This window comes from Spodoptera frugiperda, chromosome 16 (genome assembly GCF_023101765.2).
Source record: "Spodoptera frugiperda isolate SF20-4 chromosome 16, AGI-APGP_CSIRO_Sfru_2.0, whole genome shotgun sequence".
Lineage (NCBI taxonomy): Eukaryota > Metazoa > Arthropoda > Insecta > Lepidoptera > Noctuidae > Spodoptera > Spodoptera frugiperda.
In genome coordinates this window covers 892,777-1,926,591 of record NC_064227.1, presented here as the reverse complement: position 1 = coordinate 1,926,591, position 1,033,815 = coordinate 892,777, and the positions used below count along the sequence as shown (strand labels likewise).

Genomic DNA, 1,033,815 nt, shown 5'->3' with positions numbered 1-1,033,815 from the left:
TATTTATGAAGAGAAGTTGAATTGTTTTTGCTTTAAAGAGGGGAAGGAGGGAGTTACAAATAGCAAGGAATTCTACTTTAAATATATTTAAATAACATATAAATAGCACCCACTAAAACTATAAAAAGTTTCAGCACGCTACAAGCATTTAAATAATGTAATCGAATCATTTCTTTGGTTTGAATTGTTTTGCATGGACACGTTTTTGTGAAATAGTATCTAGATAGGTAAGATTTTTCTATCAAACTTGTTTATCATTCAGTTTATATTAAAGATTTGAAAGTACGGTTTAATATTGGCACCAACGTGAATATTAAAAAATTTGGCAACCATTTTTTCTTTAAAAATGTGACTAGTGTTTTCTCTTTTGTCGTGGGTGCGTTTACAAATGTACACATCACATTAAGGATATTTTTCTACCAGAGATGTGCTATGCTGCGAGGATGTACCTAATGGCTAAGCTATGAAACTATGTGATCGTTTTGCACTGATATTAAGCTATGTAGCTGGGCGAGTAAGATGCGCATGCTCGAGTATGCGATCTATCTATTTAAAAAGTATATCTCAAATGAACCCGTTTCCACCAGTGCTAAACAATGTGTACCAATAAATATAACTGATGGAAGCCAAACGCATCCACATCAACATTGCATATCACATCTCTAATGAAAAAACATCCTAAGACGTAGAACAAAAATTTATGGATCACACAAAGAGTATAAATAAAAACATATAACTATGCAAGAAAGTTGTTCAGCTTCATGGCTACACTGTATTAGTATTAGGTATGATGGGACTGATATACGCTGTGCGTTATAAAACTCCTTAAAAATTCATAAGAACAAAAAAAAAACAACTTACCAGGCTCATCAACTTTGTAGGACACATCGCAGGAACCATCCTTCCTGTCCTTGAAATCAATCTCAGCCTTGCTGGGACCTTCAAGGGAGATGGCGAGCTGACCAGCCCCAGCTTCACGGGTCCAGACGTTGAACTCGTTGAAGCGACCAGCCTCTCCTCTCTCCAACCCTGGACCACCAGCCTTGACTAAATGGGCTCCAGAATCCCTGAGGGGACCTACTGTGAACTGGAAGGGTGATCCTGAAATGGAATGAGGGTGATTAGAGGGTGGTAGTAATAAAATACAAACTATTTATTTTCCTACTTTTTTAAGGCAGTTTCTACTATTTTTGCTCTCTATTGACTAACAAGTGATTGATGATAACAGTTTAAGCCCGCTTCTCGCGCATGAGAGTGTGGCTTCAAAACCTACCAACGGCAAGTACCAATGTGACGTTTTCCGATTTTCCGTTATAATGTACTTTCTAAAACTACTAATGAAAACATCTTGGAAAACCTTGGTTTATAATTTCTAATTACAAGATTGAAATCGCCAACCCGCATTGGGCATGCGAGGTGATTAATGCTTAAAACCTTTTTCATGCAAGAAGATACCTTTGGTCAGTAGTGGCCACTTATAGGCTGTTGTTGTGACGTATAACACAGTTTCTCATTAATCAGAAATGTTGCTACTTACCAGGAATATGAATTTCCCTGTACTTGACAGAGACAGTGTGGACTCCCAACTCCTTAGGGACGAAGTGCACGGAGTACAGGCCATCCTCCACCTCCTGGATCTCAGCGTCCTCGGAGACACCACCAGGGCTGGTGACGGTGGCGGCCAGGTCGAAGGAGGTGATGCCTGTTGGGTTAATGAAGAAGTAATAAATGTACGTATGTAACTAATAGCTTGAACTACCAGCGGCTTCGCCCACGGTCCCGTGGAATTATTCCAGACCATAGGCTACCCCTGTTCCAAATTTCATCCGGATCTCTTCAGCCATTTTGACGTGATTGAGTAACTAACATACACATACACACAAACTTACAAACATTTGCTCGCTCGGCGTTACAATATTAATCGCTTGGCGAGTGTCGCCGAGCGAGTGTTATCTTTCATAGCTCTTGTCAACTTGACAAACTAGTGAAGCGAGCACTCGCCGGCAGTGTGAACAGTCAGCGATCAACTATTTGTATATGCATCTCTTTTGTTTACACGGAAAGTATATCTATTGTACGTTTCTTGAGCGAGAAAATAGCCGATAGTTAGTCGTTCACTCGCCGTTGGTGGGACAACTGCCTTAGACCAGCTTATAAAGGAACCTGTATTTCGTAAACTTCAAGCGTCAGCAACAGATCTAATTTAAACATGTAAGTCGTGGGACTTCCAACTTACCTGGCATTTTGAAGGTCAGCTTGCAGTTGGTGCCGACCTCCGTGAGAGGAGCAGGGTCCCTCTGCCTTTGGATCTTCTCTCTTTGCCTGTTGCTGCCCTCACCAGTGACCTGAGCATAACAGAAGATAATAAATTTAGAAGAAGCACACTGAGGGCGGTATTTCTGTCAATTATTCATAACAATTGGGGCCCATAAAATATCAGCACAAGGCAATGCCTTGCATATGCTGAACTGGTGCCATTTCACCACAGATAAAATTACGTACGCATGCATGTACATGCATTGACAAATTTTTGCTGTACCTACTTGTCATTTTTTTTTTTTTTGCGTGTGAAATAAATGTTTTATCTTTCTCTTTCTATATCGACATAAAACTCAAACATCGGATCCGAGGTCTGATCATTTGCTGTTACTCATCATTCAATCGAACAAGATGAGATTCAAAAAAACAAAAAGGATTTATAAGTAACCACTCAACCAAGGCAACTGAAACAACTTTACTCTTGCAAGACCTACCTTACAAAACCTTTCGTTTGCGGGTATATGAGACAACAATAGAATACACATTGTGTCTCGCACAGATCAGTGCTTCAGTATACGACGGGTTAATCATCTAATAATCTTGGTAGACTAACCTTAACAGTGAAGGGAGATCCCTCAACGTGATGGTCAGCGAACTTCAGGTTGACGATGTAGTATCCTGGCTCCGTGGGCTTGTAGCTGATGGCCAACACGCCATCCTTGCTGTCTGCGCACTGGATCTCAGCCTTGCTGGGACCTGGATGATTAGAGGAAAATGTGATACCAGGCTCCTGTTTTATGAAGAGTTAGATGGAGTAGCAGTAGTTGGAGAGTTTTTGGAGTATGATTGAGAATTTGTACTCAAACGTCAAGAAGATTTACTGAAAAACCCAACCCGAAGTTTAAAAAAAGATCTTCAAAGAGATAACATACAACGTCACGCCTTTTATCCCCGAAGGGGTAGGCAGAGGTGCACATTACGGCTCGTAATGCCGCTATACAATGTACACCCACTTTTCACCATTTGTGCTAAATAAGTCCCATGTAATAGAGGGTGAGCCTATTGCCATATACTGGGCACAATTCCAAACTCCTTGCTACTACTGTGAAATTTTCGAAAAACCGAAAAAAGCCCAGCAATATTTTGCACGACCCGGGAATCGAAACCGAGAACCCTTGACCGGTAGTCGCACTTGCAACCACTCGGCCAACGAGGCAGTCATCTTCAAAGAGCATATGAAAAATGGGTGCTGGTTCAAATCCTGATTTAATTCTACCACCAGACGTTTTTACTTCAGTTAAAATTAATTTTCCTTACCTTCGATGGAGAGTGAGAGACCACCGTAACCAGCGTTCCTGGTGTCTACGCTGAAGGTGTTCTCGGAGTGAGTCTTGCCCTCCTTCAGAGCGTCGCCGGAAACCTACGGAAGAACCATCATGAGTAGGGCAGAACTTATTATACATTTATTGAGGAGCGAACAAATTTATGTTGATGACCTATTCCACAATGCCTGGATGGCTGCTGTGCACCTAATTTTGAATATAAAACTACTAGTAATTTGTAGGAACTTTCTGCCACAATAATTTATTTATGAAGGTGGTCTTAAAAGAGGTAATGAAAGGATCACCTTTGAATTCTATGCTTTGGCTGATGACCGTGAATCTACTTCTATGCATTTTTTAAATTGGTTAACTTTAACAACTTAAAAGTATTTTCTGTTATTACAATCAAACACATTACGCAAAAGTCTTTAATACGAAAGAAATGAAATACTTTTTATTCCCCATAATGGTAAGCGGATTGACTACGTCCACTGTATCAGCAGCGTTCAGACTCATTATCACTTGGTTTTTTGGCATCGGCATTTCATATGATATTCGGTACGCATCGCATGTAGACATTGCCGATGAGCGGTCAGTACGATGCAGATCAGAATCTGTTACGTGTGATGCGTCCGATGCGTACAATGTAGACGCTTACCTTTAAACGCCTATAACTACACCTGCTAAACGCAACGAGGTTCGTAATCACCAATAAACTAATCACCAACCTTGACTTTCTTGGCATCACCAACTTCCTGAGCCAGTACGGTGATGTTGAACGGTGAGTTCTGGATGTGGACTCCCATCTTCTTCACGGAGACAATGTGCTGACCAGCCTCGCGAGGAGTGAAGCTGATGCCAATGTTGCCAGAGGGAAGACGCTTGAGGAAGCAGGGCTCTTCTAAGCCTGATGGTGCCTGGTGGAAAGAAGTGATAAATCTTAATTTTATATAACATTATAAATCACTAACATTTTGTTTTATCAGCTGTTCTGGTATATCAAAGTATACTACAAATATTGTCCCCATATAAAATATGTATATTATACGCAACGCCGCTATACAATGTACATACGCGTATTTAATTTGTGTTATAAGTCCCATGTAATAGGGGGTGAGCCTATTGCCATATAATTATTAGACACCATTCCAGACTCCTACTGCTACGCTGCTACTGAGAAATTTTCGGAAAACCGAAAAAACCTAGCAATACTTTGCACGACCCTGGAATCAAACTCGAGACCCCTTGTCCGAAGGTCGCACTTGCTACCACTTGACCAACGAGGCAATCTATTGAATTATAATGGAAAACAATATTTCTTTGATATTTTCTTTCTTATAATGTTGTTAATCTATCTGCAAACTTTACTAAAGGTCTAAATAAATAGCCGTCCATCTTTGTCACCAAAACACCTTACCTGGATGGAAGCATTGAGGGTACGGATGTCATTGTCGTTGATCTTGCCAGGGAGAGTGACTTCACTGCAGCTGCCCACAGAGATCTGGTTCCTCTTGCGACCCTCACCGGTGACCTGAAAGATAGAGAAGAGGAGCATGTAGATTCAAAAGCATATGTCACATCTATATCTCTCAAAGAAGTAGAAAAAGATACTAATAGAATTCCTATTTAAAGAAGAATAACTTTTCCATTTGTAAGAGAAATAGCTTGCAACGTTAAAGTCAAAACGCCTTTTATCCCCTAAGAGGTAGATCAGGTGCATATTACGACACGCAATGCTGTTTCATTTACAATTACAATAACTGGACTAATAACCACCAACCCGCCTCCTTTTAACTAAGAGTGAATTAAGCCATGAAAAAGTATCCTAAACTAACTTCTTGCAGCTTTACCATTAATCAGTTATTTAAAGCAAAATATCTTATGAATGTCATTTACAAGCTTAACGAATCCTTTAATTTTAAAAGAGGACAGTAACAACATCATTATCTACTTAATTGAGTTCATAGCAATTGTTTCCGGGATAAAATCATTACTAAAGAATAATTTAAGTAATTATTAAAAGACTCTAAGTACAACAGTAAGACTCTTTAAGTCCTTGACTGCCAATAGAAAACTGTTGAAAAAAATCATCAATGATGTTTACCTTAGCGGTGTAAGGGGATCCCTTGATGTGTTTGTCTCCGAACCTGACGGAGATCTTGTACTCTCCGGGAGCGGTGGGCAGGTACGACACGGAGACTGTTCCGTCTTTGTTGTCGTGGCATGTGATCTGGAAGAAGACCATAAGAAAATCCATGAAAATATTGTTAGTTGTAATACTAAAGGGAATGATTTGGCATAAGATGAAGATTTGTATTGAAAGAAACCGCACCAGAAATATCGAAAATAATTATTAGTTTTACTCGTTCTAAATATTTGTAACACGGCCGTCTAATCTTCAAAAAAGAAAAACCACCACATATTATTAAGTCATAAAAGGTGAGGTAACAGTTGTTTTATGTATTACTGGAAAATCAGGGCCAACCCTAAACTAGCCAGGAAAAGGTCTAAGGACCAAAAATAAGGCATAAAATACTTTCTAAAACTATACTGTAATGCCAACCAGTTTTTTATAGATCAACTTATCGATCTAATGTTTAAATTCTAATGCGATTATCATGAAGTTTATTCAAAAGAAGAGAGAGCTGAAGATCGAGCTCAGTGGCGTGCCACTGGAGAAGCCTATGTCCAGCAGTGGACGAGAACAGGCTAATGATGATGATTTTGATGATGATATTCAAACCCCTCACCTCAGCTTTGCTAGGTCCCTCCACAGCCATGGACAGTCCACCGGAGCCTGCTCCCTTGGTGCTGATGGTGAACTCGCTAGGCTCTCCACTCACACCGTTCAGGAGACCAGGACCGTATGCCGTCACATATCCTGATGATATGGAGTCGACGTGGAACTTGTAGGGTGAACCTAGAAATTGAAAATTTTAATTGTTAATCAATAAGTCTTGCTATAAGTAAATTTAAGTAATCATTGTTTCAAGTGAAAAGGCGAAGATTTAATTATATTATAAATGTAAAAGTTTGTTTGTTTGGATGTTTATTCGTCAATCACGCAAAAACTACTGTACGGATATTGATGAAATTAGCTGTACAGACAGGGTATTTAGGTACCGAAGCCGAGGCTAGTATAGTTAAAAAACTATAAAAATCCTTAAAACCATTTTCGAAATGACAAAATTGAATTGTCCGTCAACCTGCCAGCATCAATAAAGTTACTTGCTCGTTCCAAAACATAAATTGGTATGGAGAAGAACGAGAAAAAAAATCTCCATCGTTACGACTCTAAAATGTGGTGTTGGAGGAAAATGCTCGGTATTCACTGGACAGAGCGTCGGACCAACGAGTCTATACTAGCCGAACTCCAATCACCCATGAGGCTCACCACCATCTGAAAGAAGATTTTTTGACTTCTTTGGTCACATTGCCAGGAAGAGAGGTGATAATCTGGAAAAGTTGCTATCACAGGAAAGGTAGATGGATCAAGACCAAGGGGCAGGAGTCCGATGCGTTGGTCGGACCAAATCCGTGGCTCTCTTTATACGTAAAAATAATCCTTAAACAACCCTTTTTGAAACAACAAAATTGCATTGTGCATCAACCTGCCAGCATCAATAAAGTTACTTGCTCGTTCCAAAACATAAATTGGTATGGAGAAGAACGAGAAAAAAAATCTCCATCGTTACTCCTTTAAACAATTTTATTGATTCTACTACTTCATCTATTCCTAGATCAGCTAATCATTTCAGGCCCACCTTGTACATGTTCACCGTTGTACTTGACGAAGAGTTCGTGGACTCCCTCCTCTCGCGGCTCGTACTTGATGCTGACTGTTCCATCTCTGTTGTCTTCGATCTGGGGCTGGTCTATGTGGCCGGACGGCATTTTGACTTCAGCTGCAAGAAGGAAAGGATTCATGGTTAATTTGTGCTTGTTTAAAGGCAAACTGCCTGTTTGGGCCGTTAAATGCAACGTCACGCCTTTTATCCCCGAAGAAGTAGGCAGAGGTCTACATTACTGTACGAAATGTCACTATACAATGTACAACCACTTTTCACCATTTGTCTTATAAGTTCCATATAATAGGGAGTGAGCCTATTGCCATTTCAGACTAAGAAATTTTCGAAAAACTGTATAAAGCCCACTAATACATTGCCCGAACCGGGAATCGAACCCGAAAGACCACTCGACCAACGAGCTAGTCTGGGGCCATTTTAAAATTTATCCAAGACACTAATTTCAAGGTTTAAATTTCTATGATAAGGAACAGACAAAAGACTCCAAAGTAATTATTTTCAGCAATCATCTTTTCCTGTCTTTGGTTCATGTAAAAAAATTAATAGATCGAAAGAATATTGGAATGATTCAAATTATCAGAATCTAGAAAAAACTCATTGTATCATACTTTAAACATAAAAATATGATAAATTAATTAAGATTTAAAAAGTTTCAAGACACGTTAGCACTTTTTAATATCCATCTTATTCTATAAACAAGGGTCTTAAATAATACCTTGGTAACAAGGCTGAAACAGTTGACGGGAATCAAAATATCTGTACCGACGGACAAACTAATAAAATATATTTATGAATATCAAAAATAATATGTTTATATATAAGAAATATTCGTGTCACAACCTTGAGTTGAAGAAATGAGATGACCTTAAGATTTGTAGGATAGTTGAGTGAGATTTTCATAAAAAATCTCGTCGTAACGTCACGTCTTTTATCCTCGAAGGGGTAGGCAGAGGTGCACATTACGGCACGTAATGCTACTGTACAATGTACCTACACACACTTTTGACCGTCTGTATGTAACTCCCATGTAATAAGGTGTGAGCCTAATGCCATATACTGGTCACAATTCCTGACACAGTGCTACTACCGAGAATATTTAAAAAATCCGAAAAAGCTTTGCCCGTTCTGGGAATCGAACCCAGGAGTGTCAGACTTTTACTGGCTAAAACCAAACCGTTCCTCCTCCTACTTTTCGAGCGGGAGCCCCAGTAAACCGCTAGGCAGTTCGCAGCTCCGGATTTTATAGAACTGGATTTTTTTTTCTTTAAATGCTCTGCAGGATTTGAACCTACAGATAGTAATATCTGGTACAAGAACCGAGAAAAATGGTCCTATAACATTTCCCTATATTAAAAAAAAAACACAAAAAATACAGCATGTTAAAAAAAATACAAACCTCTTCTCGTGTCAATGTGGTACACACTAATGAAATTGAGCGGCGTAAAATTGTAACCGAAACCGTGTCTATTGAAACCAATCTTATGACATTCGCCGAAAACTATTGGTATCGCTTCCTTATCAACTTCTGATACGGAGAAGTATTTCCGAGTACCGTCAAAGTAAAATCTTGATACTTCTCGCCAAGTTTTCTCTTCTTTCTCGTTGTTACCAACGAGTGAGTTCCAGAGGTCACTTACAAACGCCATTTAAATAAGAATAGGTGTCTTCTATCACAAAAATAGTACCTATTAGTATTGTTTAGTGTTTATGTCAAAGTGTCATTGTTTTGTACTGTATTCTGTTTGTGTTATGTCTTGGTACCTGGTTTTGGAATAAAAAGATATGAATTTTGTTTTCGTTCGGTGCTACGAAATAATGTAGTTTTTTTTTATATACGAGTAGTGATATAAATACGGGGTTAAATAAACCTTCTCCGTGTGAGAAGAGAAAGATATAAACGCGTCAAAATCCGTATATTATTTAGTGGAGCCAAATGTCATGTATTTATTTAGGAATTAAAATGAACGTCAATTTATCTCTTTAATTCTCTACTAAGGATAAACGTTTTTCTCAACACACTAGCGCTTTGTGCACGATCTTTGAGGAAAGTGTATGCAATTTTTATTTGGTATAAGCCGATAAACGAGCATACTGATCACCTGATGGCAAGCAAAAAACGTCTACTATTTGACATAAAAATCTGATGACGTCATAACGCACTATTTCATACAAAACGCATAGAAAATATCGTTTTGACGTTTCGAAAAAGTATTAAATTTTACTAGTAGGAAACTAGCCTATTATCATTAAGAAATAAATAAGAATAAGAGTACATTACTAAATTACTAAATTTTTTGGTCATATTTTAGTGCTAATTATATAATTAATCCTGCGCAAAATAAAAATAAATAAGTATTATTTAGTACCCAACAATGTGAACAAATACAAAATACATAGATAGTTTGACTCATACGAAATATTATTTTAAAAGAACTATCTTTTTAACATAACATATAAATATAATAATATAATGATTCATTGCTTCGTCAATTTTCTACAGCTGTTCCCCAGATATATTTTCGAAAAGTTTTTACGAAACCAGTTCTTCGGGCATGTAATAAAATTAAATGCATGGAATCCGATTCGTCATAGCCTACGTACGCAGATATTTCAGCATTATAACATGTTAAAATAAAAAAACAAACGTCAAAACATTGAAGATAAATGATTTTGAAACATAAGTACGTTATAATAAGATTCTGAATTGTCTAAATAGAAGTATTTCATTGAATAATAAAATGTGAATTTTAAGCTATTGTTTTATTCTTTTATTACCTTATTTTATTTCATATTTTTATATTTACATCTTTTGAGGTTATTTTTGCGTCTCTACTTAAAAATGTATGTTGTCCGAACATCATACACATTTGAACGGAGAATTTTAATGTCTGTCTGTCTGTCTAACCTACATATTTACTAGTGTCGCAGTTATTTTAATATATAATAATTTATTTCCGGGCTTAAAAAAACGCTTTGAAGTGGAAAGCGGGTGTTCGGCCTGCTTCATTTACGTGAGGCCTAATTTATCTTCAGACTAGACATCTCTTATGATATTATTTTAGAAAATTTTATCGACTACTTCTACAAAACATCAATTTGTATGGAATATCCGGGGACACGGAATCCTTTGGGTATAATAGCACACACTGTTTATAATTTTAACATCGCAACGCATCATAAAAATAGTTGGCAACCCTTGTCGAGTTTTATATTAAAGAAAAAAAACCCGGACGTCTTGCGTCATATCGAAATGTTTATGACCTCTGGCCGATGACAATTTCATCGGTGGCCAGATGTCGTCAACCGTTTAACACTATTATATTTTTATAAATGGCCAATAAAATTATTTATTTAATCGTCGCTACATGATTTTTAGATATAAGGGCGTTATTAATAGTTTCCAAATACAATATATTAACACATAATTTTTATGTCGTATTTTATTTATAACCCACCTGTAACCCTGAGTCGTAAAATTTCGTAAAAATCTCTTTGACAACAAAAGTTTAAAAAGTAGTAAAAAAAATACGTTTATTGTTGCATCAGTTTGTAACTGTCGCAAGTATAATAATTTCGAAAAAAATATGATTTTTTCAATGTTTGAATCTATTTAGCAGAGATTTATGCCAATTTTTCTTTAGCATATTAAATATTTCCAGTTATAATAACGATTGCCACTTTACTACTGGACTTTTACGATGCAGTCCGACGAACGATGAGCACAGATTGAAAATTTATTTTTTATGCGTAAATTTCGTTGACGCATAAAAATAATAGCATAAATATTATTTATTTTTAGCCAACCAGCTGTTGACTGTTGTCGTTTTTATTTAATAAACAAAATGTCATATTTTTTCGTGTTAACTAAGCACTGTTTATGACATAGAATGACAATTCGTAATATTTTCTAGTAAACGTTTTTATTTTGCAATTTATACTGCTCTAAACTAATGATACTTATATTAAAAAAATTCAAGTTATTTGATACCTAGTACAGAAAAATTAAGGAAAGGAAAACCTCTAATACTCGCACAGCTACAAAGCTAAGTGTGAGGTGGAAACAGCCATGTGGCCGTTTCAGGTAACTATGTAGTTACACAGCTTAGCTATTACATCTTCATAGCTACATAGCCCATCTCTGGTGAAAAGGCAAGGTTTCCTATCCAGTGTAACGTGCTATAAGGAACTTCGTTCCAGAATAGAATAAATAAGTTGATAACTTGAGGAAAGTACCTCAATACTATCAATTAATTAAAGAAAAAAAGCAGGCGTGGTGCTACGCAGTTATTGCAAACATCAATCAAGTGTGACGCCAAACTGATATCTACATTACAGAAAATAATTACGAAGCACACATATATTATTAAAAACATCATTTTTAATGTTTTCCTGTCCAACAAAATGATCGTTTGCAAGAATTTCTTGGCAAACGTGTTCCCAATAAATTACTATCATAAATATTATCGATATGTCAGTCAATACGTCCAAACGTTGACAAGCTCTATTTCTAATTACATTGATTTTGAAGAAAATATTATTCTAGTAGCTTTTACTAGAGATTGAAATGTCGGATGGTTGCGAAACTGAAGATAATCGTTAATACAGGTCATGGATGTTCTCTGTGCCAATTCTGATGTCTAGATTAATTGGAGGTTACCTATGAAAAAGTGGTGAGAGAGGTCAAAGTTAAAATCATAAATTATAATAATTAAACAACATACAGTGTCAGCCATGTGCAACCTAACTACTGATGAATAACTAAGACATGTCGTAATTAAGTTATTAATCATCATTACAGATTAAAATAAATAATTTGACTGCACGATTGGTACGGTGGCTGGGCACCAGGCTGTCGCATAACGTGTGGCGGGTTCAATTCCCGCACTGAACAATTCTTTGTGTGATCCACCAATTATTGTTTCGGGTCTGAGTGTCATGTGAACTTGTGTTTGTAAACGCACTTACGCCACAGGAGAAATTACCAGTGTAGGGCAATGTTTTAAAAAATATTTAAGCATTTTGGTTACTAACGATTACAAGATTACTTTTGATAACAAATTTTTTTAAGGGGAGAAAATCATCCAATTATTTCTCCCGCCTTGGGCGAGGCGAAAAGGAGTGTCAGACTCTTAGTGACTAAAAACCACACCATTCCTATTCTTGCTTTCCGAACCGCAGCCCCGGTAAACCCGCTAGATAGTCCGCAGTTCTAGATAATTTACCCATGTTCCAAGTTTTATCTCTTCCCCTTCAGCCATTATGATGTGAAGGAGTCACAAACAAACATACATACAAACTTTCACATTTATAAGACAAGTGCATCCTATAAACTTTAGATACCAAACTAAAACACTAACATCACAGAAATGTTTTAAAAATCTTTACACCTACTACAACTTCTGTCACTCATCAGTTCGCATAAAGTGTATTTTAAAACGTCTACATTATGCATATATAATGTATTATGTATTTCAAATACATATGTAATGTTGAATCACTGCTTTCGAATCAGCATTCTTCATATAAATCTTAAATTGACGTAACGATGTTTCAGGCATTTTGTGCAATGTAGGTACCTAATTCTCGTCTATATTATATAGGTATGCGAAAGTTTGTGTGTTTTTTATCAAGCCGAACAAACAAACAAGTAATACATAAAACATATTTTTTGTTTATTAAATAGTTTTTTAGTGTGTATGAAGATGCAGGTTCGAAACCTACCAACGGCAAGGTACCAATACGACGTTTTCCGAGTTATAATATGTACTTTCTAAGATTATTTAGACACCACTGACAAACGGTGAAGGAAAATATCGTGAGGATTTTAATTTCTAATTATAAGTTTCAAATCGCCAACCGAGCCTAATGCTCAATGCGAGCAACCGTGATGCTCAAACCTTCTCCGTGCGAGAAGAGGGCTTTGGTCAGCAGTGGCTTTTTTAGTAGGACAAGCCCGCCACAACCTCCCATACCGCTCCTGTAAGCCAGGATCTACAGTACATACAGCAGTGGCCACTTACAAGCTGTTGATGTGAGGTACGTTAGAATCAAAACTACAATATCTACATACATTCTTGTCATAACTAGGTCAAAACTATTAGAAAAATCAAAATAAAACGTAAAATATGACCGATCTCTTTGATTCCCGCTAAAAACGTTTGATGCTTTGATATAAGCCCACGTTATGTGTAAAATACGACCTCCATTTTACTTTGAACATCTACAAATTTTTATTTTAATAAAACACAAACGATTATGAGATTATGTATGTATTATGTATGTTTCTTCCAGTAAAATTGGACATATCTCATCATAATCATCAGCCGTAAAACGTTCACTGTTGATTAAAGGTCTCCCCAATTTAGCAAAGGCCTCCCCTGAACAAAAGCCTCCACCTTAACAAACATCGACATAATTATCTAATGTACCCAAACCTAAATCACGTCATTAAACCAGCTCCATGGTACCATAATATTATATGGTCACCTAATCCACATACAATAGCCAAGTTTCATGATGATACAACAACTAGTTCTCGTATTTCCATGGGATAAGAAGTATCCTATCACCTAAGTCAGCTCAAACCCTATCTGTATAACAAATTTCATAAAAATCCGTTCAGAAGTTTTTGCGTAATTGACGGACAAACCTTCATAATATGCATTAGTGTGATTAGAAGTGAGTGTAATTCAGATTCTTAGATTTTATTACATAGTCCGTACACTTACAGGTCAGTAACTCAGTAACGTCACGCCTTTCATCCCCAAAGGGGTAGACAGATCGCACATAACGGTACGTAATACAATCAATGTACACACACTTTTCACCACTTCCAGGTCCACCTAATAAAAGGGTGTTGAAAAGAAGCAATCGCATATAAAGAAAACACAGGTGGTTAAAAAAAAATCTATTTGTCTGTCGTACAATTAAACAGGTGTTAAATGTTGATAGATTAAACCACATTTGTAGGCAAAGTACTGTTTAAGATCGGAATCTACAATGTTTGGAAAGGTTACCGTTTAAAATAGATCATGCTGTATACCTTAATGGATTCTCTAGGCCTCTGTAAAGGTGGTCTCGATTCATATAATCATCATAAAATTCAGTGATATAATAATATTATAATAATAGGTAAGATTCGTAGCAATTAGCGTTCCGTTGTCTCTGCCTACCCCCATGTGATACAGGTGTAAGGTTAAATATGTAATAGGTATATGATTGTATTGCGTGAGTCTACTACCTTCCTCGATAAGTAAACTATCCAACTCAAAAAGTCTTAGATAATTCGAGCCAGTAGTTGCAGAGATTAGCGCGTTCAATCACACAAAATCTTAAACTTTATAATATTAAGTATAGATTTGTAATACCAATTGGTTTATATTAATAGATGTGCCAAATTAATTAATTTGATATTAAATAAAGGCACAGATGTATGACTTCTAATTATTTTTACAAATCTGTTTTTCATATGTCATCGTGGTGGAAAAATTTGATGGCTCGTTTAAAAGTAATTTGTTAGACTTGTTTTTATTTGTGCAATTAATTCTTGTTAATCATTAATTCTGATGACATTTCATGACGATGTTCTAGTACATATGTAGTGGAATTTATTGGTATTTTTTCAAAATAATTTTCCAACAACATTTGAGTATTTCTCTGCTCCGTACCCATTTTTATTTATTCTCCTTCTCGCGTCACTCATAGAGGAGTCATTTGATGACGGTCCTTTATCCCCATAAAATAGGCACAATTCTCAGTTTTTCCTAAGGTTTAAGTTTCAGAACTGGTTAAAGCATACTATATTCCTTTGAATTTTAACAAATAAGACTTCTGGAAATCGAAGCTATTATCATGATTAGCCTGTCTTTTTTTTAAGGGAGGAAAATCATCCAAGGACTTCTTCTGCCTGAAGCGAGAGGGTGTCAGACTCGTACCGACTAAAAACCACCCCGTTCCTACTCCTGCTTTTCGAGCAGGAACCCGGTAACCCGCTAGTCCGCAACACAATTAGCCTGACTATATACCTCACGTCTACGTCCACTCGAAATAAAAGCTAAACAGAGAATGTTTTGAACTGAATGAAAATATAAAGTTAAGTGGAAGATCATAGAGAACCATTAACAAAACTAACTGTTACTACTTCTTAGTAATTAGTGTAAGCACTATTTCAGTTACAATAAAGTTTCACGCCGTTGACAGTGGCTGTAAAATGCCGGCTAGATTTACTCTTATGACTACCTCTCTAGTGATGGGGTGGTGTCGATTATTATTTTTATCGATAATTTTCAGTTATCAGGTTATGAGTCCCCGTAGTAATAAGTCAATGTATCTTATACATATGTAAGTGTGAAATCAATAATATATGCATAATTAAGTATAATTCAATAAAGGGCAGGATTATTTGAACATTCGTGACTATCAATTCTCTCTGTAAATACCTTCGACAATACAACCAATATAATATGAGAATTATGTTATTGTATGGAAATACTAAGTCTGGAATTAATTATTGTTATTTTTTGCTTAGTCTTTATTTTGTTTTGTTAAAAATTAGCAACAGGTTCTTAAGATTTTTTTACCGTAACATTATTATTCTTTATAAAATACATGACGTCACACGAAAACATAACAATATGAAAACTTAGTGCTAATTATTTAATAATTTTACGTTAATTAATGTTACTCGACATCTACACAGAACGTCACTACATTACATACATAATTTCATTCAGAAATAACGCTAGAAAACATGAAAGTGAACTCAACGCACAAACTGACAAACATACGGATAAATATAATTATTATTATCTACGTTAATTTCATGAAATGCAAAGTTCAAACAAAACATGTTTATTCAAGAATATTATATTTTTGAATACATGCATATTATTACAACACTATTTCTGGGCTTATTTGCTGACTGGTTGAAATCAAGGAAAGGTGTATTTTTTACGAGTAAGTAATAAGTAGTAGACAGTAGCAACAAATTTTGTAGCCTGCCTGTAGTAAGCAGACACCTTATTCTTATTTTGAGGGGAAATTCTTCTCCTACTTTAGGTAAAGCGAGAGAGAGTGTCAAACTCTTACTGACTAAAAACCTTCTCCTGGCACGAGCCTATTATAAGCATAATAAGCTCGTGTAATTAATATAAAAAAAACTATTCTTTAGTAACGATTTTGTTCCGAAAACAATTATTGAGGACTGAGTTAAGTAACTATTAAATGACTCTGACTCTGAGTAAGTATATGAACAATCTATTAACTCATAGTAAAACTATCTAATTGTGCCTACATATATTTTTCCAGATGTTGTGGTAACGCCACTAACACACTTGTAATAAAGGTTTTAGCAGAATGTGTATTTAGGTAATAAAAAGCTAACGAATGCTCGTACTAAACTTTACAAGTTAAATGCTGATTTGAAAAATATATATTATATTCTCGAATAACTCTAGAATGATAATGTAACCAAGAATTGTATTGTGAATCGCCTGCGTGAGAAGTGGGTATCCTAAACCTACGGACCACCACGACGTCCAATACTTTATTTTATCCTCGAAGGGGTATGCAGAGGTGCATATTACCACACGTAATGCCGCTATATAATGTACACACACTTTTCACCACTCATGAAATAAGGGGTGAACCATTGCCATAAATACTCGGCACAATTCCAGACTCCTTGGTACTACTAAGAAATTTACGAAAAAACTAAATTTGCATTACTGGGCTATTTTCCGTTTTTCTTGTCGAACCCGAGACCCTTTGTCCGGTAGCCGCATTCGCGTATTATCTAACAAAATATTAACCTAACCACTAAAATTCTAAATAGCGTTAAAATTCAACGTGTTACCAACAACTTGTACAATGGTTTTTATAGACTAATCTTTATAGCCGACAAATTATGACAAAGAATTCGTACAATGCGATTTTAAGAATGTTTTCCACATAAAATACGCTGACATGTCAACATGTAGTATAATAGACATCTGTATGACATTTTATCGTAAAGAAACAAAGTGACATGTGTTAATGTCATTATAAATTGTCACAATAGAGTCGGGATTTTGTCTTTTGTTTTGTTTTTTTTTTTTATTGTGAGAATGTTTCTCAATTTGTTTTGTTATGCGTCGTTGGTGGTCGTAAATCGTAAATGCGATTAATTTTATGATTGTTATTGACATTAGATTTCGTAATAAAACTGAGCTAATGAAAAGGTCGTGGTGGCCCGGAGGTTAAGACGTCTTCTCCTCGAACAAGAGGACGCGAGTTCGAAACCTACCAACGGCAAGTACGAATGTGACTTTTTCCGAATTATACATATATTTCCTAAGATTATTTAGACACCACTGACAAACGATGAAGGAAAATATCTAGAGAAAAGCTGGGCTTATAATTTCTAAGTTTGAAATTGCCTAACCAGCAATGAGCAAACGTGATGATTAATGCTCAAACTTTCTCCGTATGAAGGCCTTTGGTTAGCAGTGGCCACTTATCTATACACTGTTAATATCCGATGATGTGGGCACAATTCTATATTGATAAGTTTTGGATTACCACAACACCTATTGCCTTAAAGTGGGCACAATTCCAGACTCCGTGCTATTGCTGATAAATGCTTCATTTTGCATAAACACTTCGTTTGAAATTAAACAAATTATCGCCGGGAGCTCATTAAAATAATATCATCATTAACTTTATATGACATTTTCATAATTACACGTCACTCTCGTATATATATTAATGTGAGATATTAAATCTGTAAGTTTGTCTGACCGTCTGACCTAGTAATGATGAGTGTTAGAGTTATTTGCCTAGTTTTTTTTTCAGAGATATGTATTTTTCTTGTAATTCTAGAATATGGTACGGTAATTTGTAGTAAAGACACAATATAGTAGATATATAAATAATTGATTATAAAGCAAAAGACAGGTCTTGCTGGCTTGCTATATTTCATTAGGTTAGGTTAGAGTAGGTACCAAAAAGGTCTAGATAGATGTTGAAATTAAAAATCAAAAAACACGTGTAAACCACTAGTCAAGTTATCAATTCACATTTTCATTGGTAAAATCATCTAACGACTCCTCCCGCCCTGTGTAAGGCGAGAGGAAATGTCAGACTTACTGACTACCAACCACCCCGTCCCTGCTCCTGCTTCGAACCCGAACCCCGGTAACCCTTGCGATTCTCCGCTGGCCCGAATTTCTTATAATTATTATTAGATAGATGCTCACCCATCTATAATATTACCTTAAAAACTTAGCTTAACCTTGAAATAAAGACGAATTTAAAATGTCTGTAAACGTTTTTCCAACCGATTGCCGAAACAATATCACTTGCACGAATCGTCACGGTAGTTTACCGGTTCGATTCCGGCCCGTGAACGATAACATTATGCACGGATCAATTGGATATTTAAATTGCAATAAGTATTTGTTTATTTGATTTAGTTTTTTGTGAGGTAAATCAGAGTTAGAGGTCAATTTTGAAAGTGTTATAATTTTATTTACAAACAAACTAAATAACTATTAAGTGAATCATTTTGACGTTTTAACCCTTGCGGTGACAGCAGAATAGTACACATTTGTCACTATCCTTCAATTTATACTCCGATTTGTCGTTTCTAATTACCGTGACCATGTGAACCTTTTTAAGTGTGGGAGAGCCATGCTTCGGCACGAATGGGCCGGCTCGGCTGGAGTGATACCACGGCCTCACAGAAAACCGCCGTGATACAACGCTTGTGTTGTGTTTCGTTGTGTGAATGAAGTTACCGGACGCCAAATTACCCCAATCTTCCCAATCTCCGATTATTCAATAACCCTTAAATTCCTAACCCCCAAAAGGCCAGCAACGCACTTGTAACGCCTCTGGTGTTTTGGGTGTCCATGGGCGACGGCTATTACTTACCCTCAGGTGACCCGTCTGCACGTTTACCGGCTTTTACCAAAAAAACTTAATAATTTTGCTTTTTTAATCCGTAGGGTATCGGCAGAATAATACGCATTTGTGACTATCCCGCCTGACCTTTTTACGTCTCGTAAGTAGCGACGAAGAAGTTTCGCGTGTACTATAACAATTATAAGCGGTTTTGTTTAAGCCTTGGTATGTCGGAACGCAGATCTACGCGAGACACAATGTGTTTTCTATTGTTTCTCATATACCGACAGACAAGAGGTTAAGTCAAAACAAAAATGGCCACGGCAATTAGAAACGTCAAACTCACATTATCAACGCTCTATCAAGCTCACAGCACATTACATATGACAAACACACGAAACATCATCCTGTATCTTAATATTACATCTGACGTATAATATTTTGCGCAAGCGCAAGTCGAGGGCGATTTTAATTCTGGAAACTGGAGCAGATTTCTAAGATATGCCGCACACATACGCACGTGTATACTTAACATATAGCTTTAGTATTTATTTAATGAAGTTTGAGTAACTGACAGCTGAGAAAAAAAAATGCATTATCACTACATAGTACAAAATAAAGTCGCTTTCTCTCTCCCTATGTCCATTTGTATGCTTCAATTTTTAAACAAACAAATAGTCACTTATAACTTTCGTTCTACAACATTAATTATTATGTTATCGGTTTATTCACGTAACTGTTTGACAAGGAACACGGCTTTACTTTTTTTTAAAAGAGTAACTTGTTTTTTAAGGATAGAGTTTCTTTCTCATTCTTCTCCATTCGAAGCTACATTTTGGAACTAGCAGTTAGCTTCACTGACAGACAGACTGTAGGAAAATTCAATTTGACGTTTCAAAAGTGCCTAATTTAGGATAAATAGAAATTAACGCTTTGACTTTGATTAAAAAAATTCACATAGCAAAACTTAAACCAAAATTTTGCTCCCCCCAAAACCCAAGGCCATTCGTAAACCAACAGCTTATACTCATACTGACCCACTTGACACTAAATCAACATAAATTAACACAACAAAAGTATACATCAGAAGTCCAATATCAACTAATCATTGCAAAAGCACTTTCCATACCAATATGACACATCCATTACCGACACAGGATTCATAACTACTGTCACACTCAACGAGACTTCAGTTCATCTAAGTGTACCATATGATAAATGGGCTAATATTTCTGGCTTGTGTCTACGTCATGACATCATGTGTTTTGACGAAGCAATTTCAAGGATACCAGTGGTTCCGCAGTCAGAATATGATTTAGGAGTACTCTTTTAAAGTGTCGAGGTAAACATAGTCATACGGTTTGGTTTTGATGTATGAGTGGTGTTGCATGTGGCTGATGTCACTATGTAGAATCATACAAAGTCGCTTTGCGCTGTCTGTCTCTATGTATGCTTAGATCTTTAAGTCTTTGACTGCCAATAGAAAACTGTTGAAGGCAAATCCTCCGCTAACGTCGGGCACCGGTGACTACCACGGCGTTCAATGTATTAAATTGCGTTACGGATTTTTATGCGGTTTTTTTTTTGTAAATTCCAGAGGATGGATTATATGTGTAATAATATCCTACACCAAGCTGCTGGTGGGTGGAGCTGCTAGTTAATAATTATAACCAATTTCAATCTGAAATCTGCGCATAAAGATAGATTTTTGACAATCGTTTCATGGAATTTCTGTTAAAATTTTAGATCGATGTAAAGATTTACAGAAGAGTTAAGATCAGTTATTCATTTCGGCCATCATCAAAATCATTCAATCACTTCTTGGGCGAGGCGAGAGAGAGTGTCAGACTCTAATTGACTAAAAACCACCCCGTTCCTACTCCTGCTTTTCGAGCTGGAGCCCCGGTAAACCCGCTAGGTAGTCAATGGTAACATGGAGTCTGGAATTGTGCCCTATTACGTGGGACTTATAACACAAATGGTGAATAGTGAGTGTGCATTATACAGTGGCATTACGTATTGTGCAGGTGCAACTTTACTTATAATTGTACAAGTGGGTAATAATTTACTAGGTTAATTCGTCTGACTAACGCCCGAATACTGAAATGCTACTCAATTTTAAGTTGTACTTAAATATCGTGCTATCTCTGTCATTTTATAAAGAATTGATAGCGACAGAACTAGTTTTGAGAGCGTCTTAAAATTGAGTAACGTTTAAATATTCGGACATAAGTTTAAGACGCCATTTTCAAAAAGCTCTAACCATAGACACACTCAACATGAATGACGAAAGATAAAAATCTACGCTTAAATTTTTATTTAGAAATAAGAATGTACAAACTTCCGGTGCGTCTTTTAGATTAAAATCGAGATGTAGGTAGTTCTAAATTGAGATCCATAATGTATTTTATACGACTGGGCAAGTTAAAATTTACTCGCGGACTGAGTGATACTTCTTTACATTATAAATAAATGTTAAAATTATATTGATTGTAAGTTACAATTTGTAATATCACTCTAAGTTGTTATTTCACCAGTTACTCACGTAATTTCATTTTTCGTCACCAATTATGTTATGAGATTCATATTCAATTCAGAATCAATTGGACAAACTAATGATAAGTAAGTTTTGGACTTAAAAAAGTGCGCTTTTATAAAGACATATATGTACCTACCCTTATGGGAAACAGGTGTAGAGATGTTGCATTATACATATACTTAATATTAATATAATAAAAGGAAAAGTATGTATGTCTGTTCGTCTTTTGCTGTAAAACGAAAGGACGAACCGACATGATTTTAAAGTGGGAGATTAGTTAAAGAAATGAAGTGTGTTAAGCTATAAAACGTAAAAAGGTGCCAAGCAGTGGGCAAAACCGCGCGACAGTAGCTAGTTATAATAATTATAATTTTGCAACATTGATATATAAACGAATGGAGCACAAATATTCAGAAATTGACTTCGTTAGAAGCAACGGCTGACCGCCAAGAATGTTGCCGCGAATTTACATATCCGCTGTACTATATTATTAATATTATCTGCAGATATAATATTATATAATGTTGGAGTCTGTCTGTCGGTTCGTCTGTTAGCTTTCACGCTTCATTTAAGAAATCGAACAAAATAAATGAGATGACATGGAAATCATCCCTTATAATTATGTGAATGAAAAGGCTTTTGCCATTAAAAATCCATAAATTCGTTTCGAAGTCGTGGTGACATGGCGCACACTTCTTATGTAAAAAGGTGGGGATCCAAATATTTATGATGATTATTTAGACGCCAATGACATACGGTGAAGGAAATTATCGTGAGGAAACTTGTGTTTCTCACTCGCACAACTACATAGTTTAATATCAGTGGTTTTACAGCTTAGCTACAACATCTCCAAAGGTGTAGGCAGAGGTGCACATTACGGCACGTAATGCCGTACGTAATACAATGTACACCCACTTTTCACCACCTGTGCTATAAGTCCCATGCTACTACTGAGAAATTTTCGAAAAACCAACAAAAGCCTTTTGAAAAACCGACTTTGCCCGAGACCTCTTGTCCAGCAGTCGCACTTGCGACCATTCGACAAACGAGGCAGTCACAATAATTTAATAAATAAAATAAAGCGAACGAACTCGCTCGCAGGAGCTAGTAATATATTATAATGTATTAGAAACTCGACGGGTAGTGACGTTGATTACATAAATCTCTAGAAGGCGACGAATAATGAAACGGTTGACGTAAACCCCTGGTATGTGAGATAAATACACAGGTCTAGACATGTTGCTACAGGTTTTGAGATAGTCATTCACTTATACCCCGTTTTTGAAATAGTAATTCAGTTATACCCCGTTTTTGAAATAGTAATTAAAATATACCCCGGTTCCAAAAAATCAAACAGCTATTAAAACCCTTGTCAAAGGCCATTTACGGGGACGCGTATTTACTTATTTACCTAATTTAATTGAAGAAGAGTAAGGTTTTTTTGAGGGTGGAAAATCAAATTCTCCCACCTTGGGTGAGGCGAGAAGGAGTGTCAAACGCTAACTGACTAAAAACCACCCCGTTCCTAGTCGTAGTCAAGTAATATCCCTAAAACCTCCTCCTAAGTCTGAAAAATCTAACTGAGAGCCTCCAAAAAAGAATACAATTTATGAGAAAAAGTATTCATGTGTAAAAAAACTAAATAAAAAAAACTAAATAAAAAAAGTTATACCTTTAGCCGCCATTTAATATTTACTTAACCCAGTTCTTAGCAATAGTCTTCGGTACAAAATCGTTATAAAGGGATAGTTTAGTAAAATCATTCATTAGATATCTCTAAGTAATCAGTAAAGTTAATCTCTCTTTTTGCTTTAATTTTCTGTTTACTTATAAATATTTAAGTCCTTAAAGGAGAGCCATGTTAAACAGATAATGACGATAAAAATTATATCATTGGACAAAACCTTAACATTAAGCAATAAATTATTTCATATTAAATGAACTTATAACCTATATTATTTTATCCAACCAGGCCAAAGACCTTGATACATTTTAACTAAAGTAATTAGAAGATCCGCTCTGATTAGTTTACCTCGCGTTAATATTTCTGGCTTCATTTTATTGGAATAGGTAGCTGTGTGTCACTTGGCAGTATAGACAGTCTATGAAATAGAACGGACAGCTACCCCGAACATTTTAAATGAAATAATATGTCATCACTGGTGGCGTAATTTGTAAAAAATATTTTTCTTTTTTTAATAATTGTTTTTTTATTTGTCATTTTATATTTAAATTAAATTAAATTATTGATTAATATAATTAATTAAAAAATCATTAAAATAATGAGACTAAAAAATTTATTTCCAAAAAATGTCAAGTTCAAAGTCTCAATAAAAATTCCGAAAATAAATCTACAATCCGAATTTTTTATTACAAAAAAATATCGGCATTGTTTTTCTTTTATCTAGTGAACAATAGGGAAATAAAATTACGTACCGAACTGTCGTAGTTGGAACATGATTGTTGTACACGACCCTCAAAGTGCACTGCGTGAATATAAGATCTCAGTGACACATTCAATCCACGGAAATCTTCATGTAGTTACCTAACTGTAACTAAAAATATACCGAGATATTTGGCTCCTCTATCTTATATAAAAAAACATAATAAATTCTAAATTATGTTCTATAAAATGACCACAACTGTTCACAGTTATGAGTGCTGGAAATAAAACAGGAATTGTGAGGCGTGCCGAGTTTTTTAGTAATATAATACTTCGACCGGGTTTTTTGGGAAAATTGCTGGAGAAATTTTCGTATTTGGTTCTGAGTATTTTTTAATTTTATTTTTTGATTTGTTGGTATTTTTTATATGAAGTTTATTCGTGAAGGTTTATTATTTTTTTTAATTGTAAAATATTTTTCTTTGATTTTTTTTTTGGGTTGAGTAAAAAATAATTTTATTAATTCCGCAAATTAAGTATAAAATATTAATTCTTAAAATGCTCTTTTCACATTTTAACAAAATCTATGTGTACGTGAAATAATATAATTATAAATTAATTAATATTAAATAATTAAATTAGTTTCTAAAATTTAACTTCAAAATTTAATTAATTAATTTAAATTAATAATTAATTTCAATTTACCAAAAAAAATGCATTCAAAATATTTTTAGTATAATAAAAATTTCCAATTACTCAAACCCAATTATAAATCCGTAGCATTAACAGCAAAAAACGTTTTCACTCATCATGAAAGAATTTCGTAGCACCGAACGAACCGCGTAGCACTTTCGTAGCACGAGCGACGATCACTAATAACCACGACAATTCATTAATTTTTTATTCCAAAATTTTATTTGTACTGTGTAGTGTAGGCTGTGTGGTAGAAAACTTGAAAATTCATACACGTTCCATGATAACACGGACCGATAAAATTTACCAGCACTTAAATTCACTTCACACTTAACACTTTAAAAAATATCTCCCGGATTGTACCGTACGGTTTAACGCGTGACTCGAGACTAGGCCGCCGACAGCGGGACGTGTACAACCGCGAAAATTACGTATTTATATTAAACACTAATTATGTACATATTCCGTTTTATTTTAGAAACGATAAATCGAAAAAAAATCGCAATTTTCATCTGACATTTTATTGCAATCGCACTTTTTATTTCGGTAATTTCGGTAAATTCGGCAATTTTTTTATACTAAATTAGGTATTGGAATTTATATGGAATGTGAATTTAACCGACTTAGATGAAAGTGGTATGCTGTGACGTAGTGATTACGTGATCTTTCGGGACAGGTCTCAATTTCGGCCGTGTTAATGTGTCGGCTCAACATAGTACATTTGTGCGTGTGGCCGTGTCATAATTTCTGGAGAAAATTTGACGTCAGCTGACGGCCATTATTTCTAGATACGTCGAGGAGATCATAGAAATAGTTTTCTGAGATGAAAAGAGACAGCATATAACATGCCCAGTGACGATATTTCTTACATTTTTTTCATGGAACAGGAGGCAGGGTGAACGATCAGCGCCGCCCAGGACAAATATATTATTATAATAAAAAAGAGACTGTGTTTAAAAAGAGATACGATGCATGTGGTTTCTTGCTCTTTCTTCTCCATTCGAAGCTATACTTTGGATCGAGCATCTTGCTTTACAGACGGACAGACTAACAGAAAATTCAATTTGACGTTTTCAAAGGTGCCTAATAATCCTTAAGGATTAATTGAAATAAATGCTTTGACTTTGACTTAGTTACGAATACCCTTTGCTTATTACTACACCTCAGTAACTAGTAGATCTCAGGTTTAATTAAAGGATAAGGTACTGCCAAGGTTATGGGTAAATTAGTTATAGAGGTGTTACAACCCCGTTGAAACGGAGTAATTTTTAGTCAATAAGAGTACACTCTCTTTTCTCTACGCGTCATTTGGAATTTTTTAACTCACAAAAAAGCGTATCGATATTTAACTGCCCAAAAATGGGCAGGTAAGGTATTAAGGCGTTTTTCTCCATACGAATCTCCATTTTGGAAGGAGTACCTAGTTTTACTGAAGAACATAGTAACGGTCAATTTAATTTTAACATTTAAACGTAACGTTGACTATTAGATCAATAAGTACTTTTTAACTTCACGCCTGTCTCCCATGGGTAGGCAGAGACTATGGAACGCCAATTGTTACGATTCTTACTTACCTCTTTCGCTTCATCAACCATGCAAGCTCATAGGTTAAGGGTACTTTTAATTTGGCCATTCTTTAATTCTGGTTTATCTTTAAATTGTTGTTCAAATGCACACAATTCGTCACCGCCTATTAAAATAGTATTAATAAGACAACTGTTAAGTAATATTTACCGACTGAGAATTGCATTATTGCGGAAATCAAACCTAACACCTAATTCTGAAATCCTAGTATCGGTACCGATTCACTATAAAACGCTTATCCCATTAAAGTAATGTACCAACCTTTAATAGATCAAGTTGTACCAATCTCTAATATTGTTGACGGATATTCTGCTTTAACACTATTTCCACAAGGTTCAAAATCGATTACAGACATAAAACAAAATGGAGTATGTAGACCTGCCTGTTAATACCTTCATAAAATATTATATACACTAAAACTGTTATAATAATCGACTCACGCGCATAAACGTATGAAATGGATCTAACTTGTTGAAAGGCTTGGATCTTTGGATGACATCTGTGTTCCACGTTCACTATGTATTATTGCGCATAAAGTGTTTATGAAATAATAACGACTTCGATTCCCGGTATGAGTCATTTTGCTTTGTACTTAGTATGACTGGTGTTTCGCATTAGACCCATTACGTGAGTTAATATAGATTTTAGTTTGAGGAGAAATATTATTTATTGAACATTATTTTTTTTTTTCTTCTTATATATTAAATACGCTCATTTTTTTAAGAGATAAGCAAAGATATTTGTTATAAAATTCATACGTCTACTTTTCCCCTGTAATGTTGCGCTATCTTCTACCAGCAGTTTTGCCCATGACATAAAAAAGTATCACATTATCCAAGTCAGCTTATACCCTGTCTGAATACCATATTTCACCAAAATTCGTTCAGGAGTTTCAGCATGATTGACAGAGAAAGCTATGTAAGATTTGTCGAAATTGGCGATCCATTGTCTCTTGTGCCCATGGGAGGCGTAATTTTATGTACTAGTCATAAAAGAAGGTAATCATATTGCTGTAAAAAAATTAGTTACATCAATAATTTTATCATCAATAATTTCGAGAAAAAATTTAAATCTTGTATAAAGCGTGAACTGTGTAAACAGGCATATTATAAACTGTCAGATTACATTGAGGATAAAAATGTGTGGCAGCATGTTGGTCCGGCTCCACTGGACACTCGCTCACACTAGACAATGCTCTAATACGATCACTAGTTACACGTTAACTTAAAGTATTAATTTATTCCAATGCAGTCTAGGGATCCTGTGGCATCAAGCAGATATTTTTTTTATGTGAAAGATTAAATTATATATTATTTTTATTATTTCTATAGAAGCATTATTTCTAATTATAAGTGTAAATAGTTATGTGGGCACTATGTTTGAAATAACCCGCTATTTTATTTTCTTTACAAATTGGTTTTATTGTCCCGTTAGTTTTGACGTATTGTAGTTACATTGTTCCTACATATGTATATATACAATAGATAAATAGTGTATCAGAGAAATTGTAAAAAACTTCTTTTATAAAAGAGTAACGATGGAGTTTCTTGCTCGTTCTTCTCCATTCGAAGCTACACTTTGGAACGAGCGCCTAGCTTCACTGACAGACAGACTGACGGACAATTCAATTTGACGTTTCAAAAGTGCCTTATTTAGGATTAATTGAAATAAATGCTTTGACTTTGACTTTGACTTTTCAAATTATGACCTTAATGCCAGACCAGAGATGGGATTAATGCCATCTCTGGTCATCCCTTAACCCAATGAAAAGCGCAATACTATATAATTAGAAAAAAAACCCCATAAACTAAATTATTTCCGAAAAAACAAAAAAAATAACTTTTTGAAAGGTCATCAAAAAATAAATATTTTCGTATGTACGAGTTATGTATTGAAAACAAAAGCTTACGAAAAGATGCGCAGGAGTCGATTGTATTTATAGTTAATTAAACAATACAATGTAAGGACGATGGTTCGTGAACCTTTCTGAATAATTATTATAAAAGTTATATCCTACTAATATTGACTGCCTCGTTGGTCGAGTGGTCGCAATTGCGACTGCCAGGCAAGGGGTCTCGGGTTCGATTCCCGTGTCGGGCAAAGTATTACTGGGCTTTTTTTCCTATAATATTTCCTTTATTCTCCTAAAAAGGTGGGCAGAGCTGCCCGTTTCACCAATTAATAGGGGCCAAGCCTTTTGCCATATACTGGGCACAATTCCAGAGTTCGTGCTACTACTGAGAAATTTTCGAAAAACCGAAATACGCCAGCAGTACTTTGCCCGACCCGGGAATCGAACCCGAAACCCCTTGCCTGACAGTCGCTCCTGCGACCACTCGACCAACGAGGCAGTCGTGAGTAAACCTGGGCTTACAATTTCTAAGTATAAGTTTAAAATCGCCAACCCGCATTGAGCAAGCGTGGTGATTAATGCTCAAACGCTCAAATGTTGATAACTTCTCAATGCAGTGTGACTCCTCACAATTTGAAAGGTTACAAAATGACATTCACGAAACATTTGAACTTGAATCGTTATTCAGAAACAATGAAATGATTCACGCATATTGTATTTCATTAATAGAGGGTAATGACCGAAAGACAAAAGAGAAAAATGTTCTTTTTTTAATAAAATTCTTGCATTTCAGTAATATGCAGTAAATTAAATGCATAAATACCGAAAATAACAGCTATAGCTGGAATATTAATCGATGTTTACTCGACTCCGGCATTTTGGGAGTTATCCAAAACGAGGGTAGATGTGTATACACCTTGACATATTTGATGATTCCGTGTGCACACTACCTACATTTCTTTTCAAATTTCTTATTTTTTATGACTCAAAGATTTTTTTTGCTCAATTTTGTCAAAGGAAAGGAAGTTTGAAAGCGCTGTCACTACATAGTATAAAACAAAGTCGCTTTCTCTGTCCCTATGTCGCTTTGTATGCTTAAATCTTTAAAACTACGCAACGGATTTTGATGCGGTTTTTTTAATAGATAGAGTAATTCAAGAGGACGTATTGAAGGATTTTATGCATAATACGTGCATTATATTTCATTGGACCCATGCGAGGCTGGGGCGGGTCGCTAGTTATATATAAGCAAAAGCTTGGGCATCCAAAACTCTGAGATAACATTTATCGCTTTGCGCTGGTAACGTTATATGAGAGGGTGTGGTACTTCCCCAGTTGGGCAGGCTCATTGAAGTTGCACATCGAGACTTAAGAGACGTAGATCTCCTTAGGGATGTAGTATAATAAGCACTGCACCATAAAGGCTCTGTGGCTCGGAGCCTTATAGGTATGTGTAGTAGCTACCAGGTAAGGTTTAGTGAGATTAGAATACCAACTCCAGTACAACGCCTGTTGAAGATTTACCAAAGGGGTAGGCAGAGATATCACGCATATTATTATATTTAATCTACGCCAATCTATATAAATATAATGATTATTTAATCTACGCCAATCTATATAAATATAATGTAGCTTAAGTTTGTTGGTTCGTTTGTTTAATCGCGCTATCTCTGGTTCGAATTGAATAATAAGATTGTTTTTGTATTAGATAATTCCATTTATCTAGGAATGCTATAGATTGTAAAACAAAACAGCGCGTCAAGCAGCGGCTGAACCCACACAGGTTTTACTAGTGCCTGCTTATTATGATAACATAATAAAAATATTTGAAATTTTTCAAAGATGATGTAAAGAGAAATTGTAATAAATTATACTGAAATTTACAAGGTTTCATAATTGAATGCTGTTTGGCCGTAAATACGTCGGCAGTCGGTAAGGTAAGGACGGGTCGTGTGAGCCAAGTGTCATCAAGTGACTCATTATATAGCAGTCCAGCTGAAAGATAATCAGCTGATTGCCACTTTATACTGGTTTCTGGACTAAATTATTCATATTTTATTGGTCTCTTTAGAAAATGTAACAAAAATGTAAACACAGGATTTTTGGTATAAGTCGGTAAACGAGCAGACGTATCACCTGATGGTAAACAATCGCCACCGCCCATGGATATCCGAAACACCAGAGACGTTACAAGTGGGTTGCCAGCCTTTTGGGGTAAGGAATTTAAGGGTTGTTGTGGGAAAATCAGGAATTGGTAAGATTAGGCAAGGGGGGCAATTGGGCCTCCGGTAAACTCACTTACACAACGAAACACAACGCAAGCGTTGTTTCACGTCGGTTTTCTGTAAGGCCGTGGTATCACTCCGGTCGAGCCGGGCTCTTCCTGCCGAAGCATGGCTTTCCAACAGGAGACTCCGCTTACAGGAGTTGCAGCAGTTTTGGGAGCAACAGTGGATTCTCACGGACAGCTAATCAGAATGCCAAAATTCAAAGAAGCACATAAAATACCAAACCCAAATAATTTCATTACACCGATAAAATTAAATAATATTGTAACTGTAAAACCGAATGAAACTACACTTTACATACGACTGTAAAGTAAATATTTACAGTACTTTCAGCCCTTTACGAACACAAACAAACTGAAATAATGTTGTTAAGAATTCATTGCTTTTAACATTCTTTAAAAGGTTTACGTTTAGAGTTATTTATGGTTTTTCGTACTTGTACCATCAACGTTTAGGTCAGGGACGTTGTTCTTGAAGAAGTGTAAGATCGCAGTATCTTAAATCATTATATCATGGCTAATAAGGCGTAGAAGAACGCGGTATATTATATCATGTTTGTTTCTTCTATTATATTCTATTCTTCTATTATAAATGACTAACTTCTGCCAGCGCGTCAAGCAGGATAAAATCTCTAATATCTCTTTCATGCAAAAACTACTAAAATAATTTATAAGCCGATAAACGCGTAGATGGATCACCTGATGGTAAGCAATCGCCACCGCCCATGGACACTTAAAACACCAGAAGCGTTACAAGTGTGTTGCCGGCCTTTTAAGGGTTCGGAATTTAAGGGTTGTTGGGGAATCGGGGATTGGGAAGATGAGGAAGTGGGGTAATTGAGCCTTAATCTCACTCACACGACGAAACACAACGTAAACGTTGTTTCACGTCGGTTTTCTGTCGATCGAGCCGGTCCATTTGTGCCGAAGCATGGCTCTCCCACACTTAAAATGTCGGGATTGGGATGAAATTTGGAATGAGAATAGTTTTATTTATTTAATCTTTAATGTACACAATACAAATATATAATGGTACATAAGGCGAACTTAATGCCATATGCCGTATGGATTATGGTCTGGAATAGCACCTCTTTATTCCTCTTACCACCACGGCAACGCGGACGAAGCCACTGGCAGAAGCTACAGTTATACTTTACAAAACAGGCATTGCAAGAGCTACCTACTTCATCCCACATTCCTGTGCCTAGTCAGTGTACCAAAAATATCACCCGTCCGCAATAAAAACGTTGTAATTTGGCGTAACTCTTGTGTATTTATATAAAAATAAGTTTATATGACGCTGTTATGTCGCTGAGTAATTTTTTGACATTAGTTCTCAGTCGTTCGGCCTTCCACTCAAGTCACTACTTTGACTAATGGCTTCAGTAAATACCTATTTAATTTGAGATGGAGTTTCGTTTATTTAAAATCATCGTGAATTATATATTTTATTAACGTAAGTGGATTATTAATTATGGCATTAATGAAGAGTGAGGTTATTATTTCAATGATTAATTGGTACATTATTCGGTCCACTTTTAATGATCAAATCAATATTATTTGCTAGAAAAGTGGTACGTTATAGATACTGATGATCATGGCTGCATAAACGTGAAAGTATTGCCAAAAATTACTAGACATTAGCAGAACTCTGTTATGGCCATTAGGCCATTAGCTAACCTCAGAAAAGACGGCACAGTGGCACATGCTGTCGTGCAAGTTGCACAGCGAGGCTTGTGGGAGACATTCCCTAGGGATGTGCCGTAACAGGCGTTGCAACTTGGGACTCCGGAGCAGCTTACAGACGCAGAGCGTAGCCACCGGCGTGGTTCTAGTGAGGTAAAAATCCCACACTCCCTAGTCGTTTATCCCCAAAAAGCTAACCGCCTTTGAAAGTCTACCTCGTCATACAAAAGGCCATTAAAAACCAGTATTCCAGATTTCTAAATACCTAAATACATCACTAACAATTTGCTTAAATGCAGGTCACTTACAACCGATTTGGAAGTCACTGGAAGAGGCCTAAGTTCAGCAGTGGACGTCTTGGCTGATATTATGATGGTGAATTTAATAAGTAATTGAAAATTTTTATGACTCTTTGTCCAACCTATTTTGACTAACGTAACAGTCATTCGGGTCAAGTAGGTAGTAATAAATAATAAAAATGGCGGATCTCTCTACAAACAGTAGTTGTAAAACCTTTAAATACATCAACAGATATTATACTGAACGGAAGCAATCAAACCAGTTTATGTTCATATATCTTTGTTTTTCAAATTCAAATAAAAGAAAACTAAAAGTAGTTGGTACTTGGATGAAAACATTTATTATTCTCAATACTTTTGTTGTTGTCCAGAATATTTTGTTTTTATTTTAGAAATCAAGCCTAGTTTTCGTTGACAGTGGAAACCTTAAAAGAACGCCTGCTTTTTGTGGAAAAAACTAGGGGAATGGGGAAAACCACTTCGGTGGCTACCATCTGCACCTAAAGGTGGCATCCAATCTTCTTAGTGGACCAAATAAATAAATAAATTAGAAATGAATCCCTGTCCCAAGTTCCAAGAAACATTTGCATGCCTGGAAAAGGTGGAATCAAAAATTTATTTAAAATCCATTATATCAGATGTTCCTACAAATAAATTTCTATTTCTAATCAAGATCTAAATCTCCTCCCGATCCCCAATCTCTAATCTCCAAATCCCAAAAAGGTGACGGTAACACATCTGATGTTGCGGGTGGTTATGGACGGCGCTAATGCTTACCATCACGAGATCCATCTACTCGTTTGCCGACGTATACAATTAAAAAAGAAAGAGTTTCTAGTTATAGGTTTGAAATCACCAACCCGCATTAAGCAAGCGTGGTGATTAATGCTTACACTTTCTCTGTGAGAAGAGGCCTTTGGTCCGCAGTGGCCACTTATAGGCTGATGATGATGATGATGATTCTTACTGTCTAGCCTATAAGCCACTCCTCTTACCATACAAAGAAATCTTGGCATACCGAAGAAACTTGATGAAGCAAACTGTTATATATATTCTCGCAACAATTTCCACGTAGTTACAAAATAATTTTCAATCTAAAACGTAAATTTTGTCAAACTAATAATTTTAATCCTCGACGAATTCACTAGATGGACGTCATCACGGACTATAAATCGCCATTATTATTGGAACTCTTTTCCCACTGAATGTCCGTATATTGCGGGGCCATTTTACATTGGAAGTTATAGTGTGAAACACAACCGCCTGCGCATAAATTATATGATTAAATTGCATCTTAATAACTCCTACAAAGTTGTGTGCGATGCCAAATTATAAAACCTATGAGATTTGGGACACCACATACCTTTAGGTGAGGGTGCGGTTCCATTAATAGCGGGCATGTCGTAAGCAAGAGCGAGTAATTGACAAATACTATCCTTTGATCAACATTTGTTTTCACAATACTCAAAAATTGATATTAAACAGTATTAGAATGTGCGATATATTTTATGTAAGAGTAAGTAAGAGAAAAGGACAATACGAAAAACGATTGGATGAAATCTTTACTTTTACTGCCAACAAAAATCTGAACACAGAAGACACGACATGAAGTATAATGAATCGTCCCTTATTACCTACTATAAGGTAAAATAAAATGCCATTCAATGCCAAATATTAATAAAAAACTCATGTTTTAAATTATCATGCATTCACATTGATACAAGAAAAAAAAGAAAGTACCAAAAAATATTGGACCTATCTACTCCAATTTATGGTCATATCACGAAATATGTATTATGTAACTACAAAAAACAGATTTGGACATGCAAAGGAATGAATAGTAATAATAGTACTGAATACATTAATTTGCCCCACAGAAAACCGACGTCAAACAAAGCTTGCGTTATGTTTAATTGTTTGAGTGAGATTACCATTAAGGCCAAAACACCGATTCATCAACAACCCACTTGTAACGCCTATGGTGTTTCAGGTGTCTTTGGGCATAGCATTAGCTAATAAAAAAAATCAAAGTACTAATTCTACCAATCGCTATCCGCTACCGCTTATCGCTCCGCCCGCTACAACTAGCACCGCAACTTTATAATTATAATATTTAATATAATAAAACGTCACCAAGTTTTTGGCAATGTGTCAGAATGTTAGAAAAAGTGTAAAAATGTTCAATTATATGTATCCACGGTGAGTCAGGCGCCGGCGACGCGTTCAGTTTGATATAGATTTGATTACATATATTTATGTTGACTGTAATCATAGTCTATTTTCTAGCCTTATTGCCAACCAGGTTGGGGTAGGCTGGGGCTTAGGTAGATACGAATAAAATTGAATTAGTTTTTGCTAGTGATGGCTGGTATTACTGAGTCACCCTGACTCATATATAAACCTGATTCGGAGCTGCGGACTACCTAGCGGGTTTACCGGGGCTCCGGTTCGAAAAGCAGCTGTAGGAACGGGGTGGTTTTTAGTCAGTAAGAGTCTGACACTCCCTCTCGCCTCGCCCAAGGCGAGAGAAGACATTGGTGTTCCCACCTCACAAAAAAGGGTATAGGTATATAAAACTCTTCCGTTACTAAGTGACTGACTGACAGACAATGCACAGCCAAAACTACTGGACCTAAGAAAGCTGAAACTTAGCATATATGTTCGTTTAGGTGTGTGGGGCGCACTAAGAGAGGGTTTCCCTAAATTTTCACGGAAACGGGAATCGAAGATTTATGCGTACGAAGTCGTTTGCAGAAGCTAATATATTTTATTCTGTTGTTAAAACAAATATTCACAATTTCAGACAAAAATAATCAAAGAATCTATTTTGCCTTAACCGAAAATCAAACCAGTAACCTCGCGACTCGCGACGATGTGCAACGAGGTCGTTCTGATCTAATATACATTAAAACATCATTCATCGGCCAATTCACATCGCTGTCATCGCACTAATTTTGTAGTTTGACAAAATATTCGTACACAGAGAGAAGCAAATATTTTCAATCTTTGTGGAATTTAGGTTGTTTAAAAAGTAGAAAATACTTAATAACATAATCTGAAGTCATAACATTGGTCTTACATGAAACTAAACACAAAAATTGTTGGAACATATTAAGAAAATGGAAGCAGGTTACCGGGGCTCCGGCTCGAAGCAGGAGTAGGAACGGGGTGGTTTTTAGTACCTGAAAAAAATGGAAGGTCGTGGTGGTCTGGAGGTTTAAGACCTCCTTTTTTATGGTATAAGCCGGTAAACGTACAGACGGATCACCTGATGGTACGCAATCGCTGCTGCTCATGGACACTTGAAACACCAAAAGCGTTACAAGTGTGTTGCCGGCCTTTTGGAAGTTAGGAATTTAAGGGTTGTTGGGGAATCGGGGATTGGGAAGGGGGTATCCTCAGACATGAGGGAACAACCAGAGATAGAGAGAGAGAGAGAATGACAATGAAGAAAATGCAAGGGAAATCTTTAACTCCCGTATCATCAAAATAGACCAAAGCTGCAGTGCAGTTGTAGTTACTAGGCATAAAATGATAAATGATATTTATTTTTGCAAGTTGGTTATAAGATAACACTTTTACACGTCAATCTTTGTGATAACCAGATGAGGTCGGCTTACTGCCGCACTCAGAGACATTCAATAATTACTTAAACTATTCCTTAGTAACGATTTTGTTCAGAAAACAATTGCTAAGGACTGGGTTTAGTAACCATTAAATGACTCTGAGTACGGCAGTCAGTCTTTTATTTTATAAAAAGCTTTACTGATTTTTTTATGGAATAAGTGACAAACCAAGCAGAAGAGTCAACTGACGGTAAGCCATCAGCGCCGCCCATGGACACCCGCAACACCAGAGGAGTCACAGGTGTGCTGCCGGCCTTTTAAAAAGGAGTATGCTCTTTTCTTGAAGGTTTGAAGGTCGTATCGGTTCGGAAATATTTAATAACATTTTTAAATTTATTTAGGTTCAAACTTTGAATATGGCTGGGATTTTTATTGTAAAAGCGTATGCATTGACATTACACAAACCAAGGATTTTAGTCGACAGATCCAGACCGGTTAGATCTGTCATCAATTAGTAATTATATGTGTATATATGTTATATATGTATATGTTATGTGTTATACGAATTAAATGAACGATATGTCATCGGCAATGATCTCTGACGACCGGACATCCGGTAAACACCGCCCTAGATTTTGAATACATTTTTAATTTTGTGCTAAAACAAAATTTATTTGCTCATAACTTTTCTTCAAACTGAAAGATGTGTTAAATAGCTTTTGACAGTAATAACTAGTACTTTGAAATACCTACAAGGTTAAATTGAACTCAGTTTATAACCGATTTCAAAAAAGGAGGTTCTCATTTTGACGTGTATGTATGTAGGTAAGTTTGTGCGCGAATATCTCGCGTTTGGCCGAACCGATTTTGATTTCGTTTGCAGCATAGTATTTTTTAAACTTAGGTGAAGGTAAAGAAAATTGAAGGCGGCTCCATTTTAAAAACAAAAATGTTTTCATACGAGTAGACGGATCACCCGGTGGTGGAAAGCAAACCGAGACTTTTTTTCCAACAGTTACTGCTACTTCACGCAAAAAAAAGGAATTGTTTATTTAAACTTTCGTAATTTCAGAAATAAACAAAATATTGGGAAGTTTAATTGATAGATACGGCGCTAGCTACGCCCGAGTCCAACGTATAGCCAATTATAATATTGCCACAGTTTTACGGCGCCTATTAGCCAAGGAAGTGTCACACTAATGTCCCGTGACGATGAAACTCAAATATAACTGATTATATTTAATATGCCGTTTATAATGAGCATCGTGATATGATGACTACTAGAGTATCTGCTGCCCTGGTTGAAGTGGGTTCAAATATATTTATACAGTATGGAGATCACTCATATGATTTAAATGAAACTACAAGTAGTACTCGTCCACAGAAGCATAAATATTTCATTTTAAAACAAAAACCGAAAATTATAAAATAGAAATTTTCAAGCAAAGTAGGAAATTATTCCTTATAGCTTAAGCGACTCGACGCATATTCAATTTGTAGTTCGATTAAATAGCTACCCATTTAATGTTTTAACTAAGTTTATCTTAAAGTTGTAAACACTAGTTATAGAGCTGTTTTCCTTTAAGGGGATCATTTTGTACCACCTTCCCTAAATAATAAAATTAATCAACTATTAAATTCCGTGGGATCAGCTTCATGTTTCTTAATAATGAAACTACATGCAGGTAAGAAAATAAAGATGTATTTAGTGGGTAAGTGACAGTGATTTAATTACTGTGTTAATATTTTTTTAAATAAACTTTCCTGACTAAGTACCCCATAGAACTTGTCTGACTATAGGTACTACTGACATTCATTTATTTGAACCTAAATTACTTATTACAGTAACGTAAGTAAGCCGATAACAGAGTATGTTCTCGTAACAGAGTACGTTACTGTTTGACGAGGAACTCGACTTGTTTCAAGCCATGCTAGAGGCATGAGCATTCATAAGCAGTATTCCGCGACACAAACAGAGTGATCGCACTGCTACTTTAGTATGTCTCACGAAAGTTATAATAAAATCATCCAATATTCAATGCATAATTTGATATTTTGAACTCAAAAACTTTAGTTAAGTATAGCACACACTGAAATTGTTCATGATGTTATACGATACCACATATTATAAAACTTACTTATAATATGACAGACAAAATATGGTCGTATTGTCCATAACCCTATATTATTACCTATCTCTTTAATAAATAATAAAATAGGCGTTATGTTATGTCTAGCAAAATTTTAGGCAAGAAAAAATTGGGATAGGGCCAAGAAAAAATTCATCATTTATTTTCCAGCAGTATACACGATACCTTATTTAAAACCATGTTGTCTAGCTAAAAGAGAAAGATTATGAATTTTCTTATTTTATTACATTTCCTAGGCATTATTAATTGGCTATACATTTTAGATTTTAGCTACAAGAATATAAATATTTGTGAATTTATCGTTAGATGTCCAATTAGTATCAACATTTTGGTATTTTGTTGCTAGGCATAGTCATTTACATGTTATTTAAAAACATTTCTTTGGAAATTTTATAAATATAACTGGACTGGAAAAATAATGTGGTGGCGCTGTCATCGGTTTGAGCTGTCAACGTTGAAACAAATTGAAATAGGAAAGGTTTATCATTTTGATGTGATTTATCACGTATTCATGATTAAATTATTCACATCAACAGCCTTCATATGTGTACATGAAGGTCTCTTTCTCCAAGAAGAAAGAATGAGTAGGTACCTATTACGCTTGCTAGGATTGGCAATTTCAAACTATCCGAAGCTGCGGACTGCTTAGCGTATTACCAGGGCTCCGGCTCGAAAATGAGGAGCAGGAACGGGGGAGTTTTTAGTCAGTAAGAGTCTGACACTCCCTCTCGCCTCGCCCAAGGCGGAAGAAGTCATTGGATGATATATAATTATATGATACTAGCGGACCCGACAGACGTTGTCCTGTCTACACGTCTTTAATTTGAATATTTTAAACTTTTTTTAATAAGCTAAAACATTCTGGACCTTTTTGATGGAAATTGTTATTCAAATGTTATGACAATATCTAACGTCATTAATATTTGACACTGCGATGGTAGCGCCGTCTGTCGGATCCAATGTAAAACATTCCAAAATCAACAACTACTAATAAATTAAAAACTAATTAAAAAAACATTGTCCAGCGGACAAAATTGTGAATCTAAACCATTCTCAGATCCCCTTGAACACACACAAAAAAGTTCATCAAAATCGGTCCACTCGTTTAAGAGAAGTTCAGTGACATACACACTTACAGAAGAATTATATATATAAAGATGTCCTACTCTAATCTGTATCACATCACGCTAATTTGACTTATGACTAATTATTATAAATGTGAAAGTTTGTATGTTTGAATGTTTGTCCGTCAATTACGCTGAAAGTACTGAACGGATTTTGATGAAATTTGATATATAGACAGCTGACTTGAGAAATGGAACACTTTTTATCCCACGGGAACGCGGGTGAAGTCGCTGGCAGAAGCTAGTTTTTTTTAAAGATTCTTTATGTCAAAGTAATAAACTTGACAATCTAAAAAATAAAGACAGAAAGGAGTAGATTAGCAGTAGGCAGTAGTTCTACTCTACTACTACTATCTACAGGTCCCTGTCTCATAGTCAATTTATTGAGGAAGGTTTACTTTACCTATTTTATAATAATGTTTCAACTGTTTTTACTAAGAAATAACATAATACAACCCTAATGATACACAAAAAAAATACTAGAAAGTGTCTTTAATTTCTTTAAAAATATATTTAACTAACTAAAATCTCAGTTACGTAGATTCAGCAGATGATGTCGTATTTTACTATAAAATCAAAGATAGTTTTACTTTTTTTAGAACTCCAGCCACGGCATCCACAGACTGTTTCGTCTAATCGAATCGTATTTCCTGTATTTTCTGACGTTCAAATCTTCGCATGAATTAAAATCAAAGTGCTCGTAAACTTACTAAATAATATGTATTACTATAAAAATATTTGGCAAGAAGAAATAAACTATCGAATAAAAATATCCATAACAACGCCATCTACTAAAAAACTGACGAAACACACAACTAACACGCGCGCCACCACCGCGGCCGCGCTGTCACGCTTTTCTTTTTAGTTCCACACAAAACCAACAGATGGCGCTTATCGCAAAACACAAAATTAAATTTCACACTCAATATTGCGCATCATTTTATAGATAATCATTAAAATAAATCACACAATCAAAGGACGGACACAAATAAAATGGACAAACACATGTCAACGTATTGGTCATGTGCATTACACAAAGTCAAGACACATATAGATGGGTTTATCATAAAAACTGGAGTAAAATTGCATTCAAAGTTATTTAGTAATCTTTGATTGCAAGACATGGGATGAGCAATGGCAAGACTAGCATACCAAATATATATCTTCTGATATCGCTTTGACGAAACCAGGGATGGTAGAAGTCTGAAAAAGCAGGTATCATTATTACACAGAGCTAAAATCATTCGTATAAGCATCTGTGTATCATTTTCTCGCTGGAGAAATATAATTTATTTTTTATTAATTTTCACATGACTTTCTCTGTTTCTCCAACTAGATATTATTATTGAACAATATTTTTTCCCATTTCATAAACCTATTTGGAATAATGATTTTTGAGAAGCACCCTGCTCCAAACAACCCTTAAAAATATCCTATTATTTACATTTTCCACACCTACCAAAGGGTTTTTGAAGAGTATATTTATATACAAATGCAATTAAAATCTGTATTTACCTTCTAAAAACTGTCTGGTGGGTAAACGTAGGGAGACTTTGAGGGATGATGCGTACGCCGAGTCGATGTACCAGTGAGGGTCACGGTGCTCACCCAGCCTACTGGAACTGCCTCTGAAATAGGGAAAAGTACACAGAATATTAGTAAAATAAAATTAGAACTCTTCTTGCCGTATTCTTTATTACTAAGCGTTGTGGTGTTCTCAAAGAGAAGTTGGATTTTTTGTCTAATATTTGGAACTAGGATAAGCAATAAATCAATTTTAATATTAGTAAATTATGAAAAGTTATGTAGAGATAGGACTTTCTATTTGACTGCCTTGTTGGTTAGACAATAAGTAATCATCAGTGCATGAACCGTATATCTGATGGACTATGGACTTCCACTCCTACATACTCCATCAAAGGACGACCATGGTGCACTGGTCCAACAGTGGACAATCATCAGTTTGTTGATGAAATGTCCTGATGTCTTCATGGTTTAAGTGATAGGGCATCATTCAAGCCATCAAGACATTTAGGGTTATATTGGTCTTTACGATTTAACCTCTTGTATGCGCCGGTATATGCGAAACAATAGAAAACACATTGTGTCACGTGTAAATCTGCGCTACCGGCATAGCGTGGGTTAAGTCTTGTGAACTATAAATACAGGTAAGATTCTTACCTAAAATTCATATTGACAAAAGGGTAGACCTCTCCTAAGCCAAGCTCTCTATATGGCTATTATTATGCACTTATACATCGATGAACCTTACAGCAAAGTTGTTATTAATAAATTGCACACAAAGAGGGTAGAGTGGTAGAGCATGCTTCACAAGTGATTGGCGAAGCTATTTCTGACGTGCATATTATAAAAAGAAAACAGTTTTTCCAGAATTAACGTAAACATACGACCTTGTAATAATAAATTCAGTGAACTGAGATAAACTCATCTTTAAGTATAGTATAAAGGTATGTGATAGAATATTAAACATAGTATATATTCATAACTATACTTATAATATGCTATAAAAATGCTTGAAGTCATACGAAGCTGTTCCATTAAAGATTACTTTCGATTCATTCCATGCCAATGCAAGAGTAGTATCTGGAGCAAAAATCCAATATAAACGTGTAAAACTCTCTAAATATAAAACAGATCCCCATTAAATGAGCGAAAAAACGCAAGAAAACACACATTGTGAGGTTATGACGAATCAAAACATTCGGGACCAACGCCTTTTGCAAAATTCATAGCAGACATGCATGAGAAGCCGGTCAGAATATTTACCCTGGATCCATTTTTACTGTCATCTAACGGGACACGGGTTTATAATACATAAAATTAAATTCGCGAGGCGATATTCAAAATAAAAACTACATGTTTCCACCATATGTCAAACTGGTAACTATTTTTGTACAGCCCCAAGTTCACGCTGGACAGGCGCAGAAATAAACGCGCCGTTCAGTTTGCCTGTGTCGAAATTTCGCGCGTCGATCTTGAAAGTTAAATCTACTAGTAGTTCGGGGTAGTGCTAAGAGATGGCGCTGTTTGTATCTATCTAATAGATCGCGATCTACTTCTTCTGCTTGACAAAAGATGGCACTAGTTACTACACTAATTTTAATAGTTGTGGGTGTTTGAATTTTACAATGCTGAGTTTTTATACAAAAATATAAACAATTAATTAGATAATAATAATTGTGTCACGTTATTATCTGTAAAATTGCTCCATAATTTATCGGAACAGTTTATTATTTTTTCGAATGAATAAAAATAACTTTTGATGGTATTCAAACAGGAAATCGGCGCCACCCATGAACATCTATTATAGTAATGAATTTACAAGTGAATCAAGATCTCTCTCTCTTCATCTCTTATAACCTCATTCATACGGTAAAACACAACACAAACGTTATTTGATGCCGGTTTTCTGTGGGGTCGAGGTATCACCCCAGTCAAAGCATTTATTTCACTTTTGAAACGTAAAATTGAATTATCCATCAGTCTGTTTGTCAGTGAAGCTAGGTGCTCGTTCCAAAGTGTAGCTTCGAATGGAGAAGAACGAGTAAGAAACTCCATAGTTAATCCATCGAGTAGTTTCATAAAATGACTTGTATCACTGAAATAAGTGCAGCCTTGAATCGTTGCAATTGTTTTAACAGCTGTGTTGCTATGTCTGGCAAAGTTTTTTTAAAAAACATGAAAATATTTTCACAGACACCGTGCGTGCAATTTTATCGTGTAAGCAAGATGTTTTATTCGTTTTACTACACGCTACAGTTACCTAATGGTTTTTACTTTTGGGTTTTTTCAGACAGACTTCATATATTTTTAAGTTTCAGCGGTTTAATCACGTAGTAGTTTGATAGTAGTTTGATGGTAGATGATGTAGTAGTTTGATGTACCTCGTCTAGTTCTTTAAATAGTTATTATACAAGATGCAAAGAGTTGCCATAACAATGTCCTTCTTTAAAGTTGGTTTAAAAAGAATGCTAAGTTGGTTTATCCGTATTAAAAAAGGCAGGTTAGTTGAAGAGTGAAGAGATTAGACTACAATCGGAATAAAAACTAAAATTACTTATTGTATTGTTAGTGTAGCATGGATTTCCCGGAGCTGCGGACTACTTAGCGGGTTTATCAGGGCTCCGGCTCGAAAAGCAGGAGTAGGAACGGGGTGGTTTTTAGTCAGTAAGAGTCTGACACTCCCTCTCGCCTTGCCCAAGGGAGAAATTATTGGATGATTATCCCATTTCAAAAAAAAAGCGTAGATTTCTGCAAAGCAACGCCTGATTCTATTCTACATAGCTGAAGAGATTTTCATAAAACCCAGTTACTATCAGAATGATAGGTGAGGTTAGGTTAAAACTGTGACCCGTTTAGAAATCTAATCACCATCAGAAACAGCTTCCAGTATTGTATAGCTAAATTATTTACAGGCTAGGCTGTTATAGCTCACCCCCTATTACACATGGGATTTATAACACAAATGGTGAAAAGTGGGTGTACATTGTATAGCGGCATTACGTGTCGTAATTAGCACCTCTGCCTACCCCTTCAGGGATAAAAGGCGTGACGTTGCTAGGCTGTTAATAAAACGGCTGATAAGCTAGTTGGCTGCGACATAGCCATTCTATAATAGTTCCTAGGTAATTATTCTCAACTAAACTCATCCAGAAGCACTAACAACGTTAATCACTAACAAATGACATTCTAAATGTCTAGCTTTGACACTAAATATAAATTAATTTAGCTCATTATGTTCTTACGGTGTTTTTCCACCAGAGATGTGCTATGCTACGTTACTGTGGATGCGTTTGGCTTCCACTTATTAAGCTAATTAAGCTATGTTTTTTATATTTAAAGATGTGTGCTATAAATGGCTTCTCTACTATCGATACATCGCATACTCGAGCTGCGCATCTTCCTCACACAGATAAATAGCTTAGTATCAGTGGAATCGGTAACATTGTTTCAAAGCTTACATCTTCGTAGCATAGCTACTTAGCACATCTCTGGTGGAAAAGCTCTCTTAGGTGATTACAAATGTACTACATCTCTAACTATCCTACCTATTGCTGTTTTAATGTGAACTTTAGTATTTGATGGCCTACTATAAATTTACGGTGCGTCATCATTAGACGAATGCATGCAACCAGCAAATTATGAAAGGCGACCTACAATTGACGCTTTGGAGACAGTTTTCATTGTTTCTAAGAAAGATGCAAGCATTTGTCATTTGTAGGTCGCCTATTGTTTGTGAAGGTTGCGTGCATTCGGCAAATGATGCGTCGTCGTAGAAAAACGGTGTTACTGTAGTTAATAATTGAAAAGCTGCCTAGTTGGTGATCAAGTCGTCGTAAATTCGAGTACCGAGCAAGAAAGAGTTTGTATGTTTGTCTATTTGACATTTTAATGATATTTTTTTTGGATAGATAATAAGCTTGGATAACATTATAACAATATACTCTACGATAAGTATAATTTGTAAACACAAAACGTCTACTTGGAATTGTGTTCAATTCCAAGTAGACGTCCAAGTAGACGAAGAAAGAAAGTTAATAATTATTAAAATAATAATTGCTAAGTATTATAATACATACAAATAGTAAGTTTACAATTTTCAACCAACATCCATAGTTTACGACGCATTCTGCACGCTGCGCGGGCGCCTCGGTCGACCAAAATCCTGTGACCCGCTATTATTAGATTTTATTATAAGCATGAACCAATAAAATAAGTAAACATTATAACATAGTTCATTTTATAACACATTTCTGGGGTTTTCGTCAAATATGCCAAGGTTTTTGTAATATTATTATTAAACTTGCCCCGTTTGTTTGTTTGTTTGGGTCTTTAGTGACTGCCTCGTTGGTCGAGTGGTCGCAAGTGCGGCTGCCGGACAAGAGATCTCGAGTTCGATTTCCGGGTAGGACAAAGTATTTCTGGACTATTTCTGATTTTCGAAAATGTCTCAGTCGTAGCACGGAGTCTGGAATTGTACCCAGTATATGGCAATAGGCTTACCCCAAAAGTATAGCGGCACCTTTCGGGGATAAAAGGCGTGACGTTGTAGAAACTGGAATTATGCCCCATTCCTGACGATATTTGGTCATGAGTAGCGAAATATCGCGGAATGCGACATGAATATGAGCCTCTAACATGGCTTGAAACTGTCGAGTTAAGCTCGTCAAACAGTTACGTGAATAAACCGAAAACATAATAATTAATTTAGTAGCGTAATGCTGCTCACGAAAGTTATGAACGTTATTTTTATTATTTTCTTGATTTAACTAAAATGTACGATGTTAAAAACTCGTCAAACAGTAACGTGAGTAAACCGATAACATAATAATTAATTTAGTATGTCTCACGAAAGCTATATTTCCGTAGATTCATTCAGAAAAAGCTTATTTATTACAACATGTTTAAGTAGAACGTTCAACTCATATAAAACGGTTATTTTATTTTGGTCAACACTATTTTGTTTGATAAAATATTTATTTTTAGATGCTCGCTAGAAACCCGTCGAAAACGTTGCCGCGATCGAATTACAACGCAACAGATTTTAGATGATTTTTCTTTCGAAATTTCATTTTGAGACGTAGTGACACTTAGCAATTTTTAACCAAAAAATAGGGTTGTACTACTGCTAATATTTAGGAGATGAAAAATAGATGTTGGCTGATTCTCAAAGATACCGGATAGGCACAAAAAAATTCATCAAAATCGGTCAAGCCATTTCTGAGGAGCATGGTAACGAAAACTGTGACGAGAGAATTTTATATATTAGATGTAAGAATAAAATCTAAGAATATGAATATAGTCCGTCAGCTGGGTAATGAAAACATATTAGACACGTATTTTTTTATTTTGTCATAAAAGAAAACCATACTGAGATAAAAACGAATCAAATTTTAGGAGTGGGAGCACAAGCGTCATTTCTTCGTATAAAATATACCTAGAAGTGACGTCACGCAATATTTCAAATTGATGTATCTTCGAAAGTATTTGTTTCCGCAAGCAAAAAAAAAAATACGTGTCTAATATTTGAAAATAATCTACAAGACTGACATTAAAATAATAATTAGTCATCTACCATATTATAACATCGTCATAAACATTTTATGTACACGTAAATCATAATTTCAAAAATGTCAGTAGATCAACAGCTACAGTACAAAGAACAAGTTTCCAATATAAATCATTACTGCTGCGCACGCGCCGGTTACAGACCATTGCGGATCTAGAAATGGCAGCGTTAATTTGATATATTATTATAAGTGGCCCATAGTCCGGCAGTGGGCTCCTAAATGTCTTTTTCATTTCTTTATAAGGGAGAAAAATCATCCAATGACTTCTCCCGCCTTGGGTGAGGCGAAAAGGAGTGTCAGAATCTTACTGACTAAAAACTAAGTTCTCTAAGGAGTAGTTCCTACTCCTGCTTCATGAGAGAGGGCTTGGGTAACCCGCCAGGTAGTCCATGACGTCATTTGATGAATGACGGCGTGAAACCTACAAACGACAAATGCTTGCATCTTGCTGGAAACAATGTAAACTGTCCATGAATCGGCAATGTTGCGTCACTCACTCTGTATTGGTATAAATTCGCCTAACTACATACGTTAAATGATGAATAGTGTCCAGAGGCCTAACGTGTGCAAAGTCGCGGGCAAAAGCTAGTATTTTATTCACAAAGTTTTGACTGCACGGTTGGTGCGGTGGCTGGGCAACTGGCTGCCGCGCAACGGGTAGCGGGTTCGATTCTCGCACGGAGCAACTCTTTGTGTGATCCACAAATTATTGTTTCGGGTCTGGGTGTCATGTGTATGTGAACTTGTATGTTTGTAAACGCACCCACGACACAGGAGAAAAGCCTAATGTGGGGCAACGTTTTAAAAAATAAAATAAAAAAAAGTCTGATTATTATTTTTATTCAAATGCTGAGAAACAGCTCGTTACCGACCCTAAAGGGGTAGGTACATCTGAGTGAAAGTGGCAACCAAACCCTTTGATTAGCGATCGCTAACCCATCATTTACATACAGAATTACCAATACATTACCCACTCGAGTTTTTCAGATCTATAACTCACCGTTGGCTATCAATTTCAGTGGTGTCGACAGGCGCTGGCGCATCGCCCAGTACCCGTCCATTGTGATTGATATGATAACAGTACGGGTTTAATAGCTAATTGAACTATAAGGGTAATTATCTATGAGTGGTCATTACTATAAACAATTCGCTCTTGTCTTGCGCTGTCCGTTCAAAAGTGCCGCTCCGGTTTATTTGAAATAAATTATTTTGATTTTGACTTTGATTTTGACTTTTAATGTCTCCATGTATGTTTAGATCTTTCATCATCAAAGTGAGATGCGGCATTTTTATGTAGTTATTTGCTATCTCAATCTACACGTTTTGTGAGAAATAATTATGATCGATTTTTTACCAGACTACAAAAAAGGAAGTTTATCAGTTTGGCTAGTATGTATGTTTATGCGCTATTATCTCCCGTTCAACTGAACCGACTTTGATGTGGTTTTCTGAATGTATTTTTCAGATTTAGGAAACGGTCTTAGATAGGTATATTACCCGACTTAAAAATCTTTAGCTTTTAAATGCGGTTTACCCTAATCCAAATGTGCTTAGGCGCATTTTCTATGCAGTATGCGAAAGTAATGGCAATACTTATTTCTTTATAAAAGTTTGTTTGGTATTGCCAGATTTATTTGACTGCAATACGTGTCTGGCACGGCTCAGGAAAGTTTTAAACATGATGTCTGTCAATTTTCAGGGCTAAGCGTGTTTATAGTATCTCACAAACTAGGTTTTCCCGTAACATCAGAAGTTAGTTTCATCTAATTTTGCTTGTGAAATTTAATAATATCAGAAAAAGTATAACTACGGGAAAATCCGTTGTTGCTTTAAACAAACAAGTAGGAACTGTTATTACGAGTATTATATAACCTAATAATAAGTGTTAAGCGTGGAAGAGTCATGCTTCGGCACAATTGGCACAAATGGCCCGCTAATCTATTATATAAAAATAAGTCGGGTTTTCCTTCCTGACGCTATAACTCCAGAACGCACGAACCGATTTCCACAGTTTTGCATTTGTTGGAAAGGTCTCGGGCTCCGTGAGGTTTATAGCAAAGAAAATTCAAAAAAAATGTCAAGAGAAAAGCTGGAAAACAGGGAAAATCATTGGTGGCGAAACGGAGTTCGCCGTGTTTGCTAGTCTATTATATAAAAATAAGTCGGGTTTTCCTTCCTGACGCTATAACTCCAGAATGCACGAACCGATTTCCACGGTTTTGCATTCGTTGGAAAGGTCTCGGGCTCCGTGAGGTTTATAGCAAAAAAAAAAAACAGGAAAAATTTAAGAAAAAAGCCAGAAGACAGGGAAATTGATGGCGAAACGGAGTTCGCCTGGTTTGCTAGTCTATTATATAAAAATAAGTCGGGTTTTCCTTCCTGACGCTATAACTCCAGAACGCACAAACCGATTTCCACGGTTTTGCATTCGTTGGAAAGGTCTTGGGCTCCGTGAGGTTTATAGCAAAGAAAATTCAGGAAAAATCACTGGAGGCGAAACGGAGTTCGCCAAGTTTGCTAGTTTAGTTTAAATATCAATTTCAAGTACATTCTCAATACAATTCGGTGAACATTAAAAAAGAATTAACACATACTTAAACGATAAAAATCTGAATGTAAGTAGCTATTAACCTGAGCTTACGGCAGCCATTTAATTTTATTTATTTGTAAACACAACGCTAATGCTAAGCGTGTGCTGTTGAAAATTTAACTATCTATCTTATAGTTCAGTTAAACAAAGGTTTATATTTAAAATAGTAGTTAGGTACTTGTATTTTTGTGTAGTTCTTATTTCATCGACAGCCTATAAGTGCCCATTGCTGAGCAAAGGCACCGAGAAGGAATGAGCATTAATCACCACGCTTGCTCAAGGTGGATTGGCGATTAAGTTGTCGGTATAGGTCAATGAACGGATCAATGGAAGATTCTAGGATATGTAGGTAAAGCCTGCATCACCTAGTAAATACATGCAGAATAGAATAGTAATTCTACTCTGCAAAAAATAGAAAATAATATAGAAATAAACATTAATTTATTTAACTTCTTTATAGATTCTTAATTATTTCTTATATTCTAAAATTGGATTAACTGGCCCAAGCCAGGTTACGAAATAACTTAACTATTGTAATCTTCAAACACGACATTACCCCTATATAAATTACCGCATCAAAATCCGTTAATACAATAAAAAAAAAAATTAAAACCTACATCTCTACCCACCCCACTTACGAATCTACATCGTAATCATCATGACGTCACAGTACAACAACCTTTACCCAAGTTACATCCGTATTTCTATCGACCTTACTCTGCCCTTCAATATTTAGGCCTTACTTTGACCTCTGATACGTTCAAGGACTGTCCTTGGAACGAGGTCGGAAGAAGGCCGTGGCCTCGCTCAAGGCCTGGCCTCCGGGAATGGCCTTGTGGCGAGGACACGAGGCTCCGAGGCCTTGAATTGAAGGCCACGGGATATAAGCTTCCCGGGGCTATGTCAAGGTGATATCGGCGGCTCGTAAAGTTTTGTTTTAGATATGTACCTATAATGTAGATGTTTTTTCGTATTTTATTTATCTTAACTTTTAACTTTGTAGTCTGATTTAAGTTATAATTTCCATAAATCGTCTATAACTGAGGTTAAATCTATTACCTATATTCATTTCTGTTAAGTATTTGTATTTATCATTCCAAAGGTGAAGCGTAAACTAAGAAACTATAATTATAACAGACATTTGACTTGGTATAATACTTATAACTAAGTAGATGTTTTGCAATTTAAAACCGAAAGTAGTTAATCTTTTTATCATTGATGTTGTTACAACCTCACTTCTTACTCTCACCGACCGATATTTTTTTATATACCTATATCTAATAATTTTGACGTATAAAAGTACTATTTTGTAGCCTATTTGCAAAAATAAATTCATTGTTTCATTGTTTCACAAACAAACAAAAACATAAAAAATATTAACGTTACAAAATAATTACGTTAAAATATAAAAATGTTTTTCCAATTCTCCATTACCTACATTTATTTTTTTCTACAAACAAAAGAGCGCGCATCACTCGCGCATGTCATCTGAATGTGTTAATTTGACAGCTAGTGACAGGCGCCATATTGTATTTTATTTTTATTTGTATTCTCTCTGTTTCCCGCTTTGTTTCTTTCAAACAATTGTCACTTTTTTATTTTAAAGTGTTGAACGATAGCTTTTAAAACGAAATAATATATTAGTGATTTTGTATAATTTTTACAAAGTATATTTTTAATGAAAATATGACGATTATTATGGTGCCCCTGTAATGCAAAACAGTCGTACAAATCATCATAGTTTTACAAGATAATTTGCACGAACGTGATTACCATCGTGAATGTTACAAATGTGCTACTGCTTTGCCGAAAAGATATTTCTCTCCAACCTCACATATATTGCTATTACAATTTTGTAAGGCGCACTATTTTTTAGAGCTTTAAAGCGTCTGATAAAAGTTTTGGTCCATGGAAAATGTCTGATTTTTTAAATATGATTTCAGAGTAATATTCTACAAAACATATATAAAAATCAGACATAAAAATGTAAGTTAAGTGAGTCTAATTTTTAGTTACCTTTCTCACCTGGTACCTGCGCAGGTGTCACTCGGCAAGCTTTACAAACATTAAGGCATTAAAAAGTATATACAAGACTATTGTAAGCCGAAGGTTAAATGCTTGTAAAAATAAGATATGTCTGACAGCTCTGGGATCTCGCTCTATTATATATGAACCTCTAATAAGAAATATTTTATCAAGAAGTTTGCGTTGTTCTCACCTCACTCACACACTCACCACCTATTTATTACATGTGACTTACAACATAAATTGTGAAAAGTAGGTGTACATTGTACAGTGGAATTACGTGCCGTAATGTGCACCTCTGCCTACCCCTTCAGGGATTAAAGGCGTGACGATACAGTTTGCGGTGCTGACGACGAAATGTGCGTGAAAATAACTATATTAGTGCTATTTTGCAAAAAACTCTGTATCGCTCGTATACTACTATAAATGAACGACTACATAAATAATAAATATTTCAGTAACATTTTATTATGAATCTAGGAACTAAAGTAAGAAATAGAATTTTCACTAAAAGCTTTTCAGAAAAGAATTGAATTCATATTTTTGTTCACAAATCTCGCTCTACAATCACGAATCATAAAATTAATGTAAAAACAAAAGCCACCTGTTTTCCTATCCACACACAAAAAAAAAACTGCAAAAAATATTACATTTCCCACTTACCCGAACAACACAAAACTAGGTCCGAAAATAGGTCACAAATAGAAGCACTAGGAACTACGATACAGGAGCACTAAGCAAGCGTCTTACACTTCACACAAAGCATGGTGCTATGTCGAATATATTCGCTAAACTAAAAATAAGACGGACTATGATGAAAATTCGTAATCGCTCGCAATAATAGCGAGTTCGGTACAAGACTATCAGATATCTGCTTTAAAAAAATAGATATTTTAGCTGTCTAACTGATACGAGATAAAAGAAAAGTATCCGTGTCAGATTTTCTGTTAAATTAAGTAGTTGTCCGCCCGCAGCTTTTCTAAATTGTACATCTCTAAAATATTCCTTACAAATTACATTCTCTTTTTTGCTGGGGGAATATTATCCATTGACTTCTCGAGGCGAGAGGGAGCGTCACACTCTTACTGACTAAAACCACCCCGTTCCTACTCCTGCTTTTCGAGCCGGAGCCACGGTAAGCCCGCTAACTAGTCCCCAGTCAGTAAAAGTCTGATCCCTCTCACCTCGCCCAAGGCGGGAGAAGCATTGGATCATTTTCTCGTCTCAAAAAAAGTCTATCTAGAAGTCATTGGGGGAGGCCTATTTTCAGCACTGAAAATCTCGTACGATGATAATAATAAAAAAGCAATTGATCTATTATAACGGTTCAGATATAATGCTAAAGCAAAAATTCCAATGCTATTTAATTTAATTTTATCAGCCCACGAACTAAAGACCTCGTGATGTGAAGCAGTCATTCTTATATGAAACAATACACCCACATAAATATCAAAACTGTTGTTAATTTTATAGCACATAATACTTATATAAATAAATAAACGCAGCATAAATAAATAAATAACACAATACTGTTTATTTACATTTTAACAAAATAGCTCATAGAAAACTAACGATAAGACTGTAATAAACTTCATAAACGAAATTATAAGAAGAAAATATTTGAGGAAACTCATCCGACAATATAATATTGTATGAATATATCAAACAAAAAAATGTGTCCGGTCTGCCAGTAAATTATTATTTTAAATTGGACGTTTTGCAATGACAGAAGTAATTGAGAAAAACGACTATTGTACTTTAGGTATGAAATATTCTGAATTTCAGCCAATTTGCTGTGTAATTGTTCTAAATAAATCATCTCAAGCCATTATTTTTGCTGTTTATCAAAAATGTCTGTCACGACATGTTTTTGTGAAATGAATTATTTTTATATTAGAATGTTTTTACTGGTGACTACATTGTGTTTGTCTGTACTTATAGGTTTCTATATTTTTATTAGGTAACGTCACGCCTTTTATCCCCAAAGGGTTAGGCAGAGATGCATATAATTACCCTCTTTTCACAATTTGTGTTATAAATCCCATGTAATAGGCTTTGTACCTATTGCCATATACTGGGCACATTTTTAAATTCTGTGCTACTACTGAGAAGTTTTCGAAAAACGGAAAAAAGCCCAACAAATCTTTGCTCGACCCGGGAATCGAACTCGAGACCCCTGGCCGTCGCACTTGCAACCACCCGACCAACGAGGCAGTCAGTCAGAGCAGAAGTATTATTTACATATCATCTGAGTACATTATATGAAATGCAATAAAGTATTGAGGATTTATTTGGGTTTTTAGTTTATCTCAGGGGACACTAAAAAGCTCAACGTACATTTTTCAAGAAAAATGTTAAAGTAGATAATTTAAAAAATTGCATAAAAATACTACATTTACAACTTCAAAGGCTATTTTCGATAATTTCAAAGCAAAACTTTAATGACAAAGAACTTAGTTCACAGTAAATTAGCAGAAACAATGATTACAAAGTGAAACCAACTATTAGTTTTTAAGGGGAAGGCGGAATTAAAACAGCAACTATGTATGTCTTACCCCCTATTACATAGGACTTATAACACAAATGGTGAAAAGTGGGTGTACATTGTATAGCGGTATTACGTGCCGTAATGTGCACCTCTGCCTAAAGGCGTGACGTTGACGAATATATATCTCCCGGTCGATTTCGATTACGTAGGTAGTCTGTCTAACACAATTCTGTGCACAAATGTGTGCGCAAACACAGGTGCAGTTGCTCGGCAGCTGGGTGCCGTACAATGGGTAATGGGTTTGGTTCCCGCGTGGAGTAACTCTTTATGTGATCCACAAATTGTTGTTCTGGGTCTGGGTATAATTTTTGCATGTGAAATTGTATGTTTGTAAACGCACCCACGACACAGGAGAAAATCTTAGTGTGGAGCAATGATTATAAAAGAAATAGTCTGCAGCTTAAATAACGCTTCTCATTATTTCACAAAGCTCTAAACTCATTTCTAAATCAATTCTCAAAGAAAACAGTTCACAAATTTAACAATGACGAACCATAAGGAATTGAACTTTGAAAGTACATTCAAAATCACAACGATGGCTTTGCACATCAGTGGGGCTCATCCCGGCGTACCCAAGGACTTAAAATGGGTCCTAAAATTTATAATCCTCCACGGAATATTCACTTTTACATTCTCTATAGTCATATACAGTATCATCAATCACGATTTAAAAGAAAAAAACTTCATCCAAATATGCAAAAATGGCGTGATGTTTGTCGTTTTCTGTGTGATATCATTCCAATACTTCGTCTTGGTGATTCACCAGAAGAATCTGGTGGAATTGATAAAAAACGTAAACGCGGACTATGAGGAGTTGCAGAATTTATCGGAGAAGGAAAAGAGGTTGATGTACAAGTATGTGGACCAAGGTATTAAGGTTTGCAGGCAATGGTTCATCCTGACGTTCGCTGGTTGTATGATCTTCATTGTGAAGAGTATCGGTCTGATGTTGTATTACCATTTGATCAATGATTTCCAATACGTACCCTTGTATGACATAAAGTATCCAGCGCTCATAGAAGATAGGAAGAATGATAATCTCTTTGTATTTATTGGCACTTATTTACTACTGTTGTCCTTTGCATGTTACTCGAGTTTGAATTACACCTCGTATGTGCCTCTTGGTCCAATATTCATGCTGCATGCGAGTGGACAACTTGAGCTGGTGAGGAATCGGATTGAGGATCTGTTTCTGGAGTGTGATGCTGAAGCGATTCGGGTGAAACTGAAGGGTATCATTATGAAGCTGCAGTATATTTATAGGTACTCATTTTTGTAATTTGTTTTTTGATTGTAATGGCCAACTTACCTACTTATTTAGTTATATCTGGTTTTTTCTTTCGTTTACCCCACACTAGCCATTTCTCCTGCGTCGTGGATGCGTTTACAAACATAAACTTGGCAAGACTTTGTTACCATTTATTTCAAGAAAATTACTTTATTAACTAAAAACACGCGGACGCGGACGTTCAATAGTCAGCGCAACGTCGCCGCGTCTGCGCACGATGCTTGTGAGGATCAATCCCTTTGCGATAGGCAGAACTTTCTTATTATTAAAAAAAAATTGCCTTGCTACGTGCCGAAGTCTATACAAGTTCACATACACATGCCACCCAGACCGAAAAATGGCTAATACTACAAATGGCTCCAAGGACTTTTCTCAACTTTTTTCTTTATTCATCGGACATTCGTTTGTTTGCTACTTCATTTTATTTATAACATAATAATCTCTCGGTTTCGACATTGATAATATAATTATTAATAGATATTCCAAAGTATTCATAAAACTTTAACCACGTGAATATAAAAAGGTCGTAAATGTCGTGTTAAAAATATATTATGAGTGGTTTGTTGGATTTATATCTTCAAAAAATGTTAGATACATATAGTAAAATAACATCATCATCATCATACGAGTAATCGTTAGCCAGAATACATCTACTGGTGAACAAAGATAGTCCTTTTAAGAGGGATTATGCCATAGTTTTTTTAAGGGGTGAAATCATCCAATTACTTCTCCTGCCTTGGGCGAGGCGAGAGGGAGTGTCAGACTTTTACTGACTAAAAACCACCCCGTCCCTACTCCTGCTTTTCGAGCCGGAGCCTCGGTAACCCGCTAGACAGTCCGCAGCACCGGGTCGGCATCAGCCCTATTGGGCCCATCTGTTGTTGTCTCATGGCACTTTGAGGCGCGCGCGGTAAGCGACGAGCTAGGTACACGCAATTATAGTCATTTGCAGGTTACAAATAAAAATCTTGTCAAGCAATAATTTCAGAAACCACTACAATATGTACGAGTATATTTGTAAGGTTCAATTTATTTTCAGCGCCGTCGATGACATGAAGAAAGTATTCAAGTTTGGCTATGAAATAACTCTGAAGGGTACAGCTGTAATACTGCCTATCACCTTTTATGCGGTGCTTGAGGTAAATGATTTAATTGGTGTATGTATGTTAGAAGATTGGAGGGGGAGGGGTTGAGAAAAATAACGAAAAATAACGAAAACCAAAGGGGGAAAGATCACGTGTTTTTATTTTTTCGTCAAACACAAGATTTCTATTAATTTTACTACCTAAAAATTTTAACCTATATATATTTTGTGTCTTTAAAAAAATACACGTGTCACAAAGAGGGAGAGAGGGAAAAAACAAGATATAAAACCTCACGTGATTATTGGATGGCCCTTTACCTACCCTTTCACGATAGACTTCAAAACGATTCTGAATAAAAATTGTAGTCTGGAATAACAAAAAGGCTTTTTATCCTAGGAACGCGGGCGGGTTTTGTATCCTAATATTTTCTCCTATGTTGTGTGTGCCTTTACAAACATACAACATCACATACACTTAGACAAAAAGTTGTTCCATGCGGGGAACCCAACAAAATAATCTTTACGTCTCCGCCTCTGCGTACACTGCTGCTCATGTCCCTGACTCGAAACTAGTAGAGCTTTTTTCCAGTGTTTTTTTTTTAACTTAGTATGTCTCACGATAGTTATTATTTTCAGACTGCCAAAAACGGAGAAATTAGCTTGGAATTCATAAGTTTTATAGTAGGAGGGATAATGATAAGTGGGGCTCCATGCTACTACAGCGACCTATTAATGGAAAAGGTAAACAAATGCAATTTAATATAACTTCAACAATAAATATGAAACTTTTCATAGAAACAAATAAAAATCTGCGACTGCCCATCGCTTATTGGCCGGTTATAGTTATTAGACAGGGATAAGTCATTTTATATTAAGTATCTCTTATATGTAAAACCGGCCAAGTCCGAGTCGGACTCGTCCATGTAGCAGGAAGTAGATGAAATAATATAAAAGTTGTAAAATAATTTGGTTTTCATAGTGTTTGTATGAACGACAAAGTTATATTTGCGTTTTTAATGATATCTCATTCAAACCAATTTTCGTTGAAAGTTTCCTTTGAAATCTACAGCATATATTTTTTTAGTTTTCTCACTGTTATTTATAAAGTTAGATTGGGAGGGGTATACTCATTTTTCCACTTTGGAAACGTCTATCTTTCAAACAATTGATTTCTCTTCATTGTTCATCATTTGGCTAATTTTGGTTTTGAATTATTTATAGAAGTCTAGGGAAGGTTTAAAATAATTAGAAATTACAAGTCCATGTTCTCACACTATGTTTTCCTTCCCCATATATGTCAATGGTGTCAACATAATTTATCTGTATATGCAATTATACAGGGTGAAGCTTTACGCATGTCCCTGTATACGTGTGGGTGGGAGCAGCACTACGATCGGCGCACGCGCACCACGCTGCAGCTAATGCTGCAACATGCACTCAGACCCATTGCTATACAAACTATATTCAGAACTTTATGCTTGGATGCCTTAACTGATGTAAGTATATTTTATGATTGCGTATGTATGTACGTTTGTGCGCGATTATCTCGCGTTTGGCTGAACCGATTTTAATGCGGTTTTCAGCATAGTATTTTTCAGACTTAGGAAAAGGTTTTAGGTATATTATCAGACTTAAAAAATGGAGGTTCGCACTTTAACTTTTGAAGGCAGTTCCCTTTTTAAAAACGGTTTTATTTAATAAAGTAACTAATGAAAAGTAAATGTACATTTTTATATAAGGCATTATTTGTGCACCTCTGCCTACCCCTTAGGAGATAAAAGCTCACGCCTTTTATAATAGGTAAAAAAAAATAAGTACCATATTCAAATACTCTACCAACATTCAGTTTTGTTTCAGTTGTATCAACAGTCATATGCAATTTTCAACCTGATGAATGCCACGTGGAATTAAAATGGATTCTGCAGCTTACCTATACATGATCACAAGAAACCATCGCTTCTAAATACAAGCTTTTATTTACATCTATACTTATAATATTATAAAGCTGAAGAGTTTGTTTGTTTGTTTGTTTGTTTGTACGCGCTAATCTACTACTGGTTCGATTTGAAAAGTTATTTTTGTGTTGACTAGACCATTTATCGAGGAAGGCTTTAGGCAGTTTAGGCTATAAAACATCACGCTATGACCAATAGGAGCCGAGCAGAGCGGGTGAAACCGCGCGAAAGTAGCTAGTATAAAATAAAAATAAGTCGGGTTTTCCTTCCTGACGCTGTAACTCCAGAACGCACGAACCGATTTCCACGGTTTTGCATTCATTGGAAAGGTCTCCGTGAATTTTATAGCAAAAAAGAAAATTTAGGAAAAATTTAAGAGAAAGGCATGAAAACAGGTTAAATCATTGGTGACGAAACGGAGTTCTTCGCTAGTTTACATATATGTATAACCTCACGCCTGTCTCCCATTGGGGGTAGACAGAGACAATGGAACGCCAATTGCTACGATTCTTACAGACTTCTTTCGCTTCATTTAATAATAACCGCTTATAATAAATAACTTGAGAATAAAAAAATGCAATTTATTTTATTGCAATTCATTCTATCAATTACCGTGGCTAGCAATTAAACAGTTAGAGTACTGAGGTAGCAATTACTTGCACATGATAATAAATTGTTAAGTAAAGATATAAGGTGAAGCTAAAAGGCAATTATGATACCTTTTTTAAACCCCCATCCCCATCGCCCCAAATCCCTTACCCCAATAAGCCTCAGCAACCCACTTGTCTCCTTTGGTGGTATCCATGATTGCTTACCATCACGTCAGTACCCTTAGTAAGAGATTACTTTATGTTAAACGAAAACGAAACTAAAGCGCGTTCGGCGCACTGATTGGCCGGCGTGAATGAACCAACCAGTCAGAACACGAGTCAGAACGCCGAACAAGTTCTCGTTTAACATAAAGGAAACTCGTACAAAGCCCTCAGATGATCCGCCTGCTCACTCGTAACCAATAATAATATTATTTTAAGTCTCTAAGAATGAAGAATGTTGATAATCGAAAATATAACGAAACTTCACCAAATGTGTGCAATAGAATAAAATGAATCATAGCCGAATCATCATAAATAATAAATGATAAATGATATTTATTTCTGCAAATAGATTATAAAATAACACTTTTACACGTCATTACTAGAAAGTCATACTCTCAACATCACAAACAACAAGGTACTACATCTTTACATTACATACCAACAATCCGATTTAAAAATAAAACCATTAGGTCAATACTTCTAGGAAATGTTTACAAATGTATCCAACGGCACTTTTTCACGATTAACAGTTTATCTCAGTCAGTTTCGTAACACAAAGTGGGAAAACAAACATTCAGTAAATCCTATCGGAATGTTAGGAATGCTATACCAACGGAACAAGCCGCTACATTCTTAAAATTATTACGACGCACTCAAAAATAGTTGCAGAACAGAATTACGCAATGAAACTAATTTCGCTTTGAATATAGACATAACATAACATAACATCATGACTAATTTTCCTCGTAGGGATCAGCTGGTGTATGTTTACATGCGATTGTTTATCTATTGGTCTCAAACATAATCTGTGGATTAAGTTAGATTTTTGACATTTGTTGTCTGGTTTTAGAACCCGAAACGGGACGTTTACCATGTTTTTCTATTTCTATGAGTTTCAGTAAAAAAAATAATTGTCTGTCAAAAGCTGAGATCAATCCAGTGATGTTGGATTCTAATCCGGCGGCTGTAAGTCAGATACAGATGAAGGATGCTTTTCCAACAGAGATGTGCTATGTAGCATGGCTGCGAGAATGTAATAGCTAAGCTGTGAAACTATGTGACCGTTTCCACTGATACTAAGCTATGCAACTGTGCGAGTAAAATGTGGTATGATGATGCAACGTTACAAAGTAGCTGCTGTATGTACTCTGCATATAGTTACGCCACTCGCCGCGCATCTTTCCATATAAAAATATATCTTAATTGAGTCCGTTTCCACCAGTGCAAAAGCTATGTGTACCAATGAATATAATTGGTGGAAGCCAAACGCATCTACAGTAACGTAGCATAGCACATCTCTGGTGGAAATGCACCCGGGTACTAACAGAGTAAAATCTCATGTAAATTATTACTAATAGGATTAAACCATGAAGACAGTATTCCACTTAACGAAAACGTCATCGATAATTACCCAGCTCTATAAAAATGATAAATAATTTTTAGTTAAGAACCAGACGTCGATCCTACTTACATCAAGACACTAGGCAATATGGCAGACAAATTCGAAAAAACCTTAAAATTGTTCCTTATCCCTATGAGACTGCTGTCAAGTCCCGAAGCTCCAATAACCTTTAAATGGTTCATTCGATACATATCAGGCTTCATCATATTCACCCTTCTAGCAATTGTTATGATCTACAACACATACATAAGTGTGAAAAACCGTGTCTTTTTCGAAGCTTGCCGAAATATGACTTTAAGTCTTACGTATTTCGGTTGCTGTTTGAATAGCATGCTCTCGTTCTGGCATAGACGGTCGTTGAAAACACTCCTGGAGACCATTAGGAATGATTATAAAATGGCCGATCAGTTGCCTCCGGAAGAACAGCTGATCTTCGAAGATTATGATCGCAAAAAGAATTTGATGTGCAAGATATGGTTTCATCTTTTCACTCTTTCTTTGTTTCTATTCGTTTTCAAAGCTCTCACTTTGATGTTTTATTACTATTTCATTGGGGAGTTTAGATTGGTGCATTTGTATGAACTGACGTACCCAGATTATATAGAGAAGAGAAAAGGAGAATTGGTCATATATTTGATCATATTTTTTTGTGTTTTTCTTTATGGTGTTATATCTGGTCTTGGCTTTGTAAGTTTTGTGCCTTATGGGACGACGTGCATGCTTCACGCGTGTGGACATCTGGAAATAGCTAGGAAGAGAATCGATGCGTTGTTCACCGGTGATCCGAGATATGTGAATGATAAATTGAAGAATATTGCGCAGTTACTGCAGTACACGTACAAGTTAGTATACCTTTAAACGTACATCTATTGTAAAATGCGATAGTTTCAATCTCTATTAGGTATATAAAAATCAATTGCTGTTCGTTAGTCTCGATAAAACTCGAGAACGGCTCGACCGATTCTGCAAATTTTGGTTATGAATTATTTGTGAGAAAACATGTTTGAAACATGAAATTTGGCGGATCAGCAATTTTTTTGATAATAAGAAGTAAGATGAAAAAGTATGAAGTTTGTAAAATTGACACAAATAGGTACTTATCGTTTGTATTTTGTTAGTAACTAACTATAATATGTATTTATTTATATTATTTCTAGCTTTAATAATTGTCCTCAAAGATAACTTAAACTCACATAATTGATTACAGTTTCATGGAGAACACGAATGGATGTTTCCGACTATTTTACGACGCCACACTCAAACTGTCTGCCATAGCTATACCCGTTACTTTTTACGCTTTATTGGAGGTAAGTATGGACAATTATGCAATGCAACGCCTTTTATCCCCGAAGGGGTATGCAGAGGTGCACATTACGACAAGTAATGCCACTGTACAATGTACACCCACTTTTCACCATTTGTCTTATAAGTCCAATGTAATAGGTGGTGAGTCTATTGCAATATACTGGGCAAAATTACAGACTCCTTGCTACTAGGTACTACTAAGAAATTGTCGAAAAACCGAAAAAAATGGGTAGTAATCCTTTGCTTGACCCGGGAATCGAACTCGAGACTTCCATAGAGCTACATAAACCAGTCCTTAGTAAAGGTTTTCAAAATTGTTAATATATACTTCATTCAGTTTCTCTAAAACTGTTTTTTTTTAAATATTTCAGGGCCTTAAACATGGAGAGTTTAGTTTGGAGTTCACGACGTTTGTACTGAATGCTATCGTTCTGACCAGTATACCTTGTTACCTAAGTGATAAACTATTAGAAAAGGTAGGTTATTTGATGTGATTATGGTATTACGACTTTATTTATTTATATTTATTTCTTATACACAGTGTAACAAAAAGGGGATATAGATATCAAGTGCACGGTTTCTAGATAACATAACAAACGATACGGGAAGGGTTTTTGAAACTCATGTTTTCTTGGAACGAAGTTATGAATTTTTCCAATATTTTTTATTTTTATTTTTCATGCGAATTAAAATTAGGTAGATAGGTACTAGGCGATCAGATTTACAGAAGAAATGTTTCGTAATTAGCGAGTTACCCCTGTAGTGTTGTGACACGTTTGTATGATTTATAAAATCAAGAACCATGCGACACGCGTCAGCAAGCACGCTGGCAGCGCGCTTACCACCTTTTTTCCAAAACAAAAAGCGCCGTGCCGGAGCTGTGCTTGTTAAGTGTGTTATGAAATTAAAACCGTTTAATAACGATGATAAAGACATTCATTCTCAGGATTGAATATACATTTACTGCATAATAAACACAGTCTGTCTCCTAGGGAGAAGAAGTGCGACTAGCGCTGTACTCGTGCGGGTGGGAGTGTGAGTACAACCGGCGCGTGCGCATCACTATACTGCTGCTACTCACGCGCTGCTCCCGGCCTATAGCCGTGCAGACTATGTTCACTACTCTCTGTCTATACGCTGTTACTGATGTAAGTGTGTCTTTTTGTTCTACGTGAGGGTAGACAGAAGGGCCATCTTTCTGATGATTAAAATTGTAATTTTGTATTAGATTTCTTTCATGCTACTAGTAATTAAATAAAATTGGTCTAGTAGAAAATATAAAAACATTGAAAAATTAAAAAAAAACTACAAATGATAAATAACTGTTGGGGGTAACTCGACTAATCTTAAGTAGCGTTGAGCAAAACGCGCGTACGTCGCTCAGCCAACCGCATAAAAGCCTCAACTTTTTTAAATTTATTAAATTACATAATTGAGGCTTATTAAATTAATAAAGCATTCATAATTCTATTTCAAATACGGTTTTTCTTTTATGTTTCAGATGTTTCAGCAGGCCTACACTATTTTAAACCTAATGAATGCTGTTTGGAACTAAACACAACGTAAAGGGGACTTCACTAATTTTAAAATGATTAATATACTATTACATACTGTCACTAATCAATTAGAACTTAATTCTGATTAGAATTTTGTAATTGTACGAAATATAAACTTGCACTACTAAAAACTGTACTTTTATTTAAACCTTCAAGAAGAAAGAGTTGCGGATTACCGATCAGGTGACTCGTCTACTCCATAAAGCAAATAAAAAAGATGAAGACGTCATAACTGGATTTTCCTTTAACACAATGCGTGACACTTTACCGGGAGCGAGTGACTCTATTTTCCAACATGCAATCCCATACTATAGACACGTCGCCAATTGCACAATCGCATTATGGCATATCGTCTTTATACTTGCTTCATAGTCTACTCCTGTACATTCAATCCCATAAAGAATTTGAAAGCTGTTTGAATGTTCTTACAGAATAGCATCCCTGATAGTATTTCTCAGGCTTTTAGGAAACTAGAGTTGGAAAATTCACTAGATTGGATCAGGATCCATCCATCAGCTTGCAAGTCTTACTTCTAAAACTTATGAAAGGTAAAATAAAACAGTATAAATGTCACACGAATTTATTCAAACAAACGGCAGTGAAGCTATCTCTTTATTCTTCTTGGCATTGTCCCAAGAAGATTAGTGCAGCAAAGTTAAAGATAAAAAGTATAAAGTCATTCCGTTAAAACAATAAAAGTTTCTGGATTCAAGACTATAAAGTTTCATTATAATCGGTTCAGTAGTTTCCGTGATTCCTAATTTGAAAGTTTGGATGGTAAAGCAGCTGCATAAATACTCTTTAAATATTCTTCTGCATGTATTTAAGAGCATCGTCATGTTATCATAAGTCCATTTAGCTCCACACTGCGTTCATGAGATTGAATATTGTGTAAGCTTGTTGAAACATCTGAAAACAGGAATTTAAATCTGCAGTCATATTTTTATTATTAAGTACTACCGGATTATATTTGTATTTACTCGGAACAAAAAAGGAGGTACAAGCACATTACTGGCCTTTAAGGGATTGACGATTGGGAGAATTGGGCGTCCAGTAAACACACACGACGAGACACAACTCAAGCGCTATTTCACGGTAGTTTTCTGTGACGCCGTGGTATAACTCTGAAGCTGGACTGCCAGCCCATATGCGCCGAGATATATGGTTCTCCCACGTGAAAAATACCGAAAACCGGTTAAAAGCAAGGGACTGTTATGTGTTCCGAAAAATGCTTTTCCCATTATACCAAATCTTTGAACCATTCTCGATTTATTGCAAAAGACACGACACTTATAATCGAATTCAAAACTCAAGCCACCGACTGATAAAAAGCTTCTATATAAACTGCATATCGTACAGTTATAGACCTCTGCCTACCCTAACAGAGAAAAAAAGACACACTTACATCTGTCAGCCTATCAAGACAGAGAGTAGTGAACATAGTCTGCACGGCTATAGGCCGGGAGCAGCGCGTGAGTAGCAGCAGTATAGTGATGCGCACGCGCCGGTTGTACTCACACTCCCAGCCGCACGAGTACAGCGCTAGTCGCACTTCTTCTCCCTGAGGATTAATTTGTTATGCCAGAAGACATCAAGTATTCTAAACGTAAAAAATATGTAAAAATACAAGTCTACTGCTGATATTTCTCAAAATATCGACAACATACTACTTACCTATCTTTTTTAATGACGAATAATTCTTATTGTTTATTTTTTAGTTTCTATAGATCATTAATCCCAAATCCTGACAAGTATATCTAGATGAAAATTTAAAATAATGATTACACTTCATCGAGAGGATGATGATCGATGATTGGTTGGTTTATTCGACCAGGCCAATCAGAGTGCCAAACGCGCTCCCATTTCGATTACTTTAAACGTAAATCAAAGTCATACTAAGGATACTGATACACGATGGTATACAAGATGATGGTAATAATAACTATCACAATTACCTTAGCCATCAACATATCGCTGAAGTAACATGGGGCACTGCTGAGCGCCATACCACTCAGGATAAATGATGCAAATTCCAAACTTAATAATCCACGTTGGAGACCCTAAAAGAGTATAATACATTTCAAAGAAGTTGGTGATTCTGCCTATATTATACAGATACCCTTCAGTTTTGTTGATTTGATTGTTTGAATGCACTAATCTACGGAACTACTGGTTCGAATAGAATATTTTAGGCAGGCTATAAAACATCACGCTGCGATACTATAGCCTGGCCAGAAGTATGAAGAATAATAAATTGTATTAAGTTTCGTTAAAATCCGTCGAGTGGTTTTTGCTTCTATAGAGAACATACACACAGACAGACAAAAAATTTACTGATTGCATTTTTGGTATCAGTCATCACTAACCACATCATGTACATAATTGAACTCTCTACAGATTTATCATCAGTATAGAAGATAGCGGGGAAAAAGAGCAGACGATCTTGGACACCATTTACAACTATTAAGTTTAGTTTAAAATACAATTACTTAGTTATTATGTATTTTATGTATTTAATTTCTTGACACTTACCTCAAGCAATGAGTAGAAGGTGACTGGAAGGGATACGGCGGATAGTTTTAATGTGGCTTCGTAAAATACTTTGAAACAATCGTTCACTATGCCAACGAATCTGTAAGTTTTGGGCAAGGTTTATCAAAGACATGTCAAGATAAACCAACAATATGACTTTTTGACTATCCTCACTTCAAACGGTCTAGAAGTCGATTTAATGCCTGAAGGTTAGAATATGATTATATCTCTGTCTTAGAGTCTTTCCATTTTTTAATGGTATAAGCCGGTATACGAGCGTATGGATCACCTGATGGTGAGCAATCGGCGCCGTCTTTGGACACCCGAAACACCAGAGGCGTTACCGGTGCGTTGTCGGCCTTTTGGGATATCTCCAGAAATACTGGTTCGAATATGAATTTGTGTATATCAAAAAAATCTTAGAAAATAGAGTGATTGATATTTGTGTTAAAAATTCTATCACCATTTCAAATAAGAATAGAAAAATACTAACTTGTATGTATACTGAAGAATTAGCACAATTTCTCTCAACCTTTCATTTATGTCTTCTTCGTCTCCATCAAAAAGAATTTCCGTGCGTCTTTTGACCATCTCCAAGTGACCGCACGCGTGCAGCATGAACACAGGCCCACAAGGAAGAAAACTCATGTATACCAACCCAGCATAAAGACCGTAAGAGAATATGAAGACTGTTATAAGTATGAACATGAAGAACTCTCCCTTCCTTCTCTCGATTACATCTGGGTAGACCAGGTCATATAAATGCACTAGTCTAGGCTCTCCAATAAGAAGATAATAGACCATCATCACAATAGCCTTGACACAGAAGAGAAGAAACGATATAATGTATACGACCAACCAGACTTTGCAAACGAGAGTCTTCTTTAAGTCATATCTTTTGAAGATCTCCTGTTCTTCTTTAGACAATTTAGCGGCCATTTTGTAGTCTTCTGCCATCAAGTCCAAGAGTCTGTTCATCGCATCCTTATGCCAAAGCATGATCATGTTGTTTAACCAGATTCCGAGGAAAGTTAGGCTGATGATGCCATTTTTGCAGGCTGCAGAAAAATTGTTGTTCTTTGCGTTCAAATAGGAGTTGTAAGTTATAATTATGTAATGAATAGTGAACGGTAAATGAAAGAAACAGTATTGAATGAACCATTTGAAGTTCTTGTCAATTTTTGGGTGGGTGCGCATTAGTTTCATGGGCGTTAGAAATATTTGAAACGATTTTTCGAAATTGAATTCCATTTTGGACTTTGAGTTTGTGTGAAATGTGCAAATTCTGATGGCAACGGGTTATTTATTGTGAAATTTTATCGTTAATTATTAGGTTAAAGGGTAATTTTCAGTTTGTGTTAAGGGGTTGGTCATTTATTTTAAACTCAGTCTAAAGCTAACATATTTTTATTTTTTATGGTATAAATAGCGAGCAGACAGATCAGGTGATCCGTGATCCGTCTGTTCGCATGGCAAGCAATCGCCGCCGACCATGGACAACCGAAACACCTTAGGCGTGACAAGTTCTTTACCGGCCGGGTTAAGAATTTAAAGGTTGTTGAGGAATCGGGAATTGGGAAGATTGGTAAGGGGAGTAATTGGGCCTCTGGAACGTCACTCACACAACGGAACACTACGCAAGCGTTGTTTCACGTCGGTTTCCTGTGAGGCTGTGTAATGTTATAAAAACTTAACCTTAAGAGTTCGCTGAAAGACGACAAAAGACTATAATAACGACTTTTTTTTTATTAATTCCTAATTTATTCGAAGGAAAAAGTAAATGATAATGTTTTCATAAAAATGTATAATAAAAAATATTTCATGACGTTTGTATGGAACAAAACATGTATCCGATGTAACTGACATTGACATTGTAAAATCTGAGATACCCACATATCAAGCGCAATAATGAACACGTATTTCTACAAACGCATGTTCGGTACTCTGATTGGCCAGTTCGAATAAACCAACCAATCAGTAAGTACCCTTAGTACGAGTTTGCTTTTCGTTTAAAGTAAACGAAACAAGAGCGCGTTCGGCGCTCTGATTGGCCGGCTCTAATAAACCAACCAATTAAAGCGCCGAACGCGAACAGGTAAAGGACACAGTCGAATTATGAGGCAATGTCAAAAGACAAGTCTAGTTTAAATAAGTACTTATTTCTTTTTAAATTGAATAATCAAACTGAATTATTAACAAGTATGTTACCAAGAAATGTTTAAAGTAGTATTTTTAATTGGACTACCAATAATTAACCGAACGTTTAAGTTATTAAAATAATTGACTACCTCGTTGGTTTTGTGAGGACTAACTATGGATGGATTAAGTTTATTTCCTTTTTAATTTTAGGGTTAAACAATTGAGAGACAAACCGTAACATGTATTGTGAAACTTCATAGTAATCATTTGTTACTTCTATTGATCATCATCATCATCATAACAGAAACAAGACGTCCACTATTGACGAATCGGAAGCGAACGACCAGCATTCAAAAGGCACCCCTTTTTTTAGGGGAGAAAATCATCCAGCAACTGTTCCCGCCTTGGGTGAGGCGAGACGGGGTATCAGACTCTTACTGTCCAAAAACCATTCCGTTGGTCTGAAGTCCCGGTAGCTAGATATTCTGTAAATTTGAAAGATCGAAGTGAATTCAATCGATGACGAGCGAGAACTCGACCGCGGTCGAATTCATAGTTGCAGGATAGCCAGAGAGAGTCCAAGTAGAAATTGCACGACGAGATGGATAAACCACATGCGATAGTATTCATAATGTATATAAGTAGGTACATAATGTACATACACTTCATAAAACAAATTAAGCCATTACATTAATACTAAATGATACATAAACGTATCGTAAATCATTTAAATTGTGACTTTGAATTAAATTTATTTTATTTACACTTACATACCTAATTTTCAACGATGATGTAGTTAAACCATCAAAAATATTGCAAGAAATGCCTGAATGCAATTATATAAGAGGAAATAATAAAATGTAATGATGTTGTAACTAGTAAATATTACATGTCATTTATTATCATTATGTGATTTATAACTCATTGCCTATACTAATATTTTAATTTCAAGTGTGGGAGAGCCATGCTTCGGCTCGACCGGAGTGAATACCACGGCCTCACAGAAAACCGACGTGAAACAACGCTTACGTTGTGTGAGTGAGGTTACCGGAGGCCCAATTCCCTTCCCAATCCCCGATTTCCCAACAACCCTTAAATTCCTACCCTCCAAAACGCCGACAACGCACTTGTAACGCCTCTCGAGTTTTGGACGTTCACCCATGTGCGGCGGCAATTGCTTACCATCAGGGGCCTTAGTCTGCTATTACAATTGTGTCAGAATGGTCGATCACTGAGCAGTGCAAGAGAGACGGAGCTATACAACCTACATAGCTCCATTGAGTTATAATGTACTACGTAGTACTAACATTGATACTCAATGGCAATAGGCAATAGTCTTACGAGCTTGCCTTCTGTTACTGGTGAAAAGTGGGTGTGTACATTATACAGGGTGTCCCTGAAATCGACGTCCAACGGGCACTAGATGATCAGCAAGGTTCTATCTGTTATCAGAAAAATATAAAAAAATTCTAAGTCCTACAGTTTTTAAATTACAGTGACTTATGTGTTATCCAAGAAAAAGTACACCCTGTGCCAGTCTTTTGACTCTTGTTGCTACAAATCTTTATTTTTTCGTCTGCAGTCTTCCTTACATTATCCTGAATAGTGCTCCAATAATATGGAATCATAAATTCTTAGCCAACTGCTTTAGATTGGAAAACATTGTTGGTTTAAGAAGAACCAAATACTCTGAATAAAATTTTCACCTTACTTTAAGTGACTGTACTGAATAAATTATGTATGGCGCTAGTAGTGGCAAATTTCACCAAAGTTGGCGCATTTAATAAGGATTATAAAATGGTATAGCACTTTGCAAATTATTTCTTAAATTCGACACAAAAAAAGATTTTTCAACGAAACTCCGTTTCGATGAATTTATTTCAACTTACTAAAAATTCTTCTAGTGTACTCAAATCATACGTTACAACTTCGTATGCACTAGACAACACTTTGCACGCGATTTGTTATCATCATGTTGAAAATCAGCGAGGATCTCTTGTCAAACAACATTGTCTGTCTACTCATGATTTCGCTTGCAGCTTTCGTCGGCAATATTACTAGACTTACTAGAGGAACTGATGTTGTTTATCATGTTTCACTAAATAATATTGAATGATTGCAATATGATGTTCACAGTGCACCTTTTGATTTTACTACACATTATCAAATGTGTAGTAAAATCAAAAGGAACGGACGCGGCAGATTCATGTACACAGCATATCGACGCGGTAGTGGTATGGTGTACCTGAGCCCTTACGCACAATTACTCGTCATATCCCAATCAAAAAAAAAAAAAAAAAAGGAATGGGTGAATCCTCCGATTAAGTTACGTGTTCATGCCTTGTGATCAAATGCGGGATGAAGCATCAAATATTCTTTAGTTTGTCGAGAAAGAGTTATTTGCACCGTTACAAGGAATTGCAGGTAAAGCAAAAAATAATTTAAAAAATAAATAATCAACACGGCGCAAAAAAGCCAGTGCTCAGCTAAAATGCCGAAGCCCGGGTACGATGGCTCTAGATGCACAACACCAGTTCGTCTAGCGATAATATTGCCGACGAAAGCTGCAAGCGAAATCATGAGTAGACAGACAATGTTGTTTGACAAGAGATCCTCGCTGATTTTCAACATGATGATAACAAATCGCGTGCAAAGTGTTGTCTAGTGCATACGAAGTTGTAACGTATGATTTGAGTACACTAGAAGAATTTTTAGTAAGTTGAAATAAATTCATCGAAACGGAGTTTCGTTGAAAAATCTTTTTTTGTGTCGAATTTAAGAAATAATTTGCAAAGTGCTATACCATTTTATAATCCTTATTAAATGCGCCAACTTTGGTGAAATTTGCCACTACTAGCGCCATACATAATTTATTCAGTACAGTCACTTAAAGTAAGGTGAACATTTTATTCAGAGTATTTGGTTCCTCTAAAACTAACAATGTTTTCCAATCTAAAGCAGTTGGCTAAGAATTTATGATTCCATATTACTGGAGCACTATTCAGGATAATGTAAGGAAGACTGCAGAGGAAAAAATAAAAATTTGTAGCAACAAGAGTCAAAAGACTAGCACAGGGTGTACTTTTTCGTGGATAACACATAAGTCACTGTAATTTAAAAACTGTAGGACTTAGATTTTTTTTTATATTTTTCTGATAACATTTGGAACCTTGCCGATCATCTGGTGCCTGTTGGACGTCGACTTCAGGGACACCCTGTATATGTGGCATTATATGCCACTATGTGCACTACATAAAGAAGCTTTATAGCTGAACCACTTAATATTATTTACCGACCGATCAAATTTCAACTCGATCCATTACAAGTTTCCATGAATTCATTCACTAGCCGTCAGTAAAACATCAAAATCTTCGATCATTGGCACCCGCCCAAATCTCAGCGTGTCGTGTCTATTATTTTCCAGTGATTCAGCGAAAAAACATGCGAACACATACCGGATGACAAAATCGTGTTGTCCGATCAAATTAATGAGATTTCATATCGATTTCAGTTTTTTTAACACATTTTTTTTAGTTGGTGGTTGGTTGAGTTACAAACATTTGAGAATGTTACTCATGCTCAGTTTAGCATTGTGATTCTGTAACACGGTCATTAGAAACACTAGATGTATTACAAAGTATGTTGCCGGCCTTTTGGGGGTTAGGAATTGAAGGGTTGTTGGAGAATCGGTGATTGGGAAGATTGGGAAGGCGGTAATCGGGCCTCCGGTAACCTCACTCACACAACGCAAGCGTTGTTTCACGTCGGTTTTCTGCGAGGCCGTGGTGTCACTCCGGTCGAGCCGGCCCATTCGTGTCGAAGCATGGCTCTCCCACAAGCATGGCACAAGAATACAAACAGACATGCAATCCAACTCGTATAATGTATAATATTACAAACTTTATACAAAGTTTTTATATACGAATGATTCATTTAGATAGTTTCGTTGGACTAAAAAAACTGGATGACTCAATTTTGTTTATAAATCATTCATTCCTTTGCGAAGTGAGTGACCTGAGGCCTTAGTACGAGTTTGTTTTACGTTTAACGACATCGAAACGGGAGCGTCATCGGCGCTCTGATTGGTTGGCTCATGTGCGTCGGCCAATAAGAGCGCCGAAGTACTCTCGTTTCGTTTTCGTTCAACGTAAAGCTAACTCGTACTAAGGGTACTGATTGACGGGGACTGGAAATCACATTTTCACAGCTGTTACACAAATATTTATCGGCTAATGTATTGCCTAGTCGATATATAAATACATACAATCTCATAGCAGTTATTTTATATACATATAGTTCGCACCTACTGTGTATCTTTGGAGTTTCTTGCACGTTCTTTTCCATTCAAAGCTACACTTTGAAACGAGAAGCTACCTAGTTTCACTGACAGACAGACTGCAAGAGAACGACTTCACAGACTGACGGACAATTCAATATGACGGTTCAAAAGTGCCTAATTAAGGATTAATTGAAAGAAATGCTTTAACTTTGACTTTTAAATAATTAGGGTAAACTACCCAATTATCAGCACTTTAAGAGTTAGTCCTAATTTAAGCCAATTTATTATTGTGAAAAAAAGGCTTTTGTCTGTTAAGGCAAATTTTATAGTATTATTAATTAATAAGGAAGAAGATAATAAAAGAAAAACATGATTGACCTCTATCCAAGATTATTTAGACAAGTAAGAATAAAAAATGGGTCTGTCACCATTTACTGGCACCATCGCCACCAATTACTAGCATAGAGTAACCCAATTATCAGCACCTAACTATCACTGTTAGGAATTGCACTCATAAAAAATATGTAGTTACATTATTAAAATCTGTTTTTAATTATTTTTTATACAGTTAGTAAGTAGGTAACAAAACAATTACCTATAATCTAGTAATACTTTTATCTGTTTAAGTCGAGCAAAAAAAAAGCGTCACGGCCGTACCATCCTTTTCTCGAAACCATTCAGGCCAATTTCGACCGCCTATAACTTCGTTGTGGATAAAACAAGAAGCCTGAATTTTCAGATATTAAGCAGGCATTGTACAAACATGGTATATTTGAATTTTCATTAAATTTTAACCATTAATTTAAGAATTATAACACGTCAAAGTTTCGAAATTTTGTCACTGACTGACAGATCATCAAAAGTATAAGGCACTTCTAACAGACATAGAAGCTTAAAATGTTTGCATAAAATTAGTATTTAGTACCTACATCAAGGGAAAAATCAAATATTTTGTAAATTCAGTCCAGTTTTTTAGATAAATCAACTGCATCAATAACTTTGTAATCCTAAATGTATGGGATTAGAAAGTTATTGATACAGTTACAATTTCATCACATCAATAACTTTGTAAACCCATATAAATGTATGAGATTACAAAGTTATTGATGCAGTTACTTTTTATTGTTTAATGGAATAATTGAATCTACAAAAAGAAGTGAGATACCATCAAAAACATTCTGTAAACAAATCCAAGTCTCGCACCTCATCAGTTTATGTACCGTAAAAAATATGAGATCCATGTAATACCAAGTCGGTTATTTTATTTAGTCCCTACTTAAGAGACCTTCTGTCTTAAGTTATAATGTAAATTGTTATCATATCAATATTACATTAATTTTACGTTTTAAATAAAATAGATTGACTTAGCCATCGCATGAAAACACAAGTATACTTTACTTAGGTACTTTTGTTGACATTTCTTGTATTAAATTGTTTATTTTTAATCTATTTCATGACAACGAATTACGATGGTCTATTGCACGATTACGTACGATGGCCAAGTCAATCTCTTTTTTTAACACCTTTTCGTTCAGATGTTTTTTCAGTAATCAAAATGTCCTGTAATCTGACTGGTGTTAGTAAATATTGTTGACTATCAAGACATACCAATTGCGCACTACTAAAATAATCTCTAAAGTTGTCGTAGCTTGCATACCATCTACAAAATCTCTGCTAATAACACTGGTAATAAAACAAAAAATAAGAAGAGAAAAAATAAATAGAAAGAAATAAGAAGAGATGATGATATTCTAGGGAAACCAATTTATCAGCATGCTTCTGATCCAATTATCAGCACCATGCTAACATTTGGATTTTGATGGTATAAACTACTTTTACAAAGCAAAATCAATTCTTTGCATAAAATAAACATAATTTACATTAAAAATATGAAATTAGTATTTATGTACTTTTTTCCATTTATCATCACCAGTGCTGATAATTTAGAATTTACAAAATATTCGATCCGTAAAATACGTAGTGCTGATAAATATCAGCACTACGTATTTTACCAATTAATCACCAGAACCTCAAATTCTATTCTTCAGATTATCATCAAATATTATCCCAAATATCAGAGAAATCAGTAGTTTCAATATTAAATTTGTAAAAGATACGATATATCATAAAATGTAAACACGTAACCTTAACGGCGATCACAAGAAACAGGCAAAAACAGAAGAAACTGCAAGACACAAATGTTTCTTTACATAATTTCCATCAATTTGAGGACTCAAAGTATGATTTTCCCAATAGCAGGATTCCAAAAACATACATTTATTTATTTATAAGTGTGGAAACCCAAATTAGTAAGTGAAAACCTTAGAATCGGTCGATTTATTCAGAGTGCTGATAATTTGGTGCAGTGCTAGCAATTGGGTAGTTGGTTTACAGTTTGGTATAACTAAATTTGTTGATTTAATAAAGCGTTTAGAGGTAAATAAATATTTTTCTGTATTCAATATTGAATTCTAGACACGGCTTTTAAAACCCAAAGAGATCTGCAGAGATGCAAATCTACACTAATATTATAAAGAGGAAAACTTTGTTTGTTTGTTTGGTTGTAATGAATAGGCTCAAAAACTACTGGACCGATTTTAAAAATTCTTTCACCATTCGAAAGCTACATTATCCACGAGTAACATAGGCTATATTTTATTTTGGAAAAAAATAGGGTTCCGTAAGATATTTTGATTTTTCGGACACAAAATGAAAAAAATCAACCAAAGAAGTTACTTATTTTGCGTACGCTGCCTAAACTACAAAAGATAGAACCATAAAATGTTATAATTAATTGTAGATATTATAAATATCTACAAAAAAGTCCGCGACACACTATACCTATCTATGTCGAGTGAGGCACAACAACCACATTTTTATTTAAAAATCTTGATTTTTTTGGACGCGTTTATTTTACTCATGCTATTAATCCTTATCAAGATAAATTATTTCATCAATAAGTACAGTTTATGTTGATAATATTTGGTCTTTGAATGATTAAAATTGGACGTTTGGTTTTGAAGTTGTGGTGAAATTAAAATATTACGATTTCTGCTGCACGGCCCGTTGCGGTCGCCAAGGCCAGGGGTGCGCGTGCGGGAGAGGGGTGTTTAGATCTATGAGTATAGCACCCGCGCGGCTCATATTTCGAAATATATCGCTCATATTTCGCTTATAAATGCGAAAGTAACTCTGTCTGTCTGTCTGTTACGCTTACGCCGTTACGCCTAAACCAGTAAACCGAACATTTTGATGAAATTTGGTACAGAGATAGAATAGACCCTGAAGAACAACATAGACTACTTTTTATTGCAAAAAAATAGGGGAGAATGGGTAAAAATAAGGGATGAATGGTCTTATGGAAATTCGTCATTTTTAAAGCTGTAACAAAGGGGAGAGTGGGTAAAAATAGGGGATGAATGGTCATATGGAAATTCGTCAGTTTTAAAGACGTAACAGCGAAACTTTGTATTTAGACACTTAATTGGGAACGAAAGAACATAGGCTACTTTTTATATAGCAAATAAAAAGGGTAGAAGGCGTTTTAATTTTGACCACCAACCACTAACACAACCACGCGAACGAAGTCGCGGGCAAAAGCTAGTATATTATAAAGCCGCTAGCAGAAGCTACTATTACTTATATTTCAAAAATAACAAATTAACGAGACAAATATCAACACTAGAAAATAAAATTTCTTCAAAAAAAAAACTCAAATAGATCTTGACAAGTGAATATTGTACGTAATTCAGATTTCAGCGACAGTAACAAGTCAGTTATAACGTAGGTGACAGATATTATACCGGCGTGATGATATGTAGAATGTTGCAAACTAGACTGATTGATATTCGGTAATTTGCAATAGTGAATATTATTTTCAAGTAGGTAAATGAGGTTATTTAAAAATCTATTTTACGAATATATAATGCTGAAGACTTTGTTTGTTTGAACGCGCTTATCTATAAAACTGCTGGTTCGAATTGGATGAATTTTTTTTTTAATATCCTCAATCTTTTCCCCCTTTCCGTTTTCAATACACAAATCCCCATCCCCCATAAGCACGGGGAACACGCGTATAGCTCCTCTGGTATTGCGTGTATCCTGTGGCAGCGTAGACTGCTTGCCATGAAGTGCAGTGGCGTAGCGTAGTGGGGGCGGCAGGGGCGGCCCGCCCCGGGCGGCACTTTTTAGGGGGCGGCAAAATTAAACAATAAATATATATATTTTTTTAAATATTTCAACCATTTTATATTTTTTTCGCAACTAGAGATCGGAGAAAGTAGTGATAGTGGGGATGGAACCTTAAACGAGTGGTCCTGCCCCGAGAACTTCTAGACAGAATCGAGCCTTGGTTCCTAAAAAAGGCGATTGAACAAATCCGATAGCCATAACTTCCCTCTTCTCGAAAATAATTAATTGAGTTCATTATCAACTGCCAGCTCTTGCGGTACCTAGAGGATCACCAGCTACTCAGTGACCAACAACACGGTTTTCGTAAAGGTCGGTCGGCTGGGGATCTTCTGGTTTACCTGACACACCGTTGGGCACAGGCGATCGAATCTAAGGGGGAAGCGTTGGTAGTTAGCTTGGACGTGGCGAAAGCCTTCGCCCGGGTTTGGCATAAAGCGTTTCTTTCGAAGCTTTCTTCCTATGGGCTTACCGAGAAATTGTGCGAATGGGTCTACTGCTTCCTTGCAAACAGAAGCATTTAGGTCGTTGTCGACGGGGACTGCTCCGACTCTCTGTCTGTAAACGCAGGTGTCCCTCAAGGCTGCATGCTATTACCTACCCTGTTCCTCATCCATATCAATGATATGTTGCAATTTTGCGGCATTCATTGTTATGCGGATGACAGTACAGGTGATGCCTATTATACCGGCCGCGCTAACATTTCTTGAGAAAAAGTCAACGAGAACCGAAACAGACTTGTGTCTGAAATCGAGACTTCTTTGCGGAGAATCTCAGATTGGGGTGAACTTAATTTGTTCCAGTTTAACCCTACTAAGAAACAGGTCTGCGTGTTTACCGTTAAGACTGCCGTTAAACTGCCGTTGGTCGTCTCACGTCAGTTTCAAAGTACCCCCCTGACTGCCTCAGCCGGTATTGGAAATCGTCCTATGACTTTTCCCGCCTTTGGCGAGGCGAGAGGGAGTGCCAGACTCTTACCTACTGACTAAAAACCACCCTGTTTCTACACCTGCTTTTCGAGCTGGATATTTGGGATACTTAGCATCAACATTTAGAGCGACGTCCAGTTCCGTGGCCATCTAGCGGATAAGGTTAAATTAGCCTCGAAAAAGCTTGGTGTGCTCATAGATCAAGGCAGTATTTCACTCCAGCCCATCGCCTGCTTCTATATAAGGCGCAGGTTCGGCCCCATATGGAATACTACTCATCTGTGGGCGGGGGCACCCCAGTGCCATCTTCATCCTCTGGACCGCGTTCAGCGGCGTGCGAATCGGATTGTTGAGTGTCAGGAAATTTAAAACCGACTTAACACTTTGGCAATGCGTAGATATGTAGCTTCGTTGTGCATTTTCTATCACCTATACCACGGGGAGTGCTCTGATTTATGACTGTTCTTGCCGAAAAGGTCTCTATTATGAATCCGTATCCGACTCCAGGAAGAGACTACGGGGCCAATCCAGTTGCGGAAGGGCGTGAGACACGGAGACGTGATATCTCCGAAACTGTTCACGAACGCACTGGAGGACGTTTTTAAGCTCTTGGACTGGAGCGGACGCGGCATCAACATTAATGGCGAATACATCACTCATCTCCGTTTCGCCGATGAGATAGTCGTAATGGCAGAGTCGCTGGAAGACCTGAACACCATGCTCAGCGACCTCAATACCGTTTCCCAACAGGTGGGCCTTAAAAGGAACATAGACAAGACAAAAATCATGTCAAATGTCCATGTTGCACCTATACCGGTTATCGTTGGGAACGATATACTCGAAGTTGTAGACCACTACACATACCTGGGTCAGATCATCCAGCTAGGTAGGTCCAACTTCGAGAAAGAGGTCGCCCGAAGAATCCAACTCGGATGGGCAGCGTTTGGGAAGTTACATGAAATTTTCTCATCAAAAATCCCGCAGTGTCTGAAGACCAGGATGTACAACCAGTGTGTGTTGCCAGTGATGACGTACGGTATCGAGACATGGTCCCTAACTGCTGGCCTTTTAGAAAGGCTCAGAGTCGCCCAGCGCGCGATGGAGAGAGCTATGCTCGGAGTATCTTTGCGCGACAAAATCCGAAATATGGAAATTCGCCAAAGAACAAGAGTTTCAGACATAGCTCTCAAAATATGCAGGCTGAAGTGGCAATGGGCAGGCCATGTCGTTCAGAGGACTGATGGCCGCTGGGCCAGGAAAGTGACTGAGTGGCGACCGCGGACCGAAAGACGCAGCGTGGGCAGACCTCCCACTAGGTGGACCGACGACATCGTCAGAGTGGTGGGGAGCCAGTGGATGCAGGTGGCGGCTTGTCGTTCTACGTGGAGGACTAAGGGCCTTTGTTCAATAGTGGACGTCTCTCGGCTGATGATGATGAATGTATAGTATACATTAAATTAAAATACCTAAATAAGGGGGCGGCAAAATTGTCTTCCGCCCCGGGCGGCCGACACTCACGCTACGCCACTGATGAAGTGATCTGACAACTAGTTTCCCACCACAAACCCCATAAAAAAATCAGCCGACACTATCCTAATCTTAGTGATTATTACACTAACTAACAACTTCCACGCGATTTCACCCAACACAAAAATAATTATTCAATTTGGCCCAGTAATTTCGCAAATTATCGCGTTTAAACAAACAAACAAACTCTTCAGCTTTATGTGTTAGAGTAGATAAACAATGCATTGATTACTTCTCTTAGATAGACATGTTTATATCTTATTGTTTACTAAATCATTCCGGGACTTCTGAAGACATGTGTGTGGGGTTCATCATGATTCCCAAGTCACTTTGATCATCGCGAATTGTTATTGAATGGTATTCGTGTAATTGGTGTTATCATTATAGTAGATTCCTGATGTTAGCGAGATGATTTCCAAATTGCTTATCACATAGTTTATCGAATAAAGGTAAACGATATAATACTCATTATAGTTGGCTATTGATGTTAGAAAGATGATTTCCAAATTGCTTATCACATAGTTTATCGAATAAAGGTATAGGATATATATAGTATTAGAGTAATAATGTTTTTGTACAGCCGTTATCTGTGACGTCACATCAACGTCTATAAAACTAGTTGTCATTCGTACAGCGCCCCTTTTTGCCGGTAGACGCTCGCGCGGACAGATCGTTGGATTTCGTCAGAGATAACAGCTAAGTGGTTATTTTGTGGTTATTTCTTTTGATTATTGTATTTTATTGTAGTTGATTGTTTCCTATAAGATAGTGTGTGATTATTTTGTAATTAATAAGCGTATGAATAAAATAGAAGGTAGATTGGTGTAACGATTGTTTTTTTTATTTAATAACCACTTCAGGTTCCTAAAATCAGAAGTGGGATTCGCCTGTGTCCACAAACATTAAAATTACATTTGGAAACAATCAGCTACTATTACTGATTTGAGTAATGCCTCGATCAAGATCGCGTAGTGTGTCATCCGACTCATCTTACACTCAAAATCGTAAAAAATCTCGTAAACAGTCTCATTCCCGGTCTCGCGGCCGGTCCCGGTCCCGTTCTCAACGCGTTTCACGTTCACGAGCTCATTACAGGTCGCGTGAGCGATCCAATCGCAGATCTCATAGCCGGGAAAGCTCTGTAAAACAAGCGTTACAGACTATCATCTCGCGTTTGAATGCAATCGAGGAGAGTTCGGCAAGCGTACCTCAAACTCCACCGCGACCCGCTGGTCACAGCACACCTCAAAATGTCGCCGCACCCTCAACAACACAAACATTAACAGAGATACTAAATACGTTAAAAACAACAAAAACACATGGTTATTACGTATCGAATTTTGATCCCGCCATCCATGACATTGAGGTGTGGTGTGAAGAGGTGGAACGCGCTAGGATATCAAACCATTGGAGCGACTATGAGTGCCTTTCGCGAGTTTCTAACTGCCTTAAAGGTGATGCGAAAACTTGGCTTAGTGAGTGGAATACTAATGACCGATCCTGGTCTAACTTTCAATTAGAATTTAAACCGTTATGTCCCCGTAAACTTGACTATGCCAACATTTTGTTCGAAGTCATGAATTCTACTTCAGATAAATACCCAACTTACGCCGAATATGCCCGACGCTCACTGTTACGGCTACGTATTGTTAAGGGTCTGAGTAACGAACTCGTAGTGCAGATTGTAGTGCGTGGTATTATGGACCCACACGTTCGTGCAGCTGCCGCGAATGCTGAACTGACAATCGAAAATCTGGTATCGTTTTTAGCAATCTATGTCAAGCCTGGCCGTGCTAAAAATGAGACGCGTGTGCCCCCTCTAATGCAATAAAAAGACGTCACGTTCCCACGAATAATAAATGCTTTTCATGTGGTCAGACTGGACACATGAGCTACAAATGTTTTAAAAATCAAAAACCATCTGAAAACGTTGCAAAACCTTCAGGAAGTTTCTCAAAATTAACGTGCTCGTTCTGTAAGAAGATCGGGCATAAGGAAGCAGACTGTTTTGCTAAACAGCGCTCAGAGGCACAAAACGGTAATCAAAGGAAAGTTAACCTATGTAGGGAACTCGCGCGTAGTTGCAGCAATAGTGACGTGTCTCCTGCTGTTGTCCAAGGCATACCGGTAGATGTTTTGATAGATAGCGGCGCGATTAACATTTCATTAGTCTCTTCGGATGTTGCCAAATTATTTTCTGGTCCGCGAAAATCAACGCTTTGCGTTATTAAGGGGGTGAGCGATAGCGAAATAGTTTCTCGAGAATACGTTACAGTCACCGTCGAGTTTGAACACGTTTCCCTCGAAGTAGACCTGGTAGTCGTACCCGCATCATGTATGAACACTCCAATTATTATCGGTACAGATGTTCTTAACAGAGACGGCATAGTTTACATTAGAACAAAAGATAGACAATACTTAAGCCGATCCTCAAACGAAGTTCTTAAAGTAAACGCGACTCGAATTGATATGCAAAGTATAGTGAACACTCCTCTACAGGGAGCTGATTTTACTGCATTAATGGTCGTTATTGATGAGTTCTCTGAGTTTTTAATATCTGGCACCGCTACTACTACCGTGAAAACAGGACAAATGCATATCAGTTTGACAAGCGAAACGCCCATAGTTTATCACCCTTATCGTCTTTCCTATAAAGAAAAACTAAAAGTTAGAGAGATTATTAAAGATTTATTAGATAAAAACATAATTAGAGAATCAGAATCAGAGTATGCTAGTCCTGTACTATTGGTCAAAAAGAGGGACGGTTCTGATAGGCTATGTGTAGATTTTCGAGCCCTTAATCGGATCACGGTTAAAGACAGATATCCCCTCCCTCTCATAGATGACCACATCGATCGCCTAGGATCCTCTAAATACTTTTCGTGTTTGGATATGGCTTCAGGGTTCCACCAGATCCCTATTCATGAGGACTCTATCCACAAAACTGGTTTCGTGACCCCTGAAGGCCATTTTGAATATTTAAAGATGCCGTTCGGTTTATGCAATTCCCCCACTGTCTATCAGAGGATAATAAACGGTACTCTTCGAAGGTTGATTGAGACTGGAAACGTTTTGGTTTACGTCGATGACGTCCTTCTCGTGAGTGAAACCATTGCTGATGGCATAAAGCTATTACACAAAGTGCTTATACGCTCACCGAAGCCGGCTTCTCAGTCAACCTCCGGAAGTGTTCATTTTTAACCAGCGAAGTAGAATACCTCGGACGCATTATATCTCATGGTCAGGTTAGGCCGAGCCAGCATAAAATTGTAGCTCTAGTCAATTCCCCGGCCCCGGGTAATGTAAAACAAGTCCGGCAGTTCTTGGGGTTGGCTGGATACTTTCGACGTTACATCAAAGGTTATGCGACGAAAACAGCAAGTATTTCACGTTTGACAAAAAAGGATGTAAGGTTTGAATGGGGTCCTGAACAGGAGACTGTTCGCCAAGATCTAATTAAACAACTAACGAGTGAACCTATACTTGCTATTTTCGACCCTAGCCTGCTTACTGAGCTCCACACTGATGCTAGCAGTGCAGGATATGGAGCCGTCCTAATGCAGGTTCATACCGATGGTACAAAACGAGTGGTTGCCTATTTCAGTAAAGTAACACAGGGCGCTGAGAGTCGGTATCACTCCTACGAGTTGGAGACGCTGGCGGTCGTCAGGGCACTGCAGCACTTTAGACATTATTTAATTGGGTTGAAATTTAAAATTATAACTGACTGCAATGCCCTGAAGTCAACCGAGCGCAAAAAGGACTTGTTACCTCGAGTAGCGCGCTGGTGGATTTATCTGCAAGATTTTGATTTCACCATCGAGTATCGAAAAGGCACACTAATGTCACATGCCGACTATTTGAGCAGGAATCCATTAGCGGCGCAAGTAAATCAGGTTGAAAGGCCTCGCAACTGGGCTCAGATTGCGCAACACGCGGATAATGAGACCCAAGGGCTCATCCAAAAGTTGAACGAGGGTAATCTGGACCCGCGGCGTTACGTCTATCAACATGATGTGTTGTACTATCGTTTTTCACCTACCGGCGAGGAATCTCGCCTATTGTGTTATATCCCCAAGGGTCACAGGTTAAGCTTATTACGAATATATCATGATGAGCATGAACATATCGGGGTAGAAAAGACACTAGACCTTATCCTTAGACATTTCTGGTTTCCTGGACTTAAAAGCTTTGTATCAAAATACGTTTCTCACTGTCTTACTTGTATATCAAAAAAACGCGTACCTCGAGCCCCACGACAACCTATAACATCATGGGAAAAATCCGATATTCCATTTAGTACTATCCACGTCGACGCTTTGGGCCCTTTGCCCGAATCTAATGGGTACAAGTTTGTCCTGATTATGATTGACCCCTTCACAAAATATTGTCTCCTTTACTCCATGTACCGCCAAGAAGCAGATGAGTTAACGCGCGTTTTTAATAACGCAATATCATTGTTCGGTGTTCCAAAATTAATAGTCTGCGACCGTGGTCGTATGTTTGAAGCATCTAGTTTTGTGACTTTGATTACCGGAATGGGCTGCAACATTCACTATATTACACCAGAGATGCATCAAGCAAACGGCCAGGTAGAGCGTTATATACGCACCGTTCTAAACATGATTCGCATTGAGACGAGTAACAAAAATAGCCTTTGGTCTGACCTGTTGTGGAAACTTCAATTAGTTCTGAATATCACTAAACATAAAACCACAAAATCATCCGCTTTAAACTTGTTAATTGGTACTGAGGCGACTACACCGGTAATCCGTTCGTTAATCCGAGACTTGGCAGTGGAAAACGCTAACCCAAATCGCGAGGCTTGGCGTGAGATATGCCGGAGCCGTGCAGGTGAGCTCCTTCGAAGGAACCAAGATCAACAAGATGCTCGCGTAAATCGACACCGTGAATCTCCAAAGGTTTTTAAATTAAATGACTTGGTGTTTGTGATTAAGTATTCACAGAGTACAGGGAAGTTGGACTCTGGAATGAGAGGCCCGTACAAAGTTACGAAAATCTTGCCAAGTGACCGATATGAGCTCCAGTTGCTGACCGGTGCTCGAGGCAAGACAACCCAGGCTGCGGCCCAATACATGGTGCCCTGGAAAGGAGAGTGGTGTCCTGAAACCTGTTCAGCGTTTTTTGAATGTGAGTAATATCTTTGAGTATGTCACAGATTGGACTGCATAAATGTAGGTGTGTGAAGCCCCTGTTACAGCTGCCCCGCGACGAGACGACGCGAGAACGGAGCTGGTAAGCTGCTGGCTGGATACGCGCCGCGGTGCGACCTTCCAGACTCATTGTCATGTGTAATGACCAGCGCTGACTGCTATTCCATCAGTTTTGGACATGCGCTGCGGTGCCTCTGTCTTGCAGACACGGCTTGTACGTGTAGTATCGGACTAGTGCTGCGGTACTCTTCCATTTGTTTTGGACATGCGCTGCGGTGCCTCTGTCTTGCAGACACGGCTTGTGTAGTATGGGATTAGTGCTGCGGTACTCTTCCATTTGTTTCGGACATGTGCTGCGGTATCATGATCCTGATAGTGTGCGTAAATGCGCTGCGGTGCATTTGGAATGGTAATGTGTGGTACCGGTCGAAAGAGTAACTCTGTGAAAGCGATAGATATCTTAGCTGGTTTGTTTCTATGAAAGAGGGCCTTGAATGTGTGATGAACGATTGAGTAGGCAAACATAAGCCTCTTTGCTCCGCACTCATATTTACTTCATAATTTCAGGCGAAGATAATGATGATGACGCGCACGCAGGTCCCTCAGCCGAGCCACCCGCGATTCAAGATTGGGATCCAGCTCAGGATACTGTCGGAGATGTGCCCGAGGACGGCGCACAGTCAGGAGAGGCCGTATTAGAGTAATAATGTTTTTGTACAGCTGTTATCTGTGACGTCACATCCACGTCTATAAAACTAGTTGTCACTCGTACAGCGCCCCTTTTTGCCGGTAGACGCTCAAGCGGACAGATCGTTGGATTTCGTCAGAGATAACAGCTAAGTGGTTATTTTGTGGTTATTTCTTTTGATTATTGTGTTTTATTGTAGTTGATTGTTTCCTATAAGATAGTGTGTGATTATTTTGTAATTAATAAGCGTATGAATAAAATTGAAGGTAGATTGGTGTAACGATTGTTTTTTTTTTATTTATTTAATAGCCACTTCTGGTTCCTAAAAATACAGTTAACGAGCACCGCTCCAACCCAGCAATTAACTAGTCATTTAAATTTGAACTTTAAATCGTATATTGTATGATATATTTCATAATGTCTAAACAAAAAGCTGACGGTGAGTGGCCAACGCGCGGTCCTCTTGAACCGTAGTTGTCGCGTCCGCGCACACTGGAAGCAGGCGGGCCATGAATAATTCCAAAAGAAGGGTTAAATAGATGAGTGAATTCTTACTAGCATTCTAAATGCGAATGTGTGTGTGTTTATGTGTAGGTATGTTTGTTACTCAATCACGTCAAAACGGCTCAAGATTACGGGATGAAATTTAGAACAGGGGTAGATTATAGTCTGGATTAACACATAGGCTACCTTTAACCTCGTAAACGCGGGAAAACTGACAGAAGCTAGTAGATTAAATTATACTAAACTCTTTATAGACACAGTTACCAGTTCCACCATTAAACGTCGTATATAGAACTACACTCTATTATAAATATGCATATTAATCAAATCTGTGTCAACGGACGGACAGACAGACAGCTTAAATGACCCATGATGACTTCCTCGTTGATATAAAGTGGATACATGTGTCGTCATCTGTATCCGCTTATGAAAGATATTATTTTAGGAATTGTCTGCCTAAAAATATTTTGTTTACGATATTTTTTTTCCTTTTTATATTGTATAGAGAACAATTAAATTAGTAAACGATATCTAGACACGAAACAAATAACAATGTTTCCTAAGAAAGTTATTCCTTATTCAATTCACTTTTATCTTACTGATATTTTTAATGCGAATGTTTGTGATCTTGTGTGTTTCTGTGTATATTTGTTACTCAATCACGTCAAAATTACTGAAGGGATCGGGATAAAATTTGGAACAGGGGTAGGTTATGGTCTGGAATAACACATAGGACACTTTTCATCCCACGAGACCGCGGGCGAAGCCGCTGACAATAGCTAGTCACATCATAAATAGTCACAACAGCATTTTTGTACTAAATAAATAAGTTTAAGTAAACAAGTAAGTTATTGTAACTCATTTGATTTTTCAGCTATCATCCGTCATCGGAATTATCCCAGAAAAATAGCAGCTTGAATGTGTGACAGCATCACATGACCAACCAGTGGGCAGACAGACTCATTTCGCTATAAAACACATTATAAATAACCTCCCTAACATTAATTAACTAACCAACTCAACAAACAGTTTTGACCCGTTCAAAATAGAAACTTCTTTTTGCAAAAAGTATAATTCATTATTATTTTTTTTCATCTGGCGACATTAATGAGTGTTTGAAAAGAGAATGCTATAAAAAAAGATGGCGGTTTTCCCGGAATCGGTGGTTGTTTTGACAATTGTTTGAGTGTTAGAAAACGTGGATTAAATAAATAACATATTAAATTAAATTAATTTGAGTCATGGAATCATACTGACAAATTATAAATTAGTAAAGATTATTAAAAGAGATTACGTTATGGCTGTCGTGCTATCAGATATAATTAAGTCATAAATGTATGTTGCTAATAAGTTTATTAGACTAATAAATAAAATCTAGACTCTATCTAGACTAATAAATAAAATCATAGTGTCTGTTTGTAATATAACCGCTGTTTACTACATGCGTATGAATATAGGTACATAATATGTAGGTACGATACATACACCAAAATAATATATTTTAAAATGTATCTCTGTATGTCTATCGGTCTGTCTGTCTGTAGGTTTGTTCTGGCTAATTTCTGAAGTGGCTGGACTGATTTTGACAGGATTTTATTGGCAGGTAGCTGATATACTAAGGAGTAACTTAAGCTACTTTTATTGGTCACAAAGTCCGCAATCCACACGAGCGAAACCGCACAGGTGGGCCCCAGCAGAGCTCTAACTAAGAGGTGCAGACTGCTTATTGGGTTACCGGAGCTCCGGCTCGAAAAGCAAGAGTAGAAACGGGGTGGTTTTTAGTCAGTAAGTGTCTGACACTCTCTCTCGCCTCGCCGAAAACAGAATAAATCATTGGACTTTCCCCTCAAAAAAAAATCTAATACAATATATGTTATAATAATATGTATATCTTGTCTAAGAATGATAGAATATTTTGGTGCAGAGCCAAAGCTTTCCGCAACCGTGAACAATGTAACGACTTAAAAAAAGAAAATGCATAACAAAAACAGGATTACATGCACAAGACATTAAACGGGTAATTAATTTTGAAAGCTTTAGAACCAATTCAATTAATGTCACGGACTAGTTTAAAAGAAATTCACATTTCACTAATACCCGGGAAAAATGCGGTAGAGCTATGCCTGAAATGCTTGTTTACCGATATTCTCAATCTGGTGCAATATTTTTGCAAGGTCACGCCTTTTATTCCCGAAGGGGTGGGCAGAAATGCACATTACTGCACGTAATGCCGATATAAGTCCCATGTAATAGGGGGTGAGCCTATTGCCATATACTGGGCACAATTCCAGACTCCATGCTACTACTTAGAAATTTTCGAAAAACCGAAAAAAGCCCAGTAATACTTTGCACGACCCGGAAATCGAACCCGAAACCCCTTGTCCGGCAGTCGCACTTGCGACCGCTCGACCAACGAGGCAGTCATTTGCGATATATTTTTTTCGTACAAATTCTCGTAGCGACATGGCAACACCAACATTAGTAAACGTCAAACTGTCAAATTTTACACGCGACTCCATTACTTTTTTTTGCGCGCCATCGACCCGTGAATGAAATGTACTGGATACTGGATGTGTCAACAACACCGTTTTGAAATTCTAAATGTTTTATTTATTATACATGTACCTACAATACTTATGACAAATTAGAGTTTTTTTTTTTGAGTCTAGTTTCTACATATTCATGTATGTATACTAAAATACGACAATAGCTACTTTTTTTAGGATTTCATGGGAAAACTGTTTCCGATGCTTGTAGAAAAGACCCTGGGACTAAGACATATAGTAGGCTGATTGTGACTTCACCGGAACGGAACTTTTCAGTTTGAACTGTGTGTATGTATGTTTGTGCCCGATTATCTCGCGATTGACTGAACCGATTTTGATGTAAATTTCAGTATTTTTTAGTATTTAACTTACGGTTCGCACAATAAGCTTTAAAGGCGGTTCCCTTTATTAAAAAAGGTTTTATTTTAATTAATTTAGTTAACTGAGACATAGAGGTTACTTTTTATGTATTTTTTTTTTCGCTTGGTAGTTTTTCTATATTTCACGTGGTAGTAACTACGGGGGAAACTATCCTAGTTAATAATGCAACTAGTTTTACCAGCGGTTTCGCCCGCGTTCCTAATCCCTTGTTTCATGGCTTACAGTACTTAAAATTTTATTGTTTCTACGAAAACTTCATAGGTGATTATGGAATTCTCTGCTTTGTATGAGTTGTGTGAAATTAGCGAGGGCATCGTGTAAAAGACAATAAGACATGACTGATCGAATTATAATGAAACAAATCTTTTGGGAAAATATTTCACCTTGTATCTGTTTTATTTAAATCTACACCTACTTATTTAGTTAACAGTGAGTTAAGTTCCCTAAGAAAAGGAGGATCCTCCGACTAGGCGAGGTGATCGTGGATTTCTGCACAATAGTTGTTGCAATTTTCACGGTTACACGTAAAGCTATACAAAACCAGTTTATCATGGTCTCGCTTTGTATTATCTTTCCGCACATTTACCGGTCAATTTATACTGGTAATGCATATCTTCATATGCAGTCTTGTGTACGAAATAGCAAACAGCAACACTCTATAAATATAATACCCGGGTAAAGCATGACATTACCCAGTAATAAATTAAACCGGGCAATGTTTACACTGGCTACCCAACGTGTGTGATTTATTCCGGTTTCTTAATACTGCGTGAAGAGTGTCGCATGCGCATCTAAAACACGTTTATTGTGCGTATGATTGGCAGATACGATGCTGTTGGTTTATATGTATTGTGAGTTTGAAATTGCCTGCCTCATTGGCCGAGTGGTTGCAAGTGCCACTGTTGGGTAAGGGGTCTCGGGTTCGGCTTTTCGCTTTTTTCGGTTTATCGAAAATTTCTCAGTCGTAGCACGGAGTCTAGAAATGTGGCCGGTACATGGGACTTACAACACACTTGTGAAAAGTGGGAGTGCATTGTACAGTGGCATTACGTTTCATAATGTGCACCACTGCCTACCCCTTCGGGGATTAAAAGCGTGACGATATATAACATAAAATGTGTTTGAAACCTTGGTCCTTTGGTACGGATGGTCGTTCTATATACTAGAAAAGTGCAATACGATCACGGATATCTGATTCAAGTCCAAAAACACATAAATAGATACTTTAAAATCTAGTCGTACAATTGCCGTATGGTTTTATGGTATAAGCTGGTAAACGAGCAGTCGGAGCACCTGATGGTAATCAATCGCCGCCGCTCTCTCTTGGACACCCGAAACACCAGAGCCGTTTCAAGTGCGTTGCCGGCCTTTTGGCGGTTAGGAATTTAAGGGTTGTTGAGGAATCGGGGATTAAGAAGATTGGGAAGATTGAATTTTAAAATATATTTACACCAGACTAACTACTCTGCTAAGATTTAACGGAACGTTTCAAAATCTTAACTAAGTACATCACGCACCAACAAGATAGATTTTTACTCAAGCGTAATTAATTTATGATGTAGTTTCTCGGTTGCTAGTGGCAACAAAATGGTGGCATCCTTGCCCTATATAACGGTGCAAATTAATTAAGGAACCAGACAGAACCGACATAAATAACTTTAGTCTACATAAATATTGTGGATGTTCTCGTGTCGGGTGAGATATATGACAGGCTGGCGACGTGGAACGAGGTGTTGCTTTGGATTTAAGGGTCAAGACATCTTTTTTTATGGGTTTAGCTACTATCTCGCCTGATGGTAAGCGATGATGCGGCCTACTATGGAGCACGTCTGCACATAAGCAAACTGTTCACTCGACACTTGAAGACACCCAGGTTATACCCATCAGGAAACATAGAATTGGGCAAAGAGTTCCACTAATTTGTTGTTTAACATTGATTTCTCCAATAGGGTAGTAGAGAGCGTATGATAATTAAAAATCGAATCAGTCCGTCAGTTAGAATACTGAAAAATATTAGACGCGTACCTATTTTTTTTTCATATAAGTACTTAAATAAACGTAGTTAAGTTTAGGAGACGAGGTCCTTACGGTTTCTAATCCAGTACTCTTAGTACGAGTTCGCTTTACGAAAACGAAACGAAAGCGCGTTTCACGATAGTTGTTCATTTGCGCCGGCAAATCAGCGCACCGAATGCGCTCTCGTTTCATTGTCGTTCGACGTAAAGCAAACTCGTGCTAAGGGTACAGCTAAGGGGTTAAATTCTTTCATCAGAATCGAGTCTGCGTCTCCTGAAGAGTAGTCCGATGGAAAATCGCACCCCATCTAGTTTAGTTTAAATTATTGACTTGTAATATTGTAGCTTATTTTCTAAAACGTAGTCCAATAAACATTTAAAGTTTTTCAATTTAAAGTTTAAAAACGTTTAGTTTGATAGGTCTAATAATTTCTAATGTCATTTCTACAATAGGTAAATATCATTTATCATCAGCGTTCTTATTATTTCATACCCAGAAACGGGGGAAATTAGGAAGATACTACGAAGGTATTGTCCTAAATTTTAATACAGTCGTTTAAAAATAGAGATTACTAGGTAATATTGAAATGCGTTATCAAAGAACTATTATCATGGTCTGGTTCTATAAACCAGACAATTGAATTGTCTTACTTGTTTACATGTACTTAGTTCTGTATATAGCATTTGAGAAGAGGTAAATTTTACAGATACTGGGCTTGTACAATCAACAAGTTCAGGTTAACTAACACTACAATTAAGTGACATATAACGTCACGCCTTTTATCCCCCGAAGGGGTAGGCAGAGGTGCACATTACGACAAGTAATGCCGCTTTATAATATACATCCACTTTTTACCATTTTTGTTATAAGTCCTATGTAATAGGGGGTGAGCCTATTAGGAAAGTGATAAAAGACTTTGAAATTTTTAAAAACTACTTAAAACCACTTATTAGATACTGTTAGAGACTTTAAAAAAACGAAAACGAACAAAAATGAAACACAACTTGACAAATGAAAAGCATAAAATTAAAATTAATTAATTACATTTCATCATCTCATTCGGAAAGAACATCATTGGATTTGCTGTCATCAGAGGCAGACAGACGTCGCCTGTCATGTCTTCTAGATAAATACTGTCATACAGTTAGCATTCGCTCTAATTTCCAGCAGAAATTAGGTCACCTAATTAACTAAATAAAATTAAATTTTTTAAGTGCTCTCATCAAAGGAGCGCCTTGGAACTATCAAGATTGTGCTCGAAAATGTCTTATGTGTAGAAGATTCACGATAGTTGTTCTTATAGTTTAAGAAAACAGAATTTGAACAATGATTAATTATTTGAATTGTTTAGAAATATACCTACCTAATTATTATTAACATGTAATCCAGAAAGTCATCATCTTTATGGATTACGGTAAAGGAGCAGACGGATCACCTAATGGTAAGCAATCGCCGCCGCCCATGGACAGTCGTTACAAATGCGTTGCCGGCCTTTAGGGGCTTTAGGAATTTAAAGGTTGTTGGGGAATCGGGGATTGGGAAGAGGGGTACCTAACTGGGCCATCGCCAAAGCAAAGTAAAAAGATAGATTTAAATCAGTTTATAATAGGGTATAATTATCATCTCCTCTAATATCTAGACGTAATTAGCAAGATAGCTTTATAATACTCGCTAAAAAATACTTTCTACACTTTCGAGAACTTTAGATAGATTATAGGGCAACATTGTAACATTAATAGAAGTCGTCCTACACAAAATCACGAATGTATCATTTAAAATAACGGTATACAACCAAATCCTAAAATAGCGGGTTCAGCTAACAGATTACATCACGACGTGACATTCTCGATCCTACCCGTTTAATATAACTCGTAATTTGTGAGAAATCCAGCATTCTGCCAAGCCCAATTTAATGTCTTTCTGCGTAATAATTAGTCCAGCTAACGCACTTGAACAATTTGGCAAAGGAAAACAACGATTTAGCAAGTTCTAAAATCGTTTCCAAACCGTTTAATAACAATGTTACTCGTATAACTATTTACTATAAAGCTCTTAACTCTACCTTACCTTAATAATGCTTAAATTAAAAAAAAATCACTCACAGTACACTCCGAAAAAGGTTGAAAGCACAAATAAATAGGCTGTTTAAACAAATTCCATTGCACTTACTTCCGGGGCGGAAAACTCGATAGCGCAAGATGGCGGTCAAAAGCGCGCGAAAAGTATCGGGCGGCAAATGATATACACGACGAGGGTGTAACAACTGCGTCGTTATATAATTATATTATTATATCAAGTTTATGAGAGTTGGGTGTTGGAATTTTTATCGCGTAGTCTGCGCCCGAGCAGCGAACACTCGTGACTAACAGTGCTTCACGTGCTTTTAATATAAAATTTAGGTGGCATGGGTGAAATGCTGGGCGGGTTACGATGTATTTTGGATCGCGTCATAAAGTCATGCGACGCGGTTGCATGGAAATATTAACTGGCCACTACATGAGCTGAGTCACGGAGATCATCGTGTTTACTCTTGAAAAATGTCCTTGTACGGAGGAAATGTCCAGTGAAAAATATGTTTGTAAAAAGTTTTTCTTGCTTTCCTAGGTTCTGCACTCATCAATAAACCTCTACGTCCAAAAAAATAAACTTCTACAATGATTTGGAATCAAGGAGCAGTGAATGTTTCAATCTACCATATACATATTATACTCAAGTACTTACCTAGTTATCTATTCAACCCATATTAAGTCTTTGACTATCAATAGGTAAGCGATGAAACCCATTATTTTCCGCTAACTAGGTATGCATAATTAGCCCTATATGCATTGGTCACTTGAAGTGTTTAAGAAAGTGTAGCGACAAATAACAAGTCACAGTTGACAAAAGTTCTACATCGCATATATGAAGTTTACATGCCAATAAACATGGATAGAAAATCACATGTTAGGGCAGAAAGCCCGCTAGCCACGATCACTTCGCCTCGTCGAAGGATCCTCCTTAAATGATTTTTCTTTGATACTTTTTTTTGAGGGGAGAAAATCATTTAATGCGTTCTCTCACCTTGGGCGAGGCGAGAGGGAGTGTCAGACTCCAACTCACTAAAGACCATCCCGTTTCTACTCCTGCTTTTCGACCGGTAAACTCGATAGGTAGTCCGCAGTTCCGAATCAGTTTCTTCGATACTTAGTGGATATATTGTATCTATTGACGTGGACGTTAGAGCAATTTAGCTGATTGACGGGATGTCTTATATTTCGATTCAGTGTTTCTGAAATTACCTAAATAGAGGGTATTTTATGTCAATCAAAAAAGGAATTTATATTGAACCTACCTAGTGTATGCGTGTGGATGCAGGTGTGTAGGTATGCACATCACCAGTGGCATTTCTTTTTTAAATCTGAATTCGATTTCTTATTTTTGCTTCTGTCACTCAAAAAAGGAATTTATATTGTACGTACCTGGTGTGTGGGTGTGGTTACGCACACCTGCGTGTGCGTACACCAATGGCATTTTTTTAAACTCAGAATTTAGATTTTTTATTTTGTGTTACTTGGCCGTTAACTTGTATCCACTAACCAGCCAGTGAGTCATATAATACATATTAAGAGAGTGTTTGTCATAATATTGTTCTCCATACTGTACCTGCTAGAATAGATTAGGGTGTTTTTCTTTTTTCGCCAATACACACACGTTTTCGTCGAGACACAAATTCAAGAGGGTGTAACTGTAAGCAGAGTTGAATATTACGGCACACCTCGTTAAGTCTTATTCACGTCTTTTCACTTGTTACAAAAGAACATTCGTGAGACGTATGTATCGTGAGACATACGATTACTACGTAAAAATGTGGTAGAGAAACACTTCATCAGGCTGCGCGACGTCACTTCATCTGCGCACGCTGCTCATGATAAAGAGTCCCTTGATGACTCGACACTAGTCAAAAACTAGTAGAACTTCGTCTCCAAATATTTTCGTGAGTAATAAATCTAGGCTCGCTAGGGACATATTTTATTGATTGAAGGACAAATAATCAAGCAATACCTAATAATAATAGATGAAAGAAAGTAATCTACTCTGCTTACACACTCCAAATAAAATGGGAGTAAGTAGGTACTTAAAATTGTCAACAGTTCTGTAAAAACAAACTAAATTTTGCCACACAATAGCGGATATTTTTAATTTTACGAGCTCTATCTGGTTCCAAAATAAATAGAATAAAAAATTATAAATTTTCAAATTGCGTATGAAAAATGTGTGTCATATTATAATAACTCAAATTCTCTTCATTGTTTTGTTAATAATAATGACTATTGACTCATAATATAACAACTCAGAGTAATAAATAAATAGCATTTTAGTAGATATTTCTAGGCATAGCTCATTGAGATATAATGGGACATTAATATATAAATTAAAGAAAAACAGCCCACAAGACACTCGTGAATGAAAAATAAAACACTTGAATTATTATTTTAATATAATCCTACCGCAGACATTTTTTCTTAAAACATTTTGAATTATGCGTTCTTTTTTTACTTAACGCTTGAACATTCTGTTTCGCTAATAGCTGTATAAAAAAAAATAAAAAAAAAACAGTGTACTTACCCGTTTTATCTGTGACAGACGAGTTTCCCGCTAAAAATTTGACATTTATGAGCACTTCAGCTGTGGCGTCGGATATTTTTAGGTGTTACCAACTAAATGAATATTTTACAAATGCGCCAACATAACAAACGCTAACATAAATTCTGTCTCAAGACTTTACTGAGTGCTGGAGCATTTTCACAATCGGATTTATTGAACGACTAGCTTTTGCCCGCGATTACGTCCGCGAAGAATAATTAATTCTGAAATAATTTGTCTTTTTTTTCTAAAATAAAATATGTTTTCTAAAATAAAAGTAGCCTAAGTTACTCCTTAGTACATCAGCTACCTGTCAATAAAAGTCCCGTCAAAATCGGTTCAGCGATTTCAGAGATTAGCTGAAACCAACAGACAGACAAACATCGTTAAAAATGCGATTTAAGTATTTGTGGCGTTATATTCATAAGCATGTGTACGCACATGCGGTACTTTCAACATGACAAACAAACACTCCAATTTTATTTATTAGATAGTCTAGACTAGATTTTCTGTTGTACACAGAATTAATTACTCTTTTGAGGACGTCATTTTAACTGTGAAAATAATCATTCATTCATTTTAATTGAACAAAATTTAGATATCGTAAGTGACCCGGTTGTGGCCACTTTAAGAATTTTGTCGACTTTGAGGCTTTCTTAAATTATAGTTTTTGTTATCACGAACATATTTCTTGTAAAAAGTCATTTAACATGTATTAACCTTGCCTAAGAAAACCCTTTTTTAAAGAACTTCCAATAGAAAAATAACTGTATAAAAAAGAAAAACAAAAGGGAGTTTGTGCCATTTTTGGCCAGATTCGTGCCATTTCTGGCCACGGTCGTGTGCCAGTTCTGGCCATCAAAAAATACAATAAAAGTAATCAAAATTTATTAATTAAATTTGACATTTTAGAAACAATGGTTTTCATTTAGTTTGGAAAATATGAACTATTATTACTTCACTTGAATTTAACTTACAAATAAAGAGATTAACATATGAACATTTATATGACGTTGGTAAAAGCTGCAAAGTAAACTGACCTCCCCTTTGTGTGAAGGCAATTTATTGCATCTCTGAAAATGAAAAATATGTATTTGTTGATATGTAAAGCCAAGGAAAAATAATAAATAAATTACGATAAATGACTAGAAGTGGGGCGTCTATGTACAAAAGTTTTGGCCAGCCATGTGGCCAAAGATGGAGAAATTCATAATTTTGTCTCCATTAGTGGCCACCTTCTAATAACCTTACTTCAGAAACATATGGCGACAAAATAACTTTAGTTCCACTTAGACAATATATTCTTCATGTAGTATTAACATAAACATCCAAACAATAAGCAAAGATTTAAAAAATAAAAACCAAATCCTCACCCGCTCGCCTTAGCCTTTTTGTTAAGATCTTAACAATTTCACCCTCAACTAAAAAGAATGACTTATTGCATCGAAGTGAAGTTTGACACATCAAAGCTGCCAACGGTATCAGTATCTCCAATATTGAATATTTTAAATACTGTACATCACAGAGTAATTTATTTGTCCATGCCTTAGTTATAAATATTTGAAAGCCCAAATGGCCACAAAGGGGTCGATGGCCACAACCGGGTCACTTGCCCTACCTATAGATAACTTACTAGTTTATTTATTTATTTATGCATCAACGACTTATTCACTAGATTTGACATATAATTTTTTTTCCTGTGAATTTTTTATGGATTTGCAAACTGACGTATCACCACCGCCCAATCACAATCGGTGGGCAATCGCCACCGCTCATGGACACTTGAAACACCAGAGGCGTTACAAGTGCGTTGCCGGCCTTTTGGGGGTTAGGAATTTAAGGGTTGTTGGAGAATCGGGGATTGAGAAGGGGGGAATTGGGCCTCTGGTAACCTCACTCACACAACGAAACGTAACGCAAGCGTTGTTTCACGTCGGTTTTCGGTGAGGCCGTGGTATCACTCCGGTCGAGCCGGCCCATTCGTGCCGAAGCATGGCTCACCCACACTTAAAAAAATTGTCACTTATAGGTGTAGGTATGCACAGCACTAAATAACTTACAATAAATCTGCCGTCCTTATAAACGGATTCGCTGAATGAAAAAGAAATATGTCTGTTATATCTGATTATCCAATGACGCACATGAATGTATTTAAAAATATACACCAAGAAATGTGTAAACGTGAAAAATGCACACAAATAAATTATCTTATTACTAAAATGTGTCGTTGACCCAAAAATGTATTTCACTGTAATATAATTTCATACAAGTTGGAATATCTATGAATGAATGTTATTAATTTACAATATAAAGTACTAGCGACCCGCCCCAGCTTCGCATGGGTGTAATGATGATATATTATGCATGTATTATACATAAAAACCTTCCTCTTAAATCACTATATCTATTAAAAAAGCCGCATCAAATCCGTTGCGTAGTTTTAAAGATTTAAGCATTACAAAGAGACATAGGGACAGAAAAAGCAACTTTGTTTTATACTATGTAGTGATACTAGCTACTCTCACGCTGCTCGGCTTCCACTGATACTAAGCTATGTATGATGGGGAAGACGCAGCTCGATTATGCAATGTATCAATAGTAGGGAAACCAGCTATAGCACACATCCATAGCACCCATCCTTGGTAGGCTTCTATATAAAAAACATCTGATGCTTGATCCAGGGCTGCGGACTACCTAGCGGGTTTACTGGGGCTCCGGCACGAAAAGCAGGAGTAGGAACGGGGTGATTTTTAGTCATTAAGAGTCTGGCACTCATTGGATGATTTTCTCCCTTTAAAAAAAGCTGAGTCCGTTTCCACCAGTAAGCTATGTGTACCAATGAATATGATTGGTGGAAGCCAGACGAATTAACAGCAACGTAGCATAGCACATCTCTGCTGGAAATGCACACAAAACATTTCAAGTTCATACTGTGGTTATAGAGTGGACATATGTCTACTAGACTAGACATTTCGAATATGAATATACGCAACGCAACATCACGCCTTTTTTATCCCCGAAAGTGTAAGCAGTGGTGCAGATTACAACACGTAATGCCGCTATACAGTGTAGGTACACCCACTTTTCACCATTTGTGTTATAAGGCCCATGTAATAGGGGGTGAGCCTATTGTCATATACTGGGCACAATTCCAGACTCCGTGCTACTACTATTGAAAAATTTTTGAAATACCGAAAAATGCCCAGTAATTTAACACCTAGCTTCACTGACAGACAGACTGACGGACAATTCAATTTGACGTTTCAAGTGTCTAATTTAGGATTAATTGAAATAAATGTTTTGACTTTGACTTTAATACTTTGCCCGACCCGGGAATCGAACCCGAGACCTCTTGTTCAGCATTCGCACTTGTGACCACTCGACCAACGGGGCAGTCCTATATGAATGTAGTCCTATATACCTATTACATAGTATATGTCTTATATGTATATACTACTACTCAGTTTCCGTACCTAACGATGTTTCTAGATATTTTCATTACGTTGACAAGAAATATCAACACGGCCGCTAGTTAACCTGGCGTCTGAATTTAGGCGCACGCGCAGGTAACAAGCAGGTAATGACCTAAAATTGTCCTAATAACCTATCTACGTCAAAAGATTTACAGTAGAACTCCAATTATCCGAATTAATGGGGACCGGGACCCATTCGGATAATCAAATATTCGGATAATCGGATTTTTTTAAAAAAATTGCCGTTGGAGAGAATAAAAGCTACGTTTTGATATTGAACTATTTTTTTATTGAATTAAATGAAAGAAACATGAAATTTTCAAGAAGACAAGTCAAGTCAAGACTTGACGCGCAAACACTGGCTTCGCGGGGGGGAGAATAATAGCGCACTTAGACTTTTTTTCTTTTTTTAGGTCATTTTTTTGTGATTTTTTTGTCATTTTTTTGTGCCGATTATCCGAATCGGCGATTCGGATAGTCGGAGTTCGGATAATTGGAGTTCTACTGTATTTACAACACTGAAAGCTGATGGAAGTGATTTTTTAGTTACTGCAACTCTAGTCAGTTCAAAATCTAGACTTTACCCTGCCTTCCAATGACTTCTTCCACCTTGGACGAGGCGAGAGGCGTGTTAGACTCTTACTGACTAAAAACCACCTCGTTCCTACTCCTGCTTTTCTAGCCAGTAAAATACTTTTGACACAGAAAGTACTAGTGAAGCAATTTATACCAAAGTCGTCGATTTTTAGTTCCAGCTGTCACCGCATCAAACTCATTTTTGCCAAGATCTACAATATTCTTATTGGAGCCCTTTTTTATTAAGTGAATCCTAAATAATTAATCAAACGTTTTTGAAGATTACGCTGCAGCAGCCCAGCCAGTACATCATTCATATTAACGTAATAAAACCTTATTTATATTGTACTTAACAACTGAAGTCTCCAGTCGCCACTGAATTGAAGCCTTGAAAGTTGTTAAATAAGTTATAATCTTGTCACAAGGCCCATAAAGCTTTATAAAACAAGTATAGGTATAACAAAATATGCTGTAATTACAGCAATATTAAAATTTATTGATACAATTACATAATTAATATGGATAATGTGTAAGTACACTCATTTTATTACGAGTTTCACCAGAAAAATACAAATACATAACAAATTTAAAATTATATTACAGTACTTACAGTAATTACAGTACAATATTATTATAAATTTAAAATTACAGCGCCATCTATTAGAATAGACTGATAACGTCATGTTAACGAACAGCAACGCTGTTAAGCAATGATATTATGAACTTACTTTTGTTTTTATTACTATTTTAGCATTACAATTTCTCCAAATAAAAAAATATATTTTACGAATAATATCAAAAAATAAACTAGTGTTTTCGGCCTTTAAAGGCAGAACAAAATCTTGTTAGAACTGAACAACTACGTGAAAAGGAACGTTTTATTAAGAGTTGCTAAGGAATTTCGTTAAATCGATTATAAAATTATCTTATTTGAATTTGAAAGCAAAAAAAAATGTAAAATTATTCAAAATATATCTCGTTAAATAGGTCATCTATCGTGTAAATTACATTTATGTGAAAACTTTATTCTGTAGGATATTTTTTTGAAAATAACTAGGTAAACGATGTTCAATCATCCGTCACGCGCGGACATATCGATAAATTCCAACAGGTGCATCTCTACTGTGACTTGTCTATGTTTAGAGTAATGTATTCGATTTCAGTAAAGTAAGTTCGTTTTAATTTTTTTCATAATAACTTGATGTTTTTATTTAAAACTGTGATCAGAAACGTATTAGAAGTGAAAACTAAAGTTATTTTAATAGATCGTGTTACTTAAATTTTTAAAACTACTGTCATTAATTCAATAAAGAGTGGAACAACCTTTAATTAGTACTGGCTGTGGCTATAAACAAACATCTGTAGATGTGTGCTGGTGCTTACACTTGTTGCACCCACTTTCAAAAATATAGAGATTCAGTTTACCTGTTTGTGAGAAAGTGAACTTATCATTAACATGTCATAGAATTCATTTTGTGACCATTTACCGTTACGGCAGTCTAGTGAATGTGAGAAATGTGATACGATATTGTTATCGTGGATGTTCGTTACGATGCACCTGTCTGCACTACATAACGTTGCATTGAGCCAAGTGCATAGCGTTTGTTAACAATCTGCCTGACGGATACTAATTAAAATCCAGTTATTTGTTACGTAGATAACTATGGCGCAGGTAAAAAAATACACGAATCGACAAGTCAGTGAGGAGTCGGTCCCAAAATGACTCATACGAATGATCGCTGGCATTCCTGTATTGTTTTGTTTTTAAAAGATGCCATATCGATGAGTAAATTGCGGAGGGCACTAACAAAAAAAGAAGGATTTATCTATCTGTGAAGATAAGGAAAACAAGCTGTGTTCTTTATTTGAATTTTAAGAAGTTTAGTGTCTTGTGTTTACGATTGGCGCGAACTCTCAGTGTTATGAGTAAAATTGAAGTGTTTTGTGGAAAATGTGTTAAAAATTGTGTAGTGTTTTAAACATTTGCAATGGCTCAGAGTTCTGTGGACTCGGACAGACTGTCCTCAGCTGGGATTTCGACCCATAGCTCAGGAACTGCAGGCACTGTTGGTGGCTCTGTAGTTGGAGTCAGACCAGGGGATGCAGTGCTTAAAAGGGAGGATGAGGATGAATATAACCTTGGACCACTGCCTCCAATGTGGGAAAAGGCATTCACACCATCAGGAGAGGTTTATTTTATTGAGTAAGTTGTTATTTTACTACTAGCACATAAGGATTTGCATTTCATGTTTCCAAGGAACTTGGACAATGATTTCTTTAGAGTTGGATTAGTAAGAGACATTTCCGTTGATTACATGTTGTGTACATTATTAGCAGCTTCACATTTAAGTTAAGATTAAAATAGAATTAAGTTGCAATGTCCAATATTACATTGGTAGTTAGAATAACTTGAATGAATATTTTGAACCTGATTTATCAGTAAATCTATATTTTATAGGTATGAACTAGATAGTTATAAAACCAGGTCTAGTTCACCAATCACTTAATCTTTGATTTAAGATAATAATATATTTCCATATATCTGAATACCTCCATGCTGCATTATAGTGTTATTTATATAGGTATAAACTACTAAAATGTACCTATTCCAATATTTTTTTCTTGCTCATTACAAGTTACCTATGTGAAATGTTCAATATTATATGCTTTTTCTAAGCAAGTTCAAGAACTAGAATATATCAAACTTCTGCGGCCATTGTTGTTTATGAGAAAACTGGCTTGCATCTCAAGCTCACAAGGTTTAGGTTTTGTAAATGCATGTTTAGAAAACCTGAGCCTACATAAACCTAGACAGTGTGAATGTAACACACTGTCTAGGTTTATGTCGACAGCTCTGACATATGATGATCGAAAGCATTGTAAAGAAACTTACTCCCATTTTCACAAGCTTCTATTAAGTTTTACGGAGCCCCTAAACTAGAATTAGCAATTGGTGGTCCATTGACTCTGGGGCCATGGGAGGCAGGCGTGAAGTTATATATTATGTATGTATAAATGTCGCCTGACAGTACAAGTAAGGGAAACCCCTTGTATGCAGCATAATGTAGCACCTAAACACATAACTTTTAATAAAGAGATTGTTTATAGTGGTTGGTGAAAACATTAATTAGATTTATTATTTCCAATTAAGTTTGAAATTGCCAATCGGGTCAAATCATATTCTCTTTGCTCAAACACAAGTGTACATAAATAATAAAACCAATTGCATGCAAGATAGCAGTTAACAGTGAATAAATAAAGATTGAGACATTTTTGCTGTACACCACAGTGACCGGCTTTTGCTCGTGGCTTCACTTGCATCAAATTATTTTTAATAGAATTTATCAAAATTGTTGCTAAGGATTACACCAAATAAAAAATTAAGTAAATGCCTATGTCATAGTAGCTTTATACATGCAAAGTCGCAGCTCAATTGATTTAAAATAGAGGTAGAATTTATCAAATCCTTCATAACAGATGCTGTAGCTATAGCATCTACCTACGATGGGGCTAAAACAGTGGTTTAGGCTATGCGTTGATAGATCATTATATCAGTCAGTCAATCAGTCACTTTTAAGTTATATATATTTAGATTGCAAACTAACAGACATGTGAAATTATATCTGCATTGACCAACAACTTGATTGATTATGGTTAATGCTCATTCTTTCTCCAAGCGAGACAACGCCTTTGCCCAGCAGTGATTAGGATGATAATAAAAAGTTTAAACATTAAACTCCAAATGTAATGAAGTTTTCCTTTCAGCCACAACACAGGCACATCGCACTGGTTGGACCCTAGACTAGCAAGAGTCCGGAAACATTCCCTCGGTGAATGTGGTGAAGATGAACTGCCATTTGGCTGGGAGAGAGTGACGGATGAACGATACGGTTCTTATTACGTAGACCATATTAATAGAAGAACACAGTATGAAAATCCTGTGCTGCAGGCTAGAAGATTGAGAGGTGGGTTATTAGTTGATAATATGCCTTGTTGTTATAGCTTTAAGGTCTACTGTTCTGTATAGGTTCTTCACAACATTAGATTAGGCCAGGTATGGCGAACCATTGGCACAGCACAATATTTTGGGCACGTCATTGATCACAAAATCTGTCATATGCCTGTCGCTATTGTCAGATAACTATTAATAAAATTAAAAATTTCAGAAAGACAAATTCAAAAGAATTTTACTCGGAAAACGGTATTTGCCGTTGGTAGGTTTTGCGAGGAGAAGCTGGAATCTTAAACCTTCGGGATCTTTTTATTACTTTACCTACTAACAACAAAATATGACGGCATGTCATCATAAAATTTATGATGACATGCCAATCAGTTTACTTTCACCGAGTTTCAAGTACCAGGTACCTACAAGCCATAAATTCATAATTCTCAATCAATAAGACAGTTATAGTCGTAAATCTTTTAGCTACATAATAGGTAATCAATCCGTCTGAAATTCAGGAAGTAATCATTCGTTTTATATTATGCTGTAAGGTTCCACTTGACTGAAAGTGATTCAGGCAGAACTTGTTTTGTAACCATTTGTACTTATAGGTAATGTTACTTAAGTTATGTGCGTGGTACACATCAAGTTATTATTAAGTGTGGAGGTCTATGCTTAGCCAATTCGACCAGAGTGATACCACCGTCTCACAGAAAACCGACGTGAAACAACGGTTGTGTTGCGTTTCATTTCATTCTAATTTTATTGGCCTCCTCGAATCAACTAGCCAATCAGAGCGCCGAACGCGCTGTTTCGATCTCGTTAAACGTAAAACGGAGAATAGGCGTAATGTTATATCCTAGTATCTAGTCTATCTAGTCCTAGTAGGGTTTCAGAGGCTGATTAGACCTTTTTTAGGTCTGGTCTTTTTAGGCGCCGACGCCTTTCTATGGGCGAATGGGCACGCGCGTCTCATACGGCGCCCCTCTTACCCTGGCGCGCTAGGCACTTGCTTAGTTTGCCTTAGTGGTAATATGGCTCTGGGCCCTATGTACGTTGGGATAGTGTAATGTATCTGCATCCCAAAAACAAATTCATCACCCCAAAACGTTGTCCACGTGGAGAAAATGAGTGCACTGTAGTATAATTAGTTAGTGAAAATGTCCACTTTGATGTTTACTCGCTTGAATGAATTTGGTGAGGGGCTAACTACACCGTTTAGTTAGATAGTTTATCTATAGGGGTAAAATAGGTGTTTTTAAACATTAATTATGAGCTGTAGATTAATAAACACCATTCAAATCCGCCGTGCACATGTTTTATATTATAACAAGCTATTCTACGCGGTTTCCCAGTTGATCATAGCGTGATGTTTTATACCAGAGGTATAAAATGATAATGACCTTTCTCGATAAATGGGCTATCCAACACAAAAAGTATTATTCAATACGAACCAGTAATTTCGGAGATTAGCGCGTTCTAACAGTCTTCAACTTTATAATCGTAGTTTAGATCGTTGTTTTGTATTCCACCATAATCAAAACGCTAGCAATTATCATCTACTAAAGTAATAACCGGTGTCTCTCTCCGAAATCGCATTCGAAACGAAGTGATTCGGCAGAGAACCAAGGTGATCGACATAGCCCACCGGATCAGCAAGCTGAAGTGGCAGTGGGCCGGCCATATTAGCCGCAGGACCGACAACCGTTGGGGTAAGCGAGTCCTGGAGTGGAGACCGCGTCTCGGTAAACGTAGTGTAGGACGCCCCCAGGCGATGTGGAGTGACGATCTGCGCAGGATGGCTGGCAGGAGCTGGATGCGAGTCGCTAGTGATAGAGCAAAGTGGCGAACAATTGGGGAGGCCTATGTCCAGCAGTGGACTGCTATAGGCTGATGATGAAAGTAATAACCATGAAAATCAGTCAATTGCATCAAAGAATCGTTAATTAGGTATGTTTAAGTAAAAGCTGTAATATACGGACTCAGTTAACCGTGGCAATAGTCATTTCTTGGAATAGGTATTTATTCAGACCAATTTCCATAATATCAATTTGTTCATCACATAACTAGATGTACGTAGTAGAAAATCGTAATTTTATTTAAATTTTACTTAATTGTGTTTGATACAAAGTTGATATTAATTTGTCACAATGCAATCGTCTTTATGATACGTTACAACATCGTTACAGTATCAAGAAAATCTTTGATGCCCATAGATACCTACGTGCTCAACTTTGTTTTTTGAGAAAGGAAAATCATCTAATTACTCCTCCCGCATTGGGCGAGACGAAAGGGAGTGTCAGACTTACAGACTTAAAACCACCCCATTCCTACTCCTGCTCCAAACCGGAGCCCCGGTAAACTATTAAGCTGTCCGCAGCTCTGAAAACCTCCGCTAATGTCAGTCAATATTATCAGATAGCGCGTTTAATACAGGAAAACATCGTGAGGAAATCTGAACCTAGAACTGCTAATTATAAGTATGAAATTACCAATCTGCCTTGAGCAAGCTTGGTGATCAATACTGATTTCGTCTGCGTGAAAAGGGGCCTTTGCTCAGCAGTTGGCACTTATAAACGAATGATGATGATAAAAGGTTTAATATACCTTTCCTAAATAACACAGAAGTGAATTAAAACCGAAATACGTTTCAAAGAAATAATCACATCAAATAATTGTGTTTCAGCGGAGAAATTGTCATCGGAGAATGGGGGCACCGGCCCATCTAACGGGCCAACGCCCACAGGAGAGCTTCGGGGCGAGAGGTTCACTCTCACTCTTACTAAAGGCACTCAGGTAAGCTAGTATGCTAGTTTTCTATGACGAATCAAGGATGTAAATGTGTTTCATTGTTATTAGCAGTGATAGGAGTAGGTAGTGCTTATTAGCCTAAACTTTGATGAGGAATAGAGAAAAGATACGGCTATAATAACACAATTTAAGTTTTGTCCGGGAAAAAAGACTATAGTAGTAAAAAAGTCTCCGTTTCTTTTCCCTGTTCTTCAAAGTTTAGGCTAATAAGCACTGCCTATTCCTATCACTAGTTATTAGAGTGGTCATTGAACTCAAGGAATGGGGGCTACCGATTTTTTGCTCACTCTCGTCTATATTTTGATTAACCCACTAAAACAATACATTTTTAATGACAACTATTATAAAGGACTTTCTTTAAAACTTGTCCCGTTTCCGGACTTCACCGGAGACGAACCGTAACGTACTGGTTGACCCTGTTTATCCCTGTGCAGCTACCATGACGAGTCCATTATTCTTCGAAATTGTAATAATGTTTTATAATAGTAGAAATTTTGCGAAATTTTTGGCTAAAATTGCAATTTATTTAATTCCTGTATTTTATTAACTAAACATCGCGGTTAACTCACGTAAATCTTCTACTACTTAAAAAAAGCTTCTATTAGTTTCGAGTCACAGAGGGACTCTTATTCATGAGTAGCATGCGTAAACACTGTGACATTTAGCTCTATTAAAAATTGCCGCATCAAAAGCCGGTGCGTAGTTTTAAATATCTAAGCAGTAAGCATACATAGGATATAACATACCCACTATACAAAAAAAAAACTAGATTTTTATACTATGTAGTGATACTCCTTACTGTACTGAAACTAACATGTACTTTAATATTTTCAGGGTTTAGGCTTCACGCTGATTGGAGCTGAAGGTATACCTGAAACGGAGGGCTACCTTCAAATCCGTAGCATCGTGCCCCATAGCCCGGCTTGGATTGATGGTAAGTTATTAAAAGTATTCATACCGAATATTTAATTCTAATATATTTTTTACTACAAGTCTTAAAAACTTACGTAATTAGAGAGATTGTTCAAGTTGGAGTTACTCAAACCCTTGTTACATAGCTAGTAAACCATGATATGGATACGGAGTACGCCTGCCCATAAGAAATTCGTACTGCAAAATATATATAATGCGCTCCTGAACTGCATAATGAGTTCCTCAGGATTTTTGCTCCTGACAATTAAAGCACCAGTTGTTCGCTATACCATCTTGCAGAACAGTCAGTAGGGCTAAGTCTCCGTTACCGCGCACTATGAAACTTTTAAACCGATTCCTGGATTCAAAGCCAGAGTGTGACGTGTTTTCGAGTGAAAGAAGATTATTTTTGTCGGAATGTTTGAAGTTTTGCGAAAAAGATGGATGAATGAATATTTAATAATTAATATTTATATTAATTTTCTGAATTTTATATTTTTAAATTTTTGTAAGGTGTTGAATAGTGTTATTGGCTTGTACCGTTCTATTCAAATAAAAATAAATAAATAAATATATACTCAAGTCTGCTAAAAAAGCTATATCCGAAATAATGCACCTGATCTTACTAATATTATAAATACGAAAGTTTGTGTCTATGTTTATTACTCAAACACGTTAAATTGGCTAAAAGGACCGGGATGAAATTTAAAACAAGTGTAGATTATGAACTGGAATAACACATAGCCTACTTTTATCCCACGGGAATGCAGGCGAAGTCGCTGGCAGAAGCTAGTATCGTGATATTAATGAATATCTTGTTCATGTTTCCAGGAGCCCTTCGTCCAGGAGACGTGGTGGTCGGAGTAGGCAACCGAGGAGTGCGAGGCCTCTCCCACGCGCATGTCGCTCAAATCTTCCAGTCTATCACACCTGGAACTGAGGTCACACTGCATCTTGTTAGAGGTAGACTACCAATGTTTATCTGATTTCTTTACAAAACACTTATTATTGACAATTGGAAATAAATTATTTCGACTTTTCAATACCATAAAATGATCAGAAATTATCACACATTAATTGTTTTTACGATATCATCAGCATCATCACCGTTAGCCTAGAAGGGCTGCGCAAACGCCTCTTCTCACATGGCTAAGTAATTAATATTAATTTGAGAAGATAAGTCCAGGTTTCCTCACTTTGTTGAGGTTTCGAGAGGCTATGAGATGATGATACATTAGGAGGAAGCCTGGTCTTATAATTAGATATAAGTTCGGAATCGAATACCCGCCTTGAGCAAGCATAGTGATGCTCAAACCTGTATGAGAAGAGGCCTTTGCTCAGCAGTGGATACTTACAAGCTGTTGATGTAATGTGACAAGAAATAAGAAGTTTTTTTTTAAATAAATGTTTGTTTAACTCCAGGTTACCCCCTGTCCTTCGACTCGGAAGACCCGAACACTCGCGTGCTGAGTACGCTGGCAGTGGACGCGACCACTCCCGCCACCTCCGACGCCGTCGCCATGCAACAACTCACCAGGGCGCTGCGGACCAGGTAAATATCATAATCTTACTATATCTATACTAATATACTTACTAATCTATACTAATATTATAAAGCTGAAGAGTTTGTTTGATTGTTTGATTGTTTGATTGTTTGTTTGTTTGTTTGAACGCGCTAATCTCCGGAACTACTGGTCCGATTTGAATAATTCTTTTTGTGTTGGATAGTCCATTTATCGAGGAAGGTTATAGGCTATAAAACATCACGCTATAACTATTAGGAGCGAAGAAATAAAGGAAAATGTGGACAAAACGGGGGAAATTATTAATTCTTGAGGGCTTCCGTTGCGTGCGCTGCGAAAATGGTTCAAGATACGAAAATTATATGTATGAAAGAATTATTCCTCTTAAAATGATCTAACAACAAGTCCGCGACAGTATATGTCTATCTTTTAGGATTAACTTACTAGAATCGTTTTTATGGTAATCAGACTGGGTCGAAATTAATGCATTATTTGTTAAGAGTTGTATTAACGAAAAAATATTAATCTTTATCGAAATAAATGTGTTGTTCATTAAGAGTATTTAATTGTGAACAAAATTGTCTTTGACATCACTAAACTTCAATAAACATCTTAGAAGATATTACAATTTTAAAATAACTCCGATATAAATTTCACGCGCGCCGCATGATGTGCGAAACACGACGCTGCCAGGAGGAGAGGCATTGTTTGCGAACGACGCGGAATGTGGTGTAACTATACTCAAAAAAATTATAGTCTTACTAACGAAGTAAAACATTTTTTGATCATTGACCATCGAAAGCGTTTGTTTACAGCGTAGAATGGCAAAAAGCGGTTTACCACACGCCCACATTTTATTGTGGCTGTCTAACAAAGTACAACCAGATTCTACGTATAGTGCAATAATATCGGCTGAAATATTTGACAAACAAAAAAATCCAATTCTTCAATTTATTGTCATAAAAATATGATAGGGTATAAAAATATGGTTCTTAAGGATTTCATAACCTTGCGTCACCATGTATGAAAGAAAACATTTGTTCTAGAAAGTACTCTTTCTTTTTTTTTGAGGGGGGAAAATCATCCGTTGGCTACTCCTGCCTTGGGTGAAGCGAGGAGTGTAAAAATCACCCCGTTGAGCCGGGGCCCCGGTAATCTTTTACGTTGTCTGTTAGACTATTGGGTCCCATCTGTAGTGGCTCTTTGAGGCGCGCACAGAACGCGACGCACGGTACGCACGGGTCTGGTTTTGATCAGGCGACGAGCTACTCTTACTCGCCGTCCGCAGACCTGCGCTTACGGTGGCCGGGGATCGTCACGCGATTCTCGACGCCCGGAGTGTCTTCTGCGGCGGCTGGGGCGTGATGAGTATCGTTCCCTCACGCGCTCCGCCTCCTCCTTAGCTAGGATGACTACTTCGCAGAAGGGGGAGACGGCGTCCCTTTCCCCCTCGCTCTGCACCTTGGCCTGAACTAGAGCCGGACGTGAGAGGTTACCGTCGCCATTCACATCCCTAAGGACATGGCGATGCTCAGCACATGCAATGCACACTGCCACTGTATGCTCCACCATATCTTCCGGGCGGTCCTCGGCCGTTTGGCCAAAACTTCCGTGTCCGGTAAGTAGGTAAGTAGGCGTCAGGCGGTAGGTGAGGACGCCGTGACGCCTCTCAAGCCACTCTTCAAAGAGGGGACTTATCACTGCTATAACGCGTACGGAGCGAGCCCATCTAAAAAGTACCCTAGGAATTTTATTTCTGAAACACAAACCGGGGTGGTGGTTACCCAACCTATAGGCGCAGGTTTCCGGAAAATAATGGAAACACATATAGTATAGAAATGAGTGTGGATTGTTCCTTATAATCATAATCCAGTACTATCACTAATTTTCAATGCACAAATTAACCGTGGGTAACAGCTAAAATTGTGAAGCTGAGAAAGTTGTTTGCAAAAATAAATATAATGCCTAAAATAACTATTCCACGCGGACGAAGTCGCGGGCACAGCTAGTAATATTATAAAGCTGAAGAGTTTGTTTGTTTGAACGCGCTAATCTCCGGAACTACTGGTCCGAATTGAATAATTATTTTTGTGTTGGATAGTGCATTTATCGAGGAAGGCTATAGGCTATAAAACATCTCGCTATGACCAATAGGAGCCGAGCAGAGCGGGTGAAACCGCGCGGAAGTAGCTAGTAATACTAAAAAAGCAAAAGTTTGTGAGTTTATGTGTTCGTGTGTATGTCTGGTACGCAATGACGTCAAAACGACTGAAAGGATCGGAATGAAATATTGAGTAGAGCATTAGCTTTAACTATACGTTTTGTAGTTTTTTTTATACATCAATAAATAAATATATAATTTCAATCATTGGATTCTGTTACAAAAAAATCAGATTTACAGTCTCGATCGAAAATGAAGTCAAACGCGTCATGCTATTTTAACCGACCTAAAAGCAATAATAATTACCTATTTAATTAATAACTATTAATAATTCATCGTTCTGAACCCAACACCCTCGTATGAAGAACAATCTAAAAAATACTCAGATCTACGCACAATTCTAGGTTCAACTTGGACTCGCCCAACCACGAGTCGTCGAACCAGGGGAGGGACAAAGTGGACGGTCCCCCTCCACACAGTCCAGGCCAGAGGCGGATGATGTCCAGGTCGTTTGACCTGGATGAACTGACCATACATGATGACAATCAGGAGCTGCCTCGGTGTCCATCCCTTGATCATGTACTGTCTTTGGCTGGTGGTAAGATTTTGTTTTACTATTTCAAATATTGATTGCATCCATAATGTACATTGGTGGTGGAAAATACAATTTTAAGTCACGATAAAGGACCCTGTCGGGCATAGCTAATTTAAAAATTAGGGGAGAGGAAGGGCTTTTATAAATAATTTAATATCATTTTAAAGTTAATAAAACTAGTTTAGTACAATCTTGTTTATTGTATTGACGATAGATTTTGTTAATTTTTTCGAGTCTTCACACTCTTCAGAAAGTGAAACATTGGGAAATAGTTGAAATATAGAAATGGCGTTTTTGTAAATTCTTAAACCGAAAAATCAACGAAATAGAGTTACTGAAAATAGTCGGAGAAAAGATTATACATAAATGTATGTATGAGATATGAAATAAAATTGACAATCATACTTATAAAGCCTATGACAATCACACATTATGTTTTGTTATAGAACACCAGTCGCGAGCGGACAGCAGTTCGTCCGCGGAGCCGGGCCGGGAGCTGGTGCTGACGCTGCGGCGGGGAGCCGCCGGCTTCGGGTTCACTATCGCTGACAGCGTACACGGACAGAAGGTCAAAAAGGTACTTATCGATTGTCTTGTCTAGACTTTTAAACGAAAAAAAAAAGTTAACTAAACCTTGCCGTGTACGCAAGATCTTAGTTATTGCAATCTAGTCAAAAGAATATATAAATTATGATAAAATGTCGCGTTATCTCCAGATTTGTTTGTGTTGGATGCTCGTCTATTAAAGGTTCTTTTATTTGGCGTTCTTCTTTTTAATATATCGCCAATCTGGTCGCTATAGGTAGTAAACACAATTTAATGCCTTTCATCTAATTTTATTTATAACGAATTCTTTTCATCCAGGTTTTGGACCGCAGTAGGTGTGCAGGTTTACGGGAAGGCGACTTACTGCTGCAGATTGGAGACACAGACGTCAGACACGCGCCACACCAACATGTTGTACAGGTTTGTACAGGATTGTGATAGAGCAGGTAGATCACCTTATGGTAAGCAATCGACGCTGTCCATGGACACCCGCAACACTATAGCAGCAAGGTTGGCGGCACAATTATACATATAATTTTATGGATTGGGCATTAGGAAGGGTTGGGCCTTCAACCTAAACGTAACTCCTTCTATGTGTCACGTTGCTGTGATAGTGTCACGACGTCTTTGTCGAAGCTGTGGTATCACTCCATGCGAACCGGCCCGTTCGTGCCGAAGCATGTCTCTCGTACAGTAAAGTAATATTTTTAGTGTAAAGTAACAGTTTGTAATGTAATACGTTGTGTGTTGTCAGGTGCTGAAGGAGTGCCCCGCGCTGCACGAGAGTCGGGTGGTGGTGTGGCGCCGCGCACAGACCCGACACCCGCGGTCGCGCTCCGCCACCAGGCACCAACCTATACCCGGTCTGGATCTACACTCACTCACTCATTCATTCACACACACTCTCACTTCCTACACACTTTTTCGAAATAATTCATTCACTCTCTCCCTCATTCACGTCCACTCCCACTTACACTCTTTTCTAAATTAATTCATTTACTCACTCATTTATACTCACACTCTTTTACGAATTCATTAATTCATTCACTCTCGCACACACATCCGAATTCATTCATTCACTCACTTTCGAATTCATTCTCTCACTCAAGACTACAATTACTCAATTACTTACTACAAATTATTCAAACATAAAAAAAATATAAAATTAACCAAATAAAAAGACGCAACTGATACACAGTTTATCAACATCAACTACTTGTTATTACAGCAACAAACAACAACGTGATTAGAAGTAAGACGCCCACGGCAGAACAGCTGCGGTCACCAAACCTTCACACTCAGGACTCGTTGAGGGACAGACTTAACGGCATGAATTCTGGTAAGAAACATGAGATTCAAGCATAAAAAGACTTTTCACATCATATCATATTATTATTAGCCTATAAGTGCCCACTACTAAGTCTGGCGTCTTCTCACATTTTGTATGAATCAATTTATCGTGTCCCGTCTGAGCCCGCTCGACGCTTTACTAGACCACGTTTGTTGTACAGTTCATACAAAATGTACGTATGTCTGTCAGCCACAGAAAAGAAGCCTAATAATCTAATAAGAATTATTCTTAACCCTTCGTGTGCTGGAACGCGGATCTAACTGAGACACAATGTGTTTTCTGTTGTTGTCTTATATGTATACATACGAGAGGTTAATCTTTAATAATTTACTATTCACTCAAGGCCTATTTAATTTTAATATTGTTTCTTTCCTTCCTTAGAAGCGACATACGCAGTGCCCGAACACAAAAACCGTGAACGAGAAAGCCTTATAGACCGCAGACGTAGAAGCAGCACTCCCGGAGGACGTCTCACTCTCCCAGTAGTCACTCCTTGGAACGAAACTCAACCAGACAACCAATGGCAAGAACGAGAAACATGGGTCGACAACTCTAACATCAGAAACTGGGCGGAAAACGCCCAGAAATGGGATGAAAACGGCCAAAAATGGGACGAAAATGGACAAAAATGGGAACAGAATGGACAAAAATGGGATGAGAATGGACAAAAATGGGATGAGAATGGACAAAAATGGGTAGAGAACGGTCAGAAGTGGGTTGAGAATGGACAGAAGTGGGTGGAGAATGGACAGAAATGGGATGAGGGTACAAATGGCAATCGGTGGGAGAATAATGAGAGGTGGGGGAATGGGAACTGGGGGGAGGTGCCCACTCCCACCGTGCATGTCGACATGAATGCTGCCTACTGGAGGGGAAACGCCAGCGTCGCTGATAGCAGTGACAATGGAGGTAAGAGAATCGTATATCCTTCATAATATTATTACATTTTCTTACTCATTCTTGTCATACACGTTTTTAACATCTACATACATACCGTATGCATTTTGTACCTTTGAGTGACATTTCATTTTCTTACTCATTCTTGTCATACACGTTTTTAACAACATCAACATACCCAAACGGTTAAAATAAATACTCCATCGTTATTTTTTTTACAAAATCATATTATCCTGGAAGACTATAAGCGTCAAGCTACGACCAATAGGAATCTAGCAATTGGTGAAATTGCGGGAGTAGTTAAAAATCATCAATCATCTAACCAATACTCAGAGTCATTAATGTTTACTTTACCTAATCCTTAGCAATTGTTTCTAAGATACAACATTGTTACTAAGGAGTAGTTTAAATTATCATTAAATATTCTGAGTGCGGCGTTAAGAAGTTTATTATAACCTCTATGAAATGTTTGAACCTAATCTTATTGTATTTGGTCTAGGGTTCCCGGAAGATGGTATGCTGCATTCGCCAACGACTGCGGCCATCGGAGGTCTGACTAGACAGTCACCTTCAAACACTAGGATACGACCGCTTTCTCCTTCTAACTCAACTGGTATGTTACAAATTACTATAGAAATAATGACAGGGTATGGAATAGTCTGATACATATGTTTTTCTTTTTGTCTAAGAAATGAAAAATAAGTGTTTAATATTGTAAAATTAGACGGACATCTATACATATAATAAAATCGTAGAAAAGTGCTGTCTGTACATTGAAAATAAAAATAAAAAAAATAGCAGGGGTTATTGTTATGTCGATGTCGAACCCAAAAATGTAATTAACTTTTTTTTTGTCTGTTTGTCTGTTTGTCTGTTCGTCTGTGCGCGCTAATCTCAGAAACGGCTGATCCGAGTTGGATGCGATTTTCACGAATATATTGTGGGATGCTTAAATTTACATTTAGTGTTTGTTTCATGTCAATCGGTTCATAAATAAAAAAGTTATGTCAAATTAAAGAATCACGTCGAACATTCTATGCTTATACCATTAATCTCCGCAACTATTTGACGGATTTGGTTGAAATTTGGTACAGATATAGTTTAGAACCTTAGAAAGGACATAGATATATTTTTATTTCAAAAATCAAAAAATAAAAATAAGAAATAAATTATTTATAAATAATTCTATGTCGATCGTTACACGACTTCGGTTCATGTTATTGTTTTAATTTATCGAAAAAAAGTAAATAAATAGTAAAAAGGTATGAAAAAAATAATATCAATATAATAAAACATTTAGTACAAAGAAAATGCTCTAACGGAATATAGATAATTCTATGTCGATCGTTACACGACTTCGGTTCATGTTATTGTTTTAATTCATCGAAAAAAAGTAAATAAATAGTAAAAAGGTATGAAAAAAATAATATCAATATAATTAAACTTTTAGTACAAAGAAAATGCCCGAACGGAGTATAAATAAATACATAATCCAAGTTGTCTTTATCCTCGATAGATGGCGTTGGGATCGAAATAGATCGCGCTATAGTTTCGTTACATTCATTTGGTTGGGTATCGGCCGAGCGCTTCGGTACTATCGTAGAAATAGTGTATTATCATTCGTATGATTATTTGTCTGTAGTGGTCCTGCTGTTTCGTATATTCTAAATTGGTTTCGTTGTATTTGTCAATTAATAAGTTTATTTGTTGGGTTTTCCTGGTTTTTTGGTTAAACTATTTAACGTAGGTTTAGTTTGATATCGATTATTAGTAGTTACTGTAGTTAGTTTTTTTAATAAAATTGTAAGTCTAATTTTTTTTTTGATTAGATTAGATTTAAGTCGTTTCTTTTAAATTATTTAGTTTAAGCTTGGTTATTATAGCATAGAGGATAGGTTGTAATATAGTTTCTTTTTTAATTGTTATAAATTCGTAATTCGTAGCTTTCTTTAGTTTTAAGTTAGTTTAAGTCCGTTTTTAAACTATTTTTTCAATGCCCTAAGTGAGTATACATCTATTAAATTCAAACGCAGAGCTCATTATGTTGATTTTTGAAGAGTTCCCTGGAATATCTTCCACATCTCAATTTTGAAGAGATCCCGCGAGATCGGGAACTATGTGGTTAAAACCAAAAATTTGCCGGAAGTCACTATTCCACGCGAACGAAGTCGCGGGCAAAAGCTAGTTTACAATAAAAAGGAAACATCCGTATTACTAAATAACAAAGCATGTTATTTATTATTATGTTATCGGCTTACTCGCGTAACTGTTTGACTAGCAACTCGACTAATTTCAAGCTATGCTAGAGGCTCATATTCATGCTGCATTCCGCGACACATGACGCGACCACTGTCGCTGCTACTGGTGACTCGAGGAATCAGAGGAGAGTAAACCGATAACATAATAATTAATTTAGTATGTCTCATGAAAGGTGTAATAAAATGTTATGCTTATGTTCCCGAAAGTTTATGTTTATATAAAATTCAAATTCAAAAAATTTAATTCAGATAAACATCCATATGTGTTAGTAGTAGTACAACTTAGCCTAATGTTAGTATTAAATTATAATTATACATACAATGTTATGTTGATGTCCCCAGGTCGTCTCCGCAGCCAGTCCCCGTCGGCCACGAGCGCAACAGACCGCCTCCTGTCGCAGTCCCCATCCACTCGCCTGCAGAGCCAGTCGCCTTCCAACAACTCTTCCAACAGCAGGATCAAGTCATCTCCGCTCAGGTATTACCAAACTATATTATACGAAATTACTGCAAGGTTGGCGTGGTGGCTGGCCAACTGGCTACCGATATATTACCCGTTTTCTTTTTTGATTCACAAGGTACAAAAAACGTTACAGTTCAAGTTATGACCAATGAAAGATATTCAATGAAAACATTGAGTTATACACTCTATGGATTTATCGCAGATGAATTTATTTTTATTTGTGACAACGTTAGAACACGTTTGCCGTTATAGAAAATAATGTGAAAATTTTATCACACCAAAAAACAAAAATATCTTCTATAACTAAACAATTTGTTTTAGGTTACGCGAATCGTCTCCATCCCGCCACATGCACTCCCCCGTGTCGCGACAGTCGCCATCTTGCTACGAGAACGATGCGCAACCCAACACTCTGTACGTCGCTAACTACCCACAGGTAAGGCTTAGAATCCATTCACATCACTATCATCACTACATAGTATAAAACAAAGTCGCTTTCTCTGTGTCTATGTCCCTTTGTATGCTTAAATCTTTAAAACTACGCAACAGACTGACGCTAGTCTGACATAATAGACAAATGTATACATACAAGTAATATGTATATTACATATTACTAAATTGTTTGTTTATTTCTTTGATCGTACTAATCTCTAGCTTTTAATTAAATCATATTTGTTGCCTTGGATAGCCCGTTATAAGTATGAGACTATAAAAATGTTGCCGATTGTCCACATTTTAATATGCTGCTTTCTGAGCTTTTATAACCTATTTACGTGTGTTTACTTAGTATATCATTATGCAGGACCAATCTTTTGTGTGACAGTACACAATGAGATTATGGCTTCTCTAGTTGGTTCATAGTCGTGTAATATAAATGCGTTTCCAAACATAGGTGGAGGCGGGCGGCGGCGTGTCGGACCCGGCGGCGGACGTACTGGTCCGCCTGGCGCGGGCCGCGGCCGGCTTCGGCTTCCGCATCGTCGGCGGCACCGAGGACGGCAGCCGGGTCGCCGTCGGGTACGTCGTGCCCGGTCAGTACACTACCACACCTACTCAAACTCAAATCATTTATTGCATTTATGTGTAGGTACATAGATGTTACATTAGCAGATTAGTTTCAACATGAAACCCAGTTAAGTTACTCTGTTGTAACTTACGTGAGCCATACTAAGTTCAATTACTTTTAACTTAATTTGTGTTTATAATATGGCAATTTAGATTTTTGTTATTCTCATTTCTATTTTTATTATGATTTCTTTTTTATGTGTAATGCTAAGCGTCTACAAATTCGCATCATACGCATCGCACGCACCGAATTTTAGAGTAATACAACTGCGACCACTTATCCGCATCATGAGCAATGCCTACATGCGACGCGTACCGATGACGTCATACGGAATGCGTGCGGTGCGCGCGATGAGCCTGTGGACGCTTACATTGAATGTGCTCTTCTGTAGACTATCTACAAATATAAATAGGTAGTTTGACTGTGTGTTTGTCTGATGCAGGCGGTCCAGCGGACGGTCTGCTGCGGCCGGGCGACCTGCTGACGTCGGTGGACGGCGTGTCCCTGGCCGGGGCCACCCACTCCCGCGCCGTGTCATACGTCTGCCAGGCCGCCGCTAGGGGACACGTACGTTATACCTACCTTTTTTACCGACTTCAAAAAAGGGAATTGAGGATTGGGAAATTTGGGAACCAACAGAAGCCCAATTACAGGGGTAACCTCACTAACACAATGCAAACGTTGTTTGTTTCGACGATATTCTGTGAGGCCGTGGTATCACTCCGCTCGACCGGAGGCGCTCGACGTTTGTGCCGAAGCATGGCTCTCCTACACTTAATGTTATCGTGAAATGTTCCTGTGTCTGGTCTAAAATAATGATTAAAAATGTCTGGTTTCCAGTGTTTTAATGCCGTAATATTAACGTTATTCACTTTTTTATTTAATATTATAATTATAATTGATGCATATACAGGTAACTCTGGGAGTAAGACACAACCGCGCCGACATCCAGCCACTCGGCCTGCCGACTATGGTGGCGCCGCATCCGCACCAACCTTTACTAACGTAAGTAAATAGCAAATAATAGCGGCTGTTCGATTCCCGTACAGAACAACTCCTTGTGTGATTCACAGATTGTTGTTCCGTGTCTGGGTATCATGTAAATTTATACATAATTATGTTTATAACGCACACACGCACTCACGAGACAGGAGAAAATCCTAGTGTGAAGCAACATAAATTACTATTTGCACGTTTACAACTCTCTTAGCTTATATTTTTTGTTCAAAAACTATGTAAATACAATTTCAGATTTTTAACTTAACAAAACTGTAGATCTACACTAATATTATAAAGAGGAAAACTTTGTTTGTTTGTTTGTTTGTTTGGTTGTAATGAATAGGCTCAAAAACTACTGGACCGATTTTAAAAATTCTTTCACCATTCGAAAGCTACATTATCCACGAGTAACATAGGCTATATTTTATTTTGGAAAAAAATAGGGTTCCGTAAGATATTTTGATTTTTCCGACACAAACTGAAAAAAATCAACCAAAGAAGTTTCTTATTTTGCGTACGCTGCCTAAACTACAAAAGATAGAACCATAAAATGTTATAATTAATTGTAGATCTTATAAATATCTACAAAAAAGTCCGCGGCACACTATACCTATCTATGTCGAGTGAGGCACAACAACCACATTTTTATTTAAAAATCTAGAATTTTTTTTAACTACATTTAAACGCGTTTCTTTTACTCATGCTATTAATCCTTATCAAAATAAATTATTTCATCAATAAGAACAGTTTATATTGATAATATTTAGTCTTTGAATGATTAAAATTGGACGTTTGGTTTTGAAGTTGTGGTGAAATTAAAATATTACGAGCTGCACGGCCCGTTGCGAAGTGGACGTCGCCAAGGCCAGGGGTGCGTGTGCGGGAGAGGGTGTTTAGATCTATGAGTAATCGGTGAATATTGTAATTGATTGATATGTGACATAAATTATTTAATGACATCATCATACCATTTCAACCTGAAGGTGCCGTAAAAGGCGACTAAGGGACTGACCTTGAGCAGACAAGAGAATTTCGGTAATCTTCGAAATTACTGATCCGATTCCAAAAATTGTTTTACTAGGAAGCTACAATAGCGACGAGTGTAATCGTATGTTAAAACAAGAATTTTTCCGCGGACGAAGTCGCGGGCAGAAGCTAGTATCTAAATAAAACGTTAAAAAAGGGAACCGTCTTCTCCTAAGTGTGAAAAATACTATGCTGAAAACCGCATCAAATTGGTTCAACCAAAAGCAAGATAATCGCGCACACACACAGATAGACGTATATACATGTCAAACTAAGAACCTTCTTTTAAATTCGCTTAGTGAATAGCGCTGTTTATCAGTTTTACATAATCAGCATTACATACATAATTATACATACGTTGTACGAAATATTTTGCTTCCACGCTGTATTGGATGTCAAGGCGGAAGGAATATAACGCCTGGTTGACTTCGCGCACACGGCGTCGGCTAAGGTAATAGGGTGACACGCTAGTACTCAATTTGATCCTACCAATACAAATAAAATATACCGCACTTAAACCCTACCGGCCAAAAAACTAATATTGCACTTGACCTTGTATCCTTTAACGAGAGAACCGAATTTCCGCCTTAGGTTGGTGTGATGCGTATCTTGGACCATGTTCCCGATACCAGTAGATTCCAATTTTTAAATATATGTGTGTGTTTTTGTACAATTTCTTGACAATCCTGCCAATGCCCAATTTTTTTCAATGTAGTTTACCTCTTTGTCCGAGTCTGTGTTTTCTAAAGGGTGCATACAACCTCGGTGTCTTCAAGACGTGCTCCATCGTAGCCCACATCATCACTTACTTAGTCAAGATACTGGACAAAAGCCGACCTATTATTTACCAATAGAAAATATTGTTGTTTTTGTTAATGTTAGTAATGTATTCCACAGCGCGGAGCCGGCCATGCACCACGGCATGCCCCCGGGCTCCTACAACATATTGCACCCGGCGCCCATGTACCCAGCTCCGGCACATGCACCTATGTGAGTATACATTTTAATATTACTATTAATTAAACTGGTAACAGTTGCGATGTGTTTATATGTGCTATCAATATTACTAACTTCTAAATTAACTAAAAATCACGGTTTACTTACGCATTATTAATGGAGTAAAGCCCGAGCTTAGTATGTTTTACGATAGTTATTCTTATTGTAAAAATATTACTAGCGTCTGCCAGCAGCCTTGCTCACGTTTCTGAAGAATAAACCCTTATGTTTTTCAAGACTATACCCCAATTGACAGTTTTAAGGTATGATTGAGTAACAAATATCCACACAAAAACTTTCGCATTTATAATATTAGTAACATTGTGTTTTATATGGCTCATTGAGGCCTGAAATATAGGTATAATAATATAAAATAATAATTATTTATTTGTATGTCTAGGTACGGCGTACAATATGACACGACGGCCGGGGGATGGTCACCCGTGCCGTATGACGTCACAGTCACTAGGAACGAGGGAGAGGGATTCGGTTTCGTGGTCATCTCCTCAGCTAACAAAGCTACTAGTACTATTGGTAAGTATATCTAAGGCTAGAGTCCTACTAGTCGAATTCAATACTTTTTTCGAAACCTCAAAATGATATTTTCTATTAATTTTGTATTAAATAGTGCGTTATGACATCATCAGATGTTTACGTCAAATAGCAGACGTATTTCTAGAAAATTCTAATGTATAAAATTAAATGGAAGCATGATTATGTTTTAATATTTTATTAGTCATTGAAACTGTCGATTGAAATCAATTTATTATACTATGTACTTGTAAGAAGTTCTACCGAAAACAATCCATAGAATGTGGATTAACAGCCTTATTTTTAGAATGACAATTAATTGATTTCAACCGTTTACCTTTTAAGTACTAAAGCCGTCGCACCAACAAAAAAATAACACCTCCAAAACCATTTCCAGGCCAACTGATCCCGAACTCGCCAGCAGCGCGCTGCGGTCTGCTGCACGTGGGCGACACCATCGTGGCCATCAACCACGTGTCCATCCGCAACCTGCCGCACCCCGAGGTGGTGGCCCTCATCAAGCACTCCGGCACCAGCGTCACCCTCACCGTGCTGCCAGACCGCGCCCACTGACGCACGGCCCTCAGTCTGCCGCTCCGACAGACTTCTTGTCACAGGTATTAATCTACCACAACGCTAAACAAGTAATACTTTAAAAACGTTAAATACGTCGGCGGTATTTCCGAACCGATAAGGTGCTCCCACACAGCAGTTATATAACGTTATACAACATTGTGTAACATTTATAATAGCATGTAACATACTCTACAACCACTGTTATAATTTGTTTAAACACAAATGTTATTGTTACATATTGTTGTATAACGTTATATAACCGCCGTGTGGGAGCACCTATACGACCTTCAAACCTTCAAGAAAAGAGTATACTCATTTTTAAAAGACCGACAACTTGTGTGACTCTTCTGGTGTTGCGGGTGTCCATGGGCGGCGCTGATCGCTGATCTGGTGACACGTCTGCTCGTTTGCCACCTATTCCATAAAAAAAAAAACATTTGTTTTTTGATGAGCTCTATTCCACCAATCAAACCGTTTGATATCCATAATGGAGGTAATTGTGGAAAAATATAGATTATAATATTGTATAGTCATCAAAATTAAGAGTGTGTACCAAATATCAGATCGATCTGTCCCCATGAAGGGGTAAAATTCCAAATACTAAAGTTGACTCAAACAAACAATTAAAACAGTTTTAAAATACGACGATAGTGACGGTATCACGATCCAAGACAGTTATTTACGTGTCTGAGTCTCACCGGACTCATGTGTTCCGGTGTTTTCATGGTTGTATCTACTGTAGATCCTGGTGCACAGAAGTTGCAACAGTTTTAGGAGGTTGTCCCATTTGTAATCTCAAGCAAAAAATCTGTATAGGTAATCTCAGTATAAAGTAGAAGGGATAAAGACAGGAATGAAACAACTAATCTCATCAAATAATATAATAATCTTAAATATTATATATATACTTTTGACTCATGTGATTAACTCGATATTTTTCATCAGTTTCCCATGATAGAACAGTTTATCGTAATGGAAGCGAAATTAATTATTTTGTGACTAAATTGAAATCTATAATTTAACCAAAAACTATTAAACAAATTGTTCCATTGAATAAAACAAAATAACTCGACTCACCATTACTTAATAAATGTCCTATTCGGTAATTCTAGTAATATGATGTAAAATTGTTTGTAATAAATTCTATACCTCCGTCGTTCTCGTAATGATAATATTTCATGTTATACGCTGCGTTCTGCGTGAGCGATCTAGAAGCGAAGGCAATGCTGTGCGGCGCGGTGCGAAATCAACAAACTGTCCAAATGTTTTGACGTGGTTTACGTGTCGAGTAGTGTCCTACATAAGCATGTAAATTATTTTGTTTTGGTACGTACAAAACGTAATGGACATAGCCGCTGCGTCATACCGCATCGCGTTGAATTCGCGTGTCACCGCACCGCTTCGATCGCTCACGCAGGACGTCGCGATAGGAATGTTACCTATCTTCCTAAATAAGGAAGATTTTAGACAAAACATTGCATTAATTTCATGTTCTTTGATATTCTTATTCTATAAAATAGACCGCAAATTAACCCAATGTCAAATCATGCCTGTCTTCATGTTGGAAATGTCTAGTTACAATATAATGTTGAGCTCAACTGAGAAATTGAATCATGTCATCTTATTATATAATATAATAAAATTAAGACAGTAAGAAGAAATAAAACGCTCATTATTTCTTATGAAATACACCCAGTCTTATTATTAAGTGAGGAAATAAAGTTTGAGTCAGTACAGATACAGTAACTATCGTTATATTAAATTATAATACTTTATATCAAAGCCAAATCTTATATAAACTTTGATTGGCTCAGTAGCCAACTTATACTAACTCCTGTACTGAATCAGCCTTTATTTTCTTGCCTGTATAGCAATTTGGCTGATTGAACTATTGACGAATATACAAGTTATATGAAATATCACAATATAATGAAATACGCAGAAAGCTCTGCACAGAGAGTAGTGAAAGGAGGATAGGGAGGCATTTGCCCTGCAGTGGGCCAAAAATAAATAAATAAAATGAAATACGCATTACATGCAAGAAATTCGCCTTTAGTAGCGAATAATATATACTTTAAACACATGGTAACCATGAAAAGTATAGCTTTAATAATGAATATCTAAATTAGGATTACATAGTTATAAATATTAGGAATAATTAATTAATTATATACATATTTCAATCTTTCTATTCTATCTTAATATTTTGCAATATACGGTAAATAAATGCATTTTTTCAAATAGAGAGAAAACCTTGTATTATATATGCTTATGTATAAAATCGGTTAAAATAAAAATCTGAAACATCCTCATAAACACATAGTATTCATAGAATTATGTAAATACTGAGATCTAATATAACGCCATTTCATTTACCGAAAGTGTAAGCAAACAGCGGCAGCTATTGAAACTCCTTGCTCAATCAATAAATTCCAAGAATTGTCATAATAATTATGTATTCTTTTTACATAAATCGTAGAGTACAGCTATTGCTATTTTTGTATTATAACTTTCGTGAGACATAATTAATTATGTTTAATCGATTGTTTACGTAACTATTGGCGAGTTAACTCGGATTAGCAATGTTGCCCCTAGCGTGGCTGGAAACTAGTCGAGTTACCTCGCCAAACAGTTAAACACAATTTCCATAATTGTTGGTAATTTTGAAAAATATAGTGTTAAATCTTGCCAACCTCAAAAGGTTTCCAAAAAAAAAGGAAATTCGCATAGACTACTGACGTTTTCATTGTGATACGTGACACGATGATTGATTATTTTCCATCATTATCATGCACGGTGACTATGTTACGTAGACAATCGAGAGAAACACGCTTAATTATGAGCTCCGTTGTAACTTGAAACTGATCGGGTACACGATTTTAAAAGTAACACGAAATATTTCTCAGTAAATCATTTCACACACACGCTCAGTATTTAATAAAGTATTTTGCTCTTTTCTATTTTATTAGATTAGATAAATAGTCTAATTAAATAAACAATTATGCTCATAAAACCCAGAATCTTCCTAACAAATCTGTTGTGAATCTCTTTAATATTATGTAAATAGTACTTTGTTAATAAGCTATGTTTAAAGTCTAAAACTTAGTCATAATTTCAGGCAGTTATTTCGATTTTAAGACTAAATTAGGCAGTTTTTATAATTTTGGGAGTACATTGTATGGTAGGTAAAGCCGAGAGTTATGATATTGTCTTTAATAATTAAATCATGAGATTTTTATATAAGGTATTTAAGGTAGGTACTTTGCAATATTTTATGATAAAAACTAGATGGGGTAAAAACTAAAAGTATTGTCCCTCTTGTAATAACTATCGTGAGACATACTAAATTAACTAAAAATCACGGTTTACTCACGTACATTAATGGAGAAAAGATCTAAGCTCGCGATGTCACATAGCCTACTGAATAGGCTGCACGATGTCGCCGCATCTGCGCACGCTTCTCATGATGTAGAGTGCCTCTGTGACTCAAAACTAGTAGAGTTTATTCTTCATTATACGTGAGTAAACCGTGATTTTTAGTTAATTTTGTATTGTCTCTCGCTGTTAATTCATACACAATAAATATCCTTCCATTAACAGGGCATAAACAATTGTTGAAAATGTTATTTGACACACTGAAAGTCTATTTTCACAGAATTTATCTATTTACATATATAAAATACTAAAATGAACGATACCCTTCCATTTGAAATGCAATAAATCCAAGTTATATTTAAGAGTTATTAACTAAAAATATAAAATAATAATAGGGATGATGACGGGGTATGAAAATTAAAAATCTATTTAGTCCATCAGTTATTTAATGAAAAAATATTAGATACTTATTTTTTTATTTGTCGTATAAGAAAAACGAAGTTTAGAAGTGGGAGCAAATACGTCATTAATACATATAAAACGTACCTATAATTGACTCCACGTGTTATTTCTAATCAATATATCGTCTAAAGTATTTGGTTCCGTAACAAAATAAAAAATACGTTTCTAATGTTTTAAAAATAATCTACAAGACGGACATTAAAATAAAAAATGAGTCATCTACCCTATTAATTATAAATATAAATTACCCATTTAGCTTCTAGATAATTATGGTGACTGATTATAAAATTATTTTACTATAACACTGATTAGGGATTGTATTTATATCAGTAATATTAAATTTGGACCACCGAGTTTGGGAAATTACCTATAGAAATAAGTCTCATAATATTATGTACCGATATGGTAGCCAATTCTTTAAGAGTTATCAATTTAATGCCGATTATTATATTGACTTAGTTATTGATTATAATTTCTTTGTATAGTATAGTTTTATATGTGTTTAGTGTGTAGATATTATAAATTGTATCCATTGTCGTCCATTGTGTCTTCTGAAAACATATATTTAACTTTCCAAACATATTATGTAAAACTATCTATATGTACTTATGTTATAAAAAAGGAAGCAAAACTAAATAGCTAGAATCCCTTTAACTACCGCACTTAAAGTCATTTAATGATTACTTAAACTATTCCTTAGTAACCATTTTGTTCCGATTGTTGTTAAGTACTGGGTTAAGTAACCATTATATGACTCTGAGACGGAGGTAAATATGCATTTCAATTTATTAAAATAATTGTCAAAAATACCTTTATTTTTCTATCCATATCTGGCTTTAAAATCGTCTAAAGCTCTCAAATTGTTTCACAAACATATTATTGTATCTAATTAAACCCGTATTGTAGTGTAATTAGTTGTAAGAAGTTGCAATAATCGATGTGCCTTGTGTGTAAACAATGTCTTGCCTTATCCAAGATTGTAAAAAAATGAATAAAAAAAATAAAATATTTGTATAAAAGTATATCCAAAGAAGGCTCCATTCCGTTCATCTGATCTGTAGATCCGAATGTATAACGATAGTTTAAGAGAGATTTACTCAATAAATATTTTTATTTAATTGTTGCTATTTTATTTTGTGTATTCCTGATTTTTTTCATTATTACCCTTTCAGAGATCAATAGGCTCACCCCTATTACATGGGACTTATAACACAAATGGTGAAAAGTGGGTGTACCTTGTATAGCGGCATTACGTGCCTTAATGTGCACCTTTGCCTACCCCTTCGGGGATAAAAAGGCATGAAATTGACAATGTGAATTTCAGAGGGCTTAGTACGAGATTGTTTTACGTTTCGAGATCTTAACGAGTGTAGGGGAAGAATTTTAATTAGAACCTTAGCGACAAAATAAAACAAAAGAATATTCTTAAAAAATATATTTTAATATTGCTTAAAAGTAAACTCGCTGCTAATACACAGCCGTCGATGAGAAAGAACAGATCACGTAATTTTGATACTTTAAAAGTAAGAATTTCCAAAATACAGTCGACTTTTTATCTGACATACGCCCGAATACTGAAATGCAACTCAATCTTAAGTTGTACTTAAATATCGTGCTATCTCTGTCATTTTATAAAGAATCGATAGCGACAGAACTAGTCTTGAGAGCGTCTTAAAATTGAGTAGCGTTTGAGTATTTAGACATTAATTGTTTAGTAGTTTTGCAAACTTTACAAGCTAGGGGCTACCCTTATGTCAGCTTTACGGCCACCAGATGTAGCCACATCTAGGATCCAGTTGGTGTATCTGTCGACCCTGGTGAAGACATCAGGGAACTCATCATCAAGGCAATCCTTGTAGAAAGAGGAGGCTCCTACGATGACGTTGTTGATCACCATGGGTGCACCAGAGTCACCCATGCACATACCCTTACCGGCCGCAGATGCGCAGATTACGGCTAGAAAAGAAAAAAAATCTAGTGAGTAAAAATATCAACTCTTTATCATGTGCATGGAAGTTTTTGGTGTTTATGCGTGTCAAGTTGATTATAAGAATGTGTTTCCCTCCATAATATACACAGGTATTGGAAAATACAGTTATTTAGTCACAATTATGGACCCTGTCGGGCAAAGCAAATTACAAAATTCGTAGGAGCCTAGCCTAAACATTGTCGAGACGCGTCGTGTTCCATGCGCGCTTCATATAGCCATCAGACCACCACAAATGGGCCCATTAGGACTGATGCCGACTCAGAGCTGCGGACTGTCCAGCGAGTTACCGGGGCTCCAGCTCGAATAGCAGGAGTAGAAACGGGATGGCTTTTAACCAGTAAGAGTCTGACACTCCCTCTCGCCTTACCCAAAGCGGTAGACGTCATTGGATGATTTTACCTCCTCAAAAAAGCCTATGTATCGTTTCATCCGTAATAACAATAATAACAGTAGTTACAAAATGTATAATTAACTCACAATCTGAGATTTCAACGCTGCTGGTGTCTCCGTACACTGCCTGGCAGTCGGCAAGGCTGAGTTTGTTCAGGAACACTGTCTTCAGGGTTTCTAGTTGATTTCCGCCCTCCTGTTACGCATAGTAGTTATTATTAAAATAAATGATTTAACAAAGAATAACATCTGAATGATGACACCGTAACTACAGTGTGGTGATAGTGGTAAAATACATTTTTCACCTCTTGTGGGTGTCATAGTTGCCGAATAAGACTGCGTGTTTCATAGAGACCAGTGGACTTACTCTTGAGTTGCAACACTAGCGCATATTGCTCGGATTGGTTGGTTTATTTGAATCGGCCAATGAGAGGCAAACTCGAACTAAGGGTACTATACATCTGCGTGTTTATTAGTTACTACCATTCTAGATAGACTTTGAGACTATATAAAATCCAGGAGAAATAACAGATATCCGTCTTATGATAGGTAAGTATTTTGTTAACATTAAAATAAATAAATATTTACTCACAGATTCGAATCCCCAGCTCACAACCTTAACAGATTGTCCGTCGGGAATGATATAGTTGGCGGGAGGCAGGAACAGGACATTGATGACGTTGCTGATGCCGAGCGGAGTCTTCAGGAAGGTGACTGCAATGTCATTGGATCGAGGAGTCTCCGTGTAGTCAGGGTGCTTCACGAAGGTGTCGATTTCCACCACAGTTCCGCCAGAGAGAGAGTTTGTAGAGCCCGCACGGATTCTCATATTGTCCAAAATGGCGCCACTGTTGAAAATTCGAGATTACTTTTTGCGTTGTAAAAGCACCGCAACTGCTCCAAGCTGAAGCACCTCCACACTAGTATTTTCTCTTGTGTCGGGGGTACACATGATGACGAGACCCGAAACAGAAAGTGGATCACACAAAGAGTTTCTCTATGCGAGAATCGAACCCCCTAAACGTTACGCGCCAAAGGATTGCCCAGCCACCGTGCACCGTGCCAACCACTGTATGTCACATAATTATGTTTGCTGTTGTGAGTAACGGACGGATTAAAAAAAAAAATATTTTCGTTGTATAGCTAATACTCCTGGACAACATAATATACGGTATAATTTGTTTTAGAAACAAACCAAAAATTATTTGTCTAAATAGTAGTGCCATAAACTAGTGTTCACTGCACGGTTGGTGCGGTGCCTGGGCAACCGGCTGCCGGGCAACGTGTAGCGGGTTCGATTCCCGCACGGAGCAACTCTTTGTGTGATCCACAAATTGTGGTTCCGGGTCTGGGTGTCATGACGTGTATGTGAATTTGTATGTTTGTAAAAGCATCCACAAAACAGGAGAAAACCCTTGGGCCCACCCTAGGATTTTCTCCGCAACGTGTTTTTAAATAAAATAGTGTTAAAAGTACTACTTACGTGAAACAGTAGGCGGACGTGAGGGCATGGAAAGAGGAGACCAAACTGCCGACACAGCGCTGCACGGTGATGCCGGGTCCAGGGTACAGGTAGGTGACCGCGACTGCGTAGGGGAACTCCTCAATGGTCACATGGTCGCCTCCCACGATGCGGCCCTCCGGTGCTGCCGCAGCTAAAATATGGATAGAAACATTAATGTTTGTGAACTTAAAGTTTATTAGCCCTTTAACTGCCCAGTTAAATATCAATTACCGTGCCTTTAGCAGAGTCCTTAGCGGAGTCGACTGCACATCTGCATCTGTCTGTACTCTATACTAATATAGATATAAAGCTGAAGTGTTAGTTTGTTTGTTTGAATGCGCTAATCTCCGGAACTATTGGTCTGATGTTAATAATACTTTATGTTGTAATAGGGATAAGTTACGCTATAATGGAGATAGGCTATAAAACATCACGCTATGACCAAAAGGAGCCGAGTAGTACGTGAAAAACTACCTAAGTATGAAAGTAATTCACGTCCCTGTCTCTTCTTCACGCCTAACCTTAACCACTGTACCGATTTGAATAATTCTTTTTGTGTTTGATAGTTCACTTATTGAAAAAGGTTATATGCTATATAACTGCACGCTATAATCAATAGGTAACGAGGAGAGCGGGTGAAACCGTGCGGAAGTAGCTACGGCCAACATAACAGGTTACCCGGCCTCCAGCTCAAAACAGGAGAAGGAACGGGGTGGTTTTTAGTCAGTAAGAGTCTGACACTCCCTCTCGCCTCATCCAAGGCGGGAGAAGACATTGGATGATTTTCCACCATCAAAAAACCTAATATTACTAAGATCCTAATATTAATAGTATACGTACCAACAGCTAAGATAGCTAGGAAGAAGTATGCAACAGAAGTCATTGCTGTGTCTTGACCCAGTGGAGTACACACCAGACTGCGGCTAGGGGAAGGCTTTATACCCATTGAACAAGTTTATCAATGAAAGGCTGCTTAACTATACAGAGTGTTTCAATAATAATTGCAATTTAATGATGTAAGTACTTTTGACTATAGATTTTGTATTTTTTTGACTATAGATTTTGTGTGTTACCTGATGCCATCAGGTGAATCATTCACTGACTGCGACGATTGCTTACCATCAGGCTGATGGTAAGCAATCATCGCTGCTCATGGACACCTGAAACACCAGGGGCGTTACAGGTGCGTTGCCGGGGGTTAGGAATTTAAGGGTTGTTGGCGAATCGGGGATTGGGAAGATTGGGAAGGGGCGTAATTAGGCCTCCGGTAACCTCACTCACATTAAACACAACGCCAGCGTTCTTTCACGCCGGTTTTCTTTGAGGCCGTGGTATCAAATAATTAGTGGAAAATCATCCAATGACTGTGTCACATTCTTACTAACTATAAACCACCCCGTTCCTACTGCTTTTCGAGCCGGAGCCCCAGTAACCCGCTAGGCAGTCCGCAACTCTGATAATAAAGTCAAAGTCAAAATTATTTATTTCAATTATAATAACGTCTATCTGTCGGTCAGTCCTCTAGTGAAGCTATTTGCTCGTTCCAAAGTGTAGATTCCTATGGAGAAGAACGAGCAAGAAACTCCATAGATTACTCTTTTTCAATCAGATTCACAATAGGTACAATTCTTGGTTACATTGTTTCGATTGTTTCAACTATGTGAGATAATAATATTTAATCACTTTAGAAGGCCTTTACCTACAAAAAATTTTTAACCCCTGTATAAAAAGTCCGTTAACGTATTTGTATCCGATAATGTGCATTGACAATCACGCACGTACGAATTATCTAATACTGCGAGATCAATTGATAACGTGAGCCAATAAGTAGGTTTGTTATTTATAGCAATTATTACTTTATTACATATTCAACGGATTAATACTTTACTTGTTGATCGCCAGATTATTACTTGTTGGGTAATATGTTTTGGTAATCAGTCACGGACTTTCTACATGCAAGCTACCTAGTAACCTACTCTTTTTGATATCGAAAGGAAATGGGGATTAGGTGGTTTAGTAATAGGTATATAAATATACTTCAAATTATATAAATAGGTATACTTCGAAAAACCGAAAAAAGCCCAGCAATACTTTGTCCGACCCGAGAATCGAACCAAAGACCCCTTGTCCGGCAGACGCATTAGCGATCACTCGACCAACGAGTAGGCTTGAGAAAGAAAGGGAATCAAACCGTTTACGAATTTCATTCAATTTTTATAAGTATGTCGGAGGAAGATGTGGGCGAGAGCCCTCTTCGTAACACATAGGTAGAGCTATGTGTTGGCAGCAATATAACAATAAAATCTTCGTTAAGAAATGATTGTTTATTTTCGTAGATTGCACTGGTATACTTTAATTTCTTCTCCATAGGAATCTACAATTTGAAACGAGCTGTGCGAGTAGATACCATAACTTTCTCATTTTGGAGACTGAATTAAACAACGTTTTTTTGAAGTCTCTTTCACATAACATTAACCCTATAGCCAACTGTGTCACTAATATGCGACAGATAATTCCATATCCCTGCCACTCATACCGTATTACTGCGACAGAGAATGTTCACTGTTACACGATCGCTCTTCCTTATTTAGTGTAGATATAATTATTTCGATTACTAGCCCCGCGCTTGGTGCATGATAATTGATATTTAACTGAGTGGTTTGGGTTAGGTTAGGTTAGGTTTTTTTTTTTTTTAACGAACAATCCGCAGACATGTCGTCCGCGCCCTTTTTCATGCATTTATTAGAAATATAATTGCGTTGGTTACAATATTATTGTGTTCGGCTCTTTTTCTTAAAATTAAACTTATTAATCTACGTGAGTCCATTTTTTTTTTTTTTTTTAATCATTATTTCATGCTTATACTACCACTAAAAATATCACTTCTTAATTCTAGAGGACAATGTCTGCGTGGCAGAGTCCGCCGTTCAGATCCTCGAATGAGTGTGATCGACAGACTGTGGCGCAGTTACAATTTGATTTTACACTAAAGAGGAGGAGAAAGGATGTCAAGTTGTTTGCCTTTTTACCAGGGACTCAGCTAGCTTTAGCAGAGGTTCTATGACGCTGGCGTCCCGATGTTGCATGGCCGTTTTTAAATTGTAGTCGACGACCGTTTTCGTCGGCGCATCCATCGCTTTCTTTGCGAAACGGCCTATGGCGTCTTAGGTTTGGGTTAGGTTTGGGTTAGGTTTGGGTTAGGTTAGGGTTAGGTTTGGTTAGGTTTAGGTTAGGCTACCAGAGGCAGACGCAAAGGACCAAAGATACGTGTCCCGCGCTCAGAGGCTGTTACGCTTACGCTACAGCCGGGGGCCGCGGAGCGTGGCGTAACGTACCAGTCCGTCATTGCCGAGGCCAAGGCCAAGATCAAACTACCCGATCTTGGCCTCGAGTCCGTCACCCTCAGGCAGGCTGCCACGGGTGCGCGGCTGTTCAAGGTGCCATGTGCTGCAAGCGACAGTGCCAAAAAGGCGGACGCTCTGGCCGCCAAAATGAGGGAGGTCCTCAATCCGGAGGACGTCCGGGTCTCCAGGCCAATGAAAACCGCAGAGCTGCGGATTGCTGGTCTGGACGACTCCGTGACCACCGAGGAGGTAGTGGCGGCCGCTGCCCGAAGTGGTGAGTGTCCGCCAGACAATGTGCGGGCCGGCGATATACGCGCTGACGCCTCTGGACTCGGCGTGGTCTGGATTCGGTGCCCCGTGGCGTCAGCGAAGAAAATCGCCGAAAGCGGCAGATTGCTGATTGGCTGGGTTGCAGCGCGGGTAAAACTGTTGCAGCCCCGGGCTCTGCAGTGCTTCCGGTGCCTGGAGAAGGGGCACGTCCGGGCAAAATGCACCGCCGAGATCGACCGTAGTGATCTTTGCTATCGCTGCGGTCAGCCCGGCCACAAAGCGACCCAGTGTTCCGCAGCGCTCAACTGCAGCCTTTGCTCGGCTGCAGGAAAACCGGCGGGACACAAAGTGGGCGGAGGGGCCTGTGGTGCACCCGCCACCAACAAGGCCCAAACGAGGAGGAAAAATAATAAGAAGAGGAGCTCTAAGCCTGCCGGGGAAACCTCGCCACCCCCGCAGGCCAGTAACTCCGCGGCCGACTCCCGGCCCAGGACTGTTGCCGAGGGAATGGACTGTCAATAATGGCACAACTCCATCTCCTCCAGGGCAACATCAACCACTGTGCCAGAGCTCAGGACCTCCTAGTCCAGAGCATTGCAGAGTGGTCGATTGACGTCGCTGTGGTCGCCGAGCCATACTTCATCCCTGCCCGTGACAACTGGTTGGGATGCGCTGATGGTTTGGTGGCCATTATTGGCGGGACTCTGATCGACCCGTCTCGTGGCCGCGGCTGGGTTGCTGCGGTCTCGGGCGGCATCGCCATTGTGGGGGCGTATTTCTCCCCCAACAAGAGTCTCGCCGACTTCGAGAGTTTCCTTGTCGAGTTGGGCGCCGTCGTAGGTCGCCATCACCCTCGTCCCGTTCTGGTACTGGGTGATCTCAACGCCAAGTCATCGGCATGGGGATCTCCAGTCACTGACCCCCGGGGCGAGGTGCTAGAAGAGTGGGCGATCACGACTGGTTTGGTCGTCCTGAATCGGGGTTCGGAATATACCTGCGTGCGGCAGCGGGGCGGGTCGATAGTGGACGTCTCGTTTGCTAGCCCCTCTGCCGCCGGCCGAGTCCGCGACTGGCGTGTCGCTGTGGAGGTGGAAACGCTATCGGACCACCGATACATCCGGTTCGACGTCTCTGCCCGGACCGCGAGCGGCCGCCAATCAACAGCCCCGATTAACGACGGCCCGCGCTGGGCGCTCAAGCGCATCGACAGGGAAATACTCGAAGAAGCTGCCTTAGTCCAGTCCTGGAACTGGGAGTCGACGACAACCGGCCCCGTCGACGTCGAGGCGATGACGCAAATTTGGGACGCGTCCATGCCCCGCGTCCGCCCACAGTCCGCAAGGCGCCAGGTGTACTGGTGGACGGACGAGATCGCGCAATTGCGCGTAGCGTGTGTCGCGGTTCGCCGCCGGTACACCCGATACCGGAGACGACGACGACGGGATCCCGTCGAGGAGGACGCGCTGTACCAAGCGTACTGCACGTCCAAGGAGACTCTGTGGCGGGCCATCGCCGACTCAAAGTCGCGTGCCAGGGAGGAGCTGCTTGGGTCCCTAGATCGGGATCCGTGGGGACGCCCCTACCGCTGGGTACGGGGCAAGTTGCGTCCATGGGCACCCCCACTAACCCAAAGCATGGAACCACAGCTGTTAGAGGCGGTGGTATCGGCTCTCTTCCCTGAGCGAGCTGAGTACGTTCCCCCGGCGATGGCTCCGCCCTCAGCCACAGACTCTCCAGCAGAGGAGAGCACCGACGTCCCCGAGGTGACGCAAGCAGAGATGAGAGCGGCCGTGTTGCGACTCCGGGCAAAGAACACGGCGCCCGGACCCGACGGAGTTCCTGGACGTGCTCTCGTCCTTGCTCTGAAGGAGCTAGAGCCCCAGCTGAGAGGGATCTTCACGGCATGTCTCGAGCAGGGTCAGTTTCCCAGTGTGTGGAAGGAGGGGAAGCTGGTTCTGCTGAGGAAGGAGGGGCGCCCAGCGGACTCGCCGTCCGCGTACCGGCCCATAGTGCTGCTCGACGAGGCGGGCAAACTTTTCGAGCGCATTATCGCGAATCGCCTCGTCAGCCACTTGTGCAGAGAGGGGCCGAACCTGGACGACAATCAGTTCGGGTTTCGTCAGGGGCGCTCCACCATAGACGCCATCATGCGCGTGAGGACCCTGGCGGAGGAGACGGTGTCCCAGGGTGGGGTGGTGCTGGCGGTGTCTCTCGACATCTCCAACGCATTTAACACCCTACCCTGGAGTTGTATTAGGGAGGCACTAAGTTACCATCGCGTGCCTTCCTACCTCCGCCGCACAGTAGGGGCTTTCCTAGAGGGTAGATGCGTCATATATCGGGGACGTGACGGTGCAGGTCGGCACCTCGTATCTTGCGGTGTTCCACAGGGATCGGTCTTGGGACCGCTCCTGTGGAACATCGGCTATGGCTGGGTGTTGCGAGGCGAACTCCCGCCGGGCGCTGACTTGACGTGCTATGCGGATGACACGCTAGTGACTGCCCGGGGAGCTCGCACAGGGAAGCGACGTTGAAAGCTACGGCTGCGGTGTCACAGGTGGTGAACCGCATCCGGCGCCTGGGCCTGGAGGTGGCCCTGAACAAGTCGGAGGCCATGGTGTTTCATGGCCCCCGGCGTGCGCCGGCGCCGGGATCGCACATCGTGGTCAGCGGGGCCCGCATAGCTGTCGAGTCTACCATGAAATACCTGGGATTGGTGCTCGACAGCCGATGGGAATTCGGGCCTCACTTCCGGCGACTGGCGCCCAAGCTGATGGGCGCCGCGGGCGCGCTTTCAACGTTGCTTCCCAACTTGGGGGGCCCGAGCGCCGCCTGTAGGCGGTTGTACGTGGGAATCGTGCGATCCATGGCCCTGTATGGGGCCCCTGTTTGGGCAATGGACTTGACGGCCAACACCCTCGCCATTCTGCGCAAACCGCAGAGGGCGATGGCCGTTAGAGTCGTCCGCGGGTATCGCACGATTTCCTACGAGGCGGCTTGCGTTCTGGCCGGATCCCCGCCCTGGGACCTAGAGGCGAAAGTACTCGCGTCATTGTATCGATGGCGCGAGGAAGAGCGCGCACGGGGCTCGACGCCGATTCAGCGGCAGATCGAGCGACGCCGAGAAGAGCTCCGTCAGGTCTTGGTGGCGGAATGGTGGCAAAGGCTTCTGCGCCCTACCGCCGGCCTCGCTACCGTCGAGGCGATCCGGCCAGTACTCGACGACTGGCTCGGGAGGAAGCACGGCTCCCTCGTTCAGGGTGACGCAGGTGCTATCGGAGCACGGATGCTTCGGCAAGTACCTGTGCCGCATAGACAGGGAGCCGGACGCTCGGTGCCACCACTGCGTCCATTGCGGGGAGGACACGGCGCAACACACGCTCGCCGAGTGTATAGCTTGGGAGGAGCAGCGCCGTGTCCTCACAAACGAAATAGGAGGCGATCTGTCGCTGCCGGCCGTCGTACGCAAGATGGTCGACAGCGCGGAGTCGTGGGACGCGGTGGTGTCCTTCTGCGAGGACGTGATGTCGCAGAAGGAAACTGCGGAGCGGGAGAGGAGATCTCGAATCCCTTCCCCGCCCGCAGTAGGCGCACCGGGCGCAGGAGAAGGGCGGACAACGCCCTCTTCCAGCCCCCATGAATGGGTCCAGGGGCGCGGGACTTGGGGAAGTCCCCGCCCCCTATTCCATAGACCCGAGGTGATGGCGTGCGCGGGTGTCGGCGCGCGCCTCCGAGACGATGCACGGGGTAGTCCCCTACCCCGAGATGAGGTCAGGGCGGACCTGGCCGGCATGTGACGTGGGGCTGCGGACGAATCTGGACTCCCGCGCCCCCCCCCCCCCCACGATCACGTGCTGAGTAGACACCGGGGGGTTTTAGCCGGTAAGAGTCCGGCATACCCCTCCGCCTTTCCCCGGGCGGAGGAAGTCCATGAGGATTTCCCCCCGACAAAAAAAAAAAAAAAAAAGGTTTAGGTTAGGTTTAGGTTAGGTTTAGGTTAGGTTTAGGTTAGGTTTAGGTTAGGTTTAGGTTAGGTTTAGGTTAGGTTTAGGTTAGGTTTAGGTTAGGTTTAGGTTAGGTTTAGGTTAGGTTTAGGTTAGGTTTAGGTTAGGTTTAGGTTAGGTTTAGGTTAGGTTTAGGTTAGGTTTAGGTTAGGTTTAGGTTAGGTTTAGGTTAGGTTTAGGTTAGGTTTAGGTTAGGTTTAGGTTAGGTTTAGGTTAGGTTTAGGTTAGGTTTAGGTTAGGTTTAGGTTAGGTTTAGGTTAGGTTTAGGTTAGGTTTAGGTTAGGTTTAGGTTAGGTTTCGGTTAGGTTTAGGTTAGGTTTAGGTTAGGTTTAGGTTAGGTTTAGGTTAGGTTTAGGTTAGGTTTAGGTTAGGTTTAGGTTAGGTTTAGGTTAGGTTTAGGTTAGGTTTAGGTTAGGTTTAGGTTAGGTTTAGGTTAGGTTTAGGTTAGGTTTAGGTTAGGTTTAGGTTAGGTTTAGGTTAGGTTTAGGTTAGGTTTAGGTTAGGTTTAGGTTAGGTTTAGGTTAGGTTTAGGTTAGGTTTAGGTTAGGTTTAGGTTAGGTTTAGGTTAGGTTTAGGTTAGGTTTAGGTTAGGTTTAGGTTAGGTTTGGGTTAGGTTTGGGTTAGGTTTGGGTTAGGTTAGGTTTGGGTTAGGTTTGGGTTAGGTTTGGGTTAGGTTTGGGTTAGGTTAGGTTAGGTTTGTGTTAGGTTTGTGTTAGGTTAGGTTAGGTTTGTGTTAGGTTAGGTTTGGTCCGAACCCAAACCTAAATTTAACCTAACCTAAGCCACACCTAACCCAAACCTAACCTAACCCAAACCTAACCTAACCCAAACCTAACCTAAACCAAACCTAACCTATCCCAAACCTAACCCAAACCTAACCTAACCCAAACCTAACCCAAACCTAACCTAACCTAAACCTAACCTAAACCAAACCTAACCTATCCCAAACCTAACCCAAACCTAACCCAAACCTAACCCAAACCTAACCCAAACCTAACCCAAACCTAACCCAAACCTAACCCAAACCTAACCCAAACCTAACCCAAACCTAACCCAAACCTAACCCAAACCTAACCCAAACCTAACCCAAACCTAACCCAAACCTAACCCAAACCTAACCCAAAGCTAACCCAAACCTAACCCAAACCTAACCCAAAGCTAACCCAAGGCTAACCCAAAGCTAACCCAAAGCTAACCCAAACCTAACCCAAACCTAACCCAAACCTAACCCAAACCTAACCCAAACCTAACCCAAACCTAACCCAAACCTAACCCAAACCTAACCCAAACCTAACCCAAACCTAACCCAAACCTAACCCAAACCTAACCCAAACCTAACCCAAACCTAACCCAAACCTAACCCAAACCTAACCCAAACCTAACCCAAACCTAACCCAAACCTAACCCAAACCTAACCCAAACCTAACCCAAACCTAACCCAAACCTAACCCAAACCTAACCCAAACCTAACCCAAACCTAACCCAAACCTAACCCAAACCTAACCCAAACCTAACCCAAACCTAACCCAAACCTAACCCAAACCTAACCCAAACCTAACCCAAACCTAACCCAAACCTAACCCAAACCTAACCCAAACCTAACCCAAACCTAACCCAAACCTAACCCAAACCTAACCCAAACCTAACCCAAACCTAACCCAAACCTAACCCAAACCTAACCCAAACCTAACCCAAACCTAACCCAAACCTAACCCAAACCTAAACCTAACCTAACCCAAACCTAAACCTAACCTAACCCAAACCTAAACCTAACCTAACGCAAACGTAACCTAACCCAACCTCGGGTCTATGGAATAGGGGGCGGGGACTTCCCCAAGTCCCGCGCCCCTGGACCCATTCATGGGGGCTGGAAGAGGGCGTTGTCCGCCCTTCTCCTGCGCCCGGTGCGCCTACTGCGGGCGGGGAAGGGATTCGAGATCTCCCTCTCCCGCTCCGCAGTTTCCTTCTGCGACATCACGTCCTCGCAGAAGGACACCACCGCGTCCCACGACTCCGCGCTGTCGACCATCTTGCGTACGACGGCCGGCAGCGACAGATCGCCTCCTATTTCGTTTGTCGGCAACAGCCGATCCCTTCAGGTTGGAGGACTTGGAGGCCACCTCCAAAATTTCCTCCTTGTCCTCCAGCGCCATTTGCGCTAGCTCAGCCACTGAGTGGTCTGCGTAGAGGACGTTGGAAGCCCCGTAGCCGGCCCTGGACCTTGCGGCACCGGTTGCGCGCTCCTTGGCGGCGACCTTCTCCTCCAGGTCCTTTTGCGCCTCCACCCGCTTGGCTTGCGCCAGAGACGCCCTCAGTTGGCGTTGAGCTTCATCAAGTCCCACATCATGGGAACTTGATTTCGCCTTCACCTTTTTTACCCTACCAATTACTGGTTCCGACGAATCGTCGGATTCTTGCCTCAGGTGCCCCTCTCGGGGCAGGACCACTCGTTAAAGGTTCCATCCCCACTATCACTACTTTCTCCGATCTCTAGTTGCGAAAAAAATATAAAATGGTTGAAATATTTACAAAATATTTTTATTATTTTTTATTGTTTAAAATTTGCCGCCCCCTAAAAAGTGCCGCCCGGGCGGGCCGCCCCTGCCGCCCCCACTACGCTACGCCACTGCCTGTGTGGTTGTATTATTTCGGAAGGTAGGTTAGTACGAGGGTGGGTCAAAAAGTTCGCGGAATGGGGGGTACGGGGGGGGGGGTGGTCACTTTTTTACCTGCTCTAGTTATGACACTCGTTAAAGGTATAAATATGAAATTTTATTAAAAACAGGTAATTTTTCACTGAGATACATTTCAATCAACAAGTCAATCCTGAAGAAAATTTGAAACTTAGTGAAAATTTAATTTCGTGCAGTCATAAAGTTCCTTAACAAGCAAGAAAAACCTCCTCAAACTTTTGGAAAGAGATGTTTTCTGTTTATGGAGACGCTTGCCCTTGTAAAACCATGATTTACAACTGGCACAACCTCTTCAAGCAAGGCAGGGATTTGATTGAAGACGATCCCAGGCCAGGACCTTCTGTCGAGTCGACCACGGTGGAAAACGTCGAAAAACTAAAAAAAAATATTGGAAGATGCCCGTTTGAAGACGAGGCAGCTTGCAGAAATGATCAGAGTATCAGCTACAACAATTTTGAACATCCTACACGATTATCTTGGCATGTAAAAGGTGTGCGCAAGAATGCTCACGCTAAACCAAAAGCAGCGGCGAGTTGAGTGTTGTCGCGAGTTTTTGAAAACCTGTGGTGAAAACAAGGACGAAGTTTTAGGCCGGAATATGACTAGAGATGAAACATGGGTTTATCATTATGAGCCTGAGTCCAAACGCGACTCGATGCAGTAGCACAAAAAGGGTACACCACCCCGAAGAAATTCAATGTGTCTTCGTCGGCTGGGATACAGAGGCAATCCTTCTTATTGACTACAAGGAAAATGGTGTCAACATAACTGGAGGTAACTACGCTACATTGCTGGAACGACTGGGACATGCTGTGAGGGAGAAAAGGTGGGGAAAATTGTCCAAAGGAGTGTTCGGTAGGTATACATAGCGGGTTTACTGGGGCTCCGGCTCGAAAAAATACGTTCATATTTGAGATTTTTCTTTACGGAAATTTCCTATTGTTTTTGCAGTTTTAGGTTGACCTTGACCATAAAAACCATTTAGGCTCTAAGATACATGGTCCTGCGGTGTTACCCTCTTTTGACAATCTATAACAGCATTGTGTACCTAGATATTATTATAGTATGATCCTGTTGTGGTGTTGCCAAAAACCCAACGAACAGGTACCCACTTTTCCTCACCCGATACCTGAGGATCCCAAGAGCTGTAGGTACTCATTTTTAAATCTGTAAGCCCAAAATTAACTGGAATAAAGTGCATTTGCAGCACCAGAGACATCGCAAGTACCTACGCACTTGTGATATCTCTGGTGCATGTCTGTCATTCTACCTTGCATAGAAAGAAAAAATACCTACCAGTAACAAATGTCATGTCTATGTTGTTCAAGGTCGAAGATGGTATGATCACCAAACAATTATTCAAGCCTGTCTGTCTATCCCGTAGAAAACTCTACTGTGATAATATCGTATTGATCTTTTAGATAACCTAATTTTAATTAATTCATGAGATAAAGTTGTAGATACTTATATTATATCTATGTATCACTCTGTTATTGTATAATATGTGGCATTAAATCATTAATTAGTATCAGTTGCCTATCAATTGACCTAGCACCAAAACTCTGCGAGAATTTATTTTTAGCTGCTTCTCCAAAGAGAATGGATCACAGTCTAAGTCTAACAAAAAGGATAAAGTTTGGTGTCCATAACACACAATAGAAGGCAATGCTGGCCAGTAAAATTTGACAAATTGAAAGCACCTACTATGAAAACGTAGTGTCAAGATAATTATGCTGTTTATTTGCAACTCTCAAAATTATTTGTCTTGAATATCCTCATACTCATAATTAAATAATATGGGAAATCAAAGTTTCAGGAGCAGGGACTTGGTTTGGGGATCTACTGATTCTGCAGGAGAAACACACACAAAATTGAATTTTAGTCCAAAATCCAAACACAAGTTTGAACAAGTTTCAAGAAAGAAGACGTACAAGAAAGCTAAAATAAAACCTGTTTCTTTGAGATCTGGAAAAACGCTACGGACCGACATTCAAAAAATTAGAGAAAAGATATTAGGAGATAAAGTACCGGTAATTATGGCATTGTTAATGGAGTATCCCTATCGATTGCGCATGGCTAAGAATCCGATTAAACATTGTTTTTCACAAATTAACAACGCGTTACCCTGCGAAGAGTTGTGTCGTCGAATTCAATTGAATCCTTGTGCATCTTATTGCCGGAAATGTGACAAAAAGTCGTCTACCGTGTCCAGAAAACCAAAACGTTGATGTTTCCTATCTGTTATTGAATATTTTGTAGTTTGTGTAAATTTGTTTTGTGTTCAGTAGAAATAAATTATTTTGGTATGGCTTGACGTTTGTTATTGGGAAAACGCAATTGTCGAGTGGCAACACCGCAGTGGCGCGCCTTCATGCGAGGTGACTTCGCTTCGCCGTGTGTCATTAGAAATCAAAGTTTTTATGTTTTTCTCGAATTATCGCATTTAAATCCATTTTTAATCTCTGAGTGATATTATTGTGATTATGTGCTGTTATCTTTTGAGTGGCGGAGGCGTACGATAAGGGTAAGATAATATTGTAAATGTTAGTTCATATCAGACGGTGGTTCGAAAAACTCAAATTCATTCATACCATGATAGCAATAATAGAATAATTATAAAATATTCATCTCTGTGTATTTTGGACGTTTTGTGACCTTTAGGGGGCGACCGTGAATATAGAATGAAGTTATTTGTAACAACTGTTGATTAGTTTGTCGATAAAATTTTCAATGTTTTTGCTTGTTTTTAATTGTGAGGGGGGTTATTTTGTGTTATTGGCTTGATAACGGCATTACGTGGTAATAGCAACTTATTGACCTTGCATACCATTACGATTCTTATTGGAACATCGAAACTTTGGTAGGTAGTTTCAAAAGAGCAAAAGTTTTTATTTCAGCGGTTTTTTCATGATATTACGTTTGTTTGTCCTTCTAAGACTTAATAATTTCTCCTAAAAATAATCTTAGCAATGTTTTAGAGGTCAACTATTCTTTTACAAACTTTTTTTTTATTAAAAAGGTTGCACTACCTTAAACTTAACTTTATACTAAGTTATCTGGAGGTTATGTACTTGGGTAACTATCAATAACTTTTTCAACCCACGGTGAAACTTATAAAACTTAAAAACTCAGATCTAACACAACCCATAATACTTGAAACTTTCTGAAAACACATAATAATATCTTCATTTGAGGGTACTTATAAAATTACAATTATTGTAATTTATATTTTACTATATCTACTATTAAGTTTACTATTACTACTACTTCATAGTAATAGTATTACTACAAAAATATAGTATAGTAAAAAACTATACTATCACCCACTACCTACATATTAAAAACTGAATTAACTACCTACTTTAAAATATAATAAAAAATATCTAAAAGAATACAATGAAACCTATTTAAATACATACAGGTTATGTTTAGTTGCTGAATAAACTGAATCCAATAAGAAATGTGTTTATTACATTCCAATTTTTTTGTAATAGGTGATTAATTTATTTTTCTGAAAATCTGTATCAAGTTCTTTTTTCAAGGCCGGTTTAATTTTTTTTATTTTATTTATTTATGAAAGATAATGATGCCATCTTACAGTTAATTCCAATATAATGCCATATTATCTTAATTAGGTAAGATGTTTGATTATGTTTGCTTACTTGATACACATCTTTTGACATATTTCTTATTGAAAATACCTATTAGAAAATCTGGTAACTTGTTACTGATTAATATTGTAAAAAAACAACCAAAAAATAAACAATATTCTAATAACAACATACCTAAATAAATAAATATCTTATAAGAAACTCGCTGGCCCAGCAAAACTTTTTATTGCATCAAACATTTTTTAATCCTTCCCTGGACTTTTACAAATAACATGACATGACCAACATTTCTTAAATCATTCCAGCCGTTCTCAAGTTTTAGCAAAACTAACAAACAGTAATTGATTTTTATGTATAAAGATTACTTATTTTGATGACTATGTAATTATTATTGTAGAATTGCGACATAAGGATTAATATTCATTTCTTATTACAATAACTAATTTCTACATCAACATAAAACTCCTATTAAGTTTAATAGTATAAAAACCTTAATATTTTCTTTTCTATCAGTAATTATTATTAACTTTTAAAGTATACAATACAGTACTTTATTTTAGTCCAAAAATGTATAACAACTACAACCGAAATCAGTACGGTAACAAATCAATCTCTCCCACACTCCAGCTAATTGGTTCTAATCAAACTAAATGCGGTACAATTTATACAGCGGAGCAAACTTAACAGATTTGTCTGGTCTTGTTACGTACCAGTAATAGATGAAAGCGACTATTGTTTTGTTATGTTTACTCATGCAAATAGGTGTTGCTAATTAGAATCTGTTTTATTTATGTATAGGATAGGTATACAGGATGTCATCTGTCTATTTCAATGGTGGTAAGATTCCCGGGTCGGTTAGTATTAAGTATTTTTCGGTTGAACTGTTTAAAAGTGTAATTGGCTACTAGCAACATGAGGTTCAGAATGGTGATTTGGTTGTTCCCATAGGAATTAGGTCCAAAAATGGTAAAAAGAGGGTGTTACATTTTCTAGCTGTCTCTTTGGTTATTACAATATATGAAATTGTGCGGGATATGATTGTGAAAATATTTGTGTTACTAATACATACCTCATTTATAAACTAGAAGGTAAAAGGTATGTAGTGTTTATTTTATGCTGAATTTGTACTATAAATAGGAAATTTATTAAAATACTTACTATTTACATATCTGCTATAACTACATAGATAATTATAACCATGAAGCAAATACAAAGAGATGTCATAACTGGATTTCCCTTTATCATAATACGTGACACTTTACTGGCAGCATGGAATATTACAAACCCTCTATTTTCTATCTACCGATCCCATACTACAAAAACATTGCCAATTATCCACATCTTAATGTGTCACTTTCTGAGCGCTTACAACCTTTTTATTTATAATATCATAGGGCAGGATTTTTTGTGTCTCAGACTGAGCTGTGCAAAATCACATTATGGCATCTCCTCTATATACTTGCTTCATAATAATATCCTTGATTTTACATAATTATGTTTGTATAATTTTATTTGTTATTTATTTTAACTTATTGCACAATATAGGTACAAAGGTAGACATAATGCCACAGGAATTCTTTCTTGTCGACCTTCAAGTGTTTTTAAGATGTTTTCTATATAAAAGCTGTAATGCCTTGTTTGCATTACGCTAGTATCTTACTCAAGTATCGAGTATTTAGTAGCTCTCTCTCACTTCGATTTTGGGACAGCAAGCAACACAGCAACAAGCTGGCCCAATATATCCGGAGCTGCGGACTACCTAGCGGGTTTACCGGGGCTCCGGTTCGAAAAGCAGGAGTAGGAACGGGGTGGTTTTTAGTAAGTCAGTAAGAGTCTGACACTACCTCTCGCCTCACCTAAGGCGAGAGAAGACATTGGATGATTTTCCCCCTCAAAAAAATAAAAATAAAAGTTGGCCCAATATCGAAGCGAGAGAGAGCTACTAAATACTCGCTACTTGACTAAAATACTACCGTAATGCGAAGAAGGCATAAGAAAAAATATTAAATGCTAGTAAATAGTTTGTATGACACAACAAGTCAATCTTGTGCACCCACTAATTGATCCGAATAGAAGGAACTCCGCGCTCTAATTAATTGACTGGGAAGCGAGAACTACTATGATTCCATCTCTACAGATCTTCCTTGTTTACGTTTCTTAAGTTAATTTGGATGTTTCCTCAGTAATTAATAACCTATTTCAACTTTTCAACTAGGTATAATCAAAATATCACACTTCTAATCGTAACGAGAGTGCGTTCGGCACTCTGATTTGCCGGCTCCAATGAAATAACCAATCACAGCGCCGAACGCTCGTTTCGATCTCGTTAAACATAAAGCAAACTCGTACTAAGGGTACTGATCCGCGGTCGGACGACACTGGCGTGACGATGCGACCTACGATGCAGCAGGCCTGCTCATAAGTCAAAGCAACCTATTTTCACTTTTGGTAGTAGACTGCACGGTTGGTGCGGTGACTCTTTGTGTGATCCACAAATTGTTGTTTCGGGTCTGGGTGTCATGTATATGTGAACTTGTATGTTTGTAAACGGACCCACGACACAGGAGAAAATCCTAATGTGGGGCAACATTCTAAAAAAAAAAACAAAAACAAAACAAAAACTTTTAGTGCCTTCCAAAAAGCATTATTTTTCTAAATTACACAACTACATATACACTTTGAGCTATACAGAACCAGTTTATCATGGTCTTGCTACGTATGATCTTTCCGCACATTCGACGGTCAGTTTATACTGGTAACGTATAGCTTGATATGAAGCCGTGTGTACTTCAATAGACGATATTATGGTAAACGACCTTCACTGTATCTGCGCAGGATTCGAGCAGTGTGATAACAACGAATCTATTAATAAATTAGCTCTAAATTGTTTGTTTTATGGGTTATGATGGGATAGTAAGCTTTTATTTTGTTTCATACTAGCTTCTGCCTGCGGCTTTGTCCGCGTTCCCGTGGGATGAAAAGTATCCTATGTGTTATTTCAGACCATAATCTACCCCTGTTCCAAATTTCATCCCGATCCCTTGAGCCGTTTTGACGTGATTGAGTAACAAACAAACATACAAACTCATAATCTTCCGCATTTTTATAATAATAGTAAGATAAAATTGTACCTACCGTTAGCATTAGCATTGAGTATCGTAGCTAAACAAAATAAATACCTAACCTCTATAATATTTCGTCCGTTTTCCTGTTTCTAAATCTAGAATTGTAACTATTAATTATAAAAATAATGAAACTGTATGATAATGTGTTTTTTTTTTTTATTTGCTCCACGTGGGTGTTTCATACGACTATACTTAAAAGCTAAATTAACTAAACTAAAAATGTAACCAAGAATTGTATTGTGAATCTGATTGAAAAAGAATAACCTATGGAATTTCTTGCTCGTTCTTCTCCATAGGAATCTACACTTTGGAACGAGCAAATAGCTTCACTAGAGGACTGACCGACAGGCAGACATTTTTAATATTATTATATTTGCTTTGACGTACTTGTGGCGACACATTGACAAGTGACAAGTGACAGATGACAGAAGTCGCACATAGACTATCGACGAGCAAATCAATGGATGACGTCACAAATATCCTGCATCGCACATATGAAGTTTGCATGCGAATTAACATGGATAGAAAATCCCAACGTACAACAGTTGGGCAGAAAGCCCGCCAGGCTGATCACCTCGCCTGGTCGGAGGATCCTCCTTTTCTTAGGGAACTTTACTCTCTGTTCCCTAAAGTGGTGACCCCCGACGTGATTGAAAGCAACCTTCACGGAGCAGATCAGCACCGTCATCCTCATTGCCACCTCCCTCACCCATCACTTCTCCGCTGAGCGGTAATCAAGTCGCAGCCAACCAGCATCCTCGGCCTCATCAGGGACCACCACACGCTACATCGAAGATATGCAGCCTGGTTCTTCCCTACGGCCTCATCAGCGCCTAGGCACAGCACTCTGCACACGGTCTGAGGACGCCTTCCTCCCGTTAAGGCAGACGCCAGCCCCTACGCACCTACCCTCGCAGCATCTATTCCCCGACTCACCGTGGGACACTGCGAGCTTCACTACTCCGACTCACTGGAGTATCACCCTGCACCGCGCACCCGACTCACTGGGCATTCAGCGGCACAGTTCCGACTCACTGGAACTAGGGACATTCAACACTGGCTCTGGCACCGCTCATCTCAAGCATCGACAGCCGTCTCAACAGGATCGACCTCCGGTCTTGGGGGGGAGTGATGTGGCGACACATTGACAAGTGACAAGTGACAGATGACAGAAGTCGCACATAGACTATCGACGAGCAAATCAATGGATGACGTCACAAATATCCTGCATCGCACATATGAAGTTTGCATGCGAATTAACATGGATAGAAAATTCCAACGTACAACAGTTGGGCAGAAAGCCCGCCAGGCTGATCACCTCGCCTGGTCGGAGGATCCTCCTTTTCTTAGGGAACTTTACTCTCTGTTCCCTAAATACTGAAGTGCTTTCCTAAATAATTTTGACTTTGACTATGCAAAACCCGTAAACTGGCGGTCGAATGTACGGAAAGATCATTTATTATTTATTTAAATTTATTGATTTGGTTAGGTATCTGGTTTTGCATAGCTGGATGTGCAAGTCCCGTGTAGAAGTGCTCAACAGACATGAAAACATTAAAGTAAGATTAATATTTAAGTTAAGATTGATTGATTTAATTAAACAGAAGATTTGAGACTAACCTAACACCCAAAAGGCCGGCAATGCACTTGTAACGCCTCTGATGTTTCCGGTACCCATGGGCGGCGGCTATTGCTTACCATCAGGTCATACGTCTGCTCGATTACCGATTTATACCAGAAAAAGCCAATTAATAACGTAATAAATAAATTAAATGGCGTTCAATTTGTTAGACAGTCAAGCTAATCTCATCTCAACATCTGATCTCTTTCAATAACACCAAAATAGTTCCAATAAAAAAGGTAAACATAAGCTGACCCATGATTCAAATTGATGGACTTAAAGCAATCGAGCCGACGATAAATGGGATTGGGATATTGAAGCGTCGGTTAAAATAGAAGATTTTTGATCTATTTTCGTTTTATATCGATAGTGTCAAGATTAAGACACTGAAAATACGTGGATTACCGCCGTATTCAGAGTAATTTAGGTAATAGTTACTTACCTTACCAGTTATTAGCAATAAAATTGTTTTCGGAATAAAATCGTTACTAAGGAATAGTTTCAAGTAATCATTAAATGTCTCATAATTCATAGCACATCTTACTCGCACAGCTACATAGCTTAGTATCGGTGGAAACGGTCACATAGTTTCACAGCTTAGCAACATCTTTGTAGCATTTTTTTTTAAGGAGGAAAATAATCTAATGACTTCTCTCACCTTGGGTGAGGCGAGAGGGAGTGTCAGACTCTTACTGACTAAAAACCACCCTGTTCCTACCCCTATCCTTAGAGCTGGAGTCTCGGTAAAACCGCTTGGTATACCGCAGCTCCGGAATCTTTGTAGCATAGCTAAATACCACATCTCTGGTGGAAAAGCACTCTAACATACCTAAGTCCCAAACCAAATCAGTCGCAACCATTCTTAAACTGTCCCTAAATACGTAATAGTACATGTACCTATATAACAATAAAAAACAACAAGCTTAATGTTATCCCAAGTGATTTTGACTTCCCGACTTTTTTCAACCAGACTATTGACTTGCAAATTGCCAAAGTAAATATTAATTTTGTGCCGACTCCCGAGTCGGCCATACATAACCACATATATTATGCATGTGGCTCTTTATTCCATCGGAATTGGGCGTAGTATTCAGATTTTATATTTAATATGTTTACGCGTAGGTACCTATATAATTTTCCTTATTCACTATTTTACATTGTGAGGTTTTTCCAAAACAAAAATGGCACTAACATTATATTAAAATCTATGTAAATACCTATTAGCTATGTACACTGTAGGTATAGGTAGAATCGGTAAGTTTTTTTATGGGCTTATGGCACCGACGTCTAAAATATTACTGGGTAGACACAGGCAGTACAATAAATATTAGTATTTCTTTTTGTTTAAGGAATTCGGGTTTTTTAAACGTATGAAAAATAAGGAAAAATAAGTCGATTGATAAACAATAGGTTTTTGATGAGAAATAAAAATTAAAGTTAAAATATTTATGAGCCTGAACACTTGGGTTCAAATATAGTCTTGATTAGTTAATGGAGTGACCACTTACATCTTCTAGGGTCGATCAGCAGCGTTTTGCGTCCATCGGCTGCTATCTCTATCTGGTCATCTATCTCGTATAGAATAACATGTTTGCAAACCTCAAAAACCTTCCGAAAATAGCATATAATATTATCTTCTTTAAGTACGCTATTTTAAAAATATAGCAGACTTATATCCCGTCGTGAACATCTCTTGGAATATAATCCACCTTTGCTCGAGTTATATTTCTCCTTCGGGACGCAGGAGGTATTGTTTTCTTTATATTCATGCTAGCTACTCGCGCGGTTTCACCCGCTCCGCTCGACTACTACATAGCGTGATGTTTTATAGGCCTTCTTCGATCAACGCACTATCCAACTCAAATAATTTTCTGATATTTAAATTTGATACTTACAAACTGTGATCGCCAAGCGTGGATATCATAGCAACGTCCTTTTAGGAGTCTAGCAGTGGACTCCTACTCTAATATATTAATGAACTATAATAGGGTAGATGACTAATTTTTATTTTAATGTCCGTCTTGTAGATTATTTTAAAATATTAGACACGTATTTTTTATTTTCTTACGGAAACAAATACTTTCGAAGATATATCCATTTGAAATATCGCGTGACGTCACTTTAGAGTACGTTTTATACTCTATAGTGACGTAGTTAGCTCCCACTCCTAAACTTTGATTCATTTTATCTAAGTATTGTTATCTTATATGACAAAATAAAAAAATACGTGTCTAATATTTTTCATTACCTAACTGACGGACTAATTACATTTTTAATTTTCATACCCCGTCATCATCCCTATTCAGCATATTTTTTAATTATTAATCCTACCCTGTTCTTGATTACAAATCTTTTTAAATAATTGCATATAAAAGTTCCTTAATCTCATTCTACAGAATCATTGAAACTTTTAACTTCTGTAATATAAGAGGAGTTAGCATGGGGTTCCCTTGCCTGAATCGTAATTCCCGAGTCCCGACGTAGATTACCAACGGAAATTAGGTTTTGTGGTGCTCGTAAACGATGAGCCCCAATCTCGACCCTACTCAACATTTTAATTATGTTTTTAGTGGATTAACTTTTCACATCTGTCAAAATTTTTCTGGCTTTTTTCGGTATATTTAAATTTGATTCTAATCTATATCTAGATCAATATATACTATTATATAAAGCTAAAGAGTTTCTTTGTTTCGAACACTTTTTGCCACTTAAACGTTTACAAAGTTCCGATATTCTGTTTGTTTGTTTGAACGCGCTTATCTCCGGAGTTACTGGTCCGATTTTAATAATTTTTGTTTATGTTGGATAGTGCATTTATCGAGGAAGGCTATAGACTATAAAACATCACGCTACGATCAATAGGAGCGGAGTCGAACGGGTAAAACCGCGTGGAAGTAGCTAGAGAACTTATAAATAAGGTGTTAAAAAAAAAAAAACTAATAAAGCTGTGTTCACGAATTTGGACGCTTTGCATTTGTGTTGTAGAGGTTTTGATTTAAAGTGTTTATTTAATGGCCGCTGCCACGCTGTGTTGAGTTTAATTAAATACTGCATAATAATATTATTCTTAGAAAACGAATTCCAAATTATTCTTGAAATGTCGATTTATTTATATCCCAAGGCAAAGACTAGATAATGTAATAAACATATTGACATTTAGGTGCCTGATGAGAGTCGAGTGTAGCTCTGTAACTTTTTTTGATCATATCGTATGCATTCAAGGGATTTTTAATACTTACGAGTATACCATTTTTACAAGTTCTTTTTTATGGTCGGTTCATATCTGACGGAACATGCGTCGCGTATTATATTATCGGTCGCGTAACGCCAGAACAGACAAATATATAGAAAAACAGTTGATCATTTACACTCAACCGATGATACGTCAGTACGACCGATGATACGGTCGACGTATTTTACCTCAAATAAACAACACAACAACGAAACACAACGCAAGCGTTGTTTCACGTCGGTTTTCTGTGAGGCCGTGGTATCACTCCGGTCGAACCGGTCCATTCGTGCCAAAGCATGGCTCTCCCACACTTTATTCACTTTAAGTTCTGGACTCCCATTTTCATTACCCAGGTAAATTGATTAACCAACAAACACCTGAAAAATTCACAGCCTTTCAGCTCTTCTACCTTGTTGCTACTAATGCGAGGCACTTGAAACATCCCTTTTTGGGGGATAAATAGTCGTTTAGTGGTTTCAAGGGTCCGCCCCTCGAGAAATGTAGGGTAAGTGATGTCAGTTATCTGACAACATGTATCTTGCCTTCATTGTGTAATTTGTAGGGTGTTTGTGTGGTCACTTGAAACTTAATTTATTTCTGTACGGTTGGCGCGGTAGCTGGGCAACTGGCTGCCGTACAACGTGTAGCGGGTTTAATTCTCGCACGGAGCAACTCTTTGTGATCCAAAAATTGTTGTTTCGGGATCGGGTTATTATGTGCATTTGAAATTGTATGTTTGTAAACGCACACACGACACAGGAGAAAGTCCTAATGTGGGGCAACGTTAAAAAAAGTAATAACTAATTCTCTTGGGATTTGTTAAACTTCATTATTTTGGCTTGTAGGCTAGTCAACTTTTACTGGGTAATAGTTATTTGTGCTTGATATATTATGGTAATGAGGTCACAGTGGCCTCTCGTGTCACCTGGTTCCATTAAATAGAATGGCAAATAACTAATTACTCATAATTATATTTTTCATTTTAACCGACTTCAAAAATGTATTCAGTTTGACCTGTTTGTACGCGAATACCTCGTGTTTGACTGAACCGATTTTAATGCAGTTTTCAGCATAGTATTTTTCAGCCTTAGGAGAAGGTTTTCGGGATATTATCCGACTAAAAAAAAAGATGGAGAAGGTAAAGCAGACTGAAGGCGGTTTCCTTTTTAATTATTAACACATTGAACGCCGTGGTGGTCACCGGTGACTGACGTTAGTGGAGGATTTGCCTTCAACAGTTTTTCTATTGGCAGTCAAAGACTTAAAGAAATGTTTTATATAAATATTTGCTTAAATGCAAATGCAAGACCAGACCAATTGAAATGTTATGTCGGATATTTCAATCATATCCTGCGAGTGTTTCCGGACGATGGTTTATCAGGAAGTATATTCGACAACCCATTAAAATTCCCAAGTGAAAACTTGTGTATGTTTGTGCTGAATTGCTGATCCATCAATCGTCAATCAGCGATCAATCCTAATACTTGTTTGTATTGAGTGCCCACTGGGCGACTAATGTTAGCTTGTAATATCCAAACATGATGGTTATGACCTACCTACTATGATTAGAGAATAGGGATGATGATTAAAAATCTATTTAGTCCGTCAGGAATGGAATGACTATTCTGTTAATAAAGCCAGTGTTTTAATATTTTCTTTCTTTAGGTCACATGAAAAATAAAAAAAATAAACGAAATCGTCGCATCGACTTCTCCCGGCTTGGGTTTAATTAAGGTTCTTGGGAGCCGGCCAATCAGAGCACCGGCTCCCATGAACCAACCAATCAGAGCGCCGAACGCGGTCTCGTTTCGATCTCGACCAACGTAAAACAAACTCGCACTAAGGATACAGACAGGTTTGAACAAAGTTCTCTTAACAACTTAAAAAATAATTTCTGGAGCTCACTCTTCGAAGTTTTCTTTCGGAGTTAGGTTATTTATTGCTAACTCCCACCTGGCTGTTTCCGTTTTTTTCTTTATTTTCTTCGGTAAGTTTTGATTTGATCTTTTCTCGAACTTCTCGTAAAGAATTTTATCCATGAGGTGAGTATGTTTCGAAACTATTTGCTTTCAATATTTAGTTGTATTTAGAGTTATTTTATAGTTTTTGGCTGAGACTCATCTGTGTTAAAGTACATTGTTGTGCTTCAATGAAATATATTATTAGAAATTATTGGCATTAGGAGCTCGGATTAGCAAACATTTGCTACCTGGTGTTTTCTATAAATAAAGCTTTATGAAAGTTATTTGGTATTAAGTAAATTCGGTTAAAGTTAAATACTTCATAATCATAGTGTTTTTAGAGAGAGAGAAATTGGGTAGTTTCCCAGGTCATAAATAAATTATTTCGACATTTCCATACAATAAACTAATCGTAGTTTCATTCATTAATTTGACGTTTGCATTGATTTTTCTAGATATATTTGCATATGTATGTTATTTGACGCTTAAATTTGATGACGTCAACGTCAAAGTAGCAATCTCCTATGAAATTCATAGAAAAGTATTGTTTTTGACATTTGGATAAAAGAATTGATTTGACTAGCTGTAAACTTTTGACTAGTTATAAAGTACCGTATTGTAAAAAAATCAGAGGACCTTTTAATGTGTAATTAAAATCTGGGACAATAGCTACAAACTTCTTCAGAGCACAGAAGAAAGTCTAGAAGTTTCCGAGCTCATTGTGTAGCTTGGCTGGAAGAAGTGTTGTATTGTATCGAGACCAGACCAACTTGTTACCACTTTGCCACCCTCAGCCATTGTGTGGACTCGAGAATGCTTTCACTGCAGTTTTTCTTTGATATTCGTAGGTACTTAAATACGTTTGAATGTAAAAGGAAATGCTTGACATTGGATTGTGACTTGATTGGTTCGAACTCCGCAGATTGGAAAATATAATCATAATCAACGAATAGGGGATGTAAACATACACCTACCATTACCTGGCTACATATCTTAATTTCTAATTATTACAGCTTGTTGATATACAATTTATCTTCAAAAACACAACAGTTAGGAATAAATAGAAAAACCGCGACGAGCAATGATGTTTCATCAAACACAACTACCTTGCTAGTGCCGTAAATAGAAGTGTTGAACACTATACATTCATCATCATCATCAGCCGAGAGACGTCCACTGCTGAACAAAGGCCTCACACTATACATTAAATATTGTGAATTAAATAAGTGTGCAAGAGCCATGTTTCGGCACGAATGGGCCAGCTCGACCGAAAACTGCTCCCAGAAAACTGACGTGAAAAAACGCTTGCGTTGTGTTTGCTGTGTGAGTGAGGTTACCGGAGGCCAAATTACCCCTTTTCCCAATCCCCGATTCCCCAACAACCCTTAAATTCCTAACCCCTAAAAGGCCGGTAACGCACACTGCTTCTTTTCCTGCTTACCATCAGGCTGTGATCCGCCATTCGTATACCTTACGGCTAATACCATAAAAAAATGTTACCATTCGTTATCCGGAATCAAGAGCGGCTAACCCGCATTATAACAAACAACCCATATTTTAATAAAAAAGTAAATAGCTTCATATACACAAATCGAAAACACGAGAACGTTACATCTTTCACCACAACACAAGCAGTTATTTACAGCGAGACCTGGTATTCCTCAAATATGTGTATTCTGTGTTCATTGGTCCAAAAGATAATGATTCATTTTCTAACATTATAAAGTGTTACTATGCCCGCATTATACGTTTCAACAGTTTTATGCCTGACAGAGAACAGTTACAGCTCCTGTGAATGTGATATAAGCTTCAGTTTATCATTGTGTTTGTAAAAAATGTTTGCATGTATGTTAGGTACGTGTCGGTGTACGAAAGAGATGTGTATCGGACGTTTTCTACTCTTATCTATGTGTGTTTGGGAGTAAAGATGGTTAGAATATTAAGTATCTGGGTGATTATGCTAGCAAAATGGTTGTCAAAGTCAAAATTATTTATTTCAAAGGCACTTTTGAACGTCAAAGCAAATATTACATTAAATAAATAAAAAAAAAAATTACAATGTCTGTCTGTCTGTCGGTCAGTCCTCTAGTAAAGCTATTTATTGATATAGGGACTAATTATTTGTAGCTGGTAGACGATCAAATTCTGGAGCATGGGAGTAAAATCTTAAATTCTATTCCCCAGTTACACTCAAAATGAGTAATAATAGATCAGCTAACAATATCAAGAAGCTTCTTCTTCAAGAAAAGAGCGTATTCCTTTTAAAAAGACTGGCAACGCACCTATGGCTCCTCTGGTGTTGCGGGTGTCCTTGAGCGGCGCTGATCGCTTACCATCAGTTGATCCGTCTGCTCGTTTGCCTTGTTCCATAAAAAAACGCAGAAAAGACAACTACAAGATTGAATTGAATTCAAGTGAAGATTGAAGTGCTTGGCTCATTTGGCTAACTATGACGCTAAAACACAGAGTAGGCAGTTAGTTTATAAGTCCAAAATAACATAACCTGGAAACCCTTGAAGCATTGAACAATGAACAAACCTAATTTCATAACTGTATGGTAGAGAAAGCATTTTCTTGACAGGCACATTAAACGTTTAAACACAAGAAGGATAGTAAGATTTATCGAGCCAGTGAATTAGATAATCTCCGGAGATTATGATCCGTGAATCTGGTAATTCTTAAGAGAATTTCGTGGAAGACTAATTAGTTTTAAGATGGATCTTATGGAACAGAAGAAAAAGTTTTGCAAAGGAATGTCTGAATTAATGAAGGAATGAAGCAATAAATTATAACGTAAATTTTGAAGCATCACAGCTGTGTGTAAATCTACTGAAGATTTTTTGCCTCGTGTGAGAATCAATGCAACGTCACGCCTTTTATCCGAGAAGGGGTAGGCAGAGGTGCACATTGTGACACGTAATGCCGCTATACAATGTACTCCCACATTTTACCGTGTACGTGTGAGAATCAAACCACCAAATAACTCAGTCTGTAATGAGGTTGTCTACCTAAACTTTGACCTTACAATAAAATGTTAAATGCAGATACGTTTTCCTGTTGTGACTTATTAGAATAATATTGAAGATGACTAGTTTTTATTTTAATGTTTTTCTTGTAGATTATTTTTAAATATTAGACACACACATTTTATTGTGGGGTCAACCCCACAATAAAATGTTAAATGCAGATACGTTTTCCTGTTGTGACTTATTAGAATAATATTGAAGATGACTAGTTTTTATTTTAATGTTTTTCTTGTAGATTATTTTTAAATATTAGACACGTATTTTTTATTTACTTACGGAAACAAATACTTTCGGAGATATATCGATTTGAAATATCGCGTGCCGTCATTCTAGGTACATTTTATACGTAGAAATGATGTATTTACTTCCTTCCTTTTTTTTCTACCTGAATGCCTAATAACTGGGCTGATTGTACTTCATAGAATTACTTCTGAAACTGAACCTGAGCTACGGACAACTTAGCGGGTTACCGGGGCTCCAGCTCAAAGCAGAAATAGGAACTGAATGGTTTTTAATCAGTAAGAATGTTCAACGTGGGAAAAGTCATTTAATGATCCTACACACCCAAAATTACGCAGAAAAGAAGATGGAAACTGATTTATAATCCGATTGAGACATAACTCGAAGGAATACTATACGTACGTATAATGAGAGCAAATAGAGGTGATACGATATGGCTAAGTAAATGCCATAATATCTCCAAAAGTAAGAAGCTCAGCTTTCTTGAAATTCTCCGTATGTAAGAATTAGTACCGCTTGTAGGAGACGTGGCACTCATTGTGTGACATGCGCCGTGCTCTTTAATATTTCGCCTAATTGGACTTATATATGTTCAAGTCACGTCCAACCATTTCGTTGTTAGATATCTCGTTAGTTTTCGACTCTCGATTTAGTTGTTATGTTTAGTTTGATTGCTAACCTGGTGGTCTTGTCGCAGGTTATTATTCCTCTTGTAAGAATGTCTTTGGAAAATGTTTGGAGAAAACAGGTACATGTCCTTTGTGTTATGTCTCTATTTTATGTTCATTTTTAGCTAATTATCTCTTCTATCTACCGAAATGACCCGTGTTTTTAGTGACCCTATTAATAATTAACCCAATATATTTGAAGCTAGTTTTTCTAAAATCCATATACAATGTGTCCCTGAAATCGATGTCTAAATGGCACCAAGTGATCGGCAAGGTTCCAACATCATCTAGTGCCATTTGGACGTCCACTTCAGGGACACCCAGTATAATAAAATGGTTACAAAATGCATTTTTTTTTCCTTGCATAATTACACGGATTTGTAAGCTAATCATCGAGATTATGTGATTGAATGACGTAGTCTACAAAATGGATTACTTATGTTATAAATCAGAAGATTTGGGTGTCCGTTCAACCGAGCTAATCTTTGAAATCGGTTGTGGGATTTGAGAAAATCGCATTTAGCGGTCTTATTTTTGTGTCTGATTTTTAACGTCCCAGATTCAGAGAGACTTTGAAGTTTCATTATACCTTACAATACTTTTTAATATACGCAAAAAACACACGATTGTGTGATTTTCCGCTCTATACCAACAATTTTCTAATTGTCACCTAAGGCAATGCAATAGAGTTCCAAATTTAGCCAAAGCAATTTCTTTATCCTTAGACCTTAGGGTCCGAATTAATTAACACTACAAGGATACGAATAACCCACATCTAAGCCACGTCTGCTTGGCCAACTGCTACCTAATCCCTTAGGATATTGCTCTAATTGGACAACAGGATAGTTTTAGCTTCAAGGTTGTAAGGAACTGCAGGATTGTGTTGAAGTTTCTCGAAGTTCGCTACAGTTCATCTATAAAGTTAAATAGCTATTTCTCATTTTGAGCTCTCGGAGAAAGAAAATATGTCCTATATTTCCTTTTCACAAAAATAGGCACACAGATATGAATGATGAACACCTATCTACATCAAACACTGAATGATGCAATACTTTACACCATCTGAGACAAAAACCTGTGATGTTAAATCCCTGTAATTACGACGCGCTTCAAACCAGAACAGGTGGACGGTTCTTAATGGTGAAAGGGCCTCTTCTGAAAACCTCACTGTAGAATGTATAGGCAAAGTAATTTGTTTGCGACCATCTTCAAAACCATTTCGATCGTGAAACCAAAAATATAAAATGAAACCTATGAGTTTTGATATTGAGTTTGAGTTGACACAAACGTTGTTTTGCCTTACAAATTATTTCGTTCAAGATTTTCAGATTTTCAGACACACAGGGTATGGAAAATAGATAGTAGCCGATTCTCAGACCTGAATACGCATATAAAATTTGGTAAAAACGGTAAAACCGTTTCAAAGGAGTACGGTAACTAAAATTGTGCTAGGAGTGTAGTTTTTTGATGACCAGATCTTATAATTATAAATTTCAATTAAGATTTCATGGAAACGAAGTAACTTGTCAGTTCAGTAAATCTTCAGCGGCAAGAATTATTGTATTTAATATTCTACGACGCTGGTTGCGATCGATGCTGGTTGGGTGCTTAGGTATTTCGAGATTGGCGAGTACTTACATCAACTGTAAAGCTGTAACTCCCGCTTGTTGTATGTACAAACATCTTGCTAATCGTTACAGCTCAAAATATCAATTGGACATCTCACAATGGCACTTGCTATAAATGTCGGACTGTTTCAATAATGGCTCTGTTCTTCAGCATTTGACAACATCACATCAAAAGCCTATAAGAGTCCACTGAAGAGCAAATGCCTCTCCTCGCACGGAGAAGGTTTGAGTATTAATCACCACGCTTGCTCAAGGCGAGTGGGCATGTGACAAGATATGAAATATTATGTTGTAGGTAAAGCTTCAGTAACTGATTAATGAGGAAACTCAGCTAATTTCAAACCATGCTAAGGACCCGCATCCATCAGCATTATCATTATATCCACAACGCAAGCGAATGTAGATACATTCGCATACTAGTGAATGATATTTTTTACTGACTTCAATAAAAATAGGAGTTACTAATTTCGGATGTTTATTTTTTATTTATCACCGTTTACTCCGCCATATAGTCGGTGCCATAAGCTCATAACAAAATAATATAATTAAATGGTCACAAAATTGTAAACAGCTTACACATTCATTAGGAATCTCTTAAGGATTTAATAAATTATTTTGTTTAGAACTTATGGCACCAATGACTTCTCCCGCCTTGGGCGAAGTGAAAGGGAGTGTCAGACTTTTGCTGACTAAAAACCACCCCGTTCCTACTTGCTTTTCGAGCCGGAGCCCCGGTAAACCCGCTGGGAAGTCCGCAGCTCTGGCTAACCAATCTGTGGATGGATAACCAGTCAATACGTAGTTATAACAGTAATTTTTGCTTTTTAGTTTTTACTTTTTGTTTGTTTTTCGTTTTTGAAGTCTGTTTTCTGTCAAGTACCCATTGCCAACATCACTAATGAAAATGTAGATGAGGCAAAATAAACATTTTTAAAGGCAAGGTCCCTTTGGACGTCCATCATTACAGACAAACAAACAGGGATATTTTTACTAATCCTTTGTACTTTGAAGGGAGACTGTGGATACTTGTATGTAACTAGTATTCATTGTTCTCTGACAAGTGTGTGGTGTTCCGCGGATTATCTACGCCTTTAAAGCATTAACTGCCGAAAGGAAACTGTTGAAGGCAAATCCTCCGCTAAGCGTCGTCGGTTGCCATTGACCGACGTGGCGGTTAACGTGTTAACTGTGATTATATCTTTTAAGAGAAGTTAATGGATAAATAAATTATTGGAAAAGTTATTCAACTTCTACTGTGTATAAAAAATCCGTGACTATATTATAAAAAATCCCCCACTTTTTATAATTTGTAAAATTATTCCTCTGACTTGATATAAGTGCTTCAAGTATTGATAAAATTACCTATCAAAGGAGTATTCTATCGTAGCGAACAACCCTGAAACAAGATTACACGGTCAAGAGAATGCAAATCCAGGTCACTTGGCTAACAAAAAAGCAGAAATATCTTCCAAAGGCTCCCCTATTTATACCTTATGGGCCCTACTTGACGCTTGATTAGGCATAATACGCACCCACTCATGCCCATGTATTGATTGGCATTATCTCCGCCCTGCGTTAGGTGTTAAATGCTAGTTCAAGATAATATTTGCTAACTGATGGCTGCTTTCACGTTTGCCTTTTCGGAAACAGATTAAACACATTGTGGTCGGATTTTGGAGACCCCTTTTTCAATGTTCATTTGTGAACGTGAACTCATTCAGTGCTGTGATCGAAATGTTACCTTCCGAAGTTCATTGTTCATTGTGTTTGTACTGTTTTGTCTATGGGTATGTTGACATTCCGGTTTCATTAGTTTAAATATCTCTGAAAATAAGACAAATTTTTACCACAGCGAATTTCTGGTGAATAATTTGTCCTAAATTCTGGTTTTCGGTGACAGAATGTCTTCCTTTTTCTTTAGCTACTGTTACGTGCAAACATTCTGAATATTTTATAGCACGAATAAAACGCGCCTAAAACCCGGGCACGTTCCAACGCTATAAGAAGCGACAAGTGCTTATAAAAATGTGGTTATGTGGCAACAGGTGGCTCTTAACAACCCTAACCTTGCCCAAACACGATAGCACTTCAAAGTAACATTGTTTAGCAATTCGATTCCTTTTATCTCAAAAACATTTCTTTGCTCAAGAATACCATCTTTTAACTCAATACTTTTCGCATGAAACTGACGATTCCTTTCATAAGACTTGACATATCCAATTTACTAGATGAAAAATGGGGTCTTCAAAAAACGAATGTGTATTTAAAGGTGACACGTTAAGGTTGATTATCGCCCAACGATTAGATCTTGAACTCAGTGCCAGCGTTTCAGATGGTCATAAGTGAAAATCGAAAGATAATATGCTCCTGTGTGATCTGTCTCTTTGCTGTAGTGATTTGTTGTTACTTCATAGACGTGAAACGCGCGTGGTATAAACTTGTGCTGCATACGTTTTATATCGTGTGTGATCTGTTGAAACTGCTTATGAAATTGGTTGAGCTTGATATGAATTGAAGATGGAATGATATTTATAGGTAAGTTTATCGTCAGAATGATGTGATTGTTGTCAATTTTGATAAGGTTGAAATACCTTTTTTGTGGGGGGAAAATCATCCAATGACTTCTCTCGCTTTAGGTGAGGCGTGAGGGAGTGTCAGACTATTTCTGACTAAAAATCACCCCGTTCCTACTCCTTCTATAAGCCGGAGCCCGGTAACCATTTACGTTATCCGCAGCAGTTAATTGGAAAAGGTATTGTTAGCATTTTTTGTAGGTCTTGTCTTACACTATTTTTACCATCCCCGATTTAGATACACCTAAATAAATAAAATTTCTCGTATTCCGTACTCCTTGTTCTACGTTGTACCCACGTTATTATAAGGGGATCGAGACTTATACCTATGTATGTAATCTGAGTAGAAATAGGTATCTACCCTACGGTCCGAAGTTCCGAACATAATATTGTCCTTAAAATCCGAATAATATCCCTTGGGAAAACTTCTACAAAAACAGCGAAAGAAATGAAATTATCTTACTAACATTATTAATGCGAAAGTTTGTAAGTTTGTGTTTGTGATAATGTTTGGTACTCAATCACGTCAAAATGGCTGAAACAACGCTTTAAAAAAGGGATCGGGCTGAAATTTGGAACAGAGGAAGAGATTGTGGTTTGAAATAACACATATGCGAATATGCATATGCTTTTTATCCCACTAGAAAGCGGTGGAAGCTGCTGGCAGAAGCTAGTCTACGTTAAATATGTCTATGAAAAACTGTTTACCTTGTCTTTAAGAAAAATGTTTTCTATCTCGGCACGACTAACTGATTCGTTGCGTAGTTTTTACTGCAGTTTAATGAGTCCACAAGAGTAAGCTACTGAACTATTGTGTTTTATGTTTCCGTTGACGCTTATTTCGAAGTTTTCGCTCAGTATTACGATAACTGGTCGAGACCGATGGATTGAAGCCGGATTCTAGTTATTTACAGGATATTTTGGATTCACTTCACTTTTAACTTTGCTTTGACGTTCTACAAAATCAATATTTGTCGTATGTCTTAAATGGATGTTTACACTACCTAGCTTTTTGACTAACAACTCGCGCAAAACGTTCTTTTTTATGGTATAAGCCGGTAAACGAGCAGACGGATCACGTAATGGTAAGCAATTGCCGCCGCCAATAGACACCGGAAACACCAGAGGCGTTACAAGTGTGTTACCGGCCTTTTGGGTGTTAGGAAATTAAGAATTGTGGAATGGGTGTAATTGGAGCTCCGGTAACCTCACTCACACAACGAAACACAACGCAAGCGTTGTTTCACGTCGGTTTTCAGTGAGGCCGTGGTATCATTCCGGTCGAGCCGGCCCATTCGTGCCGATACGTGGCTCTCCCACAGTTAATCTTTTGTAAATGTTGTTCGTATTAAAACATATGTTTGTGGTTTTACAATTGATGTTGGGATTTCTAAAGTCAGCATAAAAAGTCGGTTTTAAACCACATTTACTCTACTGTACTCTTCTCTGTTCTGTGAAGCTAACCAGAAATACGTTTGGAAACATTCGTAACTACAGTTGTAATGTTTATGTGATGGACACGAGCTACTGTTTACCTGCCAACGAGAGTGGCGAATGTTTGTCAATTAGGAAGCGCCTACAAACAGACAAACGTATTTACCTAATTGTTGATTCCTAACATCAAAGTCGTTCATGCTTTGAACTGAACGATTTAAATTGGTCTGAAGTTACAATAATAGCTCTCTTATTATTGTTTATACAAGTGGTCTATTGAGACGGTTGTGTGGAAGATTGGAAGCTTTTAAACCAACCGTTTCTACATCTTTATCTGCTGATGGATCGATACTTTTTTAACTTCTGAAGTTTTGTGATTCGGAGCACTTTTTACTATTAAGACATTGTCGCTATTTACATCTTCAAGTTGATTAATGTGTTACTCAATACAATTCTTTTAATACCTATGGGAATTTGAGTCTAAAGATGATTATTATTCTTCACATCATCATCATCACGCCTTTTATTCCCAAAGGGGTAGGCAGAGGTGCACATTATGGCACTTAATGCCACTGTACAATGTATATCCACTTTTCAGCGTTGGTTTTATGAGTCACATGTAATAGGGGGTGAACCTATTGCCATATACTGGGAAAAATTCCAGACGTCGTGCTTCTACTGACAAAATCCGAAAAAAGCCTAATAATACTTTGCCCGACCAATCTTATTCTTAACACGTAAAAGTTTTGACAAAATACCTATTGTGTCTTTTGCTGACTAGAATCCCACCTCACTAAAACCTGATTCACCTTCAAGTCAATTTATTTTACATGCCGCCCGCCCCTACCTAACTCCTTTATTACTATTCAACCCTTGTTTTACAGGGTTCTTTATTTTTCTTGTTTCTTTCGCCGTTTTACTTTGGATAGAATTTATAGGAAATCGAATGCCGTCGGTGAAGCCGTAACCCTTTCGAATGAAGTACGGTAGTGTAGAATTGATTGAATCAGTAAATTCGGAGAGTGAATAACAAGATGTTGATGTATTTGACGAATTTGAGTTGGATCTTGGATTTGTTTTCAAATTCTAAATCAAGTCTTGTGTGGTTGTGTTGGACAATCAGGGTACTTAAATACTGTTATTGGAAGTAAGGATCAAATCGAACTAGGGAATAGAGTGAGATAATGTTCTAATCTTTTGTATTTGAGGATATTGTTAATCGAATTCTTTCAGACTACCAAATTTTCATCTTGTTCAGTGATTTTCCATTTAACGCTAAGTTCAGATGGCAGCCAGGTGCTCGTTTTGATAACGCCCGTTTAAATTCACATAGATTTTTTGCACTTGTTCTCGACCTTTAGGGGTGGGCACGGGTAGGGTGGCACGTGTGTGTCCGAGTTCTACATCAGTCAGTCTCTCTACCATTCGTGGACAAAAACTAAGCAAGATAGACGTGACGGACGTGACAATCAATGTCAAAGCGACATTTGCGCAGGGTCGTGAACGAGTGTTTTTCCACCAGAGATGTGCTATGTAGCTATGCTACGAAGATGTAATAGCTAAGCTGTGAAATATGTGACCGTTTTCAAGTTGAGTATGCGATGTATCTAGTATGCGAAGTATCTATAGTATACATCCATTGCACGTATCTATCCATACAAAAACATAGTTTAACTGAGTCCGTTTCCACTAGTGCTAAGCTATGTGTGCCAATAACTATGATTGGTGGAAGTCCAAACGCGTCCACAGCGACGTAGCATAGGACATCTCTGTTGGAAAAGCACACTAAGACTCATTTGTTACCCCAGTCACAAAATTCCAATTAGTATAAATCAAGCAAAAAAGGGTATACGAATATCTTTATAAGTTACCTATTCCACATTTAGTTATCAAGTTATCTGAACCAAAAAGTTATTATCTATAGTTATTACAATTTAATATCGAATAACGTTATCACTTTCTCTGACATTTGATATCGATCCAGTCGACTGAAACTTCGCCTTTGTTGAGGTACGCAGGTTCGACCTCCTTTCCAAGTAATGATTTACGATTGTTTGCCACTCTGTATAATACAAGTGTTACCCCTATGTAGGGGTAAGTCAGTAGCGTGATGTTGTAATAGACATGTCGTGCGAGTCATTTTCAATTTGTTTTTTAGTTAACGGTCAGTCATGCTATTACACTAGTAACAAAATTGTACAACATTGATTTCATGATTGCATATTTTGACCAGTTTATTTTGTTTGATTCTGATTTTGTCATCTACACTATTGCAGATAATATCTGCAATCAGTAATTGCTTTTTATTTTAATGTCCGTCTTGTAGATTATTTTAATATATTAGACACATATTTTGTATTTTCTTCATAAACAAACACTTTCGGAGAAATATCGATTTGAAATATCGCATGATGTCATTTCTAGGTACGTTTTATACGTAAAAATGATGTAATTGCTCCCACTGCTATTATCTTTTATGACAAAATTTTCAGCCCTATTATAATTTTGCTACCATTATAATAACAGACTAACGTCCGTTTTGACTAACCACCCAAACTAAAAGGTTTTGCATGACTGTTATATTTATCAGGGAAAACCGCCAGGCATGTTCTAGCGTGTATGCGACAAAACTGTAGTTATCCTTACCTGTTCACGTCACCGAGCATTTACCAAAATTCATATTTTATTTATTCTGTTTCCGTGTCCCTGCCGGTTATGTCTTATTGCTGTGATAGTGAATTGCATGATCTTTTCGTTCTATTCACACGATTGTTCCTCTTAATTTAGTGTAGACATATATATTTTTTTATTTTATAGTCGTGTGCTATGATACTTGTCAGGGCGGTTAAATGGTTAAGCTGCTCGGTAAAAAGATTATCCAAGTCTTAAAAATCCGCAATAGCTACTTTCTTATCCAGAATTCATTATGAATTTTTCCTTCAATTTGGAACTAAAAACACGAACTTGACCTATAAATCTGCTATCTTTATTAACCTAAGTATGTGTAAACAAAACATATCAAAACATTAAACAAGAACGTTTCTATCCCATTGTATGTGTTCACGTAAACAGTTCTATTTTAGTATCTCAACTACATCATACCCATAATCTTGTTCTTAATGTTTTTCCAGAATAGACTGATGACTCGCTTCTGCCAGCGGCTTTTCCCGCATTCCTCTGAGATAAAAAGTAGTCTATAATTGTTGTTCCAGAACGTAATCTACCTCTGTTCGGAATTTCATTCCAATCCCTTCAGCCGTTTGGATGTTGTTGAGTAACAAACATACATACAAAAAAACACACAAACTTTCGCATTTATAATATTAGTAAGATACTGTAAAACGCTGGGTAAACTGTGAAATAGGGATGATGACGGGGTATGAAAATTAAAAATCTATTTAGTCCGTCAGTTAGGTAATGAAAAAATATTAGACACGTAATTTTTTATTTTGTCATATAAGATAACAATACTTAGATAAAACGAATCAAAGTTTATGAGTCACCTAAATCATTTCTACATATAGAATGCAACTAGAAGTGACATCATGCGATATTTTAAATCAATAAATATTTGAAAGTATTTGTTTCCGTAAGAAAATAAATATTACGTGTCTAATGTTTTAAAATAATCTACAAGACGGACATTAAAATAAAAATTACTCATCTACCCTATTGTTGATATAATGATCAATGGGATATTATGTAGCTACCCTATACAGCCTTTTTACGACGTGAGGGCTTTCAGTCCTCGCTTCGAAAGCTCCATTTTTTATGAGAATGAATGCCGATTGACTGAGTGAAGATTTAAAGCTTGATTGCTTAGAACCAGTAAGAGCTTCTTATAAAGAATCTCAGTTGAAAAGTTCCCTGAAGGAATAGGCATCTGCATTGTACGTGTATTTTCCCACTTTTTATGAATGCGCAAAGGCTTTTTATCGTACTCCCTCGCCGATTTCACCCGCTGCTCTGCTCTAATTGGTTGCAGCGTGATTTTTTATAGGCTATAGCTTCTCTTAATAAATAGGCGGTACTTACTTACAAGTGCGTTGCCGGCCTTTTGGGTGTTAGGAATATAAGGGTTATTGGAGAATCGGGGTCTGCGAAGATCGGGAAGGGGGATAATTGGGCCTTCTGCAACCTCACGCACACAACGCAAGCGTTGTTTCACGTCGGTTTTCAGTGAGGCCGTGTTATCACCTCGGTTGAGCCAGTCTATTCGTGCCGAAGCAAGGCTCTCCCACACTATTTTACGATAGAATACTGGACAATGGACATACATACATGCTAGTGCTATTATTCCATCATCCCGACATCCCGTTATGTAATGCCTGACCACGGTCGTATGTATTTACATTCTGCAATCAAAATAAATTGCATAGATTGCACGTTATAACCACTGTCTCGATTCGTATTTCTAGCTTCAGCTAGCTAGTACGAACAGTATTGAACATCTGTTTAGATGTAATATGTTTTACTTGGTTTTTCCACAAGCTGTAAGATTTTATTTAATTATGCGATGTGTGTACCGCCGACCGCGGTTTCACATGCGCTTTTTTATTTATTTATTTTTCTATTCTATTTTAAAGCGTCTTCTTTAATCTTTAATCGATTGAGCTGAAAGTTTGTACATGTTTAAATGTTTATTGTGTTCATTATTTGTCTCAAAGAGTGGACGAATACTAAGTATTTATCCATCTTGAATATTTATCCGAAAACCACCAGGCGAGACACCAAACTTCGACCTATCACATGTACATAAATAATTACTAAACTAGTATTCAAATGTTCTTGAACGAGTTGGAATGTTTGGACTCGTACAAGACCTTTAAAAACAATGGAAATTATTATGTGCTTCAAAAAGTACAAAAAATACGTCTAAGCCTATACTCTATATTTATTCCTTTTAAAATAAGATTTACATACTATATTTTTTCTGAAAAAAGTTGGCAACCCTAGCGTCCTGGTCGTTGATTTAATGTGGCTCTGGTCGTTCTTTTTCCTATACAAATTTCGGGGGGTTTTCCACCACTGTTTGCATCGTACATCCGAAATTTTGCATGCTATCGTTTTGACTCATCATGAAGTTTGTCGGTACGGTTTTAGAATTTTAAAATAATAAGCCGCCAAAGTCTTAGATTTCCTGGCATTTTTAGCGCAACTTTGGGTGCAAATAAATAACAATACAAGCGCAAAGTCTTATTTTACTGTAAATTTGTCATATTTCCTGGTCTCGCTTTCCCCGCGGAGAAAAATATCTTCATAATACTATTTAATGAGTATGTAATGAAATATAGAGACCAGATTGGCGATATATTAAAGAAGGGCCAAATTTAAAGTACCCTTAACCGACGAGCATGCATAAAAAGACTGATGACTGTTGATGAAGCGAAAGAGGTAAGTATGTAAGATTCGTAGCAATTGGCGGTCCATTGTCTCTGCCTAGTGCCTACCCCCATGGGAGACGGGCGTGAATTCATGTATGGATGAATTTAATGAGTATGTCTCACACACTACAGTTTTCGGGTGGAACAGCATGCATATTTGACAAACCGACAAGCAAGTTCGAGCCGCCGACTACACAGCTCTTAAAGTTTCTTACTCTATCCACATTTTATTTAGTCGATATAGTCTACAAATGCCCGGTGAATGGTAATTCCACTCAAAACATGCCATTCATAAATAAAGAAATGTATTCGCGTGTAAATGTATACCCCTGCATGTAACAGGTGGTATAATTTTAAACATGAATGTAATACCTGTGGTAATACAATGTTCAAATGGCCTTGACCTTATTCGAAGTCCATATTTACTTCGTACATGTCGATTCCTAATACCGACAAAATACACATTTTTCAAAATCACGTTCATATAGTATATCCTAGCATCGGTCTGTTCTAAGATAATATTCTTATTACTTTATGGTATAAACCGGTAAATAAGTAGACGGATCACCTGATGGTAAGCAATCGCCGCCGCCCGTGGATACCTGAAATACCAGAGGCGTTACAAGGGCGTTGCCGGCCTTTTGACAGCTAGGAATTAAAGGGCTGCTGGGGTATCACAAGATTGAGGACGGAGTAATTGGGCCTCTGGTAACCTCACTCACTATTGGTTTTCTTTAAGGCCGTAGTATCAGTAGAAGCATGACTCTCCCACACTTAAATACACAAATAACGTAGATGAGGAACAACATAGCTACACGTTGGTTAACACTGTACATGCGTTGCCAACTGATCGCAGACCGTATAAATAAACAGGCGGCTTCCGTTTTTTGAAGCAGGATTCCATGACAATATTGATAATAAACTTTGAAATATGCTAACTGACAAATATGTATTATTAATGCAAAAGATAGTGTGTCCGTATGTTTGTTACTCAATCACGTCAAAAGGGTTGGGATGAATTTGGAACAGCCTAGGTTATCGTCTGATTGGTTTGTATAAGCTACTTTTTATCCCACGGAAATGCAGGCGAAGCTGTTGGCAGAATCTAGTAACCCTATCATTTAAAAAAGTACGCTGTCTTCATTACTTTACTTATCATATGATAAGTAACGCACTTTACTATGTGAAAAAAATTACGAAGCCCAATGAGTTAAAACTCAGTACTCAAGCATGAGTTTGCGAGGTTCCGAAACTAAGGCAAGTACCAATGTGACTTTTTCAAGTTTTGATATGTACTAAGTACGTACGTAGTAAAGAAATTAGTACTTAATTTGGACGCCAGTGACAGACAGTGAAGGAAAACATCGTGAGGAAACCTGGGCTTATAATATCATTTAATCGCCAATCCGGTTTGAGTAGGGCTGGTGATTAACGCTAATTCCTTCTCCGTGTGAGAAGCGGCCTTTGCTCAGCAGTAGGATATTTAAAGGCTGATACAATTTAGAAAACGGTGACTCAACCCTTTGACTATTTTATGCTTCATTCTTTTATCGATTAACTGTCAACCTTTGTTACTGAAACAGACCCGCTACACTTCAAACTGTTTTGTCGGAAATTATACTCTAAGGTCTATGGAAAAGAGTCCAATTTATAGGTTAATAATCCTTTTGGGGAGTAGAGCCCGGGTGTCATCACTGTGAGGACCGCCCGGAGGACACGGTAGAACATACGGTGGCGGTGTGCCCTGCGTGGGCTGAGCACCGCCAAGTCCTCAGGGATGTGGTCGGCGACGGCGACCTCTCGCGCCCGGCACTGGTTCAGGCCATGGTGCGGAGCGAGAGGGACTGGGATGCCGTCTCCTCCTTCTGCGAAGCAGTCATGCTAGCTAAGGAGGAGGCGGGGCGCGTGAGAGAACAAACCTCCTCACGCCCCAGCCGTCGCGAAAGACACTCCGGGCGTAGGGGATCCCGAGACGATCTCCAAGCGAGCAAGGGTAGCTCACCGCCCGAACAGAACCAGACCCGTGCGTGCGGCGCGTCGCGTTCCGCGCGCGCCTCAAAGAGCCATCAGACCACCACAGATGGGGCCCAACAGGGCTGATGCCTGATCCGGAGCTGCGGACTACCTAGCGGGTTTACCGGGGCTCCGGCTCGAAAAGCAGGAGAAGGAACGGGGTGGTTTTTAGTCAGTAAGAGTCTGACACTCCCTCTCGCCTCGCCCAAGGCGAGAAAAGTCATTGGATGATTTTCCCCCACAAAAAAAAAAAAAAAAAAAAAAAAGGTCTATGGAAAAGGGTCCTTTTTACATAACTAATCCTTTTGAGGCATAGAGAGGGAATACTGCAAAAAGAAAATAAAAAACTGACTTCAAAAACTAAAAACAAGTAAATCTACAAAAACAAATTCGTTTGTATTTCTACATAACATACAGACGAATTGAGATGATCCTTTTTTTAAGGATGTCAAAATAAGTAAAAAATACTTATTGTAAAATATAACAAAATTTGTATCATAGCAAATATTTAAATTCCTTGCTATGATATCCCAGACTGCGTAGACCTGAACAGTTAGCATAAAACAAAAACACACGTCAAAGAGTAGATAATTATGTTGATCCGGAGCTGCGGACTACCTAGCAGGTTTACCGGGGCTCCGGCTCAAAAAGCAGGAGTAGGAACGGGGTGGTTTTTAGTCAGTAAGAGTCTGACACTCCCTATCACCTTGCTCAAGGCGGGAGAAGTCATTAGATGGGTTTCCCCCATCAAAACACAGGCTTGAACTGTAAGCTTAAAACAAAAACCTGCACGTGTAGGAGTAAGTATGTAAGTCACAAGTTAATTAAACACTCCGCATTCGTCAAAAATTGTTTCATAAAATCTTATCCAAAATGTTTTATGTAAGGTATGTGTTATTGTATATGTACCAGCATTTCATAAGAGGCTTACGTGAAACAAAGTCACGTACGCCGTACTTATATTAACTTATAATATTTATAAGTTATGAGCCTCCCACGTTACATGAAGAAATGTCTTGGGTAGGTAGTACTTTGGATCTGTCTAGTACAGGGATGACGACGTAGGAACGGGGTGGTTTTTAGTCAGTAAGAGTCTGACACTCCCTTTCGCCTCGCCATGATTTTCCACTCTTAAAAAAAAGAAGGATATTGACGTAAAGGTTCTCCATCTTTGGTCTAGTCTATTCTAAAATTATAAAAACTTTTCATAACAAAGAAACTAGTAAATAATTGTACGGAGTTTGAAATTGCTCCCGTCGTAAAACTAGCTTGGGACAAAAAGTAGCTTGTGTATGATCTGTAATAACTTCCAGACCATAATCTATCCCTGTTCCAAATTCCATCCCGACCGCTTCAGTCATTTTCATGTGATTAAATAACAAATATAGAAACAATTTAACTCACAAAGATACTACAATATATTAAAAGATTTTAAAATATAACCGAAATGTACCTAACCGGATTTTTTTGTTATCACACACACCCCTAGCAACTTCAGTGTAGTCTGTAAACTTAGTTCGGAATTTCGGAACCATCAATTTTGCAACGTTACGGGAATGTGGCGTTCGTAGACTGAAACTACGAGTAAATTCAGTTTGTTACCGAGCCCTAAGTGAGTGATTTGTTTTTACGTTATCGCGATCGAAACGTTAGCCGCGTTCTGCCCTGAATATTTTTAGCCCTGTTCACTTAGTATGAGTTTGCTTTACTCTGATTTGCCGGTTAGAATAAACCAACCAATCAGAGCACCGAACGCACTCTCGTTTCGATTACTTTAAACGTAAAGCAAACACGTACTTAGGATACTGATTGATTAGCCAATCAGAGCGCCGAACGTCATAAAGTTGTGGATCGCTTTAACGTAAAACAAACTCGCACTACGCATTCTTAATTTTGAAAGTATGGCGTATAACAGAATTTAATGACCACCACTGATTAATGGCAATATACATACATGATTATGAATCAATTCACGGTTTTGTGCCGCCGGCCGTCGCACCATGTCCATGATACATCATCTCAGCAACCGTGTCAGCAAAACTGACTCAACTACGCCCCCTTCAGCGACCTAACCGAACTATTGACTTAAGGATATTATGTCATTGTCATATTACTTATAACAGCTGGATGGCCATTGTTTCTTAGTACGATTTTTTTGTTTTTTGAGGGGGGAATATCATCCAATGACTTCTCTCGCCTTGGGCGAGGCGAGAGGGAATGTCAGACTTTTACTGACTAAAAACCACCGCGTTCCTTCTCCTGCTTTGAGCCGGAGCCCCGGTAACCTTTTACGTTGTCCGCAGCTGACCGAACTATTGACTTAAGGATATTATGTCATTGTCATATAACTTATAACTACAGTCGTTAGCCAATGGATGACAGTGTATCGTACTTAGAAACAATAGCCATCTTCCACATACATAATTATCTTATTTTGATATTCGAATAAAAAAAATAATATGTATTGATTTTTTTTTCTAAAGTTGTTTGTATTGTTGCAGGTGTTGTTGCATGGTGGGGGTAAGGAGAAGGTGCAGTCATGGGAGACAGTTTCTTGCACCTGGGGGACATTGTCTCCCTGCACGCGGAGGGCACCGTATCAGGATTCCTCAGTACCTTAGGGTAAGTCTTCATACCTATACTGTTAATCTGACGATGGAAATCAGAAATCAGAGCGATACCTATCTAATATAAATATGTACAAAATTAAGAGGCTTTTCCAGTATTTTCGGAAGAGTTTAGGTTAGACATTTTTAGGGTGATGTGTTTTGCTACGTTCCTGTGGATGCATGCGTTTAGCTTCCACCAATCATATTCATTGGCAGCTACTTTGCGGCGGCACATCTTCATAGCATAACTTACTCGCACTTAGCTTAGTATCAGTAGAAACGATCACATAGTTTCACAGCTTCGCTATTACATCTTCGCAGCATAGCTACATAGCACATCTCTGGTGGAAAAGCACTCTTATAGTTGTACTGTACTGTTTTTCGATGTCCGCGACTAATGCTATTAGCTCTTTTGGATCGAGGAAAATACCGGGAACAAACACTAAATAATGTACTGTCCAAAACAAGAATTGAAAAAAGTGAAACCTTGCCTGACATTGAGAAATTTCCGCAATATTTCATATCCATTTACTTTCTGATCCAAATTACACCCTTTTTAAACGCCACATGTCGATACCAGCTCTTTCAACCTAACAATACTAATGATATTTTAACAATAGAGGTGAAATCAACCCTGCTTTTATAATAACCACCTAAATAAGACTTTACTACATCGTAATAAAGAAGCTTTTTCGTTGCTCATTGCAGTAGATATGTCTTTTCGAATAATGCCAGTACAAGTGACTATGTAATGGATCGAAGAAATGACTATACATGTAAAAGAAACACCTATTGATAACATCAATTGTTTGTATACAAGAGCCATGCACGAATGGCTCGGCTCAACCGGAGTGATACCACTGCCTTACAGTTTTTTTTTTGATGAGCGAAAATAATCCAGTTACTCCTCCCGTCTTGGGTAAGGCGAGAGGGAGTATCAGACTCTTACTGACTAAAAACCACCCCGTTCCTACTCCTGTTTTTCGAGCCGGAGCCCCGGTAACCCGCTAGGCAGTCTGCTGCTGGCCGATTCTTGCTTTGTCTTTTACCGCATGAGTGAGGTTACCGAAGACCCTATTCCTCCCCTGTCCGATTTCTACAATCCCTAAATCCCCAATCCTAAAATACCAAACACTAAGGCCAGCACAGGCCGTACTTGCAACTCAACTCAAGGTGTGTTATGTGTTCCTAACAAATTACTTCCGAAGTATTTCTTACAAACATTGACAGAATCTAGTAGTTAAATGTAAAAGTAGCTTACGTCAGTGTCTAGTGACGTCATAACATAGTAACAATTAAAGTTTATAAATAAAATACAGGTTTGATTGTAATTAATTATACATTTAATTGGTTTTTTTTTGTTAACCCACGTCATTTGACGTAAGTGTATTACACATATGTATATGTATAATATGGGACAACAAATGTATTTATGTTAACGTCGGGCTGAATTCCCGCGCCGGCGAAATGAGTACTATTAGCCTGGAGTCCGTAAGTTCGGTGGTCTTTCAACTCCGTGGCTCGGAAACCTCGGAAGCCATTATTCCTACGCCTAACCTCTCTGGTTCTATCGGTCTGCCGTCTCATCGGGTTTAGAGAGTGAGGGAACAGAGAGTGCACCTGCATTTGCGCACACACTTGTGCACTATAATATCTCCTGCGTAGTGGGCTAGTAATAGTAGTCGCGTTAGACAGACTGGCCACCGTGATCGAAATCGATCGGGGGTTTTATTATTATGTATTTATATCGTTAGCCAATCGATGGACCAATCCAACATCATATCACTACATATAAAAATACATAATTCCAAAAATGTTTCATACACATATTTCAAAGTTTCAGGCGTGTTATCAAACATCACTTGGATCACTTACATAAAAACTTTGAGATAAACTTGTCCCTGTTTACCCAAATCAAGGGAAAGTTAAAAAGTTGGCTGGGCAGAGAAACACGACGGTCCCTTGGCTAATGATATCTCAAAGTTGTCGGAAACTTTGTTTCTTCACCTGCTCCCGAACGGAGATGGCCTAAAATTGCTCCAAGCAATAAAATTGTTGCTAAATATCATACAGGGCAAAGGAAGTTTAAGTAAAATGATTTTAAATGACATCTTGCTACCTAATATTATGTTGTTACATTAAAAAACTATAATAAGCTTTAAGAATACCTGCACACGTTCGTACTTCTTAAGCTTCTTCTTCTTGGAGTCTGTGGCTTTTCTTCTCTCTTCTCCAGTTCTTAGAATAAAAAAGACACCCGTAACACCAGAAGCGTTACAAGTGCGTGGCCGGCCTTTTCGGGGTTAGGAATATTTTCTGTGAGGCCATAGTATCACTCGGGTCGAACTGGCCCATTCGTGCCGATACATGGCTCTCCCACACCTAAGGTTACACATGTGATTTTACGTGAAATAGTTACAAATAAATCGTAGATACTTAAATACTTTACATACATTTTCGCACTTAAAGCATTTGTAAAAGTAAAGCAAGTGAAATAAGCACTCCACTAAAATTCTCTAGGTTTACTGTGAAGAACTAGAGCGTTACAGTATACTATTGTGCTTCAAACCGCAAAACCGGATCCGAGATTTGAGCCGGAAGAGAAACAGATGCGGTTACATCGACAAACCGGGGCACGGCGTTCAATTTGTACTGAACCCATTGTTTTAGTATCAAGAACTGTTTGTTTAAGATTTCTGAATGAATTGCTGAGGAATGTCTGCCGTGGTTCTTCGCCATTCGCTAAAAACCACGTATGTACTGTCATAGTGGGTAATCTTTTTTTTATGAAGTATACAAAAGAATGGAGAAAATCTCTACTAGTTTCGAGTCATACCAAGACTCTTGTTCAATGAGTAAGGAGCGCGGCGTGGCCACGTCGTGCGGTCAACTGGTGATTTTATTGACTGCCATGCAAATTATACCAAGTTATTTTATCCGCGGAGAAGTAATACATTGTTTATGGACTCATCCTCAACAGCCTATAATTATGCTCACTGCCGTGCAAAGGATGGAAAAGACATGATTCACCACGTTTGTTAAAGGCGTGTTGGCAATATAGACTTTACGTGAGTAAGGCGATAACTTAATAATTAATTATGTCTCACGAAAGTTATAATGAAATAAATGATTTGACTTTATCCCTTTGATTGTCCACAGGTTGGTAGATGACAGGTGTGTGGTTTGCCCGGAAGCGGGGGACCTGACTGATCCGCCCAAAAAGTTCCGGGGTAAGTATTTGGCCATTCAATCATTTCTCTGTGGTTATTATATCAATACACTATTCTGTCTACTACATTAAATTCACTGAGGGATGTGGAAACTATCATGTTTTCTCGTAGTGTGAATAAGTCGTATCATCGCTTTTATTTCCATTTAAATAATGGATAAAGCTAGATTGCTCCAAGTACATTTCAGACGGCATAATAAAAACCGAATCGGGAGGTTTTAGCGGTTCGTAAAAATTTTATGTGCTCGTACTGAACTTTATGTCAACATGACCCTCTTACTTGGAGATTTACGCCCGTATTTATAGACAAATAAAGATCATAATCGTCTAAATATTTTCAGATTGCCTGTTCAAAATATGCCCTATGAACCGTTACTCCGCTCAGAAGCAATTCTGGAATACAGCCAAACAGTCTGCAAACTCAAACACTGACACAGGGCTGCTTAAGAGGTTACATGTAAGTACAATCAATCTGACTGGAGTGATACCATCGACCTCATCAGAAAACCGATCATGAAACTTTTAAAAGGCCGGCAAGACGTCCACTGCTCAACATAAGCCGCTGATCGCTTACCATCAGACTTCCATAACCTCACAGAAAACCGACGTGAAACAACGCGTGCGTTGTGTTTCGACTTGAGTGAGGTTACTGGAGTCCAAATTGCACCCTCCTTAATTTCCTTAATTCCCGAATCCCCAAGTATCCTGAAATTCCTAACCCACTAAAACCCCGGAAATACGGACTTGTAAAGCCTCTGGTGTGTCGTGTGTTCATGTGCAGTGCCGATTGCTTACGAGTACCATGCTTACCATCAGGTGAATACAGATTGGACCATCGTTGAATGCGGGCTATTGCCATTATATGAAATGATAAAAAAAGAAATGCTTTATATAGGTTAATGAGTTCCTTTTCTTTGATAATGAGCCCATTTACCTGTCACCAAATACTAAATTATGGTTATTGGATGACCTAATTTTTCGGTGATTCCCTTTGAAATATGGATATGGTCGGTTATTATTCGTCAAATAAAAAAATACGATTAAAATATTTGTAATTTTTTTTTCTGGTAGATTTTGTAGATACAGTTTTCTGGGTTAGAGAGGGAGAAACTGCGGTCTCTGAATCTCTTACCAGTTGTGCAAATTATGACAAACCCTTTTATGTAAAGTAGGCTGAAATTGTAACAGTGGACTGTCATAGCTGTTGCAACGTCAAGCCTTTTATCCCCGAAGGGGTAGACAGAGGTGCACATTAATTCCGCAAAGTACAATGTACACCCACTTTTCACCATGATGCTAATAAATTAACGAACTATCCTATACAAATTATTCGATTTGAACCCTACTGGGTCCAAAGATTAGCGGTTTCACGGTTCAATCCATCGGCTCAAAAACCCTCAAATAAACAATCACTAAAACATTTATTTCACCTCAGAATAACCACTAAATCAATCCGTTTTAAGAACCCACAAATTAAAAACCATTCGTGACGTAATAAATTCAGAGATTACAACATCAAACAAGTAAATAGTATCATTATGAAGATATATCACCTGTTTATGGGCAATCAGTCTTTATGTACTATTTATTAGAGACTATTATCGTAAACTTCTGTGTGTTGATTTATGAAAACGAACGAATGTTTTTATAGAAGTCGCATCGTAGATCGTAGTTGCGGCACCCGAGCACGGGTTAAAAGTAATATAAACGTCATAACACTGCACTTCAATCATGGATCAGGCACAGCATTTTTTGTGTTGGAATGGTGGTGCGCGCGCCGCCAGCGTGCTTGCAGCCTTTTTGTAATTACTTTATGAAATATATCATATGATATACGACTATAAAAGTTCAAAACATCAATTTAATTGCTGCATTGGAGCGGTACCTAGTGTGTTATGTCCTTCAAGCTTGCTGTTTACGACACATCATCTGACGAATGCATGCAACCTACAATTGACACAAAAATGCGGCCTATAAATAACAATATTAGTAGTTTTTGTAGGTTGTATGTATTCGTCGAATGACCCACGACGGATCCGCTTGAGCGATGCGATATGACGCCTTTGTCCTGAAAAAAGTCTATGAAAATATCGGTTTTAGAACATTTCTCAGTAAACCGTGATTTTTTAGTTAATTTCGTATGCCTCACGATAGTTATTACCGCAAATATTTACTTACTTAACATTTTCTATCTCTTTCTTTCCCACAGCATGCTGCTGAGATAGAAAAAAAGCAAAATGAGTTGGAGAACAAGAAGCTACTCGGGACTGTCGTGCAGTACGGAAGCGTACTACAACTGCTGCACGTCAAGTCTAATAAATACCTTACTGTAAGTAACATCGACCTTATTGCTTTGGAAATAAAGACGTTAACAACAGTGTCGCGTCATGTGACCAATACGGCATCATTTCTCTATGACTGTTTCCTTATCATCTAGTCCGATCATTTGTCTAATAGGGTAGATGACTAGTTTGTATTTGAATATCTGTCCAGTAGATTTTTTATTTTCTTTCAAAAACAAAAGCTAAAATAACTAAATTAGGATTATTAGTTTGTTTTCATGTTTTTGGTTTTAATAGAGCATTTTTGGTTTTAATAATGAATTAATAAAAAATATTAAAATGGTGTAAACAGTTCTAAATTACGTGAAAACACAACAAAATGTTGTTCCTATTCACCCCTGATTTGTTTCTATTCACCCCGTTTTACGGTTTCTAATAATTTTTTCATTACTTATCTGACGGACTAAATAGATTTTTCATGTCCCTGTGACATGTGTTGTATCTATTGTAGATCCTGGCTTACAGGAGTTGCAGCGGTTTTGGGAGGCTGTGGTGGGCTTGACCCATTAAAAAAGCTAGTGTTTAATATAGATTAATATAAGTAAATATTATTATTTGCAGGTAAATAAAAGACTGCCCGCGTTGCTGGAAAAGAACGCCATGCGTGTACACCTTGACGCCAACGGCAACGAGGGTTCTTGGTTTTACGTTATGCCCTTCTACAAATTGCGTTCCACTGGTAAGATGGCAGTCATATTACAGTACTCTTAACGGATCTTGGCAGGTCTGAACTACGTGCAGAAGGCTGCGCAATAAGTCTTTTTAGAACCAAATGGTGGCATGAGGCGAGGTGCGGGGGCGGCGATCTAGGCTAGAGATTGACCATTTCTAAATACAATTGACCCTTTACACTTATTCTGCACGTAACTCTCTCAGTACTCTCGTTGAGAGTACTGTAACAGTAATGCACCCACGATACAGGAGAAAATTCTAGTGTAGAGTAGAGAAAAAGTGTAACGAATGTAACGTCACGCCTTTTATCCCCGAAGGGGTAGGCAGAGGTGCACATTACGGCACTTAATGCCACTATACAATGTACAATTGTACACCCACATTTCACCATTTATGTTGTAAGTTCCATGTAATAGGTGGTGAGCCTATTGCCATATACCGGGCACATTTCTAGACTCCGTGCTATCACTGAGAAATTTTCGAAAAAAGCCCAGTAATACTTCGCCCGACCCGGGAATCGAACCCGAGACCCCTTGCCCGGTAGTCGCACTTGCAACCACTCGGCCAACGAGGCAGTCACGACACAGGAGAAAACCCTAGTGTAGGACAAAAATAAAAATGTTATAAGAAATATACCAGACCATCATACCAGACCAATGTCTGATGACTCAATAAGCATCGCTAAATTAAGATACATATGTCGATGTAACAACGCCATAGAGTCTAGACTAATAAATAAAATTGGAGTGTCTGTTTGTAATATTGAAATAACCGCTATTTACTACATGCATAATATGAATATACTTACGATACATACACCAAAGTAGTATTTTTGTCGGTCTGTTTGTTCTGGCTAATCTCTGAAATGGCTGGACCAATTTTGACGGGACTTTTATTGGCAGGTAGCTGGTGTACTAAGGAGTAACTTAGGCTACTTTTATTATTTTATTTAGAATTATATGTTGTTCAAAGTGCGATGTTGTTGGGTTGCAGGTGATAACGTAGTAGTCGGAGACAAGGTAATCATGAACCCCGTTAACGCCGGCCAACAAGTCCTACACGTCTCATCCAATCACGAACTGCCTGATAACGTTGGCTGTATGGAGGTAAGCAGGCTACTGTCTAATAAACACCTCATATGTGTGTCACAATCTTGGTAATTATAGAGTAGGTAGCTGACTGCACGGTTCCCGCGAGCAACCGACTGTTACACGACGTGTAGCGGGTCCGATTCCCGCACGCAGCAACTCTTTTTGTGATCCATAAGTTGTTGTTTCGGTTCTGTTTATTACAATATGTGACAGTATTTGGCAACATGTAGGCGCGATATAGGTAATCCACCTACGGAGAAGCGCAAGGGTAACCGGGGCTAAGCATAAGTTTCAAGAAGGAACGGGGTCGTTTTTGGTCAGTAACACGATCTAGAAGCGAACGCGAAGCTGTGCGGTGACACGCGAATTGAACGCGATGCGGTGTGACCAAGTCAATTGATCGCACACCGCATCCCACGTGCGGTTGGTCACGTCAATAGATTTTGACAGTTTGTTGTTTTCGCGCCGCTCCGCACAGAATGGCCTCATGTAAAATGTCGCGTACGAATCTATATCTCGCCTCAACCGATATATATCTCCCTTCCCCCTTAAAAAGGCATCATATAATACACTGCAGGGCAAAAACCTCAATTACTGCTCTCATTCTAACAGGAGGACGTCCTGATCTCCTCCACCGTAGCTGGACAAGCCTGCTCAGTCCAGCTATATGTCTTATACACAGGAAATACAAAAGATAATGTCAGTTATATACGTTGTAGATTGCCAGGACTTCAGATTGTGTTGCATTGTACTTAAAGTCCATTTTTGCTTGACTACCTAGTACCTGACTGTATCTATTAAACGCTAGAAACGAGTATGGCAAAAAGCAAAAGTTTCATGTGTATTGAGATTTTGGAACATATACATTAGGTTCATTTTTGTTTGGCTACGAAGGTTAGAGTAGAAAGCCAGGAGTTCATAATTATGTATTTGGATTTTATTGCGCTTATTTAAAGTCAATTTTTGTTAAAAAAGGTCATTGATATTAGTGGTAGATTTGCTAGTTATTAAAATAATCTAAGCTCATTATGTGAAGGAGTATGTCTTATTATACTTTAAAGCGAAAGTTAAACGTAAAGCAAACTCTTACTAAGGGTACTGAATGATTTTAAGCTATTGCATAGCTTCTATCGCGGGCCTTGAGCGTGGAGACCGAATCCAGAAATTCCGTAACGAAAAAAACCTAACACCCCCCACTCTTAGAACAATTTGACAGTTTATAATTGAAGTGGCGCCGTCTGGCAGCTTGACAAAAAAGTTCAACCAAAACTTAACAGGTGGCGTTACTATCGCATATAATAATATATAAAAATTGTAATTGCATAAGTTGATAAAAAATGCTATGCAATAGCTTTACCGCGGCAGTCTCCGAGTGCCACACGTATTTTTTATCGTCAAGTGTTCTATAAAACCCTTAGCACGAGACAAACAAGTTTTAAAGAAAGAGAACTCAATAAACGATGTGAACATTACAGGTGAATGTGGTCAACTCTTCGACGTCATGGAAGGTGACGTTGTTCCTAGAACACAAGGAGAACCAGGAGGAGATCTTGAAGGGTGGGGACGTGGTGAGGCTGTTCCACGCTGAACAGGAGAAGTTCCTCACCATGGATGAGTACCAGAAGCGGCAGCACGTGTTCCTGAGGACCACGGGACGGTCTAGTGCTACAGCTGCGACCAGCAGTAAGGCGTTGTGGGAGATTGAGGTTAGAGATATTCCCGAAAAAAATATAATAAAGATTAACAATGTCTATCTGTCGGTCAGTTCTCTAGTGAAGCTATTTGCTCGTTCCAAAGTGTAGATTCCTATGGAGAAGAATGAGCAAGAAACTCCATAGGTGACTCTTTTTCAATCAGATTCACAATACAATTCTTGGTTACATTGTTTCGATTGCTATGGAAAGTAAATTATCCGACTAATATCGAACCCGAATCTGACTTAAAATTCGATTTGTCTCCATCAAAGGATTTAACGTAATAACAACTTGCACTCAGCACTCTGGGAGGGAATGGGAGAGGCATATGTTCAGCAGAGGACGCTTTGTGGCTGACGATGATGTGTTTTCTGAATGTACTTATTGGATGCCCTCGCTGTCCCCCAGGTGGTACAACACGACCCGTGCCGAGGTGGTGCGGGCCACTGGAACTCCATCTTCAGGTTCAAACACCTCGCCACCGGACACTATCTAGCTGCTGAAGCCTGTAATAGACCCCCGTAAGTTGTTATATTAATTAATATTTAATTTTATAAAATATTTACTAGTGTTAGAGAGCCATCGGCTCTCGGCTCGACCGAAGGTATACCACGACATCACAAAACTCGGTCGTGGAACAACTCTTGTATGTTTACCAGAGACCCAATTTCCCACAACCCCTCAAACCACCAATCCCCCAATCCCCCAATCCCCTAAACCCCCGATCCCCAAAACCCCCTATCCCCCAATCCCCTAAATCCCCAATCCACAAATTATCAACCCTAAAAAAAACTGGCAACTCACCTAGTAATTATTATGTTATTCTGGATGTCCAATAAGGTAGCCTAGTCCTGTTGGTAAGAGTGAGAAGAGGCAAAGCCTTTGACACTTATAGGTTGTTGATGATGATCTTCTATGATATGAGCAAGGTTGTTGATGATGATCTTCTATGATTCCGCTACAATATAAAAATAAGTCAGGTTTTCATTCCTGACGCTATAACTCCAGAACGCACGAACCGATTTCCATGGTTTTACATTCGATGGAAAGGTCTCGGGCTCCGTGTGGTTCATAGCAAAGAAGAAGAGAAAAAATTTGAAAAAAGAAATGCGCTATTATGAAAAAAAATAAGAAAAAGTCGTTTGTGGCGAAACGAACTTCGCCGCGTTGGCTAGTAAATATTACGTTTACCGTTACAGTGACGCGCCCGTGGACCCCTGCGAGCCCGCGTACCAGCTGGTGTCGGTCCCGCATTCCTCCGAGATCGCCACGCTGTTCGAACTCGACCCCACCACCATGACACATTCCGACGCTCCGGTTCCACAGAGCAGCTATGTCAGGTAACGTCTGTCTTTGAAAAGTTTTACTCAGACAAAAATAAAATAAATTAATTCAATCAATCAAATCAATTCAATTTTCAGAATTGCTTCCACAATTTGTGAATAACAATGATCTTAGCCTATGTTAATAATAGATTAATAACAATAAAACAAAACAATGAAAATTTAGGCACTTGCTCTCGTGTAGACATGTTAAAGCGTCGATGAAATTGTCCACATCGGAGTCGTGAGGTATGGTGCTAAAAAACTGGCAGAATTGCCACGTTGATAGCAATCATTAACCTTCGACCAAGGTAGAAGCCAGCCTTTTGGCCACCTGAAGAATCAACCATACTTTTTATAATATCTTGAATTTGACTAGTTGTAAAATACCGGGTTTTGAAAACTCCAACCTGTAAATTAATAATATATTATGTATTATTAATTGGCAGGTTGGAGTTTGGGCCACGTTTTTGATACAAGGTGTCATGATTACATTTGTTGCAGGCTCCAACACCTTTGCACGCACACGTGGGTTCATTCTACGTCTATTCCCATCGACAAGGACGAGGAGAAGCCTGTCATGTCCAAGGTGAGACTCTAATAATATTATAAATGTGAAAGTTTGTGAGAATGTATGTTTGAAAGTATTTTAAGAAAAATCTACTGAAAGAATACAGAGATAAAACTATAGTTTGAAATAACAGATGGGGAGCTAGTGGCTTCGCCCGCGTTCCCAAAATTAGCCCTACTATAAACACAACAGTCTGCCATGCCAATCACATCACATCGTCGAAGTTAGAACAAGATGGCGAACGATAGACCGCGAGAAAGTAATTAATCAACGTCACGACCCTTAGCAATGAGGACAAACAACGCAAGGGGGACCTTCTACAACTTATATGAGACTGGTGAAACAGGCCCTAACTAAAGAAGATGCGTTGATACCTATATATGTATACTGGCGACCCGCTCCAGTTCGCATGGGTGTAATGGTGATATATTACGCATGTATTATACATATAAACCTTCCTATTGAATCACTCTATCTATTTAAAAAAAAAGCATCAAAATCCGTTGCGTAGTTTTAAAAATTTAAGCATACAAATGCCCGAATACTCCAACGTTACTCAATTTTAAGACGCTATCAAATGTAGTTCTGACACTATTAATTCTTTATAAAATGACAGAGATAGCACGATATTAAATTACAACCTAAAATTGAGTAGCGTTTGAGTATTCGGGCGAATGGGACATAGGGACAGAGAAAGCGACTTTATTTTATACTATGTAGTGATATATGTGGTTTATGAACATTCCAGGTGGGCTGCTCCCTCGTGAAAGAAGACAAGGAAGCGTTTGCATTAATATCGGTGTCGCCGAGCGAGGTGCGAGACCTCGACTTCGCTAACGACGCCTGTAAAGTGCTCTCGGCCTTGTCCACCAAGCTGCAGTACGGGAATATAGAACATAATGAGAGGAAGTAAGGACGGTTTTACTGTAATCTTTAATGTCATGATATAATGAGGCTGGTGATAGGCTATGAACATTAAAAATGTAGTCCGGTTGGATGATGAAAACATATTGACTGATTTTACGATAAACTAAATATATATAAACTATAAACGCTAAATAAGTATGTCAATAACGAAAATATATGATGGGCGCTAAGAGTGTGTCTTTGAAAAATATAGCTTTTTCAACTAAAAGCCACGGTTTATTCGCGTAAATTTGTGGAGAAAAGCTTCTACTAGTTTCGAGGTCACAGAGGGACTCTTAGTAACGAGTAGCGAGCGCAGACGACGGCGACGTCGTCGCCGTGAATTTTAGTTAATTTAGTTTGTCTCACGATGGTTATTAATGTACTATATCATTTTTTTTGACTTTCTTTCTATAATATACGAAAACAATTTGGTTGCAGAGCCCTGACTTGTCTGTTGCAAGACATAGTGTACTTCATAGCGGGCTTCGAGAACGAGCCCAACAAGTCGGAGGCGCTGGAACTGGTCGTGGACGACCCCAACAGGGACCGGCAGAAGCTACTCCGGGAACAGTACATACTCAGGCAGCTCTTTAAGATATTACAGGTAATTTTATACAGGACGTCTTGCAGAAACGTACATACTCAGGCAGCTCTTTAAGATATTACAGGTAATGTTATACAGGACATCTTGTAGAAACTACACTTGGGAGTGAAGATATGAAGCCTCTAGCGTTGTTTTGTTTTCATTTCTTGATAAATATTTTTTAAATACATATACACATATTTTATTTATTGGTAACGAATTTAAATGTCTTTAAAATAAGATATTTTGTTGTATTTTTTTATGTTATAGAAGGTTCTTTAAAAAAAACCTTTGCTCCCAAGTGTAGTTTAAGTGGGGTAGAACCATGCTAAATGGCACTAATGGGCCGGCTCGACTAGAATGTTGATACCACGGTCTCACAAAAACAGCTTGCTTGCGTTATCTTTCGTCCTGTGAGTAAGAATACCGGAGACCAAACTACCCAATCTCCCCAAGCCCCGAATCTCCAATCCTCTAATTTCTAACCCCCAAAAGACACATAAAAAACGAAAAACCCCCTGATAATACACTTTTAAGTCCTCTAAAGTTGCGGTTGATGAAATAATTTTCAGATTTTTTTTAATTAAGAATATTTAATTAGCCTTACTATGAATTACTATTCCAGGGTCCGTTCCAAGAGACGACTGATGGAGAAGCGTTCTTGAAGATCGAGGAGCTGTACGACCCTCGATACGCTGCCTATAAGTACATCTTCCGTCTTTGCTATCGAATCTTAAGACTTAGTCAACAAGACTATAGGAAGAATCAGGTGCGTAATATTATTGTTTTTACCTTACACATGGTACACTGTCTTGTTCATCGTTCGGTCATATCATCACGCCTTTTATCCCCGAAGGGGTAGGCACATTACAACAATACACTTAGTATAATTTTGTTTTACGTCGAACGAAAACGAAACGAGGTCGCGTTCAGCGCTTTAATTGGCCGGCACGAATGAATCCACCTATCAGAGGTTAGGTTAGTACTAAGGGTGTTACCACACCAATCGATCGATAGTCCACCGATGCCATCGACCGACGTAGATTGATTATATTTCATCGATAGTTTCCGGCTGGAAAACTATCGATCGACATCGACAAATCCATTCCACCTTCGACAGATTGTATCTGTCGGCTATCGATCAATTTGTGTAGTAGGAACTATCGATCGACATCGATTAATCCATCCTACCATCGATCGACGATCGCTCGATTGGTGTGGTAACAGCCTAAGGGTACAGAGCGCCGAACGCGCACTCGTTTCGATCTCGTTAAACGTAAAACAAACTCGTACTAAGTCCTCAGAACAGCCTATATGGTCTTGTATGTCTGTGGTCTAACGTATACATTATATATTTACAGGAATACATAGCAAAACACTTCGGCTTCATGCAGAAGCAGATCGGCTACGACATATTGGCGGAGGACACCATCACCGCCCTGCTTCACAACAACAGGAAGCTTTTGGAGAAGCACATCACGGCCTCCGAGATAGAGACCTTTGTTGGTCAGTCCTACTTCTTTCCTTTCACTTCTTCTACTACTTTCACTTCTTAGTCGTATCATCATCATCATCATCAGCCTATAAGTGCCCACTGCCAAGCAATGGCTATTTTCTATAAGAAGGTGTGAGCATTAGTCACTACATTTGCTCAAGGCAGATTCCCAATTTCAAACTTAGTTAGAATTTGTAAGTTTATTGTAGTTTATGTAGTTTGTTATTATATTTTATTAAACTTATAAAGCTTCCTCGCGATAGAACAAACTAGGAAGGAAAATCCTCCCCCAACACCACGACCCCCCACCCCATCCCCCGTTCCAACTTAAAAAATATTATTTTTATGATGCATCACTCATTCCGCATACAAATCCGCCTATCGTCATTTGTAGGTTGCATGCATTCGTCAAATGATTCGATGTGACTTGAAACTCACATTCAACTTCGTAAGCCGTGTACATCATTCAACTAAACTATGTATATACAATATATACTTACTATACTAACTAACTATGTGTGATGTGCAGGTTTGGTCCGCAAAAACATGAAAACGTGGCAGTCTCGGTTCCTCGACTACCTGAGCGACCTCTGCATTTCCAACAAGAAGGCTATTGCCGTGACGCAGGAACTCATTTGCAAGAGTGTCCTTTGTGCCAACAACTCGGATATACTCATCGAGACCAGGTACGTGTTGTAAGGCCACTATACATGTATAAATATAGGGTCGCGGGTTAAGCGCAGTGACATACCACGGCCCGGCTCGATGCAGGAGAAGGGACGGGGCACCACCCCGTCCTTTAATAAGTATGTGTGCTATGGATGGTTTCCCTACTATCGATACATGCTATACTCGAGCTGCGCATCTTCCTCACATATCTACATGGCTTAGTATCAGTGGAAAAGTTCACATAGTTTCACAGCTTAGCTATTACATCAATGGAAAAGTACCCTTGTACTCTTTCTCGTCTCATCTAATGCGGGATGATTCAATGCAAGAGTTATGCTTCTCCAAAAAAAAAAAAACTATCCGTGCGAAACAACCGGTTGGTTAGTCACTGCGCTACAATATGATATGTTAAATTAATTAATTATTTTATTATCCGCAGATTGGTTTCAACAAAATATGAAAAAAGCAATACATTAGATCCGGATGATAGCAGATACACGGTTGAAGAGGAAGTTATGCTATTGTGGAACAATAAAAAGGTAAGAAATGTCTATTATTATAGACGTGTTATAGTCGCACGCGTGACGTAATGTTCTGTCGATATCATATGGCAGCCATTAATATATTTTCGAAATATACCTTTAGCGAGCGGCTGGATGAAGTTCTAAGTTTATTAGTTCCACAACTAGCTATTTAAAAGGGGTTTTTGAAAGTTAATAAAAGAAAAAGTTAAGGTTATCCAAGATAAGTTCATCGCTCATTACATCTACCCGACACCAGACCAGCACCGCCTGAACTCATTGTCACCGGGTGGACGACGCGCGGTCACCGAGTGAACGTCTCGTTGTCAACGAGGGATCCACTCGTGGTCACTCTTGAGAGCGTTTTAAAATCGAGTGACGTTTGAGTATTTCAGCATTAGGCTATTATAGCTATATATCACGTTGCAGTGTTCCCGCTTCCTCTCGGAGTTGGCGGCGGAGGCCCGCGCCGAGCCCGGCGGGCAGTCGGCCGCCATCCTGGACTACTACCGCCACCAGCTCGACCTGTTCTCCAACATGTGCCTCAACAGACAGTACCTCGCACTCAACACTCTGTCCCCGCAGCTGCACATACATCTTATACTCAAGTAACTAGTTCTCTATTGTATAATACATCCTGGACTACTACCGCCACCAGCTCGACCTGTTCTCCAACATGTGCCTCAACAGACAGTACCTCGCACTCAACACTCTGTCCCCGCAGCTGCACATACATCTTATACTCAAGTAACTAGTTCTCTATTGTATAATACATCCTGGACTACTACCGCCACCAGCTCGACCTGTTCTCCAACATGTGCCTCAACAGACAGTACCTCGCACTCAACACTCTGTCCCCGCAGCTGCACATACATCTTATACTCAAGTAACTAGTTCTCTATTGTATAATACATCCTGGACTACTAGAACCAACAGCTTGTCCTACAAGAAGTAATTGTGTAATTGTTAACTAACACCGTTTATAAAACCGACCTCAATTTTCTGTTTTTTAAAGTCTGTTAATATACTAAAATCTGCTCCTAAACAACCACTTTGCTCACAACCGCAACAAAATCGGTTTAACCAATCGCGAGACAGTCTCGTACAAACATACGTCATACATACATATATATGTCGCAATCGGGAGTAAAATTGGAATACCCACTCGTCGCCTCACTTCTTTATTTTCTCAAATTTTTTAACAATTACTAATTTTTATAGCGTTACACTTATGAGACTAGGGTCTGTTAGAGGTTAAGTCTGTGTTGAGCTGCACTTTGGAACGAGCACCTAGCTTCACCGACCGACAGACTGACCGACAATTCAATTTGACGTTTCAGAAGTGCTTAATTAAGGATTCATTAAAATAAATACTTGGACTGTGTTTGAAGTCGGTTAAAGAAGTGCTTTATAGAATGTATGTTGCAAGTAAGTGTTACGTTCCAGATGCATGTCGAACGCGTCCCTGTCGTACGAGGTGCGCGCGTCGTTCTGCCGCCTCATGCTGCACCTGCACGCCGACAGGGACCCGCAGGAGCCCGTCACGCCCGTCAAGTATGCCAGGCTGTGGACCGAAGTCTGCGACCGCATACATATACACGAGTCAGTACATCCTACATAATCTATTATATAAAAATAAGTCGGGTTTTCCTTCCTGACGCTATAACTCCAGAACGCACGAACCGATTTCCACGGTTTTGCATTCGTTGGAAAGGTCTCGGGCTCCGTTAAATTTATAAAATTCAACTCCATGAGGTTTATAGCAAAGAAAATTCAGGAAAAAATTAAGAGAGAAGCAGGAAAACACTGAAAATCATTAGTGGCGAAACGGAGTTCGCCGGGTTTGCTAGTACACAAGTACATACAAACTCATGAAGCTAATATTCACAGGAGATGTCATAACTAGATTTCCCTTTAACATAGTGCGTGTCACTTTACAAGGAGCGCGGGACGTTACAACCTACGACGCTCTCTATATTCGATCTAGCGGTTTTATACTACAAACACGTTGCCAAATTGTCAACATTTTAATGTGCCACTTTCTGAGCGCTTATAACCTATCTACACCTTTTTGCTTACAATATCAATAGGCAGGGCCCATTTGTTTTGTCACAGTGCACAATCACATTATGACGTCTCCTCTTTGTTCTTGTATATACATTTTTTTAACGTTACGCCACTAATCCCCGAATGGGTGAGCAGAGGTGCACAGTATGGCACATAATGCCAATGTTCACCTACATTTCACAATTGGACTTACGACATAAGTCCCATGTAATAAGTGGTGAACCTATTGCCATATACCGAGCACATTTTCAGAATCCGTGCTACTACTGAGAAATATTCCGGTAGTCGCATTTGCAAGCACTCGACCAACAAGTCTATAAAACATGTATAATATTATATACGTTTTTAAATTATTATTTCAGCTATCAATGTGTAAAAGGCGGGCCCGATGCTAACCGGGAGAAGGTTAAAGAGCAGTTTGCTTCCACCATACGCTTCGTGGAAAACTATCTCTGTAACGTGGTCACCAAGACGTGGTACTTTAGTGATCACGATCAGAACAAGTTGACCTTCGAAGTCGTTAAACTTGCCAGGGAACTCATCTACTTCGGATTCTATAGGTAAGTCTTATTAAGGCCAAACAGTTTTTTTATGGAATAAGCCGGTAAACATGCAGACGGATTACCTGATGGTAAGCAATCGCCGCTGCCCATGGACACTTGGAACATCAGATGCGTTACATTACAAGTGAGTTGCCGGCCATTTGGGAGTTAGGAATTTAAGGGTTGTTGGGGAATCCGGGATAGGGAAGGAGGGAATTGGATCTCCGTTAAAACTATTTAAATACCTATTCTATGTTGAAAAAATAGCACCTTGTACATCCTTGACAATAAAAGTGTTGCTTATGTATGTTTCAATAATTCAAGTGAGATTTGAAACTCGAGAATCGAATTGGTGTTTTAAAGAATCGCACTGTTGATAAAATTTCAGTTGATCAGCTTAAATTAAAACTGGGTTTAAGCATATTCATGCCTGTTTCCCATGGGGGTAGGAAGAGACTGTAAATTAACTGTAGCTAGCTTTAAATATTATCTTTATTTTACAGTTTCAGTGACCTTCTGCGGTTAACTAAAACACTTCTGAGTATACTTGATTGCGTTACGGCTATGGATCTTCTCAACGAGACGAACGCGCTCTCGGGAGAAGTAGAATGTAAGTATAACTGGGAGTGTGGATTCAGATCACCTGATAGTAAGCAATCTACGCCGCCCATGGACACCTGGAACACTAGAGGAGTTATAAGTGTGTTGCCGGGATGAGGTATTTGAGCATTTTGGGGATTGCGAACGGGGATGGGGGGATTATGTCTCCGGTAACGTTACTCCTGCTATGTGTCATGTTGCCGTGGTAGAGTCACGCCGGCGTACTGTGAGGCCGTGGTATCACTCCACAGGACTCGGCACAGCGGGGCCGAAGCACGGCGAGAGAACACTTAGTTAATGATCGTTCATTTCTAAATTCTCCGGTGTGATATCGCTAAGGTTGCTTTTATACATTTTCTTATCTTTTCCTTTTATACGTAACATATTGTTCAAACGTAACTTGTGTTGCACGCAGCTCAGGAAAAGGAGATAAAGAAACGTAAGTTAGAACTAACAAACCTCTTAAAATTTACCTCTGAATGTCCTGTTGCCTGGTCTTTGCCAAAAGTATCTCTTGTCGGCTCATACAACACCCAGACAGTAGACAGTAGATCTTCGGTTAAAAGCAAGATAGTTGAAGATAGCTTGTACTTTTAGACTTTGGACTACTCATCATCATTCAGAATACATCCACTGCTGTACGTGCTGGACAAAAGTCTCGTTTTAAAAAGGGTTTTTGCACTAACTCGCTTGGCGGGAGTATCACCGATTGTTTTAAGGACACTGGCGGCCATTTTCTTAATGCTGTGTATTGATTGCAGCTGAAGGCGGTGTATTGCGCAGTATCGGCGATATGGGCGCTGTTATGACATCGATCACACTTGGCTCTGTCGCTAGAAATGTAAGTTGCATAAAAACAACAAGCTTTTTTAACAAAATTTTGTCATAATGTGCTCTAGATCTCATCACTTTATTATAGTAAGGTTTTCAGTTTTGTTATCTTACGCCTCACTTACGGACACGCGGCGCGTTACGTACTTATTTCCGTCACTACCGATTTCGAATAGAATAATTCTTGTATTGGATAGTCCGTTTATCGAGAATTCTATATATAGGCTATAAAACGATCAATACGAGCCGATCAGCGGTCTAATTGCGCTGGAATAACTATACTTATGTACATTTTTTTATGAAACAAGCCGGTAATCGAGCAGACGTATTACCTGATGGTATGCAATCGCCGCCGCCCATGGACACTTGAAACACCAGAGGCGTTACAAGTGCGTTGCCGGCTTTTTGGGAGTTAGGAATTTAAGGGTTGTTGTTCGGGAATCGGGGATGGGGAAGATTAGGAAGGGGGAATTGGGCCTCCGGTAATCTCACTCACACAACTAAACACAACGCAAGTGTTGTTTCACGTCGGTTTTCTGTGAGGCCGTGGTATCACTCCGGTTGAGCCGTACATTTTGACCGGTTTATTATTGAGTGTATTGTTCGTAGGCGAGTGGCAACACGTCTACCGCAGGCCCAAGCAGCAGTGGAGGGGGGCTGCAGCGCACGGCGTCCGCGCTGCTACTGGCGCGGGAGCATCCGCTCGTCATGGACACCAAGCTCAAGATCATCGAAATACTACAGGTAAATGATTTTATTGTAACTTTCGTCAGACATACTAAATTAATTATTATGTTATCGGCTTACTCACGTAATATTTTGACGAGGAACTCGACTAGTTTCAAGCCATTCTAGAGGCTCATATTCATGAGCAGCATTCCGCGACACACGACGCGGCGATTGTCACGCTGCTACTGACGACTCGAGTTTCGCGCCCATCGCGCCCTCTGCCTGGAATCGCGCGTACTATAATATAACGAAACTAGTCGAGTTCCTCGTCAAAACATTACGTGAGTAAGCCGATAACATAATAATTAAGGTGGGTAAATGATAAATGATATTTGTTTTGCAAATAGGTTACAATGTAACTCTTTTACACGTCAGTCTCTTAAATAACTAGGTGAGGTCGGCATTTCCTATCGGACTACTCTGAGAAGATATGCCGAAACAAACTCAGAGGTCTGAACTCCTTTAAAGTCCAGACAGAATCGGATGTCGGATGGGTGAAACTACTATCGTTTTTTTTTAAGTAGATCGGCGTTTAGTCGTTATCTAGTCTGTCCATAAGCGACCTATTCACTCGGACTTTGAAAACATACAACGCACACGCAATAAATAAATTACCTTTCAAGAATTTTAAACTTAGAAAAAAATGACAATTCTTTAACGGCTCGCACATGGAATCTCGAAGCGAAACGCTTCGTGCGAGTGACCACAGAAAATGGCATTATTTTTAGGGTACTTTTCCGCCAAAAAATTGATATGTAGCTATACTGCGAGGATGTAACAGCTAAGCTGTGAAAATATGTGACCATTTCCACTGATACTAAGCTATGTGTGAGTAAGAAAACATACATCTATCTCACGTGACTCAGGAGAAGAGTAGGAAGATAATGATTTGATGATCAGTCACTACATTTAAATTCTCTGTCTCCAGTTCATTCTAGATGTAAGATTGGACTATCGCATCAGCTGCCTCCTGTCCATCTTCAAGAAGGAGTTTGAGCAGGCCGGCGAAAGGTCTGCCGACACCCTCGGCAGGGCTGATGTGGAAGCTATTGGTCTTCAGGCTGAAGGCATATTTAGCTGTCGGTAAGTCCTAGGAAGTGAGAATGAGTAGCGGAAAGGTTTTTAGTGTCAAACAAGATTATTTGGTTAGGTATTTTACATTTAATTAATTTTATATTTTAGTTCCAAGCACGAACAATCAAGTGTTTTGTTTTTGTGGGGATAATTGTGAATATTTCATTATATAAAAGTTACAATTTTCACTTTTTGACGTCTGTTAATACTAAAACCTGCTCTAAAAGGGTATCTAACACTTTTCTGAAAACCGCATCAAACTAGGTTCTGCCAATCGTGCGATAGTCGTCAAACAGAGAATCTTCTTCTTTTTTGAAGTCGGTTAAAAACAATTCATTTTATGACTGGAGACTAGAAAAAGTACCCAATAAAGTAAAAAAAAATACAAATAATCTTGTTTGATTCCTAGGGATGTAAGAAATAGTACCTATTCATTTATTTCTAAATACAATTCTTGTATATTTAACTGTTGATTAATATTCTTCTACGTAGCTCTACTGTTTCCTTCTATTGTACAACTTTTTAATAAACAGAAGTAGAGGTTTTTATTCTTTGTATAATGTTTATAAAGTTGCGTCTACGCTAGGAGAGCGGACCACGAGCCGAACACAATAGGGATGATGTCGTATTTTGACGAACACAAAGAGATTTTACTGCCTCGTTGAGTGGTCGCAAGTTCGACTGCTGGACTAGGGCTCTCGGGTTCGATTCCCGGGTCGGCCAAAGTATTACTGGGCTTTTTTCAGTTTTTCGAATATTTCTCAGTAGTAGCACGGAGTCTGGAATTGTGCCCAGTACATGCCAATAGACTCACCCCTGATTACATGGGACTTATAACACAAATGGTGAAAAGTGGGTGCAGATTGTGTTGCGGCATTATGTGTCGTAATGTGCACCTCTGCCTACCCCTTCAGGGATAAAAGGCGTGACGTTGCAAGCAAGCAAAAACTATCTATTTCAAATCAACGAAGCCGATTGAGGGTCTCCGCTTTGTTTTCGCTCGTGCTTGGTTCGTCTAGCGTAGACCCGCCTTTAGGCTATGTATACACTGTTGAGTTTCGTAAACATTGTGTAAAACAAATCTACTTGGTATAAAATAATTAATGTTACTCTTTTCTGTATCTTTCAATTTCTTTTTGGTTGAGTTTAAATTAATTTTAACTGTTTTGTATATATAAATATATCTAGTGAAGTCCCTTATGTGTGAAAGAGCCATACGTCGGCACGAATGGGCCGGCTCAACCGGAGTAATAACATGGCCTCAGAAAACCGACGTGAAACTATGCTTGCGGTGTGTTTCATTGTGAGAGTGGCGTTACCGGAGGCCCAATAACCCCCTTCCCAATCCCCGATTCCCCAAAAACCCTTAAATTGCTAACTCCCGAAATGGCCGGTAACACGCTTGTAACGCCTCTAGAGTTTCAAGTGCCCATGGGCGGCGGCGATTGCTTACCATTCTGTTTTGTCATTAAGTTATCCGTCTGCTCGTTTACTGGCTTATACCATACAAAACGGTTGATCATGGTGCTGACGATTATAAATGGGGTTGTATAATCCAAATAAGCAATGTTACTTTTATATCACAAACAAAATAATTAAATAAATTAATTCAAACTCAACTAAAAACAGTATAAGAAGCACTTATATTACTTCGAAAGTAGTTTATCTTTGTTATATATAATTGGTATCACTATTAATTAGTGACTAACGCATGCGGACTGGTGGCGGGTCGATTACATTAATGGTCATTGCATATAGACTACATAATGTACTTAGCGCCTGTTTCATTATGTTGATGATATTAGTATATACTCGATAAACTTATGTGGTAGATAGTTCATACAAAATACTTATTATTTATCTGTATCGAGTTTGTTTTACGTTTAAATTAATCGAAACAAGAACGCGTTCGGTGCTCTGAACCCTTATAACGAGTTTGCTTTACGTTGAACGGAAACGAAATGAGAGCGCGTGTGGCGCTCTGATTGGCGGGCGCGAATGAACCAACCATTTAGGGTGCCGAACGCGCTTTCGTTTCGATTTCGTAAAACGTAAAGCAAACTCATACTAAGGGTACTTGACTTGTTTGATTGACTTGTTGGTTGCGCGACTTTGCCAATGCTCATGAATATGAGTCCCGGTGTAACTTGAAACTAGTCGAGTTATTCTCTAATACTTCACATCAGTAAACCGTGTACATATTTCAATAAATTGTAAATAACCACCAGTATGTTTATTAAAACCAACTCAAACACTACTATTTCTAATTCTCTACACAAAATTTTAATCAGAAATTAATAACAATATAAACAATGGCTATTTATATTGCACCTTACACAATTTTCTTGAATTTGCTAACTTGTTATTAACTATCTATTGACTGTCAAAGTAACAACTCTACATACAACACTGTTGAAAAATGTAATTCATTATGTTATTTTTATGAACACACCATTCAACATACGCAATCACAGACACATACACACGCATACAACATATACACAAATCTATATGTGAAGACCATATAAATAAAACTTCTAATTAAACAATGTATCTTTAATAATACTGGAGATAAATATTTTATCATAATTATGATCTTAAAAAGAATATCAAGAATAGGGATGATGACGGGGTATGAAAATTAAAAATCTATTTAGTCCGTCAAAAAATATTAGACACGTATTTTTTTATTTTGTCGTCTAAGAAAACAATACTTAAAGTCCCCGTCACGAGAAGCTATAAATTTTGTAAACAAGTGTTCAGGAGTTCACAACGTAAAAGTAAAAAGTGATAACGAAACAATAACAAAATTAACAATATCAACCAGATCCGCGATATATGCAAAGCAATGAAACAAACTCGTAAGCATTCGAAACTCGAATGACTGTTTATTTCAAAATGGCGTCCCGATAGTTTACAATCCCTTCGACCGACGCGTTCCGGTACCAAGAAACACAAACGATAGCGCTTTGCGTCGTTAAAATATAATTCGACTAAATTAAATAGGTTGTTACTTTCATATAACCCGTCTATATTTCATGTCGATTGAATATGTTCAAGTTATTATTATCTCGCAGTATAAAATGTTTACTTAGTAAAAGATGTTTGTTTACATAATTTATAGCTTCTCGTGACGGTTACTTTATGTAGGTAAAACGCAACAAACTTTTTCAACGTATAAAACGTACCTAGAAGTGAAATCAAGTGACATTTCAAATCGGTATATCTTCGAAAGCACTTGTTTACGTAAGAAAATAAAAAATACGTATCTAATATTTTAAAATAATCCACAAGACGGACATTACAATAAAAACTAGTCATCTACCCTATTCTGTCTAATTTTGGGAATATAAGTCCTAGGTTTCGGGATAATAAAACTGGTACTAATTTAATATGTTTTTCAGAGCGATACAAACTGTGCCTGACTGCTGTCTGCCCAAAAATGTAGATTTGTTAGTAAGATGAAAGTATTTGCATGAAATGATTCGCATGTGGATGGTTGACTAATCAGCTTTGCTCATCTATTTGGTCTTTTATTCCTTAATTGTGGAACAGTCAAATTTTTCATGACCGCCAGTATATGGCAATGGGCTTACCACCTCTTACATGGGACTTACAACATATGTAATTGTGAAATGTGGGTGTACATTGTACAGTGGCAATCCGTGCCGTGATGTGCACCTCTGCCTACCCCTTCGGGAATAAAAGGCGTGATGTTGCCTACTCTTCACGTGGGTGGCAAGCCTAAGTGACTACACAATTAACTGAAAGTACAAGTAGTACTGATAAACATGAGTCTTTTAAACTGTCACCAGTGGATATTATAGCAACCGGCCACCGGCTGATATCCACAATGATGAGGTGGTAACATATTTTTGTAAGAAAATTTGATTATTTCATGTTCATGTGCTGCTGCGCAGGGGCACAATTCTCAAATTGGGCAGTATTTTCAAAAGGAGATGGACAAAAATGTTTAGGACCTGTGCCCCAGAATGTACAGAGATGAAGTATATGTCGTTCAATAGGGCATATCTTCAATAATTAAGAATCGTAAGTTACATATAGCTATGCAGTCGTGGAATAAAGTTATAAAGAATTGAAACTCTTGATTTTTTCAATCAGTTTTCATCATGATTTTTACAATGTTGTGTGATAGCTGTCTGAATACTATATTATTACCTATTATTATATTTATTATAATTAGTGGAGCACTCGCAAGGGGCTACGACACCATAAAATAATAATACGAATACAGCAAACACAATATAAACAACGAGTACTTCGAGTGCATAAAATGTCATGTCAGTTTTGACGTTTGACGGATTCATTGAGTGTTGTTAGTAATAATTAATTCAAGTAAAACCTTTATGTAAATAAATGATTAAAATATGATATTGTCTGTGTACTTTCAGTTTTGATCTATAAAATCATTAAAAGAAGGTTTGTTTGATGGATTACTTATCGTCAAAAATATATTTAAATAAATATTTTGTAATAAATATAAGTTATATTTTCCTTTAAGCATTGATATTATTAAATGGCAACATTAAATATACTTTTTAAAGTGAAATTGAACGGATAAAATCGCTTAAAATTCTTTTATTTTTGTACTTTATTCAGAGACTGCTATGAAATATTATTAGATATTATCAATTCTTTATTTATTTTAATTTAATTAATTGTAATACTTTTAATTATGTACAGCTTGGGGCAAAATTTGTCCATCTCCTTTATCAGTAATAGCACGGCTTCCTCTGGTGTAGCGAGTGTCAACGAACGGCGCTGATCGCTTACCATCAGGTGATCCGTCTGCTCGTTCGCTCCTGAGAAGAATTGTGCCTATTGACTCACCGCCCATTTTATTAAATGACAGTGGCAAAAAGTGGTTGTTTATAGTTAACTGCATTATAGTTAACTGTATAAAAGGTATGGAGGGATAAGTAGAGATGTTCTGCTTACTATTACAAGGATTAAATCGTTCTATTAAGCAAATGTTTAAAGGACAAAAAGACCAAACTATGAGCTCTAGAAATAACCCTGCATGTCAAGCTGTGCTTGTACTAACGAAATACTTAACATATATTGCGACTAACTCCTAAAACCTATTTGTCTTAGCGTATATCTAAAGGCGGAAACATACTTACGTGTCGTGATGCGCCAGTAGCATAACGCATTCATACGTTTATTATGGTTAGACAATCGTTAGAACTTGAGACGGGATATTTACCATGTTTATTTATGTCTATGAGTTTCCGATATTTCGGCACTGCTGCAAGCGCCATGATCGCGGATGAACTGTTCCTGCATGATACGTAAACGTGATAAATAAACATAGTAAATATCCCGTCTCAAGTTCTAATGATAGTGTTAGTGACCATGTCAGTTTAAAAACTTATGTTATGGTTAGAGATTAGAGACATAGTGTGGTGTCGTGTGCTGTTAAATGTCTGAAACTGATATGCTTGTGGCGTATGTGTGTCATGACGCGTGTATTTTTCCACCTTAAACCTTAGAGTTACCCTTAGTGTAGTATTATGTATACTGGAGATATATAGCATATATGTATATAGCAATATACTGAGCCTTATTATGCCTAAGGCAAACCTGACAAGTTCCTAGGGTGTCAGGTTATGGAGGGGCGCCACGAGCGCGTGCCCAACTGACAAAGAGAGGGGGTGGCTTCAAAAAAATTAGGGGCCAATGAGATGCCGCCTTTGGACATATATACAAGATGTTCTAAAATTATCTGCCATAGCTTTAATGAGAGGTAGTGTATGTTAGGAGATACCAATAGTGAAACCTCGTACTCCGGACCAGTTAATTAAATTTGAGAACATAAAGAAGTTAAATAAACATTGACTCTACTCTGCATAAAGTGGTCCACAAAAACGCACGAAGCGACCGAGACAGTGAAATAGACAGCTCTTTCATAAGAACTTATAAGTATATTTCTTTTGTATGAAACATAAAATTACTCATAATTATTTACTCATTTTTATTTACTATTGTAATCTTCAAACACAACACTACCTCCCATTAAAACCGTGGCAGATACTTTTAAAGCTCCTTATATGTATATTGCCCGCGCACTTGCCTGTTGCTCGCCTACTATTGTGTTAGTGATGTGAAAAAGTATGCGCAAGAGTTGATTCCAAAAGAATTATCCGTTTATATGTTTGACAAAGAAAATTATGACTAACCATTTATTTTCAAAATTGTGATATTTTTTGTAATGTTTTGTTACTAAAATGTATTTTTGTTTACGTTTGTCAATTATTTATTATTATTATGTTATTATGTGAAGATTTATTTTATTTTGTGATTTTATTGTATTTTCCTATTTTGCTTTCTTTTTTATTTTATTTTCTTTTTCTTTTACCTGCGGGAAATGCCGAATGAAACTCCTTAGAAAGCTTGTAAGAATAGTGTATAATATTGCAAAAAATGTATCTTATTTCAAACGGTTATAATTAATGTAACTTCATGTATGTAGAAATACGATTGCTGGCAATATCTGATTAATTGAGACCCGTTTTCACCAAAAGGCCATTATCATCAACCACCCTTAAATCATCTATTAAGAATTTCTTAGTGTCAGTGAGCACCTAAATAACCTCTGACTTTTAGATGTCCTTATTCATCATCATATCAGTCATAAGACGTCCACTACTGATCATAGGCCTCCCCCAATGACTTCCAGATAGGCCGGTTGGAAGCGACCTGCGTCCAGCGGCTCCCTGCGTCCTTAATCAGGTCGTCTATCCACCTTGTAAGTGGACGTCTTACGCTGCGCTTGCCGGTACGCGGTCTCCACTCGAGAACCTTTCTGCCCCAGCGGCCGTCGGTTCTCCGCGCTATGTGCCCTGCCCACTGCCACTTCAGCTTGCTAATCCGCTGGGCTATGTCGGCGACTTTTGTTCGTTTGCGGATCTCCTCATTTTTTATTCGATCTCGCAAAGAAACTCCGAGTATAGCCCTTTCCATAACTGAGCGACCTTTAGCTTCCTTATAATGGCGCATCCACACATACCGCTGGCTTATGCCACCGGGTTTTAGACCGCCTCGCTGCTGAATACAGGCCGCGGGTGAATATAAGAATATTTTTGCCGGCAACCAAAAGCCGCGCGTGCCGTAGGTAAAAGATGCAAATGCCGGCGGGCATGTGTGGATGCGCCATAAGGCCCACAGTAAGAGACCATATTTCTTATTGGTTGGTGAAAACTAAAATATAGTTAAATGTCAGTATTTAGGGATTTCTTAAAATTTTCAAGATGTTGGTAAAAACGGGCATAAACTTATTTACAGGAATTATAATCTAAAGCTAAATATTATACACTATAAACTTACATGCACACCAACACCTATGCTTTGATATACACACCATAATCTTAGTACCATTCTACCCACTACACTCGCTGTGCAGGGATGGTCTTGACCTCGATGAATGCGGCGGGCGCATGGTGCTGCGCGTGCTGCTGCAGCTGTGCTCGCAGGGCGCGTCCGCGGCCCTCGTGTCCGGGGCCCTGGCGCTCCTGTTTAGGCACTTCAGTCAGAGGCAGGAAGTACTCGCTGCGTTTAAGCAGGTAAACTTTTTACTATACGGTAGATGACTAATTTTTATTTTAATGTCCGTCTTGTAGATTATTTTAAAATATTAGACACGTATTTTTTATTTTCTTACGGAAACAAATACTTTCGAAGATATATCGATTTGAAATATCGCGTGACGTCACTTTAGAGTACGTCTTATTCTGAAAAGTGACGCAGTCAGCTCCCTCTCCTACACTTTGATTCGTTTTATCTAAGTATTGTTATCTTATATGACAAAATAAAAAAAATACGTGTCTAGTATTTTTTCATTACCTAACTGACGGACTAATTAGATTTTTAGTTTTCATACCCCGTCATCATTCCTATTTTGGCCTTGCATATAGTCATGCCCAACTCAATGGGGTAGGCAAAGGCAATAGAACGCCAAATGACATGATTTTGGCGAACCCTTTTCGCAATGTACACCTACTTTTTACCAATTGCTTTATAAGTCCCATGTAACAGGGGGTGAGCCTGTTGCTAAATACAGGACACAATTCCAGACTCCGTGCTACTGTTGAGAAATTATCGAAATACCGAAAAAAAACCGAAAATACTTTGCCCGACACGGAATTCGAACCCGCTTCCTAGCTTTATGGCATCATCTACATCCGTGAACCTCTTCATGCATGCTGGTCGGTTTAGGGTGCTTCGTACGTATAGGGTGCCTTCTACCGACAACCCTAAGCAAGATTGGTCGATAAACCGCTTTTGTAAATCTCGTACGACTGCGTATATACATTAATATTTAAAATAAACCTTACTACCTTTTGTTTTAGGTCCAACTTCTGGTGTCTGATGCGGACGTGGAGTCCTACAAGCAGATAAAAGCGGACCTGGACCTTCTGAGACAGAGTGTGGAAAAGTCAGAGCTTTGGGTGTTCAATAAGGGACGTGCGGTCCTTATTGACGAACATATCAGTAAGTAGTGACATTTACTTCGCATTAAATACATATCAGGCAGCACCCTTTTTTAAGGGGGAAATTATCCAATGACTTCTCCTGCCTTGGGTGAGGCGGGAGGGAGTGTCAGACTCTTACTGACTAAAAACCACCCCCTTCCTTTTCCTGCATTGAGCCGGAGCCCCGGTAACCTCTTACATTTTCCGCAGCTCCGGAAACAGCCAGTACCGTTAGTATGAGTTTACTTTTCGTTGAACGAAAACTAAACGAAAGCCTATTCGTCGCTCTGATTGGCCGATGCGAATGTACCAACCAATTAGAGCGCCGTACGTGTTCTCGTTTCGTTTTTGTTCAACGTAAAGCGACCGCGTACTAAGGGTACAGTTTCTAGTGAGTGACATTGTTGAGGGAGTTGTCTTAAGTTTTGGGTCAATCAATATCAGAAACATGGTTCTAGCTTCCAGTTAGTAGGGCTTCAACGACCACAATGACATCCGAGTGCACACTCCACAAGTTGAGTCTCCTTCTCCTCCTCCTTCTTCTTCTTCTTCTCCTTCGCGTTCGCCTTTCTCGTCCTCTCTCTCTCTCTCTCTCTCTCTTTCTCTTTTCACTCTCTCTCTCTCTCTCTCTCTCTCTCTCTCTCTCTCTCTTTCTCTGTCGCTCTCTCTCTCTCTCTCTCTCTCTCTCTCCCCCCCCAAACTTCCTTTTTCCTCCCTCTCGAGTTAATAGTTGTTTATGGGTAGGCGTGCTCCATCGTAGGCCGTATCATCGCTTACGGATAGGTAGTGGACAAACGTCGACCCATTTTAATATTTATTGTTTGTTTGTTCTCCATTTTGTTAATTTATTTATGGTTTGTTTGTTTGTTTGTTTCCACCAGGTGTAACAGGCACGGTTGTAGGCCCGGGCGGCGCGGTACTAGAACGAAACGTGTCGCTCGAGAATGTTCTAGATACTTCTAGAACGGCCAAACACGACCACAACGAATACAAGAAAGTTAAAGAGGTAACTCGCCATTTACTTATTATGTTAGCAAACATGTCTAAAATAATCACTATACAATGTGATAGGGGTGGGACTTCTAACCCGTTAAGGCTGAGTACTACATCTAATTTTATTGACAAAAGTCGGGGGTCGAAGGGGTCGAATCCCACCCCTATCACATTGTATATAACTATACCTTGAATTTTTATTCGTCATTGATCAAATTGAAAAGATGTCTCGTTCTTTAGTCGAATAGTGGATCAGAGTATAAGTTTGCTTTCCGTTTAACGAGATCGAGACGAAAACGTTTTCGGCGCTCTGATTGGTTGCTTCAATTGAGCCGGTCAATCAGAGCGTTGACGAGCCATGACTGTACGGTTGGCGTGGTGACTGGGCAATTGGCTGCCACGCAACGTGTAGCGTGTTCTATTTCCACCCGGAGCAACTCTTTGTGATGTCTACAAATTATTGTTTTTGGGTCTGGGTGTCATGTGCATGTGAAATTGTATGTTTGTAAACGCTCTCACAACGCAGGAGAAAATTCTATTGTAACTTAAAAAAAGCAAACTTGTACTAACCCTTTTGGTGTATATTGTGTACAAAGCAAACATTTCCTTAGATCCTCCAGCGCATGATCCGATACTGCACGCACGGGAACAGCGGCGGCGGGGACAGCGGCCGCCCGCGCAGGCACGAGCAACGCCTGCTCAGGAACATCGCCGTGCACAACATCGTGCTCGACTTGCTGCAGGTAACTACACTGTGGATCTTACCACACCCCACTTGTGGCTATAATTATTTTATCACACTTATGGTCAAATACTCAAACGTCTCTCAATTTTAAGACGCTCTCAAGAATAGTTCTGTCCCTACAAATTCTTTGTAAATGACAGAGATAGCACGATATTTAAGTACAACTTAAAATTGAGTAGCATTTCAATATTCAATGAATGTGAAAGTTTGTTTGTTTGGATGTTTGTCCTTCAATCAAGCTGAAACTACTGAACGGATTTTGATGAAGTTTAGTATACTGATAGGATATGAACTGACTTAGGTGATAGGACTACTTTTTATCTCACGGAAACGGACGGGCGAAGCTGCCGCTAGAACTAAGCATAAACCACTTGTTAAAGTACAAACCTCCATTTTTTTTAAATAAATTATTTTTTTTCTGAAAACCACATCAAAATTGGTTTAACCAAACGCGAGATAATTGCGCACAAACAAGCATTCACACATACAGATCAAACAGGACCTCCTTTTTTTAAGAATTCTTCAATTTATTTTCTACCTTCTGCCACGCAGGTGCCTCACGACGAAGACGACATGGCGATGGATGAGCTCCTGGCACTGGCCCACGAGTTCCTCCAGCACTTCTGTCACGGCAACCAGCAGAACCAGGCGATACTTCACAAGCACCTGGACCTGTTCCTCAATGCCGGAGTTAGTATTGTATTATTATTATTTAATTTTTATTTTATTTATTTATTTTTATAATATACAGTATGGAGATCACTCATATGATTTAAATGAAATTATGAGTAGTACTCGTCCTCAGAAGCATAGAAATATTTCAACGAAAACTGTATATATCTGTGATAAAAAATATCCTTTCATATTAAATAAATCAAGTATTCAATTCTGTGTGAACAGTTCCATGTACGATCACATAAGAGCTGTAATGTTGTAGGTTGTCTAGAAATGTTACGGACATGTAGCACGGCGGTAACAATGCTGTATTTGTAAAGAGTGTTCAAATTAACTCAAAGAGAAAAATGCACTTTTTGGCTTAACTACACGGCCTATTTCGCTCACTTTTCCTATATTGTCCGCCAGATGATAAACAAATATGTGGTTTAAATTAAGTCATAAGAGGTTTCTTCTATCAAAATGTTTTAGTAAGTAAGTAGTATTGCCTCCGCAACACCGAAAGGTTGACAAGAAGGAATGCCCTGTGGCATTATGTTCGCTTTTGTACCATTATTTTCCAGTAAGTTTAAATAAATAAATAAATAATTAAAAATATTTCTTTTGTCCACAGATCCGTGAAGCACAGACCGTGTGTTCAATCTTCAAGGACAACGCGGCGCTGTGCGGGCACGAGGGCAACGAGAAGGTGGTGGCCCACTTCGTGCACTGCATCGAGTCCCGCGGCCGCCGGCCCGAGTACCTGCACTTCCTGCAGACCATCGTGCACGCAGACACGCACTACATACGGAGGAGCCAGGATCTGGTTATGCAGGAGGTCCGCTCGACATTCACACTTCTTACTTAACACTTTAAGCGCCACGGGGTCACCGGTGACGACGTTAGCGGAGGATTTCCCTTCAACAGTTTTCTTTTCAATGACTTAATATGAGTATTTTAGTTTGTGTCTAACCGCCTCAGAACACCGTGTAACCGTACTCAGAGTCATTGAATAGTTACTCAACCCAGTCCTTAGCAATTGCTTTCGATACACAATCGTTACTAAAGAATAGTTTAGGTAATTATTGAATGTCTTTAAGTACGGCTGTATGTTTGTTACTCAATCATGTCAAAGTGGCTGAACGGATCGGCATGAAATTTGGAACAACATAGTATTGTGGTTAAAATGTCCCGAAGGGTGTCGTGTGTGTGTGATATAAGGACACGTGATCGACACAGGCGGTTAAAGTGCTAAAACATACAACAATACATACATAACCTCACGCCTATCTCCCATTGGGGTAGGCAGAGACATTGGAACGCCAATTGCCACAACAATAAGGGGATATTAATTTGTTACAGATGGTAAACGCCGGCGAAGACGTGTTAGTGTTTTACAATGACAAAGTATCGTTCAACAACTTCATACAGATGATGCGGCAATTCCGGAAAACTAATGAAATGCCGGAAGCGCTCAGGTAATACCCAATAACTCGATAAAATTTAATTTCAAACATAATTTAAGGTTTGATAGAGAATCAGGGATTGGGATGATTGGGAAAGGACCCCCTTTCAATTGTGCCTCCGTTAACCTCACTCACAACGAAATACAACGCATGCGTAGTTCACGTTCACGTCGGTTTTCGGTGAGGCCGTGGTATCACTCCGGTCGAGCTGGTCCATACGTGCCGAAGCTTGTCGTTATAAAAATCTGTCTAATTAATAAGTGGTGCCAGATTCTGAGTTAGATTCTTGGGTAAATCTTACGATTTCTCTATTAAAAATTCAAATGTAATGCGACTCTTAAAGATACTTTAAAAGCATTTTAATCATTTTGTTAATTATTTAAAATTAACACTGCTGTAGTTTTTGTTTGCATTGTCAATTATACATTAATAAAAAAAATATTGTTTACATATTGTTTGAATATTCATAATTTTCATATTGTTTCTAGGTATCACATACAATTAGTAAAATTGCTGACATGCTGTACGATGGGCAAAAATGTGTACACAGAGATAAAATGTCACTCCCTCCTGCCACTGGACGATATAGTATCCATGATCACGCATCCTGACTGCATACCCGAGGTAAGCTGTAGTACTTTGTTCATATTCTAAAACTTAACTTAAAAAAACAGGCTTTGATAGCGAACGAATCGCAGACAATAAGTCATAAACGTGTTAAAGTGCAAACTTCCATATTTTAAGTCGGGTAAATATACCTAAAACCTTCTCCTAAAAGTACGCGTCCACAGGCTCGCATCGTACGCATTGCACGCAACGGATTTTAGTTTGTCTTGTATAGAAACTCATACAACTGCGTCCACTGATCCACATCATACGAACCGCTCATTGGCAATGCCTACATGCGATGCGTACCGATCATGTCATACGGAATGCGTACGATGCGTGCGATGCGTACGTTGCAGGCCTGTAGACGCTTACCTTTAAAAACCTACTTCGCACGCGAACTAATCGCAGACAATACGTTAAACACGTGTCAAAGTGCGAACGTGGCAAAGTGGGAACCATTTTTTTTTAACTCGGCTAAATATTATACCTAAACCGCAATATATGAAATTGAATCAGCCAAACGCGAGATAATTGCACACAAACATACAAACATACATACATGACCGATTTATTTGGATTCCAGGTAAAAGAAGCATACGTAGGCTTCCTGAACCACTGCTACATAGACACGGAGGTGGAGATGAAGGAGATCTACTCCAGCAACTACATGTGGGACCTGTTCGAGCGGTCCTTCCTACACGATATGCAGGCGATCCTGCAGGCAGACACCGCTCAAACTACCACACGTACGTATGAACCATGGCACAATGTACCCTTAGACGAGTTTCCTTTACATTTAACGAGAGCACATACGGCGCTCTGATTAGTTAGAGTATTTTCAGTAGAGACAGAGGGTCTAGTACGAGTTGCTTTTACGTTTAACGAGATCGAAACTTGAGAGTGGGACCTTTGGCGCTCTGATTGGTTGATAAAAGCGCCGGCCAATTAGAGCATCAGTGCTCTACATTCGCGCTCTCGTTTCGTTTTCGTTCAACGTAAAGCAGAACTCGTACTAAAGGTACAGAATACTTGAATGGGATAAGCCAGCAAACGGCTCCTAGCCTAAGCTACTCACTAAACCATTCAAAATAAATGTAGTTTCCTTTAACGTCTAGAAATTTGCAGCTACACGCTAAAGCTATAGTCATGACCATTCATCATTCGACGGTTGTGTTCAACAGTCTTCCACATCATCGATCTTTAAAACATCGTCTTTATACCACAGTTAATTATGGTCTCGTTTAGTATGGGATTTTTCCGTGTCATTCAACAGATCAGCTTATACTAGTTATGTACACCCTAATGTGTAGTACATAGTATACTGAGGGTGCAAGTTCTTCTTTTATCGATATAATAATAAGTAGATGGTACGTTTCAGCTGGTCCATCGTCCGAGGTCCCGAGCACGTCCCGGCGGCCGCCGCAGGTGGGCAGCCAGAAGGCGTGGGTCAACTACGTCACCGATGTGCTCATGCACACTATATGCACCTTCTTCAATTCTCCGTTTAGTGACCAAAGTACTACAGTGCAGGTGAGGCTTGCTATACTATTTTTTTTATTAAACCTTGACAACACATTGGGATTTTCTGCATTAATATACTTGATGGGCTTGTAAAATAAATAAATATATAATAGCCATTATAAGTACAAAATCGCCCCTCAAGATCTTACAAAATTAATATGCCTGTGTCACAGGCGATAGGAGCTCTAAGAATATTCTAAAACAACTTATTTATAATATAAACAAAATATTTAACAAGTTTCAGAAGATAGGCAGGATTATTTAATATATAAAATGCATGTATGCCATTTATAATTTACGAAAATATCATACGTAGTTTATAAATGTGTTTGTATTTATTATTTAAAAACTAACCACGGATTTGATTGTTTCGCTGCTTGGAATAATTATAAACTTCGAGTAAGTATCTTCCTAATATTATAAATATGCGAAAGTTTGTATGTATGTTTGTTTGTTTGTTAATCACGTCAGAACGACGGCGACGTCGCACAGCTTAGAGATCGGTAAATCTTATCATCGGTCACAGTAACAAAGAAAACTGTTGTTTTCTATACATTTGTCTGTTCTTGCGTTACGCGACCGATGATACGCGACGCATGTTCCGTCAGATGTGAACCGACCCTAGAGCACAGTAGGCTGTAGACTGCGCGTCGTCGCCGTGATTTTTAGTTCATTTAATATGTCTCACGATAGTTATTATAAAAATAAAAATGATAGTAATAAATGTTTCGTTTTCTTCTCTTCCCCTCGCAGACTCGACAGTCGATCTTCGTGAAGCTGCTGCAGACCACGTTCAGTATATATCAGTGTCCCTGGCTGACTCCGCCACAGAAGCTCAACGTCGAGAAGTGTATACGCACTCTCAGCGAAGTTGGTCAGTATTATGTTTTAAGACAATTACATAATATAACCTCACACCTTCACCCATGAGGGTAGGCAAACATAATTACCCCTAATTGTCTGAATTGTGATGGTAAATTAATGATACGGTATGAAAATTAAAAACCTATTTAGTCCGCCAGTTAGGCAATGAAAATATTAGACCACGTAGTTTTTTATTTTGTCATATAAGATGAGAACAAGACCTAGATAAAACGAATCAAAGTTTAATAGTGAGAGCAAAAACGTCATTTCTACGTATAAAACCTATAAGTCCAGCCTGTCTCCTATGAGGGTAGGTAGAGACAATTAGGGGTGATGACGGGATATGAAAAGTAAAAATCTATGTAGTCTGCCAGTTAGGCAATGAAAAAATATTAGACAGGTATTTTTTATAATTGTCATGTAAAAAAAAAAACATCTTAGATAAAACAAATCAAAGTTTAGTAATGGGAGCAAATACGTTATTTCTACGTATAAAACCTACCTATAAGGGACGTCACGCGATATTTTAAATTAATATACCGTTGAAAGTATTTGTTTCGATTAATTGTACTCGATATTCTGGTCTCGATACACGTTCCACCTTGTATACATAACTGACAATGACATAATTTTAAACAACTATGATATCTTGCAGCAAAATCTCGAAGCATAGCCATCCCCTTGGAGCTAGAAGCCAAAATCCAGACGGTGTTTGAGAAGGCGGCAGCCCTGTCGCGCCAGACCAGCAAGTGGCTGTTAGCCTCGAAGACATCGAAGCTTGAGAAGATGGCATCGCAAGTATGTATTTTGTTTTCGCTGCCTTTTTCTGAAACATATCGCAGTCAGTACTGTATCCTTAGTACGAGTTTACTTTACGTTGAACGAAAACGAAACGAGATCCGATTGGCAGGCTCGAATAAACTAACCAATCAGTAGCCTTAGTATGAGTTTGCTTTATCGTTTACCAGTTATATATGTAGTTTGTTTTAATTGCGGTAAAGCATATAATCACCATAGTCTGTTGTAAAACACCAGTACAAAACCGCTCTGTTCGTAAATTAATCGTAACTAGGGTTCGAAAATCTGGAGCTGCGGTCTACTTAACGGGTTATCGGGTTTTCGGCTCAAAGCAGGCGAAGGAATGGGGTGGTTTTTTCATTATGAGTCTGACATTCCATCTTGACTCACCTAAGGCGAGAAAAGTCATTGGATGATTTTCCCCCTGCATCATGCTCATGCATGGGTGCCTTAACCTGTGGTCTAGAACGACGTTTCTTATTTGTTTGTATGATGTGTACCAGGCGAACCTCCAGAACGACAGATCAGTGATGGAGGGCCTGCAGGAGATAGTGGCGCTGCTGGAGGAACAGCTGCGGCCGCTGCTGCAGGCCGAGCAGTCGCTGCTGGTGGACATCCTCTACAAGCCGCACCTGCTGTTCACCGGCCACGGGGAGGCCGCCCAGGCGGACACCAGCGGGATCTTCATCTCTAGGTAACTCATTAAACGTTTCATACCTTTTTTATACTTAACAGAATATGTGGCCGACAATGGAGCATGCCTACCTATGAGCAACCTGTTCACTCGGAACCATTACTATTTACCACACTGTCTTAGTTAGTTTATGGGTTGATTCAAGAAAATGATTGTATGAAAAATTTAAGAGGTTGGTGCGGTCGCTGGGCAACCAGCTGCTGTGCAACGTGTAGCGGGTTCGATTCCCGCACGGAGCAACGCTTTGTGTGTTCTACAAATTGTTGTTTCGGGTCTGGGTGTCATGTGTATGTGAACTTGTATGTTTGTAGATGACCCTACGACACAGGAGTTAATCCTAATGTAGAGCAGCGCAAATTAAATAATTCTTAAATTTTCAACAGTGGCGCTAATTTGGACAATATGGGAATCCGCCATCGATCACTAATATTAGTGATCGAAGGAATCTGTCCAGGCTCTACAAATAGACTTAAAAAAAAGATAAATCCGACGAAAATGTCTTTTATTAAACGTTTTAATATAATCGATTACCAGCTTTTGATGTTATTACTACTATACGTTAGTACAAGATACATATTATACTTAAACCTTTTGAATCATTATATGTGTTAAACACTCGTAACTGACCGTCCATGTCTGTAAAATCGTCCTCAGATTAATCCGGCACACGGAGAAACTTCTAGAAGAGAAGGAAGAAAAGCTATGCGTCAAGGTGCTGCGGACTTTACGAGAGATGATGGCTGTCGATCCGGAGTACGGAGAGAAGGTAAACTTTATTCAACAAGTAATACATAAAAAAATATATTCTATGTTAAACAGTGTCAAACAACTTTATTTCTAAATGATAAATTATATTTATTTTTGCATACAAGATAATACCTTTACACGTCAATCTTTAAAATAACTTGATGACCCGCTAATAAGCATATTCGTTTGATATCCATAATAGGTGGTTGTGGAAATATTTAGATTATAATATTCTATGATCATCAAGATTAAAAGTGTGTACCAAAAATCAGATTGATCTATCGTCAGGAAGAGACGAACAAACGGGTCAAAGTAAAATCATTTATTCCAATTTCAACTAAACCATGAATTGGTACTTTTGAAATGTCAACAAATAAAGAAATAATAGTCTGGTAGTCTCTCCGTCAGTGAAGCAAGGTTCTAAACGCAATAAAACTGTATAATAAGAATGTTTGTTAACCTGTGTCGCGTATTTCTGTCTCCCAGGGCAACCAGCTCCGGTCGAAGCTGCTGTCTCAGTACTTCGTGAATCGTAAATCCGAGCCCAAGATCATGCCCCCTCCAAGTTCTGTTACCGTCACGCACGGACCAGGCGGTAAGTACCATAAAGGTGCTCCCACACAGCGGTTATATAACGTTATACAACAATGTGTAACAATAACATTTGTGTTTAAACAAATTATAACAGTGGTTGTAGAATATGTTACATGCTATTATAAATGTTACACAATGTTGTATAACGTTATATAACTGCTGTGTGGGAGCACCTTAAGAATAGGAACCTGAGGGCCTAGTACGAGTCTGTTTACTATAGAAACGTTATTGCGTTTAGCCCTCTGTACCCTTAGTATGAGTTTAGACGAGATCGCGTTCGGAGGTTAAAGTAAAGCGCGTTCGGCGCTCTGATTGGTTGGTGTAATCGAGCTAGCCAATCAAAGCGCCGAACGCGCTCTCGTTTCGATTATTTGAAATGTAAAGCAAACATATACTAAAGGTACTGATTGGTTGGTTCATTGGAGCAGGTCAATTGTATTGCCAAACGCAGTAACGTTTTGATCTCGTTAAGCTGAGTATAGACTACAACATTTTGTAGAGCATTTTTGTGTAATGTAACGTTCTTGCAAATGATGCGATACAGACAAAAAATCAGGGGGCCTACTCCGGTTCTCGAATGCGAAGTTTCGTTTAATCTTCGGCCGTAGGTTTTTATTGATTTACTAATAGAATTACTTGAAATAACATTTTATTTCAATTACATATCAAAATTTATTTATTTATCTTCATTTGATTCGTTCATTTTAGTTCACGAAAGTTCGCAATAAATAGAATGGTAGTATGCAATCTGCGAAGTTTTTTCGTTCGTTCGTTGAATTAGAGTAGGCCCCCAGTTTTCAAAGCATTTTAGTTCGTAAAAGGATTGATACACTAGAACATATCATAGCGCGGTTCGTTGTTCTGTTACAAGTAAATATTGTAGTCTATATTCACCTTTAAAGTTAAAACAAACTCGTATAAGCCCTCTGTTAAGGTTTTGGTAATACGGAACTGATTATAGATGCTTTAAATACGTAATCTTAAACATTACTCAAAGAGAAATATATAATTATGTAACTTCGAAATCAGTAATCGATTGCATACATACATTGTGCTTAAAAAATGTGTATTAGGTATTCAGAGTCTTCTAAAGTAATAGATATTTTTAGGTGAATAAAACTAAACGAAATCGATTATTTTAACAAGGATAGTGTCAAAACTAGCTTGCACAGTTAGCATTAGTTGAAAGCACTATTAAATTACTTACTAGTTCAACATGAAACTTATAAACTGTCTTTTTCAAAGGGAAAGATTTGGTACAAATTAAAAAACTATTCAATCCGTCAGTTAGGTAATGAAAAAATATTAGACACGTATTTATACAATGTGATAGGCGTGGGACTTCTAACCCGTTAAGGCTGAGTACTACATCTAATTTTATCGACAAAAAAAATAATATGGGGGTTGAACCCCTAATTGAAAATATAGGAAAATAGTGATTTTTTCGGTAAGAATAATTCACAAATTATTTTTTTTCTCAAAAACATTATCAAACATATGAAAAAAGTAATGAATTAGTTAGCCAAGGTTATTAGCTACCGTTTGTCGTCTTTTTTTTGTTTCTACGACGCATACAACCTTTGATATCAAAAAAAGTAAAAAAAATATTAAAATGGCCATAATTTTTAGGGGGAGGGGATTCGACCCCTTCGACCCAGGACTTTTGTCGTTAAAATTAGATGTAGTATTCAGCCTTAACGGGTTAGAAGTCTCGCCCCTATCACATTGTATAAGTTAACGATACTTATATAACTAATCAAAGAAGACCCTAGAAGTGACGTTACGCGATATTTGAAATCAAGATATCTCCGAGAATATTTAGTTCTGTAAAAAAATAAAAATAAAATATGTGTCTAATATTTTAAAAGACTCACATTAAAATAAAAGAAGGCAACTAGTAAAGTATGTCATCATGCATTAATAGTAAACACATTAATTGGTATAACGGCACATTGGCGCTCTGATTGGCCTGCTCCAATGAACCAACCAATCAGAGGGCAAGGTTTTGATCTAGTTATACGTAAACAAACTTGTTTTTAACCTTGCAACCACTTTCCCTTTGAAAAATATTGAAACTTTCTTATATTACAACACTAAACATGTTCACTGTATTGGTGATAGGATTTAGTTCATACGGATAGCAGCATATCAATTGTATTAACGACTTTATTACATTAACAATAAGGTTGCTACTGCAATGTTTAAAATACTTTAATTGATGCTCTGCTAACCGAAATTTTAGTTACATAAAAAGATGCCTTTGTTATCGAAGTGCTTAAAAATAATAAATTCTGTTAATACACTAAAACCTGCGCCTGAGTGTAACACTTTTCTGAAAACTGCTAGTCTAGATAATCGCAGACATATAGGGTGACTGGTAATTAGTGAACGATATTTAAACACGTGTTTGTACTCATGATTACAAACAACTTTCCCAAAGAAACTTTTTTTGTATACTCATTAGTTTTATTTTTATCGCAATAATAAAACAACAAAATTTCATTAGCACGCGCGCGTAAAGTTCCAATATATAAATAATAACAAAGGCATCTTAGAACCATAACACTTGATAGATTTAGATGTAGCAATCTGTACTGTTTATTTCTCACCGCATGCCACGCAGAAAGTCATCCGCTGAAGATGAAGACAGGTGGGTTTTGCCACTCGGCGGTACTTTTAGTACCATTTTATACACCGTTGTTATGTGTGTACACTGCACAGCGTCTCGCATACATTGCTTGGCATATTTAAGTCTGATTAAAATATTTAAGTGGTAACTGGATACGGTGAAAAATTAATATTATCTTACTAAAGCATTTATTAGTATTTCTGGGCTTTTTTCGGAAATTAGCCCGACCCGGGAATCGAACGTAAGACACCTTGGCCGGCAATCGTACTTGCAGCCCTCCACTAACGCAGGGCAGCCTAACATGATTCATTTAATTTATATATCACGAAAGTTATATTAGAACTGCAAAGATCTTGACGCACTGCACCGTCACATATCATACGAGTCAATTGTTTGAGAATCCTAAGTTTTGCGATTTCTATTTTCTATTTTAATTTCAGTCAAATATCTAATGATTATTACTAATCGTAAATATGCCAAGCAATACTCGATATAAATATCTATGTATAATGTATATAGCAACACTTTACGTACACACGTATTTGTAAGAATAAGTACCTACAATTATATTAAAATTATTTGAGTTCATATAATTATTGCAGATAGTTATTATGTTGTACATACGTATACATGATGATGTTTTACATAAATGATATTTTCTTACGACAATAAAGATATATATTTATATAGCTATTTATATAAAATATCGTAAGAAATTTTGTATCTAATTTGTATTCAACACATGTGTATGTACCTATGTGTATAAAAAACATCATCCTGTATACATTAGTTAGCTTATCACCCCTTGCGCACGCCCACCTACTTAGTTGCTTGAATACTGTATCCATATTTATTTCATCCTTAAGGGTGTTTTTCCACCAGAGTCCGTTTCCCTACTATCAATACATCGCATATTCGAGATGCGCATCAGTCCTCACACATTGCTACACATAGCTTAGTACTCAGTGGAAACGGTCACAGCTAGCACTGTCTCTGGTACGGCAAAGATACCCTGCGTATTGATACGTGCTATTGATGCGTGCTATAGATGCGAGCAAAGGATTTGCGCTATTTGATTTGTGTTATGACGAAAATTGCTATGGAGTTAAATCGCTGCTATCCAAACTTCATTCATTTGGGCCTTGACTAAGCCTTGATGTTAGACCTGAGGATAGGCAAGTCAAATCTAGGAGCGCCCCTTCAAGGACGAATTTTTTTATACCACCTCTACTGCCCTTTAATTGAAATATAGGCCTTCTGACCCTAATACGAATGTAGTTATAATATCTTTGTTACGGCATGAAAATCAGTACTCTTAGTACGAGTTTGCTTTACGTTGAACGAAAACAAAACGAAAGCGCGTTTGACGCACCGATTGGTCGGCCCAATAAACCAACCAATCAGAGTGTCGAACGTTTCGTTTTCGTTCAATGTAAAGCAAACTCGCTCTAAGACTACAGCGCAGTACGATATTCTCCGTAACGTAAGTTAGTTGAGTTTTGACACTCAATGACACAACGCATAATTTTAATTATTACATAAATGTTTGCGACCCCTGCAGAAAACCTAGCCAGACTTTTCATGGTGGGGGTGATTAATGTATTTTCTCTTTATTTTGTACCTATATTTAAATTTATTCATATCTACAAGTGTAGAATGTACGAGTAAGAATAAGGAAAAATATTATTTGTAGTAAAAATTAAAGAGACATAATGTGAAAATGCACGTTGCACGAGCTTGCCCCCACCACTTCCCCCACCACGATAAATCTGACCATGGTTTGTGCCGGGTATGAATAGATTTTAATTATTGTATCCCCCTGTTCCCTGGATGTGTGCCTTTAAATTGTGCCTGTATGTTTATTTCATATCCCCAAGCTTCTTTAATAACACCTTTTCGTAAATATAGTTCCGTACGATTCATTTAATTTTAAACTTGTTACTGAGTTTTCAATTCTAACTTATGTCACATAAGTCATATTGTACTATGACGGGTTGGTAAAAGAGACTTTTAATTTTAGGTATACTCAAATTGATTTTACTAAATAATGTAATTTAAGAATCAAGCTACAACGCCCACAAACTAATACCAAAAAAATTGCGATTTCTTTTGATCTAATTTTTTTCCCACAATCTCCACACACGAATATGGTTTGGAGATCACAAATTTCGATCAAATTTTAAAAGAGTGTCTGTCTAGTATGCTATTGCCCTCTCTCTGTCTAGTGTGTTACCCTTTTTTTGACTGGGGAAAATCCTCCAATGTTTTCTCCCGCCTTGGGCGAGACGAGAGTCTGACACTCCCGTCAGACTCTTACTGACTAAAAACCACCCCATTCCTACTACTACTTTTCGAGCTGGAGCCCCGGTAAACCCACTAGGCAGTCCGCAGCTCCAGAGCAGGCCTCAGCCATGCTGGGCCCCACCTGTGGTGGTCTGATGACTCTTTGGGGCCGTACGCACGGGTGTGTGTGTTACCCCCAGTTACGAAAGAGATGGCAAAATATCTACTAACCCGTCACAACAAAACCAATTGTTAAAAATAAGTTTTCAGTACAAGTTTAAAACAAATAAATCGTACGGGACGCTTGACACCGAGCTATGTTACTCACCTGCTTACGCTTACACAGCGAAAGTGCTGCTAAGAACCGGGCAGACACTGGCCCAAGTACAGGCGCACCTGGACAAGGAGGGGGCATCCGATCTCGTGGTAGACCTGGTCATCAAGAGCACCAACCGACAGGCTATCTTCCTAGAGGCTATACAACTTGGTGAGTATCATGTAGTACTTAGTTACTAGATTTTATGTTACCTTCCAAAGTTATTTTGGTATTTTTATACCATTTTGTTGGCAAACAAGATCAAATAATAAGAGCCCGCCTGACTGAAAGTATTTGTAGCCTTGTGCGTTTACACTTCAGAGTATTGCAACTATGATTTAAAAAAAGAGTTCGTTTTTGCGACCAATGAACTCATGAGGCGTTCAAAATATTACATATAAAGTATAGTTCGTCATCTTACTAATATTATATGTTTGTTACTCAATCCCGTCAAAATGGCTAAGGGATTCGGGATGAACTGTGGAAAAGGGGTAGATTATTGTCCGGAATAACACATAGGACACTTTGTATCCTGTGGGACCGCGGGCGAAGCCGCTGGCAGAAGCTAGTAGTAAAAAAAAATCTGTACATTACTTAAATTTCAACTTGTATGAAAGACCAATAGTGTGAACTATATTTTTGCACACAGGAATCGCGCTTCTCGAGGGTGGCAATCCCATAATTCAACACAGCATATTTACCAAGCTGCAAAACGGAGAAATTTCGCAAGCATTCCTAAAAGTAAGCACCGCTGTACCACTATTAACATTTGACTCACTATTCCGTTCTGTCGTCATTGTTCCGAGATTGGCTATCAGATGTGACAGCGAAATACACACTTTTTGAGATGTATAGTTTTTTTTATAAAAAGAGTATCTGTAAAAATATTGAGGTATTATTTGACGGAAAGTGGGTGACATGATTATCCAGATCGTGTTCGCTCTGATTGACCAGCTTGAATTAACCAAACAATACTAAATACTCAATTCTTTATAGATTTATACAATCAACGGGCTAGGTGCGGTATCGTTACGATCGCACTTAACGTACAAAAACCTCTCCCTACTATAAGTACTCTGACTGCTATTTGAAATAAAACCTGAAATAAACTCATTCTCAAAGCCCAGTCAAATAAAACATTTTTTAATATCCAGTCAAATAAAATAAAGCAGCAGTCTCTTGACATTAAAAAAATATAAATCGACATTCTAACAAATGAAATCACTATACCTCATCAATATCATTGTACCAGGTATTCTACGACAAGATGCGTGAAGCGCAGCAGGAGATCAGGTCGCTGGCTGCAAGCAGCACGTCTGCGGCCAGCACCGAGAAGCAGCGCTCCAGCTACTCCGAAATCAAGAAGCCTACCACTGGCGACGGTATGCCGTTGTCTACTCTATTGTTTAGTTAATAAAGTTAATTTTCGAACACAGTTGAATGTTCCAAACTGTATTTTTTAATCTTCAAACCGTATTAATTTTATATTTAAACTGTATTTATTTTATCTTCAAACTGTATTAATTTTATCTCCAAACTGTATTCATTTTATCTCCAAACTGTATTAATTTTATCTCCAAGCTGTACTTATTTTATTATTCTTAAGTTAATAATTGGTGTTTCATTGTTCTCACACAATTGAACCAATGAAACTATGTGACTAAGGATTGTATTTCGAACCTAATTGAAAAAGAAACCTATGGAGTTTCTCATTCATTCTTCTCCATAGGAATCTACACTTTGGAATCAGCAATAGCTACACAAATTTTTTTTTATTGGCGTTTAAAAGTGTCTTCCTGGTCGAATTGAAATAAATCGTATTCACTTTAAGTTTGATTTTATCAAACTAATGCTTGTTTTGAAGAAGATGTTGCTACAGTTCCTATGCCTGCAGGTACTAAGTCTCCCATGGTGCTGGTGGTAGGCGAGGAGATGGATGATGAGGTCAACAGCGCATGCGGCTCCGCTGTCCACGCGTACTCGGACATACACACCATGTCTCATGGTTAATACACTTTTTCTATTTTCTTTTATTTAAGGGGCTTTTATCCTAAGAACATGCCAGCCCCATTGATTCATACGTAGGCAATTGAACCACACCTACTTTTTCTATTCGCACATGTGACAAAACTTGCTTATTGATGACGACGATGATGCATTTACATATTAGGGACCATCCATTAATTACGTCACACGTTAAGGGGGAAGGGGGTCGATAAAGTATGACATTATGTGACAAGGGGGTGGGAGGGGTCTTAAATTTCGTGACGTCATATTTCAATTACTATAATAAAACTGTTAAAAGACTAACTTGAAACTATTATCTAAAAACTTAAAAAAATCTAGATGTAAAATTATAAAATGTGACGTGACACTAGGCAGGGGGGGGGTCTCAACAAAGACGGGGGAGGGGGTCAAAAATCATAAAATACGTGTGACGTAATTTATGGATGGCCCCTTATTTAAAAAGTTTACGTTATCACATGATTTCTTACAGGTACAACGGCTTTAGAAGAAATTATGGCGGAGAAAAAGGAGGCTGGCAACTCAGACGTGCTGCCTCCTAAGGTGGCCATCATGAAACCTATACTACGGTTCTTGCAGTTACTCTGTGAAAACCATAATCCGGACTTACAGGTATTTTTTACATAGTTTTATGACATAAATGTGTTGTGTGATACTTTGAGTGTGGCAGAATGCTTCAGCATGAATATGATCCACAAATTGTGGCTTGTGTATGAGAACTTGTATTATTATGTAAAAGCGTCCACGGATGCAGGACTCTTAATACTAATCCACAAATTGTGTCTCGTTTATAAGAACTTGTATGTTTTTGTTGTACACTCACGATGCAGGAAAAACACTAGTGAAGGGTAAGGTTAAAAAACAGTTTTGAGTGCGAGCAAAGAAATATTAAAATATATGGCTTGAACGCGCTCATCTCTGTGTATGTTCGATAGTCCATTTATGGAGGAAGGACTATATCAATAATAGCCGCGTACCAAGTGAAACCGCGCGAGAGTAGCTAGTAGTATAATAATTATAAATGTCTGTCTGTGTATAAAAGTGACGAAACTTTCTTTCATAGTTACCCAACTATTTTCAGAACTTACTACGGAATCAAAACAACAAGTCGAACTACAATCTCGTGTCGGAGACGCTGATGTTCTTGGACTGTATCTGTGGGTCCACCACAGGAGGCCTGGGGCTGCTGGGCCTGTACATCAACGAGGGTAACGTGGCCCTCATCAACCAGACCTTGGAGACACTCACTGAATACTGCCAAGGTAAGCTATTTTGGTGTCATATTTTGAAAACGGTTTCGAGTCAGAACAAGGAAAGGATATTTTTATCCGGATCCAGACACGATGCAACAATAATAATGTAAAAAAAACTACTGTACCATACTCATACTAACATCACACATCATCAATTCGGTTATATATGGCGTTTTTTACTGATCTCGACCAAAGGCCTTTTCTTCCACACGCTAGAAATTTTTTTTTTAGCATGGGAAGGTCATCAAATGACTTCACCCGCTATGGGTGGATCGGAAAGGGAGTCGTCAGACTTTTACTGACTAAAACGCACTTTCGTTCCTTCAGCTGTCAACCTTTGCGTTCCGGGGCCTACCGTATGCACGTAACGAACTTTCCCGCAGCCCCGTATCAGTTTAGCCCGCCCCCCCTGGGGGTTGACGTTTCAAAAATCCCTTCTTAGTGCTCACTTATGTTACTAAAGCGAACACTCTGTTCAAAATCTCAGACTCCTATACCGAGCGATTTCGGCTAGTGCGGTAATAAATCGGTCACCCAATCGCACCCCTAAATCGCGATTGGACGGTAGTTTGAAAAAACTTATAATGTCAAACATATTTACTTGCCTATGTACGTGTTCATGCCAAGTTTCAAGTTTATAAACGCAAGGAATTCAAGATTTTTCATAGAAACGTTTTTACCCCTGTTCCGAGGCGAGGCGATTGACGTTCCATTATTCCGATCTTAGTGCTGCGTTGCATATCCCAGGGAGTTTACATACCAAATTTCAGCTGTCTACGAACAGTAGCTTCGACTGTGCGATGTCGGTGAGTCAGATCCCTCAGTAACGGAAGAGTCCCATATGTGTAGCTGAGAATAATGTTTATTTGCGCTACGAAACTTATTACAATATATTAATAGCGGGTGTGGCTACATTTCAAACTTAATAATTAGATAATTATAAACTTCCGTAGTTTCGAACTCAGCATTGCCTGTATTTTCGCTATCAGTGCGCAACCGTTAAACGTACAGTTAGTGTTAACCTAAATAATAATGTAGAAAAGTACCGCATAAAACTCAAAAATGTCTTATTGGTACTTGCCGTTCGTACGTTTCGAACCCGTACTCTCAGTCATGAGATGCGACTTATACTAACAAAAATTACCAGTTTAAATATTGAAATCTTCCAGGCCCATGCCACGAGAACCAGAACTGTATAGCGACGCACGAAAGCAACGGTCTAGACATAATCACGGCGCTAATTCTGAACGACATCAACCCGCTCGGCAAGACACGTATGGATCTAGTCTTGGAGCTGAAGAACAACGCCTCTAAGCTGCTCCTGGCCATTATGGAGTCGCGGAACGATTCAGAGAACAACGCTGAACGTATACTCTATAATATGAACCCCAAGCAATTGGTGAGTACTTTCTATTTTTTTTTTTTTTTCTTTTTTATGGTATAAGCCGATAAGCAAGCAGACGGATCACCGCGATGGTAAGCCGCGTACAGTGTAATCGCCGCCCCCATGGACACCTGTTAGCGGCCTATTGGAGGTTAGAAAAAGGGTTGTTGGGGAATCGGGGATTGGGAAGGGGAGTATTTGGGCCTCCGGTATCACAACGCAAGCGTTGTTTCACGTCGGTTTTCTGTGAGGCCGTGATATCACTCTCGTCGGCAGACATGCGAGACGTGTATGGGGAATGGCTTAATGTTAGTTATTGCTGGGTTCAAAAAGCAATAAAATTTTGAAATGGTCATTTGGATGAGTCCTCCAATGTATGGCTTGCGAATGTTTAAGGGCTGGGTTCAACGCACCTGTGACAATTTTAAAATGTATATTTGGGTGAGTCCTCCACTGTATGCAGCCTGCGGTGAATATATCGGTTGTGTATTTAATCTATTTATTTGTGTCACAGGTGGATGTTGCATGTTCCGCTTTTCATCAGGAGCACGCAATGGACGCTGACTCCGATTCGGAAGACGATGCCATCGTCCAAGGAGTATCTCCTAAAGAAGTACGTCATTTTATATTTATTTAGTAATTATAGTAACTTATTAATATTTATTGAATACTTAAACTATTCCTTAGTAACGATTTTGTATTGAAAACAATTGTTAAGGACTAGGTTAAGTAACCATTAAATGACTCTGAGTACGGCGGTAAAAACATTGTATAAGGTTTAGTAACTGTTTGACGAGGAACTCGACTAGTTACGAACCATTCTAGAGGCTCATATTCATGAGCAGCAAACACACGACGCGGCGACAGTCACGTTTCTACTGGCTGCACGAGTTTGCGCATCCAAGGCGCCCTCTGCTGGGATTCACGCGCATTTTCTTTTATCTGTCACTGTTGGCGCGTTCACCTCGTTCGCTGGTTCTTTGTCAGACAGTTACTTAAGCCGAGAGACAATAAATAGGCTAGTTTCCTACTAGTCAAATTCAATACTTTTTTCGAAACGTCAAAAACGATATTTTCTATGAATTTTGTATGAAATAGTGCGTTATGACGTCATAAGTTTTTGACGTCAAATAGCAGACTTATTTCTAGAAATTTAGTTAGAAAAAATCGAAAATTAAGTAGTTCATCAAATTTATGAACGAGAGTGTGATTATTTTTCAGTATTTTATTGTATTGAAAAGTTGTAATAATTTATTTTTGACCGAGGATACTACCCAATTTAGGGTACGGTTTAGGTGGTACGTATAAGTGCTTATGTTGTGCAGGTGGGGCACAACATCTACATCCTGTGCCACCAGCTGGCTGCGCACAACAAAGAGCTGGCGGCGCTTGTGCGCGCTTCCCCGCACGGCTCCAACGCCGACGCGCTGCGGTACTACAGGACGCACACCGCGCAAATTGAAGTAAGTCAACTTGAAGTAAGCCCCCCACCAGGGAGCTACAGTGCACATAACGCACAGTCTAACATGACGATAGAGTTAGCAAATATAATAACTAGCTTTTGCCCGTAACTTCGTTCTCGTGGAATAATGACTTTTGGCAGAAAAGATAAGAGAGAGGTCCGGGATTTTAACGCATAGGCCCCGTGTGGGATTTTTGGGATCATTACTATCATACGTCCCTACTAGGGGTAAGAACCGTTTTGTGAAATTTTTCATATTTTAGAGTACATCTATACCGCATTTCATATAAATCAGTTCAGTGGTCCCCCTTTTCATCCCTTAAAGGGGGGATTACAGTTTATTCCTTCACCGTGTGAGAAGAGACCATTGCTCAGCAATGGGCACTTATAGGCTGATGTGATATGATGTGATGTAAATTAGTTTTCCATCCCACAGATAGTCCGTACTGATCGAAGTATGGAACAGATAGTGTTTCCCATTCCGGAAATATGTGAGTATCTACCGGCGGATAGTAAGCATCGCGTCTTGCAAAGTGCTGAGCGGGATGACCAGGGTAGCAAGGTCGCTGACTTCTTCTCAAGGCTTGATAATCTATTCCACGAGATGAAATGGCAGAAGAAACTTAGAGGTAAGTGTATACTTTGTACTTATAATTCCAAGCCGTTTGAGATAATGGCGAGTTCTCTTATGTCTTCATATAGGATGACTGGTAATTAGTGAACGATATTTAAACACGTGATTGTACTCATGATTACAAACAACTTTCTCGAAGAAACTTTTTTGTATACTCATTAGTTTTATTTTTATCACAATAACAAACACGCGCGCGTAAAATTCTAAAATACCTACTAGTCTTCCTATAACGCGGGCGCGGGCACCTCGCTGCTAACAGCTGATCATGTAAAAGCACGAACGTACAGCGCGCGCCTCAAAGAGCGATCGGACCACCACAGATAGGGGCCACGGAGAACCTTGTGGCTTACCGGGGTTCCAAGTCCCCGCAAGAGTAAGAACGAGATAGTTTTTAGTCAGTGGTGTCCGACACTCCCTCTCACCGCACCTCAAAGCGTGAGGAGTCATTTCTCCCTTAAAAAGGTGCCATTAGGCGCCTGCGTTTTGCTAAGTTAACTAATTAATAATATCATATGTTATTTTATTTACAGGGCAGAGACTGCTTTTCTGGGTTTCGTCCTACATGTCTCTGTGGAGCAACATACTGTTTAACTTCGCGGTTCTGATCAACGTCATTGTTGCTTTTTTCTATCCGTTCCAAGACGATACACCAAGTAAGTCTTCTCATATTATATGTACTTATTTATTACTTTTTCTTTGTTGTCGTTGTAGCCCGGAGGTTCGAAACCTGGCAAGCATTTAAAATTATTTAGACCACTGATATACGGTGTAGGAAAACATCGTGAAGAAACCTGAACTTATAATTTCTAATTATGTAAGTATGTTTAAATTAAAATAAAGTCAGACTATTGACAGCCATCAGATTGGATTTAAAATGGTTTTTCGGATTACATTGTTTTTAATAAATCTTTATGTTTATTATGTTCATTCTATGACTTTCTCGCGTAACCATTTGAGAAGGACCCCCATGTAGGTATTTGTTTCGGTACAAAAGCCAGTTAACCCGTGGTTGGTCCCCAGAGCTGGGCGAGCACCTGTCGCTGGTGGTGTGGGTGGTGTCGGGCGTGGCGGGCGCGCTGGTGACGTGGCTGCCGCGCGGCGGCGGGGCGCGGGCGCTCATCGCCAGCGCCGCCGTGCGCTTCATGTACTCCGCCGGACCGGAGCCCACGCTCTGGATGCTCGCCATGCTCACTGTAACTACACCGCCATTTTAAACTTTATAATACTTTATTTACTTCTTTCTTTGAATAGAACAATAGGGAGGGATTCGACCCCTTCGACCCCCGACTTTTGTCGATAAAATTAGATGTAGTACTCAGCCTTAACGGGTTAGAAGTCTCACCCCTATCACATTGTATAGTATTTTATTTATTTATTTCAATAGAACAATACAAACCAATGACATTACTCAATACCTTACAAAATTGAAAATAGAGGAAGTAAAAATATACAAAAATTACGCCCAAATACTGAAAAGCTACTCAATTTTAAGTTGTACTTAAATATCGTGCTATCTCTGTCTTTTACAAAGAATTTGTAGGGACAGAACTATTCTTGAGCGTGACTTAAAATTGAGTGACGTTTGAGTATTTGAGCATTAGACAATTAATATTAATTCATCCATCTCTTATATATAGCATAGCTTCTCTTTCGCAAAACTTCCGACAAAGGAAACGCAATACGCTCTTGTAAACGCAGCAATTACATGTATCCATTGACTAGTCAGCGTCGACCCAAAAAATAATCAGTTTGATTTGACTTACTTCAGTCATTATTCATAGTATGGGTCAGTGCTGATCTTGATCGTTTCGGAGTCAATTACTGACCCTGTGTAGACAGATCTGCCTTAATATTTACAAACAATACAGTTGAGTGAATGTTTCGTTAACCAAACTTTGAACGACTCCAAATTCAACCAACGATCATTTCGTGCTTCGATGATAATTATACAAGAATTTCTAACATCAATTCTCTTTATAATTTCACAAATACCAACTTTTTCGTTGAAGATTTTGTTAAGAATTTGCGTGATTTTGGACTTTTTTGGTGCCTTAATACTATTTTTACTGGATTTCCAGATAGTGGTGAAAGGTATCCACTTGGTGAGTATAATGGGCAACCAGGGTACACTCTCAAAATCACCAGGGAAGGTGCTCACGGACCCCGAGCTGCTGTACCACAGCGTATACCTTGTCTTCTGCTTCTGCGGGATATGTTGGCACCCATTCTTCTTTTCTGTTCTGGTGAGTTCATAGAAGATACATATGCCTTTTATTGTTTAAATTGTTGTTTAAGTAAAATACCTCCTGTTTTTTAATCACCTGCCAATTTTTATTAAAGCTTTAAATTTTTAAATAAAAAATAAATTTAAAAAGAGTGTTATACCCTATGCGCCGTAACAAGATGCGGCTGACAGATTCAGTAACGTTTCGTATCACTCTTGAAAGTTGCTGCGATTTAAAAATTATGCATTAGTATTTATGCATTATTAACTGTATCACATTCGTATTATGTTAAATCATTCGGATGCGTAGTTAATTAAATTAAAACCAACCGGAATGTTCTAGTCTTTAAATAAAATCTAATGAAATGAAAAATAAAGTAAAGTGTTATGCGTATAACGTAAAGCCATAGTCGTGTTTAGTGATGGGATGTACGGCTACGATGGATAGGCAGTCGATGTTTTTTTAGAATAAAAAACAAAAATCGTGCGTCGTTCAATTATCACTCTTAAAAAACCTCCTAGTAAATCTACTGTAGACGCGGCTCTCTCTGGCCGAAACACAGTGACTTTATCTGAGCACAAATATGTAGTAGACAATTCCGGCGCCTTTGATAATGCGTGGTGGTACTTAATCTGAAAGATCGTGGTTGCTTTAGTAACATATACAAACTAATATATACTTATATTCTTCACGGTTCTGTAAAACTGAAACTCTGAAACACCTCAGGGCTCGGTCATAAAATATTTATTTTGACAAGTATATACACATAGTTACACTGCACAACTAAATAACACACAAATTTAATAACAAAATTAAAAAGAATTAAATGTATGCTGCGAGTATCGATAGCGATACAAAAAGATTTTTCTAATGTCCATCCCTAAAGAGAGACGTCAACGTCATACAGGCATCTGTCAGCCGCACCTTGTTACGGCGCACAGGGTATAAGTATCATTCAAACATTCTATTTTAAAATGAGAAATAAACTTTTTACAAAATAACCGACTTCACTGAATAAAAGTGGTTAAAAATAACTTTGATTTCGGAGGTCGGTGTTAAACAAGAAACAAACAATAATAAACAACGACTTTTGAAATTAAAGTAATTTTAATGATTTTTTTTACCGTCTTTCTTAGTAAAGTCAGTTATACTAGTCAACTACAAATACTAGTTATTAGAGCGCAGAACTTCTGTCTTTTGCAATTGCAATTTGTGGTCCATTGTCTCTGCCTACCCCCTTGGGAGACAGGCGTGAAGTTATGTATATATGTACCTCTATCTATCCCAAACCCTTTCCCTGCAGCTGCTGGACATAGTATACCGCGAAGAGACTCTCCTCAACGTGATGCGATCTGTGACTCGCAACGGGCGGTCCATCTTATTGACGGCCGTGCTGGCGCTTGTCCTGGTCTATATGTTCTCCATCGTAGGCTACATGTTCTTCCGAGACCATTTCCTTGTCGCTGTCGACAGGCTGGACGGTGAGCGATTTGCAATCTTATTCTGAGTACGCTAAGCACATTTTTCGCTGATTGATTCAGTACAGAAGATAATAAATATACTTGGTTAAAAACTATATTTAGTATAGTAATAGTTACTGTCTCTGTAGTAAGTTTTTATTCTTTATTTTCTTACCTGCATAGTAAACACGAGTAGCTATGCTAACTGTACATTGTAAAAAAAATATATAAAAAAAATATACCTATGAAGGAAGTGTCTGATAGACATCTTGCGGTGTTACTTCTCAGAGTAGTTCGATAGGAGGTTGGTCAGATATTCGCAGAGATAAATGTAATGAACGATGGACGAATGATGTTGGCAGACGATGACGACCCCCGGTTCGAGCCGGACGCGTGCGAGGGCGCGGGCGACCCCAGCGCCAAGTACGCGGCTGGGGCCCAGTGGCGCGCGCCGCGCCTCGTGTCGGTGGGCGGCGAGCTGCGCGAGCGCAGCTGCGACTCGCTCATCATGTGCATCGTCACCACGCTCAACCAGGGCCTGCGCAACGGCGGCGGCATCGGCGACATCCTGCGCGCACCCGCCAGCTTTGTTAGTAACCAGCTTCTCTTGTCCCATCTCTACCCTCGACTGTATCTCTTTTTCCGTTCCCTTTTCCTCTCTCTTGATCGGTCATTACGATCACATCTACAGTCTATAAGTACCCACTGATAACCGAAGTCCTCTTCTCACACGAAGAATGATGAATGAGTATTAATCACCAACTTAAAATTAAAAATTACTTATAATGACTTGAACTTATAATTAAAAATTATAAGTTCAGTTATAATTAAAAATAACAAGTTCAAGTCTCCTCACTATTTTTTCTTTGCCGTATGTCAATAGTGTCTAAATACCTACGGACTCTCTGGACGTCTGGAAGTCTCTGGACTACTACGTACAATCCTGCACATTAATTTCTCAATGTCACGCATTCTGTAATTGACTAAAAATCACGGTTTATTCACGTAAATTAATTGGGCGCCACGTTTGCACATGCTACTCATTATGAGACTCGAAACTAGTAGAGCTTTTCTCCATTAATAATACGTGATTTTTAGTTAAATTAGTATGTCTTACGCCCGAATACTGAAATGCTACTCAATTTTGAGTTGTACCTACTTAAATATCGTGCTATCTCTGTCATTTTATAAAGAATTGATAGAGACAGAACTAGTTTTGAGAGCGTCTTAAAATTGAGTAGCGTTTTAATATTCGGACATTATGATAGGTATCACAAAAACCACGGCTTATTTCCCCATGTGTGGTACAGGAGCCGTTGTTCGTCGCGCGTGTGTACATTGTATAGCGGCATTACGTGCCGTAACGTGCACGTAACTTTGTCGCACGATAGTTGTTACAACAGTCACGCATTATCTGGTACAGGAGCCGTTGTTCGTCGCGCGTGTGTACATTGTATAGCGGCATTACGTGCCGTAACGTGCACGTAACTTTGTCGCACGATAGTTGTTACAACAGTCACGCATTATCTGGTACAGGAGCCGTTGTTCGTCGCGCGTGTGTACATTGTATAGCGGCATTACGTGCCGTAACGTGCACGTAACTTTGTCGCACGATAGTTGTTACAACAGTCACGCATTATCTGGTACAGGAGCCGTTGTTCGTCGCGCGTGTGTACATTGTATAGCGGCATTACGTGCCGTAACGTGCACGTAACTTTGTCGCACGATAGTTGTTACAACAGTCACGCATTATCTGGTACAGGAGCCGTTGTTCGTCGCGCGTGTGTACATTGTATAGCGGCATTACGTGCCGTAACGTGCACGTAACTTTGTCGCACGATAGTTGTTACAACAGTCACGTATCATTTGGTACAGGAGCCGTTGTTCGTCGCGCGTGTGTACATTGTATAGCGGCATTACGTGCCGTAACGTGCACGTAACTTTGTCGCACGATAGTTGTTACAAAAGTCACGCATTATCTGGTACAGGAGCCGTTGTTCGTCACATTGTATAGCGGCATTACGTGCCGTAACGTGCACGTAACTTTGACGCACGATAGTTATTACAAGAGTCACGTATCATTTGGTACAGGAGCCGTTGTTCGTCGCGCGTGTGTACATTGTATAGCGGCATTACGTAACGTGCACGTAACTTTGTGCACGATAGTTGTTACAACAGTCACGCATTAACAGGAGCCGTTGTTCGTCGCGCGTGTGTACATTGTATAGCGGCATTACGTGCCGTAACGTGCACGTAACTTTGTCGCACGATAGTTATTACAAAAGTCACGCATTATCTCAGGAGCCGTTTTCGTCGCGCGTGTGTACATTGTATAGCGGCATTACGTGCCGTAACGTGCACGTAACTTTGACGCACGATAGTTATTACGTCACGCATTATCTGGTACAGGAGCCGTCGTCGCGCGTGTGTACATTGTATATACGTGCCGTAACGTGCACGTAACTTTGTCGCACGATAGTTGTTACAACAGTCACGCATTATCTGGTACAGGAGCCGTTGTTCGTCGCGCGTGTGTACATTGTATAGCGGCATTACGTGCCGTAACGTGCACGTAACTTTGCGTCTCACGATAGTTATTATACAAGTGACGCATTATTTGGTACAGGAGCCGTTGTTCGTCGCGCGTGTGTACATTGTATAGCGGCATTACGTGCCGTAACGTGCACGTAACTTTGTCGCACGATAGTTGTTACAACAGTCACGCATTATCTGGTACAGGAGCCGTTGTTCGTCGCGCGTGTGTACATTGTATAGCGGCATTACGTGCCGTAACGTGCACGTAACTTTGACGCACGATAGTTATTACAAAAGTCACGCATTATCTGGTACAGGAGCCGTTGTTCGTCGCGCGTGTGTACATTGTATAGCGGCATTACGTGCCGTAACGTGCACGTAACTTTGACGCACGATAGTTGTTACAACAGTCACGCATTATCTGGTACAGGAGCCGTTGTTCGTCGCGCGTGTGTACATTGTATAGCGGCATTACGTGCCGTAACGTGCACGTAACTTTGTCGCACGATAGTTGTTACAACAGTCACGCATTATCTGGTACAGGAGCCGTTGTTCGTCGCGCGTGTGTACATTGTATAGCGGCATTACGTGCCGTAACGTGCACGTTGACTGCCTCGTTGGCCGAGTGGTTGCAAGTGCGACTGCCGGGCAAGGGGTCTCGGGTTCGATTCCCGGGTCGGGCGAAGTATTACTGGGCTTTTTTCGAAAATTTCTCAGTGGTAGCACGGAGTCTGGAAATGTGTCCGGTATATGGCAATAGGCTCACCACCTATTACATGGGACTTAAAACATAAATTGTGAAAAGTAAGTATACATTGGCATTATGTGCTATAATATGCACCACTGCCTACCCCTTCGGGGATAAAAGGCGTGACGTTGTGTGTGTGTTTGTGTAGTAACCATAGTTTCTAGTATGTCTCACGATAGTTATTACAAAAACCACGGCTTATTTCTTCATGTATATGTATGGTACAGGAGCCGTTGTTCGTCGCGCGTGTGGTGTACGACCTGCTGTTCTTCTTCGTGGTCATCATCATCGTCCTGAACCTCATCTTCGGTGTCATCATCGACACCTTCGCAGACCTCAGGAGTGAGAAGCAACAGAAGGAACTCATTTTGAAAAACCATTGTTTTATTTGTGGTACGTTGCTTTTTTTTATTGGACGAGCAGACGCGTCACCTTGAATGCATGCAATGCTAAGCAATCGGCACAATTAATGTATTATTGTGTTTACTATGACTGTAATATTTAAAAAAAAAATTGTAATCTAGAGTTGACTGCACGGTTGGCGCAGCAAGTTAGCGACTGGCTTCTGTCGTTCAAATGTGCCTTTGAAATAAATCATTTTGACTTTGACTTTGGCTGTCGTGCAAAGTATCGATTCGATTACCTCACGAAATAACTCTGTATGTTGTCTAAAAAAGGGTTTGTTTTAGATTTTTATAATTGTGTATTCTACACAGTCAAAAGAAATTATTTCGACATTCATAATTTTCGAATTATTCTAGCTAATTTTCAAGAAATAAGTCTGATGATGTCATTACACACTAATCTACGAAAATATCGTTATTGACGTTTCAAAACAGTTTTGAATTCGGCTAGCAGGAGAATAACCTATTACCTTAGTGTGTAAACGAATTCAATCTCGTATTTTTATTATCAAAAAAACTTTTCACCAGGTTTGAACAGGTCAGCCTTTGACAACAAGACAGTCTCATTCGAGGAGCACATAAAGAGCGAGCACAATATGTGGCACTACCTCTACTTCATGGTGCTGGTGCGGGTCAAGGACCCCACCGAGTTCACCGGGCCAGAGAGCTACGTGCACTCTATGATAAAGGTAACAGCGCCTATTTACATAATACAACCCCTTTATTAACCGACTTCCTTATGGTATAAGCCGGTAAACGCGCACACGTATCACCTGAAGGTAAAGTCACAGTCAAACCATTGTAACGGTTTTGTGGGGCTTAGTTTATAAGATTCTTGTTTGTGTGGAAGTAAAATAAATAAAAAATAAGAGCTTTTTACGTCAAAATTACTTGCGCGTCGATTTACTCCAAAAAATTACGATGTATCACCTGCAAACAGTACCATTCTTAGTTGATTTACAAATTCAAATGGCAAATCGTTAATATAGACCAGAAAGAAAAAGGGACCCAATATAGAATCTTGAGGAACGCCATATTTATCTCAGAACTTTGTGAGTTAGTACCATTTACATGAACCTTTAGCTGTCTGTCTTCTAAGTAAGATTTTAACAGACGGAGCGCAGTGTTTCCATCACATCCCATAATGATCTAATTTCAGCAAAAGTGTCAAAGTCGTGGTCAACGCAGTCAAATGCTTTTGAGAGATTTAAGCAAAAAATTAGCCTTTGTATAACAATACTCGAGACGGATATCGTATCTAATCCATAGCCATTATTTTGTATAGCTTTTATGAATGTATATGATTGTTTTTGTCGGCAGACAAGTAATTTAGACTGGTTTCCACGTCTCCGCGCTCTGTCCCTGATGGGGGGCCGCGAGGGGGAGGGCAGCGAGCTGGAGCTGCGCGCGCTGCAGGCGCAGCTCGACCGCGCGCAGCTCGCCGTGCACACGCTCACTGACCTGCTCACCGACCTTAGGGACCAGGTATACACGGCTATATACTTGTATAGCAGGGGTGGCCAACCGATCGATCGCGACCATCAGTCCAGTTGATCGTGACAAGGCAAAAAATATAAGTAAATAGTCCATATTGCGTAATTACTAACTACTACACTACTATGCTGTTTAATTTAAGATTTCAAGAAGTATGTGTAAGTGGTAGATCGCACAGGGTTTCGTTAGTAAACAGTAGATCTTATGTCTAATCAAGTTGGCCACCCCTGTTATATAGGGTGACTGGTAATTAGTGAAATATATTTAAACACGTGATTGTACTCATGATTATGAACAACTTTCCAAAAAAAAGCTATTTTGTATACTCATTACTTTTATTTTTATCACAATAACAAAACAGCAAAATATCACACGCGGGTGCGTTGTTTTGCATGATCAGCTGTTAGCAGCATCAGTTGTAATAGGTATTTAAGATCTTAACGCGCGCGTGACAATAAAATTTTATTGATTGATTTTTATAGTAAAAATCACGGTTTACTCACGTACATTGTACGGTACACTGCATGATATCGCCGCGTCTGCGCACGCTGCTCATGATCTCCCTCTGTGACTCGAAACTAGTAGAGCGTTTCTCCATTAATCTACGTGAGTAAACCATGATTTTAGTTAATTTAGTATGTCTCACGAAAGTTATTAAAAAGAATATGTTTATAGTAGTATAGGCTCACCCCCTATTACATGGGACTTATAACATAAATTGTAAAAAGTGAGTGTACATTGTACAGTGGCATTACGTGCACCTTTGTCTACCCCTTTGGGAATAAAGGGCGCGATGATGATTTGTATGTTTATAGTATTATTAATAATTACATTTTGCCCACAGATGACTGAGCAACGCAAGCAGAAGCAACGTATAGGCTTACTAAACTCAACCTCGGCGTATTTACAGAACTTGCAGATGAACCTACCGCCGTAGACAGCACGCCGTTACCCACTCGTGCCAACCCACGTATTACGTATAACAATTTAAGACATAAGTCGTTTGTTATAAGGTTTCAATTCCATTACACACATGTTCGGAAACTTATATTTCTTGTTTATAAGAAATATGTTCTAAATTCTCTCCCGGGTGACAAAATTTTCTCTATAATTGGTTATTAACCTAACCTAACCTAAATTATTGATGTTATACCTAAATACGTGTAGTATACAATTATTTACTTATTACAACTCAACACGGGTATCAAACCTAGATCATGTACCTCTTAGAAACTCGACAGTGCACAATCATTCGCGATTGATAATAATAATAAGTGAAAAAAAAAAATAGAACAAATTTTGAAAATAAGTGTCAAAGTTGTGTATTTAGTATTGTATTTGACATTTCTTAAAAGCTTTAGATTTCTTCTGACGGACTGATGCAATAATATTTAGTATTATTGTAAACGGTCTAAGGCGCTGCCTTTTAAATATTAATAATCGGTGAATTCAATGTATTATACCAGAATGACATGTACCCTTAGTATTAGTTTGCTTTACGTTTAAAATAACCGAAACGAGCGCGCGTGCAATGCTCTGATTGGTCGGCTCGAATAAACCAACCAATCAGAGTAAAGTGCGTTGCCAGCCTTCCGGGGATTAGAGATTGGGGGAAGGGGATTAGAGATTAGGGGAAGGGGATAGACCTCAGTGAAGTTGACAAACTTCACTCACACGGCGAATTAAAACTCAACCAGTGTTTCATGTCGGTCGCGCTCTCGTTTCGATTATTTTAAACGTAAAGCTAACTCATACTAATGGTATATTGTACGTGAAATAATTTCACTAAACGTTATGCGAATATACAAGACAGAAGCTGTTTTAGTTACCTCACATAAAGAATATCGTTAACATGACAAAACGCACGTAACTTTCGACATTGTCTAATGCGCGGTCGTTCCAGTATTTCAATACCTATCGTCCGGAGATAGTCCTTATACCAGGGTTGTTACGAATGCGTAAATTTAGACATCCGCGGACGCGGATGCGGATTTTATACGGATGCGGATGTGATGCGAAATCGTCAATCTACATCCGCAAAAACTCCGCATTGATTAATGCGGATGCGAATGCGAATGCAGATGTCTGAATTAATGCGAATAATCCGCATTTGCGAATGCGGATGCGAATATTCGTAACAACCCTGCCTTATACCATAAATAAAATTAAAATAAATACGTAAAAATATTTTGACAACCTTAAAGTAGTTGATAAATTTATAAAACATATCTTGTTATGATATTTGAATAGTTAAATATATAGTGTAGGTAGGATAGCGGATTCGATGCCCAGTTGTATGATCGTTGTACGTTGCGTTAGTAATATTTTGATTACCTACAGAAAATTTCTATGTGAGATGGATTTAGGTACTTAGACGACATCAAATTTGAACATTATTAAGAAATACGGTTTTCTGTATCCTTAGTATAAGTTTTCTTTACGTTTAAAGTAATCGAAACGAGAGCTCTGATTGATTGGTTTATTCGAGCCAGCCAATCAGAGCACCGAACGCGCTCTCGTTTTGTTTTCATTCAACGTAAAGCAAACTCATACTGTTCTCGTATCAATATAATCTGCGGTGATATTAAAACTATTAACTATAGATAACTAAACGAAACATTCAATTTTAACTCTTTTCTTTATTTGAATAAAGGTTTTTATAGTTAATTCTAAATAAAGAGAAAGTAATTACTTCTGGACATTGTTAAAACTATAACTGCAAAAAACAAATGAGAGAGATTTCCTATATATGCTGTCTCTTTCTGGCTTTCAAAATACATACATAATTGCTATTTTTTTCTCTAAGCTCCTTTACTATTATATTATGTCCTTCTCATTTTTTAAACACTTATTTTTCTATACAGAAAAATAAGTAATATTCTTTTTTTTCTTTATTAGATACGAATATTCGTCTTTTTTCGAATTTATTATTTCTTGTTATAATTTCTCTTACATAAATTACTTGGATTAATTTTTGTTTTGAGAATTATATACATACATATATATGATATAACTATATATGTATATAATAGTTAAAAAGTTTGGACTTGCAATACAACAGAAACAAGTTACCTACGTGTGAAATAGTTATATTTTATTTGTTACAACCATTATAACATATTATGATCTAGAAAATAAATGACATTTTGATGTCTCGAGTTTCAACATTATTCTTATTTTAATAGCAAAATAACGTCGCCTTCCAATTCTTTATAAGAAGAATTTACATATATTTGAAAATCATACGTATTCACAAATATACAGAGTCGATTTTCAAATACACATTAATTTTATTTAAAAGTAAACTGATGTAGACAAACGAATATAAAACAGCTATAAATATTAGAATTGTGCCCCAAAATCTCAATATTAAAACAATAATCTGAGAAGAGATCTAATAAATTATGTATAACATGTCTGGTTGATAATGTTTTATGTATTGTAAGTTTAAGTGAAAGTTATTTGTATTTATATTATAACGTAACTTTAATGTTTCTGAAGTTTAAAAGTCAGGCTTTATACAGTACCCTTAGTACAAGTTACTTTTACGTTGAACAGAAATTAAATGGGAGCGCGTTCGGCGCTCTGATTGGTTGGTTCATTCGCGCTGACCAATCAGTACTCTTAGTACGAGTTTTCTTTATGTCTAAAGTAATAGAAACGAGAACGCGTTCGGCGTTCTGATTAGTTGGTTCAATGAAGACGGCCAATTAGAGCACCGAACGCGCTCGTTTCGATTACAGACGTAAAGCAAACTTCGGGTACAGAACGCCGATCGCGTTCTCGTTTCGTTTTCGTTCAACTATCGTACCAAGGGTCCTTCATTTTATTATTGTCGTCAATAAACTGCGATTTGCGCTAAAATTTGCGCAATGGTATTTAGATATACCAAGTTTGCGCAAAAGTGACTTTAATGACTTTTTGACAACTATGATTGAGTGTTAAATTAACAGGAATATAGAGGACGGCAGGAATGCATTAGAAGCTCAATAAATATGCCAAAATGTTATATATAACAGATATAACATAACATAATATCCAGTCTCTGGATATTTTAATACAAAAAATTGACTTGAAATCTGACCTCTAAGTCGGATAATGAAAAGCAAGCGATGTTTTTCTATTACAGAAATACGTCCTTGATCGTGTACGGCATTTTAATCTCAATTATTAATAGGAATAGTGACTATTATTCTATGAAGCAGATTTCAAAGTATGTTTCTTAGATTCTGCTGTGAATAAAATCCTTTTTGGAATGTTATATTTAAGTATGTGAATTGATAGTTCGAAGAGTAATTATGTTATACTGTTGTAAAGTTTAAAAGATTCTTGAAGAAATGTTATTAGAATTATAAAATATTATACTTTATTTTTTACAGAGATTTAATTTTTTTTTATCGATATAAGCTGTAATTTACTATGCTTAGCAAACTTTACTTTGTCCTTTTCACTCTACTGTTTTTTAGATATGCTAGACGGAGATGGAATCAACTTTTTTTATCAGAATGAAGTTTTGTATGTATCTGTTTTTCTTTTTCTAAATCATTGTTAACATATTAACCGCCGCACTCAGAGACATTTAATGATTACTTAAACTATTCCTTAGTAACGATTGCTGAAATGCTAAGAACTGGGTTAAGTAACCATTAAATGACTCTGAGTGTGGCAGTAAGAATATAGTATATGTTACGTATATTAAATTGTACAACGCGTTGTGCCATAAGATCTGTAGTGAGAGAGCGAGAGGGAATGGTCGAGTAACATAGTATTGTGCAATAACGTATCCTATTGTCGTCCCTTTCACACTCCCTTGTTATTGTACGTGTGAAAAGAAGACAGAATATCACAACCAATTTGGTTGGCTCGACCGTGCTTTTTCGTTTCATATTGTAATATGTAAGATTCAATTCATTGTTATAAAGATACCAAATGTTTAGAAGTCTTCACAAAATTTGTACTTGGTTTTTAAAATGTTTTAAAAAGTGCAATATAATGATTTATTTCAAAGTTTTTCACAATAATCTTCATTTAACATAAAGTTCACATAGATGGCGTTTTGTCCGTGTTTTCTTGACGCTGTATTTATTTTTTTAATCTATATTTCCTTTTACTTTCAGTTTAACTGATATGCTTTTTATTTTCTCTTCTTTGAGCTTAAAAATATGATTACAAAAAAAGCATTTACATAGAGTATAAAAATTAAAATCATCTGAAATGTTGACATTTATTAGTCCCAAAAACTAAAGATTCATATTATATTAAAATAAATTTTGTCCATTTCATATTTTGAATACTAGTTTAATAACTTAGTAAAAAAACAAAAATAAATATCCCCACTCTTAATTATTATGTTATCGGCTTACTCGTAACTGTTTGACGAGGAACTCGACTAGTTTCAAGCCATCCTAGAGGCTCATATTCATGAGCAGTATTCCGCGACAATCACCGCGTCGTGTGTCGCGGAATGCTGCCGTAAGCCGATAACATAATAATTAATTTAGTATGTCTCACGAAAGTTATAATAAAATACAATTATCCCCACTCTTCTTTCTTTTATACAGTAGAATATAAAGCGAAACTTTTGACCAAATCTCACGTACGTAGCTAGTTCGAATTCCTAGAGATGTATATTTTTAAATCATCTATTAACGTTTTTATATTGAATTTATCACACGAATACATTCCTAAATGTATTTTTATATTATTTATTACGTATTGTACTACTTGTATTCCAATATAGAGATCTGTATTTTTCAATCTTGACACTATGCAAGCGGATGACAGAAGATCAACTTTATACTAAAGTAAATCAACTCTTTTCTTATTATTTTTGCTTCTCTGAAACAGAAAAATATTGTAATCATAAGGCATTTGAATTTGGATTACAAAAAAAATCTGTCCACTAAAGAGGAGCGGAGATTAACTAAAAATCACTGTTTACTCACTTATATTAATGGAGAAAAGCTCTACTAGTTTCGATTCACAGAGGGACTCTTCATCATGAGCAGCGTGCGCAGACGCGGCGAAGTTACGCACGCCTACAGTAGCCTGCGTGACGTCGACGATGCCCACACGCACGCACTCTATGACTCGAAATTAGTAGCATTTCCGAGTAAACTGTGATTTATAGTTAATTTAGTATGTCTCAAGATAGTTATTATAAACATAGGAGCGGAAATTTTGTGCAATCCTATTGGTTAATATTTCTCCGTCTCCGCTCCGCTTCTGTGGACAGGCAGCCTTAGGATAAGTACTTCTGAAGTTCGCATTGTTATATATTTTGTTTTCCAGACTATGTGGTGTAGATAATTATAGGCTCGTATTTGTATACATACTAACATAGGAGTTATTTAAGAATTAGAGATTGACTCGATTCATTGTGATGCCTGCAACCTGCAATAACGTGTTTTTGTTTCTTTTTTAAATAAAGTTACGGCACAAAGTTATAGTTTTGTTTCATTTATATAATTGAATACCTATTATAACTAAAATTCGGCTCTTCCCTTATAATTATTACCTGTCTTACCACACTTTTAAATATAAATTATTTCGACTTTTTATCAATCTTTAAAAGACATGAATATAAGTGTTTTGTGAGTATAGACTATAGAACATTGTTAAATATTAGGTAGTAGCATTAAAGTGCCAATATCTAGAATTTAATAATAACTTATATAAAGTATGTTTGGGTATAATGTAGATATTCCTTTGGTGTAAAGTTAGTAGATAAGATATCCCTTTGGTGTAATTACCCAATTACACACTAAATTACATTAGATTCGTATTAAAAATTTCAAACGCAAAAGAAAAAAAAAGTGAACATTTGCGAATACGGCTGCAAATACTCGTTACGGATATGACTAGTACGTACAGGCGCCGCAGCCCGGTACAGCTCGGGCGATAATTATATCATTACGTCGTGAGTACATTTGTAGCGATGACTATCCATAATCATTATGTCCAATTTTCCGCGTTGATAATAAGATTTATGAGTGAGCACTAGACGCAGTGAAGTGGCCACGGCCATCACATAAACAATAATCATTGCGGAATCAAGTAACGCTAAGGATATCGTCAAATAAACAATGATAAACCTGCGATTGGACGATTATTTTATCCACCTTCGATTGTAGGTACTACCTATATTGCAATTAATTCAATCTGTTTGTCTGTTATTCATTTTTTATGGGATACGCAAACAAGCAGACGGATCACCTCATGGTAAACAATCAACTTGCACGGTTCTCCGACATCTTTAATTGATTTTGTCTAGACTTTAAAAGAGACTATGACCTCTGAGTTTGTTTCGGCATTTCTTCTCAGAGTAGTCCGATAGGAAATGCCGGCCTCATCTAGCTATTTAAGAGATTGATGTGTAAAAGAGTTACATTGTAACGTATTTGCAAAAATAAATATCATTTATCAATCGGCGTCGCCCATGGACACCCGCAACACCAGAGGAGTTAGAAGTGCGCCGCCCTCCTTTTGGGGGTTAGCTATTTGAAGACTGGAAATTAGGGTGGGGGAAAAACAACGCAAGCATATTTTTTCACACCGGGATTTTCTATCGAGCCGGTCTTGGGTTTCCCCCGTCATAAAAGGAACAAAGGGCTCATTTACACGAAATTTCAAAAAACCATACTCCCGAAAGTGCCTTACTTGGGAATCGAACCATATACAACTAGAATACTTAATAAGAAAAATCGCTACGTTTCTGTCGCGTATCTGTGTAAACCCTAAAATCGCAAGAATGCTTTCTATAAAATATTTTATCAATATTGATAACGATGCTATCAGCATGTAGGGCATGTCATATCGTGCAGGACAGACAAACAGAAATGTGGTGTTTAATTTTATTATTTGTTGCGATCGCTGGCTGTAAGTTTTATTTACTTATTTTTTTATTTTCATATATTGTTTATAGGTACTAAGTACCTTTAAATAAACCTCTGATCTGTAAATGTGTGCTCCTGCATACAGTCTATGTGTTGTGCATTGTGCATATATGTACAAATTAATAAATGAAATCAGGCTTTCCCCTTTATCTCGCTGTCTGCGTATGTGAATCTATTTTTTGTTTTTAAAAAAACATTGCCCCACTCTAGGAATTTCTCCTTTGTCGTAGGTGCGTTTACAAACATACAATTTCACATACATATGACACCCAGACCCAAAGCAATAATTTGTGGATCACACAAAGAGTTGCTCCGTGCGGGAATCGAACCCGCTACACGTTGCACGGCAGCCGGTTGCCTAGCCACCGCGCCAACCGTGCAGTCACACTCAATCTGTATGTTTGTAATCGCCAAACCAAACCAAACCTATTCTCCGCAAACCAGAGTCTATTTCTACTGACTACGGTCCTACTTTCCGGCATGTAAACGTTCCAATAAGTGACCATCTCAGCTTTCTTGGCGTTACTTTGATGCCCACTCTCTACTTTGGCTCATACATTAAGTTAAAAGCGCAAATGGCTGGTAGGAACAGGAAGCTGAATGTCCTATCGAGGGTGAGAGTGCTCACTCTATACCAAGCACATGTTCAGTCGTCTATGGAGTACTGCTCCCATCTTTGGGATGGGTCGGCTAAATACCAGCTGGAAAGAGCTGGAGCCCTCCAATCGATCGAGAGGCGCGCCAAGAGGCTCATGAAGGAATAGCTTGTGGAGGCTCGACTTCAGAGCCTTTCGGTGTATTACCGGATACATTTCGGGGAATGTGCGTGGGAGTTGCACAACGTAATTCCCCCTAGTCCATTTCACCATCGTACTTCCAGAAAAAAACGCAAGGCGCCATCCGTATATCTATATCTATACTATCTATACTTAATATTATATCTATACTTAATTACTTAATAATTAATTAATATTATAAAGCTGAAGAGTTTGTTTGTTTGAACGCGCTAATCTCTGGAACTACTGGTCCGATTTGAGGAAGACTATAAACTATAAAACATCACGCTGTGACTAATAGGAGCCAAGCAGAGCGGGTGAAACCGCGCGGAAGTAGCTAGTGATTGATATTCCACCAATTTGCACGAAGCTTTTTGCTTCGAGTTTCGTTGTGCGAACCGCTAAGGACCTTGCCGGTGTCTGTGATTTTCCTACTTATTATTTAAAAAAAATCATGAAACAGAACAAACGAAATCCTTAGAAGTCAGCTTTAACACAGTACCTACCCATATTTATGGCTGCGCAACCGGATTTGATTCCTGCACGGAACAAATCTTAGTGTGATGCACAAGTTGTGATCAAAAATGCACCTACGAAATAGAAAAAAATCTTAGCACGTGTAATTAATTTTTTTAATATAAGTTTTTAAACTGACATGGTCTCTAACACTAGTATCTAATAGAACTCGAAACGGGATATTTACCATATTTTTCTATTTCTATGAGTTTCCGATATTTCGGCACTGTTGCAAGCGCCATGATCACGGATGAATGATGGTCGTAGAAATAGAAAAACATGGTAAATATCCCGTTTCGAGTTCTATTCTTTTTTTTAAATTTAAATAGGTACATTACATGCTTTGGTACACTTAAAATAATATATCAGGTATAGCCTCGATAATAAATTTAAAGTACTTACAGATATAAATGAGTAATCAAGTGCAATAAATAAGTATATAGATACGTGTATTTCTAAATAAACCGAGTGATTCACAACTAGATATTTCCACTAAATAAGTAAATACCCTATTTTAATTGCTACTTACTAATATCATACACTTAATGCTAAAGTTTGTATGTTTGTCTGTTCGTTTGTTTCTCCATCACGTCAAAACTGCTGAAGGGATCGAGATGCAATTTAGAATAGGGGTAGATTATGGTCAAATATTAGGTACACATAGGACATTTTTATCCCACGGGAACGTGAGAGAACCCGAAGGCTGAAGCTCAACATATAAAGGAAGAAACTGATTTTTTTAATGGAATAAACCGGTAAATTAGCATATGGATCACCTGATAATAAGCAATCGCCGCCGGCCATGGACACTTGAAACATTAGAGGCGTTACAAGTGCGTTGCTGGCTTTTTGGCGGTTAGGAATTTAAAGGGTTGTTGGGGTATCGTGGATTGAGACAATTGGGAAGAGACCACAAAACGAAACACAATGCAAGCGTTGTTTCACGTCGGTTTTCTGTGAGGCTGTGGTATCACTCCGATCGAACGGGCCCAGCAGTGCTAAAGCATGGCTCTGTGAACTGAATGTTTTTTACTCAACCACTGTGTATAGTACGTGCTTACCATAAACTACTTTTTAGAATATATGTTTACTATTTATTTATGTATGTAGGCCATGCAAGGGAACAGTACCACATAACGCCAGTGGCGCTGCCGGCGACTTCGGCGAGTCGCATCGTCGGAGGTTCAGCTACTACGATACAGCAATACCCTTTCGCAGTACAGGTCAGTAAAGTCAAATTATTTATTCCAATTAAACCATATAATATACAACGTGTAACAAAACGGGGGTATACATATCAAGTGCACGGCTTCTAGATAACATAAGAGTCGAGAGCGCGTTCGGCCGATTGGTTGGTTCGAGCCGGCCAATCAAAGCGCCGAACGCGCGATTTCGTTTTCGTTAAACGTTAAGCAAATCCGTACTACAGTACTTACTTAATGGTTATTAGGTACTATGTTTTTTGTTAGCTAATTGACACAAAATTAATTTCACCATTAATTTATTACTAGTACAATAACAAATATAATGACATGACACTGACTGTCGCACTCAGAAATATTTAACAATTACTTAAACTATTCCTTAGTAACGATTTTGTATCGAAAACAATCGCTAAGGACTGGGTTAAGTAACCATTAAATGACTCTGAGTAGGTACGGCAGTTAGGGAAGATATCTGTAGATCACGCAAATTGTCCGTATTTATGCAAAATGGTAACGAAAAATATAGTCAATTTTTTTTAATACTATTTTAATAATGGTCTAAATTCTGATACCGCATTATTTTTCCCTTGGAAATAAGGTATACTAAAAGCTAGAACGGAACCAACAGGTAACAACAAACATTACACTGTAAAGCAAAACCGAAATCTCAGAAGTGTAGTTTTGTAGGTTGGTTCCTTTTTGCATAAATACGGACAATTGATACTACCTATTCCCATTGTATATGATTACAGATCTATTACAATAATGGATTCAGCTGTGGCGGGTCACTCCTGACCCAGCGACACGTGTTGTCTGCAGCACACTGCTTCGTTACTACGTGAGTAGACACAGAACACTATTATACCTAAGGGAAACTAGGCAATTGTCAATAGTTAATGGCACCAGTAGGGCTACTCCAGTTCTCGAATGCGAAGTTTCGTTTAATCTTCGGCCGTAGGTTTTATTGATTTACTAATAAAATAACTTAAAATAACGTTTTAATAGCAATAAATGGAATTAGTAGTACGAAATCTGCGAAGTTTCGGACGAATTTTCGTTTTTCATTGAATTAGAGTAGGCCCCCAGGTTATAGAGGACGCCATGAGACGCGCGTGCCCATAGAGCGACGGTGGCGCCAAAAGAAATTAAGGGCGCCTTTCAGCCGCTTGCTTAAGGTACGCGTCCACAGGCCCGCATCGTACGCATCGCACGAATCGCACGCATCGTACGCATTCCGTATGACGTCATCAGCACGCATCGCATGTAGGCATGATGCGGTGCGTACGATACAGATCAGTGGACGCAGTTGTATAAGATTCAAGACAAACTATAATCCGTTGCGTACGATGCGTGGGATGTGTACAGAGGCGGATTATCCATAAGGCAAACTAGGCACGTGCCTAGGGGCGCGTAGTTACAAGGGGCGCAGGATCTCAGAATTTTTAAATAAATAAAGACAATAACATATCAACGATTAAGAATTAAATGCTGATCTGTAATAGATTATATTGCACAACACAAGCATCGATATACTCGTATTATGCAATATTGCGCGTTTGTTGCGTCGTTGCGTCGTTCTCGAGCGTCGGATGTTACTTTGCATGCAATAGATTCCGGAGATCCCTGCCGCCGGGGTAGAGGCGCGGCTAGCGCGGTGGCGGCAACTAAGTTTTGTCGTCACGTCGCGTCGTCGTCAGTCAGTTACGCGCGCTTCGACGCTCCTATTGTTTACTTTCTCGCTGTGGTATTTGTGTGTATCAATTACCTTTTAGAGTATTTCTCAAAGAATGAGTGAATTAAAAAAGAAACCTAGTGGTGCATCATATAACCACTCAAACGTCCGGCCCGCGCGACCGTTTATCTCTCTAACGTCCAGCCGCGCACGGCATCCGAACCGCGCGCGACTCGCAAGTTCATCGTAACAAAAAACCTATATAGCTACTGAACCGTAATGCCTAGAATAAAGAAAAGAATACCAAAAAAAAGATTGAAGAATACTGATCAATCTTAACGATTTTTAGTTAATCTTTAAAATACAATAAAACGGGTTAAACATGAAACACAGAAAAAAAAACAGAATTATTTCTACCTTTTTAGAATATACGGAGACCATTGCCTGCAACAGAAAAAAGCCTTTCATATGGAACAGATGTTCCAACTATGCAAAAGTATTTGTTGGCAATCGGTGTTATTGAGCCGTACAAGGAATTTCTTTGCTGATACCAATATGTGATAGGGTCTGACGTTTCGAAGTCGACGACAGGCTGTGTTAAATAATGTTTTAATTCATCTTGTAAACCGTCTCCTTGACTTTCTGATTGCAGCTGATTTCTTACCAACTTGTTGTGAAATTCCCAAATGTTAGATTCTTCTGCTTCCTTCATCTGGATTTCCAAATTTTTTCTGGATTTTCATGATTTGTATTGTTCTCTAATTGTTGTTTTGAAGTTACAATCATATTATTAATTTTATTAATAACTCTGGAGCATGCTAATTTGTCAAAGAAATGAATTTTCTTGAACCTCGGTTCCAGTAATGTCGTGGTAGCTAAAACATGTACTTGTTCCACTGTACTGAATCTCTTACTTAATTCTTCCAATAATTATAATATAAATAATTTTTGGTTGCAGAGCCAACATCCGTTTCCGTCTTTATAGCACTATATGTTTTTATAAGACAGGATACTATTGGTATAATTTTGCTTGATGTTACAAATTTTTCTACACATATTTCTTTTGTCACAGCTTCCATGGGTTTTAAAGTATTTATAAGATCTCTAATACCATCCAGTTGACTGGCGGTTAACATTGGCGGAGCTTTCGGGTGGTTAAGTAATATTGTAGCACGTAGATTTGATAACTTTACAAATCGAACTAAAATTCGACTGTGGCATCTGATCCTGAAAACTCTGGCAATTTCATGGTTTGGCAATGGCAACAGAATTGCTGAAAGTTTGCGCGGCTAATTTTACTTTCATAACCTGCTTTGTAAAGTTAACTTGCTGATTTTTGAGACGGTTAGCTAAATGAACACCTTCTCTTTCTTGCAATTCATTTAATTTTTCAATATACTGCCACGAAATGGTTCGACCCTCTGCATCTAATAATTCTTTTTTTTGACCAAATGTATTTCTAACTAATTTCAACATGTGCGCGGGGTCTGGAATTATAACAATCTCTTGTCCATTAACTTTGAAAAAGGGTGTGATATTTTCTGGTGACTCCAAATTACAACCTAAAATCTTAGCCATAGCAAAATTTGCAGGGCACCCGTCAAATGTTAAGGATGCATCTATAATATTACATTCAATTAGCAAATTGATACAATTATTTATTAAACAAATATACAAAACTTATTTTGTTTCATTTATTAATAATAATAAATTATTTAAGCTTTTACACAATCTATATCTACAAGCATTAGCGTAAGTACAAGGGTCCTGGTCTACTAAAGTCTAGGGTTTGATGATACAACGTCATCGTAATTGCAAAAACAACTAGTTAAAATTTTTAGTATTAGGATGGCCATTTATGGCTGGTACAGGGGCGCCGATAAAGTGATTGCCTAGAGCGCTCTGGACCTTTAATCCGCCACTGGATGTGTAAGATGCGAGGCTGCGCGTACCTTTAGGCTGCTTTCCAGTTTTAATCCGCCAGTGTGATGAGTGATGACCACAGAGTATAAATATGTATTTTGTTTTTATAAATATGTTCATATTTAAATATTGTGACAGCGTGCCCTAATTAGTGCCTACTACTAGTATAATGAGTGAGGGTGATATTTTTCTTGAGGGGGGAAAATCATCCAATGACTTCTCCCGCTTTGGGCGAGGTAAGCAAGAGAATTGTCATACTCTCACTAACTTAAAATCATCCCGTTTCAGTAGGAATCGGTTTCGGGGTGGCAGGATTATCTGCTTAGAGCTGGAGCCCCGGTAGCCCATTAGGATTTTTAGAAAATATTTTAAAATACCTATATCACTACATAGTATAAAACAAAGTCGCCTTCTCTGTCCCTTTGTATGATCTTTAAAACTACGCAACGGATTTTGATGCGGTTTTTTTAATAGATGGAGTGATTCAAGAGGAAGGTTTTTCAAAGTCAAAGTCAAAGCATGTATACACATGCGTAATATATAAACACTAGCTTTCCGCCCGCGGCTTCGCCCACGTGTAATTCGGTTATATATAGCGTTTTTTAATGATCTCGACAGGGCTTTTTCTTTCACAGGCTGAAGTCTTTTTTGTATGGGTAGTGTTAACACAAAATAGGGATTTAAAGGCGTGATGTTATTAATGTTATGCATGTATGTACATAATTATGTATGTTATTATGTATGTTAAAGAGACGACTGAAAGTTGTCATACAAAGTCTTTTTTTTAAGGATGGGAAATCATCAAATGACCTCTCCCGCTCTGGGTGGAACGGAAGGGAGTGTCAGACTTTTACTGACTAAAACCCACCTCGTTCCTTCAGTTGCCCTTTGCGTTCCGGGGCCACGGTATCTCGTTAGAACTTTCCCGCAGCCCCGGCTCAGTTTATCCCGTTTCCCCCCTTGGGGGTTGACATTTCAAAAATCCCTTCATAGTGCTCACTTATGTTACTAAAGGAACCTCTGTTCAAAATCTCAGACTCCTATACCGAGCGGTTTCGGCTGTGCGTTAATAAATCAGTCACCCAATCGCACCCCTAAATCACGATTGGAGGGTAGTTTGAAAAAACTTATAATGTCAAACATATTTACTTGCCTATGTACGTGTTCATGCCAAGTTTCAAGTTTATAAACCCAAGGAATAAGATTTTTCATAGAAACGTTTTTACCCCTTTTCCCCCCTTGGGGTTGAATTTCCAAAAATCCTTTCTTAGTGCTCCCCTACATATCCCAAGGAACCTACATTCCAAATTTCAGCTGTCTATGACCAGTAGTTTCGACTGTGCGTTGTCTGTCAGTCAGTCACTCAGTAACGGAAGAGTTTTATATATATAGATTGCACCCATGCGAAGCAGTATAAAGATAAATAGATAATAATGATAGCGTTGTATTCACAGGAACGGAGTAGTCATAAGTCCCTCAACGATCACGATTCGCGTCGGATCGACTTTCCTATATTCAGGTTAGTTATTATTTTATTAAAACGTTGCTCTACACTGTTTTTTCTTATGTCTAGTGTGGGTCTCTTAACGCACACACACATAATATCTAGTACAACGTACAACGTTAATTTTGTATGAGAAATTCAAGTCATCAAACTTTAGATACATATAATTTAGTCAGTTTTGATTGTACGACAAAACTAAGTATACAGATCAATTCGTTACATCGAGGGCTTCATAGTTACACACATGTCTAAAAAGGTTAACATTCTCCATTGAAAAATTGGAGGCAGTATGAAGTTTACCGGGCCAGCTAGTATTATTATAATAATAACTAATTATAATTAACAGGTGGCGCCACACATCAAGTATCAGCAATCATAGTCCACGAGAGCTATGGTAATCCAATCAGGGACAATGATATAGCAGTGTTACTGCTCAGAACAGCTGTCACCTTGAATGCAAGCGTCGCTACTGCCTTTATACCCATCCAAGGAGCTGTTGTGCCTGACAACGCCACGGTCATTGCGGTCGGCTGGGGGGTGACTATTGTAAGTACTATTTCCTAAAAAGAGGGAAGGAGCTATACAACCTACATAGCTCCGTCCCTCTTGCACTGTTCAGTGATCGACCATTCTGACACAATTGTAATAGCAGAAGGCCCCAGGACAATAATAGACGACTAGTTAGTTTTCATTTTAATGTCCGTCTTGTAGATTATTTTAAAACATTAGACACGTATTTTTTATTTTTATAAGGAAAGTAATACTTTCGAAGATATATTGATTTGAAATGTCGCGTGACGTCACTTCTACATACGTTTTAAAAGTAGAAATTACGGTTTTGCTCCCACTCCTAAACTTTGATTCGTTTTATCTAAGTATTGTTATCTTAGATGACAAAATAAAAAAATACGTGTCTAATATTTTTTCATTACGTAATTGATGGACTAAATAGATTTTTAATTTTCATACCCCGTCATCATCCCTATTACCAACTTAATTCAAGTACGATTCCCAGATCAGCCAGCCACGCGGATCCCAATTATTTCTAGATTAAGTTCCTTTGTTTGGGAGTAGACGAAGTTTCTTTCTCGCTTTTTTTGTATGATTTATATGTGTATTTTCTTTCATACATTTCTTTTATCAAAATCAGTAGCAATTTTACCATATCATTGATTGTATTCTTATCTCGTTCGAGCACGCTGCTCACGAGGAAGAGTCCCTCTGTGACTCGAAACTAGTAGAGGTTTTCTCATTGTATAATAACGATATTTTTAAGTTAATTTTGTATGTCTCACGATAGTTTTTATACATATTTAGCAAAATGGTCAAAATCCTTCACCTGTGCTCAACGAGGTGGCAATTAGGAAGATCAACCGTGGGATATGCCAGGCCAACTACTTGGAGCTACAAGCCTTGGAAGGAATTCCTTATCCTGTGACCAGCAGCATGATCTGCGCCGGCATCCTTGGAGTTGGAGGTAATTCCACAGAGACCGCACTCCTTAACCCTTTACAGAAATATCAATAGGCATGTTTCCTACTAGTCAAATTCAATACTTTTTTCGAAACGTCAAAAACGATATTTTCTATGAACTTTGTATGAAATACTCTATTATGACGTCATAAGTTTTTGATGTCAAATAGCAGACTTATTTCTAGAAATTTAGCTAGAAAAAATCGAAAATTAAGTAGTTCATCAGATTTATGAATGAGAGTGTGATTATTTTTGAATTGAAAAGTTGTAATAATTTATTTTTGACCCAGTCATCATCCCTATTACCTTGTCGCTAGCACGCGGCTACAAAACAATAAAATATTTATCGGTATCTACACTAAATACCTACCCATAAATACGGAGGAGCAATCGTGTGAATAGAACGAAAAAAATATGCTTATTTACACATATTAACACCGTGGAATGCCGCTACACAATGTACACCCACTTTTCAAAATTTGTGTATTACACTTATTACACAGGACTTCTAGTCCTGTGTAATAAGGGGTTAGTGCTACTACTGAGAAATTTTCGAATAACCGAAAAAGCCCATTAATACTTCGCCCGACCCTGGAATCGAACCCGAGTCACAGTTGTGACTACTCGACTAACGATGCTGTCGAGTAAATAAATATAGCATAAATAAGTTTATATTATTTTACTAACTGTTTAACCATTTTATAACCTGTCCTAATAGCTATCATATAAGAATTGCATTATCTGTCCAAGTAATACTAACAATCGGATCGTATCAAGATAATTAATACCAAAAAAACAAGCCGCGCTTATCAATGATATACATACATTATATTATGTTAATATATATGTACATTACCTATTATCATAATACTGATAATATGATCGGTCCTATAATGTTTACAGTACCTAAGTATATATAGGAAATTAAAACGAGGTATTCCACATTGGGCACCCAAGCTAATGGCACCGATGATGTTCCACTTACGGCACCTATAAGTATTTTTCGTGGGTGCCATTTGTGAAATAACTTTTAATTTTATATTTTATTCCACATTTGGCACCTGCGCATAAGTAGATCATAGTGTTGGGAAGTTTACCTATCTCAGCACGTTATTTTTTTATGAAACACGTCGGTAAGCGAGCAGACGTATCACCTGATGGTAAGCAATTGCCGCCGCCCATGAACACTTGAAACACCAGAGCTGCAGAGGCGTTAAAAGTGTGTTGCCGGCTTTTTGGGGGTTAGGAATTTAAGGGTTGTTGTTCGGGAATCGGGGATTGGGAAGATTGGGAATTGGGGAATTGGGCCTGGAAAAATAAAGTGGTGATCATGACATTTTATCACGATTCTTTCTTCGTAGACGAGGATATATCCAATTCGTTATTTCACTATTAAAACATGTTCGATGTGTGTTTACAGGTAAAGATGCGTGTCAAGGTGATTCCGGTGGTCCTCTGATTTACAATGGGATAGTGGTGGGGGTCACATCATGGGGATATGGATGCGCGCAGCCGCGATACCCTGGGGTGTCTGCCAGAGTCGCCAGCTACACCACATGGATCAATAACACGGTGAGAGAAGTATTCAATCGACTTCAAAATTAGTAGAGGATCCGATATAAACAAAAAGCAACGTCTCGCCTTTTATCCCAGGTAGGCAGAGGTGCTCATTACGACACGTAATGCCACCCACGGAGTCTGGAATTGTGTCCAGTAAATGGCAACACAAAAGTGGGGGATCCGATTTAATATCGACCTTAATCTGTTTAATCGATAAAAAATATTCGGTAGGTAATTTAGTTTATTAAAAATGATAAAAAACGTGGGTTGCCTGATAAAATCTTGGCTAGGCTTTAATTTATCTATAATATAAAAATAAGTCGGGTTTTCCTTCCTGACGATGACGTTATAACTCCAGAACGCACGAACCGATTTCCACGGTTTTGCATTTGTTGGAAAGGTCTCGGGCTCCGTGAGGTTTATAGCAATTTTCAAGAGAAAAGCAGGAAAACAGGGAAAATCATTGGTGGCGAAACAGAGTTCGCCGGGTTTGCTAGTAATTAAAAATGTTTCTTTTTTAAATTTCACCATTGAGTTTAACGAAAAAATGTACACTGCGGGCACAGAAAAATAAGTACACTACGGGTAACTTGACAGCCTATAGGGTATGCAAACGGAGGGTTGCCTATTATATTTCTGGCATAACGTTTGGTTGCCAGGTGTAAATATGTATTTCTCTAGTTGTTATTTTCACCTATTCGTTTAATCTATTAACCAAACATAAAAAGCGCTGCATTATTGTGAATATGATAATATAGGGTTGCCCGTAATAAGTATGTCTTAATAAGTCGTTGTACTTAATCAATATCTCTTCATCATGAGCAGCGTGCGCAGACGCGGCGACGTCGCGCAGCCTACTCTAGACTAGAGTGCCTAATGTACTAATTTTAGTTAATTTAGGAAACGGCAATTTTTAATGGGTTTTACCTAAGTCCCGGTGACGTTATCAAAGTCGGTAGATTTAGGTTTTTAGGTACATTCTGTTATCATTAGTATCGCTAAAAGCGTTTTATCGGTCAAATAAATGTATTTAAATTTATTGTCGGCTGTCACTTATCGCCTTATTGTTTACTTACCCACAATCGGGGGGTAAATCAGCTGTGAATATTAAATGTTTTTTCTAAAACAAGACGAAGTTTCGTCTATTCCAGTTCCATAAATTTCCTATACATATCTGTCTGTTATTTCGATAAAACGTTTCTTTCTAAGGAACGAAATTATTCTGTCTATTTTCCGACTAAAACATAGAAAAAGTAAACAATGCTTAGAAAATTAAAATATTGAATTAACTTTATCTACGAAACAAAATAAAAAAGCATTAAAAAATGTGTGTTATTTACGACACACTCATACTTAAATGTAGTGGTTTACCTATTTGGTTGCGTCTTATGGCGACAGGTAAATTAATCTTGTTTACAGGTGAAAAAATCTCTGTTGCAGGTTACCCGGTACAATGGCGCGAGTTCAGTCGGCGTGGCGCGAGTCACTCTGCTGATTCCCTTCTTATATCTAATACTCTCTAGAAGCTACTGAGTAAACCAATCAAAAGTGACGCTAGTGTATATTTTTTAAGATTTTCATTTTTATACTGACATTGTAATATACATAAATGCTTCTGCGGGAATTAATAAAATTGCCAACTTAACCGGTGTCTCATTTGTTTTATTGTCCCAATATCGCAATTGTGGTGTCAGAGAGCCATGCTTCGGCACGAATGGGTCGGCTTGACCAGAGTGATACCACGGCCTCAAAGAAAACCGATGTGAAACAACGCTTGCGTTGTGTGAGTGAGGTTACCGGAGGCCCAATTCCCCCCTTCCCAATCTTCCCAATCCCCGATTACCGAACAACAACCCTTAAATTCCTAACTCCCAAAAAGCCGGCAACGTACTTGTAACGCTTCTGGTGTTTCAAGTGTCCATGAGCGGCGGCGATTGCTTACCATCAGGTGATACGTCTGCTCGTTTCCATAAAAAAATTGCTGCTATTTCCCGACACGAAAATATTATTCTTTTTTCATACCTAGATATTGTTCGCACCTACCCAGCCTGCATGGTCCGCGAATTGTGTCGCTTCCCTGCAAACACAGTGGTGCTCAGACCAGGTAGGACACACCGCCACCGCATACTCTACCGTGTCCTCCGAGATTCCTCGTACCATTTTTTTTTACAAGGGAAATGTCGTCTTTTTCTTCTCGAGCCGTGGATTAGGGTGGTACAGCAAATTTTACTTAACGCATTAATGTAATATGCTGTTAAAATATGTTTTTATTAGTAAACCATTTCTCTAGATCTCCATTCTTTCACTCACACATCTGTGAAAACGTCAAAAAATTATAACTTTTTATTTTATAGAATTATTGTTGAATGGCTGATATACACACTCGCTAACTTTATATCTGAAGAACTCGGTAAAGTCAATCATATTCGGCACTGTTGCAAGCACCATGATCACTGATAATTGATAGGTAATAACTATTCTGATAATTGTTAGGTAATAACTAAGGCCTAGTTGCCTTATAAGACATTCTGTACATAGCTTATTCGATTCGAACTGATACGAATCATTCTTTTTAAGTTGGAGAGTGCATTTTTTGAAGATGATTATTATAATCAATAGGAGCCGAGCAGAGCGGGTGGAAAAGGAAGTAGGTAGTAGAAAAATAAAAGGTCCATAGTGTAGATATCACATATGAATATTTTATTTACGAGTAGTGATATAGATATATTACATTTTACAATAAATATAAGGTACAAGGTGATCCGCTACACACGTCATAACTGGGACGGCTGGACCGACACCAGCACCACCTGCCGGCACACCGCTGGAACAATACAATAATACGTTAACTAATTTTATTGTAACTTTCGTGAGTCATACTAAATTAATTATTATGTTATCGGCTTACTCACGTAATGTTTTGACGAGGAACTCGACTAGTTTCAAGCCATGCTAGAGGCGATTGTCGCGGAATGCTGCTCATGAATATGAGCCTCTAGCATGGCTTGAAACTAGTCGAGTTCTTCGTCAAAACATTACGTGAGTAAGCCGATAACATAATAATTAATACCTTAATTATTGCTGACTGGAATAACTATTTGACGTTAATGTATTTCTTAACGTCAATCTACATTGAAGCGCTACGCGAATTAAAAAGAGCAAGGGAGATATTAAAAATCAATTAATTTTCTATACGAAAGATTACTTTTCATTCTGATACTTCAGTTATGTAGCGCATCGTGGTATTGAAATAAAGTATCATGAATTCTAAACTCTGAGTTGTAGTTATTTGAAATAAAGACTGATTCCAAATAACTTGATTAGTGATAAAATCCTTCACCATTCCACGCCGCGCCGTAACTTGCCATCAGTGAGTGGCCAGCCTTAAATTACGAATGCATAAGGGTTGATTTATACTAGCGCAGAGTCGAAGCGCATCGAAGCGTCTATCCAAAACTGCACATAACAAATTCGACCTTAACTCCACAGAGTAAGGGTCAATTTATACTAGCGCAGAGTCGAAGCGTTATTCGCGCGCAGACGCGCCAATTCCGACGAACGCCGACGCCTTTTTAAAATCTCAGAAGTAATGTGTGCGGTACACTGTGGAGTTAAGGTTGAATTTGTTATGTTCAGTTTTGAAAAGACGCTTCGATGTGTTTCGACTCTGCGCTAGTATAAACTGACTCTAAGGATCAGTGTGTATCCGGAGTGCGGACTACCTAGCGGGTTTACCGGGGCTCCGGCTCGAAAAGAAGGAGAAGGAACGGGGTGGTTTTTAGTCAGTAAGAGTCTGACACTCCCTCTCGCCTCGCCCAAGGCCGGAGAAGTCATTGGATGATTTTCCCCCTCAAAAAAAAAAGTATCAGTGTGTACAATACCTTTGTCGGTGAGAGTCTCGTAGGTGACGAGCGAGGCCGCCAGCGCGGGCAGCGGCGGCGCGGGGGCCGCGGGCTCGGGCGCGGGCAGCACGGCGTCGGCGCGCGCGCCGCGCTCCCCGCCCGCGGGCCCCGCGCCGCCCGCCAGCTGCCAGCGCGCCAGCTCCGCGCGGGCAGACAGCTGCGTACTCGCCTACACACACAATACATAATTATGTAATTGATTGCACGGTTGGCGTGGTGGCCCCCGCACGGAGCAATTCTTTGGTTGATCCACTAATTGGTGTTTTGGGTCTAGGTCTCATTATTATAATATGAACTTATGTATTGTCTTCGCACTATGAACGCACCCACAGCGAGAAAGAAAATTAGAGTGTAGAGCAGTTTAAAGAAGAAACAAATATCAATTGGGTATTTTCCTCAGTTAAAACCGACGATGACAAAGTTTATGACGTGTATATATTATATATTTTATTCCAAATCTATACTAATAATAAAGTTGAAGAGTTTGTTTGTTTGTTTGTTTGAAAGCGGGACCAATCTCTAATCTCCGGGACTACTGGTCCGATTCAATAATTATTTTTGTGTTGGATAGTGCATTTATCGAGGAAGGCTACAGGTTATAAAACATCACGCTATGACTGAAACTGCACAGAAGTAGCTAGTATTATTATATTCCAAATTAACTATACAACTCACCTCGATGTTAGTAGAGACATCGGCGGCGTATTTAGCTTCGTGGAAAGGCGTGAACCCCGAGTCGGCAGTGAGCCGCAACGCTCGGTCGATGACGGCGCAGGTGAGCGAGCGCCAAGGGTCCACTATCAGGTACGCCTGGTCGGACGAGGAGCCCTGGGACCCGTCTGACGCACACCGACGTTCTTCCGGGGAGCATAGGCCCGGACAACTCTGGATAATTTAGGTGTGTAAGAAATCAAACAGATATTTTTAGAAAAATATTTAACTTCTTTGCATATAGAAAAAGTGTAAATATTTAAATATAGAAAAAGTGTACACACTACGACTGTGACTAGTACAACCCTTTTTTTATTTGGTTGGTTGATGAATTCAATGCCATAGATTTTGAATTAGATATTTTTTCCAACATTATTCAATAGGACAACGAGCCATATTATTATAGTTTTTAAAATGCATTTTACATCTAACAGGAGCGACATTAAGTGTTCGCTATACGCACTACGCACATATCCGGTATTAATTTAGAGGTCGCGCATGCGTATTAACATAAAACCAAATAAGCGTGTTGTTGGAAAGTCTTTGCCCTCAAATGCAGAGTATACAGGGTAAGAAGTCTATGGATTTGTCATTTTCTTGCACCAACCTCATGCGAAGTCCTGCCAGGGTCGATGATGGTGGCGACAGCGTCCGCCAGGGCGTCGTGCACGAGGTACGTGTGCGCACGAGTGTCCGTGATGACGTACGTCTCGCCCGCCGTCGCCTCCTCGTACGACGAGTTATTGTCCGCGCAGGATACCTCGTCCAGCGCGCCTTCGGGGTACGGATGGCTTTGAAGCAGGTCTAGCTTTTCTTTGCCTGTTGTAAACGTTTATAATTAATAATCTAATGGGGTGATAACTAGCGCAATTCAGTACTTTTTCTGAAACTTTTTTAGGCGTAAAATTGAGTTACCTACGCAATCATACGCCTGTTTCCGTATAAGTTTATTTTTGTTCCCTAATCCATATAATAATTTGGTAACGTAAGATATCTTTGTATTATATTATGCACTATAAATAAACTTAACATAAAAAATCGGACAACAACACAAGCGTACTTTCACGGCTATATTCTATGAGACCCATTCGTTCCGAAACATGCCACATTACCTGCCGATAAATCGAAGCGTGTTTGAATAATAATTATACTTAAAAAAGTGGTAGATTTAGTTTCCTCACCGTGATCATTCGGCAGCAGCCGGCAGAGCTCGTAGCCGCGACAGGGCGCCGCGCGGGACACTCGGAACCGCGTCGACCGAGACTCCCACTCCGGTCCCAGTTCTAGACAACAGAGATATGACTTAAACAAAGTAACATATGCGAAACCTTATGATTTAAAAACCAAATCGTTGCCGTTCACTTAGATTTTATCCAGTAACCTTTGTACGTGTATGGCGGTCTGATTGGTTAGTTCATTCGCGCCGACCAATTAGAGCGCCGAACGCACTCTCGTTTTGATTTGACAGAAAAAGGGGATAGGTAGGTATTGGGAAAGAGGATAAGTGGGGATTGGGGAAGGGGATAGGTGAGGATTGGGGAAGGAGACAGGGGGGATTGGGGACGGGGAAGGGTGGGGATTGGGGAAGGGGATAGGTGAGGATTGGAAAAAGGGATAGTTGGGGTGGGGTTTGTGGAAGGGAATAGGTGGGGTAGGGATTGGAGAAGAGGATAGGTGGGAATTTGGCCTCTGGTAATCTCACTCAAACGGCGAAACAAAAATCAAGCGATGTTTGACGTCGCTGGAATATTAAATCATATCGCAACATTTATTATCCGCTCCGTTCTATATGACCATAGACCGTGCTCCCGCTACTGGTCGGTTCCTGTTTTCATTTTTATATAGCATCTAGCTTCACTGACGGACTGACTGACAGACAATGTATTATTTATTTCTTATTGCTTATAAGTAGTAATTAAATATATAATTTTAGAGAATTTTTAAATAAGTATATGGAATATAGCATTGTAGTCAACATGATGTCATGTAGCTTTGTAACATGTAGTACATAGTAAGTTTCTCATATTTATGTTCTTTCGGGAAAATACATGTATTTAAACTCTATTAAGTAGGGTTGACTGTAAACTGCCTCGTTGGCCAAGTGGAGAGTAGGGTTACGCGTCACCTTCTAGATTTCATGAGAAGGGTAACCTTCCTGAATTATAAAACCTTCTATCATCATCAACATTCTATGGGTAAGTGCCCACTGCTGAGCCTTTAGTATAGAGAGACCAGGTATTGAGCATTAACCACCACGCTTGCTCATTGGGGATTGGCAATATCAAACTCATAATAAGGCTTATTTTCAACTAGGGTTTCAAATTCAATATGTCTATGAATTTATGCGAATGAATCCGATCGATCGACTCAAATGCCTGTGAATGTAAGTTGTGACGCTGTATTAAGGAAATATCGCAGCATTAATGACATTTCGGTCTTTGTAAATTACTACATTGATAACGGCTCTTTTGTATGCCTATTCAGCAAACCATTCGGTAGCGGTCTAACCTAGACCTTTAAAGGGTCAACAGATAGACATCATCCTCTAAACTTAAGGATATTACTAAAGCTTTCACGATGTTGATCATACTAACCAAAATATTGCGTAATATGTGAAAGTGTTAAATCTTGTAGTAAACTTACTGAAATGACACCCTAATTATGTAATATAGCATTTCAGCAATTTTCATTGTATTTCCATTCAAATTCGAAAGTAACAAAGCTTCACTAGTTCGACTTTAGTATTGGGTGTCATAAATAAACTTCTGAACAACACATACAAATATTTATTAAGTACATTTTAAACGGTAATCTTCGCTATGTAGTAGCATAGTCATGACGACATGATAATAATAATAATAAAATAAGTCCGCAAGGCAGCTTGTGGCGAGCTGTTGGGCAGTGGCGACCCCACGGACCTGACTCCCGAGAGAGGCCCTATTTTTTTAACTCCGGTTAGTACCCGTGACTATCCGGAGTGGCCTCTCCTGCCTCATTCTTGCCTTAATCGGCTGGTTTGAGTGGAGATTCTTCAAGACATGTTCGAGTAACCTGCAAATATAGCATTTTGGGAAGGACGTATCCCAGTAATATATTCTACTAAAATAATGTTTCCTTTGACCAGTTTTAATAGTCTTAGTACAAGTTTGTTACAGATGAGCAGGAGTGCGATTGCAATTCCCTTCAACATTTAGCAGGTCAACGGATGTTGCTTCCCTTGTCGCTACATGCTAGCGGCCGTTTCAGGGGCCCACTATTGAGTTTGCGAGTCACCCCCTGCCTGTTTATCCGTATTTCTCAATATTGGTCAGGGGCAGGGGCCATAGTCCCCATAGTTAACCGGTTAACTATTCCACAGCCACCCACACCCATATCCCTATCATTTCCTTTTACCATATCTCACAATAGTCCTGCATCAACCGGGGATTGTCCTTGTGGTGTACTTCCATAGTGCATACAGGGATAATCGCCGGCTGATGTCCCATTACATTTAGATTAAAATTGTTCAACGGGCCTCTGCGAGTTGGCTTCGGCCCCTCGTACGCCTTCCAGAAGGTCCGGGACCCTGTGGTCCCGTGATTATGTACATAGAACATACAGAATAATAAAATAATAAAATTCTTTATTACCAACTCAATGTATACATTTTCCAATTTACACAGTGACAACCGCACTAGGCACAGCCTGTATCGCGGTTGTCAATAATACGCCGTTTACCTTAGGACTAGTCTAATAGTAATTATCAAAGAAAACCTAAAATACAGAAAAAAAATAGAAAAATATATTTCTAATAAAATGAGGTAATTAAGTGAGTGTGTGAATATGAGTGTATGCGTGATGTCATGTAGCTTTGTAAGATGTAGTACATATCGAGTTTCTCATAATTAAGTTCTTTTGTGAATATAAATATATTTAAACCTCATTAAATAGGGCTGACTATAAACCGCCTCGTTGCTAGAGTGGTAAGTAGGGTCACGTGCCACCTTCCAGATTTCATGAGAAGGGAATTCTGAAGGCTTCCTGAATTATAAAACTTAGTATAAGCAATTTGTATTTTATCATTACTATCATCATCATCAACATCCTTTGAGTAAGTGCCCACTGCTACGCCTTTAGTATACAGAGAAGGTTTGAGCATTAATCACCACGCTTGTTCAGTGCGGATTTTCTATGATTTTTGTATAAATCAATCATCATCAAATGTATGAATGGAAGTGTGATTATTAAGGAAAAACCGGTTAAGACATTTCCTATTTGTATTTAAGTTATAACTCTCATGTAATAAGGGGTGTAATATAATATCACAATTTTCATTGTATTTCCATTCAAATTCGAAAGTAACAAAGCTATACTAGTGCGACTTTTGTTTGGGTATCATAAATAAATTTCTGAACAACACATACAAATGTTTATTAAGTACATTTTATACGGTAATCCTCACTATGCAGTACAAGTAGCATAGTCCTTCGGTAAACAGAAGCATTTCTTAGTAAGATAATAATAACAATTAGGTGATATAAAGTGAATATATCTTCATTTTGTTTAATGTTTAAAGCGCCGCTGCTGCTGGTCTTGTCTCCTGTTATTAATTTTGCTGTTTTACGTATTACACAATATGTACTGGGTCATAGTTCTCACGATCGTAATGGCTTTCAAAATATTCTTTAAAGGTGTACGAGTGGGAGGGTTCTAAATAGTCCTTGTTCCTTGTCTTCCCAGCGGTTGTCTCGATTCCCATTCTTTTACCATCAGAGACACCTGTATACATTTTGGAGAAATGACGATTTCCTTTTAATGATCCCACTGAAGACACTCTCGAGTAAATGCAAATTTAGCATTTTGGCACTCTACTAATTTTTGACTAAAATAATATTTTCCTTGCCATTTTCAATAGCCATAGTCCAAGTTTGTTACAGATGAGCAGGAGTGCGATTGCTATTTTTCAACATTTAGAGGTAAGAATACTGTAGATTGAACCTTTATGCCTTCATTTGCTGGCTTTTTGACGTATGTAAAGCCAAGGTGATCGTGTCTGGCGGGCTTTCTGCCCAACAGTTGTTCATTATGATTTTCTATCCATGTTAATTCGCATGCAAACTTCATAGGTGCGATGTAGGAATTTATGACGTCATCCGTTAATTTCTTCGTCGAGCGTCTATGTGACTTCTGTCATCTGTCGCCAAAGTATCTTGACTTGTACAACAAAATTGTGTGTCCTTCATACAATTTCGCTTGATTTGATACTTTTTGTGGTGTGACTTTCCTTTCCTATTTTTATTATACGGCGACGGAATTCTGTCAACCACGTATGTTCTACAATTGCAGCTTGTCTTTTTATAATGTCTAGTAGTACCAGTAGCCATTTGTCTTTTATCTTCATCTTCATCTAAAATATCTTGTGAATATGGGAACATTAATTTCAATCCCTTAATGATTAATGCGACTTCACTTTTCAAAGTGTTGATTTCTTCTAAAATGTTATTGATATCCGAGTGTGATACTTGCGGTAGTTTCGACAAATCTCTTGCTACAAACGTAGGAATGTTATCTGGGTTCGTTTCTTTAAATACTTTAATAATGTATTCTAGGTTTGTTTTGCTTCGTCCCTGGTTGCTAAGATCAACTTGATCTGTACTTTTGACTACCTTGCTAAGCTCCCTTTTAGCGTTATATATCTCCTCTTCGGTATAATTAGATGTGCATATGTTGTGTAATGATTTCTCGTCCATTTGTATGTTATTTTGTATAAAAGTTAACATTTCCTGGACTATGATAGTAGAATCTTTACTCTCCTGTATTACTTGTTGTTTATTATCTGTAATTTAATTTACCTTGTTGATCAATAATCACGTTGTTTAGGTTCTAGTCTGCATCATCATCATTACTTTAAATATAACAAGTGTAACTTTCATTTCTGATGAGGCATTGACTTATATTTTAATATTATTCCATATATTCACATGACATTCTCTAAAATTACATAATTATTTAAATACTACTTATAGCATAACATTTCAAAATATAAAAATAGGAGCCGACCAGTAGCGGTAGCATGGTTTAAGCTACCGGTGATTAATTAGGACCCAGTAGGCTTGGTCCAAGCTACCGGTGGTTAGAGCTCCAGAGACAGAAACCTCCTTACAATAAGTGCCGTTTCCAGGAGATTTGCTTTCTGTATGTCGGATGTCGAGGCTTTTAGGGATCAACCCATTGGCCGTTACGACTATCGGCACAATGATAGCTGAAACCTCTTCAGCCAATTTGTTTGTATTAGCATTTAATTAATAATAATATGTCTTGACCTCCACCAAGTTAAATTATTATTATTATGACAAATAAAGCGAAAGATCTATTAATGTTAGCTGGAGATTATACACAAAAAATTTTATTGTTCGTAGATCCTACTACTATTATTAAAATGCGAAAGTTTATATGTTTGTTACTTCTTCACATCAAAACGGCCGAAGGGATCGGGATGAAATTTGGAACGGGGGTTGATTATGGTCTGGAATAACATCTAGGCTTTTTATCGCGCAAAAATGCGGGCGAAATGGCTGGTCGAAGCTAGTTACTTTATAAATATACAGCAGATGACTAACCTTCGTATGTGTTGACTGCACTATCGTTGATGTTCGCCGCAAGCATTTCATGCTCGTCCGTGTTGTGTTCTATGAACACATCCTGTAACACAACACCTCTCATTCAAAAACTAAATATTTACTACATAAATAAATAAATACATCTTTATTTCCAGTGTATTTTGGGTTTATAGCATAACTTGTTAATGGGCAGACGTGCTACACCGTAGGCCGCATCATCACTTACCATCAGGCGAGATAGCGGCGAAACGTCAGCCCAATTAACATAAAAAAAACTTGGAAAGGTTTTTGGTAGTAGTAAGACCTTGGGCGGCGGGTGTTTGTAGTGCAGACTGATCTTGCTGAGCTCGTGGTCCAGCTCGGCCAGCTGCGCGGCGTGGCGGGTGCCGCGCGCCGCCGCGCTGCCCGCGCCGCCCGCCTCGCTCGCCTCGCCCGCCTCGCTCGCCTCGCTCGCCTCGCCCGCCTCCGTGCCCTCCGACTGGAACATGTAAGATAGCATTACATACTTGTAAACGTGGGTAATACATGTTTGTGTAATATGCATGTTTCCTACTAGTCAAATTCAATACTTTTTTCGAAACGTCAAAAACGATATTTTCTATGAACTTTGTATGAAATACTCTATTATGACGTCATAAGTTTTTGACGTCAAATAGCATATATTTCTAGAAATTTAGCTAGAAAAAATCTAAAATAAATAGTTCATCAAATTTATGAATGAGAGAGAGTGTGATTATTTTTGAATATTTTATTGTATTGAAAAGTTGTATTCATTTATTTTTGACCCAGTTGTGGCGACACTCTGACAAGTGACAAAATGACAGAAGTCGCACATATACTATCGACGAGCAAATCAATCGTCACAAATATCCTGCATCGCACATATGAAGTTTACATGCGAATTAACACGGATAGAAAATCCCAACGAACAACAGTTGGGCAGAAAGTCCGCCAGGCTGAACACCTCGCCTGGTCGGAGGATCCTCCTTTTCTTAGGGAACTTTACTCTCTGTTCTCTAAACAGTCATCATCCCTATTAGTTAGGAGTGAATATAGTAAGTGCGTACCTTGGGCATATTGTGCAGGGGCGGGCGATGGGTCGGCGACAGGGCCGGGCTGTACTCCAGCGGAGACTGCGGGGACACGGGGCCCTGCACCGAAATATAGCTTTACTAACATTGCAACTGTTACTTCTGTACTGATAACTAATAATATATTGGTTTTTCTTAATATAGAAACAAAATGTGTTATCATTAAGGCTTTTAAATCGTCTTATACCCGAATACTCAAACGCTACTCAATTTTAAGTTGTACTTAAATATCATTATATCTCTGTCATTTTATAAAGAATTGATAGGGACAGAACTAGTTTTGAGAGCTTCTTAAAATTGAGTAGCGTTTGAGTATTCGCACAATAGTGTCATAATCAATAGGTTATGTAAGTTATACGTTGTAAATACTAGGTAAAATATTCACATCTTTTTATAATAACTATTGTGAGACATATTATTGTGTCTGCAATAGACAGATGCACTCACGCTATTGGATATGGAGGCGAGCTTGTGTTGCAGCGTGAGCATGTACTCGCTGTACGACTGCGGCTTGTTGGGGGTGCTCGGCTGGGACGAACCCGTCGAGTTCACTGCAGTCATGCCTGCAATTACAAGTTTATTTTATGTTACTTTGTCGCTTTAGACCTACGATTTGTAATGGCGAATATAATAAGTGAAATAAATAATGTAGTATTATAATAATATATGTATAATAAAGTAGTGCATACAAAATTATGAGCTAGATAGGCCTGCGCATTATGAGCAAGATGGTTACCGAAATATCTGATTTATGATTTAATTTTGAAAATAATAAATTGTTTCATTTTGTGCCCCTAATAAAAAAGATAATTCACTCGATATTTTACACGATTTAATCATCACCTCATCTCTAGTGAACTTCAATTTAAATACCCGTCATCACAAAAATCAACACATCACAAAACGACTATAATAGGCTTAAGTAATGCATATATATTTCACTATATTTATTTAAAATTCTCTAAATTTACATTTTTAAATAATATTTAAAACATACAATATAAAATAATATTTAAAAATATAAAAATAGGAGCTGACCAGTAGCGGGAACATGGTCCAAGCTACCGGTGGTTAGGGCTCCAGAGACAGAAACCTCCTCACAATACGTGCCGTTTCGAGGAGTACTGCCTTCTGCATCAGGCCCTTGATCCATCCGCCCAACCCCAGCCTCCTAAGGTGATTGTCGAGGCTGTTGGGTATTAATCCGTTGGCCGACACGCCTATCGGCACAATGATAGCCGAATCCACAGTCCACATGTCGACAACCTCGTGAGCCAAGTCAAGATATTTTATTTGTTTATCTTTTTCAGCTTTCACGAGGTTCTCGTCATGAGGAATGGTGATATCGACTATCATCGCACGGCGCGCTGCCGATCTATCACCACTATATCAGGTTTATTGGCTACAATAGTCCTGTCAGTGATGATAGAATGCATATATTATTGTTACCTTTCACAATCCTGTATACTTTACTAAACTAGGTGCTAAGTTTTCTATCAATAAATAAGTATTAGTTTACCTGCCATATCCATGTCGACGGCCCTCCTGGCCAGCGCGTGGTGCACGGCGCGCTGTGCCACCAGCTGCCCCAGGTTCTGGTTGATGATGCCCAGGTTCTGCCCCCCCAGGGCCAGGTTCTGTGCACCCAGCGCCAGGTTCTGGCCGCCAATGAGATTCTGACCGCCTAATCCTAAGTTTTGACCTGCTAGACCTGAAACCAGTTAATTAAGTTAGCCTAGGTTTAATTTCTGATGGTAAGTAAATTATATTATTTTAACTGATTGGGTAACATTCATAATAAATTACAACTTAATAGAATATACTTTGTTGCATAATTATAATCATCCCAAAAATAAAAAGCTCCTTAATGGAGCTTACATGTAGATTTTATATATCGTTTACTTTTTCTTCTCCTTTAATAATATCTTCTGATTTATTTGGTGTTATCATGGGTGTATACTTTTATTTTTTTATCAATTATTTATGTTAATTAATTTTGTAATAGGTGCAAATAAACTGTCTTTCTTTCTTTCTATCCTGGCTTACAGGATTTGCAGCGGTTTTCGTAGGTTGTGGCGGGTTTGTGACATAAATGTTATAATAACGTCAATAAATTCCCAATCACCTGTATAATTCCCCAGATTCTGTCCTAGATTCTGCCCCATCAGATTCTGGTTGAGTGCTAGATTCTGTGCGATGTTCTGGTGCTGGAAGGCGATGGCCTGCGGAGCCAGTGGTGCAGCCAGCCCCATCATGCCGAGCTGGGACATCTGCTGGCTGGCCAGCTGGTTCACCGACGACTGCAGCGCTTGCTGCTGAGCTGATGATTGAAAGAGGGGATTGAGTCCTGCGTTGGTGAGAAATAAATGTTTATTATTCGATTCTGAGAAAGCCGTTTATCCGTTTTAGTACTTTTTGTACTGTGACCCTGTAAACATAGTTTTTGATTTACAGAACTAGTGAAATCAAGAATCAACATAACCGATTCTCTCAAATAATAAAAAATGTATTAAGAATCTTCGGGTCGGATATGCTCTCAGTTCAAATCAATAAAAGACTGACTTATTCTAGGACGAAATATCTAATGTAAAAATTATCTCCAATTGAGAGTTACATCATATTCAACTGGAAGTGAGAAATATTTATGAACAAACAGAATAAGTTATTTACATCTACAGCAATGGTTTAAGGATACAGCATAGACAGCATAAAATATGTAATTCAATTTTGAAACAGTAATAGCAATAAAAATTAAAAATAAAAGTGCTCTATACGCAATAAAAACGTTCATAAAAGGAAAATGCACAAATCTTCAAAAACAAATATTGTATGTATGGTCTATTTTGCCACATACAAATTCTTAAAAAAAGAAATAATTATTGAGACGAAAGTTGATATCTATTGCTATGTAGAAGGCAGGCGCGCACGTACTATGACTATGTACATGTAACACATACATACATATAAGCGCGGGAATTAATTATTTATAGAAATGATGATGGGAAATAAAACCCCTATTGAGCTAAAGCAACTCTATAGCGTCAAAGTGACAAGAACAAAGCATAAACATCAACAATCGTTTCAATATAAAAAGCATGCAAAATAAAAGAGAAATTTGAGGGATTACCAATGAAGTCGTTGGCCAGCATCGGTTGGTAGTACTTGGGCTGCTGGTACTGGGGGGGCAGGCGCGCCGCCATCATGGGTGCTGACGTCACGGGCAATACAGTTAGTCACTCCATGCGCAACACGGTTACAGTGCACACGTATGCAGTACGTATACAGGTTGGCAGATAACTTGGCAAGATTTTATTGTAACTTTCGTGAGACATACTAAATGAATTATTATGTTATCAGCTTACTCACGAGGAACTCGACTAGTTTCAAGCCATGCTAGAGGCTCATATTCATGAGCAGCAAACTAGTCGAGTTCCTCGTCAAACAATTACGTGAGTAAGCCGATAACATAATAATTAACTTGGCAAGATTTTGTTATCATTACTTTTCAAGAAAATTACTTTATTAACTAAAAATACGCGGACACGGACGTTCAATAGTCAGCGCAACGTCGCCGCGTCTGCGCACGATGCTTGTGAGGATCAATCCCTGTGCGATTGGCGGAAATTTCTTATTTAAAAAAAAATTGCCAAGCTACGTGCCGAAGACTATACATCGCTAAACATATTTATTCGCAACGAGGGAACATTTCACTCTACGCATTCATGTAATAATAAGATTTTAGATAATTTTATAATGAAAAATAGTTTCGCGTATTATGTATTTTCTCATAACATGGTATTTAGAAGAAAGTTAAAAAAGAGTAGGAATTTGTGTTAATATATAACGGAAAAAAAAACAATGCACATAATGATGGGGGTTTGAACCCATCACGACAATATCTGCCAATCATACAATACGAATAAACCAATCAATTAGAGCGCCGAACGTGCTCTCGTTTCGATTACTTTGAACGTAAAGCAAACTCATACTAAGGGTACAGAATGGTAATATTTTTATTGCTATTTTGCCCCCGTCGCTTTTCTAATTACAAGGCTGTGTTTAACTAATGTTTGCTACTGTGCGAATGAATACTCATTTGCGAATAAACTGTGCTGAGCGATGTGCGTCGTTGACAATAAAACTTGCACACATTTGTTAAATGCGTTTATTACATCTGAAATATTTTAATTTTGATTGCATTTTGCTACCGTCTTTGTAAATTCAATAATAGCTTGGGATTGTTATTATAGATTCTCATCTTTCTGCAAATGAAATACTACTATGCTAATTGACAGTATGAAAAATTTTTTTTTTTTTTTTTATATAAGCAATATGTTACATAAATTATGACTTAATCAACATCCCTATTATCTCATATTATGTCATTTCTGATATTTTATAGAATGGAATAGACGGAAATGTACCATTATTAAAATATTTCAGATGTGACATAGAAAAAAAAAATATAGCAAAAAAAACTTAAACACTCATTAGGTAACTAAAAATCACAGTTTACTCACGAGAAAAGCTCGACTAGTTTCGAGTCACGGAGGGACTCTTCACAGCCTACTGCACAGTAGAGCTTTTCTTTATTAATGTACGTGAGTAAACCGTGATTTTTTAGTTAATTTAGTATTTCTCACGATAGTTTTAATGCATGTATATAATGTTGTTTAATTTGAAAATCCGACATTGACTAACAAACAAAAGTTTACTAGAATTTTAAGTTTACAATTAATAACAAAAAACACAAAATATTAACAAAAAGGTATTGTAAACTTACCAGGTTGTGTGTTATTGAGTATAGTGTTGTGCAGGCCGATGTCTGGTTGGGGGTACGATTGCTGGTTCAGTAATCCCAGTAGGTTAGGCCCGGAGAGGTTTTGTTGTTGGCTGTACAAAAATATTAATCTTACTGCTCATACTGTTTAAGGAACAGTTGTAGACAATACTCCAATATCATTTGCATACTTAGTGGACACAATTTAATAAACATTTAATGTAAGCGTCCACAAGCCCGCATCGTGCGTATCGCACGCATCGTACGTAACGAATTTTAGTTTGGGTTGTATAGAAACTCATACAACTGCGTACACTGATCCGCATCGTACGGACCGCATCATCAGCATTGCCTACATGCGATGCGTACCGATGACGTCATACGGAATGCGTACGATGCGTACGACGCGGGCATGTGAACGCTTACCTTGCTTACTTACAACCAAAAATACACAGATAAGTTATAAAAAATATAATGAAAATGCCTTACTTCATAATATTTTGCTTCAACAGCATCCTCTGTATATTCTCAGCGTTAGGCATGGCATCGTTGGACCCCGGTGCGGGGCCCGACATGGCCAGCCCGACCCCCTGCAGCCCCATGTTCAAGCCGAGCTCCCCTCCCACGCCCATGGGGGTCCCGACCTGACTCAACCCCAATAAAGGGGTGTCTGTGGCTATTTGCAACGGAGTCGTTAGGTTAGGTTGTAGATTAGATGAGTTTAACATAGGATTAATCATATTTTGAGTCGGCACTGGTGGTACGCTCGAAATATTAGATACTATAGGGGGAAGAACCATTGTAACTGTGACTGGCACTTCTTGCTTCATTTCTATGGGCCTCTCTATGGACTGAGAGACGTCGGGCCTTAGGTCTACTGGAGGCTGAATCGCCGGTGCTACTGAATACTGGTGCGTAGGAACAAACTCCTGTGGGGGGAGGGGGGCAGGCTCTTTTTCTGGGAGACCGTTGACTTGAGGTTCTATAAGTTCCGCGGGTTCGGGTATGGGTTTTTCTTCAGGGACATTCTCCCCGCGGTCGACTACGGGGCTGACTAGAAAACGTGATATCTTTCGAGTTGGCTTCTGTTGCTTCTTCTCGCCGCTCTGCGACTCCGTGCTGCCAGAACGTTCGGGCGCCATTGACCCACCGTCCGATTGATTAGAACCTGCGATGGAATGGAAATGTTTCACTAAACAGTCATGTTGGAAATTTCTAATAAGATTGATTCAAATACTAATGATATAAGAATCATTTAACCGAGATAATAATTTCCAGCTGGGAAAGGTAACCAAGCAACAAATATTAGTTTAAATTGTTAATAAAATTTAAGTTTTTAGTGTTAATTCTTTATATAAGTTTAAAAATCCATTGTACTAAGTGATCTGAATAAATAGGCTATATTTAATTTAATAATTTCCAGCTATTTCATAATAACTCGTAGGTATATTATAGTATAATCTAACCTATAGACGACGCAGTACTAATCTTCCTGGTGACGGTGTCTCCATGCGGCACATGGGGCGGTGCAGGGGCGGGGCCCGATGCGGGGGCGGGGCCCGGCGGCACGGGGCCTGATTGTGCAGGAGCGGGGCCCGGTGGCGCGGGAGCGGGGCCCGGTGGCGCGGGCGCGAGGACGGGCTCAGGCTCGGGCTGGTCGTAGGCGAGTTCGGCCGCGATGTTGTCGTGGCTGGCCGTCGGCGTCGTACACTCCGAGTTGTCCTGGTTCGAATCCGTCAGGTTCTCCTCGCGTTCAGTCGTTTCGGAATCGTAGTCAGTCTAGAATTGATCAAAATAAGGAACTTTAATTCCATAATCACAAATAAGTCACGATAATAGTTCATGGTTTCATTGAATCCCATGCTACTGATAGGCCTGAGCGTTTACTTGTAACGTAACACTGTGCATTCACCGTTGTTAAATGTAAAGCAAATAGGGTATATGCATGTATTTTTTAAATGTTTTTAAATGGTAATTTACATCATTATATAAATGTTAAAAAAACCAGCACCAAAAAAAAAAAGGAATTCGGGTAAAAAAAGCAGTTTTAAAATAATAGATTCGTAACAGCATTTTAAACGACCGTCATTTTGGCGCGCTCGCGTGACGTCAAAGTCTATAATAACAGTTGAAACTGCAAAGTGTTTTGGGTCATAATTTGTATATATTTCGTGTTTGTTATTATAGACTTTGACGTCACAAACTACTCTGACCAATAGCAATGCGTTTCAACTAATTTGAATTTCCCGCTTATTTTGTGCATTTTGCAATAATTATTTTCTTATTCAAAACAAAATTATATTGAAAATTATTGATAGATTTATAAATCTAAAGGAAAAGAGATTGTATGAAAAAAAAATTATCGTTATTTGAATCATGCGCATATACCCTATTATTAATACGAACATTTTCTTGATCAATACAAAATATTGTCAAAGGATGATAGGATGCTCTCATGAAACATTGACAAGAATGCTGACTACAAGTGAAGAAAGCTCAAGTTAAATGTCACAAAATGATATAATTTTAACTGCATAAAGTGCAGTTTATGTAGTCCAGGTTACAGGTCTTTAAGGTTTCCAAATAAAACTTATTGTTAATTATAATAAATTCTTAATTAATAATATTTAAAATGCATTTACCTTGTCAATATTGAGCCTGAGTGCAGAGTGGTGCGCGGGGTTGAGAACGGGGGTGACTCCAGGGTTGGTGATGAGCTGGTTCACGATGTCTTTGATCAGCTCCATGAACGTAGCGCTCTGCCATTCTGGGAGCAAGTTGTTTGACACCTGTACACCGGACATTCCAATTTAAACACAGTCTAAATTTGTAGTATTGCATTAACACTTATAGGTATGATGACCACTAGTCAAATTCAATATTTCCAATTCAATTTTGTATGTGATTACTTAAATAGGACTTTATAATTATTTGCATCAAGTAGCATAACTTAATATAAAACAGATAGAAAATTACGAAAACAGTATACACAAAGGTACCAATAATCTATTATATAAAAATAAGTCAGGTTTTCTTTCCTGATGCTATAACTCCAGAACGCACGAACCGATTTCCACTGTTTTGCATTCGTTGGAAAGGTCTCGGGTTCTGTGAGGTTTATAGCTAAGAAAATTCAAGAAAAAAAATCATGGTGGCGAAACGGAGTTCGCCAGGTTTGCTAGTAATAATGTCTAAAAATAATTTTAATTATTTAAATAATTTTAGACATTTGAATAGTGACCTACGAGTCTTACAGAAAATGATGGAGAGAACTATAATATACGAGTATGTATAGCATGTGTAGGGGATACACCCTACATATAAAATCTAAAGTATACACATAAGGTATGTGTGTACACACATAATTGTAAATATGCAAATGTCTTTATACGCCAGAATGGAGGAAAACAGAGGAAAGAAGTAGTATTCGAAGTAAACACAACTAAAATTAAAGTTTGATTTGACAAATGGTGCGGAGGTAGAAATTAAAACAAAATGGCAACAGCCTATATCAGGAGTGTTTCTATCTGGGCTGAACAATATCCCCAAAGACCTGATTTCATATAAAAAAATCACAAAAACTCACAAGGTTACTAGCAATCTCCTCAGGATTAACATCAGTCACGTCAAACTTGAAGGTGACGGTCTTGGACTTGGACTCGAGCTGGCACTCCACCATGGTGGCCGCCTCGTTCACCTCCAGCACGGTCAGCTTCGGCAGCTTGTCCTTCTCCCGGGAACGCTTCTTCGAGCCGCGGGACTTCTTCTCGCTCGTGATCGGAGATGATATGGCCGTACCCGCTGGAAGATCAAGTTTTTTCTTTTCTAAAAAGCGTTACCCCACACTAGGATTTCCTCTCGTATGAACTTGTTATAAAAAATCATCTCTTTCACTATACGAAATTTCTTTAATATTGTAATCTTCAAACACAACACTACCTCCCATTAAAGCCGTGTCAGATAATTTTAGAACACCTTATATAAAGCTGAAGCGTTTGTTGAAACGCGCTACTCTCTGGAACTACTGGTTCTATTTGAATAACAATTTTTATGTTTTTTTTTTAAATGTTGCCCCATACTAGGATTTTCTCCTGTGTCGTGGGTGCGTTTACAAACATACAAGTTCACATACACATGACACCAAGACATGAAACAACAATTTGTGGATCACACAAAGAGTTGCTCCGTGCGGGAATCGAACCCGCTATACGTTGCATGCAGCCAGTTACCCAGCCACCGAGCTAACTATGTAGTCATTACAAAGCTTAGATATTTTTATGTCATCTGCTTGTAGTATAAATTCAACAGAACCAAGAATATCAAGGATTAGACAGTCATTCCAATAAACTACCGATCGGTAAATTTGCTTACGAGCTATATAATTTTGACACATTTTGTATGGAGCTTATGTCATTGGAATACGCCGTTAGACTGACATCCCATTCATAGGATCAAATAGTTTGTTTGTTTAGACAAGAAATGCTACATACATTTGATCACAATTGTTATACAAAGTAGTAAAGACAACAACTTGAATATCTCACCTTCCTGTTGCTGAACCTCTCCCTGTTTCTCCTCCACAGAGCTGAGCTCAGGCTGCTTGATAGCCTCCGCGTGGTTGTTCGGGAACTCCGTCAACGGAGTGTGGAACTGCTCCTTTTGTCCCCCGTTACTCTGGTACCCATTCTCCACCTGGTCTGCTGGAAGGTTCAACTGTTGAGGCTGCTGCACCAGGTCCGTCGGTAACTGGACTTGCTGCTGCAGAGGCTGCGTGTGAGGAACCGGCGTAGGCTGTGGCTGAGACTGAGGAACCGGTTGAGACATCTGTTGGATCTGAGGCTGTATCGTCTGGACTTGCTGCATGGGCTGTAGTTGTTGTTGAGGAACTTGCGGCTGCTGGATGGACAGCGGCACCGAGTGCAGCGGCTGCGGCACCGACATGGGCACCGCCACCGGCATCTGCTGCGGCATGGCGTCCTGCACCGACTGCATGCCGGCCGCCGCGGACGAAGGAATGGACGACTCCATCTGGTTGGACTGGTACACGTTCTGCATCATCACGGGCTGGCTCTGCGCCGGCTGGTACATTTGCAAAGGATTGGCGGAATAATTCTGCACCGGGGTGCCTTCATGACTAGATATCTGCCTCTCGTTTTGGCGTACCATGCCGAAGTTGTGGTGCGGCAGGGACTGGCCCTGCATGCGGTCCACGGACAGCTGGTGCTGCAGCTGCGGGCGCGCGTAGGGCTCGGGCTCCGAGTCCTGGCGGCGGCAGGCGCGCTGGTCCAGCTGGTCCAGCAGCGAGCGGCGCTGCAGCAGCGCGGCCCAGTCGTGCGCCAGCGCGTCCTGGCGCGCGTGCAGCTGCAGCGCCTGCTGCGCCAGGTAGTGCTGCTGCGGCTGCAGCGCGCGCGCGTGGTGCGGCGCCTGCTGCAGGTGCTGCTGCAGCGCCAGCTGTTGCTGCGCCAGCACCTGCTTCTGCACGTCCAGCTGCTGCTGCGCCGCCGCCACCTGCTGCTGCGCCGCCACTACTTGCTGCTGCTGCGCCAGGTACGCGGGGTCCATCGCCTGCTGCGACGGCTGCGAGAACTGCTGCCCGTGTTGGTAGTTCATGTTCTGTTGCTGCAGCTGCGAGTTCACCAGGTTCTGCATCTGTTGCAACGCCTCTTGTTCCTGGGTCTGTTGCATCTCGATGTTCTCTGTTTGTTGTTGTGTCATTTGTTGCTGTTGTTGCTGCTGTTGCTGAGTTTCAGATTCCGATTCCTTCCTAGATTGTAGCGTGTCGGGTCTTTGTATGATTTGTGATAGAATAGTCTGTAGGTTCTGTAAGGAGGGATCTAACATTTGACCAGTGACGAGATTCTGGGGCCCTGCAATCATATTCTCTTGCACGGTGAGTTGTTCTTCGAGTTGTTTCTGCTGTATGGCGGCGGCTTGCTGCGCTATGATAGTCTGCTGTTGCTGTATTATCTGTTGCTGCAGCGCCTGGTTCTGGTTGTTGATCTCGGCGGTCAACTGTTGGTTCAGGAGGTTCGGCTGCCACTGGGTCTGTGAAGGGACTTGTTCGAGAAGGTTTTGTTGGACCTGGCCTTGGACTGACTGTTCCAGCATTTGCTGGTTGATGAGATTCTGCTCCATCATTACCTGGGAAAAGATTTTAAGTAAAATTTGAAAAGAAGAAATCCAATCGTCGTACAGTTAGGAATTAAATGCTATATTACAGTAACATGATGCAGCGTCCAACGTAAGCAATGAATACGACGCATCGCCGTGGCACGGGATTTTATTTTAACTTCAATTCTAATCATGTGGAAGTACAGCGCACCTACAGCACACCGTTAAAATGAAGATAATAACAGTGACAAACCTGTTGTTTCAAGTTTTGTTCGAGGAACACCTTGTTCTGCAGTAGCTGCTGGTCGGCAGTCATGGAGGGGGATATCCTGGCCTGCATGAAGTTCTGCTGCAGCAGCTTCATGGCAGCGTCCTCGTTGTTCAGCTGCTGGATCTGCTGCTGCAGCAGTTGCTGCTGACACTGCAGGAGCTGCGATTGAGGGTCCAGCCTGAAGATGCAAGTCTATAAGTATATGTCGACTGCCGTGTGCACAATACGTTAGTGGGCTAAAATATACACATCATTAAAAGAAACTGGTTTTAAACTGTCACTTTATCCCAGTAAGATTATAGCATCAAAAATTAATGATCTAATAATGGTAAGTGCAAGTAAAATGTGGGAGAACCATGCTTCGGGAGTTTCGGCACGATTAGGTCGGCTTGCCCCCAACACCAATCCTCAAATCCATAACCCCAAAAGGCTGGCAACACACCTCTAGTATTGCGGATGTCCTGGGGAAACGCCGATTGCTTACCATCACGTAACCCGTCAGCTCGTTTGCCATCCTATTCTAGTACTTACTGCACGCCAGCGAGGGGCTGCGACCCGACTCCGTTGAGAAGCCCCGCCGTCACCTGGTCCACGGGTCCCGCTTGCTGCTGATTCTGTATCATCTTCATCTGCTGTATTCGTAATTAAGAAAAATAAATAATGAGTAATAATTCATTTATCTGAAACAACGATTCGTTTTTCACGCGGTATTCGAGTCTTAGTGATATTTTAGCACCGGCCGCGTTATAAATGAACACAAATAAAAAAAGGAAAATTCATTTAAAAATCGAAAAAAGGCCAGTAATACTTCGCCCGACCCGGGAATCGAACCTGAGATCACTTTTTCAGCAGTCGCACTTGCAACCACTCGGCCAACGAGGCAGTCCGATAAGTCCGATAACATAATAATGAACCATAAAATGATGTTTGGAATAGATTGTCACTGACCTGCCTTAACTGTTGCTCGTAGAGTTGCTGCCTGTTCTGTTCTATGATCAGCATCTGAGAATTCTTCTCCTTCCTCTCCCTGTAACAGCGATATAACATTATTTAGCTAAACTATTAATTTAAGTTAATGTTTCAAAAGTCTTGTAACATGATATAAAAACAAATCAACAACAAAAATTATCAGTATTTGTTATAATTCGATTGATTTAGACATTCGAAGCTACATTATTGTTTAAAACACAATTAATTATACACATACATACATTGAAGATATGTGCAAAAAACAATACCGTCCTACAGTCGGGTTAAAACTTTATCCCAAAATGCCCCATTATTGTGAGTTAAAGAGTGTTTCAGTGAGTGGTTTAAGAGATATCCCATGAATCAATTCTCGTGAGATTTCTGGAAAAACTAACATACGTCCGTTATACGAACGTCATAACGCACTATTTCATTTTCATACAAAATTCAAAGAAAATACCGTTTTTGACGTTTCGAAAAAAAATATTGAATTTGACTTATTATGAAACTAGTCTATTATTTTAATTGATTCTAGATTTTTACTCTATACATCTATCAGCTCAATCGGTTGAAGATATTTGCTTAAAATTCAGTTACAAGATTCCACATTACACATACATACATAGACACATTGCAAGTTAAATAAAAGCCTGTACCTATAAAAAACAGTCCTTACTACTACGTAATACGAGTGAATATTGATGTTGCTACGATAATCAATATCATCTTTGGGGCAAGCGTGCAGAAAGCAGAAATTATATTCATCATGTTTGGTCAAGTGTACGGTTAGTACCTACCTAGTAGGTTTTTGAGACTGTCTTTTACAAATACTATGCACCGTTTGAAGAAAGGAGAATGCCCAAAAATCATTAATGAACAATATAATAGAACATAAGTGAGTAGTCGCAAAACGGTACTAAGTTTTGGCCAAACCCCTAACCGACCGGGACAAGCGCCTGTAGCAAATATTACAATTTTGCATGATATGTGTAATTGGCTTTATTACTGTGTTTGTTACTAATGAAAGAAATTAAGAATACTGATAAGGAATTACATTTATGAGAATTACAAATAAACCTCCCAAATGTATAAGATTATCATATCACGCTGTGATTTTGTTAAATAAAACAAGTATAAACTGACTGTCAAATCTGCGGAAAGATCATACAAAGCGAGACCACGATAAACTGATCATTTTTATACTACTTGGTGACGATTTCATCGAATACAATGATTGTATTTAGTATGTACTATGTATACTCTACCTCGCTACACATTATTTTAATCGAATCTCGGTGTTTGCTAAAAACATTTTTGGCAATTGTCTTTTCCTAGATATTTCTTTAGACTACAATTTTAATCACATACCGAAAGAAACGATCAATTTCAAATTGAACGATAAGTTTATCTAGAATTTATCTAGACCAATTTATCTAGATCAGTGTTATTTAATAACACAACTTGCGAAAATAAGACGCATTGTAAACAGTTTAAAACCTTCTCAAGCTCAAGGCATTTTAAATAACAATAATGAGAAAACAGACATAAAAACTAGTCCATACACACACTAAACTGCAAATTTGAATATAAACCACACTACACTTTGACACGCATTAAACAAAAAAAGAAAATAATCGATAGTACATAATAAACAGCCATAAATTTTATTAAATAACCTCAGTCGAAGGAAACTGGCCCTATTAAGCTCAACGGAGCTGAAACTGAAGTTATAGCACGCAAGGTCAAAGCGTACTACATACTAAACTAGTACCAACTTGGATACCGTTGCCATGGATACCGGACTAACAGTTTTCGTAACGAAGTACTTTTTTTTAAGATTTGTTGAGGCTAAACACAATACTATGTAATACTATGGAAAAATAAATAATATTACGTGCCACAATGTGCACCTCTGCCTACCCCTTCGGGGATTAAAGGCGTGACGATATGTATGTATGTATGTACTATGGAAAAATGTATCAGAGAAATAATTGTAAACATACTTTTTATAGAGTAACGAATGGAGTTTCTTTACTCGTTCTTCTCCATTCGAAGCCACATTTGGAACGAGCTCCTAGCTTCACTGACGGACAGACTGACAGACTATTGTTTATTTCTTTCCTTGTTGATGTTTCAAAAGTACCTAAGTATATGGTTTAATTGGAATAAATGATTTGACTTTGACTTTATGCGCCTGTTTTACCACCTTCATATAAGTGCCCGATAAACTTATGTGACAGATAGTGCATACAAATTACGTTCTTAATACAAAGTTATCTGATACATAGCGGCTATCCAGACATTGTGAAACAAGTCCTATACCTTTTTACATAAGCCAATTAAACCAAGTTGCCTGCGTTTCTAATTATTTAAAATTATGAAGCTACCAACAAAACTTACTGGCTATAATTTAGAGTGGGCAAAGGTTTTAAATTGATTAAAGTAAAATATTTTTTCTATCGTCATATTGTCAAGATTAATATTGATAAGCTGTAATATCTACGTAATTGTCAGAAAGACAAGATTTTTTTAAGTGAACTGATTAATTATAATTTTTCTGACAAATCAATTTTAAAACAATTAAGTTTGTCAAATAATATCAATACTATATTAGTACAACTAGTATTATTGTATCTTCGCTCCTGTTGATTGACAGGGTAAGCAGAGACCACGTAAGGACACATTAAGGACTTGTTTCACAATGTCTGGATAGCCACTATGTATCAGATAACTTTGCACTATCTGTCATATAAGTTAATCGGGCACCTATATGAAGGTGGTGAAACAGGCGCTAAATACAATAAAGTAACTAATGAGGAAGTTATTATCACGAAACCACCAATTTTACACTTATTAGGTATATTTACGTACCATACCTACATACATAAAAAATAAAGCTGTATTTTTAATTTAGTTTTCCTGTATCACCAAGTTCGTGTGTCGAAAACACAGACATATAATATTTTCAATCCGATACGTTAAGAAATTATTCTGTTTAACACGTTCGTATTAAAACAGCTGAATCTCACTTTACGTAAGCGACGTACGAGTTTGACGACAAATTATAAATAAAAGAGATAGTAGATTAAATAAAAAACATCTAGAACACTCTCCTAGAGACGACTAGAACGCAATCAAACAAAATAATAAACAGAATCTCACTTTAATCCTTCATTTAATCCTTACTTTCACAAAACACACATAACTCACACAGTCACTTATCAAAGGCACTGTCACTGTATCAACAAATTTTATTACGAAACAACATTTTAATTATAATTAATATATTAAACCGATTTATAATTGGTAAAAACTACATTATCTTTGATACGAAGTCGCCAACGAGGCGTGTGTCGACGCGGATCGCGCGCGTATTCTGACGACCGACAATAAAAAAAAAAATGGCGATATTGGTATAAACAAATACACATCGCTCGCTGCACAGATAAGGGGGAACGCGTGGGATCTGAAAGACACATGATTACTGGACCGAGAGGTAAATATAATTGATAGGAACCTACATAAAAATACATATAGGCTCACCACCTATTTACATGGGACTTACATACAACATAAATTGTGAAATGTGGGTGTACATTGGCATTATATGCCATAATGTGCAACTCTGCCTAAAAAAAAAATACATACAATACAATACATCAAATAAACTAACTAGATATCGTTAGAAGCGAATCCTTTTTTTTAAAGCGAGAAAATCATCCAATGATTCTCTCGTAAAATTGATATCCGTCAATCCGTTTGTCAGTGGAGCTAGGTGCTCGTTCCAAAGCGTAGTTTCGAATGGAGAAGAACGAGCAAGAAACTCTATGAACATCACTCTGCGAGAGAGAGTCTTACTGACTAAAAACCATCCCATACCTACTCCTACTTTTCCAACCGGAGCTCCAGTAACCCGTTAGGTAGTCCACAGCTCCGGAAACCGCAAATTCTAGCACCGAATGTTTTGATATTTTATTTATTTGACATACTATCACGTATGCTTATCTGAAGGTCGATTGTAAAAATACAGGTGCGCTGAATATTCGTCCCAGTAATTAATTCAGCGTCTATTATGTCAAATGCATATGCGATATGTACATATGCATGAATATATTGACTTGATAGATTAAAACAATTTCCAAAACATGAGGCGTTCGTAAAGAATGAAGTGCGCTTTGTAGCAGGTTATACCGGTTCTGATTCACAGTGCATTGGCTTTAGTTTCGCAATAATATTTGCGGTGACGCGAGGATCACGGTAACTTTAATTAAATGATGGTTATTCATGGTATATTTAAATAGAATATTGGAGGCGGGTACAAAAAGGATGATGACGGGGTATGAAAATAAAAAATCTATTTAGTCCGTTAGTTAGACAATGAATAAATATTACGTACATATTTTTATTATTTTGTCATATAATATAATAATGGTTAAAGTACTAGTGTGACTTTTTTCGATTTATCTATAGTTTCTAAGATTATTTAGACACCACTGACTAACGTAAGGAAACCTGGGCTTATAATTTCTGATTATAAGTTTTAAATAGTCAACCTGCATTGAGCAAGCATGGTGATAATTGCTCAAACCATCTCCGTGCGAGAAGAAGCGTTTGGTCAACAGTGACCACTTACAACCTACTGATGAAACGGGCAAGCGAGCAGACGGATCTCCTGATGGTAAGCAAAACACCAGAAGAGTTTCAAGGGCCTTTGGGGGTAAGGGATTTGAGGATTGGATTTGGTAACCTCACTAACACAACGCAAGTGTTGTTTCACGTCGGTTTTCTGTTAAGCCGTACTTTAAACTTAACTTTGAAGAAGTATCTAAGACAGAATAGTGTCAATAAACATCACGCCGTAGATACAGAAGAATGATCTCTACATATTTTTCCTCTAAGCCGGGTCAATGAACCACAGCTGGAACAGCTGTTACAGCTAGAAAGCATCTTGAAATTATACAAAAAAAAAAAAAAGATTTGCATACGAATTCTTACATGACCTTCGAATTAAAAAAACAAATTGTGTTATCTTGATAACAATAATCACGGCCTTGAGCAAATATATTATCTTGTATTGGAGATTATTATTTTGAGGCCGTTTTTCATAGCTACATGATAATGCATTCACATCCCTTTGTGCCTAAGGGCCATAGTAGCTATTTGGGAGCGGCTGGGGGGGGGGGAGTGGAAGTGCAGCGAATACGTGTGATTTGGAGAATTACTTTTTCAAGTAATTAATTCAATAGTAGTGTGTAACACCTAATAAATACTAACTGTCTGTGTGTTGACTACAAAAATGAGTGAATCTCCTCCAAAGATAAGGCGATATTATTGTTTTCAAGACGAATGGCTAACCGACGTAAGTTTTTCTCAGTGGCTTAGCAAAGAAGATGATACAACGGCATATTGTAAAATGTGCAAAACCACTTTTACTATTAAACACAAAGGGGAGACAGCCATTAAACTTCATCAGAAGACTAAGAAACATGTTCAAAAGTGCCAATTACCCAGTCAGTCGCAGTTGTCGCTAACTAAATTCTTCACTAGGACACCTATCCTTCCCGATCCAGCACTACCTAGTGTAGAAGAAGACAGTGTCGCGGTTGCTGAGCTAATACTAGCTTATCATGGTGTAAAGCATCATCATGACTATGTATCGCAAGATTGTGGAAATAAGCTTTTACCACGTATATTTTCAGACTCTAAAATCGCTCCAAAAATTCAATGCGTACGAAGACCGAAGCGATCGTTGAAAATGTACTCGTACCTTACGTACTATCTTTGGTTCTCAAAGATGTAGACCAAGCGCCGTATTCGATAACATGCGACGCTTCCAACAGGGGCAACTGCAAGTTGTACCCTATTGTAATTCGGTTCTTCAATGTAGACAAAGGCACGACATCTTCTATCATCGACTTCTACGAAGATTCTGATAGGACTCCCGCTACCATATCCGATAATATAATAAAGTGCATCAAAAAAGTTGACCTCGACCTAACAAAATTTGTTTCATATGTTGCTGATTCGGTACTCATGGACCATGAGCGTGAGGTAATGTATGTATATTGTTGTCTATTTCAAGTGTGTCCCGAGGTAACTGCGTGACGACCAATTGATTACCTAATACCATAATAGGACACAAGATGCATCTCTACATATAAACAAATAAACAAAAATATGATGACACAATAATGATGCAAAATTGCATCATAGTTTTTACAAGAGGCCTTTTTGAGCATGAAACATTTTCAAATGACTCCTCCCACTCTGGGTGAGGTATGACGCATGGTCTGACTTGAAAGTCTCTAACGTAACCCGTACCATCCAAATATCTGCCCTCGTCTGTCGCTGTATGACACGCTATACGAAATACATTTTGTCTCGCCTGGTATTGCGGCCTGCGCTCTTATGTATGTATATTATATATTACGCATTCCTTATGAAAAAAGTAAATTCACCAAACTGCGAAGTGTCAAGTTGGATGATGGTTGTCCAACTTATCACACACGAGTTGAATTGAAAGAGGCGAGGGACTCACTGATGCAACTTTTTTATATAAAATAATATGATTTGGGATCCTTTTCTAGTATTTTGTCAGAGCCTTTGAGAAATGCAGCACGATCTATTGTTATGATGTTGCAACAGTGATGACCCACAGGTTTTTAATATTTTTATTCAATAGTTCATTTAAAATTGTTTTTAGATAGATAAGTTTAGGGTACAATGGGGCTAACGTAGCCTAATAGTTAAGAGCCCCCAAAATTACCGTATGTATATATGAGTGAAAAGCGCAGTACCGTGCATAGACGGTTAGACCTATCCGAGAAATCAGTTTCTACAAACATACTAATTTAAACATACATAGCCTGATTATCAACAAAACGATCACTAATTTTATTTTTACCCGACTGAAGAAACAATACCCTTTGTTGTTTTAACAGATACATGTTAGAGCTATAATAAAATGCTAACTACAGTCGAATTCTTCGGATCGCGTGACCAGCATTAGTTCGTCTTTGAACCAATGTCTGCGAATCAACCCGATTTCGATTTTCTTTAGCTACGGTGTCCTTTAATTTAAAATAGATTTTGTGTAACAAAATATATTAATTGAGTATGTCTCACGAAAGTTATAATAAATTTAAAATATATTATTTAATAATAAAACTAGAACATATTTTAATTTTGTATATTTTTATGTAGGACACATATCTATACATATACAAATTTTATGGTCAGTGCGTTTACAAACATAGAAAATCAGATGAACATCACACCGAGACCCGGAACAACGATTTGTGGACTACACAACCAGTTGTACCGCGCGGGAATCGAACCCGCGACACATTACACGGCAGCCCGCTATTACGCGTTCTGTAGTAAATTATACGAAGCATGAGAGAATATTTTACGCGTTGCGTGCTTAGTCTTCGCAACGCGCAACGTCCTTAGTTTGATTTCTATGCGTGCCGATCAATGGAATGTAGGTCGCTCGGTGTTTACCTACTTATTTTGTTTTTAACATTAACTGCGACTCGGCACCGAGGATATCTACCGAAATGTGCTATGTAGCTAAGCTACGAAGATGTAATAGCTAAGCTGTGGAAGTATGTGACCGTTTCCACTGATACTAAGCTATGTAGCTGTGTGAGGAAGATGCGCAACTCGAGTATGCGATGTATCGATAGTAGGCTATTCATAGCACACGTCCATAGCACGCATCTTTCCATATAAAAAAGTTAGCTGAGGCCGTTTCCATCAGTGGTAAGCTATGAGTACCAATGAATATAATTGACAAAGTAAATCATAAATTCTGGATGAACAGCTCCATTTACTATGACCACAGAAGAGCTGTAATGTTGTAGATTATCTACGAATGTTACGGACATGCTACTGTTGAATGCCTTTTTTGTAAAGAGTATTCAAATTAGCTGAAAAAGAATAATGCATTGTTTGGCTTAACTACTGGACCTATTTCGCTCATTTTTCGTACATTGTCAGCCAATATGATAATTAATATATATACAGTAATTTCTTATGAGACAGACAAACTTTTGTCGGTCTCATAAGAAATTACGTAGGTACGTTACTTAAGTACGATTTACATTGTCTTGTGCTTATTAGTCAGAAACTATGCCTACATATTTTGCAAATTTGTACTTTAGTGAACTACAATTAGTCACATGTATACATAAGACAGTTGATGTAATTCAATAGTTACTGCAAGAAAGTTCTAAATTAAACTATAACAGAACAACAACAGAAGTATAATCCGCACAATCAAAGTCTAAGAGGTCAACTCTGACTTTTGTCAATTTATGTACCGCTATGATTTGTTATGAACGTCCTGGGTCGTAAAAACGAAAAATCTAATATGAATTCATTACTTCGTTACTTATACACTTTCATAAAGGATATCATTTATAAGCATCAAATTAATCTTTATACTAGCTTCTGCCAGCGGCTTCTCCCGCATTCCCGTGGAATAAAAAGTAGCCTATGTGTTATTCTAGACCATAATCTACCCCTGTTCCAAATTTCATCCCGACTCCTTCAGCCATTTTGACGTGATTGAGTAACAAACATACACGCGCACAAACACACAAACACGCAAACTCACAAACATTCGCATTCATAAAATTAGTAAGATTAGTAAGTGAGATAGTAAGATTATAGAAATGCATTCAAATAGACGAATGATTCAAAGAATAATATAATAAAAGGTTGGTTACCATATTGATGTTACGTGTCAGTTGTCCGTTTTCAGATATATCGTAATTTATTCTTAAAAATCGGTTACTTTAATAGATTTTGTATACTTCTATTATGAAATATTTAAAAATATATTATCAAAATCAATCATATATATTTTTTGGTTTAATTTAATATATGATCGATCTGTAATATTAATAATTATTAAACTTGATACGGTTCTTTAAAAATAATTAAGTTCAAGCACCAGTGATTTGTCAATGATCTACGCAATCTGACGTACAATTTCGGAAATTCTTGAGATATTATTACTTTTTCTAATATGTAGCGTGATTACAAACTTTAATTATTTTACTCGATATGACTTAGGAATCGGTCATAAACAGCAAGTGATCTTATTTTCCTCTCACTAGATGACATCTGTCAGAGTTGACCTCTTAAATTGTGCTGACTATAAATCCATTTAGTTTGACTACTAGTCTCTATTTTTCTAATACTAAGTATTGAGAAATCTGTTTCCCACATGTATTACGATTTTAAATTACAAGAATAATAATGGAAACAAAGAAACTAGCCCATAGTGCAATCCACATTGTTTATTCAAGTTCTCTTGAGCGATGTTTAGGTTGCTTCCTTTAAGCCCGGTTGCGTACAAGTCTTGGCTGTTTTACAAAACAAACAAAATAAAATTAAAATTAAAACACCTCTACTTACGTCTTTAAAAGATAAATACAATTCCTTTTAATGACCGGAATGAATAATTTATGTATTTATATGCCCTTGGTAATCGCAAGACGCGTGAGCGGCTGGACTGACTTCGCTAATTTTTTATCATGTTTATTATGATCGGGAATTTTAACCGTCTCAAAGCCGCGGCGGAACATTGGGAAAGTTATCAATAAACATTTGTGCGATGCAAACGGGTCACTCATTACTAATAAAAAATCACATACAAACTGCTAACTAGCAGTTTGTCTGGTTTGTTTCAAATACTTAGCAGTGCTAAGTATTTGATATGTTGATTTTCTTTTCCGTTCTTTGCAATAAGAATTTTGACGTCAAATCTAGCTTCTTACTTTGTGAAGATACAAGCAGCGTACGCTGATGGTGGAGATGATTATAGCGAAACTGAACTTAAAAAAGGTTTTTGTATACAATATAATTCTATTTTATAACTAGCCTACCGCCCGCATAGTCAAAACATATCTATGACGTCTATAGATTATAAGAGTGTAAAAACCGGAAAAACTAAGAAAGTAACATTTATTCCCTTCTTCGAATTAGTTATTCAATTATAAGTCCAGGTTTCCTCCCGATGTTTTCCTAACAATGTTTTAAAGAGGAATGAATCAACAAAACCAAATACATACAATACATAATTCATAGACTGACCTGTTAAGGCTGATAAGCTGAGACTTGAGCAGCTTGAAGACGATCCTGGCGTCCTCTTCCATGATGAGGCCGGCCTTCGCCATCTCGTTGGCAACTTCCTCGCAGTCGTCATTCTCTATGTCGAACTCAAACTGGATCGCTTCGTTCTCCTTGTGGGTGTAGGACCTGGACAGATGAGGGTATTAACATCAGCATATAAGTGTCCACTGCTGAGCAACGACCTGTTCTCACGCGGTGAAGGTATGAGCATTAATTACCACGCTTGCTCAAGGTGGATGGGCGATTTCAAATTTTATTTGCATGTGGTAGTCCCATAAACTTAAGAAGAGCCTATCACTACGAGATAGAATGGACCTCAAGACAAAAGAAAAAGAGACAAGCCCTCTACAAGCTGGAACGCCGAAATAAAAAGTCTGGTGGCTGCACCAAAGTCGTGGCGAATAGCACAAGATAGAGACCATATTAATTAAGTGTAATGACAGTGATATACCGGTCATAAAAATAGCAAATTGAGAAGAAATTGTAGCAGGTATAAGTTATTAAACTGACATGGTCACTAACACTATCATTAGAACTTGCGACGGGATATTGACAGTTCATCCGTAATCTTGGCGCTTGCAACAGTGCCGAAATATCGGAATGTCTCATAGACATAAATAAACATGGTAAATATCTCGTCTCTCAAGTTCTAATGAAATTGTAGCAGGATCAAATAAAGCCTTTTTATTTTATCTATACTAATATTATAAAGCTGAAGAGTTTGTTTGTTTGAACACGCTAATCTTCGGAACTACTGGTCCGATTTGAATAATTCTTTTTGTGTTGGATAGCGCATTTATCGAGGAAGCGCGCCGCGCTACTCGGTTCCTATTAACGCTCGCTCGCTCGCGTTAATAGGAACCGAGTAGAGCGGGTGAAACCGCGCGGAAGTAGCTAGTGTATTATATTATTGCTCACCGTTTCTTAGGATCGATGATCTTCAGCCGGAACTGTATCTTGGTGATGTCGGACGAGGTGACCAGGTCCCTGCCGACAATCTCCAGCCGCAGCCCGATGTCCTCGCCGAAGAACTCGTGGTTCAACAGATCTTTCACTTTTGGCCTATAGGAGAAAAATATACAAGATTTAATATTTATTTAGAAATTGTAGTGAAATATATGATCGCCCTTACCAGTTGCTGGTTATTTTTTTTAAACGTTGCCCCACATTGGGATTTTCTCCTGTGTCGTGGGTGCGTTTACAAACATACAAGTTCACATGCACATGACACCCAGACCCGAAACAACAATAAAATTTGTGGATCACACAAAGAGTTGCTCCGTGCGGGAATCGAACCCGCTACACGTTGCACGGCAGCCTGTTGCCCAGCCACCGCGCCAACCGTGCAGTCAAGATAAGATATAACATTTATTTAATAATCAATCTATATCTATAAAAATTAGTTGCTGTTCGTTAGTCTCGCTAATACTCGAGAACGACTAGACCGATTTGGCAAATTTTGGTTTCAAGACCAGTTAGTTCAGTTATTTGTAGAAGTCCAGAGATGGTTTAAAAGGTGTGAAAAATATGACTGAGGCGTTATACAGGGTGACTTTGAATTCGACGTATTCCTCTCGGGAGGTGATAATACAACTTATTTCCTACAAAAATAGCCCTGAGGTCCTTGGGCGGAAAGTGGCTAGTTTCTGAGATATTCAACATTTTTGGTTTTGGTAAAAATATCCCGAATTGATTACAAAAACATCAATAAATAAAAAAATACTGGTTGGATTTTAGTTATTTTAGTTTTAATCAGTTGCCAATACATCAGTTATCATTTATAAATACTAATAATGGCAGAAATATCATTCGTTTTAAAATAGCAAGTAATTTCCTATGAAATTTTGTTTTGTTTCACTAATTTGGTCAATAGATAACTGGATTTATTTCGAAAAAAATATATGACACTAAGCGTACAAACTATTAGAAAAACTTCCTTGGTTTATTAGCTACCCATAAACGTAAAATTATTTACAATATTCCCAAAAACAAATGAATTAATTGATGATAAGTAGAGTGTAAAGAGAAAAGCGCAATTTCAAAAACATCTTAATTTGCAAAATTTTGTTCAAAATGATCGTCCCTACGACGAATACATACCCGAACACACTTCTTTATCCCTATGACGTTCACTCTTGGGCTGAATATGCGTTTTATTTCGTCACTATGTTTTGGAGAAGAATTTCGATATTCGGCCAATTTCCTTTGCATAAACAAGGAATTTCATGTAAAAATCAACCAGCGTTAGATTCTGGACACCGCGCTTGCCATGTAGTTGGACCCCCATGTCAATATAACGCCTGGGAACCAAGGTATCCAACCATTGCCCCACAGTAGTTCGATAGTGTGCTGGATAAACTATCACAATATCCATTATTAGCCACAAAAAAGTCAACAAAATCTGAAAAAAGTAAATCATCGTTAGCGCATCGCGGTTTTAATTCAAATGTTTGCAGGGGTATCATAATTAATTATTTGATTGGACCCTACTTTTCATCCAACAATTTAAATGGTGAGAATTATGAAAAAATTTAAGGAATGTGCTAGGGTCATTGTTTTAAAATTGAATTTAGAAACAAGATGAATGAACTTATTCTACTTATTGAATTAATTTATTAATTTGATTGACGAATTTATTCCACATGACGATTGTCAAGTGCATTATCGAACTACTGTGCGGCAATGGTCGACAACATTGATTCTCAAGCATTGGATTAGTAGGGTGGTCCAACTACATGGCATGCACAATGACCAGAACCTAACGCCGGTTGATTTTTACATGAAGTCCCTTGTTTATGCAGAGGAAATTGGCCGAATATCGAAATTCTTCTCCAAAACATAGTGACGAAATAAAACGCATATTCAGCCCAAGAGTGAACGTCATAGGGATAAGGAAGTGTGTTCGGGCATGTATTCGTCGTAGGGACGATCATTTTGAACAAAATTTTGCAAATTAAGATGTTTTTGAAATTGCGCTTTTCTCTTTACACTCTACTTATCATCAATTAATTCATTTGTTTTTGGGAATATTGTAAATAATTTTACGTTTATGGGTAGCTAATAAACCAAGGAAGTTTTTCTAATAGTTTGTACGCTTAGTGTCATATATTTTTTTCGAAATAAATCCAGTTATCTATTGACCAAATTAGTGAAACAAAACAAAATTTCATAGGAAATTACTTGCTATTTTAAAACGAATGATATTTCTGCCATTATTAGTATTTATAAATGATAACTGATGTATTGGCAACTGATTAAATCTAAAATAACTAAAATCCAACCAGTATTTTTTTATTTATTGATGTTTTTGTAATCAATTCGGGATATTTTTACCAAAATCAAAAATGTTGAATATCTCAGAAACTAGCCACTTTCCGCCCAAGGACCTCAGGGCTATTTTTGTAGGAAATTAGTTGTATTATCACCTCCTGAGAGGAATACGTCGAATTCAAAGTCACCCTGTATAATAAAAAAGAATGAATGCCGATCCGTTACGAAGCTTCGATGCACATACCTGTCAGCTTTGTTTGGCTTAATACACGACTCGATGATATCCCGGACCTCAGGGATGGTGACCTTCTCCAAACTCTGCGGCTTTACTCCCTGCGAATATCATTATACTATAATTTCTGTATATTTTATGAATAAGAGTGGTAAACGAGTAAACAGATCTTATGGTAAGCTATCACCACCGGCAATGAAGACCCGCAATACTAGAGGAGTTATGTGGAATAAGAGTGTGTGAGTAACACAAGGGGTTGTTCACATCTTGCGCAGCAGTTTTTTAAACCCAAAACCATCCTCAATAAGAATAAGAAGAGTTTAATTCGATACTTCTATCATAATGTCAAAACGATAATTTCGACGACATGTGACGTTAATATTATTTTGATCAAATAGCATACTTATTGTTTAAAACTACACTTGAAAAAACAATTTATCTAACACAGTGTTGCTTCATACTACCAGACACAATCAATTATAGTCGGCACAAACTAAGAGGTCAACTCTGACGTTTGACAGTCTATGTACCGCTATAGCTTGTTATGCACATCTTGGAAGGGCAACGTAAAAAAATAAAAAATCCAATCAATAATATCAAGTCATTACTTCGTTGTAGAATTAATGGTACATAGACTGACAAACGTCAGAGTTGACCTCTTAAATTATGTCAACTACAGCTAGTGTCACACCAATGGACGTTCAAACAGACAGTTGTTGTTGACAGTTGACTGTCAAATAGACAGTTGCAGTGATTGCACTAAATAACTGCTTGCTGCTTAAAGCGCAGGTGGTGACGAAAATAACTGTAGTCCCCAATGCACTCGCATCAGTGCGTGATCAAGTGAACTGCAGCGTTGCTAATTTAGTGTTCGAAATAATCATTAAAGTTACACTGTACTTTAAGTGTTTAAACAAACTATGCCGAGGATACGCGACCGAAGTTCGGCATGATTACGCCTGCAATGCTATTTGAATTTCTGGCGACACATTATGCCGAAATTACGTTGCGTTAAAGCGTACAGCCGAAATTCGGTTGGCCGTAAGTTCAGCGGCAATTCGGTGGCAACGTATTTTGTAGAACTGTTGAATGACTGCCGCGTAAGTTTGGCACTTATGGTGTGTCATATCAACCGAATACGTTGGAACGTAAAATAAGCCGCTGAACTTCGGTCGCGTACGTTCGGCATAGTGTGTTTAGACACTTAAACTGTACATCTTTATATATATAATTCTTCTGTAAGTGTGTATGTCACTGAACTTCTCTTAAACGACTGGACCGATTTTGATGAAATTTTTGTGTGTGTTCAAGGGGATCTGAGAATGGTTTAGATTCACAATTTTGTCCGCTGGACAATGTTTTTTTAAATTATTTTTTAATTTATTAGACTTTGAAATATTTTACCTTGGATCCGACAATTTTTTAAATTAAAGACGTGTAGACAAGACAACGTCTGTCGGGTCGGCTAGTATAGGTATAAAATATACATATGCCTTGTAGAATTATTCTTACTACATTAAAATAATTTAATAAACAGTTTTTTTTTACAATAACCCCGTTCGCCATTATTAATAGTAACAATATACGTACCGAGACGACTTTCTTGTATATCTGCGCGGGCCCGGAGCACTCGCTGTAGGGATACTCGCCCGTGGCCATCTCCAGCATGCACATGCCGAACGCGTACACGTCCACCGACTCGTCGTAATGCTCCTCGTACATCTCCGGAGCCATGAACTCGGGGGTGCCTGCACAGCATCCATGACCATTAAGCCAGATTACATAACAGTCAACCAGGGTTATAAGTTTTTAAACTGACATGGTCACTAATACTAGAATTGGAATTTAAAAACATGGTAAATATCCCGTTTTAATTTCCAATTCTAGTCAACCAGGAGCCTTAGTCTGCTATTACAATTGTGTCAGAATGGTCGATCATTGAGCAGTGCAAGAGGGAAAGAGCTATACAACCTACATAGCTGCGTCCCTTTTGCACTGCTCAATGATCGACCATTCTGACACAATTGTAATAGCAGACTAAGGCCCCAGATTTTTCACCTGATGGTAAGCGATCAGCGCCGCCCATGGACACCAGAGGACATTACATTACGACATTAGTGGCTTGTAGTATAGATTTAGATTACCGACTATTTATAACTATGTTTATAAATAACAATAAGATATTTTTATAATAACTATCGTGAGACATACTAAATTAACTAAGAATCACGGTTTATACACATAGGCTAAGTGACATCGCCGCGTCTGCCCACGCTGCTCATGATGAAGTCCTCTGTGACTCAAAACTAGTAGAGCTTTTATCTATTAATAATACGTAAGTAAACTATGATTCTTAGTTAACAATAGGATACTTCGTAATTTCGAGAACCTATTTCCTATTGTGATTCAAGTAATTCGGGGATTGGGGAAATTAGGGAAATGGATAATTTTGAGCCTCCGGTCCACACTCACACGACACATTTATGTAATAATCATAATAGAACGATGTACCTATAACGGACTTGGCGAAACTCCTGTTCTTGAGTGTGGCCAGTCCCAGATCTCCAATCTTGACGCTGCCAGTCGTACCCGTTATAAAGATGTTGTCACACTTCAGATCTCTGGAATGAGTAGTCAAAATATTATTACGTAATATTCACAATCGGGCAAAGTCAAAAAAATTCCCGTAATAGATTAGTCGAGAAAACGAGGAGCTTAGCGGTGCACGAATTAACCACTTTATCATGCATGTTTCTATTGAAGCGGAACGGAGATTTCGAGTATAGTGATTGGTCAATTCGCGCACCGCTAAAGATAACGAAAACGAAACGCGGCCTAAAGAAGTTAATATTAGAGCATGGGTGGCATAGTGACTTCCTGGACAAAACACTTCAACTCCGGGTCTGGATGCCATGTGTATGTGAACTTGTACGGGAGTGTGGGCCAAAATATTTATTAAAAATCTACAAACCTGTGTATAATAGGCGGAGTTCTTGAATGTAGAAAGTTTAATCCTTTTAGAATCTGACGACACCACGACTTTAGTACTTTCGGGTTTATTCGCTTAAACCGCCGGAGATACCTGCAATCAATCACAAAACATTACTATCAATATAAATGAAAATAAATCGTTGCAATGTACTTAGATAACCTCTTGTCTATGACAACTAAGCAAATACTTATTTCGAATAGTCAAAATAAATTGTACCCTTAATATGAGTTAGCTTTGCGTTGAAGGATTCTCGATGGCGTGATCTCGAGGCGCTCTGATTGGTGGGTTTATTAGCACCGTCCAATCAGATCGCCGAACGCGCTCTCGTTTCGTTTTCCTTCAACGTAAAGTAAACTCGTACTTGAAGCTTTATGGGTAAATAACAATGTGACATTTTCCTAGTAACATGCACTTTCAAAATAGGGTGTAGTAGTCTTTTTTTTTTTTTGAGGGTGAAAATCATCCAATGACTTCTCTCGCCTTGGGCAAAGCGAGAGGGAGTGTCAGACTCTTACTGACTAAAATCCACCCCGTTCCTACACCTGCCCGTCGAGCCGGAGCCCCGGTAAACCCGCTAGGTAGTCCGCAGCTCCGGAAGGGTGTAGTAGTCTAGTACTAAGTATACTGATTGGTTGGAAACGCAGAAGCTCTCTGGAGGGGTTCCGTGTCAGCATGTATAATACTCACGCCTTAAGAGTCCCGCTCAGCATGAGTTCAGTGATGAGCACGATGTTCTTCTTCTTGGCGACGGTGCCCTCCCAGTAGTTGTAGAACCGCACGATGTTCGGGTGCTGGAGCTTCTTCAGCATATCAGCTTCCTCGCGGAACCGAAGACGTTCGGTTTTGTTCAGCTTTTTCTCCTGGAATCATATAATTGAATACTGGTTTATAGAAACTGTGATTTATGTCTTGTGTCGTTTACAAACATACAAATTCATATATCACCTCCGGACAGGGCGGTCACCTGTCAGTCAAAGGTCCGTCAGTCAGTCCGTCTTTATACATTGGTGGTGACAGATACCGAACAGTGACGAAGATTTCTATGCACATTACCAGTTTTGGTGCACTGTATATATTTATCTATGACTATATACAATGTGATAGGCGTGGGACTTCTAACCCGTTAAGGCTGAGTACTACATCTAATTTTATCGACAAAAAAAATAATATGGGGGGTTGAACCCCTAATTGAAAATATTGGAAAATAGTGATTTTTTCGGTAAAAATAATTCACAAATGTTTTTTTTTCTCACCAAAACATTATCAAACATATGAAAAAAGTAATGAATTAGTTAGCCAAGGTTATTAGCTACCGTTTGTCGTTTTTTTTTTGTTTCTACGACGCATACAACCTTTGATATCAAAAAAAGTAAAAAATATATTAAAATAGCCATAACTTTTAGGGGAGGGGATTCGACCCCTTCGACCCCCGACTTTTGTCGATAAAATTTGATGTAGTACTCAGCCTTAACGGGTTAGAAGTCTCACCCCTATCACATTGTAGATCCAGGCTTACTGGTTATTACGTTTGCATAAAACTGGTCACCTTGATGATATCGTTAAGGAGATATAAATTAAAGTACTGCGGGACACTAACCAGCAGCTCACACCATGCGACCGCGACTCCAGTCTGAGTGTCGAGTCCGTGGTACACCGTCTTGAAAGAACCGCGACCCACCTCCTTGTCGTACTTGAAAAACCTGAAAATCCATACTAATATTATAAATGCGAAGCAGATGAATCTACAATTGCAGTTCAAAAGGTTCAGTTTTATCAGACAGCGCTGATGCCTGATCACTTTGTAATCTTTTAGTCGGATCATAAGACATCCACGACAAGAAGAAAAGGAGGTGAACAAAGGGGGTGAAAAGGGTGTGAAAACGAAGGGTTGAAAGGATGGGGTGAAAAAGGGGGTTAACAATTTATTCTACTATACAATCAGCACAAAAAACGAAACGCATGATACGTAGCGCAACCTAACCTACACTCATGCTTTGTTGAACGACGTTACGTTTGTATCTCAATAATGTCAGAAACTACTGGTTCGAATTGAATAATTATTTATGTCAATTTATCGAGAATAGATAAATATAAACATCACGCTGCGATCAATAAGAAACGAGCAGCGGCTTAAATCACACGGAAGAAACCAGTCATTAATCAAATAGGAGCAAAGTGGGTATCGAACCTGCCACAAGGCGAGACTCCGATGGGTTCCTCCTCATCTTCTTTGTCGTCCTTGTCCTGCTTGTCCTTCTGTTCCAACTTCTCCAGCTCATAAATAGGACCGTACACCAAGCCTGGAAATATATTGAATACTATTAAAATAACAGCGATAGGTGACACTTAACTACATAAGGGTAATCTTATTAACACACAACGCCACGGGGAGCACCGGTGACCGACGTTAGCGGAGGATTTGCCTTCAACAGTTTTCTATTGGCAGTCAAAGACTTAAATATGGTAAGGGATTTATTTAGGTGCTCCTTCACGCTATGTAAGTCTAAGTTAAGAAATAGTTTAGGTGGGATTGGTGAAAGTGAAAACATAAACGATGTCGCACGTCGACGTCATAAATCATACATCGCACATGTGAAGTTTATATGCAAATAAACATGGAAAGTAAATCTCAACGAATAACAATTGGGCAGAAAACCACCTCGTCTGGTCGGAGTCTCTGTTCCCTAAAGTCTCAAAAAAATAACGTTTCTAGTAACAATAATTAGAATTTTCTTATTTTAATAAAATAATAAGTAATAACTACCATTCTGTGGCTCCTGTGGTTGATCTTCTCCAGATGCATCAGTCTTTGATATTCGTTTTTCAGTTGCAGTTGCTATTTCGATATTTTCTTCCTGTAACGCAATTATAAACAAAATCTTTATTCATTCACTTATAGGGTAATTAGTGAATGATATTTAAACATGTTATTTTATTCATGATTACAACTTTTTCAAAGAAATTTATTTGGTATACTCATTAGTTTTATATTTAAGTATCACAATAAAAAATATCGCGTGATCAGCTGTTAGCAGCGAAGCGCCCGCATCGGAAGACTAGTAGGTAGGTATTTTGGAACTTTACTTTGTTATTGTGGTAAAAATAAACTTCTTTGGGAAAGTTGTTTGTAATAATGAGTACATCAATGTTTATAAGTAAGTTTGCTTAGAGGCAGGCGTGCTCCATGGCCGCACCATCGCTTACCACTAGGCGTGACAGCGAGCAAATAACGCCATCTATACTAATTAATATTATAAAGCTGAAGAGTTTGTTTGTTTGTTTGAACGCGCTAATCTCCAGAACTACTGGTCCGATTTGAATAAGTCTTTTTGTGTTGAATAGTGCATTTATCGAGGAAGGCTATAGGCTATAAAACATCACGCTATGACCAATAGGAGCCAAGCAGGGCGGGTGAAACCGCGCGGAAGTAGCTAGTTACATATAAAAAGTGCAAATAAACTCACCAGATCCTGCTCCGAGATGAAGGCATCATCCTCAAGCCTGGCGACCAGTTTGTTCCCGCTGTCGTCCAGTTCCGGGTCGCAGAGCGTCCCCTGGCCAGAACTCCTTCGGTGAAAGCCCCCCACCCCTACCCCCACTCCGACCACGGGCTGACTAGCCTGGAACATGATAAAACAGGATATAATAATACAATCAATATTACTTACACTTGTCTTCCATTCAGACAGAGACAAAGTATTTGAATTTAATATTTTTAATTTGGTCCTTTTTCAAAATGCCGCCTATTAATTATTATATTTCCTATTAAACCGCAGGTCTGGTGCAGTGGTGACCGGCTGCTATGCAACCTGTCAGGAGTTCAATTCAAGCCAAAAGGTGATAATGGCATTTTTTGAGTAAAATGATCATTATAATCAATATTTTAATTTGACATTTTGTACATGCACAATTGCAACTGCCTTTTGCTGATTAAAATCGATAATGTTGAAAAGACGTAAATCTTTTGAATCATGAAATCTTTCAGTTTTCTTAAAATTTTGTGACTAATATGTGTCATTCGTCAATACTGTTAGTAATGCAGTTTTATCTTAAACCTCAATGCGTAATAGTAAGGAGCGACAAATTGAAGGTATTGCACACGATATTACGATGACGCATTATTTTGTTATGGTATAAACCGGTAAACGAGCAGGCGGATCACCTGATGGTAAGCAATCGCCGCCGCCCATGGACACCCGAAACACTAGGGGCGTTACAAATGCGTTGCTGACCTTTTGGAGGTTAGGAATTTAAGGGTTGTTGGGGAATCGGGGATTGGGAAGGGGGTTAATTGGGCTTCCGGTAACCTCACTCACATAAGGAAACACAACGCAAGCGTTGTTTCACGTCGGTTTTCTGTGATGCCGTAATATCACTTCGCTCGAGCCGGCCCATTCGTGCCAAAGCATAAATATACATAGCTCAAATGCTGAACATTTTTGCATAATCGGTTTAGTTTCCATTTTTCTACGATCGTTTACTACAAGTGGCCACGTGTGGCAATAAAACGAACAGTTAAAAAGATTACAACAATGTCATCGGGGCATAAATGTAGCTATTTCTTTCAGTTAACTTCTTATGACACTATTAAGATAAACCGTTTACTGTTGTTCCACTCTTTTTTCTACAAAAATGTTATGAAAATGAGCAGTGTATCTAAATATGTAGATAACATAAAATATTGTAAAGAAAAATTATAAGTCGTTGACTAGCTCCTCTTAAATGTTTAACAAGCATTTACAAATAAAAATTTGATTCGAGTGGCATCAATATTAGAAAAGCTTTTCTAGTTTCAAGTTTACAGCTTTCTTCAGTTACTTAAGTGAAAAAACCGTTATTTAAAAAAAATAGTATGTCTCACGATGGTAATAGTAATTATCAAAGTTAAAAAAGTAGGTAAAGAAAATCTTCAAAGAATAGTTTATAGAGACAAGCAGATATGACTTAAAGTAAATATTAAAAATCACGTACAGCTGTACATCTAATAGGATACATTAAAATCGGTTCAATGGTAAACATTTTTTTAAAGAGTAATGAATTGAGTTTTTTCTCTTCTCCATTCGAAGTTACACTTTGGAATAAGCACCTAGCTTCACTGATGGACGGACTGATAGACTATAATTTTTTTTTCTTTGTTGACGTTTCAAAAGTACCTAAGCATGTATGGTTTAATTGGAATAAATGAGTTTGAAATAAATAATACTCACGACACTGGTGGTAAGCGAGTTGAGCATATCGAAGGTATTGCTCTGCTGGGTGTGGATGATGGCCAGCGCGTTATACGGCCGGGGGCCAACCAGAGGCGCCTTCATCACTTCACTACCGACCACCACCTGATGAAACAAACACGTTACATCTTTCTGTCTCATTAACAGTATACTTCTTATAAGTTTTTCAACTGACATGATAAATGGTAAATGATATTTATTTCTGTAAATAGGTCATAAAATAACACTTTTACACGTCAATATTTCAAATAGCTAGATGAGGCATGGTCACTGACACTATCTTTAGAACTTGAGACGGGATATTTACCATGTTTATTTAAGTCTATGAGTTTCCGATATTTCGGCACTGTTGCAAGCGCCAGTTAATCCGTGATTATGATCCCGCCTCAAGTTCTAATGATAGATATAGTAGAAATATAGTTCTTATTTAAATTATCACCGTAAATGGAATTCAAAGGGTGAATAGATACAGGAAAGGAGAAGGAGATATTTATTCACCCCTCGAATTGTATTCATCCCGATTTACCTTACCATGATTATATGAGTCACATATGTTTCAGAAACTTAAATTCACACTTTAATTAGTTTTAGTGACTCTAGAGTACCCAAACGATAAGAAATAAGATTTAAGATTTAGTTGGAAAAATAGGTATTTCTCTATATGTATTTATTTGTTACTATAACACTAAGGACCTGACGATAGCCGCTATGCAGATAAATTAGATTTAAGAACGTAATTTGTATGAACTATCTGTCACATAAGTTTATCTGGCACTTAAATATGAAAGTCGTGAAACAGGCGCTAAATAGTACGGTCCGTAGTGTAGTACATTTATATCGTCCTACATTTTAATTTATATCCTTTTCCGCAGCAAACCACAGACAGACAAATGGATAAAAACATACTGACGTCAAATGGCTATTGACCTAACGTATACAATGTGTATCTTAGTACATTGTATTCTATGTAAAATTGTTAATTTCCCATTAAAATGTACGTAAGTACGTTACAAGTAAAGCTTTGCATTGTATTAAGAACAAACAGACAAGTTAAACTCGGCACAAAGTATGTTATTTATGTGTGTAGAACTGTCAAGTTCAATGTAAATATTATATAGTTTATTTTGTTTGACTTCGTGCTTTTTTCGCTGATGGCGTATGCAAAAAATTATGCAACTGACTGAAAAACGTATGTGGTGAGGTGAGAGAACCTAATACGAAAAGGAAAGTCAGTTTAAAAGGTAAAGAAAGCTGGTACTAAGTGTATTTTTTCATCATTTCATTTATCATCCAATGACTTCTCCCGCCTCGGGTGAGGCGAGAGGGAGAGTCAGACTCTTACTGACTAAAAACCACCCCGTTCCTATTTCTGCCCTTCGAGGCGGAGTCCCGGTAAGTCCGCAGCTCCGGAGTACAAAGGGTACTGGAAGATAGACCTACATTTCATCAAATTCTCCGCGTGTTGTCACACTCCCGCTCTCATTCTGACTCTATTTGGAGTAAGTAGATAGAAACACAGGAAAATGCAAAAAAAAATCGTACTTTAGCATTTGTATGTTACTTCGATAGCTTAAGTAAGCCTGAGTCTGGTAAAATTCACAACAGGTCCTAATATGACACGTTTAAATCTTCTACGTTCAATATGGTTATTAGTAACAGCGTCAAAATTCCTTAAAATCATTTATCTTTATAGCTATTTGCAACTGTACATGATGATGTCAAACCTTGAAGGTCTTTTCTTTCCCGTGTATGGTCTTCTCCTTGGCAGGGAGGACGGTGGCTGAGTCCAGATGGTGTCCCGTCGGCTGCGAGATCTGGTGCCCGTGGCTGTGAAGCCCTGATGTCATCTGAAGACAAGTTATAAGAACAGTTAAATTAATTGTGTCGTGGTAACTGTGAGGGGAGCGATTTAGTGTTGAATTGTATTTATTTATTATTTATTATAAGGTACATATTAAAAACTTATAAACTAGTGTACAGTCCGACAAAACTATATATCTAGTTTATTCACATACATCTTTTCGAATAAATAAGCAATAGTATACCCCCGAAGAAGACCGGCGCGTCCCAGGGAAACCTTGTCTGTCTTGAATCCCGCAACAAAATAAATCAGATATTAATTATTAGAGGACAAGAAAAAGAAAACGACAATTTCCACTTCCCTCGGCGAATTTAATGCAGGAGACAAAATGACTTAAGCCTAATCGTACAAAAGAGACTACAAAACTGGGAGAAGCCCAGTCGCCAAGCACCACGGAAATTTGACTTAAAACTAATTGGATCAATATTGGTGGGTGGTGCATATTTTCAAAATGTGAAAGACTTGACGTCAGGAATGTATAATGTATTGTCTGTGGTCGAGTGGTGAGAAAATCCCAACAAAAAATCGTAAAAATTAACTGACGATACTTTTCCAGTTTATGTCTCATATCACCATCCTGTTTACAAATATCAACATGTCATAATTTATTCCAAAAATAGTCTGATTAACATAAAAATATTCGATTGATACCAAATGAGCTAAATATGGCATAATATAGCTCCCTTATAGAACGTATGATGTCTAGATTGTAATTTGGATGGATCACATTGGTCGTTGATACTTTGAAGATGATTAATTTAATTAGTATGTATCATAGTGTGATAAAGGACGTATTTTTCCCCCTTTTAATTTTACAAAGCACAATGTTATGGATGTATCGAAATTATAAATAAAATGCGATTATTAACGTAGCTTCTGAAAAATAAGAGTTCATAGCATCGTATTGTTTATAATTACAACTAAAATTAACTATTTGTATTTACCCTAAAGTATTGTAAAGTATTAATTCTTTTATTAAAATTAGCTCCTTCGACAGGGTTCCAGTGGGATAAAAAGTAGCCTGTGTTATTCCAGACCATAGTCTACCCCAACTCTTTATTTCATCCCGATCCCTACAGCCGTTTTGACGTGTTCGAGTATCAATCACACATACATACACCCTCACAAAATTTCGCATTTATAATATTAGAAGGATAAGTAATTACAAGAGGCAAATAAAATTGAGTTTAGTTTAAACGCCTAACTGCAGTCATTTGAACACGAAGCAAACCAGAAAACAAATAATAAATTAGAAATAATAAATCACAAAAAAATATTACCAAAAAATATAAAAAACAACACTATCACTTAAAAATCCACACACAATTTCACTATAATATAGTTCACTCAAAACAAAATATCTTAGGCACGAAAATAAAGGTAGGTAACCAAAAAAAAAAGCGCGCGTAACACAACTCTTGTCTGTCGTAGCGAACACTTGGAATCGAAACAAACAACAATGAATGAATGAGTAATAAATAAATCATTCGCTTCGGTTATACGTGCGCCTGCGTCTAGTAATACCGAGATCGGTGGATAATACTGACAACGTATTATAATCAACACAATGGGAAGTTGATAAGCTTCGGTTATCGTGTGCACTAGCTATGATGTAACAACATTCTTCATCTACGTAAAATCACTATAAACAAAGGATAGCCTCTAAGAATAACTTTTTATGTAATAAGGTGACAAATCGATGGAGATTTTGAACAAGTAAGTATGCAATATTGTATAAAAATATTTTTCATTTTTTATGGTATAAGCCGGCAAACGAGCAGACGGATCACCTGATGATAAGCAATCGCCGCCGCCCATGAACACCCGAAACACCAGAGGCGTTACAAGTGCGTTGCCTTTGGGAGTTAGGAATTTAAGGGTTGTTTGGGAAGATTAGGAGGGGTAATTGGGCTTCCGGTTACTTCACTCACACAATCATCAAGATTAAGATTGTATGGTCATCAAGATTAAGTATGTCTGACGTCAGGAAGAGGGTCCTGACGTCAGACCGATCAGATATCAGGTAGGTTAGAGTCCAATTACTAAATTGGACCCAAACTGTATTTGACACAGGTGAAGCAATACAACCGTTTAACAATGTTAGGTAACACTTTTATACAGAAGAGACCCGTAGTCCAGTGGACCTACTCACGAGTTGTTGGACCGAGACGATGAAACATGGTCAATGCAAGATGCAATTTGGGATTACTGGACACACACACAATATTGGTTTTAACACAGTAAACGCCATGGGGGCAGAAGTGACCGGCGCTAGCGGAGGATTTGCCTTCAACTGATTTTTGTTGACAGTCAATGTGTTAAACGATGGCCTTTCACTGCATATAAATATTTAATCACAAATCGATGGAGAAAAGTGTACAGAATTGTTTAATTAAACGGTTCCAGAGGATTTTATTTTATCATTTCAGCATCATTGTCGAATAGAGGTAATAAACGTAATTTAGGGTATACTAGCTTTTGCCCGCGACTTCGTTCGCGTGGAATAGTGACTTCCGGCAAATTTTTGGTTTTAACCACATAGTTCCCGATCTCGCGGGATCTCTTCAAAAATGAGATGTGGAAGATATTCCAGGGAACTCTTCAAAAATCAACATAATGAGCTCTGCGTTTGATTTTAATAGATGTATACTCACTTAGGGCATTAAAAAAATAGTTTAAAAACGGACTTAAACTAACTTAAAACTAAAGAAAGCTACGAATTACGAATTTATAATAATTAAAAAAGAAACTATATTACAACCTATCCTCTATGCTATAATAACCAAGCTTAAACTAAATAATTTAAAAGAAACGACTTAAATCTAATCTAATTAATTTATAAATTAGACTTACAATTTTATTAAAAAAACTAACTACAGTAACTACTAATAATCGATATCAAACTAAACCTACGTTAAATAGTTTAACCAAAAAACCAGGAAAACCCAACAAATAAACTTATTAATTGACAAATACAACGAAACCAATTTAGAATATACGAAACAGCAGGACCACTACAGACAAATAATCATACGACTGATAATACACTTTTTCTACGATAGTACCGAAGCGCTCGGCCGATACCCAACCAAATGAATGTAACGAAACCATAGCGCGATCTATTTCGATCCCAACGCCATCTATCGAGGATAAAGACAACTTGGATTATTTATTTATACTCCGTTCGGGCATTTTCTTTGTACTAAAAGTTTAATTTTTTTTTTTTTTTTTTAAAAACATTAGGATTTTCTCCTGTGTCGTGGGTGCGTTTACAAACATACAAGTTCACATACACATAACACCCAGACCCGAAACAACAATTTGTGGATCACACAAAGAGTTGCTCCGTGCGGGAATCGAACCCGCTACCCGTTGCGCGGCAGCCAGTTGCCCAGCCACCGCACCAACCGTGCAGCAATTATATTGATATTATTTTTTTCATACCTTTTTACTATTTATTTACTTTTTTCGATGAATTAAAACAATAACATGAACCGAAGTCGTGTAACGATCGACATAGAATTATCTATACTCCGTTAGAGCATTTTCTTTGTACTAAATGTTTTATTATATTGATATTATTTTTTTCATACCTTTTTACTATTTATTTACTTTTTTTCGATGAATTAAAACAATAACATGAACCGAAGTCGTGTAACGATCGACATATAATTATTTATAAATAATTTATTTCTTATTTTTATTTTTTGATTTTTGAAATAAAAATATATCTATGTCCTTTCTAAGATTCTAAACTATATCTGTACCAAATTTCAACCAAATCCGTCAAATAGTTGCGGAGATTAATGGTATAAGCATAGAATGTTCGACGTGATTCTTTAATTTGACATAACTTTTTTATTTATGAACCGATTGACATGAAACAAACACTAAATGTAAATTTAAGCATCCCACAATATATTCGTGAAAACCGCATCCAACTCGGATCAGCCGTTTCTGAGATTAGCGCGCACAGACGAACAGACAAACAGACAAACAGACAAAAAAAAAGTTAATTACATTTTTGGGTTCGACATCAACATAACAATAACCCCTGCTATTTTTTTTATTTTTATTTTCAATGTACAGACAGCACTTTTCTACGATTTTATTATATGTATAGATATCTGTGGCGACACATGACAAGAAGTCGCACATAGAAGATGGACGAGCAAATCAACGGATGACGACATAAATCCTACATCGCACATATGAAGTTTACATGCGAATAAACATAGATAAAAAAAATCCCAACAAACAGTTCAACAGAAAGCCCACCAGCCACGATCACCTGGGCTGGTCGGAGGATCCTCTTTTTCTTAGGAAATTTTATAGTGGTTCCTTTAATATTAACACACTCTGCGGGGACTCTCCTCCTTTTCTTAGGGCAACTTTACCGTGTATTTTTTTCATAGGTACTAAGTTGCCCAATGACATAATAAAGATGAATAAATTAAACATTCATTTTATCACGTTAAAAGCATCAAATCTAAATAAAAAATAATCCGTCCACAAACTTAGAACAAACCTAAAATACCGGTCAAAATGGTAACCATACACAAAATAACTACTAGAAAATTACACTTCAGTTCAAATAATATCCAGAAGACATAAAGAGAATCGGTAACCATTTATCACTAAACAATTTGTTAGAAAAACTAATTAACGCATAAGAAATTAAGTACACCTACCGCCGCACTCAGAGTCATCTAATGGTTACTTAAATCAGTCCTTAGCAATTATTTAACATTACAATAGATATAATTATGTATAAGCGGAATTAAAACTAAAAATCAATTGTATTGTTAGAGTAACATAAATTTACGCAAGAAACGCCTGATTCTATTCTATAAATTATTTTGGGAACAAAATGGTTACTAAGGAATAGTTTAAGGGATCAATAAATGACTCGAGTGCGGCATTTAAGGCCACACTCAGAGACGTTTAATGATTACTTAAATCATTCCCTAGTAACGATTTTGTATCGAAAACAATTGCTAAGGACTGGGTTAAATAAACATTAAATGACTCTGAATGCGGCAGTTAAACAGTAATTTAAGGGAATAGCAAAAATTCTTACGCAATTGTGATGATTTTCAAATACGACCGCCATTGCCAGTGGTCAATTGATCTCTAAACTCCAATAAAACGAGATTTGATTTTATAAGTGTTTATAAGCCAAATATGCAAATATCAAATATGTATTGGACATTGCAACGAGTTTAGTATAGTTGTTTTGTTTGGAATAGGCCAGCAAACGAGCAATCGGATCACCTGATGGTAAGCAATCAGCGCCGTCCATGGACATGACACCCGCAACGCTTTTTGAGGATTTGAAAATTTAAGATTATGGTGATAGGATAGAATTAGGACTCCAGTGACCTTAATCACGCGTCTGTAAGAGACTGAGACTCCCTCTCGCCTCGCCCAAGGCGGGAGAAGTGATTGGATGATTTCCCCCCTCAAAAAATAAGGTAATTTTCTTGTGATAGTAATAAGATTTTTTTTATAATATAGGCAATATTTATGGATACAGTTTTAGGTCTATCAGGGTCAGGCTATTGTCGAACCATAGTCATAACAGAAAAATACAATAAAAATAATTTGTCCGTAAAACAAAATGTTAATGTTCCTAAAAATATGATGCAATATGTGGCAACAGCGCTAATTTCTTCAAAAGTCTAGAAGTCTTTGAGATAAACAAGATTTGCTTCATTACATTATCTAGAATTCTAGATCAAGATAAAGATTGTCCTTTAGACAACCTGATCACTGATCTGTACAATGTCCAGTATCCATTGTAAATAAACAACGCGACTCAATACGAAATAAAAACGCTAAATAAGAAAGAAAGAAACACCATAAAACGCATATTCATACGCATTCTAGTGCCTCAAATCCGTAACGAAAGACAGATAGCTAATACTACAAAAGTTAATCCACGTTCCTAATCCGTGCAGTCTACAGCCAGGGATTGGAAAGAAATACAACTCGGGTCTTTTCTAGGTCAGAGTAAATAGGTACTTTCTAAGTCTGTGTGCTCCATCATCGGCCACATCTTCGCTTCGCCGTCCTGGTAGTAAGCGAGTTGATGGCCAAACGCAGAGTTTTCAACATTAAAAAAAGTGCGTCACTCATAAATTGACGCACTTTTCACTTCCGAGAAAGCGTTACACATTGCACTGTTCATTTTGGAAAACAGTATTAGTAAAATCTAGCTGCAATCAGGTATTTGTAAACAATATGTATCATCACAATAAGTAATAAAGTACACGTCATAACTGTTTCTCAATACGGAAAGAATTATGCACTTCTATTGACAATTTTTTTCTTGGAAATTCATGTATGACATTCGGTCATCTGATTGGCCGGCGCGAATGAACCAACCAATCAGAGCGCCGAAAGTGCTCTCTTTTCCACCTCCTCCTATCTCTCGTTGAAACGTCAATCAATCTCGTACTAAGCCCTCTGATAAAAGTGACGACAGTTCATACCAATACCATTTTCTTTCTATGTTTACGCACAACGTCACTCCTTTTATCCCCGAAGGTGTAGGCAGAGGTGTACATTACGACATTTTCTATATTTATAAGTATGTATAATTTATTTGGTATAGGTACTGGGCATCCATAAGCCGGTTAGCCATAAATAAAGTTAATATGTTTTGTCTCTCGCGAATTCAGTATGAGAAGTCCTGTAAATCCCCCACTTCACCACCTTTGATAACCTGTCCACATCTCCAGGCCACGACGTCATCAACGTGGAACAGTGCGGTGACGTGACGTGGAACGTGCCCCGGTAGGCGTTGCCAGTAGAAAAATCCTCACGGACTGAGTAGGGGCAAAACGATTTTATGACGACATTCGTGAGTAAAACTGATCTAGTTCTTGCGGTAAAATCCCAGTTTCCGCAGTTGTGCATACGTGCGACACGGCACCCCAAGATAGTTTAGTCATTAAGTGTATGACGATTCCTCTCTGACGAAGGAGTGTTGATTCAGATTATCTTAATACTAGCTGCTTCCGCGCGGTTTCACCCGCTCTGCTTGGCTCCTATTGGTCATAGCGTGATGTTTTATAGCCTATAGCCTTCCTCGATAAATGCACTACCCAACACAAAAAGAATTATTCAAATCGGACCAGTAGTTCCGGAGATAGCGCGTTCAAACAAACAAACAAACAAACTCTTCAGCTTTATAATATTAGTATAGATTTCCAATAAAATAACAAGGCATTACAATTGCCTCTCGTCACGTTTGCACTAATATTACGCGGTCCAGAATTGTATAATGTTGGTAAAAGGCAGTGTAAAAAGATAGGTAGAACTCCACTTATCCCATGAGAGAATTTATTACCAGTTTCAGAAAAAACACTTGATTTACGTAGACACCAATTATTTGGCTTACGCTTAGCGCAGTATTTGAATCATTTTTAAATATTTGATCATTTTATTCTTTCGGTTTGGTCAAACACGTGTTGTGATGATAAAAACCTTGCAATGCACACACTATCAATGGCATATATTCCATAGTACAAATATTTTTAGCTCTCCTGAACACTAAGTACATTTTGCTGAGTGTACTTCAGGACTAGAAAAAGTAGTCTGCACTTAAGGTGTTTACTGTACCGGTTTTTACTTTACATAACCCAAAATTGCTGCTTTAATTCCTCGGATCAGTAAGGGGGCGTCCATAAATTACGTGAGATATTTAAGGGGGGGAGGGGGTCGAGTCAAACCTCATCTAATCTCACGTTGGAGAGGGAGGGGGGGCCCGGCAAATATCACGTAATTTTTTTTTTATTGAAACTAAAAAAATTATACTATTTTGGCCCCTTATCTAGATTGTACATGCTTAAGATTTAATCTTAAGCGTAATTGTAAAACGATCAAGATCAATCACTAATTCGTTCGAAAGAAAATAATTTCATGAACAGTGAACGAACAATGAACAATGACAGTAATACTGTCAAACTACATTATTTGTTCTATACCAAATAACTCAATTTATACTGAAGTTACGGTACAGTGTAGCCTGTCCTTTGTTTTCGCGCCACTGTCAGCCACTGTCAGAAAATCATATGGACATGTTGATTCCAATAATCTCTCTTAAGACCGCGCATGATTCGCCATGGACTGAATTAGAGTAGATATTCTTGTTTTAACTAGTTACTAGTCTTAACTAGTCGTAAATAAAAGCACAAAGCAATTTATTTTTTTCTTTTTACAATAATCCAGCTCGTTTACATAAGAAACCCACATTTTGAAAAATCTCACGTGAGATTGGGGACGGGGGGAGGGGGTTGAAGAAAATCTCACGAAATCTCACCAGGGGGGGAGGGAGGGACAAAAAATTCGAAAAAACACCTCACGTAATTTATGGACGCCCCCTAAGCATAGGTTTACTTAAAACTTTTAAAAATACCCACTTTTGGCAGTAGTTTGATTTAAACCATTAAAACGTTAAAGGACATATTACACGAAACCAGAGTGACGAACGATATTAAAGAAGGACCAAATTAAAAGTGCCCTTAACCGACGAGGATGCATGAAAAGACTGATGACTATTGATGAAGCGAAATGTATGTATCATAGTAATCGGCGTTCTATTGTCTCTGCCTATCCTCTTGGAAGACAGGCGTGACAGGTTATGTATGTATGTATGCTATTTTAAAAACATCCTAAAATTAGATCTCAATAGCAGCTGGTTCCTCAGTAGTTTCAATAAAGGTACCTTTTTTTATTTAGGTACCAAAGACCTAGGTACCTAAATATAAGGATGCATTTGTTTTACATATTTTTTTGAGGAAAATGTGCTTATTACAGTCTCGTAAACTACCGGCTAGACGCAAACGAACCAGTCCAACGACCGCAACCCAAAACTGTGACGTCACAATATGGCCGACCACTTACTATCTAATACCTCCCCTAGGTATAGGCTAAAGCGGTGTTAACCTATTCAGAGCCTTGAACTTTACGTATTAAAATCTAGAATGAAATAGAGCATGGAAGCCTATTTTTATTTCACTATTAAATTACATGAATCGTAAAATACAGAACTTTCAGACTATCAATAAATGTAACGGTTACGAAAATAAATTTTAGGTTTTCGGCTTACCAATCAAACTTGTTAACTTCTTTTTCTTTTTTTAGTGTTATAAGTCGGTAAACGAGCAGACGGATCACCTGATGGTAAGCAATCGCCGTCGTCCATGGACACCCGCAACACCAGTGCTCTGGTACTTGTAACGCCTCTGCAGAGGCATTACAAGTGCGTTGCCCGCCTTTTGAGGGTTAGGAATTTAAAAATTATTACTGCCAAATTTCATGATGCTATGTGTACTTCAGAAAGGTGTAGATAATTTATAAGCGTTTGTCAAGTAGCACGTTAAAATGTGGCTAACTAGCCTCATTTCACCTCAGAGTCACGTTGCGCCGCGCTTCGCCGTCAACGTGCTCATGTGTGCGTTTGTGAGCCGTTTTTGAAGATCGAATCTATCCTACTTATCTATCATCATCATAATCAGCCGAGAGACGTCCACTGCTGAAATGGCTCTCAACTAGCTCCCCGCCGCTCTGACGATGTATCACCTATCTATCTATATATTTTACTTATAATATCATTGGCTACACCTTGTTTACTACATGACCTCACAAGTATTTGCATTCCCTTGCATTCAAGATTGTGGTATAGCATCACCTTTCGAACACCATTTTCCTTCAAAATAGTTTCGAATGACTGCACTTCAAGTGCTCAGAGTAACTTATAACCACTATGGCGCTACTTGACCAACAAATCTAACTTAATATCAAATAATATGTCCTTTCAAATAGGACAAATTACGTAACCACCAAAACACGAGACACGGTAAACTTTTGTGTCAACAAATACTATTAAAACTACGAGAGTTGCGAATTCCAGTGATCAGACCTAATTGACACCGAATCTATACAAATATCATGAAGCTAGAGTTTGTTGATTTGTTTGAACGTGCTAATCTCTGGAACTACTGGTTCGATTTCTATAAATATTTTTGTGTTAATTCGTATAGGCTGTAAAACATCACGTAACGATCAACAGGATAACAATATAGATAAATTTATTTGTCAGAATACAGTACATTGAGGTCATGATGGGCATTTCATGATCATCATTCGGCCTTCTTATGACGGTTCAGGAGCCGTGCAGCGTGCAGCTAGTATTTAATAAAATTGCTTCTTCTCAATGGTCATCACAAATAATAACATATATCAAAAATACAAACCGAATATTCGGTCATAACAAATGGCATCTTCAGAATTCGACCATCTGTATTTAGTATTCGACCACATCCTATTGTTCCAAAGAATTCGGATCTGAGATCACACATATTTTGGACACGGCATCCAATAAATACAGCGTCTATTATTGTCTTATCAATTTGCTATGTCCTAAATGTATTGACTATCGACACGGCGGTGTTTGGCGAACGTTGACACATGACAAACGATGATTTATTCAAGCTTTATTGGGTTTTATACAATGATTGCTCGCAAGTCCCAATTTGACAATGATTTGAAGACATTTGAGGTCACACTAATGTAGGTATACCTTTCTATATATAGGTATCTATCTTACTTCTAACTATAAACAGGAAGTTTTATAAAATGATTGCTTGCAAGTCCCAATTTAGCAATGGTTTGAAAGCATCGCGCTTGTGTCGGTATACCTTTCTATCTATTTCTATCTTATTGTGTACAGGGTGTCCCAAACTAAACGATATAACTCTTAAACAGGAAATAAGCCTTTTTATTTCGGCTCTAGAAAACTCAAGGGAGAAAAAAACTATTTTTTAATCAGACACCCCTAATTTTATACAGTGGTATAAAAACATAAACTAATTAAGTTGATATTTTAATATTACGTGTCAGTTAAACCTTTGAACTGGAAGAACCTTTCCTATCTGGCCATAGGCCTTAAAATATTATTTACAGTTCACCAGATACTTATAGGTCAACGATCATTACACGGCCGGCCTACAGAATCATTATGACATGGTCATTAATAAACCGGATAAAATCACCTTAAAATTTAAGGGTAAATTTCATACTAGCTACTCTCGCGCGGTTTTATTCGCTGCTCCTATTTAAAAAATGCTCCTAATCATCGTAGCGGTCGGTGGCTTTTGGCCAACACAAAAAGAATTATTAAATTCCGACCAGCAGTTCCCGAGATTAGTGCGTTCAAACAAACAATGTCTTCAACTTTATACAAAGTGTTTGGAGCATAAACCGGCTCATTTTTTTCAGGGATTCGGAAGGACATTACCTAGCTTCTACCAATAAACCCTGCGTCTCAAATGAAACGGTTGGTTACATATGATTATTTTTATTGAAATGAATAATATACCGGCAGTTAGATCCTTATGCGTCAACTGTAGCAATGACAAATCGTGTTGGTAATCGCACGGCCCTGTGGTATCAATTGACCCACCAAAGTTACACCTACACGCTTTTGTTTACAGCTCATTAGAGTCCATGTTGTTTCGAGGTGGAGTAAGTAGTCAACTCGGACCACATGCCTACGGCCCATTTGGGACGAGTTGGGGAAATTAAAAATAAATTAAGTTTTTAGTGGTCAACTCGTCCCACTTTTTTTTGCGGATCTTTAAACTTTATCAATGTTTGGTACAGTTAGCAACACAAGATTAAAAATATTTTTTTTCTTTACTTTCGTTTTGTTCATAGATTATTTCGTATTAAAAAATCCTGACGAAGTAAGAACCTCCTTTTTTTAGTGTCGGTTAAATAATTTATTACCTAAATTATTTTTTGCAATCGCACAAATTCATGTGTTAACCAAAATTACTAAGAATAGTACATATATGTGGCTTAAACAATGATTATGGCGGCCCTTATGAAGTAAATGATAACAAAGATAGAATTAAGTTCCTAGAAAATCTTCTGTTTTCAACAAAGTAATAGAACTTTATTATTTCCACACTAACCCTTTTGCTACTGGCTGTACTTACTAGTGACGTGGGACGAGTTGACCACTAAAAATATTATTTTATTTTATTTTCTGCAACTCGTCCCAAATGGGCCGTAGGCATGTGGTCCGAGTTGACTACTTACTCCAATTTCCAAATGTGTCTGTTTAATATAAGAGTATGATTGGTTGGTTTATTCGAGCCGGCCAATCAGAGCGCCGAACGCGTTCTCGTTTCGATTACTTTCAACGTAAAGCAAACTCGTACTAAGGGTACAGATATATTTTGCAATATAAACAGTACTGTAACTGACAAATACACTCTTGAGAAATGGAGACGTCTTGGTAAAAATAACTGAAATAACCAACATTTTTGTAACCGTTGTATTTTGACTTTCAGATAAAACAATCAAATCATCGATCTAGGAAATAATAAACGTAAAGTTCATCGATACTCACAATCATAATACCTTTTTTTAAGGGAAATCATCCTATGGCTTCTCCCGCCTTGTGCGAAGTGAGAGGAGAGCTTCAGACTTTTACTGACTAAAAACCACCCCATTCCTACTCCTGCTTTTAAACCCGCTAAGTAGTCCGCAGCATACTCACTTATCTAGTATGATTATTATAGATGATTTATCCTACTACTAAAAATTCTAATTTAAAAAGAGTGCCGAATAAGTTGTTAAATCTCAATCACAATTGTCCAGAACGACTGAACTCGGTTTAGAATGGAACAGATTTACTCCAATTGACTCGCAGACAAATTGAATATAATAGACGTATGTACGATGTCATACTAGGTATACTATATTTAGTAAAGGAGGAAGTAACAGTGCTTGCTTTATTATTGGACTGTACCTAAAATGTAGCGGACAAAAGTTATCATACAAACATCCACGACAGATTTATTGGTCAAAACGCAAGATGGCATAAAATAGAATAGAAAATTACTTAAAGGCTCAATGTCAACTACAACTTAAACCACCAAAATATAACCGTATTTCAGAATCGTAGAAATCGCAGGAATACCTATACTAGATACCTATAAAGGAACTTGGCAGGAAGGAGGTGTAAACGGAACGCTCCCGAAAATAGCTACATTTCTTTTTGTTTTCATAATTTCACTCGTTAGTTTTCGTGCCATTCATGCAACATCAGCCTTAAGCAGTTATTACAACTATTATTACGTAAGATAAACATTGCAACATGTATTATTTTTGAAATTATGGACAACAGATTTTTACCAACACTTATTTGCGGCGTTTGGGAACGTTCCGTTTACACTCCGTATATCTCTGTATAAAAGTTTGTGACTCACCTGTCCATAGCGCGACGAAGCTAAATGCACGTTCCTGTTCTTGAGTGAGAAGTCAGGCCTCTTCCCCAGCCCATAGTTGCTTTTGTTCTGTGATATGAATTTCTTTGGTCTGTCCAGTCTTTCCGTGGAGCCCGTCTCATTGTCGTCTTCGGTCGGTCTTTTCGAAGTAGACGGGATGCCTCTGTACGCCCCCCGCGTTCCCCTGATCGTCTTCTCGGGAGACTTATCCTGCTTCCTCGTTATAAGGTTATCTTTCCTTTGTTTATTGCTTCTCAAGGTCACATTCGAAGCCATATTGTCCATAATGGTCTGTCAAATGCCTTAAACTGACCTTATCGAACTCTTACTATAATAGTTGTCATTTGTGATTAATTAAATAATGAATTGATTAAATAAACGAATAAATAGATGATTTAAACTTCGGCGAAAGCGTTTAACATTAATTCATTCCGTTATTTGCGTTTATGAGAGTATATGGTAATAATATGAAAAAAACTAATAACGGTTATAATGGATTACACTAATTAATTATTAATTAATATTAAATAAATAGCTAGTTCCGTCTTTTATTTCTCTCTCGCTTGGTTGGCATCTTTCGCTAGTGACCGCTCCGAACTGTCTTTTATTACTAAGTGAAAAATAATTATATATCTAATAAAAAAATTAACAGTCTTGAGGAAGATTTTGGAAAGTTTTCTTGCAGGATTTTTTAGATGTTATCTGAAACAAAAGAAAAAAACGTTAAGAAAATCTTAAATAGGTAATGCGAATTTACGACCAATTTATTGATAACGGGGATAAGAGTGCTTTTCCACCAGAGATGAAATGCTATGCTACGTTGCTGTGGATACGTTTGGCTTCCACCAAACACATTAATTGGTACCCATAGCTATGGATGCGTGCTATGGATGTGTGCTATGGATGGCATCTGCTCATATCCCTCGCACAGCCACATAGCTTAGTATAAGTGGGAACGGTCACATAGTTTCACAGCTTAGATTATCTTCGTAGCATAGCTGCATAGCCACATCTCTGGTGGAAAAACACGCTGTCAAAATAAGTCCCTAAAACGATAGATCAAGTCTACGACCAACAACTTTCCGTCAATCGTATCAAAACGTCACAGACATCACAAACTTACTTATACCGGTGGACAAAATAGGAACTAATGCAACACTAAACAAAATAACAATACAAAACGATCTAAACGAAGAAACTAGCGACATTGCCAACTGCAAAGATATTAAATCAGAAATTAACGACTCTATTACGTAGTGTTATGACCGATATTCGTAGTTTAACAACTTACACGTGTATCACTATCGCACACATGCATACAAATGGTGACATCACGGAGCCATTATCAATTGTTCACACATGTTATCAGTAGAATCTGTGCTGTATCACATAATCAACAAAACATTGTGTAGTAACTGTTTATTTACTAGTAAAGCCGGGTATAAACATGCAAATTAATAAGGCTTTTTTTAGGGGGGGAAAATTATCCAATGACTTCTCCCGCCTTGAACGAAATGTCAAACTCTTACTGACTAAAAACCACCCCGTTCCTTCTTATGCTTTTCGAGACAGAACCCCGATAAACCCCGGTATTCGCAGCTCCGGACTATCGGATTAATAAAGCTTGGTTATTAAACCTTAGTTCACATATCGATGTCTACCCTCACCTATAGTCAAACTACAAAAAAAACTACTGATATAAAACTTCTCAAACTGTGGATATCTATTCGTAGTAAACTTTAAAATGGCTGCTTTTTATTTGACTTCCATCAGTGGATAAGACACTTTTTTTAAGGAAGGTTTCAGTATATAAGTTGTGAATAAATCAAGGGCTGACATCAATACCCTTAGTATGAGTTTGCTTTACGTTTAAAGTAATCGAAACAAGAGCGCGTTCGGCGCTCTGATTGGCCGGCTCGAACGCGCTTTTGTTACGATTCTCTCAAACTCGTACTAAGGGTACAGTTACTGACAGACAGAACACACTACATATTTCATTATATTATTATAATAAATAGTAGATAGTTAGTGTTTATCTGGAAGTTTACAAGTGGTTGACAAGATTATCTCATAAGTTGAATAGAAACTGATTAGTTGTCAACAAAAATATCAGATAGCTACAGAGTTCATTCACTTTGAGATGTTTTATCTCCAATAAGACAAATCTCATTCTGTGAATGAGTTTTTAAGATTAAAATTGAGATATATAAATTGGAGTATGAATGTATAGATAGGTCAAAATAAAACTAGAAAAAAATTAATACACCTTGGAATGGGCCACTAACTTTCTGACAGACAGACTGATGAACAATTAAATGACGTTTTAAAAGTGCCTAATTACAGATTAATTGAAATAAATGCTATGATTTTGACTTTAAATATAATAAATAAAATATAAAAATCAACAAAAAACAACAAAATTTACTCAGAACCCTGATTAGTTTTCTATTGTCTGATTTAGTCTTATCTTAGGAATGTGTTATTTTATTACCGCCTATAATAATAGCCTAATGAATTAGTGGATAATGAATTTCTAGATTATAGTACATTAGATAATACACATAAAGAATTGAAATGTTTAGTTAGAAAGTTTCATAATTTTAATACTTGAGGATGACCCAATCAAATAAGAATTGAACAATAATATTGTCAAAGTCAAAGTCGAAATTATTTATTTCAAGCAGACCAGCAAGGCACTTTTGAATGTCAAAGCAAATATAATAATATTAAAAATGTCTGTCTGTCGGTCAGTCCTCTAGTGAAGCTATTTGCTTGTTTCAAAGTGTAGATTACTATAGAGAAGAAACTTAAACATTCTATACCACCATTATAGAATTATTATGCTTTAGACCGTCCATGGATGGATAGTACATTTATCAAGGAAGATCAAGGCTAAAACATCACACTGTGATCAAAAGGAGACAAGTAGCGAGAGAAACCGAGCAGAGGTAGTAGATACTACTACAGAGCATAAACTTGTATTGATACCTCAATGCCTCAGTCCTGTAAGATGATATTAACACATTATCTTAAGTTACAAACGGACTATAAATAAGTTGATAATGAGACTATAAGAGCCATCTACTTAAAGCACTTGTGAACTAAAATGTAACATCAAATTTAAAGCAAAGTAAACCAACATTACTTTTCAAATAGGTTAATAATATTTAGTAAATATTAATTTAATAACAAATATTGGTCTGTCTCCTTGAGGTTCCAAAAGGTTAAACATTTCCACATTTGTCAGAGTAAAGTTAGAAAACTTATCAATATATAATAAATTAAGATGAAAATGAAATTATAGGAGGTAAGCAGTAATGTATCAAATGTGACCCTTGGTTTTAGTACCAGTGAGCAAGTGAGATGTGGTATGAAGAACAAATTAAGTAATACAATAATTATGTAGGTCCAACAAATTCATTACATTAATATTTAACAAACAATTCATATCTTCTTATTAATTAACCCATAAAGAACTTTGACATACAAATTGTAACACCAATTCAACAGTGCGTTGTAATTCTGTTATCTCGGTACAACTAGTCAAAAGCCTTATTAGCGGGTCAAACAAAACAAGTAAAGTGTGATCTTTAGAACAATGATTTAACAATCACAGACTAGAAGGAAACCACATACAACTTGAATCAATGTCAACCAAACATAATATCACTAACATAAATGGTATATACAAACACTTATTAGATTCTTACTTGATGCAGTTAGGTGGCCAAGACTTTCACTCAAAGACAAAGTTAATATACCAAGATGACACTGATTATGTTATTTACAAAACGGAACACGAACACGCTGTATTGTTTACTGCGCATAGATTGCATGATCAAATTATTTTAAGGCGATGTGAGAACACGGGTCGCCGGCGACAACCAGTGGGTGTTCACAGTTACCTCCCGGCTCAAACCCACCTTAATACTTCATGACGCACTAGACTACAAAAAAACTATGCAAACGACACTGGATTAATGAAAACTTGGTACCGGCATGAAAAACTAAACATGATTTTACACGAAAAAGACACACTGCGACTCCACATTCCACGCACGATTATACATACATTCCACACCTGTGCCGCGAAGAGTTTTATTACCAGTAGTACTAAAATCCGCAGACAGCGGCCGTTCTAATGCAGTAAATGGCGCATAGCTGAATCAAGCTGAATAAATAGAATAAAAAACTGAAATGACAGCACGTCAAGCTCACAAAACCAATTTCTACATGATATCAAGCGATTTATACCTCGGTATCGGCATCTTCTGACGGGTGCACGTTATAAACGACACTGAAACGTTACTTTAGCTAAATTGATATCGGATTCTATAAATACTTACAAATAAAAATCTGGAATCACACCATTGTTTTTTCTTCTGCACAATCAGTAATCGATGTTGCTATACTAGAAAAAAAATCTTACCGTGAAAAGTGGGTCATCATCGATCACTTGCATTTCTTCTTTCACTTTCACTTCAAGAAGCTTAACATAGTCGTACACTTAAATATAAGTGTTTATGCGAGAAAAACATTACTTCTTATATTGTAATAATGTTTCCTAGAATATTTGAATTTGATCTTATTCTCTTTGAGCTGCAGCATAAGTTTTTAATGATATTTAATGCGAATATACGTTTATCTATTCTATTTAGGTACGCATTTGATTAGCTAAATTTAATTAAAGCTTTGTAGTATATACATAAAATATGAAGTGAGTATAGCTTAATTCAATTAACATCAAATTAATGTGCAAAAAATTCACTGTCGCTGTGGTTGTGCGGATGAAGTAAAGTCGTATCGTTTTACCGAATATGGTGGAAATTCTTTTTTTTATTTGGTCACACTGCTTGAAGTAGGAAAATCAATTTCATTTCATGCAGTAGCAGTCGAATTAATTTTCTGATTAAGCTTTTTAATAAATATTTTTCAATAGTCACTGTCATTTTCATTGTAAATTTTACAATAATCTAAAAAAAGCATATAATAAAAAATTTATATCCTTCCAGAAAGCTAATCAATTGATTAAAAAAATATTATTTAGGAAAGAAAGCGTGAAAAGAAACGTGGAATACAGATTCGTTTAGAAATATCAAGATTAAATTGACATTTTCACGGATCTTTTTAACATAAATATATGGAAACAATGTGCACTTTTATGTTTTAAACTATTCCCAGTGTCATTTAAGTTAAAATCCTGAGAATTCGCTTTTTTATATCATTTTCATTGTAGTTGTCAATCATTCCAATCGGATTAGTGATAGAGTCTATAACTAATCAGACTTATCGTTTCCGAACTGAAAATTGTGATGTCGATTGTGTACATGGCATAAATTCAATTTCTATAATTTTTTACGTGAATTATGATGTGAATAAGTGAATTAGCAACAATAAATTAAATAATGGCGTTCGTAAGCGCTGTAACCGGCGATGACTCCACGAAGAAATTCATGGATGTCCTCCAGAATGATTTCAAGACATTGAGTTTGGAGACCAAGAAGAAATATCCTCAGATAAGAGAGGTTTTTATCATTTTACTGTTTTTTATAATCTAAAATCATAATTTAGGCTTAACTACACTCGAATAGTAACTATCGGTGTTGCTAAAATGCGTAATTGATTATGTAAATTTGTCAGAAAAAATCCTGAAACATAATGTTTAATTAAACTTATTAATAAACTATTTAATAAATTTTACAAGGTAGGTGTTGTTAAGTAAGGTCGGTAATTGTTGCCATTATCTAGATTTTTTGTATTGTCGGAGATAAATAGTTTGTTGATTACAATCTAGGCCCAACAACACAAGTATTATTGTACCTGTGTAAGGGTGGAGTGTAGTTAGTTTTATCATTTTCATAACAATTACAGACATATAAGGAATTGCCATATTATCTATTCCTAACTTGCTCAATCAACAACCTTTATTTAATACTAGCTGACCAGACCTTAATACCAAATGTTTTAAATCTTAAGCCAAATCGGTCTAACTATTCTCAAGTTTTAGTGAGAGTAATAAACAGTAATTGATTAATGCAAAAGTATCTTTGTTTTTATTTCTTCTACATTACAATGGAGTGTTCTTATGGTATAAATTAAAAATTTATATCTTGAGGCATAGTTTGTAGATCTAGAGATAGTAGTGTAAGTGGCTCATTGATGGCTGAAGAATTACTTATTTTTCAATATGACACTCATTTGAAAGGCAATCAAAATATCTTTCAATTTAAAGGGTATGTGTTACTGATTAATCTAAAACTTATAACAGAAAATATTTATCAAGAAATGGAAATATTAACAGTAGCTCAGTTTTTTTGCCCCCGAGTGTAGTTTTAACAACTTGACAGATATAAATCTAAAACTAAATATGTAGTAATAAACAGGTATAATAGGTGCATCCGTTGTTTCTACTGCCTGATTAAGTAATAGGTATAAAGATAATAATGATTGCACTGAAGTACCTACCTAACACTAAATTAACTGTACTTGATGGCTATATCGATAGCCTATTTTTGTCTGCAGAGTTTAAATTTAGGCTAAACTCCAACCTCAGAATGCCCTTGACATAGACTATCTTTCTGAGGTTTTAACTAACTAACATTCGCAAAATGCAGTGAAACTGTGAAAGTGCTCTTGATTGATTAAGAATTCTGACTGCACTTGTAACGCCTCTGGTGTTTCAAGTGTCCATGGGCGGCGGCGATTGCTTACGATCAGGTAATATGTGGTAATATAACAAATGGAGTTTTTTACTTGTTCTTCTAAATCCAAAGCTACACTTTAGAACATGCACCTAGATTCATTGACAGACAGACTGATAGACTATTTTTTATTTGTTGACATATGAAAACCACCTTTTTATGGTTTAATTGGAATAAATGATTTGACTTTGACTTTAGAGGTTTACTTACCTAAATTGATTGAGTACCTTAGTATAAGTTTGCTTTATAATAATAATAATAACTATCGTAAGACATACTAAATTAACTAAAATCACGGTTTACTTATATATAAAAATTGAGAAAAGCTCTACTAGTTTCGAGTCACAGAGGGGCTCTTCATCAAGAGCAGGCTGATGACTAATATGTAGATGCGGTGACGTCGCGTAGCCTACTGTAGGCTGTGATTTTTAGTTAACTTAAGTAATGTAATATGTGTTATAGTTATTGTAAATAAATTGTTGCTGTTTCAGGCGTGTGATGAAGCTATCGAGAAACTGTCGTTGGCCTCCAACAACCCACAGGCATCTCTGTATGGAGTAGTGAATCAAATATTGTACCCACTAGTGCAAGGCTGTGAATCAAAGGATCTGAAGATTATTAAGGCAAGTTTTGTTTACTAGCGACCCACCCCAGCTTCGCATGGGTGCAATGGTGATATATTATGCATGTGTTATACATATAAACCTTCCTCTTGAATCACTCTATCTATTAAAAAAAACCGCATCAAAATCCGTTACGTAATTATAAAGATTTAAGCATACAAAGGGACAGAGAAAGTGACTTTGTTTTATACTATAATATAGTGATTTATTTGGGAAAATTTTATATATGCTTCCATACTATACGTAAGTAGCCATACCACAGGCTATACTCCATGCTATGATATTTTCAAAACTGTCATCAGTTAGAATTTTATTAGTCATGGTGGATAAAGGTCACACGACACGTTGAACAATATCAATGTTAATAGGGATGATGACAGTACATTCAAGTATTTATTGCATCCATAATGTACACAGGTGTTGGAAAATACAGTATTTAGTCACAATTATGGACCCTGTCCTGACACTGGGTATGAAAATAAAAAATCTATTTAGTCCGACAGTGAGGTGATGAAAAAATATTAGACACGTATTTTTTTATTTGGTCGTATGATAACAATACTTAGATATGTAAAACGAATCAAAGTTAGGAAGTGGAAGTAAACACGTCATTTCTACGTATAAAATGTACCTAGAAGTGACGTCACGCGATTTCAAATCGATATATCTTCGAAAGTATTTGTTTCCGTAAGAAAATATAAAATACGTGTCTAATATTTTCAAATAATTTACAAGACGGACATTAAAATAAAAATTAGGCATCTACCCTATTATAATATACCTACAAAAATTTTCAGAAAGTTCCTTTGTTTATGTTTCCGCCTTGAACACACTTGTGTTCATACGAGTATTACATGTAGTTATGTGTGTACACATTTTCCGGTAACATTACTTTAATCGTTGTTTATCGTTTTAACACTCATTCAATAATTAATCAAAATACTAAAGAAATCTACATTTCAATGCACATTTGGTGCAGTAATGTTATGTCACGTCTCCAGATATTTAAGGTGCAGCCTTTAGTGATTTTCAGATTGAGCCATTTTTATTCTTAATAGGCCTAATGTTTACAGCAATCAAAGATATACATAGCATCCAGCAGTACATTAACGTGGACACTGAATGAAAATACAATGAGTTTAACAAGCAATATAACTAGTAGGACTTCCAAAAATAAGAGAGGAAGTGTCAGACTCCTGCTTTTCGAACCGGAGTAAATCCGCTAGGCAGTCCGCGGCTCTGGTGTTAAAACTCGGTGTGATTGTATTTTTAAATATAGTGTTTTAAAATAACTTACTTAATAAAACATAAAATAAATTTGTTTTTATTACAGTTCTGTTTAGGAACAATCCAGCGTCTAATAGCTCAGCAAGGCATAGACGCGAAGGGAGCGAGACATGTCGTCGATTGCCTGTACAACCTGGGGCAGGGCGCAGTCCTTGAACTGAAGCTGCTGCAGACCGCCGCCCTGTTGATGACCACGTCTGACCTGGTGCACGGAGACACCTTGGCTAGGGTGAGTCGAATTACATACCGTTTCTTAATTAAGGGTAGATAAAGGTCAACATTTTTACAATATAACGCCCATTTTTTAATAAAAACTGGTGAGGGGAAGCATATATTGCCACTCTTCACCCGTTATTCCAGTCTTTGGTTTGACGTTTAAAAGTGACTTCCTGGTCTAATTGAAATATGTAATTTTGACTTTGATCACATTGACATACTATCGCGAAAGTTTTTGTGGTATGTATGTGTGTTTCTTTTTTCTCTTAAAACGTAATGAACTGATAATACAGAGGTAGAATATAGCTTTTTTCTAATGGTATAAATCACGGATCACCTGATGGTAAGCAATCGTCGCCGCCCGTGGACACCCGAAACACTAGAGGCGTTACAAGTGCGATGCCTTTTGGGGGATAGGAATTTAAGGGTTGTTGGGGAAATGGGGATTGGGAAGATTAGGGAGGGGTTTAATTGGGCTTACTATATTGGGCCTTTTTGTTTCTATATTTTACACAATTTTATCTTCTTAGCCAATACCATTGTTCATGTACACTTATAAACACACATATGAACCGGAAACCGATAAATAGATATATAATTATAACTTTTATCTAAAATCAAACACGTTTTAAAGTGCAGGCATAAGTTTAAACAATTTAACGATAAGATTAGATCGTATAGATTTAGTTTACAAACAAAACGAATTATATTTTCAACTATAGCAAACTAGTGTTACATAGAAAGTGTGAATAGATAGTAGTTTTGACATGAGCGTTCCTATCATCCACAGTCGTTTTATTAAGAAAAATGAAAGGGATAGAATTATTGGGGTAATGTTTGTAATCTACATTTTTTTGTCTTACTAATATTATAAATGCGAAAGTTTGTGTGTCTGTGTGTATGTTTGTTACTCGATTACGTCGAAACGGCTGAAGGAATCGGGATGTAATTTAAAATGGGGATCATAATATAACAGCTGGAATACTTTGACATTTTGAGTCTAAAGATATTTTTGACGGTGGAAAATCATGAAATGACTCTTACTGACTAAAAACCACCCGTTCTACTCCGGCTTTTCGAGCCGGATCCCGATAACCCGCTACGTAGTCCGCAGATTATAGGTACATTCCGTGATTTTTTCTTTTCTACAGACAATGGTGATGTGCATGCGCATGGTATCGCCTTCAGAAAGCCGTGACGTCAGCACCAGCCACGCTGCAGCAGCTACAGTCCGCCAGCTGGTGGCTCTAGTCTTTGAAAGAGCCCTCGCTGAAGCTGAAGGTATGATCCTCATCATAGAACAGAGAAAAACTCATATATTTAGTAGTAGTATCTATCAAAACCACCCTACCTTTTGGATAATTATAATTAGGTCACACTAACAAAATCTTTTTATGATTGATCTGTCTCGAATAACATTAAAATTAAATATCACCATAATAATAACGTTGACTCTATTCTGCTGCATTTTAAATATGGAATCTTACTTTTCAATACAACATTGTTTCGCTAACAAGTTCCAGTACTTGACGCTAGATGTCACTATCTTAAATCCTTGCAATTACGCAGTGTAATAAAACAAATAAGTAAGAGTTAAACCCATTTTATTTTTGTTTGTCAATGAAGGTTTGATATTGTATTTCAGGTGCTCTGAAAGTGAACCCAGCTGACGTGAGACCACAGACTAACAATAAGGCCCCTAAGGATCTTAAACCATGTGCTGTCGATGCGTATCTAATATTACAGGTAAGCAAACATTTATAGTAATCCTCATTAACCGACTTCAAAAAAAGAGGGGTTCTCAGTTGGACCTTTAAGTATGTGCATACATACTTTATCTAAACCGAATTTTGATTTTATCGCTTTTAGCTAAACCGAAATTGAGAGCATTTTTTGTCTTAGGAGCGAGAGGGAGTGTCAGACTCTTAATGACAAAAACCACCCTGTTCCTACTCTTGCTTTTCCAACCGAAGCTTCAGTAAACCCGCTAGGTAGTCTGTAGAGGAGAATAGTTTAGGGATATTACCTAGCTTAAAAAAATGGAGGTGGTAAAGAAAATTGAAGGCATTTCTCTTTTTGAAAAAGTTATCTTTGTTTACAGGATATTATTCAACTGATAAACGGTGACTCAGCACACTGGCTGGTCGGTATATCGGACGTGCCAAAAACGTTTGGACTGGAGCTACTGGACACAGTACTCACTGATTTCTCACCTATTTTCTTCAAGGTATGTATAACATAATAAGTTTATAACAAGCTATTATACAATACTTTTCTCCAAAATCCAGTCGATTCTTAAAGGAGTATTCGTATTTATTAGTTGCCGATTATTTCACTAATGTAGCGTGACGTCTTGTAATGTTAGTATAAGTTTTCTTTATGTTTAAAATAATCGAAACGAGACTGTGTTGGGCGGTCTGATTGGTTGGTTTATTTGAGCCGGTCATTTACTTTAAACGTAAAGCAAAGTCGTACTAAGGGTACTGTTTGACCCATAGAAGAGTTGCTTATGTCGAATATTGAACATTACCACCATTTGGTTCGAAAAAATCTAGTAAGCTAATCTATATAGATAGAAAGCGGATATATTATTTAAACTCAGTTTTCTGGGGAGGGGGATGATCCCCTGATCGTCCAATGACTTATCCTGCCTTGGGCGAGGCTAGAGGGAGTGTCAGACTCTTACTAACTAAAAACTACCCCGTTCCTACTCCTGCTTTTCAAGCCGGTGCTCCGGTGATGAAAATCGGTGTAATTGTGTTTTAAAATTTTCTAATATTTTGTTCTCAGATAGCGGAGTTTCGGTTCCTGTTGAAGGAACACGTGTGTGCTCTCATCATCAGGCTGTTCTCCCCTAATGTCAAGTACAGGTCAGATCATTTATATACATTTATTTGTTATAAAAATATGAAGATATACTCTTAAAAACTCACAACACTCTTGAAACACCAGAGGCGTAACAAGTGCGTTGCCGGCCTTTTGGGGGTTAGGAAATTAAGAGTTGTTGGGGAATCGGGGATTGGGAAGGAGGGAATTGGGCCTACGTACCATTAACACAACGAAACCTAACCTCATTAACACAACGAAACACAACGCAAGCGTTGTTTACGTCGGTTTACGGTGAGGCCGTGGTATCACTCCGGTCGAGCCGGCCCATTTGTGCCGAAGCTCGGCTCTCCTACACTTAACGTTGGAGGCAGAAGCAATTTTTTTTATTAATTAAGCTTGTGTTACGGTGTTTTTGTTTCTATGTAGTAATACAGTAATGTTTGCAGGGCGGCGTTCACAGCGCTGCACATCCCGGGCGGCGCGGGCGGCGCGAGCGGCGCGGGCGGTGCGGGCGGCGCGGGCGGCCCGGCGGCGGAGCGCCCGCACTTCCCCGTCACCATGCGCCTGCTGCGCCTCGTCTCCGTCATCGTGCACAAGTACCACGCCGTGCTCGTACGTACATTATATCTATACTTTATATAGAAAGCTAAAGCGTTTGTTTGTTTGAACGCACTAATCGCTAATTCTAAGGGATAATACGTTCCCTAATTTTTTATGCAATAAGCCGGTAAATAAGCCGACGGATCACCTGAAGTTAAGCAACCGCCATCGATGGTAAACAACAAAATTTCATTAGCACGCGTGCATAAAGTTTTCAAAACACCTACGAATCTTCCGATAATGCAGGCGCAGGCGCTTCGCTGCTAACAGCTGATCATGTAAAAGCACGCGCGGGATAAATTTTGTTGTTTTATTATTGTGATAAAAATACAACTTATGAGTATACAAAAAATTTTCTTTGGGAAAGTTGTTAGTAACCATGAGTATAAGCACATATTTAAATATCGTTCACTAATTACCAGTCACCCTATATATTTTATAGCAGTGCTCAGACTTACATTGACTCAATCAATAAAGACGGCATACCTACTCTAAACTCTACAATATCTTGTCTTCCAGGTGACGGAGTGCGAGATATTCCTCTCCCTCACGATAAAGTTCCTGGACCCGGACAAACCAATGTGGCAGCGAGCGCTGGCGTTAGAAGTACTGCATAAGATGACCATACAACCAAGTAAGTCTCTCCTATCACACCAGACCGAATTTGTTTGCTTTTTAACCGTTTTTATTTAGTTTGTTCCGTTTTATTTACTTTGTTTTTGGTATTATATCCCCTCCATAATTTTCCCGATCCCCGATTCCCCTACAACCTTTTTCTAACCCCCAAAAGGCTGGCAGCGTACTTGTGACGTTTCTGGTGTTTCGGGTGTCCATGGGCGGCGGCGATTGCTTACCATTAGGTGATCCGTCTGCTCGTTTACCGACTTATATCTAAAAAAAGTTTTTGTTATTTGAAATTTAACCCCACCTTGACGACATATCGATCTGACATTTGGTATACTCTCTAAATCTTGATGACCATACAATATCATCATTTTTTTCGTCAAAACTACCATTATGGGATTGATTGGAACAGAGTTGTGTTGCTAAATTCCATGATGCAAGAATTAAAAGTTCGTGAAATTCTGATCGTTACATATTTTATACTGCATAGTACGTTACAGCTCGACTAAATAGCGTTGTTCTCCACAGATCTGCTGAAGGCGTTCTGCGAGTGCTACGACATGAAGCCGCACGCGACCAACATATTCCAGGACATCGTCAACGCGCTCGGCGCCTACGTGCAGAGTCTCTTCGTCGCCTCCAATGTCAATACACCAGCTGGTAAGTATCCTGAGCTGCGGACCGGGACTACCTAGCGGGTTTACCGGCTTGAAAAGCAAGAGTAGGAACGGGGTGGTTTTTAGTCAGTAAGAGCCTGACACTCCCTCTCACCTCGCCTAAGGCGAGAGAAGTCATTGGATCAGTTTCCCCCCTCAAAAAAAATGCTGGTAGTACCATGAATACTCTTCCTGTACCCTTATGGTACGAGTTTGCTTTACGTTGAACCAAAACCAAACTCGCGTTTGGCATTTTGATTGGCCAGCTATTCTATTGGTTGATAAATGAACCAATCCATCAGAGGGCTAAGTACAAGTTTGCTTTACGTTTAACGAAACGAAACGAGAATGCGTAAGGCGCTCTGATTGGCTGGCGCGAATAAACCAACCAATTAGAACGCCGAACGTGCTCTCGTTTCGGATTCTTTCAACGTAAAGCAAACTCGTACTAAGGGTACAGAGGGCTTAGTACGAGTTTAATTTACGTTTAACGTAATCAAAACGAGAGCGCGTTCGGCGCTCTGATTGGTTGGTTTATTCGAGCCGGCTAATCAAAACGCCGAATGCGTTCTCGTTTCGATTACTTTAAACGTAAAGTAAACTCGTACTAAGGGTACGGAGCGCCGAACACGCTCTCGTTTTCGTGTATACTTAATTAAAAACGAAATCACTAACTACTTTACCCAATTTATTAAAAATAACAAATATATTAATATCATTTTATTTATCACCATCGTTGCAAATCAAATTCGGACCTTATTTCCCCGGCAATATAGTCCACATCTGGCGGCATGATGTCTTCGTTGCTGCTTACATCTTTGTAGACCACGTACCTGGTGTCCTGCTGAGTGGCGTAGTAGTCACCTTCCTCCACTTCCTCGGAACTCTCGGTTTGTTCTTTAAACGAGCCCAGTTGCGTTTTGAAGTAATCTGGAAGAAAAGTTACCTATGCTAGTGGATTGTTCGAAAAATCCTGATACATATTTTTAATTGATAAAATTTATTTTTTCTTTATAGACTTTAATTTTACATATTTTTTTTAAGTTTGTTATACTTTTTTTTCTATTATTTATTAAAAGTATACCAAGGATAAAAACTATAATATAACATTTAACGTAACGACTTTAGGGTAAAAATGGTCAGTTGGGTGCTACGGAAAACGTAAAGTTTTGAGATCGGGAGGGGGTACAGAAAACGTAGCGTTACAAGGGGGAGGGGGGTTAAAAATCTTCAAAAATTTGCTTTACGCAATACTTGAACGCCCCCTAAGTGTCCATGGTCGGCACTGGTTGCTTACCATTAAGTGGTCCGTCTGCTCATTTGCCGGTTAATGCCGTAAAAATAATAATTAAAACAAAGCTTACCAGCCAATCCCTCTCTAAGGTTCTTGTCTTCGGCACCAGTTTCATTCTCCATTCTCTCATTCTCCACTTCAACCTTAGTTTCGGCTTCACTGCTAGAGCTATTCTTGCGATTTTGCAATTCGACTAGCTCCAAGTACTTATCGATTAATACTCGACATCGTTTCATACAGAGTCGATAGGTTCGAAATCGATTTGTTCGAAAATTGTTCGTGCAACCGAGACGTTCGCTGAAAATTTTGCATGTTTAACCTTTCGTCTGCGGGTGTATGAGACAACAATAGAATACACATTGTGTCTCGCACTGATCAGTGCTTCAGCATACGACGGGTTAATCCCTATATCCCTATATTGTATATATGGAAAGTTCACTAAGTATCAAAATTGTGTCGTGGTGGCGCGCTCGCTTGTCATGCATGAGAGTGTGTGTTCGAAACCTACCAACGGCAAGTACCAATGTGACTTTTCCGAGTTATATGTACGTTCTAAGATTATTTAAACTCCACTGACAAACGGTGAAGGAAAACATCGTGAGGAAACCTGGGCTTATAATTTTGTAATTATATGTTGGAAATCGCCAATCCTCATGGAGCAAGCGTGGAGATTAATGCTCAAACCTTCTCCGTGTGAGAAGAAGCCTTAGGTCAGCAGTGGCCACTTATAGGCTGTTGGTGTGATGTGATACGGATTTGGAGGTCCATCCATTTTTTTTAATAAATAAATTATACCAAATTTCAAATATTTTGATGATATTCGTTTCCCGTGGATGAAAGTCTTTGCCCTACATTGACGATGATGATGATGATGATAATTAAATGTGTAATATTTACGTGCAATTCTGTGCCATGAACACGAAGGTCCACACCGGAGCCACTTCTTCCACGCACACTCCTGGGGAGAAGCGCCGAGTGCACCTCATGTTGAGTAGGTTTGCGTGAGGGTACTCCTTTGGATCTACCTCTAACAACATACACTTTTTTATGGTATAAGCCGGTAATCGAGCAGACGGATCACCTGATGGTAAGCAATCGCCGCCGCTTATGAACACCAGAAACACCAGAGGCGTTACAAGTACGTGGCCGGCCTTTTGAAGGTTAGGAGTTTAAGGGTTGTTGGGGAATCGATGGGGGGGGGGGGGTAATTGGGCCTCCGGTAACCTAACTCACACAACGCAAGCGTTGTTTCACGTCGGTTTTCTGTGAGGCCGTGGTATCACTCCGGTTGAGCCGGCCCATTCGTGCCGAAGCATGACTCTCCCACACTTAAAACTTCTACTAGAAGCAACGTTACGCCTTTTATCACCGAAGGGGTAGGCAGAGATGCACATTACGTAGGCACGTAATACCGCTACTTCTACTAGACTAGTTGAGAAAAAACTTACCAACTCCATTTGACCCGTTACAAACAACTATATTGAAGGCAAATAAAACTATTACGGTACAAATAATTATTCTTAACATTTCTTTTATCAAGTATTAACTATATTATAATTTTATTTGTCAATAGACATGGCCTATGAGATTATTTTCAAAACTAGTTGATCTAGCTTAGGATGCTTTTCCACCAGAGATGTGCTTTGTAGGTATGCTGCGAAGATGTTATAGCTAAGCTGTGAAACTATGTTACCGTTTCCACTGATGCTATGTAGCTGTGCGAGGAAGATGCGCAGCTTGAGTATGCAATATATCGATAGTACGGAAGCCATCCATAGCACGCATATTTCCATATAAAAAACAAAACTTAGCTGAGTCCGTTTTCACCAGTACTAAGCTATGTTTACCAATTGATATAATTGGTGGAAGCCCAACGCATCCACAGTAGCATAGCATAGCGTAGCATCTCTGGTGGAAATTGATCCTTAAATCGCCAAGTTGATCTCAGCCCCGTACGCACTGACGTGATTTACATAGCGTTGCGCGATTGTATCGCGGTTGCATATTATATTAGAAATGTGGTAAACCGCAGTACACAGGCTGAATAAATATTTAAAAAAATGTATTGTTAGTGTTTTCTTTTTGTGTATTTTGTTAAAATGTTATTCAATAATCTGTCTATCATCTTTTGTCCGGGTAACGCGTAAATATTTAATAAAATTGTTTCGACATTCTGTTTCCAGGGTCTGCCGGTATACCTCAGCAGTCAGGGTTCTACTGGAAGGGAGTCTGGTTACCGCTCTGTGTCACCTTCGAACCTGGGACTGCTAAATCTGTTTAGTAAGTGGTGTTCTTTGAACCTTATCGAATAAGAGACCTTATGGAATAAGATTTTAGGTCTGTTTTTGTATCATTTTACAAAATTTTTATTCACCAACCGTCGATGAGCATCGGATTCGAGCTCGGAATTGAGTCCCAGACCAGACGAAACTCTATTGAGTTGATAAATTTTTACCTGGGTGGTGGGAAGTAATTAACAATTCTAACTTTGGATGTGTTAAAGTCCCGAGTGAATAAATTACTTATAGGTAGGCGAGCTCCATCGTCGGCCACATCATCATTTACCACTAGGCTTGATGGTGTCCAAACACCATTCTTTCTATACTAATATTATCTGAAGAGTTCATTTTATTACTTTTCTATTTTTTTTTTGTACGACGACGTTGTTTGTTCGCGAATATCTCCGCAACTACTGGTTCCAATTGAATAATATTTTTTGTGTTGGATAGTCTATTCATAGAGAAAGGTTAGGCTGTAAAACATCACGCTACGGTCAATAGGACCCAAGCAAACTGTTTGGGAATGACTAGTTAAATATAAATATAATAAATAAATATTATTAATCTTTCAGCATTGAAATGCTGGACCGCAGCGAAGCTCCCGTGATACAGGACGGGTACGGCATCTCGGTGGCGTACGCTTGTCTCATGGAGATCATACGGTCCATAGCCATCAGTGTGGAAGGCAACGAGTACTTCAGGTAAGCTTAAAAATCGACCTTACTTTAACCGACTTGCGGTGGTCGCAAATGGTCGGAAACTGCCGACCGAGAGGTCGCCTGTACCCTTTGTATTTTTATTTCATTTATGTTTAAAGTTCGAAGTTATCGAAAAGAGAGCGCGTTCGTCGCTCTGATTGGTTGGTTTATTCAAACCGGTCAATCAGAGCGGTCGAGGCTCTCGTTTCGATTGCTGTAAACGTAACGTTCGGCTCTCATTGGCCCGCTCGAAAAAACCAACCAACAAGGGTACTGAACATTAAATATGTGCCCTCAAATTCCCCTAATACTTTGTACTTTTTCAGGTTACAAGAGTTATATGAAGATATACAAAATGACACAGAGGAGAGAGAGGTCAATTCTAATAAGAATGTCAACAGCAAAGGTAAGTTTGTTTGTATTGTTAACCTCAGTCACACGGCGAAACACAACGCAAGCGTTGTTCCACGTGAGTTTTCTGTGAGGCCGTGGGATACCAGGGCCGTTCAGAGTGATAACTCCGATCGATCTGGCCCATTCGTGCCGAAGCATGGCTCTCCCACACTTATGAAAATAAATGCTGAAAATAAATGCCTATTCTTCTGTAGCATGCTTTATTGTAACCCGGTAACCTTACCCTTGTTCCATAGATACGGAGAACAAGACGGATAAAATGATAACAAACAACTCCCACAATGGAGAAGCCGACCAGAACTCTAACGTGGTGCAGAAGACAGAAGATGTGGAAGATAAAGAGAAACAACTTCGGTTGCAGGTCAGTTCCTGAGTATTTATTTAGTTACTAGCGACCCGCCTCGCTGAGGTTTTAAAACGGTTGCTGTTCATCATCATCATCATCAGCCGAGAGACGTCCTCTACCGAACAAAGTCCTCCACGTAGAACGACAAGCTGCCTGCATCCACTGGCTCCCCGCCTCTCCGAAGAGGTTGCTGTTTCCATGACAATAAAAAAATTGTCGCCATTCCCATTGTATAGAGCCGGTTTAGTGCTTTATGAATTCTCACTTGTGCAGAGATAATTTAGCTGATAAATTCATTTTAAATCAGATCTTCATACTAAGATTGTCTCCTATATCGTTTGAGTCGTTTAGTCAAACGTTGGACACAATGAATGAGTAAGCGGCTGCTGCAAAACTGTTCTGGGTATAATTCAAATACTAAATAACTCATTGTGTCATCTAAAAGTTGAAACCCCGATAACAATTTGTCTAACCACTCCAACGAAGCAATCTTGTTAATTTATTTGACATAAATCTATAAAAAATCGTGTTTGTGTCCACAGCTGCTGAAATCGTCATGGTGCGGTCTTGTGTGGGGCCTGTCGGTGCTCGCCGAGGCGAGTATAGGCGAGCTGGAGAACATACTGCGCGCCATACAGACCCTGGCCAGGGTCAGCGGGAAGGTGAGTACTCCCACTGCTACATGCCAGGAGGTCTACTTTAATTCAACGAATAACGGAGTTTGTTCCGAAACTTCACAGATTTCATACTACAATTCCATTTATTGCGACAAAATGAACGAATGAAATGAAGATAAATATAAATAGGTTTAGATTTGAAATTAAAAATAAAACGTTATTTTACGTAATTTTATTAGTATACTAGAAAACTCGGCGAACTCGGTTTCGCCATCAATGATTTTCCCTGTTGTCCGGCTTTAATTTTTCGAAATTTTTTTGAACTTGGCACGGAGCCCGAGACCTTTCCAACGAATGTAAATTTCCAATCGTGCGTTCTGAAGTTATAGCGTCAGGAAGGAAAACCCAACTTATTTTTATATATTATATTAATAAAACCAATTAACGCTTGCAGCCGAAGTTTCAACGAAACTTCGCATTCGAGAACCGGAGTAGACCTACAGGTTTTCTTAACATGACCATTTTTTAACTAGTGTGTATATCTTATACGTGTTTCCAGGTGGGTCACTCAGTAGGGCGCGACGCATGCGTGAGTGCGCTGTGTCGCTGCGCTCTGCCCGCCCAGTACGTGGTCCCGGCGCTGGGCGCGCTGGGTGCTCTGCCCTGTCCCTGGAGACGGGACCCCCCACCACCACCAGACCCTGACTACCGCCACCAGGTCGTCTGGGTCGGCACACCTCTTCCGTCAGCGTCGTTACCTACAGGTTTTAATCTAATGTTTATTCATCTTTGAAGTAGACCAAAATATAGTATACTAGCTGACCCGACAAACTTCGCACCGCCTCAAACATTTTTTTCTCATCTTTTAAACCTTCCTTGGACTTCCACAAATAATTCAAGACCAAAATTTGCCAAATCGGTTCAGCCGTTCTCAAGTTTTAGCGAGACTAACGAACCGCAATTGAATTTTATATAGATTGACTAATGATTGGTAATACATAATTAGTGATCGATATTTAAACACGTGTTTATTCTCTTGATTACTAACAACTTTCTAAAAGGAACTTTTTGTATACTCATTAGTTTTATTTTTATTACAATAACAAAACAACAAAATTTCAACAAAGTAAACATAAGGTGAAGGGAAACATCGTGAGGAAACCTGAGATTATAATTTCTAATTAAAGTTTAGAATCGCCAACCCGCATTAAGCAAGCGTAACGTTTAATGCTCAGAAGCAAGAAGAGACCTTTAGTCAGCAGTGGCCACTTATAGGCTGTAGATGACAAGTATTGGTTTGATGACCACTTACAGTGCCCTCCAAAAGTTAGTTGAAATTAGTTCACCTTATCAATGATGTTATATATTTTCCAAAATACGCAGTTTCGATGAATGAACTGTTTACTATTTATGTTTGGATACACTATTCTAATACGTACAGTAGGGAATTCCCTGAAATTCATTTTGATTTCTTTCAAAATCTATGTTTATGTGTGCACTACTTGAATTGAGCGCGTCAAAAGTCAGTTGAAATAGCAAACTTTAAACGATATCCGATACTCTCGCGGTTTTAAATTCATTTATTATTATTGTTAGGGCAGTGTGCGTAGTTTAAATTTAATAATATGATATTGTAAGGTGATTTGACTATTTTTGAATTAATAATGGCTCCGAGGCGAAAATTATCTGTCGAAGAAAGAATAAAGATTGTGTGTGAATACGAAAAAAATAAAAACTTTAGTACTGTGGGAAAATTATTTAAAGTTAGTCCAGAAGGTGTCCGAAAAATAATAAAGAAAAGTTTAGAATGTCCTAGTCTTGCAGATAGGCCACGGTCGGGGCGTCCTAGGGCTACTACTTCTGTTGATGATCGACTAATAGTGCGGCGGTGTAAAATTAATCCCAAGATTGTGGTACGAGAGATCAAAGATCAGTTACAGGAAGCAGGGACCTCGGTTTCTGAAACTACTATTAGGCGACGCCTGCATGATGCTAATTTACGAGGTCACATTGCCAGAAAGAAACCTCTTTTAACATCGATCCATAAAAAACGAAGGTTAGAGTTCGCCCGAAAGTATTCGGATAAACCAATAGAATTTTGGAAGAGAGTAGTCTTTAGCGATGAATCGAAGTTTGAATTATTTGGAAATCGCCGTCGGCAAACTGTATGGCGCACAAGCAATGATAACTCTTACGACGACAAATACTTGCAGCTCACTGTGAAACACGGCGGTGGGAGTGTGATGGTTTGGGGGTGTTTTTCTTGGCATGGTGTGGGCCGACTGCAAGTAATTGAAGGCAAGATGACAGCACAGGTCTATTGTAATATTCTCCGTGACAATTTGAAACAATCTGCTGAAACAATGGGGTTAGGTCGGATTTTCAAGTTCCAACAAGACAACGATCCGAAGCATACAGCAAGGATAACTAAACAATATTTTGAAGATAACGAAGTGGATTTACTGGAATGGCCTTCGATGTCACCCGACCTTAACCCCATTGAACATTTATGGGATGAATTAGACCGCAGGATCCCTGTTTCCATAAGACGCAACAGGAATTTGTTTAAAAATAAAATTCTTGAAACATGGTCGATTATACCGGCCGATACATTACAGAATCTTGTAGAATCAATGCCTAGACGAGTAAGTTAAAGCAGTTCTACAGAATAATGGCGGTCATACAAAATATTAAAAGTTAAAATATTTGCAAAGACACAAGCCTTAAAATATTTTTTCAACAATTTCAACTAACTTTTGGTAACGTGATTTCATTGTTAATCTACATAAATTATAATTATAAAATTTGTTATGATTCTCTTATTGACAGAAATATTCTAAATTGATTATATTTTAATAAATAATTCTTGAAGCCACGATTTTATTTGGTTTTATTATAATTTCCTCACATTTACTACATTATTGATCATTTCAACTAACTTTTGGAGGGCACTGTATATGCTGTTGATGATAAGAGTTGGTTTGCTGACCAGGTCAGCAGCAGTCGTTCGTGATGGTGACGTCCCGGCACGTGACGGCCATGAAGGCGCTGCTGTGCGCCGCCCAGCGGGACGGGGACACCATCCAGCAGGCCTGGCTGCCAGTCCTCACCACGCTGCAGCATCTGGTGAGCTTCATGTCTCTATTATGGCGCGTTTACATTAGGTCGGTCACCGAAGGCGGCGGCCGCATTTGGTTTCACAGAAACCGAATTAATACGGCCAAACCGAATACGGCCAAACGAATACCTGTTTATATTAGTTGGTAACCGAATACGGCCTGCAGCCGAATGCGGTCTAACCGACTAATGTAAATGCGCCATTAAGCCGGATTTATATTAGGAAACTAGTTTCATGACCTTAGGTTTATAATACTTACTAGCTATTTCTGCGCGGTTTCACCCGCCCTGCTCTGCTCCTATTGATCGTAGCGTGAAGTTATTAGCCTTTAACTTTTCTCAAGTGCGTTGCTGTTGTCTTTTGGGGGTTAGGAATTTAAGTTAAAGTTCCGGAGATTAGCGCGTTCAAACAAACTAACTCTTCAGCTTTATATATTAGTATAGATTTGATCAGTAATTTCACGTGTTTCAGTTTTACTATGCATACATCTAGTTTTACAATGCATGATGTAAATCCGGCTTTATTGTTTCAATTTACAATCCTTCTTATAGATAAGAAAAAAGCATTTATTTAACAATTAGATAAACTACAGGGTGTAAACGGTACGCTCCCGAACGCCGCAAACAGGTGATGGTAAAAAACGAATATGAAAGGTTTGGACTAGTCTAAATTATTGACATCTAATAAAACACGTTGCTTGGGGACTGTAAGTAAATACACATCGCGCAATACCAACATTCATTGCAATCCTTATTGTATGTATCCAGGTTTGGATCCTGGGTCTGAAACCGTCGACCGGCGGCAGTATGAAGGCAAGCCGCGCCAGCGCAGACGCCAACGCCGTCATGAGCACTTCCGCTGTCATGGCCGACCTTCCGGGTAAGTTAATAAAACCTGTATGTTTTTTTTTCTGCTATCAATGTGAGTGCACATTATTTTTAATTAGGAGTCATAATTTTTTGTTTTTTACTATTGATAATATTTTTTTAGAATGATGGTCATATTAATGTTAGTTGGCAATTGAAACTAACACTTATTACTAACATTATAATGTCCTGTTTTACTAATTCGTCGACTAATTTTACATGTACTTATTGTGAAATTACATTAAATGTTACCTTAAAAGGATTTATTTAGATTGTTGTATAATTTGTTTGTCATTTATTTTTATTTTGACATTCTGTATTACTAATGGAGGGACGAAAAGAACAAATATTATTTTGATTTTTTTTTCTTAGTTTGCCGGCTTTCGACTAGTTATACCCTTTGCGCTATAACAAGGTGCGGCTGACAGATGCCAGTATGACGTTGACGTCTCTCTTTAGGGATGGACATTAGAAAAATCTTTTTTTATCGCTATCGATACTCGCAGCATACATTTAATTCTCTTTAATTTTTTTATTAAATGTGTGTGTTATTTAGTTGTGCAGTGTAACTACGTGTATATACTTGTCAAAATAAATATTTTATGACCGAGCCCTGAGGTGTTTCAGAGTTTCAGCTTTACAGAACCGTGAAGAATATAAGTGTATATTAGTTTGAATATGTTACTAAAGCAACCACGATCTTTCAGATTAAGTACCACCACGCATTATCAAAGGCGCCGGAAATGTCTACTATATATTTGTGCTCTGATAAAGTCACTGTGGTTCGGGCAGAGAGAGCCGCGTCTACAGTAGATTTACCCACATAATTAAAGGTTTTTTAAGAGTGATAATTGAACGACGCATAATTTTCGTTTTATATTCTAAAAAAACATCGACTACCTATCCATCGTAGCAGTACATCCCATCACTAAACACGACTATGGATTTACGTTATACGCATAACACTTTACTTTATTTTTGATTTCATTAGATTTTATTTAAAGACTAGAACATTCCGGTTGGATTTAATTTAATTAACTACACTTCCGAATGATATAACATAATACGAATGTGATACAGTTAAAATACTAAGGCATAATTTTTAAATCGCAGCAACTTTCAAGAGTGATACGAAACGTTACTGAATCTGTCAGCCGCACCTTCTTACGGCGCATAAGGTATAGTTAATAAACTTTTGTTTGAAATGTCAAAATTTTTGTGTGTTTGTTCAAAGTAGTACGTAGTTACGTTATATTTGTGCATTGAATACTTATAAAGTAATTATTTTAAAATAATTCATTGTTTTTGACTAACGAAATTACTGCATTAGTCACTTTGGTACAACTTAATAATAAAAGATTTTGTTACGATACATCATTTTAAACATGCATTAGGCTAGACGCTTCGTATAGTCTAAGAGCTATTCGTCCTATAATGCTACAAATGTCTATCTAGGATGCTGATTTGTTACACGCCAATTAAGGACCAGTTTATCATGGTTATTTAAACTATAAAGCATAGCTTACATAAGCCATTCAGTAGCTCTTAATTAAAGATGTTTGACGTAGCGCGCAAATAGCAGTGAGAACAAAAAGCAGCTGATTACAATAATTTACGTTTTGTAAATCGGCAATGTTCACAGGTCAGCAAGTTCCCGTGGCCGAGTCGCTAGGCGTTATGAGTGGTATTGCATTGTATTTACGCATTTTTCTAAAATATTATATTAAAGTATACATTTGGAAAATACTTGTTACCTTTGCGAGAACAGCTATATAGAAACCTCTAGTTACTCCCGCGCAGTTTCGCTCGCTGCTCGGCTCCTTTTGATCATAGCGTGATGTTTTATAACTATTACGAAAGAATTATTTCAGCAGTTCCGAATATTAGCACGTTTAAATAAACAAATTATTTAGCTTAATATTTTAGTAAGTATATAGATTATATGTTCTTCTGAGTAGTTCTGAGTTCAAGATAGATAATTGGAGAAAAAAGTAACATGTTTAATTAAATCGAGTTATACTATCATCACTAGCCCTGGAAAGCCCATGGCTAGACTCGTATAACAGAGCGAATTCGTGGGAAAGTTACATTATACTTATATGTAAAATAAAAATAATTGCAATTAATTTTAGAGAAGTTTAAATAAATATATGGAAATTACAATGAGGCAAAACGAGGGCAGCCATATTTGTAGAACATTTCGCATTGACAATCAGCTAATCATTCTCTGATTGGCCGGCACGAATGAATCAACCAATAAGGACGCTAAACGCTTCTCGTTTCGATCTAAACAAACTCGTTCTAAACGTAAAACAAACTCGTACTAAGCACTCTAATTGGCCAGCTCCAATTAACCAATCAATCAGAGTTCAGTAGTATTTGCGTGAAAGAAATCCTTACAAACTTAAATTTACAATATAAGTATGATTCCAAATGTATACGCATTTAGGGGATTTGTAAGCTTAAACACAGGAGCACTGGGATGGAGCTTGCTGGCCGTTTGTATGTCTATATGTTTGTTTGTTCCGCACGTACCTATAAAGATTAATAACGTCAAATCAACTAGAAACTAGAAAATATTTATGAAATGTTTTAACGTTCATACAGCTTACTCACGTCACTATACAGGTTGTAAACGGAACACTCCCAAACGCCACAAACGAGTGGTGGAAATGGAGAAATGAGTTTTATTAAAAAAAAGGAATTCAATGTTTATTTAATGTAATAATAGTTGTAATCAACAGCTTAAGGCTGATGTTGCAGGAATAATACGAAAATGATTAAAATTATAAAAACAAAAAAAACATTGTAGCGTTTCTCGGGGGCGTTTCGTTTACACCCGATTACTTTCGGACCCAACCGGAGCCCTAAGTAAGCTGTATGAACATAATTTATTGACATTCAATGAATATACTCATGTTTACCTCTCTAGTTGATTTGATACCAATCTTTATACCATAAAAAGCTTTATGTGAGGTTTTGTGTTAGTTTTATTTATAATTAATGTTTTATTTTTTCTCATCATTATTTAATTAAGTGAACACTCGCTAAGCACCTTTTTAAAACGCTTCGTTATAAGGTTTTTGTTAAATTTACCAAATATGTTTTTATGCTATATTTTTTTTTGTGTAATTTTGTAAAGGAATTACAGTTGGCTCTTGTTAGTTCGAAATTCGGCGGACTCATAAAATATATCGATTTATCAAATGTTTGAATTATCGAATGGTCCGAAATTTAAACTTGCCTCAAAATTGAGTGAATGATCTATGGGCGCTGGTCGCTCACTATTAGGTGAACCGTCTGTTCGTTTGCCCCTATACCATAAAATAAAATAAGTCTCAAAACAGTCTCTGCCAACTTTTAGATATGCCTGTCCCTTTTTCTCTGCAACTTCGAATTATCGAGTCGATTGGTTACGTAATAATGACGTTTTTGTTCGAATTACCGAATACACAAAAATGTATTGATTTAGTTCGAAATATAAAGAGATTTTCTAGGGACCTTGTGATAACTTCGAATTACTAAGAGGTTCGAATTATCGAGAGTCGACTGTATTATAAATCAATTGTAAACTACGGCTCACTCACGTGAAGTATTCGATAGAAGCTTCTACTAGTTTCAAGTCACGTCGGGACCTTACATTTCACGTGAGAAAGCCGTAATTTTCAATTATTCAGTATTTGTTACATTATTTATTTTATATACATATATAAATTATTGTGCTTGGAAATGAGTAATTTTAGGATTTTCAGCTACCTACGTGTATACTTACATTTTAAGCGTCTCTCGCGTGTCCTGAGTCGCCAAATTACAAGTCCCGGTAAATCCGCTCGGTAGACCGCAACTCCGGATCAGGCATCAGTTCTAGTGGGCCCCATATGTACTTAACATTATATTTTCCAACAAATATGTATACATTACGTACGAAAAATCCTAAAATTACAATTCCATAAATATTAAACTACGCAGAAATTGGTGAAGAATATAATAAAAGCGCTCGCTTTCAATCACGAACAAAACATCACGTGAAGCATACAAATATTTTTCTCGCGTTAAAGTTTATGTTTGTACCTTCGCAGCGCTTTCAGCGATGTTGTCTCGTGTGTTCGAGTCTTCGAAGAACCTGGACGATGTGGCGCTGCATCACCTGATTGACGCGCTGTGCAAGCTCTCCAACGAAGCTATGGAGTTGGCTTATTCTAATAGGGTGAGTTACGACATTATCAGATCGGTTTTTTGGTATGAAGCGGCGATCAAACAGATGGATCACTTGATGACATAGCCTAAAAGCTACTAAACCCTCCAAAATAAGTTCTTCCTGTAAGACTAGATATAAATTATACGTAAACTTTCAAAATAAAATTAATAAAAAAAATAATTTATAAATTCATATTATTGTACATGTCGAGATTCCATTTTCGTGTTGAGTTATACATATACGTAGTATACCTTACTATTTGCGTCGCGTTCCGCGCGCGCCTCAAAGAGCCATCAGACCACCACAGATGGGGCCCTGTAGGGCTGATGCCTGATCCGGAGCTGCGGATTATCTAGCGGGTTTACCTGGGCTCTCCGGTCCGACAAACAGGAGAAGGAACGGGGTGGTTTTTAGTCAGTAAGAGTCTGATACTCCCTCCCGCCTCGCCCAAGGCGGGAGAAGTCATTGGACAAAAAGACCTTAATATTTTACTTTCTTACTAAACGGACTATTATTTAATGTTTATTACATTATGTGTAATTATTTTATTCCAGGAACCGTCATTGTTCGCGGTGGCCAAACTGCTGGAAACGGGCTTAGCCAACATGCACAGGATAGAGGTCATGTGGCGACCCATCACTAACCATTTATTGGAAGTAAGTACTCACTCACTTGTTATAACTCCAGCTGGATACCGGCAAACGTACAGACAGATCTCCCTATTTTTTAAGTTACGTAATATCTCTCATATACTCCTCATAAGTCTTGAATAATACTATGGTGAAAACCGCATCAACATCGGTTCGGCCAAACGTGAGATAACGCGCGTACAAACATACATACATACAGGTCAAACTGAGAACCTCCTTTTTTGGAAGTCGGTTAAAAATAATCTCCCTTCTGTTAACATACATACATAACGTCACGCCTGTCTTCCATGTGGGTAGGCAGAGACATAACAGGAATTAATTTCATGATACTATTATTGGTATTACCATTTCGTATTTTTACTTGGTTAAAAATAGTTTTACGTCTTAATATGATCTTGATTAGTTGACTAGTAGTGACAATCGCATTCCTTTATGTCAGGTATGCCAACACCCCCACATTAGGATGCGGGAGTGGGGAGTGGAAGCCATCACGTACCTGGTGCAGGCAGCCTTCCAGTACCACCACAACAATCCTTGTCTTGTCACTGAGGTAAGTTAGCTCTACATTAACTTTCACCAAATGTAAATATTTAAGACGCCAAAAATATATAGGGTGACTGGTAATTAGTAAAGGATATTTAAACACGTGATTCGTTTACAAAAATGTTCTTTTTGGGATAGTTGTTTGTGATCATGAGTACAATCACGTGTTTAATTATTGTTCACTAACTTTTAGTCATCGTATATTTTTTATGTCAAACAAAGGAGGATGCCAGGGTTTCTATGAAATCTGGTCCCAATAGCTATGTGTGTTACATCATTACATAGGTAATTTTGAACTGAATAAAAGTGATGGTGCCAAGTTCCAAATCTTAGTCGGTTCAGAGTTATTCTTTATTAAACATGATAGTTTTAGATCAGTAGCCAAGTAATGTTATTTTTACGTCATGTTTGCATTTGTGCTCTACACGTCACTTTTTCATGCGGATGAAGTCGCGGGCTCAAGCTAGTTCTAGTTTATAATATGACTAGGATGTATGCCCCGGTAGGCCCGCGAGCGCCTCCTGCTGGAGCCCCTGTCGGAGCTGAAGCTAGTTTATAATATGACTAGGATGTGTCCCCGGTAGGCCCGCGAGCGCCTCCTGCTGGAGCCCCTGTCGGAGCTGAAGCTAGTTTATAATATGACTAGGATGTGTGCCCCGGTAGGCCCGCGAGCGCCTCCTGCTGGAGCCCCTGTCGGAGCTGAAGCTAGTTTATAATATGACTAGGATGTGTGCCCCGGTAGGCCCGCGAGCGCCTCCTGCTGGAGCCCCTGTCGGAGCTGAAGCTAGTTTATAATATGACTAGGATGTGTGCCCCGGTAGGCCCGCGAGCGCCTCCTGCTGGAGCCCCTGTCGGAGCTGAAGCTAGTTTATAATATGACTAGGATGTGTGCCCCGGTAGGCCCGCGAGCGCCTCCTGCTGGAGCCCCTGTCGGAGCTGAAGCTAGTTTATAATATGACTAGGATGTGTGCCCCGGTAGGCCCGCGAGCGCCTCCTGCTGGAGCCCCTGTCGGAGCTGAAGCTAGTTTATAATATGACTAGGATGTGTGCCCCGGTAGGCCCGCGAGCGCCTCCTGCTGGAGCCCCTGTCGGAGCTGAAGCTAGTTTATAATATGACTAGGATGTGTGCCCCGGTAGGCCCGCGAGCGCCTCCTGCTGGAGCCCCTGTCGGAGCTGAAGCTAGTTTATAATATGACTAGGATGTGTGCCCCGGTAGGCCCGCGAGCGCCTCCTGCTGGAGCCCCTGTCGGAGCTGAAGCTAGTTTATAATATGACTAGGATGTGTGCCCCGGTAGGCCCGCGAGCGCCTCCTGCTGGAGCCCCTGTCGGAGCTGAAGCTAGTTTATAATATGACTAGGATGTGTGCCCCGGTAGGCCCGCGAGCGCCTCCTGCTGGAGCCCCTGTCGGAGCTGAAGCTAGTTTATAATATGACTAGGATGTGTGCCCCGGTAGGCCCGCGAGCGCCTCCTGCTGGAGCCCCTGTCGGAGCTGAAGCTAGTTTATAATATGACTAGGATGTGTGCCCCGGTAGGCCCGCGAGCGCCTCCTGCTGGAGCCCCTGTCGGAGCTGAAGCTAGTTTATAATATGACTAGGATGTGTGCCCCGGTAGGCCCGCGAGCGCCTCCTGCTGGAGCCCCTGTCGGAGCTGAAGCTAGTTTATAATATGACTAGGATGTGTGCCCCGGTAGGCCCGCGAGCGCCTCCTGCTGGAGCCCCTGTCGGAGCTGAAGCTAGTTTATAATATGACTAGGATGTGTGCCCCGGTAGGCCCGCGAGCGCCTCCTGCTGGAGCCCCTGTCGGAGCTGAAGCTAGTTTATAATATGACTAGGATGTGTGCCCCGGTAGGCCCGCGAGCGCCTCCTGCTGGAGCCCCTGTCGGAGCTGAAGCTAGTTTATAATATGACTAGGATGTGTGCCCCGGTAGGCCCGCGAGCGCCTCCTGCTGGAGCCCCTGTCGGAGCTGAAGCTAGTTTATAATATGACTAGGATGTGTGCCCCGGTAGGCCCGCGAGCGCCTCCTGCTGGAGCCCCTGTCGGAGCTGTGCGCGGTGCGGCAGTGCGACGTGCGCGCGCGCCAGCTGGAGTGCGCGGCGCGCCTGCTGCACTCCCGCGGGGACCAGCTCGGCGCCGCCTGGCCGCTCATGATGGAGATCATCTCCGCTATATCCTCACACCACAGGTAAACAGCCTCTGTGTCTAACATGTGTGTTATTCCAGACCATAATCTACCCCTGTTACAAATTTCATATCGACCCCTTCAGCAGTTTTACCGTGATTAAGTGACAGTTGAACTGTTTTTTAAAACTTGCAGATCAAGAATACAGATTATTTCTATTTATGTATCCATGTTTAAATCGAGAACCCCATTCTTCTGAGCGTTTCAGCTACAGTCACAACCATTTGTATTTATAATATGAGTAAGATAAATAATGAAGTATAATGGTGCGGATGCAGCGAGCAGTTGATCCGCTCGGCGTTCCAGTGCGCGCAGGTGGTGGCGGGCGACCTGCTGGGCTGCGCGGGCCCGCGCTGCCTGCGCCAGGTGCTGGCCGCCGCCGCCGCCTTCGCCACGCAGACCAAGGAGCTCAACATCAGCCTCACCGCCGTCGGACTCATGGTACGTAGTCACCATCATTTTTTTGAGGGGGGAAAATCATCCAATGACTTCTGCCGCCTTGGACGAGGTGAGAGGGAGTGTCAGACTCTTACTGACTAAAGACCTCCCCGTTCCTTCTCCTGCTTTTCGAGCCGGAGCCCCAGTAAACCCGCTAGGTAGTCCGCAGCTCCGGATCAGGCATCAGCCCTACTGGGCCCACATCACCATCATAAACTGACCGTTGAGTGAGCCGAAAGATCATACAACGCGAGAAACTGGTTTTTGAACATCACAGGACGAACTTCATTTGGAGACTAAGCCTCCCCCCCTCCCCCCTTTGGAGCACCTAGCTTGCTTGATTGACGGACAGACTGACAGACTATTGTTTATTTCTTTCTTTGATGACGTTTCAAAAGTACCTAAGTATATGGTTTAATTGGAATAAATGATTTGACTTTGACTTTGAGCGCCCAGTAGCTCTTAGCCAATTTTATTGTTGTTTTAACATGTTTGTTTTACCGAAATAAGCATGATTCCTACTAGTCAAATTCAATACTTTTTTCGAAACGTCAAAAACGATATTTTCTATGAACTTTGTATGAAATACTCTATCATGACGTCATAAGTTTTTGACGTCAAATAGCAGACTTATTACTAGAAATTTAGTTAGAAAAAATCGAAATTTAAGTAGTTCATCAAATTTATGAATGAGAGTGTGATTATTTTTGAATATTTTATTGTATTGAAAAGTTTTAATCATTTATTTTTGACCCAGTCACCATCCCTAAATTACTGATGATATGTTTGTTGGCTCGCTTAGTGGAACATCTCGGACTACCTGTACCACAACCGCGACAAGCTGGTGGCGGCGCTGGCCAGCGACGCGGCCGTGTGCCCCGAGCTGCCCCAGCACGCCGCGCTGCCCCCGCTCGACAAGCTCTGGATGTGTCTCTACATACGGCTCAGTGAGTACTGCACTACACTACACAACACATTCCATACTGCCGCAGCACGCCGCGCTGCCCCCGCTCGACAAGCTCTGGATGTGTCTCTACATACGGCTCAGTGAGTACTGCACTACACTACACAACACATTCCATACTGCCGCAGCACGCCGCGCTGCCCCCGCTCGACAAGCTCTGGATGTGTCTCTACATACGGCTCAGTGAGTACTGCACTACACTACACAACACATTCCATACTGCCGCAGCACGCCGCGCTGCCCCCGCTCGACAAGCTCTGGATGTGTCTCTACATACGGCTCAGTGAGTACTGCACTACACTACACAACACATTCCATACTGCCGCAGCACGCCGCGCTGCCCCCGCTCGACAAGCTCTGGATGTGTCTCTACATACGGCTCAGTGAGTGCTATACTACTTAGCTACACTTCATACCCATTCCATACTCATTTGATAATGCCAAAAGTTTTTTTTTTTGATTTGGTGGGTCGATTTTTGGCTGCTATCTCGCAGAGTGATAAGTCATTCGAGACTTGAAGACATTCAAGTGCAGACTCTGGCAAAGAATTCCACAGCATTCCTTAGTAGTACGCACAAAGAAGCTTGAAATTTATTGACTCGCACTAAGAGCTTCATGCGAGTGAGTGGGATATCCGCCATAAAGCGTGGCGGTTCGCCGATTGTCTAGTAGTGCGATAGTGGAAAGGACAAGGGGGGATTAAGTTGTGCAAATCCCCCCCCCCTCACCGAAATGTATCCGGTAAAATGTTTTCAAAGTATTCATGAGTCCATGTTGTCCCAGGCGAGCTGTGCACGGAGGCGCGCGCCCCGGTGCGTCGCGCGGCGTGCCAGACGTTGTTCAGCTGCGTGGGCGCGCACGGCACGCTGCTGAGCGCGCCCGCCTGGCGCGCGCTGCTCGCCGTGCTCTTCCCCATGCTCGAACAGGTACCCAGTGCACTCTGCTACTGCTAGTTACTTCAATTAGGTCGATGATAATGGATGGTAATTAATAATGAGCTTACCGCCAGGATGTGACCACGTGTGCAATCACTAGGTAATAATAGTACTATGCATTTATTGCAAAAATCCGCTGTGGGACTACTAACTTTAATAGAGCGAAGTTTTAGCTTATGAAGATTTACTGCCGTACTCAGAGACATTTAATGATTACTTTAACTATTCCTTAGTAACTATCTTGTTGCAAAAACAATCACAAAGGGACTTACTTAAGGGTTACATAACCATTAAATTAAAAATCTCTGAGTATGGCCGTATGTAACAAATGCACATAGTGTAATGTTAATGCTATATTAATTAAAGATTTCTTGTTCGTTCAGGTTCAGAAGCAGTCGAACATAGCAAGCTCGGAGAAGGTGGACACGGGAGACCACATCCTGATACACCACACCAGGAACACAGCGCAGAAACAATGGGCAGAGACACAGGTAATCTGAGCCGTATTATGTCTAGGCATACTAGGTAAGTGCCTAGGGTTATAGAGGGACGCCGCGAGTCCAAAATTAATGCCCACAGAGTGACAGCTCACTTGGTGACCAAGAGCTTTAAGACGCCCACTTCTTATGCATGAGGGTGCAAATTTAAAACCTACCAACGGCATGTATCAATTCTATTTTTTCCGAGTTATATGTACTTTCTAAGATTATTTAGACACCACTGACAAATGGTGAAGGAAAACATCGTGAGGAAACTGGGTTTTATAATTTTTTATTATAAGTTTGAAATCGCCAACCCACATTGAATAAGGATTAACGAGCATTCGGATGGTATGCGATCGGAGCCGCTCATGGACCCTTGTTATATACTAGAGGAGTGTTTATAATATAACGAAAATAAATAATAATTATTAAAATGTGTGGTTAATAGGTGCTGACCCTATCCGGAGTAGCCCGAGTGTTCCACTCTCGGTTCCAACTCCTCACCACGGTGGGAGACTTCACCAGGTCCTGGACGGCGCTGCTCGACTACATTACAGACTTCGCACTGCGCAGGAGTCACGAGGTACACACTACACTACCTTACTAACCTGATCCCCTTAAAAAAAAACATGTTTTAATACAAATCACAACTTCATTAATGATTGTGTTACCAAGATTATAAAAATAAAACTTATAATATACAGGGTGTATACGGAATGGTTCCGAAAAACGCAAAAATATTTTTTGTTTTTATAATTTTAATAGTTTTAGTTTTCGTCATCAGCCTTAAGCAGTTGATTACAACTATTATTACATAAAATAAACATTGAATACCTTATTTCTTTGAAAATACAACTAAATGAAATAAAAATAAATAAATATAAAAATAAAAGAATTAATTCAGTTTACTCGCCAGCCCCGGTGTGTAGACCCCTTCACAGGAGAAACGACAATAACACTGATCGTTGTGTGTGCAGGTGTCGGTGGGCGCGCTGAAGTCGTTCCAGGAGGTGGTGTCTGCGGCGGGGCGCGCCACGGACGTGGAGCCGGCGCTCATGGCGCGCGTGTGGGCCGCCGCCTGGGCCGCCTGGACCAACATCGCCTCCGCCGCGCCCGCCGACCCGCCGCGTTAGTACTCTTTACTCAGACCTTCGGGGCCCAGTGGGGGCAACAGGACTAAAGACTTTTATTTTCTTCATAACTTTAAATATTTGTAGTCAAAGTCAAAGCATTTATTTCAATTAATCCTAAATAAGGCACTTTTGAAACGTCAAATTGAATTGTCCGTCAGTCTGTCTGTCAGTGAAGCTAGGCGCTCGTTCCAAAGTGTAGCTTCGAATGGAGAAGAACGAGCAAGAAATTCCATCGTTACTCTTTTTTAAAAAAAAATTACAATATCTCTGATACATTATTTGATCATTTACCTATTGTATATATATGTAGGAACAATGTAACGACAATACGACGTCAAAACTAATAGGACAATAAAACCAATTTGTAAAGAATATAAAACAAAATAGCGGGTTGTTTCAAACATATGTACACTAACAATTTTGAAATAATGCAATCAATCTGAAAAAACAATCTTTAATTTAATTTTTCAAATCAAAAAATAACTGCTTGATGCCACAGGATCCCTAGACTACATTGGAATAAATTAATACTTTAAGTTAACGTGTAACTAGTGATCGTATTAGAGCATTGTCTAGTGTGAGCGAGTGCCCAGTTGTAGTCTCCTGTCTGTGCCAAATAAACGTATTTTCTTTCTTTCTAAAGGGAAAGCCTTTGTGAACAGATGGATATCTCATGTCTGATGGATGGTGATGATATTTAATGTATGATTTGGTTTCCTCTCCAGCATCAGAAGACGGCAAGCCCGTGGAGGTGTACGCGCCCTCCCTGAACTTCCTCACCACACTCGTGCAGATATTCCCGCTCATCTTCCAGCATATACGACCCACGTGAGTGCCTATATATTAAACTAGCTTCTGCCCGCGACTTCGTCCGCGGAAAATTTCTTGTTTTGACATAAAATCACACTCGGCGCTATTGTAGCTTCCTATTATACCTAATGCGCTCTAACAAGGTGCGGCTGACAGATTCAGTAACGTTTCGTATCACTCTTGAAAGTTGCTGCGATTTAAAAATTATGCCTTAATATTTTAGCTGTATCACATTCGTATTATGTTAAATCATTCGGATGCGTAGTTAATTAAATTAAAACCAACCGGAATGTTCTAGTATTCAATTAAAATCTAATGAAATGAAAAATAAAGTAAAGTGTTATGCGTATAACGTAAAGCCATAGTCGTGTTTAGTGATGGGATGTACGGCTACGATGGATAGGTAGTCGATGTTTTTTTAGAATAAAAAACGAAAATCGTGCGTCGTTCAATTATCATTCTTAAAAAACCTTTAATTATGTGGGTCCATCCACTGTAGACGCGGCTCTCTCTGCCCAAACCACAGTGACATTATCTGAGCAGAAATATGTAGTAGGCATTTTTCTAGACATTTCCGGCGCCATTGATAATGCGTGGTGGTACTTAATCTAACATATACAAACTAATATATCCTTGTTTTCTTCACGGTTCTGTAAAACTGTAACTCTGAAACACCTCAGGGCTCGGTCATAAAATATTTATTTTGACAAGTATATACACGTAGTTAGACTGCACAACTAAATAACACACACATTTAATAAAAAAATTCAAGAGAATTAAATGTATGCTGCGAGTATCGATAGCGATAAAAAAAGATTTTTCTAATGTCCATCCCTAAAGAGAGACGTCAACGTCATACTGGCATCTGTCAGCCGCACCTTGTTATAACGCACAAGGTATAGTAGAAGAATTTTTGGAATTGGATCAGTAATTTCGAAGATTACCGATATTCTCTTGTCTGCTAAAGGTTAGTCCCTTAGTCGCCAAGCTTGTTCATGGTCGCCAAGCTTGGCCATGGTCGCCAAGCTTGTCCATTTTCGCCAAGCTTGGCCATTTTCGCCAAGCTTGGCCATTTTCGCCATGCTTGGCCATTTTCGCCAAGCTTGGCCATGGTCGCCAAGCTTGGCCATTTTCGCCAAGCTTAGCCATTTTCGCCAAGCTTGGCCATTTTCGCCAAGCTTGCTCATGGTCGCCAAGCTTGGCCATTATCGCCAAGCATAGCCATAGTCTCCAAGCTTGGCCATGTTCGCCAAGCTTAGCCATGTTTGCCAAGCTTAGCCATGTTTGCCAAGCATAGCCATAGTCTCCAAGCTTGGCCATGTTCGCCAAGCTTGGCCATTATCGCCATCGGCCAAGCTTGGCCGTAATTGCCAAGCTTGGCCATAGTCGCCAAGCTTGGCCATGGTCGCCAAGCTTGGCCATGGTCGCCAAGCTTGGCCACTGTCGCCAAGCTTGGCCATGGTCGCCAAACTTGGCTATGGTCGCCAAGCTTGGCCACTGTCGCCAAGCTTGGCCACTGTCGCCAAGCTTGGCCATAGTTGCCAAACCAGGCCATTGTCGCCAACCTTGGCCACTGTCGCCAAGCTTGGCCATGGTCGCCAAACTTGGCCATGGTCGCCAAGCTTGGCCATTGTCGCCAAGCTTGGCCATGGTCGCCAAGCTAGGCCATGGTCGCCAAGCTTGGCCATGGTCGCCAAGCTTGGCCATTGTCGCCAAGCTTGGCCATTTTCGCCAAGCTTGGCCATGGTCGCCAAGCTTGGCCATGGTCGCCAAGCTTGGCCATGGTCGCCAAGCTTGGCCATGGTCGCCAAGCTTGGCCATGGTCTGGTTTCCGCCTTGAATGAGGAGTAGGAACGGGATGATTTGTAGTTATAAGAATAAATTGCCAACCCGCATTGAGCAAACGGGTGATTAATGCTCAAACCTTCTCCGTGCGTGAAGAGGTTTGTGGTCATGATGTGAAGTCTGACGCCCCCTCGCTCGCGTCACTCCAGCGGGAGGAGTATCGAATAATATTCTCCGTGTAATGCAACAAGAATGTATGTCGGCAGGTTCACGGCGGCGGACGTGTCCCGGCTGGGCGCGTGCCTGGCGCAGGCCTGCAGCACGCGGCCCTCCGCCGCCGCCTCCGCCCTGGACGCGCTCTCCGCCGCGCCCGTGTCGCTGCACGCGCTGCACTGCCTCGACATCGTGCACAAGGTAACTACACACTTATACCTCCGCCCTGGACGCGCTCTCCGCCGCGCCCGTGTCGCTGCACGCGCTGCACTGCCTCGACATCGTGCACAAGGTAACTACACACTTATACCTCCGCCCTGGACGCGCTCTCCGCCGCGCCCGTGTCGCTGCACGCGCTGCACTGCCTCGACATCGTGCACAAGGTAACTACACACTTATACCTCCGCCCTGGACGCGCTCTCCGCCGCGCCCGTGTCGCTGCACGCGCTGCACTGCCTCGACATCGTGCACAAGGTAACTACACACTTATACCTCCGCCCTGGACGCGCTCTCCGCCGCGCCCGTGTCGCTGCACGCGCTGCACTGCCTCGACATCGTGCACAAGGTAACTACACACTTATACCTCCGCCCTGGACGCGCTCTCCGCCGCGCCCGTGTCGCTGCACGCGCTGCACTGCCTCGACATCGTGCACAAGGTAACTACACACTTATACCTCCGCCCTGGACGCGCTCTCCGCCGCGCCCGTGTCGCTGCACGCGCTGCACTGCCTCGACATCGTGCACAAGGTAACTACACACTTATACCTCCGCCCTGGACGCGCTCTCCGCCGCGCCCGTGTCGCTGCACGCGCTGCACTGCCTCGACATCGTGCACAAGGTAACTACACACTTATACCTCCGCCCTGGACGCGCTCTCCGCCGCGCCCGTGTCGCTGCACGCGCTGCACTGCCTCGACATCGTGCACAAGGTAACTACACACTTATACCTCCGCCCTGGACGCGCTCTCCGCCGCGCCCGTGTCGCTGCACGCGCTGCACTGCCTCGACATCGTGCACAAGGTAACTACACACTTATACCTCCGCCCTGGACGCGCTCTCCGCCGCGCCCGTGTCGCTGCACGCGCTGCACTGCCTCGACATCGTGCACAAGGTAACTACACACTTATACCTCCGCCCTGGACGCGCTCTCCGCCGCGCCCGTGTCGCTGCACGCGCTGCACTGCCTCGACATCGTGCACAAGGTAACTACACACTTATACCTCCGCCCTGGACGCGCTCTCCGCCGCGCCCGTGTCGCTGCACGCGCTGCACTGCCTCGACATCGTGCACAAGGTAACTACACACTTATACCTCCGCCCTGGACGCGCTCTCCGCCGCGCCCGTGTCGCTGCACGCGCTGCACTGCCTCGACATCGTGCACAAGGTAACTACACACTTATACCTCCGCCCTGGACGCGCTCTCCGCCGCGCCCGTGTCGCTGCACGCGCTGCACTGCCTCGACATCGTGCACAAGGTAACTACACACTTATACCTCCGCCCTGGACGCGCTCTCCGCCGCGCCCGTGTCGCTGCACGCGCTGCACTGCCTCGACATCGTGCACAAGGTAACTACACACTTATACCTCCGCCCTGGACGCGCTCTCCGCCGCGCCCGTGTCGCTGCACGCGCTGCACTGCCTCGACATCGTGCACAAGGTAACTACACACTTATACCTCCGCCCTGGACGCGCTCTCCGCCGCGCCCGTGTCGCTGCACGCGCTGCACTGCCTCGACATCGTGCACAAGGTAACTACACACTTATACCTCCGCCCTGGACGCGCTCTCCGCCGCGCCCGTGTCGCTGCACGCGCTGCACTGCCTCGACATCGTGCACAAGGTAACTACACACTTATACCTCCGCCCTGGACGCGCTCTCCGCCGCGCCCGTGTCGCTGCACGCGCTGCACTGCCTCGACATCGTGCACAAGGTAACTACACACTTATACCTCCGCCCTGGACGCGCTCTCCGCCGCGCCCGTGTCGCTGCACGCGCTGCACTGCTGGGGTCACTAAGCACTGTTCTCTAGGCTATCCCCTTACTTTCCTGCAGGAGGCGCTGGTGCGCCACGAGCTGCTGGTGCCGCTGTTCGCGGCGCTGACGGGGCTGGCGCGCAGCGTGGCGGGGCGGGGCTGCGGCGCCGCGCCGCGCTGCCTGGCCGCCGCCGCCGCGCTCTACCGCGCCGCGCCCGCGCCCGCCGCGCCCGTGCTGCCGCCGCTACTGCTGGTAGGCTCGCTACATACGAATTTATCAAATGACGCCCGAGTATTAATATTTTGTCGCACTTAATCATATCGCTAAAACGGGGTCAATAGAATTCAAAGGGTGAAGAAGAATGGGGTGAATAGATGTTAGAAAATTTCCCCAACATTTATTTCCCCCTCGAATTCTATTCACCCCGTTTTACGATGTCGTTTTATTAACACTCAAATCGCGACGCGCAAGCTCAAAAACTGCTCCGTCGCAGAATAAAAGTATTTTTGCGCTCACGTATGCGCACATCATCGTTCAAAGACGTTTGTACGTAGATACATTAAAATAATTGCTTTGCCTCAGGCTCTTCACTCTGCAGTCCAGAACTTCGGTCAGGACAAGCGACGGAAGACGGCTGAACAAATGGAGGAGACCGCACAGATCTCGTCGCTGTTGTTACAGGTAAGCAATCGGTATACAGGTTTGTTTTAACACAACCAACAACCCTGCAGGATATGGGTCTGTGACCAGAACCAGACTCGTGCGTATGGCGCCGAGCATTCCGTCTCTAAGAACTATCGGACCACCGCAGATGGCGCCCAGTAGGGCTGCGGCATCAGTCCGGAGCTGCGGACTGCCTAGCGGGTTACCGGGAACGGGGTGGTTTTTAGTCAGTAAGAGTTTGACACTCCCTCTCGCATCAAGGCAGGAGAAGTAGTTGGATGTTCCCCACCCTCCCCCTAAAAAAAGGATCTATAAATCAATAACCTCACAACTTTTCTTCTTCAACTATACAAAGTTTTCTTCTTCAACTATCCAAAGTTTTCCAAAACTAGAAAACTTGTAGATATATGTATAGTATGTATAGCTATTTTTTCTGTAAAATGTATTAACATGTAACATTATTCTCTACACAGGTGTTAAACACAGGGTTGCCGCTAGCTAGAGAAGATCCCGAAACATACAAAGAGTTCTGGGAGACTCTACCCAAAGTACTAGAGACATTCCTTTTCGAACCACCGTGAGTATTTCTACCTGTCTACTGATAATATTAAATCATTGCTTCAGGAAAATATTTGGTTTTGCGCAAATTTCAAGCGTTTTTCTCCCAACTAGACAAACTGTAAAACCAAAAGTTCCAGCTTATGGTTTAGTTGAAATAAATGCTTTGAATTGAGCTCGTCATTTGATGGAAGTGAAAGTCATACGTGATCAGCGGCTTAAGCCTCGTCTCTACTAGGAACATTTGTCGAGCAACATATCGGACGACGTCAGACGCCGCGGCGTTTTTATTGAAACTGTTTCTTGTCGCATAATCAATAATGTCGCCGCAATGTCTCTGGGGACACATGTCCCTCGACAAATTTTCCAAGTGAGGTCGAGGCTTTAGTGCCTATTAACGAGAATGCGTTCGACTCTTATTTCGAACTAAGGGCACCGTAGCCTTAGACTAATGTAAACATGTCTCCTCCAGCGTGGGCGGCGGCCGCGCGGCCCGACAGCTGGTTCTGGCACTCCGGGACCTCGCCCTGCGCGCCCGCCCCCGCCTGCCCCCCCTACACCTGCGGCCACTGCTGGCGCTGGTACGGGCCGGCTCGCTACACACGCAGCCCTCGCAACCCATACGTAAGTACAGTAGCACTGCGCCCCCCCCCCCCCCCTACACCTGCGGCCACTGCTGGCGCTGGTACGGGCCGGCTCGCTACACACGCAGCCCTCGCAACCCATACGTAAGTACAGTAGCACTGCGCCCCCCCTCCCCCCTACACCTGCGGCCACTGCTGGCGCTGGTACGGGCCGGCTCGCTACACACGCAGCCCTCGCAACCCATACGTAAGTACAGTAGCACTGCGCCCCCCCTCCCCCCTACACCTGCGGCCACTGCTGGCGCTGGTACGGGCCGGCTCGCTACACACGCAGCCCTCGCAACCCATACGTAAGTACAGTAGCACTGCGCCCCCCCCTCCCCCCTACACCTGCGGCCACTGCTGGCACTGGTACGGGCCGGCTCGCTACACACGCAGCCCTCGCAACCCATACGTAAGTACAGTAGCACTGCGCCCCCCCCCCCCCCCCCCTATACCTCGATTGAAAGATGGGACAGTTGGAAATCAGTTTAGTAAGCAATCAGCCCCGCTCATTAACACTAGCAACACTTGATTAGTTATAAATGCGTTGCCACCCCTTTTGGGTCTATGACGATTGAGGGGATTTGGGTTATGGGGGAGGAGGATTACCCATATGTAAAAAAACTTAACATAAAAATCATATAAAAAAAATATTCCTCACGATTTGTTATTAGTATTTACTAATTTATTTGTGTTTTTTATGTAACAGAAAACGAACAAGAGTTGAAAGAGAGAGAAGAGTTTGCGCGGACATGCTTTGAGACTCTACTGCAATACTCCATGCTCGAAGATATCGACTCTTTCGCGGGAGTCGAAGGTGAGTTCACAATTACACATTCACATATTTATCTTGAAGTTCTCATATCCACATTGGTGCAGAGATTGAAATCATAAAATCATACTTCCATTGATTGATTTGTTGATAAACTTAGCATGCATATTTGCCCCCGGCCACCATATTTGCGTGTCTGCGGATGGCGAGCAAGATTAGCTCGCCGCCCGACCAGAAACAGACCCGTGCCTACGGCGCCGAGCGTTCCACATGCCCCATCTGTGGTGGTCTAATGGCTGTTTGAGGCCACATACCCATCAGACGACCACAGATAGGGCTGATGCCTGATCCTGAGCTGCGGACTACCCAGCGGATTTACCGGGGCTCCGGCTCGAAAAGCAGGAGTAGGAACGGGGTGGTTTTTAGTCAGTAAGAGTCTGACACTTCCTCTCGCCTTGCCCAAGGCGGGAAAGTCATTGGATGAATTCTCCCCTTAAAAAAATGCATATTATCAGCTAATTTAAAAGAAATACACTAACTTGTTACCTTATACCCATTTCATAGAAAATAGTAGATATAAAACATTTTTTTTTTTTTATAATAAATGAAATATTTCTTTCAGATGACGCAGACCCTCTAGCGATAGTGGCCCTCCTGGACAGGTTCCACGAGGTCATATCGAAGTACACGCAGGACGAGGACAACACGGAGCCACTGCCCAGGTCAGTACCATGGACTGTCATCATCACCATCATCATCAACAGCTGGGGGGTAACCCACTACCATCAGGAATATATTTTATTATAAATAAATATCTTCTCCCGCGCGGTTTCATCCGCTCTGCTCAACTCCTATTCTTCATGGCGTTATGTTTTATTAGCCTTATAGCCTTTCCCAACAAATTGAGTATCTCACACAAAAATAATTACTCAAATCGAACCAGTAGTTTCAGTCAAAATCAAAGCATTTATTTCAGAGTAACCATTAACAAATAAAGGATTAAATAATTCTAATAATGTAAGTAAATAATTGTAAAAATCCACTTTGCTGTGCCCGACAGGGTCCATGATTGATTCGATGTCTAACATACCAACTATTTTTATGTACACATTATGGCATGCAATAAAGTATTGACTATTGAGTAATAAGTCAGTCAGTCAGTCTATCACTGAAGCTAGCCAGTGCCAAATGGCAATCCCATACTTAAGTTATTTAATGTATAATACTTATGTTTGTAAATCCCCCCGCTACAGGCACCAGCTATCTGAGATATCGTTCGTGCTGAAGGCAGTGGCGACCCTCACCGACTCCATGAAGAAGGCGCCGCCAGGCAAGGTGGACGCCGTCGCCTGGGACAAGTTAATAGGTAATTACGACTTTATTTTCATGTGTACAAGGTTATTTATGAAAAGTTGCCGTATAACCCGCTTCATTTTTACCGACTTTAAAAAAGGAGAAAGTTCTATGTTCGGATGCTTGTTTACGAATATCTTGTTATAGTTTTCAATTACTTTTCCGTTGTTACCTGTTTGGTTTCTATTGCAGAAGCTAGTTTGAAATTGATGTGACCCAGTCTTGTTTTTATTATTTTAAATGACAATGCCAGATCCTGCCCCACTTGATTTCATCAATGTACCAGAAATGTAAATTAATCAATATTATGCAATGAAAATAAGACCCTTGGTTACTTAATTATTATTCTGATAAAGTTGCGGATAAAAACTAGGAAATAAAAAGAATTTAAAAAACCTAAGGCCTATTTCCTGTATTTATCGCGACTATCTGCGTTTCTTAGTACGCTTGCACAAGGAACACAAAGAGTAATTCAATAAAAAAACAGATTTATTAATGTAATGTGTACGAATTTTAATATGAATTTGGTATAAATACATATCTACTGTTAGTTAATTTATTTTTTTATAATATATATTATAATGAACGCATATTCTAATTACTATTTCGTGTTTGAACGTTAGTGATTACATGTAACGAAACGTCATTGGCATGCGTGTGTCAGTTATGTCCAAAAAGTCATTACTTTTTGGACATAACTGACTTTTTTGACATTCGCTCTGTCTGTTCTGTTTACATTGTTGTTTCGTTATGACTATTAATTAAAAATAGGATTACTAAAGATGATATTGGTGATGACATTCCTTCCTTTCATAGCTAAAGACCCTATGATAGCATTGTAATAATATAAAGCACTTGATTTAATTATTTCTACCATTATAACTGCAATTAATCTAAACTGGTACCTAACCTAAATGTAATATTTTGTTCTTAGATTTATATAGAAACCGCAAGGTCTAAAGGCTTTTAATCATGTTTTTAGTTATCACTAATAGAGCAGCAATAGAATGCTACATTTGGCATGCCTGTACACTATATTTTTTGGTGGGGCAAAGCTCTATAGAGATTCTGGCATTGTCATTTGAAATAAGAATTACATGCCGCCATTTAATGCACCGGCTTATACAGAGATTGTAGCTTTAAACCAAATTTTGTGTTTTTAACGAAGCCAAATCATTTGTAACCATTGATCTAGTTATAATCTTTTTCTCACCCACTTGTGTTATTTCATTACTTGAAATCCTCCGATAATGGTTGTTAAAAGTTGTTTTGGAAAGTTATATGTGTCCGTGTCCGTGTCCGGCAGGCCTGTACCCCCAGTTGGTGGTGCTGGCGGCCAGCGGGCGCGCCGGGGGCGCGGGGGCGCGGGCGGCGGGGGCGCGGGCGCGCTGCGCGAGGCGCTGCTGCAGTACGAGGCGCTGCTGCGTGCGCCGGCGCAGCTATAGCGCAGCCAGCGCACGCGCCGCCTCTACACCATACACATCTAGCGCACCACTCCGGTACTTATCTGCATTCCTTTCACAAACCCCACCGAACAATACTGTTCATATTGCATTTTCAACTATAAACTTACTGCACTGCTAATTTCAAAATTGACTGCATAATCAGTCCTTTTAATTATCACCTGATGGTAAGCAATTGACGCCGCTCATGGACACCCGAAACACCAGAGGCGTTACAAGTGCGTTGCTGACCTTTTGGGGGTTAGGAATTTTATGATTGCTGGGGAATCGGGGATTGGGAAGATTAAAACGTGCAAGCCTTCAGAATTGATGTTTTGTAAACACATTTTCTAAAATGAAAACAAGTATAAAAACTTATATACATAAAAACTTATACATTTTCTAAAAAAGACTAAATATATGTTTTTCATTGGCCTCAGAACTCAAGCGAAGTCGTCGAGATGCGGACATAGGTGGCGCTGCAAACGCTAACTATATATAGTATATAATAAAGAGAACTGTATGAAATAACATTACATAGTAGTTATTTAATTAATTAATTAATATATGAACTAGTGCTGTTTTCAATAAGTTATTGTTAGATAGTTAAATTTTATAGATAGAAGTGTGTATGTTCAGTCGAAATGATATATTTTAGTGATGACTTACTTTTTTTTTAATGTGTGCTATCAATCATCCGTTATGCAATTTTCTTAACTTACTTATACAGGAAATTTTGTAGGTGTGGCAAAATTTAGTTTTTTTATATTATATATATTTGATGGGTCGACTTTTGGCCGCTATCTCACCTGATGGTAAGTGATGATGCGGTCTATGATGAAGCACGTCAACCTATTCACTCGGGCTTTGAAGACACTCAGGTTATTGTATAAGCCGGTAAACGACTGCTAAGCTAAGCAACTGCTACCGGACTGATGGTAAGCAATCGCCGCTGCCCATGGACACTTGAAACACCAGAGGCGCACACTCACTTATTTTTGTATCATACACTTTCACGCTTGAGGAACAAAATGTTTGTCATTTTGTAATATAACATGTCGACTAAACATAATTATATTACATTAACTAAAAATCACGGTTTACTCACGTACATTAATAGAGAAATGCTCTACTAGTTTCGAGTCACAGAGGGACTCAAAATCATGAGCAGCGTGTACGTGAGTAAACCGTGATTTTTAGTTAATTTAATATGTCTCACGATAGTTATTACAAAAATATAATTTTATTATATTAAAAAAGAAACGAAGTTATTTTATTAACATTTTATGTTTTATTTCCACATATTCTCCCTATTACATGGGATTTGTAATATAACTGTTGAAATGTGGATTACACTTAATATGTAAAACCTACACTTCTACCTACCCCCTCGGGAAACTAAAGATGTCTTAAGTAAGTTGAGTGAATAAAAAATATATAAGCATTCCTCTAATATGGCCAATATGTATTAAAATTTATTATAATAATTTGTATATAACTGATTTTCATTAATACATATAAAAATTAAAATTGCAATATAGTTTTAATAAGAACTACATCTCTATGCACTGTAAGGATTAAAGTAAGAACTTGTGTTGCAGTATAAACAATAACTACTTTGTCTAGCAAGAGGTTAAGATACATGAACGTAGTTATTTCAATATCTTTATTAATTTACTAGTTACTTCCGTCCGGTTTCACCCTCTCTGCTCAGCTCCTTTTGATTGTAGCGTGATGCACTATCCAATATAAAAATATTTTTTTTCTGCCAAAATACCTATCCATCACCCAAGTCAGCTTATACCCTGGCCGTATACAAAATTTCATCAAAATCCGTTCCGTAGTTTCAGTTTCAGCGCGATTGAAGGACAAACATCCAAACAAATAAACTTTCACATTAATTACACCCTCTGACTACCCTCTCATTTTACGGCAGGCGTAATGTTATTGTTTATACTAAAACAAATCCAAAGCAGCTAATAGGTTCATGCACTCGCTAATAATGCTAAAAGTAAGACAATATAACAAATAAATATCAAATAATGAAGCCATAAGTAAAGACCTAGATCCTAAATAGTGTTTAAATCAAGGCAGAAAGTTGATGAAATAGAAATTCTAGCTTTATTTTTACAAGGATGAGTTTGAATTCAATTCTGTTGGTATATTGAAACTGTTAATTTCTCTTGTGCCTGAATGTTAAGCCTTCTGAGCAAATCATTTATTACCTAGCCTTATAAAATAAAAACTAATGCGTGCAATGTTTACAGTAACTTAGCTTAAATCAGCAATTGACTGTAATGAAAATATCACTCTCTCTGTCTCTTTCGCACGCCGCACACTCGCACTCGTTTACGACTGCGCCAAAGTCGCTGTGACATTGGTAGGCACGTGTGTGTCAGCAGTCATATGATATTAGTCAGTGTCTCTACCGTTAGTAGACGAAAACTAAGCTGTGCCCTTAGTATGAGTTTGCTTTACGTTAAAAGTAATCGAAACGAGAGCACGTTTGGCGCTCTGATTGGCCGGCTCGAATAAACCAACCAATCAGAGCGTCAAACACGCTCTCGTTTCGTTTTCGTCCAACGTAAAGCAAACTCGTACTAAGAATACTGATTGGCCGGCTCGAATGAATCAACCAATCAGAGCGTCGAACGACTGCACACCAATGTCAAAGCGATATAAGCGCAGTGTTTGTCGTAAACAAGTGCGAGTGTTAGGGCAAGAATGAAAAAAACAGTATTTTTTATTTTACTTCTATCAATTTTTAAGTATATCAGCAATAGCCATATTTTTTAGCTTTATAACTTAACTCAAAATGATGCTGAGAATGGTTTAAATGATAAGTAGAATTTGATACTTACAATAGTAAATAAGGCATAGACAAGATGAACATAATTATATGATTTCTGACAACGGCGCTAGTGGATTTAGCTGTTTATTTTATGTAAATTTTGTGTGTATATATTATATATAGACTTTTTTAAATATAAACGCTATTATGAAATTGTTTGTAGTCTAAATTTTTCCCTGAAATAGTTATAAACATAATCAAATACTGAGTGAAACATACGGTTAATAATAAATCTTGAAATCTCTTACTTATCAGTACCTTTAGTATGAGTGTGCTTTACGTTGAAAACTAATTGACAGCGCGTTCGGCGCTCTGATTGGCCGGCTCGAATAACCCAATCAGAGTGCCAAACGCTCTCTTTAATTTTGATAAACCGTAAAGCATACTCATACTAAGGGTACTGTTTAAAATATCACTAAAATGAGGTTCAGAAGCTAGTATTAAATACAATACACCTACCTATAGTAACCGAAAATGACCGAAATCTTCTAAATACGAACTTTCATGCTTATACATAAAATAACAATGATATTTATTTATGTTCATAGAAATGAAGAAAATGCGCTGTGTTTGTGACGCGAGCGTATATTTATTTAGTTGGTATTATCAACGAAAAATAAACATAATGTACCATACTATTAATCTTTGTCTTATTGGGAACTAGGTACTCCCACGCGGCTTCACCTGCAGCTCGGCTGCTATTGACCGTAGCGTGATCTTTTATCCTATAGCCTTCCTCGATACATAGACTATCCAACACATAAATAATTATTCAAATAGAACCAGTAGTTCCAGAGAGCAGCGCGTTTCAACAAACTATTCAGCTTTATATACCTAAAGTGTTCTAAAATTATCTACCACGGCTTTAATGGGAGAATGGGAGGCAGTGTTGTGTTCGAAGATAGAAGAAGAAGAAAATATTGAAGATATACCTACAGTGAAAGAGATAGCTTTTTCATAACAAACACAGACATAGATATTATGTTGTATGATTTTTTTTTTAATACTCAATCATTTATATTTACTATTGTAATCTTTAAACTTAACACTACCTCCCAGTGGCAGATACTTTTAAAGCTCCTTGTAAAGTAAAAAAAGAATAAGACATAGTATATGGAGTATAGATATAGATACACAAACTGGAATGTAGCCAGATTGACCACACGTGGCTATTCTATTTATATTATCGTTTGTTCGTAAACAAACTTCAGTATATTGCCGTCTCTTACAAATGGGTGCTTAATACCTACGTGTAAGAATAAGATGGCAGGATTTGTCATGGAGCAAGTAAGATATGTTCAGCAGTGAACTTCTTGTGGCGTATATGATGATGATAAAATGATGATGACTGCACAGTAAGCGCAGTAAGGTGCAAACGTGTCACAGGTTCAGGTTCTCAAACAAATGATAATGGCATTTTCTGCCCGAAGTCAGGAAGTTCGGCGGTGTTTCACCCCCATACCTTCAAAAGCACATATCATCCAATGACTTCTCTCGCCTTGGGCGAGGTGGGAGGGAGTGTCAGATTCTTACTGACTAAAAACCACCCCGTTCCCACTCCTGCTTTTCGAACCGGGGCCCCGGTAAGGCCGCAGCTCCGGAAAAGCACATACAAAACATGATCAACGGCTAGTTGATCATGTTTTTATACTTAGCTTGTCTCCTATAAGAATAAATATGATACTATAGGTATGTCATGTGATATAGAATAGAAACATGATATTTAGTATAATATTAGTTCACTCGATTGGTAACTGCGGAAGTAGGCTCGTGTAATCAATCTTATTGATGTTAAGTTTGAAACACATACACAACAACAAGGTATAGTATAATGAAAAGGGGTCTTCATTAGGTATACTATGACTAAGGTAAAAGTTAGTTGTGTTTGCGTGAAACAAATTAAAATTTCTGCTCGGCATATACTGATATAACCGATAGTAGGTACACATATGTATTCAGGTAAAAAGTTGTAAGGTAAGCTAACCAAATAAGGCCTACCTTATTTTTATTACCGCCTAGCTCGTAGGTTTAAAATGACAATGGGCTGATAATTTCAAAATCTTATATTTATTTATTAAACTTTGTAATAATGGAATCAAAATGGCTTTAGAAACAAAAATTACAATTTTGTAAACACAAATAACTAAAGTGTCACTTTGGCCTTATTGGGAACCCTATGTCTTAATAAGGCCTCAATAAAAACTAGTAAGTATTCAACTTCTTAATTATAACAAAACTTTGTTAATGCTTATAATAAATGTAATGAGATCTTATTAATTAATTTTGGTCATTATACATCAGGCTAAACGAGTTTCTCATCATGTAATACCCAAGTAACATATTTGAAGTCATCGGTACCCCAGCATCAGTCAAACGAATGAGAATAACTTCTTGTTCTGTAGCCAATTTAGCGACCGACCTAGCTTTCGTGTAGTGGAAACCACTCTTTAGATGATGCGTACTTCTTTGGAAGTTATATCTGGCGCAGAGCCTACCGGGTAAAACAGGGTGCATAAAATTCGAAGGGTGCATAGCATCACGATGAAAATTTCCCGATATCCATTAACCCCTTTTCTGTATCATTCACCCCGTTTACCCCTTTCTACCATTTTAACAGCGTTTTCCATCTTTTGCAAAATCCATTGGCTTTCTTTTTGACAGAAGCTGGTGATACTTATTTAACAAATTACTGAAAAACAACTATGCCGAATAAGGCCTACACGTTTTTTTTGTAGGCTTTATTAGGATCATGGCACATAGGTAAACAAAACAACGATTATATGAAGTACACCGATGTATCTATTTCACGTATGTAGGAGATGGCTAAATGTATAATTGTCATACAGACAAAACACGGCACGTCGCGCGTATACTGAAAATTTAAAAATACTAACAGTTTACGCGGCCCGAATTTTATAAAAACTAAAGTGCGCTCCACGTCGTGATTGTTTTCGTCTGTAGGTTCCAACATAATCGCGGCACGGTTGCTTCTGTGCTCAAATTAGTTAAGTAATGTATCATACTTCTAAAACTTGGACCATTTGACATCGGAAAGAGGGAAATTTTTAAAATAGACTTTATTGGGGCATAGGCCTTATTTGGTATTTACTATAGTTCCCCATCCCAAAATTAACCGTTTACTTAATGTGTCAAAAAAAAACGTAAGTTCTACATGGTTCGAGCTGCGCACTGCTTAGTGGGTTACCGGGGCTCCGGCTCGAAAAGTAGGAGTGGAACGCTGTGGTTATTAGTCAGTAAGAGTAACACTCCCTCTCAAAGCCCAAGGCGGGATTTTCAATAATTTCTCATCAAAAAAAGTAATTTTTTTTAACTTTCGGGCAAATGTATCCACAGAACTGAATGCATTAAAACAGTAACAAGCTCAAAGGACGGCAGTATAATATTATAACCAACTATAAGTTTTAAAACTTATCTGATGTCAAAAAAGAAAGAGGTTTTCAATTATACAGTATGCTACTTCCGCGCGGTTTCATGCTCTGCTTGGCTCCTATTGGTCATAGCGTGATCAATAGCGAATAAGCCTTCCTGTGAGAATACACTACCCAACACAAAAAGAATTATTCAATTTTTATTTAGATTAGCGCGTAAAACAAACAAACTCTTCAGCTTTATAATATTTGTATTGTAATAGATTTTTAAGTCAAAAATGTTTCATACTTTCCTACCTGCGTGCAGAGGCAGACTTCAAGCCAAAGTTACCTGCTGACAATTTCATAAAACAATGCGTTTTTCTGATGTTTCTTCTTTCAGTTGTACCGAGATTAGAATGTTGAACTAATAAAACGATCGACGCATAGCATCACGACTGGAAACGATCTCGGACCGAGTTAAAATTAACTGTTTGGTTCACTGAACCCTCCCAACCTCCACGGAAATCTTTAAATAGATACACAACTTCCTTATAACTGAGATGGATTTACTTATTCTAACAAGATTTTAATTTTATTGGATGTTCTTTGAATTTGAAGGCGTTTTGCGATCCCGGATTTAGGCATAGGTAAATTGCAGGAAACCTATTTAAGTTACCAATGTTATCTATAATTGTAGGTTCTCGATATTAGGTAGATAATAAATAAAAAAACTAAGAAAATTCAGGTATCTTGCTCTAATACGTTCTAATAGGTATGTTCTGATTTATTTCGATTGCGGGACCCAAAACAGCATTCATTTCCTGGGATCGCGGGTGTTCGTGACTTCAGTGTTCCGGTGTTTTCAAGGTTGTGTGTACTGTAAATCCTGACTTACAGAAGCGGTTTTAGGAGGTTGTGCTCATGTCCCATTAAAAAAACGCATAAGGTATTAAGTAGCTAAGGTACCTAATAACTATCTGAAACAGATTTCCTATGAACAGAGAATATAAAACAAAAACGTGCTTCAAAATGTCGACCAAAGCAAATTGTTCGGCGCATATTTACCTTACTTAGGTAATTTCTACCTAACACAAGTTATACTTCCGTCAATTTAGCCATCTGACTCCTATCTGAAGAATAATAGCTTTTGTCATAATAATTACTATATTTTAGGTATAGATTTGAAGGTTTCCAGGCTTTTAAAGCTTTGCCTCATTAGTTCGATCTCAAGACTTTAACTCTGTGTGCAAAAATCTAACGACCCTGTAAATAATAAGTATAGACATAATTCAATTATCCAATAATTGATCTTGTGTCTGTCGGTCCATAAAAACACTTTGCTACGCGTGCCATCATTAATTGATCACCGAGCAAACATTGCAGCACTAAAAATTCACGTTATTGCCACGCCCTTTATCCCCAAAGAGGTAGGCAGAAATGTACATTATGGCACGTAATGCCACTGTACAATGTAGTAACTGTACACCCACTTTTCACAATGTGCACTAAATTCACCATATGCACCAAAAAGTGTTTAATGAATATGAATTACCTGAATCCATTAGCATACTTATACATATAAAAATATATTAACACATAAATAATGCGTAGGTATATGAAACACCTATTCATACAAAGTTTATCGGACAAACAGCACACAAGGACCGTATAAGGTCGCCGAGATAGCGTCAAGAATGCTTTAACTCAGTCAATTCAGTCATCGCCTATTATGGCAGAGCAATGATGTCACCACATGACGCCTAGCGCCTACATGCCTTACGACAAGTTTATACGTTCTTGGACCAATTACTTTCAATCTTGTTCGCGTTATATGAAATTACGTCAACTCGACAGACCTTCAATCAAAATTGTGTGTAGGTTGACAATTTTTTCTATTGATAAATTGCAACTGTTGCTGAGAGCTCACCTACTATTACATGGGACTTGTAATACAAATAGTGAAAGGTGGGTGTACATTGTACAGTGGCATTAAGTGCCGTAATGTGCAAGTGCACCTCTGCCTACCCCTTCGGGAATAAAAGGCGTGACGTTGCGTTGTTGCTGAGACTTAAGATACTTATCTAGACGTAGTGAAGGTTCTAATTCTAAATGTTAGCTAAGTTTATTATAAGTTGCATTTAGCAAAGTACGTACGTACCTGTCTAGTCTAGGTACTGTACCAGACTAAAGTAAAAAGTAAATCAAGTAGCTAATATCTATCTTAGTTTCTTCATCTAGGTACTGATTCTGTAACTGTAGGCCTAATACCTAAGCTCCTCTGTTCACAGAGATCCATTTACTGGATCATAAGCATTGAAGTTGCTGAACTTACCTTTTGTACTTTACCAATTGAAAATTCACGTCAGTTTCGGAGTGAAGTACCTACCTATGTACATAATTTTATACTCATCAATCTTTCCAGTGTATTATACTTCGCGATAGATAATCGAAAAGGTGACTTAGGAGATTCCTAAAGTACAGTATACACCAGCACACGAAGCGGGTTTCGAGTCGCCTAGATTATGTCTAACAGCTTTCAAGTTCCACCTATGGCAACCAACTCAATTAGGCATCTCGTTTCATATACCTAGGTACCTATCTCATAAATTGTGTTTACTGGTTAGCAGGTACCCAGGTATTGTGGTAGGTATATGTTGACCTCGTTTAGACGACAGGTGAAGAGATCAAAAACTACATACCTACCTATATTATCACAGACGTCAAAGTCTGCGAGTGCAATGTGCATGCATGCGAAGCGATGATACGCTCTGATAACTGCGAGTGTTACAGTACTGTATTATTCTTATTCAATGTCAATGTCTTTGTGATAAGATGATATTCGTGTATGTACCTACATAGTTATTGTTACTTAATGTAATAGTGTGTATTCATGTAATTTTTAGTACCAAATAGGAAATCAAACAACAGAATAGTTTCAACATAATTTTTTGTTTATTTCATTTCACCGGAATGTATCGGTGTGAGTGCTTCGTGACAAGTTCAGGAGCTTAGTATTCCTCGGCTCCCTCACCCTCACCCTCGGCGGAGTCCATGCCGACCTCTTCGTAGTCCTTCTCGAGGGCAGCCAAGTCCTCACGGGCCTCGGAGAACTCTCCCTCCTCCATACCCTCACCGACGTACCAGTGTACGAAGGCGCGCTTGGCGTACATAAGGTCGAACTTGTGGTCCAGGCGAGCCCAGGCCTCGGCGATGGCGGTGGTGTTGGACAACATGCACACGGCACGCTGCACCTTGGCCAAGTCTCCGCCGGGCACCACGGTCGGGGGCTGGTAGTTGATACCGACCTTGAAACCAGTGGGACACCAGTCGACGAACTGGATGGTACGCTTGGTCTTGATGGTGGCGATGGCGGCGTTCACGTCCTTAGGGACGACGTCACCACGGTACAACATGCAGCAAGCCATGTACTTGCCGTGACGAGGGTCGCACTTGACCATCTGGTTGGCGGGCTCGAAGCATGCGTTGGTGATTTCAGCCACCGACAGCTGCTCGTGGTACGCCTTCTCGGCAGAGATGACCGGGGCGTATGTGACCAGAGGGAAGTGGATACGGGGGTAGGGCACCAAGTTGGTCTGGAACTCGGTAAGATCGACGTTGAGGGCGCCGTCGAAGCGCAGGGAGGCCGTGATGGAGGACACGATCTGCCCGATGAGACGGTTCAGGTTGGTGTACGTGGGGCGCTCGATGTCGAGGTTGCGGCGGCAGATGTCGTAGATGGCCTCGTTGTCGACCATGAAGGCGCAGTCGGAGTGCTCAAGGGTGGTGTGGGTGGTGAGGATGGAGTTGTAGGGCTCCACGACAGCGGTGGACACCTGAGGCGCCGGGTAGATGGCGAACTCCAGCTTGGACTTCTTGCCGTAGTCCACGGAGAGTCGCTCCATCAGGAGGGAAGTGAAACCAGATCCAGTACCTCCACCGAAGGAGTGGAAGATAAGGAAGCCCTGGAGACCGGTGCACTGGTCGGCGAGCTTACGGATGCGGTCGAGGACTAGGTCTACGATTTCCTTGCCGATGGTGTAGTGACCACGGGCGTAGTTGTTGGCCGCATCTTCCTTACCAGTGATAAGTTGTTCTGGATGAAACAACTGTCTGTATGTGCCAGTGCGGACCTCATCTGTTGGCAAAAAAGAAAGATTTGTTAGTTAATCATTCAAATGTATTGTGCATCATACAATGCATTAGAAATAATATTCATGGTTGATTGTCTCAGCAAATCTTGAAAACTTACCAACTACTGTGGGTTCCAAGTCAACAAACACAGCCCTGGGGACGTGCTTGCCGGCACCGGTCTCGCTGAAGAAGGTGTTGAAGGAGTCATCACCACCGCCCACGGTCTTGTCTGTGGGCATCTGGCCATCAGGCTGGATTCCATGCTCAAGGCAATATAATTCCCAGCAGGCATTACCGATCTGGACTCCGGCTTGTCCAACGTGTACTGAGATGCACTCACGCTGTTAACAAAGAAAAAGTATTGTTAAAAATACAATATTAGGATTGTGATTGAAGTAAGTTGTGAATAGATAGCATTACCTATTCTCATGTTTATCTACAGCATTAGAACGAAACATTCGATCATACTAAACAATAACTTCGAGATCCATATAAAAGTTAAATTTCTATCAACACCGTAGCCTCACTGATGTGCAATTACACGGCATATTTCTCAGCATTGTGTACATCATGAAGAGAAAGTCGAAAGCAGTAACGAGTAAGTACTGGAGAGTATGAGTGAAAGGTTTCGCCCGGCGCGGCTGCATGGCTGTATCGATCGGCCGGTCGAGCCGCCATCTTGATGTCGGGGTCACGATGGGGTGAGAATCGATAGCAAACCTACCCCAATGAAATTCACGGTACAGGTAGATTAGATGGAAACTATAATAATTTGGAGAAATCGACTTCATCATTTTTTCAGAAGATTATCTTGATTTCCGTGAATTTTGTAGAATGCTTGCTTATTCCTCGAAAACGAACATGATATCATATCGAAAAGATTAGCCGGCCGCTCGCGACGGTGACTAACGAAGATGACTAGTATTATCAATTATTCAGATTTATATTTATTCTAGCAAGTTTTTAATTAAAACCCGTTCAACGTAAGGAAAATCGACAAGCAAGGTCATATTTTTAAAAACATGTGACACTATCAGAGTCAGAATCCTACAAGTACTTACGATTTGCCGCTAGTCCGTAACCTCGAATGAGGTCATCGACACGTCACCGCAAAATCAATCAAAAGAAAATCGTATAAAACCTGGCATAAAAACACTGAATCTAGTTCTTTATATCTTAGACGAGACCGTGCACTAAATTTCTGGTGAAATACAGCAAAAAAGACAAGTTTTTCACATGAGAGAAGATCCTAGGGCGTGCCGGGCGTGACGACAAATTATAGTTTTTAATACTTTCATTGTCACGGAATCATACAAAATCAACTTTACTAAGTAAAACAATATCAAATCAAGAAGAATTAAACGATAAATCTAGAATAAATGAAAATCACATTTTCAACATGATTATGATGTCAAATTCAGAAGTCTTTTGTCCTTCAGTGTTCAGTTGACGTGAACTATTTTTGAACTTGGTCGGGTAACATGCCGACAAAATGGTGGCGTGTCCACCCGGTACATTGTTCGTCGAAATACGGCAAATTATGCATCAAAAAGCCCTGAATCTCTGAAATAAAGATGATTAGGATAATAATAAACGTGTACTCACCATTTTGAATTGAGTTTTGTTGAACTTAACGTAGAATATAAATTAATTAAATATCAGTCGTCGTTCAGCGCGACCGGTTAAGAGGCTTGCCAAACGAATGTGATTGCAGAAAATTCCGTTACGGCCGCTTTTATAGGGTGGCCGTTGCGGGGGAACGACGCTACCCGAACAGCGCGGTGATTGGTGGATCCAACTGCCGCATGGGCGGACTAGCCAATAAGGTCAAAGCTGCATTATATCACCGTTGCGGGAATATGTGGGTTGGTGAATCATTCAACTTAACGCCATATAAGGAAGTTAACTACTTAATGTCGATATCGATAAAAATTCCGGCCTCAAGCCATCAAGTTTTAATATTAAATAAAAATAAAATCCTATTATGTGTTATTTAATATTTTACACACATATAATATTACTACGTGAAATTATTAAGTACGAATATATAAACTAATCTATAGAAGTAAGTTTTAATTAAAAAAATTAACTACTTATTACTTGTAACTTATAGATTTAACAGTAACAATTTGTGCATCAAACAAAATTTTGTTTTTGCCCATTTCAATTCATTAAGGGATCTGTTACTGGCTTATCTTTGAAAAAGATACTATACTAATACGTTACAAGGTGATTATGATCATAACAAAAATCACACGATTCCTGATCGTGGTATTTTTATGGCATTTAAGAATTGTTTTGAAATGTATAAAACGGACATTATATTATACATTACGTATTACCTTTAACCTCTCATCTGTATTGTATATAAGACAATAGAAAACAAATTGTCTCGCATGGATCTGCGTTCCATCACACCATGGATTAAACCAATGAGTGATGACAAAAACATAATTACTTGAATCGGGATAGGAAAAGAAGAGTTGTTAAAGAAAGATGTGATAAACGAATAAATATTTTTTCAAAGAAAGTTATTATATTTGATTATAATTACAGTACCGTATTTCAGTATTTTTATGATAATTATCTCCGTTTTATTTTAAAATTTCAAAAATACATTAAATAATTTCTCAAGCATTGAAACACACCTACTAATTACTTTATGTCTAAACAAGATATTTTAAATGAGCTAAACTGCAATGTCTCCAGTGCTTCTGGTATACAGACAATGGTATATTGTAATTATTATGTCACCTCTCAATATCGATAAAATATACGAATCACAAGCTACATCACTAAAAAGATCGTTATTTTCGCGATGTAGTTGTGTGTACCCGGCGACACGCACACTTTGACAAAAACGTTTTTGTGTGCAACACAGTCTGGACCGTTTTTGCCGACATTTTCTGTATTCAAGGCAAAAGTTTTTAGGATAATACTGCTATTTTGTCAAAAGCAGTGCACATGTCTTCCTTTTGGTAGTTTAAAGTCAATAAATATCGTTATTTCATAGTTCGAGACAGTCGGGCGGATTTCCTGCGCACACTTATAAAGTTTTGTTCTGTGTTCATACACGTGGTGTATATGGAGCGATGTTCAAACTTTTTTTCTCTATTATTAGCTTCAGGCAGGCAAAGGCAGACTGCGATCAATAGTTGTGCCTTCAGACACGAATGCGGCTATGTTTTTCAGGCGTTGCTAAGTTGGTGGTGACACGCGATCGTAATGCGGGTAAATGGACTATAGCTTTAGGAAATTTTGTAGACTTAGGACCTGTTTCTTTCACAATGTCTGGATAGCCGCTATGTCCCAGATAAAGAATTAAGAACTTAATTTGTATACATCATGCACTATCTGTCACATAAGTTTTTCAAGTAGGTACTTATATGAGCCGGAGCCCCGGTAAGCCCGATAGGTAGTCTGCAACTCCAAATCAGAATATACCTAGGTGAACTTATTCCATTCATAGAAAACAGATTACACCAATCGCTCTGACTACATTAATCAAAAGAGTCTGGCGTGTGTATTACAGCAACAGTCATCATCCGCAGCTCCGGATCAGGCCAATGATGTCCTAGATACTTACTAATACTTATAGCGTCTATGGCTACATATCTTTCACGATTTGACTGTGCAGTTTCAACTGTACAGTCAAATCGTAAGGTGTGAGGCTGTACAGTATGGACCTACGATCCGTGCATTAGGTACCTATCTTAGTCATTTCGTCTTTCAAGGATTGGTGACGTGATTCTAATAATAGTTTTATTATTTCTCATTGCTATTGGCTTCAGTATTTGAAGTAAACAAATGAATCAGCTATACGCTAAGAAGAAATTGACTGTTTATTTAGTCACCAACCCAACTGGCTACCCAAGGGTATAGACAGGCCCCATCTGTGCCGAAATTTTTCGAAATCGAAACCTTGTAGGTTATGATCAACTGTTTTTTGTAGAGAAGACCGTTAACCTGACATCTGAAAGATGAACCCATAGTTCAGCAGCCCCGGAGCTGCGGACCATCTGGGTTTACCGGGGCTCCAGCTCGAATAGCAGGAGTAGGAACGTGGATGATTTTCAATCAGTAAGAGGCTGACACTTCCCCTCGTCTCGCCAAAGGCGGGAGAAGTCATTGACAATATTCCGCCTTAAAAAAAAATAGCTGAGCAGCCGACTGCCTGATCAGGCTGTTGACAAAGTTGAAAATTAAAAAAATATTAATTTAGGTAAGCTAGTTAGCTGCTATTTAAGTTTTCACTAACATTACAATTGAATTCATCGCATTATTCATCGGCTAAAATTAAATTCGAGTACCTAAGCAATAACAACACTGTATTTCTATATAATATACTATTATGGATCGAGTACAAAATAAAACAATAATGTCACATTTCGAGGAATAATACCTATTTGCTTTGTGGTATTTTCCTTATGGACATCTAGGTATTTTACCTTAACCTACAAAGATAGGTAGAAGGTACCATAATAATACCATACCATATTAAAAAAGGTACCATATAATGTAGGTACTAGGACTTAAAATAGTGCTACGACAACAAAATACCATAATTACTTGATTTGTACCTAATGGTTGCACCTTGCACGTTGAGAATCGCTGTACCTACATTAACCAACAATTTTTGTGAGACAAAGTTATAACAAGCAAAATTAAATCGGGTTCAAACTTCATACTATTCTTGACAATATTATTTGTGTTAACATTATTCAATATTAAAACGTTCTGATAAAAATATTATTATTTAACAATTACATCAAAATATATAATTATGCGCCATCTATGAATATTTCTTTGAACTAACTACGACGCCACTATGTTTTGACAACCGTGATATTCGTTTCAAGTATTGGTATCAGCGCCATCTATTGACGTAATTAAACTAAACTAAAATAATAATTATAAACCAACCTAAGAAACTACCTACGCCAATTTAATGAAGTCGAATAAGACTTAAGAATCAAATAAAAAAGAAAATGCCATTCACTGAAATGTCTATTCTAAGTAAGCTATTCGATAACAAGATCGAATAAATTCAAAAGCAGTTTCATGTTCACATTACTTGCATAGGTTTTATTTGATTGCGTTTGAATATTTAAACTACTTATATCAAAATGTCAGCCAACGTAATCCCAGGTCAGTGAGTAGGTATCCCAACAACAAAGTATTCAAGTAAATACAATAAAATATTAATTTCAGGCTGGAAAAGACAGCATGAAGTTAGTCATCCGTGATGCTCGCCGCACACTTCACTCGATACATGATATTTCCGTTCAACTTTTCCCGCGCGACGTTCAACAAGCGACAAGTGCGCGCGCAATCATTCCGCGCGCGAACGTATTCTCGCGCAGTTTAAAACGAACTGTCGAATTTTAACGAAAAATAATTAAATTACGTAAATTATTAATCGTTGTTATTGTGTGCTAATAATGTTTTAAGGAGAGTGAATAAGAGTGAAGTGTTGTGTCAGTGAAATAATTTTAACAACATACGGTAAGTGTAGTAGATAGATTTTGTAGTTTTTAATTTTGTTGTGCGAATTCAACCTTCAGAAAATTCATGATTTAGTTTGTATGTAAGTAAGTAGTTGTTTTTATTCAATATGGATAAGTTGTATAACCTTTTAAGGGTGTGTATAGCCGTTATCTTGGCAAATATGGCGAGAGGCAGGTCTTAGGCTCTTAGGCCGCTTAGGTATTATGTGCACTGTCCGTGGTCCTAAGTCGCTCGCGGCTAACTTTCAAGTGATATGGAGCACTACTGATTTAAGATTGAACTTTCTAGCTGGTCATATTGTACCTGAGTTTGTACCTAGTTTAGTTATTTACCTATTATCTATGCATATACCTAGGTAGGTACATATTTAAATAGTTTATGGAGAGATAAAGCACTGAATGTAATCATGCTCTTACTTTAGAGCTAGTAGATAAAATAAATTGTGTAGGTGAATTTTATTAATAGATAAACAATTTTATACCTAATTACCTATGTTATACTTTCGCTTATGTATTTGCACAAATATAAAATGATAAGTATGGTAATCTTTAGTATAAGTAGTTAGAATTGGTAGATACTTACTTCTTAAAAAAAAACTAAAAAAAAAAACGAGAAACCAGATACTAGTAATTTATTGTTTAACATTTAATTTTATAAATCTTATGATAAGTGGTAAAAAAAACACGTATAGGTAGGTAACATAGACAATAAAACTTTATTTTTATACCTCATTTATCACTTTACAGACGTGGGTGAGCGCTTACCTAGTCTTATTATTTAAAATTCAGTATACAAAGAATAATAAAGATAAAACATCATAAACATATTTGAGCAGTTATCTAATAAAACGAAACTGTAACATAAAAAAATGTTCTTTTTACATTGTAATCTATGGTCATAAGCTAGATTTCGGCACTGCCTTCACTCTATGGGGTGCTATGGGCACATACGTCTTAGGTCCCTTTGTAACTTGGCGTCCTCCTAGGCCTACAACCTAGGGATGATACGGCTCTGTCTGACTTTGTTTGTAACTATTCAGTTAAAAACCTAGACAGATCCAGACAATTTATACATTGCGTATCAAAGGACCAAAAAATACTTTCAAATTGCGGATGCAATTGAAGAAAAACTTATGAAGGTTTAGAATCCATATTTTAAGTATTTCAGACTAGGTTAAAACCAGATTTCTGGAAGAAAACCAGATTTCAAGTAGCAATGGATGATTGATTTCTTTTTTAGAGGGAACGACTGAATATTATCAGGTTGTTCCTCTCGCCACAATGAGGAGCGACTCTTATTGTCTGAACACCACCCCTTCCTGCTTCTGCTTCTAGACTGTTTAATCCTATCGATTACATTATCATGCACTCCTACATGTTAGGAATACGATTTACGAAAATTTAGAATTTGGAATTAGGTATCTTGTATCGAACTAATATCGATCGCATTGCAGAGATTCCATTTTATAATACTTTATTGTGAGTCCTTAAAACTCGCACTGGGCCCACAGTTTAATTTCCATAAAAATCGACCAGTTCTAAGTAAGTGCATGCGCCCACGCAACAGCTGTTTGTCCTAGTGTGGGCAGTGCTAAAGGTGTGTGGCCATAATATTTACACCTACACCCATGTTTTCATAGTAAATCATACAAATTCCGTACCATATCATGATATTGTATCTCATTCTGATATGTAGGGCTGTGGGCGATTTTTATTTGAGCAAAGTTGTATAAACGATTTCATTATTAGTCACATTTTGGACATACTAGCTTCAGACAGCGGCTTTGCTTTCGTCCCCAGGGTAAAAATTTACCCCATGTGTTATTCCAGAAGTATAACAATCTAAAGTTATAAAGTTTTTCGTAAAAGAGTAACAAACACACATACTTTATTGTACTTAGTTATCGTTAGACATACTAAATTAACCGAAAATAACGGTTTACTCACGTAAATACAAAAGCTCTACTAGTTTCGAGTCACAGAAGGACTCTCCATCATGTGCAGGGTGGACAATATTTATTTAGTTAAGTATTTTACTTTATATAATAGAATAAATACTGTATACACTCCTACTGCTATATTAATTAAAGCAAAAAGAAAGATAAGAATTTATGCAATGTCTTATTCGAGATGGGAAAACCGTTCCTGTTTTCAAAGATTTATTGAATCCCATTTTTCTCTAATACTTCTCTCAACAAACTGTCTGACCTCAATGCAAATATAGCAGTCATTGTTTATAGAAAATCATGTTTATTTGTATCGCCAATAACCTTTTGCACAAGGTTATTTCACAAACCCAGACCAACATCTGCTCTTCTTAGAAATAAACAAACATAGACTCGAAAATCCAAGCAATATATTCCTTTTGCTTCCAAATCATAATGACTCACGCTTAGATAATGGCTGCCAATAATGTCAATCAGTATTTAAAAAAAGAATATTATTTACTCATAATTCCAGGATACCAAGAAACCTTGTTCTCGTTTACACAATCTCATTGCCCATTGCTCACTCACTGGTTATTTTGGTGAATTACAAAACATTGGATTCGGTGTATGAGAACGCACTGAAACCGCAGAGTATGCGTCAGCGGCATCATCGTTTCGTGACTTTGTTTAAATGCACATTTATTTTCAAACATTACGTTATAAATACAAATGGGAATTATTTTCCACGAAATGGTAAAGCAGTGATGCTTCACCATCATCAATAAGCTTTTACTACTTAATACTTTAAATTGGCTGCTTGAAAGCAATCTTTATCAGGTAGTCTGTCCACTTTTTTGTCAGTAAGAGTCTAACACTCCATCTCACCTCGCCCTGGCGAGAGAGGTCATTAGATGATTTTCCCCCACAAAAAGCACTTTATGTATGACTAATTAAAGTCATCCCCACTTCGAGGGTACTTTTCCACCAGAGATGTGCTATGCTACGTTCCTGTGGATGTGTTTGGCTTCCACCATTCCTAGTCATTGGTACAGATAGCTTAGCACTGGTGGAAACAGGGTCAGCTAAGCCATGTTTTTTGTATTGATGGTTTCCCTTCTATCGATACATCACATACTCGAGTTTAGCATATTCCTTGCACAGCTACAATATCTTAGTATCATTGGAAAGCGTCACATAGTTTCACAGCTTTTAAACAGCACATCTCTGGTAGAAAAACACACCTACACTTGCCTTTACCTCTATCTACATTTACGTCAGTTAACTTTGGACAAAGTCATCAAAACCTAAATAAGAAGAAATATGTGCAAATAAAAACCTACACCTCTGTCTTTTCCTTCGGAGACTTTCATGTACATACATATTATTACTATGTAGGTATTGTTTAACATAATATCAATTTTTATTAAAGGTTTAGGTACATATACAACCTTCGCTGTTTATGGTTAAAACCACAAGGTCTATGACTCAGGTGTTGTATTCATTCATGTACCGTTCCACAGATGTTTTGTCATTAATAATTGTTTACTATGGGTATTTACTATGTATTGCAGAAAGCCAAAACATCTGACTCAAATGTTTTCATGTTATTGTTAAAGTCTATGGTCTATATAAGTACCCGAGTAATTCAAATTTATCTGGGACATAGCGGCTATCTAGACATTGTGAAACAGGCCCTAATTTTGTAGTTATCTCCAAAAATGTTGTATTTTTTATAGATTTTTAAGGTCTGTGAATGACTAAAAGTTTTTCATTGCATTGGACTTAATTAATTACCTAGTTTGAACACCTTGACCATCTGAAGAGGATAATTTTGAACAAAAAGACATGACCTAACGCTATATTAGCGCCACCTACCTACACAAAAATGTAGAATTCAGATACCTAATAAAAATGTAAAATGTAAGTAAACTTTTAAACTAAATTATAAGCTAAATTGACTTTTATACCTGTTCCTGTGCCCAAAAAGCCTGTACTAGCACACTTTGCACAGTCATAAACATTCTAAAAACTCTCTAAACACTATCTAATAGTCTCACTCACCCACCCAAAAGTGAACGCCCTCAATTTCCAGCTTTTCTCATGTCCATGCTAATCGTTTAAAAACAATATGCCTCAGATTCTGAGTGTAAACACAGTAGCGCCGATGACATCAGCTCCACAGCACGCTAATATTAAATCTTGGCACAGTTCCCGGCACCACATCGACATGGATCATACTAGGATTGAGGCATTAACCGGAATCCGTAAGAATCTGTAATACTTTTAGTTTCTTTCATAATGATTTGTGTATCTGGTCAGTCTGGTCTGGTTATTGAAAGCCCTCTTTTCTTGTACCCAATCCCTCATTTTATTTAAGTGGTTAGACACAGAATACTGGCTTTGATGCCTTTTTTTAAGGGGGAAAATCATCCAATTACTTCTCCCGCCTTGAGCGAGGCGAGAGGGAGTGTCAGATTGTTACTGACTAACTGTTCCTGTTTTCCAGCCGGAGCCCCGGTAAATCCGCTAAGGCAGTCCGCATCTCCGGAAGCTTAGATACCTTAGATAGGACTTTAGTAAGATTTTTTTGAAGATTTTTTTTATTGTTTGGAGCAATAAGTTTTCGAATTCAATCATTCATTTATAAAATTTTTCTTAAGAGTTTAGCACCATTCTTCATTGCATGCGCATCCACAAATGATGATGAAATACAAATTGTGTAAATTCCCGTCTCCCCTAGGGAATATTACAGAATCATAATATTATGCCAAGAGTCATCATGATCATGACTTCTTAGCCGAAGTGTCATAAGTCACGTAGCCATACCTAGCTCCAGTGTCATAGGTAACACATCATCATTTGGTATTCTTAGAACACTCTGAATTGGCGTGGAATACGTACCGTATCGTCACGCTTTTTATCCTCGAAATGGTAGGCAGAGGTGCACATTACGGCACGTAATGCCATTGTACAATGTACACGCACTTTTCACCATTTGTGTTATAAGTCCCATGTAATAGGGGTGAGCCTATTACCTGTGCTATTGCCATATACTGGGCACAATTCCAGACTCCTTGCTACTACGGCGAAATTTCGAAAAAAATCTTGTTAACTATAAGTCGGTGTGAAATCTATCTATCTGTTACTATTAAAGAGTTGGTTTGAAAACGCTAAACTCTGGGAACAACTGGTTCAAATTGAACAAATATGTTTGTGTTAGATAGTCCATTTATTGAAGAAGGCTTTAGAGTCTAAAACATCACGCTACGACGAATAGGAGCCGAGCAGCGTATGAAACCGCACGGGAATAGCTAGTTGACTATAAAATGCATCATCACCATCAATTACTGTGACCCAAGCTGTGACGTCAGCTTCCTGTGGTCATGTAAACGACATCATCCATTGATGTATGGAGGAAAACAAACACGGTTTAGCATACAATGAAAATCATTACAATAATGAGAAAAGAGGACACAGGTGGCGTTAATTAGTAGGGTGTGGCTGACAGTGGCTGGATGCGAAGAGCTTAAGAGTGCTTTTCCACCAGAGATGTGCTATGCTACGTAGCTATGGATGCGTTTGGCGTTTGTTTTTATATGGAAAGATGTGTGCTATGGATGCGTGCTATGGATATGTATAGCTTCCCTACCGTCGTTATATAGCATACTCGAACTGCGCATCTACATAGCTTAGTACCAGTGCAAACGGTCACATAGTTTCACAGCTTAGCTATTACATATTTGTAGCTATTATAGCACATCTCTGGTGGTGGAGAAGCACCTAAAGATTGAGCTCAGTACCACTATTTACGTCGTCTATGTCCAATATAGATAGAAATAGTAATAATAAATAATAATGGATAGAAATGGGGTGATTATTATGATGTAAAACGTTTCTTGTCTACCTTTACATCCAGAAATTTTGTTATTGTTTTCATTTATTTGCATCCTTAAACTAACCGATCGCTATTCGCCTTTTCCCACAATGAAATAGTTTGAACAACATAACGTTTGTCACGTAAACAACATAGTGCGGTCGTTGTCACAAAACGAGGCGAAGAATTAAATTAGATTCAATGTCCCCACTTGGCTTCAAACTGAATTAAATTAACATAACATTTGACTCGAAACTACAAGTGACATAATCGTCTCGCCACGACATCTATGGACGTGTTTCTAGGAAACTCTTTTGGCCATTGTGCCAAAACATTGATTTTTGACATTTGTCGCTTCGCCAGATTGTCATGTTAAGAATGAGAGGCCTTCAAGGGAGTCATGAGTTTGTCAGAATCATAGCTCAGTCATGGCCAAGGGCAATGAGAGAGAAACTACTTCAAAAATTATCAAAATAATGTAGAACTACTATTTTTTCGAAGTAAATTAATGAAGAAGTTACCGTTTTTTCCTTTAGTAATTATTAGGTAGATACTAATACTTAGTATTTGTGAGTAATGTTGTTATGAATGCCATCTAGTGTGAATAAGACTCGCTTTGAGGTTACGAAAGAGACTCCGTGCTAAAGAATATCCTCCGTGCTAAAGAATATATGACATCACGTTTGCAAAGACACTAACTTTTATTGCTAAACATGCGAATTTTTCTAATAAGGCCTTTTAAAAAACTTCAGGTAGTGTAAGAAATATGTATATACGTGAAAATCTATTAAGATTTAAGATCAATGTTAGGAACGCCTTTGGGGTATGTACTGTATGTAAGGGTTTTGTTGACTGAAAAACCCTGGATCTTGTACTCAATAATTGTATTTGCAATCAACTAGTTACTTATTTCAGTAGACCAAATGTTTTAGTATTTTAAAACCCTAATTTTTATATACATACTTTTACTAATATAAATAAATAAGTATATAATATAAATGAAAAGTTCATATGTTTGTTTGACCCAGCTAAAGTCCGAAAATACTGGTCCGATTTGAATAATTCTTTATGTGTTTGATAGCCCATTTATCGAGGAAGGCTATATGTAGATAATAAAACATCACGCAACAATCAAAAGGATCCGAACAGCGGATGAAAGTACGCAGGAGCATCGAGTTTAAAATAACACTGTTTCTAAACCCTATTTAAAATACAATCGTGGGTACTTATTCGCACAATGCCATAGTTGGTATCATTAGTATTCTTTCCTCAGAGCCATTAAAACATATTTATGACCTTACGTCTAAATGGTGTTACTTTTTTTCCTCGAACCCAGAAAAGGTCATTTGACGTCTAGCTTCGTACGTGGATTGTATTAGCAAATTGTTTGCAGTGCAAAATGTCTATTTGTGTCATGGTCTGCGATTTAAGGAACTATGGAACTATACATAGATTTAAGGTACTTTAATCTAGGCTGTCTAATGGCCGAATTTATCAGACAAAATTTCAGGACCTATATACAAGTAGACTTTATACAGAAGTAGTATAAGTGACTTTTTTACATGAATGTCCAAATGGACCTAACGAACTAATGCAAATGCATATCTAATAATATTATCGTCACGACCAAAGACAGTGTGTCATTTTAACAGTACCTATCTAATAAAAAATAGGTTTTGTCTAATAAATAAATAACTACCTAAATTAACTAAAAATCAAGGTTTACTCACGTACATTAATGGAGAAAAGCTCTACTAGTTTCGAGTCACAGATGGACTTTTCATCATAAGCAGCGTGTGCAGACGCGGCAATACTCACGTAGCCTAATGTTTTTTTAGTCCAGTTGCTATGTTTCATGATAGTTATTATAAAAATTAACTACCTGACTAAACCATAGCAGAAATAAACCTTGATTCAACCAAAGCAAGAAAATAAAAGAATAAAACAAAACATAATGTCAATTGACGTGTTCCCTGAAATGACGTTGCGGACTAAAATTAGTTCTACTATTAGTTATTTCTGTTACCTGCTGGCGACTGCCAACTGGGGCTGGTCACATCCGTGCACTCTTCAGGAAGTTACATCATACCTAGACTAGGAAATACAGTGGTCTAGATTTTGATTTCGATGTCTGTGACACTTAAAACAAAACAAAGTCATCTTGTAGTAGTAACTCCCTTTGCATGTTACATGGGACAGGTGACAATGTTTGGTAAAACATCTTACATAATGACGTTAGTTTTAGATGTTATTTCAATTTAATGCGAAAGTGTGTTTGTATGTTTGTTTTGTTTGCCATGAAGCGATGAATTTGGACATAGATTTCTTCTTTGGATTTTTATTTGGGAAAATAAAAAAGATCTGGTACAACCTTTTATTTCTTTTACTATCTATTCTATACCTACATATAAATTGTGTCGCTAAAATTCTACTTATTAAGTCGGATACAAATTAGATTCAAAAAAGCTGCAGGAAGCCGCTATATGCAAGTCTTTTCCAATCGGAGAAGTTTTGCCGTGGATCGTCATAAGGATGATAAAACAAGATTGACAAATTCAATAATACAACATATTATACAATCCTCGTACAGCAAATCTGTAGAATAAGCTGTCGTTTGCAGTACTTCTGCACCGATACAAACTTTAAATCTTCAAGAAAAGGGTGTATCCCTTATTGAACTGACAAGGCCGACAACACACCTGTGACTACTCTGGTGTTGCGGATGTCCATGGGCGGCGCTGCTCATTTGCCCCATATTAAAAAAAAAAACTGGATCAAAGATGTAAGCTGAAACATTAATTATTAGTCCAAAGACGTTAGCTGGAATATATTCTTAGTGCAGAGTTGTAATCTGGAACATTTTTGGCACAACTCGTTGTTTTATTTGGGAAAACAATTTCAACACAAGCCGCTATTTCTGGATTACGTTCGCGGAATGCTTTTAAGATTTTCTTTATTTCTCTGTGTAAAATTATGTGGTTGTTTGTGCGTATTGCAGTGCCATATAGAAAGGTTTGTAGTCCTTATACATCTTAAATTCCTAGCACAAAGTTAGTTTGAGGTCCTACCAGAGGCTTAAGAGCTCGACAGGCATCTTTTTAACCTAATTAATGACTAAAGTTTTAGAAATCTAGACTATTTGAACGCAAGCTAAATATAATTGAATTTTATTTGCTTTAAGACCCAGTTTAGAAGGTCAATTTGATTCAGTAGAGAACAATTTGATTGATCTTGAAGTTGGAGACTGGTGATTTAAAAAAACATTACCATCAGGTGATACATACGTCTGCTCATTTGCCACCATATCCCATAAAAAACATTTGTTTTTTTAGAAATATTAATCAATGGGAAGTTAAAATTAGTTTTGCGATTTCTTATTGATTTAATTAATTTAAATCAGACAAGCCCAACAATTCACAATGGTGAGCAAGCAGTTCATACTTTCTTTCTATTCATAGAAGATTTATCTTATTAAATTTATCTAACGGAGCTCCTACCAAAACCGTTTAAGATCAAGAGTTGATACGATTAGGAATTTCATTATTTTCTTTATTCATTCTTTAACTAGTTTTTAAGGTTAGGCTACTGTTGTCGCTATAGAAAGTTAATTTGTTAATTGTTTTTAAAACTATGAACCTCTTCTCCTTCTCGTGTAAGGTTGATTCGGGCTTGTAAAGTTGTAGCTTATCTGGTGTTGGGGGTCCATGAGCGGTAATAATCACTTATCTTCAGGTGATCCGAAAAATCTGATTGCTTGCCTTAAAAGCTTCCCATACATATTGTTAACCCCATCTCATATCCTAAAACAAAGTCATTGGTATAGATTTAAAAAAAACAGGTTTGGTTTTAAAATTATGTTCTTATACTCAACTATGTTCCTACATTTAAAATATGTTTCGACTAAGAAGTTTTGTAACAAACTTAGGTAGGTACGTTATCAAAAAACCGGTCTGCCATGTTTTGCATGCACTAAATTTATTTTTTCGCGAGGCCAGACAGCCAGATAACCTTGGTTATATTTGCAAGCGCCACAGAGTAAATTATCATCTATCATACTATTCACGAGTCTCGTTAATTAAATGATGTAACTCCAATTTGGTGGTTAATGAGTTTTAATTTTTTTCACACTGAAAAACTGTTTGTTTTGTTATGTTGTTCATGGTCGACAACAATAGAAAAAGTATACTAATTGTTGTGATACAGAACAACACTCTCATATTTGTATTATCAAATACGTAGGTGTACCGCAAGGAGTTATTTTGGGACCAAAACTCTTTTAGAAAGACGCTGTGGCTATTGTTCTCGAAAAATATTAGTAGTCATGATATTCTCAAACAGTTGAGTGTGGGTCAGCCATGCTTTGATACGAATAGGTCGGTGGGACCGTAGTTATACCACGGCCTAATCGCCAGAAAACCGACGTGAAACAACGCTTGCGTTGTGTGAGAGAGGTTACCGGAGGCCCAATTACTCCCCTTCCCAATCCCTGATTTCTCAACAACCCTTAAATCTCCCTAATAACCCCTAACTCCCCCAAAAGGCTGGCAACGCACTTATAACGCCTCTTGTGTTTCGGATGTCCATGGGCGGCGATTGCTTACCGTCAGGTGATCCGTCTGTCTGTATAAGCTCGTAAACGTACTTAGCGGCTTATACCATAAAACATATTTTATAATACTTGTTTTACAGAATTCAGGGTTATAGAAATAAGACAGTTCCACAAAGCAGACAACAGGAGACATGCTCTAGAAACCATTAGTCCTCTATTGTCCTTCCAATGTCTTCAAGTTTAATTGGCAATTTATCACAATCTAGTTAATTGACGAACAAAAGCAATCTTAGATAAAGCAGTGCTGTGAGTTGGTTGATGATCTCATTTGATGCGCGTGCGCTGATACAGTATATTCCCTACTTTTTAGAATAATAATTAAATAACAGCATTAACATAAATACCAAGATGTCTGGACTTAGAAAAAATCCTATACCTAACTTGGGTATCAAAATGTATTTTAAAAACATTCAAAAAAGTAGAAAATGTCGATTTCACGGTCTGCTCCGTTTGTCCGTCAAAACCGGTTTTCCGATATTTCGTTCGGATACACAATGAAGTCATAAAAGTGCTATTATGTGTTTATCTGTGGAACTTTATCTCCTTTCTGGTTTCTGCACAATTTTGCTAAGACCAATGCTTTAGGAATAGAATTAATACATACAGTTTATCTGGTACTACCTAGACTTAATAGGAACTCTGATGTTATGTAATTCAAACCATCATGTAATATTGAAGCGTTGTCCTCAGTAGATAATGTTGTTTTCAACAATTAAATTGGTTGGACTGATTTATGTCCATTACGAGTTTGTCCTTACATTACCAGTTACTTAATTAATTCATCGTATAGCAGGCAGTTGTCACATTACCTTAATGAACAGAAACCCACACATAAACACTTATTCATTCATAAACCGTTTTTACGAACAAAATCTCCTTGAAATCACCTACATAGGTGCGAAGAGGGAGACGGTAATATAAAAAATGGTAAGTTAGAAAAAGATAGACGGTGATTTGTAAAGGCATGCGTAGGAGTTCGCACATCCGTTCGTTCCTATTTTAGATGTTTGTTAAACCTCCATGGCAACTAAATCGTGTTTTTAACTATCGAGTTACGAGACAGATCTAATGTTACTTTTGTAGTGTTAGTTATTTTTAATATTCTATTCCTCCTCTTAGGAAAGGGTCGATTGGTCGATTCTACGAATACTTGCGTATTCATATGAAAGATGATGAAGTTTGAGTCAGATGTTTCGCGTCTTTCTTTAAAGAAAAATATCCAGTTTATCCTTAAGGAAATACATCATAAGAATAAAAAGAGTTACTGTGTCATCAATATCATTATGTTTCGTAAAGAGTACCTAGGTATCTCATGGATAAGAAGAGAGAGATTAATGTACTTGTAAGTATCTCTAACTGAAGATAAAAAAGATAATATTGTGATAAAGAGAGTTTATTTTTCAAATATGGGTTATACAATAAAATGTGATGAGTTAAATTGCGAGCACAGCCATTATTTTTTCAGGAGGCATGCAGATATATTAATAAAGTATGACTGTGTTAAGTAATTAAAAAACTGTTAGATTTTTTTTAATTGGATCCAGTGCTATGAGCCATATCGTCATCTGCGCGATAGTAGACCGAGAGAGTGGAAAACTGACGTAAATGCATATTAGATACCTACCTATGGAATGTCCGCGTCAATTCTATACTTTCTATTCCTTCGGTGTGGACTATCACTTAAATGGCACCTGCCTGCATAGGATCTCTTTCTATGACCTATCAGGGCCGTCGCAGCTCCAGCTCCGAGCAGGAGTGGTTTATAGTCAGTAAGAGTCTTTTGGTCTCTTCCGCCTTACCCAGGGCAAGAGCAATCATTTGGTGATATTCCATCTGCCCAAAGAAAGGTTATTTTTCCGTAGTATCTACCATTTCACTCCAGAGAATCAAGGGAGATTTTATATCGTTTAAGATTTGAGGAAAATTGTGATCAACAATAATACCTCTTTAAAGCATTCTCCATGGATAAAATTCTCGATTCTCGATAAACATACCAGTCTGGTAGCTAAATAAAAACTGCATATTTTCGAATGTCTGCAACCTTCGCTGTTATTTGGGGCAAACCAGAAACTATAAATACTTATATGTTTGTTATTGATTGAAATTCTGCAGCATTCGATAAATAAATTACTTTTTAACAGACTTCGAACAACAGAAAGAAGTTCTCAGTTTGACCTGTATGTGTGTTTATCAGCGATTAGTTCGCGATTGACTGTACCTAGATTGATGCAGTTTTTAGAAGAGTTTTTGATATACTTCGGAGCAGAGCAGAAAGCAGATTTTAGTATATTAACCTACGTTATTAACTGACTAAGAAAAAGAAGGATATTGAAGTCATTATCAAAGCATTTATTTCGAAGTCGGTGTGTTAAACGTATGTTGTAATTAATATTAGTTTTTATTATACATAGGTATATTATGAATGTCTTTTTGTATGATGATGAGAACCTGTCGCACTTGTAACCACTTGACCAAGGAGCCAGTATTATAGCTATGTTTTTATGTATATAAATGATATATTTATGCATACTATGTTGTATGTACATATGTACGTCTGATATTAGTCACAGTTACATTAACTTCTCACAGAATCACGTGTAGTTAGTATATAGGTATAATAGGTATTGAGCACGTGCTTCGCGATAAAATTATAAATAAATATCTGTCACGTGGGTAATAGAAGTTGGGTCTGAAACACCTGTTTTGTACAAATTAATTATTACAGTCAATTAAGTACAGGGCGCCTCGTTCGTGGGTTATAAAGTAGATAGTTGCTATTGTGTTGTTATGCTGTTGTATAGGGCTATGCTGCACTTATCTGGAAGTCATTGGGGGAGTCTTGTGGCTGATATGATGATGATTTTGTAGGGGTGAGGTTCGATGTAGAATTTAAATAGTTAAAATGCTCTTTATACCCATTTTTATGCACAAAAACTAGCTAAATGCATTGTGAATATCAATATTTTAGAAATCTAATCTGTGTTTCGTTGAGTGAGTGAGCATACCGAAATTAACCCAGTTCCTAAACCCCTATTCCCAAATAACCCTTAAATTCCTAACTCTCGTGTTTCGGATGTCCATGTGAGGCGGCGATTGCTAACCATCAGGTGATCCGTCTGCTCGTTTACCGGCTTATAGGTACCATAAAAAATCTAAACATAAAATAATTACATACATTTTATTTATATGTACTTAGTTACTAGATAGATACTAAATGGTCACCCGTATGTCTGTCTAATCCCGAATCATTCTCGGAAACCGATAAGTATAGGGGCTGTCGACAGAAGGAAACGAGGTGCCGATTTGGTGATGATGGAGAGGCATTTAAGTGAGAATCACTTTATTTTCACAGGAACCATTTAATGTAGGTATGTAGGACATTTAAGTGAGAATCACTTTATTTTCACAGGAACCATTTAATGTATGTAAAAGTTATGTAATCTATAGTAGTGATTATAGAATCACTATCAGTGATATGATAAGATCGCCTTTGCGGCCATTCTTTTTAGTTTAATTTTTAATGGTATACAATCAAGATTAAATTATCTGTCTATCTATCTATCTATCTGTATAGATAATGATAAGTTAAAATCTATATAATAATATCTGTATGCATTTTAACTTAATATATAAAACTGAAGGGTTTATTTGTTTGTTTGAATATACTAATCTCAGGAGATATTACTACTATTAGGTCGATTTTAAAAATTCTTTTCAATTATTGAGTTCACCTATAGGTTGTAAAACATCACGTAGTATTTCTATGATGTTACGATCAATAAGAGAAACCGAAACCACGTGGGAACAGCTAAATATTTTTTAATATAAAGTAGCGATCCGACTTTTCTATACGACGATAAATTAAGTAGATAGTCACCAAAGCTTATAGATAATCCTATTTAACACCATAATTTAAATAAGCATTAAACTCATTACAAATCGATACACGTATTTAAGTTAATAAGTTACCAGGCATTAAAGTAGCCAGTAGTAGTCCAGGCGTGGGCGGGCGGCATTCTGATGCCCATCCACCCACCAGCAGCCGCGGTATTGTAACATTTGTAACTCGACTGGACTTACGCAATGTTTACTCTTTCGAAAGGTAGGTCGTAATGAGTAATGCTGAAGTTTTATTTAAGTACTACACACATCTTGATCCAGAGCTACGGACTGCCTAGTGAGTAGGAACGGGGTGGTTTTTAGTCAGTAAGAGTCTGACACTCCCTCTCGCTTCGCCCAAGACGGGAGAAGCCATTGAATGATTTCCCCCCCACCCAAAAAAAGGTATCAAATAGGCTTTTTTGTGCGGGAAAAATCATCCAATGGCTTCTCCCGCCTTCGGTGAAGCAAGAAAGAGTGCCAGACTCTAGGGTGCTTTTCCAGCAGAGATATGCTATGCTACGTTGCTGTGGATACGTTTGGCTTCCACTAATCATATCCATTGGACACATTGCGTAGCGCTGTTGGAAATGGACTCAGCTAAGCTATGTTTTTTATATGGAAAGATGCGTGCTGTGGATGGCTTCCCTACTATAGACACATCGCGGAGCCCCGGTAACCCGTTAGGCCTAATACATTAATCTAACCTTTTCCTTAGCACCTGACCCCTAGCCTGATTAAAATTAATCATAACTAAACGAGACTGACCGCAGCACCTCAACCTACCCCATTAAAACTTTATAGGAAATTCAACCTTATGACTACGTCAATAAGTTTGAAAATCGATAAAAGAAGCTTGATATTTTCGTATACCTTTATGAGCTTGCATCTCGTATAATTTGTCGTAGGTGGACGATCATTGTATCAAGTGTTGACAAGGACAGTTACTATACATTAGTAGTTGTAGTGTCATAAAATATTTCAATGTGTGGGTGCGAGTTCCGAAAATCATTTGGTTTATGATCGCGGTACTGTTTCCAGCGTGGTGTAATATAAACCACCGTGCATTACCCACGGCGACATACGTACTGATAGAATAGAACACATTTAAAAAATATTTACTTAATTTATTTTTTAAATGCAACAACAACAACGCAACGCCTTTTATCCCCGAAGAATTAGGTAGAGGTGCATCTGCCACCACTTTTTACCCGACTGCGTACGAAGGCTTCTTGTTCTCATGTCTTTGGTCATGCTTATGTTTTTACCATTTGCGTTATAAGTCCCATGTAATAGGGGGTAAGCCTATTGCCATATACCGGGCACAATTGCAGACTCCGTGTTACTACTGAGAAATTTTCGCAAAACCGAAAAAAACCCAGTAATACTTTTGCTCGACCCGGGCTTCTAAACTATTTTGCCATAACGGTAACGGTGCAAATGAACTGCTTTTTCTTTCTTTCATACATCACTACCTCTCCTCTTCTTGCGGGTATCATAAAATCCGACTAATAAAGGATACCCTTTCTAATAAAAACCTGAACCTTATCCTCAATTATCACATTTTCCAATAAGAATGGCCACTAAAGGTAAAATAAATAAAAGTCCAAGAAGTATGAAGTCATCATATATATGACCATGATTGAATTATTGCATTCATCGGACAACTTATACGAATGACATCACTCAACTTAATAAACTTCCTTTTAAGTTCTTTAATATTACTAAGACACGCCACTACAAGGCATTTGACGCATGCATGCAACCTATAAATGACGATAGGCGCGGTAGGTGATATGAAGAATGGGCCAGCTCGACTGGAGTGATACCACGGCCTCACAGAAAATCGACGTGAAACTACGCTTGCGTTGTATTTCGTTGTGTGAGTGAGGTTACTGGAGGCCCAGGCCCACAATAAGCCTAAGTGTTCACATTCTTATATCCTTGAATTACTTTCACGTATTCGTTTTTAGAATAAAAATATCGTTAAATCTCCTCTTTGCCCTTAATCTTATATTATTTATAGCAGGCAATATTTATAAATACGAAGTCAGAAAACTTATAACACTTTTTTCCTTAAATAGGTATTTATTTTAAAACGTAACGTCATATTTTTTATCTTTAATCGCTCATGTTTTTGGCCATGCTCATGGTTTTACCTGTTATTTTAAATAGCGTGGAAGTTTAGGAGAACCCTGCTTCGCGTTGTGTGAGTGAGGTTACCGGAGGCCCAATTACCTTTCCCTTTTCCAATCTTTCCAATTCCTGATTCCCCAACAACTCTTAAATTCATAACCTAAAAAAGACCGACAACGCACTTGTAACGCCTCTGGTGTTTCGGGAGTCCAAGGGCGGTAGCGGAAGTAAGTTAAATACGATACTGATTCAAATTGAGCCTAGTCAAATACGACTACAGCTTTTTGAACATCATAAAAAAATTGTATACCATATTGTAATACTTTGACTAATTCAAATCGGGGTATAATTGCAGTTGGCAATTGTCACTTATCAACTTATACTTTTAAAGACATTCATTACAATCGGTGCCGCAGTTTTGAAGATAAACACCCACTCGCTTTTCAAAATTCACATGTAAACGACTTTCATAAAGCATTAAACAACAAATTAACAAGCTTAACGTCTTGTTAAATACAAAGTAAGATACAAACATGTCAACTGTGTGTAGGTATATTATGTATTAATTTATGTTATGTGCAGTCCTTATAATGAGTCGAGATAAGGGTATGAAAGCGCTCATACAAACTTGACCCAGCTGGTATTTGTACGACATCTGGCGAGGTCACTACCGACTACCGACTCCACTGACCTCTGTCGGATGATGTCATCGGATTAAAAGTTTTTGCAAATTGTATATACAGTATGGAGATCACTCATATGACTTAAATTAAACTACAAGTAGTACTCGTCCACAGAAGCATAATACAACTAAATATTTCAACGAAAACTGAAGATTAAAACATTGAAAAATCAGCAAATCATCAGTATCATCATCGATCATCATCATTGATCATTAACATGGTTTTCGATTAAATCAGTCAGCGAATGACAATATTATGTATTTTTGGAAATTAAAAGGTGAAGTGAAAATGGTAGGCCGTAATTGTGCCATCCATTCGACATTAGTGTTTGCTACTCAAACTATGAGCCCCTAGCGTGGCTTGAAACTAGTCCACATACCTCGTAAAACGTAACAATAGTTTAATATAGTAAGTACATGAAGAGTATGGTATCTGGTAAGCGACCTTATTAAGGCCACTGGTTTGACAAAATAAGTTTAAATGAATACATAAATAAAAATCTGTTACATAACTCGATAAGTATAATGTAAGACATATATTAAGTAATATGTCCGCAAAAATCCTTGAAGTCTGAGAAACCGGTCTGCTTGTCCTCTGTCTGTAAATAGGAAGTCGCTTATCAATGCGCTTGCGCACCACCTAGTTTCCTCGCCAATATCAGTGCCTGCTTACCCTCTAAGTAAATATAAAGTGTGATGTTTATGTCTGTGTTAATATTTGCCAACATTTTTGGGTATTTGTTGACAAAATAGATAGCTGAAGATGGGATTCTATACTTTAGCTCACACGCCTAAATATTACTTTTCTAAAATGTTAAGATTTTCTATAACATTTTTTTTTATTGTCTGCAAATTAATAGTGCGCCCGAGGTGCGTGTGTCGATTTCTTCGTGTTAATTAAATACAGGAGTTACACGCTTCACGAAAAGCCTAACAAAAGCTGAACAGGCGACTGGAGACTGAAAAAGGAGAATGCTCAAAAACAAATAGCAATTTCCAACATTTAGCCATCGTTTTCGATGATGGTAACTATACGGGATTTTAACACACATTTTTACTGATAAACTGAGGTACAAATCGTTTGCGCCGGGCCTGGGTATTTTTCCCATACTTCGTTGAGCATTCTCCTTTGGCTGGAGAAAACCTTAAAACCCAATAGGACGATGGCAACAGCACACGTAACGACTTCTACTATGTTTATTTCTGCCTACCCTTTACGTTATGTGATGGCAACAGTACATTTTAACAAACAATGACGAATTTTGCGTAATTTCTTATTTTTTTGCTCAGTCAATGACTCATATTTTGGCAAGATGGCTACACGTTAGACAAGGCAGCTGCTAATTACTGTTCCGACCGTTCAACTTTAGTCATTAGTTTAATTAAGGGTATAAAAAAGTATCTTCTAAAGAAAATTTGAATTTTGTAATCATCATCATCTCGAGGAAACTGCAATGGCGTTGGGCTGGCGAGTGGCGACATAGCTAGGATTACCGATAACCGGTGTATTTTTTCCTAACATCATAGTCAGCCACGAGATAAAGAGGCAGACCATATACGCGGTGGACAGACGACATAATCCATGTAACCGGCAAACAGTTGATGAACATTTTATTGTGGTATAAACCGGTATACAAGCAGACGGATCACCTGATGGTAAGCAATCGCCGCCACCCATGGACACCCGAAACACCAGAGGCACTACAAGTGCGTTACCAGCCTTTTTGACGCCTTGAATGCATGAAGCATGGCTAATTTATCATAAAAATATTTTAAACTATTTACCTACTACTACTTAATGTACCTACTAAAGATCTTTGAATGCTCGCAAATACAAGTATCTGCTTAGCCCAACAGTTTTGATACAAAACTTCGTAACCCGAAACACGATTCTCGCCAAAAATAAACGAAACATCGATCGATACCAAGAAACATTCATTCACAACACACAGCTAAAACATTCTGCACACATTCTGAATTCCAAATCAATTCTACGAACGGGAACTGAACCCTAAACTATACATAAGTATACTACACAGTACATAACCACATCGCTAAAGAAAGCCCTTTATTGTAAAACCTAAGTTTTAATTACCATATGTGTGAAAGAGAAAGAGTCATACGAGTGAAAGGGATAGTGAGTTCGTGCAGAAATAAATGAAAAAGCAACAAGAGCGATGATGATGTGTGTCAGATAACACAGAGTATAAAATATAGGCATTAAAGTATCGAACGCTGCATCCAGTTGAGAAATCCTTGCGGTTTTATTAAGTTGCGCCTGCGCATATGACCATATTTGGAGTGATGTGACGTAGCTATTGACTTAAAAGTACGAATTTTGGTTTAAGCGGGACTTCGCACACGTTTGGTATTATTATTTTTTTGTTTTATTCACGGTCTCATGTAATTAAGTATGTAAGTGGGTACCTACCTACGTTTATATGTCAAAATGAAAAACATACAAACGCTAACGATGACGAATTTTGCGTATTTTTTTCTAAGAAAACTTACTCATCTATCTACTCTAGTTCATTTGAGAGAAACTTGAATGAATAAGGAAATGTCTTCCTCCAACATCAAGGAATATTAATCGATATCTTCAATGCCAGTACAAATTGCAGTATGTATATGACAATGACAGTCTATCTGAATATTTGGCATGACATAAGACGGATCATCTGATGGTAAGCAATCGGCGCCGCCCATAAACACTCACAACACCAGAGGAATTTCACGAGTGCGTTGCTGCCCTTTGAAGATTAGGGATGGGGTACGGGGATTGAGGGTGCGTTTGGCTACCACCAATCATATTCATTGGTACAAAGTTTAGCACTGGTGAAAACGGACCCAGCTAGACCATGTCGTTTATATGGAAAGATGCGTGCTACGAATGGCTTCCCTACTATCGATACATCGCATACTCGAGCTGCGCATCTTCCTCGCACAGCTAGTATAGCCTAGTCTCAGTGAAAACGGTCACATAGTTTCACAGCTTAACTATTACATCTTAGTAGCATAGCTACATAGCACATCTCTGGTGGAAAAGCACCCTGAGTCCATTATATGACTGCAAGTTTAGACTCACCTAGGATTGGTTTAGACCTAGGTATCCTAGATCTATAGTAGGTACTTATGCGTGGGTAGGTGGTCGATCAGTGAATGGATGACGTAACTGGTCCTGCGCCCACGCAGTTATGACGGTGCCTTATTTGTTAAGCATTTTTGTACAATGACATCCATCATCTATAGGGATTTATTTATAAGTACCTAATAGGTATACTGCCTTGTATGTGTGAGTTAAATTCCGTGGAATCATGCTTTCTTGCAGACTGGTTCAATTTTGGCAGGAAAACTGTGTTTGGGAATTTTTGGAGTTTTGACTTCTTTATTCATCACAAAGGGTGACTAATTTTTAATAGTGAAATTCCAGTTTCGATCGTGGTGCAAAACAGAAACGTATATTGGTAAGTTCAGGTTACTTTGACCCTATAGGGTGATTTTCACCCATCAATATGCAGCCAGAACAAAGAGTATATTCGTTTTTCATTAATGTAAAATTTTGGCTCAAAATTACACTGTAGGGTTAAAGAAACCCCATCTTACCATCATAAGTATTTAGAGTGGATTTCGAAATTTTTGTCGTAAAAATTCCTTTTATTACTGTCAGTTTAATTATAATTGTCCATTATATGATATATTGGACTTTAAACCTGGCAATAATAAAGTACATATTGCCCTACTCCTGCCTAATTTCTGGGCGTGATAGAGAAGACAAATGAGTTAGCCACAAAAATAAAAATTAATTAATGTTCTCATTCCTTAAAAAGTTACACAGACACTCAAAGGTTCCCATTAAAATAGCTATTTTAAATTAGCTTCTGCCAACGACTTCGTACGCATAAATAGGCTATTCCCGTTTTTCCTGTTTCCGTGGGAATTTAGGGAAATCCTCTCTTAGTGCTCCCCTACATACTTTAAGGAACATACATGCCAAGTTTCAGCTTCCTGCTGCGAACTACCTAGCGTGTTACCAAGGCTCAAAATGCAGGAGTAGGAACGGTGTGGTTTATAATCATAAAGAGTCTGACACTCCCACTCGGCTCACCCAAGGCGGGAGAAGTAACTGTATGAGCCAATGGATGATTTTTGCACTTCTCAATTTCAGCTTCCTAAGTCTAGAACTTTTGGCTGTGTGTTGTCTGCTAGTTAGTCAGTCACTCAGTAACGGAAGAAATATACCTATACACAGAAGAAGATTAATGCTTAACGCAATAAATTATGCTGTATGATGACAACAGATCCATCGCTACTCTTCCTGTGGGTGCAGTAACTTTCGCAAGAGCTGAGTAAAAGACTGTCACGAGCTGGTAATTAAACACAAAGATAAAAATTTGCTGGCAACATTATTTAAGACTTAATTAACGTCGGTGCAGTTAATTAACCCGTAATTGGGTCATTTTTAACCATGCGTTCAAGGGTTATATGTAGTTAGGTTATTTATATACACTTTTGATGTGGTCGACCCCAAATAGCTCTATTTTAGTATCCCGTTCAAAACTATAAAAAATGAACCTTATTGCCTTGAAATTAAGATACTGTCTTAAGTTCCACTGTAGTGCGATTCACTGTTCTCAAACGAATTTGGTAAACAATTCTAATTAAACACGTTTACTTGCATATCAACCTTATGAGGCAGAAAATAAGATGCATTTTCGTGTAACTGTGTGTTTTGGTATTTCACAGGTGTGAAATATTGACTGACATGAGTTCATACGTGCGTATGCGCAGTTAGATTGGTCTAATCATAGTCACGTTGGTAGATGAAGAAAGTGATTTTTTCATTCATATCATGGACTTTTTTATAATTTTATAATGCGTAGGTAAATATGACAAATGTTTACGTGGGATAAAAAGTATCCTATGTGTTATTTTAGACCATAATCTATCCCTATTCCAAATTTCATCCCGATCCCTTCAGTAGTTTTTGCGTGAAAGAGTAACAAACATCTATACTCACAATCTTTCGCATTTATAATATTAGTAGGATTAGTAGCATAGTCTTCTATTCAGAAGAACACAATAACTACTGCTAAATTAATATGGTTTATCCTCAACTTAATCATTCCCTTCTTGGTACAGCATCCGTGTCATTCCCAGCTGTCATTTGTCATCATATTTGTCATGGAATAGTCAGCCATGACAGTACATCACCCCTTTTGGTAAACACGTCATGGACAGAAATAATGTGTTTATATTAAAAGCACGTAGCGATTATAAGACAGGCTAGGAGGAGGACATCTTTCAATTAATGCCATTATTTTTATTTAAAAAATAAACTTGTATACTAGTAAGAAGGAAAAAAGAAAAAAAATATTCAGCACCGGACACAATGCACCAAATATACAAAAAAAAAAACAAAATGTACAGTGCAAACATGAACTCAACAAGGATATATTTTTAAAACAAAAGAAACTATAATTGAAAAAGAAATACTAAATAAACATAAATTAACAAAATCAAGATGGCAATATGCCCAAACCGAAATGCTTGCCACTAGTCTATGATTCCCTCTTGTTTCATGGGTGTAAATTTACTTTTTGTTGTTCTTACAAATATTGTTCCGTACTTCCGTGTGGGAATCAAAACCGCGACAGCATTACCCAGGAATCAATCTCTCAGCCACTCTTTACACGTGGGCTGGAGAATGGACCTGAATCCCACTCCCCATCCGCTATTTCTCCCAATACCTAAATTCTCAATTCCTAAAATGCCAGCAATACTCTTGCATTATAACTCTTCTAGATTATGGTCAGCGTCGGTTGCTTACCATCAGGTAATCCATGTGCTTGACTACCGCCCAGAAAAGAAAAAAATCCAGAAAAAGTACTTATGTGTATCATTTGGACACACACAGCTAGTAGCTTCTAGCAGCGGCTTCGCCCGCGTTCTCGTGGGATAAAAAGTAGCCTATATGTTATTTAAGACCATAATCTACCCCTATTCCAAATTTCTTCCCGATTCCTTCAGTAGTTTGTGCGTCAAAGAGTAACAAACATCCATACTCACAAACAGTTGCATTTATAATATTACTAGGATATCGTAAATTCTACTTTGGACCTATTCATATAACTATGACGAGTCTATTACTTTATACAGGTTGTAAAAGGAACGCCCCGAAAAACATCAGCCTTAATCAGTTGATTACAACTAATTTTACATAAAATTAACATCGTTTTTTATCGTCCCCTGTTTGCGATTTTTGGGAGCGTTTCGTTTACACTATTTATAGTTGTTAAACAAGTTATCATTCCTTTAAAGGATACCGGAACAATACATCTCGACATACAAAGATCTTTGAGCGTATTTGAATCGCAATGTAACGTAATGCAGCACTAAATATGCATCCCATGCACTATCTAACGACGTAATTATGTTTAGACTAATATAACACCTTGTCGAAACGTGGCTAGAATATCTATTGGTAATCCAGTTCAAATATATAATTCAGCATATTACTGTTCGCAATGGAATTTCGGGAAATCCACTCCCCAAAATCCACATCCCACTTTCTTATGAGCAGCAGTTTTGTCTGTGTGCAATGACTGTGGAGCCCAGTGTAGGCGTTAACTATGCGTTAGTATTTGTTGGTAGTCATTCTGTTATTATTTTTATTTATTTCTCTGTTACTTACCAATTATCCTTAGCAATCCCCAATTCCCCAACAACCCTTAAATTCCTAACCCCTAAAAGACCGGCAACACACTTGTAACGCCTCTGGTGTTTCGGGTGTCCAAAGGCGGCGGTGATTGCGTATCATTAGGGGATCCGTTTGCTCGTTTACCGGCTTATACCATAAAAAACTTACTTATATATTTGCTACTTTGTTCATGTTGAAATGTAATATTCATGGTTACCTTTTTCCGCTAATAGCAAAAGAATTTTAATGTAAGCTACAAAAGTAATTTAAATTTGGGGTAGTATTGAAAAATTTACGTGAATAAGTATTCCTCTGACTGTTTTGTTTAAGATATTAATTTTACTATAAAATACACATAATTATAAAAGAAAACCCTAAAAAGTGGGGGTCCCGTTGATAATTTTCGGGTCATAGTAACTTCCTTCGTAGGTACAGTTCCCAATATCGAGATTTTTTTTGTATTTTTTTCTTTTTAATTCGATACCGAAAACCTGAGTTATAATCTTCACCGCTACCTAATTACCGCCCCTATAGGGGGTGGGTACGTCTGACTGCCACCAACTTAGACCAGCTTGGTGAGGCTGCGCTTCCCTCGAGACGAATGACCCCCAATCAAGGGGTCCCACACTTTTATACATATGCTAATGTCGACTGAAAACTTTAAATGTGCGATGTAGGAACCGTACGCCCTATATCTGCAGTCTACACGTTTGTAAAAAAATTGTTGGTCTGGGAGCAATATGTCTCGTGTTCGAATCTGGGATCAGACATTGTTTGTTTTTGTTTTAACTTTAATTTTGTTATTGTAAATATAATTATAGAACGATTTTTCTGTGATTTTTACGTCTTGATGATTAATTTAGATATACCATCATAAAAGAGATAATACAGGATATTTTTTTGATGTGAGAAAATTTTCATATCGTCTTCTATCGCAATAAGACACGTTTTCATCGATAAAAATAATATTATTTTTCAATCTTATCCCAAATTAAAATAAATAAATCGGATAAAAAAAACTTAGTTTAAGCTTTTCTGGATCACCTAAAGGATGTTTGTCTGCATCACCCAAAGGCTTGGCTGATAGAAAATGCTTACGGCATTAAGCCGACCTTGTGTACACATACATGAAGAGTTAAATAAATAAAAATAAAAGAATTGGGGATCCAGAAATCGTCCGAGGTCTTTGCTCCCACAATAGCCATTTAATGACTAAAAACTTTCTATGAACACTTCAACGTAACGTTACCACCCCTTATAGGGGTTAAGTACATCGGAATGACCCACCAATGCAGACCAGCTTGATGGCAACTGGCTTACCTCGAGACGATGACCCCCACTTACTGACATCAACTTAAACAACACATGCTTGTTGTATCGAAAACTTTCATTGCGCGATCTAGGATTCTGTTTATATAATCTATATTCATAAAACGTTATAAAAACAAAATATAGGTGCTTATTTAAAGTAAATGGAACATCTACCTTGTTAAAACAGTTATAAATATCTTAATATCTTCCATTTTAGACGAGCTTACTGCCTTACTATATAGTTTACAATTACAAAACCCCTAAAAATAACAAAAAATAGTAATAAATACTTTACTTTTCCTGGGAATCGAACTCGAGACCACTTGCTCGACAATCACGCTTGCGATCATTCGTCTGGGTACCTATATCTATAGTAAATAATTATCTATGTGTATTTAGTAGTATGCGCATGATTCGCACAACCTACATCGCACAATGAAAGTTTTTACGCGACTTTAGCATAAGTACGGAGGTGTGAATACCAAGTTTGGGGGTCAGATTGCCTCGAGGGGAGCCTAGTTTCCACCAAGCTGGTTAAATTTGGTGGTCACTCAGATGTACCTCCCCCTTTAGGGGGTAACGAGCTATGTCTCAGCAGTCGAACAAACTCAGATAACCTCACCATACCTCGGTATCGTGACTCGCGACCTACGATGGCACGACACGATCTTATTTGGATCAGCTTGACCCCCTTTTTTGTTAAAATAACTTAATATTTTGAATTTTTACTCGCATTTTATTGTAAAAAATATAAAATAGAAATCCTTTTAAATTCCCTTTGTACTTTTTTTTTCTTGTATTTAATATACTAACACGATTTGGACTTTAGGAATACCTACATTGATTGAGTTTCTTACCTTTTAGGTATAATACACGTTGCCTCGTTGGTTGAGGTTGAGATTGCGAGTGCGACTGCCAGACAAGGGGTCTCGAGTTCGATCCCCGGGTCGGGCAAAGATTTACTGGTTTTTTTTTCAGTTTTTAGAAAATTTCTGAGTATAGCAGCACGTGCCGTAATATGCAACTCTGTCTACCCCTTCGGGAAAAAAAGGCATAAGGCGAAGCTAAAAAAAAACCATATTAGAAAAAAATATATTAAAAGTGGGGATCCAATTGACCGATTGGATGTATATCCTCCTCACAGGTAGTGTAATCTCATCCGATATGATCAAGTTTACTTTCCTTTCGGTAAGTACATCTGATTGTTCACCAATTTATACCAGGTTGGTGACTCCTGGCTCCCCTTGAGGCGATTGACCCCCACCTAAAGGCTCTCCAATGACCCCAATACATAAGCCTATTGGCGAGAAAACTTTAATTGCGCGATGTAAGAAATTAAGGATCGTCTTACACTTGTTGAACTTATTTCATTTATATACTAACGGCACACGTATACGTCGACTCACAAAATGTAAAAAAAAATAAAAAATGTCCGTCTTGTACATTATGTATTTTAAAATATTAGAGACGTATTTTTTTATTTTCTTATGGAAACAAATACTTTCGAAGAGACATATCGGTTTGAAATATCACGTGAATTCACTTCTAGATACATTTTATAGGTAGAAAAAACGTATTTGCTCCCACTACTAAACTTTGATTCGTTTCATCTAAGCATTGTTATATTATAGGACAAAATAAAAAAATACGTGTGTCATATTTCATAATATTTCATTACCTAAAAATCATTACTAAGGCATAGTTTAAGTAATCATTAAATGTCTCTGAGTGCGGCATTTAAAATTATTTTGGACAATAGAATGAGCTAGTCGCCTTTCAATATTGAAACTTGTCGACATTGAAACATTGCATCAATATTTGGTTGACAGCTGTTTATGTTCAGGTTCAGTCTATTCAATTATACTGTCGACAAGATATTTGCTAATATATTTGATGATATTTGCTACTTACAAACATTGTGAAATTGGCGGATTTAATGCCATTGGCATTCTCTGACAGTAAACCATTGAGTGGTGCAGAACGAAAGTGGTGGGTGATAAAGTATTGATGGTATTCCGGCTTAAAAAAATCCAGCAGCCAAAGGCTGTTGACAAAGTGATTATTCCCCTATAAAAAAAAATATTGAAACATATCCAACAAAAAGAAGTGGGGTCGATTGTAAAGAAATCCTCGAAGGTCGTACGTATGACTACATCACCTGTGGTGGCTATGAGATCAAGGCGCACTTTGTAAGGCTACCAGCTAAGGGGCGCGCAGCTGACGTAGACGCCAGCCACGTGAGAATGTTGTTAGTTTCAGATCTGGACCTATCACAGTTGGCAGCCAAATCAGACCAGCTTGGCAGGTACTGGCTTACCTCGAGTTTATTGGACCCCGAAGTATGGTCACTAATTTTCTAACTCATGTCAGTTGACAAGCAAAACTTGCATGTGCGATTTAAGACTTTTGTCGAAAATTATGGCGGTTGGGTTTTGAAATTGGAATGTTTGTTGCGATGCGTTTGCGCTTGTTACAAATACATGTTTTGTCTTAAAGTATGGTTATGGAGTAGGTTACAACAACTTAGAATGAAAAAGAATAAACTTTCTAATAACATGCTTTTGTATTATGTAAAAAATACTAATTGAAAATATTAAAAAAAATGTGAAAAAATATCCACAAGGATAATAAGTTATTGCAGTAGAATTTAATAATGTTTCTATAAGTGTGGGAATCGATCTTAAGACCTATAATGATTATTAATACCTTTATTATATTAATGACGGTAATCGTAAATTAATTATTTGCTGTTATATTTCAATCCCTACCCTCCTTTCTGATAATTCTCCTGGATTGATACTATAAGGGTGCTTTTCCACCAGATATGTGTTATGCTACGTTGCTGTCGATGCAATTGGCTTCCACCAATTATATTCATTGGTACATAATAGTATAGCTTAGCACTGGTGAATACGGGTTGAACTAAGATATGTTTTTTATATGGAAAGATGGGTGCTATGGATGTGTGCTTTGAATGGTTTTCCTATTATCGATACATTGCATACTCGAGCTGCACATCTTCCTCGCATAGCTACATAGCTTAGTATCAGTGGAAATATTCGTATAGTTTCACAGCTTACCTATTACAACTTCGTAGCGTAGCTACATAGCACATCTCTGGTGGAAAATAACCCTTAATCCATATTCGAATGATGTTCAATAATGTTCATATTTTTTGAAGTAGATAAGATTAAATTTTAATAAAAACACATGAATATGTATTGCAATAAATAATTTATATACCTAAGTCATAAAAAAAGTTTAAAATAAATACATGTTATCAACAAACCTTTATTATACAAAAAACCGAAGTTAAACAAAAAGTGGGCGTCAATAGGATTCGTCTAATCCCCGAGTGTTGTGGATCTCATAGGTTACCGCCCCCCCACCCCCCAATACGGCGAGCGCATCCACCGTATTCGGGGGTGGTGGGGAGATATGGTGCTTGTTAAGGCACTCAGTCTAGCACGACCAACGGTGTGTAGTTAGTTGGACGGCATTTACTCCCCAAAGGGGGGTACATCTGACTGTTCGCCAAATCAGACCAGCTTGTCGACAACTGACTTACCTTGAGATCGTGGGACCCCCGAGAGTAGGTTCAAAAAATTATGTCTTATGCTAATTTGTGCGACAATGTCACTTGCGCGATGCAGTGTCTTCGGTATAATTATGATTTTTCATCTACCTGCGTGATGTTTATTATGAATTTGCAAGTATTACCCGATTTGGAAGATTGTTTTTGAAACTAAGGCAACTGGCTTATTCATAACATTACGTCACACTTTTTTTGACCAGAGGAAGTTATTCCACTAAAAAAATCAATAAAACAAAATAATTAAAAACCAAAAATAGTTCTTTTTTTTATTTAAACATTTACAAGTATTTATATTTTACTAACTTATAAAAAAAATACGATCCCGAAAACAAACCCGACCAACACCTAATTTTTGGTTATTTTATTTAAATAGAAACAAGAATTAATAATATTTTTAAATATTGTTGAAAAAAAACTATAAATGATAGCTATTATATTATCTACAACATAAAAACAAAACAAAAAGAAAAAAAATCTACATATTCCAAAAAATCAAAAAAAACAAAAAGGGGGGGTCCCGGTGACCCTACAATACTTGTCATAGTGTAATAATCGTACCTCATAGGTTTCCACACACCCGTACCCCGCGCCGTGGCGATTCCGGGGTTGATAATCCCCACGTCGCGGGGAGAAGTGGGTGGAATGGTGCTTTCGAAGCACTCAGTCGGGCACAGCCAACGGTGGGGGATGTTGGCTGCGATAGAGTATTTGCACCCATGGGGGTGCACTTCTGAGCGTACACCAACTCAGACCAGCTTGGTGACAACTGGCTTCCCTTGAGGCACATGACCCCCACAGGCGATTGATAATCTTTATTTAATATGATTGTTGCAACGAAAATGTCACATGCGCGATGTAGGGATTTTGTTTGCGTACGCGCATTCGTTATTTTATGCTACAAACAAAGTTTTATTTTAGTTTTTATAATTTAATTTGTTTTTTTTTTTATAATTTCATTGTTTTTTTTATATAAAAATAAAACTGCTTCGGAAAAAATTAAGTCTTTTTTTTGACTCAGACATCGGACTTTGGAACTTCATCAATTGCCACTTGAGTGTAGTAGGAAGGTTCTGAGTCAATAAACTCAGTAATTCAAACTTTAGGTATACTATTTTGGAGCTGCAGACTACCTAGCGGGTTACCGGGGCTCTGGCTTAAAAAGCTGGAGTGGGAACGTCGTCGTTTTAAGTCAGTAAAAGTCTTACACTCACTCTCGCCTCACCCACAGCAGAAGAAGCCAAAAGATGAAACAAAAAAGAGATATATTATACTATTTTGAAACCAATAAAACAGTAAAGAACCCAAGTAGTTAGGTATAGTTAACAAATAAAATATAAACTTGTTGTTAAAAACCTGTTGACATTTAAAAGTCTAGACACTCTATGCAACACCTATTATGATAGCTGTTCAGCTGTTTACCAACTGTATGCAAAGTAATGCAAACAACGCCACGCTTGCTAAAGGTCACTGGTTCATTTCGCCTTATTAGAAGGTGCAGGCAAAATTTTGTCATATCGACAATGAACATCGTGAAAATTTGCGTATTTTAATTTATACTTAAAAGTGGCCTAGCTGCGGGATTATGTTTCGTCGTGTAAGGGAGGTTACCGGAGGTCTAATCACTGAATCCCCAGTCCTCATCTCCAAATCCCCATAAATCCGGCATTGCACTTGTAACTTTGGTGTTGCAGATAATTCATAATTCATAATTCATAATTCTTTATTGCAAATCCACAATGTAAAGATAAGATGGTAATATACCATAACATGGTAGCAATCGTGGACCCTGATGGGCACAGCAAATAGTAAATTAGAAGAGAGCGTTGTATATAAGTATAGAATTATTTGTTCAAACTCAAGTCAAGAGATCTCATTATGCAGTGCCGATTGCTTACCATCAGGTGATCCTGCTGTCTGTCTGTTTACCGCCATAAAAACATATATTATTATCAAGAATGGGGCTAATTTTTCAATCGCTAGATAGTAAATTTTTCTGATGATTTATTTATCAGTAGAAAAAACATGTCTAAGTATAATCGTCACGAGACTATGTAAATCTATTTGTTGCAAGCATTTACATACATTGAAGGTATTTCCTTGCCAATACTTAGAAAATATAGATCCAAGTACCTACGTAATAAATAACTATTAATTATGTATATTTCTTTACTATTAGCAGATTACCTCGACTTCGCAGATTGAACGTAGTTACAACTCGTATCTTTCCCTATAAATTAAAATTATTGTGTCTTACAATTCTTGTTCTAATTATCTTAGAAATATTCTACACACATTACCTAGTGTAGATTTAAGTATTTATACACGACCATACATACACAAGGTCGTGAAGACACAAAACGAATTTTCAAATTTGATCTAGCAGTTCCAGAGATTACCGCGTTCAAACAAACCTTTCAGCTTTATATAAGTACATATAATATTATTGTATAGATACATATATAATATTCTATCTATGTATTTAATGCTCCAAAGCCACAGGTCGCGCCATATTAGGCGGTGAAACGTAATCTGGCCGCTGCAGGTGCGTAGGCGCAGCTCCTTTCATTTCTCAAATGTCAAACGTCTATCTAACGGATTGATGGTAACACTGCGACTTGCACTTACCTATAGGATGGGTAGGACAGTATGATGTTTTTGAATAAATAGGAACTATGTATTAAGTACCGTACCTAGTTTGTTTGTTTATCGTATTTTTTTAACTATCAATTGACGTTTCGTGTTCGGTTGCACGCAAATGCCCACTGAAATAAAATTTGTTGTTCATAGTTCCATTAAAACATAGATTAATTTTAACATTTTTTTAACTTTAATAACTAGGTATTGGGTAATTTGTCTGAATACAATACTGCCAGAGCCAAAACAACTATTTGTGAAGCACACAAATATTTGTTTGGAAAGGAATTGAAACTGCATTACCTTGGTTAGCACTTCTTTCATTCTATGACTAGAAGGCCATCAAAATTTTTAGGGCACCTAAAACGTGCTTATTTAGGGCGCTCTCGCCTCTGATCTACGGTGCAGTAAATAATTCCCGATTTGAACAAATTTCATTAACTAATTATGTCTAATTATTTATTTTCTTTCTTTCTTTCTTAGCTAATGATGTAATTTTGTATTGTTCCAGGTAACCGCTAGCAGTAACCATGACGACCAAATCGTACAGTAAGCACAAGGAGTTCAAGGAGTACTCCTCGTCCAGCGGCACCATACCCTACACAGATGAACAGTTTGGTAAGATCCTCTCCATATTTAATGAGTAAATATATTGTTTTTTTTTTAAAAACGTTACCCCACATTAGGATTTTCTCCTGTGTCGTTGGTGCGTTTACAAACATACAAGTTCACATACACATGACACCCAGACCCGAAACAACAATTTGTTGATCACACAAAGAGTTGCTCCGTGCGGGAATCGAACCCGCTACCCGTTGCGCGGCAGCCAGTTGCCCAGCCACCGCACCAACCGTGCAGTCAGTTTATTAAAAACTATTAGACAAACAAGTGCGTTAGGAATTGAAAATTTTGTAATTGGGAGAGAATTTGGATGTCCAATAATATTACCTAGACGGCGAAACACAGCGTAAAGGTCCACAGACCCGCATCGTACGTATCGCACGCACCGCACGCAACAGATTTTAGTTTGTCTTGTAAAGAAACTCATACAACTGCGTCCACTGATCCGCATCGTACGCACCGCATCATTAGCAATGCCTACATGCGATGCGTACTGATGACGTCATACGGAATGCGTACAATGCGTACGATGCGGGCCTGTGGACGCTTACCATTAGTGTTGATTTCAACATCTTCCAATATTTATTTTACAGACATGATTAAATCGGAGCTGATACCAAAAGGCAGCAAGTTGGACTCTCTGGGACGTGGAGGAGGGACTCGGGAGTACCACTACGAATACAAAGAGGAGAAACATCCCTCCGGAAAGTATGACAGGAAGGATCTGCATACCGTTGAGGTAAGATACGTATACTAAGCCAGATTGCTTTTCTGATGACGGGGGACTCCTTTAAATGGCACGGGCATTGGATCGCTCGATTCCCTGCAACATGGTTGAGTTGGGCGGTGCTGGTGTACGTGTCATGTTCGTGAACGGGCGCCGTCAACTGGGACTGGTCAGCTCCGGTCTGCATTAATTTTATTGTCTGTAAATTAGTTTTTACATTGTTCTCACATGGTTGGAGTAATCGAAACAATGTAACCAAGAATTGTATTGTGAATCTGATTGAAAAAGAGTAACCTATGGAGTTTCTTGCTCGTTCTTCTCCATAGGAATCTACACTTTGGAACGAGCAAATAACTTCACTAGAGGACTGACCGACAGACAGACGTTATTAATATTATTATATTTGCTTTGACGTTCAAAAGTGCCTTCCTGGTCTATTTGAAATAAATGATTTTGACTTTGACTTTGAAATGACACCTAGTTTTTTAGGGGAGAAAGACTAGGGTGTGTAGAATGATGCGGAGCTGCGGACTACCTAGCGGGCTTACCAGGGCTCCGGCTCGAAAAGCAGGAGTAGGAACAGGGTGGTTTTTAGTCAGTAAGAGTCTGACACTCCCTCTCACCTCGTCCTGGCGGGAGAAGTCATTGGATGATTTTTCCCCTTAAGAAAAAAACAAAAAAGGGTGTGTAGGATTCTTATCTCACTAAAACCACCACGGTGGCTACCATCATCACCAAGGGCTCCGAGACCTTTTGTAGGCCCGTTCCGGACCCCCACGATGTCTAGAATATGCCAAAGTGCTATTGATTTTATGTTACAATCGTAATAGAAAAGAGCTAAAGCGATAAAGTGGCAATGAAACCAGCCTGCATGAGGGTGACATCAGCACGTTAGTCATCGATTACTCACTGAAACTTGGTGCAATGCTGGTTTGGACTCAACTGACCTTTCAATCATCACGCTTCTATTACACAGTGAGGTCAGCGAAATGTCCGGGGGATACAGAAACATAACTCCTTTTGATCCTCGAAAGGGTAGGCAAAGATGCATAGATGCTTTTCATCAGTTATTATGTCTTATTAGTCCCATGTAATAGGAGGGAGCCTTTATACACCAGACACTGTTCCAGACTCCGTGTTATAACCGATAAACTTTGGAAAATCCGAAAACAAAAAACCCATAATACGTTACCGACTTACAACCTTTCTATCAACGAGATAGTATTTCTTGTCCGAAGTTAGCATAAATATCAAAAATCTATATTCTTGTACATAAAACCTTCTATATAGTATATCTTACAAAAATATACCTATACTGGAATGGCTCGCTAGAAACAAACAGTTTAAAAGTAAATGCTATGTCGGTGCGGTGACCGACTAAAGCGAAGGATTTGCCTTCACAAGTCTTTTATTGGGTGTCAAAGACTTAAAGAATATGTTCGTTTATTTCCAGGAGTACACAATCCCTCCGAGGGGCGTGCCGAAGACTTCGGAGTCCAACTCGTATTACTACGAGAGGGAGGAGAGGGAACTGCCTGCCATCAACTCGGGCACTCGCACGTACAACTACGAGTCGTCCATCAGTTCCACTCCAGGTAATAAATCATGGTATATTACCGATACGACCTGCAAACCTTCAAGAAAAGTGCATACTCCTATTAAAAGGCCGGCAACGCACCTGTGACTGCTCTGGTGTTACGGGTGTCCATGGGCAGCGCTGATCGCTTACCATCAGCTGACTCGTCTGCTCGTTTGCCAACTATTGCATAAAAAATCTGTATTTTTCATACGAATATCTATAAAAATCGTTAGGCAGAAAAAATCATGAAAATGGTTATATAAACTTTTTAAATGGCCGGTAACACACCTGTGACTTCTCTGGTGTTGTTGGTTACCATCAGGTGATCCGTAAGCTCGTTTATCCCCGATTCCGTAAAAAAATATGTATCATCATCATCATAGCATTAAACCGGATGCTTTCTTTCGGGGACCTATATAAATAAACTTCTAATGGTCAAGTTATTATTAAAAAGCGAAGAAAGAAAATAGATTTATTCAAACATATTGCAAACTAGGTGCTGTTTTGCTGAATTATCAAAAACAAAAACCGTAAAAACCCCATTAACCATTTAAAGAACTTCACTCAAAAACTTTACTACGCTTACATTGTATGCTCAGTAATGACGCTATGTGTGCTGTATTACTGAATTATGCCCTTAATCTTCCAGGCTACTCCAAGGTGAAGAGCACCAAGGTGACCAAGGACCTGTCGCAGAACGTGGAGGAGCTGGACTCGCTCCTGGATGACCTGCAGAAGGACCAGGAGCGGCAGCTGTACAAAAGTAAGACCCAGGGTATGTTCGCTTGGTGATGGGTTCTTTTTTAAATAATTTTAATAACTGCTCCCACTTTGGAGGAGGTGAGACTTCGGTGAGTGTCAGACTTTTAGTGATTAAAAACCACCCTTTTCTTAACTGCTAAATGGAGCCCCGTACGCCCCCGGTGAGACGAACGAAGCCCTCTTGTAAGAGAGGAATAACAATAATATTCAATGCTATTTTTTAAGGGCGGAAAATTATCCAATAACTTCTCCTTGTCTTACTGACTTAAAACTACCCCGTTCCTACTCCTACTTTTCGAGCCAAATCCCCGGTAAACCCGCTATGTAGTCCGTAGCTCCGGATCAGGCATCAGCCCTGTTGGGCCCCATCTGTAGTGGTCTGATGGCTCTTTTTAGGCATGCGCGGAGCGCGGTCTGAGTCACACTGGTCTAGTTCTGGTCAACATTCACTGCTGAACTGGCAAACTGGCAGTTATATAAACTTTTCACCAGTTAGTTTAATTATTTTTGGTGATTTAAAAAAGATAAAAGGAGGAACAAAGGAGATCCTCAATCGTTGTGAAATTCTAATCTACATTCTAAAATTTCAGATGGCTACACATCGGATACAGCTGAGAGCACGTCATTTGACTACAGAAAGGGGTAAGCAGGGCTTTAATTACTTGTAACAATACCTTCTTATTCATTTATCATTTAGGAAGCCGGTCTATAATTTAGTGTCATGTTTTTAAAGTAAGAATTGTCTTAAAAATCTAATTCAGAACCCTCTAGACTTCTCTAGCTCATTGGCATCCACATTTTAGTCTTAACTTTTAAGTAATGAAACAGTAACAGCAATGGCCTATGACAGTCCACTGCTGGCCTATAATGACTACACTATAGCAAAACCACGTCATGTAGAGAGAACTTGTCCAAATATAACACTTGTCACAATCTCCACGCTTGGCAAATCCTACCATTCATACTTCTATTATCTAATCCTGATTAATATGTTCCCCAGCACTCCAGCCAAGGCTCCATCAAGCGGGTACTCGACGCTGAAGCGAGAGGAACGCGTGGAGACCTCCTCGTGGGGCTCCAGCCCTCCCCCTCCCACTGTCACCCGGGCTGCTGAGGTCCGGCAGGAGGTCTATAGGGAGGAGAAAACTGGTGAGCTTTAGTTTTTTTTTTAAACTTTGCAGGTGTGTTTACAGACGTTCTAATAATTCACATACGTCATCTCCGCAACCGAAACAACGATAATATTGTTGTCTCATCCACATATTATGTGGATAACACAAAGTTATTCCGTGACTGAATGCTATTATTTCGCAAAAAGCTGTTAAGTTATGTATCCTATATACTATAGAATATGGAGTGAGTCTGTTGCCAGCATGTGTGAGTGTATTATCGTGAGTATATTCCGGAAAAAATACCAAAATATGAAAATAAAAAAGTTATAGTGAAAAATCCTCCATTATAATTGTTTACTCCAAGGAAACGATAGCTAAGCGACTGACCGAAGCTAGTTTGCAATAAATTTAATCTAAAATATGTGATTGTTATTCCTCAGAGTCCCGCGTGGTACCGTCCCAGATCCCCCCCGCCGTCCCGCAGCAGGTGCCGGCCCCCGTCTGCACGCACTGCCACCACGCGCCCTCTACCGGCACGGTAAGGCACTATCTATTTACTATATATTACTACACACACACACACAACGTCACGCCTTTTATCCCCGAAGGGGTAGGCAGAGGTGCACATTACGGTACATAATGCCGCTATACAATGTATGCCGCTATACACTTATTACTACACTAACTATATATTTACAACTAGAGAGTCCACTGCTGGACTACGGGTCTCCTCTACAAAAGAGGGGTTGCCGTTGCTATATGTAATCTACGCTCGGATAATCTGAAACAGCTTTTTTTACAACGTCTCGCCTTTTATCCCCGAAGGGGCAGGCAAAGGTGCACTTCACCAGTATAAAATGTACACCCACTTTTCACCATTTGTGTTATAAGTCCCATGTAATAGGTAGTGAGCCTGTTGCCATATACTGAGCACAATTCCACGCTCCGGGCTAAAACTGAGACAATTTTCGAAAAACCGAAAAAGCCCAGTAATACTTTGCCCGATCCGGGAATCAAACCCGGACCCTTTGCCCGGCCATCGCAATTACGACCACTTATTTTATGTTAAATGGGCCGACGTTTGGCCGCTATCTCGCCTGATGGTAAGTGATGATGGGGCCTACGATGGAGCACGTCTGCCCATAAGCAACCTATTCACTCGGGCTTTGAAGACACCCAGGTTGTACCCATCAGGAAACACAGACTCCGGCAAGGAGTTCCACTCCCTAGCAGTTCGCACAAGGAAGCTTGAAGCGAAGCGCTTCGTGCGAGTGGATATCTACCATGAAGCGGTGACGCCTCGCCGATTGTCTAAAACTTGACTAACGAGGCAGTCGTATAAGTAATAGCGTGTTTATAGTTTGTATGTTAAGTAGAATTTATAATTAGTATTGTACGTTTGTGACCGCAGCTCCCTCGCGGCGGGACCCCGATGAACAAGGTGACGACGACGGTGAAGACGTACACGTACGAGGTCCCCGCCGACCAGGACCCCACCACCGTGCCCATCCCCGTGCACGCCGAGCACCAACATACCTACGTCTCCTCAGAACATAATAGGACCACGTGAGTCACTGATAACTTTATTTTTATGCTAGAAACTAGTCTTACTTTTTTTTGCAACGTCACGTCTTTTATTCCCGATGGCGTAGAAGGAGGTGCACATTACCGCACGTAATGCTGCTATACAACCTACACCCATTTTTCACCATTTGTGTTATAAGTCCCATGTAATAGGGGGTGAGCCCATTATAAATGCGAAAGTTGGTGAGTTTGTTACTCAATCATGTCAATGACTGAAGGGATCGGGATGAGGAACAGGAGTAGATCATGGTCTGAAACTACACATAATATGCTACTTTATATTCTACAGAAGACAGAAGCTAGTATTTTATAAACATCTTGACGTGTCCCAAAGTTGTAGTCATCATCATCATCATCATCAGCCGAGAGACGTCCACTGTTGAACAAAGGCTTCCCCCTTAGTCCTCCACGTAGAACGACAAGCCATCACCTGCATCCACTGGCTCCCCGCGACTCTGACGATGTCGCCAGTCCACCTAGTTGTAGTCATAGTAACATGAATTTATCCAATTAATATTGACCCCACATTAATATTTGACGAATATTAGCAGCACCCAGGCGAGTTCCCCCCCTCCGGCGGCGCTGGTGTCGCCGCCCCCCGGCGGCTGCCAGTACTGCTCGCACTGCAACTCCACCATCAGCCGGGAGTACCGGACCGTCACCACCACCGATGGTAAGCTACTGTACTCCACTATATCTACAGTATGATAACTAACAGGTGGGCGTTCCTTTAAACTCGTTAAGTCTATATCATTAATAGTCTGAAAATAAAAATATCAGAATAGCTTAAATAAGCAATAAAATTACGCAACGTTACCTTCCTTGAATTTTAACGTATTGATTTAAAATGTTTGATAAATAGGTTAGAGTGATTCAAGAGGAAGGTTTATATGTATAATACAGGCAATAATATATTTACCATTGCATCCATGCGATAATATTGCGGGTTAACGAGGAACGCCCTCTGTAATATATAAAACTGAAGAGTTTTATAGATTAGTTTGAATGCGCTAATTCTCCGGAACTATTGGTTCTAATTGAATAATTATTTTCGTATTGGATATTAGTTACTACTTTATTGCATTGCATAAGGTTATTCAACCTGTATGCAAATATCGCGTGAATCAATGTTACAGATCGCACCAACGAACGCATGGTGTATCCTGCGCCCGCCAACGAGACCAAGGTGCTACCGTCAGAACCGCATAATGGACATGGCCCATACGTACGTATTACTTGTGTAAAAGCTTTTCTTTTAAAGAAAAATAATTTAACTTCATACATAAATAATACACTTATTATAATGACACCAAATATATTTATGCAATTTAAAATTTCATCTCCAGGGTCCATCAACTTACAAGTTCTCGGAGACGACGTATTCCACCCACAACACGAGCCACCGCTACCCGTCCCCGTCCCCCATCCCGCACGGCCCCACCCACACCCTGTACCCCGCCAACTCCCCCTCCCCCGGCCCGTTCCCCCGCCCCAGCACCCCCTCGCCTGGTACTCAGCAACCGCCGAAGAAGTTGGATGACCTGCTCGCTGACTTCCCTGAAGCTGTAAGTACCCATAGGCGTAGCCAGGTTTTGGTATCGGGTATAAAGTAAAACGAACAAAACTTCCTTCATTCATGAGAAAAAAAAAACAATTTATGTAATTAACAGATTTTATCTAAACTTTTCGGGGAGGGTTTGAACCCCCAAAACCCCCTACGCATAGGCGTAGCCAGGGGGTAACAGGTACTTACATAGGTAAGTACCTGTTTCCTATTATTATATATTTTCAGCCATAGTCGTCCCAATGCAGAACAAAGGCCTCACTACCCTCCTTCCACTCATCTCTTTGTATTTCCTATTCGTTCTTACAATATTACTAGGCTAGAGAGTTGGAACGCGTTAATTTCTGGAAGTACTGGTGCGATTTTAATCATTGTTTTGGTATTGGATAGTACATTTTTCGAGCGAGGAAGGCTACAGGCTATAAACAAAAACAGAGCAGGGTTGGAAAAAAAACATGTTTTTTTTATAAAGAAAAAAACATCATGTTTTAATTGAAAAACAAAAAAAACATGTTTTTTATTAATGCTTCACTGCTGTTTTAATTGACTTGTTTTAAACATGTTTTAATCTTGTTTTAAACATGTTTTAATCTTGTTTTAAACACGTAAATATGTATAAAATGAATAAAAAAGCTGGAATTTCTATAAAGTTCCGCCAAAGCGGGTCTTTCTTCCGCCCTGTTATCACATTTTTTTCCCAAATAATACAGCACACATACACGCACTGTAATAGTTAATTAATAACGCCGAACAAAATTACGTAAAAAAAGCATATATACGGTCGAATTGAGAAACCTCCTCCTTTTTTTGAAGTCGGTTGAAAAAATACGTGTCCACCAAAAGCGAACCGGGAAATCCCCGCGTTTTATGAACATTCATTCACCGCATTACCGCTTGTCAGTCAGGGGAATCCCATCTAGTAATATCCATGTTGCCAACTCTTTAGTAAAAAAAATACCATTAGGTTTTTAACTTCTTGAGTGTAAAAGTATATAGAGATTTTTTTCATGTGTTTTCAATATGTTTAAAACAAATTAGTTTTAATCATGTTTTAAACATGATACATACTTTTGTAGTGTTTTAATCAGTGTTTTAAACGTGTGTTTAAAACAAATATTTTACATTGCCAACCCTGAAACAGAGTGACTGCCATTGCGTATGAGTATCTCACATAAAACCTTGGGTAACATGATATACCTATCGAAAATTGCGCAGTAGTAGCACGTGAGGTCTACTAGATTGGCCCGGTACAATAGGCTCACCCCCTATTATATGGATCTTTTAACACAAATGGTGAAAAGGCCATTGTAAAGTGGTACAACGCACTTGTAAAGCCTCAGGGTGCTTTAAGTGCCCATGGGCGACGGCGATTGCTTACCATCAGGTGATCCGTCAGTCCGTTTACCGGATTATACCATTAAAAAATAACCTAACTAAATAACTTCTAACTCATTACTTCTACTTCCCAGCGCTTCCCAACCCAGCCAGACGGCGTGGTCCGCCGCAACGTGCACGTGACCCACGAGAGCTCGACGCAGAGCTCCACGCTCAACAGGGACGCCCGAGACACGCGGGACTCCGCCCCCAGTCCGCCAGCGAAGTCCCCGGTCGTGGCCAACAGCCGCAACGTGGCCGGCCCTGCAGTATACTACCCGCCTGGACACACCCCCTTCCAGAAGAAGGAGGGAGGTGGTGGTGGCGGTGGTGGTTACCAAGCCAGCAGTGTAAGTATACCATAGAACGGGGTGAAATGTTGGGGAAATGTCCTAACATCTATTCACCCCTTTCCTATATATTTTGTTCACCCCATTCCTTTATCTGTTCACCCCATTCCTGTATCTGTTCACCCCATTCCTGTATCTGATCACTTCGTTTTACTGCATCCCAAAATCCCCATTTTTCAAGCATTATCCTTACTTAATCCCTAGTAACATGGAGAGACATACTTTATAGCTTGATATTATAAAGCTAAATACTTACGTACCTAAATTAAATAATATTGTCACTTCACTTCACAAGAGCCCATACTAACCAATGTATATTATTTTACAGGCGATGGCACAAGGGGGCGGCAGTTACGCGTCAGCCCGGGGCATGTACGAGTACGAATCTGGCTCCCGAAGCAAATCGAAGCATTCTGAGACGAAGACAGCCGTCCCAATCTGCCTACCTCTATGCTGCGCCATGCCATGCGTGATCATGTAAAACTCCTACCAACATTCCATTTTCACCAAAATATTTGGTGAATCTGGACTCTATAAATGTTAATGTTGATATTATTTTGTAATTGTAAGATTTACACGTAATTAATAATTTCGTGTCTTCACAGCTAACGGCTAAAAGACCTTGGTTCCAAGGCAATGTAAAGCTCTTCACATTTGTATGGAAATGACCTTCACGAGTTTAAGGTCGATGTAATGTTGACAAACTGTATATCAGAACTATTCATGTCTTATTTATTATGATGTAAGTATCTATATGCTTCTCCTAAGAAAGTGTATTTAGATTCTACACAACGAATATTTCAACGAATCTCAGTAACTAAGATTGCAAATATAATATTTGTCTATTTAATATTATTAAAACTGGACAATAACTGAAATGTCGTCTGGAAATTGTTTGTCTGTACTCAAGCAACTAACACGGTGCCATTAATGATATTTTTAATTTTAAAACACGTGATTAACTGGGCGCATACTGTAACTAAACCTGTAAAATTGAGTGCTATGGTGCTGCCATCTACATAAACAAGTCCGAGTTAGTCGAGTGGGGATTATTGTCTGCAATAAAAATGCGCTCAGTTCTATTGTGTATAGAAAGATATTGTAATTTTTATTAATAATAAATTTTATTAACTTGATATTGTTTTATTTTTGTCCATTGTGTCCATTCAGAGAAATTCACTGTTCCAAGCAAAACATCTCCTTACAAGAGTAAATATTTTGTACAAAATAGTCACAGGATACAGCCAACAGCCAATATAAGAGAAGTAAATTCGAAATTACTCTGTATAACGTCGCTAGCGGCACAACCAGTTCCAAACAAGTAACTTTGTAAACAAAATAAAACAAAGGGATAATAAAAACACAGTGATATATATATTTTCGTTTGTTTAGCAAAGTTTTTGGATCTCGTCCAACAAGGCAGTGACGGGGTACGTCGCCGCCGCGGGGCGACGGCTTCACCCGCAGCACGCACGTAAGGCCCTCGAACGTGGCGGTAGTCGCGCGCGACTCGGCGACGCGACGCGACTGCGACACTCGCTACTAACAACACTACCGTGCGACCCGCGACCGGCGACCTGCGACTGGGCCTCACTCGCGAGGCGGGCTGCGACATGCGACAGGTCATAGGCACTTATTGATTGTCTAGAGGCTGCACGTTCGGGTCGGTCTGTCGCACGCGCCGCCGGTCGCTCGCTCGTACGTACGAGCCGCGGTATCTATGGTTGAATATCACCACAATGTTGGTGCCTGTGTACTATTGCAACACCAACAACACTCGTCCGTCTCTCGAAACAACACAATTATACATAAACCTAACGGTAAATTAAAAATAAAGAGTTTAACTTTTACAAAAACGTATTATTCAGCGAAAACATAAAAGCTCGCACGTTCGCATCACAATCACCATAAACACAACACATACAGTAAATCACCGCACAGCGGCTATCATTTGGCATCTTTGTAAACGTGATAACAAACTGTATGTAACAATATTCAACTATAGATACTCAAAACTTGTCTTTTTCATACAAGATAATGGTGAAAAATTTACCAAATTGTCATTACATACCATACAGTGCTCGCTTTGTTAAACGGAATCAAAACTAGGAACTTTACAATTTTGTGATAATTTTATAATCTGATAATAATTAGTTTTCTTGTTAATTATATAGTAACAGACAATTATATTCTTATGAGACCGCGCACACCGCGGCGGCCGCGACACAAGCGTTCGCGTGTACAGACACTACTACGTGATCCCATGCGATAGTTGTAAATACTAACGTCCTGCCCACTCGGTGCGATGGACGGTTGTTCATACTACGGAAGCTTGTGACGGGAACTAGACTATGTACAGAGTGGCCCGGCCCCCGCGGTGTGCGCCGTCTATACATCAACAACAACAATTTGGTACAACTTTTCATATAGTAAATGTTTATATTTATAAAATTTAACATTCTCTTTCCCTTATCATTGATATTTCGACGCATGATAGATGCAATAATTATGTATAATATACAATTGGAACTCCTATTTAATTATTTATTAATTACCTAATTTTTTCTTTCTTTCATTTTAAAAATCACAAAAGGTAACGACAACTTATGAAACAGTCGGGAGATTATTATTTTAATCTTATTTGGGAACTCTATAACTATACAAGTAGTGGTGGACCGGAGAGCGAGGCCGCGCGAGGCCGAGGGGCTCCGCAGTCCATCACTCGGCGCCGAGCCCGCGCGCGATGCGTGGCACCATATGTGAGCAATGCATGTACTATTAATTACAAAAATACAAGAGGCCGGCACATCGCGCGCGGCGCGGCTTCAGTCTGCGGCTCGGTCGCGGTGTGATGTCGCGCGTGTCTCGACCGGGAATGTATCGGCGTCCCCCAGGCGGCCTCCTACATAATATCACAAGCGGGCGCGGGAGACCCGCCCGCCACGACTCGTCGTCGGCCGTTACAAAATAAATATATATGACTAGGCATGTATCCGCCGGCCGGCCACTATAACTAACGTAAGGACACTTGGGTGTGGGCGGCGCGGGCGACACGCATTTGGCACTACGGCACTACGGCACTATCCGTCAGTCGAGCACCGCGTACGGCACCGGTCCGTCGGTCGAGCACCACGTCCGGCACTGGTCCGTCAGTCGAGCACCACGTCCGGCACGAGTCCGTCAGTCCAGCACCACGTACGGCAGCGCCACCAGCTCGCCCAGCCGCGCGCACTCGTGCCACTCGGCGAAGCGCGCGGGCCGCGCCGGACGGCCCAGCGCGTCGCGCTCGTCCGGCGCCGCCGCCAGCGCAGCCTCCAGCGCCGCGTCGCTGTCCAGCGCGGCGCGCGGCAGCACGGCGGCGCCGGCCAGCTGCGCGTACGTGTACGGCGCGCGCGCCGCGGCGTCGCCGGCCGCCGCCAGCAGCGAGGCGCCGTCCGTTCTCGTGCGCGGCACGCTGCGGTGCTGCGGCGCGGCCGCCGCGAACTGGCGCGGGGGCGACTCCGGCCCGCGCCGCGGCACGCCCAGCTGCGACTCCTCCTCGGCCGACAGTAGCGGCGCCTTCAGTCTCTCGCTCTGCTCGAGGGTCGGCACGCCGACGGGCTCGGCCTCCACTATCGGCAGCTCCTCGGGTTCCCGCTTCACGTCAGGCTTCACGTCCGGCTTGACGTCCGCCTCGTCCGACTCGGCGTCACCGTCGCTGGGCTCCGCCGGGTCGGGGTCGATGGGCGGGTAGGGCCGCAGCGGCGGCGGCTCGGGCGGCGGGGGCAGGTCGGGCGGCGGCGGCGCGAACTGGGTCCAGGGCAGGTGGGAGCACAGCGGCACGCGCGACATGTTCTTGACGCAGTAGTCGTCGGCGTAGTCCGAGTACTTGTACAGCGGCACGACGCTGGCGAAGAGGTCGGGCTCCGTGGGGTGCGGCGCGGCGCGGACCGCGAAGCGCTGCGGCAGCGGCGGCGCGCGCGTGCCGTTGAGGCCGGGCAGCAGCGCGTGGTGCAGCGCGTGCACGTGGCGCGGCTGCACGGGCTGCTCGTGCGCGGCGCGCAGCGGGCACAGCTCGTGCTCGAACTCGTCGCACGTGCAGTGCAGCTCCTCGCGCGGCTCCTCCAGCGGGGACAGCGGGGGCGCGGGCTCGGGCTCGGGGGACGGGGGGCGGGGCGTCGTGCCGCCGTTCCGCAGTGGAGATTCCGCCTTCACGAACGCTACGAAACGAAATTAATTATAATTACAATTCCCAACATGTAACATCATCATTTCAACACGAAGTAACTGCCATCTATACGCCACAACTACATTTCGGACGAGTATTACAAGTACATAGATACATACTGTCGGGTTCTATTAGCATGACGTCGGGCGAGGCGGGGGAGCGCGGCGAGGCAGGCGACGCGGCCGGCTTGCTGCCGCGCGACTGGATCTGTTCCAATAACTCCTTTGTCGTTTTAACCTGAAATAAGTTAATGCTCAATGTTAATTTACTGATTTATAATGTTTCATGTATTTATTGTGTACATTTTTAAAGTTTACATTTATAATACATGTACAATGTTTGGAAGTCATTGTACTTAAACATAAAAAGTAGGTATTAGATTATAATACATATACCAAGTATTAAGACGTCCCATAGCTGTGATATAACAGGAATTAACCTAGCTAGTATTTCGAAGGATTCCCATCTTAAGAAGAAAGTACCTACGCATACGTAAGTTACGACAAGTTAAAATGATTTTATTACTAACTTTGTGTAACCATTATAAAGATACGATTACGGCCAGAATCCTTACCTTCTTAGCACCAGCGGGAGGCATACGGTTGACAAGCGCAGCGTATGAATCCAACGCGTGTCGCTTGGTGCCATTGCGGCGGCGCTCGTGGGACGTGCCGTTGCGGCCCGCCCAGCTAGCGGCCCCGGGCGCCACGGCCGCGGGTGCCTGCGTCCCGGGCACCCCAGCCGAGGGGCCCAGCGCCCCTGGAGCCCCCGCCCCGGGCCCCGCCGGCACCACCGGGCCCCCCACCGACACGGGACCCGTCGCTTCCGTACCCGAGCCAGCGCGACTGTGTCCTCTGCAAATAATATACAGTTGTATCAGTAAAATAATAAAAAAGGAAGCTGTCTTTCTAAGTAGAATTTGATAAATAAAATTGTAGATTAAATCTTGATAAAGGCTAAACAGATGTTCATACTTTGATCTAAAACTAATAAAAAGAAAAGAAACATTAGGAAAATTTCCAAAATGGAAATACTCATGCAGTACTCACATTTAAAACACAATTGCGATTCTCCTTTATCTAAATATCTACATAATGTTATTGTTAGATATTCCGTTGATAGCAACTTGACACTTACCTTTTTTTCTTAGGTTTTTTGTCTCTTTTCGCTTTCTTTTCATCATACAATGGTTCCGGGGAGGGCGGTCTTTTTACAGCTGAAATATTACATGAAAACCTTTAGCTATTTTGTAATACATAGCGTACATATACCGTGTATGATCGATCACCTAGTCTGTGCTCTTAGTATGAGTTTGTTTTACGTTTAACGAGATCGAAACAAGAGCGTTCGTCGCTCTGATTAGTTGGTTCATTCGTGCCGGCCTATCAGAGCGTCGATCACGCTAAAAATAATCTAGCGTTAAGCATAAAAATACATATAAGTATGTACATACATAAACATTTACAGAAATAACCAATATTACAAAATCAAAGATTACAATTATTTTGACCCCAACATAATGTTTAGTATTCCGTTTACTGATAAGAGCTACTCAAGTGTTTATATTTATTGACATTGCATTTTATATGATTAGATGGTCTGTCTATCCATATTAATTTTAATTCATTGAATTTTATATAAGATAATACATAGGAAATACTAACTTACTACCGCACTCAGAGACATTTAATGATTACTTGAAACTATTCCTTAGTAACAATTTTGTATCGAAAACAATTGCTAAGGACTAAGTTAAGTAATCATTAAATGACTGAGTATGGCTGTTAATGTCGTTCATTAAGTTTTTGTGCCAAATGACACACGTTTTGTAGCCTATTTACAAAAAATAAATTCATTTCACACTTATTTAAAAAAAAAATTGGTAGAAAAATAAGAAAGCAATTTGGGACATTTTATAGTTTCGTTTACCATGAGATAAATAAATATACTACTATAATAATTTACTCACGCGGCGTGCTAGGTTTGTGTGTGTGTGCTAGTGGGGAGGGCGCGATGGGGGCGGGGGGCGCAGGGGGCGCGGGGGGCGCGGCCGGCTCGTCGTCCACCAGGATCACATCCTGAGAGTCCGACTCGTAACCTCCCCATGCTGGAATAACAACCAAATGCTATTAACATTATAAATTCTACTAATATTATTATTTAACTTCTAAAGTTTAAGAGAATGTATTTAATAATGTTTAGGTATGTCTAAATAATTTGTGTGACAAAAAAAAAACTACTGAATAAACCTTGATTATACAATTGGACCTGGATTTGGAATTGAGATCGATTATAGTCTAGAATAACACATGAGGTAATTTTGATCTTTAATTTCCAATTATAAGTCAAGGTCAAAGTCAAAGCATTTATTTCAATTAATCCTAAATAAGGCCCTTTGGAAACGTCAAATTGAATTGTCCTTCAGTCTGTCTGTCAGTGAAGCTAAGTATAATCTTAAGCATTGTGATTAATGCTTACACCTTCTCCATGTGAGAAGAGGCCTTTGGTCAGCAGTAGCCACCTATAGGCTGTTGATGATGTTGAATATTTATCATGATAACACAGTGACTGACAGAAGCTAGGCTACTTTGTATCTAGTTGGAGCAAGTATGACATTCATAAATCTATACTAATATTATAAAGCTGAAGAGTTAGTTTGTTTGTTTGTTTGAACGCGCTAATCTCCGGAACTACTGGTCCGATTTGAATAATTATTTTTCTGTTGGATAGTCAATTTATCGAGGAAGGCTATAGGCTTTAAAACATCACGCTATGACCAATAGGAGTCAAGCAGAGCGGGTGAAACCGCGCGGAAGTAGCTAGTTAATGAATATACTGACCGGGTCTGGACGGCGGCCGCGGGCTATTCACCGCCGGACTCACCACTTGCTGTAACACAACAACACAATACATTATTGTACACAATGCATGCAATATTAAACTATCCGCTTCGTGGTGGATATCCCACCCACGCCCACGAAGCGTTTCTCCTCAAGTTTTTTTATTAGAACAATTAAGGAGTCGAAATTTTGCCAGAGTCTGTTTCCTGGTATTTGGGTGTCTTCAACACGATGTAACTGCTCCATCGTAGGTCACTGGTGAAGCGACTTACTACGTTAGTGGCCAGCTTTTGCCTTCAACAGTTACATTCTGAAAAATTAAAGAAATTAGGTTTTGAAAATTCCTACTAAATTCTGGGGGCATAACTAGTTTTGATATCAAGTTTAAAATACAATGTTCGGTTTGCAATTAGCCATTACAGAATATTCATTATTTCTTTATAGTAGATGCCTATCTTAAGAAAGTTGTGTTAGTAAAAGAAAGAGACAGTGATAGCGACACAGATTTGATAGAGAGAGAAAGAAATATTAAGTACATGTATAGGTACCCTGGAGAGTGCCGGCGACGTGAGGGGAGTGCCGCCGAGACGTCTGTGCACCTGCCGCTCTGCTGACGACCGGTTTGAACCTGGGAATGAAGAATAGAAGGTTTAATAACATGCTGTAAACATTCTTACGTTATTTAGACACCACTAACAGACTGTAACTCCCAAGACGGTAAGTCCCATGTAATAGGGGTGAGCCTTTTGCCATATACCGCACACATTCCAGACTCTTTGCTACTACTGAGAAATTTTCGATAAAATAAAAATATACATATTAGAAAAATGAAAAAAGAAAAAACATACTAGTGCACTTAACATAAATTCTCAAATACTAATAAGTAAATAGATTTGGCTACTACTTAAACACAGATATTTTAAAAATCTATCTCATTTTCAGCTACAAAAACCCCCAAAACTATAAAAATTATACAGTCAAGACTCACTAACGCAACTACACTAAAATCATCGACATTTCATTGCCAAAGAGCGATGTTAATGGAAAAAAAACGACATCAAATTACATAAGAGTGAAGCACAATGAATCAGTGTTTCATAAGTGGTGTTGGTAGCCTAATTACGGCAGAATGGGCCGATCACGACTGGAAAGCGATTGCCACAGTACTTAGTTCTGTATTGAAAACCAATGGGGTGTATCGGTGTTTGCTGACGCCGTCAATAGATGGCGCTTAGCGTATAAATTGAGTTTCAGCTGCGACAATCGCCGCGTACACTGTGTCGCGCACCTAATGCTGCTCTGATGAATATGAGCCTCTAGCTATGGCTTAAACTAGTCGAGTTTCAAAAGTACAAAATGATTACGTGAGTAAGCCGATAACATATTAATTAATTTAGTATGTCTCACGAAAGTTACAATAAAATCACGTATAAATGGATGTTTCTTGCTCGTTCTTCTCCATTCGAAGCTACACTTTGGAACAAGCACCTAGCTTCACTGACGGACAGACTATTATTTATTTCTTTATTTGTTGACGTTTCAAAAGCACCTTGCAAAATTATATTTCATCTACACTTTTTTTTTGTAAATCTCCGGTCCGAATTGTATGAATACTACAGCAAGTATAAAGGACAGATATTATCAGAATAGTAAATGTATTCACACAGTTATATAATAGTTTTTGTAATAGCCTCGCTGAAGGACAATATTCAAGTAATCAACTTTTGCAACATATAGTTTATTGTCGACTAATGTAAATGAAATATAGCTATAACAGCTTCACTAGAGGACTGACCGACAGACAGACGTTATAAATATTATTATATTTGCTTTGACGTTCAAAAGTGACTTCCTGGTCTATTTGAAATAAATAATTTTGGTTTTGGACTTTGAAATAAAACGTCGATCCGCCTTCAACAAGCGTAGTGATAGATGCTCAACTTCCGTGTGAGAACTGAGAAGGGCACTTATAGGCTGTTGATGATGTTGATGGAATTGTGCCCAGTATGTGGCAATAGGCATAGGCTCACCCCCTATTACATGGGACCTATAACACAAATGGCGAAAACTAGGTGTACAGTGGCATTAATGATTGTGCTTTAGGGAACAGAGAGTAAAGTTCCCTAAGAAAAGGAGGATCCTCCGACCAGACGACATGATCATGCCTGGCGAGCTTACGGCCGAACTGTTGTTCGTTGGGATTTTCTATCCATGCTTATTCGCGTGTGCGATGCAGGATTCATTCAGTGTTGATTCAGTCATCCGGTGATTTGTCAAAGTCAAAGTCAAAATTATTTACTTTAAATAGACCAGGAAGGCACTTTTGAACGTCAAAGCAAATATAATAATAATTTGCTTTTGCATTTGTTCGTCAATAGTGTCGATATGTGCGACTTCTGACATCTGTCACTTATCATGTGTCGCAACTATGCACCTCTGCCTACTCCTTCGGAGATAAGGTGTGAGGATACGATGATGATGGTGTACCTGTGTGTCCGGGCGATGCAACGGTGGGTATGACGAGGTCTCGCCACCGCTTGACGAGCACCTTGGCTCGGCGCGCGAGGCTCGGGTCCGTCGTCTTCCGTCTTAGCTCGTTCACATGCTTGCCCAGTCGGGTGGTCTGGAAATATACAACAACATACATTATTATAAAACACATTTTATATTTTAAAACATAAGAATCTTTGGCCATTGAAGAAGTGCGAGAGAGTCATGCTTCGGCACGAAGGGGACGACCGCTACTGGAGTGTTAAGTCATACCACGGCACAAGTTACCTTTGATGAAGAAATGTTCAATTTAGAAATCTGGATTTTATAACTAAACTTAAGACTGAACTTTCTAATTCGGTACTACCTATTTGGATTTTGGGAATAGGCCACATCCGGACATTGGACTCGTGATAGAAAAGTCAATAACAAGGTCATTAGTGATCAAGTGTAAGTAAATCATGATCAACATAATTACTTTTTACTTAACGAGTTATTTACTAATCATAAACACACATCGTCACGCCTTTTGTCCCCAAAGGGGTAGGCACGATGCACTGAGTGGCGTGCACACCATACATGCTAATAAGCACTGCATTCCCTATAAAATTTGGCTAAACCTGCATACTCAAATACACTTTAGTAATTTCTCTCAATAATACGACACGATTATTCACAGATATCATACAGTGATTTCGAAATTTTATTTGATACTACATATTTATTTATTTATTAGCTCTTCATGTACATAAATGTGTACAAGGTGGGCTTAATGCCGTAGGCATTTTCTACCAGCCAAACCTTTAAGTGATGCAGAGGCAAACTAATGGTAGGTTCAAGAAGCGGTGCACGTACTAAATTCGGAAAATGTGGTGAAGTATTAAAAATACTAAATAGAATGTATTTCTTACCTCCAACAACTCTTTTGTGATATTGATTCTCTCCAGTAAGGATATAATTTCGTGGACAGTATGCATGTCGACAACCTGGAAATGTGTATAAAAAAATATAATTTAGAAACTACAGTCAAGTTTTTTTTTCTTTAGTTAACTTATTATCAGAACTAAGTAGACTAACCACGACGTACTCAGTCATTTAATGGTTACTTAACCCATGGTATGTCGGAACGCAGATTTTTAAGTGTGGGAGAGCCATGCTTCGACACGAATGGGCCAGCTCGACCGGAGTGATACCATGACCTCACAGAAAACCGACGTGATACAACGCTTGCATAGTATTTCGTTGTTTACTTCAAAACTTCCCAATTCTCGATTCCCCGACAACCCTTGAAATCCTAATCCCCAAAGTCCGGCAATGAACTTGTAACACTTCTGATGTTTCGGGTGTCCATAGGCGGCGGTGATTGCTTACCATCAGGTGATCCGTTAAAAAAATCATTAAATATCTCCGAGTGCAGCAATTAGACATTTTTATACCTGCTACAATTAGGTATGTTTCATTTGAAATTTTCATATTATATTTACCACCTTATTTTTATCAGTTCTGCGTGAAAAGGTACACAATTATTGTATAAAGGGAAACACCCGTGTTGTGTACAATAATCATTCTTTGCGACTGTATTAAGTACTATAAATTGCTTATTATCATTAGAAAACACTTGAAAATTAATATAGATGAAGAGTTGAGTTTAAAACCAGTAACCATTTTAATCTTTTTACAACTACTGTTGTAAATATTTCTTACTGCAAACTTTTGCCTAGGAAGAAGACCATATCTAATTAATATGTCTTCTCTCATATAAATAGCTTAGCTGTACTTATAATGAATGTGCTGTCGTGTCACAAGCCCATGAACCTTTCGGCCTACATTATTTTTTTCTAGGTTTAAACTTTAGATAAAAAATATTTAGGTTTATAACTAATTTTAATTAAAAATCATGTCAGTCAGGAATCCCATCCTACTGCGTTAGGAGAGTCCATAAATTAACCGATTTATTATGAGGAAAAAATTGTGCCACATTTTCTAATTTAACTACTAGGTTATGTAGACTGCGCGACGTCGCCGCGTCACACGCTGCTCATGACGAAGAGTCCCTCTGTGACTCGAAACTAGTAGAGCTTCAGTATACTTACGTGAGTAAAACGTAAATTTAATAGTATTTCTTTTTTTAGCCGAGATTCCGTCTTTGTACTCTTCTACAAAGCCACCAATCACAAAACAAGTCAAAATACTTTTGCTGCTTAGAAAGGATACTAGCAAGATCTAAAATTGCCTATTTCTAGCAAAACCGCACTTAACGCCATGAAAACAAGTCTAAGTAAGAAAAAAAAACGAAAAACAACCATGATAGGATGACAGACCGACCCAATAAAGCAAAATAAAATACATTTCATGTATTATAAGGGTTCGAACCAAACGCCTTTTGGATACTGAAAATATACCGAATACGAAGAACGAATCCGAAACGAATTGGAGATGTCGCAGGATGCCCACACCACGACAAAGAAGACAAGTACTGTCAGAAGTCGACGAGCAATCAAACAACAATGGCTAAGCAATATTAGATGTAAGTACTTATGACATTCTTCTAGACGATATTGATCATTGGGACACCCCAATGACCCGGCCTCAAGTGTTCTATCAAAGAAATGAATGCATAAGCGGGAAAAAAGTAAAAATCTATCCATTTCCGGATATGAAGATCTGAAAATTTCAGGCTAGCAAAATCCTTATCTATCCTCCGATCTGATTAATGTGTGTGATAAAACTTATGTAAAGGCCATCGAAAATGGTGATAAAAGGGAAAACTAAATATCTAGACAGCGGAACTAAGTATTTTGGGTAAACTAAGAGTTTCTTGCTTGGTCTTCTCCATAAGGTTCTAGGCCTTTTTTTATGGTAGCTACTTCCGCGCAGGTTCAACCGCTCTGCTCGGTTCCTATTGAGCGTAGCGTGATGTTTTATAGCCTATAAACTTCCTCAATAAATGCACTATGCACACAAAACTAATTACTCAACTCGGACCACTAGTTCCGGAGATTAGCACGTTCAAGCAAACAGACAAACAAACAAGCTCTTCAGCTTTATACATTAATGTAGATGTTTTAACTAGTCCACATCAATAATTATTTTATAGAACACAAGAAGGGGCAGACAGAGGTGACTAATTAAAAGTTGTATAATATTAAAATTATATTAGGCACCTATGTTAACAAAACAATAAACAAAACTACATACTGACGGCAAAAACGAGAAATCCAGATCCATTTGAAAATTCACTGTTATTTTCTATTTTCGTTTATGATATTTCTTAGTTTCACGGTTTTACGACGTTCCGCAATCAATGAGAGAGAAAAAAAACAACTATCGACCGTTTCCTATGATTGCGGTGCGCGGGCGCAACCTGCACTACACCATAGATTACAACTTTTGTTCTTAAGTAAGGACAACTGTGGTAATAATAAAATAGCATAATTATAATATAATACTATTAGAATAATTTGTGGCTAATGATAATTCATTATTAAATACAAGGAATAAATTAATTATAAGTAATTAGGTCCATTAATTAATCACAGAATCTGAGAAATCGGAAGTTTAATGTCGTTCATTAGTTAATAAAACAGTGTCATGGAGTGATCAGTAAAAATGATAGATTACACGAAAATGTGACTCTTGATTAGTGCGATTTTTTTCCAAATTATTACGACAACTCATTGCAATGTGTGATCAAAAATATTCTCATATAAACAACATAACAAAAATAAGACAACAAATGCTTTAATTTAAAATTCACTTCTGTTGCAGTGAGATTGTTTATCTATACTATTTACATGTTTAAACTCCAAAACAGCTGAACCGATTAAGATAAATTTTGCTAAATAGATAGACATACACTGGAAAAGTTTACTACACGAGAGAAAATGATTTTCTTGTTATTATCGTGGCAAAACCTCGATATATTGATGCGGAAAATCAGGGAACAGCACTCAAGTAAAACCGGGGCGTGCTACTAGTTTTACATAAAACTATGTAACAATTTATATTTAGAAAGAACAAAACGGCTGTTGGTTAGTTACAGAGAGTTTTACTTGAAAGAAAATCGGTTTCTGTGTCAAGGTGAAACTCGAAATTCTAAACACCGCCGTGAATTATAATAAAATAATGAAACAAAAGGGCATTTCTGAAATAATTTCGATTAAATTATGTCACGTTTGACGTGAAGCTGGATAGATGTTTAAAGTTCTATTTTAATAGGGGGCGGGGAGGCGTCGCTAGGATAGATTTAACAAAAATGCTGAATAAAAATCTATTTTCCGTTTAGACCAAATAGGTAAAGCCAATTATGTGCCTCGTGTTATTATTGGTTTTCCTGTCACAGGCCTGTAAGAAGAAATTCCTTAAGGAATATAGGTGTAATACCTCATGCCTAATGTCGCGCAATATTCAACTATGTAGGCAATATATAGTGTACAAAAATGTATAAATAAATACCTAGATAGTATAATTAAAAATGTATTTCAACTTTACGTCCAATCTCCATAGTATTCATGGTCCCTAAGATATCAAAACTTCAATATTAAAAGAATAGTGATTGAACTATTGTATAAAAATACACTACAACTATAGAATATAGGAAGTAGACAAGATTGATTACAAAATAATAAGTATGGTGATAAGAATTTAAATAATAAAGTTGACAAATGTGATTATTTTCAATGTTATTATGAGTATGAAGTATTTTATACCATTGATTTATGGTCAACCTCATAAAAAGTAGTTACTGTAACCTATTGATGTTTGCAACACCAGATATGTTGATTAACAAATTGTTTTTTTACTACAGATAGTCAAACAGTGACTGGAGAGTGTGAGTTTTAAAAATATTTGCATTGATAATGTCATATTTTATTTATAAAAAATTCAAATTACTTTAATAAATCTTTGCCTAGCAGTGAATTATTCAACTAATCAGCAAGACTGAATGAACTGTATCTTTTTAGATAAAAAAAAAAAACAAGTTAGGCAAATATGTCGGTAAAGTGGAACAGTTATTTCTGTCTAGATTTATTCTAGCTTTCTCCAAATACTGTGTTAACTAACGCTAATGTACCTTTTTTATAACGGGAGAAAACCTTCAAAAGGCGCCTAGCTTGTTGGGGAGAAAGACTAGGGAGTGTGGGATTTTTACCACACTAAAACCACCACAAGATGAGATCCACTTTCAGCACCGATAAGGGGCATGGAGTCCTCCTATTTGTGGTTGATATGATGATAATAGATATTTGAGTTGCACATTAAATTACATGATTGGATCCTACTGATTACTTAATAGGCGTTTATCAGTAAGTATGTATTTAACTAATTGCCACATTTAGGTCGTTTTTACTAAAAAGACTTAGCATGGGCCATTAATTTTTAAATATGGAATACTAATACTATTTTGACAAACAAACTAAAAATAATTTAATTGTTAATTTTCAGCCAACACTGCATTGAAAAAAGTTAGAAATCCAGGATTAATTATATTTTGAATAAATTTAAGTAACCAACAACAAACTATGTGATATCATAATATAGGAAATCTATAAGCTACTACTACATTCCTAGACATAGAATTTCCGCACAGGAATTAATACATTTTAATTGAGTAAAATATTATAATTCTTACTCATAAACCTTTCATAGCAAACTCGCACTACCTGTGTTTCCTGCATACCATATTATGATAGTAATGATAAGTTCCACAGATTATAGACAGTCCCTATTAAGAGCAAAGAGAAAAGACCACATGACAATAAGAACAGCCATTTTAAATAAGTAAAAAAAAAGAAAATTGGAATAAAAAAATATTGAATAACTTAATAATAAGTTTTTTTTTAACCATTTCACAAAAATAACGAAAAATAACAGTGACATGACATTAGATGTCAAATGGTAATGGGTAAAATCATGATAATCACAATATGTTAACACGAAGAGCTGCAGCTATACTTAGGACACGTCCACCATCTCCGACCTCGTCGCCCAGCTCCGCCCCGCCATCATCGGCACCACCACCAGATGCAGTGGTGTCACCGACGGTTGCAGGCGCGTCGAGCTCTAGCGACGAGTACTTTTCCCCGCCCACGTCGCCACCACCTACACGTCGCCGGGGAAGACGTCGGCCACCGAGTGGCTTAGGACCACGAGGCCCACTGGCTTCGGGAGGAGTCCCAGCGCCCGGTGGTAATGTGTCGCGCATGAAATGGACAAGATCCATTAATGAAAATGTCATGCGCGCATATTTTAGGGCAACAGAGGGAGGAAGGAACCTGACAGCGTACCGTGTCAGAATGCTTGCCTTGTTTCAGGAGCTCGAACCAACCATCAACGTGTCGGCACAAAGACTGTCGGATCAGGTGCGAGTCATTCAGCGTAATCGTATGTTGGATGATATTGTACTTGATCGACTGCAAAGTGAAGAACTCAGGAGTCGTGTCATCATTCCATTGCAACAAAATATAGAGGAACCAACACAAATTGAACCTGTTGTTGCACCGAATGATGATAGGACTACGGAGGTAAGTACTCACAAATGCAGTGAAGAATTGAGGAGGGCTTTGGAGGATGCGATTCGGGAATACCGGTTTATATCGCCCTCTCTTAGACCGCGTTTACCTCGTCTGCCCATGCATAAAAAGAACAGGGCGCTAGTATGTGCCCTGGACTCGGAGCTATCAAATTATTTTGATAGCTCTGAGGACCTTATCGATAGTCATTCAATTCTGTACTGTGGAGCAATAGCAGCATGCCGTGTAGCTAACGTAAAACTACTCGAAAGAGAAAACAACAGCACACGGCAGAAACCAGCTGTACCAGCTTGGCAGTGCAGGATTGAACGACGTATCGATGAGGCTAGAACACTTATTGCCAAATTGATCTGTTTCAGGGAGGGCAACACGCGCCCAAGAGTGATGCGTTTTGTGAGACGGGCGTTCCTGGGGATGGATATAAACCCCCAGGACTATGTCTCACATATTACGGAGCGTCTTGACTTCCTGAAACAGAGAATTTATGCATGGGCAAACCGTATTCGTCGGTATAAGAAGCGAGTGGAACGGTATACACAGAATCGCACATTCCAAAGAGATCAAAGGTGGGTGTATAGAAATTGGGAGCTAAAAGAACAGACTAGGACTGACACGTGCCTACCAGATGCTGATGTTACGACGTCGTTCTGGCGTAGCATTTGGTCGGCACCTGTTTGTCACACTGAAGGGGATTGGATTGAGAAGGTTAGGCGAAAATGTGAACTGGTACCAGAAATGGAACAAATCTCCATAACCACCGAAGATGTGTCTAATGCAGCCTATCCGTTGGCTAACTGGAAAGCTCCAGGCCCGGATGGGCTGCACAATTTCTGGTTAAGATGGTTTACCAGTTCGCATAGTCGCTTGGCATCTCAATTTCAGTCAGCTTTGGAGTCTGGATCTTTGCCCCAATTCTTTACGACTGGGTTAACCCACCTGCTCCATAAATCTGGAAGTACCGCGGAACCCAAAAATTATCGGCCGATTACGTGCCTACCGACAATTTATAAACTCCTAACATCCATTTTGAGAGAAAAACTTAATAAGCATATTGAAGACAATAATATCATGTCTACCTCTCAAAATGGATGTAGGAATAGGTCCCGTGGTACTAAGGAGCTTCTCCTCATTGACATGTCCATTTGCCAGCAGGTTCGTAGATCTCACAAGAATTTGTCCACATGCTGGATAGATTATAAGAAGGCCTACGACTCCGTGCCACATACATGGCTCATGAGGGTACTGGAGCTGTACAAAGTCGATACAGCTCTGCGTGCTTTCCTGATGTCATGTATGAGACAATGGAGAACAGTTCTTCGCTATCCAGGATGTCGACAAATTTGTGAGAACGATGAACCCATTAGGATAGAGCGTGGTATATTCCAGGGTGATAGTTTGAGTCCATTATGGTTTTGCTTAGCTCTGAATCCTCTAAGCACTTTGCTTGAGGATTCCGGGTTAGGTTACAGGTTGAGAAGAGGGGAGAAATTATATCCCACCTACTTTACATGGATGATTTAAAGCTATTTGCTCCAAACAACTCGCATCTAATGAAATTACTAAATGTCACTGAAACGTTCAGTAATGCCATTAGGATGGAATTTGGTGTGGACAAATGTGCAATCATGCATGTAAAGAGGGGGGAAATTGTGGAATCAGATGAAACACGAAACTCTGATACCACAAACTTTAGACTTCTCTCTTCAACCGAAACCTATAAATACTTGGGTATGTCAGAAGCGTTGGGCATTGATGTAGCTGTCATGAAGCAATCGTTGCGGGAGCGTTTCTTTGGCCGCCTGAAGAAAGTTCTCAATAGTCTTTTATCAGGTGGTAACAAAGTGCGCGCTTACAACGGTTGGGTCATGCCAGTACTGATGTACTCTTTTGGCATACTCAAGTGGACTCAAACGGAACTGGACGCCCTGGACAGAAAAGTCCGTTCATTGTTGACTGAGCATCGGATGCATCACCCACGATCATCAGTAATGAGACTGTACATACCACGTAAATGTGGGGGGCGAGGCTTTTTAAATGCCAAAACCCTACACAATAGTGAAGTGTGCAGTCTCCGAAAATATTTTTTCAAAATTGAGGTGGGGATACATCGAGATGTTGTCTCAGTGGACAAAGGACTTACTCCGCTCTCCTTGGCTAATAAGGACTGGAGAGAACCTATAATACTAAGCACTAAGGATCGCAAGAATGTATGGCAAAGTAAGGAGTTGCACGGACGCTACTATCGGGCCCTACATGGGCCAGATACAGATTTCTTAGCGTCCGTATCCTGGCTACGTTTTGGTAACTTATTTGGAGAAACGGAAGGTTTTGTCTGTGCAATTATGGACGAAGTTATGTTGACGAACAACTACCGAAAGTATATTATAAAGGATGGAACGGCTGACATTTGTCGGGCATGTCATCGCCCAGGGGAATCCATTCGACATATAATTTCGGGTTGTTCTCACTTAGCTAACGGAGAGTACTTGCATAGACACAATCTTGTAGCCAGGATTATTCATCAACAACTTGCTTTAAAATACAAACTTGTTGAATCTGAAGTGCCGTATTATAAGTATCTGCCTGACCCAGTTCTTGAAAATGGAGATGTCACACTGTATTGGGATCGAACTATCATCACAGACAGGACAATTGTTGCTAACAAACCTGACATTGTGGTGATAGATCGACCAAGCCGTCGCACAATGATAATTGATATAACAATCCCACATGACGAGAATCTTGTGAAAGCTGAAAAAGATAAAGCCAGTAAATATCTTGATTTAGCTCATGAGGTTGTCGACATGTGGGATGTAGATTCAGCAATCATTGTGCCGATAGTCGTATCTGCCAATGGCCTTATAGCCAAAAGCCTCGACCAACACCTGAGTAGGCTAACGTTAGATGGTTGGATCAAGAGCCTGATGCAGAAGGCAGTACTTCTGGACACGGCGCGTATTGTCCGGAAATTCCTCTCTCTTGAGCCCTGACCACCGGTAGCTTGGATTTATCCCGTTACTGGTGGGCTACTGCTTTTTATATTTTTAAATGTTTAATTTTTTCTTTTTAATTTAATATTTAAAAATGTAACAAACAAGTATGAGAAATAAATGAATGATTACTCTAGTTTTTTTTTTAGAAGCGTTGTATTGCATTTGAAAACGATTTAAATGAGAACTGTGGAGAATTAGTCACTAGTTGTTAATATAAAGAGTTCATTTACCTTAGCAAGTACTGAATAATTTATTAAAATAATAAATATGTAATACACAGTTACATCAGATATAAATACTTTGTGAACTATCTTAATCATCAAAATCTGTTCAGTAGTTTTTGAGCTATGAAGCAACAGACAAACTCGCATTTATGATATAATAATTTAAGCTTCCTACAATAACAAGTACATACATATTATTTTGACTACTACACAAAAGGACTTGGAATATGATTATAAAGATAGGCATGAAAAATACCATAATATGGTACAAGTGTTTATTGAACATGTCTAGAATAAACTAGGTATTATTTCTATGATGACAATATATATTTTTTAACCAATCAACATCTGTATAATAATGATATTCAGCAAGGTTACCGACCAGAGATGTGAACTAGTGTTTTCTGAAGGTTAAAATTACACATTAAACTTGAATTACAAAGTATGGTTAAAAATAACTTTTTGGTAAATATAAAATATTGTTGTTTTGGTTACAATCTACAAAATGTGTGAAAATTTGATCAGATGTTATATAGTTTCAAAAAAAAAAGCTGTTGATGTATTCATGAAATATATTAAATTGTTTAAACAATTTTATATTTATAAGAATACATAACAACAATGGCAAAATACATGTTGCAAATACTAAACGCCACACTCAGAGATATTTAATGATTACTTAAACTATTCCTTAGTAACAATTTTGTTCCGAAAACAATTGCTAAGGACTGGGTTAAGTAACCTTTAAATGACTCTGAGTGTAGCAGTAACATGTAGAACTATACAGCATGATTTGAAAAAAGATATATTGCATGTGAATTGAGATGAAATTTTTTCAAATGTAACTTAGTAACTAAACAAATAACTTACTTTGTAGGATATCATTGAGTAAGCTCAAAGTGTACTTGTTTCATTTATAACTTGGTTATAAGTGCTGCCTATGATTTGTTAACTTAGTGTGGATCGAATTTCTCAGAAACTTGATATCACACAACAGTATTTATACAGGTCCTAGCAAGCTGTGTTTCGATGACTTTGTAAAAATGTTCTGTGGGAATTTATAAATAATACCATAGCAGTTTTTGTTTATAGTTCTGATAACTTCATTATGAATGGCTAGGTAGCCAGCTTTATGCCAGTTATAATTACTACTTGTAACTAATAAATTCAAGCTTTATCTTTAAAAAAAAATAAACATAGATGCAAAATAGAAGTGAGAACATTTCTTACAACTTACAAAATAAATCCTACTAGTATTATAAATGCAAAAGTTTGTTTGTTTGGATGTCCATCAATCACGCTGAAACTACTGAACAGTTTTTGAAGAAATTTGGTATACAGACAGGGTACAAGCTGACTTGGGTGATAGGATACTATTTATTTGCTTAAGTTGCTAGAAGAAGCTAGTGATTTTGTATTTGGGGGATGTAAACCAAATAAACTTCAATGAATAAGCCTAATATTGTACTGTGAATGAAAGTTTGTGAGTGTAATATGGATGTTTGGTACTCTGTCACAAAAAGGAATCGGACAGTCTGTAATGTAAGACACATGAAGACATGGGAGAAGTTGCTACTGGAAGCACACTTCATTTGAAGAATCAGACAATCAATAGTGTAGGAGATTATCAACAATATTAAAATGAATCATAGAATTTGTTGCTAAACACAAATCTCAAGAACAGGTCAACCAATTTCACTAACTCTTTTTTGTTGGGTTTGGTTATTGTAAGGAGGTTTTTACCTTAAGAAAAATATCAAAGATGGCAGATAAGTTTTCCTAAGTGAAACAAAGTTTGGAGGGTCCGTTATTCGTTTGAAAAATATTAAATATTTGTGATTTTCTGCACAGGTAAACTATAGAAGTTCTAGTCTACATACTTCAAGTTGAGATTATTTTGCTATGTGCACATATTATGCATCTATTTGAATATGTGCAATGTGCAGTGAGCTGCCTTTCTCTTCGAGTATAAAACTTTAGTGGTGATAATTTAAGCTGTATGGTATTATTTGAGTACTATCTACTGATGTTGGGATCATTGCTTCTAAACTTCAAGTAATAAGTATATTGTGTCTTAGGAATTCACTGTAAAACCAAAATATAGAGGAAGATACAAATAAATTGAATTACAGGCAACAGGATAAGTGGTAATATTCATATAGATGTAATACTGTTTACTAAAATGCAAAGTTATTTATAGTTTTAAGTTGTTTACTGCGAGTTTCAGTACTTGCTACATAGTCAGCTGTTGTGGACAGAAATAGTTAGTTTCAGGCTTTATGTCTCAATACTGCATACAAAAATAGTAAGAAGAGATACACATGCCTGTATAGAATCTACTAGGTGATTAAGGTAAATAATTTGTTGCGTCACATTGCATAAACTTTAAACTCAACCCACAAAACAACTAATGAAGTTTATAGTTAAAAACAACTTGATTGAGAAATGACCTGTCAAGTATAACCTATAAATACCACAATCCTGGACTGTAAATACCACCTGCCCATCCTAACCAAGACCAAACAAGGAAAGAAACTGTATTCATAAATAATGAGTAATCAACATTAAAATTATCATAGCACACTGATAAACAAGATAAAAATAAAGTTTTAAACAATCGACAACAACACTGGCTAGTTGAATTAGCCAATACACCTGCAGCCAGGCAGGCCTTAGCAACAGACCGAGGCAAGAAAAGTACCACGAGTGTGCTAAATTATCTCTAATATAACGACCAAATGCTTATTGCACAACCAGCAAACATGAACAGGACCACAAATACAGGCTACAGAGAAGGTAAGCGCGTGATGAGGAGCAGCATACGGCACGCGGGGCGCCAGGTGCTGTCACACCACCTATAACTAAGTTCGTACTCACGTAAGGTCAATCAGTACAAAAAAACACATATTTGCAGCAGCCAGTCGCTTAGTCACACCAGCAGAGAAGATAAACGGGAAAGGTCGCGCGTGGCACAATTCTTCATACTTTCACATTGCAAAATTTTTGGCACTAGGGACGGAGGGACGGGGCGGCGGGCTGGCGACGTCAGTGGCCCCTCTAACTCGCACGCTCACGTATCCACACGGTCCGTTTCCGCTCCGCGGTCCGCACTATATTCCAATTTATTATTTGGATGGTTATCAACACATCTCGTGATCGTAGCACAGCACAAGGCACTCCCGAGACAACCTCGCGAGTGTCCGAATCGCAACATCGAATCGGGTGTCATGGGCTCGTGGACCGTTTCGTATCTCAACTCGTTTTATCAGACTTACGATCCTCAAAACTCTGAAACTTACATTGTAATTGTTATCCAACGCATTCAGTAGTCGATTACTTAGTTCATGAGCGTTATTACTCATTTATAAACGAAAATATTTAACTAAATACGACGAACGTGTCTTCGGCTGCGTCGTAATGGCGGACCGACGACTACGTATGCCCGTGCCAGGGCATTTTAGCCGAATAATTCAACTGATATCTACCGAGGCGACGCACACTCGTGTTTTTCCGTTTCTTTTGACGGAACAAGTTTATTTTGACAAAAGATTTCGCTAGATGGCGCACCAAGTTAATATTTTTTATTGTTATTTCTTGGGTTTAAAGTAATATTAGTTTTCAATTAGATAGATTATTTTTGTAATTCATATTTGCACTCATTTTTAACTGAAAATAGCAATAAAATATTAAATTAAACTTTAGTAACTAGGCAAGAGGTTGGCAACATTTTTGCGGTACTCAAAGTTTTTTTTTAGTCTGGTACAAAAATGTTACTGTAGTTTACTTCAACTTCTACTAGATGCCGCAGAAATAAATAACAAAAAAAAGGATACAGGATTTTACACCTGTTATTAGCGGTAATGCCAGAAACAAAAAAACATTTTATACCACCTTAGAATCACATGTTACTTTTTCATGTTCTTGAGCATTATTTCTGTAAAACTGAAATCAGTCAAAATCTTTTAAGAATTGAACTACTTTATTTATTTATAGATTTTTCAGGAAATTTCTGACTTTAAAACATTATTTTTATTATATTAACTGTGAGATAAGGAACTAAAATACATAAATAAATACAGACTTGTAAATTTTAAAGCGCACTTTTTTACTTATTTATAAAAAAATACTTTCTAAAACAATTTCCCCAAATATTTTTGTTACATACAATGTACTTGTTATACAATATATTTATTGTTTTGTACAATGAGTAATAAAAAATACTATTCTCTTATCAAGTTTTAATTTGACCTTTGAAGTTTTAATGACAATGAACTTCAGAGACTTACACTATATGCCTAAAAAATGAATTTAGAGTTAAAATAAAACTGGAACGCGGTAAGTGTGGCCATTTTATAGAATTACAAAGTTTATAGTTTTCAAAATATAAAGTCCTTTCGAAGTATTTTTCATATCTACCACACAGTGAAATTACAATTTAGGTATAAATATTTATTATTTTCGTTCTAAAAAAATATTGTTGATGTACGAAATATTTTTTGTACATACATTTAATAATTTTAATTATACTACTTAACGGATTTTATTTTGTTTTACTACTAAACTATTTTCAATACGACTGTTATTATTAAAAAGACTACAAGGATTTTTTGATCAAGTTACAATTTCTATACACTCCTTCCTTGAATTCGGATTTTTATTTTACTACTGGCAATAACAAGGACTCTCACTCTGTTTATGGCAATACGCGGCAAGCCCTTCAAAAGTGTCATTTTTCGATTTGTGCGAAGTCGTGTATCGCGTTATTTATCATGACATAGAAAATATTTGCATTCACAATCGTTTATGAATACCTTGATCTTAGATCGATGGATACGCACATTTTATCTTAACTGTGTCATGTAAATAGACCGTGAATTCGTTGAATTGTTTAAGGGGTGATAGATGGGGGAAATTTTAGTGCATTTGTGTGTTGTGCTGTGATAGTTACGATGGATCGCCGATGTTCCCAGTCTGTGCGGACACTTGTGTTCGACGATTCAGACTCTGATCCGCCTAAACTCGGACAGAAGAAGGATCTGTCGTCCACTGGAGCGCCATTGTCGCTGAACCAGAGCGCTGAAGGTCGGTGAAATTAATAATATTATGGTTTGCGAATGTGTGAAATGGGTAGATCGGAGCGCGGTTTCGTAGTGTTTTCAAGGTTTATCTGCTGTCAATTTAATTGCGAGGGCGTGAATGAACGGCTGCTCCTCATTGGTGGAGCATGTGTGTGCACCAAACTATAAGACGGCTTGTATCAATATTTTCTACCTTACGATCGTGTTATGATTGCGAAACTTATAATTGCATTATAGTGACCTACATGATCATTTCACTGTTATCAATACACATCTTAGAATGTATTTGAATTACCAATGACCATGTAAGGCATTCATCCAATACCTTTGCAATAAGAAAAAAAATCTTATCTCTGGCTTGTATGAAAAAAAACAACAATATTTTTTTTCTTCAACAGTTGATAGTTTTTCAAATAAATACTACCTAGGTACTAGGTAGGTTAGAAATCAATAAAAATGATATTTATAGTCATGATTTTTGCAATAACTTCTTTTGTTATTGTACCTAAGTAGATTTTGTAAATGTTTTTGCAATATCTGAGTCAATAATAAGTGCAATAATATATGTTGCATATGATTGCACATACTGTAACCATTAATTAAGATTACTATCATGTTATCTACACTATTATTGATTGTACTGTTCAGTCATGCAGGTTGCATATTTATGTACTAATCAGCAGCTTCACTGTGTTCCAATGGGATAAATAATATCCCATCACCCAAGTCAGCTCATACCCTGTTTGTATACCAAATTTCATCAAATCCATTCAGCAGTTTCAGCGTGATTGACGGACAAACATACAAACAAACAAACTTTCATGTGTTATATCAGATGATAATCTACCCCTGTTTCATATTTCATCTCAATCCCTTTCGCTGTTTCAACACGATTGAGTAACAAACATACATACACACAAACTTTCACATTTATAAGTCTAGTAAGATAGTAAGATGAAGTTGAATGAGTTTGTATTTAAAGTAAACTGTTTCAGTCCTATAAAAACTAAAATAGGTAAAACATATTGTAGGTACTTTATGTTCATTTTTTTAGTTTCCTTATTCACATTGATTTATAAATTAGGTACATAAAAGTCTGTATTACCTAGTAACTACAAGTTATTTCCTCAAATAGAAATAAATTGTTGTCCTATAAGAACAATTAGGTACCTAGTCTCATAAACAAATGTAATTTTAAGCATAATCTTAACCTTACCTAATCATACTTATTATGTAAAGCATAGAGTTGTTTGTTTAAACACACTAATCTCGAGATCCGAATTGAATAATTATGTTTGTGTCAGATAGTTCATTTATCAAGGAAGGTTATTTATACTATAAACATCACACTAAGATCAATAGGAACTGAACAGAGCGGGTGAAACCATACTGAAGTAGCTAGTGATAGATAACAAAATTAATAGAAAACTACCTTACCTTGTTTTAAGCATTTAAAATAAGATTGTGTTTCAATAGTTAGAAAGCATTCTATTGCAGAAAAAGTTAAAAGTTTTTCTTTATACAATGTGATAGGGGCGAGACTTCTAACCCGTTAAGGCTGAGTTCTACACCTAAATTTATCGAAAAAAGTCGGGGTCGAAGTGGTCGAATCCCCTCCCCTAAAAGTTATGGCTATTTTAATATTTTTTTTACTTTTTTTGATATCAAAGGTTGTATGCGTCGTAGAAACAAAAAAAAAACGACAAACGGTAGCTAATAACCTTGGCTAACTAATTCATTACTTTTTTCATATGTTTGATAATGTTTTGGTGAAGTGAAAATCATTTGTGAATTATTTTTACCGAAAAAATCACTATTTTCCAATATTTTCAATTAGGGGTTCAACCCCCCATATTATTTTTTTTGTCGATAAAATTAGATGTAGTACTCAGCCTTAACGGGTTAGAAGTCCCGCGCCTATCACATTGTATAACTAAAAAGTTTTAATCCAAAATCCAAGTTTTTTATAGAAACTCCATAACTACAGCTATTGTTAAAAATCAATCATAATCTATTTTGTATTGATATCATAAATTGATTTTGGCCTTTATAGTTTAAAAAAGAAGTCTCAACTTCCAATTATCTACCAATTTTATTAAAAAAACCAATTTCTTCTTTGTAAGTCTATTGGAAGTGATTTTACACTTTCTATTCACTATTAATGTAAACAAGTAGTTATGTTAAAAAACCTGATTAACTATTTGTTTAAGTAAGTGTATGTTTTGTGTCATCGGTTTTGAAGGTGATTCTGAAACAGATTTTTTACATATTTACATGTAAGCCTAGAATACACTATCGGCCATAGATAACGATATAATATACCTATACAAATAGATAATACATGTAACTACCTATACAAACAAACAGTGCTTATTGTAGTATGTGCATACATACACATGTGTTTTTTAAAATAATGCTAGGTAACTAGTTGTGCTGTTTGAAAAATGCAACAAAACATAGCAGAACTAAACATGTTATATTATTTTTTGTTTATAAATAAACCTAGCATAAGATATAAGTTAATTAATATGAAAGTAAAAATTGAGAAGTCACTTATTTATTTTGTCACACAATCTTTTTACCACCATTAAAAAGGTTAATCCAATGTTTCAACTCCTTACACAACAAACTAAAAAATCCATTGCATTCTGACTAATATGATGTGAAAAGTACCTAATTGTTATGTATGTAGGTATGATAATTAATTTACAATCGCGTGCGGGCCACGGTCACATGGGCCCGTTAAAACTAGATGTTTATGTTTTAATTAGTAAAGCAATAATTACTCCCTGACTATGCATTAACCCGGTGTAACAAAAAAACAAGTAATTTACTTAAACATTTTACGAATTATATGTATTAGAGCACTTTCTTTCTATAAACTGTATATTAGGTATAATATTTGGGCTAATCTGTGAGGTAGCTGTTCAAAGCAATATTAAAGAAATAAAAAACAACTCTGATACAAAAATACAAAATGTGGCTAAGCATGCGTAGAACACAGCAATTTCACTACAATAAAATCTCAATATTTATCCGATGTCAAAACTATACAACCCCAATCGTAGCTGTTAAAATAGCATTCGGAGTACGAAATATAAAGCCAAACTCTCAATACTATTCAATATCCACACAATACGGATGCAATAGACGCTACTTTTCAGTTGCACACAACTGAAAAGTACGAAATTTCACAATACCAGTGTTGATCGATCGGAATTGGATTCAAGAGTAAGCCCCCTGACTTCTAATATTTAATCAATCGGTGCGGAGAATAAATCGCGACTCCATATAATAGAAGTTTTAAGTAACTTGTTATGTGGAAGTAAAAATGTGGGACACGACACACAATAAAAAGATGATAGCCAGTAGGTAGGTACTCGTATCTTAGGTTAGTAGTACATTAAAGTTATAATTAAGTTGTGGGAAAGAGATCAGACGGAAAGTAACGGTGTATACGTACAACAACCATACATTCCATACAGTTTTAACAGTTGCTTTGTATGGGAAATTGTAAGACCTAAAACTCATGGAAACGTACCTATCTACATACCTAGGTAGGTATATAAATAAAAATGTAAGGTCAGAACTCCTCAACCAGAAGGTTATAATGTGAGCAGAAAGGATAATTATTTTGCTTCGTATTTGCTATTAATTAGTAACTGTTTGTATGAAAGAAATAATCAACACATTTATCAGGAATCTCGGTAAATAGTATATATACTCAGCCATAAAGCAAACAACCCGGCTTGTTTTGTTTGGTATTCAGCGGACTACATAGCGGGTTACCAGGGCTGTGACTCGAAAATCAAGAGTAGGAACGGGGTGGTTTTTAGTCAGTAAGAGTCTGACACTCCCGCTTGTCTCGCCCAAGGCGGGAAAAGACATTGGATCGATTTACCTCCCTTAAAAAAGAAAGACGGATAACCTGATGGTAAGTAATCGGCGCCGCACATGGATAATCCTCTGGTGTTGAGAGGATTTAGTTATTAACAATGCACGAGTGCACTAAATAGTGTTTCTGACCACATTGTTTCGTTTTGGTTCTCTGTGTCCACTGACCCCTAAAGAGCATGACGTATTGGGCGCAAGAATTTTAATAACATGTTAACTAATTACAATTAGTGAGTAGACATTGTTGGCCAAACGCCTACTTGGACGCTCATTGCTTATTATTGTCTATTGCGAGAAAAGGGAACATGATCACTCTGATGTTTGAAGAGCTAAGTAAAAGCAGATCTTTGTCTGGTGTAATGGAATCTTATTACTTATTAACTAAAGCAGGAATCGGATATTGATTTATGATATCGACGCACGGAGAAAATGTCATCTGTCCTCTCCAACAAGATTGTTTTAGACCCACATTAACTACTAACATTTCTGGATTTTTCTCTGTCTATATCGGTTATACGGTTGATACGGACTAACTTTCATAATTATCATTTACTTAACTACTCGAAATCTCTAGATTTTAGACCTTGCTAAGGCCCAAAATTGTCGCTAATTAACTAAATATCTCTTAAGCCAAGCAACTTAATCTCCGACACGGCCTCCAATCTGCTAGTAATTTTGTGACCTATTTCGACCACATTTTTTGACACGAAATATAAGCACTAAAATACTAGACTGAGCTAAACAAACACTACTCCAGTACAGGTTACCGTGAATCAGACCGTGTGCCTGTTATTGTTTTAAGCTTTTGTCTCGTCTGCCATATTGTAATCTGTTTGTTTGTATGTCTGCCTGTTTGTGAACTCCGGTTTTCTACACGAAGAGGCTTGACTGGTTATATTTATGGCGTATAGGTTTTTTATAGTTAAGTTAGACGATTTAGAGTTGAGAAGGTGATGCTTACTACTAGTTACTAGTTTGAGCCTTATCGGTTTTTTGTTGATTGTAGACAAAAGTTAGAAAATAGTGGTGTTTTAATATAACTACCTGTTAAGAATTATAAAGACCACAAACAGATAATTGATTTGAAACTAAAGGAATAGTCACTTTCGGACCATGGATGTCAGGGCTAATTTTGTAGGAAATAAGTTGCATACTTATCACCTCCCGAGCCGGAGCTGCGGACTACCCCGGAGCTGCGGACTACCTAGCAACTTTACCGGGGCTCCGACTCGAAAAGCAGGAGAAGGAACGGGGTGGTTTTTACACTGACGCACTGATTTGCTGCTTAACAATATCTAATCGGCCAATGGGGATCAAGAGTTTTATAATATGCTGACGTAATGCCATAAAGGAGTCTAATGTAATGCATGTGTTCAGTTCAAAATTAGCATTTTAATTACCTAACTCGTGGCGGTTTACCTGCCTTTATAGTCCAACCTTTTGAACCCTTGATTTTATGTCCACATACATGGTATAATATGCAATATTATGTACCTATTTATATACATTAAACTAATACGAGAGTTTCGGCTTTTCGAAAATTTCTCAGTAAGTAACACGGAAACAATTGTATACTCAGTATGAACAGCAATAGGCTCACCTCTTTAACTCATGAGACAATCGGGTAACAACAAAACATGATGAAAAGTGGATGTACATTATACCTATAACGTTAGCTTGCATTATTGCAGATAATGTGCACCTTATGCCTAGCTCTTCAGGTATAAAAGACGTGACGTTGCATTATGTAGATAAAATCAAGCTGCCAACTCAGATGTAGCAAATTTAAAAGGGCCAGAAGACCTTTAGATGAAAAAAAAAAATAAATAACTCACAATATTTTGACCCGAAAAAACGGATTTCATCATAATCAGTCCAATAATTTAGGAGTTGCAAGACATGACACAGTAAACGAATGCATGATTACGTCAAATATTTAGTACAGAACTAACTATAGGTAGGAAAAATATTATTTCCATTATAAGTTTTTAAACTGACATGGTCACATATGAGTTTCCGATATTTCGGCACTGTTGCAAGTGTTATGATCACAGATGAACAAATGAAATGAAACATCGGAAACTCATAGACACAAATAAACATGGTAAATATCCCGTTTCAAGTTCTAACACTAGTGTTTTTTCATTGTTTTTAAAATCTGTGGTTTTCCCTTGCAATTATAACTACTTGTATGCTATAACTACTGCCATAGTTTAGCTCTGTAGAAATTTTTAATGAGGTTTAAAACATTGATTTGTATTCAGACCACGGTGAGGGCAAGAGGTTAGCGTTCCGAGGTAACTACCCTCTTTTGCAATATTAATGTCAGTTGATCGTAGTGTGTGTAGATAGGTAGATAGACGTACCACAGACGTACGACTGACTGTGTGTGGCAAAGGGGGAATTTCTCAGTAAAGTGAATATGCAGGGGAATTTCTCACTAATGCTTTTTGCTATGCTAATAGTTGTTATAAAATTTGAAGAGTTTGTTTGACCGTGATTAAAACAGAACAACTGGTCCTGAATTAAATATTTACGTAATTATTTTTGTATTGGATTGGATAGTTCATTTATCGAGGAGGGCTCTATAACTTCCCTGCTTAATTCCTACTGGTCATAGCCATCGCGTCTGCATGGCTCCGGCTAGGGATAGAACATCACGCTACCTAGTAGGCAAGCAGAAACACTTTAGTCGGCTCCTAAAAATACATAAAGCGTGAAGCTGTACCACTACATTAATATTTCCTGCGATAAATTGTTCTGATTTGTTAATAAAAATCCGATAAAAAATTGCATTTAAATAATACATACGTATGATTTTTTTATTAGTATGTTGACCTCGTTTAGATTATTACATAAAATAAATAAACATGACTATGTTTATTAACTAGTACGTTTTTATCGCTTTGTTAATAGGTACATAATATTGTTTTTAATACATATTAAGAACTTTCGTGAGATATACGGGTTCATTAAATCTATGTTTACGGTTTTTCGCACGTACGCACAGTGTTTTAGAAACCCTAGGACATTTTAGCTAATAGCGTGCGATGTAGTTAGTCCTAATAACTTGCAAAAGAAACCCCATGTCAATTATTTTTAGTTTTCGAGAAAAAAATACTAAAGTTGAATTCGGATTGGTTTAAATAGGATTTCTTTAAATATTTCTTTTATCTTTAAAATAAAGAGCAAAATTTGATATCCGGATTTTATCACATATTTTATGTGTTATTCAAGTTTACAACACGAATGTTGTAACTAGGTACAAAGATATTTGCAAAAAATCCAAGATTTTTTATTTTTTTATTGACATAGCCGCACGAAATCTTCATGGTAAATGATAGTTAGCCTTTTGTACTATGTACTTAAATTAAAGCCACATAATCCGTGGTATTACTTATGTACAATTGAAAAAAATCTAAGCGCCTTTATTATTACAAATAGCAAAGTTTCAGCACTTTGCTTTTTAAATGATACAATAATTTTATCTAGAGAAGTCGAATTTTAGAAGATGATGCTTAAAATAAATTCTTAGTTAATCTACCACATAGTCATGTCATGATAGTTTGCAATTAAAAATCCTAGGACCTATAATTGAAAGAAATACACAATAAAACATGTTATATTAAACTTCTATATGGTAGATTAAATAAGCCAAGCATCATCTTCTAAAATGTCGACTTCTCTAGATAAAATTATTGTATCATTTAAAAAGCCTGATCGTTGACTTTGCTATTTGTAATAATAAAGGCGCTTAGATTTTTTTCAATTGTACATAATTTTGTAATACCACGGATTATGTGGCTGATTAATTTAAGTACATAGTACAAAAGGCTAACTATCATTTACCATGAAGATTTCGTGCGGAAACTATGTCAATAAAAAAATAAAAAATAGAAACTAAAATTGGATTTTTTGCAAATATCTTTGTACCTAGTTACAATTCATTCGTGTTGTAAAGCTTGAATAATACATAAATATATGTGATAAAATCCGGATATCAAATTTTGCTCTTTATTTTAAAGATAAAAGAAAAATTTTAAAAAATCCTATTTAAACCACATATTAGCAACTTTAGTATTTTTTTTCTCGAAAACTAAAAATACATGGGGTTTCTTTTGCAATTTGTGTTATTAGGACTTTTGATATACGCTATTAGCTAAAAATGTCCTGCCCAAGGGTTTCTAAAACACTGTGGTACGTTATGTTATGCGTATCTACGTTAGTTAATGACTTTGTGCGATATTATTAATTTCACTTTTTTTTTAAAAGGTATTTTATTCAGCGGCTTCTCTCGTGTTCTCTTGGTGAAGTTTCTTATCACCTAAGTCAGCTCATACCCTGTCTGTATACAAAATTTCTTCAAATTGGCAAATTGCCTATGCGTTATATCAGAACATATTTACCCCCGTTCCAAATTTCATTCCGATCCCTTTGGCCGTTTTGGTGTGTGAATAATAACAAACAAACATACAAACTGTCCCATTTAACTAAAATATTATTAGGATTACTGATTTTTTGATCTAGTGCTGATTCAATCAATGAAGATCAATGTATTTTATTTGTGTAATGTAATGTTTTTAATTTATCATAGGTAAAATAAATGTTAACCTTCATATCAAAGTCTTTTATAACATCTTTATCACCTTATAAAATATCTTAATTAGTTACCTACAGTAAAACAAGCAATAAAATTGTAAGTGCCTTTAAACCAAAATGTTGTAATTTGTAATTACCTAATTATAATCGTAAATATCGATCACATATAAATTCAAATCACTAACTAAATCGATTATTGTGTAATGGCCTCCCGTAAGACCGTAGTAGCTGACTGTACTGCGCTTACGCAAGTGTAGCCGTAAAGTGATGTCATGTTACTTCAAGTTATGTAGGTAATGGATTATGTACTTAAAGGTAAACTCACTATGCAGTAGGTTTCGAAGTTGCGGATAATCTAACGAGGTTCAAAGCAGGAGTAGGAATTGGGTGGAGTTTAGTCAGTAAGAGTCTGACACTCTCTCTTGCCTCGCCCAAAGCGGGAGAGAGCGCCAAAAACTAAACTGTAGGTATAGAATAGCTCTGTTTTTAGTTTTTACCCGACTGCGGTATTATCGCTATGTAAACTAACTAGTTACTAAATATTTTAAATGTCATTGCCATAAAGTTTATGTAAGTAAAGTGCTTTTCTCAAAGGACGCTTATTGGTTATTTGAAAAAATAAATGTGTTTCTAATAAAGCTTTCTTCAGCTGATGAAAAGTGGATCTTTCGGTTTTTTCCTCTTGCTTCTTTACAAACAATACCAAACAAATCACAGAAAACTATAGATTAATAACATATTTTGACATGAGCGTTTTCCACAAGGTTTATCTAATCGAGTCGAGATATCGATAAAATCACTCGGTCCGTGTTTGTTCGAGTGCATTCGATAACGTTAAAACAATGGAGCGGCAAGGTACGGGGCTTTTATCGATAGAATTATTTATCAGTAGCCAACATGTAGGTTTGTTTTTATATCGAAATTGGAACGTATTTGTGATGATGAGTGATTGTTGACACATCTACCTAGTTAGTTAGTTTTTTTTATGAGATAGTGTAGCGATCAAACGGACGGATCAGATGATAGACAAATATCAGCAGTGCTATTCTGATAGTAGTAAATTCCGAAACAACAATTTGTAGATCTCACAAAGAATTGCTCCGTGCAGGAATCGAACTCGCTACACATTGCCCAGCAGCCGGATGCCCAGCCAATACACCAACAACACACAGTCGGTCTATATCCATTAAATGAACCCCCAACACCGCTGTTTGATATCGCCAGTAAACAACAGAATAATGTATCAGTCTAATTGCGAATCGGTTAATTACATTTTCTCGTTCCAGTGTAAATAAACAGTACAATACATCAGTAATACTAAACTAAACATAAACAGTCTGTTACCAATTACCATTGACCGATTAATTATGCAAGCGGTTTCGGAAGCCATTTGAACGGAAAATTGTAAATGAATTCCAAACAAACTCGACCACCTGCTAATAATTTATTTACCTCAAACGTTGATGTGTAAAAATCATTGTATTTTGCTTTATGTGTCTCAATATTTCCTCTGTAGGTACATTTGACTTGTTCAGTAGTTATTGTTGCCAATTTGTATTTTCCCTATAAAGCCAGAACTCGTATACTGACAGAACAATAAAGTCAAAGTCATATATGTTCCAATTAAACCATGAATTTAACTACGACTAATAACGTACTTTTGAAATGTCCAAAATAATAAATAAATAATAGTTTGTCAGTCTATCCAGCAGTGAAGCTAGGTGCTCGGTCCAAAGTGTATCTTCGAATGGAGAAGCAAGAAACTCTTAACAAACCTACAAACCACTTCTTAACATAGTCATTCATCTGTAATGCTCACTCAGTGTTCCCTAGTCGTCCCATATTTCACCAATTTATACCATAGAAACATCTGATCCGTTTAAGAGAAGGTCTTGAACGTTAAGACTGGACTCGGTAGTTCTGAACTTAATGGATTATTTGTTCGTTCTTCTCCTCAGAGGTTTTACGAGCTACATTCTGAAACGGACTTCATTTGTATGGACAGACAGACAGACAAGCTAGCAATATAGATTGTCAGACTAAGAAACATGTTTGCTAAATATACATCAGTCGAAATCAATGCTTTAATGACTGCACTGAATTAAGGACATTTTATTCTTTTACGAAATGGTTAAGGTATGCAGGTGATTTCCCCAAACATCAATCTATGACATCACTTACAATCAATTAGCCAGAAGTTAATGAACAATAATAAATGTATCATAGTAAATTCTCGATAATTTTAGAGAATTCTTCGAAATAACGCTAATTATATGTTCATGACCTAACATTTTGGTCAGATAACACGATAAAGCCGAATGGTCATAATCTATCATCACGTGGTTTCAATTTCTGCTTATTCACAGCTTTAAACGATGCACACGCCACTATTTCGTTGCAAATGCATACCACACATGATTTTGTAAACAGGAAATTTGTCTTAATTGCATTCTGCATTGACACGTCCATTATATTCACCATCATTTGAATATCTTTCTCTGTTTTCGTATTAAACTGTGATTATCACCGCTCCATTAACTCCACGATGATGAAAATCTTGGCTTTGACCTTTGGCACACTTTTCTTTATCTGATTACAAGTAATTACTGTCTTAGATGTTTGTTTGACGATTTATCTCATCAGCTATTCGTGTCGGATAAAGTACTAAAACGACTGCCTGTCTTGGCACATCCAAAGACTCAAGATGTCTTCTAACACAAGTGTAGATTTAAGGGAAGAGGATGAGTAAAGGCGAGTTTGTGAACAAAGGTTTAAAAGAAGGTCCTCTGGATAATAGAAAAGAAGACATTAACCTACCTCTCTCATCTTAATAGATTGGGATGAGAGCAGAAAGAAGAATCAAGAACCCGGATGCCTTTTGCACCATCTGATAAACACCGCTGGCTTTAAAAGATCTGATAACAGATCACGCAGCGGGTGTGCTATTTCCCGAACCACAATCTCTATAAGCCTCGAGTAATTAGGCATTCGCAAGATAATCAGATGTTAAATAAAACAATGACGCTAATTCTGCCACTACAATTAATTTAAGAGATAACTTATCTGTTTTTTTTTTATGGAAATTGGTCATTCGGATTATTAAACAAATTATCAGAAATTGCCGGTGCATCTTATCTCGGCTTGTGGTGCATTGTAAGATAATATTTACAATAACACGAATGACCTTGGGACCATAATAATATTTGTTTGCGAATTTCGTTTGATGCTGTCAGTGTGACAGACTGCATTTGTGAATACGGGACGAATTCTTGGCTAGGAAATTGAAAGTTGGATGGTAAAATAATATTCAAAATCAACACTACATATCATTCATTTGACAATCAACAATGAAATCTTGCAGACTGCCTGTCAAGTGTCTCATCGTCACATGTGTTTGATTAGGAAGACTGTCTTGAATGAGTAAGCACTAATTTCTATCCAGACTCACCAATTTTAGAATTGTCTGATTACGCTATTGGCCACTTTTTGACTTTTTAACTGATTGCTTACGTGAACAATTGATTCAAACACGAGTAAAACCGATATAACTAATCCCATAGTATTTATATAAATAGGAATGTGGAAAAACTTCAAAGGAACTTGGCCAAATAAGTCCATAGAGGCAGCTAATAAATTCTTAAGCCAGCGACAAGTTTGTAGCTACTGGCCGTGACTTAGTTAGTTGGCAGTTCAGCGCCCTTCACGCAGCATTGTGCCTGATTGATTATGATTTATCAAGCACCACTCGCATGTAGGTTACGGTCAGTTAAGACCGCCATGATGGATCGTTGATATGGATATATTTTTGGGAGATTTGGGGAGAAGAAAAGAACACTCCAGACTAGCTTAAGCCGAGTCCCATTTTTCTGGGAGTCTAATTTTAATGAGAAGTTACAAATTATGAATACCCAACCAGGCAAGAAGGTAGAGCTTACGGATCTCTTCTGCATAATTTGAACATTACTGGTACCCGTAAGTCATGTTTAAACATCCTTCCTTCAATTTTCAATTCTTTGACCAGCGCTTAAAATGCAAAGAAGTTTAAATCAGGGTGCATTTTAAAAACAAACCAACTGTGATGTAATGTTTTAACTGTGGTAACCTTAGCCATGGTAGCGTAATGTCCATTATCGCATGAAATCATTTACTGATGCTTATCGTCTTATATTTTATCAACCGTTCAGTAACTTAGTGTTTATTTATCATCACCTTGGCTTAATAATGGAAAACTAGCTTTACCAGCGGCTTCGCTCACGGTCCCGTGGGATAAAATGTAGTCTATGTGTTATTCCAGACCATAATCTATCCCTATTCCAAATTTCATCCCGGTCCCTTCATTAGTTTTTGCGTGAAAGAGTAATAAACATCCATAACTACTTACAAATTTTCGCATTTATAAAAGTATTTAGTAGGATAAAATTAAAGTTGAAAAGACTGTTTATAGTAACTTTGCTTTTGACAGATTAAGCAGTTCCTTTACAATCAATTATAGATCATTTCACATTGTTTTGACATTAACGATTATTGTGCTATAGAGAAATTTATGATCCAAGAACACAAAATGTTTGAACGACCTCATCGTGGTGTACCATAAGTCCATATGTTCATAAGCCGATGATCTAATATCCTGTCATTATTCGCTATGACTTTAAATACAATATGATACGTCTGTACCTTTATCCATAGTTCCAAATATGGAGAAAATTATTAGAGGTATGACTTGAAGGAGAAGGTGGTTTATGATAAGATGATGTTTGAGAATAATGGAGGAAGAAGACTGCGCTGATCCAGAATAACTAATTGTAGCGTGTAAACTATAAGGATTAGAAGATTATGATGGCGATTACTTCCAAGTTACTATAGCAGAGTTATTTTTAATTGCAGTGCACAAAAATCCCGTTTTGAGAACTCCCTTTAAGGCCTTGACTGTAGACAGAAAACTGTTGATGGTAAATCGTTCGCTGTCATCGTGGTTGTGGCCCTCCTGTGACTTTACAGCTATAAGTCCCTGCACAGTTTTCATTCAAGACTCTACGCTGTAGAGTTTTTAATTAAATAATATAAAGACCTTAAATCTTTAATCGTGTTTTAGAAGACTGTTTATATTTCCCTTATTGATGAACTTGCCACCTATGACAACGACCTGACACCTATGGGTCATTGAAAGCTTTGCATAGATAGGAGTGGAGTCTTTCCACTTTTGCCTTTGCCCTGCAGTCGGACGATCACGGCTGAATAAAAAAATATTGGTGATTCTGTTATTTGGAGCGTAGACTAAGTTAAAGATCATGGCAATCGGCCCAGCTGTTCTTGAATTATAAATGGCGTGACTAACCACGACTTTACTTTATTGTGTACCTTTTAACTGACCCGGTGTAGTTTTGTCAGTAATTGACTCTTTTGGTCAATTTTCTTTATAAACTTTCCTTGAAAGTTTAGAAGAAATGAAATTATTTACTAGAATATTCCAACAGTCCTGGTTTTCAATTATTTTAGTTTTAGTTACATATTTACTTAATCATTCGTTTGTTTCAACCTAGTTATAAAGATTAGATTTCGATGTAGTTAGCTATTAAGAGCGTAATCTTAGTTTCTATACATAGAAACACATACATGCTATTTCGCTACGAATCTTACATCCCCTTTTCGCTTCATCAACTTCTTCGTTCGTCTTTTCATGCATTCTTATTTTCTCTAACATTGCATATTTATATAACAAGAGCTATAAATGTAAATCCTTAGCTTCCTCAATTCCAAAGTCCACAGCAATTTCTCTGATACCAAATATTATTACAGACAGTTGTTTGTTTATTCTGCGTGCATCTCTTGGCAGAGGTGTTGCAGTGTTTGCGAACCGAAGAGTAATGTCTGGCTGTCCGATGTTTGAGCCTTGGCACAAAGTCAAGGTGTGATGCGGTTAAATGATGCAGCCCGTGCTTTTTGTATGGTTTTGCTTCGTGGGTGTTCTGGAAATATTATTTTATTTTATAAGCTGGTAAACGAGCAGACGGATCACCTGATTGTAAGCAATTGCCGCCGCCCATGGACATCCGAAACACCAGAGGCGTTACAAATGCGTTGCCGGCCTTTTGGGGGCTAGTAATTTAACAGATGATGGGGATTTGAGGATTGGGAAGATTGGGAATGGGTAATTGGGCCTCCGGTAACCTCACTCACACAACGCGTTGTTGACGCCGTGCGTAATTTCATGTAATAGCTACAAACCTAATGCTTAATAGGTAGTTAGTTCTAATTATGTAGTGGTAGTGATAACATACAATCATCGAGTATAGAGAAAAAAATATGACTTAAACTATTTAAATCCAGTAAACATAGCAGTACAATCCAAAGTAGGAAGTTCTTACCGCAATAATTTATCACATATCATCTTAATAAGCAAATTACAAAACAATTACCTAGCTTTAAATACCATTGAACATAATATTAGTCATCATATTCGAGTATAATGCTCTAGTAGGCGTGCGACCTCGTTAAAGACCAACTCTCCATACATTTCATTGATCCAAAGCTGCAGACAGCAGCAGATCAAGCTAACCTTTTACTGTCAATACTCGTCAATAGAATTTCTACTTAATCGTTTTGTAATAGAGTCGTAAATCTATGTGTAGGTAGGCACAGTCTGCGACATCGGGGTCGTGACTGACAACTTTCATCCGACAAACCTTCGGATCGGAATTTTAATTCGTGATTTGTCTTGTGGTATAGTGGTTGAAAGCTCGACTGTTTGAGTTGAGGTCCTTTGGTTTGAGTGTGATTGCGATTCTGTCATAATAGAAGTTGAGAATGATCAAGTTAAATGGACTTGTTATCAAATACAACAAATATTTTTTAAGTTGTACTAACTAGTATCGGCGATCAGCGCGTTCAAACAATCACTTTAGCTTTAAAATATTAGTATAGGTAGATTTTATGATATAAGCCGCTAAACGAGTAGTCGGATGGTAAGCATACGCCGCCGCCCATGAACACCCAAAACACCAGAAGCGTTATTAATGCGTTGCCGGTCATATGCGGGTTAGGAATTTAAGGAATGTTGGTGAATTGGTGATTGGAAAGATTAGGAAAGGTGGTAATTGGGGCTCCGGTAACCTCACTTACAAAACGCAAGCGTTGTTTCACGTCCGTTTTCTGCGAGGTCGTGGTATCACTCCGGTCATTTGTGGCAAAGCATGGCTCTCCCACACTAATTCAACATTGTAATACTGTACTGTACATATTATGTGATCAGAACAGAACGTGTTTTGTTTTAATTTACTTAGTTATGTGTATTGATTCCGAAATGTTTGGGATCCTTTTCTCCGTTGGTTAAATTGAAAGTTTATTGTGTAATTGAACGCTGTTATGTTTGTTTGTGATAGTGAAATCGTCTGATTTAGTATGACTCTCTATTTTTTGTTACGTCTAAAAAATGTTTGCAGGACGATTTGTCGTACTATAGGTATTTAGTAATTAGTATTTGGCTATAGACTAGACAATAGATATATTCTCTTACTAAGATATCTACAATTTAGTTCTAGATAGATATAGTGTGATATCACATTATAATACTTACTCGTATTATAAATGTGAAAGTTTGTTTGTTTGGATGTTTGGACGACAATAACGCTGAAACTACTGAACCGGTTTTGATGAAATTTGGTATACAGATAGGGTATGAGCTGATTTGGGTGATAAGGTACTTTTATCCCACTGGAACGCTGGCAGAAGCTAGTTTTCATATAAAGCTAGGATAGACACATATCTCATCTTTATCCACCTTTAGGGAGACAGGTATGACGTAATTTACATAAACGTATGTACGATGCACCCCTCGCTTACCCGTTTGATGGATATCTAAAATGACATCTAACTATGCATGTTAAGGTTCAAGCTCCATTGACATTATGCGGTCGTCTGAGCTCGTTCATGGCTGATTAACTCCGTAATTGATGTGTAATATGAATCAGGTCATGTCTGAAGCTTAAGATCGGTTGGATTATGATAATGGACTTTTCATAGTCAGGTGTCTGCAGTAAGGTTCGGTTTACGCTTATGCCAGCCCGTTTTAATCAACCTCTACTAATATCATTAGAACTTGAAACGGGATATTTACCATGTTTATTAATTATAATGAGGTTCCGATATTTCGCCATGATCACGGACAAAATGGAGTATATGTGGGTGGATGTTTATAAGGAGACAAACGGTTTACGCTCTTTCTTGCTTGTTTTTTGCCAACGCCCCGCTACCGCTGTCACTTAAATATCGGAAACTCATTAAAATGAATAAACATGGTAAATATCCCGTTTCGGGTTAATGATATTGTTAGCGACCATGTCAGTTTAAACCACTACTAAATTTACTAAGCTAAGCTAAGAAGTGACATTCACAATAACACAATAAGTTATCGTGACGTAGCACCTTAAGTAATAGGTTTAGGTTAAGTAAGGATAAGTGACTTTTAAGTTGTTAAGTGACGAAACGAAAACGGCCTTAAGTCATCGAACAGATTTACGGGTCCTTCCTATTCGATTACCTAATCGAATTGTAAATGCCAACTTTGTCTTGATCCGGAGCTGCGGACTACCTAGCGGATTTACCGAGGCTCCGGCTCGAAAAGCAGGAGTAAGAACGGGGTGGTTTTTAGTCAGTAAGAGTGTGACACGGTCTCTCGCCTCGCCTAAGGAGGGAGAAGTCATTGGTTGATTTTTTCCGATTAAAAGAAAAGTGGGTTGTGGTGCGCGATAGAATTGGCTTATGTCTAGCAGTAGATCTCGATAGCTGATCTGATGATGTATCATGACCTCTCTACCTCTAAGAATCGAAAGAATGTCGGGTATAAAGTAAACGTTTTATACTTTCTCTGTCCGCTCCTTCACTATGAAAGCCTTCATAGAAGCGTACAAGTACTTAAAGCTCGATAGAATCCTGAACTTGCACCTTAGATAAACTTCGTCTAGGTTCAAATAGCATCTGAAGTACTAACCATTACATTCTCAACTTTAATCCAACGTCCTAAAGTTTAGAACAGCCTGAACACTTTAGGCTCTTAGTACACTCCAGAACCTAACCTCCATATCGTATCTATCAAGTATTGACCCGTTTACAAGATTTTAAGGCATTTTGATACCAAATAACAACTGTTTACCGTCTTTAAGGATCAATTTCCTCTGTAACGTTGTACTATATCGGATTATGATAATGTATTCATGCCTGTACTTGCGTTTTCTTTGCTTTGGATTGATATAAGTCAAGAAAGCAGTTTAATAAAAGATGATTTTTTGTTAAAGGATTTTGTACATGCTTTGTATCAAAACTAGCTTAATAAAATATCAATTATTCTGTATCAAGTTTCTCCCATCTTCTTTCTTTTTGCTTCCCTCTTGATACCTCTTTGATTTTGGACTCTTTCTTCTTAACAAAAGGATCAAGGATTCATGGATTTAGATCCTATGCAATGATCCATTTATTTCTTAATAACGTACATCATCCTATTATGTAATATCAAATTTGTCATTCTACTGACAACCAAAATTAAATAAACTTTCAAACTCTTGTAATACTCGTACCTACTATGTTATCCGGAGCTGCGGACTACCTAACGGGCTTACCGGGGCTCCGGCTCGAAAAGCAGGAGTTGGAACGGGGTAGTTTTTAGTCAGTAAGAGTCTGACACTCCCTCTCGCCTCGCCCTGGCGATAGAAGTCATTGGATGATTTTCCCCCTTAAAAAACCTATTAGGTTAATTGTCATATTTCCCAACAAATCTCCTTTGACCTATAAATTCTTGGATTGATTCTGAAAACCACTTTTAGTAGGTCACTAAGTCACACTATCCCTTACTCCTTGAAACCACCCACATTGACATAACCCTACAACCGCCAACCGGTAGCAATAAGACCGCATAGCCTTTTGTTGATACACAAACTTTTGGCATCGTTTTCAATGTCGTTCCGTTATCGTGACGTTGTTGTTACGCAATATATTACGTTACGACTTGGTCACTGAATTGTATGAATATATTTAGGTATTTATTTATTACTAGCCCGTTTTGCCTGCAACTTCGATATGTGGATTGGTCATTTAGGCAGTTTTTTAAAACGTTGTAATAAATATAGAATATATTGTTCAGTAAAGATGCAGTTTTAAAGTACATACAGTGAAGGAAAAAAACAGTCCAGTAATTTTTGCGAGAAAACAATTTATAATATTCGTGTTTAAACTAGCTTTACGTTTACGGTTTCGCTCGTTGTATAGCAAATTTCTCTTGAGTAGGTCCCAATCCAGAAAAAAGTAAACAGCTTATGTCACTTCCTGAAAATAATGTAAGCTTTCGAATGACGAATTCTGCAAAATGGGGCAGTAGTTTCGAAGTCTATTCAATACAAACAAACAAAAATCTCCTCCATATTATAAAACGTAGGTTACGTTATTATGCCAACGAATAGTATGTATTATATATTTATTTATTTATTCTAAATGGTGTGTTTGAGGTCAGGTTTGTATTTATATGTAAACTTCGCTAACATGTTTTGTCGTGGGCGGTGGAAGGTTAAGATTGTGGGTGTGTTACTGTTGCCATGTGACGTCATGTGTTGTAGTATACGTGTAGTGGATAAATAACTCGCTTTTAATTGGTGATTTGTGGGTTTGATTCGGTTTTTGTTTTTGTTTGATTTTGTAGGGCTGTTAAACGTACAGGAGTTGAGATTGGTTAAAATATAATGATAACATTAGTCTTCATCTTACTAATATTGTAAATGCGAATGTTTGTGAGTTTACCTATGTGTTTGTGTGTATGTTTGTGAGTCAGTCAAGTCAAAACGGCTGAAAGGATCGAATGAGATTTGGAACAGAGGTAGATTATGGTCTGGAATAACACATGAGATAATTTTTATCCTGGCAGCTAGTCATTAAATAAAGAATCAGCATATCCACTGATGGACTTGCAGCCTCTTATACATGAGGAGTTTATCATAATCTTCACGCTTTGCAGCCGGCTTGGAGGTCGCAGTTTCAGGTTCATACAAAAGCGCTACTTGTGCAGCAGTAAAACCTTTTTTTAACATAACTAAGTACATTTTCTAAACCGTTTACTTCATTTTAATAATAATATTATTCTTGATTGTTACATATTTCGTGGTCTGTTAGGGTCTCGGTTCACTGGACTGTAACGCCGTAGATTATGCACGCTCGTTCTCCGTGATCTATGGAGAGCAGCAAATGTTTGTCAAATATACGTGCAACGTCTCAATGTTATTTGTTACTGTGTCATGATACGCGTCAGTGGATGGTGACGTTAATTTTTTTGTTACTACTGAGCTTAAATAACAGACAGGCAGGCAAAAAGGAAGGGTTCTGTTTTAGCTGTATGTATGTATGTTTGTCTGCGATTATCTCACGATTAGCTGTACCGATTTTGATGTGGTTTTCAGAAAAGTGTTTGTCACACTTAGGGGAAGGTTGAAGTTTTATTAAATGCATTTATTGAAAATTACCTGATTATTATTAATTTGATATTACAAGGTTAAGTTTTGAACTTGATCTTAAGTTATGTGTTCCTTCAATGTTATTCGTGATGTTTCAAATTATGCTAAATTCTGACAAGGTTTCCACAAAAGGTTAACTTGTTTTTTAAAGATTTTTTTACTATTGGCGCTAATAAATGGCACTACTTCATTATACTCTTACTCTAGCTCCTTTAATAAACAAGTAAGGAAACTACACACATTCCTTTTCCTTCAGTCAGACTTATAGTCCAGTCAAATAAGGTTAAATTAGGTAAGAATCTCGGAATGCGAGATACAGCTGTAATTTTGTATATACTTGTATATTGACCCCCTAAAACTTGTCTCAAAACCTACATATGGTAGGGTGTAAGCAACCCTTAAAATCTCAGAGGGCCCAAAAATCGTTTTTTTGCGGTTTTTTCGAAATATCTCATTTCCTATGGGTTTTTGGTAGTTGTATTCAATAGCAATATTGTAGCATACAAAATTCTCTACAACTTTTGCATAAACTTTTTTTTATACGGTGCCGTTTTCGAGATAGAGGGCGGAGAGCGGGACTGCATCTCTTCAAAAATTTTTTTTTCTTCTCACCTATCCGTGATGGTTGTCTATAGATAGGACATAAAAACGTCATGGTTCCTAAAACCATTTTTCGTCAAAATCAATCGTTTGAAAGATAGACGCTTCCAAAGTGGAAAAATGAGGTCTATCGAATGTGTCCTGCCCCTAACTTTTAAAATAAGTGAGTAAGAAAACTAAAAAAAATATATGCTGTAGATTTTAATGAAAATTTTCAACGAAAATTGGTTTGAACGAGATATCATAATTAGTTTTTAAGAATTGATACATTTTTAATAAAAACACACTTAATTTACTACTTTCTCAATTCTTTTAATCAATTCTTAAAAACTAATTATGATATCTCGTTCAAACCAATTTTCATTGAAAGTTTCCATTAAAATCTACAGCATATATTTTTTAGTTTTCTTACTCACTTATTTTAAAAGTTAGAGGGCAGGACACATTCTATAGACCTCATTTTTCCACTTTGGAAGCGTCTATCTTTCAAACGATTGATTTTGACGAAAAATGGTTTTAGGAACCATGACGTATTTTTTATGTCCTATCCATAGACAACCATCACGGATAGGTGAGACGAAAAAAAAAAAATTTTGAAGAGATGCAGTGACGGCGCTCTCTCCGCCCTCTATCTCGAAAACGGTTCACCGTATAAAAAAAAGTTTATGCAAAAGTTGTAGAAAATTTTGTATGCTACAATATTGATATTGAATACAAATACCAAAAACCCATAGAAAATGAGATATTTCGAAAAAACCGCAAAAAAAACGATTTTTGGGCCCTTTGACCCTGAATTTTAAGGGTTGCTACACCCTACCATATGTAGGTTTTGAGACAAGTTTTAGGAGGTCAAAATACAAGTATATACAAAATTACAGCTGGGTATCTCGAATTCCGAGGTGAATTCCTAAATTGACTGGACTATTATTAATAACAATATTCAGTAAATTTTTCCTTCCTTCTTAGACAGTCAATCTCCGTGCGTAGTTACGCCGCGTTCCGCGCTCGCCTCACAGAACCATCAAAACACCACAGATGGGGCTCTGTAGGGCTGATGCCCGATCCGGAGCTGCGGACTTAGGGAGTTTACCGGGGCTCTGGTTTAAAGCAGGAGTAGGAACGGGGTGGTTTTTAGTCAGTAAGAGTCTGACACTCCCTGTATGGGATAAAAACCCCATACAAACTTAAAAAAAAACATAAATATTCACGATGTTTTTGAGAGACAAAGGTTTAAACATTGAAAACCTAAAAATTAGAAAAAAAAAAGATTACAGAATGGTCCCTGAAAAATCTAATTGCAACTGATTGTGGAATAATCTAGTCTATTTCATTTCTATTTTGATCCTATTCCTTTTAATCTTAAGATCTGCAGTTGCATACGTGTTCACAATAGCACGTTTCATTTCCGTATAAAACAAATGTTTTCTCGAGCTCTTCTTGTGTAAATATAAATCTGTTGACACAAAGACTGGATTGTGTGTGTAATCTTTTTGTGTGTCATCCGGCTACGATGCATAGAATTGCAAGTATTACATTATTGGTTGGTTGTCTTAGCATTGCATTTTGGAAGATTGGGAAGTAGGTACGGGGTGGTTTCTAGTCAATAAAAATGACACGTTTCGCCCTCACTTCGCCCAAAGCGGGAAAAGTCATTGGATGATATTCGCCCCCACAAATAAATCAAATAAAAAGGTTTCTAAAATAAAAACTTTCTAAGTTTAATATTAGATTTTGTATCACACGTCACATCATTATTTATAACATGACTGATTTACGTAAGAGTACCTACACCAACTTTTTCTTCAGTGAATATCATCACCATATTACCCACAAAATAAAATGTCATTCTACTCTGAGATATGTTTCCGCCTCTCACAAAGGAGGTATCAATACAATTTACAACGTAGCTCTGGAGACAGGGCATTGGCTTCCCTAATATGGCCTACATTTCACATTACTCCCTAGCTCCCTACCTATTCTTCTAATGGTGTGTTCAAAGAGTAACGCGATCGCAACGTTCCTGTGGTTAAGCACTCTGATTGGTTGGTTAACTTAAAGCAGCCAATCAAGAGCGCTAAACGTAACGCGTGTCAATCGCGGTAACGTAAAACAAACTAGCACTTAGCCCTCTGTTCGAAATTTGAATAACATTAAACATTGCATGTTCTGTATGCTGTAATATGCCATTTGATTGGTCTACAAATTGCCTTACATTGGATTTTTTTTGGTAACATTGATGAATGCTGTTTTAAAAAGGTTTTTAACGTTCCGCTAAAATTGTATGGTGTTGTGGTTTACAGGCTTTTTGTGAATGCTAGGTTTAGTTTTATTTTGCTGCTAGAAACATGAAACATTCGACTAAGTAGTAATGGCATTGTTGGTGCATTTGCAAACAAACCTAATTATTGTTTATGAAAACGATGTGACGGCAGACTGATACGAATGAAAAGAGGTCAGTCGCAGGACCAACAGCTTTACGAGCTTTTCAAGGCACGGGGGTGCTTCGGAACTTCCTGAATCCTGGTTAATAATGGTCCTTTTACTCAGAAAATGCCATTATCACTTTCTCGCCGGCACGGGACCTCCCAATCACTGTGTCTACCATGTAGCCTTAGCTGCAATTTAGATTGAGGTATAGAACCCACTGCAAGCAGTAAGCAGTTCTTAAATCCGGAGCTGCGGACTACCTAGCGGGTTTACCGGGTCTCCGGTTCAAAAAGCAGGAGTAGGAACGGGGTGGTTTTTAGTCAGTAAGAGTCTAACACTCTTTCTCGCCTCACCTAAGGCGAGAGAAGTCATTGGATGATTTTCCCCTATTAAAAAAAGCAGTTCTTAATCATACCTTTAATTTTATCCTTAATCTTTTATTGCAAACATCGATTTGTAGATCGAAATCAAACCTGTATTATTGCAATACCTTTAAATATTAAGTATACATTGTACTTACCTTATACCGTATCATCTTACATATGACCAGGATCCGTATGATATCTGAATATTACACAAGCCATATACGTTTATTGAATCCCCAAGGCACATCGGAAACTACATTTACATTTCTGAAAAAATCAGAAGAAAGCTAATATTGAATGCGTAGCGAACCATGATTTGGTAAAGGTGGCTTTTAAAATTTTAGCTCTAATGTTATGGTAGTGAGGTTGGTTTTTGCTTGAACGCGATGATTTTTCTTAGCAAAGGGTTTGGCGTTCGATAGCTTTATATTCTTACTGTACTATAGTACTACCTACTTTTGGTGGTATCAAAGCTTATGAGCAGCCTGATGGTAAAAGGACACCGTAGCCTTAGTAAACCTGCAATTTGTGTACCTAGTACTTACATAAAAAATGGACTATTTTGACTCATAACCACATTCCAAATAATAGTCTGCATGCTATTCTCCTACATTGTATACTCAACTCCATCCAGTGCCTTGACTGGTAGGGAACTGTTTAATTGAGCCATCGTTATCTTATTTAGGATACTTATACAGTTTTAACCTGAAGTTCAGAGGGCTTAGTACGAATTTGTTTTACGTTTAACGAGATCGAAACGAGAGCGCGTTCGGCGATTGGTTGATTCATACGAGCCGGCCAATTACAACGCCGAATGTGCTGTCGTTTCGATATTGTTAAACGTAAATCAAACTCAACTATACCTTTATAGGAACATTGTAGGTTTTATTAGGTATTATGCTGATTTACTTACGTCAAACGCTGTGACTAAAACTTCACGATGAACTAATTATTTATAGGTACCTAAAAGTTTACTTAACTGTTGGGTTTTTCAATTTCCAAATTCTCTGAAAGTATGACCGATGTCTGACTAATAAATAAATGGCTAATTAATGCAACTTCCCTTTGTTAAGGTACTTCTGCTTACCTCTTTGTGTTGATACTTAAAGCATGACTGCTTCATATCTAGACACACGGCAGTGTGTCCGCCAAGTTCGAGCAAAAAACCGACACACCGGCCGTGGGTTATATTACACGAACCATTTCGGGCCAAGTTCGACCCACCTATAACTTAAAATCTATTTTATCTACGCATATGAAATTACTAGTATCTGTCGAGATCTAGTTACTTATCTAAAATACAAAATTTCATTAATGTACCTATTATAGGTCTTGAGATATTGACGTCAGAAAATCGCTATTTTTACTATACATATACACTCACTGACTGACTCACTCACTCATCAGATAGGCTCACCCCCTAAAACCTAGACCACTTCCAATGGTCGTATTGACTTGAAATTTGGCATGGAGGTAGGTCTTTAGGTCAAGGTAAAGGAAAAAATCTGAAAATGGCCAAGTGTGAGTCGGTTTTAAAAATAACTAAGGTGTAAATTCATACCCCTAAGGAACTAAAACAAAAAAATTTATCTATATCTTCCAATGGTCGTACCGACCTAAAATTCGTTACGAAACATTTGTATTTAGTCAAAGTAAAGTAAAATAAGAAAAAAAGATAATAAACCTTACAAAAATAAATGAAATCCCACCCAAAACATAAATGTGAAAAGCTGCCAAGTTCGATAATATTGGAATGCTTCGCCTATAAAAGAAGTGAGATCTAAATAAGTACCAAGTTCCATACACAGACCTCAGTTAAAAATGATATAACTTGGCAAGTTTTAATAGAAAATTATATACTTGACTCATTGCGTTTAGTAGGTTTATAACATATAAGTGTGTGAAAACTTGCCAACTTGTTATATCATTTTTAACTGAGGTCTGTGTATGGAACTTGGTACTTATTTAGATCTCACTTCTTTTATAGGCGAAGCATTCCAATATTATCGAACTTGGCAGCTTTTCACATTTATGTTTTGGGTGGGATATGAAAATACTCGCTCCCCGTACTTAATGCTTTGTTCGCACTCGCACTAAGCTTCGAAGCGAGAGAGAGCAACTAAATACACGAGTAACGATACTCGACTAAAACACTAGTGTAGTGCGAACACATTACGAATTAATTAGTAATATAATTAGTAAGAATTAGAGGAGAAGAGAATCACTTAGTAAGTTTTAAACTAACTGCGTCGTTGGTCGAGTGATCGCAATGCGACTGCCGGACAAGAGGTCTCGGGTTGCGCAAAGCATTACTGGGTTTTTTTCGGTTTTTCGAAAATTTATCTTAGTTGTAGCACGTAGTCTAGATTTGTGCCTGGTATTGGTTAGTGGCTTATAACACAAATGATGAAATGTGGGTGTACATTGTATAGCGACTTTACGTGCCGTAATGTGCATCCCTGCCTACCCCTTCGGGCATAAAAGGCGTGACGTTGCATAAGTTCTAAATGAATTAGTTAAAAATCTCGTCTACATTCTCTATCAACCACAAAGTAAATAAGTTATTTCATTATAGATTGTTGGATTTGCGCTATCAATAACTACAGCCATAATAACATAGTAGTTACCTATCAATAAAATTACAATAGTAAACAAAATGAACGATTCTCTTTATCATACGATATTTTATTTTCATTTCAATCGGTTGTACAAGGTCGGCAGACGTAGCTGTGTAGTGTACGGTCGTTTAAAAGTAAATAAACAATGAGCATTATTTTGTATACACGGCTACATATCATGCTATGCAAAACCAGTATAAATTGACCGTCGAATGTGGGAAAAGATTATAGAAAACGAGACCATGATTAAGTGGTTTTGTTTAGTTTTATGTCTAGGTTTGTGTAAATAGTACATAATACACAAGTAGTACTATAATAATTAAGCCGTTTGCTTTGATTCCCGGGTTAGGTAGAGTTGTTCGATATTTTGGTTGCCTGCCGGTTGCGATGAATTCGCGACGGTAACCCGGATCACGGCCGCAGGCAGTGGAGGAAAGCTGCGGACTACCTAGCGGGTTTACCGGGGCTCCGGCTCGACAAGCAGGAGTAGGAACGGGGTGGTTTTTAGTCAGTAAGAGTCTGACACTCCCTCTCGCCTCGCCCAGAGCGGGAGAAGTCATTGGATGATTTTCCCCCCTCAAAAAAAAGGGCAGTGGAGGAACACCCCCGTCGTCTCCACGACGTGGAAAGTCCTTGAGGATTTCCATCGCGTTACAAAAAAAACAATTGGTTGCTGCATAACTATCTAAAATATCTATAGATAAAACTAATTACAATACAAAGGATAATTAACATAATTTACGAAAACGTAGGTGTCCTTTAAATACACGACACAATGACCCAAATACAGGAGTCGAGTAAGTAACTTCGACTGAATTATTTGGTAGCGAAAAATTGTAGGTAGTTATAAGAAATAAACATTTTTACGTCGCTTACACACATGTTCAATGTATGAAAACAATGGTAAGAATTTCCACAAGGTTGCCTAATAAATCTGTACAAATAACTGCTCGTACGTTGGCAAAATATCAAGCGAATATTTAGAACAGCCTGTATGTGTTATTTTGAGGTTGTATTCGGTGTTTGATCACAATATATTGTTTTATAGTAGGTATAGAACCTTGCGGGTTACCGGGACCTAAGCAGGAGTTGGAACGGGGTGGTGTTTAGTCAGTAAGTCTGATACTCTCTTGCTTTGCTCAGGGCGGGAGAAGTCATTGGATGATATTCCTGCCTTAAAAAAAAGGTAGTTGGTAAATTCCTAGTTCCAAGACTTGGTATAAGCTGGGTGTCTTCAAGGCCCGAGTGAATAGTTTGCTCATGGGCAGACGTGATTCATCGTAGGCTGCAATCATCACTTACCATCAGGCGACCAAACGTCGACCCATCAAATATATATAAAAAAAGACCTCGCTAGAAGTTTCTTTAGTAAATAACATGTATTTACTAAAGGTACATAATTGTTAGAAACTAGTACCTAACATAAACAGACAGAATGTAACTGTTTATAGAGTGTATTATGAATATTACAAAGTTTCTATGTATGCGTGGGAAGATACACAAGAGAACCGATTGGTTTTGATTGTGTTTGCTCGTAATAGCGAGTTGACTAATATTAACGAATGTTTATTTTTGAGTTATTACTAACTACTCTCACGTTGCTTGGCTCCTATAGATAGCCTCTCTCGACAAATGGGCTATCCAACACAAAAAATATTCATCAATTTTGAACCAGTAGTTCCGCAGATTAGCGCGTCCAAACACAAACTTGTGATCTTTACGATATTTGTATCCTATGATCCCTTCTCTTCTATGTCAATTCTCTCTTGGCAGTGGGGCGCTTTAAGCTGGGCCTTCCTGGTCTTTAAGGGAAGGTTCTAAGCGACATTTTTTTGAGATATTGCGCTACATACATCATTCGACGGGCAAAAATTCGCTGATTCAGAATATGTATGCATGTAACTCAGTATAAAAAAATTTTGCTTACACCAACCGTCGAATGACAGTATAGATTTAATTAGTTTTCTGAAAATATACGATAATTGTACTACACACAAGCGAATATTATGCGTATAGTGTAAAATATTGTAAAAAAACACGGAATAGTTGGCTACGGGCCCAATTACCCACGTGCCGAGTATTTTGATTCGGCCACGTGAGTTGTGTGTATTTGTGTATGTCTATGTATACATAACGGTGGTATATGCCTTCGGGTGGAGTGAGGCGTCATGCTTTTGTTAACCCTGTGTTGCTGATTACCTAGTAATGTATTTACTGATTGGAAAATATTTACTTATTAATGTGTATTAAGGGCATTAACTGTCTGAAATAAAACTGTTGGAGGCAAATCTTCCGTTAAGCCTCGGGCACCGGTGACCGAAGTGGCGGTTAACGTGTTAAGAGCCTCTTTCTTAATTTTCTGTTAATTTTAAACAGACAGATATCTTATGAAAAATATGTCAAATTATCCGTTAGAGACTAACTAACAAATAACTTATTCAAGGTTTTGTAAAGTCTTTTAGTTTATATATGTACCTTGTACCTAAATAATAAGTTACGAGATGTGCATATTGTGCATGTATGTATGTTTATTGCTCCAAAATGTCTAAACGGATCCGCATGAAATGCAGTGTAGTGATAGATTCTAGTGAAGCATAGCAACGATTCTCTGAAAGTGTAAGATTAACTGGCTATTGTCTTAAAATTAATTAAATCGTGAGCTGAACTTAGTTACAATGGAACAAAGCATCACTTTGAAAGAAATAATAGACGAGTTAGCTACTAACAAAAGTAAATATTTCCTTATATAAGCTTAAACTAATAGATAAGCACTCTTATTGTAACTAGAGCAGTTATATTAATTCCTAAACATCGCCGTTTATCTCAAGAAAGACTTTCAACTCTACACTTTAGCTTATAAGGTCTATTTTAGAAAATTCTTCATTTTGTAATGATAAGTATATTATTTAATAGTACTAAGCGATAAAATCTCAGTGGAACTCTCTAATTACTTGATAATAATATGTTTTGTACGATTCATTGTGATACCCGTTGCGATAAGGATATTTAATTAGGTTGTGATCTTAGTTTGTGTTTGTTTAGCTTTCCAATTTATTTTCTTGTCTTCTTAGCTAGTGCTGAGGTTTCTTCTTGGACTATGATGAGCCTCTTTTACAGAAAGGCAAAGTGAACATCATCTATTTCAATTAGACCAGGAAGGCACTTTTGAATGTTAAAGTCAAATATTATAATATTGTATTATTAACCAGAGGCCCAATTCCCAATCCTCGATTCCACAACAACCCTTAAATTCCTAACCTCCAAAAGGCCGGCAATGCACATAACTAATGTTAGTAAACGAACGCACCCACGACACGGTGGGGGGCAACGGTGTTTAAGTCTTTGACTGCCAATAGAAAACTGTTGAAGGCAAATCCTCCGCTAACGTCGGTCACAGGTGACCATCACGGCGTTCAGTGTGCTAAAAAAATATTCAATATTTATTTTTGTTTTTGAAATGCAATGACATTCAACTAATCCTCCAAATCCTGCCAAGTGTATTAACGTTTTCGAGTAAAGCCCCTTGACAGAACAGACAGAAAGAGGGTATTCAAAGCAGACAGCGATTTAATGGCGCGGGCGTCAAATTGTCTGTCACATATAAAAATTAATCGTGTTCTCTTTTATTAGTACTTTGTACTGCATTTCAAGTATATCAGAAGGTATATTTCTGATCAGTAATGAAAAATAAAATGTTTAAAGTAGTCCATGTATTGTATTAAAGCGTTAACTGTTGTAAGAAAACTGTTGAAGGCAAATCCGGTGCTAATCGGCGTGGCGGTTAACGTGTTAATTACAAAGTTCCAATCAAGTTTGTTCGTATACACTACCTTCTTTTACACTTGGTTCTTGTATTGTTTTTGATAATAATAAAAATTGAAAAATTCTCAACCACTAAATTGATAATACAAGTCCTCTTTCATCGATTCTGTTTTCACAACCATCTGTTAGTGTATGTCTAGAGCATGTAACGTGGTGTGTTGCACACTCGATGGTTTGCTATTAAGTCAGCGCGAACATAGAGCACGTTGCATAACACGACACGTGTACCATGTGCAACCACTTTCGGAGAACATAATCGATATCTGCACCAAATGCTAACTGATATTGATAGACCGATCACTCGATTACCTTCAAAGTGAAACGTTAATCGATTTCGATAATCTAGTAGATAGATGAGATATCGGAATTGGAAACATTTCTCATTTCCGATTCTCGATGTAATATCCGAGGGATGATCCATCTTAGGTTCCTTACAGTTTGGTTTTATGAGAAACTAGTAAATAGACCCTTTTTCTTTACTCTAGTTACTTGAATATTGAAATGAACTTGAGGTTCAGATCCAACCCTATGTCAGTGTCGGAAGATATACATAGGTAATTAAAAAAATAGCGTTTTCATCAGATCGTTAGGACTCTTTTTTGAGTGAGGAACGCATCCAATGACTTTTCCCGCCTTGGGCTAGGTAATAGGGTGTCAGACTCTTACCGACTAAAAACGACCCCGTTCAGCAGCTCCAGAGATTGTTAGGACATACATTTGTTTTTTTTTTTACAGTAAAACTAAAAACGTCGTTGTATAAGTGTCAAGTAATAGCCGCAATGCTATCCCCGCATTTTAAGTCGTAAATAACTTTATCACCATGTCCTTAAATGCTCCATATGTCTATCATAAAATACCTAAAGCTTTATACTTACAATCTACAAAATATCTAAGTAAGTCATCAGTCCGGATCATTTTGTCGTGTAATCGTGTTGGCGTATCTGATCCAATGGTCCAACGTTTGACCAAATCGGGTGATCTCAGTCCAAAGTCGTGCTTTGGTAATAAATGCTAGAAATAAAGTGGTTTCTGGTATTTTTTACCTTTTAAAATGGCTTTGAGAAGCCGCTTCTATAGCATTTAGGTATTTTTTCTGGTCATTCTTGATATTGTGGAATATTTTCTCATTGTTCATGCCGTTAATCGGCCTGTTTTCGTTTTTAATATAATTTTATCAGAAGGCTTAGTACGAGTTTATTTTACGTTGAACGAGATCGAAACGAGACAGCGTTAGGTGCCGTGATTGGCCGGCTGTAATTAACTAATCTATTACCAAAGCCCCCTGTTCTTTAAGGACCATCATCATCATCTATCAGTAAAAACTAGTAAAAAGACATTTATTGCTAAACATAGACCTTCCCTAACAACTTCCAGATCGGCTAATTAAAAAGATAACTTATTAAATGTAAAATAATGTGATGGCTCACAAAGTTCGTTGAAATTAAGACACTTGAACTAAAAAAATAGTCTTATTTTGACGTCATGTCTTGTCATTAATGTCCATTGAACTGTAGATATGACAAACAAATAAACATTTTAAGCTTTAAACTCAATTTCACGCAAATCATTTACTTACTTCAAAACATAAACAGTACAACCGGATTTAATCGACAGACAAAGCAGGCATTATCATTATTTATTATGCAGATAACTGTTGAACTATTGTCACGGATTTTGCTTTTATAATAATTATTATATTATCATTATTCATTATGTTTCATATCTACAGTTGACACACCCCTGCCGCGCCTTGAATTCATTTTAATGAGGTAAACACCTCTTATCGTTTTCTGGTAGCCTGGTATTTTTGATCGGAGATTTTAATTCAGTGCTAGGAGTGCAGATCAATATTTTCCCAATTAATAAATGCAGCTATTGTTTGTTTATGAGACAAACATGGTATTATGTATTTGGTTTTACCATAATATTTATACGAGAGACAGCTTTTTTTGAGGAGAAAAATCATCCAATGCTTTCTCCCTCCTTGGGCGAGACGAGAGGGAGTGTCAGGCTTTTATTGACTAAATCTCACCCCGTTCCTTCTTCTGCTTTAAACCGGAGCTAAGAGATATCTACTATGACATCTTTTAAATAAGTAGATAAGGTATAAATTACTTTTATAAAAGTGTCTTTGTGTGGAAATGCATAGTGACTAAGAAAATAAATAAGTTTCAATAATTTTGATAAAAAATGCAATCCACAATTTCCACATAGTCAAAGGTAGTCATAAATATCTTATTTCACTAATTTTCACCACTATGTACTCGTAATATCCTTAATCTAACCAGATTAACTTCAGTAAACTACTTTCCTTTTGTAGTTAGGTATTTAGGCCTTTCCTCAGCGCCTCGTGCCTAGCCGAGACCTAGCTAATTATGTTATAAATATTCCTAGCTTGAAGCTTTAATTCAGTCTTCAGGGATCCCTCGACGCTGAACTAATTCCAATTTAGCCGGCTTTGTAGGTATTTAACATCAAGTCTGTTATTTAGTGAAGCAAAAGACAAAGAAAACTAAACTTATTATGGGGAATAAACATAGTTTTTAATACGTTATTTTTATTATTTATTTAATAGGGCTCGTCACTTATTTTATACTAGCTTCTACCTTCTATCCTATCACCCAAGTCAGCTCATACCCTGATGTGTGTATACCAAGTTTCATCAAAATCCGTTCAGTAGTTTTAGCGTGATTGACGGACAAACATCGCAGCAAACAAACCTTTTCATTTATAATATTAGGGTGATTACTGAATAACTCAAAGCCAGTTATAGTATAGTAGGACAACTAGACATAGGACACTATTCTAAACTTCATATCTACCTACATATCTTCACGCCTTCAATCCCCGAAGGGGTAGGCAGAGGTGCACATTATGGCACCTAAAGCCACTGTGTACACCCACTTTTCACAATTTATGTTGTAAGTCCCATGTAATAGGTGGTGAGCCTATTGCCATATACCGGGCACATTTCCAGACTCCGTGCTACCACTGAGAAATTTCGAAAAACCGAAAAAAGCCCAGTAATAAACTTCACACTAGTCAATAACAAGTTGTAATTAAGCACAATTAATAACAAATAATTTAGAGATATACATTTTTCTCACATATTATGGCTGTCACCAATGGTTTAACTTAAATTGTCCATTGTTCTTATCAGATATATATTAGTTACAATATTAATGTCTAGAACTAGTCATTAAAACACTAATAAATTCTACCTTTTCAAGTATCTATGTCCTTAATGTGTAGTGTGTACATAGCAATTTACATTTAGTCATATAAAAGCTAATTCTATCTTGGCAGGAATGTAGCTATTTGTCATTCATTACTAGAATTGGACGTTTGAGTAAATAACACTGCAATATTTTATCCCTTTACGACCTTTAGGGGTGGGGCAGACAATTAAATTTGGCGAGACTGGGGTGATAGGAGATAGGAATAGAAAAGTATGTATAAACTATCGGTTATAGAAATCTATACTTTATACTGCGACTGCTAGGCAAGGCCAATGTTTACAAAAGATATACTTCGTTACAATGTACACTATATATTAGAACAAATAACAACAGATAAGTGTGGGAGAGCCATGCTTAAGTGTGGACCGGCTCGACCGGAGTGATACCACGGCCTCACAGAAAACCGACGTAAAACAACGCTTGCGATGTGTTGCGTTGCGTGAGTGAGGTTACCGGATGCCCAATTACCTTCCTTCCCAATCTTCGATTCCACAACAATCCTTAGATTCCTAAGCTCCAATAGGCCGGCAACACACTTGTAACGCCTCTGGTGTTTCGGGTCTTCATGGGCGGTGGCAATTGCTTACCATCAGGTAATTCGTCTGCTCGTTAACCGGCTTATACCATAAAAAAATCTTTGTAATGAATCAACATTTTCTTACCTGCATACTAAATACCCTAAAAATGAGAAACTCTTTAACGCTTCTCAGTAATTGACTCATAATGAGTGCATTACTGCATTGTAACCGGATAGAGGCATCATTCCTATTACCGTCTAGACAGACAACTCAGTGATTCACTGATATACTGGTGTTTAAGATAACAACAAGTAAACAAGTCGATCGGTCTTGTTTTGTCTACCTCCAACTACATAGTACTGCTTACACCCGCCAAATACGTTGGCTTTAAGGTCATTGCTATTTGTTGTGCAAAGGAAATATTTTCAGTTTTAACAAGGTTTACTCATATGGGTAAACAAACAGATCCTTTTTTTAATCGGGGAAAAATCACTCCGTTCTTACTACTGACTTTTCCCAGCCTTGGAGTCCCAGTAATTCGCTAGGCAGTCCGCAGCGTCCGCAGATACTACGATTTTATTTTAATTTATAATATAAAACATCTTAATTTATTTAGTTTTTTAAAAAAAGCTACGTCAAAAATATTATTTTTAGCCAAACTGAAAAATACTTTTTTGCTTTTTTTTACATTTTGGGATTTCGCGTTTGACCCTCATTAACTTTATTCTAAATCAACTAAAATACTGCAAAGTACCAATACAGAACAGTCGATGCATGGTATTAAAAACGTTCATAAAAACTTCAGTTCAAAACAAGGACTGTTTTTGTTAAAAAAAAAGTTAAACGGATTATGTTGCAAACGAGGTCGCTGCAGACTGCAGAGTGCAGCCAAATCCGAGCTTACCACAAAATAAAGCAAAACGTAAATATTTACACACATACGAAGTTGTCAAGCGATTAAAAAAAACATGATGAGGATTTGGTAAACCATTTTTTGTATAATCATGACGTGTAAGGTTTTCAACCAGATATGTGCTATGCTACGTTGCTGTGGATGCGTTTGGCTGAAGCAGGATATTTTCAATGTTTAGTTCGAAATTTTGCTTTTCATTTTATTAACTCATGTTTCCAAAACCCCTTGATTTTTCGAAAACATGACCCACACTCGTTACTCCTATTTTTCTAATAAAAATTTTTCTGTTGTTACAGATGCGACCAAAACTTCTCGACAGTCGAACCTCGTGCGTATGCGCAGGTCCGCACTCGGGAAGTCAGCACCTACACTCTCTGTTCACGTCGTGAGTACCTTTTTGTTGATCTCCAAATGTATTTTAATTCGAAACCTTATGTTATGATTCCCGTAGAGCATTAGTGACTTTCAGAAAACTTTAATAACTCTTTCTCTTCGCTGTCACAGTGAAAAACCTCATTACAATGTCAGAATTTGATAAGTTACAACTCAACGACGTCATTAACGCCATGTTTTGCATCCATATTCCAGTCTATTGGCATAAACAATAGTACCATAGCAAGAAAGGAAATACTTTTCGCGCGTGTTGGCGCGGTGGGGCGGTGGCTGGGCAACCGGCTTCCGCGCAACGTGTAGCGGATTTGATTCCCGCACAGAGAAATTCTTTGTGTGATCTACAAATTGTTGTGGGCTCCGGGTCTAGATGTCATTTGCATGTGAAATTGTTTATAAACGCACCCACGATACAGGAGAAAATATTTGTGCAGGGCAACGTTATTTCTAAAGCCGAGTTATAATCCAACCTTTCCTAACGGCTCGCAACTTGACCACCACTACGGTAAAGCTCCTTATAAGTTGACGCTTACAGTGGGTGTGTAATGACTCATTACTTGTGCTCTTGTTAGCTCCTTGCCACTATTATGGCACTATTAATTGACATCTGGCCACAATGGGACAGCTGTTTAAGTACCTTGTCGATGTCTTAATTTAATAGTGGGAGGTTAAGTGGTCCGTTTGTTTTGGTATGTAGTTTTGTTCTCAATGTGATGTTTAAGTATCTTCAAACTAGTATTTAAATCATTATCGTCTATGCTATACTATGCTATGGTTTAGTCATTTTATCCCCTGCAAAGTTACGCCTCTTATCCCCGAAGGGCTAGGGAGAGGTGCACATTATGGCACGTAATACCGCTATACAATATACACTAAATTTTCACCAGTAATACGGGGTGTGTCAATGTCATTTTGACTTCATGGTTTATAAATAAGTTCAGGTTTAATCCTTCATTGTGTTCACGGACGCATTTTTTTATCTTTCCATTCATTCATAGAAGTTGTTCTTAAGATGAACTCGTTAAAATAGAACCATGATATTTAGTTTTGTAACGCCAGTTCATAGTGAAAAGTTATACCCAAAAAGCTCTAAAGGAATCTTTCTTGTTGTCCGTTGCCACCCGCAAATTCCTATATAAATAGTTTTACGTTACACTGAGCAACCTCAAAAGCTTTAAGTACGTATTCATGACGAGCCTAACAAAATTGACGTATCCAAGAAACCCACCCACAGTTCAAAAAAGCTAGCCAGAATTTTACGCCCACATTGCAAAAATTTTCCAACTATACACTTGAATGTTCTAAGAACTACTCAATTTCTCTCTACTTCTAGGAACAATTTCACTCTTCAAATTCTTATTGTAGGCGTCATACGTAACAGCTAAGTTATAAGTACGTACTTACTTATAGTAGGCGTGTAATGAACTCATTTAGGATTACTCTGTAATTTACTGTTGCTAAGATTATGTAGGGCTGTTAAGCTCTTCACAGTAATGAGGTGATTCATGGCTCGAGGAAGGTAGTAGAGTAGTATAATTCCGCCGCGCGGATTCGGTGGTGGTTCACGTTAGATTTTGTCTTTATTATGTCAATGATCTATATTGTTTGTCTTATTGTAGAACAATTGTATCGGACCTAAGATGAAATAGGGAGTTTTTTTAAGGGGAAAATCATACAATGACTTAAATCATCCTGTGTCAGACTCTTATTGGCTAAAATCCTTTCGAGCCGGACCCCTGGTAACCTGTTAGGCATTCCGCAGCTCTGGGTCGGCATCAGCCCTACTGGGCCCCAACTATGGTAGTCTGTTGGCTTTTAGGGGTGCGCAGAGGTTGTCTATGATAACATACAAAAAGTGTTTTTAACATTTCATCACAGCTTAAATGTTTATTGTGGGTTACCGCGGAGGAGTAGGAACAGGGTGGTAGTCACCTAAGGTGAAGTTATTAGATGATTCTCTTGGTTTACAGTTAGTCTTACACTTAGAGTGTGTAATAATCCAATGTTGTTTCTTATATTTGCAGAAGGAGACATGCGCTGTGTCTCGGCGACCGTCGAGGCTGCCTCCGCCGCCCCCGCACCACCGGCTTTCACTAGTGGTAAGATTCGTAATTAATATGAACTTGTTTGAAAAATTAAACACCATCACAACATGACGTGAGTGTAATGAGTTTTGAATTTCCGAAAGCAGTTGTGACCCAAGCGTAATTGGGAATCTACATATAAACCTTTTCGCATAGGATAATTAATCGCTATCCTAATGACCATAATATCACATTTAATAGTTTCAGTCCGTTCCTGATTTCGATATCATCCATGGATGAAATCTCTCGTCATATTATATGTGAAATTAACTATAAAACTCTTAAACGCTACTAACCACTTAAATTCTGTAGAAACAATAAAGTCCTTAGCGTATTAAGATATTCTTTTGGTCTAGAATTTTTTCCAAGAATAATCAATTCGTGAACCATTTTCTAAAACACCTGTTGATCTTTCACTCGAATTGTAGACTGTAAAACAATGTTTAATTATGTATTATCTGTTTATTTACTTCAGCCCTTGAAGATGTTTTCTACGAACAATGAATATCCTGTCTTACTCAGGGTTTTCAATTATCTTTATACCAAATTTTACCTTCACCAGATCAACAGACTTCTTCCATCAGTTTTCTCTGTCGTTTTTCAAACCATCCCAAGACAAGTTCAAACAAACAAACAAGGTGGACCTTGTTTGTTTGTTTGAACGCGCTAATCTGAGAAATTACTGGATTGATTTGAACAATTCTTTTTGTGTTCCTATACAAAAAGATTTTTTGTGATGTCCTCATCCAGTATATAGCAATAGCCTCACCCCCTATTACATGGGACTTGTAACACAAATGGTGAAAAGTGGGTGTACATTGCATAGCAGCATTACGTGCCATAATGTGTACCTCTGCCTACCCCTTTGGGGATAAAAGGCGTGACGTTGCGTCCCTCATCACGATAATATTTCATAGAATTTTCTCACTTTATCTTAATGTGCTGCCGTGCGTTGTAATGTAATCAAACAATTTCTATTAACCACAGATAATATTGTCAATGGCATAAATGTGTTCCGCGAACAGATAGGGAAAGTGGTTGCTATCTATTGTTGTTCACATGTGTGGGTTCATGCTTTATTTTATCGATGGCTATGTTATAGTTATTGTTAACTAGTAATATTTCTTCCTTGGTTTCACATACATTTACCAGATCTTCGTAACCTTCATGCAGACTTCTTCAAAGACGGATTTTGTACTTATCCTCGCAGTTTCCGGAGCTGCGGACTACCTAGGGGGTTTACAAGGTTCCGGCTGGAAAGGCAGGAGTAGGAACGGGGTGGTTTTTAGGCAGTAAAAGTCTGACACTCCCTCTCGCCACGCCCATGGTGAGAGAAGTCAATGGATGATTTGCTCCCCTTAAAAATCCTAGCAGTTTAGTGTTTGCGTCTGTTCGACATGTTTTCATTTTCTATACAACTATTCCTACTGGGAGAGTCTCCTAGGAGACGTAATAAAAAAATAACAACTTGTTCAATCAACCTTTTCAGTTTGTTGTCTTACAATTTATCCTCAATAATTGATCTGTCAGTAGATTTGGTTTGTACAGATATAATCTTCAAACAATTTCATAGATTCTTGGAAAGTAATTTAATAGGATAAAAATGGGGACATTGTTTCAATACCTTGTAGTATTCAACTTCAGATTTTGCACAAGTCTAGACGCTAGATTATAATAAAATATCTATGTCGGAAATCTGAGAAAAACGTGAGTCATTGGCCCAAGTTATTGTTTACAGGAAACACTTTCACTAGTAATTTGTTTTCTCAGAGATGAATAGTTATTTATCTCATAATAATCATTTGTTCTATGTGGTTGAATGTCCTTACTTTGTGTAGGAGTGAGATTAGAAAATTGAAAGTGGTATTTACAAACACTGGGATTAAGAATACTTTGCATCTATAGAATCATGTTAGCCTCATTTTTATCATTAGGACCTTGAAAATGGCATCAGTCTGGACATAATCCTTTTATATGGGGCGTCTAGGCAAACAATTACTCCCGACAGACTCACAACTAGCATAACAAAGCTGAAGATTGTTTCTCATATGATAGGATTCTTGAAGAAGAAATATGTTTAAAGAAAAAAAAACGAGATCTACTCGTCCCAAATATGACTAAAATAACACACAATAAATGTAAATCAAAACCCTTTGTTATAACTAAAACTTTAATATTATGCGTAGGATAGTTTTCCAACCAGATTTTCCAGAAACTTGCACGTGGAACGAAGGTTTTTAATTCACCAGAGGGTTATAACTCTCAGCGTTGTAAATCTTAATTTGTTTTGTCCCCAAGATGGAGGTTATAAAGGGCGAATAGAGGTCCTTAGTCCCTTATACGCTGTAGAATTTATCTAGTGAAATATAGTGAAATACTTGGATGCCTGTCTGTCCTGTAGTAGAATTTAGTGGATATCAACAATAGTCTTATCTGATCTTTTCACTAGGTAATGAATAAATATTCTAATACATTTTATGGTATAAGACGGTAAACGAGCAGACGTATCACCTAATGGTAAGCAATCGCCACCGACCATGGACACCCGAAACTCCAGAGGCGTTACAAGTGCATGCGTTGCCGACCTTTTGGGGGATAAAAATTAGGAATTGCTGGAGAATCGGTGATTGAGAAGATTGGGAAGGTAGCTGGTGAGGATGTGATATCACTTCGGTCGAGCCGGCCCATTCACACCGAAGCATGGCTCTCTTACACCTCATTAGCTTAATATTTTCTCAAGTTGCGGAAATGTATTTAATGTAACATATTCTCACATTGTTCCCCTTTCTTTGTCTCTTTCTTTCCTTTTGAAACATAATTATATCAAACACATTAGATTACTTCTTGCACAATCCATCCATCTTCCTTCGTCTTGTTTTTATATCTAAAACTAGATTCTAGATAGAGCACTTGTTTACAGATTGCACACACGATAAGTTACCTTTTCATTTTCGATAAAGATCTTATGCCAAAACTATTAATAAATCTAGTAATCTTGTACTCTAATTCTATCGTAATCTCTACAGTGTCTTGGAAGATCAGAATCTCTTCAATTAGAAGATTAAACATGATTATGATATTATCTAATTGAGATAAACACTCCTATATGATGTAAATGTCACTGGTCTGATGTCATTGATGTGTCATTCTAATTCTGTTGTCATTTTGAAGGTTTTTATTTTGACCAAGGTCATTGGAAGGTCACGGATGCACATGCTGTGCTTGCAGTCCAATGGTGTTTAGTATTTCTTGGTGATAGGAATGTGGATAAATATGTACAGCTTAAATTAATTTGGAAACATATTAATTAAGAAAAAAAAATCGCCATTTTACAAGAAATTAGAAAAGAGAATACCTAATTTCATTTAAACGGCACGCAACGCTTCCTCTGGTTTGCGAGAGTCCATGGGAAGAAGTGGTGCTGATCACTCATCATCCATTGTCACATCCATCCTTCTGCTCATTTGCTCCTTACTTATATCAAGTATCTCATAAAAAGGACACCTAAACACATCATTACCTACCGCCTATCTTCTTAAATAATTCAATACCTCTAGAAGTTACTGTGTCTTCGGAACAAATTAATTATTTATCCATCTTTACCTTTGAGGAGCTAAAGGTCGAATGTCTAAACGTTAAACTTAGATAACTATAGGTCAAGACCCATGATACTGAGGGCTTAGTACGAGTTTGTTTTATATTTAACGAGACGAAACGTTAGCGTGTTTAGCCCTTTGATTGGTTCATTCATTGAAGCAGGCCAATCAGAGCGCCGAACGCGGTAACGGTTTCAATCTCGTTAGACGCAAAACAAACTCGTACAAAGCCCTTTGATATTTATTGAGTTACTAAGTAGTTAGTGTGTAGGTAGTAGATATTAGTTTAGAACTAAGTAAAGAGTAAGTTCTGATATTTTCTTGGAATCGGGAGTAATAGTGATTTATCTATACATTTAGTATAATAAGGTTTCTTCAACAGAAAAGTAAAGGATGAAGTGGTTTGATGTATAGTCGTAATAAAAGTCTTGAATTATTAGTTTTAGGTAGAGATTAGCTCTGGCTACCAAATGAGGTATCATGATTCTCGATGTATTCGTAATATTTCTATGTCTGTCTTATACTCCAAGGTACTGTAAAATGACTAACATAATATTACTCATATAGAGTAAATATATAGAAATAATATGTCTATAGGTATCAATTTAACGGATCTCCTCACCGCAATGATAGTGAGTGTCCTTGCAGAGACCACAATACCGCGTAATAGGAAACGCATCATGCGAGTTATGTAAGGACTACTAACTACTCTTTGCTCATGGATTCGTTTGCCTCAACATATTGTTTAGCGTTCATTCATCATTATTGATGGCTTTGTCTACAGGACGACTTCTTGTCTTCTTGTAAAGTCTTTAGTACAGCCCTCTAAATATAGATTTCGTAAATGAAAAAGGGCCAATTTCTATATATTTAAAGTGTTGGTCTATGAGAACACCGTTAGCGTCTTTCCTATCATTCTATCTTGGGCTTAGTGGTTTAGACGTATCGTAATATACAAAGAAACGGTATGTGCCGTAACTGGCGTTGCACCGTGGGGCTCCGGAGCAGGTCTATTAAGGGGACCCGTAGCCCATTGCAGGTGTTGAGGGTATCCACCGGGGTGGTTTTAGTGAGGTAAAAATCCCACACTCCCTAGTGGTTTATCACAAAAAAAGTTAGCCGCCTTTTGAAGGTTTCCCCCGTCATAAAAAAGGACAAGTGCTTTGATTTTCCAAAATTCGCGTCTGGGGTTTCGAATGTCCATGGCTGCGATTGCTTACCATCAAGTGATCCGTCTGCCCGGTTACCGGCTTATACCGCAACAAAAATAGTTCTGATTGCAATGTGGGAGTGTTATACATATAGTAATACAGTATTACATAAAAACTGATAAATATAATCAGTCATGTGGCGTCTGGAACAGATGTTTGTGTATGTAGCTCTGTCTGTTCCCAGATTCACTTGGTGTTCAGGGTCGACGTGTTGAAAATACTGGTCATGTGCGCGTGTACCGTGACTGTGTTCTATAGGGGTGGGCACAACTGTAGGTATAGTGCACTCGTTGCATTTGTTTAAAGGAGACGTAATTTTAAACAAACACTAGTTGGATTGATTTTGGATTTTGTGTGTTTAGTCGAACGACTGCTCGGTTGGCGTGGTGGCTGGGTAACCGTGTAGCGGGTTCGATTCCCGCACAGAACAACTCTGTGTGTTTCACAAGTTGTTGTTTCGGGTCTGGGTGTCATGTGTATGTGAACTTGTATGTTTGTAAAAGAACCCAAGACACAGGACAAAAAATTAGTGTGAGGCAATGTTTGAAAAATATAATTGAAGAAGTTAAATGCATGTCGCTATCATCCGACCGATCTAACAGTCATTGAGTCGTGTTGTGGTTCAGATGCTGATCATCATGGGAAATGTTTTCCTAAAAACATTTTAACTTAACTTTTTGCTTACATTTTACCGGAAAATCTCCCTACATCAAATAACCTTCATTCATCAAAACACTACGTTATAATACTCGTAGATATAAAATGACCCGTAGTTAGCGAACAACAGCCGATCTTATGCAAGTTACGTAACCAATGATTACATGACGGTTAAGGTCACCGGTTCTCGAGGAAATGCTCTTAATTACCGCCTCGTTAACCAGCCAGTCAAATTGTTGAATTAAGTAATTGTTTTTACATAATGAACGTATACAGTTTTTAATTGGTAAGGGACGTATATTTTGGTGTGATTTGTATTGAAGTATTTGTTTTTGTAAATGTACTTTTTTAAGGGCGACGATAATCTATCTGTGTGATATTTTATTAGAGCTTGTTGAGTAATAGTAAAATAAAAACAAACGTCTGTACCCTTAGTACGAGTTTGCTTTACATTTAACAAAATCGAAATGCAACCGCGTGCGGCGCTCTGATTGGCCAGTGCAAATGAACCAGCTAATCAGCGCCGAACGTATTCACATTTCGATTTTGTTAAACGTAAAACAAACTCGTACTAAGCCCTCTGTTTACAACATTTTACGTTTGTGATATTACTAAAATGCTTTTATAAATAGTCACGAAGACGATGAGAGTTAAATCTAAAATTTAATTTAAAAATTTAGAGAACATAACTAAAGTTTACGACACCCACACAAACATCATTTTAAAATTTATTACTACATTACTTACGCTACTATTTATTACGATAAATTATACAACTAGTGGTGTTTTCGTCATAGTATATTTATAAAACAAACTATAAATAAATAAAACAGATATAAATCAAATACTTACATATTCGAGGCAATTTTTAGAACACTTCCCAATTTTAGTGCGGCTTGGCAAAAATAAAACATCGCACTGACGCATCTTAACCTACTCCCATTCGATAAAACAGACTTTCGACTTTATCATCAGCCAACATTAAGGTTGAATATCGAATAAAGAAGCTTCACAAATTAGTATACTTTGATTTGCTGGTGAATACGTAAACAAATTTTTGTTCAGCCCGCGTCATCGCGTGGTAGTGCACTATTAATTTTGTGATGGGCAACATTTTATTCGGTGTTACGTGTGTTGCCAGCTAAAATAAACAAGTATGTAATGCCGGTAATACTCAGACGATGTGTCGGGTTTTATATGTGGAATTTCTACATTTAGCGTTTGTCATGTTATTTTCTGGATTTTTGAGCTGTGACGTCCATTGCGATGATGCAGTTTAACAGCTGTTGTTGTCTAACAGCCGTACTGAGAGACATTTAAGTCTTTGACTGCCAATAGAAAACTGTTGAAGGCAAATCCTCCGCTAACGTCGGTCACCGGTGACACCTGTAAAGTGTTAATGAATGTTCATGGGTGCTTTTCCATCCGAGGTGTGCTATGTAGGTATGCTCCGAAGATGTAATAGGTAAGCTGTAAAACTATGTGACCGTTTCTACTGATACTAGCTATGCTCATCTGCTGTGCGAGATGTGTGAGAAGCTCAAAACAATTCTTTACGTGATCTATAGTTTAATATTGTTGCGGGTTTGGTAAAATGTATGCTTGTAAACGCACCCACGACACAGGTGAAAATCATAATCTGGGGCCAACGTAATTTTTAAACTCCTACACTAATTACATGGTTTAAAAAAAAACATAAGTCTGTATGTGTGCTTCATCCTCAGCCACATCTTCACTGCGCCGTCCTAGCAGTAAGCGGGTTGGTGGCCAAACGCAAACTAATCAACGTTTTAACGCATGTACAAACATCAGAACCAATTGTAAAATACTTTTTTTTAAAGTATGACCAAGCAACTCTTGTGTACAGAGCTTAGAAAAAATGGTTAAATTACATTATCTATCACGACACGACATTATAAATGTCTTAAGTTCTCAAAGAAAAAAAAAAACTAGTTGCCGTACTCACTTGCGTTACGTTGCGTTTTGGCGCAAACGCGCAAAAAATCTTTCAATCTTACGAAAATGTAACATTTAATCTAATTCTCTTTAGTAGTTTACCTAAGAAAGGTAGCCGTGTATTGGATTTTGATCTTTATTGCTGTAGTGAATACGGTAGAATATAACAATTGAAAGTGTATTTTTGTTCGACTAATGTTTTCTTCAAGAGCTTCGATGTTCGGTATTTAGGCCAGTGCAGATACCTCTTATAAAGGTAAAAAGTAAAAGAAATTTATAGTAGAATGAAATCTATTGGAAATGGAAGAGAATATGCTAAAACAAGAAAAAAATAAAAATTCCACTCCATCCGAGTTCGGGAAGTGGGGGGAGGGAGGTTTTAAGAGTAAAAATCGGTTTATCGCAATTTTCGGCGAAACTACAAGTCCTATGAAAAAAAGTTAAATGGCAAAGTTGTAGGTAATAAAAAGATCTACAACTTTTGTATTTACACTTTTTTTATATTACCTCAAAATTTTGTGTAAAATTCAAAAAACTACGATTTTGGTTTTTTATTCTTATCTTTGACAAAAATATTTTTTATTTTACGAAATTTTGTGAAAACGTGCCTTTATATGTACCAAACACACTGTAATTCTTTTGGAATAGAAAAAATATTTTTTCTCCAGATATTAAATAAATACCGAAAAATTTGCCTAATTTTCAATCGAAAATTCACGCGTCAAAATATCAGTTTTTTTATAAAATTCTGTGGGCTGTTTGTTCGTTGAAATCTCTACTTTTTGATAGTTTTAAAAAAAATACGTTACCATGGAAAATGTTTTCAAAAAACGCAATAAACTAAAAAAAATCGAATCGAAAAAAATATTTTTCATCATTATGCACAATTTTGAGCTGTTTATTACAATTAACTCATGTAGCGTAAGATTTAATGGTACATTGACAATTAAAAAATATATATAAATTAAAAAAATCTACTATGATTAACAATCAAATAAGGTAATAATGTTTATGTTTGATAAGACATCTACAATGTTATAAGAAAGTTGTAGAATTTTGTTTTAAATAAATACTTATTTGTTGCTATTTGAAGATAATTTATAAACCTATTTAATTATTATGGTGGCAAAATCATCCAATCCAATCCAATGACCTCTCTCGCCTTAGGTGAGGCGAGAAGGAGTGTCAGACTCTTACTGACTAAAAATCACCCTGTTCTCAGCCCTGCTTTTCGAGCCGGAGTCCCGGTAAACCCGCTAGGTAGTCCGCAGCTCCGGATCAGGCATCAGCCATACTAGACACCATCTGAGGTAGACTGATCTGGGCGGCGCATCGCATTGGTGTGGCACCAACGCGATGCGCCGCATGTACCGGTCTAGTTCTGTTCGGGCGGCAAGCTACCCTTGCTCGCCGTCTACAGACCCGTACTTACGGAGGCCAGAGTTCTTTGCGCGATCCCCGATGCCCGGAGTGTCTCTCGCGAAGGCTGGAGGGTGAGGAGGTTCGTTCCCTCACGTGCCCCGCCTCCTTCTTTGCTAGCATGACTGCTTCGCAGAAGGAGGAGACGTCATCCCAGTGTCGCTCGCTCCTCCAGAGACACTCCGGGCGTCGGGAATCGCGGGACGATCTCCAGCCACGGTTCACTATCATCTGTTTTTTCAGAATATTTTTCATAGTAACGTTTATTTTTTTTACACTATCGAAAAGTAGAGATTTCAACGAATAAAAGGCCCACCGAATTTTATAAAAAAGCTGATATTTTGACGTGTGAATTTTCGATTGAAAATTAGGATTTTTTTCGGTTTTTAATCAATATCTGGTAAAAAAATAAATTTTTCAACTCCAAAAAATTACAGTGTGTTTGGTACATATAAAGGAACGTTTTCACAAAATTTCGTTAAAAAATAAATATTTTTGTCAAAGATAAGAATAAAAAACCGAAATCGTAGTTTTTTTTAATTTTCCACTAAATTTTGAGGTAATATAAAAATAGTGTAAATACAAAAGTTGTAGATCTTTTTATTACCTACAACTTTGCCATTTAACTTTTTTTCATAGGACTTGTAGTTTCGCCGAAAATTGCGATAAACCGATTTTTACTCTTAAAACCTCCCTCCCCCCCACTTCCCGAACTCGGATGGAGTGGAATTTTTATTTTTTTCTTGTTTTAGCATATTCTCTTCCATTTCCAATAGGTTTCATTCTACTATAAATTTCTTTTGTTTCAAAACCTATCTGCACTGGCCTAATTACTCTTTCTTTATTTATATTTTAATGGAACAAATAAATTTATATGTCTTGAAGAGTGCCTAGTCGTAGCCAAGGGTACGTTCAGCTTTCATCTATCTATCGGACCATAGAGCCATAAGATGCCTGCTGGTGAACATAGGCCTCCCCCAATCTTCTAGACGGGCCGGTCGGATCAGGACCCAATATTCGCAAACTCAAACCCCAGTAGTGTAACCATCTACAAAGAAATATATAAAAAAAAAAAATTTATACTAAACTTCACTAAGGAACCATCCCACAAACAAGCTTTTCCATTTTCATTGTAGACCTTCAGATCCTTTTAGATCAAATTGAAATTAATGATTTGAGGTTTCTCGACCTTCAAATCTTCAAGGAAAGAGCGTTTCCTATTTTAAATAGCGGACAGTCAATTAATTATTCCTCTGGTGTTTAGGGTGTGACCGAAGGTTTGTGACCAAAGGTGGTTTTTGATTACTTTAAACGTAAAGCAAACTCATACTAAGGGTTCAAACTGTAATGTTATTTTGTTATGATATAAATTTATTGTCTGTCTGTCAGTCAGTCCGTCACCACGCACCACTATCAACATGTTGTCACTCCATTACACGATTGTAGCTCTCGATTTAGCAGCAATGACGTCACAAATGTGATTTAGAAAACTTTTTAGTGTATCTGGCAGGTGCAATTTTTTGTCTGTGTGATTTATAAATATTTTAACGTATAAAATAAACATTATTGCCGGCTTGTCATCGTATATTTTAGGGGTTTTGTAAATAAAATATTTTATTTTCTTTTATTACTAAGTTTTGTCTACGATTTCGCACTCGTCTATATGTATAGATTTTCTTGATATATTTTAACGTCGTTTGATTGCCTCAAATTTTGGAAAATTGCCTATTATTGTCTTATATGCCAGCGGCTTCACCCGCGTTCCCGTGGGATGAAAATACTATCACCCTAAGTACAACCCAAGTCGCTGTATGTATACCAAATGTCATCAAAATCCGTTCAGTAGTTTTAGCGTCATTGATGGACAAACATCCAAACAGACTTTTACATTTTATAATATTTGTGTGATATGTCACGATAGTTGAAAATTTTCACCAAGACCTTAAAGAAGACATTCCTAGAAATTAAATTCCCTTCGCACTTGGGTATTTCGGTCTTTGTCCTTATATATAAAATCTTCAAGTACATCAGATTAAGTGCGGTTGTAATTTTTCTGGCTGGATTTCAAATCTGCTGGATGTGATGAGGTATTTACAGTGTGCTGCATTTTATTTATACTCCTTATTTTATGTAATACTATTCTGGTTTTTATTACGTGTTTGCTGTAGATTGCCTAGCGGGTGGATGGGGCTCCGGTTCGAAAAGCAGGAGTAGGAATGGGGTGGTTTTTAGTCAGTAAGAGTCTGACACTCCCTCTCGCCTCGCCCAAGGCAGGAGAAGATATTGTATGATTTTCTCCTCTAAAAAAAGTCGGTACGCTTCTGTCTCTGTCTTCAGATATAAGTGACTCCACAAGGGGTAGGTAGAGATGTAAAATATTACACGTTGTTTCTGTTGGTTTTAAAAAATACTTTTTTCTCAGACCTCTCAACAGTCAAGGCAATATTATGTTCATTTAATGAAATATTTTCACACGATGAGTAAGATAGTAAGTAAAACGGCTGATTCATGTGATAGACTTACAAATTAATTCACTAGACTTAGTCATTCGGTTAATTATTATTTATTTAAGCATGATGACACTTACCACTTACGTATTGACCACATTGACTTCGCCCGACATTAATGTTTAGGTAAAATTTCATCATAGGTCATTTGTCATTGATGCAAGTTGACTATTACTGGTCTCCAAAACCCAAACCAAAAAGGTTAGTAAAGCATTTGTAACACCCACCACTTCCAGTAGGGCTACTCCGGTTCTGGAATCTTCGGCCGTAGGTTTTATTGATTTACTAATAGAATTACTTGAAATACTTAACGTTTTATTTTTAATTTCATATCAAAACCTATTTATTTATCTTCATTTTATTCGTTCATTTTTGTTCACGAAAGTTCGCAATAAATAAAATTGTAGTATGCAATCTGCGAAGTTTTTTCGTTCGTTCGTTGAATTAGAGTAGGCCCCCAGTGTTGCTCGTTTGCCGCTCTATGCAACAAAAAGCATGAATTTTCAGCGCCATGACTAGTTTCAGTGTGATGACTCACAAGCTGAACAATTTCCTTTACACCTTGTATGCATTCTAGGAATAGACTTTGAGAATGCTGTAAATTAACTGTAAGTACTACCATTATGCACGAGCTACATGATTATCCGACTCTTAAATTAACGATATTTATGCGTCATATCTTCTGTTCGTAACTTCCTTCGCAGAGAATAGTGTTTTTTTTTTAACATTCTTCCACACTAGAATTTTCTCCTGTGTCGTGGGTGAGATTACAAACATACAATTTCACATACACATGATAGACCCAAAACAACGATTTGGTGCATCACACAAAAAGTTGCTTCTTGTCGGAACCGAACCACTACGCTAACCGTGCAGTCAATTTTAGACAGGGTGTTTCCAATTTGCAAAACATAAAAATAATATTTCTATTTTCGATTCCATGACCATACTGTTTACATCAAATAGTTTAAAGAGACGCTATTGGTGCATTTTCCTGTTTCTGTATAATAACAGTAATAAAAAAAAATACGTTTACAAGTGGCAAATTACATGCGATGCTGGGAAAAACCTTCAGGTTCTATGCGATATGCAACTGGCTTATGCCTTTGGCTTTTGCGAAGAATTCTAAACAATATACTTACTGGGTAAAAATACTTATCCTGTCTTCTTGTGCAGTTTTTCTTGTGAATATTTAAGACAGATGGGACGGTAGTTTTTTTGGATAGGTTTGCAAACGAGCAAATGGATCACCTGATTGCAAACAACTAAATTGGAACCCCGGCGATTTGCTTGCAATGCTTTTGGTGTTGTCGGTTTCCATGGGCTGCGCTGTTCGCTTACTATCAGGTGATCTGTCTGCTCGTGTACCGCCTTCTTACTTATATTAAAACGCGAAAGTTTTATGAGTATATTTCTTACTCAATTACGTCAAAATTGTTGAAGGGATTGGGATGATTTTTGGAACAGGGGTATGGAATAACACATAGGCTTTTTATCCCATTAGGAACGCCGGTAAGGTCGCTACCAGAAGCTAGTATACCATAAAAAATTGTAAACATTCCAATAGTACTTTGACTAACAATCACTCGACAAGCGAACCACACTCGCACACCACAATACTTAGGAAAATTGGAAGGAGAAAGCTATCGATCCAAGTTGCACTGAAGAAGCACTTAAGTATACAATGAAATAAAACTTTTACAGTCCTTTTCACAACCGTACATTAAAACAAAGAACAAATGATTTTCAACCTTCCCATGTTACTATAGAGTTGAAAGTCTATTAAAGTTTAGGATAGCTTGATGTGCCAGTGTGGCTAAGTTAAATAACTAGTGGACTCTATCTTAAGGCTAAACTAATTCCGTTTGCAAGTTTCCCTGGAATTTAAATAGGTGTTTACTTAGACTTGGATGGTGTTTATTGAGTGCTATGTTATTTCTGGACATCTATTTTTGTTACGTTTGTGTCGTGAGATCCTCTATTGATGCAACTGTAAAGTTGATTCTGGTGAAGACTTTGAGGTGACCGAGTGTGATGTATTCTAATTTGTTCTATCTCTATTAAGTAAATCTTTATTTACTTTGACTGAATGTTCTATGTCTTCTAATTGGTCAGACGCCGTCGATATAAGTTCTTCATAGCAATCTATCCTGAGCTTGACGCATTACCTCGCTCCACGTTATTCCGAATTAAATCTACTAAATCGATATTAAGATTGAGCAAGACCGGCAACGCATTTGCAACTCCTTTGGTGATGTGAGTGTCCATAGTCGGCGCTGATCGTTTACCTACAGGTGATCCGCCTGCCTGTCAGTAAGAATCTGACATTTTCTTTAGCCTCACATAAGGCGGGAGGAGCGACTGGATGATTCCCTCCCTCAAAAAATGTCGTTCACGTATCGTCATCGTCTTAAGCTCGTTAACCACGTTCGCGTCACGTACCCTGTAATAGACCACTTATTACTGTTTGTGTTTGTTTGTATACGTCTGCTAATGCTGAGCTGTCGAGTTATTATTATCCTTATTTTTAGATAAAATCTAATTATAAACATTACCTACGTTCTGTCAGATTTTCTTTGAATGATAGCGCAGTAGAAGAAAAGGGTTTATCATAATATTCATTCTTTATACCTTTACAGACTATGGTATGACACCTGGTATACCAATGATCTGGATGTTTTTGGTTTTCGTCTATTGCTGGACAGTGGACTTGATCTTCCCCATAGCACGTCAGTAAACTAAATCTTCAGTATCCAGCATCGAGATGTTAATAGCTGAAAGCCCAGGGTTGACCCATGAACTTTATGATTATATTATGACAAACGAATAATTGAGATTATAGTAATCTATGTAGGACTAAGCGCCTGTTTCACCACCTCCATACAAGTAGCCGATTAATAGATGTGACTGATACTCGTAGTTCTTACAAATTGCGTTCTTGATTCTACCTGGAACATAGTGGTCATCCAAACATTGCGAAACAGGCCCTAAAGATAATAAAGATTTTCAGTAGCTTTGTCGTTCGTCCCAATATATGGAACATTAGAAATGTTATCGAAAATAGGGAAGGCCGGTATTAACCTTGGCTTAAGAAAGTTTTACCCACACAGGGCAAGTCCATGACCTGCCCCCAAACCTGACCTTGGCCTGATTGGACCTTAATTCTTTCGGCCACATTATTTAATTAGGAACTTGAAGAACGAAGCTAACGAAATGTAAACGTGTTTAGTAGACGTCTTTGAAGTTTAATTTGTTTTCCTGATATCTTTCTTCTTATATATATTTCCATGTCACAATGTTAGTTACCGTACTCCTCCGAAACGGCTTTACCGATTTTTACCAAATTTTATATGTGTATTCAGTAGGTCTGAGAATCGGCTACTATCTATTTTCCATACATCAAATTTTTTTTACGAATTAATTTTTAATGTAGAACAACGTTTGCCAGGGCAGGTAGTAGGTAGATAAAAATGCAGAAAATGTCTACTTTTTAAAATATATTTTTAACCAGTCCAGATACAAAAATATACATAACACTTGACTGTAATATCATCCGTGTCCATCTGTTTGTGTTGTCCTTATCTACAAAACTTTTCCATTTCGAAATTATCGAGTGAGAATATTATGGAGATTTTTAAAACTCGTTTGTTTATTTGGTGTCGAAAGTTGAGTTTCTTTTTTGTTTGATTGAATGAAAGACGTTGAATTTGATTTGCTTGCTGATTTATTAGAGTGAAATGGGGATATTTGAACAAGTTGTTTCGATATTTAATAAATTAATTTCGCATTGTTTTATGGAGTATGTGATTTAAATGGGAAACTATATATTTTTCTATTAGGTACTTATAAAATGTGAAGAAAACTTAAATTATGTTATAAACCAAACTTTGTTGCCAAGTTGAATAATACTTCTAACCTAATAAATCCAAATTAACATACAGTCTAATATAATAAACTCATGAATGACTAATTTATAAAACCAACCAATTTTTAACTCATTTAGCATAATATGGTCCACTATATCAACACAACATGGTTCGAGGTGACGCAACAAAAAAAAAAAAACAGAATTATAACAAAATGGAACGGGTTCCTATATAAAAACAATAACAAACGCCCGTGGCGAACTGTTATGGACATGCTGTGTTAGTGACTCATGGAGTCAAAGCACTGTCAAGGTGAAACTTTTAACAAAAACCTTGAGAATAAAGCTTTAGATCTCTGTTGGTATTTGTGGCGAATTTCATTAGTTAAGGTTACGTTTTTGGTTTATTGTTAAACTAGATACCCCTGCCCGAAGAGCCATCAGACCACCACAGATGGGCCCAGTAGGGCTGATGCCTGATCCGGAGCTGTGAACTACCTAGCGGGTTTACCGGGGCTCCAGCTCGAAAAGCAGGAGTAGGAACGGGGTGGTTTTAGTCAGTAAGTCTGACACTCCCTCTCGCCTCGCCTAAGGCGGGAGAAGTCATTAAATGATTTTCGCCCCCTTAAAAAACAAAAAACCCCTGCTCGGCTCCTATTCATCGTGGCGTGATGTTTTATATCTACTATCCAACACGACTAGCGACACATTGATTGTTTGACACAGCAGGTTGTAAAGCCAACTGTGCGATCATGACTTAAGTTTCGCTTTGCATCCAAATGGAGTTGCTGTTTGCATCGTAGTTTCGATGTCCGCCTTCCAATTTACCATATTAATAGTACTACTTGTATCACATGTGGTAGAGTAATGCTTTGAATATTCACATTATGTATATTGTGATCTATGAATTAATCAGCCCATAAAATTAATATTACTAGGTTTTTTTAAACGTTGCCCCACACTAGGATTTTCTCTTGTGTCGTGGGTACGTTTACAAACGTATAAGTTCACATGCACATTATACCCAGGCCCGAAACAATAATTTGTGGATCATACAAAGAGTTGTTGCGTGCAGGAATCGAATCCGCTACACGTTCCGCGGCAGCAGCCTCTCAAATGTTTATTCTGCTGAAATTCTCGGCTCATCCCTCTTAATAATGGCACAATTAAACAGTTATCTTCATGGTCGACAACGCTCTGATAAATAATACCTCCGGTTTTGTAGAAGTATTTAGACTACGGTGACCACTTACCATTACACGACCCGTTAGCTTTGTTTTTACCAAAGATAGCATAGAAAAAGATATATCTAATTATCCTTGTAGAATCTTGTCATTTAGTCGTTTTAATTTCAATTCAATAGACTTTTTTCTAAAAAACGTTGCCCCTCATTAGGATAGTCGTAGCCGTAGTAGATATCCTCGTAGCCCCTCATGTGTCGTGGGTGCGTTTACAAACATACAAGTTCACATGCACAATGACACCCAGACCCTTGTAGAATGTAACAATGTTGCGCGGCAGCCCGCACCGCACCGCACCAATTCAACCGTGCAGTCGAAAGACTTACAGCTGGAATAAATTAATGTTACGGGCGGTAAATAGGTATATAAATACATCTAACCCTTTGGGGAATAACAAAACGCTTGTTTATGTTTAATTAACGTTTGGCCATTAATGTACCTTATTTATTCACCATTTAATTAATACTGGATATCAGATAATGCATGTAGCTGTGTGTCAACAGATATTTTCGCACACGGTTACATAACAAGCTATACACAACCAGTTTATCTTGGTATCACTTTGTATGATCTTTCTTTACTTTCAACGGTCAGTTTTATACTGGTTTGCATAGATTGATGTGTACCTACTGTTTATGAACTATCTAGTTTACTTAATTGCTTTATCTTATTCATTGCCGTTCCGGTTAATTAGAAACGACTCGTTAGTATTTATCGAGAATCTAGAAGATTGTTCTGTAAGATTAATTTATTTCTGTTGTTTATTGACTTTAAATTCTTAAGATCGTTTAGGCTTCAGATTTTCCCGAAGTGGCGTTTCTTCATCATTTTGACTTAATTGAAGTCAGTCATGAACTGTTTACTCTTGAATATATAGGCCTCCCTAATAATAACATCTAAATAAGTCGGATTGTGCTTATACTTTTGACAATTATTAATATTCATTTCTGTGTTTCCCAGATTTGTGTTCAGGCTATGGCAATAATCTCCTCCTTTTAAAATCAGGTTATTATAATAACTGTCTACCTCTTCAGAGATAGCAGGTGTAGAGTTTGTCACGTTTCTTACATCTGTCATCATCTCGATATTCACGCCCTTTTCTGCTGTAATAAATCATATTCAACCTGATCCACTTTTCCTGTGAACATTAATCTTATGGATTTCATGCAATATATACGTTGTACGTTTTTAGATCAGTTTTGGAGGGAATTGAAGATAAATCTAATAGAAGACAGAATCTGTGTTGTCTCACAGGTATTTTGGAAGTTGTCGTCAATGTGAATAGAAAACATAACATTTTTTTTGAGAGGCGTAATTCGTCCATTGTCTTTTCCCGCCTTGGGCGAGGCGAGAGGGAGTGTCTCTTACTCGTACTCTTACAAACTAATGACCACCCCGTTCCTACTCCTGCTTTTTAAACTGGAGCGCCGATAACCCGCTAAGCAGTCCGCAGCTCTGGATCGGCATCAGCCCTACTGTATGGTGGTGGTCTGGTGGCTCTTTGAGGCGCGTGCGGAAGACCACGCTTCGCAGAATGAGAACATTAATTATGCCACAAGAGGCTCACGGCTAAACATACGATTTTTATAAAATACAATGGAATATTATATGCTCCTTCAGGAAGTAATAAACGTAATATGTTATTAAATGTGATGACTCTCGTTACTAGAACTAAAAATTCCGTCTTGTCTCATTATGCACTAAACTTCCGTGTATCTGCCCGGAATCGAACCGCTAAAAAATCTTACCATGGAGTATAAAGAACTAACCTTGTTTACAAAGATCACGACCCGTGAATTTAAACAAAGATGGCCTTGTATTTAAGATAAAAAAGAAATTGATCATCGTAACTCAATGTTTGTCTAACCGTGGTACTCAAAGTAATTTAATTGTTTGTTGTTTATTGTTTTTAGAACAAAAATGATACCAAGGCAGTATGAGCTTGGTAAATAATAGAGAAGCGGAGATTTGTGGATTTATTAAATGATGTAACGGCTTATGTATTGATAAAGATATTATTGCTATTTTATCAAGAAACTGTTGATGCAATCTAAAGGACTATAAAATATTACGTATTTTCACTATTCAATACAATACTATACAATAACAACGCTTTTAGGGTAAATATACCATTTTTAGAATGCAATAATGGACACAAAGGGCAAATATGAAGCTTTTATTCTCTTAACAATTAACTTAAATTTCATAATAATATGACAAACATATTATATTTAATTTTAAAATCTACGTTATCATTAATCTTGTATCTATAAATAAATTAAAAAAAAAACATAATAGAACTTAGCGCGCGAGCGCGATTTTCTTCTCTACCTCAACAACCAACAAAGATAATAAAATACAAAATTGAGTTTCCAAACCAAACCGATGCTGAATATAAAGTAAATAAACAATGCTTCGCCGTTGTTATTGTCTGTTGAACTTTAAGCTGAGGGCTTAGTATGAGTTTGTTTAACGTTGAACGAGATCCAACCAACCAATCAGAGCGCCGAATACGCTCTCGTTTCGATGTCGTTAAAGGTAAAACAAACTCGTACTAAGCCCTTTGAGTGTCCGGTTCAAATGAAACAACCAATCAGTATCCTTAGTACGAGTTTGATTTGCCTGCTCTGATTAGTTGGTTCATTCGCGTTTCGACGTCAATCAGTAGGGGTATATAGCGAACGCGTTCTTGTTTCGATTTCTTCAATCGTAAAGCAAACTTGTACTAAGGGTACAGAAGTCAGTTGTTATTTTTGAATTTTCTCAACCGTTTCAAAAACCCCCTACCTCCTCTTCTTACTGTGGAACTTTAGTTTTGATTATATTACTTGAAGTGAAGTTTGTTACATTGCTGTTTTCTTTTTCTTGTATAGTAATGAAGTTTTCATGTTGTTTTTAAGTTAAAGGGGTTGTTGATAAGTTCGTAAGATACAGTATTAGCATAATATCTTGGATGAAATGATGATGATGGGTGTCTTATTATAATGAGGAAACGGACTATGAATAAATATGTTTCTATTAGCCTTACCAATGGCAGTTTACTATCCAGTTTTATCTACCTACCTAATTGATATCAATAACCAGATATCGGTTCACCCCCTATTACATAAAACTTATATCACAAGTGGTGAAATGTGGGTGTACTTTGTATAGCGGCATAAAGTAATATGCACCTCTGCCTACCCCTTCCGGGATAAAAGCATATATAATTCAGAATCATCGATCGGTTCGATCTTCATTTTTGACAGAATCTATAGAACTAATGTCAAAAACGATATTCATTAAAAGATTTTGGATTGAGATATTATATCATTAATTAGTTGACATGGGATGTTCTGATAGCACATAATTATTCTTTTTTTTGGAATTACAGCCAATTGAAAACTAACTCTAACCCAACATTAATAGGATTCAAAATCGGTCTAGCAGTTCATATCTAACATGTTTAAAAAAACTCAAGTTCGTATTAAAGCAACTACAAAGATGGATGGATCACTCGGTTCGTCCAAAGGCCATTGTACTAACGTTGGTACTAAGCAAAACTTGTTTCAGCGTACGCGCACTGATAGCTGCGACTAGATGTTTTATGTGATAAATTGCAAAAACACTCTTTCAATACTTTTTTTGTACCATTGTCCTGTGATGTAAAGAAGTCTCATTCAACACAAACTTGTCTGATGGCTGAGCTTTTGTTTTTAAAGAGTACTTCAGAGCAATAATAGGATGGGACAGATAAAAGTTTTGGAGGAATAATAATGATAAACTTCTCGATATCAGTGTTTATATGTTTAATTGTTTGTGCTATAAATATTATGTTAATGATTTATCATCAATGGTTAAGATCCTATCCCTCAAACTCTCAACCCATGACACGTATTTGTGACTAAAGACAAAGTTAAAAATGACTGAGAATATGATCTCTAGTATGATTGGAAGTCGCAATCATAAATGAAGTAACGCAAACGCAACTTCTGTACAAATATTTTTGGTTCCACAACCGCGCCTTGCGGTAGCCCCGTTATGTGTAGTCGTGATGAAAAAAAAAACTCATAAAACTATCGATTATAGTCGATATACGTCCTTAATGATACGTTAACGAATTTTTGGCTAAAAGCCAAGTAGGTGAAATTTTAAATTAACCGTTTCTCGAGTGATGTCGTCTGTATCGATATTTTTTATCGAGTTTGCCGAAAGAGGTTTCTTTGCCAAAAAAAAGAAAATGTTAATGATATGTCATTGTCGACGATTTTACGGTGTCCATTGTTAGATTGTGTTTCGCGGTTGGTTTATTTGGGTTGTGGGAGTGTAGCCTAACTACTATGTCCATAGAATTTCTGGTAGCACCTATTTCTTCAGTAGTCAAATAAAAAAAAGTATGTTGAATGTGACATGTAATTTTCGACACTATGCGAATAAATGTTCCCATTTATATACTGACAAATTGTTTTTCTAATTTACTAGTTTACTTGGCTGACTGGTCAAAGCTTGAACTGAAGTCTGCTACTAGATACCTAATCTTTTATAATCCTTAAAGATTTTATTGGTAATAAAGATTTGTGTCAGTTTGTGTGTGACCATGTGTGTGGTAGTATGGTGATTATTACTTATTTCATCTTGAAAGATTTCCAGAATTTTCTAAAACACCATCAATGTTGCATACACCTCACAAATACTTTTCTTTCTTCTCCCAGGTCGGGTCAGGCCGTTGCAGTTCTCCAGGCACGGGACCTCTATCACCAGCTGAAGGTCCTCGATGGCCACACGTGCACCATCCCCATCCCCTGCACCACGCACTCCTGTCATCCAGCGTCAAACGAGGGAAGGAGCTGTGAGTACCTGGAACTAATTCCATCTTGATTCCACTAGCACAAACTACAAGTCTACCTACTCCATTCTATCAAATTGATTTGAAATTCTATTGCTAAAAGCATAAAGTGGAAAACGTATTAAATTAATTGGATAGATTTGAGCTGGTTGATGTGCTAGTGTCTGCATATGAGGAGGATGGTCATAAAAATACGACGATAATATAGTTGTTAGAATAAAAACAAAATAGGAAGGTGGTGCCTTCTTTGGTAAAATGTACCTTAACTGTAGTTTTATGTATTTATTTAGAAATGTCTTATTTGAATACAGTGAAGAGATGAAATCGCAGAATAAAGCTACATAATTTTTCTAAGACCCGCGTGATTTTTTATGCTACTGTTATCAGATTCTATAATAGTCTTTTTTTTCTACTGTCTCTTCCTTTTTTAAATAATGATCATTGATCTCCTCCGCAACATGATGATCTAAAGGGAAATTATACTTCGTATCTATATTATCTATACTGTTATGTGTTACATTTATTTGTGTATTTTCTCTTTTTCTGTAAAATATTCTGTTTCATGTACGGCGACATTGGACAAGCTTCTGACCCAGGTTAAATCTAGATAGGATCACTAGGACCTAGATGACCATTTTATACCATTTCAATATTTACGCAAATTTTGGTTTTGCATCTAAAATTTTCAGTTAGGCTTTTAGAGATATCTTCAAAAATCATTTCTTTGCATGAAACCGAATCGAACGCAATGTAAATATCTTTCATTCGATTTTTTAGAAAAGGTATTTTTAGCATTCTTAGATTTCACTTAGATTCCATAATTTACTTTTGCGGTTATCAAAAACCCAATTCCAGGTATGTCTAGTCTTCAAACACGTTCCTAGGTTTTCATGAATATCGTCTCATAAATTTTTATTCTTTAGTCTCTTTGCATTTGCATCACAAAGACTATCTTCAGTGTTCAGGCTTTCAGGGCAAAGCTTTCATGAATTTGTTACTTTTAAAAGTATTTAAAGTAGATGGTCGTATTTTGAGGTGAATAGATTGAAACAATATCAGTGTGGAAAGACAGGATTAGTGTGAACACAATTACTGATTTTCAAGAAAAAGGAAATTTCGAATTTTTGCGCTTCTAGGATAGTTTTACATCTTTGATGTATTGATGATGATTATTTAATACTAAAATGTATCTGTGTTTATTTGAATCTGTTTAAGGCCTACGGGTCGTCTGATGATAAAAGGTTCTGTGTATACCTGTCTATGTATTGTATACTTATAACAGATTTTATTTAAATTGGGCCAGTATTTTTCGAGCCAATTCTTTACAATTATACCTACTTGCATAAAATTCTTTATTATAATATTAACATCCTACAATGGAGCGTAACCATAACCAACCTATTCACGGGAGCCTTAAAGACACCTAGTAGGAAACTACCTTCCCTACCCTTGAGGAAATACATATTCTGGCAATATCACTTCAAAATATGCCCTAGACTTACAAATAGAACATTTCTACTTCTGCAGATGGTCTTTTCGTCATGATATTAAAACAAATGGTTAGCAGAGTTGTCTAATGTCTCTATTGTATTGCCTACATGTCTAACCGAATTAGAACTAAGGATATGTAAGTATATATGTATGTACTGTACATATTCCTGTATATTATATATTGTCATCATTGGTACAACATCATCATTCAAATCATCGTTTTTATTATTATACACTTTATAACTAGTGAGACATGTTAAATTCATAAAATCTGTATTTTGCTTGTTCGCGTAAGTGTTTGACGAGGATGCTCGACTGATTTCGAGCTACAACAGGGGCCCATAATCTGAAATTATTGTGTACATTTTTTGAAAGTTTCTCAATAATAGCTCGATGTTTGGAATTGTGTCCGTTGTTCAATACGCTCATAATATATATGTATTTGGTGAAAAGTGAGTGTTACATTGTATATGTGAGCCACTAATTACTCTTTCAGCGACTATACGGCGTGACAGTATGTCATGTAAACATATTATTATAAATGTATACTTTGATTTTGCTGCACAGGCCATTTTAAATATTCCTCCTACGCAAAAACATTGTGTAATATTCAGTATAGGTACTGTATCCAATATCATTATTGCTATAATTAACTGGCAATTAATTGGACCGTACAACGTTGGAGAATTATATTAATTACTATCTCTGTTTGGGCGACGGTAATTAAGTTTCAGTTGCCAATGTTTTGTTCGTTAATTTAATCGTCAAGTCACGTATCTAAGTAGCCATTTCTATTAGGGATGCTTACGATACTGAATTTTAGGCCAAAAAGCATTCTATTACTAGAGTTAGAAAGTTTAAATTAAATTGATTTGGTAAGAAACTTGGTGCTTAGAGCTTGAAGACTTTTTGTCATCACGATAGCACTCAACTGGTGTTATCTCATGTCACTATGAAGCTATGATTTCAACGACAGTTCTTATCGACTACCCCTAAATCATCTCACAATTAAGATTTAATTAGCTTGAGGGAGCACCTAAAATTACTCCCTTACTGTACCTACTGTTAGGTGTCACTTGTAGGTTAGTGAAAAATAAAATGTAGTTAAGCTGTTAGTTAGGAGGTTCCTTAAAATTTATGTTAATAAAAAAAATGTTTGTGGTGGCCCGGAGGTTTAATACGCTAGCGTTTGAAATCGCCAACCCGCATTGAGCAAACATGGTGATCAATGCTCAGTGGCCACTTATAGGCTGTCGATGTTATGTGTGATGTGGTAAAAAATCGACATAAGATCCTTTGGAACTATAAATCATTCTCAATGATAATCATCTTCGTACCATATTCATCATCAGTCAGTTACGTTTTGTGATCTATTATAATGATATTAATGTGTGGTATGTTTGTGTACAGCGATGGTCGCAGGTGGTCGGTGGCGTCACTTCCATCATCAGGCTACGGGACTACTCCGGGGAGCTCTAGTCTATCTGTAAGTATACCTATACTAGTATCATCTATACTAATATATAAAGCTGAAGAGTTTGTTTGTTTGTTTGAACGCGCTAATCTATGGAACGACTGGTCCGATTTGAATAATTCTTTTTGTGTTGTATAGTGAATTTACCGAGGAAGGCTATAGGCAAACATATATAAACATCACGCTATGACCAATAGGAGCCAAGTTTAGCGGTGAAACCGCGCTGTGAAGTAGCTAGTATATATCATATATAGACTGCACGATTGACGCGGTGGCTGGGCAACTGGCTGCCGTGCTACGTGTAGCGGGGTTCCCGCACGGAGCAACTCTTTGTGTGATCCACAAATTGTTGTTTAGGGTCTGGGTGTCATGTGCATGTGAAATTGTATGTTTGTGAACGCACCCATGACACAGGAGAAAATCCTAATGTGGGGCAACGTTTTATTAAAGACAAAAAGACAAATCATACTGTTGGATCCTACACGTGTAATTACTTGGATATAAAATGGTTTAGAGGTGCCTGATCCGGAGCTGCGGACTACCTAGCGGGTTTACCGTGGCTCCGGCTCGAAAAACAGGAGTAGGAACGGGGTGGTTTTAGTCAGTTATAGTCTGATTCTTCCTCTCGTCTCACTCAAGGCGAGAGAACTCATTGGATTATTTTGCCCGCTTAAAATGTACTTATTATACATATTATATTTGTACTACCTTCTTTCTAAAGCGTCCCCTATGTTCTCAGGATACATACGTAGTATCCGTGTTATTTCAAGTTGTAATCTATCTCTATGCTAAATTTCATTCAGATCTGTTCAGTAGTTATGCATGAATGAGCAACAAAACGTCCTTACTTATACATCCTCATGCACTGTCGCGTTTATAATGAAATGCATCCAATTTTTATTCAGTTTTTTCTAATTGTAGTAAAGAGTCTAATGAGAAAGACGCCACTAGAGAAATAATTTCAACTGGGGGTCGGACCTGAGCTCCCCTAGTTCGCAGTCGTGTTTTCCACCCTATACTAACAGGGTAGTCACCTACTATGATCCCTAAATACTTATTTGGCTTCCTTCACCCCTTTAAATACGTTTCAAAAGTAAGAAACCACACTAATATTATAGATGTGAAAGTTTGTTTGTTTGGATGTTTGTCCGTCAATCACGCTGAAACTACTGAACAGATTTTGATGAAACTTGGTATACAGACATAAGGGTATAAGCTGACTTGGGTGATAACTTGATAAGATTTTTTTTTTTGATAAAAATATAACGAAAATCTTAAGCTGGCCACCTACGTAACCTGGACGGTATACCGGAACTGAAGGCTTGTGCAAGTATACCGGAGCGCGCAAGTCGGGAAACTTGTGCAAGTTTTGTCACACACACGCTTCGGTATACTCAGTCCCGGTATAGCGTACAGGTATACCGCTACGTGTGTGGCCACCATTAGCTAAAATCTTCATCTCTGCTTCGACCCACAAGACCCAAAATACTTCAGCTTCAAAAAAACTACGATAAAATACAAACAAACGGACAAAAACCTCAATTAGTGTACCATTAACGAAAATGTGTGCAAATAGCAAATGGCTGAAAGTATTCCTGTTTACCGGACATTTCGCGGAAATGTTTTGCAAACACGAATTTAGTCGGCGCATGCGTTGTGCGGCTGTGTGTCACTGGCGCACCCGTTAATTACTTCGGCTGGTGATTCATTTCACTAGAAATTAGTGCATATGTAGGCATAGTACTATGTGTTACCTAGGTTAACATGAGAGATATCTAAAGCTGACGAAAACTAATCGCCGTACTCAGAGTCATTTAATGTTTACTAATTAATAGTTTAAGTAATCATTAAATGACTGAGTGCGGCAGTATATGTCGTTATTGTAAAACTAACAAATAACTTTGAGGAATAACAGATTTGATGATGTTAATCCAATACATGTTTCAAACAGATTCACTAGAGGACTGACCGACAGGCAGACATTTTATTTTAATATTGTAATATTTGCTTTGACGTTCAAAAGTGCCTTTCCGGTTTATTTGAAATAAATAATTTTGTCTTTGACTTTGAAACAAACCTTTTTCCAAGTCATACAAGTACCTATAGCTTTGCGTTACATTCTAAAATTTCACTAACAAATATTACGTAACGTTATAAAATGGTTTCTCTTAGGGGTGATCCGAAAACCCCTCGACGGCTTTTCTGCTCCATTGAGCGACCAATGAGTGGAGTCGGCTAGGGGTCCCCTTCAAATAAGGGTTTTAATAGGGAACCCGTTTTACGCATTTTGCATGCATTAACAGATGAAGCGTCTTTTCTTTTTTGAGATTAGTTTTTTAAACCTTCGTTTTTTGGTAGAAGGTTAAGTGTTGATGCTTGAGGTTTGTGCACATGACTGGGAAGGTCATTTGATTAAGAGATAGTAAGAGATAATAGTAATGTGTGTGGATATGATTTCTTCACCGATATAGGAAGACTAGTCTAGACTATAAAGGGATCGTGAGTTTTAAGTGTTTGGTGTTTTTTCTCAAAGTAGGTAGCTAGAATGGTGAACAATTAATTTGCTAATAACGTGACATGTTGAAATTACTTGTGGTGAATGTTCATGATATAGGTACAGTGGAGGACAAATCCGCCTGATCATTTTAAAATTGTATTGCTTGAACCAGGCAATAACATTAAGCCGTATCCCATAAATGTGTCATCTAAAAGAAAAGCGGTAACGTCGCAGCTTAGTGACGGTGTAATTCCTTAGTGAGTGGTGCATTTGATGTTGTTCATCTTCCTGCGCCGGCGGCGGCATCGCCCTTACCAAATAAATTAAGGGTGGTCCCTTAACTACTAACTAAAGGGTGGTTGAACCACCACTAAGTTAATGTTTCCTTGCACTATCAAGGTGGTCAAGCGCATGTGACCACCATTGTACCTATGTGAATCGAAACCACAGACAACACACCAAGCTGATAAGATATTGACGCTACAAAAACAAAATACTAACACACTTCTATGTACAAAAATAAAATATAAATTATCATCAGGGGCACATTTCTTGCCAAAAATATAAATAACGCACAAACAACGTAATCTAGTCTTTAGATTTTGGAGATAAAGTCTATTATCGTCTTAGCACAGATATGTCAACTGTTTGAAAGATTTCCAAGTGTTACAAAATTGTTGTTGATCAATAAATGTGTAGTCAGTAGCACATGAAGCTATACCAAATGACTGTAAGGCAATATAACGTCACAACTTTTAATCTTCGAAGGGGTAAACACAGGGCCTGTACTCTTGAAACTCAATCTCAATGTCAATGCAATAATGTCTCAATAATTATTCAATGTCAAAACTATACAATCGTAGCTGTCAAAATAGCACTCAGAGTACGAAATATAAAGCCTAACTAAATGCTATTCAATATCCACGCAATACGGATGCAATGGGCGCTAGTGTTGCAACTCAAGAGTACGAAATTTTACAATATCAATGTCGATCGATCGGTATTGGATTCAAGGTGAAGATGCTCTTAACTTAACACACTTTTCCCCATTTATGTTATCAATCCCATGCCATAGTGGGAGCTTATTGCCAATTGCCATACACTGGGCACATTTCCAATAATGCCACAAGTGCTTAGAATTTTCGAAAAACCGGAAAATCTTTGACACCAAAATCGAACTCGATACTACATTAAGAATGAAAAGGTGTAATGTTAGCCTATTCTCGATAAATGAACAATCCAACACAAAATATATTCGATTCGGTTCAGTAGTTCCGGAGATTCGCGCGTTCAAACAAACAAACAAACAAACAAACAATAATATTTATAGAAGATATTATAATTTTCGTGATACATACTAAATTAATCGTGTATTTTCGTACAAACTACTGACCGACATATGAATTTTCGAATCATTATATTTATTAGTCGCTCTACTGGTTTTATTATTCGAAAGTTATGCTGTTTCGTAATTCTGTGCCCTATATTATTGTTGTTAAGGTATTTATTGCGTTGCGTTTGAAATATGTGAAGAATTCAGGGCGCTATTAAGGGTATTTATAAAATTAAGTCGAGATTTTAGGGCGCTAGTAGGTATTTACATCTTTCCGTTTCATTGAGGGAATATAATAGTAACTATTATAGCGTAAAATTATTTTGTTATTTTTAATGCCTTCTGGTAGATTATTTTAAAACATTAGGCACGGATTTTTTTTTCTTACAATATTAATTACTTTCGTCAATACTTTGATTTAAATACAGAAACTCTCTATCTTATATTAGATATCAACAAACTCTTTTAGGTTGGACAATTCTTTCGAGCAACACTAAAATGGTTATCTAAATGCGACATCTATAGCTAGTTTTATACACATACATTGTAATCATACCAGCATGTTAACAAGATCCTAACTGCATACAAAACAATCCTAAATACAAAAATTACTGCGGATGTATGGACATCCGTACACCCTATAAGACTTCGATGCGCGTGTAAGATTGGGAAATTGGGATTGGGTAATTGGACCTCCAGTAACTCACTCACTTACACAACGCAAGCGTTGTTTCACGTCGGTTTTCTGTGAGGCTGTCGTATCACTCCTGTCGAGTCGGCCCATTCGTGCCGAAGCATGGCTCTACCACACTTAAATGTTGTGTGATATAGAGAGTATAATAGAGTCTGCAATCACACATGTGGTAATTTTTATCTTATGGAAATCATTTTTATTTTATTTTATGGGACCGTGAACGAAACCGCTGGCAGAAGCTAGTTTAAAATAAAAACAAAAGCATTGTCTTAACGTAATCGCGCCCAAGTACAGCCAAAATGATTTGGCCGTTAGTATTCAAACCGCGAACAGAGGAAACTCCTGCGCATACATAGTTGTTACGAAACCTTTGTTTACCAACTTTAGATTTAATGGTGGTACCAGTTTTACCATGTAGAATATTTATGGCGTGTTTTGTGCGGTTTAATGTGTATTATGATGGTTAATTTTATACTTAAATACTACTTACTAGGTAGTCTCTATTGATACGATGATTTCTCTTGAAACCAATCTCAATGTCAATGCAATTTCAGTCCCATAAAAAGGTTTGAATGCACTAATCTCCAGAACTACTGGTCCGATTTGCATAATTCCTTTTGTGTTGGATAGTGCATTGAGGAAGGTTATAGGCTAGAAAACATCACGCGATGACCAATAGGAGCGGGTGAAAACGCGCGATTGGAGCTAGTGAAATATATTATGTAGAACTTATACATAGAAGTGATATTACGACTTTAATTACAACAATGTGCAAAGAAGAATTTTAAGCTAATAATTCCATTTTAATAAAAGGACATGTCCATTTGAATTAGAAATGACGGCAACATGTCTGTTGTTTGTCATGAAAATGTCGAGGTGTGAGCCGTGTTAAATTAAATTAATTAATAACATGTCGTCACTCCCTTCACTCCCAGAGGTCTAGTGTTTGTATGTTTGTGCACGCATCGTCTACCTGTGACCGTATTTCTTGACTGATAGCAGTCCCTGAAGGGAATAGGGGCAGACAGAAGTGTTACTTTCACTGTACCTATGTATGTATGTGTGTAATGTATATTTGAATTTGCATAACTCACGTCTTGCTTATATGAAACATAAAAGCAAGACGTGAGTTATAGCTTTTTTTGAGGGGGTATAATCATCCAATGACTTCTCTCGTCTTGGGTGAGGTGAGAGTGTCAGACTCTTACTGACTAAAAACCACTCCTGCTTTTCGAGTTGGACCCACGGCAACTAGCTAGACAGTCCACAGCTTTCCGCACAGCGAAATAAAAGGCGTACGAATTTTATTTACCATCAATCATCATCAGCCTATAAGTGCCCTTAAATTCCTAATCCCCAAAATGCCGTGCATTCGGGTGTTTTAGGCGTCCATGGCGGCGGATTGGCGATTTCAAACTTATATTATTTGAAATTGTAAGTCCAGGTTTCTTATATCCTTCACTGTCTGTCAGTGGTGTCTCGCAATGCTAGGTTATATGAGGTTTTAAATGGTTCTGTGATATTGTTCCAGTCGCAATGCTCGTCCCAGGAGAGGCTGCTCGCAGTGCAGGCGGTGTGCGAGCCGCCGCGAGCTCCGTGTCCACATTGCCATCAGCACCAGAACTCGCTCAAGTAAGTTGTGGACGATTACTGTAAGATTTGTGGAGCTATTTGCATATATTAGTCCTTAAACAGAACCGGACCGAGTGGAGAAGATTGACATACAGTCACGATCCTCAGCATTGAGGGAACGACCAGAAAGAAAGAAGTCCTTAAATGACCCTGTGGCGACACTCTGACAAGTGACAAATGACAGATGACAGAAGTCGCACATAGACTATCGACGAGCAAATCAACGGATGACGTCACAAATATCCTGCATCGCACATATGAAGTTTACATGCGAATTAAGACGGATAGAAAATTCCAACGAACAACAGTTGGGCAGAAAGCCCGCCAGGCTGAACACCTCGCCTGGTCGGAGGATCCTCCTTTTCTTAGGGAACTTTACTCTGTGTTCCCTAAAACCCTAATTGTCTTTGGATATTAATTCCTACTCTAATTATTGATTCTGGAGAGTCATATATAGAGATAACACTTTATTACAGAAATAATATCTGACTTTACTGACCTTATAATTAAGTTATAGCAATAGTAGTATTTCTAATAAGTATTTCTAAATATAGCTTCTTCAATAACTTAGTTGTTATAAGTGCGAGATAAGCACAAGATTCTCGAATTTAATCCTTAGTGAAAAGGTCTTACAGACGATTTTAGGATTAATAATAATTTCGACAATATTTGACATCCAATACTAATGATACGTAATATTTTCCTCTGCAGCAGTTCACAGGGCAGCGGCATGAACAACTGGGCGTCGCTGTCGGACAGCGGCGGCAGTGGCAACACCGCTGCGCGCGCGCCCTCGCCGCAGAGCCCCGCGCGACGCGTGCGCAGCAGAAGTTTGAGGTACATATTCATCACCAGTTACTCCAGTTTAAAAACAAACAGACTGACCAACTCTTCAGCTTTATAATATTACTAGCGACCCACCCCAGCTTCGCATGGGTGCAATGGTGATATATTATGCCTGTATTATACATATAAACCTTCCTCTTGAATCACTCTACCTATTACAAAAAATCGCATCAAAATCCGTTGCGTAATTTTAAAGATTTAAGCATACAGACAAACAGACAAAAATAGCGACTTTGTTTTATACTATGTAGTGAAGTATCCATTGATAAATATAGATAGTATAAAGGAACAATAAATTGGATACGCATTCAAAAGGTTCTTTGAAAGTGTTTTCCCAAGAGGGTGACAAGGCACAACAAAGTTTTGATTCTTGTCTGCTTAACCCGATCAGTTTCAAAACTGTCCGTCTTTACATCCTTTGGGGACAGAGTCAAAACTCATACGGCTGGGATCAAAATAAATATTTCGTTAGTTGTTTATTTATTTAACTCTTTATGCACATGAATGTGTACATGAGGTGGGCTTAATGCCGTAGGCATTTTCTACCAGCCAAACCTTTAGGTGGTGCAATGCAAAACCTACTAAAGTGGTAGGTGCATGGAGCAAGCAAATTAAGAAAAGCTCAAGTTTATATTGTCATTGTAATAATATCGTGAGACTTGCTAAATAAACCGAAAAATTACCGTTTACTCACGTCAATTGAGAAAATCTCTACTAGTTTCAAGTAACAGTGGGATTCTTATTCATGACTATATTGTCGGGGTTATATGCTTGGTTCCAAATAAATTTTCTTTCTTCATGGATTAACATGAATCTTTTGATTCCAGTTCGCCGTCCCGCACGGGTGGCGGGGGCGGGTCCAGCGGTGGCTCGGGCTCCAGAGACGATGCGGTGTCCGCCATGTCTGCACTCTTCGCTGCGCGCTTCCCCGCCGCGCAGAAAGCTATGGATGACAAGTACGTGTACACACCTTTTTTGTAAGGGGCCATAAAATTTTGCGGGCCAAAAACTAATGCGGTAAAATGGGGTAAATATAAATCGAAGGGTGAATAGGTACAGGAATGGGGTGAATAGATATTAGGATATTTTCCCAACATTTTTTCACCTATCTAGGTGTGAAGATGTACAGAAATGGAGTGATAGGATATTTCCCAATATTTATTCACCCCATTCCTGTATCTATTCACCTTACGAATTCTATTCACCCCATTTTACCGTATCCGATTCTTATCTCATTAAAACTACCCTGGTGTCCACCATCAGCATTCTTTAAAGGGTACCGGATCTTCAGTATAGATCTACATTATCCATCTTCTTTTGAGCATACGCTAGTTAATAGGTCTTTTTTTATTTTAAACTGAATGTATGGTATGTAATATAACTCTGCCTACCAACACATACCATCTTTGCATACCTACAAGGTACATGTATAATGTTAAGAATATTTCCAGATTACGAGCGTTAATCGACGAAGTGCTAGAGTTGGACAAGAAGCCTGACCGGCCGCCCATCGAGAGATTTGTACAGAGACAGGTATGGTTTGCCTTTTTTTATGGATTGGCAATAAGCACACAGAACACCTGATGGTAAGCAATCGGTGCCATCCATGGACACCCGCAACCCCACAAATGCATACAGCAATAGACATGAAGATTGGGGGTTATTGGGATGGGAGGATTTGGCTTCTCATTTTCTTGCTATATCAGCAAGAAATCATCAGAAAATCTACAAGATTGAGGTCAAACAAATAAACTAATCGTCTATTAATATTCTCTTATACCTCCCCCATTCTTTCCCGTCCCCCTTTTGACACCCCGTTTCCCTACCCACTTCCCGAAACAACTTTCCCTCTTCCGTTCCTTACCCCATCTTCCCGATCTCTTCTTTTTCCGTCCCCCTCTCCCACTGCTTTTTGTCCCTTCTCTCTTTTCTCTGAAATTTAATTTTAAGTTGGTATTTCATAATATGTAAACGTTATCAGGTGTTGGAGATGGCTCGCGACTGCTTACACAAGTCGGAGTCGAAGCAAGTCACCAGCACCTATTTCTACGACATGGCGGATAGTCTGGACAGGCTACTTGCTGAGGTACGTACTTTATTGTGTTTTAAATAAATAACTGTACTTTATTTTACCCTTTATTAGACAAATGGCCATAGGTGGAGCCCAGTTGGGCTGATGCCAAATTCGGAGCTGCGGACTAGCTAGCGGGTTTACCGGGGCTCCGGCTCGAAAAGCAGGAGAAGGAACGGAGTGGTTTTTAGTCAGTAAGAGTCTGACACTCCCCTCTCCCCTCATTGAATGATAAGACACATGCCCATTTTGAACAACCTCTCTTAAATCGTTTATTCCGTACCGTACCAAGTGCAAAGTACCAATGTGACTTTTTCCGAGTTACATGTACTTTCTAAAATTATTTAGACACTACTGACAAATGGTGAAGGAAAACATCGCTAGGAAACCTAGGCTTAATTTCTGATTATAAGTTTGAAATCGCCAACCCGCACTGAGCAAGCGTGGTGATTAATATTCAAACCTTCTCCGTGCGAGAAGAGGTCTTTTGTCAGCAGTACCCACTTATAGGCTAGCCGAAACCCATTCCAAGCTACACTTTGGAACGAACGCCTAGCTTCACTGACAGACAGACTGACGATTCAATTTGACTTTTCAAATGTGCCTTACTTAAGAATATTTAACAAATATTTTGACTTTGCTACTGATGTTGTATGTTTATATTTTTAAATGTATGTACCGTAAAATGGGGTGAATAGGGATCGAGAGGTGAATAGGGTCAGAAGAGGGGTGAATAGGTATAGGGAAATTCTTCATAGTATCTATTCACCCCTCTTCTGTCCCTATTCACCTCTCGATCCCTATTCATCCCATTTTACTGTATGTTATTAACAGACTAGAGAGAAATCAGCGGAAGCCGGCAACCAAGTAGCTCCCCTGGTGACTCGGCTGATACTCGCCATGGCACGGCCGGCGCGCCTGCTCGAGTGTCTCGAGTTCGATCCCGAGCGGTTCTACCGACTGCTGGAGGCCGCTGAGGGACATGCCAAGCATCAGCAGGTTTGTTCTACTTCTGTTTTTAATAATTTGAACTTAGAATAAAAACTTAGGATAAGTTCACCTCTGTCTGATTATACATAAAGTGTGAAACAAAAAATAAATAAAATAAACTTGAAACTAAAACGAGGGTTATGACGTTTTGTGTTGTGTATAAATCGATAAAAATTGTTTCTTAGTTAGTTCCATCCGTAGTTTTATGTGAAGATAGAGAGTAAAACAACTTATTCAAAGTCCTTATTTTTGCACCACAAAGGTTTGATGTACTTTAGTATCAAAGTTCAACCTTATCAGTTCAACGGTTTACACAGTCATAGCATAGACTGTGTAAACCGTTGAATACATTTAGTAATCAATTCAAAGCTTCAACTATAAAAGATAATTCTAATATAAGCCTTATGTTGTAGGGTATAACGACGGATATCCCGCAGTATATAATTCACAAGCTGGGCCTCTCCCGGGACCCGTTAGCTGAACTCCACGCCCCACCGCCACCCCCACCGCCACAGAATACCTCGCCTTCCAAGTAAGTAACATGTCTATATTATCTATACTAGCTACTCCCGCGCAGTGTCAGTCACTGCTCGGCTCCTATTGATCATAGCGTTATGTTTTATAGTGCTGCCTTGCTCGATGACTCAACTATTTAAAACAAAAAGAATTATTCAATTCGAATAAGCAGTTCCGGAGATTAGCACGCTCAAATAAACACTTCAAACTGTATCATATTGATATTAGTCTGACATGACAGAGACATTCTGAAAATGACAAAAATAGTGTAGATTTTCTCTTTAATATAATAGTATATATGAAAAAGAAAGTACTCTATACAAAATCTTTTATTCCTTCCAGAACGCGAGGTCGTCAGTCCCCGCCCAGTGGGCAGGGCTCCACCAACGCCCCGCCCTCCGAGAACGACTACCATGTCATCAAACTGATCTCCAACGGCGCCTACGGAGCCGTCTACCTGGTGAAACACAAACAGACTAGGACTAGGTAACTACTATATTTATTTGTGAAATTATTTATACTTAGGAAAGCCATGCTCTGCCATCACTGTGCCGAGTCTCGCGGAGTGATACCACGGCCTCACAGTACGCGGCGTGACATTTATACGGTAAGGGGTGTTCAAGTGATACGTAACGCAATTTAGGGGGAGAGGGTCTCGAAAAACGTTGCGATGCGTTACTAGGGCGGGAGGAGGTCTTTTTTACAACAAGTTACGGAACAAAAAAAATATATTATATGTCTTCTTTTACAAAATAGTTATAACCATGAAGCAAATAGCTTCATGGTTATAACTATTTTGTAGTCTTTTGCAAATACGGAAAACAAACTAAAGTGGCACTACTTAAAAGAAAAATACTTCACAATTTTTTCCCAGGTACGCAATGAAGAAGATAAGTAAAAACAATTTGATATTAAGAAATCAAGTGGAACAAGCGTTTGCTGAGCGAGATATCCTCAGTTTTGCTGACAATCCTTTCGTGGTGAGTATTATATTTATATAGAAGATAATCAACAGTTATTTAGTATTTCTAGATTGTAATGTATTATAATTTTACTTATAATAATCTAAACTTCGTGATTTTACTGAGAATTAACGAAAATTTAAAATTCAATATTATTAATCATAAATGATATTTAATTTTGCAAATATTACAAGTTACAAGATAACACTTTTACGCCTCAATCTCTTAAATAACTAGTAGAGGCTTTTTGACGGAGCCTTAAGGCGTCAAGATCAGTTACTTAGAAGGTGCGCCTGCGACCTCTTTTACTAATGAGGTCGTATTGTTAACTTATTAGTATTAGTTCTTGTTTCAACATCTTCATATAATTACCCGATAAAGTTATGTGATAGATAGTTCATAAAAATATAATATTCTTAATTCAAATGTATCTGGCACACGGCGGGTATACCTACAGACAATTTGAAATGGGCCCTAAGTATTGGCAAAATGGGCCCTAAGTATTGGCACCTCTTGCTTTTTAGAGTTCCGTAGCCAAATGGAAAAGAATGGAACCCTTAAAGATTCGTCATGTCTGTCTGTCTGTCCGTTCGTCCGTATGTCACAGTCATTTATTAATTTACGTTACTTGTTACTAACACTTGTTCCGTCCCCCAGGTGACGATGTACTGCTCGTTCGAGACGAAGCGCCACCTGTGCTTCGTGCTGGAGTTCGTGGAGGGCGGGGACTGCGCCACGCTGCTGCGCGCCGGCCCGCTGCCGCCCGACATGGCGCGCCACTACTTCGCCGAGGCCGTGCTCGCCGTCGAGTACCTGCACTCCTACGGCATCGTGCACCGGGACCTTAAGCCTGATAAGTACGTATGATTGTCTATAAAGGGGGGAAAGGAATTGTTCATCTCTCCCCTTTCGGGGGTAGTACCTCAAGCCTGATGGGGGGAAGTACGTAAAACTATCTTTAAGGGGGGGAAAGAATTGACTGACTGAGTGACTCTCCCCCTTTCGAGGGGTACGGGGGATAGGGTGTAGGAGTTGAAGATATATATTAAACTTAGTGCCGAACGTTGCCTAATGTCATATGATCACCTGAAGGCATCGTGCACCGGGACCTTAAGCCTGATAAGTACGTATGACTGTCTATAAAGGGGGGAATGGAATTGTCCCCTCTCTTCGAGGGGTACGGGGGATGGGGTGTCGGTGGTGAAGATATCTATTAAACATAGTACCGAATGCTGTATAAATGTCATATTATGATCGTCTGATGGTAAGTAAGGAGCGGTGGCGCGCCTATAGATACTCGAAACACTAGAGGCGTTACAAGTGCGTCATATTTGTTTTTATTTAATATTAGATTTGTTTTGACATTTGAATAGCATTGTATTCTGGTGCTAAGTAACTATACATTTCTATATAATGTAATGTAAGTTTAACATTATATTAGACCAAAAGTGTATTTAGCATTATACATATTATGGAGAATTATGAAAATATATAAGCTGTTTTAAGTTAATTGTAACATAATATTTAAGGTTGTATTCTTACAATGTTTCAGTTTGTTAATAACGGCGACCGGTCACATTAAACTGACGGATTTTGGTCTCAGCAAGATGGGATTGATGTCGTGTAAGTACAACATGTTATTTTATTCTTCCTAATTTGTATGAATTCTCAATTGATGCTGTGTTAGCAACAATAATAAACAAAATGCCTTTTTAAATATCTAAAGGCGTAGAAAGAGGTGTGCTTTGGATATATTTAATGCCACTTATGACTACGTTGTTAATAAGTCCACCGTAATAAGGGGTGAGCCTATTTCCATACAAACGGACACAATTCCAACCTTTAGACAGAATCCTTTTCCCTTTTAAGTAATAAAAATAGAACCGAGAAAATGAATAACCATCAATCCATAATAAACTCAATAATTGCTGTAATAAGGTCCCCTTTAATTTAAATAATTAGTTAATCTTACTCTCTACACTTTACAGTGGCGACGAATCTATACGAGGAGTATGCGGACAGGGAGGCGAGGCAGTTCTCCGACAAACAAGTCTGTGGCACTCCGGAGTATATCGCGCCTGAAGTCATACTCAGACAGGTGAGGGAAACTTCTTCTGTTGTAAGAGTCTTCAGAAAACAAGAGCGCGGGCGCCTCGCTTCTTTGTTTAGCGAAATTTTGTTGTTTTATCATTGAGATTGATTTTATTATAGAGCACCTAGCTTCACTGCCAGATAGACTGACGTACAATTCAATTTGACGTTCCAAAAGTAGTGCCTAATTAAGAATTAATTAATATAAATGCTTTGACTTTGACTTTGATTGTGATAAAAATAAAACTAATGAGTATACAAAAAAAGTTTCTTTGGGAAAGTTGTTTGTAATCATGAGTAAAATCACGTGTTTAAATATCGTTCACTAATTACCAGTCACCCTATATACTCAATACATAAAATATATACTACCTAGAAATACCAAATAAATAATATTTGTCCAGTTTTTTATTGTTAACAGTGTAAATAGCATGGTGTTTGTCTACCACACCTGTATAATCGGTAAAATGATGTTAATTTATATGTTAAACATGTGCAGGGTTACGGCAAGCCGGTGGACTGGTGGTCGATGGGTATAATCCTGTACGAGTTCCTGGTCGGCTGCGTGCCCTTCTTCGGAGACACTCCTGAGGAGCTGTTCGCACATACTGTCAACGGTAAGTGAACATTATTATTGTTTTATGATATTAATAGCTTTTGTCATCAACTTCATTGGGGTATTTTACAATTAAATACATTCAATATGATTACACGTCCAACCGTGCAGTCATATTGAATGTCAGCCAGCCACAGGACCAATCCTCTGGCTGGGCAACTGGCTGCCGCACAAGATGTAGCGGGTTTGATTCCGCACTGAGCAACTATTTGTGTGATCCATAAATTGTTGGTGATTCTTTTTTAATATTCTATTATTCAATAGGTATTTAATGTAAAAATAATTTAGAAAGAAAGAAGAAGAAAGAAAAACAGTTTATTTGAACCGATTTAAAAAAGAATCAACATATATATATATATATATTTTTACATAAATAATTTACTATGTTGCACATTCTATGTTCCAGACGACATCGAGTGGCCGTCGGAGGAGGACTTCCCCATCGCGGTGGAGGCGCGCGCCATCATCACGGAGCTGCTGGCCAGGAACCCACGGGACCGGCTCGGGACTGGCGGCACGCACCAGGTCAAGGTATGACGGGAGTTTTTGTTGTATGGTATTTTTTTTCGACATGCTTTTTATACCCTCAGAAGTAGGTAGAAGTGCACATTACGACACGTAATGTCGTTGTACAGTGATTTATATCTACTCTTCACTATTCACTATTGGTGTTAAAAGACCTATGTAATAGGAGGGGGGAGGGAAGGGAACCCTATTGCGATATCCTGAACACGATTTCAGGCTCCGTGCTACTACTGAGAAATTTTGGAAAAAACCGAAAAAAGTCCAGTATAGCTTTGCTCGATTTTATTTGGCTTACCCCATTTGTCTGTTTGTCTAATGCAATATACACTATTTAATTTAATGTATCTACACTGTACTATTCCTAGTCTATAGTGTTAAAAAAATAATAACCTATGATTACATTGTGCAGGAACACGTGTACTTCTGTGGCCTGGACTGGAACAACCTGTTGCGAAGGAAAGCGGAGTTTATACCGCAGCTGGACAACGATGAGGACACCAGCTACTTCGACAGTTAGTATTGTTTTACTTTCATTATAATTTATTCAATTTCAAGTAACTTTAACTTGGAAGATATCAGGGAATACTGCTGCCTGTTTCCCGGTTAAATATGTATGTAACATCTTAGTTGGGTATATGACACCCACGGAAAGAGCGGGAGTGGTCAAATGTATTCTACTCTGCCGACACTAACCTAACTATCTATATTAATATAATATTATAAAGTTAAACAGTTTATACGGACGCTCTAATCTCTGGAACGTCTAAGATCTACGTGAGACTATTGGGCTAATACTCAAACGTCACTTAATTTTGAGACGCTTTTAAGAATAGTTTTGTTTCTGAAAATTCTTTATAAAATACAGAGATAGAACGATATTTAAGTACATATAACTTAAAATGGAGCAGTGTTCCAGTATTTGGGCGTATAATATATATTTTTTTAATATTGTGTGTCGTACCCTGGCAGTGACCTACTAACGCATATTTTAATAGTGTGTCACACACCGGTAATGAACCTATTAACGTATTATCGCTTGCAGCGCGCTGCGACCGCTACAACCACAGCGAGGTGGACACGGACGAGGCGGCGGAGCCCCCCGAGGCGGCCGACGACGCCGGCCTCTTCGCCGCCTTCTCCTCCACCTCGCCGCAGTGGCGCCGACACTACCACCACTCCTGCGCTGAACACGACTCTAGGGTACGTCTTCTATCTCCCAACTACAGGTGACAGAGTGTCAGACTCTTATTGACTGAACACAACTACACATGCCGGAGTAACCTATGCCGACTATAGCCCCAGACTCTAGGGTACGTAAAATAAATGTATTCTAACACGGCATGGGGATCACCGGTGATCGTTAGTGGAGAGTTTGCCTTCAATAGTTAAGATTGAACCCAAAGAAAGAATGACGGAGGTTCTCAAATCAAGTAACAGGTATGTTTTTTATGATTTAGTACGACAAATTAGCAGACGTAAGCAATGGACACCTGTAACATTCAAGTGCGGTGCCGACTTTCTATAGTTAGGATTAGAGTATGGGTTAGCAATTAACATCGTCCAACGACACCAGAGGACTCGAGGGTCAGAGTTTTATTAGACAATCTTTCATGTAAAATGTAGTTTTTTTAATGGTGTATTCAGCAAGTCAGATCTGCTGTTCAAAGTTAATATTGGGTATGTATGTAGTTATTTAATAAAGATGCATAATTTGGAGAGAATCCTATCGCATCACGATGAGATTTATACTTTTTTGATGGTCGGCTATATGTTGTAGATATATCATCAGATATCAGGTTCAATCCCTGATTCTGCCAACATATTATAATTAGCATTTTCGGAACTTAGCAATAAGAGGTATCGAATTTTTTCCTTACGTGACATAATTAACAAAAATACTTCACTGTTAATAAATAAAGATCTGCTCTGAACACCCTACTAAGGTATAAAAATGGTAAGTTTAATTTCAATAATAATACTACAATAGTCTAATAGTTGTTGGAACCAGTTCATCAAACGGAGTACTGCAAACAAAAGGTAATCTGTCTTAGTATATTTTCCAAAAGCTCTATAATTCTACCTATATAGTTACCCTATAAACCACCTATAAACATGAAGCAAGTACAAAGAGGAGATGCCATAATGTGATTGTGCACTGTGACACAAAAAAACGGCCCTGTCCAATGATATTATAAGTAAAAATGTGTAGATAGATTATAAGCGCTCAGAAAGTGGCACATTAAAATGTGGACAGTTGGTAATATGTTTCTTGTATGAGACCCCTAGATGGAAAATAGAGGGGGTGTGGTTTGTAACGTCCCGCGCTCCCCGTAAAATGTCACGCATTACGTTAAAGGGAAATCCAGTTATGATATCTTCTCTTTGTATTTGCTTCAAGTATTATCCTATATAGTATATAGAGTTATATTATTTTTGCTTACTATAGTTCTAGACTGATCCTTTTCATTACAATCTTGCACTTGATTATCAAAATAAAATAATTTTCCATCATTTTTCTATACATTATCTAAAATAATTATTTTATTGAAATATTGGTTTGTACGCGATAGTATCTTGAAATAACAAATAATAGATGTATAATGTCTTATAGACATCATTATGTATCTAGGTTAAACACAGAGAAATAAATTTAAGAAATATTAGTAGTGGGTAAAATCTAGTTATCGGGTGCAATCGTGGTGAAAATATTAGTAATTAATAAGAAAATACATAAAAAATATTGTCGTAGGAAAAATCTAGTTACATGTGTTACAACCGTGGTGCAAAATTAGTCTCATAAATACGTATAGTCGAATAAAGAACCACGTTTAATAAATAACTGAAAATTAAAAATCAAATCAATTTAATTTGCTTAGAAAAGTAGTACATTAATAAATCCAGGCGTCCTAGGCATTAAAATAATATTCCTGATTAGGAAAAAAAGTGTTTAACACATTCCTACTTTAATCCTTGCGAGCAAAGCAAGCTTGAAGTTGTCTTCATAATTTAAAAAAAATCAAAGGAATTTCAGTTTCATTAAACAATGTAAACATACATCATGAAACGAATTATGTTTAGTCTTTCATATGTAAATGAACTTGGTCGTAATTAAAAATTTTCACGGTACTATACAGCGATCGCCACATACGTGACGATGTCGCTATTCAAAAATATAATAGAAGAGGCCTATGTCCAGCTTTTGTGGGGCTGCTGAAATATTTTCAGCGGCGAGACCTATGTAAACGCTTGTAACGAAACCATAGCGACATCTAATTCGATCCCAACGCCATCTAGTTGTGAAATCGGAACTAATTTGAGTACTAACTTTTTCATGACGATTTTTTTTTAGTTTTTTACCTAATTCGGTTAATACGGGTGTTGTTTTATATGGGAAAAATATTTTCGGGATTTTTAGGGCGTTTTTGGGGGAGTAAATTGAAAATTTAGGTTAGGTTTTTAGTACTTTCTATGTTACGGGTTTTCTACATATTTTGCTACCGCATAATCGTAATGTGTAATAATATTCTATATATCTATGTTAAATTTTGAATGTCAGGAATAATATTAAAATTCAAATACATACTATTCGTATATTCAATCACTTCATCGTAGATATATCCTTAACAGTAAAATACAATTAAAGAGTATACAATACATTTCTCTATACTATAAATTATATCGCGGAGACATAAATTCATAGAATTTGGACAAGGCAGTGTCCTTTAAGAAATGGACTTTCTCAGATGAAGTCGATTTTTTCACCTTGAGGTCAAAAACAGACCATAAGTATTTTATTATTTTTATAAAGAAGTAATAAAGAAAGAACACGATGGTAACCACTTACCACCAGGTGAGCGGTGTACTTTCTTACCGCCGTCAAGATATTAAAATCAAAGTTTATTTGCACCATTGTAGGATTTTAAAGGGAAAAAGAAATATTCTATATACATACATATAACCAGAGGCGTAGCGTATCTTAGCGGGGCCCCCTATAAAAATTATTTGGGACCCATTTTTCTTCCAGGGGGGGGGTTTGCTAATGCAAGTTGGGGGCCCCGTATAATTAATACGGCGCTAGCTACGCCCCTGCTTATAATGTAGTTTTCTATCACCACACCTCACTCTCTCTCAGTAGCCGTAACGCTTGAAGTCTGTTTGTTTATTTGCGGTTATATCGTTAACAGAGCACGGACAGTTGGCCCGGCACCCCGGACAGTGCGGGTCCGCCCACTACCCCCACCGCGCCGCTGCATCACCATCCTAAATGTCCGGTGAGTGGAATTATTATATGTGTAGATGGTTTTTTGATTCTTAATTGTTGTTGTTAAGTGTTAAGTAATGTTTTTATAATGTTTTATCATGAAAGGTTTAGCGCAAACTATTTTTGTTTGTGTATACGGTGAATAGATACAGAAGAGGGGTGAATAAATCTTGGGTAAATATTCTAAGATCTATTCTTGTGTCTATTCACTCTGTTTTACGGCACTAAAAATCTGGTTTCAGCCAAGCCCAATGCAGTCGGTTTATGACCAGAGTCAGTGTGTCCTACTTCTTTTTTTAAGACTGCATTTGAAAGATGTTCGTGTTAGTCCCCGTGTATGTGCATAGTGATGCAATTTTGTATTCTTTAACATTATAATCATATTGATTATTTCTTCCCCAGATGGTGGGAGGCACATCGACAGCGGAGTCTTCCCAGACGGACAGCGACGACGTGTCGCCGGCGGCACGGCGCCGCGCCGCACTGCGGCCGCAACACGGCCCGCAACATGGCCCGCACCACTCCCTGCACGCGCACCCCCTGGCACACCCCCACCCCCACCCGCACCCCATCCCCCACCCGCACCCCGCGCCCGCCTTGTTGCCACATCCCCATCTATCTACTACTTCTACATCAATGGCGCTTGTGCCTAGACTGTAAGTATTTGTTGTTATTGTTTTTTGTTTTTTGTAAAATTATATTTCATTCATAATTTTCATGTTTTTATAAAGGTTAACAGTAGAAATAATACAAAAAACTTATAGTTGAAATTAATTATTATAGCTAGAATTTATGATAAACATACTTGCCGCATTTCAAAAAGAAATATCAAACCAGACTTTATATATTTTTGAATCATTATACAGCTATAAAATAACCATAATTTCTCTATAGATCCGATATATCGAAGAAGGACGAGCCCCACAAGAGCCTTAGCCTGGACAAGCCCGACCGGGTCGAGCGCCCCGACCGCCCAGACCGCCCAGACCGCCCGGACCGCCCCGAGCGGCCCGAGAAATCGCGCCCCACTGCCATCGTCCCCAAGTCCATGCGACGGTCCGCTAGCACGTCTGGACTGTCCCTGGTTATACATCCAGGTATGGTTTTAATATATTGAAAATATCCGTCGCTAGGTTTGTTTGTGATAAGCTCAGAAACTGATGAACGTATTTCCATGTGATATTAATCACTGGATGTAACTGTGTAGACTGTGGGTAGAAAATTGATTCGTAATTAAGTACATTTTTACTATTTGCTACATAACAGCCCGGTTTGTAAAGTGACTAAATAATCGTTTACAGTGAAACCGTGTTGTGGGTTCGATTCCCGTACGGAAAAAATATTTGTGTGATCTACAAAAAGTTAGTTGTAACGTTTAAAAAAGGCAGTAGATACTAGGTATCACTGTGACAGTTCACCATGATGTATCTCTCATTTTGCGCTATAATGATGTTTTTTATTTGAATCTATACTAATATTATAAAACTGAAGAATTTGTTTCATTGTTTGTTTGTTTGAACGCGCTAATCTCTCTCTGGTCCGATTTGAAAAATTCTTTTAGTGTTGGATAGTTCATTTATCGAGGAAGGTTATAGGCTATTAAACATCACGCTATGACCAATAGGAGCCGAGCAGAGCGGGTGAAACCGCGCGGAAGTAGCTAGTATGTTATATGTCCTTATTGCCCAACACGCCACTATAACCCGATGTCCTACCCCCCAGCAGACGACAGTACGCTGAGTATCGGCGCGGGATCCCCGTGCGCGGGCAACACGTCGTCCACGAACTCGTCCCGCGACTCGTCCCCCTGCCGGGACCCCCCCTCGCCCTTCGCGCTGCCCAGCCACTCGTGAGTATACTTCATCATCTATACTAATATTATAAAGATGAAGAGTTTGTTTGTTTGATTGATTGTTTGTTTGTTTGTTTGTTTGTTTGAACGCGCTAATCTCCAGAACTACTGGTCCGATTTGAATAATTCTTTTTGTGTTGGATAGAGCATTTATCGAGGAAGGCTATAGGCTATAAACATCACGCTATGACCAATAGGAGCCAAGCAGAGCGGGTGAAACCGCGCGGAAGTAGCTAGTGGTTACATAAAATACATTTGTCTAAGATTGTACATACAAAGTTAGGATAGTAGCTTTTCATAGACATTTATCCTGAGGGGACTGTACATGCAAAGATAGGTGTTTTATAGACTATCCTATACAAAATACTGCTGCTGCTCCTTTATCTCCATAGACAGATCACCTGATGGTAAGCAATCAGTGCCGCCCATGGACACCCGCAACACCAGAGGAGGTATAAGTGCCTTACCGATCTTTTGAACATTGAGAATTTGCGGATTATGCCTTCACTGCCCTCACTATGTGTTACAAATTTATTATTAAACGCTTAACTTGACCCATTTGTTGGCTTCGGTATTTAGTAATTGGAATTTTACCTCTTTCCTGACGACAGATCGATGTGATATTTGGTACATGCTCTTAATCTTGACCATACGATAATATTATCATAATTACCTCCATTATGGGTATTAATGGAGTATAACCGTTTAACATAATAATATTTTTCGTGTATTAGTTGTTATACTAGTCTAGCGGTCAAGGATTTGTTGGTTCATTTTCAAATGCCCTAAATAACCAAGATTTATTTCCTCTAACCCTATATCTTAATTTCCAGGCTGATCCAGTCGTCGAAGCCCCCGATAGTGGTGCGGCGCGGGCCGCGCGGGTTCGGGTTCACCATCCACACCGTGCGCGTCTACTACGGCGACACCGACTACTACACCATGCACCATCTTGTCTCGGTAAGTTTATCGTCGTATCGTATATATACAAGTTAATATTTTCGCTTAATTTTCAAAAATTTAAAGAGATATTGAGTAAAAAGATCTTAAATAACTTCAATAAGCAATAATAATTTGCTAATTACAAGCTACCATGTTTAAACAGTGACACGTGAATTTATCGAAATACAGTTTTAATAGATAAGACTGCACGGTTGGTGTGGTTACCGGGCAAAGGGCTGCCATGCAACGTGTCGTGGGATTGATTCTCTTTGGAAAATTTTCCTTTGAATTAATTTTGGTGTATTTTTCAGTCATATAGGAACTTATGCAGTTATTTTTAAATGACAATGAATGTAGGAATGGTTTTACTATTTTTATTGAGCATGTGATATTGTAAACTATACGTTTGTCGCGAAAATTTTCCTTTGAATTAATTTTGGTGTATTTTTCAGTCATATAGGAATTTATCCAGTTAGTTTTAATTGCCAATGAATGTAGGAAATTTTTTATTACAATTTTTTATTGTAAATGTCGGAATGTCCCAGGCGGTGAACGAGCAAGGCGCGGCGTGGGCGGCGGGGCTCCGCGCCGGGGACCTCATCACGCAGCTCAACGGGGAGTCCGTGCAGGGACTGCTGCACACGCAGGTACACATACTTCTTATCAATACGTTTTGTTTTCAAGCAAGTTATAGTAAGTTATGCACAAAGAAAATGCACTTAACCACTCTATATACATATCGTCTTTATCAATTTCGGTGTACTGTAGGAAGAACGCCAAATTCGAAAAAAAATTGGTCTTGTGATTAGGTTAGGTTATAGGTTATCTCTAAATTGACTACACGTGTTGCGCAGTGACTGGGCAATCTGATGGTGAACAACGTGTCACGGATTTGATTTCCGCACGAAACTAGTCTTTGTGTGATCCACAAATAGTTGTTCCGGGTCTGGGAGTGATTTTATACGTTTGCAAACGTATCTACGACCCGAGAGAGAATATTAGTTGATCATTAGTATTTAAAAATGGATTTGTATTTTCTGATAATTAATCCATTGAAGAAGTTAGAAAGTAGATTTTGTCATAAATTATATTTGGGTGTAAATTCCAGTTGAATAAATATGAATATAATGTGTAATTGTAACGTATGTGTTCAGGTTCTCCGACTGCTACTGGCCGCTCCCCACGCCACGCTGCGGGCGACTCCGCTAGACCAAACTACTATACAGGTAAGATCATACTATATTTTATATTTAAATTGAATAAATTCCTATCATTCAATTATTATTTTTATAAAAGAGAAAAATCTGTTAAATGGTAAAATTCATTAAAATCTGAGAGTTACTTACTAGGACATCATTTATTTATTTTTGCTCCTGCACATCGATAGAAAGAGATTTAGTGTGACTACCAAATGTATTCAAACCATTGAAGCCATAATAATTGTCCCCCACATAACAGTAATTTTGCCCATATAGTTATGTCAAAACAATAACTACGAATAAGTACACATACGCGCAATCGATAACTCGTATACCTACGTATTTTTTACACTCCCTCTCCCCCGGCTCCACCTCTTTCTCTCTATTATCTTATTATAATATCATCCCCCCTACAGGCGGGTGGCCGACGTCGTGCATGGTGCGGTCGTCGCGCGACGGCGCCCCCCCGGCCGCGCCCCCGGCGGCGCTGCTCGCTGTTCCGCAGGATCTCCACCAAGCGGGCCTCGCAGGAGATGCACCAGGTATGGACTGATACTCTTCAAGTGTCTTATGCACGGTATAGGGGCATAGTTATTGAAAGATTTGCCTTCAATAGGTACTTATCTACCGACAGTCAAATACTTGAATAATCGTATATGAAATACCTTTTTATTCAATGTCACATGATAACAAGAAAAAATGTGTTAACTTTTTGACCTAAAGTAGAATTTTTAGTCTGTCTGTTGTTTGGATAACCGGACGACAGAAACTATTTCACAATAAATTCTACATAGATAAATGTGTATATTTCCAGATGGTATCATCGGGAGAATGTGTATCGTCCCCATCCCCCGCGCCCGCGTCCCCCGCCGCCGACAGCCCGCTACATACAACCACCACTACACACTACCAACGGTAATTGCAATATATTATGTATAAAAACTATCGTGAGACATACTAAATTATTGAAAAATAACGGCTTATTCACGTGATCGAATTGAGAAAAGCTCGACTAGTTTCAAGTTACAACGGGACTCTTATTCATGAGCAGCGTGATAATGTCGCACAGTCATGACTGAGTGAGTAAGACGTTATTTTCAATCAATTATTATGAAACTTTACTAATACATATTATAATTAAATCGTATATTTTAAATAACTTTTGTCTGCCAATAATAATGAAATTTATTTCCCCAGGCCATCTTCCCTCCACGGGTTGAAGCACAAGTTAGTAGCAGGCGGTGGAGTAGGCGCAGTGGGAGGAGGGGGTGAAGTCCGCCGCGCCTCCCTGCAACACATGCCCCTCTCCCCCCTCGCACGCACCCCATCCCCCTCGCCGCAACCACAACCGGCCTCGCCTACTAGGTAAGGACAGTTTTAAGATTTTTTATTATTATTAAATTTACTGTAGGTGTTAACAACTCTTTTAAACAAGAGACGTAAATACTAGTCGAATAGAATACTTATAAATGGTTTAGTCATATTGAAAGCATAGGTGCTAAAATATTTACCAAAGAGGTCAATCGAGTAAGCATACTTGGGTAACCGGTAGAAGGTGCCCTAAGCTGACGTACTTCGACCGAACATCGGTAGAGGGCGCCCTAAACCGACATACTTCTACATATAGGCGATATGTATTTAAAAAGGGTTTAAATTAAAAGTCAGAAAAAATCAGAAAAAGTCTTGAAAAATCGACGAACATTCAATTGTGAAGAGAAGCGAAGCTTACATACATGAAGAGTTTAAAAAAAGTCGATAAATAGGTATCAATTTTTCAAGCTAAAACTCACTACCAACTTAAATTACTTTTAAAAAGACATTAAAATAAATAAACGTTAAATTGATACTCTTCAGGATTCGAACCAACGACCTTACTTTGGAGGATCCACAAAACATTTCGACATTAGATTTTTATGTTACAATAGATTTTTGTTAAATACATACTTTACAAAATGTTAGAAAAGTCATAAATATGTTCGTTCATTCATACATTGTCTATGTCACAAGCTGTTTCATGGGATTGTTTGTCTATGTCTGTGTGATGTCTATATTGTCTATGTGCATGTGTAACTAAAAAACTACATGTATACATTACATTCATGTGTTTATGTTACTCAAAATAATTATGTTTATGTGAAAACATTTCACTATGGGTTCGTTCACTATCGAAGAATTGACTATAGTTTAATTATTGATTAATTATCAGTACCCTTAGTACGAGTTTGGTTAACGTTCAAAGTAATCGAAATAAGATCGCGTTCGAAGTTCTGATTGGTTGGTTTATTCGAGCTGGCTAATCAGAAAGCCGAACGTGTGAATCGATGAAGCTAAGATAATATAACACAGAAAAGAAGACTTTTATATGAAAAAAGTTCTATATTCGTACATACCTATTTCGATTTCTATTCAACGATTTCACACATATTAACATTTCAATGTCTTGATACAATAATTTATAATATCAACACATTCTAAGCTAACAAACCACGTTTTAATACAAATCTTGTGTTTTAAAATGGATCATACTTTGTATCTAACCATCACTGTCCAATCATTCACCACCACCATGTAACCACTTCACCAGCCGATGCGAAGCGCGAAGCCCCTCCCCCTTGGCCGTGCGGGACTGCGCGGGAGTGGGGGGCGTGGCCGGGGGACGGAGGGCGTGGCCTCGCCGGGACCCCGCCTCCCCACTGCTCAGAAGAGCTCTCTCGCCTGACAGGTATTGGGATCTTTCCTTTATAGTAGCATTTTTTTTGGTGTTGAAACGGTAAGAGTAGAAATTTTAGATTGTTTATGACTGAAATTAACCAATCTTAATCTGGATTAATCCTCAAATCCCTAATTCAAAAGACCGGCAACGCTCTTGTAACATCTCTAGTGTTACGGGTGTCCATACGTACCGTGGATTGCTTACCACCAGTCTGCTAGTTCGCAGATTGACTTACAGACGTTTCGATAAAAATCTAAAATCTTGAGATTTTTGACAGAAAATCCATACGAATCATGTCAAAAATCGATTTATAGATTTTGTATTGAGATTGGTTATTCATTTCAGTCGTTGCTAAATTAGATTCAGCATAGTTCCAGTTGAAATATGTAGTTTCAATTTGTTCTCCGTTTGTACGTACGTAATGTTTGGATTTCCGTACAATAAGTTGTTAAAAGGGGTAAGTATCGATGTAGCTGTGTATCTATGCATGTGCTATTATGTGCTTAATGCATTGTGTGTGTGTTCACGTGCTTACGTCATTCGATGTTGTCATATTCTTTCGTATTTTCATTACAGTAGTTTAATCGATGTTTAGTTTAGGTTTAACATGTGTAATAGTGTACTTTAGGTTTAAAATAATAATATTTACTTTACATATTGTGTTTATATTGTTTTTGTAGATACAAGAAATACGGAAGATTAAAATATAAAAAAACATTTGTAAATAATAATACTCTCAATAGAAAATAAAATAACATTATTGCCCATTAACTTTATTAAAGTTATACCATGTTTTACAATACAATAATCATCAAACTTTATCCCCTACAGACTACACCCCCGCTCGGCGGAATCGAAGTGCTCGATATCGCCACTATGTTGCGGGGGCGCGGGCGCCGTGTCAGGCTCAGTAGCCAGTGCGGGCAGCGGCGCAGGGGGCGCGCGGCGCGGCGTGGTGTGGCGGGCCGCCGCCCCCGCGCCCCCCACGCCCACGCCGCCCCCCGCCGACAAACTCGACGATGCGCCCGCGCCGCTGCCCAGGATCGCGGAGGAGAAGGACTCCCCTACACATCATGCTAGGAACTTGCCTAATAGGTAATGATAACACATGGTTTCTTAATAGAGAGCCTAGTAATTTTTATAGAAAATTAATTCCCTTATATCTTCACTATTTGGTTTTTAGATAATATTAGTGAGCACATGTACTTTTGTAGTAATTAGACTGTAATACGTACTTACTTACATAAAGAATTTCACAGTAAAACATCAGATATATTTATGATAAGTTGTGTTTAATTAAAAAAAAAACAACAGCATATAAACTTGTGTAGTGTAACTATAATATTGAGTAATAATTACCTTTTTGCGTAGTATTTTAAAAATGTATTCTTATATATGCCATACTAAAAATAGACTTAACTCACCGTACCCCCTAACGCTTACCCCGTCCCCCCAGGACCCCGTCCAAGCAGGCGGCGCCCAGCATCTTCACGTCGTCCCCCAAGCCGAGCCTGGACAAGTCGGCGTTCGACACGTCGGCCTCGTTCGCGTCGCTCTCTCTCTCCGACGAGTCCTTCATTGACACGTCCGCTGATCTCTCGCTACTGGACACGTCGCGAGAGGTGTATTTGGGTAAGTTTTGTGTGTGTGTATACTTATTCTGTTGATTTATTTGTTCAGATAATAATTTAATTTTTAAGTTAGATTTTGTAGGCGAATATGTAGGAATTTCTGAAAAGAAGGATTTTTTTTATGGAACAAACCGGTAACCGAGCAGACGGATCACCTGATGGTAAGCCGCCCATGGACGCTTGAAACACCAGAGACGTCACAAGTGCGAAACACAACGCGCAAGTGTTGTTTTGCGTCAGTTTTCTGTGAGGGCGTGGTATCACTCCAGTCACGCCAGCCCATTCGTGCCTAAGCATGGCTCTCCATCTGTACTGTGATGTCATAGTACAACGTTTCATGTATTGTATTTTTTAAATATACAAGCAAGTAAGGTTATCACCTAACAATGTGTTAAAGCTATTGAATTGCGTGAGTATTTTCATAATTTACGTAATACATTTTCTCGAAATCGTTTCAAAAACACCTTTCCACCTTACAGATGACAGTCGAACAAGCACGGACGCGAGCATAATTATAGAAGAGAAACCGAAAAAGATCACAATACCCGACCCACCAGTGGAAGTACAGCCTAAAGCCAGAAAGAAATCCGACTCTAGTCTCAAGGACGAGGACTTAAAATCGAAAGACAAGCAAAAAACCAAACCAGAAAAGCCAGAATTAAAAAAACAAGATTCCATATCCAGAATTGAAGAGAAAATGGACTATGCAGCAGTGTTGAAAGAAGATAAGTCCAAAGAAAAAGTCATGGAAAGGACTGGTTCAGTGAAAAAGGTTGAGAAACAAGAGAAAGAGAAAAAAGTGGAGAAAGACAAGAAACAGGAGAAGGTTGAAGCGAAGAGGAGTGAGTCTGTCAAGAGGAGTGAGGGGCTCAAGAAGCAGGAGTCTGTTGATACTATTAAGGTAAGGGTTTAGATAGTGTAGTTTATATTATATTATGCTTTGAAAGTAAATTATTAACTTCATTAAAGGACCAAGAAAGACAGCCAAATATTTGTTCTTTAAACTTCTTTTGAACTTATCTGGGGGTTTACTCTTGAATCCAATCCCGATCGACATTGCTATTGTACAATTTCGTACTCTTGAGTTGCAACATGAGCGCCCATTGCATCCGAATTGCGTGGATATTGAATGAATGAACTAAATGGTATTGAATTTGCCATTATATTCCGTACTTTGAATCTATTTTAACAGCTACGATTGAGGTTGTATAGTTTTGACATTGAATAATTATTGATACTAGTGGTCGCCTAGTGGCCGAAATTCGACCATATATGATTTAATTTGCAATACCACTTAACGTACGTTGAAGGATAATTTTTATTTAATTCAAACTCTTTTATAAATCTCTTTTCATATGAGACGTGAGAATATCATCGCAATGTCTATCGATTTTGACGTTTTGTCAAATACGATCAGTTACTATGCATGTGTGTGTAATGTTTTATTTATTGATTTAATGTACTTTATAAGCATTATTTTTGAAAAATATTAGCGCTATGCACTTCTCCTACACATAAACTATAAGTGTACCAAATTTTATGCTCCTACGTCCGCGCAATTTTCGTAAAAACATTTACAAAGTTTTTGCTTCACGTATTAATATGTATATAGATTTTATTGGATTGAAAATGCATTGTCATTGTTATTGGTTAAGAGTAAGCACCCTGATCAAGAAACCAGTAGGCCTCATTGTAAAATGCTTTGCCTGTTAACCTTTTTTGTTATATTAATAATCATCTCCCATTCCAGTCACCAGAACCACTGGAATCGGAAGGTCGTTCGAAGAACAGCATGGTCAGCAAGCTGCTGGGAGTGATGGGGCGCAAGGGGACCAGGGATAGAGACGATGATGACCACAGAGGAAGCAAGAAAGCTGATAAACATGCCAAGAAGAAGGTAGGCTCGATTATTTTGATTTTTTTATGAGACAAGGTGGCAATCGAGAAGAAGGATCACCTGATGGTAAACAAGCGATGATGCTTATGGACACCGTTTACACAGGATTAGGGTTGGGTATTAGGGTATGGGGGATTGGGGTTTGAGATATTGCTGGATGAGGGATTGGGGGATTGGGGGACTGGGGGATAAGGGGATTGGGGGATTGGTGTATTAGGGAGTTTAGAATCCAAATTGTGTCTTATTAATCGGTGACATTTAAATGAGACATTTTATCATGTAATCAGGTTTTACCATCTTGGAAAGTTAACATTTAGACGATAATGTAATGTTCATGCAATACAAGCTAACCCCATTATAATTTCATTATAAAATGTTTCAGAGTAGTAACCTACCACCGCAACCACAACAACCGGTCAAGTCAGAACCGGTCACGCAAGAGAAACCTTCAGATAGAGAATCAGAAGAAAAGAAATCGAAGAAATCCCGCGGTAGAGCCTCCAGCTCGTCATCAGGAGAAAAGTAAGACAGATATATGTAATCTTCATAAGTGCGAGCGAGACGGACTTATATTTACACGTTCGGTCCAGCGCACACCGGCGGAGGCGCGGCAAAGATACTAAGAATAAATCAATTTAAAATAAACCTTAAGTACTACGGCATACGGATGAAAACGGCATGTCAAAGATAGGAAATGTATCTTAGTATCTTCGCCGCGTCTCCGCCAGTGTACGCCGGGCCTAGGACGTTGACTAAGTGCGAAAGTGATAGACATATTTCTTCGATAGTGTGGGAGTGAGATAGATAAATAGATTGATTTCGTTTCGCTGTCAAATTAAGCTTTTAAGTGGTGATGTTAAGTAAGTTATAGCGAGGTTGGGAATTAGATGGGTGGGTATATTCTAGCGTCTATCGTATTTTTAGAGGTGTTTAGCTTTGCTTGAGTGTAAATACAGGGTGTGTTTTTTAATCACACATCAATATACAGGCTGTGTAAGAAAAATCATTTCCGAGTAAGTTGTGTGATTTTAAAATGTGTCCTGTATAGACAAACGACTGTATTTAGAGAAACAGCTCTTATGATCATCTTCGCTGCTTCGTAATGGGGTAAGCAGTTATGTAAGTCGTGAGACAAGTAGTGAGAAGTAGGCTAAAGATTGATTCTGTGTTAATTACGTGTTTATATTGCTCGTACGTGTTTCACGCCGGTTCGATGGTATACCGATATTTTACTTAGACTCTGTAAATAGATATTTTCAATGTAAATACGAGGCAGAGTTTCAGATTTCATACATTTTCTTTTAAAATCGACTTCTTTGTGATATTTATTTTAAACTACTTTTTCTACTATAATAATAATCTGACCAACTTTTGTATGTTAATAATACTTACTATTAATTTCTTTATCTTTCTTTAAAAGTCGCATTTGCTAAACAAGTAATCAAAAGCTGATATGTGTCAAATATTCACATTAATTGTCAGTGTTTCTGTTAAAATCTTAATATTCAGTACAATGTCTGGTTTCTCTGCCTTTTTCTAAACGTAATTAGTAATTAAATTAATTAAAACATGTTTAAGATTCTATCGAGCTATCGTACACTTATGAAGATTTGTTCATTCATTATAAAACATCATCATATCAGCCACGAGACATCCACTGCTGAACATAGGCCTCCCCCGATGACTTTCAGATAGGCTGGTTGGAAGCGACCTGCATCCAATGGCGGCCGGAGGCCTTATTGTTTTTCAGATAGTCTGCTATTTAGCACCTTGTAGGAGAGTAGAAAAATAAAATTATATAAGATTGACATCCATTTTGACACATGTCGATGTCATCTCCATACACACGCGCTAAAGTGGCATTTGGCTACAGGGTACAAGTCAGAACCGGATCCCTGCGTCATTAAATTTTTTGTCGTATACAAAATTTTGTATTCTGTATACAAAAAGGCTTTGAGAAAAGGATGGTACGGCCGTGCGTACTTTTTTCTACTCGTCTTGGCGGTGGCACTGCCGTGCCCCCAGATTCGAATGAACAAATATTCATAAGTGCATCAAACCGGCGTTCGGTGTTGTGATTGATACAAATAAATAAATAAAATATATTAAACAATTGTAAAAATATATTACTAAGCTTCATTTAGACTGGTTATAGCGTTAATTGGTAAAAAATTAAATAATTCTCGTGGCAACAACCTCTTTGGTGTGACGTTTTACATGGCTATGAAAAGAGAAAGAGTAATATCGCGTTCTCTTTCTTACTTTTTGAAAAATGAGGCGTAATGTGGTGTAATGTTGATTTTCACCTTGATTGATTTTCAGTTTGTATATGCATAACATTTTTTATTATTTCTTACTGTGAAATAAATTTTAAAAATATTAGCATTTTCTTTTAAATATACTTAATTGTAAATCGATTTATTTATCTATGCCTCATATAGATAGTGAAATCTAAAATGGCGTCCTCCAAAGTGTTGCCAGAACGAAATTTTGCCGCGATTTTATTTGTACATGTCGCTTTTCAGTATTAAAATAATTGAGGCGTTTTGTAAAATCTAAAAAAAAATACCATCAAACTTAAAAAAAAATCTTTTTTATTTATAATTAACTTTTTTTTTGTAATGTCGAGTTTGTTCACGCACTGATTGATATAGTTATCATTTTTTTGTCTTGTATTTAAGGTCTATGTTTATATTAAATCTCATTTTTTTAGTTTTAGTTTTAGTTTAACTTGTAGCATTGTATTTTTTTAGTATTTAGTTTTGTCCTGTACAACGGTTTTGGCACTGAAATGTTCGCTTTTTTGTAAATATAGTTTTTCTAGTAGGACAGGTAAGCAAGCAAGCTAATGCATAATTATAAATACGTTTTGGTGACTATTAAATTAACTTTATCTTGATATAAGTCACCAAAAATTCAAAATTAGATCTCATATTTAATTTATTGATTTTCTAAAGTAATGTTCGGTGGCCAATCTGTCTGTCCTCTTTTTTAACAAGCGACATTAAGTGTCATTCCCACTAAAGCAGGGCTCGTGACGTATGTGATATATTTGATAAAAATGCTTAACTGTCTTTAATGCAATATTTTTTACTCCCGTTTTTAGTTTTGTAGATAAAACATTTTTGTAGTGTATATAAATTCTTATGATTAGTCATAAAAATTTGTATACACAACAAAATAATTTGTTTTTGCGTTTTTTTTACTAATCTGTATCTAATATTATCATTGTTTCATTAAGTAAATATTGTCAGTTAAAATTTCTAACGAAATATTCATAATTCTACCAACCTCGTTCGGGTTTGAGGATAGTGTTAATTTTAGTCACATTCCAGTATGTTTAATATCAGTGCCATAATATGAGGCCTCTGGGACTTTTAATTTGTTTTAAAAACGCTCAGTTTTCTGTCAAAATAGACTAACCTGTCGTGTGAACACAGATCTACGCGAGACACAATGTATTTTCTATTGTTGTCTTATATACGGCATACAAAAGCTTAAAGAACAATTTTATTACAGGTTAGATTATAACATCTGTTTTCATTGTCAAACTATTTGATAAAATTGAGTTTGTACTACATCAGAAAAAAATTACTACAGTATACAAAAAGTTACATATTTTATACATAATTTTGTCTTCTTATTTTCAAACGAATTTATGATTAGTTTTCGTTATTAACTAAGCTTTATAAAGAAACCAGTAACTTAATATAAAAATGACTATATTATTTAGTCTTTGAATAAAACAGGGGCCTCAAAGCAGTCTTCCGAACGAAATACACGTTACATTATAAGTTTAAAAAACGTATTCTGTTGTCATCTTATAAAGGTTTAAATTAGTTTGTCAAAAATTTGGTTAATAACACTGTTTTTGTATTAAAAATGATCTAAAAGCAATGTGAAGCTAATAATTTTTATTGATGTTTAGTTTAAAGGCTGGGTTTCTAATGTATGACAGAGTTATTAGAAGTCAAAACATTTATTGAAATTAGATGTTGGAAGACAAGTTCTTCGTCAAACATTTACGTAAGTCAAACGAAAAATATGATTATAAAAATCGGTATTGAACAGTTTATAAAGTCAACAACAGTCACTTAAATTGTCTAACCGCCGTGTCAGAGTCATTTAATGATGACAAAGTCCTTAAGAATAGTTTTCGATACAAAGTCGTTACTAAGGAATAGTTTAATTAATCATTAATTGTTTCTGAGTGCGGCAGTAAGTATAACCTCTGTCATATTATTAGAAATACAGTCTTTAAGAAGCGAAAAGAAAAATAACATTCCGTCGAAATAACAGATTTGGTTTAGCAACAAATAAAACAAACGTTATTTTTGTTAATTGTAAATATTTTTAATGATTTTAATCAATTTTTGAATGGACTACTTGTCTGCTTCTTGTACGGTTGCAAGAATGAAATAAGTAGTTTATTCAGGTTTCAGTTTTCAGGCTTTGAAGGCATCACAATTCATAATTTGTGCTTCTAACAAATTCTGTGATTTTTATAGTATTTGTTTATGAAATAACTCTCTAAAATTTATAAGATTTTGTATCAAGAAATATTATTTTACTTGATGAAAATTTAGCTAAATGTCGAACAAAATAATAACAGGAATTCAGTGTCATGTTTTCAGTAAAGAGGCTATGGAATACGTAATTAAAATAGTGCAATTAAAATGCGACATGACACCAAAGAATACAGTATCATTGGCTAGTTTGAAATTAACATGAAAATAATATTTTCTTCATGCAAGAGTTAGGTTATAAACAAATACTATAGAAATACAACAGTCCTGAACAAAATGTATCCTTTTATCAATTTTAAACCAATCAATATTGATAATAAGGACAATTTTATACGTAAAATTAATTAAACAATGCTTCTTAGACATTTGTTTGAGACTAATTTCGTTATTGTAAAGAAATATCGTTTTGTAATACTCATGGTTAAATTACTTGTAAAAATTAAGTGTAAATTTAGTTTTGTTTGCATGGTAACACAGGGTGGAAAAACGATTACCCATAAAATGTTATTTTCGCGCGCTATGAGCAATTTATTATTATGGCAACTATTTTTTAATGTGAAGACCAAAAGTTTAAACAATGAATTTTGTGTAGATTATTTTTGATCTTATTGTAATTGTATGTATGTATAAATTGCTTTCGGGACCACTATTTAGAAAAAATACGTTAATTTTTTTATGGAAGCAATCTATATTATTTTAATGGAATTGAGTATAAAATTTAATATGCAAGCTTCGCTCTGGGATGGAGCCCTAAATATGTCGAATGTTCTAGTGACAAGGAATCGCTAATAAGTTACATGTAGTAAATAAATAATACATAAATTCATTTTTATCTTCATGTACGTAGTCTGCCATACAAAATAATTTGTACTTGAACTAGTTTAAATTTAAACTTAGCGTTTAAAATGTTAAATGTGATTTATAAATAAATGAGAATTGTCTTAGTGAGGATATATTTTCTCTAGCGTATCGATTATGTGTATGAATTGAATGTATAATGAAATAAAGTCATGAATTAACTGTTCTTAATGAAGTGTTTTATTTTTTAACTCATAGAAATATTCACTTACAGTGGGACTCGTGTCAAAGCTGTCACATTCGTTTTTTTTTATACCACGACAACGTGTCAAGAAAGGCCCACGGCCCACCTGATGGTAAGTCATTACCGAGGCCTATGAACGCTTGCATCACTTCGGGCATTATATTGCCGATCCTTAAAAATCCCTATTTACTTTCTTCTTAAGGTACCCCATATTGTAGCTTACTGGGAAAACCTCGCATTCCACAATCGGAGGGTCCGATAGAAAGTAGCCGTGGGCATCATATCAAATAATTCCGCGCAACAACCCATTATGTAAGTGGTAGAACACGCGTAGGGGGGCAAAATCTCTCCTTAGACTTAAGTGCTCGAGACCGCTCGTAAGTATAGGATCGTCAACAAGTCTTACAGCTTTCCTTTGGACCGCGTCAAAAGGTCCAAGCTGGTATGGCGCTCCTTGAGTTGCACCACTAGCGCCCAATACATCCGTATTGCGTGAATATTGAATGAATTAAATGGTATTAAGTTTGGCTTTATATTCCGTACTCTGAATGCTATTTTAACAGCTACGATTGGAGTTGTATAGTTTTGTAATTAAATGAATATTGAAATAAAATTGTATTGGTGGATTTAAATTGCAATGATATTGAGATTGGTTTCAAGAGTAAACCTAAAATGGAACAGACATATTTTTGTGTAAATTACCACACCACCTACGACTTATTTTTAGTTGCACCTGAATTAAATCAGTAATTACCCTGTTTTTCAAATACCTCTTACAATTCACATCACCATCACATTATCAGCATACAAGTGGCCACTGCTGACTAAAGGCGAAGAAGGTTTGAACATTAATCACCACTCTTGTTCAATGCGGGTTGGCTCTTACTATTATAAGCTCCTAATACTTCGTCCAGTGAATTGAATTTTTAAATACGATTCTATTATTAGAATTGTGTTTATTTCACATCTAGCACTTTGGGCTATTTATTTAAATGGGAGTTACAACATAACCGTCTTTTCGGAAATAGGTTAAGATTTAATATGGTACAGGTAACTCTGAGTGCATACCAAAAGATATAATGTAATTATAGTACCAACCAAATAAGGCCTATGCCCCAATAAAGCCTATTTTGAAAATTTCCCTCTTCCCGATGTCAAATGGTCGCCAAAGTTTGTAGAAGTGTGCATGCACATTACTTAACTAATTTGAGCACAGCAAGCAACCCGTGCCGCGATTATGTTGGAACCTACAGACGAAAACAATCACGACGTGGAGCGCACTTTAGTTTTTATAAAATTCGAGTAGCGTAAACTGTTAGTATTTTTATATTTATCAGTATACGACGTGCCGTGTTTTGTCTGTATGACAATTATACATTTAGCCATCTCCTCACATTAGTGAAATAGCTATAATATCGGTGTATTTCATATAATCGTTGTTTTGTTTACCTATGTGCCCAAATAAAGCCTACAAAAACGTGTAGGCCTTATTACGGCATAGTTGTTTTTCAGTAATTTCAAAGACATTGAATAATTATTGAGATTGTATTAGTGGATTTAAATTGCAATAACATTGAGATCGGTTTAAAGAGTAAGCGCCCTGGTATCTCAAATGGAATAGACATATTTTTGTGTAAATTTGATAATTTATTTTTCGTACTACCTAAGACTTTATTTTTCGTTGCACCTGAATACAATCAATAACTACCCTATTTTTTAAATACCTTACTGCTATGAGGTCCCTAATACTTGAGCTGTGGACCGTCTAGCGGGTTACAGGGGCTCCGGCTCAAAAAGCAGTAGTAGTAGTGGGGTGGTTTTTAATCAGTAAAAGTCTAACACTCGTTTTTAAGGAGGGAGAAGGCATTGTAGGATACTTCGAAAACTACTAGGAAACTTAGAAATTATTCTTATTGAAATAAATTATAATTATTTCACATTCTAGCACTTTGGGCTATTTATTTAAATGGGAGTTACAACATAACCGTCTTTTGGGCAATAGGTTTAGATTTAGTTTGGTGGATGCACCTCTGAGTGCATACCAAAAGGTATGCCGTTATGTTCACTTACTTCAAAATAAAACAAACAGAAAACATTTTCAAGTTTTTATTTAGGTGTCCATTTTGATGTTAACAACTGAAAATTAACACACGCTATTATAAACCCGTAGCAAAGCTAAAATTTTGTAATCATTATCTGCTATTGAGGGGCGTATTATCACTAGAAGTCACAGGGTAGGGCATTACATTCACCACGGAAGGAAAATGAAACGTTTTGTGCGAAAACAATAACACATTTTATAGGAACTTATATAAAAACAAATTTTTGAAACAATTGGCGCCCAACTTGGGGCTAATAAAAGAAACCGACGACATAAGAACCTCCTACTTTTTGGGAAAGTCGGTTAAAAATAGGTGTAAAGACAACTGAATCAGGATTCCCAGACCATTATTAGACAGTTAGACTTAAGGTACATACATTTCTAGATACAAGTACATTTATGTTGGTATTCCCATATATGTGTAATTCAGTACTTTGAAATGTTTCAAAGAGAATTATTAAATTAAAGTTAAAAATATAGTTGTTCATGCTTAAATTAATATTTGTTTTATGTAAAAGAATTTGTTTTGCTTCTTATTTGGTTCAAGTTAATAGAAATTGTAAACATCTTATAGTCTATAGTTTGTTTTTTTTTCAAAGTACTCAAATACCCATTATAGGAGCAAAAAGCCATTAAAAAATAACGACATTTTTTAGAACAAACTATTAAATATTTATGGAAGGATGCGAGAATGGACTCGATAGGAACTAAATTAAAAATTATTTGTTTTATAATAATTATCTTTCTACGCAATTACATACAAAACGCTGCTCACTATAATTACTAGTTTTCATACAAATCCATACAATTTTGCGTGAGCTTTCAATTCTATCGGTAGTTTTTCATTTCCATGACAATTCTTTGCTGTATCATATCCTTAGTTTTTGAATGATTGAAATTATTTTACTTTGAGCTGAGTTTATGCACTTTATGTTACATTTTACAGTTAATTTACATGTTTTGAACCTGTGTATAGTGTGTATACTGTCTTATTTTCCTGCCAAATGTGTAAACCACCCTTATATTGTAGTTTTTACAAATCAACTATGGTTTGTTACAATAATTTGTTATATCATACTCAGCTCAAACAATAGCTAAACATCAAAATGACAATCAGCTTCAAATCAGGCCATTACAAACTTAGTACCCTCTCTCAAATAATTAAAAACAATAAAATCTTAATGTCAAAAAAATATGGAATAAATTAATTTATTAACAAACATAACAGTTATTTATATGTATAGGTACATAAATAACCTATATTACACTTTTTGAAAATTAGTAGATAATATTTTTGAACATTTTTAAGGAAAATTAACATGTTTGGTGTATGTTGTAATAGGTAAACAATTGACATTGTAAGAGATTGTATATTCTGCAAGTAAAAAGGTCTTTTATTATTATTATTATATTGGCATAAATTACATTACCAGTTTAACTATTGTCTCTAAGGAACTATTATACACTTCTCGAATATTCTATTATACACCAATGTACAGCTACATTAAATATCCAGGAACTTCAATTTTAATAATTATCTTGTTTTACAAAAAGTTTTGAATAATTTCAAAAAACTTCCTAAGAATGTTAGCCAATCTGTAGTTATCAAACTTCTTACTGTCTTTAACATATTTTTAATGTAAAAATATTTACGACAGGCTACGAAGTCACACAATTGGAATATTTTCTTTACACAAAACCTAGTAACATAGGCTCCTAATGAAATATTATAACATTCAATTACATAGTTGTTCTACATTAAAATCAACTTAATTTCATGAAGGATAAAGTGTAATATAGGTTGAACATAAACATCTAAAAATCAGATCGTCCAAAGCATTTGTCCCTAACCCTTTTTATAATGTTATCATCTGGTGTCAATTTCCAGTCTAGAGGCTTTAGGTCAGTTTCATCTACGTCCTGAGATTGAGACTCGAACAAGTCTCTGGAATGGTGCCGGGGCCTCTCCGGCCTATATTGTCTTTTCAACTTCTCATCTTGTCTTATTTCGTGTTTCTCTAAGTTCTCTCTACGCGGCTTTGGCGTTTTCCACACAGGCTCCTCCCCAGTACGTTTTACTAACATGTTTGGTGGAGAAAAATAGGAAAAGAACGGACTAGATGATCGTGGCTCTTTCTTCTCTTCGTTGTCGAGAAATGAGAACGTGTAGTCCGCGTCATAAACTTGTTCGCGCACGTACGACGCGATCAAACGACGATTGACAGAATTTTCCATTTTACGCTGCGGCTCGACTAGTTTTGTTTGTGATTTCTTTATAAACATAACAAAATCGTAATACCTTTCTACGTTTTCGGCGCATTTGTAGCAAATTGTGTTCAGAATATCGGTCTCTTCAATCACTATTTTCAGACAGACTAGAATTTTGTCTACCATATTCGTTCTTCTGCCGTAATTACTATACAAAGACACGTTGAATTCCGTCTCTGTGAGACACAAGCGACAGGATTTACGTGATATTTCCATTTTATAAAGGTTTTGTTTAAAATTTAGCTAAATATTTGCTTTAATTTTTTTTAAGTTTATATTCCCGCCAAATTGATGACATTTATGAGAAGTGATGTGATTGGCTCATAGATTCGGCTAAACTTTTTTTTTATTATTGACTATTAAAAAATGCGTTCAGAATATCGTGTTTCAAAAACTGTATCGACAACTAAAATTAATTTTCGCCAATAAACACTACATGGACGGCTTTTAATTATATGTTTTGTATACTTTGCCCTTGTTTATTGTAATTTATTAAAATCTTATTAATTGCATTTCTATTTAGAAATGAAATTAACTGTAGTGTACTTGACAAAAATAATTTCTATTTAATTTTCGAACGAAATATTTTGTATAATAGAACGTAACTGGTTTGAGGTATAATAAATTAAAATTATTTTGCTTAAAGGAGCTAAGCTAGCGTTATAAGCTGTAGAAATCACATAATAACATAAAATAATCTCAGGTAATATGTACTAAAGATCAACATTAATTAATATTTACCTACACTTTAACAATTTCATTAAAATACATTATGTAAAACAGGACAGCGAATCGGAAAGAAATAGTAATATGAGATTAAGTTTCAACAAGATTACTTAGGTCTTATACTAAAAGTATTTAATCGAAAATCTGTCATACGTCGTTATAAATACAATAAATTAATTAAATAAATATCAATAATAAACACATACAATAATTAGTTACTAGTCATCATCATTACTACTATCACAAGCCACCACACTCCTATTAAATAGACAGTGATTTTATGATAATAAATATCAAATTATATTAAATACATATTATTACAGTCGTCGTTATAAAGCGAAGCTTTTTTTCATATTTTATCTGTTTTTAAACATTGCGTTTAATTTTTCCCTACTTTTATTGAGTTGTCAACTTTGCCAGCAAAAAAAATTGTGTCTTTATGAATTTAGAATTATTTAGCTAAGGTCGTTAATTTAAAGCTTTTCAGTTTAATTTAACATTTATTTGTATCATGGTGTTTTTATTACATATTGCAGAGTAAAGTTAGCAATAATACAAACAAATGTTTTAGAGTTTCATTAAGACACAATTTCTAGTGGAAAGTGAACCTAACTTGGAAACAACTAAACGTTGTCTTCTTCTTTTTTGCCCCAGAACTTGTCAAACCTCGTGCGGGCCCTATCTAGTATCTCCGAGGCGGTCAGACCGCCGGTGGCCGGGGCCTCATTCACCACGTTGGTGTCCACCACTCCAGGAGCTATCTGGGTGGCCTCAGTCGACTTCTTGATCAGTTCCTTCTCTTGAATCGGTTCCTGAGTTGGGGTTTCAGGGGTAAGCTCATTGCTGTTGACGCCATTGACTCCGTTCACTCCATTGATCCCGTTGACTTTGTTCATGTCTAAAGCCTTGGTCTCGTCGATGGGAGTAAGGCTTATCGGGGTGGTCGGGGTCTTGTCTGTGCGCTTGCTCAGGCTGGTCGGCGATTCGCTCTTTTTCAGCGAACGTATTGGCGACATTTGCTGGTGATGTATTGGAGCGATTTCTGGAACAGTTACATTGTTTTTTAGTTTTTGTACTTGTCATCTCAAGTTTTTTTGGGAGTTACAAAAATATTTTAGAATAGTTTAGGTTAATGGATTATTCAGAAAGAAAAATAAAATAATAAGTTTTGTTAGTGTTTTAAATTTAACATTTTGGAACTCCCATTAGTACACCGATTAAGCACATACAAGATATCTTTCATTGCCCTTTTTCAGACGTTAAAATATAGGCTATAGAGAATCCACTACATTTTAAATAAGTAATTAAAAGCAGAGAAAGTAACAGTAATTAGAAAGGAAAATGAAAGATCGACAGGTTGAGATATCTCCTAGCCTGTAATTGTAGGGTGCTCAACTTTTAATTTCGGCATCTATTTACTTTTACTCACCTACGGTTCCTTAAGGGACTGCATTTAACACCTAATTACTTAGGCATCAAGGTATTAAATCGACTGGCTGCATACCAGTCCATATAATTGACCCATTTACTTCACTCATACATGCTCCCGTCTAATATTTGAGTACCCTAACAAGATATCATGCTATTTGCTTATCTAAACTTTGAAACGCTAATAAGTAGCTCGACTAATACCTTTAGTTACGAAGAAGACATGCAAACTATTCGTTTATTAAAAACCTCCATGAGTATGCAGTTGAGATAATGCTTAAGAATATAATTAAATACATATATTAAAGTAATTAAGACCTAATTTTCCTAAACTAGCTCATAAACTGTAACTGACAATAGGCCAATATGGATCTAACATTCTACTCTCATGAGATGAAAGCATACACCGATAGTTTCCCAGATAAAGGACAGGCAGCATGCAAAAGTGAACGATTATAATGACATGGAGAAACAATAAGAATTGGGGTGCCATACAGTGACAGTGTACGCAAACATCGAAACAGACACACACAGACAAGTGAATACATACGTGGTTGACGCCTCAGCGGAGTACGGTCAAAATAAATAAAAGCATCTCAATTATTGGAGTAACACAATTTAATCATGAACTATTTAATAGATATAATATAAAACAGATTATATATTTTTTTTTCTGGTGTCGATCGTGTGTCGTGCTTATGTGATAGTGAGCTCTATTTGTTAGTGGTTAGAGCTCACTGTCGCATCGTCTGTCACACTCATTAAAACGTGTATGGCCGATGGTCTAGGCGGTGGCTGTGTTCGTCGTACCTGCCGGCTTCACAGTTGCTTCTTCGGCTACGGAGCCACCCTTAAACTCAGAGCTAGGGCGCTTAATGCTCTCATCTGAAATGGTGAGCGAGTTGTATGGTCGGATGAAGTGGACTAACGTTACGTTCTATGTCCATCGAAAGTGACAGTTGCAACTTTTTTTTCTGTTGTTCTGCATTGCGTGAACACATTTAGTGTTCAGCCTATAGCTAATGTCAAATCGTAAAGTTGCCAGTGTCGATTTCGATAAACGTAGAACGGTATTTAAATAAAACACTTGTTGTGTACGAACAAAAGATGTGAAATGTTCAATGACAGGGATTTTAATGAGTGTGTTACCATTTGAAATATTTTGTTCCAATGCACATGATTTTACTGTGTCATTTGTGTCAGTGTTGCAAGCTCTACTTATTCCATACTAGGGTGGTCACACTTCAAAAATGGTTGGATGACTATGAGTCCTTTTCTCTACCAGTGTTGTGACATGACAGTGTGATGGCTTATATTTGATTTTGAATTTATTTCCTAAACCTTAAGTACCTACATATTTTAACAAGTCAATGATCATAATCCAATTCAGAACTGGTCATTCGAAGAGTATCTTATTCGAAACAAATTGTGACAGATTTGGAAAAAGTGCGATATTTTACATGGCAACACCATCACCATAAGTAGCTTCGTACTAAATTCCTACAAATAGAAAAAGATACTCTTTTTCTTTTGTACATCAAAAAGTGTGACTAATCTTACGAAGAAAATTTTATTTAAATTGTCTAACAACTAGTATATTTATAACAATTATCTAGCTCAGTCACTCCGATTTTCTCCTGGACATCAATTCATTCATTTAAAAGCATTACTAGTATATTACACGGCGAAATTCAATCATTAATCATCAAAAGTTTCCAACCATACAAAGATCGACAAAATTTCAAAAGATAACCTCGAAAATCTTCTAAAAATGTTGAAGAAAACCCTAGATTTTGGCAAAATATTCTAGATTCTCGTAAAATCAGTTCCACCAATTTATCCTAGTTATATCTAGCTACATTTGCCGCCCAATCTGATGAGATTCCTACACTCACCGCTTTTCACATTTTGGGTGACGGTAAACGTCTTGCCGGTGTCCAATGGGACAGTCCAGTTGACAGGATCTGGAGATCGCATGTTCATTTGCTCCGGAGACTTGACCCTGGTTGGTTCAGGGGGCGACTTCACGACAGGAGAGTCATCGAAGAAATGATCCTTCGCTACGGAGGCGCTGCGGTGCGAGGGTATCTCGTCATCTGGAAAGCGGAATTGGTTAGAGAATTTTGTCAGAAATAACCAGTATGTATCGTCATATGCCTTGGGGATGGTGACAGCGTTTGTGGAACATCGATAGCGGTTCTGGAAACTCTACTCTGTTGCATTAAGTAGGTATTAGGTAAGTTGTATAAAGTAAATAAAATTACTTTTGGCAACACTGAAAGCCATATAACCTAGAAATTGTAGCTTTATTTGAATCATAGACGGTTTTCAAACTCCAAAGCTTATAGAGTGGAGAATTGGAACAATCAGTATGCTTTTCACGTAAGAAATAAATTAGTACCTAAATGCAAATATTCTTGCCCATTCATTATAGATAGTATAGGTAAAAAAACACTTAAAGCGACTAAGACTTTTTTTTTCAAGTTGTTCCAAAGCTATGTAAGCATATAGCTTCGTACATTTGTAAAATACTGCCTTTAAGTAGTGATTTCAAGTCCAACTTACTGTTTCCAAGAACACTACGACGATACATACCAAAATACATCTAAGTAAAGTGCTTAATCCGTCAATCACAAATATTTTAACATACAGTACATATTTACCTAACTTAAAATTATAATTTTGTGTTTGTGGGGAATAAATTGATTGGTACATTCTTCGGAAGCAGGGTTTAATGATTACTACTACTGCTACTTACCACATTTTTGTACTAATTAATTGAAAATATTATCATTGTACTTAATTGGTAAGACGTACTTTTTTTATTATTGGATAATATTTTTCAGCTTAGTGACTGTAATGGCGGATAACTTTTTTGAATTGGTGTTGGCGCCATTGAGCCTACTAGGTACTCATGTTTGCTGCCAAGTGCCAATGCTGCCAAGAAGTTTTTTTAATATTATAGTTATCTGACTAAAAGTGTTCAGTAATGTTGATACTATAGATTTTTAAGGGTATAATTAGTAATTAAAATAAATAAACAAAAATACTTTCACACTTACGAAACAATAATAAAATTAGAAATAGATAAATCAGTCTTAGTTACAACACGAAACGTAGAATATAAAATTAAAATAAGAAAAACTAACCTCCGTACTCAGAGTCATTTAATGATTACTTAACCCAGTCCTTAGCAATTGTTTTCGGAACAAAATCGTTACTAAGGAATAGTTTAAATAATCATTAAATGTCTCTGAGTGCGGTTGTAAGTAATCTAACAAACATTCAGTTGCAAACCGCTGAATCTAGAAAATATACACATTACACATCGCATGCAAATTAAAACATTGTCCAAATAATACTTAGAAGGTAAGACTATATTTTGGGTGAATTACATCTAGACACGTCACACTAGGGTACAATCACAGGAAACATTTAGGTTTTGCTCCTAACCTAACCTATCCTAACCAAATATTAAGTCCCTACGGAAAAAGTGTCAAAAATTATCTTTGAAAAGTGTATTAAGTGTTAACCATATTTATTTTACCCCAAAATACTAGCAAATTGAAAAAAAGTCTCGTATTTCTTGTTATATTTTTTTTTACTATTTATTTATAAGGATTATTACTATTTTTTTTAAATACCTAATTCATTGCAGTTTCCCTCAGCAATTTCGAAATTTTGTATCTATTATCCCATTATCCAGTAAGATCAGCTAAATTCTAAGTTGCTGTTGTTGAATCTAATTTTAAATCTTGAACATTCTACTAGTGGGTGTGCAGGGTGATCACTCGGACAAGACGGACATACAACCACACTCTGTGACGAAGCCATTCCCTTAGTCGGTGCCAATGCGCTCATCAGTGACCAGACGTTGCGTTGACGCACTAACCATTCAACATAAAACAAAGCTCACAGGACACTTGGAAGCTTCAAATCCAATAACAAAGTTTAAAACGTATTTCGAATTTTATACAGCTCATTTAGGAAGGTAATGTTGGCATTTTGTCCAACTAATAGTTAGACTAAGGGAGTCGTGACGTGCAGAACTGAGCCGTACAAAACAGAATACGTCATAAACCGTCAATTTTCAAAATTCCAACTCAATGCTTTTACTATCTCTTCACAAATCGGAATTGAATTTGGTTATAAGGTAATATACTGTACAAAATTGGTTACAAAAATAAATTTCCAAATTATAAAGAGACAGTAAAAGCAATTAAAACATCATAGTCCAAAGCCACAGGAGGCCAAACACATCGCCAATCGTAACAGACCAAGACAGAAGCATCACGGGCTATAAGCATCATTTTAGAACATAGAGCGTCGACGCAACTGTACTGTCACCTGTATAGTTACGCACCCAACTTTATGCCGACTTTTGACACACTTCGGCTGCGGCGCCCTCGGCCCGGAGCCCCATTTGCCCCTGTAGCCCCGGTTGCCCCCGTAGCCCCAGCCCCAGTTTTGCTCGGCGCTGACGGCGACCGCCCGCCCCTTGATGTCGACCTAACTCTATTACTACTCCCTCTACTCAACTGCAAACCTACAGAAGAAAGTTTTGTTCTACTTTTTTTTTGGCTACTGAGAAATGGCTCTTGTTAACTTGAGTAAAAAGGTAATTGTAAAAGAATCTGAATTCGCAACATTCTTTCGAAGTTGTTTGCCGTTTCTGTTCATCATGGCATCAGTATAGCATTGCACATAGAAGGCTTTATAACGAAAAGTAAACTAGTTGGAATTAGAGCCATATTCTCACAGATTAGCCACACAGGACAGGGGACAGGCATCAGGCAGGAACACAACAGATTAGTACAGACATTGATTAGCTCATTAATATAATGTCTAGACACAGAATCTAGGATAGAATAGAACAGAAAGATTCCACTACTGTTTGGCCTGGTGTGATGAGCATCACACCAAGATTGGAAGATTTTCTAATTGCTATTACAGAAGTATATAGACTCTGGAATTGTTATGGTATTCAGAGTCAGTCTAAAAAAGATTTTAATGGAAGAAATGTATACTAAACTAAAATTAATGGTCTTCAAACGACCTACATCATTATTTATTTTGTTTCGATGATGAAAATCATGAAATCTATTATTACCAGCTCGATAATTTAAAATGGAACACGTTTGTTTCCAATTTTAGTACGTTTTAAGCGTTCACAGATTTCTTTTTAGCAGTTAATGTGAGAAATCTATGAGGCTATAATGTGACAAACTGGAAAATAGCCATCAGTTTGTGTTTCAATATTGACCAAATAATTTCTTCGATCTATGTCTAGCGTTTGATGTCTATAACAAGAAGCGTTCCACTTTCTTACCAGTAGGTTTAATGGGCGCTGGGTGAGGTTCGTGCCCATTGGCGAGGAGCTTCACGTGCGCTGCGGCAGGTGCTGGGTCAGCTGAGCGAGGTCGCCGCCTGGGAGACCTGAAGGCTGCATTCTCTCCCTTCGCCCCTGGAAATATAGTAGGAAGGTTATAGAGGATTGATATTTTTAGTGCTTGATTATTATTATACACCCTTGATTAGGGTCATCCTGTTTTGATTACTTATTCTAATATTGAATAAGACTTCTTGTTATAGAGGGCAACTCAGTTTACTGTCAAATGGGTATATTGCTACTGCCTTTATTCCAGACTAGACGTAATTATAGAAAACTGAAAAGGTCTGACCATTGGCCATCAGTTGTTATCAATCTTTTAATCCTTTGACTGCCATCAGAAAACTGTTGTACACAAAATCTCCGCTAACTGCAGTTACCGATGACCTCCTTGGCAGTTAACGTGTGAATATTAAATTGGTACAAGACTCACCGTCCTGGGTAGCACCTTCATCGAAGCTATGTCCCTGCAGCTTCTTCCTCTGCTTCTGAGGCGAAGTCTTATGAGGCGAGCGTTCCAGCGCCTTCGTCTCTTGTAACTTCGCGTGGATAGACTGGTGAGGGGCGGACCTGAAGGACCTGAACTTCTTCGGCGAGTGGCCCTTGGATTCCTTTCCATCTTTCTCGTCGCGAGGCAGTGCCCTGGAAGAACAAGCGGATTTGAGAAGGGACTTACGTAATAAGAGTTCAACATTGAGCTGTTTCCCCATATTATTCCAAAATTAACTTCACAAGTGAATATTAGTCACAAGGAGTTCTTTTGCTGTGCAATATACACTTTTGTGCTGAAGACTGTATACAGTCTGGTGTTTTAGAGATCCAGAAGCCGAAGCTTCATTGTTTTCGGATCTACTTACCGTGGCCAGGACCAAAGATCTCCCAGTCACCTTTCTAAAAATAAACTAAAAAGGCTGATGATACTACGCTACTATTAGCATGGGATACCATGGCTTCCGTCCGCCATTCAAGCCATTCTTTGATTGCATCAGCCTTATTGCCACTAGATATACTTATGATTAGATAAAAGCTTATTGGTTTATCCATCTCGAAGGACCATTTTGCTTGCAAGCTTATACTAGCGTCCTTTACCAACTGTTTACGATAAGCCATCATTGTTGTCTTAAATAATTTGGTTCATTAACGAAAATAACTTATTCTTTAAGGGTTAAGAAGATACAAATGTATTAACGCCAAATTTTGTCTAATATTCTAGGTGTTTTATACAATCCTGGTGTTACGGTTTGAAAATTTGGAACTGGTCCTTTGAGGTGAACAAGCCAATTGCTTAGTGCATCACTTACTTGTGATTTGTGGAAGCTAGTGATAATGCCGACAGCGAGGATCGGCGGGACACTTGGTACCAGAGTTCGATCTGCTTATTGTAAAGCTGTGTGATGTGTTCTGGCGCCATTTCTGTCCCCCAGCCGCGGTACTGTCGAAATATTGCCAATATTGAATACCAAGCATGATCATGGTAAAGCATTTGATAAGAATGAGGTTGAATTTCATGATAACGAATACTGATCAACCTACCTAGTTTAATATTAAGTTTAGCAGATTTTTAAATTATGTTTTTTTTTGGGATCATAGGACAGAGAAATTTTTAGAGATAGGTTTAAAGGGTTTTTATTTCTCGTTTTAATTTATAGTTCGTTTTTATCAACTATTTTTATTTTACAGTTAAAGGTTCATGTGTGTAGTACGTACGTTTGTTTGCTTCAAACCTGAATTGTGGTTCCGGCTCGAAAGAAAACTTCTCTGTTCTGTGTCCATTAGGATTATTGCATCCAATCAATAAATGTTCTCAGTTTATGTCGGGACCTATTCTCAGGTATAACATTAGTATGTATCAGGCGCAGACCTTGTACTCGCCGGCGCGCTTGCGCAGGTCCAGCACCTCTCGGTACCAGGAGTCACCCTGGGCCAGGCCGAGCGGCTGCAAGCCGGCCGCGCGCAGCGTGTTGGCGCTGTCCTCCCCGGCATCTCCGACCCCCGCTACCCCGCCCGCCCCAGTCCCCTGCCCCGCACTCGCCCCCGACACCCCCTGCCCTGCATCCCCCAGCATCCTCTCGCTCGCCTCCTCATTTGCCTTCCCTTTCCCCCTGCATTTCGTAAATGTCCCTTTAGACGCCTCGTACACGTATTGAGAGAACGGTCTAAATTTCTTTTTGTACTCGCTTTTGTAACGTTTCCTATTATCTTTGGAACGATCCTCCCCGTTGGATATGAGGGCCGATAGCGCGTTACGGAACGTCGATTTTCTGGAAAATTCCATTTAAGTCTTAGACGCCTGGTGTTGTTGTCTGTGATGATGATGTGGCAACAGAAACGACTCGCGCCGAGCCGGGTTAGTAGTACAGACATGCTTCAAATAATTGTCAAGCTCGCAATGGTGAGGTTAGGATGTCGAAACCTAGAAGAGTCTAGAAGGACCGACAGAGTGCGGGCTGCCGCCCTGTGCCCTCTCACAACTAACTCCAGTGTTCAAGTGTGGTGATACATCGACATACAGGTTCTAATTAAACATTAGTAATGAACGTTCACATCGACAAAAGTGCAGGACACATTGAGTAATTAAAAAATCTAGCTGTCATTCCGAACTAATGTTAGTTGTTGTTGAACTAAATCTACTCGGCCTAGACACCGCCACCGTGAGGACTTATGTTAAGCAAATATCAAAAACGAAATTTAGACTTTGTTCTGCTTTGAAAGGCTTTCAGTAAAGAATTGGGGGCAGAACACAGCCGTGGAGGAAACTGTCTCGGTCACTTCATAGGAATGGTGCAAAAAGAGCATCTTCAATATAGTGAAGTTTAATTCAAATAGACATCAGAACGTGAAATTGATAAATGTGATTGGAACAAAGTAAAGTTGTGTTCGTGTCATTTTTGTGCAGTTAGTATTAAAACGAATAAACTTTATAAATATTGTTTTTAATGTTATATTGAAGCCCAATCAGAGGTTAGTTCATTAAGAAAATTAGCAGAAAGAGGTTCCTCCACGGTTAGATTAGTTACACAAAGCTAAACACATAGAAATTTGAAAGCTATAGCGATTTTAGAAAATAATAAAAGTAATATAAAAAGTTTGTCTTCACCTGAAAAAGTTTTAAATTATTGGATTTACATTTTAATTATATTAGTTAGTATGTACAGGATTTAATGATTCATATAACAGATCATATAAAATAGTGTTGTGTCAAAATGCCCGGATACTCGCGGATTTTTTTAAGAAATCGTATTGTTTTATGATTGTGTTTATCCAATTTTAATGTACTTGGTGAAGGTGTTATTTCAAAATTTAATCATTTCAATGATTTTGTTAATGAATCAATTTGCTAAGAAGCAGCTTTGTTAGCGAAAGCAAAGCGTTTCTGTGATAATGATCAAGTCATTGTTTTTAATGATTATAGACTGTTTCTGGCTTTACTTTCGAGTGTTGGTGTTAAAGCATGCTGAGAAGAAAAATATAGAAATAAATTAATGAAACAATCTATAAGAAGACTAGGAAATTATGGGAAGCATTGGTCTTTTTATGGAAAAGGTGATAAGCATAAGCCTTTGGAAAAAATGTTTGAACAAAATTTCTTTTGGTGCGGCAAATTTTGTGGAAACATTTTCATTGGTTAATGTTATACTAATGTATTTATCTGCTAGAAGTGAAGTTGGATTTGGAACTCTCTAGACATTTAAGCGTTCAAAGACTTTTGGAAACGACTCAAAATCTTTATAACCATAAAACCAATCACTTCTGCAGATAAATCTGTACAAGTTGTTGGGTCTAGGAGGTCACTCACCTCTGTACTCCTGGTTTCTGTCCGTTCCAGAGGTAATCTTCGATGTACCGCTTGTGGTCATCATGATCACCATCCACGTGGTTCATGAGCGGTTCAGCTTCAACTAGACCTGAAATTTTCGGATGTACGTGTGAAAATTATGACTGACGAAACAATGTAACCAAGAATTGTATTGTGAATGTGATTGAAAAAGAGTAACCTATGGAGTTTCTTGCTCGTTCTTCTCCATAGGAATCTACACTTTAGAACGAACAAATAACTTCACTAGAGGATTGACTGACAGACAGACGTTATTAATATTATTATATTTGCTTTGACGTTCAAAAGTGTCTTCCTGGTCTATTTGAAATAAATAATTTTGACTTTGAATTTAGGCTGTAAGATCTTCCTTAGTAAAATATGTATTTCTTGCAAATAAATTGAATTTGAATTTGAAAACGGCGATCGAATTTTGATACTTGGTTATATTATGGATTGTTTATTTAACAGATAATGTTTTAAAATAAAATTGCTTGTACAGTGGAAGACAGATCCGCCTGATCATTTTAAAATTTTATTGCTTGAACCTACCAAAAACATTAAACCATACCCCATAAATGTCTCATTTAACGGAAAAGAAATTTGAAGTAAATATGTATATTTGACTTTGACTTTGACATACTTGGATAATTAGAATTATTGAACAAACACAAAGATACCTTCAATAAAAGAAAATATCCATAAAATTCATTTCAATTCACTTGAATAGAGTTTCAAAGCAAAACATTTGCAATTAAACTTATAATGGCAGCGTTTTATTGAGCAGTCAGCTGTTAATTTTATTTGTTGTTCGTTCTTTTATTCTCGTCCATTCTTAGAGGCCATTGTGGTAGACATGTTCATTTATTTTCTACTTCTTTTAATTTGTGGTTTTCCTCGTTTTATATTTCGATTTTTGTTTGTATGTTATTTTTTATGGTAGGTATTCATATATGGTAGAAGAACCATGTTTTGGCACGAATGAGCCACACCGGACTAATATCACGGTCTCACAGAAAACCAACGTGAAACCATGTTTACGTTGTGTGAGTGAGGTTACTACTGGAGGTCCAATTACCCCTTTCCTATCTTTTCAATCCCCGATTGTTTAAAAACCTTTAAACCCCTAACCCCCTCAAAAATTCGGCAACACACTTATGTAACGCTTCTGGTGTTTCGGGTGTCTAAAGGCACCGGCGATTGTTTAACAATCATGTGATCAGTATATTCGTTTACTAGCTAGCTATACAAAAAATATATATTAAACTTGCCACACTGAAAATATTTGATCCAAAACCTCATATAGACAATACATACAAAAACACACACTACCTTTCATAAAACCTTGTCAAACCTGACCTACAAACGTTAGTAAATGCAAAATCTCGACCAAATGACCTCGTTGAAACAATATCACTAAAAAGCGGCGCAAGAGTTGCATTAGCCGAGGTCTTTGACATTGATCTCTATTACCAACCGGAACTTTTAAAGCGTAAAAGAAAAAAATGGAAGACATTCTTTTTTTTTTGTTTTTTTTTGTCAAACGAATTTTACACCGTATTACGATTTTGATTGTAAGCAGATCTGTGTTTGACGGCTTTTTGTTATGTTTTAAATTCTTTTCTTTTATGTTCGAAGTCATGTTTTTCTTTGTAGTTTACTAAGTTTTCCTGATGATACTGGTTTCCGCGTTGGATTAATTTGTTGTCTGAGATTAGTGCCATAGGTTGGTTTACCAGGGCTCCAGCTCGAAAAGCAGGAGCAGGAACGGGGTGGTTTTTAGTCAGTAAGAGTCTGACACTACCTCTCGCCTCACCCAAGGCGGAAGAAGTCATTGGATGATTTTCTCCCCTGGCTCAAAAAAGGTATGTAGGTATAGTGTACCTAAACGTTGGCAAGTCTAAAGATAAAAGTCAGCATTCTGAGAAAAAGACGTGACTCAACTACATGACTAAGAATTCAGATTAGATTGGTGGTTGCTATTGGCATAGCAATGATGTGATATTTTCAACCACACGCCAATGACGGCACGGTTGGCTCGATGGCTGGGCAACTGACTGCCGTGTAACGTGCAGCAGGTTCGATTTCCGCACGGAGCAACACTTTGTCTCGCCTCGTATTAGGCGAGAGAAGTCATTGCATGATTTTCTCCCATAAAAATAGAGCACTGAACGCGAAAAAAACTCATACTAAGGGTACAGAAAAAAAGAAACTATGAAACTACTAACAATTTACCATCATACACCTCCAGAAGACAGTTTTATATAACCCATAATAGCCATAAGTACCATTTGTTATATCCATTTATTTAACGTTAAGAACAATTCTGGCCAACAGACTGGCAATTTGAATAATATTCAGATATTTTATGGGAACGAGCCTCGGCTGATAAATAATGCATTCTCTTCAGTTCTTGTACTGAGTTTGGAAGTAATCTGAATAACTTAGGAGTTCTTCTAGGGCTGGTGTATTGAAGAAACTGTGTTCTGTTTGGGTGTAAGATCTTCTAGAGTACTAAGGGTTTGGAGTAAATGGATCCTATGATGTAGTGCTGTTGAAATAATCTTTTTTTTATGATGGTAAGCATTCACCACCGCACATGGATACCCGAAACGACAGGAATTTAAAAAGGGACCGGTTGTTGGGAAATTGGGGATTGGGAAGATTGGGTCAAAGAAACCCGACCGTAAGGATATAATAAGAAGGTTGAAATTAATTTTGTTTTAAATAACTAGGAAATGAAATAGAAGCAACCCTGTTTCCAGGTGTATATGAACAAGTTAGTTCGTATGTTATGACGCATTCACTTAACTTACAAGTTCCTACGTTGCATAACTTAACGTCTGAACTTGAGCGATGAAAGTCTATTAATATAGTAAGATTAGCATCTACCAGCGAATTCACCCGCGTTCCCGTGGGATAAAAAGTAGCCTATGTGTTATTCCAGACCATAATCTACACCTTTTCCAATTTTCATCTCAATTCTTTCAGTCGTTTGACATGATTGAGTAAGAAACATATACACAAACACACAAATACGGACAAAAGACCACCCCATTCCTTTAATTGCTTTGAGCCGGAGCCCCGATAAAGACTACCCCGTTCCTTTCCCTACTGAGCCGGAGCCCCGGTAACCTGTTACGGAGCTGCGGACAACGTAACAGCGTTGTCCGCAGCTCCTTTGAGATCGGGCATCAGTCCTACTGGGCCCCAACTGTGGTGGTCTGGCTCTTTAAGACGCGCGCTTGGAATGCGAAAACTAGATCCTAAACTAAAGAATAGACCTACCTTCAGCGACGGCAGCCTTCTTCAGCGCTCCCATGGAGATGCTCTTCCTGGGGGCATCAGTGGTGTCCTTGGGCCACGCGAACTGGTTGCGGTACTCCGTGCTCACTATCTCCGGCTCCTTGGCTGCCATCACCTCTCCCAACGCCGTCGTAGCCTGGAGAAAGATAAATTTTAGAAGTTGGTGAAAAACAAAATTGTAAAACATCATGACAGTGCAGTACTGGATACACATCCTGCCTCATGGCTTCTTCCACATAAAAGTATTTCGTTATATTTCCTATAATTTCCATGTTTTTTTAAGAGGGGAAACTTTTCCCTTTCGGGGGCGAAACCATACAATGACTTCTTTCGCCCCTAAATCGCTATTACGAGTCACAACACCCAAAGGAAGAGTTCTTACGACACCTAGCTTCATTGACGGATATACCTACTGATAGACAGACTATAATTTATTTGTGGACTTTGACTTTGACTGGGCTGTACGACACACATTTTAATGGATAGGTAATTGTGAAACACCGCACACAATTCTAGACTTGATACCAACAGTTTTCTCAATCCCAACAATCTTTTGTGTCCATCAGCCCCATCAATCACCATTCCCGTAATCACCAATCACCACTTAACAACCATAACACATATTTAAGTGTAACGTTACAATTTCCTAACGGCAAGTTCCTGATTCCGACCACTAAGTTCACAAAGCGTGCCGAGATATAGCATCTAGTTTGTTATTAATCAATTACTAATTATTCTCGCATCTCTCCGCTATTTTAATTGAAGTTTTATAAAAACTGATTGTTCATAATTGTCGTCACACATCAAGTTATGCATAACCGATACAAACAGACCTTTGAATGTACCGAAAGATCATACAAAGCTAGGCCATGATAAACTGGTTTTGTTTTACTCGATGCATCAAGCTAACCAGTATAAATTGGCCGTCGAATGTGCGGCAATGTCATACAAAGCGAGACCAAGATAAACTGGTTGTGTATAGCTCGATGTGTTGTCGTGTACATGATTTATAAAATAGTTTTTTAATTAGCAATCGTTCATGGTCGTTGTTTTCTCTGACAGATTGTTTCTAATTAGAGTTTGATGTCTTTATATTTCATTGATTGACGTTTAAGAATATGGTTGTAACAGTAGAATATAATTTCCTCTTATTTTATTTTTTATGGAATAAGCCAGTAAACGAGCAGACGGATTACCTGATGGTAAGCAATCGCCGCCGCCCAAGGACACCCGAAATACCAGAGGCGTTACAAGTGCGTTACCGGCCTTTTGGGGGTTAGGAAATTAAGAATTGTTGGGGAATCGGGGTTGGGAAGATTGAGAAGGGTAATTGGGCCTCCGGTAACCTCACTCACACAACGAAACACAACGCAAGCGTTGTTTCACGTCACTTTTCTGTGAGGCCGTGGTATCACTCCGGTCGAGCCGGTCAATCGTGCCGAAGCATGGCTCTCTCACACTTGTTTCTCACTATTTCTAGTGGATAATGGGACATTAGCGACTCCGGCGCGGTTTCACTTGCTCTATTCGGCTGTTATTGATACATATCTTATAGCCTTTCTCAGTAGATTTTAGTAAGCAAATCTACAGATAGATAGGTTATTGAAACTGGCCAAAAAAAGTAATTCTCTCACTCTCTCCTATCTCATTAGACTACTAAACCAAAATGTTTGTTAACTTGTGCCAAAATACCAAGTTGGGCGTGTACCAAGTACTAAATATGACTGCATGACCACATACGGTGCCAAGCAATAGCAGCACCTACTCGTAATTAACGGGCAGATTAAGTGGCCAGCTTAATTACACAGATAATTATGATTACTTACACATTATTTACAACTTAAAAATACCTAAAAAAAAGGAATAAAAACTAATTTAAAACTAAAATAAAGATATAAAATAAATAAGCTTAATAATGTAGTCTTCTTAACTATTAATTCGTTTTCTATTAGTAATAAGGTATTGATCTTATTGACTAAATTGATGAAGTATATTTTTTATGGAATAAGCCGGTAAACGAGCCTACGGATCACTTGATGGTAAGTAATTGCTGCCGCCTACAGATACCCGAAACACTAGAGGCGTTACAAGTGCGTTGCCAGTCTTTTAGGGATTAGGAATTTAAAGATTGTTGGGGAATCGGGGATTGGGAAGAGGGTTGATTGGGCCTCCGGCAACCTCACTTAGACAACGAAACACAACAATTCAATTGTTTCGCGTCGGTTTCTGGTTTCGAAGCTACACTTTAGAACGAGCGCCTAGCTTCACTGACAGACAGACTGACGGACAATTCAATTTGACGTTTCAAAAGTGCCTTTTTTGTCAGGATTAATTGAAATAAATGCTTTGACATTGTGAGGCCGTGGTATCACTCCGGTCGAGCCGGCCCATTCGTGCCGAAGCATGGCTTTCACACACAAAAAAGCCTTTGTTGCTTTCTTAAACACAAAAATCACATCACATCACAATCACCTGACGGTTATAATAACTTCGAGCACTTACTGTGACGGTCAGTGATAAGACTGCCTCTCGTATTAAGTTGTCACTCTTGTGATAACAGCTGGAGATTAGATAAGGAACGTAAGTAATGGCTTGTTGAGAGAAAGTGCTGAAGAATGTGGTTTTTGACGTTAGTTACATACATATTATTATAACGTAACATGACGTCATTATTTTTCACAAGCCCGCCACAACCTCCCAAAACTACTGCAACTCCAGTACGTTTAGTAGCCGACTCGAGTAGAGTCTGGTACTTGTTATTATTTCTTTTCTAACAAAATTAGATATTTTCGACGTTACATTGATTTGAAATATCTGATATACAGACAGGCTATGAGCTGATTTGGATGACAGGATACATTTTATCTCACGGGAATGTGAGTAAAACCGCTGGCAGAAGCTAGTTAAAAACATTTTCCTCTCTCCTTCATCAAAAGATCTTAATCAAAATTGGGTCGTTTGCTTTTAAAATATCTTTTAAGAAAGGGAAAGAATAATTTTTCATTTAAAACTCCAAAGATAAAATAGTTTTATTTACTTTTCATTCCGTTTCCAATCCTTGAGTACAGTACCTAATTGGTTTTATTTTTCTTTTTCTAACAAGTTTTCAGTAATTGGGTTCTCTCTAAAATGTAGTCAGTTTTATACATATATTTTAGTTCTTAGTACTACTAGAATCCTACTATTAATATTATAAATGCGAAAGTTTGTTTCTCCTTTACGTCAAAACGTTTGAAGGGATCTGGATGAAACTTGGAACAGGGGTAGATGATGAGCACATACTTTGTATCTCAAGGGAACGCCGGCGAAGCCATGGAAGAAGCTTGTGTACCATAGATTAATGGGCAATCGTAGGCGTTACAGCACCGAGCCCACTTCAAAGAGTCACCAGCCCATCAAACAACCACAGATGAGGCCCAATAGGGCTGATACCTGATCCGGAGCTGCGGACTACCTAGCGGGTTTACCGGTGCTCCGGCTCGAAAAGCAGGAGTAGGAACGGGGTAGTTTTTAGTCAGTAAGAGTCTGACACTCCCTCTCGCCTCGCCCAAGGCGGGAGAAGTAATTGGATGATCAAAGAACGGATTACAGTAACTATTAACTTATTCAGTACACTTTTAAAAAGTTGCTCAAACTTAAGTCCCTTAACCATTATACAGATAGTATATAAATATTTATCTTCTTAGAGTTTCTCACGGTACCTACGTCATAGCTATTGTAATCTCTTCTACATAATTTTATCTGTTTTTATCATTTCATTTTGAATTCGACCTTGTTAGTGCATCTTAACTGACATTTATTTAAATTGCAGTTACATAGTCGTGTTTATGCGGTTATGCTGAATTTTTTGACGTCATAGAGGGTGAGGCAATTATTTTCGTGTTATTATACTTATACCACTATTACATAAATAAGCTCACCCCTTATTATATGGGACTTATAACACAAATGGTGAAAAGTGGGTGTACATACATATATGCCGTAATAAGCACTGTCTTCGCCTTGGGGGATAAAAAGGCTTGACGTTGTATACCTATACTTCTACTAGGCATAAAGCTATGTCTACTTTATCAGAGATTTAAAAAAAATAACGTTATGATCCTAACATCTCTATTATCCAAGAGTTTCTTCTCCGTCGTAATTACGATTTCTTTTTTAAATTCAATAGACACAAGTCCACAAGCTTCTTAAATATACTTGATACTAGATAAAATAAATCTTGTACTATGTTGACATGTAAGAGCTGTTGGTGTTTTCTTCTAGACCTGCAAGGTAATATCCTGTTAATCATCCGTTACCTTGGGTTCCACGGTGTCAGTCCAGCGCGGTTGGCGCGGACCTTCCGACTTGCTGCGGCGCCCAGCGCGATCAGCATCGTTCCTTTGCGCACTCTACACAAAAAAGTATCATAATTAAGTAATCATTAAGTCATTGGGGGAGGCCTACGTTCAGCAATGGACGTCTTATGGCTGATGATGTTAGGGGAGGTTATCAACGAGTTTACGTTGTTATTCTTGAACTTCATCGATTTAAGTGAGGGCTATTTATGATATAAGCTTGGAAACGAGCAGACGAATCACCTGATGGTAAGCAATCGCCGCCGCCCATGGATACGCGAAACACCATTCGTTAGTTTTTATTCTACTAATTTAAGGCGGAATTTACTTGGTTCGAAGGTAAAAATTAAACCCAAAAACGTGACTGTTACATTTAAAAGTCAAATAACAAAAATAATTAAAAGAAAATAAAACACGGCAAGTCTAAAGTATTTTTTCAGAAAAATAACATTAGCTCCGTAAAACTGCAGGAACATTTTATTAGCAGTCTCTGTTGACTGTAGAGCTCTGTAGTCTATGTTTACTGCGAGTCTATGTTGACTATGGCCTTTATTTCGTTCGAAAACAGTCTGTGTTTACATTTCGTTCAAAATTAATCATGTTGCACGTAGCTCCTGAATACACAGTGTGTGTTATTAAAAGAACTTGATATTAAAAATAAATTTTCGTCAAGTGTGCAATCAAATGGAAAGAAAGAGAAAAATATTGTGTTTTGTGTACCTTGTGAGGTTAGCATAGGTTTAATTGCACATAAGCCTCAAAAAAAGTAAAAGAATAAAAGATGTCTAATTAAGTCCAATTAACTATTCTCTCTTAATGGGAATCGAATCCGCAACACAGTCAGTCAGCTACTGCTCTAGTTATGCAGTCTTTTAATGCCTAAAATATGGACACTGCACATGTAACTACTTTGCTGGTGTTGGTGTCCATGAGCGTTGCTGATTGCTTACCATTAAGTGATCACCTGTCTGCTTAGTTGCCGATTTTTTTATGGAATAAGCCGGTAAACTGCAGACAGATGAACTATCAGAGGCGTTACAAATGCGAAGGCGGTCATTTGGGGGTTAGGAATTTGAGGATTGTTAGGAAATCGGGGATTTGGAAAGGGGTAATTGAGCCTCCGGCAACTTCACTCATACAATACAAGTTGTTTAAGATCGGCTTTCTATGAGGCCGTGGTATCACTCTGGTCGAGCCGGCCCATTCGTGCCGAAGTACATGATATAATTGGCATGAGCACTAAACTTGACCTTGTGTCTTCATCTTGTTTTTTATTTATGTTGGTGTTTATTCTGTTGACGTGCCTTAATAGTACAAAAAGGAGATAAATGCAAGCTTACCCTGGCTCTATCGAAGGCCGACGTCTGCTGCGGTCTGATGTCGTCAGCAGGCGCCGGGTCGAACAGCTCGTTCGTCTTGTACGCCACTCCGGGGTACTTCTTGCGGCGAGGCATCGCTGGCTCCATTGGCCCTGTCGGTGAAACGGGTTAATAAGACTTTTGTTAAAGATGACATTCTATTTAATCTTGTTTTTAAGTTAAACGTTCCGTAGCCAAATGGCAAAAAACGGAACCCTTATTGATTCCTCATGTCTGTCTGTCCGTCTGTATGTCACAATCATTTATTTATTTTTAAGGCTCATTTTTTACCAAAAAATAACGAAATTTATAGGTGCGATTTTACCATGAGGCTGTCCTCCACATGCCTGCAACGAATACTGATAAATTTTGGCCATATTCCACCAGAGATGTGCTATGCTACGTTGCTGTGGGTGCGTTTGGCTTTCACCAATCATATCTATTGGTACACATAGCTTAGCTGGTGAAAACTTTGGACGGCTTTTCTACTATCAATACGTCACATACTTGAGCTACGCATTTTCCTCGCACGGCTACTTAGCGGCGGCGCATTTTCTTAGCACATCTGACAGCTACATAGCTTAGTATCAGTGGAAACGGTCACATAGTTTCACATCTTCGTAGCATAGCTACATAGCACATCTCTGGTAGAAAATCACCCTAAAGCCAATTTTTGCCTCAAAATGAACAAAAGTTCCATTTATCACTGCCTTATATTAATCAGACGCCTTAATGTGTCATTTGTATCTATCAAACGTCTCCACATTCGCCTGACACCCCAATCTGTGTCCTAGAAAAAAAGAGGTCAATAAAGGATCCCGTCGGGATCGGTAGCGGATTTAGATAGGATTACTTCTTGACCTCCTTCGGGGTTCATTGAAAGAGGTCAAGAAGTAATTTCTATTCTAGGTTAGGGTAACTGATAGTTGTCTAGTTTTGGGTCTGGTAATTTTTCGTAGAGATATATTTTGTAGGCGATCAAAAATTGGTCAGAGGAAGGGAAATGTTTCCGGTACATTTTCAATTTTGTTTTTTTTTTGCCACAAGTTATAAGCCCAGGTTTCATGACGATGTTTTCCTTCACCGTTTGTCAGTGGTGTCTAAATAATCTAAATAAATATAAATATTGGTACTTGCTGTTGGTAGGTTTCGTACCCTCATGCATGGGAAGCGGGCGTCTCAAACCTCCGGGCTACCACGACATTACACGACATAGTGTAAGGTGTAAAATAAGATATAGTATAGCTTATAAGATATGGCTCACCTCTCTGTATAACTCATAAGATGTGGCTCACCTCTCTGTATAACTCATAAGATGTGGCTCACCTCTCTGTATAACTCATAAGATGTGGCTCACCTCTCTGTATAGCTTATAAGATATGGCTCACCTCTCTGTATGGGCAGTGCGGAGGGCAGCGTGGTGTATAACACATAAGATGTGGCTCACCTCTCTGTACCCTGCTGTTCCTTGTATAACTCATAAGATGTGGCTCACCTCTCTGTATAACTCATAAGATGTGGCTCACCTCTCTGTATGGGCAGTGCGGAGGGCGGCGTGGGTGCCGGCTGCTTCACCACGCCGTGCTGCCTGTATAACTCATAAGATGTGGCTCACCTCTCTGTATAACTCATAAGATGTGGCTCACCTCTCTGTATAACTCATAAGATGTGGCTCACCTCTCTGTATAACTCATAAGATGTGGCTCACCTCTCTGTATAACTCATAAGATGTGGCTCACCTCTCTGTATAACTCATAAGATGTGGCTCACCTCTCTGTATGGGCAGTGCGGAGGGCGGCGTGGGTGCCGGCTGCTTCACCACGCCGTGTTGCTTGTATAACTCATAAGATGTGGCTCACCTCTCTGTATAACTCATAAGATGTGGCTCACCTCTCTGTATAACTCATAAGATGTGGCTCACCTCTCTGTATAACTCATAAGATGTGGCTCACCTCTCTGTATGGGCAGTGCGGAGGGCGGCGTGGGTGCCGGCTGCTTCACCACGCCCTGTTGCTGCTGCTCCTTGTATTCGTGCCATTTGTACGTGCTGCGGTACTCGGAGTGCAGCTGCAACAAACAGACATACGGGGTTATTATATATATATAAAATATGTAGGTACAAGAGAGGCTCGTTTGGAGTGTTCAATGAGTATCGTTGTAATCGTAAGGTGTGTAGCGTACATTACTCGATAGTGGGTTTTGAAGACACTAAACTACAGAGGCAGTTGGTTTTCGTCTAATAATATCTTCTAAATAATTTCGTTGCGAGATCCAAGACAGTCATTCATGCCCCTGAGACGTGCTGGACTTCAATGTTCCGGTGTTTTTATAGTTGTATCTACTTTAACTTCCTAGCATAGAGGAGTTACAGCGTTTTAAGGAGGTGTTGTATTAAAAAAATAGGCAGTCAATAAACTACCAATCACAAGATTCACAAAGTTCTCACGAAATATCTGTTTTTTATGGCGCCAATGAATCAACCAATCAGAACAAACTCGTACTAAGCCCTCGATACAGACAGGGTATGAGCTGATTTGGGTGATAGGAGCTGTGAGCTGACTTGTACCAAAAAATAAATAAAAAGAGACAGTCAATAAACAACCAATCAATAAAAGATTCGTTCATAAAACCAACAGTATGAAAGTTTTCACGAAATCTCTGTTTTTCATCGAAAGCTCTCGATATTGAAGTTTGTGAGCTACCGAGCAAACATATCGCCAATGAATGGAAGGCTTAATGAAGGTTTTCGTAGAAGTGTACTTTGTACCAGTTTTCCAATGTAAAAGGAAATATTGTGGAATGGGTACGAGTAACAATGGAGGTTATTGTATAGATGAGAGAGAGATATAGAGAGTTATAAGTGTTTAGAGGTTTTATTTAGTGGCTTATATGTATGTAGTATATTTTTTCTTAATGAATTTTATGATTTTTCAATTTCTAATGTTGGATATAAGTCGTGGTGGACCATAGGTTTAAGACGCCCGCTTTTCATGCGTGAGGGTGCGGGTTTCCGGAGTTGCGGACTACCTAGCGGCTTTACCGGGGCTCCGGCTCGAAAAGCAGGAGTAGGAACGGGGTGGTTTTTAGTCAGTAAGAGTCTGACACTCTTGCCTCGCTCAAGGTGAGCGAAATCATTGAATGATTTTCCCTCCACAAAAAAAAGTCCTAATCGTTATTAGGCAATTAAGCGACAAACCCTCTTATGAAGGAGACCCATAATGCTGCAGTAGACTGTTCAATTATAGTGGTACTGATGATGACTTGTACCTTAAAAAAATGTTTTAATTTTCATAAAACATTGTGTACCTAGGGTTTCAATTCCCAGAACAATGTGCTACGTGCCCTAGACATCCAATTAGGTACGTAAATAAAACCGACCTCCTTCAAAAACCAAACAAAACTTGATTTACGAAAATGAACCTTACTACCACGACACAAGAGTAATGCCAAAGATTCAATTGTTTTCATAGGTAGCCTGTATACCAATATAAGCCTTGTCAGCTCAATTTTAAGATTGAAAATCGTTTGGCAGGATGACATGTACATTTTGCGCAGACAATTTCGCTTGATGTTAAGGATAGTTCGTTTCGCTATCGATAGTCGATAAACCCGATATCGATATGTCTGCAAACGATGACTTCGTTAAGCGTAGTGATGTGGTATAGTATCGATATTTTGTAATAAAATGAAAGAGTAGGGTGACCATATTTGCATACATTATTTTATGCTTACTTTTTTATTTTACGATCTTCAGTGAGTCATAAAAGTGGTATACAAATTTTCTGTTATCACACTAATGTTATAAATGCCCAGTCAAGATAGACATTTGACCTTGACATAATTCGCATAGAGCTGAAAAGTGGCCTAGATGTTAAGTACATCATTATAAATATGCAACGTCATGCCTTTTATCCCCGAAGGGGTAGGCAGAGGTGCATATTACTGCATGTAATGCCGCTATACAATGAACACCCACTTTTCACCATTATAAGTCCCATGTATTAGGGGTTGAGCCAATTGCCATGTACTGGACATACTTCCAGACACCGTGCTACTACTGAGAAATTTTCGAAAAAGCGAAAATAGCCCGAACTGCATCTAAATCATTATAAACAAAATGTCAAAAATCCCCATCGATCCCACACATCAATTTATGCAAAGATGCACATAAATATACTTTCATTTAATGCAATTCATCATTAATTTGATGCCTCAACCACACCTTCTCAATAAAAGTACCATAAAACTGAAGATCGTAAATATATTTCTCCTTATCTGCCCCCATTAAACTAAAAACATCAAATGTACTAAAAATAGTCTTTAACACCATTCGCCGTCTATAAAATCGATCTGTGTACGTTTAAAATATTTTAATGGCCGTTTTTGCCCATAAAATTGCTGACTTTTTTACTCTGGATTGTGTCAAGATTTCGTTTTACTGGGAAATCCATATGGACTGTGAGACACTTGAGCAAATGTGAATGTATTTTTTTTTGGGTTATTCTTGAACAACCTGTGTAAATTGTCTTACGCTCTATAATAGCTGACAAAATAATGGGTGAATATGACTTCATTTCTGACGAAAAATAAAAGATGATAGGTATAAAGTAATTTATGGTATAAGCTGTAGAACCCGCTAAACGATAGTAAGCAATGGCCGCCACCCATGAACAACCGAAACACTAAAAGCGTTACAAGTGCATTACCGGCCTTTTGGGGGTTAGGAATTTAAGGGTTGTTGGGGAATCGGGGATTGGGAAGGGGCGTAGTTGAGCCTTCGGTTGGACGTAACTATTTAACGAAACATAATGATTAATCAACTAGTTTCTCTTTTATTTTCGAAACAAAAACAAAATAACAACCTACTTTTTCCAAACACAAATTGGATAATTTACATACAAATAATTAAGTCCTTAAGAAACAGATCACAAGATCGAAAACAAAACTTAACATATACATTCAGTACACGCGTCGGGAATCGAATCGGTGATAGCTCATCATTTATTCCGATCACGACAACTCGGTTACTAGGGTGACCATGCAATCAAGAAACTTGAGGACGTTTTGTTTTTGTTGTCGTTCGTTTAATATTATAATGAGATAAATATTTTTGGGATGTTGGATGGTTTATGTAAGTCAAATAACCAGTTTTTATTTATGTGGTTTTATTTAACAACAATGTATGTATTGGAATTTTGCAACTGTATTTTGAAGTAAATAGCTTTAACTGATTTAGCTGTTGTATACACGTTTAGTTTGCATAGCTATAATTGCTTGGCTGCATAAAAGCATGTTTTTAAAATTAATTTAAACTCACTTACAATTTACATTCACTCACGTACACTCTTATCACGATGTCATAACTGTTAACTAAGAGACTGCATGTTTAACAGAGAACGTGCAGTAGTGCTCTCTGAAAAACCTTAACCTTTTAAATTGCATTCTCCAAACGCCTGCTAATCGTGAAGGTTATGGAAGATGCTCTTGCATATAATACCTAAGCTGTGAAACTATGTAACCTTACTGCAGTGCGAGTAAGATGCTATGAAGATGCGCCGCCGCAAAGTATCTGCTGTAGGTACTCTACTCGGCACATAGTTACACCACTCGCGACCATCTATAGTACAAATCCCTAGCACGCATCCTTCCATAAAAAACATATCTTAGTTAAATCCGTTTCCACCAGTGCTAAGCTAGGTGTACCAATGAATATGATTGCTGATACCAAACGCATCAAGAGCAACGTAGCATAGCACATCTCTGGTAGAAAAGCGGCAGGTATTAAAAGTTTTATAAACATTTTATTGTAACTTTCGTAAGTCATACTTATTTAATTATTATATTATTGGTTTAATCACGTAACTGTTTGACGAGCATCTTGAGCCTCTGGCATGGCTTGAAACTAGTTGAGTTCCTTGTCAAACAGTTACGTGATTAAGCCGTTAACATATAATAATTAAGTTTTATAAACATTATAAAAATAAAACAAACGACACGAGGTTTATATACCGCAGTGGAACTGTAAAACATGCGCCATTTTATTGCCGTAGTTGTGAATCGACATTTAATTTAAATTATGCTGAATTGCTTAAATTGCTAGTATCGTTAATATCCGCTATGATAAATGGCGCTTTTGTGTGGCGCTAAAGTAATTTGAAAATGTTTTAGGGGTGAAATTATGATTGAGGAAACGAGTTTGGTATTATAAATATTTGTTGTGTATGTACGTTTACTAGCATAAAAATAACAACACGCCTTTTATAATTGAAGGGGTAGGTAGAGGTGCATCTGCCAAGTAATACTTTTGCTCGACCCTGGAATCGAACGTGAGACCCCTTGTCCGGCAGTCGCACTGGCGACTATTCGACCAACGAGGCAGTCTTCTAGCATCTTGGTTCGTATTGGATATAAAATTAATTGGCTAGGTTGTCAAAGAGGTTGTTATCAAATTCAATCGAGCAGTTGTAGAGATTGGAGCTTTCAAACCAACAAACAAATTTACTATGAGCAAGAAATTTGACTTACACGAGTCCTAAAGTTAAACAAGGAAGTAAGAAAGTTTGGAGGTCGCATGCTAGTGACGTCTTGAATTCTCGGAACTTGTCACAAGCAAAAACTCTTATCCAACTTACGAGTGTTTCTTATTCCTGGACCAAATTGTCGTTAGTGGATCATGAAAGCTTAAGTAAAATTGGACGTTAATAATATTGGAGTACTGTGAGTGGTCAGGGTGACTACATTCTTGTGTTATTTTCAAGCATTTCATTATTTTTCTTTCGTCTTCTTCTTCTGTAACCTAAAATAATGATAGGTAGTGGATCATGAAAGTATAAGTAAAATTTGAGAGTTTAAGTAAGATTGAAAGAGTCTGACACTCCCTTTCGCCTCACCCAATGCGGGAGAAGTCATTGGATGATACACCCCCCAAAATAGGTTAATTTGTAAATGGTAAATGACTCAGGTGGTCCTCGTTGGTCAGGTGGTCACAAGTGCGACTGCCGGACAAGGGGTCTCGGTTTAGATCCCGGGTCGGACAAAGCATGATTGGGCTTTTTTCAGATTTTCCACCTATTACATGGGACTTACAACATAAATTGTGAAAAGTGGGTGTACATTGTACAGTGGCATTACGTGCCATAATGTGCACCTCTGCCTATCCCTTCGGGGATTAAAGACGTGACGATATGTATGTATGAAAATAGGTTAATTTAATATATAAAAAATATAAAAGATAACCAGGATTTAACTATGAAAAATGTACTTAAAGTAGAGTAAAGTTTAAACAAGCCACCACTCTGCGAGGTTCCCACCAGCACCAGCTTATAGTAGCAGCGTTTGTTTAATTAATTTAACTATGCAAACATTTACCTTCCATCCAGAACTAGGTATGCTAACAAGGTCTGGATTATTCTAGAATCTAGACTTTTGTTTACCTTGATATTGAATTAGATAGTTACTTGCTAAGGAGATTGGGTTTAGTTAATATAATATTTAGCAAATTAAAATTACTGCATTGGGCATAAATGCATGCTAATTTGTATTTGTGAGTTATAAGAATAAGGTATCCAGGACTATATTAGTGACTAGCTTCTGCCAGCGGCTTTGCTCGTTTTCTCGTGGGATAAAAATCCCATCACCCAAGTCAGCTTGTATACCAAATGTTATCAAAATTTAAATCCGTTTAATAGTTTCAGCGTGATTGACGGACAAACGTCTACACAAAAAAAGTTTCACATTTATATTATTAGTAGGATTACTGGGTCATATAATTATTAAATATTAAACAATACAATTTAGTCGTTTGTAATAGAATATACGCTTCTGTAAAACGCAATTCTTTTTGTTTTTATGATTTTAATCTTTATTGTTTTCGTGTTATTCATACAACGGCTTAAGCAGTTGATTATAACTATTATTACATTACAAAAATAATGAATTCCTTATTTTTTTGAAAAAATAACCCGTTTTTTACGACCTTTTTGAGGCGTTTGGAAGTGTTTCGTTTACACAATTATTACTTAAAAATAAATTACACAACACACACAATCCGTTCCGTATAAATTGTAATTTAATAACAACACATTCGTTAAGACATAGCTTGTTTGAATTAGCCAATCACAGTAGCTACTTGATTGCGATAACCAATCAGATTCGCTTGTTAACCGTCAAGTGATCTCTGATTGCGTATTTCGTTATTTGAATGATGCTTGCTCGTGACGAGGGTAGATTATGAAGATGTAGGATATACTATTATGTTCGTAGAGAGAGATATTATAGTATCCGGCAATAAATATAATATATCGATTTTTGAAAAGACATAATCGACCAAGTCGACTCTACTCATCAATACATACTTATCTTAATAAATATAAATGCAAAAGTTTGTGTGTATGTTTGTTACTCAATCACTACAGAAAGGCGGTAGGGATCGAGATGAAATTTGGAACAGGGTAGATTATGGAATAACACATAGGATATTATGTTATGATCAAAACAGCAGCGAGTGAAACCGAGCGGGAGCAGCTAGTACAAATATAAAAATAGTTAATGTTTTGTTTTACGAAATAATTGTAATATCATATAAAATTTAAGACAGAGAAAGAACAAAAACATTATTTGTAAAAGATTAAGAAACAGATTACCTCTAATCTCCAAAAAGTCAATTAAACGCAATCTCTTGGGTAATCTCGTCTAGACAATACAATGTCGATTGCAATTATATTGCGTTTGTCTTACAAACTATTCATTGAACAGTAACGTGATAGAAAACAAATTTTAGATCTTTTTGTTTGAGAGAAGAAAATTATCCAAAGTCTTTTCCTGCCTTGGGTGAGGCTCTGCTCTCTAACGCTAGAGCGTAAGAGGCTATACCAACCATTTTCTGGTCAAGGAGCATTTTTATAAATCTTGTTATTTTAGGGCCCACTACTATTCCTATTACTTATTTCATGTGGTCCCATAGACTAGACTCTTACCGACTAAAAACCGCCCCGTTCTTACTCCTGCTTTTTGAACCGGAGCGCCGAAAATCCGTTAGGAAGTATCTTGAAATTGCCTGAAACTTTATTCATATTTACAGTGTAATAACATGCCTATTATTAACTGAGTATATTCCTTTCTGCTGTGAAATGGCTGGTAACAATGTGACAATTTATTTATACCGTTGTGTTTTGTAATGAACAGGCTTTCTTGAGAAAAATATTTGAAATCGATAATTCCAACATAAATCTGTTAGGTAGTAACGATTAACAAATACTTGACAATCGAAAAAAATCATTGATGCACAAAGTATTTCTAAAAAAAACCTATACACCTAATTAAAAGTATGGTCACCCTACATAATGGCATATTCACACTAACAATTAACCTGAGTTTCGATGCCCCACTAAACTGATAACCTGGTTCCTAAGATTCTGTTAATAAAACGGACAAACGCCCAATCAGACAGATTTAAATTAGGAATGAATTATTTAAAAACCGAACCCAGATTGCCGCCTAATTAACGACTAATTCCTTTGAAAATCGAACATAAAACTTTAAAAAGCGAACCGTTTTTTACCATTCGAATTTGGAACGTATCCAGAATGTTTCTGGCTGGCTGTTGTAGATTTAGCGTTATATGCTAGGCTGGCAATGTGACTAGACTTTTCAAGCACTAGAATCTAGATTTGGCAAGATTTTCTGTACGGATGTTGAAATGTAATTCTTACACAATATTGACTGTAAAAAGATACAATTATGACATTGTAATACAATATATCTATTGCTAAGTAATTGATCTACCTTATTTTCAGTCGTTCTCTTTTATTACTGAAGGTCAAATCTAGTCTGGTGTATGCGTCACTTGGTGTATAACGTATTATAAACTCTTACATATAAATAAATGGCCGGCCGGGTCTGGGGTCAATTCCCGGGTCCGGCAAAATAGGGGCTGGACTGTGCTGTTTCGGTTTTTTGAAAATTTCGCAGTAGGCAAGGAGTCAGGAATTGTGCCCAGAATATGGCAATTGGCTTACTTCGTATTACATGGAACTTATAACATTAACGGTGAAAACATTACCTCCCATAATGTGCACCTCTGCCCTACCCCTTTAGGCATAAAAGTCGTGACGATACTTACTTACATATAATAAAAAATTAAAAACGTTTGCCTGTCGGTCAGTCCCTTAAATTAACACAATGAAAAAGAACGAGCAAACATTAAAACCTAACTAAGAAAAAAGAAAAATAAGTTTCAGGTCAGAAAGTTTGCCGACATTTCTCGGAATACTGTCATTATTGGCAAATAACGTAGATACCGCTATCAATGGATATGATAAGAGAAACATTATATTATGTCCTCATATTGGCTATAACTGTTGTACAGAATTACAATATTATGTATGTTTAGGGAACGGAAATATATTTCGAATCGAAATATATTTTCACGAAAGCTTATAGCGTTTTAAAAAACACACAACGTTTATAGAATTATGCATTATAAACAGTACCTACTTCTATAATTATATAATTCACAAACATGTACTAAAACAACCAAATATGGAAAAACATCGACAATAAAATTATCCCAAAACATCGACATATCTCTACCGTGTCCCATCCCTAGGAAGGTAATATCCACGTTGCTCCGTCACCCGCAATAACTACGTGTAGGTGACGTCACGTAGAGAGCTCTCTACGTTATCTACGTTGTAGAGACTTGTAGAGATTGTTATAGTATGATGTTGGTGTGTATATGTACTATGTTTTACTGTTAGTATAGAGCGGTTTTAAGGTAAGCGTTCACAGGCCCGCATCGTAGGTATCGCATGCAACGGATTTTAGTTTGTCTTGTATAGAAACTTATACCACTGTGTCCACTGATCCGCATCGTACGGAACACATCATCAGCAATGCCTAAATGCGATGCGTATCGATGACGTCATACGGAATGCGTGCGATGCGTGCGATGCGGGTCTGTGGACGCTTACTTTTAACCTCTCGTATAGGTATTTAGGAGACAATAGAAAACACACCGTGTCTCGCGTAGATCTGCGTTAAGAGTGGGTGCATAGGTATTTATATTTTACTTTTGAATAGCTAGCTGGATAAAAATAGCTCATGTGTCAATCCAGATTTTAATGATATCTGTATGTCAAGTTTCATCGAAATTCATCCAGAAGCTTTTGCATACATGATTAACAAACGTACATACAGACATCCGATACACGGTTTCTTTCAAGTGGCAATTTTCAGTCGGTTCTCACAATACCCGCTGAAAGAGTAGAGGTAGTGACGTCATCACAAATTTTAAAGGTACTATTGAGTTACATAGGTGACGAAAAACAACCTTACTACTTTATTCAACACAAGAATCGAACACCGGACGTAGTGAATGACCCAAATAAACCTATCAATCAATAGTGTTGTATTTATTCAGCATCTGATAGCCGGCCCGTGTCCAAACAGAGACTCGAATCCAATTACCTTGTGTCAATATTTACTCCATTAGTAGGTTGGTACCATTCGGTAACGTTTTCATTCATATTTTCATTTACTAGCTTCTGCCAGTGGCTTCGCCTGCGTTCCCATGGGATAAAAATTGCTTATGTGTCATTCCAGACTATAATCAACCGCTGTACCAAATTTCATCCAGATCCCTTCAGCCGTTTTGACGTGATTGAGTAACAAACATACACTAGAGTGTATCACTCACAAACTTTCGCATTTATAGAACTTTCGTATTACTAAATAAGAAGCAAGATATTATCACACCCTGTGCATTAATGACCTGATTAAGGTCGTAGGGAGCCGCTGGATGCAGGTCGCTTCCAACCGGCCTATCTGGAAGTCATTGGAGGAGGCCTATGTTCAGCAGTGGACGTCTTATAGCTGATATGATGGTGATGTATGTGCAGTTATATGATTCTTTGCTTCTTGCAGACGGATCACCTGATGGTAAGTGGTCAGCGCCACCAATGGATACCCGCAATACCAGAGAACTTACAAGTGCTGACGGTCTTTTAGGCAGGAGTACGCTTTATGTATGAGAAGAGACCTTTGGTCAGCAGTCGCCACTTATAGGCTGATGAAGATGATGTATCGGTTTGGAAATATCGCCAACTAATACTGATCATGATAATGAAAGTTTATTGGTTTGTTTGAACGTGAAAATCTTCAGTATTTAATAATTATTTTTATGCTGGATAGTTTATTTATCGAGGAAGGTTATAAGGTAAAAAAACATCATACTATTATTAAAAGCCACCGAGTAGTAGGTGAATCCGCGCGGGAATAGCTAGTAACTTATAGGTGTACATCAAACAGCCAAATACTCCAGCTTATCCTCATTCCAACAAATGGGATGATGTCATACTTAACGCATTAATATTTAGGTGGCCACATAAGGACGGTAATGAGTATAATTGTCCGGCCAATGGGCTCTAATGACACCGCATTATGATATGGGTTATTTTAAGTAGCTGTGTGGTTCCGTAGTGCGTTAATTTTTATTTGAATGTGTTTGGTTTTGTATGATAGCGAAGGGTTTTCGGTTCTAAGTAGGTTAGGTTTTAAGTTTGTTTTAGGATATTACCTAGATTGAATAGAAATCTAGACTTCATACGCATTTCCAATTTTTCGAGTGGTCGCAAGTGCGACTACTGGACAAGAAGTTTCGGGTTCCATTCCTAGATCGGGTAAAGAATTACTGGTCTTTTTTCGATTTTTCATATTTTTTTTTTAATAGTACCACGGAATCTGGAATTGTGTCCAGTATGTGGCAAAACGTTCACCCCCTATTACATGGGCCTTATAAGACAAATGGTGAAAAGTGGGTGTACGTTGTAATGTGCACCTCTGCCTACCCCTTCGGGGATAAAAGGAGTGACGTTGCACTTTTATTTATTTTCAGGATACATAAGGAGAAGAACACGAAAGAAATAACGAATTGCTTGAAAATAACACAGGAGTGAAGTCAGGGCGGGTAATATACTATAGTACTCCAATATTATTAACGTCCAATTTGACTTAAGCTTTCATGATCCACTAACGGCAATTTGGTCCAGGAATAAGAAACACTCGTAAGTTGGATAAGAGTTTTTGCTTGTGACAAGTTACGAGAATTCAAGACGTCACTAGCATGCCACCTCCAAACTTTCTTACTTCCTTGTTTAACTTTGGGACTCGTGTAAGTCAGGATAAGATATAAGTAATTAATTTCTTACTTTATTTAGTTTTTGTTTTGACTTTACTAGTTGTGTTTAGATCTAGCCCATATGTATCTGGAACTACGGACTATTCAACCAATATTCTTCAGCGCTTCTTGATGTATATGGTTATTTTGTTACACGCTGTATATTTTTTGATAAAGAGCAAACGAATCACCTGATGATAAGCAATCAACGCCGCCCATGGACACTCAAACCACCAGAGGCGTTACAAGTGAGTTGGCGGCTTTTTAGGGGTTAGGAATGAGGATTCAGGGATTGGGGAGATTGTGGAGGTGGCTAATTGGGTTTCCGGTAACCTCACTCACACGACTAAATATAACGCATGCATTGTTTCACGTCTGTTTTCTGTGAGGCCTTGGTATCACTCCGGTCGAGCCGGCCCATTCGTGCAGAAGCATGGCTCTCCCACATCAACATCAACACAAGACCTGAGTTTGTTTGTTTTTTTTTTAATAAACTAAACAAAATTATAACAAAAACGACATAAGACATACTGTACCCTAAAATATAATTCGCGAAGCTAATAAATCAATTAAATAGATTTAATCATGGCGCCTCTTCTTATATAGGCAGATGGAGGTCAATCCTCGTATTATATGCGTGTACGCAGCAAATGATTACTCATAGGTCATACATTTGCGGTTTAGTTTATTACAGCGATCGAGGTCAGTGAACCGTGCTGTTGGTATTGGCTTAGAATGTAGATGTTAGTATAGAGACAGCTCTGTTACTTTACTACTTACATTTTTTTTGGCACAAAGTCAAAGTCAAAGCATTTATTTCAATTAATTCTAAATTAGGCACTTTTGAAACGTCAAATTGAATTGTCCGTCAGTCTGTCTGTCAGTAAAGCTACGCGCTTCCAAAGCGTTGCTTTGAATGGAGAAGAACGAGCAAGAAACTCCATTGTTACTCTTTATTAAAAAATGATTTTTACAATATCTCTGATACATTATTTGATCATTTACCTATTGTATATACATGTTGGAACAATGTAACGACAATACACCGTCAAAACGAATGGGACAATAAAACCAATTTGTAAAGAATACAAGTCGTCACAATCTCCCATAACTGCTGTAGCTCCTGTAAGCCAGGGTCTCCAGTAAATATAACCATGAAGACACCGAAACAATGAAGTCTGGCGCGTCCCAAGTATATGAATAACTGTTTCGGAACCCGCAATGATAATAAATCAGAAGAAATTATTAGACTAAATGTGTAAATAAATGGAGAGGCAACCCTCACGGACTACCTAGCGGGTTTACCGCGGGGCTCCGGCTCGAAAAGCAGGAGTAGGAACGGGGTTGTTTTTAGTCAGTAAGAGTCTGACACTCACTCTCGCTTCGCCCAAGGCAGGAGAAATCATTGGATGATTTTCCCCCTTTAAAAAAAGGGCGCGTCCCAAGTATTTGAATAATTGTTTCTTATCCCGCAATTAAAACAAATCAGAAGAAATTATTAGACTAAATGTGTTAATAAAATGGAGAGGCAACCCTCACCTACGGTTGCGGTCTGCCCTGCGTGGGCTGAACACCGCCGTGCCCTCAGGGAAGTGATCGGCGACGGCGACCTCTCGCGTCCGGCTTTGGTTCAGGCCATGGTGCGGATAGGGGGAGTGAGATGCCGTCTCCTCCTTCTGCGAAGCAGTCATGCTAGCTAAGGAGGAGGCGGGACGCGCGAGGGAACGAACTGCCTCACGCCCCAGCCGACGCGAGAGACACTCCGGGCGTCGGAGATCGCGTGACGATCTCCGGCCACCGTAAGTGCGGGTCTGCGGACGGCGAGCAAGGGTAGGTCGCCGCCCGACCAGAACCAGACCCGTGCGTGCGGCGCGTTGCGTTCCGCGCGCGCCTCAAAGAGCCATCAGACCACCACAGATGGGGCCCAGTAGGGCTGATGCTTAATCCGGAGCTGCGGACTACCTAGCGGGTTTACCGGGGCTCCGGCTCGACAAGCAGGAGTACGAACGGGGTGGTTTTTAGTCAGTAAGAGTCTGAATCTCCCTCTCGCTTTACCCTGACGAGAGAAGTCATTGGATGATTTTCCCCCTGAAAAAAAAACCTCACCTAAGGCGGGAGGAGTTATTGTATGATTTTTCTCCCTCAAAATAGAGAGGATCCTGCCCAACCTTTGGGAAAATGTACATAGACTAAGTATCCTGTATCCTCTTACATAACACGGGTAAATAACATCTATTGTATTTATTAATAAACTATTGTTTGTTACAATAAGTGCTCCTCTAGTATGATCTATTATAGTCATTTACTGTGATAGCCTTTGTGGGCAATATTTCGTGACGTGTAATGGGTAGGTTACATGATAAACAGATGTGTTTATGTACAGACGTATTACCGTACGTATTACCTATTGAGAGCCTTATACCTTTCTTTTTTTATAATTTAATTCACACGATAAGTGTGGGAGAGCCATGCTTCGCCACGAATAGGCCGCTTCGATCGGAGTAATACCGTGGCCTCACAGAAAACCGACGTGAAACAACGCTTGTGTTGTGTTTCATTATGTGAGTTGGGACCAATTACCAATCTCCCCAATTTCGTAACAATCCTTAAATTCCTAACCCCCATAAAGTCAGCAACGCACATGTAACGCCTCTAGTGTTTCGGATGTCCATGGACGGCGATTGTTTACCAGATTTACCTGATGGTAAGCAATCGCCAAATCGGGCAGAGGAATCACTATCAAGAAGTGGTTTATGGACTTATCATCATAAACAAAGCTCAAACAAAACTCTTGAATATTTTTTACAAAAGAAAACAATAGGAATGTATGCAAAATACAAGTTCGACCTTCAAAGACTGAAAACCAGCTACTCCAGCTAGTATTTTCATCAGAAAATTTTTGTTCCACTCTCTTCATTCAGACATTTTTTAATCTTCCGAAGCGTAAAAACTGCAAATATGGCCGCCTCGGTATATTTTGACAGATAGTAATGTCAGAACGCTATTGTTTGTTTTTTTTTTAGGTTTTATTTAAACTGGGTCGGGGTCAGTAGAGGGTCTTTAATCATTCTGTTGTATATCTGTAGTTTATAGAGCAACTTAATCATTCTGTTGTATATCTGTTGTTTATAGAGCAACTGCTGTTTATTTTTATTTAGATGCTAGATTTTCTGGTTCTCGTGCGCCGCGACCTTGTGTGTCGCGCAATGCTTGAATCTAGTCAAGTTCTGTCGTCAAAGAGTTTTAATACAAATAATTAATAGGTTTGTCGACGGGAAATAATCACCTTCACAAAGGATACCGCAATATCGCATACTCGAGCTGTACATTTTCTTCCCAAAGCTTCGGTCATATACATAGTTCAATAGGTTGCTTTTTCACCAAAGATGGCCTACATAGCTAATTATACTGTGACGATCTAATAGCTAAGCTGTGAAACTATGTAACCGTTTCTACTGATACTAAGTTATGGAGCGGTGCTAGTATGATGTGCTATGAAGATGTGCTGCCACAAAGTAGCTGTACGAGTTAGCTGAGCCCCTCGAGTATGCGATGTACCGATAGTAGAGAAACCATCCATAGCACATATCCATAGCATTTTTTCCATACCTAATATGTATAAATTACTAATATCTTAGTTGAATCCGTTTCCACCAGTGCTAAGCTATGTGTACCAATGAAAATGATTGGTGGAAGCCAAACGCATCCACAGCAACGTAGCATAGCACATCTGGTGGAAAGCACCCTTAGAGTAGAGTGTACAAAAACACCAACCATTTTCATACAGATCTCTTATTATAATTAGTATAACCTTGCCGAGTGGCTTTTCTCAGCCCTTTTTTGCGCACTTGTAATCTTTCAAGGCAAAACCGCGGCATAAATTTACGTTCATTTCTCTAAGTGGTGTCGTCTAGAATTGGGTCAGTGTACTCAGTGTCAAGTGGCCGTGTCTAGTGTCGTAGAGTGCTCTCGGAGTGTCGTGACGACCTAATGGGGTGTCTTTGTGCTTTTCCTAGTTTATTTTACGTAATTCTCTGTGAGATAGAGATAGGGGTGATGTTTTTTGGGTGTCTCTTTTTTGTGAGCTGTTAATTTGTGGAGTTTAATTTATTGTTGGATGGGAAAGAAAGAATAAGATGGAATTTTGTGAGTTATGCGGTGAATGAAAAGGAGTTTGAGGTTGATGTGTAACAGAGAATAATGTAAGAAAAAGGCATTGTGATGTCGCCAAATAAGTTGAAATAAGTTTAAAACTTTGCCTCACACTAGGATTTTAGGCTTTCACTGGGGCTCCGGCTCGAAACAGGAGTGGAAACGTGGTGGCCTTTAGTTAGTAAGCTCTGACACTCCCCCTACTTTGTATTTTTTGTGGGGGTAAAATCATTCAACGACTTCTCCCGCCTTGGGCGAGACGAGAGGATGAGTCAGACTCGTCCCTACTCCTGTTTTTTAAGCCGGAGTCCCGGTAACCCACTACGCAGACCGCAACGACACTTCCTCTCGCCTGACCCAAAGCAGGAGAAAGAGATAAAAATGATTTATCCCCCTCGAAAATAGGCTTTATATTCAAGACCTTTAGGTCTAACAGTTAAAAAGCCATCCCATAACGGCAATAGCATCATGGTGAACATTTGATACGTGCAAAAACTTTCTTTTTTTTAACAACAGTTCGCGTGACTGACTCTAGTCTAAGTATTGCTTGGAAATCGGTCAGCTTTGGCTGGTGCATACAATGGAGGTCGCTACGGTACCAAGTTGTACCAATTGACATTTCTATTTATTATTTAAATAATATATATTAAATAGTAATTATTTACGAGTATTGTTATTTTGTGCTTTATTGTAAACGTTGCAAGGTTGTTATTGATTTTTTCTGCTGAATTAATTGAATGTTGTCGGTTGAAAGTGAGTTTGTATGTTTGGTTTGTTGTTATGTGTAAACTGGTTGATTAGATGAATTTGGGTATTAAGATAGATGTAGACCTTTATGGGAGGCTGGTGATGAAGGGCTTTTTTTGAGTGGGAATAACAATCCAATGACTTCTCCCGCCTTGGCTGAGGGGGAGTGTTAGACTCTTACTGACTAAAAACCACTATTCCTTCTCCTGCTTTGAGCCGGAGCTCCGGTAATCAGTTAGGTACATTGTCCGCAGCTCCGGGTGCTGATGAAGAGCTGGTGATGTATTCTACTCTAATATCACAACATACTTAAGTAGTTTTATCTAGGTAAAACTGGTAGAAATTTTAGATGACCAAGCAAATTTTCTGTTACTTTATTATTATATAAAGCTGAAAAATTTGTATGTTTTGGACCTTTAAACTACTGGTTCGAATTGCTTAATTCTCATTGTTGGATAGTGAATTTATCGAGGAAGGCTATCGGTTATAAAACATCACGCTACAAACAATAGGATCCGAGCAGAGAGAGTGAAACCGCCCAGAAGTAGCTAGTTATGTATATTATAATAACGATTACCCAAATAATTTCCATTTTACCTCCATTATAAAAATGGCGTGTAATGCAAATGGGTATTTTCTCATCTCGTGGGTATTACGAAGATTGGTGTCGCTATTAGCGTCTGCGGAATTGTAGGCCATCTGTGGTCCCGTCAGTTTAGAATTATGCGGAATAATTAATTATTATTATATATATTTTTTGTTTAATAGACTATTTTTATGGTATAAGTCGGTAATTAATAATAATATAATATCAAATACATACATTATACTACTTACAAATACCAAATAAATAATACATCAATAATATTTGTCTAGTTATTTTCTTATGGTATAGCTGGTAAACGAGTAGATGGTTCACCTGATGGTAAGCAAACGCCGCTGCCTATGGACACCCATAACTTTATATGTTACAAGTGCGTTGCCTTTTGGGGGTTAGGAATTTAAGGATTGTAGGGGAATCGGGGTTGGGAAGATCAGGAAGGGTGGTAATTGGGCTTAAGGTAACCTCACTCATACAACGAAACACAACGTAACCGTTGTTTCACGTAGGTTTTCTGTGAGACCGTAGTATCACTCCAATCGAATCGGCCCAACATGCGTCGAGGCATGGTAAATAAAAAAAATAACTATGTAATCTTAATTGTTTAGTAAATAAGTGCCTTCTTAGGTACCCTTGGCCCCTTTCTCAGTAAGAGGTACCTAAATACTTATACCTAATGAGTTAATCAACAAACAATATAATCATGATGATCTCATGCCACTTATCTAGCAATGACTGAAAGGAGTCATTTGGTAAGTCACGTGATTTACTAAAGATTTTTGTCGCTAGTTCGATTCTCACACGGTTCAAAATTGTATTGGACTGATGTGATGCTGCGCAAAATTTTTGTTTACGTACACCATCTAAAATACGAATTAATAAATAATAAGACTTCTTATTTCTTTTATTTACATACTTTACTTATCTTTATTATTTAACCTGAAATGATTATTATTACGACAGGCCGGTAAACGAGCAGACGAATCACCTGAAGGTAAACGGCATCGCCCTTGGACACTCGAAACACAAGAAGAGTTACAAGTACGTTGCCAGCCTTTTGAAGGCTTAGCGATTTGAAGATTGGGTATCAGGGAGATCGGCCTGATATCCTCACTCACACGACGAAACCTATCGCAATCGTAACGCGCGACCACGCGCGTACGACACGTCGCGTTAGGCGCGCGCCTCAAAGAGCCAACAGACCCACCTGGAGCTGCGGACTACCTAGCGGATTACAGAGGCTTTATCGCGAAAAGCAGTAGGTTGTAGGCACGGGATAGCTTTTAGTCAGTAAGAGTCTGACACTCCCTCTCACCTCACCCAATGTCAACCTCAAACGGACGTACTTACGCAACACAGAACCAACCCACACGATGACAGTTTTGAGAAAAAGCAATTTTTGTCTAATTTTTGTATACATTAAAATTGTATGTAATTTTGGATAAAGTTTATATACAATATTATACCAAATAGTTTATACTATGTATACAAAGCTAATATTGATAAAAATAATTAGTATTTTAAATAATAATCAAAGAAAACTTCGATGGTTCCTTATTGAAAAACTATGAAAAACTATCTGTGTGTGGGTTGGTTCTTTGTTAATTTATTAGCATGGTATAAATTTATAATAAAAAATGAAAAACCCCATTTTTTTCAATGTATTCATTTATTATTTTAACATAAAACCATTTTAACCATTGAACCAACACACACACACATAGTTTTTCAATAAGGAACCATTGAAGTTTTCTTCGATTAGATATTATTTAAAATACTAATTATTTTCATCAATATTAGCTTTGTATACACAGAATAAGCTATTTGGTACAATATTGTAAATAAACTTAATCCAAAATTACATTCAATTTTACTGTATACAAAATTTTTCAGGATTGTTGGGTGACTATGGGATATGGATCTTGTTAGTTTATTGAATAATTGCGGTTAATTACCAAATTGTTGGTTGGTATCTTTGTCATAGATTTGTTTTGTTCTGTCAAAGTTGTCAGATCATTTTGATCTTTACAGGGTCGATAGTAGAGTTATTTTTGAAACTTTCTGTGTCCTTATCTTGATTTTGACAATGGTGTGGATTGGTTCCTTGTTGCATAAGTACGTCCAAACAATAGATGATTATCAAAAAAAGCAGGCGTAACGCCGGCGCCTATGTAACTATGTAATTATGCATAGTTGCTGTTTTTAGTCACAACATAAGACATTTTGTTTTTCAAAAACATTCACAGTATCCATCTTATATAGTTAAATACTATAGAAACAGTACAATAGACTCACTCTCTATTAGAAGCCATTGTTTATACAATCATTCCCATCACTTTCTCATATTGTTAATTTATCGATTTTTCCCACACTATGAAAAATTATGAGAATATCTTACAAACATAACAAAGTAATAAATCAAACAATTATGAATCTTATCGTGTTTGTAATAAGAGGCATAACAACTGCAGTTGTTTATTTGGTTTTAGAATAGTGTGTAAGTTATTGAAAATGATTTGTTACGTCCATGGTATAGGGTTGAAAATTGGTTGATTAGGGTGCTGTAAATGTTTTATTTATATCACAAATATAGTACAGTTTTTATTAACGTTCTTATGTAAATGGAACAGAGTTGAAAATTGGTTGTTTAAGCTGTAATAATTATTCTTGTTTTACAAAACATAGTTTTGTTTTCATAAAGGGTCTTAAATCAATGGTGTTAGGGTATAAAATTGTATGTATAAGTCGAGAATAGAGGTTGTTGAGATTCTCAAGTAATTTTGTATGGATTTTTAATGAGTTATGTTCACGTTGTAAGCTTGTTTTCTATTATTTTGGTATTTCATTCATAACATTCCTTCATATGTGGAACATGGTTTCTTAATATTTTAATTAAGTTACAAAAATTCAATTTTATTTCTAACATGCGACAATTAATGCTGTAGGTACTCAGAGGTATTTAATGATTACTAAGGTAGTAAAGATTTTGTATTGAAAACGATTGTTAAGGACTGGGTTAAGTAAGTCCGTAGTGCCAAAATTCGCATTAGTCCCATTAAAAAACTGAAAATAAAATAAATTAAGCTTATTAAACTTAAATGAATCACTCAATAAATTGAGTATTAAATTCTGTGTGAACAGCTCCATGTAGGTACCTTGATAACAGAAGATTAGAGCTGCAATGTTGTAGGTAGTCTAGGAATGTTACGGACACGCGGCACGGCTGTTATAATGCCGTATTTGGTCAAATTAGCTCAAAGAGAATACTGTACTTTTTGGCTTAACTACTGGGCCTATGTCGCTCATTTTCCATACATTGTCAGTCAAGATGATAACAAATAATTGTGCTTTAAATTAAGTCATATACATATGTTAACTAACAGAGGGCGTTCCTGTTAACCTGCAATAGTACAGCATCCATCCACGCTAAAAAAAATATTACCATCAAAAACAAAACAATTTTTTTTTAATATTCACCAAAAATTTTAAATCGACACGCAGTTGAAGGAGGGCAACGTTGCAATTTATTGCTTATTTTTCTATGCTGATATTTTTATTTTAATCTATTAATGATATTGATTAACGAGTTTAAATGAACGTCCTCTGTTAGTTAACATACTGTATTTTTGCTCCATACGGTATAATCCAGCTAAAAAATTCTCCACAATCCTGACTAAACTGCCTAAAACATTTCGTCCGAAAATTAATCCAATATGGCGGCCAGTGAACTTGACGATGGAAACAGAAATTGTTCATTTAATTAATAAAGAGTGACACGGCCGTCTGTCCGTATTGTCCCAGCGAAATGATTAATGTTACGAAACCCGAATATCTGTGGGATGGTACAACACCGCTACACATTGAGTTTACCACCAGTTTATAATGGCATCGCTTTGTATGATCTTTCTGCACAGTCAAGGGTCAGCTTATACTGGTTTTGTATAGGTTGATATGAAGCGGTTTGTACTCGGTAAACGCAATTTTTGGTTGGTTTCGAAAGGACATTGCAGAAGATGTACTTGATTCCAATGACTACTCTCGCCTTGGGCGAGGAGAGTCAGTGTCAGCTTCTTACGAAAAACCACCTCGTTCCTACTCCTGCTTTTCGAGCCGGAGGTAAATCCGCTAGGTAGTCCGCAGCTCCGGATTAGGCATCAGTCCTACTGGGCCCCATCTGTGGTGGTCTGACGGTTCTTTGAGGTGAGTGCGGAAAGCGTGGCGCCGTCGGGCGGTGAACTACCCTTGCTCGCCGTCCGCAGACCCGCACTTACGGTGGCCGGAGATCGTCACTCGATCCCCGACGCCCGGAGTGTCTTTGGCGACGACTGGGGCGTGAGGAGATTTGCAACAACTTAATTAAACTGAAGAAGTTTTTTTTTATCTTTCAGCTGAGACTCACACTTTTTTTGTAAGATAACAACTATGATTACTTACTACCTACTTAGGTATGAGTCAGTATAAACACTGTGTATGTAATCACGGAGTGATTGTGTGTTAATCTTACGTTTAAAATTCATTAATTGTTCTTTCTGTGTTAGCCAATGTTAAGCAATTAGACAAAGACACGAGAAAAAAAGTTAATTACTATTTAGATTTGTAGTTTTAAACTAACAGTGATTGGGTATACTCTTAATACGAGGACACTTGTCACCAGCGCTGCTCATCCCCATGGGTATCGTAATAACCGAGTATGGATGCTTTTCTACCAGAGATGTGCTCTGCCACACCAGAACTAGACCCGTGCGTATGGCGCGTCGCGTTCCGCGCTCACCTTAAAGAATCACCGGATATTCAGACCACCACAGATGGGACCCAGTAGGGCTGATGCCCGATCCGAAGCTGCGGATCACCAAGCGGGTTACTAGGGCTCCAGCTCGTAAAGTAGGAGTAGGAACGGGGTGATTTTTAGTCAGTAAGAGTTGGACACTCTTTCATATATCGCCCAAGGCGAAGGAGAAGCCATTGGATAATTTTTCTCTTTAAAAAAAATAGTGAATGTCGATTTTTATTATACCTGAGTCAGCCAAACAGATTAGAAAATAAATAGTGATCTATTCCTAGATTTTATTACCTGATTGATTTAAACGTTCAACGTAATAGCTTTCATCTGTATTTTAAAAGTACAGTCCACATCCGTTAGTTAATGGTGCTAAATATAGAACCGCATATAAATTCAATATATTTTTAAGTTGAAAAAGCTTTTAATGGTACAGTGAAACTGTTTTAACCAATTGTGAAATGAATATAAACATGGAAACTTTATTTTTTGTAGATAGATATCGTTTAATTAAATGATGAGAAAATACTAACTAAAATATATTAATGAAATGGCTTACGTTTTTAAAGAACAGTATTCAAGGACGCTCGACTGTTTTCAAGCGAAAACCGGAGTCCATAATTCTCGATTAGTTTCAAACGAAATCCATGAGCAGCGTGCGCAGACGCGGTGACGTCGCGCAGCCTACTCTGTGACTCGAAACTAGTAGAGCTTTTCTCTATCAATGTGTGAGTAAACCGTGATTTGTAGTTAACAAACATACGATATTTTAACTTAAGTACAAAAAGTAATTATACTTTTTACTTGAACAGTCTAAAAATAATGTTGAGCCTTCCTAACTGCCGTACTCAGAGTCGTTTAATGATTACTTAACCCAGTCCTTAGCGACTGTTTTCGATACAAAATCATTACTAAGGAATAGTTTAAGTAATAATTAAACGTCTCTGAGTGCATCAGTTAATTTAAGAGCATACACTAACTGTTGTTTCCCATATTTTTAAGTTTGTCTGTATGTATTTTAGTTAGTAGTAGTAGTAGTAGAATAAATAAATAAATAAAAAGGATTAAAACCCAAAAGATTTGACCCATTGTGTTACAGATTATAAAAACAATGGCGCAGACGTCAGACAGATAATATAATACACATGTGTGTGTTGCTATAATAAAAAAAATCCCGTTCACATTTTTAATTCACACTGGCAAAGTCGTTTCACACGCGAGGATGGCAAAGGTTATAAGTGATACAGTCTAAATAAAATATTTGGGCTGTACTTTGGTATATAACATTGCGCTTTTTATTCCAAGAATGGGGTAGACAGAGGTGCTGTTATATAAAATGCAACGCCCAATTTTTAATTATGTTATGAGTCATATAGTGATAATCATTGAGCCTATTGCATAAATGTTTTAAATATGGGAGAGCCATGCTTCGGTACGAATGGGCCCGTTCGACCGGAGTGATATCACGGCTTCATAGAAAACCGACGTGAAACCACGCTTACGTAAACTCAATTACCCCCCGCCTTCCCAATTTTCCAAATCGGTGATTTGGAAAATTGGGAAGCCCCGAAAACCCTTAAATTCCTAACCCCAAAAAACCAGCAACGCACTTGTAACGCCTTTGGTGTTTCAGATGTCCATGGGCGGCGGCAATTGCTTACCATCAGGTGATCCGTCAGCTCGTTTACCGACTTATACCATAAAAAAGGTAATTGAAAAACTACTCGTGACAAAAAACGATTATGACATTAGGCACGATTGCTTTGGTCCAGTGGTTATGCACGTGACTGGTTAGTACAAGGTCTTGAGTTTTATTCTCTGGTCATAAGTTTTAGTAATGTCTGAAAACTTTGGCTTCTTTGCGTACACGCAGACCGGGTAAAGTCGCAAGCGCATCAGTATTGACAGAAAACATGTTTTTATGTTTGGAATTCTGTTTTTCAGAATGTGAAGAGCATGCATTATTTATGGTTGAATAGTAGTAATGTATTGTACCTATTATTTCTTAGTAATAAGATTTTTGTTTTGTGCTCGTGAAATAATACTAATAATGAATGGAAACACGTCCGCAATGTAATCAAACATCCATGTGAACGTATTGTGTAAATACAAGAATCTGTAAATAGAAGAATGACGCATATTATCTATGGCTGGTACTCACTTCAGATGCCCACTGAACGTGCCTCGACTCCGCCAAAACACTTCGCTCCATTTTCAAAAATAATCGATAAAACACCAATCACGTCATATCACAACACTAGTCAACATACACAACACACGAAAAAACCGACAACATTCGAAAATATCGATAAAAAAATCGTTACGTTTCGTTTTCTAGACAGAGCCGCGTTATCTGTTTTGAATTTAGAAAATTGTTCGCGCAAAAAGCGTAATTGCCCTCGTCCGCGCCACCGGCCGACTCTGACTCACTACGCCACCGCCAACTACCTGTGTGACGTGATGCTATGCAAATTTTTATGCATTTCCCCGTGAGGAGGGGAAAATACACCCGCAATCTCACACAGACCGACACCAACAGCTGATAGATAGGTACTTACAAGAAAAATCTGTTATTACGCTCGATCGGGTTAGTGTGCCGCACGAGACGGGAATATCACCATTCTCGCTCTATCTAGAGGGGACTAGATAAGTGGCGTGATAATAATTTGCATCTGATAGACGGCTGATAATAATTTCCTTTTTGCAATCTATTGTTGCAACGGTACACCGCGGTGAAAGCAATTATATTGTTACTGCTCACAAATTAGGTCTCAACGCGTTTTGTTTATGTTCCACTATATTGGAACTGAATGAACACTGAACTGTTACATTTTAATGAGACGGCGCGCGGAAAATTCAGGACAATTTAGCTTTATAGCGAATGGTCTAACTGACGTGTAATTACGAAATTTAATCCCGTAAATTGAGATAATGTCTGACATCCAAGAACCAGGTCGACACGACGTGAGTCACTTCATTGCGCGAACAATTACCAAACTAAGTTCCAGCAACACTGTTTAGGCACTTAGAACACTTATCATTGCTTGTGAAACACGTGCTCGAAATAAAAAAAAAGTATAAAAAAATAAATTCGAAAATTTGGCGAATCGAACACTTTATTACGCGTCACTATTTGAACGTGGAACGCGCATTTGGGCGCGGAAACTGACGGGAGTTTATTTTTTAAATTGTTTTCTTTATTGTGTTTTATTTTAATGTGGTATCGTGTCGCGGGGCGATGGCCGACTAGAAGAAGTAAGTGTAGCGGGTGGGAGTGGTGGCCGGCAGGTGGTGGGATCAATACCACAGTCTGGGCGCACGCACTGACCGCCGCCTCGCGTGCCCGCCGCTGTATACTCTATATTTGGATCGTACGACAGCCATGGGTGTGTCAATATTTAGGGGATGACATATTTTAGGCTGTATAACATGATAACTTTGCTCACATTATTATAAATGTCAGAAGTCAATAATTTTCCCGTTATGACAGTGTGAATTTATTGCGGGAAATTGTATACAGATAATAACTAAGATATTTTGAATTTTGTTGACAGTATTTTTTGGCTATAAATAAAAAATGAAAAAAGTAATAATTTACGGCTGTTTATTGAAATAGTTTTTAATTAAATTATAGGGGATAAAGAGCTCTAAATATCTTTATCCTATTTTAATGTAACTTAAAATATTTGTTTGGATAAATATGTGTATTTATGAATCTATTATTTGAAGCGTATTTATAAAGTTACTACCGTTCAAACGTTAACTTAACGATTAACGGTTAAGTTATAAAGTTTGAAAGTTCTACGAATAAGTCGTATAAAAGTTATAAAACAGTTTTCATAAAATAACGTAACTTTATAAGCTTCCGTTAAAAACGAACTACTTACCTATACAAAGTAATTTTTTGTGTACTTTGTATTTATTTTTAGTGGGGGTTACATCGCAACTTTTATTATGCCAGCGGTTTCGCCTGCGGTCCCGTGGGATAAAAAGTGTCCTATATGTTATTCCAGGTCATAACCTACCCCTGTTCCAAATTTCATCCTGTTCTCTTTAGCCATTTTGACGTGAATGAGTCACAAACATACACACAAATTGACAAACATTCGCATTTATAATATGTATTAATAAGAAGTAATATTCAGTTATTTTGACGTGATTTAGTAACAAATAAATATACACATTAACTCACAATTCGCATATGTATAATATTATTAAGCTAGTGGTAGGCAGGAGTGCAGGTACTGAATGTTAATATCCAGACATAAGTTATGTACGACCAATTACACCAACCTCTCGTAAACTTTAAGGAACTCTTAAGTTACAAGATAGGTGACGCTTAAAACAACACCGAAAGAAGTGGAAACTACCGTTTTCTTTTTCTTCTCCTCTAATAATAGTATCTTCTGTTCTGATTTAGTACGTTGCACGATCCAAAACAGTCATTCATGTCCCTGGGACGCGCCGGACTTCAGTGATCCGGTGATTTCATGGTTGTATCTACTATAGACCCTGGTTTACAGGAGTTGCAGTAGTTATAGAAGTTTGTAGAGGGCTTATCCCAATAAAAAACAACATACTGTTCTTTATTATTGAAACGAATGGAAAAAGTAAAATTATAACTTTTTTAAATAGGAATTGAATCCTAGATTGTACAGTAGTCGCTCATGGCCACATGACCATATTATTATAACGAGGAAGTTTTATTCCATTTAACGAGCTTCGAATAATACCGTAAACTCCGCTATGGCTGAAAATAACAAAATAAACACGTAACAACTGAATTTCAGGAAATGAAACATAAGAGTCGGGTATTTTATTACCTCTGTTAATAACTGAGCGGACTAATTAATGTGTTATAGGTACATGTTTGAACATACAGCAATATGTATTATTACACATGTATTTTTAATATTATAGTGTTAGGTAATAACTATTTATTTGGCATTATATACAGTATTGTATTGGATACTCGGTTGCCACTCAAGAAAAGACAAAAATCTATATCTTTTACAGGGAATAAACATCATGTTTTTCATGGATCATGATTTATTTTTTTGACATATTTCAATTAGTCCAAGTGAATTAATTGTATTTTTTAAATCTTTGATATTGTTATGGTATTTTTTATGTTAATTGTTTTTTTTTTAAGTAACTCATTCAGACACAATGTAAGTATATTGTTATTGAATTAAATAAATGAAATGAAAAGGGACATCAGGGTTTTTGTGAAAGTTCCGGAAATTCAACTTCTTCAGTGCCCACCTAGATTTTTATTTTATTTTTAAAGAACGCTAGCCCCATAGTATTTCGCGCGTGTCATGGGTGTGTTTACAATGAACAATTTCATAAACACATGATACCCACATACGATACAACAATTTGTGGATCACACAAAGAGTTGCTCCGTGAATCGAGCCCCAACTACCTAGCTGGTTACCAGGGCTCCGGATCGAAGCAGGAATAGAAACAGGGTGGTTTTTAGTCAGTAAAAGGCTGACACTCCCTCACGCCTCACTCGAGGCGCGAGAAGACAATAGATGATTTTCACCCTTTAAAAAGAGTTTTAAAACTACCCAGGTTTTAAAACTACGGAACCAAACCTTTAATAGTAAAATATGTTCCGGTAGTTACACTAACCTACATAATTTGCGTTGCCATAGCAACCGTGAAAGCAACATGGCCGCCCCGCCCTTCAAACTGACACGTGCCTCGATGTTATTTTGTTTTGTACTATGCTATTGATGTTTACGTATTAATATTGAATATTGGAATGATAATGGGTACAACAACCATGGTTGAAACCATGGTTATAACTATGGTTGTTGAGCAAGAGAGTTTAGGTTTGATTCCCAGTGAGGTTTTGCATTTCTGGACGTAGTAGTAGAAATATTGTATGCTAAAAGCGTATTTTTTTGTTTTAAAAAGCAAGGTAACAAAAATAATATTTTTTTTTAAAAAAAGGGAACAGCCTTCGATTTTTATATCGCCTCCATTTTCTTTTGAGTCAGGTAATATCCCTAAACCCTTCTCCTAAGTTTGAAAAATACTATGCTGAAAACAGAATTAAAATCGATTCAGCCAAACGCAAGATAATACCGTAAAACCTGCCTTACTTATACTGCCAAATCGTCATTTTTCGCTCTAGCAACATTCGCGAGCAAAAGTTCCAAAGAGTTTTGGCATACACACAAAAGTGTTGCCAGCTCTTATCTTTTTATTTGTTGGCAATATTGGCTGCGATGATTTATTACTTTATTTGATGTGGCAAACTTTTGATAAGTTTAATTTGTATCCATTCATAAATAATCTTGTTATTGGAATATGTTTGAAAGAAGAACGTGATTTGAATTATGAGTTCTATTTTGGGAGTATCGATAAGAATGTTTTGAATATAAAATGTAATTACGATTGGAGGTATCAAGGTAGGTAGTTTTCGTTGAATGAACAAGCTTGAAATTTCGCAGTCAAGCATGACGTCATGTCTTTTTTTATTGTATAAGCCGGTAAACGATAGGCGGATCACCTGATGGTAAGCAATCGCCGCCGCCCATCTACACTTGAATGTGTCGGCCTTTTGGGGTTAGGAATTTAAGGGTTGTTGGGGAATCAGGGATGGTGATTCAGGATCCATATACCTATCTTCGAAAGCATTTGTTTCCGTAAAAAAACTTATCTATTTTACGATAATCTATAAGACATTAACTAAAAAAACAGTTATGTGAAATAACTTTAAATGTGAACCTGTACTTACTCTTTTTCCGTCTTGTGCCGTGTATGTATGTGTTTAAGTTCATTTTGACATACATAAAATATTCTATTTAAATAGAAACTTCCCAACACAAACAGCAGTCTACAATTCAGAACTTACTACACCTAACGCCATCTACATTTGAAGTACCGCACTAAAGCGACACGATTCAACCGAACTCGAAGTTAACGTTAACGCGTAAGTTTCAGTTCATTTCGTCACCGTTCACTATGGCAGTGATAATAATATTAAGTTTCAAACTAGGTTAGGTTATAAACCGAGCTGTTTATGTCTAGAATTTCGAACAAGTTTTCTAAAGGCTTTATTTCAGGTGCTTTTGATGAAAGAGTGACAGTTGAATCTATTTTTATAGGTGTGGAAAGACCTTTGAAAGTCAATGTTTATATTAAACTTTTTATGGCAAAGGGTGGTAAATGAGCTTATTTATGGTATTAGTCGTAAAATGAGCAGACGTAACAGCTGATGGTAAGCAATCGCTGCCAACCATGGACACCCGAAACACCAGAGGCGCCACAAGTGCGTTGCCGACCTTTTCGGGATTGGAGAGTTAGGGAATGGGTTGATGGTTAAGCAGAATCATTAATACTAATATCTGTAACAGTCACTTGTCACCCGTTTCGTTATAAATTCCACGTAATAAGGAAAGACCCTATTATGATAATACAAGTATGCTATATTTAATTATATTTGAAGAGAGTCTCTTGATCCAAATACCATTAAAATGCGTAACACGGCAGTATTTCGCACGTACATCTTCTTCAAACTGACGAAGATAAGTGTATCTGTAACTTCAGAGCGTAAATACATTAATAGGACGATTCAGAAGATAACATAACAACGTAACGTCACGCCTTTTGGTTCGTGATGAGGTAGGCAGCACTTTTGAACTATCACAAATAATTATTTAATAGTTTTTAAACTGACATGGTCACTAACACTAGATAATAGTAACTCGAAACGGGATATTTACCATGTTTTTATATTTAGATATTTCTATGGGTTTTCGATAACGTCGGCACTGTTGCAAGCGCCATGATCACGGATGCATCCGTGATCGTTCTAGTACTAGAATTATTTAATAGAATTTCAAAAGTAAATAATTTAACAATAAAGTCTAAAATGATTTATTTACTCGCGATTAAATCAATGTCTATTTAAATATAGATATACTAAACACTTGATCTTAAAACAATATTAATCACGGTACTTTTATATCAATAATAGAGACTAAACAAATAATAAACGAACGAACGTAGGCGTATCTTAAAATAACATAAATCTTTCCCAAATCTTATCATACAAAGTAAAAACATTTTGTTACAGTTAGTCCTCTAAAACTTTTACACAATAACACAATAAATCTAAGCGAAGCGTAATAAAATTCTTCTCAGTACCAAGACTAATTTGTCCCATTAATTCTCTTTAGCAAATGGTCACAGTGGGGCGTCCACAAAGTACCAGGAAACCAGGACACTGGGCGTGGTTAAAACAACATGGAACTTCACAAATATGGATTAAATTATAGCTTTTGATACAGCCTAATAGGTTTCAATGTACGGGAAAGAATTATATATTTTTTGCTATTGAAAGGAGGGTAGTATTGGAAAATTATTATTGGCGCCCAACTGGGACTCGATTTCAAACTCAAACTCAAAATATTTATTTGCACGTTAAGGTAGGTATTACATTATTATTTCCGAACCTGATTCGAAAATATTGGTTGTTTTCTCTTCTGTATTGTTCCTATAATACGATATTTGTTTGAATTATAGAGTTTTTATAAGGCGTATAATTTTGGTAAGGGACATACAGTAAATAATATTAAAGCACAGATAGTGATAACTCTATTCTACTCATTTATCACGCTTACACCTTCTTCCATTGTCTATATTCTTTTTTTTAAAGTTTCCCTCACTTTAGGATATTCTCCTGTGTCATGGGTGCGTTTACAAACATATAATTTCACATACACATGACACCAAAACCCGAAACAACCATTTGTGGATCACACAAAGAGTTGCTCCGTGCGGGAATCGAAACCGCTACACGTTGCGTGGCAGGCGGTTACCCAGCCACCGCACTAAGCGTGCAGTCAATTGTCCCCAACCTCTTGTATGTTGTTATATGAGGCACAATAGAAAACACATTGTGTCTCGCGTAGATCTGCATTCCCACAAAAAACGGGTATAATAAAATAATGCAGTCAATTAAATGCACATTCAAATTAAAACTTTATAACAATCCAACAAAGTCCACATTCAAACAAAACGTTTGAAAGCAAAGAGTCTTTTTTTCAACTACCCTCAAAAGTTTTTCACTCGAAACTTTATAATACCGGAGTTATCTATAATGAACACTGGAACCCGACCATTGTCCCATTCATGAGGACTTAGGGAAGCTGTACCAAGTCATATTGTTTGGACTGGTCCATGGCTGGCTTTAGGGGCTTTTTTACCAGAGATGTGCTATGCTACGTTGCTGTGGATGCATGTGGCTTTCACTAATCATATTCATTGGTAGACATAGCTTAGTACTTGTGGAAACGGACTCGGCTAAGCTATGTTTTTTATATGGAAAGATGCATGCTATTTATTTATTTATTTATTTATTAAGGCTTACCAACTAAGATACATACAGACAATCTTAAAAATATGGCTAAGCTATGACTCGGCTTTTTATATGGAAAGATGCGTGCTATGGATGTGTGCAATAGATGGCTTCACTACTATCGATACATCGCATACTCAAGCTGCGCATCTTCCTCGCACAGCTACATAGCTTAGTATCAGTGGAAACGGTCACATAGTTGCACAGCTTAGCTTACATCTTCGTAGCATAGTTGCATAGCACATCTCTGGTGTAAGAGCAGCCTTATAATACTATATCATGTTTTAAAATGGCTTCATTTGGTATGTGTAATGAACACTGGAGCACCGACCATTGTCCCATTTATGAGGACTTAGTGGAACTTTTCCAGGACTGAGCCCATATTGTTTGGACTGGCTCAGGACTGGCTTTATAATAACTATATCATGTTTTAAAATGGCTTCATTTGGTCTTTGAGTATACTTTTGTTTTTATGCTATTAAAGTCTGTGTATGATAAGCTGTTTATTTCCATGATAGTAGCTTCTGCCAGCGGGTTCGTATGCATTCCCGGGATAGTATAGTATAGCCTTCCTTGACAAATGCACTATCCAACACAAAGATATTATTCAAAACAGACCAGTAGTTCTGGAGATTAGCGCGTTCAAAAGAACGAACGAAGTCGCAAGTGGTTCGATTCCCGGGTCGGGCAAAGTATTGCTGGACTTTTTGTTGGTTTTTCGAAAATTTCTCAGTGGCAATGGCAATAGGCTCATCCTCTATTACATGGTACATTGTACGGTGGCATTAAATGCCGTAATGTGCACCTCTGTCTACCCCTTCGAAGTTAAAACGCGTGACGTGGCATTTAGGTGAGAAAAGAGAAACCTATCACCAAATTCCATATCCTCGTCCCTCCTTATATTCACGCTCATATACTCATGCCTTCCTGAAACCACTTTATACATATAGGTACTCTTTACTAAAACCTCTTTTCAATACCTAAGACCTAAGTTCACGTGTATCTCTCCCGTGTCCTTATTTCAACCTTGGTCCCGGGACGCAATCTATTCTTAGATGGTAGTCAATCTTAATAAACAGAGGCCTACAGGATGTACACATCAAGCTGAACATAACCAGTGTATCATGAACTCGCTTTGTATGATCTTTCCCTACATACAACGGTCACGTTATACTGGTTTTGCTTAGCTTGACGCGAGGCGTGCGTACGTAGGACGTTCCTGAAAATCGATAAGGTTCTTAAAGAAAATGTTATAAAAATAAATTGTATATGTTTAAGGAGATATTATGAAATAGGGATGAGTCTATAGCCATGGGGGAAGTTTCCTATTCTATCAAATAAAACTCATAACCTTCCTTTTTCTCGTAGTCGGATAAATAAAAAGACTTGAACTAGTCAGCCATTTTTATTCAGCTGGGGTCAATGTCCTATACAAGATTGAATTAAGAGAACCAGCTTAGTTCGTGTTGCCTGTCTAGCTGCTAATCCAATTACTAGATTCTATTTTAGTACCTAGACGTACTATGTATTGAAAATACAAGGCGAAAACGAAAAATGTTTGCGTGTTTAATTTTGAACCTAATTCAGTAACCTTTTTATCGTGACCTATTATTACTTTACGGACTAATCGACACAATATCATTGGTATCAGTCCAAGGTATAAAACAAATTAGTTTTCTGTTGTCTGTTCTTATGCATGCTTAGATCTTTAAAACTGCGCAACGGATCTTGATGATGCGTTGTTTAAATAAATAGTTGGATTCAATAAGAAGTTTTATATGTATCATTAGCTGGTCCAGCTAGTGATACATATAAAACTTCAAACAAACCAGTAGCTATACTCCGTACCACCTCAAACCTATTTTTTTCACCTTTTAAAGGACTTTTAAAAATAATTGATGACCAACATTTGCCAAATCGGTCCAGCCGTTCTCGAGTTTTAGCGAGATTAACGAACATCAATAGATTTTTATATATTATAGGATAGATATAGGATAGAAGATATATTACGAAACCAGTGGCGAAAGTTAGTAAAAATAAAAATGGTGGCATGCGTACACAAAAATTGCAATGCGGCCAAAATAAAGTAGACTGCGCACAGAACAATGGACTAAACTAATTTCCCAATCCTACTTACATCACTTTTTACGAGGGTCGCGATATAAACTTTTTTTAGTACCTACTTCGAGGTACAAGCCAAAACCAACCTTGTTAGGATGGAAATAACGACGACAATTAAATTGCGGGCACGGTTTATGGACGAGTCTACTTATGGCATATTTTTATTGCAATATGAGACTTCATCAAGTCATCAGATTTGATGAAAAAAAACTGCTAAGTATGAAGTTTTTGGTACCTATTATCTTTTTCTTGGGTCAAGTAAAGTATTATTTGATGTTTTGAGGCAGGCCTCTGTTCAAAGGATTTTTTATGGTATAAGCTGGTAAACGAGCAGACGAATCACGCGATGGTAAGCAATCACCGCCGCCCATGGACACCCGAAACACCAGAGGCGTTACAAGTACGTTGTCGGTCTTTTTTAGGGTTAGGAATTTAAGTGTTGTTGGGGAATCGCGAAATAGGAAGATTGGGAAGGGGGGTAATAAGCCTGCGGTAACCTTACTCACATAACGCAAGCGTTGTTTCACGTCGGTTTTCTGTGAGGCCGTGGTATCACTCCGGTCGAGCCGACCAATTCGTGCCGAAGCATGGCTCTCCCACACTTAAATATAATTATATCTATAATAAATAGTATGTCTTGACTCATATTTTAATATACAAAATGCTTGCTACTGGCATTGAAACATTTTTACTCATTTTTCTTTTTTTTTTTTAGATTCTAAGCATTGTATATCACGTTCCATGTATTGTGATGAGTGACGTCACTCCGCGTTCTATTTTTGAATGCGGCTTTTTTCAGATCAGCGACAAAAACATTCAGCCTAGCTTTTTTGGCTGCGAATTATTTTTTGGTTTTAGTCTTTTTGCCTTTGGTTGCCTGTATTTTATTGTCTGGTTTTTTGGTTAGCTAATGTAGGTTTTTTTTCTGTTTTAGCTATTAATGTAGAGTGGGATATTTTTAGTGATACCTTCAGGGCTATTATTAGAACTTGAGACGAGATATTTACCATGTTTATCTATGAGTTTCCGATATTTCGGCACTGTTGCAAGCGCCATGATCACGGATGAACTGAATCGAGTTCCAATACTAGTATTAGTGACCATGTCAGTTTAAAAACCTTCAGGGCGCTTACGCCCAAATATCTACTTAAATGCTACTCAATTTTAAGTTCTACTTTAACATCGTGTTACCTCTGTCATTTTATAAATAATTGGAAGCGATAGAACTAGTCTTGAGAGCGTTTGAGTATTTGTAAGTACATTAGTCTTCAATCGTAATTTTGATGCAATTTCAATCTTAAAAAAATCTATATTTATTATATGTCAAAACTATACAATTCCAATCGTAGCCGTTAAAATACCATTCAGAGTACGGAATACAAAGCAAAATTCAATACTATTTTGTTAATTAAATATCCACACAATATAGATGTTATGGGCGCTAGTTTTGCAATTTAAGAGTACGAAATTTCACAATATCAATGTCGATCGATCGAAATTGGATTTAAGAGTAAGCCCCAGTTCAGATATTACCATAATATTTTACATCAGAATAAAACGGATCTAATAGGGATGATAACGGGGTATGAAACTCAAAAATATATTTAGCCCGTCAGTTACGTAATTATTAGGCACGTATTTTTTCAACGATACTTAGATAAAATTGATCTAAGTTTAGGAGTTGAAGCAAATATGAATAAGAGGTGACGTCACGCGACATTTCAAATCAATGTATTTTATTATCTCCGAAAGTATTTGTATTTCCATAATAAATAATCTACAAGACGGACATTAAAATAGTCAGTCATCTACCCTATTCATTATTGATTCAAGCAAGTTTGATCCCTTTGCTCATACTGATGTGGGTACATAAGATAATGTTTAAGTACACAATGAGATATACATTTAATAATGTTCATATAATATATTATTCAAGTTGTAATCTAATATTCTACAAAGAAAATGAACTTTTCAAACTCTTTAAACGACGCAGTAATGTCTAAAAACCTTGAAAAAAGAATCAATCAAAAGGACCCTTTGGGGGCACAGTTCAAAAGTTCAAGGTGACGATTGGCCGAGGTCGTTGCCCGCCGTTATCGACCAATGGGACGGTCGCGCCGCACAGAGGCAACCAATCCCGGGCGACTGAGGCGCGGCTTTATTGGCCCATATAAGACCGGGCGGGAAAAATTGCAGGATTGGAAATTTTGAGGTTATATATTGAAATGGGAAAACGGTTTTTCGTGTTTTATTAGTAAAAAGATACATTTTCGCGGTGAATTTGTTACGGGATCGAGATGGAAATAAATGAGTAATGTTTTTAGAAAATGAATTCTGGATTCGAGATTGCTTTTTCTCATTATTGTTTTCGCAAATTGACAACGAATTTGTTTTTCTACATCGAGAATTTGTTTTATATCAAAAAACCTAATTCGGACTTGCTTACAAGTGTGCTAATATCGCGATTACTTATTTAGGACAAAAAGTTATGAGTGTTTCTGAAAGCAGTAAAATTTTATGGTTATATCTTGATCTGAAATTTTTAGTGACTGATAAAACTGCATCTCATGTGACACAAATAATGTGAAGAAAATAATACTAGGACCCAATTAAATCGAATGGGTCAGGTCAACCGGAGTAATACCATGGCCTCACCGAAAACTGACGCGAAACAACGGTTGCGTTGTATTTCGTTATATAAGTGAGGTTACTGGTGGCCCAATTACTCCTCTCCCCAATCTTTCTAAACCCCCAAAAGGCCGGCAACGCACTTGTAACGCCTCTGGCGTTTCGGGTGTCCATAGGCGGCGGCGATTGCTTACCATCAGGTGATCTGTTTGCTCGTTTACCATAAAAAATACCGGCGTATACCATAAAAAATTCAATGAAATGCCAACCCCAAAGGATAGAACAACCTATATTATTCTATACGTAAGTTACATAAAGACACTGAACCAAAACATTGAACTCACTGCTGACCTCTCGATTGAACTCAGTCGTAATGTTACGTAAGTTTCAGTCGATAGAATGTTGGCAAGAGTCAACGTCTGCAGTAATGTATTAGATTTCAAGTCTGCTACCAGGTACAAGTACAGTCAGCTACGTTATTTGGTGTACAGGTGAAAGAATTACAATTGGGTAGATGACTAATTTTTATTTTATTGTCCGTCTTGTAGATTATTTTTAAATATTAGACACGTATTGTTTATTTTCTTATGGAAACAACAACTTTCGATGATATATTATATTGATTCGAAATATCGCGTGATGTCACTTATAGGTACGTTTTTATACGTAGAAATGATGTATTTGCCCCCATTCTTAAACTTTGGTTCGTTTTACCTAATATTTTTTTATTACCTAACTGATAAACTAATTAGGTTTAGTATAACAGCTATTGCTGAAGTAAGTTACGATCTTTTTTTTCTATGGGAATCAAATACACTACGATACATATCATATTCCTTAAAGATATCGTGTGTCATCACATAGATATTAAGTGTGGGACAATCATGATTCGGCACTAATAGGCCGGCTTGACCGGAGTGATACCACGGCCTCACAGAAAACAGACGTGAAACAACGCTTGCGTTGTGTGAGTGAGGTTACCGGAGGCCCAATTAATTATTTATTGTGGACATTATAATGAAACCATTTCTTTTCTAACAATTGGTTAAACCAGAAGACGAATTAATTACTGTATGCTGAATCTATTTTTTTGTATATTTTTTACTGCATATTAAGTAACAAGGCTGACTGTACATAGATCGGGGTAGGTCGTTCACCTCTCCCCTGTGGTGCAGATCAATTCTAGCATCTCAAGTGTAAAATGAGAAGAAATATTGAGTTTTTATCTGAAGTAGACTTAGAGCTGTAATGGTTAGACCCGTTATGTAAATAAATGATGAAACAGTTTTCATCATTTAAATTTATTTAAAGATTCAGTAATCTCTGCTTACCCAAGCTGAAGAGTTTGTTTATTTGTTTAACGCACTAATCTCTGCAACTACTGCTAGGCTATAATTGCATTTCGGAGCTGCTGACTACCTAGCGGGTTTACCGGGGCTCCGGCTCGACAGGCAGGAGTAGGAACGGGGTGGTTTTTAATCAGTAAGAGTCTGACACTCCCTCTCGCCTCGCCCTGGCGAGAGAAGTCATTGGATGATTATCCCCCCTCAAAAATAAAAAGCTATAATTGCATCTGTAATTGTCAATTTGAAACAGTCGAATTGAAATTGATCTGATCGCATTATCCGCCGTTGGTCGAGATTATTCTCACGACCAATGACATGGCTCAATAGCCTGGCTGGTCCCAATTCTTTTTGTGTGGGTTAGTGCATTTATCAAAGAAGTGTATAGGCTATAAAACATCATCCTATGTTCAATAGCAGCTAAACAGAAACGGTGAAGACGCGCGGTAGCAGCTGGTATTACAATGTATATTAGTGCCTATTTCACCACGTTCATATGAGGATGGTTTTTCACCAGAGATGTGCTATGTAGCTATGTTACGTAGATGTTGTAGCTAAGCCGTGAAACTATGAGTAATTTTTTATTGATACTAAGCTATGTAGCTGTGCGAGGAAAATGCGCAGCTCGACTATTCGATGTATCGATAGTAGGAAAGCCATCCATAGCATACATCTATAGTACGCATCCATAGCACGCATCTTTCAATATAAAAAACAGCTTAGGTGAGTTCGTTTCCACCTGTGTTAAGCTATGTGTACTAATGAATATGATTGGTGGAAGCTAAACGCATCCACAGCAACGTAGCACAGCACATCTCTGGTAGAAAATCATACTAAGTACCCGATAAACTTATGTGACAGATACATAGCGGTTATCTAGACATTGTAAAACAGGCCCCTAACCTTATATTATATACCTACCATTTAGATACGTAGGTACTTGACAATATACTTTCACATAACACGAACAAATACATGCCATAACAATTCAATCAATTCACCATCATGTTTCGCAATAACGACTTTATTTCATAACCCATAAAAGCTATTTTCGTACCATACAGCCTTATATACTTGACTAAATTACCTTCCCGTATGTAATATAATAGCCTATAGGCCACATTAGGTACATACAATGATGTCATAATGGGACAATGGAGCTCAAAGTTTAACGTTAGGTCTCCAAATGCGAAGTCATTTATAAGTCGACGCCCTAACGTATAGGAATTACTTCAGCAAATGTACTAGAAATGGCATTTTGATTATCCCTTTGACTAGGAAGGTTGTTGTGGCATAGGTTTCTAGTAGTTTAGTTAAATTAGATAATACCATAAGATATGCTAGACGAGCTTTTGTTTAAATCATTAGGAAATGCTACATTTTTTTATGGTATAAGTCGACATACGAGTATATGGATCCCTTGATAATTATCCCAAGTCATAAAGTAAATAGTCACTCAACCAATGCAACCACATTTCATTGTTCTCTTTATACTAAAAGCAGTTTATTTACGTCTTAATATATTCTTCAAAAGCTATTTTTCTCTGCAACATGAAACCGTTATATTGTTCTATCAATATTGAGAGGAAATCACTCAGTAGAGGAGTCTTTGTTCCCTCCCAAGCTGAAATATTCCATCGGTCGCTACATTAGATGGGGGCCTGACGTCACACTATTGAAAGGCTGTGGTTCTCAAAGTTTTACATAACAATAGGGGTTTTAGTAAGATGTCATTCTTTTAAGGGTTGTATTTTTTCTATTTTTGTTTGTTGTATTTTTACTAGAGTTTACAATAGAGAAGATTTTATTCTATTTGTTTAATTTTAAAGAATGGCAGGCATAATATAAACGACGGTTTGAAAATTTTGTTATGGTTTTTTTTAGAGTAGGCAGATTTTAATCGGAGCTACGGACTGCCTAGGGGTTATCGGGGCTCCGTTGGTGAAGCAGTGGCAAAAACAACCTTAATTCATTGTTGTACAACAAAAACTGCCATAACAATTACGACTTAATTGGCTTTGGACAAATTACCTAAGCTCATGGCTCCCCGAAGAGATATCAAAACTAATGTCGGTTTTAAAATTTCAAAATCATTCATTGTTCTGGCAATGGTTTCTGTGTTTGACGAGGAATAATTTGATGTGGTTTAAGTGCAAAAAGACGTGGTAAATAATTAAGACCATGTAAATTATGACTTAAATTAATTAGGCCTGTGTAGTAAAAAGTTCTAGCAAAATATGTTGTACTAAAACTACATTATATTCTCAATCTCTTTTGCTATAACTTTATTTGACGATACAAAATTAGTAAGTTTTTACCAACTACCTTTAAGAAAGAAGGAAAATCTTTTTTTACCAACTATATTATCTTTTAGAAAATCAGAAAAACAGCTTCATTTGCACTGTTACAAGGTATTGCAACATTCCATACTCGAAAAACATAAATGGTAAGTATCCAATTCTGTTATAGATACCTACTTTGTTTTTCAAACCACTTAATATAAATTCAAACTACTTATTCAACTAGTATCAACAAAAACCAATCACAATTTCAATAGAATCTATTAACCAAATACAAAATAACTTCTAAAATATTCGTCTACTTAGTGACTCACTCCTATAGCTTGAACTTTGAGAACCGCTGGCAGACGGCCGCCATATTGTCGCCACAGACAAACATACATGTTTATGATGTCTAAACGAATTGTAATAACGGAATGGTCTGAATATGTATATTCTAGTTTAAATAAAGATCTTTGCGATTGATTTTGTTTTAAGGGGTCAATGTTCTATGCCTTTTCTTGTGATACCTAACCTATTGTAGCTATTGTCATAAATGGATCCTGTTAAACAGAAAAGATCCAGCCAACGTTTTACTTCTTTTGAGAAAATGATGTTTAAAGTTAGGCTGATAATAAAAAAATCGTATGAGTATAATACACTACTAAATTTCCAATAGGTACTGTAAGATAACTTTAAACTTATTAAGATTTTTCCTTTTTAAATAATAAATTTCCCCTACTTAGATGCGTCTAAATCATTCATGTAAGTACCAAATCCTTTCCCAAAATTATTTCACCATCAAAATCCAAAATTCGCTTTGGACATCAACCTTAAAATTTTGCAAAAATACTTAAATTTTTACATGCAAGCCAGTATGATTGGAGTAGCTAGACTTTGGCTCCTTGCCAGGAGTCAGAGGATTTTTCGAAAGAGGGAAGGAGGGTATAAGAGGGTGCCACCAGCTTATGATTTTACCCAAGCTTAAGAGGGTTTACGCTCAGGATGAGTTTGCAATTTGTGAATTTTGCTTACTTAAAATTCAATGCAGAATTTTTCGAAGTTATGGAATGAAAGATTCATCAATCATATTTTGAAATTGAAAAATGTGGGAATACATTTTTATAACCCTTTTCTGAGAAGTTACAAAACATAGCTTATGCTATCGTTCTGTGTCGATATTTTGTTTCAAGCAGCTTACTCGATGTTAATCTGTAATTTCAGATTTTGACTGCAACCACAATAGATGTATCATTACGCCTTTTTCTTGTTATTCCGAACGGGTAGGCAGAGTAAAACACTTAATGCCACTGTACAATATACACCCACTTTTCACCATTTGTGTTATAAGTCCCATGTAATAGGGGATGTGCCTATTGCCATAGAGTGGGCACAATTCCAGACTCCGTGACTACTGCTGAGATTTTTTTTTAAACTGAAGCCCAGTATTACTTTGCTCGACCCGGAATCGAACCCGAGTCTCTTTGACCAACGAGACAGTCAACCTCAATAGAATTAATGTCAAAAATCTTCAGTAAACCGACCGACATCTAGGTTATTGAAAGAGGTAATTTTATTGCTGACAAAAACTTAGTAAACAGACAAAATATCAGTACATACCAGTTCAAATTCACACCGGCCTAACTTGCTACCACAAGCAAAAAAGTAAATGATAAATAGTGCTCAAAAAACGTGTTCCTAATCCGCAAAACCTAGCCTAGCCTAACAGTTTGGACATTAATCTTTATATAACCGTCTCGATGAAGCCGTACAAGTTACCTAAAAATGGCTGCTATCGTCTCGATCAATATACTTCTATAATACGTTTAAGTAATATAGGTAACAACATTTAATCCCCAATCCCCAAAGAGATAGGCATTATATGTAGGTAACACCTATTTTTTGTCAGTTAAGTTGGGAGTCCTATGAAATTTCTGGTAAGCCTGGGTCACCCTGATCCGGGTTTACCGAGACTCCGGCTCGAAAAGCAGGAGTAGGAACGGGGTGGTTTTTAATCAGTAAGTGTCTGACACTCCCTCTCGCTTCGCCCGAGGTAGGAGAAGTCATTGGATGATTTACCCCCTCAAAAAAAAAGAAAACTTAGAAGTTCCTGAAACGGAAATCTTCAGGATTTTAAAAAGCCGTAATTTAGTAGTATTTGTAATAACTCAATAAAAGGCATTTTGTCATAAAATATTTTTTTAAACATCTAAGGAAGTAAGGGAGACTCAAAGCTGATTTGCTGACTGTTGTAGTTTCATAATACCTATTATTTTACATCACGGCTTCGAATCCCGGGAGAAATCACGGCACTCCGCGACTATTGTTAGGTACCTCATGAATTCTTTATTAAGGCTTTGAATAAGTTTTATGAAACTGCTTAGAAAGAAATATTTTTTACAAGGTTTTAGGACAAAGTTTTTGAAAGTTTGTCAGTGGTAGCACGGAGTCTAGAAATATGCCCAGTATATAGCAATAGGCTCACCATCTATTACATGGGACTTACAACATTAATTGTGAAAAGTGGGTGTAGATTGTAAAGTGGCATTATGTGCCATAATGTGCAACCTCTGCCATCCCCTTCGGGTATTTAAGGGCGTGACGATATGTATGGTTTTAGGACGCACTTGTTTATAAAAAAAATACCGAAATATCAGAAGTTTTTTTAGTCCTGGAATTTGTAATGACTTATTGAGCAGAAAACTTCAAAACCTTCCTCAAAAGACCACTATTACATCAACTTGCACAGTTCTCTCACATCATTATTTATTTGATTTGTCTGGACTTTAAAAGAGACTATGATCTCTGAGTTTGTTTCGGCATTTCTTCTCAGAGTAGTCCGATAGGAAATGATTAATATCATTTTCCGTTTCGCCACCAATTATTTTACCTATTTACCTGCTTTTCTATTATTTTTTTCCTGAATTCTATAAACCTCACGGAGCCCGAGACCTTTTCAACAAATGCAAAACCGTGGAAATCGGTTCGTACGTTCTGGTGTTATAGCGTCAGGAAAGAAAACCCGACTTATTTTTATATTATAGACTAAAAATGTCAGTGGTTCAAAAGACAAAATGGTCTGTATTTTTTCACCCAAAATCTGACAGAAGCAGTTGCTCAACTATCAGACCACCAAACCGTCAAAGAAAAACAGCATTAATATTAACACACTTAAGGTCTATCTTACCTTATCTACGGGCATGGAAGGGCACGCTCGGCACAGGTTCCAGAATGATCCGATCATCTGGGCACGCCTCTAGGCCGGGAGTCTGTGGGCCACTGGTTTACGCCCTCACTGAGCTGGGCTGCTGGGGCATTCGCTGCTGGAATAGAAGGGCAGGAGGTTAGAAGGTCAATAAATGGCTGTGACATACGGACGGACGGACAGACAGACATGACGAATCTATAAGGGTTCCGTTTTTTGCCATTTGGCTACAGAACCCTAAAAAGTCACAATGTTAGAAAGTGGAAAGTTTTTTTAGGAGAAAACGAGAAGCCTACAGATATGGACATGGATACGGCCTGATAGGTGAGTAAGAAATAATTAAGGTCCCTACGTGTTATCCCAGACTATAATTAACCCCTGTTCCAAGTTATCTTGATCAGCTGTTCAGCTGTTTTCACGTGAATGAGTAATAAACAAACATACAAACTATCACATTTATAATATTAGTAGGATTAGTTTAAAGGGTCGCAAAAGACACAAAATCTACAGTTTTCAGATATTTTTTTGAGCGGTGATAATCTTTCAATACCTTCTCCCGCCTTGAGCGAGACGAGAGTATCAGACGCTTACTGGGTAAAAACCACCCCGTTCCCACTCCAGTTTTTCGAGCCAGAGCCCTGGTAAACCCGCTAGGTAGTCCGCAGCTCCGGATCATACAGTTACGAATCTAACACATGACTAACTTAGGTAGGTATTCAACTAAATAAACTCATGCCATTACCCTTAAAATGTCACAAATATCATCGCTTCCCCAACTCCCCTTTGCCTAAAGCATTTTTGGGTCTGAAATCTAGACTATGTGCCGTATGAACGTTAAGTACTAACTTTGGGTTGTTATCCTACCCAACATTAAACCCGCCTGTTCAATGTAGGGTTCAAAAGTTACTGCTAATTACAACTCAGGCTTTAATTGATGATACTTTACGGACCTTAAAAAGCTCTGAAACAACGCAACGTCACGCCTTATATGGCAGTGGCGTTGGCAGTGGTGGACCTGCACATGACGCACGTAATGCAAATACCTACACCCACTTTTCACCACAACTCCCATGTAATAGGAGGTGAATTGAGTAATAAACTCATAACAAGGAATCCAACAATTGGGGTTTTGATGTTAATCGACTTTTGAGACTGATTTCGATTCGTGAATATCATAAATTATTTAAAAAATCGTCGGTCGAAGCCGCGGGCAAAAGCTAGTAAAAAATAAAGATAACCAAGACCAAGCATCCTTTTAACCAATCATGTCCCATTCCCTATTCTATGAAGGAAATCTCTCAGTTGATTAAATACCAAAAACTGTTCAGCATCCTTTGAGATAAGCTGGCAGGCTTCCAAAATGTCTGGCCTGTACCTTTTGAAATATTTTGTAATTTAAAGTAGAAAGTTTCAATAGGGATGCATTTGTAGATATTGATTAAGGATTGGAGTTTTCAAAAGTCAAAAGTCTTATCATTTATTCCAATTAAACCATAAATACTTTACTTTTAAAATATTAACAGTCTGTCAGTCTATCCGTCAGTGAAGCTGCTGAAGGTGCTCGTTCTAAAGTGTAGGCTTCGAATGGCAACGAATCAGTAAGAAACTCCATCTGATCTCCATCAAATGGACAAGGGTTGGAGTTGGTAATGCAATTGATGGCATATCTTAATGGAATGGGTGGCAAGAGAGTAGAAGGATAGACTTGTACTGTTAGGTGTCACTTAAAGTATTAACTGCCGAAAGAAAACTGTTGAAGGCAAATCAAGTTAAAGGTCCAACTTTTTTAAGTGTCACCTGTCTTGGCTCAGAGGTCCCTTAAAATTTAGGAGAGGTTGGTGAAATCCGACATCAGACCCGTTTTACTTTTTGAGTATAGGCCAGCAACGCACTTGTGATTGTAACTAATCTGGTGTTGCTGGTGTCCATAGGCGGAGCTGATAACCTTAGACACTCAGACACATTTACTAAAACCACCACAATTTTAAGATGCTTTTCCACCAGATGTGTTATATAGCAATGCTACTAAGGTGTAATAGGTAAGTTGTGTAATTATGTGACCATTTCCACTGATACTAAACTAAATAGCTTTCCAAAGAAGATGCGCAGCTCGATTATGCGATGTATCGATAGTATTTGCGATAGTAGAGAAGCCTTCAATAGCACACATCTATAGCACGCATTTAAAAATTCTATCTTTGTTGAACCCGTTTCCACCAGATGAATATGATTGGTGGAAGCCAAACGCATCCACAGCAACGTAGCATACCACATCTCTGGTGGAAAAGCACCCTGAAGCCCCCATATTTACACGACACGGAAATTCCCGTATGAAACTAACTAGTCAATTTACTCACTAGTGGTTTTGCAACTAAACTTTGCAGACTCGATTTAGTTAGAACGCTAACTAGTTAGTTAAATTTAGTGTTCAATCAATATCGGGTATTGGGCCACATCGAGTTAGCGATAAATTTGCACACGTTGGTACATAATAAATAACTTATTGATTATTAGCTGGCGCTCTCGATAATGTCAATAGAACGATCGACTACTGGGTTATTTGGGTAGAGGACAAACGGGCAGACGGGTCACCTGATGGTAAGCAATAGGGATGATAACGGGGTATGTAAATTAAACATGTAATTTTTTATTTTGTCATATAAGATAACAATACTTCAATAAGACGAATCAAAGTTTAGGAGTTTGGAGTCTACAAGATGGACATTAAAATAAAATTAGTCATCTACCCTATTAAAACTGTCAATAACTTTTTTTATGTAATAGATGACTAACGAGCAGACGAGTCGAGACGAGTTTTGCTGTGCGAGGCAGAAAGTTGCGCGAGAAGCGCACAGTTGTGGCCTGCCAACCATCTATATGATGGGGATGGAAGTGCTGTCGTGTAGGTCGATGGCGAAAAGACGCGGCAGGTATCAGACCAAACACTTTCTCAGAATACCTAGATCAAATAAGTTCATAGACCAAATATTTAACTTTCTTTTCCTCGATCCCTGTATATGATAATATCGTGATATAAAATCGTTTCGCGTGGCATGTTCTAATTAACAAACTCATTTGAGTTGTCAGCGAATTATAATTAGCTGGAGCTAATTAATTACTAGCCTCGGTGCTGTAATGGTTGCGTAATGGAAGTCGATGTCTAGGTCTTGGGTTTGATGTTCGAGTTGGTCATAAGGTTGTTTGTTGTGTGAGTGTCGTGGTGGCACAGTAATTTGAGACGCCCAAAGTGCTATTACAGAAGAGAAAATAAAGAAGAGCTATTAAGATAAGCATGTTAGGTATGATACCTATGCCAATGCTATCAATCCGCCAATGATATCAAATTATATCTTTATCAACTTCCATCCCCATCATATAGATGGTTGGCAGGCCACAACTGTGCGTTTCTCATGAAATTTTCTACCTCGCACAGCTAAACTGTGAAATGAGCTGTCATCGGCGGTATTTCCGAACCGATACGAACTTCAAACCTCCAAGAAAAGAGGCTGGCAACGCATCTGCTGCTCCTCTGGTATTATCTGATGTCCATGGGGGGCGCTGAACGCATACAATCAGGTGATCCGACAACTCATGTCTCTATTCCATAAAAAATATTTGGAAGAGCTGTAAATTCCGCCTATGTACCCCATAGAATAAACAAAGGTGTAAGTTTACAGTGAAATGCTTACTAGAAAATAACCTGATAAATCTTCAAGAAAACACTTCACACTCTAATTTAAATCATAACCCAACACCTCAAAGTTCATTTCCTGTTGAAGATTCCCTTCTGAAACAAAATATTTTGAAGCTGAAATAATATTCCTAAACGCAAACACATTAGGAAAATAATTCACGCTTTCAAAGATAACGCCCTTTGTTTCATAATTTTCAGGTTTTCAGGCGTTTATTTCGAACGATAAGACGTAATTATTACCTCCCGAAATTAAAACAAAGCTTGAGCCTCGTATTTTCAGGAATGAAACACAATTTCCTGAAATTTTGTAACCTTGCGAAAAGTTCAAGGTTAAATATTTTCAGCGAATTGTATTTTGTTTTATTTACTTTTGACTTTAAGAAGGGTTGAAATTCGTGGTATTTTAAATCATTATTTAATAGCTTTTTTGTGATATAAGCCGGTAACTAAGCAAATGGATCACCTGATGGTAAGCAATCGCCACCGCCCATGGACACCTGAAACACCAGAGGCGTTACAAGTGCGTTGATGACTCAAAATATATGCGCTTCTAACTATTCCTACTAAAAATAAATAACGTGATAACTTTAATTAAAAGCTGAAACAAGTTCCTGAAAAATACCTGAAATAGTATTCAAATTGCCTGTAATTATCGAGGCTACTTTCGAAGTCTGATGGTTTGTGAGGAATTACTGAAATTTCAGGCCCTCCCTAACCCTCATTATGAAGGTTTTAACAAGTTTAATTTAGGTAGTGGTGTGTTTTTGAAAAGTGAAATTTTCATGTATACATATTACGTTACAATTTGACTGCACGGTTGGTAACGCGGTGACTGGGCAACTGGCTGCCGAGCGACGGGTAGAGGGTTCGATTCCAGCACGGAGCGATTCTTTGTGTGGTCCACAAATGGTTCTTTCGAGTCTGGATGTCAAGTGCATGTGAACTTGTATATTTGTAAATGCACCTGTGGGTGCGTAATAAAAAGTTAAATTTTCACGTATATTATTACATCGTGTTTGGTTTAAGACTGCTTCTCACGGATGAAAGTGCGGTTTCAAAACCAATCAACGCCAGGTATCAATGTGACTTTTTCCGTACTTTCTAAAATTTTTTGGACACCACTGACGAATGGTGAAAGAAACCATAGTAAGGATATCTGGGCTTATCTAAGTAAGACGGGGTTTTCTTCCTGACACTATAACTCCAGAACGCACGAACCGATTTCCTCGGTTTTGCATTCGTTGGAAAGGTCTTGGGCTCCGTGAGGTTTATAGCAAGAGTTGAGGCGCTTGAGATTTTTAGAATTCAGGAAAAAATTCATGAGATAAGCAGGAAATCAGGAAAAGTCATTGGTGGCGAAACTGAGTTCGCCGGGTTTGTTAGTAATTTCTAATTATAAGTTTGAAATCATACTTAATTAGAAATTACAAACCCAAATCTCCTCACGATGTTTTCCTTCACCGTTTGTCAGTGGTGTCTAAATAATCTTAGAAAGTAAATATAACATTAATTTAATACAGAAGAGTGTTTCAATCATCGTCTATCTAATTGATATTATGATTTAGTTAAAAAGTAAATATAAATAGTAAAACTAAAAGTTGATATTAATATTATTAATGGCAAAGTGATGAAGTTTGGATGTTTGTGTGTTCAATAATATTGAGTGGGAGTATTAATAGCAGTCCTAGGGAAAAATAAATTAGGTTTACCGTTTTATTTGTGATTGCTTACAATTTCTATTTGTTAATGCGTAGGCGATTATAATTCCAGAACGAATCCTACTAATATTATTATAAATGCAAAAGTTTGTATGTTAGTTTGTTACTCCTTCACATTAAAATGGCTGAAGATGTCGAGAGGAATTTTGGAACAGGGGTAAATTATAGTCTGGAATAACACTTTTTATCCGGTGGTAGAAGCTAGGGATGTTTTATTTTTCGTAATAATATTATGTCCTGTGAAATAAATACTCGTTTTTTTTTTGAGGGGAACATCATCCAATGACTTCTCCCGCTTTGCGTGATGCTAGAGGGAGTGACAGACTCTTACTGACTAAAAACCACACCGTTCCTACGCCTGGTTGAGCCGGAGTCCCGGTAAACCTGCTAGGTAGTGCGCAGCTCCGAACACCTTGACTTGGTAGCCGTATTTATGATTAGCTAATGTATCTTTTATGTTCCTTTTATAATCTTTTACGTTTAGCTAATGTAATTGACAATTAGGGCCTAATACTCAGGTATTAAAATATAAAGTCAAAGTCAAAATTATTTATTTCAAATAGACCGGGAAGGCGCTTTTGAACGAAAAGAAAAAAAATGTCTGTCTGTCGGTCAGGCCTCTAGTGAAGCCATTTGCTCGTTTCAAAGTTTAGATTCCTATGGAGAAGAACGAGCAAGCTCAATAGGTTACTCTTTTTCAGTCAGGTTCACATGCTATCAGTACTTGGTTACATGGTTTTGTTAGTTCAATTATGTGAAAAAAATTCTACCATTATTTTGGTATTAAGATAAGTGTCTTAATGTTAGGCTTTATTAAGATACATTAGAGATCAGGGACTTTTTTATCCGGCTGAATATTTCGGATAACCGGCTGAGTTGCCGGTTCACCGGGCAATGCTATCAAACTCAGTGGCTTGGTAAAAATTCTACCATTATTTTGGTATTAAGATAAGTGTCCATTCCATGTTTTTTTAATAACGTAATGTAATTTATATTTAATGATAATGATTTGCTGTGCTATGGACTCCTGTCTGATAATATATAATTTGTTTATTACTGACCATGGGCCTCTTCTCGCATGGAGAAGGTTTGAGCATTAATTACCATGCTTGCTCAATGCGGGATGGAGAAATATAACTGTAAGAAACCTATTAAAGTAGTTGAGCACTATAAGATGACATTTATTTTTTAAATTATATCTGTGCTTTATTTTTGCGAAGGCTACTAAAAGTTAGAGCTTCATTTGTTTTTTTCAATACTCATCGATTCAAATCTAGAATCATTTGAATCTTTGATCCATTAACGTATCGACGCCATTTTAATACCACAAGCACAGAGTATCTTAGGAATAAATCTGAGATATGTCTCATAATACAAACAGCTTCACACAGAGCTATACAAAACCAGTTTATTGTGGTCTCGCTTTGTATGATATCTTCGCACATCTAAAGATCAGCTTTTATTGGTTTTGTATGGCTTGATGCGTCTACATAAAACATGTAAAAGCCTTCAAAGGGAAATATGATAGCCCTATATGACAGTAGAAATATATGGAAAGTCTGTAGGTATCTTGAAAGGCTCTTGTTCATTATTTATATGGAATCAGAGCCTGTAAGACATTTTAAAGGAATTTAGGGTTTATGTTTAATGATTATATGGGTGAAATCTGCAAGAATATCTATGTATAAACTAAATGTAGAGGGTGTGGTTTATTTTTCATATGGGATATGGTGTAAATGAGCAGACGGTGATTCGTCTGCTGATGGTTGGCGATTAGCGCCGCCTATGGACAACCTTCAGGAATGAAGTGGCATCATAAGAAGAAGAATGGACAATCAAAAGGTGGCGGTTTGTCGTTCTACGTGGAGGACTAAGGGGAAGACCTTTGTGCAACAATGGACGTCTTCTGGCTGATGATGATGATGAGGATAGCCACTACACTAGAGTAATTATTAATTTAAATAATAATAAAAAACTTATAAACATTTGCCGTTTCTACAATAGTTATAGGTTATATCAAGGCTTCGGTTTCAGTCACAGGCTTAATTTAGTATGGCTTAGCTTAAATATATAAAAAGATAATTCTATATAGGTATTTTTAATGCTCCAAAAGTACCTTTGTATAAATGAGTACTTCACTGAAAATTTGCTATGTTTTTAAAGGATACACTAGCAAACGAGCTTAACACGAGTATCACCTGATGGTAAGCAATCGGCGCCGCCCAAGGACACCCGAAACACCAGAGGTGCTACAAGCGCGTTGCCGGCTATTGGAAAATTATTCACTATACTGATTATGCTTAATATCAAGCTATATTCTTGCCACATATTAGAATAGGTTTAGTCCAAAAAGGTAGGAAGCACTAACTTATGGCCCTAAAATACGGGTACCCTTAACTTGGGTAAGGTCCAAGGTACTAAATCTAATCCTGATCTACGGATACCATTAGCTGACCTCAGGAGTAAGAGGCTCCTGAATTTGTAATGAGGGAACCTTCTACTATTGTGCAATTTATGGGGGTAAGCAGAAAGGCAGGTGTAAAGGTAATAAGTGAATGAATGAGTGGAAGGAAAGCAGATTGAATTTGCTTTTAGTTAAAGTTGGTTGAAATTGATGAGATCAGTGGAGCCCCTACCGCGACTACCAAGCCTTATAAAAATACCTATAAACCCCAAAGAATATCAATTGGATCTCCCCTAATCTAATAAGGGATAAGACTCGTAAACTGGAACCACATGACAAGGCCATTAATATTCCAATACTGGAAATTAAACCAGCCATATTAAAAGTAATGAGCTTTAGACCCGAAGGCATCTCGAGGGACGAGAACAAGGACATATGACGTCACCATGGTGTCACTAACGATCTGTGACGTCATACATCTCTGCCTCACCAAGATCTGTCCTCCACACTATACATTGTACTATTGATTCGTAGGAGAATATTGAGCTTCGCATACACCCAGCAGTGTATATGCATCATTGAGATTTAATCAGTGGACGACTGACGTGCGAGTGATTTGAACGTGCCATTACATTTCGAAAAAAATAATAATAAAAATTTAAAAATGAACGTGCACCACGCCATGGTTCGGACTAGACTGCTGAGGCCGAATTTCGGCCTAGACAAATTGGTGAGTCGAATTTTTTATACCAATTTTAAGCAATTTTTGACACAGAAATCACATAAGGCTTAAAACGTAAATATTTTCGACATTTTGACGTTTAATTAAATGCACGGGTGCGCCCAACAGCTGATTGCAATTAACAGTACACAACATGCTTTAAGCACTAAAATCACTGGCAAAATGCAAATAAAACACAGAAAAAGACAATAAAAAGCCTCCAATGACACATAAAACCTGATTAAAATGGTGCCTTGGAATAAAAAGTGACAATTGAACGTACAACACTTACGAAATGAGTTTTCCAGCACAGAAATTCTCCACACAAATAACAGAATATAGAACGAATTTAACTGATTTCGGTGTATTTAACTGTAATATTAGAATTTAGGATAAATAATTGTGTTTTTTGTAAAAACGCGAGCGCGATTCGGATGTGTTTTTCGCGCTGGGCACCGGCGTGCTAGGCGACTGCCGCAAACTCCTTGAAAAATCAATAACTACCCCCCGACAGTGGCCGCATGCGGAACTCGCCACAAAACTTAACACTGCTCACCCATTTCCGTATTATGTAACGGAGCGCGACAGAGACAGACGTACGTCCGCCCGTTCACCGCCGAAACAACCCTACGCGGCGCGCCAATAAGCTCGCGCAAGATGGCCGCTTGACGTTTGACGTTTACGCGCCAAATGTGACATTTCTGCGTGTTAATTCGATTCTAAATTGTCTTTTCATCGATTCTATTGCTTCATTTGAGTCGTAAAATTACAAAATAATGATTGTTGATTGTGGGCGGACGTCGGATGTGTATATTTTTGTTTGCATGCGTATAATTGTGTTGTAAAGATTCTAATTTTTTTGGGTAACGTCAGAATGGTATCGAGATGAAAATGGCGATAATAATTTGACAGATAATCAAGTTGTAGGTGAACTGTGAGCCGTATAGAATGTAGGGTGAATGACTTTTGTAGTATTTTACCTTGTGGTTCTTGTGCTAGTTTGAATGTTGCGCATTGCAGCTGATTTTCAGCCATAAGCTGCAATGCTGGAAATCTTTTAGGTCATACCAAGGCAAGGAGCGAGGAGACTCGTTTTCTTCGTCATTATGAATTATTCCTTTTTGTGCCTGTCGTGTGTGCGACCTCTTTTGTGCTTTCCACGAAGAATTCCTTTGTATTTCTTTGAATAACGAGCCATTTTCATGGGAGGCATTCTTACCAACTTCTTTTATATTTCCATTTGCCTGCGTCTCGCTCGTGAAGGATCAATTTACCTTGTAGGTACGCTCGCGAGCTTGAACGTCTAAGGTCATTGGGAGGAACGTTCCAGAAAATATAACAAAGCTTAAGAGTACTTAGGACTTAGGTACATAGATAGAGGATGAGTTCCATAGCTTCTTTTGTGTGATAATACATGTCTGGATCATACCTAAGATCAAACGTAAATCATAGTTAGGTAGCTCTGCCTATCCATTTAGGTATTAAAATATGGTACGGGTGATGCCAATCCGCATTTAGAAAGCGTGTTTATAAATGCTCAAACCTTCTCTGTACGAGAAGAAGCCATTAATCACCACTTATAGGCTGTTGATGATGATGGGATGTTATGTATGTATAAGTAAGTAAAGAACACTCTACTTACACCTTCAAGGCAAATAAGCGCGATAGCACATCTTCAGGTCGTGAACAATAAAGTCGCAGCTGTATAGACTTGCCAAGCCATTATGTGTCTTATGTACTTGGTAATAATTTCCATTAACGCAGTGGTAGTTAATTCCAGACTTTATTTGGCTTTAAAAGGCTTTTAAAGTGATTATTAGGTTCACTGACCTGTTAGTTTAGTGACCGAAAGAACAACTGTACTGGTCTGTTAGAGATTCGCTTTTTTATGGTATAAGCCGGTAAATGAGTAGACGGATTACCTGATGGTAAGCAATCGCCAGCGCCCATGGACATATGAAACACCAGACGCGTTACAACTGCGATGCCTTTTGCGGGTTAGGAATTTCAGGTTTGTTGCGAAATCGGGGATTGGGTTGGGGGGGGTAATTAGGCCTCCGGTAACCTGAATCACATAACGAAACACTACGCAAACGTTGTTTCACGTCGGCCTTCTGTGAGGCCGTGGTATCACTCCGGTCGAGATATAAATTTGATTACTAGGTTGTGTACATATGTTGCATAATATTATTGGGATATTAAGTAAATAAATTCTTTAAAGTAAAAAAAAACTAATACTGTAACATGAAATACCTGTTATGTAATTTAAGGGTTAGGAATAGGTTCAGACTTCGTGCTGGCTCAAACGAACAGGCAGATCACCTAGCAAGCAATAGGTAATCGGCACTGCGCATGGAAACTTATAACATTGAAAGTCTTCCAATCGATTGCGATCATGGTGACAAGTCTAGCTAGACTAACCCACTAGGCAGGAGATATTATAGTGCACTACTAGTGTGTGCGCAAACACAGGTATACTCACTGTTCCCTCACTCTCTAAACCTGATGAGACGGTAGACCGACAGGACCGGAGAGAGGTCAGGCGCAGGATCAACGGCTCTACGTGCTATCCAAGGCACATGGGTGAAACACCGCCGTACTTTTTGACTCAGGGCTAATAATGGTATTAATGATGATTGGCTAATAATATTTTTTATTGAGCGAATACTATTATCACTTTTTGGTTGACAACGCGGCCTCGTTGGAATTCGCATCACGTTGCACAGCAGCCGGTCGCTCAGCCACTACACCAACTGTGCAGACAATTTGCAACATTAGAAGAGTTAGAAATTGAGTTGCTAGCCTTTTTGGAATTAGATTTTTAGTGAATTAGAATCTCTTAGTCTTTCCAAATGTTAAAAGATTTTTTTTTTTGAGGGGGGAATATCATACTATGACTTCTCCCGCCTTGTAGTGTCAGACTCTTACTGACTAAAAATCACCCTGTTCCTTCTCCTGCTTTGAGCTGGAGCCCCGGTAAAAAATGTTCAAAGACTTGGCATTACCACCATAACCAAAGTTAAGTATTATTTATTCACTAGTTTAATTAAAGGTTACACAACAGGCTGGGATATTTGACGGAAATTTTGATTTTAAAGATACTATTATAAGTATTAGTCCCTAAAAGTAATTACTATTTAAAGAAAGGAATAAAGTATATATGGGAATAGGAATAAGTTCCTAAAAAAGTGCTTATACAATCTAACTTACACTTAAAAAACCTAAGTTATCGACCAACAGCTCACGTGTTAGAACTGTGTTATTTTCAGTTATGTAAGCGTAGTTTAAACGTGGCTCAGTTAACTGGAAGCTTAAGGTCATTGGCTGGTTAAACCTATTGATCTTTTCAAGGTTAAGTTTTTCTTGGTACCAACTAAGTAACACGTTATTATGGCATGATTAGAAATGGTTTAAGTAGTTATAGTTAGGAATCTTTGGGTTTGTGTTTTAAGGAATAGAGAGTAAAGTTCCCTAAGAAAAGGACAATCCGACCAGGCGAGGTGATCGTGCCTAACGGGCTTTCTGCCAAATGAGGCTACCGAATGGCCGCTTACCCGCCTCCCCAATCTCCCCAATACCAAAATTTCCAACAGTTCTCAAATTCCTTACCCCCAAAAAGCCGGCAATGCACTTGTAACGCTTCTGACAGTTTACTGGGGTGACTTTACAGAGACCAGGCAAGAGCACTCTCTGACCAACCATTTTCTTAAATGTCAAGTCAAAATGTCATCTGTCAAGCAAGGAGATTATGGCAAACTCCTCTTTTATAGAATACCAATACTAGGTATATAGAATGCGTATGGCCATTTCTGAACTATGGGCCTCCCCCATAGGTTGTCTAGCGGTGGACTCTCACAGGCTATTGCTTATGACAATTTTGGCCAACGTTTTCGAATATAATTAATAAAACAAGTGTAATATTTTATGTAAGTGTTATCCCTCTCATCTTTCTTTTACTTTGAAAGTTTCAAATGACCTAAAAGGCTTTGTGATAGAGTTTGAAATCCTTTATCTTTGCAAGCACTTAGTAAGTTGTTCTTTTAAAACTAAACTTTTTAATTATCTTCATGGTCCAGCAAGCTTGGTAACGAGTGGTTTAACTAGTTCGGTCTTGTTATAGAACTTAATATCTAGCTTGCTGTTGTTAGGAGAGCTGAGTAGGTAATGGTGGTGACTTATATGTATTATGATCTGCTGCCTATGACTGCCTCGTTGGTCGAGTGGTCGCAAGTGCGACTGCCGAACAAGGGGTCTCGGGTTCGATTCCCGGGTCGGGCAAAGTATTACTGGGCTTTTTTCGGATTTGCGAAAATTTCTCGGTAGTAGCACGGAGTCTGGAATTGTGTCCAGGATATGGCAATAGGCTCACCCCCTATTACATGGGACTTATAACACAAATGGTGAAAAGTGGGTGTACATTGTATAGCGGCATTACGTGCCGTAATGTGCACCTCTGCTTACCCCTTTGGGGATAAAAAGGCGTGACGTTGTGTGTGTGTGTGTGTGATCTGCTGTCTGTACACTACACAGCAATGTGAATAAGTAGGTTCATGAGAACGACACTATTGTTGCTATGTCAATAGGGTAGATAACTAATTTTTATTTTAATGTCCGTCTTGTAGATTATTTTAAAATATTAGACACTTATTTTTTTTTAAGATACATATGTATATCGATTTGAAATATTGCGTGACGTCACTTCTACGTAGAAATGACGTAGTTTTTAAACGTTGATTAATTTTTAGACAAAATATATGGCTAATATTTTTTCATTACCTAACTGACGAACTAAATAGATTTTTTACTTTTATACCTCATCATCATTCCTATTCTATTGCAGTATGTAACAGGCCAGAAACCATAGCAGATTCTTTGTCCAATAATTTTGGCAAGTAGCTCTAAATACCTTGGGCTTGAACCTCATTCAGCAAACCTGTCATGTCGCCACTAAGTTGTGTATCATAAATATTGACTGATAATAAAAAAAAAAAACAGTCTTTGCCCTGCTGACCTCGTTTCTTATGTCATGGGAAAACTACTATTCCTTTACACAACTCAGTAAACTATTTAAATCCCAAGGGAAATAAAAGATCTGTGACTATTTTAAACTGCTGACCTAAGAAAAAATAGGTTGCTAACAAAAATTTATGAATTTCCCTTGGTTTTTACCTTGCGTAATTTTTTGTGTAAAATTAGGGATACATTTTTTGGCAATTTAAAACAAGTTGATTGCGCCATCTATCGTAAAATAAAATAACTAAGCAACGCCATCTCTGAACGTTTACTAGTACTACACATTGCGTCAGGAATTCGTGCAAAATGTAGATGGCGCTGTTCTCTGAGAAATAAGTTTCCATACTAGGTGGCGCTGTTTTATAAAATAACATCGCTCTTTCATTAATAGATGGCGTTTTGCTATTTATTTCATTATTGTTTACGTTACTATACTTCATAGTTTTGTTGTAGCTTTTAAAATCTATGATTAGAAAATTCAAGTACCTAAATACTTATTCTTTCGTTTACATTACTGTGTCTTGAATATTTATTATTTTTTCTTTATATTTCCAAAATTTTACTGTGTGACTGTCCTAACGATGTATTTCGAATGGCGATTTATCCCAAACAGATTCCTCAAATCCCATTATTAGCTGACCATTCCCCACACTTCCAAAATCGTTAAATATAAAAAAAATCTTGAATAGTAGCTAAACGCGAACGTTTATAATTACGGCGCAAACTTTATGGGCTCAGCAGTGACGCAACGCAACCGCAACATAAATTAGTGCATGGTTTAACTACATTTTTCCACATTTTAATTGTAAACAAAATTGGCTAGTTTTAGCTTTTAATATCACCGTGGTTGTGGTAAACCTATAGAGGAAATGTTGATCCTATCTGATATTTTTTAATGGATAGCCGCTATGTATAAGATAACTTTGAATTAAGAATGTAATTTGTATGCACTATGTGTATGTATATGTATACAACGTGTAAACAAATTACCATATACATCAAGAAGCGCTGATGAATACAGATTGAATAGAATCTGTACACAAAGTTTCAGCTCAAAATACGGTTAAAAAAATTTGGTACCAAATACTTGGTGTCGCATGGTTTTTGATTTTATTAATTAATCATCATACAAACGTATCACAACACTACACATAGGGGTCACTAGCTAATTACGAAACATTTCTTCTTTAAATCTGATCGCCTAGGACCTGTATCTACCTAATTTAGATGTTTGGTTTCTGGAATTTTATGTAACGGAAAAAAATCATAACTTGGTTCCATGAAAACATGAGTTTAATAAAAAAACCTTTCCCGTATCGTTTGTTATGTTTGCTAGAAACCGTGCACTTGATATTTATAGGTATCCCCTTTTTGTTACACGTATATGAAGGTGGTGAAACAGACACCAAGAGTAAAATGCAGTACATAGATTAATTTATTACGGCACATTGCCTAGTACATGCACCATGCCTTTGTTAGCATAAAATAGACATTTTATTACCAAAATTAATCTAATATTGAACAAACTACAAAGTTTATGATTTGTTTATAATAAAATAACTTTCAATATTGATGCGCGGGCGTCTATTGTTGTTTTTTAAATATATTTATGGACTTTAATCGCCGGCCTATCCGGGCATTGTTCGTATGTGAGCTAAATGTTTACATTATAGGATAATGTAGTCGATCTTTTGTGAGATGTTATTTTTCTTTTTTTATGGTATAAGCTGGTAAATTAGCAGACGGATCACCTGATGGTAAGCAATTTCCGCCGCCCATGGACACCCGAAACACCAGAGGCGTTACAAGTGCCTTTTGGGGATTAGGAATTTAAGGGTTGTTGGGGATTTGGGGTTTAAAGATTGGGAAGGGTGGGTAATTAAGCCTTGGGTAATCTCACTTACACAACGAAATATAACGTCAGCGTTGTTTTACATCTTTGGAGGAGTAAGAATTGATAAGTTTCCACATGCTCGTATTTTTAACAGGATATTAAAACTTGACTGGTTATAAAAATTATAGTACCTTTTGGGCCATATCTCAATACACATAGAAAATACTTTCTAGTATGACATATAATCTGTTGTTCAAAGCCAACGACCAGTCGTCGTAGTCGCTACTACGTACTGTCACTCATCTAGTTTACTTTGCAAGCCATGTTATACATTCCAGTAAGTACATAAGTTGGTATTTTATAGCTCCCTAATCATAAAATACGACCATAAACAACAGCCCTTGTTTGATGGACAAGGAGAAGCCCTATTCACATTTTTGTTGGAATAATTTTATCGAATTTGGATGTATTTTTTTCTTACATCTGTTGTGTGGACGTTTGGCCGCTATCGCGCCTGGTGGTAAGTGTTGGTGCGGCCTAAGATGGAGTACGTCTGCCCATAAGCAACCTATTCACTCGGGCTTTGAAGACACCCAGGTTATACCCATCAGGAAACACAGACTCCGGCAAGGAGTTCCACTCCCTAGCAGTTCGCACAAGGAAGCTTGAAGCGAAACGCTTCGTGCGAGTGGGTGGGATATCTACCATGAAGCGGTGGCGCTTCGTCGAGGTGTAGCTACATATCTATGACAGTATATTATTTCTAGTATTCCACGAAAACCGCATCTTTGATGGAGTGATTTCAACAAATCCGGGTTCTATTCCCCGTTAGGTAAAGTATTTTTTGAAATAATCAGGTAGGTATAGGTGAAGTGATAAATGAATGAATGAATGTTGATGAAGTGAAAGAGGTATGTAAGATTTGTAGCAATTGGCGTTCTATTGTTTGTGCCTGCCCCTATTAGACACAGGCGTCAGATAATGTACCTATGTATGTAGTAATGTGAAGTGCTCACTTACTTATATCTCGTCTGATCTAAATAAATAATGTGATGAGGCTTCACATTTAACAGTCGCCTTTCCAACCGCTCAACCAACAAGCCCGGACCAGGAAGATTTTTATAAAATCTACATAATTTTCCATTTGATAACAAAAACTTGGCATCAAAGGTCTGACCCCCCTTTCTCCTCAATGCGTTTCCTAATGATAATGACTGTTCTCCATAAATAATAATAAAACACAAAACTGCACCCCTGTTTTTATCGCAGGGAGGGTATCATTACGACTATTGTTTCTCGAAGGGATGTTTTAAAGAAAGTTTATTTTGACAGTAGTCTATTCCATCATAAGTTGAATATTATTCGAAGGATTTGTTTGTGTAAATGATGAAAAAGATGTGAAAGTTTATTTTGTCTTGGTCTATTCTATCATAAGTTGAATATTATTCGAAGGATTTGTTCGTCAATTGTCGAGTGTCAAACTCGCGTGTTCATCAATAGCGCAGGTTTCTTTTAATTTTGCAGTTATATTAGACCATAATAACCATTCGCTTTTTAGTTTGACACTCGCCAGTTGACGAACAAGTCATTCAAAGATATGGGATTAAAATCTCATTTTTGGCAGTTTAAGAAGCGACTAAGGAGGCTGTCTAATAATGCACGCTGCACACCTTACGATTTTATGCAACGGAAACTATGCCACGTTACGCCTTTTATGCCACTATGTACACCCACTTTTCACCTTTTGTATTATAAGTCCTATGTAATAGGTGTTATGAGCCTAATGCCATATACTGGGGGCAATTCCAGACTCCGTGCTACTACTGAGAAATTTTATTCCAGACTCCGCGCTACTACTGAGAAATTTCCGGCAATACGATTTAACTGTGCAGTTTTAACTCTAACAAAGAAGCAACATCTCTGCTTAGAACAATATTTTACAAGCTTGAAGCTAAACATAAAAATCCTCACTTAATTCCTAACCTTATTCTCTTTGTAATAAGGTTGAAAATCGTGTAAAGAGTGAGCAACAACCCTGCTTCCACTATCATTTAGGAGCGTGATATATGCGTGTACCGCGATGTTGTCCGTCATCGCGTCACGTGTGCACTGATTCACTATGCTAGACGTCACTCACAAACGCTACTATTGGTTCTCGAAAGATAGTCATTTTTGTTCATGTGAGATTGGAGTGAGATTGTTATTATCAAATACTTTACTCTCCAATACTAATGTGTGAAATAGAAGTGAAATTAAATAATCTTATGGCCAATTTTCAGCAACCCTGAAATCATACTTTAACTGGGAGTTACTATATGAGACAGAGTGCATAAACTTACTTGTATTTGCTGTACCTAGGTGTCACTTCATGCAGCATACCTATTCGAGCTTTTCCATTTCTATGAGTTTCCGATATTTCGGCACTGTTGCAAGCGCTATGATCACGGATGAGTTCCATCATGTAAATACTTTATATAATTATTAGTTAAGCAATAGTGTATGGAAATGTAATAGTTATAATTTAATCTATATTCGATGCGCATACCAAAGTATTTGGAAAAGTTTCACCGAAAGGAACAGCTGCTTAGAATCGTTGATGAGTTCACAAACAAACTTCCATAGCTAAGACTTTTATAAGAGTTGGAATGAAAGGTAATGATTATCTTTGTTTTTTAACCGATTTCAAAAAGAAAGAGGTTCTTAGTTTGACCTGTATGTGTATATGTATGTTTATGTTTGTGCGCAATTATCTAGCTTTTAGTTGAACCAATTATGCGAGTTTTCAGCATATCAGACTTAGGAGAAGGTTTTAGGGGTAAGACCCGGCTTCTATTTCAAAATAGTTTTATTTAATAACAACAAATAATTATGCTAGTTTATTATATTTGTATTTAAACATGTATAGAACTTTTTCCAGTAAACAAGACGTTTTAAAAGACATGTTTACAATTTCTCTGATATATTAATAGAACAATGCAGAGACCTTGCAACGTGCAACATAAATGGTAGAACTTAATATTAAGGGACTAATTCATCAACATTCGGTTTTAAAATATAAATAAGGAATAAGAAGGAACTATTGTTTCAAGACCAATTTGTAACACAACTCTCGAAGTTCTCACACCAGAACATTCACTTGTAGTGAGTTTCATGTCACATGTAGTGAGTTCCAATAGTAGTGACTCCTGAACTCTACACAGTGTCCGTAGCGAGTGACTATGAGTATTTTCAGTAATAGCAGAGTGCTGCGAACTACGTAAACGCCACAGAGTCTGCCAGAAGATGCGTGCTAGTGTGCGTTAGTGGGCAAAGATTTGTCTAATACGTAGACAGGCAAACGTATTACGATATATCGTTTGCACTGGCTTAAAAATCCTATTTAAAAATTAATTATGTATATAAATACTTTAAATTATACACTTGAAAAATAATCTTTACGTATTTTTTTCTGTGATATGACAAATGTTTTATAACTTTGAGTACATATTATAAGAAAAGCTTTTATTCAATTAATTTTTTCGAAATGCATTTTAAAACGATGAAACTCTAGGACGTCTTGTGACATAATTGTCCCAAGATTATAAATATGTACTAAAGTCAAAGTCAGAGTCAAAATTAATTATTGCAAATAGACCTTAAATACAAAATAAACTGCACAATTTTATAATCTTCTAGTAAACAATTACAACCATTTTACGTCAAAAGTTTTCCCAAAACATTTCCTTTACTCCAATTTTACCAAACACACAAAACAAAGTCACTGTTGTCATACAAAAACATTCCCAACCACTCAAGTGTACACAGAAAACTACTCAGCGATATCTCGTCTGAAACTTTCATACTCTTTGCCCCTGTAACTACAGCAGTGCGCATGTGTGTGTGGCGCCATAACCAGTCGTTTCTAACCTAAATCTGAAATCCGAGGTACGCGGCCGTTCGAGCTCCGGGCCGCTCGCTCAAATATTTATAAATAAAACACACGAAATTTTTTATCCAAACTAAAAAGCACGAAAAAACACATTTCTACTTCACAATCCTGTGTTTTAATACCCAAATATGTGTTTAAGAAGTGTTCTTTTCGCGAGTGTTTTGTTTTTTATGTGAAAGTGAATTTTTTCGGGCCATGGAATGAGTTTGTGTGTAGAAATGGTGAGGGCAGTGGTGTGTTACATTGCTGGATTTGTTTAAAGATCGGATTCTTTCTGCTAATAGGTAAGGCAATGGTTAAGTAAATTGTTTAGTTTTTAACTGTTTTCTATACTAGTGTCTGGTCTGTTTTTCTGTGGATCGTAGGAATCAATTCGTCTCAGTTTTGGTGCCAAAAATTGTATGCCTATATCCTATGTCGTTTTGTATCGAATTTTTGATATTCTGAGTGAGTTTATCCCATTTTCAGAGTATATGTAGTCTTATCTATGGTATGTAGTACGAATGTAGTGCATCGCGAAAGCTCTGTACTGAAAGTCAAGGTTAGGAAATGGATGGGCTGGTGAAGCTTAGTAACTAGACTATCGTTTTGGAAATGATAAATATTTCGTTTTGTGTATTTTGTTAGGATTATGTGAATGATAAAAATATCATGTGATTTTATTTTTGTGTTTTAATGTGTTGTATTAAAATATCCTTGCCATTATTACGAATTCAAATATTTTTTATGTGTATAGTCTTTCTCGGTAAAAAAAATCTTTAATTGAAGTTGTAAAATTAAAAAAAATAATATAACTAACTTCGAACTTATTTTTAACCAACTTCAAATAAGGGAGGTATGTATGTTTGTGCGCAATAATTTCGTGTTAGGTTGAACCGATTTTAATGCGGTTCCAGCATAGTATTTTTCAGACCTAGGAGAAGGTTTTAGTTATATTACCCGAATTAAATAAAAAATTAAGTCTCTCACATTAAAAAATATTTTTTTAAACGCGATCTCATGGGATATAAATGCGCTTATATATAATTTCAGACCATAATATACCTCTGTTCTAAATTTCTCCTCGTTCCCTTTAGTCGTTGTGACGAGAATGTGTAATAAACAAACATACAAACTTTATAATATTAGTATCACTATATTTTGACAGGTATGAGTAACCTTTACTAGCAATAAATCTGCTGCCCCATTGACAAAATTAAGCGTGATGTTACTATAGCAAGTTATTATCGTGCTTTTCCACCAGAGATGTGCTACGAAGATGTAATAGCTAAGATGTTTAACGATGTGACCGTTTCCACCGATACTAAGCTATGTAGCTATGCGAAGAAGATGCGCAGCTCGAGTATGCGATGTGTCAATAGTAGGAAAGCCATCCATAGCACGCATCTTTCCACATAAAACCATAGCTTAGCTGAGTCCGTTTCCACCAGTACTAAGCTATTGTACCAATGAATACGATTGGTGGAAGCCAAACGCATCCACAGCAACGTAGCATAGCGCATCTCTGGTGGAAAAGCATTCTTAATGCCTGACCTTTAAGTGCCGTAATGTGCACCTCTGCCTACCCCTTTGGGGATAAAAGGCGTGTCATTTCATATATTTATATAAACCAATCCTTGACCTTTACAACATCAATATTTATAAATACTGAAAAAACTGAAAGATACAATAGACAAATTCTCCTGAAAAACATAGGAAATGATGGACGTTCTATTTTCGTTACGACTGTCATGAAAAAAATATTTTTCAGCAATAAAAACAACATCAGTTTTATTCGTGCAGTTATCTTGTTTGTTTGTTTGATATTTCATTATATAACTCTTTTGAATAGAATGATATAAGCAATGTGTCAGTTTTAGTCATCCATTCAGGCATAATAGTCTTCAATTGAATCACATTAGAATGACTGACTGACTGACAGACGTACGTTGTAAAAAACGCGTCAGTGGAAAACAGCTAGGTTAAAATAAAATGTTACACTGTCTGTCAGCCATAGAATTGCCAATACATTAACTTTATCAATGTGACGGAGTGATACCACGGCCTCACAGAAAACCGACGTGAAATAACGCTTGCGTTGTATTTCGTTGTGTGAGTGAGGTTACCGGAGGCCCAATTACCCCTTCCCAATCTTACTAAACCCTGATTCCCCAACAACGCTGTTCCTAACCCCCAAAAGGCCGGTAACGCAATTGTAACGCCTCTGGTGTTTCAGGTGTCCATGGGCGGCGATTGCTTACCATCAGGTTATTTGTCTGCCCATTATTACCATCGATAATACCATAAAAAATGTGGCTAATGACTATTTACCCCTCTATATCTACATGGCTATAGCCAACACACAAAAACTGGGCTAATACGCCCGTCATAACCGATGAAAACATCCTTTTTTAAGTATATTTACGGCGCGTCGCGTTCTGAACGCGCCTCAAAGATTCATCAGACCACCACTGATGTGGCCCAGCAGGGCTGATGCCTGATACGGAGCTGAGGACTACCTAGCAGGTTTACTGGAGCTCCGACTCATAAAACAGGAGTAGGAACGGTGTGGTTTTTAATCAGTAAGAGTCTGATACTCCCTCTCGCCTCACCCAAGGCCGGAGAAGTCATTGGATGATTTCCCCCCCTTAAACAAAGTTCTGAGACAAAACAGGACCCTCGAAAATAATGTGATATAAAAGTACATAACATTATTATTATAATAAATCATCCCGCTTCCTTGTCCTTGACTTACATTGTACTTTTAGGGTACCGTAGACAAATTTAGATTTCAGAAGATGGTACTTTTCTTATATTTTTTGTGATGTGATGAGGAAATCTTTTAACTTTTTAGGGAACAAAGAGAAAAGTTTCATGTGAAAAGGAGGACCCTCAGAGCAAACGAGGTGATCGGGCTTGGCGGGCTTTCTGACCAACTGTTGTGGGTTAGATTTTCTATGCATTTTTATTCGCATGTAAACTTCATAATGTGCGATGTAGGATTAATGACGTAATTTTTTATGGTATAAGCCATAAACGAGTAGACGGATCACCTGATGGTAAGCAATCGCTGCCGACCATGGACACCCCAAACACCAATGGCGTTACAAGTGCGTTGCCGGCCTCTTAGGGTTTAAGATAGGGTTGAGCAGAGTATTGCCAAGCAATACTCTTTTTACGATTGTAAAAAAAATTCAATAGAGATTTTCCTTCTCATATCCCAATGAATGAAAAATGATTTCTAAAGCTGAAACCATGTTGCCAGTTAATAGTTCCACCTAATATTTACATTGAATCCTCTCAGATGATTGACAGAATTAAAACCGAACAGAATGCTAGTGTTATTTTAACCAAAACTTTTCCCCATTCACTGAATCCAAAAATACCTTTATAGCACTGGAAACAAATCTTGACAGTCGTGTAATTCGCTATAATAATCCAGATGACACACTTCGCGATACGTTTCCAACATAATACTGTATAGTCGACGCCATTTTGTTGACATAATTATGTCAATGACGTTTCGAAAATAGCGTGGTAACTGTAAAATGTTTGTCGAAGTTTTCTGCATAAACAAATTCATGTTTTGGTGATTTACTGTATGAAAGAGCCCGTGAGTGAGATGCAATTGTGACCTTAAAGATGTAGGGATCATATGAGGTAGGAATGATCATGGGAGAATCATTCTTTGTACACGAGAGAGCCATGTTTTGGCACTAGGAAATGAGCATTTTTTGAGTGTGATATTCCTCTTTTTTTGAAGGGGAAAATCATCTAATCTCGAAACTCTTACGGACTAAAAACCACCCCGTTCCTCCTTCCTGCTCTTCGAGCCAAAGCCACAATAACAGGCTTGATAGTCCACAGCTCCGGGGTGATATCACACCGGATCGCGTGTTCGGTGCTCTACCACAAATCACAAAATATCACAAAGGAATTTGAAACTACTCTGGTATTGGTGTCCTAGGTGTCCATCATCACCACCACCATCGGCTGAGTGTTCCAAAATTAAAATAAAAAGCTACGGAACCTTCCATTCAGAATCCATTCACCCGTTGCCTTCAGCACAGTTAGGGGTTGAAAGCCCATCTTGGCACCGTGTTTCAGGGCGCTATACACTACTGAATATTTATGTAAAAAGAGGGGGGAGGTAATGGGATCCCCCCACACTAACCTAATCAGTTTTCGATAAGAATTTCTTTCTTTCGTCTCGACAAATCGATTTTGTAGTAATTGGATTTATTTTGTTGTTAGTTAAGTGGGATGAGAGTGAGTGCTAAAGGAGTTGTGAGATATTTGGGGAATCGTTGGGAACTCAGGGTATCTAATAGTGGTTGAAATAAAACTGCTAGTCGCCGTTTACCGCTATATTAGGACTGACACTCCTTTATATACAATCCAGTATTACCAGCTACCCACATGCTCGTAATACTGCGCAAGGCAAATAATAGGTGTTTACCCACATACATCACAAGTTGGAGATGATGTTTTGGGTTCGATGATAGGTCGTAGGTTCAACGTAAATGATAAATAATGTGACAAACAAAAATTGCCAATGGTTATCTTAAACTTATTGCCAAAGTATTTGCTAAAGGTGTTTTTATTTGCACCCTGTTCTTAGCTAAGTATTTATTAAATTCGGAGCTGTGATAGAGGTAACCTTATTGCCAAAAACCACGGCCTGTCAGAAATGCGCCGTTGACACTACAAGTTTAAGGGTGGGAGAGTGTATTCTTCTATATCACGGCCTCACAGAAAATCGGTTACCGGAGGCCCAATTATCCTCCTTCCCAAACTTTACAAACCTCAATTCCTCAACAGCCTCTTAAATTCCTAACCCCTAAAAAGGCCGCTAACACCTCTGGTGTTACGCGGCGATCCATGGGCGGTACCATCAGATGCTTACGTATGCATCATTTACCGGCTTATACCATAAAAAAGTAGTCTAGAAATCGGCTAATTAGTCAAAGTAAATCCTTTTTTTTTCTAAATTCATAACCAACCCAAAACCTCATGCTTATCTTAGTTCGACGCCATACCAAAAAAAGAAAAATCAAGCTGGTAGCTAAAAAAACAGCCAAAATGTTGGGAAGAAAGTATTCCAATTTTGTATCCGAATAGCTGAATGGACCAGCAATAGTGACAGGTCCTTTTAATCAAGACTCTGGCACGACGCCAGGGTAGGCAGAGACACTCTTACGTAGAAACAATAAAGTATTTTAACAAGGCTTAAGTACTGGTTAAATAAAACAATATATACTATTGTTTCTACGCCAAATTGAAAACCTTGAAGTAGGAAGGGAATTTTTTAATCGTACGTTTTTTTACTTCCTCATTGATGTAGTGATCACAGTTGTGATTCAGTTGTGATTAACTTCGATTTCCCTAAGCTTCCCGGGTCGGATAAAGCTCCATTAGAAGAGGATCACATCTCCTTTCATGGGACTCATAACACAACCGGCGAAATTTGGATGTTTTTTTTTTATGGGAGAAAATCATCAAATGAGTTCTCCTGCTTTAAGTGAGGCTAGAGGGAGTGTTAGACTCCTACTGACTAAAAACTACTCCGTTTCTAGTTCTGCTTTTTAAGCCGGAGCCCTGGTAGCCCGCTAGGTAGTCAGCTGCTTCGGAAAAATTGAATGCTACATTGAAAATAGTGCCTCCTTGTCTGCTGCCCCTTATTTGGGATTCAACAGCGTAAAGTTTATGTTACAGTAAACTAAAATAAGTGAACCTCTCTGACCTTTACAAAAAACTAATTTACTATGTCACCCACCGCGCGTCGGTTTTGCATATTTAAGCGAAAACCGACCTTGTCATTTTATGATGTGCAAGCGACATTTAAACCTAGTGGTAAAGTTTTATGGTCGACTTTACGTCATCTGTGTTACGTCATACGGCATTTTTGAGTTACTTTGGTCAGTAAAAAGGACAGAGAATTATGGCTATGACCACGCTTAAAAGGTTACTAGATGTTTATATACACGCAAAATGTCCCAAAGGGCACATTACACGGAGAACCGATGGCCGCTGGGACAGAAAGGTTCTCGAGTGGAGACCGCGTACCGGCAAGCGCAGCGTAGAACGTCCATCCATAAGGTGGACAGACGACCTGATTAAGGTCGCAGGGAGCCGCTGAATGCAGGTCGCTTCCAACCGGCTTATCTGGAAGTCATTGAAGGGGCCTTGTTCAGCAATAGACGTCTTGTGGCTGTTATGATGATTACGATGATGATGATGAAAATGTCCTAAAAAGGCTGGCAACGCACTGGTATGTACATCCTCTGGTGTTGTGGGTGTCCATGAGTGGCGTCGATTGCTTATCATCAGGTGATGCATCTGACCGTTTGTCGGTCTGTACTATTTTTGCAAGATCATAATGAATCACATGCCCAAATGGCCTATAGACCTTATAAACAGTGGCGCCGCCAACTACGAAACAAAAATGCAGGTGCAAATTAACGTATCTATTTTATTTTTACTTCGATTATTTTCAAGACAAATAAACTAAGGTTTCCGTTCGTAATACATTTGTTTATATACTTCTCGATCTTAGCACAATGTTAGTGCAATAACAATGTACAAAGAAAGCAAGCATACTGTGCGTTATTTATTTCGCATTAATTTAAAGGATACGTCAAACATTAAAAAAGAAGAACCTTGGGCTTTGTATTTTTACATAATTTGGTTCTTTTTTACGGGCGAAAATCATCCAATGACTTGTCGCGCCTTGGGAGTGGCGAGAGCGTCTCTTACTAACACAAAAATCATAACGATCCTACTCTTGGGTTTCGAGCCGGAGCCCCAATAACCCACTAGGCAGTCCGCAACTCCGAACATAATTTGGTTCTTGTGTTTCGAGTGTCCATTGGTGGTGACAATAATAATTGCTTGACATAACTACTAGTTTATCGGCTTATACTATAAAAAAATATCCACAGCTAAACATGCTAAACAGACCCCCCAATAACTCCCAACTCGATTGGAAGCGACCTACATCGAAGGACTCGCTCCGACCTTTATCAGGTCATCTGTCTATCTTGTGGGTGAACGCCCAGCAATGTGTTTGTACTCAGCAGTCGCAATTATGGAAATCGCGATCCTATCTATCGCCACTTTCTATCAGCGCACCGCTCGCTATCGACAGGGAGTTCACGCTCACACATTGGAACCCAAATGGTCCTGTACAGTTCGGTTTCAGAGGAATTTCCTCCCACGGACCCTCCGATTGTGGAATGAACTCCTTGCCGAGGTTTTCCCAGTAGGCTACAATATGGGGTACTTCAAGAAGGAAGTAAATAGGTTTCTTAAGGGTCAGCAATCCCGTGCGTATGGCGCGTTGTTTTCCGCGCGAAAAAGTCGATCAGATCACCACAGATGGGGCCCAGTAGGGCAGATGCCTGATGCTGCAGACTACTTAGCGGGTTTACCGGGACTCCGGCTCGAAGAGCATGAGTTGGAACGGGGTGTTTTTAGGCAGTAAGAGTCTGGCACTCCTCTCACCTCGCCCAAGGCGGAAGAAGTAATCCAATGAATTTCCCACCTCAAAAAAAATACCACTTACCATCAGGTGGGCCGTGTGCTTTCTTGCCACCGTCGTGGTATAAATCACCATTTTCTAAATGGAAAATTCAGAATGATCGATAGTATTTTTGTTCTTTTCAATGTTATTATTTATTGCAACTGTTTCTCTCATCTGTTTATTTGTACGGCGTGTATGCGTGCTAACATTCAGATTGGCTTATTATGATGCATTAGTTCAGGTCATTGCACTCCAAAGTCACCTAGAAGTTCGACTACCCGATTGAATTAGCAGTTTTCTAGTTTACAGCGTTAGACAAAATAACCATATTAAAGAAGCACTGAAGGATACAGTTGAATGAATCTCTTACACAAAGATTCAGTTAATTATTATGTTACCGCCTTGCTCACGTACTGTTTTGACGAGAAGTCGACTAGTTTCAATCTAGAGGCTCATATTCATGAGCAGCATTTCGCCCACACGACGCGGTGATTGTCAAGCTGCTACTGGCGATTCGAGCTACGCGCAAAGATTCACTTACCATCAGGTGGGCCGTGTGCTTTCTTGCCATGGTCGTGTTTTAAAAAAACCACCATTTTCACAAATGTAGGGGTAATTCAGAATGATCGATAGTATTTTTGTTCTTTAAATGTTATTATTTATTGCAACTGTTTCTCTCATCTGTTTATTTGTACGACGTGTATGCGTGCTAACATTCAGATTGGCTTATTATGATGCATTAGTTCAGGTCATTGCACTCCAAAGTCACCTAGAAGTTCAAGTACCCGATTGAATTATCAGAGTTTTCACTACACCGTGTATAAACATCGATGGCTATGAATTTGTTATTTGTATATATAAGCAAGGATTTATGTATGATATGTATTGCCTATTTTTCTTTTTGACGAGATAGTTTTGGTTAGGACGTTGATCGAGCGTCCTTGAGATTTGAACCAATTTTGGAGATTGATTTCCCATGAAATGTAGACTGTTTTTCTTCATGGAGATAGTCAAATATAATGTGTGAAGAATTTCAAGAATATTGATTGAGTGGGTAAACCATAAAAAGGTAACATTATAGACGGTGGAGAGATTAATTGGTCTTAGAGATTTTTTTTTGCGATATTGAGGTTTATACATCATTTGATGGCGAAAAATTCGGTGATTCCGAATATGTAATATTGGAAAAAATGTTATTTAGATGAATTAGCCTTTTAACTATCGATATGTAAATAAAGCGTAAAATGATAAAAAACATATAAACCTACTTTCTCAATTTCTTTTCATTTTTAAAAACGTTGCCCCACACTAGGATTTCCTCCTGTGTCGTGGGTGCGTTTACAAACATACAATTTCACATACACATGACACCCAGACCTGGAACAACAATTTGTGGATGACACAAAGAGTTGTTCTGTGATCATGAACGGCGGGCGGCGCTGATCGCTTAACATTAGGTGACCCGTTTGCATCTACCTACCACCTATCTCCATAGGAAAATTAACCCATGACACGTTGCAACGGTAGCTTAGTACCTTCACTAGAGGACTGACCGATTAGACAGCAATTATAATAATCTTTAAAGACGTATTATGACGTATAATGACGTAAAACAGTGGTATGCTGATATTTCCACAAAAGTATTCTATTTATTTGTACATTCTGATCTCGGTAACCTTCCGTTAGTCGAGTATTTGGGGCTCATCTCTGGATCTCATCACCCGGGCATTGAACCCGTGACCACTTGAACAAGTGTACTGGGTAAGGATTTATTGATTCCGTTTGATAAGATCGCGTTTGATTGGTGAGTCGAGTGGTCGTTAGTTTGGTCAAAGGTTCGATTGCTGAGTCAGGCAAGGTTTTAATGTCGAAATTAGGTCTGCTGGACAAAGAGTTTGAGTTGGATTTGTGAATTGATCAAAGGCATTACTTATTTATTATCGGTATTTTGGATTAAAAGTTTCATTAGTTTTATTGCTTCATGAGATTTACAATATCCTATATGGGATTCAATATCTCATATCCTACATGATCAGAATTATTAAGAAAAAATTTATGACAAGGGCACGGACCAAGAGTTGACACATATGGGACAATGTTTATCCATTTTAAAAACGTGGGTCACACTAGAATTTACTCTTGTATCGTGGGTGCGTCTTACAAATATGCAGAGTCTGGAAATGCGTCTGGTATAAGACAATAGGCTCAGCTTCTATTACACGGGACTTACAACATAAATATTGTGAATGTACATTGTACAGTGGTATTACGTGCCATAAGGCGCACCTCTTCGGGAATAAAAAAGGCGTAACAATTGTGAACAATGTATAATTAAGTACTCTGCATCTCTATTTTTTAAAGAAATGTCGTTAGTGTGCTTCAGCATTTTCTCCTGTACCTACGTGTCCCCTGCCTATTTTTTCTAAGATTAAAAGGTTTAATATTATATTGTTAAGGGTAATTATTTTTTTAAGTGTGGGAGAGCCATGCTTCGGCACGAATGGGCCGGCTCGACCGGAGTAATACCGCGGCCTCACAGAAAACCGACGTGAAACAACGCTTGCGTTAATTGTGTTTCGTTGTGTGAGTGAAGTTACCGGAGGCCCAATTCCCCCCTTCCCAATCTTCCCCATCCCCATTCCCGAACAACAACCCTTAAATTCCTGACTCCCAAAAAGCCGGTAACGCACTTGTAAAGCCTCTGGTGTTTCAAGTGTCCATGGGCGGCGGCGATTGCTTACCATCAGGTAATACGTCTGCTCGACTACCGGCATGTCTCATAAAAAAAAAAAATTGTACTGTTATATTCTTTGTCCGTTCAAAGCCCAGGGCTAAACCTAGTCTCATATCACTATATAGTAGTTAGAATGGCGTGATGAGTCATAATATTTTCTTATTTGTGGTTCATTCGTTCATTTTCATATATAACAAGCGAGAGAGAGATAGAGAGAGAAAGAGAGAGAGAGGTCATTGACACGTCTTGCAGACGAATAGTAATATGTTCATATAAAATGTTCTATTTCTCAGTATTATTAGTATATTTGCATATATTATACATGGTGTAAACGATTTCTTTTTCTTCTCTAATAATATCTTCTGATTTATTTCGTTGCGGGATCCAAGACAATCATTCATGTTCCTGGGACGCGCCGGACTTCAATGTTCCGGTGTTTTCATGTTTGTATCTACTGTAGATCCTGGCATACAGGAGTTGCAGCGGTATGGGAGGTTGTGGCGGGCTTGTTCCAATAAAAAAAGGGTGTAAACGGAACACTCCCGAAAAACAGTAGAAAAAAAAAATTGTTTTCATGTTATTCATGCAACATCAGCCTTCAACAGTTTTGGCAGTCAAAGACACTATTACTACTACTATTCTAATATAAATTAAATATTGAATTTCTTAACTGTCTCGTTGGCCGAGTTGTTGCAAGTGCTACTGCCGAGCACAGGGTCTCGGGTTCGATTTCCAGGTCGGGCGGAGTATTGCTGAACATTTTCGGTTTATGGAAACATTTCTCAGTAGTAGCACGGAGTCTGAAAATGTGCCTGGTAAATAGGCTCACCCCCTATTACATGGGACTTACAACATAAATTGTAGGTGTACACTGTACAGTGGCAATGTCATAATGTGCACCTCTGCCAAAGGCGTGAGGATGAATTTCTTAACTTTTTGAGAATAAAACTACATAGTCACCTGTTTGCGGCGTTTAGGAGCGTTCCGATTACAACCTGTATATGTTGGTGATTGTTGTTTCTTAAAGATATAAACAGAAGTGTAAATAATGTATATAGTCCAGTCATTTGGTAGATAAAAGGGGGTTACCTGGAATGTTTTCCGGGAGTTTTGAAAATTGGTGAATTTATAGATTTGGGTATGCTCTTTTCGAATTTCAACTTTGCCACCTCGTGCAACCGCCGCTCGCGCCGCCATATTGAAAAAATGGCGCCTAAAAACGGTTTTTTATTAATATCTCCGTTCCGACGCATTTTACGAAAAAATATTAATCTACAAAATTAAACTAGAAAAAATTTCCTACAATTAATGTATTGATAACTTTTTCATAAAATCAATAGTTTTTGGCGTACGAGCGCCGCAAAGTATTATTAGTCCAGTCAAATTAGGATTTCACCTCGGAATTTGAGATACCCAGCTGTAATTTTGTATATACTTGTATATTGACTGCCTGAAACTTTTCTCAAAACCTACATATGGTAGGGTGTAAGCAACTATTAAATTTTAAGGTCCAAAGGTCACAAAAAACGTTTTTTTGCGCTTTTTTGGAAATATCTCATTTCCTATGGGTTTTTGGTATTTGCATTTAATACCAATATTGTAGAATACAAAATTCTCTACAACTTTTGTCTAAAATTTTTTTTTTATACGGTGCACCGTTTCCGAGATAGAGGGCGGAGAGCGCGCGGTCACTGCACCTCTTCAAAAAAATTTTTTTTCGTCTAACCTATCCGTGATGGTTGTCTATGGATAGGCCATTAAAAATACGTCATGATTCCTAAAACCATTTTTCGTTAAAATCAATTGTTTGAAAGATAGAGACTTCCAAAGTAGAAAAATGAGGTCTATCGAATGTGTCCTGCCCTCTAACTTTTAAAATAAGTGAGTAAGAAAACTAAAAAAAATATATGCTGTAGATTTTAATGGAAACTTTCAAAGAAAATTGGTTTGAACGAGATATCATAATTAGTTTTTAAGAATTGATACATTTAAAAAAAACACATTGTTTGTACACGTGGTGGTGCAGATGAATAATACTTTGCGGCGCTCGTACGCCAAAAACTATAGATTTTATGAAAAAGTTATCAATACATAAATTGTAGGAAATTTTTTCTAGTTTAATTTTGTAAATTAATATTTTTTCGTAAAATGCGGCGGAACGGAGATATTGACAAAAAACCGTTTACAAGCAATGTGTGTTGTACAAACAGGGGAGTTTCGGTAGGTTCCTGTTTCTGATGTTATATGTGTTATGTTATATGTTCCACTGTGTCCTCCGGGCGGTCTTCGCAGTGATGACACCCGGGCGTTTCCTCCCGCCCAATCAAAAACAGGATCCTACCGAAACTCCTGTGTCCGGTAAGCACCTGCGTCAGGCGGTAGGTGAGGACGCCATGGCGCCTCTCTAGCCACTCCTCAAACAGGGGACTTACCTCTGCAATGACAGCGAGCCCAGCCCTCGGTTGCGACAGTCGTTGCTGCACAACACACATTGTTTGTACACGTGGTGGTGCAGATAAATAATACTTTGCGGCGCTCGTACGCCAAAAACTATTGATTTTATGAAAAAGTTATCAATACATAAATTGTAGGATTTTTTTTCTAGTTTAATTTTGTAGATAAATTTTTTTTCGTAAAATGCGTCGGAACGGAGATATTAATAAAAAACCATTTTTAGCCGCCATTTTTTCAATATGGCGGCGCGAGCGGCGGTTGTACGAGGTGGCAAAGTTGAAATTCGAAAAGAGCATACCCAAATCTATAAATTCACCAATTTTCAAAACTCCCGGAAAACTTTCCAGGTAAAACTACCAAATGACTGGACTAATAACATAAAGCATTTTGTTCCTGAAGTGCGTAGGTAGAGGTGTACAAATGTAATGTATCATCCACTTTTCATTTAGTATAGCTTCACTAGAGGACTGACCGACAGACAGACATTTTGAATATTATTGTATTTGTTTTGACGTTCAAAAGTGCTTTCTTTTTTGTGGGAGGGAAAATTATCTAATGACTTCTCTCGCCTTGGGCGAGGCGAGAGGGAGTGTCAGACTCTTATTGACTAAAAACCGACCCTTTCCTACTTCTGCTTTTTGGACTGGAGCCCTAGTAAACCTGCTAGGTAGTCCGCAGCTCCAGATAGGGTATCAGCCCTACTGGGCACCATCTGTGGTGGTCTGATGGCTCTTTGAGGCGCGCGGGGAACGCGACGCGCCATCGTTCAAGAGTGTTTAGCTGGTCTATTTGAAATAAATAATTTTGGCTTTGAATTGGACTATGACATTGTCTTTGCTTTGACTTTGAGTAATATTATGGTTTCATGCAATAGGGATTCAGTCTTTTCCATATACCAGACACAATTCTTTGTCTGAACAGAAAATTGAATAGAAAACCTCTTGCTTGGCAATAGAGGACAATCTTGATTGTTATTCCAATAAAATTCCATGAGGCGGAGGCTATTTAGATAAAAAAATACCGCCCCCGATTTCCTGAAAATGTCATTAATATGACAATCTCGAAACCGGAATCTTTGACCGGGCATCGAACCCAATATGAAGCCACTGACATCATCATCAACATTTAAAACATGACGTACGGATTACCGGTCTTATATTCGGATTTACGGATTATCATTGACGTTCGACTTTTCCGATTTTTCCGAAAATCCGTTTATTAACTGAGAAGTCGGATTTAACGGTCCATTTAACGATAACGGTAACCTTCACATATTATTTGGAGCATACTCAAGATTCCTGAACTAGTGTACGTAGGTACATAATAGTTTTTACAAATAGACTATTTATACAACGTGTAACAAAAAGGGGGTATACATACAGGGGGTTTCTAGATAACATAACAAACGATACGGTAAGGGTTTTTTAAACTCATGTTTTCATGGTACCAAGTTATGAATTTTTCAAATCGCGCCGCCGCGTGGTTCAAAATTAGGTAGACAGGTACTAGGCGATCAGATTGACAGAAGAAATGTTTCGTAATATTAGCGAGTGACCCCTGTAGTGTTGTGACACGTTTGTATGATTTAAAATCAAGAAAAATGCGATTAAGTATTTGGTACAAAATTTTTTTAAATCGTATTTTAAGCTGAAACTTCGTGTAGAGACTCTATTCAACCTGTATTCATCAGGGCTTCTTGATGTATATGGGTATTTTGTTACACGTTGTATATGACTGTCTATCGGTTTGTATAATGACATTGATTGAATATAATCTCTAAGGTTATAACACATACACAAGCGTGTTTCCAGTACGGCGTTGTTTCGAATTCGCGGGCGGCTCGTCATCAGTCCAGTGCTTATTGTCGGCGATCAGTTCTCCTGTATCTCTGTCCTTCTACATCGTGGGTGCATTTATAAACATACAAGTTCATATATGTATGACAGACCCAAAACAATTTGTAGGTCGCACAAAGAGAACTACACGTTGCACGGCAGCTGGTTGCCCGTTGTACACATTTCTGTCTTCCTCTATAGGAAATTATCATCAACATCATCAACATCAGCCTATAAGTGACCACTGCAGACCAAAGGCCTCTTCTCACACGGAGAAGGTTTGAGCATTTAACACTACTCTTGCTCAATGCGTCAAACTTATAATTGGAAATTATTAGGCAAGGTTTGGTCCTCACGATGTTTTCCTTCTCCATTTGTCCTTTAGGAAATTGTTACCAGCTTTTTTAATGGGACAAGCTCGCTACAACCTTCCATACCGCAGCAACTCCTGTAAGACAGGATCTACAGTGGATACAACCATGAAAACACCGGAACACTGAAGTCCGGCGCGTCACAGGGATATGAATGATTGTCTTGGATCCTGCAACGAAATAAATCAGAAGATATTATTAGAGGAGAAGGAAATAATAGTTACTAGCTATAAATGATACTATTATATTTCCAAAAACCTCTGATATTGGGCAAGCGGTGTCTGGCGTACAGAACGAGAGTCTGGCTAAAATTACCGCAGTTGACGTTAAAGCAGACAGGGCTGACTCACGCTGTCTTTGTATCAGAAATCTGGCCGATCTCTGCCCAGATGTTACGTAATTATGTACTTTTGATTATAATTATAACGCCTCGAATCTAAATAAACTAATGACTGGCTGTTGCCCCTGACTTTGTTAAGGATTGAAATAGTTTTTAGTGAAATACTTTACTATTAAACCAAAACTTTGATGCTCAAAAACGTGCTGCTTTGTCGTTTTTTTTTGTAGTTAAAGGTATGGAGTCATTCGCAAGCTCAACTCCTATTTGGCTGAATATTTCTTTCTCATCTTCCCACATTTCTTAATACGTATGAAATCTATACAAAATATAATAATTATTGTCAAATCTTTGCAAAAGTGTACATACTTGTCATTTGTATTTTTTTGCGAGTGAAATAAATGATTTTTCTTTCTTACTTTCTTTCTTATGTGCCAAATATAAATTTTCTGTGACCAAATTTACCTTCTTTATTTTATCAATTAATCGTTAAATGTTCATCTCCAAGTTTAATGACGATGGACTAGTGTATATATTTATATTCGTTCCAATGTTTTCACTTGATCTAGTTTTCAAATGTTGTAGGTGTAAGTATTAGTTGCGATGTAATTTCTTAAGTCTTAACGTACTCCTCGTCTTAACCTACCCCACTGAGGATTAAAAAGCCTAATATATATTATGTAATACAAAAATGATGTTATAGCTAATTACACTGGACACTAATCGCCTTACTTTTTGCTAAGCTCAAACAAAATGAGAACATTGCCAAAAATATGTCATCACAATACATTTGTTCAAATAAACATTTCTCAAGAAATCAACGGAAACTGTGTCAATCTTTGTCATTTCTTTATTTTTGTCTGACATTCACATTATAATATATCCTTAGAAGAAAACATTACTTGGTATATAAATACTCGTAGTTTAGAACATAATGAGTATTAGTGGCGTAATATAGCAGGATATGTTATATTATACACAATATAATATGGTTATGCTTCGCCAGAGTCTATGATTCCTGAAGGGTGTTCTAGGTGTCTTCAAGGCCTCAGTGAATAGGTTGCTTATGGGCAGGCGTGCTCCATCGTAGGCCGCATCATCTCTTACCACCAGGCGAGATATTGGTCAAATATAAAAAATAGTGTTACTCATGCTAGAGTATTTAGTTGGGAAACCGTTTTCTTCTTCAAACCTGCAAAAAACTGCAAATAGCGTTGTTAAGCTGTCCGGGATGTTGCAGTTAAGACTTATTTTTGAATTGAAGCAAAGTTTGCTTTTGGCGACCAGTAAGCCCGTGGCCCACGCGCTGGCTACTTACTGTCGGATTTTTTGTATTGAAATATATACGGCATACGATTTAAACTTGAAATTTAAATAACAAGTTAATTGCTGCTAGTTTCTGTCTCTTTTTAACAAAGTTTTTTTTTCTTGAAGTATTCTTCTAAATAATAATCGTATAGTCTTATGTATGTAAGTATCTTATATTAAAGACATCTCTAAAATATATCATTGTAAAAAAAAAAACACTAACAAACTCGCTCACTTTTCCAATGATACTACTAGATTTAAAACTGTCGTGTGTTCCTCTATTATTTTCTTTAGTTCCCGGATGAGCAGCGTTATTAATAGTTTGAGCTATTAATACAATACCTAGTTTCAATAACGATCTCCTCATAAAATGTTAAGAGTTTTCGTGCCAAATATTCAATTCAATTGTATGGGATCGCGTACAAAAATCATTCAATGTCTTTCAACGTAGGATGTTGCTTTTAATTTTGTAAACGTATTCTGGAATCAGATTTGTGATTTGTTACTTTATTTATATGATTTTTAGGTTTATAATCAGTTTTTTTTTGGGTTTAGTTTAGTTATTAGAAAGCTTCATACACCTAATTTGATAAAGAGACGGTTAAAAGGTTCAGGTTTATTAGTGAGCGCTGCTGTATAGGCTCTGTCAAATGTGTAGTCCTGAGTTCCGTAGTTCACTTTTGCCATATCTTAAAACTCCCGATTGATTTTGATCTCGGTGGCCGGTCTGTCTAACTAGACTAGCCCACTATGCAGGAGATATTATAGAAGACAAGTGTGTGCGCAAATACAGGCGCACTCTCTGTTTCCTCATCCTCTAAACCCGATGGGACGGCAGTCTGACACGGCCGGAGAGAGGTCAGGCGCAGCACGGCACGGCTTTAAGTGCTTTTCGAGGTACGTTGATGAGACACTATCGATCTTCGATTCATCGGGGATTGGGAAGATTGGAAAGGGGGGAATTGGGCCTCCGGTAACCTCACTCACACAACAAAACACAACGCAAGCGTTGTTTCACGTCGGTTTTCTGTGGGGCTGTGGTATCACTCCGGTCGAGCCGGCCCATTCGTGCAATTGTATCCTACACCACCGGCATTTAGTCAAACCTAGTCTTATTTATTCTTTATTTTACCACTCCAATCCAACTTAATATAGGAGATATCCTATCTATTCTCTTTAATCCTACCTTCTAATCTAAAAGCCGGCCGGCATAGCGGAACGCCCTATCGCACAGAATACACAGCAGCTAATCGATAAGTTGTTGAATTTATCTCCCTGATAACATTTATGTTTAACGAAGCTAGGTTCGATTGCTGGGTCAGCATATTGTAAGGTTTCTCGTGTTAACAGAAAATTATATATTTTTATTTTGATGTGGATCTACTGCTGAGCTAAGAGCTAATTTCTATTAATGATAGACAGACTAACTGACAGACTGAATGTAGCACTTTGCACAAACTGACTGAACATCCTGTCTTGTACGTTAAGCGAAACAAATGTTTTGACTTGACAAGAAAAACTGAACAGGATCTCTCTCATCAGTTTTATTGGCTACTGACAAATGTTTATAAGACATTTAAAGTATGTGTTATAACTTTCATGAGACTTACTAAATTAATTATTATGTTTTTTGGCTTACCCACGTAATTATTTGAAGAGGAATTCAACTGGTTTCAAGTCATGCTAAAGGCTCATATTTATGCGCAGCATCACGTCGACTTTCACGCTGTTACTAAGTAAGTAAGCTAAGCTGAAAAATATAATCATTTATTTAGTATATCACACAAAAGTTATAATCAAGCCTACTAATAGTAATTTTTATTAAGTTGCATCTACATAACTCCTACTCAACCACATCTACACACGATTACAGATCAAGCTATACAAAACCAGTTTATCTTGAGCACCCTTTGTACAATGTTTCCACATATTTCACGGTCAGTTTATACTGGTTATATAACGGTTGAAGTGTAACCATACACACAATTACAGATCGAGCAATACAAAACCAGTTTATCTTGAGCTCCCTATGTATCACCTCTCCGTACATTTCACGGTCAGGTTATACTGGTTTATTATGCTTGATGTGTAACATGTATTGTACAAACTAAATTTAGTTCAAATATAAACCGATATTCTAACTATTTCCTTACGAAACACGTGCGTTAGTTAACTGTAACTATAAATATAACAGCTGACCCCGTTACTGTATGCTGTTTATGGTGTTAATATAGCATAACATTGCGCCTTATATGTTTATAGGACGAAGACACCTAGGTAATGTTGTACTTACGTATGGTATTTCCTTTTTTAATACAAGAAATACACTATTCGTCTATTATATAGTATAATCATCATATTATACATAAATATTAAAAAAATTTGGAAACAGCCTTCATTTTTCTAAACTGACTCCATTTTTTTAAGACTGCTCTTTAAAACCTTTCCTAAGTCTAAAAAATACTATACTGAAAACCGCATCAAAATCCATTCAACGAGATAATCACGCACAAACATACATACGTACATACATGTCAAACTGAGAAACTCATTTACTTTAAGTCTGTTAACGCATTTAAACGCCATGGTGGTCACCGGTGACCGACGTTAGCGGAGGATTTGCCTTCATCAGTTTTCTATTGGCAGTCAAAGACTTAAAAAAGAAAATAAATTACGCAAAAATATTTATGAAAAAGTCAGTTTATGTAATTGCCAGAAAGATAAGTAAGTACACTACAAAAGTTAAACTGTGAAACCCTACAGGTTAAAACGTTAGGTTTAACTTTAACAGCTGACCTTCAGCCAGCTTAACTAGGTAAACCAATTAGTTAAATGTTTTGGTAGCTTAACCTAACCTGTGTGTAATAAAAACACTTCTGCGGTTAGTTAAAGTACAATGACCCTGGCTGACCTGGACATATTAATTAATTTTTAAACTGACATGGTCAATAACACTATCATTAGAACTTGAGACGGGATATTTACCATGTTTATTCTTGTCTATGAGTTGCTGATATTTCTTGTCATGTTCATCCGTGATCATTGCGCTTGTAACAGTGCCGAAATATCGGAAATTCATCTGTTCGGGCTTTTTTATAGCGCAGGGTGGTAAACGAGCAAATAGATAACCAGATTGTAAGCAACAGGCGTCATCTATGAACGGGTGTCCATACCAGTCTCCAACACCAGAGGAATTAGAAGTACTTTATTGTCCTTGTAAGGATCTTTTGGGGTTGAGGCTTTGAAGATTTTATTCTAAGGATGATGGGGGAAAGAGGATTGGACCCCTGATAACTTCACTAACACGATTAAATACAATTTAATCGTTGTCATACGCCAGTTTTCATAATGGGACACGATCTTCTCACCATCAGTAGTCCTCAAATCCCAAATCCTTGAAGGCCCAACATCGCATTTGAATCTCTCATCTCTCCCGTCACTCTCATCACTTATCTCTGTTGTTGCGGGTACCCAGTGCGATACCAATTGCTTACCATCAGGTACTCCTCTGGCTTCTATACCATAAAAATACTAGTGTAAAATCTACTAAAAGGCACTTTCGTTTAGCCCTTTGAGTTATTATTATGTGCCAATACTCGAGATATGTAACACATCTATAATTAGTACGCATGTGCTCCACAATGAGGCACGTGCAGTAATTAGATAATAATAGCTGGCTTGCTGGCCACGTGCGCTGAGGTTGGGAAATGGATGGGTATCCGGCGGGAAGTGGAACACTGTTTGTGGTTACTTTTTATGTGAATGAAGTTTTAGTTAGTGATGCATCGTGATATTACTGATATTGTAAATGTGAATGTTTGTGTGTTTGTGTGTATGTTTGTTACTCAATCACGTCAAAATGGCTGAAGGGATCGGGATGAAATTTGGAACTGAAAAAAAATTAACAAACTTTTAGGTGTGGGAGAACCATGCTTCGGCACGAATGGGCTGGCTTGACCGGAGTGATACAAAACAACGCAATCGTTGTGTTTCGATGAGTGAGTGAGGTTACCGGAGGCTTAATTGCCCCCTTCCCAATCTTCCCAATCCGCGATTCCCCAACAACCCTTGAATTTGCTCCTAAGCCCTAAAAGGCCAGCAACGCACTTGTAACGCCTCTAGTGTTTCGGGTGTCCATAGGCGGCGACGATTGCTTACCATCAGGTGATCCGTCTGCTCTACTAGCTTATACCATAAAAAAAACAAAATAAGCTTCATAACAATATCGAACTTGTTTACCAAAGGGTTACACTCACCGTCTGAACATGTGGCGTCACCAAGTGTTCTGTTTACCCCGCGATGATGAATCACTCTGATGATAGATCTCATAAATATATATTTGTATTTACGCAAGCAGGAACACAAGAAAATATTAGCATAGGTACTGAAATAAAATCTCAGAGTCGGTGAGTTGGTTATACTGTTTTTAGATTTTGATTGGTTGAAGATAGACAGACCATTGGTTGAAAAGAGATTTTTTATTTATTTTAAAAAATGTTGCCCCACACTAGGATTTTCTCCTGTGTCGTGCGTTTACAAACATACAAGTTCACATGCACATGACACTCAGACCCGAAACAACAATTTGTGGATCACACAAAGAGTTACTCCGTGCGGGAATCGAACTCGCTACACGTTGCACGGCAGTCAGTTGCCCAGCCACCGCGCCAACCGTGCAGTCTTAGTAAGATAGAGTAGAGAGATTCTCATTTTTGTTTTCCGTTGTAAATAAAATTTAAATTAGACTAGAGACCCACCCCAGCTTCGCATGGGTGCAATGGTGATATAATGCATGTGTTGTACATAAAAACCTTTCTCCTTGATCACTTTATCTATTAGAAAAACTGCATCAAATCCGTTACGTGCGTAGTTTTAAATAAATATTTAAGCATATAAAGGGACATAGGGACAGAGAAAGCGACTTTGTTTTATACTATGTGGGGATTAGATTTTCTTTAATTTAAATAATAGCACATAGGATTATATTTGTGCTACTGTTTTAAGTGCTTCTTGTTCGCAAGAGGCTCGCCACCTCTATTTGATTACAACTATATTTGTCTGTCTATTCTTTTTCGAAATTACTGATAACTGACGATTGTGATTTCGTCTAAAAACCACTCTACTAGCTTTATACTGTACAGTGTACAATATTTTATATATTTTATATACTGCATTACTATCAATATTGTTAGCAGTATACGAGTTGGACGTTCCCAATAAAATGTCCAATTCATACCCTATGAACTTTCCACCATATGGACGAATCCTAATCCTTGCCTAGGAATAGCCGAATCATGCTGAGACTTAATGAAAATTCCTGATAATAAGACTTGGGTGTCCCATACAAATGAGGATAGAATTGGATGAAGTTATGGGTCATCTTAAGATATTAATTTTGTGTAGTTTCTTAGTAGCATGTGTTACTTAGATGTAGTTTTTATTAATACTTACATTTTTGGTAAATTATAGATGCCTTGCGAAAGAGATAATAATGATCATAGTTAATAACACATTTATTTGTAACGTCGCTTCGCACATAATATGTACATATTTATGTTTGATTTTTGACTCTAAGCTAACCCTTTATTACATGGGACTTATACAAATGGTGAAAAGTGGGTGTACATGGTATTGTGGCATTACGTGCCGTAATGTGTACGTCTACCTACCTCTTCGGGGATAAAATGCGTGACGTTTTGGCTCTAAGTTCACCTAGGACAAACCTAAGACTACAAAGGGACACAACTTACTAAAATTGGTATTCAATTAATTAATATTTGAACCTCTATCTTTCGCTTTGAGTAATAAAACGAACAATTTTACATTTGTTCCTGAAAAATGAAATTTACTAACATAAAATCTTTAATTCACTTTACCATTAATAAGAAATTGAAAAGTCTTGTATAAAAAGCTTATTTTCTATAAAATAAATGTTCATTCTGTCTAGACGCAGGCAGTAATGTACTGATTGACAAGCTTTACTCGTTCGCCGCGGGAGGCAATGGTGTACCACAGGGCGCCATATTGGGTCCTTCCTCGCAATCAGATAATGGATTTTATACATATACTCTAGATGTGTAGAAAAATCTTAGGGACGCAATTTTATGTGTTTTTAATGGCCGTTTTCAGCAACCGTTTAAGTGTGGGAGAGCCATGCTTCGGCACGAATGGGTCGGTTTGACCGGGGTGATACCACGGCCTCACAGAAAAACGGGGTGAAATAGCGCTAGCGTTGTGATTCGTTGTGTGAGTGAGGTTCTGGAGGCCCATTTACCCCCTTCTCGATTTTACCAATCCCTCAACACTCCTTAAATTCATAACCATCAAAACGCAGTTCTAACGCCTCTAGTGTTTCAGGTATGGGTGGCAGCGATTGTTTAAACTTTAAATTAAACCATCCCTTAACTAAAAGTTATTCAACGCGATGTAGCACATAAACCAACCGCTTATTTATGATTTTAGGTGTCACATAAGGATTACTTTGGGAAATTCAAATACATGTACTTATTGTTATATTGTTTTTTTACATATTAAACAATAGATGATAATTAATCTGATACTCGATTAGTTTCAACCACATCAGTTTTCATGAGTCTACGGTACTATTTTCTCAAATACTACGTCTAATTGGCAATACGAGTAGCCTAGACAATATCATTATAGGATAGTATTCCTAACTAGATGCTAGAAAATGGTGCTTTAAATACCCAATTAATTTTTTTAATTAGTAGTACTAGTAACTAGATGACCTGGTTTTAGTTTCTTGGTAGTTAAGCTTTTATTTATTGAACGAAATAGTACGGTTTTGTTTTTATAATAGTGTCGTTATTTTACTTGACTGCCTCGTTGGTCGAGTGGTTGCAAGTGCTGAACAAAGGGTTCGATTCCCGGGTCGGGCAAAGTATTGCTGGGCTTTTTTCGGATTTTTCGAAAACTTCTCCAGTGTCCAGTATATGACAATAGGCTCACTCCCTATTACATGGGACTTATAACACAAATGGTGAAAAGTGGGTGTACATTGTATAGCGGGATAAAAGGCGTGACGTTGTGTGTGTGTGTTATTTTACTTTAAGCATGTCATTGTTTTTTAATATTAGTGATTGTTCTTTGTTATGAGGCCTAAGCTACATGTGTGGTATCAGATTTGATGTAGGGGGGATAAGCAGAAGATATGTCGTGGTGACATGAAGCGACGATACGTCGTCTGCTGCCTTATATCGTCCGCTTCCAACTTTTTCCTTAAATCTATCATAGGACACTAAAGCAAATGCATAATACACATACGCATACACTTGTACATTTGACGTATTTGGCAAGTTTACGTTGAAATTGGCTGCAATAACCGAAATCACTGATCCGAGCCATTACCACTATCAAAATGTATACATCGGGAAATACACACATCCACACAGTTTCCTCAACTAAAATCTGGCAGGCAGATAACCTTCACACATACCACGGAAGTATCTAAATTATATAACTTTCAATTTTAAACAAAATATCTTCACAATTTTGAAGACCGCGAATAAAAATGACGGATGGCCTATCAGCAATTAAATTTAAATTCTGTGGCTATGTGCCAAGAGTTGAAATTCAAATAAGTATTAGTTAAGAGTTAGCATCGTTCATCGTTCGATGGGTAGTGAGTTATATTAATCGGTTTGTTCGTTTGTACGTTGTAATTTATGTTTGTTTGTGAAGATTTATAAGTGTAAGAAGATTTTAAGTAACATATGGGTTTATATAGGTTTTAAAGTAGTATTTCGGTCAGAAGTCAGAGCAATAGAAACCGAATCGAATAAAAGATAATAACTTACAAAATGTCGGAGAGCCATGATTCGGCACGAATGGGCCGGCTCGACCGGAGTGATACCACGGCCTCACAGCAAACCGACGTGAAACAACGCTTGCGTTGTGTTTCGTTGTGTGTGTGAGGTTAGCTGAGGCCCAATGACCCCAATCTTTCCAATCCTCAATTCTCCAACAACCTCAAATTCCTAACCCCCAAAAGGTCAGTAATGCACTTGTAACGTTTCTTGTGTTACGGGTATATACGGGCGGCGGCGATTGCTTACCATCAGGAGATCCGTTAGCTTGTTTACCGACTTATGAAAATAAAAAAAAAACAATTATGAAAATATTGTCAATTTTCTTAAATAGTTTTACGAGGGTAAAACGTTTATCAGAAAAAAATTTTAGATGGATAAGACACGCGACGTTCCTTCACTTAATGAAAGTACTGTCTAATTGGTTTAGTGTTGACTACTGCGGTGACACACAATATGATAAGTTCACGTGGGAAAGTCGAGCTTTGGTACGTATAGACCACGTCGATCGGCCTCGGCGACGGCTTCAAAGGACACTGATTTAAGACAAATGTTTCCATTTGCGGCACCGATGCTTTACCATCAGGTGATCCGTCTCCAGGAGCTGCGGACGAACTAGTGGGTCACTAGGGCTCCAGCTCCTAAGGAAGAGTAGGAACAGGGGTGGTTTTAAGTCAATAATCGCTGTACGCAGACTAATTCAATGGTAGCTTAACCCAGTCCTTAGCAATTGTTTTCAATGCAAAATCGTTATTAAGGAATAGTTTAAGATATTTATTAAATGTCTGTGTGTGAGTGTGGTAGTAAGACTCTGATATTCCCTCCCGCCTCACCAATCATTTTAACCAGAAGGCAATGGATGCTTTTCTTCCCTGAAAAAGAGTGATCAATCTGCTCGTTCACCGTTCTTTGCCATAATATACAATTGCTACATGAACTTAGATGGACGATTTCCATAATTTTTCCACCACATCTAAAATCCTCCACCTTTTATGAGCAATGAAATTGTATTTTGGTACATTTTTATATCGTCGCGTATTTAATTGATCGTGATTGGCTCGATGTATTAATGGCCCCATAACATCACCCTGTGGAAACCTTAAGATTTTTTTTTCTGATTTGTTATCGTATGGTTGGCAATCGGCACCGCTCATGCATACCTGAATACAAGTAGCATCGGGAGTTAAAAGTGTCTTGATCTTTTAACAATTAGGGATTTGAAATAGGGACTCACGGGGTTGAGGAAGTCTTACAAACATACACATTTTTATTAGTAAAGTAGCATTAGCTCTGCCTATAACGTAACCAACCCGCATTGAGCAAGCGTGGTGATTAGTGCTCAAACCTTTTCCGTGTGAGAAGAGGCCTTTGGTCAGCAGTGGCCATTTTTAGGCTGATTATGTGTGTGCGTGCTACAACGTTATGACAATGAGGACGATGCGAGCTCATGATTTATTAATACAGCAAATACGCCGAAAGTTTTGTTATTCCACATGGTAGACGTTGACGAAATATTATGACGAGCTGTGACGTCAGAGGGCGTGCCTACATCTTTATACCAGTGTAGGTTCCTATGTTCCACACCCCTTTATAGAATTCATTTGTTTAACTATATGGGGTCTACACATGCGAGGCGATTTTTGAAGTATTAGGTTTAGGCGGCCTTAGCCTATTTATAATTGAAAGGGGAAATAGTAATGTTGCTTTAGAAGCTGTTATGGAAGCCATACTTTTTATTATCACGCCTCTTACCACAAGTATCCGACGAGTTGATCTAGATCTAATGTGTCATGATCTAAATGTTTAATTTACAAGCTAAAAGTGCTCTCTTAGTCTCGAGCTTTTTATACTGCGATCTTCAACCTACTTACCAAGCGTGTAATATAGAAAACCTTCTTACTATCAATGGCTGATTGAATAACAATTATTTTATTAATATGACTACTGAGAGGAATAATTACCCCCTTCCCAATTCTCTCAACCCTTGATACTCCACCAATCCTTAAATCCACAACCCCCAAAAGGCCGGCAACACATTTGTAACGCCTCTGGTGTTTCAAGTGTCCATGTGCGGCGGCGATTGCTTATCACCAGGCGATCCGATCTGCTCGTTTACCGGCTTATACAAAAAAAGCAATACAGTCTACAATATCACATCATCCACATCTTCTCAAGTCCTATTCATCGAAGCATTCAGTGTTCAGCGTCCACCCACTCTGCACCCGAAGATATTATCGAAACATCTCAGCTTTATAGACTACACTGCGTTAACGACACAGAATGTCGTAAACTACACGTTATGAGTCCGCGAGGTGTATTTCAAAGTTATGAATCATTTTTGTGTCTTTTGTTTTTGCTATTTTAATGGAGTGTGGAGCATCTCTGTTTTTTTCAAGGCGAATGATAAAATGTTTGTTTTGGGCGTCTTTATGTCGATCAAAAATTTACAACTATTAGGAAGATACATAGTTCCTATAGGCATTTAATCCAGAGCTGCGGACTGCCTAGCGGGTTACCGGGGCTCCGGTTTAAAGCAGGAATAGGAACGGGGTGGTTTTTAGTCACTAAGAGACTTTCTCGCCCAATTCGGGAGAAGTCATGGGATGATTTTCACCCTTCAAAAAAGGAGGCATTTAATTGTGATTGTGGTTGTTAGTCGAAATTGTGAATAGAAACAAATGGTATGATGAATGCAATGCAGTAGTAGATCTGATGATATGTTATGGTTTTAATTTTATTTAACCTTCTTTCTAGCTAGCAGAAAAACTGAGACGAAAATTTTAAGAGATCAATTACAAAATGTATTTAAATGAGAATTAGACTTTCTTATTCTGCTCCGGTCTTCTGGTCTTGAAACTTAAGGTCAAAAACTCGATAACTCTAACACATACACGGAAGACAATCTTCAATATTTCACCTTTTTATTTGTTTGTTTATTCACACTTCTGTATACAACGTGTAACAAAATACCTATATACAAGCCCTGATGAATACAGGGTTGAATAGAATCTCTACACGAAGTTTCAGCTCAAAATACGTTTTAAAAAAAATTAGTACCAAATACTTGGTATCGCATGGTTCTTGGTTTCAAATCATACAAACGTGTCACAACACTATAGGGGTCGCTTGCTAATATTACGAAACATTTCTTCTGTCAATCTGATCGCCTAGTACCTGTCTACCTAATTTTGATTCGCGCGGCGGCGCGATTGAAAAAATTCATAACTTGGTTCCATGAAAACATGAGTTTAAAAAACCCTTCCCGTATCGTTTGTTATGTTATCTAGAAACCGTGCACTTGATATGTATACCCCCTTTTTGTTACACGTTGTATAACAAACAATGACGATAACATACCTTCTTGCTTCCAGGTTAAAATGGCAGACCAGCCCCAAACGACGGGGGCCACCACTCCTGGGGCTGACAGCGTGGTGGACCCCACATTAGCCACCACCACCCCGGCCCCCAGAAAGCAAGCGAGGCCGCGGGGCAAGCCGCAACCAGAGAAACCGAAGCGAAGTTTATTCTGTTTAGGACTTAAGAATCCCTTGAGGAAACTGTGTTATGATATAGTGGAATGGAAGTATCCTTTTTGAAGAGTTTAATGGTTTAATCATTGTGTCTGTGAGTTACAAAACGGATAAGTTAATAGTGTATTTGTATAGGCAATGTTAATAGTTAAATCTATGACTCTATGGTTAGTATGGACTGACCGTGAGTTCAAAAACAAATATCTATTCCTAAGAATCTAAATAACATACCAAATTCAAAAACGTTTTCCAAAACATAAAGTACTCAACTTGTCAGAATTCAGAGGAATATAAGAATTGGTTTATCAAATTAAGTTCAATTAATAGATATTGATCATTTTTCCCTTGTCCTTGTCTTCAAGTCCCAAGTGAACAGGTTGCTCATAGGTAGGCGTGCTCCATCGTCGAACACATCATGGCTTACCACCAGGCGAGCTGTTGGCCAAACGCCATTCTATTTAACACATTGACCGCCGTGGTGGTCACCGGCGACTGACGTTAGCGGATTTGCCTTCAACAGTTTTCTATTGCCACTCAAAGACATAAGTATAAAAAAAATTGTCCTCTCAAAAATTTCATTTAGGCGTAACACGCAAAATATCAAATACCCACAATTCTATCCTCTTTTTCAAGGCAAACGGGCGTGATGTAAATGTATTTCGGTAATTAAAAGAGTAACGATCCAAGAAAGCCATGATTAAACTGTAAAAATTCGTCAGTTTATTGTTTGTTTACGTTCTGTCTATCTACACTGTGTAGATGGCGCTGTTATCGATAATTTCATAGTGGAGTTTGTTGGTGCAGATTTGGTTCGTATTTGTTTGTTTACTACAAATCACGGTTGCGTTTATGTTATAATGATATTGTTTTGATAATTGATGATAATTGATCGTCGCAATGTCATGCCTTTTATCCCCTGAAGGGTTAGGCAGATGTGCTTATTACGGCACGTAATGCCCTACATAACGTACAACTTTTCACCATTGGGGTATGTGTTCCATGTAATAGTGGGTGAGCCTATTGCCATATACTGGGCACAATTCCATGAAGCTCCGTGCATTTTCGAAAAACCGAAAAGGCCCAGCAATTATAGATGACTTTTTTATACCAGGGCGGGTCAATAATCCCGTGACTTTTTTTATTTCTTGTTATTTAATTAAAAAGGCAACACTGCTCCTGTCAACAGGCATCTATCAGTTGACTTCTGGCAAAATTTGAAGAAGCTGCGGCTTGAGGTTTGTCTTTGAGAGCCATTGATTGAGCAGACTACCGCGTAATTTAAAGAAAATGGAAAGAAGTGATTTTCGTGTGCTCATTAAGCATTATTTTTTGAGAAAAAAAAACCATTACGCAAACCAAGGCTAAGCTTGATAAATATTACGGGGACTCTGGACCATCAATTTCAATGGTAAAAAAGTGGTTCACAGTATTTCGTTGTGGCCTAAGGAGCACGGAAGATGCTGAACGTTCTGGACGCCCAATTGACGTCTCTACACCCGAAATCATTGAAAAAATCCATAATATGGTGTTGGCCGATCGGAGATTGAAAGTGAGAGAGATTGTGGAAGCCATAGGCATCTCATATGGCTCAGTGGTTACAATTTTAAATGACTGGCTGGAAATGGCTATGAGAAAGCATTCCGCAAGATGGGTGCCGCGATTGCTCGCAATCGACTACAAACGCAAACGTGTGACAACTTCGCAAGCGTGTTTGGCGTTGTTCAACCGTAATATGGACGAGTTTTTGCATCGTTTCATAACCGTGGACGAAACATGGTTCCACTACAACACACCACCACCCAAAACAGAGGCTTTCTCGGGGTGAATCGGCCCCAAAGAAGGCCAAGGTGGGTTTGTCAGCCAATAAAGTCATGGCGATCGTTTTTTGGGATGCACGCGGCATTATCCATGTGGACTACCTTCAAAAGGGTAAAACAATAAATGGTGAATATTTTGACAACTTATTGGGTCAATTTAATGTGAGTTTAAAAAAAAACGACCGCATTTGACCAAGAAGAAAGTTTTTTTTCACAGGACAATGCAAGGGTGCACACTTGTGCAGTTTCACTGTCGAAAATTCAAGAATTGGGCTACGAATTGCTACCTCATCCACCCTATTCTCCGGATTTAGTCCCAAATGACTATTTCCTGTTCCCAAACTTAAAGAAGTGGCTTGGTGGAAAGAAATTTGAGTCCAAATATGAAATCATTTCACAAACTAATGCTCATTTTGATGACTTTGAGAAATCATATTTTTGGAAGGGATAAAAAAATAGGAGAATCTTTGGACAGAGTGTGTGGATCTCTAACCTACTCTAGGTTGAAAAATAAAATTAAAAAATATCCGAAATCCTGTATTTTATTCAAAAAGTCACGGACTTATTGACCCGCCCTCGTATCTATGCCAGCAATACTTTGCCTGACTTGATCTGACTGACTGACCGCACTTGCGACCACTCGACCAACGATGTAGCAATAATTGATTGCTATGGTAAAGGGCATGATATTTGTATTTATATTTATATTGTATTTGTATTTGGTAAAGGGCTTAGGGACCCTCATGATGCAAGTTGTTTCCAACAAGACGATCTGTAACGCTTTGGTGTCCGTGGACATCTTGGCTGGCATGATGATGATGATAATATTTTTTAAGTTAAGTTGACGTCCAAAATATATTTCCTTAACTCATTATATCAGACCATTTGAATATATGATATTGACAACGATTTTTGCAAACTGCATAGCTTTAGCGGTGTTCACGCCCTATCCGTCCAGTGACACTAATAATACTAATCAAATATTGGTGAGTATCTACCTGTCTACTTACTTTTATAATTTTCATAGCGTAATTTTATGTAGCTAAATACAGTAGCAATAATGTCAGGCCTCTATCCCTGAAGGGGTAAGCAGAGGTGTACATAACGGCACGTAATGCCACTGTACAATGTGTACCCACTTTCCACCATTTGTTTTATAAGTCTCATGTAATAGGGTGAGCCTGTCGCCATATACCAGACTCCGTGCTACTACTGAGAAATTTCTGAAAATATCGAAAAACAACCCATTAATATATCAGACTTTTACTGATTAAAAAGAACCCCGTTTCTACTCCTGTCACAAGCTGGAGCTCCGGCAACTCGTTACATTGTCTGCAGCTGAATATGCATTTATGCCTTCTTTTTTTAATTATATATTTTGTTGGTTTTCAGGAAAAAGTAGAATGGATATTTATGGTAATATTTACGGGAGAATGTATAATGAAGATTATAGCGTACGGCTTCCTGTTCCACCCTGGAGCGTATCTTCGGAACACGTGGAACAGTTTGGATTTTACTATAGTTACTATTGGGTGAGTATTCTAATTATATTTATTGGCTATAATAATGAAAATTTGATGTTGAATAAAAATATAGAAAGAGTGATAGGCAGAAGACACAGAGTGATACCAAAAAGGGCAGAAAATGGCTAATCTGATGCTTAAGCAATCGGTGCCACTCATAGACACCCGCAATACAAGTGCATTGCCGGTCTTCGGTAAGGTAGTAAGGAGCTTGCGTTGTTTGACGCAGGCCGGTTTTCTATAAGGCTTTAGTATCTGGCATGGTATATATTAGTTAGAATTTAGCCTTTAAAAATACTAAAATCTAGTCAACAACAATCCAGTTACAAAATTCTCAATTTATAACTACATATTGAACAGACGTAAAACACTTTTCATAGTTTACCATAGTGGATTAAATTTAGTGTTTGCCAAAAGATTAATATTTTTTTCTATGTTTTCAGTATAGCGAGTATGATTCTACAATATATTTCGAGAGACTCCTTCGACGTGAAGGCTTTGAGAGCCTTCAGAGTGTTGAGACCTCTGCGATTGGTTTCTGGAGTGCCAAGTAAGTATCTATGGATCAAGTAGTCTAGAATTGTGAATAAAGTAATCTTATCGTCGTATCGTCACGCCTTTTATCCCTGAAAGGGTAGACAGAGCTGCACATTATGACACGAAATGCCTCTATACAATGTACACCCACTTTTCACCATTTGTGTTATAAGTCCCATGTAATAAGGGGTGAGGCTATTGTCATATACTGGGCGCAATTCCAGACTCCGTGCTACTACTGAGAAATTCGATAAAAAACCCAGTTTAATCGAACCCAAGACCCTTTGCCCGGCATTCAAAGTAATCTTTGATTGTTTAACAGATTCATTGTATGGAATGGAAGTAAATCCCCCTTAAATAACAAACCAAAAACAAGTTAAGTCTTTGACTGCCAATAGAAATCTGTTGAAGGCAAATCCTCCGCTAACGTCGGTCACCGGTGACCACCACGGCGTTCAATGTGTTAATTTTGCTCATTTTCTTTTCCAGGTTTACAAATTGTGTTAAACTCCATCTTGAAGGCTATGGTGCCATTGTTCCACATAGCTTTCTTGGTGCTCTTCGTGATCATCATCTACGCCATCATCGGCTTGGAGCTGTTCTCTGGGATCCTGCACGAGACGTGCTTCCTAAACGGAACGAAAGGCAAGTCCTATGGCAATAAATTGATTAGTTTGATAGTTGGCTTATCCTTTTTCGTCATTTTCTTGACTTACAATAAGACCTGGACTAGATAGATAAGCAAGTGTAGGAAAGCCATGCTTCGGCACAAATGGGCCGGCTCGACCGGAGTGATACCACGGCCTCACCGAAGACCGACGTGAAACAACTTGCGTTGTGTTTCGTTGTGTGAGTGAGGTTACCGGAGACCCAATTCTCCCCTTCCCAATCCCCGATTCCCCAACAACCCTTAAATTCCTAACCCCTAAAAGGCCGGCATCACCCCTGGTGTTTTAAGTGTCCATGGGCGGTGGCGATTGCTTACCATCAGGTGATACGTCTGCTCATTTACGCCCTTCATAATATTGAAATTTCTTCACCAGGCTTGTCTTAATATTCTGTAAAGCTAAGACCATCATTTTAATGTGTCCTTAACTAATATTTTGCCGTTATCAGAAAAGAAAGAAAAAAAACAAATTACATAAACTTTTCTTCTTCCAGATGAAATAATAGACGACCCAAGTCCTTGTAATAGTGAACCGGGAGATTTCGGCTACAAATGTCCTCCCAACTACGAGTGCAGAGGAGATTGGGAGGGAATCAACTATGGCATCACCAACTTCGACAACATTGGCTACGCCATGCTCACTGTCTTCCAATGCATCACTCTTGAGGGATGGACTGATATTATGTATGCTGTAAGTACTTTCTCTTTTTGTCTTCGTTTAAAGTAAACTCAAACTCAAACTCAAAATATTTATTTGCACGTTAAGGTAGGTATTACATACAGGTCTTAATTTAAATGTTAAGTACATCTTAACTGCCTTTTTCAGGCGTTGCAAATTTGAGGGCTAACTTATCCTAGATTGCATTTACTTAACCTAGGACTTAATATAAACTTAATAGTAGTGTTAATTTCTTATGTGTATATATTGTAGTATATTATGTAGTGAGCATGTATATATAGTAGTATGTAGGTATATCTGATATGTAGTGAGTATATATATATATATATATATATATAGTAGTATGTAAATCTTATAATATGTTATGTGGGTTAGTGTAAAATAGGTAGTATTTATTTATAATTATAGGTGTAAGCGGTTATGTATGGGTGTATTAGATTATTATATTGGCATTTAATTTTGGCATTTAATTTAGTTGTTCTGTTTTTCTTCGAAGAATTCTTTTATAGAGTAGAAGCATTTTTGTATCAGGATTTTTTTTTATTTTCTGGTAAATATTGTTTCTTTTGTTTCATTTTGTAGATCTTTCGGTAATCTATTAAATATCTTGACTGCCATGTAGTAGGGACTTTGGTTGAGCATTTTAATTCTGGATGGTGGTAGGTACAGTCTGTTTTTATGTCGGGTATTTACATTGTGGGTGTCTTCTACTTTTGTGAAACTATTTTTGTTTTTAAATACAAACTTACATATGTCATAGATATATATGGATGGAAGTGTTAGCAGATTGTATTTGATGAAATAGGGCCTGCAGCTATCTTGGTTATTTATATGGGCTATGATTCGTACGCATTTTTTTTGTAATATAAATAGGTCGTGAATATTTACACTATCTCCCCATAACATAATGCCATATCTCAACCAGGAGTACGCATATGCGAAGTAAGCTGATAGTGCTGTTTCAACATTAGTACTGCATTTAATTTGGAAAAGAGCGTATGTAAATTTGGATAGTTTTGATTTTATATGTTCTATGTGGGTTTTCCAATTTATATGGGTGTCTATGTTTATGCCGAGTAGGTTAAATGTGGCTACGTTTTGCAGTGTTGTATTTCTAAATGAAGTGTTTATTGTAAGGGGAGGGGTTTTGTAAGATTTGAATTGTATTGTTTTTGTTTTTGTGTAATTTATCTCTAAGTTGATCATCAAGCCATTGTGTTCTAATTTGTCATATACCTACCTACCTAGTACCTACTATATGAGAATTATTTCCCTAAGACATAAAGCTAGGATACAAACCCTAAGGCCAAACCTTACAGTGTATGTGTATTGCACCTGATAGATAAAAGAGTAACCTATGGAGTTTCTTGTTCGTTCCTCTCTATATGAATCTACACTTTGGAACGAGCAAATAGCCTCTAAATCACTAGAGGACTGACCGACAGACAGACATTTTTAATATTATTATCTTTGTAATGGCGTTCCTGGTCTTTGAAGTGCCTTCCTGGTCTATTTGAAATAAATAATTTTGACTTTGATGTTCTAAAAGTAAAGAGAGCGAGACAAATGATATATTTTTTGAAATATAATGCAATTTTAATCTGTTTCAGATCTCCAACGTCAAAGGCAACACCTGGCCTTGGATCTACTTTGTGACGCTGGTCATCTTCGGCAACTTCTTCGTGATGAACCTTATTCTTGGTGTGTTGTCTGGGTAAGTTGAGTTAACTACTCACAAACGCGACGCGTTAAAATTAAACTACAGTTAAGGGATAAGGGTTCAATTTATAGACTGGGCGGTTAAAGGCAAAAAGCAAGTAACTAATGTTAGTCCATTTGAATTAAATAATTTACTCTTGGGAAAGTCATGTGGTACTAGTGAGGTTGACAGGGCTCACAAGGCAGAGACAATGGACTGCCAATTGCTACGAATCTTACATACCTCTTTCGCTTTATTAACAGTCATCAGTCTTTTCATGCATGCTCGTCGGTTAAAGGTACTTTTAATTTTGCCCTTCTATAATATATCGCCAATCTGGTCTCTATATTATGTCCTTCTAGGGCGCACTCTAGCCTCGCCAGCCGTCGGGGCTGCGGTTTATTCTCGCCTGAACATATTTTATACCTTATTGTAATAACACATTTATCTATTATATAAAAATAAGTCGGGTTTTCCTTCCTGACGCTATAACTCCAGAACGCACGAACCGATTTGCACGATTTTACATTCGTTGGAAAGGTCTCAAGCTCCGTGAGGTTTATAGCAAAAAAAAAAACAGGAAAAAATTCAAGAGAAAAATAGGAAAACAGGAATAATCATTGGTGGCGAAACGGAGTTCGCCAGGTTTGCTAGTAAGTTATAAATGTGTTATTATTATGTATGTTATTTATGTTTATTTCTATCGTCACGTTCACAGAGAGTTCTCCAAAGAAAGAGAAAAGGCGAAGAATCGTGGTGACTTCCAAAAATCTCGTGAGAGACAGCAGTTTGAAGAAGACTTAAAAGGTTACTTAAATTGGATAACTGTAGCCGAAGAATTGGACCTTGAAAATGATCAGGGCCAGAAGGATGATGATCAAGATTCTCAAGGTACGTGATATTGTAATATAGACCTTAATACATTTGTTTATTTATTTAAATTAAATAACATTATGCACAGTGATTACAGTCACATTTACAGAAGTCAGGATTTTGCAAAGCAAGCAATCTTCAGTTTATGCATATTACCTTTCCAATAAATTCGAGTTTTTAGTTCTATCTAAAGTTTTAGAATTCAGTTAGGTATAGTTTGATATAATATTGATTAATAAGTTTATTGTTTTGCAGATAAAAAAGACAGAAAAAGTAACGAAGGATCTCAAAGCAATATAAATACGAGTACAGAACAGGGACACGCATCGACTTGTAAAGTTTACTGCAGGAGATTCGACAAGGTACTATTTTGGGACCAATATTTTTAGCAAAAATATTTTTAGCGTCTCATTAAATTTTTAGCTACGCTATAATCGTAAAGAGCTGGAACTATGTTTTGATCTAAAATAAATCCCAAACAGTGTAAAGAAAATTCATATTGCACCTATTGTTATTATAGTATTATGAAAATTATAATAACATTTACTTTATAATTTTATTATACACTAGCTTTTGCCCGCGACTTCGTCCGCGTGGTTGGTGGTCAAAATCAAAACGCCTTCTACCCTTTTTATTCGCTATAAAAAGTAGCCTGTTCTTTTGTTCCCCATTAAGTATCTAAATACAAAGTTTACTGTTACAGCTTTAAAAATGACGAATTTCCATATGACCTTTCATCCCCTATTTTTACCCACTCTCCCCTATATTTTAGCCTATATTCTTTCGTTTCCCATTAAGTGTCTAAATACAAAGTTTCACCTTACTCATCTATATATTAATACGTGATGCAAAAACTTTGGACCGTTATTTACGAAAATTGCGCGGACGTAGGAGCATAAAATTTGGTACACTTATAGTTTATGTGTAGGAGAAGTGAAGAACGCTAATATTTTTCAAAAATAATGCTTATAAAGTACATTAAATCAATAAATAAAACATTACACACACATGCATAGTATCTGATCGTATTTGACAAAACGTCAAAATCGATAGACATTGCGATGATATTGACGTCTCATATGAATAGAGTTTTATAAAAGAGTTTGTTTGAGTTTGAGTTAAATAAAAATTATTCTTGAACGTATTCTAAGTGGTATTGTAAATTAAATCGTATATGGTTGAATTTCAACCGCTAGGCGACCACTAGTAGATCTAAACACCCCTCTCCCGAACGCGCACCCCTGGCTTTGGTGACGTCCACTTCGCAACGGGCCGTGCAGCAGATATCGTAATATTTTAATTTCACCACAACTTCAAAACCAAACGTCCAATTTTAATCATTCAAAGACCAAATATTATCAACATAAACTGTACTTATTGATGAAATAATTTATCTTGATAAGGATTAATAGCATGAGTAAAATAAACGCGTTTAAATGTAGTCCAAAAAAAATTCAAGATTTTTAAATAAAAATGTGGTTGTTGTGCCTCACTCGACATAGATAGGTATAGTGTGTCGCGGACTTTTTTGTAGATATTTATAAGATCTACAATTAATTATAACATTTTATGGTTCTATCTTTTGTAGTTTAGGCAGCGTACGCAAAATAAGTAACTTCTTTGGTTGATTTTTTTCAGTTTGTGTCCGAAAAATCCAAATATCTTACGGAACCCTATTTTTTCCAAAATAAAATATAGCCTATGTTACTCGTGGATAATGTAGCTTTCGAATGGTGAAGGAATTTTTAAAATCAGTCCAGTAGTTTTTGAGCCTATTCGTTACAACCAAACAAACAAACAAACAAAGTTTTCCTCTTTATAATATTAGTGTAGATGTAGATTTTCTGAGACATACTAACTGTTTGACGATGGACTCGACCAGTTTAAAGCCATGCTAGAGGCTCATATTCATGTACAACATTCTGCGACACACGACGCGGCGATTGTCGTGCTGCTACTGAAAATCGCCGTAGCAGCGCGACAGTTAACATTTACTTTAGTTTAAAAGATTGTTTAAACTTTTAATTGTGATTACAGGTCAATCGGCGATTACGAAGGACGTGTAGGAAAGCTGTGAAATCACAAACTTTCTACTGGGCCATCATTGTACTTGTATTTCTAAATACTTTAGTACTGGCCACTGAACATCATGAGTAAGTAAATCTATAGTTTGATTGCTGTTCAAAGTGTTGAATTCTTTTTCTATTGTTATATTTTTGTCAACTGGCCTTTGAGAGTGGTTTTCCAGCAGAGATGTGCTATGTAGCTATGCTACGAAGATGTAATAGGTAAGCTGTGAAACTATGTGACCGTTTCTACTGATACTAAACTATGTAGCTGTGCGAGGAAGACGCGCAGCTCGAAAATGCGATGTATCAATAATAGGGAAGTCATCCATAGCACACATCCATAGCACGCATCTTTCCACCATTGCTAAGCTATGTGTACCAATGAATATGATTGGTGGAAGCCAAACGCATCCACAGCAACATAGCATAGTACATTTCTATTGGAAAAGTACCCTTAGTCTAGTGGTCATAATATGAATACTGATCACAATGTTCTTGGTTCAATTACTTGGATAAAATAAAGGCTGTTTAACATTTTTTGATTTCATCAATTATTTAAATATTAATCAAAGTGGTTGAGATTTAAGTGTAATATGTTTGGAATTATAATAACGATTTTCCTTTATTATGTTTTCAGCCAACCCTACTATTTAGACTACTTCCAAGAATACGCGAACTATTTGTTCGTCGTACTATTTACAATGGAAATGTTGGTGAAGATGTATGCACTGGGATTGCAAGTAAGTTGTCTATTTTTATTTGTTTTAATTTAAAAATATTACCCAATGCTACACACCATATAATATTGTGCGGTTTGGTTACAAACTTTTTCTTCTCTTCTATTAATATCTTCTAATCTGATCCAAGACAGTCAATAATGTCCCTGGCGCGCCGGACTTCAATGTTTCGGTGTTTTCATAGTTGTATCTACTGTAGATCCTGGCTTACAGGAGTTGCAGCGGTATGGGAGGCTGTGGCGGGCTTGTCCCATTAAAAAAAACACACCGTGTCAAATTTTAATTCAGAGTTAAAATTAGTTTACATTTATAGCTTGTAAATAATGTAACTTCCAAATAATATATATTTTGTTGTTTCCCCATCATCATCACCACCATCTTCATCACATCCTCATTCTTTTACCATCTTCTCTTCCAGGGTTACTTCGTCTCCTTGTTCAATCGGTTCGACTGTTTCGTCATGTTCTGCTCCATCGTGGAGTTGGCTCTGACCATCACCAACACCATCCCGCAGCTGGGTATCTCCGTGTTGCGTTGTGTCCGTCTACTCCGAGTCTTCAAAGTTACTAAGTAAGTATTTTTTTTTAATAAAGTGTTTCTCCATACTAGGATTTTGCTCCTGTGTCTTAGGTACGTATACTATTGTGTATCGTATAAAGAGTTGTTCCGTGTGGGAATCGAACCTGCTACAAGTTGTGCGGGAATCGGAACTGATACAAATTGCTAATTGCTACCACCGAGCAGACGTTTTCAGTCATTTTATATTTTGCAGTCATTTTATAAGAGTGTAATCTAAACTATCTAACGGTTCAACTTTGTAAAAGTACCTTAGAGGACCTAGGTTCGACCTTCTTTGGTTGACACTTTAGTTTTTAAAGTACCTACGTTTTTCTGTGTACTGTGTGTAGGAGTAGTGTGTACATACACAATACAACTTTTTTAATTTTGTGATCTGATCAATATTTACAGAAAAAAACTCATAATTTACTTTTCCTTTCCAGATACTGGCGTTCTCTCTCCAACTTAGTCGCATCTCTTCTTAACTCCATCCAGTCTATCTTCTCCCTTCTTCTGCTGCTTTTCTTGTTCATCATGATATTTGCTCTGCTGGGCATGCAAGTGTTTGGAGGAAGATTTGACTACGAACCGGAGGAGGAGAAAGAGAGGCATAACTTTGACTCTTTCTGGCAAGCTGTGCTGACAATGTTTCAGGTAACTGAGAATTTTGATTCCATTTGTTTTACAAACGTAGATTAAGATATTGGTTACTTAGTTAATGGTATCTGTAAACGTCAGCGTTGTTAGAGGCTTAAAATCCACTTACCTTTTTATATGATTTATTGAATCTGTTTTATTATGAGTACTTTTGTAAATATTTATAGATACACATTTTTTTTAAAGATTAACCAATGGAGTTTCTGTCTCGTACTTCTCCATTCGCAGCTACACTTTGAAACGAAAACCTAGCTTCACTGACGGATAGACTGAGAGACTATTGTTTATTTATTTCTTTGTTGACGTTTTAAAAGTGTCTTATTATGTGGTTTAATTTTATTGGAATTAATAATTTGACTTTGAATTCGATACGGTATATCATTAGTATACTAAAATCCTACTATTGCATTTCAATATACTCATATTTTTGTACTTTTATTCTAGATATTGACTGGTGAAGATTGGAATGCTGTGATGTACCACGGTATCAATGCGTACGGTGGAGTCGGCACGCCCGGCATGTTGGCATCTATCTATTTTATTGTTATCTTCATTTGTGGTAACTGTATCCTTTTCAAGAGTATTTTCACTTATAGTAATTAAACAGTGTTATAAAGATTTTAAATATTTTCATCAGTCTTGAAAAAGTAATGAAACACGACTAGTGTGATTAATTTGCATCAAATGACTCTTTTAGTAGAAAACAAGCATACATTTTTACAAAGCAGAATAGTAGAAGTTTGGGATCTGCAATAAGGTAAATATTGGTATTATTGTTTTACAACAAAATTAATTAAACATTCCCTGAAAAGAAAATAACCTCAGATTGCATATTAACTAATGATTTCCTTAGCATTATAATAACAGACATCTTACTAAACGTGTTCTTGGCTATCGCTGTCGACAATTTGGGAGATGCTGAAGAGATGGACGAAATTCAAAAAGAAAAAGATGTAAGTAGACTTAAATCACACACACATAATGTCACGCCTTTTTATCCCCGAAGGGGTAGGCTGAGCTATTACCGTACGAAATGCCACTATACAATGTACACCCATGTAATAGTTAAGTCCCATGTAATAGGGGGTTGTCATACACTGGGCACAATTCCAAACTCCGTGCAACTAATGAGAAATTTTCGAAAATCCGAAATAAGCTCAAAAATACCTTGCCCGAGCCGGAATTAGAATCCGAGACCTCTTGTCCGGCAGTCGCACTTGTGACCACTCGACCAAAGATGCAGTCTTAGACTTAATAGATCTAAATCTTTATATTTATTAGTTTTTAGACTCATGTTTGTAACAAAGATATATAAAACTACATCTATTTATTAGGAAGCAGAGAATCCAGAGGCAGGTAACCCTCAACTGGATGAGGAGAGAGGCGAGACTGATGACGAATATGTGAACGAAGAGGAGGCTTATTCTGGTGAAGAGTAAGTTACTGAAGATATAAACCTTTTTTTTTGAGGGGAGTTAATCATCTAATGACTTTTCCGCCTGGGGCGAGTCGAGAGGGAGTGTCAGACTCTTACTGACTAAATACCACCCCGTTCCTACTGCTGCTTTTCGAGCCGGAGCCCCGATAAACCCGCTAGGTAGTCCACAGGTAGGCTCTGGAAAGATATAAAGCTATAAAGCAAATTAACATCATTCCATATTTTTACCTCATTAACACAAGGGTGCTATTCCAAAAGAGATGTGACCTTTCTGTGGATGTGTTTCGCTTCCACCTATCATACTAATTGGTACAGATAGCTATGCACTGGTAGAAACGGACTCAACTAAGCTCTAAGTTATATTTTTATTTGTAAATATGCGTGTTACAGATGCATGCTAAACCATTTCTGATGAAAAAACACTCTTACTATTATATTGTGACGTTGGTTTTAAATGTTCTGGAGATAATTATATTATGAAAATAAGAATCATAAACTCACTGTTTTCATAATATCTTGTTTTTTTTATACTTAATAGGATGACGCTTAGCCTCTCATAGATTACATGTTTCTTGAAAATATTTTTTCGAATAAACTTTAACAATTGTTAATTTACTAACAGCCGGCCATACAAGAAATATAAAAGGGTTCCCAGGTAAGAAGGAAATTATTTACTAATATATTATTAATATTCAGCTTGCATCATAGTTTCATAGTTGAAAAATGTTCATCATGGAATAATAGTTGATCTTAATGATGATGTTGATGAATTTAGGTCAGAAAGCGAAGTGACTGGTTCAGAAGAAGAAGTAGAAGAACAGGAGCAAGAAGTAAGAGATGAAGCCAACAATACTCTTGTTCAAAATGAGAAGAAACAAAATGGTGAGTGTTAGTTAAATTACCTATTAAACCATAGTGAAACCACAACTTTTTGTGCCTAGCGTTAAGAAGTAATTAATAGAATTTATCAAAATCCTTTCTTAAGGGATGTCTACGCTATAGTAGCTTTATGAATGCAAAGTCTCAGCCCGATCATACCAACTTTGATTTCCTATTTTATGCCCTTGTAAGTAGAATTGATCAAAATCCTTAATTGGTGGATGCCTATGTCATAACATCTACCTGTATACCAAATTTCAGCACGATCCGTGCAGTGGTTTGGATTGAACTTGTCACTCTCTCAGTCAGTTAGTCATCTTTGAGCAACATATAGTTAGATTAAGGGAACATGCGACGATGTTGATTATATTATTATTCACCTATTCTTAATTATTTTTTTCTATAGGAGATATAAAGAAAGAAGAATCCCCGAAACGCACGACGGCGGCCATGTCGGCTCGACCTCGACGGTTATCTGAAGTGGAAATGAAAAATGAAGACAAGCCCATCCCTGAAGGCAGTAGCTTCTTCATCTTCTCTAATACTAATTGGTAAGTGTTTTAATTTTTGTATTGTGGATTGTAAGTAAACTTTCTATAAACGGCCCGCTTCGTACGCATTCCACGCAATGGATTTTAGTTTGTCTTGTTTAGAAACTCATACAATTGCGTCCACTGATCTGCATCGTACCGACATCGACATCGTACATGCGATGCGTACTGATCACGTCATACGGAATGCGTACGATGCGTGCCTGTGTACGCTTACCTTTAAGTTAACGGCTAATCTTCAAACTTCATCATACTAGAGCTTTTCCTTGCGTCATATTTTGTGTATCCCAGAAAATAAAGTTTTGTGCGTAAATTAAACCCGTAGTAAAAGTCAAACTTCCATCAATTTAAGTTGGTTTGAATCAGACTACGAATCGGACTTCTAACTTCCACATACAATTTTTGAAAACCAATAACAATTGGGCTAACTTCTTCAACCATCTTCTTTTCAGGTTCAGAGTGACATGTTACAAAATCCAGAAGAATTCATGGTTCAAGAATTTGATTCTGCTCTGCATTCTAGCGTCTTCTCTTATGTTGGCCATGGAAGACCCTGTCGGTAGTAAGAGCAGTGAACTGCAGACTGAGGTAAGATATCTCGTACTAACTGATTTTGAATTCTACTGCGTTAGTAATAAGACTTTAAACGAAGACAGGCCTTTTGTATGTCTGTTGGATAGTCAACAGGGTTGAAACAATTTTTGCATTGCTTATGTGACTATTACCTTCTGTGTTGAGCTAAAGGTGATATGGTTTACTAAAACTATTATATGATCCATATCATCAGCAGTTAGTACTTATTAGTCTATTTTTTGACCATGGACATTTACCTCCAAGCTTGGCAGAAGAATTGGAGATAGCAGTTCTAATAGGGTTTATTAGAGAACACTGCAGTCTGGTCATTTTATCAAATGTACCATGTCAAAGTCAAAGCAAATATTTCAATTAATCCTAAATTAGGCACTTTTGAAACGTCAAATTGAATTGTCCATCAGAACAAGCACATACTACAAACTATGTGCTTTTTCCAAAGTGTTCCATGATGAAATGACTTGTTTGAAATTATTAAATTGTCAATATTTTCTTTCATTATTTTAAACGTTTTTATTGTATATTTCAGATCCTCCGTAAAATAGATTACTTCTTCACCACAGTGTTCACAGTGGAACTGCTCCTGAAGGTCATCACATACGGCTTCATCCTACACAAGGATGCTTTCTGCAGATCTGCATTCAATCTGCTTGACTTACTTGTCGTTATTGTGTCTTTGATTTCCTTGGATGGGTGAGTTGGGTCAAAGTTTTTAATTTATTCTGATTTTTGTCAGAATGTCAGTTATTTTAATTGGTTCTCTACCGTTAGACTTTTGAATTACATAAATAAATAAAATTATTTTGAGAGTGACAGAGTTTGGATTAAAAGATTATGTAGGTGATATAATTTATGGATTATTTTTAGAGTCTCCAGTTTGTATAAATAGATTCAATAATGCTAGTTTCGTTTTTGTGATCTCATCTGATCTGGATGTTAATCTATTTAAGAGATTTTGACTAGATTGTAAGAAATCTTGTTGCAAAAATGTGTTCTTCAAATATTAATGATTTCTTTTCTGCCTAGGTCCAAAAACACAGTGTCATTCATTAAGATTTTGAGAGTTTTCCGTGTGTTGAGACCTTTAAGAGCAATCAACAGAGCCAAAGGATTGAAGGTTAGTTCCATTTGCTTTATTTTATACAAACAAATAGAAAATTTACCTAAAAAATTATACCTTATTGGATTTTTTTGCAAAATTGTTCTTTAAAGAGATATTTTTATCAATTTTTAGCACGTAGTACAGTGCGTGATCGTCGCCATTAAGACGATTGGCAACATTTTGTTGGTGACCAATCTACTACAATTCATGTTTGCCGTTATGGGAGTGCAAATGTTCAAGGTAGGGAGGAGCAAAAAAAAAAACAAAAAAATTAATAAAATATTTTTTTACTTACTGAGCGACACCTTTGGGTCAATTTATTTACAATTCACATAAGTTTGTATGGAAGTAAGTATTTTTATGCACTCGGAAAAATATTCTTGCACTATTTATTTTTTGATAAAATAAATAAATAAAAAAAACAATCATCTGATTTCGTTTCTTTAATCTGTGTGAGGCTTGTTTACCTGCGATACAAAAAATTAGTTTACTACTAACAATTTTTTTTTTTCGCTTTGCCGTGGGTCCAAAAAATTCTTTTTTTTTTCACTCTAGGAGCTTGCATGCTTCTTTTTGATTTTTTTCTGTTTTCAAATTAGCCCAAAGGTGTTGTGTGATGTTTTTTGTCAAGTTTTATTTATTTTTTTCGAAATTTGTGATTTTTTGGACTCAAAATTATGTGCTTCGGTGTGTTTCTGTTGCACAAGGCCCTACCTTGACATTTCACTCGAAAACTAGGAGTGAGGTACTTGGTTTATAACCTGTGTTCCGTTTTTTTTTTCAAAATATCACTGTCAGACCAGGACACTGACGTGTCTGTACAAAAAAACGAATAAAGTTTTTTTCTTTTTCTATAAAAACCAAGGACTAACGCGATGTAAGTAGGCGCAAGGTTTCAGAGTTATGTTTTTTGGGTTATGCGATTTTTTCCTAACAATTTTATTTATTTTTGCATTCTTTGTTTTTTTTTCACAATTGTACCTACAACGTGGTTTGCATACCTACACCAACACGCACATTGGGACAAAATGGGCGACAAACTAAAAAAAAAATACAAAAAAAAAAATATATAAAAAAATACACTGCAACTGGGTAACGTTTTTGTTTTGCCCGCTTTAACACGTTTTTGCATATTTGTGCTTTAGTATGTTGTCAAGTGTGTATTTGCTTCAATTAAGTCAATTGGAAATATATTTATTATAAATCATATGTTGCAATTTATGTTCGCTGTTGTCGGTATACAGTTGTTCAAGGTAATTCTCAGTACCTTCGTTACTTTAGTCAAAACTTTTTAATATCGAAATTATCCACTTAAATTTCCTTTCCTTTCCACTTATGCACTTCTCTTGCTTTATAGTTCTATGTAGTACTTAGTTTAGAAACCTTTCACTATTAGAAACTTTATACTTAGATTATTTTACTTCTAGATTTCACATTTTCTCTACTTTCCAAATTTAATAATATCATGTAATAATTTATTTATAAGCAGCAAGGAAATTATAATATTTCTTTCTATATTTCTTTTCCTTTCTCCTTCTGTAGTTATTTGTCGTAAATTGTGAGTATTATTATTGTGAGTATACCTAGTTTATTTTTTTATTTAGATTTTTTAAATTTAGGGTTATCAGAGATAAATCTGTAGTTTTGCTAAAATAACATAGAGAGCTATGTAATAATATAAAACGTTGTAACTAATGGTATTTGTTTTATGTGCTTAGCTTCAGCGTTGTGTAGCAAGCGAGGTCAGGTGATTCCAATAGTATAGTTTATACCATATAAATGATTTATGTAAGTTCTGAATACATACTGGTGTTTTCATACGTATAGGATATAGGTAGGTATGACTACTATTACTTTTGAAACTGAAATATTTTTCAAATATTTTATTATAGTGTTTTTTTATCTTACTTGTAAATTTTTGATCTGCATTTTTTATATAAAACAAAGTTTTTTTAAAACTTATGAATTCTTTTAGATGTAGTTATAAAATCAACAAAACTTAATATTATTTTTATATATGAAATATCTATAACATTATTACGGTTTCAGGGTAAATTCTATAGATGTACAGATATCACCAAGGTGACTGAAGAACAGTGCAAGTAAGTATTCTACGTTAAGCAGAGGACTTAGTACGAGTTTGCTTTACGTTGAATAAAAACAAAACGATGGTGTGTTCGGCGCTCTGATTGGTTTGCGCGAATGAAAAAACCAATTATGGCGCGTTTACATTAGATCGGTCGTAGGTTGGTCACCGAAGGCGGCGGCCGCATTCGGTTTCAGTAGAAACCGAATTAATACGGCCAAACCGAATACGGCCAAACGAATACCTGTTTATATTAGTTGGTGACCGAATACGGCCTGCAGCCGAATACGGTCTAATCGACTAATGTAAATGCGCCATTACGGCTACGAACGCATTCTCATATATTGATTTCATTAAACGTAAAGCAAACTCGAGCTAAGTCCTCTGATTGATTGATTGATTCATTCAGGCCGACAAATGAAAGCGCTGAATGCATCCAGTTGGTTAAAAACATTCTAAATGACAAAAAATGAATACACATTAAGTGTACTTCAACTTTTCTTAAAAAAACATAAAATCGACTCGGTTTCAGTTAAGGAAGAGTAAGAAAAGATATCCTAATCAATTTTCATGGTTATTTCAGGGGTACATACTTGATTTACAAAAATGGCAAGCTGGCCATTGAGGAGAGGTTCTGGATTCGAAACAAGTTCAATTTCGATGACGTGCTCAACGGAATGCTGACTCTCTTCACTGTATCTACCTTCGAAGGGTGGCCAGGGTAAGTAGTGCTATTAAAGTCCTTCCACTATTAATCAGTTTGCTACCAGCATCACCAGTCACCAGTTTACCATCAGATGACTTATGCCATAAAAAAAAGAAAACTTTTCTTCAGTTTGTCCTTATTATGTAAAATAATGACTTAAAAAGCCTTTCCTACTCTCTGAAAGAAAAGTTTTGCAAAAAGAAGTACAAAAAAATTAAGGGTTCCATAATTATTAGGTAAGTATATGTCCGAAAATGTTCGGTTACCAGTCTCGATTAGTGTCCTCATATGTCACCTACGGGAAGATTAGGAGAAATTACTAATGTCTTTTTTTAAATAAGCCGGAACCAAGCAGATGGATCACCTGATGGTAAACAATCGCTGCCTTCCATGGATGAAGAGTGGGGAGGGGGTAATTGGGCCTCCGGTAAATTCACTCACATAACATGAACGTCTTCGAAAAATAAATAAGGTGTTTGTAGATTATTGCACGTATCTTCTTTACTTTCAGACTTCTATCAACGTCAATGGATTCGAACGAGGAGCGACATGGACCTATCGAGAACTCCAGGCCTTTGGTCGCATTCTTCTACATCAGCTACATCATTGTTATTGCGTTCTTCATGGTAAGTCATCATTAGCTCATTGCTGAATAGCCTACTCTGGCTTAGAATAGAATCTTTTAAAATGCTCCGAGGGTTAAAGGTCGGTTCATATCTGACGGAATATGCGTCGCGTATCATCGGTCGCGTAACGCTAAAACAGACAAATGTATAGAAAAGCTATTGACCGTTCACACTGAACCGATGACACGTCAGTACGACCAATGATATCTACGCTCGACGTATATATATTACATCAGATATGAACCGACCCTAAAGTCGTTACAAAATCTATCAGTGAGAGACTGATTAACGGTTAAATGGTCGTACGTGCGTCTGCTGAGCTCCAGTTCCATACCTATACCTACGTATTGATTATGTTTTTCATAGTTATGATCACTCGAACAACAAAGCAGTCCTATATTATACTGAAGTTCTTTTATTTTTTTCCTTCTGCACACCTTAGTACGAGTTTGTTTTACGTTTAAAATAATCGAAACGAGAGCGTTTTCGGCGCTAAGATGGGTTGGTTTATTCGAGACGGCCAAACAGAATGGCTGGCGCAGTACTAAGGGTTACTGGAGAAGACAGTATTTTTATTCTTCTTGACTCTTAGCCAACAACATGATCTAATACTCTAATATCTTCCGCAGGTGAACATCTTCGTAGGTTTCGTCATAGTAACATTCCAGAAGGAGGGAGAGCAAGAGTTCAAGGACTGCGAGCTAGACAAGAACCAGAGGAACTGCATTGAGTTTGCTTTGAAAGCCAAACCTGTTAGGAGGTAAGAGGGTGATATTTGAACAATTTTAGATGTAAGTTTTTAAACTGACATGGTCGCTAACACTATCATGAGAACTTAAGACATTACATTTAATGGGTCGACGTTTAGCCGCTATCTTGCCTGTTGGTAAGTGATGATGTGCCCTACGATAGAGTACACCTGCCCATAAGCAACCTATTCACTCGAGCTTTGAAGACACAGAGAAACGACAATTCATTAAATTTAAAAAAAATCTTAAGACGGGATATTCATCATACCAGTTCATCCGTGATCATTGGAACAGTGTGGAAATATCGGAAACTCATAGACATAAATAAACATGGTAAATATTCCGTCTTAAGTCTTAGATGTGTGCAGTTAAATATCAGCTTGTAACTGTTTCACTGCTGGTACAACCACTCCAGAACCAAGAAGTCTTTGATAAACTTGACCTTTAGGACGCTTTTCCACCAGAAATGTATTATGTGCTAAGTTGCAGTGGATGCATTTGTCTTCCAACAAACGTATTTATTGGTACACAATCAGCTTAGTGCTAGGGGAAACGAATTCAGCTAAGCTGTTTTTTATGGAAAGACGCGTGCTATGTATAGCTTCTTACTACCGATACTCGAGCTGCGCATCTCCCACGCACGGCTACATAACTTAATAACAGTCGAAGCAATCACATAGTTTCACAGCTTAGCTATTACATTTTCGTAGTAAAGCTACATAGCACATCTCTGGTGGAAAAGCATCTATAACAGTTATAATTATTGTGATAGAGAGAGAGTAATGAGTAATGGCCCATTTTTCCAGATACATCCCCAAGCATAGGATCCAGTACAAGACGTGGTGGTTTGTGACGTCACAGCGGTTCGAGTACTTCATCTTCTTCTTCATTGTGCTGAACACCGTGGCGCTGATGATGAAGTTCCATGGAGCCTCGCCGGAGTATAAGAGGGTTCGTTTTTATTATATTGAAAGTCAAAGTGTTTATTTAGCTTTCACTATTACATAGAGGATACTTAGTATGAGTTTGCTTTATGTTTAAAGTAACCGAAACGACAGCGAGAGTGTTCGGCGCTCTGACTGGCCGGCTCGAATAAACCAACCAATCAGAACGCCACGTCACGCAAACTCATACTAAGGGTACATAGTGAGTAGGTATAGTTTAATGTGACTATTAGTTTTTTGTCATCATGATAATAAGCAATATCATCAACAGTCCGTACTGCTGGAATATGGGCCGTCCTCACACGGTCCTCACAGGTTTGTGTTGAATCTGTCGAATGTGTAGCCCCTTGTAGTAGCAAAGGGTAGGGATGACAGAATGTATCATATTCTTCTCTGTCACTACTTTACTTTTAAGATAATTATTTTTCTTCTAGGTGCTGGATTATATAAACATGCTGTTGACTACTGTCTTCATGTTGGAGTTTGTGTTCAAGCTCGCTGCGTTTAGATTTAAGGTAAGAAAATACTGATATCAGGCGATTTTAGCACTTCATTGCCCACACGCTCAATGTTAACATTTGTGGAGAATTAGTCTTCAATAACTTTCTGCAAAGATCTTCTTCTTAATTAAAGAAATTATTCATCATCATCAGCCAGAAGACATCCACCACTGAACAAAGACCTATTTATTTCTCCTCCTCCAATAAAACGTCATATATAACCATCTGCAGACAACATTAATGGATTTTTATTTTCGTTTATTTCTATTTTCAGAACTACTTCGGAGACGCGTGGAACACCACAGACTTCATCCTTGTAGTCGGCAGTATTATAGATATTGTGGTCACACAGGTCAACGAGAACAAACCACCAGCTGATGTAAGCACTGCCTCTTAAATAAATTGTATATTATATAATAGACATCAAACCCTCTTTATCTATGAATAAAAAGACAGATCTTTAAGTAATTAAAAAGTAAACTAACTAAAAAGACGTATTTATTCCATAAAAAAGTACGCAAATTGACTTGATTATTATTATGTTTTTCGGCTTACTTACGTAATTACTTGACGAGGAACTCGACTACTTTCAAGCTATGCTAGAGGCTCATATTCATGAGCAGCCTTCCGCGACTCACGACGCGGTGACGGACCTTTAAATAATAATTACGTGAGTAAGCCAAAAAACATTAAAATAATTTAGTGTTTCTCACAAAAGTTATAAGATAAAGATAGATTGACATGGTTGTTATTTAATCAATTTTATTTCTTTTACAGTTCGGACTAGTCAGCAAAGCTAATAAAGAGGTAAGTAACATTAATAAACCACAAAACAAACATTAATTACTAATTTTAAATCAATTCTTCTGTTGAGCACACATAATTCTTCTTTAAGGGCTCCAACCTCCTAAAATACATCACGTTCTTCCGTCTCTTCCGAGCCATGCGTCTTATAAAGCTGCTGTCCAGAGGAGAGCGGATCAGGACTCTTCTCTGGACCTTCATCAAGTCGTTCCAAGCGCTGCCTTACGTCGCGTTGTTGATCGTTCTTCTGTTCTTCATTTATGCTGTTGTTGGGATGCAGGTTAGTGGTTTTATAATCAAAATTACGCTTTATTATCATCATAATTACCAGCTCTGTGATAATCCATGTCCAGTGATGAACCACAGGTCTCCTCTATTTAAGAGAGTTTGCCATACTTTTCACACTTCGCAAGTGGGTTGGAAATTGGAGTTTTCGTCCACGTTTATTAAAGAGAGTTGCTATTCAGCTTTCTTCAAATGGTTATTCTCTTAGTCAGCTCTTCTCTCTCTCTCTTTCATTACTGTATGAGAGAGAAGATATGGAGATGGTGATAATGATGTTGATGGTGATGGTGATGGTGAAAAGTGTATTGGACTTTACTGATAACTGATAACTCGGTCTTTATTCTTTTTCAGCTCTTCGGCAAGGTTTATCCAGATGATGACGTAATCAGCAGCAACAATAACTTCAAGACTTTCGGTGGAGCTCTCATGGTGCTGTTCAGATCAGCTACAGGTGTGACTATAGTTTTCTCAAAAAAATGTTATTAGGTTCTTATGTTTGCACATTCTGATGCAATACAGCAAAAGTTCACAAAATCCCTTTAGTGTGGGATTCATGGTCGACGCTGATTTTTACTATGATAAATGATATTTATTTTTGCAAATAGGTGCAATCTTTTACACATCAATCTCTTAAATAACTAGATGAGGCCGGCATTTCCTATCGGACTACTCTGAGAAAAAATGCCGAAACAAACTCAGAGGTATGAAGCAATCTGTCAATTGGCCTCCCCAGCCCATATAAAACGAAATCACAGTACAGTTCATATGCACTTTAAATATGCATTGTGTAATGTGTGTTCCAGGAGAAGCTTGGCAAGACATTATGATGGCCTTATCTCCGAACACGGACGAGAGACCTCACAATCCGATCCACTGCATCAAACCAGACAGATATGACGAGGAGCCCGACAAGGAGAACTGCGGCACCTGGATGGCTTTCCCTTACTTCATCTCTTTCTCTTTGCTGTGTACTTTCTTGGTAAGTCATAGTTAACGCCTGAATAGATAGATACCGTATAGATGTTAGCCCCCATTTTTTTAAGCGGGGAAATCATTTTTCCCGTCTTGGGAGATACGAGAGGGAATGACAGACTCTTACTGACTATAAACCACCCCGTTTCTAGTATTGGTCTTCGAGCCGGAGTCACGATAAACCCACTAGGTAGTATGCAGCTCCGGGTCCGGGAAAGTTAGCCCCCATACGTACTTTTCCAATTTAATATGCAATCGCAGTAGGTACAATCACTTTAGCAACCGCGTCAGGTAGTACAAAACCACCTCGAGGGTCAACCTCTACTGCTTATAAATGGTGTGGAAGTGTAGGTACTGCTTTTTTAATATAATTTTTAACGTTCTTTACATTTGAAACACAATTGCTTTCAGATCATCAATCTGTTCGTGGCTGTCATTATGGACAACTTCGATTATTTAACCAGGGATTGGTCCATTTTGGGCCCACATCATCTCGACGAATTTGTTAGGTAAGAACAATAAATATGAGATTGGGAATAACCAGCAAAATATATTATATTTTTTAGCTTAATTCATAATTTTAAATATTAATAACATGGGATTTATAATTTCCAGGTTATGGAGTGAATATGATCCTGACGCAAAAGGAAGAATCAAGCACTTGGATGTTGTTACTCTACTTAGAAAAATCAGTCCACCGCTTGGTAAGAGCTTGGTCTCTTTAATGATAGATTTAGAAATAAATATAGAAGGAAAAATAGAGAACAAAAGTTCTAAAGTTGAGTCTACGTTTAAATAAATGTAATGTAGGACGCCTGGAAAAAAAACTATGCTACTAACTAAACTTGCTTTGACGTTCAAAAGTGCCTTACCGGTCTATAAGAAAAAAAAATGACTTTGACTTTTTGACTTTGACTATGTATTCGAACGGACGCCAAGAATAGACACTGTATAGAAGGACGCTTTCTAGTCAGGTGAAAGTAAAGTGACTAGCAGTAATTGGATGCAAAGAACTAAAGAAGCTCAGTGATGTGCTATCAACATCATCATCATCAGTCTGTTATCGTCTACTGCCAGACATACGCTTCTCCAGACGAGCTGTTACAGAAGAATACATATGTCCAGCATGGGATAAAAACGGGCTAATGACGCATTGCATATTTCAGGTTTCGGCAAGCTGTGTCCACATCGGACGGCCTGCAAGCGTCTGGTGTCCATGAACATGCCGCTAAACTCCGATGGAACTGTGAACTTCAACGCCACACTCTTCGCTGTCGTACGGACACAGCTGCAGATTAAAACTACAGGTTAGAAGGAAGTTCATTTTGATCAATGTCTTGGGATTTGGTAGATTTTATGCTACAATATTAGCAGCTTCTAAAAATAAAACTTGACTGGTAAATAAGAAAGTTATAACTTCAATAAACTGCCAAACCGCATTGAGCCAACGTGGTGATTAATGCTCAACAGATTTCTGAGTGAGAAGAGGCCTATGGTCAGTAGTGGCCACTTACAGGCTGTGGATGAATAGATGAACTTCAATAAAAATATTTATTGAAAGTTTACTCATAACCAAGAAACAGATAGGGCAGCGAATGACTTTGACAGTTCCTTTCGTTTTTCCCAAGGTAAAAAAACTATTACAAAACTCAAGATGAATATACTTTTGATCAATAAAGTATTTCACTGAGTGATAGAATGAGTCTTTAAAAACATCTTAAAGTATGTAAATTATAACTTCCATTCATAATAATTGCAGTAACCGTAAATACCAAAGTCACACAATCCCCACTTCTAACACAATTCCCAATTTAGGTGTCATCGACGAATGCAACACGGAGCTCCGAGCGATAATCAAAAAAGTATGGAAACGCACATCTCCAAAACTGCTGGACCAAGTAGTGCCTCCTCCTGGCGATCCTAACGAGATCACAGTTGGAAAGTTTTACGCCACATTCCTTATACAAGACTATTTCAGAAGGTAAGAGAGAAACGATAATAAATTATAAAAATATTGATGTGTAGTAATGATGTCGTATAGATCTATCAATGTTTATCCAAATTAAACTTAGAAAATATTAATATATAGTATTAATTGGCATTTATTCTAGTTCATACCAAATGATAAAATCATCATAATATATTATAATATTTCATAATTTTCTTAAAATTGAGTCAAAATTTCATGATTGTATGCATTTGGTTGTTACAACCAAATGCATACAATCATGAAATTTTGTCTTTCCATCTAATAGATCTGAATTGTTAAAATCAATAAGTATCATCACCATCAAAGTCAAAATCAAATAACTTATAATTATCTATCTTATTATATTTATCAGGTTTAACTTCAAAATTGTTCATTATAACTGTATCCTTAGTATGAGTTTGTTTTACGTTGAAAATAATAGAAACAAGAGCGCATTCGGCGCTCTGATTGGTCGGCTTGAAAAATACAACCAATCTAAAACCCGAACGCCTTCTCGTTTTGTTTATTTTAAACGTAAAGCAAACTCATATTAAGTGTTATTGTATCCAGTCCATCTTTCATATTCTATTAATTTACTTTATGTTCTTTATAAGCACTGTCATTAACATCGATATTTCTATTTTTATAGGAACCATGCGTAAGTCGATTCACGAGTACTAAGCAACATTCGAAGATTTTTCTTTTACAAAATGCTGTATTTACGCTTGCTTTCTTGGCAGATTTTACTATTTTATTGCCAAGAGGGTCGCTTGAGAGATTTTTTTTTTTCTGAATTTTTTCGTCATTACGTTCTTGTATTTGGGATTTTAGATTCATACGATCATCTGTAACTGGACCATTTAGACAGATTCCTATTAGTATAGATGCCATCTTAATCGCAACTTGTCTTAGTTCCTTTAGATCAGTAGTTGTCGATGATTGTATGATTCTTCAGACATTTTTATTGGTTTCAGCTTCATCGCCTTCTCTAAGGTGTTTCTTTACAGTGTCCAATGCATTTTCCAAATATATATTTTTGACAGCATGACAATTTTTGCGACAATTTTTTTCGAGTTATCCAAAGCATGTTTCCTCCGTGTAATAACTTATTGTATTTACAATCACTTGCTTAAATCGCACAGTCTTCATTATTGTCTTACATTTCTTTATCTTCTGCGTGGAGTTGATTTAATTTTTTGTGTTTTGTCCAATGTCGATGCATGTAGAAAGCGAGATTTAAATAAATTTGCTTTTTCTTAACATAAAATAAAGTGATTTTTTAGGCAAATGGTTGTAAGTTCGCGACACAGAGAAGACATGTTTGGACTAGTTTGAGATTTTAACCTTAAATCACTATTTTTGTGTTTGATTCACATTCACACTTTTTAGTGTTAACTTTAGTACCATGATATACCTAGTTCTTTGACCTAGTTCCGATAGATAACCTAGGTGTAAATACAAATAGAGAAGCTGTGTGTTGTGTGTATCAACGTGTCAATAAAATTAAGTCAAATATCTACAAAACCGAAACAAAAACAGTTCTTGTAGATAAAGAAGCAATTGATTATACTAATATTGATTAAAAAGAGAAAGATTTCATCGATTCCACGTGAAAAATGAACAGATTCAGAAAGCGCAAGGAGCAGGCTGCTGCAGCGTCACTGCAGAACAATCAGATGACGTTGCAAGCTGGACTGAGGACGCTGCACGAAGCTGGGCCGGAGCTGAAGAGAGCTATATCCGGCAACTTGGATGAATGTGTTGGAGAAGTTGTGGAGCCTATGCATAGGGTGAGTAGAGTTGGGGAAGATGAGGTGTAATTTAGAGATATTAGTCAGTACATTGTATGAGTTTGCTTTACGTTTAAAGTAATCGAATCGAGAGTGCGTGGTGCTCTGATTGGCTAGCTCGAATAATCCAACTAATGAGAGCGCCGAACTTGATCTTGTTTCGATTTCGGTACAGAATGGCTGGATAAAGTTTGCAATAAATATAATTATGTTGTCATCGAGAAATGTCTAATTTAGGTTTTGTACCGAAAATCGAAAATAGAAAACTACCATTGTCACACATACTTTCTGATGGATAGAAGACGTGCTAGTTTTTTACATAATGTCCATCATGGTTTTATTATATTTACTGTATTTGTAGAAGGTTCAAGAGAGTGGTTATTCCTTGACGTCCGCATTAATCTTGTAATTAAAATTTCCAGCGTAACCACACTTTGTTTGGTGCTGTTTGGACGAGTCTCAAGAAACATGGACGAGAGAGCTTCTACGGCAAAGACAGAAGAGATGCTATGCAGCACATGCCTTCTAGTAATAAAAATGGAGGTTAGATTAATTGATTCTTCTTAACTATGCACTTAACTGATTGGTAGAAGACGATGATATATTTCATCATCATCATTAGCCGGAAGACGTACACTGTTGAACAAAGGCCCTTAATCCTCCACTTGGAACGACAAGCCGCCACCTGTAACCACTGGCTTACCGTGTGATACATGTATGTTGGAAATATTATCCTAATTTATGAGATTTCTGATGGGAAGGATACGACATAGAACATCGTCGTTTTCTTGCCATGTCATAAAAAAGTAAGCGTCCATATGTCCGCATCGTACGACTCTCACGCATCGTATGCATTCCGTATGACGTCATCAGTACACATCACATGTAGGCATTGCTGATGATGCAGAACAGTGGACGCAGTTGTATAAGTTTCTATACAAGACAAACTATAATCCGTTGCATGTGATGCGTACGATGCCGGGTTGTGGACGCGTACTTAAACAGGGCTTTTTAGCAAAAATCAAGCAATATTTGAAATTTAATGAAATAAAATATGAAAAGCATACTGAGATTGGATTTCTTTTTTGTTTCAGTGGACAAAGACGGACCGTCGCTGAGTACAATGATGCGACGTGAACTCGGTATGGATGGAAAGATACCAGAAGAAGAAATGTAAGTATCAGCCAAACATACATAAAAACAAACTTATCGTCACACCGCACCGTCCTTCCATTGGTGGTAAGCAGATACAAGGGAATGTAATACACGACATTCTTGACTCTCTTTTCAGTAAACAAGAGGATGGCAACCAAAGCGATGAGGAAATCGCGATGCAGCCTCTTTTACACGGCAAGGACTCTGAAAAGATATTTAAAGCTATCGAGTAAGTATTACTTTATTTTCCACTTCATTCTATTATTGTCGTACAAAACACAATAGCTTTTTATAATTATTTAAAGTTTATTTTGTGTCGTGATCAATGTTTTAATTTTATTTTTTAATCACGGCACATTAAAATTGTTTACCATTTTACAAATTTAGCACAGCGCCATCTTACATTTTTTATTTGAATTACCACGTTCGGTACAGACAAAGATCAGGTAAACACTTACAGTCACGTAAGACAGATGGCGTTAGTGGTGGATAAGGGGGTTTTGAACAGAAAATGGTCTTTATATTGTAATATCAGCTATAACAACGAATAATATTCGCAGAAAAACGTCCAACGATTTAATGCAGACTATGAGAAACAACTGTAAGTCCGTTTTAGTGTGTTGTGATTGTGTAGCTCTGACTTTTTCTATTATTATTTGCTATTATACTGTATATATAAATTGTGTGTGCATGATAATGTAAAACTATCTGAATATTTGTGTTACACACTGTTCTTTAATACTGCTACCTAGTGATTGATATGGTAAGAAAGAGGTAAGTTTAAGCATGAACCAATAAAACAATTACTTAATTATGAAAATATTGTTTTTTAATGACAATGCTCTGAGATTATTTGCATGCATACAAATGCATGCTAGTCATGAATGCTACCAAAGGCATGAATATTGTTGCAATATAAAAAAGTGTTATTAGAATAATAATTTATTTCGTTTGCCTGTTGGATAAACAAATAAATAAGTGAAGATTCCAGATTCAACGATTTATGGAGTTATTTGCGTAAATTGAAAACAGCGCCGTCTATATTCGTTTTCAAGTAACACAGATCTAATTGTACCGTGTTTCAGATCGTGACAAAAGGACGAGACCTCTCAACAACGTGCCTTATTGCATAGAGAATCCAGCGGAGAATCTTATTACTCGAGTAAGTTCTTTAAAGATAATATAAAATAAAATAAAAGGGATTGGAAATTGAAAGCTAATAATATGACTAAATTATTAGTAGCGGATAAAAGTGACATCAGGAATAGGAAGGACGCAGAAGGAAGAAAAGCAATTTATTTTATGATAAATAAATTAGTAATATAATATAACGTCTCACCTTTTATACCCGAAGGGGTATGCAGAGGTGCATACAATGTACACCCAATTTTCACCATTTGTGTTATAAGTCCCATGTAATAGGGGGTGAGCCTATTGCCATATACACACAATTCAATGCTTTGTCTGACCCGGGAATCGAACCCGAGACCCCATGTCACACTTGCGACCACTTGACCAACGAGGTAGTTTTTTGATAAGTAATAATATTTTTTGTATTTTTTAGCTACCTCATGGGGCATTACCTAGGTATTTCTAGATATTTACACTGAAACGTAGTTAGACGTAGCTAAAATACAACTAGTTTATTAAATTTCATTTTGTAGCAATTAGAAGACATCACTTTCGTAGAAATATCATCAGACATTGTTAATTATTATTAGTAATTGGATATTTTTAGTTTGTTTCTAAGTAATAAGAGTATTCTTTGTTTCATCATCATGATAGATTCAGAGGAACAGTGCCCTTTGATGAACTTGACCTTTAGCTTAATAGTGATTTGATCCGCGATCTGATCCGCTAGCCAACCGTAGTGATTTATAGTAAACTCCTCCTATACAATCGTGTGAGTGAGATTACTGGAGGCTCAATTATTTCCAACCTAACGCAACGCACGCGTAACGCCTCTCTCTGGTGTTTCAGTTGTCCATGGACGGTGGCTATTGCTTATTGTCAGGCTTATCCCATTAAAAAATATATAGAAAAAGCCCATAATCTAGGACTAAATTGTTATCATGTTGATATAAGGTCTATAATCGACTAATTCTATACAGGTACTGACAGAACAGGGGCTCGGCAAGTACTGTGACAAGGACTTCATTCAGAGCACTTCACGCGAGATGCAGGAAGCGCTCGACCTCACACAAGAGGAGATGGATACGTGAGATATATTGTTTTACTTATTATTTAGGACAGACAAATATTTAATTTTCTATATTTTCTGACTAGTTTCAAGTTTGTACGGAAGTTTTATGATACAAAAATGAAAATAAATATGGTTGGTATTTTAGCAACAATTTTATAAATAATCAAGTTTTGCTCTGTATTAAAAGATCATGGAAACAGTTAACAGATGGCGCTTAGTTAAAATTTTACTTGAGCAATAACTTTAACTATTTAGATTATACTTGTATTAAAACAAATAAATTGGTCATTGTAAGTAAATATTATCTGAACTAACATAATGCCGGTGTTTACAGCGCTGCCAATCAAATTATATTGCAAGAGAGAAGGATGGATGCTGCCCAGGGCAGGCCCAACGATGTGGTAAGTTGCTCTTATTCTTTTTAGCATTTACTTACAGTCTCACTTAGGCTAGGTTAATACTCTCCTCCAGGATCCTTATTAACCTAGTCTATTTTTCTTGTAGACTCCATAAAATTGCCTTCCCATGTGTTTCTAAGTTCTAGTGTCCCTTATCCACTCATAAAACTAGCAGATAATATTTGGTCTACTCATCAAAACAATAGGTTGTATAATGGGGCTTACCTTTTACTTATTAAATAAAGACGAAAAAAAAGAGTTTAGTATTAAAAATACGAGAGTACAAAGTACATTATATACTAACATTATATTCTTCTTACAGGAAAGCATATTGTCAAGACAATATCATCCCTTCCATCAACCTCCCATGCAACCCCCACCAAGGAAAAAATAGACCCCACGACTACTACATTTGGAATACTTTGTTACCCTCCCGGTTGACTACCGAGAGGGTTTGTTGCCCTCACCTGGGCTCGCAGGCCCACGGACCTTAGGGCTACAGGAGGACAAAAAAAAACTGATTTTTTGAAGAATATTTTGTAAATAATAGCTTTTGGCTTTAAAGGTCCCAATGTGTTTTTTCTAGAAATTTCCCCCTATGGGGCATGAAATGTTTGTGGTAAGAAATGAATTTTTAAATGAAACATTTTACCTAATATGTATACATAATATTGTACGCGGCTATGTGCCTTATATAAATATGGATAAAGGTGAAAATTGTGCCAAAAAACATGTTTTAATCGCCTTAAAATTTAAATATTGCGATATTTTCTGCTATAAAAAATATTATTAAATAATTAAAAGTATATAAATATAAATGGTATATAATATATAACGTGTAAAGATTATATGGGTATTATTTTCGAGTAAATCTAGTCATAATGTGCTTGCTTAAGTTTTATCGTGAAAGTTTACTTAGTATGGATAAATATTTTAAAATGATGTATTTTGTATGAAACTATACTTGTTATTGTGAATAAAATGTTGGAATGGATTTTAATTTTGTCGTTTCATTTATTTTTTTGTTATATTGACTACTTAGCTTCTGCCAGCAGGTTTGCTTGCTTTCCCGTAGGATAAAAAGTATCCTATCACCTAAATCAACCTATACCGTGTCTGTATACAAAATTTCATGAAAATCCGTTAAGTAGTTTCAGCGTGATTGACGGACAAACATCCAAACAAACAAATTTTCACATTTATAATGTTAGTGTGAGGGGTTGCTTATATAAAGAAATAGGTTGCGGTACAGACAAATATGCACGGTTCGGTACCAACTGTGCCGACACGGTAACTGTTTCTTTATAAGTTAGTGTATACTTGATTAGATTATATTGAAACACAATACCTGCACCGATCAGTACCGACCCGTACAGATTTGTCTGTACGGAAACCTGTTTCTTTAGGCAGTTGTCCCACCAACGGCGAGTGAACGACTAACTATCGGCTATTTTCTCGCTCAAGAAACGTACAATAGATATACTTTCCGTGTAAACAAAAGAGATGCATATACAAATAGTTGATCGCTGACTGTTCACACTGCCGGCGAGTGCTCGCTTCACTAGTTTGTTTTGTTTTGTTTCGTTTCACTAGTTCTAGTTCTACTCGTTACTCGTTCATCGTTGCCGGTGGGACAACTGCCTTAGGTATGTAACTACACGGTTGACTATTAACATAACTGACGAAACTTCTGCGTACTTTTAAACAAAACAAAACACACCTTATTTATTACCCAGATGGTCTATTTCAGTTTGTATCTAGTCTACATCATGTGGATTAGTACTGTCACCTTCTTCGTCCACGTCATCATCATCATCATCATCGTCTTCTACGTCATCAAAGGTATCATCATCATTGCCCACGTATTCACATTTGTTGTGTATATCTCCTTCAGCCAGTCCATCACTTACACCCTGGTTCTCCATCGCTCCACCTTTCTTTACTGCAGCTTTACTGGAATTTCTTAGAACAGTCTTCGCATCTTCAACAACAACATTTGAGCTAAAAGCAGCAGGGATTGTATTGTGAGTACTGCCTCTGCTATCATCAGCTTTCGGCTCTGGTTTTTCAATAAACTCCATCTTGTTTTCTAGTTCTTTCAACAGCGGACTTGTTCCCTGAGTGTTGAGTGTTATTTGTGTTTGCATTTTGTTATTTTTGATGCAGTTCGCAAAGTCGCTATTGCTGGCACTTGGTGCCGTTGGGCAGGGCATGTTGTTTGCGCAGGCGGGCTGTGTTTCAACTGGTGGTTCGCTTACATTATTCAGAGGCACAATTTCATAATTTCTTTTCCGCTTCGCACTATTTGGTGTTGTTTCTGGTGAAGTATCAATTTCTTTACTTAGTTTGGGTAAGAGGTTTCGTATTACAGTTTGTGTATTTGACTGAGGATTGTCTTTTATTATTATGCTTTCTTTTTGTGATGAAGGTTTATTTATTACATGTGTTGAAGAGCTTTTGCGTTGAGTTTCCTTTTCATCTTTATTATGAATGGACCTAGTACTGTCTTTACCAACAATTCTTCGTAAAGTTCTGAGTATACTGTAACTTTCACTAGATTTATCAGATATGTTTGAAATTGATGTATTCTCATCGCTAGAAGAAAGCATGTTTTGCATTGCATTTTTTATAGTTCTGATGACTGTTTTATGACCTGTCTTCTCTGTTTTATTTTCTTTGGACGTATCGGTTACTAATAGAGATGTGGTGGCGGTTTCTTTTTCACGATTCGCCTTTTTAATATTATCTTTGAGCGGCTTGCCAGAAGTATTAGCTTGCATAATAATGGTGGGATTACGATTTCGGTTTCCTGAAGTTACTGAAGCTTTTCCATTAAATTCCGTAGAGCCAAGATCGTTAAATTTTTTTTGTGTGTTATCATCATTTGTTTTATAGATTGAACATTTGGCATTTTGCGTTTTTATTTCGGTAGGTTTGTCGGTTATTGATAGGGTTGGTACTGAATGGTTGGTCCCAGAATCTTTTTCTTGATTTACCTTTTTAATATTATCTTTAAGCGGATTGCTAAGAGTATTAGCTTGCATAATTATGGTGGAGTTACGATTTTGCTTATCTAAAACCGCAGACGAATTGCCATTCGAGTCTGTAGAGTCAGGATCCTTCAATTTTGTTTGTATTTTATCATCATCGTTCGTTTTAATTTCAGGTTCTTCTTTGACGTCTACTGGAAAATTAACATTAAGCTCTTCTTGAGTGTTAATGTTCAAAGCATCCAATGACTCTATAAAAACATTTTTTATTAAATGAGTTTTAGGGCTATCTGACGGTTTAAAAGAAGGATCGTTTAAAGGTTTCGGTGGACTGTCGCTAATGGACTCTATGTCATCTAAATCGTCTTCATCATCCCACAGCATGGAAAAATTGCGTCTGACATCGTCCAAAGTGCCATTTTCTGGATCGGATATTTTTATTAAATTAGCCATATTTTCTGCAAACATTTTTGCCTGTGCTTCTAGCACACTATCATTTTTTATGATTATAGGAAAGACATCAGGATTGTGTGGACCTTTTGAAAGTTTGAAACCTCTCTTTTTATCCTTCTCATCATCATTTTTAACTGGTGAATGGTTTGCTTCCTTGTTGATATTAATGTTTTCGTCGGCATCGTCATCCTCATCATCGTTCTCAGTTAGAAAGTTTGCTTCAAAGTTTGGCAGTGGTTTGTTCGCAGACTTTGTCATCTCAACTATTTCAGATTGCAACTTTTTAATTAGGGTTTCTAGTTCAGTTATCTCTCTATCAATATTGTGACAGCTGTTAGTAGACATCTCATGTCGATGGTTTGTTGAATGAATAGTTAGCCTTCTGCCTTCAATTAAATCATCGTCAGAATCTTTCGGGATTTCTAAATTGAGTCTATCGATAAGAGAGTCAACACGAGAACCACGTGGACTGTGGTTTGAGTGTTTATCTTTGTCGTCAGCCATTATTCTAAGTATCTTTTCATTCTTGCCTTGCACTCTGCGATTTTCGCTCTTCTTTCTTGTTGTTCACAGGGATCTAGTTCTGGAGGTGGTGGTGGGGGTGGGGGTGGTTCACAGTTTGGTTTAGCTTGATCAGGATTATTATTTTCTAAGTCACGTATTTTGTCACAGAGGGATTGTCCTGGGAGTTGTGGTTTTATCATGCACGTGAATCGTAATGCATCTAAAATTGCCTGTTCGCATTTGAATGCACTAGGATCTATTGGTGGGTTTTTGATTTTTTCTAAACACAAACAAGCTGGTTCTTTACTTTTGCAAATCTTTTTCTCCGGTTCTGGCGGTGTTGGACAAATTACTTTTTTTACACATTTTTTCTTAGCGGCTTGTTCTCTCTTCTTTTTTTCGAGTTCACACGGATCTATGGGGTCCTCATCTGTTGTGAATAAAGTGGTGTTTTAGTTATAAATTACATTCATGGTATAAACTATCTGTGAGAAGTGGGTGTACACAGTGGCATTACGTGCCATAATGTGCATCTCTGCCTACCCCTTCGGGGATTAAAGACGTGACGATATGTATGTATGTATGTATGTATATAAACTATCTCACTGGTCCGTGGTCGCATGAATGAATTACATCATTATTTTGTTTCTCGTTATTTGAAGATAACAAGCGGATTTTAGGCAATGCAATCTCACAACGTGATTGCTAATGGAAGCTTAAGTGTTATTTCTTTAAATATTTGTAGTTAAGAGTTAATTTAAAAGACATAGCATGAGAGATGGAAGTGGAAATCTCGGCAGGTAGCAAAAGAGTGATAAAACCTACGAAGCTACAACATAATTACCTTTCACAACTACGTCTGGTACACATTTCTTGTAGAACATTATTTACTGGGAAATTTTTCCAATTCCATTTTTTAAGATTTGCATCACCATGTGACTTGCGTTCTAGATGAATGTGTCAAAATATTTGATAATTCTATGAAGCCGACTGCCAGCGACATTTCAATGAAAAGAGGCTTACCGTAGAAGGACAGTTGGGTAGGCAGAAGTGTGTAGTCTGGAAGAGGTACAACATCTAGACTTCTAAACTAAAAAGTAAAATTGAAGTACCTGTTTGTAATAATGATATAACCTCTTTTTACTACATGTATATGTATACGTACGATACTTACTACAAAATAACATTTCGCCACTTTTTGACAGTCTGTCTGTTTGTTCCGGCTAATCTCTGACATGGCTGGACCAATTTTGACGGGTAGATAGCTGATGTACAAGAAGTAAGGTAACTTAGGCTTCTCTTTATTGAGATGTTTTTTTTCACATATAAAACTCATCTTATTTCATAAGCCATTATTTTACGCGGACAAAATTGCGGACAACAGCTAGTTATTTATATATGATACAATCAAACATGATTTATAGAAGGATATAATTATAGGACAAGACAATCAGCGAGGCGACACCGCTTCATGGTAGATATCCCACCCACTCGCACGAAGCGCTTCGCTTCCAGCTTCCTTGTGCGAACTGCTAGGGAGTGGAACTCCTTTCCGGAGTCCGTGTTTCCTGATGGGTATAACCTGGGTGTCTTCAAGGCCCGAGTGAATAGGTTGCTTATGGGCAGACGTGCTCCACCGTAGGCCGCTTCATCACTTACCATCAGGTGAGATAGCGGCCAAACGTCGACCCATTAAATGTAAAAAAAAGGATTCAAGGACGCTGAAAAACGGAACGTTGCAACGTCTTTGGTAACACTGTCAAGTGTTGTTCTTTGGGCGGTGCTGATAGCTTACCATCAGGTGATCCGTCTGTTCGTTCGCCTTCTATTCTATGAGAAATATTATGAAATTCTATGAAAAAAAAATACAAAATTCTAGTCAAAATGTGAAAGTTTGTAAATTTTCTTCACGTCAATCACGTTAAAATGGCCAAATGGATCGAGATGAAATTTGGAACAGGGATAGATTATGGTCTGGAATAACATATTATAGGGTTTGACTGCACGATCAGCGCAGTGGCTGGGGAACCGACTGCCGCGCAACGTGTAGCGGGTTTGATTCCTGCACGGAACAACTCTTTGCGTGATCCATAAATCGTTATTTTGGGTCTAGGTGTTATGTATACCTGATACGTGCGATTTCTATGTTTGTAAACGCACCCACGACACAGGTAGTGTGGGGCAACGTTTTAAAAAAATATTTATTCCACGGGAACGTGGAAGAAGCCAGCTAAAGAAGAAAAGGAAAAGTCAGAAGCAAGTTAACGAAAAAAAAAGACAATTTATGTGACACTCAATGCGTTTATTGTTCTACTGTATTATAATTATATGTTGAAGTCCAGGTTTGAAGAGATTGGTCTCCTAGGCCATTCAGGGTTTTTGATTCTGTGGTAGCTCAGACTAGGCATGCGGTAAGAATTCTTCATATTCTTCTTATTTAAAGAAGGAAGGACGTCACAACGTTGCTGCGGACCAGCTTGGGAGAAGATAATGGTGTTCGTGTTGGAACCTCCCGTGTCCATAGCTGGTGACAAGGTAAAGACATTGTTATTACAACTTAACAAAGACTAGCCTTACTATTTATTTCAAATTCTCAGCAAGGTTCCAACTGTTATCATTTCTAAGTCCTACAGTTTTTAAATACAATGACTTATGTGTTATCCACGAAAAAGTACACCTTGTGCCAATCTCTTGTTGCTGCAAATCTTTATTTTTTCGTCTGCAGTCTTCCTTACATTATCCTGAATAGTGCTCCAGTAATATGGAATCATAAATTCTTAGCCAACTGCTTTAGATTGGAAAACATTGTTAGTTTTAGAGGAACCAAATACTCTGAATAAAATTTTCACTTTACTTTAAGTGACTGTACTGAATAAATTATGTATGGCGCTAATAGTGGCAAATTTCACCAAAGTTGGCGCATTTAATAAGGATTATAAAATGGTATAGCACTTTGCACATTATTTCAAATTCTCTAACAATATGATGTTTATAGTGCATCAAACACATTATCAAATGTGTAGTAAAATCAAAAGGAACGGACGCGGCAGATATCGACGCGGTAGTGGTATGGTGTACATGAGCCCTTACGTACAGTTACTCGTCATTGCTCCATCAAAAAAAAAACCTTGTGATCAAATGCGGGATGAAGCATCAAATATTCTTTAGTTTGTCGAGAAAGAGTTATTTGCAACGTTACAAGGAATTGCAAAATTTTAAAATACAAAATATATATATATATATATATATACATAACTAGCAAACTCGGCGAACTCCGTTTCGCCACCAATGATTTTCCCTGTTTTCCTACTTTTCTTTTTAATTTTTCCTGATTTTTTTTTGCTATAAACCTCACGGAGCCGGAGACCTTTCCAAAGAATGCAAAACCGTGGAAATCGGTTCGTGCGTTCTGGAGTTATAGCGTCAGGAAGGAAAACCCGACTTATTTTTATATAATAGATATAAAAATAGGAGCCGACCCGTACCGGGAGCATGGTCCAAACTACCGGTGGTTAGGGCTCCAGAGACTGAAACCTCCTCACAATACGTGCCATTTTTACGTTGCACATACATTCATACATAACCTCACGCCTGTCTTCCATGGCAGAGACAATGGAACGCCAATTGTTACGAACCTTACACACCTCTTTCGTTCTTTCAATTTGGCCCTTCTTTTATATATCGCCAATTTGGTCGTTATGTAGTAAATTGTATGAATGAATAAACTTACAGGACTCTAAGTCTGGGTTTTTCAATCTCTCGTAACATAGAAATGGTCGGAGGTAAGTTCCTCCTGTGCAAGAACGGCAGTTGGCAAGGCCTTCAGTTGCAGATTGATTCTTCAAGTTGCAGTACCTTACTTTTATATTGTCTCCCATCTTGAATTCTGTATATAGACAAACGATAAACCACATTCATTATTATGTTTTTTGGCTTATTCAAGTAATTATTTGACGAGGAACTTGACTAGTTTTAAGGCATGCTAGAGCTATGCAATTTGAATAATTCTTTTTGTGTTGGATAGTGCATTTATCGAGGAGGTTGTAAGACATCACGCTGGGACTAATAAGAGCCAAGCAGAGTGTGAGGGCTAGTAGAGAATAAATCCGTCTGCGAACGATATAAAAATAGGTTACCTTTTATGTAAATCGTAATAAGACCTTTTTAAATAGCTAAAGCAGGCGTTTTAGGTAAATTTTCTTCTCAATGAGCGTTTTTGTTGTGGTTGGTATTGTATGTTTTCTGAGTTCTGGACATTGCAGCAAGGGTTTTCAGCAGTGCACTGGCATGATGGAGGGGCTGATGGTTTGGGGATCTGGTGCTTCTCTTCAGAAATCAACTCCTCGGAGTATGGCATCACGCAGGGGAGGCATTTACTCTTCCTTTTCTTGCAGTTCTTTGTGCATGGCTCATCTTCAGACATTTTCAATTATTTTTTGTAACCATTTTTGATGAAATTTTTTGAATTTGATTGGGGAGGCCGGTTTTGAACAGTTTTGAATGTCACCTGATCTATTTTTTTGAGTTGTGTTTTGGTTCGGCTGGCTGACGGACAGAGATTTTTGGCCAGTATTTTTGTTTTATTTTATTCTTTTTTAAACTGCAAGTAAAATTGACAGAACACGCCCTTGTTATGTGTGTAAGAAGGTTTTACTGCCTTTGTTTTTTTACTTCTTTTGAGTTTGGTACATTTGGTATTAGTTCTTGATGCAGAAACAAGACGACGATATTAAAAGCACTTTTACTAAAGTGCTTCTTCTTACTTGATTAGTTTAGGTTAGAACCATCTGTGTTAAAAAACGCCTTGGCGGATTAGTTTGCAGGTGGACAAATCTTTTCACCTGAGTTCTTATTTTGCCTGTACCTAGAGCTATATTGGTGCCAACATGGGGAGCAGAAAAATGGTAGCTCCCATTTTCACTACCGATCCGATTCCGCGCCATGTTCCTCACTCATGCATGAAGCCTCGTCCCCACTAGGACCATTTATCGAGCGACATGTATTGTATGAAATTGTTCCTTGTCGCACAGTCAACAATGTCGCGGCGATGTCGTCCGACGTCTCCCGACATCGTCCGGCATCGCCTAATGTCTCTAAAATATACCATAACGTAGAAGAGGTATTATCAAACGAACAAATACTTCACAATAAGGAAGGTCCAACGTCTATACACTACAAATGAAACAAAAAATAGCAACACGAAAGATTTATTTAATCGATAATCTTATTTATAAGATCCTCATCACTCTCAGAGCTTAAAGATCCAGAGTAGGACGAAGTGGATCGAATTTCTCTTTCTTGCTTATCATCTTCACCGAATATAGACCAGATTTTATCCTTGATTGTTGTGAAAACATTAACCTCAAGAGGATTTATAATTATATTTTCCACATCTCTTGGTTTAGTTGGTTTCGGAACGTCATACTCAGAACTATCATCATTATAACTTCGTTTAATTTGTGGTGGTATCTCAAAAATGAGTGACCTGCTGATCATTGATGCAACAGAGTTGACTTTTTCGAGTGCTGCTCCTAAATACCCGCTTGCGGTGCTGGGAAAAGGTTCTGGCGGTTTGCATGGTGGTAAATTTATTTGTTCTGGAAAGTTGTTTAGGTTAATGACGCTGAATCGCCTCAGATTACTGTTGCTAGTTGCATTATCTGGTTCGTCGCTTACTTTCTTTGGCGGTGGACAGTCGCTCGACGAAAACGCATTCGAGGCTGATTTTTTCAGCTTTTCCAACTGTTTAGAACTTTCGGTAGATATAACAGAAACAGCGTCTTGTGTAGTTCTAAAAACTGTGCACATTAAATCTTTCATTGCACATTTGAGGGTATTTATAGTTATATTATGTGCGTCCATTGTTTCTTTACCGAGCAAAGAACCACTTCCTTTCGGGTTACAGTTTGCTGGTTTTTTAAAAGTCTGTCTACGTTTTGATTTGTCATCATTCCCACAGGAGCAGCCCCCACCACCGGCATTGGTCACACGTGGTTTATAGCAATCTTTTGCATTTTCTACTTGTACTAGCTGACTTGCTATTCCATCACTGCATGGGCCTTTGGGACTGAATTTTAAGTCAGAACTTGTGTCGTTGTTCTTTTTAGGGGAAGATGTCTTATTTTCAGAGTCGGTCTCAGAACATTTTGATTCTTTAGCAGGAATTTCGGTAGGACACGGTTTGTATTTGCTTGGTGGGTTCTCACTTGGTTTGTCATCCATTCCCGATATTTTAGTAGAACACGGCGTAGGAGGGCAAGGTCTAGATGCACTCTGCTTAGCAGGACACTCCTCAACAGGACACTGGTGAGCAGGACACTGCTTTTGAGAGCTCGGCTCTGGAGGACACGGCCTAGGACACGGTTGAGGAGGACACTGCTTGGCAGGACACGGCTGAGGAGAGCACTGTTTTGGTGGCGGAGGGCAAGAAGATGTGGTGGAAGACTTCTTATTAGGACAAGTGTTAGGAGAACACGGTTTTGGCTCCGCTGGTGGGCAAGAAGATGTGGCAGAAGACTTTTTAGCAGGACAAGTCTTAGGAGAACACGGTTTTGGCTCCGGTGGTGGGCAAGAAGATGAGGCGGAAGACTTCTTAGCAGGGCAAGTGTTAGGAGAACACGGTTTTGGCTGCGGTGGTGGGCAAGAAGATGTGGCGGAAGACTTCTTAGCTGGACAAGTCTTAGGAGAACAAGAAGATGAAGATTTTTTCGACGGTGGACAAGAAGAAGAAGATGAAGATGCAAGCTTTTTAGCCGGACACGGCTTAGGAGCACACGGTTTTGGCTCCGGTGGGCAAGGAGATGGAGGGGGACACTGCTTCGGCTCAGGAGGGCACTTTTTTTTAGGAGGAGGACACTGTTTAGGAGGACACGGTTTTGGCTCCGGCGGGCACGGAGATGGAGGGGGACACTGCTTCGGCTCCGGCTTAGGAGGACACGGCTTAGGAGGACACGGCTTAGGAGGGCACGGCTTAGACTTAGGAGGAGAAGCTTTTGGTTTACAACAACACGATGAGGAAGAGGCAGGAGGAGGAGGGGGAGAAGCTTTTGGTTTACAACAACACGATGAGGAAGAGGCAGGAGGAGGAGGGGGGGAAGGAGAAGCTTTTGGTTTACAACAACACGATGAGTCAGGGGCAGGGGAAGGAGGGGGACTAGGAGGTTTCTCACAACAACACGGTTGATTACCGTCTGAAGGCTTCACTTTTTTTAAACAAGCTTCGGATACAGTTTTTACCTTATTAAATAATTTTGTTATACAACTATCATCACTTCCGGATTTATTGCAGCAATTTGATTCTATACCTGCTGGCCAGTCTGAATTATTAGATTGATCTTCTTTACCTATTAGGCACACACAACAACACTTATCCTCAGCTTTTTTCCCATCTTTAGCCTTAGGACAACCTGGACATAAACTAGGATCTGTTATTTCTACGCAAATTTTTGGTTGTGGTTGACCTGGACACAGTCTAAAATTTGGTTTAGGGCCTGAGTTCTTTTCTTTCTTCTTGTCTTTGTCTTTTTTTGAACAATCACAACATTTCTTAGGAGCCTTTGGTGGTGGTTCAACGTCACAGCTATCTTCTTGTGCACAAGGATCAGATTCGTCTAAATCAGAAGAACAGTTGTTCGAGCATTCTTTAGGTGGCGGTCGTTGGCCGTCTTTTTTGTCCGGTGAAGGCACTTCGTAGCAAGGTGGGTTTTCAGGAAACTCTTCCTTAGCAGCTTTTATTGCATCGTTGATAAGAAATTGTGCAGAATTCGGACAATCTGGTGCGTAAGGTTGTAAATATGGTTTTATAACTTCTTTGCAATACCTGTATTTATTTGAGGAAGTGTCTTCATTTAGATGGTTCTTGTGTGGGTGGGCTTCTTCAGTGAGAGATTCTTTGACTATCGTAACAGATGTTGGTTTTTCGGGGTCCTGTATAATTTGACAAAATGAAAATACTTTTAATGTTCCTTCCTCATCATCCTTTTTCTCTAGTTCTCTTGGAAGCGGTAATTTAAAATTTTTCTCTGAGCATTTAGTATCCTTTACCTGTTTAGTTTGAGTTTCTTTATCAATGGCTTTGAACATAGAACCAACATCGCAATGTTCATTCGCCAAGTTTTCGAGATGCATAATATTTAAAAATTCGAATTTAATCGAAACTAGGATAAAGTGCTTATCTGACTTACATTTTGCTGGGTATCACAGAGCTTATTATATTATTTTGCTTTACGTTGCTGATTTTGGTGCCATTTTTCTGGCTTTGGTTTATTCTGTTTGACAAAAGTGTATAATAATGTGTCATGTCAATTATTCTACAAGTTTCTGATCAACAAAAAGGTTATTATTATGATTGTAGGTAACGGTAACTGGCACAGCTGGTTTAAAAATTAAGTTGTTAAAAGAGTTTTATACATCTGTGTAATATTAATTGTATTTAATTTTTTATCTATTTCAGTTTTAAGTTAGTTTTTATTCCTTTTTTTAGGTATTTTTAAGTTGTAAATAATGTGTAAGTAATCGTAATAATTTACTTCGAATAAACTTCTTTTCATCTGTGGTAATTTCTCGTGTTTTTTTTTTGTTTGACTACAAAAAAATAACGCGAGAAATTACTGTGCGTCGCATTGGAAGAAATGAACTAACTTAGGATAAGGCCCCATCGCAGGATTAGTGCGTCATCGCAGCGTCGTTTTACGTTATATATTTTTATGATACACCCGATTAGACCGTTCGCTATGACCGTGTCCTAATAAAAGTGTGGAAGAGCCATGCTTCGGCACGAATGGGCCGGCTCGACTGGAGTGATACCACGGCCTCACAGAAAACCGACGTGAAACAACGCTTGCGTTGTGTTTTGTTGTGTGAGTGAGGTTACCGGAGGCCCATTTCCCTCTTCCCAATCTTCCTCATCCCCGATTCCCGAACAATAACTCTTAAATTCCTAACTCCCAAAAAGCCGGCAACGCACTTGTAACGCCTCTGGTGTTTCAAGTGTATGGACACTGGAGCATGGAGCAATCGCGATTGCTTACCATCAGGTAATACCTACGTCTGCTCGATTACCGGCGTGTTTAATAAAAAAAAGTACACGTGGGTATCTATCTATTGCGAAGGATGATCTAAGACACAGCAGTGTGAGTCGGGGGTCGTGGTACACCACAACCACAACGTGGTACGCTACAGCGTACAATGCGTTGTTCCATCGCGACGATGTACGCGAAGCAACGCAGCGCATCGCATTAATGGAGCCTCGCCCTTACCAAAACGTTGACCGTAGCTACTTTGAGAGCGTAGTTACTGCTGTTTACTGCCCCAAAGAGAAGATATAAAGGAACTTTGCTTTTAATTTTAGTTTAACTACCTTTAAAATTAACAGCAGCTCTTACTTTTAGTGAAATCAGTCAAAATCTAACAAATCTATTTTATTATGAGTAGCGTGCGCACACGCCCAGCCAACGCAGCATAGCCATCGTGCAGCACGATGTTGGTTGTGCGACGTCGCCGCGTCTGCGCACGCTGCTCATGATAAAGAGTCCACCTGTAACTCGAAATTAGTAGAACTTTTCCATTGATCAACGTGAGTTTACTCACATGATTTTTAGTTAATTTAGTATGTCTCACGATAGTTATTATAAAAATGTATTTTACTTCTGTTATAAAAAATTAAAAAAATTTTTCGGATCGTAATTCATGTATTGGTACTGCTCTACTATAATATATACTTGATTACATGTCGATTACAATTGGTCTGGTATGGTCCAGTAGCGTCTTTACTCCTGGAATTTTTATTATTTTGTTTGTCACCTACGTTTTTGTTATTTGTTTGTAAAAGTTGTGGTGTATATCATATAACGGTTCCCATCTTTGATTATTAGTCGTCTTCGCAAGCGTCTTTAGACTTCTTCGCCTTCGCTGCAGTTTGGCCGCAGGTGGGTTGTTTGGCAGCCTTACATAGTTCCAAATGTTCTTTCTTGAGCCTTTCTCTTTGATCAGGTGTCACGGGAGTATTTGCGCAAGTCTTTTCTTCCTCACACTCATTACCTTTTCCTTTTTTCTTCTTCTTTTTGCCTGTTTCCTCTGTAAATTTGCAAGGGTCAATGTCTTGGGGTGGACAGTAATGTTCCTCTGGGGGTGGACAATTCGTTTCTTCTTTAACTGGTGGGCACCCATCATCTTCTTCATCCATATTTGTTTTGGTTCTAAAAATAGTTAGCCTGTGGAATGGAATTGTGGTATTTTGTTTAACTAGATATTGTTGAAATTTTGCGAGAGTTTTGATGGATTGAAATGTTTTGTGTTTGGACTATATTTTATTGCAGTTTTGTGACGGATGACGGTTTTGATAGATGGAAGTTTTTTTTAAGTTTGGATAGTTTTGGTTGCTGTGAAAAGTTTTATTACTTACAATGCTGGCCAGTATTTTGCGATCATGTCTGTTTTTGCTGGAATCTTTACGAAGGATTTAATTTTTTCTATCTTTATAGATCTGATTGATAAAATGGATGTGTAACACAGCGCCGCGGCCTCACCAGCAGGGGCCGGTTAAATATTTTTTTATATCTGATAGGTCGATGTTTGGCCGCTATCTCGCCTGGTGGTAAGTGATATTTGACCTCAAAGTCAAAATAGTTAGTTATTGTTTGAATATCAATATTTTACAATACAAGTGCTGTTGCGGCCGTCGTGTAGTGATGATTAAATAGTATGCATTTGTTATAGATAGCTAATGTGTTAAGAAGTAACTTAAGCTACTTTTATATTACAAAAAAATAATCTTTTAGGAAATACAAAAAATCTGTTAGAAGTCAGTATTCGGTCAACACCTAGTATAAAATAAAACACTGCACGGTTGGTGCGGTGGCTGGGCAACTGGCTGCCGTACAACGTGTAGCGGGTTCGATTTCCGCACGGAACAATTCTTTGTGTGATCCACAATCTATTGTTTCGGGTCTGGGTGTGATGAGTATGTGAAATTGTATGTTTGTAAACGCACCCACGACACAGGAGAAAATCCTAAAGTGGGGCAACGTTTTTTTAAAAAAGAAAACAACAAAATAGCAATCAATACTTTATTTCATTCAATTTAACAAGATGTTTGACAAAGCTTGTTGCTCAAATATATACCCAATTTGAAGAATGATAGAATTGTAATTACAACTGACTGATAGAAAATTGTCGCATTATAGATACTTGAGCTTTCATCATCGTACGCGTAATAACTCATGAATGGAATGGTTTGTTCTGCCGAACCAAACGCTTCTATCATGGATAAGGCAACATAAATAAGTATATGCCTTGCTACTGACATTGTTAAAGGCAACTATAATCTTTTAAATGTCCATCTCCAGTTTTCTTCTTCCAAAAATCTTAGGTGCTTTTAAGAATACACTGAATTTCTTCATCACATCTGTTGTCTGTCTAGCTGTTATCGTTCTGAGCCTTTATGCTCTATTTCTTTGATGTTATAAAGTATGGTAGTTATGCCTCTGTTATTTATCTTTTCCCGTAAATTTGATTTAGGACTTTTGTCCTGTCTTTTTCTCTCTATCACGAAGGTGGGTTCTCGTGGGTTGGTGGTTGTTTATTCTTCTTTAGACCAAGCTTCTTTATAGGCCCGTCTTGTCTGGTTGAAACTCTCTTCTTTTCAGCGCTCCTGGTGTTTCCCGTGGGAGTCGACCCACTGTCAAGAAGATTTGGAGTATCAGCGCTCGCGGGATGAGGCTCGCAAATACTCTCTCTCACCTTCTTTTTCCTTTTTGGAGCCATTTAACAGTAATTAATGAGATTTGTTCGAGTAAATTGATCTCACGTTGAATTTTATATTATATTTTTGTCGAAATAGATTTTTTTATAAGAATACTACATTTTTGATTTTGACATCTTTTTTCCACGAGCTCTTTTTTATTTTGACGTTTGACAGTTTGCGGTTTGAAAATTTTCTCTTTTTGATATTCTTCTTTTTTATGGCGTTTTGTCACTAAAGAGGTTTTGTGTATTAGGTGTTTGAGTAAAAGAGGTTAAGTATACTTCTTGATTTCACATGTTCCTCTTACGCAAAGATTCGCAGTTTCGATAGCTTCGTGTTTTCATAAAGGCATAAAGACTTTTAATGGCAGTGGAGGTGCCACTGCCATTAAAAAACAGGTTTAGGTTCGGTATTTATTGTTAGAACTTTCAGAGGTTTCACCCTGCATTAGATTTCTAATGTTTGTCATTGTCCAACCCAGGAATGAAACCCAAACTCACCTGCGCAGTAGTTTGTGTCTTGTGTCATATTGTAAAAATTAAAATAAAATGGAGTAACAAGAAATGAGAAAAAAACTACATTTTTTTATAAACTCATATGCTTTATTTCGTACTGGTGCGTTTGCCTTACAAATATACCTATTAAAAAATTAAACAGAAAATTCCATGTATTTTTTAATAATTATTTTAATCATTTATCTATTATAATGACGATCACTAAACGATATGCTTCCAGAAATTAAAAGCAACACCAAATTAATAAATAGGAAGATAATAATGCAAAAATATTATTATTATTATTATACAAAAATGAGTAGAATACTTTATACAGCTCAGACCTTTATCTAATAAATTAAAAAATAATAGATCTACATAATCAAGTTAAATAAAATAAAAAAGAAACATTTAAATTGTTTAAAAAACTTATTAAACAAATAATCATTTTTAATTTAAACGTAATTTCAAATTCATTTTGAAAAATTAAATGTAATTTTATTTAAATGTATTATCAGAAAAAGGCCCGCTATTTGTATCTTTGGTGATCAGTTATTGCTTTCTTTCATATAAAATATAAACTATTATTACACTGCGCTGTATATTAAAGACATTACAATATTTTTTTAAGTCTTTGGCGTTTCTCTAAACTGTATGATGTATGTTTTAAAACAATATTAAAAGCATGCTCATCGGGTCTGAGAAAATAATAATATTTACATTTACAAAAAATCTCAATAATAACTTTGAGAAAAATAATAATCAATAATAATAATTAATGGACGGAAACGATAAGATTTGATAACTAATATTATTTCATAATAAAACAATTATTTGAACTTATTACGTTTACATAATTATGGCATACAGCGTGCTAATTTGAACATGCTATACACGTATAATTAAAAACTAATCATTTTATATAAAAAGTAAAAAAAAACACGAATAATCTCATAGTAATTTCAAAAATAATCTAAATAATATTTCTTAGCATTTGACTTGCATAGTTTGTTAAACAGCTTCATCAGAAGAAAATACATTTGATAACAATACAAAGAAAATAAATTAGATAACTTACATAAATGATAACGATTTTAAATGTAATAATAAATGTAAAATCTTCTTTCCATTGTGCACACAGGACAGCTTAAATAAAATTAAATGGAAGTTTTAAAAATAAATGTTACACAAAATTATTCACTACTTTGTAACTATGTTGAGGTAAAAAAAGAGAATAAATCTTAATCCTAATAATGACATTAAATGAATTACATTATAGTTTTCATTAAAATACATTATTTACATCTTATAGTAGTGAAGTAACTTTGGCTCTCTGAACTTTCATTTAATTAAAGATAATGAGTATAAATGAATTATATTTTTAAATGTTCGAGAAAGCAAAAGTCTTATTACTGACCTGAATAAAATAAAGAGAAATAATTATAATTAGTTATTATTTAAGGGCATTGTACAAATATATTAATTTATCTACAAAAGGAGATTGTCTATAGGAAATAAAACTAATTGTCTCACATGATCGATCGATATACATATAATTTTATATTAGTGTCCGTTATTTATCACTTGTGTTTTTCGTTGTTATCCGCCGACTACTACTCGCACGGCGTACGTTGATATCTGGAACAAATCAAAATAATTATTAGCACTTGAATACTTCACTGTAACGTCACGCCTTCTATAACCGATGGAGTAGGTATAAGTACACCTGCATAATATTACGACATTAATGTCACTGCAGAATGAATATCTACTTTTCACCATTTGTGCTATAAGTCCCATGTGAGTGAGCCTCTTGCTTTACTGCCAATTCCAAACTCCGTTCTATTTGAATAATTAAAACTTGTGTTGGAAGTCAATTTGTTAAGGAAGATTATATCATACCAATTATATGCTACGATAATTTGAGCCTAACAGACGATATAACGTTATATTCAAGTCAGCCCTCGATAGTTACAAGGTTTTTGCCAGTTTTAAGTAAAAAGACGAGGTTTTTTGTCATGATGAAATTACTTTTTTACTACAAGAAACTTGTTTTTTTAGCTACTTAATTTAGATATCTTAAAGGTCTTATATCTTTTCATAGCACAAGGTTGCTCCTAAAATAGACCTAGAGAGCTAGACTAAAATAAAGTAGATATTGCTATTGATTTTTATTCCCGCTTTTTATTCCCGAAGTGGTAGCTAGGGTATACATTACGCTATGTAATGTCACTACAACTACTACTGTACACCCACCTGTTCGCTATTTGTGTTATAAGTCCCATGTAATAGGGCGTAAGCCCATTGCAAATACTGGGCCCAATTCCAGACTCCGTGCTGCTACTAGGCCCAACCCGGGAATCGAACCCGAGACCAGCAGCAGTCACACATGCAACCACTCGATCAACGATTACGGACGTCTATTAATTCATAATTACTTTCAAATAAATTGTACTTAATGATTTAAAATATAATCTCGAAATAAAGGCCTAGTCCATTTCAAAATTATTTTCAAACAAAACCTTCTTAAACAATAATAAACCAATAATTCAAAATCAAATTATTTCGTGCAATCAAATCGATGCACACCTACTACAGTAAGAGCCCCCTATCAAAAGTTTAAAAGTACTCCTAGTAGAATGAATCACTTAAATTTAATGCGCTGTAAGTTATCCCAGCCCTTAGGGACCCTACCGTGCCCTTTGTCAAGGCCCTTAGGGACAAACAGGGATGGTAACAAATGTACTAGTGTGGCCCTATTGTGTTCTGATTTATTTTTTGTCGATTAATTTAGTTGTAATGATAATATGTTTTTTTTTTAGTTTGTTGACAAGTCTTGTTTCTTTATGATGGGTAGAGAAATTGTTTTTAGTTTTTTAATTTTGGTTGTTGTATTTTTGTCTGTTTTATGATGTTTAGTTTTGTTAGATGCGATATTTTTAAGTAGGAGAATAGTATTATATTATATCATTTAAAATGGTTATTGAATATTAGTCTTTCATATTTTTTAGAGGTTATACTGTCTCAACGATTTATTTGTAGCTTGATAGAGTCTTTATTGAAACTACTTACACATTTTTGTCAGTTTAACGAGTTTTTTTAAATAATGAATTTAATTACCTCAAATAAGTAAATCACAACAAAGAAAAAGACAAGCATAAGTTCAAAATTGCACTTTATCATTATCCACATTAAGATTCCTTTTCATCTACCACCAACAAACAAAGCACACATAGTCGACAACATGCGACAATATCCGACCCTATATGAACACCATAGCAAAACGTTATATGCAGTCAATAACTTTAATAGTAAGCTTTATCACTCTAAACATAAAGATCATTTTCGCATGGTATTGTGGTTTATTGGTGTAGAAGTAAGTTGGTATAGTCAAGTAGCTTTGATGTAGCACCTATGGGATTGGGAGTTGTATCTAATTTGATGGTGGAATCAAAACAATATATTCTACGAGACATTCTTTATACTCGTATTGTCGAATTGTCAGTGAATTTTCCAAGGGATTTGATGGGAATGAGATTTTATTGAAGACTGGATTTTATAGTTGATTCCAAGGATTGAGGTATTTTTCAATAGTATTTTCATGATTTTTTTTATTGAAAGACGTAGAGCGTATTGTAAAGTGACGTTACTTTCGGTAATGTGCACCTCTGCCTACCCTTCGAGGATAAAAGGTGTGACGTCGCAAAAGTAAAGCGTATTTGAATCACCATTTTCAGAAATTATGCTATATCATTTATATTTATCGTCTAATCATTTTTAATTTTGATAAAAAAAACTATACAACTTCCTACCAATCGATATTAAAAATAATGTATACCTTTTAACAAAAGTATTAATGTTTACTAGATTTAACAGAGGCTTTCGACACACCACAAACATTAACTGCTCAGAGGATTTTAAAGCATTTAAATCGCCTGCTCGTTTAGCAGGCTCTGAGTAACAAATGGCTTTGTGTTGGAAATAAATCTGATCCGTTTATCACTTAGAGAGGCTCGTACGGTCAGTTTTTAGAGGGCGTACCTCAGGGAAGCGTTTTAGCACCTGTGTTTTGTTAATTAATTTGAATTGGTGTTTTTATTTGGTATTAAGAAGTAAGAGAGAATATTATGTTATAAATTGTTTTAGGTTCTTGACTATTTTAGATATTCTATTGAAAATAAACTAAATAATCAGTTAGTTATTTTCATTCATTAAAAATGATCTTATTTCTTTCGTATTATTTTTGTATTCACTTAACGCAAATAAGTCATATAACTGATGATACTAATTATACTTTTCAGAACACGCTAGTGTTCTGAAAAGTATAATTAGTATATGTGCTAACATACATAACCATCATCATAGTTTATTAAAACATTAAACTGCTGAAAGAAAACTGTTGAAGGCAAATCCTCCACTAAGCGTCAGTCACCAGTATCGGACGTGGCGATTAACGTGTTAACAACAGATTTGTTTTTTTTTTATATAAGTGTTTGTTTTACAATTTGATTTATTATTTTTTTTAAACTAGAAGAGAATACCTTAATACAGGGAGGTTGATTACAAATACAACTTACCACTTGGACAGTAGGCCGGTGGCAGCAGAATGCGAGTAGGGTCCGCCGTACGGGGAGTACTGTGAGTAAGGCGCCGCGTACGCGTATTCACTGGCTAACGTTGTCGTACCTGGAATTAAAGAAATTAATTGTAAATTAATCAATTGTTTGCTAGTGTAACAACACTAGAATAACTAGACTAAGATTAAAAACTAATTGTTATTAGTTGGAATAGTCTAGTCTTTTGGTATCCTGCGTTGTGGGTGTGTTAACACGCATAGTTTTAGACCCGAAATACCAATTTGCGGATCAACCTATACCATTTATGCCAACCAACCACGCCAAACGTGCAGTCGTGGTGTCTGGGAAACTGGCTGCCGCGCAACGTTGTAGCGAGTTCGATTCCCGCACGGAGCAACTTTTTGTGCAGATCTACAAATTGTTTGTTTGGGTCTGGGTGTCAGTGTGCATGTGAAATGGTAGTTTTCTGGTAAACTGCATTGTGGGTATGTTAACAGGAGAAACATATGTAGTAGATTGAGGCTTATAAGTTCCAATTTGCGGATTAACGTTACCAACCAATACCAAAATCTTCGCTGACTGTACAGTTTGTGCATTAATAAAATATCAATCAAAAACAGTAAACACATATGTAGACATATTGACATTGTAGACGCTTTAGAACTTCAGAACAAAAGCACTAGTTATGACTAGTGCTATATGTGTTGTCAATTAGTCAATTATATTAAACAATTTCCTTTAAAAAAAAAGATCCTACATCCTCCTGCAAAAAAAAACTATTTAAAAAAGTCTTTACTTCCAACTGTCCTTCTAGTGCTGACTTCCTTCCTTCATGGAATTAAGGAGGTACGTCATCTATGATTAATGATCAAGTCTATTGTTTTGTCTGATGATGTCATCGTTTTGAGTCGAGGGGAGATTTTGAAGTTGTATAGACTGACTACGGGCTATTGGAACTGATGGTGTTACGCCCGAATACTCAAACGCGACTCAATTTTAAGTTGTGCTTAAATATCGTGCTATCTCTGTCATTTTATAAAGAATTGATTGTTTTGACAGAACTACATTTGAGAGCGTCTTAAAATTGAGTAACGTTTGAGTATTTGGGCATTAGGGAGTTAAAAATATAGCATCGCAACGAGATGTCATAAAGTCATTTAGTTAATGATGTATTTGATTGGGTCATGTGTGTTTATTTGCTTTGTTCTATTTTGAAGATGTAGCTAAAAGATTACTAGGGTTTAAATAATTTACAAGTTTTATATCAAAAGTAAATCAAAAGTTAATGTCCCCACTGACTAGAGATTTTAAAATGCTAAACCTAAGATATGCATCAACCACGACTAACGAACCAGTACGTGGTTCAAAAACATGTTAAGCATACATTAAATATTTATTAATTATTCACAAAATCGGTGTCTTCACTTAATAAATAATCCAACGCGTTATTTATAACCATCATCCAATTTGATCACTCAGAATCACCACTCAACATTAATAGGCTGTGCCCAAAGCGGCACGCCTCAAACAAATTTAACACTAACACGCCCCCTGAACACTTACGCGTAACCACTTGCAACCCCCTCCCACCCCGGTTTAATATTTATAAACGTGAGCCTAAACCCGTTTGAGCTAGCAGCACTTCTGTTCCGCGGGCTCTTGTGCCGGTTCGTTAGCCCAGACAAAGCCCGTATGATCCCCCACCGCGCCCCCCTCTAAAATTATTTGCATAGAACCCCGAATGAGCTATTAAAGATGTCTGCTTACCCCCCTTACCACCCTCCGCCAAGATAAGCAGATTGCGGCAGATTAAAGACCAGAAGCGTAAAGAGCGGCCCCCACACCGCTCCCTGTGGCACTCCATTTTAGAATCTCTCTTTAATATGCATAAGTGCTAAAACTGTGGGCGCTGTATGAAATTTTATGATGTTATAACACAGAGAGCATTGCGGGGTCCAAGGAGAAAATTAGATTTCCGACGGAATGGCTCGGAGTGGCTCACTCGACTTTGTCGAAAGCTTTCCTGAGTTTTTTTTTACTCGCTTTTGTTTTCTCGACAGTGATTCTCGCTGTTTATCTGTTCGGCCACTTTTATTTTTGCTTTCATTGTTTTATTTCTGTGCGTGGATCTTTATTGAGGGGGAGTATCAAGTTAAATTGTCGCGTTTTTATGCTTTTGTCTAAGCGATAAGAGGATGCTAACATATTTTTGCGTGAATTACTTGGATTTGTGTTTCTTTTTTTGAAAAAGCTATTTCATTCAGATACATTCTTACTCTTATATTTTATGTCTTATTACAGAAACATAGTCATATAGCCCTTAGACATAAGCCGGGTGTTTTATACATCACTTTATGGATATAATATGTAAGAGTTTTATGAATATGACGTCTATCAAAGTAAGTATGTAATTTACTTTATGCTAATGTTATATTCTGAGGACGTTGTACGCCATGGCCGTCTGTTTTAAGTAATAATAATACGTATACTGCGTGCACACATCATATTATTATTATCTTCTCTTATTAAGATAGGTAGAACATGGCACTCATCAATAAGAACATAATATTGTATGACAATTAAATTGGGAGGATAATTTTGCTAAGAGTTTAATACGATACACTCTCAAACAAGCATGATGTTTCGGAGACGATCACGGATGGTATTGACTTATTTTTTTTTAAATAAATACCGTACATAAACCTAAACAAGTTAACAATTTTTATGCGTATGTACGACAATTATGTTGTGTTTGTAAACGCATACCAGACACAAGAGAAAATTTTAGAATAACTATAAAGATAAATCAATTGATGTACGTTAGTCTCTCCAAAACTCGAGAAAGGCTGAACCGATATGGCAAATTTTGGTCTTGAATTATATTTATGGAAGTCCAAAGAAGGTTGATACGAAGTTAGCCGGGTAAGCTAGACACAGGAGAAAATTCTAAATTGGAACAAGTTTCAAGAAAAATGTAATAACTATAAATATAGTAAACTTACCATCATAATGTGCATACGGAGGGTACGGCGGTGCAGGCGGCTGTAGGACGACCAGTGCTGCAGCGTCAGGACTCGCAGCCGCCGATGGAGGTTCCCCACCAGCCCCGCCATTGGAACCCGTGGAGTCATTCGTTGCTGCAACAAGATTAACGTTTGATAATGCTGTCCTATTCATCATAGTCTTGGTAATGATGATGTTACTCTTGGTCGTTTGGTTACATTCAGATATTGTTTTTAATTTATTTATCATTTTTACAATTAATACAGGGTTATGCATATTTAATAGCAACCAAAAACCACTAAGGTTTAAACTTGTCCTGTCAGGAATTTATCTCAAAAATTAAAAACTGTTAGAAATATTAATTAGTAAGTTATCAATACATTCTTGGAATTGAAATCTATATTTTAGGTGAAACTAATCTTAATTGGAATTGTAAAAACATTTGTATGATTGAAAACGGATAGTCTCGTATTTATTTCCATAGATTCTCGTAAAGCAAAAACTAGATGGTCACGTAATTTCAATTTCAACAGCAAAACTTCTGCTATCTATTTGATTTAGTTTCAAATATCCTTCTATGGTTTTAGTTAAAGTTCTCTAACTTCCAACTATTAAAAGAAGATTTATTTTTATGTGAAAATCTTTTCGGTTCCTTGAAGTAGTAACCTTGTTCATATTAGGTATTTATATCTAAATGTACATATAGACCAAGAGTAACAGCATCTAGTATAAGAGTCAGCTTACAGAGTGGTTGCAGGGATGTTTGGCTTAACGTGGGCAGTCGATTGTGAGCTGCCAAAGAGGAAACTACATGTTATTAATTTGTTACAGTGGTCCTATAGTGGACGGTGTCTTAGAATAGTTTTAGTATTCATAATGATTTTGGTGTTCTTCATATTAAATTAGCCACTATTGATTTTGCCCGCGTAGATAAAGGAATATAAAGTAACTGGTTCAGATTTTTACCTATCTCTAAGTCAAAGTCAAAATCAATATCATTTATTCTAATTAAACCGTACACTTAGGTACTTTTGAAACGTCAACAAAGAAAGAAATAAACAATAGTCTGTTAGTCTGTCCGTCAGTGAAGGTGCTCGTTCTAAAGTGTAGCGAATGAAGAAGAACGAGCAAGAAACTTCTAGACACAAGAATCGTATTTTTTTTATTATTGTCATAATGTTACGTTTTGTATTCTATGAAATTGATAATTGTCAGCAGCCCGATCCGGGAATCAGACCTGAGACCTCTAGTTCGTTATTCACACTTACGACCACTCGACCAACAAGGCTGTCCATTTATTTATACGAAATCAAATTCTACGTTGAGTAAGTACTCAAGACAATTTAATTTAATAGCTTTATTTTTTTACTCTTATTTACAATTGAAACAGTAATTTGAAGACATGTAAATCAGTTGTAAGACCAAGTTGATTAACTCTAAGTGCGATACGAGTAACTGTTACCACATCACAGATTAATTTGTTAATTAGACCGTAACAATTATGGTCAACAGTGATTTTATCATCGCTACATGTATTAAACATGCAATAGTAAATCCTAAGATAATAGAATGTAGTGCCTTGTTGGTTGAGTTCGATTCCGTTTCTGCAACAGCAGTTGCTGGGCTTTTTGAGGGTTTTTCGAAAATTTTCAGTAGTGGCATGGTATCTGGTATGCCCTGTATATGGTAATAGGTTTACATCCTACAGGACCTATAGGTGAAAACACACATATGGTGAAAAGTGGTGTACATTGTACAGTGGTATTTCATGTAGCCGACTTATACCATAAAAAAGCTACTGTTCTGAGAATGTATCATCAAGTAAATACTAGTTCATCATAACCGCCTGATCAGAAACACATTTCCAAAAAGACTTGACATAAAGTTTCCTGCTCGTTCTTCTCCATACGAAGCTACACTTTGGAACGAGCACTTAGCTTCACTGACAGACAGACTGATGGATAATTTAACTGGACGTGTCAAAAGTGCCTAATTAAGGATTAATTGAAATAAATGCTTTGACATTAACTTTCCAAAAGACAGCTTTCTACAATAAAAATCACACAAACTAGCAACTAGCAATATTGGAAAACGGATGATATTTTAAAACCATCCCTGAAACAAAATGCCGCTGAAAACGAATAGTTTTCAGCTGAAACCATGAAAAAGCTGATTCTCAGTGATTTACGTTGGCAGTGTAACATTTTGTGACCACTGTCAATTTATGGCTGGTCGCATTTTAAGGGGTTTAAAAGATTTTTCAGAGATTTATTTGTTGGGATTGGTGATGGATTTTTGTCTGTAGACGGTTTATTGGTTATGTTTGAGCTTGTGTAACACAATTATTAACAAAATTGGTACCGTTTTTTTTTTTTTTTTTTTTTTTTATCCAACTGTGTAATGAGGAAATGTTGAGGTACGGTACCAATTTTTCCGGAGCTGCGGACTACCTAGCGGGTTTACCGGGGCTCCGGCTCGAAAAGCAGGAGAAGGAACGGGGTGGTTTTTAGTCAGTAAGAGTCTCAAAAAAAAAAAAAAAAAACGGTACCAATTTTGTTAATAGCAATAGCGACAGATTGTGTGATTCATATTTACTCAGTATCACTTTTTTTAGACCATTTAATCATATGGAGTGATTAAAAAAACAGAAAAGAACGTTTCAGGAAAAATGTAAGCTTAAAATGTAATACTGAATCAGTACCGCAAAATCGAACTCAAAACATAATTGACATAAGTCTAGTCTACTAAACTTAATCGACTAGACCTGGTCCTAGTCCTAGACCTAGTCCTTATATTTTATTCCATAATTTTCCACCAGAAAACGAACCTAACTTCCAGACACAAAATTCCAGTACAGACACAACACAACCAAGTACCCCAAAATCCCATTACCACGTTAACCCACAAAAATCCATGCCAAGCTAACTGTCACGGCATGCAGGGTTGACACCGCAGCAGCAATTTTCAGGGCGTGACAAATATGGCATAATGACGGTGTTCGCTGCAAATTATGGAGTCCAAACAAATTGAGTAGCTGTAGATGTTTTAGCTATCCGTTAGTTTTGTGAACCTTATTGTTTATTGTCTTGTTGGTTCAGTGATTGTAAATGTGGCTGCTGAGCTAGAAGTACTCAGTTCCATTCCTGAATCGTGCAAAGTACGTTGTCGAGTAAGGGGTATCCTATCCTATTCTTAGGTTTTGTAAACTATAGTATGTATGTTAATCTTTTTGATTATGTAAACTTTTTATCATTTGCATGGTGTTTAAAATTTTGTCTGGTGTATGACAATAGACTCATCACCTATTATAAAAAATACCGATTTCCTAACAACCCCTAAATTCCTAACCTCCACATGGCCGGCGCAATGCATTTGTAACGCCTCTGGTGTTTTAAGTGTCCATGGGCGGCGGCAATTGCTTACCATCAGGTGATTCGTCTTCTCGTTTATCGGCTTATACCATAAAAAAGTATACATTTCGATTCCTGTCAAAATAGGTTGTTGAGTAATGAGGGGGTATCTTATCAAATTTTTCTCGGTGTACTCACGTAATTAATCGAGAAAAGCTCTACTAGTTTCGAATATGCTGCGCGACGTATTCGTGTCTGCGCACGCTGCTCATGATGAAGAGTCCCTCTGTGACTCAAAACTAGTAGCTTTTCTCCATTAATTTACTTGAGTTGACCGAGATGTTTACTTAATTTAATATACTGTCTCACGATAGTTATTATAAAAAAGATTGATTGATTTTTAGTTAGTTACTTTCCTATTTATAACGTTAGGGACAGTAGTTATAACAGTTATTCTAACTGTTTAACGTTTAACGATCCAATAGTTTAGCTTTGGTATTGTTCTTAATTAATTTGTTTTTTATTGTTTAAGTTTTTCCGCGTTTTTCGGTCCAATTGTTACTGTTTGGTTTATAGGTACTTAGAGTCTGGTTGAGTGGTCGTAAGAATAGCTGTGTAGTATGGGGTCTTGGGTTTTATTCCTTAGCTTCCCGATACTAGAAATTCTTTTAAGAATAGAATTTTATTATAACTTTCGCGAGACATACTAAATTAATTATTATTTTATCGGCTTACTCATTAATATGAGCCTCTAGCATAGTTGAAACTTGTCAAGTTTCTTGTCAAGCAGTTACGTGAGTAAGCCGCTAATAATTAATTTAGAACAGATTTTTTGGCTAAATACTCGCTTATTATATTAAATGTACACTTTGTACCTCTACTCATATTTTCAACACAATACACATAGACCTTTTGATGTTACAACACGAATACTCCATTCATAATAAATAGAAAACAAAAAAAAAACATAAAACAATATAAACCACAAAGCTTTTAACCAAGGAAATCGGCCGTGCGCCTGCGTCTACAATAGAACTCTTGCGCATCAAATTACATACGTCATGATACGCGCAAACGCATCTTATGTTACTGAGAGGGATCTACGTGATCCATTCACACACGAGGATGTGGTCAGCTCTATTTTTGTGGGAGAAAGAAAGTGTAACTCATTGTTGATTTGACTTTTTACTCGTATTGTCACTAATTAGATGGATTACTGCCGTACTCAGAGACATTGACAAGACTTAACCAAGTCCTTAGCAATTGTTTTCGAAACAAAATCGTTACTAAGGAATACTTTAAGTAATTATTAAATGACTTGGAGTACGATAAGCCTAAGAATAAAAATCCATTACTCACTTTTAACTAGTACAAGTTAACTATACGCGAAATTTTATTAAAACCAAGGGAATTAAAGTGTCTTTATAACAAAAATCACATTAAATAATAATGGCTAAACTTTAAATCAAATGAGTCTTAAAACATATATATCGTAAAACAAGTAACAATTTAACAGCAAAGTAAGAATGACAAAATAAAAACAGTAAGTCTAGCAATACTATGAATGAACGAAATGAATGAATGAACGAACGACGCGAGTGGTTCCCATCGTGTCTGTAACCACAGCCCATTATGCGGTGGCATCTCAATAATCAAGGTATTGATTATTTTATACCTGTCATTATCACATGGGAAAATACTGTGTACTGTGTAGGCGGTTAACTTTGTAAAATGCTGGTCAAAAATTAAGTATATTTACCAAAACCAAAAGATAATTGCTCTATTAAATAGCGTACAATTTAGTATTTCACATATTTTTTGTTTGTCTATCTATTTGTACCACTTAATATTTGAAATGGCTGGATTGATTTTGACGGGACTTTTAATGGCAGGTAACTGATGCACTAAGGCGCTATAGGAGTTCCTAAAAGCTTCCAAAATGAATACTAGGTCATTGAAGTTTGATAGGCATTAAAAATGTAGCTGCGAACCTACTTACTACTAGTTAATGTACGGCGAAAACACTCAATAAAGCATATTGTACTCCATCTCCTAAAACTTAGACACTAATTTCATTTAACCTAATTTAAAACATCAATTGTCAAGCAAAAACAGCTTCTATGTCTTAAAAGATAAAGTACTTACCTGAATGTGGAGTGTAGTGAGGATGGGCGGCGTGTTCGTATGGAGTGTCGAACAACTCTCCGTAGTAACCAGTGGCGCCACCTGCAGCCCCGCCGAGCTCCGATAGTAACTTGTACTCGTCTTTGAGACTCCATTTTGATGATGACCAGAGCTGAAATGAAAGCAGGAGTTAGTTATGGCTGTAGGTGACTTTGAGGATCTATAATAGGGTAGATGACTAATTTTTATATTAATGTCCGTCTTGTAATTATTTTAAAACATTAGACGCGTATTTTTTACACAAGTATTTTCGTAGTTACGATGCAAACCTCAGTTCGTATTTTCTTTATCTGTTTTGTTAAAGTTGTTAAGATTTTAGTAATTAAAATAAGATATACTGGCCGAAATGAGAACCGTCTCCTTTTTGGGATGTCGGTTAAAAATCTCCAAAGACCATAAAATATTAGGTACACTATATGAGGTGTATTTTTCTCTAGATATCAATCAGTTGGATAGAAACACTATGATTCTATACAACAGCGCTTCCTGTCCTAACAATGAAGCTAGATTTTGAGCAAAAAACCGCTGCGGTGTAGACTCTAGACTAGACGATAAAAAAAAACATTAACATCTTATATGATGAAGTGATCGACCAAGGAGGTCGATCACTTCATCGGTAGATCTTAATATATAATGTTAATGATTTTTATATTGTTTTGATGATCAAAAATGCCGTTCTGGTGTATTTGAAATAAATAATTTTCACTTTGACTTTGACAAAGTATGAGGTTTGTGAAACTAGACTAACGAGACGAGAACTTTATAGTCAAAGTCAGAGCATTTATTTCAATTAATCCTAAATTAAGCACTTTTGAAACGTCAAATTAAATTATCCGTCAGTCTGTCTGTCAGTGAAGTTAGGTGCTCGTTCCAAAGTGTAGCTTCGAATGGAGAAGAACGAGCGAGAGACTCCATTCTAAAGAAAAGGATCCTTAAATTTCTAAGAAATAGAATTACTTCTACCCACTTACCGCCGTACTCAGAGTCATTTAAAGGTTACTTAACACAGTCCTTAGTTATTTTTTACTAAGGAGTAGTTTAAGTAGCCATTAAATGACTCTGAGTACGGTAGTTAGTTCACCTGCAGCATTATCAGACAGATAGACATAGATTATCACAAATTAACAATCCGGTAACATCACATTAAACGCAGGACGAACCGTACGTTCGGTGCGAATTGGCGCGTAAATTTCGGCGGCCATCGCGGCTCGTGACGAATGGCGGCGGTCGAGAGCTAATGACGTCACTTCCGCCCGCCATTACGTGCGTATAAAAGTACAATTAAATCGTGTGTGATTTTTTCGATTGTGTATCTTCTGTGTGTATTGGTGTGTTTGTGGGTGAGATGTGAATTAAGATTTTTTTTTGCAAGTTTACTCGCTTATTGGGTACGGTTGGTGCAGTAGCTGCGTAATGGATGATTGCATGGTTGGTTCGGTGGTTGGGCAACTGGATGCCGTACAACGTGTAGCGGGTTCGATTCCCGCACAGAACAACTCTTTGTGTAATCCACAAATAGTTGTTTCATGTCTGGAGGTCATGTGCATGTGTACTTGTATGTTTGTAAACGCACCCACGACACAGGAGAGAAATAATAATAATTGGATGATTTTGCCCCTTAAAAAAAGCAACAGTTGACTATCGTAGTGATGTTAGAAAAATCAAAAAGTCATGTAATTAATCATCATGTAGATTCTAGAATAATCTAGAACTGTAGACTGTGTTAAGCAAAATTAGATCTTAAACCAACAGCATAAGACTTACATTGGAGTATATTTGGTCGCCATTGTAATGACTTCTCTGTCTTTTCACGTCGTCTTCCGAATGGCTGTTGAAGTCTCGGTTTTCGTCTGAAACAAAATATTTAATAAATAAATACAATATTTAAAAAAATATACTGTTTGTTTATTTTTTGGAGTAACTAAATCAAATAGTGCCCGGTAGTAAAGTCTAAAGAGACATCCTCGTTGGTCGAAATGTAAGTGTCAAGTTCGATTTCCCGGAGAAGCAAAGTTACTGAAGTTACGTAATGGACATGACAAACCATACTAATGACAATTAACCGTAAAACAAAAGATTAGCTTTTTTAAAAAATCCATGCAATTTGCATCAAAACTTTCAAAATCATGCAACAAAAGTTCATCCAATAAAAATCTTAAGATCTCACAAAAAAGTTCGACAGTCTTTGAAATTAATCTCTACAAGAGCTCCTTTATCAAAACTGTGACTCTACAATGCGACTCTATGTAGAGTACATAGAGGAAAGTTGTAACTGATGTTAGTAGAGTGTAGGCAGTGAAACACTCGCGGCCTCCCCCGGCGACGCTCGCTTTATGCCCCCTAAAGTTAATAGGGAGGTGACATTATCGATAAAATAAGGATACTCGTACTTTAAATATAAAAAGAATTTGAATTTTGATTGTAAATCTGCTGTAATAGGAAAAAGGTTTCAAAATGTGCATTTTCTATTTAAATGTTTTTACAATTAAGTTATTATTTTGTAGTAATGATGATGAAAAATTCTGAACTTGTTTTTACTGTATGCCAACGGTTGTTCTTTTGACAAATAGCTGTATTCATTTATTGTGATTTTTATTACTAAAGTTGCGTGATTTATACTTATTTTTAAGAAATACTCATAATTACACACAAAATAACATTTATCCCAATAATTTCCACTTTTACAATCAACACGTTTCATAATATCGACAAAAAAATATCGATACCATTTTTCCTCACACCCTATCACTAGAATCCTTTCAGCCGTAGTGGTGGGCACGAACCGCGACCACTAAGATTTACTGTGCTATTAACTTTACTGCACAAATTGTGACCTTATTATTATAACTTCTATTAAATTTCGACTCTCGACTAACTCGACTTAAGATCACTTTTGCAAAGACGCAGTAATTTATAAGAAAATGAAGTTTTATTAGCAGTAAAAGGATTAAGATCGGGTGCTGTGATTTATTTTCGAGTTGAAAATATTAATTTTAGAACTTGCGAATAGCTTGTGATATTCGTAGTGTCTATCGATGCTACGATGTGCCATTAGTATACTACATAGATGAAAAGTACCTTAAATACTAAAAATATACAATTCTACTGAAAGAATACTAAATTTTAATTTTTCAAAAGGAATCGAACTCAATAACATAGCCTCAGAAACTAATTATCATTTAACTTGAATGAAATTCCTTGCTGGAGTCTGTGTTTCTTATAAAATATAACTTGGGTGTCTTCAAGTCCCGAGTGAACAGGTTGCTCTTAGGTAGGCGTGCTCCATCATCGGTCACATCATCGCTTACCACCAGGGGCCTTAGTCTGCTATTACAATTGTCTCACAATGGTCGATCATTGATCAGTGCAAGAGGGAAGGAGCTATACAACCTACGTAGCTCCGTCCCTCTTGCACTGCTCAATGATCGACTATTCTGACACAATTGTAATAGCAGACTAAGGCCCCAGGCGAGATGGTGGCCAAGCGCCATCAAAGATAAAACTTCTTCGCCTTCCATATTTCAACCAACATACCTTGATCTTCATGCCTCTTCCTCTTCAATCCGGTCGCGTTCCCATTGTGGAGCCCCTCGACCTGTTCGATGCCCAGGATCCCGTTGATGCTGTAGCTGCCGGTGTTGGTGACGTGCTGGTCTGTGGTCGGAGACAGCACTGCTGTCGTGCCGGGCGCGTTGCCTGCGTGCGTTATCACCTGAGGATATGGGTGGAGGGGTTAGAATGGTGATTGGTGGTGATTGGGAGATTGTGGAATAGATTTTTTATAGTTTGTTTTAAAGTTGAGAGGTTCGATGTGAGAGATTTTGATTTGTCGAAAATTCCTGTGGTAACACGAAATCTGTATTTAATTTTGTGCCCGGTGTTTCCATATAATTACGGCAACCCTCCACAAGTGGGGGTCATGTGTAAAATGTGCTCTTTGTAATCTTCAGCTTAGCTGTGTCCGTTTCCACCAGTGAATATGATTGGTGGAAGCCAACCGCAACTATCGAAACGTAGCATAGCCACATCTCTGGTGGAAAAACACACTTATATTGTTATAATTTAAATGAACATGTTTAAAAGATTTTGATTTGATTGATTGATAACAATATAGTGTGTAGAATTATTGTGAACTGACTTCGCTCTAAAGTCCATAATGGACATAATAAACATTAAACAATAGGATAAAAAAGGTACTTACAGATACTACGCTCCCCTGCGCCGAGCTGATCTCCTGTTCCTGTTGCTGCTGCTGCTGGTTGTGCGCCTGCTTCGCCTTCTCCGCCGCCTTGTTGCGGACGATCCTGGTGACAAACATACCAACTTATTATTTTTAGGTACTGTTCGTACATCCTAAAGTCCTTATGTAAGAAAAATGTTTTGGTGGAAATATTTCATTGCGGATCAGTAGAACTTGTTTGATCTAAATTGATTATATTATGAATATGTGAAAAAGTTCCGTAAATTATAATAATCGTGAGTTTTTTAAATTATTATAAGGGTTTGTATTTGGACAGTTCCTAAAGTAAATGTTCTTATGATGTTTAGTGTAAGTACAAGAGGACTCAAAGAAAGAGGATCACAATTTGTCTGGTGAAAATTAAAGTATACGTCGTCAAAATATGTATGAAGCTGTCCATGACCGACGTTCCTTTTCTGCCCAAAAAATGTCCATAACAATGTCCTAACAAAATATAGAAACGCTATTAATTCATATGATCTACACCCATGATTCACATCTATCACCAATTTTAATACATTGGATAACTTAACAATTTGCCAACGACGACTTTTTAGGGACAATGCGATTCGGAAGCGCGACAAATCGCGGCGACTGCTCGCTATATTGCAAAAGGATGTCGAGTCGCGTGTCGCATAATTCATTGCGGCTTGCGGCATGCCGCGGGAAAATGAACCCGGGACTTTTTAAGACTTTTTTCGAGGGGATCTCTTGTAATGGATTATTCATGTCATTTGCTCTAATTACAGATGATGATCTTATGGATTTTGGTTTAGGGAGTGCTGCGAAAGGAGTTGTTAAGATATTTTTGCTTATGCAGAAACTGTGATGTATTTTTTTACATTTCTTGTTATTTTACTGGTCTAGTAATATGTGAAGACTTTCTTACTTCTGTATCTAGTTGAGATAAGTAATTAGTAAATACGAGTAGTTATGCTCATAAAAGCCACAGACTAATAGTTACATACGGAATACAAAAAGTACTATTGTTTTGCAATGCAGACTTAAGAAACTACAGTGGAATAATTTAGATAATTTTATCGATTAATCTTACAATACTTTAACTATATTGTATTACATGTTTCGGGCTTCCAGCAGTCGAAATAATTGATGTTAATGATTTTAACCAATCCCTAAACTAAACCATATTTTGCAAAGCCAAAATAACCAAAACTAAAGGTATTCAAGTAAAAATTCAACATAATCTTAACACTTCTAATCAAAAACCTTCCTAAACCATGCCTACAAGAATGACTTCCATTTTATCTAGCCGCCATTTTGCCGCCCGTGACAGTTCATTCCGCCATGATGGATTACGCGCTCCCGTGAATTATTGCCAGCCTCCTCGGGGTTGACATATGCAAAAATTGTTTAGTAAAAGTTATCAAAAAGGTGTTATTAGCTTCGTGTAATAGAGTCATCAGTTTTCGGGGGATTTTTGTGATTGATGCCGTGTTTGTAGTGGTTAGACGTGTCATCGAGGTGATTTGTTTTCTTATTATAGGGAACATCGTGTTATGTAGTTGGTATTTTGTCTGTTCCTGTGTTGTATACGTATTTTTTGAAGGGATATCTTTTTTCTGAAAAATCATCTGATATCTTCTCTCGCCTTAGGTGAGGCGAAAGGGAGTGCCAGACACTTACTGACTAAAAACCCACCTCTTTCCTACTCCTGCTTTTCGGGCCGGCGCCCTGGTAAACCCATTAGGCAGTCCGCAGCTCCGGATCAGTATGTATGTTTAGGAATCATTTGAATTAAAAAATATTCATTTTATGTGTTTTAACTACATTGCTTCTGATTTACTGGCATATTATACGGTCCCTTGGCATATTGTTTAGGTATGTTACATAGGATTTCTTATTACGTAATAAATACGTCAGTTCATGAACCTACTTTAAATAGATTCTTCAATGCAATTCCGTCTTTACTACTAAACTATTACAGTTAAAAGTGTAATTGAGATGTTTGCTAGAGACGTTGAGATTGATATGTACCTATTATACATATCTTTGTAATCAATTAAAATTAAAATAGAAAGCAGGCCATTTAACTAAGCCAGGAAAAACCCCATAAATATCCAAAAACCACGCAGCTACCTGCAAACATATAAAAAATTCGCGAAAAAATGCAAAATGCTAACAATTGTGACCGCAAAAAGCGAGGTTATGATATCCGTTTCCGTTAGGAAGGGTTGCCAGTATAGCCATGTTTTACCCTTTAATAATTTTATTACCCTCTTTTCATACGAGTGATACCACTGGCGAATATTTTTGATTTATTTTCCCCGACTTCCCGTAATTTGCTTTACATAATGTTGATTTACAGAATTAAGTGGATGGGTTTCCGTTTTTTGAGGTTTTGAGGTTTTTGTGTTCTGGTAACATTGTTGTTGTGGATGAGGTGTGGACCGCAGGCTCTTATTTTGCAAATGAAAGTTAAAATTTTAGTAGAGACCTTAGGATTTGAATTCTAATGAATTATTATGCTAAAGTCAAAGTAGAATAGAACCCACATTAAAAAAAAATTACATTAGCCTTTGAGTAGTAACTAGATGAAATATTAGACAAATAAAATCAATGAAAATCTGCTCGTTTGCAACCTATTCCAAAAAAAGACAGTTTTCAAAACAGGAGATGTATTCAATGAAAATCACAAAATGCCTATTACTTCACTAATTAACTATCTGATTAAGGCTCGAACAGCCAATAGCAAAAGCCTTTGTGTATAGTAATGATGAAATTGAGAACAATATGTATTATTATTAATCTTTGTACTACAAAACTGGACCTAATAATATTCCATATACTCAGAGTTATTTCATTGTTACTTAACCCAACCCAAAACGACTGTTTTCAGAACAAAATCGTTACTAAGGAACAGTTTAAGTAATCATTAAATTGTCTCTTAATACAGCAGTTTGACGCTAAACAGATAAAAAATTCTCACAAGCCTTATCTAATTTCACACGTAATACAATTTAAATAAAGTTGATTTCATTCACGCGTTGACACCCCTCAAATTATTCCAAACTCCTGCACCACTCAGTTTGCGTGGCAAAATAATCTAAATGTCAAACTGGGGTTGCCAGAGTTATAGCTTCAATTACCCGCCCGTCCCTCGATTAAAATGTCTTAGTGTTGCCCAGTAAGCTTTTTTTATTTTTCATTTTTATTTTAGGTACATTTTTTATTTCTCAAAGGGAGATTTTTGCTGTGTTTTGCTTTTCGTTATGGGAGTGGTAAGTATGAGGTTTTTTTTTGTTTATGGTATTTTTAGTTGTTGAAATTTACATATGTTTATTATTTATTTTAACATTGTTAAGTTGTTGCTCATTTGTGTCATTTATCCATACCTACTCACTCCCCGTGCTTACTTCAATTATAAAGACAAAATATTTGATTGTGTGCTTACACTAAAATAGGCTCCAAAACAACTAGAATATTTGTAAAAATCTTTCATGTTCAGAAATTTTAAGTTTCTTTATGACACATACGCTTTAAGGAAAGCAAATTTTACTGATACGAATACACATTTCACCTCCATCTATCCTCTAAGATAAAATAGACACAGTGAAGACCAGATGCCCTTCAACAAACGATGACAATATCACACAAAATCTAAACAATACTCCCCCAAATTACGCCTAAACAGTTTTCCCAAAAATTCTCACTTCCACTCAAATAGGCACGATTGGGTCTCATGCGGTTCGTTCTGAGTTCCGACACTACAACATTACGTGCACGTGTCGTGTCCGTCTCGCGCTCGTGTCGGACGCGTGTCGGCCGCGTGGCGGGGGTGCCAATCACCCTCGTATAGAGCCGGGATGGCTTTAAAATTGACTCTGTTTTGCTATTTTGGTTATTTTCACTTTTGATTACGTTTTATCGGATTATGATGTAATTTTGAGTTATTTGTGGTGGTTGTTTTTAGTGGTGAAATGTAATTTGGATAGATTGTAATTGGTACCTAGCTTGATCTTGTTCAGTTAACTTGATCTTGGACTATTCGGTAGTCTAGTCGTAACGTTATTATGTTGTGTCTAAAAATATGGTTTATAGTTTAAATCTAAATGATAAATGATTGAAGAATGAAATGAAGAACGGAAAAATGATGACATGAAAATATTTTCGGGATTGTTTTGACATATTCTTGTAGTAGTTTTTCTAGATTAAAATTATATTATGCGCCCTGAAAATACATTAGGAATCAGATGATTGCCTTAAAATTAAAGCCGACAGACCAAACGTTCCTACAAATTCAATGGCAATCTAAACGCATCACAAACTAGTTGAAAGTAATACGATTTAGATTCACCCCTCCGAATTTTATTGATACCCAATAACTCCGGCTTATTGTCCAATAATGGACCCCAATGCACCCCACTAGGCTGCACTTAAAGTGCATTTTGATAGACCAGAGAGAAAGGGGTCATTATTAAGATTTGTAACAAATGAGGGGTATAAAGTTATATACTGTAGCTTTGATCTCGTGTTGATTTCGTGACAAAATTTTGAAAATTCTGTGTGTGAATAAAAAAATAAAGATTTATTTATCTGTATGCCTACCTAATTAAAAATCAAAGTTAATTGATATTAGTGACTTTATTTGTAGAAGATGATGTCTGATGATAAGAGTTATTGAGAGAAAAGGAGAAAGAAAATAAGTACCTAGACATTAAGTGATCTTTGGGTTTCCGGTAACCTCGCTAACCAGACACACCACTAGTATCACACATCTCACTAGTTTTTTTGTGGAGCTACCACAGCCCCACAAAAAACTAGAGTGATTTACTTATTACTATGATCGAGCTAGACATCGGTTACATTACGAAACATGACTTCGACCCGAAGCTGCAGACTGCCTAGCGGGTTACCGTGGGCGCAAAAAGTAGGAGTAGAAACGGGGTAGATTTTAGTCAGTAAGAGTTTGACACTCTCTTTCACCTCGCCCAACGCGGAAGAAGTCTTTGGATGATTTTCCACCCTTAAATATAGTTAAGTACTTTTTTCAATCATTAATTAAAATACCTTCGTTCCAATGACACACTGTAATCAGCAAACTATCGACATAGGAATTTACTTTATTTTCAGCTAAACACGAATACCAACATTATCATTAGAAATGAGATATTAAAAGATTACATCCGGGTGACACTTGAACTCAAGTGTTGCCAGCTTAAATCCGCAGCTAATTGCGTGTTGCCAGATAAGATAAAACTACCCAGATTATGGGGAGTATTTTTTTCATTATTTTATCAATTCCCTGATATTAGCATGTTTAGTGTTGACGTGATGTAATCTATTTATCTATTTATATAATCTCAATGGCTACCGTTTATTAATTTAGGGGAGTTTATCTTTATTTGTTTGTTTGTTCGAAGGGGAAATTGTTTGTTATGCTTTATTAGATGTTAGATTATGACACCTTGTTGTTGTGGTATTTAGTGTTTGGAGTTTTTCCTGTATTTGTGTATGATTGGGTCGTTGCTTAAGAGATTGTAAGCAATATAAACTACTGCTGATCTGTTGATACTGTTAGTTGAACCGAAAAGAGGTTTCTTATGGGACATAAATCAAGGCCATAAAATTAAATATTTTTATACAATATAATATCGGCATGTACAATATTTTTTTAAAGATATGTGTCACTATATGAGTATGAAAATTTTTAGAGAAAAGAAAGATAATAAATCAAGTTATACGAATAATAAATTGGACGAAAGATTGACAATTAAACCATTAAGTTTTATATCTATATTCAGATATAACACTAATCGAATACTCTTGTACAGGAAACAGCATCAAAATCGATCATAACTAAAACTCTACACAAAGTAAAGATGCGTCTCTATCTCTACTACAGACTCATTCAGCATCTCTACATTTATATGAGAATAATAATTCAATGGAAGCAAGGACATCCGGTGCACGGAGCACGTGTCTCTACTTCCGGTAGAGCCATCTTTGCGCCCCCATCCTAGTCGTTTCCGGTTCTGATCACGCAACCCCTTGATGGGCCATGAAGGCTGCGATTTGAGAGAAGTAGAGCGAATTTTGTTTAAGGGTTTAAGGCAATTTCTATAAATTTTGGGAATTTTATCACTATAAATATTGAAGTGGTCCTTTGAGACGGTTTATTGATAATTATTATAGTTAAGCCAATGCAAACCTGTGAACTGTCATAAGATAATTCGTGTCATGTTTGTCGGATCTCTCGCTCACACTTATACGAGTTGTGCGGTATGGTCACATTCCTTTGAGCGAACTGTCACAGTTTGCATGTTTGCATTGGCCTAACTCAGTATAGTGCTCTCCAGTTGATTCCGCACGAAACCATGCTTTGTATGATCTACAGATTTATCGTCTGGTCTGGCTATGTACGTGAAATGTGTACGTTTATAAGCGCTTCCACGACACAGAAGAAAATCCTAGTTAAGTAGCAACAATTTGTACTATATAATAATAAAATAAAAAATCATGATAAAATACTTTAAAAACGTTTCGTAGACGTTTGTAATCTATCTCTCATGTATTTTATCAAATAGATGTGACCTAGATACGTTGACATTGGGACACGGCGGTAAAATCTAAAAATAACTTTTTATCTCAGTTTAAATATTTATTTTAACACCTTCCATTTTTTTTATTATTATTTTAACATCTATGTATAGTGGTCAAAATTTTGCACCTGTTAGCTATCAGCCCGGCTAGCTCAGTCGGTAGAGCATGAGACTCTTAATCTCAGGGTCGTGGGTTCGAGCCCCACGTTGGGCGCAACTTTTTGTAACAACATATTATTGATTTTCCAACAAAATTTCATTTCAGTTTCAGAAACGTTTTCTTCGCGAAATATTTTTTTTTTATTTTTTGTCGACAAACATCCATTTCATGGCTCCACAGTACCATTTCTCCGTGATAAAACATTACAACCTAAAATACACCTTAACGCTTAACGCATAACGTTTAAATTACAATGTAAGCCAAAGCTTTCCCTGAAAGTAGGTAAAAAGGGATATTTTATAGGTAACACAAGAACATTGTTATTCCCACTGCGTGTAAAGTAAATAGAAGATATATAGAAACTATTGTTTTCATTGTTTCAGTACAAGTTCAGTATGTTTCAGAATGTTCCTGAACTTTCTACCGACAAAACTGTTTATGTATTGGTACAAGGGAGTTTTATTGGAAAATATGTTATAGTAGATATTATTAATATTATGATAGAATACGATGGTTGGTCTATTTGATCAAGTGGTCGTAAATGTTACTGCTGGGCTAGGTCTCGCTACAAACGCATCAGTTTTTAATTTAACGAAACGAGATCTAAAAGCAACATATTAAATGCTGAAATGTAACACATATAAAGATTAATTGCTGTTCGTTAGTCTTGCTTAAACTCAAGAACTGCTGGACCGTATTGGCAGATTTTGGTCTTGCATTATTTGTGGAAGTCCAGTGAAGGTTTAAAAGGTGAGAAAAAAAAATGTTTGAGGCGGTACGAAATTTGCCGGGTCAGCTAGTTAATAATAGATCTTTTTACTGGTTTGCTTAAAATTTAAGAAAAATTAAATAACAATGTCAAAAATCTAAAGTAGGTGAACTCATTTCAAAATAAAAAAAAAATCAAGTATTACTGATATAAGTTACTAACTTTAGCCAAAAAATAACAAGGTAAACTAACCTGTTTATACTGGACACGGAAGGCACATTATCCTGGCTGCAGATCCCCTCACTGAGGAGTCTGTCCCTGATCTCCCAGGCGAACATGGTAGGGTTCTCTCTCTTGTATGCTGCGATGGCGTCCACCACTGGAGGGGTGGCCACCTTGGGCTTGGAGCCGCCGATCACGCCGGCTTTGAAGCTTCCAGTCTCATAGTACCTGTGAAAAGAGATAGATTAGGGTGTTAGTGCAGGTGTTTGAAAGTATTTTGTGAAGAAAGGTCTGATGTTCACTCTCAATTAATTATTTATTTAATTCAACAGTCACAACGGAGAACCAATTAAAGTAACTCATATTACACATAAGTAAAACATAGTTAAAAAGGAATTAAAAGCATTCCATCCATCCACGAACAGATCATTTGTTGTATTGGAATCCAAGAGACCATTGAGTAAGAGACCATCTTATGTCTGTGGTTCATCCCCATCATCAGCCTATAAGTATCCACTGTTGAGCAAAGACCATAGCATACTCACATAAAGAAAAAATAATATTAACCACCACGCTTGCTCAAGGCGGATAACCAATTTTAATAGATCTCATTTTTGTTATGAGACGGGTAATTGAAAAAAGATTAGGCATGGGACTAATACCCAAATTAAAGCTGAATATGAAACATAATTTCTGCAGATCAATTATTATTAAAAAAACTACTGAGACAAATAATAATGCGGTTTGATTCTAACTCGTAATCCACAGGTTTGTCCACAGTTGGTTACAATATCACATCATCAATAACATCACAGAACAAACTATATAACAGACTTTCATATTCACAACTAAAAACCAACACTATAACAACGGACCCCTGCCAAAAATGACATTAAAAACAGCAACCATAACTGCATATCAGTAAAAAATTCAATCAAAATTCGCTGGCAAAGAGTTTTCCACCCCATGCGGAGTACTTGTATCCAATTGTCATAATACTGGTCCTTTATATTGTTGAGCGAATTTAATTATCTACAGCTAATGCCAGGTCCCTGAGGAAAGGGGCGTGATGGTACAATGATGAAGGGATACTTATTATTGTTTGTTCTATCAGCGGCAATATGGTGGGATTGTTTGGTCCTTTTGGCAAGAATTGGTCCTAACGTGGTCCTTTTGGGTGTTTTGTGATTTTTGTTCAGAATTGTATTTAGAATGAAATTTGGAAATTGGTATTCGAATTTGTTGGGATTGATGTGATTTTGATTAAAAAGGTTGTTTTTTTAGTCATTTATATAATATTTGCTTTTGATACGGTTACAACCGTAAGTAGTCAAGTAATATTAAGTACATAAAAATATGTTTCAATCTACATTATATTATTTAAAGTCATAATAAAACCATATATATCAATTCATCTTTAAACAGGCGCTTTTGTAACGTCAAATTGTCCGTCTACCTATCCATTAATGATGCTATAGATGCTCATATTCTAGTTTATAAGCAAATTTTCCTTTCATAATCAAGAAAATTCAAAATACTAATATGTTTTACAGATTCTAAATAAAAAACCAAAAACAAAATCCACTTAAGACAACACTAAACCAAAATATTACCATAATCCTACTTTACACATTTCCTTATCTATCTGGGAATCTACAAGAGACAAGAAGATTACTTAAAAAAATAAGATTATCAGTACCGCACTTAAGCAATTTATTGTAAGGGTGCTTTCACATTGTGGAGCATTACAATCCTCGTGATAAGTCAATTACGAGTGTGATCACACCCTAAGTGAATGGTACTTGCAAGTACTGTGAGAGAGAAAAGTGGTTTCAACGAATTGTTAGTAATTTCTGTATGAAAGGACCAAAATTGTAGACCACACTGTACTTTATGGATGCATTAAAGTGGTTTGATTTGGTAATGTTAGTATATGGTACGCATATACTGTTTTTCATATTTATTTTAATTCAAATGTGCGATATGAAATTAAGTAGATTTACTGCTTTCAATTGAGAGATTTGATCGGTAAATAATAATATTTTCATAGTAATATTCTTTTTATAACCAGAAAATGAACGAAGCTAAAATTTTGCACCACTTTTCTGTAACCAAACATAATATAATAAACATATTTTCTTTTTAACCACTACTGTTTCTTATTAATTTATTTTACACTTTAGGTATGTATACTTATACAACGGTGGTTAATCTGTTTTTAATCCCTAAATCTGTATACAGTTTTAACCAAAACACTTATGCACACGACTGTCCAAGGGTTGCCAAAAACAAGGGTGCTGGTGATCCATGGGGGATCGGTAACATTATCGTAATGCCACCCCTGGGCTAGGGCTGCAGTGTTGTAGGTAAATTTGACGAAAATAAAACTATACTTAGAAGATTGTGCACTTGGCTTTTACGAGGGTGCTTTGTAAGGTAAGGGGTTATGGGTTTGATACCTGTGTTTGTAAAGTATGTTTAAGTTGTTTTAGTGATCCATATCAAGGTTTAGTATCAGTATTAGATAACAGTAGAGGTTTCGTGAAATTAAATAGAAAGTTACTGAAATAGGTTCTCATTTAAAGTAAATAAACTACACACGTTTGAAATTCAGTAAAACCATTATGTTTTTTAATTGCAAACATTTCAAAGTTTAAACAAGCCTTGGATATTTTTAAATTGCAATTTCGGTACACATAGTAAGGGTCAAAACATTTATTCCTATTATACTGGGCTTTTGGACGTCAAACTTTGCATATAACTAACAATATCAATCACAGCAAAATCCTCACACAACTATTAAAACTAAAAATACACACTACCAACCTACATATCTGCCCACCCACTCCACATACAAGACCATTAGAAACAAATTGAAATCAATATCGTTCGCAATAACCAATTTGTAGTTCGAACAACGTAGGAACATATTGGCAATCAAGATACTAGGATGGGGTACACCCTAACACGCTTATACTGACTTATCAAGGCTTATGGGGGCTTAGAGGCGCTTATAGGGCCTTATAGGCGCTTATAGGGGCTTATAGACGCGCCTATAAGCGTATTACATCATTATCTGATCGGTAAATAATTGCAGATCAAATTTGCGGCTTATTAGCTTTGTTTTAAGTTGTGTTTTTGTATGTTATCTCTTGATATGATTTTATTATGATTGAAGAGGTGTTTTGTTATTGATTTTTTGGTGTTAAAATTGGGTCGTGAGGTTTGCATTAGCATTGGTTTTAATGTCGATAGAATGGGATGTAATATTAGAAAAGTGATTAGGTTCGTATATTACGCATTTGTTCTTTATCAAACCGCAAAATCAATTTTATTTTGATTATCACTACATAGTATAAATCAAAGTCACTTTCTCTGTCCCTATGTTCCTTCGTATGAGTAAATCTTTTAAACTACGCAACGGATTTTGATGCGTTTTTAATGTATAGAATGATTCAAGAGGAAGGTTCATATGTATATTACATGCATAATATATCACCACTGGAGTATTCAATATAAATGTCGAAGGGTAACATGGTGTAAGTTCTTAATGCATGGGTGATAGATATTGAAGGTGTTGAACAGTAATCTTTATGAAGATTAATAATATTAAAGATTCCGAATCATTACTTATGGCACGAATGCACTGCAACACAATGCTTAGTACCTATTCCTTCGTAAAACAAAAAGGTGTATATAACGTGTGTTATGTATTTATACAACTCTGCTGACCTCTTTTAAAACTAGAGCTGCACACAAGAAGAGAATTATGAAAGTGCTGTACAGTCCTGTATCTGTTTAATAATTAGTCAGTTTTTACATCGGCCTGCGCGGGCGCAGAAAGCGTGACGCCGCTTCCGTTTGTGAGCGTGCGTTGATTTATTTTATGAAATAATTGTGATTATGTTTGTTTTTAGTTTTAGGTCACTTTGTGTTGGATTTTCTTGTTAAAAATGTAATTTGGAATTAAACAAAGATTTTATATACCAAATAATCTTACATACAGTTTGAAAGAAACTATGGTCTCCAATGTGGACTCACGTTTTTAAAAAAAGTATGTATATAGTATTTTAACTGGCGTTTAGCAATGAGATATATAGGTATATGGGTATGGATATAGTTTGTTAGAGTAAACCGTTAATTGTTTAATTAATAAACATAAAATTTTTATGAACTATATATAATTAAAGTTTTCTAAATGAAATTAAATCGAAAGACCATAGGTATTCGTAAAATAATAAGTTAGCAAAATAGCAACAGAGAAGTAACTTTCATACTTGAAACGATACATTTCTCTAATACATTCAAACAACAAACAAAATCATAGGGTGCATTAACCAACACCACACACACACACACACATACATACACCACAATACAATAATTCTATATACCAAGCCTATGTAATTAGCAACCGGTAATATATATTTTTTCTTAGAAAACATAATACATCAGACAGTGGACGTCTATCATAGTTTCCGCGTAAGTACTTCCCAGCGGTGTAACTCACGCAGCGGCGGCGCATGCGCGTGAGCCGTATGGCACTGCGCACAGACCGTGTCGACCCAGTACAATGTGCTTTGAACAACGACTGGTATACATTCCTCGTTTGTATTGTTATAGATATCTTATGTCCGAATACTCAAACGCTACTGCTATAAAGACGCTCTCAAAACTAGTTCTGTCCTTATCAATTCTTTATAAAATGACAGAGATAGCACGATATTTAAGTATAATTTAAAATTGAGTAGCATTTCAGTATTCGGGCGTTAGAGTTTCAAAATATTTAAGTGCAACTTAAAATTGAGTAGCATTTCAGTATTGGGGCGTTAGAGTTTCAAAATATTTTGGCTGTTGTTTGCTAGAGAGGTAAGCAGTGATGCTTATCTAACTTCCTTCTTTTTTGAGGGGTTAATCATCCAATGCCTTTTCCCGCCTTGGCAGAGGCGAAAGATAGTGTCATCTTACTGACTAAAAGCCACTCCGTTTTTAATCCTGCTTTTTGAGCCGGAGCCCCGGTAACCCACTAGGCAGTCCGAAATGATGCTTCTAAAGGGCATACATGCAGGTCTGTAGGTCTTTGTCTAAAGATGCTAATATCCAGAGATACACAGCAATATGCGAGATATACCTATGAGAAACCTAAGTATACCACGCATATTGCTGTCACTGACACTATTTCGAAATAATACAACGTTTCGTTAGTTATGATATGGTACTTTTAACTCATTCTGGTCACCAGCTAATGTAAAGGAGAACTTGAGAGATACGGTTTTCATAAGGCATATGCATATATTTTTCAGAAACTATCGAAAAATAAACAGTTAATTCCCTCTCAATGACCTTTCCCAAAAACAAGTGACACTACACTTAATTACAAGCCACCCTAACCTACATCCCTTTCATAAAACAAGTACACCACCATTTTAATCCCCGCAGAACAATCTTTAAATCGGAGGTCAGCATAGGACATTCTGTCATTAAGACAAAAATGAATCCACTGGGGAAAACAAAACATAGGGTTGAATTGTGAGAGTGGGATATAAATTGAAAAGCGAGTGTTCGGATCGAGCCGATTGAGTGTCCCCCGGGATTAGGGATGGGCAGCCCGGGATCTATCGATTGATTTTGTCGAGGAAAAATTATGTTTTCTGTCAGTGCGCGGAGATGTCGACGATGTGAAGTGAAGTTGAGTGAGTACTGCAATTTTTGGGATGTTTTTGTTGGGATTTGTCGTTAATATAAACGTTTGTTTTGTTTTCACCTAAGTATGGTTATAACACCAGTAAATAATTGGTAAATTGGAAGCGTTGCGTGTAATATTTGCATTAATGATTATACATTTACTGCATACTGTTTTGCACTCATAGAGTGGCATCGTATGTGTTTTCAAAATGCATGACTCAAATCTCCACTACATAAAACTACACCTCTTTAAATCTGAACACAACAAAGCTCTTCATAATTATCCACGAAAAACATCACCCAAAAATCCCGTACTAAAAAAATCCCGCGTCCCGCGAAAACAAGCACATGTCCCATCACTGCTCGCAGTTTTCAATTTAAATTGGACAATGGTCAGCTGAAATCCCGGCGCGCCATTCAAGGCATTGTCCTCTCTATATCGATATTATATCGTCAAATCATTGTGCAGTGTCGTATCTCTGATAATGGACACTTGTAATCATTGGGAGGATTTAAATAAAGTTGGGCTTGATTGTGGGTTGGAGAGAAGAAGCTATTTTTGGTACAATATGATTTCGGGGGAGTTTAAACTGCATTGGGCAACTACAGTTTTGCATTCAAGTAACCTTAATACGAGGTTGTTTTACGTTTAAAGTAATCGAAACGATACCGCGTTAAGTACAGAATTTTCTAACTGCCACACTCAGATTCATTTAATGCTTACTTAAACTATTACTTAGTAACGATTTTGTATGGAAAACAACTGTTAAGTAACCATTAAATGACTCTGAGTGCGCGAGTAAGTGTTATTGCATAAATACTCGTATTTGGTTAGACCAGTAACTGTTCATATAGTTATTGGGTTTTTAACTACATAGTTGTAACGACAGTCATCGATGTTCGTATTATTATCGTCAGTTGTGTAAGTTGAGTGGCTTTTGACCGCAGATTTTTTTGACTTTAATCATAATTTAATTGTCATACAGAAAAATATATTAGCTGGTTACTCGTATGTGGTAGGTAAGCGGAAATCTACCGTATGGATTTTCAAACAAGTTGTAACTAGTTTAGGATGATTCACGAATTCATGATGCGTATGTTTAGGTATGTGTAAACGCCCTGTGGTTTAGGTGATTCATGAAAGATTTTAGGAATTGTAGGTGTATAATTTAGTTTTTTTGGGAAATGTGAAGCTGATAGGTACTGTACAAAATAATAACTTTGATTTACGCTGAATTAAATATTACTTTTTAACCGACTTGTAATAAGGAGGTTCTCAGTTTGACCTATGTATGTATGTATGTATGTAAACCGATTTTGATGTGGTTTTCAGCGTAGTATGTTTCTGACTTATGAGTAGGTTTTAGGGATATTACCTGACTTAAAAGAAATGGAGGGACGGTAAAGAACATTTTTAATCCAAGCACGTTACGTTCTTATTAGAGAATATTGTAGATTATCTACCCACCCGTCATGAAGACAGGCATAGCACTAAACACCGTTCTCAATTCCGAACCAGAGTCGTATCTAACCGAAACATAAACAGCACTTAAATAATACGGCCATTATATTTAACTAAGCTCAAATTAACTGTGCCAGTTAGTTAGCAGAGCTGTTTAACATTGGTTAACCACAAATGATGAGCAGTTAACTTGACTGTAGTGTTGTTAAGTTAAATAATTATTGTTAAGTCGCTTTTAACTTGTTATTTATAATTACTGCCCTACTTGTATTTATTGTGGGGGCGTGAATGAGAGGTTATAATTATAAATAGTATCTGACTTTTTGGTACGGAGGTTTAAGACTTCTTCTTCTCGTTATGAGAAGCTTCTCTTTAATGAGGGTGCGGTTTCGAAACCTACCAACGGCAAGTATACTTCAAGTCTTGTCAGTCATCTTTGAAGTATATGACTTTTTCCGAGTTATACATTAAATACTTTCTAAGATTATTTAGACACCACTAACAAACGGCGAAGAAAAACATCGTGAGGAAACCTGGTCCTATTATTTCTAATTATAAGTTTGATATCGCCAACCTGCATTCAGCTAGTGTGATGATTAATGCTCAAACCTTTAGCATTTTCTCGATTTCTCTCTTTTAATATTCCTTTAGATTTTATTTTAGAATGAAACTTCTGTAATTTCCACAGAATTTACGTGCCTTGAATTTAAAAATGAAAACTTAACTTTACTTGCTCTAAATAGGGATGATGACGGGGTATGAAAATTGGAAATCTATTTAGTCCGTCAGTCAGGCAATAAAGAAACATTACTCATTAAAATTAGTCATCTATCCTTTTACCCAGCTCGCAGTGGCGTAGCGTAGTGGGGGCGGCAGGGGCGGCCCGCCCCGGGCGGCACTTTTTAGGGGGCGGCAAAATTAAACAATAAATAATAAAAATATTTGATAAATATTTCAACCATTTTATATTTTTGTCGCAACTAGAGATCGGAGAAAGTAGTGATAGTCCTGCCCCGAGAGGGGACCTTTAGACAGAGTCGCCGGTACAAATTTGGACCGATTAAAATGAGCTTACTCTTTAGGCGTAGTCCCGAGATCATGGAAAACGGCCTTGGTCCACCCGATCCCTAAAAAAGGCGATAGAACAAATCCGTCCAACTACAGACCGATAGCCATAACTTCCAGAGTCCATTATTAACTGCCAGCTCTTGCGGTACCTTGAGGATCACCAGATATTCAGTGACCAACAATACGGTTTTCGTAAAGGTGGGTGGGCTGGGATCTTCTGGTTTACCTGACACACCGTTGGGCATAGGCGATCAAATCTAAGGGGGAAGCGTTGGTAGTTAGCTTGGACGTGTCGAAAGCCTTCGACCGGGTTTGGGAAAAAGCGCTTCTTTCGAAGTTTTCTTCCTATGGGCTTCCTGAGAAATTTTGCGCATGGATCTACTGGTTCCTTGCAGACAGAAGCATTAAGGTCGTTGTCGACGGGGACTGCTCCAACTCTCTGTCTGTAAACGCAGGTGTCCCTCAAGGCTGCGTGCTATCACCTATCTTGTTCCTCATCCATATCAATGATATGTTGCAAATCAGCGGCATTCATTGTTATGCGGATGACAGTACAGGTGATGCCTATTATACCGGCCGCGCTAACATTTCTCGGGAAAACGTCAACGAGAACCGAAACAGACTTGTGTCTGAAATCGAGACTTCTTTACGGAGAATCTCAGATTGGGGTGAACTTAATTTGTTCCAATTTAACCCTACTAAGACACAGGTCTGCGTGTTTACCGTTAAGAAACTGCCGTTGGTCGTCTCACCTCAGTTTCAAAGTACCCCTCTGACTGCCTCAGCCGGTATTGGAAATATGACTTTTCCCCCGCCTTTGGCGAGGCGAGAGGGATTGTCAGACTCTTACCTACTGACTAAAAACCACCCCTTTCCTACTCCTGCTTCTCGAGCCGGAGCCCCGGTATTGGAATTGGGATACTCGGCATCAACATTTCGAGCGACGTCCAGTTCCGTGGCCATCTAGAGGATAAGGTGCTCTGATTCATGACTGTTCTTGCCGAAAAGTTCGCTATTATGAATGTATGTAATGTGTAATATACATTAAATTAAAATACCTAAATAAGGGGGCGGCAAAATTGTCTTCCGCCCCGGGCGGCCGACACTCACGCTACGCCACTGCTAGCTCGGACATCAAACCCACAACAGTCACTAACAACAACTGCATTACTTCAATAATAATAATACAATGACAATCAAACACATAAAACAACGAACGATAATAATAATAATCACACACACTCACACACACACACACACTCACATATACACACATGCACATAAATACATAAATCACGGAAAATCATTTCGAATCATGAAACGAGTTCCGTCATCTTAATTATATTCTTTTTTTTTAGTAGTAACGGAATCACAATCATTTTTTGATGTAAGATACGGACTTTAGTTATAAATACACCAATTAGATGTAGCTTGAAGATATGATGTGGTATTCTGTTTAGATGGGCATGGTTCCGTATGTCGTATGTAGTTCTTTGTTGAAAAATTGGTGAATTGTTTTATATGGATTTTTCATATTATCTCTTCTTTGAACGTTATAGTGCAAAGAGTGAGAGAGCCCAAAGATAGACTCATAAATTCGATAATGTGGTATAAAAAATTATATCTATCTAGACTATAACTTATGACAGACAAACTAATAGACGTCAGTCAGACTGTTCATTAGTCAACATAGCAATTCGTTGACAATGAAGGTAAGCCATGAATAAAGTAGTACCGTATTCGATTAAAGAGGCATTATTCTATTTCTAGATAAAATTAAAATGAATATGAAACTTGAGATATTTGGCTTGTTAATCCCACTTATAACCACTCTAAGTGAGACACAAGATCCGGAGCTGCGGACTACCTAGCGGGTTTACCGGGGCTCCGACTCGAAAAGCAGGAGTAGGAACGGGTGGTTTTTAATCAGTAAGAGTCTGAAACTCCCTCTGGCCTCGCCCAAGGCGAGAAAAGTCATTGGATGACTTTCCCCTTTAATAAAAAGGTATGAGATAGTCTGAGGATGATTTTAACTTCATTGATTATAAAAATTCCAAGAAAATATTTGCAAAAGACCCACCAAACACTTAAACGGAACCCAACATCTAGTTACAAACGAATCGAAACAAAAGAAAATGACATAAGCGTATTGTCTAGCGGGTGGACCTGCGCACACGCCGGGCTTATTGTGCGGAACGGGGGCACGCACACACGTACAGAACGTATGTGTATGTGTGTGTGAGTAAATCTGTGTTGGAGGGGTTAATACTCGCTGTTATTAAAGGATGGAAGGCGATGAGATTATAAAAGTTAACTACTATTATATGTAGGTATATTATATAGCTTCTGCCGGCGGCTTCGTTCGCGTTCCCGTGGGATTTAAAGTAGGTTATGTATCATTTAAGACTGTAAACTACCTCTGTTCCAAATTTTGTCCCGATTGCGTTAGCTGTTTTGACGTGATAGATAAACAAACATACGTACATACAACATCACACATAAGCTTTCGTATTTATAATATTTGTATACGTAGTGAGATTTTCCAAAAAGATAAAACCACTTATTCTAAGGGAAAACACAGGTGTAATGCCAAATTCTAGTTATTTTCTTAATTCTGTACACTGTCAAATTTTACATCGCTAATCCCCAAATCTTCAAGTCTCTAACACCCAAAAGGACTACGCACTTGTAACACCTCGATGTTGTGGGTGACGGTGATGGACCTCAGCGATACCGCCACCGTCATAACCATCAAATAATCTGCTCCTATGTTGCCCTACATTACACATCAACAGCCTATAAGTAGCCACTGCAGACTAAAGGCCTCTTCTCACACGGAGAAGGTTTGAGCATTAGGTAATCACCACGCTTGCTCATTGCGGGTTGGCACTTGGTACTTTTATCTTTTATCTTTTTTAAAAAACGTTACCCCACATTAGGATTTTCTCCTGTGTCGTGGGTGCGTTTACAAACATACAAGTTCACATACACATGACACCCAGACCCGAAACAACAATTTGTGGATCACACAAAGAGTTGCTCCGTGCGGGAATCGAACCCGCTACCCGTTGCGCGGCAGCCAGTTGCCCAGCCACCGCACCAACCGTGCAGTCAAACTTACTAGTACTTCGACTCACCTCGACAGTATCTTGGACACACAGCCATGCGACACCCGCAGCTGCCGGCTGATGTCACACGGCCGCACTCCTGAATGAGCCAGCTCCACTATTCTCTGCCGCACCACGTCTGGAAGCGGTCGCCCGTTCACAAATACTCCTCCAAGTTGATTTACGCCTCCGTGACCTGCGTGGAGAGAAAGAGAAAAAGATCTTGTTATTAAATGTGGTATTGTGGTTTGTATAAAGGGTTTTAATTAGAAGAACTGCAAAAAGCTGATAAAAAGATATAAGAAGTTCAATAAAGTCATAAAAGATAGGGTAAATAATTTGCAAAGTCTCAGCCGAACCTTAGGTATGAAATAAGAACATTCAACGCGTCTGCGATTCTAAAAGATGTGTAACCAAAAACTAATTTATTCAAGACGGTTAGAACTAGACGAGTTAAGTCAGTCTGCCTTTTATTATTATAATAAAAGACATTCTTATTGAAATAATCCAAGTATACTCGTCATTTGGAGTAGGAAACTAAATTCAATAAAATAAACAAAATAATGCAACGATTTTTAATCAGAAGGACATTAGTGCTAAATTATATAACTGTCAATCACAAACCGAAGCGCAAAGCGCTTTAAGAAACAGCAAAAAGTAACCCAAAAATGTTTCCAGTATCAAAAACATGAGCTAACCAAGGCGAGGCGTTCACTGTATCAAATATCCGTATTTCGGGTTATACAACGTACCGTCAAATATCCGATACAATGGCGTACATTATTGATGTAGCTCTCCCGGCCGTGAACCGGGTATCGACTAGCTAGCCGGGCGTACCCGGGTGTAACCGGGTGGGACCGGACCGATCGATGGTCGCGGCTCACTGATGTGATGTAACCATTTCATGCTTAGTCAAGTTGGCCGGAATGGAATACTTAGAGTTGCAAAGATGACTAGGAATTCTTGAGTTTGGATTGTGAGTAACTTAAGTGAATTGTGGTTTTAATAACTTTGTATTATTTCATAAACTTATACGATTAAAAAGCACCACGTGTTTAACGTGTCAATGTATAGTGCAGTGGGTATAGGCAGTACAAGTAAATTTTGGTCATTCGATAGTTACTTTGGGGAAGTGTGTACAAATGACGTGAGATCAAGATATCTCTGATTCAATTCCCTATGGTACTCTGTAGTTTATCAGGTCATTTAATTTAGTTCAAAATACAATAACTTCCACTCTCAGAGACATTGAATTATCATGATAATGTTTATTTTTTATTAAAGTATCTTTTTTACCATCAAAAGTCGCCTAGATTTTTGGTGAAAAAACTAGGGAGTGTCATTTTTACCTCACTAAAACCTCTTGGTGGCCACCATCTGCACCTAAATGAGGCACCGGGTCCTCGTAGTACCTAGACCAATCCCAGAGCCCCCATGGTGACTAAAGTCCCTACTCTTTTTATGTACCAAAGTTAAAAAACATAGCTCAAACTATACAAGACCTAAAACAATCACCCCAAAAATACCCCGTTAAACAATATCCTAGAGCAACTACACGCAAGTTTTCTTCTAAAACACGGCGGTACTAGCATCCCTTCTCATCTTGCGTTACACTTTCACGGAACCCGGGTGGGGTGGGCACGAGGCGTGACGATCGATCCGGCACGCCCCGCGCTCGATACACGGGTGTACTCGCCATTACCGGCTGTTTGTTTGTTATTGGGATTATAGTGATAAGGTTTTTGGACCATTTCTTGAGTATTTTTTAGCCAGGTATTCTTTGAATGATCTTATCATCATTATCATCAGTTGGGAGACGTCCACTACTGAACAAAGATCTCCCTCTTAAAAAGAGTATATATTTATTTTTAATAACGTTGCCCCACATTAGGATTTTCTCCTGTGTCGTGGGTGCGTTTACAAACATACAAGTTCACATACACATGACACCCAGACCCGAAACAACAATTTGTGGATCACATAAAGAGTTGCTCCGTGCGGGAATCGAACCCGCTACTCGTTGCGCGGCAGCCAGTTGCCCAACCACCGCACCAATCGTGCAGTCAACGTGAGTATTATTGTAACTTTCGTGAGACATACTAAATTAATTATTATGTTATCGGCTTACTCACGTATTTGTTTGACGAGGAACTCGACTAGTTTCAAGCCATGCTAGAGGCTCATATTTCTTGAGTATTTTTTAACCAGGTATTCTTTGATTAACACATTGAACGCCGTGGTGGTCACCGGTGACCGACGTTAGCGGAGGATTTGCCTTCAACAGTTTTCTATTGGCAGTCAAAGACTTAATTTCTTTGCGGGATACAAGACAATGTTCCGGTGTTTTCATGGTTGTATCTAAAGTAGATCCTGTCTTACAGAAGTTGCAGCAGTGTGGGAGGTTGTGGCGGGTTTGTCATTAATAAAAAAATGGTATACTTTGAAGTACCTGGAAGTCATTGAGGGACCTATATAGAGTTATGTTCAGCAGCATGGCAAAGGTATCTCGTCTTGTCTTATCTTGTCTTAAAAAAAAGTATATAAAATCCTTCTATTAATAAACACATGTAAAATATAACGCCAAACTACACAATGGTACAAACAGAATAGTTACTGTTGTAAACAATAAATAAAGCCCAGACGCGGACCGTTGCCAAAACCCCGTTATTTATAGTTTATCCGATTGTAATTCACTTAATAATACAAACATTGTGTCTTTTTGTGTTTGTCTAGTCTCTCTTTGCTCTTTTTGGGAGTCCAGGTTCGATATCAGAGTTAGGTTAGAGGAGAGAGGGTTATATGCAAGAAGCTTGTCAATGACTTCAGACTTTTCAAGACAATGAAAGGCTCAATTACCCCCCTTCTCAGCCCCTGATTCCCCAACAACCCTTAAATTCCTACACCTCAAAAGGCCGGCTACGCGCTTGTAACGCCTCTGCTGTTTCGGGTGTCCATGAGCGAAGCCTAGAACAGTAGTATTTTCACAATGTTTATGAGAAACATGTTGAAGCTAAATAAGGTTTCTAGTTTAGGTAGTAATTAAATGTAATAGGGAACAAGATGGCTGCCCGGAAGCTGGGGAGCCGACGGTACAGACAGACTGTAAAGTATAAATTCATATTACTATTAATATTTTAGTTCCAATAAAAAGAGTTATTTGCAAAGGACAAACACACAAAATAATATATTAACTAATTGTTCAGTCTACATTTATATATATTATTATAATATAGATTTTTTTTTTTCGTTAAGATGCTTTTCCGTCGTAAATGTGCTATGTAGCTATGCTACGAAGATGTAACAGCTAAACTGTGAAACTATGTGACCGTTTTCACCGATACTAAGCTATGTAGTTCGAAGAAGATACGCAGCTCGAGTATGCGATGTATCGATAGCAGGGAAAAACTCAATAACACACATATTTCCATAAAAACAACATAGCTTAGCTGAGTCCATTACCACCACTGCTAAGCTTTATAGCCAGTGCGAATATTACTTAGTAATATGATTGGTGGAAGCCAAACAAATACATGAACAAAACGAATAACGTAGCATTGCACAGTTTTGGTGGAAAAACACCCTTAAGAAGTCAAATTGATACGTAACTGAACAGCCCGTCTAAATATGACAAGAGAATCAAGTGTCAAATCTTCAGCTCAACAGTGGCATATATGACAACTTTGAACACTTATTAAAAAAAAATTAAGAAGATTTTATTTTATTTATTTGTGTTGCTTACAGTACTACTTCACGCTTACAGAAGAACATTTCCTTTCAGCAGGTGTTCAGCGCTCTCCCACTGAAATCTCGCAGTTTGTTCATGAAATATGGATCTGGGTCACTCAGAGTACTTTGTTGGTCATAATTTTTTTGTAAGGGGCTGTGCTATATCCGTTTTCGAACAATCTCATTAAAACAGATATTTCTTGTGACTGCTAATCTTGTGGACCTTAGTTTGATTCTAGACCTTAGTTAGGTTTAGATTAAAGATTTGGTTGGCCTCAAAATGTTAAAAGTGACTTGTTTTTATGGTATAAGTCGGTAAACGAGTAGACGGATCACCTGATGGTAAGCAATCGCTTCCGTCCATGGACACACGAAACACCAGAGGCGTGACAATTGCGTTGCTAGTCTTTTGGGGGTTAGGAATTTATGGGTTGTCGGGAAATCAGATATTTGGAAGGAGGGTAATTGGGCCTCCAGTAACCTCGGTTTCGGTATCCGAAGAAAAAAAAATAATTGCTAAAATACTTCTTTAACTGCTAAATTCATAGCGGTTCATAATTGATCATAATAATCAAATATCCATCAGATTTTTCAACACAGATTTAAATCACACACATAAAAATTAAATCGTTTAAGTCCCCCTGGTCTGATATGACCATTAAAGTGTCCATAAACATGTACCCATGACATAAAACTGGACAGCGCATCCAATTTAGATGTGGGGGAAGCACTTCCGGTCCCATTTCCGTTCAAAGGGAGTTCTGATTTCAAATAACTTCACTGAGTGAGTACAAGTATTCCTCTGCATATTTTCGATACATATATATATATATTTGATGCAAAATACATACAAATATGTTTTCAAAGAAAATGTTGTATTTAGTTTGTTTATGAAGCTTTTAACCGTGAACAGCTGAACCAATTTTAATAAATCTTGGTATGGAGTTTTGTCACATTTTGATAGCGAAACAGCTAAAATGAGTTTGACAAATTTCAGTCGGTGCATAAAAATGACCGGAGTAAGGTCGGGCGCAGAACCAACGGCTTTAAGTGCTTTTCGAAACACGGGGATGTAACACTGCCGAACTTCCAGACTGCGAGCTAATAATGGTAATGAAGCGGGGACCCAACCACCATGCCAACCGTCTAGGTAAGGTAAGATAAGATATTGTTCCTATAACAAGCAAGTTTAAAAGTAAAAACTCCCCACTCCAAAGGGCACACGGCGTTAATTCCGATGCACTATTATTACCAATAACTATGCAAGTGCAAGGACGCGCCCGTCATGCGCGAGCGCACCCCCTTCGAATGTCGAGCGTTGACGGCATAGCACTGGACGCATAGTGCCCTGTGGTAGTCTAAGTGGAATAAACTATATGTGAGTATTGTAGGTACATAGTCAAATTAATTATTTGATCCACATGATTATTATGTGACTGCTCAACAAATAAGATGGGATGATTGTATTGATTCAATCTATGGTTGTATACTTTCGAATGACAATAAGGTCAGACTGAGTTGATTACTTCCCGAAGCGACAATTATAAAGATACGTGGTCATAGGATATAATCTTGGGATTTAATAAATATGTGCTATTACTCCAAAATGAGATTGAATGTGTGTATGAAATAATGATGACTGCTGCGCATCTTCTTCGCACAGCTATATAGCTTAGTATCAGTGGAAACGGTCACATAGTTTCACAGTTTAGCTATTACATCTTCGTGACATAACTCAGATGGAAAAGCATCCATAATATTGAATTCATGTACCTAGAAGGAGGACACACGGATAGAGGGCTCAAACACCATGACTACCAATAACAAAATATCTTAATCAAAACGCAGTTATATTTATTAACACTATCTTGATCAAGGAAGCCATTAAAACCCTTTTCTATGACTATCAATAAAATAATTCTGATTCCTGGAATTCTTAGCTTCTCTGGGAAGACGTTACAAGAAAGGTGTATGAGGCTCAAAAATGACCCCTGGAGGGTTGGTGCATACAGGTGCAAGGCCGCCCGTCATGCACCGCAGCGCCCCCTCACCAACCTGCCAGCTTTTTATAAGCATTTATAATTATCAACATCTTTTTACGACTCAGTGCAGGGACTTTTTAAGTGTGGTTGTTCGAAATTACTAGATTTTTGTGAAAAAATTATTGTTATAGTATATTGAAATTAGTTGGTTTGTGCGGTTCTGCAAATAATTGGAGTTTTTCTGGGTTTGTATAAACTATCTAAAAGTTAAATCGTTAGATAATTTAAGAAAGAAAGAAACTATTTATTTATTAGATCGGCCCTCTATGTCTACTCTGTATTAAAACCATGGAATAAGCAGCTACAAATGGCGGCTGTAGATAAAATATTATGATGTTTAATATAAATAAGATGAAGAAGATAATCACTGAAGGATGAATAAATAGTCGTTGAACTATGAATTTAGAAAAATATTTCTAATATGACACACCAATCAACTACTGTTAGCTAATATCTTGATTTGACCTATCCATCTATCTAATAATTCGCACATTTTTAACGAAACACACGTACATAATACAGTTTAACAAGATTAAAAAAGTCACACACAAAAACTTGTCGAAAATAAAAAAAAAATTAAATAAAAACGAGATACCATCAAATAATCATATTTCCCAACATTATCCTTATAACCCATAGCATCCCATGGCATCATATAAAACTAAATATGTATGGTTTGCGAACCGTGACGAAGTGGGTCCTTTGTTTCATGGGAATTGTATGGGAATGCGCCTTTTTATGTTACAAAACTCCCATCTGCTGAAATATTTTTAGTGTGTATTATATTTTGGATGGGTTGTGGAGAATATTGTAATGTTTGAATGGGGTTTTTTTTTTTTTGTGGGTTTTGGGTTTTTCGTGGAAGAGTTTGGGGGCCTTATGTATGAGTTTGCGCGTTCGGCCCTCTGATTAATTGATACATTCGAGTATTCAAGCATAATGTACACAGGTATTGGAAAATACAGTATTTAGTCACAATTATGGACCCTGTACGATACAGTAAATTATAAAATTCGTACATTCGAGCCAGCTAATCACAAATTATATCTTAAACGTATTTCAAAAATATATAAATTAAGAAATTAATCGAGACCTTTTTTTTTATGTTGACTTTGTTTTGCGGTCATACTTTAGTCACAATTTTATATGATTTAAATTAAACTTCAAAATTATTTGTTTCATTTCTATATTAACCTAAAAACATTCCTATAAAAAACCTTCTTTTTCCATATATTTTCTTTCACGGAAATATAACTTAAATAATAATAATAAAGTTCCACAGACAATAAACTGCAGACGTGCAGGGTCAGACCGGAAGTGAGATTACCATGCGACGACCGGATGCGCGCCCGACGCCATTGTGTCAGCCATCTTGAATTAAACGTAAAAAGCTTTCGGTATTTTGTAACGTTTTTGTGTTTATTGTTGTATGCCGTGCTATTTTAATATTAACAAATATATTTTTGGATTTAATCGAAAGAAAACAGACAGGCAGTGTCATGAAAATATCGTGCAGATTTAATCCCCAAATAAATAGACGGAGGTGGGAATTTATGTGAGATTCTTACAGTTCACTAGTTATTCCTACTTTACACCCTTTTAGGGAACAGAGAGGAAGGGTGATGCTTTTCCACCAGAGATATGCTATGCTACGTTATTCTGGATGCGTCTGGAGCTCTGGTGGCTTCCACTAATCATATTCATTGGTACACATAGCTTAGCACTGGTGGAAACAGACTCGGCTAAGCTATGTTTTTATATGGAAAGATGCGTGCTATGGATGGCTTCCCTACTATCGATACATCGCATACTCGAGCTGCGCATTTTATTCCCAGCTACATAGCTTTGTATCAGTGTAAACGGTCACATCTCTTTCAGCAAGCAGTTCTCCCAAAATTCTCTAATTTTCATTACGTACCTTCGTATACGTACCCAATACACTTATATGCTTAAATTCATACAAATTACGTTCCATATTTAGAACTTTACATAGCTGCTATCTAGACATCATGAAACAGACATAGTACCACATACTCGTTAGTTAGTAATAACTCTGAATATGTCTACGGGTATAAAAGTTATGTATGTTTAATACTATGTACATAGGTAATTGGGTAACCACATGAAATAAATTTTACTCGGATAAAAAATGCTCGCTAGCTAGCCTCGTGTTTCACAACCTTACAATGTTGCATCGCGCTTGTTAGATCTGTGATTAAGTGCAAATTGAGTGGGTTTTACTAGAATATTCTGTAGCAACTATTAAGTACATATATAGCTGAAGGATCACCATTTATACTGTGGACCAGGAAATGATGGTTGATGAAACTGTTGTATGTTTAAAGTAAAATAATGTGATATAAGTTTTTAAACTGACATGGTCACTAACACTAGTATTAGAACTCGAAACGGGATATCTACCAATTTTTTTTCTATTTCTATGAGTTTTCGATATTGTGTGCAAGTGCGTGTTGCAATGCAGAATAGACAAACATAGTAAATATCCCGTTTCGAGTTTTAAATAAATGTGGTAGAGTTGTACGTAGACCGGATTAGCTTGTATTCTTTATTGGTAATTTTAATAAGGTTGATTAAAATCTCACGAACTTCATTTAATTTCAGGCAAGTATTCAGGAATATGTCCAAAGGGTAGGTTCAATTTCTCTAACTGTTAAACTCACCTATAGGTACCTACCTATAGATGAGTTTAGGTATTGAATATTTTCCACCAAAACTTCTGCACTACAATGGTGTTTAAAAAAATATATAATTTATGATAACAAAATGCCTACATGATGTAACCATGCAGCAAAATAATTTGCAATAAATATTAACGTTTTTACATAACCGGTAATAAAAAATATATATGTTAATTACACATAGTAGGCGACGCAACACAACCAGTCAGTTACACCAACCAGTCGCACCGCCTTTCTAAAATCTCGACAATTACCTAGCAAAACGGGTTTCAAAACGCAAAAGATCTACACGATACATGCGTGAGCGCATCGCTGTGGGCCAATGAGCGGCCGTCTTTCAAAGTGTGCGTTTACAATCACGTACGCGTGTACAACAGGCGTGTGTCATATGATATGTGTGTGCGTCAGTCTCATGTTACATGCTACGTTAGTTTTGCTGTCGTGGCATTGGAATTTGAACCTTATTATTGAGAAATAAAGAAGTGTATGTGTTTTTTTGACTGTAGTTATATGTTTGTAAAGTATGTAGTATATAAGTGTAGCTTCGTGATCTATGGACAGTTGACTCACTTGCAGGAAGTATGAAATTTGGTAGTTTTTTTGTATTTCTGTCCTAATTTCATTGTTTCGATGCGACAGTAATGGCGTACGTGCGTTATGAGTGTGGGTTCGTTTCCTGCCTAATGACGATTTTTTAAGTGTTCTGCTTTTTTATGTAGGTACCTATGTATTGTTCTCTAAGCTCCGAGATGATTTATTCGCTCATTAAACTTTGTTTTGTCGACAAAAACTTTGATTACTCTTGGGGTAACTATTTAACGTTTTGGAGCATATTTTTTAATGTTTCTTTGTGTCTAGAGTTAGAAGGTAGTAGGGAGATAAATGATGTTGTTTTTGCATATTATGGATACAGTATCTGTAAGTTTATGAATCAAAGTGTTGGTAATTAAAATAAAACTTGTTACTAAGCTCAGATTTATAGTGACTACCTTCCAATATCTATGGGATGGCATTCTAGGTTAAATAGGGTAGACGACTAATTTCTATTTTAATATCCCTCTTTTAGTTGTTTTAATAATGAAAATTAAATGCCAATCGTAACGAATCTTACACACCTCTTTCGCTTCATCAACAGTCATCAGTCTTTTCATGCATGCTCGTCGGTTAAAGGTACTTTTAATATGACCCTTCTTTAATATATCGCCAATCTGGTTTATATATATCCGTCTAAGGCGACCTCTACCGACGGCACCATTCAAAATTCTCATATATAAATTAATAACAACATAATAACGTATTCGTAGGTATTTCTAAGCTTAAGAACGTATTTGTAAAGACTAGATTAACTTTTTACCACCAAAAACTATAAAGAACGGCTCTATTTAATTACTCAAACACTAGACAATGTATAAAACTAACTTTTAGAATACTTATTTTGGAAAAAAAAACAATTTATTCTCCAAAAAATAATATTTTGGAAAGTCATATACAGACGTTCTACTTTCATTTCTAATTAGAAGATTTGCGGTACGGTACTTAGTTTATTTATGTATGTATAATAATAATTCTTTATATATTTTGTTTACTATTTACATATAACTTTCACATACATGTCTGTATGTCTGTAAGTGGGTGCAGTACACGTGTAAATTATGTTTCGTCACGCTATGGTTATGTATGTGGTGTAAACAGAAATATGAATGTTTATAGAGTACCATTTTTATGTACTTATAAAGAATATGTATGTATGTGTGTAGTGTTTAAAATATATTTTACAATAAGGATGATGACGGGGTATGAAAATTAAACATCTATTTTTAGTCTGTCAGTTAGGTAATGATAAAATTATAGACACGTAGGTATTTTTTATTTTGTCGCATATGTGAGCAATACTTAGAAAAACCAAAGTTTAGGAAAAGGAGCTAACTACGTTATTTCTAGTAGGTATAAAAAGTGTCTCGAGAAGTAACGTCAAATAATATTTTAAATCAATATAGCGTCGAAAGTGTTTGTTACCATAAAAAAATAAGTGTCTAATATTTTAAAATAGTCTACCTGACGGACGTTAATAAAAATTAGTCATCTATCCTATTTAATAAAAAGACTTAAGGCTCATAAACTTAAAACAGAAATCTTTTACAGGAACTACAAAACATAGACTTACGTTACCCACTATTTAAAATTATTTAGAAATCTCCTATTTTACTTTCAGTATAAGTAAATCAGAAACGTTACCAAAAAACCAATTTCAGAGACGTACCTAGGCATCAATTTCTAAGGACTAAACTTATAGGTAAACCAAATAAAAAATAGCAAGAAAACCTACCAACATTTTCTTAATACGATCTCCCAGAAACAAACTGAAGCGCTGAAGTGATTAATGAAATTAACCTTCAGTACCATCCTACCTATTAGCAAAAATACGACGAATCTTCCGACCTCTCAACTACTTAAACATCACAGCTTTGGAAAATTACCTAACCATAATCAATGGGTAATGGTATTGTTCTATATTAAATATAGATACTGTTATAGTAATAATATCATCAGACTATGAATTAACATAAAGCCATAAGCTAACTCAATAATGTCAACATCCAATTTGCTCTGCGCCCCAAACACATGTAGCGAACGCGTCCGAACGCCTCACAATTAACGTAAACTGAACGCACCTACACACACAAACACAACGCCCCACCCACAACCGTCACCACCAATCACAGCCCACCATTCTCGAAAACGACCAATCACAAGCTTTCCCTCGCCCTCCAACGCGTTCCAACGCGTCCCATTGGCCGGTTCTGTAACGATCTTTTTAGGAGGGAAAATTTTCGGGTGTTTTATGAAATCTCGGGCTTTGCAGATGGTTGTTAGGTATTTTACGTATTTTATGGCGGGATTGAGTTTTTATGCGTTGTATTTATGATAATATTGTTATGGATGGTACAACCGTTTTTGCATAATGACTGGATAACGTCGTTTGAGGGATTCGGATGGTGCTTCGTTTGTTTTAGGGATGCTTTTTGAAATTGGAATATGATTCGGCTAAAAGGGTTTTTTTTTCTTTTTTTGCTGTTGTTATGGCTTTAGTGAGTAACTATGAATATGTTTAGGTTTTTTATGGAGTAGGAGACAGATCACTTGATGGTAAGCGATTAGCGCCACCCATGGACACCCGAAACACCAGAGGAGTTACAGGTGCATTGTCGGCCTTTTCAAGAGTAATACGTGTTTTATGGATCTTATAAACCACGATTGGCAGAAGAGATCATACCAATAAGCATCTAAAGGTAATAACGGACAAACTGCAATCAGTTTTCGAAACGCTAACTAATTTTGCTAAACGCTGATTGAAGATATAGGGGTGAAATAATTTTCTATTTTCTTGTGTCTCTATTCTGACATCAGAATGTTCATAGTGAAGTCACTATTATGTTAAAACACGCATGATATCTTTGCTATCCAATTAATCTTCAGAAGTTACCTAAAAGTAACAATTTGCAATAATTCTCTCATATGATTAAAATAAGTTTTTGTCTTAAATCGAATATGAAACCACGTAGAATTTAATCTTTAAGTACCTACTTAATATTTGCAGAAATTTACTAGGACAAAAAACCTTAAAGAAAAATTCTGCAAGCTTTGTAAATTTGTAATATTCTGTAAATCGTTAATGTCTGCAAACCAAGTTACATATTTCCTTCCAAACATTTTATATCAACAGCACTAGAAAAACCCAAATTTCTTCTTTAAATTAACCCTACACAGAATTCATTTTAGATTACGCTTAATATTATAACTTTTACAGTTAAAAATGCAACTTACATGTGTAATATTCCATCATATTCTGGTTGTATCTGTAAGCGGCGGAGAGGTCCACGCCGCCGCCGGCCCTCAGCCCAAACAGGGCCGCAAAAGTAGCTTTACCCTGGCCCTCCAGTTTGACCACTTACGGCACAACACTACTTTTTAATTTTAAACTCTAAAAGAACACACTATAAAGTCCTTTTTCCCTTTTCACATTGACACAAATCTTGCCATGTTTTTTTGGTTATGTTTTAAGTCTGTTCGGATTTTTCATATTTTTAATTTTAGGTTACACTTTTTTTGCGTTTTTCACTTCATCACTTTGTTAGAATTTTCTTGGATTCAATAGTCTTTTAAGGAGGACACTGCAATTTAATGATTTTAATTAAGATCAATCTTGATTGCGCTTGTAATTAGACCATCGGCAAAGCGATCAAAATTCGACTAAACATAAAACTGAGATCGTAACGACTGATTGCCCCTCGCAGATTTAAGAAAAAAAAGAAAAAAATATACCTACAGAAAAAAATTCACCGGAAAACGTGAAAAAAAAAAATACCTATTTGTCGAAACTACTTGGTTAATTTCAATGCCCTAATGATTTTCGAAAAAAAATCCGAACTAGAGTGGTCACCGTGAAAGCGGCATGAAAATCGTAATCGTGATTGGTCAGTAATAACGATTCGTTTGGAGTAATTTCGCCGGTTTTTCGACGATTTGTACGATTTTCCGGTGTTTGATCACTGGTTTTCCGGTTCAATTGAGGCAGGTGAGGTACTATGAAGACGTTTTTCTCACGAGAAGGAAGATTTTTAATAAGCTAACGATTATTTCGAGGAAGTCGCAATTAACGCGCTCCGTTCGTGTATTGTTTTGTGTACTTTGGCGAAAGCTTGAGCTGAAGATTTTTTGGTTATTTTTCTCTGTAGGTACTTCAAGTACCTACTTTCTAGGAGATTTTCTTTTCTTTTTGCTCACAAACCGTTCTTAGTTTTTGGGAAAAGCGTAAATTAATTTCCAAGGTTTTTTTTCTTTAATCTTTCTCTATTCTTAGGTAGGTGCCGTGACTTCTGGGCGTTTTTGTCATCTTTTTGTCTAAAAGTCGTACTTAATTGAGAATTTGCAAGCGTTGACGCAAATCACACTTACTGCCACACTCAGAGACACTTAATAATTACTTAAACTATTCCTTAGTAACGATTTTGTTCCGAAAACAATTGCTAAGGACTGGGTTAAGTAACCATTAAATGTCTCTAAGTATGACAATTAGATAATCACTTGATATAGGCAACACTATCACCAAATTTTTTACACAACACTTTCGAAATCCCGTAATCGATAATTACTTAAAACAAACAAAATCATTTATAACTCGATTAAAACACGTCTCAATCGATTGCCGGACAATCGAGTACAGATAACTTAGTCTCGATTTTGAGGTATATTTTACGGTGGGTGAACATAAGCGATCGATCGATTGTGACAAGAGATCGGTTTTCTTGTTATGTTATTCCGTGGGATTGTTTTATTCACTTTTTTTAATTTGATACCTATCGAGTATGCAAATCATTGGTGTTGGTGGATTTTTAATTAATTACTTAATCATTGTTTTTTTTGAGGGGGAAATCATCCAATGACTTCTCCCGCCTTGGGTGAGGCGAGAGGGAGTGTCAGACTCTTACTGACTAAAAACCACCCCGTTCCTTCTCCTGCTTTTCGAGCCGGAGCCCCGGTAAACCCGCTAGGTATTCCGCAGCTCCGGATCAGTACTTAATCATTGTTGGATTACGCTTTTAATCCCCGAAACGATTAACACACACTGAACGCCGTGGTGGTCACCGGTGACCGACGTTAGCGGAGGATTTGCCTTCAACAGTTTTCTATTGGCAGTCAAAGACTTATCACCAGTTGTGATATGAGTCTCATGTGTGATATGGAGTGAAACTATTGGGTATGTAATTGCCATACATCGACCAGAATTTGAGATTTACTTAGGTATGGATTACTATGTTTATTCGTCTAAATATTTAAAACTCAAGTAACAACTCAACACAAAAATTGACTGACTGACACAGTAATCTATCAACGCACAGAACAATATCTGAATTTTAGACGCCGTGGTCTGAAATTACTTATGTTGAATTTTTGGACTTTTTAAATATCATTTCAGAATTCTAAAAACCATAATACATACATAAACGATCGATACAAAGACGATGAATCAGCAATTGAATCTGAGATTCCCTGTCCTACTGACATTCTCTGAACCATCAAAGTTAAATATGATTGTATGTGAAATTAATGATTATGACAAGATTATGTAAATTATATTTCTTGTTCATGATCTTTGACCTAGATTTGTCTTAGTTTAGGAATTAATTTCGTAAAATATCGTTATAATCTTGCATTAAGTTATTTAGTCGGAATTCTGTAGGTAAGTGATTTATTATAATTATTTTTTGAATAATTAAATGTAAGAGAATATCAAAGTATTGATGTAAATTATTGATATATTATTTAGTCTACTGCTGCTAGCTTCTTTGTTTTGAGGTTGGGAAAACATCCAAGGTGACTTCTCCCACCTAGGGTGAGAAGAGAGAGAGAGAGAGAGTTTCAGACCACCCCATTCCTTCTCTTGCTTTGAGCCGGAGCCCCGGTAACATGCTACGCAGCTCCGGACTGCTGCTAGCTGAGAGCTGGCAGCCATCTAGGATGTGTCCAGGACTTACAACCAGCTAGTTGTTTTTTATGTAATAGGAGGCAAACGAGCAGACGGGTCACCTGATGGTAAGTTGTGCCAAATTAATGGTAAAACTGTACTTTAAACTGAAACCACCGACATTCAATTTTAAAACCTTTGCACAAGGTCCCAATTTATTGAGAAAACTTTAGGACTTACAGAGTTTAGTCATTCGTTATCAAATTGATACTATTGTGAATCAGTTACGGATGCCGACGCGACGGCCTAAATTATCTTTGCATCACAAAGTGTCTGAACCACTGAATAGGGTCAGTGATCTCTTGACTCTCTAGTAGTAGATGAGGCCTAATGTAATTTACGTATTCAATACAGACACAATTATCTGAAACTGATCAATACACTAAAATAATTGTGACATCGTAAAGCCACTTCGGAACCAATATATACAATGCATTTTGTGGTCCGAATATGCTAGTGGAAAGCATCTTTTCCAGGCCATCTTCGCCGCCTTGAGTGAGGCGTGAGGGAGTGTCAGACTCTTGCTGACTAAAAACCACCCCGTTCCTACTCCTGCTTTTTGAGCCGAAACCTCGGTAACCCCGCTAGGTAATCCGCAGCTCCGGATCTTACCCTATATAACATAACAATCTCTCTATTACATGGCACATTAGATTATGTTATGTTATATTTAAACTATCTGATACAGTCCACAGTGTTACATTCACACGGGGCGTGGACACTGGACAGTCATCGGATATGTAACGTACACTGATACAGTGCTGATACAGTGCGGTGTCGGCATTACATGGCGTATTGTTTTACATAACCTGTATATAATGTTGGGCTGCTTTGAAATAGAATTTACAGTGTGAACGATAGTAATTGTTCGTATAATTTTAGGCAGTAGACGTTAGAAGCACTAGAGGTACTAAGTACGTTCGCAAAGTGTATAAAGGAATATGTTTTTGTTGTCGTTGTTGACGTAAATTGAAATAAAGAATACCTACATATACCTAAAAATAGTTTTTTTAAGGACCCGAAATTTTGCTAAATATTTTTTTATGTTTAGGTACTTTTAATTAGTGTAGATTTTTTATACAGCAAGGTTTACTGTCATTTGTTTGTACGAGTATTTATTTATTTCTTGCGTTTTTTTGTTTTTATGTAGGGTTGGTATCATATTATTATGTTTGTTGCAAAACAAAAATCATCACACAATCTTACAAGCACAATCAAGATTACAGTAACCAACCTATTCTTTTTTTAAATAATCACAAACACAAAACCACTTCGAAATTCCAAATTCCAAATTCAAAATTCAAATTTTAATAACACTGTCAACATAGACTTGTCAAATTTAGTCACAGATTATACAAAAGACACACCAAAAAGTATTTATATAGCGCACGAAAAATGTGTTTTACAAGCTATAAAGATAAAAAATTCGCGAGCCGATGTCGTCGCGTGATCGTGTCGTTAGTCGTGGTGTCGCGGCGACGTCCCGCACGACTGCCGTAGCCACACTGCCGGTACGGCACGTGCAGATGAACCGAATTATTCTATGAGGGGTGATTTCGGCCGCCATCTTTGGATTTGCGTTGCGAAATTTATTTTTTGTTGGGTTATTTATTTTTTGGTGTTTAAAAATAATGTTGAATACTCTTATTACTCTATTGGTATTTTATGTGTTCCTTTTTGTAATGTTGTGATTATTGAGTTGTTTTTTTTTTAATTCAATAATTGAATAGGTTAATCACAATTATTATTTTACTCGATCAGGAATCGTATACTAGATGCCATATTCGACATTCATCTTTACAATCAAATCGACCCCGATGCCATCAAAATCAACAAATATGCACAGTTTCGTAGTGTAGATAAGCACCTCAATTAAATAGTTATTGAATAATTGAAACACAGTGATAAGTAGGATTAAGTTTAAAACATGATGTGGTGGTCCGGATGATCAAGATGCTTCTCGTGCATGAGGGTGCGGATTCGGAACTTAGCAACGGCAAGTACCAATGTGAGTTCTTCCAAGTTCCATGTACTTACTTTCTAAGATTATTTAGACACCACTTTTAAACAAACAGTGAAGGAAAACATCGCGAGGAAACCTGCACTTATAATTTCTAATTATAATTTTGAAATCGCCAATCCGTCTTGAGCAAGCGTAGTGATTAATGCTCAAACCTTTTCCGTGTAAGAAGATGCATTACTAAGTAGAAGCCACTTATAGGCTGTGGATGATACAAATTCTAATATTCTGGAACGTGCTCCTGTGACGTCATAACTCCCCACTCCCCCTACCCCTTCCCCCGTCTGTTATCGCTACGCTCAAGTGATAAGGATAGGTATATCAAGGTGATAAGATTACTCGTTCGATATCATAACTTGATGTAGGTAAGGTTACCTATGAACGGTAGAGTAGAATACATTCCAATATATTGTTGCACCACCTCTATTCTTCACGCGGGTGTAGTGAGAGCTGACTTAGACTAAATATTTGACAGACATGAGAATGAGTGTAGGGGACAGTGAGTAAAGTTCTTTAAGAAAAAATGAGGATCCTCTGACCAGGCGAGGTGATCGTGTCTGGCATGTTTTTGCTCAACTGTTGTTAGTTGCAATTTTCTGTCCATATTTATTCACATGTGCGATGTAAGATTTTTACGTCATCCGTTGATTTTTCGTTAACCGTGAAGCATCAATGGATCAGACTAAGTATGAAATACTTAACTAGGTAAATATCGATATATCTAAAGTTTTATCATGTATAATTTAACTTGTAACTTGAAATTTCCTTGCTCATGTCGAGTGGTAAACATGTCTTAAGTGCAACTTTATCTATAATGTATATTATCCTATATATATGCACCTGTGTATGTGTGTATTGTACACAATTGTTTTTGTGAATGCCTCGTTGGTCTGGGCATTTTTCGGTTTTTCGAAAATTTCTCAGTAGTAACACGGAGTCTGGAACTGTGCCCAGTATATGGCAATAGGCTCACCCCTATTACATGGGACTTATAACACAAATGGTGAAAAGTGGGTGTACATTTTATAGCGGCATTATTGCCGTAATGTGCACCTCTGCCTACCACTTCAGGGATAAAAGGCGTGACGTTGCGTTGCGTTTTTGCGAATAAATTATTTGCTTTGATTTGATCTTCAATATGAAACACAAGTGAAGCAACATGACAAAGGTAGTGTATTACACTACAAAGCCAATATATCTGATATTAATTAGAGCCAGTCATTACGGAACATGTCAGACTAATGCACGCGGGATACACATTGACAAATTGATTTTACCTATGTAGTATAATGTTAGGGGTGGCTGGGATGAGTGTGGACTTGGGACAAATTATTTGACGTTTTAATAATTAATATTAGATTTATGACAATGATATCCTATACACAAGTAGATCTATCTAAACGTTTAAGTAAGTAAATAAAGTTGTAGAAGAAAAATAAAGTGTTTTGTTTCTTTCTAATTTTGTCAAAACTGAAGAAAACTTTATTGCCTTAGTTCATGCTTTTTGTAGAGGAAAAAAAATGGTGGTGGTTTCTATAATTCTTCATATTTCTTTCACTGTTTTACAGTTTCCTCTCAATCATTAATACTTATACAATGATGGTTGGTAGGCAATAGCTGTGTGTTTTTCACGAAGCTTGCCCCTCACAATAAAACTATGAAATAAATTGTCATCCGTGGTGTTTCCGAAGCGTTACCTATATTCAAACCTTCAAGAAAGGAACATATTTCTCCTAAAAGACTGTCAATGCACTTGTAACTCCATTGGTGTTGCGTGTTCTCACCCCAAGGCGGGGTGAGAACATGGGAAGTCATTGGAAAATTTTCCCCCTTAAAAAAAGGATGATACTGATCGCTTACCATCCGTCTGCTCCTTTGCACTTAATTACTTATATAAAAAGTTATATAGAACCGAATTTAATACGTTTGACAGCGTATTAAATTCGGTTCTATATTTCAACCAAAATTTTTAGTATACCGACGACGTTTTTGCCCCAAGTCCACACTCAACATACGCTACCCACCCTGATCTATTTTAACAGTATTATAGTGTGTATCAATGGGATTTTACGGTTCATTACGTAATATATGTATAATAGATAATATATTATGGAATATTATTAAGTGAAGCTTCTAAGATTATTATAGTAAATATGTATGCTATGTATGGGATAATTAATTAATATATATATCTACTTATTGGCTTAGTTAAAGATGTTGTATGAATTTAGTTAATAGCTAGAATAAGACCTTTTTTTGTTCAAAATACATATAGGTAGAGATTTTCTTGTAGGTACCTAAATACTAGTACCTAATTTTTTTCCAAAAATCACACTAATCACACTAATATTATTAATGGGTAAGTTTGTTTGTTTGGATGTTTAGAAGTTTGTTTGAATCACGGTAAAACTACTGAACGGATTTGGACGAAATTTTGTATACAGACAGGGTATGAGCTGATTTGGGTGATAAGAGACTTTTTATCCCATAAGAACGTCGGCGAAGCCACTGGCTGAAGTTAGTTGGTGACGATTATAGATTTTAGCGTAACTTCAGTCTGACTGCACGGTTGGCGCGGTGGCTGGGGAACTGACTGCCACGCAACGTGTAGCATGTTGCACGTTCGGATTCGAGCTCAGAGTAACTCTTTGTGTGATCCACATAATGTTGTTTTGTGTCTATGTGTCCGGTGTATGTGAACTTGTATGTTTGTAAACGCACGACACAGGAAAAAATCGTAGTGTAGGGCAATCTTTTTCTTAATATTAGTTTGTAATTAAGGTAGTTTTTATTACTGCTTACTACTATTTTAAGACTAGCATTATACCTACTAAGTATAAGACAGTCAATTAGGACTATACCTACTATAAGATAGTCATGAAATCTTAAGTTAATTAAATTAACATCCACGATTTACTTATTTAACACTTAACACTAATTATCATTTACGCGAAAATCTTCAATACACGTGTCATCAATTTACTTCCTTGTCAAAAAATTACAATAATTCCATTCAATAATCAACCTTAAACACACTTTAACAAGATCCATAACAAACTAACGTAAAACTGACGTAAGATTTTTTAGTCACGTTTCTTCGCGTCTCAGTGCAATTGAAAATCGATTTTATGGTCTTAAAAATAAGATTGAAATCTGAATGCCAGTGTTGGTATATAAGACGTTTTAGTCTTGGTTTATCAATTAGTGTGCGCAGACAAATTTATTCTGATTGGTTGTTGTCAAAATTCGAACAAGGCGGTTCTAATCGAGCGGAACGCGGTTCATATGGTTGTCTCTTTCGCACGGAAGATTTTAGGGTACCGCGGGTTAGTGGTCAGTTTGGTATGGGTTCTGTAGATATTATTTTTATTTTTGTTCTTTTTTTAAGAAATGAGAGTAGTGGATGTTTTTAGTGTTTAGGTCTTAGGTTTAGTAATGGCGACACTACCGCTGCGGTTTTTTAGACTGATTAGTTTTATTTAGACTGACTATTAAAATAAAAAAATTGCTCTGTCATAAGCTAACACTATAGTTAATTTTTCATCTGAACGCATTTTTGTAGTAGCCAGCTCAATCTCAAATCTGTTAATCTTTTTTCTGTTAAGTTTTAACTTACTAACTTATAATACTAACTAATATGCAAATCACTTTAACTTAATAACTTAATAAGCAAAAGAAATACTGATCAACGATACTTTTTTCCTATTTGTTTGACTTTTCCCAATAATCATAACTTAGTACTTCAGTGTGCAAAATTTAGGTACATTTGTATCTTATATTTATCTAGGTACCTAGTTTTTTTAAGGTATTTGACTCGCAGCGTAGGACGCCCATCAGGTGAACAGACGACCTGACTAAAGTTGGAAGTCATTGTGGGGACCTGTGGTTAGCAGTGGACGTCTTACGGCTGATATGATGACTATGGAGATATTAAGGGATGGAGCTTTACTTACCAAAGACGGATTTGGCCAGGATTTCTTTTTAGATTGTGGATTATTCTTTCTTCTTAACTTTAGAATTTTGGTTAGAGTCAAGTGAGTCGTTTTGTTATATAAGCTTTAGATTGGGCTGAATGTTAATATTTTGCAATTTTTACCTTCGAGAACTTTTAGAAGCTCGCTGGTCTCCAAACAAAAACTCCAATAACAGTATGTATGCTGTGTTAACTTGTCTAACATAGGAATCGAACACAAAATTCCTACTCGACATGCCAGAACCCAACCAACAAAACAGCAATTCAATTTTTCAAAAACTCATAATTACAAAAGCGTAAAACTAAATTAAAAACGATCAAACACAAAAATATAATAAACCCGACAATTTGTCTAAAAACATTTAACTTCCGTCAGTAGCAGGTCGCGGGTTCGATTCCCGGTGCGGAACTAATTGCGATGACTTGTCATAGCGATAGCGACCGGTTTGTGTGGGGTATAGTTAAGTGTGAGAAAGTTAACTTTAACTTTGTGAGAAATGGTTCAACCACGTGGTTAAAATAACTAGATCAAATAACTTCATGAGAATATGAAATAACTAAGGATTACTGGTATTAATTTGAATATAAACTGTTTTAAACATAACGTTTTAGGTTGGATAAAACAAGTATAATTGTGTGTTTTGGTAATAGTACGGAATCTAACTAATATTATCTATAAATGGGAATATTTATGAGTTTGTATGTATATTTGTTACTCAATCACGTCAAAATGACTGAAGGGATCGGGATGAAATTTGGAACAGGGATAGATTATGGTTTGGAATAACATATAGGACACTTTTTATCCCACGGAAACGCGGACGAAACCAGTGGCAGAAGTGTAACATATTGCTGACAGAACAACCACTTATTTTATTATCATCTTCAGATCAGCTACATAACGTCAACAGCTCAGTACAGCCATCCCATCAGTATCATAACTGTTGAGAATTAGTAGGTATAATATATTGCTGGTAGCTCCACCACTTATTTCTTTATCATCATCAGTTCAGCAACTTATAACGACTACAGTTCAACATAGGTCACGTCATCAGTAACATAATTATTGAAAATTTCGATTATACTAAATCTAGAGGATCTAAGAACGACCTCCTCCCATACCTTCGACAAACAATGTCACCAACAAGGCGTAAACCTTGACCATTTTGGGAGACCCAAGTGCCAAAACCACCTCAAGGAATTTTGTAATCTCAACCTAGGAATCGAACCCAGGACCATTGGATAAGCAAGACTTAAAAAACTATCATTAATAAAAGGTGTAAACCATTAACACCATAACCTCTCATTCATTGACCCCATCAAACAATAAAGCTCAATGAAATAGAGAGAGAAACAAAAAACACGTCCGATCACCTCGCAAGTTCCCAAGGAAGTGGCTGCGGTTGGCTGTGAAACGTATCTGTTACTGCGCGGGCGCAGGATCACGTCTGAGATAGACCTCATTAGGGGGTGATGTGGTGGGTCACTCATTTCCGTTTTGATTGTGAATCTATTTTTAGTATTGGTGTCGTTTTAGTGTTTTTGAAGTAGTGAGTTGATTCTAGACAAAACCTATTTATGACTAGTTTCTGCCAAGGGAAACTAATGTGCTATGTTAATATCTATGTACCTAGACCTACACATGAATGCAACAAATGATTTGAATTTGAGTTTGAAAATCATTTCACCCAAGTCACCATGTCCTGTCTGTATACCTGTGTATGATTGACGGACAAATATCCAAACAAACAGACTTTCACATGTATACTATTAGTGTGATAGTATGATAGACAGTACCTGTTAATCTGTAGGTTAGAACAGGGTCAAACAAAATGCAAAAAGGTGTCCAAGACCTTATCAAAAAGGACAAGATTGTCGAGATACCTCTACCTACCCCTTTACGAAAAAACAGGCGTGGTTATATCATGTTAAATCACTACAATGTTAAGCCTGCTCTCAGGCAGCTCGTGACATCTGGTCAAGAGGCGTTTTTTATTGATTTTTTGTGCGCCGGAGTCGAGTTTCCCTTTCGATCGGCGCGTGAGCAGAGCTATGGTCGGCTATTCACTTTTATACGAGTGTGTTGCTTTGTTGAGGTTACAGGGATTTGGCGTGGCGTGTCTCGTGTCGTGGGTTTATTAATTTTGTTGGAGTAAATTAGGTGATAATGTTTTTTAGTTAGAATGCTTAAAAAGATTTCCTCTCCGATTAAAGTGCGTCTACTATTATAAGATACTAAATCTGATTTAAATTTTATTTGTTTAGTATTACCCGTTTTTTACTAGAAATATATTCACTTGAGTAACCTTACTATGCCAAAGTCAATTAAATTCAATTCAATACATTTTGGCATTAAATCACTGTTCTATAGATAACACCTCATCTCACCTTATGATTAAGATTTGGGTAATTAAATTAAGCTACATGTACCAAGTTTCGTTGAAATCTGTCCAGTGGTTTTTGTTTCTATAACGAACATACAGACAGACAGACAGACAGACAGACAGACAGACAGACAGACAGACAGACAAAAAATTTTCTGATTGTATTTTTGGCGTCAGTATCGATCACTAATCACCCGCTGATAGTTATTTTGGAAATATATTTCATGTACAGAATTGACCTCTCTACAGATTTATTATAAGTATAGATAAATTCACATGAGTTACTTAAACCTAACTTTGACATGTTAATATTGGCATTAATGACTACTCTAAACGTGATACCTCACCAGAAATTAAGATACCTATAGGTTGTTAAACGACATAATCTGAACTCTTAAAGATCACTAACGATTTCAATATCCAATAATACTTTCTTATTCCCAGAACCTTGTATACAGTCCTAATAACAATCATGAATTTACGTGACTCCTGACTTCTGACTATTATCTGACGACAAATCTACAGCAAAATTAGACTGATTGACTTAAGAGCAAAGACTATAACACATATTACGTTGCCTATACTTATAATTATAACATGAATCAAAACTGTATCACTCTAATTTTAGAGAGTATCAAAAATCTCTAACTGTCTCAAATCCTAAGAAAAAGTGTGAGGGATTGAACAATTTTTTCAATGACACACGCACAGACGCAGTTTTGTTCATACTACGCTTGTGTGTGTGAGTATAAACATTGGTTTGGGTGTGGTGCCAGTGTTGGTATAATAGGAGCGTTTTCATAAGCGTAGCGGGTTATCTTTGTTAATTTTAGTAGTTTAATTATGGTAGTTATTGGTTTTGAGTAATTTTGTGAAGAACTAAGTTTTTACTAAGAATAAAAGTAATTAATACTTGATATACCACTAACTTTTCATGCAAATTATTAGCGTATACAGCACGAAGAATCAAAAGGAAATAATTATTGTTCAAAAGTAACGCGGCTGGTTTTTATCTGGATTATAAATCTATTATGCTTGTATAGAAAATATTTGCCTTTTCTATTTAATATGAATTTGTTGTGAAATGTAAATAAAAATAAACCACTAAAACTCCTATACATAATTAAAAAAAATATACTTACAATACAAACTAGTTGTCTAACTACACATTTTACAATTCCTATATTTACCAAGCTCATCTTCATCCGCTCCCAACCCCGCTATCACTGCACCCCCGCCCTACGTACACGCGGCTTGGACCAACTAATTTCACACTGATTTCGACAAGTGTACTCACGACAAAAAACCTCCCATTCACTATCCGATGTGACCGGCAGACGTGCCCCGACAGTGAAATTTCAATGAATGAGTCGAAATTTTCAACTTGGGGCTTCTAAGTAAAGATTTTTGAGTTTTGAGCCTTGTTGTGTTCGGTGATCGTGAGGAAGGTAAGGATGAGAATTCGATGTGATTCCTGGGTTAAGCTTAGTATATCATGACTTAATCTTCTCGTATGTACAATGTATGCAATGAGATATTAGTTGAATTAAGCGTTTTTGGGGATTTTGATTGTCAAACTAAATTGAATTTCGTTTGTTAAACTCAGTGGAATGCTATAATAGGGAACAGTGAGTAAAGTTCCTTAAGAAAAGGAGGATCTTCCGACCAGGTGAGGTGATCATGCCTGGCGGGCTGTCTGCCCAACTGTTGTTCGTTGGGATTTTCTATCCATGTTTATTAGCATGTAACCTTTATATTATGTGCTATGTAGGATTTTATGGCGTCATACGTTGATTTAGTTAGTATACGTGCGACTTTGTTATGACTGGACTATGAGGCTTTACGTTAAAGAGACATTATCAACTAGCTTTTGCCAGCGACTTCGCCCACGTTCCTGTGGGATAAAAAGTATCTTATGTGTTATTCCAGACCATAATCTACCCATGTTCCAAATTTCATCCCGATCCCTTCAACCGTTTTGACGTGATTGAGTAACAAACATACACACAAACAAACTTTCGCATTTATAATATTAGTAAGATCTAATACATACATTCTATCAACGTATAGATTTCAAAATTAAAATAACTTGACTACGAAGCCTATTTGATTCAAGAAATATGATCGAAATGATTGAACAATATTTATCTATGCTTACCACTCAGACTTTCACGGCGTATTAAAATTAATTCAGAAACGGCGTGAAGATATTCTGTTATTTATTATTTCACTGACGAGTTACGGGTTCGAATCCAGTCGATATTTCACGGTTACAGCTTACATTACATTATATTTATTTATTTTGAGAAAGTAATTTGTACTGAAACGTTTTTGTGAAAGGAACTGAGAGTTACATTGGTAATAATTATTTCAGATCTTTTAATATTTTTGTTATAAATACATTGATTGAATGGTTATATCTGTGATTATTGCATTGGTAAAAGCCGCAAAAAAATATTATTTTAACTAAAATAGTTATGTCATTTAGTACAAAAACTATTTGTTAAATTATGAATATTTGAAATGAACTCTGTTTTAGTTTCACCATTCCTATTAATCTTAACGTGATGTCTTTTAACCCTGTATTATTATCTTCCTTGATAAATAGACTATCCAACACAAAAATTATTATTTACATCGGGCTAGTAGTTCCAGAGATTAGCTCGTTCAAACAAACAAACAACCGAACAAACAAACTTTTCAGCTTTACATAATAGCAAGAAGATTAGTTGATTAATATTAGGTGCAAACCACGTATAGATCTACCCAGCAGGTATTCACAACCTAGACATCTTCGAAAGATTCCTACCGTAATAAAATTACAGTGAATTCTGAGGCCAATAACACAAATATCACTTTCATCTAAAACAGGCATCAAACCCGACAAAATTAAATGACCAACAAGCAAGCTTGCAAATCGAGTAACAAATAAAACATTAGGTGCAATCACGAATATTAAAAAAAATAACTATCACCAGGTATATGAACAGCTTATCAAATCGGTTAAAAGTATGAAAACTCTCTATTACATCGTGACAGGTGATAAGGTCTAGATTTTTTTCCAGTCTAGACTCGTTACAGGCAAAAAGTCAGACTGAATTGAAGAATGGCAACGTATTTTTGTATTGATACAGTTTTCATCTATCATCATGCATTTTGTTACAAATAGTTTTATTGAGACATGCAAATTTGTGATTGCAGTAACTAAGTTAGAAAGGTAGGTTGTATCAAAAGCCTATTTATAAAATATCGTATAAAAATTCTGGTTTTCATTTTTCTGAAGATAGGGTCACACCACAAAAAGCAGAAGGGTTATCATCTAATCACTAGATCTAATGATTAAGTAAAAAAAATCACGGTCTATTCACATACATTAATGGAGAAAAGCTCTACTAGTTTCGAGTCACAGAGGGACTCTTCATCATGAGTAGCGTGCGCAGACTGTTTTTTTTTGTTAATATGTCTCACGATGGTTATTATAAAAAAGTATGAATCAATCATCTAGATTGTAATCCATACTTATGTAACAAGTTATAAAGATGATTAATATAGGAAATACGACCAAAATCTTTTGTTGCAGTTGTTTATCAAAGATTTTTTAAACATTATGTACGTATTTATGCATGAAGTTCAGGAATCAAAATCTCAAAAACTACTAGACATATTTAAATGAAATTCAACACACAGATAAATCACAACAGAAACTACAACATGACAAATTTATTACCAAAAAAACGCAAGCAAAGCCACAGTATAAAGGTATAGTTGTAAAGACTCACCGTCTCCATCGACCACAACAGAAACTACGACATTACATTAATTTAATACCAAAAATGCAAGCAAAGCCACAGTATAAAGGTATAGTTGTAAAGACTCACCGTCTCCGCTCTGGTTGCTGCTGTGTGCGTGATACTGCTCATCTGTGAAGTCGTACTCTACGTTAGATTAGACACATCTGCTCTCGACAATTGTTTATCGAGGGGATATAGTATTTGAGAAAGGATGTCCCATAATAATTATACTGTAAAGTTGAAATAATATGAAACTAGTAACAGAACTGGTGAAAAGTGTGGGAGAACCATACTTCGGCATGAATCGGAGTGATACAACGGCCTCACAGAAAACCGACGTGAAACAACGCTTGCGTTGTGTTTTGTTGTATGAGTGAGGTTATCGGAGGCCCAATTACGCCCATTCCCAATCATTGGTTTCCCAACAACCCTTGAATTCGTACCAAGATGACAATTTAAAGATCACACACATTGTTGATCCATGATGCACGTAGGATTTGAACCCACGACACACTCAGGTCTGCCCCAGCCACAAAACAGAGGCTCCATCGTAAGCCGTATCATCACTTACCATCAATCGCAATAGCGGTCAAACGTCGACCAATAAAATGTAAAAAATATGCTAAACTTAAATCTACCTTAACATAATAAGTAAAAAAAGTTTGACTGTTTACCATAGCTCTGCTCACCTCCGTTCCTGTGGTCGCTGCTCATCAACTCCTGGCTCTGCAACGTTGGTGCATGGATCAGCACCTTCTGCTGAGGACTGTGAGGATCCAGCCCCTCAACCTCCAACAACGGGGCATGAGGTTCGTAAGAATGGACAACCAACTGAGGAGCGTGGAGATCCATCCTTAGCACATCACTTTTAGAGTCCAATTTTGTTTGAACACTGTTTTTTTTGCACTTTTTTTTGTCCGGAAAGTTTTAGTGATGTGGCACGTGTATCGTTGCTCTCAAAGTTCGATGTAGCCTCTGTTTACTGGGTTTTTTTCTTTCACTATTGTTTGGCACTGATTTTGTGACTAATTCTAGACTTTAGGAGAATTATCTTGGAGTATTTCGTTTGCTAACTGTATTATATTATTAGTTTGTTTGGTCACTATTGTCACATTTTAACTAAGACCTGTTCTGGTCGCACCGGATTTTTTTTCGGATTTTCTGTCGATGCATCATTTTTGGATCTGTGGACAAAAGAAGAGATGGTTAGTCAAAATTGCTATAGGTATTTAACAGAGGAATATCTGAAACTTTAAGCTTGTTCTACCTAAGACAGTTGGAAATGTTTTTGCGATTGCTACAACCAAACATAGGAAGTATCATCTTATAGACATTAAACTTGTGTGCCTATTAAGTGTAAACTTTTCACTGATTGTCATTTTTCAGAAGTCAATCTATCACACATCACACTAATATTATAAATGTGAAAGTTTATTTGTTTGGATATTTGTTCGTCAATCACGCTGAAACTACTGAACGGATTTTTATGAAATTTGGTATACAGACAGGGTATGAACTAACTTGGGTGATAGGATACTTTTTATCCCATGAGAACGCAGCCGAAGCCGCTGGCGAAAGCTAGTCAACAAATAAATATTAAAACAATTAGAGAAGAATTAATAATTATCAATCCATATAACTTGGTCCTTTAAGTGAACTGTTGTAATTTTATAATAAGACTCTAAATTTTATCAGTCCAGATAGTATAATATATTAAAATATCTATAGCAATGATTTCAATACACATTACCTACTTAATTAAATAAACAAAAAAAAAAACTCTACTATTCATACAAAAACCAGAATGAAATTCGCAAAACTACCGATTAACACACACGTATAAATCATTTGGCTTCCGTTTCGCAAATAAAATGTGTATCTATGTATTATTTAAACCGAGTAGCTTCGTGCTTCATGTTCGCTATTGTTCTGTGGGACACGGGATGTGGGAAGTTAGTGTAATAGGTGGATACGGTAGTTTATGTTGTGTGGTTTTTTATTTCTTGGGTTGAAATGGGTATGGTTTTCAAGTATGAAGGATTTCAAAGAAATCGTCGTAATGTTATGTAATGTAACTGAATAATTTCAGCACACTTGTCATACCTGATATGTATAAGTTACTGGTAATAGCTAGTATGTGAGAAATAAAACCTATGACATGCTTTTTTACCTTCATCACCTATTCTAATGAAAACTATAAACAAATTACTGACACTATCATAAAATGTTTAACCAACTTCAAACAAAAGGACGTTGTCCGTTTGACATGTACCTATGTATGTGTCTTTGTGCGAGAATATCTTGAGTTTAGCTGAACCGATTTTGATGCGGTTTTCAGTAAAGTATTTATAAAACTTAGTTTAGGTACAGACCACCTCCACTTAGTGGAAGCAGTAAAGAACATTGAAGACAGTTCCATTTAAAAAAAGTTATTTTATTGCAGTTATCAACACAATATAAACAGTTACCACATCCATAAAAACATCCTTCCTACATCTACGTCCAAAATGGCGGCAGAACGTTTCTCATTGCGCTCCTGCAGTACTACAGGATACCTTTTGTTTGTAACTCCTAATATTTTCACCGCGTTTGTTTCAAATTTTAATATTCAAATGTTACATTTCTTATAGCATTTGCTTACATTTCTGTTTTAGTTTTAACGTTTCCGCATTCTTGGTATATTTGGATAATATTGCACAGCAAATATAAACAAAAGTGGACTAATACTAACATTAAGTTGACAGAATTAGATTATGGTCAAGATTCACATCATGAAGAAATGTAAGTCATGTTACGTGTATTTATTTTCAAAATCTGGAAATATTTGGTAAGAAAATAATTCAAGGAGAAATCAATTTTTGTCCAGTTTTTAAAAAAAGCTTCGTACCTTGCTACAAAGTCACTACGTAAACCTTACGCAATCCCTACGCATTCGCTACGAAATAACGTCAAAGCTACGAAATCCCTACAGCAAAGTTATTATCAGATTAAACAGTAAATTTTCTTTACTCAGAAGCCACTTGAAGTCTCGAACTCAGCAATAACATACATGAACACTCAAAGTTTAAAAATATAATAATGACCTATAAGCAACCAAATTGCTACACAATTTTGAACCTTAAAAACAAAAAAAGACTACCTTTTAACAAAATCACATAAAAAACTTTGCCCCTAAATTAACTTGTAGGGGTCATAAGTATAAAACCAGTTTTGCTTAATATAGGTACCAAAACACAGGTCCCAAAAACAGGTTTAACTTTAGGTACATTTAAGGATACCTCATTTTGGCCTGAACGTGTGAAGTTATGGCTGAGTCATGTTCAAAATCCTTTGTTACGTGTTCTAAGAAAACTATTTATTTAGCTTGTTTGAGTTTTGGTCTTCTGGTGTATTAAGAGAGGAGTTTCATGGTCGTTCTTCTCCATTTGAATGAGCAACGTCGAGCAACGTGTAGCGGGATTCGATTCCCATATGGAGCAACTCTTTGTGTGATCCACAAATTGTTGTTTCCAGTCTGGGTGTCATGTGTATGTACAATTGTATGTTTGTAAACGCACCCACGACACAGGAGAAAATGCTAGTTTGGGGCAACGTTTAAAAAAAACACAAAGTATTTTTTTTTGCCCTAATTATGTTCCTATATATCTCATCTTACCTATATACAAATTAAAGTAATAAATAATACGTTACTACCGAGCCCCAACATGTTCAAACTTGAAGCTACATGAAGGTAGCGTCTATCCGGCTGTTCACAAAAAGGCGATGCGCGCGCGCAAGGCTATGGGAAATTATTTGACAATACAATACTCTGTGGTACACATGCTCGTTGGCTGTTGGGGATATATCTGAAGATTTTTTTTTTTTTTGAGGGGGGAAAGTCATCCAATGACTTCTTCCGCCTTGGGCGAGACGGGAGGGAGTGTCAGACTCTTACTGACTAAAAACCACCCCGTTCCTACTCCTGCTTTTCGAGCCGGAGCCCCGGTAAACCCGCTAGGTAGTCCGCAGCTCCGGATCAGGCATCAGCCCTACTGGACCCCATCTGTGGTGGTATATATCTGAAGATGGCATTTTGTTTTTATTGATTTAAATAAAACGTTTTTCTTTGTGAAAGGGAGATAGTGAAAGTATTTTTAATTTTAATGCGGGCTTTTGTATTATAGGCTGTTTCTTGTTTTTCCATTTATTTGAAAGCAACGAGATTAGTGTTTTTTATTAATGTTTTTCTGCGTTTGCCTTTAATCTATTTTTCAGTTACGTCATGGTGATCAACTTCAGAACTTGTAAAAGGAGGTTCGCCACAATCTTCACGCTTGGCAGACGTCTTCGTGGTTCCAGTTAGGTCGCAATGTGCCGACCGGAGTGATACCACGGCCTCACAGAAAATCGACGTGAAACAACGCTTGCGTTATGTTTTATAGTGTGAGTGAGGTTACCGGAGGCCCAATTATCCCAATCCCCGATTCCCCAACAACCCTTAAATTCCTAAACCCCAAAAGGCTGGCAACGCACTTGTAATGTCTCTGGTGTTTGGGTGTATAAAAGTTTTGAGCTAGACAAAATGCGAGAAATAGCTAATAATACTCTGCTTCTTATAATCATAGAGCTGACATAGTAAGCAAGTATGGACAGAAAGGAAAAGAAGAAGATTAAACACCATAAGTAAACTAAGTTTCTTCTATAAAAAGATACTCGTCGATATCTTCAGACCAGTCTATATAACGTAACATGGTGTGTAGCGCACATTCCCACAATTTATTCACACGTATCCGACGATAGTTATCTCATGTACAAAGTTATTTATTTGCTTATGTTTCACCTAATGAATCATTTGATGACGTCAATACTGATGATTTTATATACGAAAATTTATTTGTATTTAAATTATTTAGCTATAATATCACGCTTTCGTATACCAATGGAAAATAGATAGGGTGTAAATCGTGTATCGTCAACAGCCTATAAAGTGGCCACTGCTGACAAAAAGCCTTTTCTCGTTTGGTGGTCTATATGGTTATCGAAAACAACACGACTTTGTATAAAGTACTAAAAAAAGCTGAGATTGTACACACACTATCACAGTTTACTGCTGGATTATGGACCTTCTTTACATAAAAACATTTGCCATAATTTAACAAACAATTGTGAATCTGATTGAAAAAGAGTAACCTATGGCGTTTCTTGCTCGCTCTTCTCCATAGGAATCTACACTTTGGAACGAACAAATAGCTTCAATAGAGGACTGACCGACAGACTGACATTTTTAGTATTTCAATATTTTCTTCAACGTTCAAAAGTGCCTGCCCAGTCTAATTGAAATAAATGATTTTGACTTTAACTTTTAACTTGATTACCACAAAGCAAGACCTATTTTAAATCCTGTACCATCTCAAAAATCCCAATAATAAAGTCCATAGTTTCCTTAACCATGAAAAAGGAACTTGACATTAAGACATTAAAAGTTAGTGACCCCGTGTAAACTAACATTGATAAGTTTAGCCTTGAGATTATTCAAAACTAAACTACATACTTAGGTAGATAGAATTCAAGTTTCCTTGTTAGAAATTAACATAACATTTAGTCAGCGGATGTATGTTTGTATGTACGTATGATACACGTGGCATGACGTCGATTTAAATACTGAATTCCTATGAAATACGTTATTGATAGTGATCGCGAACTCCAAAGATTTTCAGGTAAAATTTCCGGGTCGGATAAATAGTTATAAAGGTTTTGGGTGCTTTTCTACTAGAGATGTGCTATGTAGTTATGCTACGAAGATATAATAGCTAAGCTGTGAAACTATGTGACCGTTTGCACTGATACTAAGCTATGTAGCTATGGGAGGAAGATGAGCAGCTAGAGTATGCGATGTATAGATGGTTAGGAAGCTATCCATCCATAGTTCGCATCTTTTCATGTAAAAAACATAGCTTAGCTGAGTCCATTTCCACCAATGCTAAGCTATGTGCACCAATGGTATGATTGGAAAAATCACCCTTAGGGCAATCCTCACTTAGCAGGGTATTATAATAACATCCTAACCTTACCCAATATCATTATTATACTGTTCTATAATAAAAAACTTGCAACAAAAAGAAACTTGTATAAAATAAATGAATATTATCTTTTATTTTTAAGTTGTAAAAAACATTCGTTTTATATTAAATTTCTCCAATATATACTACTATTGACGTCATTATTATATGTTTACGTCATACACATACTTGTATTCATTTTCTTAAATTGAAATAAGAAATATATTATCTAAGTTTCTTTTTTAACAAAGAAAAGAAACAATAAATAATATAAAATATTTAAATAAGTTATCGTCACATCTTTTATCCCCAAATAGGTAGGCAGAGCTGTCGACACGTAATGCCAACTTTTCACCATTTATGTTACAAGTCCCATGTAATAGGGGGTGAGCCTATTAGCAAGCGGAGTTACCGTAATGACAAATCGATGACTATGATCTCCAAACCAAAGTATTCTACGTCTGACTAAAACTTTTTTTTAAACGTTGCCCCACACTAAGATTTTCTCCTGTGTCATGGGTGCGTTTACAAACATACATGTTCACATACACATGACACCCAGACCTGAAACAACAATTTGTGGATCATACAAAGAGTTGCTCCGTGCGGGAATCGAACCCGCTACCCGTTGCGTGGCAGCCAGTTGCCCAGCCACCGCACCATCCGTGCAGTCAAGATTGATTCAAACTGATTGTACTTTAAGCATAGCTCTGCCTAATCACATACAAAATAACAGGCCATGTTGTTTTTTTTTATCACAAAACAAGTAGTGTTTTGTTTTTCATAAAATTATACATGATTATCGTACAATGAAGCTCGGCAGAGGTGTCAACTGATTCCCACGTTCATAAATGTCATTATCGAATGTTTTTTTTTTATTTTGTTTTGTTTAAACATTTCAGTAGTAACCACTTGTTGATTATATGTTTGTTGTTTTTTAAGGATTTGTGTGTTTGGAAACAAGAGGTGTCGTGGGATTTTAGGATTAACCCTTTGTGCGCCAGAACGCGGATCCACAGGAGATACAATTGTTTTCTATTGTGATCTCGGCATACGAGAAGTTAAGGTAACCAGTAGGATGGTAAGACGTTTTATTTTTCAGATTAGCTGTTTGACTATTTGTCACTAGATTTCTATGTGTGTTTGTAAATTTTACTAATTTTTAAAAGGGTATGGATCATATTGTTTGTTAAGTGTTATTTATTACTTTACAGTACTAATGTAACATATGATTGTTAATTGTTCCTAAATAAATAAAGAAATAAAGTAACTCTGGAATTTCTTATCGAAGTAACTACGCTTTGAAATAAGTGTGTATCAGGATTTTCTTCGATAAGTTGAATGAGATTTAAACAACTACGAGATGTATTATTTTATAGTTATCTCTTTTAAAATAAGGTGGGAAAAGGATGTAAATTTTTTGAAGGGTGTTATTTTATTTAAATACCTGAGGTATATTGTTGTTTGTTACCTAATATCTTTTTTACGAATTGTCTTTCACAACTCTCTACTATTTTCATAAAACACACACATTTAAAAAAAACACATATTCCTGCTTCAAAAATACCTACTCATCACAATTTAAAACACTAAAAACATTCTAATGAAAAATGACTCATAAAAATTCGTTGTAAATCCAACATGGCTACCAAAATGGCGCCGAATATATGAGTGACGTTTGTCTGTATATAAAAAACTGTGACATTGAACCAACGCTAGACAAAGGCATATTTTAATTACGAGTAGGGCGACTAACGTTTAGGCTTTATACGGACATTTTATGTACATAGTAATAGTTGTATATGTAAACTATATACATTTTCTACCAATTATGTTATTAGTGATGTATATGCGCTATGATTATTGCCGGTACCTCATGAAAATACTAACTCTTTCCGCTGGTATCTTAACCTAAATAAATTACTAGATAAATAGACATAATATTTGACAAAAATCGGGCAACAGTACTTCCAAAACAACTTGAACTTTTAAATTGTAAGTCTTTCAAATTCAAATAAGAAGTCTCAGGTATTTTATGTCCAAATGTCCGAATAGAATAGAATAACAGAAAATCTTTAACAGATAATAGGTACAGACATAACTTCACGCCTGTCTCTCATGGCGGTAAACAGAGATAAAGGTACACCAATTGCTTTGAATCTTCTATTCGATTAAAATATCCAAAAACGATTTTAAAATTTTAGTTAACCTAAACCAACTATAAGGTACTACCAGCAAAGAAAGAGTAATTCACAAACAAATTATATTTTTCGCAAGACCCCAATTACCGACAGAGCGAATCGGTTCAGTGTAAAATGTAAAATAAAAATGCAAACTAGTGGTAAAAATGAGTTATTTTGTAAACAATAGTAATTTTCCGGTAGATTTGCTCCGAACCCCTGCGTAAGCGCAGTCCAGTGAAAAAATGATCGTAATTGGTTTACCCTTTGTTTTCGGTACTACGAGTTAGGTTTCTCGGTGGTAACTCGAATTTGATATCTTTTTTGGTACAGTACTTTAGGTTCATGTTTGACCAAAGCTAAGCTTGATTCATATTTCTAAGTTGTATAGCAGCAAATGTGTCTTTCGAAAATCTTGGATAACTCAGGGATCACTTTTGTCCAGAAGTCGCACTTACCTATCGACCAACTGAGGCACTGAAAAGTCACTTATAATTTTTATAAGACTTTTTTCTTTTACTGATAAGTATTCTAAACATTTTTTTAAGGAACACGCCGGTAACTCGATTTCACGTGTCATTTGATGGTAAGCAATCACCGCCGCCCATGAACTTTTGAAACACCAGAGGCGTTATCGGCGTAAATCCATTAAACCTAGATAATAACAAAATATTACCTGTAGATCAATTATAACCACGTCACCAAAAACTCATCTCACAAAACTAAATGAATTCGAGACGAAAACCCTTAGTAACAAAATTCCCACAAATATTTAGTAGTTAATTGGTAATTTTCCACCCCTTGTATAAATTATACCGTTTATCATGCATTTATTTACAAGGGCAACCCTTAAATTCCTACACTCAAAAACTCATAGACAAGTATATCGCGTGAGTGTACACGATTATTTATAATTAATCGAGGGTGTGCGAGGTTCAATTCCCGTGTCGGTATTCAAATTTTGTGTTTCCTGGATTTATGGGAGTATTTTGATTTTTGTCTTTTGATGCAAATAAATTTAATTTGATTTAGTTTGATTTTATATTCATTTGCTCTCACTCATATCGCGAAATATTATCAAAGAGTTGTTTTGTTGCTATCGGTCTGAATTTTTTAAATTCAAATGCCGTTTGCCCGTACGCAGAAGTGAGCGAAAAACTTATGAAAAACTCGAAAATGGTTGTGGTGCAAGCTATTCATTATTATGAGTCCCTGGCGGGACTTGAAAACAATCGAGTAAGCTCGTTGAACAATACCCTAGTACCTGGACCACCTCACCAACGACTCCTCACATCACATTCATCCTCTCAATCATCCATAAAACATCCTCTACAAAACAAACCTCACTTACAACATCCACAACACAATAATCTTTCTTTCTATGACATAACCCAATAAAAGTCAAAGTAAAAGCATTTTTCCTTTCAAACCCATGACATAATGTTACGTCATTGTTAAGTATTTTCACACGAGCGGCCTAGACATTGGTCCGTGAGAATGTTCATGTGAACTAGCACTTACATTGTTGATTTGTAGGTTACTTTTCTATAGGTGCTGGTTAAAGTTTAAGAAAAAATGCTTGTGTGTCTGTCTGTGTGTTTGACCTAGAACTGTTCTTGAACTTTGTTGTTATGGGTTTCTTTGGTGGTTGCGTGGATGTATTTCTAGCGTTTGGTTTCTTTGGACCTAATGACGGCTCGCGTATGACTATCTAAAGACCACGTTCATTTAAGTTTTAGTCATATTTCACAGGGCACACAGTTAAGTTAATGAAAATTACAGGGAAATGCTGGCAAGACGATAGAGATATGGAAGTTATGGAGGGGGGGGGGGATATTCAACAGCTCACATCTTGTGGATTAAATCTTAATCATAAATCTTAAATAAAAGAAAATTAGAGATAGATATAATAATAATTGTGATGTGTGTTATTAGCATTATTATATTATAATAGTTCTAAGTTTTTTAACCACCAAAAACTCGACCCTTTGGCTATGCTGAAATAGTACGTTAAAATCAATTTTAGTTTTGTCCCAAATAGACATTTGTCTTACGAGAAAAACCACTCCCTGTTCTAAAAAAACAAGCATGATGTGACCGTCAGAGTAATTTGTGGTCGATGCTCTATCTACAACAATACTTTGTACATATACATAGTAACCTATGGCAGAGTGCCGACAATAGGCGCAGACTATAAAGTGATTAGGCGAGGTGCGTCAAGGACATAGGCAGTAGCTTCAGTTTTATAGCGAAATGTTTGAAAGAGCTAGCGATATGAGCACATACGTCTTTTAGACTCAAAAAAGAGCGTATTTGTTTTTAAATTTTTAAATCTCTTGTAATTGTGTTGTGTCTATAGTTGTTGATCAGATGATGCTGTTTGGTCGTTGGGTCCATATTTCAACAAATTACTTGTAACGTTCAATGTAACGTCATACCTTTTTATCTCTGAAGGGATAGGCAGAGGTGCACATTAAGATACGTAATACCATTGTACAATGTACACCCACTTTTTACCAGTTACGTTATAAGTCCCATGTATTAGGAGGTGAGCATATTGCCATAATATACTGGGCACAATTCCAAACTCCGTGCTGCTACTTATAAATTGTCGAGAAACCCCGTTTATGCTTTGCCCGACCTGGGAATCAAATCCGAGACCCCTTACCCAGCTGTCATCTAATCCATGATGGAACAAAAGTACCAAACCAAAACAGTAAGTATAATGTTTTAAACCGAAAATGCGAATTTTCTCGATTGTAAATCACGACTCCTACATCCTTCAAAGTAAAAGGAAATAATTAATACTTAGATATTTTTTCCGGCTTTGAAGTAATTATTCAATCAGCAGCCAACGTTTTTGTCCCATTGTCTTCTTACGATGATGATTGAGGTCGATGAACTTGTAACTTAATGATGACAAATGCCTATAAAGATGTTTTTTTTTCTTTTTAATTGTTTATTGACACGAACGGAATGAAATGGCCTATCATTAGTATTGAGAAATACAGTATGAGAAATAGTGTGAACGCACTTAACTCAATTCTCGATTACCCCTCCTTCCTAATCTTCCCAATCCCCCGAATCCCTAACAAACTGTTAAATTCCAAACCCCCAAAATGTCGGCAACGCGTTTATAAAGCTTCTGGTGTTTGGGGTGTCCATGGGCGGCGGCGATTAAATCATAAATAAAAATCCACTGACGGACAGACTGACGAATTAGTCTATACTAGTTACTCCTGTGTGGTTTCACCCGCTTTGATCGGCTCCTATTGATCGTAGCGTGATATTATAATAGCTTATAATCTTCCTGAATACATGGACTATCCAACGCAAAATTAATTATTCGATTCGGACTAGTAACTCTTCAGCTTTATATATGAAGTATAAGATTCTATTTTTAACCGTTCAAAAGTGCCCGTAGGTATATGGTCTAGTTGATAAATGCTTTGGCGTGACTAATTTAGCCTTAAGTTAGGTCTCTTAATTTAGAATCTATTAGTAGAACTCAAGATACCAATTTAGTTCTTGTGATCTAAATCGCAGTTTAAGATTAAGCAAACGATTATTTCTTCTAAAATAATACCCATTTTTTATAAGTATTCAGGGGGAGAATCATCCAATGCCTTCTCCAGTCTTGGGCGAGGCGAGTGGGATTGTCAGACTCTTACTGACGAAAAACCTCCCCGTTCCAACTCCTGCTTTAGTTTTTTAAGATGCAACAAATCACGAAAACTAACCTTTACTTTAAGAAAGTAACTAAGTTAAATTATCCGCAATCCCCATACAATACGAAACATTATTTTAAACAAATTCCCCTATACAACCGCATTCCCACTTAAAAAAACATTCTTAACCTAATTAGATATTCCTTATCTACACGTTTGAGGTCTCTAACCTACAAAATGTTCGTTACATGCGAGTATCATCTAAAAAACGGAGTTAAATCGTGAGGGTGGCAGCCCTAAGGTCGTTATACCCACCTGCGGGACACCTGACGCGCTAACGGAATCCTGCGCACGCGACGATTTTGCCGCCAAAAGACGTTGAATTTGTGATTTATTGTGACGTCAATGTGTGATAGGTCAGGGATGAGAGTTTGGGGTGATTTTTTGAGTGAAAGGATGATGTTTTTTTTATTTAGTGTTATTGTTATCTTTGGGTTATTATTTTGGACTGCAATATTGATTCTTTTTCAAATGACAGGTTTAAATTTTCTTGCTGATTTGGACCTTTTCTGGATTTTGTTAATAGTAGGTACTTTTTTATACTGATATCCAATAACATCCTTTGTATAATGGTTTACGTTTAGTAATTTTCAAAATGTAAAACACCTTTATTTCTACTTTTCAAAATACAACAAAATATCATTTGATTGATGAAAATGTGTACTTAAAATACTTTAAAATAAAATTAAAACACAAACTTGATCTGGTCTGGTTTCTATCTCAAGAACGTAAAGCAGCCCATAGTTAATTAATATAATTGATGGAATCACCTGACGTAACGGATACCTGCGCATGCGCCACCCTTCGCGCCAAAACTCGTTAGGGTTATGTAAATTGATTTATTTAGATTATAAAACATGTTTGTAAGTAAATTGAGAATATATTTGTTTGATTAATTATACTGTTTATGAATTTTACTGGTCGTTGAAGTGATTAATATACGTATTGTTAGTTGATAGGTTCATGCCGATTTTCCACTGCTGATCAAAATCCTCATCTTATACTGAGAAAGTTTGAGCACTTATCACCAGGCTTGCCTAATTCCGGTTGGGGATTACAAACTATAAACTATTTGAGTGAAGTTATCGGAGGCCCAATTACTTACCTTTCCAATCCCCGATTCCCCAACTACCCTTAAGCCTTCGTATGTTTGGAACGTGGATCCACGCTTGATACAATGCTTTTTCATATTTTGTCAATACGGCATTTCTGAAAGGCTGGCAAACCCGCAAAAGGCTGGCAAAGCACTTATTAGCAAAATGTATTTGGAAAATATGCTCCTACTTCAAACAAGGCTATTTGGCTTTCTTCAGTACTACATTGTTGATAACATTACGTGTCTAATTTTATGGATTTCTAAGTAACCATAAAGTTTATCATAGATATCAATAACCTTCATTAACCTTTAAATGGTTATAATTAACCATGTACAAAATAATAATTTTTAACTACGAGTATAAATACAAAATGTCACACTTCCTGTTCAAAAAATAACGTTGTCATTTGAAATTTTTTAATGAACAATAATTTACTAAGTTATAATTAAGTACTGAAGTAAGTCACCACCCCTACTTTCCCCACAGTTGTCGTAAGACCCGGCTAAAAGGGACTCCACATTTGACAGAGATTAAGCATCAGTGCTTCTAGCAGGTTACCGGGCCTAGCAGATTACCAGGGGGCCTACTCTGATTCAACAGTAAACGAAATTTTGGACGAAACTTCGCAGATTGTATACTACAATTCTATTTATTGCGTACTTTCGTGAACAAAAATGAACGAATGAAATGAAGATAAATAAATAACTTTTGATATGAAATTAAAAATAAAACGTTATTTCAAGTAATTCTATCAGTAAATCGATAAAACCTACGGCCGAAGATTAAACGATGAAACTTCGGATTGGAGAACCGGAGCAGGCCCCTGAACCTTTTTAATTACGAACTGTAATTTGCCTGCCTAGCTATCCTCTTATGTAAAGGCAGCTCATAGTCCAGCAGTGGACTGTGACAGGTTGTTGACAGCAGACTAAAGCTAATACAACTAAAATTACTTCGGTATGCAAATTGTAAACAATTCCCACATAAATTCAACACCTGTTGTTGAAACATTTCAACTATTTGAATATTTTATGTGCATTTGCGTTGGGCAACCCCCCAATGTGTAGTGGAGGGTGGCTATGTGTTTTTTTATTAGTATTTATTATTCTAATTTTAAACTTTCGCCTTCGCACACTATTTGAAATTTTGAAAATTAACATTATAACCAATGTATTAGGGGTTCTGAATATTTCTATTTATAAAAATCTTTATAATATTCACACCATTCCTAAATAACTTCGTTTAGTTTATAATTGTTTTTTTTTAACACATACCATTACCCTTAATCTGAGTTTGCTATACATTTAAAGCAATCAAAGCGTCCTGCGCCCTGATTGGTTGGTTTATTCGAGCCAGCCAATTAGAATGCCGAACGCACTCACGTTTCAATTATTTTAAACGTAAAGCAAACTCATACTAAGGGTACAGTTTAACCTTTAGCAAAAGTTAACTAGAATGACCGCAACCCTTGCAGCAATGATTGTAATTGCAATCGCCTAAGGGTTGCCACTGTAACGGTTTTTTTTTTATTTTTATTTTCCCCTTTTAACGATAAGTTATAAAAAACTAGAGTACAGGCATATTCTACGTTTGTAGAAGACTTATAAAAAAGTAGAGTGTGTCTGTTTCTTGTACTTGGATAGTAATGAAGACTGGGTCTTAAGTGGGGTCTAGGGTTCGAATACCGGGTTGGAGTAAGTATTATTATAAAAATTAACAGTGCCTAGCACCATATATTTTAGAATTTATATTACTATGTTTAATAAGTGACTTATTACTTATGGATTAAAATCTTTCCAATTACAGGGAACTTATCACAATATACTTGCGTTAATCAAACCCGCAATACATTGCTCCCTAACCAATCACCTAACTTTTGCACCAAAAGTGCAAAACATAAGTCTTGCAGACGGTTATAAGATAATATTTAAGTAAATAAAACCACATTAAAAAGCTATAGCTTTTCATTAACAACAAGAAATGCACCGACTTAATGAAACATGCGCCGGCGCAACTGTTCGCGTGACAACCCTAGCGTCTAGCAGGTGGGTTGCCACGTGCTATGCGTGATTTTTTGCGGCGTTAAATGTCAACGCTGGTCAACGGGATCGATGCTCCGGCTGGGCTTTTATTGTTGGACAAAATGATTGGGTGTTTGCCATGTTTTGCACTGTTTTGTTAATTGATAAGATTATAAAGGTTTTTTTGAAAATTGTGTTATTTTGGTTTACACTGAACATAATTATGTATTTTTGGCAACCAATTTTGACCATTTACAATCAAATGTTGGGTCAACAATGAATGACAATATAATAGAAATTAAAATCTAAAAATTTAAGTTTTAAAATGCATGGTCGTCCCTCTGCAGGGCAAAGGCCTCCCTACTCTCCTTCCACTCATCTTTTCGTAGACCTTTCTGTGGCCAATCCTTTTCATAGGCATCGATTTAAAAAATAATAACGAAAATCGAAAAACTGCACTAACTGAACCAACTTTTGATAACTTCAAAGAAAATGATTTAATCGTACTTTTGATATCAATATAAGATTTCTAACACAAATGTTAATTCAAGAGATTAGAACCCTCAAACACACCAACAACCTTCAATTTCTATAGATAACCTTTACTAAACCATAGACAATACAGTGGCATTACCAACACATGCTTTAACGAACTTTTACCTTTTTTTTTAAATTGTCTATGGCACGTGGACTATTAAGGGTGTAGTCATTTCCGATGACAATGATATCAAAATGTAACATCCTGTATAATTATGTAGCGACAGGGTGTTTTATAATAGTAGGATTAAGGTTTTTTTTAATCTTTGTATTATATTATAAAGTTTATGATGATTTTAAAATTATTTGGTTGACTTATATTTAATTGAAGTTTAATTTCTTTATTATTGGTGGTTATCTGATAACCATTAAATAAATAAATGAAGTAACAAAAGAAATTCTAATTCCAGACTAATAAATAAAATTGAAGTGTTTGTTTGTAATATTGAAATAACCGCTTTTTACTACATGCATATGCATATACATACGATACATACACCAAAGCAACATTATTTACAATTTTTGTCTCTCTATCTGTATGTTTGTTCCGACTAATCTCTGAAATTGCTGGAATGATTTTGACGAGACTTTTTCTGGCAGGTAACTGATGTACTAAGGAATTACTTAGGGTTCTTTATTTCGTAGGTTAGTCACAAAGCCAAAGCCTGTAACCTACGCGAGCGAAGCCACGCGCATCACCTAGTTAAATATACATCTATAAGTATAATATGTATAGACAGAAATAAAACTATGCTTGGAATGCAATACCTTCTAAGTTATTCAATGCATTGAACAAATCGATAGATAAATGCATAAATTATGAAAAAAACTGTACTTTACATCGAAAATATAACTCAAACCCAACTAGGAACTAACCAATCTTCGCACTTCCTAACTATAACGAAACAAAGTTACGAATACACTTCCTTCTCAAAAACCGCAGACAACATTGAACTTTATTGCCCACGAAATAGAATGCATTGACCAATTTTCCCAACCGCATATACAAATTTGTTTCATTTTACACCTGTACCGAATACTTGGTAAAGGAAAATCACCCTTACTGCTTTAAATATAAAAGTTATTATACAAATTTCTTGACTGTAATTATAAAGTTGGTTTTCGCTCAGCTGATAGGAAATATTTTTTTTCTTTAGTAACAGTCTTGGGGTAGGTTTTTGTACTTATAACGGAAGACTAGTGCTGACACCTGTCGTTGCTTGGGTTAAATGAACTCTGAGGGGTCAGGAAAGGGCACTGATAAGGGTAGGGACCTTAAGTGAGTGGGTCTAGGGTTTTTTTTATAGGGTTTTGACCTTACATTGTATTTTTTATGAGGGTATGTAGTTGATTTGATTACCTTATTAGTAGTGTGGTTGTAAGAAGAGCAAAGGGTCTTGGATTCGATTCCCGCGTTGGATAAGGTACATTTGAGTTTAAATTTTTTGAAATAAATACATAATCTGCTACTATGCCACTAAGATAATAGTGAGTGATTTAATGTGTATACTATTACCAATTCTTACTCCTAAATAAGAAGAATAACTTATAACTCTTGAAAATACACTACTTTTTCTATAACCTGGAAATCGAACCCACGATCTCAACCAACAAACATCACTTGCCTTTCAGCACCAATGAGGTACAAGAACAAAAATAAAAAGTATGCATACCAAATATAGTCAATATTGGTTTAGACCTTACAGCTCGACCTAAATCCTAACTGTAGTCTGGTCTAGATTATAGTGTTTATTCTAGAGACCTAGACAGTTAGGTATTAGACCTATCTCCTCAGCTAGACTTTGATACAAGGAAAGCAAATAGAATTTAAGGGATAGCATTATTGTTGTGATTTTTATTTAATTAAATCAAATACACGATAGACGACATAGGTATTTCAATTCCGAATTCCCAAATAACTTTATTTCGTCACTGGGAATTGAACTTAAGACCACGTGCTCAGTAATCCCATACATACGAGTACATACATATCCTCACGCCTGTCTTCCATGGGGGTAGGCAGAGACAATGGAACGCCAATTGCTACGAATCTTACATATCTCTTTCGCATCATCAACAGTCATCAGTCTTTTCATACATGCTAGTCGGTTAAGGGTACTTTTAATTTGGTCCTTCTTTGAGATTCTCCAGTTATAGATAAATAAAAGAAATGAAACCAAATGGCGTACATCGCATATCACTTGACCACAAAACACTTATGATTACGACTTTCCAAGTTGAAACTATTGAAGCTTAACTCATAATAAGTGAAAGATACCCGCCTTAGGTATATTTGTACTAGGATATAATTTTGTGTAGGGACGAACCACGTTTATTGAACTTCTATTATCGAATAATATCAAAATGACGAATAGTACTTTGTTAGGTCAGGGAATCGAACTGACAACTCTGGGCTTCATAGTCATTGTGCTGAATACTCGACATTATACAAACATGTTTTAAAGTGCCAAATCTTAGTTTTTAAAATGGTTCCGTACTCACATCAAAAAGTAGCTACAAGCTTAAGCTCTGTATGCCTTTTAAAAATAATATAGGAACACTATAATAAATAATCTCAACCATTACCTACGTACCTACCTACCTACTTACGATGGCTATACGAATACCTACTTCCAAATAAACAATTATATTAAAATTGAAAAAAAAAACAACGTCTCGCCTTTTACCCCGAAGGGGTAGGCAAGATGCTTATTACGACACGTAATGCCGCTATACAATGCACCCCCATTTTTCACCATTTCTGTTATAGCCCCATGTAATAGGGGGTGAGTGTAATAGGAATTTAACATTTTTATAATATACATAACAACATTGAATATATGACATAATTTTAACATTGAATATCAAACAAATATACAATATCTGACAGCCCTATCCCAGGACATAATCTAGGCTAACTGGATTACGGTCCAGCCTGAGCCTAGGGCATCTAGACTGACGTCTTCTTTATGGCCTTATTGTATACCAGTTTTGGACCCTGACTCAAATCCGACGACCTAAATATTGGGACAATGAAGAATTTATGTCTTAATGTATAAAAACTATAGATTTTATTGTTATATTTCTATCATTAACTAGCTTCTGCCAGTAGCTTTGCTTGTTCTTGTGGAATAAAAGATATTCTATCACATAAGCCAGCTGATACCCTGTCTGTATGACAAATTTCATCAAAATCCGTTCAGTAGTTTCAGTGTGATTGATTAAAACTCCAAATTGGATATTAACAAACAAACTTTAGCATTTATAATATTAGTAGCACGTATAGTTTTTACTGTTCTATGTTTATGGTCATATACATAAATATTTAGTAATTTAATTCAGTTAAAAATCTTAAACTATATCTAATCGTTTAACTCAAAATCTCCAATTCACTTTCCAAGCACTTAAATTAAGATAGACTAGCTTATAGAGAGATGTTCATTTATCCACTAGTGACACAAGCTTGTTTAATGAAGATGACATTATCATTACAAAAAAAAAAATCAAAACCGAAAAACCAAAACCATCAACCATCTTATAACTACACGAAAACCGAATCAATTCATAAACCGAAACAGGAAACCGAACTGTTGAGGTACACAACTAAACTACAGCACAACAAACAATCGTCGAATCGGTGCGAATAGAAAACAATCACGGCTAATAAGAAAACGGTCGTAGGCAGGTGTGACCGCAACCGCTTCCGCGAGAGATAGACTTGTTCTATGACCTTTGTAGCAGTTGGAACTGGTACATTAAAATAATATAATAAGGATTATCACACCTTTTTGTTCGGGAAGAAGTAGACATTTATGTTATAAATACCATTGTAAAGATGAATTATCTACCATCAAATTAAGAGTGCTTTTCCACCAGATATGTGCTATGTAGCTATGCCACAAAGATGATACCACGATGAAGCTAAGCTGTGAAACTAAGTGACCGTTTCCACTGCGATGTATTGATAGTAGGGAAGCCTTTCATATCACGCATCTTTTTATATTAAAAAACATAGCTTAGCTGAATCCGCTTCCACCAGTGCTCATCTAAAAGTGGTTGTTATATTGACTCTAATTAAAAAAAGATAAACGATAAATTGTAAGTAAATGATTAATATCATGAGTGTAGGTAGAATTGTGCCATATTTAGCCGTAGGCTCAGCAACAAACAACGAAATAATTCTAATATTAAAAATCCAGCAATACTTTACTAAAGCCAGACTTCGAATGCGAAGGGTTTATATGGAAGTCTAATAACGTGGTATGGCAGTATACGCTGCTTATAATCAGTAAGTTTATGTGGAAAAATGTGTAAAGACGGTAACTAATACATTACCTACCCGCATTTTACTAACAGCACTTGACAGGTCGTAAGTTATTCACAACTTACTTTTACCTGTGACTTTGGTGGCGTCACGAATGTCTCACGTATTCAATAAATTAAATATTGGTTAATAATAAAATTAAATATTTTTATATTAAATTAAATAATTTAAAAAGTGATGATAATTATAGTCATATTATAGATATTTTTTGAGGGCGTAAAATCGTCCAATGACTTCTTCCAGACTCTTATTGACTAAAAATCATCTTGTTCCTACTCTTTTTATACATACATTTATAGAGAAAATCGTAAAGACAGAAAAAAACTGCGTAGATGAACTATTTATCGAAAGTATTGAATCAAATACATTAGATGAAATCATTAAACAATGATGGTACTAATAAAAACTTTAATGTAAAATGAACCTTATTACAAGCTATTACAGTAACATTTTTTGCTAATAGAATTATTAAGAAACGAAATATCGAAAACTAATATTGTATCAAGATGGTAGCGGTTAGTTAGTGATGTAGCTGTGGTGAAAACATCAATTGAAATTGTTTCGATAAAAAATAAAACAGGTAAGTATATTCTGTTAAGTATATTCATGATCGATTTGAATTCATAATGATATTTTGTGAAGATATTTGTATGACAACAATATGCTTGATGAGTAACAATGTACTAAAATAAATAAGTAAAAGTATTCTTAAAGACGACTTGAATTCAATTATATACTTAAAATTCTGTCATTATTAAATTAATTATTTTTATCTCCTACTATTAACAAAATTTAACATTGAAATAACCTCATGAATTAAATTCTTATCCCACCACACACCTACCCGAACAAAAATCATACAAAACTTTAAAAAACACAAATATCGATACAATAACTATCGACTTAATCCCATCACTAACAACCGCACAATTATCGGTCTATTTACCATTTGTAGCCATAACACCAAACAACTAACAAATAAATATACACAGTAGTCAGATAGATAGGTTTTTATATCACCTTCCGGGTTCGATTACCGTGCCGTTTATTGTTTAAAAAAAAGAAAAAGTATACATCATTGTGTGGGGTCTTGTTTTTGAAAATTGGTTTGTTTTGTTCATTGCTACTACTTTTGGTTTTGACTTTGGATGAGTCTTAAGTCTAGCTTAAATTGAAGTCTAGGTTTAGAGTTTTGACCCATGCAAAATGTTTTGTGGTTTTATTAATCTTAAAAAAATAGATATCCTGAAGAACTTGGTAATCTATATTTTTATAATAACTATCGTGAGACATATTAAATTAACTAAATATCACGGTTTACTCACGTACATTAATGGAGAAAAGGTCTACTAGTTTCGAGTCACAGAGGGACTCTTCAGAGCAGATAGGCATGTTCATGATGAAGAGTTTTTAGTAAAATTGGCTTACAATCGGCTTGTCAGTCATGTTATAAATTAATGTGTAGTAAGGAGTGAGAATTTTATCAATTTAATGTTCTTAAAACTTGTTTTGATAAGCAAAACTCACGGCAAAACGTATAAAAAATATTAAAGGAACCATCTGTCAACATTAAACTTGTGAATGCATTATTTCACATTATTTAATGTAGGGGGAGCCATGACCGTCCATCCACTTTCCAATACCCAATAAGACAGACCCTAAACCCAAACACCGTGAAACAAACCTTTAAAACAAATAAAACGGTAAAGATCAAGATCAATGATCAATAGATCTACATAGAACATTTTCAACGTCGCACGCGCATTCAATGTAACGTCTTCGCGCGCCGGATGTTCCGCCATTGCTCGCTCGACCGTTCCAAATTCAAAACGGAGCCGTTTCCGGTGTGACGTCATCGCCGCCATGTTGCCGTCGGCGTCTGCGCCTCTCTGGCTATTGTGGGAAATGGGAGCATGTAAAATTTAGTTTCCCGTAGGAAATTATTTGGAGGATCAATCTGTTTGGTTTTGTTTTTGTGATTTGTAAGTAAATGCTGAGTTGTTTTTTTAATGGTATAATTGATTTTGATTGATTGACGGTTTAATGTTGTGTGTACAGGTTGAAGTAGCTTCCTGAATTGAATTGTAATTAATTAATTAGAGTTGCTGTAAAATGTATACATAACACATTATGTCTTTTACCATTTTTTTCATGATATAAGCTGGTAAACAAGCTGACAGATCACCTGATGGTAAGCAATCGCCGCTGCCCATGGCCACCCGAAACACCAGAAGCGTTAGAAATACGTTGCTGGCCTTTTAGAAGTTAGGAATATAAGGATTGTTGGGGAATCGAAAATTGAGAAGACTGGTAACCACATTCACACAACGCAAGCGTTGTTTCACGTCGGTTTTTTGTGAGACCGTGGTATCACTCCGGTCGTGTCAATTCGTGCCGAAGCATGGCTCTCCCACACTTATCCGTAGTTGTTCTCATTTTTAACAAGATGGACACCGTGAGGAAACTACTTAAAAATGAGAACCTAATTTGTTTTCCGTTTAGTAACGCCATTATTTTCTCCTACTTTTAGATTTAGACAATAAAACTATGAAACTTTCTATTCGAACGAAATGATTGATTGACATTCAAATGTCACCAAGAAATTGGTTTTCAATCATTTATCGAAATGTCGTATTTTAAAGAGATTGGATCATAGTTTATTTTCATTTAAACGATAGTGGACAGTGATTATTTCCTCTTGCTGTTGAATTTTCGGTTATCCGAGATTGGCTTGTTTGTTACGAAATTGACACCAGTTATATCTGAGCTGAGCTGATCTGAGCTATTATTACCAGGGTTTTAGCTCGAACAGCAGGAGTAGGAACGAGTTGGTTTTTAGTCAATAAAAGTCTGTCACTGCCTATCTCGCTTCACCTAAGATGGGAGAAGTCATTGGATGATCTTCTCCCCAAAAAAAAGTTATATTTAAACTGTAATATTATGAGTTTTTTTTTGTATACATGTATTGTATCCTCGAGGGTGTAGACAGAAGTACACGCTATAAAATGTAATACAGATACACTACATTGGCTATTGCTTGGTGTATACCAAGCACAATTCCAAACTCCTTCTTTTACTACGAAATTTTGAAAAAACGAATAAAACCCCAATAATACTTTACCCAACCAACACGATAATATCAATAAATCGAACACCAAAAATGACGTAACAATTATAATAATAAATAAATAAACGGTAGAAAATTTTCCAGTAAGCCGTGTCGAATGGCTACCTTCTGTTGTACTAAACTTGACCTCACCTCACTATGAAGGTTATTAACTAAATTAAGAAGGCACTGGCAACTGATGATCTGTGTCTTTATAATTCAAGGTATTTCAATCTTATTTCAGAATTTAATTAGACTGTATTATCGCAGTGGCTGGGTGACCGACTGCTGTGCTGTGTCACGGGTACAATTTCTGCTTCAAACAATAATATTATAAGTTTGTTAATAGAAAGAGATTTAATGTTCTAAATGTTGCTTCTACACCATTTTTTTTGAGGGGTAAAATAACTTCTCCTGCCTTTGACGAGGTGAGAGTGAGTATCAGACTGTTACTGACTAAAAACCACCCGTTGTTACTCCTGCTCTTTGAACCGGAGCCTTAGTAACCCGCTAGGTAGTCCGCAGCTCCGGATCGAGCATCAGCCCTACTGGACCCCATCGGTGGGGGTCTGATGGCTTTATGAAGCGCGCACGGAACGCGAAGCAACGTGCTCTACACTACTGTGCTATGATGATTGATCAGAAATCGGAGATTCAAAAAGTTCAGATATATCAGAGAACGCAGTGCAAAAAGTTCATGTTTATCAGAGAGCGTTGTTGCTCGGTCTCTTTCAAATATGTAGTCTCTTACACGGCTCTTAACCCATGTGAAGAGTAGAGGTAGTAAGTAGAAGGTAGGAAGTAGATAGGTAATGTATATTTTATTCTCCAGCCGGGCCAGTGTAAATGTCTGCTTAAAATGAACATGAACGATGACAAAAAATAGACTCGCAAGTTTTAGCTCTTTCGGATTATAAAAAGCGTGATGTTTACGTCTATCTAAACTTTACAGAACTGAAGTAATTGATCGAATTATTACATTAAAAGTCGTGATTAAAGTTACCTAACATTTTGATACGGTGGATCGAAGTCAATTGACAACTGAATAAAGTGTCTTATTTAAAAGAGATTAAAGTTTATAATTGATTAATCAAGCTAAGTTGTTCATTTTCGGTAGAAATGAGTCAGTTTTATTTCAATGTAATTGAAATTCAATTGTTTTCTTTTATTCTTTTTCCTTTATTATCCATTAATGGAGACAGTTTCTCGATATAAATAAAACTACTACGATTTTGGATCACAAGCGTCTATTTAGGCTACAACAAAATGGCTGGGTGTTAATCAGTTTTTTGCCAAATTTTACATTCTTTAAAGTTTAACTAGATTCTTAAGAGAAATGCGGACTACCTAGCGTGGTTACCAGGGATTAGAAGTAGGAACGGGATGGTTTTTAGTCAGTAAAAGTTTGATACTCCCTCTCGCCTCGCCCAAGGCGGGAGAAGTCATTGGATTATTTATCCCCACTCAAAAAAAAAAACATCGAATAAACATCTCCATAGTGACTAATTTTCAAGTTATCATTGACAACTGTAATTATTAGCTAATCGTTTGATGGTTATAATGTCATGATGTCAAACAGATAAAGGTTATAAATTCTGTAGTTTCTACAAACAAAGGCAGATTTCAATGATATCCTAAATAACAAAAAGAAACCATTGCTTAACCAAAGAACCATGGATTTACACTGTTACAAATCAACACAATATTTTTATTATACTAAACACAAACCTAACAATTTCAGGGCACACTTACGCAAACAATAAGGTTGTAACCTTGTCGATATCGACAAAAAATCATTAGTCAACCGACCTCCGTAGTTTTTGTCGATAAACCAGGGATGTTCTCTGATGGTCATATTTTTTATCGATACTACCTATTAGGGTCACTAAATTGTGATTTTTAGAGTAGAGTAAAACCTTGACTTGATTGGGCTTAGCCTAGTTTGTGTTATTGTGTCATTATTACAAGCTTAAGTTTTGGTGTTACTGTAGGCTCGATACTTATTAAAAACATTAATATTTATTACTTTATTTAAGACATCAGGAACTTTGCTTTGCCTAAGAATTTTTGCTGTGCATATTTCTTAATTGTTTCTTATATAAGTACCTTAACAATAACAAACCCTACAAAAAAAGAACTAGCGAAATCGGTTCAGTTGTTCTTGAGATATGCGCTTAGCAACACATTCTTTGATTCATTTTTATATTATAGAATTAATAAACATTTGTCTTAAATGAAGATGGTAAAAAAATATTTTAATTTTCAATATTCCTTACAATACAAATGCAGACTGTAACTACTACTTTAAAATTTTATCAATAAAACGTACAGGTCCTACCTGTACCTGTCTCGATTTAACTAAGACTCATTTTGTTAAGTAATCAATAAGGAACTAATCATTAGGTTGTCGATTTCCTCACTCTAAGAAATGAACTTCCTTATTTTAAGAACTTATTGGTAAAAGAAAAAAATATAATTATTGACTAAACTTGATCTATCACACTCTTAAGCAAAAATTTCTCTATAAAGCCATCACTCGCTAACATAATCCCAAAATTTCCAAAAATGCACCTTAACCCCATCATAAAAAAGTACAGTTTAAAATAACAGAAACGTCAATATCCTCTAGTTAACCCGTCTTCACCGGTCCGTGGTCCAGTGGTCCCACGTGGTGAATGCTTCAGTGGAGCATACAGGATGCCTGCTTGTTTCGCTCAATGACTGCTCAATTGCTCATTCCTTCAAATTCGCTTTTACAGAAAAAATACAACTGTTAAATGCCGTCAATGATCTAGGTGGTCAAGAATCTGAAGACTGGCATATAAGGACAGAATCTTTAATCAGAAAGTAACTAAACCTTAAGTATAGCATTATAAACATGATTAACTAAATACCTCAAGAAAAGCAGTTAAGATAGACTATAACAAAAAGAAAATACAGTGGATGATAGGATAAAGAATATATAATAAGACACTCCACCTAACATCCAGCTAACAGGCTCCTAACCTCACTTTGAAAACACATACCAGATGTGAACATCAAAAGACTATGCTGAAAGTCCTCTATGAGTGATCTAAGGACCTTCATGACAGTTTTCCAAACTCTCCAATTCCACAAATAGCACATACCAAAGTAAAAATCATTGAAGGGTGCCAAACTTGAAGTATGACGTTGAAGCCGCCATGTTTGGTCGAGTGGACCCACGTGGGCTGTGGTTCAGTGGAGCATGGACACGCAGGATGCTTGTTTGATTCGCACAATGACTGCTCATACTGTTTTGTGTGCCTATTTCTGGTAAAAACTGTATTGTGTATCGAAATAACTGATTCTGAGTAAGTTGTTATTTATTTCTGTGACAGTCTTTTTTCCTTTCCAATATAAGGAAAGTGGTCTCATGGTCTTTTCTGATGGTGGAATGGAACAGTTCTATGTGGTATGAACGTTATGGATCCATTTGAACAATTTTACTGCAATTACACCAGTAACTAAAGAGATTGGCAATTGTGTGGCAACTGAAACAGATCTAGTATTCTCAGAGTATGTGTGGATGTGGATTCATGGGTCAAATTATTTGGTAAAACCAAAATTCCATTTAAACCTTCCCCCCACAAAAAAAAACTATCTACCATGAGATACTTTTTCCCAACTTTAAACCAAAAGACAAAGGCTAATAAAAATCTATTCAAATGACTTCAGGAGTTCCTCAATGCTCGCCATCTTTGGTCCAATGGATCCACGTGGGGCATGCTCCGCGAAGCACATACGGGACGGCTTGTTTCGCTCAGTGGCTGCACCTCAGGGTCTCGCAGGTAGCGGTCTGCTGTGCTGGCTCACAACGGTAGTAAAAGTCAACGGACCACTTGGACGTGAAGAGATGCTTATTTTCAGTGATCTTTTGTGTTTAACCGAAGTTTTTTTGGTGCTTCAGCTTTTTTATGGTGTTAGGTATCACGCGGTTGTTACGTGTTTGAGATTAGTATCGTTAGCTTCGTGGATTAGAAGTGTTAACTGGGTTCAAAGCTGGCTTTTGTAGTGCTGTTTTTGGTAGCTTATTTCCTTGTCGAATTTCTAGGGAATCCCCAATAATTAAAAAGAGAAACTTCATCGGTGACGTGTTATTATCATCTCTTCTTTTCATTACATTGGATGAAGTATGTTTAAGTGTGATAGATTTATCATTATCATTATCACCATCATTACTCCCATATCCATCATCCTCACTTCTATCTACTCCTACCACTACACCATCCCCATCACCACCCACCTCAACCCCACCACCCACACCGCAATCACCACAACAAACAACGATTAACTTACACATGACTTACAAGTCAACAATCTCTTTAATCGGTTCAGTAAAAACGCGATACATTGACTGAGTACCACCGGAGCGTCACCAGCTCGAGCCAGGACCACTGGTGTGCAGTCAACGAGACTCGCGTCATCAGCACTGATGATGTCATCAGCCTTGCATGAATGAGTTCATGTGGGACAGTTTTTTTTTTAGATACTGATTCGGTTATTGTACTGTTTGTTGAGAACGGTATTTGTTGGGTTTAAGTGATTCGGTTGGTTCTTTTTGATTTGTATTTTTGTGTTTTGTAAGCGTTTGGTTGGTGATGCTATTTGTTATTTGGTTGTGTAAGGATTTCATGTCTGGTCAATCAATTTCTGCGTGTTTTGCATATTAAGAAAAATATCATATAGCAACTTTTCATTTCTCCTTTTCTTTTTTTCTTTATCTAAAACTAGACTAGGTATTTGACCGCGATCTCACCTGATGGTAAGTGACGATGTGATCGAAGACGGAAGATGCCCAGCTAGAAATATTTCCTCCTATCATTTCTTCCTTTTTCTTTCCTATCATTCGTCACACAATCTTCCCACCTTCTCTTTGACCATCCTCTTCATTTTCATCCAACTTTATTAACTCAATATATCCAGAAACATTGTCTTCTCTCTCTATAACTCCATTACACCCATAAAACATTCCATTCAAAGCAGAGTTATTAACATATTGATGACGTAACGTTCCTGGCGCAACCCGAAGTAGGGTGTGCGCGCACCGAATCGCCGGTCACCGCTGAATGTGGCGGAATGTGACTATCATCACTTTTACGTGGAAAATTTTACATTTACATGTTTTTAATGCAGTCATGTAGTGACATTCCCACACAAACTGTTTATTTAATTTTTATTTATTTAATTTATATGTGCCCCTTGATATAGATTGGGGTCTAAATGTAGATGTCTTGGTCTAATTGTGGACTATATAGAAAGGTCATAACATGTTCATTGCTACAACTGATGAGCTAGGGCTCCAGATCACATTAAATGAGTATTAATATTATAAAATATATAACCGATAAGAAGTAGGAATCATATGTGTTATTCATCATTTCTATATCATCAGATTTCTGCATCTGCAGCCGTTTTATAACTTTTGCATTTATAATATTAGTAAGATGATTGGGAGACAGCAATATATACATCTATCCTTGTCTAACCTTTTGATAAATAAAATACTTAAACTAAAATGTTCTGTCATCATACCAGTAAAGATATCTTCAAGGCACATTATCTTCACGCTTCTATCACATCTTTAGCATCAGCAGCTTCTTCTTCTCAATCGTACACTCTTGGCAGAGTGGTCGTGGTTGCATTGATGATATTAGGAGGTTACGTCGTCGGTCTTCTCAGCATCAATTGCCTTCCTGGCAATGGTTCAGCATCAGCAGCTAAACTACCAGTAACAATAACTGCTAAAACAGCTGTTTATTTCAGACAGGATGGGTAGCAACAGTGGAAGTCAAGTTCAGGTTTGTTCGGCAACGCATGGGTGGTGATGCTGAACTATTCGGTATGGGTGACGTATCAACTCAATGAGTATATTTTTATATAGCTATGCGGTTAACTAACAGACGGATCAGCTGATGGTAAGCTAGAGGATCAGCTGATGGTAAGCTAATAAGCGATGCTGGCTTTAGAAGGAGGATTGGGCCTTTATTAACCTCACTCATGCGTTGTCTCAAGCGGGTTATCTGGCCTGACTTTTATTTTGAGTTATATTTGAATTTCATGTAATGCGACTATATTATAAATGGCTGACTCAATTTCAGATAACACATAACATCTCCTTACTACTATTAATTTCTAAAGGAGGAGATATAAGCATGTGCCATAATGTGCACCTCTGCTTACCCCTTCGGGAATTAAAGGCGTGACAATTAATAATTAATTAATATAGAAGACTCATCCTTGAAGTAATGGGCTTTAAATAACAATTAAATAATTAATTAGGTAACTTGTATAAAAAAATTAAACACACCAAGAAGGTTTTTGTCAATAAGCTTTGGTAATTAGATCAAATTGAATTAATTTGTTTTTTTTTATTAAGAAAATGAGTTGAAGCAACATTTTTAAATATATCGGTATGCTTAGGTAGGGCATTTGTAAAATGACAAGGATTACATGGATTGCTTCGTTAGTTAAGTGATAACTTTTATGGGTATTGAATTTATACAGTTTTGATATATATTTTTTTTATATATGATTGGTCGTTTCTTTTTACATTTGACCACTATCTTGCCTGAGTTCCATTTTGTATTTAGGCAGAGTATTAGAAAATTCTCCCGTTTTCAAAATCATTACTTACAAATGAAACCAACATTAAAAAAGATTTTCCCCGAATACTGAACTTTATAATTCGAAAACTTATAAACTAAAAATCATTACAATTAAGATTTAGATTACTTCAACAAATTAAACCTTATCGCAGAATATATCAATAACTCAAGTATAAAACGATCCAATGAATGTAAACAACTAGTTACCAATATCTGCTTGCCGTCGGCGCAGGCGCCGGTCACCGATCATTTTAGAAAGTGCTACCGTCCATTGTACTTTTTGCCGTCTTTTTTTACAACTTTTAGTTGAAAAAAAAAACTTGTCGAAAGGTGCTACTGTCACTCGGTACTCAATCGAAGAAATGATAGATTATTATCTATATATGTTTATGTATATTATATTGTATGTATATACAAAATATCAATTTTGCTAGTTGTGTCTAGAAATGCATACATTATGTGTGTAAGGAAATAGTAGTAGTATATGTTATATGTGTTTCTTTCATTAGATGGTAAATATCCCGTTTTAAATTCTAATGATAGTTCTAGTGACCATGTCAGTTTAACAACTTATATATGTGTTTCTTGTTCATTACTTTCGAAGAACAATAACTAAGTTTTTAAAATATACTTGTGGTGTATGCTTAGTTTATTTGTCATTGTCAAAATATTGTCATATTATTGTCAGTCACAAGGCGTTCACTGCTAAACATCAGCTTCTACGGATAATTAAAAAAACTGAACAAAAAATCTTTACTCTGCAAAGTAAAGCCTTAGCACTTAATTACTTTTCTCAAAATAGCACAAGACAAATAAAAACCTTAAATTATACTATCTACAATTGTATCACTAAAAACTTGGAAAAAGTAAATATCTTTTATATGAACATTTCTTTTCTAAATCGAGTGCGCACTTAAAATTTTTTAGCCAAGTCAAATGTCAGTATTCTTCTATGTAAGTGTAAAGATGTATTTCAAAGCTTTCTACTGCTTTTTGCCATATTTTTATGTACATAAATTCCAGGTTGTTGCAAATTCTTTCTTGGATAGCTCTTGAATTTGTAAAGTCTTTAGTACTTCTGATACTTCTTTAGTAACTGTAGGAACTAAACATGGAGGCTTTTGTTTAAGAAAATCTATATTAACATATATTTTAGAACAACCGGTTAGCTTTTCAACCATACATATGTATAGACAGACATGTATATTATGTCTAGTCTCCCATGTAGGCAGAGACTGAGGACCGACAATTGCTGGGTTTCTTACATACCAAAACACGCTTTTTTGAAATTGGTCACATACAGTCATCATCAACAGTCAACTTTTCATGCATGCTCGTCAGTAAAGGATACTTTTAATTTTGCTCTTCATTGATATATTTCACCCACTTAATTCAAATCCATTTTCGACTATTAAAAGCAACACAATGTCCTTAAACCTTTATGTTCAAATTACGCAGAAATTGTTAAAAATTATCAAATTTCCGTAAGTTTAAAAGAACGTTTTTGCTTTTAACAAACAATTATGAGTAGCCAGCATACCAGTAAGCTATGGGAACGACACGTAACTTGAAACAAAGAGGCTTAACCTAGAACCTGTGACAATGGCTCCCACACTTGAAATATAAGAATATAAACATGTTTTCACTTGCTTACTTATGTAAGATTACCATTAGTTTGGTGGTCAGTCAATTTTTGTGCGTTTTGGATGATGGGAAATATGTAAAAAGTGTGTATTGATGTATACAAGTTGGGTACAAAATTTTGCTTATATCAAAGAGCCTATATTGTAAAGGATCTCATCTATGCCTATTCGGTTTTGTAGTTTTAATGTAAAAGACCCTAGACCAATCTCAACGAACTTGAAATACAAGAGAGAGACATCTTGCTCGATCTGAGAATCAAGATGTCAGAACTGAAGAAAGGTATTTTAATTGAATTTGTATTGAGAACCTGTTTGAAAAGGAGTAAACCTATGGAGTTTCTTGCTCGTTCTTCTCCATAGAAATCACTTTAGAACGGGCAAATACCTTCCCTAGAGGACTGACCAACAGTCAGACAATTTTAATATTAGTTTTGACGTTCAAAAGTGCCTTCCTAGTCTAATTTAAAAAAACGATTTTGACTTAAACTTTAACTTTGGAAGTGTACCATTTTTAGTCTGCCATCCATACAACCAAACTTCTATTTAGTATTCAATTGCAATTTCTCATTGAATTCGAACCTTAGATAGAATCAGAATTTAAACTTGAGATTATACGTCCAACTCATCAATAACTTAAAGTAAGACTCTGTACCTTATTAGGTATTTTAAATGATGGAAAACTCATATTTTTTTCTAGAACATTCTGCAACAAAGCAACAAACATTTTGTGCAACAAAACGTTCGCCGTCGGGTAAAAAAGTGTTATGAAGTTTACGTAAACCATTGCACTAACGTTACCTAAGACAGAAATGTATTTTAAAAAGATTGATAAATTAAATATTGTCATTTGTATGATTATCTTCGGATCTAAATTCAATCTTATTACTTTTCCGTTACTATTTAATTTTGCACGGCGATCGTGATTGAAATGTCCGGCAGACGTTGCAGATTGGTAAGACACTAGAAAAACTAAAATATTTAGCAAAAATGTCGCTTTTGATTAAATATGTCGCCATAAGGTTGCAAAAGGTAGATCAATGAATAATGATTCTTTGAAAAGTACTGGTAAATTCAGTCACGAGGAAGATTTAAAGTCATTCAAATTAGAAAAAGGAAAAGAAACAAAAGATAATCTGCCGTACTCAGACTCATTTAATGGCTACTTAACCCAGTCCTTAGCAACTGTTTTCCATCCAAAATCGTTACTAAGGAATAGTTTAAGTAATCATTAAATGACTCTGAGTACAGCAGAAAGTCTTCAAGTTATAACTTGTTCCATGCAATGTAGGGGCTGAAGCAAGGTGAAGGAATGACCATTGATCCACCATAAGCTCAATTCGGATTGTCACTTTCAGGCTTAAAGTATTTTTAGTAACAGGGATTTCTCACGATGACTTTAGATTCTTAAATTGCATTCGTTGCTTAGATTAGCAATAACATTACAACTTACAAAGGGCTCTAAAGTTCGAAATATTTTCCCGAAAATTGTAACCTCCTGTACATATCTGCCAAAGACCATTTTACCTTTTTAAAAACCATTATAATTTTGTAAAGGTAAGTTGTAGTACTTGTAAACCTCTTTAAGTAAATTCTTCATTCAAAACCTTTTTGTTGCTCAGCTTACACCCAAAATAAATTACTGGTTTATGTCTAATATATTCATTGCTTTATCAATGTGTAATACTAATAAGCATGGGTTTTAAGTACGTCAAGTTCAGTAAAATTGTCAACTATTTTATTTTTAACCGACTTCCCCAAAAAGGGAGGAGGTTCTCAACTCTGCCGGAATGTTTTCCTTTCATTCTTATAAGAAGAGTTTTCTTTTCCAAAATTTCCTTTCAATATGAAATGTTTTCACACATTGTAAATAGCGTAAGTTTCATATCTTAACTGTAACAATTCTGCTTACTCCTCAAACGAAAGAAACTGAAGCTTGAATATAATGACTTTCAAGATCAAAAACCTTGAGTTTCGGCGATGAATCAGACGTATCTTTGTGACTTATAAGAATCTTATAACTCAGATATTTAAAACACAATTTACTTTAATTCAAGTAAGTTTTCAGCTGTAAAATGAGGTTCATAAGGCTTAAGACTAACGCTGAAATCATATCTTGCATTAAATTTTACATAAAACGTTTCAGTTTTTCATAATTTAAAGGTTTTCAACTGAACAATTTCATACGTTTCATGGCGTACAAGAAGTAGAGTTACAAAGCGTCATTGGTCATATAACCTGATATTTAGCTATACACACAAAAACGCTGGATATTATTGACATATTCTAGTAGAAGCACTAAAAAAAACCTTTCATAACAAGTAAAAAACCGAACGGAATTCAGTAACAATAAAAAAAAACGTACCTGCATTGGAAAAACAGTCGAACCAGATTCACGTAACGAAACCAGCTTTTTCCAGATTAGACAAAAGAAAAAGGAAAATAGAAAAATTTAAATTAAAAATTTATTTGCGTACAAAAAACTATCTTGTTTAAAACCAAACTTTCTAACACTCGTGTTCCACAGGCACTCACAAGCACTGTTCTTTACGCTGTAAGCGTCCGCACGTCCGTTCACGGCGGCGGCCACGACTCAAATGCGATTGAGTGGAACATAAGCGACTCCGGCGCAGCGACTCGCGACTAGTCTGCGCACGCACACATATGTTAATACAGCCTTATGTAAGCCGTCCTTATGTAAAACGTTGGTATATTATTTGGAGGACGGAAAACTGCTATTACTGTGGATTTTCGTAGCTTTGTCATCAGCCATTACTAATATAATAGTCTATGTTTTAAGGATGTTCGTGTGTGTATTTATCCTCACGAATGTTTTCCTGTGTGAGTACTGAATACGTTGAAGAAGGCTTTTATCGTGTAGCTACTTGATTTAAATTGATTGATAAATAGGTAACTGGACAGGTCGTGATGGATAATCTACCTTATTGGTAAAGGTGTAAAGTTTAATTTAGAATTTGTGTTGGTTGAATGTTGTTGGTACTAGGTATTAGTAATGGATGAAAAGACTTTCATTGATATTGGTTAAGATGTCGATGTCCTAAGAATTATACTACAAGCCCTATTACTAGTACATTAAAGGCCAAAATCCTCTATAAAAGGAAAATTTGCTTTGTCAGACCAGAGGTTCGAATTTAAAACCTGCTTTACAGTAGTGCTAAACCACCACTAAACTAACTAACAAGATAGTTAAGCAAATGCAACTTTAACTTAATTTATTATTCGCGTTGCTAATTTTAGTTGTTGGTTCGTTTTTTCTTTATTTCTGTCTGTCTGTCTGCTCGAATAATTTATGCTCTTTAACTATTTCTGTAACAACTTGACTATAAATTGTGTTGGATTTTTGTTAGTACGCGAGTCTTCCTTGAAGGTGAGCAGAGTTACTCATATTATACTATTCATAACTTATGTTAAGAGTATCATGCCATAGAAAGTTAGCCTATTGCCATACACTTGGCACAATTTTAGACTCATTGACATTAGTGAGATATTTTCTACTAGCCCCAATAATAAATTAATTATTAACCCGAGAATCCCACACAAAATCCCTTATTCATCGCTGTTGACGATGATTTTAACAGCAGCCAACCCGAGACCTTTTGCTCTAGTAAGTTTTTTCATGGTATAAGCCGGTAAACGGGCAAACGAATCACCTGATGGTAAGCAATCACTGCCGCCCATGGACACCCGATACACAAGTGCGTGTCCGGCCTTTTGGGGGTTAGGAATTTAAGGGTTGTTGGGGAATCGGGGTTTAGGAAGATTGGGAAGGGGGTAGTTGGGCCTCCGGTAACCTTACTCACACAACGAAACACAACGCAACTACTCGACTAACGGGTCAAACAGTCCGTTGTAACTTCTGCTAGTACCTTCTGGAAAATAAGCGTGATAATAATTATGTAAGGTCGTACTAAACTCATTAATTAATTTGTGCTTTATGGTCAACGTCCAGTTTTAATGAAGTTTTTCATGAAAAATTTAATTCATCACAAAAAGAGCCGTTCCAAGTTATTTCAAGCGTGCCATTAGCCTTCTAACATTAAAGTTATAATTGTTTTAATTAAGTTTAAACTAAGTTACGGTATAAAATAATAGTGTTTTTGTTAGTTATGGTAGGTAAATAAATGGTGTTTATTGTAATCTTACTGTCTTTGAATTAATTTGAAGTTTTTTTAATTATCAATAACAAATTATAGTTTGAAAAATCCCTGAAAATTTACAATATAGTTTTGAAGCTTTTAGAAAATTTCGTTTATTACGTTCATAATATTTTTCTTTCGCTGGGGGAACATCGTACAGTACAATGTCTTCTCCCACCTTGGGTGAAGGGAGAGGGAGAGTCAGACTCTTACTGACTAAAACCACCCCGTTCCTGCTCCTGTTCTTTAAACCGAAGCCCCGGTGACCGACTAGGTGGTCCGCAGTGCCGACCGAGCATCAGCTCTACTGGGCTACATCTGTGGTGGAGCCCCTAGCTATTTTATTACGGTCAGAACTTATAGACACCATCAACTGAATTTAAACCTATCACATTGGAATCTTAGTTATTCAAAAACACATCAAAACATAAAAAAAAACAAATTTTCGTCCAATTAGGAAGTCGAACCACCGAATTTCGAACAGTGCAACTGTAAAGTATTAAATTAACAAGATGTATTAGAAAAAATCAATAAAACAAAGTCCAGTTTGAAAATTATGACGTCTAATAATTGTGTGTACTTGGGTAGTAAAAGTTTCCTTGCATTAGACTTCAACGCGCGCGCTACTTTCTCGTCGAAAGTAAGGGAAAATATTGAACCACTTTAAAACTACTTTTCAGTATGAAAATTGTATTGTATTGGTGTTACAATCCCATAATTAAATTCAACGAATTTTAATTTCGAAAGAAAATTCATTGTTTATAAAAAATCCCTTTTTTATTACCTATTGATAGAGATCGTGGCCAGGCATATAACGCGGAGAGAGGATGCAGGTCATTGGAGGAGGCCCATATTCAGCAGTGGACGTCTTGTAACTGATATGATGATAGAGATCAAATCTAGAACTGCTTCATAGGTCGATTAGATGCAAACACGACTGCCGGGCGATAGGTCTCGTGTACGATTCCCGCGTCGGGCAAAGTACTGCTTGACATTATTCTGATTACAAAAATTTCTCAGTAATTGTCAGTCAGTCAGTCTGGAATTGTGGGACATGACAATAGGCTCACCCACTATTACATAGGACTTATAACACAAATAGTGAGAAGTGGGTGTAAATTGTACAGTGGCATTACATGCCGTAATGTGCACCTCTGCATACTCCTTAGGAGATAAAAGGCGTGGCAATACATAATGAGTTTAGAACTACATATAGAGAATAGAATCAGGCGTTACTTTGCGGAAATTACTTCACTAACAATAAGATCACTTACTTGGTTTTAATTCCGCCGTAGACTGCCCACAGTTAGTTTCTGTTAATCTAAGACTATGCATGCTACACTTTGGAACGAGCACCTAGCTTCACTGACAGACAGACTGACGGAGAATTCAATTTGACTTTTCAAAAGTGCCTAATTAAGGATTCATTGAAATAAATGCTTTGACTGTGACAATCTAGATACATTTCTAGACTTGAACTTTAAGAATCAAAACTTCCAATAATACTTTTATGAATACTCTACACAAACTACAACCAGAATACAACATTTGTCAAGCAACAGGTTGTATTAATACTTCCTTTTTCTATTCCGAAGGTTGTATCCACGTGCCACGATACAAAGATTGGTATCGCGTGTAATTAGAGACAGGTGCCGATTTTGAACCCTCTTTCAACCCTCTGTAGAGGGGGTGAGGTAAGTATGAGGTGAGGGGTGAAACAGCTGATGTTCAACAATTTTTGGTTTTTGAATTTTGGTATTGTGATAATGAGTGTTGCTTTGAGTAGTGTTGGGTTTCTTGAGTTGATGTTGTAGCTTTAAATTGAAATTATCAGGAAAGTTTGAAGAAATTTCTTTTTATATCACGCATTTAGTTAACTTTACGTTCTTATAAAATAGAAAAAGATTGGGGAAAAATTTAAAATAAGGTAAAGGTACAAGTTGGTCACCCAGTTTTCATTTGTAATTTTTGAGACAGATGTTATATTACCAAAAATGGGAATTAAACCCAGGGTACATGCTGTCACTAGATGACTTATTGGATGACTTTCCTCCTTAAAAAAAGAAAAAAGGGCATAATAGTAAGCTGACTTTACAGAGAAACTCGTAGCATTTTTTTTTTTCAAATGGTTTCACTATAATTACACTTCTGCCTAGCCTTTGTGGAAAAAACAGTTTTAACGATAAGTTTATACCAGACTACTCGACTACGCAAAACACCCCAAAAGGAATACAAGTTTTCAGAAAAAGATTAAAACCACTAACCCACCTTTTTTTAAAATCCGGTTAATTAATATTACGTGATTAACTAAGAATTGAGATAACCCATTCCGTTTAACTTAAACTCCAATATTGCACCATCATTAGTAATTACACTACACAAAAAGTGTACGAGACAGGTGGAAATATCGTTGTCTCTTTCTAACACATAGAAGTGTATATGCTGCTATCTCTTTCTCCGAAAGACTGTGCTGATGGACGAACTGTAACGGACGATTGTCGTAACTGACTTTTGTTTGGCTGTGGTTGTCAAAGTTTTGGTGAAAATTTTAATTGAAATGTTTAATATTAAAGTCTTGAGCAAACCCAATTGCTTATGCTTAGTTTTAGGAACGGGGTGGTTTTTTATCAATAAGATGCTGACACATAATGTCGCTTCGCCCAAGGTGGGAGAAGTCCTAGGATGATCTTCCCTCCTTAACAAAAATACTAGGTGTTACTCTGTGTAAGAAGAATTTGTTCAACCATAAGGCACTTAAAAAACGTGAAAGTTTGTTTGATCTTTATCCGCCCATCACGTTGAAACTATTGAACAAATTTTGGTGAACGCTAGTACACAGACTAGTTATGAGCTGACTTAAGTGAGAGCACTTTTTACCTAAAATATTACACACACATAAAATATTACATACATATATTTTGCACAAAACCAAATACACTCACATTATAACTGTAATTACACTTCTCATTATTACTGTCTACCCAAAAAAAGTTTGAGCACCGCTGCCCCCTAACAAAGAGGTGCGCCGGCGCACGCGCGGTAGTTTTACTAACTCCATCTGAACATTAAGTAGAACACCAGTTTTTATTAGAGATTCTGAGAAACAACATAATAATGTACAATTACAGTCAAAAATATGTGGACAATCTATTTATGTTATAATAATATGCAAAGTCAAAGTTACAGCATTTATTTCAATTAATCCTTAATTAGGTATTTCTGAAATGTCAAATTGAATTGTCCGTTAGTCTGTTTGTCAGTGAAGCAAAGTGTTCGTTCCAAACTATGTGTAGCTTCGAATGGAGAAGAACGAGCAAGAAATTTCGTCTTCAAACTATAAACAAAAAATAGGTGAATTAATAAGATCAATGACCAGATAATTTTTATTGACATAATAATATGGTAGAGGTAAAGCTGAAGATTTCTAGCGTCCTGTTTTTTATGTGGAGGGAAATTTATCCAGGCAAGTTTCTACTCCTGCATTTTGAGCCGGAGCTAGGTAGTCCACAGCTCCGGATAGCATATTGTGTCATACGTCAGATAGGTAACTTTACAACACGTCCATTTACTTATTAACTAGATTTTGAATTTCAGGGTTCATGTTTTTGCCAATGGTTGTCTTAAAAAACCTTCAATTTTCAGGACAATAAGTTCCATTAACGCTTAAACAAATGAAAATAAACTCATAACTGTATTCACTTACCAAACATGGGCCACGCCGTGTATAGTGTACACATAATTTTGCATGAAACTGTAGAAAGAACGGAACTTCACTGCATACCAGTTTTGAGCAGTTTTACAAAACTTTTTAGACGTAATTTAGATCTCGTTTTTTTCTAGTGTTTTGTTTGAAAATCTATCAATAGTTATAATAGTAAGAAAAAATATAAAGATATAGGTCAACAATAATAATTGAGAGTTCCAAGTAAGAATGACAAAAAGATTAAGTGCGGGAGAGTCATGCTTCGGCACGAATGGGCCGGCTCGACCGGAATGATACCACGGCCTCACCGAAAACCAACGTGAAACAACGCTTGCGTTGTTGTGTTCTTCCCAATCTTCCCAATCCCCGATTCCCCAACAACCCTTAAATTCCTTACCCCCAAAAGGCCGGCAACGCACTTGTAACGCCTCTGGTGTTTCAAGTGTCCACGGACAGCGGCGATTGCTTACCATCAGGTGATACGTCTGCTCGTTTACAAAAAAGATTATAAGAGATTTGGCAGCGTACAGTCAGTCGCGACATGCAGTCGTGGTGGTCCGGAGGTTTAAGATGCCCGCTTCTCTCTTCTCCTCGCTTCTCTTCTAATGCATGAGGATGCGAGTTCGAAACCTACCAACAGCAATTTCCAATGTGATTTTTTCCGAGTTATATGTACTTTTTAAGATTATTTAGACACCACTCACAAACGGTGAAGGAAATTGCCAAACCTCATTAAGCAAGCATGGTAATGGATGCTAAAACCTTCTCCAGCTGTAAAAAAACCTTTGGTCGGCAGTGGCCACTGAATAGGCTATTGATATGATGATGTTCGTGTAAAAGTCGATCGGTCGGAATTGCATGCAAGAGTAAGCCCCTGTACCTCTATCATAAGTTTGAAGCAAAACAAGTCAAATAGTATTTTTTGATAGTCGCTGTATGTCGCTGTATGGTTACATATACAAATACATACATATACAAATTGTAGTTCCACAGATGACCGTTGGAAGTGTTGTATTTGTATGAAACACAACAAAGACGTTATTTCACGTCGGTTTTCTGTGAGGCCGTGTTATCACTCCAGTCGAGTCAGCCCATTCGTGCCGAAGCATGGCACTCCCACACTTCTATGATACTTAACATCTATGAGAACTAACGTAAACTTGTTAATAATAAAGTAGTAATAATACAAGAAGTGGGGACAGGCCGGTAAAGTGAACTTTTTACTTTTTCGTTCAAGAGTGGACAGTGAGGGGAAGACGCGCCACAATTATTGTACTTCCGCCCCAGGAGCGTAGGGATGGGACACAAGTTGGTGATTATTATCTATATCGATAGTTTTGGTTTTGTTATTTGAGTTTGTAAGCTATTATGTTACTGATTATATAACTATAAAATACATACCCTTAAATACTTATAAAATCTTACCATACATTTACTAACAAGACTACAATTAACGTATTTAATAAAAGATAATTTGAATTAAAACTAAAGAAATACTATAAATGAAATATCTAAGCAAAAAAAATTAAAACGTAAAAACTCGATTTAAATTCTTAAATTTACGTAAGCAAGTAAAATAATAACAACAAAATTAATGTGCTCTATGAATTTTAAAATTTATCATTAACTATGTAACCAAAAAACTGAAGGTTACTTTATTTGAGACTTAATTAAACTCTATTTAATGTTTTCATTAGTAATAATTTTAATCATAGCAGACGACTTTATGAGTACTAGGTATAAGATCTAAAATTTAGATAATATGTAAAATTTTAGTTTTGAGGCAACAGCAGGGGAGAATATGACCTATACTATATTATATTGACTACACAATTGGTTTGGCTGGCTGGCAACTGGCTGTGGCGCAACTTGTCGCGGGTTTGATTCCCGCACAGAGTAAGTATTTGTGTGATCCACAGATTGTTGTTTCGGGTCTGGGTGTGATGTGTATCATCAAGAACTTGTATGTTTGTAAACGCACCTAGGATACAGGGGAAAATATAAAATTGTGGCAACGTTTTAAAAAAAGCGAATGTTTGCATGTATGTTTGTTTGTCTGTTACTCCTTCACATCTAAACAGCTAAAGGGATTGAGATGAAATTTGGAACAGGAGCTGATTTTGGCCTGAAAAAATACATAAGCCACATTTTATCCCATGGAAACACGATTTACTAGCAGAAGCGAGAATAAAATAGGAGCAAATTAAAAAAATCTACGCCTAACATACACAATACACACCAAACTCCAACGAAAAACATCGACAAAAATGAACTCCTATTTTACATAACAATTACGTTGAACACAAATAGTGATGCAACGATACTATCGATAGTGGCCCATCACTAGCCCAACCCCGACCGCGCATGCGCTCGAGCGAGACGAAGAAAGTATAACTTGGTATAACCGTCAGCCGCGTAACGGCTAGCAAACGGAATTATAAGTTACAAAGCCCTTTCTGGGGTAAGCAGAGGTCTTGGGTAAAGTAAATGAAGTATGTGTGTAGTTACTAGTTGGCATTTCTAAATAGATTTTTTTCTGATGGTAATTATTTACTTTGCGTGTAAGTTTAAAGCCCTTTAGATTATTACAAGTTAGGAGAAAACAGTATTGGGTTTGATTTTAAAATGATCAACCGGAAAGTAATGCTTTAAGTTCTGTTAATGTACTTTATTTCTTGATCTTTGAAAAATAAAACCTGAAAACTGAAAGTCAAAATTGGTTGTTAGTATAAATTCAGCCATGCTTCGGCACGAATGGGCCGGCTCGGCCGGAGTGATACCACGGCCTCACAGAAAACCGATGTGAAACAACGCTTGCGTTGTGTAAGTGAGGTTAATTCGTCTGCTTACGTATCGCCTGGTGGTAAGTAATCGCCGTCGCCCATGGTCACCCGAAACACCAGAGGCGTTACAAGTGCGTTATCGACTTATTAGTGATTCGGAATTCAAGGGTTGTTGGAGAATTGGTGATTAGGAAGGGGTGTAATAGGGCCTCTAGTAACCTCTCTCCCACAACGAAACACAACACAAGCTTTGTTTCACGTCAGTTTTCTGTGAGGCCGTGGTATCACTCCGGTCTAAATAGCCTATTCGTGCCGAAGCATGGCTCTTCCACACTTATATTTTAACATCTTTAAAAAACTAATTACAAAGGATAATACGTGATTATACTAAGGAAGGACTATATAATTATCTAAACGTTTTTAATCTAAACATGTTTTTATAATATTATTTAAATTCAATGACGTCTTTATATTCTAATTAAAATATTAAAATAATTATTCTGTACATTACTTTTTTGGTACCGTACTTGGGTAGGACTGACGTCATCTAAATAAAAGAAATATATATGAAAATTTTTTTTGAAACTTCATACTACCTCGTTGGTAAAGATAGTGACCGGAATCTTAGTTTTAATCTAACTTATTTTATATAAATAAAAATATATATATTTTAAGTTAAATTTAAATAGGTAAGTATTATTCTTCCTGCTTTTATAAATAGGTACTAATCTTTTTTTTGAGGAGGGGAAATCACCCATTGACTTCTCCCGCCTTCTTGAGCGAAGCAGGAGGGAGTGTCAAATTCTAACTCTTACTGATTAAAAACCACTCCGTTCCTATGCCTAGTTTTTGAGGCGGAGCCCCGGTAACCCGCTAGGCAGTCCGCTGCCTTATACTAATCTTTATTTTGGTTCTTTACTTACTTTTCTTTTGTTCTTTCTCCCATATGAGAATTCATCTCATTATTTTTTTGTGAGTCACAAAACAGTCCACATACCAATTTTTAGCTTTCTATCTTAAAAATTGCAGAATGTTCCATACAAATGTATGGAAAACAATTTTAATAAAATCACGTCCTAAACTTACTACGTTGCAACGTGAAGAAAGGACAAACAAACTTTCCTACTTAAATATTAGTATGAACCTATACTGATAGGTCCATAGAGACTAAAACTGATAGGTATCCATCTCTTCTTTTGTCGTGGATTCATAAAACATGCACAGAAAACGCAGTCAATGTTGACCGACGCTAGTGAATGACGCAGTTAAAACACTTAACCTGAAAATCGAACTTAAAACATTATGTACAAAAATCACACTTGCAACCACTCATCTACCGTACAACGTCTAACTCATCACAAAATACATTAAAAAAAGAAACCCGCTGAAAATCAAAATCATTAATTAACCTCACAACAAGAACCTACCTAAAAATACAATCTCTATAAAGCTAATTATATTTTAAAAAACTAAACAAAATCCGAGCAATAAAAAGCAATCATTTCTAGAGATTAGAACGACGCGACGTACCTACATACATACATATAAACACTCAGACTGTAGGTATGTTCAACGGAACCAGTAATGTACCAACTATAATTACATACTTCACGATAGAGCAGGACAGACATACAAATCACTGAAGGCAAAAAGAGACAGCATCAGTCATCTGTTATGTGTCGTAAACTTGCGCACGCGCCGGGTTTTTATTTCACTCACACACGCTCACATACTCACACATTGTGGTTTACATGTGTGCGTGCATGTATGTTAACGGAAACTTCTAGTGATTCTGATTTATATACGACTTGACAATTTATATGGAGGAAGGTTTTAATCTGTAATTGCTTGGTGGCAGCCATTTTTAAATTGCTTTTTGAGATTTAAAAAAGGCATATAGGTATATGAAATAGAAATGATGACGGGGTATGAAAATTAAAAATCTATTTAGTCCGTCAGTTAGAGTTAATGACAAAATATTAGACACGTATTTTTTATTTCGTCATACTTATAAGATAACAATACTTAGATAGCATGTATAAAAGTTTAGGATTGACCATCAGGTGACTCGTTTGCTCGTTTGCCACCTATTCCATAAAAAAAAAACATAGGAGTGGGAGGAAATATGTCAATTCTACGAATAAATTGTATCTAAAAGTGTCGTTACGCGATATTTAAAGACGGACATTAAATTAACAATTAGTCAGATGACTAATTCATTTGTAACAATAGTTTGGCGGTGAGTCAATATTGTAAAAATGGGGTTTTCATCGTAGTGCGGAGTTTGAAGTTGTGTTCGATGCATCATACCTAGAAGGATCGCTCTTACTACAATAGGCAATTACCTAAACACAAAAAAAGTATACGACAACCTGGACTAAAAGAGAATTGAGAAAAATAAGGAAAACTATCATTTTCTTCTACTCTAATAATATCTTCTGATTTATTTCGTTGCGGGATCCAAGACAAATATTCATGTCCCTGGGACGCGCCGGAATTCAGTGTTCCAGTGTTTTCATGGTTGTATCTACTGTAGATCCTGGCTTACGGGAGTTGCAGCGGTTTTGAGAGGCTGTGGCGGGCTTGTCCCAATAAATAAAAAAACGCACCCACGTACGACATAGAAGAAAATCCTTATATGAGTCAGGCAACGCTCTTTTATAATCCATGGTTTCTTAATATCGTTGGATAGTTTCGTTTCTACAGTCGTTATTCTCTTAACTCTTTCCTTATGCACTTCCAGTCAGGTGGTCGTAATTATGCGCGGTACAAAGGGGTGAACCGAAGGGTAACAGGTTCGATACGGTTCAAGAAGCGTTGGCAACCTGTTACTATTATTTACTAGCTTTATAGGGAATAGTAGAGAAATTTATAAAAGGAAAATAAAAACGTGGCTTTGAAAAGCTGTTCTAGAAAATAATTATCTTAATGCTAAAATATAGCTTTTAAGGCCATCTTTCCATATTATGTAATTACCATATACTAGATTTGAAAAAAGGAACGATTGCTTCTTACAATAAATACCTACTACTTTATCTAAACCTTTAAAATCTATAGAGGTTCTTAAATCTTTAGGAAACAGAGAGTAAACTTCCCTAAGAAAAGGAGGATTGTCCGACCAGGCGAGGTGATCGTACCTAGCGGGCTTTCTGACCAACAGTTGTTCGTTGGGATTTTCTATCCATGTTTATTCGCATATAAATAATAGCTAAAGGTTCAGCACCAATGGCATTTACCGTATTATCTGGTGATAAGTATCTCATGGAAATGCCTACAACTTATAAAGAGGCATCCTCTAACATTGGTCGCATCACCCCTTACCACAAAGCGAGATTGTTGCCAAACGCCAGTCAACTAACAAAAAGGTACCTTTTCTACTAAACAAATGCGGAAGAGTCATGCTTCGGCACGAATGGGCCGGCTCGACCGGAGTGATAGTGCACGGCCTCACAGAAAACCGACGTGAAACAACGCTTGCATTGTGTTGTATGTATGAGTGAGGTTACCGGAGGCCGAGTTACACCGCTTCCCAATCTTTCCAGTCCTCAATTCCCCAACAACCCTCAAATTCCAAACCCCCAAAAGGCCGGCAACGCACTTGTAATGCCTCTGGTGTTTCAAGTTTCCATAGGCGGCGGCAATCACTTACCATCAGGTGATCCGTCACCTACGTTACCGGTGTATTCGATAAAAAATAAATACTCATTCTCACTCAGTCATCCAATGACTTTTTCCGTCTTGGGCGGGCGGAAGGGAGTGTCAGACTCTTACTGACTTAAAACCACCCCATTCCTACTCCTGCTTTTCGAGCCGGAGCCCCGGTAAACCCGCTAGGTACAGCTGCCTTCCTTGCCACCCACAGACGGGGCCCAATAGGGCTGATGCCTGATCCGGAGCTGCGGACTACCTAGCGGGTTTACCGGGGCTCCGGCTCGAAAAGCAGGAGTAGGAACGGAGTAGTTTAGTCAGTAAGAGTCTGACACTCCTACTCGCCTCGCCCAAGGCGAGAGAAGTCATTGGATGATTTTCCCCCTCAAAAACAGCTGCCTTCCTACCAGTATAATCTGCCTCAATCTAGTTTCTTCACCTAGGAACCAAGTAAAGCAGTATCAGAAGGTTAATCTCTATCATCAGGTGTGTTGACCCGCACGTGCCGCGTTTATTTATCAATTACGACCGGGAGATTTGAACTTCTCGCTCTGTCGACCAACTGTGGCCAGACGGAACGGATGCCCGCTATGTATAGTGGCACGGTAACTTGGATTGTGTTGGTGGTGATTTTTTGACTGAAAAATATGTGTTGGAACGTCCATTGACGTCATTTTTAGATTGCACCATGTTTCAGGGACTTAATTTGCAGTTAATAAAAGACCAAGTTTATTTAGACACTATTGACCATACTCTGATGAAAGTTAATGAGGAGACCAGGTATTCTTTCAAATTATTCGCCTTCAGTACTTACTGCTTGCTTGACGCTTGTCAACGATAAACTAACTCAATGTTTCAGGCTAAACATGATGAATGATAACGATGTCAGAAACCACTCGAAAATCAATTAAATAAAGAATTAATTATTATGTATAAATATGATGACTAGAAAAGACTTTTCTGCATTTGAAGAGGCTTTAGCTGTGCCATAAAACAGCTTACCGAGAGCTTAGTATGGTTTGTTTTACAAGAGTCAGGTTTGGCAATCTGTTATCTAGTACGAGTTTCCTTTACGGTTTAATGATATTGAAACGAGTTCGGAGCTGTGATTGGCCACCTCGAATGAACTGACAAATCACAGCGCCAAACGCACTCTCTTTTCGAGCCGTCAAACGTAAAACTCGTACTAAGGGTACTGATTGGCCCCGGTCTCGCTAGGTAGTTAGTTAGCTGCAGACAGCAACCTCAGTACATAGAGACATGTTTCAGACTTACCCAAATGTGTAGTCCTTTAGGGCTTTTCCGCCAGAAATGTGTTGACCCGCATGCGTTTGGCTTCCGACCAGATTAACATCTCATTGGTACACATAGTACTGGTGGAAACGGACTCAGCTAGGACTAGGTTTTTTACATGGAAAGATGGATGCTATGGATACGGGTATGACTTCCTTACTATCGATTCATCGCGTACTCGAGCTGTGCATCTTTAACCGACGAAAATGCATGAAAAGACTGATGACGTTGCGAAGCGAAAGAGGTACGTAAGATTCGTAGCAATTGGCGGTCTACTCGTGTCTACCCTTACGGGATACAGCTTAAAGTTATTACAATATGAATTGGTTACATAGTTTCACTAAGGCTAGAGCTACGCAATTTTCTCTTATGTAGGTAAACAAACTCACCTAATCTCTTTTATATAAAGTACAAACGTCTCATGTACTGTATGGAGTTTTGATGTTTTGCAATTATCCGAAGATAGAAATCTATTCTAAAGTATAAGAAAAGACAGATAGGCACCATGATTCAGATTTGAATAAATGTCTAGTCCTTATGCTTTTTCACCAGAGATGTGCTATTGTTTGTGAATACGTACACCAATCATATTCATTAGTTCACATAGCATAACGCACTCAGCTAAGATATGTTTTTATATGGAAAGATTCATGCTTGGGGTGTTGCTATGGATGACTTCCCTATTGTTTCCCTACTATCGATACATTGCATACTCGAACTGCGCATCTTCCTCGCACATTTTTATGCGGCGACGCATTAGGCGGTTCTTGTAACAGCCACAAAATTATCCCTTAGACAGCTATTATTTCAGCCGCTGGAAAACTACCAGTAGCGACACATGTAATGTTGGATTATAAGTCCAACGAAAACAACAAAATATATGACCATCAGTAGCCGTACCCGCCTGTAGGTGTACCCACCTCGCCGCGCGCAAGTAAGGCACACTTAACGCAATTTTTTTTATATTCTCTCCACAATTACTGTGCACATGTGTGCGTGTGTAGACATATCGTGAAAACTATGAACACGTGCGTATGTGTGGGTATAACTGTTAACATTGCATTATGTACTGGCTTACAACTTGGATTTACTTGAATGTTTTCTATGTTTAAGATTAAGTTTCGTTTCTTGAACCCTTGTTTAAGTGTTCAGGTTCGATTGTTGAGTATCGACTTTTGGGAGATATACGGTGGCCCGGAGATAAGGGAACCCATTTCTTAAGATTAAGCAAGAGGTTTCAATTTCGAATATCATTGTAACTTTTTAAAACTTTTTAAAGCATACGTATACAACGTGTAATAAAATACCCATATACATCAAGAAGGGCTGATGAATACAGGTTGAATAGAGTCTCTACACGAAGTTTCAGCTTAAAATACGATTGAAAAAAAATTATACCAAATACTTGGTATCGCAAGGTTCTTGATTTCTAATCATACAAACATGTAACAACAATACAGGGATCACTCGCGAATACTATGGAACATTTCTTCTGTCAATCTCATCGCCTAGTACCTGTCTACCTAATTTTGAATACCGCGGCGGTGCGATTTGTAAAATTCATAACTTGGTACCATGAAAACATGAGTTTCAAAAACCCTTCCCGTATCGTTTGTTATGTTATCTAGAAGCCGTGCAATTGATATGTATACCCCCTTTTTGTTACACGTTGTATATCCAAGTTAATTTAGACACTATTAACATACTCTGATGAAAGACATTGAGGAAACCAGGTCTTTTAATTTCGAATTACGACTTTAAAACCACCAATTCGCCTTCAACAAGCGTCAATGATGACTAGTTCCTTCTCGTGTGAGGATCTTTAAACTTACAGTGGCACAGTATGACGCTGATGATGATAATGACGATGATATTCTCAACTACTTTATTATAAATAAAGTAAAGAAATAATTTGAATTAAAACATGATGACCAGAAAAGAGTCTACTTTTCTGCATAAGAAGACGCTTTAGCTCAGCTATAAAACAGCTTACAGAGAGCTTAGTGCGAGTTTATTGTTTTACGATAAACGAGATCAAAACGAGACCGCAATCGGCGCTCTGATTAGCTGGCCCAAATGAACTAAACAATCACAGCGCTAAACGTAAAGCGTAAACTTGTACTAAGGGTACTGACTGGCCAGCTCCAATGAACCAACCAATCAGGGTCCACAGGCATTTTCTTGAAAAAAAATCTTATTATATTTTTTTTATTATGTAGCACTACTTAGTAGGTAAGTACCTAACATTAAACCAACAAACAGACCTACCTATACACACAACCGTTACACTTAAATATATAGTAAGAATATATAATAAAACTGCTTTTTAAAACTGTGGGGGCCTCATTACAAAATGTTTACTTTGTTAGGTTAAGCAACAGACTGATCACATCTCGCGTTGCTTAAATTGTGATACGTTGGTACATTGTGATGCTATCATATTATTATAGCAAGATGCAGGATTTCAGATGTAAAGGAAAGAGATAATAATTAATTTAGGTGTTGACTGATTGCAGGATGAGTTTTAAGTGTGGTGGTTTTGATTTCAGTTGTTTTTTTTTTGTGGTATGCGAGCAGACGGATCACCTGATGGTAAGCAATCGCCGCCGCCTATGGACATTTGAAATACCAGAGGCGTTACAAGTGCGTTACCGGCCTTTTGGGATTAGGAATTTAAGGGTTGTTTGGGAATCGGGGAAGATTGGGAAGGGAGGTAATTGGGCCTCCGGTAACCTCACTCATGAAGTCACACTTCAGTCTTTGTGTGTGTTATTAGGTTTTACAGAAAGAAGACATAATTTAGAAATGTACTCTATTTAATTAAGGTTTTTTAAACAGGAAAAGAAGCACTTTTACCTACTTGTTTAGAGTTGGCTCTAGTAACTAAGTAAGCAATAAGTCTAGAAAAAGAAACCATAGACTTTACATAATCGATACTAATCGATACTAAATTTTGTAATAGACTCAACTGTACTGAAATGTTTCATTTAGTTTTAACCAGTAAATAAATTAGATCCAGTGACTCATTAAGATTTCCGTACTCCTAGCAAATACACTATTTAAAACTATTATTAGTGTAGAAAACAATATAAATCGATGTTATTAACCCCATCTTTATCGATAAACAAGCTATATATCATCGGGAGCGCATTGGGGCATCAAAGCAGACTATTAGTATGCGCCCGCGCTGCATACTCTTTCCTGCCGGTTCCGAGTTGCAAAGATAATGTAATTTAATTTTGCAGAATCGATTGTTCATTGAATGAGTAGAAGTTAGGTTAGATTTCTGCCTATTTTTTCATAGAGATGTAAAATGCAGATCGTTTCCAACCTGCTGATTTAGAATTTTTGGTGTGACACAGGCTATGTTTAGTAGTAATATTATTTTTTATCTGTTGTTGCATTGTGTGTGGTCGAGTATTCCTCCTGCAGAGCACTTAAGATGCCCCGAAATCCTCTAATCCTAAGAAAGCTAGCAACGTATCTGTAACTAGCAATGTCTATAAGCAGCACTATTGTTTACCATCAGGTGGTCTATGACTGCCTATTTGCCGCCACCATAAAAAGATTGCTAAAATCAAATATCAACTTGAACTTAGCGCGCAGAAAGCTTTAATGTCTTTTTTCGAGCAATGAAAATCATCCAATGACTTCTCTCGCCCTGGACGAGGCGACAGAGAATGTCAGACTCTTACTGTCTAAAAACCACCCCGCTTCTACTCCTGCTTAGAACCGGAGCCTCAGTGACCTATTACATGGTCCGCAGCTCCAGATCGGGCATCAGCCCCTGTGGGGGTCTGGCTCTTTGAGTTCTCTGGTTCTGGTCGGGCGGCGAGCTACCCTTGGTCGCCGTTCGGAGCCTTTAATGCCTACTAACAATGTCTATCTTTTTTCCGATCAAACTTAGTCTTTGACCAATTTTCTTGTCGGAACTTATAGTTAATTTATTTACTGTTTTGTAACGCATACTTTCTTGCAGGATGCATTCCTTTTAATGAACTTTTTTCTATACAACTGGACTTTGAATATATAATTGGAGTTTATACTATGTATTGTGTACTTTGTATATAATAGGAACAACGTAGATAAGTAGGTTTACAATTTATTTGATGGGTTGAGTAGTATGGTACTTTTGCGATCCCTATAGTTCTTACCGTGGGTGTAAAATTTGACAGAGACCGAACAGTAGTGCTGACTAACCTCCGACACTCATGAAAGTTTTAAACTGCGATCTCCAACTCGCGTAGCATTATGACTACGAATCCTTTTTAGAGAGAAAACTCAGAGTCCGGTAGTGAACTGTCACGAGCTGTTAATAATATATTTGCCCTTTGCGTTTGCCTTATAAATTATATATATTTAATAGTTCTTGAGAAAAAAGGGGTCTGTATGGATAATACCTAATATATTTATATCCAGTCTTCTGGAGAAAAACCAGGCACAATGTTATTGTGTTGTTAGTACTGCCATCTATCAAACTAATGAAAAGTTACAATATGTTAACTATGCCTTTAGTAGTTCAAACTTATGAAGATAGATGGCGCTTTACCCAAAATTATACTCGATGCAACGCGCAACTCATAACGAGTTATTGTAGTTCAAGGACAAACTACTAGATGGCGCTTTCAGCAATATAATTGAGCAGTGTATAAGCCAATTACTTCTGGTGCATTATAGTTAAGAAAGTTATTGTTAAGTTTATTTCATTTCTGTTCTGGAAAATAGAATCCAATCAATTGTACTTAAAGATAAAGTCAAAATCCGAGACATTTTCCTTGGCTCAAGCCTTTCAGCAGGTAGAAAAATTAGAACATCGCTTGTCTTTGTGGGTGAAACTATATTTTGAAAATAAAACAAAACCACTGTTATATACAATTATGTTTATTTTTTTTCTCAAAATAACAAAGAATTAAGCTAAGGGTTCTGAACCGAGAGCCATAAAACATTGTTTAAGTCGACAATCGATAGTCATACGTAGGTACAAATAATTATAAAAACAAATCAACCACTCGCTCACTTAGATATTATCATACAGGAGATATTATGGCCAAGAAATTGAATATAAAACAATTTCATATTATACTAGCTGACTTGGCAAACGTTGTTTTGCCATATAAATAATTTAAAAAAATTAGGGTTGTACTACCCCTAACATTTAGGGGGATGAAAAATAAATGTTGGCCGATTCTCATAGATACCGGATAAGCACAAAAAATTTCATCAAAATCGGTCAAGCCGTTTTGGAGGAGTATGGCAACGAAAACTGTGACACGAGAATTTTATATATGTATTAGATTACCTGTTATTCATTAAGTACATATGGCTTCAAACGAGCAAACGAATCTCTTGATGGTAAGCAATCGGCACCGCCCATGGACACCCACAACACAGCAAGTCACAAGCGCATTGCCTGCCTTTAAGGGGGAGTGGGGCTCCGAAAACCTAACTCACAGGATGAAACAGTTTTTTAAGACATGAAGCCGAAGTATCACTCAGATTGATTGGATGTTTGAATATTTGTCCGTCAATCACGCTGAAACTACTGAACGGATTTTGATGAAATTTGGTATACAGACAGAGTATGAGCTGACTTGGGTGATAGGATACTTTTTATTCCACGGGAACGCGGGTGAAGCCAATGGCAGAAGCTAGTTTTTCATAGATTGGATTGATTTTTAATTTTCTTCAACTATAGATTTAAGTATTTAGACCATCCTATCTCCTGTAAATAATTCTTAAGATCGTACTTTATTCTAGATTTCTAAACACACGAAGTTCCCCATTTTGGTCCAACGACACATTCTTTCTTTCTTTCTTTTTTTTCTTTTAACTCACAACGACTTGATGGTTCGTGCTCGGATTTATGTGAGAACTATGAAAAAACTAAAATTTAATTTTCGACTGCCATTTTACATAACGATTTTTTAGTTTAAAATATAAATTTTAAACTTTTTTTCTGACAAAGGACATTGGTGTTTTACTAAAAGTTCTAAAAATATCGGCTTAAGATACCAAAAACATTAATAATTATTTTTATTTAAAATGTTGAGTATTTTAAATTTGTCTTGTGTTTTTAATAGTCAGTTTAAAATATCCGAGCATGGCCATCGCTTTAAATAGATATTAATTACTTAAACAACACAGTCTTGAAAACACACAGTAAAATATCGTGAATTATGTTCAAAATTAATTATTTAGCATTTTTAAAAGTGTTACTGTCAGGCTTTATACCAAAAACTCTATTAAAATAAAAATGTATTTTTAATTAAAATATTGTAAGTGCTCTCTTTAAAATCATTTAAAAAATCTTTTTAAAATTCAGTGTATAGTTTAAAACTTTTAATTGAAATATTTATTTCATAAATTTTAGAGAATTACGGCATCACAGTAACACTTCTATAATAACAATATTTAACAGAGTGACAATAAAATCTTTAAAAACAAAAAATGAGTATTTACAGAAACATTTTGATAGACAATTTAAAAATAACAAAACGTAAACTCTTGAGAAAATTTTAAATTATTGATTTTAAACAATTAAAAATGTTCGTTTAGTCTTTATTTTTATGTTGAAGTGACATTATGACAGATAGACATACTATGTCTCTATGCTATGTTGAAAGTAACGGGAGTAGGTATTTTTACTACCCAGATTGAACAATGCAATGCAATACCCTTAGTATGAGTTTAGTTTACGTTAAAAGTAATCGAAACAAGAGAGCGTTCGACGTTTTGATTGGTTGGTTTATTCGAGCCGGCTAATTAGAGCACCGAACCCGCTGTCATTTAGATTACTTTAAACGTGAAACAAAATCATACTAAGGGTACAGATTATGCATACTATTTTTTTTATATTACATCTTCTTGCTTTAATTCATCATGCTTAATACAGAATCGTATTTTTTATATTTTTCTAAAACTCCCAAAACTAAATATTTGTATGATCTCTGTAATACGTTTGAGTCGCAAAAATCAAATTTCAATTAATTTTAATCAAGGTTTAATACAGTAATAAAACACAATAAATTAGCTAAATATGTAATTTATTTAGCTTTTTAGTTTAATTTAAAATCATTATCACTTCAACATAACAATATAATTTGACGAACAAATGAAACTGAAACAATTAAAATTGTAATACAGCCATAGAATCACAGGGTTCTGGACCATAAACTAAGCAAACACGATTTATTTTGGCATGCATTGCAAGATATTTGTATTTATTCAATTATTAAAACACTAATTTTGATTTAAAATGTGGCCTGGAGCTAAAAATGAGCTAAACAAGAATAAAATTTAGACTCTAGGTTAGATATTTTTAATCAAAATTAGTATGTACCAAATCTGCATAAAAATAAGATTATACAGTATAATGGAGATCGAAACAGGGTAAATAGAATGTAAAGAGGGAATAGATACAGGAATGGGGTGAATAGATGTCAGAATATTTTCCTAATATTTATTCACCCATCTTCTGTATTCTATTCATCCTTCGAATTTTATTCATCCCGTTTTCCTGTGGGTGTTTTGGGGTATTTTTTATTATTTAGTTATTAAACAAATATCTTACAATGCAATCACCTTTTCCTATTCACCTCGACTTATTATCAGTTTCCCATTTTTACCGAAAGGAAAAGAAATATATTTTAAAACGTTTTAAATTACTCGACTTCTAAACATACTTACGATATTACCAAATTTTTTTATTATTATTGAATATTACACATTTTCTCAATACACTTTAGTAGAAATTGTGGCAATATTTTGGAAGAAACTTTTTTTTTAACATCGAATTCGGTTTCATAAATACTACGATAAATATTATAAAACTAAAAACAAAAAGATTTTGTTTAAAAACCATGCTTTCTTCACGTGTTTCGAGAATTTTCTTTAAGGATTCAATGGTCCACTCAATTTGGAGGCACCACTTTAGAACCCATAGTCGTATAAGAATATTTTAAATAACGCTTATGTCTACTAATAATTTTAAGTAGACTACATAGGAATTACTTTAAAGAAATCGGAAGTTCATCTTCCATTTAAGTATTAGACCATAAATCTGGCAAGCGATTTAATACTTCAGTAAATTGAAGTAAAATTTTATTAAAATTTAATTTTTGTAAGAAATAATTTACAATACATAGTATACTGATTAATAAAAATTTTAAATTTAAAAATCGAAGCGTCTCTCAACGCGTAGTGACGTGAAACGTCACGATATTCAATTTACTTTTTTAATCGATAAATTTAAAAGACACATTTGGAAAGAAAGCATGGTGAAAAAAATACATTATCTACAATTTTAAAATCATGCATTCAATGCAATAAATTTTTACTTAAACACTATTCGTCTTACTGCTATTTATTAACATATAATTAAATAAATTTCTAATGTAACCACATAAATTCTCTATCTATATCGTAACATTTTTCATACTAATGCAATCATAAGACTGATCTATGATAGGGGGTCACTCTACTGATGACACTCGGTAACATCGTCATATTCTGCGCGGAGAGAATTCGTCACACATCGGTAAAACAGCAGTGATTGAATAAAGTGGCAAAAGTCGAAAAAAGTCAAAGAAACTATCAGTCGATACATACGAATACAAACTAAAAAATCATTCTTGAAATACTTAAATATCTTTTTTCAATCACTGCATGTTTATTTTGCGACAAAATACAGCATTTTAACGACATAAATACCAACAGTTAGTTTAGACGCCGTAATTAACCGTCAAACACTTCTGTTTTCTCACTACGTCACGTCATCGCGTGACGTTGATGTCCTTTACAAATTACACATCACTACGTCGATAATGACGTCATAATCCGATTATAACACTAACATTTACGCTTCACTAACACAGAGCAACGATTTTATGGAAATAACAAATATCGAAGGCACTAGTAGTTCTAGTGAATAAATAAAAAAAAAGTTTAAAATTTTTTAAAATATTTTTGGGACCTCGAGAGTTCGTCCACGGTCAAAGTCATTAGAAGGTCCTGATTTTTATATAAAGTAAAATAAAATTAGTGTATTATTTTATTTTTTATATATTCTTAATTATTATTTAATAGTAGGATTTATTAGATGGATTAGTAAGATACTAAAAATAAAATATGATTTTGTAATTAATACAGTTAAAATTAAACTAAAATATTGTATTTTTTACGTTAAAATATAAATTAAAATTAATATCATTCGATGTTACACCGTTGTTTCAAAACTAAAATTAGTTAAAATTACATAAAAGTCACGTTAAAATTTGATCACATTGATTTTGACTAGAAACAGCATCTATGATGACCGAGAGTATTCATTAAAATGTTATTTAAGAAAAACGTTGCCTTGCTGTCATACTTTTTAATTCAACCATGACTAGACGTTACTCTATTGCACTTTTACACTCTAATTTCAACTTAGGACCCCCAAAAATGACTTTAACTATGAACAGTTTACATATAACATACCGGTACGTCTATTTAACTGCCTAATATTGATATGACTCGAATAACTATTGACTATATTGAAATTTGAAACTAGCTGTCTTTTCTAATAACGCCTCTCACAAGATACTAGACTAAAGACGATACCATATTCACATAATAATACCTCGTTGTTATAAGAAGCGAGACTCTATCCGTTCACCATTAACATTTAAAATCTTAATTAATACTGTTTTATTACTAATACGGATAAAAGAAACTACACGGAGAGGACGTGAAAGAACTTTATGTCCAGAGACAAAGACCACAATATCTTCCATCTCTTTCATGTCACAATCCAGAAATGCATTCCATTTCCAAACGTTTACTCCATTCCAGAGCGCATTCCGATAATCGAAACATGGAATGGCACTACAGAAAGTCTTTTAAAAATGGAATGGAACAAGAAATGGACTATTCCATTTTGAAAATCACAGTGTATAACTCTGTGTCCATACTCGCACTCGAATATCTTGCAAAATACAAATCTGATATTTTTTTTATTAATGTTAGGCAGTATCGTGTTAGACTTAGAACATTAAGTTACACAGATTCATAATTCTAATAATTGTTGTTACGACGTCGCGTCGTTGTTTGCTAGTGTTCAACTAGGCTTTCATGTCCGTGATAGTTTCACTTGCATGTGCTATACATAGGTCTCCATGTGAGTGGTGGACGGGCCCTAGAAGGACGCCTCCACTAAGTAAGTCCCATCCATCGCAACACCGGTCTGGTTTCCTTGCACAGTACTCCCGGCAGGAATGTATTTGCCACACGCTTGCTGTAACCAGAAGATAACGTATTTGAATTGTGAATACCTTCAAATGTTTCAACAACAATCATTGCTTAGCATTTACAGTGAACACTTGTACCTAGACAAAAATAGCACATTTCTGTTATTTAAATTGTTCAGAATTATAAATTCTCTCTGTATTGAATATGTATTTACTTCAACACTTAAAATCTTACCCAATATTTCCAGGACGAGCAAAACTAAACAACATATACCATACACATATACGTATACCTTACAATACAATACAATACCTACTTTACAACATAAAATACAATACAAAATTAAAACACATTACAGACAGATTACTAAAATACTACACAATATAAACACATTTTACTTTCAATATTTATACATAGGTAAATATACGCCTACCTAATCTATCTACTTTCACAAATATAAGCTTCACAACAGTAACAAGCAAGTCCCGAAAATCTGCGGAACTAAAAACACATATACGAGAAATAAATATAATTAAAAACATCGAGATATTGTTTAGAAATAATAAAAAAGTGTGACAGTTTGCTAGCATTGATGTGTAGTGAGTAAATGTGTGCTATTTCATGCCAATTTACAAGAAAGTTATAGTTTTTTAATGTAGACCCAATGTGTAATGTAAAATGTATTGATTTTTCTGAGGTTGTTATAGAAAATGACAATGGAAGAAGATAAAAATGAAACCAGAAGATAAAACTAAAAATAAAAAAACACACAAACTAAAAATTAAAAATTAATTTTAAAATTAAAAACAATTTAAAGTTTAAAACTTATTATAATAAGTAGGTATTTTGTTTTTTCTATAACGTATCCTCAGGATATTTTATGTAAATGTTTATGATTTGTTATGTTACTACAATGTTACGTAGTGAGTTTTAATTTACCATGGATGTCGATAGATGGCGTTTCATATCTGAATCTTTATTTGAAGACTCAATTAAAAATTTTCATTTAACCTAAAGTTTTTCGCAGGTTAACCAAGTTTTTTGTGAGGTCGATTTGAGGGGCTGATTAGCAACAAAATTTTGGCTTTTAAAATACTTATCTCATTGAATTGCCAATTAAAATAACTTTCCAATCGAAATGTGTGCAGTGTGTTGGCATTTGATCGTACAGAATATTCTGTTCAACATGGACAACAAACAATAAGACGACATCCTTTTAAACATACATTTACAACACTTGGATCTACTTGGTATCGCCTTATCCTTGCGGAGAATGGAAGAATAAAGCGATGTCTTCACAAAATACAGGGACACAAAGATATTTTATAGATACATATATTTTTATATAAAAATAATTGACAACACGGCACCATAGCATAAGCCCATACAATGATACAACATTGAACAAGAAACAATAGGACCATATTTATAAAGCAACAGTTTGGCAGCCAACACCCTGCAGACATTTAAAGCCTCTTATTGATTTTCTTTTTTATAACTGCTAACGTTACCACACAGCGACTTCTTAGAAAAAAATATTAAAATTCAATTACAAAATAAATTATGACGTTATATTTTAGACTTTCAAAGTTTTAGTTTAAAACTAAAATTTCATTTTTTAGTTTTGTATTTCTTTTCATTTAAATGTAATTTATAATTTGAAAATGTAAAATATATTTTTTTGTTATTGGAGTTTATTTTAAATGTGTTTTAAATAGCTTATGGTCGCTGTATGTTAACGCTGCACACACGTACTGGTAAGGGGTCTTCGCTGGGCGCAGCGGACACTGACGTGTCGGAGGGTCGTGAGGTCGAAGTATACCGCCTGCCGCCCTTTCTTCCCTTCCTACTCGAATCTAATAGCAGGACCTGTTAGAGCCAATTCGATACTGAGCCTTCGACACAAAATAAAAAACAGCAGTCATTTAAACTAAAATTTAATTTTGAAAATTAATTTTTAGTTTCAAAAATTTTATTTTGATAAATAAGTGTAGAGATTTGTAAAATGAGTTAAAATTAATTAACATTTGTAAAATTTTAGTTTTGCTTTCAAGAAATAATATTATAGTGTTGTGTAATTTTAGTTTCAAAATTAAAAAAAAATGTAGAAGTGTATAAAGTTGGGAGTGGCAAAAACAATACATGTATATTTTTAATGGACGTAGACTAGCAAAAATAAAAGAAAAATAAAATACATATCACTTTAAGTACTTTCATTAATATCCATATCGAAAACCTTTTAAATATCTAGCGAACACATAAAATATCCAGCTTACATATAAAATATATTATGACTTCCTTAAATAAATAATACTTACCAATTTTATCACCTTAATTAAATTGAATTGAATTTACTGACCTGTTATTACAATATAACAAAAAACCTCTTTACTTATAATACCCTTATAATAAATAAACTAGCTTATACATAATAATAAATATCATACATAAGACCTTGTACGTAGATATAATTTAAATAGAAAAGGCAAAGCTAAATGATTAAGTGATTTAGAAGTAATTCTCTGCCAAGCGACTGGCAGACCACATCTAGCTTTTTAGCTCTTTGTCACATCGATCTAGCCACACTTTGCGATTTAAGCCACAGCACAATGACCCTTAAACTTATTCCCTTAGAGCTCCATTTATCTTGAAGGACTAAAGAAATAATGTAATTCTAAGTCTGGGTTGAAAATGTCGTTAAAAAGATACTTATGTTGAATATTTATCATTGTTTTCTTTTTATCTTCTATTTAATTTAATTTATTTACCTTTAAACTAAAACAAATTTAAAAAACTTATGCTTTGTTAACATTTTTAAATTAGAAGTTTTTATAATAACTATTGTGAGACATACAAAATTAACTGAAAATCACTTTTACTAACACATTTACTCAAGAAAATTAATCGTGGAAAGCTTTCCACGATTAATTTCAAGTTCAACCTCCTAGTTTCAAGTCACAAAGAGACTCTTCATCATGAGCAGCGTGTGCAGATACAGCGACGTTAAACAAGAGGGTTTAAAAAAAAAATTTTTAATTTATTTGACTGCCAATAGAAAACTGTTGAAGGCAAATTCTTCGCTAACACCGATGACTTTCATTATGTTTACCGCAACTTTTTTAAAAGTATTTTTAAAAACAAATTCAACCCAGCTAAGAAATAGGACCAACAAAGACCAGGTGCTCATAGCCCAGTAGCACAATAAGTACCTCTCGTCTATTGGGCGCGAACTGCCCTATCGGACTGATGCACCGCACTGAGCGATGACGCTTCTGTTACCAACAATCATCATCATCATCCCAATTTAATCTATCTTAATTACAAATAAACATTACAAAATGTCATTTTATAATTTTTGTAATAACTATTGTGAGACGTAAACTAAAATAACTAAAAATCACGGTTTACTCACGTACATTAACCTCTTGTTTGTCGGTTTAAGAGACACAATAGAAAACACATTGTGTCTCGCGTAGATCTGCGTTCCTATACCACGGGTTTAATGGAGAAAAGTTCTACTAGTTTCGAGTCACAGAGGGACTCTTCATCATGAGCAGCGTGCGCAGACACGGCGATGACACTGCAGGCTAGTAGAGCTTTTCTCCATTAATGTACGTGAGTAAACCGTGATTTTTAGTTTAAATTAAAAATGTGCGTAATAAAATTTGACATAAAAAATATTTCATGCTGTTTATTTTATTTTAGTTATGTGTAAATAGAATTATTAAAAATTATATTTTGTTAACGATAGTGTAGTAAAAAGTAGAATGAGTTATTTTTTAAAACTAATTGTCCAAAATAAATAAAAAAACATTAATGAATCTTACGAAATTAAAACGCACGTGCGATTTAAAGAAAAAGAGATAGAATTTTCTAATATTTTACATCGTTATTTTTCCACGTTACTAAAATAAATAAATATTTATTTATTAAATTAACAACATACCATAATACCTATTATTTTCTTAATAGGCAGATTCTATACATTACTTAAAAGATTTTTTATCATGCTGTAGAATAAAGCTTATTTAAAAGAGAAGATAGAAAATAAAACACTTAAAAATAGTCAGAAAAAGAGAAGTAATTAACTAAAAACACATTATTTTAGTAATGGTCTGTGAAACAAGCTAGATTCATACCCATGCTTTACTGAAAATAGTATTTTTATTAAAATTATTTAAAAACATTGTATTGAACATGAAACTTTATCTTTCTGTTATATTAAGTTTTTAAATTTTATCTTGTATAAAATTCTCAATTATTTATAAAATCTTGTATATACATTGTTTTCTTCTTAATATCACAATAATAATACCTGTTATATTAAGTTATAAAATTATAATTTTACACAGTATCTAGTCCTATATCACAGTCAGACTGAAGTTTAGTCTAAATCTAATCAGCTCACAATCTAACTCTAGTCATTCCCACATTTGTCCTATCTGTAGGACCAAACAGTACTACAAAGATGAGTTCAATTATAAAATGTACCTAACATGTTATTTTTCTTAACGTTATAATAATATAAATAAAATATTATAACAGTGGGACTTGAACCAAAAACGGAGGTCTTCGATTCAAATCCTACTTCTATCATGTATTTTTCCATTGATTACTAATAATTATTTTTTAATGAGAATAAAGTAACATGTAGGTAATTTATGTTGAACTCATCTAAATCTACACACAAACAGACAAACCAACTAGATAACAGGTACCTGGTATTTTTGGGGGCAACAACCGCACCGCGCGCAGCACGCGAGCAGCGCGGGCGCACGTCCAGAGTGCGCAGGCGACGCAAGCGGCGAGGGCGAGCCTGCGCGCTTAGCCGCCCCGTTGAATGGATTCTCCATCTCCACAAACTCTCGATCCTGTAGGTAGGGTTATGTGTTAGGGCCCTATATCCGGAAAAACAAATAAGTTTCCAATTCTCATCAAAAATCTGATTTCGGAAAAAAAACCAGACTTTTCATTTTCATCATCTATGTATGTATTAAAAAATTTTGCGTGAATAAATATTTATAAACTTATGTAGATATAGAACGCCTTCGAAACTAGATACGACACAACACACAAACTTCCAAAAAAAAAAAATAACCATAATAATATACTCAAAATCCATAGTAATCACGCTTTTACTAAACGAACAAACAAACATACAAACAGTAAAAAGAGTCTAGATCTACTGACACAACACCACATCGACATGACATGAAACTCCAAACATGCCACGGAATTAAAGCATTAGTTATGGAAGTGGCCTAACTTCACCCACCGTAGTGCGCTCAAGGCAGCGCAGGAGGTGGTGGTGTTGCAACTCGAAAATGTCTTCGTCTCTTCCAGCGTCATCTAGCTCTACGCCCGACTCCTGCGCAGCGAGACGAGCCTCTGCTGCCTTCTTCTTTGACACGAATGCGGCCCCTGATGAGGCTTTGGCGATGCGGATTCGCGCGAGACGGGCTTTCTGTAATTAGAGAGTTTGCGGAGTTAGTAAATTGTGTGTGAAAGGTTAGCTTGTTTTTTGATGTTTGAAAATGGGGTGTTGAATTTTGTGGAGAACTTTTGTTGGACCAGTAAATATATTTTTATAATTTTCTTCTAAAAACCGTATGAAACTAAGTACCTACTACAATGATCAATGATCTTATTTATACCTACGTTCAAATCTTTCATTTTCATTTTCTATTGTTATATTTCATTTTCTAGTGATTTTCCAAATGAATCATAGCAACATTCATAAAAATTAAATGAACATAACTACAATGTAAAGTAATTTAATTCAATTCCTCTTTACTTGAAATTACTGTAGAATTGAATGGATTTTCCTACACTCTGATAAAAGTAAAAGAATCTTGTAATAAGTCCAATGCAACATTCACATTTACTCTTTAAATGCCAATATACAATAGGACTTGACATGAACATACACAACTAATTGAAGCTAGCCCTTACACCAAGCACTTACTGAGCGATAGGTTTATTGTATACCCTAGCCTAGCCTACTGATAACCTGAACTATGTAGTTCTGAAGACTGGACGCGAATATTAGGGCATCAGTCGCTGCTGGAGGCTGCAGTACAAAAATAATGGAGTTATAGAAGCAGAATAATAAAAAATGTATATAGAATTCCTATTTTACAGCAAAATATTGGTATTGTTGCGTTTGTTCTGTTTTAAAGATTTAACCGAGAAAGCAGGAAACTCCAAGCGAAAAAAGGAGTTTACTATCTCCTCTAAGTTAATTATTATCGTGACTATTTCACCAGAGATGTGCTATGCTACGTTGCTGTGTATGCGTTTGGCTCCCACCAATCATATTCATTGGTACACATAGCTTAACACTTAGTTTTTATATGAAAAGACGCGTGCTATAGATGGCTTCCGTACTATCGATACATCGCATAATCTACGCATCTTCCCCAGCACAGCAACTTTGCGGAGGCGCATTTTCATAGCATCTTACTCGCACAGCTACATAACTTAGTATCAGTGGAAACGGTCACATAGTTTCACAGCTTAGCTATTACATCTTCGTAGAATAGCTACGTAGCACATCTCTAATCAAGATCACCCTAACAATGGTAACAAATGCGTTTTAATTTGCTATCACACAGTTCAGACAAAAACCCTACGAAAATAACATACAGTAACAATATACCCGGCACATATTGATAACAATCAACACTGCGCCATTCAAAAATAGACCTTATCGAAGGTTATTACTACCATTCCGTGTAAAAATCACATAACTAACGAAACATATTAAACCTCTACGTCCAACGTTGGTACATATACCGTAAGCCAATTAACGAGCATGTATTTAAACGAACAGATTGTATGAGTTATATGTTTAGGTTTCGCCGTCGCGTGTGGCTATGTGTGAATACCTTACAAACAGTTAAAGTGTAGGTATTTCCATTGTTAAAGTTTTACTGTGTAGTTAGCAGCCGACTAGGTTCTGTCGTCAAGGTTAAATTTTACTTGACGCCGCTAGATTGTAGATACAATCTTCTTTGTACCTCATTCTTTATTGAAATTGCTGGTTCGGTTTATCGGGCTTGGCTTGAAACTAGTTTAGGTTTTTTTTATAAAAATGTTGGCCCACACTAAGATTTACTCCTGTATCGTGGGTGCGTTTACAAACATAGTAGTTCACATACACATGACAACCAGACCCGAAACAACAATTTGTGGATCACACAAAGTGTTGCTCCGTGCGGGAATCAAACCCGCTACACGTTACACGGCAGCCAGTTGCCCAACCACCGCGACAACCGTGCAACCAAGTTGAATGATCTTGTCGAACATTAACGTGAATAAAGCCATACAACCTAATTAATTCAATAGTTCGCCTAATACAGCCTTTTTATGAGGGAAATAAACATTATAATGCCTCCTCCGGATTAGGCGAGAGGGAGTGTCAGACTCTTACTAACTAAAAACCACCCCAATTTTTACATATTTGATGGGTCGACGTTTGGCCGCTATCTCGTTTAGTGTTAAGTAATAATGCGGCCTACGATTGAACACGTCTGTCCATAAGCAACCTATTCACTCGGGCCTTGAAGACACCCAGGTACACAACTCCTGCTTTGAACCGGAGCCGAATAACTCATTGCACTTCTCTTCGGCCCAGTTGATATAGAAACATGAAGACATTATTAATTTGCTGCATCGCAAACAAAAACCAATCTTCCTTATAAAAAAAATGTATTTGAAGAACCATTCGAAGTCGGTTAATAAAATCGAGTCACGGTGACAGTGAGTGATAATACCCAATACATGTCAAACTGTCACGCTATAGAAGAAATATCTTGACATTTGACATGTCGCCCAAAACGCGTCGAACGCCATAAAATTGAATAGTTTTGGTTAAGAGTCACGCTATTTTGTTTTTTGCATAGACTTTGTTGATTTATATTCACGAATGTGGATGGTCTAGGATGGTCTCGAATTTGGTTCCGGGATTAAGGAAGAAGTTTTAATGTGTTTGTTAACAATAAGTGCTTTAAAACCCATGTAAAACTAGCTATTAATTTTGCACCTGAGGGCTTAGTACGAATTTGATTTACGTTTAACAAGATCGAAACGACAGCGCGTTCGGAGCTCTGATTGGTTAGTTCATTCGCGCCGAACGCAGTCTCGTTTCATTTTCGTTCGACGTAAAACAAACTCGTACTGAGGATAATGATTTGTATCTCAGCCATTTCAGTTTAGTCTAAACGCAGTGGTCATATAGGAGAATACTATTCATTTATGACTACTACCAATTAGACTATTATCAATTACTTGCTCCAGCGACTGTGATTCCCGTTTTTCCATTCCCGTGGGAATTTAGGTCCTCTCTTAGTGCTCCCCCACACTCCCCAAGGAACATATTATATGGCAAGTTTTAGTTTCCCAGATCTAATAATTTTGGCTATACATTGTCTGTCAGTCAGTAACCGAGGAGTTTTATAACATTCGGAAGATTTTACTTTACCTATGTAATCATACTTCACTGTAATTCAAACTAACGTAGCGTCATACATTATACAATATCATTATCAAAATTAAAGCTTTCTAACACACCCAAGGAAATGTATGAATCATCAGACATCTCTGTCCACCTCAAAACAGTATAGAAACACAATTTGTCAACAATCTCAATCTACAGCATGACGAGGCGTATTTCTTCGTCCTTCCAATAACTGGTACTTGTAGACTGTAGTAAATTCATGTCATGCCAATAAAGCAACAAGTGGGGTTTCTTATTAATGCTCCCTCATTTGGCAAAAGATGTTTTTTTCACTTTCCGGTACCGATACGGCGATGGCACGGCTTATTTTGTAATGCCGGTTATTGGCCGGTGACATTTTTCTGCCATAAAATGGTCTTTAAGTAGAGTAGTATAGGACAATTCGCTTAACACTGGTGAAAAATGTTTTTTTGAAGTGAAATCTTGAAGGCGAACTCTACTTTTACCTACGAGTATCAATGGATAGTATTTACATAGATAATTAAACTAAGTCCACCTATATAAATTGTTTGTTTTAAGTTAAATAAATATTTATTTTTATAGTTCCTTTAAAATATCATCAACAACCTATGGCCACTGCTGACCAAAGACCTGTTCTCACACAGAGTAGGCATTAATCGAATTTAAAATATATTTATTTAAGAATAAAAATAACTTGAACTTAAATGCATAGACTAAATAAACTTATAATGATAATAATGTATTATGTTAATGAATTAAGTGAAAATTCTTTACTGAAATAAATATCATTCCATTTCAATAGAATATTTTCCAAGTGGAATTCCACATAATAATAGTTAAAAAAAATACAATAATTTCAACTCCACCATCAACCAACAACTGCCAATAACTACACACACTCACACACACACACACACCCAAACACTTACAAAAAACACCCCACACCAAAAATTGCCCTCTTTCCTACAAATAACATATTCTATCAAATTTTACAGCCTTAGAAGATGTTATCGAGTGTCACGCCACGACACACGACACAGGAAAATAGAAATCACGACAGGGTTGCGTGCAAAGACGTCTGTGCTCGTAAACGCACGACACTCTAGGAGAAAGCTGTCTTTTAAGTTGAATTTTATATCTTTTAGGAGAAAGAAGATTGAAAATCTGATACTTCTTAGGGTTTATTACATGAAAAGATACTTAATTAGGTAATATTATATTAACACTTTTTATAGGTGTTTTTTATGGTATAAGCCGGTAAACAAGCTGACGGATATCCTGACGGTAAACAATCGCCGCAGTGCATGGACACTTAAAACATCACAAGCGTTTCCAGTGCGTTGCCGGCCCAGTCATGCCGTAACATGGCTCTCCCACACTTAGAGTCTAATAAAGTACTCTGAAGAACTTGTCATCCTAAATCGAACGTAGTCGGAGACAGTCTACTCTTAGACTATCGGGCCTCCTCTATATGAGAAAGTTTGCAATAATCTCCACGCTTAACAGGCAAGATGAAGATTGAAGATTGACATGTTCATGCTGATCAGAACTACCTATCTAGACTCTATTAAATGTGTAGTCCGCTACTGAACTACTATAATAGCCACTAGAAGAAACTTGCCATTTGTGTTCAGCCATACAAGAGAATCCAGTTACAATACAACTTCTTCAAAACATGATTATTATTATATCATTACACCTATTATCCCTGAAGGGGTAGGCAGAGGTGCACATTAAGGCACTGTACAATATACACCTACTTTTTATAATTTATGCTGTAAGTCCCATGTAATTGGGGGTGAGCCTATTGCCCGGGCACAATTCCAGACTCAGTGCTACTACTGAGATTTATTTCGAAAAGCCGAAAAATGTCCAGTAATACTTTGCCCGACCTAGTAATGGAACTCGAGACCCCTTGTTCGGCAGTCGCACTTGCGACCACTAGACCAACAAGGCAGTCAACGAGATCTTCAAAACAAACACAAAATAAGAACATAAATATTAAAAAAGTATCCACATACCCTTTGAGCCTTTCTCTTGTCAGCGCGCTGGTTCTGGTGGTAGATTCTGGAGAAGTTGGACACGATGACAGGCACAGGGAGGGCTATCACCAGCACTCCGGAGAGGGAGCACACTCCTCCCACGATCTTACCAGCTATCGTGCCTGGTACCATGTCTCCGTACCTGGGGAAGAACGAGAGAAGAAGGTTAGAAAACTGTTAAAAATCTTTAAAATAACTTCTTTTTCCTTTCAATGAAATATAAGTTCCAATCAAAGCTTTTCAATACTTTTGTACATATATAAATACAATCGAGTACGGTATATGATTATGAGTTCCAAAATGGTTGGAAATCAGTCGAGGATACTCTGATAGTTTACTCGACTACATGTTAAATATATGTTTTGTTTACTTTACGAAAACAAATGACAATAGTTGCTTAACGTCAAAGTGAAAAGTGGTTAGGTAAGCGGATTAACATTTTATTTCGAGTTATTTGATCATACTGCCTCGATCTTCGAGTGGTCGCAAGTGCGATTGCCGAACAAGGAGTTTTGGGTTCGATTCTCGGGTCGGGCAAAGTATTTCTGGGCTTTTTTCATAACATGGGAGTTATAACATACATTGTAAAAAGTGGGTGTACATTGTACAATGGCATAAAGTGCCGTAATGTGCAAATACACCTCTGCCTACCCCTTCGGGGATAAAAGACGTAACGTTACATTTTTATTTGATCATAAACAGCTTACACACTGCCTACGACTTCTAACACGAACATCACACAGCAACAGAGAATTAAAAAAAAAACACGTTTATTACCAGTCATAACATATAACTATAAAACCTATAACAATTCATTTATAAACAAACAGCAACACGTTTTATTTGAAAACATATCGTTACACTATTTTACAGTCTCACTATAAAGATCCAAGCGTAAATCCTTTGTAACCGATTATGAAGCGCTTGCGCATGTTCTAGTAATCTTTAGAGAATATGTGTTATTATTGTGTGAACTGTAACAGTTCATTAGTGTGTGTTTCCGTTAAAAATGTTTGTTTGTTTGTCTGTGTGTCTAATTGGAACAATAATGCTTTTTAGATTAAGGGGTATTTGTTATTTTGAGAGGCTTAGTAACTTAGTAGTTGATAGAGTGGTCGCAAGTGCGACAGCCGAACAGAGGGTCTCGGGTTCGATTCCCGGGTCGGGCAAAGTATTGCTGGGGATTTTTCGGTTTTTCGAAGAATTTTCTCAGTGGTAGCAAGGAGTTAAAAATTGTGCCTCCCAAACTAGTAATAGACACAATAAACACAATGTCACGTCTTTTTATCCTCGAAGAGGTATGCAGAGGTGCACATTACGACACGTAATACTGCTATACAATGTACACCTACTTTTCACCATTTGTATTATAAGTCCCACGTAATATATAAATAAAATAGGATATAGTGTAATTGCATTACATATTACGCCTCTGAGTAACAAAAACATATGTAGTTTTAAGCAAAACTTAAGAAAAAATAAAAAGAAAAGTTATCACACAACCATTTCAAACCACAATACCAAAAAATATTTCCATCCCCTTCTCAAAAACTACAACCTTAACATCATAACATCAAACATAACATCTTCCTTACACACATTCACACACATATACATATATAACATATATCATGTCAAGTAAGCCATCCTCCTCGATAGCCTGATAGCGGAGAGCCACTTCAGTAGCCCTCGTGTGACTGAAGGGCTATAAAAAGAAAGTAGTTCTTGACACGCTGTTGTATGAAGGTTATATTCGTCTTCTGAAATAGAATTGCCTTTGTTCAGTATTGTGACAAGAAACGATAAAACTTAATTATAAATGCAATTTTTATTTTTAAACTGACGTGAAACAACGCTTGCTTTGTGTTTCGTTGTGTGAGTGAGATTACCGGAGGCCCAATTACCCCCTTCCCAATCTTACCAATCCCCGATTCCTCAACAACCCTCAAATTCCTAACCCCTATCCCCAAAAGGCCGGCAACGCACTTGTAACGTTTCTGGTGTTTCAAGCGTCCATGGGCGGCGGCGATTGCTTACCATCAGATTCTCGTCAATTACGACGATATATTACCTTGATTAAAAAAAAAAAGCGTTGCCCCACACTAGGATTTTCTCCTGTGTCGTGGGTGCATTTACAAACATACAAGTTCACATACACATAACACCCAGAAACAACAATTTATGGATCACGCAAAGAGTTGCTCTGTGCGAAAATCGAACTTGCTATATGTTGTGCGTTGTACAAAAAATGTAAAATAAATAAATATTATAAGCTGTTTTTGAAATATCAGCTAATAAAGATTCACAAAAATCTACATCAAGTGTTATTTTATAATGTTAAAATTAGCGAGTGAAAAAGTTGATACAATATTTGTAGTCGTAAAACAACATTTTGTCAAAAGCTATCTAAAGCTACCTACTATTAATAAAAAAAATTGTACGTCTGTATAGACACAATCTACCATCTATTGTAAAATACCTACATTGACAAAATAAATAATATTTGTATTAGTAAACATCAGAAACAAATTAAAAACGTTTAATCTTCAACAACAAAAGTTGCATCACTTCATTGACAATTTCGCTCTGATTAAAAAAAAAGTAAAATTCAATATGGCGGCTGAAAGGAAGCGAGAGACGTCAGGCGAAACCTAATAACGGACTGAAGCTGCGGCTGTAATATTTCTTTTCTTTTACCCAACCATTTTATATTTGAGGCTTGTTACAATGACGTCACCAAAATGGCGTGTTTCTATTTAAAGAAATGTCATCAATGGTTTTAATTATGAATGGTTTTTTTGATATGGGAAGACTGAAATGACAGGAAAATAAAAGATTCGAAAAATTACGATGTCTGTTATATTTTGATTTTAAAGTGAGGTTGTTTGTTTGTTTATCTTTCTTTCTCGTTGTAGCAGAGCGTTTTTATGACATGATTTAATGTTAGAAGGCTAAAAACCTTCCCGTTTCTACTCCTGCTTTTCGAACCGGAGCCCCGGTAAAGCCTCTAGCTAGGTACCTAGTCCACAGCTCTGGATCTGGCATCAGCTCTACTGGGGCAGGGGGCCGCTGGGTGCAGGTGGACTCCAACCGGCCTATCTGGAAGTCATTGGGGGAGGCTTATGTTTTGCAGCTGACGTCTTATTGCTGATACGATGATGATGATGAGAAAAAATTAACAGATTAATAATTAACCTCTATATCCTTACTCAGTAATCATATTACAAAGACGATTAAAGGTAAGCGTCCACAGACTCGCAACTAGGCATTGCTGATGATGCGGTCCATACGATGCGGATCAGTGGATGCAGTTGTATGAGTTTCTATAGAAGACAAACTAAAATCCGTTGCGAGCGAGCTTAACGAGACACAAACTAGCACATAGCAACAAAACAAACCAACCAAAAAGGACTGAATAAACAACGAAATTATTTCAGTCCCCAACTCCACATAGCAAGCAACCACCTCTCTACTGAAGTCTACGTCCATTTGACAGGTAACAGGTCTAGATTTAAAACGGGCAAACCCCCAGCCGGCCTATAAACACTAATTTCGTACCTAGACGGTGAATAACCCTAGGTTTTGTGTCGATATTTCGTGAGCTATTTTTGTTTTGGTTCAGTATAGACTTTTAATTTAATGTGCAATGGCTATGGTAGTCTTTGGGTATTTTTTAAACTTTATAGGTACGTAAAAACAAAAGATATTTTGTATGTGAAAGTGTTGTGAAAAACCACCCCGTTTCTACTCCTACTTTTCGAGCTGGAGCCCCAGTAACCTGCTAGGCAGTCCACAGCTCCGGGTCGATGATACCCTACCTGCAATGTTTTTTAAACGTTGCCCCACACTAGGCAAAAATTAGCAGGCAACTACAAATATTGGCAGGCAAACCTTTAGAAGATATCATCACAAGATCAACATCATTTAGGTTGAAGGTGACTCACAGCACCAACAACACCAAAAGCAGAACTATAAAATGAAAACCTTTACTATAATATTATAATCAACCCATAACTCAGAATAAAGATCCACCGTTCATTCTGACTCACTAGTAAAACAGCTGATTTACCTGTGCCATGCAATGTGCTACTAATCGGGTTGTGTACAGTAAGCTTTACGTAGGTAAACAATCGCAGGCTGGAATAATATACGAATTGTTTTTGTTCGTCAAACTATTTTTGGGAAGTAAAGCGTTGATGAATTGGTGAAGGGTTCCGTATGGATATTATTAATCAAGTAATCACTTGATCGACTATCGTATGGATATTATTAATCGAGTGATTGACTATCGATTTTAATTACCGATCTTAATCGATTATCTTTAGATTAAGATTGATTTTTGACATTAGTTCTATTCTAGAGTTTCTGTCAGAAATGAAGGTCGCTCCAAAAATTTTTGATTAAAATCTGCTAATGAAATTGGCAGTAAGATATTCTATCTTTCTTTCTCTCTCTCTTTCTTTTAAATAAATGACAAAAAGCCTGGTACTTAACTAAATCATAAAATGTTGTTGTTGATGAAGGTAAAGAAGTAAGATTCTTTGCAATTGGCGTACCATGGGAGACAGTGACGTGAAGTTATGTATGTATTTATGTACCTAAATGTAATGATAACCAATACTTAATGAAATCAATTCCTCAGTATATTTATAATTTTTAACACGTTTGCCACCACTTAGCAGAGGATTTCAGTATTCTGTTAAATGCAACACGTAGTATACAATTTTAATAAAAATAATTCTGACTAGATATCAACATCTAGGAATAAACTTAAGGGAAAGTCAAGAAAGTCAGTCAGTACATACATGAGACATAGTAAATCGCGTATCGCGGAATGCTGCCCATGAATATCAGTCTGTAGCATGACTTAAAACTAGTCAAGTTCTTCGTCAAACAGTTACGCGAGTAAGCCAAAAACCATATTAACAAATTAAGCAAAATATCATTACATATCTCTAAAAAATGTCTTCTCATTCTAAGAAGTATTGCGTATGTAGTATTAATGATCAATAACCGAACACAACAAGAATAAGTTCTTTTATCTTTTTCCCCTTTGAAGTTTTAGTGGTTCACGCTGTTATTATATTATAATAATTATAATATATGGGTGTATAGCAAACCCGGCGAACTCCGTTTCGCCAACAATGATTTTCCCTGTTTTCCTGATTTTCTTTTGAAAATTCAAGAAAATTCAATTTCAATTCTTGATTTTTCTTTGCTATAAACCTCATGGAGCCCGAGACCTTCCCAACGAATGCAAAACCGTGAAAATCGGTTCGTGTGTCCTGGAGTAATAACATTAGGAAGGAAAACCCGACCATGCAAGAGGAACGGGCGTCTCAGAACTCCGGGCTACCATGATATTTTACATACATATACATCTTTCTATCTTTCTTTTCTTTTTCTCTATCTTTTTGTTCTGATTTATTTCATTGCGGGATCCAAGACAGTTGTTCATGTCCCTGGGTCGCGCCGGACTTCAGTGTTCCGGTGTTTTCATGGTTGTATCTACTGTAGATCCTAGTTTACAGGCGTTGCAGCGGTATGGAAGATTAGTGGCGAGATCGTCCCAATAAAAAAAATACATATACATCTACATACATACTATATTACATTACACTGTCCCACCACAAACCACATTAATCACCACCAAAAACAAAATCCAACTCAATCCTTCACTTCTGTCGCAACACGCCGGCCATGTCACATCGGCACTCTAGTCTGACAGTAATCACCACATCACCATCCCCACTATAAACATCACCACATGGCAATCACTCTTCCAAGCAATTAAAATTCTTTTAAACGAGGAAATACTTCCTTCGATAAATAAACTAAGATGAACATTATTTTCAAATGACGTACGTGGAGTGGGTGTAGTGGATTTTGAGCTGTATTCTGTGTGTGTTAGAGTTGGTTTTTTAATTGTTTTGGGCAAGGGCTGGTTCGGCCTTGTGTGTTGGAATATACGGTGTTGTTTTGTAAGCGGTCAGGCCAAAATATTATTACGTTTTTGTTATCATTTCTCGGGTAATTTCGACTTTCATTTAAACATCGTTACTAGGTCTTTGTCAAATGTATAATAACCGTTTTCACCTCTTAACTATCTCTTAATTAAGAGTTACTTAGCGAGGAAGAGTACTTACACTAACCCATTCCACAGGTATACCTTTTTTAAGGGGGTAAAATCATCTAATGACTTTTCTCGCCTTGGGCGAGGCGAGAAGGAGTGTCAAACTCTTAATGACTAAAAACCACCCAGTTCCTACTCATGCTATTCGAGCCGGAGCCCTGGTAACCCACAGGTCAAAGTCAAAGTCAAAGCATTTATTTCAATTAATCCTAAATTAGGCACTTTTGAAACGTCAAATTGAATTGTCCGTCAGTCTGTCTGTCAGTGAAGGTTTTCCGCAGCGCAGGTAAACCTTTAAGTAGTATCACGTGTCATTGTGAATAGGTTAGTGAAAACCAAACGGGCCTTAGACCCACGTGAAGAGTAGGAGTGGTGAATTAATTAGTCTGTTCTGCCATCACCCCACAGCTAACAGGCGTCATAGTAACACAGAAATATAACAACAGCACCATAACAACAACAAAAGCAATAATCCCATTGTGTTTTATGACAATGTCATAAAATCGAATCGATAAAGTTTCATAATTGTTACAGTATTGTACAGGCGTACTTGATTGTTCGCAGCTAATAATTGCCTTGCTGTGTGACGGCAGAGTTTTAGTAGGTTGAGTAACCAGCTTTATTTAAGGGGGAACAATCATCCAATCGGTTCTCCCGCCTTGGGCGAGACGAGAGGGAGTGTCAGACTCTTACTGACTAAAAATCACCCCGTTCCTACTGCTACCCCTTAAGCTGGAGCCCCTGTAAACCCGCTAGGTAGTCCGTAACCGGTTTCGATTCTCGCGCCGCCCAAAAAGTGATAATGACATTTTTTGAATAAAATGTCGATTTTTAGCTCAGAGTCAGGAAAATCGGCAGTGTTTCAACCACGTAAAGCCGGCACTCACAATGTAGAGAGGTTTCTAACCACCAGAAAAATGGCATCATGCTATGGTTAACACCATGCTATATAAATAAAAAAAACTTATAAAAGCATTGTATTCTAGATAAATAGGCCTGAAAAACTTCTACAACCACAAACTTGTGACTATGCAATCAATTTTTCAGCCACTCAATCATCTATACATATACCGTAATAAAATCGTAGAAAAGTGCTGTCTGTACATTGAAAATAAAAATAAAAAAAATAGCAGGGGTTATTGTTATGTCGATGTCGAACCCAAAAATGTAATTAACTTTTTTTTGTCTGTTTATCTGTTTGTCTGTGTGTCTATGCGCGCTAATCTCAGAAACGGCTGATCCGAGTTGGATGCGGTTTATTGTGGTATGCTTCAATTTACATTTAGTGTTTGTTTCATGTTAATCGGTTCATAAATAAAAAAGTTATGTCAAATTAAAGAATCACGTCGAACACTATTCTATGCTTATACCATTAATCTCCGCCACTATTTGACGGATTTGGTTGAAATTTGGTACAGATATAGTTTAGAACCTTAGAAAGGACATAGGATAGTTTTATTTCAAAAATCAAAAAATAAAAATAGAAATAGATCGCGCTATGGTTTCGTTACATTCATTTGGTTGGGTATCGGCCGAGCGCTTCGGTACTATCGTAGAAAAAGTGTATTATCAGTCGTATGATTATTTGTCTGTAGTGGTCCTGCTGTTTCGTATATTCTAAATAAATTGGTTTCGTTGTATTTGTCAATTAATAAGTTTATTTGTTGGGTTTTTCTGGTTTTCTGGTTAAATATTTAACGTAGGTTTAGTTTGATATCGATTATTAGTAGTTACTGTAGTTAGTTTTTTAATAAAATTGTAAGTCTAATTTATTAATTAATTAGATTTAAGTCGTTTCTTTTAAATTATTTAGTTTAAGCTTGGTTATTATAGCATAGAGGATAGGTTGTAATATAATTTCTTTTTTAAATGTTATAAATTCGTAATTCGTAGCTTTCTTTAGTTTTAAGTTAGTTTTCATCTTAAGTTCGGAAAGATTATAATATTTAAAGAAATATTGAGAGTTTAAATCCGTTTTTAAACAATTTTTTCAATGCTCTAAGTGAGTATACATCTATTAAATTCAAACGCAGAGCTCATTATGTTGAATTTTGAAGAGTTCCCTGGAAAATCTTCTACGCCTCATTTTTGAAGAGATTCCGCGAGATTGGGAACTATGTGGTTAAAACCAAAAATTTGCCGGAAGTCACTATTCCACGCGAACGAAGTCGCGGGCAAAAGCTATTTTTTAATAAAATTGTAAGTCTAATTTATTAATTAATTAGATAGATTAGATTTAAGTCGTGTCTTTTAAATTATTTAGTTTAAGCTTGGTTATTATAGCATAGAGGATAGGTTGTAATATAATTTCTTTTTTAAATGTTATAAATTTGTAATTCGTAGCTTTCTTTAGTTTTAAGTTAGTTTTCATCTTAAGTTCGGAAAGATTATAATATTTCTTTAGTTTAAGTCCGTTTTTAAACAATTTTTTCAATGCCCTAAGTGAGTATACATCTATTAAATTCAAACGCAGAGCTCATTATGTTGAATTTTGAAGAGTTCCCTGGAATATCTTCTACGCCTCATTTTTGAAGAGATTCCGCGAGATTGGGAACTATGTGGTTAAAACCAAAAATTTGCCGGAAGTCACTATTCCACGCGAACGAAGTCGCGGGCAAAAGCTATTTTTTTAATAAAATTGTAAGTCTAATTTATTAATTAATTAGATAGATTAGATTTAAGTCGTTTCTTTTAAATTATTTAGTTTAAGCTTGGTTATTATAGCATAGAGGATAGGTAGTAATATAATTTCTTTTTTAAATGTTATAAATTTGTAATTCGTAGCTTTCTTTAGTTTTAAGTTAGTTTTCATCTTAAGTTCGGAAAGATTATAATATTTCTTTAGTTTAAGTCCGTTTTTAAACAATTTTTTCAATGCCCTAAGTGAGTATACATCTATTAAATTCAAACGCAGAGCTCATTATGTTGAATTTTGAAGAGTTCCCTGGAATATCTTCTACGCCTCATTTTTGAAGAGATTCCGCGAGATTGGGAACTATGTGGTTAAAACCAAAAATTTGCCGGAAGTCACTATTCCACGCGAACGAAGTCGCGGGCAAAAGCTATTTTTTAATAAAATTGTAAGTCTAATTTATTAATTAATTAGATAGATTAGATTTAAGTCGTGTCTTTTAAATTATTTAGTTTAAGCTTGGTTATTATAGCATAGAGGATAGGTTGTAATATAATTTCTTTTTTAAATGTTATAAATTTGTAATTCGTAGCTTTCTTTAGTTTTAAGTTAGTTTTCATCTTAAGTTCGGAAAGATTATAATATTTCTTTAGTTTAAGTCCGTTTTTAAACAATTTTTTCAATGCCCTAAGTGAGTATACATCTATTAAATTCAAACGCAGAGCTCATTATGTTAATTTTTGAAGAGTTCCCTGGAATATCTTCTACGTCTCATTTTTGAAGAGATTCCGCGAGATTGGGAACTATGTGGTTAAAACCAAAAATTTGCCGGAAGTCATTATTCCACGCGAACGAAGTCGCGGGCAAAAGCTAGTTAGTAATATAAAACTTTGACATAGGTATAAATTAATTTGAATTGATTTTGCTTTGACTAAGAATAACCAATACATCTTAAAGCCAGACAGCAGATTCATTGGCAAACATTGGCGAATTGTTTCACATGAGTGCATCTCCTCGGATAGTTGCGTATGTTCATCTCTGGAACGCGTTAGTACTCTAAAATACCTTGGTATTACTTTAGACAATAACCTCAACTTTAAAGAACATGTCAAAATTCTTTGTAATAGAGTACGAAAACTAATTTACGTTTTTAAAAACCTGCGTCATGTTGCGGACCCTGCACTGCTGAAGCGAATATATCAGGCCCTGTGTCAGTCGCTTCTCACCTACTGCATTTCATCCTGGGGAGGTATCTGCAAAACCACGCTAAAGGCAGTTGAGGTCGCCCAGAGAGCTATACTGAAGGTTAGCACATTTAAACCGATGCGTTTTCCTACTGCTGAGCTGTTTCAGTTGTGCGAGGTTTTGACAGTAAGACAGCTATTTATTCTAAAAACTGTACTACAAGAACACAACAACCGGCCCTACAACCCAATGCCTTTACAGAAACGTCGTAAACATCATGTATGTTGCAGATTAACCACATTTAGAACTAACTTTAGTAAAAGATTTCCAAGTTTTCTAGGCCCTTTCCTTTATAATAAGCTCAACAAAACATTACATTTATACCCCTTGACCAGAAAACTATGCAAATTAAAAATACATCAATTTCTACAGAAATTAAGCTATATGGAGACGGAACAACTACTACTCATACCACACTAAAAATAAGCACAAAAAAAATAAAGATATGCTCTCTACCCATTACCCACACACTCTCCACATATTTACCTACACACACTTACATATACTCACATGCATACCCCACACCCACGCCTACACATCTCATATACCTACACCACAAACTCACACACACACACACACACACACACACACACACACACACACACATACATACACACACATTCATTCATATTCATACTCACACCCACACACTCACCACATATTTATTCACTCACACCTACATATACTCATATACATACACCACACCTACGCCAACACTTCTCATATTCATACACCATACACTCACACATACACACAATCACTTAATAATTAGTTTAATAAAATTTAAATTTGTACTTACCTACTTACTATTACCGTTTAAAATTTGTACTTACCTACTCATTGCTTGGCGCCTATTATTTGTATTATAAATTCTCGAGGGGAATGGTGCTGATAGCCGAAATACAGGCTATGCCTAGTTCGGCTACAGACGCTAATCTCAATGACTTAATTGAAATGTTGCCACATTGCGTTTGTAAAGTAGTTCTAAGTTTTTGGAAATAAACATTTATTTATTTATTTATTTATTTATTTATTATTGGCAAACGGAGTCTTGCACGTGATTAGTAAAAGCGCATTAACGGAAATATGCGCTTAAAAAAGCGTAAATAACTATAGCAATGAGAACATTATCGCATACGCCTGTGTACTATCTATTCGCGCGATACTTCTCAATAGATTAGCCTAAACTTTGTTTCATTGAGTTTTGAAGAAAAGTGATAAGAAAATGCTACATTTCACTGTTTTATTTTAAGTAGGTACGTATTTCCAAACGTATCGCTTTGCCAAATAAGCTAGTATTTGGCTAAGCGATAGCGAAGCTTTTTAAGATAGGGTGCAATATCACACCCTTTGACAGTCTATAAGTGGCCTAAACTGACCAAAGACCTCTTCTCACGCGGAGAAGGTTTGAGCATGATTAATGCTCACGATCTTAAGCATGATTAATGGTGATTAACCACGCTTGCTCAATGCGGGTTGGCGATTTCAAACTTATAATTTGAAATTATAAACCTAGGCCTCCTCACGTTTTTTTTTCTATACTGTTAATCATTGTAATATTCATTAACATTACATTGAGATATACATTATTCTTCACTGAGAGGAATGGAAGTAGGGTAGGGAGGCATTTGCCCACGCCCTTTCTGCATTTGCAGTAGGACGATCAGGACTAAAAATAAAATGAATAAAAACTGTATTGCTAAATAAGTACCAGTTTAAATATAGTTCAAAATCTTTAATCGAAACCTCTACTGAAAATTTTACTGACACAACTAAGAGATACGATTCATGTTCCTATGGTTAGAAGCCGCATTCCCAACCACTGGGCAGACAGTTTGACTTTTAGAATATCTATTTTTAGAGCGAGTAAACTAATTACTCCGTTGACAAGCCAGGATGTTACCAGTAATTAATTTCGCTGACTAATTACTTGAGTATTACTAATTATTGGTGACTGTCCCGATGGTTTGGTGGTTGTTAATGTGACTGCTGTTCATGAGGTTCTCGGTTTATCAACAAATCCTTCCTTTTTAAACCTGCATGTTTTTTTCTATGGCACAATATATATTACACACAGAAGAAAATCAGAATACATACTTTGATTTATCTACAAGTTCAGTATTGTTTATTGAAAATTGCAGTTCTCAATTCCAGCAAAATAATTTTTATTTGTTCTTTTTCTAAGTCAACTAAAAATCACCGTTTACTCACGTACATATTAATGGAAAAACGCTTTACTAGTTTCGAGTCACAGAGGAACTCTTCATCATGAGTAGCGTGCGCAGACGCGGTATCGTCGCGCAGGCTGCAGATTTTTTCTAAGAACGTATTCTCGACATCATCACGAAGACTAAAATTATGTATGGCAATAAATATCAACATATTCTATGGTTTCTCAAACCAATAAAACCTGTGAAATGTGTGTTTAAAATGCGTGTAAATACAGGTGCAACGTTAAGTGCCCTGCTTACCACCTCTAACAATAATAAGCGTGATATTACGTGCTTTACGATACAAGAAAATATACGAAAATAAATCTTGATTTAAATTATTATACATAAACTAAAAAGATTGAAATAAAAGTGCAATTTATCAATCAAAATCCCATAATAGTTCATTCCCAATTTATTACAACAAAAAGAAAATAAACAATAATATTTTCGGCCATAAATTTATGGTCTAAAAACGTGGTTTGGTTTGGCCATAAATTTATGGGTATTCGTTACGAATTATTGCATCCTACACATGTGAAAATCTCTTGGTTTATGACTCATAAAGTATCAGGAACATAACTTATTATGTAAATAATGATTGTTAAATTATTACAAACGTTGATTGATTTCGTTTAAAAATAATTTAAAGGTAGTTATATTTGTATGAAATTTCCTGTTAAACTGATGTACTACGTTGCACTTTTTCGTTTATTTTTGTAAAGTTTTCCTCGCACACTTTCTAGACCATATTCTGCAGGTAATAACGTCTTATTATCAAGCGAAAATATAACGAAAATAAGATTATTTACAGAAGTATTATTAACTTAAGATATTGTAGTTGACAATTTTGTTAGATTATATTAAAATATTAGATACGTATATAAAGGAATGACAAAAATTCAGACACTTTATAAACACAGACAATTGAAAAATATATAAAACACTCAAAAATTTAACTTCAAATCGAAATTAAGCCTTCAACCAAGACATCAGATTAACAATAAACAAAAATAAGCAAACACATTAACACAATTACAACAGCCCCGCCCCAATTACTCCTCCCTATATTTTCACCGCCTCCCTCAAAGAATGTGACAACTTCAATAAAGTAAAACAGTGTAATACGGGCGTACAAAACGCGCGGGTACGCTCGCAAATTGTTGAAGTACTTAGTTTTATTCAAGGGGTACACGTTGACGATGCAATAAAATTCTCAGACCATTCGTTAGTGAATGCTATGTACATATACATAAGCTTGGAAAGTGTGAATAGTTCTGTTTATATTACTGGACGGCTGCGAAGTTTGGAAATTAATGGAAAGTATGTACAATGGTGGTCACATGCGCTTGACCACCACTAAGTTAACGTATGCTTGCATCTGATGAGATCCGCTCTCAAATAAGGCGGGATATTGGGAGGTGTTACCACTGGTACAGGTAGCTTAACAACATCAAACGCACCACTGACTAAGGGATTAAACGTGTTGCGTCACTAAGCTGCAACGTTATCGCTATTCTATTTGATGATACATTTATGGGGTGTGGCTTAATGTTTCTGCTGGGTTCAAGCAATAAAATAAAGTGTTCAGGCGGATCTGTCCTCCACTGTACATGTATGATATTTGGATAGAATTTGTGAATAAAGTAGAATACATTTACTCAACTCTCCGTGATGGACTATGAGCTTCTTCTACATATTATATCTCGACGTTTTACTATAATCTTTATATGCTTGGCAGGAAGGTTGAAAATCGCAAAGTAAAAAGTTCAGATTTATTAAAAGGTGCTGCGGCAAATGTGTAGTTCCATTTTTAAATCGAAAATGGAATATACCCTAAACAAATAGCAAGAGCATTTAAAAAAGACGTGTTTCTCTGACATATTCCTATTGCAATAAAAACAAATAAACTTAAATTCTATTCTCTCACAGTTAAGTTTAAATTTTCTATAAAACATGGCATTCGGTTAGCCGGAATGTGGTCACAATGCTTTGAGGCTTAAAATCTAGGACGCTAAGCTCGATAGAAACTCCTCTGGATAGAAATTCCTATGTGTCTGACTGGATTCTGTGGTCAGCCTACATAGCATCACGCCTGTGTCACATAGGGGTAAGTAGAAATATATAGCAGGCATGTTTTTAGTTAAAATATGTCGAATGGTGCAACCAGCTGTTACATAACGTAAGTAGTGTTAGGATTATGAATCCCGTATGAACTATTTTATTAATAACTAGTCATCTTATAAACCTTCCCTGGATTTCCACAAATAAGTCAAGACTAAAATTTGCCAAAACGATACAGCTGTTTTCAAGTTTTAACAAGATTAACGAACAGCAATTGATATGTATAGCGTTAATATTCAGTAACATGAATTTTGTGTTTCGCTCATTCTCAACAAAAATAAGAGAAATTCCAACCAAAAATACAGGGCATGCACTTCAAAGGAGTACAAATGATCTGACGCTATCCCCCGCTTCACCTAGGCGAGAGAGACTCAATTGATTTTCCGCCTCTAAAAAGGTTTGCTTCACGTAGGTTTTCTATGAAGCCGCAATCTCACTCTGATTGAGCCGGCCCATTCATGCCAAAGCATGACTCTCCCACGTGTGTCTACCTATATATGTTTTATGTGTACATTTTACTATAAGGAAAAGTTATTTTGTTTGAATTACACGTTGCATGCATGCGTTGTAGTAGTACTTTTACAGTGGCTATGTGTTTCACACCTGCGTTGTTAATGATACTGGAAAAGTTTATATTTTAGTCGGTCTTGAGTTTTACTAGGAAACGCACAATTACTATTAACTGATGCGTTTCTTAAGCAGCTGTATTAGTGGTATAGAAACTACACGTACTGTTTCTAGACAAGACGTAAATTTAGATTCGAATCGATACATTAAGGCGGTGTTTTAAAGCACAAAGATTATTATTTTTATAATCAAATAGGTGAAATTTTTTGACAAATAGATTATATAAGAGATTTGGCAGCGTTGTATGTTTTGGTGGTCCGGAGATTGACACCCGCTTCTCATACATGGGCCTAGTTGAAACTTACCAACAGCAAGTTCCAATGTCAATTTTCGCCAGTTTTTGTTTTTTGTATAATCAGATTTGTTAAAGTTGGATGTCTTGTTACAAATCACAAGTTAAGGATAACGATAATACCGCCCGGAGGACACGGTAGAACATACGGTGGCGGTGTGCCCTGCATGGGCTGAACACCGCCGTGTCCTCGGGATGTGGTCAGTGACGACGACCTCTCGCGCCATGCATTGGTTCAGGCCATGGTACGAAGCGAGGGGGACTGGGATGCCGTCTCCTCCTTTTGCGAAGCAGTCATGCTAGCTAAGGAGGAGGCGGGGCGCGTGAGAGAACAAACCTCCTCACGCCCCAGCCGTCGCGAAAGACACTCCGGGCGTAGGAGATCCCGAGACGATCTCCGGCCACCGTAAGTGCGGGCCTGCGGACGGCGAGCAAGGGTAGCTCACCGCCCGAACAGAACCAGACCCGTGCGTGCGGCACGTCGCGTTCCGCGCGCGCCTCAAAGAGCCATCAGACCACCACAGATGGGGCCTAATAGGGCTGATGCCTGATCCGGAACTGCGGACTACCTAGCGGGTTTACCGGGGCTCCGGCTCGAAAAGCAGGAGAAGGAACGGGGTGGTTTTTAGTCAGCAAGAGTCTGACACTCCCTCTCGCCTCACCCAAGGCGAGAAAAGTCATTGGATGATTTTCCTCCCTCAAAAAAAAAAAGGATAGCGATAATAACGTTTAACATCTAGGTAGTAGACAGAACTATAGAAAACACCTTTCTGTCATTTATCTATATTTTTTGTAAACTTAAGAGCCTGTTTCACAAACTATTGCTCCTAATAGCTAGTTCTATCGAGTCCTACAATTTTTTTGGCCTTTAAGGACTTTCAGAAAAGGCCTAAAATGTATGAAGCCGTTAATAATCTCTTTTGAATTAACGAAGTAATTTTTATGAATTACATGTCACATAAGTTTATCAGGTATTTATATAAAGGTGGTGAAACAGCCGCTTATTAAACCAAACCCTAAGTTTAACTAGCAAACCCAACCATTAACGCACTTCAAAGCATTAACAGCAACAGAACACAATGTGCAGTCTATTTGCAGCCGCAGTCGTGCAATTATTTACTTGCTATGATTCATACTTCGACGTGTTTACCTCCATAAACTTTGTACTCCTTGAGTTCAAGTAAACTCCTTTATACGTGTTGAGTTTATCTTTAGTCGCGGTTTAAGTTTAGATGCTAACTAGAGATCATGGTGCAAATGCCTCATTGGTCGGACAAGAGGTCTCGGGTTCGATTCCCGGGTCGGAATCACCGATTTCTGACCCCTTTGTTCGTGTTTTGTTTTCGTTCGACGTAAAGCAAATTCGTACTAAGGGTGCTGATTGGCTGGCTCGAATAAATCAACCATTGTGATTCTCTCTCGCTCTCGTTTTGATTACTTTATACATAAAGCAAACTAAAAAATTAAAAAAAAATAAAAATTCTTTATTTGCAACAAGAAAAACATACAAATACAAACAAGTTGAAACGATGATAACAGCAATAGTATTATAACTGTGTCGCAGTTATCAGCGCCCCTTTCCAGGTAAGAAAATAAATTGTACCAGTTACTAAAACCAAAGATGCGGATTTTTTTCTAAGTGAAACTCATACTAAGTATAGAGAGTTGTTACCGTTCGTACTCTTTTTCGACAAATCAAAACGCAATTTACATTTACATGTTAAAACCAAACCAATTTCACATTAACATTTTAACACCAACAACATCCAATAAAATGCCATTTTATTTTCACAAAAGCTTTCTCAGTAAACATCGATTTCCTTAGCGCCTGTCTCAAAAACTTTAATGTAGGTTGTAAAATATATAAGAATTTATCATTTCATTATCGAGCCAAGAAAAACAGTTAAGAACACCGGTCCGTTTGTCCGTTTGTTTGTTCAAAGTTAGTTTATAAAACTGAGGATTTTTTGTTCGAAGTAAATATTCTTTTCTTTGCTTTGTTGCTATCATAATAAACTGTTGTATGTCGTTAGGTATATATAGATTATTAGCTTTTTTTACTATGTTGCCTGGGTGGTCTAGTGGGCAGAGTGACGGCAGAGCCGGGCAGTCACGAGTTCGATCCTCTGATGTCAGAAGCGGTCGTTTCTTATTTATTTTCGAACGGGGAAAATCATTCATTAACTTCTCCCGCCTTGGGCGAGGCGAGAAGGAGTGTCAGACTCTTATTGATTAAAAACCACCCCGTTCGTACTCCTGTTGGTCAAAAGCGGCCTATTGCGAATAAATTAATAATGTTTAAATTTAATAAATAAATAAATTTAAAACACAGGTTGTGTTTTAATACTATTTCTCGTACCACATCAATAATACGTAGAATTAAAATAATTATGTAATTAATAAAGTTGATAAAAAAATACTGTAAACAGAAAAGTATAATTTAAACATATAGTAGGTACATATTACTTATATTTCTGGAAAAAATATTCAAAACAACAGACGATGTCAAAAACTAATTTACCAAAGAAAATATAAAACCACGTGAACATTTATTTATTTATAAATTTTTCCTTTCACCCCCATAAATGGCAAAAATATTGGAAGGTCCAAAATGACAATGTTACCCTATTTCCCTGTAGGTTTGGGAAATATGCGAATACAAACTTGTCCCTGCTACCCTTAGATTTTAGCAACTTTATTACGAAACCAAAATAGGAAAAATATGATGAAACAATATGACAAAGGTCAAAATATCTAAAAATAGACCTTACCTCTTTGGTGAAGTGGGTACAAGTACTACATACAAGTCATTAATTTGATCCCCAATTAAGAGTGCTTTTCCACTACGGTGTGCTATATAGCTATGCTATAAAGATGTAATAGCTAAGCTGTAAAACTATGTGACCGTTTTCGTCTGATACTAAGATGTAGCTTTGCTACGAAAATGCACCGCTGCAAAGTAGCCAAATGCGCGAGGAAGACGCGCGCATCGTGTATTCGAGCAGGGTAGTCATCCATAGCACGCATCCATAGCACACATCTTTCCATATAAAAACAGCTTTGCTGAGTAAAAAATCTAAATCCAAAATCAAAGTTCAGTAGTGAAGTGGCAATATTTTATAATCGATTGTAAAATACATTTGTTTATTATTCCATAGACCGTGCCGTACGGATTTACGATCGCAACAGTTTCAGTGTTTCAGAGGTTTTGAGGCCGAGTTTAATTTTATTCATGGTTACCGATACAATCTGACACGCGATTGTAATCGATTCGAATCGATACTTTAAGGCGGTGTTCTAAGGCATGAAGATATTATTTTGATCAAAGAGGTGTCATTTTTTGACAAATAGATTATATAGGAGATTTGGCAGCGTTGTATGTTGTTGTAGCCCAGAGGTTTAAGACGCCCGCTTCTCATACATGAGCCTAGTTTTAATAGGGTTTGAAACCTACCAACGGCAAGTTCCAATGTGATTTTTGGACTTTAAAAGAGACTATGACCTCTGAGTTTGTTTCGGCATTTCTTCTCAGAGTAGTCCGTAGGAAATGCCGGCCTCATCTAGTTATTTAAGAGATTGACGTGTAAAAGAGTTACATTTATCATAACTAGTAGTCTACATTACCGAAGCGATTATTTATCAAAAATAAAGGAAAAGCATTTGACGAAGCATTAGAAGCGTTTTTTACAGAGTCAAACCTCTCTGTGATAAGCCTCTGGTCAGAAGTGGCCCAGGCCACTTATCGACCATTAAACTAATAATGCTTTGCCCACCCTGGTAATACCAAAACCATGGTGTCCTAATGTAATAGGGTCTTAATTATATCGATTGTATGTTTGTTCGCTTATCGCATCACAACTTTGTTTTGTTTTGATACATAATATAATTGTTATGTGATTTGTTTTTGTCCTAGTTGTTTATTTTACTAGTAGATAATTGTGTTGTTTTTATTATTTGGTCATTACATGTAAGGTATTTGCTTGTTAAAAATAAAAATAGATAATACTTATGAATTTTATCTAACCGAATTTAGTCAAAGTGGACAACGTTCGTGGCGAAGATCTAAGCTTCAATTTCTGTTTAAACCATGGTACGCAAATCTGCGCAAGACACAATGAATTTTGTATTGTGTATCCATTATGGGTACCGGCAATCAAGATATTAATATTAGGCGTTAAATTTTCAAAAAAGTAATAAGTTCAAAAAAGTGACGTTTAATACCTTATTTCAAATATATTGTGAAAAAATGAGTATTCCATAATCTCAGTACTACCTTAAAGTTTTTTAAAGGTTTTGGTCCTAGTAATTTCATTAGAACTTAAAACGGTACATTTGCCACATAAGTTATTGTAAGTTTCCGATATTTAGGTACCTTACCTCACCTCTACTGATTAAATTCAATTCTACAAATTACCTGATTATTTTCGTAATATCCACATTCATACAATCCAAATATAACATTGTAAACTGCAAATGTCACCCATGCATTCGCGCGTATATTTAAATATCGAACGTCTGCGGTAGGCGTGACGCGACCGTCACAGATTATAAACTGCACGCCACTATATTAATGAGCAACATTACATCATCAAAAATCATATCATTTATCATCATTCATCAGCCGAGAGATGTACATTGCTAACAAAGGCCTCCCCTTGGTCCTCCACGTGAACGACAACATCGTGACAAGCCTGCATTGAGCTGGCTCCCCGCCACTCTGACGATGTCGTCGGTCCACCTAGTGGGAGGTCTGCTCACGCTGCGTCTTATCGGTCCTAAACTAATCGCCACTCAGGCACCTTCCTGGCCCAGCGGTTTCAGTCCTAAGCGACGTCTGCCCATTGCCACTTCGCCTGCATATTTTGAGAGCTATGTCTGTAACTCTTGTTCTTTGGATAATTTCCATAATTTCGGATTTTGTCGCGTTTATTTACTAGTAGCAATAGTGTCTCCATCGTGGGCGACATCTGAGCCTTTCTTGTAAAAGGCCAGCAGTTACTTATGACCATGTCTCGGTAACCGTAATTCATCACTGGCAACACACACTGGTTTACATTTCTGTCTTCAGACACTGCGGGATTTTTGACGAGATGCAATGAATTTTGCTAACTTCCCATATACTGCCCATCCGAGTTGGATTCTTCGGCGACCTCTTTCTAAGAGTTGGATAAACCTAGCTGGAATGATCTGAATATCCAGGTATGTGTAGTGGTCTACATACTTCGAGTATATCAAAGTAAATAGTTCCCAACGACAACCGGTATAGGTGCAACATGGACATTTGACATGATTTTCGTCTTGTCCATGTTCATTTTAAGGCCCACCTGTTGGGAAACGGTATTGAGGTCGCTGAGCATGGTGTTCAGCTCTTCCAGCGACTATGCCATTACGACTATGTCATCGGCGAAACGGAGATGAGTGATGTATTCGCCATTAATGTTGATGCCGCGTACCGCTCCAGTCCAAGAGCTTAAAAACGTCCTCCAGTGCGTTCGTGAACAGTTTCGGAGATATAACGTAATCCCTGTCTCACGCCCTTCCGCAACTGGATTGGCCTCGTAGTCTCTTCCTGGAGTCGGATGCGCATGGTGGCGTTGTTATACAAACACTTCAAAAGGCTCGATGTATCTATAGTCGATGTGGCACCGCTTAGTCAGAGACTGGTGACATAATCTTCGCCTGAGCCCGCTTAATTAAATTAAAAATGATTTTAAAATGTTTGTTTTTTTAAATATAAACTAGTATACTTTTTTTTGTAGAACACGCCATCAATACTTAAGTTTAGGAGGAACACACATTTATACATGACATTGTATAACAAAAAATATTATACCCACTTTTTTATTTATCAAGTCTAGTGACACATGCAATATAAATCAAATTAATTGAAGTAATTAAAGGCTACAATCATTGTTAAAATTATAAATAAGTAATCAAACTTAAAATTTAATATAAGGTCATAATCTTCATAACAGTCAAAAATAAATTATAATCTTATTTTGCTATAGTACACGTAATAATCTATACAATTTATTTCCAATGACAAATAAACATAGACATATTTTCTTATTTTAAAATAACTCTTAATATTTATAACATTGAAGAAACCAGGTAATTGAACATCAAAGTCAAAATAAAAACGACTCTAACCAGTTGTGATAAAGATGATTTTTGTTCCAAAATTCATTGCATTGAAGCGTGTATTTGTTCGATATTTATGATTGTCAAAATTGACATGTCATTCCTGTTCCCGCCTTAATTTAGATTTTAAAATGTCAAATGCGTTTTATTGACGTCATAAAGTCATAAGATTGAATAAATGGCAGGTTCTTAACAAAAAATATTGCATTTTTTTTGTCAACTGTATCCAATTAAAACTAATTGACTTTAAGTATGGGAGAGCCATGCTTCGACAGGAATAGGCCGGCTCGACCGGGGTGATACCACAGCTTTAAGTATGGGAGAGCGATCACAGGGCCGGCTCGACCAGATTGATACCACGTGAAACAAGTGAACTTGTGTTGTGTTTCGTTGATGTGAATGAGCTTAATCCAATTATTACCGCCCTCCCCAATCCCGGATTACTCAATAACCTTTAAATGCCTAACCCCTAACTCATTAAGTCACCAATATATCTTATTAGCTCTAAACTACATTTCACACATAATCTTGAAGCCTCAATTAAACTTTACTCAACGCGTTCTCAAGTAAAATCACTCAAAAGCACGGTCTACAAACCACGACCTACAAATACAACTTTCCAAAATTAAAATCAAAACGACAGCTGTCAAGAAAATTTGAATTAGGAACAGCTGCAATGCAATACTGACGTCATAGGCTGTGCAGTGACAACCCAACAAATTGCAACGCTGACGTATGTAGCACTACAAGCTACCCTAATCAGTCACTTTTCTTTAACCAATTATCCACCTTATCTTGTTACTGCTACAGTTGAAATTATTTTGGCAGTTTGGGGTAGCTTGATGTGCTTGTGTCTTTGTGCTATAATTTAAAATGGCGATTAACGGACATGCGTGTTTGGCAGAGGCGTGACGCAAATAAATAGAAAATAATTTTCTCTTTTGATTTATTTATGAGTTCAGTTATTGTTAAATGTTGGTTCAAATTGTTCGTTGATTTGTTTATGGATAACATTAGTGGGGCAAGTGGTTATAATAATGCATTGTAAGCTGGTAAAATAGAATTAATTTATCACTAACTCCAATCTTGCTGTCGGGTGTCATAAGAGGCGACTAGTAACTGTCGTACTCAGAATCATTTAATGTTATTATGAAACTTAACCCAGTCTATAGCAATTGTAATCTTTACTAAGGAATAGTTTAAGTAATCGTTAAATGTTTTTTGCCCATTTGTGGCCAATGGACTTATTTAGATAAGGCTCTTAATCCAACTGTGAACTGTTGATGTTGAATCCAATAAAATACAAACACATATTTTCTTCTGAATTTTATGCTATTGCGATTCTAAACAACAACGATTAGCAATATTAATTAAAATCTAGAACCGAACCCGAAATCTATCCCTCACCTACCACACTAGCAAACACTACACCACCGAAGTAATAATTACTGACATATTAATTTACAAACATCCCACACAAGAATATTTCTAGATAAAAATATAAAATTGCAAATGGCAGCCAAGATGGCGTCGCCGGCATATTCCTTTGATGTTAATTAGTTCGATAAAAACGGGATTTTTCTTTTAATATTCTCAGTTTCTTCAGTAAGTAAGTAATATTATTGATGCCGTCATAACATATATACATTTTTTCAAGATATTTCAAGTAAATTACCTGTCATCTTGCCTCAAATTGCGTCGTTCGCAAAATCTCAGTTCGATTCCCGGGTCGAGGAAACGTCTTCTATTAGAAAGGGACATTTTGGTGGGGGTAAAGAATTATCAAATGTCTTCTTTCGCCTTGGGCAAGGCTAGAGGAAGTATCAGACTCTTACTGACAAAAAACCACCCCGTTCCTATTCCTGCTTTTGGAACTGAAGCCCCGGTATACCCACTAGGTAGTCTGCAGTTCCAGAAGAACCCTAGTTCAGCAAATAAAACTAGACCAACACAAACGAGTCGATTAAAATACCGTATAAAATAAAGTCTTTAAACATTTCACCCACCCGACTACTTCCAAGCTCTATTACATCATTTAAAAAGTGCTGTTCTCATATTACATTTTATAAAATATAAGGAAAGCAATTTCCTGACAAACTTGGTATCTAGGAAAACAAGCTTTTCCTTCAATAAACTACAAAACAATTTATAAGAGATACCCGTCCGCTTCTATCTAGTAGGAACTTAGTTATATTTTTCTGAAGAAAATGTAAAGTTTTTTAAAGTTAAATCGTATGTTACATAAAGCTTACATAAACGTCATGTTTTTAAATGAAAAATACTTAAAAGTAACTTTGCTTTTGAATTAAACGGAGTTTTGTTATTTAAAGATGGTTCAAGTTTAAATATTTCTATGTCATGTGCATTGTGCAAGTAATGCAAGTCTTTCTCATGTGAAGTGACAAATAAACACTTCTATAGCTAGGCTATTCTGTAATTGGGTAGTTTCCTTGGTCAAAATAAATAATTTTGATTATTCAATACAATATTATATCCAAAATTAATCGTACTTTCAATTTTTTTATTTTTCTAGAAATTTTTTGAGAAATAAGTATACTATTTAACGCAAAAAGTAGCGATCTCTTACAAAATTCATAGAAAAATATCGTTTTTGACATAAAAGTATTGAATTTGACTAATTGAAAACTATAATATACCGTATTGGAAAATCGAAACATTGAAAGTGAGCTCGATCGGTCTATTCAAACTCGAATACTATACAATAAAAGTCATATGTATACTAATAACTAATAAGTATTCATACAATATCAAGATTTAATTCCCATAAATCGTTAATATCAATATAATCTAATCATCCCTATGCCAAGAATAAGTGGACCCCTTCCATTTACCCATTCCCGTGTCTTATTTCCTAATGCCGGTCGTCCAATTAGCAGTTTAAACGTAATTTCATTAGGTTTTAGTTCATGCGATGCATTTTTATTGTTTTGAAGCTGTAATACTTATTTGTATGGCTATAGGCTCACCCCCTATTACATGGGACCCATTAGGTAGACAACTTGTAACAAGTAGTTATTACATTATCTAGTTATTTAAGAGATCGATGTGTAAAAGAGTTACATTGTAACCTATTTGCAAAAATAAATATCATTTACATTTGGTAGCACATCTGTACATTTTTCGGCAATAAGAAAAGGAAGGAAGATATTACGTTTTCTTTATATTATAATTTTTATGCGTTTAATATGTTTTATGTTTCAGTCATGTAAGTTACTTTAATTGGTTTTATATCGTTGTAACTATTAAATAAACAAATAAAAAAATATATTATTATATTTTTCGATGTACCTAACTGTTTGACGAGGAACTAGACTAGTTACAAGTCATACTAGAGGCTCATATTATGCCGCAGATAGAAAGAAGTGCGCGTGATTCCAGGTAAAGGGTGCGATGAGCAACTCGAAAAGCCAGTAGCAGCACGACTGTCGCCGTGTCGTATGTATGTCACACATTGTTACTCTTGAATATGAGCCTCTAGTATGTCTTGAAACTGGTAAAGCCCTACGCGAAGAAACTACGTTTTATTAATGTCTTAAATTCGCATAAAACATACATACAGAATTAGTTACCACTTAACATTGTATTCAGCGTCGGTAAAAAATCGAAACACAAGTAAAAAGTATTGCAAGCAAGTATTCTAGGCTCACGGTGAAGTTGCTAGTAATCGCTATCGATTTTCAGATGTAAAGAAAAAGTTCCAAGTTGACAGCTGGCTAGTTTCCCTCCCCCTTCTTCCTAAGTTACCTACTTAAGTTATACTTGAGTCTTTTTTTATTAGTTTGTTTTCTATAATAATTATGCACGGTTTATGTAAAAAAGAGAGTTGTAGCAAATTGCAAGTCATTGTTGAATAAAATTAAAATTATTAGTATGACTATGTACTTTATACCTACTACTGCTTATTATAATTATTACTAGTTATTGTTAATTTTATATTTATTTGAATTATCCTTTTTTTATGTCATCCTAAAATATCATTTAAGGTTCCTATCAGACTTAAGTACAAAATATTGTTAATTACATACTAACTGTGTTAATATATTGGCATAAGCACATGACCTTGTGTCTTCATCTTGTTTTTTTATTAATGTTGGTGTTTATTCTGTTGACGTGCCTAAATAATAGCGTAGTTTATAAAATGTATAAATATAATATAACAAAACATATTTTTCAATATCATAAGTATGATAAAATATCAATCAAATCTATGACACGCCATACAGCAAACTATTGCAATATTAAAATGAACAACAATTTTTTTACGCGCTAAAAGAAATATGTATGTAATTAAAATCTCAACATCAAAATAAAAACATAATATTATTAACACGAACGTTTCGCAAGACGTGTAACAGACATAATTTCAGCCTGTAATATTGCTGAAATTAAGTCTTAGCTAATATTGTATTTACCGAAGATTTCAGCTCTGAATTTCAGAGAGCTACACGACGCGGATACATGACGTGGTTTGCGAATAGACAGATTCGTGAATTTTCGGAATGCATCGGGATTTTAGCTCTCAATTTTGAAATGTCAGTCAAAATGTTGTGTAGTTCTGTTCTCACGTAATTGAACCAACGAAACAATGTAACCAAGAATTGTATTGTGTAGTAACCTATGGAGTTTCTTGCTCGTTCTTCTCCATAAGAATCTACACTTTGGAACGAGCGAATAGAGCAACTAGAGGACTGACCGACAGACAGAGATCTTTTTGTATATTTTCTTTGACGTTCGATAGTGCTTTCCCGATATCATGAATTATTTTTATAAAATCGGGTGTTTATTTAGTATTCGTTTCGTTAGTGATATAAACTATTAAACAGTTTCATCATAATGAAATGAAGCGAGTTATTTTTAAGTTAATTAATATGCTTCACGACTTACACACGTAACTAATGGGCGATATAACTCGATTAATTTCAAGTCAATCTAGGTAGGGTCTCATATTTATGAGCAGTATAACACACGCCGCGACGAACCGATGTTATTTAATACTAGCGAAGCAAAAACAAAAAACTAGTTACAAAATTAAACTCATCAACATCCATCCATTAAAACCGCCCACCAGCAAACACCTACACAACCTAAAAACCCGACTCATCCGAAAAAACCCCGGACATCCATATCCATTCCTTTAAACCTCAGTAACAGCTCAGTATCTCCGAACCTTCAGACCCAGTGGTCATCCACAATCATTTATCAAAATCTTTGGACCCTCAGTACCCTCATCAAATAGCTACCTTTACTCGGTTCCCGGCTAATTGATTCGAACCTACTACTTCACAGTGACTGGCAAATTATTCGCTTTGTGGAAGCTTTCAACTGTGATTATTTTAGTTTGTGTTTGTTTGGGAATATTGTGCTTTGTTTTGCAGAAAATTATAAGCACAAGTATAAATAGTATATAGCTACATAGGCAGTAACAGATGGCTACAGTCTGCCAAGCACTTTTTTTTTGAGGGCGGAAAATCATCCAATGACTTCTTTCGCCCTAGGCGAGGCGAGAGGGAGTGTCAGACTCTTACTGAATAAAAACCACCCCGTTCCTACTCCTGCTTTTCGAACCAGAGCCCAGGTAAATCCGCTAGGTAGTCCGCAGCTCCGAGTGTCTGCTAAGCACTGGACCTTTAATTCTAATCAATAGTTTTATAATAACTATTAGTTACGACCTAATAAATTAACTAAAAACATGATGTCGCGCAGCCTACTCAATCGCCGAGTCTGCGCACGCTGCTCATGATGAAGAGTTTCTCTGTGACTCGAAACTAGTAGAGCTTTTCTCCATTAATAAAATAATATTTTCAATACGTGAGTAAACCGTGATAAAATTAATCTGTTATCCAGTTTCTTTTAAACACAAAATCATGAGAATGCTACCTCACGATCTTTTCCCAATCTCTGCCCAATATTCTTTCGAATATAAAATCTCACAGAATAATGTGTAATAACTCTCACATTATCCTCTATTTCATTGTCTGGACTTTAAAAGAGACTATGACCTCTGAGTTTGATTCGGCATTTCTTCTCAGAGTAGTCGGATAGGAAATGCCGGCCTCATCTAGCTATTTGAAATATTGACGTGTAAAAGTGAATGCAAAAGCATATTTTATAACCTATTTACAGAAATAAATATCATTTATCATTTAATGTGTAACCAATGTAACGGGCTCTCAAATACGACATTGTTTACACCAAACTAATCTAATGTGAAGCTTATTACATCAACGCACCAATAAACTATTCGTTGGAGTAAACACTAATGTTTCCTTGTGATTTGATTTAAAAATACCACCAGAGTTGAATATGAACATAGTATGTTTGAGGGTTCCGTAAGTAGGTGCTACATAGATGGTTCAAGGATGTAGGTGTCCATAGGGAATTGCTATAAAAGGCGTTGCATCATGGTGGCTCCGAGGTTGGTCTACTAAGAGGACCCGGTGTCTCCTTTAGGTGCAAATGGTGGCCACCGGAGAGGTTTTAGTGAGGTAAAAATCCCACACTCCCTAGCTTTTTCCCCAAGAAACTAGGCGCCTCTAGAAGGTTTCCCTCCGTAAAAAAGAAAAAAAGGGCTACCTACACACACCGTATTAATACAGTTTTTTTTTTTTCTAAGGAAAACATAGATGAAATACAAATATGGAAATAAGAATGACAAAGCTGCACAATATACGCCTACACTACAATGTAATGCAACCAGATTTCGCCAGTAGTGTTACGAGACCCATGAAAAAAAGAGTCTAGACTAAACAGAGTCACACAGGGACTTTTCATCATGAGCAGCGTGCGCAGGCGTGGTGACGTCGCGGCGTCTACGCGAATAAACCGCGATTTTTAGTTAATTTAGTAAAATTATTGTTTGATGAAGGGACAAATGAAATACGTGAGGTATTCGCAATACAGAAATCAAAAACAGACCATCATAATGCAGAACCCTAATCTAAGAATCGGATGTTTACAATTATTCGTCGACGTCGACCCATTAAATGTAAAAATAAAAAAAAAAAAATAAAAAATAAAAATAGTAAAATGAACGGAAATTTTCTAGTTTTTTTGTTTAAATCTCCAGCTTCAAGCGTTTGCTGTTATTTTCGTCTTGTATTGATGTTCAATTAGCGGGAGGAGGAAATGTTATTGTGTCATGTGATTAACATAACATTGCGCCTTTGATTCGTTGAGGGGAAGGCTAAAAGGAAGAACCTTCAACCTTTTAGGTACTCAGATACATAGTATATTTTTTTAGATCTGTGCTATTAATAAGAATTTAAGATTCCAATGAGATGATGGATGAAAGATCACAAATGGTAACAAAAAATCATCATAATTTGAATAAAATACAATAAAGGTCTCGACCGGAGTGATACCACGGTCTCGCAGAAAACCGACGTGAAACAACGTTTGCGTTGTTTCCCACCTTCCTAATCTTCCCTATCCCCGATTTCCCAACAACCGTCCAATTCCTAACTCCCAAAAAGGCCGGCAATGCATTCGTAACGCCTATGGTGTTTCAGGTGTCCATAGGCGGCGGCGATTACTCGTTCACCGGCTTACTCCATAATAAGAAAAGAAGTACTATTTATTGTACCAATAACAATTTATTGTACCTAATGTAGTCAAAAGGAATAATAAAAAAATAAATATTATCAAATACGAGTAGCACAATATGTCATGTTATTATTTTATTTCATACAATTTACAGAATAATTGCAACGTACAAAATTCAATATCAACAAATCAAAACAACAATAAAACAGAATTGGTACATCGATACGGAATTGAAAACACGCCACAGCACAGATACATTTACGTAAATCAAGTTCGAACAGTCAACCAAATTGGCCAATAAAGGAGTTCCGCAATGCACCAAGGCTTGGCAACCAATATCACTAATATTATACTTAATGTACCTGATTCAAGTATTTCCATAATTTATTGACAATATACCTTAGGTTTTAATATTGAATGCTATGTTTTCTTCAAAGAAAATGCCATAATAGTCAAGGTAGAGGCAGTATTGCAAGCCAAAACGAAAATGTGATGTGTTTTATTCTAAAGTGGATGGTACTTTAGCTTTCAGGTATGAAAGTTTTTAATATACAATCATTTTAAAACTTACAGTTGTTTGAACTATACATTATTTACGTAAGTATTGTGATAGTAATAAATGTTGGTTTTTATCATTTTGACCGTGATATACACATATTATTTATTTATTTTACAGAGACAGATCTTATACATCGAGAACAATGTAAAACCCGAACAAGTACCGATTTGATAATGATACTGTTACTTATGTACAGAAAAAACGGCACACTGCTGATCAAAAACCTCTTTTCACTGGGAAAAGGTTTGAGCATTAATCACCACACTTGCTCAATGCGAGTTAGCCCCTATCCATTCAAATCAGCAAAACTTTACTAATATCGCCTGCATAGAATGCACACACAAATGTAGATTCTCCATTATCACAATCTCATCTTCGAAACTTAGTTCCAAAACTAGTCTCATTTGGTTTTGCATCTATTGAAAAGGCTATGACGTCATCGCTGTGACGTCAGAGCGACTGTTCCAGGTCACGATATTGTTAGCTAAGCTGAAATGTCCTGGAAATCTAGATGGGTGAGGTGGAAGGTATAACCTGAATCTAGGTTGGGTGTTACGAATAGTTTTGGACTAAATTTTCGTTCGCTTTTGATGTCTGTTTTAGGTATATTGTTAGAGTTTCCTAATTTTTTTTTAGGTTATGTAGGAAAGTTGTTTTGTGTAGTTTTTGTTACAATAGTTGTGTGTCGTAGTTTTGATTGATGAGACGATTTGATTTCGTATGGTTTGAATTGTGAGTCAACTGAAAGAAATCGTTATGCTAAGTGAATTTACGAAGCAGTTTTCTGTTTCAACAATTTGCGGTTTTCTTTTTGTTTCTTAAGTAAAGTAATCGTTTACTCATTTACTAATCATTAAATAAAGACTAATAGAATATATCCATAACAAAACATAAATGGACCAGCTCGACCGGAGTGATACCACGGCCTCAGAGAAAACCGACTTGGAACAACGCTTGCTTTTTCGTTATGTAAGTGAGGTTACCGAAGTTACCCTTTACTAATCTTCCCAATACCCGATTCCTCAAGAAACCTTAAATTTCTAAACCCCAAAAGGCCAGCCTCTGGTGTTTCCAATGTCCATGGGCGGCAGCAATTGCTTACCATCAGGTGATCCGTCTGCTACGTTTATAAGCCGGTATGGAAAAGGATTTTTTTATATTTTATAATATAAAAAAATCTTTAATTACCCCATTTTCATCTCAAAACTGGCTACAAATACAAAAAGCCATGTTTTTTTTCGCAAACTCATAAAATTATAAGAAAAAACTTCTTTATACGATACTTATTCTGCCAACGGTACCGAGCGAAGCTCTCTATAAATCTGAGTGTAAAGGTAACGTCAGCAGAAAGATGGCTATAAAATAAAATATCTAGGTTAGACTTGTTTTTCGTTGGTAAGAACACTGAATAAATAGATTGGATACATTGGTACCGAGATATTCCCAACTTTATAGATATTATTTTTATAGTAAAAGTTGAAAGAAATATTCATTATTACTAGGTATTGGTTTTGAATTTATTTGCCCCTATTTTAGTATTACCCCCCAGGTTTTTATACCCTATAATAATAAAGTGGAAGCTTATTTTCGAATACCCATCTACACCAGAAATTGTCAATTCAATGGATTGGATTCATCTGGAACTCTGAATTAGTCACTACTTCACCTTTATATTCTATGATGATAGAGTCTGCTAATAGCAGACGATCACCTGATGGTAAATAAATAATCGCCGCCATCCATGGAGACCCAGAACACCAGAGGCGATCAAATGCGTTGCCGGCGTTTCGAGGTTATTAATTTAAGGGTTGTTGAGGAATCGGGGATTGGGAAGATTGAGCCTCCGGTAACCTCACTCACACAACGCAAGCGTTGTTTCACGTCGGTTTTTTATGAGGCCATGGTATCAAAAACTTTATCCTTAACATTAACACAAACATTACATTAAAATAAAAATGAAAATAACATGAACATTGAGCAGTACAAACAAACAAACAAATATAATAAAAATGTAGGTTGCGCTACTGTAAGCCGTGTGCTGTGTACTTAGTACTAGATTTATTTGTTTACTCGTGTACTGTGTACTGTGGCAGTTGACTTGTCTAGTTTATATGTGTTTGTGTGTATTTGTGTGTGTTTGCTTGTTTTAATGTAGTATTTTAGTGGTACTTTATACTGATTCTTTTTGGTTGAGTGTTCTTAAATATGGTTGTTGTGCAAATAAATTATTATGTTTGATTTGCGTTTGTTTTTAAATTATGGCTGTTGTGCAAATGAATTATGTTTGATTCTTGATTTGCGTAAAGTATTATTGAGATTTTATGTATACTTATTATAGATTTTCAATAGTAATAATTCTGTATATGACCATTTACTGCTACTTATTACATGGGGTTGATATAAAGGCCTATTACATGGCCATAAGTTTGTTTAACGTTCAAGCAATAAAAGACGTTATATTTTTGACATAAGAGAAAACTTATTTATTGTGATATTTGATTGAATAATTAATATTGGACAATTTAACTTATCTTGACTTTATTATTCAACTTGAGCTCAAAACTCGAACTTAAACTTCTAGATATCACAGCTACTGCTGTAAAGACCTCAAAAACGAAGACCAAAAAGACCCTATTTTTATCTAAAACCGCAATAATCTTAAAAGATTAACATGAACGAAAAGAAAATACGAAAATTTGTCGCCCCAAAGGTAAAATATTTAACTACGAATCATGACTTAGTATGCCAGTAAATCTCACCTTAAAATTAGGCCTGTTTTTATTTTACACAACGAATTTACCTACCAGCCGGCTTCCTCACGTTTCTTTTTAGTATTATTTATTGTTTAAAGTAATTAAATTAAATGGGACGGCGTTGTAGGTGTTTAAAATTCTAAGTTACGATGAATTAGGTAACTTTTTTAAAATACAATTTAAATTAGGCCTCCTTAAGTGTGGGAGAGCCATGCATCAGCACGGATGGGCCGGCTTGACCGAGTGATACCACGGTGGTCTCAAAGAAAACCGACGTGAAACAAGGCTTGCGTTGTATTTCTTTGTGTGAGTGAGGCTATTGGAGGACCAATTACTCCCTTTCCAAACTTCCCAATCCCCGATTCCCCAACAACCTTTATATTCCTAACCCCCAAAAGGCCGGCAACGCACTTGCAACGCCTCTGATGTTTCGGGTGTCCATGGGCGGCGGCAACTACTCAGGTGATCCGTCTACTCATTTGCCGGCTTAATGGTCATTTTGCAACTACGATAAAACAACAAACAAGCTGAAATGCTGCAACGTTATTTCAAAACCATTTAAAATATAATAAAAATAACTCAAAAGTAAATAAAATAAAAACTATAATCACTATGGCGCCAAAACCATCTGTCAGCTTTAAATCTCTTGCAAATGCTTATGTCAAAACTGTTTGGTTTTCGAACGGAGTTGCATAATCTATGGTTCCTTTTATTTTTAATTTATGGTCAGTTAGGAACGATGATGAATGACTGAACAAATGGCATCGTAAAGATTTAAATCATCACCCTTGAGTGTAAAGGAGTGGAATTTTAGATTTTAAATGATGTGTGGTATTTTGTAATGCTATCGATTTATTTTAAGAGAATAATGCGGGTGGTCTGTATTGCTGTAAGCTAGTATCTATATTATTATAATAACGCACAATTTTTAAATACTGTTCCTAAAATATTTATATTTTATTTTTTAACGTTGCCCTACACTAGTATTTACTCCGATATGAATTTGTGCGTTTATAACCACTAAAGTTCATATACACATGACACCCAGAGTCGAAACAACAATTTGTATGTGTTGTGTGTTGTGTGGCAGTCGGGTGCCCAGCCACCGTCCAAACCAGTCGCATTTTAAGGCTCTATAACATCTATGAAAAAAATAAATTTAAAAAATTAAAAAACCCGACTGCATAATTTTTTAAATTTATTTATTTTTATTTAACACTTTTTAGTTAGTTATAATACGGCTATGTGTTTCTCAAGATTTCACCCGCGACACGAGAGAACTACTTCCAATACCAAGATAATAAAAAAATAACACACGTCGATCCAGTTATTTTAGATTGATTGCGTAACACAAAGAGAGTAAAGGAATTAGAAAAAGAAGAAGGATTAAGGGCAGTAAAATTTACTATTTACAAATTTCGTAAACGGTCTAATTCTTTAAAAGAATTTTCGTCGTGTGGACTATTTAATATATTTTTTTGGATCTTATATTGTGAGGGGTTTTTGTCCGTAATAGTATTAATCCTTATCCTTTTAAATAGTCTATTAATTTTCTACATTAAATGAAGATAAAATTTGCTCTTTACACTGTTTCAAAATTTCTACTAGTTTTAGACAAAAAACGGTCTTTACAGTTGACGCGTCGCATGGGCTATAGTTAAACGACTATGTAGATAGATTCCTTATTTAACGTTCAGCAAAGCGAGGGCGGGTCGCTAGTCCTTTATTTATAAATAAATTCATTGTAAATAATTTAGTTAAGACGTACTTTTATTATCACTTTTCACTTTTAAGTTCAGACACCGCTAGTCAATCGCGTCGCGTAGTACCTATACGAGTATTTAGTTTGGATAATAAAGAACATAATTGCACATAGTATTTTTTTTCTATATGTCAGTGATATACCATTTTGGAATCCTCATGATGAGCTCTTTAATTTGATACCCATATTGTAGCAAATAAAAAAATTTTTTTTACTCCTATCTAGGGCGCCTCACGGCCGCCATGTTGGTTTTTGTTTTACGTCACATATCTAAGAACACTTGGGTAATTAAGACGAATCTAACGATACCCTGATTGTCGAAATCCATCAAGCCGTTTCGAAGAAATGAGGTAATAAAGAATATTAGGCTCATACATACAAGATACGCGCGAAAAACATAACCCTTCCTTGGCAGTCGGGTAAAAAAGACAAGATCTAATTGCCCATACCCTTAACAAAAGCTTTACTTCATGCTGTCCCAAATGCATATATGGTGGCTTATGGTCTATACCATACCTATTACTAGAACTTAATTATATACTCACAATATTAGCCTCATCCCGGAAGATAAAACAATCCAAAATTACGCCATAATCCTTAGAAATAGACTCCTAAATATTTTGACGTAATTTCGGACTAGATATTTGCGTGTTTACCCCAAGAACAATACTATCAATTTCAAACAGACTTCTTGTCTTCATGTAATTCGCACAGTTCTATTAAATGACAAGTTCAAACAAAGAAATAAAATTAGCTTCAAGGTTTAGTTTATAAGTTTGGTTTCCGCGGTTTCTATCCATCTGTTTTGTTTGATATCAGATAGTCGAGCTAACGATAACCTTGAGGTTTTGTATGATCTACCCTGACATTGAGAACTCTCTAGTCTCTTTTGAAATCAACAACATAATCAAAATACTATTTTGGAACACAAAAAAAAAGATCGATGTTAATACGATCTTTTTTTTGAGGTGGGATAATCATCCAATTACTTCTCCCGTCTTGGACGAGAGGGAGTGTCAGACTCTTATTGACTAAAAACCATCCCGTTTCTACTCCTGCTTTTTGAGCCGGAGCCTTGGTATACCCGCTAGATATTCCGCAGCTCAGGATCAGGCATAAGCTCTACTAGGCCTGTCATGGCCATAGATGGGGATCTAAGGTGGTCTGATGGCTACATGAGGCGAGCGAGGAATGCGATGCGCCACTTGCACTCGGGAGATGAGCTACCCTTGCTTGCCGTCCGGTCGATCCGTCGATTTTATAACCGATTTAGTAATCGAGCGTATTAATCGCAAACAAACAAACAAACAAAAAGACCATTCTTGACAGTAATTAGTACCTATTGCATTTCAACTCCCCAATTTTGCGCTATCACGACATTTAAAATTATGCTTCATACACGAAACACACCCCTATTACACAACGATATTTGGAACACAAAACATAAACATAAAACGTTGAAATATACGCAACAATATTGTGTACGTACACGCTACACGTTCAATTATGAGTGAAACTTGGTCCGTAACAAACATGAGTACGATGGAATTTATTTAGGGACTCCGCTGTATAGCTTAATACGTTCGGTTGGAGATTACAAAGACATTTATTTTGTAAACATACGGACGGATTTTGTGAGCGGACACGTTTATTTTTTTGAAGGACACGCTAATGTAGAACTGTTATTATAACTGTATATCTTTAATTATGAATCATGTTTTTAGTATCTTCCTAGCCTACCAGTTGCTTTGCTTGTTTTACCGTGGGATAAAAAGTATCCTATTACCCAAGTCAGCTATCCTATCTGTATAGCAAAGTTCAACAAAATCCGTTCTGTAGTTTCAACGCGATTGACTGATAATTACCTAAACTTCTAAACAAACAAACTTTCACATTTATAATATTAGTGTGGTAGCATTATATTGTTTGTTAGGACTATTTCAACATTTCTTTTTATTTAAAGTATAGGTACATATGTTACGATAAAAAACTAACAGTATTTCATAACAATAATTACTGAAGAAAGAAAATTATGAAAAGCTTCAAAAGATGAGACATTTTTAATTGATCTACTATTATAGTTTCGACATCAAACTATTTTGTTAGCATAGCATCAAAGAGGCACATTCTTACAATCAGATGGTTTAAATATTATGTCAAACGGATCAAAGAAACGCTTTATTTTTGTTCTTTTGTTTTAAAGATTTTTTTGTTTGTATCTGTCTAGCTGGTTGAGTGGTTACAGAATGTGAATACAATTCAATTTCTGTATTTCTTACCTGTATTGTATTTCTTTCTAACCATTGGGATATGTAGGTATTTATCGATAGAATAAAATTACTTCGGTAAGTTAGGTTAAGCTCTAAAAAATTTCTGTCTGCCTCTAGGTGAATAAGAAAAGTGAATTTGTTCGCAAACCCGCTTATTTCTTTAAATTATGAATTTTAAACAGACCAAGAGGGCAGTTTTCCATGTCAGAGCAAATGTAATGACAATAAAAAGTCTGCATGTCGGTCAATCCACTAGTTGCTGTATTTGCTCGTTCCAAAAAACGAGCAAAAAACTCCATAGGTTACTCTTTTTCAATCAGGTTCACAATACAATTCTTGGTTATATTATTTCGACTATACTTAACAGTGGCGTAGCGTGCCTTGACGGGGCCCCGTATAAAAATTTGTTTGGGCGCCCCTTTTTCTTTTTTTTTGGGGAGGGATATCGTCCAATGACTTTTTGCGCTCTGTCTCCCAAGCCTCAAAGAGGGTCTTTAGTACGTTGAGTTCTTTTCCAAAAGTTGCTGCCAACTTTTGAACGCATGTTTTACGCAAAAAAGAAAATATGGCATTTTGTAAAAAAAAATGGGAAGTTTTTATTTTTTGCTTACGCACGTTGGGGCCCTTGTAGCCCGGGGGCTCCGTATAATTGATACGGCAGATACGGCGCTAGCTACGCCCCTGATACTTAACTAGGTTATAAACAATATTACGTAAGGAGGTAATAATAAGTGACGACAATGTTAACGACAAACTTCGGCCTACTTTTTTTAGTACAAACAACCACCGTGTTACATTCAAAGCCCCAAGAAAATGTACTTAACCTTAACAATAACCGAACGAAACAACTTGAAACCCTTAATTTTACAATCACGACCAATAAAAAATTCACAAACAGACATAAAAACGAAAATTCAAACAAGCGTTTCCCCACAAAATATTCTTCCGTATATTTCGATTCCCGTAAGGTACGAGCAATAACAATTTTTGGACATCCCTATTTCCAAGTTCGCCCGCATCGCCCGAAGTTTGCCGAAGTTATCCGAAAGTTGCCGATGTGTATCGCATCAGTTTATGAATAATAAAAAAGTTGATTTTAAAATGTATATGTATGAACATACGGTTGTATATCGTATGTTTGGTTCGTAGAATATTTTGGTGTGTTTGTAAAGATATTTCGTTTTTGAAATTCTCTTTTGTTGCCGCGTGTGAATAATAAAGTTTTCCTTGTTCTATATTTTTGTGGGGAAGTTGAAAATTGTTTAAGAAAATACGTGTAATACCTACCTTCTACCCATACCTAAGTATTCTATTGTTCGGAGCTGCGGAATACCTAGCGAGTTTACAGGGGCTCCGAGTCGAAAAGCAGGAGTAGGAACGGTGTGGTTTTTAGTCAGTAATAGTTTGACACTCCCTTTCGCCTCGCCCAAGGCGAGTGAAGTCATTGGATGATTTACCACACTTAAAAAAGCATTCTATTGTACGAATTATCTTTTTAGATTAAAAATTAAAATACAAGACTTTAAGTAGATTATGGAAAAAGCAGAATGAAATACATTACACTACATTTCGTTTTTAATACAAGCTATTTCATAGTCTAGCTAAGAGAACAGCACGTCATCCACTTGATTGCAAGAAATGTAAAACTACCCACATTTTGTAAACTGTTATACGTACTGCAATTTGTTTTTATTTAAAACAATTAAGATTATTACTTTTGAATAAACCTGCAACCAGAAGTAGCTTTTTATATAATAGACGACATACAAGAAGACGGATCACCCAATAGACTAATGCCTGCAAAACCAGAGGTCCTTCGAACTAAACTGTTGAGCCATTTCATTGATTAATCTCCTAAATTAAAACCATCAAAGCTTTAGCAGAAGTACCTTGTTATAAGTCTTTAAACTGACATACTATCATTAGAACTTAAGATGGGATATTTACCTTGTTTATGTCTTTGACTGCCAATAGAAAACTGTTGAAAGCAAATCCTCCGCTAACGTCGGTCACCGGTGACCACTACGGCGTTTAATGTGTAATTTACGGAAACTCATAGACATAAATAAACATGGTAAATATCCCGTCTCAAGTACCTACACATGAGCGAAACCAGAGCAAACCACTAGTATCACATAAAGATAACTCGCTAAATAAACCAATTACATATTTACTCCCGTAATGCGACATATTTCAACACATTTATAACTCATTTTGCGTGAATAAAATATCACATCAAAGATGTGGTCGGTCATAGTCCGTAATACCCGGTCCCTCCCCTCCTAAAGGGGGTCAAAGGGGGGATAATTAATGACCCCGTTAATGATACACATTATTAATTAGTTACCGCAGTTTTGTTGACGTGCTATGCTGAGGCTGCGGGTTGATTCAAAGCTTTGGCAGCGTACTGTACCTAATGTTTTTATTCATTTACTAAGTCAGCATTTATGACGATGGTGATTTAGGACACAGAGAGTGAGGTTCCCTAAGAAAAGAAGGATCCTCCGACCAGGCGAGGTGATCATGTCACACCAACCCAACTCTTTCCACGAGTATCATAAGAGTTGAGTTAAGTACACATTTGACAAACACCAGTAATCAGTGTCTTCAAGTGAAACCTGGTCTCTTACTCTTGAAATTAATATTAATGTCAATCTAATAAAATCTCAATAATTATTCAATATCAGAATCATACAACCTGAATCGTAATTGTTAAAATAGCATTCAGAGTACGGAATATAAAGCCAAACTCAATACCATTTAGTTCATTAAATATCCACGCAATACCTGCGGCTGCAATGGGCGCTAGTGTTGCAACTCAAAAGTACGAAATTTCACAATATCAATGTCGATCGATCGGACTCAGATTCATGAGTAAGCCCTCTGAACCTTTTAAAACTAACATTTTTTTTTAAATCATGTGTCCTTAGCCTCCATGCCCAAAATTCTGTATAAATAAATCCAATTTAAACTACCTAATGGAAAACAGATATCTTATCTAAGAAGATGGATGGCTGATGAATTAGTTTTAAGTAATTAATTATTTTTTTATGGAACTGTTAAACGGGCAGACGTATCACCCGATGGTAAGCAATCGCCGCCACCCATGGACACTTGAAACACCAGAGGCGTTACAAGTGCGTTGCCGGCCTTTTGGGGGTTAGGAATTTAAGGGTTGTTGAGGAATCGAGAATTGGGAAGGGGGTAATTGGACCTCCGGTAACCTCACTCACACAACGCAAACGTTGTTTCACGTCGGTTTTCTGTGAAGACGTGGTATCACTCCGGTCGAGCCGGCCCATTCGTGTCGATGCAGGCTCTCCCACATTTTTTTATCAATATATTATCACTTTAACTGTATAATGTATTGGCTTAAGCTGTCAAATAATGCAAGGTTTTTCTAAAAAAATCGTTGCAACCCTCCGACCAAACGTGGAGATTATGACATAATTCTCAACTCCCAAATGACGCTCTATTGGACATCACTGTTATCTCCGACATGCAATGTTTGTTTAAACCAAAGTTTAACATAACTATACAGTGCATAGTTAACGGTTTAAATTTAAACTATGTAGATACTGTCCCAGTTAAGTTGGAAACTATAGTTAATCTCGTTTGGAAGTTATGGGTAGGAGAATACCTGGGTTATCATGAATGTGATCGGTGGTATTTATAGAAGCTGCTGCGTTAAGTTTGTTAAAATGATAGGTTGCTACAACCACGAAGTATCGATTTCTCTCTGTAGCATCGTCTCTTAAATACGCTTTGTTTTTAGAAACCTCAGATGTATATCTTCTCCTAAGAATCAATACTAGTAAATCTGACAGGATTTGCATGATAAACACACAGCACGCTGTTTTTTATCCCAAAATTGAACAGTGCAATCAGCTTAAAACCGATTATCAAACAAAAGTTATTGGTATATGCCTGTTTTTTAAGTTGACCCATACTAGGATTAATCTCCAATGTCGTGAGTTTTACAGACATACAATTTCGCATACACATGACACCCATCATGAATGTAACAAGAGTTGCTGCGAGCGAGTAATCAGACCTGCTACACGTTGCACGGCAGTTAACCAGCCTTGCAGAAAGTCACACAAACTTTAACATAACGCACCTAAAATCACCAATCATACACATATCTACATATTATATGTTCTATTATACATATACATATATATCCAACGAATCACCAAACACTAGACACTAGACAGACGTCCAAAAATAGCCAACGAGTAGCAACCACACAGAGTGCCACTTGTATCCGTATCTCTTACACTCTCTTGGCAACGACCTGATACTTGATACTCTATACTGGTTGTCTTGTTCTCTTGCTAATGAGATTGGACATCCACTTTTTGTGTGTTTGTTTGTGTGAGAAATCTGTTTTGTCTTGTTTTTTGTGAGATAGGAGGCAAAATATGGGCGAATGGATCACCTTATGGTAAGCGTTCATGGATATCGACTACACTTTTTTGGGAAGGGGGGAATCAGTCAAATGCATTTCCTGCTTTGGGCGAGGGTGAAAAGGAGTGTCAGACTCTTTTTCGGTTCGGTTTTACAACTGTTTTTCGGGCTGGATTTTCCCGGTAAATTCGCTAGGCAGTCCGCAGCTCCGGGGATATCGACTACACTTGAGGAGTTACAAATGCGTTGCCAATTTTTTAGCTTTGAGGTCTTCGGTAGCCTTATCCATGCAAATATAACGCAAACATGGTTTAAATATAAGTCGTGGTATCACTCCAATCGAGCCGAAACATACGTGTAGAAGCATGTGCTCCCACGTAAAATATACATCTTACTAATGTGCAATATCTTTTTAATAGCTGCATTAGAACCCATTGATAACCTCCCGACCTTGCAGCCACAGACAACCAAAAATAAAGCACTTCCTTCCGAACACATCGGTATCAATAGCCAAACAAAAATGCAAAATGGCCGACTGCCAAAATATCTCGCGCATTTAATATCTTATTAATTAATTTCAAGAACAAATAAATGTTTGTAGCTTTTTATGTATTTCGTATTAGATGTTACTATTTTATTTGAAAATGTATTTTAGTTTGATTTATTAGTTTTTAAACTGTTTTCTTTAGTTGCAAATGGTGTTTTGATCACTAAACGTCGTTGTCTGCCCATCAAGCTGATGGATGGTGAGAATGAATGTTTTGCAAACGGATTAACGTCACTACTAGAATTGGACGAAGATTTTTATATGCTTTTAAACGTAGATATACACGGTGTAACAAAATAGGGGTATACATATCAAGTGCACGGTTTCTAGATAACATAACAAACGATACGGGAAGGGTTTTTTAAACTCAATACTCAATACTTTATTGCTTTCCACATGTAAGACTTAGACTTACTTATGTTTTCATAGAACGAAGTTATGATCTTTTTCAATATTTTTTTTATTTTATTTTTCGTGCGAATTTAAATTTGGTAGATAGGTACTAGGCGATTAGATTTACAGAAGAAATGTTTCGTAATTAGCGAGTGACCTCTGTAACTAATGTTGTGATACATTTGTAAAATTTATTGAATCAAGAACCATGCGACACCAAGTATTTGGTGTCAAAAGCTGAAACTTTGTGTAGAGATTCTATTCAACCTGTATTCTTCAGTGCTTCTTGATGTATATATATGGGTATTTTGTTACACGCTGTATATGTCTAAACTAGTCAGCCTTGGCCAAAAGTATTGGCACCCATGAAATTTTGGTTTTATGCGAAATTCAAATAGAAACAAAACAAAATGATTTTACTGGATTTTGAAAATGAATTTTTGTCAGTCCACCCTTTGCCTTAATTAGGGCAGAATTTTTTTTTCGTAAGAGCTAACAAGATTTTTACAGTCTTTAGCAGTAATCGCGTGGCATTCTAGGCATAGGTGGCGTTTCAAATATTCTCTGTTGTTAATTGTGTGGCGCCTACCTTGCGCTTTACTAAAACCCATAAATATTGTTTAATCTGGCGACTAGGCAGGTTATCAAAAGTCTACGTTATTTTCCCGGAATCATGCCAAGGGCGGGCAGATTTGTGCAAGGTGCGTTATCCTGCTGGAAACCAATATCCATGTTCTTCGCCGAAAAGTTTCGTGAAAAGGCAGGAACGCAGTAGTATATTTATTTTAGAAGAGTCCATGCTCTCGCATTCGCCAACCCAGAATCGGTCATGCAACCCCAGACCATTATGCTACCGCCACCATGTTTTACAACCACAACTCTGGATTAAAGCATCTTCGCCCACCCGGCGACACAGAGGTATCAACAGGGGTACCAAAAATTCTAAAAGAGACAAATGAGTTCCAGAAAACCGCGAACTTCATCTATGCTTATTGGATTTTAAACCATTTTATATTATTTTATTAGGGCATTAAATATAGTTACTTACCTCTAAGTTAGATTCGTCTGACCACACAAAATTTGACCACTCTGAATTGGTAGTTCGATGTTGTAAGTTTTTATACCGTTTTTTTAGTTTTTGTCGGGAGCCATGGTTTCTTCCTAGATCACTAACCTTTTGGATCAGCCCTAAAGTCTTCTACAAGTAGTTCGAGCAGAAATTGATACCTTATTTTGTTCTGACAACTCAGCAGCGAATCTGAAGATCATTTTTTCCTATTTTTTAAACTCTCTCGGTAACAGATGATCCTGACGGTGTGGTGATGCGTTTGCGCCCTGATTTTGGTATATTTTGATGTGACGGATAGCATAGAATAACTGAATAACAAATTGCAAGGATCGGCGCGAACATTTCACAGTTTTGGAAATCTCTATGTGATTTCCCTTGATGCAGAAGCTGTACCTCCACTCGATTTTCTGAAGAAAGTTCGTTTCATCCTTTGGCATATTACAACGATAATACCGATAACTTATGAGATAAAATACCAAAAATACCTGGATCACGGGATGTTGTCAAAACACGATGGTAGCGAACTGATAAATAAATACAAACATTGCAAAAATCTCATTTTATTACAAGGTGTTTTATTCCTAGCTACGGCATTATTGTTTTTAAATCTTTGTAGATAGCCGACAAACAAATACTTCAACAGTAGATAGTTTTCTGCCATACTTACCGTGATCGAGCGAAATTTGTAAGGTGCTCAATATTTTGGCCAAGGCTGTCTGTGGGCTTGGCAATGTTATTGGCGCTTGCAATTACTGAATCTGATATTTGAGCTTCATTTGTTTAGAAGACGCCAGTGTAAGCTGTCACAGCTGTCAAAATTGTTTTAATACATTTTTAATTTTATTGTAATCTGATAAGGTTGAAAGTCTATTACAAAAGTGCTGTTTACAAATATCTAGACTTCAAAACATAGCCATGAAAAGATGCTAGTCATAATATTTACGCTATTACCTATTGACATTATAAACAATAGAGTTTATAGATAGCTATTGTCCCATTTTATCATCACCGTTTTTATTCTAAAGTGTCCGGATCTGGAGCCGCGAACTACCTCATGAGTTTACCGGGGCTCTGGCTCGAAAAGCAGGAGTAGAAACGTTTGCCACTCCCTCCTGCCACGCCCAAGGTGACAGAAGTCAATGGATTTTCTCCCCTTAAAAAAAAAATTGTCTTAAAATGTATCCAGATAACGTATGGTTAACTAGCTTCTGCCGGCGGCTTTGCCTGCATTCCGTGGTCTAAAAAGTACTAATCTTATGCGTTACTCAGACCATAATATAGGTATCGCTGTTTCAAATTTCATCCAAACCCCTACAGCCGTTTTGACGTGGTTGAGCAACAAAGTCACAAACTTATTTGCTGTCAGTCCAACCTTTACTGGTGTATGTTTGTAAAAAACTTGATTTCCATTCTGACCACTCAGATTGTAATCCAAACTTTATCATCATGGAGGAGTACCAATCTATGCATGTTTTATCAAGAAAAAGTCTGAGAATTTCAATCTTTTCTTCCTCTTTTACAATATTAAATCTTTCACATTCTTTTTCGAATACTTCCATCCACTGACATGCTCTTGAATTTCTTCCGCTAAATTTTTCAATCACAAATCTTTCAGCTAACTTTTTCTTACTCTTCTTTTCTTCATTCTGTTTGTCTTCAACCAATTTTTCCAAAATTTTCACTATAGGATCCTCTAATGTCATTTTACTCACAGCTGGTGACTGTTCTTGGTTAATTTCTTCTAGAAATTGGTCCTGAAAAATCATGTTTCCAGCCTCATCGACATATGTTTTTAAAATTTCTTCTGTTGTTTTTATCCAAACATTTCTAGTTTGATATCTCTTTTTCAATGTACTTTTTAATGTAACATATGTTTTCGTGGCTTGAATATGTTTATGAAGTGATATTGCTTGATACTCTTCAGGAACCAGGTAAACTTTGTCATCTAGTGTGGCAATTGAGGTTATGGCAATGAAGTTTGACTTTCCGTCCACTGTTGGTTTAATTTGAAAAGTAAATTTTAGTTTCTCCATTTTTGTGACAGTTAATGTCGTTTTATAATATTATTTTATAGTGGCTTGATATACGGCACCGTCAATTAAACACATTGAGTTTCTCTGTAAATCAAAGTTTTATTTCAGTTAATCTAAGAAACAAATCATGAAACAAATCAAACAAACATTAACTTACATACCTGTAAATCAAAGAAACGACATTAAATGTTATTATTCCGGTGTCGATTTCTTATTTTATTTAAAATTAGATATTAACTTATTCTTTGTAAAGAGAAATTTTTCTTATTTGACATTAACAAAAGGCGTGCGTCATGACCGTCACAGTTTACTCTTTCTTAAAAACTCTAAACTACCAAAGAGTTGCTATATGCGCGCGTAAATTCAAATAAAGGAAACTATAGTTTTCTTTACATACATATAGTAAGAAGTAAGAATAGTATCATCATCTTCATTATCATATCACCTACGATGACTTCCAGACGGTCGGTCTGGAAGGTTGGAAGTGACCTTTTTAAAGCCAATGTTCGCATATGTTCGTCTTGCCAATGTCCATTTTTCTTAAAGTCAAACTGGTCAACAGATGTTGTGTTACTATATTTTTTCGTTTTGTTATTATGTCTTAGTGTTAAATTTTTTTTATGTTTTTTTAAGGGGAGAAAATCATGCAATGCCTTTTTTCACCTTGGGCGAGGCGAGAAGGAGTGTCAGTCTGTTACTAATCAAAAACCACCCCAATCCTAATCTAATCCTGCTTTTCGAGCCGGAGCCCGGTAAACCCGCTAGGCAATCCGCAGCTCCGGATCATTTTTTTATTGGCAGGAGGGAAACGAGCAGACGGATTCAATAAATTAACACACAACACATCTAGCTACAATACCAGTATAAGCTGACCTTCGATTGTACCGAAACGTAATACAAAGCGAGGCCAAGATATGCTGGTGCTTATATATATAACTCGATGTGCAGTTGTATACAATACAATAACAATACAGTCTGACGCCCCCTATATTTGTTCAGCATTCGAGTACTAATAAGTGGGAGGTGTATGTTTGTTTGTTTGTACAAGAGTCGTTAGCATCGAGTTACAACGGCGCATACATTTGCAATGGTGTTTAATGTCGTATGCGTATGTTTTGGGATGATTTATCGCTGTTGTTTTACACTTGAATAGCCATGTTTAGGAACGAATGGGCTGGCTTTTTTTAAGGGGGGACTTCATCCAATGACTTCTCTCACATCAGTATGTTACTGACTAAAAACCACCCCGTTCCTACTCCTGCTTTTCGAACCGGAGCTCCGGTAAACCCGCTAGGTAGTACGCAGCTCCTGATCAGGTTTACAAAACACTAGTGATAGATTTTGTAGCTGAATAAATCAAAATAATGTAATAATGTACTGTACTGAGGAATAAAATCCATAATAATATAACCTTAATTGATTTATATCATAACTAACGAAAACTGTATGTTACATTTATTATGCCGCTCTATCTACTATACCATAAAAAATAACTAACAAAAACAGCGCTCTATCTGCTAAAAAAAATACAATATATATAATGTTACCCTACATTCTAACACAAAACTCAATTTAAAATGTAAAACCATACAATGAAACAAAAAGAGTTTGTTTGTCCAACTAATTTCAGTGTATTTGCAGTTAGTTTCAGGAACAAAGCAAAGTATTGACATTCTGTCTGTTTGTTTAGCAACATACGGGTACATTGTTTCAATGTGTATGTCCAATAAATAAAGAAGCATTTTAATACTATGTATGTATCTTTTAATGTTTTTTTTTTTATAAAGTTCGACTATAATAACATTATTTTAGACAACAGACAATCGGTGTAGGAAAACATCGTGAGGATACAACATAAACATAATTTACAGCCCAGGTTTCCAGGCGTATAATTTATAATAATAAGTTTGAAATCGCCAACCCGCATTGAGCAAGCGTGGTGAATAATGCTCAAACCTTCTCCGTGCGAGAAAAGGCGTTTGGTTAGCAGTGGGCAGCTTATACAGGTGTTGATGTGACTCTAATATAATAAACAGACTAGGTCGTCATGTCGAGTGCTCGCTAGTACGACAATCGCGCAAGAGGTCTTGGCTTCAATACCCGTTTCATATATTCTTAGGAATTTGAAATTGTATACCTATAGCCAAAGGGCTCACTTTTATGGATTAAAGGGGTAAACGAGCAGACGGATCACCTGATGGTAAGCGATCAGCGCCGCCCATGTACACCCGCCACACCAAAAGAGTCACTGGTGCGTTGCCAGCCTTTGATACTTATACGATACGCTTCTATATTCAAGTAAAAATGAATCTTAGATCACAAGACTTAAAGATCAGTGTTGACAAAATTCACATTAAAATGAGCAAAATAGCATGTACATAAATCAAACAATTTCTCATCATTTTGTTTACATAATAAATCATGGCGCAGTTATTAAACGTAGTACATATGATATTAACAATAACAAATTAAGTGACTACCCACGTTCGAGTCGCAGAGGAAATGACTAACAACTCTATTTCTAGAGTCATTAATATCATTTTGGTTTACACGTCATCTGCGATCAACGTCGTAATGTAAAGTGATGTTCATGTATGAATGTATTATCAATACATGTAAGTTTAGTTCCCGGGTCGGGCAAGGAATTACTACGATTTTCGTTTTAGAAAGTAACTAAGCCTAAGTTTATGGTAAAATGTTTTTTTGAGCTGCGGAAAAATCATCCAATGACTTCTCCCGCCTTGAACGAAGCGAGAAAGAGTGTACAGACTTTTATTGACTAAAACAGCAGAATCCGAAATCCACTCCGTTCCAGTGGTCCGTTCCTACTCCTGCTTTGAGCCGGAGCCCTGGGAACCTATTAAGTTATTCGCAGCTCCGGAATATACTAACCTCCTATTTTACGCTGATACTCTTCTGCCTACCTACCATGAAGCAAATACAAAGAGGAGATGTCATAACGGGATTTCCTTTTAACATAATACGTTACTCTTTACGGGGATCGCGTGACGTTACAATCCACGCCCCTCTCTGTTTTCCATCTAGCAGTCGCACGGTTATGCGGCAATGACTGCACGGTTGGTGCGGTGGCTGGGCAACTGGCTGCCGCGCAACGGGTAGCGGGTTCGATTCCCGCACGGAGCAACTCTTTGTGTGACCCACAAATTATTGTTTCGGGTCTGGGTATCATGTGTATGTGAACTTGTATGTTTGTAAACGAACCCACGACACAGGAGAAAATCCTAGTGAGGAACAACGTTTTTAAACAAAAAAAAAAAGAAAAAAAAGTAAAGTCCCATACTACAAACACTTCACCAAGTGTCCACATTTAAATGTGCCACTTTCTGTGCGCTTACAACCTACCTATCTACACCGTTTTACTTATAATATCATTAAGCAGGAACCATTTGTTTTCCTATCCTAACCTATCTACACCTTTTTAATTATCATTGGGCAGTGCCTACTTGTTTTTTCACAGTACACAATTATTACATTATGGCATAAGGCATCACTTCTTTATACTTGCTTCATGCTACCTTCGGAAAATATAAACTACGGCTATGTTTTATATGTTCTATTCATATTGCTGTACCATAAAACCTACTCCTTTTTGGGTTGAAAAACCACAGCTATGAATGTAATTTTTTGCATTGAATAAAAAATCCATTTTGGACCCATTGACCTGAAATGATTTAAGTGACTGGGTATAATGGATACGTTCCTTGTTAGAAGCAAAAAAGGGAATTAGGTCACCCCTCTTTTTATTGAAATTGGTTAATATTATTGACTGCCGAGAGGCTTCGGCTCGTTTTCAATCTTGAGTAAAATATTAAATACTAGGTAACCCGGCAAAGTTTGTACCGCCTCAAAAATTAGGTATTAGTTGTAGGTTATGAAAACCAAAATGTTGTAAAGCATCACCTATCGTAGCTACTTATCATCCTTAAAATATAAGTATGATTGTGTATATTTATTATTTATTCTATTTTGTCTATGTGTAGCATGAGACGTCCACCCATAAGATGTACAGACGACCTGATTAGATCGCAGGGAGCCGCTGGATACAGGTTACTTCCAACCGGCCTATCTGAAAGTGATTGGAGGAGGCTTATGTTCAGCAGTGGACGTCTTGTGGCTGATATTATGATCATGATGACGTGTCTATTTTCTTCGTTCACCGACGCACAATAACAGGCTTCATACAATTGTTTTTTTTCGTACCCAAGTCATCTCATACCACGGTCTCACTACCAACCACTCAACCAACAAAGCAATCTTAATAACTAATAACTAATCTTCCTTACAAACCCTAAATTCAGGTATCTCCATAAATCTAAGATCTGGAAAACCTAATAACATCTTACACCGCATCAGGGCAACATCAGCGCATTTTAACAAAGTAAGCGGCTATTAGGGGCCTCTCCTAATCCCTAAGCACCTTTTAAGTGCCCCCTCAAAGCCTTAAGATGGTTGCTATCGTTTGAAAATCGCTGACAATTTTTCGTTTCAGAAGATTTTTAAAATGAGGTATTAAATTATGTTTTTAATATTTCGGTTTTAATTGGTTTTGTGGAGCAATTTATGGATATTGCCTGGTTCAGTCTCAGTTTCCTGATTGTAGACTTTATAACTACCTGAGATTTCTTATTCTATTCTAAGTGTGAGTCATGATTCGGCATGAATGGGCTGGATCGACTGATGTGATACGAGTACCACGGTCTCACAGAAAACCGACGTGAAACTGTGCTTTCGTTGAGTGTGTGAGGTTACCGGAGGCCCAATTACCCCACTTCCCAATCCCCGATTCCCCAACAACCCTTAAATTCCTAGCCAAAAGGGTGACAACGCACGCCTCTGGTATTTCAAGAATCCATGAGCGGCGGCAATTGGTTACTATCAGGTGATCATCTGCATTTTTTTTTACGGTATAAGTAAAAAAAAAATCTAAAATGTTATTATTATCATACAAAATAGTTAAATGTAACTCATGATCAAAAATACTTCACCCTTCCCTATACCTTCTCGCAACAAAATCAATAAAACGAAAAGCTAACCTGAACCAAAGCTGAAAAGAAAACAAATAAAGGGAAAACTTTTTAAATTTTTTATCAAAAACTTTAAATCGAATTTTCTTCAAAATTGCATTCAACAAAACCTTTCTTGTCACTTTTTTGGTGAATATAACATCCATTATTTTGATAACATCGGTCGAACGTCTATGGGTCTATATAAAAAAGGGACAAACTGCCAGATTGTAACAAAGACCCCTTACAAATGACCCCCTTGCTTGATGGGGTGAAAATATTACATTTTTCATCACATTTCAGCCAAGATGTCGTGAAAATGTAATATTTTACTTGGAGGTCTATTTTTTATATTATTTTGGCTTAGAAATTCAGGACTACTGAGGATTTTCACGTCAAGTTTAGGCATCCATTTCGAAGGAGTAGACTGTGATGCACAATTTTATTAAAACTAACACCCATTTTTTACCGACTTCAAAAAAGGAGGAGGTACTATGCTCATATAAAAATTATAACATAATATGGTCAGAAAATTGTAAACAGCTTAATATTAGGTACCTATTAAGGTTATAATAAATAATTCCTTATTCCTAATGAATAATTTTCAAAACCAAATTTTCAATCGCCTCAACGTTTACCTAGTCCAGTTATTCTAAAACACTAACCTATAACTTCACAATTACTAGATAAATAGTTTCCAAAACCCATTAACCGAAACAGCACCTTATCCCCTAAAAATACAATACTCAAAATGGTGTATCATCTCAAACTGAAATCAAAATTCCTTTCAGAAACAACGGTTCAATTGTATCCAGCTTCTATTGTTTGGGGGTCGAAACGGGGCCCCTAGGGGGGTGGGAGGGGGGTGGAAGGGGGTCGTAATTAATTACACCCCCTGTCGTAACAGACTGGCGGGATATTCTCCTTAAATATTTTTAGGGAAAATAAAGTGTATCGAGAATGTTAAGGCGCAAATGTTCGGGAAATTAACTGGCGTAAGTAATAGAGTCGTGGACTGGTTTATGGATGAGGTGAATTCTGTTGTGTAACAAGTGCTATGTAGGTTGTATATACGTTATTTAAACATGCCTTTAAGCATACCTTTTAATTCAGATAAGGCCCACTAGTATTCATGCCTCATCCGGAGATCCAGAAACTAGGTACTTATCAGGTTTACCGGAACTCCGGTTTGAAAACTAGAAGTAGGAACGTGGTGACACTCTCTCTCTCTAGCCTCGCCCAAGGCGAGAAAACTCATTGGATGATTTTCCCGCTTTTCGCCCATGATATTAAAAAAAAATATATAAACTTGAAGTATGCATTTCGTATGAACTTTAAGTATGAATTGAAGTACAAATTTTATACAAAAAATCAGATACACTAACGAGATAAGCTGCAAAGCAAAACTGATTTAAACTTTAAATTAATCAAAATAAAGCTCTAATTTAAGCACTATATGTAATAAGTTTTTAAATGGTCACTGACACTAGAATTGAGTTTAAGAGTTTATCCGTGATCATGGTGCTTGCAACAGTGTCGAAATATCGGAAACTCATAAATATTGAAAAACATGGTAAATATCCCGTTTTAAGTTTCAATTCTACTATATTTAATGATTTCTGTCCCATATTTAACTACCAAATATGATTACAATCCACACCAATTTTACTTAATAAAGGAAAAAAATCTTGTATCACTACTGTCGTACCCAATAAAAGTAACAAGATTTCGATCAAATCACCGAGCCTCGGGTTTGTTTGGGAATTTGCAAGTAAATGACGCTACAGAGATGACACAGCAAACTTGCCGAGAGGGTAGCATCTGCTTTTGTATTTAGTCTTGAGGAAAACTATCTTATATACAACTAGCTTCTAAAACCGCTTCACCCGCGGCCCCATGGGTAAAAAGTAGATACTGTGTGATCTGTGTACCAAATTTCATCAAAATCCGTTTAGTAATTTCAGAGTGATTGAAGGACAGTCATATTTTCAGCAGTCATTTATGGCGATTGGTTAATGAACCAATCGACAGCGACCAACAGATTCCAATTGGAACAGTGAAGTCATACATTACATTATATTCTACTTACCTCACACAGACGCCAGCCAGTACATCACATAATCGTCAACCTATAAGTGGCCACTGCTGCCCAAAGGCCTTTTAAGTGTCAGCACGCTTTCTCAATGCGGGTTGACGATTTTAAACTTATAATTAGAAATTATAAGTTCAGGTTTCCTCACGATGTTGTCTATCAGTGGTGTCTAAATAATCTTCTCCTCTTAATTAAAATAAAATATACCATAGATTTTTCTCTTTTAAATAGCTTTGGTTACTACCATAATATAACTGTACATAACACTTCCAAACAATCCCACATCTCTCAAACCAGACAGACTCAAGTCTCAAGAAACTTTAAACCTAAAACGCGTCACCGCATTTAACGAAGTACGGGCAGAAGTTGTTGAAACAGCTCTGAAGGTGCAGTAGGTAGTAAACGGTTGACCTAAATCCCGGTCTAACTTAATTGGCGGGGTTATTTCTGTAACGCGGCGGTTCTAGGGTTATTTTTGTTATTTATGCAATTTTTATAGGTCTCTCGTGTATTGATCTCGTTTGTGGAGGTGTTGTTGGGTTGATTTGATTTAGAATTTGGGTTGATATAGTTTTGTAAGTCGCTGATGGTGGCATGGTGGTCCTGTCTTTTAGCTAATTACCCGACTGCGCCAGAAGGAGGGTTATGTTTTTATCGAAGGCTACGTTTTTGTTATGTACCATTTTTTCAAGAGTATATATGTTGTTGATCATAAACGAGAATGATTTGAAGTTCAGTTCCCCGATTGATTGAGTAAGTATGAGTCCGAAATTGGACCCAGTGCATGTCCGATTGATTGAGTAAGTATGAGTCCGAAATTGTAACCGGTACGTGTCGTGCGAATAGAGTCGTCTTAAAATTTCATTTTTATGAAAACTGATGCGAAATGGACGTTCAAATAATAATAATTTATAATTTTGTTTCGTGCTTCGTTGGCCGTAATTGTAGTCGCAAGTGCGACTGCCAGACAAGAAGTCTCGCGTTCGATTCCCGAGTCGGGCAAAGTATTGCTGGGCTTTTTCGGTTTTTCGATAATTTCTCAGTAGTAGCAATACATGGCAATAGAATCACCCCCTATTACATGGTACTTAAAACACAATTGGTGAAAAGTGGGTGTACATTCGATACGAGCACCTCTGCTTACCCTTTCGGGGATAAAAAGCGTTACGTTGCATATAATTTTGTTTGTTTGATTCTTTCAATAATTCTATTAAACTAACCCCTATTACATAACACCACGAACAAACCTACAAAACAAAACCATTTCACAATTTCCCAACCTATTTCAGTAACAGACATTGTTCCAATGAATTTTCAGCTCGAAAATCAACTGAAATTCAGTCTCTACTCAAAGATGTTCAATTAAAACCGCCGACCAATTACCTAATGGTCAAAACTTTATAATTAGTTTCAGGAAAACGCCGCCGTCTTTGATTTCAGACCTTCAAACATAAACCTTTTGTTCTGAAAGGGAAATAGTTATTAGAAACAATAACAGCCTTCTAAGGCTTCTTTGGAGTTTGTGAAGCCTTATAATGGTGGCAAGATTTCATATGCGTTATTTGCTTTCAAATTATATTATACGTGGTATTACAGTTTTCAGAATGGTAGCTAGTAGCTAGACTATGTATTTTAACATGTTTTAAATGTTTAATATTTAACTCATTCTCTCTCTCTATCTCTCTCTCTATCTCTCTCTCTTTCTCGCTATCTCTCACTCACACACATACTCACACACAGTCTTTATAACTATGTTTTATAAGTCGACTGTATCGTTGGTTGATTCCCGGGTCGGACAAAATGTTAGTGGACTTTTTTCTGTTTTTCGAAAATTTCTCAGTAGTAGCACGGAGTCTGGAATTCTGCCCAATATATGGCAATAGGCTCAACCCATGCATGCAGAGATAAGAAGCACTACGACGGTCAAACAAGATATCTTAGATTCAATTCCAGAATGGGATATTTGTTGATATAATATTCATGAATGTGATTTTCTTTGTATTCCAAAAAAATTGTAACAACATTAGGTACTTTAGAACCTTGCGTACATGGTACTGATCAAGCGATACATAATATGTATATAAATGTACCTATACTAAAGAATAAAGAGCTTTAAACTAATTTGAATAGAATTAATTTTCCATTGCAGCAGAAAATGTTAAGAACTTTTCGTTAAATTTTGTCGATGCAAAACCAACTTTATTTGCATAAGGTTTAGGTGTATATTTGCTTGAGGTTAAGTCTCTAGAGAGATTTGCTCTAGTTGCATTCATTACAGAGCCGATCGGGGAATTCGAGAGATATTACGTTTGGGACTCGGGTTCGATTTCCGGGCTGTGATGTAACAGATTGCGATTATTGATCTGTTTATTGTGTTTGAGTAATTTATTTGTGAAACTAGGTTAGATCGTTGAGCTGGGTAAAATTATATTTTGGCACAAATTTTATTAATTACATTGTCTAACGCCCGAATACTCAAATCCTACTCAATTTTAAGTTGTACTTAAATATCGTGCTATCTTTGTCATTTTATAAAGAATTGATAGTGACAGAACTACATTTGAGAGCGTCTTAAAATTGAGTAGCGTTTGAGTATTCGGGCATAATAATTCCAGACATCTTACTTTTAATTTAATAACTACCTCATTGATTAAAGGCAAGCGAAAAATCTCAGGTTTGATTTCCAGTTCGGGCAAATGATTGTCTTTCGCAGTCTTAGCACGTAATCTGGAACCATGCCAGCATTAATGGCACTAGGACTAAAAACAAAATAGGTAAAAACAGTTGTTACATTGTATAAGAACACCTCTGCTTACCCTTTCAGAGATTAAAAGTCATGCCATTAAGTTAATTTTCTAATTAATTAAAGCCTTACGTAATGTGAATATGAAATAAAAAAGCATGTTTGTATGAAACACCGTGTCATGTGCCAAATGCATTCATTACTACCCCTATTTCAACCCCTTGGGGTCGAATGAGCATCACCCCCTACTTCTACCCTTAGGGGTCGTGTGAGTATCACTCGTTTACTAAGGGATGAATGGGGATGAAAGTATAAGTAAGTGTTTACAAGGATCTGGCGTATGTGATGAAGCGTATAGCCTTATTCATGGCTTTTGGCAAAGGAATGTGTTTTATATTCAACGTGTTATAGCTTTTAAGGAAGAAAATAATTGTATTCATATATTTCTGTATGGTTAGCGCAGTGAGGACTGGGTGAACGACTGCTACAAACCATGTCATAGATTTGATTCCCATACGGAATAATTCTTTGTGTGATCCACAAAATACTTATTTCATTAATTTTAATACGATATTAAATTATTTCTAAATGCCCTTCGTCTCTCCTACCAATTTTATATTTTGCTGTGCCCGACAGGGTCCATAATTGTGACTAAATACTGTATATTCCAACAACTGTGTACATTATGGATGCAATAAATACTTGAATACTTGAAAACGTTCTTCTAAGTTTGGATGTGATGATATATGTGAAATTACAACAGACACAGGATACGTTTGCCACCTATTCCTTAAGCCTTTGACTGCCAATAGAAAACTGTTGAAGGCAAATCCTCCGCTAATGTCGGTCACCGGTGACCCCGTGGCGTTTAAAGTGTTAAAAAAACAAACTATAGAGTGAGACCGTTTTTCAAACGACGAATTGACTAGGAAATCAAATAACTAGTCTTCAATAACTTAACTACCTTCCCTACCTACCCACAATAACCCTAACATCACACGCATAATCATCAAAAACTAGAATCCAATGTTAATGACACAAAAACGTAGGAATTTGCCGCAACAACGTGACATCTAAACAACTGAAACGATGCCAATGTTTACGTTTTTTCAGCGATGAAACTATGATTCATATTGTTTACTACATTACATATCGTGGCTGGTTTCATACTGAAATGTTCCGACCATATTTCGACGGCGGCGCCCGATTTCAAGGAACGTAGCCAACTGCGCAAGTTGGTTCATTTGTCGTCATCTTGACCATTAACAGCTGGAAGTTCAATGCTGGACTCTTCTACTTCACAATAAAGGGGCATAATAAGGGGTTGGACACCCAAGTTTAAAAGGGACAGGTTTTGTTATTGCCAGTCTCTTCTGATAGTGGTCTTTTTGGTTACTTGGTAGCGCAAATGTCGCACGAAGTTTCGTCCCGTGGTCGAGTGGTCGCAAATGCGACTGCTGCGTGATGATCATGATGCGGATAAGGGGTCTCGAATTCGATTCCTGGGTAGAGGAAAGTATTTCTATACGAGAGATAAAAGGCCCCAAGTTTATCAGAGAACGCTGCTGTTCAATCTCTGTTTAATGTATAGTCCATTAGTCAGGTCTTATAACACCCGCAAGAAGATTACGTGTATTGTCAAATACTTTCTACTCTGTCATGCACATACTGCACATAGCGAAATTAAAAAAACTCCGGCTCATATTTCTACGGCGGCGCCCGATTTCAAGTGGTCTAGCCAACTGCGCAAGTGATTGATCTGTACACTACAATTATATTTGCTGTTTGGGGCCTAATGACCTCTATTTTTATTTGTGATATCGCTTTTTTTTAAGAGGAGAAAATCCAATCCAATGATTGTCGAGCCGGAGCTCCGGTAAGCCCGCTAGGTAATCCGCATCTCCGGTTGTTATATCGCTGCGTTATAAAAAAATTGTTCTTTTTAAACAATAATTAGATGTTTTGATAGTAGATAGGTTCTATTACTGATGTAAGTATACAGAACTAGACTTACCATCGTACTCAAAGTCATTTAATGGTTATTTAACCCAGTCCTTAGCAACTGTTTATGATACAAAATTGTTATTAATGATTAATTTAAGTAATCGTTAAATGTCTCTGAGTGCGGCAGTAAAAAAACACAGTCTGCAGAAATATAGTTTACTTCATTAAAATTTTGTTTTAAGTGTATTATCCTATTTATCATTCCTTAGACATTAAAGATGCCTGTATTTAACAAGCTTTTTTTGATGTCTTACAAAATTTCTAAAGTCACAAAACGGACCCATGCTGTATTCTAAACAGTTACAAAACTCGGAATAAACTTTATGAAACACTGTAAAACAACATTTTCCCTTTTATCAAGCAAAATAAGTCATTTAACTGCATAGAATTTGTCGGCAAATTAAGTAATTATATCCCAAGTAAAGACGGCGAGCCTATTGCAATATTTATAACACTTTCCCCCTTTTTAGCAAAACTTTTAAGCGGGGTCAAATAAAGTAATACAACTTAATACTCAGTTGACCCCATTCAACTTTGAAATGGGGTCAAACATTCTTAATGTCTTTTGACCACAGATTTTTTTTTATTATAACGTCACGCCTTTAATCCTCGAAGGGGTAGGCAGAAGTGCACATTATGGCACATTATTTACCCAATTTTCACAAGTTATGTTGTAAGTCCCATGTAATAGGTGGTGAGCCTATTGCCATATACCGGGCACATCTCCAGACTTCGTGCTACCACTGAGAAATTTTCAATAAATCGAAAAAAGCTACAGTAATACTTCGCCCGACCCGGGAATCGAACCCGAGATCCCTTGCCCAGCAGTCGCACTTGCAACCACTCGGTTAACGAGACAGTCGCACCCCAGAAAATATCATGTGATATATTTTTTAAATGTCATAGAAACAAGCGTTCTCCAGAACAAATTAAATAATGCATTACAAAAACATGTTTCAGAAATTTTCAGCAGTTTTCAGTTTTATCGTTAAATGGTTCCCACATCTGCACTGCAGTACGGTACGAATTTATTTTCCCTATTAAAAACGTCCATTCAAACGAAAATCTTTTCTTCTGCAGTTTTTGACCGAGTTACATGAAAACATATTAAAATGAAAAATAATTTGGTTGTGGTTTTTAAATACTCAGTAAAGGACAATCAAAAAAGATAAAATCGTTTATGTGAGGTGTTAAAAATGGAGTAATTAAAGATAAAATGGTTTTTTGAGGGGGCAAAATCATCCAATGTCCTGACTTGGGCGAAGCGAGAGGGAGTGTCAGACTTACTGAGTAAAAACCACCCCGTTCATACTCCTGCTTTTCGAGGCGAAGTGGACGGAACGCGGAGCGCCGTCCGCACGAACGCACTCCAAAAATATACCAACATTAAAAAATCTTACAATAGAGAACAAATCAATCAATTAATTATTATGTAATCGGCTACTGACGTAAATTTTTGACGAGTAACTCGACTAGTATATTTAAGTCAGGCTAAAAGTATTCCGCGATACACGACGCAGCGACTGTCACGATACTACTGATGAATATGAGCCTCTAACATGGCTTGAAACTAGTCGAGTTCCTCGTCAAACAATTACGCAAATAAGCCGATAACATAATAATTAATTTAGCATGTCTCACGAAAGTTATAATAAATGTTAAATCAATCAATTACCAATTACCTAAACAAAGTATAGAATAATTAAACTTCATTGAAAGAATGTAATTAATAGACTGGTGAAGATATAAGGTCATGTTCGAAAAATAATAATATATTATGTATTCACATGAAGCTATACAAAACCAGTTTACCATGGTCTCGCTTTGTAAGATCTTTCCACACATTCACGGGTCAGTTTATACTGGTTCAGTATTTGTGTACTTATAAATATTTTTGTATAAAAACAATTCATGGTCGCGCGCTAGACGAGACGGTCGCCACTGTAAAGGTGATTTCAGAAGGTTTATACAATTAGTTTGTTGTTTACAGTAGTTTCACACGCAAGTTGGTAACAGGCAATTTGGAAACGTATTAATTCCTGATTTCAGACTGTTTAATTATTATTAGTCGGTGGTAAATTCCTGAGTCGGGCAAAATATGATGTTTTTAGTTTTCGAAAATTGGCAATATTGCAATGGCATGGAGTATAGATTTTTCCTAATGTTATAGGTATGGTACCTACCTAAGAACTACAAAAAATCTAATTCTATGTTTCTTTTTATTACAACTGATTACGATTAGTAGATTTTGAATTCAATTCATGAATGACTTGGCAGATTGTCCCTTACAATGTTTAATAATTCGATTACACTCAAATGAAATGTTTCTTACGTTAAATTTTAGCCAATGCACACACACACACACACACATACAATGTTACCATAAAACTGCATCCATAACACACAAAATAAATGAAAAAAAACCCAAACAATTCCATAAATAACCTTCCAATACCGACAGTATTGTACGAAATGGACCTTTTTTAATGAAACATTCAGTTCTGGCAGGCGGCCAGTACATTTAAAGTAACAGTCATCAAAAATGTATCCATCGATGTGCTCGTTACATTCGACGCCTGCAGGCTGGTTATAGTACGCAGGTATTTATCAACCGGAGCTGCGGACTACCTAGCGGGTTTACCGAGGCTCCGGCTCGAAAAGCAGGAGAAGGAACGGGGTGGTTTTTAGTCAGTAAGAGTCTGACACTCCCTCTCGCCTCGCCCAAGGCGGGAGAAGCCATAGGATGATTTTCCCCCTCAAAAAAAAAAAGGTATTTATCAAGCTTTACTCTACTGAAACTATTGCAACGTCACGCCTTTTACTCCTTAAGTAGTAGGTAGGCAGAGCTGCACATTACGGCAAGTATTGCCGCTATACAATGTACACTCACTTTTCATCATTTGTCTTTTAAATCCCTTGTAAAAGGGGCCTATTGCCATATAATGGGCACAATTCCAGACTCCGTGCTACTACTGAGAAATTTTCAGAAAACCGAAAAAAGCATAGCAATACTTTGCCCAACTCGGAATCGAACCCGACACCCCAACACTCAACCAACGAAGCAGTGAATGTACTGAAACTACTAAAAGTATATGCATTCTAGACGACTAGACAAGACTATCACACTAATATTATTGTTTGTGTACAAATATTTGTTTGGATGTGTGGATGTTTATCCGTCAATCACGCTGAAAATACTGAACGATTTTTTATGAAATTTTTTATACAGACACCTCACGGTATGAGCTGACTTGGTTACTTTTTATCCCACGGGAACACGGCCGAAACCGCGGGCAGAAGCTTTATATGCATATAATTATATTGATATGTATTAGATTTTTTAAGGAACCTTATTTGCCACACTAGGATTATCTCTTATGTCAGTGGTAAACTGTGTATACCAATGAATATGATTGGTGGAAGCCAAATGCATCCACAGCAACATAGCATAACACATCTCTGCTGAAAAAACAACCTTATACTGTTATAAATTAAATTCCTAATCAAAAACATACCCACCATCTCCCTCCCAACATCTAAAAACAACTACAAGACAAGTATTACTCACTGACACTCACTCACACTCACTCATTAATTTAGTTTTCCACACCTTAATCAATGAACCGTTAATCCCCGAATATTCCGACCTCAGTCAATCATGGCGGTGTGACCTCGACTCACAATCAATACATAAATTAATCACCCACCTTACCCGATACCATCATAATAAACAGACACGGGCATTGATCCGCTAGATGGCGCTGTCTCTAGCAATACGTAAATAACAAACACTCTGTAATAAATTAAGATTAAAAATATAAAAAGTGCAGTAATAGTGAATTAAAGTAAGTGAATCTGTAAAACTAGACCCAATAACTCAGTGATAGTGTTATTCAATAATTGCATGCATAAATTGCGAAGTTAAACTAACATTTCCGAAACTCCAATCATCGCGGGAAAGTGTATTCAGTTACAATTTCATCTATAGCTACGGTACAAAATTTGTGTTATTCAGCGCTAAACTCACGTAGTTTTCAAGAGACATTAAGATAAGTGGTTTAACTAAAATAACTAAGAAGTGAAAAAAGTGAAAAAGTGATTTAAAAAATTCAACCGCCAAACTTTCAAAATTGCAAGCTAAAAGAACATTGACCCTCAGTGTATAATTCTAAACCAAATTTGTAATAACTAATCACCTATTTCAATACCATAGTTAAAGTTCGAGTGGCTAAGTGGTTGAACACGCTACATCTTTTGCTGGTCTACTTACATTGCACGAGTAGCAGGTTCAAATCTCAGTGACACATTAACTACTTTTCGGAGATAATTTGAAAATTTGTTTGGTGATTTCTTTAAAAAATCTGCTATTAATTTCTAAATAAAAATAAAAAAAAAGCTGGCAAAATATTTTGAATTAACTAACGACATCTAGTGTTCAAAATGTCATATCAGCCAAATGCTACCAAAAATGCCCACAAGATGGCAGTACTGGTAGTGTGTCATAAATGCAATAGATCTGTGGATGTAAAACAGACAGCTTTGTGTTCTGTTTGCAAGAACAATTTCGAACCAGACTGTGATGGGTATCCTGCTCAGACGTATAGATTAAAAAGCCCAGAATCCAAACGTAAATGGCGCTGTACATCATGCACAAAGAAAACAGTTGCTTCTGGAGATAATAATGTAACAATTAGGAAAAAAAACCTTCTGCTTTCGAAAACTCATACAAGTAATGAAAATCGATCGGGATCACCTGTCCATGATTTGCACAAACTGACCAATTCCACACCATCAAGAGCAGCACATGAAACGCCTTGGTCCACCCCAAAAAGTTCAATAAGTGATCAACATGAACTGTCTATGGATGATACGCACAATAATTCGTTATCAGTTATTGAGCAAACATTGTCACGCAGTATGGACCATACTATATTAAACGCCATTGGTTTCCGAGAAATTGACGAATCTATGCAGGAACTTCGGTCTGAACTTGCCAGTACACAAAATGAATTAGAACATGTAATACTAGAAAATAATGATCTACGTAGTCAAATAAATAAATTAACAAAAGAAAATGGTACGTTGAAAATGTTTTTATGTCATTCACCAAATTGCAAGAATAAAAAGAAGACAGGCACTCAGAATATCTTAACCCCGTCAAGATCTGGGGCTGTACATCTTGCTCAGACGGAATCCACCAAGACCATTAATGATGTGGCGCATATGCAGAAAACCATAGAGGACCTTGAACAACAGTTAGACGGGGCAAAGAGTGAAATAAGTGGCCTTAATAAGCAAATTCGCGAACTACAGCAGGCCCTACAAACTAAAAAAACTACGGACTCGCTGCCGCGTCATTCTTCTATGGATGACTCCAGATTTCCTACCAATCCAACAACGAACGGAAATAGAGGTAAAAATAAACTTTGCATTTTGACAAATATGAGTTCTTCTAATACTCTATCTGCTGTGGAGGATATATTTGGTTCACAGTTTTACTATTGTCGATATGTTTTTCCAAATATGAATGTGTTGCAATTGTTAAATAATCTAAATAATAAGATAGTGAATTTTAATATGAATGATTATTGTGTTGTTATGCTTGGAGGCAACGGTTTCAGTATGTCTTGTAATTATAAGGAAATGGTAAATGTTATTAAAAAATCTTTAGAACACGTAACTCACACTAATGTAATTGTATGTGCGCCCACTTATATTTGTGGGGCTCCCATCTATAACTACAAAATTGAATTGTTCAATAATCTTTTGCTCAAATGTCTTGAAAACAATAATCATGCTACCTATTTTGATTCGAATAGCTACCTCACCCTTGATATGTTCTCACAAAGTACTGGGAAACTAAACAAAAAAGGATTAATTAATTTGTACAAAGTAATTATGAATTATATTAAAAAGAACTTGTTTAATTCTTGTATTAATGCCGCAACACATAGTGAACGTAATAAGTTTTTTCTCGGCCAGTGACTGTCGTAAACAACGTCATCTTCGATCATTGAGGGGAGCAACTCAGTCATTCAATAATGAAAAAACAAAAAGTAAATCCGGTAAAAAAATGATGATGTATTATCAAAACGTGAGAGGTCTTCGGACAAAAACATCAGATTTTTATAGTAATATGATGTCGTCTTCATATGATTTCGTTGCTCTGACTGAAACTTTTTTGAACAGTTCAGTGTATGATTCTGAGTTGTTCACTTCTGATTACACTGCATTACGTAAAGATCGGCATGGTGATGTTGGTTGGGGAGGTGTTCTGTTGGCAGTAAAAAGTTGCTATGAGGTTAAGGAAGTAACAAATATTGATGATTTAACTGAGGATAAGGAATTGATATTTGTTATAGTTACGCGGAAAAATATCAAACTATTTATTATTGTTGTGTATTTGCCTCCTAGTTACAATTCCAAGCAATATCTAAGTGTATTACCTTGTATAGAGAATGCTATTGGTACTTATCCAGATTATGATTTTTTGATTGTTGGAGACTTTAACTTGAAATCGTGTAACAACTCTGTCAAGATGCAGTTTGATGTATTTCTTGATTACAGTAAATTACGTCAATGTAACAATGTTCACAACAAATTTGGCTGCATTCTGGATTTTGTACTGACAAACATAAGCATACAAAATGTTAACGTGATATCTGATGTTGAGCCCCTAGTCCACGTGGACGCTTATCATCCCCCTCTCGAAATATTTATTTCACTCTTGCCGTTAGAACAGACATTGACAAAACCAGTGTCTAAAAGTCGAGTACATAGCCCAAATATTGGATGGAATTTTCGTAAAGCAGATTTCCAGCGTCTGTATTGTCCCGATAATATACCTGCCTTCTTGATTAAGGACTGTTTAACTAGTTTTGAAACCCCTCTTCTTCATTTGTATAATCTCTCTCTGCAAAGCTGTGTCTATCCGAATAGATGGAAAGTTTCAAGAGTAACGCCTGTACCCAAAACTGGATCGTCCATGGAAGTCACTTCTTTTAGACCCATTGCTGTTCTATCGGTTGTTGCAAAGTTGTTCGAATCCATTGTCAATCACTCTTTAACCAATCAGTTGTCGGGACTTCTTAGTGACAGCCAACATGGTTTCCGACGAGCGCGTTCGACACTAACTAATCACATAAATTTTGTAGACTATGCTAGTAATAAAATGATAGCTGGTGGTCAAGTTGATGCAGCATATTTTGATTTTTCCAAAGCCTTTGATCTAGTAGACAATGACATTCTACTAACAAAGTTTGCATCTTTTGGCTTCTCGTCGCAACTCCTTAGGTTCATGGCAGATTATCTCAGGGACCGGAAGCAGTACGTGAGAATGGGTGTCTTCCGATCTCAAGAATATTACACAAGGTCGGGAGTAAGCCAAGGTAGTACATTAGGGCCGACACAGTTTCTCATCATGATTAATGATTTGCCTAGGGTTTTGATGGGTACAGAGTGTCTTATGTTCGCTGACGATCTAAAACTATTTCACTCAATCTCTGATATTTCGGATTGTGAGCAGTTGCAGAGTGATATCGATGCAGTCGTTAGGTGGAGTAAAAGAAATAAGTTAACATTTAATGTCACCAAATGTAAGTCGATCACGTTTACTCGTTCTAGGTCTCCTGTCATAATGTCATATGAATTAGCAGGTACACCAATTGAACGCGTTGCAACTATACGAGATCTGGGCGTTACACTGGATTGTAAATTAAACTTTCACGAGCACATAATTAAAACATCCAAAGAAGCTAGTAAAGCCTTAGGTTTTATAATAAGAACATCTTCTAATTTTAATAACCTGAAAACCATTAAGCTTCTCTATAACGCATATGTCCGTAGTAAATTGGAATACAACTCAATTATATGGAATCCTCAAGAAAAGTTGTATACCCTTATGATTGAAAAAATCCAGCGTAAGTTTGCACGGTTCATATACAAACGCCAATATGGATATTATCCATATTTATACCCGTCATTGTTTGTTTCTGGCATGGTGGGCCTGGACACGTTGGAACTGAGGCGCAAATTTGTACATATTTTCCATTACTACTGCTTGATTACTGAGAGGATAGATAACCCATCTGTGCGGGAGAACATTCACTTCTATGTCCCCGATCGATATTTGCGTGGTACTGGTAGGCGGCGTCACCGACTACTTGCTTGTCCACCAAGTTGGCGTTCTCCACAAGCTGATAATTGTCCAACGGGCCGGGCGATTAATTTAATTAACAGACTGTTACAGTGCAATCCGGATGCAGACTTATTCTTTAATAGTGTTGGTACTGTGTCAAAATACATTTTGTTTTATTTAAATATTTCTAAGTAATTATTATAATTGAGTATTTTATGTTATTTTAAGTGCGAGATGTTTTATTTTATGTTTTTGATTTAGTGTATAAGATTTGATTTTGATTTATTGTTAAAGATTTTATTTTGATTTATTGTAAATATTAGATTTTATTTTATATTAATGTAATTTTAAAAACATGTAGACGATTTGGTTGTATGACTGTAAGTCTATATTGTTGTAGAAATATGAATAAATGAATAAATGAATTGAACCTGGGACTCGCTTTGATGTTTCATCTGAACGGAAGTGAGAGGTCGCGAGATCATTAATCTTTTGAAATGTTGTATTTTTAGTTATATAGGTGTATATTATGTAATTTTTTCAAAGGAAATTAATTTTATTTTAATGTGGCGCGATGCATGTTTAAAGTTGTATTTTTTGTTTTTATGTTTTAATCATTTGTGTAAATTGGCTCACAGGAGAATGAGCTGTATTGGTCACATAGGTGTCGTCTTAGAATAATATACAAAGGCGATTGGGTGAGAGTAGCTTTGTTTATAAAGATCGATTAGTAGATCTTTATACATATGTTTGTTTAGATTAAGACTATTCAAGGCAATACAAATTGTTCTCAATGAAACTACTCAGACTATTGACAATTCCAAATCAAACCTAAAACTCCCAATTTTTTTCAGACCCTGGACTTCTTGAGGATCGCGCGATAATCTCTGGCCACCATAATTATATGTCTGCGAACAGTGAGCAAGGATAGCTTGCCGCCCGACCAGAACGTATCCGTTAGTCAGCAAAAGTCCGATACTTCCTCTCGCCTCACTCAAGGCGAAAAACGTCACTGGATCATTTTCTCCCACTCAAAAACAAATGTTCTTGTAATCTTATAGCATCAACTGCACTTACAATCACCATTATCCATAAGACACCTAAATATTTCCACAGACTTCTATATATTTTACCACCTCACCCAAGGCGAGAGAAGTCATTGGATGATTCTCCGATCAAAAAAACGGTCTTGAAATCTTTTAGCATCAGCTGTACTTACAATCACCATTATCTACAAGACTTCTGAATACTTCTATATATTTTACCATCATCCAAAACCCAACAATCCTATGACAAAGTACATAAAAACGTATGAACCATCAGACACACTACAATATGTACCCGAGAGCACGCTAGACGTAGGTAATGAAGTAATGGAGCCATCATTCAACTTGGCCTGCGCCCGCCTCATAAATCATAACAACTATCTTTGTTTTCTGTTTACTGCCAACAGTTCCAACTGCACGATAATAACGTTACATTATAACGCTTTGTTGTTTCCCTACAAGTGTAAACTATTAGCATACTACATTGAAATTGAAATGCCTGATCATGATTTTTTATTCGAGTATTAAAAGTCATGGGTAATATTAAGGCCTTGATACATCTATGTAATGATATGATATCAAATTAAGCATCGTGTCGTCGTGTGTGTATGTACACCCACTTTTCACTATTTGTGTTATAAGTCCCATTTAATAGCTTATTACCATATACTGGCCACAATTCCAGGCTCCGTGCTACTACTGAGACATTTTCGAAAAACCGAAAAAAGCCCAGTAATACCCTAGAATCGAACCCAAGACCCATTTCCCGGCAGTCGCACATGCGACCACCCGCGACGGTCAACGAGGCGGTAAATTTAAAAAATCTCAAGTTATAATAACACTTAAGACCACAACCTCAGAAGCACCATAAAACTAACAAGACATTTAATAAAACATGAGCCCCATCTTCATAACAGCGAATCAATTAACCCGACAACGATTAAACCATAATTAAGACCTCATAAACACTATAGACCCCACTAAAACAACATTAAACACTTTTAACATTTAACACTAACTCAGGGAGTTATTAAATTCGCTGCGTACATCCCTAAAATAAGCCCAAGGGGGCCAAAGGGTCAGGAAATTAATATTTGAACAGTAAAACGCGAAAAATGGTTCCCATGCCTTCATGTTTATTAGAATAAGGCCACAAATGTGCAAGAAAAGAACCCTCGTCGCCCCCTTGTGGGTAGTGGGTATGAAAAAATGGATACAAATAAAGTATTTAGGTTTATTACTTATGTTTTGGAGATAAATAATGAGTTGGGTTATGTTTAGGGGTCGCTAATGCAACTCCAAGGGTAAGAGGTATCAGTTGTTGAGTCGGGGAACGGGTCTTGTAATTTAGATTTTTTGAGAAATAGCTGAAAGTCTAGATTTGTGTAAGTTGTTATATGTTATACATTGTATAAATTATATCTTCCCCAAATACATTAGGTCTACTAGAACAAGAAGTATTGTAAATGACTGCATCGTGTACATATCCCACAAATACTTCTCAATACTATAACTCAATACGCCTTCATAATCCTCGAAGGAGCAAGCAGAGATGCATACATGTGTATCCAATGTAAAACCCACTTTTACTCGGCAGTTATATTTGTATTATTATTTTTAAAACAACATAATACGACTGTAATATCGTAACCATAGTCTCTGCCATGAAGCAAATACAAAGAGACGTCATAACTGGATTTCCTTTTAACACAATGCGTGACACTTTACAAGGAGCGCGTGACATTACAAACCACGATTTTCCAACATGCAGTCCCATATTACAAACATTTTAACGGGACACTTTCTAAGCGCTTACAACCATCTAAACCTTTTTACTTAATCATAATTCTTATACTTTATGATATCATTAAGCCCTGCACCCATTTGTTTTGTCACAGTGCAAAATCACATTATAGCATCTCCTCTTTGTACTTGCTACATGGCCTCTGCCTATCCACATGGAAAACAGGCGTGAAGTTATGTATGTATGTAGATTATGGCTAACACCTTTAGCCCTGGCCTTTCAGGGCAGGGTAAGTAGAAACCACAAACTTTTTTGGCTTCTGTCACACTTTTACATCTACTCATACAAATCAATTTTGTTTACTCAAATGAAAATAAAAGAAAATTGCTCAGCCTTGTAAACAGATTTCGAAATATGAGCGGTGTCGCGGTCCAATCATATAGGTCAATGTCTGAGAACGCGTCATTCAGTCAAGGTTCGATACCTGAACGATGTTATTATTAGTACGTTTCATAAATGCTGTCTTTAATCGTAATATAATTAATGGAATGAAGGAAACTGCAGTTATTTTTTCATGTAGGAAAGTTGTCGTAGTATGAAAGTTATCGAGTTCGATTCATTGATTAGGCAGTGCCAATTATCTTTTTCTTTTTTTTTTGAGGAGGGAAAGTCATCCAATGACTTCTCCCGCCTTGGGCGAGGCGAGAGGGAGTGTCAGACTCCTACTGACTAAAAACCACCCCGTTCCTTCTCCTGCTTTTCGAGCTGGAGCCCCGGTAAGCCCGCTAGGTAGTCCGCAGCTCCGGATCGAGTGCCAATTATCATATTGTTGTATTTTTCAAAAACTTTTTATTGCTTCTTGCTGGCTTTTTTTAGGAATCATGTGAAGAGGCCTATGGTAAACAATGGATGTGGGTTGTGTAGCTAAAATGACACAGATGATTATGATGATAGATTACACAATTTGCGCTGTTTTCGCTTGTATATTCGAATCATAATTCTATTTTTTTAATAGCTATTATTTTAATAGCTAATAAACAGAAAAGTACTCATAAGTCACATCAGTTGTCAAAGATTAATGATTTTCTAAAAAATCGATATTAGTTAAGACTAAGATTAATGTTTCTAGTGCACTAGACACAGTGTTTTTAAAATTGACGCACGCGCACTAACCTGAATTGATTCATTCCAAGAAAAATCCATTAAATACAGTTTAGATTGCGGCTTTTAATTTGATTCTGTATATCATCACGACTATTAATCTATTGGGGCATCTATTGACGTAGAGGCTGTTCTCATTTCTTCTACGATAACATTACGTGTTTTGTTTGACAAAGGAGTAAGCAGAGCGCTTTGATATTTTTTCTAAAATTCGTAGTTGTGTAAAATCCGATGTTATAGGGATACAACTTATTTTCATACTTCAGATACTTTTCATGACACCATAGTAACATTATTTTTTTTAATTTAAATTAAGTTTAATTTGTTCAAGGCGTTCCAATTTTCACTTTTGCCACCATTCGACCAGCGAGGCAGAAAGAGGAAAGCACAAATATCCGAACGTAGTACCCCTCTTTTTTTAAATCGGTAAAAAATTCATTCTTAATATGTATTTAACACCAACATAAAACTTAACCAAATAAAATGGACATTTTACAAAACAATGAACGCATTACATATCTCCATTACATAAGGCTCTGACCGCTGAAAGAAATCAATTCATTCCTTTTTCATAGTAAACCGCTTTTCAGCTCCCTTCAGCCGGACAATGGGCGCACAATAAGGCTTTCAGTTACGCCCATGCACTGTAATATGAGACTGAAACATGATGACTAAGTTTATATTGTAATATGTGTCATTCTTTGAAAGGGGCTTCGCTTCAGGTGTGTGTTTAGTATATCGATTTTTCAGCTAGTTATGGCTGTGAGCTTTATGAAGTGAGCAGTGAGCTGGTTATCATTATTATGCATTGTCACGCCTTTTATCCCCGAACAACACAAATGGTGAAGTGCAGCACTGCCTACCCCAGGCAGTGCTGCACTTTTCACCATTTGTGTTGTAAGTCCCATGTAATAGGGAGTGAGCCTATTGCGATATACCGGGTACAATTCCAGACTTCGTGCTACTACTGAGAAATTTTCGAAAAACCGAAAAAAAGTCCAGTAATATTATGCCCGACCCGAGAATCAAAACCCGAAACCCCTTGTCCAGCAGTCGCACTTACGACCACTCGATCAACGAAGCAGTACTCTATCTACTTGTATAATAAAAAAAAAAATTCAATGTAAAATTTTAGATGAAAATTCTTAAACAGCGACACGTGCACAGTTCAAACTTTAAACAGACATTATTTACCAAAAACAAAACGTATTCGTATTAGTTTAGAATTCATTTTAGTTTGCACATGTTCGGTAAATGGCAAAGGTGAATAAACCTTGGTGAAAGGTCAGCCTTATATGTAATACCAATATACAATGTACACTGATTCAATATAATGTATTGTACAAAGGAAATTGAACAACATTGTAACTACTGTTAATGTCAATAGAGGTGAATTTCGCATGAAGGATATATTTGTAATGTTGTGTTAGAAATTCCTTTTGTTATAATATTAATTTAGCTATTAATAGGTAGAGATGTAATCATTCTGTTATGTATTAGGTATTATTTTAATCTAGACTAATATATAAAATTGGAGTGTCTGTTTGTAATATTGAAATAACCGTTTTTTACTACATGCATATAAATACATACATATACATATGATACATTCACCTTAGATTTTCACAATTTTTGTCTGCCTGTCAGTTGTTTCGGTTAATCTCTAAAATGGCTGGACCGATTTTGACAGGACTTTAATTTTATTGACAGGTAACTGATTTACTAAAAAGTAAATTACGCAATTTTATTAAAAAGAAATCTGACAGAAGTCATTATTCTACATGAACGAAGACGCGGGCAACAGTTAGAAGAATATAAGAATAATATCAAGCCCAGACCACAATTTAAGCCTCCATACTAGTCCACATTTTAATGTGCCTCTTTCTGATAGCTAAAAACCTATCAACACGTTTTTACTTATAATATTATTGAACAGGGCCAATATTTTACTTTATGACATCTCTTTATACTTGCTTCATGCTAAAAACCAATGACTCAGAAAGACTTCTGGGTGCTAATAACCTGTCTACACCTTTTTACTTATAATATCATTAGACAGGACCGATATTTTATATATACACAATTACATTATGGCATCTCCTCTTTGTACCTACTTCACGCTAAAACCGAATGACTCAAAAAAAAACACAATACACTAACAATTATAGCAAGTTTAAGGGCAAAAGCCCCGACAATGGGCATACACGATTAAGGCACAAATCAGGGGTCACCTTGCCGTACATAATACATGGCACGGCGCAATTGTAACAGCTAACGACTTCATGAATTTATACTGAACCTTGAAAATTACACGATTTTTATCAGCTTGTTAGGCTTTTGTTTAGTAACTCGTAAAGGCTGGGTAAAGTCGGGTAAATGAACTAAATGACATGGAAGAAAATTCTTGCGTTAGGTAAGTTTACTTAGTGTGACCCATCGCTGAGTAAAGAACTTAACTGTGATCCCTAGACATCTACCAGGCGTGGGGATTTGGTAAATATTTACGAAACTTATGAAAATTTTCAAAAAGCGAGAAAAGCTCAGTAATACTTTGTCCTTGAAGCCCGAGACACCTTGTCCGGCAGTCGCACTTGCAAACACTGGACCAACGAGGCAGTCATTACAAATCTTATCATCTTAAAATCCAGTTGTATAAGAGTACATGAATTTATCTTTTATCTCTATACCTAAGTTACCAAAAGCGTATTTAAACCTCAATTTTCGACAATTCAACTAATACCATAACACATTAATACATACACTTCAGCCTACCTCTTCTACACTGAACAAGCGTAATACTATATTTACTATATTTATTCACCCCTGCCTAAATACAATTACTTCCAGCTATAATTACATGTCAGGCCTGAGGCTGCCTCAGACGTTGTTATCCAAACTGGTACCAGACTACATATGGCGATGTGCCACCTAAACCTAAGTAAATAGCCTTTAGGGAACACCTTAGTATGTTACCACCTTACTATATAGTTTGTATTATGTTAAAACTTGGAAAGAACTACTGTGTACTATGTTTTTCTAATTAGATTTAAGCGTTGTTGTTTTTTCGTGTTATAAGATTATAGAGAGAGTTGTAGCATTTGAACGTTTAAAACTAATTTTCCATATCCAAGAATGAATCATTATAAAAATGTACATAAATAGGAATAAAGTTTTGTTATATACTTTACATTTGGATTAAAGAACAATTCCACAATTACACGAAAACAGTCAAAAAGGTAAAACAGTTTAGCTACCTATATGACTTTTTTATTAAAATCAAGAACGCGAATTTGCGATTCTTATTACGATAAACTTGATTTCATAACAAGATAACTTTTATTATATCATACCTACATACATAAACTTACACCTGTCTCCTATAGGGGTCGGCAGAGACAGTGGAACTCTAATTGCTACGAATCTTAGATACCTCTTTCATAATATCACACCTACATAATAAGAAAGTATAAGGAGTAGATAGAATATTTTACATTACTCTTCGCTAGTTATATTATAAGTCCCATGTAATTATTGGGGGCAAGCCAATTACCAGTCTCCGCCTGAAATTACATTTTCCATGCTATCACTTAGAATTAGGAATAAGTCCAAGTTACTTATGTCCTACCCTTATATCGAATGCAGAACCTCTTATTTTTTATGGAATAGTTTTCCGAGCAGACGGGTTACCTGATGGTAAGCAATCAGCGCCGCCCATGGACACCCGCAACACCAGAGGAGTCACAGTCTTGTTACACCAAAAAGCTCTTTTTAACGAAAAATATGTAATTTTCTATAATGTGACATCTATAAAGACGAGCTTAAACGGTCGTTGTATATTTAATCGGGCCGTATTTCAGATGAGTTTCAGCTGAAACTGATATAACACGATCTCTATTATGTTGTTACTAACTGAAATATCTGAAAACATAACACTTTTTGTTCTTTAAAAAGTAAGCTGAGAAGCATTTACATATAGCACAGCACAATTTTTCAATTTTTATTAGCTGCAGTATTAGCATTTACAGAATATGAAAACAGAATAAAAGAACGTAAACTTAAAAAAAAAAACGCCTTCAATTTTCTCCATTATTTTTTAAATTAGAATCCAATAATAGTACAAGTAACTTGAAAAGCACTAGGCTTCAGTAGGAACGAGGTGGTTTTTAATCAGAAAGAAAATTGTTGACAGTAACACAAAACTGTGCTACTTACCATAAGGCAGTTGTCCCACCGGCAACGATGAACGAGTAACGAGTAGAGCTAGAACTAGAAACGAGTGAAACGAGTGAAAACAAAAACAAACAAGTGAAGCGAGCACTCGCCGGCAGTGTGAACAGTCAGCGATCAACTATTTGTATATGCATCTCTTTTGTTTACACGGAAAGTATATCTATTGTATATAGTTGTAGATAGTTAGTCGTTCACTCGCCGTTGGTGGGACAACTGCCTAACACATACGTTTTTCTACATCCACGCACAAACGGACAGCAAAAAAACCCTCTTTTCATCAAAATATTCAGCCATTATACATACTTATACATATTATACATACACAGCTTAGTATAATATTACTCGTCAGCTAAGATAAGTCATCAATCAAGCGAACATTCATGTCTCCGCGATGACATCTTATTTTGATCGCGAAAAGCTTTTTGTGTGTTACAGTAACTGTGCTTGCAACGTGTATTGCAACATGTTGCGACGTTTGTTCTTCTCTACGTTCTTGTACTAACAAATAGCTTCACCAACATTTTTATCTTTAAGTAAATATTTAAAGTTAAAGTCAAAATCAAAGCATTAATCCTAAAAAAGCACTTTTGAAACGTCAAATTGAATTGTCCGTCAGTCTATCTGTCATTGAAGCTAGATGCTCGTTCCAAGGTGTAGCTTTGAATGGAGAAGAATTCTCTTTGATATTCAGAAATGGTCTAATTGAAACATTATTGACACTGACACTGTAACCTGTTTATTCTGCATGATTGCGTTACGTATCACGTAACATTGATGTTACGCGAACGTGACACTGCAACGTTTTATGAGTTGTCTTACTCGTCAACGTTTTACGAGTATCACAGTAAAGATAATAAAATTATTTCTATTTAAATAAATTGTCACCAAATGTTACAATTGTATAAAATTCTATGTTCCCACTTGTATCAATAGAAAAATTTTAATTGATAATGAAGCCTGAAATTGTTATCTATAATATAAAAATAAGTCGGGTTTTCCTTCCTGACGCTGTAACTCTAGAACACACTAACCGATTTTCACAGTTTTGCATTCGTTGGAAAGGTCTCGGGCTCCGTCAGGTTTAAAGCAAAGAAAATTCGGAAAAAAAGTCAGGAAAACAGGCTAAATCATTGGTGGTTCAAACGGAGTTCGCCGAATTTGCTAGAATACTATAAAAGCAATGATTTAAACTTACCAATACTAAAAACACATACAGTTACATATCTCAACACACAGATTAATAAAATAAAAAACATTATAAATCTCAGTTTTTCATCATTTTTCAAGGAACACTCGCGAGCGGCCCTATACAATATCTCTGCGATGTCCATCAATCACCTTCAAGCAGACACGAGCTCATATTTCTCTCAGCATATATTAGTTTGTATGTTTGTTTGTTTGCTGGTTCTTTCTCTGTATTTATTGTACGGAAATAGGGACAATAGCTGCATACATATGTGTGTTCGTTTTGTTGTGGTTTTGTTAAAAGATAGGTATCTATGTATGTAAATATGCATATACATACTGTACCTATATGATAATATGTGTCTGTAGTTGGATTGAGTATTATAAATAGTATTTGTACATTGTATAGCGGTATTACTTGACGCAATGTGCACCTCTGCCTACCACTTCGGGGGGATAAAAGGCATGACGTTGCAGATATGAATAGTATTTTTTTTATTATTTAATCTAAGAGCAAGAGTAGGAACATGTTGGTTTTTAGTCAGTAAGAGTCTGACACTCCCTCTTGCCTCGCCCAAGGCGTTGGATAATATTCTCCCCTTAAAAAAGTACACAAATTGTGAGTATACTTATGTGTATCTTCAAATAAATCGTTATGTATGTCTGTCACAACATTAACAAGTTTTTATAATCTGATTTATATTCAACAGAACGCAGTGCGATTGACCTATAGCGATACCAAGATTCGATTCCGGATTTTATTGCAATACTTTTTATGAGTTTTATTTGCAGTAAAATGGGGATCACGGAAACGGATATCGGTACCGCTCAAGTTTTGTTTATGGTTTTGAATTTGTATTTTATAGGAATTCGGGAGGTTTACTTAAATAATGACATAAGGAAAACATCACGACAGTGTTTCCTTAGATTGGATTGGTAGACGACTCTTGTATCATCAAATTTATTTCAGTTATAACTAACTAAGTCACTTTACTAAACTAACTCGACCCTATCGAGTTTGAAAACGGTACATCTAATTTGTTCTAGGTTTACATTCAGGCTTCTTGATTCTCAAAATGCAGATAAGGCATTACATTTTCTTTTTTTATATACTTCAATAAGGTGCAGGGTTCGAATGACTTTGTTCAGTAAATACATATATTTAAAGACAAAAATTACCTTGCCTTTATCCTAAACCAAAGAACAAAAATAACTAATCAATAGTCAAACAAATTCCCAGAAATGTTTACGAAACAGAATTCGAACTCAGTAACCCCCTACATCCAATCACCAGCTCAAAATTCACCAACAAAACTTAATAATTTCATTACATATGGATTTAACCATTTATGTTAAACTATGTGCATATATTTGAATAACATATTTGTACAAGCTCGGATTCGAACCCCCTACCACGGTGTCATGTTTTCGTCACTCAAGGCCAAGTAAAAATGGCGGTGTATAAATAGAACCTGGTTTATAAATAGCTGAAACCGTTTTCAGTGGTTTGTTGGAGATAAGATGGTTGAACTATTTCAGGGTGTTTTCAGTTCACCTTACTAACGTCAAAGTCAGAATATAGAAGTTAAAAAACAATTACATATACAACGTGTAACAAAATACCCATATGCGTCAAGAAGCACTGATGAATACATGTTGAATAGAGTCTCTAAATGAAGTTTCATCTTAAAATACGTTTAAAACAAAATTACTACCAAATACTTACATACAAACGTGTCACAAAACAACAAGGATCACTCGCTAATATTACGAAACATTTCTTCTGTCAATCTGATCGCCTAGTACCTGTCTACCTAATTTTAATTCGAGCGGCGGCGCGTTTTCAAAAATTCATAACTTGGTACCGTACCATGAAAACTTGAGTTTAAAATACTAGTTATCTAGAAACCGAGCAATTGATATGTATACTCCCTTTTTGTTACACGTTGTATATCCTATTTTTTGGCCAGTTATTTATTTATTTAAAGCTGAAGCTACATTATACAAATTTAACAGAAAAGATAGGTACGTTGAGCAACTATATATATACCTATATGTTACATTTTAGTGTTATTTTTCCTGAAGACAGATCTCGTGCTTAAAAACATTAAACACAATTTGACTGCACGGTTAACGCCCTGGCTGGGAAACTTGCTGCCGTGCAACGGGTAGCGGTTTCAATTCCCGCATGGAGCCACTCTTTGTGTGATCCACAAATTGTTCCTTGGGGTCTGGGTGTCATGTGTATGTGGAATTGTATGTTTATAAACGCACCCACGATACTGGAGAAAATCCTAGTATGGATCAAAAGGTAAAGTTATATATTTTTTTTAAATTGAAGGATTGTTTAGTTAATATAAAGAGAATCTGATGTACATACCTACATATCTCAGATTTTTCTTCAAGGTCTAAAGAGATAAATACCAGCTCACATTACCTTCATGTTATTTCTAGAATTAGTTTTATAGAATTTATTTTTTACTACTTTATAGGCTTCAGAGCAAATCATTCGTTAAGTAAACCAACGTCGTAGCCAGCGCCTACGCCGTAGCAAGGGCATCTACGCCGTAGCAAGGCTGTCTGTGCCGTAGGCTATATCTTTTTTTAACATTTACATATAATACTGTTTTTGAACAAAATACTGAATTTTTTAGCTGAAATAACGATAAAATTAGTCCTTATGCCATCTATTAAAGTTTAATTTTGCATACAGCGTCATTGTGACTTTAAATGATTTTCTGTCAAAATACTTCTTCAAGTTCTACATTTGTTGGTTGTTATATTAATATTGTCCCAAAACCAATAATCAGAAGCCTAAGAATACACCATAATAGTTCCATATGACTTATAGCCAACTACAAAATCAAAAAACCCATACAAAACTTCGACGTAACAAGAAAACGAAACAACACTCTCCTCGTTCGAGTAACAACCACTCCACCGCTACTAAAAAGTAATTTAAATCCATTTCATCCAAACTTATGGCCTCTTAAACTAAAAATCTTCGCATCCCACATACTGACATAAACGTCAATCAACATTGAGTGCTTTACGTACAACTGTCAAACTAGCTTGACGTATGACGTGCATCCGGCTGTCAAAGTGTGCTGAAAGGTTTTTATGCTGTATTTTATGAGTAGGTCAACAATTTACGGGTTTACTATTCGAAGATGGGTGTACTGTTTTATAAAGTTTATGTTATTTATTGTAAACATGAGTTCTTGATACTGGTTTTTTACTTTTTTGAGAGTTTGAATATGATAAACACTTCTTGTCATGGTCTGTTGATGTGATTTTCTAGGAAGTTAATCTCATACATACATACATAACCTCACGCCCGTCTCCCATGGCGATAGACAGATATAATAGAACGCCAATTCCTACGAATCTTACACACCTCTTACGCTTCATCAACAGTCATCAGTCTTTTCTATGCATACTCGTCGGTTAAAGGTACTTTTAATTTACCCCTTCTTTTATATATCAAAGAGGGTCCTTCGTTCAATGTCTGTATCAACGGTTAAAATCGTGTCCAGCAGTATTATATAGGCGAATCCTAAACTCTTCTTTTTCAAATTATGTTATCTTTTTTCATGTATTGTAAGAATAATTCGAATAAAATATCAGCCAGTGCATTTTATTTAGCTCAGCCCAAAATCAGCAAAAGGTATATTTTGTAATATTCGCATTATCTCTTAAACTCATGAACTTAAAGTAAACATAACATAAGCACAAAAAATCAAACTGACATCAAAAGTCCCTAGAGATCACCTGTAAATAAATCCTTTACAGCAGACATTTCGTATTTCCATCTTGACATTCTAATAGAGAGACATGTATCCCCCGACAGATTGACATCTCACTGTGAGCCTTTTTAGAGGCCAAAGGGCTAACAACAAGATGTCAATGTCAAAAAAATATGTTGTCTAGATGTGGAACGACTTGTGATCACAAAGATTTCGATATATTTGTTCGCAGTCAGACGTCTGGTTAAAAAATACTGACTATATCATCAAAATGTAGGGCTGAAAATTATGACAAATAAAGCTTTTGGAATCAACTTATTACATTAATTAAAATATTTGTTTAGATTGATATTAGTCATATCCTTACTTACAATATAAATGATAAAGTGTTCTTCTCTTTTTTCATATCGCAACCGATAGTTTTATTTTAAAGTCAAAGTCAAAACATTTATTTCACTTAACACATTGAACGCCGTGGTTAGCGGAGGACTTGCCTTCAACGATTTTCTATTGGCAGGCAAAGACTTAATCCTAAATTAGGCAGTTTTGAAACGTCAAATTGAATTGTCCGTCAGTCTGTCTGTCATCACTGACAGCTAGATGCTCGTTCCAAAGTGTAGCTTCGAATGGAGAAGAACGAGCAAGTAACTCCATCGATTATTACTTTTGTGTTAAGATTTTGGAGAATGACATCTGACATAGAATGCATTTTTCCTGGACCTATAATAATAATTACTTGTATCACAATACATAGAATAGCTTACAGACTACATAAAATGTATAAAGTATTTTTTTCTGAGCATGACTTGCACAATTTATGAAAATAATCTCCGATACAAATGTTATACGAGTAATTTTAAGTTAAAAGTTGCGTAGTGGCTTAAAATTAACAAAACAAAATGTAATTAACTAACTGTTCCTACATAGGTGCTTAACGTTATTGATTAAGAATGAATAGAAACTAAAAATGTTCATTTAATAGTAGTTTTTAATGACAAAAAGGTCTTTAGCCTAATATCGTTTAAAAATATATTAAAAATAGTTACCAAAAACATATTTGATGAAAACCTGCATTCAATAGCACCAATACCAATTCAATCCACTTTGGCAGTCACATTCCGATCGAAATGCCTTTTCCGTGTTGACAATTGTAGTTTTCCACTTTTAATTCAGCCTGAGCCAGTTTATTCACAAAGTTTTTCAGGCTTAGAGCCAATAAAGTGAAAGTAACTGAAAACTTGGCTACATTCAACAAAGTAAAACATTATACGACGATAGACATAAATTGATACATTTTAAAGTAGGTACAACGTATTGATTGAACGTGCGAGTAAAAATATCTCAAGTTCAAATATTTTCATTTCATCTCTCCGAAGTCAAACAGGGACAAAAAGCCCGCAAGCCGCAGCGACAGCAAAAATAATTAAATAAAAACACCGCATTTCACGCACAACCGTATTTACTGACCTTACAAAAGAAACAGTACTCTCTCGGGTCTAACACAACGTTTGCTCCATAAATCCCAACAACACAGCTCTGCAGATGAAATATACACGGGATTAAAACGGTTGTAAAACGTCAATTTCAAGTTAAACATTTTACGGTGTCGAAACGGCAAATCGACGCCATGACACATATTTTCCCGCGTTCATATTTAATGGCGTCGACAGGTGTCAGATATGCGCAACATTTTGTTTAAATGGTAACTGATGCATTCCAGCGCTGACCGATGACGGACGATCAATACTTTTGAATAGCTTTGATTGGCTTACAATGTATAATGACTGTGCAAGTACTCACCCCAGCGTTGTCATCGTCACAATGGTGTACCAGAAGGCAGCGGGAATGGATGTGAAATTAGTATCTTGCTCGTTCTTCTCAGCGTAGAACATCACCGTGGCGAAGATGATGATCGCCATCGCTAACGAAAACACCAGGAAGCCCAGCTCACTGGCGCACGACTTCAACGTGTACCCCAGGATCCGCAGCCCCTGAGAGTGCCTGGAGAACTTGAAGATACGGAACACTCTGAACACTCTCAGGGTCACGAAGGCGCCGGAGACGTCGTCATTGTCGGTGATCCCGAGCCCGATGTAGTACGGCAGGATGGCGACTACGTCTATGATCGACATCACGGATCGCACGAACTTGCAGCGGTCCGGCGCTGCGAAGAGTCGGAGCAGGTACTCCGCGGTAAATATCATCACACACGCTGTGTCTAAGCAGAAGAACACGATTTTGTATCGCTCGCCACACGGCAGGGTCCCAGCGCGGCCGGGCCGGTGGCCGCACGGCACTGTCTCCACTACGTTCGCCATCACCGATACTGCGATGAAGAACCCAGTCACATAGTAAAATACCAGCGCAGCAGTCGAAGTGTGGGGGTTCTCGAACGCGCGCCACATCTTCTGCCGCAAATCTGTCAGTTGAGGCAGGCTCTGATCTCCCGCCTCACTTAACTTATCGTCCATCAGCCTTTCGGCATTCTCACGTTTCCTATCACGGTAGTCCTCATAACAACAGTCCCCGATCACGTCAGGTAGGATCCCAAAGAAAGCCAGCTCCTCGTCGTAGCCCGTCAGACACTCGTGTTTGGGATAGTGCAACTTGCCAGTCCTGTAGTAGTTTAGTATGTGGCGGAATATGTCTGGATCTCTGTCGAAGAAATACTCTCTGCTGTCCTCGTCGTAGAAGAATTCCCTCTCGGTGGAGCCGAGCAGTGAGTCGGGGTATTTCTCGAGGGTGTTCCGCCATGTCTCGAAGCGTCGTCCGGAGACGTTGATGAGGAGCTTCTCGTCTTCGGCGCGGCGCCGGTCCTTGGGGACTGGGGGCGGCGGTAGTGGGTGTGTGGCTATGGGAACCCATCCGATGGCGGCTGCTCGAGCGAAGGGCAGCCAAGCGGCGACGGACGCCATGGCGCGGGCGGCGTGAGCGGCACCGCCGCGAGTACTGATGCCCCCCCTCGTGCCACTATTTCGGGCCGCCCAGATGAGCGCAGTGTTGCCACACGCAAAGTTTAATTACGAATATAGTTGGACATTGTTTTTTGATCTATTTTTGTGTGTTTAGTCTGATTGTGATGTTTACTTGCGTGTAATGCATTCGTTGGCTTTCTTAGATTGTGTTTGATTGCATATTTTTTGTTGTATTTACAGTTTCATTTTAGATTGCATTACGTGACTAATAGAAAACTATAATTGAAATAGCAAATAATCTTTAATGCGGTGTCTAATTCTCAGGAAAATAATATTTACACTGGTTAGTTTTGGAAACGAAAATAAACGAATTTGCAGTAAACCATACAATTCTGCAATCAGTTGTAAATGAAATAAAGACATTTCAGTGACTACTAATTGTGTAATATTATTTAACGTCAGGTCTAAAGTAACGACATGATAAGAATCTTTTTTTTAATAGAAATGAATGAAATAAATGAATAATTACAATGTAATCATTGTATTTATTTAATAAAGAACATTAAACTATCTTTAAAAAAATCATAATAATTTAGACAAAAATATTAAGAGACACGATCATACAAAGAACCAAACAATAATTATCATTGAACCCATACACCATCACACAAAAACCATACGAGAGAAAAAAAATAACAAAAATAAAAATTTTCCCATTTCCCTCAAACGAGTGGAAATTTCCCCGCGCCCAGCAACCCTATCCCGGGTAGGAGCGCACGGCGCCTGCGTACAACGTGACGTCACTGACTAATAAATTGATTTTCAGCTAGCTATCTCTCTCACTCCTTCGAGTGACCTTTTGTATGTATATTTTTCAGTTTTCTGAAAAGCTTTTTGTCTTCAGGAAGTGAAAAGACCTGAATTTAGCTTTAGGCTAGGTTTTATTTTTTAACGCTTTTAATGAGAGGTTAAGCGGATGGGGTTAAGGTTTGGAAATGGATGGGTGTGCGCTCGGTTTGTTTGGCCGTGAGAGTAAGCTGTTGCAGGCTGTTTGGTTGTTGGTTGGTCGTTTGTTTTTTTTTAGTTAGTGTTCGTTGTGGTTTCGGTTTGTATAATAATTTAAATAAATCATTTAAATTAATTAGATATATTGATTGGTCATTTATTTAAAAAAAAATACGTTTCTTTGATCAAACGATCACTTTCATGTGACTGAACACAATATTTCAAGGTTCGATTCTCGTCTCATTTTTTTTTATTTATTTTTTCAAAGATGCATATTTACATTTCATTACATAATATTATGATAATAAAGACATATTGACCCATTTAGAAAACATTTACTAACATGACACGAGAATCGAACCCAGACTCTTCACAAAGTCAAGTAGTCACGAAAAACCATAGCTGCCATATTACATACCCCATAAGATGACCATTATAACATTATCCTTCACTCCATAGTATGGTATAAGTAGAATTTATATGTTATGGGTCCCCTAAGTGCATATACTCATAAATCCATACATAAAAATATGCAACTTATACATATTTAAAGAAAAATCAACTCTAACCCTATAAAAATACAGTCGATTTTACTATATCAAAATCCTATAAAAAGGTCGTAAAAATCTCCAAAGCTTAGAGTAAATTGGACTGTATTTTGACGCTGTTAAAGTTCATATTAGAAAATCAAGGGCCTTTCTATTGAAGTGTGAGAATTTTGGTATGTGTAAAGTCCTTATTTTCTAAGCAGTAAGGGTCATATTGCAACTACTTGAGGGCTCTTGGTATACGCTTGACCGTACTTCTAATCTTTTGGACACATTTCCTTACTTTTGTCCACGTTTTGCGTGTAAATATTAAACATTACGCTTGTTTATTGTGTAACGGGGTTGGTAGAGGTGGTTACAGTATAGTTTTGGAAGTCAAAGTCAAAGAAAGCATTTATTACAAAAGTTGGTCTAGCATCAATTTATTTTTTCATGGTGTAAGCCGAAAAATGAGAGAAAACGGATCACCTGATAAGCAATCGTCGCCGTCGACCCGAAACACCAGAGGCGTTATAAGTGCGTTGCCGGCTTTTTGGGGTTATAAAATTAAGGGTTGTTGGGGATCCGGGGATTGGGAAGAGGGGTAATCAATGGAAAAAGTCCACACAAATAATCGTTCTGAGTGGGAAACAAACCTAAGACACCTTACTTTACGCTTTACTTTTACTAAGAAGACTTTTAGTAAGATGAAATAAAAACTCTTAATTAAAAGAAAATTTAATACATACAGCCTGTATTTAAAAAAAATACACAAACTCCTCAAAACGTCGAACACAAATAAATCCATCCTACGACCTCAAAGGAATAAATAACTTAATCTCATAAGCCGAAGTGTCAATATTGCTTAACCGTACTCCAAAGGCTTTGACAGGATTACAAAGATTTGCATTGAACAGAAATCGAACCCACTTATTGAGTTAGGAATTATCTTGTTATAATAATAATGAATCTATTTTTGATTATCTCGGGAGTTCAGTGGTTTTATGGTTCACTGAGCAACGGTCTCGGGTTCAATTCTCGAGTAGGGTAATTGCTTTTTGAATATTGATAGTAAGAGCTTAGAGTATGGAACTATAGGGCCTAGTGTATATAACTATATGGCTACAAGATTCGCCATTCGATTTAATTATAAATGCGAAAGTTTGTAAGTTTGTGTGTGTCTGTTCGTTACTTAATCACGTCAAATGCTTGAAGGGATCGGGATGAAATCTGGAACAGGGGTAGATTTTGGTCTGGAAAAAACATAAAATACTTTTTATTATCTCACGGAACAGAAGCTTGTTCGATAAATTAATGTCTTCATAACAAGAAATTGAATTTCTCCGTTACACATTATCAGCCATATGATGTATACTGCCTCGTTGATGAAGTGGTTGCAAGTGTGGCAAGGTGTCTCGGGTTCGCTTTTAAGTCGGGTAAGGTAGGTATTGTGTACACCATTTTGAAAACTGAAAGGCATACTGCAGTTTCATACTTATAAACGTCACACACACAAGTAACTCTCACTACACCTATCTTGTGTTTGGAAAACTATGGTTCTAATTAATATTGAACTTTGAACATAGATGGCGTTAAAGTATATTATTATGTTTTGTTACAAATATAATCCGCTAGCATTACACCTATGATTATATCTACAACATATACATGGAGTTATTAAATATACTTTCAGAAACTCTTTCTTTCGTCCCATTGGATAAATTGATACTACAGTTCCAGTCTTATACGCAGGAATTGAACCCAAGACTACAGTAGTAACCTCGTATTCAGATTAACTAGAAGACCTACAATGTAATCTTCAGATTTCTTGAAGTAAAGTATTACTGGTAATTTCCATCCTGAATTTACAAAAGTCACTAGTTGGTTATCATCAGACCTACAGATGGGGCCTAGTAGGGATGATGCCCGATGCGGAGCTGCGGACAACATAACAGGTTACCGGGGTTCGGTCCGGCTCGAAGAACAAGAGTAGGAAAGGTTGTGTTTAGTCAGTAAAAGTCTAGCTAAAAACTCCTTCTCGCCTTGGATGAGGCGCCTTGTCAAGGTACTGCCAAAGAAGAAGAAGAAGAAAAAGAAAGAGCTCTCGGTTTTGAGATTCCCAAGCTTAAGCTTATTTTTTTCAGATTTTCGAATATTCTAAGCAATGGCAACTCACAGCTTGAAACTATACTCTGAATTGGTGTAAACCATCCACGCCGTACCTAATAATAGGCTGACTCTATTTTACATGAGGTTCGCAACATAACTTGTGTTAAAATTGCTTTGCTTTACCCCTTCAGGCATAAAAGAAAGTAATTGTGTATAAGTATGTTCAAGGGTAAAAATAAGACACATATATTTTGTAAAATGTACATATAATCTTACATATAATCACGAACTATTTACATCGGAAAGCGCACTATTATGTACTATACATACACAAAAATATTACATTTTTGCATTTCACTCGATTGTATCAAACTTGTATTTTAAGTACAGATTACGCAAAAATCTTACGGACAGCCAAAGAACTGAAAATTTCATAAAAGTCAAAAATAATGTCCTGTACTGAATTTTTTGTGCGCAATTTCTTAGATACATATTTTTATGTTTTTCACTTAATATTATTAGAAAAAATTTAAAGAAAAATTCATATGGAATGTCAATGGATTACATGGAATTAAAAAGATTATAAAAAAGTTATTATGGAATGTTTAAGAGGTTATTAATAGATACAGTGAAACCTATTAAGTGAGACATAAACGGACCTGCAATGATGATAGATCAAAACAACGAATACCAAGTAAAGCGGATTATTTTCCCACTAATAGAGGTAATACAGTGCCAATATATTGGGACCTCAGTATGAGGTCCAGTTGTTTCCCACTTATCCAGGTCCCACTTAACCAAGTTTCACTGTATAATACAGTTCATACAATTTTGTGTTCGACTAGTCGATTAAACCAATTATTGATCAATACAAACTTAAATATGACTAGAAAAAACATTGGTTATGTAAGGAAAAAAACTTAAAACATCTTAAGACATACTAAATTAACTAAAAATCACGGTTTACTCACGTACATTAACGGAAAAGATCAACGTCGCCACGTCTGCGCACGCTGCTGATGATGAAGAGTCCTTTTGTGACTCGAAACTAATAGAGCTTTTCTCCATTACTGTACGTGAGTAAACCGTGATTTTTAGTTAATAATTAAAATAACCCAAGAATGGAAATAACCTTACTGTGTTTCTATTTAAATTATTATAGGAATTAAGCTTTGTATCTGACTAGATACAATTTAAAATTAAGTTGTTTAAAAGGGTTTAATAAACAGTCAAAAAAATTACTTGTGTCTAAGTTAATTTTCAAAAACGAGGATGGACCTTTCCTCTATATTTCCATTCATAAATTATTTTGTTCACATTGCACTGTATTATATTATGTTGCAATATTTAACTTTTACAATACGTATACGTGTTCCAGAGAGGTATATTAGTCAAATGAAAACAGAATTAATTTAATGATCTAATCTACAAGTCTTAAAAATGGGATACCCTATATTAAATATTGTCTTAAATGACTTTACATGCTGCCTGCAAAATAAGGTAAGACTAGATAGATTAAATTTGCAAAAAAACATTTTTGCTAAACTTATTCCAAAATGAAACTGGACTTTCCCATTGTATTTCATAAAAATGTATTTAAAGGTTTTTATCATTTCTCATTTTGCAACAAATAAAAAAGAGCTAAAATAAATCTTTGAGAATTATATTGCAATAGCTATTAAACCGGTGTGTCATTGCCCTTCGGCCAAATAGAAAATATCTATTTTAGGTAATTAATACTGTCATTTAACACTTTAATAAATAAATATTTCATGGTTTGTAAGGTTATTGACCATTAAGTTTTATTGGAATAGATGAAACCTGTTGTATATAAAATAAATCCAGCATTCTTTTACCATTGTTTGTTAGTTTACATAATATTATTTATGGTACATATTTAATGTCCCAAAATGACATAAATAATATAGGGACAAGATATGTTTAAACACATTTGTAATATAATAATAGGTACAATATTTTATCCGACATCTGTGTATATTTTCAATTTGAAAATGACTGTCCAGTAACAGGGCTGGATTAAATGTATTAAAAAACAATACAGTTATTGAAAAAAAACAGTTTTCTCTCGTAATAAATATCTGTTTATGTTTTAAAATTAAACTAAAAATAAAGACACACTGAAACATAAAAATGCTTGAAAATGGTACAAAAACCAGAAAATAAAATCAACTCTATTATTTATGGAAAAAAAAAACAAAAAGAATTGCACTAAACACATCTTTGGTCGTAAATGTACAGAGACTAGTCATTCAATAATAAATAAACTTTAAATTAATAAATAAATTTTACTTAAACTAAAACTAAAAATATTCGCTTTAAACTAAAAATCATCCTGTAGATGACAAGTCGATTGCACACTGCGCGAGCGACGCGAACGCTATAAAACATAGCTTTGAATAAACCAGATACAAATCATATTTAATAAATATATTGACTAGTTATACTCCTAAACAGTAACTGCATACAATAATGAGTCATATTATAATAATATTAAGATACAAATATTACATACAGGTACAAAATTCTTATAGTGACGTCGCTATGAATAGGAGGCATTTGCACAGTTTTACAACTACGAATATTGCTTGAAACGTTGTAATTTATTTACATACTTCTATATAAAAACCAATTTCTACTCGCTATAATGTTTTAACATAGAAGTTTTTTCAGATTCTTTTTTCTGTTGATTGACAAATTATTTTCTTTTCTTCTGATAGTATAATCCACTTCTTAATGGACGGTCCATATTTAAGAGTTTGAATTTATGCAAAACTATTTAAAATATCTGTCACGATAATTTTCAAACGAAATGTATTGTTTGTTTAAAATAACTTGAACTTGAATAATATACGTAACTGTTAAAATGAATAGCTAAAGTTTAAAGTGAGCTCAAAGCTCACTACAAAACAAAAACTTAAACAATTTGCTAATCAACAGAAAAGAGAATTGAACGAATTTAAAAATATATTACATAGTCAAATTCACCCATGAATAACGTCCACTTAACACCTATAAAACATTGCATTCGCTCGCTCAGTGCATCCAACAATTTGTTCCAAGCATTATTATTTTTTTAATAACCTACATTTTGCACAAATCAGACTAGACTTATAATGAAGCAGTTCTTAAATAAATACCGTTTTTATACCTAAAGTTAATAACTAGATAATATCACGCACAAAGTTGCTTTCGAAATTTTTTAATCAGCCGTTGTAAAATTAAATGGAATGGTTATGAAATCGTGACTAGTTGGTTTACGTTACATGATTTTAATTAACTAAATAGATACATTTTGCATTATACTATTGCAAAACTTGGCATTTTCAGCTACTTGAGGAGTCCAGTGAAGTTGTTGATAAGCAAAGTCGCTTTGGCAGAAATCGATCTGAATACTTGAATATAATCATTTTAAACCTATTAAGGTAACTCCTGATAATTGAATCATCAATCTCAGTAACTTTCATTTTTTATTACCACTGAGAGTTATCAAAAATAAAAATAAAAAAATTAAGTAGAAACTTGTATGCATTTTCTACTTCAAAATTTTGTTATTCATACACATAAATATCAAAAAACATTTAGTGTGCACAATCCTTATATTACTTTTAATTTAGTGATGGCATTTTTTTCAAAAATATCGATAATGTGTGCTCAAAGATTAGTAGGTAGTTACTTAAAATATGACTTTGAAATCATGTAACGTATCCCTTATTTAAACATTATTACTTCGATCCGATTTCATCGGATATTCGCTCTACATTAAAAAGATCCATTGTTTCATCGTTTACAGTTATCTAATGACAATCAACTTTGAATAGAGGCGCCATTTTGTGTAAACTGATTTATTTATACTTAATAATACTTTCTTTTAAACTTACACTTATGAAAATACAAGATAATTGCGTTTTATTGCACTAGAACGGAGCTGTGATTTTAATAATTTTGTATAGATAGGACGCCAGAATCCAAAGTGATTGTGTTATGCTAAAAAATACATATTGTCGTTCTAAAATAAAAACTAAATGTTAACTATTTTAGTTCACGTTTGACTAGAAACGTTTGATATAGAGATCAATCTGGGGCGCAACACTATTATTTGTATCGATAGACTTGTCGATAAAGTAGTGAGGAGGCTTTTACAATTTCCTGTTTCGCTTCAGTCATTCTTGTAGAAAAAACATTCCTAATTGCCTAAAAATTACTAATCGTAGCAATGACGTATTCAACTCTCCTCACACTTGACAATCGATTTCAGACAACCTTAGTTAATCGATCAGGAAATCGATTGTTTACCGACAAATCTCTCGATCATCGACACAGTGGCGCCACCCAGCGGCTAACAACTAAACTTTATCTAAAACGGCTTCGGCGTCGCACTATTCACGTAAGTTTTGACTGTACACTTTTATTTTTAACTTATTTTTGTTTAGGGCCCCGAAAATTTTATACTTGGAATAGAAAGATAGAAAATTACATTCAGATCGTAATTATAAAAGAATCTTTAAACGAACAGTTGAAAAAATATCCAATACTAAAGCCCTTCTAACGCTGATGGACATTCAATCAAATCAACAGCATTAGATTTCATAAAAGACCAAGTAGACTTACTCTTAAAACTCAACAGTACAGAACCAGACATATAAAAAAGAAAACATCAGTACTTATCCCTCTCAACAACAGAGACAGACAGTTCGGAGCCCAAAACAAGCGATTCTCATAGCACGAGAAGCTGCTGTTGGGGAAGACGGCGTCACAAAAGATGGTCATCGTGCTCATCATGGTCTTCCTCAGATTCTGCTGAATCAAGACTAGGAACCCTGTCCAGGTCATGAGGCTCACACTGCTGATCCAGGTCCGTGGTTGGCGCATCGTCATCCTTCCACTTGTCCATCGATCGTCTTCTCGCGTTCATGAAGAAATTGCCCACAGTCGTAGGCTCTAGTCCTAATTGTCTTGCTATGGTTACTTGCATTTCTTTTGATGGTCTTTTTGTTTCCTGAAATGGTTTGGGTTTTGGGATTAGAATTAGGTATTTAATGTTAATTGTATTACTGTCCACTGCTAAACTTAGGCCACCCCTAATGACTTTTAGATAGGCCGGTTGGAAGCGACCTGCAACCAGCGGCTCCCTGCGAACTTAATCAGGCCTATGTTCAGCAGTGGACGTCTTATGGCTGATATGATGATGTTGATGATAATGATATTACTGTCAAGTGTATTATGAACTGGACACAAAAAAATACTTTGTAGAGCTAGGTATGATAACGTCTGAGAAGACTGGGTCCTAGCCATACAAATTCCTGATAGACCATGGGTTGCAATACCATAAAACATGATATGCTTAAAACATAACACAGTTCCACCTTCTTTATTCACGTCTGATGCTTCAGCTTTACCAGGATTGATATTGAATTTAACTAAATAATCATCATTCTATTACCATCATCTGCTTTTAAGTTAAATAAATTATATTCACCTTAAAAATAGCCTGTAGAGTACGCCGCTGGAGGTCTGTGAAAACCAAACGCGGTTTCTTCGGGGAAGGCATATCCGAACCCAAATCCTCCTTGCGCTTGCAGCCTGCAACCAAAACGCTACATTATTGAATCTGCTCGTAGGGCCCCGCGTGAGTTCTGACATTTCTGTTTCATTTCGAAAACATTTAACGCCAATTATTTTGGGATTATTGGTGGCACTGTTTGAAAGTTTAAATGTTATTATTCTGCCAGCAAATTTTCAATAAGAATCCAAGTTTAGATAACACAACAAAGTATTAAAACAATGAACTCGTCTCAATCAAATATGGAACAACAACACCTTGAAATTATATTCTTATTCTTATTGATAATGGATCTTAGAATAAATAAAGCAACAATTTTGACAAGAAACGAAACAAAAACATCCACAACTCTAGCTTGGCCCCCAAAATACAGCACGAATTGTCTAGAAACAGGTACGTACATATGCGGCTGTCTCCTGCAGTTGAGTGAAAAGAAATAAATGGATCTTAATATTGATATTACTTAGTTCACAACAACTTATTTTAAAACTAAAACTATCAACCTTATTCTTATAGATATAGCTCTTAATTTCAAATATCACCACAATGATGATAATGATCTTAAAGCCATACTATGGGACATAACTTTAGACTTCATGATACCATTAAGTACTTTTAGAATCAAAAAACCCAATAACACCTTACTAGACTCAAGAATCGAACTTGAGATGTCATCATATTCATTTGAACTATGAGATGATGTAGGGTCTGAGAGGAAGCCGTGAAAATGTAGCCATTTTGGAAAGAAATTGCTGTCCAAGACTTATTTGGTCTTGTCTCCTGGGGTGGCTCTGGGGTGACTTAACATTCCCAAGAGTACCACCACTATGGCTTCAGATTTTTAGGAATAAGAGGGTAAATCTTTCCACGTAGCAACCTTCTACGACCCTCATTTTAAAGGTTCCAATACAGGGAACTCTCTTTTATATTAATCTTCCATTAAGAACATTTTTGGGAATCTTTCTCATCAACCGAAATAGAACTTAAAATCTATGAATGATAATGACTATTTTAGAGTGTATTAAGCTTAATTACTTAGGCAATTTCGTTAATGTAAATGAATAAGATACCCAAGGTCTGTTTCTTTCTCTCTGATTTAAATACTAAGCCTTAAATATTAAATAAGCAATGATAAATAATTCTCGCCTTTAGTGGTGTTAGGATAAGGTTCAAGATACTCACTGCCTCTCTGTGGGATCTGGGCCGCTGTAACAACAAAAAATATAACAATTTTAGTTATTTTGTATCAAAAGAGAAAATTTCTTCTTCGAGGACTTGTCTATTCGCGCTTGACGGTTTTCTATCAAGCTCTTTGTCTATACACAACAAACATGCTTCTAAACATAGATGGCTAAATTTTAAAGCTTCTACAAAAATACCACTATTTTCATCTATAATATCAAACACTGAATCTTCATCTATTTCTTTTTTAATTACTTTAATTTGTGTTATTTCGTGGTATATTTGTAAAAACTTATAAATAGCTTCACGTTTATTAAAGATGAGAGTAACACCAGCTATAAAAATGGATCTAACATTGAGTTAGTTACATTTGGCTATTGGCGCCCAACATGGGACCTGTCGATTTTTGTAGATTCAATTTTATTAGCGTGGAAATACGGTTCAATTTGTTAGTTTTGATTTAAAACTGAAGTAGTACTGTATTTTATGTGTCTTATACTTCCACACTAATAAAATAAAACCTATATTTCCGTGTATTTATACATTTATATATATTTCTATTAAATCTAACGTTGACATGCTGGAATTATATAGTCTCTCGTAATTTTAACAAAGCACCATACATTAAATCATTATCATTCTTTAACACTCTAATATTTCTAACGTTACATCTATCTCGTGTACAAATTCCAACATATCGAGAGTATTCTAAACACCAAACGTATTATATAAAAACGCATACCTGGCGACAATGTAAACAACATTAACAAAGGGTTCTGAAATCTCGCAGGCACCTATAAAATCATATAATAAAGAACTATTGCAGCCCGGGCGCAGGGAGAAACAAAAAGGGAGGGATCAGGGCGCGGTAGCAGTCTAACATTCATCTTGGCCTCTTTAAGCTAACAAAATAACACTTACCTACAGCTAAAAATAATGTTTCAAAAAACATTATCTAAATAAACAATCATTAGGCAGTATCGATACCACAAAAGCCAAACAAAACTAAAGCCCGGGAAAGGATACTGCCTATTCAGAAAAAAATAACATCTATGAGCAAAATCTCTATACATTTTACACATTTGATCGACAGAACAAAAATATCCATTCATTTAACCTCTCAGTCTAAGTTGACTTGTCACAAAGATGTCTGCGAATCAAAATTATCATTAGTGTTTCTATAATTATTATTATATTATAATGTGTTGTGTTTTACCTTTGCGACAAGCTATTTACACGTTATAATACCTATGAGAAACCAAGTCCACTGCTACGCAGCCACGAGTGGAGGACGGAGGGGAGAGGTTAAGGGAGGGAGGAATTAGAATCCATTTTGAACAGCAATTAAAAGATGAGAGCGCAATGGATGATCCCAGAAGTGATGATGACGATGGTAGAGAACCATGTAAACCAAAAGATGAGACAATGAGTAAAGCGAGCGATTCAGCAGATGATTGCTTTAAAAATGAGACCCACAATAAAATGAGTAAGAGAGATGAAGAATCCCAAGGATAGAAGAGAGAAGGTGATAGGAAGATGATGGAATCCAGGATCGAAATCAAGATGTGGGGCGGACTCACAAGCAAGAAACGTCCCCAGCTGGTTCGTAGGGTGCGTCCCAGTGGGGCGAAGGCCCAGGGTACATTGTGGAGCCCTGGGGCGCGGGTGGAGCACCCTGGTACTCCCGAGGCTGGCAGTAAGGTTGTTGAGGCATGTTGTTTACATTGTCGCCTTTTATCGTTTGATGCTGATTTGGCGTATCTGTAAAATTAAAGTGATTTAATTTTGGTAACTGAATGTGTTTTTTTGAAAATTAGGATTCTAATTCTTAACTCCAATTATTATTTGGAAGTGTAATTTACTTTTGATTGGTTTTATATAAACTACTTTGTTATCGATCTGCTCTTGTAATTGTTTCTCTGAAACGGATATTTTTCTCCGAAATTATTTTTGGACTTTCGAGAACCTTGAAACGTATTCTGAGAAAGGTTATTAAAGGAAATATGGTCGACAAGAGAATTGTCGGAGTATTATAAATAGTATCAGAATAATCGTGTTGCAAAAAGTTTAGGAATGAACACGTATAAAAGGAATAGAAGAAATAACTTCTAAAGCCGAAATGACTAATAAAAATGAAGGGTGACTAACCTATCCAATTTCAGCGCAATAAATCTCCCCAACCGATATAGGATTACAAGCAACATTGACTAATATTTAGTTTATGGATTTACATTCAAGGTTTTCAAAGGCCATGAGATTTAGAATACCTATCTATTAAACTACCCAAATCTAGAAAGTGACATTCCCAATTTAGGCTCTATTTTGACCTCATTTTCCCAGATTCTTTGAGCATATCGAGAGGTCAAAAGACCCTGAACCACGTGTCCCAATAAATCTGGTACCCCAAGTCCAATAAATAAAATATACCATAAAAACCCCAGCCGTATATCAAAGGTAAAATGTCCAAGAAACCCCATATAGGTACGTATAACTGAACCGGCGGCGGGTGTGCGGAGGGGAGGGATGGATCGATAAAGAGGGTGGTCTGACGTCACAGGGGGAGGGGTAACCAACATCGCATCGCCTCGTTTGCAGTACTACCTTTTTCGAGGCTTTTTGAAGTTCTTCAGGATAACTGATGGTGTCTACCAGGGTTAGGGCATTTATTGGCCTCCTGTCGTAAATTGGATGAAGCAGGAAAACATTATCGGATAAAATTGGGGTTTCTAAAAGAGCAATAGCCTAAAATAATATGGTCACACTTCCACGTGGTTTGTTGCTAACCTAAAATTTGGGAACGTGTTTTTGTTGGTTCTTTTTATATTTTTGTATTTTGTTATATCTTTTATGTTAATGCCTCGTGCGTACATATGTGAAGGTGGACTTAATGCCGTAACTCTTAAGTGTACAAAATGTTCTAAAGGTTATTCCTTTACTGTAGTGAAAAATAATATCATCAACAACAAAAACAATATAATGAATAGGTTAAGGTCAAAATCAAACGCATTTAATTTAAATTAAATCATAAATAGTACTTTTGAAACGTCAACAACTAAAGAAATAAAATAATCTGTCAGGTTTCATTTTAACATCGTGTACATTTATAGTTCGATACCTCGTCTCGGCAATCACTCTTGCAACCACTTATTCAAGTAATAACCAACCATCTATAAACCGAACCACGGGGGTAAACAGAACTTAAAACTTTTATACTACTTACAGTAGCTACAAAACCTAGTTCTTTTAATTCATCTAGTTATACTTGTTCACCTACACTTTTTTGGATATCTCCAAAGAGATCCATATAAAATTTTAAGGTATCCTTAATAAGTTTTACTACTCCAATTTTATTTAAAGGACTATTTTCTCACTCAAAAATCTACTCCCGATCAAAATGGAATCCAGAAAACCATAATAGATCACCAAACAAATATTATACTCACACTCTATCATATCTCTCATAATTTTAATTAAAGACAGATTTAAGATTCTACATCCTAATAACATTGGCACATCACTTCCAAATCCTTTCCTAAAGAGTTGATATCCATTGAAAATCTTTAATTATGAACATGAAACCAAGACGTAATATAACCTTCAATGTATACTAAATACTAATTTCTCACTGAGTAAATAACATGAATGTCATATTTTAATATCTCCTACGCATTGGATCATCGTCTGTTTGTTTATACATAATACCGCGTTAAATATGAGAGATATAAGTATTAAATATGTCTACTTTATTTTAATTTATTTAAGTGTGGGAAAGCCATGGTTCGGCACGAATGGGCCAGCTCGACCAGCGTGATACCACGGCCACACAGAAAACTGACGAGATACAACACTTGCGTTGTGTTTCGTTGTGTGAGTGAAGTCACCGGAGGCCCAATTACCCCTTCCCAATCCTCGATTCCCCAACAACCCTTAAATTTCTAACCCCCAAAAGGTCGGCAACGCACTTGTAACGATAATCACACACCGATAAATAATAGCAAATTTTCTGCTGCGTGTTCGTTGAATTAACGAAGGTTATGACGAAACTGCAAAAATATCACCCAAATATCTGACAAAAGACATAAATATTCTCAACGCTATAATAAAAGAAAATGGTACTCTTATGACGTCAGACGTCGAGTGTACATATAACATAGAAGTCAACATAGGAAATGACGAAGTTTCTCCCTACCACAATAATAATATTCTTTCCTCGACTGAACTTACGCGATCACTATGAGATCACTTACTGTAATCTTATCGCAGACTAAGTCTGTCATTCACAATATTTCTTTGGGTTTTTTAAGGTGGAAAATCATCCAATGACTACTCGCGCCTTAGGCGACGCGAGAGAGGAGTGTCAGACTCTTACTGACTAAAAACCACCGCGTTCCTACTCCTGGTATTTGTGCCGGAGCACAACACAAGGTACAGATACAGTAAAGCCAAGTAGTTAGCAATCAGTGTTGATCTCTCGACTTATACGGCCAAACACAACACAAGCATTATTTCACGCCGGCCTTTAAGAACTTTAGTATCACGCAGATAGCACGCACTATCAAATTATCAGTCAGTCTTTTCATGCATTCTCGTCTGTTATAATTTGGCCCTTCTTTAATATACCGCCAATCTGGTCAAACCACCCAATAGAAAAAAACACTAAATTTAATAATCCCTCATTAAAATAATTATGCGAGCTAACTACCCTGCATCACATTAAAATCCTGACAAGAAAACTACCCTCATTATTATATGAATGGTGCCCATCCATCATAACTAGTGAACCACGCAACTTACAAAGAAGCATTATATACATTGCTGCTTTACTGTACCTATTTTCCTACGACTCACAAAAGTAAAACGCAATGGTTGCTGAACGTTCCTGACGGCCGCGTGTCGACGACACGTACAACCAAATTGAGTAGGGTAACCATGAATAATGTATGTACTTTTAGGAAAAATTGAAAAATAGGATTTCTCAAGCCATTCACATGTATACCTTTATACTCAGAAGACTGAATAATTATTGAATAACTTAAAAAAAATATACTATATCAAATAATAAACGAATTCTTTTACCACTTTCATTGATTTTCAAAACATCTTGTGCTTTTAAAACTCTGAACCTACATTGAAAAAACTCAAAGATGTCATTAAAGTTTAAAAAAATATATAGAAATTTCTGTGAAACTAAATAACACAATAAACATTCATATTCCGAAAAAAAACGACTTAAAAATAATAATAATATTTAAGCAGCAGACAGAATATTAACCACGCATGTATATTGTACAATAAAGTCCAAAGTTTGAATAAATTAGTACCGCACCGCCCGAAACTATAAATCCCTTCGAACAAGGGTAACGCACCCCATAGCTACGTCACACATCGACCGTGCATTCATTATGGGGGGATCGATGGACGCAGCTGACGTTTTCCTCGCTGTTTTACATTTTTAATGATCGATAAAATAAATTGTACATTATTACGTGCAAAGACGAAAGACCCTACAGTATTGAATTTTTCTACTACTAAACAATTACCGGCCTGTCATTCTACGTGGAGGACTAAAGGGGAAGCCTTTACTTTACATCTTCCGGCTGATAATGATTTGCTCAACAATGATGATGATGATAAAACATTTGATCGTCAACACTATGGAAAAATAAAGATAAAAAGTGTATTTGCCTAAAGAAAACAATTTTCCAAACAGCTTCTCCTAAGTTTTAAATCGAAAAATTGCACTAAAAAAACCCAAAAGTAATAATCCTGTATCATTATTCAAACCATCATTGAATTAATCACGCCAACATAAAACATCATCCATTCAACCACACTTATCTTCACCAAGACATAAAGACAATCCCGCTTTAAAGAATCGCGTGGCTACACGAACTAGTGACGTGCCGCATCGACCGCGCGGTTGACCCAACGCATCGATTGTACGAATCGATGGACGCAGCTGACGCGGCCGGTGTTTGTAAACTCTATGCGTTTTGTCGATAACTTGTGTCACATCATTGGTTTGTACGCTACGATACTCTAGCGTCTTGTCGTGAAAAACTGCTATCAGTTTTTGTTTGTAGTACGTTTAGAGTATTTGTGTGAACTTTCGTACTATGTATGTGGAGTTTTCCAACGATTTATTTGTTAGTTTTCCTATATTTTCCCAGAAGCTACTACAGGTTTTAAATTGTGTTGAATTTTGTAATGGAAGCTTCTTGTAGTTGGTCTTTAGAGTTCAAACCATGACCTGGATTAACTTATTTAAAGATATTTGTTTTGTTTCGTAGATACAGGTGTAGATAATTCTTGATTAATGACTATCGAACGACTACGGAATCGAAACTTATACATAAGTTAATTTTTATGATATAAGTCGGTAAACGAGCAGTAGGACCTGATGGTAAGCAATTGCCGCAGCCCATGGTCACCTATAACACCACAGGCGTTACGAGTGCGTTGCCGACCTTTTGGGTGTTACGAATTTAAGAGCTGTTGAGGTATCGGGAATTGGGAAGATTGGAAATATTGCAATTTTGTTGAAATAGGATAATAAAGATAGATAGGCTACCTTTTGCTAACGTAAACTAGTGTAGCCAAACTAGGAACATGTATTAAACTAGCTGCGTGCCCTGGCTTTGCTTGAGTACTATTCTCCGAAATAAATGCTTGGAACTTTACATTTAGCTTTGTAAGACACAAAGTAGGGTAAACCTTGGATTAGGGAGTCACTAAAGAAGGGCAATAAGGGTCGTTTGGGAGAGGTCCTAAAGTCCTATTCTCTCGACAGCCATAAAACTTGGGGATACTATAAAATACTGTTCGTCTATTGGCTACTGCCGACTACGATCTTCTATGTATTTCTTTCTTTCATAATGTTTTTTGCTAAGATTGAAGATTTTCAAAGCATCAATGAGGTTGATGTAAAAGTTTACCTATAGCACATTAAGTGAAATATTGTGTTTGGGTGTTTGTTCGTCAATCACGCTGAAACTACTGAACGGATTTTAATGAAACTTGGTATACAGACAGGATATGAGGTGATTTGGGTGATAGGATACTTTTTATTACAGGGGAACGCAGGAGAAGCCACTGGCAGAAGCTAGTAGTTTAAAAATAGTTCTATGTTAAAGCTGTTCGTTAAAATCCGCTAGCGCTAGTCACTTTGGCCCCAAAGTTGTTTAATGTATTAAATAAGCATGGGTAAATTTGTATACTAAACCAGTGCTAAACTTTTCAAAGTATGATTCATTTACAGGTAAAAATTAAGTTACAGGAAAAACCCCATGTTTACCTCTTCCAACCCACGAAATTAAAAATAGTATTGTATTGCGAAACTTTTTTTAGCCAGGAAAATATACTTTTCAATTGGGAACTTGAGACATTACAAAAAAATTTAGCTTTTGAATAAATAAAAAACAAGAGCAGAGTATCCATCATAATTATTATCTGCCTGCCGCAATGCCTAAATTAAAACCTAGCCTGAAATAACAATTCTAGACCAAACCGTCTAGTCTAGACTGAGACAAATCTAGCTTTTGTCAGACCAAAATTTAATCAACAGCTTATTGTTTTCAAAGCTAAACAATTTTTAAGGAATTTTACTAGGTTTTAATAAAAAAATGAGCAGAATTATTTTTACTCTATAGTGTTTTCTAACACTTAAATAAAGAGTACATAATTCCCCCTATCTTATTGGCAGCCTGGTAGCAAGTATGACTGCCGAGTGCGAGGTGCTAGGTACGTTTCCTAGGCAACATATTATATATTTTTTTGTTCAATTATAAACCTTATAAAAAATGTATATTAAGACGATTTTGACTTAGACGAGGTTCAGATTGCTGCTTGATAATGGTTGCTCATTATTACAATGAGACTTGTAGTAGCGTCAGGTGTGTTACCTCTGCCCACCCCCTTTTCAGATCACAGTTTGTAACCCTATTATGAAGTTAGCCTGAGATTTGAACCCTAAAATTCGCACTAAACAGGGGTTCTTTTAACCACTATAGTTAAATTGCTTGTATGAGAAAGTTAGCGTTATTTATGTTGAATACATAAAGGTTTTATACACAAACATAAACCTAGAAATAATGGATGTATGTGGATATATTTATAAAACGAAATCCACGTGATAATCCGGGTCAGGTCGCATTATGCAAATATAGGCTGAGTGGGAACGCTTCACTCTACTCGGATTTATAGCACCATTTAGATTTTAAAGCATCAGTGTAGGAGTTATAATATAACCTTAAAATAGGTTTAAAATGAGGCTTCGGTGAGGCGAGGCTTAAGTATTGTGTAGACTGAAAGACAAAAAAAAATTGTAAGCACGTGGTTTCCCAAAACCTAATAAGAATCTGCTTTAACTGCGCATTTTTAAGTGAACTTGATGCTGTTGTAGTTAGTGGTAGTATTATAGTGTAAGGGACTCCTATAGGATGATAAACAACATCTGCTCAACTCACCTGTAGAAAAGAAACAATAAAAACAACAAACATACACATCTAGCTCCCACTACAGACATCGACCATGCAGCACGTACCTGCGAGCCTCAGCGCCGACATCCTCTGGAACTCCGGCTCCTGAAGCCATTTCCACATCCTCCTAAACGTCTCCCTCCCAGACTTGAGCTTCGACCAAGGCTTCGGGTTCCTCAGCAGGTCACTCAGCGTCCCCTGCGACCTACACAGCACCCTCTGAGCAAATATCGCCTGAGGGATCGAGTACCTCTTCAATTCCCCACTTATCCTCTGAGCTAATTCTTTTGTATTTATTTCTTCTGTGTCTGTCTGAGCTTGTTGCTGTTGTTGCGCTTGCTGCTCCTCCCGGGCAAGCAACGCCGCGTTCAAGTCCAGCCCCGGACTCGGTAATGGCGGCGTGGGGGATCGCCTTTCGAATGAGTTCGGCGATGCACTCCGCCTGCTGTACGCGGACTGTGGCGACAGAGGCTCATTGTACGCAGTCGGTGATAGGGACGCGTACGACTGCTGCTGCTGTATTACTGTGAACGTGCCCCCGGCGTGGTACGCGAACTTGTCCGAGACGGTGCTGATCGGCGGCAGCGGGAGCAGAGGGGTGAGCGTCGCGTACGAGGCTGGCTCGAGCCCCGGCGGGGTCAGGCGCCCGTTCACTGCGGACAGAGGGTGGAACGCCGCGTCCCCGTCGGGCAGCAGGTCCGCGGGCGACAGTCTGGGCGGCGAGGCGTTGCTCGGGGCGACTATAACCGTGAGTGGAGCGCGATCGCGCGCTCTTCCTTCGTCCATGGCGCGCGGCCGGCGGCAGCGGGGTCGCGCGGGCGACTGAAGCACGCCTGCGCGACGCACCCTACCTTCCCCCCGCCCCGCATCCTGCAAACACCCCTGTTTCTTCACCCTCGTTTCAAACAACCTATCTTTGATAGTGGAATGGGATTGTCGACCTTATGAAAAAGATGTTAAGTTGCATTTCGTTTGATTTTGGTTACTTTGTCGGGCTATCTGACGTTAGCTGTATACAATGCACCCTTAACCTACCCTGGGGCGGTGTGCGTGGGGTGTTTCTAACTGTTCGGATTGTTTGATGACCATTGCTGGTTCGTTTGTGTCTGGGGTAGAGTGGTTGGTATTGGGGCATCGATGGTTGATGTAATGGAACGTCTGTTCCTAAGTTTGGGAGTGTGGTGGTTGCGGGAGTGCCCTCGTTCGAGCATTGCTGTCACTTGGCTACTTGCTAGCCAAGCTTACCTCATGGTGGAACTTCCAAGAGGGAAATAATTAACGCTACAAAGCTTGAAATATTATTGCTGTTTCGTATTATGGAGCAAATATTGTTGCAGGGGATGGCTGGAGCATCCTGAAAGGAATGCTTACATAACATTGTAGGTTTACAATTTGCGGTTTCAGTCAGACTGGTTATTTTAGACCTGGCGGCGTCTGACACGCCGTCGACAGTTGAGTAGGGAACACTGGGTTTTAGTTTCACAATTTTAAACGTAAAAAGGATTTTAATACATATTTTATTTAAGTCGTAGTATTTTAAACATAAACCTGTTTGCACTGGTTTTTGGGCACCGTGTTAATTATCTATTTATTTTCTTGATTTGCCTATAATATTTCACAATGGTGCAAATAAACTGTTTTTCTTTCTTTCTTTGTTTACTGATCATCATGACTTTTATTATTAAACCAGCTTTACTGACATGCGCTACAATGATTGTGACTTCAATATTTTTTTCAAAAAACCTGATTCTTTTCAGGTAAAGTCAAAAACTCTCGACTGAATAGACGCTGTTGTATTAGCATTTGAAAGAAAACACGTTTCTTTATCCATTAAACTTGTTTGAATATTTTATTTATAAAGTAGGTAAAGCTTTCAGTGATAATATGATAAAAAATAAGAGCTAATATTAAATAAACATCACGCTTGTTAACTGAAAAGGAGTCGGCAGATATGTAGCTATGGGGCACCCTCTTTTCGTCACTTTAGTTTTAGTTACAATATAACACAGGGGTAACAAAACACAAAGCTCAGCACAACTTCACACTCCATACTGTTAAAAAAGTACCTACAAAAAAGTGTGCTTGACACGGGAACTGAACCTGGGCACTTTGTGTATCATCCGATAAATATTAGAGATCCAAAGACCTTATGAATAAACCTATACTTCACCCTTCATTTTAAGAGGAGAAATCATCCAATGACTGGAAATATCATTGGATGATTTCGCCTTTGGCAAGGCGAGAGATAGTGTCAGACTCTTACTTACATACTAAAAACCACCCGTTCCTACTCCTGCTTTTCGAGCCGGAGCCCCAGTAAACTCGCTAGGTAGTCCGCAGCTCCGAAAACGCGATTACAACCATTGGTGAAAGCTAATAGCTAACATAAACCTAACATTATAATACCTAAAAAAAAAACTAATGAAAAACCTCCTTTTTTTAAATCAGAATTAAACACAAAATGTTGCAGACGAAAGCGTAAATAGGCAAACAAACCCTTATAGTATGCATGTGTGCGTTCATCACATCTACACGTTTACACAATTACACACACATGAGCAGGTGCTCCCAATGACCCCGCGCGACACCTGGCTCGCGACAAAGGGCTTTTAGTGAGGGGACTTAAGTATCGATATCGATAGTTGGGGGTAGTTGTGCTGTGTTGCGTATCGGAGGTATTTTTGGAGGATTTTATGTTAGAGTATTTGTTTGTACTCAGTGGCTGTATGTCCGGCTCCTATGCTATGTGTTATGGATTTGATTTCTACACTGTTTAATTTTTTTATCATCTTTTTGTGGTCTTTCAGTTAGTAAGCTAGGAATTTTTAATTTCTATAATTTAGATTTTTCTCATTTTTTAAACTGCTAATACGTAATTCCACTTCACACATACATTTTTCCACAAAGGAGAAGCAAACTTTAAATATACTGACCACAAACTCAAATACTGTATTATTAAAACCACAATTGCATTTATATGTAGGTAATTCTCTTTAACTTACTAATAAAAAGATAACTTGCCAAAGTAAACTAACCAAAAAAAAAAAAACATCGATAAACTTTCGGGCATATCGATACAAATCCCATCCCTATCCCGGTAAACGGCAGCCCCTATACCGCGTCCCTAACTACGTTACGTCATTACGCCACACGTAAACGTGTAACTATAATATTAAAAGATATACAAAATAATATAATTTCTTGTTTAATTACGAGATAATTAGGTAAAATGGCGGATTATTTAATTTTATTATAACTTTCGTGAGATATACTAAATTATTTATTATGTTATCGGCTTACTCACTTAACTGCTTGACGTGGCGACTAGTTTCAAGTCATGCTAGAAGCATTCATGAAACTAGTCGACTTCCTCGTCAAACAGTTTCGTAAGTAAGCCGATACGGTAACATAATAAAATTGTGATTGGAATGATAAAGTAAGGTGATTTTTTCTATCATACTTATTATCATATTGTAATTTGTATGTATGTAAAATTTCAAGAATATTGGCTTACATATACCGAGATTTCGGGCTTTTTATACCAAGATTCACCGTTGAATACAACTATTCCTTCCCTTAGTTAAAATAAACACTACTAATATCGTATGTGCAATTAATTGTTTTAATGATTGCATGAACAAATTGATTGCCATTATAAAACCCTAGTGTAGGGCAACGTTTTAACAAAAAAAGAAAAAAATATATAATGTAAGTGTCAAACCTTTAAATAAAATTAATGAATGAAATTATGAATAAAATATTCAATAGAAGAAAGGATTAATAGACAAAAAAACATATTTCTTGCGTGTTAATCCGATGCGCAATAAACGTAGCAAAAACTAGAGTTACATTAAAATACTACCACTGTGTTCACAAACCATACCACCCTAAAATTCAAATTCGTCAACGTAGATAATAAATTACAACAAAAAAACTACATTCGCGTGTCCCAAAAATGATATTGTTGTACCCCTATTTTATGGGCCCTTCATTAGCATACGTGTTTTTATCTAACGACAGCTGCGCGCGCAGCGGCCATGTTTGTGACGTCACGTATCGATTGTACGACAAAAATCGATATTATCGAGCGAACACCTGTGGCCCGCGCGTGCCGCACTGTTCCGGGTGCAATGACCTTTTTACTTTTTTTTCTTAGGGGATTGAGACGAAGGGAAGAAATATAAAGGATGAATACATTTTGGTATCGTACCTGTCTCTGTTTGGGTTTCGCGAAAAGATAATATTATAATGAAATTGTTTTGGATGTTGATGGAAAGTACTCGTAAAAAACTTTGTTTCTTGGTGATGAGATATTAATCAAACAACCAAAAACTAAACAATCAAAGTTTCAAAGTATTAGACAGGCAAAATGTAAGTAAAATTTTTCTCAATATATAAAAATCTATAGCTGTTCCCTAGACTCGCTAAAACTCGAAAACGGCTGAACAGATTTGGCAAATTCTTGTCTTGAATTATTTGTGGAAAGTTTGAAAGGTAAGAAAAAATGTTTTAGGCGGTACGAAGTTTCCGGGCGAGCTAGTATAGATATAATTTAAGGTTATCTCTACAATACTTGTACCAACGAACTCATGTTTAGTAACTGTTTCTCCCTTTAGACCTCTAAAGCAAAACCCCTTTCACAAAACTCAAACACATTACCTCTATCACAATCTATCGGACATCTGTCCATCAGACGCAAAAAAAACTAAAAATTTGATACGACGAAAGATGTTTTCGAACACCCTCTGTGTTTTAATTGTGAGGATATTAAAAATATATCAGTAGGGCTTCTGGCCGCATCGGAAGGAGGGTTGGGGCTACCACTTCCTACGCTTCTTTTGTTTCGAGTGACAACCCTTTTTTGTGACCATAGGCTGAGTATGTTTGATAGAGAGAGTTGTTAGACGGTTATAAAATGAGTACTTTTCTCAGCTGTATGGTGATTTAGAAAAATGTTACGTTAGAAGGCTAATGCCCATTTCCACAAACCTCTCCTACATTGTATACACCTACTTTTCACCATTTGTGTTATAAGTCCCATATAATAGGGGTTAACTCTATTTCCAGACACCGTGCTACTGCTGAGATTTTTTTCGAAAATCGGAAAAATGCCTAGTAACACTTTGCCCGACCCGGGAATCGAACCCGAGACTCCTTGACCGGCAGTCGCATATGCGAGTCAGCCATAATATGCACCTCTGTATACCCCTTCGGGGATATAAGGTATGACGTTGCATACTCTCCTATATTTTAGTCTAGCTGCTGCCTGCACCCGAAGCTGCAGTCCGCCTAGCGGGTTACCGAGACTCCGACTCGAAATGCAGGAGTAGAAACGTTGGTTGGTTTTTAGTCAGTAAGAATCCGTCACTCCCTCTCGTCTCGCTGAAGGCGAGAGACGTCATTTTATGATATTCCCCCCTTAAAAAAAAATGTTCTAACTGTTACTATGAGCACCATTTTGTGTCACTATCTAAGTATCATAAGACGTTATAATGTAGGTAGGAATATAATAGTTACCGTGGGACAAACCAGCTGGTTCACTTGGCCATGGTTTTAACTCTATCCAAGCAAGGGTGCTTTTCCACCAGAGATATGCAATGCTAAGCTACGGCTTCCACCAATCATATTCATTGGTACACATAGCTTAGCATTGGTGGAAACGGTCTCAGCTAAGCTATGTTTTTATATGGAAAGATGCGTGCTATGAATGGCTTCCCTACTACCGATACATCGCATACTCAAGCTGCGCATTTTCCTTGCACAGCTAGATAGCCTATTATCAGTAGAAACGGTCACATAGTTTCACAGCTTAGCTATTACGTACGTACGTATATCGTTGCCTGATATAAATTAATAAATAAAATAAAAAATATTACATCTTCGTAACATAGTTACATAGCACATCTCTGGTAGAAAAGCACCCTAAACAACCGTTTTATTACGAACAAAAACGTTTACCTACCTAGCTAGGTATTTACTAAATAAAATTACACTTGAAAACGAATTTTCAGCTATGAAGATTCGAATATTCCTATCTAGAAACATACATACATAACCTCACGCCTGTCTCCCATGGGGGTAGACAGAGACAATGGAACGCCAATTGCTACGAATCTTACACACCTTTTTCGCTTCATGATCAATCATCAGTCTTTTCATGTATGTTCCATTTTCAATACCATTCCTTCAATCGTAATAAATGTTATCAGCTAGCAACATAAAGTTAGATTTTTTATTGAGAAACTAGAATATACTAAATTGTTGGTTAACCTATAATTGGACGACTGTATAAGTCCAAAACTGACATGTATTAACTGTACTTAATATTCATTATACAGAAGCTGTTGGTAAACCTTTAATAAAGAAATAAATAGAAAATACTAAATGTTTATTCACGTATTAAACCGCGTACAAAAGCTAACAGAAGAAATATCATTTGATTGTTACAAGTAGAACTGTTTAATGTGACGTCATTGATTTCGTACAGATGCCATGTTTGGTTACAAAATTGTATTCAAAGTAATCTTAATTAAGTATTTCTTAGTGTATACGTAGCGTAGCGTATGGTTATGTCTACCCCTTTGAGTATCAGGCGTGATGTTAATGTTATTTGTTGAAATTACTACCTACCTATATCGATACAAAGATAGATTACTGTTAAACTATCGCTATCTAATACTAGTATTGATTTTATAAAAATAATCTAGAGCTGCGAATCAATAGAAACGTGGAAAAATACAATACAAGTACTAACTCCCACTACAGAACAACCAATCTACAATATTATCGATATTACGCAGAAAATCAATAATTTATTTATCAATGTCCATCCGCCATTTTGTTTACGACAATAAACCAATAAAAATCTTACCGAATCAATAATAAAATCGTTTTTATCCAAAACCATTGTCAAATTAGAGTCCTCCAAGCATATTTCGAGCTTATTTTCATTCATGAATACTTTTATAACAAGCTCAGACATTTTTGACCTAAAAATATCGAACTATTATATTGGAAATCATACCCTCCCTGTGACCTGTCGTCATGGCAACGCCGCGACGGCGACCCCAAGCTGCAGCGTCGCGATTTTATACTCTCATCCCTTTCCCTACAATGTATTTACCTCGTATGAAAGAGCGGGATAGGCATATGACTCGCATTGCGTTTCAGAGAAAGTAGCCGTTGTCAAAATCGATATCGCACAAGGCTAGGCGTCGATTATCTGTTCTTTTCTACTCAGTGTTAAAAGGTTCTAAGTCGCTCACGACTCCAAGCATAACTCCAACCTTATTTACTTAAAACTAAAGCTTAATTTCGTGTAAAGGTGAACTGGTAAACAAGACATTAGTTTATTCTGCGCGGTTTTGCAGTCGGCGAGCTCAGTACTACACATCGACTATTGATTTTCACGATCCCTTTGCCAACGATTGTGATGTATTTCGATTTATTGGATATCAAAAACATTAACTTCATCGCACTGGACATGTTTTAAAACCTGTAGTTAGGTTTAACTGTGAGTTTTAACCACGGTTTAGGCAAGCTACGGTAACTGTAGTTTTAATGTATTTTTTCTGTATGAATAGTTGTATAGACAATTATGCGGTATTCTTTAGCTAATGAGTATACAGTGGTTGACTTGCTTTAGGTTCTGATAGTCGAATCAGTAATATCGTTAGAACATAAAACGGGATATTTACCATGTTTATTCGTTTTTGTAAGTTTCCGATATTACGGCACTGTTACAAGCGTTATGATTACGGAACTGAATATGGTAAATATCCCGTTTTAAGTTCTAATGATATTACTAGTGAGAATGTCAGTTTCAAAAATTAAGTCGTATCAGTGTTAATTTTGAGCATTTTTGAATTATTATGAATTAAGTATAATATGATGTAGATGACTAGGTATAGTAATGTTATAAAATTTGCAGATATGGGGTGATAGCAGAAAGGTAAAAGTTTGTGACCAATTTTGGGTGTTTCTTTCTTTGACTTTTATTTAACTAATCATCGTTCTCCCGCGTTATTAAGCATCGTGGTAGCTTATTATCATCCTTATTTTTATTATAGGTAGGTAAGTATTGATTGAGAGCTGTATAACAGCTTAATTTATTGAACTAAATTTTTGTTTCAACTGGCAGAATTGTAAAGTTTTGGCTGGCGATAATGACGCCGTTAACTTTTTGTGATTTTTTTAAGGATCCTCCTTTTCTTTACACGGATGTCATAAGAGATAGAGTGAAACTACATATTTGACAGAGACCGGGCAGCAACGCTCTCTATCGAAAGGTGTGTAAGATTCGTAACAATTGGCGTGTCATTGTCTCTGTCTACCTCCATGGGAGACAGGCATGGCGCTCTGTATGTTATGTTAATTTTCTGTTCAGTATATTTTCTTCTCTTTCTTATAATCTAGATAGATATGACCTATTCTTATACTGTTGTCTTGTTTTTTATGTAGGTTATAAATTATAATTTAGGTTATATATTCGTATATTTGTAGTTATTGGTAACTAAATAACATCAGTTATATTAAAATTTGAAGTCAGTAATTGGCGCCAAGATACCTATCCACATTTCAACAGTTAGGTAGGTATATTTTTGACCAACCTTTGTTTATCGAAATTTGCGTGCTACTGTTCGAAAACTAAAAATCGAAATCTTTTTACGGTATCTCAGAATCGTACCCACGAACTCCTACTTAGCAGTTACTCGCATTACCACTAAGCTAACAAGGCAATCGATTTTAGTACTGACCTAAGTAACCAAGTAATTGAATGACTAGGTTAAGCTAAAGATGAGTAGAACATTGACCCCGCGTATCTACGTTACTTTAACACAATTAGTGACACCCTTTTTTTTAGATACGCAGATAGTTATGCCAGTCTTTAGGTGCAATTTTCTATTCATTTAATAAATTGATGTGCGAATAATGGTTTCTTTTTATTAACCAGTCTTTAGTCCATACTTTTCGATTTCTCTTGTGAGTTTTCAGTTTTTTCGTAGCTAAAATAAAGCCAACTAATGCTACTGCATCATCCATAGCACAAAACAACGCAACCAGGTAGCTCACTTTCAAGAATAATGATATTGTTTTAAATGGAGCAGGGACGCACGCTTGTACGAATATCAGTGAAATGATATTTGTGCAAGCATGCTTGAGCCGTTTGTGGTCGGCTCCGAAATACGTGAATTTGTACAAGTCCAAGCTTGCGCAAATATACTGTATCGTGTGTGGCTGCCATAAGAACATTGCAAAACTTGATAAATTAAAATTCCAAAAAAATTACACTATAAGTAAGGCGCGAAACTCTTTCAAACTTGGAAAGCAACAAACAGATACCTACGTCAAAATAATATTTGATTTTTTTTAAATTGGAACACACTTTAAATTAAAAAAAAAGAAAACTGAATAGGAACTCGCAAATTGGGATTAAAAACTCTTTTGTTTAATTAAAGGGGGGTATACAGCAAGAATGACTATTTTCTGTCAAAAAATATTATTAATCAAAATAATTCATTTATTAGTATATTTGTTTACTTAAATTAAATACCAAATAACTTACCTCGCAAAAATAATCACAACAATTGACCAACATTGCACTTTTTCGTTAGAATAGGGGTTTTACCCGTCTATGACGTTAGTTGAGTGAGTTAGTTGCGGGCAAGATGCATAGGTGTCGCCTGTGTGCGTGTGCTAAAATTGCATTGTGTAGCTAAGAGCAGCAGTTCTTCATTCGCGGTCATGTTTGAAATGGGTTTTGGTTTACAATGTATGTATTTATAAGAAAAGTAAGAGTTTGGGTAGGATTTGTCATTTGAAGAAGATATTGATAAATACAGTACCTTAAGTAACATTTTGGAACCAAAAATGTGATAATAAAACCTAATTTACGATTTTTTGATCTAAAATTCAAAAACTAGCTGTACGTAAAATAAGAAATAAAAGGGTAGTAATAGGAAAAACAGGAGAAGGATTTCGATAAAGATTCATCATTAAAATAAAACTCAATTCTTTATGTTTGTTTGTTTGTATTGCATCAACTGTAACACTTTCAGTTTTCATCGATATTGAGCAAAGTTTACCTACATTATTATAACTGCTTGCATTATGATATAAAATCGTTTATTCTTTTTCTATAAATTACACATAAACAACCAAATTCAAATTCAAATAAAGAATAAAGTAAGTTGAAACCGCACGCACTAACCTTGTAGCGGCGGCCATATTTTTTGTAACGGTTCTTTTTCAAATTTGGAAATAAACGATTCTGTATCGCACGAAAGCATAACAACGCATGCTATGTCATAATGCTCTGACTCCTTCCATGACAATACACACACGACAAAGTGCCGTCATATTTTGTTTTAAGCTTTAAGCACCAATTTTCTTTATAACAAGTCGTTCGAAATAATTAAACGACTAAAATTCTATAAATATCTTACTATGTATAGGTTAAAAATACATGTTATACCATTTTTACAAGTCTATCTTTAGTTTATTGCTGGAACCTAATGACCTATTCCAACTTCGAACAATTGTTGGTTTGAACTAAACTCCAGCTGGAATAAGCCATTTGACTCGCTCGTTTTCTATTTTAAAAAATAAAGAAAAATTGTAAAAATCTAAATGAATATGAAAGCGGACATGACCGATGACAAACATAACATATAAACGCAATCTAATGTTAATTGTACAAATAAAAAAAATATAAATACACTCCGGAACATATTTACATACAATGACAATGGATACAATCGTAATATTAGATACTAATAAAAAAATTAACAAATTCGCTAAAAAAACAGTTAATCATAATTGCACATCAGATGAACTAAGAAATTCGTAACTAGGAGTATTTCTCTATTGGTTAATTATACTTACAATTACTTTTTCTCTATTTACGTATAATGTAATCAACATTTTGAAATCCACGAAACTTATAAGACGGATTTTCGTTCCTTTTCTTTATAATAAGAAGTTATAACTTAAAAGAAATTATTATAAGAGTTCATAGAATAGTTGGATTGTAATTTCTTTAATATCAAAAAGCCATGCGAGAATCAAAGTGGTGTCTAGGTACTTCGAAATAAAAAGCGTGGCTATTCCAAGTCGCGTAGATTAAGAATACATGCCAGTAAAGTATATAGGTACATAAATGGGTACAATGTAGGTAAGTACTAAAATTATACAATATCATATAATTATTCTTTATATTTCAGCGAAACTACGCGTAAAAGCGTTACTTAATCGTAGAATAATATTACATGAGGGTTATAATTTATATCTCTGGATTCGAAATCAATTTCCAGACTGCTGGGTGCCCAGTTACTTACGATTTTCATATAGATACAATATAAAAACCAATGTAATAGATAACTTAAAGGGAAAGAGTTTTAGGGAGAAACTAACATATCAAGGGTTACTTACAAATTTTCCGAACATTGGGCCTAAACTTACAATAATTGCGTTCGAAGGTTACATAATCTTTGGGAGTACATACAAGCCTTTGCGTAAATGAAGTCTAATAATGAAGATAATCGTCCAAAGTCCAGGCATTCAAAATAATATTTATCATTTATTTCTAGTTAGCACGTTGTATAGAACGCATCATAAATATCATACAATATTGTTGTATCTAAGGCACATAATGTTTAGGCTTTCAATTATTACTCCATATCGTATTTATGGTGCTAATAATCAAACAAAAAGTACATGTTGCGACCAATACATTATTTCTCACCTATTTATTCCATACAAAATCTTGTATTAGTCACACCCATATAAATTACTGCAAAGCTATCGAAATTAATCTACCGTTTCTACGTACGCTGTCAAAAAAATTACATTTCTCAGCTTACACCCGCTGTTACCATACCTTTACCATAATAACAAATGCATTTCATACAACATGTTTCTATCTGCCATTTTACAATACATTTACTTTGTATTATACAGCACCCACTGTGCATTGCCAATCATACAAAAACAACTATTTCAATATAAGACACGTTCTGAATGAACAATTGAATCACAGTCTAGAATTTTCGGCACCAATGAGCTTTAAATTCGTCACCACTATTTAATATTGCCTTACCACGTTACAAGGTCACCTCTCCCAGATTTTCACAATGACGAAACTGTTTTTGTCTGTTATCAACAAGCCTTAATGACGTAATTACTTCCTAATGTTTTTTTTTTCATTAATATTCTAATAATGTTTTCTATAGCTAGCAATTGACTAATCCCGCCTTCTGCCTAGTTTGTCTATAGCTGTATGTCTAATATATTTTTGTCAAATAGCTATTAAATTGTACCAAACTGCAGTATAATTATCATTTTACGTAGTACCCAGCCTCTCATGAATCTGTCTATAGAAAATATATTTGCGAATCGTTTATATACTTTACACTACGTTTCAGTACCAATCTCTAGCCTCACTAAAGCCCTTTTTGTTTTTTAATTATAATTATTTTTTATTTATTTATTGCTTTTGTATTTTATTGCTACGGTTTCTCTCTACACTAGGTTTATAGAAATCCAAAAAGAAAACGGTGTTTGTGTACTGTATCAAAGAAAACTTGTCGATTTTATTGATGGTGGTATATATGTGACTTAGGATCGAAAGCTTGACGGACAAATAAAAATGTTTAGTGACATACTGACGTGGAATTTTTTGCGTCAAAAAGTTTTTTTTTTAGTTTTTTTGTTACTCGAATTATAGTCAATTGTTCTTCGCTACGAACTTAACTTTACCACGCTTATTTAATTCTAAATTCTATTAAAAATTGTGTATATATATTTGGATTTCATTCATTAAGTGTAATTTGGCCACATTTTTTAGTTTCACCCCCCTTACTAATAAACGTAAGGGGTTCTTTATAATTGTAAATATTTTTTTTATTATTTTAAGTAACAATTAATTTACATTGTAATTCTAATGACTAGCTTTCCTCGTATGGCCACAGTATTGCGAAAAAAAAATCATTTCCATGAGTGACAAAACTAAATAATTTCTAGGTTTTAATTTTATAGGATTATAGTATTCACGTGTGCATTATGTAACCAAACTCACATAATTATTAATTGAGTATTTTGTGCATGAAATCGCATCCCGAATTTAACCATAAAAAAACAAAATATATTAATGTTTTCCTTTCAACTGGACTTACAAATTGACATTTTAAGCTTTATGAACAATTAAATTATTTTTAAAGAAAGGTGAGAAAATAAAACATGTTGTACTTATCCCCGAACAACCACACTCAGAGACATTTAAATATTTACTTAAAACTATTCCTTAGTAACGATTTTGTATCGAAAACAATTGCTAAGGACTGGGTTAAGTAACCATTAAATTACTCTGAGTACGGCGATAAGACTTGCTTGCCCATAATTTGGTTACAAAACACACATAGCTTATGTTAAATAGTCAATGAAACATTAATTACAAGTATGAGCGGATGGATTTATCAAAAAGAACTCTCTACAATTTACAAATCCCTATTATTTAAGTTAATTTACTTTTTCTTTATGAAAGGCACCTATAAAAATGTCCTTCGACTTATGTCGATCTACTAATGATTTATTGTCGCTTTCGATGTCAAGAATACTTTAAAAAAAAAAAATATTAATATACAAAAGAAAAAAAGTAATAATAAAAAAGAAAAAGTTTTACTCACCGCGGTAAAATTCTTTCACTGAGATCAATATCGTAGATTTATTTTTGTGCGAAAATTACATAGAAAATCTTTTTGCTATTTTTTTCTCTTATTTTATACAAATTTTGCCCCAATATAACTCCCGATCGAAAGTACAATAAATCAACTACTCTGTCCGCTACTAAGTACAACTAAACTAATTCTTAAGCAAGGCTCGTCTTTATTAAATATTCGTTCAATAAATAAAATTAAAAATGTTTTAAACTAACCGACGACTTACATCCTATTTAATGTTTATTTCCATTACAAAACACACAACAACGAAACAAAAAAACAACTTATAGTATCACACTGTCGTCAATTTCAACCGTTTTGACGCCTTTGGAAGCATTTTATTCGCTTATCCTGTCTCACAGCTCAGCAAAACAATATTTTATAAGCTGCACTTTTTATTAACATTTTACTTTACTAAATTACTGGAAGGCTTGATCATATCATACTTGTTTTTATATTCTATAAAAATATTAGAATATAATATGTTGTTTTATTTCGTAGCTTTAATATTTTTTACATAATTATCGTTGGAGTATTGTATTTTGTTATCGCCTTAACAAGTAATAAATGAAAACCATGTCGATCACCCGCCTCTGTCGAAATTCGTGTTTCAAATGTTATTGAACGCCGCGACGAAGTCACGTCGCGTGGACGAATGCAGTGGATCGACACAGATTAAAAATTGTAAAATCTAAATTTCAACTACAACCTCTTCCGTTTTAATTCCATTTTTATATTTACACTAATCCCCCGACATTCAGAGATAACGTTTAGAAATTAAACAGTCCGATGCGAGACGGGTCGCCAGTGCGGGAGGGGCGCGGGTGTCCAGCGGAGCACGGTCGCCGTCGGCGCGACCGATGCGATGGATCCGACACTCGACACGGGCGCGTCAGACTCAGCACTAATTACTGGCCCGACACTGCCGACCGATGCGACCGATCCATCGTGCCCGACACTAGCGACGCCGACCGACGTAGTAGCGTGGGATCACGGTGAACGCAAGTCGGGCGCCGGCTTATCGGGCGCGATGTCGTCCGACGTGTCGACGACCGATCCGACGGTTGAGCCAGTCGTGTCCATCGCAGTCGCTTCCGATGTAATCACACTTGATTGGAAGAAGCGTTCTGAGGAATGAAACATAATTACATTAATGGACACATCAACCAAAAGATTTTAAGCGAATATTGTCATGCGGGATAGACTAGATACTTGAGATAATATATTACGATATAAAAGGTAGTATCTTACACAATATCGCTACGTCATAGAATAGCACTCTTGACGGGCACTCTGTAAAAGTACGCATGAAAGTAGAAAACGTATCATGAATAAGTACTCAGTATAGATAATTATTGTGTATCAGAAACATACGTAATACGACAGAATCAGGAAAATATAAAGTAGACTATAAATCTTCAATATTGCAAAATGTCAGTATGTCAATCACAGTTTTACTTGGACTACGGTTAAAAATTTATATAAGAGATATTTTAAGTCATGCATGCTCTTTACTTAAATATAACATCAACGTAACGGAAGGGGTGCCAACTGAAAACCAGTGCTGGGTACCTTCTGTGTCCAGCTCATACCGTGATAGCAACCCTTTCGACATGGGTATATTGCCTATTTATTTTAGCTTCTTTCTTTCATTTTCAACCATTCCAACATGATTCCAACCAATACTTTCACTTCTATCACAGAAGAATACCATTTATATGGTATTTCCTTACCAAAGAATACAATTTGTATGCTATATGCTTACCATCATCCAACAGGACGACATGGTCAGGTCCTGGTGGCGCCGTCATGATGTTGAACTCCTCCTCCAGCGTCGGGAATGGTGCGTTCCATCTGCAAGTACCAACTGGGTCAGAACTTGGAGGAAAACTTCGTATGTAAAGTATTTTGGATTATGTCACTAGATGGATTGAGTGTATTCATATTACTTAACGTTACACGTTTTTAATCTTATTTGATCCTTGGACTAGGTTGAGATCTATATTATGCAATGTGAGTATCACTTGTATGACAAGGCCACGGAAGCTAATAATAATTATGTATAAATAATAATTATGTATAATTTAAAAAAATTGTTGTCCCACCATAGGATTTTCTCCTTGTGTCGTGGGTACGTTTACAAACATACAAGTTCACATGCACATGACACCCAGACCCGCAACAATAATTTCTTGATGACACAAAGAGTTGCTCCGTGCGGGAATCGAACCCGCTACACGTTGCATATGGGTATCACTTTTCACTAGTTATTAATTTATGAGTCTCTTATAATGTGAAGTGGACTACTTAGATTTGTTTGGAAACCGGGAATTGAACCCGATGCTCTTCCCTAACTCAACAGGAACAGTAAAATCATTTCATAATGATGGTGAAAATGATATCCATCTTATTTTATGATGAAGATGAAATGAAAGAGTTTTGTAAACTCCTAATGGGGTGTACTAATGAGATTGATATTTCAGGATTATATGACCTTCAGTTTCTTTAATATGAAAAGGCTTTTAAACCGAACTGAAATTAAAAACAAAAAGAACTTTCAAATACTACATACTTCATACTTTCAGAAGAAGATTCATTGAAATAATTATATTACAATGGCTTGTTTTCAAAACTGAAGCTCAAATAATCCATGTTTTTCAAAAAACACCCCTGGGTTTTATCCTCATACGGACCTGTTAATCGGTCCCAAGTCCTCTAAAACCCACCTAGGCGCGGCTCTCGCAGAGGCCCGTGGTGCGTAGAGACCTAGTCCACCTGGGGGTGAAACCCCACCAGCTCCTGCCATGACCGCGCCACCACCAGCCCCCACTCCTGAGACCCCACCTCCTAAACCGACGCCACCCAGCGAACTTGCATAGCTGAAGACCTGGAAGTTATTGTATTGGTGTCAAAATTACACTAAATTAAAATCATGTTACTTTTACTGGAGATAAGTCTTTTCCTGGTGGCATAGTTCGGAAACTTAAAATGGGAAGCCTTGCCAAGAACAGCAAGAAATGGTAAAATGCCATATCGGAAATCGGTTTTGAGTCGCTGAAGCAATGGAATAAGTAAATGATTGTACGAAAATTCCTCTGATCAGTTCAAAGTGACTATCGACAAATACTAATGCTTCAAACTCATGGTAACCTGAAGATAGCGGAAGGTGTTATAGAGGATTATTTTGAATTCCATGATGTCGTTGTCTGTCATGTCGATAACTATATTTCTTTATTCCTTTAAAAGATGGCGTATCATTAGAACACATCTATCTATCATTCATTCATCATCATGGTATAAGAACACTTATCAAAATTTCAAGCAAAAACTCATCCTCTTCACAAATATCATACCTGTTGTGGTTGCGAGTGGAAATGGTTGAAGTGTGAGATGGGGGGATGGCAGTCCGTGCGGTAGGGGTGTGGCGAGCGACGGCGCGGGGACGCCGGTGGCGACCGCACCTCGGGGGACGACGGCGACGTGCCCCCGCCACCCACCACGCTGCCACCTACCATCTCACTAGCTGGAAACAGAAGATACAATGACTTTAGATTTTAGACAGACAGACTATGATATCCCTGGGACGCGCCGAACTTCAGTGTTCCGGTGTTTTCATGTTTGTATCTACTGTAGATCCTGGCTTACAGGAGTTGCAGCGGTATGGGAGGTTGTGGCGGTCTTGTCCCATTAAAAAAAAAAGACAGACTATGAATTAAATTCTGGTCTGGGCCAAAAAACCCATCTTAAATATAGAAAAAACTGTCGCCGGTAGTGTTTCCGAACTGAACCTTCAAATTTTTCAAAAAGTACATACTCCATCTTAATACGGCCGCCTTGATACTTGTGGCTCTTCTGGTGTAGTTAGTGTCCATGAGCGGCGCTGATCATACCCATAACCCTAAGGTGATCTATCTGCTGGTTCAGGAAAAATTTATGCTCCTTTAAACATAACAATCTACCTGTGGATCTGATGATGGCAACAGGCCTGGCCATCGGAGGAAGCGGCGGTGGTGGAAGCATCGAGCTGCTGAAGTACGGTGGCTTTGGACTTCTCGAAAGACTGTGCACCTAGTTGGAGACAAACATAAAGTTAGTCAGGTAAATCGAAACACTCTTACAGCCGATTCAATTGATATTTACTTTTAAGGGTTACGCATAAGTACAATCGGAGAACAACAGCGACTGTTCTTCATTTTGATTGACGGGTTACGATCACGGATCAAATCCCACACGAAGCAATTTTTGTACGATTCGTAGGAGCAAGGTTTTCTAAAAGAAAATTCTTTGCACCACCCAAGGGTCAGACAGGCAGAAAATGTCGGCATTATGTCCACCCATGTATTTATATGCATAAAGCTTTAAATAAATAAAATTACTCGGTATTTCGATAATTTCTCAGTGGTAGCACGGAGTCTGGAATTGTGCCCAGTGTATGGCAATAGGCTCACCCCCTATTACATGGGACTTAAAACACAAATGGTGAAAAGAAGGTGTACATTGTATAGCGGCATTGTGTGCCGTAATGTGTACCTCTGCCAACCCCTTCGGGGATAAAAGGCGTTGCACAAACTACACTCCACCTATTGTTGAGTATATGAGCAATACTCCAGTATACCAGTCCTCACCTGCAACTGCTGCACATCTGTGACAGTGGCGTCAGGGCAGACGAAGGTGACGAAGTCTCCGAGCGAGTCCTGCGGCGCGCCGTCATACTTGCCGCTCGCGTGCTGGCTGGACAGCGCTTCGGATGCTGGAGAAAAGAATAGAAACATTTATGAGAATAGGTTTGAGTTTAATACGACACGGTTTGCGCGGTGACTGGGCAACAGGCTGCCGCGTAACGTGGAGCTGGTTTGATTCCCGCTGGATCAATTCTTTATGTGATCCTCAAACTGTTGTTTCGGGTCTGGGTGTCATGTATACGTGAATTTGTATGTTTGTAAAGGCACCTACGACACAGCAGAAAATCCTGTGTTGGACAAAGTTAAAAAAAGAAAGTTAATAGTGTTGCCAATGTTTGCCATAGGGGCAAAGGGCTGAACCCAAAACAACGAGACATCTTCATTAACAACTGCAGCCCTTGACAAAAAATCACTGCTAGACTATGAGCCTCTTCTACTTATAAAGTTTGCCATTAATGTCGTCTTCTGTTCGTGTTAGTTCCAAGAAAACTCAACAGATGGCGTATAAAGTTCACTTACTTGTGGGATGTGTATCGGTGGGCGGCGCTGCATGCTGATAGAAGATTGTGTTCGAAGGTACCAATGGTGATTGAGCTGACAGGCCTGCTGAGCTGTGGGGGATACCTGGTAAAGGAGAAAAGAATATTATGATAAATATGTATAAGCAATTAAGCATTATGGCATAAGTTCGCCGATAAAATCAATAGATGGCGCTCATCTTACATCGCGCAAAAAGCGTTGCGCGCATTTTAAACACGGAATCTCCCCGTTGGTAAATAGTCCACAAGATAAAACTTAGCGTAATTTTATTAGCAACGTCTTAAGAAATAGTGCAAAACAAATGAAAGTTTATAAGTAGATTTTTTAATTTATGTACATATTTTAACGTAAACGGTCTTTGACTTCTAATATCACTTTAAGATCAGATTAAACTTATTAAAAAATAATTTATTTATCTAAAGCTTTACTTACAAATCTGTTGATTACTTAACCTAGTCCTTAGCAATTGCTTTCGACACAAATTCGTTAAAGAAAGAAAGAAAGAAAGAAAAATGTATTTGTCAGAATGTTTTATGTTATATAAAATCTTTGGTGGAATAATTAGTTTATTAATTAATCGTTACTAAGAAATATTTTAAGTAATCATTAAATATCAGTGAGTGGGGCTGTAAGCACCATTTCTACCCAACGAGTGCTACTAAAAATACAACACAACAACAACTAAAATAACCACACGCCGTCACCGCGTACAACAATACATGTGCCATACACGCACACTATATTTAGGTGCGCACGCGCACGTGCTTCGAATATTTTACCATTTTGCTTTGATTGACATCAGTTTTTGTCTCGATGACTTTTTATTACAATTCGATTGTTGTTAATGAGTCATTTAATGATTATAATAATCATTATATTGTGTGTTTGTTGGTTTTCCTGTTGACTAGTTATTATTATTTATTTAGGTTAAGTTATTCTTGCTTCAATAAGCAATAAACTTGAGATCAATAATTGGGATGATGACGGGGTATGAAAACTAAAATTCTATTTAATCCGTCGCGTCGGTTAGGTAATGAAAAATTATTCGACACGATTATTTTTATTTTGTCATCTAGCGACCCTATTTTGAATTTTATTAAAATGAACGAGAACGAGCTTCAATATATTATTTTCTATTTTTTATACCAAGCTTGATCACAATATTTGATCAACTTAGCATAGCTGACACATTATAGCGACCTATATTTCCTATGAAAACTACATTAAAATATTCGCCAATTAAACTAAAGTTCGATTCATATCTAACGGAACATGCATCGCGTAACGCCAGAACATACAAATGTATAGAAAAACAATTGACCGTTCACACTCAACCGATGATACGTCAGTACGACCGATGATACGCTCGACGTATCATACGTCCGATATGAACCGGACCCAATAAAAGATTAAACAAGCCCACATTAAAAAAACATAATCACAATTAAAATCTTATACTCACTATAGCACTGTCCAACAAGCATGGCGGACGGAGTGGCCCTCTCAGCAGGGGGCTCGAAGGCGGGTGGCGCTGGACTATTGTACCCACAGTAATACCCTGACTCCAGCTTAATGCCGCCTCCCGACCCACTCGGAGACTCCGACCCCGTCTCTTGGAGAATTGATGCTGGAAATAAAGCGTTACAAATTAATTTTGAACTCTTTGGCTTTGTAATTAGAGTTGTTTTCTCAATGTAAAGTGGTATTTCCAATAAATTATTCCAAGTCAAAGTCAAAGCATTTATTTCAATTAATCCTAAATTTGGCACTTTTGAAACGTCAAATTGAATAGTCCGTCAGTCTGTCTGTCAGTGAAACTAGGTGCTATTTATTATTGTAGCTAGGTCAGTGAAGCTATTGTTTCATATGTTATTTCTTATTGTATGTTCATTGACCTCTATAAACACATAAACTGTATGTGTGATGCGTCAAACTGTGACGAATATAATAATGCGTCATTAAATTACTTCGTATTCGAAATTATTCCAAGAATTTATTTGTCACCAATTTTTATATTAATTGCTGGTATAAGTCTGGTAAGGTGGTATAAGTCCCATGTAATAAGGGGTGAGCCTATACATATTCTGGGCACAATTTCAGACGCCGTGCTACTGAAATCTTTTTCTAAAAACCGAAAAAAGCCCAGCATTACTTTGCACGACCCGAAAATCGAACCTGAGACCCCTTGTCCGGTCCGAGACTTAGGTAACATTTAATAAATAACTCCATTCAGGAGAAATATCAATTCCGTATATACCTAACTTAATAGATTCTTCCAATAGGCTCACCACCTATTACATGGGACTTACAACATAAATTGTGAAATGTGGTTGTACATTGGCATTATGTGTCATAATGTGCACCTCTGCCTACACCTTCGGGAATTAAAGGCTTGGCGTTATATAATAATAATAAATAGATTCTTTGACTTTGACTTTCGGCGCATTCCAATAACCTACCTATCGGTAGATTTGCCTACCAGAGGTAGAATTTTGACACATTTTGTATGGAGCTTATGTCAAAATTCCACCTCTGGTAGGCAAATCTACCGATCGGTAGGTTATTGGAATGCGCCGTTAAAGACTATATTACAATGAACGTAAAGATCAAACTAGAATGAAATATGTACCTTTAGACAGCTTCCACAACTCCTTGGACGAGAAGACACCAGTCGCTAAAATAATATCGTTGCATATTACACCGTTGTATGGATTGTGACTATAGCCTGAAATCACCCATTTCAGACGTTACAATTTAATGACACTCTCAATTAAAATAGGACAGGCGCGTCAGTCGGATCTTTTAATGACGCGGATAGCCGTCATACGTGCTTCGGTCTGACAATTTTGGAACGCTATCTGATTTTATTTGAATTGAATGACGCATGGAATAGTGACGTTTGTTTTGTGACTAATTATAATATTTAACTGTTAATTTAAACTAAGGGCTTGTTTCATAATGTCTGAATAAGATGCTATAAACTGACACATTTCGTGTAAAAAATACGTCGAATTGTCCATTAAGTGGTGAATTAAAAAAAGAACTATCCAGTTAATAACAACATCAAGAATATTCTAATTTTTACTCCTTGTATGCAACGAATAACAGTACCCTTAGTACGAGTTTGCTTTACGTCTAAAGTAATCGAAATGAGAGCGTGTTCGACGCTCTGATTGGCCGGCTCGAATAAACCAACCAATCAGAGCCCCGAATGCGCTCTCAATTCGTTTTCATTCAACGTAAAGCAAACTTATAGTAAGGGAACGGGGACTTTGTAATAAAAGATTAGCATCAATCATTTATAATAATTAATGATAATACAAACTTTCCAAGTGCGATGCCTACCTATATCTTGAATGGAGTGAGTTCCTTTGAGAACCTCCTTTGCTATATTTTTACATACATATTTATGTAGCACGTATGACGATTATCCCTTCTTACTAGATATACTTTTACCGTATTTATTTAAATATGAACTTTATATCACCAGATATAAAGTGGAAAATCGTTCATGCACGGTATAATGACTTAATATTTTAATTTTTGCTATGGGGCCATCCACTATGCAAACGTTGGAGCATTTTGCAATGAATTGAGTTCATAATTTCCATTGTGTAAGTATTAGACCTTATTTGAAAAAAAGGATCTTTTTCCAGTGGTCAAATGACTATATTTTTTTGGGAAATTATTATTCCTTACTGCCGTATTCGGAGACATTTAATGATTACTTAAACTATTCCTTAATAACAATTTTGTTTCGAAAATCGAAAACAATTGCTAAGGACTGGGTTAAGTAACTATTGAATGACTCTGAGTACTAGCTTACCACCGTACTCAGATTCATTTAATGGCTACTTAACTCAGTCCTTAGCAATGGTTTTCAATACAAAATCGTTACTAAGGAATAGTTTAAGTAATCATTAAATGACTCCGAGTACTGGCTTAGACTGTAAAATTATATTAACTTAATCATAGCTGTGCCGTTACCTTTAATAGTAGGTACAAACTGCAGAGTTTTAAGGAAATATAAGCACTTTAACATATAAGAAAATGTATATTAACACTGCCTAATATACTTTATTTCACTATTAAAGGCAACGTCACATAAATATATTGCAAACCATCTCCTTTTCCTTAAAAGTCAAGTTCTAAGGAAATGAAGATAGCAGCAAATTAGACTTAAATACCTTAATCCTAAGCGCCTGTTTTGATCACAGGTTTCTCATCTTATTGTAAGTAAAGCCACGACACCAAACATGTATACGATATAGAAAACATTCAATGACATTGTAACTACCAATAAGTTGGTTTTCTTAAGTTATTTTTCATTAATTTCAGAGAGAAAAGAAAAATATTAACCGCCTTACTCAGAGTCATTTAATAAATCGTTAAATAAGTCCTTAGCAATAGTTTTCGGAACAAAACCGTTACCAAGACCGTTAGGTAACCATTAAATGTCTCTGAGTACGACTGAACAATGTTGATAGGCAATTAAATATAACTTAAGAAAACTAACTAATATGTTGCAGCAATACGAATGTACTAGCTCTTAAAATAATTATAAATGATAATCCAAATATAATCAATATTAAACTGTAAACCACGAAAGACAGAGCACATTTTCGTCTGTACAAATAAGTAGTTGATGCAACTTAGTTTATAGAAAACATCAAGTCGATATCTTTTACGAACGCTGAACTTGGTAAAGATAATCATTTTGACGATGATAATAAACGAATTGGAGATATTAATCAAAATGGTGATTCTAAAGTTAGAGATGATTTAAATAATACCAAGGTCAACGTTTAAAAAGACATCGATAATAACAAAGATAGAAATAGTGAAAGAGAAGGAACACCGACTACATACAAATAATTTTCAAAAAACAACAAAGGAGCAAACATTACTCTGGCAATCCCAAAATGTGATTTTTATCAAAAATTTTGATACCAATAAAAGCATGAGAAGTGTAAGTGCAAGCCAATTTGATGCAGGTATTAAAATTTCTCGTTTGTAAAATAATGCATAAAAAATATGTAAAAAAAAATTAAAAGAAAAAAAATTTGAAGGACAAATTACTTTTTGTGCAAACCAATCACATTTATGTTCCTTCGACAGTGTGGCAACCAATTGAGAATATTTTGTTCCCTAATCTAGTTCAATACAATTTTACCAAATTCATAATACCTATCTACACTTGTATTAGCATCAAACACTTTTGCGTTATCGACACCGTCCTATTTTCCATGTCTACTTTCACCAACATTAGATTTGATTTCCAAATCTTCTACATAGTTACCGACTGTTTTGTATTAACTATCCCGTATCTATTTATAATCCTCAAATAATGTATCAATGTTTTTAATATTTTACAAATGCCAAAAAATGAACTCTTCATTTTATAGATCACCTCCAGAAACATCCATATAATCCCAAAACTCTACAATTTCACCCTTAACGCCATCCCAAACACAATCCAATTTAAACTCTACTTCAATCACAATAGAATCCAAACCATATTGTTTGCCACAACCGCAGAAGGAACGCATAACAACACACGTGTCACAAGACGTAACATTACTCGTTCTCGAGTTACCTTTGCTCTTAGCCTCGTGTTCGTTCTCTTTATCCCTAGGAGTTTGAGGGGAGAGCGACCCGCTTAGAATATCTGAAATCACACCAACTTCATTGTACGATATGATTAGGAACCCTATCTTCTGGATTTTTACTAAAGATCCTGGGATCGGATTCCAAACTTTAGGTTTTGGGTGTTAGGTCACTATTTCCAGTGTGTCGTCAACAGTTGTATTTTCTTTTGTTAGTTTTCGAGACATATTCTTTTGTATTTTGAATACAAAAATTTGGAAACAAAGTTTTGCTGCTAGTCATACATCATCAACAGCGTCCAGATCGGATATATAAGGAAGATAACACTGATTTAGTCAACCATCTTCTACATTATATCTTTATAGAAAACAATTAAACAAGGGTAATGAAAAATATTTTACAATAATTAAAATCAATGACATATTTGCATGCCATTTTACGGCGGGAATACTGGAAAAAAATACTGTAGAACTTAATGTACAATATTCTTGCAAATAAAAATTTTAGATTTGATTTGATTTGAAAACTTAACAGTCAATAATGACGACACAGTGGTCATAGTTACCCATAAAACAAAAGACCGAATTCTTCTAATATAAAAGAATCACCCAAAGATTAAACAGTAGGTAGTATGAAGATGAAATATATAGCAAAGCAGATTCAGTTAAAAATTTGATTAATACAGAAGAGACAATAATAATGAAGGCAGATATTAAACAATAGGTACCAATACGCAAGGCAGATTTAGGTACTAAACAATATTTACTAAATGAACAACTAATTAATCTAATACTACCTTAAGAAGTAGAACATAAATAAAAAAAGCATGGAATTTAACTTCAGTTGATATGGTGCCTGATTTTTTTATACGTTTTGTTTTTTTTTAGATCATTTCATTCAGCCCAAATAATAAGGACGGAGATATAAAAAACATATATTGGATTCTAATGCTAATTTTAATGACACTAGACACTAGCTTACTCTTCAATAATGTTAATATGCAAATTAAATTCATAACACATGCATCTATTTCTAATTTTAGGCAACTGAAAGTAACAACGTGGGATGAGCTTTCATTACTATATCAGCTTTATTTGTGTAAGTAGAGCAATACACACAAATAGTTTGGTCAAAGTACCTTCCGCACCATAATCTTACACACGACCATTGAAAGTTGATTTTTTTCGATATGTTTTACTACCAAGACCACTGAGTTACTTAATTATTTACCTTAAAATAATTGGAAACCAAGTTTCATATTAATTACAATTATTTTATTATTATAGTATAGTAGTCATATTGATGACAATTTTTACCATCCACCAAGAATCAAAAACTTCCAATTAAAGCCATAGAGCCAATTAAAACTTTAATACCATTAACAGAGAATAAACTTTACAGCAGCAAGTCTTCTCCAAAAATAACGAGAACTCATCCCATCCACAAAACAAAAGAAGCGGTTCACATATAAAGTGAGCGAGAGACCTGGTAGACCGTCGCTCCCATTACCATAGCTGTTTATAAAGTTCGCCAGATACAGGTCCAGTTCCCTCACAGATACGTTGATGTGGTATGGATTCACGCAGAGCCCTGGCTGCGTGCATTCTGGGTGCTTTTCCAGGCGCTCACCGTCCGTGCTCTCCAGGGGAATAGCTTTGAATAGTATCACCATTACCAGGTCTAAGCGCCATACCTGGAAAAACATTTGTTAGAACTTTAATAAAACTGGTAAAACGAGTGTAGATGCTACATTAAATAAAAAAATAGGTAGCTAGAAAGGGTCCTTTAGAAAATAAAAGAACTTAATTAAAAAAAAAATCACAATAGCAAAGGGGGCGGACAAATAACAGTTACATTGTTTATTAATATTTAAAATTCTCCAGAAAAGTATGTAAGTATGCTGTTAAGTTCCTTGACTCAATAGGAACCAATAGACCTTGAAACAATAGGAATAGTATCCAAAGAACATAGTGCCAGTAGGGCTGATGCCCGACTCGGAATTGCCGACGACGGGTTACTGGGGCTCCAGCTTGAAGAAGAAGTGTACGGGGTGACTTTTAATCAGTAAGAATCTGACACTCTCTCCCACCACACCCAAGGTGGGAAAAACATTAGGGTTTTCCTCCCTCACAATAAAGGACAATATTTTTTTTTTCTTTTTTTTTTACATTTAATGTTGTAAGTTTAGACCTAATAAAAAACAGCACTATTAAAATAAAGGTTATAAACTTACTTTATCAGCCTGCCGCAAGCAGTCTATCCTCCTCATCTTCCCCTTCTGGTCGGGGTTGGAGAGCACGCAGACGGCGGGCCTCTTCCCCGTGATGCTGAGCACGAAGTCCTCGCGACAGTCCTGCGTGATGTCCTTGCGGAGTTTCCCCAGCAGCCGCGACGCCCATTTTTGTTTTACCTCTGCTTTTTCATTCTGTAATCATTTTTGGGTGGTGCTATTAGTGTTTTTGTAAGATTGAAGCTTTTTGGTATGGGTAAATCTTTTTCTTGAAGGTAAGAAAGGGTTTCTAAAAAAGTCCTCATTTGGTCCATGTACTGTCTAAAAATTCAAATCGCAATAATTCAAATTGCTTTATAAATCAATACAAAGGTTTTAAATTACCAAACTCTATTTACAAGAAATAATACAACATGAATCTACGGCTTTCTATATCATACCTACCCACCATTCCCATGTATAATTGTAGTAACAGATCTACAAATGTCACGTGTTCAATTACCGTACACGCTACAGCAATCAGGGAACTCAGTACTTTGTTGACTCTCAGTCTAGGAGTGAGGACATGAATTGAAATATGGATACGAACTTTTTATGCTTTTCTCTAGGCTGTGGTAACCACTTACTATTAGGCAGCAGTTCTTTGCTACTGACTAAATTAGTTTCTGCTATAGAAGAGCTAGAGCTGGTGTAAGCCTGATGATAAGCGGTCATCAAAACCCAAATATATTAGACATACATGAATACGTAGGCTATCGTGGAAACTGTTTAATGAACTAATGAAAACAACTCGCTCGCCAAGCGTGGAAGGTATAACAAACCCATCTTTTGTAGAAGAGGTTCATAATCCAGCATAGATATTGATATGGAAGTTAATAAAATATGAGAAAATATTAATCCTTAATACAAAAATTTACTAGGTTTTTTTTCGGTTTTTCGAAAATTTCTCAATGGTAGCACGGAGTCTGGAAATGTGCCCCGTATATGGCAATAGGCTCACCACCTATTACATGGAACTTACAACATAAATTGTGAAATGTGGGTGTGCATTGGCATTATGTGCCATAATGTGCACCTCTGCCTACCCCTTCGGGGATTAAAGGTGTGATGTTATAATAATAATACAATATTTACCTGGAGTTCATATTTAGTGTGGCGTTCCTCCTCGAGACTCATCCGTTTCTCGTGTTTCTTGTAATATTTCCGTTTGGCCGCTTGTAAATTGAACCAAGTATACGAAAAGGACTTTACAAATGGCATCAGGGCCTCTATGAACGGATGGAACTCGTCCTGTGAACAAGGAGAACATTCAAAACGGGTATTAACTTGGTAGATTCAGAATTGCCTGTTGGCGCCCAACGTGGGACCAAGTCGCCAAACCCCATATTAGAAAAATTCATTAGCCAATTAGATGAATTCAATTTTGATTGATATTCTGACTATATTCTTCAAAGATTTTCATCGTATATTGGTTTCAAGTAAAATTACGTTAGGTTAGTTTTCCCAGAATTTATTCTCTCCAAACTGATACTGAACTTTGATACCCATTTTAACATTTTAAATAAACAACGGCGTAGTGGCGTCTATAAATAAACTGATATGGTAGCCTTTATATCAATTAGTTAAGTTAAATACGATCTTTGAACTGAAAACAAACATATATCAGACACACCTAAAGAATAGAGAAATGAAAAAATAAATTCACGAAAATATAGACATTTAGACAAAAACTAGTAAATCTAGGCTAATTTATTAGGACTTCTGGAAATCCATTGATTCTTTACAGATGGTAACCGCTTTCCTAGAACCATTAATCGATTATTTTACAAAAATCGGTATTCGAAATCGATAATACCGATTCACATTTCTTTATCAATGTAAATATTTATTTTTGCTACGGTATTATTAGACTGTAAAGCTTATGTCCAAACAAATAGCGTTTAATTTCCTAGTAACTGCTTTTCTTTTTCCTCATTAAACATCTTAAACAACTCTTTGGTTGCGTGAGTGCATTTAATGTATTTTTCTCTTCATATTGTTTGAATGTTGTAAAGTTATCATCATCACAATATCGCATGTATATAAATATGAAAGTTTGTTTGTTTGGATGTTTGTCCGTCAATTACGGTGAAACTACTTAACGGAATTTAGTGAAATTTGGTATACAGACAGGGTATATGATGTCTATTCTATCCTTCTATAATAAAATTACTCGCTTCATCATATGATTTTCATCCCATACCACCCCTAAACAATCCCTTACTAAAATTTACTTAACATGACATATCATCAAAATTACTCTACCTATAACTTGTAAATGTACCAAAAAAGTGTTCCATAAACTTCAATCTTCCTATTTTAAATAAGGTTTAAGTGACAAAAACCCCAACCGAAACTCCATTGCCAAAAAACCTACATTTTAGATCAAAAACAATCGAAGCATTGTCATGTAAAACCCACTTGTAATGGCTTCCACGAAACAAGACGTTGTACTTAAATGCCAAACATGTTTTAAAACCTAAATCCCAATTTACACCTGTCATACTAACGTATCAAAAGGAGACTTGTTTATTCAATAGGGGTCCCCCTAATTGTGTCATGTTTGAACAAAAGAAAAATGTGTACGTGTGTAGGCAGGTCCTTATATCGTATGCATCGCGCATGCCCACGACAAATATTGTATTGTAATGCGTTGATTCATAGCTTAATGTATGCAAATATGTTGATTTACCGACTCTCCGATTCGGGTAGTCATATCTCTGTATGTTTTATCGATTTTTCCCCGATATCATTTGTAGTACATTGTACCTACTTATCATTGTTATATTTGCTGATTGGTTGATCTCTAATGGGGTGATCTCAAAGTAGATCATGTTTTCGGTCATTTTTTCTTTGACTATAAAGTTTCAAGAATTTTTCATTGGTCTTTAAAATTCAAAAGATTTTCATCAATATCTTAATCTGTAGCGTAGCTTAGGTCGATCTATTATTATTATTGATTAGCACATTAAAATATGCTATTTTTAAGGGGGGAAAATCACCAAATCACTTCACACTTTGGCTTTGGGCAAGGCCAGAGGGAGTGTCAGACTCTTACTGACTAAAAACCACCCCGTTCCTACTCCTGCTTTTCCAGTCGGAGCCCCGGTAAACTGGCTAGGTAGTCCGCAGCTCCGGATCAGGCATCAGCCCTACCGGGCCCTATCTGTGGTATTAAAATGGGCTTACCATCTTTAATACATAAGAATAAATAGAACCCCAATTAATATTACACCTATCTACACTTTCGAATCAAAAACTTTTTACTAAACTCTTTTGAAAACAACAATCAATATTTTTGGTGCATCGCAGTCGATTATTGATATATTCCTTTCCTGCACAATACTGACCACATTCTTTCACATCGCCACCAGAATTTAAAAATCTTCAAGTATTTATGACGTCGTCGAGATACGTTCTGGGTATAAAGATTACTTCTGTTTTGTACGTGTTTGTTTTCCTTAAGATTAACGCCTTTTTAATAAAATAAGCAATGTCGAATGTCTTGATAGCCCGGTGGTTTAAGACGCCTGCTTCTCATGCATGAAAGTGCCAGTTTGAAACCTACCAACGGCAAGTATCATTGTGACTATTTCCGAGTTATATGTAATGTCTAAGATTATTTAGACACCACTGAGAAACGATGAAGGAAAAAATCGTGAGGAAACCTGGGCTTATAATTTCAAATTATAAGTTTTAAATCACCAACCCGCATTGAGCAAGCGTGGTGATGTATGCTCAAACCTTATCCGTGTGAGAAGAGGCCTTTAGTCAGCAGTAGCCACTTAAAGACTGATAATGATGAAGATGAATAAAATAAGTAATCTTATATGTGATATTATTTGATTAGCATAATTGGTAATAATGGGTTATGTTTCTTTGTAGGCAGATGATGATCCATCTATTTACCCCTTACGATCACCAGATCCTCACTTATATAGATGATAGTTGGTTCATAGGAAACAACTGCAAAAACACTCCTAACTTGAATAATTGCACTAAAAGTCTCAAGATGAAAGCAAGGACTCTAAAAGTGGGTCAAAAAAGTAAAAGATCAGGGGTCCGAGCTACCGGAGTTCGTGACAAGAATATTGTTTGTAGTCAGCAACTTTACACATGTTATATGTTCTATAAGTTTACGTCGAAACGTGGAACGAATAACTAATGTTCCTGGTCAAATAGTACCTACCTTAAAAATCTTAATTTTCAGATTCGGAAGCAGTTTTTAGAAGATTTTATAAATATAAGTTTGAGTGGGATATATCCGGGTATATGTTACCTGGGTTAAGAGAACTAACTGTTTTTATTGACAGGGTAACTTTTAAAAGGCGCCTTGCTTTTTGAAGAAAAAGCCCAGCGAATACTTATGGGTTTTACCTTACTAAAACAAGAAGTTTTAGTGATGGGTGCAACAGTGATATATTATTGTATGTATTATACATATAAACCCTCCTTTTGAATCAGTCTATTTATTAAAAAAAACCGCACGTTACGTAGTTTTAAAGATTTAAGCGTACAAAGGGACATAGGGACAGAGAACGCGACTTTGTTTTATACTATGTAGTGATAACCAAAATATTACGTAAACAAAACATCTAGAAACTTCTTCATAACAATTTTAATTATAATACTAAAAATCATAAATCAAAGCACACTTCAGACATGTACCTACAATAATATTAACCTTCTCGCTAGCTATACATATATACATAGAAATACGTAGATAAAACTGTCTGTCTGTAAAATTAGAAGTGGAATTAGCAATGGTATATAAATAGCTGCAGGTAGCTAGCTCATTGCCTGTCGACAGCCAAAACGAGAACATTAAACAGCTTCTTGTGACAATTTTGTTACATATATTCGTTTGTGTGTAATGTTTTAACTGTAATTGGAATGATAAGTGGACGAAAGTAGATTTTTTTCGGGTTATGTATAAGTTAAATTGTGTGAAAAGTTATAATACGAGTCATTTTTGGGTTTTTTTCTAGAAAAAATTAAGCTGGCTATTGTAAAAATTGGATAACAAATGTTGCTGTGCCCTTACAGGGTCCATAAATGTATCTTAGCTTTAAGCCTACTTAAACACCTTTATTCATTTTATGGTTGCAAATAAATGAATTGAATTGATTTTAGGTATTGGTACCTTTTTCGAATGTAAATTGAATTTTACTGCTCATGTACTCGATAATATTATATAAACTTTGTAAAGGGATCTGTTACAGCTTTGTTACTCTTAAATTCACACAGGCGATCCAAACAACTAATTTTGAATTCTACCAAAACCCAAAATATGGTAAGTTAGTTAAGTAGACACTAAAACCTATCTAATAAAACGAAACTCAATTGTAAAAACATTTAAGTCCATTTTTGGGGCACGACCTAGCCAAACTCTCGCTAATGCGAAAAAAAACAACAAAACATAATAATATCGACTTGAGACATCAATATAAACATTGTTACAAGAATTCCTAACAACAATACTACGCGTCCCACTTAGGATGGACTTCAACAATACTTTATATGGGGACGTGGACAGAAACACTAAGTTTTATCAAATGCTCAGATACAATGCGATGAAGATTTCTTTTATATATGTATGAGAATTATTAGCTACGCGCTCCCAGATTGTAAATGTTTTAGAAAATTGTAGATTATTTTACCTCCTATTTAATGCCTACATTTATGGATAGTTGACACATCTGTTCTTGTCAAATTTTGAAAGCAAGTTTGACAAAATCAAGCCCAACTGTTGGTGTGATCTCGTCATCAAAATTTCATTTTGAAACATGTCTCCGTAAGTCAGGTTGCGTTTAAACCAGAATGAATGATCTTCTTAAGTTTGACGCAGGTGAGTTAACAAAATGTAGCTATAGCTACTCCTAAAAATGACGCAAGATAATAAATACGAACAGTAAGTAGAGACGTAGGTACACACGAACACTCCACAAACTCCATTCATACAAAGTTTACAACTCCATCAAATAACCCACACACCTTTACAAATCGACAACAATCTACACACGAAAACAGAGAAAAAATTCTAAACTCTGAATGATTGATTCGGCTAAACAAACTTCCGCGCTTATAAACAAAAAGATCTAGTCAAAACATTGAGTTGGCTGCCGCCGCAGACGAGGCGGTTGCCAGTTTGCCAGCGGCCTGGTGTGCCCCCTTGGCAGGATCCATGGTCACACGTGGCCGGAATCCCCTTGTTATAAAATTATCGGTTTTATCATGCCAAATGTGAGAGTCAATAGCCTCCGCGAAATTTTCGTCTTGGATTATTCTTTGATTGTGTTTTCAAGTGTAACGGCAGACTGATTATATCTCTGTACGTCCGCTTGTTGAAATATCTGTTCCTTAATGGTTATCTTTATTCAGCTTAGAAACACAAAGAAATACCATCAAACTTCACCCACATTTCATCACACCCATCCCACAATTAACTCTGTCAATCATCCAGCCAAATGGTTATCCAAATACACGAAATATTTTCAACTTTTGATCGCTAAATATACTCGACACAAATGAGCAAACATCCTCATAATAACATTAAAAAGCTCCACATTACCGCATTATCCAAAACAAACAACCACCATATTGGAAACACGGCCAAAATGCGCGCGAAATAAAAATATAAAAATGGCGCTCGTAAAACTATCACAATACGCCGGCGATAAGGTGCAAATATTTGGCAAATATAAGAACAACAAATGCTGAATAGTAAGATTGTTGGCAAAGGTTCGCTCATAGTGGATTCTCGGTACGAGCCGGCTCTGCTACTATGATGATATCATACACGGGAATCGCGATATTCATGTTATTATACTTTTAGACGAGGCGCACATTGATGATAAAATCGACCGCTTAAGATAGCTGACGGCTAACGTACAGCAATCTGGAACACGAATACTAAGTCAAACCGCAGCAGAATCGTTCGATGCTGCGATTATTTTGTCGTGACCAGATTAACTGCAGACACATCGACGTGTTCACTGTCAATGTGACCAGAACTGCAAACATTTCGCTTTTCAACATTGGCAATGCAAGTGTCCTAAAATAATTTTCAGTAACGACAGCATTAATGTCAAACCATTGCGGACTGATTAAAAGGCCATGCAGTAATAATAAAACGCCTTATCAAATAAACGAACTATTAGGACAACATCCAACTAGCCATGCCAAAACACTGGAGTGCGTTCACCCAGGTTTTGGCGGCAAATCAGGAGCTGACGTTTACTTCATTATAATTTTTTTTTTCACTTTATTTCGTGCGTACAATTTATTTTATAGACATTGGCGCTGGTTCATTGGGGATGCCCGGATGGACTTGGCCGTGGCACCGGTTGGCGTACCTAACTGGGTCGTCGACGTCACACAGGAGAACTGGCCAAAATCACGGCACACGCGGAAAGACGCCGTGAAAAAAAGCACGCGCCCGCCATCTTGCCACGCGCGGTTTTGGCGCGCAACAAGTGATGCGTACCAACGCGCTTATCGCACGCAGCACGTAAATTTACAATAAATCCTATTGTTAGTGGAATGCAAAATGTTCGTACGATTATATGTATTTAGGTACTTAAACGGTATGCATTCGAAATATGTTGAAAAGCTTCTAAGAAACATGTGTGCATGTGCACCTGGCTCGCTGCATATATTTGTATGTAAAACCTGGCTGCGGCGGATTAGAGACCCGGTAATGAGCAATCAAAGACATCGTCATGCACATGTCGACTGGGTTAATCTGCTTTACTCATGGGAATTGATATGCAACACTTCAATCAGCTGACACATAGAGAAAGAGCACGAAAATTTGCATTTTAGCTTCTTATTTAGACATATTTCACCGACAAAAAGAAAATCAGAGTTCCAAACTTGATAAAGTTCCAAAAGTACAAAGTTCAGTATACGTAAAAACAATGCTCTTACAAGTTGCAATAATAACGCCTTTGACAAGAACCTAAATCACAGCAATGTACGTATGAATTATTATGGCTTTTTCCTTGAAGGTTTTTACCATTTGCCTAATAGAAGAAGTTATTTTCCTTTTATAATAATAATATGACTGACTACGCCTTTCGAGTCTTTTCTTGGATTTTTCTTGGATCCAAGGTTATAAAAACTAGTCCAATTACTATTTATAATAATAATGGAGGAAAATTTTCTCGTGTGACCTTGAGAAGGTCATATTGATAATGCCATTTTTAGAAAATGGCAGTCTATTGTAATTCAAAGGAAAAGATTTGAACAGAGTTACAGCCTTTTGTCTCCTAAGAATGATGTTGAACCAAAGAAATTTCCAGATATCAAACCGCAATAAATGAAAAAACACTTTAAAGAGACAAAATCAGTACGTAACAACCAAAATATGACAATTATTCTTCTCAAAAAGCTCTCAAATCTAAGTCTCAAATCAAAATTCTTGCCCAATCAGAACTGTCTAATCAAAAATAGAGTAGATATCATGCATTAAAGCATAAGGAACGCCTTTTTCATGGCACACGTGGCCGGATTTACGAGCGGTTGGTCGTAAACTGGTTATGGTGTCAAGAAAACACAATAATTTCGTAACGAGATAGTTAAAGCTTAAAAAAAGCACGTAGGTTTCTTTTCTTTCGAGTTAAAATAGGAGATTCTGCTGATTTTGAAAATAATGACGATGATTTTTCTAGATTTGGACCTATTATATTGATAGAGCTGTTGCCATGGTGATATAGTAGCAGAATAACAAAGTATTAAAACGTATTACAAGTTACTTCACTTCAATAAAAGATAATGCTCAAACCTTCTCCGTCTGAGTAGAGTTTGGTCAGCGGTAGGCTGTTAGTTGGAAAAGAAGTTTTTTTTGTGTAACTAACATTTTCTATCTTATAGCACAACACAATACAACAATACACACGATACAATAATAAATCAAGAACTAGCAAACGACTTCAAAACCCTAATCCCTTCGAGAAACGTCCACACCTTTGGCAAGAAACAGCGCAATAACATCAAATTCAAAATATTAATCCCATTACTGACAAGACTATATAAATAGCTGCATAACTACAGATAAATAGATTCGTTACCAACATAGGTGCAGACGCGGTACGTATTTATATGAACAACTTGAAGAATAGTAACAGCTGAACGGGGCACAAATAGAAAATAGTTTCAAGAACTAAAGTTGGGGTGTGAGTAACAGCGGGTATTAAAACCGCTGCCGCTTAAGCTTGTGATGAAAACGCGGGGAGGTGAGTCATGTCGAGTAATTAGTAGTCAATGCAGTTGCTTGACGTATCTAGCGTGATATATCGCTTGACTTGTTCACACGTGTGTGAAAGTAATCTAGGTATTGTTTTAACGTCTAATTCTGAGTCTTTGTATTCTTTTTGATTTTTTCTACAAATTAATTTCTAGAAGATTGTAAAAACAAATTTTGTATGATGGATTTCTTCAATAACCCAAAAAAAAGATTCAACATGTTGATCTAAAGTTATGAAAATGTTTCTACATTTCAACCCAAAACTTTCTCCTATTTCATTTAAAAATATTTAGCACTGATTGTTCTAATTCTAAAGCCTATGTATATATCAAGGATCCTATTGCTTCTTTCTTCAACATCCCCGCTATTACTGCAACCCCACCTCATGTGCAATCCAGCGACCTTCTCCAGTAGAACTTACATCAAGTTGTTACGTTCAAAGTTCCTACGACACAAAACGTTCACGTTTTTTGCACCAAAGCTGCGGTATGTTGGGCTTTAAGGGGGATGGGTAGATTTGTAGGCACAAGTTAAGGAAGTCAAAGTCAAAGCATTTATTTCAATTAATCCTAAATTAGGCACTTTTGAAACGTCAAATTTCTAAATGTAGTTTGTCTAAATCTACTAAGCTTTGTCATCCCAAAGTTCAAACTCTTGTCAAATAGATGACATGAATCTCTCGATTTTCATCGTCTTACTAAGTTTTAGCATTAAATTCTAGTTGTCTGAATTAAAAAGACCTTCAAACCTTCAAGAAAAGAGCATGCTCCTTTTTAAAAGACCGACAACGCACCTGTCTCTACTGGTATTGCGGATGTCTATGGACGGCGCTGATACCTTACCATCAGGTGACCTGTCAGCTCGTTTGTCACCAATTCCATTAAAAAAAAAGTCTAGCATCCAAGCCTTGATGTAATCAGACATTAGATAGAAAAAAAATCCTTAAAGACCTAACTCCTTCCTCTACCAAACCCTAGGTTAAAACAGGCATAAACATCAAAGCTCACCGACAACAGAATACAAAACTAACCAGCCAACCAGGTGTCAACTCTCACATCACAAACAAACATAATAGACAAACAAAATCTATTGGCAGATTGGCATATCGATTTCACCAGTGACAAAGACTTGAATCGCATACTCAAGATAAACTACAAGTAATTGTGGATAATCGTGCATGCTCCCGGATGCATTGCAAAATGCAGGCTGTGTCACTCATGTACTAATAAATACACTTACTTGCAGGAATTCTAATAAAGCCATGTGTTTTAATGTACTGGGTTTCCCTGAGTTGGTTTATGTAACTATGTGACGTATTTTGTTATGGTGTAATGTGTTTGTTGATGGGTTAGGTTGGGTTTGAGTGTGGCTGAAAATTTGTGGTTGATTTTAATTGTGGTAGAAGTTCCGATGGCTTAGTCAAGGGTATTTTTTTTTAGTGTGTAAAGGTAGTTTCAGTTAGGGTAGTTCTTCGAAAATTGATTCTTCGACTGATTCATATGGTCAAAATTTAATAAAAAAAAATGTAGAAAAAGTTTTTAGTAAATATACTTTATTTGGTATATCTATTTTCATATGAACACGTGTTACAGATCTTAAAGTGAAATTAAATTTTGGCCATATGAATCAATCGAAGAATCAAATTTCGAAGAAATACCCTTAGCCATTCAATACGTGAAACATTTTATATTTATTTGTGTTAGAAAAAGGTTTTTATACCCTATCCTAAAATAGGTTTTTATTCTACTACTGACAAATTTTTAAAAAACCGAAAAATCTCCAGCAGTACTTCTCCTGACGTGAGAATGAAACCCGAGACTCCTTGCACGGCAGTCGCACTTGCGATCACTCGATTACTCGAAGGCCATAGTCTTCACTAATAATGACATATTAAACTTAATGAAGACACAAAAATTCAACATCATAGCGTAAATACGAGTAACTGAGGAAACAATATTATGATTACCCTACCATTAACTCACCACAGTCCCACTGCACCAAACACGAAACAAAAACTTAGAAATTAAAAACAAAACCTACCAAGTACTTAATACTAAAGAAACGTTTAAAAACTTCAATGTTACTTGCACTGCAGTGATACGGAAAATTGCATGGGACTCCACAATCAATGCGACTTCAAAACTTTTTGATTTATCCCCTGAACCAATTGTGTAACCCAACCACTTTGAGAAGCTAATATTTTCCTTGGCATCCTCTCAAACGGGTACCTCCTCAAATTGTCAAGGTTATGCTAATAGTTTTAAAGTATCGAGAATTGGTTTTATGGCTGTGTTAATAGACGATATATTTTATATATTTTGCGTGGAAATGGAACACTTTTGGTGAATCCTGTCTGCCATTGTGTCTGTCTATCCATTATTGAGGTATGAACCAAATCCATACTAGTTGACTTATAATCATTAATCAATTATGATCCCTAAGACAATGCACATGGGGTACAGAATAAGGGTGCGTTCTTAAAAGAAATTAGATTTGAAATCATCATCATCATCAACAGCCTAACTGCCCACAGCTGACGAAATGCCTTTTCTTACACGGAGTAGGTTGAGCGTTAATTACCACGATCAAAACGGATCGGCGATTTGAAACTTATTTTTCGGGCTTAAGCCCAAGTTTCCACACGATGTTTTCCTTCGTCGTTTGTCAGTTAAAATCAAGTCTTGTAAAATGAGTTTACAATACAACATCTTTTTTGTTTTAAAACTCAAAATTCCGACTTGTTTCCTTAAGTTTCAGTCATAAGTTTTAGGTCACTTTTCACCAAATATTTTACTATTAAAACCTATTCTCTACTCTTCATACTATCACCAAGAATGTCGAATACACATACAATAAAAACCCAATAATACTTAACCCGAACCGAGAATAGAACTTTATGCCCGACAGTTAAGCTTTTGCGACCAGTAAAACCAATCACCAATCAAAACGATAGAATAAATAAATACAAACAAAAAAAAACTACCAAACAGTTTGTCTATTCATCCAAAAGTCTACTAAAAATATCGATCTGTCTGATAGACTAATTGCAATTTTGTCTAGAATGTCATTCAATTGAACTATCTCGACACAGGTCACCTTTAGGATGTCTATTTCTGCAATTATCACGTATTTAGTTTCGTCTATTATACTAAACTAGCGACCCGCCCCAGTTTCGCATGGGTGCAATGGTGATGAAGTATGCAAGTATTATACATAAAAACCTTCCTCGTGAATCACTATCTATAATATTTAAAAAAACGCAACAAAATCCGTAGCGCACTTTTAAAGATTTAAGCATACAAAGGAACTTAGAGACAGAGAAAGCGACTTTATTTAACGACGACGATATACTATGTAGTGATAGCCATTCCAAAAAGTTTGACTATTCCTGAGGTAATGAATTTTCGAATAATTGCAATGTGTGAAAAAGACATCATTGTCTTATTAAAAAAAACATAACCCAAGATTTGATGCTTACAACCGGACTAGTGAAATGTCAACCAATAAAACGAGAAAGGAAAAAAATTACAATAATTCCCAATAACAGATATATTAAAGTAGGGCCAAATTAAAAGTACCCTTAACCGAGCATGCATGAAAAGAATGATGACTGTTGATGAAGCGAAAGAGGTGTATAAGATTTATAGCAATTGGCATTTCATTGTCTCTGCCTAACCCCATGGGAGACAGGTTTTGTATGTAGGTGATTACCAACACATCATTATCAAGTCAACTTCATGTAAACTGTCTCACTTCATTACTCTTACAATTAGAAGATAAAAGAGCTTTATTGATCACCAACATAATTTTCTTTTTAAATAATTCATTCATCCACCATGTATCAGATGTGAGAATTAAAAAATAAACATTATGACTAACGAGGACATGCCCACTAAACAATCTTCAACACAATAACGACTGCTAATCCCAACACAAATGCACTAAACATCGATTTTAGCTCCACAGATCTTGTTCGAACAATGTGTACACAATGTTGGCTAAACACAAATACTTCAAGGTTTCTATACCGGCCTAAATTAAACGACACGTGAGCTAGGAACCCTATTTTATGACCTAGAAATGTGTTGCGGCCGTCCACCGGGATATTGATGGTAGCGACATCTATACAAAAGGATGGCTTGGGAAAAAATTCGGAGTAGTGGTGTGGGAATGTCTTTTTATTTCTTTCGTGAGTTGTTGTGGCGGAAAAGTCGAAGAAGTTTTTGTATTGTTTCTTTTTTTTTTGTTAATTTCTATTTAAATGTTTTTATTGTAGCTTCGTATAATGAAATTAAATAGAGTAATATTTGTGGTTCGTGTATAAAGTTTAACATCGTGCCTGTTATTTTTCGAAGAACAGTTATCAAATTATTAGTCTAATTTTCTACTAATTGTTTTAGGTCAAAGTCAATGTATGTATTTATTTCAACTAAACTTGTACCAAAACTAAATCAGTTAACAAAATGGAAAATACCAACAGATCCAACCACACATAATCACATCATCATCAACGTCACGCCTTTTATCCTCGAAGGGGTAGGCAGAGGTACATCTGCACATTACGGCACGTAATGCCACTCTTCACCATTTGTGTTATAAGTCCCATGTAATACGGGGTGAGCCTATTGCCATATACCGGGCACAATTCCAGACTCCGTGCTACTACTGAAAAATTTTCGAAAAACCGTAAAAAGCCCAGCAATACTTATGCCCGACCCGGAAAACGACCACGAGATCCCTTGTCCGGCAGTCGCACTTACAACCACTGGATTAACGAGACATATATAATCACATCAGACACAATATAAGCAAAAATCCATTTACATCATACCAAACCCATAACAATAACTACGACGGTAATTCCAAAAGCACCGTTATGACTAAAAAACCCAAGAAACATGATCCTTTGCACCTTAATTCACTTCACGTAGTACAAGGTAAGCGCAGGCCAATGCACTTAGTCCACAATTATTTGCAAATATGTCACTTGGATTCAAATCACGTTGCGATGGATTTTTTTTACAATGGCGGACTTGACGTGGCGTATAATAAATATGTTATGCTAATTGTATTGTCATTTGTCATTGTTGCATAAGGCTGACGATCGTTCACCCTGGTTTTGTATGATTTGGGTCAATTTTTTTTTAATGTAATGTGGTGTTGTATGGTAGTGGTTTGATTGTAGTGTGTAGATGGATGTTTAGGTTGTAGTGTAACTATCTTTGTTTGGTTGTGATTTTTTTAAGTTTCTATTGGATCATTTGGTAATTAAAAGTCTTTAAGTCAAGATATTGATGAAGATGACATGTTAGTTGTGACTGATGGTTGTCCAAAGTGAAATTTACAAATAATACCCAAATCTTTTCGGAATTTTTGTAGAACAAAGCTAGAAAGTCAAAGCATTTACTCCGATTAAACCAGATACGTAAAAAATTGTTATTTATATGTTTTTTTAATAAAATAGAAATATAAATTCTTTTCTTGAAATTAAACCATAAATAACCACTTTTAAAATGTCAATGTTAATTTAATGCAGCACTGAAATTAATTTAACTACGATTGTTGCATGTATAACCTTTATTAAGTTGCGGAAAGCTCAAGGTAGTCGGTCCACGTAAAATGCTGACTGATTCCAACCTTATTTAGAATAATTGGGAAAAGGCCAAGAGAAAGTAATGCACTTGTTGTAGTAGTAAATGATTACATGATGATAATGAGATTAGAATTCACATAATTGTAATATCTATATAATATAAGAATCAATTGCTGTTCGTTAGTCTCGCTAAAACTCGAGAACGGTTAGACCGATTTGGCTAATTTTGGTCTTGAATTATTTGTGGAAGTCCAGGAAAAGTTAAAAGGGTCAGAAAAAATATATCACTGAGGCGGTACGAAGTTTGCCGGGTAAGCTAGTTATTAGTTAATATATATTAATTTTATATCCAGGTTCTAGCATCGGCTTTAATACATATCTACCCTTTTCTTGAAACATTGATACATAAACTACCCCCCGACTACACAATATTCCAAACAAAAAACAATAAAACCTAAACATTTAACAAGATCACATATGAGACTATACTCCATTTAAGATAAAACAGAAGTAGTCTGCACACTACCCCGTAAATCACCCCCACCCTATAATATCCCACCAGTCGAAGCATAGACCATAACGACACTACACGCCCCTCCCAAACCAGCTGTAAGCTGCAACCCCCAGTAATCCCGGGACGAAATTACACAAAATTACTACCGACTTGCAACAATCCTGCTAAGACGCACCACTGTCTCAAATCCCACAGATGACGTTTAACTGCAATCGTATGCAAATAGTCCCGGTGTTGTCCCGGGATACGCCGGGATTACAGGCTACCCACGTCACTAATCCTCCACTGGTAGGGTTGTCACCGGCTTATCGTAAGATATGGAGTTGTGTTTGTGTGTGAAGTTATGATTACTGCCACCCTATTTGTGGTCTGTGGCCCGTGATTTGCAATGGTCGCCGTTGGCTGCTCGCCCGCGCTTCCATCACGACCTTATGTTGGAAAAATTGATGGTTCTGGATTGTTTGTGTTAACAATTAAGTATCGTGTTTGTTTCTTTTGTGTTTAAGTTAGTTTGTAGCATTCAAAGCTAAGTTTTTGTAACCAAAGTCTTTGAAATACAAAGATTTCATTAGGAATTGACCTGGCTCAATATGGTTACTTTAAAGAACAAACATTAAAATTCTGGAGAAAAAATACTGACTCATCCATTACAAAACAAAACATCGAATCTATTCCACGAAACAATAAAAACAAGAGCTGTCAAAACGAGTTCACTATCACTACTTATTTAAAGTAAATAACCTACAAGTGGTCACTGGGCATACTAAGCAGGGCATGGCATGCCTGACACACGGACGGGCATGCCTCTAGAACGGGCACATTACGATTCTATACCATGTGCTGACGACACGAGAATATAAAGGACTCCATGACATGTTCATAGGCTTGTCTATATAGTTAGGTTAGGTTATGGTTGATAGAACAACCTAATGTGTGGTTTTACTTTCTATTTTTTTTTTTATATAGAATAAGTTATGCGAATGGTTGAAGAAATGTCGGCCCAAATCGGCGAAGAATGGGGGAATTCTCAATAAATAAGACTATCAAAATAATGGACACCAAAATACGGAAATCTAAGCAATTTAGCTGAATTCTCGTCCATAAATAAAAGTAATATCTACAAATACTATTAAAGCATACAGATTTAGATGCCAACGATGTATCTGTGACTATAAAGCCCACTTTATTGGGACATACAATGTTGCAAACGTCTTTATATTTTACGAAATGTCATGTGACATTAGTCGGTATTGCCAGAGCCAAAAACATTCAAATCCCGAACTGCACTCCAACAATGCATGCAAAGTAAAGTTTAAGCATCTCGAACAACCAGTGGGTGAGCACTACCCAGCGCCACTACTGGAAAATCATTAGGGAACCACCTACAGACGGTAAAAATAAAAAGTCATTTCTACACTTAAGTTTAAGTGGTCCAGCGTTTCAATAGGCGCCGCCGTCATTAGGAGAAAGGAGTAATTAAAAGTTCTATAAAAAATAGAGCGAGAGAACAAAAGTCCGTCCGCTCACAATGAAACAAGGAAACTGGAAGGTGTAAACATTCCATAATCAAAAATCTTGTGCAACTGTTGAACTATAAACAAGATAGTGTTTGGCAAAGCTGCAAGGCGGGCCCGATTACACTGCGCCATCATTCCGTTGCTTCATTCAATATTTTTTTTACCGAACGCTGTAATTTCTTGGCTCGAACGCATCCGTTTACATGCCAAACAATAAATTTATTAGTCGAACGGAGGAGTGGCAACACTAAACTTACGTCACACATCGACACGTCACCGATTGCGTCACGTTTTTGACATTTTCGAATTTCGATTTTGGAGCGCGTCGCGTTCGATTCGCGTGGCGCGTGTTACATAAGACACGCGCCGTCAAGGTGACTCGCTCCAAGCTACTACTGAATCTATTTTAGTTCCAATTTCATAAATATCCCGTGACAGCTCATCTCTCCTCTCCCGCGTCTTTTGCCGCGGCGGCCGGCGGCCATGTTCGATGTTCCGAAGCTTGCGTAATTATCAGGAGCGCTGGTGTCGCCGTACAGAAATACCCAGCTTACCCGCTTGCGGCTGTCTGTACGTTTGAACCCGCGTCCTTGCTAATTTTAAAGTCCTTTCTCAAAGTTTGGCGTTTATGAGGTAATAGAGGTGTGACGTCGAGCTGGCAGCATGCCGGGAGTACGGCGGACCGAGGAAAAATGGTGGAGACGACGGGCCGCGTGTGCGGTTATATTTAGCTGTCCCCGCGACGCACCTTGAGGGACAAGCGGCCGCTCGGAACCGAGCCGGCACGGCCCGTCGACGGGCCAACGGGCGATAATGGACTATCGACCGGATAAACCTGGTGAAAACGGTTCGAAAACTAATCGTATATCAAACGTTACGCGTATAGGAGCAGCAGATGCGCTAACCAAAATTGCCGGGCGGCCGGCTCTGCCATCAATATCGGCCGACCTAATTGAATATTATACAGCAATTTGTGATCGCGAAAATCTGGCTGGGAATATGCGGTGTCCATATATCGTGCGGTGTATCGCTGTTAATGTTTTCTATGGGCATGACACGGTGCAGTGTTGCAGAACTAAATTTAGTATGGCTGAGCCCCTGTTTTAGCTCGGCTTGGTGCCGTTTGCGCAACGTTGTGCGAGAGGGACGGCGTGCTCTATTATCGGAAAAATGAACGCGGCGGACGTCGGCTCGAGTCTCGGCTCTTTGATTCCGAGATCGGGATACAGATTCGGAGTCTGATTGATACGTGGACGGGAATGTGCTGCTCATTAGATCCACGGTGTAAGTAGGATGGAGTACACTTGTCACGGTGGCATTTATTTCTGTCCGCTATTTCGGATGGTAAATGTTTGTAGGTGTAGATAGGTGCGATTTGACGCACTGGGTAGGTGTGGAGCTAATATCAATAAGTACTGAAGTCTAAAATTGCTATGGTCTAGGGACAGCGTCCAATGTCTCGAACGTCCACTGTGACTAAAGAATGCGTGAAGTTTGTAAAGCTTTGCGTAAAGCTTCCATTCTGATAGCGATGTGTTTAAAGTACAATTTCTCACGTCTTTAATCTATTATAATTGTATATAACGAAGAAAGGAGGGAAAAAAAGTTTAAGCATTTAGCATCAGACACGATGCACTGAGTATGTGTAGGTATAAAAAAATGTTGCATACGATTGCACCATATTTTCTTCCAAAAACTGCAGCACGTCATGCGCATAATATTCAAGAGACAAAGTAAATAGTAGGTTCAATAAAATATACCGAGGGATATAAAGGGTGAAGGACTATAGGTAGATCCAGTCTTTCACTTTTTATACTCGTATCATAGAAGTATTCAGTGGTATGAACAACAAACATTCTTCAAACTAAACGCAGTATGTAAATAAAACCAATGATAGAGAAATGAGAGAAAGAGATTTTCAATATGAATATGATATCAGGATCGATCCCTTAGTCAATACTGAATAGTAAGTCTTTACTTACTTACCTACACAAAGCTAGCTTAGCTTAGGACTAATTCACAATCTAGTAAAGAAAAAACTAACAAACATTTTCTGTCCACTTTTTTCAGTTGTGGCAATTGCGACCAATTGCCCAATACATACATATATAATCGCACGCCAGTCTCCCATAGGGGTAGACAGACACTATGGAACGACAATTGCTACGAATCTTACAGTCATCAGTCTTTTCATGCATGCTCGTCTTTTAAGGGTACTTTTAATTTGGCCCTTCTATATTATATCGCTAATCTGGTCGATATATATCCGTAGGGCGCCGTCTACCGAGAATCACCATATTAATTTATAACTATATTAAGTACACCATGTTATTTTAGATACATTAATGAAAAGAATGATAATCTTAGCATATATGATTACTATATTATGAACATACAACATAGCAGCAACACGTTCTGACCACGGTTGCCAAGCGTGATCGTATTTCTATAATGCATATGTGTGTGTGCAATGATGATTCATCTCATTTGCAACGAAATCATTGACGGAGAGACTGTTTTTTTAGGATACTACACTGTGTCGAAAGCCAAAATAAAGACAAGACAACGAGAAACCAGATTTCTTGATGGTAAGCAATCAGCGCCGACATAAACAGTCATAACACCAGGGAAGATACAAATGTTAAGCAAAGCTCGCCCAAGGCAAAAGAAGTCATTGGATGATTTTCACCACTTCCAAAATAAGGTATCCTAGGATACTAGGATATTGGGACTAAAGAAATTGATTGCACTTTTTTTACATTTAATGGTTCGACGTTTGGCCGCCATCTCGCCTGATAGTAAGTGATGATGCAGCCTACGATGGAGCACGTTTGCCCATAAGCAACCTATTCACTCGGGCTATGAAGACACCCAGGTTATACCCATCAGGAAACACAGACTCCGACAAGGAGTCAAGGATTTCAAATCAGAATCACCCTAAACATACATGATATCCTTATTTGATTCTTAATTTACAAGTATCAAACGCGGACTGAAGTAAAATACGCAAACGTTACAAGAGTGCTTCTTCTACAATATTACAAAAATTGTATGAGTGGACCATACACTTTATAAAAACCGACTATTACAAGACAATTTAAATTGAACCAACAAACAAATGTCAAACAGCCCCGTTCCCAAGCTAGGTAAAAGTTGAAAAAGATAAAGAGAGAAAGTTTTCAGGCGCACCGTCCCTCCTGAAAGTATCGGGGTTCGAATCTAGCAGTCGATATCTTCGATACATATCTTACTGGAATACTATAATGTGCTGCTGTATATCTATTTCAGCGCATCTTTTGTTGTCAGCCACAGGTTTCACGTTGGTTTCAGTTAAAAAGATGGAATTTATTTTAAAGAAAATAGTTTTGTTTTTGTTAAGTTGCTTTGGATGGTTTATGGATTTTGTTCTTTTGCTAGTTTTACCGGCTTTATATCGTGCTTTTCCGAGCTAAGTAACAGCTTTCAAAAGGTGATTGGCATGTACATCAACTGCCTCGTTATCGAGAAATACTGAAGGGTGTTTACTAAATTTGAAACCCCCTTTTTGGCCGTTAAGAGGGAAAATTATCCAATGACTTCTCCCGCCTTCGTTGAGGTGAGAAGGGGTATCAGACTTTTACTGGCTAAAAATCACCGCGTCCTAGAGTAACCCGCTAGAAATTAGAAACTTTGGAAAGTTAAAATAAGCCTTGAACAGACAGACTTTTCACCACTTAAGTTATGGTTTAGGAGAGAGCCTATTGCCATACTATACATAATTTTATACAGTAAATAAGATTACATTCGCTCAATACAATGACTTTTACATACATCTCACAGGAAATTTTAACACATATTCACCAACTATTCCCCAGTAACCCCAATAAACCAACAAATACATCAATTCTAAAATCTAATTAACTTCAATAATTATATAGGAAAGGAAGTAATATTTCATTGCGCTAGTTAGACATTGGGACCGGCAGTGTCAAGGGCGGTGGTGCCAGTTGGCAGAGTGGCAAAACAATGTGAGTATAGGTGTGAAACGGCGGCCATCTTGTGACGTCACGCCGTGTGTTTCATTGAATATTTTTAACGAGTTTTCTTTTTAAAAATATATGTGTAACATCTTCCTAGTCGACAGAGACAGGCGAAGATGTAACATTCATCAAGTACATCTGTTTTTCGTTGGTTACCAACAGAAAGAATGATCGTGCGATGTGGAGAGAAAAAAGCAAAATATTAAACACAGATAGAGAAAGGAGGGCCGGGGTGACGATGATGTTGATAATTATGATTATGATGATAATAGGCACTGGCACCTACACATAGAGGAGAACCTACCTACCTTCGAGAGGAATACTTGGAATTCAAAGTCACCCTGTATACATATATAAACTCACGCCTTTGTTACGTAGGATAGGCGAAAACTATTCCAGCATCTTGTCATACAAACACAGAGTTTAAGAGTACCTAATCCACACTTATTATTTTGATGCTGTTAATCCTATTATCTATCCTATCTCTGTAAGAAAGGAAAACAATTTTAAACGGCAAATAGCTCCTCTAACACAATAGTGGAAACCAATAATGGTAATAAAAACTTGACGTTACTAACAAACCGACTTCTACAATGATTCAATTAACCAAAATATTAATATCTAACTTCACTAATATAAAATCGAATCCGAAACTTCACTTATCAGTACTTTAAGTAACCATAGCAAGCCAAAATACATAAAGAAAAAATAAATTCGTAGACCACTTGCTACGGCGTAGCAAGTGAAATGATGCGTAGACCCTCAATGGCTACGCTCGTAGCCGTGTAATCTCCGGGTCTAAGAGAATAATACGAGATGAAAACTTATGTAATATTCTATGAGCGGTTATTTTTGTTTAATCAATCATATTGAGATTGGAGAATAGAGGTTCAAGGGAGAATTTTTCAAAAGAAAATAAGTCGCTGTATCATTGGAATCTATACTTTGGACCTAATAAAAAGTTTCATACAAAGACAGATATTTTTTTCTTTCGCATTTATTTTGGTTTTTAATACTTTGTAATAAATGCGAAAGTATTTATTTGTGTTCCTTCTCTTACATCGCAGCGTTTTCAGGGTATAATTTAGGGCGATATATTACAGAAGGGAAAATTTAAAAGTACTCTTAACCGACGAGCATGCATGAAAAGGCTGATGACTGTTAATGAAGCAAAAGAGGTGTGTAAGATTCGTAGCAATTGGCGTTTCATTGTCTCTGCCTACACCCATGACAGAGAGGCGAAAGGTTATGTATGTATGTTTTAATTTAAGTTATTTATTTTTTAACCACACAGGCAAAGCCTGAGATAACAGCTAGTACGTAATAATTAAAAGATACAACGTTAACATATAATCATAAATACCCAAATCCCAGCATTTTATCCAAAAATCTCATAAAACAACCCAAATATTAATAAATCTTTATATTTACATCAAGCCAAACTGTCTTCGCATATTGATTTTAAAAATAGAAGATCATTAATTAGCAAGATGGCGGCTGGTTGCCCAATATGCGTGTATTGTAACTAGGACAGTATGTAGACACCTTAAAATAACCCATGGGATGTTACATGGATTAAAAGCTACGTAGGGTTTTAGGTGTGCTAAAAATAAATTAGTTAGATCTTTGGTCCCATTTAAAGTTTTCCAAATTCGATGGGTATAATGAGTTAGGTTTTTTCTCAGTACAAGAAAATATGTTTGCAGTTTTTTAATGCAATAAAATATATTAATCACAATTATTTCATTAATTGATTTGACCATGCAATTAAGATGGTATCATATTTTATGTCTCATATAAACGGATATTATTTATATGATAGATTTAAAGTCGCCGTTATTTATCCCCGAAGGGGTAGCCAGAGCTGCTTACGACAAGCAATACCACTATACAAAGTACAGTCACTTTTAACCATTAGTGTTATAATTAAAAGTCAACAACTAGGACATCTTCAAAAAGAGCACAGCAATACTTTGTCCGGCCTTGGAACTGAACCCGAGACTTGCGATCATTCGACCAACGAGGTAGTAATTAGTAACGAAAGTATCCTATTGAATAAGGGTTGGAAATATCAGCTTCACGGACAATTAAATTTGACGTTTCAAAACTGCCTAATTTAGGATTAATTGAAATAAATGCTTTGACTTTGACTTTGAAGGCATAGAATCTAACCCAAGACGTCAATACGAGAAATTTACTACAAATAAATTTAAAAGTCACACTGTCCTAATGAAGTGATAGTAAATACTACGCTTAGCATAACTCGTTAGTTCGTTACTAATTACTATAGTGTTGGGTAGCTAGCTGGTGCTACTCCTGCCCGGTACAGTCGACAAATTGTCTCGGTGACATAGAAACTCGACATACAAAGAAATACCACTGTCAGGGTAGTTTTGGCTATTTAATCGGCTTTATGTTTTAATATTTTTCATTAAAGTTGAAACTTGAAAAGCAGAAGTAGGAACGGGGTGGTTTTTAGTCAGTAAATCTGACACTCTCTCTCGCCATTGGATGATTTTACCCGTTTAAAGAAATAGATGAAGACAACAATCATTCAATCAATTTCATAGAAATATATTTTATGGAAGGAACCTAATGAGTATGGAATTACGGGTAAGTAAATTGGAAGTACGAAAGAAACGGATACAAAGTTGATAAAGGTTAGTTTTATTATATTTTATTGGCACCTCTTTTTCTAACCTATACACCAAGTAATTTTGTCGACTGTACTAGATGACGACTTAGCTTGATACATGCCACGCTTTGCGAAGTCGTGACCGAGCTCCACGGAGCACCACGTGCGAGGATAACACATTTTGTTGACAGTATCATACGCAGAGGCATACAAGTATCTAGTGGAGAAATGTTGCTCAGAGACAATTAATGGTTACTTAAACTAAGCCTTAATAACGATTTTGTTCCGAAAACTATTGCTAAGGACTGGTTTAAGGCTTATAATTTCCGATTATAAGTTTGAAATCGCCAACCCGCATTGAGCAAATGTGGTGATTAATGCTCAAACCTCCGTGCGAGAAGAGGCATTTAGCCAGCAGTGACCACTAAAGGCTGTTGATGATGTGATAACATGTGTTTGCAATCGTAAGATCAAAAAATTCAGGACGGAGATCGCAATTGAAAAGATACAGCTTTACCAGAGAACACGACCCGACCTTTTACATAGATACCCGCAGAAATAGTGAAGATGTTGACCAATGCACTCTACTACGACAAAATTGTCCGTACACATGAAGAAAGTATGTAGTATTTTGTCACCTCAAGGTCACAAAGAGCCTCGGATCTCAGGGTCCGTTGGCAGCGTCAGTTGGCAGCCACCGCCACTATCTGCTCACCAAACTGTTATGTCCCACCATTCCAACTTAACTCAGATTGCCAGCCCCAATTCCTAGCACTTAAACAAGAACTAACTTTTTAATGTTACGATTAGTAATCTAGACATCTTTTTTAATACGCAAAGTGTAAAAAGTAAATACTTGAATGTTTAGGTTAAATTTTATTCTCCGAAGCTAGGATATTACACTTTAACACCTACTTGTCACCAATTGTATTAAGCCTTTAACTGCCATCAGAAAACTGTTGCAGGCAAATCCTCCACTAACGTAGGTCACCGGTAATCTATGTGGGAGATAACGTGTTTAGAGTCCCATGTAATAAGGCAATAGATATATCATGCACCGCGAAAACTTAAGACTCCGTAGTATTACTAAGAACGGAATATCCTTTTTTTTTTTGAGGGGGAAAATCATCCAATAATACTAATAGGAAAACTTAAGACTCCATATTATTACTAAGAACGGAATATCCCTAGGAATTACTTATAAACAAGTTTTTTTTTAAGAGGGGAAAATCATCAGTCATTTCTCCCTATACATATAAATTGTAAGTAGAAATGACGTTACGCGATATTTTAAATCGATATATCTTCGAAAGTATTTGTTTCCGTAAGAAAATAAAAAATACGTGTATAATATTTTAGAACAATCTACAAGACGGACATTAAAATAAAAACTATTCATCTACCCTATTAGAAATAACCTGCATTCATTTACCGTTAACGTTTACCCACAAGGAATAATCATAATTAAACATAATACACCCAACTACACACGAAACACTGCAATCTGAAGTCTCGAGTCTCACTTAACAAGGCCGAAACTTGCAAAATACATCATGCTTTGGGCACAATTTATGTAATAACTTGCTCCCATCAGTATGCGCCCTATGCCTTGTTTACGAGATAACACAGAAATCTTATATTGATGCTGTAAATCATGGGTTGGGAAAAACATGAGATTTTTGGGGTATAATGTACTATGGCTAATCCACTTTTGTGGGTATAGCAATATGTTACCGTTTATAACGTGGTTGACGGAGGTAAGCTTATTATTCTAGTGGGTTTTCGATTCGTATGTTGGTTATAGGAGGTTATACACGTCTAGTGTAGAAAAATATTGATAAAGAGTTGAGAGAAAACATGATTACATCTTAATCGATACCTTTAAATTACAGTCGTTTGCTAAAAGACAAGTTTAGTATGACTAAATCGCGTTATTAGCCGAGTGACTTAAGAAAACATTAGGTGGTTTTCGAAAAAAATCTATTATAAATTGAACTGAAATTTTATTATAACTGAATATATCAGTGACCAAAACTCAGAAACGCGTAAAGAAACATAACTACATTGAAAAAGTATTGGACTTTATAATACCACTGCAAAAAACGCAATAATACTTTTCCTACTAGGTCAACAAGAAAGCGTAGCTATCCCCATTAAATATCACAGACAATTAACCAAATGAAACACATAAAAAGGTTGTATCAGAGATTTACGGCCTCTATACAGAGATATTATAAGAAAATCCTCTTTGTCTATGCTTATTTATCTCTTCCTTATTTTTTATTGTGCGTGTACCAGAGACACATAAGGGCGTCATAAACTTTATTTCTGTTTTGGCTGTTCAATATGGTATTGTGCATATTTGCTTTGAAATATGTAGTTGATACGAAAATTTTGGAAGATTTAAAGTATTCACGAATTATGCAATCTATAATAATTAAAGTATTATGCAATCTATAGGGAAAGGGGCGTCCTTAAAGAGGGTGTTTGTAATTTACTCTATAATATAGGTAAATTCATTAAAAATATTGTAGACATGATCTTCATAATAAGTTAAATCCAATGAGACACGCGAGTGAACACTGCCGTAAAAAAATAAACGTTCGATGCTAAATAAATTCAAATTATGTACGTCTAAAAATGTTTTAAAAAGTTGTGCTTGATAAATTACTTTGTTATTTTTATAATAATTGTCGTGAGACATACTACATAGACAGCCTACACGCGTAGGCTATGCGACGTTGCCGCGATGAAGAGTCCCTCTGTGACTCGAAACTTGTAGAGCTTTTCTCCATTAATGTATGTGTGTAAACCGTGATTTTTAGTTAATTTAGTTTATTATTTGTTTGGTTTTAAGAAAGATGATGAATTGTACTTTTTTGTAAGTTCTTTACGAAATGGTAACTGTTTATTATGGATCAAAATACGCCTAATTATTTTGATATTTAGTGCAATACGTAGAAAAGAAACGATCTGGTTTAAACATGAGAAAAACAAATTTAAATACGCGTCAAATTGTTCTGGAAAACAAAAATTCAATAACAAAATAACATCACGTTGAAAAATAAGCTCCAGAGACGAAAAAAAATCTTCATATTTCTCAGTCTACGCATTATTTCAGTTTATTTGTAGATCGCCAAAATTCCGGTGTTTTATTTAACAGCCTTCCTACTGTCGCAACGACTTGATATTAACCCAATTTACGAGTCGGATGCTAATCTCTGCAATATTTCGTTATTATAACCCAAAACTTAAACAACGCTCTATAAAATACATGGTTAACATAGACATTAAGATTGAAAAACAGACGAGGTTACATACAGGCATTATATATGATTACCTGTGCGCTGCAATCGAAATAAAAAACATCAATATACAAATCCAATTCACTAATGGATTCCTTTGCTTGGAGTAGTGAAATTAAAAAAGAAATTTAAAAAAGAACATTAAAAAATAACAGGTACGTGCAACACATTCTCGCTTAGAGGGTAGTGCATTCAGGAATCATGCACATATACAGAATTATTGACTAAACACTCAAGTCGGGGAAATAAAATTCTTTTCCGAAGCCATTTTGCTAATTACTTTTCCAAAAATTCTGATACATATCATTCAACGTGTTTTTTTTTTTTAATTACGTTTTATAGACTCTATTTCCCCGATCATTTTGTAACTGAATTTAATGTTACGTTGTTTTTACCTCATTCTATTTAACATTATTAAATATGTTGTCTAACAATGTCCATTTGTCATACGAATTTATAATGTAGTAAGTTTAGATTCCGTAAAAACAAAGTAACATTCTTCAGCTACAAAACAGAATAGATATACATATTGTTATGCGTGAATTATCATGATTAAGGTTAGTAAATAATAATGTTAGAAATCTAAGCCGATTTTTAGATATCGGTTTAAAAGATATTTGAGAAGAAAGTTTGAAAAGGATACACGGAAATGTCATAAAACTCACGCATATCAAAAAGGAGACAGAAAAAAAAGTCCAAACTAACAATTATTAGGGATACATTAAATATCAACATTAACAGTTAGTGAAAACATTCATACATCGAGTGGCAAAAAGGGTGATAGAAGAAATAATAGGGGATACACCGAATAACACCGATGCGTCGCGATCCGCTCAACGTAGGCCGGCCGGGTACCTTGGACGAATTACTTTTTAATTTTTAAAACATTCGAATACCGTTTTGAATCTGTGGCTGTTTAGCTGTTTATCATTCAGTTGTATCGTTCGTTCTTTTACTTATCTGTGGATTATTTGGAAGAATTGATTTTATTATTTTTGGTAAGTGTTTTTTTTTTGTTTTTATTTTATCGAAATTTTATTTGGATTTTGAATGGACGTTGATTTATTGTTAATATTATTGATTTTTAGAATATCTTGCAAACCTCAGACTTGGAGATATGACATCATTTAATTTAGATACTTATTACGAAAATTTCTTATCGTTTATTTGAAATTTAGATACCGATTCTTGTTTTATCTGTATTATTAATTTTTATATTAACTTCGGTACATCTCTTGTATTATTATACTTTACAGCATTGGTTTTATACAAAAACCATTATTCATGTCATTTCCGAAGCATAAATTCAACGCAAACATCATAAAATTCTTATTTCTTTCCTTCAATAACTATTGTTTATTCATTCATTCCTTGTTTGTCATTCTTTTCCAATACTCCTTCATATTCGATTTACGTTTCTTCAATTTTATTTATATCCTTACCAATCTTCCATTTATGTTTGTGTCGTTAACTTTAAATGTTTTTAAATTTATCTTTTAACTCCACTGCAATCGTGTTCTACTTGAAACTACGAAATTAAATTAGAATTTCAACTTGTGTCTAGTTCTGGTCGGTTTATCTCTGCTGAATAAGCACTCGGCTGCGCTCAACAAACTCGTGTGTGTTACCGGCAACCCGTTTTATAATATCCTATATTTTATATGTTAATTTAAATGTATTTGCTGCTCCAAATTTAATATAAAAAAAACTATTTCGTAGTTTTTTTGAAAATATGTCTTGCAGTTTACCCTGGTATAAGTAAAAAAGTATAATCATTACAGATTAATGAAATTAATTTAAAATAATTTTTCGAAACAAAATTACCTACACGCCATTTTACTTTTTTTATCTCTCGGTGTCTCAAAAACAAAAATTAAAAAGATTAATAAGGAAAGGGTAATTAATAAAGATTTAAATTACTTAAAATAAAACAATCGATTTATCAGTCAATATTACATAAAAACCGAATGTTTACTAAACGTTTCCCCATCATCAAGATCAAGGGCAAAGTATTAGGGCACCGAGCCAATAACTCCAAAATTTCCAAGATATGAACAAAATAAACGAAAGCTTTTAAAAAACCGATCGTCTAAAGTATAAATAAACAAACGATTACAAATACCTTTTTAAAATGTCATAACAGAATCTAAATATGATTTACATAACATTAAATTAATAAGAATTGAAGCAACGAAATACAATTCGCATGTAGATCAATAAGAGAAACATTGAGGGAACTTAACCTCTTTTATTCACAAGCAAAGACAAGAAATCCCTATAAGGAAAAACACGCGCTTCGTAAACCATGTTATCCTAACCTAAAAACAGAAAAAGAACACGTAACTCCCAAAGAAAGAGGTCCGCGAACCCGAACGAGAGTCCCTTTTTCATTGAAAACGACAAGTAAATTGTTTTTGCAGTCAGATAGAGCCGATTTTAGCAAAACAGGGTAAACTGCAGATGCGATGGGCGTTATGCTATTCTATGCCGTAGTTTCCCTGCAGTCAACTTATTCACATCTTAGCCACACCATATCGATTCACTAACCTTTTTTACATTTGTATTATTGTTATAATCTGTGGCGCTTTCCACACTTATTTTTTTTTATTGACGTAGCTTTATTAGCAAAGAGGTTTGTTATGTTTAATTTTATTTTTCTTTTTACTTTTTATAAGAACATTTTTATGAATGAAATAAATAAACATTTCCTGCTTTTAAATATTGTTTTTAGGTTTTGTTTTATGCTTTTAGTGATTAATAGTTTGCGTTTTATTTATATTCATAATGACTTTTAACTGCTTACAGTCGTACTCAAGTACATTTAATGATTACTTAAACTATCCTTTAGTAACGATTTTGTTACGAAAACAATTGCTAAGGACTGGGTTAAGTAATCATTAAATGACTCTGAGTACGGCAGTGAGTCTTCAAAATTATTTGTAGACTATATTAAATGAAAATCATTGTCATTCTGAGTCATTAATGTTAGTCATTGGATTGTTTCTGTATACGATCTTAATTTTAGTTTTAAGCTTTAAAATCTGCTTTGCAAACATGCTTTAGATGTTTTCATTTTACGATTGTTCTTTATTATAAATAATTTAATTCTCATTTGAAGGTTATTATCGCACATTACGATTTGCAGTGGATTTAGAGGAGGTAATATAATTTGAATAACATATATATTGTGCATATTTACCGGTGTGTCTTTGGTTTTTATAGTTTTTGCGGTTCAAAGCGTCACTTTAAAGGTTTTTTGGTTTAGCACTGAATGGTTTTAGGTTGGATGTAAATCACAGCTTGCACCTGTCAGTCTCGAGAGCATGCTTATCGATCTGTTTACACGAAATGTTTGCAACAAACGTTGGCTCCTTGTGACCGTTACACTTGATTCTTTCCATCCGAATTTCTTCTCAAGCTTCAACTCCAACCACGACACGTGTTTTTTTTTATTTAGTTTTTATTTTAAGTTACCTTGTTACAAGTGATGTGGTAAGTCGCATCCAGCCTACAACATAGGATCACGTGCGTCCACATCGATCTGACGGCGAAATCGCTACGTCCCGAAAATACCCGGGCGGCCGACGCAGTTTAGGTAAGCAACATTAGCTCACAACATCTGTTAATATGATCATTGTTAATTACATATGGGTTTGTTGTTAATAATTGTAGCCACCTGTCCCGAGGAGGGCGCTTGCAAATAAGTCGCTACGTCGTCCACCATGCAGGCTCGCGGGAGGTCGGGGAGGAACATAATACGCTAGAGGGCGCGCATATCGCGTGTGGGCTGCGCGGCGCCCCGCGACCGACTGGCGCGACTCGACGCGCCCCCTCCCCGCGCGCGCCGCTCCGCCCCGCCCCGCCCTACGCACAGGGCTGACGGCAAGCTTTTCCGGCTTTTTCGTAAGGTTTTTTTAGGCAGTGACTGCTATTTTCGGGCTAGATGAAAGCTATTCGAAGTATTGATTTTTTTATGCATTCCTATAATATTTTGTTGTGCTATGCAGATTGTTTTATATCAATAATTTTCTTTAATTAAATCTATACTCTATAATTCTAGGTGTATTTGTTTTTATTAATTTTCAATAATTAATGTATTTTAAAATAATTGCTTATCAGAATCTCATTAAGATTATCTCTAAAACACAATGTTGAAGCGTATTAAACATTCTCTTTAAAAAAAATACAATAAAATATAAATAAAATTCCAACAAAAATGTACGTATATGTAAAAATAGCAGTTTTCCTTGGTACCAGCCCTATAGCACTACGTCGTAATGCATTCGGCACTCGCCTCGTCTCGGCGCCACTCGGACCCGATCGGTAAGCGCTCGGCTCCCCTCGGAAAGCTCTTTCAAATTCGGAACATAGACATGACATATCTGTTTTCATCAACAATGCAATTCCCAACCTTGGCCCTTCGAAACAAAGTTTAATTTTCTCTACGAAAAAAAACTTCAAGTGTTGTGTTTGACTTTTGAAATATCCTAATTTAGCTCAGTTTTTGCTGGGTATTTTCGTCCTTATTCGATAGTCGGAGAGTTGAATTTCCTTTGCATTGCGTTTTCAGCTGACGCGTCTATAAATGTCACATTATGTGTGTTTGTGTGCGTGTTTTTTTGTGTGTGTGCGTTAAAAACACATCTTGGGCGAACGTTTGTAGCGATTTTAGGCAGATTTTTTCCGTGTAAGATAATAATAATATTCTTGTATTTAATATAAGTACATCTTAAACCCTAAGTACATGAAAATAAAGGTCATTAATGTATTAAGTCGATTAAAAACTTTTGAGAAGCTAGAATTAAGTTCTTAAATACCAGGTTGTAGGGTATATTTTTAGGTTGCCTTAACTAAAAAAGTTAGGGTCGGCACTGAGCCGTAATTACACAGTTTATCAATAGATATGGTTCTGCTTGTGGCGACTGGCAAGGGGTGATACACAATGCTGTTTAGGTCCCATTTTTGATGTTCGAGCTTATGTCTATAATGTTTCTTTAGTTATTATAATAAACGAAAATGTGTTCCCATAGTCAAATTTTCTCTTATTTCGTAGATAGTATTATTAATTATGTCAAAAGACAAGATTATTTATTTCGAACAGACCGGAAAAGCACTTTTGCAAGCAAATGCTTTAACGTCTAAAAGTGCATTTTTTAATATTAATATATCTGATTGTCGGTCAGTCCTCTAGTTACTCTATTTGCTCGTTCCATAGTGGAGATTCCTATGGAGAAGAACGAGCAAGAAACTCCATAGGTTACTCTTGTAGTATAAAGTAATTATGTTAGTTCATCTGTAAATCATTAAACATTTCAAATTCGAAATTGAGTACCATTCCGTATCGTCACGCCTTTTATTCTTGAAGGGGTAGGCAGAGGTGTACATCATGGCACGTACAATGTACACCTACTTTTCACCATTTATGTTATAAAGTCCCATGTAATAAATCTATTCCAGCGGCCAGGATCTCGTGTCCGACTACATAACTTTGTCACCGATGCATAGAGTTCTAGGTTCGATTCTCGGTCATCATCATCAGAGGCCCGTGATAGTTCATTGCCTAAAAGGATTTGCCATAATCTCCTCGTTTAGCAGACACGTTCGAGAACATAATCCAAAGGAGCTTTTCCACCAGAGATGTGCTATGCAACGGAGATGTAATAGCAAAGCTGTGAAACTATGTGACCGTTTCCACTGATACTAAGCTATGTAGCTGTGTGAGGAAGAAGCGCAGCTCGAGTATGCGATGTATCGATAGTAGGGAAGCCATCCGTAGCACACATCCATTGCACGTATCTTTCCATATAAAAAACATAGCTTAGCTGAGTCCGTTTCCACCAGTGCTATGCTATGTGTACCAATGAATATGTCTGATGGAAGCCAAACGCATTCACAGCAACGTAGAATTGCATATCTCTGGTGGAAAAGCATAATTTTAAGACAGAAAGTGCCGTTACCTGTTATCTACAGTATCTGTGAGATGTTTGTCAAGACATTTTGTTTTTTTTTTCATAATAAATGGCTAAGATTTTCACCGTGATTTCGCAAATCGAACCTGTGACACGTTGCACAATAGTTAATCACACAGCCACAGCGCTAACCAAATGGTTGGTTGCATAGTCAAGATATTAAAAAACTATACCTAAAAATTTATGCACTTTGTAATGTAATGTCGATATATATTAAAACTTTACGGGGATATTTGTTGAAGACGGTATGATAATTATGATACTCCTTCATTTTACATTAACTTATTTTCTTCTCAAAATGATACCAAATGAAGAAAGTAATAAGATACTAAATAATATCTAGAAACGGTTTACACTAACACTAACACTTCTGCTTACCCCAAAACCACACACAAACAAACAAAAAATCAATAAAAACCTACAATCTTTCTATAAAAAAAAAACTACACAATCTCGTAGACGGGTCTATTTCGTAGCGGCGTAGACCCGCTACGAGCTACGGCGTAGCAGGCACCCACACAAGCGCAGTATTGATAATTTATGTATGTAAGTGATTAGCTATGTTACGTAATGTGTGCAGTGTAATGTTATTGCAGAGAGCTGGTTGCACAGAGTAGTTACAATTTGTATGGGACAGAGACTTTGGGATTTGTAAAATGTATGGGATTTGAATTGTGTTGATTTTTACTCGTTACAAAATGTATGAAGTTTGTCTTATTACTGATGAGTTATTGTCATTTATGTTAGGAATATAATTTTTGCATTTGCGTTTTTCTTTTTTAAACATTGCCCCTAATACTAGAGTATTTAGACACCACTGAGAAACGGTGAAGGAAAACATCATAAGAAAACCTGGGCTTATAATATCTGATTATAAGTTTGAAATCGCTAACCCGTAATGAGCAAACGTAGTTATGTAATGCTCAAACCTTCTCCGTGTGAGAAGAGGTATTTAGTCACCAGTGGCAACTTATACCTATAGGCTGTTGATGATGATGATTGATGACGTCAAAATCAAGCTTAACATCAATTTGATTAACTTCTCATAAAACCATTGTAACACAGCAACAAACTGTAAAATAAATTAATCATTATTACACAGACAATCTCTATCCGCCGACACTACTCTGTGCACAATAGGTAAGTAGTAAATCTAATACAGTACAACAAGTCTGCGCTTTATTATATTACTGAACTGAACGGGCTGAACTAACTGAACTAAGCTTAAATAGCTCACGTGTCGTTCGTGTGCACACTGCCTAATCATAGTGTCGCGAGTGTGCACACTGCCTAATGGATGATTTGATTTACTCGCACTGAAGAAAATTTGTGATTTTTCTTCGAGTGTAAAGTGTTTTGTGTTTTTTGTACCCTTTTATTGAATTGAAGGGCGTAGTTTTCGAGATGAAATTTACATTTTAAGCATAGCGTTTTGCTTTTTATTCGATGACTATTCAGCTTGACTGGAGTGATACCACGGCCTTACAGAAAACCGTCGTGAAACAACGCTTGCGTTATCTTTCGTTGTGTGAGTGAGGTTTTTTCATTATATTTTATATTCATATAGATATATTTTTTATATTTCATATCGATATATTTCGAAAGTATTTCTTTCCGTAAGAAAACAAAAAAATACGTGTCTAATATTTTTAAATAATCTACAAGACACAGACATTAAAATAAAAATTACTCATCTAGCCTATTACAACATCAGTGTCAAAATCAAAGGGCTTCATCTCTGCTCACCTCGCGAACGAGATCGTCCGTGAAGATACACAACTCGAGAACAAACCCACACTAGTTTAGTGCCAAGAAAATAACTCGTTGATTGACAGTGACTCGTAGCGTTGACACTATATTTCCTGCGCACACGACACATCAAACTATACGAAACCAGTATAAGCTGACCTTCCTATATTCGGAAAGATCATATAAAGCGAGACCATGACAAATTGGTTTTGTTTAGCTCGACGTGTTGTCGTGTGTACCAGGCTTGTTCGGAATTTTGATTGAAGTGGAATTGGACACGCATTTCATAATTATGATGATGTTTCTTTTATGTATTTATTTATATGCTAGCTATACCAATTAACCACCACAGATGGGGCCCAGCTCAAAGCAGGAGGAGGAACGGGGTGATTTTTAGTCAGTAAGAGTCTGACACTCCGGCTCTCCTCACAGAAGGCGGGAGAAGTCATTGGATGATTTTCCCCCTCAAAAAAAAGCTATCGTAATTAAGTATCGTTCCCGTGTAGAATGTGTAAAATAGAAATTTACCGTTTATGCTATTTTGTATTGGGATAAGCTTCTGCCCGTGGCTTCGACCACGTTACTTTGGAATAAAAAGTATCCGGTGTGAATTTTCAGACCACAATCTATCGATGTTCCAAATTTCATTCTGATTCTTTCAGCCGTGATTGAGTAACAAACAAATTACATACTATTGCATTTATAACTACGTACTATCCCTACAATTTTTTTTCTATACCTACTATAATATTATTCATGTCCAATATAAATATCCTGTTAAAGTTCTATTGATTTTGACACAAAATAAAAATAACCACCCCCACCCATTTAACCCCCATTATAATTGCACCAAAACCCCCTTGTTACAGAGTTATAACAACATAACGTATACAAAATATCAGTAGCAGTGCAGAGACCGCCTCAGGCGTTGTTACTGACCGTTATTCTTTTTAATTTCGACCCGTTCGACTTTATGTGTCCGATAACAGTAACGGCGCACCACTATCTATCGGCCGAATATCGTTTTATGTTTATTTGAAAATTGGCGCAACACTACCCCGCGCAGCATTAATGTTTAGTTGTTGTGCTTTATAGTTATGTCTGCTATTTTTTCTGTATTTATTACTAATTGTTCTATAGTTTCGTTTTTTAAATGGCTGAACGATCAAGTGGCAACAAATGCTATTGCTGAGAAGGTTGTCTTAGTTACCATTCTTGAATCAGAAAGAGTATGTAACTTAGCTTCATTGACAGACAAACTGACGGACAATTCAATTTGACGTTTCAAAAGTGCCTAATTTAGGATTAATTGAAATAAATGCTTTGATTTTGAATATGAATGGAACCCTGATGGCTATTTTAACCAACTCCCTAAGCCTTCTCTTAACTAAAAGTAACTTACCGTGACGTAGAAATAAAAAATTTAATACCTCTTATTTGTGCTGGGTTTAGGTGTCACTTATAGGTTTTTGAAATGGCAATGGCTAGTGCAATATAAAATAGACATCTAATATTTTAAATTACTATCAACATAGATCGATATGATCCCAATTTGCAGCCAGTTCCCATATAAATCTTCCAACATAGGGGCAACTTGAGGAAGGTTTCTCCTTCTGAAGATAATCAAGGTAGGTCTGAAGGCCAATCTTTTCTATGGTCGTACTAAATTAATGGATGTTAGAGAAAGAAAACTGTTGGAGGAATTGTTGTTAGTTAATTTCAATAATATTATAATTTTATAACTTTTACCAGCAACTTCTGTGTGAATTGACATGATTTTATTTTGCATATTCCAAACTACATGTGAATACTTTGTCTGCACGGTTGGTGCGGTGGCTGGGCAACTGGCTGCCGCGCAACGGGTAGCGGGTTCGATTCCCGCACGGAGCAACTCTTTGTGTGATCCACAAATTGTTGTTTCGGGTCTGGGTGTCATGTGCATGTGAACTTGAATGTTTGTAAACGCACCCACGACACAGGAGAAAATCCTAAGGTGGGGCAACGTTTAAAAAAAAAACTTATGAAAATGTTCAAGAAGTTGAGTGCATAACATATTTTTACATTTATAATACTTTACGATTTATTTATCAGTCGATTATGTTTTGTTAAATTTCTCAGAAAAGTAGAATTAGTAGTCATTTTCGTAGCATAAGATAAGTTTCATATTTAACGTAGGTATTTTGCGTTTTTTAAACTATTCATAATAACCACAGATCACCATTACGTATACAAACATCTAACATAACCAGCTTAAAGCATATGCCATAAGTATACCCCAAACAGCTTCAGGGTTCAACCAAAAAATATGACATGGAGTAAAAATTTCCAGCACCTCCTAATCTTTACCACAAAAGACTGGATCCTAGCAGCTATGTAATATAAATTCCTATCCAATATTCACAAATCGTGCCAGCATATTTTAATGCTGGGGGCAAATTGCAATCTTCTTTGCTTCTCGTCGTGAGCATAAACCACTAGGAACAGTTTTAGGTAAAACGGTTTTTAAAACTATGATGGTTGAGCTCCTGGGTAAAGGACTTGTGATATTATTGTGGCTGTTTAAAAAAATATGTGGTAATTTCTGTGTGCTGCAGTGATTGTGAGTTGTAATAGAAGATTGAGGATATTTATCAGTATCTGTCGTACTCAGTAATTGTTACTTAATGGTTACTTAACTCCGTCCTTAGCAATTGTTTTCGGAATAAAGTCATTACTAGTAATCATTAAATGTCTTTGAGTACGGCAATATAAGTTGCTGTTTAGTATTTTTTATGATTTGGTCATCGCTGGATCTCTGACTTGGTGTTAGCGGATGCTATACCTATTATCTTAAATAATCCCTTAGTGTGAAAAGTTATTAATTTCTAAATGTTAATTTTAGTTAGCTTTGTCCTTAAGTCATAAAAATAATTTAGAAGTAATTAAACCAATAATTAATTATAGTCGTGTCGCCGCACGCGACGCAAAAATCGCTTTATTTTTCATAAGATTTATTTCTCAAGGTCAAGTGTCCTAGTACCTAGCCCCCTTGTATCATAAATAAGAAAAAAAAATCCGTTCGTAGCAAAAGCGCGTGAATTCTAGGGTTAATAGCCGATTTTCAAATTTAAATCCAAGGCCTGGCTAAATAGGGTTGCATTTCCAAATAACCCCTCAAAAGAAAAAAAACCAAAGACTCCCCACAAACAAACTTTCAAAATTGGAACGCTAAGCAAGTAAAATCCAGTTTACACCGGTTCTCACCGGTCGGGACCGTTTTTCTTAAAGTCACTAGGTTAGGTCGGAAGTTAGGCACGCTTTGCGCTGCATTGTCGCTAGCATTTTTCCTGTGGTAACCGTGCGTTGTAGTCGTCTGATTTATACGTCGCTTATCTCGGCTGCTAAATTTATTTGTCTGCGCTCCTACCCAGCGATGCTGTCCTGGTACTTAGGGTAAAAATGTCGTAGAGAAGGCGCTGTTTATTTTTTGAGGATTTTTCTTGAGTTTGGTTGTGGGGTAAGTAATGAATGGTTGGTGAAATATTGTAATGTTTTAATGTAAATGTTGAAGTATGATAAAATCGTCTAGTTTTGTTGTTTATCTATTCGTTTAGGTTGTAACCGGATAGGATAATTTATTATGCCAAATGCCAATTCCTTTACAATCAGAAAGTAGTATCTAAGATTTATCAAGAAAAAGTTGCAGTTTTTAAACTTCCTATGAGATTTGAACCCCATTAATAAATTCTTGAACCTCAATAATAAATATCGGGCTATAAACATAATATCAAACAAACAAATAACAACCTTAATCAAATAGCAAAAATTCCCAAAATCCTTTAAAAACACGACAAAAATATGAACAATAGTCATGCCTTCTCTATACTTTCAAGCTCTACACTCCCCAAGTCTCGGGGGCGCTGGTAATTGTACAAATTATAAATTTGTGACCGACTGCCGTTGTTGCGGGATTAAATCGCGCGGTCGCACTCACGTCGCGGTCGCAGCGCAGTCGCAACGCCGTCGCAGTCGCGTCGCAATATTACCACTGTATCGTGAAATGCAAAAGGCTTAGTTTTTTTATTAAGTAGCACTTGTATAAGTATAAAGAACTTTTATCGTAATTCTGATACACAAATGTCGTAGATGCTGTAAGGGACTACACATGACTGAGCTAAAATCTCTAGTAAACCCGACTCCACACCGAACTATAATCCCCATTCCGCATACCAAGCGTGGAGATCATGGCGAACCCTCTTATGAAGAGGTTCATAGATTAGATAATAACAAAAATGCGTTTAGGGAACAGAGAGTAAACCCTAAGAAACCCGATCCTCCGACCAGACGAGGTGATCATGCCTGGCGGCTTTCTGCCCAACTGTTGTTCGTTGGAGATTTTCTATCCGTGTTAATTCGCATGTACACTTCATATGTGCGATGCAGGATATCTATGACGTCATCCGTAGATTTGCTCGTCGACAGTCTATGTGCGACTACTGTCATCTGTCACTTGTCAGAGTGTCGCCACGTAACATCAATAATCTATCAAAGTCAAAGCATATACATCAATTAATCCTTCAATGGTAAGCGTCCACAGGCCCGCATCGGTCTTATCGCACGCATCGGTCGTATCGCACGCATCGGTCGTATCGGTCGTATCGCACGTATGGGTCGTATCGCACGCATCCGTCGTATCGGTCGTATCGCACGCATCGGTCTTATCGCACGCATCGCACGCATCGGTCGTATCGCACGCATCGGTCGTATCGCACGCATCGGTCGTATCGCACGCATCGGTCGTATCGCACGCATCGGTCGTATCGCACGCATCGGTCGTATCGCACGCATCGGTCGTATCGCACGCATCGGTCGTATCGCACGCATCGGTCGTATCGCACGCATCGGTCGTATCGCATCAAGCGGATTAATTTTTCAGACTGCCCATTGTATCGACAGCGTTCGGATTGTCGACGCGAGTACAAGCAAGCAGCTTCGGTACGCATCGCATAAGCATTGCCGATGTTTCTATACAAGCCGATACAACACAAACTAAAATGCGCTGCGTGCGAACCGTCTGATGCGTCCGATGCGGGCCTGTGTATGTGCCTTATTAGACGCTTATTAACCGTCAAATTGAATGTCAGTGAAACGCTAGGTCCTAGCCACCTAGCCAGGTGCAGGATCTTTAAAAAATATGTAAGTAATTTTGAATTTGTATAGCATTGATCTTCTGAAGTCTTCCCACAATGCGACTATCACCCGCAGCAGTTTAGTTTATTAAACCCATTTATATTAACATATATGCGTCGTGATTTTAATTCAGACGTATGACGTTGTAGACGGCTACTGCCGAATGTAGGGGGACTAGCAGACTTAAAGGCATTGAAGGAAAGCTAGCATCTTTTTAAACTGTGAATGAACAATAGCATTTAGCATTTTTAATTTTACTAGTCCCCTACATGATGAGGGTATGAGTTAGAGCGTATAGGTTCAACAAAATCATCATTCGATTAACGGTTGGACCAATAACTTAAAGGTTGTATACTGAAAGCGTTACAGTCTGACATTACGTTGTCAGCGTATTTTATTGTCTGTGTAAGGTATTTCATTGAACTTCATACTGAGATCTACACTTTGCGTAATTCGATTCGTCAATAATCATGTTTCAATTTTGCAACTTACGTAGGACCGTGTTTAGCAGACATAGGCTTATTTGTATTAATATCTTGCATAAACTAAGTTGAGTTTTGGTTCATACATAATCTTTCATGCCTTAGACACACGTTGCGAGTGTTTGTAATCCTGTGCATCTCGTAATACTCGTTAAAATAGTCAACACGGTTTCCATTCTGGAAAATGGAGAAAAAAATCTTGCTTTTCGTTAGTTCAATTCTATTTACATTATGTAACACCAATATTAATATAGATAAAATCTCACAGAAACCCTTCCTAACCAACACAAGACAACATACAAACAGTCATACACAATACCATCTACACATACACATATAGTTAGATACAATGACAATTCCAAACTGCGTTGGCTTTCGGGAACCAACTCGAGTCGTAACTGCACTGTGGCAGTAATTAGCAGAGGAAAAACGTAGCGATATGGGCCGAGACGAATCAGATGGAAGCTGAGGCAAGAAGGAAAAGAGGGACGTGGATAGGGCATCTTACATACGAAATTAAGTCTTTGACTGCCAATAGAAAATTGTTGAAGGCAAATCCTCCGCTAACGTCGGTCACCGGTGACCCCCGTAGCGTTTAAAGTGTTAATAACCGTACCGAGTTTGCTTTACGTTTAAAGTATTCGAAGTGAACACGTTCGGCGCTGTGATTGGTTGATTCATTCGCGCCGGCCAATCTGAGCGCCGAATATCCTCTCATTTCGTTTTCGTTCAACTTTAAACGAACTAGTACCTACTAAGGGTACCGATTGGCCGGCTCGAAAAAAGCAACCGATCAGAGCGCCTGACGCGCTTGTTAAGATTTTAAATAACGTTTAGATAAAACAAGGAATAACCTTTTTATATAATTTAAAAAATTATATAATTTAATATATAATTTAAAATATATTGGCATAAATAATAAAATTAGAGCACATTATCTTGCTGTATAATTTATAGAAGAACGTCTCAATAATACTTCAATAATATAATCGAGTAGGTACAAATATATAAATATAACACATGTATACAATTTAGTATCTCTTAATATTAACCGACATAAAAATAATAATTCAAGTACCAAAATACATAACACAGTAAAATAAAAGGGCACATAAGACAATAATTATTAAAATAGCTTACTCAACTTAGTGGTGGTTAGATCCTTCCAGTTCTGCAGCTGACAACTGAATAACCGATCTCGAATAAGCGTCGGTATTTATAGTGAATTTGTGTCAACCGTCATTATCAATTTAAATACTTGTTGTATTAAAAATTTGAATATATTTTAACTAAAATATTAAGAAATTACAACATTTTATAATATATTTCCTTACTAATAAACATTTAATTGTAATCACAAAACATAAATTAACAATAAATAGGCTTTAAATTGATAATACCTAACCTAACACGCTTAAACTCATACAAAGAGTACCGACCTCTTAAATAAAGTAGATTTTTCAAAGAAATTAACCAAAAATCTTGGATTAAGATCGGTAATTTTGTGTTTGGTACCTAATGCATGCAGATTTGTGTCTTTACTGAAGAAAGACGGTAAAAAAAATGTAACAGTTAAGTCAGTTATTTCTTTTATGGAGACAAATTATTATTTATTTAAAAATGGAATGTTTGAATGATACCTAACTATCAGAAAACAATTGGCAGGTGGTAACTCAAAGTAAAATCAGACTTATCGTACAATTTTGTACATAATTACTGCCTTATTTCAATCTCTTGATCCTCATTCAAATAAACCTAATGTACCTTTTACCTAACGGGTTTACCGGGGCACGAAAAGCAGAAGTAGGAACGGGATGGTTTTAGTCAGTAAGAGTGACACTCCCTCTCGCCTCGCCCAAGGTGGGAGAAGACATTGGATGATTTTACCCCCTCAAAAAAAAAAGGATATCCGTTTGTTACTTATCCAATACCAGATACTTCGTACCTTCACGCCAGCTATTGCATTTAGCCGCCGACTGAAAGTTACATAACGCGAGCCCGTTACTTTTTACATTTCGACTACAAATGTTAAATGCCTAAGCACACTTGCTATTGTGGTCGGGGACCTAGATGGGGATAGCTCAAAGTATTGTTCTATTTAGTATTTAGGATTAGTGCTTAACTTTTTCGTCTAGAAAAGAAGGATGAATAAATGCTTGTTTTACTTTAATTTAGAATAGCCTTATTACGGTCTATTTGGTAGGTGAGCTCTAGGTTACTTAGGATGACAGTTCAGTACTGTATTAGGAACCTTTTCTACATCAGTAAGTTTGTTATAATCTCCACACTTGACAAGTGGGTTGGGAGGCTCCAATAATCTTCAGACGGAGATCGCAAGTTCCGATTTAGAAAAAAGCGCTTTTTAAGGAGGGAAAATCTTGCGATGACTTTTCCGGCCTTGGGCAAGGCGAGGAGTGTCAGAGTTTTACTGACTAAAAACCACCCCGTTCCTACTCTTGCTTTTCGAGCCGGATAAACCTGCTAGGTAGTCTGCAGCTCCGGATCAGAGCACAAAGCGCTGCTGACATGTCATCAGTGCTGATGATATAACACGCGAGGAAAGAGAAGATGGTGACAAATGTGTGTTTACTTACCTAAGTAACTCAACCGTTACCACACAGCACCAATTTGCTTTAGTAGTAGTAAAAAAAGTTGTTTACTAAATGTAACTTCTACATGTTCCACTCAGCTCGCTTTAGTCCGGTAACAGTTCCCTAAACTGAGAAGCGCCTAATATTGCGACCGCGACCACAGTTGCGCTTACTACAAATTGCTATGAATTTTTTTGTAGGAACTTTGTATTTTTTTAATTTCGTCGTACTTTTGTATTTTGGGTTTGGGGTAAAGTTTGTATTGCTTTAGTTGTTTGTTTAATTTAAGTTTGTTACTGATTACCATTACTGTCTAATTTACATAGCAGAATTGGGAACATTTAACAAGCTCCATGCACACTTTTCATGAGTTATGGTTATGATTATAAACCACATGTAAATATAGAGGTGAGCCTCTTTATAGAATGTTAGATTTGTTGCTGTTTTTGAAAGTATTGTTATCGAAAGACTAATAATGGTCTAGCCGGGATACGAACCAGAGGCCCCTTAAGTTGTAGCACTCACAACTATCAAAAACATGGTAATTTCGTTCTTTTCTTTCTATTAAAATGAGAAATTGTTATAGGCTGAAATAGTTCACATAGGTAAAAATAAATAAACAATATCAACGAAAACAAAACATTTAATCTTATTGTCCTTTATTTTTTACATTATTTTTCTTAATTAAACTACGAGAATCATTCGTCAACTGCTCGAAGAATGCCTTGGACGTCTTGGGGCAGGTTGCTACGGCACCTTTCTCTGTATTCCGATGTTCTGTCACCTTTGCCACTTTTCCTTTCTGCCGCTGTAACTTCTTCTTTTTCCTTCTTTCTCTATTCTTGTCTGTCTGTGTCCGTTCTTCTTTGCTCATCAGTTCTCCTTTACGCTTCCTCTTTACTTCCTCAGGAGCTAATAATGTTGCATCACTTGTTGCTACCGGAGCCACTTCTTCCATTGATATAGCCGGTGTGTTGCTCACAATCTTCACTTCAGCTTGCGGTGCCTTTGGTGTGTAGTGATAGTGGCATAGAGCATCTAATTTAGCAAATAACTTATTCATTGTTTCACGTATTTCGGTGTGAGCCTCTGGTTCTTTCTCTTCTTCAACTTCACCAGATGCTGCTTGCTTTTGCTTCAAGTACTCAGCTTCGTATACTTGAGCTAAACTTAGTTTGCTCTTAGCATGATCTAGTACTACGTTCTTACGGAACGACAGTTGGTCATCAACTGGTTTTTCTTTCTTCTCAACATCGTCCCAAGCTTTGTCTTTTATCCTGCGTCTGATTAGTTCTTCTAATGTGACCGTTGTCTGCTCTGTTATTATAGGCGGTGGTCTACTTGTGAGGTCAAAGTCTACTACTTCTTCAAGAAGAGAGTTCTGTGGACGTTTCAGAGCATCTACCTCACCTTTCAACTGCCAAGGAGCTTCAGACAAAGTTTTCTGTTCTAATTTTTCTATCTGTTGTTTCAAACGTAACTGTCGCTGTTCGAATTCTGATTTCTTTTCGTCTGGTTGTATTTTATTGTTGTTTGTGGGTGTGTCACTGTCTACTGACTCATCGTCATCATCGGAAGATGAGTCTGCTAATGCAAACTTGACTTTTTTCTTGTTATCTTTTTTGGGAGGCTCTTGGTCTGACTGGTCTTCTTCAGCATCCATTTCCTCATCAACCTCTTCATCGTTCAAGTCTCCATTTTCATCAACTTCACCGTTCTCATACTCATCTCCATTTTCTTCATCCTGGTTGAAGAAATCTGAGTACATGGCCTCTTTGCCACCTTCCTCATCATTGGAACCATCATCGTCATCAATATCATTGAACAAATCAATAGATTCTTCATCGCTGTCATCTTCCCGAGGTTTCTTACCTTCATTCCTTTCCTCATGTAATAGAAATTTCTCCATGTCTTGTAGTTTGAAGAACTGATCATCGACTATTGAACTCTTACCCTTAGATTTAGGAGCCGTTGTCTTCTTTTTCTTAGGTTTTTCATTAATTTCGTCTTCATCTTCGTTTTGGTCGGATTTCTCTGATTCTGAGTGTTCCTCATCTTCAGAAATTAATTTATCGCTATCTACATTATTTTTCTCGTTACTGTCTTCCTTAGAAATCGTGACAGGGAACTCCAGGTTAGTTTTACTGGACATACAATTAGCTACATCCCACACAAGCTGGTCCCAACATTCAGTGTTTTGAAGTTCTATTTGTTGCCATATCTGTTCCTCGTCGAAGTCCTGAACTATCATCTCCGGCAGCGCAGCCTTCTTCACCTTTTTATCCACAGTTTCTTGAGTTTTCGTATAATCATAAAGTGATTTAACCAAGTTTTTAATATCATCTTTAAGGTCACTTTGAACAGCGAGAAATTTTACTGGTTTCTCAGTGAAACTATTGAATTTACCAGTTATATCTTCCAGTACTGGACACGCCATGGTTGTTTTCAGTTGTACACAATGAATATTAATTGTATTTATTTCAATTCCACATGAAAATAAATGTAAAGCACCTCTTGTCTACAACAAAATCACACGCGGTATTGTTTTTTTCGTGAATGACACTTTTGACAGTAGATCTATCACGTGAACACATGTCTTTTTGCACCATAAAATTCTGTGCTCAAGAAAAACCACAGATATTTTGTCTATGGTCTATGAATCTGTCATTCAGATTCATTCTATCATTCATTCGCATTCATTATTTTTTTATTTATTTTCATTGTGTATCGTGGAATTCGTGATGATAAAATAGAAAAAATCATAATAAATCGTAAATGGTGTGTGTTTTAGACCTGCATCTTGTCTATAAGCTGCAATAAATGTGATATAAAGAAGCGTCTTCTAAGAAAAACATAAGGTAAGTCCAATCGAATAGCTAACTGTATTTGTGGCTTATGAATAGATTTTTCACTCCAGTGACCGTAGCTTGCCCTCTGCTTTGTTTAGATCATATAATTTAGCAAAGAAGAAGTAATACCTAAACCTTCTCGCTTTGTAATACAATTTAAGAGTTTGAGAAATGTAAAAAATACCACGCTCGGAATTACTCTCAAAAGTGAAAGGTATGGTCAAAAGTTGTGGTTTTTTATCACATGCATTGATGCGTATGGTCATGGATGCTTTCTCATGGATTTCCTTCCTATGCCCAAGCCTATAAATACTTTACTAACACGTCAACAGTACAAGATCCAGGATCAGCAATAAAAAAGTGATCCCATATTTTATTACCATTTCTGCCCTTGAGGGCTTGCACATTTTGCGGAAATGACTTTAAGCAACATTTCTTCCTTATAACGTGTACTACTGGACATAATCTTGTGTAAAATCACCACACAATACAATTCCATAATATATTCTAAACATAAATGTCATTAGCATCCCCAGTTTTGCAAACTAAACTGTATGTACAACAAATTCAGAAGTAACACCATAGTGACACCAGACTTCTTCTTGATAGCTGTTCACTTCCATAATCAGGTAGAAGGTACCAATGTCTCATCCTATTTATCTGACTGATATATAAATGTCATAGTTTGTTACTCATTCCATGATAATAGGCTACAAAATACAACATAGTATTCTGAGAATAATCACCTAAATAGGTAAATTCAGAAGACTTGTTTAACCCATCCAAGTTTATTTTGTAGTGATCTTTTGAAGTAAAAACCATACAAGAGATGTGCTATGCTATGTTGCTGTGGATGTGTTTGGCTTCCACCAATCATATTCATTGGTACACATAGCTTAACACTGGAAACATACTCAGCTAAGTTATATTTTTTAAATGGAAAGACAGTTTAGCTATTACATCTTTGTAGCATAGCATACATCTCTGGTAGAAAAGCACCCTTTATGCTTTAAGATTCATTCACCTCAAGCTATCAGTGATGCCATTGACAAGCAAAGTGTATTTTTTTTATTAATTGTATCTTTATATTATTTGTCCCCAGTTACAATGGAAGGTCAGGATCAGATGGAGCTGAAGTTTAGTGGCAGCAGTGAAGTTGGGGGGCTGGAGCTGTGTATTGTGTGCGGAGACAGGGCCTCCGGAAGACACTATGGAGCCATCAGCTGTGAAGGTAGGTCCTAGTAAGGACAAGAAAGTGTGTAGTATCCACATACAAAGACAAGATTAAAACACTGATGACGCAATTACTGTTAACTTATCTATTTAGACCTTATTGAACATCCCTGCTCCATATAAGTCATTGGATGTGTTCTTTATACTGTCAAAATCAAAGTCAAAGCATTTATTACATTTATAAAGATTGATAGGTCCTTTTGTAATGTCAACAAATAAAGAAGTAAATAATAGTCTTCAGTCTGTCTGCCTGTTGTTAAGTGGGGTCTTCTGATGTCAACAGCACACATTTATTTATTTTTGTCATATCTAAGACTGATTACTAATTGGGTCAGCGATCTGTTAAATTAAGATGTAGTGTGTATGTCTTAATTCAGTGTCTCTTAAAATAAAATCCTAACCAATTTTGAATTCTCTCCACCAGGCTGCAAAGGTTTCTTCAAGCGCTCAATACGCAAGAAGCTAGGCTACCAGTGCCGCGGCAGCATGAACTGCGAAGTCACCAAGCACCACCGCAACCGCTGCCAGTACTGTCGCCTGCAGAAATGCCTCGCTTGCGGCATGAGGAGCGACTGTGAGTATCTTTGATACACTTACTTCATAATCTATACTAATATCTATACCTACTAATATTATAAAGCTGAAGAGTTTGTTTGATTGTTTGTTTGAACGCGCTAATCTCTGGAACTACTGGTCAGAATTGAATAATTCTTTTTGTGTTGGATAGGGCATTTATCGAGGAAGGCTCTAGGCTATAGAACATTACGCTATGACCAACAGGAGCCGAACAGAGCGGGTGAAACCGCGCGGAAGTAGCTAGTTTAGTATAAAACAAAGTCGCTTTCTTTGTCCCTATGTCCCTTTGTATGCTTAAATATTTGAAACCACGCAACAGATTTTGATGCGGTTTTAATAGATAGTGATTCAAGGGGAATGTTTATATGTATAATATATCACCATTGCACACATGCGAAGCTGGGGCGGGTCGCTAGTTTTTAATAGAAGACAGAAAGAGATCCACTTTCGTATTTACATAATGTTATAATGTCGACATACAACATACATTCACATTTTTAATTATTATATCAAGCATGTTTTCAATCCTATACTCTTCAAAGGGGGTAATTGGTAGTTAAAAAACCTAATAATACTTTACTTAACCTTCCAAACACCATACAAATGTATAACTATGTATAGTAAGTGTTCTGATGAGCAATAATTCTTGCACTGTATGCGACAGCGGTCCAGCACGAGCGCAAGCCGATCGTGGACAAGTCCAAGGGGGAGCAGAGGGAAGGCATCCACGACAGACAGGCTGCTTACTCCAAGTTCCTCGGACTAGCTGGGCAGGCACAGGCAGGACAGGTGAGGATAGTCTATTTTATTATTCTATCTTACGTTTGTATTCAAAGCTGATATTCTTCTCACGGATTAACTGGCCCAGGTGTAGATTTCAATAACGGATCATAATCTAAAACCTTAATATTCAGATTTTGGGATAAATTTTTGATATTGATTTTAGATTCTGAAATCAAGATCGATCCAGTGAATTTAAATTATGATTGGTTATTGAAATCGGCAGTATATTATATGGGATTACATATTTCGCAAAGATCAGGCACTTTTTTTTGCACAATTTGTAATAATAGTCAACCATAGAAAGTACATTGTGTCTCACATGGATCTGCGAACCTGTAAACGGGATCTTGATGATAATTCTTCGAAATTGTAGCTAAAGCCACATTTCACAAGTCCCTAAATATATGAAAATGTGTGTAATTTTACAGATAAACCCTAAGGAGGAGCCTAGCGATGCGTTCGGCGCGGTGTCCCCGGCGCCCGCCATCAACTTCGCGCTCGCCGCCGCCGTAGCGTTCAACAAGAGTAATCCAGGTATAATAAAAATGCTATAAAACATGACCTAGGTCATCATAAATGTATACAAAAATTAGGTTTCAAGTTATGGCGTTGCTGTACCTTTTCAAACTTTTATTTACAATTACTGTATATAGTTTATTGGATAAATGACCTCTCGCTACACCAGCCATCCTAGCGGTTAACTCGCTCGCAATAACACGCCCTTAAGTTTAAACAAATGAGTTTTAAACCACCAAAACTTAAAATAATATCTACATAAACTAATAAGATGTAAGATTCGTTGCAATGGATGTTTCATTGTCTCTGCCAACCAGTAGCGCTATGTATGTATGTATAAACTAATATTATCTTTATTTATTCCTGTAGTATCTCCGTACCTGACTCCGGGCAACGCTGGTGACATCGAGGGAGCTCGCAGACAGCAGTTCATGCTGCAAACACAGCTTGCTAAGAACCTCTTCAAGATGGGACAGTTCGGTGAGTCACATATCATTTTTTATGGAATAGGGAAACAAACAAGCACATTAATCACCGGTTATGGTAAGCAAGAAATTGGTGCCACCCGTTGACACCGCAATACCAGAGGAGTTACAAGTACGTTGCCAACCTTTAAGAGATTGAGAAGGGGATGAAGAAAGCAAACTTTCTGCAGAGGAGGGTCCTGCGGACAACGTAACAGGCTACCGGGGCTCCGGCTCAAAGCAGAAGTAAGAATGGGGTGGTTTTTACTCTCGCTCTAGCCTTACTCAAGGAGCGAGAAGTCATTGGATGACTCAGCCCTCAAATAAAAGGTAGACTCGCAGGAACTGGCTGATGATGAATATTGTAATATTTAGTATTTTCTTACATAGTTTATGTTTTAGTAATCAAATACTTTGTTTACTAGGTGCAATAAACGAGTACCTGCAGTCTGCTTACGGCGCGACTCCGCCCGAGGTGCCCCTCGGAGCCCTACACGCCGCCGGAGATGCGCAGCCTAATGATGGTACGTATTGTTGTTTTATTGTTTTACTCATTAGTTGGTCTTACACATATGTTTTTATTTTTTTGTGATAAGGCAGGCAAACCAGCTCACGGATCACTTGATAATCTGTCATCGGCGTTGTCGCCTCAGATACCCACCATATGTCACCACCCATGTGAGAAGAATTACCGACATTGTGTTGCCGACCTTTTAGAAATAGTGATTTGATGATTGGGAATTTGTGTTTTCTGTGATGTCGTAGTGTGGTGACGCATATTGAAGTTTCAATAGACATGACAAATTACGCGCATAAACAAACGATCGACTACACTAATCCTACATTGCGCATGAAAAATTTACATGCGAATAAACATGCATAGAAAACTCCAACGAACAACTGTTGGGCGGAAAGCCAGGCACGATTCACCTCGTCTTGTCACAGGAACTCTACTCTCTGTACCTTGAAGTGGTATCATTTTAAGTGAGCCACATTTATAACTAACATCATAAACAGCATTTCAACTACCCCATACCCCTTAATAACCCAGCACATAGTATAATAGCACATAACACACATAGATATTTGTAAACGCTATTTTATACGTGAAAAAATACTAACAGACAACAGAAACATGTAAAAACATAAAATTTTAATAAAACCGAACGCCATATTGCAACGCCCTAACAAGGTTGTGTACTAGTTGTATAAGTCTGTACATTGTGCAATAAATAAATAAACATTCCGTCCCCAGTGGAGGCGGGCATCCTAAGCACCCCGGAGTCGGTGCAGCTGTGCGTGTCGCTGCCGGGCCCCGCGCCGGGACACCTGCGGCTGCACGCCGTCTGCGAGGCCGGCGCCCGACTACTGGCCGCCGCCGCGCGCTGGCTGCGGGCTGTACCCGCCGCGCATGCACTGCCGTGAGTATACATTGTACATTATACATTGTACACTGCGGCTGCACGCCGTCTGCGAGGCCGGCGCCCGACTACTGGCCGCCGCCGCGCGCTGGCTGCGGGCTGTACCCGCCGCGCATGCACTGCCGTGAGTATACATTGTACATTGTACATTATACATTGTACACTGCGGCTGCACGCCGTCTGCGAGGCCGGCGCCCGACTACTGGCCGCCGCCGCGCGGTGGCTGCGGGCTGTACCCGCCGCGCATGCACTGCCGTGAGTATACATTGTACATTGTACATTATACATTGTACACTGCGGCTGCACGCCGTCTGCGAGGCCGGCGCCCGACTACTGGCCGCCGCCGCGCGGTGGCTGCGGGCTGTACCCGCCGCGCATGCACTGCCGTGAGTATACATTGTACATTATACATTGTACACTGCGGCTGCACGCCGTCTGCGAGGCCGGCGCCCGACTACTGGCCGCCGCCGCGCGCTGGCTGCGGGCTGTACCCGCCGCGCATGCACTGCCGTGAGTATACATTGTACATTATACATTATACACTGCGGCTGCACGCCGTCTGCGAGGCCGGCGCCCGACTGCTGGCCGCCGCCGCGCGGTGGTTGCGGGCCGTACCCGCCGCGCATGCACTGCCGTGAGTATACATTGTACATTGTACATTATACATTATACACTGCGGCTGCACGCCGTCTGCGAGGCCGGCGCCCGACTGCTGGCCGCCGCCGCGCGGTGGTTGCGGGCCGTACCCGCCGCGCATGCACTGCCGTGAGTATACATTGTACATTATACATTATACACTGCGGCTGCACGCCGTCTGCGAGGCCGGCGCCCGACTGCTGGCCGCCGCCGCGCGGTGGTTGCGGGCCGTACCCGCCGCGCATGCACTGCCGTGAGTATACATTGTACATTGTACATTATACATTATACACTGCGGCTGCACGCCGTCTGCGAGGCCGGCGCCCGACTACTGGCCGCCGCCGCGCGCTGGCTGCGGGCTGTACCCGCCGCGCATGCACTGCCGTGAGTATACATTGTACATTATACATTGTACACTGCGGCTGCACGCCGTCTGCGAGGCCGGCGCCCGACTACTGGCCGCCGCCGCGCGCTGGCTGCGGGCTGTACCCGCCGCGCATGCACTGCCGTGAGTATACATTGTACATTGTACATTATACATTATACACTGCGGCTGCACGCCGTCTGCGAGGCCGGCGCCCGACTGCTGGCCGCCGCCGCGCGGTGGTTGCGGGCCGTACCCGCCGCGCATGCACTGCCGTGAGTATACATTGTACATTATACATTATACACTGCGGCTGCACGCCGTCTGCGAGGCCGGCGCCCGACTACTGGCCGCCGCCGCGCGGTGGCTGCGGGCTGTACCCGCCGCGCATGCACTGCCGTGAGTATACATTGTACATTATACATTGTACACTGCGGCTGCACGCCGTCTGCGAGGCCGGCGCCCGACTACTGGCCGCCGCCGCGCGCTGGCTGCGGGCTGTACCCGCCGCGCATGCACTGCCGTGAGTATACATTGTACATTGTACATTATACATTGTACACTGCGGCTGCACGCCGTCTGCGAGGCCGGCGCCCGACTACTGGCCGCCGCCGCGCGCTGGCTGCGGGCTGTACCCGCCGCGCATGCACTGCCGTGAGTATACATTGTACATTATACATTGTACACTGCGGCTGCACGCCGTCTGCGAGGCCGGCGCCCGACTACTGGCCGCCGCCGCGCGCTGGCTGCGGGCTGTACCCGCCGCGCATGCACTGCCGTGAGTATACATTGTACATTGTACATTATACATTGTACACTGCGGCTGCACGCCGTCTGCGAGGCCGGCGCCAGGCTAATGGCCGCCGCCGCGCGGTGGTTGAGGGCTGTACCCGCCGCGCATGCACTGCCGTGAGTATACATTGTACATTGTACATTATACATTATACACTGCGGCTGCACGCCGTCTGCGAGGCCGGCGCCCGACTACTGGCCGCCGCCGCGCGGTGGTTGCGGGCCGTACCCGCCGCGCATGCACTGCCGTGAGTATACATTATACATTGTACATTATACATTATACACTGCGGCTGCACGCCGTCTGCGAGGCCGGCGCCAGACTACTGGCCGCCGCCGCGCGGTGGCTGCGGGCTGTACCCGCCGCGCATGCACTGCCGTGAGTATACATTGTACATTATACATTGTACACTGCGGCTGCACGCCGTCTGCGAGGCCGGCGCCCGACTACTGGCCGCCGCCGCGCGCTGGCTGCGGGCTGTACCCGCCGCGCATGCACTGCCGTGAGTATACATTGTACATTGTACATTATACATTGTACACTGCGGCTGCACGCCGTCTGCGAGGCCGGCGCCCGACTACTGGCCGCCGCCGCGCGCTGGCTGCGGGCTGTACCCGCCGCGCATGCACTGCCGTGAGTATACATTGTACATTGTACATTATACATTGTACACTGCGGCTGCACGCCGTCTGCGAGGCCGGCGCCCGACTACTGGCCGCCGCCGCGCGGTGGTTGCGGGCCGTACCCGCCGCGCATGCACTGCCGTGAGTATACATTGTACATTGTACATTATACATTATACACTGCGGCTGCACGCCGTCTGCGAGGCCGGCGCCCGACTACTGGCCGCCGCCGCGCGGTGGTTGCGGGCCGTACCCGCCGCGCATGCACTGCCGTGAGTATACATTGTACATTGTACATTATACATTATACACTGCGGCTGCACGCCGTCTGCGAGGCCGGCGCCCGACTACTGGCCGCCGCCGCGCGGTGGCTGCGGGCTGTACCCGCCGCGCATGCACTGCCGTGAGTATACATTGTACATTATACATTGTACACTGCGGCTGCACGCCGTCTGCGAGGCCGGCGCCCGACTACTGGCCGCCGCCGCGCGCTGGCTGCGGGCTGTACCCGCCGCGCATGCACTGCCGTGAGTATACATTGTACATTGTACATTATACATTGTACACTGCGGCTGCACGCCGTCTGCGAGGCCGGCGCCCGACTACTGGCCGCCGCCGCGCGCTGGCTGCGGGCTGTACCCGCCGCGCATGCACTGCCGTGAGTATACATTGTACATTGTACATTATACATTGTACACTGCGGCTGCACGCCGTCTGCGAGGCCGGCGCCAGACTACTGGCCGCCGCCGCGCGGTGGCTGCGGGCTGTACCCGCCGCGCATGCACTGCCGTGAGTATACATTGTACATTATACATTGTACATTATACATTATACACTGCGGCTGCACGCCGTCTGCGAGGCCGGCGCCCGACTACTGGCCGCCGCCGCGCGCTGGCTGCGGGCTGTACCCGCCGCGCATGCACTGCCGTGAGTATACATTGTACATTATACATTGTACACTGCGGCTGCACGCCGTCTGCGAGGCCGGCGCCCGACTACTGGCCGCCGCCGCGCGCTGGCTGCGGGCTGTACCCGCCGCGCATGCACTGCCGTGAGTATACATTGTACATTATACATTATACACTGCGGCTGCACGCCGTCTGCGAGGCCGGCGCCAGACTGCTGGCCGCCGCCGCGCGCTGGCTGCGGGCTGTACCCGCCGCGCATGCACTGCCGTGAGTATACATTGTACATTATACATTATACACTGCGGCTGCACGCCGTCTGCGAGGCCGGCGCCCGACTGCTGGCCGCCGCCGCGCGCTGGCTGCGGGCCGTACCCGCCGCGCATGCACTGCCGTGAGTATACATTGTACATTATACATTATACACTGCGGCTGCACGCCGTCTGCGAGGCCGGCGCCAGACTGCTGGCCGCCGCCGCGCGCTGGCTGCGGGCTGTACCCGCCGCGCATGCACTGCCGTGAGTATACATTGTACATTATACATTATACACTGCGGCTGCACGCCGTCTGCGAGGCCGGCGCCAGACTGCTGGCCGCCGCCGCGCGCTGGCTGCGGGCCGTACCCGCCGCGCATGCACTGCCGTGAGTATACATTGTACATTATACATTATACACTGCGGCTGCACGCCGTCTGCGAGGCCGGCGCCAGACTACTGGCCGCCGCCGCGCGGTGGCTGCGGGCTGTACCCGCCGCGCATGCACTGCCGTGAGTATACATTGTACATCTGCGTGAAAAAATCTTATTAACACGTTCACTGCCACCATTATTTTTTTGAAGTTCATAGCGATGCCGCCCTGAGAATATACTGAGAATTTAGGACACGCCTGGCGTGTTCGAGGCGTAGTTATAGAAATTCGTAAGAACACGCTTGGCGTGTCGGCGGCATTGAACGTGTTAATTACAAACTGTAATAAACAAAGCTGTTTCCAGAACTATGATGCTACAGACATCAGATCATGGACTAAAAATCTATAAAATTACTAGCAAACGATCAGGAGATGGTTTGCGGTTTAATTTGCATGCTTTGATCCTTCAAAGCATGCAAATTAAACCCCACTTAGATAAAAGAATCCTTTAAACTCCATAACTAGTCATGTTAGAAGTAAGAACAGAGTCTCATTCACTAGTATCTATTTGTATATGTTACCGGCGAAACCCGATTTCAGGACAAAATAGTTTTGCCTAGACTAAACTAGTTCTACCTATATGGGATAGGATTAACTAGTATAGCCTAGTTCAAACTAATTTGTCCTAAGCACAATAAGATAGGCCAGTTTGTCTAAACCAGTTGATCCTGATCTAAATATGCACACTCTAGAATAAACTAATACAGTAGACTAGGTCCTGACTGTAGGTACGAATACCTGACGTAGTGACGTCGTAGTAGGTTTTGTGAGATGCAGCTGCAACAAAAACTGTTCTTGGTTTGGCCGGTAACATATACAATTCTATGAGAACTGACCTTTGCACAATATAGAATTATAGACAAACTATGATAATGTAATTAATAACCAACCATATCCCCACAGGTTCGAAATCCAAGTGACCCTGTTGAAGAAGTGTTGGCCGGAGCTGTTCGTGCTGTGCCTGTCCATGTTCTCGGTGCAGCTGTCCCTGGGCACACTCCTGCCGCAGCTGGTTGCCCATCTACAGACCGTGCTGCGGGACAGGACCTCCAACGATAGCATTGATCGCTCACATGACATGGCTGCGCCTGAGGTATGTTGGAAAATGTGTCTAGTTTCAGTAGAGATATGGTCTAACTTAGCTGTCTTTTTTTGAGGAGGGAAAATCATCCAATGACTTCTCTTACCTTGGGCGAGGCGAAAGTGAGTGTCAAGCTCCTATTGACTATAAACAACCACATTCCTACTCTTGCTCTTTGAGCTGGAGCCCCGGAAACCCGCTAGGCAGTCCGCAGCTCGGGAACATTAGCTGTCTACTGATACATTATTTTGTCACCCCTAATTTTTCGAAGGGGAGGCCTTAGTTCCGCAATATCTACTGCTGACCATTTTGTGGCTGATATGATGGTGAATTGATGACAATAATAATTACTCTTCCCACGGGCATGATATGAGCTGTTTATGGGACTATACATTTAAGAGATACAGGAGACCACCTATCTTCCATAAATCCGAACCCTAAACTACAATCTTTAACGCACTGCATAAGCAAAGATAACCAGTGGAGGAACGCCTAGAATACAAATAATTCCATTTTGACGTTACGATAATAGTGCGGTGAATTAATCGATAAATCATTTGATTTTGACTATCAAGTAGTTATCGTATCGTGACGTCTTTTATCCCCGAAGGCGATTAAAGGCGTGCGCATTACGCACTTAATACAACTGTTCAATGTACACCCACTTTTCACCATTTGTATATGATATTTATTTCTTTAATCCCCAGATATCAGCAAGCGACTACTCGGACGAGCGCATCGCGGAGGTGACGAGCAGCCTGTCGCGGCTGCAGCAGTTCATCTCGCACATGGAGCAACTGCGCCTGCAGCAGAGGGAACACGCGCATCTCCGCGCACTCTGTCTGTTCTCGCCAGGTAATGTAGCTTGAAGATTATTTCTTTAATTGATTCGTGATGATTTGTATCAAGAGTAGTCACTTATGCAACGCCACGCCTTTTATCCCAGTAGGGGTAGGCAGAGGTGCTCATTAGGGCACGTCGTAATGCCGCCATACAATGTACACCCACTTTTCACCATTTGTATTATAAGTCTTTTTTTAAAAAAAAACGTTGCCCCACGTTAGGATTTTCTCCTGTGTTGTGGGTGCGTTTACAAACATACAAGTTCACATGCACATAACACCCAGACCCGAAACAACAATTTGTGGATCACACAAAGAGTTGCTCCGTGCGGGAATCGAACCCGCTATCCGTTGCGCGGCAGCCAGTTGCCCAGCCACCGCACCAAACGTGCAGTCATTGTAAAAGTCCCATTTAAAAGGGGTGAGCCTATCGCCGTATACTGGGCATAATGCCAGACTTCGCGCTACAACCGAGAAAATTTTGAAATGCCGAAAAAAGCCCAGCCCACCTGGAATCGAATAAAGTCACTTCTTAGGAGTATTTCTGTTTCTTCTAAAATTAGGCTAGATTTTTGAGTATCAAAATTTTATGTAGCAATTCTGTAATCGTTTCTAATATTTGTTGGGTGAAACTGTTCTATACCTTATGCGCCGTAACATGGTGCGGCTGACAGATTCAGTAACGTTTCGTATCACTCTTGAAAGTTGCTGCGATTTAAAAATTATGCCTTAGTATTTTAACTGTATCACATTTATATTTTTATTTTCGTATTATGTTAAATCATTCGGAAGTGTAGTTAATTAAATTAAATCCAACTGGAATGTTCTAGTCTTTAAATAAAATCTAATGAAATGAAAAATAAAGTAAAGTGTTATGCGTATAACGTAAAGCCATAGTCGTGTTTAGTGATGGGATGTACGGCTACGATGGATAGGTAGTCGATGTTTTTTTAGAATAAAAAACGAAAATCGTGTGTCGTTCAATTATCACTCTTAAAAAACCTTTAATTATGTGGGTAAATCTACTGTAGACGCGGCTCTCTCTGCCCGAACCACAGTGACTTTATCTGAGCACAAATATGTAGTAGACATTTCCGGCGCCTTTGATAATGCGTGGTGGTACGTAATCTGAACGATCGTGGTGGTTTTAGTAACATATACAAACTAATATACACTCATATTCTTCACGGTTCTGTAAAACTGAAACTCTGAAACACCTCAGGGCTTGGTTATAAAATATTTATTTTGACAAGTATATTCACGTAGTTACACTGCACAACTAAATAACACACACATTTAATAAAAAAATTAAAGAGAATTAAATGTATGCTGCGAGTATCGATAGCGATAAAAAAAGATGTTTCTAATGTCCATCCCTAGAGAGAGACGTCAACGTCATACAGGCATCTGTCAGCCGCACCTTGTTACGGCGCACAGGGTATAATACCATTTAACTAATCACGTAACTCCTCGTTTAATAATAACCAAAACCATTCACTTCCAGACGGTGTACCAGACTTTTTGACCCGTAAGCTGCAAGACTACCAGATCAAAGTACTCCGTTCCCTCCGAGCTACCTGCCAGGATGAGGACCGGTTAGCCACCCTGCTCCTTCAGCTTCCAGTCCTGAGGACCTTCTCCGGACCGTTCCTGGAAGATGTATTCTTCGTTGGCTTCGTAGGTGACGTCAGTATTGATGATGTCATACCCTACCTACTGAATACTGAACGCTAAAGGTACCATTTATGAAGAAGGTTGAGGTATTTTTTAAAGATTTTTTCTTATGAATCTTTGTATTGTTCAGTCATTTTAGACGTATTGAGGCGATAGTTGGTCTTTGTAACTGTTTGTCCTATATAACTCTTTTGATGTTGAAAGATTTTTTACATCTTCATAAAAGTGTATGTTTATGTAGAAAAATCCTTAAATTAACGGTCTAATGAGTTTTTGAAGTAATCTTGTGTGTATGGCCTAGTGACTTACGACTTAAGTTGACTAAAACGCCCACTAGTGGCAGAAAAATACACTATTTTAATATTATTATATCGCCGTCGTTTATTGAGTTTTTGAAAAAGTGCTTCTAATATTTATTTTTTTTCAACTGACTTCAAAAAACTGAAGAGTTGTTTCAATTTGACCTACATGTATGTATGCACTTTAGTGTGGATGTAAATTTCAGAAAAGTGTTTATTACACTTAAGAACAGATTTTACTATATTAACAGCCTTTATTTTATAAGGAGGTTGATGTCGGTTTTTTTAAACGAAGTTTTATGAAAACTACTTCACCTGATGACTGATGAAATGTGGTCATCATCCCTTGGTAACTGGCGAGAACTAGACGTTATTTGTAATATGTGTATTTTACACCTCTGCTTACCTATTCGAGGAGTAAAAGGCATGATGATATGATAACAATATAATTTTATAATACAAGTAGTTTTTTTGTGAAATTGGACTGAGACTATCTAACTTCTATATATTTTATATACAAAAGTGTAAAAATATAATATTTATAATTTTTAGTCCAATTTGACTAAAAACTACGAATTAATTAAGTATCTTAAGAACTAAAGCCAGTATGTAAGATAGTAGGTGCTATGCGTATCCGCACGCAATCATTCCTTCCAATAAAAAGTAATATTAAGCTATAATATTTTAATTATTAAAGATTTTTAACGTATTTACGTAAGACAATAACAAAATTTTATAAAAATATTTGTAAGTAACACGTTTTGTTACTAATTTGTGAAGAAGTGATTAAAATAGATGATTTTGTTATTATTATTATTGATTTAAATAATATTTTGGTGTATTTTAGTAGATTTTGTTACTAAGGCTATGTTTTAATTGTAGTTTTTGAAAAGATGGAGGTTTATAACCAATTTTAATAATTATCTATCCGTAGATTTGCTAAACGGAGATGGAATTTGAACACATTTCATATGGAGCTTATGTGAAAACTAGTTTTACCCACTGCTCAGCTCCTATAAATCATAGCGTGATTCTTTATAACTTATAGCCTTCCTCAATAAATGGACTATATAACTCAAATTGAATTTTAAAATTCAAACGAGTAGTCCTGTAGGTAGCGCTTGCAAACAAACTTCAACTTTATGTATTAGAAGAGTACCCTTAGTATGAGTTTGCTTTATGTTTAAAGCCCGTTCGTCTCTCTGATTTGTTGGTTTATTCGAGCCAACCAATCAGAGCACCGAACGCGCTCTCGTTTCGATTACTTTAAACGTAAAGCAAACTCGTACTAAGGCTACAGATTCTGTCTCTAATTAGCAAAACTATAGATTTAGAAGTTATTAAACTTGGCCTTTAGTGTGTATTGTACTTTAATTTGTAATTAACTTGTGTTACTGAATTATCCAGTGAAATGTAAAACATTTGAAGTGCCTTCCAGTGAAAAAAGATTTAATAAATTGATTATGAAAACTAATTGTTGTTTACTTTCTATTTTGCTATGATTTGGTACCTAAGTTGCAATTTGACTTCGCCACGACATAAAATATCTCATCATCTTTGTCAACTACAACTGCCCGTGAGTGTCCAGCTGGACTATGGGCTTCATCTACATAAGGGGTTCGTTATGATCTCCACTTTTGAAAAGGAGTCAGAGATCACAGTGTGAACGAATCAGGTTCATCGGAGAATGCTGCTTTCCTTACATACATGCATACATAACCTTACTCCTGTCTCCCATGAAGGTAAGAATCGTAAAAATTGGAACGCACCTTACATACCTCTTTCGTTACATCAACAGTCATCAATCTTTTCATGCATGGTCGTGGGTTAAAGGTGCTGCTATCCAGTCTCTAGTAAATACATATATGATTCTTCAGTCGATTATCACAAGAGTAGAAATAGAAACATACCTATTTCTTAACACACCTAAAATGCCTTTTTTGTTGGGACAAGCCCGGTACAACCTCCTATAACGCTGAAACTCCTGTAAGCCAGGATCATCAGTACAATCATGAAAACAACAGAACATTAAATTTCGACGCATATCCCGCAACAAAATAAATTAGAAGATATTTTTACAGGAGAAGAAAAAGAAAAACCTAAAAGTGCAACATTTTATTAAGAAAAAAATCATAAGGTTTTACATCAAAATTCTCTATCGGGTTTAACACCGTCCCAGCTGACGATGTCTTTGTTGAACCATACCAGTTGGCCTCTCAAGGTATCAGGAGCGTCCAGAGCGACATACAATGGGGCTACGGCTCCCTCATCTATGGTCATAGGCCCGTTGTGAGACGACATGTCCGTGTCCACATAGCCGGGATGCACTGAGTTGATTTTCAAGTCTGTAAAATAAAAAAGTTAATAAATAATTATTCGGCATGAATGGGACTGCTCGAGCAAAAGTGAAAGAGGCTTTGTTAAAACATTTCATCTACTCAAAATATTTGTACCTAAGTACATAGGTGCTTATAGCCACTATCTACTTACCTATTTATTTACTTGACAACATGTATTTTTTGTTATGAAATAGGTACTGACTGGCAGTACTAAAGAGATAAAGATAGTATACTTATCTACACTTGGGAGCAAAGAAACAGAGACACGAAACGAACGAACGATACCTTTAAAATTACAGTAGGTACATTTTGTTGTAAAACGTACCTATATTTTTTTCATCATCATCATCATCAGCCTATAGCAGTACACTGCTGGACATAGGCCTCCCCAATTGTTCGCCACTTTGCTCTATCACTAGCGACTCGCATATTTTTTTAGTTGTAGAGGATTCTTTAAAATGAATAATTCGCTGGTGGCTTCGTCTCTTTGCTCGCAAGTGTATCTTAGATTCACTTTTTTAATACTTTCTTTTGCTGGATCTCTGAAGTTTATCGTGTAAGTTACCTACGGTCTGCAAAGAAGTTTCTGGATAGGTAAGTACCTAAAGATTCCTATCTTGCTTTCTCTAGTGTCCTGTTGACTATAAATCGAATTTACTGACTCAGCTCTCAGGTACTCTCAAGTTTCAACTCACCTCTATCCATATACATGCGTTGATGAATGTTACTCAACGCCGTCACTCCAACTTTAGCCACCACCAGCGAGGAGTTCCCCCACTCCGCAGCCTGCGTGCCTTGCTTAGCAGCATCCACGTACTGCTGCATCAGAGCCGACAACCCTGCCACAGTCAACTTCTCATCTTTCAACTTATCCCTCAAAGCCAGACTTGGGATATTGCTCAAGTGAGCATAAGAACTGGAAATGTTGACAACTCTAGCACCATTTTTAAGAACCGGGAATAAAATATCGCAAGTTGTTACCAAAGCGAAGTAATTGACGTGTAACGTTTGTTCAGCCTGGATGGCTACTGGATCTGTGGCGTTTCTGCCGAATGCGATGCCAGCGTTGTTCACTAAAATGTCGATTCCGTCGTAATTCTTTTTGATGTAGTCTCTGAAGGTCTCGAGGCTGTGCGTGTCGGTGATGTCGAGCTGGTGGTAGCGGGGGCGCAGACCCTCACGCTCCAGTGCTGCTACGGCCGCGGCGCCGCGCTCCACGTTGCGCGAGGTCAGATACACGGCGCCCTCGAACCGCTTGCACAGCCCGCGCACTATCGCGAACCCGATACCTTTATTCGCTCCCGTCACTACAGCCACTTTTGTCGACATTTTAGCCAAATAAACAACGAGACTACCAACGTATTCTGTTTATAATGTAACACTGAATCCTCGGTCTACTCGTTAACTCGTTCACACACAAAAACAGCGATTCATTGTGGCAACAGTTTTGATAAAATTATACTTGCGGTTTACCTCAGTTGATATAGATTAAGCAATTGTTATTCACACGTGTTTTAGCAAATAATTTATCTTTGTTTTTGTCTTTGCAAGTACAAAAATAAGATACCGGTCTACGCCCACGTAACGTGAAATAAAAACAACATAAGAATTAATTATTACCTAATGATAAAAAATTGCCGAACTAGTTTCTGCTCAGAAATGCTCTACCAATGTCTCGTGAGTTCGTGTTACGAATCATCAAATGATGCAAAACAACATTTTGAAACAATTGTAATTATGTCTTCGGGATTAGCGATTGCTCGAAAAACTTCAAGTTGCCTCGAAATTGATCGGAAAAACACGAGCCGTCACGAAAAGATACGATCTTATTTAGCTTCTTTTTGAAGGTGGAAAATCATCCAATGACTTCTCCCACCGTGAGCGAAGCGAGAAGGAGTGTCAGACTCTTACTGACTAAAAACCACTCCGTTCCTACTCCTGCTTTTCGAGCCGGAGTCCCAGTAAACCCGCTAGGTAGTCCGCAGCTCATCTTACATAGCTTAACAGCAAAAATCAGGACATGTGCAGCAAACACTTTATCAACCACACCAATAATGCAATCAAAATGTCATTAACCGATAGTGAAGTTATCCTAGCTTACATCATATCTGTGAATATTTGAATTTCATGATCTCTTTAACACAAATATTACAATCGTAACTTCATAAGATAGATAACAATCTGGAGGTTATTAACTCGAATTAAAATGCAAATAGAACTTATTTAATAATGTAGGTAATAAGTGAATTCATTACTTCATCTGTTAACCCATTGTATGCCGGAACGCAAGACGAATCCACGCGAGACAATACAAACAATAATATAAAACCGTAAACAACAATTATTGTCTAACTGCATCCTTAGAGATGCCTACGGTAAAACGGGGTGAATAGAATTCAAAGGGAGAATAGACACAGGAATGCGAATGAGGTGAATAAATGTTAGAATATTTTCCCAACTCTTTTCATTTATTTTCTTCTGCATCTATTCACTCCTCGAATTATATTCAAGGCAAGCAAGCTTTAGGCGTAAACCCTCGCGCTCCAGTGGGGCCACATCCAAGCTCCACGGAGCGCGAGGTCAGGGTCTGCTAGCCTTAGTCTGCTATTACAATTGGGTACCTCGGTCAAAAATAAATTATTACAACTTTTCAATATAATAAAATATTAACTCTCATTCATAAATTTGATGAACTATTTAATTTTCGACTTTTTCTAGCTTAATTTCTAGAAATAAGTCTGCTATTTGACGTCAAAAACTTATGACGTCATAACGCACTATTTCATACAAAGTTCATAGAAATATCGTTTTTGACGTTTCGAAAAAGTATTGAATTTGACTAGTAGGAAAGTAGCCTATTGTGTCAGAATGGTCGATCATTGATCAGTGCAAGAGGGACGGAGCTATGTAGGTTGTATAGCTCCACAGATAGGTACACAGATTTCTTGAAGCGCCTGCACAGCCCGCGCCCTATCGCAAACCCGATACGCGTCTGCATAGTGGTCACTTGGTCAGGCAACAATAATTTAATCAAATCAATGTGGTTCGCCTCAACAAATATAGGTAGGTAGGTGTACAAGACCAAAAATAAACAAGAGATAACATTTCACCAACATTTATTTATCAACGGTTATAATTTACAATTTACAACACATATATAACAAACAGTAAAAATAACGCATATAAAAAATATATATTTCGATCAAGATGTTACACATTAAGACACAACATTAGAGAGTTATAAATGCAGTTTTTTATACTTATCTAGTAAAGCACATAAAAGTATTATACAGGGTGTCCCTGAAGTCGACGTCCAACAGGCACCAGATGATCGGCAAGGCTCTAACTGTTATCAGAAAAATATAAAAAAAAAATCTATGTCCTACAGTTTTTAAATTACAGTCACTTATGTGTTATCCACGAAAAAGTACACCCTGTGCCAGTCTTTTGACTCTTGTTGCTACAAATCTTTATTTTTTCGTCTGTAGTCTTGCTTACATTATCCTGAATAGTGCTTCAGTAATATGGAATCATAAGTTCTTAGCCAACTGCTTTAGATTGGAAAACATTATCAGTTTTAGAAGAACCAAATACTCTGAATAAATTTTTCACCTTACTTTAAGTGACTGTCCTGAATAAATTATGTACGGCGCTAGTAGTGGCAAATTTCACCAAAGTTGGCGCATTTAATAAGGATTCTAAAATGGTATAGCACTTAGCACATTACTTCTTAAATTCGACATAAAAAATGATTTTTCAACGAAACGGAGTTTCGATGAATTTATTTGAACTTACTAAAAATTCTTCTAGTGTACTCAAAGCATACTTTACAACCTCATATGCACTAGACAACACTTTGCACGCGATTTGTTATCATCATGTTGAAAGTCAGCGAGGATCTCTTGTCAAACAACACTACTCTACTCATGATTTCGCTTGCAGCATTCGTCGGCAATATTATCGCTAGACTAAATTACGCATATAAAACTGATGTTGTGCATCATGTCTCACTAAATAATATTGAATGATTGCAATATGATGTTAAAAGTGCATCAAACACATTATCAACTGTGTAGTAAAATTAAAAGGAACTGACGCGGCAGAGTCATGTACACAGCATATCGACGCGGTGGGGGTGCGAGGGAGAAGCGGTAGTGGTATGGTGTACATGAGCCCTTGCGAACGATTACTTGTCATATCCCCATCAAAAAAAAAAAAAAAATTGGGTGGATCCTCCGATTAAGTTACGTGATCATGCCTCGTGATCAAATGCGGTATGAAGCATCAACTGTTCTTTAGTTTGATGAGAAAGAAATAAATAGTTTATTTGCACCGTTACAAGAAATTACAGGTAAAGCAAAAAAATAAATAAAAAAAAATTCAACACGACGCAAAAAAGCCAGTGTTTAGCTAAAATGCCGTATCCCGAGTACGATGGCTCGAGATGCACAACATCAGTTCCTCTAGCGATAATATTGCCGACGAATGCTGGAAGCGAAATCATGAGTAGACAGACAATGTTGTTTGACAAGAGATCCTCGCTGACTTTCAACATGATGATAACAAATCGCGTGCAAAGTGTTGTCTAGTGCATATGAGGTTGTAAAGTATGCTTTGAGTACACTAGAAGAATTTTTAGTAAGTTCAAATAAATTCATCGAAACTCCGTTTCGTTGAAAAATCATTTTTTGTGCCGAATTTAAGAAGTAATGTGCTAAGTGCTATACCATTTTAGAATCCTTATTAAATGCGCCAACTTTGGTGAAATTTGCCACTACTAGCGTCGTACATAATTTATTCAGTACAGTCACTTAAAGTAAGGTGAAAATTTTATTCAGAGTATTTGGTTCGTCTAAAACTGATAATGTTTTCCAATCTAAAGCAGTTGGCTAAGAATTTATGATTCCATATTACTGAAGCACTATTCAGGATAATGTAAGGAAGACTACAGACGAAAAAATAAAGATTTGTAGCAACAAGAGTCAAAAGACTGGCACAGGGTGTACTTTTTCGTGGATAACACATAAGTGACTGTAATTTAAAAACTGTAGGACATAGATTTTTTTTTATATTTTTCTGATAACAGTTAGAGCCTTGCCGATCATCTGGTGCCTGTTGGACGTCGACTTCAGGGACACCCTGTATATTAAGCATCGCTTAAAACTAATATATTGGATTATGGGTAACACATATCATGAGAATTTCTCAGTCCTGTAATTTTCGTTTATTTTTAATAATTTTATATTTATTGTAATTGTAATAGAAAATAAAACTGTTGATGTTTTTGTAAATAAGCATGGGTTCCCTAGATGTGGGGTTGTAATTAAAGCAAGACGGATAAACCGTAGTGTCTTCAGTTAATGTTACGGAATGGACACCTACCCAGATTGCGGTTCTCACTTTCGATGGGCAAAATTTACCAAAGAAAGGTTTTGTTTTTATTCTGCTTTCCCAGAAGAATCTTACACATACCCTACAATACAGTATTTCAACTGTTGTCGTTTTGGACACAGCCGCACTTATGCCGCTCCAAGCCGCGTTGTTTCAGATGTGGTCAGGATCATCCTAGCGATGGATGCCTAATATCAGAGGAATTTGCACATTGCAAAGGCAACCATTTTGCCAATAACAGCACTTGCCTTAAATTGGGCCGCTAGAAGAATACCTGATAACAAAAAAAGCGATTTCCTATGCGAAAGCAAGCCAAGTATTTCCTACAGTCAAAAAGTCGTATGCCGAGGTGTCTAAATCATCTAACTACATTTCATCTTCACCGACAGAAATATCACCCTCTCAAAGAATGTTATATAAAATCTTCCTCAAACCTAAATCCCATGCACCTCTTTCTCCCAGCTACGATAAGAAGGTCTATCAGGCCCTTATCCATGATTACTGCTCAATGACGGAACAGTTGCCCTTTCCCAATGGAATCCGGAAACAACACCCATAGCACCAAAAATCAGTAGCTCTTGACGGTGTTTTTGAGCAGGTAAAACTACCTGAATACGTTGCCTCATAGAAAAGCTACAAATAAAGATAGTATTTACAAATTCCATCCTCTAGTAGGAGGGTTCCTTTATTGGAACGTGAGCAGTACTCTTCCCAGGAAGAGTGACTTAAGCCATTTAATAAATTCAAGCCATTAATTTGTGGACATCTTAGCCCAGAATCGGAATAGCAGTCCGCCGTTTTTTAGAAAAATAAAAAGATAAAAATGATGACAAATATAAAAGACTACTCTTAAAAAGCAAACCAAAACTGCCAAACAGGCAGTGATGAAGAAATAATAAACAACATCCCAATATGGAAAAGTAATAAAATCACAGGGAATAGACTGTTGCCGGAAAAGCGCATCCGTCCTCCACACGCGGCGCACAGAGCGCCAGTTGCGATGCCGGCACCGGCAACGATCCCGACCACCAGCGGGCAACCCCAGGCCCCAAAACTCTCTAAGGGCAAAGGAAAGGGCAAAAAGCCTAAGGCGGCGGCTCCACTTGCGCCCAGCACAAGTGCAATATCGGGCATCTGCCTGCGTGAGGCACTGCCAGAGCTTCGGGGAGAGTTCTAAGACGGGATGGCACTCGTGAGGGTTCCTTGCGCGCTTCCTATATCTCATTTTGATGACCTGCTCGCCCACAGCGATGTTCTGCAGAAGGTGCTTATTTTGCGCCTTCAGCAGATCAACAATTTCATCATCGCTGTAGCTTGACAGCACGCCCCGAATGCAGACCATGGGGCTCCTGGACCTTGAGCCCGCTGCTTGTTTTTACCTGGTCTTTGACCAGATTGAGGTCCGTTTTGCTCGCGCACCTCAGGATCACCTTCTGGTTCCGAGCTTTGCGGACCGTATCGACTCGGGCCCCACTGGTTTTTAGGTCCAGGGCGACCCTGATCCTCTCGATCACATTGTCCCCAGTGTGTGTGGGGTCAGTCGACGAGACGATCAGGGTGTGATTTGGTTGCAGCGGTTTGGGGGGCTTTGGTGTACTGGCGACCTGGGCAAAGGTTTTGGGACCCTACTGTTGTTAAGTCGGTTTTTCCACTTTACCCAGGTCTGCCACCCCCTTCTGAATGTCCTGGAGTGTCTTCTTGACCTCAACGACTGCCAGCTCCGTGTCCAGACTTGGCACCGTCTGCGTCTGGACGCTCGGCTCCTTGTCACGCAGTACGCGGAGATCCGCCGAGACCATCTCCAGTCTCTCAGAAATAGTGTTATCGGTCGTTGCGGTGGTGGTGGTGGGATGGGCGTAGGTTTAGCTTTTACTTCCGCTAGCAGTTTCTGGAGCTTGTCTACTTCCATCTCAAATTTCGCCGATGTTAGTAGGTCGGATTCCGACACCTGGCTAGTAGGGGTAGGGGTATCCTTTGGCCGGTTGAGGTCGTTTTTCACCTGTTCGAGAACCTTTCGGAGCACGTCTAGTTGGTTTGAGAGGTTCGATATGTTCCTCTCGATTTTTAATAGGCCTTCGCCCATGGAATCCCATTTGGGATCCCCCGGTGTGCCCACTGCGCACAACCTGGTCTTCTCGTGCTCCTTGATGTTGTTGAGGTTCGATTGCTTGACCTCTTCCTTGACCTCCTTAATTCCCTTGAATGCCTCAAGGGTTTCGTGGCCCAGCCATTCCCTAATTCCTTTAGCCTCTTTTTTGGTGTCGGTGAGGTCCGACCGCATGAGGAAGAGCTCTGCCTTAAGCGCCATGACATCCCGAGTGTGAGCCCTCTCGACTTGCACAAGCTCTTGCGCATGTCGAGAGCGCTCCCTCTCCAGGTTGTACTTGTGGCGCGCTCTCGAGACCGCCAGAGACAGTACGGTCTCGTAAAGTCCCTGAAGGCACTCGTAGGCAGTGACCTTGCACTCCCTCTTCATATTGAGGGCCGCCTCCAGTGCGTCTTTGCCCTTTTGAAGGAGACCTTTGGCCTCCCGGGTGGCAAGGTCCATCTCCACCCCTGTGCCTCTCGGAGTTCGGTAAAGCATGCTTCTCCTTTCGGGTCGGGCAACTTGTCCCGCCGACGAAGCAACAGAGCTTTCCTCATCCGAGACGATCTGACGAGGGGGGGAGATCCCGCACTGTTCCCAATCTTGAACTGTAAGCTCCGAGATCCTGCTGCGGTCTTCCGACTCGGGTATCATTGATGGTGTCTCCGGGACTGATGTTGGGGCGGGTGAGCTTAACTGAGTCGGTTGCTCCCGACTCCGATGCTGCCTTTGTTACCTTTGGCGGCTCCGATGAACGCGCCGCCTTTTCTAATGCGACCGATCTCGCCACGGTGGTCTTAAGGACCTTTTTCCTTAGGGACTTGGTCGCCTTGCTGGTGGTTTCCGTGGTCGTTTTGCGGGTAGTGGAGGCGGATACATTAGTAGAGATGCAGATTCACCAGCTGAACCGGAAACCACCCAAGCAACTCCTTTGAGCCGGCAGGACGACTTAGGGGAATCTTCTACTCGTCGTCAACTACAACGTCTTAGACGGCGGTGTTAAATAAATAGAACAAAAAATAATATATATTTTCAGTTAGAATTCAGTGCAGTAAGTTTAAAATTACGACTTAGTAAACGTACCGAAGTTAAAAGGTCGTGAAAATTATGACAACTGGTGTTTTGCGGCGGAGAACGTTTAAGTATTGGACGGCATGGCGGACGCTATTAAGCAGTCATTAGCAGAAATGGCTACATCGGTTCAAAAAGCAGAAGATATGAAGGCAAAAGTCTCGTGAAGTGACGCAAACCGAGACGAGAGCGGCCGAGTCGAAGGGTAGTTTAACACCTCTCTACCCCGTGCAGGAGACGAGGCCAGGACGGACCTGGCAGGAATGTGGGGCTGCGGAAGAATCTGGATTCTCGTGCCCCCACGTGCTCGTGTGAAGAGGAGGAGGTAAGAATCCGGCATGCCCTCCCACTCCCTCCGCCTGGGTAAAGGCGGAGGGAGTCAATGAGGATTTCCCCCTAAAAAAAGATGAGTACAGTGCCGTCAAGGGCCTCCATCACCACCAGCAGTTGAAGAAAACCATAAAAAGTCAGTATGAAATACTCCAAACCCTTCTCAGGTTCTCGGCCTCGCTTCTCAGACTCTAAACTACAGAACCACCGACCTCACCCACTTTTTAATATTAACTTGTAAAACAAGGACGAAAATAATTCAGATCCTCTCGATTTCAAATACACGATTAGAAAAGACCCAGACTAAAATTGAAATGAGAAAGATAGGTGGGGACCTATGTTAACTATTTGCACACACAACTTGTTAAGAATTCGTTAAATATTTCGAAAATGCAAGTGCTTCGGAAACACTTGACCATTTCAGACCTTATCTTCAGACAGAAATATAAGAAACTGAAAATAAATAAACTTTGCTCTTAAAGAGAACAAAGACTGTCCAGTAGGCAGCAATGGAAAAATAAAAAAAACAACATCCAAGTTGATGATAGATGTGGATAGATGTGGAAAGTAATAAAGGCTAGGTAACCTATCAAACTGGTACGGAATGGAAATCTATTCAAACTGTACATTAAGCACCATTGAAAAGTGACCGGTGCTAGTAGAAGTAGAGGATTTGCCATCAACAATTTTTGTTGGCACTCTAAGTCTTAAAAGGAGACAAGCCTTTGTTGCTTACATTAACATGATATGTGTTACCTAGAAACGAGTGAAAACGAGTGAAAACAAAAACAAACAAGTGAAGCGAGCACTCGCCGGCAGTGTGAACAGTCAGCGATCAACTATTTGTATATGCATCTGTTTACACCGAAAGTATATCTATTGTACGTTTCTTGAGCGAGAAAATAGCCGATAGTTAGTCGTTCACTTTGGTGGGACAACTGCCTAACATGATATGTGTTACCCTTAAACCTACTAAATAAACAAACCCAAACCCTAGCCTTGAGGTTTTTCACCATCCCAGCAGACAATATCCTTATTAAACCACATGTATTGGCCTTTGACGGAGTCCGGAGCATCCAAGGCCAAGTAGAGAGGTGCTATGGCTCCCTCGTCGATGCTGAGCGGTCCTTTGTGTGAAGACATGTCCGTTGACACATAGCCAGGGTGCACCGAGTTCACTTTTATATCTGTGGAATGAAAAGTTGTTTAAATATACACCTAAATTACACTTGCATAAGATAAATTTTTATACACCTTTAATTGTACTGATGACATAGCACTTCTGTTTGAGCACTAGTACTCAGCCTGTTAGGTCTTATCTTTCATTTAACAATTTCGTTGTTTGTGGAGTTACTTATAAGATAAGCTAGATAGTTTTATTTTATCTGTTACCAAGCCATTTTAAAACTGTTTTGTCATCTTGTTTGTTCATTGTTTTATTTTTTTATTTATGTTTCAAAAGTTGCTAGTTATATGGTTTAATTGGAATAAATTACATGACTTTGACTTTAAAAAACATAATGTTGTTTTTTTCCCGAGTTCAAATACATGTTTATTGCTAACACCCAGACCCGTATCAACAATTTGTAGATCATATGAAGAATTGCTCTGTACGGAAAACTTTAATGCTGGTTGCCCAGCCACTGCACCAACCTACTTCATTTCATACAGATTCCAATAAGACACATCTTCAAATACTAATAAGCATATTTTTATACTTGGATGATTTAGGTAACTTTACTGATCACTTACCTCTGTCACTCAGCAATCTCTGTTGAATATTAGTCAGTGCAGTGACGCCAACTTTAGAAACAGCATAAGTAGAGTTCCCCCATTCCTTAGCATGCGTTCCCTTCTCAGTAGCATCTACGAACTGTTGCATCAACTTCGAAAGCTCTTCAACCGTCAACTTTTCGTCCTTGAAACGCTCCCGAAGCTCTTTGCTGGGAATATTACTCAAGTGTCCCGCTGAACTGGAAATGTTGACGACTCTCGCACCCCTCCTGAGTATCGGGAACAGAATATCGCACGTGGAAACCAAAGAAAAGTAGTTTACGAACAATGTTTCCTTAGCTTGTACGGCTACCGGCTCAGTAGCGGCACTTTTGAACGCAATCGCTGCGTTATTCACCAAGATGTCAATTCCTCCGTACGTACTCTTGAGATAATCCCTGAATGTTTCAAGGCTCTTCTTCTCCGTTACATCCAGTTGATGGAACTTGGGATGCAAACCTTCCTTCTCAAGGTCGGCGACCGCTTTTTTCCCGCGTTCTACATCTCGCGAAGTCAAGTAAACCACGCCATCAAATCGTTTGCAAAGACCGCGGACTATGGCAAAACCGATGCCTTTATTAGATCCAGTTACTACAGCTACTTTTGCCATTTTGCAGGGCAGAATTACCTATAAGGACGCTGAAATTGCAAAAACAAACAAACCAATCAAGTCACGTTGTTGAACTTTGACAAGTTAAAAAATATTTAATTTAGCTTTTTTATCTATGGACTTGTGAATAGTTTGGCTTACAGCGATCTACTAAGCAGCGTTGTTGAGTGATGTTTGGTTTTTTTTTTGATAACGCAATACATAACAAAGAGGCGTATTTTATCAATACCTGATAAGAAGACACAAGTACGTAGATAGTACTTATCCAATTTTTATCTCAACGGCTTTGGTAAACGAACATTTCGAGCCGGAACCCCGTTAACCCGCTAAGTAGTCCGTAGCTCTGGCTCGGCATTAGCCCTTCTTGGGGTCCATCTGTGATGGTTTGATGGATCATTAAGGCGCACGCGGATCGCGACTCGCCATACGCATGAGTCTGGTTCTGTTGAGGCGGTAAGTCACCCTTGCTCGCCCTCCACAGAAGCAGAGAATTGCTTTACTTGTTTCACGAGTTATTATTATGGACACTATTCCCAACTTAGTCCTTTTTAAATAAGTAAGTATTTCCAATATCAAAAGCCATAAAATGCTTAACCAGGTTTCAAACATAAGGTTTCTTACTAATGCGAATGCCAAATGCCGCTGTCGGGTACCTAGGTAGTTTATAGAAACTACTTACTACTACTTCTTACAAAACATAAATATGTAGTTTATTTAATTTAACTTAAAATAAAAAAGGAAACCTTATTTTCCCTCAAGTCCCAGGGATCCCTAAACCCATGATGCAAAATTCGTATTTGAGACATTGTCATTTTTTGATAGTTCATCACATTATGACATTGACATCATTTGAATTTTGATCATTCAATTCAAAGAGTAAAGTAATATATAGGGTAATTCAATTTCAGTCGTTGCCTTTCTCATAGTACCTATCACGGAGTTTTCTCAATATTTTGGTGAAAAATGGCTTCAAAAGTAGCTGTAGTTACAGGAGCCAATAAAGGCATTGGTTTTGCTATAGTACGTGGCCTTTGCAAGCGTTTTGATGGTGTAGTTTACCTTACTTCAAGAAATATAGAACGCGGTAAAAAAGCCGTAGCTGAGCTTGAAAAGGAAGGTTTAAAGCCTAATTATCACCAGCTGGATATTACAGACAAGAATAGTTTGGAAACATTCAGAGATTATATCAAGAATAAGTACGGAGGAATCGATATATTGGTAAATAACGCAGCGATTGCATTTAAAGGCAACGCCACGGAGCCGGCGGCCGTGCAAGCCAAGGAAACATTATTCGTAAACTACTTTTCTCTGGTTTCTACGTGTGATATCTTATTCCCTATCCTCAAAAATGGTGCTCGCGTTGTTAATCTATCGAGTTCTTGCGGCCAATTAGGCTTAATTCCAAGTGAAGAGTTGAGAGAACGTCTTAATGATGAGAAATTAACTGTTCCGGAGCTGTCGGACTTGATGCAGCAGTATGTGGATGCTGCTCAGCAAGGAACGCAGACTGAAGCTTGGGGAACCTCTTCATATGTGGTCTCTAAAGTTGGTGTGTCTGCATTGACTAATGTACAACAGAGAATGCTGGAGAGCAGAGGTTTGTGACATTTATTATTGAGGGTAGTAGTAATTCATAGGGTTGCCATCACTAAAAGATAAAAATACTACATAATATTCTATGTTAAATGTATTCCTCATATTATAAGTGAACCCTGTATCTATGTTCTTAGGATAATAAAATTCTTTAAACATAAAATGAAGCAATCAGGATAAATTGAGACAAAACAACAGATTTTAGAAAACTACCTCCCTGTCCTAATTATCATCCTGCATTTCAATAATTTGCCTAAATAATGCCTTACATTCACTGAGTGTATGTTACATAGGCAGAGGTGCTACCATAAGAATGTTACCAGCCATATTTAAAAATTTAGGCCCTAAAACCTGTTCATTATAAACCAATTAGAAGTAGACTAAGATTCAAAGTTTTTGAAATTCAATTCAATCAAAACCCTTTATTTCTTTTTAACTAAACAATCCTCTTTTTCAGATATAAAAGTGAACTCGGTGCACCCTGGCTATGTGGATACAGATATGACGTCCCACAGAGGCCCGCTTACCATCGACCAAGGAGCTGAAGCACCACTGTACTTAGCTCTGGATGCCCCGGACTCTGTCCGAGGCAAATATGTCTGGTACACAAAAGAGATTGTCGACTGGGACTCTGAGGATCCTATGTAAATAAATTTAAGGTCTAATTTAGCTTGAACTAATTGAGGATGCAAAAATCTCAAATGATAAGCTTAAGCTACTGATAAATATTATAATTATGAAAGTATATAACAAACTGATTGTGATATAATGTGCATTATTAAGGTCCAAGACCATATTGCATATTTTTTTTAATTTTTAAGATATCAATTTTCAATTTTTGTTTAACATTGCCCCGCACTAATATTTTCTCCTGTGTCGTGGGTAACATACAAGTTCACATACTCATGACACCCAGGCTCGAACAATTTTACACAAACAACTTGTGGATCACACATTATGTGTGCAGGAATCTAACCCACTACACGTTGGGCGGGCCACCGCGCTAACCGCGCTGTCATTCTCAGTAATTCTCAGTAATGTAAGCATTTATTATTGGCTGTAGGGTTGCCAGACATCATAAAAAAACATTCAGTGAGCGATACACAGCATCCTACTGTTATCTAAATTAGTATGTAAGTAAGAACTTCTCTATGTTATATGTACTAAAATGAGTCCCTTACAGTGTGATTATCGTTAATATAAAAATAACAAGCTTTATTTACTTGTTTTATTTCAAATTTCATTTCTTATACTCAGGCAGAAATGCAATTTTTGACAGATTATGTTGTAACGAAAATGTTAATAATGATCTGCCCGATCCAGGATTCGAACCCAAAATTCTATGACAAACGCAATCCCACAGAGATTTTTACATCAATTCTTATTTTAAATATTACAGAATATTACAAATATTATAAATTGAAAATTAAATGTGCTAGATTCTGTTCCAGATTCCTCTTCATCATCATCATAAGTCACAAGACATCCATAACTGAACATAGACCTTCCCCAATGACTTCTAGTACCCTTAGTACGAGTTTACTTTACGTTGAACGAAAACTAATTAATCAGAGCGCAGAATGAGCTCTGATTTCAAGAGTACAAATAGGCATATTAGATTAGATTTCAGCCATGATCGTCCCACTGCAGGGCAAAGGCCTCCCTACCTTCCTTCCACTCCTCTCTGTTTAAAGGCATATGGTTCAGCAAATTCGTACTAAGGGTACACAGATAGACAGGTTGAAAGTTTAATAGCGATCTGACTCCAGCAACTCCATGGCAACATTTGATTTTAAGGCGAAAAATAAAACCCAGTAACCACATTTACACAATTTTAATTAATAAATAAAAAACACAATAATCCTCTCCATCATTAAGAGATCACTAAATAACAATTTAATAATTAACAAATTAATTAAAATTAATTTAAAACACTACTCCTAATAGGAACACTATTGTGAAGTTGTCTGGATACTTTTAAATACAATAATATACTTAAAAATTAAAAATACTAATCAGATCATTCAAACCTAATAACATTAGTTTAGGAAGATCTTCAAAGATTCATTAGACTACCACAGATGGGAGCCAATAGGGCTGATGCCGAACCGGATCTGCGGACTACCTAGTGGCTAGGCTAGGTTCGAAAAGCAGGCGTAGGAACGGGGTGGTTTTTAGTTAGTAAGAATCTGACACCACTGCCTCTCGCCTCACCCATGGCGGGAGAAGTTATTGGATGATTTTCCCCCTTCGAAATAGCCACCTAGTATGTTATTTTTTTATATTGAATATAATTATTCTCCACGGACTTGAGTCCGTGCCTTTGTCATACAATTAGCTATATTGGTATAGTATTTAGAAATATTCACTTTTAAACAGAAATATTGAATTTTGAACCTAAATGTCGGGGTGTAAGCATTTAAATCAGTCGTGTGACGTGTCGATGTCTTGTCATAGAGTCCAAAATCTCAAATCAAGTGATGGAGTCCAAAATCTCGGATCAAGTCATTGATGTCACTCCATGCAGCAAAGAAACACATTGTCGAAGAAAGTCAAAACAATTTTTTGTCTTTAAAAATTAAAACTTAGGCTGTCATTCCAAATATTTTGAGATAAATAGTCGGTCGTAGTCTTGTGCATTGTAATGAAACTAGTACCTTCTTACGTCCACTACACATCTATTATTTGAGAATCACGTTTCCTTGTTAAATCTTCATGTCTAGCAGTCTGTCTTAAAGTCAGAGTTAGGTTATAAAGATAGAAAAAATGTCGTTTCTAGTTACTTTACAAGTCATTAAGTCCGTTATAATCAAGGTGTCTATCTGTGATGTTTTATCGTCACTCAAAACTAGGTAGGTACATTGCAAAATAGACCTTACAACAATGTAAATAAAGACAACTTTCAAGTATCCAGACAATTCCTAAATAACTAACAAATTGTAAAATAGACTCGTATCATTGAGATGTAGGTTTACCAAGAGATCTAGCATTAAAGAAGCCTAATTTATTATTCTTTGACATTCATATAATAATCTAACTTATTGCTGCATTTTGGCAAAAAATACTCCCCCCTGTATAGCATGGACAAAAGCTATTCAAAACTGAACTCTATTCCATGATGTTTAAAGTCACAAATTGAACATCTTCAAAGATGACCATTCTTAGGTACAATTTAACAATTGAACTACAAAACTCGATTTTACGACTAAGATTTTAAAGTCAAATTTTCTTTATCAGTAATAGCAGCACAACTTTTTTGTCTAGTCTAGCCCAGCTTAGGCCTATTAGCTATCGAATTACATTTAAAAAACAAAATTGTCTATAGAAAACACAGCTACCCTAGCTAGCCAGTGAACCAGTTTATCTTGATCTCGCTTTGTATGATCTTTCCGCACATTCGGCGGTCAGTTTATACTGGTTTTACATAATATGACAATTATGTAGCCGTGTGAACAAGTAGTAGCACGTAGGTAAGTGTAGCGCTGAATGAAAAGTGGAAAGAACAGCTGCCAGAGCCCTATCCCAAAGGCAAAGTATGTAAGTGCCTAGGGCTCCAGGTTTCAAAGAGCGCGATGCGCGTGCCTAACTACCGATGGCTTTATAGATCGATGGCAAGTCTAATTAGACTAGCCCACTACGCAGGAGACATTATAGTGCTAGAATTTTCTCCTGTGTCGTGGGTGCGTTTACAAACATACAATTTCATATGCACGTGACACCCAGACCCGAAACAATAATTTGTGGATCACACAAAGTGTTGCTCCGTGCGGAAATCAAACCCGCTACACGTTGTACGAC

General features: G+C 37.4%; 28 protein-coding genes, 1 long non-coding RNA gene and 1 other non-coding gene across 116 annotated transcripts in view; 12 read left to right on the top strand and 18 right to left on the bottom strand.

The window, feature by feature from the left end:
- LOC118280617 (filamin-A) overlaps nt 1-94,616 on the bottom strand; it is a 111,804-nt gene extending 17,188 nt beyond the window's left edge. Inside the window, exons 1-13 of one of the 14 annotated variants that reach the window (XM_035600829.2) lie at nt 92,162-92,221; nt 40,946-41,058; nt 40,583-40,633; nt 7,346-7,486; nt 6,332-6,501; nt 5,686-5,811; nt 4,999-5,112; nt 4,310-4,498; nt 3,577-3,679; nt 2,873-3,015; nt 2,237-2,345; nt 1,538-1,702; nt 862-1,101 (exon numbers count right to left, since the gene is read on the bottom strand). In XM_035600829.2, the coding sequence (XP_035456722.1) occupies nt 862-1,101; nt 1,538-1,702; nt 2,237-2,345; nt 2,873-3,015; nt 3,577-3,679; nt 4,310-4,498; nt 4,999-5,112; nt 5,686-5,811; nt 6,332-6,501; nt 7,346-7,475 (1,489 nt within the window). In that variant the 5' untranslated portion in view covers nt 7,476-7,486; nt 40,583-40,633; nt 40,946-41,058; nt 92,162-92,221. Of the gene's footprint in view, nt 1-861; nt 1,102-1,537; nt 1,703-2,236; nt 2,346-2,872; nt 3,016-3,576; nt 3,680-4,309; nt 4,499-4,998; nt 5,113-5,685; nt 5,812-6,331; nt 6,502-7,345; nt 7,487-8,783; nt 9,149-24,242; nt 24,399-25,155; nt 25,304-40,582; nt 40,634-40,945; nt 41,059-42,217; nt 42,378-51,799; nt 51,958-92,094; nt 92,112-92,161; nt 92,360-94,597 lie in introns of those variants that run through there. The other 13 variants (XM_035600832.2, XM_035600826.2, XM_050699544.1 and 10 more) reach the window with 13 other exon arrangements.
- LOC126911605 (uncharacterized) lies at nt 54,152-58,042 on the top strand. Its single transcript, XM_050699545.1, has 5 exons — nt 54,152-54,947; nt 56,012-56,111; nt 56,693-56,797; nt 57,397-57,552; nt 57,914-58,042. The coding sequence occupies exons 1-5, from the start codon at nt 54,169-54,171 to the stop codon at nt 57,965-57,967; spliced, it is 1,194 nt and encodes a 397-aa protein (XP_050555502.1). The 5' UTR covers nt 54,152-54,168; the 3' UTR covers nt 57,968-58,042.
- On the top strand, nt 60,265-63,109 carry LOC118280783 (uncharacterized). The gene is made up of 5 exons (XM_050699528.1): nt 60,265-61,070; nt 61,436-61,535; nt 61,905-62,009; nt 62,526-62,681; nt 63,035-63,109. Exons 1-5 carry the CDS (start codon nt 60,316-60,318, stop codon nt 63,086-63,088), a joined length of 1,170 nt encoding a protein of 389 aa, XP_050555485.1. The 5' UTR covers nt 60,265-60,315; the 3' UTR covers nt 63,089-63,109.
- LOC118280619 (uncharacterized) lies at nt 63,945-66,878 on the bottom strand. Its single transcript, XM_035600834.2, has 5 exons — nt 66,115-66,878; nt 65,622-65,721; nt 65,045-65,149; nt 64,495-64,650; nt 63,945-63,998 (listed from the first exon to the last, which is right to left on the bottom strand). The coding sequence occupies exons 1-5, from the start codon at nt 66,870-66,872 to the stop codon at nt 63,945-63,947; spliced, it is 1,173 nt and encodes a 390-aa protein (XP_035456727.2). The 5' UTR covers nt 66,873-66,878.
- A 5,131-nt stretch (nt 94,617-99,747) lies between the features above and the next one.
- LOC118280745 (membrane-associated guanylate kinase, WW and PDZ domain-containing protein 1) lies at nt 99,748-126,273 on the top strand. 2 transcript variants are annotated; one of them, XM_050699294.1, is made up of 21 exons: nt 99,748-100,867; nt 102,430-102,629; nt 105,294-105,403; nt 106,253-106,352; nt 107,162-107,293; nt 107,753-107,882; nt 110,401-110,612; nt 111,056-111,186; nt 111,474-111,575; nt 111,910-112,018; nt 112,384-112,494; nt 112,888-113,415; nt 113,903-114,016; nt 116,004-116,139; nt 116,446-116,560; nt 117,017-117,155; nt 117,633-117,757; nt 118,104-118,195; nt 120,113-120,205; nt 120,612-120,745; nt 121,140-126,273. In XM_050699294.1, the coding sequence occupies exons 1-21, from the start codon at nt 100,653-100,655 to the stop codon at nt 121,313-121,315; spliced, it is 3,204 nt and encodes a 1,067-aa protein (XP_050555251.1). In that variant the 5' UTR covers nt 99,748-100,652; the 3' UTR covers nt 121,316-126,273. The 2 variants fall into 2 exon arrangements, with proteins under 2 accessions (XP_050555251.1, XP_035456995.2); XM_035601102.2 differs by having other exon boundaries at nt 99,750-100,867; nt 110,419-110,612.
- A 309-nt stretch (nt 126,274-126,582) lies between these two features.
- On the bottom strand, nt 126,583-130,035 carry LOC118280797 (trypsin, alkaline C-like). The gene is made up of 5 exons (XM_035601173.2): nt 129,880-130,035; nt 129,019-129,190; nt 128,128-128,383; nt 127,623-127,731; nt 126,583-127,111 (listed from the first exon to the last, which is right to left on the bottom strand). Exons 1-5 carry the CDS (start codon nt 129,983-129,985, stop codon nt 126,885-126,887), a joined length of 870 nt encoding a protein of 289 aa, XP_035457066.2. The 5' UTR covers nt 129,986-130,035; the 3' UTR covers nt 126,583-126,884.
- Nucleotides 130,036-141,033: 10,998 nt separating this feature from the next.
- On the top strand, nt 141,034-233,672 carry LOC118280811 (inositol 1,4,5-trisphosphate receptor). 18 transcript variants are annotated; one of them, XM_050699547.1, is made up of 61 exons: nt 141,034-141,874; nt 172,368-172,488; nt 175,635-175,705; nt 176,046-176,161; nt 177,914-178,033; nt 178,608-178,725; nt 179,712-179,824; nt 181,285-181,515; nt 181,912-182,024; nt 182,703-182,843; nt 183,330-183,414; nt 184,145-184,305; nt 184,744-184,909; nt 185,514-185,657; nt 186,250-186,394; nt 186,913-187,069; nt 187,492-187,591; nt 188,003-188,181; nt 189,020-189,175; nt 190,003-190,200; nt 190,686-190,792; nt 191,198-191,221; nt 191,544-191,623; nt 192,223-192,357; nt 193,271-193,425; nt 196,821-196,868; nt 200,840-200,999; nt 201,786-201,927; nt 202,790-202,914; nt 203,513-203,644; nt 204,199-204,336; nt 204,935-205,138; nt 205,663-205,778; nt 206,255-206,390; nt 206,959-207,121; nt 207,754-207,905; nt 208,659-208,770; nt 209,416-209,558; nt 210,062-210,252; nt 210,907-211,018; nt 211,486-211,594; nt 214,217-214,243; nt 216,852-216,992; nt 217,471-217,562; nt 218,074-218,203; nt 218,716-218,826; nt 219,319-219,458; nt 219,928-220,108; nt 221,269-221,498; nt 221,998-222,096; nt 222,809-222,946; nt 223,382-223,574; nt 224,110-224,232; nt 224,600-224,772; nt 225,658-225,822; nt 227,108-227,285; nt 227,627-227,853; nt 230,775-230,940; nt 231,480-231,640; nt 232,272-232,436; nt 233,290-233,672. In XM_050699547.1, the coding sequence occupies exons 2-61, from the start codon at nt 172,406-172,408 to the stop codon at nt 233,380-233,382; spliced, it is 8,214 nt and encodes a 2,737-aa protein (XP_050555504.1). In that variant the 5' UTR covers nt 141,034-141,874; nt 172,368-172,405; the 3' UTR covers nt 233,383-233,672. The 18 variants fall into 18 exon arrangements, with proteins under 18 accessions (XP_050555504.1, XP_050555503.1, XP_050555505.1 ...); XM_050699546.1 differs by having other exon boundaries at nt 208,650-208,770; XM_050699548.1 differs by lacking the exon at nt 191,198-191,221 and having other exon boundaries at nt 208,650-208,770.
- A 6,497-nt stretch (nt 233,673-240,169) lies between these two features.
- On the top strand, nt 240,170-252,620 carry LOC118280810 (trypsin CFT-1). Its single transcript, XM_035601195.2, has 8 exons — nt 240,170-240,323; nt 242,743-242,855; nt 243,590-243,675; nt 247,887-247,951; nt 248,283-248,482; nt 249,254-249,413; nt 250,830-250,981; nt 252,410-252,620. The coding sequence occupies exons 1-8, from the start codon at nt 240,233-240,235 to the stop codon at nt 252,500-252,502; spliced, it is 960 nt and encodes a 319-aa protein (XP_035457088.2). The 5' UTR covers nt 240,170-240,232; the 3' UTR covers nt 252,503-252,620.
- A 1,026-nt stretch (nt 252,621-253,646) lies between these two features.
- LOC118280564 (serine/threonine-protein kinase WNK1) lies at nt 253,647-316,898 on the bottom strand. Of its 8 annotated transcripts, none has more exons than XM_050699565.1 (36): nt 316,780-316,898; nt 312,416-313,135; nt 298,993-299,115; nt 297,248-297,373; nt 295,505-295,660; nt 294,805-294,895; nt 294,229-294,340; nt 293,638-293,740; nt 292,728-292,900; nt 292,020-292,130; nt 291,560-291,669; nt 290,639-290,796; nt 289,061-289,149; nt 286,465-286,608; nt 285,508-285,672; nt 275,383-275,461; nt 274,966-275,066; nt 274,417-274,612; nt 272,597-274,193; nt 271,639-271,853; nt 270,695-270,841; nt 269,519-269,831; nt 268,542-269,220; nt 268,056-268,165; nt 266,400-266,480; nt 265,398-265,619; nt 264,792-264,983; nt 263,720-263,835; nt 263,249-263,332; nt 262,486-262,659; nt 262,182-262,263; nt 256,764-256,865; nt 256,190-256,401; nt 255,547-255,756; nt 254,851-255,040; nt 253,647-253,793 (listed from the first exon to the last, which is right to left on the bottom strand). In XM_050699565.1, exons 2-36 carry the CDS (start codon nt 312,716-312,718, stop codon nt 253,744-253,746), a joined length of 7,116 nt encoding a protein of 2,371 aa, XP_050555522.1. In that variant the 5' UTR covers nt 312,719-313,135; nt 316,780-316,898; the 3' UTR covers nt 253,647-253,743. The 8 variants fall into 8 exon arrangements, with proteins under 8 accessions (XP_050555522.1, XP_050555526.1, XP_050555525.1 ...); XM_050699569.1 differs by having other exon boundaries at nt 265,398-265,592; XM_050699568.1 differs by having other exon boundaries at nt 274,966-275,063.
- An 816-nt stretch (nt 316,899-317,714) lies between these two features.
- On the top strand, nt 317,715-358,855 carry LOC118280684 (protein MON2 homolog). Of its 2 annotated transcripts, XM_050699439.1 has the most exons (40): nt 317,715-317,958; nt 319,626-319,757; nt 321,091-321,273; nt 322,412-322,541; nt 322,906-323,006; nt 323,362-323,487; nt 324,051-324,130; nt 324,536-324,701; nt 325,209-325,323; nt 325,842-325,973; nt 329,447-329,543; nt 330,115-330,243; nt 330,567-330,646; nt 330,891-331,015; nt 331,543-331,662; nt 332,177-332,381; nt 334,610-334,743; nt 335,503-335,614; nt 337,244-337,285; nt 339,681-339,808; nt 340,354-340,455; nt 340,889-340,999; nt 342,999-343,174; nt 343,450-343,612; nt 344,412-344,556; nt 345,357-345,499; nt 345,892-345,999; nt 346,439-346,573; nt 346,968-347,118; nt 347,849-347,951; nt 349,985-350,132; nt 351,984-352,157; nt 352,488-352,586; nt 353,042-353,145; nt 353,599-353,750; nt 354,462-354,569; nt 355,147-355,246; nt 355,778-355,890; nt 357,184-357,376; nt 357,760-358,855. In XM_050699439.1, the coding sequence occupies exons 1-40, from the start codon at nt 317,839-317,841 to the stop codon at nt 357,809-357,811; spliced, it is 5,037 nt and encodes a 1,678-aa protein (XP_050555396.1). In that variant the 5' UTR covers nt 317,715-317,838; the 3' UTR covers nt 357,812-358,855. The 2 variants fall into 2 exon arrangements, with proteins under 2 accessions (XP_050555396.1, XP_050555397.1); XM_050699440.1 differs by lacking the exon at nt 337,244-337,285 and having other exon boundaries at nt 317,716-317,958.
- On the bottom strand, nt 326,684-328,810 carry LOC126911587 (uncharacterized). The gene is made up of 4 exons (XM_050699441.1): nt 328,712-328,810; nt 328,161-328,288; nt 327,334-327,560; nt 326,684-326,899 (listed from the first exon to the last, which is right to left on the bottom strand). The coding sequence occupies exons 1-4, from the start codon at nt 328,718-328,720 to the stop codon at nt 326,697-326,699; spliced, it is 567 nt and encodes a 188-aa protein (XP_050555398.1). The 5' UTR covers nt 328,721-328,810; the 3' UTR covers nt 326,684-326,696.
- A 3,363-nt stretch (nt 358,856-362,218) lies between the features above and the next one.
- LOC126911585 (uncharacterized) lies at nt 362,219-659,934 on the bottom strand. The gene is made up of 2 exons (XR_007706119.1): nt 659,554-659,934; nt 362,219-362,387 (listed from the first exon to the last, which is right to left on the bottom strand). It is a non-coding gene; the product is annotated as an uncharacterized LOC126911585 (long non-coding RNA).
- LOC118280629 (tubulin alpha chain) lies at nt 366,472-369,446 on the bottom strand. Its single transcript, XM_035600854.2, has 3 exons — nt 369,278-369,446; nt 367,791-368,013; nt 366,472-367,676 (listed from the first exon to the last, which is right to left on the bottom strand). The coding sequence occupies exons 1-3, from the start codon at nt 369,278-369,280 to the stop codon at nt 366,550-366,552; spliced, it is 1,353 nt and encodes a 450-aa protein (XP_035456747.1). The 5' UTR covers nt 369,281-369,446; the 3' UTR covers nt 366,472-366,549.
- Nucleotides 372,954-415,333, top strand: LOC118280730 (uncharacterized). Of its 4 annotated transcripts, none has more exons than XM_050699438.1 (14): nt 372,954-373,177; nt 405,036-405,142; nt 405,739-405,884; nt 407,326-407,467; nt 408,101-408,214; nt 408,804-408,855; nt 409,214-409,362; nt 409,766-409,863; nt 410,737-410,891; nt 411,461-411,582; nt 412,046-412,134; nt 412,256-412,474; nt 413,943-414,197; nt 414,526-415,333. In XM_050699438.1, exons 2-14 carry the CDS (start codon nt 405,055-405,057, stop codon nt 414,676-414,678), a joined length of 1,782 nt encoding a protein of 593 aa, XP_050555395.1. In that variant the 5' UTR covers nt 372,954-373,177; nt 405,036-405,054; the 3' UTR covers nt 414,679-415,333. The 4 variants fall into 4 exon arrangements, with proteins under 4 accessions (XP_050555395.1, XP_050555394.1, XP_050555393.1 ...); XM_050699437.1 differs by having other exon boundaries at nt 411,458-411,582; XM_050699436.1 differs by having other exon boundaries at nt 408,101-408,226.
- Nucleotides 415,550-436,980, bottom strand: LOC118280729 (uncharacterized). 3 transcript variants are annotated; one of them, XM_035601069.2, is made up of 10 exons: nt 436,784-436,980; nt 424,646-424,720; nt 423,732-423,867; nt 421,781-421,872; nt 421,245-421,293; nt 420,374-420,511; nt 419,542-419,620; nt 418,979-419,258; nt 418,524-418,641; nt 415,550-418,396 (listed from the first exon to the last, which is right to left on the bottom strand). In XM_035601069.2, exons 1-10 carry the CDS (start codon nt 436,844-436,846, stop codon nt 417,378-417,380), a joined length of 2,049 nt encoding a protein of 682 aa, XP_035456962.2. In that variant the 5' UTR covers nt 436,847-436,980; the 3' UTR covers nt 415,550-417,377. The 3 variants fall into 3 exon arrangements, with proteins under 3 accessions (XP_035456962.2, XP_035456963.2, XP_035456964.2); XM_035601070.2 differs by having other exon boundaries at nt 421,793-421,872; nt 436,784-436,978; XM_035601071.2 differs by lacking the exon at nt 436,784-436,980 and adding an exon at nt 436,362-436,753.
- LOC118280651 (microtubule-associated serine/threonine-protein kinase 3) lies at nt 438,190-534,585 on the top strand. 6 transcript variants are annotated; one of them, XM_050699429.1, is made up of 37 exons: nt 438,190-438,566; nt 473,343-473,431; nt 475,461-475,535; nt 496,664-496,800; nt 499,699-499,774; nt 505,818-505,918; nt 506,630-506,755; nt 507,592-507,720; nt 508,216-508,297; nt 508,746-508,850; nt 509,670-509,834; nt 510,239-510,357; nt 510,684-510,827; nt 511,216-511,321; nt 511,961-512,160; nt 512,856-512,926; nt 513,292-513,401; nt 513,894-514,011; nt 514,417-514,541; nt 514,945-515,047; nt 515,578-515,735; nt 518,720-518,806; nt 519,199-519,452; nt 519,691-519,893; nt 520,522-520,645; nt 521,482-521,608; nt 522,136-522,237; nt 522,745-522,816; nt 523,206-523,331; nt 523,604-523,704; nt 523,987-524,154; nt 525,374-525,511; nt 526,334-526,597; nt 526,959-527,134; nt 527,613-528,034; nt 528,884-529,030; nt 529,413-534,585. In XM_050699429.1, exons 1-37 carry the CDS (start codon nt 438,434-438,436, stop codon nt 529,554-529,556), a joined length of 5,127 nt encoding a protein of 1,708 aa, XP_050555386.1. In that variant the 5' UTR covers nt 438,190-438,433; the 3' UTR covers nt 529,557-534,585. The 6 variants fall into 6 exon arrangements, with proteins under 6 accessions (XP_050555386.1, XP_035456824.2, XP_050555388.1 ...); XM_035600931.2 differs by having other exon boundaries at nt 520,519-520,645; XM_050699431.1 differs by having other exon boundaries at nt 520,519-520,645; nt 529,418-529,562.
- LOC118280602 (uncharacterized) lies at nt 536,690-612,772 on the bottom strand. Of its 10 annotated transcripts, none has more exons than XM_035600793.2 (15): nt 612,561-612,771; nt 603,714-603,849; nt 561,278-561,392; nt 559,308-559,438; nt 557,929-558,021; nt 553,613-553,766; nt 550,307-550,415; nt 548,372-548,612; nt 547,812-547,942; nt 546,944-547,152; nt 546,451-546,585; nt 545,485-545,667; nt 543,017-543,217; nt 541,932-542,006; nt 536,690-540,735 (listed from the first exon to the last, which is right to left on the bottom strand). In XM_035600793.2, the coding sequence occupies exons 2-15, from the start codon at nt 603,768-603,770 to the stop codon at nt 540,317-540,319; spliced, it is 2,253 nt and encodes a 750-aa protein (XP_035456686.1). In that variant the 5' UTR covers nt 603,771-603,849; nt 612,561-612,771; the 3' UTR covers nt 536,690-540,316. The 10 variants fall into 10 exon arrangements, with proteins under 10 accessions (XP_035456686.1, XP_035456678.1, XP_035456676.1 ...); XM_035600785.2 differs by having other exon boundaries at nt 548,372-548,771; nt 612,552-612,770; XM_035600783.2 differs by having other exon boundaries at nt 548,372-548,771; nt 612,561-612,770.
- LOC118280604 (muscle calcium channel subunit alpha-1) lies at nt 623,014-683,503 on the top strand. Of its 9 annotated transcripts, none has more exons than XR_007706115.1 (49): nt 623,014-623,327; nt 650,781-650,992; nt 653,637-653,742; nt 654,149-654,288; nt 654,723-654,829; nt 655,306-655,461; nt 655,978-656,174; nt 657,773-657,876; nt 658,580-658,752; nt 658,990-659,096; nt 660,772-660,887; nt 661,441-661,543; nt 661,959-662,110; nt 662,542-662,752; nt 663,200-663,320; nt 663,623-663,708; nt 664,090-664,190; nt 664,816-664,848; nt 664,969-665,075; nt 665,479-665,623; nt 666,076-666,211; nt 666,744-666,907; nt 667,241-667,331; nt 667,449-667,556; nt 669,366-669,418; nt 669,986-670,123; nt 670,620-670,734; nt 671,364-671,494; nt 672,290-672,434; nt 672,862-672,942; nt 673,202-673,306; nt 673,705-673,734; nt 673,823-674,011; nt 674,368-674,467; nt 674,820-674,995; nt 675,400-675,497; nt 675,604-675,692; nt 676,155-676,295; nt 676,804-676,969; nt 677,607-677,615; nt 678,582-678,747; nt 679,170-679,290; nt 679,842-679,920; nt 680,039-680,131; nt 680,463-680,503; nt 680,988-681,064; nt 681,467-681,489; nt 682,014-682,120; nt 682,440-682,456. XR_007706115.1 is itself a non-coding variant. In XM_050699424.1 (49 exons), the coding sequence occupies exons 2-49, from the start codon at nt 650,787-650,789 to the stop codon at nt 682,895-682,897; spliced, it is 5,559 nt and encodes a 1,852-aa protein (XP_050555381.1). In that variant the 5' UTR covers nt 623,014-623,327; nt 650,781-650,786; the 3' UTR covers nt 682,898-683,503. The 9 variants fall into 9 exon arrangements, 6 of the variants coding, with proteins under 6 accessions (XP_050555381.1, XP_050555380.1, XP_050555383.1 ...); XM_050699424.1 differs by lacking the exons at nt 667,449-667,556; nt 681,467-681,489 and adding exons at nt 668,462-668,569; nt 682,826-683,503 and having other exon boundaries at nt 682,440-682,506; XM_050699423.1 differs by lacking the exon at nt 681,467-681,489 and adding an exon at nt 682,826-683,503 and having other exon boundaries at nt 682,440-682,506.
- Nucleotides 683,504-684,224: 721 nt separating this feature from the next.
- Nucleotides 684,225-687,334, bottom strand: LOC118280782 (protein PFC0760c-like). The gene is made up of 3 exons (XM_035601157.2): nt 687,295-687,334; nt 686,681-686,880; nt 684,225-686,513 (listed from the first exon to the last, which is right to left on the bottom strand). The coding sequence occupies exons 1-3, from the start codon at nt 687,332-687,334 to the stop codon at nt 684,261-684,263; spliced, it is 2,493 nt and encodes an 830-aa protein (XP_035457050.2). The 3' UTR covers nt 684,225-684,260.
- Nucleotides 687,335-691,641: 4,307 nt separating this feature from the next.
- On the bottom strand, nt 691,642-694,750 carry LOC118280727 (uncharacterized). Its single transcript, XM_035601066.2, has one exon. The coding sequence runs from the start codon at nt 694,575-694,577 to the stop codon at nt 691,662-691,664; it is 2,916 nt and encodes a 971-aa protein (XP_035456959.2). The 5' UTR covers nt 694,578-694,750; the 3' UTR covers nt 691,642-691,661.
- Nucleotides 694,751-698,790: 4,040 nt separating this feature from the next.
- Nucleotides 698,791-796,080, bottom strand: LOC118280740 (paired box protein Pax-5). 6 transcript variants are annotated; one of them, XM_035601091.2, is made up of 13 exons: nt 795,838-796,080; nt 762,850-763,359; nt 762,263-762,319; nt 735,045-735,210; nt 723,723-723,920; nt 716,003-716,105; nt 715,336-715,513; nt 713,566-713,651; nt 711,763-711,913; nt 707,012-707,059; nt 706,267-706,401; nt 703,265-703,373; nt 698,791-700,325 (listed from the first exon to the last, which is right to left on the bottom strand). In XM_035601091.2, coding segments are annotated over exons 2-13 (1,410 nt in total). In that variant the 5' UTR covers nt 763,028-763,359; nt 795,838-796,080; the 3' UTR covers nt 698,791-700,324. The 6 variants fall into 6 exon arrangements, with proteins under 6 accessions (XP_035456984.1, XP_035456986.1, XP_035456985.1 ...); XM_035601093.2 differs by having other exon boundaries at nt 762,263-762,304; XM_035601092.2 differs by having other exon boundaries at nt 762,865-763,359.
- Nucleotides 722,743-722,815, top strand: Trnak-cuu (transfer RNA lysine (anticodon CUU)). The gene has a single exon. It is a non-coding gene; the product is annotated as a tRNA-Lys (tRNA).
- Nucleotides 796,081-813,919: 17,839 nt separating the features above from the next.
- LOC118280643 (potassium voltage-gated channel protein Shal) lies at nt 813,920-910,649 on the bottom strand. Of its 4 annotated transcripts, none has more exons than XM_050699482.1 (6): nt 909,480-910,649; nt 829,784-829,946; nt 824,559-824,747; nt 824,002-824,154; nt 822,493-822,555; nt 813,920-819,329 (listed from the first exon to the last, which is right to left on the bottom strand). In XM_050699482.1, exons 1-6 carry the CDS (start codon nt 910,592-910,594, stop codon nt 819,231-819,233), a joined length of 1,782 nt encoding a protein of 593 aa, XP_050555439.1. In that variant the 5' UTR covers nt 910,595-910,649; the 3' UTR covers nt 813,920-819,230. The 4 variants fall into 4 exon arrangements, with proteins under 4 accessions (XP_050555439.1, XP_035456805.1, XP_035456808.1 ...); XM_035600912.2 differs by lacking the exon at nt 822,493-822,555 and adding an exon at nt 821,039-821,152; XM_035600915.2 differs by lacking the exon at nt 822,493-822,555 and having other exon boundaries at nt 909,480-910,648.
- A 3,835-nt stretch (nt 910,650-914,484) lies between these two features.
- LOC118280751 (hepatocyte nuclear factor 6) lies at nt 914,485-930,327 on the bottom strand. The gene is made up of 4 exons (XM_035601112.2): nt 929,541-930,327; nt 920,999-921,022; nt 919,733-919,836; nt 914,485-919,252 (listed from the first exon to the last, which is right to left on the bottom strand). The coding sequence occupies exons 1-4, from the start codon at nt 930,259-930,261 to the stop codon at nt 919,007-919,009; spliced, it is 1,095 nt and encodes a 364-aa protein (XP_035457005.1). The 5' UTR covers nt 930,262-930,327; the 3' UTR covers nt 914,485-919,006.
- Nucleotides 930,328-939,486: 9,159 nt separating this feature from the next.
- Nucleotides 939,487-986,959, bottom strand: LOC118280590 (nuclear factor 1 X-type). Of its 9 annotated transcripts, none has more exons than XM_050699473.1 (14): nt 986,795-986,959; nt 957,384-957,539; nt 956,253-956,444; nt 955,505-955,712; nt 954,009-954,080; nt 951,042-951,137; nt 949,875-950,039; nt 948,392-948,496; nt 947,816-947,940; nt 947,150-947,258; nt 946,544-946,713; nt 945,884-946,077; nt 944,956-945,044; nt 939,487-944,317 (listed from the first exon to the last, which is right to left on the bottom strand). In XM_050699473.1, exons 1-14 carry the CDS (start codon nt 986,870-986,872, stop codon nt 944,181-944,183), a joined length of 1,896 nt encoding a protein of 631 aa, XP_050555430.1. In that variant the 5' UTR covers nt 986,873-986,959; the 3' UTR covers nt 939,487-944,180. The 9 variants fall into 9 exon arrangements, with proteins under 9 accessions (XP_050555430.1, XP_050555432.1, XP_050555433.1 ...); XM_050699475.1 differs by having other exon boundaries at nt 945,917-946,077; XM_050699476.1 differs by having other exon boundaries at nt 951,042-951,086.
- A 12,744-nt stretch (nt 986,960-999,703) lies between these two features.
- Nucleotides 999,704-1,001,641, bottom strand: LOC118280667 (U3 small nucleolar ribonucleoprotein protein MPP10). The gene has a single exon (XM_035600956.2). It carries the CDS (start codon nt 1,001,513-1,001,515, stop codon nt 999,728-999,730), a length of 1,788 nt encoding a protein of 595 aa, XP_035456849.2. The 5' UTR covers nt 1,001,516-1,001,641; the 3' UTR covers nt 999,704-999,727.
- Nucleotides 1,001,642-1,001,761: 120 nt separating this feature from the next.
- On the top strand, nt 1,001,762-1,015,328 carry LOC118280668 (nuclear receptor subfamily 2 group C member 1-A). 4 transcript variants are annotated; one of them, XM_050699484.1, is made up of 12 exons: nt 1,001,762-1,001,936; nt 1,003,030-1,003,158; nt 1,003,585-1,003,734; nt 1,004,401-1,004,525; nt 1,004,948-1,005,053; nt 1,005,405-1,005,515; nt 1,005,925-1,006,023; nt 1,006,755-1,006,852; nt 1,010,940-1,011,007; nt 1,011,832-1,012,021; nt 1,012,717-1,012,864; nt 1,014,356-1,015,328. In XM_050699484.1, the coding sequence occupies exons 2-12, from the start codon at nt 1,003,035-1,003,037 to the stop codon at nt 1,014,583-1,014,585; spliced, it is 1,449 nt and encodes a 482-aa protein (XP_050555441.1). In that variant the 5' UTR covers nt 1,001,762-1,001,936; nt 1,003,030-1,003,034; the 3' UTR covers nt 1,014,586-1,015,328. The 4 variants fall into 4 exon arrangements, with proteins under 4 accessions (XP_050555441.1, XP_050555442.1, XP_050555443.1 ...); XM_050699485.1 differs by lacking the exon at nt 1,010,940-1,011,007 and adding an exon at nt 1,010,058-1,010,125; XM_050699486.1 differs by lacking the exon at nt 1,010,940-1,011,007 and adding an exon at nt 1,009,024-1,009,091.
- A 1,596-nt stretch (nt 1,015,329-1,016,924) lies between these two features.
- LOC118280653 (carbonyl reductase [NADPH] 3-like) lies at nt 1,016,925-1,018,704 on the bottom strand. The gene is made up of 2 exons (XM_035600933.2): nt 1,017,859-1,018,704; nt 1,016,925-1,017,169 (listed from the first exon to the last, which is right to left on the bottom strand). Exons 1-2 carry the CDS (start codon nt 1,018,490-1,018,492, stop codon nt 1,016,970-1,016,972), a joined length of 834 nt encoding a protein of 277 aa, XP_035456826.1. The 5' UTR covers nt 1,018,493-1,018,704; the 3' UTR covers nt 1,016,925-1,016,969.
- A 7,967-nt stretch (nt 1,018,705-1,026,671) lies between these two features.
- Nucleotides 1,026,672-1,028,581, bottom strand: LOC118280647 (carbonyl reductase [NADPH] 1). Of its 2 annotated transcripts, XM_050699487.1 has the most exons (3): nt 1,027,794-1,028,581; nt 1,027,003-1,027,228; nt 1,026,672-1,026,797 (listed from the first exon to the last, which is right to left on the bottom strand). In XM_050699487.1, the coding sequence occupies exons 1-2, from the start codon at nt 1,028,422-1,028,424 to the stop codon at nt 1,027,035-1,027,037; spliced, it is 825 nt and encodes a 274-aa protein (XP_050555444.1). In that variant the 5' UTR covers nt 1,028,425-1,028,581; the 3' UTR covers nt 1,026,672-1,026,797; nt 1,027,003-1,027,034. The 2 variants fall into 2 exon arrangements, with proteins under 2 accessions (XP_050555444.1, XP_035456817.2); XM_035600924.2 differs by lacking the exon at nt 1,026,672-1,026,797 and having other exon boundaries at nt 1,026,985-1,027,228.
- Nucleotides 1,028,582-1,029,270: 689 nt separating this feature from the next.
- On the top strand, nt 1,029,271-1,030,733 carry LOC118280652 (carbonyl reductase [NADPH] 3-like). Its single transcript, XM_035600932.2, has 2 exons — nt 1,029,271-1,030,021; nt 1,030,475-1,030,733. Exons 1-2 carry the CDS (start codon nt 1,029,388-1,029,390, stop codon nt 1,030,663-1,030,665), a joined length of 825 nt encoding a protein of 274 aa, XP_035456825.2. The 5' UTR covers nt 1,029,271-1,029,387; the 3' UTR covers nt 1,030,666-1,030,733.
- Nucleotides 1,030,734-1,033,815: the final 3,082 nt, after the last annotated feature.

Coding starts and splice junctions, on each gene's coding strand:
- LOC118280684 (XM_050699439.1), top strand. CDS start 317,839: ATGGCGTTCGTAAGCGCTGTAACCGGCGATGACTCCACGAAGAAATTC. Junction 331,016..331,542: donor AGAAACAACTTCGGTTGCAG/GTCAGTTCCTGA, acceptor TTGTGTCCACAG/CTGCTGAAATCGTCATGGTG. Junction 347,119..347,848: donor CGCGCCCGCCGACCCGCCGC/GTTAGTACTCTT, acceptor TTTCCTCTCCAG/CATCAGAAGACGGCAAGCCC.
- LOC118280729 (XM_035601069.2), bottom strand. CDS start 436,846: ATGAGTAATAACGCTCATGAACTAAGTAATCGACTACTGAATGCGTTG. Junction 421,873..423,731: donor TGCATCGCCCGGACACACAG/GTACACCATCAT, acceptor CTTCATTCCCAG/GTTCAAACCGGTCGTCAGCA. Junction 421,294..421,780: donor TCTCCAGGGTACCTATACAT/GTACTTAATATT, acceptor GTTGTGTTACAG/CAAGTGGTGAGTCCGGCGGT.
- LOC118280643 (XM_035600912.2), bottom strand. CDS start 910,594: ATGGCGTCCGTCGCCGCTTGGCTGCCCTTCGCTCGAGCAGCCGCCATC. Junction 824,748..829,783: donor ACAAGAGAAAGGCTCAAAGG/GTATGTGGATAC, acceptor CTCTAATTACAG/AAAGCCCGTCTCGCGCGAAT. Junction 819,330..821,038: donor CCAGCGAAGACCCCTTACCA/GTACGTGTGTGC, acceptor TTCTGGTTACAG/CAAGCGTGTGGCAAATACAT.
- LOC118280740 (XM_035601091.2), bottom strand. CDS start 763,027: ATGGATCTCCACGCTCCTCAGTTGGTTGTCCATTCTTACGAACCTCAT. Junction 707,060..711,762: donor TCACTACACTCCACATTCAG/GTAAGTACTTTA, acceptor CCTCTTTGGCAG/CTCACAATCGACTGCCCACG. Junction 706,402..707,011: donor AACATCCCTGCAACCACTCT/GTAAGCTGACTC, acceptor ATCTTGTTGCAG/CAACGAATGACTCCACGGGT.
- LOC118280667 (XM_035600956.2), bottom strand. CDS start 1,001,515: ATGGCGTGTCCAGTACTGGAAGATATAACTGGTAAATTCAATAGTTTC.
- LOC118280782 (XM_035601157.2), bottom strand. CDS start 687,334: ATGTTCTACAAGAAATGTGTACCAGACGTAGTTGTGAAAG. Junction 686,881..687,294: donor ACCAGACGTAGTTGTGAAAG/GTAATTATGTTG, acceptor TATTCACAACAG/ATGAGGACCCCATAGATCCG. Junction 686,514..686,680: donor GTGCATTCAAATGCGAACAG/GCAATTTTAGAT, acceptor AGATCCCTGTGA/ACAACAAGAAAGAAGAGCGA.
- LOC118280810 (XM_035601195.2), top strand. CDS start 240,233: ATGCTATCAGCATGTAGGGCATGTCATATCGTGCAGGACAGACAAACA. Junction 249,414..250,829: donor CGGCATCCTTGGAGTTGGAG/GTAATTCCACAG, acceptor GTGTGTTTACAG/GTAAAGATGCGTGTCAAGGT. Junction 250,982..252,409: donor CCACATGGATCAATAACACG/GTGAGAGAAGTA, acceptor TCTCTGTTGCAG/GTTACCCGGTACAATGGCGC.
- LOC118280730 (XM_050699435.1), top strand. CDS start 405,055: ATGACGACCAAATCGTACAGTAAGCACAAGGAGTTCAAGGAGTACTCC. Junction 409,363..409,765: donor CTATAGGGAGGAGAAAACTG/GTGAGCTTTAGT, acceptor GTTATTCCTCAG/AGTCCCGCGTGGTACCGTCC. Junction 412,135..412,255: donor ATAATGGACATGGCCCATAC/GTACGTATTACT, acceptor TTTCATCTCCAG/GGTCCATCAACTTACAAGTT.
- LOC118280797 (XM_035601173.2), bottom strand. CDS start 129,985: ATGGGTATAAAGCCTTCCCCTAGCCGCAGTCTGGTGTGTACTCCACTG. Junction 129,191..129,879: donor CCTAGCTATCTTAGCTGTTG/GTACGTATACTA, acceptor TCCATATTTTAG/CTGCGGCAGCACCGGAGGGC. Junction 127,112..127,622: donor CAGCGTTGAAATCTCAGATT/GTGAGTTAATTA, acceptor TTTCTTTTCTAG/CCGTAATCTGCGCATCTGCG.
- LOC118280604 (XM_050699424.1), top strand. CDS start 650,787: ATGGCAGACCAGCCCCAAACGACGGGGGCCACCACTCCTGGGGCTGAC. Junction 670,124..670,619: donor ACCTTCGAAGGGTGGCCAGG/GTAAGTAGTGCT, acceptor CTTTACTTTCAG/ACTTCTATCAACGTCAATGG. Junction 673,735..673,822: donor TCAGCAAAGCTAATAAAGAG/GTAAGTAACATT, acceptor TTCTTCTTTAAG/GGCTCCAACCTCCTAAAATA.
- LOC118280564 (XM_050699565.1), bottom strand. CDS start 312,718: ATGGACAATATGGCTTCGAATGTGACCTTGAGAAGCAATAAACAAAGG. Junction 294,341..294,804: donor ACCACAGGAGCCACAGAATG/GTAGTTATTACT, acceptor ATATATTTCCAG/GCTTGGTGTACGGTCCTATT. Junction 266,481..268,055: donor ACTCAATAACACACAACCTG/GTAAGTTTACAA, acceptor CCGTGACGTCAG/CACCCATGATGGCGGCGCGC.
- LOC118280619 (XM_035600834.2), bottom strand. CDS start 66,872: ATGGAATTCAATTTCGAAAAATCGTTTCAAATATTTCTAACGCCCATG. Junction 65,722..66,114: donor ATTCTTCAGTATACATACAA/GTTAGTATTTTT, acceptor CAAAACTTACAG/ATTCGTTGGCATAGTGAACG. Junction 63,999..64,494: donor GTCTTGATAGGCTGACAGAT/GTAAGTGTGTCT, acceptor TCCTGTTTTCAG/ATGTTTCAACAAGCTTACAC.
- LOC118280652 (XM_035600932.2), top strand. CDS start 1,029,388: ATGGCTTCAAAAGTAGCTGTAGTTACAGGAGCCAATAAAGGCATTGGT. Junction 1,030,022..1,030,474: donor GAGAATGCTGGAGAGCAGAG/GTTTGTGACATT, acceptor CCTCTTTTTCAG/ATATAAAAGTGAACTCGGTG.
- LOC126911605 (XM_050699545.1), top strand. CDS start 54,169: ATGACGAACCATAAGGAATTGAACTTTGAAAGTACATTCAAAATCACA. Junction 56,112..56,692: donor CCTTTTATGCGGTGCTTGAG/GTAAATGATTTA, acceptor TATTATTTTCAG/ACTGCCAAAAACGGAGAAAT. Junction 57,553..57,913: donor GCTTGGATGCCTTAACTGAT/GTAAGTATATTT, acceptor GTTTTGTTTCAG/TTGTATCAACAGTCATATGC.
- LOC118280590 (XM_050699473.1), bottom strand. CDS start 986,872: ATGTTCCTCCCCGACCTCCCGCGAGCCTGCATGGTGGACGACGTAGCG. Junction 955,713..956,252: donor GCTTGCGGCAGGCTGATAAA/GTAAGTTTATAA, acceptor ATGTTTTTCCAG/GTATGGCGCTTAGACCTGGT. Junction 944,318..944,955: donor TGTCGTCCTGTTGGATGATG/GTAAGCATATAG, acceptor TTCATTCCTCAG/AACGCTTCTTCCAATCAAGT.
- LOC118280668 (XM_050699484.1), top strand. CDS start 1,003,035: ATGGAAGGTCAGGATCAGATGGAGCTGAAGTTTAGTGGCAGCAGTGAA. Junction 1,003,735..1,004,400: donor TTGCGGCATGAGGAGCGACT/GTGAGTATCTTT, acceptor TGTATGCGACAG/CGGTCCAGCACGAGCGCAAG. Junction 1,011,008..1,011,831: donor CCCGCCGCGCATGCACTGCC/GTGAGTATACAT, acceptor ATATCCCCACAG/GTTCGAAATCCAAGTGACCC.
- LOC118280647 (XM_050699487.1), bottom strand. CDS start 1,028,424: ATGGCAAAAGTAGCTGTAGTAACTGGATCTAATAAAGGCATCGGTTTT. Junction 1,027,229..1,027,793: donor GAGATTGCTGAGTGACAGAG/GTAAGTGATCAG, acceptor TTCATTCCACAG/ATATAAAAGTGAACTCGGTG.
- LOC118280602 (XM_035600785.2), bottom strand. CDS start 603,770: ATGATCGGATCATTCTGGAACCTGTGCCGAGCGTGCCCTTCCATGCCC. Junction 550,416..553,612: donor GAAGGCTGCCGTCGCTGAAG/GTAGGTCTATTC, acceptor CGAAAATTTCAG/GTCTAGTTGAAGCTGAACCG. Junction 540,736..541,931: donor AGCAACTGTGAAGCCGGCAG/GTACGACGAACA, acceptor TAACTGTTCCAG/AAATCGCTCCAATACATCAC.
- LOC118280653 (XM_035600933.2), bottom strand. CDS start 1,018,492: ATGTCGACAAAAGTGGCTGTAGTGACGGGAGCGAATAAAGGTATCGGG. Junction 1,017,170..1,017,858: donor ACGCATGTATATGGATAGAG/GTGAGTTGAAAC, acceptor TTTATTTTACAG/ACTTGAAAATCAACTCAGTG.
- LOC118280811 (XM_050699546.1), top strand. CDS start 172,406: ATGGGAGACAGTTTCTTGCACCTGGGGGACATTGTCTCCCTGCACGCG. Junction 178,034..178,607: donor AGTCTAATAAATACCTTACT/GTAAGTAACATC, acceptor TATTATTTGCAG/GTAAATAAAAGACTGCCCGC. Junction 204,337..204,934: donor ACCTGTTCCTCAATGCCGGA/GTTAGTATTGTA, acceptor TTTTGTCCACAG/ATCCGTGAAGCACAGACCGT.
- LOC118280629 (XM_035600854.2), bottom strand. Junction 367,677..367,790: donor CTTGGAACCCACAGTAGTTG/GTAAGTTTTCAA, acceptor TTTTGCCAACAG/ATGAGGTCCGCACTGGCACA.
- LOC118280651 (XM_035600931.2), top strand. CDS start 438,434: ATGGATCGCCGATGTTCCCAGTCTGTGCGGACACTTGTGTTCGACGAT. Junction 475,536..496,663: donor ACCACCGGCTTTCACTAGTG/GTAAGATTCGTA, acceptor TTCTTCTCCCAG/GTCGGGTCAGGCCGTTGCAG. Junction 508,298..508,745: donor AGAGATTTGTACAGAGACAG/GTATGGTTTGCC, acceptor AAACGTTATCAG/GTGTTGGAGATGGCTCGCGA.
- LOC118280727 (XM_035601066.2), bottom strand. CDS start 694,577: ATGCATCTCGAAAACTTGGCGAATGAACATTGCGATGTTGGTTCTATG.
- LOC118280783 (XM_050699528.1), top strand. CDS start 60,316: ATGGCAGACAAATTCGAAAAAACCTTAAAATTGTTCCTTATCCCTATG. Junction 61,071..61,435: donor TTACTGCAGTACACGTACAA/GTTAGTATACCT, acceptor AATTGATTACAG/TTTCATGGAGAACACGAATG. Junction 62,682..63,034: donor GTCTATACGCTGTTACTGAT/GTAAGTGTGTCT, acceptor TTTATGTTTCAG/ATGTTTCAGCAGGCCTACAC.
- LOC118280751 (XM_035601112.2), bottom strand. CDS start 930,261: ATGGACGAAGGAAGAGCGCGCGATCGCGCTCCACTCACGGTTATAGTC. Junction 921,023..929,540: donor GTCGGCGCTGAGGCTCGCAG/GTACGTGCTGCA, acceptor TTGTTGTTACAG/CGGCCCAGATCCCACAGAGA. Junction 919,253..919,732: donor CTCTACAGGCTATTTTTAAG/GTGAATATAATT, acceptor AAACCATTTCAG/GAAACAAAAAGACCATCAAA.
- LOC118280745 (XM_050699294.1), top strand. CDS start 100,653: ATGGCTCAGAGTTCTGTGGACTCGGACAGACTGTCCTCAGCTGGGATT. Junction 100,868..102,429: donor GGAGAGGTTTATTTTATTGA/GTAAGTTGTTAT, acceptor TTTTCCTTTCAG/CCACAACACAGGCACATCGC. Junction 111,187..111,473: donor ACGGACAGAAGGTCAAAAAG/GTACTTATCGAT, acceptor CTTTTCATCCAG/GTTTTGGACCGCAGTAGGTG.
- LOC126911587 (XM_050699441.1), bottom strand. Junction 327,561..328,160: donor TTCATGGCACAGAATTGCAC/GTAAATATTACA, acceptor CAAAATTTTCAG/CGAACGTCTCGGTTGCACGA. Junction 326,900..327,333: donor CCTTAGAGAGGGATTGGCTG/GTAAGCTTTGTT, acceptor CTTTTCTTCCAG/ATTACTTCAAAACGCAACTG.